This window comes from Marmota flaviventris, chromosome 7 (assembly GCF_047511675.1).
Source record: "Marmota flaviventris isolate mMarFla1 chromosome 7, mMarFla1.hap1, whole genome shotgun sequence".
Lineage (NCBI taxonomy): Eukaryota > Metazoa > Chordata > Mammalia > Rodentia > Sciuridae > Marmota > Marmota flaviventris.
In genome coordinates, this window is record NC_092504.1 from 104,955,197 (window position 1) to 106,108,629 (window position 1,153,433).

General features: G+C 33.9%; 3 protein-coding genes and 1 pseudogene across 5 annotated transcripts; 2 read left to right on the forward strand and 2 right to left on the reverse strand.

Moving 5' to 3' along the window:
- Nucleotides 1-102,260: 102,260 nt before the first annotated feature.
- On the reverse strand, nt 102,261-763,035 carry Ccser1 (coiled-coil serine rich protein 1). The gene is made up of 10 exons (XM_071614850.1): nt 762,669-763,035; nt 606,355-607,719; nt 602,651-602,835; nt 543,927-544,020; nt 501,686-501,806; nt 359,779-359,983; nt 280,019-280,096; nt 207,574-207,657; nt 114,721-114,798; nt 102,261-102,501 (listed from the first exon to the last, which is right to left on the reverse strand). Exons 2-10 carry the CDS (start codon nt 607,676-607,678, stop codon nt 102,442-102,444), a joined length of 2,229 nt encoding a protein of 742 aa, XP_071470951.1. The 5' UTR covers nt 607,679-607,719; nt 762,669-763,035; the 3' UTR covers nt 102,261-102,441.
- Nucleotides 402,776-403,503, forward strand: LOC114085386 (large ribosomal subunit protein uL30 pseudogene; annotated as a pseudogene).
- Nucleotides 763,036-934,251: 171,216 nt separating the features above from the next.
- Mmrn1 (multimerin 1) lies at nt 934,252-992,107 on the reverse strand. Its single transcript, XM_027926540.2, has 10 exons — nt 992,049-992,107; nt 991,660-991,689; nt 986,595-987,432; nt 974,372-974,491; nt 971,589-971,695; nt 960,556-960,705; nt 956,902-957,075; nt 950,094-952,079; nt 936,338-936,490; nt 934,252-935,072 (listed from the first exon to the last, which is right to left on the reverse strand). The coding sequence occupies exons 3-10, from the start codon at nt 987,176-987,178 to the stop codon at nt 934,651-934,653; spliced, it is 3,696 nt and encodes a 1,231-aa protein (XP_027782341.2). The 5' UTR covers nt 987,179-987,432; nt 991,660-991,689; nt 992,049-992,107; the 3' UTR covers nt 934,252-934,650.
- A 56,660-nt stretch (nt 992,108-1,048,767) lies between these two features.
- Nucleotides 1,048,768-1,145,126, forward strand: Snca (synuclein alpha). 3 transcript variants are annotated; one of them, XM_027926611.2, is made up of 6 exons: nt 1,048,768-1,048,873; nt 1,050,383-1,050,528; nt 1,056,921-1,056,962; nt 1,063,375-1,063,517; nt 1,143,300-1,143,383; nt 1,144,612-1,145,126. In XM_027926611.2, the coding sequence occupies exons 2-6, from the start codon at nt 1,050,408-1,050,410 to the stop codon at nt 1,144,642-1,144,644; spliced, it is 423 nt and encodes a 140-aa protein (XP_027782412.1). In that variant the 5' UTR covers nt 1,048,768-1,048,873; nt 1,050,383-1,050,407; the 3' UTR covers nt 1,144,645-1,145,126. The 3 variants fall into 3 exon arrangements, with proteins under 3 accessions (XP_027782412.1, XP_027782414.1, XP_027782415.1); XM_027926613.3 differs by lacking the exon at nt 1,048,768-1,048,873 and adding an exon at nt 1,048,972-1,049,245; XM_027926614.3 differs by lacking the exon at nt 1,048,768-1,048,873 and adding an exon at nt 1,049,952-1,050,124.
- The last annotated feature ends 8,307 nt before the right edge of the window (nt 1,145,127-1,153,433 follow it).

Below are 1,153,433 nucleotides of genomic sequence, written 5' to 3' on the forward strand. Positions count from 1 at the left end.
ATATTGTAGGTGAATGACAAAATTTAGGTCCATGATTTTCGTTTTGAACACATGGTACAGTTCCATGTACCAAGGTAACAGATATTCCAATTTGGGGAAGCAGGAGTTTGGGCAGAATGTAAAAGTCTGGAATTTTATTTTGGATACATTCACTTTTTCATATCTTTAAGATATTGAATGAAATATCAAGAAGAAATCTGCATTTTAAAATCAATGACCTTAAAGAGAAATAGTCATTTTAAAACAATCACCATTTTGTATTTTGTAAATAAGAATGCTACAAAATTCTGTTTCATGTCAAATGATCTTGTTAAAAATAGTAATTCTCAATGAAGGAAGTCTGGCATTTTAAGCAGCACCAATACTTTTGTGAAATTATCTTATATATTGTAGCACTTTTAACATCCTCGGTCCCAGCTTACCAAGCACCAATGGTCCATTCGATCTGTGTGGTGACCAAGGATTCCCTTCCTAAACATATATATATATCATCTGATGCCCCCAAGAAAGGGTACCTGCCTATTTCCACCCCTGTGGGTGAAACAAAGTCCAAAATGATTCTTTACCTCAAGACTTTGAAGGTTTGATAAATCATGTGTACTGTGAATTACCAGAATGATCTATAGGTTGCATTCTCAAAATCTATCATTGAATATTTTGTGGCATTCTGTTAGTGAGTTTTAACAATGTTTTGTAACCACTGAAAGAGAACATGAGGCCCTTGATCAGACAATGAGTTGACTGTTAAGAAAACTCAAAGTTACTTACTACTTTGTTCTTTATTTCAATTTGTTGTGGAGTTCTTTAAGATTTTATTTTTAGTTTTTTTTTCCCTTATTTTTTTTGTAGTATTTCATAAGATTGATCCCAGGGCTTTGTGCACATGAGGTAAGTGCTTTACCAGTGAGCTACCACCCCAGCCCTAGAAGATTTTTTAAAGACAAAGATTAAAGCTATCCATTATTTTGTAAAAAGTTTTAAAAGTATGAAAAACATAAATAAAAAAGAGAAATACCCAGTAGCCCATTCCATTACAATACCCCAAACACACAGATAATAATGTTGTTAACAGTTTGAAGTGAATTTTCCAGATATTTACAGAATTCCTTCTTTACCTGTGTTGAGATCCACCTTCCCACTCGATAAGAGATGCAATGGGCTTTAATGTGGGCATCTGTCACAGCTTGTCAATCATAGCCCCTGCCTGACTGACCATTAAATCAAATGGCCTTAGATCAGAGAAAGGGCACTTGCCATCACATTAAACACTCGACAGCAGCCATCAAAAGCTCAGTTTAGAGCAACAAAACTTATAGTGGATTTTCTGAAAAAACACGCAGTCCTTTTTTTCTTGGACATTTTTAAAGTGTGTCTTTTGATTAAGCCACTCTAAGAAAGTCACATATTTCAATGATAATGAGCCCCTGTGGTGCTGGCTTGCAGAGCTGTGCTATGGCATGGTGCCCTCCACTTTGATGGAGGGAAATATCCAATTGCATTTTGCATTTGCCCTAAGAATGTCACTGTTCACCGCATTAAGATACATCATCTTCTAAGAGGACAAAGGATGGATGTTTTTTCTGGACTCAGTTCCAGAAATAGTTTTGCTTCCCTTGACCAATTCATCTCTTTTTTTTCTCCTTTTGTGTGACTCCCATCATAATTTTTGGAGGGTCCTGTACCTAAAATAAAATTTTGTTCAGGTTCTAGAATGTTTGGAACTAACCTTGTGGCCTAATTCCTGCAAGTGAAGAGGCTCTTGTGGCATATTTATAGTCTAATTGAATCCTGATTTCATGTCACTTCCCATTCCTGACACTTACCTTTCTCCTTAGTGCCTCACTTCTTTAGTCTTACACTTCTGTTAAGTACAACTTGATATTCCTTACACAGTTTTCAAGTCACTTGAAAGTCTTTTTTTAAAAAAATAAGCCTCACATACTTATGTATATGTACATCCATGCACATTTGTTTTACCTTGGTTTTATAATCCTGAGGAAAATATCAAGCTATTGTTCTCCTCTCTCCCTCACTATGTACTCAGGAGAAATTAAGATTATTTAATTCCAGTAAATATTTCTGAGAACTTCTAATTTAGTTAAATATAATATAAACTATTTGACTTTCTACCATATTAAAGATAATGCAATTGATTATAAGGAATTGGAACTAAAATTTATAGCCTGCTTTTCAATATGCTAATTTTTATCATCCTTTATGTATTTGATCCTAACCATATCACCTAAAGATAAGTTAGAGAAGTCATTTTACAGAGAAGATAAGAAAGACAAAAATGACTTTAAATCAAGCAACTTACAGAAATGCATAATAGCTATTCAGCTATTCCATGGCCAGGGTCCATATAACCTTTTTTTTTAATAATTCACTGGAATTAGCAGTAAAGTGCTTCAGAACATAGTGTAAAATGTTTAGTTATTCTTAACTATAATATCAAATATAATAAGTAACTCATTGTACTCTGAATGTTCAAGGCTCATGTTGTAAAAATAAAGGAACTATTCATGGAAAGATGAGTATTTGAGAAGAAACTTAACATATTTTAACAAGCAGCTATAGAATTAGAAAAAGTAGTTTCAGGAAAAGAAATTTCATGAACAAAAATGTGAAGAAAGTTGAAAATCTGGCATTTTGGGTGAAAAATAACTTGGTTTGTCTTATACTGGGGAGTGCATTTTGAAAAGTCATAAGACTTAAGGCTAAGAAGACAATTGGGATCCTCCTATCACCCTGAATGTCAGACATCATCTTTTTGCTATCACCAGGCGGTAAATTCTGCCTCTGCTCTTGCTTTAGAAAATCTGGAGAGACTACAGGAAGAGATCCTAAAAGGATTGAAATGATAAAGGCAATCCCCTGTTTGTGACTGAGAATTGTAAAATAGCGCTGGTATTTATCACACTGAACTACCTTTAGGTATTTAAAACGAATTCTAAAGGGTGCTTTCCTCTTTGATGATGGGACAACTAAGCTCTTATTGCCTTCTTGGTATTTATACAACAGCCTCAGGGCCTTAGAAGTCAACTCGAAGAGAAAGAGCAAATCGTCCCTGTGCAGCTCGAATTGGACAATCATTTATCTCCTTATATTCAGAGCAAACAACAGGCTTTTAACAGCATTTTTGAGTTATGAGAGTTTCTGCTGAAGGTTTTGCGGAAGCAGGAATATTTGAACTTTTGCCCAACTGATAAAGAGGCTCTAAAAACACTTCTGAGTTTTTAGTTCAAGCAATTAGACTGCTCATCTCATCTCCATGCTGCTGGATGCTCACTCTGTTGCTCTCCAAATACCAAGGCACAGAATAGAAAAGATAGGTGATGATGTGATGATAGCTTTAGTAGCAAACTGGGAGAGGGCTGAAAATGAACAGGAGTGAAAGTAGAATCAGTTCCCTCCATTATAATATTTAGCCTTTCTTGAAATTTCCTGTGCCCCTGAACACTGACCACCCTGGCTGTCTCACCCAGGTACACCATTGCACAATGGCTTGGGTTGGTTAAAGGTTGAAAGAGTCAATAGTAAGAGATGGAAATCAAGGAAAGAGAAGCTGAGGTATTTATCTGCACCTCTTCCCCTGTTTCAAGGCTTCTTTGACAATGAAAATTTTCAGCTCCTTTCTACTGGTCAGCCTCAACTTCAAGACTCAAGCTTTACTTGGGCGTTTGTAGCATTCCTTCAACATACACTAATCACCAAGGGGGTTGCATCGTCATCCAGCTACTTCAACTCTGTCCGTATTTCTTTTAAGTATCTCTTCATTAAAATCTATTTATTTAAACCATCTGTGGTATTGTGTTTCCTGCCAAGACCCTGACAGACACAGGGAGAACAGTATTATAATTTCAAGTAATTCTTACCTTATTAAAGGTCTAATTTTGTGCGCTTGTATGGGTTTTCTTTTAGATTCGTTTCTCAGAAAGTGTTTCAATATACTTTCCAATTTAATGCAAGTGAAAAAAAAATTAACATTATTTGTTTCCATTCCCTTACCAGAGTGTTGGAAGGAAATAACAAAGCGAATGTTTTGCTCTAGACCAGTGATTTACCAAAAGTGATCCCATGCTACAAGCATTGGTATCCTCTGGGAACTAGTTAAAAAAGAAAATTCTCAGGCCCCATTTAAGATTTAACTGAGGGTAGCTTTTTCCCCACATTCTTGCCAACACTTATTGTTGTTTCTCTTCATAATAGCTGCCATTCTGACTGGAGTGAGATGAAATCTTAGAGTAGTTTTGAATTGCATTTCTCTAATTGCTAGAGATGATGAACATTTTTTTCATATATTTGTTGATTGATTGTATATCATCTTCTGAGAAGTGTCTGTTCAGGTCCTTGACCCATTGTTGATTGGATTATTTGTGGTTTTGGTGCTTAGCTTTATGAGTTCTTTATATACCCTAGAGACAAGTGTTCTATCTGATGTGTGAGGGGTAAAAATTTGTTCCCAAGATGTAGGCTCTCTATTCACTTCACAGATTGTTTCTTTTGCAAATTGGTGCAGATAATATGGAAAGCAGTATGAATATTCTTTGGAAAACTGGGAATGGAATCACCATTTGACCCAGCTATCCCTCTCCTTGGACTATACCCAAAGGACCTAAACACAGCATACTACAGTGACACAGCCACATCAATGTTTATAGCAGCACAATTCACAATAGCTAAACTGTGGAGCCAACCCGGATGCCCTTTGTTGGATGAATGGATAAAAAAAAATGTAGCATATATATACTATGTAATTTTACTCAGCAATAAAAGAGAATAAAATCATTTCATTTGCAGGAAAATGGATGGAGTTAGAGAAGATAATGCTAAGTTAGCTAGTCCCCCCCAAAAAAATGCAGAATGTTTTCTCTGATATAAGGAGACTGATTCATAATGGGGTAGGGAGGAGGAGCATGGGAGAAAAATAGATGAACTCTAGGTAGGGCAGAGGGTTAGGAGGGGAAGAGAGGGGGAAGTGGGTTAGCAATGATGGTGGAATCTGATGGATATCATTATCCAAAGTACATGTATGAAGACATGAATTGGTGTGAACATACTTTATATACAGAGATATGAAAAACTGTGCTCTATATGTGTAATAAGAATTGTAATTCATTCCGCTGTCATGTATTTAAAAAATAAAATCAATTAAAAAAAAAGATTTAACTGAATCAGAAACTGTGATTTAAAATGCTTTCCAGGGAATTCTGTTACATGCTGAACTGACAATAAGAAACAATGCTTCCTATTACCTGTAAATTAAAAATCTTCAGTGTCTTTTCCTAAAATAATTTCTAATCATAATTTAAAACATCTTGAAGTCTACTACAACCTACCTTGGTCTGTGTTCTCTTCTTATCTATTGAAATCCTACTTATTCCTTGAAGTCTAAAATAAATGCCATTTGCCCTGAAAACCTTTCCGGCTTTTTAAAGTCCAGGTGGATCTTTCCTTTTTCTGGAACGTTGTGTGTTCTGGTACAGCCTTATAACATCTGAATGTATATTTTTCTTCTCCTCTTCACAGTCTTTGCATAGTACTTTTTTTGTTCCTACTAGACAGTTGTTGAAAGTACAAACATGGCTTCAATTTTCCTTGAATTATTTATTCTAACTTTAGAAAATGTGGACAGGTCAGATATTATTTTAGTATTGTTTGACACATCCCATTTATCATCAGTACACAAAAATGCACATCACAACACTCATTCTTCAGGAAAATTCTTGGAAGAAATCTATAATGTGACAATAATATAAATAAAGTCTTCAGAATTAATAAAAGCATAATATTAAAACAACATAAAGAGTTATGTAAAGGTATCACACATTTTCCTTTCTTTCAATTCTAGATAATTGCTTTGTAACAAATACTGCTGTAGAATATATGTACAAATGTAGGAGGATAGAGTCAGAACTGGTAAGGTGTCAAAAATCCATTTGTTAACTTAGGCTCTAAAATAGTTATATTTTAGAAATAATCATTTTACTGAAAAAGAAACATTTATCAAGATTCAATAATATTAGGAAAAAGAATCTATGTGACACAAGAATAAATTTGTGATAAAAGATAAATGTTACAGCATCCCTTTTTAGTTTTTAATTATTCATTTCATTTACTTGATACTACACATTATAAAAATCATTTGAAATTAATGCTATATCATTTGAAAATAATGCTTTAAACAATATGTGATATTGAAAATGTTTACAAAATTTATAGGACTCCAAAGAACATTTTAATTCTCAGAAAAACAAGTAATTCTAAAGGAAAAAAAAAACAATAAAACTGAAATTATCAAAAAAAGAGGAGTGATCAAAAACATCAGTAATTTAAAATTTTTAAAAAACTTACAAAAATATAGTCAAATGAAACAAAATAAAATTTAAATTTTCGTATGTAAGAGATTTGACACTTACTATGAATTTTGCAGGCATAATTTTTAAGATCCAGCATCTTAAAATAGGCATATGCAAATCCTTGTTATAAATCAATAACCAGAGGGAAAAAGCACCTTGAAAATAAAATCTATTTGTTAACTAAATATTTACTGTAAAAAAAACATGCTTTCCCTGGTGCTACAGTAGACCCACTACATAAACTACTACTGAGGGGCAAGATACTCACCATGTATGGCAAGGAGGGTACTCTAGGGCACTAAATTGAGTAAGAACTTATTCTAAGGTAGCCTAAATATATGGTATAGTTCAAGGTTCTACATAGCTATGTGAAAAAATTACTTGCACATTTTATGACAAAATCAGCTCATCCTGGAAACAGCATCTGTTATAATTCAACTTATTTTATATCCTGTTCATATGTGAAGACTACAGTAATAAGCCACAGTTAAAGGTCTGAAACTTCAGTCTCCTAAAAGAAATACACTTTTGCACTAGAAATATTCTGTTGCTTCTAATTTTTCCTATAAGTAAAGGCAAATATTTATGAGATAGCTAGCTGGTCAAGTCTGAACTTTCAGAGGACAGAATGTATAACCCTTTAAGATAAGACAACTGCTGTAAACAATTGTGCAAAACAGATACAATAAAAATAAAAATATGTCTAAAAGAATAATGTATAATCATAAAAGAGACTTTCAAAGTGGAATGATGTATTTTTATTCATCTTTTTCATTTACAGACGAAGAAAATATGCAACAGAGAGGTTAATTAATTGCCTCCATATATTCTTTTTTTCTTTTTCTTTTTCCCAGAGAATCTGGAATCTGAGAGTTTGTAGTTAAACACACTCAACATGACCCAAAGGCAATCAATTTGAGACCTCCATACACTCTTCCTATTTTGGTTTTCCATCTTAGATTCATTTAGAAGTCACTTTCTTTCTAGAGAAATGAAGGACCAATAAGCTTTTCTCAGGGGTGCTCCCTCCAAAGCTCTCAGTTTCTAGGGTAACATAGGCTTTCCCTTGCTGCTCCTTTAAAGATGCCCCTGTCTCAGAGCCATATGCAGACACTTAAATTTAAATCAAATTAAGTACAAAGTGCAGTTCCTCTGTTACAACACCACATTTCTGGTGCTCAATATCTATATGTGGATTATGACTCTTCTATTTGATATAGGATAGAAAACATTTCCATCATGGTTCAGTTGGACTGAGTTAGTTTTTCAATTAAATTTGCTATTTCTTTAGTTTTTCCTAGGACATTAAAATGCAAAATGTACATTCAGAAAAATAAAAAAATATATCCCATCCATGTATGATATATTAAAGTACATAAATGCATTTTACTGTCATGTATAACTAATTAAAACAATTTTTTTTAAAAAATGTGTTTTTCTTGATTTGTTTTTTAATTAAGGGACTCCAATTCCCAATTACACAATTTTCTATAGTCTCTAGTGAGTTACTTAGCACACTTAATAGACTATATTTTGTATTAATAATGATTATATAATAGTTATAGCATTTATGACTTGTATGTTCCTTTCTTTTAATTGATGAAGTTAGTTCACAAGCAATATCACATGAAGGAATACAGTTAATATTACAAAGACAATAAATAAATCAAGACCAATAAAGTAGTGCTACAAATGTTTGTACATTGTTAGCCATTGAATTCAATGTCCAATTTTCTGTGATATATTAAAATAAATATGAACTTATACACTTACATTGAACTTACTATGCACCATGCACTATTCTTAGTGCCTTATATTCCATTGACTTCACCATCAGGGCAATCAGGTAAAGTAGGTACAATGATTATTTGTATTTTATAAAATAGGAAATGGATGCAATAAAAATAGAGATGTTCTCTATACACTTTTTCCTATTTGGAATTTGTTTCAGTAAACATATAAGATTTTATTTTAGTTCATATACTAAAATTAATAATGGAATAATAATGTTACTCTTTAGTGGAGCTTTTAGTATTGAGTAACTTCATTCTCCTCCTAGATCTTTATTTTTTGTTTCCCGGAGCTTATAATTGTCTTGAATATGGTATTAATATGTATTAAAGCTTCTAAATGATGTTTCTGCTACATTGTGATGTGGATGCAAAAGCATTCCCTATGGTTATAGCTGCATCTGTCTCAAACTAACAATCTAATTTTTTCAGATCCATGGGGAATCATACTCATTATATTCACCAGGTTTAGGGCTTCAAGCATTAATTTTTTACTGGACACATGAATAATCAAAGAACTGTTAACAAGCACGGAAAAACAAGCAGATTACTTTTGTGTATTAATAGAGCATTATATGGCTCAATAAGATTGTATTGCTAATAGGCATGTGCCATGCTCTCTTTTGTTCAAATTGTTATTTATTGGCATGGTTGAGAAGTATTACATACCAATATGTGTAGATAATAAAAATACTGTAGTTTTTGTTAGCTAATGATGAGTGGACTATTGGCAGTAGAATATGTCCTTTGAGATATTTTGTACCAATAGTAAAGTGTGCTAATCCAGAAAAAGTCCCCTTTTAACTTGATCATATCAAAGGCAGCATTTGTCTGTATTACCTACAATTCCATCTCATCTGCTCTACAGTTTACCCATAATAGGAACCTAATATTTGTAGGCAGTAAACAAGTTTTCCTCAACTTACAATGAGGTTACACTTCAATAAACCCATCATACCTTGAAACTATGACATAAATGTTTATTCATAAATATATAATATAAATATATAGAATATAAATATATAATGAATGCAAAGATGCATTTATTAATGCACTTCACCTACTGAACATCATAGCTTAGTTTTGCCTAACTTAAATGTGATCAGAATACTTACATTAGCCTACAATTATGCAGTCATCTCAAATAAAGTCTATTTTATAGTAAAGTTTTAAACAGCTCATGTAATTTATTAACTAATACTCTAAAGTCTAAAAATGAATGGTTGCATGCATACATTTTGTATCCATCATAAAATCATATATTACAAATATATATAAATAAATACCTACATATAAAAATTAGATATACAAACAGAAATTTTTGACAGAAATTTGGAAATCTTAGTTATTACAAACAAAGTATGTTCAGTTAAAATTATAGGATTTACTCTAATAAATCAATATTTTCCTAGAGCTGAATTTTTGCATATATAATAGTTTTATCTCCCTTTATCCTTGAGCAATAAGTACAAAGACCCCCATTTGATGCTTGAAACTACATATGCTACACCAAATCCTATATATGATTTTCCTATACATACATACCTATGATAAAGTCTAATGTATATATTAGGTATAATAATAATAATAATAATAATAAAAACAATTATAATATACTGTAATAAAATTGTGTATGTAGAATCTCTCCCCTCATATAATATCTCAATGTACTATGCCCATCTTTTTTTGTGATATTGATAATAATTAAAAGAGGTACTTTAAGGCTTCTTTTTTGGGAATCTGAGTTTCTATTATCATTACTTTGAGGCCATTTTTCTGTAAAATAAGGTTTACTTGAACACAATTACTGTAATATTATTACGGTCAATTTGATAACTGTGATAGTTACTACTGGTTTAAAAGATACATAACGCATACAGAGTAGATACACTGGACAAAGGAAAGATTCATATTCCATGCAAAGCAGAATGGTGCAAGATTTCATCACAATACTACGAAGGGTACACAATTTAAAACATGAGTTTCTAACTTTTGGAATTTTCCATTTAGTATTTTCAGACCATGATTGACTACATCTAACTAAAAGGGCACTACTTTTAGTAGTGCTTTACCCATTCTTCTATTTCTCTTCTCCATGTTCTAGAATGGGCAGAATTAGAATGACTGGAATATATTTAGCAGAATTAGATTTTAACAGTTTAAAACACAGAAGTTATTCTAGCTTCTTTGTCAATGTAGTTAGTTTTGCTTCTCTATGATTTTGACTTATATGTGGTTTTGACACATTTATCAATGACTATTGCCAAGATTCAACATAAAGTCTGATCTCCAAAGAAAACAGTTACCAGCTCAGGCTAACCCAGATGCAAACTCACAGGAAAATATGCCCCACTGAAATCATGTACTTCCTGATCCACCCATAGTGGCTAAAAAGAATGTTGTATTTGAAGTTAGGAGGAAGGAGAATTTATCATTCCTATAACATTACTACTAAGCTCATCCCACCTGAGCAGGACAGGTACTCTAAAATATATACTGACAGTCACAAACATTCAATGGATTGGCTTACAAGTTTTCAATATTATGTTGATGCAAAAATGATAAGCATTCAGTAGAAACCTTACTTCAAAATTTGAAGTTTGATCTTTTCCTGGACTTGATGCTGAGCAATGGAAGTGAGCTTCAGCTCCACATGTAATCACAAGGATAAGCAACTGACATTCTATAGTGTATTGTGTTGTCAGAATTTTTCATAGATTCAATAGATTACATGAGAGATCCAGAAATTTATTATAAAATAAGCTTTTGTTAGATGTTTTTTCCTGACTGTAGGCTAATGTGTGTGTTCGAAGCATATTCAAGGTAGGCTAAGCTAAGCAATAGGTTTGGTAGGTTAATTGTATTAAATTCATTTTTGGCTTAAATATTTTCAACCTACAGTGGTTTCATCAGAAAGTAACTGTCGAAAGTCAAGAAAGATCTGTATACCATACCCCTAGAAGACATTTCACTTCATTTGTTTAGCTACAAAAGAAGTATTTTCAAATAAATATTCTATCCTTTTAAATTTACTAATAACTAGAGCAAAAATACAATTAAACATGCATTTTTTCTACATAAACATGTATCATATTTGGGGAATGATTTCTATTTTCTTAAAGAAAAAAGAATTGATGGTCATCTTTCCTATTCTCGTGTAAACCTACTAATAAATATTTACTGATCAAAATTGAAGAAGCATGTCTATGCAAAGATTTGGGCTAAAATGTTCAAATCAACTTAATTTATAATACAATAAAATTAGGTACAACCCAAAATGTCATAAACAGGGAACAGATAAAGAAACTCATATTAAAACATGAACTATTGCTAAGTAATAAAAAGGAAAGAGCAATTTTTACTTATGTTAACAGAAAAATATTGAAATAAAGAATGAATGAAGCTAATATTCAGATTCATCACTCATCAATTCTATGATTATCTTCCTTAGAACCTGGCTTAAGATTACACATAGAGGAGCACATGTCACTACTGATATGATTTGGGGCCATTATTAAGTAAAGTAAGTGTCCTGTGAACACAAGTGCAGTGATATTCAGGACTCACCTAACAACCAAGAAACTTCTGGCAAATGGTTAGGCAGTGGGTGGTGAATTGTAGGTGAACAATATAAATACATCATACGTAATGTTTGTGACAAACTTATTTTTAAAACAGTTTGTTGTAAGATTTAACTCTGGATCCCTGTATTTTATCCGGTAGCCCTCTATGACTGTAGTTTTATGTGGGTGGTTACTAATAGTATTTGTTTAAACACTCTCTTTCAGCAATACCACTGAGGGAATATGGTATTCTTCATAATTTTGCTTTTGAAATTAGCAGAGTAATAAGAAATTTTCAATTTAATGTAGAACTGTACTTTGTCTATAGGCTTCATGCCAAACCTGGACCTTTCCTGTCCAAATGAATACCTTTTTTTCATCTTTATTGCCTGATAAGCCATAACTTTTATTAATACCTTTCAGCTAATGGTGTATAAAAACATGCCTTCTTCCTTTAAACAAGATTGTTTAAATCCACTTAATAGCCTTTTACACCTTACACTAAAGCTATTAACTCAGAATGTACTCACAGAATAAGTGCTAAAAGGGTACATAATGGGGTTTAATTGAAGAATAATCAAATAGGATCAACCTATTATCTGTGTATGCAAACCAAATGTTTTAGTTTCTTAAAAAATTCTTCATGGATTTGGAACATTTTATGTTTTAAAATGCATTTATAATCATATACTCCAAAATAATTTAGTATAATGATAAACCACCAGACCGTAAATATTAGTCGGAACAGCAAAAAAAAAAAAAAAATGTTTTCATGAGATGTTGAAAATACAGACACTTAGAAAACCAGTAATTTTTTTAAAAATGACATACAACATGGCTTTCAATTCTATCTCCTTTGAAACTTTAATTCATTTAGACCAAATAATTTTGATCACTTTATCATTTCTTCAATAAGGATAAACCATAATAATAGACTTTAAAGTGGACACGTTAAAAAAAAAAAAACTTATAGGAAAACAAAAAAAAAGGGAGCCATGGTAAAATTCATGATCATATATAATTTTATATGCATGGAGTATGAAGTAAGTTTAGGTATATGTAGAAAACCACAAGTGGAGTTATTTTGTTTTGTTTTTGCAGAGTTAGGGATCCTAGTGCATACTTGGCTAGCAGTCTACCACTGAGCTGTACACCAGACCAACAAATGGTGTTTTAAGAAATGCTTATGTGTATAACAAGTTCATCTTGTGCCTAATTCGTGCTTACCCTGAGATACAGAATGTGTTTGGCCTTCCAGTGCCAGTTTACATGATGGTAACAAAAACACCATTGGAAAGTCAAGGTTATTAGCTCAGTGGGCTGAAGCTGATTCAGCAAATGGCCCTATTATTATTATTTTTTTCAAACTGAGGTTTATTCACCAGTACTCAGTGAGCCCATGATATATTCCTAGAAAGAGATATTAAAAGTAAACAGGCAGATAAATGAAATCAAAACCAAACACATGCAAACACATATACAAAGCAAAATTAAAAAACTAAAGGAGATGTTTTGACACAATTATGTATAAATAAGAGTTGTGAGTCCACTTAAACAATGTGACACAGAAAAGAATTTCCCCATTTTTAACTCAGAACACTGGATGTTTCTGTTCCAATAATCATGTCTGCAAAGCACCCTGGTGTCTTTGGCACAGTGTGATAGTTCTCACAGAGCAGAGTGTTTCAGGGAGGCTTAGAACTGCCAGAAAATGACCTAAGCCAACACTAACAGGACAGCCTGCTGCCATCAGTTGCAGTGGTGCAAATACTGCCTGGCCTTAACACTAGAAGAAAAATGTACCTACACAGGTGCATTCCTGGAATTCCTGACTTGCTAGGGTTGCAGAAGCCTTAGTTAGCATCTAAAATCATCTAAAAGTACCAGAGCAGAAATTGGAGAAAGAATGAATGACATGAAAATGGAAGATTCTAACTGTATTTTTAAGAATATATAGAGAGTTCTTGAAGACTCTTAGAAATAAGAAAATGTGACTTTAAAGAGAGAACGTTTCCATAAAAGTCAATGAGAGACTGCTAGAATAATATGGCTTCCTCAACTACTATTCTTTCTATTTTTTCTTTTTTTAATCCAAGGCCAGGCATCATAGATAACATAAACTATATGAGACAAAATTGGTATGAAAAATATTTGAGTCTATTAGATCAAGTCTATAAGATGTTATTTTTTTTCCAGACTGAGTGGTGCACCGATTTGCAGTCTCACCTGCAATGTATAAGTGTCCCTTTTCCCCCACGTCCTCGCCAACATTTACCGTTACTTATATTCTTGATAATTGCCATTCTGACTGGAGTGAGATGAAATATCAGTGTAATTTTAATTTACATTTCTCTAATTGCTAGAGATGGTGAATAAATATTTTCATATATTTGTTACACACTACGGCAAAAAAGATTTTATAAAGCTGTTAGCTGCTGTGCAGATTCACCCTAAATATTTTGCTCACCCTTAAATACATATTAACTGTGGCAGATTCCTCTGTAAAATATTGCACTTAAAAATGAAAATACAATTGTGCTCTTTTTGAGCTTTCTTTTTTAATTGTTCTGTTTAGTTATACATGATGGTAGAATATATTTTTGGCATATTATATGTACAGGGAGTATAACTTCCCATTCTTGTGGTTTTACATGGTGTGAAATTACTGGTCACGGAAACATATATGAACTTAGGAAAGTAATGTCCAATTCATTCTACTATCTTTCTAATTCCCATTTTCTCCCTCCCTCCCCTCATTTGCCACTGTCTGATCGAGTGAACCTCCTCTCTTTCCTCCCTCCTCTCCTGATTATTGTGAATCAGTCAACTATTAGAGAGAAAATTCCACCTTTTTTTTGGGGGGGGGGGGAATTGGCTTATTTCACTTAGCATGATAAGACTCCAGTTGCATCCATTTACTGGCAAATGTCATAATTTCATTATTCTTTGTGACTGAGTTAATATTCCATTGCGTATATTACTACATTATCTTTATCCATTTATCTATTGAAGGACACTTAGGGTGCCTAGGTGGTGCTATAGTTTGGCTATTGTGAATTGAGTTGCTATGAACATTGATGTGGCTGCAATATCAGAGTATGCTGATATTAAGTCCTTTGAGTATAAACCATGGAATGGGATGGCTGGGTCAAATGGTGATTCCATTCCACGTTTTCTAAGAAATCTCCATACTGCTTTCCACAGTGGTGCACCAATTTGCAGTCTCACCTGCAATGTATAAGTGTCCCTTTTTCCCCATGTCCTCACCAACATTTACCCTTACTTGTATTCTTGATAATTGCCATTCTGACTGAAGTGAGATGAAATCTCAGTGTAATTTTAATTTACATTTCTCTAATTGCTAGAGATGGTGAATGAATATTTTCATATATTTGTTGACCATTCATATTTCTTCTTCTATGAAGTGTCTGCTTAGTTCCTTTGCCCATGTATTGATTGGGTTATTCGGGTTTTTGGTGTTAAGTTTTCTGTGTTCTTTATATATCCTGGAGATAAATGCTCTATTTGAGGCACAGGTATGTAGAAAGGATTTTCTCCCATTCTGTAGGCTATCCCTTCATGTACTTGACTGTTTATTTTACTGTGAAGAAACTTTTTAGTTTGATACTGTCCCATTTATTGATTTTTGATTTTACTTCTTGTGCTTTAGGAGTCTTGTTGAAGAATTCAGTTCCTAAGCCAACATGATGGACATTTTGACCTACCTTTTCTTCTAGTAGGCTCAGGGTCTCTGGTCTAATGCCAAGGTCCTTGATCCACTTAGAGTTGAGTTTTGTGCAGGGTGAGAGATAGGGGTCCAATCTAATTTTATTACATATGGATTTCCAGTTTTCCCAGCACCATTTGTTGAAGAGCATATATTTTGTCCAATGTTTGTTTATGGCACCTTTGTCTAGTATGAGATAACTGTATTTAGGTGGGTTTTTCTCTGTATCTTCTATTCTGTACCATTGGTCTTCATGTGCGTTTTTGTGCCAATAGCATGTCATTTTTGTTACTATGGGTCTGTAGTATAGTTTGAGGTCTGGTATTATAATATCTCCTGCTGCCCTTTCTTGCAGAGAATTGCTTTGGCGATTCTGGGCTCTTATTTGTTCAAATGAATTTCATGACTGCTTTTCTATTTCTATGAAGAACATCATAGAAGTAATAATTTCTTTAATTGAAATTTGTATAGTGCTTTTGGTAGTATGGCTATTTTAACAATATTAAATCTGCCTATCCAAGAAAATGAGAGATATTTCCATCTTAAGGTCTTCTTCAATGTCTTTATTTATTATTCTGTAGTTTTCATTATAGAGATATTTCACCTATTTTGTTATATTGATTCCCAAATATTTTATTTTCTTTGAGGCTATTGTGAGTGAAATAGATTTCTTAATTTCCCCTTCAGTTTTTTTTATTCATCACTGATGTGTAGAAATGCAATCAATTCATGGATGTTAATTTTATATCTCACTACTTGGCTAAATTCATTTATGAGTTTCTGAAGTTTTTGTTTGTTTGTTTGTTTGTTTGTTTTTGGGTGTAGATTTTGGGTCTTCTAAATATAGATTCATGTTGTCAACAAATGGGGATTGTTTGAGTTCTTCTTTTCCTATTAGTATTTCTTTTAATTTCTTCTTCTGTCTAATTGCTCTGGCTAGAGTTTTAGGATTATACTGCATGTAAATGTTGTCTTATTCCAATTTTTGGAGGGAATCTTTTCAATTTTTTTTTTTCCATTTAGAATGATGTTGGTCTTGGGTTTAGCATAGATAGCTTTTACAAAGTTGTTCTTACTATCCATAGTTTTATCAAGTTTTGAACATGAATAGATGCTATATTTTGTCAAATGCTTTTCTGCATCTATTGAGATAATTGTGTGGTTCTTGTCTCTAAGTCTGTTGATGTGATGAATTACATTTCTTGATTTCCATATGTTGAAAGAGCCTTGCATCCTTGGGATGAACCCCACTTGATCATGGTGCACTATCTTCTTGTATGTTTTTATAACAATTTTATTAAATATTGTTATATCTATGTTCTTCAGGGGTATTGGTCTGAACTTTTCCTTCTTTGATGTGTCTTTGTCTGATTTTGGTATCAAAGTGATACTAGCTTCATAAATTGAGTTTGGAGGAAATCCCACCTTTTCTAATTCATGGAATAATTTGAGGAGGATTGGTTTTAGTTCTTCTTTGAAGGTTACCTAGTACTTGGCTGAGAATCCATTTGGTCCTGGGCTTTTCTTTGATGGCATCTTTAATTTCTTCTCTTGAAATTGTTCTGTTTAAATTTTCTACATCTTCCTGCTTCAATTTGGGTATTTCATATGCATCTAGAAATTTGTCAATATTTTCAAAATTTTCTATATTATTGAAGTGTAAGTTTTCAAAATAGTTTCAGATTATCCTCTTTATTTCATTTTGCCTTTTCAAAAATCACTGATTTTAGATATTTGAGGTTCCCCCTCCCACCCCCCACCCCCCGCCTGCTGCTTTCTCTTTGTTAGCCTGGCAAAAATTTATTATTTTTATTGATTTTTTCAAAGAACCAAATTTCTGTTTTGTTGATTTTGGGGATTGTTTGTTTCAGTTTCATTGATTTCAGCTCTGGTTTTAATTGTTTCCTGTCTTCTACTGCTTTTAGTGTTGATCTGTTCTTCTTTTTCCTGGGCTATGAGATGTAAATATTAGGATATTTATTTGTTGGCTTAATATTCTTTTAATGAATGAGCTCAATGCAATGAACTTTTCTCATAGTACTGCCTTCATAGTGTCCCAGAGATTTTGACATGTTGTGTCGCTATTCCCATTTATCTCTAAGTATTTTTTCTACTATCCATTCATCATTTAATAGCATATTATTTAGTTTACAGGTGTTAGAGTAGCTTCCATTTTTTATTTTATCATTGATTTTTTTATTTTCTTCCATTATGATATGATAGAATGCAAGGTATTAGCTCTATTTTTTTTTTTTTTTGTATTTGCTAAGAGTTGCTTTGTGGGCTAAGATATGATCTGTTTTAGCAAAGGATCCATGTGCTATTGAGAAGAAGATGTATTCAGTCATTGATGAATGAAATATTATCTATATGTCTGTTAAGTCTAAATTATTAATTGTATTTTTTAGTTCCATAACTTCTTCAGTTTTTGTTTGGAAGATCTATCCTATGGTTACAGAGGTGTGTTAAAGTAACCCAGTATTATTGTGTTGTGCTTTATTTGGTTCTTGAAATTGAGAAGGGTTTGATTGATGTACACAGATGCTCTAGTGTTTGGGACATAAATATTTATAATTGTTATGTCTTGATAACATAATTCTCTTAAGCAGTATTAAATGTCCTTTTTTGTCCCTTCTGATGAATTTGGCTTTAAGTCTACTTTATCTGATACAGGATTAGAAACCCTTACTTGTTTACAAGATCTGTGTGAATGATATTTTTCCCATCCTTTTGCCTTTAGTCTGTGGATGTCTTGGTATAAGTGGTGAGTCTCTTGGAGACAGCATATTGTTGGGTCTTTAATCCAATCTGCCAATTTATATCTTTTAATTGATGAGGTTAGGCCATTTACATTCAAGGTTATTATAGAGATATGATTTTTATTCCCTGTCATTTTTATTTATTTTTGGTTTTTAATTTAAACTTGTTTCTCCATTGATTCACTGTTCTTTTAGTATAGTTCCTCTCTTTGCTGCATTTCACTTTTATTTTTCATTTCCTCTTCATGGAATATTTTGTTGAGGATGTTCTGTAGTTCAGGCTTTCTAGTTGTGAATTATTTTAACTTTTGTTTATCATGTAAGGTTTTAATTTCATCATCTATTTTGAAGCTTAATTTTGTAGGGTATAGTGTTCTTGGCTGACATCTATTTTGTTTCAGATCTTAGTATATATTATTCCAAGACCTCCGAGCTTTGAGGGTTTGGGCTGAAAGATAAGGTGAGATCAGATTGGTTTCCTTCTAAATGTTAACTATTATTTTTGTCTGGCAGTTTTTAAAATTCTGTCCCTACTCTGTATGTTAGACATTTTTCATAAAAGTATGCCTTGGTGTGTATTTGTAACAATTTGTATATTTTGGGTCCTATAAGCTTCTTTTATTTGATTTACCACTTCATTCTTTAGGTTTGGGAAATTTTCTGATATTATTTCATTCTAAAGATTGTGCATTCCTTTTGTTTGAATCTCTGTGCATTCATCTATCCTCATAAATCTTCAATTTGTTTTTTCAGTTATCTCATATGTCTTGGAAGTTCTGTTCATGGTCCCTTAACATCTTTTCTCTGTGGTCAACTTTGTTTTCAAAATTATATATTTTGTCTTCATTGCCAAAACTCTGTCTTCCAAGTAATCTAGTCTGTTGGCAATGCTCTCAGTTGAATCTTTAATTTTATTTACAGATTCCTTTATTTCAAGGATTTCTGGTTGTTTATGGTTTTTTTCTTCAGAATCTCTCTTTATTGAAAAGATTTTTCACTTCCTGTATTTTATTTCTGATTTTATTCCTTATGTGTCCTTTACTTTCCAGATCAGTTTAACTTTGTACATTCTGAACTCTTTCCCTGACATTTCTTCCACTGTGGTATCGATGGATACTGTTAATGGAGTATCTTTGTTTGAAGTAATTTGTCACCTTGCTTTTTCATGTTTTTTGCATGTCTTCCCATCTAACAGTATGGATGTGATGCAGTAGAGTTCCTACCCTGTGTTCCTGAAGGTTTCTAGTATATCACTTGCTGAGAAGCTACCTTCTGCTTTCTTGGTTTCAAGCCATGGAATAGCCAGAAAGTGAAATCCTCTCTTCCCCCATCTTGAAAACTTCTTCTTTTTTGAGTTTTCTTATATGATTTTACGGTAATTTAAATAAAAGTGAATTATGGCCAGGTGCAGTTGCGCACACCTGTGGCTTGGGAGGCTAAGGCAGGAGGATCACAAGTTCAAAGCCAGCCTCAGCAACAGTGAGATGCTAAGCAACTCAGTGGAATCTTGTCTCTAAATGAAATACAAAGTAGGACTGGGGATGTGTCTCAGTGGCTAAGCTAAATTAAACCCTCTGAGTTCAATCCCTGGTACAAAAAAAAAAAAATTAATTATGTGTAGCTACTAAATCAAGTCTCTACATGCTTCATTATGCCGATGAGTAAATATCAAAATAAGAGATAAAATCTCATTCAACATAATTTGGATATATTAACCTTATTTTCTATTTTGTATAACAAAACTAAGTAAGTCAGGTACCTTTTTAAAAATTTTTTTGCTAGGGTTGATTAAGGTTGATTATCTTAACCCAGTGAACGATATTTAGAAAATGAGAAAACCATTTTGTGTAAATTATGATATTGGTTACCAATCAAAGGATTTTAGTTTCATAGATTTTATATAGTTTTACTAACAAAAGGCAAAAATATTAATTTCTCATTAAAATTCTTCTTTTACAATTAAAAAAAAATTAATATGTCTCACCATTTAAAAACATTTAATTTTCAAAGACTGATGTTTTGGAAAACATAATACAAATCAATTCTAATAATAAAACAAAAAAAAAGAACACAAAAAAATGGAAGTCTCACTTTAAAAAAAATAGATTCAGCACACAAAAAATTACTGTTATTTATTTTTGTAAGAATTTGAAAATATTTTACTTTGTCTCTAGACATCTATCATTTTGTAACAGCAAGAAGCATACTTTCAGGAATATTGGATAAAATGCCAATTATATACTGATTTTTGAATTGCAATTTAAAAATTTAAAACCTGTCATGCCTCTATATGCGGTACTTCTGTTTCTATGTGTTCATGCATGTGTACATACTTTAACTGAAACCAAATTAATGATTATTATTCTTTAAAAATCCCAGCCCAACTTCCACTTTGCTTTCTGGAATGCTATAATTCCTCCCACCAATTGAGATGGCCTATCATGCTGAATTTGTGGGAACAAGTTTAGAGGAGATTCGTTTGTTCCTGGGTCTTTTATAGTTTCTGGGATATAGTAGATGGCCAATTAATCAGTGTTGAGTAACTGAAGAGTTTAGCCTAAGTTTCATTTAGCCAAAAGGAAAACATAAAATATTTCTACTGGAAAAGAACACACAAAATTACATGTTTTTGAATAAAATGGGGAAAATAATTAGACTTCAACTTATGTAGTTCTTCACAAAACATATATGTACTGAACAATTAGATCAAAAATTTACACTTTGTAAATTATTTTTTTAATCAGATATTGTCTAAAGGTCAGTTTGAAATGCTTATGGTTTATATAATCAACCTAAAATTGCTCCTATATGTTTTTTCCAGTGTGTCATTTCCCACATCTGTATTAAAGCAACCTACAGAAATAGTTCTTGATTTTTATCACATGTACTCTCTCTTGGAAAGTTACATTTCAGGCACTTGGCACAATATGTGTTGTTATTTCTCTTTCCTCCTAACGCTGACTTAGAAGGCAGTGAGGAAGAAGGAATCTAGGGAAGTAGAAAGAGAGAAAGGGAGGGAGGCAAGAAGAAGAGACAAAAGTTAGATATTTACTTACTTATATGATGAGAAATTTAAAAATTGCCTCATATAAGGTTAAGAGCCAACCTCACCCATTATTCCTCTTATCTAAGATTTAATTTTTAAAAATCAGTTGCTTTTTTATTGGCCTAATCTCTTAATGGAAAGATGTGACCTATAAAAACTTTTTAATAAAGACACTACCTTAGAAGTAATTCATTTTCTTAAAGATGGAATGTAATATTGCTAGCAAACTGGATTACTTATAACACAAGTGGTTTTCTGTTGCATTAGGTATAACATATAGTACCATAATGTTTAAATAAGGCTCAAGTCCTGAGACTTAGTTACAAAGTAGGAAAAAAAAACTGAGATAAAATAAAAACAAAGGAAACATAAGCATTTTAGATACTTTCCTTCGATAACAAATTAGAAAATAAATGTGATCTAAAACCAAATATATTTTAGTCACTGACAAACTACAGATTTCCTAGTATCTGATTTTTCCTGTTACAGAGTTGGTAAGTGCTTTTAAAGAGTGGCCTAGTATTTATTAAAGTCAGATTAAAAATTAGAACATACTTATCAAAAGGCCACGTGTCATTTAGGAAACATGCATGTATATCTTTGCAAGGAATATGCAGTTTAGAGCAATATTAATCACTTCTAGTTTTATATGAAAATTTAAATATAAAATTCTCAAACAAAACTCAATCTTAAGCAAACATTTATATTTGAAGTGAAACGTCTGAAAACTTTTAATCTTGTTTTCTTAATACCTTTTCTCTCCAAAGAACTGTAGGTACACTATAATTTTAACTCTCAGTAAATGGTAGCTCTAACTTTTCTTTAATTAAAATTCATGAACATTTCCATTCTTGAAAAGTCTCATCAGTTTAAAATATAAACACACACACACACACACACACACCCTCCCCTTGGAAGCTCTTAGGTGAATATTCCAAATTTATATACAGTAACCCATAATTGAAAAAGCAAGTCTAAAAAAACCCACTGAATGACAACAAAATTACTTATTTACTTATGGGAAGAACCATTATGCTGTCTAAAGCTAGTCTGGCATGCACTATGCCATAAGGATGCCATTTATCAATGATTTCTGTGTCATTTCAGAAGGAATTTTATTGTCATTCATTTCTAATGCCCATGTCATATGCCTATTCTGAATAAACTACATACATTTCATTCATTGTTATTTATTACTCTTCTAGTGATAAGTAAAAGATGCAAATCTATTTATGAAAACAAAGAAACACTGGGTGTGTTTTCCTTTAAATCATCATGTGGACTTTCAACAAACAAAAAATAGCATAAAGCTAATAATGTTAATTTTCTATGCTCAATACTAATTATTAACTAAAATGAATTCTAAATAGTTTTACATACAATCCATAAACATTAGGTTAAAATTTGGAACTAGCCAATCTAGATATTTTAAGTGAAACACTCTGTTAATGGTTTGCATATTATGTTCCCCAAAGACTCAGGTGTTAGAGCATTGGTTCACAATGCAGTAGTGTTCAGAGGTTTAGGCTTTTAGGAAATGATTGGATCACGAGGATAATCACCTAAACTGGTTAGTGGATTAATCCATTTGATGGGTTAGTAATTCAAATAGATTATGAGAAAGTGGTGGAAACTATCCAAAGTCAGGCCTAGTTTCAGTAAATGGGCCACTGGGGGGTATGTTTTGGGAGGGTTAAATATTATTCACAGCTTTCTGACTGCCATGAGCAGAACTGAAGAGCTTCCATCTGCTGCACCCTTCTGTGATATTCTGCCTCACCTCAGGTCCAAAACAATGGATCCAGCCATGGACTGAAATCTCTGAAACCATGAGCCAAAGTAATTTTTTACTGCTTTAAGTTGTTTATGCCAGATACTATAGTCACAGTAATGAAAAGCTAATTAATACAGAATTAGTCCAAAATTGATTTTATAAATCAACTTAAATTATCTGTAGAGACACACTAATGACCTTGTCCCCAAATAGGAATAACTATTGAAAGGAAGTATGTTAACATAGCAAATTGAGAGAAAAACTGAAATTAGGAACAATAAAAATAAAAATATCCAATATCATATTTGAACCGAAAGCATTCCAGTCTTCACTTAATAGCCATTTGTTGAGAGGCAGTGCAAGATATTGCACCAAATGATGGAGAAAAGCAGATAGACTGTGCTTTTACACAGAGCAGTGTAGTAAGGCAAACAGAAAACTAAACAAGTTATTACCACAATGACATCAGATAAATATAATCAAATGGGGAAGTGTAGAACACTGCAAGAACAGAGAGGGGCAACCAACAGTTTCTCAGTAATCAGAGATCTGCTGTTGAAAGTAGCATTTAAATTACAGCTGTACAATAAGTAAGATTTGGCTCAGGTGAAAGTAAGGAGGTAGCCAGCATGAGAAAAGTCTCAGAGTTCTAAAAACTTGAAATTAAATAAAAGTATAAAATCTGTAGAGCAAAGAGCTCAGCATACAGGAAGTGTCACAAGAAATGAAGGATGGGTAAATGTTAAATTATGGAGGGTTTCATAACCCAGTTAGGGAGGGATATTTTATCCTGAGGCCAATGGAAATCTGCTAGGTATAGCACGAATTAATGCACTTATTAGCAAGATAATCCTGCCCACTGAAGATGGCGGAGAATGGCATCAATGGAAAATAAATAATTTAGAAATTCCAGTATTCCAAATAAGAATTGAAAATGAAGGTATATTTGGAGTTAAATTCAATAAGACCCAATAATTGAGTCAAAGCTGGGAAGCAAGGGGAGGGCAGTGGCATTCTGGCTTCAACTGTACCGCTTATTTGGAAAGAAAATACCAGAGAAAATGGTGTTTTGTTTTAGAGGAGATAAATTTAGTTTAAGAGATGCTGAAAGTGAGAAAAGCAAATCTGAAGCTTGTGGTAGAGGCCTAAGTTGAAGAAATCAATGAAGGAATAGGGAAGAGGATTGATCTATAGCTAAAACCATGGCTGTGAGTGAGATTGCCCAGGGAGAAAACAGTTATTTGATAATTCTATATATTTTGTTTACTGGGAACTTTCTAAGAGAAACTACTTATTTCATTTCCTTCTCATCTAAATACAGAATTAAATCACCATAATAATGGTTCTTCACAATGTTTTTTTTTTATAAAAGATTATCAAACTCCTGATCAGAGTGACCTAGACTAGACTAGAAACCACAGAAAAGAGTTTATCCTCATCGCTACCTGAATTTATTTGTGACAAGAATATAATAAGTTAATAACCCAGTAGTGCTGGCCTTAGGACAAAGCAAATGTCGGATTCCAGGATATATAGCAAACTTCAGTTAGATAATTTGCTGATTGATGGAGTTTCATCAAAGCTATCCAGATGTACTTCACTGACTTTCCTGAGCCATCCTATTTAACTTTTTGTCATATTCTCATACAAATTAGAAGTAAGGAATGTCATTTGTTCCTATGGGTAGAACAACCTGAACTCAATAATCTGACATAGTCATTTGACAGGTAAAGAATAATCTTCCTGCTTAAATTCAATCTATAATTGACAGAAACAAACTGGTGATGTGATGTAGTAATGTAGTGGTGGTATATAAAGATCGGGTGTAATGTAGAATGTCATTAGTAAATTCCTAATCTTTCCATAGCTCTCTTTCTATTCTTTCCCCCAACATTACCACTATATTTGTCTCCAAACTTAATTATTTTCCTCAGGCCTCTACTTCTTCATCCGAAGAAGGGTGGAAAGAGTTAAGAGGTCTTGAGAGCTGATCTGAATTTTTTATTTCCTTAAGAAAATATTGTCCAATAGGTATAAAAGCCTTCAATTTGTTTCCCTCACTATAGCTAACCAGGCTCTTTCCTAATTATCTCATCAGTTTATTCACTTATTCTTATACCCTTGGGAGGGAGGGACTTCACACAGGGACCAGTTCCCCAGCCGGGTGTTTTATTCTACAGGATCTTTTATCAGCTGTATTCAAACTCTTTTTCTTCATTACTATTTTCTCTTTGGTACATGAAAATGCTTACTTACTTCAGTCACCCTTTGCAGACAAAACAAACTACTTAACTAACTAAAGCAAAGCAAAGAGCAACAATTAAAAATCTTTCTAAATTCTTATTTTTATCCACTAGAGACTTATTGGAGTACACACTTAATCAGTGCCTAAGAAAGCTTGCAGCAAGATAAGAAAGAATCTACAGAATGTGATAATAAAGCAAATGGAGAGGGGAAGCTAGCCAGGTGTTGGGGTAACCATTAATCAGTACCTAGGAAAGCTTGCAGTGAGCAAAAAAAGAACTCTAAAGAAAGATCAGTAGGGCAGAGGGGAGGGAATAAAGTGTGGGGAGAGGGGAAGGCAAGGAAAGGTACTGGGGACTGAATTACAATGAGATACATTTCACGATTTTATAATTATGTCAAAATCAATTCTACTGTTGTGTATAATTACAAAGAACCAGTATATTTTTTTTAAAATTACAGATATGTAACAAACTTTAATATAAGTATGTTTCATTGAGTTTTGGGGGACATACATATTTTAAAAAAAAGAATGTGATGAAAATGAAAATGAAGAAAGGAGTTGCCCTTGTCTCCAATCTTTAGGGGAGGACCAAAGCAAAGTGACCTTGGCTGTAAAGTAAAAGAATACACTCCCATAAAACATCAGAGGAAATCCACCTGTGGGGTGGGCACACAACCTAAAGTATATATTCCCTCTGCTTGCAGATGCAGTATGGCCCTCCCATTGTATTTTGGCCTGCCACCAAAAAGGAGCACATGGGAAATAAAATGTCAAAACCACCTCTTGTGAGCCCTCCGAGTTCTTTTTTGGGGATTGATAAACAGTATTCTTGGGACATTTTCAGCCCTGGAATTAAATAACACTAAGCAAGAGGTTACTCAAGTTTAGGGGCACACCATTTGTATCTGCAGGTAGAACATCTAGGATATTACATTTATGCACCTAAGAGAAACTCCTTATTTCATTTCCTTCTCATCTAAATACAAAATTAAATCACCATAATAATGGTTCTTCACATGTTTTTTTTTTATAAAATACTATCAAAACCCTGAGCAGAGTGACCTAGACTAGGCTAGAAACCATGATGCAGGTGCATCTTCCACTCTAGCCCTGTCTAACATCCCACACAGCACCTGAGATGGGTGTGATGTGCCAAGATGTCAATCAATCTGCTGATCACAAGACATCACAAAGCAAGACTCCACCCTGGAAACCGTATCCCTGCCTCTGATGTCCCTGCTAAAATAAATGAAACATGGGCTCACACTTTCTTTCCAGTGCTCTTTTTCCAGCATGAAAGCTGACCCTTAAGGTCACAGAGCCCTCTGCACTTAATTTGAAAAACTTATCTGTTTTGATCTGTTTTGTGCGATTTTTCACCGCTTTCTTAATTTAATGTTGCAGCCAGCTGTTTTAAACCCAGTTTGTCTTGTCTGTGTGGGTCGTGGGTGATACACACCCGCATACACACACACACACACACACACACATTCTTCCTGTTTTAAAGAATATCAATATCATGAAAGCTATTAGCAATAGTAGTTGGAGTAAAAAAAAAAAGATTCATTTTATTTACTGCCTTGACTGGAATGGGCAATAACTATTATCATGTTCATAATCATGGTAAGGGTGACAGTAAAAAATGATGATGATAATAATAATCATAATAAAAATATGATGTTGATTATTATTAAATTGGCAATTATTTATCAGGCTGTTGTGTGTTCAGAGGATACTTGGGGATTGAACCCAGAGATGCTCTACCACTGAGCTATACTCCCAGCTCTCCACCCTTTTTTTTTTTTCCCATTGAGATAGGGTCTTATTTAGTTGCCCAGGCTGGCCTCAAATTTGTAATCCTCTTGATTCAGCTCCCAAGTCACTAGGATCAGAGATGTGCACCACCATTCCTGGCTAAAATTGGCAATTATTTAGAATATATATCTGAACTCTGCAGCATATTTAAACATGTAAGAAATAATTATCCTATGGCTTATTCAGTTGAAATAATCATGTTTCAATTTATTCTGCTGGTACATTCAGGAAGAGTTTCAGGAAATTTTATACACATAAAATAATATCAAACTTTTAAAAAATCACTAAGATTAAATTTATTTTGTTATAATCACTTTTGAAAAAATAAAAAATTATATCTTCATAAAACTAAGAGCTATTCAACAACATTCAGTCAACTTCAAATGAAATTGTATAGATACTAAAATATTTGTGTTTTAGAAATATCTCCTACTTTTTAAAACCAACAACTTGAATAAATTACATGAATGCAGACAGAGGATTTTTGATCCAAATAAGAAATCTGTTCAGTAATAACTATTCTTAGAAAAATGAACATAAATTTTTGGAACATTTGGCATATTATTGAATCAAGTACCAAGAGTGCATATATAAATGTAACATTTTTCATGTTTAAAAACATGTATAAATTTGTTTTTTTAACATTTTATACTTGCATAGTTCTAAGGTTCCTGTAATTGTGAAGTTCAAAATATTCTCATAATTTGGAATATAACAAATAGATTAATTAGCTATGAATCTTTTCAGACACTGAAATTAAACTTTATTCTGTAACTATTACTGAATTGCCTTGAATACACTTGGTTTAAAACAAAGTTCATTAGATTTTTGCATGAGTAAAGGCAACCTTTCATAAAATAAATCAGCTACTAATATTAGTACAGACTTTTCAATAAGTACGTTTATAGAGATATAAAACTGCATTCTTTCAACCATAACTATCAATTTTGATAATAATAAGTCAACTATACTAAAATAAAATGAACATGAGAAAAACTAACCCTATAACTTAAATAACTTATTTTAAAAGATTGGTTTAACATTTATATTTTCACATCCAGAAGCAATGTGCTTCATGCTTTTTCAGGCATTTGTCAAAATTAATTTCTTTTCTGTTTTTCTTCTGTTTGATTAAATAATAAGGACCCTGACTCCTTGTGATGAACAGAGATACCAGCTAGTCACCACACCAAATTGGTTAAAACAAATTGTTGAAAAATAAGTATTGGAAAAGTAGATTAAATTAAATTTTTTATTATGTATTATTTCCCTGCTATAACTTTACTTTTACTAATATAATAGAGCAGATAGAAAGAACTTGGCTTGTATGTAGTCTACCTCACTTGAATGTAACATCATATATTTTAAATGAACATAAAATTAATCTTTCTGAATGTTATTATGTTTACATTATATAATGGTAAGATGAGCTATAGTTAATAAAATAGATGCACAGACTACCATCAGATGATAAATACTGGATAGATATAATTACAAATTATTAATTTCCCTCAGAAAATGCTTAATTATGGACCAGTGAGCTGTAAAAGAATTTAGCATTTCTTTTGTATTTTTTTCTTTAAAATAATAAAAAAATTTGAAGAGCCATTTTCCTCACAATTTTCATTAAGCTAAACTGGGAGTTTAATTCTCTACAAACTTGAAATTTCTGCATCAAATATGTCCTTCCAGTCCCACTTGCACAGAAGTTAATTATGTTTAGTGGAATGATCCTAATTTTGAATTACATGAAACTAAAATAATATGCAATAAGTGTTTACAATAGTTGTTAATTTTAGAAAAAAAAAGTTATATCAAATATTTGATTTTTACCAATCTCCAATCCAGTGTTTGATGTGAAACAGAGACATACTTATATTTTTAAATGCATGCTTACAGTTGTTTTGACCTTGTCAAGATACAAGAATCTGTCTTTGTTAAAGAAAAATAGAGCAGGAAAATTTTGCATCATGCAGTGAATAAAACTGTTTCAGGAGAGGGCATTTACAGGAGCTTATATGCATAGTACTCAAAAGAATTCATTAGGCTATAAAATAGAACGCAACTATTGTAGAATATAGCACTTGAAGAATATAGCAGCTTTTATGGCACAAATTTAGAAAGGGCTAGTGCTGGTGCAGAGAAGGAGAATCAGGAAGAGTAAGAGAGGTAGTTCAAATGTAGGCAAAACAACCAATTAGTTATAAAGAAAAGGCTGATGACATTTATGCTTTCATCAAACCAATGAGAATCATTTGTCATAAGTGTTTCTTTTATTGTTTCATATGGGGATATTTAAAAGTTTTAATGTTCATTTTAAAAATAGCTATAGATTTCTATGGCATGAAGGAGATTAGCAAAACTAAATAAAGGGTCACCAGGATCAATCCTCCATGTTCATCAGATATAATAAGGGATGAAGAAAATTTCCCAGAAAATATTAAAAGCCTGCCATAGAACATTTTTTCAAAGACTTTACTCCCTTAGCAATAAATTACATCCTGGCTTATATATTTATGAAAGATATAACATGATGGACTTTTGCTAGTGTACAGATTTTTAAAACTGGCAGCATTAAACTTCGGATGGGAATGACAATGTCTCACTACCATCGGGAAGAGAAAGAAAAATAAATCAATAAAAAACCACATGACAGCTGAGAAGGCTTGTTAGTTAACACACATGGGATAAACTCCAAGGTTCCAGAAAACCCTGTGGGTGGCTTTAAATGGATCTGTAGTAGGGTGAGAGTTAGTGAGAGTCAGACAAAAGTTGTATTTCACTTGGTTTAATTTCTATTAGCAACACTCCATTTTCTCTCCAGGCTATTGATGCTTGTGTGATCTTGATCCACTTACTTAATTCTTTGAGGTAAACACATTCTCTCTCAGGGATTCACCTATGGATAATTCCTTCTTTCTCCTAGAGGTTAATCCTTCTTTAGAAAGATCCTAGCAATGACATAAAAAAGATGACAGAGTAGGATGTCCTAGTAGGATGTTCCTTACCCTATAGAGACATCCAAGAATTGGAGTGTGTGCACTCAACCTCCAGCATTTGGTGGGGTTGCTTGAGATATTTTTTTTTTCTATCTGACCTGACTCAGAGCAGCAGCAGGACCGTTGTATATTCTCCATGCCTGGAGGACATTGAAAATGGAAAAATACCTGAGTGGTTTACTACCCTTCTAGAAGACCTGCACTGTAGATGACAGAGGGGATACACCTTTTAGCATCTCAAGGGGCTGTCTGAAGAAATAGCTACATGTTGCCACTGTCAGAATACTCATGATTCACAGAATACTCCAGAAAAATGAATAAGAAATACAGAAATAATAAATGAAGGCTGAGGAATTCATTCCTATTTTATAGGAAATGGTTAAAGAAGTTCTTTTAGTTGAAATGATAGAAGATAGCACACAGAAGCAGACAAAAGTATAAAATGTGCTGGTAAAAGAAAATATATACACAAAATTCAGAATATAGTAATGCTTAATGATGATGCAAAAATCAAATTTTCCCTCAGGGATAGAGTTTTTAAAAAGTATCAAAATAAAAATGCTACAAAATATATTAATAAATACAAAATATAAAATATTTGTTTGACATCAATAGCATAGATGTGTGTGTGTTGGGAGGGATAGCAGAATTTTTTTATGCTGTTGAAGTTAAGTTGTTACAGTGGAAAACAGATTATAATGAATATGAGATATTTTATATGAGCCCCATGAAAACTACAAAGAAAGCGCTTACAGATATACACCATAAAAGAAAATTTGAAAAGAATCCAAAAGTCACTACAAGAGATCCAACATGGCGGCGGGCATGGAGAGATCAAGTCTCTGACCTCTTCAGCTGCGCCGGCATAGGGAGTCTTAAACCGTCTAAATGCTGTTTGCTCAGGATCACTAGGCAATACTGAGCTGACATTGATCTGGGGTGAACAGTCTACGCCTCTCAGAACACACACTGAGCCCGGAGCGGCTGAATTCAGGCTCCCGTTCGCCTGTGTCTCGCAGACAAACCACTGTGACTCAGCGCTAAACACTCCCGCTGAAACAACGTGTCAGCTTCTCCTGAACCTGCGGAGGTTAATACCAACCGAGCCTTCATAGGCAGTGGCCACAGGATTGAGACGGGGCTTGGGAGAGCTGGTCAGGACCCATCCATTGCTTCGGTCACCCGGCAAAGGGAACGAACTGTCGCCATTCACATGGGATATCACCATGGCAGAGAACTGATGTCACCAGAATGTGGCAGAGGAGATAACTTCATTGAAACCAGCAGCGGCAGGTGTGTAACCCGCTAGCCCTTCCTCTCCACATAGCGGGGAAACCTCAAGGGCCCCTCCCAGCTTTCCCATGAGCGCGATAGTCAGACCAAGGGAATCAGGAGTGGACCCGAGGCACAGGACCCCCAGCTACTGCTCCCACCAGCGCTCACAACTGAGGTCTCTTGCACCAGCTACCGGGGCATTACTACCGGAGGTTCTCAGACCCACGCTCCACAATCTTAGGGTCTGAGGGAATGGGAAGCAGGGAGAGTGTGCCCAGTCGTTCAAGAAAATAGGGTTCCAGGGAGCAGCAGACCTGGTGTGTAGCCAGTATTGTCGTGAGCATCACCGGTGAGCAGGGCCTGGCTGGAGGAAAAGTGGGGAAGTGACTAGACACAAGAAAAGGCCCTAGCCACTCAGGATTGGAGACCCGCCCAGTTGGGGAGGAGGAGCTGCTTCACAGTGATTGGTTCCTGCATATTGAAAGGAGAAGCTTGGCCTGATGGGCACAGCTCCACCTACTGGAAGGGAAGTTAATCGAACTCTAATACTGCATTTAAAAATTTTTTTTTAAATATTTTTTATCATTATTATTTTTATTTTTTATTTCTATTTTTTTAATTATTATTTTTCTTTTTTTGTTTTCTATTTTTTCTTTTGTCTTTTCATTTCTTTTCAATTTCCTTGTTCCCCTTTCCTTGAATTCTACCTGTTTACTCTCATTCTCTTTAGTGACTTCTTCCCTCCCCTTCTAATACCTTTCCTCCCAAGCATCACGATGCTGTTTATGTGTAATTTGCTAAATATGTATAGGTAAATGTTCCGAGGCGTTATATAGTGCTACCAAGTCCCTAGCTACCCACAAATACTCCAGACTATTCTCCTGTTAATATCCCTTGTCAGTACAGCAAACTTCCAAGGTTGCCAAGAGATACCAACCTCAATACCATCACATCATTCGACCTAAATATAAGTCCCAAGACCAAACCGCAGACCACTATATGCCATCAGAATCCATACACAGTTTAGAAAACGAATGAATCTGCATTAAAGTGCAACAAAACGCATCATCTCTAGCCATAGTCTCCCATCACAAAAGAGAGACCCCAGAGACACACAAAACCAAATAAATTTATAGGAGTAAACAGTAACTCAGCAGTCAAACAGAACAAGAAGTAACATGAGCAGCATGAAAAAGTAAGGAAGAAAAGGAGTACAAACAATGCAGGACAGCCTAAATATACAGGAGGACCTACAGGCATCAGAAAAATGGTCAAATAAAGAACTCAAGCAATACCTTAGACAGATGGAATGGAATCTTAAAGAGGACATGAGACAGCAAATTCAAACAATGAAAGAATACATTGCAAATTAATTACATAAACAGATAAAAGAAGCAAATAAGCATCTTTATCAGGAGATAGAGATTATTTAAAAACTCAAACAATAATCCTAGAAATGAAGGAAACTATAAACCAAATTAAAAACTCAAATGAGAATATCACTAACAGAGTGGAGCAAGAAGAAGCCAGAACGTCAGATAATGAAAACAAAATATATCATCTTGAAAAGAGTCCAGCCAACTCAGAAAGGCTGGTAAAAAATCACAAGAAAAGCATCCAAGAGATATGGGATAACATAAAAAAAAAACCTTTAAGAGTCATTGGGATAGAGGAAGGTATAGAGGTCCAAACCAAGGGAATGAGCAATCTGTTGAATGAAATAATTATAGAAAACTTTCCAGATATAAAAAAGGAAACGGATGTACAAATCGCAGATGCATACAGGACACCGAGCATACAAAATCACAGTAGACCAACGCCAAGACACATTGTTATGAAGATATCCAATATACAGAACAAAGAGAAAATATTAAAAGCTACAAGAGAAAGGAGGCAGATTACATTCAGGGGTAAACCAATGAGGTTAACAATGGATTTCTCATCACAGACGCTGAAAGTGAGAAGATCCTGGAACAACGTATTTCAAACACTGAAAGAAAATGGATGCCAACCAAGAATTTTGTATCCAGCAAAATTAAGCTTCAGGTATGACAACAAAATAAAAATCTTTCATGATAAACAAAAGTTAAAAGAATTTGCAGCCAGAAAACCAGCATTGCAAAGCATCTTGAGCAAAACACTACACGAGGAAGAAATGAAAAACAATAACCAAAACCAACAGTGGGAAGTACGTCAGTGAAGCGAGAGGGCGGGGAGAAAGCTAATCATGGAGAAACAAACCAAATTAAAAAAAAAAAGATAAATAATCAAACATGGCTGGAAGTACAAACCATATATCAATAGTAACTCTAAACGTTAATGGCTTAAACTCACCAATAAAGCGACATAGGCTGGTAACGTGGATTAAAAAAACAAATCCAATAATATGCTGCCTCCAGGAGACACATCTGTTTGGAAAAGACATACACAGGCTGAAGGAGAAAGGTTGGGAAAAAACATACCACGCACATGGTCCTCGTAAGCAAGCAGGAGTGGCCATCCTCATATCGAATAAAATAAATTTCAAGACTAAGTTAATCAAAAGGGATAAGGAAAGACATTATATACTGTTAAAAAGAACCATTCACCAATAAGACATAACAATTATCAATATTTATGCACCAAATAATGGTGCTGCGACGTTCATAAATCAAACTCTCCTCAAGTTCAAGAATCAAATAGACCACAACACAACATGGGTGACTTCAACACACCTCTCTCACCATTGGACAGATCCTCCAAACAAAAGTTGAATAAAGAAACTATAGAACTCAATATCACAATCAATAACCTAGACTTAACTGACATATATAGAATATATCAACCATCATCAAGTGGATATACTTTTTTCCCAATAGCACATGGATCCTTCTCAAAAATAGAACATATATAATGCCATAGGGCAACCCTCAGTAAATATAAAGAGGTTGAGATAATACCATGCATTTTATCTGATCATAATGGAATGAAACTGGAAATCAATGATAAAAGAAGGAAGGAAAAATCCTACATCACATGGAAAATGAACAATATGTTACTGAATGATCAATGGGTTACAGAAGACATAAAGGAGGTAATCAAAAAATTCTTAGAGATAAATGAAAATACAGACACAACATATTGGAATCTATGGGACACAATGAAAGCACTTTTAAGAGGGAAATTCATTGCCTGGAGATCATTCCTCAAAAAAAGAGAAAACCAACAAATAAATGAGCTCACACTTCATCTCAAAGCCCTAGAAAAGGAAAAGCAAAACAACAGCAAATGTAGGAGAAGGCAAGAAATAATTAAAATCAGAGAGGAAATCAAAGTAATTGAAACAAAAGAAACTATTGAAAAAATTGACAAAACTAAAAGTTGGTTCTTCGAAAAAATAAATAAGATCGACAGACCCTTAGCCATGCTAAAAAGAGAAGAAGAGAGAGAACTCAAATTACTAACATACAGGATGAAAAAGGCAATATCACAACAGACACTACAGAAATACAGAAGACAATTAGAAATTATTTTGAAACCCTATATTCCAATAAAATAGAAGATAGTGAAGACATCGATAAATTTCTTAAGTCATATGATTTGTCCAGACTGAGTCAGGAGGATACACACAATTTGAACAGACCAATATCAATGGATGAAATAGAAGAAGCCATCAAAAGACTACCAACCAAGAAAAGCCCTGGACCGGATGGGTATACAGCGGAGTTTTACAAAACCTTTAAAAAAGAATTAATACCAATAGTTTTCAAATTATTTCAGGAAATAGAAAAAGAGGGAGCTCTTCCAAATTCATTCTATGAGGCCAACCTCACCCTGATTCTGAAACCAGACAAAGACACCTCAAAGAAAGAAAACTACAGACCAATATCTCTAATGAACCTAAATGCAAAAATCCTCAATAAAATTCTGGCGAATCGGATACAAAAGCACATCAAAAAAAATTGTGCACCATGATCAAGTAGGATTCATCCCTGGGATGCAAGGCTGGTTCAATATACGGAAATCAATAAATGTTATTCACCACATCAATAGACTTAAAGATAAGAACCATATGATCATCTCGATAGACGCAGAAAATGCATTCGACAAAGTACAGCATCCCTTTATGTTCAAAACACTAGAAAAACTAGGGATAACAGGAACTTACCTCAACATTGTAAAAGCTATCTATGCTAAGCCTCAGGCTAGCATCATCCTGAATGGAGAAAAACTGAAGGCATTCCCTCTAAAATCTGGAACAAGACAGGGATGCCCTCTATCACCACTTTTATTCAATATATTTCTCGAAATACTGGCCAGAGCAATTAGACAGATGAAAGAAATTAAAGGCATAAAAATAGGAAAAGAAGAACTTAAATTATCACTATTTGTGGACGACATAATTCTATACCTAGAAGACCCAAAAGCGTCTACAAAGAAACTATGAGAACTAATAAATGAATTCAGCAAAGTGGCAGGATATAAAATCAACATGCATAAATCAAACGCATTCCTGTATATCAGCAACAAAACTTCTGAAATGGAAATGAGGAAAAACACCCCATTCACAATATCCTCAAAAAAATTAAAATACTTGGGAATCAACCTAACAAAAGAGGTGAAAGACTTATACAATGAAAACTACAGAACCCTAAAGAGAGAAATAGAAGAAGATTTTAGAAGATGGAAACATATACCCTGTTCATGGATAGGCAGAACTAACATCATCAAAATGGCAATATTACCAAAAGTTCTCTATAGGTTTAATGCAATGCCAATCAAAATCCCAATGGCATTTCTTGTAGAAATAGATAAAACAATCATGAAATTTGTATGGAAAAATAAAAGACCCAGAACAGCAAAAGCAACTCTAAGCAGGAAGTGTGAATCAGGCGGTATAGCGATACCAGATTTCAAACTATACTACAGAGCAATAGTAACAAAAACAGCCTGGTACTGGTACCAAAACAGGCGGGTGGACCAATGGTAAGGAATAGAGGACACAGAGACTAATCCACAAAGTTACAACTATCTTATATTTGATAAAGGGGCTAAAAGCATGCAATGGAGGAAGGATAGCATCTTCAACAAATGGTGCTGGGAAAACTGGAAATCCATATGCAACAAAATGAAACTGAATCCCTTTCTCTCACCATGCATAAAAGTTAACGCAAAATGGATCAAGGAGCTTGATATCAAATCAGAGACTCTGTGCCTGACAGAAGAAAAAGTTGGCTCCGATCTACATATTGTGGGGTTGTGCTCCAAATTCCTTAATAGGACACCCATAGCACAAGAGTTAATAACAAGAATCAACAAATGGGACTTACTTAAACTAAAAAGTTTTTTCTCAGCAAGAGAAACAATAAGAGAGGTAAATAGGGAGCCTACATCCTGGGAACAATTTTTTACTCCTCACACTTCAGATAGAGCCCTATTATCTAGAATATACAAAGAACTCAAAAAATTAAACAATAAGATAACAAATAACCCAGTCAACAAATGGGCCAAGGACCTGAACAGACACTGCTCAGAGGAGGACATACAATCAATCAGCAAGTATATGGAAAAATGCTCACCATCTCTAGCAGTCAGAGAAATGCAAATCAAAACCACCCTAAGATACCATCTCACTCAAGTAAGATTGACAGCCATTATGAAGTCAAACAACAAGTGCTGGCGAGGATGTGGGGAAAAGGGTACACTTGTACATTGCTGGTGGGACTGCAAATTGGTGTGGCCAATTTGGAAAGCAGTATGGAGATTCCTTGGAAAGCTGGGAATGGAACCACCATTTGCCCCAGCTATCCCCCTTCTTGGACTATTCCCTAAAGACCTTAAAACAGTGTACTATAGGGATACTGCTACAGTGATGTTCATAGCAGCACAATTCACAATAGCTAGACTGTGGAACCAACCTAGATGCCCTTCAATAGATGAATGGATAAAAAAAATGTGGCATTTATACACAATGGAGTACTACTCAGCACTAAAAAATGATAAAATCATGGCATTTGTAGGGAAATGGATGGCATTAGAGCAGATTATGCTAAGTGAAGCTAGCCAATCCCTAAAAAACAAATGCCAAATGTCATCTTTGATATAAGGAGAGCAACTAAGAACAGAGCAGGGAATAAGAGCATGAGAAGAAGATCACCATTAATCAGGGACGAGAGGTGGGAGGGAAAGGGAGAGAGAAGGGAAATTGCATGGAAATGGAAGGAGACCCTCATTGTTATACAAAATTACATATAAGAGGAAGTGTTGGGAAAGGGGAAAAAAACAAGAGAGAGAAATGAATTACAGTAGATGGGGTAGAGAGAGAAGATGGCAGGGGAGGGGAAGGGAGGGGAGGGAGGATAGTAGAAGATAGGAAAGGCAGCAGAATACAACATACACTAGTATGGAAGTGTGTAAAAAAGTGGATGTGTAACTGAAGTCAATCTGCAATATGTATATGGGGTAAAAATAGGAGTTCATAATCCGCTTGAATCAAGTGTATGAAATATGATAGGTCAAGAGCTTTGTAATGTTTTGAACAACTAATAATAAAAAAATTAAAAAATAAAAAAAAGATTTATATTGAATTCCCCAAAAAAAAAAGTCACTACAAAAAAAAAAAAATCAAGGGAACTCAAAAGAAGACAATCAGACAAGAAAAGAAGAAGAAAAGGAATTATAAGATATGCAGATAAAAATGACCAAATAGCAACCCTAAGCCGTTTCCTGGCAGAAATCATACTCTCCCCCCAAATTAAAAGTATAATAAGAATAATAAACAAAATATGTCCCAATATATGCTATCTCCAAGATACTTTATATTTTAGGACACATGTAGGCTTAAAGTGTAAGTCCAAAAAAAATATTCCTTATGCATAGTAACCTAAAAGGGGTAGAACTGGTAATAGTTAGTTATATCATACAAATACATTTTGGTGAAAATTGTCATAAGAGGAAAAAAACCTGACATTACATTCATAAAATGTCAGATTTCCAGGAAAATGTAAGAATTATAAATAGTATACATACACATATATACTGATCTTTTGGGCACCACTATGAAACAAGCATTGACACCAATGAGAAATAGCAACATAATACACAATAGCTGGAGATTTAAATACTCTACTTTCAATAATGGTTAGGAAATAAACATTCAAAAGATCATAAGGAAACAGAGGAATTAAACAACACTATAGACTATACGAAGCTAATATATGTAAAGAAAATTCTACACAACAAGAATAGAATACGCATTCTTCTCCAGTGAACATGGAACTTTCTTTGAGACAGATTACATGTTAGGTTACAAGGCAAGCCTTAATAAATTTAAGGTGGTTGTGATCATACCAAATGTCTTTTTGACTAGAATGGTCAAAATGGGTTAGGGTTAGGGTTAAAACTCAATACCAGAAAGATAATTGGAAAATCACAAATATGTAAAAATAAATCCACAAATTCTTAAACAAAGAAGAAATCCAAAGGTAAACTTAAAATTATCAGAGATACATTAAACAACAATAAAAATCCTAGATATTTGGGATGCCGCAAAGCAGTACTAAAAAACAAGTTTATATAATCACCATGTTAAAAAAGATTTCAAGCAATCTAACATCAAAAACTATGTGAACAGACTAAGCCTTAGGGGCACAGAAAAGAAATAAATAATGAAGAACAGAGCAGAAATAAATGAAATCGACAGCAACAAAAAAATAACAAGAGAAATCAACAAAACTATGGATCAGTTTTTCTGGAAAGAAACAAAACTGACAAATTCTTATCTAGGCTAAGGGGAAAAATGAAATAAGATTAAAATAAAAGTAGAAATAAAAGAGAAAACATATAACTGATGCCACAAAGATGTAAAAGAATGTTAAGAGATCACTATGAACAATTTATGTACCAAAATTTAATTAATCTAAAAGAAATGGGTAAATTCCTACCAACACTGAATCATTAAGACAGAAAAAATATGAACACACCTATAATCAGTTATGATTTGGATATGAGGTATTCCACAAAAGCTTATGTGTGAGACAATGCAAGAAGGTTTAAGAGAGAAATGATTGGGTTGTGAAAGCCTTAACCCAATCAGTGAATTAACCCCCCCTAATGGGATTAATTTTGTGGTAACTGCAGGCAGGTAGGGTGAGGATGGAGGAGGTGGGTCATTTGGGGGCATGCCTTTGGGGTATATATTTGATAAACTGAGCTTAGTCTCTCTCTTGACTGATCATAATGTGAGCTGCTTTTTACTACCATGCTCTTCTGCCATGATGTTCTTCCTCACCTTGTCTGACCCTTGAGGAACGGAGCCTGCTGTCTATAGACTGAGACCTCTGAAACTGCGAGGCCCCAAATAAACTTTTCTCCCCTAAAATTGTTTTGGTTTGTCTTTTAGTCATAAGAGTGAAAAAAAAAAAAAAAACTAGTAAGATATTGAACTAATGATCAAACAAAGAAAAGCCCAAGACCAGATGGCTTTTCTGGAGAATACTATAAAACATTTAAAGAAGAATCAATAGTAATCCTTCTCAAATTTTTCCAACAATTTGAAGAGGAGAGAAAATTTCAGACTCGTTATTTGTGGCCAGCATTACCCTGCTACCAAAGCCAGACAAGATCACTTCAAAAACAGAAAATTACAAGGCAAAGTTTTGATGCTATAGAGGCAAAAATCCTTAATAAAATAGAAGCAAATCTAATTTACCAGCACATTAAACGGGATGTACACCATGAACAAATGGTGTTTATTCCTGTGCTACAAAAATCTTTTAACATATGAAAACTAATCAGTGTGATACAGCACATTAACAGAAGAAGGGATAAAGTCATATGATCAACTGACTAGTTGCAGATAAGGAAGGAATTTGATAAAATTTTATCTTAATGGTAAGATAAAACACTGAACAAACTAGTAATAGAAGAAAATCAGCTCAGCATAACAAAGGCCATGTACCACAAGCTTAAAGACAGTATCATACTCAGTGGTGAAAAATTCAAAGCTTTCCAGCTAAGATCAGTAACGAGATAAGGATATGCACTTGAGTCACCTCTATTGAACAGAATACTGGATGCCCAAACAAGCAAAGTTAGGCAAGAAATAGGAATAATTATGCATGCAAATCAGACAGGAAGAAGAAAAAATATCTCTGGCTTCAGATATCATGGCATTATATATAGAAAACCCTAAAAATTATACACACACACACACACACACACACATCCCCTGGATTTAGAAATAATACATTTAAAAATTTCAGGCTATTGAATCAACATATATAAATCAATCATTTTTTACATACACTAATATTGAATGAGAACAAAAGATACTAAGAAAATTATACATCTTACCCAAAACTATTTATAGATTCAATGCAATACCTACTAAAATCCTTAGTATTTCTTTGCAAAAGTAGAAAATACTTTTAAAATTCACAAGGAACCACGAAGGATACAGAATAACCAACATCTTGAAAAAATAAGGTTGGAACTTTCACCCTTACTGAAATCAAAACACCACAATGCTACAGTAATTAAAACAATGGAAAAAAGCAGACCCATATGGTCCAATGGATCAGAATACACAACCCAGAAATAATTCTGTATTTTACTTTCAAGTGATCTTCAACAAGAGTGACAAAACAATACATGGAGGAAGAAATAGTCTTTACAAGAAATTGTGCTGGGAAAACTGGATACCCATGCACAAAATAAAGCAACTGGATGCTTCACTTGACACTACACAAATAAATCAACTGCATTTGAGATAAATCAACTGGAATAGTCAAATAGTTCAGGTCATGATTCAACGTCACATTACCTCCTCTGAGAGGTCCCACACCTTAACTATGCTGGTGTACCTATTATGGGAATTACGACTCTCTGTGGTAGTTTTTAGATAGGTTTCTGTCTCCATGAATAGAATGTTTTTCTAAGTCACACACTGGCTCTTGTTCAACTTGATATGCCCTCTAAAGACTATGTTTTAAGAAATATCTAAGAACAAAATAAATATTGGAGAATGAGTCATAAATGTGCTTTAGAAACACTCTCCTTAAAGTTTCATTTTTTATTATATGTCAATGATATTAGTCATAATAATTCCTGCCAAAGAGTGATAATTTTATTCAAGCATGTCTTGACAAATACTTATTGCATATCCTTTTTGTGCCAGCCTATTTGTCTAAGGCCTGAGGTAAAAAATTAAGGAAGACATGTTGAAATTCTTCTACTAAACAGATTTAATTATAGATGCAAAAGAGGAATTATCCACTAAGCACAATAAAATGCTTTAATACCTATGACAGTGGTCGTAGAGGGTGCTATTTGAATATGCAGCAAGGAGAACTATTCTAGAATGAGAAAGTCTGAGATGCAGAACACAAGTAAAAATTGCCCAAAATTAAAAGGTCAGGGGAGAGGAAAAGATAAAAATATTCTGTGTAGAAAGTTAGATCTGAGGATGTAAATCTAAGACAAACTGCCTTAACCTTTTAAAATATAATGTCCAAATAATAACATTGTTTCCAAAATTTAAAGTTTATTTTTAGAGCAACTGATAACAGATTTTTGCATATTTTACACTAATCATTTTATTTTTGCTAATTAAGTAGTTCAAAATGAAGCATGAATCCCCTTAGAAAATGTAATTGAAAAGTCAATATAATTTCACAATTTTTCCCAATGATTTGAAGAAAATGTGGGAAATAATTTAGCATGAAGAAAACTTTTTGAGAGGAAAAAAATCTGTTGAAAATATAATAACTGGTAATTTAAAAATTACCTCATGTTCATTTTATTCTATATGCAAAATTTCGGTTCTGGGATACATGAATAATTTGGGTAAATGGAATTTTTGGACTCAAAAGAATTCATTTATTTTTAGACCATCTGAAATATGTCCTTTTTTATCCAAAGTAAGGAAAAATAGACTAGGTTTCTCTTGGGACTGAACCATGACTTTTTCTTGAACTTGATCCTTTTAACAATTAACTAGTGTAATGATTTATGTTTATAGATTGTATAAAACCTTATGAACTTCAAGGTGGACTTTTAACTGCACAAAATTGACAGAATTAGAACAAAGCCAGCTGGTTTAAACAGGAAGTCAATTGATAAGAATTTTCCTTAAAGTACTACAAATAATTATACAGGAATCTCCCAAACCTTTTAATCTGTATCAAAGAAAACATTATAAAACATGTATTTTTAGTTTCTGTGCTTTAATAATTTCAATATAACAACAAAATCACCTAATATAAAATACATCCATGTAATTCTTCAGTTGAATAGAATTATTAAAGATTCTATCTAGGTTATCTCACATTCTATGCAGTTATTTTTAGGGAATATTATTTATTTTAAATATTGCTTTCAGAAGTTGTTTTGTGAAATAATTTTGATCTTAAGAAAGCACTTAAAAATTGTAATGCATTCTGCTGTCATTTGTTTTTTTAAAAATCAGTAATTAAAAACAAGCACTAAGTATTAGGTATGTTTAGTCCAAAGCAACTGAAAACATTTGAATTTTTATCAAGAAAAAGAGTGATTCTGAAAATAAAACAAAAATTATTAAATCGAAGTTTAAAGCAGCTTTTCTTCCTAATAAGCAAATATTAGGGAGAGTACACTGAGCATATTCTATTCTTTTCCCTAAATACTAAAGTCATATTAGCAAAATGTCTATTTCAAGCTGGACTTTAATATTATGTTCTCAGCTTTTATTAGGCATCACTGTAAGAAATAATCAAATGAAACATCATTTTTTTTCATCACAAAATTACAGTTTACTTTCTTTTATTATATCTTTCATATAGTTTCCAATGGAGACATTTTCTTAGCAATTTACCAACAGGCAAAACTTTTCTTCCTTTCAAGAATAGGTCTAGTTCCTTCCCTGGGATAATTAAAGTCACACAACTTTTGTGTATGTTCCCCACATTCACTTGTAAGTGTGCAGGTGTGTGTGTGTGTGTGTGTGTGTGTGTGAGAGAGAGAGAGAGAGAGAGAGAGAGAGAGACTCTTAAAAGCTAAAAGTCACAAAATCACAAAATGTATATAATTATATTAACTTCAAGATCCTTCTACAGGCCTGTTTTCTACCATGCTGTTAACTATATTGTATATATTTTCTTTTTTGTAAGTTGTATTTGCATGAAAAGAAGGAAATATATGTGTACATTCTTACCAAAAAAAGTAGAAATTCCATGACATTTTAACAGATTGCTAAATATTTTCAAAGATTCTCATAGCACAGTTCACATGACTTATAAAATTAACTATAAATAATGATTTGATTGACAAGGGCAAAGAAAACAAAGATATATATATATATATATATTTTTTCCACAATTTTCCATAATCAATTCAGCAACTGATTAGTAAAATTCCCCTTCATGTATCCTAAGGGAATTTGCCAAAATGTCATGTTTTTGGTTTAGTGAAGAGAAATTATATAGTAATTCTAATATGCAACAAGAGGGTTGCAGAAAATTATAGCAGTATGTCATAGTGCATGAAACAAAACCCAAGAGAAAATTTACTATGTAGAAACCTATTTATTTGACTCCAACAATTTATGAATATGATTTGTCAATTATCCTACAATTCCCTTAATAGATTCCCAGAAAAATTCAACTGCTCTAAGAAACAGCAAGAATAATTCAAGAATAATTTACTAAATCAAAAGCCATATGGCACATCAAAATAAATAACTTTAGCTCTGTGTGAGACCATGGGAAGAGGCAAGATGACTGCAGACTAAAAGAAAAGATTTGTAAACTATATAGATAATAAAGGACTATTATCTAGAAAAAATATATATGTTTACATGTACACACACACACTCACACACACATATACACATACACAATCATATATTCCATACAGAACTCTACAGTAAAAAAAAAAGCACCACACAATCTAATTAAAAATGTGCAAAAGACATGAACAGACATTTGACTAAAGTCAGTATAACAATGAAAAATAAACACATGACAATATGTTCAACATCATTAGTCATCAGAGAAATGCAAACTAAAACCACAATGAGATGTCATTACACACATCAGAATGGATAAAATAAAGTTTAGTGACAAAGATCAAAGCTGATGAGAATGCAGAAAAACTGGATCATTGATACATTTGTTACAGGAATGAAAAAATGGTTGTGTTACTTGGGAAAACATTTTTCCAGTTTCTCATAAAACTAAACATGCTCCTAGTATCTGAGGTAGACCGAATAATGCCAATCTGTCCTCCTCACCTGCAATCACAAAAACCATGTCCACACCCTAATCCCTGGGACCTGTGCATATACTGCCGTGCTTAAAAAGGGGATTTTCCCCAAGTGGTTAGAGGAAAGATCTTGAGATGAGAAAATTAACCTGGATGATCTAGGTGAGACCAGCATGTTCACAAGGATACTTACATGGAAAGAGGAAGGCAGGACAGTCTGAGTCAGAAAAGAAGACAACAGTAGCAGAAAGGAGAGAAAGAAGGAACAGAATGAAATGTGGGATGTCATGCTGCTGGCTCTGGAGATGAGAGAAGGGGCCATGGTCAAAGAAGGTTGACAGCATCGAGAATGGGGGAAAAAGCTAGGAAGCTGATTCTCCACCCATACCTTAACTTCAGGCCAATAAGATTTGCATAATTTAAGCCAATGTGGTAATTTGTTATAATAGCATTAGAAAACTAGTTTACCACATAACCCAGCACTATACTCCTGGGCATTTAATGCAGAGGAATAATTCCACAAAAACCTGAACATGAAATTTATAGCAGCTTTATTCATAATATTGAACAAATGGAGACATTCCAAGTGCCTTTCCATAGGCAAATGGTTATACAAAGTATGGCACATATACATTCCATGGAGTACTACTCAGCAATAAAAATGAAAAAAAAAACCTATTGAAACAATCAATTTGGATAATTCTTCATGGGATTGTACCAATTAAAAAAAAGCTACTTTTGTATTTTTTTTTAATTTTTTATTGTTGGCTGTTCAAAACATTACATAGTTCTTGATATATCATATTTCACACTTTGATTCAAGTGGGTTATGAGCTCCCATTTTTACCCCATATACAGATTGCAGAATCACATCAGTTACACATCCATTGATTTACATATTGCCATACTAGTGTCTGTTGTGTTCTGCTGCCTTTCCTATCCTCTACTATCCCCCCTCCCCTCCCCTCCCCTCTTCTCTCTCTGCCCCCTCTACTGACATTCATTTGTCCCCCTTGTATTATTTTTCCCTTTCCCCTCACTTCCTCTTGTATGTACTTTTGTATAACTCTGAGGGTCTCCTTCCATTTCCATGCAATTTCCCTTCTCTCTCCCTTTCCCTCCCACCTCTCATCCCTGTTTAATGTTAATCTTCTTCTCCTGCTCTTCGTCCCTACTCTGATCTTAGTTACTCTCCTTATATCAAAGAAGACATTTGGCATTTGTTTTTTAGGGATTGGCTAGCTTCACTTAGCATAATCTGTTCTAATGCCATCCATTTCCCTGTAAATTCTATGATTTTGTCATTTTTTAATGCAGAGTAATACTCCATTGTGTATAAATGCCACATTTTTTTATCCATTCATCTATTGAAGGGCATCTAGGTTGAAGAAAAAGTTGGCTACGATCTACATACTGTGGGGTCGGGCTCCAAATTCCTCAATAGGACACCCATAGCACAAAAGTTAATAACTAGAATCAACAAATGGGACTTACTCAAACTAAAAAGTTTTTTCTCAGCAAAAGAAACAATAAGAGAGGTAAATAGGGAGCCTACATCCTGGGAACAAATCTTTACTCCTCACACTTCAGATAGAGCCCTAATATCCAGAGTATACAAAGAACTCAAAAAATTAGACAATAAGATAACAAACAACCCAATCAACAAATGGGCCAAGGACCTGAACAGACACTTCTCAGAGGAGGACATACAATCAATCAACAAGTACATGAAAAAATGCTCACCATCTCTAGCAGTCAGAGAAATGCAAATCAAAACCACCCTAAGATACCATCTCACTCCAGTAAGATTGGCAGCCATTATGAAGTCAAACAACAACAAGTGCTGGCGAGGATGTGGGGAAAAGGGTACACTTGTACATTGCTGGTGGGACTGAAAATTGGTGCAGCCAATTTGGAAAGCAGTATGGAGATTTCTTGGAAAGCTGGGAATGGAGCCACCATTTGACCCAGCTATTCCCCTTCTCAGTCTATTCCCTAAAGACCTAAAAAGAGCATGCTACAGGGACACTGCTACATGGATGTTCATAGCAGCACAATTCACAATACTTTTGTATTTTTTAAATATCTTGTATCTTTTGTTTCTAAAACATCTTTGAAATGACAGTTTTAGAATGGAGAATGCATTAGTGGTTGCCAGTTGTTTGAGGTGGAGAAGGCAGGAAGCTTGGTGTGAAGTTTTGGTGGAGAGAACTTTGATAAATCATTAAGAGAAATTTTACTGGCAGAATGACCAGGTGTTAGTTCAACTGATGAAAGTCATATAGTTCTTTAGCTATTCAACTGGAATTCAAAATAGTCATACTATAGTTATATTGATTTCAATCTCTTCTTCTTATCTTCTTTTCCAAGACAGGTTCCTCTGGTACTTATAAATGGACAGACAGTTTCAAAAATAAGAAATCAACGGAATCATCATCTACTGATGTACTAACAGAGCACCTGACTAGGAAATTAATAATTAAATTATATACCCCAGAAGATTTTTTAAAAATACCCTGAAATAGCCCTAACCAATCCTCTACAGGAGTTTGTGTAACAGAAAAGTGAAAAGTCCCTAATGAAAATGTTATTCATTACAAAGATTTATGTCTAATGCCTACCTTCTTAAGACCCATATTTGCAAAAAGATTTGTCATGAATCATCAGGAAATTTATATTTGTGTATATACTTGCCATGACTAAAAGGACATACATATCAAAATTAAATCCTACTTAACATTATCCAGAATTCTCTTCTATATTGATTTATTTTTCTTATTTACAGCAATATTGAACTAGCTAAAAAATTATTTCCATCATAATGATTTTGACTCTAAACCATGCATTTAAATACAGATTGAAGATATCTTGAAATCTGAGCAAATTGGAAATTAAATGAAGAGGAAATGCACAAAACATGTACTTTTTACTTAAATTATTAGTTTAAAATAAGAATGAAAAAAGATCCAGAAAAATGTATCCTGTTTAGGGCCCTCATATAAGAAGCTACAAATCTACTAAGGATCTTTTATAGTTCTAAAAACTCTACCACTTGGTACAGAACATATAGTTTTAATTTGGTTCTTTGAACAGCAACACTCTGAAATAATATAGTTCTTCTTAATTATGTTATTACACTATGCATTTTGGTTTGAGTTCATATTCATAAATAGTAATGTAACTTTAAACAATTTTGTAATAATAACTCTGATTATGTTCTAACTGTTGGCTGTGAGTAGAACATAATCTCAATGTAATTAGACGCTTACTTCTATATGCTAAATTAGAGCTACATTACAAAATAAAAACTTTTAAATTATATAGTGAAAAAATCTTCAAACATAATTACCAGAATCTCTACAGGAAGATATAATTACTGTGGGCTAAATTCTTTCTTGAGTTTCATTTCTGCATCTCCCACAGAAGCCAATAGAAACAAACTACATACATATCTAAGGGCTGAATATCAATTTACTGCGAATTCTTCTGGGCAAAGTCCAGAAACTAATGGAGGATGTATCATGAAAGCTTAAAATAAACATTTTCAACTCTGTATGGTGAAATCAATGTAAGACACCATCCACTTTTTAATTTTTTTTTTAAGAAGTCAGGTCCAGAATGCTCAATGGCAACCTTGATTTTCCAATCATTTCACACTCTGCCCTTGAAGAACTTATTTAATTAGTCTATGTCTAACTTTATGCATCTGTAAAATGGAGATAATAAATATTCATTTACCTCATATGATGCTTGGAGAATTCATAATTGTAAGACACAAAAAGACTGGTGGATGAAAGTTACATATCAAAATGCAGATGGACTGTGTCAGATGTTCGGCTCTGCACTGTGTCATTGTTTGTAAGCACCAAGCACTACTTGTAATAATTGAATTTAATATAACCATCAGAAGTGGAAACTTGAATATAAAAGCTTGTTGAACAATGTGAAAAGATAACTATATTCTGGGGGAGACACATGATGTGACTTCTGATCCTACTACAGTGAATTAATAAATCATCAAAGAGGCTACTCCAACAAAGAATAAAATAAGAATACTCAAGGCATAACAACTTGAGCAATATAGACATGGAGCTGGAAAACACATGTATAGCAGACTGGTTAAAACCATGAGCTTTGAATTTTGGCAGACCTAGTTTTAATTCAAACACTACTGCCCTACAAGTGATTTAAATTATCTTATTATACTTACCTAATCAGTAAAAGAAGAGTAGTAGAATTGAAAATAGACTCCATAATTTTGTGAGGATTGATGAGAGGATGTATACAGAGCACTTTCAATGCTGATATACAATAAATAGTGTTTATCACCCCACCACTCAATAAGCTAGTTTTTATCACTATGCTAGTCAGTTTTTACCACTATGACCAAAATATCTGTGTCATCACTCTGACAAAAACAACTTGGAGGAGGAAAAGTTTATTTTGGCTTATGTTTTTGGAGGTTTCTGTCTGTGGCTGGTTGGCTTGCAGGCAGAAATACCATGACAAAGGACTAGGTAGACGGAGGCTTCTCAGCTCATGGTAGCCACAAGGAGAGACAAAGACTTATAGACAGACAGACAGGGAAGGGGATGCCAATGATAAAAACCCTTGCAGGAAGGAGTGACTTACTTCCTCCAACCTTGTCCTGCCTCCCAGTAATCTATTTAGATTTTTAAGTCATCTAATGGATTCATCCACTAATAAGGTCACAGCCCTCATAATCCAATTATTTCCTAAAAACTCCACCTCTGGACATTGCTGTGTTAGGAATGAAATCTTTGATTACATGAATCTTTGGGGGACATTTTAGATCTAAATCATATCACATGCTATTTGTTAGCTGTAGTCACACTGGTGTTTAGTCTTTTTCCCCTAAATTCCATACATTGAAGTCCTAATTGCTGACATGATAGTATTTGGAAGTGAGGCCTGTAGGAGGTAATTAAGTCATGAAGTTGGCCCTATCCGGATGGGATTATCACCCTTATCAGAAACTCAAGATAGATGAAATCTCTCTCTGCCATGTTAGAGTGCAGTTAGAAGGGAGTCATCTGGAAACCAGGAAGAGAGCCTCAATGACATGGTGCCTTGATCTTGGACTTCCAGCCTCCAAAGCTTAAGAAAAACAAATGTTTGTTGTTGAAGCCACCTAGTCTGTAGTATTTGTTGTACCTCAAACATAACAACACAGTGATAAAACAGTGAACAAAGTTTCAAATAGTTTGTACTCTAATAGAGATAGAAAAAGAAAAATGCAAAAAAAAAAAAGAACCTAAGTGCAAACGATGAGATGTTATAAAGCAGACAAAACAGAGTAATGTTATAGATCATTGCTTATGATCATAGCTGCAAATTAAAACAATTATAAAGATTTTAAAAATAATCATGCTCATATTTCATCTTAAAGTAATTAAATCACAATCTCAAATTTGTGGTTCATATGAAGTAGATATAGGATGTGTCATTATGTGAGTATGCAAAAGAAGGAACAATCTGGAGAAAAACAAAGAGTGTTGATATTGATGTCTATACAGAAATGACCACATTTGCATCAAAATATGTAAAGGAAGTTGACTATATGGACTGAGATATTAAGATAGATATTTGGGCTGGAGTATACTCTTTGGAAATAACAGTCCATAAGTAGCCCTCAAAACCATGCATGAAGATGTTTACTCAGAAGAACATTTACAGTGAGAAGACTGAAGGTGGTAGACAGAAGACATTAAAGGTGGCTCCAAAGGTGACCTTATCCTAGTGTTCATGGTTGCATGTGAAGCAAGCTCACACTCACTCATTGAACTGGGAAGGGTCTGTGACTTCCTTCTAAACAATAAATGGAATGAAAATGATCATATAAACATGATCACATGTTTTCCTAAGATTGCAGCACCCATGTATGGGAATCTCTATCATTCACTGGCTTTAGTCATATTGGGGAAACCTGTGTAGAAAGTAATTACAAGTAGCCTTTTGCAGTTTAGGGAACCCTCCAGTCAATGGCCATTAAGGGACAGAAGATCCTAGCTCTACCACTGGAAGGAAATGAATTTTACCAATAATTTTTAGGAGCTTACAAAAGGATACTTCCTCAGCTTGTTTTCAGATAAGACCAAAGTTTTGATGATCACCTTGATCTTAACCAGCAGATGATCCAGCTAAGCCATACTGGAATATCTGACCCCCACCCCTCTCAAATGTGTGCAAAAAAAAAAAAAAAAAAAAAAAAAAAATATATATATATATATATATATATATATATATATTTAAGCTACTAAATATATCATTATTCAGCAATAGATAATCAACATGCTAAGCAAAGGGATCATTGAAGGAAATGTAAAAGTATTTCTAGATACAGGAAGAAAACAAGATAAGCATTATAATAGCATTTGCAATTTAACTTTAAATGTCTGTATAAGCAGTTATCATGCACAAGCTTATGGAAAGTAATAGAATTCTTCCTCTTGGAATGTCTGCTTTGAGTAAAACTTCTATTCCAGAAAGTGATAGGAACATTTGAAGGACAAAGAACAGTAAGTTCCCTCTAGTTAATGATACAGGTTTTGTGCTAGTGATTCTAAAGTTACATTAAAATCATATGTAATTTTGGTAGAATTTTATCTGATACTTGTTTTCATTATAACTTCTTGGGTGGCTAGAGTGATGCACCAAAAGAAAACTCAAAGTCGTAAACAACCATATTGACTTCTGCCAGTTTAAATAGAAATAGGCTTCCAGAAGAAAATACTCAATACTCTGAAGTGCAGTACAGATATCAGGGAATACAAGAACTAACAAGTGTTCTTCAGACTCCTCAGTTAAAACTTCAATAGCTGCTTTAGCAAGAATAGTTGAAATGGTGGTAGAGTCTAAAGCCACATTGCAGTAAATATGAGGAAAGAAGAGAAGTGATGAGTACAGGCTATTTGTTCTAGAATCTTAGCTAAGGAAGAAAAGAGAAAGGGGGAAGTAATTGGATTGCAACATAGAGTTTTGTTATGGATTGAATGGTTTCTCTGAAAAGGTATTCTGAAATCCTAACCTCTCACACCTATGGATGTGATCTTATTTGAAAATCATATTGCAAATGTAATCAAGTTTAGATAAGGTCACACTAAATAAGAGTAGGCCCTCATCCAAAATGATAGTGTCCTTAGAAGACCAGGGAAACATAGGGGAGAATGTCATGGAAAGACGCAGAGATATATGGGCACAGCAGGGGCCTACTGTGTGAAGCCTTGGACAGAAATTGAAATTATGGTGCTGTAAGCCAAGGGATGCCTGGAACCATCAGAAGCTGAAAGACACGAAGAAGCTGCTGTAGAACCTGGGAAGGAGCATGGCTGATGACATGGTTGATTTCAGGCCTCTAGCCTCCAGGATGTGAGGTGATAAACGTTGACTGTTCTAAGTGCCCAGTTTGTGGGTCATTTGCTATGTCAGTATTACTAAACAATGAGAAAGGGAAATAATCTTAGAATGTGACCATCTTAAGTCAATTCAAAGTGAGGTAAAGAAACAAGGGCAACAGAGAAGGAGAAAATTCAATTAGGAAGGGAAAACCTAAATGTACTAATATTCTGGAAAAGACAGAAGGACAGAATGGAGGGGGGAGTTCACAGTGTCCACCCCTATCTCGCAACTTAAGTGATTATTCAAAAGACAGTTCCAAGGTCCCCAGCCATGCTAAAAATTCCATCTCTGAAAGTGGGTACCTGGAGTTTGGTGAGCTTGCTGGAATCTCATTGCACTGAAGCTTAGGAAACAATTAGAGTACAGGTCATTAAAGCATGAAGTTTTAGCATTTGAAATTTTAAAATCACACTAGCACTATCTAGTTACAAACTCAACCCCAGGTCTGTCTTTGACCAATATTATTCTTGTTGCTACAGATGTCCAATTCACCTTAATTTTACATATTTATAGTGCCTCCTGCTCACCTAGGTAACATAATACCTCTTTCCAAACTTAAGGTCTATTAGAAAGATCTGGGGATCACACTGTCTTCGCAGGTTCTTAGGTTCTCAGGTTCTCCTCTCAGAGACTCTCTTTCAGCACACCTGCACCAAGCATCTGCACCTGCAGGAAACACTCCATATGATTCTGAAACAGGGGCAACCTGGACATGATTTCCAGAAACATTCCTTGAGAAGTATTCATTGCAAGTTCAAAATGCTTTCAGGTTTCTGATAAAGCAGCCAGACATGCTAATGAAATCTTTGGCAGGATTAAAGAACTTTCAGCACTCGGAGCTATGATATTCAGATAAAGGAAGGTAAGTCTCTATTCCCTGCAATGGCCAAAATGAACTTGAAATACTGTGCTTGGCTAAGCATGTCATATTTTTAAGAAGAATACTTGTTACGTGTAGTACATTTTGACCCAGGGAGTGCAGTTCATATCCCCTATGCCTGTGGGGGACACAGTTCAGGCCTTTGTCGATGTGCTGTTCCTATACCTTGTAATTGGAACTATTTGTCAGAAACTTGGAAAACACTGAATTTACTCCTCACTTTCAAGGACTCTTTGAATTACATTGTAAAGAAGTGCTTCACATTAAAAAGGGAATCATTAAAGCATTCAATTTTCACGAAGTGTTATAGAACAATGAAGGATCTCATAATGTCCCACAATTTCTTAAAACCCATTAAAGTTTCAAGATGCCATCTCAGACTGAAAAGCTCAGGAAAAAGACATTTTGGGGGTATCTGTAGGTATCTTACATCAATAACCAAGTTCTAAAATCATACAATTTCTGATAGTAATGTTTTTTGTACTCCCCCATCTTCTTTCTGTCTCTGTCTCTCTCTGTCCTGGCAAATCTAAGATGACTTTCCCCCCATTTCAGTAGTTTTCAAAACTGCTAGAGATTAGAATCAACTGGGAAGCTTTTATAATACTAATATCTAAGACTCCAATCCAAACAATAAAAGCAATTGCCATAATTTTAAGAACAGGAAATCTCCATTTTTAGTCTTATGCCCATGAAATTTTCAGACATTCTGCTACCCTTTAACAAGGAACTTTGTCCATCTTATTCTAGAACTTTTTTCTCCCAGAGAGTCAGTCTTTTCTTTATTCCTAAATTAGAAATACCCTCAATCATTCACCCTTTCAAAATGAAATTGTTGCCAGTGGCTAAGGAGGCTGAGGCAGGAGGATTACAAATTCAAAGCCAGCTCCAGCAATTTTGCAAGGCCCTCAGCAACTTCACAAGGTCCTCTCTCAAACTATAAAATAAAAAGGGCTGGGAATGTGGCTTGGTGGATAAGCACCCTTGGGTTTAATCCACAATATCAATCAATCAATCAATCAATTGTTACTCTCATAAATTTTTCTAGATGGTTTAGTTTCCCATTTTTCCCAGTCCTTTGCATAGAGATGGATAGAGGGTATTTTAAGTTGGTAAACATACCTTCTCATTTTCTTTCAACTTACACTCCAGATATATTTCATCACTCACATAAAGGACTTTAAAATGTTTTTGTTTGTTTTCTTTAAAAAAAAAAAAAAGCACAAATATCCATATGGATTACACTTCCTGGCTACTCAAGATGTTCCATATGGAGATGCTTAGGTTTGGTTTGCCAGAATATTCAAGAGGAGGCTAAAAGACACACATGAATTCAATGGTTCTTCCTTGTTATTAGGTATAAAAATCTCTTTAAGCAACAGGAAAATGCCTTTTGAATACAAAGATGGTTTCATAGTCTGGGAATTTCAGACTATGCATTACAATAGCCAACCTCTAGTAAATTGTATAGAATTTTTTATTCTGATGTCATGGAGTTGCTACACGGAAGCTTTGGTGAATTTATAGAATATATATTCCACAGGTTATCCCCATATTCAATATTTTACTTTCCAACTTAGAGATGTTGTGTCTAGATACAGATATTGATGAGTTTGCCTTTAAGAAGAAAACACAACAACAACAAAACCCCAGGCTATTGATTTATGCCAAATGTTGCATGAAACTCTCATTAAGTGTTTATTTATTGTAAAGTCTTCTGATTTCACATGTTTTGTCAAAAGTTTAAGATTTGTAAAGTTTAGAAACAAATAGAAAGTTGAGAATTCAACAATGGAAATGGAATTAGCCATCAAATTTATCATAATACTTTAAATATTTTAAATTGAAAAATATAACATGTAAAGTTTTAAAAATTCACTAGATACATTGAATAGTAGAATGAATATGACAGAGATAAGAGTCAGTAAATTTGACAACACGTCAATATAAATTATCCAAAAAGAATAATGAGAAAAAAACAAAAAAATCTTATTATATCTGTAGAGACTTTCAGGCTAATATCAAAAGGTCCAATATTTATGTCATTGAAGTCCCAAAAAAGAGGAGAAATAGATTAGTGCAGACAAGCATTGAGGATATAATAGCCACAGACTTCCCATATTTGATGAAAGACATATTTATATATTCAAGGAGCTCAGTGAACTCCAAACAAGATATTCCAAATAAAAATTGTGCTCAAACATTTTATAACAAAATATGAAACTCAAAGATAGATCATGAATACATCTTGAAAGCAGTTTGGAGAAAAATGATGCATTACATTTGAGAAAATAACTACTGAAGTGACACTAACTAATATGTTATGAGAAACCATGGGGAAAGAGAATAGTGGAAAAGATTTTTTATTTTAATTTTTATTTTTTTATTGATTTTTTAAAAAATAGGGCAGAGGGATGGGAGGGAAAAGGAGGGGGCAGGGGGTTAGCAAGGATGGTGGAATATGATAGACATCATTATCCAAAGTACATATATGAAGAAACAAATTGGTGTCAACATACTTCATATACAACCGGGGATGAAAAATTGTGCTGTATTTGTGGGAAAAGGTTTAAATGTTTCAATAAAAGAATTATTGATCCAAATTTAAAAAATAAATAGGCATTAAAAATATGTAAAATATAGACAGCCTCAGATGGAAGAAAAGCAAAAGAATTTGTTTCCACACATTAAAAGAAACACTGAAGGAATTTATTCAGGCTAAAGAAAAATGACACCAAAAGAAATTATAAAATTTAGGAATAAAGGGATAGCAGCATAAAAAACTTTTTTTCCCTCTTAAATCTTTTTTTTTTTTTTTGAGCACAACTTTTCATTTCTCTGGTTGTACATGATATAGTCACACCATTCATGCAATCATACATGTGCCTAAGGTAATGATGTCTGTCTCATTCCATCATCTTTCCTAAGTCCCCTTCCTCCTCCCCTCCCCACACTCCCCTTTGCCCTATCCAAAGTTCCTCCATTCTTCCCATGCCCCCCACTCATTGTGGATCAATATCCACTTGTCAGAGAAAACATTTGGCCTTTGTTTTTTGGAGATTGGCTTACTTCGCTTAGCATGATATTCTCCAACTCCATCCATTTACCTGCAAATGCCATAATTTTATTCTCTTTTAATGCTGAGTAATATTCCATTATGCATTTATACCACAGTTTCTTTATCCATTCATCTACTCAAGGGCATCTAGGTTGGTTCCACAGTTTAAAAACATATTAATTATAATTATAACTGGCATCTTTCACAAAATAGAATAACATAAATTTTGAAAGTACAACTTATTATTTAAAACTATGACAAACAACACCAGCAACCATTGAATTATTTTTGTATGACCAAAACTCTTGGCATTTCATAGAATTATGACTTTTAGGCATATAAATTGCAGGATTAGAAAAAACATCAACATCATATTAATTAACAAAATTAATAAGTGGGAGTGTTAAGTTTGCTTTTCTTTATTTCAAACTAAAAAAATGTGGCTGTTAGTTCTATTTTTAGGCAGCATACACTTTCTAATAATTTATACTAAAATATTGACTATATCTGTTAAAATTATGATACCTGAATATTTCAAACATTAAAGATTATTAAACTATATAAGCTCATGTAAATAAATTTTATTTTATTTAATAATACTGATCCTTTTGCAGCAGTATTTATTAAGATTTTCCTCTGGAGTACATTAGTAGCAGAGGAAAATAAATTTGCACCTTTGGAAATCTATGGGACTACTCCAACGCAACCTACTATGACACAAGTACAACATATTTTCAAGTCCAATGCCAAAGATAAAAAAAGAAAAAAAAATCTGGGAACTGTGGCGGATGCCTATATTACAAGTTACATGGGAGAGTGAGGCGGGAGGATCACAGGTTCAAGGTCAGGATTATCAATTTACTGAGTCACTGTTCAAAATATAATTATAATAATTTTTTTTTAAAGAGAGAGAGATATGGTGATTGTAAATGAGTGGTAGAGTGTGGCCTTGCTTGCATGAGACCCTGGGTTCAATCCCCAGTACCATCAAAAAATAAAATGAGGATAAAAATCACAGACACTTCACACCATAATAAATACATGCTTAATGGAAAAAATATTTTCCACAATTAGTCTCCAAATTATATATGATTTAATTACTGTAGTATTCCTAAATATGAGTGCTTTAGTATAAAAACCATAGGTTTAAGATACTGGGCATCTCAAAACTGAGGGAATTTACATTGCAGAAGGATTTTTTCAGAAATTTTACAATGGTATATTTTGAATAGATAAAAAAAAGTATTTGAAGGAAAAGAAAAGTCTAGAACAAGACCAAATAATCCCTAGGCAAATCTGATAAAAAAAAAATGAAATGGTTTAACTTGGCATTTTAGTGAACTGTAAAATATTAAAATGAAGAAAATAAAAGACCTAGCTTAAGTTCACAGGAAGGGTTGTGAATAAAGATTAAATTGAAACAGGAAAGCACTGTTCTGATTATTCCGTAAGAAATGAAAGGTAAAACCATAAAAATTCTACTAGAACTTGAAAATTAAAAAACCATGTTTCCCCAAGACAAACTACCTACCCTCTAGTTTTCTTAGCACCAGCTCACACATACATGTTTCTAGATATAACTTCAAACTGATTTAAAAGATAGCTCCGCAGACTACAGGCTCACATATTCCAAATGGAACACTAGGGGCAGTTTCAGCAACTCATCTACCTCACAAATTCCTACCAGTGCCCAGATATCACTTACCATTTTCTACCCTAAAACGAACTTGTGACTAATGCCAGCTCAAAAGACCCTATCTGACTCTTCCCCAGTTCTCCCTCTGCTAAGGTGGGTACTCTCCCTTACCTACCAGGTTTAATAGATTTAGCTTTCTATGATCCACAGAAATTCCTGGTGGTCTTGTTAGAGGATCTTGATACCTTTTAATATTATCTCAATTATCATTTAATATTAACATTAAAGTTGCAAATATTAGCATGCCAGTGATTTATGTTTGTGCCATGCAATTTAAATTTAGCTCGTTCCCATGTCAAAAAGTGCTAATCGTTCTATAGCCCAATTTTAACCCAGTACCACCTCACACTTAATAGACTCATTCTTCAATTGTTAGTATTCTTATTTAGCCCATGTCGCCTCATGACTGACTGGGCAGGACTCTATCTGATGCCCTCCCCCTTTCCCTTTCTGGTTGCCTGGCAGGCTACCTTGATTTAAAGATCCTCCCTCCAGCTGATCCAGACATACAAAATATTTAAATACAGGTTCATGTATACAATCCATTTTTCACTAACATTTTGTTCCAGAAATAATTAGGAGTTTTAAGTTCAGTTATACTATTCAGGACATTCAGAGTTTTAGGCTATCTTATTTTAATTTACTCTTGTTCTCAAATGGAAATATTCAGAACTATTAGCTAAGAAGTGTATTAAAAAGATCAAGGTTAAAACTAGTCGATCTAGTCTTGGATATGAAACATCAGTGAAAATCTTCCTCCCATAAAAGATAAAGGAAAATGACAGAGAAAGCAGAACTCCAAAAGTTGATCCTAAAATTTCCTTTGGAACTGTTGAATGTAATGGGCACAAGGAAACACAATTGATTATAATAAGTCTAATTCAGAATTATTAAAGTCTTATTTTAATTTTCAGGGAAAATTGTCTGAATACAAATTCTTTTAATTATAAAATTAAGACAAATTTAACATATCTGAAATGAAATACTACTTTACACATCCTACTCAATTCATTTCATATATTCAGCTAAACTGTTGTATGAGTTAGAATAAAGCAAGAAATAATATTAACCCACAAGATGCTGACCCATTTACTTAATGTCCTTAAACTAAAATTACGGACTCATTGACAAAAATTGTTTAATAATAAAGAACAAATCCTATACCTGATGCATTGGTTAATAGCTTTAAAATTATTTCTGTCATACATATGGTCCCTATCAGTTTCCTGCCATTGTTAATTAGACAAAGTCATTCTTTTTTCATTTTTTTTTCCTTTCCAATCAGGAATATTTCTAAAATATAAATGGGTGGGCCCTATTTTTTTTTCTAAAAAAATATTACCCAGTGAATGGACATTTTATCTGGTGAAATACAAATGAATGGTAGGGTAAATCTGTCACAGATGGTGTATAAGATAAAGAAAATGTATTCCATGCTAATACTGATAGTCCACAGGATTCAATTTTATTGTTGAAATAGAAACATTTTGGGGATGATAGATTGACTACAGAGCTAAGGACAGGTAATAAATATTTAAGGGAGACAGTATAGTATATTGTGCTGCAGACAGAAGTGATTTTGAGTTGTATTCCTACCAATATTAGCTATACGATCTTGAGAAACTTGACATAAACCTTTTGAAGCTTTGTTTCTTATCTGTTAAAACAGAGGTAACAGATGCAGTGGTTTTATTTTATTTTACACTCCATTATTCCTTTCTACATTCTTTAAAAAACATATCTTTAATATTTTCAATTTATTTTCAACTCGCAGTCCTTATGATTCCAGATAGATTTGACAGACTCCATAACAAGGGATTCTGATTCACTTAGACCAATTCTACCCTACTAGTTACAGAGATTGGTTCAAGCATTGTCCCACAGCTTATCTGAAGAGACATATCTTGAGATTTCTTGGAAGGATACTCTCTTGATTTTCCAGTGTTTTGAAGGTGTGCTGTTGTTTTCTCTGGACCTATGGTCAACTTGTAACCTGGAAGGCAGAATCTACTGGCAGCTACTACTGTGAGCCTACCTGGAAAATGTAGAGCTGGAAGATAAGTCCTTGGCCATAGGAACCCAGAATCAGGCTAGGACAGAAATCCTTATTCTGTAAACCAATATGATTTGCATTTTCTATAACTTGAAAATGAAGTAATTATGATTCATTTTTTTCCTAAAAGTTGTGAGGATTGAGATGATATAAGCAAGAAACTTCACACCCTCTTGACACATAACAAATGGCATGTGCACATCCTGGATAACAGTTCCTAACAATAGTAATTTTTCTTCAGTATGCATTCAATTTTAATTCCACTCAGCAAGTTTGTTTGTTTATTTATTAATCCAAACAATATTGGCATTTATGATGAATAAGGAACTGTGCCCAGCACAAGCTGTGTGATAATGGTTACTTCAACAGCGTTGCAAATACAAAAAGAGATGAAACAGGACTCTGGTGAAATGAACTACATGTAATCTACCAAAGAGACAAACATTTAAAAAATTATACAAATAATGTGTACATTATTGTGTAATGTGCAATGTGTATGGTACATAAGCAAATGAAAAAAAAAAGGTACATAGTAAGACAAAGTATTCCCTAGAGAAAAATGCCCAGATATTAAATTTTATTAGCTAATATATTACAGAGTAACTATGTGAGGAAAAAATCTCTAACATCCCAAATACACAACTTCTAGTCCCCCTCTTTTAGTGCTTTTTTCTTTTGCTTTTTTATATTTACTATTTATTTCTGTCTTTAAATTGTTAGCCTCCTTGAATGCAGCAAAGCCTTTCTATACCAAGTTCTGTTGGGCTCTAAATTATCAGTATACAGTAGTAAAATAGGACTCTTATGCTACTTTCAATAGTAAACACTTCTGGAGAGAGTTCAAGAAAGATTTGGGCAGAAGATCACAGAATTTCAGTGATAGAAGAGATTTTCAGGGCCACATAGCCATTTCTCAACCCAAATTATTTACTGTGAATGTCACAAAATAACAGTGCGGATAAAAATATCTCTTTAGTATGTGAAAAGAAAAAAATAACACTAGACTCTGGGACTGAGAGTAGAAGAAACACATCTTTTTAGACAGGGGAAAAATGATGTATATAAATAAATAGCCAATAAAAGACAACATGAAACATCCTCTATAAAAATATGACACTCTACTGATTACCTTTATCCAAGGGCAAAAAAAAAAATGGAATTCAAAACTCCTCAGCCTCTTTGCTTTTATTTTAAAAACATTCCCAGCTGTTAAAAGGTTATGATAGTGATTCATGAAAGAATGTGCTTAGGTCTCTGTGCTGGAGGCAGGGTAGAGGAATATGAACCTCACAGGCTGCTGAGGACTTGGAAATCAGAGGGTGTGAGGAGAAGGAGATGGATTAGGTCATGGAAAACCTGAGGAGATGCACTTAGATTCACTTTCATAACCATCCATCCATTGCTCAGCCTGAGGGTGAGAGAGAATATAGGTCCAATGGTCTACTTCTAAGGACTCTGCTCATTTTTTGTTTGACTTTGTTTTTGTTATGGCTCTAGGGTCTCAAGCCTCAGGAACTTATTACAGAAATCTTATTAGAGGAGATCTTTTCTTGCTTTTTCAGTCATTTAGATTCAAAAGAATGGTCCTTTTTTTTCCCCCTTAGTGGAAACAGATAACTTTTTCCTCTTTTATGATAATGGTTTTTATATTTCAGATGCTAAGTTAAGTATGTTGTCATATATCATATTTTGCAGGATTTACTTTTGTTTCTATGTTTATCATTTACACGTTAAAATATGAAAGGAGGATATGTCAGTATTGCCCCTTTATTCCCCATTGATCTAGTCCAGCATTCTATATTTTTCATTCTGTTTTCAGATTCAAGCCTTTGGTTAAATTCCCCACTATTGATGTATTCCTGTAAATTTATGCTCATTGTTATGAACTGAAATTTGTGCTCCTCCCTGCAATTTGTATGTTAAAGTCCTAATTCCTAATGTACTGATTTATGGGGATGGGGCTTTGGGAAGGTAATTAGGTTTAAATGAGTTCATGAGGGTAGAACCTCCATGGCATATGTTTTCCTAAGAAGAGGAGTTCAGAGCTTGCTCTCTCTGCCATGTGAAGACACAGCAATTTATCTCATACAATACTGAATTTACCATCACCTAGATTTGGACTTGAGTCTCTAGAGTGAGAAATAAATATGTGTTGTTTAATTATCTTAGTTTATGGTGTTTTAGTACAGTCGCCTAAGGTGACTGAGTCATTCATTTCTTAAAAGTCACTTAGCTGGGTGCTATGGCACATGCCTGAAATCCCAGCGATTTGGGAGGCTAAGGAAGAATTGCAAGTTCAAGTCCAGCCTCAGGAATTTATCAAGGACCTAAGCACTTAGTGATACTCAGTCTTAAAATTTAAAAAAAAGGGGGGGAGGGGCGGCTGGAGTTATGGATTTGTGGTTAAATGACCTAGGTTCAATCCCTAGTACTCCCACTCTCCCTCAAACAAAGGAAATATTTAGACTTACATACATTCTTGAAAGTACAACTGTATAACTTTGCTTATCTCTCAGGATGAATTCAAGATTATGCCAAAATGAAGGAGACAGTAAAGCCTGAGTTGCTTACTTTAATTCCTCAGTTTTTGGACTATGAATTAATTGTATTACTTCTCCTAACCTTAGTAAATCTATCTATAAAATTTTCCATAAAATCCACATCATTAATAAAACAAACTATGCTGATACCTTCCTAAACCTGAAAAACAACTTCCCTCTCAGATGGAGGTGAACAACTTTTAATTTAAGTGTTCTTTCCTCATTGAGTGCCTGTATATGATGGAAATTGTACTAAGTCTCTGGAATTCATCAGTAAATAAAACAAACCCTTACCTTTGTTATGTCCCAATCTTATATTTAAATGCCTGTTGTTTCTTCTTCGAATAGCTCCCAATTATGAATATCATGTCTTTTTAAAAATTAAATGCCATCATCTTTGCAATATTGTATTTATGACAGATGATTTATTTTCACAGTGTCAAAGCTTACATTTTACTTTTGAAAATATTGAATGAATTTTGTTCATGTATTAACTGTATTTTGGTTTTCTTAGAAGCAGGCCCTGAGTAAAGGATTGAGTACAAATAATTTGGAAGCTGATACTAGGAAATACCATTTGGGAGCAGAGAGGTGAGAAAGGAAAATAATAATAAAGAAATAAAGAGTCCATTATAGAAATGTTACCAATCTGGACAATTGGGGCTTAATCCTACCTGGAAACTCTAGGTGTCAGTGCCAAACTTAGATTTCAGAGTTCTCTACCCAGTAAATGAGGGAGCTGGGTTATTTGTCTACCAACTTCTATAAGTGACTGTTTGAAGATTTCCTGGAGTTAATAATGCCCTGACACTTCAGCCCTGCTGCAGTGTCTAAGGTGATAGCTGATTGGAGTTGGACCCACAAGAATAAGTAAGGTAATTTATCAGGATGTCCAGGCAGGACACCATAGCTTACACTGCATGAATCTTAGATAATGCCCACTGTAATGAGAGAATAACTGTGAAAGAGTATGATCCTTTAATATAGCTCAAAGCCAAAATATGCCCTGGAATGCAGAACAGATCTCACTTCTCAGATTCTATTTTTTTTTTTTATTTCAACCTGGCATTCCTTCCTTCTCCCAAATTAAATCTACATTTCCTGATCTCTTCTTTCTGTCTAACCAGCCACAGTCCCTTCCTCTCACAACCACAAATTCAGAGCAAACCTGTAGAGTCAGTCTCCAAATGTTATTTCCACAGGTTTTCACCTCTGTCACAACCATTCAGCGTTGCACTAAGCCTCCTGCTTCATCTTTTCTTTCCCCTCTATAGTTAATGGTGCACCAAGAGTTTTCAAGTGATCTTTCAAAATCATAGGTCTAAACATGTTGTTTCTATGTTCAAACTTTCTTCTTTCACATATTATTCATTGTCAAAGCCTAGGAGTCCTTACTGTCCCTGCACTCACAGGACTTTTACATACCATCTCCCACAGCCCTCCCCCTTGCTCGGCTGCTGCAGGCACAAAGGGCCCTGTGCTGTTCATGTGGAGCCTCAGAACCTCCACAGTTCATTGTTGCTTCAGATATTTGCAAAAACTAGTGACTGGTGGGCTCAGGTCTGTTCCCACAAAGTTTTGTTTCAGAACCTGTGTGCCCATTTGCCCTGAAGGCTCTTGCCTTTAAGTCAGGTCTCTGATTACGTATAACTTCAGCAGAAATGACTTTCCAGGCCACTCTAACTAAAAAGTTACCACCAATCTTTGTTTTCTTACTAAACTGTATTTTTATAGCACTTAAGACATTTATTATTGTATTATAAATGGATTTGTTATTATTTCTAAATTTTTAATTCCGTCATTTGAACATACATTTAACATGGAAAGATACTTTATCTGCTTTGCTCACAAGTATATCCTCAGCACCTAGAATGATGCTCTATCAGCCAGCATAGGCTTGGTTATGTCTCATTAACAAAAAAAAATCCAGTAGTTGAAAGATGATTTAACAGTGAAATCATATTTCATCTCAGCCAACACACCAACAGTGTGAATCTAGAATGCAGCTCTTTTTAATCAAGGTCACTTAATCACATAGAGTAATGGAGGTTCCAATTTTCACATATTCCATGAGAACTTTGATGTTTAAATCCTTTTAGAAGGGGCTCCCACTTACATTTAGTTGGCTGCATTAAGTCACAGGACAGGAGTGGAGAAGTGCAATCCTCTCAAGTGTTCTTGTGAACGGCCTTAATAACTAATAGAAAACACTTAGCTCATATAGAAAATCAATAAGTATTTATAGAATTGATAAATAACGTTTCTTAACATCTGTCTAAGGAGAGAGAAAAATATACTACCCTTAAAATCTAAAATCTAATTTTATTAGAAAACTTTCATGTATTGTGACCTTATCTGATATATTAAAATCCCAAGAGCATAGAAGCTCAATAATTTAGATGACCTCAATAAATCTTTGATGGATGGATGAATGAGAAACGGGAGAACTATGTGTCTTTACAGATGTCAAATTGGCTTGCTTTCAAAGACAATATTTAAAATATTTACATATATATACATGTATACATAAATATATACACACATTTATATACAGACTTTTAAATACAGCCTATGTAAAATATTACACATATATACAATAATGAAACACTGATAATCCTTTCACATCAGAAAGTTTGATAGGAATATGGAAAGATGATATGTTTTCAAGATGCTTTAAAAGAATTAGCTTTTTTCCTTCTGAAATACATTTATAATTTTATTTAATATTCAATGTATTTAGGGAGACAATTAACCTTTCTTTTACTGTTCAGAATATTTAAATTAAATTTTTGTGATATTAGTAAAGATTCATGCTAAAATAGGAAACTGCATTTAAAGAACTGTTTCTAAAATGAACCTTTATGGTAGCTGAACTTAATCATAAGAGCTCTCCAAAATCTCACATAAATATCATCCTTCAATGACATCTTGACCAATGATGCATACAAAATATGTGAACTTCGTGTTTTCCCAGGGAACATCATCTAAAATAGACTGAATTACAGTCTATAGACCCTTTCATCACAAAGCTAATTTTGAGATCACAATTTCAATCTCACTCGGACTCCTCTTCATTTAATCTCGAGAATTATTATTTTCATATTGATAAACTATGTTGGGACACTCAGCACCTATTCTAAATCTAAATTAGATTATTGTACAAATGTATTCATTAACTGAAGATTTAATGAAGCAACAGAAAAGAAAAGTCACAATGAAAAGGCAGTCTTGAGAGGTATTTTTAAAGAGGCAGATTTGGATCTAATAATGCATCTGGACTGCAAGCCATTATTTATAAATAGCACTTATTGAGAACTTCCTATATTTCCAATATAGTTCTAAGAGCTTTAGTTGTTTTAACTTTTTAAATTCTCCTAATAACTCAACAAGGGAAATGATATAACCTCATCGGTCTTTTTAGCAATCAGGAACCCAAAGTATAAGTGATTAAGCATCTTGCTATAATATACACCAAGCTAGGTATTCTCAGGTCTGTGGCAACTCATAGCAGCTATAGAACTTACACCCCTCTTGCTGGTACAGTTCCTGAGAAAGTCTCCTATGTATATATTTGAAAATATCCTCTTTGAATCTAGATTCTAGAGCAATAAGCATAAAGGTCATATTTTTGATGTAATTTGCAGCTATCAGAAATCCTAGTATGAATGTATTAATAGGTTGTCAATTAATGAATGACATCACTCTTGTGGTTTTGCTCATCTGTCTTATCATATATTAAATGTATGTAAATGATGATTCAGATAAGATCCCTTCACAAAAAGAAGAGATATATCATTTTGCTGACATTCCTACTTTTTGCTCTGTTCAACTTTCCTACTTCATGATTCAGTGTCAGAAGGTGGTATGAGTTTAGGAATTTATCCATATATTGTTTGTTAATCACACTGGTGGCATGTAATTAATTGTTTACAGTCATCTCATATGAGTCTTTGTATTTCTGTGTAATCAGTTGTAATGTCTCTTTTTTACATTTCATATTTATTTGAATCCTCTCTTTTTATCTTAGTTTGTCAATTTTTACTTATTTTTCCAAAAAGCAGCACTTATTTCTCTGACTTTTCTATTGCTGTTCCAAACTCTATTTTATGTATTTCTGTTCTAATCTTAATTTCCTTCCTTCTTTTAACTGTGTGTTAGTTTCTTTATCTTTTAGCTTTAAGCATATAATTAGGTTGTTTATCTGCTGCCTTTCTCTCTTTGTTAATCTGGGTGTTTATTGCTACAAAATTGTATTTTTTTTTTTTGTTGTACATCTTAAGTTTTAGCATGTTGTACCTCAGTCTTCCTCTTCTAAGGTAATTTCCCACAAGATTTTATGTTTGGACCACCAGTGTATCAAGAGTATATTCAATCCCCACATATTTTTGAATTTTCTATTTTTTTCTTTTGTTACTGGTTTCTAGTTTCATAACAAAGTAGCTAGAAAAGGTAGTTGCAGTGACTTTAGTTTTCTTAAACTTGATAGGACTTTGTTTTTGGCCCAATTTATGCTCTATCTTGAAGAATATTCCAGGTAAGCTTGAGAAAAATGTCTTTTGTCTATTGTTGGATGGAATGTATGCAAGTATCTATTAGGTCAATTTTGTCTATAAGGTTATTCATGTCTGCTCTTATTGATTTTTCTGTATAGATTATATAGCCAATGATAATAGTGGGATCACTATCACCCACAATGATTGCTTTACTATTTCTCATTTCAGTTATGTTAATATTTGCTTTATGAATTTAGGTGTTCAATGTTTTGGACATATATTTTCATAATTGGTTTATTCCCTTAATGAGTTAAGTCCAGTGTCATTATTTTGGAACAACCCAATCCCAGTATATAAGGATCAGCCACAAGGTACCTTAAGACTTTAAAAAGAGGCAGATAGAACCAGTATTGTACTGAGTGCAATTTATCAGGGACTTACTGACCTGAGTGTGGTCCTAGGTGTCAGTGAGACCAGTGGATCTCTATGATTTGGGCCACAGAACAGGGACATATAGAGTAATCAGGATGAAAGCAACTTCATCCAAGCCAGAACACATGTGGTTTATTTCAAGCTAATACTCAAGACTTCAGGCACATTTCTTGCATAAATTCCTTTATATTTACTCTAATGTTTTTATCTAGAGATACTGGGAAACTATGTGGAGAAACCAACCAGAGTTTCTCTGTGGCAATCATGGTGGTTATGATGCCAGATGGCTGCAGTCAATCAAGCCGACCTCTATAGTCATCAGTAATCACTTTGCTTGTGTCAGTTTTTGATTTAAGGTTTGTTTTGTCTAATAAATATAGTCACACCCTTGAAAATTAGTGCAACTGCTCTGGAAAGCAGTATGGAAATTTCTCAAAAACAAAAACTAGGAATGGTACCACCATATGACCCATCTATCTCACTCCTTGATATATTCCAAGACTTCAAATCAGCATACTACACATACATACACAGCCACATCAATGTTTATAGCAGTATAACTCACAATAGCCAAGCTATGGAACCAATATAGGTGCCCGTCAACAGATTAATATATAAATAAAATATGGTATATAGACACAATGGAGTACTACTACTCACCCATAAAGAAGAATGGAATTATGGCATTTGGCAGTAAATGGATGGAACTGGAGACTATCATGCTAAGTGAAATGTCAGTTCCAAAACGCCAAAGGTCAAATATTTTCTCTTGTATGCAGAAGTTAATCTAAAGTGAGGGAGGGAGAGAAAGAAAAAAAAAGGAGAGGGAATTTCATCGAAAGAGATGAAAGATGAGTAGAAAAAGGCAGTTGAGGAGGAGGAAGGAGGGATCAGATAGGGGAAGAAGAGTGGAATGAATCTGTCTGTACATGCAGAAATATACCACAGTGAATTTCAACATCATGTATATCCACAAGACACTAATTAAAAAATTAAAAAAAAAAAACTACAAGTAAATTACAGAAAGATCAGAGTACAGGGAGGGCAGCAGAGGGAGGACAAAGAAGGTGGAGAAGTGCTGGGGACTGAATTAGAGCAATTTTATATTCATTCCATGCTTTATGATCATGTCAAAATGTATCCTAGTGTTATATATAACTAAAAAGAATCAGTAAAAAAATATTGTCACCCCTACCCTCTTTTTATTATGATTTTTGATTGCTTGTAACATTTTTCTACCCCTTCACTTCCTGCCTATGTAATACCCTTAAAGTGAAAGTGATTCCTTTTAGGTAACATATTTTTGAACTTTACTTTTGTATCCATTCATCCACTTGTTGTACCTGTATTGAATATTTTAAACCTTTCACATCACAGAACAGGTAAGGACTTACCATTATTGTTTCATTGTTCTTAGGATTTTGTTGTTCCTTCGTCCCCTTCTTCCTCCCTGGCAGGATTCCTTTGTGATCAGATGATTTATATAGTGGTTTGCTCTGATTCTGTTACCTTTAGCTTTTGTGTATCTACTAGAGGGCTTTTAGTTTATATTTATGATGAGTTTTATACAAAACATTCTGTGGTTATTAACAGTCTGTTTTCAGTTGATAAAACTAAACTTCTGTTACATATCAAAAGTCTATTCCTGTGGGGTGGGGTTGTGGCTCAGTGGCAGGGCACATGTGAAGCGCTGGGTTCGATTCTCAGCACCACATAAAAATAAATCAATAAATAAAACAAAGGTCCACTGACAACTAAAAACATATTTAACAAAAACAACAACAAAAGGCTATTCCTTTATTTTATCCCCCCTTCTTCTTGTGTTTTTAGCATCAGCATTTACATCATTTTATATTGTGTATCATTATCATATTATTTCAGTTGTACTTATTTTTAATACTTTGTCTTTTACCTTTAGAGAATAGTTTAATAAGTTTATAAATCACCAGTACAGTATTATTGGATTCTGAATTTCACAACATATTTACCTTTACCATTGAGTTTTATACTTTTCATAAGTTCATGTTATTACTAATCAATATGCTATTGTTTCAACTTGAAATTTTTCCTTTACCATTTCTTCTAAGGCATGACAACATGTCCGGGGTGATGAACTCTCTTTCTCTCTGTGTATGTGTGTGTGTGCACACATGTGTGGTACTGATGCTAGGGATAGAACCCGGACTTCATGCATACTAGGCAAGCACTCTGAGTGAGCTACCGCCTCCAACCCCCCACCCGAGCTCATTTACATGAGAAAGGCTCTTTCCTTCGGTAACACCTTTTCTCCGTATTGGCACAAGTTTTTTGGTGGCAGCTCTTGGAGTATATTACGTATTATCTCCTATCCACCCATAGTCTTATAAGGTTCTCTTGCAACTTCTGACAAGTTGCTTTTGTCTTACTATTTTTAAAATTCTTTGTTTTTTTTTTTTTTTGACTTTGGAAAATTTCATTATAATGTGTCTTTGTGTAATCTTTGATTTGTATGGGAGAAGATCTTTCCCACCTATATTTGTAATAGGGAGTTAATTTCCAGGATATATAAAGAACTCAAAAAACTAATAAACAACAACAAAAACCTCAATCAATAAATGGGCAAAGGAACTTAAAGGAACAAAATTTTTGATACACTTTAAATATGTGAACCCAGATGTTCATATCCCTCCCAAGATTTGAGAAGTTTTCACCCATCATTTTTGTGGGAGGTACCAGGGATTGAACTCCGGGGCACTTGGCCACTTAGCCACATCCCCACATTTAAAGACAGGTTCTCACTGAATTGCTTAGCTCCTCACTGTTGCTGAGACTGGCTTTGAAATCCAGATGCTCCTGCTTTAGCCTCCTAAACTGCTGGGATTACAGGCATGAGTCACAGCACCCAGATCATCATCTATTTAATAACTTTTTTCTTCTTTCTTTCACTTTTCTCCTTCTGAGACTCCTGGAAAGCATATATTGTTTCAGGTGATGTTGCCTTGTAAATCCCATAGTCTTTCTTAGGCTTTTTCATTCTTTTATCTTTTTTTTTTCCATTTTCTAAAATTTATTTTTTCTAATCAGTTATACATGACGGCAGAAGACTCTTTGATTCATTGTACACAAAGAGAGCACAATTTTTCACTTCTCTGGTTGTACACAAAGTAGGGTCACATCGTTTGTGCAATCATACATATACCTAGGATAATAATATTCGTCTTATTCCACCATCTTTCCTATATCCATGCCCCCTCCCCTCCGTGCCAAAGTCATTCTTTTTTCTTGATAATCTCTGACTTTATAATCTCAAATGATCTGTCTTTGAGTTCACAGATATTCTACTATTGGTTGAGTCACCTCTTAAAGGTCTACTTCATTTTTCATTTAATTCATAGTCTTCAGTTCCAGAATTTTCTTTGGTTATTTGTTACTATTTCTATTTTTCACTGAGTTTAACATTTTATACACATTTTTTAAAAATTGTTAATTTGTGTTTCTTAAAGCACCATGAATTTTCCTGAAACAATTATTTTGATTTTTTTGTTAGATATTTTGTAGTTATTTTGATTTTATTATATTTCCAGTTCTTTTTATTACTGGAACATTATTGTGTTCTGTGGAAGTGTCATGTTCCCTTGATGTTCTGTGTTTCATTTTTGTTTTGCATCGCTGTATTTTCATTTACTGGAGGAGTCACCTCCACCAACCAGTACTCTCTTTGTGAATTTCCTTCACAAGCAACTTGTCTAGATATCCCTAGGGTATCTCAGACTCTTTCTATGGATGCCCCTTCTCTACACTTTTTATTCCCTTTTTAGGAGAATTATGAGTATTGTATTTTTTAGGAGAATTATGAGTACTGTCTTTTTTTTCTCAGTCCCATAAAACAAGGCTGATTGCTAAGAGCCTCCATTTACTTTCCCAAGGACAGTGTGCTATGAAGTGTTTAGGTTACATGTCAGTTTAGCACAATCCACCAAGGTGACTTATGTGCTAATGTAGGAGCAAAAGTTAACATGCCACTTGTGATGACTAGCTGTGGGGGAATCATTTATAGGGATTGTGTCCTATTAATTTTGGGGCAGGCCTCTTGCTGAAATTTACATAGGGTTTAGTAGAATCCATGGCTTTCTGTTGAGGCCTATGCCCTGATTTCTGTGAGTCTCTGTCTCTTTTCTTCCTCCTTGCCATATTCAGATCACTTAGCTCTCCTTACCCCTCAGCATTTTATAGGAGTTGAGAAAGAGTGGGTCTCTTAGTGTCCTCCAGGGCTGGGAAGGCTGAGTGTTCACTGTTCTTTTGTTTTCTTCCAAAAGAGAAATCATGGGCAGAAGAGGACTCTCTTGGAGCTTTGCTGCCTTGCAAAAGGAATGGTGTAGGTAACATGAACTGTTCTTCCCATTCTTTTTCAGGTTTCTGGAATCTCTCTACTCACTCTAGTTCTTCTACAACAGTACTCTCATCCATGAATGGTTCTGAAATTTTGTGTTTTTACAAATAATAAGGGCTGAAAACTCCCTTTCCAACATCTTACTGATATCACATCCAATCCCAAATTATCGATTTTGGTAAAAATCAAATTTGCTGCTTCTTAAGTATGTTTTGATTGCTGTAGCTAAGAAACCATTGCCTAGAGGAATTCAGCAATATTTATACCTATGTTTTTTTTTTTCCTAAGAAATTTTCAGTTTCAGCTATTACTTTTAGGTCACTGATCCAGATACATTGATTTTTGCATATTATATAAGGTATTTTTCTGCATATGGCTATGCAGATGTTCCATTGAAAATACTATTCTTTTACCATTGCTATGTACAGGCAAACTCTCATTTGAAATCAATTGATCATAAATATAAGTGTTTATTTGGGGCCATCAATCCTATTTCATTATTCTAACCATATCCCAGTAACAATGTCTGAATTACTGTAACTTTGTAATAAATTTTGATATTAGGAAGTGTGTATCTGTTCTCCAACTTTATTCTTTTTCAGGATTACTGTGGCTATTCTGGATGCTTTAAATTTCCATGTGAAATTTAGGGTTAGCTTGTTAATTTGTGCAGAGAAGCTATCTAGGATGTTGATAGGGATTAGGATGAATCTGTAGATGATTGATTTGAAAATTAGTTTTATCTTAGCATCATTAAATCTGTTGATCCATGAACATAGATCAGCACAATTTTATGACTACTGTTTTATGCAACTATATTATAAATAAGATAGAAGAAAATAGTTATAAACACAAAAAAATGTGGACTGTCTGTACATTTTTCCTGTGCAATTACTTGTATTACTTCCCTTTATTTCTTCATGGAGATTCACTTTACTTCCATCATTTTATCGTAGCATAAAGGAGTTTCTTCACTATTTCTTGAGAGGGAAAGTTTTCTAGATCAACTCTAAGTTTTTGTTTATCTGGGAATAACTCAATAGGTTTTTAATTTATCTGGGAATAACTCGATTTACTTTTCATTTTGGAAAGATAATCTGATGGACAAGATTTCTTGGCAGTTATTTTTCTTTTGGCACCATGAATATATCATTCCACTCCTACTGTCCTCCCTATTCCTGATTATAAATCACCCATCTTTTGAGGCTTCCTGTGTATGATGAGTTACTTTTATCTAGCTGCTTTAAAGATTTTTCTCTTTGTCTTACAACAATTTGACTATAATCTGTTGGTGTATAGATCTCTTTATTATTTATTCTACCTGAAGTTTATTAAGCTTCTTGGAAGATAGATTATAATCTTTTACATCAAATTTGGGAACACACTGGTCATTTTATTTCCAAATATTCCTTCTCCAACTTTCTCTCTTCTTCAAATACTATCATTATGTGAATGTAAGTATAGCTTGGAAGCATTTCACAGGATTCTGAGGTTCTCTTCATTTTTCTTCATTCTTGTATCAATCCCTTCCTTAGCTTGGATAATCTCAATGGATCTATCTTAAATTTCACTGATTTTTTTTCTTTGCCAGGTCAAATATATTGCTGAGTCCTGTAATATATTTTAATTTCAGTTATACTTTTCAACCCCAGAGTTTCTGTGTAGTACTTTGAAAAATGGTTTTCTTTATATGACAAGACATCACTCTCATAGTTTCTGTTAGTTCTTTAGATACAATTTCCATTCATTATTTAAATATATATAACATGACTATTGATTGTCTTTTCTTCCCATGCATGGGCTATATTTTCCTGTTTCTTTTCATGTCCTCCACCTTTTGTTGATAAGTAAATATTTTAATGAAATGTGGAAACTCTAGAAATCAGTCATCTCCTTTTCTCAGGGTTTGTTGTGAGATTGGTTTGGGTTTATAAAAAACACTTAATTAATTCTAAAAAATATGTATTCATGCCATGTGTGGTCACTGAAGTTGACTTGATTAGCCTGGTGGTCAGCTTATGATTAAATAGAGATTTCCTTAAGGGCATGGAAAAATAAATCTTCCTGCCTTTGCCAAGTGATTCTGTTTGTATGTGTTGTGAAATGTTCCCAGTGTTCTGGTGGTTTAAAACCCATTTATCCTTCATTTCCTACCCTATGCAGAATCTCAAGGTCAGCCAGAGAATTGGGCTTGTCTGGTCTTTCTTGGGTATGTGCATAGCTTTATATATATGTGTATACCCAGCTCAGGTGTGTTGCTTCTGAGGTTCCCAGCAATAAATCAGATCATTTTAAAGACTTCTCCAGGCATCACATTCCCCAGATATATTGGAATTTTATTATTGCTTTTTATATTTCTCAACTTGTGTCACTGTGTCTGGCAACTGCAATATTAAATAGTTGTTCATTTTTGACAATGCCCTTGGGATAGGGTTGTTTTGCATTCTGACTCAGGTCAAATAAGACAAGTCTGATAAATGGGCCTAAACTATGGAGTTGCTAGACATGTCAAATGTTTATAAATCTCTGGGAGTAGAATTTTTGTCTCGAGACCCATTAGACTATGTTAGTAGCCAAAATAGTATTCCTTTCCACAGTTGTCTTTTTAGCAAGTACACTAGTTTTCAAGACAACACCACATGAGATGGGGAAAGTTAAAATACCACAAAGTTTGCTGTTATAAGTGAGATTCAGCCATTTGTCTTGAATGTACATGCTTCAGTTGTTGAAAGGTTTGATTGATTTCCAGAATCTGAAAAAAAATTGTTTTTTGACAATTTTTTTCCAGACTTATTATTTTAGTAGGAGCTGGATTTTCATATATCCTTATCTCACCATTTCAGAAGTACTTTTTTTATTACATATTACCTAGGGAAATTTTATCTCCACTATTTGGGGCAGTTCCATGTTGAAAATATACACATACCTATTGTAATATTCATGGGCAAAAGAAGCACAATTGAAGGGAATGCTATAACTTGGAAACTGTCTTTATGGTTGTTTTCATCTATCACCTATGGTATGATAAACACTCCTTCACCGAAATCTTTGAACAACTTCACTATTTTTTACTTAGGATAATTTTTTTAAATATTTTTTTAGTTGTAAGTGAACATGATGCATTTATTTTGTTTATTTATTTTTATGTGGTGTTGGGGATTAAACCCAGCGCCTTACACATGTGAGGCAAATCCTCTACCACTGAGCACAACCCCAAGCCCTAATTAGAATAATTTTTAAAGAGAAATTTTAGAGTCAAAAGACATTAACATTGTTATAGCTATTGATAGAAAGATATGTCATATTTATATACTTCTGATCTCCACCAATAGTGTAAAAGGGACTTCTTGCCTTAAAATATAGCAATTGTTTTCCAATGATCTGATGGAAATCAGATTAATGAGAAGATAATATTTTTATAGAGGAACTCCTGATCCTTAATTAAAAAAAGAAAAAGAAAAAAAAAGAAGGGAAAATCAAACTGAAATATTTGACAATCTGATAATAACTCACAACTTACTGAGTAGATATCTCTAAATTAAACCTTTCAATATGCTATAAGATACTATGTTGGTTTGATAGGGCTGCCATAACAAAACCCTACTGCTTAAGTGGCTTAAATACAGAAATTTTTTTCCTCACATTTCTGAAGAGTGGAATTACAAAATCAAGATGATAGCATGTTTGGTTTCTCCTCGGGCCTTGCTCCTTGGCTTGCAGAACACCATTTTTTTTGTTGTTGTGGTCTCACAGGGTCTTTTTGCTGTGTACACATCTCTAGTGTCTCTTCTTTTTATAAGGACACACCCTTATAAAAATTAGGGCCTACCCTCACTTAAATGAATCTACTTAACCTTTATTTTCTCCTTAGAGGCCCTGTTTACAAGTAAGGTAACATTCTAAGATTCTAAGAACTAGATTTTCAACATATGGATTTTTGAGGGGCACAAATTAGTATGTAACAGATATTAAAAAATATACATACACCTATAACTATCACCTGCATATCGATTTTCATAATTCATAGACTCTGAAAATCCTGTACATAGGAATGTAAGTCTGGGATTCTTTTAGATCAGTTCTTTGGAGAAATGTGATGACATTTAATAGATATACAAGTCACATTTGTAGAGGATTTTAATGTCAATCTTGGTTTCTATAATGTCTTTATAATGACCAATATATAGGAAGATATTGGTAATAGCCATTCAATAGAACAATAACTACCCAGTTACAATTACTTATTTATAAAACCTATCTTAAAAACAACTGAATATCTAGCAATATATTGAATAAGATTTATTTTACTAAAGAATAATGACATTCAGATTTAAAAGATGATTTTTCTTTTGCTGAAATATAACAATCTACTATTACCCAAATCCATATTATAATTTTCTCCTTCCATGCTACTCTGGCTGTATTATCATTAATGCTAATAAATTGCCTTCAGTGACTAGTAGAATTTTTCATTTTCTAAAGTGAATAAATGAATATTAAAATATCCCTATATTAAAAATATGCACACTCTGAAACCCAGTCCTGTTATGCCTATAACATGAGCTGGGAGGTTAAAGGTAATACCCTGAGACATATCTTGTCTTTTGTCATTAATTAATATCCTGTCATCTATAATGTGCACTGCTCTACTAAATATTGCTTGCTTAAACATTACATATTTCAAAAGCCTATTCTTGAGACCTACGCTTTCCCCGATGTAATGTGGTTATAATCAGTTAAAAATATTAGCAATGTGAGTCACTGAGGTACTCTGAGAGGCAAGTTTAGAGGGCATATAAATATTCAGAATTTCAGATACTCTTTTATTTGACTGTCAAATTAAATTTATATTTAGGATATTCCTATTAAAATTAAGCAAATGCAGTCAAAATAAATTCTTTTCATTGCTGTGTTTAAGTAGTATATTAGAGAAATTAGAAATTCTTATACAGTTTTGACTATTATTGGCAAAAGCCATTATTTCAGTTTTATAACAAAAGGAAAATCAATAATTTTGCCCTTTTCTATTTTCATGCTCAGATCTTACTCATTTTTATTTCTTAGTAAGAGGAAGGATTTTCTTTCTCCATTGGCATCATAATTGAGAGGTTGAAGGAATGTAAATGGTACAGAGTGTTCAAAGATATAGCAAGACATGGGCCTGATTCCTGGCTCCAGTACTTACTAGTTGTTTTAGTATGGACAAGACACTGAGCATCTAAATCCAGTTTCTCAGCTGGGCAATGGCATTGGATGATGAGTTCAGAGGCTACAGGGACACAGCCACATCAATGTTTATAGTAGCACAATTCACAATAGCTAAAATGTGAAACCAACCTAGATGCCCTTCAATAAATGAATGGATAAAGAAAATGTGAATGGAATGTGAAATGGAATATTACTCAGCAATAAAAGAGAATAAAATCATGGAATTTGCAGGTAAATGGAGAGAGTTGGAGAAGATAATGCTAAGTGAAGTTAGCCAATACCAACAAACTGTTTAAATGACCAATGTTTTCTCTGATATAAGGAGGCTGATTCATAATGGGGTTTGGAGTGGGAGCATGGGAGAATTAGATGAAATCTAGAGATGGCAAAGGGGTGGGAGGGGACAGAAGGGGGCATGGAGGTAAAAAATGATGGTGGAATGAGATGGATATCATTACCCTAAGTAAATGTATGAAGACACAAATGGTACGAATATAGTTTGTATACAACCAGAGATAAGAAAAATTGTGTTCTATATGTGTAATATGAATTATAATGCATTCTGCTGTCATATATAACAAATTAGAATAAAAAATTTAAAAGAAAATAAATAACTAAATAAATCTAGTTTCTCCTCAAATTGGAATAAAGTATTTCTCAAAAGATTATGAGAAATGAATGAGAATTCCCTTTAGCACAGAAAAAGTGCTCCATGTGTAAGGACATTAAATATTATTTTTTCCTAAAATGATATTATCTAATTATTGAGTGTATTCAATATTTTCTGGTTTTATTTTTTTTTCTGTTCTGTTCATGTCATTAGGCTAAAATAAAAATGAATCAATCTGAATTAATTAATTTCAGGAGACAGTCATCAATTTCTAGATTAGGAAAATGAACGGTTTTAAAACAATTCTACATTGTATTGTCACTCATGCTTTTTATATATAGCATATTCTAGCTTTTTTATAACTGGAATGTTTTTCTACCATGCTGGATTGATAATTGAACAAATATGCATAGGTTTGGTTTTATATTTATGAATTTTAACATCTTTCCTTAAACTGTAAATGGACATTGTGATAATATTATTTTGAATTCATATTTGTATAATCTGTCAATGATCTCTAATCTATCCTTAAGTTACTACTGGAGAAGTTTGACCTCATGTTAATATTCAAATATCGATTAGAAACTAATTGTTTTGCTTTAATACATTGATCCATTTTCTGTAAGTTTCATCCATATATTCTATTAACACAGCTAATAGAAATATGGGTATATACCTAAAATGCCTCATTAATCAAGTCAAAAGCTGCAAACATGGGTCCAATGACATAATGGCTGATTCTACTTTATCATCTTAAGACATATACGTTTGAATATTTATATATGAGTAGAAAAGGGAAAGTTAAAAGGTCTATATTGGAATTATGAAGAAACATTGACAGGTGCTGGATAGGTAGAGGAGGAAGATCTGAAAGTTCACCAGAATGTGAACTATATACAAAGAATGCCGAGAAATAAAATGTTTGAACTAGGAGGGAATATGAATAAAAAAGGGTATAGGAGCATGTAGTATTAGGAAATCTTAGTTTGTTAGTCCACCCCAGTCAATAGAGGTGTCAATGTGGAGAACTGAAATTACACAATGGTTCCCCATCCAGAAGAGCACAGGTACCAGGGGCTGGTAGGGCTACTACAGTGGCTGACAACCAGTAAGGACTGGGGGGGGGGTGGCATGGTTATGAAGAACATGGACATTGCTGGACTGCCTGGGTTATTTCACTTCTCTATTCCTTATTTCCCTCACCTATTGTATGGAGTCTCGAGAGTACCTTCTTTATAGTACTTCAGAGCCTTTCCTGCTGTGCCTAACAAACATCAAAGTGTCAAGTAAGTTTATTTCATAACTTCAAAGAGACACCTAGACCCAGTTTAGAGTTGAATAATTAGTTAAGAATGGGAACATAATTCCAGCACATGTAACAAGAGCCGAGAGTCAAGATTCCAAGTACAGTGCTTCCATTAATTGAATAAGAGCTAGTGGGAGAAAGCAAATGGATCTTTGGCACTGAATCAAAAAGAAAGCTCAGAGGTCAGCAGTGAGACATTAGTTCATAGAAAGATGGCAAGGGAGGAAGATACTACAAAACTCATCTGCACTGGAGCCGAGCTGAGAGGGGTGCCAATCAGATCAGCCTGCTTCCCAATTCTGTCTAGATTGACTTAGGAATTGGGGGACAGCTGAGGTTCCAGGGGCTATGCCTGAACCTCATCATGTAGACTGGACAGAACAGAAACCAGGGGCAATGGGCAAAGACAAAAGATACTGGGATGCAGGTGAAGGATTAAATGACACTATTGTGGGGAAAAGAATGACACAAAGATTAGAAATGAGGAGTTTCATTTTTCTTATAGAGTTTCTTCAGTGAGTATATTATTTTTAATGACAGAATCTATTTCAGAATAATGTCTAATTTCCATCTCTGTGTTCTTGAATTGTGCATTACAGTGTTTTACATATAAAAGAATTAAATGAAAATTTTTTAAAAGAATGAATGATTAATGAAAGTAATGTGAATAGACTTGCCCTGTGAAACACAATTTCAGGTTATCTTTCCATTCTAACTCATAGAATTAAATGTCTAATTATTACAAAGGCAAGCTATTTCCTTATCATGAGGGATAGGATTTAGACTATTCTTGCTGAGCTGTTACGCTGGGGCATAATTCAGAGACAAGCACAGACAAATCTACTGTTGAAGCAAAAGGTATGAATTGGTTTAATTTGAAACAGACACAGTGATGTGGAAGAGAGGCGCAGAGTACAAAGGGCCTGAATGAAATGGCAAAGTTAAGGTCAAGAGCTCAGAGGTCACAAGCAAGAAGAGATGTATAGTGACTTAAGGTCAAGATGTGGATTGATTGAGGTACATAAGCAAGATAGACTACTATCTGGTGCAACAAACTAAGAAGCAGGCAAAGAAAAGAAAGAAAAAAAAAAAAACAAAGAAAACCCCACAGAGGCAGAACTTCACCTGCATCTGTAGCTTTTTTCCTTCATCTGACCATCGATTATGTTAGAAAGTCCTGGATAATGATATCTAATATATCTCTGGCACATTTAATCTTATTTCACCTAGTGTTTTCATAAAGTGGGGGTGCTTGCTGCTGTTTTTAGGATTAAGTTGTGCAAGACCTATAAATTGTTAAGTGTAGTGCATAGTATAGTAACTTTAAATAACAGAAAAATAAAACTCAGGTTTACCACTTACTAATGGTGTGAATGATGGAAAACTTATCTAAGTCTCAGTTTCTTTCTAGAACAATTTACACAGTAGTTATTTGATTATTAGAGAAAAGGGGTCCTAACATCTAACCAAGTGCCTGGCATAAAGTCAGTGCTCATGAAATAGCAATCAGCACTATTATCACCTATTTATCAATATAGGGTATTACAATATACCTTTTATGTAACATTCACCTGGGCAAATGCTTATCTTAGCTAAGCTGCACTATCTAGGAATTGGTAGGCAGAGTTTATGTCCTGTTTTGTGGATCCTGGAATTTGATATGAAACTTCCTTTGGTCAAAGAAATGTTCTCAAATGTGATGCAATGACTGTGCAGTTTGGTATGGCTCTTGACCTGTGGTGACACCGCATGCTAAAAATACACCCTGGATTGCACAAAGAAAATAAGGAAACATAGAGTTGGCTAGAACCAACCTGTAGTCTGGAATCAAACTCAGTAAATCCCAATGGAACCTTGTACAGCCATAGCCACACCACAACCTACGAGTGAAGAAAGAAGTATGTATTGCCACTGAGTTTGGGGAAGTTTGTTGTGTAGCACTATTGTAGCAAGATGATGAAGGAAGTGCCTAATGAGAAGATAATAAGTGTTCAAGTAGGGGCAGATAGGCGCATTGTATAACTCAGGACCTCTCTGAGAGTTCACTCAGTATTTGGTCAAGCTGTGGCCATTTGGGTCTGAGGAATACTTTTGTTGTTGCCTGGATTAATACCCAGGATACCTAGGAGCAAAGAATAATTAACTCAGGGAATACTACCAGGAATCGAACAATAATAACACCAACAAACAAAGAGGATTTCAAACACTAAAGATCAATTCCAAACATGGATCTAAGAATATGACAGCTTATATTCTTCAAAAACAATTTCAAGGAGCTGTTTAAGGATATGTATTATAGAAACAGAAATACAATATAGATATTGGAAACAGGTAAGGAGAACATTAGATGTCCTTTTGGTGCAGTACTGGGCTTACAGTGTGATGCATTGACTTTTTCTAATTAAGCCATTTTATAATTCTGTATAAGCAAGTGCTAGCTTATAGATTTTACAGTAAAGATGCAAATAAATTCTCTCTGATGAACAGATAACCCCAGTGATCTTATTATAACATTTTATATTGCTTATAAATATATAGATCCTCAGATGAATTTGAAATAATTTTAACATTTTACCCATAACCTAATTAATTACTGTGTCATAAAATCTTTGACAGACTCATTTTATGCTTGTATGAGTGTTACATTTTTAACATTTTGAAAATCATACTTTAATAATCTAAAAACAAAGATAAAGACCTGTCTTAGTTGTTGCAGGTGCATAACAAAATATATAAACTGAGTGGTTTAAACAACTTGTTTCTCCCAGTTTTGGAGATCCAGTTCCGATGTAGCCTGCGCTTCCTGATTCATCAAGACAGTCTTCCCACCATATCTTCACATGGAGGTCAGAGGAAGCAAGCTTTCTCAGGACACTTATTAGGTGACAAATCCCACTCACAAGAATTCTAACCTCCTGATTTCATCCAATCTAAATTGCTTCCCAAAGACCCTGCCTACCAGTGCCATCACATGAGTGGCAGGGTGTTAACATAAAAATTTGGGGGAGTAGGGGCAATAAGCTTTTGGTTCATGTGTTAGTCAGCTTTGCTTTACTGTGATCAAAATACCTAACAAGAACAACTTAGAGGAGGAAAAGTTTATTTAGAGCTCAGAGTTTCTGAGATCTCTGTCCAGAGACAGCCAAGTCCTTTTTTCTAGGTCCAAAGTGAGGCAGCACATCATGACTGAACGTCATGGTAAGGAAATCTGGTCACTTCATGGCAGTTAGGAAGCAAAGAAAGGGGATAAGGGAAGGGGCTGAAGAGCACTCCCAGGGTTACTCCCCTAGTGACCCACTTCCTCCAGCCAACCCCACCTACCTATAGCTACCACCCATTCAAACCAGGATGCACTGATTAGGTTACAGCACTCAGAATCCAATTATTTCACCTCCAAACAATCCTGCATTAACACAAGAGCTTCTGGGGACACCTCACATCCAAACCATAACAGTTTATAACAAGAAATGTCTGTAAGGTCTCCAAATAGGATGCAGCTGCTGAGGGATGTTCAGGGCAGCTTCCACTCCCCCCACAACACACAATTTGCAGAGTGCTAGTCCAGCAAAAAGAAATAATCATGAAATGCAACATGAAATCAAGCAGAGGCACTCCAGCTAAAGGTCCCAGATAGAAAACCTCACCCAAGGAGTAGGTGGGTAGACCACATGGGATATAGCTAGAGTCACAACGCTGTGAAGAGTAAAACCTGCTACTCTGCTGTTTCTTGGCCCTTTGCAGAATTCAGAAAGGGGCCATGGAGATCAACACAAAGCTTGTTACTTTACTGTAACATTTCCATTGTTTAAATTTTCCCCAAAGGTCCACATGTTAAAAACTTGGTCCCCAGGGTGGTGCTGTAGAGAGGTAGGTGCAAACTTTAGGAGGTGTGGGGTGTTCCCTTGAAGAGAATCATGGGATATTTTTCTTTTCTTCTTCTTCTTCTTCATTTTTATTGATTTCTAGCTTAGAATGTAAGCAGTTTGTTCTGCCACACAGACTCCACCAATGCCATCCAGCAACCCCACCAGAGACTCAAACCAATGAATCTGCCTGATCTTGGACATGAACCTCTAAACTTTGGACCAAAACAACCCTTTTCTTTTCATTAAATAAATTATCCCAGGTCTCTTTCCACATAGTAACAGAAAGCTAACTAATACAAAATACTATCAGGATAAGTTGGTATGGCAAAGATGGAGTTACTTTAATGTGTGCTCCCCTCCCATTGACCATTTTAACTATATATAATTTTTTGGAACACAAAAAGATTATTTCTAATTCAGAAAAAAATGCAGGTGTTTTATACATTTAATAAAATTTGATGGGTAAAATAGCACATTTTCAAAATATCTCCACATGATTCCTCAACAATGTCTAATAGGATGCTCTTAATTAGGTGCTAGAAATTTTCAGGTTAGCCAGGAATCTCTGAAGTCACTCATGTAACCCCCTTCAAATTGGAACACATTATTCTCTATTTATCTTAATTTAGTGAATATGACTTTTCAAGCTCTCTGAAGGTATAAATTAGTAATTACTTTTAGGAGCCAATGCAAAGGGTCTTCTCCTTGATCATAAATTTAAATTAGTACATTACTTTTAGGAACCAATATAAAGGGCCTACACTTTGATGAATTTGAAAATGTGATACCCTATTAGGTTGTTACCTAAATATTTGAGTTCACACAAACAATGGTTCTCTACCAGGGACATTGTTAGTCAAAAACTCCAGAACTTACATGTTAGTGTTATGCATATCAATGACCCCTCTAATTTTCTCAAACATTTTTGCCATTTCCCATGTTCTCTCCTCTCTGTGTTTTTGTTATTTTATATGCTACAGTCACTTCCCACTCTTTCCCCTATTTTGTTCTGGCAAACTGCTATTCTCTTTTTAGATTCACCTTAATTAGAAACATCAGATAGAGTCCTTAGTCTCTACTTCCCTAAAAATGCTTGCCTAAACCCATTGCATAGCATCTCCTAAAGTGTCTGTTAGTTGCTTATTTATATGCTTCTATCCAAGAAGCATATAATTTAAGAAACTAAATTTTGAAGGCAGGTGTGGTGGTGCACGCCTGTAATCCCAGCAACTGAAGAGTCTGAGGCAGGAGGATCACAAGTTCAAAGCCAGTGAGACCCTGTCTGAAAATTAAAAGGGATAGAGAGAGAGAGAGAGAGAGAGAGAGAGAGAGAGAGAGAGAGAGCGCGAGAGAGAGTGCCCACGTGCACGCTAGGGATGTGGCTCAACAGTTAAGTGCCCCTAGGTTCAATTCCCAGTACCAAAAAAGAAAACACACACATAAACAAACAAAAAATCTAAAACTGAACTTTGAAATAAATACAAATTATTTTCTGTATCTCACATATAGCATCTTTCCAGGAAAGAGATGCTTCTCACCTTTTATTTAATGACACGATAAATCAGCAAATGAATAAAGAATAAATTATTTTAGATTTAGATTTGAATACTTCCCATCCATCACAAGAGGATTTCTTACTTGTTCATGCTACTAATATGGTATTTCATATATAGCATTCAACTTCATTAAAGAGTCCTACAAGTTAAATATTATATCCAACTTTTTATATATGAGCAAGGAGAAACTTTCTTTAGTTAAAATCTGACCTGAAATCACTATATCATAATTCTTATGTAAGTTTTTATTTCACTGGAATTATATAGGGAAATAACATTTTAGCTATAGACAAACTTCTAAAGCACTTGGCAATTATCAACAAATACCTTTTTTTTTTTGCTTATAGAAAATTAATTATATTTAATTGCTCATTTCAAACAAACATTTACTAAACACCAATGATGGGCCACAGATTGTTCTAAGCATTGAACACCTAGGAGTCAATAAGAGAGACACTCCTGCTCCCAGGCCAGGAGAGACATAGTAAGTGGAATGAGGTACTTGTTGGAGTGGGCTGTGCTGGGGTAGTATCCTCTCCACAACCAGCTTTATCTTTTTACTCCAGTGGGCTGTTAGGAGTTATCATTATCTATGTGCATCACAATGTGAAGGTTGGGCAGCACCTTGAGAGAGTGTCACTATTGGGACTTAGATTTAATGTGACTTAAATTTGCAGGCTATCTACACTGTTTAATTTCTTTTAGTCAGTTTGCCTTATTCTGTGAGCTAATACTTGTCTGCTGATTACAGATTATATTTATTGGCATCAGATCAATATTGGCATCAGATCAATATTGGCATCAGACTTGCCATTTTAATTTGGGAGCCATTTTATCTAGAGGCTCCAATGTTTTGATTCTAAGACAATGCTGCTTAAGTTCCAAACCCCACCCCAGCATAAACTCCTAAACAGCTTATGAGCAACCCCACCCCAGTTTATGACACAACTCCTAAGCAACTTATGAAATTCCTCTTGCAGGCTATAAGGTTGCTCTGTGAGAGCTGACACACTGCTCCTCTCCTTGTAGGCTTGTTAGTTTGCCTTGTGATACTGATAATAAATCTCTTGTGTGAGATTCCTGTGTGTGGTGTGGTCTTTGGACTTTGCATGGACTCTGCGAGTATCCTTTCAATATTAGGAGTGATTTTTCAGATCTTGTACAGGAATTAAAATAACACAGGTGTTGCCACTCTTGAGAAGTGACATAGGCCTTGTATGTTGTAGGCCTCTGCATCTTTTATTCATAGGACATATGTTGAGCGTCTTTCTGTGTGTGACCATCCACTTCTAGGTACAAGTTATAGCAATTAAAAAAAATGATTGACATTCCTGCCTTCCTTGACTTTATATTCAAATAGGGAAATGGAATAAACATGTATGATAGCAGTACATTAGACTGTGGCAGATGCTGAGGAGAAATATTAAACAAAGAAGAAAAGTGAGACAGGAGCAAAGGACAGATAGTCAGTGTAGATAATAAACAAGTGTTCTGAAAAGGTGGAGCTAATTCAAAGAAAAGGAAATGGAATGCTAATACCTCTAGAACACTCCCCTTCCTTTCAAGGTTACCTGAAGAATGCACTCCTCCCAACATAAGGTGTTGCTAATGAGTACCCTCCTCTGGGCAGCTTTTTTCTTCCTTTTGGTCTTGTAGTCAAAATAGGAAGAGGAGTGGAGGGTTGGGGGAGGAAAGTAAACCTGCGATCTGTAAAGGGGCAAGACACTCTCCCTTCCCTTGGGCACCAGCTCTGGGTTCTTGCTCCTCTGGAAGAGTCTACTATCTCGGTTGTATCTCTTAAATAAAACTTGTTTTCTATGCTTGCCTTGGCATTTCTCAGGTGTCTAATCTTCAACACTGGGGTAAAGAGAACCCTATCTTGATTTCCAAGACCAGTATCAAAAATAGGAAATGGCTGATTGATAGATATTTATAATCATTTTTAGGTAAAAAAATGCTCTAAAATGTGAGGTACAGGAAAGTATCTGGTGGAAAATAGTTCTAGGCAGAAGGAACAAAAGCCCCAAGGCTATATGTTTGGCACATAGGGAGAAAAAAAAAAAAAAGCCAATATGGCAGTAGCCAAATGGCATGAGAATAGCTGGGTCAAACTAAAAAGGTGTTTCCCTCACAGTGGTCTGGAGGTTACTGGAAGTCACCCCACCTCAGTGAGTGGGAGACAGAGAGAAAGAGAGAGAGAGAGAGAGGGGGGGGGGAGAGAGAGAGGGAGAGAGAGAGAGAGAGAGAGAGAGAGTTTGTGTGTGTGCTTGCGCGTGCTTGCGCTTGCATTTTAGCAAAGAAGGTGCTCCTGTCTTCAGAAAAGTGTTATTCTGAATGATAACATTACTTTAGTCACTGTTCAACTCTGTAAAGTAATAGTTTTAATCATGTCAACCATTTTACCACTCAGTAATCTTTACCTTTTAATTAATGAACCCTTTGACCTCTCCATGTAAGAACACATTTCAAAGCCATTATGATATAATAGTTGTCACTTTTCACAGAAGTGTTCACATAGAGATTGAGACTACTTCTGCCTCTTTATGTCATTCAGCCCATGTTTCCCTGGGTCCCACACTAAGTGGAGAACACTGTCTGTATGAGCCAATCAGGGCATGATACTAAACTTACATGACCAGCTTTATCAGAGACTTGGGATGAGAACTACGTGAAGAATTCTTCCTGTGATACACCAACATCATCTTTCATAGAATATGAAAGAGAGATATTGAGCAAACTATAATTTAAATGTAAATAAAACTAAACTATATAATTAGCTAGTTTATTCTCAAAATTCAATCTGATCAAAATGTTTACTACTAAAATGTTCTTATAATAAAATACGGTTCTAAAAGAAATACATAAGCATTTTGTTAGTTGTATGGAATCTTTCCACTTTGATGCATGAAAGCTAGATCTTATGTGGAAAATGCAATATAACAATATTATTTTATGTAGTCACATATTAAGTAAGTGAATAATAAGTAAAATGTTATAAAAACAATACACTTTCAAATGAGGCCTCTAAAATATTCTCTAAAGGGGAATGTTGCAGAAATTATGACTTAGTGGAAGTATTTATCAATAAAAATTAACAAGCATTTATCAAATTGGCTAAAATTATAAAGGATATATCTATTTTTCTGGGAAGCATCACAGAGTATAATTAAATACAAATTTAAGAACATCTTCTCTTATGACAACTCTACTAAGCTTTAAATTTTTCTTTTATTACTAGAGACTACTGGAAAAGTTGTATGGATTTACAATATAAGAGATTATTTTTTATAAAACCTGTTGTTTATCTGAAGGCTTATAAGTATAAATAACTCACTGAAACCTATACTGTATATTGAATTGTTCACCACAGGAGAAATAAATGTGAGTCAATACAAAATTCTTTATATACATGTATGCATTTATCTGTAAAGAATAGACATACAACCTGTCCTCAACTAACAGTGAATCTACTTATAATGTTTTGATTTTATAATGTTGGTGAAGGCAGTGCTTCTAGAAAACAGGCCTTCAATTTTTGACATGTAATCTTTTCTTGGGTTAGTGGATTGTGGAATTAAACTTTCTCACAATGCTGGGCTGTTACAGAGAGGTGCAGCTCCCAGTCAGCCACAAGCCCTGTGGTGGACTGCCAATGCCCTACTGTAAACTAAGTTGCTAAACTATAGCCATCTGTAGACTGGGCAGATTGAAAAAATACAGTTAATCCATGTTGGGTTTATCAGGATTTAACCTCACTGTAAGTTCATTAGTATCTGTATTTAAAGGTACATATATACATAAACCTATGAAAATTTATATATAACTGTGTTAAATACATATGTGAATGTATGTGCCTTTTTATGTACCAAAATGAATATAGGTTATTTTAAATATAATCTCCCCCCTACTTTAACATTTATTTAACTATTATTTTAATCAAGGGTCATATATTGTGAAAGCTAAAGAGAGATAAGAGGGGAAAAAGGCAGTAGAAGACAATCTCAAAAATAGAAGAGAGAACAGTAAAGTAGAGGAAGTGTATTGGGGAGAGATATGAAAGGAGGAAAAATAAAATAAAATAGTATATTCTGAAATATTTCATGAAGGACAATTTATGCAATGCCTTGCCAATAGTAAATGATCAATGATTATCTACTAAATTAATATTGCTAGTAAGAAAAATTCCATTCTGTGATAAAATATTTTATTTCAACAAAATTATTCATTAAGATGACAAATATTGAAATGCTTCTTTAATGAGAATTGCTTTCTTAATTTTAAGTTGAAAAATATCTTCCTTGATTTTTTTAAGATGAAAAACTTGGTTTCCAATATTGTAATTTGCTGGCTTATATAAAAACTTTATTACAAATATCCTTAGTCATTTCATTTTGTTTCTTAACTATAACAACAAAATCTAACTAGATGATAAAATTGCAAACAAACACACATATGGCTGTATATATATATATATATATATATATATATATATATATATAGTCACAAAAAGTTACATACAAAACCTTTGTATAGAAAAATAATGTTTAAAATATGTTGTGGAATAAGATAAAAGAGGGAAAATATTAAAATAGCAGCTATTTAGATGACTTCTGTGTTGCTTAAATTTAGAACTTAGAAAATATTGTAACTCAAGATCATTATTAGATTTCTGTCAGTGTGGGTCTGAGTGGTGTTCCCAAGACACAATAGTGTTATATCATCTTCTAGAGCCTAATTGGCGTGGGTAGAAGCACATGTAAAAACAGTCTATAAATAAAATGTATTTCCTCAGATACCTTGATTCAACCTTGTCACTGAAAAGTGATGGACCGAGAATAGAACTGTTCACGGGTAACTTGGAGAAAATGACAGGCTACCACCTTGAGTAACAGAGACTCATTCTAAGTCAGCTGTAGGAAGGGAACTAGAGAAATGAGTATTTAAAACATGGCAATATGTTCCCAGGCTAAACGCAATGCTATGAGATAGTAAGCAAGTCCCTTTGTTATTTTCCTGAAAAGTATTATAAAACACTTATTAGCAGTAAAGACTAAAAACTAGCATTACTAAAAACTACCATCAAGACCAGAGTTTCTTTACTATGGCACTATTAACATGTTGGGGTGTGAACAGTTGTGTTGTGCATGTGGAATATTAAGTAACATATCTGGACTCTCCCCACTAAACACCAGTAGCATCTCCCAAGTTGTGACATTCAAAAATATCTTCAGACATTGCCAAGTCTTCCTTCAGGGGAAAAACTCTTATATTGAGTATCACTGCTATAAAAATGGTAATAAAAATAATTAACATGGGTTCCCTATTTTTGCTACCTCTACTCTTTTAGAGTTTGACTTTAGTATTTTCTTCTCCTGCATTGGCTTGGCTACATTTTAAATATTTTCATGCTAAATCAATAAAAAGAAATTGCTTTCATCTCTGTTGAGTTACGCCTCCACAAAAAAAAAAAAAAAAAAAAAAAATCCTTTACCAGCGAATTTTCTTGTAATATGATATATAGTCAACTTTTTTTCACTGTGACCAAAATAGCTGACAAGAAAAACTTAGTTGAGTAAAACGTTATTTTTGACTCCTGGCTTCAGAAGTTCAGTCCATGATTGGCTGACTATATTGTTCTAGGCCAGGGGTGAGGCAGAAGATCATGGCAGATGGTTGCGGTAGAGGAAAGCTTCTCAGTTCCTGGCAGGAGGATCCAGGGGCAAAAGGCACCTAAGGCACTCCTGCAGTCTCCCATTTCCTCTAACCACACTCACCTGTCTACATTCACCACCAAGTAATCCATTCAAATTATTATTCCATCCACAGAATTAATTGACTAATGCTGATACAGTTCTCATAATCTAATCAGTTCAACTCTGAACTCATCATCATCTCACACATGAGTTTTCAGGGGATACCTCATATCCAACCATAACACTGATTTAAGTTTAAAGTGATTTTTTAAAATAATATTCTACACCAAACTGACAATTCAGAGTGTTTTTAACCCTTCTCATGATAGCAGTGTGAGAAAAAAAGGCTCTGTGTGTGTGTGTGTGTGTGTGTGTGTGTGTGTGTGTGTAAGAGAGAGAGAGAGGGAGAGAGACAGAGAGAGACTAACATTCAGAAAATTCCTATTTAGAAAAGTAGCCTACTATGTCTAGAGGACTTAGGGTTCAAGTAAAATGATCATATCAATATGTCCTTCTTCCTTACAATAATAAAAAAAAACAGATCAACAATTTCAAAGTTTTAGAATAAATTACAAGTATAAATACTCACTGAATGTCTTTAAATGTGTCTCTTTGGGAAGCTAAATATCAAATCTTGTTTCTATTTGCATGAAATACCAGGAGTTGATAAAATGCAGTTTTTTTATAACATCTCCTCAACATATTTACAAAATACATTGCTTATATTTTTTTAATTACATTGAACTTCTAACAAAACCTTGTGATTCTTCTACAGAATATGCTGCAAGTAGTGGAATTTATGGAAACTTTGATAGAATATTTATCTACACTTTCAATACTTTCTGTCTCATGAAACATTTTATGAAAGAAAGGCAATTGACAAAATATTTCCCCACTTTTTGAAACATTTTCTATTGAACAAGGGGTGATGTCCTTCATAGCATTCTTTTTTTTTCCTTTTTTTTTTTTTTGGCCTAAAGACTTCTATTCTCAAAGGAATTCTTTAAAAAATTCTTCAGTTGGAGTAATTCATTTAAAAGTAAGTCTCATAACTCTTTCATGGAGTGCAAGACTCAAGGCTGTGTGTTAAAGCTGTGTTGTCATTTTCATCTATACTTTGCTAAATATGTAAAGTTGGGACCATGGACAAATGAGACATTGGCTCATCAACCCTTGGACATGAGGTAGGAAGCTGTAAGAATTTATGATTTCAATGTTTTTGAGAAATCATAGTCCAGGGTTGATTAATGATATAAAATTTATTTATCTTCTTAATTTTTGCCAATCCTGAGTAAAATGATTATGTTAATACTCTCATTAATTCTGCTTTAAAAAGTTCCTATCTTGGCACATAGAGCCCAATCAATAGTTACTGAGTGAAAATCACTAACAAGAGATCTCTTGTTAATCTTTTCTGAAATTTGGAAATGTATCATATAGTTGCATAAAGTGTAGGGCATAAGAGAACACAAAAGTATCATGCCAATTGTTTAAATTACATGAAGAATAAACAAATACAGACTCCACCCTGCAGTCGTATTGCTTTCAAGAGTACCCTGGAGTCAGCTAACATTGGTTATCTTCATTTCCAAGATAACCAGACTATGCAGGATGAAACCTTGCTGATTTTAATTACCATGTATGCTTGTTAAGGGACTTTAAATATAAGCCTCTTGGCTCTACACTTCTACAAACAGCTTGTATAGAAAACAGAGATGACTTCTTTTGTACGTTTCTGAATCCAATGGCTAGAGTTGTGCTAATTCATCATGTTTTTTTTTTAAGATTTTCTATATTTGATGATTAGTTGATATTCAAATACAGCACTATAATTTAGTTTTGTCCTTTGTTTATTTGTTTCTTCAAAAGCAGATGTAGACAGTAATAAAAATACATTTCAGTTTCCATTGAGTTCAGTTAGTTTCATGGAAGAAAAATTGAAATTTAAAAGATTTCAGTGTGATAGTTCAGAAATGTAGAAACAATAGGATAAAACGAAATTCAACTCATTCATTCTCTACAGACATCAATCTATAATACAATCACCAAAATGTTATCCAGGTAGCTTTTACTGTCTCCTATTAACATATCATTTTTTGTGGGATTTCAGAAGTAGTTTGGGTCAAGGACTTAGTATTAACCAGTCACACATCTTCATCCCCTTATGCAAGGCCCTATAACAGAAGAATCATTCCTTTTTTTTTTTTTTAATTTTTTTTTAGTTGTAGATGGACAAAATATCTTTATTTTTCCATTTTTTATGTGGTGCTGAGGATCGAACCCAGTGCCTCACACATGCAAGTCAGGCATTCTACCACTGAGCTATAGCCCCAGCCCATTCCTTTTTTTTAATATTTATTTTTTAGTTGTAGTTGGACACAATTATTTATTTATATCTGGTGCTGAGGATGAAACCCAGGGCCTCACACATGCTAGGAGAGTACTCTACCGCTGAGCCACAACCCCAGCCCCAGAGCATCATTCCTTTTTTGCATATTTTACATATATGTAATCCCACCTCTCCTATCACTGTATCTGGTGGAGGAGCATGATGTGATGATGAAGGCTTGTTCTCTGTTGTGAGATTAACATGAGGCACTCTTAGTAGTTACTATGACATCAGGCAAGTTCTTGATCCTTTCTAACCCCCATATTTTCATCTACACAGCGGCAACAAGAATAGGGTCTGCCTCTTAGAGTTGTTATGTATATTAAATGAGACATAAATGCCACAGAGGGGGAATAATAGTTATTATGTTTATTGTGAATGCCCAGTAACTACCTGGCATATAACAGTTACTCAATTTGTATTGTATTGAGTGAAGACAAGAAAGACAGGACACTTTTTTACTGCTCTAAATAGCACATGTGAACAAAACATGTAGCTGTAGATCTTTCAAGTAATTGAATGCATACATAATGCTGCCCCTGGTCCACTGTGATGACAGTAGAAACTATTACCACACCAAGCCCACTATTTAGAACATATTGTATTATATTTTTAAAGTCAATATATTTTACTTGTCTAAATTTATGAAATTCTTTTGAATTAAATATTTAGTTTAAGTGTTTTTGTGCCATCCTTTTATATTGTATACTCATTTTTCTCCTTAAATTTGAAATAATACTCAAATATTTGATGGAACTGAAATATTAAATTGGGTTGCTATAAAGCATGATCGCTCACATATACAGATATCAAATTTGTCCTTTCATAAGAAAGTCAATAAACGAAAATAGAAAAAGTAAACAGAGCTTATTGAAAAACAGGAAGTGTGACTGTGATACCTAAGAGGTACTTAGTATGTTTTCATCTCTTCTTTTCCTCTATACAAATGTATAATAATCCTGAAAATCAGTAAGCAGAAAGGTGGTCTCAAATTGTGTGAAAATATTTATATTCTTGAAATTACCACCTTGGATGTGTTTTGTTATACCATCAACATGGATTATATCTATATATATTGTTACACATAGTGATTAGTTGTTAAGTGGTATCATATGGTTCATAGGTTAGGTATTAGATCCTAACCTATAGTTCATAGGATCTAATACCTAACCTATGGTTCATAGTTTAGGATCTAATACTTTACCTGTTAAGAGTGAATATCTTGGGACTGGGGATATAGCTTAGTTGGTAGAGTGCTTGCCTCACATGTATAAGGCCCTGGGTTCAATTCCCAGCACCACAAAAAAATGTAATGTGAATCCGAGAATTTCTCAACAAAGGTTTGTTGAGAAGTCAAATTACACTGAACCTAATATCCTCTGCTTATTTTGTCTATTTTTTATAATGCATAAATACTTAAGGATGCCAGAATCTATATTTTAAGACTTTACATGTTAATTATTGCCAAATGGTAGGAATTAATATTCTTTTAATTGGTGGATTTATTTTAAAATTCAAATGACAAGATTTGAAACTGTGATAACACATAGGCTCATACTATTTCTTGTATTTGTGAATCTTTATTTCACCCTGTGTGACATAATGAAGTATAAATAGAAACAAAATATTGACAACAATTTAAAATGTGTATTTCTAACAATCTGATTAATGTCTTTATCCCATTTGACACAATTGTTTTCTATATTTGAACATGAAGTTGAAAAAAAATGAATCAAAAAATGAGAACACCAATTTTATCCATATAGTGTATGGATATATAGACACACACATGCAAGGTAGAGTAAAATGAATAAACTTTAGGGTGATGCTAACCACATCTTCATTCAGAATATTTAACTATTTATTTTACTTACAGTGAAAATAGTTGAATTAATTAGTCTAGTAGGAATCACCAAATCGGAAGCAAATAGTACACAGATTCCACTTTACATTAAATATGAAAAAAGGTATGCTGAAAGATGTTTTTTAAGAATTAAAATTCTGCCAGGTATGCTCCAACCTGCCTGGTGAAATTTTAATTCTTAATGTAATCTCAGGTACTCAGAAGGCTGAGACAGGAGGAACTCAAGTTCAAGGCTGGCCTCAGGAACTTAGTGAGACTTTCTGTTATGTTTTGGATGTGAGGTAACCCCCCAAAGCTCACATGTGAGACAATGCAAGAAGGTTTGGAGGAGAAATTATTGGACTGCAGCCTTAACCTAATCAGTGAATTAATCCCTCATGGAAATAACTGAATGGAAACTGGAGGCAGATGGGGTGTGGCTGAAGAACATGGTTCATTGTGGGGCATGACTATGGGGTATATATTTTGTGTCTGGAAAGTAGAGTCTCTCTCTCTGCTTACTGATCATCATGTGAGCAGCCTCCCTCTGCCTCACTCTTCCGCCATGATCTTCAGCTTCATCTCCAGGCGTTCTATGAATGGAGACTCCTGAAACTGTGAGCCCTCAAATAAACTTTTATTCCCTAAAATTATTCTGGTCAGATCATTTAGTCACAGCAGTGAAAATGCTGACTAAAACATCCTCAGCAGCTTGGCAAGATCCTGTCTCAAAAAATAAAAAAATTCTGGGGATACAGCTTAGTGGTAGAGGACCCTTGGGTTCAGTCCTCATTACCACAAAAATAAATAAATAAGAATTAAAATTCCAATAGAAAATTTTCTCATTAAGTAAAAATGTAAATCATGTAAGGCAGGAATTGAAGGTTTCAGTATGTTTATATCATAAAGGTCAAAAATGTAATACATGATTTAGGAGGTAATGTGGGAAGTCTTTTATATTAAATTATTTAGGAAGAAAAAATCATAACCATTTCTCTCAGTTGATGCAAATTATTTTGGATCTAATAAAGCATATAGCTTGGGAACAAGAAAGTCATTTTTGTTCATGAGCTACTTGGCACTTGAAGTCTTGAGATATTTGCAGAGGAAAAATTTGCTTAATGATAAGGTTGTTAGAAGGTAAATAACTAAAAAAGTTTGCTGGAATAGCATTGTTACTGTGAATTATTCTGGCAAGCATAATAATGATGCTTAGATAACATATCATGTAGTATGATCATTTATTTAAAAATACAATAAGTTGGAATAGGACCATGGTAATACTACTAAATTCTGTACAACTCAATAGATGGTCTGTTGAGTATAAGCAATCAAAAAGTAGAAATATTTGTAAATCTGGGTGAGCAACTGAAACATAATCTGTAAAAAATGTTCTAAGTAACATGCTTACATCATACATCAAAAGTAGAGTTAACTTTATGTACGCATAATATTTTAAGAAGAGTATTTGTTTATAAGTTAAAATTTTTGATTTTTCCCGAAAAACAATGATGGAATCAAAGGATTTTTATATCAGTAATGTACTATATGTACCAAGTGATAATTTTTGATTTTTTAATTCAAATCATATTACTGAAAAAAGATGGGGTAGTTGACATCGGTACTTTTCCATTTATATTAAATTTTCCCTCTTCTGGAAATATATTTAGTTTTTACCTCCTTGTTCCTGAATTTAGTGAGCTATGGCCATATAACTTGCTTTTGTTTTCACTAAGGAAATATGAGAATAATGTGTCACCTGTGGAATTGTAAGATAATATGTGGCATTCTCTCTCCCAGAGACTCCAACACAAAAGATGAATACTACCACATCAGTCTGAGTTTTAGAGTGAGGGAATATAGAAGAGTCTTGCTCATCAGCTAGCAACAGTTACATAGCATAAGCAAGAAAAAAATATTTGATGTCAAACGTCACTAATATTATTTGGGAATTGTTTTTTCTGCAGCATAACCTGGCCTACACTGATTTGTGTAGATATTTTATTGTTATATCTGGGGAGGTGGGCATAGAGTACAGGGTAAAGGATGCAAATATGGAATGCTGCTTGGATTCACATGCTAGTTCTGAAATGACTTGTTGGACATCAGTGTGGAAATTTTACCTCACTTTTCTGTGCCTGAAATAGTTCAACTGTGGAATGAAAATAACAATAGGATTTGTCTTGAAATGTTGTTGTAGTATTTATGATTATACAAGTTAACACATAGAAAGCACTTAGTGCTTTAAGCATGTAGCAGCACTCAGTAAATATTAGCCTCTATTCTCTCCACCCAGAAGAACTATGATCTTTTGCATTTGCTCATGTTTAAATGTTACTTAATCATTACTCATAACTATCAAAATCAAGTTAGAATTTTAGTAATTTATTTTTTGAAAAGTAACTTAACCTTGGATGATGTATATGTGATATCTCCCCATTCAACAGAATGTGTGATAATAATAACATTAGCAGTGTAATTTTGGGCAGGTCATTTATTTTGCATTTCAGTTTCCTTTGCTTGCAAAAGGGTATTCAGAGTAGCAGCTACCTCACAGGCTTTTATGAGGATTAAAATATTCAAAATATGCAAAGCTTTTAGAACACTATCTGACAATGAGAGTCAAAAATGTTAGCCATTATTACACTGCAGAATGATTCAGAGACAGAATATGTTGGGGAGGAGACATATGGACCTTGGTTTTTCTCCTCATATCCATAAGCTGAGCAAAGAAAGAGCACTATGGGTTAAGAACCTAAAGTGATTAAAGGCACGTAGACTTGAGAGTAGAAATAACATAGCCTGTTTGTGGAACAGCAACAGAGATAAATCAGGCTGCAAATATCGGATTCAGATTTTCTTATATGTGTTTTCTTTTATGGGAATTATTCTACCATACTTTTGATACATAACAAGTAGAAGAAAATGAAATAGAACAAAGATTTTATAACTCATTAGGTAAAAATATATCTGAAATATTTTAAGGCAGGCATTTTAAACTCAATAAAATATACAATAATATATATTATATAACGGAAAGAAAGAAATGTCATAAAGAAGGAATACAGTCTATTCCAATTACCAGAGTGGATTATTACTCTAGTAAGAATAATTTTGTATAGATAGCAAAAGGGAAAATATTTTTAAAATTTATTTTTAAATAAGATACATACAACTGCCTTTTCTATTGATGTAATTTATTATTTTACTTTTTTACAATTTACCCAAATGAATCACTTAATTTTTATTCTTCAGAAATTGTAACTGCAGAAAGTTAGAAATCAGTGAAAAATAAAAAGAAATTAAAAAGATAATCATCAAGAAAAGCAATCTTTTGACTCTTGCTTCAAACTGTTTTGAAGCATTCAAAACACAGGAGAGAAAAAAGAATTGCAGTGTAGATCAGATAATGTTTATCTGAAAAATATGTTTCTTACAATGAAAGAGCAATGAACAACCCGGGACACTAGGTTTGCCATTCCATTCTAGAGGAATATCATTGCTGAGAGAATGGCAGAAATGGAGCAGGTGGCAAGGAAAGAGTTATAACATTTGATCTTTCTCTTTCCTTCATTCATTTTTATTTTTTTGTTTATTTATTTTTATGTTTTGTACCAGGGTGCTTTTACCTAGTAATAAGATATCCCCAGTCCTTTTTTTTAATATTTTATTTAGAGACAGGGTCTCACTGAGTTGCTTAGGGCCTTGCTAAGTTTATGAGGCTGGCTGCAATCCTCCTGCCTCAGCTTCCAGAGCCCCTGGAATTACATATAGAAATTTTAATAGCAGTGAAGAGCTATTTTGAGGAAATGATTTAGGCTGTATGGCTTAATGAGCATGTCTCCCTGAAAAATGTTAGAAGGTAGGACATAAAATACAGATGTTTCACATGAAACACCTTCTGCTATGTGATGTAAGCTCACAAAAACTCTTTTGGAGATCTGACCTGTTACTCTGGAAGAGAGGTGTATGCTCAGCATAGAGGGATCCTTGTTTTCTGAGCTTCTTAATCCCCAGAACCTTTGAGATGCTCAGTAGAGCTTGACATGAGGTAAGGTCTTTGATTTGTGTGAATCTAATTTGACAATCCAATACTCTATTTTAGCTCATCTGTATTCAATATTTTTTTCATTAAATACCAACAATACTTTCCCAATGTTTACACAGCATTCTGTTAGATGCTTTTCACTTTTAAAATATTTTAATTTTTTAAAAAAATTTGCTTTCTAAAGCTTATAATCAGATAACAAAATATTGGAACAGTTATATATAGTTATGTCTATGCATATATAAAGTTTGACTCATGCTGAAAATGTATTTTTGAAATTGACAGTATAGTTTTTAAGAGTCTAGGCAATTTTCAGTATCCTCTCTTTAGAATTAATGTAGCTATAACCAAAAGGCAATCGGTTATAGAGATTTTTTAAGAACATAAATCACAAAATAAAGTTTCATAAAAATTTTTACTAGAAATAGAAATTAAATCAGAAATCTACATTAAAATATTAATTTCTTAAGAAATAACTAAACCATGGTAAATAAATTAACATTTATTTCCACATAAAGTTATTTGTTATGAAAGAGTTAAACAGCAGTTTTTTTCAGATCAGAAATCTTGTCAGCCTTATTAAGAAGAAAGTGCTAGAAAGAGCCTGAGTATGAAGGTATGACATTTATTCACTCTCCCCAACATTTACATTCAAAATTTATTAGTACACATGTCTTTCAGACTGCTCATGAAAATTAAACTACCAGCTATTTTCCATATAGGAGTAATGGAATCCTTCATCTTTGGAGTCATATTTTCAAAAACATGGAAACTTTAAAAAACCAAACTAAATCTTAGAGTGACTTATAGGCAGCATTGTTTTACCCTTGCCACTACTAATGTTTTCCTCCATCAGAATCAAATTAGCATTCACTTGCCATGGTTTTTCCCCAGAGTCATGAAACTTGCCCTTTCTTTTCTCTAAGACTGCCTATGCTTCCTACACCTGTGCTCCTCCTAATCAAGTTCCTTTTTTACAAAGACAACTTTAACATGAGAAAATTCTCATTGTGTGTGTGTGTGTGTGTGTGTGTGTTTGTATATATACAGACTGACCATGATGTTTACAAATTAAAGATGCAAACAGTTTTCAGATAGTAAAAACAGTCATCATAAAATATCTTATTATCCTTTGGGCCTCTGTTGATTGACTTCTTGTAATGTGCATCCACATGCAGCAAACCATAAAATAGATGGAGAAAAGCTTTTAAAAAATAGAGGTAAGAGAAGATAATAAAGGATAGAATTAAAATGATGCTTATATTTTTCTTCCTTTCTCCATTTTACAGCCTGTTTTATTCTTCTCCATTATATAAATCAAGATATACAACATGTCATTTGGAACATATATGACATTCTAATGCTCATTAGTATGAAGAATGATTCTTTTTAATGGAGGAAACACATCAATCTATTCACTGACATTTGGGCTTATTTTAACTAAATATATCAAATGAAATTAACATATGCTTGAAAATGTAAGCTAGTGTTACTGTTTTGTTTTTTAAGGTGCCAACATATCACATTGACATTTACTGTTACCAAAAAGAGCATCAAGTGAGATATAGCCCTTTTTGAGAATTTTTATATGAGAAATTAAAATTTGATGGGGTTTCATTTGGAGAATCAAATAAGGAGAAATAAGAATAAAATGCAATGTAAAAAGCATTCCTATGTTAAATCTGGAGATGCCTGCCTCTGGTTTTAAGTTAAACATGGAAAGAAAACTATTTTGTTTTGCACATAAATATTTAACACAAAATCCAATTAGGTAATTAAGGAAAATTAGTAATTTTGAAAACTTCAGCAAGTAAGACTACATGTCATAATAAAATTATGCACACACACACACACATATATATAACATATATTAGAGTCTCACTTAAAACTTAAAACATAGCTATATGTCATGAACCTAAATGAAAATTTTAAGTACCTACATTTAAAAATATGGTAACAACATTTAATAAGTTTATATTTAAAGACATGACTAAATATTCAGAATGAGTTAGAATAATGATAAAATATGTTAATGATTATTAAACTTACTAGAAATTGTGTCCATGGCTTTCCTTAATTCCTTCTCTATTTGAATAAATAATTCCCCTATTATATTATAAAATAATCTCCTTAATACATATAATAAAGACCTTAGTTTGGCATAGCAGATATCATTCACATGATAAATGTTTATCATTGCAACTTTCCATAGTCCATAAAGAACATTTCAAATAAATTTAACCTTTAATAATATATAACACATAATAATACATATGTGCATACATAACCAATACATACTTTCAACTGCATTCTGTAGTCATACAACCCATTGGCATTTTGAAATCAAGAAAACAAAACAAAACCCTGACTTTTGATCTGGACAATCTATGGCTTTCTCTTGTTGGAAAAGTCATGTGAACTTGAAAAGGGCACTATACCTTTTTAAAGTTGTTTCTTTATTTGGAAAGTCAAGTTGCCTAATCTTTTACTTTGATTTATTGACAGTGAGAGCATTTTGGATGAAAATGCAGGCATAATCATAAAGCGTAATGTTTCCTTTGATCAATAAATACAGATGACGCACTACCTACAAAACCCTCAGATATATCCTCATTTCTCTCCTCTCCTTTCTAAAATAATTAACCTGTTTTGTTATAATAATAACAACTCTTACAACTTTTCTAGAAATAGTAGCAACAATCATGAATCCCTGGTTTTATCCATATTTTCTGTAATGATACAAAACTTGCAAAACAACATTGTAATATTTAATGGAAAAAATGCATAGTTATATTACAATAATTATATAATAAACATTGCAAGAAAAGTTGAGAATATTTCCCCTAGAAATTGAAATCACTGACCCATAAGCATGCTCACTGATGTACATTCAGCATTGATTCCAAAAGGAAGAAAGGGAGAGAGGGAGACAGTGAAAAAGAGGTATATAGAGAGATTGAGTCCAAAACAGCAGCATAAAATAGTTTACTGGTATTAAAAAGCAGTCTTGAAATTGTACCTCTGAGGTAGTTGGCTTATTTAGTCTGTATGACAGTTTATGCTACCTTGTTTTTGTGAAAATAGCATTCTTGACTTACTCCTCTTGCAAATATGTTTTTATCTCTGTAGCCTAGTCAAAATATCATATTTGTATTCTTTCTTCTTCAAAAGACTATTGACCATTGAAATTAATCAACATCTTTATCTGGCAAATGTTTTACTTAAGATGATGGAGTTTTGCATTATCTGCACTAAAAAAATGTCATACTCAAAATAAGACAATTAAAAATGAGATAAAAATAATAAACTATGAAAACAATTGGAGAAATAAAAAATGTTTTTGTATCTTGGATTCTAAAAGGATGCTTTAAGGGGTGAAATCAACAAAAGCACATATCATGTGGCAGTATAAATAAATACATTTATAGTTTTATTTAATAGCATGGTTTATGCCCAGCATCTGATTATTCATATTATATGTTACATAATAACTCAAATAATTCAATAAATTGTGTATTTCTGAATGTTACCATCATTAACCATGGCTATTTCATGGCTTGTATGTGAAATAGAAAATGTGCTGTCCTGTCCTGAGCTCTTTGGCTCTCCTATTGTCCTGCACAGTTCCCACAACAGTGAGTCATTCAGAAGTGCCTTGCAGCCACCTGGCTGTTTGATAACTAAAATGAGCTATTATAGAAAGGCAGTAAACAGGAAACAAAAGAAATTGGGGAGCAATACCAAGTTCAGGATACAGAAACCCTTTTATGACACATTAAAGAAACATCTTTCAGTGTGAGGTCAGTAGCCAATAAGCATTTCTTCAACTCTGTAAGGTTATGAGTAGGATTTCTTTTTTTTTAATATATACTATAGTTAAGACTCTTCAATACATATTCCATTTGAAAACACTATTTTTATATTAACACAAGAGAAAAGAGGTTTCAGATAAATTAGTTATTCAGTAGGAATTTTCCCACTAAGATGGGAGAAACTAAGGCAATGTTTTCAAACTAATCTACTCTTCATAGAATACATGATGAAAAAAATGAAAACTATCACCAGAGAGACAAATGATATGGATGAGAAGGTTGAGTAACAACATTTACTGCCAAGTGGAATATTACATTTTAGAATATTTGCATAGAGAAGTAATTTCTATATAAAAGTATATTTTTGTTTTTAAAATAGAATAGGAATAAAACAGACATATATTAGTTGACTCTTCATCAAAAGTTTGTGTGATTATTTACAAATACAAAAAGTATAAAGTATCTGGAATGAAAACATTTTTGTATCACATATTCTGAGAAACAGTTAACATATAGAATAATAGAAAAATTCATTTTACTCATTGTTTAATGTCACAGATTAGTAATGCATTTCTTGTGGTCAAATAATGATTTAGCCTAGGTTGAAATATGTACTGGTTTAAATAAAACTTCAGTGCATGTAGGATTCCACAGGGCCTTGAAAAGAAGAAAACAAAAAAGAAATGAATGATAAATTAATAAAATGAAATGAAATTTTAAATGAAGATTTAAAACATTTAAATAAAAACAGACCAACATAAAACCATTGTTAATGATTTTTCTAGTAAAAATTATTATTAATATTTGTAAAGAATATATTAATAATGTTTACAAACTCCCAACTTCTAATTAAATATATTTTACTACAAAACATAATATGGAAAACAGAAGAAAATAAGCAATATTTTATTTCTTTGGCTTTGTATGTAGGTTCAAAAATAACAATTTCACTCAACTCTTAATGCATTCCTCAAATAGAAAACTTCAAGAAAATAAAATAATAGGTAAATCTCACAAGGCTCTCCTGATATTTCTGTAAAATACTGTTACCATTCAAAGTCCTAAATACAAAACTCCAAGAAAATTTTTTTTTATTCTGCAGCAATTATTATTATGATCCTTAAATCACTGAACTTCATCAAAACTGTAACAGGTAATTAAAACAATTCAAAATAATTCACTCTATTTTTAAAAAGAATTCCACTTTGAAAGGTAATATGTATGAAAAGAAATACAATATCTAAGAAGTGAATAGTATGCTGCCCACTTGCATGGAATGTGCAATTTTTGTTGGAGAAATATAAGTGAATATAGGAAAAGATGAATCATCCTATGTAGCAGTAGGTTGTCAAAATATAAGACATGTCAATATTTTAAAAAGATAAAAATACATATGTCTGGTAAATGTAAGAAGGTAGGTCAAATATGACTGAAAGTTGATAAAGAGATAAAACGGTTCAAAAATAAAGTCTAAACAACTGAAACAAAGAATAGCAGTCTTTACTGAAGCAGTTTAGGTGGAAGCAGTTTTGTTTGAGAAGAGAAAGAGATAAAATCACATAAATAGTAAAGGGCAGTATTCTAGCAGTCATGCATGCTGGTTAGAGGAATGTGGTTTGTCTTTTAAAGCTTCCTGAGAAATTTCGTATGTGTGTGAGTTTAATTACAAGCATAACATGATGTTGTGTACTTGTGTTCATTTATTTACAGGTTTATGTATAGTGCTGTATAGATTGAAATAGACCTGTAAGTAAGAAGACAAACTAAAACCAATGTGAGGAAGCCTTAAAGCACCAGGCACTACTGGAAGGCCATCATTCTTGGTGATCTGATTTCTGCTGTCAAGATGCTCTTTGTGGTTATGTGAACTGCAGCTCTATCTCAAGTGCAAGATCCTTAGAAAGGTATTCCTGAGCTTTTCTAGCCCCTTCTGTTCTCCCTTGTTGCTCATAATCTCACCTTCTTGCTTTCTGTCTTAATGGTCCTTATCACTGTTTACAGTTCTTTTTTAGTTTCTTTTTTTTTTCATTGCTTGTCTTTATTCACCATAATAAGAGGCTTTTGTAAACAGGTAATTTGCGTGTCTGTTGTTCACTTCTATACTATCAGTTCCTGGACCATATTTTTTGTGACTATAAATGACAAGGGATGATACACTCAGGACCATAACCACATGTTACACACAGAGGTAGGTGTGTATTTGAAAACCAAACACATTCTATTTTTAAAATACAAAGACCTACAAAATAAAAATTATTTAAAAGATAAAAGACTACATAAACATTAAGGTGATGCCTATTATTCAGTGTCTGTTGTACACATGCAATTTGAATAAATGTGAAAAGTCAGAGGGAATATATCCCTCTATTCTTTTATGTAATTTAAAAATCAGGATACTCAGTTTCCAGTACATTTCAAAGTTCCCTACTATTCATATATTACATAAAATTTTAACCTGAATCCATCTTTTAATATAATTGAAAAAAGCTGGTAGAATGAAGGGAAAAATACCATAATATGTTGAATGTGTTCAAAGACACAAATGTCACTAAAATACATGATACTAACATTTTTCTTTCCATAAAAGTTTATAATGTTCTAGGATTGGCCACATAAGAAAGGTGAACAAGTATGATACTTCTGTGTTATTTTTAGTTGCCAGAATATGAAGAGGACTTCAAGGAAATAAAGATAATAAACAGCTTTCACTGACTACTCCATATTAACAATGATAATTGAAAAATAGGATTCCTTTTATGTTTAACTGCTCTGGGGATATTATAAATTAAGAAAATCAGCCAAAAATAAATTAATATTTGTGAGCTTTAAAGTATAATGCATTCAATATATTTTCATATTAGATACTCTCCAAAAATTAGCATTTATTTTTAATAATTTACTTTAGAAGACTCAAATATTTGTTTTCTCAAAAATTAAATACCCATACAAACATAATTTCATATTCCTTATAGCAACAAGAATTTGCTTTTTTAAAAAATATATTTTTACACTGATATTACATTTTATTATTTTAAAGGTACATATGTTCATTGAAAAATGTGACAAAAAGAGATAAGCATTAAGGGAGGAAACAAAATACCACCAAACAGAGATGATCACTATAACAACCTTTGTGTATTAATTTTTACTTATTTTTTTCCAAAATAAGACCATATAGTGCATGATGTTTTTTACATTACTGTACTTGGGTTCTCTTCTCTCTCTCTCTCTCTCTCTCTCTCTGCCTGTAATGACCTTTATTTGCCCATGTTAATAAGTTTCATCTAGTAGCAATTCTTGTTAAAATTTCCTCAAATGTCCAACAAATACATGTTACTGTTGGACTGCCCAACTCCAGATTTAGTCCAGGACTGTGCATGTTTTTAATTTTCCTGTAAATAGGGAAGACTTTTCCTTTAATGGGAAAACTTCTAAGTCCTAAGAAAAATGGGAAGATGTGCCATCAATACCCACATAGCCCTCACCTAGTTTCACTAATGGAGTGCTCACGGCTGCTTTCTGTGAGCGTGTGTGTGCATGTGCGTGCATGTGCGAATGCATGTAGGAGGTTTACATTTGTCATTTTGTCTCTTCAATCCAATGGAGAAAGTTACCTGATTTTTAATAGCATTTTCTTTTAAAAAGGTACCATATCAGTTGTTGCACAGAATTGCAAATCTTTTATCCATGCACCTCTAGGTTTGCTTCATGCACAATGAAAGTTAGGCTTGTAAACATGAAATGGTTTCAGGTCAGCAATTTTTAGCTATTGTTTTAGAGTCTTCCAGTGGACAAGCTTAATGAGTATGAGTTTTTGAGTGTTTTTATGTTTATTTTAGTATATGAAAAAGGGAAAGGTGGAAGAAAAACAGCTTTTAGAAATGTAGAAGACCACACAATCACATCATCTAAATCATGCTTATTTTATGGTTTATGTAAAACATAAATTCCTGTAGTTCCATATTTCAAAACTCACAACAGTAAGCTATACTTCTGATGTTATTGCAAAGAAGAAAAGTTTATCTTTCAGACTTAGTGCTTGTAACTTTCCCATTAATTACAAAAGACCTCTAAGTAGCTTTTTTTTTTTTTTTTTTTTGGTACAAGGGATTGAACACCAGGGTGCTAAACCACCAAGCCACATCCCCAGTCCTTTTTTATATTTTATTAGAAACAGGGTCTTGAGGAGTTGCTTAGGACCTCCCTAAGTTGCTGAGGCTAGCTTTGAACTTGGGATCCTCCTACCTCAACCTCCTGAGCTGCTGGGATTACAACATAAAGCCATTTATAAAATTGTTTTTCCCTTTAGTGCTCTCTGGTTATTTAAAATTCATCAAATTATAATTATCAAATCATTTTGCATCTTTATTTCAAAACACTAATTATCTAAATATTTCAGTGTTTTGTTTTTTTTTCCCCTAAAATCAAATCAGATCTTTCACTGGCAAAAGATCTAAACCATGTATTCTTACATCCCAAAACATGAATCAAATATCTGAAAACCTTTTTGATGAACAAAAACCATTAAGGGGGTAATTGTCTTTACAGAAATTATCCCTTTTTGTGTTCCTAAACAAATCTCCAGTAGAGTTGTCAAAGAGAACAGAGTTCTACTAAACAGGAAAGCTGAAGGGAAAAATTAATTAATTAAATTTGACAGCCCACTGAAACAAAGACTCAGCCATGATATAACAGAGAAGCTAGGATTCAGAGTAGCGTGAAAAAGAAAATAACTGTCATACATATAACATGGTAAATTTGGTACTATTATTGTTTTAGAATGTCTAATAGTTTTAAAATTGTTGCCTGTTGAAAGATTAATTTTTCTAGAATTAAATTTGACTATTGTCTTTAAAATAAGCCACTTTAAAAGTAATTTTTATCAAGTATTATGAAGTTGGGCCATAAATATGCCCAGTCAATAGCTGCATAAATATGGTTTAATCACATTAAAATTTAAGCAACCATTTTACACATTAATGTAGTATGATTTCCATTAAATCTTATTATATTCATAGAAAAATTAATAGATTCATGCCTAATAACTTCTATAATATGAACAATATAGCAAATAAAGTAGATTTTTTTGTAGTCCTATGTCATATCATACAGTTTTGTGTGTCTTTGTATTTGTTTATTTACAGAGTATGCATTTTGATGTGCATACACACATGCACACACATATTTGAGGTAATATGAAATATATATATCAAATACATATAATTTGAAATGATACAAATATATTTCAAAAATATATATAATTTGAAATATACAAACATATTTCAAAGATGAATTTGCTTTTGCAGATTTTTCTGAATATAGACCATATCAAAAGAAAATAGCATTTTTGATGGCAAAGAATTCATATAAAATAAATCCACAGAGATTTACTTTAAACTTGTACCTGATCAAAGTCTTAGAACTATTTAATACCTATTCTAATTAGCTATGATTGCATAACATACCGTAAATAGGCACTGAGAAATTAGGAATCTATACTTTGTGTTTTTCCCCCAAAGAGGAGCAAAACTTCCTTCAGAATGGCCTCATTATGCAATGCCCTTTAGCACACTATTTACTGGAAAAAACTTCTAAATTCAAAGGAAATATTAGAATATTTTGGAATTAAATTTAGATTTCCTATACAAGTAGAAGTCTATGATTTGGAATTAGACAAACTGGGAAACATTTTTTTTCAATGAATATATATGTTTTTTTTCCCCTCTATTACCAATACTACCCCTAAATCAACATAGTTTCTATAAATATCAATGGTTAATAGTTTAATTTATATAAAAATATTATTGTATGTAGACTTTTAAAACACATTTTTAATCTACAAATCATAACTGCATACACGTATGGGATAAAATATGGTGTTTTGATATAGTTACACAATGTGGAAAGATTACATCAAGCTAATTAACATATCTATCACTTCACTCATCCTTTTTTTGTGATAAAATATTCTTAGTTATTTTAAGATATACAGTACATAGGGTTGATTATGCTCTCTCAGCTGTGTAATTTCAAAACTTATTCTTCCTAACTGAAATTTTATACACGTTGACCATCAACTTCCCTATCTTCTCCTTCCCTATCTTCTCCTTCCCTGTGTGCTTTCATTGTTTCATTTTAATGAATATTTTCATGATTATAAAAACTTTCATAGTTGACATCTAGGCTTGCTATTTTTTTTTCCTACAAGGATATCAATCATAAATTCTCTTAACAATATGTTGACAGTTAATTGGTACTCATTCTATGCAGTCATCACTGAATTCAAGATCTGGAGACGCTCCAGGGAAGACCAGGCTTCAAAGATACGAGTTAGAAGCTCCCAGTGTGATGCTATAAGAGCAACCACATATTGGCACTTGTGTTTTAAAATCACTGGTTGCTATGATGATCTGCATTTTATGCAGTTTTCTAAATGGCATATGGTAATCATTTCCAAGTAATTGTTGGATATAAAAAGTAATATAGAATGATAATATAACAGCAATATCCTCATCTGTATGATTTTTTCTGAATAAATCAAAGCATACTGATTTTTCATAGATATTTAGTACTGTGAAAACATTAATCATTTATTTATTAGTTCATGTCACTAAATAATTATTGAGTTATTTTCATATTTGTGTACTTTTATTAGCACATCTTACAGTAAGAAAGTACTGATATACAATGAGGTTGATTATACATTTAAAGGACAGTTGGCCCTCTGCATCCACAAGTTCTGTCTGTACAGATTCGACCAACAATAGATCATAAATAATCAGAAAATTTGTATTAAACATATGCAGATTTATTTGTTTATAATTCCCTAAATAATATAATTTAACGACTACTTGCATAGCATTTACATGTTATTAGATATTATAAGTAATGTAGAAATGATTTAAAGTATATAAGAGGATATACACTGAGGGTTTGAGTATCCCATGGGGATTCTTAGAATCAATCCCTCTTGGATACTGAAGGACGACTATGTATATAAATTCAACTTTGCCTGCTCTTGTTAAATGGCATATTCAGAAGAGAGCAAAGTGAACATAAGTGGGAGGGAGAAAAAGGGAGGAGGAGGAGGATAAGGAAGAAGAGGAAGGATAAGAGGAAACAGTACAAAACCAAATAAACATATAAAAACAAATGCATATATGCTGTGGTTGATCTTGCCCAGCTTTCTCCTCAGTGCTTTTGCCAAGTGAATATACATCGAGGCCTGAGTGTCATTTTTCCCTCAGGGGGCTGTGTTTTTCAAGCATGAGTCTGTTGATATGCTGGATCCATTTCTAGGTTTAATAGTACAGAATGCATTTTTTCACACTTCATAGCCTATAAATGAAGGTGACTATTCTTATCTAGGGATGTGGCAAAGGTAAAGCAATCTGTTACTGACTGAGGGGCTTTGAGGAATTTTCATGTATCACATTACAATTTTTTTAATTAAATATGATTTTTACTTCACCTCCTTCAAATTTCACATATCATCCTCAAACCTACTAAGATCACCCTGTTCAAATTTGATCATAGTCCTGACCCCTACCTGATACACTCCCAATTATCATTTCCTCATGTATTTTTCTTTCTTACATTGCATGTAAGCACTTTCTAATGTATTATATAATTTGCTTATTTATTATATCATGCTTATTATGTAAGTATGCCCTTAGCAATTGCAAACTCCATGTGGGAATATTTGTTGTTTTGTTAAAGAATGTTTCCAAATACCTAGAGAAGAAACCGGCTCCTAGGAGAAATAGTAATATTTTTTGAATTAATGCATGAATAGATATTCAAAAGTGATGCCCTTAGAACATTACTTTCGAAAATCTATCCATGCATTAATTCAACAAATATTAAGCCTAGATGCCTGTTACATGTCTGTGACATATAATCATGTTAATATTTTTAATGAATGTTCTTGTCTAAAAGTTATCTTAAATGTAATATGAAAGATAATGTCCAAGAAAAAACTCAGAAAATGTAGCTCAGTTTATAAATTTGATTTTTTAAAATTTATAAAATAAACAGAAATGTCTGAGATAAATGAATATAAATAAATGAAGTGTGTGGAAAGATTTTTTTTTCCCCTAACAAATGCCAGGAAAGATGATAGCAATGAATGAAACTTAAATAGAAAGCTTTAATAAACTAGTTTATCAGCAGCTGGATGAGAGAGCTTTAATTGAAAGTGATTTAGTTCTTAGAATTGGGCTTAATGCAAAGGCTAACATAAATATTAGCATAACAAAAAATAGTCCCTTCTCTATCTAATAGCTAATAAAACAATTGCAATAAAGCTAATCATTTTTATTTTTTAATGAATAGGACATGATAAACTATTTTCATATTTTTAAGAACTCCCCATAATACCCTGTGCCACAGCACATGCAAAATTAAATCTAATAAAAGTAGTAGAGATTGCAAAATACAAAGAAAATTGCAATTGAGAATTTTGTCAATACGGGCATTCATAAAGCATACACATTTTATTATTATTATTTTTATTTTCCTAACTTATAAATAGAAGCAATAATTATAAAACAAATCTTTTTAAAAATAGTTTTTAGTTGTAATGGGTATAATACTTTTATTTATTTATTATGTGGTCCTGAGTATCAAACCCAGTACCTCACATGTGCTAGGCAAGTGTTCTACCACTGAGCTAAAAACCCAGCCCCTGTGAAGCAAATCTTATCACTTGGAAAGTACATTAAAATATTTGAAAAACAAACAAAGGAATGAACATCCATTACAAAATTGATTCATGATTTTTTTAGACCTGACTGTGTGATACCACAATCTGACCAATTTTAAAGGGACACATAAAAACCACTAATGATATTTAGACTAATATAAATTAATAATAATTTACTATTTAATGAACTATCTGATAGCTTCAAAGCACTTAAAAAAGGTGAATAATACCTTTCAAGTTCAAGACTAGTGAACATTAAATATCAGTGTAAAACACTAATAATAAAAGTTGATGCAATGAAAGTAGTAAATCTCTTTACTTAAAACTAGCACGCTTGGCTTAAACAGAAATTTAGAGATTTTTGTGGCTATTCAGTCAAAGTTATACATTAATTGAAAGGAAAATTTATACTTAAAAGAATAAAATTTATTTAAAAATCTTCTATAAAACCTAACAAGCAAGAAAAATACTATTATTAACATGTTAAATTAATAAAAGTAGTGGAATTTTCCTCTCAGGATGTAAGTTCTTCACTATAGTATTTTGCCTATTTTCTCTTAAATATTCTAATCAAAAGTTATTTTCAGTAATTCAAGCTATAAAATATTTATGAATAGCATATGTGCTATGTTGAAGCATATATATATATATATATATATATATATATATATATATATATATATTTGATGCAATCAGAAAAATCTTCCCTGCCTGTTAATGTAATTTTATAATGGGCAACATTGCTACTTGAGTATATCTATTCATCTTCCATCATGTTTTAATAACAAAGTGACACCTAAGAAATTATTCTTTGATCTTTCAATAAACTAAGCCTGAGCAGACAGAGGAAGGTGAACAGGGTTAAATTGGCATTGATTATTTAAGACACATTCATCATTTATTTAACAATTTTCATCATCACAGAAGTATTATAATTATGGGCCTGTGCTGAGACACTTTAATTTGTTTTATAAAAAAAATTGTACTAGGTGCTTTAGAAATCAGAGCATATTGTACAGTAACATTAGTTTCAAAACTCCTGATAAATCTTTTTAGGACAGAAGTTTACTGCACAGACCTTTAAATTTACTCACTACAGTGGATTTTTAGTGAGTAAATTTTTCTTTGTACCTTATTCAAAATGTGTAGCAACAATGATCTTTTTAAATAGTGATATTTATGATGACTCGTAGTCTCATGGTCTCATATATGCTAACATTTATACCCATGAAACATTATCCTGAATGATCAGTAAAGAACAGTTTATGGCCAATATTGGCAGCTAAAGAAAGCTTTATTCGATAAGGGAATATAATTACCAGTCATAATGAACAAGATTTCTACAAGATTTTTCCTTTTCTTCTTTTAAGCACTGCTTTTAAATTATAAATAGATATGACACATATCTATATATACTATATTTGTGAAAATTAACATTGAATGTAAAAATTGAATATAAAATTAAAAATGAAACATTAAAACAAGATTATAAAATAAAATTATAAAATCAAAATCAAAATATAAATATATACATCAAAAATATAAAACAGTATGAAATTGAATAATTAATAAATTTTTATTTTTATGTAGAAATATTCAATAATATTTTAGAAGTATATTAAATGTCTTCTGGTCATGGGAGAAATTATAATATAGATGAATCACATACTTCCAAATAGTAATGTAACTCATCATTCTTAAAGTATTTTACATATTTATAACTTGTTTATTTAAAATATTTCCCTCCCCAATTTTTTACATACAAAATGCCCTATTAATAAAGTTATATCCACTTGCCTTCATACATTTTTATTTGTTGATTCTGATTAATATGCCTTTGAATGCATCAGTAGGAAATGTGAAACATGAAATCTTTAAAACAGATTCCTATTCTATTTTAAACAACTACTCAAATAATAATATAGACTTATATAAGTGGGTTCTTTAAAGACTCACTGCCAAGAAAGAATTATTCCTTAATTCAATACAGTCAAATACATTAAGCTTTTACAGTCATTTATAAAAACAAGCTAGAAAAAACTAATATTTTAGGAGGAATTCTATTTTCTATGGTTTAATTTTTCATTTTTATTTACATGTTTAGAAATATAAACACTGTTGACATAAGAAATTTTGTAGAAATGAGAAAAGTATAAGGCACAGATGGGCATATTCATAAGAGGCTGCTGGTAGCTACAGTGTTAGGATATAACAGTTCACAGCTTAGCTGTTTCCCCAGAAGTATCATCCATTCCTCAGTAACCAATCTTCACATGTAGTCACTGCTAGTGTTGCATTTTATATTCATGTTCAGTCATTCAGGAAGTTAGAATTCAGTCTCCCAAACATCTTTTCATTGAACGGATTAAAATGGAATATTTGAGTTGACATGCACAGTGTGTTTCCTTTTCCTTCTTTTAAGAACATATTACTTTTTACACAGAGTACACACTCTCACAAAGTTTATGTGGTAGTGGACAAATGACTTCACCTTTGTGGAATTCAATCAACTTACATAAAAACGGAGGGATTTGAAATAGATGGATTCTAAGAAAACCTGTAACACCTGTTTTGTTGGAATATAATTTGGTGGGAATTATAGTTTCATTGTTCTTACTGAAAAACTCTCTGATGTGCAGATGTGTAAATTCATGGGCTATTGTTATTTCTAAAACTCATTTGGATTTATATTCTAGGTACTGATATACAAATAGGTATTGAAAAATTTTTCGATGGGAAACAAAACATCTTCCAAAAGAGATAAATACTGAATAACTTGTAGTAAATTCTCTTCAAACTCAATAAAAATTTTTCTTTTAAAAATAATAACCAGATCAGTAACCGTGGTGCATGCCTGTAAGTAATCCCAGTAGCTTGGGAGGCTGATGTGCTGAGCAATGCAGTGAGACCCCATTTCTAAATAAAATACAAAATAGGGCCAAGTGCCCCTGAGTTCAATCCCTGGTACTCTGCCCATAAATAAATAAATAAATAAATAAATAAATAAATAAATAAATAAATAAATATCATGACCAACATCATTTCAATAATGTGTAATGCTAGAAATCAGGATGCATTGTGGTCAAAAGATAAAACAGGAATTTACATTAAAATCAATGTGATAGAAAAATTCAAAAAAGAAGCATAACTTTAATGGTTTTTAGAAAAAAAAATATAAAGTCTATAAGTATCTGAAAACAATTTGTGTCAGAACTTAAAACTTTCTTTTTTTCCTTCAAAAACAAGTAGTTCTATATTAACTTTATTAACACAGTATATTAATATAGTGTACAGGCAACAGAAAAGTAACAATCACTTTTATGTTATTTCATACAGTGAGGATACACAGATAGGATATACATCTTCATAAAACTTGAAATTATTTCTGTTCTACTTATTTTGTCAAAAATGCTAAAAATATAAATAAAATTTTTAAGTAGAAGAGACGGTTCTCTCAAGTTTTAGACACAAAATAACAGAAAATTCCTTTATTTTTCATTGAAGGAAAGTTTAACATTATGAATTCAGGCAAAATATGAATTTCATAACTGTGTTTAAGAAAAGATGGGTATTCATATCAAAGATTGTCACAATCATCCAGTGTTATTAGAAGCAATGTGTATTAAAACATGTTTTACTATCCTATTTTGAGAGTTCAAGTATTTCACACTAAGAAAAAATACTTTCAATTAAATTACTTTCTGTTTCTTGCTCTGAAGTCCAACAGCCAAAATATAGAGTAAATTTCTCTGTAAAGGCGTGTTTCCTTTTGTGTTTCGGCATGTAAAAAATAATGTTCTTGGCCCTTGGCGATTGCAGACATAAGAATTTTATTAAATTGTTAATAAATAAATTAGCACTTTCTTAAAAATAAATTGCCCTAATATTCTAGTATGTATTTTCCACATGTCTGCAATTTCACAAACCCAAACGAATGTATTAGAGATGTTGGTTTAAAAACATTAATAACACATTGCTATGCTAGTTGGTGCCTGTAATTATCTTTTTTAGTTCTGGAAGGTATTTGGGGATTGTTTAAGAGCAAAAAACGAATGCTGTGCCACTAAATCCTGTTAAATCAATGCATAGACACAGCAGCAGCAGAGGTAAATAAGCTGTGGAGGTCTGAATACCAATAAAGAAGATAAAAATGGTTTTACATAGCTACTTACATCACAGCTTAGAAGTTCAGTCTGTGTAGATTTATCTACTCTTGAAGCAAAAGCCTTCTGTAAATGCTGAACTTTTTCCTGCAAAATGAAAAAAATAATTGTATTGTTGGTAAGTCATGTGCTTCTATACTAATACTTATTAAAATATGATTAGTATGCAATTCATGATCTTCTCAGTGTGTACATACAGTTGGTGGTTTTCAAATCAGCCTAAATATTGATAGCTTTAATTTTCACGTCACAATTATCCTACCTTAGGTATGTTTTCTTCTTTCTAGTCTAGAAGATATGGAGTCAAAGTCATAGTTGATTGTTGGACACAATTTGCTTGAATCTAAGACCACCTGTTTATATTGTTAGCTGTTTTTTTTTCAATTTTTTTTAGTTGTAGATGGACACAATACCTTTATTTTATTTGTTTTTATTTTTATGTGGAGTTAGGGATCAAACCCAGTGCCTCAAACATGCTAGGCAAGTGTTCTACCACTGAACGACAATCCCAGACCCTGTGTTAGCTGTTTTTTTTCATAACTAAATTGATATGAGATCAACAAAATCATTTCAAAATATTTAAATTTCAAAGCATTTTCAATACATGAGAGAGCCATAGGATTCAATTTAGTTTGTGTAAAAAATTTTATGCTTCTTAATTCTCTCTAGGAATCCCTACACATTTGGATGTCTGTCTTTTAAGGAACTGACACTACCCCAACCCTGTGATAACTGGGTAAGAGGAGGAACACATGAAGGAAGTCTGGGGTTTCATATTTCAAATGCAAGGGTACTAATTCTTGATCCATTTATTTAACTGGATTTTGGTGTGTGGGCTTCTTTTCTCATTCCAAAACCTTTACATAAAATAAAACAGGATCAGGGACTTAATTATTATGTAATGTGTTTACAGCTGAGAGATTTGTTCTCTCATGACCACATCTCATGTTGGGTTACTACTGTCATTCTTCCCCCTGCTACCCTCCTACACTCACTAAAAATTAAACCCAGTGACTAATGAGTCACATTCTCAGTCCTTAAATTTTGAGATGAGGTTTTTCCCAAGTTGTCCAGGCTGGCCCTGAAATTTCAATCCTCCAGCCTCAGCCTCCAGCAGTAGCTAGAATTACAGGAATATACCACCCAGCCTGGCTTCTATTACCATCCATTTTAAAGAGAGAAAATGCAGCTTAAAAAGTTTAACTTGAGAAAGTTCCCAAAGAATTTGTTTTGACTAGCCTATGTTTAGACTTCACTTAAAGGAAAATTCCTTTCATTTTCTTTTCTTCTGAATGCTTAACAAAATAATTTTATAATACATTAATGATTAAACACAAAACAAAACAAAAAAAATTACAATTTACTTTCAATTTTCCCAAGGTTTTCAGTAGTTATCAAAAATCTCACTCCAGAATTCCAATTACATAAGTTTCTTCCTTCCCCTCTCACTTTTTCCTCCTTGCTTCCTCACTTGGTTTCCCTTTCCCTCCCCTCCACATCACTCCTTCAGTTCTGGGATTTCAAGATTACTTGGGATTTTGAATGAATTCTCAATATAATTTAGGTAAACAGAGTTTGTTTTATTGTAAAACAGAAAAGAGATATTATAGGTACTTTTAATGTCTCATACTTTCTAATATCCTTAGTCATAAAAATTCTAGTGCAGCTATTCAGACAAAAATGAAAATTAGATTAGACAATTCAAGATGTGATATGAGGTAAAACTGATAAGTGTCTGAAAAAATTTAAGTGAAAATGTGGCTGCATTGTCCAAATTAAAAGGAGCAGGAGGGCTGGGACTGTAGCTCAGTGGCAGAGCACTTGCCTAGCATGTGTGAGGCACTGGGTTCGATCCTCAGCACCACATAAAAAAATAAACAAAGGCATGCTGTCCATCTACAACTATAAAAGAGATTATTTAAAAAGTGAGCAGGAGCACATTGTGTTTATTCAGATGTATATTAGGAAGGGTGTTGGAGAAGAACAAGGAGAGTTAAAAATAGGTACAGAAAGCAGTAATGTTTGCTATCATTGAAAGGTTGCTCAGAAAAGTTTGATTATCTATTTTTTGAGGTAGATGGAATCATAAACATCTGAAAAGTAAATTTCCATAAGTATATAAACTTTGTGTATAAATTCAAGAACAAGAGAAAATAGCTAGTAAAAGTTTCCATTATGCTTCACCTCACATTTTTATTGTTAAGGGCTTCTGTCCTAGGATAGCAAATGGAATGGTCTGGTAAAGTCAGCCTCATTGGCCTGAGTAATGAGTCTAAGGAAATTCAAAAAAGATAAATATAAAACTCAAATAGCTTCATAACCAGTATCCTGATCAAAGCAAAACAACAATAATTTTAAAAATACCTAATGAAAGCTGGGCTGTAGCTCAGTGGAAGAGCAGTTGTCTAGCATGTGTGAGGCACTGGGTTTGATCCTCAGCACCACATAAAAATAAATAAATAAAATAAAGGTATTATTATCCTTCTACAACAAACACACACACATATTTATTTTTTTTTTATTGTCTTAATCATATCCATGGTATAATTTTTATTAAGATTTAAAAATGTAGGTTGTTATTTGTAATAATTGAGACAGTTGATTTGAATATAGTACTGATGTTTCCATATTTTTTTCAACCACTACATGCACAAACAAGCACAAACAGAATCTTTTTTTTAATTTTTTTTTTTTTACAGAAATGGAGTACAACTTTTCATTTCTCTAGTTGTATATGCTATAGAGTTACATCATTCATGCATTCATACCCATATGTGAGTGTAATAATGTCCATATCATTCTATATCTTCCCCTCTCATACTATCCCTCCCCTCTTCTCTCTTCCCTCTGCTCAATCCAAAGTTCTTCCTTTTCCCCTTGCCCCTTGCCTATTATGGATCAGCATGCACTTATCAGAGATAAGTGTTTTTTGGGGATTGGCTTACTTCGTTTAGCATGGTGTTCTCTAATTCATTTACCACAATTGCCATAATTTTATTCTTCTTTAAGGCTGAGTAGTATTCCATTGTGTATATGTACCACAGTTTCTTTACCTATTCATCTATTGAAGGACATCTAGGCTGTTTTCACAGTTAGCTATTGTGAGTTGAGTGAGGTGGCTGCATCTCTGTAGTGTGCTGATTTTAAGTCCTTTGGTTACAGACTGAGGAATGGCATTGCTGGGTCAATTGGTGGTTCCATTCCAGGTTTTCTAAGGTATTTCCATACTGCTTTCAAAAGTGGTTGTACCATTTTGCAATCTCATCAGCACTGAATCAGTGTACCTTTTTCTCCACATCCTCACCAGCACTTATTATTGCTTGATTTTTTTTTGGATAATTGCCATTCTGACTGGAGTTAGATGAAATCTTAGAGTAGTTCTCATTTGCATTTCTCTATTTGCTAGATATGTTGAATATTTTTTCATAGATTTGTTGATAGATTGTATATCTTCTTCTGTGAAATATTTGCTAATTTTCTTAGCCCATTTATTGATTATGTTATTTGGGGTTTTTTTGGTGTAAAGTTTTTTGAGTTCTTTGTATACCCTGTAGATTAGTGCTCTCTTTGATGTGCATGTGGTAAAAATGTGCTCCTGTTCCATAGGCCCATAGGCTCTCTGTTCACTTCATTAATTATTATTATTATTATTATTATTATTATTATTATTATTATTATTATTTTGCTGGGATTGAACCCAGGGCCTTGACACACACATATTTAAATACATATATTTTTAAAATACCTAAATAAAAACGATTATTTTTAGACATAAATAAACAGATACATTTTCAATCAAAAAGTCATTATCACTTTTTCTTATATATTTGGATTATGTATTATGTATGTATATGTGTGCCATATTCAAATGTGGAGAGTAATTATAAGCTTCTAATAGATGACTTAAGTAACAAAAATTAAAAATTAAAAATCTATACCCATAACAATATATATACTTGTCTTTAAATTTCCCTTTTCAAACAATAACGATATCTTTGGGATTCTTTTTCTTAATTGAGATCAATAAAATATATACAGTAAAACAAAGAAAAAAAAGACTATTACAGTAGTGTTCATGAAAAAAAATTACAAAATCGAAAGAAAAAGAAATTTCACGATGTTATATTTGCTGATAAATTATTGTGTGATCTGAGTCCTGAATTTTGAATGTGGAAATTTTGAATATTACACAATATTGCTACTTGAACAAAAGTATAATGTTTTTTCTCAGCAATTTCCAAGTTATTTTATTTGAGATTAAATGTGATATAATAACTATTTGTATAAAAAAATCCAACTACCATAAATAACTGCATAAAGCTAAAGAAATATGAGTTACACATTTACTTGATTATATTCACATTTTCTTTCCTTCTGTAATCTTTACCACTATAAATATTACTAATAATAATGGATTCCATTGATAGACTGCAGGTTTTATGCCAGGCACTGTACCAGCAAAATAAATAAATAAATATAACACATAAATATACATATATATTACTTGTTTACATAGTATTTTCCCACTTTTAAAGAATAAGAAATCTATTCTTAGTAAGATTAAATCAATTCCTAAAGATCATACAAGACAGTAAGTGGAAAAAAGATGAAAACCTAATTTTTCTCTCCTTAAACTGTGGTGCCAGGGCTGGGGCTAAGGCTCAGAGATAGAGTGCTTGCCTAGTACATGCGAGGCCCTGGGTTTGATCCTCAGCACCACATAAAAATAAATAAATAAAATAAAGGTATTGTGTCCAACTATAACTAAAAAATAAATATTAAAAAATATATTAAAATAATAATAATTTAAAAAACTGTGGCTCCCTTTCTATATTCTGACTCTGGAAAAGCTTTACAAATGTTCTGTCTCCAAATCATATATGCAAAGAAACATACCAAACATGAGGTTTTTATAGTTACTTCACAGCCAGTAATAATAGCTGGTTAATAAAGCTGTGTTCTTGATATTCACCCTACCCATAGTCTTTTGGGGATCTATTAAGTTATTTTACTTTTCTCTGGAAACACTTTAAGACTACTTAATATTTACTGATGTATTTCCTTTAAAGGTTACAATTCCACGAAATACCCATTACTATAAATATGATCAGTAATGCACTTTGGAGCATGGGTTACAAATAGAATGATAAATTTAATGTAGCACTATAACTCAAAATTGGAAACAAGATGTGAAAAAGCAAACAAGTAAAAACAAATTTTGAAGAGGCATGAAATCCTTCAATAGCAATGATATTATCAGTTTAAAGAAGAGAAAATATTCTTTTTAAGCTTTTAGAATAGGGTCAGGAGTGTGTAAGTATTATACACTGGGTAGTGATAGAATCTGTCTTCACAATACATGCTTTCCATATAAAAAGTTGTTATTTAATATCTCTTAGGATTTTTAATTTAAATTTCATCAAAAATATATTTCTATTGAATGCTAGAGGGAAAAAATAGGTACCACTGACTTGTGCACATTTTACATTTGCATTTGTATCAAGCACATGGCACCAAGAAAGTATTAAAGAGGAGGAAATGTGATATAAACAAAAAACAAGAAAAAAATCATGACAAGCTAGTGAAACTGATTTTTTATATTAAGCCTTAATGTTTTTAAATTGGTGCATCATGATTTTAAAAAGTAGCAGAATTCATTGTGATAAATTCATATGTGCACATAACATAATCTGGTCAATTCCACACCTATTACATTCTCTTTCTCTCTCCTCTTTCCTTCCCCAATCCCAGTTCTCTCTCTACTCTTCTGATCTTGCTACTTTAATTTTTTTTTAATTTTATAAATACCATTTTCCCCTTTCTTTCTATCTTTCACATATGAGCTAAAACATCACCCTTTTTTTTTTTAATTTTTTATTGTTGGCTGTTCAAAACATTACATAGTTCTTGATATATCATATTTCACAATTTGATTCAAGTGGGTTATGAGCTCCCATTTTTACCCCATATACAGATTGCAGAATCACATCAGTTACACATCCATTGATTTACATATTGCCATACTAGTGTCTGTTGTATTCTGCTGCCTTTCCTATCCTCTACTATCCCCCCTCCCCTCCCCTCCCCTCTTCTCTCTCTGCCCCCTATACTGACATTCGTTTGTCCCCCTTGTATTATTTTTCCCCTTCCCCTCACTTCCTCTTGTATGTACTTTTGTATAACTCTGAGGGTCTCCTTCCATTTCCATGCATTTTCCCTTCTCTCTCCCTTTCCCTCCCACCTCTCATCCCTGTTTAATGTTAATCTTCTTCTCATGCTCTTCGACCCTACTCTGTTCTTAGTTACTCTCCTTATATCAAAGAAGACATTTGGCATTTGTTTTTTAGGGATTGGCTAGCTTCACTTAGCATAATCTGCTCTAATGCCATCCATTTCCCTGTAAATTCTATGATTTTGTCATTTTTTAATGCAGAGTAATACTCCATTGTGTATAAATGCCACATTTTTTTTATCCATTCATCCATTGAAGGGCATCTAGGTTGGTTCCACAGTCTAGCTATTGTGAATTGTGCTGCTATGAACATCAATGTAGCAGTGTCCCTGTAGCATGCTCGTTTTAGGTCTTTAGGGAATAGACCGAGAAGGGGAATAGCTGGGTCAAATGGTGGCTCCATTCCCAGCTTTCCAAGAAATCTCCATACTGCTTTCCAAATTGGCTGCACCAATTTGCAGTCCCACCAGCAATGTACAAGTGTACCCTTGTCCCCACATCCTCGCCAGCACTTGTTGTTGTTTGACTTCATAATGGCTGCCAATCTAACTGGAGTGAGATGGTATCTTAGGGTGGTTTTGATTTGCATTTCTCTGACTGCTAGAGATGGTGAGCATTTTTTCATGTACTTGTTGATTGATTGTATGTCCTCCTCTGAGAAGTGTCTGTTCAGGTCCTTGGCCCATTTGTTGATTGGGTTGTTTGTTCTCTTATTGTCTAATTTTTTGAGTTCTTTGTATACTCTGGATATTAGGGCTCTATCTGAAGTGTGAGGAGTAAAGATTTGTTCCCAGGATGTAGGCTCTCTATTTACCTCTCTTATTGTATCTTTTGCTGAGAAAAAACTTTTTAGTTTGAGTAAGTCCCATTTGTTGATTCTAGTTATTAACTTTTGTGCTATGGGTGTCCTATTGAGGAATTTGGAGCCCGACCCCACAGTATGTAGATCGTAGCCAACTTTTTCTTCTATCAGACGGCGTGTCTCTGATTTGATATCAAGCTCCTTGATCCATTTTGAATTAACTTTTGTGCATGGCGAGAGAAAGGGATTCAGTTTCATTTTGTTGCATATGGATTTCCAGTTTTCCCAGCACCATTTGTTGAAGATGCTATCCTTCCTCCATTGCATGCTTTTAGACCCTTTATCAAATATAAGATAGTTGTAGTTTTGTGGATTGGTTTCTGTGTCCTCTATTCTGTACCATTGGTCCACCCGCCTGTTTTGGTACCAGTACCATGCTGTAAAACATCACCCTTTGAGTCTGGTTTATTATGAAAACATATGACCCTTGACTTTCTGAGTCTGGCTTATTTCACTTAACACAATGCTCTCAAGTTCCATCTATTTTCTTGCAAATGACATAATTCCATTCTTTGAAAACTCCACTGTGTGTATATATTCCACATATTCTTTATCCATATGTCCATTAACATGCACAACTTGTCTATTATGAATTGTGCTGCTAAACCTGAATATGCATGTATTGCTAAAGCATGATGATTTTAGTTCTTTGGATAAATACTGAGGAGTTGCACAGCTAGGTCATAAGGTGGTTCTACTCCCAGTCTTTTGAGGAACTCCATACTGATTTCCATAGTGGTTGTATTAATATTAATCCCACATCTTCACCAGAATTTTTTATTATTTGTGTTGATGATTGTCATAAAATCATTTTTTTTCAAATGGCTTTGTCAAATCAAACTAAACTCCTGTCTCTTCACCAGAGACAAGATCAATTCAAATGGATTAAAGACTTAAATGCAAGACCTGAAACTATGAAATTATTAAAAGAATACAGGCAATATCTCAGGACATTGAAATGGACAAGGATTTTCTTGGACAGGACTCTAAAAAAAGCACACTAAACAATAGTTAAAATAGATAAATGGAATTGTATCAAGCTCTAAACCTTTGCCCAATGACTATATCAGAAGTTAATATAGGAAATTATGTGATAATGATTAAACACTGTGGTATGAACTTTGAAACTGAAGGGGAAAATGCATCTGAATTGTTATTCCAAATTGGCAAAATTTGGCAAATAGTAGGTTAAAAATATGCTTCAAATAGCATATTCCTAAATTTAATCCTAAGTTATGAAGCTTAAAAGTTCATGCTTATGGAAAGAGGAATTGTTGAAAATCTGACACTAAAAGAGGGTGAAAGCTAACCTTTAAATTTTATCACATGAAAATTCACAGTGCTCTGAGTCAGTTTAAAGCTAGAAATTAGGTGTGCCAAAAACAATTTGAACATCATCTTGTAATGGACTTTAATGTCAGTGGTCAATCAAATAGAAAAAGAAAAAGAAAAAAAAAACTATAGAGAAAAATCACTGGAACTGCTACGTGAAAGCAATGCCAAGGATAAACTCAGGAATGAAAAGGCAACACTACACAGATACCACTGATTATTTTCACCCACATTTAATGAGCAGATATCACTGAAAACATCAGCAGAATTATAAAGCAGCACAACAGTGGCCAAGCAAACAAACCTCCTTAAACAGAACTTAAAATTTCTGGAAACACAGAAGTAGGTGTTAAACTTTATTAATGAAATTCAGCCCCCAATCAACAAATTCCCTCCTCTCCAAAGCTGATAAAGATGTTCTTCAGGAAGCTGGTAGAGAACCTAACCTAAAATGACCTTAAGAATTTGACAAAAATCTCCCATGAGAAGAACCCAGTGAACAAGAACAAGACTCCTGGACCTAGAAGAAAGAACAGTAAACACTTCTAACCAGACCAGAACAACAGAAAACCTGGAAACTTACCAATCAGAAAATATCTGCAAGTTCTAGCCAGACTGCCTACTGAGTACGGGCTATTCTACCAAGACAAGCAACCCCTTATTTCCCTCCATTTCTTCTTACTCCAGACAGACTTGAGCCTGTCGCCTTGTTCATGGGCCTACAATAAAGTTCTTTCTTAGAGGACTTTTTACCTAGCATGTGCCAAGCCCTGGGTTTGATCCTTAGCACCACAAAAAAGGAATAAAAATAAGAACTATTTTTTCAAAAACCTTTGCTATAATATTGGCTTCGGTGTACATGCTGCAGAGAGCTCTTGCTTAGTAACATTGATATTAGTTTTTGTTATGGGAAATTGCTAACATAACAAAAATATAGGGCAAATAATAAAAAGAAATACTACGCAACCATCACTAAGCTTCAAGAATTCATATTGAAATTTAAACAAGAAGTACTGATGCTCACTGTTCAGTAATGTCATCTGACTTGGAGGAAGCATCTGTGTTAGCGGACCCAGATCTGACCATGTCCCATGCCTCCACCTATGTGGACAGGATTCTGCCAGGATTAGGCAAGTGTCCCAATAACAGATTATTCCTTCCTTCCACATCATATCCAGATATCCAGAACACTGGCACTGAGTGCCAAATTCACAGTATATTTGGGTAAGTCGTCCTAAGGGTCAATTCAAAAATCAGTCATGAGTATCTGGTTGATGAGGTATGTGGGGGATCACACATGTGTTCATAAGACTTTGAAGGATAGAACCTGTGGTAGACTGAGGCTAGGTATGGCTAGAGCCAAGGTCTGCTCTCTTTATGTTGCTAAGCACCTGTACAGAATGCTATGGAGTCCCTCAAATATGTGCAATTTGAACATTTTTTTTTCCAAATTACTAGCAAAGTATATTTGCCAAGAGAGGAGAATAGAGCAAATTTTATTCAACAGGTTTTTAAAGCATGATTTATAACCTTAATATGAAGACACATTCTGTAAACCCCTATTTATAAGGTTGGCCTGGGACTCACCAATGTTAGTTCTGTTACTGAGATGTGCTTTCAGGTGTTTTGGTCAACACACCTCAGGGAAAGCATTGTCAGGTTTTAAAAAGGTGTAGAAAAGTACAATGTTTATATGTTATGTTTATATGTTAAAAAATGGTCAGTATAGTAAGAGCAAACAGAAAGATGAAATGTCAGTAAATAAATAAAACAAACACCTGGAAAACATTTATTTTCATTGGATCTTATGATGACAGAGCCAGAAAAACTGCCTGACATCTGCCATCCCCCAGAGACCACTTTCAGACTGGTTCGTAAGTGATTTTTACAAGAAATGAAGCTTAACTCATTACATAGCATATTTTAAATTTATAGAATTTATAAGATTGCACAAACTAAAAATATTTTAAGATTTAAGAAGTGTTTAAGTCACTTAAGAAAGAAACAGACTGACCAAATGTAAAATGTTAATGTTAATGTCTTTAGAGACAAATTATGAGGAATATTTGTATCTAGATACCCTTATCCAATGTTCTCAATGCAAAGCAGGTGGGGTTTCTTAAAACAGAATTAAACGATGCTTTACATTTCAATTCTAACATTGCTACTCTATTTCCAAAGTTTTTAGAGCACATTGCACTACATATAAACACCAACAAAGTTTTCACTAATGGTGGATTAAGCAAGTATTTATTTGATTTACTTAGTACTTATGACAGACTAAATCCATTTCTTCTAATTTAATCTTCTTGTCAATTATGTAGAGCTAAATTTAGAAATGTGAAGGTGATGGCTTTGAATAAGGTTCTTTAGAGGCTAAGAACATGAAATTTCAGGATAGTAACAGTGGACTTGTAGTCACCAAACAGGAAAACTATGAGGGACATTGTAACTAGGAAACAGCTTGCAGCTTTGGTTCTGTCACTGTAATATCTAAGACATCAGTTAATAACAACACTAGAATTCATTTCACAGTCACATCCTCCTTCATTTTATGTCCACTGCCCTAGTCCACTACCTAAGTGGGCGGCAAACAGGAGAACAGAGACATGTGTTGGATTAAACAAGTACCACCAATAACTTCTGCTACAATATACCCTATGTATGGAGTAAACTCCTCATGGACGGAATGTGGTTCCCTCAAAGTCTATGCCTACTTAGAAGCTATGAATGGGATCTGATTTGGAAACAGTGTCTTTGCAGAAGTAATTGAGGTAAATGAATGGATAAATCCATGAATCTAATTTGCCTGGTATGCTTAAAAGAAAGGCACATTTGGAAATAGTAATACAGACACCCAAAAGAGAAGGCTTTGCGAAGACAAGAGGTAGAGGTTAAGTGCACATCTACATGGCAAGCAACTTTTTTTTTTTAAGGAGTGGGGTTTATTCAAGTGCGAAGAGAAACAGATTTCTGGCAAGGGCAACAGGAAACTCATTAGCTGGTCCAAAGATGAGCAACCTCAAGAATTTCCAGCAGCCACAGAAGGTGGCTGAGGCCAGGAAGGATCCTTCCCTAGAACCTTCAAAAGAAATGTGGTTCTACCAACACCTTGATTTCAGTATGTCTGTCACCATAACTGTGAGAGAATAGATTGCTACTGTGTCAAGTTAGCCAATGTAGGTACTTTGTGAAACTAATATTCCCTCCTAACTGGTTTTCAACTACACATGTACTTTCTTCATTTCATATTTCTGTCAATAATTGCAAAGTAACATGGAAATGTAATTTGAATCAATCTCTCTTTTGTTGAAAACCCGGTAATAATTTCCCATTCCTTCTGGTCAGGTATAGCAAGTGAGCACCACATAAGTAGCTCATTCAAACTGACACAAGTGTCAAATACATATTGAATTTTGAAGAATTAATATAAAAAACTCTCATTAATAAAATATCCTATGAATGACTTTATACTTATTACATCTTAAAATCATACTATTTTGGAAATAGTAATTTAAATGAAATGCACTTGAAATATTAAATTATAGAAGTGACCACCACTTATGGCTTGTTCTATATTTCCATTGCACAGTTTGGCTCCATAGAATAATAAATTAACCTTTTAGCATGATGTACAATCCCTGCCTCCTATGGCCCTAATGTACTCTGCTAACTTCACATCATACCACTATTCCACCTGCAAACTTGACTCTCCTCACACTAATCTTTCAGGTGCTTGATTGGACTAAGAATTTTCCCACATGAGGAACTTTAACATGCCATTTCTTCCATCAGGAACATTCTACATATTAAATGTTACCGTCTCAAAGATTTTTTCTTTCTCGTAGTGCTGGGGATTGAACCCAAGGCCTTGTGAATGCAAGGCAAGTACTCTACCAACTGGACTATATCCCCAGCTCCAGAGATAAACTTTTTAAAGCAGATTCCCTTCTCTAGATGATTCTCTGTCTTAATATTTCTCCTCTCTCTCTCTCTCTCTCTCTCCTCAATGACTTTCCTTTTAACTGGCACCTATCTCTTTTATTCATCTGTTTTTCTATACTTAGTCCAACTTCAGCATGAGCAGTAAGTTCCTCACAGCAAGGACCATCTATTTTTAGAGCCATAATAACTCCACACTGCTCTAGAACATTCTGGGTTCTGGACACATTCTAGGTGTTCAATACTTTTGAGTAAGTGAAGAAGTAGGTGAATGAGAGAAGAGAGAAGAGCTTTGAGTGGCATCAGAAATCAGTTGGTGAACTTGACATCTGTGGAAGCATTCACTGGCCAGGAGTTAATGTTGTTGAAGTGACAAGTCCAGTAAAACTTCTGACATTTATATGACATATAAATTTGAGTAGGGACAGACTGGAAATGAAATATGAGCTAAGGGGTTCTTCTCATAATTCTAGGTTGCACAAATGTCTTAAGCTGAAACAAAAGAAAGGCAGAACAGTAGTATTGGGAGAGAGGGGAAGACAAAAAGGAACAGGTACAAATTTTACATGTGTCTGTGGAATCGAGGCTATAACACCAAATGAGAAAGTCATGCATGGATTACGATTTCTTTTATTTGAAGAGAAGCTTATGTACTCCATTCTCACTCTGCTTGAATTATATTGTGAGAAATTAATGAGGTGATTCATCCAATGAAGGTAATTGGGGGAAAATAATAAAAGTAAATGTGTCTTCTAAAGGAAATAGGGCCCAGCAGAATATTTGGACACATCAAGTCCCAAACATTTCCTCACTGTCAAAATCCTGGTTTGAAAACACACATTCTGTTTTCAGGGGAAATTTCCAATCCCATTGCTCTTATTTGTATGAGGTGATTTCTGCAAGAAGTACACTTGTGGTTTTTATCTCTATCTCTTACTCCTCTTTATCGATAAACTGGTAGGTAACTTTGGGTTAAAGTAACATGCTTTGCTTCTTATTGATATAACCTATACACAGGATGAAATCACAGTTTGTCTGGTCACTAGCTTATAGATTCTTGTCCTGGAGGAGAGGTCTACAATTTTCTCTTTGTGTCTGCAACTCCAGTGGGTAACTTCAGTTCAAAGAATATACTGGAAGCTCACAGGATTGCACTCTAATCCAGATTTGCATTACATTATGTTTTAGTGAAGTTTCTCTGAATCTTCTAGTTTGCAATTTGTTCTTCTATTAGTCAGTTTTCTGTCACTATGACAAAGTACCTGAGATAATCAACTGAAAAGGAGGAATGGTTTAGTTTGACTCAGTTTCAGAGGTTTCAGTCCACAGTTTGTGGGCCAGGTGATTTGGGGACTGTGGAAAGTCATGGCAGTGAGCACATGATGAAACAAAGCCTCTCATCTCAGGGTAGGTGAGAAAGAAAGAGAGGTGAAGGGGCCAGGATCACAATACATCCTTTGAGGGCATGCCTCCAATGACCCAGCTTCCATCCACTAGGCCCTTCCTGCTAAGGGTTCCACCACCTCCCCCAAAGTGCCACTGTCTGGCAATAAAGCTTTTTAGAATTTAGAAAATTGAGCAAAATTTAAGATCCAAATCATAACTTCAGCATGCAAAGAAGACTGTTTATTTTCCCCCTTTTAAGCCTCAAAAATGTGTGTGTGTGTGTGTGAGAGAGAGAGAGAGAGAGAGAGAGAGAGAGAGGGAGGGAGGGAGAGTTTTTTGAATAATTGGACCTAAGAGAATTAATAGAAATGACCAATACAATAACCACAAATCCCTAATGCAACCTTGAAAATTCTTCTATGGAAAAAAAACTGTATTACTAAAAATAGAAACCTGTCTGAAATGACATCCTGAAAATATGGCAAGATTCTTCAAGTCTTTTCCTGATATTTTTATTGAGGAAGACGGACTATAATACCTCGCCTACTTTATCACTACTGTTTAAAAGTAAGACTTCTGTTTTGAAGAAGATTCATTCTGTGGGATTGTGAGCATTTTTATTTTATGGTATTGATTAAACTTCAATGTATATAAAAATTCTCATAATAAACTGTGAAGTGATACAGAATTCTTCAAGGCAGTCACTCACTAACAGTAATATGCTGATACAGCATTCCAGAAGCACCAGCATAAGGGAGACAAGAAGAAGATCACTAACCACTTGCAGAGTCAGCACAGCCTGACAGGTTGACAATCAGCTAGCGAACAATGATGCTATGAATCAAATTTCACTAGAGAAATTGTGTACACGGATCAAATTTTACTGGAAAGCTCAAGAAGTTCTGACTGCGATTAAATGCATTATCCACCAATTTTCCTTCAACACACTCATAAGTAAAAGTAAAAATATAAATTAAAATAAAATACCACCTCCATATGTATGTCTAAAGAGAAAAATCTATATAAATCTATGTCTAGTATGGCAGATATAAAGAGATTGTTTGTGACTAGTGGAATTACTTAGTTGCTTTTGATATCTGTTTATTCATAACAGAAATGGTAGGCAAAGACATTTAAAGCTGAACTTAATTGACTGCAACAAATATTTAATAAGCATCCATAATTTTTATTCATTCACCAGTAATTACAGTACATTTAACTATGCAAATTAAATTGAATTCATTGTTTATATCTGTGCAGATATATAATAAAATTTTATTTTGCTTAATATCTGTTGTATTATTTTGTACATGGATGCCTCTCAACTTATGATGATGTTACATCCCAATAAACCCATCTAAGTTGAAAAGTTTGTATGTCAAAAAATGCATTTAATTCCCCTCATCCACTCAACATCACATTTTAGCAATACAGTACATTACACTATGGGTTGTTTACCCTTGTGACCGTGCAGCCATCTGTGAGCTGCAATTCACTGCTATTGCTCAGCACTGTGATGCTATCATATTGCATACTATTAATCCTGGAAAAGATCAAAATTTAAAGTGTGGTTTCTACTGAACACCAATTGCTTTTGTACCCTTGTGAAGTCAATAAATCATAAGTAGAATGCCCTTAAGTGTGGGACCATTTGTATTTTACACTTGTTATTTAGAGGACACTTTTAGCTAATTGCTCATCGTGAGTCTCTTTTGAATCCAACGCCTGAGGAGGACACCAATTCACTATGCAGTTAGCTAGTGGAGAAGAGGTACAGGCTCTGTACAAAGACAGTGACGCAAACTCACATGCTCTTGCTGCAGAGGGTGGGTTAATTAAGTGCCCCTGTCCTTGCTGTTTCATTGCTTATAGTTCACAGGGTAGAAGACTTCCAATAAGGAAGCATACATGGGTCTACAGTTACAAATTTTCATAAAAGATACAAAGAAAAGTGAGCAAAAAAAAATAATTGAGAACTATATTAGACAGAGGGATTGGAAAATGCTTGGGAGTTGGATAATAGGGAGGAATTTTTTTTCCCCTTGAGAAACTGATGAATATAGGGGATGACTAGAATATAGAAGGGGAGTTTCAGAATTATGATAGGTTCTGTGAAGTACTGGATTTCAGGTGTAGATCAATGGGAAATCAGAGAAGTGTTGTATATGTTTCTATGATATTTATCCAACATCATTCTGGCTGCTGGATGCAGAAGAAAATCGAAGTTGGAAAGAAGGGAATTTGGATAATATGGTCTAGAAGAAATCTTTTGGCAAGAGGAATAGAATCCTACACATTTTATAGTCGTGAGAAAATTAAAAACTAGTAATTAATGACATGAGTAGGTTAAAGAAAAGGGAAAAGCCAAGATTGCCTCCAAAGTTCCTATTCTGAGCAACTGGGAGGCTGACTGGTGGTGGCTTTTGTGGTATGGGAAATGCCTTCAGAGAGGTAGGTTCAACTGGAGACAGGAGTGCATAGGAAATCAAGAAACATGACAAACTGAGAATGCAGGTGATTGGGAGATTGTAACTATATTGAAAAGTGAGAAAACTGTGAGACATTTAAACAGGTATGTGGTGGTTTAAGTTGGCGGGACACACTGTAGAGAGGTATAAATAGTGCTACTAGCTGGGCTAAGAACACAAAATATCTTTACTTGAATGCAAATATCTTTACTTGAATGCATTCATCTTGCAGATGGACATGGATCCACTTGGTTTCTGCTCAGCACTCCGCCATTACTTGCTTTGTACAAACTTTCCTGGAATCTTGTTCTGCTTCCTAAGCCACATGGCTACTTCCGGAACTGGGCAGTAGGGTATAATCAACTGTCATGTTTCATTGATTTTTAGGGAATATACACATTTCCCAAATTGAAATGTAATGTTTTATGGCAATTTTGGTAAAAGGAGTAAGAAAAACAAGTGACATCCCTTTTGTGGCACTTGGGTATGTAAAGTAATAAAGTCTGAGAATAAGCTGTGGTTGAATTTACACTCATGAAAACCAGAGAACCAGATAAGTCTGATTTCTAAAAAGACAAAAATCAAAGAACAACAGAGAGGAGAGTGCTGAGAAAGAAATTTAACATTATTTGAGTCAATAACATTGGCCATTGGGGTCCAGCCTCAGTCTTGTTCTTGGTTTCCTAAGTCACTTCAGTAGTCATTTAATAAGTTCCCATTTTTGTTTAAGGGAGAGCACACTCTCTTTCTGTCATACACAGTCAAAAGATACCCAGTCCAGGAAGGAGAAAAGAAATCATAAATTTACCAAAACTCAATAAATAGTGGTAAGATCATGAGTAGCAGTTTTCAAACCAGTTTTGTTTTTTGTTTTAGTAAGAAAAAAAAATATATTACTTATTTTTTATAGTTAAGTCTTAGGAATTAAGAAATCAAAAAACCCCCAAAATTTTAAATATGAAGTTATATGATCAGATTCCATGTATATCCATATTTATAGTCAACTTACATGTTGACTATTATCCTTCCTATTTGTGTTCAATTGGAGCATCCACATAATATTTTGTGCATAGCTTTTTATCCTATTATTTTAAAACACATTTCAATTTCAAATAATAATGATAGCAACTATTTTAAAACTGAACAATAGATTATAGATGAAATGTGTTTATTATAGATGCAATTTTTTTAAATATCTCCATATAAGCATATAAAATATATAAAATGAAAACTTTACTCTTGTTCCCTAGTCTCACAGATTTACACATTCTTAACTTACTTTAACTTTGTTTGTTTTGCCTACTACAATTTAAAAGATAATGAATCAAAAAAAAAAGATGAAATTACCTTTAGACACCATTGATGCTCCATTAAAAATTATAATTAACATACTTCATTTGAGCTTCATTTTTCTTTCTCCTGCACCTCCAATTTTCCCTGGCTACCCAATTGTTAATAATATTGTTTTAAAATCTTTTAATGGACACCAATATTTTAGGTGATCTAATTAAGACTCTGGTTCTTGACATGTCTTATTTAGATGGTATCTAGTGATCCTTGATCATGAAACCTTTATACCCAAGTGCCAAATTTTATTTATAAACATTTACTTCTTCTGATGGGGCTACATTGCTATACTATTATAGTAAGTCTTATATGTTTTGGCATGTAAGTATTATTTAGGTAATAAAGTAAGTAGTGTAATTGGTTTCAAGAAGAAAATGCAATTCAATTAATAAACAATTTTCTGGGGGCTGGGGTTGTGGCTCAGTGTCAGAGTGCTCTCCTAGCATGTGCGAGGCCCTGGGTTCGATCCTTAGCACCAAATAAAAATAAAGATATTGTGTCCAACTAATATATTTTCTGAATAAAAAGAAAATCTTAAGATTCAAGGTTTAATGGACATTCTTTTTAATTTCATTCTCCTTTCCCTTACATGTGAATTTGTAATGCAGTTTTCTGATATTACATTATTTAAATCTTGAGGATATAAGATTAACTTTTGATCCACATTGAACATTTTCATACATATCTCTATTTTTTATTTTGAAATATTCCTTAGGATAAATTGAGGGAGTAGAATTAATCAAATATTGTTTTGAAAATACCTTTCATACTCCGTCTATATATTATTATTTATTTATTTATTTATTTATTTTTTAGTTTTCGGCAGGCACAACATCTTTGTTTGTATGTGGTGCTGAGGATCGAACCCGGGCCGCACGCATGCCAGGCGAGCGCGCTACCGCTTGAGCCACATCCCCAGCCCAGCGTCTATATATTATTAAATCATATTCCAAAACAGTGTAAGCAAAAATGCTTCTAGAAATGAATACATGTATCAGTTTATCACCTTGCTCCCAGCATTTGATTTCTGTTTAAAATATTGGCTAACTTAGTGAATATGTTATTTCAAGTTCATATTATATTTACATGCCAAGGATGAGTGACTACTGGAGATGACAAAGGGAGTGACGTTTGGTAGATGTATTTACTGTCACTTTCCCTTTGGTATTTCCCTTCACAACTGTAATATTCATTTTGAGAATATTATATAAATCCTAGTGATGTCAGCAGCTTAAAAGCAAAAGCTGACTTCTATTGAAATTGTAATAAAACAGAAAGCTAATACTCAGCAAGTCAAAATTATGAGTGACAATATCATGCCTACTCTTTACATTCATTTCATTACTAAAACCTATCTAACTTATTTTAATAATGTTTATCTTATACGTCAAATTGGTTAGTAGGCATGCCTACTTAGATATCCTTCATGCATCACAATCTCAGTATATTCTAAACAAAACTTGTCATCTTCTAATAGTGTTTTGTTCTTTTAGATTCTCTGTGCCAGTGACATAGTTATCAAAATAATTTTCAATAAAGCCCCTATATGTTATCCTCGACACTTAACCTCCCACAATCATCTATCTCAAGTTAAAGAAATTCTACTTCTGACTTCTAAAATAATTTCCAAATCTATCCCTTCTATTTTAGTTGCTAGTGCTTACTTCAGGATCTAATTTTTTTTTTCCTCAGAATCAGTGCAATAAAATTTCAAAAGTATTCCCTTTTCTTATTTTGTTTCACTTAATAAATGCTCCATATTGCAGCAAACTAATCTTTCCAAACTAGAATGAGATTGTGCTTGACTGGTTCTTTACAAATTCAAGGTAAGTTTAAAATGCATTAGCATCATTCATTTGGTTCTTCATGATCTGTGGACTGGCTATGTGTATTATGTACCAATTTCCAGGACACTATAAACCAACCCCATCCCCAAAATATTACTTTCTGCACAATGAATCCGATAAGCTCTCTAAGGTAAGTTTGTTCTTTATTATACTTAAACCAAGTCTAAACAATATCTACTCTACAATCTTCTTCATCTTGCTTAGGGTCATTATTCTTGTGATTTAAAATGTAAATGATTTTATACATTCCACTTCTTTTTGCATTTATAAAGTCAAATTGGTTTGGTGCCTGCAGTTACAATGCAAATGGCTTTCCATATTTTCATTCTTTCTAAATGGGCTGAGAAAAGCAAACTTGGTGACCTTCTTAGAGAAAAACACCTAGTTTCCATTTGTCTAATGCTACCAATTTATTGTAAAACAATTTCAATACAGAATTTCATGATAATGAATTTTACCCTTGAAAGCCAATCACAAAATACATCACTGAAGGAAGCACCTGCCTATCAAGAAGCTGTTCTATATTTTTTCTATTATAACACATTTCTCTGAAAGAAACTTTTTAGCACTCCTAAATATTATTGCATAAAATAACATCTAATAAGTTTATTATGAAGTACCATGTTTTTGATTAGTATTTTAAAGCAAATGGAAGAGTACTTTTTTAAAATAGTAATGTTTTTATAAAATAAACTTATGAGCAATTAAATTTAATTTCAGTGTTATTTCATTTTCAAATATTCACCACAATTCTTATTCCTTAAAAATTATATTTTTCTCCATTTTTAAAATCAACCCAGGGAAAATGTATATATAGAGGGGCAATATACTTTACTAGGAGTGTATCAACACAACTCTAGAGTTCTTTTGAAGTCTATCTTCTTTAATCTAAATTCATTAGTCTATTAATTCAATCAAATTTCAAAGATGTCAGAGCATGATTTTAAGAAAACTGCATACAAATTGAATTGAACTTCCCATTGAATCTCAAGCACTAAAATTACTCATATCTGGTTAAAAGCTGAGCTCAATGTCCAACACATGGAAAGCATTTACTGAATGAAGAATACAACCATTATTAGTACTTGTAAATGGCAACTACTACCACTGCTACTTGATGACCAAGGAAGAAGAGAAGGAAAAAGAGAAGAAAATATGAAGAGGAGGAGGAAAGAAATGATGGGAGAAAATACAAAAAATAAAAATAAAAAGTAAGAAGCAGGGTGAGGAACAAGAAGGAAAAGGAAAGTAGGGGTAGTGAAAGAGGGCAAGGAGAGAGGAGCCAATAAGCAGTACAGTCAGTGTTTTTTGAGACAAATTGTTTTGTGGGTGAGGAGAATCAACAAAATTTAAACTGGGATTTGAGTAAGTATTAATTCTTTTTCAGTATTTGCTTTCTTGGCAGTACCAAAACAAGGCAATGTGCCATTCATCAAACAATCTTTTCCATTAATTGCTGTATTTGTTTTAGTCAAAAGAATATGGGGCTTTGTGTGACTCAGTATACCTAGCATGCACAAGGCTCTGGGTTCAAGCCCCAGCACCATAAAAAAAATAAAAGATGCTTTGATAAATTAAAATAATGTTTGGAGGTTACTTAGGCTATAAACTAAGTAGCATTTACCATTTCGTGTACATGAAAGAACAAAAATTTTGATAAGATTTCAAAACTCTTCCCAAATGCTGTCTATTGATTCCATGGTTTAAATTTGTGACTTATTTAAAAATTGCATATAAACAAATTTTCACAAAGATTTATTAGCTGATGTTTGGTATTTTAACACTTCATGAAGTGTCCTTTCAAAGGAATATTTATAAGGTCAAATTTCAGAACATCTATTTTCATTGCAAATGGAAATTTTTTTCATTGTAAAATAGGCAGATTTTCAACTGTACAATATTATCTAAGTATAAATAAGCATATGTATCTTCACAAAATAACAGAAATGAAAAAAGCAAATGATTTAAAAAAGAACGTGAACTATAGTAAAAATATCAACCACGAAATAGGAATTCTTTATATAATTAATACATATTAAATATAGATACAAGTTCAACATGCACACACATCTGTATATATTCACACAAGATAGCAGATGTTCAACAAGGTGTCCAACTGGCATAGGTTACTGCCTCAAAAAATGATGCCGAGAATCCACAGGATGAGAAAAATGGATTGCAAGATCTAAAACAACAGCAGTGCTAACAAGTGTATTTTAAACTGCTCTGTTGAGAGACTGAGTGGCCAGCTTCGGGCAGAGAGGAGCTAGAGGCAACACAGGAAGATCAGTTTAAAATCTGCTTTATCTCTCTTCATCCCATTTCCCACCTCTTTGCCTTTGGGCTGTTATTACGTATCCCCCTTCCCTTGCACCATTGCTGTGGGGTCTAGTTGGGCAAGAGTTTTTCTAGGTGAGGTCAAAGTAGGTGGAGGCTGACATGTTTTGGGCATTCAGTCCTATACTTCTCTAATCCAACTCCCAACCTATGTGGATTCTGGCAAAACTGCCTTCTACCTACATTCCAACATAAAAAAAGAACTTGGGGTGCCATCCTGACCATAGTTATTTTCTGCTGGGCTATTGCAAAATCAAGTGATAACTCTGTTTTATGATGCGATGCACTGCCTGGGACTTTCTGACAGATAGTTCATGTCCCATGCCCTGTCCCACACACTTGAACCTTGAGCTACCCTGCAGAGATAAACACTATGTTCTGGCCTTTGGTTCTTCTCCAAACCCAAAGAGCCAATACAGGTAGTCGAATAATTTTAAATAAATATGATAAACTATGATTCATGAATATATAAATGTAAGAAAAGAGAAAGATTACTCATATCACCAGAAGTAATATTCCAGGCATCAAACAATAGGGAAAAAAAACATGAGGTTTACTAATGCTCTTCTTTTCTAAGAGGGAAGATACAGCCACTGATACATTTGGGAGTGAATTAAAATAGCACAGAAAGTACAGGAAATAAAAAGAACATTAACTAATATGGCAGAATTAAAACCTACTTAGAAATTAGAACAAATGAAGATGGATTAAAGTAACTAAATAAAAGACAAGGATCTATAAATTGAAAAAAGGAAAACAAAATCTAACAATGTGTTTTCTGCAAGAAACAGAAGACTTGGAAATACTGAAAAGGACTAAAAACATATGCCTTATAGATATAAATCAAGGGAAAGCTTGAACAGCAGTCTTATGTTCTCACAAGCAAGCAAAGAGAATCCTGCTTTGGAGGGTTTGAAGCTTTATGTGAGTTTACAGGTGATTTGTATAAATGCTCCTGATCCAATCAAAGTGAAAGAGGAATAATACAAAAAGAGGGTAGCTAGTGGGGGGGGGGGGAAAGAGGAGGAAAACAAAAGAGAAAAAAAAGTGAAATAAAGAATTTATAATCCACAATAGTAAGACTGTGGAACCAACCTAGATGCCCTTCAATAGACGAATGGATAAAAAAAATGTGGCATTTATACACAATGGAGTATTACTCTGCATTAAAAAATGACAAAATCATAGAATTTACAGGGAAATGGATGGCATTAGAGCAGATTATGCTAAGTGAAGCTAGCCAATCCCTAAAAAACAAATGCCAAATGTCTTCTTTGATATAAGGAGAGTAACTGGGAACAGAGTAGGGACGAAGAGCATGAGAAGAAGATTAACATTAAACAGGGATGAGAGGTGGGAGGGAAAGGGAGAGAGAAGGGAAATTGCATGGAAATGGAAGGAGACCCTCAAGGTTATACAAAATTACATACAAGAGGAAGTGAGGGGAAAGGGGAAAATAATACAAGGGGGAGAAATGAATGACAGTAGAGGGGGTAGAGAGAGAAGAGGGGAGGGGAGGGGAGGGGGAATAGTAGAGGATAGGAAAGGCAGCAGAACACAACAGACACTAGTATGGCAACATGTAAATCAATGGATGTGTAACTGATGTGATTCTGCAATCTGTATATGGGATAAAAATGGGAGTTCATAACCCACTTGAATCAAAGTGTGAAATATGATATATCAAGAACTATGTAATGTTTTGAACAACCAACAATAAAAAATTTTAAAAAAAATAAAAAAAATGAGAATTTATAATCAAAATTCTGCCACCAGTACAGATGTAATAGTATAATCCTGCTTTCTAAGAGTAAGCCTAACTATAAAGAAACTTCTACCTTATGGATCTCTCATCTTCAGATTTTATGAAGCCAATAATGAAATATGTTTTTAAATAATTGTATTTAAATGTAGCCAGTGTATTGAATTTAAGAGAAAACAAAAAGGGAAATTTTCATTTCAGCTTGCTAAGTGATGTCCATTAATAAAACATGTTATATGGAATGTAATGAAGGAGATATTAGAGAGAGAGAGTGCCATCAGGCAAGAAAGAAGTTGGTGTGGCCATGTTGACTACTCTCCTGTACAGATCTTGTTGATATTACATTTCTAGGTAGCAATTACACTGTTCAATGATCCATCAAAATGATATAAGTTGAAAAGTGAGACTTTAGAACAAAATTAGAAATTATTGATCAGTAAAAGAAAAATGCCTTGAAAAATAAGAGTGAACATATGGTTAATCTTTATACTTTTTTTTAAAACCCCAGAGAAATGAAATCTTTCCTCTTAGCATGAATTCAAAAGAAATGATTGGTGAAAATAAACGTCAGGTTGAGCAGTTGTGCTTATTTTTCTTCTTATTAATCATGCCACTTGAGAGTAAAAATAGTATTTTGAATATACTGGCATGCACCAAGGAGGTCCTTTCCCTCAGAAATATTTTAGTGTTAGGGAGTATTTAAATCATGCAGCTGATGTGTTTAAATCCATGACCTGTCTTTATCAAAGTGACTTTTTGTGTGTGTTTTTTTTTAAAAGAATCTATTTCCATACACCAATATTTTAAAACATTGTAAAAAACTTTCAAAGATTATATGTGTGTATAATACATAATACCAGAATTATAATGGTAGGATTTTGTTCTGAAGATAAATTTTAAAAGTAAACAATGAAGCCAGAATTAGAGAGGCAGATAGTCAGGGGTTGTGGATCCAGAGAATGGATGGATTGAAATGTTAATGCCTTCAGAGCCCTTCCTCCACCCATATCAAGATTACCTGCACCTGCTCCAACCTGTTGCTAAGGTAACCTGCCAGAGATTGCCCCTTCCTACAGGGAGTTGTTAATTACTTTCCTGCCCTGATCTCTCCAATTTGGCCCCTCTAGCCCATCTGCTTCTCACCTGTTTTGGCCATCCCACTGAGCATCTCCTGGGCCTAGTCACATGAGCAGAAAGGAGAGAGATAAGGGGAAGAGAGCAGGAAGCCTAAGTCCTATAAAAAAGGCAAAATGCCCCCACTTCTTGAAATACCAGCTATGGCCCCCTTCTCCCTCCTCGGAGAAGTCTGTTATCCATTTTTAAATAAACCCAGCTTTATATGCTTGCCTCAGCGTGCTTTTCTAATGTTATACTTCAACATGTGAGGGAACAGAACTCATCACTGGTAACTAGCAGTATCAACAACATAAAATAGAATTATTTTTTAGAAGACTTGAAACTGAAATTATCTGTTTGATTAACCATTTACAAATATCCTTTACCTAAAAGTAAACTTTAATCTCAACATGTTACATCTATATTTTTAAATATATTTGTAAGATTGCTCAACTTAACATATTTCCTCAATTTAGCATATTTACCTCCTCCCCCTTTTTTTCTTTTTCTGTTTCAATCTCAAAATAGATTATATGACATGGTGAGACTTTAGGTTTGCTTGAGAAACATAATATACATGGTTAGTGGTTTGTATATGGTAAAAGTTTCACCCAGATATCCATCAGGATATTATCATTAATTTATTATACAAAGTTGTTATTGTAATTGAAGTGCCTTATTTATGATGAATATATATTCACTTGTTTCAGGCACAAAGATTATGGTAAGTAGTTCTTGCAATATTTGGGGGGATGATATGCATTATCTAATGCTAGACATTAGACATGCTTCACATAAACCAATGTCAATCCAAAACCACATGAACCAGAATATTATTGCTGAGAATACTTAAGACTGAGGTGAGAAGTCAGAAAGGGAGGAGAAATAGAAGCAGCATTTGAAGAGCAGATCTCAGAGGGTGTCACAGGACAGCTCTGGAAAAAGGGGAAGTCTCTTTTCAAATTGTCTTAGCTCAGGGCAAGGGAGCTAGCCTATGGAGCCCTCCAGGAAATCTAATGCAGGTTAAGGGAGTAGGGCTGGGTGTATCCAGGCCGCTAGAGGCACAGTGTCTTCAGGCAGTGTGGGGTTTAGGTTCCTTGAGCTGGGATGGCTCACTCACAGATCAATAGGAGCTGGGTGCCAAGAGTGAAGCATTCTCCCAGGGCAAAAATTCACACTTAGGCACATCCAGCACTCACTGGTAAAGCAATCCAAGGGGAGATGGGCAGAGCCCTGGAAGCACTTGCTACAATTTGGCTGAAAAATACCTAGGATCTAATCCTTGAAGTGAGATATGAGAATACTAAAACCCAGAAAGGTAAAACCATTTCCCAGAGACACATACCTAATAAGTGGCAAACCAAAGAGCAGCATCCAAGGGTCCACTGTTTCATGGCAGGACAATTTCAATGACAATGTTCAACATTAATACATTGATTCAATTTGTTATAATTCTTATTTTTATTCAAGAGGCAAGATTTGAGACTTTAAGGTTGAATAATGCTCTATTTTATCCATCTCTCCATAGACTCAATGTTGTTTCCATATCTTGCCTATTTGTATGTTATAAAAATATTTTTAAAAATAAATTGCTTTAGGGGCTGGGGATGTGGCTCAAGCGGTAGCACGCCCGCCTGGCATGTGTGCGGCCCGGGTTCGATCCTCAGCACCACATACAAACAAACATGTTGTGTCTGCCAAATACTAAAAAATAAATATTTTTTAAAAAGTTCTCTCTCTCTCTACCTCTATCTCTCTCACTCTCTCTTTAAAAAAATAAATAAATAAATAAAATTAAAAAAAATAAATAAATTGCTCTAGAAGTTCCTGTAGTGAGTTTATCTCCTCATTCCTATCTTTATGTATAATATTTCTTAAGGTGTTGAAAAAGTTCTAGGGTTGTAGAAAATAACCATCGAAATAAAAACTAACTGCTATGAAGAATCGGTAAGTTTGTATGAAAGTACTTGGGTAAGCAAAGGACAGATATGATACTCAGCTAGTAATAAAGACAATTTTGGTAGGAAAAATAAAATTAAAGAGGGGAAAGTCTGTATAATTTATAATATAAATTGAAATCATATGGAAATGTATTTCATATTCTCAACAATAAACTGATCTGTGAATTCAGTTAATAGTTTATCTCAGGTGATGTTGATGCAAATATTATGTATATTTTCATTTTTTTCTGTTCTTTTATCTTTATCGAAGATTAATCAGAGTATTTTTATTGGTATAATAAGATTATCTTACAAAAACGCAAGATAGGACTATGTGATACTAGACAATTTTATCTAGAGATATATTTCTCATACTATGAACAAACTTGTTAATCAAGTAAAAATGAAACTACTTATAAATTCTGATAACAATCTACTGATCTTACAATGAAGGACTAATTAAATGTTCAATATGGATTTATAAATATTTACCAGGAGTATAGTAATATCAAAAAACACTGTGCTGGATAGAAAATTTGGGAACATCTGTTTTTTTTTTTTTTTTTCTCTCTCTCTTTAAGGTACTTTTATCTCAAACCCACATTGTTTTCAACTGGTATCTTTATGCTTATTTTCAAATAATTTGACCTGAAATTTAAGTGAGAAAATGCAGAAATGTGAAAGCATTCCTCAAAATGACAAATGATTTATTTCTGTCTAATTAGATAAAATATAAGCATCAGATGTTTTATCTTACTCATTTAGAAATGCTACTAGACACTGATTTTTATAGGAAGCAACAGAGATGATCAAATGCTGAAATATAAAATAAAGCTACAAGATAAGGCTAAGTCTCCATTATATTTTCAGAAAACAAAAAGGCTCATTTTCTGTAAATTTATTTTTATTACCTTTTTATTCACTATTCTTTCTACTCTTGCCCTTTCAAAGTGTATCTAAATCAAGAAAGAGCACTTAATATAAAATTATAAAGGGCAGAATAAGTCAGTAATAAAATAGTGTGATGAATTAAAGGTATAAAATTGTTTTCCTCTTTAATCTACTTTTTATATTTCTATGTGTGCTATTTTTCATTGGCATTACAATTGAACTTTTAAAATTTAACTATACTCAAGTATTATTTAATATCCATTAAAACTAAATTATTTTTAAGACAACAGGAATATTGTATTTGTGGATATATATTGACTATTATTAATATAATTAAGTAGCTTGCATTCTTTCAGAGCCTGTAAGTATAAGATCTTAATTTATTCCTAACTTAGTTTCCCTTATCCTTGGTTTTTATATCTTTGCAAATTTTTCCTCACTGCCTATACAGTATTTCTGCCCTTTGCATCATTATTAATTCCAAATGCCTTTGTAAGGCTGTGTTGGTCTCTCTGTCCTTGTTGATTCCAAATTGCTGTCTTTTTAAAAAAAAAATCACACTTGATATCCCTTCTGGATATTACAGAATTCTGGAATGTTCTACGAGGTTCCTGAATAGGTGAATTTATAATTTCTTTAAGAATACCAAGAAACAGTGCAAGTATGGACTTTAGGCTGGTTGATCTCTGGAATAAATCAGCCAAGAAGTCAGCCTTCAATTTGCCCAGTTATATGAATACCTTTTTCACAACTCAACTGTACAAGGTGAGAAGATGGTCAAGGAATGAGGATCTCCTAAAAAGTAAGGTTGATTCAGAAGGGTATAAAACATCTTTGTCTACCAATACCCTTCTTAAGAACTACAAAGGTGAGTTTTTGCTTCTAGGAGACATTTCGTTCCTTGCTGATGGTATTCTCAATCAAGATAATTCTTCTAAGTGGCTGGAATCTGGGAAATCCTCTCTCCATCTGGGAGCACATTCATTATGTACTGCTTTGACAACCATTCTGTAAGTTTTACATCCTGCATCATTAAGGGATGTTTATATCAGTTGGTGTGTAACCCCTCTTTTTTAACCTCCTTATTTAAATACTTTGATTTTCTGAATCTATTCATCTAATTTCTTTTAAGAAGTTTCAGTATGTGTGATGCTTGCTGAATATCCAAAAACAGAAACAATAATCCAACTAGAGAATGTCTACAAATTTCTGAGCCCATGAGATTTATGAATTCACTACAGACCTAATTTTCTCTTAGTCAACCAAGTAGACATGGCATTTTTAAAGGACCATTCTTTATAATTTGTAGCTTCAGTATATAAAATAGTGCAGCTGTCATTTCTTTTTTAGGTGACAGTGGACAAGTTTATAAACTGCTTAACATCTCAACTTTCTCAGCAATAAGATGAAAATACTCATATTTGATCTGCAGACTGAGATCAGATCTACTACACAATAAATGTCCAACATATGTCATTACAATTCTTACTGAGAGTGAATGCTACTAATCGTAGGGATTATACTTTAGAGGTAAATATCTTCTTATCAATTAACATAAATACCAACTGTCTGTATCATTTCAGAAGTATCTAAAGTTTTGCCAAAGAGAAATTTCTATCTCAAAGGAGTTTAAAATTCTTCATTGAAAGTGTGACAGACACTTCTGGTAGCTCACTTAGACTAGTAATTATTGCATTTGAAAACAATGGGATGATTTTTTTTCCATGCAAAGAAAAGACTTGACTGAAACTGAAAACTGATGCCTGAGAGATGGAATTAAAAAGAGACTGAAGGCAGGAGATGATAGGAGGGTTAAACAGAGTCAGCATCTGCAAGATGGGAGGTGTCATGGACTATTTTTTCCTAGTTCATAATTCTGCCAATTAAGCTCAGGCTCTGCTTCTCAAAAGGTGAAAGGCATGATTTAAATCCCAATGCTGTTGTAAGTGCAGCCAACACATTGTAACTCCAATTATCTGACTAGGAACACTGTCTCGCCCACATTTAAGATTTTAGCTAATGCCAAAGCATAGAAGTCATTGGAAACAAGCATCCAGAATCAGTCCTTGGGAGTCAGAAGTTCAAAGGGACACTGGAACAGCTTGGCACTGACATAGGCGGATAATCAGTGATGGGACTGAAGGAGGAAATTAGAGAACGACCAAGGGGAGAGCATTTGCAAAAAAAAATTAAAAAATAAATAAGGAGCAAATAGTTTGTGATAAGGGGATTAATCATAATGGCAGCTGAATACTTGATAATTTGACGGATTTGCCCTAACAATTGATGATCTCTCATTTATGATTTCAATAAATTCTGCATTTCATTAACAGACTTTCTATTACCAGGAGAAGGCTGTATGTCTTCTTTTACCACTGATCATAATTTTTCTTAAATGCCATCTCTTATCATAGTCATCTTTTCCTCAATTCCATTATTGTTCAGGCACATTAATGATGACCTTATAACTGAAAATTCATCTCAGGAAAATATTCCATGTCCTCTACAATCAAATGGAGGACCTGAGGGACAAACCCAACAAATAAAAAGCAGGTACTTCCAACTAAGTTGCCAAAAAGCTTAAAAGAATTCTCAGTTCACAGAATTGCAATATGTGCTATCATACAGAGCAGATGAAAGGCAATTATATTTTACCTGAGATAACAATGCTTGAAGTCCTTCAGAAAGTCAATATTATAAATAGTGACTTCTCTATTGCCATTCTGAAGCACTTTCATAATTTCAATTATATATCATCTTTTCAATGGTCTTCAGTATTCAAAAGTATAAAATTATATGTTATGTAATATAATACATTTTCCTTTCCTTTTCTTCCCACAGGTGTTCTCTTTCTAGTGTGTTTTGGTAATGATAGAGTATTATTGGGTACTGCAACTATGTGATGATTCTTTAAAATATATAAACGCACTTCAGTTTGTGAAACAAAAAACAAAAGTCTCATAGTCACTGATTTCCTCTGAGAAAAAAAGATTATGTGACTTTGTCTTACTATAATTTCTTGAATGATGTCATCTAACAAGTATAACATTATCCTCTTAGCTCTTTATTATAATGCAGAACTAGAGAAAATGAGTTTATGCTTTTAGTAGGAGAAGGCATATATTAAAAATAAAAAGTTGTAACTCCATTGTAATAAAATTTGAAGGACAAACATCAGACAAGTTAAAATATTTCTCATTTTTTATTTTGCATCTATATTGCTGAGGTATCTCCAAATGCTCATGTTTCAAAAACTCTTTATCTCCTCTTTTCTTAAATCCATAAAATGCCAAATTCTCTCCTGTCTTTTAAAAGGAAAATCTTGTTGTCTAACTTTTGCTCTCCTTTTTTCCTTCTAGCCAAAGTTTTACAAAGTGCATTCCATACTTACTTAATCTATTCTTCATGTTCCAGTTACTGTTTAATAAAAATTACCAGGAAATATTTCAAGCATATATTTATGGACTCACTGTGAAATTTTAAAATGCATTTCCTGTTGTTTCAAGGTTGTATTTAAAAACACAATAATTATTGATATTGTTGAAGTCTTGGATACAGCTATCTTCCTTTATCTTTATCTTCCTTGCAAGCAATAGTTAATCATACTAAATTATTTTGATAGTCACCTGCCTTGTATTCTATTATACTTTTACTCTATATGTGTAGGTCCACAGAAAATAGTTATGTAAATGACATCATGTGGTATTACATGTACTTCCCTTCTCTGTTGGTATTTCCTGTTGTCTATATATGGTGCTATTCTTGTCTCTAGGGATATATTTTTAAATAAGTAATTTTGTAGAACTTATTATATGCCACATACTACTCCATGAACATCCTGTGTGATCATCCTTGCATAGTTTTACTGCCACCTGTGGGTTTGTAACTCCCAAATGCCTTGTATTGACCTCTCCACTGATACCCAGTCATCTCTCCACTGGGCTGTAGCTACTGTAAGTTTCTTATACAGTGAAAAATGAGCACGATTAACTCACCAACCTCCTCCATCTCCACCCTGAGTCTTCCTCTTGATTTCTGAATATCAGAATGGCTTTATATGTCAAGCAGTCACCTTACACTAGAGGTCAGCTTACATTCCTAATTAGTTGTCAATCACTGATTATTTTACCTCAAAAAATTTCCTAAGTGCATCTCTCTCTCATCTTCTTTCCTTTTCTCCAACTATCCTTTAAAGGCCCTTTTGACTTTCAGTATTATTTCAATTTTGTTCTGTTTCATTTCACCCAATACCCTTCAGATATAACCCATGCGAATTAGGAAGTAGCTTCAAATAGTATGAAGCCAAAGTCCCTCACCATGACAGTGTGACAGAAGGCTCTTCTAACTGGCACCTGCCTCTTTCCCAGCTTCCTTTCTGCCACTCTCTACTTGGCACTTTTCTTATTTAACACCGGAATATTTTTAGTTCCCTATGTACGTTTGGCTATTTTAGAACCGTGTACATTTGCTGTTCATTCTGCCTGAAAAAGCTCTCAGACTTTCCTCACTTGTCTTTTATTCATCCTTCAAGGACCCATTGCTTTGATGGTAGGCAGAATTCCATTTCCCCCCATCTTATCATTCTTCATGCACCCAAACACACTATTCCTGGCATAGCTGGGTATCTAAATAAATACAAGTGGGAAGTGAACTCAATTTAAAGGTACTATCTTTAGTGAATATGCATATTTTGGACACACATAAAAACATTTTTTAAATATAAAGTTTATGGTTTGTCACTGATATCATCTCTGACATATGGAAACAATTTATAGTTTCTTTTAATTTCCTGCTGTCATAAATTATATTGGTAGCTTAATTTAAACTTTATTCTTGAATCTTGGTAAAGCAGCATAGAGAGATGAAGATGAGCCCAGGAGACATAATGGAGGGGTTCTAATTCCAGCTTTACCACTCACATTTGTATTGATGGGAGGTTTACTTTACCTCCCTAAGCCTCACTTTTCTGATCAAATTGTGATAACAGAAACTATATTATAGAGTTATATAATCATGAAGCGATATCTTCACTCATGTTTAATCATGACATTTGCATGATTCTTTTAATTTCATTCTAGATTTAATTTGCAAATACTTCACTGAGCTGGTCATGGTGGTATATCCCTATAATCCTAGTGCCTTGGGAGCCTGAGGATCATGAGTTCAAAATCAATCTCAACAAAAACAAGGCACTAAGCCCCCTCAGAAACAATGAGGCTGCTAAGCAACTCAGTGAGACCCTGTCTCTAAATAAAAAGCACAAAATTGGGCTGAGAATGTGGCTCAGTGGTTGAGTGCTCCTGAGTTCAATCCCTGGTAACCATAAATAAATAAATACACCTTCACTGAGAAATTTGGTAAACTATTTTTAAGTGAAATTTTTCTGGATATGGTCTGTTGGTTGGGGGGGGGGAGGCAGCTGGCCTTTTATTTGCAGTGCTAAACTTAGCCTAGAATTATAGAATAAATGGAAAAAAGCTATTCAGTGTTTCTTATGGTATAGAATAAATTAGTGAAGTAAGAATCATTCATTCTTCAATGATAGATAAAGCTCAATTACAAAAATATTGACTCTTAACTATTTAAAAGTTCCAATTCCTTAATTTCAGGACATTTTCAAATATATTAACTCATTTGAATTTCACAGGAACACTGTGGCATAAAAAAATCCAGCATCATACAACCAGTATATTAAATAGAAAATGAAAAAAAATTCAGAAAAATTGCTCAAAAAATATTTAGTAAATAATTTAAATGTATCAAGAATCTCTATGTTCTTCCAATCTTTGTATTCATATTTTTATGCTTTGTCTTTGGTTTCTGAGTGACTGTGTTTATATGTGTGTATTCAGTTGAGAGCAAGTTTACATAGGCATCTGCTCATATCCCTTGGTAAATTTATGTCAATGCTTTAGCTTCTTTCCATGACTAGGGATTATATTTGACATATTTTCACTCATATTTTGCTTTGATCTTACCAGAAAAATAAAGAACAGTAAAAGAAGATAAAGTTATTAGACTTGATATTCTTTAGTAAATGAAATCTTCATATTTGGAAGAAAACTATTAAATATTGAAGTTATCTAACTTTATTATAATACTATTGATTAAATTTCTTAAATTTTATACTTTGAAATTAATATATTAAAGAAAGTTTAAAGCAGTACTTATTTTGCATGCTAAGAGCAACTACATAAGTTTTTTTATTGCAAAGGTATCTTAATAGAACCACTTACAGATGAAACAATGACTTTCAGTAAAAAGATGTGTGGGGAAAAAAAGTTGATAAAAGCCATATCCATACTAGTAACTAAAATTAAGTAAATGCATAGCTTCTTGATATTTAGTAGTTAATGACTTCATTGTACATTTCCTTACATAAATTTTACTTTTAAAAATTGCACAAAATAATATTAAGATCACTTATTCATTCTTGGAAAGAGAAATTGCTACTAAATGATAAATTGTAGAGATCATCAACTTAGTTTAAGCAGACAATTTTGATTTAAAAATGAAAGAGTGAAATTTAGTAAATAAACAGTTCTTTTATATATTTATGGTCTTCCAGGAACAATACAAAGGTCATGTAAAGTATAAAACTTTAAAATGTCTTCTTTAAAAAGATTAAAAATCTTTAATATCCTAGGGGTATATGACAGTGCCTCTTTGAAATATTTTTGTACTATTCATTCCTAAAGTCACATTTGATTCCACACAAAAATCGAACAGGCTTTTTACCATTTTGCTTTAAAGAAGTCCCAAGAAGTAAATCCTGGCTGTAGATATGAAGGCCCTCGACTTATCACAGCCCTTTCAGGAGTCCCCTTGGCTAACAGCTCCAGAGCTTTCATTTTCTCACTTATGTCTCGTCTTTGGCTGCATATGTGAGACCAGACCTGACCTCAGTGATGGTCAGGATGTGGTGGTCTGGGATTCCCCTGTCCAGTGCTAAAACACCCTCAGCCAGACCTGAAGGTTTTACATTAGTCATTTAATTTAGACAATGAAGAGCCATTTACAATGAAAATAGGAGATGATATTTTAATTCCTTCAAACTGGGATGTTCACATACCCCGGAACTAGCAATGTAATGCCAATGAAAGATTTTAGGCAGTGAAAGTTATGTGACAGGATAAATGCTCAAATATACTGATATGCTCAGAATAATACAGAAAAGTGTTGGGTAGCAAAACCTCTGAAGGTAAGGCCATTGAGGATATTTTGATATTTGGAAAAAGAATCCTGTTTTTTTCTTTGAAGGCATCATTTTTTTGTTACATCTAGAAGGAAATAAAATGAAATGGACATAATAGTGTAAGCCTATACGGCAATCAATGTTATTATAAATGCTTTGCAAATTATTAATTTTCAAAACTATTATCTTTTTCTCACATAAGAAATCTGAGGTACAGACTTAAATATCTTACTCAAGTTCACAAAAGTAGTGGCATACCTAAGATTGATACCCCAAGCATCCATAACGATGAGTATCTTGAGAGAGAGCCCTTAATTTGTGCAAGGGCGTGGAACTAAGAGATCCAAAGATAACAAATATGTAAATACTTTTAAGAAAGGAATATAAGATTTTTTAAAAATTTGGAGTTCTAATTTTGGTATTTTAGAGCATGCATTTTAGAAAACAAGCCTATCTTCCCAACAATATCATTCTATTTATCATCTCTCTGTTCCCTAGTCATTCATAGAAAGTGAAGAAAAATGAGGGAAAGTGAGTAGTTTCTTTTATCTAAAAGTGATATTTGTTGAATGTGTCCACACAAAGTGCTCAAGGAGAGGTACAAATGAATGAAAAATGTTAATGAAATGTTAATGAAAAGAATCAGAATTGGTGGGAAGTGAAAAAAAATGTCAAAATAAGACAGACTGGGAGTATTTGATTAGAATCAGAGACCACAGGGCATTGTGAATGTCTATAAAAAGCACCTGAAAGACAGGAATTTATGGTTATATACTATAGGATTTGGGAGTGTAAGTTTTCTACAAAGTGATCTGTGTAACCCCCAGATGAACACACACGGATGGCTGAATGGGGTGAAGAAGATCATTGGAGGTAAGGAGTTCAGGATGATGAAGCTTTAAATCACAATGCATCATTGTAGTTTTCCAGAAGGATAGCAAAAGAGAGAATGTAAATGAAGTTTATAATCTAGCAACTACTGTGGTTCATCTTCAATGGTAATACACATATTATGTCTGAGAAAAATGAAATTTGAATTGTTCACCCTAATTTGTTCCTTTCACTACCCATGTGTAATTTGGACAGAAATTAATGCTTTATTCCAGAGGGACTAAAATTGTTAGGGAAAGACTACCTGTAAAAAAAAAAATAAGTAAAATTTAGACTCAATTATTTTGGATTTGACTTTTCCCTTTTACTTCTATTTTTGTCTCATTCTCCATTCCTTAATCTCTCCTCAACCTAAAGCAGCTGTTTATGTTTAGCAAGGGTGTAAGGAGGAAAATAGATTTGCCTTTATTTAGCAAATTTTCTACGCCACTGTCTTGCTTAGTTGCCATTTTAGAATTCTCATTTATTCCTTGCAATAACACTTATGAGGTAGATGTTGTTCTTCCAATTTTCACATAGGATTATAGTATGCAAAGTCAAGAAACATAATCAAGATTACAGCCAGGATCTGCATTCTGAATTCTCTCCTCAAAGTTCCATGTTCTTTTCAATTCATTGTACCTTTCCCCAGGTACACAACAGCCAAGGTGAGGTGAGCCAAATTACCACTACACCTGAAATCAAATCCAGAAACACTGACCCATAGAAAAGTTCAGAAATGAAAAGAGAGAGAGATTGGGGCACTTATTGAGCTACTAAAGTCAACACAGTCTGCATCAAATGACTTCAATTTGGAAGAGTTGCAAACTCTGACAATGTCAGTAACATTAAGCAGAGTGAACTTTTCCACTTTACACCTAGTTAGGCATGTAAAGGGCTAGAAACAAGTATTTGATCCTGGAAACAATTTGTCTAGAAAACACACTTAGTTTTATCCATCGCCAAGAAGAAAAAAATAGAGTATTGAAATAGAATGATGATGTAATTCACCTCAATATACATTAATGATATACACAGAAAAAGGAGAGTGCTATCATTTGGGTATAGTTTGAGTGTTGCCCAAGGGTCCACTGGAGGCTTGGTGATTGAGGGTTGGTCTTCTTCAAAGTGGCAGTTTGGGAAGTGCTGTGGAACCCTTAAGAGAAGGGACCTAGTGTAAGGTCCCTGGGAACTTGCTCTTGCTCCTATAAGATGACCATGTGACTCCTTGGTAGTTCTTTCCAAGAAGGTTGGTATAAAAAGAGGAAGCCTGGCTCCTCCCACCCACTCTGCTTCCAACTCACTCCATGATCCTTCTCTTCCACACAAGCACACCACTGTCCACCATCTGCCATCTGCATGGGAACTTTGCCAGAACTTGCCTTGTGCTATTTGGAATTTGATCCTCTAAAACTGTGAGCTAAATAAACTTTACTTCATAAGTAGTATGTCAGGTATTTCATCACAGCGGTCTAAAACTGATTATTGTAGAAAGCTGAAGAAGAGATGAAAGATAGATGAGCCAATGTTGTTTATGTTATGGTTATTACAGTAACTCTAACATGAGACCAAAAGGAAATTCATAATTAAAAATCCTATAATAATCAAGTTTTATAGGTAGAATAAAGGAAGAGTTAATCTTTTAATTATTTTTTTCAGTATAGGGGATTAAATGGGGGCTGGAGGGCTCTCTACCACTGACCTACATCCCCAGCCTTCTTTATTTTTTGTTTTTAGACAAGCTCCCCAGGCTAGGCAGCTCAAATGTACAGTACTCTTGCCTCAGTCCTAATCCTTCAGTAGCTGGGATTTATAGGTATGTGCTACCACACCTGTCAAAAAGAGTTAATTTTGATTGAAAGGATTTAGAATGACTCTAGGAGACAGCAACTGAGCTGCATGGAACAGAAGAAGAGTGCTTAAAACAATGGCTAAAGAGAGGCTGGGTTTGTGGCTCAGTGGTAGAGTGCTTGCCTAGCATGTGTGACATACTGGGTTCCATTCTCAACACCACATACAATAAAAAAATTTAACAACTAACACAAATATTTTTAAAAATTCACACAATGGCTAGACCAGAGTGTGCGATGAGTAAAGTTTAGTGATAAACAGTTGTGATTCTATGAGGCTCCAAATGTCATACTAAGGGAGCTGTGCACTGGGGACAACTAAATATTTCTGAACTAAGACATGATTATCTAAATGTTTAGAGCAAACTCTCAGAGATCTTTTGTTTCTCATTTAGCTTTGAAACTATGGTTTTTATGACTAATCAGGAAATGACTCATATTTACAATCTTTAATCTTGAAATATCATAGTATTCCTTTCACATTAATTTCTTCCCTCTTTTGTTGCCAGCACAAGATTGGAGAGAATTTAATTTCTGATATTAATTGATAGAATCATTTTAGCTTATGAATTGCTTTAGTATTAATATTTATGTTCTGTAGGCTAGAACATCCTTGGAGTTGCAAAAGTCCTAAATTTTGTTTTTTTAATTTTCTTTAGTGGTGCTATTATCAGTGCTCTAAGCTAAATGTTTTTGGAGTACAAATTGGATGACTGTAAAGACTGCTTTTCTGGTCTTCTAATTGAGGAGGATAAATACCTTCCTAGATAGCAAGGAACAAACATTTCAGTCTTTCTTCTCTGACTTCCTTTGCAGATTTAATGATGTTTTGTCTTTGAATAAAAGCAGGCAGGATTAGCACAATGGTAGAAGTACACAACATTCTCAAAGCACAATGTTCATGATTTTTTAAATGTACTTTTGTAAACACTGTCATGAGATTAAGAATTTATTGCATTGCTTTCCATAAGTGAAACACCATTGCAATGCTCTGCTCGGTTTTCTTTTATTTTGTTTGGTTACATTTCATTAAACTATGCTCTGCAGAGTGCTTTTTAATACGCCCAAAGAAAATTTGTAAATGACTAGGCTGCATGTGCACTGACCTTCGCTCTTCCTTTGAATCTGCAGTATGGCTTGTTTTAGTCAAGCTGTTGAAACATTTGTGGCATAATGCATCAAATTAAAGCAACCAGCTGTGGTGTTTAATTTAAGCTAAAAGTTTATGATCTACAACTACATAATACCTTAGGGAATAATTGATATTGTATGTAACTGCACTACAGTGACATGCAAGACTTGTTACAAAATGCCTATAAAATGTCACATATTTTATCGTATTAAGCCATTTGGACTTCAGGTTTAAAAAGAGCACCATCATTTATCCAAAAATGAATACCAGAGGATAAATGAATAGACTTCACCATCATTCTCTAAATATAGATGAGATGTGAAGTCATTTGTTCTCATGTGTCAGAAGAGAGGTTCATTGTTTTAGTTTCCATTGTTTATAATGAGGTTTCTCCATTATTTACGGACGTTCTAAAATTTGGAAATGTCATTAACCATGAAACTCAACTCTGTTTATCACATTTCTCACTGTATGAAAGGAAAGGCATTTAATAACCACCGAAACAAGATGATGTCGTTTATCATGTCCCCTTTTCTTTGTTCAGTATGAGGCACAACACATAATTGCTCAAGTGGCCCAGCTGATACCAGCTGCTCCATGCCATAGATCATTAGAGAACTCTAGAATGTGAGAAAACACTAGATAGGTACGTAGGTAGGCAGGTGGTTGGTAGGTATGTGGACAGACATACATAGATAAAAGCTTTGCCTTCAAGAATGGCAGGTATTGGGTTTTTTAAGTGACTAAAGCTAGTTGAAGAAAAAGCAAATAATTATAAGTATCTACTTTAAAGAAAATCCGCATGGGAACACCAAAGACATCATGAGTATTTGTTGAATTTATTTTTAACCATAAAAATTACTATCTTTTGATAAAGAGAGCAAAGTTATGTTACTTTCTCAAGGTCTCTCCGCAGGGGTTGGGGTGGCAGAACAGTAGCAGCTGGTGAGGTGTAGTACACTTGATGACCTGGCCAAATGCCCCATCCACAAGACTAGCATCAAAATAGACAGCCTATGGGGAGATTTCTTCCTAGGAAGAAAAAGTTTCTATGGTTTGGAAGACAGAAAATACTTTTACAAGTGTAGGGAAAATAGGAACATTTCAAATAGGTTTACAGGTTTGCTACATAGCCACTAGCTTTATATGCTTATTTTAAAAACTTCAAATACAAACGGTTGAATGATTTGTGTTTGTAGATAAAGGATTTATGTAATCGTATCATAAGAAAATATTTTTGTAACTTTTAAAATATTACCTAAAGCTGTGGCTAGAGATAACTGGAAGCAAAGAGGAAAGAAATGCTTCAACAGCAATTTTAGGTAGAAGAAAACATTATTTAATGCCTCTGACTAGGTACACAGTTAACTTTTTAAGGTGAAAATGGAAGGAAAACCAATGGGAAGGAATCATTCATTTTTCACTTTACTAGCCTTCTCTTTCACCTTGAAAACAGGCCAAAGAAGGAAAGGTTGAAAGTCAATTATTAACACATCTACTAGCATAGTGTTATATATAATATAACATTTTCTTACATTTTTGAAAATAGACTTAAAAGAGAATCGGTTATTAAATAAGACATCTTGGTAGATCTGAAATATAGAATAGCTCATTGGGAATATAAAGGCCATCTGTCAGCATTGGGGTAAAGCATTAGAATCAGGATAAGGTCAAGTTACTCCAAATTTTAATATTGGTCTTTTTTTATCCAAATGTTTGCTATAACAGTTCCCTTTCCTCTTCATTCTGTCAACCCCCCCCTCCCCACCGTATGTGCATGTGTGTACACAGGTGCTCACACATGCCTCGGCAGGTAACGTTTATTTGCTTGGATAACTCTTAGTAAGTAACAAGATCTGTGTACATTCAGTAGGATTCCTGGTCAAAGGGCATAGCAAGTCAGTCAGGGGCTAATAAACTAAAGATAATGATCATAAAATTGATTTGGAAGATAAATAAAATCTACATGGGATTTTAAAGGTAAATAAACTTTTTTAAAGCTTTGGTTTGTTATTAACAATAATTGAACATCCAAACGAAAAAAAAATTGAATGGGAAAACTTTTAAGGGAATATAACTCCTATTTGGAGGATGTGAAAATCACAGCAAAAATTTAATAATGGATATATTGTTTTAAAATTTGTCAAAAGTTTAAATATTACCAATAATATTGCATAGAAGAGCTACAGCAAGCTCTAACTACTAAGAGCTTTAAAATCAAGAGCTCTTATTTACAGTTTGATTAATCAAGAAAAAATTATTGAACATGTACTATTCCTAGGATTATTTAAGCCCCAGGGGAAAGAAAAAATTAATATATAGTATGTGTACCTCAGCAGTGTTCAATATGGATCAAGAGACAAAAATAACAAAAGTGATATAATAATGATTAGTATAACTATGTAACCATAAAATGAGTTGCTAAATCATAGGAGAGAGAAAGATCAATGAAGGCTGTAATAATAACTTAAGGTTTTACAGAGTTAGGATCATACTGATCAAACTTTTCATCCATAAATAAAACAAAGCCATAGAAATTGATTCATTTTCTTAATGAAGATAATTCTCAATATACCATCTGAAAGCACAAATAGGGATTGCATTGTTACTCTAAAATGTCAGTCATTTCCAAATGAAGTGACATGCTCAGTTAGATGTCTTCATTCACCATCTATCTAATATTGATATGAGAATCTAAAGGCAAAATCAAAGTTTCTATTCTTTCATTAATTCACTGTATGAAGTCTCATATTTATTATCAGTTCATTAAAATGAAATGCACACTTAATTTTTCCATTATATGACAAACAATTATTTTATTGCTATTCAGGAGGCAAAAGTTAATCCTGCTGAAAATGCCACCTTGGGACTGAAAAACGCTCTTGAATATAATAATATACAACTGCCCTACTGCCTTTCATCTATAAAACATGAAAAACCTGTTCATAGAAAAATTGAGACCAGTGAATGTTTTGCAAAGGTAAGGCAGTTTTTAAGGAAACATTATAGAGTTGCTATATTTCAATCATTTCTAAAGCTGACTATTTAACCTTACCTCCCCACTCTATAAAATGGTGGCAGTTAATAGTTTATACTTAAAATGGCAGGATGACTGTAAAAATGGAAGGATTTTAGGATTATCATCAGTATATGATAAATGCTGGATAAATGTTAGCTATAGCTATAGGCTGGATAGTGTCTCCTAAAAGCCCATATGTTCAGGAAAGCACTAGCCTGTGATATTATGGGGACAGGATGAACTTTCAAGAGGTGGATCCTTCAGAGAAGAAGTTGTATCGTTTCAGGAATTCCTTTGAAGGGGATATTGAAACCACAGTCCCTTCTCTTTTTTGCTTCCCAACTGTTATCTGGTGAGCAGCTTCCTCTGCCACATGTTCCCATAATAAGGTGCTACCCTCAATACATATTCAAAAGCAATGAGCCAACCGATCATGGAGTGAAAACTTCAAACCTGTGAACCAAAATAAACATTTCCTCTTTTTAAGTTGATTTATTTCAGGTATTTTTAAATAGTAATTGTAAAATCATCTAATACAGCTAATATTAACATTACTAATTTGATTGACACTGTCCAAAGTGATTACTGGTGCTTTTAGCAGGAAATAAGGCACTAGTAATAGGTATACTCTTATTCTTGTGAAGTATATTGTAAAATGTAGAATACTGCTTTACTCAGGACCTTTGGAAAGCCTTTCTATACCCACAACATAATTTGAAGAATATTTTTCTAAAATGTATGTGTATTTGTGTGCACACAATATGTATGGGCATTTATGTGACTTGTGTATACACTTTGTACATACATACACAGTACAACAATATATAGTTTCATTATAAATCTGTATTTTTAAATAAGACAAACTGGGAATGTGCTATTATAACTATATTTTACACATTTAAACTGTTCTTTAACATAATACTTCACACCTACTTCCTTTCTTTATCTGAACTTTTCTCAAAGGTACACATATATTTTTCAACACATCTATGAATTACTGATGACAAAGCTTTTGATCCTATTTTTTCAGCACCATTTTTAATTATATACTCAAAAGAAACAAAACAATGAGCTTTTTAGTTTCAATAGCATATATTTTAAGTGTTTCGTTGCACATTTTAGTATTATAATATTGACTATCATTTTCATATTTCTTCCTCATGTAAGCAAATATTGATGTGTGTGTGTGGATGTGTGTGTGTATATATATATATATATATATATATATATATATATATATATATATATATATATAGTAAGCTTGCAAAAAATAATATTAATCACTGATAATAGCTTGCATATATTGAGAATTAATGGTGTAAATCAGCCCATGTAGCCTTCACAACTATTATGTGTGATAGGTATTATTTCCACCATTTTTCATGTGTGATTCAGGCAGTATGGGTAAATTACCAGTGTCACCCTGCAAGTACTATGAAAGCTGCAGTTCAAATTCAGGCTTATTTGGACAGATATATTTGGATGGTGCTGCCTTGACTACTATGCTAATCTGTTATTCACATCTTGCCCTCCACCCAAACCTTTCTAGAGAAAAGCAACTGGGAAATAACCATCTTGCTAAACAACATAAATATTAACCAGCTTAATAAATATATCTGAAATTGGTTATTGGTTAAATATAAAATATAAAAATGAAAATTTTGCAAGTTTAAATAATTATAATATATGCATGAAGTATGAATTAAAAACAGAAATGTGTTCAGTTTTCAAAAATAAGAGAATTGAGCTAGGTATATAATTCAGTCATATGCAGGAGTCCCAGGTTCAATCCCTTGTACCACACATACACACACACACAAAAAAAATTAATAAAATTAATTCTTACTGGTTATTAAGAGTACAAATATTTTTTCATTTCTATGAGTTACAGTAGCAAATCAGCACTTTTCCTTATTAATAGAAGTTAATTATTTATAAATATTTCATAGATGATTAGCTTTAATTTGTCTTCTTATTCCTTTGTATGGATTTGTGAGAGCATAGTGCATAGGGGTGAGTGGCAGGAGATAATGATACTAAGGTGTTCTGAGGTTTGGGTATGAAGAGTCTCTTATGTCCACCACGTATGGGCAATAACGAGCCATCAAAAGTCTTGTAGAGGGGATAAAACATACTGCATAAAATATATCTGCAGGAGGAGGGCTGGGTGTGGCAAGAAGGAGACAAGCTAATTAAATAATCAAGATGAGGAAAAACAAAAAAAGTGATGTTTATTCCATGTAAACTCTTGATCAGCTTCATGACATCTTAGGATATTGCATGTCTATAGACTTTCTAACCCTTAGAATTTTTCTTTATCAACAGATTCAATTTGTACCCTAAAATTTAAATCTAAATTTTAACAAGCAAAACAAATGATATTTGAAAAAGTGGGAGAGAACCAATAATGAGATTCCAAATTGCAAGTGAATATCTTGGCTAATGCCTATGCAAACACCCTTGCTGCTCTTCCAGCTCAATTTTTATTTCATATGCACACACCCTGTTCTGGGAAGTGACTATAAAGACCCTTTGTAAAATAAGATTAATGCTTTTTTCCCTTTGTAATTTGCTTCATTACTCCAACTACTAACTCATTTATAACATGCTCAAATATTTCCTCAAAGCAAATTAGTCACCTTAGTAAATTATTTCTAATTTTGAGTGGCTCAGTGATATTAGACATACAGACCACTAACAAGGAAAATAAGGGAGGGGTAAGTGTGCACATGAAGGACACTTAAGGAAAAAGGACATTAAGAACAAGTTACATCATTGTGGCTGTTGCATTAATTGTACCCTAGGAATTAATTAAAATACATGAATTATGTTGTTTTTCATACGAAAGTGATTATTAGAGTTGTATATGTAGGTAAAAGAAAATAGAGTATGATGTTAGAAAGATAATATGAATCAGTCTATTGACATCATATGTGTCTACTGGCTGCCTAAATTAGTGTAAGAGATGCTAAGTCTTAAGAGTGATGTCTCCATTCCAACAGCAAATCATCAAGGAAGAAGGCAATGTTCTCAGATATTAGAGTCTGAAGGTATACATTTTAAAATCTCCATATATATTATATTTGCTCAGGTGTTGTTGTCATATGAACTTCTACATTCTAGTTAGTATGAATTAATTTTCAGTTGAAGATAAAAATCATCTTTTCTCTGCTTAAGAGGTCACCTTTGACTAGGTAAAACTATATTAAGTGGAAATGAAGTAACCTTAAAGGAAATAAGAGAATTTTTGCTCTTATGTTCTTCATTTTCTATTCACATTTATGCCTATAGCAAAGGCATATGATTTTGAGTGAGTGACAGAAGACAGAAGCATCCTGGTAGGAACAATCTATGTCCTTGGGTAACCAGTTAGTCTGTATTAACAATTACTTTATCTATAAAGGAGCATCCATTTATATGATATCAATGTTTCTTAAAGGTAAAAAATAAACTGCTAAAGAAAGAATATATTAATCAAAATGAAAAATTGCCATTTAGATTAAAATTTTTAGAAAACCAAAACCTCAGGGTTTTTCTTTAAATAATTTTGAAATGTGTGGACATGTGTAAAAAGTTATCTCTCAATATTTAATAGTCAAAGCCTCTAGAAAACAGAGGACACATAACAGCAGTCATAGAAATGTCATAAATTAAACTCTGTGGTAACATGATGTGACAACATTGGTGATGTCAGTAGCCTCAAAGAATATTGAACATAGCATATTTTAAAGGGTATCCTATCTGATTTGCTATAGATGAGGCCCAAACATTTATTGGCCCAGAGATTGGAAAGAAATAATCAGTGTTCTCTTAGGTTTTCAGGGAATGTTGTTACTGTATCCATATATGTACTTTTCACGTGGGATCCAAATAAACTTCTTTTTTCTCCACCCTCCCCCCCGCCGCCCCCGACATAGAGGAATCAGAAAAAAAAAATATGTTTATAACAGAGGGATAGAAAAAGCAAGGGCAGAGAGCTTAGATTAGAAAAAGAAGAACAGCTTTAAGTATGTGGAAGTAAGCAACCAATAGCTTGTAGAAAACGTGGGAGGATGCAAAAGTGTGAAGACATCAGTGGGGAGAAGTATACTCTGAGAAGTTTATAGGAAAGAAAGACACAGAATTCTAATCCAAGACAGGGCTGTCCCAGCACAGATAACTGTGGTAGAGAAAGTTCACGAAAGGGGAGGGTCTGAATTAAATACAGAGGAGGAGGCATGATCCCAAAAGGATTCTTGTAGCTATCTAAGTCCTAGAACATTTTCCTGGTGCTTTAATCATGAAGCCTTGTCACATGAATTGTAATTCTGCTACTCAGGTTAAGTACAACATATGTATCAAGTTTAACAAAATGAAAGTTTAGCAAGTCAATTTTCCTCCTGTTCCTCCCTTTCATTTTTTATTCGTTATTATTTTTTCTAATTGGGAAAGTTATAACCTTCAGATGTATAGCAGTATTTAGGATAATTACAACCAAAGTTATAGTTTTGCTAAATTGTTAAAGGTGACTAAATTATTTTGCTATAAAAAAAAGAAATACAAAGAAAATGAGAGTTAAGGAAAGGAAAAGGGGCATATAATAGGGATATATATGATCGCATTTATTCCTGTATTAGCAGTTAATGAGATGTGATGTGTAAAAGAATCTATCATCTGACTGGAAAAGAAAATGGTTATTGAACCAGTGAGGCAGAAGAAAATTATGATTTCTGTGAATAAGGCATATTTAAAACATGTCAGGAACTTAATATTCATAAGAATAATATATTAATAAAATAATTTCTAAGGACTTGTGTTAATTATTTTAAGTATTCACTGGTATCTTTCAAGAATAATAGGTTAAAATAGTAATTCTTAAGAAAAATAAAATAAGGGAAATTAGTACATCATGTATTTCCTTAACAGGCAGGAAATATTGTGCTCCTATATTAAGGGTTGGGAGTTAGATGCCACCATGTTCCTATGTTCTACATTTATAATTTATTAATTAAAAGGAGAGAAAACACATAGAGAGGCCAAATGGTGGTCTCACTTCCAAAATAAGCTTTTTTGTTGAGTGCATAATAAGTTGAGTAGAAATGGTGTTTTCTTGGAGTCCAGTATCGTAACACAGAATCAATTCTCATGTCTGTCCTGCAACTTCAATTGTGAATCAACAACTTCAGGGCGCTCACAATATATTGTCCTGTTTCCACCTTAAGGCAGGATGAGGTCTGGAAAAAAGTCTTTGTTGGAGTAATGTAAAGTCTCCATGACATGGTCTTGATATACTAAGAGTTGCCTCATGCCTGCTAGAAGGAGCTAAGAGCACTTTATTAAATAGAGTACTGTATTATGACATTCTGTTGTCCTTACAGAAAAGTTTAGATTTACAGATAGATGAGGCATGAGAGGCACCATGAAAAGCTAGGGATACCCTTAGATAACATATTATTTCTAAAAGAGAAGTGATAACTTTTGATTTACTTGGGAAGCAGGTAAATCAAAATAGTGAAATACTTCATTTAAAAATAATTGAAATTCATTTGAAAAGAGATACCAGATGGTATGTTGTATCTAGGTTTTATGTAATTATTTACTAGTCTTAGGGACAGAGTAGCAGTTCAGACATATTTTAAATTCATATGATTACGTGATCTAATTGCTAACATATTTTACACAGAAAGTCTTGAGTCTCTTAATATGTAAATCTTCCTTGACAAAATTCTTGTAAGAATTGGTTGAGTAAATACATAAAATGTACTCAGAAATGTGTCTAATTAAGTTATTTGTCTTTTTAGTTTTTCACCTGTTAGACTCTGAACTACCTGCTGATAGACTGTGAAAAACAGATGTCAGTATGCTAATAAACATTATTCCTCATAGTCTTTCATCATCTCCACCCCACTCCTCTCACCCCCACCAATACCACTGCTAGGCCCATGCTATTCTAACAGAAGAGATGGAGTGCTAAATCTGATATCTGTGGATTTTGTCTTAGAAAGCCTCCAACTATGAAATATCACATTTAATTTCATGTTGTCTTTCCTTATCTGTAAATATGGAGGAATGATAGCTGTATGCTCTATCTCACAGAGTTTGTGAGAGTCAAATGAGGCACGGTGCTCACAAGGTACATGAAGAAGTTCAATGACATTCAAATTTATGGTGACATTACTGGAGATTCTAAACTCTTAGAACTCTAAAACTATTTGTATCTCTTATTGTCATTTGCTTAATTAAATGGTATTGTTGGTACCTTCTCCAACTTCATCAGGAAACAATAACTAATTCATTAAAAACAAGCATTCCATAGCCTATCCTTTTACAATGGCAGCTTTCTAAAATGTGCCAATTCCAAAGCTGCTTAAATGTGTACTTACAGATTGATTATTTATTCTAAAATGTACCCTCAGTTATTTAAATGAGTAGAATGAATATAATTCCATAGCTGCATGCCTATATCACTAGAACATTAATAATTATACATAGTAGCATATGAATGCTTTTGAAATCTATTTATTAGAATCATAAACACAAACTCTTCAGAAACTGATTTAAATATACATTACATCCCTCAGAGCATACTACTGCCTTTTTGATTTAGTTCATTTTTTAACTTCTTGTATCATGAGTAGAATACTCTGCATTTAATTATAAATCTGAAAACTCAAAGGTCTGCTTTTATCCTTCTGAAAATCTTTATTTTCAGATAAAGATTTATCTCTAAATCTTTATTCTCTAAAATAGATCCCTGCTTATTACTATGTTTGTATCAAATTTGTTTCCTGAATAACTCATATCTCAATTTAAAAATACTTATTTGATGATTTTTATTATTTTATAATAGTTTTTGAGCTATGATTCATATATCATAAAGTTCATTCTTATCAAACTGTCCAACTGAGTGCTTATCCGAATAATCACAGAATGGTACATCATCACTATTACGTAATTCCACAACATTTTCTGCACCTTAAGGAGGAAACTCCATTCCCACTAACTACTATTCCCCATCTTCCTTTCCCCCAAACCCTGGCAAGCCCTAATCTACTTTCTGTCTCTAAATTCTTGTCCATTGTGGACATTTCATGTAAGTGGGGCAATACAATGTATGATCTTTATTCTCTGCCTTTATTCATTTAGTATATTTTCAAGTTTCATCTATGTATCTGTACTTAATACTTTTCATGGCTATATAACATTCTATGTATGAATATGAATATTCCACATTCTGTTTAGTCATTAATCAACTAATTGGCATTTTTTATACTTTTCCTTTGGGCTATTATAAATATCATTGCTATAAACGTCATGAACAGGTTTTTGATGGGCATATTTTAATTATTTTGAGTATATTCATAGGAATAGATATTGCATTACTTATAGGCTCTATATTTAATGTTTGGAAGAACTACAAAACTATTTCCAAAGCAGTTGGACCATTTTTCATCAGGAACATCAAAGTATGAGTGATCTAATTATTCATGTCAACATTTGTTATTTCTGTCTTTTTGATTAAAGACATCTTAATACCAAATGGTAGCTCACTGTGGTTTTTGATTTGCATTTTTCTAATGACTAATGATGCTGATCATCTTTTTCATGTGCTTATTGGTCATTTGTATATCTTCTTTGGAGAAATGTTTATTCCAATTCTTTGCTCATTTTTAAACTGAGTTACCTTTATTGTCAGATTTTAGCAGTGTTTTATATATTCTGTGCACAAATCCCTTAGATTCATGGCTTGCAAAAAATCTTCTACCACTGTGTTTTCTTCTCTTTCTTGATAGTTACTTTAATACCCAAAACTTTTTAATTTTGATGCAAAGTTTTATATTTTCTTTCCTCAGTTCTACTAGTATTTATTGCTTAAATTCAAACATATTTGATTACAAATATATCACATTTTTAAATACCACTGTCTTAATAAAATATTACCTCCTTAAGATTATACTATACATATGAAATAAAATGTTTTTAAAAATACATGAATTTATTCTTCAATAGGACAAATAGCCAAAATGATTCCATTTTATTTTTCATCTGATAATAAGTTCATGATTCTAATACATTCAAATTTTTAAAAGCAATGTTTTTAATAGAATCATGTGGCTCTGTACCCTTAACTTATAAATGAATGTTGGATTTTAATATTTATAATGTACAATGAGGTTAATTAAAACAATGACTTCAGACCTGTTTTAAAGAACAAGTACTTATGTGAATCACAATAGCAGAGTGATCAATATAACTAAATTAATATAATTTAATTTTAGATTTTGTGAAGAATATTCCATTATTTTTTAAGAGCATGGGAATAAACATCAGATTATCACAGTGTCTTCATAAACATAAACCTTCATAGGGCAAAGAGCTTTTCTCCCATGGATAAAGTTATAACTGTAGTTTTAAATTATATTGTAATTTTTAACTTGTTAAATACATTATCAAGACACCTTGAAAATTTGCACTTATATCGAGTAGACAATAATATTTTCTTCACATCCACTGTGAAATGTATAAGCTTTATAGGAACTAAAATTGTCAGATATTTTTCCTTGAGAATAAAATTACAAGTGAAATGAAGTAAAGGAGAAATTAAATGAATTCCACTGAATTATCAAAATACTGTGTGTCAGAAATAAGACTAGAAGTGATTTCTTTGTTCCATATATGAATTCTTCCTGGTCACCAGTCATTTCTGTCACTTTGAATATTAGACTGATAAAAATGAAAAGTGAATGTGTAATTTTATCTTTCTCTTTTAAATTTAAGACACAATGTCAAGTAGGTGCCATAATTTTGTGGGAACCATAAACACACTTCAAAATATCTTTTTATCTCTGTTATTTCTCAAGAGCTGTATTGTTGCTTTTTATTCACAATCTGATAAGTCATTATTTCTTGTAGCACATGCAATGTTTATCTTTCTGTCTCTTTCACAGCAGGAAGAGATGATAAGCAAATATGTGGGACTGAATCATTTCCTAGTTAAAATATATCAGTTATATCAATTCTGTAGACTGTGTGAATAGATTAAATGCCATGATGAAATATTTCTATGGTATATATTTCCAAATAAAAATCATTTAGCATCTTTAAAATAAAGAATTTTATTTTGTAGAAAACAAGTTTAAAATGCTTATAACTTTTATCCATTACCACTGGGGTTTAGGTCCTATATGTACAAATTGTCTTATTTGATCTAAATAGCAATTATCTATCTTTGTGTCTGTGAAATGGAGAAAGACTTGCATGTTCTGTCATTTGGGGCATCCATTTTTAGTTAAGTCACTTGTGAAAGCTTTGCTCAAATCATATTGTGGAGAACTATGTCCTCTTAGGGGCTCCCTGATATTTATGCCCATTATATGGTCTGCCTTTCCTCTGAATGCAATGAATTTAGTGAGTTTGTTATAACAAACAGTGTATAGAATACATCCAAAGTGATGTGGTGCCACTTCTGAAAGTGGGTCATAAAATACTGTCATTCCTGTCTTGCTAAGTTCTATTCATGTGCTTGTTGAGAGGAAACAAGCTGCAGGTTGTCAGATGTCCTATGGAGAAGCCAATGTGCCAAAGAGGTAAGAGCTAGCGAGGGACTGTGGTCTCAATGCAATAACCAAGAAGAACATAAATTCTTTGACAAGCCACATGCCTGGGTATGGAAATGGTTCATTCCCCAATCAAACCTTGAGATAAATGTAGGCCTCACTTGATTATAGTTTTTCTGAGACCCTGAGTCAGAGGATTCTGCTAAGTCACTTTTAGATTCCTGATTCACAGCAACAGGGAAACCAAGTGTTATTGTTTTAAACCAGTAAATTCAGGGTAATTTTTTTTAAAACAAAGATAGACATAACTAATACAACTTGTGCCTCAGAATTCTGTCTCCACTCTAACCTCAAAATAAAAAAAAATAAAACCTAAGTAAAGATTAGCATTCTCATCATGGTATTTTTTAAACCAATCCCCAAATTGACACAAACAAAAGAAAACAACAAAAACTAGTTTGTAAGACCCAAACCATCATGGTTTTAAAAAATAAAATCAAACTGTATATGAATCCTTAGATTCAAGTTCCAACTGAATTGTCACTTATTAGCTTCCTCAATATAAGATGCAAAGCCTGCTATTGACCTACTCTCATGGCAGTCTATACATATAAATGTACATTTTTGCATATTGTTTCATTTGATTAATATAACCCCTTAAAGCATTTGAAGATAGCATTATTACCATTTTATAGATGAAAATTGAGGAAAAAGAGATAAGTGCTAGTGTCACAAGCTAAAAATCTGATAATAAGTAATAAATGGGGAATGGTCTTAACACTGTTCCTAGTGCAGAATTGTTACTATACCACACTAAATTTACATCTGGGAAGATAGTAATTTCCATAATTATACCATGTTACAAAACATGGCATGTTACCCCAGTAGAATATATAAACTAATCAGACACTTCATTCTCTGTGAAACCCTTCTTAATTGCCAAACTTAATTGCCATATTTGTTTTAAATTTCAAAATTATTTTATATACTTTCAAGTGGCATTATCAATGGATATAAAGTAAATATTTTTAAATTTAAAGATATTAAAATTAACTTTAGAATTTTTAAATTAATATTTATGCCATTTCCATTATATTAAGGTATCTAATGAAACAGTCTTGTAAAATATTGTAGTAGGACATCTTCCAAGTAAACTGAATGCTTTTGAATTCAGAAGTCCATAATAGATATTAGCTCATGCACACACACACACACCACACAAAATTGACAAGGAAGCTATCTGTGTTGAAGTCATTCATCAGGGAGCTATAATTTAGAATTAGCATTGAAGAAAGACAGGAAAGAAAAATGGGAAATAACCAAATTGAGTTGAAAACGTACTGAATATTTCGCATAGTCATGCAATTTGAGGGTTAGCAATGTAAATAGCTTAAATATATTGACCAATTTTGTCTTTTCTCTGAATTGGCTACTGCTGAACTCAATCCCTAAGTAAACTAGTTGCTGAAGAAATGGTAAATGACTAGCATGTGACCATGTTACTAATTACATGTAACAGATGAAGACAATGAAGCAAATAGTAGTCAAGCATTTTCAATAACACTGTTAATGAGAATTCGAATTTGACAAAGATATTACCTTTCCATTTGTATAAAGTGTTCTCAAATAATTCTTTCTGATAATAATTAAGAACTATATATAATCAATAGGCATCTAATTTATTGTCAAGCCAGAACATAAGGGTGCTAGTTATAAATATCATGTTATCTACAAGGAAAAAAAAGAATGATTTTTCTAATAATTTCAATAAAAATGACTTAACTCTTATGCTTAATAATTCCATATTTACCTCCAAATCTATACTTATTCCAAAAATAACAGCTCAAAAATATAGATTGAACAGATAATAGTGGGACTCCCAAATTCTACTTTTTAAAATTCTTAGACTTCACTAATGGTTGAGCTAGCAATAGCAGTGGTCAAAGCCAACTAGTGTTGCACGAATCACAGAGAAAGACATCACCCATTTGAACACATATTAGTCATCCTTTGGCCTAGAGCTTATTTAAATTCTGAATTTAAAGCTTAATGCTCCTTTTCAGGCTGGAAAATGGTAAAATAAGAAGGCTACATCCTCATATACCTGCACAATTAAGTGTGAAAAATGAAGCATCTCATGGGATAGAGAGCAGAGAGGATGGAAAGGCAAGCTGAACTCCTGGGTCATATGTTATCAAAAAGAACTTAGGGACATGTCCTGGGCTGAAACACTGTGTATTAGACTTAAAAAGAAAAAAAAAATCTCATTATATTTTCTTGGCAGTAGATAGCACATGAGTTTCTAAAATAAAATAACAATGTAAATAAAGACCTTAGGCATTAATTGGATAATTGCTTTTAAAACTGATCTGAATGGTAAGAAAGCAACAACCACTTGAAATGTCCCCTTTTAGAATGTGAGTGAAGCAACTGTTTGTCCCCCAATTCCCACATGGAAGATGCATCTTTCCAGCTCTTATTTTCTTTCCAATGCCCTTATTCAGGATTTGCACACCAGCCAAATTGGTTCATTCCAAGTTTCCTGAACATCCTTTTGAACCCTTGTGCCAGTTAACATTATTAACTCCATCTGGCTCTTCTAATTATGTAACTACAGATGATCTTCTCTTCAACATCCAAAATAGATGCCAACATAGCCATATTTCATTACCATCACATTAGGAAAAAAAAACCAACCAATATTTCTGTAAAATTTTGGACCATGTCATTTTTACTTTTTTTTTTTTATCTTTAAGCTCCTTGAAGAATTATTAGAATACATCAAGAAGCCAATATGTATTTGTTAAGCTGAAATAAATCATAATTAAATTTGATGAGTTCAGTCAAAAGCCATATTATATATTTTTCTGAGTTCTTGACAAAGTAGAAAGTAAGCGCTAAAAGATAAACAATAAATGAATGCATTTACTTGTAGACTTAAGTGGACTGTAAACTTTCTTCCAATAGTTTTTGTTGTTATTGTTGTTTTTGTTACAAATTTCCTTGAATTTCATGAGTAAAACCAGCTGAATTAACTGCAATGATAACCATAAAAGTAGTACTAAAAGACATTGCTGTTTATGAAATGTGATGTAAAACAAGTGTTCAGAAACACTATGCTTTTTTGCTCAGAACTTTCAAAAAAATATATAGGCTTGCTTTAGTCTTTTAGTTTAAACCAACATGTTCATTTCCCAGCTTTTAAATTTTCATTAATAAATTTTTTATTTAACTATATATGATTAAATGTATTGGCTTATATAGCTAGAAAGGTATATTTTATTTATAAAGGTGAAAACAAAAGCCTAGAAAAACCTTACACGGTACTTGAAATGGATCAATGACATCGATCAGAAATAATCCATCCTTAGCTTAAATGTTAAATTGCAATTTTAATTAGAATTTTATTTATACGTACATACTGTCTCACTTTTCTTGTACTTTTATTAATTAGTAAGACAAATTATAGCAGTAATGCTCTTGTTAATTGAGTTTTTTTTTTTTAATCCCTAAGATTTTGTTAGTTTTAATTCTTTTAAATGAAGGCTATGTTGGGGGTGGGGAGAGTACCTCTGTTTTAGACAACTTTTCTCTTCTGTGACTAAAAGACCTATCCAGAACAATTGTAAAGGAAAAGTTTATTTGGGGCTCACGGTTTCAGAAGTTCTAGTCCATAGATAGCTGGCTGTACTCCTCAGAGCTGGAAACGAGGCAGAACAACATGGTGGAAGAATGTGGCAGAGGGAAGCAGCTCACAAAGTCATCAGAAAGCACAGAGGGTGCTCCATGGCCAAATACAAATATACACTCCAAAGCCACACCCCCAATGAGCCACTTCCTCCAGACACACCTCCCTCCAGTTACACTCAGTTAATCCCATCAGGGGGTTAAATTCACTGATTTGGTTAAGGCTCTCACAACGCAATCATTAACTCTCTGAAACCTCTGGCATTGTCTCACATGTAAGCTTTTCGGAGACAGCTCACATCAAAACCATAAGAACCTCCAAGAAAAAAGTATCATAAGAAAGTCACCCATTCTATGCACACACTTCCATTCTTGGCTACATCTGTCCCAGAAAGGTTATAGAGAAGAAGCAGCCAGTGAATTAGTAGGATAGGCACAGAGGCAAGGAAGGAACCACAGGCTATTATGTGTTTATTTCTGTTGCTGTTGTGGCTGATTCTGTACAGGTGGAAACCATGGACTTCTTTATTTCATACTTTATCTCTTGATTCTTCCTAAAGCCTTCCTAAACCACAGTGCAATTACAGTTATTTGGTCCTGAAAGTCTGTAACAGGATTTTGCCTCAATTAATTTTCTTTCAACTTGGGTTAGTCAGCTTTTTTGTTGTCGTGGCTAAAGGATCTGAACAGAACAATTTTAAAGGAAGAAAAGTTTATTTGAGGGTTCACAGTTTAAGAGGTCTTAGTCCACAAAAGGCTGACTCCATTCCTCCGGGCTCAAGGTGAGGCAGGACATCATAATGGAAGAGTATGGCAGAGGGAAACAACTCACATGTTGATCAGTAAGCAGAGAGAGAATCCACTCTCCACATACAAAATATATATCCCAAAGCCACCTCCCCAGTGAACCACTTCCTCCAGCCACACCCCACCTGCCTCCCATCCCATCAGGGATTAATTCATTGATTAGGTCAAGACTTTCACACCCTAATTATTGATCCTTGGATCCTTCTTGCACTGTTTCACATGTGAGCTTTTGGGGGACACCTCATATCCAAACCATAAAACAACTTCAAATTAATGCTTCATTTCCTGTTCTGCAAAAAAATTAGCTAGAAGCATTGAATATTCTTTCTTTGCCAGGTAACAAAGTAGCAGGATGTTAAAACTTTTAAGGAAAAAAAAAAGAATAGAGACCTGAATAGAGGAAGGAGTTTTTCTTCCTACTTTGATGTGCTCTCTAAACAGGCTCAGGCAATATGACCAGTTTCTCCAGCACTAGGCTTCTGGAGCATCTGGCTCCTCACTGTCCAGCTGCTGCAGTATGACTGCCAGCTGAACTCATTGGCCAGATATCTCCCAAAGGAATGAGCTTATATAGTCTTGTAGAAGAGTGCATCTACCAAGACATCCCCATTCACAGCATTCCTCAGCAGTGTGAAGGATAGACAGATCTTAGCTAGCAGTGACTCCCCTCTGCCATTCAGTCAGCCGTAGTTGTACTCTTTTCAGCACAGTGTAGAGTTTAGCCTTGGAGAGGGTGGACTCCCTATGGTTGCTTTTTTTCAGTCCTAGGACTAGTGTCTGCTCCTTACATCTTCTATGCCTATATTCTTTAGAGATCTCTTTATTATGTATTAGCTATTGCTACATTATCCAAATTTACTATAGTTAACAACATTTTATGTTAAATATATTCTGTTCAAATTAATATCTGATTTCTATCTTGATTTATGACTGATGCAGAGGATTTGAAGTTTACATAGAGGCTAAAAGATTAAATAAATATTTAAATGTTTTAGAGAAAGGAAGTAATAGCTGGGCAAATAAAAAAATAAGGAGTATATTAGTATACAGAAAAATATGCTACATATTTATGTACAGTTAGCTGAATATTTAAACTAGTGAGCAATGCTTTGAAAGAAACACATCCATCTTTAAGATTCACAGTGCCTAATAGGGCAATCCAGCTGAAATAGCTCAACTAGCTTAGTGTAAGTGAATAGGCTCCAGTAGGCTGAAGTGGATCAAGGATAAAATTCTGACCACTTAGAGGAATAGACAGATTTCCATGTGTTTCAGGTAAGTCTCTATAAGTATATTTAATACAATGATGGGCAAAAAACAAACAAAAAAAAAAATAGGTCAAGGTTGTCGTCCTTGATAAGAACCTAAAATTCTGATTCTGTGTTCCCAATGAAGGCTAGAATTTTAAGGGTCAAAAATACGTGCTTGTAGAACTATTTTGAATTTCACCTTTGTCTTCAGAGACTATTCCACTGAAACATTCTCTGAAAGTATTTATCATAATGGTGAAAGACCATACATCTGACCATAAAATATTACCAAATTTTGGGTTGGGAGTTAATTCTCCCTAGTAAGAATGAGCTGTGGGTAAATCAAGAACACATTAAATGAGCTTGTATATTTAAATTATAACTAGAAGATGATAAAATATACTAGATATTTTAGATTTTTAGAGATATTAGAAAATTTTGCAAAAGAGATTTCATTCACTGTGTCCTTATCTTGGAGGAAGAAATGAATTTGCTATTGAGGTATTTATACTAACCTTTTATACATTTTAAATACTTCTGCTTCTGCAATCTAATATCTTAGGGCCATATATCTTCTGTCCTTAGCATCCTGCTATAATTTCTGAAAAAGTGACTTAACATTTCAGTGCCATTTTTACATGGAATTGATGGTGTTCTCTCTCTCTCTCTCATAGCTGTGATCCATAAAAGCTAACATATAAGTCAACTACATTGGTCTCACTGTTGCTATGCATTTATATTATGAACCATTAATTCCTATAAGCTAACATAATGTTTGCATTTACCAAATATAAAATCATGAGTTATTAATTATTGGAGATGGTATAAAAAGTATAAATTCAGCAAGTATAAATTACAATCCACAAAAATTTGACTTAAAAAAACTCTTGATAATCAAACTTGTGTCTGTCAGTCAATCTAATTATGAAATGACTACCATGTAATAAGACTAAGAAACAAGTATGCTGTTAAAATATGTATAGTCACAAATATCAATTATCTATGAGTAAAAGGAATCAGAGAAAAACATTGTCAAAATAAATAATGCATACCTATAACAAAAATATTAAAAGGAGATAAATCAAAATACACAAAATCTGCAAAAGACAATTAGAAGACCTAGAATAACATTGCATCTCCACAGGTCTATTTGATATGCATTACAACATTATTTTCATATATTTTTCGGGAGTTCTTGGTACTTTTTTTTTCCTTGCTTTTTAATGTTTGTGGAAGTTTACATTAACACATGTCAACCTAAGAAAGCTAAAGGAAAGGCTGATGAAACTGGTCTTGAGGCTGGTGAAGCAAATGCTCTTATTAGATGGCAAATGGGTTAAAAACAATTTTTAAAGCAAAAGATGAGGCGAATTCAACAACAACAAAAAAGAAATTGGAAGAAGAAATAAGATCATAAACATTTAGGATTGAACTGGGGAAATCTCCAGAATAAACAAAAAACAACAAAAAAGAAAAAAAAAACTGTAGTGAGGAGCAAGGTCAAGATCCAGAGGCCGACTTTCTGAGATGCTAAGCGGCAAAGCTGTGGTTTCCCCCATCACAGTCCAGGAGACACAGTAACAGACCAGCTTAGAAGCTCACAGACAGATCCCCATTCAACCCACGCACAGCATTCATCACAATGAATTAAAATCACTTATCTGCTAATATATATTTGTAGGTCCTTCAAGACTATTATGGTTTAAGTATAAAATTATATCTTATTCTCTATTTGATTATAAAGACCTAACTCAAAGTAAGCACACATAAGTGGTGATAAATAAATACTTAAGCAAATAAATGGATGAAATCTTTGTAATAACAGCAAAGAAAATATGGGTCACCAATTAAGTTAAATATGTTACAAATGTGGAAATATATCGAAAGGAATAAAGACACTCTATTATAGAGGATTAAGCCCAAGTAAAACAAATGCTTACAGTTTTAGTCAGCTTTTGCATCACTGTGATAACAACAGTTGTGCAGAGTGAATCCTCCCATTCCAAAAGGTTAGGAATGGGGCATAAAAAGAAGTGATGAGGCTAAACCAAGACTGAAATCCAGCTGGGAAAAACATGTCTTAACTCTGCCTATAACTCTCTTTATAGCATCTAGAACACTTGGTTGTAAGATGTTATTTCCAAAGGACTTGGGAAGCTTTGCCCTTCTGGCCTTCCCAGTTGCAGTGCACATTAGCTCTATTTTGGCCTGGCTTGCTGCCAACAGCTTTTTTTTGAGGGTGGGTGGGTAGACACTGGCACTTAATTCCTGATGTCTCCATGTTAGCTTTGACTTCACCTTCACAACAGTGTGCATTTCTCTCTCAGAGGCAGCCCACAAGGATCCTGACCCTGCTATGTCTTGCCTGGCCTTCCAAGCCTTCCTCTGAAATCATAGAGGAAGCCTCTATGACCCTTAACTTTAGCAACCAGTTTTCATGCAGAACCAGCATGATGTTTAAGGTGCCAAAGTCTGCTGCCAACTCACGGAATACCTGGGCCCACTGGAAACACAGATGCACAGGCTTCTGAGTGCCTGGTGGCTGAGCCTGGTGAAATAACTTCCTAGGTCCCCTTATTCAAGTAGGGGCACACCCAATATTTCTTTTCAAATGAATTTCCTCTTCTACATCCTTGAGCCTGCAATGGGCATGTTCTCAAAAATTTCTAAGATGCCCTGGAGGCATCTTTCCTATTGTCTCTGTGATAAGCACTTAGCATCTCTTTAGGAGCTGCAATCTCTTCAATAAGCACAACTTCTTCAGCCCCAGCTTTACAGACACTTTTTTGGTTAAACTGCAAATTTTAAAAGACTTTATTTAGTTCTAATTTTTGCTCCCAATCCTCACAGTAAACATGGCTAAAAGCTGCCAGAAATATTCATTCCACTGACTGAATGCTTTGCTACCTTGACATTTTCTCCACCAAATTAATTAGTCTATCACTTTAAATTCAGCCTCACACAAAGTCTCAGGATATGGCCAAGTCCTTTGCCAGATGCAACATAAGTGACCTCTAGTTCAATTCTGAATAGAGTCCTCCTTTCCTTCTGAAAACACATGAACACTGTCACAGTTTGCATTCCTGTTTACTTCTAGAATTTTGAATTATATCTAGAATCACCCATTCAGCTCTGCTTACAACATTCTAAATCTTTTCCATCCTGAATCTCTAAACTTTTCAAAATTCCTCCTGCAAACCACCTCAAAAATTTCTGAATCACATGGTCTGGTTCAGGCATAGCCATGACCCCACTCACAGTACCACTTCTGTTTTAGTCAGTTTCTGTGCTATTGTGACCAAATTACCTTACAACAACAACTGAGAGGAGGGAGAGTTTACTTGGGACATATGGATTCACAGTGAAAGTACTCAGTGGAGAAAAGATGCTCAGCTCAAGGTGGAATCAGGAGGGGTGGGGAGGGAAGGGGGGAGAGAGAGAGAGAGAGAGAGAGAGAGAGAAGAAGAAGAAGAAGAAGAAGAAGAAGAAGAAGAAGAAGAGGAGGAGGAGGAGGAGGAGGAGGAGGAGGAGGAGGAGGAGGAAGAAGAGGAGGAGGAGGAGGAAGAAGAAGAGGAGGAGGAGGAAGAAGAAGAAGAAGAAGAAGAAGAAAGAGGAGGAGGAGGAGGAGGAAGGGAGGAAGGGAGGGAAACCGGAAGTAATCACAAGAGGAATCACCTTTCCAGGGTATGTACCCAGTGACTTTCTTCCTCCAGCCATGCCCTACCTACCTAAACTTACTAGTAGGTGATAGATATGAATGGTGGGAACATGATCTATCTCTCACCCTGAACAAAACTGAATTAAAAGTAGATCGAAGACCTAGGCATTAGGCCAGAGATCCTGTGCTTATTAGAAGAAAAAGTAGGCCCAACTCTCCATCATATTGGCTTAGGAACCAACCTCAATAAGACTCCTAAAGCAAGAAGAGGAAAATCAAGAATCAACAAGTAGGATGAAATCAAACTAAAAATCTTTTTCACTTCAAAGACCAAAGTGAAGAATATGAACATAGAGCCTACAGAATGGGATAAAATATTTGCCACCTGCACCTGAGAGGTGAACACTATTCTCCAGGTTATAAAAATAACTCAAAATACTTAACACCCAAAAAACAAATAACCCAATCAATAATAAATGGGAAAAGAAACTGAACAGATACTTCACGGAAGAAGAAATGTAAATGGTCAAAAATACATGAAAAATGTTCAACATCTCTAGGAATTAGAGAAATGGAAATCAAAACTGCACTGAGATTTTATCTCACCCCAGTCAGAATGGCAATTATCAAGAATAGAAACAACAATATGTGTTGGCGAGGACGTGGGAGAAAAGGCATACTCATACATTGCTGGTGAGACTTAAAATTGGTGCAACCCAAAGCAGTATGGCGATTTCTTAGAAAACTTGAAGTGGAATTACCATTTGACTCAGTTATCCATTCCTTGGTCTATACCCAAAGGTCTTAAAATCAGCATACTACAGTGATGCAGCCACATCAATATTTATAGCAGCTCAATTCACAATAGCCAAGCTAGGTGTCCTTCAACAGATGAATGGATATATATATACACAAACACACACACATACACACACAATGGAATACTACTCAGCCATAAACAAGAATGGAATTATGGCATTTGCCGGTAAATGGATGGAACTTGAGATTATCATGCTAAGTAAAATAAGCCAGTCCTCCAAAACCAAAGCCAAATATTGTCTCTGATAGGTGGATGTGAATCTACAAAAAGGGAGGGTGGGGAGGGGAATAATAGAAATCCACTGGATTAGACAAAAGGGAATGAAAGGAAGGGTGAGGAGGGGAATAGGAAGTACAAAAAAATTAACAGACATAATGTCCCTCACCTTGTATTTGAATACATGACCAATGTAACTCTGAATCATGTACAACCACAAGAATAGAATCCTAATTAGAATAAGCTATACTTTATGTATGTATAATGTGCCAAATACATTCTACTGTTAGCTATATCTAAAAAGAAGACATAAAATTAAAAAAAAAAATTTAAATCAATTTATCTGCAGCTCTGTCCTAGCTTAGGTTATTCTCTTACATTCTTCAGGAACAAAATCTGTTATTTGCAGAAAAAAATGCAGGTCCAAAATGCTGAGAAGAACAACACAGATTATCAGGGGTGTTTTAATTGATCATGTGTTAGTCTATGTCTTTTTAAAATTTAAATGTTTGGGCTGGGGATGTGGCTCAAGCGGTGGTGCGCTCGCCTGGCATGCGTGCCGCCCGGGTTCAATCTTCAGCACCACATACAAACAAAGATGTTGTGTCCGCCGAAAACTAAACAATAAATATTAAAATTCTCTCTCTTTAAAAAAAAAATAAATGTCAACGATAATTTCTCCATGACAAATCTTTACAACAATGTGGAAACATATCTATCTAAAGTTGGGGAGGCATTTTTATGACCCTTACACAGAACAGGTTCCAGAACTCACAGATTAGGATAATTCTCTCTAACCATAAAACCTGTAAGAATAGATTCCAATAAGAACCAATCATCATGGGCCACTGTAAACTGGAGTTATCCTGTGCAGTGGGGACCTGAAAGCCTGATGTCATTCTTCGGTCAGTCAAAAGGTGGAGCTAGGTGGGATTCAGGAAATTTCCCTGGGACCTACCATGAAACCTGAGGGCAAGAGGGCTGTGCTGTCCTTCTCCTCTCTTATAGGACCCATTCTCTCCCTTTCTAACCCTTCTAATAGATTTATACCTGCTACTCAGAGCAATATGTCTGAAATCTTTCTGGCATATCACAAGATCCAGTGAGAAAGGACTGCAGGGGCTGCCTTGGCTCCATAGTCAACACTCTCCCTATAACAGTTTCAGATCTGTGAGTCCATCCAAACTCATTAGTTTGCATCTTTAATAATGTAATCATTTGACCTCTGAATATTCCTGCAGGAATAACGAGGAGTTTTGGGGGAATACCTCATATTTAAAACATAACACCTACTATACATATTATTTCAGGACATTTATTATTTAAATGTAAATATCCCAAAATAAAATTCCAAAGAATTTTAATCAGGAGAACAAATTATCTTGGACTCTCTTTCTGTACTGACCTGAGAAAAGAATTAATAAACACCTCTTGATGTGACAGCAAATAATCAATTCCTTCAGAATAAGTCAATGCACATCAATTATTTATAAACTGTTTCTTGTGTATTTTATATATTTCTATTTCTAAAATTTAAAACCCAATTGCTTTTAGCAGTCCCAAAATGTACAAATTCTGGGTGATTATCAGGGGTGTTTTAATTGATCATGTGTTAGTCTGTGTCTTTTTAAAATTTAAATCTCAAAGATAATTTCTACATGACAAATCTTTACAACAATGTGGAAATGTACCTCACCCCCACCCCCTTTCTTTTTCGGGTACTAGCAATTGAACCTAGTAGTGTTCTACCACTGAGATCACTAAGATATCTATATCCCCCATCCCAACCCCTCCCCACTTAAAAAAAAATTGAGACAGGGTCACAAAGTTGCTGAAGCTGGCCTTGGCCTTGAATTTGTCATCCTTCTGCATCAGCCTCCCGAGTACCTGGGATGACAAGCATGCATCATCATACATGGCATGAAAATAGATTTCTATAAATAATTTATTCCAATTTCAGCAAACAGAGCCTGTGAGACAGCTAATATACCTGAATTCTTATATATCCCATAATTATTCATTAATTTCTTTCCTTAAGGTGGATATACTTCACTCTCAATTCTGAAGGGTTTCTGCATACACACACACACACACACACACACACACACAGACTACTTAGAGCAAACAAACAATCACCTTGAAGCTCTTGAACAATGAAGAAATCTTCCTAGGGTTATCAGAAACAAAGTGATCTAGTAAAGTTCAAAAGGTATTGATATATGAGACAATGAAACAATTCTCCAGTTTTGGGTGACTGAGTCAATAAACTCAAGAGTGTTCTACTCTGATTAAAAAAAATAACTACTTTCTATCATTTATTCATATTGTGCTTTTAGGATCAATGACATTTGTAAATAATGTCTATAAATAGATTTAGAGCACTATGACACTAATTATTCAGCATTTAGTGCTTACAAATGTGCTCCACAGTGAGGAAATAGCAATTTCAGCTACAACTCAACATTTCAAGTTTACATCTAACTCAAGAAATAAGAAAACCTATTATTCATGTAGTTAAAATAAAAAAGAACATTATGCACTATTTTGAAAAAAATACTTCTGTTCTTCAGGAATTAAACTTAAGAATAAATGTCAACAAATATGTATGATGTGAATCCTAAATTCAAGATTTTGTGTCTCTGTGACACAGGGAAGCTTTTTGTCCTCATTATGATAACAATAATTATTCTTTCCTGGTTTTTCTATCATACTCCAGAAGAGCTTGTTAACCTTATAGTTTTCACTGAATGCAGAACATTTTTGTTTAAGATGGGGATATAGTAAGGGAAGTAAATATTTGAAATAAAAATAATGACTACCAATTTTAGAGTGAGAAAAGAGGTAACCTTCTTAGGTAATTTATGCTCATGTCTTTACTACACTTGACTTTCATATATTTAGTTTTCAAAAAATATCTTAAGAGTCTATCATGTACCAGATATTATCACCAAACAATGGGCTATCAGTTAAATCCAGCTGACAGTCTGTTTTTATAAATAACGATTTATTGGAACACAGTCACACACATTTGTTTAGAGATTGTCTATAGCTGTTTTCAAGCCATAATAACCAAGTTAAATGGAGGAAGAGACACTATGGCTGATGAAATCTAAATATATACTATCTACCCTTAATGAACAAAGTTTGCCTATTCATTGTCTAGACGCGAGGATACACGAGTGAGCAAAGGCAATATCTGTCTCCCAGCACTTACATGTTGGCTGAGGTATTATAGAGTAACCAAAGACATACAAATACTCAAATAAATAATTTTTAGGAGGCAATAAATGCTATTACAAAAGAAAGTAGGATAATGGGTTCAGAGCATGAAATGGGGGACAGGCTGCAATTGTAAATATGGTAGTTTGTGGGAATTTGAGAAAGTAACATTTGAACAAATTTGTGAGTAGGGGAGGTAGTAATTCACATGAAAACTGGGGTGAAGAAATGTGGAGTCTGAGAAGACAGCTGAGACAAAGAATCTCCAGGAAGAGATTTAAAAGATTTAAATTTAAAGATTTTAAAAATTTGCTTATTAAAAAGTTTTATGCCAAATGGCTTAACCAGATTCCCAACAAAAGGTACATAAAAAATTGAAAAAGATGAAGGAAAGGATGAATAGGTATAAGGAAATAATTCTGCTTATGTTGCAACTAATAACGTGAAAATGTTCCACAACACACTATTGAAGATATGCTCCTGTAGAAACCATTTTTCTATTGAGAAAGAAAAAGGATTAAATTTAAGAATGGATCAAGTTTTAAAATTTTTAAATCATATTCTAAAATATTAAAAGCAAAACATCAGAAATTCATAGAATATGAATACACATTAATTCTACTTAGCATTTGAACAATGCTCTAGACTATTTTAGGCAACGTTGGTCAAAGGTCTAGTTCATTATCAGTTTTTCCTGCAGCCAAACTTTAATACAGCCAACCAAAGAACAATTGGAAATCTATAAGAAGCAGATTTCCCGGAATCGGAGAGGTGCCACCTTTTTAAGAAATAGCCACACTGTTATAAGCACTTCCTTTTTCCATTGATTCATTTAAGCCTCATCAGTTTTATTTAAGTAGATATTATTATTGCTTATATACAGCAGATAAGAAACAGAGGAAATAAGATGTTATGTAACTTACTCAAGGTCATGCAAATAATGAATGGTCAAAAGATGGATTTTAAACTATGCGGCCCGACTCCCAAGGATACACATGTAATAATTAGACTATATGGACTCCTTGTGAGAGATATCATCCTCTTAAAACTGTTAAGTCTAGAAATAGTCTTCAGCTGTTTACCCAGCCTGAATTCTTACTGTCATTTCAGGGTATATACACACACACACACACACACACACACACACATATGAAATTTCGTAGTTCCATTAGAAGTCTTTTCATACACATTTTTTTTAATTATATGGAGTGGGCATATATTATGAAAATTGTATTTTTTAAGAGAAAGAGGACCATTAAAAATTCATGATAGCAAAATTATTTTTGTAAGTTGGAATTGTCTTTTATAAACCAGATATGGTCACCCTAAACATGAGGATTTATTGACCAGTTCCCTTTGGATGCTCACTCCGTATCCCTGCCTATAATTTATGAGTGGACAATGTTTTTCTCATCTGTCTTTTTTCCTAGGGCTGTTTTACCCCAAATTGAGACTGTTTCTATTTGTATTTTACTTTCTCATGGTTCTCTTTGATTATCATATGCCTCAGACCATTTTCATAGTCTCTTCTTTACACATCCAAAGCCACACCCTGTTCTTCATCCCAAAAGATCTTACTCAATCCCTTTCAAACTCCAATGCTTACCTGAGGATCTGGTTTCCTGTAGGATGGAAATATTAGTTCATCCTTGAGGTCATCATTTCTGTTCCTACTTTTCATCCATATTCCTGCTAGTTTCCTATTTTAATATTATGTTATTTCATTTGTGTGTCTATATAACAAAAATAACTGGGACTGGTTATTTTAGAAAGAAAAAAAGGCTTATTAAAGCTCAAAATTGTTGCAACTCAAAGTCTATGATTGGGTGACTCATCTGTTTGGCCTCTGCTTAGCCATCTGGCTTGTCACAATATGGTGGCTGGCATCACAATGGGGGAAACTTATGCAAGAAGGGTGAGCAGTGTGTATAGAAAGCTCACATGGAGGAAGAGGAGACAGGAGGAGAGGGATAAGCATGCTCATTCTCTTAGGACAACCCAAATTTGCTTCTCACAGGAACTAATGCACTTCTATGAGACCTAAACCACTTCACAAGACCAGTCATAATTCCCCCATGAGAGAAGTCATGACTCAATCAGTTCTCACTAGACTCTACCTGGTTTTTTTTTTTTTTTTTTTTTTTTTAAGGTACTGCTACCTTTCAACACCATTACTTTGGGAATCAAGCTTCCATCACATGAATCTTTCGGGGACATATTCAAACCACAGCAAGAAGAACTATCAGACAAGCAAAAAGATAGTTACAGAACTAACTCAACTAAGAAATTAAGAGTCACAACATACCGAACACATTTACTATTTAACTTGTTCCTGGTATAGGGGGAAAAAAAGAGTTTTACTGGCATTATTAGTTTAATAAAAATATTATTTTTAAAAAAATTGGAGAAAATGTGTTCTTGCTTTCAAAATAAGTTTGTTTAAAGATCTTTTAAAATAAGAAACTGGTGGGAAGAAATAAATTCTAGACTAACAAATTAGTGCAAGGAAGTCTAGCAAGGTGAAGTAATTAGTTTCACTGGGCACTCATTAATACCAAGCATTATTTTTTAATGGGAAAAAAGGGAAAAACCCTTAAATAGGTCAATATTTAGGAGAGAGAAAAATACAAGGACAATGGTCACACAATTAAATAGAAGAAGTTTCCATGACTTATGTCCAAGTTAGAAGAGACACCACAGTCTTTCTACTTAAGAGTCTGCACTATTGTTAGGATGAGTGAGAGCTGGATACACTTCCAGAAACAAGGGTACTAGAGTTTTATCTTGATATATAATATGATGCAATTCAATCTATCCTTTAAAATTGCAGAGTAGTCAGAATTTAGGCAAAAGAGAAAAAGTGTGAGGGTAAATAATAGCTCTAACAAAAATGTTTCCTGAACCAGATGGTCAGGGAATGCATGGGAAATGTTTTCCTGTTTATTAAGCACTGGTTTTAACATTTGTTTCATCTTTGTTCTCTGACATTTTCATGTCTCAGGAATGAGTTATCTAAGTCACAAACTAATATTTTAATAATGAAGTTAATTTTTTAGAAGATGTATGTCAGTCTTAAGTTTCTATATTGGCTATATGCTTGTTAGACACTGATCTCATTTGCCAGAAGGGAGGGAGAGTGTCATTTGATGACAGCTGACTCTAGCTGCAGACTCAGCATCTCTAAGTTAAAGAGGTAAAATTGCATAGTGGCAGGGCAGAGGCATGATGTTTTAGACTGGGAAGGAATCTCAGGTAATCTCCCTATCTTAGGTAACTATTGTAAACTAGAATGATACCCACCCTTGTCAGTTTTAGATTTTTAAGGGGTTGAAAAATGTTTTAGGCTTTTTTATTAACACATATGCCATTTTATTATGCTGAAAAATAATTTAGATTTTGATGAGTAATACCACACTGTCAGAGAAACTTATAGTGATTTGCAGACAGATCATAATTGTTTAAAAAAAAAGTGAGATGTATTTCATGGATGAGGGTATTTCTTTTTGCAATATAATATTGTCCCTTTGTGGTTATGCATTAAGCTATACACAAAAGCACTATGGTCAGAGAAGATATAAAATATATGAACTATGAAACATTTTAATTTTGACATTTTAAATTATTTTTTAATACTCATAAAACCTTACTCCTGAATTTGCTGAAATTCAGAGCTGTCTACTTCAGTTCATCAGATACCTAGTGGGAGGATATAATCACAAAGCCAGAAAAATGTGAAACACTCCAGGCTAGACATCTTAAGCTAATCATAATGTAGGAAAGTTCTTCAAGGATTTGAGCACACAGCACTTCATAAATAGTGCTGCTACCAATTAATTTCTCTAAAATGAAGATTACTGATTTCCCATGGTGAAATTAATGTCATAGAGTCAACCTCTTTTGTAACAGAAAATGGCTATTTTGTCTCCTTTCTAATTCTGAATTAAGATACACACTTTCTTCCATTCTTCTCGCCCACACACATTTAGTATCAGAGAGTGGTGGAACTGTTTTAAATTTAACTCCAAAAAAAAAAAGTAAAGAATTCTCTCAGCTACAAAATAGATGATGCTTATTTTAATAGTATATTTAATAAAATCATGAATCTCAAGGTATTCAAGCAGAAGGGATCCAAAAAAACACTTTAAAATCTATGTCATATGTTGCATTATATGTGCTATATAATACATGGTATCATATTAATTATATTTTATAACTGTATTATAAAATTATACCAATTTTACCAATTTTTTATAATTAATCCAACTAAGTTGGAGATTGGAATATTGGTTAATGATAAGATATGAAAATAAGAAAACAATTAATGTATCAATCTCATAATTCCCTCTGGGGAAGCATTTCCTTTCTATTCTAGGTGCCTATCTCAGTTTATAAAGTGTTATAAAGCATGAACTCTCCTTGTGGAAGAATGAGAGAAGGATTTGCAGGCTTTGTTCCATCTTCACCTATTCTTCAACAACGAGAAATGTCTTATCAAATTGCTGAGATTGGGCAAGAGGATTAACTATGGAGAGTTCAGCCTTTCTAGTAAAATTCTTTTCTGGGATAACCTGATCTGTAGATGTGGGCTTTCTGCTCATGCTCCTTTTTTATATAAATACTCTTGAACCAGGGCTCAGGGTCAGACTTCTAGAAGCACCATCTTTCTTCAAGCTCCCATTTTGGGGTCTTGATGGATGCAAGATGCAACAAGCCTGTGGCAAGTTGCATAAGCACACACTCTTTGCTCTTCAGATCTAAGTCATGAGAAGGGAGCTGTTTCAAGCTCTGTCTGTTCATGTTTAGGTTTCAATTGTTTCAGAACCTTTAGTTGAGCAGGAAGCTATTTAAAAACTCTCACATTTCTTTGCTTATTTAAATATTCTCTGCCTCATTCAATCTATGTTTATATATGTGTTTGACAAACTGATCATTTTAAGTGTGCAACAGGCTTAACTGAGAAATTTGTGATACGTGATAGTAACTGCTACAGCTGTGTGTTTCAGATTCACAATTTAGATAACATTTCTCTTGAATGAAGATCAATACTATTTCTCAAAAAAGTTAATCATATAGAAGAAATAAACAGTTGTTTATATAAAGTAAACTCAAATACATATTTAATAGTAGAATATAGATCAGTAAGTTTACATGCTTTGATAATTTATTTTAATTATTGTACTACTGAATTAAAATGTACAACTTAAATATTTTTAAATGATTGCAATAAAGTTTATGCCTCAATTCCATTACAATAATGAAAGTATTCCATGAAGACCCCGTAGCTAGAAAAATTACTCATATTCTTAAATTTTAAAATATCTTTGTTTATACTATTTATTTTCCTACATAGACATATACTCTGTTACCATAAAAATTTACAGAAAATTTTAAAATTTTTAATAGACTAGACATATTAGTCTTTTCTTTTACTCATTGAATTATTTAAATTAGTGACTCATTTAAATCATCAGCATTCTTTATTGCACATTTATTGTATTTACTTATGATCTACCATAAACTTGGATTTATAAGACATTTTCATTTATAATTTGTCAACTCCTTTAATAATTCTAAAAGGTAAGTGTTAAATATATTTATTATCTGGTATTTATCCTGAAATATATGTTCTTTTTTATTATTATTAGTTGTTCAAAACATTACAAAGCTCTTGACATATCATATTTCATACATTTGATTCAAGCAGATTATGAACTCCCATTTTTACCCCGTATACATATTGCAGATTCACATCGGTTCCACATCCACTTTTTTACATATTGCCATACTAGTGTCTGTTGTATTCTGCTGCCCTTAAATTATCATTATACAATTTCATTTTTTACTTATGATTAGAACTACTTCTGAGACACTGAGAACTAAAAATGATACCCTATCATTTACAATCCAACTATCTAGTAGCTATGTCCATTTAGAAGTCCCAAGAATATATCAATTTTAGCATATACAAAACTAAATATTTGTCCCAACACTGTTCTTCCTTCTAAACAATTTCAGTGTCTCAATATCTTATACTGCAGTTTCATGATTTTTTTTGAAATGGATTTTATCTTATTTAGTTAGCAACCTCAAAAACAGGCTTTTCTAACAGTTATTATTTATTTTTATTCAGGTACTATACTAAGCATTTCGAAACATTTTGCTATACTCATACTAGTATGCTAAATTAGTGGATATTCTGACCACCTTTATACTGATGAAGGGACTCATAGAGGGCTGCACACTCAATGATGTGGAAGCCATGACTATAATTCTATCTCAAAAACAACAAAAGACACAAAATTTTTAGAGAATAATGAGGAAATACAATTCTTCAGTATGGATGATTCAAGTGCTTTTTATCAATCTGTATGGAGTCATGCTTCTGTGAACATATTTTTTGTCATTTTTATAGAAAGATGAATATTATTTGGAATAAAAGAAAAATAACAGTGTTGCACAGATTCCAGAAATAACAAATTGAAAATAAAAATATATTATATCATTTTTATATTACTTGATGCTGTTCTATAATATAGCTCTTCCGTTAGCTTTGACTTCATGTGTTTTGATCACTACTTCATATGACAACCATTTTTATATTTTCTATAGATATACTAGAAGGTAATTCAATGTGGCCTCTGGCATGGTTGGTCAAGTTTTATTTCTATTACAGTAGGACTTGGGTTTGTTCCTCAAGCGTTCATACCTATGTTGGAAGCTTATTTCCAATTATGGTAATGTTAAGAACTGTTGGGACTTATAAGAAGTTTGGCCTAATAGGAGATTATTAGGTCATTGGGGGTACTCTCTCCTGGGACTTTAGTTAATTCTTGGAAGATTATTATTATAAAAGAGCAAGACTATTCCTTAAACCTCCAAAACTGTGAGCTAAATAAATCTCTTTATACATTACCTCACCTCAGGGTTTTTGTCACAGCCTTAAAAAACAAGAAAATATGAATAGCAAAGAAAAGTTATTTCAGCTTCACTTCTGGTCACTACTAATTCCATCTCTATATGTTTTTACACTGTAGTTTCTTCTTACTTCTTGGGAATAATGAGGAACAAGTGGCCATGATTACTGGTTGTGATATTCTAGGCCTCACCTCATTTAGGTCCCTCTCCTTGGGGTCAAAAGTAGGCTATCAACACTTGGTGAGGTGTGTCAGAGGCAAGTTATATTGAGACTGACATCCCCAATAATCCCAACCAGTCTAGGTTGTGTTCATGTCAGGGCTTCTGTAGCAATACCTTATAATTCCATTGTGGGGCTGTGGCTGCTGCTCCATGCTGCAGTTTCCTAGAAGAAAACAAGGTGTCTTCTGCATTGAGCTAACAGAATATCACAGACTAGATAAATTATAATTATAATAGAAGTTTATTTGGCTTACAGCCCAGGAGGGTGGGCCATCCAAGATCAAAGGGCTATATTTCTTGAAGGCTTTATTGCAGCCTCATAACACAATATAAAGCATCATGTGACAAGAAAGTATGTGAGAAAGAGCAAGATGCCCAAACATGCTTTTAACACAAATTTACTCTTCCAATAATGACACTGATGTATTCATTAGGACAGACCCCACACTGCCTGATCTCTTCTTAAAGGTCTCATCTCACTACTGTTGCACTGGATATCAAGCTTCCAACACACTGACTTCTAGGGACACATTTGAAGCATATTAAATAAGTATAATATTTTCATAGTAAATTCACTTCCTCTCCTATTCATAACCTTAGAATTGGAAATTTATCTGTGTGTCTTCGTTATTTTTCAGGAACACCAAGAGTGAGTAAAGAGTGCAGAGGAGGAAAAGTGACCCACAGAGCAAGGCTTATGAATTGAGGATGCTGAGCAGAACCCACGCCTGGCTCATCCATTTTAAGCCACACACATAATCCTCTATGCAGTTTCTGACACTTGACTAATACTCATACATCAGAATGACAGATTCAAAGGTTAGGTTGACCTAAACTTCTCCTCTGTGGTCAAACTTCTGATATTTCTAGTCATCAATATCAGAAATTTAAGGAAATAAAGGGCACAAATAAGGGTGCGTAAAAACCCCACTTGTCAACATTATTTTTACCTAAGAATTTCTACCCAACTGTGCCACAATATTTGCATATATATAAAATGCCAATAACTTCATGCCAGGTCACATGAGAGGTCTCACTAGCTCAGAATGTGCAAAGAAGGCCCAAACAGAAATGCAATCCCCCAAATTCTGAAATAATCTTAAGTTATATACAAAGGTACTAGTTTTAAATGGTGGTGTCTCTATCACTGCATTCTAGGCTTTATTTAGTGTAGTGCAGTCACTAGGAAGTTAGAAAACATGTACTATATCCCAGACCTTGTGTTGCCTGTAATACGACAAACATTTCACAGTGGCATGAGACTCTCCAGACTGCAGCAAAAGTCTCTGGGATGTCTTGCATAAAAGTAAAACTACCTGGTATGGTCTGTTTCAACTTCGCAAAATTAATACTATAGTCTACTTGGATATGTCTCTCTGGGAAAATTCAGTTTTCCTAAGCTGTCACCCTCAATGAACAATCCAGGTGCCACTAACAAAGCACTAAATGCTACCAATGATGTACAGAGAAAGAAAAGAAAATGTCTACAACCATATTTAAATAAAATATGCTCATGGGGCAAATCCCAGGTACCAATTCAAAGTAATTCTTGGCATATAAGTGAATTGGGATTACTGTCTTGCAGGTTTGTCTCATGGCTCCAAGGTAATAAATACTGTGCACTTTAAAAGGCAATTTAAACAAGAAGTGGCAAATGTACCTAAATTGATTACATTAAGTTTAAATATGAAGCTGTAATTGGTTGCTCTAATTTGGAAAAAGGCAAAATTAGAATACTAAAAAACATGTTTGTAAAAACAAAACAAGATATTTTAAAATATTATATTAGAAGAAGTTTAAAAATGGCATTTAATGTACACACAGTTCTTTCATATCAGTAATTGACACTTGAAAACTATCCATTCTTATTCACTCCTAGAATGGAAGTCATTTATTTTTTTTGTGCTCTGTAATTTGCCAAGGAATCTTAGCAGGAAAAAGGAAGATTATATTGAAACTGCTAATTTGAGTAAAATCTAGAATCAATATTATATTGGTATCAATTATTCATTCAGTTTATTGAGGTACTAATAATACTAAAATTATTCTTAGGAATGTGTATGAAATTCTAATGACTTAAAATGGTTATTATTGACAAGAAGTAACTTATTCACTTTGAGGTTCCCTTGATCATTAATAATCACCTTCTTAGTACTAAAAAGGGAAATGGGCTTGATACTTCCAAGGGAGAGAACTGATAGGGATCTTACTGAAGACTGCCTTTACTGTGAAAAAAAAAGAAAGTTTCAAGTTGTATAAATAACACATTGAAGGGATTATTTGTTTAAATTAATTGAGGAATTAGGGTTTTATTTTTTCTGTTAAAATAATATGTTCATTTATTTACCAAATAAACATTTGCTGATTTTTAGTATAGTATTTTGTGCACTGGGGACTGGTTGACAGTGAATTTACAAAATGCAATTATAGAGATGTGCAAATACCTTAGTATAAGCTTTTTCTTATTTCTACAGAAAAAAAGACCTAATAAATAGGATAATAAGAGGGTTATTGATAGTCCCCATAATTTAAGAGACTTGATACTGTCCTTGTTTTAGAGAGAGGTAACTGGGAAAGTGCTGAGTAATGAAAGATTCATTGCCTTTAAAATGACATTAATGCACATCCTCCTGCTTCTCTGAACATTGAGTACAAATAGGGTAAAATGCTTACTTTATCAGTAGGTTTGGGTCATTCCATTTTTCCACAGGAAATGCATTCTTTACAAAAGTGAGCTTAGTATTTTATCTATGGAAAAATGTTATGAATAAAGTTGCAATTCCCTTGTCCTGTAATGCTTTGTTTAAAGATTATACAAAATCACCATTGACTGCTCAAAGGTCAAATCTATGAAATGCGAGAGATATTGGCCTTGTCTGTGTTCTTTCATGAAAGGTTATAATAAATATTTCTGTGTAAAATAAGAATATGGACAATTTCTGAAGATTCTGGAATCAAAGGAATCAAAGAAATAATGATCATTTGTGTAGTAACGGACATAAAATGCTTCCATAAAGCACTGTCTTTTTTCATAGAGCTCTAACATGGTATATATTTCAGTAACCATAGTTTAGCACACATAAAAAGTGAGGAGTCATCAAACAGGAAAAAGGTCAACTCAATGCAATTAACATGCTTGCATTGCATAGTTTTAAAGAAGCACTTTTTACACATTAGAGAACATGACACTTAAAATTTTTTTGCTCATATGCTGTTGCTCAGAAAAAAGAAACAGTTTTGATTATATTATCAAATATCTATACTTATTATGTGGGGTTCTAGCCGAGTATCTTTACCAAAATTTTTAAAAATATTGATTCATTTTTAGGCATTTCTAGAAGAACAGACAACTTTAAAAATAGAGTTACTGAAATTTCATTGTTTCATGAATAGGATCCATGTAATAATGGCTTGTTTTAATGTATAACTGGAAAAGAAGATATTGTTAATAAATTATGCCAACAAATTAGGAAGGAAAGGAAATACTTGATGATTATGAAAAAGAATGTCTGGCCTGCGTTTAATAATAAGCTTATTCTGAGAATCTTACTTCCAAGAATATATTTTAGGAAAATAATTAGACATTTAAGATACTATGTGATATTTAATTAAGAAAAAGTGGAGCATAAAATATATAATTCTTGTTATTTCAACCACATAAAAAGAGTGATGGTGGTAATACCCAAATATTTCCAGAAGAGTTATGGTGGGATAATTGATAATTTTGTTTCCCTTATGCTACTAAATAACTTTTATTTTTAAGGAGATTTAAAAAGTATAGTCAAAAATAAATTTTATATGTTTAGTTACAATTATTACTTTGATCAAAAAAATACTCCCTACTGTAAAATGCAAATAGTTAACATTGTTTAAGCAGTATTTATTGTTGATATGACAGTTGTGTTCGTAAAGTTTCAAGGATGAAATAAAGCATTCTTCTAACCTTAAGTTCAATTACATCAGATGGATAGCTTTAAACTTGCCAAGTGTCTGCCTTTTGCAACATATTGGAGATAACTTATAAACAAATTGTTTAGCCAATCTTGAGCCATTTAAAAGGAATATTGTTACCTTTCTAGCAGCTTATCTATTTTTCCTAAAATAAATGTGCTCATTGTGACAAAATTCAGGGGAAGAAAAAAACATATACATTCTCATTCACAGGAAACTAAAATGATAAAGTTTTCTTAAATGACATGTCATAACAAGATAGGATACACAGCCTAAAATTCCTGTGTGCAAAATGATAGAGAGCTATGAATACGCCCTATTATTTTAAATTAAAAAGGTTAGATTTGCTAAGAAATAAACATCAATTAACAAATATCTTTTCAATTAATTTGGCCTCTCTCTCTGCTCTCTAATGTGGTATCTCTTTGTCAGTTTTAAGAGAAGTTAGGGGGAAGTTAGGGTAGGGCCCCGTAAAGCATCCCTCAGTCATTCCCCTGCTACTTGTTAGCTTATGGGAAAGTTCATTAATAATGCTAACCCTTAATTTCCCTGTTTAAAATACAGTGTGAATGAGAATAAAACCGACAAGATACACAGTTGTGGAGAACAGTACTGAAAGACAGACTGTGGATGACTAAAGACCAACATGAAAAAGGACAGCAGAGGGTTCACATGAATTAGATGTTGTTATGTTGGTGCTAGATACATTTCACTCCTCAGTAGTAATTATTAAAATTCACATCATTTTTAAATAGCAATTTTGTGTTGCTACCAAACTAGATTGTTCACAGACCAAGAACAAATGACAAAAGTTATGCAATTGCAAGAAATGGAAGATTGATCATAGCAGCCTCGAAGCCTGGGAGCCTTCAAGTTCATCCTGGCTGGCTGTGTAATAAACCAAGAACTGCAAATTGTGCTAGGAACTGGGAATTTAGTAAAAGGAAAATTGACTACTGCATGTGGAAAATTATAAGACTATTAGGAATCTTTCATTCCAAGGTAACAAAGTTGTATGAGCTTCAATAGCTCAGAAATACTCTTAATCACCAAGGTGACACAATTTGTATTTTCTTTGTTCCTCTCATCCGTAAGTCTGTGCACCCTAAAATAGTGGGAAATAATTTTAGTACAGACCTGTAAAGTGAAGCATTTGTACTCCTCCATAGCAAATAGTTGAATCTACATGTATATACATATCTTTGAGCCTTAGTTTTCACAATTATAAAAAAAATACAACTGAGGGCAATGTGAAACATAATTAAATTACCCTTCATAATATTGACACTTGATATGGACCCTTATTTGCCTCATATATTTCTTAGCCTTTGTACTTCTCTGAACGTGTTTGCTATTTTAAAGTTACTTTTACTCTTCCATTTTATTATTTATTCATCTAGTTTTAGTGCAGTTCTTCTTTCTCCAATGTCATTACTTTCCTACTCAAAGCTACTTACTAATTGTTCGTTCACATTACAGATGCCCATCTCAAAACTGAATATATCATAAATTAAAAATTCACTTAGTACAACTTAACTACCAACACCTTGGCTTAGCCTAACCAAACATGCATGTACAGATCACTTACATTAACTACAGCTGGGTAAAAATCATCTAACTCAAGCCCTGTTTTATAATAAAGTGTTGAAAACCATGTAATTCATTGAATATTATGCTGAAAATGAAAAATAGTTCAGAAGAGTATATGTTCAGTTATTCATAAAGCAAAAACCAAATCATTAATTGAACCATTATAAATTGAGTACTGTCTCTAGAGATCATTTCATCTGCAAAAATATATTTTTAAAGAGTACCTCCAAATCCTGTTCAATCAAATGATTTTTCTTGTGAAGCAAAGAGAAGCAGATGATATTCCTATTACCTAAATTTTTGAAAATTTTCCACTATTTTGCTTAATATTTCTTTAAAACTTTTCTTCAATTTCTAGAATGTTAGATTATGATTGATTTGATCTTTCCTTTTCTCTTTGTTTCTATAATTTCTCTTGATTACTGATCTTTGCAACATTTCATAATTCTTCTTTCCTTTGTCATGTTCTTTTTCATTATTTTTGGTGGCAGCCAATTGGCATTGAAGTTCCCTACTTTCACATTCATGGCTTGTTTATTCTGTACAACTTCTTAAGGAAATTATACAGCAAAACTCGCACCTTCTTTCAGTTTTTTTCCTATTGTTTTATCTCTCAAATTATACAATTTAATAATAATGTCATTGTCTTGCTTTATTCTTGAAAGATTTTTTTAGCAAATGTAAGAGCAAGATCTGTGATATAAATTTCATTCACTTCTTTGAATATTTACTAATGCCTACAACTTTGCTAGATACGGAGCCTTTAAGGATGACAAGGACCCATCATTAAGGAACTTGTCAATGAAAGAGAAACTAAGTAAAGGTGACACCACAGTGGAGTGTGATAAGGGAACCCACAGGAACAATACACAAGCCCCAGCTTCTGGGTGGGAATCATCACTGGTTGCATTTTGAATCTTCCTATCTATCCCTTATAGAAACTAAAATAGTCCTAGAAATAGCTTAGTCAAATAGTTGTGAAGTGGAATGAAATTATTTCTGAAAATACATTTCTAGCTCATTTATTCATGTTTTGTTTAAACAAGTATTTGATCAAAAGAAGATATCAGACACTTGGTGATGTTTGTTTAGATATAGTGCTTTTCCTCACTTTTGATATTTTCCTCCTTTTAAATTTGGTTGACTATGATAGATTTATTGGTGATATGAAATAGATATATGCAAGAATGTATATATCTGATTTGCCATACAGATACAGAAGATATTCAGTATCATTAAAAAACTTTTGCTTTCTCAGCTGCAGTTCAGGAAATGCTACCTTCAAATATGGTCCTTTGATATACTGATTACTTTGAACAGAGAGCACTAGGGGAACAGTGGATTGAAGAAGAGGTTTTCTGTGAGTTCTCCATAACTGCCTAGGGATGAAACTTCCCAAAGGAATCAATCTGTCACAATCCCCTTTCTAAGGGTTTTAACAAACAGCAATGATTAAGGAAGAACAACACTTATCACAGGAGAGAAAGATTAGACATCAGAGTTAAGTCACAAACTTTATTGTAAACTATATTCTGTTCATCCAATAGCCCATTCATCTTTTCCCCAAATCACTTACTCTTTCCTAAATTGCCTACATCCACCTTCTTTCCTTCCTTATGAAAAAAGTATATGAATCTCATTAGGTTTTAGGGTGTTCATCATTTTTTCCTTTGATGCCTTTGTGCACACGATACATTATATACATCTTCTCCTGTTAACCTCTCTAGTCAATTTATTCCATAGTCTCAATTATTAATGCTCGACGTGTAGACAGAAAATGTACCTTCTTCTATATTTAAATTGTTTTCTCTTTGTTGTTCTGATAACACCAATTTGTGATTTTACAAGCACTTTTAAAAAATGGGCGGCATTTGCTGTGTTCAAAGCTCAGATGGAAGATGTATCCATGAAACAGGACATGGTAATAGAAATGACATTAGTTTTTAATATCCTATGCCCTTTCTATTGAAGGCTATTGAAGGTGTAGTTACTGTAGGTGATTCCTCAAAAATAAGTCTGTTTTGTGACCCTAACCACTCACTTCTGATTATCACTACCAAGCACTAGGTAAGCAATCTATAAACAATAGCCATTATTTTTATTATGGTATTTATATGTAGCAAAAATAAATTGGGTTATCCACTTTTACAGCACAAATCTCACAGCTTTGTAACTTAACAATGTTTGAAATGTGAGCAAACCTGTTCAAGAAGTCAGACAAAAGTTACTTCAAATCCTAATCCCATCACTTATTATGCAGGTTGAAGAAATTGCTTAATTTCTATGAATTTTGGTTTTATTATGGATAAATTGGGAGTGATAATACTTCTCAATTTGATTATAAAAATTAAAGACAATAATCAACCTATGAATTGAGGAGAACATCTATCAAAAAGCAGGTGCTTAGTAATTAATAGCTATTCTTATTAAAATTATCTGTTTCTGCCTGTCTTCTTCATTTAAATGTTGGCTTCTTAAAGACAGTGACCACTGCATTTCTTTTTCTTATTGATCCTTGCTCCAATCAAAGTCTGGCTCAGACTAGCTTTCAAATATTTAAAGGTAATCTATTGTGCAGTACAGCATCATGTACATATCTACTACTAAATGAATCCAAAATGGAGTCACTCAGTATAAAGTTCCACAATACCAAACTGAAAATGAGGGTTTTTTTTATTTGACCTTCAGAGAAATTGATAGTCAAATTCCCAAACAGTCCAAGTTCTGTCAGCATAATAAGAAAGTCCCTTTGCTTTAATTCTTACAAGGAAAGTAACATGAAGTAATCTGATGATAACCAATCCACTTTTTGGCTTATGCTACTTCTTTGTTCCTGCTTAAGCAACTTTATAAATATTATCTCAATGTTCTGCCATGCCCACTGAGGGTCTTTTCTAAATGTTTATTTGAGAGTTGTGCCTGATTCATAAATGGCTAATAAAAGCTATTTAGATATTTAAATCTGTTGTAAATTTGCTTCTATAAACACGTGTGTATTTGTGTGTGTGTGTGTACGTGTATATATATATGTACACCTTTGCATTTTAACTTCACTAATATTTCAGGAACATGATTTGTATTTTCCCCTGAATTCTATATCTTTGGCTGTCATTGTGTCTTGATGACTACTTAAACAGTTGAAGTTGGTAAATTTTTACTCTAAGCCATAGGATGTCTATTGGTATGAAAAAAGAAAAAATTAAAACAAAGTAGTTTGCAAATTGTATGACATCTCTAACACAATAAATGAAACAATCTTCAAAACATTCAGTGACTTAACTATGTAAAAATTAATTTCAGCAACATACCCACTTTGTTCATGGTGTGGTTGCATCCCCCTTTTTAAACTCTATTTACATGTTAAAGGTAAAACACCTTCTGCTGGAATTTACATTATACAACAATTATTTCTCTTTATCCATGACATACTGCAATATGACAACACTTTGTGATAAAGACTTAAACAAATATGTAGGGTTGTACAGCAAATGCTGCGCAATATTAAAGATCATATCTTTTTGGCAGTTCTTCATCAGGGTACTAGGGTACGAAAGGAACTAGAGGCTAATCCCCATTATGTATCATAGGATAGTGTCATATTCATACTCTACATCTGTCTCGCAGAGCTGAGTAGAGAGTAATTACTGCTGAGATAAGCCTTTTCTGGAATATATGCAATTAATTCTCCTGAAAAAAGAAGGAAAGTAGCCTGACACTTTAATAATGTTTAAGTATACCTAATCTATTTCTTTTCTGTTCCTAATGTTTCCTAAATATGAGAAAGAAAGAGGATTTGAAAGTACTTACAGCTGTCTGTTCTTATGTAAATCATCCATGGGGCTGTAATATTCTATCTTAAAATGACTGGCATGAAATAATACCATAAATTATAATAGAATGTAGAGCAAGTGGGAAATTACTTTTAAGATGAATTCAGGATATGATTTTCATGCACAAAGAATGTTTCTCTTATCAAGTAGGAATTATTCTGTTATTAAAGCTTCAAGGGTGTACAATTTTATTCAATTTGAATTCTGAATATATTTTTAAACTAAATCAAAGTTACTCTTCTCTCCAGAATCTTGATAAAGTGCTATTTAGCTATATGCATTTCTTTGTGGGTCTTTTATTTTTAGCTCACTCTTTTTTTTATTATGCATAGTAACCTGATTACACATAATGGTATACTTTTGGTTTTTCAATTGCCTTCAATTTTTCAAAAAAATCATCAATTCTCAAGCTCCTTTATGCAGTCCCATGCTTTGCTATTCAAATGTTAACAAATGAGCTGAGAGCTTGGCTTACATTCAAATAGACTAAATGGTGTTTTAAAGGGCCCGAGAAAATGATTGTTTATATGTTTACTTGCACTCAAGTAAGAATATAATTTTCAATATCTCCTTTGAATGAGAACAAAAAAAGTTTAATAATACAAGAAGGTATATAATCTTTTTAACCTCTTTTATGTTACCTGGCTTTCTTGAGACAATCTTTACATTACCAGAAGAAAAGTATCCTCAACTTGGCGATGTACCTACTGTATGGAGCACCAGGACAAGAGCATTTTAACAACTTCCTCTTTTATAAGAAAAAAAATTATGATAAAATAATAGTAATAAAATTGAATTTATACTAACAAGGGCCAGAAAATAGATGCAGGCAGCTAATACTTTGTTTTATTGAAGTTTGTAAATATACAATTATCAAAAGCAAGTAAATTTTTATAAACATAATGTTGGTCTAAAAAGACTAGAGTCTGTAAGAGATTGAGGCAAACACTAAATCTTGCCTCTGATGTAACATTTATGGTTTTTTTTTGGTGTGCATTAGTTTTGAAATACATAATTAATGCTTCAAAATGAAAAACTGTCAAGTTTTTAAGATTGTATTAAAATTCAGTAAAGTATTTAATGTATGAATTGAAATTTCCATGAATTTCCTAAAAAACCTGAACTTCACAGTTCACTCTTTATTCCTTTGTTTTAAATCTTAAATTCAAATAAGTAATCCAAATGGTTGCATCAAATGATAAAATTTAGTGACTAAAATTCTACTCCTTCATTCCCATAATTATGCTTTCACTGCTTATTTTGAATCTATTGTTGAGTACAGAGATACTCAGTACCACAAAGGATATGAATGCAAAGTCTATTTAAAGCTAGCTGAAATGATCTGTACTGTTATAAACGCAACTCTCTCAAGGAAATTTATACTTGAATCTTTTCATATGTTTCATCTCTAGGACTAAAAGTTCTCCTAGTCAGATTTTATTTAAAAAAATATTTTTTATTAAAAAATGTCTAAGAAAAATGTGATAATTGAAATTGTGTTTGTGTATAAACTTAAAAATCATAACTTATTAGAATTCAGATCCACAGCAAATCTTTCCAGGGGGGAATATTTTGTCACTAATAGTTTTAGAATTTTGGTCCTTGATAATAGTACCAATAACTTTTAGTCAGTGATTTTCATGCTCTACAATCATCACGCCCTCTCATTGCTTAACTTAGAAAGATGGTGTTTAAGGAAAGTGATGGTTTCCCGCTACCTCTTGATACATATATCTATTGTCATATTAGTAAACAGAAGGGTATCAAGATAAACATGAGAAGGGGTTTGTTTTGTTTTATTTTTATTCCTTGAATAAAGGCTATATCTGCATGTATTCTTAAAGCTAATAAACTTGTTTTTTAGAAAATTTATTTTATTTTGGGGAGACTCATTTAGATTTTTCTTTTAAACAGAAATAAATATTTTGGGAAGAAATACATTGCAAAAAGCTGTCCTTGAGGCTTTTTACTCAGATCAGCTAGAAAAATGAATAAAAATGCCCAAAGGGAAGACTCTGAGTGGGAGAATTCATTATAGTTTAGAATCACAAACTACCTAAAATTCACCGTTGCCAATGTGCACTTCCTCATATAAATACATTTAACGTTTTGACAGAGTATAAATAACAGGCGATCAAATTACTAGAAAAACAAAATCATAAATTCAAAGCATGGCACACTGACTCAAATTAGGACAGTTAAATTTTGTTCCTCACAATGAAAGACTAACTAGAATTTCCTTTCATCTGTAAGTTGATTTTGACTTACTTAAATAATATTTTGACAAAACCCATAAATAAATGCTAAGTATACTTTCTTTAATTTTTGATATAATGTGGGGCACACTTTTCAAGCAAAAAGATTTCTGAAATCACTTTCAAGGTTAATAATAATTTATAAGAAATATCCATTTCCCCAAAACACAAGGCTACTTTTCATCATCAATATTTTTGACAAATATCTCAGATTTATTTTAGCCACATGAAGATAACGTTTACAATGTCCCTCAGTTTCATGTTAGCAATAAAATTACATGGCATTCCTCAAAATGACCCTGTATAGCAGAGAAAAACTCTAAAACTTTTCATCAGTGAGAGAAATATTTCTGTTTCATATCATTAAGTTTAATAAAGTAAACATATATAGACATGTTCAGTAACTTACAGTATTATAATTGATTCTGGTTAAGTATGCTTATGTTTGGTTATTATGTTTAGACTTTGGGGCTCAACTTAAACTTTGCATTAAGTATGTTAATAAATGAGTAAAACACCACTATCTTTGTATTATGTAGGAAAATTATAGTTCCAACTTTCAATAAAGTTCCAACTTTCAATAACATGTCCTATAAAGAAAATAAATGCTTATATTTAAATATACATGTAAATATTATTTAATTATCATAAAAACCCTTCCTACCAGTCCTGATTCTAAATGTTGGTTCTGTTCCATGCTCTCAATTAGCTAAATCCTCCCCAATCAACATGATGTTGATTAATTCTCATAGAGGTGTATGTCTCGGCTTTTCATCTCACTTCCTACTCTTCTAATAATTCAGAGTAGCTCTTAGCAATCATCTTGTTCAGTTATTTGGTCTGTTTGATTTTATTCAGTGGCTTCTCATCAACTAAACTTTTACAGACTATAACTGTATGCAAAAAACAACAAAATAAGACAACTCTTGTCCACTGAATAGGGACATGAAAATCCACAAGACCCCACTGATTTCATCATTTCACCCAACGCACACAGATCACAGGAATAAAACCACTAAACTCATCTAAGTTCTTCATTTATTTTCCAAAGAGATCTGATTTTTTTCTGAGTGTAAAAGTAGTATGTATTTGTCAATAAAAGTGAGACACTACTAAGTTATAATAAAACACATTCTCATTATCCAAAAATAAGTACTATTGACTATTCTAGACTTTCTATCTACGTATAGTTTTTATATCATGTTACCATACAATATGCAATTGAAAAAAATCTGATTTTGCCTCCCACTATTCTTAATATTATGGTGTCATGGTATGAATATATCCCTCAGTGTCACAATGTTTGGAAGTGGGGCTAATAGGAGGTATTAGAATTAGGAATGGATTAATGCTGCTGTAAAGAGGGCTTCAGGCATTATATTCACATTTTTCTGCATTTCTAACATGTAAAGACATAGCATTCCTTCTCTCAGAACTCAGAGTTCAAAGTGCCATTTTGGAAGTAGTAATGTCAGGCCCTACCCCACTGGTGCCTCAATTATGGGCTTCCCAGCCTCCAGATCTGTGAGAAATAAATTTCTGTTCTTTATAAATTACATGGTCTATGGTACTTTGTTAAAGCAGCACAAAATGCCCTAAGCCACAAGATAATATTGTTTGAAAGCTTAAGAAACTAAGGCACAGAGAGAAAAATACCTTAATCTGGTCCAAGGCGATTCAAGTTAGCTAGAAATTTATATTGTGATTTTTTTATGCAGTACATGCCCTCATTTTTCTCTTCGAGTAATAGTAGAGCCACAAAGAAGAAAAGAGAAGAAATCTGTGCATTCCTCTCTTTCTTATTTAATCTCAAAACCTAGGTAAGTTGGTCAAACTTGGCACATGCATCTAGGCTTTGCACAATATGCTCCCTCTGAACTCTAAAAATTACACTGATGGAGAGGAAGTGGGGTTGAATAACAGTTACTAGTTTGGATTTGCTTACTCAAACATGTGAGCAGAAAAAGTCTCAAAAGAACAGGGTTTTCTGAATACAGTTCCCTACATCATCCTCTTCCGAGGTCACACTAACTACTTTTGAGCTGAAACAAAGGCTGGTGAGTACAGGCAAGACTTGGAGAGTGTATGACCTCATCAGCATTGGGAGGAAAGAGAAGGCTCACAGCTTTGTTCTCTTCTGGGCTTAACCAGAGCCACTGGGCACAGAGCCAAGAATCCTGGGTTGGTGATAAGAAGTCCAAATTTCTGAGGAAAGATTTATGACTAAATATTTATCCTTGAAAGGAAGAGTAATGTTTTTCCAAATTTCTGGTCCTAAGAGTATCTAAAGAGTATTTTTGGCTTAGAAAACCTGCAGAGCAGTCCCCACATTGGCAGGAGGTGTTCTAATGTTTACAACTGAAGAGAATTCATGGTGTTATAAAAGAAGTCGTAGGACTTTCAAGTTTCTTCACTGTCACTAGGCAACAGAGGTAAGAGTGCCTTAGGCCTTTGACCATTTGTGGATTAAATTTTCAAATGAGTGCTGAGAATGAACAGGAAGAATAAATTAGTAAAAGAAAGAAAGAGTGAATCTTAAGAGGACCAAAGACGCTAGGAAAGAAAAACACAAGGACAGGTCAAGTAAAGTAAAACACAAATGCTATGAAGATAAGTGACTAATAAATAATATTGTATATTTAAAGTCTCAAATTATTTTCTGGAAATAAAAAAAGTATTCTCAATTTGAATATATCTTAGACTATGAAAGTGTAGTCATTGAGAATTAACTTAATGCTAAAAGAAATATCTCAACTAAAGATAAAACCCATAAATACTGGGGGAAAAATATAAAAGGAATTGGAAAGACAGATTGAGGCTATCAAATATGAAGATACTGAGTTTCAGGAGAAAAACAATTATATCATTTGAAGAAAACTTGGATGGATTATATTACTGAATTATTGCTGCTGTGTGTGTGCCATTTTTGCATGCACATATACCTAGATAAAACATTGAAAAATGGCACATATGCAGCACCAGAATCTAAAACACATCTATTAAGAAAAAAAGGACTAACAACTGTAAAGATGATGCTTAGACATGGTGTGGGTACTAAGGCTCAGGCCAATTAGTGCAAACACCATAGACTGGGTGACTTAAACAACAGATACCGATTTCTTACAGTTCTGAAGTATGGACGTCTGAGATTTGGGCACCAAGATGGCAGGGATCAGTTGCCAATTCTCCTGGATTACAAACTGCTCACCTACTCATGTCTTTGCAGGTGAAAAGAGAAAGTGAGGAAAGGGAAAATGAAGGATCTTCCTCTTGTTATAAGGCCATAAGTTTTCACTATCAATGTGAAAACATGCTATTTATATAGCCCATATCACATAGATAAGACTAGCAATACCCTTTACTATGCCTTATAGCAGTGCAGGGGAGATCATGTTTTATTATAACAGAGTTGGGAGTGCATGTTCTGTGTTGTGAGCCACATCTTTCCTGTTTACAAGACACAACTACTGGCTGCAGATTGTGGTTTTTGTTTCCTTCAATTATATGCCCCACCATGTATATAATACCAGGATACTCTAATAATCAAACATATAAAATTCCTTTGGACATAATAAAATAATTTCAATTATTATTTTTATATGTGGAAAACCAATAAAGCTCACCAAAGTTTAAGTGATACATAAAAAAAGTTCATAGATAATAATTTAGACTTCTTGAAATTGTTACTAAGAATATAAACTGTTGGTTGTCTTCTTTTTAAAGAAAATTGAAAGGAATAAATTGAAAGTGTGGTTATAGAATACACTCAAGTTACAAACGCAGCCAATAATTTGGATACTTTCTCTAAACAATATAAATATATAATTTAAGATCAAATTATTATTTTGAGTTTTATAGTATATTTGTGCTTTGTGAAATCTATCAACCTAGCAAACAAGAAGTGTTGAGCTAAAGTAATAATTCTGAAATCATAGAGCAGAAAAAGAATAATAATTTTTGAAATGTGTATTTAGTGCTCGAAAAAGAAATATAATAGCACTCTCTAGCCACAACTCTACTTGTTAACATTAAACAAGCATGAATGAACATAAATAATACGTGCTATTGACTGCATGGTGCCTTCCCCCATTCATATATTGAAGTCCTAACACACAATGTGATGATATTTGGAAAAGGGGCTTTTGGAAGATGTTTGGGAGTAGGTAAGGTCTGTAGGTATGGGACCCTCATGATGGGATTATATAAACAGACACAGAAGGCTTGCTTTCACATTCTCTTTCTCTGTGTGCATGTACTAAAGAAAAGCCATGTGAGCACACAGTGAGAAGATGGCTTTCTGTCAGCCAGGAGAATCCTCACCTGAACACAGTCATGCTGGCACCTAGACCCCAGGCTTCCAACTTTCAGAACTGTGAAAAATTAACTTTCTGTTGTTTAGGCTACTCAATTTAACATAATTTGGTATAGCATCCCAAGTAACTAAAACAATATGCAAATACCTACATAAAGTACAACCTAAGGAGTAGGGTTTAATATTAATTATTAATATTAATATGCATTAATATTATCAAAATGACCATATGTCCAAAAGCACTATACAGATTTAATGCAATTCTGATCAAAATTCCAATGACATTCCTCATAGAAATAGAAAAGGCAATTGTAAATTCATCTGGAAAAATAAGAGACCCAGAATAGCTAAAGCAATCCTTAACAGGAAGAGTGAAGCAGGTGGCATCACTATACCAGACTTTAAACTATACTACAGAGCAATAGTAACAAAAACAACGTGGTATTGGCACCAAATCAGACTGGTAGACCAGTGGTACAGAATAGAGGACACAGAGACTAATCCACAAAATTAAAATTATATTATATTATATTAGACAAAGGTGCCAAAAATATGCATTGGAGAAAAGACAGCCTCTTCAACAATGGTGCTGGGAAAACTGGAAATCCATATGCAACAAAATGAAATTAAACCTCTATCTCTCACCATGCACAAAACTCAACTTAAAATGGATCAAGGACTTAGGAATACAACCAGAGACCCTGCATCTAATAGAAGAAAAAGTAGGCTTTAATCTCCATCATGTAGGATTAGGCCCCAACTTCCTTAATAAGACTCCTATAGTGGAAGAATTAAAATCAAGAATCAATAAATGGGGGCTGGGGATGTGGCTCAAGCCGTAGCGCGCTCGCCTGGCATGCGTCCGGCCCGGGTTCGATCCTCAGCACCACATACAAACAAAGATGTTGTGTCCGCCGAAAACTAAAAAATAAATATTAAAAAAAATTCTCTCTCTCCCTCTCTCTCACTCTCTCTTAAAAAAAAAAAATAATCAATAAATGGGATGGACTCAAACTAAAAGGTTTCTTCTCAGCAAAAGAAATAATCTGTGAGGTGAATAGAGAGCCTGTATCCTGGGAGCAAATCTTTACCCCCTCACATACCAGATTGTTGAGAGCCACAGCCGAAGGGGCCCCAGCAAACTTCCAGCTGCCGGCTGATGATTGGCTCACAGCGGCCCCAGCAACATCTAGCTGATTGGCTCCTCTGCGGTGATGCTCATTGGGCTGTTTCCCTGCCCTTTCAGACCACGGAGCTGCTCATTGGGGGACTTTTTTGGCTCCGCCCACGCGACCCAGCCAATCGGCCTCAAGAGCAGGAGGATTGTGGGAGGTGGAGAGAAGCTTGTGTGGGAGAGAGAGGCTTGTGGAAAGCCGGTGGTGGCAGTTGAGGCTCTGAGGGTTTTTCCTGAGAGGCTGTTTTGTTTGGCGTGTGGTTCTAAAAATAAAGTTAGTTTCTTTTGACAAGTGGCTCCTGATTGTGCCCAGCCAGACTGCGGCACCAGATAGAGCAATAATCCCTAGGGTGTATAAAGAACTCAAAAAGCTAAGCACACACAAAAAAAAAAATCAATAAATCGATCAAGGACCTGAACAGACACTTCTCAGGAAATGATATATAAGATATACAATCAATCAACAAATATATGAAAAAATGCTCATCATCACTAGCAATTAGAGAAATGCAAATTAAAACCACTCTTAAGATTTCATCTCATTCTAGTCAGAATAGCAGCTCTTATGCATACAAACAACAGTAAGTGTTGGCTAGGATGTGGGGAAAAAGGTACATTCACTCATACACTGCTGGTGCGACTGCAAATTGGTGCAGCCAATATGGAAAGCAGTATGGAGATTTCTTGGAAAATTAAGAATGGAACCACCATTTGACCCAGCCATCCCTCTCCTTCATCTATACTCAAAGGACTTAAAAACAGGATACTACAGGGACACAGCCACATCAATGTTTACAGCAGCACAATTCACAATAGCTAAATTGTGGAACCAACTTAGATGCCCTTCAATAGATGAATTAATTTTTAAAAATGTGGCATATATACACAATGGAATATTACTCAGCAATAAAAGAGAATAAAATCATGGCATTTTCAGGTAAATGGATGGAGTTAGAGAAGATAATGCTAAGTGAAGTTAGCCAATCTCAAAAAACCCAATGCTGAATGTTTTCTTTGATAAAAGGAGGCTGATTCATAGTGGGATAGGGAGAGGGAGCATGGGAGGAATAGACAAACGAACTCTATATAGGGCAGAGGGTTGGAGGGAAAGGAAGGGGGCATGAGGTTATAAATGATGGTGGAATGTGATGATCATTATTATCCAAAGTACAGGTATGAAGACATGAACTGGTATAAATATACTTCATATACAACCAGAGATATGAAAAATCGTGCTCTATGTGTAATAAGAATTGTAATGCATTCTGCTGTCATATTTTTTTAAAAAAGTAGAACCCAAGGAAAGGCTCATCCCTAGGGCTTGTTTTTCTCTGGGTACAGGTAAATTTTTATCCTATAACACAATTTCTTTTAGGGACTATAATTTAACCTGGCACCGCTAAAGTGATATTTCTCAACTGGGGGTAATTTTGGCCCCAGAGGATATTTGGCAATGTCTGCAGGGTGCATATTGGCATCTAGTGCAGAGTGTTGGAGAGTCTGTTAAACATCCTACAATGCCCAGCACAGCCACTTACAACAAAGTGTCAATAGTGTTGTTGCTGGGGAAGCACTGTCCTAAAAATATATCACTGAAAAAAAAGCATATAAAATGATCTCTTTTGCCCCAAACACTGATTAACTTTTGCCAACCTTTCAAACTGTTAAAAGTAAGGCTAAATAAGCAACCATAATTACTTTAAAAACATTTCTTAATTACCTAATGCAAATATTTCTTGGCTTAATTAAATCTAAATTTATGTTACCATGCATGGGTAAATAAAATTGCTTATGATAATAGCAGGGGTCATCAAAGAAGAAACCCATGACAAATAATAGAAAATGAAACCAGTTCTAAATTATTATAGATTATGAATCTGCAATGTAAGTAACAGCTAAACTGGCTCCTAACATTGTTTAGAATGTTCAAATTTGGGTGAATACAAAGTGTAATGTCCACCTTAACAAAATGTCAGAAGTTATTTATTACAAAGATTGGAAGTTATTTGGATCCTGGTGGACTATATGTGATTGCCCCCCCATCTATTTTATTGAGCCGTTTGCTTTTTAAGGTTTCTTCTTTTAAATTTGTAAATATCACTTACACACTTTCCTACTTAGTAACAATTATCATTTAACAAAACAAACTATATTTTCAAAAGTTAATATTTTTCCTTTATTAAACAGTCAAAAGGATTATGCAAATAACATGGTACAAAAATTAAAATGGTACCTTGGTTACTACCTGGGAAATTTTATAGAGTAAGGAGCCAATTTGGGAAATTCGAGTTTAAAGAAAAGGAAAAAGAAGATAATAATTTTACACTTATGCCTCATATTAGTATGTCAGCCAATATAAGACTTTTTGGAGGGAGGGGTATTGAATTACTTTAATTATAGCTATGTAGTGTTGGCTCTGGAAGTAATCATTATCTTTTTCATTTCATTCAACAAATGAAGGTCTGATTTCTTATATACCATATGTTTTAAATCTGATCACAACTAATGTTGAGAGGAAAAATGAATACTTCTTTCTGAGTTAATTATACAAAATAAGCACTCTCTGGCAAAGTGAATGAATAAATACTCTTCTATGTTAAAACTGACAATTCCAATCTTCAAAAACATCTATATTTGATATTCATTAAATTCAAAGATATTTTTGTATGCTACATAAATAAAGCTTGATTTTATAATATATTCCTAGAGGGCTGTATCAATATAAAATGCTTTCAATATGTAATATATAAACTTTGTATCATAAACATTACATATATATTTATAAAAGGTTATTTTCAGTAATGTAAGATGTATTCCTTTTGTATATAATACTATTCCTGTTTTCAGTAATGGTTTATAGGTCTTCTAAAAGTCACAATTATATGTTCAGGAGACCAATAAACACCATAAATCCAGTCACAGAGCACAGTCTAAATAAAGATCAAATTTTGGTAAAAAAACACTGTCATCAAGAGTCAGTAATAAGAAATGCTCTAAATTGGTCTCATATGTCATTAATGTTAGGAGTTTTCGGAAGCTTTGTTCTAGAAAGTCTGCTTCATCATTTAATTTTATTTAACAGTTACATAACATGACATTGTCAATGTAGCCAAAATATAAAACAATCATAAAGAATATTTTTGGCTACAATTTGGTTTTTGATCTTGATAATGGATCAGTTTGTTTTACAGCATTTAGTTTACTCACATTATGAGAGGTCTTGATGAGTTTGAAAAAAATCTTTCTCACTTCTTAATTCTTGTTTTATAGTACTATGAGTTTTATGTATATGCAGCGTGTTCACATTTTATTTTAAACTACTGTTTACACACATCCATAATTTGAAAATGCATACTTAGAAAACTATTGGCCACAGCACTTCCTGTTATCTACCAAGTATATTTCATGTTGTGAAGGTATGATTCCTTCCTGATATTCTTTAATAATGCCATATAAAATAACTAAAATTTGAACTATATGTATTTTGTGTTTTGCTTTATTTGTGGATTATATATGAAAAAAGCTACACTTCATACTTTATGAAAAATAAAAAGTAAAATACATCTTGTTTTCAGTATTATCGTGTACTTTGCTTCATAGAAGTTATATCATGCACTTCACAAAACACAATATAGCCTTTGCGTTCAAATTTTTGATAGATAATCTGAAATGACTAACCCTGGTTTCAAGATCTAGTTCTAGAATTACATAAATTTTCACACATATTTATATTTCCATCTTGTCAAAGACCTATAGATTTTATTACTATAGAATTATAAAGTTGACAAACAGATTGAATCATTAACAGTATTTATAAATAAGTTATAGTATTTAATAGATAAGGGTCTATAACAAAAGTATACTCTGTTGGCTAAATATTGTTGTCACTTACCAGCTCTTCCTGAAGTTGGGAAATAAGTTCATCCCTCTCCTTCAGCTGTAACTTGAGCATAGAGCATTCATCTTTCATTATATCCTATAAAACATCAAAGAAACAGTATAATAAGCTTAGCTCTTTTACTTTGCTCTTAATAAAGAAAGTCAACTTCACACAGTGAGAGATAATTACATCTGAATAGTGAAACTCAAATTTCCTCTATAGCATGATATTTTTAATATTATATTCTAACAAAAAAAGCAAGCTAATGTATCCAATAATGTTATTATGTTATACATGATTGTATATAAGAATCATCCATCTATCTATCTCATTAGTCCATTATGTTGCTTCAGACTGAAGTGAGTAATTCTTGATTCTTTCCTCTTATTTTTGTGCATATATAGTGAGTGAAACAAAAATAATCATACTCTCAAAGAGATACTTTATAATTTGTTCCCGTTTTAATTAAATATTAATTCTCAGACCTGTGGCCATTAAGCAGTCTCATCACCCATGATATGTGACCCTCTCACTGGAAATCTTTGGGCATTTAATCTTCTCACTGTGCAGGCTACCCACAGTGATGGCCTCTATGTACACAATGGATCCATACCCTGACCCTTCCCACTCTGTGCTGCTAACTACTATCCTCAGTTCAGAGTCCCCTGACTCTAAGTTGCAGCTCATTAATATTTCTACTTCCTGAAGACATAGATAGCACTGTCCCACACACATGACAACTCAACATGCAGCTCTGCTCTTGTCCCACCCTGAAACTTCACTTCTGATTATTTTATGTTCCTATTCCTTAAAATAACAACTAGGAAGTCACTCAATACTCTCGGCTCCTACTCACTATGAACCTAATCTGATACCTAATTCATTAACCTCTACTTCCCTCATATTTCTTGGACTTGGTCCTCTCTAGTTCACATTGTTTTACTCTAGGAACTCATTGCTCCTTACTTGAATTTCTACAATAGCCCCTAAAATGTTTTTTCTTACATCTATCACTTTTCCTATTTATCAGTGAGATTTTTCTAATTGGGAATGAATTCTTTCTTTTCCTAATTTAACAGAGTATCATCTTTTTTTTCGGAAGGAAAAAAAAAAGCCCAAACTCTTTGGCATGGCATATTGTTCCCTTCATTATCTTTTACTTACTTATTTCAAAAGCTTCAGAATTTTTGATTTCCACCCACCTTTTAATCTCTGTTCACTCCTACAGATTTGAAATTCATTGTTGCTTTATGTCTCCTTGCTTTACACATGAACATCTTGGGATTTTACTGCCCTCTTTTCATCTCATCTCTCCATTTTACACAATATCTCATACTCTAAGACTAATATAAACTACTACTTACCTCAGTGGAAAGTTTTCCTTTACTTCCCATTCTTTTAGGGAAAGGGGATAAGCCATAATATCTAAACAAAATATTATTCCATACAAAATTTCTTGAGTTCTTTGTTTTTCCCCCGGTTTCATTGGATTACTTTAATTCCTTTTTCTCCCTGCTTGAGCATTTAGACTCTATTTCTTTAGCATATTATTAGCACCAAACATAGTAAATGACACCATCACTTCATCTTATTTTCCCTTGAAAGTGCTTTCATTTTGTTTGTTAGACAATACAAAATTCTGGGTCACTAAAATTCATTTACACAGTTATTGATAGAGAAGGCTTTTATGAATTTTCTTCTGATGGCATATAATATTTAGCATGTGCTAGTCTGCAAATAACTGTAAATAATATATTACCATCTACCTAATTTAAAGTTGTGAAATTGTGAACATCATGAAAAATTTCTCTGGGAATAAAATATAAGAATTTTAAAAGTGAGCATATTTTCAGAAAACTAAGTTTCTTCATAATTCCCACTAAACACAAGAGAGGCAAATCTTCCATTTTAAACTAATTAATCAACAAAATGTTGATTAGTAAAAATACTGTTGATAATCAATGGCAAAAAAAAAAAAAAAACTTTGTTGATTAAGTCTCAGGTCCCTTTGCAATGAAGGATTTACTAAGCAGCTGTGAGACATGTGGTTAGCTAACTACTTTCAGCTGTTAGCTCTTCCAGCATCTATCTTCCTCAGCTTTCCAGCAGAAGTCCAAGCTCATTACTGGGTGGTCTGATACAAAGGGCTGATTTAAGGCAGTGGTTCCTGAGATCTAGCTATTCTTCTCTCCAACCACAGACTCCACAAGAGCTACCCACTTTTCCTCAGCACAGGATTAGTCTCCTAGGCTCTTGGATCTGGAGTTCCTTGCTCAGCTGAAAGAATCTGTTACATGGAGATGAATAACAATACTCTCTCAATATTCTCATTATATCCGCAAAATTCTGCAGCATATTTGACAAGATGATCTATTGAGTTTGAAAGCATACTGATGTGTAGAATTAAAAGGATTTTAACATTCTTGGGTTTCAAAATAAGATTATTCCATTAACCTGTGGGCTAATGTAACCAATTTAACCTTGTGATTTTTAAAATGCACATTATTCATAGTTAGAAAACATAATTTAAAAATGATGATATCCTTACTTTTTCATTCAATTATAATTAATTTTAGGGCCAAAATTCGATTGTATGATTTCCTCTTTCAATAATATTCATAAATATGGTACTCGGTATGGTAGACTAAAAATGGCTGTATATTTGTGATACTAACGCTGCTCTCCTAGGATCTGGTCTGTTCTAACTGACTTTGCATGACTAATAGAACACAGTGGAAGCAACTCTGCATGACTTTCAGGTCCAGGTCAGGAAAGGCTTCTCAGCTTCTACAGTGTGTTACTTAGAATGTTTCTCTTCAGACTACTCCTTTGCAGAAAGGATCTAACAGATATGCTGAGAAGTACCACCACATGGTGCTCCCACTGAGAGCAGTATAGGAGCTTCCAAAGAACATGCAGTCTCAACTACAACTGTAAAAAGGAGCCACCTTGGACATTTAGCCTTCAGGTGACTGCAACCTCAGCACCTCACTCTTGTTTAAGAAACCCAAGAGATTCTAAGCTAGAATCCCCTGGTTGAATCATTTTCAAGTTCTTGACTTACAAAATTATAAATAAAATCCATGATAGCTTTAACTCATGATGGTTTGGGTTGATTTGTAACAGAGATCACCAGGATATATGGACAACTTCCAAATTATTATAACTAGAATTAGTATGAGTGACTTACTCTAATTGAATAAAATGCATACAATTAACTTTTATAATAAAATATTTCATGATGTAATTTTTATTATTTTATTAAAGCTATATTTAGAATGATTTCAAGTAGCCTGTTTCAAGCATATCAGGAATCTTCTTATCATCTAAGCTAAGGAACTCAGAAAATGAGCTACTATATTACTATACACTTATTTTATAAATTTGGAAAGTTAGTGACACATAACCAGAATTTGGGGTGATTAGTCCCAAATTCAGTTTCCTGACTTTAGTCCCATGCCTTCTATGATATATTTTCACCTGTAATTAGGACCACCTCATTGTTTAAGACTGTAAAAAGAAATCAGGTATCAAAAAAAGAAAGGCAAGCAGAATCTGTCAATCACCTGGAAAAAAGTCTTATTTTGAAATTAGAAACACACATACACAAAAAAATCAAATACTTTATGATTTACAAGTCATTTCCTCATTCTTGTAAACAAAAAGGTCAAAAGATTCTAAAACTAAGGAAACAGGCCACTCTATCAGTGCTGATGAGAACAGAATGTTTATAAAAAAGTGAAAAAGGAATAGAAAACAGAAATATGTCAGGGGAGGACAGCAGGTCAGACATTAGAAAACACAAGAATGAATAATAATTGACAATGTAGTTTGCAGCTCTTTCTAAATAAGTGTAATTCTTATGTTGACTTAGCTTTAAAGTAGCAAGCTGCCTATGACAACTGAGAGCTAATGAAAATACAACTCCAGGGGAAGAAAAGCCTTTCAATTATTGAAAACTAGGTCAATAAGAACACTATTTTAATTATTTATTTTAAAAAAAAACTGAAAACTATTTCATAATCCATTTCATTATTAATAACATACATGATGGTATTAAATTTTCTTTTTATAAACACAAAAAATTATAAATCTAACTTTACATGCTCACTAAAGAGAAAAACTAACATTCTATTGATCTATAATAGTGTTTTTTCCTCTAGTGTTGCTTTCCTAGAAATATAAAAATAATAAAGCATTATATATTATTATGTTTTAAATAGCTGTACTACAGGTTGAACACCCCAATCTGAAAACTGAAATGCTCTGAAATCCAAAACTTTTTAATGCCACAAGTGGAAAAATCCACACCTGACCTCATGTGAAAGCTTGTACAGTCAAAACACAGGAGAACTAAAAATATATAAAATTACTGCCAACTAGGTGTATCAGGTCATATGAAATATAAATGCACTTTGTGTTTAAAATTGGATCGTGTTCCTCAGATATTGCATTGAGTATATAAAAATATTTCCAAATCTGAAATAATACTGGTCCCAGGCATTTTGATAAAGGATATCCAACCTGTACTATATTAACTAGAGATAAAATGCACATAGTTTAAAATTATCTTTTTACCTTTTTTAAGAAGTAGCAAATGTATTACCAAAGAGTACCACAGATTGTATATCCTAAATCATTTCACAATTAAAACTGAATGATTCTCAGATATTACATATATCCTGCTTTACTCCACTACTCATAAGAGATATTCATGAAGCTTATACATAAAACACAAAATCTATGCAATTTTTAAATATATATATATATGTGTGTGTGTGTGTGTGTGTATATATATATATATATATATATATATATATATATATATATATAAAACATTATTTATTTGTTATTAAAATTGTTGGTAGTTTTTTTCAAGGTAAAGTCAAGAATGAATATATGTACAAAGCCAGCATCTCAGAAAAGCATTTTTTAACATACAATTCAAACCAGGAAATTGTATTATCCTTTGTCATAGTGGTATGTATGCATATATATAGTATGTATATATATATATATGTGTGTGTGTACACACACACACACACACACACATATATATATATATATACATGCACGTGCACACACACTAGGAATCTCTTTGTGTGTATGTGTGTTTTTTTTACTGCAGATTCTGCAGATTTAATTCAGGGCTGCTCTATGGCTGACCTAAACGCCCAGTTCATTTTTATTTTTATTCTGAGGGTCTTTTTAGGTTGCCTGGGCTGGCCTTGAACGTGCAATCTCCCTGAATTCCTGAGATTGTAGCTGTGCATCACCATGCCCAGCAAATACCTAGTAATATTTTCAAGTAATTAAAGAAGAATTTTGGGAAACCAGCATTATATTTTCATCTGTAAATGGTAGTCTTAGGAAATCCTAAGAATTCTTACAGATCTCCAGCATTAAAAAGATAACACCTTATAAAAAACACAGAATCATCTTTTTTACCTCCAGAATCTTTTTTGATCGGCTATTGAACAAAATGATAAGAATTATGGGATAAATAGGGGTTTAAACAAAAAAAAAAAAAAAATGAAGCAGAGAAGACCACTGCAGCAAGGGTAATTAAAAGGCAAAACTTCATTATAATACCAAGACCCTGAAACTTGGCTCATCATCTGTCAGCAAAATTCATGGTAGTTCAACATTTTTTGGAATACTTAAAAATATTAGGCTAGACTGAAAAATTTGCTAAAATGTAAAATTTGTTTCATGCAACTATAGACTTGTTATTTCCAAGTTACTATTGTTCTCTCTGTTTCACATACTTACACTAACAAGAAAAAAAAATTGAAGTTGTAAAACTCGTTTAAAACAATATATCCTTGCTGGGCATGGTGGTGGCATGCCTGTAATCCCAGAGGCTTGGGAGGCTGAGACAGGAGGATTGCAAGTTCAAAGCCAGCCTCAGCGAAAGCAAGGCACTAATAAGCAACTCAGTGAGACCCTGTCTCTAAATAAAATACAAAACCAATATAATCCATTTGACTCAATTTTTTTCTAATTATAGGGAAAATGGACATAACATTTTAATCTAACTCAGGATCCTTATAAGAAAATTACTAGACATTTCACTTGTGTTGTTTCACCCAGTACATTTGTATAAAACTGCAATTTAAGGATAAACATTGATGTTCAATTTTTCTAAAGATATCTTAAAATAAAGAGTATTTTCCTGATGGAAGTATGAGAATTTTCTCAGGGTCATTTAGAGACTTACTAGGCAAATGATATTAGCTTTCTGATGTCAAAAAGTCCCTAGGTTTCATCAAAATTAATTTTGGCCAGGCACAATGGTGCATGCCTGCAATCCCAATAACTCTTAAAGCTGAGGCAGGATTATTGCAAGTTCAAAGCCAGGCTCAGCAACTTAGTGAGGCTCTAAGCAACTTAGCAAGACTGCGTCTCAAAATAAGTAAAACATGGGCTGGACATATGGTTCAGTGGCTAAGTGCCCCTGGGTTCAATGCCTGGTACAAAAAAAATAGTAATAATTTGGAACTACACTTAAGACACAACTATATTTATAAATTCATCATAATGAGCTTCTTAACAAATAAAGCTAACAAGTGAAAGTGATAAACGGTTTTTATCGTCCCACAGGAAACACTCGTCAGGAATTCTTGGGGCAAGAAAGGTCCTTATAAATGTGTCAAGAAATCCTCTGATACATCATTTTTCCCCCCTCAGAGAAGACAGGCAGAATTTTTGTATGTGAGACCAGAAAGCAATTATTGAAGTGTCCTTTTCCATAATATACATTATAGAAAGAAAACAAATTTCAAATGGTTAAATCACCATGTTGAAAGTTTCTTTCTGTTATACAGCACACTTATTTTCTTTTCATGCTTTAAATATGAATAGGAGAAATCTCGTGTTTCTGTGTCCTGGATTTTATAAGGACTTTTTATAATGTTTATAAATTTTATAATGTTTGAATACTATAATGATCTTACTTTCTGGAAGGTAAAAATGTAATCAAAGACATCTAACATATCTCCATTTCCTTCACTGAAGTATATAAGAGCCATTTTTGTCTTATTTTGTTTATTTTTTAAATGCTGCCTTGACCCACTTTTGAGGTCCTGACTAGAGCTACTTCGTTCACTTTCTAGAGAAACTGATAAATGTCCATTCCAAAGCACTTTCCTCATCAGACCTTAACGCCAGGGCCACTAAGTTATCAACCCTACCAGGCCTCCTCTACTCCATCCAGGCCAAGTTGCAGGCAAAGAGGACAGGCCCTAGTCCTCAGAGCCCAAGAAGTTATTCAAATTAGCCAGTCTACAGGTTGCCTGGGAGACCATCCTTAACTCCATCCTGCTTTCCATGACAGGCTATTCCCAACAGTTCCGGTTGCTATTCTTTCCCCACAGGCAATAGTTTGCAAGGTCCTGCAGGGCAACCTTTGCCGCTTTGGTGCCATTAGTAACAAACAAGTCTGTCTTTCATCTATCAGTGTGATGTGTCAGTGTTATTTCTGTCTCACCACCTTAAGCATCTTTAAATGTAACTGAATATAGTGCCAGCAGGAGCGTGTCTGCTGGTAGTGACCACCCTTCTGCCTTCCTCCTGGGACAAGGAAGCCAAGCCATCTCTTGGCCCCTAAACATTTACCCCACTGCAGTGCCAAAAGAGACTGTGCATAACATGGGGGGCTGCTTGACAATACATATATACTCTTTGTTTTAGATAAAAGGGGAAAGTCATGCCCTTATGATTTTATCTGTTAATAAAGGGCAGTAAAAATCAGCGAGGACAGACTTCCCTAACATTAATAGATCCTAAAAAAAAATGTGTATTATTTTGTTTTACAGCGTGCTGAGTTGTGACACTGTTGAAGAATACAGAACTAAGTAATTATTTAAAGATGTTTCAAGGATTTTGGCATAATTATAGAATTTTGGACAGGAGGAAAAAGCAGAGAGTTCAATATTGTGCTGTACAGGAATTACAGATAATGTGACTCAATTTAAGCAGTGGTGTCAGGCAGTCTAGGAGGTCAGAAAACTAAACTGCAAAAAGGCAATGAACATCAGCTGAAGCTAAGGATTACAGCTACAAAACATAAACCACTATTACATAGTAAGGAAAGAAGTAAAGGTCATGCTTTGTTCTTTTTTAGAGTCACTAATGGATAGCAACAGCATACACAGTAGTACATTCAGATACTCATTATCTGTATCATTGTAAAGCAGGAGTCTTTTAAGATAGTATATAAATGAATTTGGTAAAAGTAGCTTTTTTAACATATGAAGTAGAAGCACTTTGAACAATTGCTTATGTAGTGAATTCCTGCACACATTCAACTATGTAATTAGCTTCCATCACAAAATATAATCTTGGGCTTAAAGATTCTATAAATTTAAATGCAGTCCCAAATCGGAAATATTGTTAAACAGTAAATTATCTGTAAATTATCTTCTAATATGGAAGAAAACCTACAAATCTAGTAACTGTTTTATAGATTACCTCTTGTTGTTTTCATTCTAGGAAGAGAAGACTCTCATTTAAGTCCATACTATACCAGAATTGAGCTATGTAACTTGAAATCAATCAGTTACTACTAAATAATCTATGATATACTGAAATTCTACACTAATATCAAATATTTTGATTATATTATCAGAGAATACTCACCTTTACCAAGAAGGTGTGAATAACTACATTTTTCAGTGTTTAACCAACTTTCTTATAATCTCTGTCAACATTATCCCAAGCTGGTATACCTCAACACTGATTTACATTACTTTTCTAAGGTTCAGTTTTCCTCATAAAATTGGGTTTCTGGCATGTTATTTGCCCAATAAGAAGCTTCCAAGTACATATAAGGGGAAAAATCCTATCAGGTTGTGGTACACAGAGTGTCTAAAGTGACCCTCAGAGTTGTCCTGCCCATCTCCAGAGTCTGTCAATACATCAAGATATCACTCTGATGGTGATCTTCTGTTTTATGGCACAGATGACCCTAAGTATGGAGGTGATCCAGGTGGGCCTAATCAGTCACATGAGCCCTTCAAAGCAGAGGCCCTTCCCTGGCTGGAGTATAAATGATACTTGAAGCATAAGAACTGACTACTGAGGGTACTTTGAGGACTGAAGAAGGCAAGCCAGAAGGAAAGAAGGAGGATTTCAAGCCACGAAACAGGTCTTCAGTTGACAGCCAGCAAGGACATGGGGACTGCAAATCTGCAACCCCAGGAAGTGAATTTTCCAATAGTGAGAAAAGTCCCAAGAGGATCTTGGGTGTTAACTTCAGACTTGTGAGAATGACTAAAAAAAAAAAAATTCTTTTTAAGTCATCAAGTTTGTAGTAATTTGGGTCACAGGGATAGAAAACAAATACATGCACGAAGAGTCAGAGAAAGACTTCTTGAGAAAGAAATAATCTAACCAGAATCCCAAAATTTAGAAGAAATGTATACATGATGAAAGAAAGGGAAGTGATTTTCAGAGAAAAGCAGGATGAAGATTCCCAGAGGCACAAGTTTGGAGTTAAAGTAGTATTTTGATACAGTGGTATAGAGATGCATGTATTGACAAAGAGAAAAAAATAACAGAGTCACAAGTCACTTATTGTGTAATAATAAATTCAGTGTTATTCAGAAAGTTATGATACATTAATTGTGAATTCTAATCCATTAGAAAGTATGATGAGATTTAAATATATGCGCCTTAGTCTTAATACAGTTCTGAGAACAGCCCGATGGCATAGAGACTAGAGACAGATAAAAGGCTATTTTAACAATCTACATAAGAAAGAATTAGAATTTAAACCAAGATGGGGCTATGGAGTGAATTTGAAATCTACAAAGAAGATGAATGGAGTAAGGAGAAAAAGAGTGAAGGATTATTCCATTTCTGGCAGGGATTGGAAGTACTCCTCACTTCTGTTCAGAGCTACAAATTTCAGGTAGAACTTTAGGATGAGAAATATATGCATTCCATTTTAAGGTCATTTACAGAATTCAGCTGAGCTATGTATCAGTTAGTTATTTTTAAATGAGAAAAAAATCCAGCTGAAGAATTTAATAGCCATTGACTACATGGGTATGAGCTTGGAAGAAAGGGACATTTGGTCATCAAATGGGAATTTGAGAATTACCAACCAGCATGTTGATGTAATAGAAAACCAAAAAGATTTAAGAACCCTGAGCATACAGGTATAGTAAAAAGTAAAAATAAAGTAACCGTGAAGTAAAATAAAATGAACAGATGGAGAATAAGGAAAAGACATTGTCACAATGACTTAGAGAGGAAATAACTTAAATGATTTTAGATGTAATAGAAGTAAAATAAAAATAATAGTTTTCATTGGACTTACCAAAACAGTAAGTCATTGTGGACTATAACAAAACAGTCTCAGGTGGTATGTGGGAGTCAAAATCTAAATTAGAGAAAGCTAACAAATGAACTGTAAAGTGAAGTAGTAAGTTCCCAGCTACACAATTATCAGAATGCAAGCTTTTTCAAGAAACTTGTGAATAGTAGAAATGAAGATGACTATTTTGTGTTGCTATAACAACATATATGATACTAGACACTTTATAAAGAAAAGAGGATTATATATCTCAGCTCTGGAGGCGGAAGATTATATTGTCAGCGTCTATTATATTCTGGTAATGACCTCATTGTGGATGGCATCACAATGTTGTGGAAAGAGAAATCACATGGCAAGATAGCCAGTGGAAGATGGAAGGGGCTAGGATTTCTTTCTATATAACTATCTGCTCTCATGGGAACTAATTCACTTACAGGAGATCTGGCCCATTCCCAGAGATAGCATTAATCCATTCTTGAGGGATCAGTCCCCATGATTTAGTTACCTTCCATGGTCCCACCTCTCAAAGATTCTTAATACTGCCATATCAGGGGCCAAAATTCCAGCCCATTAACCTTTAGGGGCACAAAATATTCCTACAAATACAACAGATAATAGGATTGAGATGGCGATAATGATGATGATGAACATGTGTGTGTGCACACACATTTATATTTAGAAAAGGTTAAGAGTGATGAAAATGATCCAGAAGTTTAAAATACAGGTGAAAGAAGAATGAGTGAGGGAGAAAAATCCTTCAGGTGTCAAGAAAAACTAGGAGGAAATGATAAGCTTTAATAAACAGAGAAGTGTACGAAAAGAAGGAAAAAAAATAACATTTTTATTGATGGTGAGTGAATGATAAGGGAGCCCCTCTCTAAAAAACTCTAGATAATAGATTTCAATAATTGAACTGTTTGCCCCAAATTCATGTGCTGAAGTCCTAACCCCCAAAATGCAACTTTATTTGGAAACAGGTTTACCACAGATGCAATTAGATAAAATTAGAAAATACTAGAGTACACTGGGTTGTTTTATAATGACTGATGGACTCATAAAGAAAGAAAATTTTGACACAAAGGAACACATACAGGAGAACAACCTTGAAGATGGGAGTTACATGTTACAAACCAAGGAACTGCTAGAAGCTAGGAGTGAAGCCTGGAACACATGCTTCCCAACAGCTTCTAAAGGGATTGTACGACCAAAGCCTTGGCCTGAGAATTCTAGGCTCCAGAACCTTGAGACAATAGTGTCTGTTCCAGATACTCACCTTATGATACTTTGCTGCAGAATCCCTAGAAAAATAATATGTAGATATATCCATCATTTTCAATGGCTACATCATGTTATAATTTATAAACATATATATATATATATATATATATATATATATATATACACATATATATTACATGTAAATTATATAATTATAATTTACATATATATCATATATAAAAACATATATAACATCATAACATTATATGTTATAATGTTATATTTTATATATAACATTATAACATATATAAAAATTACATATATATATAAAATTTAGTTGACATGTGATTTTTTTAAGTAATTGATAAATGGGCTAAGAGAGAAGAAAGGGGAGGGGATGAAGAGAGTAGAAAAAAGATGACCACAAGTTTGTCATTTTTAAAGCTCTCCAAAAATTTATCATTATTTTTAAACATGGGGTAGCACTAGAAATGGACAGATTTACTAGCAAGTCTAATTAAACAGGTTTTTAAGAGTCCTTAACATTATAAAGTACCCCTGTCTGTACATATTTTGTCACTACTTGATTCCTGAACAGCTGCCTACTTAATTCTATAGCTGCTGTGATATTTTCACCTTCACATTACACTCAGCTAATCATTCAAATGAACTATAGAAGTTACTGTTTGAACCCTGATTCATGCAGATATGAGGGCAACCACCACACAGGAAGTATCACTGAATTTAAGCACCCTGATTGCACATCAAAATTTTTAGATAAGTCAATCTCATCAATGTCAAGGTCACTTTATTCTCTAATCAGTACATGATGCAGTTCATGGAGACACGCAATTCTCCAAATTCGTTTTCACACATGATTAACTTGCAGTGAGAGAAATATCATCCCCAGACCCTGCTTCCCACACTTAATCTCCATTCCATCTAAGCCCTGCAGATAAAACAACATTAAAGACTGAAAATTAAGGGACTATATATACCAGATATCTAGCATTTGATTGTCTAAAGATTGAAAGCAACCTTTAAGTATATAATAATTAAATGATTAGTGTTCAGTGATGATAAATCTATTTAATGAAATACTATGCATTGCTTTAAATGAATGTAAAGTTAACATGGAAGTGGAAAGTACATTTTTGTTAATGGAATTTTTTAAAAAGTGCTTTTTACAAACAAAATTCTGCAGAATTATGATGATAATTTTGTTAGAATTATAGTTTTATATGTGACTTAATTTTGTCTTAAATTTCTAAACTTCACTTACATGCTTATAAAATTAAAGGCTCTGTGTTCTAGAAAAATATCTATTGGAAACAAAATATTTATCCAAAGACATTTAGTAATCATGTAACAAATTGAATCTATGGGAGGAATAGTTGAGTTTCAGAGTAATATCATATTCGAAAGAAAATATTCCAGGCCCCAAAAAGAAATTCACAACAATCAGAGATTTTCATATGTATATCTTGAACATCATTACTACAACATATTAAAAGAAGTAATTTTTACTAAAAAAAACTACCCCTTTTTCTCTATCACTTCCCCAGACTCATTCAGCAGTTCTTTCAAGTGCCCTGCAGAACTTAAGAACCACTGATCTTGCTACATGCCCATCTTGCCTTCTGATTCTGTATCAGAAAAACCCTGAGAATATATCTGACAGAGAAGAACCCTCCCACGAGAGAGCAGGGATGAAAAGAACAGACATTTTTTTTTGTATCCGTTTTTTTTTTTTTTTAAGTGAATAGGGAAGAGATATAGTTTAAAAACAATTTCACATAAATATTCCTAGCTCCATAAAATTAAAACTGTGACTCTTTACTACATAACAAACATGGAATAAAAGGGCTAAATTGGAAGTACCTGCAGTGAAAGAATGGCGTCTTTCAATCTATTTGATACTAAAAGCTCCTTAAAATAGGAAAGCATTAAGCATTTTGTTAATTATGCTTAAGAAAATATACATTATTCAAAAAGATGTTATTGTAAGTCTACTAAAAGGTTAAGATTATAAAGAAATGGTAACTTATGAAAATGTACAAGTTTAACAGTTTTAATAGCTTCAGACTGGGATTTATTTAGAAAGATGAATATTGTAATTGCGAATGGTTACCTTATTTCTATCAATAATTGTCAAGTTATTTTGCTTGAACACAGAAATTGTAATTGTAATTTCGTGAAGTCTTTACCCTGAACTTGTCATGTTGAGAGATTTGCACTTTAATGGTGTAATATTATATTGAACGTAATAGACCTTTTTGTTCACTTTTACTATGAATTTAAGTACTATTCCTATTTTTCTATTGCTACTTTAATTTTGTCCAGCTGTGCAACATCGAACATCATAAAAAGACAGCCAGTCAAGGCACAGGATTATAATTAAAAAAAATAAAATATTTGTTGAGAGAAGCCGATACTGAAGCATGTGTGCAACAAAGTAGAAACAGTTTTCAACAGCGGGTGGGTGCAGACTTTGTCTCAATCATCTGGAAGCATTTCAAAGATTCACAGTGCCTTTCTTGCCATTCCAGCCAGGTTGATGAGAATCAGTTGGAAATATAGATTAGACCTCATCATTTTCATCAAAATAAGCTCACTTTTTTTAAACACACTTATTGAAAACCAGGTAAATAAAGAGATGATTATCAAAATAAATAATGAGTTTTTGCATTTATGATAACTGGTATGATGTTTGCTCACTGTAATCACAATGTGCCACAAAGTGTTTTCATGTGGAAAACACTCCATCATTCAGAATTATGGGAGTAAAAGATTTTCCAAGAATTATTCAGTTAGTTGTACATAAAATCTCGAGCAGTATGGGCAAGTAAAACACTTGTTCACTGATACTAAGAATCTAAGAGGAAAACCCCTTATAGTTAAGTAACTTTCATTTTAATTTAATCTCTACTAGTTATCTCAGTCTGTAAACTACCTTAGTTTCTACCTTTCCTAAAACAAACATCACAGCAAAAAATTGTAACAAAATTTTGTGTTTCTGTCTATAGCTGACTCTCTCTTTCATTAATAAGACTGTTGGGAGACATATATAACATGTACATAATCCATATCATCATTTGCAATTTACACTAATAATTGTTCAATCTTCCTGTTTTTGAAAGATGGTTTTTATTGTAGTTCCTTCAGTGAAATTATTCTCATGAATGTTAAGTAGAAACCCACCCACCCCAATTTTTTTTTTTTTTTTTTTTTTTGGTCCTCAGCTTGATAGATATCTATGCTTTTGATTTGGCAATACAAAATCCCTTCAAGATACCTCTTCTTCCTCCTGGGCTTCTGTACTTCCAATCAACTTAACTTTTCCTTCCTTAATTTTTTTTTATTAGTTCCTCAAAACATTACAATGATCTTGACATATCATACATTTGATTCAAATGGGGTATATAATCTTATTTTTCCACGTGTATAGATTGCAGGATCTCATTGGTTATACAGCCACGTTTATTCATAGAGCCATACTAGTGTCTATTGTATTCTGCTACCCTTCGTATCCCCCCTCCCCTCCCCTCCCTTCCCATCACCTCTTTCTACCCAATCTACTGTGACATGTTTCTCTCTCTTTTTTTTCTTCCCCCTCACACCATCTTATATGTAATTTTGCATAACAATGAGGGTCTCCTACCATCTTCCTCTCAATTCCCCTTCTCTCTCCCATTTCACTGTCCCCCTTCCATCAGCCAGGCTGCCCTCCCTTCCTCCCTTCCTCCCTCCCTTCCTTCCCCAGGAGTGCTCTACCACTGAGCTACATTCCCAGCCCTTTGTTCATTTTCATGTTGAGACAGAGTCTTCCTAAGTTGCTCAGGCTAACCTGAAGCTAGGAATCTTCCTACCTCACCCTCCTGAGTGGCTGCAATATACAGCCAAAGCCACCACACACAGCCCAGTTTATCCTGTGATACACTTTGAATCCTTTTCAACTCTCTGACAACATTTTTTTTTCTTTTAGTATTCCTCTGGTTTCTGTCCCAAGCCTAATCTCATTTCCTTCTCAATGCTTCACCTCAGCAATTTATTATATAGCAATGCCCTATAAATTCTCAAATAATATTTATCATGAATTCCTTCCACCTGCTGAAATTCTGTACCAAATTTTTACCTTCCTCCTGGATATCTTACTGTATTCTAAGTAGATCAGCTTTAAGCTTCCAAAGCTAAAGCAAAAACAAGGTGTTTTTCCCTACACTTGGGAAGCAGTTAATAACATCATCTCCCCCTACAACTTAATTGATAAACCTAATCAATCCTCAACTCCTTTTGAACACTAAGTATTTCACTCAGTTATCTTTCTGGCATGGTTTCTGATGAGAAATTTTCTTATTCAAGTCTCTCTCTATATATTTTCTTTCTCTGATTTCTTTCAAAATTTCTCCTTATTTTCAGTTATCTGCAATTCTAATATGATATGTTGTAGGAATTCTGTGTTTGAAATTGGGGTCTATAAACATTGTAATTGTGACATGCTTGGTGACCAGGAAGCTTCTGTGCAAAGACACAGAATATCTGGCTGCTAGGTAATACCTGGCGACTGGGAAACTCCTGTGCAATAGCATGGGATGCCTGGTTGCCATAGCAATGTCGTTTACAAGTCTGCCCTGCTTCCCAGACCTAGGATGCCCAGCCTCCTCCCTCTGAGCTATGGAGCCAACTCTGCAGGCACTATCTGGTTTCCATGGATATGCCCTTGGTAGGTAGGAGCCCCATGTTACTTCTAACCTAGACCTAACACTCAGGTTACAGAAATACTAATTAGAATATAGTCATGGTAATGATGGGAAGTGTTTCTTTACAATATGTATAGGCATAATATTTAAAAAACAATTTTTTACCTTGCTTGGTGTTCTCTGAAGTTCCTGAATCTGTGGTTTAGTGCCTGCCATTAATTTGGAAAAGTGCTTGACCATCATGACTTCAGAAATTTCTTCTATTCCATTTTTGTTCATCATTGCATGGTATTCCGTTATGCTACAATTGCAATCTTTGAAATCATCCAAGAATAATTCATACAGATTCTTTTCTGCTTTTCATTTTCTTTTTTTCCCTTCTTATTCTTTGCATTGCAGCAGAAAAGTTTCTATTGACATATCTTTGAGCTCACTGATTATTCATTCCTTAGTAGTGTCTATAATGTACTGATGAGGTTGTCAAAAATATTCTTCATTTATGTTAGTTCTTTCTTTTGATTCTTTCTTAGAATTTCCATCTCTCTGCTTACATGATTTGAATGTTTAGGCATGCTGTTTATTTTTTCCATTACAGCCCTAAACATATTACTTATATATAATTACCTTAAATCCCTTGCCTAATAATTTCAAAATTTGTATCATATCTAGTCTGGTTACATAGCTTGTTTTGTTTCTTCAGTTTATGTCTTTTGGACCTATACTGTTTTAGCATGTTTTCCATTTTTTTAAAGATGGACATGATATGTTGAGTAGTAATAAATGAAGTAGCATGGAGTTATATGTTAATCCTGCTAGAAATTGGTCTATTTAATATTTGATGGCATCATAGATACTAGAAGTGGAAAATTTTTCTACTTTCAACATTTTTGTTTCTTCATTTTTGTTATCTTTGGGTTACTGTAAAAATTCCTCCTTAAGTAGAGTCTGTGATTTATAACTTTTTCAGTGGTAATCCACTATTATTTTACTGGATTCCTGTTGAATTTGTGATAAGGAACTGTAGTGGGGAATCATTCTATAATCTTATGATTAAATCTTGGTCTTTTTTTAAATGAGTCTGTGTTATGGATTATGGATAATGTCCTTCGTGGATTTTGTCCTTCATGATTTTTAAAATATACAACCTGACATATAAAACTAACCATCACACTTAATTTTATTTCATTCCTTGGTGAGACAGGAAGGCGAGTGAGGACAGGAATTGGGCAAGTACCTTTTCTTCTAGGAGAGATGAAGCTTTTTCTGCTAAAGTCCTTTCTGCAGTAGAATAGACCTTTACACAGGGATTAGGGAATGTGCTGGGCATATTTCAAGTAGTTACATTTCTCTATACCTGCCAAAGATGCAGGGGAATTTTTCTTTATTTTTCAACATGAGAACCTGATGGAATTCCTAGAGAAAGGACTCATGAAAATGTTAGTTTTTCCTAACAATGAAGTTTCTAACTTTCAGGCTAGTCTACACCCACCTTCCAGCAACTCATCAAAATTTCTACTTAAAAGTCCATACCTATTTATGTCATCAGAGTCTTCTGCTTGAAGCAAGCTAATCTCAGTTATGATTCTCTGTATTCATTTGTCTGTCCAGATTTGAGGGTGGTAGTTTGCTCTGTGCCCTCATTTCTCTGATAGACCCAGGAAAAATAGATTATATTCAGCTTGTTCAGTTTTTCCCCCCTCTTATTGTAAACACAGGAGTAATGACTTCTGAACTCTTTATCTGTTAGAGCTCTGAACAGAAGTCCTTGACTTCTTGTTTTCTCTCACATTCCATATCTGACAATCTTCTTACTCCAAAATTCTTTCAGTGCATTCCTTTAGTTCAATTCCCATTGCTCTTGCCTTAATTTTGACTTTCATAATTGGTTAGAATCCTTTATAATTCTTATAATTGCTTCCTTTGCCTTCATATCAACAGTTACTAATAGACCGTTCATAGAGTTATTTATGTGTAGTCCATAATTTCCCTATTAACTATGAACTCTTTGAGGATGAGAGCTATATGTTATGCGTGTATATGCCAAATCATCCAGTCCAATGACTTTCACAGACAGGGAGTTCGATAAGTATCAAGCAAATGGATGAATGGCTGAGTCCTCCACTGTCCTTGGTGACTTTCATGCTTTAGCTGAGAAATTCGACTGAAATTTGAAGTTAAAATTGATCTCGAATCCCTTAGATTAGTCCAGAAATTCTTTAAGGGAAGATATTTTGCCCACAAATATATTCCATCAATGATTCCAGTAGCTGCCTCCTGGTGGTATCTAATTAACAATTCAATGAGGGCCAGCCAGGAAATGTGCTATATAATCAACACTCTGATTCTTTTTTTAAATTCTAAACAATTGATCCCTGAATCATCAAGTAAGTATATATTAGGAAATAATTTCACTGCCTTTCACAATACTAAAACCATTTAGGAAAACACTTTTTAATAGTAATGTTCTTCATTTATTTTTGTTGCCATATCTACATTAGCACACTGCTTTAGTTTTCAACATTCATTTTAATATGATTTTATTTTTTGTCAGGTACAGCACAATCACTATTCCAGTCTTTCATAAATTAGTTGAAATAGAAAATAGAAAGAGAAAAGATAAGTGACTTACTCAAGGCAAACATAAAAGTTATCAAAAGAGCTAAAATAAAAGACTGTCAATATTTCAATAACAAAAATATGATTTCATACTTACAGACAATAGCTATAGAAAACAGAAAATGCAGATATTCTTATTTATCATAATATCTAAGCCAATATTGCATAATATTGTTTATTTTTTTTAAAGATTACAGGCAGAAAGTATACAAAACACCTCATTGTTTTTAACCTCATCAACAAAGAGAACAATTTCACTCATTCTTATGTTTCATGTTTTATCAGGAAAAAAAACTTTCAAGTGTAACTTTTAGTCAGATATGAGACAATGGTCCACTCAATTCCATGAGCTTTATGTCCATCATTTCATTGAGTCTGATTTTATAGGAGCCCTATGGATGAAGTTACATTACAGCACTGGGATTTTGTAAAAGAGTAGATCAGACACCTCAGCAACCAAGATTCCACGGTTACACTTATTTTACAAAAGAGGTTTATCCATTTGTATTTGATGAATTACTACTTTTTGAGCTCAACCCAGTGCCTGTCTATTTCTGAAGAGTATAAAAGTTTTATGGGGATACTCTGTGTAGGTTCCATGGATTCGTGGCCTCTTGAAACTCACACATACATAAAAATATTGATACTTCATTGAATTTAAGTTAGCTTAACAAAGTATGTTAGCAAAGTAAAAAGGAGAGTATTCCTGGGGCAAGAAGACTTCCTGATTGTCCATCTTGCTTACAGCCTCTATAATTCATTCTTATTTAAAGAAAATTATTTAAATAGATGCCCATTGATGTGAAAATACCCATTGTCCTTCATCCTTCTCCTTTTAACTTTAAGTCAACTGGATGGAAAAAGTGCTTCCTCAATTGTCTCTCCCCTAAAACTGTTGAATAAATCCTAGTGGATAATCTCTACCTCTTTGACTCCTAGACTCATTTGCCCAGGGAATCTTTTCAGAATTCCCTATGGCACAAGACCTTCAAATACAATTTTAAAAAGTAACATTCAGAGCATTTACCATCTCAGTCTTTGCTTGAACTATTTTTGGGATCACTAATGAAGCTGAAATACTCTTAGAGATAATTAGATTGGAAGTATAAAAGAACATTGATGTTCCAGACTCCATTAATTCGATGGCATGGTGACATCATCAAAGGTCCAGATGTAATCTATGTTTATTTTCTCATTTATCCCTGAAAATTTGGCACTTGTTCTCAGGCTTCACCATTCATAGTTTAAGGAAAGCAAAGACTGAGGGCTAAAAAGCATTTTCTCATTAAACTGCATTGAACAGTGAGGACTGTTTCTCCTCACAATGTCTATTTTTCCTTTCATCCATTGTTCAGCACTGGGGTCATATGACCAAGGCCTTGCTTCTTGGGAATATCAGGTATTTTTCACCTGGTGGGCTCAGTGTCAAGGAAGAGTACGTGTGCAGGGAGGGTATCAATGAGGTATGTGCTACAGAATCTGACATTACAAAAATGTATGTATGCATAATCCTCAGATAAAAATCAGTGTGATTTTATACTCACACAATTCTCATTAATTTAAACTCTTTTATTCAGCAACACATTTAGGAATGAGTGAATGTTAAATGTTAGTCACTGAACAAAATGCTTAGGATACAGTAGCAAACAGGAGGGTGAAAGGATTCTTCCAATTCAAAGGAGAGATTAGGTATGAGCACCCTTATGTAAGAAAACTTAAATTCTAGAGAAATTCAAAATAGCCTTTATGAGGAAGTAATGTTTAAGCTGAGTTCTGAGGAGTAAGCATGTCTGTGCTTTGAGAAAAAAAAAGAAAAAACACTAAACTAAGACAGTCTCATATATAAAAGATTATCCAGAGAGTTCAGAGGAATAAAAAGACAGTATAGATAAAAAAAAAAAAAAAAAACAACAATGAAACACAATGGCACTTGTAAATGTTGTAAAATAAACCATATTATTTTGTGCTTTTTAGATTTGATCTTCAGGATATGAGGAATGAATGAAGCATTAAAGATATTTTAGCTGGGACATAACATTTGTATAAATCTGAAAGGAAGACAGATGGTGGGAAGTGAGGAAAGTAGATAAGGTTTTAAGAGAGGAAACGAGAATACCATCTAGGAGGCTGTTACAGTACTACAGGAAGGAAATTATGTATTGCTGATCCTGAGTTACAGATATTGTGCCTTAGGAAAATATTCAACTACTGTCTGATATGACTTTTACCAATCTATTAATACACCTGATTCTGAAATGCATAAGATCAAATGTTAGTCACCTTCGCATTACTGTAAAAAATGCCTGAAATAATCAACCTGAAGAGAAAGCATTTATTTTGGCTCATGGTTTCAAAAGTTCCTGTCTATTATCTGTTGGTCATGTTGGCTTTAGGTCTGTGGTGGGGGAGCACATCAAGCCAGAATTACATGGTGGAGCAAAGTTGCTTATATTATGGCCAGGAACTGAAAGAGAGAGAGGGAGGGAGAGACCAGAGACCTCTTTCCAGAGCATGCCCCAATGACCTAAGGAACTCCCACTAGGCCCCACCTCTTAACATTTTTACCATTTTCCAATAGTGCCATGTCAGGAGACCAAACCTTTAATACATGGGGCCTTGGGGAACATTCTAGATCCAAGTATAGCAACTAAATAATTCAACCTAGTTTAATGATGAGTTTTAAAAAGTCAACCAATGACCTCTAACACTTACTGCTAGAGGGATCAGGAACTTTGAGGAATGTAGGATTCCCTCTACTTAAACATACATTATTTGCTTCACTACAGAAGACTGCTCCCTTCTCAAACACATAGCACAATATAGGAAAAATATGTAATCTCTGGAGTGTTGGTTTGAGAAATGATAGATTTTTTGTTTTATAATATGCTTGTGTATTGGTCTGGTTTAGTTTTCTGTAAGAATGCATTTCCAGTAATATACTGCAATTTAATGGAGAACTCGGTTACAATAAATTTTGCTTCTTAGGTATTTTCACAGCAAGGCTTACTTACAATCAAACAACAAGAGATACATCTATCCATGCACTCATGCACATCCTGCTTTAAAATTAATCTTCTCCAATATATTTTTCCAATGCTTGAATTGTGTTTCTTTCTTGAGAAACTTATGAATACAAGGATATAGTATAAATCTTCTGCCTATCATAGTCTTCCAATTGCCACTGGTCTGTAAAATACAGATTCAACACATTAGCTGTTGTTAGACCTGAATTTTTTACTTCTTGCAGTAGTAACTTTAAGCAAAGTAGAGTTCAAGATAATATAATTTGAGTTTTATGGTTATCAGGCAAAAATTGTGGTTATATTTTTGAGAGAACTACATGAAAATAGTCTAATAAATGTATTCAGTTATGAGGCAGTGAATTGCCTTCTTTGAAACTTGCAGATTAAAGAAAATAGAGTAAGAGGATATTTAAAGGAAAGGAGAATGGTTATAAATAGGATCAGCTAATATGTACTTTGTCTTAACTATATGTCAGGCATCCTGGACATATTATCTAATTTACCCTCACAACAGCAACTGAATAATTCAACCTAGTTAAGAACTTGTATTTTGAGATTAGGCATTGATAAGCTAATATTTTAAATTTATGTATAACTGTTGCACCAAATATTCCACAACTACCCAGTAATAGTGTTAGGTAGGTCTTCTTGGCTCCAGCTTTTAGCTATTTCAACATAATGCTATATTAACCTCTTTCAACACATCTACAATATGTCAAAAATTCTTAGGCATTTTAAACACACTTTAATTTAGTTAATACAACAGACCTGCTGGGTAGATACAGTGACTATTAATAGCTGCACTGTATATAAAGTAAAATGAAACTCCAATCAGTCCAAATACATCTTCCTAAGTCATACAATTAAGTTACATGCACGGAAAGGAGTAATGGTTTTCATTTGAATCTACACGTTCTGACATCAAGGCACACTGTTTCAGGTCCAAATTCCTCATGACGTATAACAGAAATGGTGTCAGATTATCAAAAGCAAATTAAGTAAGGTAGGAGAACAGGAAGTGCTAGTTGTGAATCAACTTTATCAAGTTATATGTAGAGACATTTTTAGTCTCTGTAATAGCATCGATTAATTAATCCATTCATACATTTATTCAAAAATACTTTGTGAGTGACTATCTCCTGCCAGAAGTGAAACATTGAAGGAAGCTAACTTATAATTGAGAACTGGGAGGACAAGATAACTAAAGATTACTGGGAGTACTGGAGTAGGGAAGAGTAAGAAACAGAAATGCATAGGATAATGAGTAGTTACAGACTTAAAAAACCTTATCACTTACTAGCTGTGTGATCTTTCTCAAATTTCTTAACCTTAAGATATTTCAGGGTTCTCATATATCAAGTGGGTACAACAGTAGTGCCTATTTTGTAAGGCTGTTGTAAATGCAACCCTACATGGTCAATGCTAATATGTTAATACATGTAAAGAAGTTAGAAGGAGTGCCTGACTTCCAAGCACTCAATAAATATTAGTCAGAAATTCTTAAATAAATATTGGTGTTTTGGTGATAAGTTATATTCCCTCTTAACATTAGAGCCAGTTGCCAAGTTTTATCCAGGATCTGTCTACTAGCTTTTAATTGTTAACACTAATTAGAACTCCTAAGTGGAGCATGTCTTTTTCACACACAGATTCCTGTTCAAAACAGGGTCAACCGAAGCTCTGAAAAACTTCCTGAGGCTATTGTATATTTTTTCTATTATCTTTGAGATATCTTTCAAGAAATTTGCTTCCTTTAACAAGGAGACATATACTGAATATTCAGCAACATGTCACTGTTGTCTCTAAATGATGATATAGTAGCACAGTCAACAAATGAGGTGCCTGTGCTGGAGGACTTAGAGCACAAAAATTATCTCTATAATTTCAGAAGAAGTGAAATGAAACAAAAGAGGAAAGTTGTTTTGCTTTAAAATACAATATTTTCCATTGTTGAATTAAAATCATTTAAAATACCAAATTTACTATTAGTGGTAGTTTCTCCATTATTGGATGCACTGTTTAGCCTTACCCTTCACTCCACAGTGATACTCATTTGGACTCTGGCTAAATTGTTTCCTCAAGGCCATTCAGTGAGGTAATGGGGCAGCCTTCATTAACTCCCAGGTCCTCTAAGCTGTTCACAGCATGGAGCCAGCTCACCTTCACACATGCCAACTGACTGTCATGGTTAGAGCTGATCCCAGAGTGGTAGAGATTTTGCTCAGTGACAAAGGTTATGAAATATTAGCTAAGAATTCACAAATGTACACAATTCTGACCATATTATCATAAGTTAAAATATGTCTCCATTTTTCCAGAAAAACTTGGTTCCAGGGGAAGAGAACTGGCTGCATGATGCTTTGAGACAGAAGAAAGAGTCATATGAATGCAGGATGGCACATTGTGCAATTTATTGAGGACTTATGAACAGAAGCATGGGTGTAGACAGCAGTACAACCAGATGAGCCCTGCCATTCAGGTCAGAAGGAGGGGTCCTGAGTAAGGGTCAGGACAAAAGTGACTTTATCCACAATGGAATGTACTTGGTTTATTATAAGCTAATATCTAGGATTTCAAGCACATTCCTGGTATGACAGCACCAGGATATGGTCACAAAGCTCACATACTACACTAAAGATTTTGTTTATATACAGTATTCTGGGAAACTCTGCAGGGAACTGTCTAGGGTTGCTGGGGGCAATGATGATAGTTAAATCTCCAGATGGCAGTGGTCAGTTCAAACTGAATTCTGATTATGGTTATTTGTAATTAACCCATTACTACCATTCTTTGTTAGTTTTAAATCCTACATAGTTATAATTCACTTTTAAAAATGAGAAATCCATGTATGTGTCATAGAAATAATGAGTTTCACAATAAAAACTTCTGTTATAAAAATATCAAATTATAATGAAAATAAAATAACAACTCCCCCTAAAATATTTTTTCTATTAACACTTGTGGATCAGAGTTTTTTTCCATGTTTACACTTAATAACCACATTTAACAACCTATGAAATTATCTCTGGAACATATGTCTACATTACCAAACTCTTTGTAACTGACTGGAATAATTATTCTTAGGTTGTTTGATCAGGCACTTCAAAGAGCTGGAGACAACTTAACAACAACAAAAATTATTATTATTATATTTTGACATTCTGAGAAGATATGGTAGCTCTATCTGGAGAGGAGACAGGCTTTGTTTTTATGACTTGATCTCAAGTACTCAATTCATCATTCTTTCATGATCTCTGAGAGGAATGTTGAGTGAGTTCATTGAATGTTAGTCTTCGAGGTGCTGGAGAGTTATTATTTTGTAATGAATCATTTTTTTTTCATTTATTAAATCAATGATAAGGGAACTTAAATAGGAAAGAATCCTGTCAATAAATAATCTTGGCAGAGTGTAAAAGATACACATTTCATTCAAGGCACTGATCAGCAATTTGCAATTTTTTAAACTTAAATATATGATCTTTTTGGATTTTGTGATAGTTGTCCATTTTTAAGATGAAGAGTTATACTCTTGCAGATCCTATCTATGGACTTTTTGGAATAAGGGTAGGTGAGATTAATGAGCTTATTATAATTCATTAGGAAGTGGTATGTGGATGACTGCCTACTTTAATTAGTTTTATAACTGTAGGAAATTGTTTCATATGCCAGGCTCATCACCAAGCACGCCTGGAAAACATTAGAGCAGTAATCAGACTTGATAGGAGGTACCTTTCATTAGGCAGTATGGCTAGCGGCACTTAGAACCAACAAGGAGGACAGTAAAGAGAGGGACATGACAGCAGGTAGCAAAAAGGAATTTATCACATTTATCACATCAACTATTTTTGCGAAGGATAGTACAAAGTGGAGCACTTCAAAATACTGTTGTGACATACGGGACACAAGACTCATAATTATGGCAAATGGTTTAAGTAAGTCAGGTTTATCCAATTAACCTCAATGTAAATTTTCTATTATCATGAAATGTTATTAGTAACTAAATCTTTCAAGAAAGTAGTCCTTCAAATGATGCTTCTTAACCCTTTCTGTCCCAAAGAATAATACATCTACATGTAACTTTGAGCAAATGGAAAAATCAAGTTGCAAATTTAAGGAAATAAATTCAAATATAAAACTTATTTCAGATTATAGGCATATGAAAAAACTACAAATATGTCTCATGGGAATTATCTAGATGCTTTTGGTAAATTCTTATTAATAAAAAAATATTCTTCTTAATGTTCAATACTTTTTTTCTTTCCTGAAGTAAAATAAATACACACACACACACACACACACATTAATCGTATGGGTATTTCATAATTAGAAATTGGCTTTAAATAAGTATTATTTTATATTGCTGGTTAGTGTTTAGGGAGCATAATTTTTAGTTCACTGATCAAGAAAATGAATGCCATCCTGTTTTTACCTATATTGACAGCATGTTGAAATATCTAACTACCAATCTAACCTTTCCTTTTGTGTGTATATTCTTTCAATATTCAAAGTTATTCCTCTAAATATATGAGTTATAAATTCAAGATATTCTAATTTATGTTCAGCTATTACAGAATTAATGCTATTGTATTTGGGGGTAAAGACTGCAATTTCTGTCCTCTCTCCTACTGTATCTTTGTTTTAATGAAAATATTTTAATTGACAAGCATTACAACCCAATAAGCTATCATCAAGCATAAATACAGAAAACACCCATAATGGTTTTTCCATTCAATATATATGTCACTAGGCTGGATGAAGTCAAAATTTAACTATATTGGGAATGATCAGGGAAGGTATTTAAATGTAAATTCTATGCCTGAGTAGTCTTATTAAATAAACAACAACAAACAAACTTAACCATCATCATGAACCATACCCACAGAAAGAACTTCAATTCCAAACCACAAGCATTTTTAGTGTTCTAAACAAAGTTGCTTGTATAAGGTTTCCCAAGACCTTCAAATGACAATGGAAGGATTATGATTTACTGTCCTATGATATATTGATTTAGTATACAAGGCTGCCATCTATTGCTTTTACTAAAAGTGAAAAAAAGTCACAAAATCAAAGAGTCCATAAGATGCAAATTAAGATAAAGATAATCAGTGGACATTAAAAATGTTTGCGAATTAATTTTTAAACATTACTTTCTTTGAATTAAATTTATTTTGTTGGTAATACTGACTATTGATTACTAAGTAAAATAGCATATAAGAACTTGGTAGGAAAAAACACATTTTTTTCCCTTTTGGGTTGTAAAGGGAAAGATCTTCACAAGAAAAGACACTTAATAGATAAAATCATTTTTTAACACAAGAAAAGCCGATTTTTCTTTAAGAGGAAATCAATTTTAACAGACAAGTCACAGTAATTCTGCCAGAATGTTCCTGAGATTAAAGAATGATTTGAGGCTTCATTTTATCTGCTACACCACAACTCAAATGTTTGAATTCTTCAATAACTTAAGCCTATGCATGGAAATAGTTTCAAGTATGAAAGCAATCTGGTGATTGATGCATATTCCACAAGAAAGTTATCATTCCTTGTCAGTTTTTCTAATGACAGTGAAATATTTGTGTTTTGTTCCAGTAGTGAGTATAAGCAATATCTTTCATTTTCTGTGAGAAATTTTACCTATTAGTATAGAATAGTCATCAATAAGTACTATACCTATATTAAGCATGTATTTTACTCAGCTCTGACAAAAATCTAGTCTTAATTTTTATAATGCATAGCAATTGACTTGAAGTTAGCCATATTTCCTCTCACATTTTATAACACACCTGGACAATTTATTAAATAATGTTGATTTAAAAACAAAATGTTTCTAATAACAAAGTCCTGGTCTCCCTAAGAGTACCTTTAAATAACAACATGCTAAGAAATAATCTAAGAAACAAGGGAATGTGTTGGTATATTTCTTTGTTTCACTAATATACTACATATTTTCTGAAGAATCAACTTTTCTTTTTGTATAACAAAAAATGATAGCATCATTTATGCTTCAGACTTGATTATCTCACAGTTAAAATACCCCTCTAGAACTAAAGTGGGTTATCTGAGTAGAGTTGTATAATTTCTCATCCTACTCTGAGAGCACCTGGGATTTAGACAAAGATCAAAATTTGAGGGTCCACATTGGCCAAATTTATACTGATTGTATGATTTAGGCCTTAGCAATTACAAGTAGCAATGACTTCAAAGAATCACTCCACAACATATTTTATTTACTACAATGTAAATAAAATAGTAACAAGAAATAGTAATAATGAAATAGTAACAAGAAGCCAGAAAACATACCACACAAAGCTATATATAAGAAGAAAAATGAGTATTACCTGCTGTGGCTCAAAGAAAAAGCCAAATGCCCATGTCAATTTTGAGATCTATGAAACTGCGACAAAATTGAAAACCTTCAAATTAAGTGAACCACCTCATGCAGTATGCTTCAACATTACTGCTTGGAAGCTATTTAAAATCAAAATAGTACCTCATTTTCTTACAAAAAGATCAATTTCATTATGATTTTTTGTTTTTTAGTGCCTGACATTTTCTAAACACAATCATTTTACTTGGTGAAAAGGTTTCAATACTATCTTTTTCTCACCAGAAAGAAAAGAAAATCAGGATGCAAAAATAATAGATTTTTATTCTTATTGATTCAAGGGTAAAATTATAAAGTGGTATAAATGACTCAATGAAAATATTTTAAGAACATCCATTTCTGAATTTAAAAGTGTGTTCACTCAAAAATTTTGAACTTCATTTTCAAATGAAGGCAGATGATTATTAAATCACCAATAAGAAATAATATTTAGCAATATAGTAATTAACAAAATTCTATTTATTACTTTAAGCATTTGAGTAATTAATTTAAGGAATTCACAGTCTTAGAATAATATTTTATAGACAAACAAAAATATCATTAGAGATGAAAAATATTTCACATTTTATTTCCAGTAAAGGGATATGCCATTATAAAGATAAAACCAACAGGAGGCTAATTAGAATAATTTGCATAAATATCAGCAGAGCATAGGCATTTTAAAACATAGCTATATAAAAGGTTGAATAAACAACAATGCATTAAAATTTCATAGCTATATTTATGATAGCAAAAGGAGTCCCCAACCAAAAAGATAACTCTGTACTTGCAAAATATCATTAATTTGGAATGGATTAAAAGCCAACTTTTGTCTCTAGTAACAATTTTTTCTTTTGAAATAAATGAAAAACATCCAACATCTCCTTTTTTCCCCAATGTAAGTTATAAATTTAATTTGCTTTATTTTCAAATGAATTATTCAACTCAAATTTTAGTAATCTATTGACAAAGACATTTTATTTGACTTCTACAGTTTTAATTATATCAGTATCTCTGGATTTTTTTTTTTTTGTGTGTGTGTGTCATTTATATGTAATTGCACTCTGGTGTGTGTATGCATGTGCAAGAGAAAAATATTTTTGTGAGAAAGAAAGAAAAAGTGAAGCAATGGAATGAGAAAGAATTAGTGGAAGTTTAGGACAGAGACAGTAGAGAGGGAATGAAGTAGAGAAAAGGGAGGACAATGGTAGGTATAGTTGATGGTATCCATTGATAATTCAAAAGGGAAGTAAATAAGAGTTAATAATAAGGAATGTTACTAGTTTGGAGATTTAATCCTAGTATATGAATTTAATATTAAGATACTTGAATCTTAATATTGTTTCACATATATGTTATTGCTGAAATAATGATCTGGATGAACCATGACACAGTCCCAAAATGATAATCCTTTCATGTCCTTTTCCCTTCTTAGTGGAAGTCAATTAAATATAATACTTATATACATATTTGGTTGAAAACATTAAGCACTGAATTAATTATCTATAGCAGCATAATAAACTAAAATGGAACACTTATTTGTATCACACATTTCTTAGTCAGGAATCTGGGTGTGGCCTGGCTACGGTATTGGGCATTCTATTTTTTGGTCTCCTGGGGTTGTAATCAAACTTCAAGCCAGGGCAATCACCTTCTTAGCTACAGATCAATTGGTGATCTGTATGAAGGATCATTTTCCTAGCCAAAACAAGACTTTCTTCACTGGGTGCTCATGATGTGGAAGCACTCCCCAGGGGAAGTGATCTACAGGAGAAGGAGACAAACTATCGAAGATGGAAGCCACAGCCTTTTCATAACCTAATCTCAGCAAAAAACTTCCCAAATTTTGTTGTATTACATTCATTATAAGCAAGTAAATGAATATAACTCTCACTCAAGGGAAGAAGATTAATTATACGGGAGCTCGAATAACAGGAAGCAGGGATAAAGGGGTATCATTACAGTTGGCCTCTGACCACCAAAGACTAACTTCCTTCTCACATGGAAAATATGCTCACTGTTCCCATAGTTCACAATTTATATAATTGTACCATCTTCTTAACTCTTGCCATCTGAATCATGTTCAATTGTGGCTTAGGTGTAGTTCCATAAATTCATCTACTTGAATACATTCCCTTTTGGTCTGAAGATAGGTAGATACTGTCTCCCCAAACAACCAAAACATGATAGTAGGACTGACAATAGTGTAAAGACTGTAGGGCATCCATGTTCAGAATGAGGTGGGAGGTGGAAGGTGTGAAACACTTATGTTCCTCAGCAATTCTGAAGCCCACTCGGGCAACTGCTGGAAGTTATTTAATAAAGTAAAAACCACAATGCTCCATGGCTCTTGGCTTCAACTGCCTGGGCTGTCACTCTATCCTTAATCATCATTCAGCTGAGTAGCTCTATTGAACCTACTGTCCATAGAATTCTGAGAGTCCAATGAGCCTCTTCTCCTTCTGTTCAAGTTGGCAAAATTTCAGCATATATGACATTTAAGTATGTCATGGGTCTCTTGTTAATCACCTTAGAGATTCTGTCATTTGACAAAGACACATTTACAAGTCTTGAGATAATCTCTTTTCTAGGGCTTCCATTTCAATAGTGTCTTCCATTTCGATAGTGTCTTTAAGCCTTCAAGAAGTCAAAATAATGTTTCTGACGGATTGGGCAGAGTATGTTCTTAAACTTTTTAAGCATTTTCTGAATTGCCAAGTTTAATCTTTCCATGGTCTTAACAAAATGTTTTCATCTTCATACCCTCACTTTCATCTTTAGTCTACACTTTCCTGGAAGTGTCCTGAATTTAATCTATGCTTGAAGCCCTTTATCATGATTTAATTACTAGACAGGCTGAGGATTTTCAAAGCCACCACCAGTACTGGATGTGCTTGGTTTAATAATCCTTCTTTTAACTCATCTCTCTATTATTATATTATACCATATATTGCTAAAAGAAATCAGGTGGCATCTTCAACATTCTGGTTGGTCATCTCCTGAGGCAAATCATCCAGTTCATTGGGCATACTTTCTATTTTTCACTTTTTCAATCAACAATATTACTGCATTTTATGATAATACATAACAAGGATTCTCTTTCTTCCAGTATCCAATACAATTTATTTAACTTTTCTGAAAATCCTAACTTGCAGATTTATTAAGGATATCTAGTACTTGTAGGTACACTACACTTTCAATAACATTTTTCTCAAAATCTACTGTCCAGAACCGAAGATGCTCCTGTAGGTGAGAAATCCAAAATCAGAATCAAAATCTGTATCAGGTATCAGTTATTATTTAGCAAATTATCCCCAAACTCAGTGATTTAAAATGAGTTTTAACTATTTCAGTTTCTGTGGGTCAGAAATCTAGACATAACTGAATGCCTCTGGCTCAAGTTCATCATGAAGATACATTCTAGCTCCTGGCACAGAATAATGATACTAAGGCTTTACTCAAGGACTGGATCTACTTTCCCCAAGCTTACTCACAAGATTGGAAATCTTGTATCTAAGCAGTCATTTGAACCCCAAATGTGTGACACAACTGTTGATTTCCCCCAAAGTGAGCAATCCCAAGGACAGTGAGTTATAACACTTAAGACAAAAGATAGTTTTCATCTTTTAGACTAACCTTGGAATCATAACTTCTCTTTGCATTTTATCCATGTGAAGTAAATCAATAAGTGGAGGAAGTATACAAAAGCATAAACATCAAACTACTGATCAAAGGTTATCATTTGGACAATCTTGTAGTCTGCCTACTAGAAGTACCTAAATAGAACGATGCTCTCTAACTAGTGCTATGATTTGAATATGTTCCCCAGAAGGTCATGTGTTAAAAATTTAATCTCCCAATTCATATGTTAATGGTACTTGGAAATGAAGCCTTAGGGAGATAATTAGGATTAGATAAGGTTATGAGGGTGAAGACACTTTGATGTTATTAATGGCTTTATAAAAAGAGAAACAGAGCCCCTACCTCCCATGATTTCTCTGTCTTTCCATGTGATGTCTCCTGCTATATTGTCATAGAACAAGACAGCCCTCAACAAATGTGGCTAGTTCACCTTGGACCACCCAACCTCCACAACCTTAAAAAATAAGTTTATTTTCTTTGTAAATCACCCTTCTGGTATTGTGCTATAGCAATGAAAAAAGGGACTAAGAAAACTATCCCGTTAGTTTGAAAGGAAAATGAAGTTTAATTAATCACGTTAATGAAAGGTAACCTAGATACTGAGTGATCTGAAATTTGATATGATTTATAAAATTACAAAATCTTAAACCTAATTGATAATATTCACAAAGATATTCATGAATAATGGGTCTTTTGAGTTAACTAAGGCAGAATAGTCATGTGGTTTAGTTCAATATCAGCAACATAAAATTCAACTGATCTCTGGTGGGATTATAAAAAGGTCATAGATAATTCTAAAAGTAGAATAGCTAACTGTTAAACCTATAACACTATTTAGCTCATCAACAAAATAGCAAATCCAAAGTTTATGTCCAGTTACTTCAGATGCCTTCTATAAAAATAAAAGCTTGTTCTACATTTGCATTTGTAACTTTTGGCTATGAATGATTACACTACTACTAAATTCTCAGATTAATCTATTTCACCTAAAAAACAAATGAGCAAACATGTAAGAATAAAGAAAAGCAGAACAATGAATCTGTTGTGCCATCTTTATTAAATATCAACTTATGCAATCAATCCAGAATGCTTAGTGGGGCAAACATTGTGATTTTGAGATAATAACTGTCTTATGCATTTTTTCTCCAATATGAATGGCACACAGAGCATCTGTGAAATAGCTGGGCAACATTCTGTAGTCAGAAAAAGGGCATTCAAGTTGCTGAATAGTACAATCACATTACACAAGCAGTTCATCTTCAACTGAACTGAATGCTAAGATGTTAATAAATTGCTGTTGCTCTACTAATCTACAGAGTATATATCACATCTAATATGACCTCTTGTAAAAATGTAAAGGTAGTTAGACTTCATATATGCTTTGTATCTTTATATTATTTCCATTTCTATGCCAATAAATACAATTTATGGCTCAAATATGTGAATACAAAGAAGAAACCAGTTTTTTAAAAGTTTATTTGCATGTGTTTAAAATTAAATTTTCATATAAGATGGCATGCTCCATACAACTATATTTGTAACATATTTTTGTATATATATTACATATAAGTAATATATTCATATAAAATCGACTGACTATTTTCTGAGTATTCAGATATTTGACTTCTCCTTACTTAGCAGTATATACCGTTACTTAATAGCCATCATCCTGAAAATGTGAGTTGTAATAAAAGTTCTGCATAAAGAACATTCTATGTAAACTGAGGAAAATATGTGAATACAACTTTCAGAAAATTATTTTCACAAGTAGGAACTATTTCCATCTGCACTACAAAGATTCTCATCTGCTATATTCAAATAAGTGTAGGATTGTTGATCAAGATAGATTGGTTTCTTTAGATTTTGGATAATACAAATTTCCAAATTTCTAACACTTTATGCTTTAAATTTTTTTTTGCCTATGTTAGAATGGTTATCATTAAAATACAAGAAATAATAAATACTGGTAAGGATGTAGAGAAAAGGAAACACTTATACACTGTTGGTAGGAATATAAATTAGTATAGTCATTATGAAGAACAGTATGGTGATTCCTCAAAAATCTAAAAATAATGGTTTCAAGATGGCAGGCTAGAGGAAGGCTGCATTCCTAGTTGCTCTGTCACTCCATACTCAAGCAGCAAGAATACTACTTCTCATCAAGGTGGGAGAAAGATGGATTTCACTAAAATTCAATATGGAATAGAGTGTTTAAGAGACTCAGAAATTTTGGTACAAAGAAGACTGAGTACATTGGCACCAAGCTGGTTGTAACCCAGCAGCAGAGCTGGTTTACACAGAAAGGAGCAATAACACAGAGAGAAACACAATGGACTGATTTGATACAGGAAAACCTGAGATTACAAAAGTAGTCTGAACCTGGACAATCCAGAGGCTGCACTCATGTTTCAATAGTGCTGTGTGTTTCTGAACTGGCTGCAGAGAGCAGAGGTGGATCCCTGTTAAGGCGGCCACACTGCAGCTGCTACTGTGGACCAGGGAAGTCACAGCAAACACTGCCACACTGACCCTGGAAGCATTAACCATGTGATCAAGGGTGTACCTAGTAGAACATGAGTGAAACATGCAGAGATGATTGTGCCAGGGGGATTCAAGCAGGAAAAGCAAAAGGGAGCCAGTGGCTTCTTCTTTGAGTTTGACTCAAATGACCAGCTGAATCAGATAGGAGATCTGAACAGGTGGGGTGAATACCCTCAGGGAATGAGCCTGGGAAGGCTGTGTTCAAGGGAAGCAGAATGTGTGGAGGATGGGGTCTCCACCCCCATAAACAGAGTTCTTGGGAGACTCCTGAGATGGAGACTCCTGACAGATATCAGCAACTGGCAAGCCCTAGAAATGCAGTGATCTAATCTCCCCCAGAGAGGCCCCTCAACAAAGCCCTATGGCCTGGTGTAGACCCTAAAGCCCAGCCTCTGGAACTCCTCCAACAGAACTCTGCAGCAGCCGCACACTGAAAGTGCATCTTTCTGGTCTGTGTACACAGAACTCCAACTGATTGTACTTCCCACTCTCTCCTACCTGATATTGGTGAGAAGGGAAGTGGAAAGTTATTTCAACCAGTTTCAGTCTTGGGTCACTCCAACAGGCAGCTCAGAGAGCAACACAGGAAGAGAAAGGGGTTAACAACCCCCAGTTCTCCATCTCTTTCTCTCCAATATTTAGTCCAAGAAGAAACAATAAGAAAGACAGCTGGGCACAGACAGTGACCACCCATTCTTGTTGACTATTTTGACCACTTCAGTGGAGATAATTCCCTTACTTTTCATTAAGAATAGTTTCCCTATTTATTTTTTTTTTGTGTTCCTGCTGTGCTGATTGGTTCATGGGTACATATTCATAAACATATTTCTTTTCCCCATTTTTGCATTTTTAAAATGCAGTTATTTTTTTCTTGCTTTTCTTTTGAGGGTTAGGGTTTTGGGTTTGTATATTTTGCTTTTGATTTTTTTTCCATTTGTTTGTTTCTCTCTTTTCTCCTGCTACCAGCTGAATGCTCTTGTTTTCTTTGTCTTTATTTTTATTTCTCTTATTATTCCTCCTCCTTCCTTATAACCCTCACCTGCTGCATCTCTTATGCATTCTCTCCATTAAATTTTTGAAACTGTAAACTCTTTTCTACCTTTCTAGCACATTTTCTTTTCTCTTAATTAACAATATCTTTATCATCTTTTAGAACTAATTGGTTTATATAACCCCCTGCCCTCACCATTCATGTTGTTGCAATTTTTACTTCTGCGGATGACACAGTTGACCCCTACTGTTTGCTTTATTACCCGATCTAGTTAATGGTTACTGATTGTTTTTGCTGTTGGCAATTGCTGAGCCCAGCATTTCTGGGTTTTGTGGTAATTAACATTGTAGATGTCATTGTATGAACAAGGTATTTATTTTAATGCTGTATATTGTTTGCATTGTTTGTCATTATTGTTTGTTTTGCCCTATTCTGTGAGGGGCTGTTATCACTACACATTAACAGGGTAGAAACTGCTGCTGAACTAAACTCAGCCAAAAGACAGCTCACCTTGTTCCATATACAAATTGATAATGAACTGCAGCTATACTTTTGTAGAAGAAAGAAGGGAGAAAAACCACAAACTAATGATCAGGCTAAGTAAAAATGGCAAGGGATGAGCCCTCAGGACCCACCTATGTACATTCACTGCTACAGCAAAAGAGAGAATTAACATAAAGGCTGTGGATACCACACATATGAGGGGGTCTCAATCTAGATCACTCTAGGATACTTTGGTAAATCCTGAAAAGGTCCACACAGAACAGTTCAAGAGAAATCCCTCCCAACTGATATATAAAACCCAACACAGGAATATAAGAAATATGAGGAAACAAGGTAACAAAACACCTCCTTAAGTTCATAATTCACCAACAACTGACCCCAAAGATATTGAAGTGGATGAAATATCAGATAAGGGATTCAAAAGAATGATTATAAAAATGATCAATGAATTCCAAGAGATCACAGAAAGACAACTGAATGAAGTAGGGAATTCCATACAGGATATGATGAAAAATTCAATAAGGAGATACAAATATTGAAAAAGAACCAAACAGAAATCTTGGAAATGAAAGACACAATAAATCAAATAAAATGTTCAGTTGAAAGTCTCATAGAGTGGATCATGCTAAAGACAGAATCTTGGAGCTGGAAGACAAAGTGTCCAGCCTTAAACATTCAGACAGCATGAATAGTTTTGGAAAAATTGGTTATCCATATATAGAAGTTTGAAACTAGATCTCTTTCATTCCACATAAAAATTACCTCAAAGTGGATCAAATGCCTAGGAATTAGATGGCAAACTCCGCAACCGCTAGAAGCAAATATAGGGTCACCACTCCAGCATGCAGGCACAGGCAACTTTCTCAATAGGACTTCTAAAGCTCAGGAAATAATGCCAGGAGTTAATAAATAAGTGGCTTCAAATCTACTGCACAGCAAAACAACAACAACAACAAAACCAAATAGGAATGTGAAGAGAAACCCTGCAGAATGAGGGAAAAAAACTCTTTGCTAGCCTCTTTTATGACAAGAGTATGAATAATTAGAATACAAAAGAACACAAAAATCTTAACACTGAAAAGTAAAATGACCTAATTAATAAACAGGCAAATGAAGTTTTCTCAGGGGAGGGTACCAGGGATTGAACACAGGGGCACTCAACCACTGAGTCACATATCCTCACCCATTTTTTTTTTTTTTTTGGCATTTTATTTAGAGATAGGGTCTCACTGAGTTGTTTAGCACCTTGCTGTTGCTGAGGCTGGCTTTGAACTCCTGACCCTCCAGCCTCAGCCTCCTGAGCTGCTGGGATTATAGGAAATGTGCCACTGTGCTTGGCTAAACAGGTACTTCTCAAAAGAAGAAATACAAATGGCCAAAACATATATGAAAAATTTTCAACATTATCAGCAATTAGGAAAATACAAACTGAAATACAAATTACATTGAGATTTTATCTGACATGAGTCATCAAGAATATAAATAATAAGAAATGCTAGAGAGGATGTGCAGGAAAAGGAACATTTTTCAACTGTTGGTGGGGTAGTAAATTAGTTCAACAACTATGGAAATCACTATGGAGGTCTCTTAAAAGACTAGAAGTGAAACACTACATGACCCAGATACAACTACCACTGCTCAGTATTTATCCTAAAGAATAAATTCATCATACTATAATGATACATGTATACCTTTGTTTATAGCAGCACCATTCATAATAGGCAAACTATGGAATCAGCATCAATGATGAGCATCAATGGATGAATGAATAAAGAAAATGTGGTATATATACATAATGGAGTTTTATTTAGCCATAAAGAAAAATCAAATGATGTCATTTGCAGGAAAATGAATGGAACTTTATAGGCCATTAAGTTAAGCAAAAGAAGGCAAAGACAGGTGGTCAAGGGTTTTGTTTTCACTCACATAGAGAAGCTAGAGAGGAAAAAGTAAAAGAGGGGGGCAACAACCTCAAGAAAATCAAAAGGATATCAGTAAAGGAACAAGGGAGTGAAGTTAGGGTGAGGAGCTGGTAGGGAATGATATTGGCCAAAGTATACTGCTATATTGTGTTCATGTCCAAATACATATCAACAAATCCCATCATTATGTTCAAATATATATACAGCTTTAATATATAATATACTTAAATATATGTCCAACTATGTGGAAAACAAAGAAATAAACAAAATGAAGAACTAAAAATAAAACTACCATTTGATCCAATGATTCCACTACTGGGAATATGTCCCCAAAAGGATAAAATCATTATACCATAAAAGATGTTTGTACTCCCATGTTTATTGCAGCACTGTTCACAGTAGTGAAAATGTGAAATCAACCCAGATGCCCCTCAGTAAATAAATGGAGAAAGAAAAATTTAGTATATTTACAAAATTGAATACTGTTCAACCCCCTCAAAAGATTGAAATACTGTCATTTTCAGCAATATGGGTAAAATGGGAGTTCATTATGTTGAGTGAAGCAAATCAGACACAAAAAAGCAGAAGTCACGTGTTATCAAAGCAATGGCCAACCTTGTAGAAGAATGGAATGGAAGAGTGGTCACTAGAACATGGGAAGCAGGATGAGGAGGGCATAGAAGGACATTCAATGAAGGAACACCAAAAACAGAGTGAAGAAATCACACCTAATGGGAAACCATTAGGCAAAACTCCTCATTAGTTCTTTGTCCTCCTTGACACCTCTCATAGGAACCTGCACTGTTAACAGTCATAAATGTCTAAGTGATCCTCAAAAAAGTCTTTCTCAAGTCCATAGACCCATCTTTTATTCTGTTCAGAATGACCTGTTCTAGCAAAATCTGACTCACTCTCTAAAACTGACCCCAGATTATCAAGTCAGAGAAATCTTAAATCTCCTGATTTTGTATTGTCTTAAAAATTTGTAAGATCCCTTATCAATCTAGCCTATACATAGTATTTATTTTCTTTTCTGAGGCACTCTTTGCTCCACTGCAATTCTCTGAAAATATGAAATCATTGACTTTGCAAACCTGGCTATAATGAGTGATTTGCAAAGAGTAATAATTTAAAAAAAAGAAGCACGAATGGAAACATTCCAAGAGGGGACTACTCTCTTTAAAATTATCTGCATGCCAGATCCTAACAAAGAACGATACACAAAACAATCTTAAACAAGTTTTCAGGAATTTTCTTATTTGTCGAAGTTCTGGAGGGAGAATTGGGTAAGATATTTGTATATCAGGTGCTTACAGGTCAATAAATGCATAAAGGAAATCCATATTAGGATACTCCCTAGGAAGACAAAAATAAATATATTTCTTACTCTGTTTAAAATCTGCATATGTTGGGCTGGGGATGTGGCTCAAGCGGTAGTGTGCTCGCCTGGCACGTGCTGGGCGCTGGGTTCGATCCTCAGCACCACATAAAAATAAAGATGCCGTGTCCATCGAAAACTAAAATATATATATATATATATATATATATATATATATATATATATATATATATATATATATTAATTCTCTCTCTTAAAAAAATCTGATAATAATTTGCTAATAATTACACAGCTGATTGGAAGGAAACTTGGACAGAGGCATTTACAGAGACTACTGCAAAGAGATAAGTTTGCCATGAATTTTTTCTCTAGTTCTCATTTGTGAGAAGAAATGAATATAGGTCACCAAAAGCAGATGAGAACAGTAAGATATCCCATAGAATAAGGGAAAATTATTTTTAAGTAAAATAATTGGTAAGTTTATTGAGTAGTGAGGAATATATATTGAGTAATATATAATACATCATTTTTGTATTTGGAAGTGACCCCAGTCAGAAGAAGAGAGAGTATGAATTGCTATTTATATCCAAGATACAGTGACTCTTTTAGAAAATCATGAGTTAAGGACTTCCAACTAATATTCTAGCTGAGAAAAATCAGGTTTCCAAAACTTGGTATAAATCAAACAAAATGTTCTTCTTCTTTCCTTTAAATGGCCTATATCTTATAATTGCACAAATAGCAAAAGCTAACATAATTAATATTTTAAAGGCATGCATTTATTTCAATAAATAATTCAATTTTTACAGAGAAAGCATTATGACTTTGATATTCTATTTTTCTGTTCAAATTAGCTTTGCCATTATTCTTCATGTAACCCATACCTCAGAAACCACCATCTATAGGTGACAATTGATTTCTCTGTAGCCATAGGACACCTAAGAGAACATTCATCAGTATTATTAGCACATTACACAAATGCAGACTTAGTGATGATTATATTTACATTTAAAGAGAAAGTATTATCATATCTCAGACCAACAGCTTCATGAATTATAGCTCTGTTCATAGTGTACAGGCCAAAGAGACACCCCTTGAGAGATATCATCTCCTAAGATGTTCTTCATCTGTTTACTAAGTAATTATGTACTAAGTGCCAACCTGCCTTCATTAATTTTTACAATCTACCCAGGAGAAGAGACTTTGTATAAGTCCTGGTAGTATGTTATTCTGTAAAAGAAGAATGAGGTGGTAGGAACATTACAAGAGAACAGGACCTGGTGAGCCAAAACGACATATATCTTTCCTTTTTCTTCTCATTTTAAGAAAGGAACTAGTGTTGATTTAAAGGAGAGTGAATGTAAAAGTAGAGACTCCTTATAATATCTTATATTGGATATTGGAAAGTGATGAGAAAACACTTGAGAAATGGCTAAAATGTAAGGGGAGGTCTTTTAGGGCAGCTGGGAGGTGAAGGGTATTGTTAAGGGAGATTTGTTCCTGTTCCTGGTATCACAAGGGGAGGTGGCAAAGAATAGTGGGGAAGGAAGACCGTGTTCACCCTTGGCCTAAAAGTCTAGATCCACTTTTCCAGTCCATCCAAAAGTGCCTCAGGTATGCCATGAAATGAGCAAAGACATGAGATCTAAATGGTGGAAATTTCGTGTGAATTGATTATCAGTCTCTGTACGGGCTCACCAATGGCTACACTATTTGCAAAATTTAAGGACATTTGCAAAACCTTGAGGACAGGACAATACACACATGACTGAAGTTATGTTTCCTACATCACTGGCAGATAAGTTCTTAGAGCTAAAATTTATTCAGTTCAAAGATCATTAAAATAATTGTAATATTATTCTTGAGTAAATTTGTGTCTTATTGGCTTCTATAAATTATGGAATCTGTACAAACACCAGGAATAACTGGAGGTGCTCCAGGTCTTCCAGAATGTCAAGAACTATGTAATGTTTTGAACAGCCAACAATAAAAAATTAAAAAAAAAAAAAAACAGAATGTGTAGGTTAGTATTTTTTCTACTGATTTATCTGTCACCACCCATGAGGTTTCCATAGTTTAAGGTACTCAACACCTGGGCCTAAGCCCTAAGGAAATAACAACGTAACCTAGTGATCCCATAGCCAGAAAAAGGAAATACAAGGGAAACAATCATAATCTGTAGCTTTTTGTCAAAAAAAGAAAAAGCTGCTAAAGGAGCAGAAGATAATTTGAACAGTAACAAAAACAGCAATTTAAAAGAGGTTGAAGCTGAACTAGTCTTTCCAGAACTAAATAAAAAATATTGTAACCTAAAGACAACCAAAAGAGTAGATATTCTTCTTCTAAGGCTGATTTCAGTGACCTAAAATATCAAGAAAAGAAAAAAAGAAGAGGCACAAACGGAAAACAAAACAGAGAAACTGGGCTGGGGGTATAGTTCACTTGTCTAGCAAGTATTAGGCTCTGCGCTCTATCACTAGCACTGCATAAAAGAAGGAAAAAGAAGAAAGAAAGAAAAAATAAATAAAACCACAAGAAAAATAAAGGAGATTTGGACAACAAATTCAGGACACACAACTTGCAAAATAATAGAATTTACAGAGTGAGGAAAAGAAAGAGAGAAGAGAGATAGTAACCATTTAATGTTTTAAAAAAATACTTGTAAGCTAAAGAATGATTCAAGTATACAAATGGAAAGGGTTTACTGAGTTCTAGGCAGAGTTGACATAAAAAGTACAAACTTGAAGTTTCTGACACCCTATGGATGTATGCATAAAAAGATGCTTGAAACTTTTATCACCAAATAGATAAATCTATACGGTTAATATATGGGAAGAGTCAAAAGTCTTTGAATATTCCTACTTTGTATTTATTTATTTTTTATTATTTTTATTTGTTCTAATTAATTATACATGAGAGCACAATACACTTCTATTCATTATACACAAATGGAGCACAATTTTTCACTTCTCTGGTTGTACATGAAGTAGAGTCACACCATTCGTGCAATCATACATGTTCCTAGGGTAATGATGTCTGTCTCATTCCACCATCTTTCCCACCCCACAGCCCCCTTCCCTTCAATTCCTCCCCTTTGCCCAATCCAAAGTTCCTCCACTCATCTCATGCCCCTCTCCAATTATAATCAGCATCCACTTATCAGAGAAAATATTTAGCCTTTGGTATTTTGGGATTGGCTTATTTGCTTAACATGATATTCTCCAACTCCATTCATTTACCTGCAAATGCCATAATTTTATTCCCCTTTAATGCTGAATACTCAGTATTTATTGTTGCTTTGGTTTTATTTATTTATTTGACAGAAAATAATGTGAGTTCATTTCCTATGGCAGCCATAACAAATTACCACAAACTTGCTTGTTTGAAACAGAAATTTTATTTTCTCACAATTCTGGAGGCCAGAAGTACAAAATTAGTATTACTGAGTTGAAATCAGGTGACAGCAGGACCACACGTGCTCTGGAGACTCTAGGGCAGAACTTTTTCTCTGTGCATTCCAGGTTCTGGTAGCTGCCAACACTTCCTCCTCTTTCAGTGGCAAATATCTTTCTTAAAATCATATTTGTGATTGTATTTTGGACTCACTACCTGAACCAGGACAAGAGTGGTTCCAGCATTCAGGAATGGCTATGTTTAGCCTACTACAAGAAGTTTCATTTATTTATTTATTTATTTTAATGTCACAAAAACATGAAAAAAAATTTCCAAGGTGCAAAAGCAAAAGGGATTTGGGGCTTTTACCTAAGTGCTAGATTAGAAGCCGTGAGTAAATTTTTTCATAACTAAAATTTACCTGTTAAAATGTTAAGGAGTTTTACAAATGTTTCTGAAATTACTTTGTTTACTTGTTTTTCTGTCTCCCTTATCTTTTTAAAAACATTTGACCCTTTCTTCATTATCCTATCACGATGGCCAGCATGCCTAATAAACTGCAATAGAAATGGGCTGAAGCTTTGGTGTCTCCTCTTGCTATGAGCCATTGTTTCTCAGCTTGGCCAGGTAGAAAGTGAAAGATTCACTTCATCTCTAATGTGCTATTCTAACAAACCACCACAAGGAAAATCAGAAAATCAGTGATTCTACCTTTTCAATTCTGTAAGGCAAGTCCAAAGCCAAGACATGACCTTTATAGAAGCTGTGTATCAAAATCTTTTCCAGTTTAATCCGATTTTGGGATAATGCTTATAGATAAGAAGTCATAATTCACCTCTATCATCTACAATAGGCTAAGAGTATTATTTTTAAAAATTATTTTGTTAGCTATATAGTTAATAATTGGAAAGTAGGCTAACCACTTGAAACCTCCAATAACCAGGAGGGTAAAAAACTGAAATTATGGGAGCAGAATTGCATGGATTCACTGAAAAGTGCTGTATCTTGTCTCAAAAATTGGCTTCTCTATGGATGACTAAGAACTCCATTTTTCCCATGTATTCATAAACTTATTTTTTAAATAAAACTTATAGAGCACCTGTTAAATTCTAAGCAATGGGATCAGATAAAGATGTAAATAAAAATGAGGTTGCAATTGCTAACCTCATTAAGTTTATAGTATTTTTGTAGAAAGTTATATGTAAAAAATAGTAAAGCACAATTAAGTAATTGCTATCATAAGTGAAACCAAGAGCTACCATATAAGTGTATAGGTAGAAAGACTAACTATAGTCAGTGCATGGCAGCATCTGCCTATTATTCATCATCTACTATTTGATAGGGACCTGATAAAGGCTGTATGTTAGCCATTTTAATTTCATAATGTGCTATAAATTATGTCATTATTTTTCTTTCATATACTCTGATTCATCGTGCTAATTTTTATTTTTTGTACAATTCTCAGGTTAAATAACACATTCCTCAGGACTTTTGATTCTGAAAATAAATTTAACATTCCCTGTTCTTTACTCATGTAGCTCTCTGTATTTCTACATTATCACATGGTGAGTCCTGTTTACTTGCTTTTTATATTCACCAAAAACCATAAAGTTCATGAGGACAGAGACCTTGTGTACCTTACTTATTTTATAACCTCAGCAGAGTTCAATCATAAATGAGTGAATACATAGTCTTATCCACAAAAAGAAACAGAACATGGGCTCAACCTTGATCTGTTGCTAAAACCTGCATTTTTACTCATTAGACAATTTCATTTCTAATGAACAAGAATATTTGTATTTGTTTAAAAATTTTTCATAAATTAAAATCTGAATTTTTTTCTTTCATGTGGTATTAGCAATAGCTTTTTAACAACAACTTAGACAATGACTGTTCACTGTCTTCAATTAAAAATAGTATTATTAGGCTTATCTTGTCATTTTTTCAAATATTACTAGATAACAACATTTAAATTTTAGAACCATAATAGTAAGATGTGTGAAAGATAAATGAGAAGATAAAAATTCAAATTACTAATGATTGCAGATTTTATATGACAGGAAAATAGAAATGAGTTCATATCTGCTCCTGCTAGATGTTAATGATAAGATCGTATAGTAACATTAATCAAACATTACAAAAGAATAAAATTTTGTATAGTCAGCATTACTATCATAAGTGAGCATAATATCTTAACTTGACTGTATTCTAAAAATTATTGATTAAATTTATAGTAACTTTTCAACTCAGAATGGCATATATTGTTTCATTTGCTCATTTATCCATTATATATTCTGCATACTTTATTCTAAATAGGCAATAATTATTGCTTACAAGACTAGTTTAACTTGGAGCACTTTTCTCATAATAAAACTCCTAAAGAAATCCACATTATAAAGATTCTTAGTGAAATATTTACATATCTATAATCATTTGCCATGTTAAAAATCACAAAATATTCATATTTTGACACAGTAAGTAGTTTTATATACTATTTTAACCATTTTTTTGTATATCCTTCTTTAAATCAAACTTTTACCATTTTGTAAATTTTGTGTAGGTAATAATTTTGCTTCTGATTTCATTGTCAATTTTTTTTTCATGTGCTTTATATGTAGTGAGGAGGAAAAAGAGTATTGAAAAAAAATCAAATCTAATTTGTGTTTCCAGATATTGGTTTTTTAGTCCAAAAAATATAGTGGTATAGATTTACAGATACCCATACACACACATTCATATACATATATGCATTTAGAAGTAGTTAATATTAATATTTAATATTAATCTATTAATACTTAATAGGTTTGTTATGCTTTGGACGCAAGGCATCACCCAAAGCTCCTTTGTTAATGCATATTAAAAAGGTGGAATGATTAAATTATGAGAGCTGCATAATTGGTCCAGACCATTTTGAATGGAATGACTGGGTGTTAACTATGGATGGGAAGGTCATGGATGGTGTGCCCTAGAAGGGTTCAAATTCCCTGTGGTTCCTTCTCTCTCTCTTCTTCCAGGATGTCATAGCTGAGCAGTTTTCCTCCACCATGCCCATCTGCCATGATGTTCTGCCTCACCTTGAGCTCAGAGTACTGGAGTTGGCCAACCATGGACTAAAAATCTGAAACTGTAAACCAAAATAAGCTTTTCCTCCTCCACATTGTTCTCATCATGTATTTTGGTCACAGTAATGAAAAGCTGGCTACAACTACTTTAAAATGCTTAGTATATAGATCATCACTGTACTTTTCCAAGTTGTTTCAGACATCTATAAATTTAGGTTTTCTGCTTTACAAAAATTTAAAGATAGCATCTGGACATTCTAATACAAAGCAATTGACAATGAAATCAAGTTTTCAGAAATATTATAATTAATTTATGCAAAGAGAGTATATCAAAAGAATTTTGTTTATGTGGACAGATGAGCAGTGTAAGAGATTTATAAATTGTTACCACATGTCCTTCTCTCATTGAGCAAGATACGGTCTATCCCATGGCTCTCTTTCCTAAAGGTTATAAATGTACTGCAAAGCATCAGAAAACTTGCCATCCTCATTGATGTTTTTGAGAAGCTTCTCATTTATGTTTTGCTTAACATATCAGTTGATTCTGTGATACCAGCCACAGCTGAGTGGACAGGGTGGTCAGAGTACTGTGGCCTCCAATCTGGGCCTAGAGCAGCACAAGGAGAGACCATGGACGCAAACACTAAACTTGGCATTTTATTCTAGACAATAACTGGTCACTCCAATACATAATTCACACAGGTTTGCACAACAACCATCTCTAGTGTTCATGGGAGAGTAAGAGGTAGGCATTAGTTGGCAGAGAAGCATGCAGATATTAGCCAACAGGAGATACCATGTAGTAGGATGATGAAAAGAAAATCCTGAGAATTTACCAGCTAGAAACAAAGGGAAGCTGAGAGAAGTAAGGCAACAACAGAAGAGAAAACAGGAGATAAAGAACAAGCAGCTGAGAAGAAGAGGTATCAGATCAGGAGAACCACAGTAAAACTAAAAAGAACAGATCAGTTTTCAGTTCACCAAGAGTTCTCTGCTGACTTTGGCAGTTTGTAAGAGTTGATTATGCTCATCTTTTCACAATGCCACATGAAATGACCTGACTTGGTAGCTTGGAATCAGGCATGGTAGAGTAATAATGCCACAGAAATTGGCCACAAATCACTTTCTTCTCCTCCTTTTTTTTTTTTTTTTTTTTTTGTGTGTGTGTGTGTGTGTTGGTGGGGTACTGAGGATGGATTGAATCCACAGGCACTTCACCTCTGAACTACATCCCAGTCATTTTCATTTTGAGACAGGGTTTTGCTAATTAGCTTAGGGCCTCACTAAATTGCTGAAGCTGGGGTTATCCTCCTCTCTCAGATGCCTGACTCATTGGGGTTAAGGAACAGGAGACTTTGCTTCCTTTTCAAAGAGCTGATTTTTAAACATTTACTTGCAAATCACCTGTCATAGCTAGTTTACTACTGAGACTGTTTGCTTGTTGATCTTCTATTTTATTTACAAAATAAAGTCATATTTACTCTGCTATTTTCCCCTATTCCTAACATCTTGAAAAAAAGAAAAAAAAAAGTAAAGTGTTCTAGTTATACTCCTTATTTCATGCAATGTATTGAAAGTCCACTATTAATTAAGTATTGTAGACAATATAATACGTGCAACTTATTCAGAGGTAAATAAGATATCATATTTCCTTTCAAATCAGTTAGAGTCCATTAGAGAAAATGATAGGAAATCATTACACAATGTAGTGTCCATTGAAAATACACAGAACATTAGAGACATGAGGTTAAGGGGGTAGTTCTAAAAACTGGGCCTATTATGGTGACACCCCCCCCCATATACTTTCTTTAAAAACAAACAAACAAAAAACTCATTTACTTGTAACCTTGCCTGGCTTAAGTCAATAGGATATGTTAGAGCAACAACCTGCTATCTACAGGAGAAATGCAAGTCCCCAAATGTTCCTCTCTGCCAATAAGAAGAACACAAATTACCCTGAAGTGTAGGATTTTTGTGACCCTCACACCAGTAAGGATAATTCCCCAGCTATAAAATAAAAACAAGTTCCAATTAAAACTAGTCAGCATGCACTAAAGTGACCCAGAGTTATGATGTGTGTGGGGATTTAAAAGAGATAAATCTGTGCAGGACTTTCTGGAATCTTTCCTGAGGCCCCCAGTAAAGAGAAGGGCATGCTATCCCTCTCCTGAGAGGACCCACTCTTTCCCTTGAGAGTGTTCGCTTTTTGCCTTTTCCTATCCCTTCTAAAAAACTCATCTCTCCTACTCTGATGTGTTTGAAATCTTCCTGGTGTTATTACAAGAAATGGTAATGAAGGACCACTGTAGTTGTGTTGGGCCCTGACAGGTACTTGATGTACCACAGTGTCACTGGGTTTATTGTTGAAATACAGAGGATAAATATAGGATAAACATATAATATAGATATTGTCCACTACTTAGGAGGAAGTGTTTTGATCTGGAAATATTACTAACAAAATTTGATTATGGGAGTTTGAAATTAAATATGACAATGTTTTGGCCATACAGATGGCTTAGGAGGAGATAAATGATGTTCTATTAGAGAACAACAAATAAATTAATAAATGAGATTTTAAGAGAATGAATTGGAGAGAGGTCTTAGGATCATGATAAAAAACATAACAAAATGGGAAAAATTCAGATCTCTGATCTGAAATTCTATGTTCCTTCCTCCTGAGATTATCTGCTTTAATCATCAACATGAACTAATACTTGTGTTATATTCCTATATTTAAATCTGTTAGCGAAAAAAGATTTATTTATTCCTTGATTTAGCATCCTTTACAGGATTTCACAGAATACTCTATGTTTAAAGGGCCTGAGTATATATTTATTGACTGGAAAATAATAATACAGTGTCATTGATGTATGATGGAAAATACCACTTAAACATTACTTTTAGTTTAGCATCATAGGAAGACTAAAATTGTTTATTTTATAAATAGTAAAATTAAGTATGTGATGCACAGTATATTTCAACTACTCATTTTTTGTTTTATTTTTAAAAAATGTTTAGTTGCAGATGGACACAATACCTTTATTTTATTTATGTATTTATATTTATGTGTTGCCGAGGATTGAACCCAGTGCCCCAAGCTTGTAAGGCAAGCAGTATGCCACTGAGCCACAACCACAGCTTAACTCATTTATTTTTGAAGATATTATCATTTACCATTTTTTTTTATATTTGCATTTGGAGCATAACGACTTTACTTTCTCCAAAATTGAAACTTTTTCATTTTTTTTATTCTAAAAGTAACTTTTTAAATCACTAAGCATTTTCCCTATTAGCATACCAAAGATGTAAAGCTCTACAATACATGCATTTCATATTTCTATTATTTTGACTACACAATAATTTGATTCTTTTCCTCTTAATAGGAGCAAAGGGGGCTAATTTTTGTTATAAAAGAGAGATTATCATACACTTCATTAGTCCTCTTTCACACTTTGAGCTTTGCCTACTTTCAGTTTTCAATCACATTTAAATGTAAAAGGTAATACTGGGATTTAAAAGGAAAAATTCCAAAGTTACTTAAATGCATTCCCAGGCTGAGATCCCCACTGTGACTACTGAATGAGAAACACCAGCCACTGGTCTTTTGCTCCAGTAGAGTAGTATAAGTAAGAGAGGCCCCTTAGAGTGGGCTCCCCAGTGAGTAACTTGTTAGGGATTCTTCCCCTGCTAGGAATTGGCCCTTGTCTGCTCCCATGGTTCCAGGGGATTAAGTGACCAATATTCTGGAGCTCTACCTGAAGCTCACTACAGCTTGACTTTTGCCTCTTATGCAATTCCATTTTAAAAGTCGGACAAGATAAATAAGAAACTATTGTAAATGCTCTAATATAAAAAAAGATGATTTTTTAAATGATGAAGAATAAAACGAAATGTTGCACTTAAGTTATTTAATGCTTAATATGAGTTGAATCTGAGTTTTCATAAATTCAGTTTTAGCTTAAGTAATATGTACATAGTGATAGAAAAACTGCATGTTAAGTGTCCTCTTGTTAGCTTCTAGGCAAGAGTGATCATCTGTGCTTGTAAAGGAAAAAAGTTCCTGTCCTTTTAAATGACTATTAACATTCCTGCAAAGCTGTTTTTTTGTCTTCCTTTTGGATAAGGCCCTCCAGAGAAACTTAAAAGGAATAGTCAAAATCACTGAGTGACTCACTGTTTTATAAGTGACCCAGAATACACTCTGCTCATACCACCAAATTCTCTTCCTAGAGACATTCCCTGGGTGATTTTCTTGAACCTGTGATCTCTGACCTAAAGCTGAGCATGCTTGGGAATAAGTATGGCTCCTCATATGACAAGTCTTCCCTATATGAAAAGGAACAAGTTTCCCAATATAAGCTCCTTATTTTCTTTGGTCAGGGAGAAATTTTGCTTTGAGAATTATCCTCAGTGCTATCCTCACTTGCTACAAGTCATAAACCTTTCTTCACTCCAATCTCCTGGTTGTCCTTATTGGATTTGCACCCACCAAGGGCTAAACACACTACATTTGGATACACTCTGTGATCTTTATTTCATCATTTGAATAATGCTATACTTCAAGAAATACTTAAACCTAAGAAGTACTTTCATTTGATAAGTACTTAATTTAATTACGCAAGGTACTTCACTAGGTATTGTATAAAAAAGTGTGTGGTTCTTGTCCTCTATCAGTTCACAACTGACATAATGAGGACTAGGAACATACTTTTCATATCTTTTCAAGCCTTAAAAGAAAATTAATATGTATGTGTCACAAGTGCTTAAAGTTAAAATTAGAGGTTATTTGCCACCTGATATAAAGCTGTCAGTAATTCTCAAGCATATTACATAATGTCAAAAAACATAAATCTCTAGAGAGCTTGGCAAATAAGACATTGAAAAAAAGACTTTCTTAATAGCCACCTTCAATTTAAAAATATACATTGATTACTTTGATGCATATAATCTTTACGAATTATTTGTAATACTATTGAAAAGTTACTTCTATCCTTGTGCCTCAGAGTTGAATAAAAAGACTAAAGTTATATTCATGAAAATCATTATGAAGTTATATGAACAATGGAGAAGGTATTTGGCATTTGAAAATAATGTAAACAATTTCATAATAAATATTACCTTATGTATTTTAAAATTTAAACTTGCTTTTAGATAAGATGAAAGCATTTTAGTAAAACTGGAAACATACTTTAGAAATGTAAATACCTCATTGCATCTAATTTAGACAAAGGAGCAAGTATTGTTGGAACTTTTACTCCTGCTTTAACTTCATTATGGCAACTGATGGTCCTTTTATTCACAGATTCCATTAGTAAGTTCAAGGTTTTGTTTATTTTATTTAATACAAATCACAGTTAGCAATGTTTTTGTCCCTAATAGTTCTCTTCAAATTCTGTTGATACCTCAGTTGGGTTTTCTTTCAAATTTAAATATGTAATTTGGCCATTTATATGTGGGAATACAGTACTAAACAGAATGTGTGCACTTTTCTTGTTTTTAAAATGTTTGTGGAAATGTCTACAATATAAGAAAAAATAGAAGAGCTGGCTTCTCCAGCTTTTTAGCATCTGCCAGAGTAAAAAGCTAATGAAATCAAGCTAATAGGTTTCAGTCATTTGAATCCGAATTTAACAAATATTTACTGACTATTTTGTAAAAGACACTGCTAGATGGGATGGCAGATAAAGAGTCAGCACAATAATGTGATTTATGGGGGAGAGAGTGATAAAAGGAAAATGTGGGAAAATAAATATATACTAGTAACTATATGCTAAAACAGAATAAGTTCTGTAAGAAAACAAGATGTATTTGGCATCAATTGTTATTTGTCTACAGATATTTACTTTACCCTTTTTCCTCAGTTACGCAACCCTGATATTATTTGGAGTGGTAACATAATGAACTAAAATATTCCATTTTTCAGCCTCTTTGGCAGTGAGGTTTGAACAGTGAGACATAAGCAGAAGTGCAATGTGGGGTTTCCAGAGTGGCTGCTTAGACCATGTTGTGGCTATTAATGCAGAAACTGAAGATGAGGAAATTAAAGCAGAAAAAAACAGGAGTTAGGTTCCCAGACAATTTCCAGAAGCAGCCCTATGAACTCTAGAATGCTTACCTTTAGAACTTTTTTTATGTGTAAGACTAAATGAACAGGATTTAAGTCACTGTTAATTTCTATTATATCTTTTTTATTGTTTTGTTTGTTTTATTTTTATAGTTGAATGTAATTTCTAACTAAAACAAGGTACAAAAATGCTAGTGAGTTTAAGTCAGAAAGAGCTTAAATGTAGTTAAAGTAGAGAAGGAAAGAGATTGCTTTTGAAGTGAGGGTTAAATACCCTCACCATACTGAGTTACATCAAGTTAAAACTCTGCTTTCTGTTTTCTGGAGCAGTATGTATTTTGAAGGATACAAATTTGTCTGGCTAATTCTGTCACCTGTGTAAACTGGATGAAGACAGAGATTGATCAGAAAGAACTCATCTCCACTCAAAGGATGTTTTGATAAGATAATTCAGTATCATAGAATAACATTTTATCATGATTTCTATAAACAATTTTAATAAATTCTAACCTCTTTGCATATAATATATACACCCATTTGCTTATGTGAAGGAGTACATAATATGCATATAAATGTGTAAAGAATATGACAAAATATCTTTTTTATTTACCAAATGTTTATTAAATAAGGTTTCTGAGCTAGTCACTATTGCATGAGCTTTAGATACAAGGATAAGCAAAATCCCTCCTCACCTGAAGCTTCTATTTTCCTTAACAAAACTGATTAAAAAACAAAAATACAAAGTAATATCAGATCACAGGGTTGTGGAGTTCTGTGATAATAAAAATAAATTTGAAGAAGAAAAATACTGCAGGTAAAGGATAGTGGCAATGGCAGCTATTTTAGAAGGGTAGTTAGGAAACTCTCTTTTGATTAGCTGACTTGGTTGCAGATTCTTAAATGCAGTGATAAAATGAGCTGTATGATAATCTAGGGAACAGCATGGAAAATGCAGACAGAAGAAAAACTTACTATGAATGTCACTACTAAGTATGCTTGAGGAACAACATGAAGGTCAGCATTACCAGGTCTAGGAAAGACAAGAAAATAAATGGGAGACAGGACTGGAAAGATGCCATGGGTTAGAACATGTCTTGGCATGTGATGTGAAGCCTTTATAGTGTTCTGAGCAGGGGAATCATACAGTGCAATTTAGTTGTTAAAAAGATCACTCTAACTCCCATGAAGAAAATGGATTATAGGGGAGACCTCAATGGAAACAAAAGCCAAAAATAAACCATTGTGGAAGTCCCAGTGAGAAATGATGTGGACAGCAGCATATATAGAAGAAATGAACAGATTTGGAACATATTTATATATGTTCCAGACAGAGCTGACAGAATGGTTTTGAGGAAGCATGGAAAAAGTCAAGGACAAATTTCTAGTCTGTTTTGTTGTTGTTGTTTTATTTCCTGACCTCACCCCCAACTACCTAAGCAACTGAAGGAAATCAGATTGCATTACTCTAAAATACGCTTCTTTTTTTTATAAAAATTAGTTTGAACTAAAAAAATGCATGATTATCAAATGGAAAAAAAAGCTCTCTCCATTCTACCTTTTTCTGTCTAAAGGCAGATTATAAATTCTTCTTTGCTGAAGGTAACTGAAGATTTTTATCAGATCAAAAGGAATCTACAAACACGCCTTACTCCGTTGTTATTATTTACATCAGGTATAGAGCTCATGTGTGAGACAATGCAAGAAAGTTTAGAGGTAAAATGATTTGGTTATAAAAGGGATAAACTAATTCATGCATTATTCCTCTGATAGAGATTAATTTGTTGGTAAATGTTAGGCAGGTAGGGTATGGTCAGAGGTGGTCAGTTCCTGGGGGTAGGGGTGTGCCTTTGGGTTTTATATTTTTTTCATGTTGATCAGATCTCTCTCTCTGTTTCCTGTCATGTCCTGGGATGCTTTTCTCCAACACACCCTTCTGCCATGATATTCTGCTGTACCACAAGTCCCAAGGAATGAAGTCTGCAGTCTATGGACTGAAGCCTCTGAAACCTTGAGCCTCAAAATAATTTTTTTTCTCTAAAATTGTTCTTGTCAGGTCTTTTGGTCACATCAATAATAACAATACAAAAATCTGACTAAAATATCCACTAATTTTTTCTCACTATGTACCTTCCAAGAGATTCCTATCCTTAGAAGTTTAAAACTGCTCCTTTTGTCTTGTCATTTCTTTATAAATGCATTGTTCTTTGATGAAGAGGGTATGTAAGCCAGATTTAAAAGTCATTGTTTTGAGTTTTGTTGATTTTTTTTCCTGTATAATGTATACTGTGTGTTATAACTATGTGTTAATAAAATGTTTTATTTTCCTGTTGTTAATCTGTCTTTTGTTATAGGAGTCTGTTTTTTAAAAAAAATTGTAAGAATTGAGAAAAATAAAAAAGAACACTTTTTCTTTTTTTTTTTTAATGTTATATCCATTCACAATAGAGAAGTGGTCAATGAAACCATGTATTGAGATTAAGAAAGGGATTTGAAGATTAAAGACAGCAAAGTGGATTAAGGGGATGAGAATCAAATTTTTGATGGTTCTATCAATGTGGCAATTCCTAGTAGACATCCGAGTACAGTCATGGAGTAGACATTTGTATAAAAGAGTTTGATGCTCAGACAGGTCTGGGATGGAGATGAAATAATTGAGAGGCAGCAGCCCATACATGGTATGAAATTACCAACAGAGTGGATCTCAAGAAGAGGCTGTAGAAGAGGGTTGATTAATAAAGGGCAACATATATTTATGTATTGGCTAATAACACCTTCATTCACAGAAAGAAAACGATTCCTAATATTTGGGAAATGATTCTCTGTAAATGAGAGCATCCAGGTTTTTTTAAAAAAAATAAAACTGTAAATATTACCTCTTCTTAGGCAAATGCAGGTTAATAACATGACTTGAAGCCCCACATTCTTGTGCTCCTGGATGAAGTTAGATAGGAAAGACTCTCCTGTCTGTGAATTCAAAAGGCAGTGTTTCTCAAATTTCAAAGTAGATATGTAATGATTATTCCACAGAAACATAAGAGTTGAGAGCAATTGAAAAGTAACTTTATGCCAACAGAGAAACAGCATAATATAGTACTGAGAACCATGAGTTTTTAAATCAGTTTGGCTCTACCATCTATTAGTGACATATTGGACACATTAAAGACTTTGAATCTCAGTTTCTTCTTATGGAAAATAGGATTTAATATGCCTAGCATAACTCATGAAGTTGTGTGACATTTTCCTTCTAAGGATATATGTAATATGCATTAAGATGTCTCTAGCTCATACTTATACTATAGCTACCTTTTAGATACACCCTGTGCTTAAATAGACCTTGTATTTAGCAGGGTCAAGGTTCCTAAAAACTCTTAGCAAACATTTGGAACTTGTCCTCTTGTAAAATTACTATTAAATATACTAGTATTTTGAATGGATTTAAAACTTTAATGTTTAAAAACAAATTTTGTGTCCTATATTTTTTAATTTAAAAACATTCCCTGTTATCTGCTTTTTATACATTGAAGACTAAAATATAAATGTAAATGTGAAGTAATGCTTTGTTTTTCAGAAAAAGGGATGCATAGTTTAAAATGAATTCCATGATAATTAAATAACATAAACTTCAATTCATAAAAAAGATTACTCAAAATGAATATATCATGTAATGATGACAATACCCCCAAAATCCCATATATCAATATTTTAATAAGACAAATTCAAATTCTTAAACAACCATTTAATATTCTATTAACTACAACTAATTTTTGTGGATATTCTTTCTTGGTTCCTTAATTCACTATTTAAATTAATGTTTCTGGTTTTTTCCCCCTGTAAGGAACTCTTGAGAAGAATGTAAACACCATATGTTACATAGGGTTAGGACAAAATTATAATTAGTTACTCATGTCAACAGGTAATTTAAATCTGAATAAGTGTAAAGCCCTTCTATAAGCAGCTGCTACCAGTTAAACTGTTCTTACCACATAAAAATGTATTAAATTATATAGGTAGTAACCTAATTATACAACAAGAATACATGAAAAAAACTGAATTTTGAGAACATTAATAAATCACATTCTTTATTTTGACTAAAGCTTTAAAACTAACTTATAAGACAGTAAAGTAATGATATTAAATCATAAAGCTTATGGAAATTTGTCTCACTTCCTTATGTGTGTATGGCTCTTAGACACAATATTAAAGCAAAATGTGAATCTATTCAACTGAGTTTATGCACTATTTTTTGCACAGTTTTGGTGAAGTTTTCCTCAAATCTTTGCATGCACTAAATCAAGTGGAATTAAAACAAGTTAGTTCCAGCACATTTCTTGAAATATAGAAATGATTACTAATAGAGTTCAGGCACTTTCCAAATCCACTGTGCTCTACTCAGATGAATTTCAAAGAGGAGGCAATTCAAAATTTTAACTAGATCTCTCTTAACACATAATATTGTCTATGTGATAAAAAAAATAAAACAAATTTCATATTGCTAACTGTCATTTAGACCTGCCAAATTAAGCAGAGATAGGAACTGATCTGTTACCAATGTACACATACAACTGGATATTTACTGTTTATTATGTTTTACAACCATGTATCCACATTTAGCTTGGTTTTAACATAGAATTATTATTCAAAGTTTTGTTTTTAAACATTGAATATAAGTACTCTTTATCTCAAAGAGAGAGATTAATGCATCAGACACTTGTTCATTGTTTAAGAGAGAGACAAAGAGGAAGTGGAAAGCAGAAAGACAGAAACATTTTCAGATAAGTTCATTATGGAATGTTTGAGCAGCTTCAGTGTAGACAGCAGCTGAAAAGGGAAAGTGGAAAGCAGACAGACCTGAGAAATCTGGATGCTGGGTCAGAAGCACACCTGTTAATCCCCAAGCATGTCCAAGTTATCACTCTGCAAAAAAAAGAGAAGCCATATACCTATAAAGTGGGACGAAAGATGGACCTGACAACTAAAAGTCTGTCCAAAAGGCTCATGCAGCCAAGCACCTTATCCTCCTGTCCCTGGTAGAACAGAAGTTTATTATCTTTTAGAAGAAAATTAGATGAATTCTGGACTAAAGAAACATAAGGCAAAACTGAGGAAGGGAGCACTCCACTGAAAACAGATTAGATAAAATTCTACATGCTAAACACTGAAAAATCCCCAAGCTCCATCTTTTTTTTTTTTTTTTTTCCTTTAAACTGGTTCCACAGGCTATCCCCTCCTGGCAGGAATCTCTCCTGGAATTCTTCCCTATATATCCTGAGAACCTTCAAAGAAATTCTATGAAATATCAAATTTTTTCTAATAAAATCCCTTCTGTTTAAAATAGCTGAGGCAAATTATATTCCAGGTAATTTTCATTCCAGGATCCCAGAGATGGCTCAAAATTACTAGGTTTTCTAATAAAAGAAACATATATCTTTAATAAGATTATGATCACAAACAATGCAAATCTAACAAAGGGATATTTTCTTAGTTTTCTTTCTTTTCTTCCTGTGCTCTAGTCTCTCTGGCTTTATTTCTCTTCAATTTGTCTCAGGCATACAAAATAAACAAACTTTCAGAGTTATGATTAAAATAAAAACACTGTACACTGCCTGCAGTACAGTAGTTAAAATCACAATGTTTATACTTTTATATACCTGACTTGGAATCTCAGCTTAGCTACACACAAGTACTGTGCCTTTCAGTCAGGTTACTTAACTATTTTCCGCTTCAATTTCCTTATCTATAAAATGAGACAATAATCCACTGTATTAAGGATTAACACTTTAAAGAAGCAGACAGCTTTCAGGATTTCCAATTTGGAGAAATGAAACTGTATCTAAAACTTCTATTGCCTGGCATTGGAAAAAATATTCAAGAGAGGAAATACCTATAAACCCCAAATAAGCTGTTGACAGGGATGCCATTGTTTCTTAGACACTGGTTATCAAATAAATATGAGCTAAGGCAGGAGCCAAGTTTTCAGAACACAAGATAAGATCCTGACAAAGAACAAGAAGAAATTTGACACTAAATTTCCTAGAAACAAGTCAGAGTCTCAAAACAGATCATTTGTATCTAGGACTGGCTGAGTTATGCTAGGATTGCAGGAAAAAGAAATGGAATAAGATACAGAAAATTGGCAGGCTGAAAATACTTGCATATTTTGGTAAATTTTATCATATTATTTCATCTTATAATGGCAAATGTAATAAAATAATCATTGTGAAGTAGAGAAAAATACTTGGGAGGAAATTAGGGATGTTTTCATCATTCATTCATCAACTAATCATCAATTAAGAGTGTCTGATATACTGGTTCTATAGTAGACACTGAAATAGGAAATTTAAAGACTATATCTTTATCTATTGGAACAAAAGATTTTAAATAAACATAATTAAAATTTTGTTTCATATTAGATGTCTGATTAAAGTATTGCTGAGAACTTTAGAGAGGAATTTTCATGCTCAAGGTGGCATTAAGTGGGAAGTAGAAGTTTTCCAGAAAGAGTGGTTGTAAGTATACCAAAGGTAGAGGAAATACCTTGTATAAATCAACACAATGGGAATTCCATTTCCATGCTAACATAATAACCAATTATCAATTATGAGTAATTAATTAATATGCATTTCAAGTATTTAAATGACCAGCTCAACATTTATGAACAAAACAAACCTTGCTTGGGAAAGAATAAAATCCAGACTTTACATATATGATATTTCTCACAGTGGTAGGCAGAATTCTGCCTCTCCCCTCTCTTCAAAGACATCCATGTCAAAAGGGAATTAAGAATGCAGATGAAATGAAGGTAGTTAATAGCAACTCATAAAACAGTGAAATTTGCTTGGACCACCTATGGGTATGCAGTAAGATCACAACTGTTCCTAAATGTCAAAGAGAGAAACAGAAGAGTAGTCAGAATCAGAGTGATGTAGCGTAAGAAAAATTTGATGGGCCATTGCTGGTTTAGGAAATGGAAGGGGCCCAGGAGCCTAGTAAAGCAGGCAACCTTGAGAAGCTCAAAAAGGCTAGAAAATGTGTCTCCCCATAGCCTGTAGAAAGAACTAAGCCCTGCTGTAAACTAGAATTTCACCTTGTAAATAGCATTTCTGATTTTTGACTTCCAGAATTCTGAAACTGTAAATGCATTATTGTAATCCTCCAAGTTTGCAGTACTTTCTTAGAGCAGCAACACAGAACTAATACACTAAGTACAAATTTCTAAGATTTAATAGAACTAATACACTATAAATTCTCTAAGATATATAGATGCATGTATCTTTTATTATATACTTACAATAGTCGAAATCATCTGTAATATTCTTTTAATCTGAATATAGGATATTTCATTCTATTTAGAACATGTACAGATATAGGCAATCAATAGTACATAATACAAAAATTGTTAATATTTCTTAAAAATTATCAGTACCATTATGTGTGTGTGTGTATGTGTGTGTGTGTGTGTGTGTGTTTTATTTTGGGGGGTGGAGACATGGACATTAAAAAAAACTGCATGTATACTGAATGTGCTTTTTAAATTTTTTTTTGTTTTAATTAGTTAATCCCACTTGATATTTTTGATTGACAAATTTCAAACAAAGTTCAGAATCCATTCTGTGGGAACCAAGCTAAAGTAGTATGAATTTTTCTTTACTTTGCATCTTACCATTTGTTCTACTCTTGCTTGTTTCCTGTACTTCACATCCTATAAAAAAAGAGCCTAAGTTATTTGTGGAGCAGGCCCAAAATGTCTATAGTTAGGCTCCCTTGCCAACGCTTTTGGAAGGCTATGTTTTTAGTATATAGCGAAGGTCATGACTACCCTGCTTCAGTGTGTGTACTCAGGTCTTAAACATTTACTTATAAGCATGCACCCACTTATGTTACTTGTTGGCAATGAGCCTTCTTTGTTTAGCCTGCATATATTTTTTTAATATTTATTTTTTTAGTTGTAGTTGGAAACAACACCTTCATTTCACATATTTATTCTTATGTGATGCTGAGAACCGAACCCAGGGTTTCGCAGTGTGAGGCGAGCACTCTACTGCTGAGCCACAACTCCAGCCCCCAGCCTGCATATTTTCTAAAAGGCCTCTGGAAAGACTCAAGAGGGCTAAACAGAAATGGCTGGGGCAAAATTGGACTGGAACTAGAGACTGGGGACTGCTGCCATCTCTGAATAAAGAATGTGTACTATCCCAACTGCATCTTGCATATTCTTCCACCTACCAGGATTCCAAAAATGTTTCCTGGGTCTAAGCCTTCCATGACATTCATTATTAAGCTTATACTGTCCTACATAGCAAACAACTTCTACTTCACCACTCCATATTAAGCCATGACTCAATGTTTATAATTTCTGCATTTTCAGGGTCTATACTGAGACCTTTGCTCTTAATTGGCTGAAATCTCACAACACAACATTTCTCTCTGCTCAACCCTATGTAGTTGAAATTCTTTGAACTTTTCTAGGCCAGGCTAAGGTGTGTATTAGTCTGGGTTCTCAAGTGAAAAGAATCAACAGGAAGTATGATAATAAAAAGGGCATTTATTAGGTTGGCTTATGCGACCAGAAGCTGGATAGTCAACAATGGCTGTCTGCAGGCTGGAGAGCTGGAGAACCAGTAGCTGCACGGTCCAAGAGGCTGAACCCCAGTACAACAGGGGTGAGTGGTACTACCCTACTCTGAGACCTAAGCCTTCTGGAGAATCACTGTCAGAGTCCACTTTAGAAGAGTAAAGAAGCAAGAGCCTGATATCCTCCGATGATCACAGCAGTAATCAAGAACCCGTTCAAGAAGAATCCAGCTTGCATCTGTTGCGCTTCTATGTGCTTCCAATTTTTACTCCATTCAGGTCATCATCTTATTGGTCAGTACTGCCCATTCTTAGGGAGGGTCTCCATTTCACTTGGATATCCCACATGCCTATCATTCCTAGACACACCCACATTGGCACACCCTCTGTCTTTGGCATCTCTTAATCCAATCAAGTTGACAGTTCAAATTAATCATTATATGATGGGAGTATGATTTTCTGTAGCTTTGTATAATCCAATATATATATATATATATATATATATATATATATATATATATACACATACATATACCTCTAGTACCTTCAAATAAGGTCTTACACATAGTAAGACCTCAATAAATTTTCCATGACTCACCCCTTTCAGGAAAGTAACAGAAATGGTGAGAAATGGCGAGAGTAAAGAGAACATCACTACTAAGGTCCATGGGGAAAAGCAGAAAAGAGAAGGAGGAAAAGGCTAATGCAAACAAGAGGAGAGACCACCATTAACTTTATTCTGTGAGTATATTACCACAAATTATGGTGAGTCTCACTATAGCATGGGTACTGGCATGTCCCTCTCTTTCTACTTTGCCAAAAGGTTCCATTTCTGGCAAAGACACTTACAAAAAGAAAATTGAGCTTAATTCCTCTACCTGAATTATGATTTGACAAGTTAAAAAAGAACTTTTTGACTCAAATGCTGCAGCCAAGTGTTCTTGTTAAGCTGGTCTAACTGCTCTTAATGTACCTTTGTTCCCAAGAAGTATATGCAACAGGATTGTAATATAATTGATTTAGCCTACATCTTCAGTGTTTGTCACATATCCTTAATAAGTGTCTCATCAGATTTGTTCGATAAAAGACATTAAGAAAAAGAGGACATTCTAGGTGCGAAATATAAACCAAATGCTGATAATATAATTCAAGAGTTTCAAAGAAAATATAGAATTTCTTCCTTTGAGAATCTGACATGAATAGTTGCTCATTGTATTCAAATTATATATCTATTTTCAAAATTTATGCTATTAGACTATTGATTATAGTCTAATACACCCATCTGGTAATTGTTTACCTTCTAATTTTCTGAGATGTGTATCAGCTACTATCTGAAAAAAAAGAAGTTTCTGCCAAAACATCTTTTTCCAGAATGCATGGTTTTATTTCCCTACAGTACTAAGAATGTCTTTATTATGAGCACGACTAAATAGAATTTCCCAATTCTCTCATTATTATCCAATTTCTAAGTTTGATTATCAATATTATATTATAAATATAGACTCTCAGCAAAATTACTTAAATGTGGTATGAAAACTGCAGCAAAGAAATGCTAAATTTATAATAAATGCAAAAATTTCAAAACATAATATTTGCTTATTTTGCTAATTTTCTGAATCTGTCCACACGGTTACTTAATATTTCCATACAAAACAATAAAACAAGGGAAACCCAATGCTCTAATAAAACATTTTACATCCAGAATTTATTTTTTTAATATTTTTAGTTGTTGATGTACCTTTATTTTTTAATTATTTATATGTGGTGCTGAGGATCAAACCCAGTGCCTCACACATGCTAGGCAAGCACTCTGCCACTGAGCCACAACCCTAGCCCATGGATTCAATTTTTTTTTTAAATATCATATAGTTACCAAGGAAAATAGAGACATTTCAAAATTATTTTACATTTGATAGAAATAATTGTACTTATTTTCTTGCATATTTTATTTTACAGTTTCAATTGCATGTATTTCAGTCGCTTCTGGTTGTTATAACAAGATACAGACTGAGTAACTTCTAAATAATTGAAATTTATTTCTCTCAATTCTGGAGACTGGAAATCCCAAATTAAGGTGCTATCACATTAAGGTTTTGGTTAAGGTCTACTTCCTGTTTCACAGGTGGAAATCTTCTCTATGAATACTCACAAAACAGAACATTCTCCAAGTTTGCTTATCAGGGCACCAATATAATTCACCAGGCCCTGCTATCATGACCTAATCAATTTTGAAGGTCCTACCTCCTAATATTATCACATTGAGGGTGAAGAAGAGTTCAACATTTGAATTTTGGGAGGGCACAATGTATAATATTTACATGTTATTTAGTATTATTCTAATTCCCAGATACATTCAACTCCTGAATTCACATTTGATGGCTTCTCATATTCATGTTCTACCTCAAAAGATGAGGATGATAATAAGTTGTAATCTTTGAAGATTATTTTGTTTGCTCAATTCTCCTTTAAAGAAATGGCTGTAGTATACTTCTTCATACTTACATATAACTCAGCAACAATATTAAAGATCATATAAAAAGACGAAGATAAATGTGATTAGAAGTTTATATGAAATGATAATATCAAAATGAGAAATAAACACTGATGTACTACAGATGTGATCAGTTGCTTTAATTATTATTGATAATGATGATATTCTCTTACAGAACCCTAAGTGTTAAATCCTAGCCAATTACAATGTCTGATTTCTGCACTGGATGTTAAGAAATCTTATTATATTGGTATACACAGCAATGATAACCTGCTCTGTTATTATCTCATATCAGGTTTTTTTGTTTTGATTTGTTTTGTTTTGTTTTGAGAGCAATAGATGCTGAGGAACAGAGCACCAGCCAAATGTGCACTTGTTGTCTTCAATAATTCACAAATAAAACAGTCTGGTATTTTGTTGGCAGACAAAACAAATATTTCAAAGATGTGAATCTACTCTGAAGTCAGTTCCCAAACCACGAATGAGGTTTTAATGAGTCAGTTTCTTAAAATCTTTTTATTTAAAAAAATAATCCATAGTTTTTTTTCCCAAATTTTCAAGGCTTGTACTGGCATTTTTGCTAACAATAGTTCAACATCCTGTACTTTACATACAAATGAATCCAGAAATATCTTTCCACATTTTGTACCTGAAATACCGCACACTATTCAAGTTTATACTTCCAAATCTTTACATTTTCCCATTAGAGAGGATAATAGGAATTGACATATCTGTAATTTTCTGGAGCTCTGTTTAGTACAACGATAGAGAAAGCAGATCATTGAATTTAATGTTCCAATATCATCTTTTACAAGTGCTCAATAAATGTTGTCAAGTAAATTTATCAAAGGGATTCTCTGATTAAAGTAAACAGATAAAAAAGACTTGTTATGGTTTGGATATGAGGTATCTCACAAAAGCTCATATGTTAGACAGTGCAAAACTGTTCAGAGGTGAAATGATTCTATTACGACAGCAATAACCTAATAAGTAGATTAATCCATGCCATGGGTTAATAATTGAAAAGGACTAGCTGGGTGGTGACTCTAGGCAGGTGGGGCATGGCTGCCGGAAGTAGGTTCTGGGGGTATGCCTTTGGGGATTATATTTTGTCCCTGGCTCCTTCTGCTCTTTCTCACTCTGTTTCCCAGCTGTATGAGCTGAGCAGTTGCTCTCTGCCATACCCTTCTGCCGAGATATTCTGCCTCACCTCAGTTCCACAGCGGTGGAGTTAGTTGAAGATGGAATGAACCTCTGAAATCATGAACCCAAAATAAACTTTTCCTCCTCTAAGTTGATCTTATCAGGTATTTTGGTCACAGCAATGAAAAGTTGACGAACACAAGGTCCAAAGTCTGAAACATGCTAAAATAAAAGCACACACACACACACACACAAGGTTTTCCATTTGTCATACCCCATGGAGAACTCAAAAAAAAAAAAAAAAAAAAGTCAGGAAAAATCTAAGGCACCAACCTGGACAAATATGAAGAAACTCATTGAGATTTAAATTTAAGTAAGAAAATGAATGTGTTAGCTAGAGATGAGATGGTAAGAGGTCTGCCATTATTTTGAGTCTGTATCAATGTTGACAAGTTCTTCATCTTGTACATACCTTCCTAAAATCATTTGGACAGTATGTGAGAAGAATTTGGACAGCTGTGTGAAGCTAGCAGGCAAAAGAAAAGTATTTGCTTATTTTTCCCATTAACATCTTTTCCCCTGAGGTCTACAATGTATGAGAGATACTGTATCTTTTGCCACAAGTTAAGTTCACTTTGGCTTTCATTTATGTTAAACTTTTATTTTTCTTACTAGGATATAAATTCCCAAGCTATAAGAGCAATCATTATGGAACAATAATGCTATCTGCAAATATCAATAGATATAATGTTAATTCTAAATTTTCTCAATAGAGCAGAGGAAAAATAATTAACCTAGATTATACTATATAAACATATTATAGAAATTATTGTTTGGTAGTTGTTATTTTGATTAAATTTTATTACTTTTAATGTATTTATATGAATTCAGTAAAATATTCTTTGATATTTTCAACAACAATTTTTGAAGGACTTTAATTCAAATTGAGTGAAATTTCTAAAACTAATAGAATTTAAAGTGGCATTGGAAAATATGCTCAAATGATATACTGATTAATAAATATAAATAAGAAAAACTCTTTTCTTTCTGCCTTCAAACCAAGATTCCTCATACCTGACTGAGAATTCAATAGACATGAAACTGACCTACTAAAAGAATATCACAGAGCAACATATAGTTTAAAAATTGCTACAATTCTCTGTCATTCCCTATCAAAAAGTGCAATTTATTTCCCCATTTCTTGATTTAAGGTTTTTGTGTGTGTAATAGAGAGTTCACATAGCAGGTCTGAGTCTGCCTATTCATTATAGGCCGAATTGGGCTCCCCACAAATTTGTAAGTCTCAATCCCTAGCACCTTACAATGTAACCATATATAGAGAGATGATCTTTAAAGAGGTGGTAAGTTAAAATGAGGCTCCTAGGATCAGGACTTGATCTGATGAGACTGGTGTCCTTATAAGAAGAGGAAGAAAGGTCAGTTACACAGAGGAAAGGCCACATAAGGACACAAGCCAAGGAGAGTAGCCCCAGAAGAAACCCCCGATGCCAACACCTTATCTTGGGTGCTACCCTCCAGAACTGTGACAAAACAGAGCTCTGTTTTCTAAGCCACCTTAGACTGTGGTATTTTGTTATGGCAGCCTTCATGTTACATACCACCCTTCCAAAGCCCTGCCTGCAGTGTTGGCTATTTGGCCCTTGTCTAAATACTTGACCTGTAACCAGTGTCCTACAAGAAAAACTTTCCATAAAATGGTAAGACTGGTTCACTGTTCCTCAAATGTTTGTATAAACAATATGGTTTATGTTAAACACCAGATTTCTTTCTTGGAGTTTGGAATTTTGGTAACCATTAGGTATAGAGATCCCGCATGATCAGCCCACAGTAAAAGCCTCTGTTGCCAAGTTTCTAATGGGCTTTGCTGAGCTGAAACTCCACATGTATCTTGCTGTATTTTCACTGCAGGGAGATGAGATTGTATTGTGTATGTGGAGTTCTGTGTTTTTACAAATCTTTGTGGAAGTAGACCTGGGGACCACTGGCATAATTACCTAACCAAATCAAGAATGTGGAAGTGAAGCTGGTATTGCTGAGCCTAGTCCTAAATGGCCTGGCACTTCTACTTTTTCTTTTCTTAAAACAGTCACTGTAGAGGAAGTCAGCTACCATGTAACAACTCCATTCTCAAAAGATTATACTGGGAGGAAACTCAAGCTAGTTCCTGGAGAAGAGGAGGATGAAGGAAGGGGTTGCAAAGGAAGGACAGGCCAACAGGCTTGCAGGGGTTCTAGTCATATAGACAGGTATTGGACTTGTGAATAAAGGGGTGATCTTCATCATCTACCTTACTTAAGCCTTCAGATAACTTAAATATGCATATTATAGATAATAGATCCCCCTTAACTTCTATTCCCATTATAGAACATATTGATGACATTTTTATTTAAAATTACTGTCATAACTGCTATGTTTTGAAATTCCCCTCCAAAACTCATATAAAAATTTAGTTGCCACTGTGATGGTAATAAGAGAGAGAATCCTCAAGAGATGATTAGGCCACAGGGCTTTGCCTTCGTGAGTGGAGTAAGATCAACATGGTGGGAATGGGTTCCTAATAAAAAGGTTGAGTTAAGTCCCATTTCCTCTCTCTTTCCCATCTACTCATTTACTTCTCCATGTTATGATGCAGCAAGGAGACCCTTATCAGTATCTTGCACCACACCCTTAGGTTTTCTAGCCTCCATAACTATGGTGTAAATAGAATTCTGTTGTTTATAATTCATCCAGTATGTGATATGCTGTTACAACAGCAGACAATTGACCAAGACATTAATATCAACTGATTCCTTAAAATAATCATAATGTGAATTTATATTAAAAATTCATCATCTGTCCCTTGAAAATTTTTACCTAATCATTTTGTCAACTAAGTACCAATGAATCACATTTTTCTCCCATAATTATTGATCTATCAGAAACTGCCTCAAATGACTTCATGTCTAGCTTTACCTGTGTGCTTTTCAGTTATTTAATTGAGAAAATAGATTATAAAAATGAGTATTAATTGTGGGATTGAATATTAGCCTAAGCAAAGTCAATGTCCTCTACCATCTCACATTTCATCTTTCTGTTTTATTACTATAATAAAAACCAGTCAAATAAAAAAAACTTCATTAGTCTTTATATCATGATATTTAGTTATTTATGATACCAGAAAGATAATTTATAGAGTGAAACTTGGGAAATATAGAGAACAATATAACTAGAATCATCTTTCGTTTTGTCTTTTCAGTATATCCTATGTATGACCCATCCTATGTATTAATACATCCCACTAGCTCAACATTCAAAATGTGTTCAATATTCAACCAATTCTTACCCCTTCAATTTTACCACTCCAATTTAAGCCACCTAATCCCTAAACTATAGGAACCTTGGCTTCCTTCTTTTATCATGTCCTTCAGATATCTTCATAGAAGCCAAGTAAACGTTTTAAAATAAAGTCTGATTATTCTATTGTTTTTCTGAAAATGCTCCAGTGGTTTCCTGTTCCATGCAAAGTAAGATACTGAGTCTAACACAGCATACAAGACCTTTCCTATTAAGGTTTCTCTATGGCTTGATCTCTTAAACTACCTGTTCTCTCATTTGCTCTTCTCCACTCAGAATACCAATCCTGAATACATAAACTGTTCTCTTTCCTCAAAACTTTTGCCTCTTAACCTGGAAGCATGAGTGGCTTTCTCCCTTTTTATTATTATGGTCTCAACCAAAATGTCCCCTACTCAAAACAGGCCTTCTTTGAACATCCTTGTTGAAATAGCAACACACTCCAGTGCTACTTTCTATCCTGCAAATCCTGCATTATTTTTCATTTTAATATTTACCCTACCTGAAGTGTTGTATATTTATTTATTTGTTGTTTATTTCTTCTCACTAGAACCCAAACACCATTAATGCATGTACTTATAATGTCTGCTTTGATGTCTTAGAAAATCATCAAGCATATGGTAAGTATTCAATAAACTGTTCCACCAACAAATCAGTGAAGGAATAGGTGGACTAGTCAAAAAGTGACTAGAAATGCAGAAATACACCACAGTGGGCTGAAAAGGTGATTTCTAAAACTAAAAGAGACTACTAAATCTAATATATAAAAAGCAACAACAATAAGATACAATAAATCTTCCATTGTACACCAAGCAGAGTTAGATTTCTGTGGGAGCACACAAATCTAACTCTGCTTGGTGTACAGTGGAAGATGCTGTGAAGGTCACACCACAATTTTTGACCCCTCTCTTCTAGAGTCTCCAAAGATGCTCTTTTCACTCCTGATATTGGTAGACAAGATAAATTGAAGCTACTCACTATATTGACGTTATAGCAAAAGAGAAAAATATCAACAGTGCTTTGTTTACAGTGAGTTTCCCCCCAGTATTTTTTTTTAAAATTGAGTAATATTCTTTCAGTGAAAGCCATGCATTTAGGAGTCACCAGGTTATCCTACTATGGAGGTTTGGAAAATTAAAGAAAAGTTTACTCTGGTGTGTTCCTGATTAAATGATACCCTATGCCCTTATTGTCATTTTGGTTGTCTTTTTTCCAACTAATGTTTTACTACACTTATTAGTTATTCATAAAGACAGTTCATTTACTTTTTCCTTCAAAATTAATAAACATTTCTATTAATTAGTTTTCATAAGAACCTGATATACAAGCTCAACTGAATAGCCAAAGTTATAAAATAAATAGCACGACTTGTGAAAATAAATTTTAGGGGGAGGGGTACTAGAAATTGAACATAGGGTATTCTACCACTAACCTACATCCCCAGCCCTTTTTTATTTTGTAACAGGGTCTTGCTAAGTCGCTTAGGGCCTTGTTAAGTTGTTGAGACCAGCCCCAACTTTCGATCCTTCTGCCTTAGCCTCCTGGTTACTGGGATTACAAGTGTGCACCACTGTGCCCAGCTACAAATGAATATTGAATAGTGTAAACCCATATCAAAAATTATAACTCAATGGGGAAAAATTAAAGGAATTTCCTTTAAAATCAAGAATGAGACATTGGTCTCTACTCTCAGCACTCTTTTTAAATTTAGCCCTGGAAACTTTAGCCTGAAAAAGAAATAAAAGAGATTCAAAAGGAAAGGAGAGAGTGAAATTATCTCTGTTTGCCTATGATATGATTCTATACTGAAAAATTCCTCAAGACTCCCCAAAGTATCTCTTAGAATGATAAACCAGTCTTCCAATGTAGCAGGATACAAAACTAACATATAAAAGCCAATAGCTTTTCTATATAGTGAATCTGCTGGGCGGGGGGAATGAGAAAAACAGTTGCATTCATAATGGAAGGAAGTAAGGAGGGAGGGAGGGAGGGAGGGAGGGAAGGAAGAAAGGAGGGAGGGAGAAGGGAAGGAAGGAAGAAAGAAAGGAAGAAAGGAAGGAGGGAAGGAAGGAAGGAAACAACTCCTAGGAATAAATTTACCCAAGAAGGTAAAGATATCTACAATGAAAACTACACAACACTGAAGAAAGAAACTATAAAAGACCCTGGAAGATGGAAAGACCTCCAATGTTGTTCATTAGGCAGATTTCCTATCCAATATTTCATTTAACATCCAGGTGAACAAGGCACAGCCATCGTGGTGGTGCATGCCTAGAATCCCAGTGGCTTGGGAGGCTGAGGCAGACAAGACAGCCGTAGCAAAAGTGAGGCTTTAATTTATTTTATTTTATTTAGGGACTCTGTCTCTAAATAAAATACAAAATAGGGCTGGGGATGTGGCTGTGTGCCCTTGAGTTCCATCCCCAGTAACCCCCCACTCCCAGAAAAATAATAAAGGCACAAACATTAGTGGGATAGTATTTACTAGGTTTTTAAAAATAACAGTCTTTTTTAAAATTGAAAATGGTATGGTTAAAATTAATTTAGCCTGAAATGTCATTCTAAAGATAAAGTGTAAAGTAAAGCATTCATCATGATAAATGTTTAAACCGAAACAAGATATCTCCCTTCAATGGTTCTGAATTTCCAAAATGAACCATGGAAATGGAGGGACCACCTTTTTATTAGTAGACTAGTTTTCCCAGAAGAAAAGGGAAAATCAAGTCCTGCAATCAGTCACCAATACTTATCTTTCAGAGGTTTTTGTCCTCCAATATCAGAGTGGAGGGTGATGGGTCGCTGCACATACTTTATTGTAGGAGGCTAAGGAATATCCCTCACCCATGCAACATTCATGGAGAAAAATACAACACTTTTTTTTTCTAGTTAGCATATTAGTCAAGTATCATAATCTTAGAGAGACATATAGGAATTATAACATTATATTTTTTTCCTGGTATGTTTATAAGAAAAATTACGTTTTCCATGGTTTCAATGATTTTCAACAGATTTTTGAAATTTATGATATACCAGACTGCTAAGGTACTTCTAAAGATATTTTCAATACATCTTGCCTTTACATAAAGATAAATAAATATTCCATTACTCATTTACATAGTGAAAATTTATAAATTAAAGATAAAAGAAGAAAATGCTGGAGTTTTATTTCATAATTTTGAAATTTAAATTTTACATACTTTTAAGTACTTATGACATCATTTTACAAGTAATAAAATTTTTTAAAAAAACATAAATATTCTTTTCACAAAAAAGTAATTTAAGAAAGACTACATTAGCATCGAATGTCAATATTACATATTATAAGCACTTGAAAGTTTTAATTGCTTATAAAACCACTTAAACACATTAACTTAGAAACAATATTGATCTCTTAGAACCAGTTAAAGAATCTAAGTAGAATAATTATATTTATATTAGCATTATGTCAGCAGATTCTGGAACATATCTGACCTACTTTTCTACCTTTGTAAAAAATACATTAATTTTTGAGGACTATAGTCAATATCAATATATTAAAAAGAGAAAATGGTTTCTGGTGAAGCTTTCAGAGTTCAAATAAAGTCTTGTTAAAGATTTGTTTCTTCTATAAATTTCATCCCACATGCCAAATAAAATGGAAATATCAAGTCATGCTAAACTTTGAAGCATTAGTATTATGTTCTCATTTTAATATAAAATAACAAAGGAAATATTTCTCAATAAATAATGGAATCAAATATTATTCTGCATGTAACCATTCTTTTGATACAGAAATTAGCTTTTAAAAATTATTTCTTTATTATTAAGCAAATAAAGCATTCATAAGGGGAAAACTAAACATCCTCAATGGAATTCATGACCTTTTATAATTTTCAACAATAAAGAAATACTGAGTATAAGAGATCCATAATTAGGCATAAGCAAGATAAAGTTCCTCATGGTTTGGATGTGAGATGTTCCCCAATACTTCATGTGCGAGACTATGCAAGAAGATTTAGAAGAGAAATGATTGGGTTATGATAGTCTTAACCCAATCAGTGAGTTAATTCCCTGAATGATTATCTGAGTGATAACCTAAGGTAGTTAGGGTGTAGATGGAGGAGGTGGATTGGGGGCATGCCTTTGGGTTATGAATTTTCTATCTGGGGAGCAGAATATCTCTCTTTCTGCTTCTTGATCATCCTGAAAGCCCATTCCCTCCACCATACTCTTCTGCCATGATGTTCAGCCTCACCTCCAACCCCAAGGAATGGAGCCTACTTTCTATGAACTGAAACCTTAGAAACCATGAGCCCTCAAATAAACTTTTCCTTCTCTATAATTATTCTTGTCAGGTCTTTTAGTCACAGCAGTGAAAAAGCTGACTAAAACAAACTTCAATAGCATAGAGTTTTGACATGAACAAGGAAAAATATCTCATAACAATAACACTTTTATGACAAATCATGAAAATCATGAGTCTCAAAAGTATGAAGTGCTGTTTTAAACCAAATTATACGGAAAGCAATTCAGGTGTCTACATCATTCCAATTTTATCATTTTTTTCCTCATACTCTTAAGAATTGTCTTTATATAATTCTAATTATATTCACTTTTCTTGGTACAAATATAAAATAGTTGATCTCAAGCTTTGGCTTAAAGTGAAACACCTGTTCTTAAATGGGGAAATAACATACTTCATGTTTTTAATGTACATATAGCATCTCTACTCATAGCATTTAAATATTTATTTGCATATTCGCTTAAATACTTAATAAATATTTCAGAGAATGAGTCCATATTTCAAATCTTAATGTTGACTTTTATTTTGTAATGATTGCATCATTACTTTTTGGTGACCTAGCATTGCTAACAAAAATGTAACTGCTGATAAGGCTTAAATAATTCATTCTAAACCTTTAACTTGAATTAGTATAAACAACAGACGTGAAACTCCTAAATCACATGCATCAAAGATTATGATAAAATCCCTGTATCTTAGATGTAGGGCAAACAACTGTTCCACAAAGTAGTTAACACCTTTACCTTCAGCTAGCAATAAAATAACAATGTAGAGAAAAAACAATGGTTTAAATATTTGAAATCATGTTCTTAAAGATTAAAACAGCTTACCTTGCTTCCTATGCATCAACTATCTAGTTTCAACTATTTTTTAACCTAAAAATATGAAAAAAAATCCTTTCTGGTTATTTCTTTACCTTGAAAGGCACTGGCTCTTCAGTGAGAGGACTAACAGGAAGCGAAGTGGTGCTGCTTGCTGGGCTCATGTCTGCACTCTGTGAAGAAAGAGAAACTACAATGAACAGGGGCCTTTCTGTAGTCATTCTTGCCACTCATACCTTAGAATCCAATGCTTCTTGTTATAAGAAACAGATAAATAAATAAGGACATATAAGAATCCAAATCATGATTATTTAATCATCGCTCATATAGAAATAGTTATCTGGGAAATTAATCAAACTATCGTTCTTCATGGATCTTTTTAGTGTATTTCATTAAATATAATGGCTACCAAATGCATCTCATAAATACAAAGATATTTAGCATTATCTTTGCTGAACACATAGATTTGCATTTTCTTTTAAAAATTAATCTGTATCTGTAATGACCTATTACATTGCTATTTCAATGTCTTTTAGTTGATTTTGCAACATGCATCATGCATTTTTTTTCCTTCCACAGAAATTTAAGTTAATGGACCTAGTTTTATTTTTCATCATAGAAACCATATCTGTCAATAATATACAAATGAAAACAAAAGAAATATTAAATTTAAGAAGTTCCTATATTTATAGTTTCTGGTATTCTAAAAGCTCTCTTACATTTTTCTAGATAAAAAAATAAATACAAAGCATGTAATCAATTATAAGAGAATGATAGGAATGTTGTTAACACTGTCCTAATCCTTTGAAAATATAATCGATTAAAACTTCTTAAATAAGGGCTGGGGTTGTGGCTCAATGGTAGAGCGCTTGCCTAGCTGGGTTTGATCCTCCGCACCATATAAAAATAAATAAATAAAAACAAAGGTATTTTTTAAAAAAATTCTTAAATAAAAGATTAACCTTTAAAAAGACATGGCCTTAGAAGTTCATTATTTATTTAATTTACAAAAAGCAAGAAAAAAGATACTAATAATAGGCAGCAACAGAAGATACTTCATTATATCCTTAACACATTCTCTCAGGATTTTTTCCACTTAAGTAGATAAGCAAATACGAATTTGAAAATAATATATGCTCATATTTTTCTACTTGGTTTCAAATATACATGCACACAAATACAGAAAAAAATTTCAATGAATTTTAAATAAAGAATTAATCTTGACTCAGATAAGAGAACAAGTTTGCCTAGATGGTACAATTGCTACACATTCTTAGTGTCTATTCAAACATTATTTCAATTCTTTTGATTAAAATGTACAATAAACTGAACATATTTTAGATAGCCATTAAGAGTACTTTAGATTTACTATTCCAGAAACCATGAATAAGAACTCTAAAATAGGAATGAAGATATTCAGTATAATTTTCACATAATATATTGCAACTATTTTAGAAATTGATATACGGCTACTTATTTAAAATGTTGGTAGGAGAACTCTAGTAAAATCAGAACAATACTTTTAATCTACTAAAAGTAGAAAATACATGTAGCAAATACTTGAATGAATTGCTCATTCTCTTTTATTTCTAAATTTATCTAGTGATTCCAGGATATTTAACTGATAAAAATTAGGAAATATTATCAATTATTGCCTGTCACTATCTGGTTACATGATACAAGAGAGAAGTAAAGCTTTTCTAATCAACTAAGCGATTGGAGGATTCTAATAGAAGAAATGAATGAAACTTTTTGCAGAAATAGGAAAAGATCATAAGCAAGACTCCTTGTGCTGCTTTTGTCAGTGTGAGATTTCACATGAGATTTTAAGCAAGTGACAGAAAAGATTATACACAGATGAATTATCTGATATTGACTCATAAAATTGATAGTCTGCATATCCTATTAATAAATCATCCCTTAAAAATGTATATTCAGGAGACAGTGGTAACATTCAGTTTTGGAAATTCAAAAGCCTGGATCATACTCTTGCAAATGAAAGTTTTTGAACTCCCATAAGACAATGAGCTTAAAATCAAGCTCTATAGCAAACTTTCTCAAGGGTAGAGGTCTCCTACAACTTCCTGGAAATAAATGTGTATAATTCTAAGGAATTTTGGAAAACAAGATTCCAAGCTTCATTGCCTCACACAACACTGATTATGTGAATGTCATTCTTAAAGAAAACTTTGTTCTGGCTTTTACTGTCAAATCCATTTTATAGTAAGTGTTACATTTTAGTTCTGTTGCTCTAAGGAAATCTTGAGATAAGTGTTTTGAAAAACAAATCAATCTACATGACAACATTTGATATACTGCACTAAATTATCGAGTTGAGAAAACATAAAAAAAATCAGAAGTATCTTCATTTATTATTGTTTCTCCATTTCCTTTTCAGTGTTCTATAATTTATGTGTCATTCCACTATGTTTATGCTTTTTTAGATAGAATTACAGTAAACACTTGAAGATAAGTCTTTTCTGTACTTCATATTTTAATTCATTTGCCCTTTCCTTTGAAGATAGTAATATTGATGCAAGTGTCTACCAAAATATACATTAATGGCAGTTGTGGTGACTGTGCCTATAATTCCAGTTACTTTGGTGAGAAGGGAGGATCCAAGTTCAAGACAGCCTTGGAAACTTGGAATCTGTCTCTAAATAAAATAAAAAGATCTGTTGTAGCTCAGTGGTAAAGCATCCCTGAGTTCACATATATAATATATATGATAGACATTATATATATGAAATCCTTTTGTAAGTTACTTTTTGAGTTTTCAAAATGTAGCAATATATGTTAATTCACAATTTTCTTAATAAAATAATGCTAAATTATGGCTTCATTTACTCTTTTTATATTTCAGAGACTCTGGGAATGGTTGGTTGACAACAAAGTGAAAGTGAATCCCAAGAGATTCATTAATACACTTGGGCTTTGATATCCACTGAAGACTGCATTAGACATTTTTGTATAAGAAGCCTATCCCAAATCTAAGAAGTGTCCTGGCCTGGCTGGTTCTATATCCAACAGATAAACTGCTTCTTTCTGATGCTAAAGTGAATAAATAATATGAACCTAATATTTTTCTACCCTTAAAGTATTATTCCACTCAAATTAGCAGACTTCATTTCTATCTCATTTTGTCAACAATATTTTATTTTTCTCTGAATTGAGCTTCATGTTACCTATGTTCTTTAAGTTCAATAATAAAATCTAGACAGATATTTACTTTTGAACATTTTGTACATGTTCTGATGAATATCATCTTCTTCTCAATGCATGTTGCTCTCTAGAATTCTCTTTACTTGACTAATTTTAGAGAAACTACTTGCTACTTTGTTACTGCTGTTTCAGAAGATGAGTCTTCTATGCCATGGTTTGTATAGGTGTCATCCATAGGCACATGTGTTAAAGGCTTGGTCCCCAGACTGTGGCACTACTATTGGGAAGTGATGGATAGAGGCGGGGCCTCTTGGAAGGGGATATTGAGAACTAGCCATTCTTCTTTCTATCTTTTACTCCCCAGCCATCATGTGGTAAGCAACTTCTATGACCACACACTATCAACCACTCCAAACAAATGGGTCAAATAACTATGGACTGAGACCTCCAAAACTGTGAGCCAAAATAAATCCATGTGATTCTGTAATCTGTATTTGGGGTAAAAATGGGAGTTCATAACCCACTTGAATCTAATGTATGAAATATGATATGTCAAGAGCTTTGTAATGTTTTGAACAATCAATAAAAAAAATAAAAAAAGAAAAAAAAGAAAACAGAGAGCAGGAAGAGAGAAGATAACTTGATTATAATCCCCAGGGACTGTAGGTGACAGACACCGGGATGAGGAGGAGGCCTGGGGGGCGGGGTGTACCAATGGCTGCAGAGGTAGGCAAGTCTACACTGTGGACAAGGAGGAAACTGGAATTCTCCTTCGATGAACTGTGTGCTTGATGAGGTGGGAGGCAGGTGTCTGCTAAAGATGAGTGGGGAGAAGGGAAAATAAAAAAATAAAAAAGAAAAAAAATGTGAGGTGATGGTTATGTTAATTAACTTGATTTAATCATTCTACAATGAATACATGTATTAAGACATCCCATTATGCCCCATACATATGTAATTTATATTTTTAATTAAAAATAAATGTTCAATAAACAATAAAACTTCTATAACCATTTCTGAGAAAAAAAAATAGAGGAAAATTGGTAATGAATATATAAGAGTTCTCTATACTTCCTCTGAAACTTTTTTTGTAAATCTAAAACTATTATAAGATTAAAACTTAAAAACACTTAGCAATATAACTGAGTTACTCAGGGTTATAATACATGATAGTCATTATACTCTTAGTTTCTAGGCTTTTATCGGAGTTCTTATAACTTTCATAAACACAAATTTTGACAGATCATTTTATCAGGATGCACAATATCCTCCACCAAGGAAACTTAATTATCCAAAGATCTCAGAAGTTGATGCTAAATTGTTTTGCATGCTTTTATGTTCCATGTGGAAGTGTTGAAGGAAAGCTTCAGCCATATAACATGATCTATTTGTTTGGGTCCTCTTAAGTTGCTTGGTAGAGTGAGTTTGCATTATTAATATTTACTGGAAGCTATAATTCCATATTATAGATTTATTAATTATGTTGTCTATGAAAGCATAATTAATGAATCTGTCTTATGGGATTAAAGCTTGTTTAAAAGAATTTTTTGAAGTAAAGCATGATCAATTGGACTAAAAGTCTTGGGTACATAAACAGATCTGAATATAAGTGAAATATTTTATTTTTTTAAGCCATCAGGTTAAGTTTTATAATTCTTTAGGTCTAATAATTTAAGGCTTACCCTAAAACCTAACTTAAGGGTGTATTAAAACAGTCCTAAAATTTTATAGAAATATACACACACATTGAAATGTATTGCTGCTATAACAATGTTATTCTTATGTAAAGTATGTAGGTAATTTTTATTTGTGTTATATCGATGATATACTATTCTTAATATTTTCATTTTTACACAAGAAAATACATTTATTCATACAGCTGTTCAACATGTATTGAGTATACTTAGGCTTCCATATGCTTAGATTTTAAGTTTTGCTGTGATTCACCCTGCTGGGAAGATGTGATCAGACTTGCTGTAGACCTAAGGACTTAGTAAGAAAAGGAATATAGAATATCTAATTGTGATACAGAAAAACATTTTTTATATGTAAACAGTATAATCAGTTCTAAAATGTGCTTTTTATCAGTCTTATACACCAGGGGCCAGGAGTCAATATACCTGGATTCCTCCCATCTAAGTGTCAACCACTGACCATCAGGCAAAACTCTATGAGGAACTATGAGAGCCATGGGAAGCTGATTCTAATCATTTCATCCCTTAAGTGGTAGGTGTCCGATGCCTACCTGTTTGGTAGCAGCAAACCACAGTGAGAACATCAGAAAATTGAGTTAAGTCCTAAAATCAGGAGCAATTCTTTGTGTCTAGGCCTATTTCCACAATGCTTTCCCTTCCAGTCACATCTTCTACTGGCTCCACTTTTTCCAAATGAAAATCAGGCATTTTCTTTATAACATCCTCTTATAGTTGTTATCTGCTATTTTTTTTCCTATCTATCACATAATTTATTTTAGCAACAGTTTTGTTTTCATGGGGGTGTAATTTTCCCCAAACTCTCAGTTCATGTGTTTTGAGAAATAACTAGGCACTTATAATAAATAGCTAGCCAATGTTTCCCTACTAGACATACACACAAAAGGCACAAGAGACAAATAATTTAAAATTATTTAAATGAAGCTCAAATCTGAGAATTCTGTCGGAATTTTTAGAAAGGAAAGCTTCCATTCAATTAATGATGCTGAGGTCATAAAAATGTGTTTCTCTCTGAATTTCAGAGGCCACCAAGTGGATGGAACATCCCTAGGAATAAATCCAACAAAGGGCCAGTAAATCCAGGAAATGGAGAAATAGAATAAAAGTCTAAGGACATATAAGACATAGTGATGGTCCAGTTCTATTTTGCTCAATAAAACAGTGTGGCTAAGATTTGAGCATCTTTTCCAATCCAGTAATAAGCACTATAGCTGGAAAGTTGCTAGTTACAGAATGAACAGTTTCATATTGGCTGACATAGTGGAGCAGAGAAAGCCATGATACTACTCTATTCTAGAATAGGAAGGTAACAATATTTATGTGATAGAAAGATGATTTAAAAAATTATTTTCTAAATTTTTGGGGACTCATTTTCTAATTAGTTGGTCATGAGATTGAGTGGAAAAAAATGCCTGTATATAAAGCATATTTATTTTTTTAAAACATTTTTAGTTGTAGATGGACACATTACCTTTATTTTATTTATTATTATGTGGGGGTGAGGATTGAACCCAGTGCCTCACACATCTTAGGCAAGTGCTCTACCCCAGCTCCTTTGCTATTTTTTTTATTTAATACATTTTTAAACTTAGTTTTGACTTGTTAACATGTTCACATAGTAAAAAATTCAAAAGATACATCTTTTTGCAAAACAAAAGTCTGTTTTTCATGAGTAGTTCCTAGCAATGCTGAGCCAACAAATTTTACTTTTTAACCTTCCACAGAAATTACATGCATAAAATAGAAACACACACACACACACACACACACAATTGTTTTTTTCTCATTCACATATATGAAAATATATATATATAAGGAATATATATATATTCTAGGAATATATATATTTTTTAGGAATATATATATATTAGGAATATATATGTATTTTAGGAAAATATATTTATATTTTTTAGGAATATATATATTTTAGGAACCCACATACGATTGCATAACTATACAAATGATCCTTAAGCTTGCCTTTTTGAAATTTTTTATTTTTTAGGATTATGTATGTATGTGTGTGTGTGTGTGTGTGTGTGTATATATATATATATATATATGTATATATATATATACATATATATATATACGTATATATATATATGTATATATATATATATATATGTATATATATATATATATGCATATATATATATATGTATATATATATATGTATATATATATATATATATATATATATATATATATATATATATATTTAGGATAGCATGCTATACAAAGTGTCCTTAAGCTTACCTTTTTGAAATTTTTATTTACTTCTCTATATTGAGTTTCTTGATTTTATTTTAGGGTTATCTCATAATGTATTTAACTGGCATTACATTCCCACTTCTGTATTATAAACAGAGTTAAAATTAATAAAACTTAATAATATTAGGGGCTGGGGCTGGGGCTCAGTGGTAGATCACTTGCCTAGCATGTGTGAGGCACTGGGTTTAATTTTCAGTACTGCATATAAATAAATGAATAAAATAAAGGTAAATCAACATCTAAGAAATATTTTTTAAAATAAGTAATATTAAACTATGCATATATTTATCTATAACATAACTTTTGTATATGGAATCATTGGTCTAAAAGATACATTCAGTTGTAATTTTCAGGGATATTAAAAATTGTCCTGCATAGAGATTCTATCAATTTACACAGTGACGTGAGACTTAGGAGTAAATATTCTTCCACTGTCTCATCATGTATTCTCCACCTGAAAAAAACATTTAGTACAGGAGGTAGGGATGTGGCTCAGTGGTAGAGCACTTGTCTAGCATGTGTGAGGCACTGGGTTCGATCCTGAGCACCACATAAAAATGAATAAAATAAAATAAAGGCAATGTGTTCATCTGCAATTAAAAATATTTTTAAAAAGCATTTAGTACAGACATGCAAGATGGTAGTTTTATTTGATGATAATCTTCCTAAAACCACAGAGAAAAACATAAATAATTTTTAAAATTAACTTTCTGTTTATCAATAATACGAGAGGGGAGAGATACACTATCCTACAAGAGGACTTGAGTCAGTTTTGTTCTTATCTCTACTCTGATCATGTGGTACAGTTACAGTGAATCATCTCTTTATTGTTCTGTGACTAAATCAAAGCTGTGACTAACCCCCAGAATATATCAAATTAATGGGCCATAGCAAAGAAGTAAAGGTGGCTTGTTCCTTCAGAATGGATTCCAGAGGAAAATCATGAATTTGCTCTTAGTTTGGAATGTTCAGAAATTAAATTATATTAAGGGATGAGAAGGTTTTGTTGGATGATTCAAAGTAAATGAGTAAGAAACTTTACCAGGTATTGGTGAATACATTAACCAATGACAAAAACTAAACTTGGCCTAAGAACTCAGGCTTATAACTTATTTGAATTTGTGCTTTTCAGTAACTAGAACTACTGGGAAAGCATTCCTGAGTTGAAGACTCATTTTTTTAGTATAAAGTTAGTTAGACAAAAGCAACTATATACACACACATGATGCTTATTATCAAGCCATGGTAGTAAACATACAAGCAATATCAATCACCAAGATCCAGAAAATTTTCTCTTTATAACAGTGCTAGAGGTCAACCACAATGACAAAATTCACATTCTATTATTCACTAAAAAAATATAAAATCAACTACCTAAAGTACAGTTACTTCATGCCAAACTACAAGATAATGGAGAACAGAAAAAGCTAATCTTATTAACTATGTAATTTTCAAACCAGCTTCTTTTTTGGGTGGTGGTATTAGTTATCTCACAATTACTAAGCTTCTTAATTTTATCTTGCTTCTTGTTTGCTTCAGTTTTAGGAAACTGCAGTTTTTAACCATATACCAAATTCTGAGAATTCATAATATTTGAACCTTATATTCTTGTACAAACACTTGGAGAATCAGTCCGTGTTTTAATTCATTTCTTTTCCCAGGGTGAAAAGTTCTGTCTCTGACCTCCCATTTCTGATTGGAGCCACACTAATTGCTGCCAGAACTCTTTATGCCTTGGTCTATGACTTACATCTCCATTATCCATCTATTTATCTTATTGGATATTCTTGGTATCTTCAGCTGCTTTCAACAAGTCCCAATTAGATTCTAATTTTATTAACAACATTTAACAGACAGTACTGAGAACCTCCACCAAACCAGATACTGTGATGTGTGCTCAATAAAAACAGTCCCTGCCTTCAATTATCTTAAATTCATTGTGGGGACAAGCCAAGTACAAAACGTACAAACTAGAAAAAGGAATAAATAGATAGATTTGATTGATAGATGGATTGAGGGGTAAATAAAGAAAAAGGGAAAAAAATCCACTGTCCAAAGACAGTCACTTATACAATATCTGTACTTTTTTCACCATTTTCTGTTTATAATTATTTATATCCTAAATTTTGCTTCTAACTACATTCTTAGTATTTTTCCTATATTCAAATGTTTTATTTTAGCTTATTTTATGATGAACTTGCAATTTCTATAAATGTAACTTTATTCATCTTCCTAGAGTCCTTACTTTAGATACTTTTGCATTTTAATTTTTTCATACACCAAATTTTGTGATAACATGTATGTAAGTACTCTATCAATGATCTACATTTCCAGGCTTTTGCAATAAAATTCTTAAAACATATCCTTGATTATTCCATTTAATACATTTATAGAGTTATAAACTCAGCTAAGGGCTATGTACATAATTGAATAACTTCACATATATTATCAATTTCACTCCAAGGCAAATATACTACTATTTGAGAAGGGATGTAGTTCCAAATGTATTGAACTTTGGGGGCAAAGAGATATATATCTGCTTTTTAATATGCTCTGATGTACCAGCTGGTTAACTTTTAGGGGGAAAAAACCCCAGAACCTTACCCTGCATTGAAAAAACTTAATGGATTAAATTGTTAAATATAAAACCTATGAGAAACAAATACCTAAAGAAAATAAAAGTAAATATTACCTATCAGTTTTGTCAGTTGTCATACAATGGGTAGGGCCTTTCTAAACATAAACCTAAATAAATCACAAATTCAAAGATATGTTTTGCATATTAAAGAGAACATAAAATTACCAAGGAAAATATCTGGAAAAGTTGAGGACACTGATTTTTTCACTCTTGCTCTCCTTCCATGCAGAAGGAGCTCTAGTATATATTTGGGATGGATGAACTCAGTATGCATGGCTCAGCCTATTCCTTTTTCTTTTATTGCAGGATCACATGCAGAGAACATGTGTTCTCAATAGCTATGTAGCTGGCTTTTCACTGCTAAGGACTGTGTAAGAGCTTTAAGTCTCAGATCACTAGGGGGTTTAACCTGGAAGGCTGTCTGCTGCTCCTGAGGGCTTTTCCCTCAGGCAAGGAGCTATTTTTATGTGGCCTTAAGAGATTTAAGAGATGACCTGTGCGATAAATGGGACTCAGCAAAGTCTATGGGCCCTAACAACTTCAGAAAAGACAAAGGCTATGGTAGCCTCAGTGAAAACAGAGATAGCTAGGCCTCTGGAGATGCAAACCACAGCTGATTGACCTTGAATGATATAGACAGGTTTTAAAGGAAGGAAAGTGTCTTTCCATTCTTGGGTTTTTCAAGTTAGTAGATAGGATAATACTTCTACTTTTAAATTGAAATACAGCTTAGTTCTTAGTTCTGGAATGACAAAAGAGTAATTAAGTGAGAGTGAGCTTCTAGCATTAAATTCTGAAAGCCAGACCTCATTAGTAATCCCTGACTCCCTGTATTTACCTGTTTGTGAGACCCTCCTCTTTAGGGCAGGGTGGATTTAATAACTTACTTGTAACAAATACAGCAAATGATGGTGAAGAAAGACACTACAAAAGAGCAGGAGTGGAAGCTGAAAGGTCACTTAGAAATAAATGTAATATGTTGACAGATGATTGTCATTTGGACAAGGTATTTAGTAGAAGCTGATGTTTTAGTAAGCTTTTTCACTGCTGTCACCAAAAGACCTGACCAAAAAAAAATTAGAAGAGAAAAACTTTATTTGGGGGCTCATAGGTTTCAGAGGTCTCAGTCCATAGAAAGCCAGTTCCATTCCGTAGGGCTCTCGGTGAAGCAGAACATCATGGTGGAATAATGTGGCAGAAGAAAAGTAGGTGAAGACATGGCCACCAAGGAGTAGAGAGAGACTAAGCTCATCTCAAAAATATATACCCCAAATGCATGTCCCCAATGACACACCTCCTCCAGCAACACCCTACCTGCCTATAGTCACCACTGAGTTAATTCCTATCAGAGGATGTTATGGTTTAGATATGCGGTGTCCTCCAAAAGCTCATGTGTGCAACAATGCAAGAAAGTTTAGAGGTGAAATGATTAGGGTATGAGAATCTTAATCCAATCAGTGGTTTAATTCAATAATAGGAATTAACAGAATGGTAACTGAAAGCAGGTAGGGTGTGGGCAGAGGAGGTGGGTCTTTGGGTGCATGCTTTTGGGTACATGTTTTGTCTTGATGAGAAGATCTCTTTCTCTGCTTCTTGGTGCAAAGTCCTGAGCCACTTCCCTTCACCTTACTCTTCCACTATGACATTCTGCCTCATCTCGAATCCTGAGAAATGGAGCCAGGTATCTATGGACTAAGACCTCTGAAACCATGAGCCCCCAAGTAAACTTTTCCTCCTCTGTGTTGTTTAGGCATTCATTGATGAAATATGTAAAGACCTAGAGGAATGTTTTATGATAATGGGCAGCTGAATTCATACTTCTGTATGCAAAGATCAGTCTTTTTTCAACCAGAAAACTTCTTTAGAGGAGTTAATGGCCTTCAATCAGTTAGATCTAAGATGGTAGAGGGGAAGTTTTCCTGCTAACACTTGCCAAATTCATGTTCAGTTACACCACTGGTAGATGGAATTTGGCCATGGGAGAAACTTATGTCATAGTAACTGACAAATACTACAAATTTCTTTCTAGAGAGAAATAATCATAAAACACATGGAAAAGGTCAATTTCTAAATAGCGCTTGTTTTATGAACCCTATCTTCACTAAGCACTCAACTCTATATTGGTCTACAGTTTTGATTTAAAATAATCATAATCCTTGTTTGCACTGCTACATCTTCAGAAATTTCCTAACTCGGACTTTTCCCCCTTCAACCATTCTAGCATCCCGACGTCAGATCATTTTTTCTGAGACATGGTTCTTTATGTCCAGCCTTTGATGAAGGATTTCAGGGTTACAAGTACAGCAGTGAATGAATTCTATACTTCTTAGACTGTCATTTAGACCTGCCAAAGAACAACCTTTTCTTTTCATTCTTATCATCCTTATTTACTTGAGTCCAACTGTCAAGACAATTATCAGCTGTTTTCTAACAATAGTTTTAACAACTATTATCATCACCACATTTAACTTTCTTTTAGCCTTAATTCTCTTTCCACCTGAGCATTTGGAAATGGCCTTCTCTAGTAAACCTGGTATCAAATATCATTAATCCTTTACAACTAGGGTCAAATGCTCACTTCTCCATAAAAACTTCCCTAATGTCTTCAACAGTAAGCATTACTGCATTTCTCTGAACTCCTACATTGCCTTCACCTCTTTGGTGCTTCTAACATGTTTTATCTAATTTTATTATGCTTTGTGAGTGTGTACACAGCCAATTTCCTTGATAAATTTCAAGCTCCCTATGAATAGTGCATATATATTACACATAGTACACATGCATTCCTTAGAGTATAGGATAAAAAGGCTTTCATACAGTAGATATAGAAAATGCCCATAAACTAATTGTTCCCTTTTAATATTTTGTTTAAGGAGTACCTCACATTATCCTATTGCTACCAGATTTGAGAAGCATTATATTAATTAGCAAGTGAATTAATGAATGTTGAACTTGGTCATATCTTTTGAAAAAGATATATAAAGATTTTTTGCAATAGCAATAAATGGACTAGAATGAGTAAGGGGAAAATGTAGTGTCTAAATAAAAGAGTGGGGATGTATTGACATTTCTTTAGTCAGTTCTTTAAAAAATCGAATAAAGATCTAAACAATATATTTTATTTTGGTCTGTTGGACTACTTATTTTACTTCCATGTTTCAAATCTAAACTAAACTTTATTATGTATTTTGAAATATTTTTCCTATCTTATAAAGAAATTAGAGGAAAATTCAAAGGTTTATAATTCTGTAGTCCTTATCTACTTCCTCTCTGGACACTTTCATCGTGAACTTTACAATATGGTAGAGAGTATTGAAATTCTTGATGCAGACCAGTTAGTCATTTGGCATGCTCTGTTAAAATGTTCCTTTTGGGGTCCTGCTGAAAAGATTGCAACTCAGTAGGTCTATAACACGGTCTAGGACTCTGTATTTACAACATGTATCCAATGACTTCTTTCTCCAAGAGTCTGTAGACTCACTTTGAGAAATGGGACTGAGGTTCTCTGAAGCAGGAACATGCTATAAACCCCAGGATGCATTCATTGGTTCATAGCTCTTTGCTCACACTAAATCTCTTAGCCCAGAAAGCTCATTAACTGTATCCACCACTTCCCACAGAGTTACCTCATTTTCCTTCCCTTCACTGTGCAGTCAACCCTTAACTAGTATGCTGTCACTCATTTTTGTCTAGCTGTAATGGCCATTGTGTCAGTGCTACAATTGAACCCAGTGTATCACTATTTAAGTTTTAATCTACTACATGAAAACAAAAATTGTACATTTATGAGGTACCATTTGATGTATACTCTGTGCAATTCGTAATGGAGGATAACCATATGTATGTCTTCAAGCATTTTTTAAAGGTGAAAACATTAAAATCTATTCTTCTAGCTTTTTAAATTATGGAGTGCAATATTGTTATTCATAATCATCTGATGGAGTAGAACAACAGAACAGCTCACTTTTATCTAACTATAACTATACCCTAGTATCTATTTATCAACCTTTCCGGACCCCACCCTCCCCATTCTTTCCCCAGCCTATGGTAACCATCATTCTACTTGCAACTTATTTTAAACTCGACATATGAGAGAGACTACGCAGTGCTTGTCTTTCTGTTCCTGACATACTTCACTTAACATAATGATATCCTGTTCCACCCAAGTTGTTATGAATGACAGGATTTCATTCTTTTTTTTTTACAAACAAATAGTTTTCCATTGTGAATATGTACCACATTTTCTTTATGTCTCTCTTCTCAAGTGATTCTTGAACTGTTTAGTTTATGTCTCAGCTCTTCTATTTACTCATTGTGTCACTTTAGGGCAGTTGCATATCCTCTTTGGACAACTGATTTCCTTCTGAAAAACGGCAACATTAATAGAACCCATTTTGTTAGGCTGTTGTGAGAAAAAAATGAGGAAAAACTAGTAAAAATGGAGTTGGTATACCCGATGGGCCGAGTAAGTGCTACGTTTTAGTGATTATCATGCTTTATTAAAATTATTTTTATATGTCTGTCAGCTAAGAATGTAAGTCAACTTCACAACAGCTTACTGTGCTTTTCATGTTTACATCATAGAAACTACCATTATTATTCACTTAGGATTTATTATGCAACTGAATTTAGATAATCAGGTTCAAACAAAGCCAAGTGTTTACTTTGGAAAGCCCTTATTTTGGTGAGTTCTGCTTATCAGAACTTATGTAACTTTCTTTTCATAGCTTTATCAAAAAATAGCAGTTTATCATTAATTTTAACTATAATAAAATATCAGCATATTAGAATATCCATCTTGTCATTAAAACTACAATGAGGCATTTTTTAATAATTTTTGAATATAGAACAGCTTGGCAAGAACTAATCAGTTACTGTGAATGTAAATAAATTTAGCTACAGAACACAGGTGCATATATCTATGGACATTATTCACCTAGACTAGGGACATAATTTATTTTCAATTAAAATGAAATGAAAATATAAAATCAGCATGATTCTAAGCCAACCTTAATGTTTACTGCCTATAAATTAAAGCTTGTTGCTTTATAATTACTGATATTTATAAAAATATAACAATGAATTTTATAACAATATAACAAATGAGTTTTTAATAAGGATATGTATTTAATTCAAGAAAACACAGAATTTTATTTATTAAAATTATTATTTAAAATTAATCATTAAAGTAATTTAAATAGTATTGAGGCATTCACTTATTCCCCTAGGATTCTAGATCTTTTGTCATATCTATTTCTGAATAATCAATCTTAATATGACTATGCACATAATAGAGTGGTTGCACTCACAAAGTATGATGGAAATCTTATGCTACAATGTAAAGATTCAAAAATAGAAATATCACTAGTTAGAGCATCAATGTGTAAGTATTTAGTTCAATAATATGAATAAATGAAATAAAATAAAATGTCCCAATGAAAAAAGATAACTTGTTTTCCCTTCTGACATTCAAAACTGCTCAGATTCACTTAAAAGAGCTAATGAAAGTCATGAGACCACAGATAATTCTCATATCACCATAAGCTCACAATCAGGACTGTTACATGTTCCTCCTCTGTAAACAAGGTTTGTCCCATTCTTTTTTTTTTTTTAATTTTTTATTGTTGGCTGTTCAAAACATTACATAGTTCTTGATATATCATATTTCACAATTTGATTCAAGTGGGTTATGAGCTCCCATTTTTACCCCATATACAGATTGCAGAATCACATCAGTTACACAACCATTGATTTACATATTGCCATACTAGTGTCTGTTGTATTCTGCTGCCTTTCCTATCCTCTACTATCCCCCCTCCCCTCCCCTCCCCTCCCCTCTTCTCTCTCTGCCCCCTCTACTGACATTCGTTTGTCCCCCTTGTATTATTTTTCCCCTTCCCCTCACTTCCTCTTGTATGTACTTTTGTATAACTCTGAGGGTCTCCTTCCATTTCCATGCATTTTCCCTTCTCTCTCCCTTTCCCTCCCACCTCTCATCCCTGATTAATATTAATCTTCTCCTCATGCTCTTCGACCCTACTCTGTTCTTAGTTACTCTCCTTATATCAAAGAAGACATTTGGCATTTGTTTTTTAGGGATTGGCTAGCTTCACTTAGCATAATCTGCTCTAATGCCATCCATTTCCCTGTAAATTCTATGATTTTGTCATTTTTTAATGCAGAGTAATACTCCATTGTGTATAAATGCCACATTTTTTTTATCCATTCATCCATTGAAGGGCATCTAGGTTGGTTCCACAGTCTAGCTATTGTGAATTGTGCTGCTATGAACATCGATGTAGCAGTGTCCCTGTAGCATGCTCTATTTAGGTCTTTAGGGAATAGACCGAGAAGGGGAATAGCTGGGTCAAATGGTGGCTCCATTCCCAGCTTTCCAAGAAATCTCCATACTGCTTTCCAAATTGGCTGCACCAATTTACAAACCACCAGCAATGTACAAGTGTACCCTTTTCCCCACATCCTCGCCAGCACTTGTTGTTGTTTGACTTCATAATGGCTGCCAATCTAACTGGAGTGAGATGGTATCTTAGGGTGGTTTTGATTTGCATTTCTCTGACTGCTAGAGATGGTGAGCATTTTTTCATGTACTTGTTGATTGATTGTATGTCCTCCTCTGAGAAGTGTCTGTTCAGGTCCTTGGCCCATTTGTTGATTGGGTTGTTTGTTCTCTTATTGTCTAATTTTTTGAGTTCTTTGTATACTCTGGAAATTAGGGCTCTATCTGAAGTGTGAGGAGTAAAGATTTGTTCCCAGGATGTAGGCTCTCTATTTACCTCTCTTATTGTATCTTTTGCTGAGAAAAAACTTTTTAGTTTGAGTAAGTCCCATTTGTTGATTCTAGTTATTAACTTTTGTGCTATGGGTGTCCTATTGAGGAATTTGGAGCCCGACCCCACCGACTGTAGATCGTAGCCAACTTTTTCTTCTATCAGACGGCGTGTCTCTGATTTGATATCAAGCTCCTTGATCCATTTTGAATTAACTTTTGTGCATGGCGAGAGAAAGGGATTCAGTTTCATTTTGTTGCATATGGATTTCCAGTTTTCCCAGCACCATTTGTTGAAGATGCTATCCTTCCTCCATTGCATGCTTTTAGACCCTTTATCAAATATAAGATAGTTGTAGTTTTGTGGATTGGTTTCTGTGTCCTCTATTCTGTACCATTGGTCCACCTGGCTGTTTTGGTACCAGTACCATGCTGTTTTTGTTACTATTGCTCTGTAATATAGTTTGAAGTCTGGTATCGCTATACCGCCTGATTCACACTTCCTGCTTAGCATTGTTTTTGCTATTCTGGGTCTTTTATGTTTCCATATGAATTTCATGATTGCTTTCTCTATTTCTAAAAGAAATGCCGTTGGGATTTTGATTGGCATTGCATTAAACCTATAGAGAACTTTTGGTAATATCGCCATTTTGATGATGTTAGTTCTGCCTATCCATGAACAGGGTATATTTTTCCATCTTCTAAGATCTTCTTCTATTTCTCTCTTTAGGGTTCTGTAGTTTTCATTGTATAAGTCTTTCACCTCTTTTGTTAGGTTGATTCCCAAGTATTTTATTTTTTTTGAAGATATTGTGAATGGAGTGGTTGTCCTCATTTCCATTTCAGAGGATTTGTCGCTGATATACAGGAATGCCTTTGATTTATGCGTGTTGATTTTATATCCTGCCACTTTGCTGAATTCATTTATTAGCTCTAATAGTTTCTTTGTAGACCCTTTTGGGTCTGCTAGGTATAGAATCATGTCATCTGCAAATAGTGATAATTTAAGTTCTTCTTTTCCTGTTTTGATGCCTTTAATTTCTTTCGTCTGTCTAATTGCTCTGGCCAGTGTTTCGAGAACTATGTTGAACAGAAGTGGTGAGAGAGGGCATCCCTGTCTTGTTCCAGATTTTAGAGGGAATGCCTTCAATTTTTCTCCATTCAGAATGATGGTAGCCTGAGGCTTAGCATAGATTGCTTTTACAAAATTGAGGTATGTTCCTGTTATCCCTAGTTTTTCTAGAGTTTTGAACATAAAGGGATGCTGTACTTTGTCGAATGCTTTTTCCGCATCTATCGAGATGATCATATGGTTCTTATTTTTAAGTCTATTGATGTGGTGAATAACATTTATTGATTTCCGTATATTGAACCAGCCTTGCATCCCAGGGATGAATCCTACTTGATCATGGTGCACAATTTTTTTGATATGTTTTTGTATCCGAGTGGCCAGAATTTTATTGAGGATTTTTGCATCTAGGTTCATTAGAGATATTGGTCTGTAGTTTTCTTTCTTTGAAGTGTCTTTGTCTGGTTTAGGTATCAGGGTGATGTTGGCCTCGTAGAATGAATTTGGAAGTTCTCCCTCTTTTTCTATTTCCCGAAGTAGCTTGAAAAGTATTGGTATTAGTTCCTCTTTAAAGGTTTTGTAAAACTCTGCTGTATACCCATCCGGTCCTGGGCTTTTCTTAGTTGGTAGTCTTTTGATGGTTTCTTCTATTTCCTCAATTGATATTGGTCTGTTTAGGTTGTCTATATCCTCCTGACTCAATCTGGGCAGATCATATGACTTAAGAAATTTATCTATGCCTTCACTATCTTCTAATTTATTGGAGTATAAGGATTCAAAATAATTTTTGATTATCTTCTGTATTTTTGAAGTGTCTGTTGTGATATTGCCTCTTTCATCCCGTATGTTAGTGATTTGAGTTCTCTCTCTTCTTCTCTTCGCTAGCATGGCTAAGGGTCTGTCGATTTTGTTTATTTTTTCAAAGAACCAACTTTTAGTTTTGTCAATTTTTTCAATTGTTTCTTTTGTTTCGATTTCATTAATTTCAGCTCTGATTTTAATTATTTCTTGCCTTCTACTTCTTTTGCTGTTGTTTTGCTCTTCTTTTTCTAGGGTTTTGAGATGAAGTATGAGATCATTTATTTGTTGTTTTTTTCTTTTTTTAAGGAATGAACTCCAAGCAATGAATTTTCCTCTTAGAACTGCTTTCAATGTGTCCCATAGATTCCGATATGTTGTGTCTGTGTTTTCATTAATCTCTAAGAATTTTTAATTTCCTCCTTGATGTCTTCTATAACCCATTGATCATTCAGTAACCTATTGTTCATTCTCCAAGTAATGTATTCTTTTTCCTTCCTTCTTTTATCGTTGATTTTCAGTTCCATTCCATTATGATCAGATAGGATGCATGGTATTATCTCTACTCCTTTGTATTGTCTAAGAGTTTCCCTGTGACATAATATATGATCTATTTTTGAGAAGGATCCATGTGCTGCTGAGAAAAAAGTGTAACTGCTTGATGTTGGGTGGTATATTCTATATATGTCAATTAAGTCTAGGTTATTAATTGTGTTATTGAGTTCTATAGTTTCCTTATTCAACTTTTGTTTGGAAGATCTGTCCAGTGGTGATAGAGGTGTGTTGAAGTCTCCCATGATTATTGTATGGTGGTCTATTAGACTCTTGAACTTGAGAAGAGTTTGTTTGATGAACATAGCTGCACCATTGTTTGGGGCATATATATTTATGATTGTTATGTCTTGTTGGTGTATGGTTCCCTTGAGCAGTATGTAGTGTCCCTCTTTATCCCTTTTGATTAACTTTGGCTTAAAATCTATTTTATTTGATATGAGTATGGATACTCCTGCTTGTTTCCGAAGTCCATATGAGTGATATGATTTTTCCCAACCTTTCACCTTCAGCCTATGTATGTCTTTTCCTATCAAATGCATCTCCTGTAGGCAGCATATTGTTGGGTCTTGTTTTGTGATCCATTCTACTAGCCTGTGTCTCTTGATTGGTGAGTTTAAGCCATTAACATTTAGGGTTATTATTGAGATATGGGTTGTTCTTCCAGCCATATTTGTTTATTTCTGTTACTAAACATGGTTTGTTTTCCACTTTGATTATTTTCACCCCTTTAGTGTCCTACCTCCCACTGTTGGTTTTCATTGTTATTTTCCATTTCCTCTTCCTGTAATGTTTTGCCGAGGATGTTTTGAAGAGATGGTTTTCTAGCTGCAAATTCTTTTAACTTTTGTTTATCGTGGAAGGTTTTAATTTCATCTTCCATCCTGAAGCTTAATTTCGCTGGAAACACAATTCTTGGTTGGAACCCATTTTCTTTCAGTGTTTGAAATATGTTATTCCAGGATCTTCTAGCTTTCAGAGTCTGTGTTGAAAGATCAGCTGTTATCCTGATTGGCTTACCCCTAAATGTGATCTGCTTCCTTTCTCTTGTAGCTTTTAAAATTCTCTCCTTATTCTGTATGTTGGGTATCTTCATTATAATGTGTCTAGGTGTGGGTCTCTTATGATTTTGCACATTCGGCGTCCTGTAGGCTTCTAGGATTTGGGGTTCTGTCTCATTCTTCAAGTCTGGGAAGTTTTCTCGTATTATTTCATTGAATAGATTGCTCATTCCTTTGGTTTGAAACTCTGTTCCTTCCTGTATCCCAATGACTCTTAAATTTGGTCTCTTGATGTTATCCCATATTTCTTGGATGTTCTGCTCATGGTTTCTTAACAGTCTTGCTGAGCTGTCTATGTTATTTTCAAGTTGAAATACTTTATCTTCATTGTCTGATGTTCTGTCTTCCAAGTGTTCTACTCTGCTGGTAGTATTCTCAATTGAGTTTTTAAGTTGGCTTATTGCTTCCTGCATTTCTAGGATTTCTGTTTGTTTGTTTTTTATAACCTCTATTTCCCTGTATAGTTGATCTTTTGCTTCTTGGATTTGTTTATGTAATTCATTGTTGAAGTGATCTTTCATTGTCTGATTTTGCTGTCTGACGTCTTCCTTGAGACTCCAGATCATCTGAAGCATGTATATCCTGAATTCTTTATCTGACATTCCATCAGCTGCAGCTATTACCTCTTCTAACGTTGAGTTGACCTGCAATGCTTGTGGTCCTTTCTTTCCTTGTCTCTTCATACTGTTCGCGTTCCTTTCTACTTGGTGAAACTGTTGTGCTATTGAATTTTCCCCCTATATATTTATATTGGTCTTGTATAGTTGCAAAGTCTCCCTCGCAGGTGCGGGCGGCGGCTCTGCCCCTCCTCCAATTGGGGCAATGTGCCTACCACGCCGGCAGGCCGCTGGGCCTGCTCTGCCAATCGGTAGCAGGTCCGCCGACCTTGCAGGCGCGGGCGGCGGCTCTGTCCCTCTGCGGGCCGCTAGGCTTGTTCTGTTGGTGGTCGCAGTTCTGCCTACTTTGCAGGCGCAGGCAGCGGCACTGCCCCTCTGCAGGCCTCTGGGGCTGTACTGCCAGTGGGTCGCAGGTCCGCCTACTTTGCAGGCGTGGGGGGGGGCGGCTCTACCCTTCCTCAGGCCACTGGGCCTGTTCTGTCTCTCAGTTGCAGGTCTGACCTGTTCTGATAGTGGTCACAGTTCCGACTACCTTGCAGGCACGGGGGGGAGGGGGCGGCTCTGCCTCTCAGCAGGCCGCTGCTCCTCTTCTGCCGGTGGGTCGCAGGCCTGCCTACCTTGCAGGAGTGATTGGAAGCTCTGTCCCGCCGCGGGCCACTGGGCCTTTTCTGTCGGTGGTCACAGTTCCCCTACCTGGCAGGCGCGGGGGGTGGGGGGCGGCTCTGCCCCTCAGCAGGCCGCTGGGCCTGCTCTGTGTTTGGTCACAGTTCCCTCTACTATGCCGGCGCAGGGGGAGGGGGCGGCTCAGCCTCTCAGCAGGCGGCTGCTCCTCTTCTGCCGGTGGGTCGCAGGCCCGCTACCTTGCAGGAGTGATTGGAAGCTCTGTCCCGCCGCTGGCCACTGGGCCTTTTCTGTCTGTGGTCACCCTTCCCCTACCTGGCAGGCGAGGGGGGTGGGGGGCGGCTCTGCCCCTCAGCAGGCCGCTGGGCCTGCTCTGTGTTTGGTCACAGTTCCCTCTACTATGCCGGCGCAGGGGGAGGGGGCGGCTCAGCCTCTCAGCAGGCGGCTGCTCCTCTTCTGCCGGTGGGTCGCAGGCCCGCCTACCTTGCAGGAGTGATTGGAAGCTCTGTCCCACCGCGGGCCACTGGGCCTTTTCTGTCGGTGGTCACCCTTCCCCTACCTGGCAGGCGAGGGGGGTGGGGGGCGGCTCTCTGTCCCATTCTTTACGCCTTTCAAGATCTATATATTTCGAGTGTTACTTAACACTTTCATGTGTTACTTACCAGTGGGGATGTGTTCTAAGCAATGCATGGTGAAGCAATACTGTCACTGTGAGAGTATCAGAGCACTTAAATCCAGATGGCTACAGTGTCACTAGGCAGTGTAGTCATATGAGAGCAATATGATATATGCAGTCCACAGTTGACCAAAATGTCCCTACGTGGCACATGATTAACATTATCTACCCAGAGTAAGCTCATGAAGAGAACTTTTAAGATCTGTTTCTGCTTCAAGCCCTAGGACTCAATATGCCCCCAAATTGATAATGTACAATAAAAGTACAATACTATTATCTAATTTCTAGAAGTTGGTGATTTGGTTTATACATTAATTCTCTATAATATTACACTGTACTTGATGCACTTAAAATTTCTTTAGCCTCGCATCACAAAATCCATCATTTATGCCCAAACTTTTATTGAAAATTGATGAACTTATCAAGTTCACATTACTGGAAGCTTGTACTCAAAACACTGTATCCTGTACACTTTAATTTCTTTTTAAATTTTATATCTTTTAATTCCCCCAATGGTTGGCAAAGCATTTAAAGATAAGAAAAAAAAATCTGGATGAGCACACATAAGAAAAGTCTTTTCTAATTCTGTTCTCCCTACATGCCCTCTAAAGACAAAAGAAAGCAACAGCTGTAGCTCAGTAGCAGAATGCTTGCCTGGCATGCGTGAGGCACTGGGTTCAATCCTTAGCACCACATAGAAATAAACAAATAAAAACATAAAGGCATTCCGTCCATTTACAAATATAAAAAAAATTTTAAAAAGAATGCAAATTAGTGGTAAACTGTAGCTCACTGGCATTCATATTTGATAAGAAAGTAAATGATTTCCAAACATATTTTCTATTCTGTAAAATTGAAGATGGTGGCCAGCATTTTAAGAATGCTGTATTTAAATTGGTCTCATAAATTAAAACACACAGACGCACAGATCATGCAGTGAAAAGGTGCCAAATTGCACTGCCTTAATGGAGCTGTTTATATTGAAGGGAATGTTTGGCAGAGGTTGGCACATTTAATAGGCAATCTGACTCTTTGTAAAAATTTTAAGATTTTAAAAGTGCCTTGCAGCTCCGGAAATTTTCGTGAGGGGAAAAACAATAAACCGACATGCAATCATTTTCCATGCCCCGTCCCCTCCAGAAAATAAGGCCTTTTGAATCCTCAGGTTTGTCTGTGGCACAAAGCATCCCATTGGCCCTGGGAGTTAGGGAGAACACAAAACATACTCAAGTTTTCTGAGCTACTTTCAATGGACCTTTTCTCTCAATTAAGCAGGGAAAGTTAGCAAGGTACTGAAGACGGAATAAATCAGCAGCCCGCCAACACTAAATGACTATCTACTCAAACTCTGCAGCTTCCTGACTGTAAGCAGCTCATAACATAAATAAAAGTTTCTACAGAGAAAAAAAAAAAAACATAAGTTGTGCTTTTCAATTAATCTCTTAAACATGAAGTCTCAAACCCTGGTAATTAGCAAAGTACCTAATTCATGATAAGTGCTCCATAATTATTATTCTTCCCACTCAACAAGATGATGCAGCAAATTTGGAATTAATTTCACAATTTCTGATTCTGAGTCCAGAGTCTACATCTACCACAGTAGCCATTATTCTCTTTCAGGTAATTTATCTTACTTATGACTGTTAAGGTAACAAAAATTCCTAAATCACCATCACACTTTCATTGTCATGAAGATTGTTCACAGGGTTTCTAACATGTTTGTGCCCTTGTGCTAAGGATTATTTAAAAAAACTGACAGTAATTGTCCTTCTTCACCTTCCCTCCCCCTTTTCTCTCTCCTTCTTTCTTTCTTTGTTCCGTGTTCTCTTTCTGGTTTATTCTTTCTCTCAGTACTAACTAGTATTATATTAGGGTGATTGAGACAAGGAAAGGTAAGTGAAAATTGATGAACTTCTCAAGTTCATACTATTGGAAACTTTTATTCAAAGCACTGCATCCTTGAACTTAACACTTTAATTTCTTTTTTAATTATACATCTTTTAATTCCCCCAATGGTTGGCAAACATATAAAGATAAGAAAATCTGGATGAGCACACATAAAAAAAAAAAAAAGCATTTTACAATAACTGCTAAAAGTTACACTATGTAAGTGGCCAGAGTGGGATTAGGCGTCTGAGGGCTTGAGTCAGGTATCTTGAAAGAGAAAATAGGGAACTTCAGAAGAAAGCACATTACTTCATATTGTGGGGCCATAGTTTATGTGGTGTCAGTTTAGCAGGAAATTGAAAGTTTAATCTCAAATAATCATTTCAGGAAATATAATAACCAAAAATTGCTTAGAGAGAGAGAGAGAGAGAGTTATAAAAAATTAAGGAGGTAACAATGTGATTTCTGCCTGCGGGAAAGGATGAGATGATGAAGAGAGGAGGTCCTGTGGCCTACGGTCTCTGTGACTTTGGAAGAAAGGATGAGGAAATTAGGATAGGAGGAGACAACAAAAACGAACTTAGAGAACGGAAGAATATCTGCCATGCAGAACAAGAAGCTTCTCTGAGGCAGAATTTATGATCAGTTTGAAAGGACGATGATTATTTCTTCCAGTGGGAGAGTTTTGGACAGACAATACAAGAAACTATAAAAGAGCCCCTTCTTTAAGGATTAAAAAAAATGATGACAATTGTCCTGTAAAGGAGCCGTGATTGGATCACACGTGTGACTAATTAAAACAAATAAAACAAATAAAAATAAAAGAAGAAGCAGTGATCATCAAACTAGACTCACATTTGAAATAGTGATGGAGCAAGCCAACTAGCATTTGGTCTGTTCTCTTCATCTTTCTCAAGTGTTCCTTGACCCCTGCTATTAGTTGGATGTGGTTCTTCCTCAACAGGTTCATGTGTCATAAGCTTGGTCCCCTATATTGAGAGGCAGTGAGAACTTTAAGAGGCTGTGGGCTAGTGAGAGTTGGGTAGTTCATTTAGGGTACTGTGCTTGGGGGAGAGTGAGATGTTTTTGTGGTACTCTGAATTAGTTACTGAGAGAAATTGTTATAAAAGAGCTAGTCTGGCCTTTTCCTGCACTCTGGTATCTATCAGGCCACAGGATCCCTTCATGATGGCACTTGCCATCATGAAGGCCCTCACCAAAATAGTCACCACGCTGTTTGATCTATCAGCCTCCACCACAAATGTAAGATAAATAAAGATATTTTCTTAATAACTTTCCTAGCCTCAGGTATTTCATTATAGTAACAGAAAATGGACCAATGTAGTCCCATCTCCTACCACAGTCCTCTAATTCCCTTTCTATGTATTGTGACTTCAATTATAATTTATTATTATATTTATTATACTAACATTTTTAGGGATTACCACCAACTGCAGAATATTAGTTTCTGACAGTAATCATTTCTGCTGGCTCCACAGACTGCTTCCATATGTGACACCTGCATTGACCACTATATTTTAACCAGCTCTGTATATGCCTTACCCAAGTTCATGCTTGTTTTGCTTCTAAAGACTTAAAACTTTATAATTCATCCTTCAGAAGATTACCCTGCAAACTGTTTTCTTCTTCTGTAGGAGTTATTAGATGATCCTGGGCAGCAGTATTACCCTTCCATCCCTCACCTGCCTCCTGTTCTGTGCAATAGAATTATAAGGCAATTCCCTTTACCTACAGTTAGAACAAACTCTGAGGTGTAATTTATCTTCCAGAACTTTCCACAGAATCAGGATGTTTCTGGAACTTCAAGTGAGATCTCTCTATTCCCTGACTCTTGTCTTCCTGTTACAGTTTTCTCCACTCTTTTTTTTTTTGATTATAGTATGTTCCATTTTTTTTATTTTATTATGTTATTTTTATTATTGGTTATTTTAATCTCTTACCATCCCTAATTTATACAATAAACTTTATCACAGACATGCATGTATAGAAAAAATCATAGTGTGTAAGGTTTCAATACTATTTGCAGTTTCTTTTTTTTTTATTGGTTGTTCAAAACATTATAGAGCTCTTGACATATAATATTTCATACATTAGATTCAAGTTGGTTATGAACTCCCAATTTTACCCCAAATACAGATTGCAGAATCACATCGGTTACACATCCACATTTTTACATAATGCCCTATTAGTAACTGTTGTATTCTGCTACCTTTCCTATCCTCTACCATCCCCCCTCCCTCCCCTCCCATCTTCTCTCTCTACCCCATCCACTGTAATTCATATCTCTCCTTGTTTATTTTCCCATTCCCCTCACAACCTCTTATATGTGATTTTGTATAACAATGAGGGTCTCCCTCCATTACCATGCAATTTCCCTTTTCTCTCCCTTTCCATCCCACCTCATGTATCTGTTTAATGTTAATCTTTTCTTCCTGCTCTTCCTCCCTGCTCTGTTCTTAGTTGCTCTCATTATATCAAAGAAGACATTTGGTATTTGTTTTTAGGGATTGGCTAGCTTCACTAAGCATAATCTGCTCTAGTGCCATCCATTTCCCTGCAAATTCTATGATTTTGTCATTTTTTAGTGCTGCGTAATACTCCATGGTGTATAAATGCCACATTTTTTTTTTATCCATTCATCTATTGAAGGGCATCTGGGTTGGTTCCACAGTCTAGCAATTGTGAATTGTGCTGCTATGAACATCGATGTAGCAGTATCCCTGTAGTACGCTCTTTTAAGGTCTTCAGGGAAAAGTCCAAGAAGGGCAATAGCTGGGTCAAATGGTGGTTCCATTCCCAGCTTTCCCAGGAATCTCCATACTGCTTTCCAGATTGGCCGCACCAGTTTGCAGTCCCACCAGCAATGTACAAGAGTACCCTTTTCCCCACATCCTCTCCAGCACTTGTTGTTGTTTGACTTCATAATGACTGCCAATCTTACTGGAGTGAGATGGTATCTTAGGGTGGTTTTGATTTGCATTTCTCTGACTGCTAGAGATGGTGAGCATTTTTTCATGTACTTGTTGATTGATTGTATGTCCTCCTCTGAGAAGTGTCTGTTCAAGTCTTTGGCCCATTTGTTGATTGGGTTATTTGTTTTCTTATTGTTTAATTTTTTGAGTTCTTTGTATACTCTGGATATTAGGGCTCTATCTGAAGTGTGAGGAGTAAAAATTTGTTCCCATGATGTAGGCTCCCTATTTACCTCTTTTATTGTTTCTCTTGCTGAGAGAAAACTTTTCAGTTTAAGTAAGTCCCATTTGTTGATTTTTGTTATCAACTTTTGTGCTATGGGTGTCCTATTAAGGAATTTGGAGCCCGACCCTACAATATTTAGATCGGAGCCAACTTTTTCTTCTATCAGTCGCAGAGTCTCTGATTTGATATCTAGCTCCTTGATCCACTTTGAGTTAACTTTTGTGCATGGCGAGAGGAGGGGATTCAGTTTCATTTTGTTGCATGTGGATTTCCAGTTTTCCCAGCACCATTTGTTGAAGATGCTATCGTCCCTCCATTGCATGCTTTTAGCTCCTTTATCACATATAAGATAGTTGTAGCTTTGTGGATTAGTCTCTGTGTCCTCTATTCTGTACCATTGGTCCACCCTCCTGTTTTGGTACCAGTACCATGCTGTTTTTGTTACTATTGCTCTGTAATATAGTTTTAAGTCTGGTATCGCTATACCGCCTGATTCGCACTTCCTGCTTAGAATTGCTTTTGCTATTCTGGGTCTTTTATTTTTCCATATGAATTTCATGATTGCTTTATCCATTTCTACAAGAAATGCCGTTGGGATTTTGATTGGCATTGCATTAAACCTATAGAGAACTTTTGGTAATATCGCCATTTTGATGATGTTAGTTCTGCCTATCCATGAACAGGGTATATTTTTCCATCTTCTAAGATCTTCTTCTACTTCTCTTTTTAGGGTTTTGTAGTTTTCATTATATAAATCTTTCACCTCTTTTGTTAGGTTGATTCCCAAGTATTTTATTTTTTTTGAGGATATTGTGAATGGAGTGTTTTTCCTCATTTCCGTTTCAGAAGTTTTGTCGCTGATATACAGAAATGCCTTTGATTTATGCGTGTTGATTTTATATCCTGCCACTTTGCTGAATTCATTTATTAGTTCTAGTAGTTTTTTTGTAGACCCTTTTGGGTCTTCTAGGTATAGAATCATGTCATCTGCAAATAGTGATAATTTAAGTTCTTCCTTTCCTATTTTTATGCCTTTAATTTCTTTCATCTGTTAACAACGGATTTTTCATCACAGACGCTGAAAGCGAGAATATCCTGGAACAACGTATTTCAAACACTGAAAGACAATGGATGCCAACCAAGAATTATGTATCCAGCAAAATTAAGCTTCAGGTACGATAACGAAATAAAAATCTTTCATGATAAACAAAAGCTAAAAGAATTTGCAGCCAGAAAACCAGCATTGCAAAGCATCTTGAGCAAAACACTACACGAGGAAGAAATGAAAAACAATAACCAAAACCATCAGTGGGAAGTGCCTCTATAAAGACAGAGGGCGGGGGGAAAGCTAACCATGGAGAAACAAACTAAATTAAAAAAAAAAAGAAGAAGATAAATAATCAAACATGGCTGGAAGTACAAACCATATATCAATAGTAACTCTAAACATTAATGGCTTAAACTCTCCAATAAAGCGACATAGGCTGGTAACATGGATTAAAAAAACAAATCCAACAATATGCTGCCTCCAGGAGACACATCTGATTGGAAAAGACATACACAGGCTGAAGGTGAAAGGTTGGGAAAAAAATATACCATGCACATAGTCCTCGTAAGCAAGCAGGGGTGGCCATCCTCATATCGAATAAAATTGACTTCAAGACTAAATTAATCAAAAGGGATAAGGAAGGACATTATATACTGTTAAAAGGAACCATTCACCAACAAGACATAACAATTATCAATATTTATGCACCAAATAATGGTGCTGCGACGTTCATAAAACAAATTCTCCTCAAGTTCAAGAATCAAATAGACCACAACACAATAATTATGGGTGACTTCAACACACCTCTCTCACAATTGGACAGATCCTCCAAACAAAAGCTGAATAAAGAAACTATAGAACTCAATATCACAATCAACAACCTAGACTTAACTGACATATATAGAATATATCAACCATCATCAAGTGGATATACTTTTTTCTCAGCAGCACATGGATCCTCCTCAAAAATAGACCACATATTATGCCATAGGGCAACCCTCAGTAAATATACAGGGGTGGAGATAATACCATGCATTTTATCTGATCATAATGGAATGAAACTGGAAATCAATGATAAAAGAAGGAAGGAAAAATCCTACATCACATGGAAAATGAACAATATGTTACTGAATGATCAATGGGTTACAGAAGACATAAAGGAAGAAATCAAAAAATTCTTAGAGATAAATGAAAATACAGACACAACATATCGGAATCTATGGGACACAATGAAAGCAGTTTTAAGAGGGAAATTCATCACTTGGAGGTCATTCCTCAAAAAAAGGAAAAACCAACAAATAAATGAGCTCACACTTCATCTCAAAGCCCTAGAAAAGGAAGAGCAAAACAACAGCAAATGTAGCAGAAGGCAAGAAATAATTAAAATCAGAGCGGAAATCAACGAAATTGAAACAAAAGAAACTATTGAAAAAATTAACAAAACTAAAAGTTGGTTCTTTGAAAAAATAAATAAGATCGACAGACCCTTAGCCATGCTAACGAAGAGAAGAAGAGAGAGAACTCAAATCACTAACATACGGGATGAAAAAGGCAATATCACAACAGACACTACAGAAATACAGAAGACAATTAGAAATTATTTTGAAAACCTATATTCCAATAAAACAGAAGATAGTGAAGACATCGATAAATTCCTTAAGTCATATGATTTGCCCAGACTGAGTCAGGAGGATACTTACAACTTAAACAGACCAATAACAATAGATGAAATAGAAGAAGCAATCAAAAGACTTCCAACCAAGAAAAGCCCAGGACCGGATGGGTATACAGCGGAGTTTTACAAAACCTTTAAGGAAGAATTAATACCAATACTTTTCAAGTTATTTCAGGAAATAGAAAAAGAAGGAGCTCTGCCAAATTCATTCTATGAGGCCAACATCACCCTGATTCCCAAACCAGACAAAGACACCTCAAAGAAAGAAAACTACAGACCAATATCTCTGATGAAACTAGATGCAAAAATCCTCAATAAAATTCTGGTGAATCGGATACAAAGGCACATCAAAAAAATTGTGCACCATGATCAAGTAGGATTCATCCCTGGGATGCAAGGATGGTTCAATATACGGAAATCAATAAATGTTATTCACCACATCAATAGACTTAAAAATAAGAACCATATGATCATCTCAATAGACGCAGAAAAAGCATTCGACAAAGTACAGCATCCCTTTATGTTCAAAACATTAGAAAAACTAGGGATAACAGGAACTTACCTCGACATTGTAAAAGCTATCTATGCTAAGCCTCAGGCTAGCATCATTCTCAATGGAGAAAAATTGAAGGCATTCCCCCTAAAATCTGGAACAAGACAGGGATGCCCTCTATCACCACTTCTATTCAATATAGTTCTCGAAACACTGGCCAGAGCAATTAGACAGTTTTCTCCACTCTTATTGGCTTCTCCTGGGAGCACTTACCATCAATCTCTCACACCTGAACTGTAAGCTCAGGTTCTACTAATTAGAGCATCCAATCTATGGCACTCCTTGAATCTGGGTACCATGATAAATTATTTTTGAGGACTCAGCACCAAGCCTGTCCCTGGCACAGAGAAAATATTACATTAAAGATAAGAGAATAACATTTGTATTGGATGTTATAAGTCTTATTTCAATTTTATCTATATTAATAAACATTTCAAAAATAACTCTTTTTTTAACCAGATACGTTGGGTAGTATAAAGGATTGTTTTTGAAACAAGGAGAACTTCTAGTTCCTTAACATACCACTATTTACTTAGACAACTTAAACTGTGACCTATTGAATGCCCAAGAGTATTCAGAATTCCAAATAATTTGTTCATCATTCCAAAAGGGCAAATGTAACCTTGCTTCCCCCTCTCCAAATATTTTTCTGTGTTTTATGTATTAATTTGAATGTGAAAAGATTGATAGGGGAAATATCTTTTAGTTTGAACTCATATATATTTTCAGCATTTCCAAAGACTAAAATATCACAAGTCCTTGAAAACAGAATTAAGTACAAATTAAGAAAGTCTGTCAGCTCTAAGTGGTTAGGTAAATGTGTGTGTGTGTGTGTGTGTGTGTGTGAGTGTGTGTGTTTTTACCATGGCCTACTTGGCATATGTAAGAGTGTTTTAACTCAAACACTACTACTCAGGTTTACTTTATCTTTCTTTTTTTTTTTTAATTTTTTATTGTGGGTTGTTCAAAACATTACAAATTTCTTGACATATCATATTCCACACTTTGATTCAAGTGGGTTATGAACTCCCACCTTCACCCCATACACAGATTGCAGAATCACATCAGTTACACATCCATTGATTTACAAATTGCCATACTAGTGTCTGTTGTGCTCCACTGCCTTTCCCATCCTCCCCCCTCCCCCCTCCCCACCTCTCTCCTCCCCTCCCCTCCTCTCTCTCTACCTCCTCCACTGTATAACCCTGAGGGTCTCCTTCCATTACCATGCAATTTTCCTTCTCTCTCCCTTTCCCTCCCACCTCTCATCCCTGTTAAATGTTAATCTTCTTCTCCTGTTCTTCGTCCCTACACTGTTCTTAGTTACTCTCCTTATATCAAAGAAGACTTTTGGCATTTGTTTTTTAGGGATTGGCTAGCTTCACTTAGCATAATCTGCTCTAATGCCATCCATTTCCCTGTAAATTCTATGATTTTGTCATTTTTTAATGCAGAGTAATACTCCATTGTGTATAAATGCCACATTTTTTTTATCCATTCGTCTATTGAAGGGCATCTAGGTTGGTTCCACAGTCTTGCTATTGTGAACTGTGCTGCTATGAACATCGATGTAGCAGTGTCCCTGTAGCATGCTCTTTTTAGGTCTTTAGGGAATAGACCGAGAAGGGGAATAGCTGGGTCAAATGGTGGCTCCATTCCCAGCTTTCTAAGAAATCTCCATACTGCTTTCCAAATTGGCTGCACCAATCTGCAGTCCCACCAGCAATGTACAAGTGTACCCTTTTCCCCACATCCTCGCCAGCACTTGTTGTTGTTTGACTTCCTAATGGCTGCCAATCTTACTGGAGTGAGATGGTATCTTAGGGTGGTTTTGATTTGCATTTCTCTGACAGCTAGAGATGTTGAGCATTTTTTCATGTACTTGTTGATTGACTGTATGTCCTCCTCTGAGAAGTGTCTGTTCAGGTCCTTGGCCCATTTGTTGATTGGGTTGTTTGTTTTCTTATTGTCTAATTTTTTGAGTTCTTTGTATACTCTGGATATTAGGGCTCTATCTGAAGTGTGAGGATTACTTTATCTTTCTTAGCCTAGATACATATACACTATCTTCTAAAGTAAGCAGCTTTATAGAATGGCAATATAAAACTATTGTCAGATATGCATTTGAGTAAAAAATTTTTATAGTCACTCTTAAGGTGCCTCAGAATCTGAAAGCACAATCAATCTATCAAATAGTAATTTTATAAATAACTTGCGTGACCAAGGTAGATATTTCATTTAAAGGGTTTAAAATTTCCACAGATGCATCTGTTAAGTAGATTTGTCATATTTTTCATCTAAATATATGAATAAAATGATTTAATATTGTGAAAACAGGTTCACAGGAGAATATGAAGGCCACCATTAGGCATCATCTAGCATGGGAATTAACAAGGTCATTTACTTGAATTATCTCCTAGGTCTTCTTTACTTTTCCTAGGGGCTAATATTAATTGCAACTTTTGAATTCAGTATATTTGCATTAAGGTACAGAGATATGATAAGGTAACAAGTGTATAATTTTGTGGCAATTAGTGCAATAAGTCTAGCAAATGATTTCAAATAATCCTTGTGACATTATGCAGTATATATTATTAAATGTTCTCACAGAAGTCTAATGTACAGCATTTTTATATTTTATAGATTTTTCAGAAAGAGACCACACACACACACACACACAATTTAAATATTGAGAAATTATTTAGTAAAGAATAGAGACCACATAAGGGTATAAAAACGACAATAAAGGGTAGGGGAAGATGTGGAAATCTTGGGTGATTTTCCTTGGCCACAGTTCCTTAAGGAGGTATACAGACATCCTTGACATTTGCCTCAAGGTAAACTCCAGAGTTAGGAAAATAGGCTAATGCTGACTACTGCTCTCAGATATTTTGGCCTTATCCACTATCTCAGAAAAAAAAAATGTCCACTAATAATCTATGCTTTTCCATTTAAGGAAATGTTTATGAATATCAAGTTTTCCTGGTTTTTGAACAAAACTCACCATCAGCCAAGCCACCTTGATATAGGTGTGTGGTGGGAATGGGCTTCAGAGTTAGATCAAAGTAAGAACCTAGGTATCACTGAAATATCTCTCTCTCACTTTCAGAAAAGTATTTCCCTAGAGTATGAAGTAATCATGGTTCATGTTGGGCAACTACTGATCATGAAATATATGTTCTCAAGAATTTTATACTAGAAACATTTAACATTGAGAGAAGAGAATTCTGAAGTGCTTCTGTGAATAATATACTCATGTCTAACATACCTGGAAAAGAACTATTCTTCTTTCTTTTCTCATAATTGTGAATATCTTCTCTGAAGGAGCTGAAACTATTTTGCTAGTAGTCTGGGAGAAAGGCAATGGGCCAGAAAATTATAATAGTTTTAGACCCAGTTATGAGACATAGTTTCTTTTACTTTTTAAAAGTACTTGGTTGATGTTTTGTGATGACAGAGATCCATCACTAGAAATAAGCTACCATGAGGAACAGTCTTCAAAGTATTCAATTGGCAGAAGAAAGGAGATAAAACCAGGGTGAGGAGACTCCACTTTACTCTTCAAATCTTGTGGATACTGACCCTTCTGGTGTGGTTTTGAAGCATTTGTCCAAATGTTTTCTCATTTGGGGAACTGTGAGAAACTTTCAGAACATTGGTGTTTGGGCTAATTCCTGAAGCTTTCAGTTAAGTCCTTAAGGAAGAGTTTTGCTTGGATTAAAATTTATTCACTGGAAAGCAGGGAAGGGATTAAATACAGTAATGCCTAAGGAGATTCTTCATGTTTCTGGCTACAATTTAAACTTATTTAAAGACCAATAATTTGAAATTTTGGGGGTTAGAAGAGTCAAGTTTTCCACTTCAAGATATAGATAAGAGCAGAGATAGGGAAACTAGGTGGGAATATTTGATTGAAGTAAAAAGAAATAATTTAACTTCATATTTTTACCAAATTCCTTTTGTTAAGAACTGTTCACCTAGTAAACAAAATTTATTTATGAAATGCAGTTTGTGAAGTATAGAGTCATTTAGAGTGAAATCCTATAATTAAACCAATATTCCTCCCACTAAATCTCACTCATAGGAAGGGGGTTGTTAAAGTTGTGCAGCCTGAAAGGAAGCTGTTTTACCATGGGCCATGGTAGATACAAAAATAAACTTGTTACTCTTCTCCTGCTCCAGTAAAATGGAGCTGCCAGATTGGCAGAGCAAGCAAGGTAGTCAAGTACCAGACTGAGAAGTATTTACTATTATTTTTCAGCAGAATACGAAACATGCTATGCATCAGTACCCAATGTTTTGTTTTCCAATTTTCTGAATGAAAATTTTTTATGGTAGTAGTCTTTCCAATTTTCCACCTATCAGAAATTGTTTATCCTGGGTAGAGAGGGAAAAACTCTTTCTTTGGCTCATAAATTGTTATATTCTAACAGGACAGAAAAGACTACACTTAAATGCTGACCCTTAACTGGAACTTGCCTAAGTTATTATATGAGTCTTTGTTTTGTCTCATTCTGAAGAAGCTATAAATACCTTTGATGGGCATAATTACTTTTGGAAATGGCCTATAAGTGAGAAGAATGTGTGTCTTCATGCTGGATATATAAAGTATAGTTTATAGGGGTCACTTTGACACCCTTGTATGCATTACATTCCTAAATGAGCATACTTTTATTCTTCTTTCCAATTTTTTTTGTAGGAATAGATAATTCTGGAAAATTCACTGGGATCTCTTAGGAAATTTTCTTCAATCCCAAGAAGGAAATAGAGTGATAGCTCCTCTTTTTTAGGGTTTGGCAAGGTCTGCAGGAGTAGCTTGGAAATGCTGCTGACATCTTGTTCCTGCCTAAAGTTGATGTCATCACCAGTAATCACAAGACAGAATTCTGTAAAAAGCCTGGGTCTTGGAAGACATGGCAGACCTTCAGATCAAAACATCAACTATCTAATATGTTATCCCTGGGTGGAACTATGTCCAAAATTCAAATGCAACCATAACTGCTTATAACTCTTTATAAAACTAATAATATTGGTGAGTAATTATAGCCCATTCCAATTTATTTTCTATTTTTCCTTGGATCCCACAATTCTAAACCAGAAAACTGACATATACGAAGTATTAGATAAGCCTAATTTAAAATAGAATGTGTAAAGACATCTCAGGACTTTCCTTATAGCTCTAAGAGTCTACAAACCTGAACAAATAAAAGTGAGGACAATAATAATGGATAGGATATTATCTTTTAAGTGTGTGTAGCCTGGCAGACTCTATGATAGTTGCAACCTAAGAAAATTAAAGCTTAAAAAAAACCTGTATTTCAAACCTAAGCCTCTCTGATTTTGACATTATTCTTTCCCAGACACAAAATATTTTCTTGAAGAAACAGATTGTATCCAACAATAAAATGAAATGACATAGCTATAGCCCTTGCTACACAATATTGTAAGCATGATCACTACTTTTCTAATATTGATAATGTTATAAGACTTTATTTTAAATTTTGGAAGGTGATGAGAAGCTGGTAATTCAAAACATAATAATAGAATCAATCAAACTCAGAGTATTCTTTGGAGCACAAACAAAGCATGACAATTTGAGGCTATGGGAAAGCATCTTTTGTGGAATTGCTATTAACCTTTGAAGGCTTAGAACTATATTAGAGGAAAAGACTGAAAACAAGATAGCAATTATTTTGTTTCATTCTTCCTTCAGTCAAAAAAACATGGCTCAGGAGACAATTTCAGACTATTAAAAACCACACAATCTCTTATTAATTGACTAGTTGAAACAATCTTTTCTTATTAATTTTATCAAAACCCTAATTTCACCATTTTAGGAATGTATTACTTTTTTTCTTGACTCAAATGTTTATGCTATTTTCTTTTAGACAGTTTAAAAATAAAAGCAGGAAACGAGGAGATAGCGACGCAGGGATACAGCGCTGCAGTTTCTGCCAGCCGTGCAAGCACCGTACTCAGGGCTGAATTCTGGGTTTGAGACGGGGGAAGGAAGCGGTCCATCTTGGTTCTCCACACTGGTCAGACCACAGAGGAGGCCAGCAGCCACCATGTTGGAAAGCTGACGTCACCATCCCTGTTTTCGACTGACCGCAGCTCATTCAGCCATAGAACAGGTAATTTCAGGCTGCCATTCACCTGCGGCTTGCAGAAAGATTGCTAGGGTTCAGTGCCTGGGGGCTTCTTAGAACCTGATCTTATCGGAGCAAACACCGAGCTCGGTGCGGCCGAGTTCCAGCTCCCAGAACCGCCCTGGCCCAGGGCTGGGGAGCCTGCGGAGGCTGCTTCTTGGACCCTGCTCCTATCAGAGCATACACCAAGCACTAAGCGGCCGAATTCCAATTCCGGCTCCCGGAACTGAGCCCGCGGGGACTGCTTCTTGGAGCCTACTCTTATCGGAGCTTACACCGAGCACGGAGCGGCCGAGTTCCGGCTCCCGGAACTGCCCTGGCCCAGGGCTAGGAGCCCACGGAAACTGCTTCTCGGTCCGGGTCCTGCTGAGGGCTGGTCAGGACTCACCCGTTGCTTTGGTTGCCGGGCAAGGGGAACGAAATGCTGCCATTCGCATAGGATACCAACATGGCAGAGATCTGATGTCATCAGAAAGCGGCGGAGGAGAGAACTTCATCAATACCAGCGGCAACAGAAACAGTTGGTCTCCTGGTAGGGGGGGTGAGGCACAGACACCCGAGTCTCCTCAATTTGTCGTCGAGCCAGAGGGGAGGAGCCGGGCCGCCGCCAGCGCCCGGAGCAGGCCCATCGGCTCGCCAGCGTGGTGACCGCGTGACCCCAATTGGAGAGGGGGCGGAGCGGAGCTGCCACCCGCACCCGCAAGGTGGGCAGACCCGCGACCCAGTGGTACATGGGCGTGGTAGGAGGGGCAGGGCAGAGCCGCCGCCCGCGCTTGCAAGGTAAACAGACCTGTCACAGACTGGCGGGTCAGGCCCAGTGGCCTGCCAGTGTGGTACACACGTCACCCCAACTGGAGTAGGGGCAGAGCAGATCCTTCTCCCACGCCCGGATCAGGCCCTGCCGGTGTGGTGGCCACGTGACCCCAATTGGAGTGGGGGCGGAGCGGAACCGCCACCCGTGCCCGCAGGGTGAGCAGACCTGTGACCAACCTGCAGATCAGGACCAGGGGTCCGCAGGCGTGGTAGGAGGGGCAGGGCAGATCCGCCGCCCACGCCTCCAAGGTAGGCAGACTTACAACAGACCGGCGGATCAGGCCCAGGAGCCTGCCAGCGTGGTACACACACCACCCTAATTGGAGTAGGGGCAGAGCAGAGTCACCGCCCGTGCCAGGAACAGGCCCAGCGTCCTGCAGGCGGGGTAGTCACGACACCCCAATTGGAGTAGGGGCAGAGCAGAGCCTCCACCCGTGCCCAAAAGGTGGGCAGATCTGCGACCGACCAGCGGGACAGGCCCAGTGGCCTGCCGGTACGACAGACACGTCACCCCATTTGGAGTAGGGGCAGAGTAGAGCCGCCGCCCGCGCCTGCAGGGTAGGCAAACCTGCAACCGACTGGCGGATCAGGCCCGGTGACCAGCCGGCGTGGTACACTCGTCACCCCAATTGGAGTAGGGGCAGAACAGAGCCGCCTCCAGCGCCCAGAATAGGCCCAGTGACCTGCCGGCGTGGTAGCCACGACAACCCAATTGGAATAAGGAGAGAGCAGAGCTGCTGCCCGCGCCTGCAGGAAAGATACGCAAGCAGTATGAAAAGACAAGGAAAGAAAGGACCACAAGCAATGCAGGTCAATGCAACTTTAGAAGAGGTATCAGCTGCAGCAGATGGAATGTCAGATAAAGAATTCAGGATATACATGCTTCAGATGATCTGGAGTATCAAGGAAGACATTAAACAGCAAAATCAGACAAAGAAAGATCACTTCGACAATGAATTACGCAAACAAATCCAGGAAGCAAAGGATCAACTATACAGGGAGATAGAGGTTATAAAAAACAAACAAACAGAAATCCTAGAAATGCAGGAAGCAATAAACCAACTTAAAAACTCAATGGAGAATACTACCAGCAGAGTAGAACACTTAGAAGATAGAACATCAGACAATGAAGACAAAGTATTTCAACTGGAAAAGAACATAGACAGCTCAGCAAAACTGTTAAGAAACCATGAGCAGAACATCCAAGAAATATGGGATAACATTAAGAGACCAAACTTAAGAGTCATTGGGATACAGGAAGGTACAGAGCTCCAAACCAAAGGAATGAGCAATCTATTCAATGAAATAATACGAGAAAACTTCCCAGACTTGAAGAATGAGACAGAATCCCAAATCCTAGAAGCCTACAGGACGCCGAATGTGCAAAATCATAAGAGATCCACACCTAGACACATTATAATGAAGATGCCCAACATACAGAATAAGGAGAGAATTTTAAAAGCTACAAGAGAAAGGAAGCAGATTACATTTAGGGGTAAGCCAATCAGGATAACAGCTGATCTTTCAACACAGACTCTGAAAGCTAGAAGATCCTGGAATAACATATTTCAAACACTGAAAGAAAATGGGTTCCAACCAAGAATTGTGTATCCAGCGAAATTAAGCTTCAGGATGGAAGATGAAATTAAAACCTTCCTCGATAAACAAAAGTTTAAAGAATTCGCAGCTAGAAAACCATCTCTTCAAAACATCCTCGCCAAAACATTACAGGAAGAGGAAATGGAAAATAACAATGAAAACCAACAGTGGGAGGTAGGACAGTAAAAGGGGGGAAAATAATCAAAGAGGAAAACAAACCATGTTTAGTAACAGAAATAAACAAATATGGCTGGAAGAACAACCCATATCTCAATAATAACCCTAAATGTTAATGGCTTAAACTCACCAATTAAGAGACACAGGCTAGTAGAATGGATCACAAAACAAGACCCAACAATATGCTGCCTACAGGAGATGCATTTGATAGGAAAAGACATACATAGGCTGAAGGTGAAAGGTTGGGAAAAATCATATCACTCATATGGACTTCAGAAACAAGCAGGAGTGTCCATACTCATATCAAATAAAATAGATTTCAAGCCAAAGTTAATCAAAAGGGATAAAGAGGGACACTACATACTGCTTAAGGGAACCATACACCAACAAGACATAACAATCATAAAATTTATGCCCCAAACAATGGTGCAGCTATGTTCGTCAAACAAACTCTTCTCAAGTTCAAGAGTCTAATAGACCACCATACCATAATTATGGGAGACTTCAACACACCTCTCTCGCCACTGGACAGATCTTCCAAACAAAAGTTGAATAAGGAAACTATAGAACTCAATAACACAATTATTAACCTAGACTTAATTGACATATATAGAGTATACCACCCAACATCAAGCAGTTACACTTTTTTCTCAGCAGCACATGGATCCTTCTCAAAAATAGATCATATATTATGTCACAGGGCAACTCTTAGACAATATAAAGGAGTAGAGATAATACCATGCATCTTATCTGATCATAATGGAATGAAACTGAAAATCAACGATAAAAGAAGGAAGGAAAAAGCATACATCACTTGGAGAATGAACAATAGGTTACTGAATGATCAATGGGTTATAGAAGACATCAAGGAGGAAATTAAATAATTCTTAGAGATAAATGAAAACACAGACACAACATATCGGAATCTATGGGACACATTGAAAGCAGTTCTAAGAGGAAAATTCATTGCTTGGAGTTCATTCCTTAAAAAAAGAAAAAAACAACAAATAAATGATCTCATACTTCATCTCAAAATCCTTGAAAAAGAAGAGCAAAACAACAGCAAAAGAAGTAGAAGGCAAGAAATAATTAAAATCAGAGCTGAAATTAATGAAATTGAAACAAAAGAAACAATTGAAAAAATTGACAAAACTAAAAGTTGGTACTTTGAAAAAATAAACAAAATCGACAGACCCTTAGCAATGCTAGCGAAGAGAAGAAGAGAGAGAACTCAAATTACTAGCATACGGGATGAAAAAGGCAATATCACAACAGACACTTCAGAAATACAGAAGATAATCAAAAACTATTTTGAATCCTTATACTCCAATAAATTAGAAGATAGTGAAGGCATAGATAAATTTCTTAAGTCATATGATCTGCCCAGATTGAGTCAGGAGGATATAGACAACCTAAACAGACCAATATCAATTGAGGAAATAGAAGAAACCATAAAAGGACTACCAACTAAGAAAAGCCCAGGACCGGATGGGTATACAGCAGAATTTTACAAAACCTTTAAAGAAGAACTAATACCAATACTTTTCAAGCTACTTCAGGAAATAGAAAAAGAGGGAGAACTTCCAAATTCATTCTATGAGGCCAACATCACCCTGATACCTAAACCAGACAAAGACACTTCAAAGAAAGAAAACTACAGACCAATGTCTCTAATGAACCTAGATGCAAAAATCCTCAATAAAATTCTGGCGAATCGGATACAAAAACATATCAAAAAAATTGTGCACCATGATCAAGTAGGATTAATCCCTGGGATGCAAGGCTGGTTCAATATACGGAAATCAATAAATGTTATTCACCACATCAATAGATTTAAAAATAAGAACCATATGATCATCTCGATAGATGCGGGAAAAGCATTCGACAAAGTACAGCATCCCTTTATGTTCAAAACTCTAGAAAAAATAGGGATAACAGGAACATACCTCAATATTGTAAAAGCAATCTATGCTAAGCCTCAGGCTACCATCATTCTGAATGGAGAAAAATTGAAGGCATTCCCTCTAAAATCTGGAACAAGACAGGGATGCCCTCTCTCTCCACTTCTGTTCAACATAGTTCTCGAAACACTGGCCAGAGCAATTAGACAGATGAAAGAAATTAAAGGCATAAAAATAGGAAAAGAAGAACTTAAATTATCACTATTTGCAGATGATATGATTCTATACCTAGCAGACCCAAAAGGCTCTACAAAGAAACTATTAGAGCTAATAAATGAATTCAGCAAAGTGGCAGGATATAAAATCAACACGCATAAATCAAAGGCATTCCTGTATATCAGCGACAAATCCTCTGAAATGGAAATGAGGACAACTACTCCATTCACAATATCTTCAAAAAAAAATAAAATACTTGGGAATCAACCTAACAAAAGAGGTGAAAGACTTATAATGAAAACTACAGAACCCTAAAGAGAGAAATAGAAGAAGATCTTAGAAGATGGAAAAATATACCCTGTTCATGGATAGGCAGAACTAACATCATCAAAATGGCGATATTACCAAAAGTTCTCTATAGGTTTAATGCAATGCCAATCAAAATCCCAACGGCATTTCTTGTAGAAATAGAGAAAGCAATCATGAAATTCATATGGAAAAACAAAAGACCCAGAATAGCAAAAACAATGCTAAGCAGGAAGTGTGAATCAGGCGGTATAGCCATACCAGACTTCAAACTATACTACAGAGCAATAGTAACAAAAACAGCATGGTACTGGTACCAAAACAGGCGGGTGGACCAATGGTAGAGAATAGAGGACACAGAAACCAATCCACAAAACTACAACTATCTTATATTTGATAAAGGGGCTAAAAGCATGCAATGGAGGAAGGATAGCATCTTCAACAAATGGTGCTGGGAAAACTGGAAATCCACATGCAACAAAATGAAACTGAATCCCTTTCTCTCGCCATGCACAAAAGTGAATTCAAAATGGATCAAGGAGCTTGATATCAAATCAGAGACACGCCGTCTGATAGAAGAAAAAGTTGGCTACGATCTACATTCGGTGGGGTCGGGCTCCAAATTCCTCAATAGGACACCCATAGCGCAAAAGTTAATAACTAGAATCAACAAATGGGACTTACTCAAACTTAAAAGTTTTTTCTCAACAAAAGAAACAATAAGAGAGGTAAATAGGGAGCCTACACCCTGGGAACAAATCTTTACTCCTCACACTTCAGATAGAGCCCTAATATCCAGAGTATACAAAGAACTCAAAAAATTAGACAATAAGAGAACAAACAACCCAATCAACAAATGGGCCAAGGACCTGAACAGACACTTCTCAGAGGAGGACATACAGTCAATCAACAAGTACATGAAAAAATGCTCACCATCTCTAGCTGTCAGAGAAATGCAAATCAAAACCACCCTAAGATACCATCTCACTCCAGTAAGATTGGCAGCCATTATGAAGTCAAATAACAACAAGTGCTGGCGAGGATGTGGGGAAAAGGGTACACTTGTACATTGCTGGTGGGACTGCAGATTGGTGCAGCCAATTTGGAAAGCAGTATGGAGATTTCTTGGAAAGCTGGGAATGGAGCCACCATTTGACCCAGCTATTCCCCTTCTCGGTCTATTCCCTAAAGACCTAAAAAGAGCATGCTACAGGGACACTGCTACATCGATGTTCATAGCAGCACAATTCACAATAGCAAGACTGTGGAACCAACCTAGGTGCCCTTCAATAGACGAATGGATAAAAAAAATGTGGCATTTATACACAATGGAGTATTACTCTGCATTAAAAAATGACAAAATCATAGAATTTGCAGGGAAATGGATGGCATTAGAGCAGATTATGCTCAGAGAAGCTAGCCAATCCCTAAAAAACAAATGCCAAATGTCTTCTTTGATATAAGGAGAGTAACTAAGATCAGAGTAGGGACGAAGAGCAGGAGAAGAAGATTAACATTTAACAGGGATGAGAGGTGGGAGGGAAAGGGAGAGAGAAGGGAAACTGCATGGAAATGGAAGGAGACCCTCAGGGTTATACAGTGGAGGGGGTAGAGAGAGAGGAGGGGAGGGGAGAGGTGGGGAGGGGGGAGGGTGGAGGATGGGAAAGGCAGCAGAGCACAACAGACACTAGTATGGCAATATGTAAATCAATGGATGTGTAACTGATGTGATTCTGCAATCTGTGTATGGGGTGAAGGTGGGAGTTCATAACCCACTTGAATCAAAGTGTGGAATATGATATGTCAAGAAATTTGTAATGTTTTGAACAACCAACAATAAAAAATTTAAAAAAATAAAATAAAATAAAAATAAAAGCATAATTAATCATTACAACAGAAAATAGTTTTAAGTACATATATTCAAAAAATAAGATGATGTTTGTTCCAAAGCAATTCAATTAGCGCTTGTCTATTTTAAAACCATTTTCATTGTACAAATTGTTAATTTCCCCTCTAAGATTTTTCATAATGAGATTATTTAGCAAATGGTAATTTTTTAAATTGTGGTTCAAAATGACTCAGAGATTAATGAAAGTCATTCTCCATTACTGTTATGAATTTAGCTAAACTATGACTTATAAGAGGATGTGGAAAATATGGATTGACTAAGAATATTATGACTGCCATTAGGCAATGCAGTTATTCATCGTAATTTCATGTTTAAAAATAACCTGTGAAAGATATATTTTGCTGTCAGATTATAAAAATTAAAGAAAATGTTTGCAAAATTTAACAATTAAATTTAGTCACACATTTAGGGTTATTTAGTAATTCACAAAAAAAAGAGACTATACAACAACACTTATATAGTCACCAAATTCTGAGAATTTATATAAGTTGTTACATATTCAAGAGAAAACTAGCCATGGATCTCCATGGACATTACTAGTGTTCAACAATAGCCAGTTCCTTGTAACAAGGCAGGAGACAGACTCTTTCTTCTTTTCTATCTTCCTTGGGTAACACTTAGCACTAGTGCTGGGTATATGCACTTCCAGAATAGAGCTCAGATGAGCCAACATGAGCCGGATATGTGTTCTATTGGGAAGCTGTGGTGACTAGGGAGATGAAGCTGTAGGCTATAATGTGCCATCAATAGCTCAGGGCCCTAAATGATTTGTGGAATCAGCGTACTCACTACATAACTGACATATAACAAAGCAACAAGTAAAATTTTGTTTTGTTAAACTGCTGAGACTTTGCATTCATCTCTTAGTGACCTAACATAACCTATCCTGACTGATATATGATACAACTCTCTGTATTGTTAAGATAAGGCGAAAGAAGCCAGTCCAAGATAAGCTACTTGAAGCCTTGATTAAATAATTAAGATACACTCTAATATTAGAAATCATAAAACATCATTTCAACGTAATGTTTTGTGAAAGTAAGCAAAATAACCACTCATATAATTAGGTGTACAACCAGCATTTGCTGAACATATGACAAAATACACCACTAACATTTTCCTGCATATTTAGAGCGCATTTGCTACATGTAATTTTAAAAGCATGTATTTTAGTACAACATTCTTCCAAGAAATATTATCTTTCATTTTATTTTTATTTCAAGCAAAGCACAGATCATCTCCAGGTTGAAATAAGCCTTAAATAAGCCTGTGAGTAATAATTTATAAATAATAGATTATATTTCTTGATTTGTTTTAATTTTTTTTCTGTCTTGCATCTTTCTCTGCCCCTAATTTCCTCTGAAAACTCATCACAACCCTTTGAGATAAGTGCTATTAGCAATCACCATTTATTAATGAAGTATGGGTTAAAATAACTTTTTCCAGGTTATCCTGATAGTAAATGTCAGCACTGCGATTTGAACCCAGGCAGTTTGGTTTCAAAGACTACATTCATATATCCTAAGCACAGGTTATATTTATTCAACAATCCACTGAAAATTAGCTATAATAACATAAAACAATATTTTGTTTATAAAAGTAATTAATCTTTGCTTTTCATCCTGAATCAGGTTCCTGTTTCCTGGTGGTGAATTGCACATACACTCAACTATTTGTTCACCTTCTATAATACTTATAAAACTCAACAATCACTCACATACAGAAATAGCACATTTTTCACAGACTGTGTGAAAGAAGTGGAGAAGTCAGATGGCGATATCATCAAAGGGTGCCATTTAAGATAGGTAAATATTACAATAATGTGGCCTCAGAATCCATTGAAACTCTGTGGACTGAATGTGTTAATTTCTTAGTGATTAGAGAAATGCATTTTTAAATGTGAAATATAATTTTTGTGCAGAAAGAAAAGTGATAAATCTGTTTCTTCCAGTCAGAAAAGGTTCCTGACTACTGCCTTCTTCCCAGTCTCTCACCACCTCCTTCTTCTTTTCACTTTTGTACCTGCTTTTTATAAGGATGAGTTGGTCACTTGCTGTCAGGCTTGATGGTTTTCCCTTCATCATGTCCTGCTTTCCTCTAACAAGATGCCTGCATCTCAGATAATGTACAGCCTGCCTTGGGATTTCAGACTATGTAACTGCATCAGAAATACGAATAAATGATTCCCCTTGGGACTAAGGAGCTCCAACATGGCAGTATAAGGACAAATACAAATTTAAAATAAGGGACAATTCTTTCTGTGGAAAGACACTCAATTTCCCCTTCTCCATTTTCTTAGAGCATGTACTCCAGAAAACTTGTAACTCTAAGTACCTTTTCCATTCTTTGAAAAGTCTACAAATTGTTTTAAAGCTAGGTAGGCCTTTGTCAGCATTCTGTCCTGACAGTAGCTTTCTCAAGGACCTGGGAATTATCCCTTTGAAGTATAAACTTGGGAATTACTGCTCTCATTTCCCAGCTCCTGTGAGAAGTTCAAAGTCCAACTCTGCAAGGGACCTTGATCCATGTTGCAAAACTACTGCCATAAAGACACCCCAAGTCTCCTTCTCCTCTGGATCAAGCCCACTAGTTAATAAGGATAGTCCCCCAATTACCAGGAAACCTTTGAAAGAACTACACATGACAAATAATGTTGTCTAGTCTTCTTTATTTGAGGACTAGTTACTATTTATCTTGAAAACATGTAAACAACAAAGGGCTACACCTGCTTGCTTATGCAGAGTGAGGTTCCTGGCTTTTCAGTGTCTTAGGGAAGTGATTCACCTGTGTTTCCCAACACATTCAGGCTCAATGTTTGTTCCATAATAAAAATGATTTCCTTGTTACCTTTGTGGAGAGAATTTCTGGATTGGGAGAAGACTTTGACCTTAATTATATTTTCCTAATAGGTAAATGTGCCTCATCCAGTTAAGGATTTTGTGCCCTATTGTGACACTCAGGAATTCACTTAATTGTTTTCAAATATTAACAATCCATGTCATGTTTTAATCATTTCAAAGTTGGTGATAAATGGTAATCCAATAAGTGACATGTTATTATACATGCATATGCACAGATATCTGGCCATATATGATTTATAATCATCAAACAGTAAAAAGAATTTTTCACAGAAACAGGGCCTAAAATTTTGAATTTAAAAAAATCATATAGTGCAAAAATATATAAATAACAGGCAGCAATAGTTGACCCTTCTGTTTTCCTGTAACAGTTGAAAACTAAATATTACTTTATCATATTAACTATTGTACATAAATGCTGGTACACTTCACCACTGTCCCCAGAAATGTTGACCCCCTATTGAGTAAAGGGGAGGTCAAGTATTTTTTTTAAAGCCTGTAATAGTTCACTGTCCCTTTTCAGCTGTTAATAGGTACTTAATGCCTGTCCAATGATTAAAGAGTATCCATGCTTCTCATTGGTCAGGACTGCATACTGAATATTTTAGGTTCCCTGGCCACCTGAGTGCTCCTTTTTAGACCCTGTTGCTTTTTGTATTGGCCACTAAGGGTTCATAGTTGCTTGTTTCTTTGGAGAATTTCCTTTTGCCTATGAAAAAACTCCTTCCTATAGATTACTAAGCCCCCTTCCCCCAATTCAATAGTGGATATACAAAGTTACTAAATGCTAGCCCCTTTGTCTCAAGTTGAGACAAGCCAAATGGTAAATCATACTGTAGAGTTTCCTCTTCTACCCATGGCATTGGGCTAGACCCAGATGGCAGAAAAGACCACCTTCCTGCTTAGGGATTTCACCTAATCTCTTTCTTTCTCTCTCTTTCACTAACCATGAAGAAATCATGTGCAACTGAAATCCTCAAGGTCTTTTCCTAAGAAGCCCAATCTGACATATCATGTAGAGTATAGAAAATTTAAAAGTAAGCAGTAAGCAATTCTGTTAATATTAGTTGCAATTCTCAGCATCTTGGCTCCTTTTAATTCATGAGACTGTAATACATTTCACCTCACTAAAATAAATCTACTAAATACTTTTACAAAGGGCAATGAGAGAATTTTCAAAGTAAGACATGGTATGGAAATATAATCTGCAAGGTAGATATTATAATTGTAGGGAAGGATCATTCAAGAATGCTTTTCTTAAAGAATAGATCTATTTTGTAGAAATTGTTTTACATATAATAAAGTCCAAATAAAACATTTTAGAGATTTTGGCAATTTCTTTTAAAATAAGAACATTTTATTGATCTGCAACAATGAGTAAACATTCTGATGACAGTTGTTGACTAATATTAGAACTTTTCCTAACTAAACTTATATACCAATTTGAAAAGCATATTTATCTCCTTCATATTTTTTTCTTCTAGTCAAAAAATAGAAGAGAGAATCCAGGAAGAAAACAGCATTCTTTCACAAAAACTTCCGGGCAATGTCTCCAAAAATTTGCAGAAAGTTTGGTTCAAGTCTGAGTTCTTAACAGGTCATCTAAATGATGCTTTCCTTTCCCACAGTATATCAAAATGAAACTTATTAGGCATGGCATGACAGTTTTTTACTAAATGATGTTTACTCCAAAATATCAAAAAGAGAATTTTCTTTACAGGTGCTCTGCATAGCCAGTGAGAGTTCAGTAGATTTACTAAAGCTGTCCAAATGTGCTTACCGACCCGCTTCAACATTCTTCTTCTTTCTTAAAGTCACATTTTAAAAAATCATACGTGAACATATGCTGAATAATTCCCTCGGGGTCTTCTCTTATCTAATGTCTGTTCAGTGTAGATTAATATCTGACCATATGTTGTAATCAAACTGCTTACTTTATGAGGAAAAATATAATTATTAAAAATTTGAGAATTTCAAAGAAGAGGCAGAGGAGGAGGACGTGGAGAAGAAAGCCTGGGAGAAGGAAGAAGAAAATGTATATGACCTACTACACATTTAGCCCTTTACTTCTCATATTTTCTCTTTGTATATATGTTTATAAAATATGCATTATTTGAGTTTACTATGTTTTAATTATATATTGTATTTTTAGACTTGATATTTCCATTGTCTATCTGCAGTAAAAAGAGAGTTTTCATTCTCAAAGTCCATTATGTTTTGCATTCTCTCAGGGCATTTACTATTTTATATCTTGTACAATAGTTATATGTGTACAAGACTGACATCTTACTTTTATTAGTAGCCTAAGGCAGGAACGAATTGACTAATTTTTGCATTCTCTAAATGTTTAACAACACATATTATACATCTAATTTTTAATAGAGTGGTCCAATCAAATTATGCCAAAGTGATAATACCAACTTTGTAGTTATGACTAGAGAGCTGATCTAAATAAAACAATTACCAAAATAACAACTGCCAAACAATTGCTTAAAATCTGAAATCGCTATTCTTAGAAAGGTTTTTCATCTATGAATTTAATTATTTTAATCAAGATGTACTTAAAAATACATTTAATCTCATATCCCCATATCAATATTCTTTGAAAGCTTTTTAATCTGTTCAGATAATTATTTTAATCAAGATTTACTTGACAACACACTTAATCTCATATCCTCTGCTAATGAATATTTTATATCTTTGTGATATATTTTTTTAAAAAAAATTTAGCATATAATACTCTGATACCTTTAGAGTATTTAATTCAACCATAATAAATTAGAATGAATTCTGAGACATTCAACTTACAAAACATAAAAATGATCATTTAAGTGGTTTCAAAACACTAGTTTTATAGTCTGAACTAAATGGCAAGAGGCCAGCATTTGGGGAGATAGCTCTTTATCTTAAAAAGTTTTTACTCTGCTGCAAATTGAGTTGTACAATGATATTTCCCAACTGAAGGGTGCTTGGAGGAGAGAGCTAAAAAAGAGATAGACAGTTTTCCAATAACAGAAGTGACAGTATATTTCTTCTGCCTCACTCTAGGTGACAGTAGATATTTATTGTGACTACTATACCTAGAAAAACCATTTGACCTCCTTTGTTCTTAGTGACAAATACATTTCTCAAGAGCATTACTTCTAGAAAATCATGGCTCGTTTTATTAAAGAAAAAAATAATCCATCAGGAAAGTCTATGTTACTAGGATTGGCATCTTTGGATCTAGCAAACTCACTTAAACTGTAACCTATTTTCCCATCAACTATGTTGACACAGAAGCTCCACAATACACAAGCAGAATTACCTGTATCTCCAAGGTTGATATTATTTCCTATATAGTAAAATTAGAGCAAAATTGCATATGTAGAATTATTAAATTTCGCATATATATCCAATCTGAAAACTGTTTACTGGTGTTTCTATAATATTTAATCTTATGTAAGTCGGTAAAAAAATGTTAGTAGTTGCCATTTACTAATAATAGCTATTTCAAATGCTTATAGTAAACTAACTCGTTTAATCTTCACAACTACCTAGTGAAATGATTGTCAGTGCCATTATTTTCACTTTGCAGCTGAAGAATCTGAACACACTGAGTTTAAAAGTCACCTGTTTAACCACAGGCCAGTTCTGTACTGACACAACTCATGCCACAGTTTTTGTTCTTAACCACTGTGGTGAACCCACCTTCACAAACTGGAGTAAGTGGCCAAGGAAGGAAATGGTTGACTTTTCATACAAGCTCTAGATATCACTGGGCTTTGCTCAGTATCCATGCTACCACCCATAAGTAAAGACATGTAGTTCTTTCCTACTGAATATCCTTTCCTACTGGACTGCTGGAAAAAAATACACCCACTTCCAAGAGATTATTAGGGCTCATGGTTTTCTTTACAAATCTTTAGTCAACTAAATCAATTTTTGCTTTTTACCACTACTTTCTTCCATCTCTCCACTGTTCCCATCTCCATTATGTTTTCTGTATACTTTCCTGATCCATGTGCCTGAGTGTTCCTTTACCTCCCAAATTCTCTATCTAACCTTTGGAATGTCCAGAAAGGAACCAGGACTGCTGACACTCAGTCATGCTGTCACTATTATGAGTGACTTCAATGTCTACATGAATAGTTAAAAAAAAAAAAAAACAATTGAAAACTTAGTTTCTTGGCATTCTCATTGGCAATGGAATTCTACCAACATGGTAGGTAGAAATTTGGTCTCAATACCTATGAGCATGGTTTCTAGATTGTGAATAAGTTTGTAGATGATGAATAACAAATGGCAATAAGGACTTGTAATTGAAAATAAAATTTGTAATTAAAATTAAGTATCCTTGGAGTTTAGGACTGATTATGCGTTACTCACTATGTAAGCTCTATATAATCACATTAGCTCTTAACCAAAAAGCTGTTTTATTTTTTTTCTTAGATGACTGCAGAAAAGGAAAGTCAGAAAATATGTCCAAAGGGTAAGTCAGACAGAAAGAATGGGTGAGAAAACCTCCACACACTGTTGATGGTTTGAATAGGGAGGGGGCTGCCTGATAAGAAATGAAGGAGTCCTCAAGTTGCTGAGAGATGCTACAGGCTGACTTCCACCTAGTGAACGGAAACCTCAGCCTATGACAATAAGGAAATGAATTGTGCCAATAATTGAAAGAGCTTAGAAAGCTTCCCTCCTTCTACCCACGACATCATTCCCATTAGGATGTCCAGATAGGACCCAAGACTGCTGACACCTTGGGATTTACCTTTTGAGAACTGTGCCAGAGAAATGAGATGAGCCCCAGACCAAATCTACATAAATATGAAATAACAGATTTGTGTTATTTTCAACTTCTGAGTTTGTGATAATTAACTATTGCTGCAAAAGAAGACGAACATATCAATGCTTCTCATATACTTGGGCTCAGTGCCTTCAGACTAGTATTTCTTTTTCCCAGCCAGAAATACACTTCTTTTACCCCTAAAGTCTCTGCATATTTTTCAGTACCCAGAATTCTGCCTCTCCTCTAAGATTAATGCTGCATGTCCATAAACTCAGAAAATAAATCCCAAGGAACACTTATAAGCATTTGTTTAATGATTTTCTTTCCTGGTATTGTGTTAAACAGAGACACTGTTAGTATCTACCTACACCGCCCCCCCCCCCAAACTAGAAGAGTGTTTGATCTTAGCAGGTACTCATTAAATTGTATTGGGTTATAACTTAATAAAAGGCAAAGAGAAATGGAAAAACTTGTTCACAACATGGACATAAATTTGTCAAGATTAATTTTTATATAATATTCTTTGAAAATATTTACTTTGCTACAATACTAAAATTTGGTAAAAGCACATCACCATATGCCAAAAATTTATATTTCAGTTTCTAAACACATGTTTTATATATCTTTGTAAATAGATATATATATCTTCCAAGTATATAAATTCATAAAACTTTTATCAGGATTATAATTATTAATGTAAACTACATGATAGTATATATAGGTGCAAAAAATACTGTGCTGATAAACTCCATTAGCTTAACAAATTGTTTTAATGTTTGAAAAAAATTTTTCCTTTTTCATTCATATATAGTATGAATTTATGCTATTTTTACACTGTGTGAAGTCACACCCCAAATAAATTTAATTTATTATTGAATGTTGAAAAGAGATACACTAAACCACAAAGTTATATCATTCCATTAAGTCCCACTTTGACTTGTCTGCCTTCTACTTGGAGATTTGTACTGAAAGGCAAAATCATCATGTAATTCCATTAGGAAATATTGGAGTACAGAGAGAACACTGTATCCATTTCATGATATGTCTATTATATTCATAACATCTTTATTTTGAAGTTAATCCTTTGACTGAAAGTTAATTTCAAACATAATGTACCAAAACAGTTGTTTGCATAGAATCCCTTGTAAAGGTAAGTAGAGATTTAAAAAAAAAAAAACATTACCTGCAAGCTGGGAAATTAATTCTTAGCTTTCATTTAGTAACAGCATTCAGGTACCTTACATTCTTATGCATAAATTTAACTTTCAAAAAACTAGAAAATAACTTTCAAAACTTTGTTTCAAGAGTTGGAAACACTCATCCTTGATATTTGGACATATAAGTAATAATAAAAATGGTATATTATTTTCTACTTTGGTCATACAGATAAAACATACCTAACCATCTGTCCATCAGCAATATTGCCATAGAAAATAACTGGAAATCATAGGTTTTAAACTTGACACATGTATTAAAATATTGTAAAATAAATATTTCAGATATAGTGATACTACTTGAATGCATGACTTGCACCTTGTAGGAGTGAAAAGTAAAAAAAAAAAAAAGAGCAATGAAAAGTTTGAATAATGTCAAATGTAAGTATAATGTAAGATGTGAACTTGTATTAATACTTTCTTAAAAGAAAGCTTCAATTATTTGTGATTCACTTTCTTACGTGAATTACATGTTACACAGAAGTGAAAATCAAATTTAGTTGAAATAGTGTGCACTTCACAAGATTATTCCAACTGAATGAATAACCCCATTAGAATACACATTAAATACTCAGAGAAGTACATTTATTGTGCCTTGATGTAGTAAAGTAAAAAATGCAGTTTTTCCATCATTTAATCACAGAATGTTACAGTTAGAACATCTCAGAAATCAATGAGTAAAATGAGATGCAGAAATGTATAGCAAGGTTCTGTGGCGCACACCCGTAATTCCAGAGGACTGGGAGACTGAGGCAGGAGGATAGCGAGTTCAAAGCCAGCCTCAGCAAAAGCAAGGTGCTAAGCAACTCAGTGAGACTCTGTCTCTAAATAAAATATAAAATAGGACTGGGGATGTGGCTTAGTGGTCAAGTGAGGAAGGAAGGAAGGAAGGAAGAAAGGAAGGAAGGAAGGAAAGGAATGTATAATGACTTACCCAGTCAGTAAGTAGCGGAAGCTGTATGAAGCATGAATGCTCTCAAAACCAGTTGAGCTATTCCCCTCCCCCGCTAACAGTAGTTGAGGAGAAAGAAGAAGCGGTTTTTACAGCTTGTCAAACTATCACATAAAATAAATCATTTGTTTGTTTGTTGATGGAGGATCAGGGCAAAGTCCCTTTCTCAGTTTACTCAACAGGGTAGCAGATTTTTTGATATTTCCTGTGTTGTGTTCATTTTACATGTTTTTAAATGTCACATTATTGCACTGAGGGTTTTTTAAAAGCACAAAATCCATGTGTATAAAATCCCTGAAATTTTCATAAGCACAATCAAAAGTGAACACTGATAATTTAGGGAATCTTGGAGGTATCCCTCAGCCTCTTTCTCTAAACTGTGGCACAGTCTGATAATCATCAACAGCACTGGGAGGTTCTATTTTACAGCTAACATAAATCACCTCATTCTACAGTTAGATCCTTTTCATTGTATATTTTGCTTCAACCTTCTCTTCTTCATGCTGAATAATGTCTCCCTGTCTAATCCTTCCTCATAGGAATCATTTCCACAGCTGCTTCTATTTTATTCTTCCATCACTTTTCTATTGATGCACAAACACATTTGCCAGTTTTCCTTTTGGAAATGCAGTAAAGCAACTGCCTACTCTTTAAGTACTGAAGAAAAAAATGATCTTTTACAAATTGTTCAAAATGACTGAGACTAAACGTATAATTCACCACTTTCATGACTGTCATCTACTCTAATTGCTCAAACAATTTGAAAAATATCACAGGATAAAGTAATAAAACATTGAAACCTCATTATAAGGGATTTTGCAAATTATAATCTTTTCAGAGTTGAAATAAGGCAATAAGAAAGGTAAAAAGTGCTTATTTCTCTATGTAAATAATATAATTTTGGGCTGGGGTTGTGGCTCAGTGGTAAAGTGCTTGCTTAGCACATGCGAGGCCTTGGGTTTAATCCTCAGCACTACATAAAAATAAATAAAATAAAGGTATTGTGTCCAACTACAACTAAAAATAAAATAATAATATAATTTTAAGAAACACTTATATGAGAATTTATACAACCAAGTTAACACTGTTGTAATCAATTTTTTACATTGTCATCACTACCAGAACTCTGTACTTATTCTAAGAAGGAAATAATAATAACACCTTTATCATTATGGAGAACTATATGCCAAGTGTTGTATATATAATTCATTATATATTATATAAAGCATAATTTACATACTTTACAAATTGCCTAAAAATTACAAGGTAATTATTAATGTACTACTTTGCATAAGAAAAATTAGAAGTACTATCAGATTGCAAAAATCAGTCAGAAGTCCACATGGTACAAACAGTGTGACTGGCTCACTGCCCATCAACATAGTACAACTACTACCATGGATACATTACAACTAGTTCTCTCATCATTTCTATTTCGGATCAAAACTTTCCTAGCCTTGTATTTGAATACACAACCGGGGTTACTCCACATCATGTACAACCAGAAGAATAGGATCCTAATTAGAATAAGTTACACTCCATGTATGTATAATAGGCCAAAATAATTCTACTATCATGTATATCTTAAAAGAATAAATGAAATAAAAAATTTAGGAAAAAACACATATGTGTATGTATAATACATATACTGAGTGCTCTTTTTAATATAGTTATTTGGTCTCAGATTACCTAATATTTTGTAATTACTGATGTGGCACTGCATACACTTAAGATTTCTAATTTGTGAAGTACTGCAAAAATCAATCTCAGTTTTTCCATACTAAATTAAATTTCTCATAAAGAAAATATACACTGTGTGTGACTCTATTTAGGTTTACTTAAATTTATTTACTCTTTTAATGCACAGTTATTGTATTTTTAGAAAAGTTATTCATAGAAGAGTGTTATGGAGAATTATTTGCGTAAGTGTGGTTGACAGGAGAAAAACCTGGTTTTAATTCAAGAATATTACTCTGAATTTTAGTAAAAGAAATTCTAATGGTTTGACAGTAATATACATACTAGTCAACTGGGAGTTTAATTAAATTGAAATAATTATAACCAGTGACTGTGTCCATTTTCTGGGTACTTAAATTGTTGAAAGTTGAGTAAACACATTTGTTCTTCTCCTTGGGGTTGAATAAATAAGCAGTAGAGTCCCAAAGGATGAACTACACTTATCCCCTGGAATTTTCTTTCATTGCTGAACTATTATCATAGGTTTTCCTATTTAAAATAATCTGCACAAATAATGCAAAAGTAGATTTTTGGCTACAAAAACAGCAATATAAAGAAATTTAAATAGTGAAAGCATAAAGAACCATTACACTTACTTTTACACATGAAAAATGATTATGTTTTAATTGTATTTTATAGACATTGCAATAGAAGAAAATGGGTCTATGAGAAGTGGTGGGCAGAGAAGCAGCTGATAGATTATAAATAATTGTAGTTCTTTTTTGTCTGGCTGTGGTCAATCAGAGAAGAAGTTAACAAAATTTTTCTAAAAAAGATCAGATAGGGCTGGGGTTGTGGCTCAGCAGTAGAGCACTCGCCTAGCACATGCAAGGCCCTGGGTTCGATCCTCAGCACCACATAAAAATAAATAAACAAAATAAAGGTATTGTGTACAACTAAAAAATAAATATTTTTTAAAAAATCAGATAAAAATGTTTGGTCTTGCAGGCCATGAAGTCTATGTCACAAGTACCCAACTCTGCCAAATCCTGCTTTGTAATAGAAAAACAGTCAAAGAAAATATATAACAAAATAGATATGTCTTTGTTTCCAAAAATTTTTATTTATGAAAACAAGTGCCAGGTAGATTTGGCTTGCAGTCATAGCTCTCTATTCTATAGATTAGATCAATGCTTCTTCTAAGAAAAACCAGAAAAACTTTTTGGACAGAAAAAGAAAAAAAGAACAAAACAAAACAATCACAAAAATGTTTCAGAGAATTTATAAGGTTTCCAATGTAGCCTTGAAAACGGAATTAAAAAGTCAAGATTCCAGGAAAAATAAAAACAGGTGGAGCGAGAATCCAGACAGGAAAACTTTACATTTGGGGCCACGTTCTTCTTTGTAGTCATTTGCCAATATAAAAGCACAACATGAGAAGTTCAGTGAAAGCCAGTAGCTGAGAATTAGAGATCTTAAGTAGACCTATCAGCAGTGTCACAGGGTTAAGAGGACAACATTGGAATTTAACTATTCCCATGGGGAGAGACCTTGGGGAAACTCCTGGCTTTCCTTTCATTAGTAATCATACCAAATTTTCAAAGACTGATGTCTAACTTGGAATCACTCCAATTCCTGATAGGAGAGAGATGAAATGTTTAGATCCCAATTGCCTGAAAATGTAAAGTCTTTCTGCACAAGGTTAATAAAATTCAGAATTTGAAGTTACCCTCTCATTTAACTAATCATTAACAGGTGTACCACAAAACACACCCAAATAAATAACAAGAAAAAAAAACAGCCAATATAGACCCAAAGAGATCTATATATATATATATATATATATATATATATATATATATATATATTGAGAAAGAGTTGTAAGACACAGACTTAAGATCATTATAACTGATATTTTAGAGAAATTATATAAGTTGGAAAATTACAGAAAAGAATTAATATGTATACACAAAATAAAATTAACTGAAGTATACAGGAATCAAAATTTAAATTGTATCAAAAGGTTTTAACAATGATTTAATATAGCTGAAGAGAAGATCACTGAAGTGAACAACAGGTCTGATGAAAATACTCAGAATGAAACATGATGAAAATACAAGGGAAAAAGCACAACAGGGCATGGTATGTGGTAAAATACCAACATATGTGCAATTTATTGGATTCCAGTAGTAAAAAGGAGATGGATAGAAACAATGTTTGAAGAGAGAATAGATTGCAAGGTTTTAAAAGTGAAAATTTATACAATGGTACATCAAACTACTAAAAACCAAAGAAAAATAAAAGTTAAAAGCAGCCAGAGAAAAGATATTACAGGCTCCAAAAAGAATAATAAATCTCTCACTAGGATAGAAGGCAGAAAATAAAAGGGCTAAAGGCAAAAATAACTGAGAGCATCAAATTCTATATCTACTAAAAAATGTGCCTTAAAAATAAAACCTAAGTAAGTATTTTTAGGGAAAAATGAAAGAGAATGAATTAATCTAATCACCAGTATGCCTATACTGAGACATATTTAAAAAGATTTTTAGGCATTATATGCATAGAGATATAAAAATGTAGAAAGTTCAAAGAAAATGGTAAATATCTGAGTAAACAGTAGTGAATATTGAAGGCATTATAATGTATTAGGGCATATATCTGTAAAATTAAAATACATAATTAAAGATAAGATAGAGATAAGTGCAATTATATTACAGTGCCTTAAGACTGTAACATTACAAGGAAATCACATGTGTTTATTTAAATTTTTTTCTGGGCCAAAAGTACGTGTTAAAATATCTAGCATAGTTGCTTAAAATAGGTTTTAAGAATTGCACAACAAACTAAGAGGAATTAGAATAATTTAAAATAATTAAAATGATACAAAAAGAAATACAAAACAAGTATGACAATATGAAAAAAATTTAAGAACACATTTCAGTTCAAATATGTCAGTAGTTTCATTAAATAGAAATGAAATACAGGTTTTAACTAAAATATACAAAGAATTTTAATTCTAGATTTTAAGAAAAAAGCCAATTATATAGTTTACAAAAATGTATAAAATGTAAGTATAAAGAAAAGTAAAAATTAATGTATGATATATCAAAGTATACAAGTGCATTCTACTGTCATGTATAACTAATTAAAACAAATTAAAAATTAAAAAAAGAAAAGTAAAAGTTAATAAAAATGGAAAGTGCATACTATGAAAATATTAACCACCAGAAATTACTATAGCAGAGCTATTATTAGAATAAGAAGACTTAATACCAGCAAGTTTAATAGAGATAAAAAGAAATTAATGATTAATTATCTCATAGTATACTTTTAAAATGTAAAAAAGGGATAAATTTTAAAGAGTCATAATCAGAGTGGAAGATATATATATATATATATATATATATATATATATATATATATATATATATATATGAAATCTGATGTACATATTTGTTATATATATATGTGTGTGTATATATATATATATACACACACACAAACATACTTGGGTTCATAAAGATCTTTAATTGGGTGCATTTAGAGATTCCAAAGAGGTTCTTAAGTTATCTTTTGTCAAACAACAATCAAAGAATCAAAGACTTTAATGTGAACATATCAAACAACTGACTTTATTTTTTCTATAAGAAGTAGTTACATGAAGTAAAGAAAATCATTTGAGGGTGATGGAGAATAAAATAAAACAAATAATTCTATATTTGAGGCAACATTTTCCTAAAAGATTAAAAACTAAGACTATTATAATATGCATAAGTGCTCACAATAGCTTATCATATGCATTTTGTAAATGTTTAGTTATGCATTTAAGGCATACTATTTCAGACAACATTTAACTTTTTCAGAATAATATTAACGATGCCTCTACTTGATCCAAGAGTTTAATCCTATCTTTCTATTCTTTATATTCATTTAAATCCTAAGAAAATGTACACAAAATTATTTATTAATATTATATCCTGGCAATACTAAAAAATTTAAAGATAGTCTTAATACAGCTCAAGCTGGAACACATGAAAATCCTGAATTGGAAGTATTAAACAAACTACATCATCAGAATCAATATGAGAATTCAGTGTATTATCTCAGAACAATGTACATCAGATTAGATATGATCTGAATTTTCTAGTCTAAAAGACCATATACATCCTTCAAAGTTCACAAATGCACTTTAAATGCAAGAAAATAAATAAATAAAAGAAAAGAAAAAAAAGGAAAGAGAGAAAGAGAACAAGAGAACAAAAGTGTAGCCAGAGCCAGGAGATAGTAAGAGCAAGAGAGAGGAAAGTGTTGCTATTATAAAAAAGTAATATAAAGAATAGAAAATAGAATATTTTTGTTTTAATATGAAAGAAAGGAGAATTTAAAAAATTTCAAAATCTTCTTTTTCCATACAATTCATTGCTATCAAAAGCCATGAAAATACTACTGTTTTTGTCATGCCATAAAGCAAAAGGTGCTGTAGAAATTTGTTCATAAAATGGATCTTTCACCTCATCAAACCAGAATACCTTAAAGAGCAGCTGATATAAAAATTTTATTATAAAACTTTATAATGATTAACTATCCATAACTCAGATAATCAGGGGACCATATTTTTTATTGAACTTTCTAGAATCTAACATGAGAAATATAAAATCAGAATTCCTTTGGTCACACTGTCAAAAATCACCAGACAAAACATTGAACATGTTTCTTTATTTATAGTAATATCAATGCCATCTACAGGCACAGAACAATATGTGGAAATCTAACTCTTCCTCAAAATATTACCAATGCCAGAATAATCCAAATTTACATATCCAAAATATAATTTGATTATATTTTATTATAAATGAGTAAATTGTGTTATTTACTGTAATTGATTAAAATTTCTGAAAGCAAGAGCCAATCTCAATTTTATTTATTTTCTACTTCTCCACTATGAACCATCCATTGAAACATTGATGATCTGGTCAGCATTCTTTCTAAACCTCTTTCCTGGCAAGCATACCACTACTGATTTTACACTTCTTACTTCTGTATAGTAATAAAAGAGTTTAGGTTGGTTATGATGTTTTTACATAAATAGATGTGGTTAATATATCTCAAGAAACTGAGAGAGGGTTATGCATATTATAAGCCTAAATAGTTTTGAATGAGTGGATAATAAAATTTTCTTTAGGAAGTTAGATTCTATAAAGAAAAAAAAGGTATGTAAGATTTATAAAATTCACAATGCTATAGAAATAGAATAATAAAGGGTATACTCTATTATTAAAAATTTAAAAAGCACAAAAATCAAAATGCAGAATGCAGACGGAATTTCAAGATTTTTTTTTAAAGCAAGTTGCTAAGAAAACAAATGGGCACTTGAAAGAGTTGTAACACAGATAAACAGATCACTAATTCTTTATCACAAAAGTAATAGCCCATATTTTCAGTGGAATAGTGCTGATGAAACTGATAATGTGCTATTTTATAAATTACATTACATGTTGTGTTAGTCAGCTTTGTATTACTATGACAAAAATACCTGAAAAAAACAACTTAGAGGAGGAAAAGTTTATTATGTACTCATGGCTTCAGAGTATCAATCCATTCTCAGTCAATTCCACTATTATGAGCTTGAGGTGAGGCAGACCATCATGGTGAAAGTGTGTGGCAGAGGTGGGCTGCTCAGCTCATGGCCGCAGGAAGCTGAGAGAGATATAGTATAAGGAAGTACCCCTACTGACCTTCCTCCAGCTGTGCGCAGCCTGTCTGTAGTTACCAGCTAGTAGTTCAAATTATTACCCCATCAAGTGAATTAATCCACTGGTGAGGTTACAACTCTTATAATTTTATCTTTTTCACGTGTGATCATTGCTACACTGCCTGACACCATGAGCTCTTTGGGGAACACTTTTAGATCCAAACCATAACGTGTATTTAAGATTATAGGACACATGTAGATAGTGAAATAATTATTATAGTTAAGTAAAATGATACCCTCTCACACGGTTATTTTTTGTTATAAAAGAGAGTCTAAAATATACATATTTAACAAAGATTATCTCCTAATATACCTTCTGCTCTTGAGGGAGACACTATCTTACAACTTCTTGACTATATAAACTTAGTTGGAAAAATAATCTGGAATAGAAGCTATAACATGAAATAAAATAAAATGATGACTTGTTACCCAACTATCTACATATCGATATTTTTAATAGTTCAGTTGCTTTTCTATAAATAGAAAGTTATCATTTTATTTCATATTTACCATGTTTGTGGCACACAGAAACTTTCAACATCTCTATTAATTGAAGTATATGACATTTAGTTCAATTAGTGTAATGATTTCTCAGAATGTCAATTTTGTAGTTCGTTTAATAATGTCAAATAAGTATAAAAAATCAAATGTTATAATATTTGATCTAGGTATCTGTGTGTTAATTGGCTTTTTTCCCTACTTTGTTTTTTAAGGCTTTTAGCTTTATTTTTTTTTTCTTTTTTTAATGTTAAAGGAAATCATAAAGCAATAAAATCAGAAATGAATATATATAATATCTTTTATAAGTTCTAGAAATCTAGATTAAATTTAGTATAAAACAAGATGCACTTAATAACTACCTGTGCTACCACCTTGTTTGAAATTATAAAAATAAATTTAAGGCATATTTATTTAGACAACAAGATATATTCTTTGTTTTTGTAATACCTGTATATTTTCTTCATACATTGAAGAAGTTTTAGTCAGCAACCCTCCCCATGATCATGCTAGGTGCTATGGTAAACAAGGAAACAAAGATGTGGTCTACAGCAGGAACCCATGCATTTTTATGTTAAAACAGTGGTGCAGCAATGACCAGAGCAGAGCCCAGACACTGACTGGAAGAGAGAGAAATCTAGATAATCAGATTATGAAGATCTTTGAATAAAAATTTAGGAAATTGACTTTATTCTCTATGAGACAAGAAGTTGGAATTTTTTGAAGCAAAATAAGTCATAAAATAGGTATTGGTGGATTAATGAAGAAAGATGATTATATTCCCTCTTTCTTTCCCTCCATCCCTCTTTTTCTTCTCTGCTCTCCCCTTCACCCGCTTTCTCTTTGTAGGAATCTTACCCACACATTATTATTCAATTCTTCATTCTATAGATGAGAAAACAGTTTCAGAGATAATTAAATAACTTCCCCTAAGGAGCTTAATATTCAAATGTCAGAAATGGGATTCTATCCAAAATCTGTATGACTACATAGCTTAAGCTCTTAAACACTTTTCAGTATTGCTTCTTTCTTTATGAGACTATTGCAGTACTTCATTTATTTAAAGCAATGAAACTTTGCACTAAAGCATTGGTCTTATAAATGGACAGCAAACGATGAAGCAGAGAAAATATTTTAGAGAATGAACAGGATTTAGCAACATACTGGCAAAGAAGAAAACTGTGTCCAAGTGGGCTGTGGTTTTCAGTCTTGGTATTTAAGAAAATGGTGGTGGAAAAAAAAAATCTATGTATTTGTGGAAAGGCAATATTTACACTAAGAAGCACCATTCATTCACGTACTGAGCAGGAAGTTGGGTAACAAATAAGTGGAGGTATCAGCAATGGAAGAGACTATACCAGATAGAGTGCTTATTTCCATTCACCAATTATCTTTCCTTCCACACCAGAATTTTATTGTCTTTAAGAATGACTTTTTTCTATTTATTATTTTATTTTTTTCATAAACTTTCCCAATGTCTTTAATAGTCTGGCATCCAATCTATCCTTGTCATTATCTTAACACATTTCCTTTTTTAAAATCAATACCACATTTTCAATCTAATTCAACAACCTTTTTTAAATTGTATTATCTTTTCTTACAAGAATATCACAACTCTCTCCTTTTTTGTTTAAAATATTTTTTCACTTTTTCAAAACTCTCTTGACCCTTTATTCTCATCAAATTTATACATTATTTTAGACTGGTAGTATAAGCTAGAGATCAGGAGGAGCATGAGCTTTAGCACTCTAAAGCTCTGAGTGCTTTTTTTTTTTTTTTAATTGTAGCCTCAAAGTACACAACCACTCTGTTCTCATCTTTTTGGACTGCTCTAACAAAGTACCATAGATTGAGAGACTTTGCAGATAATTTTTTTCTAACAGTTATGAAGGCTGTAAGTTCAAGGCCAAGGTGTGGGCAGTCCTTGATGAGGGGTCTTTTACTGCACTGCCTTCAGCTGCTTTCTTCCTCACTGTGTCTTTACATGACAGAGAAAGAATTTCTGGTGTCCCTCCTTTTTCTTACAGGAACACCTGTCCTATCAAATTAGGGGCTTACCAATATGACCTTTTGTGGCCTGTATTATCCTCTCACAGGTCCTATCTCCAAATGTAGTCTCACTGAAGGTTAGTGAAGTTGGACTGTGAAGTTGGGAAGACTTCAGCATATAAATATAAGAAGACACTGAATATGTAAGGATCATTAACCTCTTCATTTTTTAATGTTGATAAAGCTCCTGCACTTTTCTTAATATCTGCTGTCACTGCCCCAATCCATACTCTTTCTACCACAGACCTGGATCAGTTCATACTGATCTCTGTTACTCCCCATAAACTTTACTCCAGTGTATCTGGCATATTGACACCAGATTAAATTCTGGACAAGACTGCTATTTTCACAACATGCTTCTGTGTGTACAAAAAAAAAAAAAGAAAGAAAAGAAAAAAATGGCACAAAATTTATTTAACCTCTTGGCTATTTTAACAGTAAAGACACTTGGGAAGTACTGTCCCTTCTTACTGTGAGTGCAAAGTAGTCAAAGTTGATTGCCACACACAGAGATGAATACATAAGAAGGTGCATTGGACTTAGTGTCATAATATAACACTATGTTTGCTATTCTCTTGGTGGTTCCCTCTACACTAGTAAAACAAGGTCCTCAGGTCCATAAACAAAAGCTGCTCCTGGCTTTCTATCTGGAAGATTCGGTGCTAGTTGTGTAGAGTTGCCCTTACAAACTACCATAAACTGCAAGGCCTAAACAATGAATTTACTTTCTCAAAGTTCTGAAAGCCAGTAGTCTCATATCAAGGTGTCTGGTTTCTCCTGAGGCCTCTCTCCTTGGCCACTTTCTCCACATGGATTTTTCTGAGTTTCTCCCTTTCCTTATAAGGACATCAATCACACTGGATTACAGCACCACCATTTTGGCCCAATTTAACCTAAATTACCTAAGGATCCTCTATGTCCAAATACAGGCACTTTGGGAAATAAGGAATTAGAAATTAAACATGTGAATTTTGGAGGAGTACACGTCATTTCATAGCAACTGTTTTCTTTAGGATCTGTCATTATTATGTTCTACACCTGTCGAAATTTCACTTTTTAAGCTTGACAGTAGTTTCTGAATACAAAATATTGATACACATATTTCTTGACTATAATTATATTCCTTCCTTCTTTCCTTTGTTTCAAAGAAAACGTGTTGATAAAATGAACAGAAATTTGTGAACTTATGTACATGTAGACATATATATATATATTAATTCATAGTATAATTATGGTTAAGGTTTATAAAATAAATGCACATAATACTGAGCCTTAAAAACCGCATAAAACTCAGTGGGTTAGTGAATAAAATAAAATCTTTTTAGGAAATGTGATCATAAATAAAACCTTACATAAATTATTTAGTATTAAAAACATTTTTACTGTGTCTTTCTGTCTGCATTTATATTCTAAACACAAGCATGAATATCCCCTTATTGTTAGCCAAAATAACACTATCATTAGAACACTAAACATGAGCAAAATATCAATGGTTATTTATTTAAATTGGTTAGTTTCATTTTCATCTAGATTTCTTACTATCTTGAACTGCCTTCATTTTCTATACTCTTAGGACAAAGGCTTTGACTCCATTTGAACTCATTCCAAATATATACATTAAAATATTTTTAGAATCCAGTTTTGATTTCCCCTAACCCCCCACTACAATATTACTTCTAAATAGATATTTTGTATAAACTTGAAAACATCAAAATTTCAAAACTAATTTCATTAAAAAATGATTTTTTTATTTCTGAACATTCACTCTATTTCACTAATATGGCTTACCTTACAGATACATAAAATACTTTTAAGGAAAAGACTACAATAGTTTGTGTTCCTAGTTTTACATTTGATTTTAGGGGCAGCATATGAAAGACATTTCTGAAAGTTTTGAGAAGAGCAAGGGTTGCTAAATTGGCCAATAACCATTAAAGTCTAGAATACCTTATTAAAGATGTTTCACTTGATTATATGTATTTATTTGAGAAACATAAAATACTGCTTAAACATGATTTAGCCTCTGGATGTCTCACTCAAAAATCATGAAGACAAAGTGCCATTGGTACTTGTGGAAGGTGGTCAGTGTAGCTCATTTTGTACACAGTAAAAGTCTCACAGAAATTTATAATCAGAAAAATAGTAGTTAAACTAACATGAATAGGAACAGAATTGGTACTGTAAAAGAAAGCTAATTCTCATTTCAGGTTGGGTGGAGTTAAAAATTAACATGAGAATTAAAAATATCTGAAGTACCAGAGGAAATGTACCATTCCTCCTGAGTTATGATTTAAAATGAAAAGTGTGTGTGTGTGTGTGTGTGTGTGTGTGTGTAGGGGGGCTGTGGTAGACAGCACAGTACTAGGAAATTGTATACTTTGTGTAAGGAGATACTTAATGAGATGTATGGTCCAGAGAGGCAATTTTTCTCTGTCCAGCAAGGCAAGCCAAAAATTGTATTACTTTGAAGTAGTAAAAAGAAATAAAATGTCACAAGGCTAATACAAATGATGGGGGTGGGGGGCATTAAAAGATAATCTATTCACTACTTCTTGGCTAAGTGGGAGAAATTACATCAGAACTTAGGGGAAAAAATGTGAAAAAAAAAGACTAAAAGCAGAGAGGAATAGTAAGTTGAGCAAACACAGTGAAGAAAAGCAGGTGAGAGCTAACAATAAGGATACCAAGAAATGGTCCAGAAGCAAAGTCTGTACATGCAGACATATGTCCTGGTGTGAGTGAGCATCCATTGTTTTCTGCAAGATTGAAGAACGTTTTTAATGGGTTCGAACCTAATATGATAGGGAGGAAGCAAAGAGGTGATAGAATTTATTTAAGGAATTTATTTTTTTCAACCTATTTTTAAAAATCCTTCCAACTCTGTCTTCCAAACCCAGGATAAACAAAAACATATTCAATAACCCCAACATATATAGGAACTTGTGTACATGCAGGTACAAGCATGGAAACACACACAAACACACACACACACACACACACACACACACTACACTGGTATCATTCACACTCTATAATATTATAATATTCTGAAATCTACACTTAAATTACTACATTATGTCATTACCTTTCAATAAGTTTTCTATACTTGCTATATGAACACAGATAGAAATGCTATTTGTAGGATTCTGCCCTGTCCCAAATCAATGTTGCCAGTTTTTGGCCTGTGGTTCCCAGAGGTAAACGTATCCATGGCAATATTAACTGCTCTCATGACGGTTTCTTGAGGAAAAAAACAATATAACTTCGGTAGATATTAAACAATTTGCCAGTAAGATGGTAGTCTCAGTTATCAACTAAGTAAAGAGATAGTCCAGAAGAAACAATTCAAGGATATTTACAGTTTGCAATTATCTCTCCAATGGAAGTTAAATTTGACTCACCCCCAGAAACTTCTAAAATGCTTTAATAAAATATATATCTTTCTCAAAAACATATAGTAAATGAGGACGACTTCTAATATTAGAAACAACCTTGGTTTCAAAAGCAGTGGTGGCAAATCAGATACCAATTTTTCATTAGATACTGAAGAGGATCATACTGAATAGGATCAACTTTATCAAAGCACATTTTTTATAAGCATGTATTAAAACCATGGTCCAACAGCTAAATAAGGGGAAATAAGCTGATTGTGAGCTTCTGCAAAGTCTCAAATGAGAAATAAATATAATAAAAAAATCACGAATTCAAAGAAATTTCACCTGTGAATTCATGATTAAAATAATGTTTTAAGTCAAAAGTGGTAGATCTCTCTATATTTATAGAAAGCATCACTTTGAAAACTAGGAAGTATGGATTTGAAAGAAAGCAGAATTATTTGTGGGAAGATAGAGAAATTATTTGCATTTGGATGCAAATAGGAACTAAGAATATGATCTCTATAACAATGTCTTGCAAGCAAGATCTTTATGTCAACATTTATTAATATTCCTTAAAAATGAAAAAAAATTGGAATTACTTTAAAATCCAAATATAGGCATTTTATTGGACTCACTGTTAATCACTGTTAATTCACTAATACCTACTCCCAATTTACTATAAAACCATGCAATTTGCTCAGAGAATTAGAAAGGTGGACAAGCAGTATTTAGGGATTCTGTGAACAAGGCAAAGCATCTCTGTAGAAAATATGAAGCTCAAGGACCAAAATTCAGTTCTACAGCATGAAAGAAATAAGAGTACTAAAATCTAGGACCAACTGGATTGAGTCGTAGGGGCATTATCAAGCCAGGGATTGAAACTTAATCTGGGGAAAGAGTCTAAAATTAATGTTAGGATACAATTTCTTAAAAGGGAAGAAAGAGAAGAGAGAGTATTAGCATTTCTTAAGACCTTTCCATTGCCAGCAATAATTAAATTTAATCTTATGAAATTTATGAAAAGTTTATCCTTATACCATATACGAGGAAACCTCGTTGGTATCAGAGAAGTAAAATGTAATCACACTGCTGAATTGCTGTACATCTATAATTTAAATTTGGGTTTGTCTTATAGTAAATCCTTTGTCTATTTCACTAGTAGTCCTCAGACTTTGCAATAACAATTAAATCATAACTAATACATATAGAGCATCTGTAGGATATCCAACATTACTCCATGCATTTTAAATGTATTAACACATTGAATATTCTCAACAAACCTAAGAAATATGCCAATTACTACTATACCTTCTTTACTAATGAGAAAACAGAGGCACAGAATTTAAATATGTTGCCCAGGACCCTTCAGCTATAAAGGAATGGGATTTACATTGCCTGCTAAATCCGGCTCCCTAAACCACTGTTATTAAGGGCACAAGGCCTCTTCATGATACTTCAGTCACCTTTCTCTGAAGTAGAATAGGATGATAGCCTAAGACAAATCCTGAATCTGGCCTCTGCCTATTTTTACGAATAAATTTTTATTAATTTGTATAATGTATCTGGTTTCTCTACAACTTATTAGAGTCAGAACATTGGCTACACAAAACCTAAAATATGTACTCACTGGCCTTGACAAAATACCTGTGCTGACCCCTAATGTGGAACAGAGATTTAAAAACAATTTTTTTATATCAGTGAAGTAAATCTTTAATGATAATTATTCTTTCTGAACTCTACACATCCCCCTACTGAGACCAGACACCCATTTAATCAGAGAACAAGACAAATGCATTCTTTATTTTCACATGTGTTTACCATAAATACAAATTGAGTTCTACTATATCAATAGCTAATCTCTATTTACATTGTCCAAATTAACTTTAAAAACAATAACAGAAAATAATTTAAGACTATAACGTTTGAAATAGTAAAATTTGAATTTCTATTCATAAATCTAAACTAAAATACAAGCAATAATTAATTTTCTCAAGTTTTTATTTTCATCAAATATTTGTATTTCTCCTAAGCAACTGCATTATGTAATTTAAATTTGTAACATCATCTCTTACAGACTTGGTGATTAAAAACAGGCATTTCACTGCAGTTAAATATGTCTCTGATTTATAAATAAAAACAAAACACAATTTAAGTAACAATGTGTCTCAGCGGAACACAACTGCAGCCTTTTCATAATACCATTTGCTTACTTGGCTCTGGATCTCTCTTTCCCTGCCCCACTGGAAGTACTGATCACCCTAGGGATTCCCTGGAGACTCTAAGGGGTGCCATCTGCTCTGTGTCTGCTATGTGTCAGCTTGAAATTCTTGATGCCAGATATAGTCCATGGAATGGCACAAAAATATAGACGTTGTACTATAAGAGAAACATTAATTCTGGACTTGTGAAGAAAATTAGAGGTTAAACATGCATAGAAAAACAATATTCGTGGTTATTTGATTAATCATTGAACATGATTATAACATAAATAGTGAATTACCACAGCAGTTAAGTACAAGGAACGGGGCATTTATTAATATTTTGGGTTATAGTTTATTTTCTTATAATTAATTAAATAGGACTCACAACTAGTAGATTATATGAGGACATAAATAAGGAAAGAAATCTCTGGCTAATAGGTATATTCTTGTTCAAATAATATAATTTATTTTTATTTTGACATCAAATAAATATCAAAACATATTGACAGGAAAGAAGAAATCACCGTTTTTCTGAAACCCTTACAAGCATGAAGAAATAGAGAGAAATAAAGTTGTGGAAAACAGATTTCATGGATATGGAGCCACTCAAGAGTACAGACTTCGGAAACACTACATTTTTAATACATTTTACATGTGTAAGAAAATATCACATACATACTCTTACTACCTTTATGCAGATAATTTTATCCCAGATATCACATTTAGCATCTCTTTACAATTTTATAACTTTTTTTCTTATGGTTTTACTACACATATATTGACTCTTTAACAATATATTTCAAGTTTGCATATTGTTAAACTTTATATTCTGTATGAATTCATTTGTAACTTGAATTTTGTTCTCAAAATGTTCTTTGTGGGACATGGAAATTCAATAACATAAAGCATTCTACTAGATGAATACACCATAGCATGAGAGTAAATTGGTACAAAACTTTGGGAGAAACCTGAAATTGTCTAGGAGTTTCAAATATACACTAATCTAGTAATTCTAGTTCTGGAAGAGACTAGATTTTCATGAAGAGGTTAAACACCTTGCCCCAAATCACATGCACACAATCAGCATGAAGGTTGAAATTCCAATCTGAGCAGAATACTCTAATACCTTCATTTTGTGATCACTGTTAGATTATCTCTACAGTATAAGTAATATCCTTAGGTAATAATACCAACATTAGAAAAAGAAAGATAATACATCAATATGGTGGATGTGATATTTAAAATATACTTTTGATTACCTTTCTTGATGAACCTAATATAAACTATGGTGTCTATCTTTTTAAAGTATTTAATATTTATTTTTATTAAAACCACATAGGTAACAGAATTTTAAAAGTTATAGAGTGCTAAGTAGCTCATACTAATGCAAGCATAGTTGCTCCATCATCCTCAGCAATATTAACCCCACTATCTCAAGGTAACTACTTTCAAATAACATTTTTGTTTTCTAGGATTTATCTCCATGCTTCTAAATCACTTTAGGTCTGACTTTAACTGTAAATATGAGTCACTGCATGACCAAATCCATACTCTAATTACATTTTCTTTCCAGAACATATGTTTTGCTTTTTCCTAGAGTTATATATTACAGATTTTTAAAGAATATACTTAATTTTTCTCTGAATTTACTCTTTATTTTAAACTACATGACAGCAGTGGAAATCATTACAATTCTTATTACACATATAGGGGACAATTTTTCATATCTCTGTATATAAAGTATGTTCACACCTTGAATTGGGTGTCAACATACTTTATGTACAGAGATACAAAAATTGTGGTATATATGTGTATTAAGAATTTTAATGCAAAAGAACCCACAAAGTACACACATAAAGGCATAAATCTATGGTGTATTTCTAAAACTAAAATTGGTCACACTTTAAAATAGAATTTTGAGACTTAGGTAATTTATTATTAATATTCATATTCTTCAATTCATGGACCGATTTCTTGGAAAGAAATGAACCACTAATTCAACAACTAAGAACCAGCCAGAAATGGTTATTATCTCTATTATAGGACTGGGTGTTATAAATTAACACTTTACTTGGTTGCTGTAAATTCCTAAAGGCTAGGTAATTAATATGCTTTGGGAATCAACTCGAAAGGATCTTGAAACCCACTAATGGCTTATCTTTCCTAATCCTACTTTCTTCTCAGCACCATTTCTTAAGTTGACCATCTGGATGAAATGTTGTTGTTTCCCCATCCACCCACCCTTGGCCTCTTGGTAGGCTCTACATTCTCACTGGACACTCTTTGCTGATTTTCTGATCCTTATTCATATTGGAACATCCTATGATATTTATAAACATAAATTTTCCCCTCCATAACTTTAAACAGAATCTATATCATCATGGACACTCAGTCTGTGTTTCCAGCCCTGGTCTGCCTGGGTGTACAGACACATTAATTCAAAATTCTACTTGACACAGTGAATATTTAAATAAGAGTCTCAACCTTTGCCTGCCCAAAATAGAACTCATGCTTCCTTCTGCCTCACACAGACAACTCTTCGTATTCCCAGGCTCAGAATAACAGAGATATCTGTTCCTAACTAAAATCACAACTTTCAGAGTTTTCTTGCTTTTTCTCTTTCTATCACAACCTTATTCCAATTCACCAGCAAGTACTGTTGACATTACTTCCAAAACATATCACACATCTTTTCCTTTCTGTCTGTTTTAACTGCTACCACCAGGGTCTGTCACTGTGATTTCTCACATGTAACAACTTTCTTAGATATTGAACTGAAAACAGGAAATTCAACTGACATGTAGTAGGTTTTTTTTTTCTTTTACCAAATAACATCATGTCAAGTGTGCTGTTATACTGAGTCCAAAAAAGCATAAATGGCAAAATATTTCTCTTTTAGAATCAGCCAATAAAACCTTTATTAATAATTACTAATACTGAATTATTATTCAATACATACAATATTTTATGCTACTGAAGATAATTTACTGTTGTATTCCGCCACAATGAAGGAATCTCAATTATTTTCCACAGTCAGTAATTACCTGTAAATAAGATTATTATCATATCTCATGTCCATGTATGTCCAGTGTGAGACACACACACACCCACACACACATAATTGTGGAATTGTACAAATAACCCTATAAAATAATAATCATTAATATTACATATAATGAAATAATCTCAAAAACCTGAATCATCTTGTAGTAGCTATTATGTGGCTGAAGTGAGATACATTTATCATTTCAAGCCTCTGTTGTCTTTACCAAAATAATATACTTCCTGCAATAAAACTGTAAGTGAAAGGAGGTTATGGATAGGGAAAATTTTTTCTCTACCTTCTCTAATTTCTCCTAGAGGACTTTTAAAAATTAGGATTGCTTACATAGAAAAAGAGTCCCATTCAAATCATATTTCTTTATAGTTAGTCCTCATGCAAGTAGAGTACTCTTACAGAGTACCCTGTCAGTCTTCAATGAATCTAAGACAGACCATTATCAAAGCCAGAGCTTTCTTCAGGGAGTATACAGTGGGATGCACTGATGTATAAGTAGACACCTTAATTTTTTTTAACTTATTATAAAGCTGAGGAGAAAATTAAGCATAGTAACACTTTTTAAGTATTGGCATTAGTACCCTTAGTCTCTCCGTGGTAAAGTCAGGGTATGTTTATATATTTCATAAGGAAAACAAAAATCCTACAAGCTGATGTTGATACTATCAGCTCTGTAGTGACATTATATATGTTGTCATCTTTTGTTTATATAATCAAGGAGTTTTGATAAACACAAGTTTTGATAAGCCTAACAACCTCATTCATCCAGAGGTAAAAATGTAGAACTCAGGAATTTATTTAGTAGATTCAGAGCTATTCTGAAAGACAAAAGGTGGTGTTTCACTCAGACAGAAGGTGCCTTTGGTTAAGGCTTTAGACTATGCAATGTAGAATACCTCCATCAAAAGCAATTGTAAGAGACTAAGAGGTTGTGTATGAAATTTCATGTCAGAACAAGGTTTACTTTAAAGAGATTTGTGAGTGTGCTTTTGTCTAATTAAATAAACCTCAGATAAATTTCATAGGCAATCCAAAAAGAATGTAAAATATATACAGGAACACCTTAGAGTTTAAGTTTGAAAGGTTAATAGTGGAAAATGAAAGAAAACTTTGGATACAATATTTCCAATCAGATTAAGAATGAGCAAACTGAGTCGGGCGCAGTGGTTTACGCCTGTAATCCAAGAAGCTCAGGAGGCTAAAATAGGAGGATCACGAGTTCAAAGCCAGCCTTCGCAAAAGTGAGGCACTAAGCAATTCGGTGAGACCCTGTCTTAAAATAAAATACAAAAAAGGGCTGGGGATGTGGCTCATTAGCCAAATGCCCCTGAGTTCCATCGTTGGTATACCATCCTCCCCCCAAAAAGAATGAGAAAATGGTACAGCTTCAAATATATGCTAACTTTATAAGAAATGATGACTCAGAGAAGCAAGAATACAGAAAACAACTAAAGGCTGTGGAGAATTATGACAAGGACTTAAAAATATATGACACTGATTTCTAACTTCTGATATATTTTCATACTCTAGGATTTTCTACCATTGATTCCCCCCCTCTACAATTATCCATTTCTAGACTTCTTATTCTATACAATAGCCTTTTTTTTTTTTGGTTCTTGAGATGTGCTGATAGGAAAATATCAGTGATTATAAAATCACTAATATAGCTATTGAAATCATTTCACTAAAATTTACAAAAAGAAAAAAATGGAAACATGATAAATGAAGTACAAAACACAGTGTCCTATAAATGTGATTCATATTTAAAATAAAAGTGAGCATTTCACATTGAAAATTATCCTTTCATGTTTTAGTTACTATTCTTTTCATAGAAAATGAAATCAAAGTTTGAATTATTAGATAGTATACAGGAAAAAAATATATAGGTAAGAGCTCTTTAATTAATGGCAGGTCTTTATTAAATGTTCCATGTTCCAAATATTTTTGTCATCTCTACATGCTCATAAATCACATTGATTCTCAAATAAATAGTTCCCTAATTTTCACTTTTCTAGATATTTTGTAATAATTGATTAATCACATTATTATAACAGTATATTGTTTATTTAACATTTAACTTTAATTGTTTTTTTATTCAGGAAATTTTCTAATTACATTCCTAGTACTTATTTCTTAAGTACAAAAACAAAAGGTATGTGGGTGTGACAGGGGACACACTCTTTGATTAACATTCTTATTCCTTGTCATCTTACTAGAAACAACGATTTACTTGCATCTGAAATCCCTTCCCAGTATTCTTCTTGGTCACATACCATAGAGTACAGCAAATTTTATAAGGATATCAAAAAGAACACAACAATCTAATCAGAATAATTTAAAAAATCCTATTTCTATATATAGCAAACATTTTTTCTTTTGTAGAATGATGGTATTATATGAAAAAATTAATGAAATGAAGAAAAATTAAAACAGTTCTCCTTCTTTGTCATAATTGCCTTTATTTTTATCATTAATACTAAAAATAAAAGTGAAGACAGTAGAATTTCAGAGGACCAAATATCACTCTTTTTTTTTCTTTTTTAAATAAAGGAGTTGGTATTTGAAATTGTTGGTGGGAATATACAAGTGCATTTTAATAACAAATGATTTTTAAAGAATGAAGATGAAAGGAATGTGGGAATGTGATATTCCATTTAAATTATCTACAATGGCCCATTTCAAAATTAATATCTTAGATGTCCACACAGCACCATTAGAAAAATGGTAAATATCAGAAAAATAAAGATATTAGATATATTGATATACGATTACATATAAAAACTATTAGATATATTGATTGGTGGTTTTACAATGATTTACATTTTATACTTTTCCTCTGCAGTTACAATAATGGTTTGTCACAATAAAATCATCTACATTTGAAAAGAGTGACTTATATAGAAAAAAATCTTTAAACCCTTAGGCTTTTCCTTTAATCTTGAAGATTTAGAAAAAAATTAAAATATAGTTAATACAGTATTCATCAGAGCCATCTACTCCAGAGAAGGATCCGAAATGCTTCAGATTATCTCTACCATTTTTAGTATTCCGCACTTCTCAGGGTCTTGATTAAATCAAATCTAGTAATTATCACTGTGTGACTTCATTTGAAAAGCTTAGTCTATATTTCTTTTAAATGAGGAAAACCTGCTATATACTTAGTTTGATCTTTATTCCATCAGGCATTCAAGTTTATCATTTATATCCCATTAACAATTCTTTAAAGGCAGGCTAGAATCTGAATGGAATGCATTTTCCTTTCATTTGTATATTAAGCAGCAAATATATGATAGGTTTGGAAGACACAACAAGGGACAAGATTACAAAACCATTCTCTTTAGGCACCTTAGAGTCTCATTGGAAAAGAGAATATTTATAGTTACTATGAAGAAGGATAAATAGTTTAAGCTGCTAGGAAATGTAGGCTGTCATGGAAGCTACTAAGAAAATTATAAAGGCAATTATGAAATATTCAAAGAGTTATAGAAAGGAGAGTGACATGATCATATATTTATTTTTGTCTGACTTCAATGAGGAAACTGGTTTGGTAGGTGGGAAAATTAGAATTAGAACAATTCTGAAAGTACTACAGAAACTGGGACATCACTCATGTATGAACAGTTGAAAAAGAGTGGCAATTTTGAAAAGTATTTAGGGCAAGTGTGTTTAATGTATACACTCTATAACACAATGTCCTTGCCCAGTGCTTCTATTCCAGGATTCGTGGAAGAATCACTTGGAAAGCCTTTAGCATTCACATGCTTGGACCCAACAATAGGCTTGCTGAAGAAGATTCTTCAGAGCTTCAGTTATTAGTTACCTCCATAGCTGGTTTCTATCTTGAAGTGATTCAGACACAAACACACTTGTGTATTCCTTTTTCCCTGTTATATTCACTTTAAAAATTATATTTAACTGAAAGTCCATATTATACATTAGCATAGCAAATATAATTCACAAAGCAGGATTAGTTAAGTATTATTTATGTTGCTGATGACAGCACAAACTAGAGAAATTACTAATCCCCAGAATAAATTAATAGATGAACATTTTTTTTGTAAAACCCAAAGTTGGTAGGAAAATGAATAATGAAATACCAGTTAAAGACAAATTAGCTAAAAGGGAAAACATTCTGAATGAGCTAATTGGATTTAGAATTTTAATGGCATCCAAGGCAGTTAGCCAATAAAAAAAAATTTTAAAAAAACCTGCAAAAATCATTTCAAATGTGATACTTTACCAAAAGAAGATTTTTTTAAAGTACTGGAGATTGAACACAGGGGTGATTTCTCACTAAGCTGCTTCCCTAACTCTTTAATTTTTTAATTTTTGGACAGGGTCTCATTAAGTTGACAAGGTTGATTCCACACTTGGATCTTCCTGGTTCAGCCTCCTGAATAGCTGAGATTACAGGCATGTGCCAACCCACCCAACAGATCTGAATATTTTCAAATGAAACATGTATATGTCCCCTCAAAATAACAAATGATAATTTTATTTTTGTCAGAGAGAAAATCTTTATTTACTAAATTGAAAATGTCATAAATGCGTTGCATTCTATCAAGTAACAGGTTTCAAAGAGATCAATGAAAATTAATATATAAAATCAATACTTAAGACTTGAAATCCAATTTTTTTCTATTAATTTGCTTTTTCAGGATACTTGATTATATAATGTACCCATATATATTAGTTTGTAAGGCAAAATTTTAAGGAATGTTATTAGAATGGGGTTAAGGAGGGGATTGATATGGTTTGAACAAATACCTATGTGATAAAATGCTATTAAAAGAAGAGTTACTAAAAGATAACTAAAGTATCAGTGTATTTCAAAAGAACCTTTTGTGAAACTCATAAACAAGATAAAAACTCAAACAAGGACATATTATGCTGAGATGTATTAAAATTAAGTACTTACTTTAGTTTAAAAATAAATAATAAGGATTTCTCACAGTTACAAAATAATTTGTTTACAAAAGTTGGACTTTTATTAAAAAGATATTTTAATCAAAGATGAATAATTTGTAGTGAACTCAAATAAACTAATGAAATTTGATTTGTAGTTTTAAAAATTTTAGCTTAGAGAATAATTCAATTGATGATTTTTAAAGGTATCTATTATGAATATCTTATTTTTAAAACAGTTGTCTATGCTAATCATAATAAAATTGCTTTTACTTGCCAGGCATGGTGGCCCACTCCTGTAATCCCAGCAGCTTTGGAGGCTGAGGCAGGAGAATCTCAAGTTCAAAGTCAGCCTCAGCAACTTAGTGAGGAAGCAACTCAGGGAGACCCTGTCTCTAAATAAAATACAAAAAACGGGTGGGGATGTAGCTTAGTAGTTAAGTGCCCCTGAGTTCAATTTTCCATACCCCCACCTCAAATTGCTTTTACTTATTTGCAATAAAAACTAATCTGAATTAGCTGCACAAACATGTATAATCATTACTAATCAAACATCACTTTAAAACTCAATTCTATTTAGTTCTGTTTAAGGGAGAAAATGAATGGAAATATAAAAACAATCTCACTAAATTCTTAGAATTTCTTCTATAGTGAATATCACTAAATAGTTCAAAATTGTGAAATTAAGTACCCTCAGAACATCTCTCAACTCTTCCTATTGGTTCTTCCTACTTCCCTTTTACTGGTATTGATTTATTATTAAAATCCATTCCAAAGAGACAGGTAGAAAGTTAAATAGGGAAATGTTACAGACTTTAAGATTACTATCTTCTTATTAAAAAAAAGTGATATTAAGTTTGTCTTGTTCAAAGAGGTTCAGAGTGCATGTTAAGCCAGAGGTTGGGGAGATTCTGTCTTACCTATTCATGTGCTTAAAAATATTGTGCTGTCAGTAGAGAAACCATGTAGTCAGACATAGTGTTGGCTGGTAAATATTTAACAGCAGACTTGCCAAAAATAAAAAAGCCTTAATTTGTGTTGTTTGCCAATTTCCATGGCATAAATACTCCTACATGGCTGGTTTTGAGCTATCAAAATGATATAAATGAATGTACAAGTGGAAGGATGCTTGGCTGCTATTATATAGAAGTTTACCATACAACTCCAATAGTGTATAGAAGTTTGCAAGTACATACAGTAATAAAATAAAGAGGAAATGAGTTTTGAATGCTGATTAGCCTTTTAAAAATATAATTTGTTCAGTGTTAAGTTTATTCAATTTAGTTTTATTCCTTTTCTTAACCACCAGCTCACAAAGTTACTGAAATTCTCAGAGATCAGTTTTATATATGTATAATTCTATAATTAATAGATATATAAAAATCTATTAATTATAGAATTATACATATATAATTATATATAAATTTATGAATACACAAATCATATATATAATATATATTATATGTTTATATAAAACTCTAGCATATTCTAACATATTACTTTATAAAGTTTAGGCACAAAGACCACCCCAGTGACATATACATGTATGGGACACACAAACACAAAAAAGACCTTCTCCAGTATGTATTTATATTGGCAAATGAGAACACATCACTAGATGCCTCCAATAGCCTATATAATAATTTCATTTAGATTGCCTATCTTCTCCCTGATTCAATTCTGGTCCCCAGTAAAGTTACTAGAACTACTATTTGATAATAAATGTTAAATGTTAGTAATCATTATTATAAGGCAGGCATAACATAATGGACTCCCTTAAAATTGGGCATTTTCAATTAAGTCTCAATTGTTTTCTCAGGGCTAGTCATTGTCCTGCCAACCTGTTCTTGAAGTTCTTTTCTCCAACCCTGCATACCACAGACAGCCATTTCATGCTGAGCAAAGATGCTGAAATTGCTGCAACAGTTCAAAGACAAGTTCCTTGGAAATAACAGGATGCAGAAGGACCAGGAAACCAGAATTCAACATATCTCAAGGTTCCACTCCAGGGTACACAGGCTGGCTGAATTGACACATGATCTTTCTTGGCAATTGTTATCCATTAATGATCCCTTCTAAAAAATAGAATGTTTCTGTGGGTTAGGAGAAGGAAGACTAGCTGTCTTCCCAGTTTGTGCAAAGTTCTAATAAATTCATTTTTCTGTTTTATGTAATTTTCCCTTACTCTCAATGTGGGCTGTTGACTGAATCCAGTCAGTTGGGATCTCAAGATTCAGGCTTCTGCCTAGCCCTTTAACAATGATAATATTTCTCCTAAATAATAAGTGTCTTTTGTTCTCATACCATTAGACTCACCTATTAATAAAGACAAATCCATTGAAAGGTAATATTATGTAATAAAAGTCTTTGAATATGAAGTCACAAATCTCAGGCTATTGTTTTGAAGTCATACTTATTAGAGTAATTAATTTAAAATCACTGAAATTCTCTGCATATTATAAAGTAGTATTAGTGTACATATATTTTATAGAAATTTTCAAAAATATAAATATTATAATTATACCTTGATACCATAACATATTTGAATGTCTAACTCTTGGAAGAAAGGTAAAATAATCCTATTACATTTCCTTGACATGCTCAACATTTGAGTAACTGAGCCTAGGTTTGGGAGGGTAAATGTACTCAATGGACAAAATCATTCAAACCTTCAGATTTAATTTTCCTGGGCTGATTATTTTTGGTACAAAAATATACTTTTATGGTATCATATAAGCAAAGCCCCACTATCATTAACATGAAGTACATTTAATAGAACTCTCAAAAGCTTTGTTAAAAAAATATACACACACACAACACACACACACACATATAATTTTATAACTGATGCCAATATCACCTCCTCACCTTCAGTAAGGGGAACCTTAGCATCAATTTTTTTCTTTCATAGAACCTTAAAATTTTAGAGCTGAATTTTTGAGTATCTATCTACAAACTAGAACACCAAACCCTTCATTTGACATATGGAAAATACTGGTGCCCAGGAATATAACTGACCCTTGCCCCATGTCACATAGTTAATTACTGACAGAGTAGAGTCTAAGCACTTCTAAGACCTCATTGTCTGCCAGCACTAAAAGTCATTAATCTTAGAGTAAACCATTACCTCTTGAAGAACTCTCTTCATCTTTAATAATAACGTCTTTACTGCTGTGCAGTCCTGTAACATCAGTCTGAAAGGCAGAGAATCTATGCCCCCATTTTCTTCCACACCTTGTAGGGGCCAATCTGTTGATGGACTGCTGGGCATTCGGCTTATATGGGAACACCTGGATTCCTGATCTTCTTTTGTTAATTTCAAGGAAAGATTCCTAACAAGGAAAAAAACCACAAATTTATAATGTAGCATGTTTAGGGTGTTTCCAAAGTTGTATATTAATGTCTATAGTATGCTAGGAAAAAACATTTTGTGAACCTCATAATTTCTTCATAGTAGGCTTGAAAATATTCAGATCTTCTGCATACATTTTGAAATGACTTAATTGTATATTTAGTGGCAAGATTCAATGACAATTACTGTTTTAGAATATGATCATTCATTAATTAGCATTTCATGTACACATGATACTTAGTTAACTCATTTAAAAATTCTGAGATTCAACAAAAATATCACTGGAAGAAAAATTTCATATTTGTGGTTCTAGTAACGAAAATTAACTGAAAGGAAAAGCTTAAGCAGCAAACATTGTGACAAAATATATTTGGTATTTATTGAATTATAAACAAATCAATAACAATTTTAGTGATTAAGAAAGCTATTCATTGTCCTGCCAACCTTTAAAATTTTAGAGCTGAATTTTTGAGTATCTATCTGCTGGGAGCCATTAGCCAAGTAGGTATGACAATTTCCTTGCCAGCGTACCCCATGTTGCTTAGTGGAAGGACTCGTGGAAATAGGACATTTTGCAGTGACATTGCATGTAGGTGACCTTGCTCAAGGACCAGGGCGGAACCGGGTTTAGGGTGTTCCCGGTTTAGGATGATTCCGAGTTTAGGGCGTTCCCGGTTTAGGACTATCCGGGTTTAGGGTGGTTCCAGGTTTAAGATTATTCCTGCTGGGCACAACAGACACTAGTATGGCAATATGTAAATCAATGGATGTGTAACTGATGTGATTCTGCAATCTGTATATGGGGTAAAAATGGGAGCTCATAACCCACTTGAATCAAAGTGTGAAATACGATATATCAAGAACTATGTAATGTTTTGAACAACCAACAATAAAAAATTAAAAAAAAAAAAAAAAAAGATTATTCCTGCTGGGAATAGGGCGTATCCTGCTGCCTGAGTTCCCCTTGAGTTCTCACGGGATTCAGACAGTATTTTTTGGGAGACAGAAGCCCAGTGGGGGTGGATTTGGGCAGAGAACGTGGATTTCCCCAGAACGTGATTGTGGACGGCTGGTGTGAGTTCGGGAATAAAGAGTTGCTGTTTGAATCTACAAGCTGTGTGGTGGCTCATGATTGTGTGCCCAGCCAGACTGCGGCATTTGTGCCCAGCCAGACTGCGGCATCTATCCACCAACCAGAACACCAAACCCTTCATTTTACATATGGAAAATACTGGTGCCCAGGAGTATAACTGACACTTGCCCCACGTTAATCACGGACAGATTTATTTAAAAAAGTGAAACAAAACAGGAAATGTATAATTCTATGATGGAATTAGCAGGTGAAGGGAAGCAACATATGCCACCCCAAAAAATGTCCCCTTTAGCTTAAGGATCATTTTGGACTGAAGGCAACTGAGAAATTGATATAAGAATAGTTCTTTGTCTTCCACCTTTACATAAAATCAGATATACATTTACAAAGGTGTTCCTCTCCTCTTTCCACCAGGAAGGATATGAGTTAATTACTGAAGACAACCTTATATTCTCATGAGTCAGGATAAGGCAGCAGAGGAATCCATGTAGCTAACCTGACTAACGCTTTTCTCCCATTTTTTGCCCCATATATTCACCATGCCACACTTTGATGTCCTAGAAACTCAAAGTCCCTGTATTAGGTTACTTTTCTAAAAATTTATTGTTCTTTTGTTAAAATGATAAGATGCTATCTAAGCCCCATGCTGACCATGCCTCTGATTGACTCATTTCTGAGTGCTCCTGTGTGTATGTGCAATGCACATATTAATAAACTTGTTTGTGTTTCTCTTGTAAATCTGCCTTTTTTCAGTCTAATTTACGGACCCCACTTGGAAAATTTGAGAGAGTAGAAGGAAAAGACTCAAAAACAAAGAGCTCATTTCTCCTGAAAGACAGCTTCTTCTAAACTGACAAAATACAGATTAACAAGAACAGATGATAGTTTCAAAACAAATCTAACCTAACATATATATGAAGTCCTTATAAGACTGCCTGAGTTACAATGGGCACAGAAACATTACTTATTATTAAATACATTCTATTAGTAAGGGGAAAATCTTATTTTGTAAATGCACTTAGGTTAATTTATCCCAGACCCACGTACTTCTTACCATTTCTTTAACTCTGATTATGTATCTATCTATTTCCTCATGTAAAAAATGATAATAACTCATTTTACAACTACTTTCTCTGGACTTGTTCAAAATTTGAATAAATTAGCACATATGAAGTGGTAAGCAAAATATCTGGCCAATAGTCAGTCAGTCCTCAAAACTGCTGTTTATTTATTTATTACATTATTACAGACATAAAATGGGGTAATAATAATTATCACTTCAAACAACAATGATAGTTAATAAATATGTCTATGAAGATAAATAAAAAATTGAGTGATTCAGGAGTGTGTTTTCTTTACTAATTATTCAATAATTTAGAAATTAAATTATTCCCAAGATAAATAACAAGATTTGAATAAAATTAATTGAGGCTATATTATTTTATTTGCATTTTTACCTGACCTGTATAGCAAGTACCAAGGCATCTCTTTGTTTTTTTTGCTTGTTTGTTTGTTTTTTTGTTTTCCAATTTAGCTAAAGGATCATGCCATGTATTTCAGAAAAAATAGTATACAGACATAGATAAAAATGCAAGGGTCTCTGTTATTTTCAAATAGTCAAAAAGGAACATGCACAGCAATGAATTTAGAAGATAAAGCTAACCATTTGTTTTGTATCACAATAGTTTGTATCTAAATTCCCCAGAGAATAGTGACATTTTTCACAGTTACTAAAACCATCCACATTGTGTCCCACAGATCAACACTGGCTTAAATTGCAAAGATTAATAGGTTTCTAGCACTGGCTTCAAGAGCTTCACCATATTTTTAACTTCTTAGTTGTATCAAAAAATATTAACTAATATTCTTTCACATATGAAAAATTTATCTTGGAACATTTTATTTTTACATAAAAAAACAGATCCGCTACAAACCTGTAGTAATCAAAACTGTTCTTAATTAGGTCAAGGAAGTTGATGAAATGAATATCAATCAGGACTGTTACTCAGGGCCTTGGTCAGCATACCATTTTGTTTTATGTTTATTTCTACTGGCCTTCTGATTGGGTAGTGCCCATAGTTTATAATTAATAATATTCAATAACATTCTCAGTATATTAAATATTAATGTTTATAACAAGAGAACATTATTGGGTTCCAAATATGCAAGTTCCTCTGGGTAAATTCAACTAAAAAAAATAAAATAATCCCCATGGTTAATGAGAAAAGAAGAAAAATCTTTAATAAGATATCATAGTTTCCTTAAGTATAGACAACCCAAAATAAGACAGTGAGGATATTATTAGGTCCAAGTCTTCCTCTGTTCCTATATTAGCAGGGCTCACCTGATAACACAATTCATACATTTCTAGATATATACCTCACTGTCAGCAAATTCTCTGAATTATTATGGTTTCAGAAAACTTAACAAATGTGTTGTATAGCAAAAAAGATCATCCCTTACCATGGGGTGGGGGAAGTATGATTCTGAAGCTGGACACAGTGGTTCATTAATCACCATAACTACTACAAACAAAACGCAAAGACAGTGTAATCTCCACTGAGAACATTTATATACAGTTCACCCTCTCTGTGTCAACTCTATGAATCTTCAGTAGAATTACACAATAATATTTACACATGTCTTGATGCTTATAAAAACTGATTAAATCTTTATAATTTAAAATTTAGTAACATTTAGATAAAACTAAATCAAGACTTAAGAACCTTTTCAGTTATAAGTGCCAGGCAATAAAAATTTTGAGACTAATAGCAATGCTTATAAATATTACATCAAATGTATTCTTGAAAATTTAGAGTATTTTAGAGTTTTAGCTCGTATTTAAAATAGTTAAACTACTACAGAATATTAGCTTTGCATGTGGTCACTGTGATTCTTTGTGTAGTAGGAATTTCCTATGAAACTAGTTCAGAAGTTCTACTGTAATTCTGTTTTTTTCAGTATGTCAGTCAACTTTAATGGGAAAATATATATCTTGACAAAAACTATAGGGTGATTAAAGTTTTTTGTTTCCTACCACAGAGAAAAAATATAACAGCCTTTTTATCATTTTTCACAGTTATAACTAGCAATGTCACCTTGAGAGTAAAACATTTTCTTCCCATTCACAAGAAGTCTTCAAATCTTTTGAAAACTTCCCAATATAATGGCCAAAATGACTAACAAAATACAAGATCATGTCAGTTGCACAGAGATCATATCATATGCACACTTCCTATTTAGTGCACTGACAAATTTCATTACAGGGATTGTCTGTGGCTAACAGGTATCTCAATGACTTATACTTTGTAATGTGACTATGATTTCTCAACCAATTTACAAGAAAAAGAAAAATAATAGTAACCTCTAGTTGCCTAATATAATAAATAAACACATGTACATGACTATCTCCCAAAGCTTCATTAAGTAGATTTGCAGAAAACAATGATTTTTAAAAACCTTAATTTGGAAAACTTACTTTTATTTAAGCTTCATTTCAAAATAAACCTGGTTATTTATGGTGAATTCAACCTTTCCTTGAATACTTCTAAGACAGGTACAATGATGTACATGTATGCTAGTTACTTCTGGAAGGAATGGATACAGGATCTCTCCATGTAGTAGTTTAGTTTTTATCAGAACTTAACATATTACATTTAGATAAAAATGTACCTGTAAAAAGCTATTTTACCAGCACTTGTGATATGAGAAAAGGTGAGGTACACTCCAAACACCTCTACATAACCAATGTAGTTCTTTATGACAGGACATAACTGCCTCACCACTTCTCATCTCAGAACACTGCCTCCTTGCTCTTTGAATTCTAAACACATGATCTTCTGAAATATATAAACTCCTCTGGCCTGAAAGGCTTTGCATATGTTCTTCTATCTACATGAAAAAAGTTTCTCTTACCCACCTTAAAATAAATCACATCTCCAGAGAAACCTTGGCATCTGGTATACCACTCATCAAAATTGCATAGATTGCCAGGTACAGTGGCATATGCCTGTAATCTCAGCAGCTCAGGAGGCTGAGGCAGGAGGATTGTGAGTTCAAAGCCAGCCTCAGCAACTTAGCAAGGCCTTAAGCAACTCAGTGAGAGACCCTGTCTCTAAATAAAATATGAAAATGTGGTTGGGGATCTGGCTCAGTGGTTAAGCTTCCTTGGGTTCAAACCCTGATACCAAAAAAAAAAAAAAAAAAGCATAGGCTCCTTTTTCTTATGCTAAGGCTTCTTTTGTGATACTTATCAAATATGTAGTTAAAAAAATAATTTGAGGAGAACTCTGGGAAAATTCTTGGATAAATAATCTATATTCCACGTTTAAAACAGTAAAAGAATATGTACATTACAGCCACATTTAATTTTCAAAATTTTACAATGCATTGTAAGAGGTCAAGACAGATGGATTTCAAGGTGCCAAAAAGATATATCAAAACAGCAATAAGTACACATACTGCCAATGTGGTGGTTTTAGGGCCCCCTGAACTTGGATGAATTTGGAAAGAAAGTGTGGTTTTTATTCTGGTGAAGATATAGGAGAATAAGTGCCACTGACAAAGGAACTTCAAAGTTCTGGGAGACTTTAAGAGTTCCAACATTTAAGGAGCCTCAAAAATCGATCTTATCTACTTGTAAATTAAATACTTGCTAGAATAACACTGTTTTTGTAAAGGAAAGAAAAAATAAAGACTAAAAAACATGTCATACACAATGTCTGGAAAAGATTAAAATCCATAGATATGCAAAGAGATGACAACACAGAGATGACCAATATTGGAAATAGGAAACAAGAATATTAAGTAGCTTTTATAAATATGTTTGAAGTCTTTACAGAAAAAATAATCATAATGAATAAAAAGATGATGTATCCCAGCTGATAAATGGACACTCTATAATAGAAACAAATGAAAACTTCAAAACCAATTGATTCTTTCTGAAAGGATGGGATTTATTATGTCAGACCTCATTGGCTGCCTGTCCCACCATTCCTGGATACCTCCTTTCTGTTTCTTTAACAAATAAAACAAAATTCTCAAATTTGTTCAAATGCTTGTTCACCTATGGTGCAAAGAAGTAAGCTGAAGTCTAAAAGGAAAAATCAGGAAAATGTTTCCTCTCTCATAAAAAAGTTAAACAGAAAAGTGACAGACATTTCCTTTGGATGTTGTTTTGTCTTGATATATTTCTTGAAACTGTTGGCATATCTCAAGAATATCAAGTGTCAGCTATGGGAAATCTGAAGAACAAAAATACTGAATAGACCTGCATCTTTGTTGATGTTATTATTGCTCTGAATTAATCAGTTCTGCAGATTTCCTAACTCTAGATTGCTTTTTTAAATTTTTTTTAAAATTTTTTATTTTATTTATTCTTTTTCTTTTTAGTGTAGTGCTAAGGATCAAACCTAGTGCCTCACACATGCAAGGTGAGCACTCTACCACTGAGTCACAACTCCAGTCCTGAATTTTTTGATAAACAAGTAATTTATTTGTTATCTGTTTAATGAGTTAGGTCTTCATCTTATCTGAAGGTAAAGATATTCTCAAGTATAATTCTATAATTATATTCTAAAGTATAATTGCTAAAGGATATATTCCACCTAGAAGGATATTAAATCTAGAATAGGGATGGGATAATGTAATTAATTGTGTACATATTTGTCTGTCTTTTAGAGACTAATATGTTTCAGGGTAATATGGGCATTACTTGTATCTCATGTTCATTAGTGAATTGTAAAAATTTGTACAGTTTTATGCAATACTCAAATGGATAGAGTAATCAAATTTAGTGCACAAAAATTATTATCCATTGAGTTTAACATTTCTTAGGAAATTAGATTAAATGGTAAGGATTTTCACTACTACTAACTAAAACTAGTTATACTTCCCTTTTCAAAAAGTTTAGATAAAATAGACAGTCTATACGTACAAATATGCTCACTCATTGTTTAAAGTTCTTGTTTTGTCTTTAGACAAAGAAAATAAAAAAGGCTGGCTTGGATATCTATATCCAAAACCTTTTCTACATGCCATTCTTTCATTAGCATTTCCTTTCCCATTATTTTTGGTTTCCTCTCCCATTCTTTATTTTTGTTTTCATGTGTGACTTGAGAGTCAGTTAAAAAGCAGTCCACATATGAAAATGATTAGAGTTATGGAAAAGAGAGCTGAAAGTATTTACATTACATTAAATTTATTGTAAATACTTACAATAATGGTCCAAATTACTATTTAAAGAAAGAATGTATACCCATAAATCTACGCACAAAATCTGTGCATACATGAGTATTTTTCACCTTGTAATTAATTATGTAATTGCAGGTATTGGATTTAGTATGCTATGCCTTTAAGTCTGGATTAATAATGCAATTAAGTCTTTTTAACAGAGAACTAAAAGTAAAAGAAAATTGGACAAACAATCATCAAAAATATTTTGTCAAGTTGATAATAAATCAAACACTTATTTATTGTCACCTGATATTATAAAGTAGTTCTAAAGTTAGAAAATCTCACAGACTGGCTGATCTTCTTGTATCTAGATATGAATCAGTATTTTAAAAGAAAACCTAAAATGCCTCTCTCTAGTCTTTACTGCAAGTGACACGCAGTGTAAATTTTCTGGTGTGTTGGCAGATTTTTATATTTGACACTTTTCAAATTGTATATTTCTTTTGGTGGGGATCAGGAAATTATTCCCACACACTCATTCATAACTATTTGGAATAATGGTTTCATTTAGGACCTTTTAAACTACACAATAAAAAAGAAAATAAATCAGAGTTGAAAAAGGGTCTCTAAAGAATTATTCTTATTAGGATACTGATGAGCTTTTAAAAATTGATAAAAGTTCAATTTTGTTGCAATAAGTTGTTTCTAAACTTTCAAGTAAATTTCAAATATAAAAGAAAAGAGTTTTACTCTAGTATTTTATACTAGTTGAAAATAATATTCCATACCTAAGTTTTAGATAACTTGGAATTATTCATTGCTACTTGTGATACATACTTTATAGTCACATGTTAGATATATTTACTGTCTGAACCTTAAGTGTTCTAATTAATTTTAAGTATTTTTGGTGAAAAAGATATACAGATGAACATATAATTTTATTACTGCTTCTGAAAAAAAAATAGTTTCTTTTTTTTTTTTTTTTTTTTTTTTTTTTTGTGGTGGTTTTTAAATTTTTTTGTATTTTCCTAATGTCTGGTGATATTGTACATTTTTTCTTTTTTAAAAAAAATATTTATTTATTTATTTATTTTTTTTTTTTTTTCAGGGTGGTAATCTTTACCTAAACCAGACAAATATTGTAAAAATAGTTTCTTTAAAGTCACCAACTTTAGCTCCAATACGATTTGCCTATTATGAACTTCTTTCCAATAATAAGGGTTTTATAGTTGCATTGTAACAGAAACAGTAATGTGATCATTTATAGAGATGGAAATTATATTCTTGAAAATAAATTCATTTTTGGTGTTACTTCTTATCCACCTTCTTACTTTTAATATCAGAATAATGAGCCCCCCAAATGGCTGTGTCTTGCTTACTGCATCTCAGAGTCATGTAGGAAATTTAATTAATCTTTCAAAACTAACTACCACCATCAAATCCATCCTATTTCATCATCACATAAAATAGTTACAACCTAATGTTTTTGTTTTAGAAGTTTCTGTGTGAAATTCTTCTTTTATGATCATTTAAGGAGTACATCTAGAGGGCTTTTAGACATAATTCATAAGAAATATTATTAAAAGGTATTACTGTATGTATATTTGCTTCTGATAATTTGTATCATACCAGAATTTATTTAAAAAAAACAAAATGATAAAATATTCTCAATTTGCTTCTACATATTTAAGTAACATTATTATAATGCAATGTTTCACAAATATAAGCTGGGAGAGTCAATTACAACATATGAAAATAGGTCATTTTTAAAGTCTTAAAATGCAATTCTAATATAATATACACCAACAATGATATGCTTAAATTATATAACTTATAGACAGCTATGTAGTTTGAGTTGTTAGTTCAATGTCTGCTTTTCATATGTAATATTCAGTACCTGGTGATCTAAGTATAACAAGTGTTAGGTAGGAAAGTGTAATCTAGAAAGTAATGTTTCCAAAAAGAAAATAATCCTCACTTTGTAAATAAGCATAAGGAGAATACCTAAAACAATTGGTATCATACATGGTGGCTGAGAAACTAAAATTTCCAATACTTGCCCAGAGAAAAAGAGTTGGAGATTATTGCTTTGTCTAAATCTTACAGTCAACAGAGCTTTATATCAATTTGAGAAGGATTAATAAAAGCCACATCGATCTTACCAGCCAACTTTCAGACATTCTGTTCTGAGGTAACAAAGAGTCTTTGTGATGGCTGATATTTAATTTTAACTGGAAAATATTTTTTTCATAGTACACAAAAATGAGGTCTCCCTAATATCTTGACAGACTCGCTCACATATTAAAAAAAAAAGTGATCCAGTTTACTTTTATATGTATGAATTCCAGAGCACAAATCTCAGTCTAAGGAGTCATATCTTTGTCTTGCTTTATGATGTATATTTTGCCCAGAATATTGTGAGTTTATGATATAGTGTGAAATCCAGGTGGCTACTTTACACTCTTCCCTTAAGATTCGACTCATGCACTGTTCCATCCACCCACCCTTACCCAAGGCAGTTCCTCTCCAAACCTTCTGCACTAGCTGCCTCCTGTCTTTGGTTCAGGAGAACCTATATACCTCTCTCTCACTTCCCACATTCCAATCTCTCTCTTTCCCATGATTGTAGACTCTTTGAAGTTATAAGGTTCTCTTTCAGTGGGTTTCTTATGTCCAAATGCCTAGCTTGCAGATGTATCTCAGCAAGTGTTTATTGAACTAATGAATCCATGGCCATTTCACATACACAAAACCCCTGTCCACAGGATTTGTAAGGTTTACATATCACAATTTCTCATGGAGAACATTTTACATTTATCTTTAGAGACTGACCAAAGGAAAACCTATTCAAAAATGTAAAAGCTTCAGAAAAAACTATTAGGGGTACATTAGGGGTAGATGCAAATAAATTAACAACTGGAATAAAAATAATGACAGTTACAGAAAGAATAATAATAATTCCAAAGATTTTAAAGAAAGTCAGGATGGAGAAAGAATGTAGAAATCACATCAATTCACAAGGAGAAAGCGTTGTGGGAATTTTCAGGGACTGTGAGCTGATATCCAGCTCCTACTTATTATTCTCTATGGGAACTACTTTAATGTAAAATAAAGTTTCAGTAGAGGATAACCTTTTGGTTTCACTGACAAAAAATCTTCCATTTATTTTAAAGATCATACCAACTAAATAAAAAGCATATAATGAAGCCCCAGACAATAAATTGTCCCAAAGCCTTAACCCTACAAGCTTTGAATCATAGGTATGAGTGAGTTAAAATTATATGCCTGTAGTAAGATTAAGAAAAATTAGAAAGCAGATGAAATTTAACTAATTATTAATGAATAAGTATTGCTTTCTTTAAATACCTGTCATACATGTTAAATTATATCATGTTTAAGATACTTTCATTCTCAGTTATACTACTAAAAACACACAGTGAACTATAATTCAGTTTATGAAACTTAGAGATAGTTTTACTTTGGATTACAAGTATGTAGTCTAGGTTATTAACAGTTACAGTAGTAACGGCAGATATAGTGCACAGTAAGTAGAACATAGCTAGCTTAAAAAACCAAGTCGTATAATAGATTGCCAGCATCTGATACAAAATACAAGTATGAGTTGGGGATTAAAATATAGTTTTTTAAAGAATATGTTAATTATCAATTAGGTTTAATTTTTTATTCTCTTAGGAGCTCATGATTCAGTATTATCATAATTATAACTTTAAAAATCATAGTAAAGATCCTGGTAATCAAGGGGCAATCATACACACCTGCAATCAGAGCAACGTGGGAGGCTGAGGCAGAAGGATCATAAGCTGGAGGCCAGCTTCAGGAACTTAATATGATCTTGACTTAAAATAAAACATAAGAAGGATTGGGGATATAGCTCAGTTTTAAAGTGCCCCTGGGTTCAATCCCATATGCCAAGTGGGGGGAAAATCCTGCTAACTTTGTTTAACCCTGTATTTCCTAAACTTATGTGAACATTGAAGGAGATGGAAAAGCAACTCCCAGGGAGAAAAGGAGAATAATGGGTCCCAGGGAGAGAAGAAAAAATAATGGGTCTGGACTTCACAATTTCCCATTCTACAACAATTTCCCTGACTGCCTAACACATTCTGCTATGATTAGGCGTATATGATTAAGTCTCTACATATTCTGCTCTGATGATTAAATTTCACTTAAACCCTATAAAAATCAGAGCGCTATTGTAACCAGTTTCCATTTTCCTCCTGAAAATGTACCCCTTCAGTGCTTAATAAAGCATTGCTGGTCCAAGGAGGTCTGTTCCTATTTTGGCTTTTTTTGCTTTCAAACATTCATTAATAATAAATATTAATTACATTTAAATTTACAAATATAAATATCATAAATATTTATATTTGTGATATAAATATTATGATAATATATATCATAATATCCTAATCAGTCATGATTTCCTAATAAATCATTTCATAAGAAAATGTTTGGATAGCTTATTAGAAAATGCTTTTGACAAAGCACTATTCTTCAAATCTTAATGATAAATATTATAATAATAAATATTATGACAGCAAAATCATACTGCAAACAGGATTGGGAAATAGCACTGACTCTAAAAATATAATTATTTTGTAAATAATTACAAAGTTAACCATAAGTGGATGGAAATAAAAAGTGTCTATTCTCTTTCTCCCTGAAATTGAATATTCATCCTTTCTCTGAAACAGAGAAACCACTGGACTTTAGTATAAATAACAGGCCAGATGATTGGTGTAAATGAAAAGCATAGAACATGGTTTATACATAATTTTACATCATAGAACTGTCAAAGTATAAATGTCTGTTGCAAGAAACAAACAAAAAATCCTTGAGTTAGTAAAAGATTCTGTTGCTAGCCCTTGAAAGAGGTGACATAGACAAAATGTCACAGCTAAACTGATTTAAATGCTTCAGATTAAAGTAGCTGAATTACCTTTCCATTATTCATCGGTCCAGCCCAGACAGACAAATACTACAGTCATACATAGAAACATGATATGTGGCTATAAATCACAAGGTATGATAAAGCAGAAGGCACAAACTGTTTTAGGTTTCTGTTGATGAATTTTTTCCTAACTCCTGTCTTGAAGACATAGATGCTCAGACAGTTGGACTGTATCTCTGGCACAAACATATTCCTCTCTGAATGTTATCTCAGTTTCTTTCTTTCTGTACTGATGTGTACTTGACATTTGAAACCTGATAACAGTGGTTGCTGGTGGCACAGGATGGCTTCTCTTTTACACAAGCAGCAGAAACACAGATTGGTATCAATGTTCAATTGTCTTTGAAGCAGAGAAAAGGGTGAAAAAGAAAATACAGTCTTTCTCTTAACATAACCAAAGAGGAGCTGATGAAAATAAAACCCACAGTTTGCTCTTTCCTCTTGAGGGACAAGTACCCATTTAGGAAAGATAAGAAAGAAAACAAAAACCCTGGAAAAGAAATTGAGTCCATCCTAAGAAAATGAGTCTTCTCCAAATAATCATATGTTTGTTTTTCATTTACTCTTTAATGGCTGAAAAGAATCAAATCTGTTTTCATTATCAATCTGAATTATATCTTAAATTAAGTCACCTTTTAGATTATTTTAATAGTTATGACACTAATAATTTACCTATGGCATGTGGATTGAATAGAACACAAGTAGCACAATTAGACTTGAAACAGAAAATCTGGCTGCAGAGTGCACGTCTAACCTCTCTACCCTCTTCAGAGACAGGGGCTTGGCTAAACCTCAATGAGCTCATTATGCCCAACTCCAAAAGTCACAAATATACTGATTAGTAGAAACATAGTAGTTTCACCTCAGAGTAATTTCTGTGGCCTTTTCATTCTTTTTCATCTAAAAGCCTTTCATATTCTTCAATATTTCGTTAGACGTCTCAATGATAGTGGGACATTTGACATTTATTTAGGAAAATAAAATATCACTAAGAATCACTGAAGGTACTATGTCCTCACATGACCCTTTAGAGATATAACAGGAGCACAGGTGAACTCTCTATGTTCTTGGAGACAATTTCTAATATGCTGGCCATGGCAGTTGAAAAAAAGACATCTTCATTTTACCTTTTTTATGTGAACATCATTTTTTTTCCTTGCACACGAAGAAATTTTCCTGTTTCTTTGTTCATGGTTCCTTTGTCCTCTTCTCAGAAACTCCTTCCCTTTCTCTCCTCCATGACTGCATGCAGATTTGATGGACTTGCTAAAAAAGGGCCCACCCCCTCTGCCCTGAGTGGTCATGTGACCTGGGTGTGTCCCTAAGACTTTGGTTCCTAGCAATGTGAACCCTGAGCTGTGTTAGAGCCTGAAGTGCTTCCTATTCATCCCTTCTGCTCAAGGCCTGACACACAGTCCTGCGACCTGTGCACTTCAACAAGGATCTTACCTTTGGTATGATGTTCTGCTGTCAGCATTTGAATTGTAATAATTTCTGAACAAGAAGCACTGGATGTGTATAGCTGGTCTTGCTTCTGCTTCTAGCTTAGTCTCTAAAATTACTGTTGTTTGTTTCTAACTTGTTAAAGAAACACTCAAGTGGCTCAAGTTTTGTTAGCTAGTGAATCTCATTCCAATAAACACACTTTTTCTTATTAAGTGAGCAAAAGTAGGTTTCTGCGACTTGTATCAAAGAACTCTATATTATACTTTTGAGCACTGCCCAGACAAAATGTAAAATGTAGTATAAGATTTTCCCAATTCCCTTATACATTTTGTTATATTCATGTCAAGTTCTTTTTTGTAATCTGGGTTGGTTTTAGACTCTTACTGCTGCATGGATATTCAGAATTCATTATTTGGATGCTATATTTCATCTTATTATTTCAACATTAGAGGACAATCTCCTTTGTACTTCCTCTGTCAACACATACCTGCACTGTGTCCTGGTCATTGCCACACTGACCACTCTTGGGTAATTAATCCATCCAGTGTGATACTAGCTGATAAGGAACTGGTACAACCATTTTATTTTGACAGATTACTTCTTATCCAGGAAGAATCACTCCACACACAACATTGAGAGCTTTTTGTCTGCTCAAATCAGGGAGTCTGTAGCATTAGAATTTTTGAATCCTCAAAAATTCAAATAAAACCCCAAAAAACAGCTGTGTATTCTGTCTATAAGTTTATAGTGGATTTAGATGAAAAACCACATAAGCAATTCTAAGACTGACCTCTTTTCACCAAGGAAAATAAAGTGGCTTAGAGGTCAGCACTAGAAAATTATATGAGCTTAGTTTTAATGTGGAATTACCCTGCTTTAAAATGGAGCTACATGCCTCATAAATCTTATAGGCTTTATGTTATACTGCCCAAGTTTCTTTTCAGAGGTAGTGCTAATAAATTGACTTTAACTCATTTTCTCCTTTTGTTCATTAGAAAGGCAAAAATTGATGGTTGCTTTCTGTGATTATCTTGTCTTTTAGATGATGTACTATCCTCTATTCTCCAAGTATATTGTCCTACTAAATTATCAACAGAAACTTTAGGATATGCTTTCTACCATTTTAAAAAATAATAATCTATTTGATATCCTATCTTTTTTTTTAACCTAGATTCCTTTTTAAAAGTTCTTTATAAACCAAAATTTTTACCTTGAGATAAACAAAAATTTCAAATGGATATAACTTTTTATATTTTTTCATTTTAATATTTTTTTAAGATATATAGCATTATACTTGTAAGTGATAAAAGCAATAAAAGAGAATAAAATCATGGCATCTGCAGGTAAAAGGATGGAGTTAGAGAATATAATGCTAAGTGAAGTTAGCCAATCCCAAAAAATCAAATGTCAAATGTTTTCTTTGATATAAGGAGGCTGATTCATAGCGAGATGGTGAGCGGAGCATGGGAGTAATAGACAAACTCTAGATAGGGGAGAGGAGTTGAAGGGGAGGGGAGGGGGCATGGGGTAATTAATGATGGTGGAATGTGATGGACATTACTATCCAAAGTACAGGTATGAAGACATGAAGTGGTGTGAATATACTATGTATACAACCAGAGATATGAAAAATTGTGCTCTCTATATATTATAAGAATTATAATGCATTCTGTTGTCATATATAAACAAAAAACTTACATAAAAAGATATATAGCATTACACTTGTAAGGGAGTTCAGTAATTTTAAATTATATTTTTAATATATATACTGAATATGTAATATATATAATACATATAATATGTATTAATATATACATTAAATGGACAGGAAAAAATAATATTCTTCAAAGTATTAGTATTGCAAAAATATATGAGTCTTTGTTTAGTAATTATCTCACACAAAATAAAATATGTCAAATATGTAAGAACTGGACTTACATTTTAGAAAGGTCTATTTTTGGATAGACCTTAAACACCAGGAAATGTGGGCATTGGTAAATGAAGTTCTTCTACCCATGGGATCATGGTGTTCTCTCTGTAAAACTGAGATTTGAATAAATTCCATTGATTTTATGGACTGGTAAGGCATCAAAGGGATTAAAGCACTGTGCTTTTGACCTCTGGTTCACTTACTAAAAGGATCTACTTAATTTACATCTCAGCACTCATGTATGGCAAGAAAAAGATAAGAATAAAATGTTAGCCACCAAAATAGTCCCAATGTTTTAAACTGTACCCCTATTGACTCCCTTTTAATCAATGTATTAAGAATATTAGCTGATGCTATTGTTTTGAGTTTAATGTTGCCTTATCTCATTATTACAATGAGATACTAGCCAATCTGTCATCTATATTGTGTCTCTTAGTTCTATTTGTTGAATGCATATTAATAAATTTGATATTGTTTGCCTGCATATTAAGTCAGTACAGTTTTTATCAACAAATACCCTGCTAACAATATTAACAGAAGAACTTGATCACTGTATTCCTTAGAGTGAAGTAGATTGCTAGCCTTACTGTTGTCAGCCCTAGAAATCAAAAGCATTTAAAATATTCACATAATATCAAATATATTTTCTTATCTACATATAAGAGTATATGTAAACAATCATTGTAAAATAGTATTTGACAGATATTCACAAGTATTCTTCCCAAATGTTTAAGAATATTAAGCATGATACTAAAACAGCAGTGAAAGTTTTGCCTGTGACAGAAACACAGGTTCATTGGGATATTTTGTGATTACAGGCACTAATATCACATTTTAAACATGTAGTCAGCAGGAATGTTATTTTTAATTCTGTAATAATAAAAATTGCACTAAACAACATGTATCCTGTGTCATTCTTGTGAGGTGTGAAACTAAACATGAGTTGAATATTTTAAAACCAATGACTATTCCAGTGGTCACTAAAGCAAATATCCAATTGGGTTCCATTCTTCTAGATGTACTAGCATGATTTTAATTTTAAAATGTTTTCTGAGTGTCCACCCATACAAAGTACCTCTATGACAGCTAGATAAGTAGCTGGCTGTCTAAATTAGAGATGGAGATAGCTAATACCTAATAATATCTTAGTAGATTGACATGTGTATAATGTAAGGCATCAGATGTTATGCACAGATATAATCCTCTGTAATTTTCCTTCTAAAAGATAAGCATCAAAATGTTCCCACTGTAATTTGAGAACTGGGTTAATGTCTTTAAATAGAACATTTTATTTATTTTTACAGAATGTTTTCCTCTTCCTATCAAAAGGAAAAAAAATATATATTGAATGCTTCCCCTACTCTTAACTTTTCTTTTTTCTGTTTTTGACATAACAGTGCTGGTATTATATTTGTCTGACAGATTAGAAATTTTCCTATCAGTTTTTAAGTGAAACTGGCATATGGTGTTTTTAAAATATGTCATAACCAGCTGAATTCACAAATAAGTAAGCCAAACATATTAACTCCAATCATGAGAAAAGAGAAACAATTTAACTCTTAAACCTACAGAAAAAGAGGTGATCTCAATATGGCCTTATTTTTTTCCTCAATGTTCTCATTCTTTAGTAATGGAAACAGTAATGACAAATATCTAAGAACAAATATATGGAAGAATAAATAAAATAGACCCAATATGGCCAATGCAGGGAACATACCAAGATGTGGTTATTACAAATGACATAGGAATCCAGGATTCTATCTTGAAGCAGTAGCATTTGATGCAAGTATTAGTTTTTAATATGATGCTATCAAAAAAAAAAAAAAAAAAAACTGGGGTAAAGTGGGGAAAGAATCCCATAACGGAACAAAATGAACAGAATCATGGAGCCCAGATACATGTTTAGAGAGATGGGGCTGAAAAGTAAGCTACCTTCTTTATTACAAAATAGATTGAAGTTTCTAAACAACAGAAAAAAAACTTTCTATGGAGGCAGAAAGGTCAGGTAGGGATCAAGTGAAATAAGGAGGAAAGGAAATTAGAAAGGCTAAATAGTGAGATAAATGATTTTTCTAGAACAAAATACCACGTTAGGAGTTTCACAAAAACACAGCAGTTCCAAAGTTTTAATTATTCATGTATTTCATTTGTATTAATATTATCTATTAATTATGTAGGCTAAAGTGATATGCATGTTAGTTACTGTAAATAGAACTCTGACAAGATCCAAATGTGCCACCCCCATACACATACATGCCTTGTATATTTTCTCCTCCTGAGTGTGTGTGAAAATTATGAATATGATAGGATATAATATGATTAATTTGGAAATCAGTTGTCCTTGAGTTAGTAAGAATAATAATATAGAAAAATAAAAACAGCTTATTCTGCCTTTTCCTGACTCAGGTTTTAGAAGATAATAAAGGAAAAAAGATGTGTGTTCATTCTGACCTCAAAACTAAATATTCCATGTGTTCTGCAGATAGAAGAATATAAATTTTGCCAATTTCCACCTAAGCTTGGATGAGGATCCTCAGCCTGACCAATAGCATAAATGTAGCCTTGTGAGACACTGAAAAAGGGACCCAACTGGGCCCCATCCAAACTCTATGCCCACTGTAATCCTTAATATCTAATTGACTTGTTAAAAAATTCTATATTTTAAACTACTTAACATGTTATTGCCATTCTTGTAACTTTGAATTTTTCTTAATTTCTTTTTATTTAAAATAATGTTTTGTTTAGATACAAGAGATCTCCAAAATTACTGGAGAAGATATTAATTTATTTCTTTTATAACATTTTCTATTTCTTTATTTTTACATACTTATATCAAAACTAAAATGTTAATTTGTTATTTATGTGAGGTAATATAACTCAATATACAGTGAAAGTTACAAAATTTTATAGGTAGAAAAACTTTTGGTAGAAAATTATAAATATTACTATTTCCATAGACACATAATTGTATCTGTGAATGTTTTGTTGTCTAAATCTATAAACTAGACAATTAAAAAACTAATTTAAATTATTAAGTAATATTTTCATCAGTAAAGATATCAAAAAAAATTTAAGAATGATGATGATGCTAAACTGTGTAAGAAACTGTGAAACATCTGAGATTTCACCCTACTTGCAAAGTAACAAATTAATCTGTCATTTTCATAAAAAGCACAATATTTATGAGTAAAAGACAAGTGGTTTTCATTAATCACAGGGGTATTGGTAGCTAGTGGATTGGTATTTTACTATTGCTCTGCTTCACTTTTTTTGCTAAGGATTTATTTAGTTATTCTGGATCTCTTATTTTTTTCTTTCTAATGTTTTAACTGTTTCAGGTGATGTTGCATTTGACAGATTACTGAAAGAAGCTTCCACAGTATATAACTCCTTTCTCAAGAAAACCTTTAGTTCTAAAACTACATAGTCAATACCCCTGTGGATGACTCCTCAGTATCAAGAAAATTATCAAAAGAAAAACAACTGTAATTTAACTATTGATGAGCATAATGTGAAAATTTTGTGGCACTCTAAGTGCTTTTCAGTTTTATGAAAATAGACTTATATTATATTAACTTATATTACTTAGAATATATCACTGCCCTCAAATAAACATTTTTGCCTGACAATATTTAAAAAAAAAACTTGGTCAATTTAAACATGCTAACACTAATAAGTATAGAAAGTTATAAAGAACAATTAATTTTTAACAGTACACAAGAATATATATATTTTTTCCTAATGAGAATATCACTGTCTCGTCACTAGGATTTTCAAAATGTTCCTGATTTCCTATTTCATCTGCATCAGGGCAAGATAAAAAAAAAGTCATTATGATGGGGTGCTTAGAAGCCAATTTTCCAAATGAAGAAAATGTATAGGTAAATCATTTTAGAGTGAACTTCTATAGACTTGTATTTGTATAGTGTGATTCTGATCTGTATTTCCCATTTTCAAATATTTTATTTTTCCTTCTCAGCTTTCATTTGTAAAGAGATAAATGATTTGGTGTTTGACATTGGGGAGTAAGAAATATAAACTTGAGCAGTTGATATGTATACCATTTATAAACACGATATACAACACATTACTGTTGCATCTAGTTTCACAGTATTCAAATTGTGGTAATCTGGGAGTCTATATTCTTTATCTCCTTGCCCTATAATCACAGGTACAAATAATTAATGCTGTAACAATGTGCTAAACACATTGTATCAATTATCTCTATTTCCTATAACAATCTTGTCAATTATGTATTAACATATCTGTTTTATAGATGATGGAACTCAAGTTCAGAAAGCTTAATTCAATAGCTCAAAAATCTCACAGCTAGTAAATAGCAAAGATGGCACTCAAATTGTAATTCAGATTCAAGTCTTTATACTTTTAGAGTCTGAAACTTTTCCCAATATACATGGCAGTCTAGAAAAAAGTACAACAGTCAAAAATAATGGGAGGCTTAAGGATTTTTACTGGGAGGGAAAGAAGATTTCTATGAGATAACAAAGAAAAAGAGCATGGGTTTTATAAATTTTTTACAGCTGTTTTTGAATCTTATCCCTCCCATTAATTAAATGCATAAACTTCCACAAATTACTTGGCACCTAAGCCTCAATAGCTCATCAGGGAAGATGGTGAAAATAATGCACCTATTTCATAGACTTACATTGACATTTAAATTAGAAAATGCACATAAAAGCTGCTGGCATAATGCCTATTACAGGACACTCAATCCTTTATTTCTTCTTTCCTTCTCAATGGGAAAGGGACTTATGCTTCATATTAGATCTTATGATAAAAATATCAAGAGTCCACCACACTCTGGTCTTCCCTCCCATTGGCTCAGAGACACCATCTAAAGGCATTGAGTCATACCATAAAGGAGAGATTTGGGAACTAATTTCTGCTCCTAAATCATCTGCACATAAGTTTTTTTCTTCTTCCATTCTCCTATGGTTAGTCCTTGCAAAGCAACTGCTTTTGGGGAGTAATTTGTACTATCTATTGGCACACACTGTGAGTCATTACTCTTCTAGGAATTTAACCAGTGAAAATCCTTTCATAAAAGAGAGATGTACTAGATTATTTACTAAGATATTGTTTGTAAGAGAAAAAATGTTAAAATTATATTAATAAAGACATTGATAATTATCTGTTGTTGATTCAGCAACCTCTCCCTTCATCTACACTCTCTTCTAAAATACAGAAAAGCCCAGGAGCTATCCTTACCAAACTCCAGAATGCCAGGGGATTGGAAAAAAAAAATTCTCTTGAATGACTTTTGAGATCCCAAAGAATAAGATAAGCCATTATTATCTGACACTGTCAAGGGCAGACACAAACACAGGGGCATTGATAGGTAGCAAGACCTGGAGTTTCGCCAATAGCTTTTGGGCATTCTTCTGAGACTAACACACCTTTATTCCAAAAATGCACAGATCTGCAGCCTTAGTTACTTGGTCTATCTGCATATGCAGATATCCTGATAGGCCTTCCCTTCCAACTACTACATAAGCACCTTGGCACAAGCATGCCAAGTATTTTCTTATAAGTATTTTCATTTTTTTTTCCTGTAGAAATTTAGCTGATACTTGAAGATTTGGGAAAGTTTGTAATTACTCTCTTTATAAGACTAAGGGTGGTCTTCCTTTGTGACAAAGAATCCTATGTGTAGAGTATTCATCTACATTATTTCCACATTGCCTCTTAGAAAATCAGGAGAGGAAAGAAGGTGAATCAGTGCACACATGAATATCATATTATTTATTGTATGCAAGTAATAAATTGTATGCTTTTGTTAGGGCTTACTGCTTTCTTATTAACTAAATTATTGGAATGTGAGCCAGCCCAGTTGTTGCTTGTTTAGACAATACTTGGGCACTTGGCAATATAATGAAATACTCTGCATGCTTTGAAGTTAAAAGATTAATGTACTAAAATGGAAATTGGTTTGCTGAGATAGGCCATCTATAAGGCAAAGCATGTGAAATTGAGTAAAATAGCAAGACCTAACTAGATAGTGTCTATAAAAAATAAACTTCAATTAGAATTATAGATTAAAAATTAAGGGATAAAAGAATGCATACAAAGCAAGCACTAATCAAAAGAAAGCAGAAAAGGCTATACTAATAATAGCCAAAGTAGAGTGTAGGGAATACTACCAGGAATAAAGAAAGGGATGTATTTCATGTTGATAAAAGAATTAACTCAAGTGGACAGAAGAATCCTATATGTTTTTGTACCTAATAATAGAACTTCAAAATACACAAAGCAAAAACTAATAGAATGAAAATATACAATTGTAGTCAGAGAATTCACAAAAGTGAATTGGAGAAAAGACAGGCTTTCAAAAAAATGGTGTTGACAAAACTGCATAAACATATATAGAAGAATGAAACTACAACCTTATTTCTCACCCTGCAAAAAGGTTAACTCAAAGTAAATTAAAAAAACATAGGGGTTAGTTCAGAAATTTCACATATGGTAGAGGAAAATATAGGGAAAACAATCCAACACATAGTCACAGGCAACAGCTTCCTCAATAGGATTCCTAAAGATCAGGAAGTGATATCAACATTTAATAAATGGGAGGACACCAAATCAAAAAGCTTCTATTGGGGCTGAGTTTGTGGTTCACTGGTAGAGCACTTTCCCTGAATGTGTGAGGCACTGGGTTCGATTCTCAGCATCATATATAAATAAAAAATAAAGGTTTGTCAACAACTAAAATGAATAAAATAAATAAAATTAAAAATAAAATAAAAGCTTCTACAGAGGCAATAATTGAGTAGAGGAAAAATTAAGAGTGTGAAGAAATAACCTACAGAATTGGATAAAATTTTGCCAGCTACTTCTGTCAGAGGATTACTATTCAGAATATCTAAAAACTTCAAAAATATAACAATAAATAACCCAATCAATAAATGAGACAGTCAACTAAACAAACATTTCCTCAAAAAATAAATATAAATAGCAAATAAGTATAGAAAAAAACCTTTAACAATTTGAGAAATGCAAACCAAAACTACATAGATTTCATTTCACTCCACTAAAAATGGCAATAACTAAGAATACAACTAATAAAAAATGATAACAATGATAGAAGGGAAAAGAATCACTTACGCACTATTGTTAGGTTTGTAATTAGTACAATCATGGTATCAGACTAAAAAGCTTCTTCACAGCAAAGGAAACAATCAAGAACGTGAATACAAAACCTAGAGGGGGAAAAAAATCTTTACTGTCTGCATCTCAGATACAGCATTAGTCTCCAGGCTACATAAAGAACTCAAAAATATTAACACCAAAACACCAAATAACCCAATCAATAAGTGGGCAAGGAATTGAACAGAGACTTCACAGAAGAAGAAATACAATTAGTCAACAAATATGAAAAGTGGTCAACATATCTAGTAATTAGAAAAATGCAAATTAAAGCTGCACTGAGATTCCATCTCACTCTAGTCAGAACGCAATTATCAAGAATAAAAGTAACAATAACTATTGGTAGATGTGGGGAAAGAGGTACACTCATACATTGCTGATGGGACTACAAATTGGTGCAACTACTATGGAAAGCAGTATGAAGATTCCTCAGAAAACCTGTAATGAAACCAGGATTTGACCTAGTTATCTCACTCCTCAGCTTATACCCAAAGGACTTAAAATCAGCATAATACAATGACAAAGCCACATCAATGTTCATAGCAGCTCAATTCACACAAGCCAAGTATGGAACCAACCTAGGTGCCCTTCACCAGATGAATGGAAAAAGAAAATGTGGTATATATACACAATAGATTATTACTCATCCATAAAGAAGAATGAAATAATGGCACTTGCCATTAAATGGATGGATCTGGAGACTATCATGCTAAGTGAAATAAGCCTATCCCCAAATACCAAGGGTTGAATGTTCTCTCTGATATGTGGATGCTAACCCATAATGAGGGAGGGTAGGGAGAGGAAGAATATAAGTTCACTGGATTAGACAAAGTGGAATGGAGGGAAGGGAAGGGAGATGGGAATAGGAAAGACAGTAGAATGAATTGGAAAAAACTTTCCTATATTCATATATGAATACATGGCTAGTGTAACTCAACATCATGTAAAACCACAAGAATGGGACCAAAATTGGACTCGATGTACGTAAGACAAAATATGCCTTACTGTCATGTATATCTAAAAACAATAAATGCAAAAATTGTTATTTTTGACAGCTGGACATGGTGGGGCATGCCTCTAATCCCAGTGGCTCAGGAGGCTGAGACAGAAGGGTGGTGAGTTCAAAGCCAGCCTCAGCAAAAGTGAGGCACTAAACAATTCAGTTAGACCCTGTCTCTATATAAAATACAAAAAAAATGTATCTAATAAAGAATTCTACAATTGTACTGAAGATGTCTAGAACTTACACAGTATTTTGTACAAAATTTCTCGTTTATTTTTCTGACCTTATAACAACACTTTAATATTATAGAGGAACTTAACCACAGTGAGATTTTCTCAAGTGTACTGAAGTAACATGTAGAACTGAAATTTGAATCTAAACTCACTGAATATTAAACCTCATGATTATTAGCTGTATCATAATATCCAGTATAAAGAGCACCGCATAATGGGAAGTACAGATGATATAAACAACTGTAAGTGATTGTCTATGAGATTTCTCCCACTCTGACTCAAAAGATAAAAAGGATGATATATATAAATAATATGGGACAAGGCATACAATGAATAATCATCATCAGTGGCAGAGAAGGAAGTGTGGTGTGTAAGAACTGAAGAACTAATTATTGCCAGAGCTGTAAATGTTGAGCTTATAGTAATGAACAAGTTTATATATTCTCAAAAAAATGTATAGTATTCATACCATGGGAAGTAAAATTACAATTTTATTATGTTTAATGGGGTGTTTCACTCCTGCCCCAGCACACACATGTATAACTATTTCTGTGTATCCCTATAAACACCTTTAAAGTTGCTAACACAGAAACACACCTAAAATAAATAATTACTAACTTGTAATTCAAAGTCTAATGCCTTCCTTAAGGTCTATAATATAATAGAATTTTCAAGCATTACCACAGGGATAAAAGATCCCAATTACTGATAGTAGTGAGAAACAATATGTGAATTCACATTCTATGTTATCTTTCTGGAGACAGAGGATTGTAATGTAAGGAGTACCAATCGATATCACAATGTGATCTAGCTAATTCATAATGAAACCCTTCTTGCAATACAAAGTATTTCAAAATAAAGAAAATACTCAGAAATCTAATACATATGAAGAAATCTACTTTGGCCACTAAAATTCACTCATTTTGACATGAATTTTTCAGTTTAAATGGTATGTCATAATAGTTTTATAATACTCTGAAATAGGATGCAAACATTTTGAAATGTAAAGAACTTTGAGGAATGATATCTACTTACATGTTGACCTTATTGGATATTTGATTTAACAATGGGAGAAACACTTCTAGGCCTCATATACTACACTCATAGTATACTAATATTTTAATTAATGTGAAATGCAATTTCTATGATGTTCTAACATATTTTTATATAGTTCAATAATCATCATAACATGATATATTTGGATATTTTAAAATTTAAATATATACCTAATTTATGCTTCTTTTTTCTTGAGGCTATTTAAAATTATTAAAACCCAAATTTTAAATATTCATCATCTTTTAAATCATGTCTACTAAAAAATAATCATTTCTACTAATATGAAAAGGAAAATATTACAAACATACACACACATTTGATGAAAGTAATCATACATTATCTTTTATTTTTCAACATGTGATGGAAAATGTGGTAAAAAGTTCTTAACCAAATGCAAGAATCCTATAAAGAGATATAAGTTTATGCTTAAACTAAACTCACAAATTAAATTTTTATTGAATGCCTACAATGCGTAAAGTCCTATTTTAGTAGTGTGAGTACATACAAATATTGTAATCTTTGCCCTTTAGATATTATATCATAAAGAGATAAAACGCTAGTTTTAGCAGTTTGAGTTAAGAATGATTACAGTGATTCAAAACAATTACTTTTAGGAGTTTAGAAGAAGACAATCACATTAGTCATTGTCTATGGACAGCAAAGGAAAATTATATAAGAACCTCAGATTAGTTCTGAAGATTGAAACTATTGACATCTAAGGAAAAATAGATTAAAATAAATTTCAGCAAAACTAATCATTAAAATTCCAGTCATTAGGAAGCTGTTGGAATTTTGTGTTTAGGGAAGCAATACCAGATTATCTACTTCCATCTTAGAAGATATGTTCTAAGATGAGCAATTGCATATATAATAGAGGTAGATATTTAAGACCAGGATACCGGTTAGAAAGCTATTGGACTAGCCTAGGTAAAAGCCTAAAAGTTCTTGACATTAGGCAGTGTTGTTGTGGACCGATAAGAGGAAAAAAATGTGAGAGTCATTGTAAGAGCTGAATTCTTTACCCAACAAATCATTCAGATTTGACTCCCATTTGATTTTAACAAATACTTCCCTGATCTACCCAACTGAATACATTCTCCCGTTGACTGTCAAACCTCTGTACATTCATTCTTCTTTTGCATACTTTCTCTATATTTTAGTTACTGGCATATTCACTTTATGGCACTAATCCTTGCTAGATAATAAAATAGTTCATTGATGGAGACTGTGCTGTAGAGAAATGATGGTGAAATACTTTGATACAGAATTTGCGTATTTGCATGCCAGTAACTCCTTATTTACTGAGAGTCGTAGGATATATTCAGTTGATTCTTGCCAGCATTTCATTCTAAATTTGACTATGAATACAATTCAGAAGAGCATCATCATGTCTCTTTATAAAATTTTTTTCTTTATATTCATATCCATAATACAAAAAGTTGTACAGAATATATTATATTTTGTGAGTTATATTTTGTGAGTTATGGTGACTCTTTCTTGGTCTTTATTTTTATAGTAGGCAGACTATAGGCAAAAATGTGAGCTTAAATATGTAGTTGATTTGATTTACTAAGAAATACTATATACAATTACTCTGATAAAACTAGCAAGATTAGAGTTCCCTTTTACATACTGTATTATTTCATACATTTCACAACTATTTATTTAATATCTACTATAATTCAGTCATTCAATTAGAAATAAAGAATCTTTATTTTTAAAAAATTTAGATCCTATACAATAAAATAGAAAAAAAATCAGTTTAAATCTTAAAGTCTTATATGTGGTAAAAAGAAAGAACAATTTATTTTTTAATTATTCACTAGCTTAAAACTCTAGTATTTTAAATACATGCTAGATATGAATGTAAAATTCTAGAACACAATTTTTCTGCAAGTTAACAATGAAAATATGTATAAATTAAACGTTTTTTCTTTAAAATATTTGTTATGTTGTGTCACATTGAAAAGTGTCAAAATGAAAATCCAAAATTCTTTTAAAAATGGAAAATTAAAAGAATGGATTTTTAACACTTCAGGCCCTTAAGTTCTAAGTTATGAAACTTCATTTCAAAAATAGGAACCAAAAATCTTCTGATGGAATAATTAAAATTTACCTATGAAGAAGATATAGAAAAAAGTCAGATGCATTATAGGATAGTAACAGTCACTCTCAGTATCATTAGGCTTCTTATTATTGTATGATTTCTCATAGTAATAAAAAGAAATACCTATAATCACAAAATATACTAAAAGTTAGGTAATTGATTTTTCCATTTTACTAAAACTAAAGTAGAAATAATATTGACTGCAAACCAGTTGTATATTAGAATAACTATTTGATAATCTAGGACTTTTTACATGTCTTTACGTTATCTTTCAAGAACAAAGTTCTAAGGAAATAATTTAAAGGTTATTATATCGACACAAGAAACAGAACTTCGTGCTTAAAAGACAGGCTATAGGGACAAGCCCCAAAGGTTTAACACAGGATTGGCCCTTGTTTAACTGTATATCAGGAACAAGGTACACTTATTTAGTAATCAAATATTTCATGTATGCAACAAATACTTTCCATCATGTACTCTATATTAAGCATTTATATTAATTTCCTATGGGTGGTGTCCTAAATTGCCACAAACTCAGAGACTTAAAATAGCACAAATATGTCATCATATGATTCTATGTCAGAACTCTGACAGAAATCTCACTGAGCTAAATTTAGGGGCCAGCAGGGTCGTGGTTATTTCTTGAAGATATAGGGGAAAATCCATTTGCTTGACTTTTCCAACATCTGGAGGCTTCTCACATTTCTTGTCTCAAAGTCCTCTCCCATTCTCAAAGCCAGCAAAGTGGATTGAGTCCTCCTTACACTGTATCAGTCTGACACTGATTCGTCTTCTGCATCCCCATAGCATTTTTAAGGATCTTTGTGATTACACTGGCTCCATCTATCTGATCCAAGATGATCTCCCTTTATGAAGATCTTTTACTTAATCTTATCTGCAAAATTTTCTTCTGTCATGAACAGTAATGTATTTACAGGTTCTGGGGACTTGGGGAAAGGCATATTGGAAAGGTTATTATTTTGCCTACCACAGCCTTGTACTAGCAATGGTGATAAGGTCCTCGGAAAAGTTACTGTTATCATGAAATTCATAGGTAAATAACTAGTAATATTAATTTATGGAAAATTGATAGCAATATAAATAATTCTTATTGTGCTTTCTAAAAGTGATGAAAGTGATTGTGTCCATAACAATCTAAAGAAGTATTGTCTACTATATATGGTCAATTTTCATCTAGTAGAAAGGAAAACCTCAGATTCTACACCTCATTGAGTTTTAGGATATTAAACAATTTTGCATCTATTAGAAAATTAATCTCAATGTTCCCTGAGTGACTATATACATTACCAGACTTCAAATAATACTATGAATCAGTTTCAAAATCTTCTGAACACCCCATTACTTAATTAGTTGAGTAAAAATCACAACCTTTGTTCGTTTTATATTTATGAAGTCATGCATTCAAGAATTTGGAAAGAAAAGAGTCTGAAACATATTTCAGCAAAGTAGAACAGACCTGTTAAAACTTATTCTTTACCAACACTTATCATCTGAATGGTTATATCAAATTCACATGAAATCTCCGAATTAATGTCATTTATTTTTATTTGTAAATTAAGATAACACAAAATAATAAATCTCAATGTTACTGTGATATAAATGAAATAATGCACTTAGTAACAGGCACATAATAGATCATATATTCATGATAGTTACTTTATGACCAATGCTAGTAATCAGAATTTCATTTGGATAATATGCTACTTTGATACATATAAGTGTATCAAAGTGATACATATAAGTGTATCTGTGTGTGTAGAAATTTCAAGACTGACAATTCACTGCTTTGCCATTGACACTTTTAGTCAAATATGCTGATGTTACTTTAATGACTGTTTCTACAACATGTCTATGTTAGAGTCTGTAAACAAGTCAGGATGGCGCCTGGCATTTTGCCAGAGGGAGTGGTTTGTGAAATTACCCCAGGGAGCCATTAAGTGTGGAGATTCCTTATTGGTTGACTGCTGTATCTAGTTTATGTTAATTAAGATAAGCTGTGTGTTATGTATATATACCCCTCCTGTCCTACAATAAAGGGCTCCCACTCCTGCTGTATCAATCTTCACAAGTTGCTCGTCACCCCCTGGTTATTTTGCTGCAGCTGGACTGCGGCATGTCTATGCTTTATTAGTCAGTGTTAAATGGAAGAAAAGTCATCCAACATAGTAACCACATTCAATATTAATGATGTATGTTAAAATATATTTTTAAAATTCAAGTTACAGACTAATAAATTAAACTTTTAATATTAATTAGTATTCCAAGAATAAAAGAGCATTCAGTAATATGTTAAAGCATTTGTTTTCATGTATGCAATTAAAGGAACAAACATTTTAAAGCCTTTCTTATTATCCTTTTTGTTGTTTGGTATTTTAATAAGGCAGTCCTGCTCTTTGCATTTAAAAAAACAGTTTATAGTTCAATCAAGTTTTAATTATAATATTTGATGAATCAGTGGGTATTTTATTCTACACAGAGGATTTTTTTTCTTAGTTTGAGGAATTTGTTTACAATTTGCTTTGGAGTTTATATAGAAATCAACCAAGGAGAATTAAAAACCTGGCAGATCAGAGGAAACCACTGTATTGTAGCAGCTCCTGGAGACTGAATTAAAACAAAAATTGTTTGGTGGCATATTGAAGTAGGGAGACTGTGGGGAAACACTGGTTGATAACTCAGAGAGTCAGTAACAAGGGAAAAACCCAGAATATTGGATTACAATGGAAAGATAATAGATATGATAGTGACAGCACAGCACAGCACAGCACAGCATGGTAGTTAGATGGGGAAGAGGAAGCTGTCCTACCACTTAGGCAAAATAAATTTTCCCACCAAATTGAACATGAACAGGTGGTGCTGTCTAAAAATTTCACAACTGAAACCAAAAATCTCAGATAGGGTGACCTGATCTGGCACAGGAGAATATCCCAGCCATCTCTGGCAGAGATAGTGAAAATGGGGATGTGGTGACAGTTTAAAGTTTCTTTGGTCTTCCTGAGTATCAGAGTAGAAATCCCTGTGGTTTCCCTTTGTTTTCATATTTGGATCTTTGTTTGTTTGTTTGTTTTCTCCTTTGTCTTGTTCCTGCTTTTCAATTCCTCAAGACCAAAAAGCCACTTGAGCTTTACTTTTTACTGAATGCCCTGGTCATGAGTAGACTGGGAGAAGGTTAGTGTGACTACAGAAATCGTGGCTTCCAGTCTGACAGTCTGCCTAGAGCTGAGAACAGCACTTTCCTTTGGAATTGGCAGTTAAATCACTAGGATGAGGGGTGTAGCTGACAGGGAGTAGAATTGGAACTGGATCAGGGTTTTGCAGAAAGCAGTGATTTCTCAACACCCTTGTGGGGGCCACCTCCCCCATTACCAGAAAGGTCTAGAGGATAGACTGATACATTTCACATGCCTCCCCGCCAAGCCCACAGACTGAGGCAATGAGAATTAGGGGTGCAATCAAATCTAGACCATTTGAATGATGGTACAGGTGAACAGGATGGCCAGCAGCCCAACCAGACTTATACTTCCATCCCTTGAGAGTATAGTCTGCTCTGAATCTGACAACCCTCTCCCAACAGAATCTGTCAAAGAAGGTGGTATAGACTTCCCTAATAATATAATAAGTTTGGGTCAGAGCTGAGTACAAATGAATATCACAACATCTGTATCACAAAAACGTACCTGTAGTTGGGAGATTCTAAAACCAACTCCTGGGAAACATCTCCTTTAAAAAAAATAAACCTCATGGGCTGGGATTATGGCTCAGCAGTAGAGCGCTTGCCTAGCATGCGAGGCCCTGGGTTCGATACTCAGCACCACATACACATAAATAAATAAAATAAAGATATTGTGTCCAGTTACAACTAAAAAATAAATATTAAAAGAAAGTAAACCTCAGTAAGAAAAAACAATGTCTGTCATAACTGTTCTTACATTAACTGCTTCATGTTAATACTGATTTCCAGGTCCTCTCCACATTTTGTGTTTTGCCAGAGTTCTAATTTTAGATATTCGATCAATTATTGTATGTTCTCTCAATACTTTATTCCTGTCCACCATCTCCATTCCCTTCTCCTTTCCTTCATCCTTTTTCCTCTCTTCATTTTATCTTTGGTCTCCCTTCCCTCTCCCATTCTTTCATTTTTTTCTTTTATTCACTATTTTCTTTAATATATTTCTTCCCATTCATTTTAGTGTGGTATCATTATACTTAATATTTTCATCCAATTCATCATCTACCTTTACCTTTAGGTAATAGAGGTTTGGAGATTATTAGTAATAACTCTTACAGTATATGTTGATACATGGTTTGTTGTGAAATTACCACTGCTACTGGAGGTTATTCTCTTTGCTCCAATTTATACTGGTGGTTGAAATTAGCACTTTAATTACACTAATAACATGTGTTGAAACTAAGATATAGCCCATCCCAGAGGTTTTTTATAAGGATTTAACTACTCACTAAAGAATCACCACATAAAAAGGAAACAGAATTCATCTTTCAACAAATCAGAAAGGTCTAGAGGATAGACTATGGATATGGGACTTCAGAGAACCTGAAGAAACAGCCAAGAAGAGGATTCCAAAGTTTTGTAATCTCATAAAAACTGAATCCACAGATATTGAAGTAGATGAAATATTAGACAAAAATTTTTTTAAAAAAGTTGATTGTTGAAATGAACAAAGATCTATGGAATTATCTAAGAGGGAAATACATGAAAAAGTATTTTAATAAAGAAATAGATATTCTGCAAGACAACAAAACAAAAAAAATCAGACATGAACTAAATAAATCAAATTGTTAAAAATAAGTTGAATATCTCACAAATAGTAAAGAACACAGAGAAGACATAATTTTAGGCCCTAAAAACAAGGACTATGTTCTTGAACACTTATTCATCAATAAAGAAGAAAAGTAAGAAAACATGAACAGACAACATAAGAACTCTGGTACAACATTGTGATCAAACATAAGAATAAATAGGATAAAAGAAGGAACCAAAGTATATGATAATGACATTTATAACCTTATCAGAAAAATAATAACAGAAATTTTCCAATCCTTGGGAATTAGATATCAAGATACAGGAGGCATTTAGATCTCTGAAAAAACAAGATCAAAAGATAACCCCTCCTGATATATTATAATTAAAATGAATAAAGATATAATTTAAAAAGTCTAAGGAGAAAACCCAATCACAAAAAATATGTGGTTTCTCCACAGAAACCCTGAAGTCCAAGAAAGCTTAGTGATGTGTTTCAATCTATCCAAGATTGCTATATCAAGCAAACTGTCCTTCATAATTTTAGAAGAAATAAAAGTTTCCAAAATAAGCATAAGCTAAAATAATTCATAATTACTAAGTAGCACTGCTGAAAATATTTAAAGAAATTCTCCTCACAGAAAAAAATAATAAATAAACTCCAGAGCTCAAAAAAGGATGACTATCTTTAAAAGAGTGATTAAGCTAATGAAAATTAGGGCTGAATTAAACATTAGACATAAATCAAAATGGCAAGAATAATTATCTCTCTATGATAACAAAAATGTAAATGTTCTCAGGTATTCAATTAAAACACATAGACTGGTAGAGTGGATTAAAAAAAAAAAAGACCCAATAACATGTCTGCAGGAGACTGACCTCTCAGGCAAAGACAACTACAGGATGAAAGTAAAAGAATGGAAAATATTTCATGCTAACAGGGCCCAAAAGCAAGCAGGCAAAGCAACTCTCAAATTTGACAAAACAGATTTTAATCCTAAATTAATGCAAAGAGACAAAGTGACTTCAAACTCTCAAACCAAAGATGTTGACTTCAGACTCATAAAAGGAAAAACTCCAAGAAGATATAATGATAGTTAATATTTATGCCCCAAATGTGTGTGAACCTAACTACATAAAACAAACACTATTTGACATAAGCTTCAGAGAGACCCCACTACAATTAAACTGGTTGATTACAACACACATCTCTTACCAATAGATAGGTCATAAAAATCAATAAAGACTCTTCAGACCTAAAAGATAATACAAAATAAAATGAGTCTAAAGGACATCTATAGAATATTTAATAAAAGAACAGCCAAATTTGTTTTCTTCTCAGCTGCTCAGTTAGAACATTCTCCAAAATAGAAAATATTTTAAGTCACAAAACAAGTCTTTTCCAATAAAAAGTTTGGTATAATTTCTTATATCTTACAAGTTCATAATGGGATCCAACTAGAAATCAACAGAAAAGAAAACTACAAAAAATCCATAAAATATAGAGACTGAACAATATGCTTTTGAATGATGAATACTTCACAAAAGAAATCAGTGGAGAAATAAAAATTCCCAGAATCAAATACAAATAAACATACAGTACCATAATCTCTGAGACACTATGAAAGTGATTCTATAAGGAAAATTTATACCTACGTGTGCCTACATAAATAAATCAGAAATATCTAAAATAAATAAAACTAATGATACAACTAAAAGGTCCTAGAAAAGTAGGAACAAACAAATTCCAAAACCAGTAGAAGGAAGAAAATAATATCAGAAATGAAATTAATGAAAAGGAGTTAAAAAATTAATACAAAAGGTCAATATAGTTGTGACTTGGTTCTTTGAAAAAATAAATGATTGATTTGTTCCTAGCCAAACTAAGCAAAAGACAGAAAACAACTAATTCAACAAAATTAGAGATGAAAAAGAAGATATCATCAGAGAATTCAATGAGCCCAGGAGAATAATTAGGGACTACTTTGAAAATTTTTATTCTAATAAATTGGAAAAACTAGAATAAATGAAAAAATTTCTAGATACATATAACCTACCAAATTTGAACCAAGAGGATAATGAAAACTTAAAAGAGACCAATGATAAGCAATGAGATTGAAGTAGTAACAAATATGCTTTCCAACAAAGAAAAACCAAGGACCAGATAGATTTTCACCTTAATTCTATCAGATGATTAAAGAAGAACTAATGTCAATGTTCTTCATATTATTCCATGAAATAAATGTGGGTAACATTTCCAAATTCATTTTATGAATCTAGCATCATACTGATACCAAGAGCAGATAAGGATACGTCAAGGTAAGAGCCCAATATCCCTGATGAACCTAGATGCAAACATTCCTAATAAAATAAAAGCATATATAATAAAAACAAATATTAAGAATACTGTGCACCATGATAAGGTTGTGTTCATTCTAGGGATACAAGTATGGCTGAACATATAAAAATCAGTAACTATAATTCAACATATAAATAGAATTAAGGAAAAAAAATCACAGAGTTATCTCAAAAAATGCAAGAAAAATATTTGAAAAAAATTAATGCAAATTTATGGTAAAAATAATGAAGAAACCACAGTTTACAGGAACTTACTGAATTCATAAAGCTTGTATGTGACAAGTCCAATTGACCAATATCATAATGAATGGGGAAACATCTTTAAAATCAGGAACTCAAGGATATCTATCTCAGACCTCCTATTCAATATAGTACTTGAAATCTCAGCACAATCAGGCAAGAGAAGGAAATTAAAGGGATACAAATATGAAAGGAAGAAGTTAAATTATCATTGCTACTAGATGCTAGATTAGAGATTAAATATCAAGAAACCTGCACTATGCTAATAAATTCTAATGAATAAACTAATTCTAACTAATAAACTAATAATAAGACAAAATCAGCAAAAGTAGCAGGATACAAAATCAACATACAAAAATACATAGCTTTCTATACATCAATAATGAATCTTCTGAAAAAAATTAGGAAAACAATTCTATTCACAATAACCAAAGGAGAAAAAATACCTAGGGATATAGTTAATTAAAGAGGTGAAGGAACTCTACAAGGAAAATTAGATGATGCTGAATGAAGAAATTCAAGAAGATATTAGAAAAAAAGACCTACCATCTTCTTGAAAGTCAGGTTTAATATTGTTAAAATGGTCATATTACCAAAAGCAACCTCCAGATTCAATACAATTTTCCCCAAAATACCAATGACATTATTCTTCAAAGAACTAGAAAAAAGTCCTGAAATTCATATGGAAGAATAAAATCCCAGAATACAGAAAGCAATCCTGAGGGTGTGGACAAAGGAGGGGGAAAATGATCGAGGCATAACAATATCTGATTTTCTTTCTGTTTTTTCATATTTGTGTTTTTTTGCAGTCACACCACTTGAAGCATTGCCATTGATTTTTAAAAATTTGTTCCTTTTAGTTATACATGGCAGTAGAATATATTCTGGCAAAATATACATGCTTAGAGTATAACTCATTCTATTCAGGATCCCATTCTTGTGGTTGTACATGAAGTGGAGTTACCCTGGTTGTGCATTCAAATACAAGGCTAGGAAAGTGGATTAATTCTCCTCTCCTTCCTATTCTTTCCCCTCTCCTTCCTCTTTGTCTAATCCAATGGATTTCTATTCTTCCCCTCCCCATCCTCCCTTGTTTTGGGTAAGCAGGTTAGCATCCATATATCAGAGAGAATATTCAGCCTTTGTTTTTTTTTTTTTTTTTGCGGGGAGGGGCAGGCTTATTTCCCTTAAAATGATATTCTCTGTTCTATCAATTTAAAAGCAAATGCCATTATTTCATTATGCTTTAAGGCTGAGTAATAGTCCATTGTGTATAAATACCATATTTTCTTTATCCATTCAATATATCATTCATTTCAAGGACACACAGGTTGGTTCCATAACTTGGCTATTGTGAATTGAGCAGCTATTAACGTTGATGTGCCTTTATCACTATATGGTGATTTTAAGTCCTTTGGGTATAAGCCAAGGAGTGGGATAACTGGATCACATGCTGGTTCCATTCCAAGTTTTCTAAGAAATCTCCATATTGCTTTTCATAGTGGTTGCACCAATTAGCAGTCCCACCACAATGATAATACCTGATTTTATATTTATATAATTATAAATATAATTATTTATAATAATTTAATATAATTAACATAGAACTACAGTAACAAAAATAGTGTGGTACCAGTGTAGATACCGACAAACAAATAAATGGAACAGAATAGAACACAAAGAGACAAACCCACAGAGATGCAGTCATCTTATTCTTATCAAAGATGCCAAAAACATACAATGGAGAAAACATAGCCTTTAAAAATAAAATGATGATAGTAGAGGTGGATATTCTTATACAGAAAAAAAGTGGAACTAGATCTTTATCTCTCACCCTTCACAGTCAACTCAAAAGGATCAGAGGCCTATAATTAGACCAGAAACTTTGCAACTGGTAGAAGAAAAAATAGGATCAACACTCTAATATATAGTCACAGGCAAGGAATTCCTCACTAGGACTCTCAAAGTTCAGGAAATACCATATGTTTTCTTTCATATGTGGAAAATAGAAGAAAAAGGGGGGAAAAAGACAGGGTTATTGTGAAAATAGAAGGGAGACCAGAATAATATAGAATGGGGATCGGGGAGAGGGAAGAGTAAAGAGAAAGGTGTGGTACTGGGGAATAAAACTGACTAAATTATGTTATGTGCATGTACGAATATACCACAAGGAATTCCATTATTATGTATAATTATAATGCACCAATAAAAGAAAATCTACTGAAAACATGGCAACATATATACTCCATAGTCTGATATATTTGTATCTGTATGATTTTGATTAATTTAATCACATTTAATTTTTATATTAAAATGTTATTAAATACTATGTTACATAACAGTTTTTTAAACTTATAGGAAGCGCATTAGTTTTCTAAGGCACCAAAACAAATTACCAAGAACTTACTGTCTTACAATACCAACCATTTTTGAGTAACAATTCTGTAAGTCAGAAATCTGTCATACTGGTGGGCTCTCTATTGAAAGCATAGTAAGAACTAAATCAAGGTGTCAGCTAAGCAGGGATATCTTACGAGTTACTAGGCAAAAAATTTACTCTCATGGTCACTGTGGTTTTATAAGTTAGCTTCCATGAGACTGAAGTAAGGAAGATCATTACTTACTCACTGACTCCAGTAACTAGAGTACCTTCAATGCTTAGTATATAGCCTCTCTCTTCTTCAAGTAGCAAAGGCATGACAAATCTTCATGCTTAGAATGTCTGATTTCATCCTTCCCTAACCTATACCCTAGATTTATATGCTCTCAATGAGGAGATCAAGGAACACCAGACAATCTTCATATTTTAAGGAAAATGGTTAGACACTAATTCATTAATCTATGCAAAATCACTTTTGCTATATAATATAACCTACTCACAGAAAGCCATTATATTCATAGTTCTAGGAAATTACATAAATCAAAAAAGTGGAAACCTTGTCCATCATCTTAGAATACTGTGTACCATAATGAAATTTGACACCATTTCCAAAGTATAATCTTTTTATTGCGTGTGTGGTACTGGGGACTGAACGCTGGACTTGGAACATTTTTTTGCAAGTGCTTTACCACTGAGCTCTATTCCCCAACTCTTTTTAGTTATTTATTTGTTTTACTTTTTTGAGACCAGGGCTGGCTAAGTTGCCCAGGATGACCTCCAACTCGTGCTCCTCCTTTCTCAACCTCTTGAGCAGCTGGGATTACAGGCCTGCACCAACACACCAAGCTATACTCGTAATCTTAATTCATTTTTTTTTCTCTTAAATGGTATGTGTTATCTTATTGGGCATGAATGATGAAAATAACATATTTCAATTAAAATTAAATTGCTACATATTCTAAAGAGAAGATGTATTACATTTTATTGCTAAAATATTTTTACTTAACATTTGCAAGACTCCCCTTTGATATTTGGAAAAAGAAACCTGATTTTTTTCCTTGAATATTTTCATCCATAGTTGATTTTTAACCTCTTATATTTAGCTGAAACTAAAAACAGATGTGCTAGGAAATCACATAAAAGTTATTCTCGTTTGAAAATTTTGACCTTTAAGATAGAGACAAGCTTGGCTGAAAATCAATACTCAGGATATTTCTCTGAAAAAAAATTATTTAGAGTTTCAGTCGCTGCTAAGAGATAGGCTAACATTTTAGCACATTTGATGGAAAACATATTTTTCCCCTTACTAGCTACAAAAATATTTTTGAGCATATACAAAATTACACATTAGTTCAGTTAACATACCTGCCAATTTTGTGTGTGTGTGTTTGTTTTACTGGGGATTGAAATCAGGGGCATTCCACCACTGACCTACATCCCAACTCCACCCACCCCAGCCCTTTTTAAATTTTCCAGGCTAGCCTCAAACTTTCAATCCTCTTGGATCAACCTCCGAAGTAGCTGTGATTAGAAGCATTAGGCTCATATCATAGGCTCTATGTCTGGCTCATATCTGCACATTTTAAAAATGTGGATGAATGTAATATAATTAATTGAATCACAAAACAATAGGAGGAGGTATAGTTGGTAGGGTTAACATAAGGTATAATAAAGAAAATTAGGGTCTGTTAAGCAGAATGAAACATAAAATCAATATGATAAAACACCTAAATGTATATGAGAACTAAGAAATGCTATTAAAAATTATTCTTCAGAGAACTAGTGTCAGCACATGAATCTAAGCAATGCCTCAAGAATTAAAAATAGTGATTTTGTTCATCAATTTTTTCATAGACCACACACACATATAAAATCTATTTTTTCTTAAGTATGAATTAACTAGGTAATTGGATAAACTTTCTCATAACTCTTGATGTTTTAAAGTATGAACATTATCATCAACATAATAATACCTGAGTTTCTTCAAATATTCAGACTGTATATAGACTCTTGTTAAATCTGAATTACAGTTATTTGATCAAGTGGTACACAGCTAAGAGAATAGAATGGAAGAAAATGCTGTCAAGGGTTGAGTTCACTTCATACATATGGTAAAAGGCAAATCAGATCTGTATTTGTACAGTGGAATTCACTTATTGATAGACATAGTTTAACATTTACTTGAAAGAGTTTACAATGTGTTTCTATTGTCATTGTTCATTTGGACCTTTATACTAAGACATAAATCAATCATACAGATAGCCCAAAATTTTTCAACTCTAGGCTACCAACTCATGTAGAAATACAGATTTTTTTTTAAAGGAATCTTTGTGATTTTCCTATACATTAAAAGAAAACAAAAAACCTTCTCAGAATCAGATCCCCAAATTCATCAACCCTTCTTCCTACAACAACATGTACACTAACACACACAGAGTTTGTCAAAACTTTGTTACAAAGAATCACTCTTTCCCCATAAATGTTAAAGATTTGTACTGATGTGAAGTTTTAATTTTTAATTTTTATTTTTTTTGCCTAATTCTGTCTTCACTTACAATGCCTTCCCTCTCAAGGGACCATTCAATTCCTATGCAAATGCATTTTGTACCATTTAGCAGGCAAGGCAAACATGCCAATGAATGGCTAAATTCCAAAACCAAGACCCAAGCTGTGGAATACCTTCTGCTCTATTCCTGAACTCCAATTGCAAATTTCAGATGAATAAATTGAGGAACAAAGTACTGTGGCTGGAAAGGAGGTAAATAGTTTGATCAAGGTCACACACAGAGCGGGAAATAGATAAATAATTTTTGTTTTCATCATCTAAATTATTTCCATTAAAGAAAAGTTCTCCAAAATAATTCTTGACAGTTCTTCAGATGCTTATTAAATAAATAACTAAAAATAATTATGCAATGAATATATATGTGCATGTCTCTTCTTAGCTAAATATAGGCTCACATTAAGCAGACCCTAATCAAAGAAATCTCAACTATGTTTTTTTCTATTTTGTATAACAATGATTTCCTCATCATTATTTCTTCCTATTGAATGCATTGTTAGGAATGCAAAGGTTTCATAAGGATTCAGACATGTACTGGGAAGTAGCTCAGCAAGGCAAAATTTCCTTCTGCAGAAGGGTGTGCTCAAACACAGTCTGGTAAGCAAGCACACTCCAGGGGCAGTCCTCCTGTGTTAGTCTTTATCCCTAACAGAGCATTGCACCTTGCTCTCCTGGGAGGAACTTGGGGTTTCAATCTACATGACTGGCTAATTGTAAAATCAGGGAGGACAAAGGAAAGGGAGATAGTTTAAATGGCTATGATTTGATAAAGATGGGGAAGCTCAAAAAAGGCTAATTGGGTTATTTAAAGAAATCCATAGGCTATGGAGCTATTGTGTAACTTTTCATTCTACTCTAATTTCCCTCTGGCTGCCCTTCTTATATTCCAATTTTACATTTAAGGCTACATATACTATATTCTGCAAATCAACCACCAGACTTTCTATTTCTCACACGTACTAAGAAAATAAATGGTTGAATTGGCCTACTAACAGGTTTTATTTTCCTTTGCATGGGAGATTATAATTTATCTTTTATATGTGTTTATAACAAACTTATTTAAAGAATTTTCTTTACTTTTGTTACAGATCAGTGCTGACTCACTAGAACACTGAGGCTTGATAAGGGTAATCTTGAGGTATTACAAACTATATACAGTATACAGTATAGATAAGCTTACTTCTCTACATATTTATTAACCATTTTTTATATTTTATACCTATTTGAATTAAAGATTCTGGATTGAACATATAGTTAAATTTATTGTATAAGATATCAAAGCAGATTTTTACAGGTCAGAGAGTTAACTTTAAAGTATTTTAGAATTATTTTCAATGAAGGGGTATGAATTAAAAGGTATTTCTAATTAGTCCTTATAAATAAAATACACAATTAATTAGAACTCACTTGCCCACATAAGCAAGATATTTATTTTAAATCTTATATCCCACTTGTAAATCAAATACATTTTCCAGTGAATCTTTTCTATTTTATCTTATTTTTAAGTGTGCATTTTTCTCCTGACTGAGAAAAAGGAATGAGAGAGGAGACCTGTATAATAATTCAGTTTACAGAGCTCTATATGACTTTAGTCATCTTCTTCTGAAACACCTCTTTGCTGTGAATGAAATTGTCCTCCATGGAAAGTCTTCATTTGCCAAATTGCACCAAAGTCTAAGCATGCTATGCACTGAGTTAGAAAATGAATTATTCAAATACTATCCCTCAATGTCTGAGTTTCAGAGGTTTACAAAACGATTTGTGTGTGATTTTTCATTTCCAAAGGCCAATAACTTCCTCCAGGTGCTTTATTTTAGTATTTTCTATCCTGTAGTAATTATATATTGCATTTGAAAATAGCAAGGAGCCATGAGTGTAAGGAGGTATGAATAATCTTTCTGAAAAATTATATATGAGCAAACGGATGCCACATGAAGTGGATTAATAAGTTAATTGTCTAAATGGAAAACGCATCTCATGCAATTTCAGGCCATTAATGAGATCAAGAATCCCAACTGAAAGAAAGCAGTGATTTTTATGCCATCGGAAGCTAGAGTTTTGCCTTACCACTTTTTGATTTTGTACAATAATTGTTCTCTTTGGAAATTTTTTAAAAGTCAGAAAAAAGAACACTTAGTTGTTACCTCTGCACTGCTCAAAACAACTAATGATTGTAAGAATACTAGACCTGCAATTAAATAAAGTAAACAAAGATCTTGAAATATTAGTTTGAGTATCTCAGTTTCTTTATAAAAACATGGTGACCTGAATAATAGTAAACATGCTACTTAGCATGTAAAAAATTTTTAACCTTCTATGTGGCCTCAAATCAAAAGTAAGCATTGCCATCTTTTTATAGTTTTATATTTGAAAAATATAAATTACAAAGTTTGTTATTTATTTCCTTTACTAAAATCTATTAGTCAATTAGCTTTCCATTAAGCAAAGGAGCAATCATGAAAAGGAAAATATTTATAACTTTCATAAGTTACACAATAAATGTCTTGTCTAACTTCAGGTTTCCTTTGTGTTACATAATTAATGAAAATTTAAATTATATGTCCAAAATAAACTATTACAGATTTTATTGAATGAATAAGTATACCTTCCATTTATTGACAGTCTGTGTTGGGATTTTCCTAGACACTTAAGTTGGAGAGAACAATGGCCACCAAATATGTCCTTGTCCTTGTCCTAAGAACTAAAGCTTGTGAATAAGGTATGTTATGTGGCAAAAGGAATTGAGTTTGAAGATGCCATTAAGATTGATTTCCAGCTGAATTTCAGATGGGAGATTATTCTCATTGACACAGTGTAATCATATGTATCATTAAAATTGGACAGTGGGCAAATGTTAGGGCCATAGTGACATAATATGAAAAGGACTCAATCTGCCTTTGTTGGCCTTGACAAAGGTCAATGGCTGTGATACTAGGAATGCAGACAGCCTTAAGCTATTAAAAAAAAGAAAAGGATTCTCCCTTAAAGCTTCAGATAGGAAAACAGCTCTGTTCACACCTTAAATTTGGTCCTTTAAGAGACCTATGTTAATACTCCCTAAGAGAAATAGCATAATATATTTCTCTTTTTGAAGGCAATTTGTTCTAATTTGGTATGGAAAAACTAAAAACTAATATGAGAGTCATATATTAATTCTTAATTGTTGTATTTTCTCAAGTCATTTTTGTCTTTTATTTGTAAATTACAAGAGAGTGTATTGGTCTTGGATGTTATTGTAAAAAGTAATATAAGCTCTTTTTCTGGGCTGGAACTATGGAGGGTGCTGAAGAGAAGAAAAGTTCCTGCTGTGCCAGAAACCCTTAAGAAACTGTAAATGAATTTTGCAGAGCTAAAGGTAAAGTTTTTGAGAATGCAGTTTGCCTAAAGGCGCTTTAAAAGGCAAAGAGGAAGAGAATGAAATCTATGAAAAAGCCAAGCACTATCACAAAGAATATAGGCAGGTGTACAGAAACGAGATTCAAATGTCTAGGATGGCAAAAAAAAGTTGGCAAATTCTATGTACCTTCAGAATGCAAATTGGCAATTGTCATCAGGACCAGAGGTATCAATGGTATAAGCCCAAAGACCATTAGGAGTTGCAGCTTTGCCTTCCCTCAATATCACCTTTGTTAAGCTCAGCAGGCTTTAGTTAACATGCAGAAACACATACTGTATGGGGTTACCTGAATCTAAAGTCCATGAATGAACTAATCTGCAAGTGTAGATATGGCAAAATCAATAAGAAACAGATTACCATGACAGATAACACTTTGATGGATTGATCTCTTCATAAGGATGGCATTATTTGCATGCGGAATCTGATTCAAGAGAACTACACTTTCAAAAAATTATTAAAAGGAGCAAATAACTTTTTCTGGTCCTTCAAATTATCTTCTTCACAAGGCAGAATGAAAAAAATGACCACCTATTTTGTTGAAGGAGGGGATGGGATGCTGGCAACAGAAAAGAACCCATCAACACTCATTAGAAGGATGAACTAAGGTAGCTCCCATGGTATTTTTGTAATCGGGTCAGCTAATAAATAGTACCTGCTCTCAAAAGGAAAAAAAATGTACTAAAAGTCTAATCCATGTTTGACTTTCTCTGTTCATTTCTTCCTATTATACCACAGTATTTCCTCACAAGATGCGAATTTATTGAAAGTTTTTGTAAACATATAGCTTCACACCAAGGCAATGAATATTGATATTCTTATTGCTATTGATAACAGTAATAGTATTAATAGCATCATCATATACTATCAAAGACATGGAATCTCAGATGTGCATATGAGATGACAGAAAACATATTTGTCAAATTAAACAGTTAATTCTTCTCTGAAGAAACATAATTCAGAAAAAGAGCTTTGCTATATTTGCAGTTAGTGGTCCAGAAAGACCTCTTGAAAATATAATACAGATATTTTTAAAAGTCAGTAGTAAATATTGAGATACAACAACAGAGTGTCATATTCACAGCTGGTGGAAATACAAAATAATATAGCTTTTTTGAAAGACAGTTTGGCAATTTCATACAAAATAGACTTTAACCATAGAAGTAAAAAAAATCATGTTCTTGATGTTTAACAAAAAAGCTGAAAACCTATGTCCACCCAAAACTGTGCCAATGCATGGTATAGAAGCTTGTTTATAGTTGCCAATACTTGGAAGCAACCAAGATGTCCTCTAACAGGGGAAAAAATAAATTGAATGTGATATATTGAACCAATGGAATAACATTCAGCACTAAAAACAAATAAGCTATCAAGTCATGAAAAGAAATGGAGGAGATATAAATGTATATTACTAAGTGAAAAAAAATTTGAAAAGGCTACAACTACTCCAACTACTCAATGACTGTATACCACCTACTACTATATAAGACATTTACAAAAGAAATGTGGAGATAATAAAAAGATCAGTAGTCACTAGAGGTTAGGGGAGTGATAAATAAGTGAGCACAGAGTGTTCTTAGGGCAGTGAATTATTCTGCATGTTACCACGATGTTAGTACATGCCATTATACATTAATCAAAACCCACAGAATATATAGGAGTGAACCCTAAAGGAACCCATGTGATAATGATATGTCTATGCAGGTGTTTGGACTATAACACTTACCATAAGTCTGTTGTGGGATGTTGAGGAGGCTGCTATATGTAGTACAAAGAGATTTATAAGAAATTTCTATACCTTTAGCCCAATTTTACTGTAAACCTAAATCTACTATTAAAAAATAAAACACATTGATAACTTATTAAATATACAGACTTAAATCTCCTACAAATTATATAAAAAGCAATTAAATATATATAGAAAAAGTAAAGACTATCACTCTATTAAGAAAAACATGTTGTCTATCCTGAAAATTAGAAATAAAAAGGAGAATCAGAGTGAATGAAATTATTTGTAAATAACTAGAATCTATTAGTCAAATGGAGATATTCCCAAACCCACAAGGATTAAAAGTGAGGTGAAAAATAGAAGAGTATCAGATAAGTGGATATTTGTAGTATATTTTTCTTATTTGTTAAGGTAAAAGAAAATGGTTAGATACAAAAAATCTGGTGTGTCATTGAGGGCACAAGTGGAGTTTGGATCAGCATTTATTACAGTAATGTAATTTGTTTACTATAGCATGGCTAGGATACCACTGGCCAGAGGAGACTAAGTCAAGTCACAGAAGGAATTTCATAAGAGAATGGACAGAAGCGAAAGGAATAAGAAAAAAATTATGAGTAATGGAGGTGGGAAAGGAAAAAAAAAGGCAGAAGACATTTGGAGAGAAAATGGTATAACCGAGGATCTTAAATTTTATATACAAAAATACCTCACCAGATTATATCAAGTCATTCACACTCCTTTGTAAATTCCTGACCGTTAAGAGAGTTAAACATTCATTAAGCATTATATAAATAGAGAAATTATTACATTATATTATTGTGTAGCTGTAGTTTGATGGAAATAATCTGGTAAAAAGATCTTTGAAAATACTAGAAATGTTATTACTCCATTTCATTAAAAGATATTTTATCATTATGTCATTTATTAACTGCCTTTGTGTAATTATAATCCAAAGACAGTTATTGGTTACCTTTTATACATCAGGTGTTATGCTGAATTCTGGTATACAGGAAAAAGATTCTATTCCTGTTTTCACAGTGCCTTTTTTTTTAATCATCTACTTTTTTTAATGTATTTTAACAATGTTTTGAATCCCTTAAAGATTTAATTAAAATTTAGTAAAAAAATAAGTGTATTCCTTCAGTTTAAATGGTGTCATTTTAATAATATATATAATTTTAAAATTAAATAAAGGTTAAATTTTGCTTGCTGACTTATAATTTTATATATTTATTATAATATTATTTAAATTCATAGAGATAGTATTTCATAAAGTTTAAGTCTTCCATACCAAATATAAAATAAAATCTATTAGCTTTTCATTCCTGGAAAAAATAATTGAGGAAAATAAAAACTGAGAAGAGAAAAGATTTATGCTCTTGAGTTTCAGAGGTTTCAGACATGATTGGCTGGCTCCATTGCTCTGGCCTGAGGCAAGGTAGAACATCACGGCAGAAGCATGTGGAGAAACCCATGGCAGCCAAGAAGCAGTAAGAGGGAGAAATATGAACTGGGGGACAAGATACATTCGTCCATGATGCACCTCCAGTGACTATTTCCTTTAACTAGGCCCCACACCTACATTTGCTAATCCATTGATGAGATCAGAGCCTCATGATCCAATTACCTTCTGGAAGGTCCTAAGTCTAAACCTTGCTGCATTGTACAACAAGCCTTCAGCTTCAATCAGTGGGGGATACTTCATATACAAACCTTAACATAGAGCAAACATAAATGAACCAAATAGCTGCAATACTCATTTTTTAAAAATGAGAAATAATATTTCATCAGAATAAAAGACCAGTTTGCTTTAAATAATATTAGTACTGAAAGAAGAAGAGAAATCATCAATTTCTCTAAAACATTGCTTAGGCAGCATTTCTTTCTTTCTTTGGTAAACATTCATTCCATAGTGTAAAGTCTTTTAGGCAATTTCTAAGGGATACAGGAAGACAAGCAAAATGGCATCAAACGTGGTGGTTTATGAAATATGAAATCAATTGGCCTAAAATGTATTTTAGTACTCACATAAAAGCAGGTGACTACTGTAGATAAATAATCAAGTTATTTAATAAATATAGATATAAAAAAATAATAATTATTGGATTATATTATAAAATGCTGACACCATGAACAATTTTCATAAATGGTAAATTTTCAGAGAAATATAGGATACGACATTTAACTATATTATTCATTTTATAGTACTAATTTAAATGCAATTGTACTTTAAATGTTATCAGAACTTATCTTTGCCTTGAATTTTGAGTAAATTTATCAATATTCCTTCCAAACTTAGAAAATATCTTTATATCATTTTAAAAATATGTCTGTATCATATTTTAACTACTCATTTTCCTTTTTTTGCAAGCAGGTGAGGTACATAATGTATTTATGCAAACTTCAATATTAAAATATGCTTCACAATGTGTCCTTCCTTTGATTTTTAATTCTGCTTAACATAATGGAATATTCAGAGTGAATTTTTTTTGGAGAGACTGGATTAGTCCAAACTGATGAGCAACCAATATGGAATGTCAAAGTCTGGAATGTCAAAGTCATGAGTAATGCTAAATAGCAACTCTGTCAGAAACCACTTGAAAATATGCCCCATTCAAAACGGTATGATTTTAAATTTATCTTCACAGCCAATTCCCTTTCTATGTATGGTGATCATTATCAATAATATCATTTTACAATTATGAAATAATAAAGTGAAAGTAAGGAACTCTAAAAAACTGGAAAAATAGGAAAATACTGTTTATAGACTTCAATATGTTCTGACTACTGTCCTCCTGGTATTTGTGTTGGCAGGGGTTCTTTGATGAATTTATTTTAATGTGTAAACTATTGCAAATAGTAGGGTAACACAGAAGAAATGTGGATATCAAGACCATCTTTGAACAAGTAAGATTCAGTCACAAATAAGTCTCATGGGGAAAAATATCAATTGCTCTTTCACATTGTACAATCTAGAAATACGGATATGAAAATAAATTATTGGGTATATATTATGGTTGATATATATTGGTATAGCAAGCTTTAATCCCAATTTTATATGTTTAGCCAAGAGGGAACTATTGAACTATATGAGATTTTACACATCTTTCAACTAAATTAAAGATACAAACATTAAAGTTAACACTTGGGATATCATGAAGATTTGTGTGACTCTCTAGGGTGTCATAACCCATAAAGCAAGGGAAGAATCCATAAATGAGCTTTTTCGTTTTCAGTCAAAGTATTGGTGAGTATCTTTTAAATTAATAATTTGGGAAGGCCACTAAGAGTTGTGTGGAATAGAAATGATCTGGCAGAGTTGAGGCAGGAAATAGGAATGATCAGAAGAAAATGAGAGTTGTTCTCTGCTTCTGAACAGATCTATGAAAACTAAGTGATGACCTATTTATTGTATATCATGTAGTGAAAGTCCATATCAGAAATTTTCTGAAATATACCTTGACCATCTTTATACCAATTTGAAAAAATTGTAATTGAGAATACCTAGAAAGAACATATTACTATTAACCTAATTAACATAGTATAACAGAATTACACTGAACAACTGTCTAATTCCTGGTACATTAAAAGTTACCAGACAGATGATTTGAAGTCTTGTTTTGTGTTTCTGAAGGATTTTTAAACAATCAGAAGTAATTTTATATAGCTGGAAATAAAACAGATTAAAAACATTTTCAGTCTTCATCTAAATAAAAGAATCTTACTATAGTATTTTGATAAAGTAGTTAGATATTTACAACAGCATTAATATTGTTCAAAGTAAAGATGCCAATAACTTAAAACTATATAAGAAATTTATTTTGATAATGTGGAGAATGAATAATAGATGATTAATTTTTAACAAATCATGAATTTTATTAACAGTTCAAAATCCCAACAAAGTGCCATTAGGGGCACATGGAGACGCAGACCAAGCATATCATCTTTATAATGAGTAGTAAAACACAGCTAATAATCTCTGTAAAACAAAATAAAACCATTAATCATTTTGCAGCCAACCCACAAGGGTCCATCCTTTTCTGGCCATTTGGAGCCAACTGATAAAGTTGTGCTGGCCAGGCTGAGTACTGAGGGCAATCCTGAATTCTGTGTTTGGCAGGCACTCCCAATACAGTGGCCACAATGCCAGAAATTTCTGGTTATTTCATATCCATTTCCTCAGTTTTATTGACGGTGTTTAGAGCTTTGGTTTTGAGAATATTTGAGATATCAAAGATGCCCCCATGGACTCAAGGCTTCCTCAAGAGAGGATGGCTTACATTTTCCTTCTCTGCTTCCCTCAGCTCTCTCCCACACAAGATAGGATAATGGAGGTCATCTGAATCACAAGTTATTTTATATGCAAATTCTTGTTATGCAAGGGCATATCATTATAGGCTGGTAGAAAACTTTCAGCCACCAGTCATCTTCAAAACCATCTGAACCAGGTACCCTGCCCAGGGCAGCAAATCCCACCCTTGGTTAATACAAGTGCAAAAAACTTAAGTCCTCTACCCCACTTTGGTCTATTCTAATTTCAAAGCTCCCCTCTGCTCTCAGAGGACTTTGTTAAAATTTCAATGCAGTGTAACTTTTCCCTCTGCTTAATCCTGCTTTTTCCCTTTTTTGTCCATAGCTGGTGATCCCCAAATCACCTCCCAACAAATTTCCTAAGAGTTTCTTACCATCTCAGTAGTTAGAATCTGTGAAAATAAAGAACAATTAATAAAAGATGGGGGCAGCTAAATTTGGAAAATACTCAATTTAATTTCATGACTTTAGAAATGTTCAGATGCCTAGAAATGTGAATATAGAAAGGAGATGGTAGTACTTAGACAAGTATAGAGGCCAGAAAGCACCTTGGATGAAAAAGGTCTGTGGTGGACCCAGAGAGATGTGGCTAGAATTCTATTTTATTACTTATTACCGGTTTGGCACCATGTCACTTACAAAGTCTCCTACAGCAGACCTGGAAGAGTGGCAGCCCTTGGGCTACATTTGATTTGTTTTACAGTAAAAATAAACAGAAAAACAAACACGATTCAATTGCCATCCTTAAATATAGGAATACTTAAAGTAAAAATCCACATATCTAAATTCTTTTGAAAAAGCTAAAATCTGGAAATGCTTAGCTCCCCTGAACACATGGTGACAATCTTGTGCTAAAGGGTCCTGTCCCCCTTCAATAAAGAACACACTTTCCTAGTGTATATCATATATTACGGCTTTTTTGATAATTTATGTTACTTGGCTGATTCATTTGCAAAATGAGTTACATGAAGATAACGTCACCTATCTTTTCAATAAATATATTGGATATAAAACACCTAATGCAGATCTAGTTATATAATAAGCAGATAGTCACAAAAAGTGATTGTAGTATTTATTATGGTAGTGCTGGCATTACTGACCAGATATAAAAGAGGATATAGCCAATATAGAATACCTTGGCTGTAATTAAGAACATAAGCTATGTAGCAAGCAGATAAGACCAATGACCAGGTGATATACTAGAATTTATGAGCAATTAAATAGTAAATTCCATACTTAAATTAGAGGAAACATTTTTTAACTATTTCTATAAGTTATGTTATTTCATTTAATTTATCACAAATGCATTTATTACATATTAAGTCTAAATAATGACTAAGGTGTTTACAGAGAACATTTCTAAATATCTGGTTTTTTGTTTTTTATTTTTTATTAATCTTTTTGTATTTTTAAAAATTGCCACCCAACTATCCTGGGGAAAGGAACACATGCGGTCACCTAATAAAAACTGCTCTGAATTGTTGGAAAATTTTTTGTGAAAGAATCAACAGTCTCTAGATTCTCCCTGCCAATTAAATCTCATCTTAGTGACAGGAATCAAAAAAAGCAACAGTAGCTACTATCTCCTTTAAAGAATTCTTGGTTACATAATAATTAGTGAACTTTATATTACCATTATTGTAAATAACAAATGAAACTGTTCTTGGAAAGAAATATTTACTAAACCAAAAGCATTAAAGCACTGCAGTGTAAATTTTTAAAAACATAAATATATATTTTGGATCAATATAAGCTTTTCAGACTTTTTCACACATTGAGACATAATAACCACATATCAAACTATGGTGATAAAAGTACATTCAAAGTGTCCACACTTGGAAACATGAAAAACACTGCCAAGGAATATTATATTACTTTGCCACACTTGTATATGTCCTCACAAAGAACTGTCTTCAGAGCTTTCCAGAAAATCTTTCCAAAAAAAGAAATAATTGAAAGGAAACGAAATGTTGATATGGTACACAATGTTTGTTTTCTACCTATTCAGTCCTTCTTAATTGCTAACAGAATTTCTATTTTATCTGAATTTATACTTCATGTCCAGATATTTACTGTCTCATTACTCTGGGCAATGAATCATGATTGCTCTAATCCAGTTATGATAATGCTGTTCCTTGATTTTTCCAGTCTGGACTATGTGTAGAATAGCTGTATTATTATATGGGGCCAATAAAACTAAGTGTACATCTGCTTGGGGGTATTCTGGAAAAGCTTTTGCCATCTTTATGAAAAGAGAATAGATGAAGCTATTACAGCCCTTTTGCTTTTTTCAACATCCTCTTGCTTTAATTTTGGATATGATATTTGTTGCTGAGGCAGTCTGCTGCCTGGTAAATCCAAATTGCTCTATTTTTATTTTTTAAATAATAGCTAACATTTGTAAAGAGTTTAGTATATGTGACAGCATGCTCTGTGGCTCATTGCATTTTAGATCATGTAATTTCAACTATCCAAGCAGTGTATTACATATGTGTTCACAGGAGGAAACTGAAGGTCAGCAAGAAAAACTGATGAACTGAGTTGCCTGTGGTCACATTGGTAGCTGCTAGAAAAATTGGAGTTGGAACCCAAGATTGTCTGACACCAGCAGCATGGTCGGATATATATATATATATATATATATATATATATATATATATATATATATATATGTCAGACATATATATATGTACTGCCTTCCTCAAAAATAAAAGCAACCTCAATGTTTACAGAGCAAATGGCCAGTGCTCGAAAAGTCAACAGACTCCACACCATCAAGAAATTGGCAAGCCTATTTGGCCACCGACACCTTTATTATAATTTTTCATCAATGACTAAAAGCTCCATTAAGAAGTAAGAATAAATCTGAAGTTTTTCTCTGGTTTGAGAAATCCTTAATGTGCATTAGTTGCAGCCAATTCTCAGAATACTTTCATGAATTCAGGCCTCACAATCAACCTCGTTTTAGAGACCAGAATTAAGTCAACTTAAGTGTGGTTTTGGAAGAACAGCCAGACCCTTTATGTCCTTAGATATCCCCATCAGGGGCTACTCCACTAAAATGTTTTGGCCATTAATACAGGGACTGTGTCAAAAGAAGGGCATGTGGAAGCAAAGAGTCTCCTCTTTGTCTAATATGATAATAAGTACGAATGAATACTTCAAATGCGTAAAGATACAGAAAGTTAATTGCAGACAAATTGGATAGGTTTCAATGCCAAGATTAATCATACTACAGTTGGTAAAAGAGAAATATGTTAGTTTTCTATGGCTGCTGTAATAAAATACCACTAATTTAGTGGATTAAAATATTGAAAAATTGTAATGTTACAGTTCTAGAGGTCAGCAATCGGACAAAATCAAGGGTCTAGCGGGACTGAGTTCCTTTCTGGAAGGGAATATTTGTTTCCTTGCCGTCTTCAATTTCTAGAAGCTTCTGACATTTCTTGACTCATGGCCCCATCTTCCATCTCCGAAGCCAACAGTGAAGGGTCAGGTTGAAGTCCACCCCCTGTCATCTTCTCTATGGGAAACCAGGGAAAAATTCTCTGCTTTTAAGAGCCCATGAGCTTAGATGGGGCCCACCGAGTTATCCATAATGATCTCTCCATCACAAATTCCATTGTGCTGATAAAATCTGCAAAGTCTCTTTTTCTTTATAAGGTAACTTATTTAGGGTTCTAGTGAATAGAACGTGGACATTTTTGGGTGTCATTATTGTACCTTTGACAGTGCAATAAAGGTTTACAAGTGCACAGTTACAGGAAAGTGAAAAAAGGCACGATTTTACTGGATCCATAACATTTGGATCAGTGCTAAGTTCATGAAAGTACCAAGAGAAAAATATTTTTTGAATTAGAGAAGTTTGCTTGAAATTTGCTCTGGTGACAGTAATAAAGTGTATAAAAAGATGGCTTATAAGATGTCCTCAAGTTGAAATATCCTGCATAATATCTAAAACATAATATAAAATACTTAATTGATAAATGAGTTAACTGTATTGATTAAGAAAAGGTTGAATCTATGGGCAATTCTTCCAGTCTGTCATATTTGTCAGGAATAACTGATAATCAACCTAAAAAAAATACATAAATTACCTCCACAGGAAGATGGGACATAAGCTTAAAATACAAATGGTCATAGCTAATGAACCAGCTATTTTCCATTATCCCTACGCCATGATCTGTTCTTTTCCCTGGTAGTCAGACATGCATAACATACATTAGCAAGTTCCTTTGCTCACTAGCTTGTGGTTATGTTTAGCCAGTGAGACATCCAAGGGAAGAGTGGAATCAAAGGAGATAAGAAGGAAATGGAAGGCAAGGTTATCTTTCCCCCTGGTTCCTTCCAAATTGCCTCAGGCTGGATGTATTCAGTACCCTAAGGTCAAATTTCATCTTTACTTCACTCTCTATACAAGACATTCTTCCTTTTAGTGGAGATAATTTCATTTTCCATGTGTCCTTTTATACCATACAAAGGTAATGGCTTCAATCTGGGCATAATCCTTGTGATATTTTGATATTTTATTCCCACATTTCCAAATATTTTTGTTAAACTCTCCTGAGTTATCAAATTTGTAAGTGTTGTTTTGTTTTGTTCATTCCTGCAAAGATCCATGATTGGAATTGCCATGGATACAGCATTTGTGGCTTAATAATTAGGAAAAATTATCAAAGAATGTTAAAGAAAATGAGTAGCAAGAATATACTCTACTTTCATATATATTTAAAAGGAAAAACAAAAATATTGAAAATAAAGAATAAATGCCAAGGTAAAAAAATGTCACTTTTTTCTCTTATTGTATCAAGTAGAAAATGATGCAATTCATTTCACATTTTGAATTATATATAAGCAATGGGAATATATTGGAAGATAAATATCAATAAAGATCCTGATTAAAAATATAATGTATAAAAGTTTTTATAGTGTGAGTTCTGGATACATTCAGAGAAGTTAAAGTGGTTATCCAAAGGCCTAGTAGATAAGGCATGCCCCCAACATGAGTAGTTCAAAATGTAACAAAACAAATTCTTTCCCTCCTTGAGAATATTTTAACATCTGGAATATTAGATGTTATATTTCTCTCATTCACACTTAATTGCACATGTACAACTAATAAAATCTTTAACTGTGTGCACTGTGGATGCAAAATGGAAAAATATTAGTTAATACATCTTTACTTAGTTTTTATTATAATGCAAAATAATTAATGTCAAGCAAATGCTGAGGACCACAGTCTTTACTGTGAATTCTAAGATGTACAAAGTTCATAATATTGAAACAATTTTCTTCTTATTAATTGGTATTGATGGATGTTTAATGATGTATCTTAGTTAAGCTAGTGATTATTATTGTCAAAGTTTAAACAGAACAATAATTAGTGAATTTGATGACTACTATTTTCCTTTAGTTAGTATTTAGTATTTAATAATCAAAACACATCATTTACATGTATTCTAAGTAGGCCCCTTATGATTTTCCTGGTATTCAAATCATTCTGACATTTACAAAGGTGAAATTAAAATTGCAGAGTTGAAACCATGAAGAACACAAGCTTATACAAAAGCAAAATTCTCATGGGAATTTAACAACAAACAGTACAAGTTACCGGTCAAATTATGAGCTATAAATTCTCACCTAGAAATAAGAAAAGTGGATTTGTATTGAATATATATAAACATTCAAAACAATAGTATATATAAAAGTAAGTGAACATTTTTAATAGAAAATAAAAGGGAAGACATTTGCGGCCAAAACATGTGTTTAAAACTTTTATTCTACTACCATTTCATCTACGTTGAAACCCTCAGGGAAAAGTCTCCTACTAGCAAGATTCTGGTTCTCTATCTACATTACAACAAAATGTGTTCCTGTATGACTGCTATTATGCCAAGATTTTTTTTTTTAATGTTTAGCCCATTATATCACTTTTATCAAAGTAAAAACTCCTAAAGAAAAAAAAAGCTGGATTCTTTGGTTATCATATTTTTGAGCAAAAAATACACCTCTGCAAATCTCCCATTGAGAACATAGTAATTACTTAAGTTGGCAGAACACATCTGGCATAATAAAGATGGGAATATAAAAGTCCTTGATGTAACCAAAGTGTTTATCAGTTTTAGAACACTCCAATTACTGCCAGATTCAAGAAAATATTTAATTAGGCATTGGCTCTCTTTTCATCTCCACTAATTTAAGGTGCTGCCCTCCTCATTCTCATGGGTGCTGAAAGAATCCAAAGCATAAACTACATCAAATTCTACTCCCTAAATATCTCCATTAGTAACTAGGATGATAAGTCAAAATCTTTCACTAGTGAGCTAAGGGAAGCAAAATCTGCATTCATTTACAGAAAGATAAGTTATCCTAAACACTCTCATGCTTTTAAGTACTTCCTTAAAATTTGGAACTTCTCCAGTTTACCTCCTAAATTTTTGGGAGTGCTTTCAGCTGGCTGTTACATACTAATTTAGTAGCAATATAAACTCATATGTGAGTCATCCCTGATGTTCAAAAACAGATGAACAATGTAGGCATCCAGATGCGACCACATATAATTGATACATCCCAATTGTTATGAGAGTTTTTAAAAATACATTGCTTTTTAACTACATACGTGTTTTAAAAATACATATATTTTAAAGATAATTGAGTATTTATTGCAAAATTAATCCATTTTTGTTACTTAAAAAATTCAAATAATGTACAGATGTGAAAAATGCAAAATTCACCTTTGTAACTCTCTGTCTCCCTCCCGCCCGTTCTGGTTTTGTTTGCTTCTATGTATGTGTGTTTGGCAGTGTTAGAGATCAATCCTGGGCCTCACACTTGGGAGGCAAGTGCTTTATCACTGGGCTACACCCTCATTCCTACTGTCACTCTTCTACACTTAGTCCTTCTACTCAATACTTTCTAATCTAACTATAAAAAAAAAAAATTGTTGTCTTGGCTTCCAAGCTCCTAAGTTCATTTTAATTTCATAATCAATCATGAATATTTTTCTATGGTAGTAAATATAAGCCCTCATTTGTTTTAATGAAAAGACTATCACAAATGTCTTATAGTTTATTTGAACATTTCTTTAATATTAGTATCTAGTTTCCTCCAAATTTTTTTAACAGTAATGCTGAATTAAACATGTTATATAAAGGAGAAGAAATGCTAATTTTGGTAATAATACCCAGTACTTCTAAAATTCTTTGGTTTTAAAATGTGCAAAATTTAAATTATGCTATTTTATTTGATGAGTTTGCATAGGTGATAGTGGTGCCTGTGAATTATCTCAATGAAAATGTTAGCACCTCTCTAGTTGCTATGTTTTATCTGAAATATGAAATCCATGCTTACTCTCATCACTTTGAATACTTTTGTTCTTGAGTTTACTCTATTAACACATTGTTTTGTTATGATCATCATAAGGCAGGCCATCTCTTTTCCCTCCCTGGTGCTGCCTTAACTGCTCTTCTAGGACATCCATGCAGTGACCCAGATATTATTTTAATTGCCAATTAAGTGAAATTCCATGCCATGATTTTACATAGCTTAATAGGCTAGAATTTTAATGGCCTGACATGTTTTCCAAATACTATGAATAAAGTTTCTCACAAAGATGAATGACCAAATGCACGCCCTGTAGATATCTTCATATTGTGTAAGATGGAAGGCAAAGATAGCTGCACACTCCATGAAGCCTTTTTCATAAGGCTTGAATCACATTCAGGAAGGAGGAAGCCACTTGGTCTGATTACCTCTTAATGGCGCTACCTCTTAATATTATCACATTGGACATTAAATCTCAACACCTAAATTTTGAATAAACACATTCAATCCGTAACACCTTTGTATCCTCAGCATCTAAGAATCTAAGAGCATGTGCCTCTGTTACTAAAGGTTAAATGATTTAATTGATGTATTATTTTTTTCCCTTGTTTTTTGCCATGCCAGGAATTGAACCTGAGGTCTTGTGCATGCTATCACTTAACGATACATACAGCTCCAAATGTATTATGTTTTTGTTATGATTGTTGTTGTTTTGGAACTGGGATTGAACCAAAGGACACTTAACCACTGAACTATATCCCCAGCCCCTTTTTGTGGGGCTGTAAACTAAGAAGGCGCCTGGCTAAATGCCTGTAGGAGAACACTGAAGTTGTTTTGAAACCTCCCGGATTGGCTTACTTCTCTTCCATGCTCATGTACAGCTCGTGCTCTTTATTAGAAACTATGATATGGGTATATATGTGAAATTCCTCCTGCTGATTTGACCTTTATGTTGATTGGTACCCGCTTTTCTGTGTTTTAAAATGATTGGCTTTTACTCTTTATATAAGTTGTGTGTGCTTCCTCAATAAATGAGATCCTGCTTTGACTCATCTCCCTGGTGCATCTGATTGTCTTCTGGTGGGGAGGGCTGGGTGGGCACCCGGCCAACCCTCACCTTTCTTGATCCATCTGGGTTGGGGCGTGCTCTCCTAAGCCTCTCTGCAGATGGAGTGGATAGAAGCAGCTAAAAACCCCAACATATTTTGTTTATTTTTGAGACAAGGTCTTGCTAAGTTGTTTAGGGTCTTGCAAAGTTGCTGAGGGCTGGCCTTGAACTTGTGATCTTCATGCCTTGACCTCCTGAGTTGCTGGATTTACGTGCATGCACCACCATGGCTTTTATATAGTTGAACAATATGATAAATATCAGGCCTATACTCCAACACAAACATTTCATAAAGATTAAAATACAGTAATATTGGATTTTAAAAGTATGACATTAATTTGAATAGTAATCATTAAACAAATTTCCAACAAGTAGCATGCTTGATACTGTGTTATGAGATTAACCTTTTTATATATTTCTGTATTTTAGCCATTCACAAATTATTTTTCAGCTCTGATTTATTGCTCATTGTCGAGGTATACTGTAAGATTATTTCTAGATTGTTACCACTAAGAAAATGATCTAGGCTTTGGATATATTTAATTTAAAGAGCTATATATAGCTAGAGGTGTAACTTTGGCTGAAGTACATATTCAACATATGGGGAGCCCTAAGTTTAATACATAGCACCAATAAAAAAAAATGAAAAGAAAAAGTAATTTGCCATTTTATAAATGGTCTTTAACATTTTTTCTAAATATACCTTTAATTAATGTTGTTTGTTTCCTATATTATTCTTTTTTTGGGGGGTGGGATACTGGGAATTGAACTAAGAGACACTCAACAACTGAGACACATCCCCAGCTCTATTTTGTAGTTTATTTAGAGACAGGATCTTACTGAGTTGCTTAGTGCCTCACTTTGGCTGAGGTTGGCCTTGAATTTTTAATCCTCCTGTCTCAGCCTCCTGAGCTTCTAGGATTACAGGTATGTGCCACCATGCCTGGCCTACTAATTAATTGTTCATTAGCTGAATCTTTTTTCCACATCAGAGAATATTTGTAAATATTACATTCTTATAAAATGAAAAAAAAATTCCTAAATTAAATTTTAAGGAGAAAGGAGTAAAAGACAACAAAGCTGATAAATTATTTAATATTATTTTCTACCATAATTTTTTCATTCTCGTAGTTTATGGTGGTTCAAGAAGTTAGAAAATGAAATTCTGAACAGAATTTAAATGAAAAAAAACTTCATTTGCCAAAAAAATTATTTTGAAATACTTGGACGAATGAGACAATAGAATTTCAAATAATGGGATGAGTGTTAGTCTGCTTTGTATCACTGTGACCAAAATCCCTGAACGAACAACTTAGAGGATGAGAAGGATTTATTTTGGCTCACAGCTTTACAAGATTGAGTGTAAAGTTGGCTGACTCCAAGGCATAAACATCATGGAGGAAGGGCATGTCAGACAAGAGATGCACAGCTCTTAGCAGTCAGGAAGCAAAGAAAGAGAGACAGAAAGAATTCAGGGGCAAATAGAGTCCAAGGCACACACTCAGTGACTTACATGTTCCAGCCATGTCCCATCCCTGACTATATAAACTAACCACCCAGGAATCAACTCAAATAATTAATCTGTAAAATGGATTAGTCCAAGGATGCAGTTGCAGTTCTCACAAACCAATCATTTCCTAAAAGGCCTACCACAGAACCTTGTGCACTGGGGACCACACTTTCCACACATGAGCTTTGCAGGGTAGGGGTCAGTCCAGATCCAAACCACAACAGTAAATGAAAAAAAAAAAAATAGATTTTATGAAGGATCAATCACTTTTCTGAGTCACTTATTTCTTTCTGGGAAAATATCCACCTTCAATAAGTGTAAAACATCAAAAGATGACATGTTTCAAGGATAAACACTACTTACACTTGCATATATCATATAGTTTCCTGAAAGATATTTATTACATTCTATACTACATGAAGACATGACAACTGTCTCTTCCCTAAAATATTCCTTTGTCTCCTAAACACTTCACTGGCTACTCTTCCCCTGGTATCCATCAAAATTCCAAGATGGGAGAAAAATTAGCTTGAATATATATAAAGCATGGTGTTGATGACAATACAATAAGTTTTTTTTTTTCTTTTCACCACAAAACTCTTAGTTACAAAGCTTTAAAATTCAGAACATTGTATTTTACTCCTTTTCTTCCAAGTCCAGTAATTAGCAAGACTTATTGAATATACCTGTGCAGATTTTTCTCCCCAAATTTCACTTTATTTTGCATTTAAATTCAAGAACTTTTTACATTTTACATGATCTCAGTGGTCTCCTAAACACCAATCTCCTCCTCTTCAACTCACCACATACTACTTCTTAATATTTTTCTTTTTCTTTGTTTTTGGGTTTTTGTTGTTGGTTGTTTGTTTGTTTGTTTGTTTTTGTTTTTGTTTTTGAGTACCAGGGATTGAACTTGGGGGTACTCAACTGCTAAGCTACATCCCCGTTTTTCTGTACATTTTTTTTAGAGACAGGGTCTCACTGAATTGCTTAGCACCTTGCTTTTGCTGAGGTTTGCTTTGAACTCACAATCCTCCTGCCTTAGCCTCCTGAGCCACTGGGATTACTGGTGTGCGCCACCATACCTGGCTCAGAATATTTTTCTTAATCACTCCTAGCCCTTAGGGGCATTTTATTATCTGCACAATGATGTTTATACTCCTTACTTAGCATTCAAAGCTGTTTCTCTCTTAAAAGAAAATATTTTATGTAGGGACAGGGTCTCCCTAACTTGCTTAGGGCCTTGCTAAATTGCTGAGGCTAGCTTTGAACTCTAAGTACTCTTACCTAGCCTCCTCAGCTGCTGGGATTACAGGTGTGTGCCACAGTGACCAGCTCAAAGGAGTTTCATATGTGGCCCCAAACTTACCGTTTAAATCATATTGATAATCATTTTTCCTTTGTGGTATCCAAGGTTGTTGTAAGAACACATCCAATAGACAATTCTATGTGCACATCCTACACCTTCCCAGCATTTGTCAATGCTTTTTATCCCTTTTCCTGTCTTAGATCCCAACTCATATTGGAAAAATGCCATAAACCCTTTCCTGAAATATTCCATTTTTACAACTACCAGAGATTAAAGTTTTCTTCTGAGAAAACCTTTTATCTTGTCTCCTCTTATGGAACTTATCGCTTCCTATATTTTATTATGTATTATTCCTATGGCAATTCTCCTAATAGACAAAGCTTATTAAATAAAGAGTTTCATTTTACAAATATATATATTATAGATATTTATCAAACATTAAGAGAATAAATTTGCTCATGCAATGATGAAGTTTAGTGGTGAGCAGTCACCATGTCTTGGTGAATCACTTGCCAACTGACATTTACTTAATGAAGCATTACAGAATGGATGCAGCGAAGAAAACAGTAGTGGGTGTTCAGGGAACAACTGTGATGGGTCAAATACATTCTATACAAGCACAATGAAGGTAGATACAGGTACAAGTACAGTGAGGTCATGCTTTTTCAAGTTTGGCCCAAAGATTGGATCCAGAATGGATGTTTATACAGCAAGCAAATTCTTGGTTTCCTGAATAGGCCAATTCAATATTTATTTAGAATCTAAGAAATTTATTAAAGATTCTTGTCCCACCTTACCTAGTGATTGTTTTGCATACTGGAGTTCACACTACATTGTAAGCACTTAATGAGAAATAAAATGCCAAAATAGTCAACTTTTTATATTACCAGTGTCCCTATCCTTGGATTCAGACACAGTTTGAAAATATCTGAAAAAAAAAATGAGTCTGTAATGAGTATGCATAGATATTTTTCTAGTTATTGTTCACTAAACCATACAGTGTACCAACTATTTACCTATAATTTATATTATATTAGGAATTATAAGTAATAGAGAGATGATTTAAAATTTAGATAATGATGTATGTAAGTTATATGCAAATACCACACTGTTTTATTTAAGGGACTTGAGCACATTTGAATTTTGGTATCTGGTGATGTCCTGGAAAAAAATTCCCCATGAACAATCGTCCATAACTTTGCATGATTTTGAACACTGTTTATAAAATTTCAGTGTGACTGTAACTTTTGCAGATCAGTTTTGTTGAGCATGACACAAATAGCAATGGAAGTTTCCCAGTTTCCATTTCTCTCTAGAAGATAATCTGTATTAGGCTGTAACCTTGAAATACGAATACTTAGTATCACAGTTTCTTGAAACCCTTCATAATATTTGACATGCTGATCCCTAGCCACACTCAGATCATCAGTCCTAGGGCTTGTGATCAGGTGCCATGCTCCTCTTTCATTCAGCCTCTTGAAGTTGTTAGTGAAAAACAATAGCACTGTATTTGCACCAGGCAGGAGATGTATGGGCCTGCTCATGTGCAACACAGGCAGGCCTGAAAAGATTAACTCTGGGGCTAAAGTGTGACTGGTTCCTGGAAAAGGGACACTTCAGAGAGCTGATGGAACGAACTGTTGAAATGAACACTGAAGTTAAGCATGTGACTGCAACTGAAGCAATCCATCTTGCTTTTCTTTACCTGCCCTAAAGTCCTGTGTGCTACCAGGATATAGTTCTCTGAGAGATCCAAATTTACCCTAGTTAAAAATCCTCTTTATGGCCATGATAAGATTTTTTCTTGTCTGTTCAAATAGCACACCAAAGTGATTTTCCTTTTCTTCTCAATTCCAGATTTGTGAAGCCTTAGGCTTTTTCCTTAGCTCATTTGAATGAGTTTTTTTTTTTTTTTCTTTTTAGCTAAAACAATGATCAGTTTTCTAGAATATAAGTATGTTTACTCGAAGAAATGTTTTAAAAAGAAAAACATAGTAAACATTTTTCTGATGATAGGCACATTTTGCAACTATTATATAAATCAAATAGCACAAGGCACAAATAATTTTCCTCTGAATTATAGTCAAATTGTAAAGGCACATAAAATCCAGAGCTAAATTATCTCGTGTCTAGCCTGTCAGTCTTAATTTGAAATCATTCTTTAGATTAGGATTAGTGAAAGCATATCTTAAAATATTTAGCACAGATGTTATCTTATAGAAATAAGTAAGGGATTTTCCTAGAATGTCATTATGAAATGAATGCTTTCTCTAACTCATCATTCCAACATTTAAAGTTTTTTGAAAATATATGATAGAGAATATATTTTCATTGTTCTCATTCTTCATGAATGACATGTGTTTAATAAATTTTCAAGTTCAACTAGATGAAATTGAACTATAAGATTAAAATATAAGAGCAATATAAGCATAAAAGTAAAAAAATTACAAACATATTCACACAACAGATTTCTCTTTAGCATCAGCAAATAGCAATAATATTTTCCTGAATACAAATTATGAAGAAATAGACTTTATATTCTAAATAGAATTAAACATTTCCAACAGTTCTTTCAAATAAATACTTTGATAGTTAAAAATAACTTGGTTAAATACATAACTATCTTAATTTTTTGCTTCTAAGTTCTGCATAACAGAACTATATTGGTATTGTTTTAACAATAGGCATAGACAAAATGTCAGTCCACAAAGCCATAAATACCACAAATTAATTTCTCCAAAACTAATCTCACATGAATTTATCTGTGATGTATGTTTTATCTTTCTGACCTTCAAGTAGGAAATGTAGATCAAATGTTTTAATAATTCTTTCTAAAAATCTATTAAAGCTCATGCTAATAAAAATGTGACAGCCTTATAAATGTGATTTACACATAAAAAACACAAGATTTATAAATTAAGCTTTAACACCTTTAGAAAATTAAATTCATTTTGGTCCAACTGATAAAGAGTTAAAAACTAGCTTTACACACTGAATCAAAACAAACAAGTTAAAGTAAACAAGTAAAGGAATGACTACATGCTTATGTATTAGAAAATAAACATTCATACTCTAAATCTTCTCAGAAGATTCACATTCCACAAGTAGATAATTGTTACAGCTAGGAGATGCTGATTTCTCAAAGAAATGACAAAATGTTATACATTATTATTTCTGGGTTTTTAAAAATAAGTAATATTCTTCATTGGAAATATATGTTATATTTTAAAAGCCATTCCTTTTCTAAGTCAAACATAATCTAATTTAAATTTCTGTAGAAAATAATGAACTGAAATGATTTTCCATTAAATTATCTTGCTTGTCTTCTTTACATTCTTTATATATAGCATTAGCATGATACAGCATATCTAGAAAAGTACCAATTGACTCAATCACTATTAGGGGAAGAAAAATACTCTGATCTCTGAGTTAGGCATAAATTATACTTATAAATATCAATTGTTTACAATGAAATGAGAATTTTGAGGTCCCTACTAACCTCCTTTATTAATATCTGCATTTTATGTAAGAATTATGTTACATTGAATTTGGTTTGCCTTTGTAGTCACTGAGCAAAGCCACAGCCTGAGGGTGTACATACTCTTCCTTGTAGGTCCAATCATACCAGTATTCACTGAGAAGAACTCAGAAAGAACTAGGCAAGAAGGGGAAGAAATAATTTCTTTCTATGATCTTACTTTCTTAGATCTAGATCTTACACTGTTAAAATATTTCAGCCAATGCTTCTGCATGATAAGGCTGAGAACTAGTTTTTTCACATGAAAGGCAGTCCTTGAAACTCAGATCTGATGCCATAGGGGGTTTATCATATCTTATAAGAAGAAAATGTGATAGAGACCTGCTGTAATCTGTATTTACTTACCTGTTGTTACTCCCCTGTCTAGATTTTGCTGCAGGATTTTGTTACAGTCTTTTATGTATTGTGTGTATTTTGAATTTCCCTGGAGAAAAATGATCTTTACAACACTCTCCAAATGTATTTGACAATGAAATTCTTTCTTTAAAGGAGCCATGTTTTTGAGGTAGTCCTTAAAGGCAAAGTAAATTTTGAAGGGCAAAAGTCATGACTAAAATAGTGAATGCATTGAGAGGAATAGGAGATAGTGATTGACAGGGGAATCTGAATGCAAAATGGAGTTGCTGTGCTTCCTTTCTAACCTTTGGGTGGCATGGGCAGAGGGAGACAGTCACTTTCAAAAATGGAATAGAATTTTAAGGTACATATAAAATTAGCTCTTTAAATTCTAAATTATGGTAAGTTTATTAATTCTATATCCACTAGAGAATTACAATGATTTTAGGAGAAAAAAATAGAAATAAATTACAATTATGCCATCTCATCAAACTGGTATAATTTTCAGGTAATCTGTGATCTCTCTTCCTATCAAAAGCCTCCTAAAAGTCTGGTCAAGGTATGTATCTGTACACTAAGGGTTGTAAGGGACTGCCTGGTGTAGAAAATATTCTTCTATTACCAATGTTGGTGCTATTTAAAGTAGTTTGATCATTGTATCTCTAGATATAATGAACATATTTGGATAGAAGGGCTGTAGCCCACCAGAAGTACAAGAAATTGGAGCATAGGAAACTCAAAAGATGAACTCTATCAAATACAAAGCAATTTCCATTTATTGACATATTAATCTTCATAAATTTGTGAATCTAGGCGTAAACAATCCGTTTGCCCCAAGGTATAGTTTTTCAGAAATACTTGCATGAGTACACATCTCTAGAAAGGCAAAGCACTAAAGATGAAAATACTTTTTTTCCCCTTCCCAGAAAGATCTGCTTATATTCCAAGAATTGTAGCAAAGAAATAATAGGCTAGTCTTTGCCCTTGGCTTTTGCAAAGTCTGTAAATCTTTGGAATTTCATGCCTGATAGGAGGCTTGCCTGAAGGACTGGAATCAAATCAGATTGTCTAACAATAGGATTTAGAATGGGAACTGGGAACACCTGGTGTGAACTGTCATGGGGTCTGGGGTTACCCAGTTTCAGCTGGAGAACTTGAAAGTAACCATGTAAGCAATAGACTATACTTACATAATGGAGCCTCCCTGAAACCTCTGGACACCATGGCTTGCATGAGTTTACCAGGTTTGGCAGTATTGCATTCATACTGTCATAAGAAGTTTTCAGGACGACTACCAATGTAGTAGTATAATTCCATTACACATGATCTTAGCCAAAAGGCCGAGAAGCGATAGTATAATTCCATTGAAAAGGAAAAATCACAAGCTCTGCACTCAGAAATTTTTTGAACACTGACAAACACATCCTTTGACCATTTTAATTTGTATTCTTTTGATGTAAGAAATTGTAACTATGAGTATAACAACTCTTGCTATTGGAATCCTATGCCAGAAGGCTAGTTTATGGGGTCACAACAAATCAGGTCCAGCCACTTGCCCTAAAACTCAAACAGGAAAAATTAATGTTGAAAAGCAGGAACTGAACCTAAATTACTATAACTTTACAAGGAAGACAGGGAAACAGCATCCATAGCACTGTCTTCAGGGTAGTGACTCAGATTATTTGGATAACAATACAAGAAATATGCAGAAACAGTCTTGGTTGAACAGTGGTCTGATTGATCATTACCTCAGGATTGGTCAGACAGAGCTTTGTTGAAATGATAAGAAAGTTGCTCTTGCCTGGGGGACAGTTTTGTCTCATCACAAGATGTTCATCAATCAGGCCTGTTGCTCCTGGAATCCTAGATGACCCAGAGGAAGGCAGACAAATGTTAATTGGAGGCAGAGATACTAAGGTTCTTTACTCTGCTTTTAATTTACCAATTGGACATTTTCAGGCCCAAGTGAGGACAGCAAAAGCAGCTTCCAAGTCCTTGATATACTTTCAATGTTGTCTTCTCTGAGTGTATCCAGTGAATCATTAAAATTGAAAGTGGTTTGGAATCTCTCGGACTTAACAATTGATATCAAAAGGGAGAATGCTTTTTTGGACTGTCCTGTATCTTCACACAAGGTAATAAAGACAATGTTTTTATCCCAGAAGAGAGGATAGACAGGTTTGCAAACAATTTACTTAAACAGTCTCCTAATCTCAGGGTTCTCTATAATGTACCTTTCCCATACATGCAAACATCCCCTGATCTGCACCATAGAGTCCTTTGAGAATTGGGGCTCAGAAAACTGCAAAACTGCATTACCTCTGCTGCTACTTTTTGCTGTTAAAAACTCTTTTGTCTCTGACCCAGATGCTACATGTCTTTCTGCCAATATCTGTGAAACTCTGACAGCTACTGTATTAGCATAAAATCAGAGTGAAATCACATCCTTTCACAACTTCTGACTTGATGGTTCAACAGTAATCCTAAAGATGTCTTACCAATTATTCATCACATATTCTCACAAAGATTTATTAACTAGAAAATTAATTTTAACTGTACTTAAGTAGCTAGTTTGAAGATGGCTTCAGTTACATAAGATAATGTCTTTAAATTGCAGTGAAGAGGCATATAGATGGAGTTAAAGAAGTGTAATGTCAGGCATTCTTGCCTGAGAAAAAGAAACCTTTCACTCTATGCTTGATAAGCAAACTCATTTTGTGTTGTGAAGGTTCAAGGAACTGCTACAATGGACTCAGTCATGGGATAGCTGGTAATCTGAGGTGACAGTACCTATTTACTCTGTGACATCCTGGTGCACTCTCTTCTGACTTAATTAAGAACAAACAAAAACAATCACCCACAAGATTTTGAAATGGTTATTTTCATTGGTTACTAAATTTTCCAAATCGAATTCCCCTCTAGAAACATTTATGAATTCAAGCTACCATAGAATGACTGCTTTACAAATGCAGGCTTTAGTGCCCATCTGCATATTTACAATTTCTTTCTATACAGGAAAGGTCTAGCCTAAAATTACACCTAGCAGAGAAGACTGAAAATCTAAATACCCATGGTTAAGATTTTTTTTATACTCAGTGTGTTTTTAGGTTGCTATCTATTTTATCAGCTTTATGAAAAACTTCTCTGTAAAAAAGCCCTTATAATTCTATTCCACAACTACTAAGGGAAAAGTGAACAGATGACCCAATAATATGAAACATGGACAATTGCTTTTGATCTCCTACTAGGAGATCTATTCAGTCTCTGATTCTTTGCTTTGACAGACATATACTGTTGGCAAATGTCATTCCGATAAATATAAGGGCCCTGAGTGTCAGTTTTCATGAATCAGATTTTAGAAATAAATATTTTTGAATTAAATGTGAATATGTATAAGGCATAATTTTCAAAAAGATCCAATCATTTTATTAAATTCCTTTTCCTCATTCTTGAGACTAACCTCAACTCCATACACAAAGGAAAACCCCAAAATAAACAGAAAAATTCTGTTTTCAGGGATCCACCTGCCTTTATAATATTATGTAAATAAAACCTTCATTGAGATTGTGATACAGAAAATTAACTTTTTAAAAAGTAATGAAAACAACATTCATACCTTTTCTTGCAGTAAATATTCTAAAGGACTTTATAGTTATGCAAAATAACTGTTGAGCCTACTAAAAGATAAAAGGTTTTCCCTTGCTTTATCTAGCATATACACTGGTAATTCAGTTCTGAATTGATTTATTGAGTGTGTTACTGGTTTGTCACAACTGAGAACTCTAAGTGACTGAGCCTTATTTGCATCAAAACAACTTTATTGTGGTGCATGAAGCTTAGTTGGATAGCATTGCTATTATTGATGCCATTGTTATGGCAGAGCAAAAACAGAAAAAAGAATAACATCTATGAGCCTGACTACAATAAGTGCACTTCTCACTTTCCTCCTGCTGAGTGAAAACTCCATTTTCATCTAAACCACAGAATATATCAGTGAACTTAATGGGATCTGACAGTCCATCTTAAATAGTGTCATTAGATAACAAAGAGGAATCTGAAGCTATATTACCCCTGGTCATTTTGATGACTGTTTCTTTTTCTCTCAATTTGAACAGATAGATAGCTGGAATTCCTCATCAAAAGGCTTTTTGAAATTTTGTGCTTTTTAGTCTGGTTTTCTCTAGGGATAGTCCTTTCAATTCAAATCAATGTCTTAAACAAATGGTAGAAAAATGCAGTTAACAAGGTGTTGAGTCATAGGACAGTATTACTAATAATTTATATAAATTACAATCTCAAAAAAATTATTCAAAACTTCAAATTTCCCTTAAGAAAATGGTATGCAATGAAATTTTAAAAAATTAAGGTAACAAGTTTCAGCAAACGCACAGGAGATAAATCATTCTAGTTGTTCAGTAGGTTAGCCATAAACACGTAGATGTGGGAAACAACCATGAAGGGCAGATATTAAAATCCATGAGTCTTCAAACTAGAATCACTGGTAACTGTACAACCTTTCCCAAGTTACATGATTATGATTGTTTGAGAGAATTATGTCTTAAGATCATAGGGAACCTTGTTGAAGCAAACAAACTTCAGACAATAGGGCCTGGTCTGTCAGAAATTTCCCCCACCCATGTTAATTACAACCTTAAGGGAACTACTGTTCCCAGGCCCTATCATCACTTCCTCTTGTGACCCCAAGACTTGAGTCCCCAAGACTCTCCCTTATCACCCAAAGCAGGACACAACACTGCCCTAACCACTCCTTGGGACCAGGACATCAAGAACCTCACAAAGAAAGCCTACCAAGGAATATTCAAATGATAATAAGCAGATTAAGGAGATTTAAGAAATTGAGGCAAGAACAAAAGAAATGTAAAACCCTTAAAAACACAATATTGTTGGGGCCACAATGGATGAATCTCAAGAGGTGATCAATGCAGTATGTCCCCATCATATTTACTCTCTGGCATCAGTACTGAATTCCTGCTTGTTACTCTGTGCAATTTGCCTGAAATTTTTCTAGCAAGAATCCAAGAACCAGTGGTAAGAACCTCTGTGGCTGCTTCTGTTCCCAGGATAGACCCCTTCTAAAAAAACCAACCATATTATTCAGTAATTTGCTCTAGATCAGACAATTTGTCATGGGTCAGGCACAGGATTTGAAACGAAGCAACCTGAACCTTATGTTTGTGCTACTGAAGTTCTCTGGGTTTACAAAAGCAAAGAAAAACTGACTTTAGAGGCAAGAAAACTGTCTTGAGGAAGTTGTAGTTTTAATGAGTCAGACAGCAAGAACAGAGACAGCAGGAGTGAGCCCCCTCCCCTCGGCACTTGATTTCCTTTCTTACTTTTCTTCAGTTTCTTTGTTTTATACATGTTGTTCTCTGGTTTTCTTCTTTGATACTCAACAATTTCAACAACCTTTTCTTCCAAATTCTTTGTTTTCACCCTCTCTATTTTTCTCTTCACTCTCCTAAACACAGCTTTATGCCAGGATGAAAGAAAAGAAAGTTCAGAATCTACAACTCTCTCATGGTTGCAGTGGCAAAGAAACTTTCTAACCCAATGAATCAATAAATGGTAGAATTTCAAATAGTGAAAAGTTTGCTGTAAAGTTTTAGAAAGAGAATAGTATTTCATAGCTTGGATCTCTCTCATACTTGACCACAATCCCTTGATTATAAAACATCAAATGTCTACTTCTTGCTTACTAAATGTTAACCACTGCTATGCACTTCAAATTAGTATGCCTTGTAATTCTTACCACTACCCCATTACTGTTGGTAATGTTTTTCCTTTACAGCAACAAAGGCTGGTAATAATTTTTCCTAGAGCCTCAGACTCAAGAATTGGGAAGAGATGAAGACACAAGTCTAGAATTAGAAGTCCATCATTTCTGAAGCTTTCTGAGATGCTTTCCTATAACTTCACTTACACATATAGCTAGATCTAGAAATTGATATAAAGATATCAATTTTTAAATATGGGAGAGGGACAAAATAAAGAGGATAGACTGAGATAGTGATAGAATAAGGAATCCTGATTTGAATACAGTATTCTAATACTGAATTATTTATTAATAGTATAATCACTTTTCAAAGAATTTTAAGGAATAATTGAATCCTTTGATTTCCTTAGTTTTGAGAATTTATAATATGGCTAATACATTAGCATGAGGGACATGAGTAAAACTAATAGATTAATTAAAGTCATTGGAAATGGCTTTCTTTGGTCTCCTCTCTATGGAAATCTTCTCCCTTATCATCAAAACTTTACTACATAAAAAGAAACAATTTGCAAGTACAGATTCTGCTATTTATGATAACCTTTGAGATAACGCTATTGAACGGGCATGCTAACCTTACTTTGGAGATCAATTGAGAATTAATCCCACTATCCACTCATGGTTTGAGCAAAAATGTAGACCTTTCCTCTTAAAGGTAAAATTAATAAAAAAATAAAAGAACTTATCTATTTTTCAGTCTCTATAGCAATACAAAATTTATTTTAGGGATTTTATATAGTTTAAGAACTCCATGAATCTGAAACATGTTTTGTATGTATTTTATCAGGAAAATTGCTTTCACATTCCTATGTCAAGTTGGTTCTTCCGAATAATTAGCTTTGAATATTTTGAATGAGGCAGCATTATATTCCAAATCAACTGAATCTACAATCTTGCCTTAGTATCTCTACTGATCCTCAAACTAGCCTGTGTTCACAGATTTGCTCCATTCCTTATGCATAGCCGATGGTCAGTATCTGAGGTTTCCCTGATTTTTGCTATTTTCATGATTCTGTTGTTCTTCCCATTTCCTAGAATTCAAGAGTCTCTTTGTACAAATGCCATGGAAAACCAATCTGTTCACAAAATCAAAGTGAATTGCCACTACCTATATAAATCACATATTGAACTCTATACCAGAAGCTATCACTCGCTACCTTTGATTCCCATAACATTGTAATTGTATCTTCTAGATTTTATTTATTCAGTCAATTGGTTGGATGATTGTTAGGGTTGTTATCCTTTCATACAATTATTTTATACTTCTCATAATCTCTATAAAACTTATACATAGGAAGTAAGCCTTACTTATTTTTGGTCTCAATATATAGTTCATTCACCATTTATGTGCCAGGCCTGTTGTAGGGTGTAATGCAATAGAGATCTGGTCCTTATACACTCATAACATATATTCTACAGGATGACAACTAAATTATAACAAAAATAAGTGTAAATTTGTAATTTCAACAAGTGCTAAAAGAGAACTGTAAGAACCCATGACAAGTTATTTAACCATGTCAAGAAGTCAAAGGAGATTCTGCTATAAAAGTCTGAGCTGAACTATCATTCTTTCATTTAGCATATATGTGCTGAGAGTCCACTATGCTCCTGAGAATGTTGTAGTCACTTGGGCTAAAACAGCTAACAGCCACCATCCTTAGGGCTATATTCTCGGGAAGGAGTTCTTAAACATATTCATGCCCTGTATCCTTTTGTTAGTTTTGTAAAACCTATGAAATTTTTTTAGAACTGTGTTTTTTAAATGCATAAAATAAGATAGCTAGGATTATAAGAGAAAGCCTTAATATTGTAAGATAGAGCCTACAATGTTAATAACAATACTGCAGTAGAATAATCTATGTTTCTTTATTAATAAATTAAAAGATATGGTATCATATCTAATAGCTAGTGTAACTTAAAATTATGATGAACTTAGGTGACATTTTGAAATGTCCTCCATAAGTTTAATAAGATTTAAAAATATATATACAGTTCGAATTTGTGACAAAATCACAGGCATTGTGGATATTGCTGCAGCTTGTTGCCTAAATTTATACTTGAAGGAAATGTTAAGTTTCACTTGAAGGTTAATGAAAACATGGATGGCTTTACTTTTCTCCCTCAACTGAGTTCGCAGAAGATCTAGTGTTCTTCATGATGTCCCAGGGCACTGATAACCTGGCCCTCTGAGGAAACTGAGAGTAGACGATAAATATGTTAGAGATCTGAGTGAAGATCAGAGCAAGAGCCCTTACTCTCACACACAAGTGCATGTGTATATGCTCCCACACTCAGGAAGAATGGTGCCTTTAAACAATGAGAACATGGCATGCCAAAGCCTTTCAGAACAAAAAGAACAAGACACACTTGCGGACAGGAAATAAGACCTACACAATTGTAGCATATATCTTAAGAGTGAGAATGTTGCAATATTTGACTGGAGTGGATAGAGACTGTGTGCAGCCTGGCAAGCCAGGTTAAGGATTTTCATCTTCATAATGTGAGCAAGAAGAAGACAGTGATGTGATGTTAGTGGATAGGGGGTGAGCTGTGGAAGTGGTAAATACCCATAATCCCAGCAATTCTGCAGGTTGAGGCAGGAGGATGGCAAGTTCAAAGCCAGCCTCAGCAATTTAGCAAGGCCCTAAGAACTTAATGACACCCTGTCTCAAAATAAAAAATAAAAAGGGCTAGGGATGTGGCTCAGTGGTAAAGTGCCCTTGGGTTAACTCCCAGTGCCATAAAAAAAAAAAAGATAAAATTTTTTGGGCTTTACATTTCATCTAGTTATTCCATCTTTACAGTTAGTAATACATATTAAATCAAAGATTGCATTATCTAGCAAATTTGGTTTTCTAATTATTTGTATTATTTAAGAATTCTTAAAATGTATCCATTTTCATTCATTCTCATTATCAAATATAATAACATTTACTTTGTGGTTCTGAAATTTAGATATATCTATAATGAAGAAAGCTATAATAAATTATATCTTTAGTGTTTTTGTGGATCTTGTGATTTGGATAAATATCTACACAAATACAATAAAACCTTTGTCTACTATCTTTATATAAACAAAATTTTGTTTCATTTTATTAACATTTATGAAAATATCAGAAGGCAAAGTAAATTACATAATGCCCAAAACAGAAAAACAAAATAAAATGTTTTATCTTGAATGATCCATTCCATTCTACAAGGTCCTCATCACTATATTTCATAACAATACAGTTATTATTATATCATTTCATTATTTCTGAGGAAAAATTTATTCTCTATGGAGACACTCTAGAGACCTTATAAGATAAATATTTCAAATATTTCAATTAGGGAACAAGCAACTAATCCATCAATGCATTAATTTGGTTTTATAAGCATGTTAAAATATTACTTAATATGAGCCAATGGATAGGCTGTTACAAAATACAATATATCATGCTACAAACCAATGCACAGTGCATTCCATCTAAAGTTTATGAGAGGAAGAAATCTGAGAACAGGGCAAATTAAAGCTGTCAAGCAGTAAAATTATGTAAGTAAATCTTTTCAAGAAAAAACTTTTTAAAAAAGACTTCCTATGTAGTTGAGGGCAATAGTGACAGTATAGCTACTTATATTCCACAATATCCTGCAAATTAAATTTAAAAAAGAGAGAGAGAGAGAAAGAGAAGAAAACTTAAATGATGAGATTTTTAAAAAGAGTAGGAAAATTAAATTCTAGGTAAATTCTTCAAGGACAACTTAAAGACACAGAATGTCACAATGCATAATTGATGTGAGTGAAAGGAGACATCCCAGCACATTATGAGTCCTGACACCATCCCTTTCCAACTTATATGCCAACATATGTAGACTGAAAAAAGAGGAAGGGTAGAGAATATAGAGTGATTTACTACAATTACTATAAAGATAAAATACATCCTGTATCTGAAAATAATTGGAGAATATTTGTGCAGATTAGAGCAGGAACTACTCAGAAAGGATTTCAAGGTAAGCACAATTTAAAAGGTTAGATGCCTTTTTAAGGAGCAGGCAAAATTTAGGCAGACATAGTTTAAAGAGATAGATGCAAAGGTGCATACTTTGAAAAGTTTAAAGTATGTGAGAAGAAAAAGACAAAAAGGTGAAAGAATTACATTTTTGGCTATTGCATAACAAGGAAAAAGAGAGGGGAAAAAATCAGGGCCCTGTAAAAGAGAAAGAGAACCATAGATTTACGTTTCACAACGCCTCCCCCACCAACATACACTTAAAAAAAATGAAAGAATAAAATCTATATGAACTAAAAAAAAAAAAATCTTCCAATGGAAAAAAAGACTAGAATTTAAACATTTAAAGGAGTCACCTGGGAAAATAAATCCAAAAATTGACTTGGGAACACATCCTTCGAGATAAAGGCAAACCTTTGAACCTTCAGGCAAAAGCAGTGTACAATCTACAAAAGCAAAGTGATTAGAATAGCACTAGACATTTCAAAACCAACACAAAAAGCAAGACAACAAACAAGCAAGAAAACTGAATGGATATCAAGGGTGGAGAAAAGTTTTCAACAGACAGGGCTTGGGGGATTCTGTTTTCATCAGTCTTCCTTGCAGAATATACTATAAATGAATTTGAATCAAATTTAATGATAGAAATAACCATATAAGTTAGTTAGAATTTTCCCCTTTTATTGAAAGAAAGAAAAAGAAGGAACAATAGTGAGAGAGCTTGAATGAGAAGGCTGAAATCAAAGCAGCATCAGTAACAGAACTGGTAATTAACCCAAAACTTCAATTATCAGATAATTAAACCTAGATCTTCAATTTTCAGGTCAATGTACTTCCAATTAAGTCACAGATTTCTCCTCATTTTAAAGAAATTCAGGTCAAGCTAGAGAGTGCAGACACGTGCCAAAGTCCACTACTGCCACATGCTCAATCCAGAGCACAATGAAGGCCAAGCCATGTGATACAGCACAACTCAGAAGCATGCCTTAAACAATTTCAGAACATATTATCAACCTTTCAGCTATTTTGCAAATAGGTCTATGTGTTCCTAATCATCAAAACCCTCCCTACTAAAAATGGTGAAAATTTAAAGTATTTTAAAGGATTATTAGCAAGAACAAGTTATACTTCACATGTTCAGCAATGCTTTGTCATATGGGTTATGTCATGATCCAGGAACACTGAAAACAAAGTATACTGTTGTCAAAACATTGAAGTGGAGACTTCCATCTCCTCTGCTGTGAAGGTGTGATTAATGGCCCCTAGTAGGATTCCTGTAAAAGGCAAGTTAGAATCTCAAGTGAAAACAGAGTATCTGAATAGTAAATTTGTAATTTAACTCAAAATTATAGATTTATTTTAAAAAATGGGCTCTATCTTCTTTATTTTTCCTTAATGTTATTTATGACTCTTTGTACACATAGAAAATAAGTTTCAGTGATATTTATTGAACGACTACTTTCTTGGCATTTCTCTGTCATCAAAATAACTTAAGAAAAGACATCCTATCCTTACAATGTGTATGTTTTGTCTGTGAGCCAAAGTAGATGCAGGTGTAAGGGCTATATCTATGTCCCCTTGTTGAGTACTGACCAAGATTATTGAGTAGCTTTCTGTACTAATATGCAATTGATATAGATTTTCAAAAATATTCATGAATTTTGCTACAATATAACATAAAATGATCCCTAATACCCACCCGGTACTACCAAAGTTCTTCCTAAAACTTGAGGTAGGTGGAAAATGATTTTAAATGTTAAACAAAAATTTAACATGATTTAAAATGTTAAACAAAAAATGTACTTAAAATACATTCAAATAAATAAGACATAAAATGTAATGTAAATATTTGTTCAAATTTTAACCAATTATAAATGTTCCAAAATCTGCCAGTAGACATTTAGAATTTGGTAGTTAACATTATTTTCTTCTAATTCCTGATGAAAGAATTTACATATTAGGCCAGTGCCTAACAAAATGTCAGATGCAAAAGATAAGCTGGGGAACTTGAAGAAGTGCAGATTCTGATTCTGTAGAGCCCAAGTGTCCAACCTTAGCTCAAGTGATAAGAATGTTCCTGGTCCTTGGACCACTGTTGAACAGAAAGATATTAGAGAACACTTAAGTGCAGATATTATGTTGATGAGTTAAAAATACAGGAGTGTCTAAAATAAATGATTAGCTTCTGTAGGCATTAAATCTGACCCCCTAAGTTCTCTATAATAAAATTGATGGTTGCTTTTATAAATATCATATTTTTAAATTGGTATTTTCCAGAGTAGCAAAACACATGGAAATGTTTGAATAGAGGTCTCATGATATTGTTACCAAGGCAATCTGGCCTACATACAAAGGAAAATGTTATACCTAAGATGAGCAGCCAAGCATACAGTGACACAATAACAATGCCTGGTTTGTATAACAGTTAATACATCTTCCTTGCAGTGCAGCTGAATTGATTTCCCATCCTAAATTGTTGAAAAGTAAGTACCAATGTTAAACCTCCCATATCATTGTGTCTTCTATTGTTTTGCATGTCTTTGGGAGCATGTGAAAAGTTATTTGGTTATATGCCTATTAACCTTGGTATATCTGCTTTAATTCCTATTAACAGTAACAGTGGGGCTCTTCAACAGTAAATGTTTTAATATAGATAATAAGAACACACAATAAAACAGACTGGCACATTTTTATCCCCATTGCTGATCTTTGTGGCAACTGTAAAGTGTAAAACATTGTTTAAACTAAATATTTCATTCAGTTGTTCAATGGCCTTAAAGACCTATACTGATGTAGTCTGTGACTTTGGCAAAATAATTATTCTGTCTTTAAAGAGAAAATGAAAACTGTATACTTTTGAAGAGTAAATGGAATATTCTCTGTCAAAGCAACTGCTGTGATATCTGGAACTTTCTATGTTCCCTTAATCACAAACATTATATATAAGTCCCTGGAATTTAGTAGACATTCAATAAATAAATGGCATTGTTTTTCTCCTTTTTACACCACAAATGACAACTTTTTAAAAAATATTTTGTTTTAGTTGTAGTTGGACAGAATACCTTTATTTTATTTTTATGTGGTGCTGAGGATCAAAACCAGTGCCTCACACATGCTAGGCGAGTGGTCTACTACTGAGCCACAACCCCATACCCATGAATGCATTTTTTTAATGAATAAGAGAATCATTTAGTCAGTGGACAAATCAATCAATAAAAACGTTATCAAATACTAGAATATAGAATCCTAGGACAATAACTGTCCTTTTGGAAAAATAAATATATCAAATGACTCCCATTAGGGAATTACAAGAAAAAACAAAACCTAAATAGTTTTGAGCCTTCCCTGTCTTCCTATAAAAACAATAGCAAAAATGAAAAATCCTTAGACATTTACTAAAATTCCCAGTTATAAACTCCAAACCTTAATGAACTCCAAAAATAAACAGTGAACAAAGAAAAACTACACAAAATCTGCAGGGTATCAGCAATTGTGCAAAAGGACGAGGGATAAGCAGGAGTCCCTTGGTGGATCTAGGTCCAAATACAGTAGAGAACTATGGTAATCTTGGACTCAAATTCAGGTGAGTATAAGGGGACTATCATAAAACCAGAAGGCAATAGAGGAGTCACACCTGTGAAATCTCAAAACTAAGAAACCTAAAATCCCTTTCAGGGCAAATGACCACACTGGAAAGGAATTTTGGAGAGAGTAAAATTGCCTACTTAAATACAATAAGGATAAAGACAAGAAGATATCAAGATGGATCTTTGAGAAGAGTACTGAGGAGGCAGATGCCAACAAATCAATCTATTTGATCATTTTGGGAAAATATGGAAAGTCCAGAGTTAGAAAACAAGAAAAGCCATTCTACCCTAATCTTCCTTGTACAAAAATAATTTCCTTGATATGCAATGAAGAAACAGTTTTTACAGAGTTTCATTAACACTTTTTTAAGAAGAAGAAACTACAAAGCAAAATACTATATTTAGAAACACAGTACATCTATTCTTTGTCTATGGCTGCTTTCATGCTCTAGTACCAAAGTTGTGACAGATACTACGTTATTCAAAACATAAAATATTTATAATTTGGCCCTTGCATAAAAGTTTTGCCTCCCCTGTACTAGAAGACCTCTGAGACAAGCTCTGCTATGGATTGGATAAGATCTGACTGTGTCCTCCAAGGGATCATGCATAGGGCACATGGGGGCTAGTATGGCTATGCTGATATACAGTGGAACCTTTCAGAGATAGGGCCTAGTGAGCTCTCAGGGGGAGCTATTTTTGGAAGAGATCCTGTTGTTTTCGTGGTCCCTAAGCTCCTAAGAGAGGAGTTTTTGTAAGATTGAGCCAGACCCCTTTATCCTTCCTGTTCATTGAAGTGATCTCTCCCTCTTGTATGCACTCCTGCCATCCATGATGAGGTCCTCACTAGAACAAAGAGAATGCTGAAAACATGTTCTTGACAAACGCCTAAACTGTGAACAAAATAACCTTTTTTTTTTCTTTATCAGTTATCCTGCCTGGTATATTTTGTTATAAAAATGACAAATGCAGTAACAAAAAAATCCGAAGTTTTAAAAGGATGAGCCAAAGTTAGAAAAGTAGAAAATGACTACAAAAGCAGAATAAGAAAAGACAATCTGAAAGAGCATAAGAAAGGAAAATGTGGAGCCTCAGAAGGCAAAAAGAAAAAATTGTAAGAAAGAAATGTATAAGATGGCAGGTGTATCTCTTCTTTTTTTATATTTGCTAAGAGTTGCTTTGTGACATAGTATATGGTCGATTTTAGAGAAGGATCTACCCTGCATTTTATCAGATCATAATGGAATGAAATTAGAAATCAATGAGAAAATAAGAAATAAAAGCCACTCCAACACCTGGAGACTAAATAATATGCTACTGAATGAACAATGGGTTGCAGAAGACATCAAGGAGGAGAATAAAAAAATTTTAGAGGTAAATGAGAACACTGATACAACATATAAAAATCTCTGGGACACTATGAAAGCAGTTCTAAGAGTAAAGTTCACTGCGTAGAGTTCATTCCTTAAAGGAAGAAAAAGTCAACAAATACATGACTTAACATTACATCTCAAAACCCTAGAAAAAGAACAACACCAAAAGCAGCAGAAGACAAGAAATAATTAAAATCAGAGCTGAAATCAATGAAATTGAAACAAAAGAAACAATTGAAAACATTAACAGAAAAGTTGGTTCTTTGAAAAAAATAAATAAAATTGATAAACCCTTAGCCATGCTAACAAAGAGAAGGAGAGAAAAAACTCAAATCACTAACATACTTGATGAAAAACGAAATAACATGCATTTTAGCATAAAATAGCTCTCTACTTTGGAGTAACTTATTCTCAGTTCCAAATAAGCAACTGTACCCTGACTATTCTGACTCTAATATGATTCAAGTATGTAATTATACTTTAAATAATTGACATTCAAAGGTGAAATGCAAGTATTTCCCTTCTTCATACTAATTTAAAAAGCTTAACAGTTTGTTAAAGGGACTTGTAAAATAAATATTCAGACTCAGAACCACATAAACTAATAAAAAGACACCTGGTGAGTAAAAGCTTACAATTTCAAAAGTACAAAAGTTAAAATAAAGATGGAAACCTGCAGCATATGAAACCCACTGAGGATTTTATTAAATTCAATGAAGAAACCTCCAGGAGAATAAACACTCATTTTTTAACATTTTAAGATCTTTATAAGGCAAAACAATTTAAAAACTAACAATGCATTTTTAGATAGAGAGAAAAGAACATTTATAAATGTCATTTCCTTTATAGATCTGTATTTTGTTTTCTTCTATGGTTCCTTGCATAAAAGAAAAACAAAAAGCAGATAAAGACTATAAATTTTTCTGAAAATATTTTAACTCATATAGAACTAATTCACAGATATGACATGGCTAATAAAAATGTGAATTATATTTTGAGTTATTTTTTCCAATTACTAATTAAAGTGAAATATAACACCTGTTTTTAAGGACAATCATTTGTCTGATTAGAAATGTTCGCTTTGTTAATATTTTAATTTTTCTTCTCATTAAGAGCACAGATTTAGGTCCAGTTTCATTGACAAAAATGCTCCATGAAAACTACTAACATGGTTGATCATTTTAGCAAAATTACAGAAAAGATTATGATTAATGATTCCCTCTTCTGTATTTCTGCAATGTACTTTCAGCTCCGTATCTTAAGGCCCCATACCTTTATCCATCTTTGTCTCTCCAGTGTCTTGTCCAACATCCGTCTCAGTGTCCAATGTTTGTGTTCATTGAATGTCTATCTGTTTTCCTGAAGTTTATTTATAGAATGTAGTTCATCTGGGATTTTAATTCTCATATACAGAATATACTCCCATGCACATCAAATGTAAGGTAAGAGTTATGTGTATTTTTAGAGGAAATACACATATTCTAAATATGGCTGCTAGAGGCTTATGAAGATGTAAATTCTTTTCTTCTTTTTTTTTTTTTTAGTTGTAGTTGGACACAATACCTTTATTTTATTTATTTATTTTTATGTGGTGCTGAGGATCGAACCCCGCCGCAGCACTTCGCACATGCAAGGTTTGAGCGATCTTCTGCTGAGCCACAACCCTAGCCCCGTAAATCCTTTTTTTAAATTAAATTTTGTTTTATTTTGCATTACATAACATCCTTCATGCTACATAATATATCACAAAATCGTCTAGCAGGGGTAGATGACCACAATAGTTTTTTTCATTGATCAGGAAAAGTCGTCCTTAACCAAACCCTTTGACACATAACAATGACTAACTCCAGGTATGTGTCTATCTCTTTGCATCAAATTCACTGATACGGAAAACGGAAACCCATTGTTCTTTGTTCCCATTAGTGAACATGTGGATGTAGCCAATGGCCACAAGCACATGCCAAGGATGCTAAGTTCTGGAAGAATCATGTACCACATCTCAGAACCATTACTTAAACCAAATCCCTACCTATTAAGCTCCTTAGAGGCCAACAGTTTTGGCTACTTTCCCAGTAAGACCCACCAGATGTAAACTCTTGACTGATTTGAAAGGGAAACCACTTTCTCTTTCCTTTACAGAACAACATTCCATATAAAAAATGGGTTATCACATGGCATTTTGTAACATTTTGCCTTTATCTTAAGAATTATTAGTTTCATTTGTACTGAATTTCAAGGAAGCTCAATAACAGGAATTTGTACACCTAGCATGAATATTATGGGAATAGAAGTACTTTTGACAGAAGAGCTGAAAAATAAGATTCATGTTATTTTCAGTACTTTGCAATATCATGATATCCATGCTTTGCTAAATGTTTATAACTGGCTAGTGCAAAAAATGAGCATTATATTCAAATTCCTGTCTAAGAAAACAACTAGTTTATAGATACTAAAAATACTATTCTATTTGGTTTGTGTGTGTGCATGCATGTGTGTGGGTATGTGTATGTGAGTTTTGTTTTGAGGTCAGGCCTCCCTGTGTTTGCCCACTCTGGCCTCAAAATTGGGATCCTCTTGCCTCAGTCTTCTGAGAAGCTGGAATTATAAGAGTGCACTAGTGCATGCATTTTCCAAGTTCCATACTATTCTTGAGTGATTAAGTCATTAACAAGGGGGTATTTATTGCTTTTAGGGAACATCAATATCAGTTCATTAAGCCATCAAAAATAGGAATCACAAAGTCCAGTTTTCACAGAAACACAAAGTACAGACACATGAACCATAACCTACAATCTGGAAGTTAGTAAACAGTAAATACTTAATAAAAGAGAGAAAGAAATCATATGTGTTTCTATTTTCTCATTATGCCTGGAAGTGGCCCTTATAAAATGGTTAGTAATAATTATTGAATCAACAAATTAATTCATCACAAGTTTTGGAATCAAAGAGCAGACACCTTTTTTTTTTAATGTTTAGCTGCTATGTATATAAATCATTATGAGGAACACAAAAGTACAGCAAAAACAATCTAAAAATCCCTTTCAACCATTACCCAGTATGAGATCAGGAATAATACAAACAGCAATTTCCATCATTGATTGTAAGATAAGTAAAATGTCACTTACATATTGAAAACCATACTATAAATAAATGTAAGTTTGACGTTCAAAAATATTATAAAAATGCTGGGCACAGTGTTGCACACCTGTAATCCCACCATCTTGGGAGGCTGAGACAGGAGGATCTTGAGTTCAAAGCCAGCCTCAGCAAAAAAGTGAGGCACTAAACAACTCAGTGAGACCCTGTCTCTAAATAGAATACAAAAAATAGGACTGTGAATGTGGCTCAGTGGTTGAGTGGCCCTGAGTTAATCCCTGGTATCCTTGGTATTAAGTAGAAATGAAGAAAATACACAATAGTTATTAAAGCTTTTCATAAATATACATGTCTTGGAAGAAAAACATAGTATTCCCCATTTATTTCTTTATCACTACATTACATCTTTTTGTTGACAGCCTAGGGAAAATTATAATGATTTAAAACACAAGAAATAATTGTATATTAGGAATACAGACAAGGTGACCTAATATGCTTTTAAAGCTTACCTTCAATTTGGAATGCTATTAATTTATAGCACTACCTGATATTTATCAAGAATTATTATATAAAATGTGCACTGGTGAGATTTTATTTTTTAATTTTTTCAATCCCTGGTATACCCCCCCCCCCAAATTATAAAAGTATCTAGAAAAGGAGATTGGGTTTTATTGCATTTAAAAATTTGGAAGATGAGACAATACAAAATAAAAAGTACTTAGGTAGTAAGCACTCCAACAATAAGGCCGACTTAATTTACTATAAAAAAAAGAAAATTAATTTTATACAAAAGCAACTCTATATTCATATGTCTGAACTCCTGAAATACTACCTTAAGGGATATGTTGGAAGACCCATTTCACCTGTCATTTAACAAAGCAATGAGAAATAAAACACAAGAAATAATTGTATATTAGGAATACAGACAAAGTGACCTAATATGCTTTTAAAATTTCCCTTCAATTTGGAATGAATGACCTGCATTCAACAAAATATAAATGGATAGAATAAATTATGAAAATTTACTTTCTCAGGTCACTGTAAAAACATAACTGGGTAAAGGAAGATACTGATATACTTCGTAGACAAATTTATAGAAGATCACCTACAACAGAATTGAACTGCACTTCTTCAGGTAAGTTAGTAATGGTGGATGAAGTGATACTATGTATTTTTGGAATTTTTAATGGAATCAATGAATTCTAATCCAGAATATCAGCAACACAATCAAATCAAATTTCTCAAACTGCAATACTAAAGATAATTTTCTTAATCTGGCTCCATGAATACAGGACAACAGAAGGTTAATAAACTCTGTATTAGTTTGGTGTCTGGGTCATGTATGTTTGATGTTTCATTTAGATTTTAGATACTATACAATTTTATTGGTATGAGATGGAGTAGTAAAGTGAAATTGATTGGTGTTAATTATTAAATATAGAAAGGTCAAATGATAGTTTAACAGATGAGAATCATAGGCTACCTTTAAAGTATGTTGAAGCAAAAACTAAAATAATTTTGCAAAATATACTATACAACTATTTCTTCATATTCACTTTCATAATCATTGTATACACAAAATGTGTATTTGAATATTTCAAAAGAGAACTGAACAGCCTGCAGAAGTCTGTTCTATTGCCTAGAATAAATGTATAAATCAAATACTGAGCAACTGCCACATTCAAGTTAAATTTTGTTATAAATAACTGTTTGTATGTTGTCATCATTTTCCTTCTCTGTCAAATACTAATAAAGATTCACTCTTTAAATCATTATAATTTTCCCTAGGCTGTCAACAAAAAGATTTAATGTAGTGATAAAGAAATAAATGGGGAATGCTATGTGTTTCTTACAAGACATGTATATTTTATGTAAAGCTTTAACAACGATTGTGTATTTTCTTCATTTCTACTTAAATCATAGGTTCAATTTGTTGAAATGCAATAGCTAAGCAAAATATAAAATCCATTAATTTATGCAAACTTCCCAGAATTCAGGATATATGACATAACGATTGTATAAATGAGAGCTAATTTTTTAAAAATCATACTTTTATGTTAGCAACTTCAGTTCTAATTTTCCTGAAAACTATCTGGATTTACCAGGCTGATTTTGATTTAATTTTAGCTAATATAAATTCCATTCTACAAAAAGACCAATGAGACTTGATTTCTTTGGGTATAAAACTGCTGGTAGAAGACTGTGGTCACTTAGTTAAAATAACAAATATTATTTTAATTTATAGCATTACCTGGTATTTATCAAGAATTATTATATAAAATGTGCACTGGTGAGATTTCATTTTTTTTTTTAATTTTTTATTGTTGGCTGTTCAAAACATTACATAGTACTTGATATATCATATTTCACAATTTGATTCAAGTGGGTTATGAGCTCCCATTTTTACCCCATATACAGATTGCAGAATCACATCAGTTACACATCCATTGATTTACATATTGCCATACTAGTGTCTGTTGTATTCTGCTGCCTTTCCTATCCTCTACTATCCCCCCTCCCCTCCCCTCCCCTCCCCTCTTCTCTCTCTGCCCCCTCTACTGACATTCGTTTGTCCCCCTTGTATTATTTTTCCCCTTCCCCTCACTTCCTCTTGTATGTACTTTTGTATAACTCTGAGGGTCTCCTTCCATTTCCATGCATTTTCCCTTCTCTCTCCCTTTCCCTCCCACCTCTCATCCCTGTTTAATGTTAATCTTCTTCTCATGCTCTTCGACCCTACTCTGTTCTTAGTTACTCTCCTTATATCAAAGAAGACATTTGGCATTTGTTTTTTAGGGATTGGCTAGCTTCACTTAGCATAATCTGCTCTAATGCCATCCATTTCCCTGTAAATTCTATGATTTTGTCATTTTTTAATGCAGAGTAATACTCCATTGTGTATAAATGCCACATTTTTTTTATCCATTCATCCATTGAAGGGCATCTAGGTTGGTTCCACAGTCTAGCTATTGTGAATTGTGCTGCTATGAACATCGATGTAGCAGTGTCCCTGTAGCATGCTCTATTTAGGTCTTTAGGGAATAGACCGAGAAGGGGAATAGCTGGGTCAAATGGTGGCTCCATTCCCAGCTTTCCAAGAAATCTCCATACTGCTTTCCAAATTGGCTGCACCAATTTGCAGTCCCACCAGCAATGTACAAGTGTACCCTTTTCCCCACATCCTGGCCAGCACTTGTTGTTGTTTGACTTCATAATGGCTGCCAATCTAACTGGAGTGAGATGGTATCTTAGGGTGGTTTTGATTTGCATTTCTCTGACTGCTAGAGATGGTGAGCATTTTTTCATGTACTTGTTGATTGATTGTATGTCCTCCTCTGAGAAGTGTCTGTTCAGGTCCTTGGCCCATTTGTTGATTGGGTTGTTTGTTCTCTTATTGTCTAATTTTTTGAGTTCTTTGTATACTCTGGATATTAGGGCTCTATCTGAAGTGTGAGGAGTAAAGATTTGTTCCCAGGATGTAGGCTCTCTATTTACCTCTCTTATTGTATCTTTTGCTGAGAAAAAACTTTTTAGTTTGAGTAAGTCCCATTTGTTGATTCTAGTTATTAACTTTTGTGCTATGGGTGTCCTATTGAGGAATTTGGAGCCCGACCCCACAGTATGTAGATCGTAGCCAACTTTTTCTTCTATCAGACGGCGTGTCTCTGATTTGATATCAAGCTCCTTGATCCATTTTGAATTAACTTTTGTGCATGGCAAGAGAAAGGGATTCAGTTTCATTTTGTTGCATATGGATTTCCAGTTTTCCCAGCACCATTTGTTGAAGATGCTATCCTTCCTCCATTGCATGCTTTTAGACCCTTTATCAAATATAAGATAGTTGTAGTTTTGTGGATTGGTTTCTGTGTCCTCTATTCTGTACCATTGGTCCACCCGCCTGTTTTGGTACCAGTACCATGCTGTTTTTGTTACTATTGCTCTGTAATATAGTTTGAAGTCTGGTATCACTATACCGCCTGATTCACACTTCCTGCTTAGCATTGTTTTTGCTATTCTGGGTCTTTTATTTTTCCATATGAATTTCATGATTGCTTTCTCTATTTCTACAAGAAATGCCGTTGGGATTTTGATTGGCATTGCATTAAACCTATAGAGAACTTTTGGTAATATCGCCATTTTGATGATGTTAGTTCTGCCTATCCATGAACAGGGTATATTTTTCCATCTTCTAAGATCTTCTTCTATTTCTCTCTTTAGGGTTCTGTAGTTTTCATCGTATAAGTCTTTCACCTCTTTTGTTAGGTGGATTCCCAAGTATTTTATTTTTTTTGAAGATATTGTGAATGGAGTGGTTGTCCTCATTTCCATTTCAGAGGATTTGTCGCTGATATACAGGAATGCCTTTGATTTATGCGTGTTGATTTTATATCCTGCCACTTTGCTGAATTCATTTATTAGCTCTAATAGTTTCTTTGTAGACCCTTTTGGGTCTGCTAGGTATAGAATCATGTCATCTGCAAATAGTGATAATTTAAGTTCTTCTTTTCCTATTTTGATGCCTTTAATTTCTTTCATCTGTCTAATTGCTCTGGCCAGTGTTTCGAGAACTATGTTGAACAGAAGTGGTGAGAGAGGGCATCCCTGTCTTGTTCCAGATTTTAGAGGGAATGCCTTCAATTTTTCTCCATTCAGAATGATGCTAGCCTGAGGCTTAGCATAGATTGCTTTTACAATATTGAGGTATGTTCCTGTTATCCCTAGTTTTTCTAGAGTTTTGAACATAAAGGGATGCTGTACTTTGTCGAATGCTTTTTCCGCATCTATCGAGATGATCATATGGTTCTTATTTTTAAGTCTATTGATGTGGTGAATAACATTTATTGATTTCCGTATATTGAACCAGCCTTGCATCCCAGGGATGAATCCTACTTGATCATGGTGCACAATTTTTTTGATATGTTTTTTTATCCGAGTGGCCAGAATTTTATTGAGGATTTTTGCATCTAGGTTCATTAGAGATATTGGTCTGTAGTTTTCTTTCTTTGAAGTGTCTTTGTCTGGTTTAGGTATCAGGGTGATGTTGGCCTCGTAGAATGAATTTGGAAGTTCTCCCTCTTTTTCTATTTCCCGAAGTAGCTTGAAAAGTATTGGTATTAGTTCCTCTTTAAAGGTTTTGTAAAACTCTGCTGTATACCCATCCGGTCCTGGGCTTTTCTTAGTTGGTAGTCTTTTGATGGTTTCTTCTATTTCCTCAATTGATATTGGTCTGTTTAGGTTGTCTATATCCTCCTGACTCAATCTGGGCAGATCATATGACTTAAGAAATTTATCTATGCCTTCACTATCTTCTAATTTATTGAAGTATATGGATTCAAAATAATTTTTGATTATCTTCTGTATTTCTGAAGTGCCTGTTGTGATATTACCTCTTTCATCCCGTATGTTAGTGATTTGAGTTCTCTCTCTTCTTCTCTTCGCTAGCATGGCTAAGGGTCTGTCGATTTTGTTTATTTTTTCAAAGAACCAACTTTTAGTTTTGTCAATTTTTTCAATTGTTTCTTTTGTTTCGATTTCATTAATTTCAGCTCTGATTTTAATTATTTCTTGCCTTCTACTTCTTTTGCTGTTGTTTTGCTCTTCTTTTTCTAGGATTTTGAGATGAAGTATGAGATCATTTATTTGTTGGTTTTTTCTTTTTTTAAGGAATGAACTCCAAGCAATGAATTTTCCTCTTAGAACTGCTTTCAATGTGTCCCATAGATTCCGATATGTTGTGTCTGTGTTTTCATTAATCTCTAAGAATTTTTTAATTTCCTCCTTGATGTCTTCTATAACCCATTGATCATTCAGTAACCTATTGTTCATTCTCCAAGTGATGTATTCTTTTTCCTTCCTTCTTTTATCGTTGATTTTCAGTTCCATTCCATTATGATCAGATAGGATGCATGGTATTATCTCTACTCCTTTGTATTGTCTAAGAGTTTCCCTGTGACATAATATATGAACTATTTTTGAGAAGGATCCATGTGCTGCTGAGAAAAAAGCGTAACTGCTTGATGTTGGGTGGTATATTCTATATATGTCAATTAAGTCTAGGTTATTAATTGTGTTATTGAGTTCTATAGTTTCCTTATTCAACTTTTGTTTGGAAGATCTGTCCAGTGGTGATAGAGGTGTGTTGAAGTCTCCCATGATTATTGTATGGTGGTCTATTAGACTCTTGAACTTGAGAAGAGTTTGTTTGATGAACATAGCTGCACCATTGTTTGGGGCATATATATTTATGATTGTTATGTCTTGTTGGTGTATGGTTCCCTTGAGCAGTATGTAGTGTCCCTCTTTATCCCTTTTGATTAACTTTGGCTTAAAATCTATTTTATTTGATATGAGTATGGATACTCCTGCTTGTTTCCGAAGTCCATATGAGTGATATGATTTTTCCCAACCTTTCACCTTCAGCCTATGTATGTCTTTTCCTATCAAATGCGTCTCCTGTAGGCAGCATATTGTTGGGTCTTGTTTTGTGATCCATTCTACTAGCCTGTGTCTCTTGATTGGTGAGTTTAAGCCATTAACATTTAGGGTTATTATTGAGATATGGGTTGTTCTTCCAGCCATATTTGTTTATTTATGTTACTAAACATGGTTTGTTTTCCACTTTGATTATTTTCCCCCCTTTAGTGTCCTACCTCCCACTGTTGGTTTTCATTGTTATTTTCCATTTCCTCTTCCTGTAATGTTTTGCCAAGGATGTTTTGAAGAGATGGTTTTCTAGCTGCAAATTCTTTTAACTTTTGTTTATCGTGGAAGGTTTTAATTTCATCTTCCATCCTGAAGCTTAATTTCGCTGGAAACACAATTCTTGGTTGGAACCCATTTTCTTTCAGTGTTTGAAATATGTTATTCCAGGATCTTCTAGCTTTCAGAGTCTGTGTTGAAAGATCAGCTGTTATCCTGATTGGCTTACCCCTAAATGTGATCTGCTTCCTTTCTCTTGTAGCTTTTAAAATTCTCTCCTTATTCTGTATGTTGGGCATCTTCATTATAATGTGTCTAGGTGTGGGTCTCTTATGATTTTGCACATTCGGCGTCCTGTAGGCTTCTAGGATTTGGGGTTCTGTCTCATTCTTCAAGTCTGGGAAGTTTTCTCGTATTATTTCATTGAATAGATTGCTCATTCCTTTGGTTTGAAACTCTGTTCCTTCCTGTATCCCAATGACTCTTAAATTTGGTCTCTTGATGTTATCCCATATTTCTTGGATGTTCTGCTCATGGTTTCTTAACAGTCTTGCTGAGCTGTCTATGTTCTTTTCAAGTTGAAATACTTTATCTTCATTGTCTGATGTTCTGTCTTCTAAGTGTTCTACTCTGCTGGTAGTATTCTCAATTGAGTTTTTAAGTTGGCTTATTGCTTCCTGCATTTCTAGGATTTCTGTTTGTTTGTTTTTTATAACCTCTATTTCCCTGTATAGTTGATCTTTTGCTTCTTGGATTTATGTAATTCATTGTTGAAGTGATCTTTCATTGTCTGATTTTGCTGTCTGATGTCTTCCTTGAGACTCCAGATCATCTGAAGCATGTATATCCTGAATTCTTTATCTGACATTCCATCAGCTGCAGCTATTACCTCTTCTAACGTTGAGTTGACCTGCAATGCTTGTGGTCCTTTCTTTCCTTGTCTCTTCATACTGTTCGCGTTCCTTTCTACTTGGTGAAACTGTTGTGCTATTGAATTTTCCCCCTATATATTTATATTGGTCTTGTATAGTTGCAAAGTCTCCCTCGCAGGCGCGGGCGGCGGCTCTGCCCCTCCTCCAATTGGGGCAATGTGCCTACCACGCCGGCAGGCCGCTGGGCCTGCTCTGCCAGTCGGTAGCAGGTCCGCCGACCTTGCAGGCGCGGGCGGCGGCTCTGTCCCTCTGCGGGCCGCTAGGCTTGTTCTGTCGGTGGTCGCAGTTCTGCCTACTTTGCAGGCGCAGGCAGCGGCACTGCCCCTCTGCAGGCCTCTGGGGCTGTAATGCCAGTGGTTCGCAGGTCTGCCTACTTTGCAGGCGTGGGGGGGGAGGGCGGCTCTACCCTTCCTCAGGCCACTGGGCCTATTCTGTCTCTCGGTTGCAGGTCTGACCTGTTCTGATAGTGGTCACAGTTCCGACTACCTTGCAGGCGCGGGGGGGAGGGGGCGGCTCTGCCTCTCAGCAGGCCGCTGCTCCTCTTCTGCCGGTGGGTCGCAGGCCCACCCACCTTGCAGGAGTGATTGGAAGCTCTGTCCCGCCGCGGGCCACTGGGCCTTTTCTGTCGGTGGTCACCCTTCCCCTACCTGGCAGGCGAGGGGGGTGGGGGGCGGCTCTGCCCCTCAGCAGGCCGCTGGGCCTGCTCTGTGTTTGGTCACAGTTCCCTCTACTATGCCGGCGCAGGGGGAGGGGGCGGCTCAGCCTCTCAGCAGGCGGCTGCTCCTCTTCTGCCGGTGGGTCGCAGGCCCGCCTACCTTGCAGGAGTGATTGGAAGCTCTGTCCCGCCGCGGGCCACTGGGCCTTTTCTGTCGGTGGTCACCCTTCCCCTACCTGGCAGGCGAGGGGGGTGGGGGGCGGCTCTGCCCCTCAGCCGGCCGCTGGGCCTGCTCTGTGTTTGGTCACAGTTCCCTCTACTATGCCGGCGCAGGGGGAGGGGGCGGCTCAGCCTCTCAGCAGGCGGCTGCTCCTCTTCTGCCGGTGGGTCGCAGGCCCGCCTACCTTGCAGGAGTGATTGGAAGCTCTGTCCCGCTGCGGGCCACTGGGCCTTTTCTGTCGGTGGTCCCCCTTCCCCTACCTGGCAGGCGAGGGGGGTGGGGGGCGGCTCTGCCCCTCAGCAGGCCGCTGGGCCTGCTCTGTGTTTGGTCACAGTTCCCTCTACTATCGAGATTTCATTTTTTCATTTTGTTGTTGTTGTTGTTGTCAATGGACCTTTATTTATTTATTTATTTATTTTATATATGGTGCTGAGAATTGAACCCAGTGCCTCACACATGCTAGGCAAGTGCTCTCCCACTGAGCCACAACCCCAGCCCAAGATGAGATATTTTTGTATTTCTTTTACAATTTAGTTCTCACAAAATTCCTTTTGATGTTACCTACATGTTACCATTCAGATTACTTAAGTTCCTGGCAGATAAGTCCCTTGAGCTATTGAGTGAGCTATGATTAAAACCTAAATGAATTCAAAACTTCTTTCTTTGATTGTTCTAAAAATAAAATACCAAGATGGTTTGAGGCAGTCATTTTGCTTGGTAAATCAATTCCAGGATAGTAAGATCAGAGTGTGTTAAACTAAAGAGAGAACCTGGGATGAGTCAAGGCAGTAGTTTCTTCTTTCTGGTGTTGATGGAAATTTTATTACAAGTACCATCTTGGTGAATAAAGGAAGACATATTTCTAGTAATAGTGTATATAAGAGAACTTTAAACAAGTGAAAAATAACTTTTGCTCTTTAATAATGTGCCATGGACATGAAAACAAATTAGTGTTTGATAATGTATTCAATTATTAAGAAAAAGAGGGGACAGAAAATCAGAAGATGATAGTCATGCAAATTTGAAATGAAGACTTAAAATGTACATTATTGCAAGAAGAAAGTACAATAATACTCAAATTATCATTTGAGTAATAATAATTATCATTTGGCAATGACACTACAAATTATAGTTTGGAGAATTTTTTTCCTTTTGGTATGATAAACCTAAAGCAACATGAAAAACGGTCCATATAATTGCTAAAACTGTTTTAAGAATTTTGGAGTCTTCATAGCTATCTAAATTTATAAATCTTATTTTTTAAAAACATACAATTGCATATGAAATATTTTCCAAGACATTTAGTTATCTTGTACAGTCAATAAAAATATTTTTAGAAATTATCTACTATATCAATAAAACACTTAGCAAACAAAGTGGAAGTAAAAAATTTAACAGGTTATTAATCATATATATATAAATATATATTTATATTATATATATATGTGTGTGTGTGTGTATGTATATATATATTTTAATAGGGAGAGGCACTTTTATTGGGATTTCCAGAACACATTCAATTCAGGGGCTGAATGGAGCAGAAAGAAGGTCCTGGAGCCAGGTGTCATGACAAACTGGAAAAAAAAAATAGGAGTCAACATATGTTGTGAAGATGAGAACTAGTCACATGGCCTGTCAGCCTGAGAGTGGGCGCTCCCCGCTAATCCTAGCTGGGGAGGCTGAAGTGGAGCATAGCTGTTAGGATCTGTAAACAAGTCAAGATTGTGCCTGGCATTTTGCCAGAGGGAGTGGTTTGTGAAGTAATGCCAGCGAGCCATTAAGTGTGGAGATTCCTTATTGGTTGACTGCAGTATCTAGTTTATGTTAATTAAGATAAGTTGCTGGGAGCCATTAGCCAAGTAGGTATGACAATTTCCTTGCCAGCGTACCCCATTTTGCTGACATGTTGCAGCGACATTGAATGTAGGTGACCTTGCTCAAGGACCAAGGCAGATTAGGGTGTTCCCGGTTTTAAGATAATCCTGTTTAGGGCGTTCCCAGTTTAGGTTCCAGGTTTAAGGTTTAAGATTATTCCTGCTGGGAATAGGGCGTATCCTGCTGCCTGAGTTCCCCTTGAGTTCTCACAGGATTCAGACAGTATATTTTGGAGATAGAAGCCCAGAGAATATGGATTTGGGCAGAGAACGTGGATTTGGGCAGAGAACGTGGATTTCCCCAGAACGTGTTTGTAGACAGCTGGTGTGAGTTCGGGAATAAAGAGTTGCTGTTTGAATCTACAAGCTGTGTGGTGGCTCGTGATTGTGTGCCCAGCCAGACTGCGGCATTTGTGCCCAGCCAGACTGTGGCATTTGGCGGCTCGTACGGGGAACTTCTGAAGCTTGGAGGTAAGTGAAATTGCTCGCCCCTGAGGAAGAGCGAAAGAATGGGTGACCAACTCAAAAAACAATGTGTTATTGTTTTGATTTATCTTGTTTTTGTTTCAAGCTGCCTATCCATAGAAATTTCTCAGGCAAACTGGAAAAAATGGTTGACTAAAGGTTTGAAGTTTGTCGGCCCTGAGGAAGAGAAAATTGATACAATGATTTTTTATTCCGTTTTTGTTTCATTCAGTTTCGGCTTTGTTTTGTGCTATCTTATTGGGTTGCGTTATCTTTATAGTAGATTAGAAATTAGTAAATAACAAACCGAAAAGATGTTAAGTAAATTGTTAGAGGTTCAGACCATGGAGAAAGACATTTTAGATCAAGCAAAAGAGAAGGTCTCTCGAGCTAGTCAGACAGAGGAAGAAAATTTAAAGGAAAAGGGGTTGTTAGGAAAAAGGCCACAACAGGAGGCTGTTACTAACTCTGTTTTATCACAAGAGGGCGTAATTCAACCAACAGCCCCACCGATGGAGACAGCTGAGTGGCCCTCAAACCCCGTAGTTGATAAATGGGATCCTGAGACAGGACCTCAAAGATTAGCATGCCCTGTACTTGAACAGGCAGGAGGGCACCGAATTCACCGTGCATTAGATTTTAAAACAGTGAAGCAGTTAAAGGAGGCTGTAACAACCTATGGTCCCCAAGCTCCCTTCACGGTAAGCATGGTTGAGTCTATTACTAACTTGGACATGACGCCAGCAGATTGGGCTAGCATGTGTAAATCTGTACTAAATGGAGGACAATATTTGTTATGGAAGGTTGCCAATGAGGAATTTTGCACAGAGACAGCTAGGCGAAATGCAGCAGCCGGTTACCCTCAAAGAAATCTAGATATGTTGTTAGGAAAAGGACCTTATGAGGGTCAACGGCAACAAATTGAATATGATCCTGCTATATATGCACAAATTGCTGCAGACGCAGTTAGAGCATGGAAGACTTTACAAGGACATGGAGATTTACAAGGTCAGCTATCTAAGGTAATACAGAGAGCTAATGAACCTTATGCTGACTTTGTAGATAGGCTAATTCAAACGGCTGCCAAAATTTTTGGGGATACAGAACAAGCAATGCCATTAATAAAACAACTGGCTTATGACCAAGCAAATCGTTGCTGCAGAGAAGTTATTAGATCATGGAGACATGAAGATTTAAACACATATATTAAATTATGTAGAGATATTAATGAACAAGGGCAAGTCTTGGCAGCTGCAGTACAACAGGCTTTAGATGCCAGGCCAAAAACATGCTATGATTGTGAACAAACAGGACATTTTAAAAGGAATTGCCCCATAGGAGGAGGGTTTAACAAAAGTAGGTATCAAAGGAATAGAATACCGGGTATTTGCCCACGATGCCGTAGAGGGAGACATTGGGCTAATGAATGCCGTTCTCAAACCACCATAGAAGGTACTCCCTTATCAAAAAACGGACAAAGACCAGGTATTTATCCAAGATATCGTGGAGAAAGGCATCAGGCTCCATTGCCAAAAAACGGACAGGGGGGCCCAATGCTCCGGGGCCCACAACCACAAATATACGGGGCAGTGGAGGATCCCAGAAACACCATCAGGGTAGTGCCCAGGACACATTGTCCATTAAATCCCTCATCAGACAAACCCGAGGGAGCGCAAGGTTGGACATCTGCGCCTCTGCCAGAGCAGTATTAACTCCAGAGATGGGAGTTCAAATCATTCCCACAGGAGTAAAAGGACCTCTTCCCCAAGGAACAGTAGGCTTATTACTGGGACGTAGTTCATCTACATTAAAAGGATTTATGATAAGTCCTGGGGTAATTGATCCCGATTATGTAGGTGAAATAAAAATTATAGCTAGTTCTCCAAGAGGTATATCAGTAATTTCACCTGGAGATAGAATAGCACAGTTGTTAATAATACCCAGCCTACATAATAAATTTCCTAGTCATAGTGTAGAAAGAGGTTCCAGGGGATTAGGCTCCACAGGTGTAGATTGGGCTATGTTGTCTTTAAATTTAGATTCTCGCCCAATGCTAAAACTAAATATTCAAGGTCATGAGTTTAATGGACTACTGGACACAGGAGCTGACCTTAGCATCATATCTCGTCAACAATGGCCAAAACATTGGCCATTACAACAAGCCACTCAAACGCTTCGAGGCCTAGGAGTGGCGACTAATCCCCATAGAAGTTCTATGATATTAGATTGGAAGGATCCTGAAGGATGTGAAGGAACTATACAGCCATATGTATTGGATCATCTTCCTATAAATTTATGGGGAAGAGATGTCCTAGATCAATTAGGTTTGACGTTAACAAATAACATCAATCCTAATGTGCCCACTACTAGGGCTAGACAAGGCTTTAGGAAAGAAAAAAGATTAGGAAAACAAGGGCAAGGTATAGCAGCACCAGTACAAATAGATCAAGGAACAGACAGACATGGGTTGGATTTTCAGAAAGGGCCACTGAGACAATCAAAATTACTTGTAAATCAGAAAGACCAGTGTGGGTTCCTCAGTGGCCCCTGACTAAAGAAAAGACACAAGTAGCCCATGATGTGGTCAAACAACAATTAGTAGAAGGACATATACAACCTTCCATATCTCCCCATAATACTCCCATTTTTGTCATCAAAAAGAAATCTGGTAAATGGAGATTATTGCAAGATTTAAGAGCCATTAATAATGAGATGGTTATTATGGGACCTGCTCAATCAGGGATTCCTCAATTGTCTGCTTTGCCAAAAACCTGGCATGTTTTAGCTATAGATATTAAAGATTGTTTTTTTTCAATTCCAATTCATCCCGAGGATAGTCCACGTTTTGCATTTACTATCCCTGCATTAAATCATGAAGGTCCTGTTCAGAGATATGAATGGAAAGTACTCCCTCAAGGGATGGCTAACAGTCCAACTATGTGCCAAATATATGTTAACAAAGCAATCCAGCCACTTAGAAATCAAAATCCTGAACTACAAATATTTCACTATATGGATGATGTATTATTGGCACATAAAGATAAAAACATATTGCTGGAATGTTATGCCACACTTACAAACTTATTAAAAAAGTATAATCTAGAGATAGCAATACATAAAGTACAATTAAATTTTCCAATTAATTATTTAGGAGTTCTATTATCATCAACCATGGTCCGTCCACCAAAAATTCAAATACGAGTAGATCAACTCAAATCACTTAACGACTTTTAAAAGTTATTGGGAGACATAAATTGGATAAGGCCTTATCTAGGTATACCAACAGGAGAGTTGGGACCTTTATTTGATATTCTAAAAGGTCCATCAGATCCAAATTCACCCCGCATGTTAACTCCTAAAGCAAGAAAGGCATTAAAAATTATTGAAACATATATGGAAAATATGCATTTGGATAGAATTGATATAAGTTTGCCTTTATTATTTATTGTACTACCAACAAAAAATATTCCTACAGGAGTATTTTGGCAAGAAGGTCCATTATTATGGATACATTTATCTTATTCTCCTAACACTATTCTTACTAGGTATCCTGAGGCTGTAGGACAATTAATACTCAAAGGAATAAAAGCAGCGAAGGGAGTGTTTGGAATTTCTCCCAATAAAATTATTACTCCATATACTATGGATCAAATTGATGAGTTAGCTAATGAGTTAAATACTTGGGCAATAATCATGTGTAAATCTAATGTTTCATTTGATAATCATTTACCATCTAATCCTTTGTTGTCTTTTTGGTCTAAGCATCCTGTAGTTTTTCCTAAAATGACAAGAAAAACACCTATCATGAATGCTCCAAATATATTCACTGATGGGTCTAATAATGGTACAGCAGCAGTAGTTACCCCAGATCGAACTTTTACATTTTTAGTACCGAAACAATCAGCTCAAAAGGTAGAGCTTAATGCAGTTTTACAAGCTTTTTTGATGTTTAAAGATTCTGTATTTAATTTATTTTCTGATAGTCAGTATGTAGTTAATGCTATAGTATCTCTTGAAGATGCTGGTAGGATTTCCCCTTCTTCTACTGTTTTCTCTTTGTTTTCCACTATACAAAGTCTAATCTGGGACAGAAAAGATCCATTCTTCATAGGACATATTAGGGCACATACAGGATTGCCTGGAGCCCTTAGTTTAGGCAATGATTTAGCAGATAAAACTACACATGACATACATATTTTCTCTACATTTGAAGAAGCTACAAATTTTCATAAAAGGTTTCATGTTAATGCTAATACTTTACAAAAGCGTTTTAAAATAACTAAGGAACAAGCCAGACATATAATAAAACAATGTCAAAATTGTGTGACATTTTTACCACAAGTTAATCTTGGAGTCAATCCTAGAGGACTGATACCTAACCATATTTGGCAGATGGACGTCACACACTTGCCAGAATTTGGAAAATTAAAATATTTACACGTTACAGTTGATACTTCTTCTGGATTTTTGATGGGCTCCCTTCATGCCGGAGAAAAAACTAAAGATGTTATAGCTCATTGCTTACAAAATTTTGCCACTGTGGGCGTTCCTAAACAGTTAAAAACTGATAATGGTCCTGGCTATACCTCTACCTCTTTTAAACAATTTTGCTCATCATTTGGTATTACTCATATAACAGGAATCCCATACAATCCACAGGGACAAGGCATAGTTGAAAGAGCTCATCAAACTATTAAAACATACTTATTAAAGCAAAAAGAGGGAATTGGAAGGGGGTATATATCCCCCAAAGATAAACTTAAAATAACGCTTTTTACTCTAAACTTTTTAAATTTGGATTCATCAGGACTTAGTGCTGCGGAAAGGCATATGTATCCAAAAAATGTACATAAGCCTAAAGTACTTTGGAAAGATATTCTAACAGGACAATGGAAAGGTCCTGACCCAGTGATTGTCTGGAGTCGGGGGTCTGTTTGTGTTTTTCCACAGGGAGAACAGCAGCCCATTTGGATTCCAGAGAGATTAACTAAAACAGTCTCTACAGATCGAAAAGAAGATGATTTGACTCAAATCCATAACAGCTGATATCCAGAACTCCAGCTTGGCCATTCTTACATCTGCGACAGTGATTAACCAGGATGCTTTTTTCAATAGCTATTTTATTATTGCATTTTTCCACATCATAAGGTTCTATTTTTATTTTTTGAGCTCATACAAACCTAGGTTAATGTTTTTCTGATCAGTTTTATTTTTTGACTGTGGAGTTTTTAAACATTGCAATGGAGATTTCACCTAGGTAAAGCTACAAGGCCTTTACTATTTTCTTATGTGTTGTACGTTTGTGTACACTCTTGTGTTTTGTGTTGTATGTCTGTATGTGCGTATGTCCATATTTCTTATATGAGGAGCGCTCATGAAAAAATGGATCCGAATTATTATTATTTTTATTCACGTGATTTAAATGGTTTAATTTAAATTAGGTAAACAGCTGTTAAGGATGGTTTTTAAAGGTGGTTAACAGATCTGTTTGTTTACTAGTTTAAATTAGGTAAAAGGCTGTTAAGGATTGTTTTTAAAGTAGGTTAACAGATCTGTTTGTTTACTTTCACCTTTCCTTTTCATTATATTTAATAATTCTTTTCAGGATAATGTCTCTTTAGCATCATTGCCAGAATTCCTATCTCCATCCCAGTGCCGGTGAAGAACTCAACAAGTAATGCTCAATCAAAGAGTCAACTTACTTTGGGAGGAAACGGATTTTGGGAGGAAATGGACATATTGATAGATTCCTCTGCTTTGAACTGCTTGCAGAACTTGCCTGGACTATGTAACTATCGTTTGGTGCAGCGAATTGTGGTAATGCTGGCATATCTTTGCTGATGGTGTCACTAGTGATGCAATTTTTATTTCCTTGCCAGCGCACCCCATGTTAATTGTGGTAGTGCTGACATATCTTTGCTGATGGTGTCACCAGTGATGCAATTTTTCCCAAGGAGCCGTCAATTGGCTTGGTGTCGTGGCATTTCTGTATCCTCCTCCCTTCTGCTAGTGATGGTCTAAAATTTGGGGGCCAATGGCTTATGCTGGACCGGTAGTCAGTGACGGGTATGATCCAATTGCTGTGGTATCAACCTAAGACAGGAGGCTGACGCCTAAAGGTCAGTTTTCCGATGACGGGTAAGAACCATATGTTGAATTGGACAACCTACCAGGCACGGTCCATAAGCCACATTAACCTCACTCCCCCACTGGCACCAGGGCCAAATTTGGGGGCCAACAGAGGTGAGGCAAAGAACCTCACCCCCCCACTGGTGCATAGACCTATCCACAAGTATGGCTGTATGCTGGACCGGTAGTCAGTGACGGGTATGATTCAATTGCAGTGGTATCAACCTAAGACAGGAGGCTGACGCCTAAAGGTCAGTTTTCCGATGACGGGTAAGAACCATATGTTGAATTGGACAACCTACCAGGCACGGTCCTTAAGCCACATTGCTTGTTGTTTAATTAATCAGAAGGGGGGAGATGCTGGGAGCCATTAGCCAAGTAGGTATGACAATTTCCTTGCCAGCGTACCCCATGTTGCTGACATGTTTCAGCGACATTGAATGTAGGTGACCTTGCTCAAGGACCAAGGCAGATTAGGGTGTTCCCGGTTTTAAGATAATCCTGTTTAGGGCGTTCCCAGTTTAGGTTCCAGGTTTAAGGTTTAAGATTATTCCTGCTGGGAATAGGGCGTATCCTGCTGCCTGAGTTCCCCTTGAGTTCTCACAGGATTCAGACAGTATATTTTGGAGATAGAAGCCCAGAGAACGTGGATTTGGGCAGAGAACGTGGATTTGGGCAGAGAACGTGGATTTCCCCAGAACGTGTTTGTAGACGGCTGGTGTGAGTTCGGGAATAAAGAGTTGCTGTTTGAATCTACAAGCTGTGTGGTGGCTCGTGATTGTGTGCCCAGCCAGACTGCGGCATTTGTGCCCAGCCAGACTGTGGCAATAAGCTATGTGGAATGTATATATGGGGGGGGGGTGATGAACAACTTGTGTACATTGATGCAGCAGGAGTGGGAGCCCTTTATTGTAGGACAGGAGGGGTACATATACAGTCTTCTGTTCTATCTGATATGTGGATGCTAACACACAACAAGGGTGGGGAGGGGAAGAACAGAAGTTCAGTAGATTAGACAAAGAGAAATGAAGGGAAAGGAGGGGAGAGAGAAATTGGAAAGAGAAATAGTGGAATGAATCTGAGATAAATTTCCTATATGCATATATGAATGAATCACAGTTAATCTCCACATCATGTACAACCACAAGAGTGGGATCCTGATTAGAATAAGATATACTCCATGTTTCTATAAATATTCCAAAGTACACTCTACTGTTATGTATAACTAAAATGAACAAATTTTAAAAAAAAGATCTTTATAATGGCCCTAATCTAATCACAGGTTAGCTGTAGAGCTTGGATTAGGAACCAAGTACAAGGTGTAGGCTAAAAGAATATAGAATTTAAAATTAGAAGATGTTAAAATAGTCAATAATGTCATAAAGATTATAAATCCCTCCAAAGAAGAGATGTAAAATTAAGATTTAATCATTCAATTAATATTTAACCCATAATACTTTGAAACTGACAATGTTATGTACCAAGGATATAAAGATGTAATTAGTATTATCAGAATTTTTCTTTTCAGAAAACATTTAAAAACCCAAATTATAACACATATATTTGTTTCTGTAATCCAGCATTAAAGAGAACTTGAGGAAAGCCCTCACAGAAGTTATTGTCAGACTAGGAAGTTGTATTTGTCTTCCCAGAAGTCTTCACACCAGAGGTGAGAGCTGTGCTGGGTTTTAGGGTCTACTCGTCATTTAAAGGGGACAACTTTCATAAGCAGGGAAAAGACCTGACATGTAAGAAAATGAGAAGTTCCTCTGAAGGAGTACAGGGTATTGTATCCTTAGTGGGGAATGGTCATTGAAGAGGCTGGAGAAAACATTCCTCGCTAGACTTGGTAGGGTAATGAGGTTTGGAATTGAACCTAGGGTTAGCAGAGCCAAGTGGAAATCATTTAGCAAAAGAAATACAGTGCCAAACTGGATATCAGTAAACAACCAATACCAGTGGAGACAATGAACTTCTGAGGGTTAAGGAAGTGGCAGGTAGCTGGGTCATGAGAAAGTTTAAAAACTTGGTAAGAAAGTGATGAACCTGTAACCTAAGCTGTGGTACATTAATGATTCTGATTAGAAGCAAAATATTCTATAATAAAACCTACAAGATTTGATGACTAACAAGCTGAGGTGTAGAATAAGGAATAAGCCTGTCTTACAGAGAATTTTAGCATGAGCTTGGTTAGATGATGACATTATTAATCACAACCCTATGAGAATACAGAAAGAGGAAAGAATACTGTGTGGGACTGAGCAGAAAACCAATTCAGGATTTGGCATGAGGTAAACTGGAAATTAGGTTCTGAAGCCTAATAATAGAAATTGGAACCAGATTTTACACTAGAGAGCAGTTAAGCCAAAATAATTGAGTTGGTAACCCAGGAGAACTGTTTAGAGTAAAGACAAATATGTTTTCATTATAGACAGCCAACATTTAAGGAGGAAAATGAGAAAAGAGGTCAATGAAGAAGACTGAGGAAGAGTCACCCATCCTTCTTGCTGACATTCTCTTGCTAGGAGAAAATCTCAAGAAATAGGGAGTGATTTACATTTCAAATGCTATCTTGGCCCACATTCTCTTAGGCTTTAATTAATGATTCCTGTTTCAGAAAGGCCCAAAACTCACTTGTAGGGAAAAAATAATATTTACAAAAGAGGATAAAGAAAATAAGTCAATTTTCCTCACACCATATTCTGGGAAAAGAAAAGAAAAGACTATTCAGTTTAAAAATGAATCCTGCAGTGTTTCTATCTCTAACCTGCAGAGAAGAATCAGTTTCCATCTACTTGCTTTTCATGACCACGATTTAGTTTTATAGTTACCATTTTCTGCTCTCTCTGCAATAATCCATTCATACAGTGTACTCCCCAGTGGACAGATAGGTTTCAGAGGGTTTATCCTGTTCTTGAGGGTGAAAAGCTTGTGGGTGGTGAAATACAAGGCTGAAAATTCAGGTAAATGTGTACTTTTTGACCACAAGAATTGTATCCAATTCCTTTTCCACTGTGCTTGTTTTGTAAACTCTAAAATCTCAAATGCCTGAGCCTACCCTTACCAACAAATGCAAGCATCATTTTAACAATATTCTGCACAATTGTTACTTTTGTTGTTCTTTTCTTTCCATCCCTTGTTTGTTAAGTCATGGATTTTTTGTTAAAGGATTTTTTTTTTGTTAAAGGATTTTGTTACTGGCATATTAGAATTGTAAATGGGGAACTTTGGGGGAACATAGAAATTCTCATGCCAAAAGCAAGAAAATTATGGAGAAAACTATGCTTTAATTTTTGACCAAAGTTTTTTAAATGAAAATAATTGACTATTAGAGTGCTTTTAGATTTTTAAAATGAAAACATCATTGAGTATAATTAGCTAAGACTAGCTTTAATGTTCCATATTCCTTCTCCCAATGCAAGGTAAAAACAATCATACACTTTACTTTCTTATTCATTTTAATACAGATTGACAGATTGATACAGATTGATCACGTGTTTCTTCTTTGTATCCAAATGTTCTTTTCAGCCATGTCTCCCAGTACCCTTCATGAGAGAAAAGCCTACACTTGATTTACCAGAGGCAAAGCTTCACATTAAAATGATGTTGATGAATTTCTTATCAATACATTCATATGTAAGAAGAAATGAACTAAATATTAGGTATTCTATCACAAATATCCAGAAAATCACTGGAGTTTAGGGAAAAACAAGATGTCTAGACCACAAGCTTAATCACAGTCAGTAAAACCAACTGAGAAACCATTCACACATACAAACACACAAAGGAGTGTCTCTCACACAGAAGACGAAATGAATGGAGACTAAAGAAGTTACCTGCACGGTGTAACTTCAATTCAAAAAATAAACAAATACATAAATAAGATTCTGAGACTAAGATTCTGTTAGCACTAATACCAGCAAGTGTTTTTAGGTGACAGTTTAGATTTCATGCACCCCATGTAATAAAACCTAAAACTAAATTACTGAGGGAAAATTCATTATAAAAAATATACTTATTTCCTTAATGTTTTCAAATAATTATATTTTAATTATAAAATGATAATTACCAGAGCTGGTTGTTCTTGATATAATTTTTATATTATACATAATTGTATTATTAGATAACAATACTTTTTATAGAACAATAAAGCTACAAAAATAATAACTAGAATTTATCACAGGCTTATTTTGTTTCTGGCATTGTTATTGTAGCCAAACACAGATAATCTCATAGAATAACATTTTAATTCATGAGTTAAGCAGTATTATATATCTCCATCTTGCCTATTAAGCAAAATTTTGAGAAACTTAAATAGCGAATATTTGTTGGTACACAAATTCATATCCAAACAGATATGATTTCAAATTTCATGCCAAACCACTACATCATGCATTAAATTGATTAAATTAAATCATGATTAAATCAATCAATGGATAGTTTTCACTTCAGAGAAAACCTAATTTTTAAATAGCTCAAAAATTAGGATGATTAAATTATTTCAAGATTTGTCAATCACTGGTAACATAGAGATGTTCTGAGATAACTAAACAATAATGAAATGTAAATGATCTTTTGGTTTCCAAACATTAGTCCAAGAGTTACAACTCCTTAACATCTGTTATAGTTTCATAAAAGTGCCCTAAACAGTGTCTGAATAAAATAACCAAAATTTAAGTCTGATTCTGGTTAAACTCAAAAACTAAATAACTATCAAGGACCTTAATTACTATTAGTAGTTATTATTTTTCTTAATGTTATTTGGTAAATTCAACCTCACTTTTAGAAGCAGAGAATTGGTAATAAAATTACTATAATGTATTAACACAACTTCTAAAATGTTACATTAATAAATTGATATAACTTTGTAAAAATACCTTTTTTTATATCCTTTCCTCTGTATTGCTTATTTAGGGCATCCCACTCTTCCCTATTATAAACGCCATATTTCAACTCTGTGAATTTGATTAAATTCTAGAAGTTCTAAATTGTTAGACTAAAATAACATTGTTAATCAGTCATAGTTTTTTACTATGTTATTTAGTAAAAATAGTTTTTTAATAATTTCTGTTATAAATTTATAACAGAAACATTCAAATGTATTCATTTCTATTTCTTTCCATTTTTAATGCGTTCTAGAAAGTGGGAGTCTTGACTGATTCCTTAAAATACTATATTATCAGGACATAGAAGAGTTTCTGACCAAATGTAGTGTATATGCCTATAATTCAGCAACTCAAGCTTGGGATGTAGCTCAGTGGTAAAGCATTGTGTTTAATCCCCAATACCATTCACACACACAAACACACAAAGGAGTGTCTCTCACACAGAAGACGAAATGAATGGAGACTACAGAAGTTACCTGCACGGTGTAACTTCAATTCAAAAAATAAACAAATACACAAATACATAAATAAAGTATGAAAATTAGGTACAATTCTAAAAATCAATTGGAAAAGATGTTTTCCTTCAAAACGTAAAGTATACATTCTGCCATGTCTCCAAGCAAGTATTTCACAAAATAATCCTGATCATCCCCTTTAAGTGAACAGATGTGGTGGAAAATAGAAATAAATTTCCTCTTCTTTAGGCCAAATATTTTCTGCTATATAAGCGCATTTGAAGCCTAATATCATGAAAGGTGCAAATAGTAGCAATCCTATTTTTACTTCTTTATTTAACATCCTTATTTTACATCCTTATATAAATTCTTAGCCTTAGTAGATTCAAATCATAAATTATATTAAGAATATACAAATAATTTTCACATGGAAAAACTATAATACCTAGAAAGCTACAAACTATGAAATGTATAATGTAAAATTTTAATCCTAACATCTCAAATCTGGACCAAGCCACAGGTTCCTTAATGTTTTTGACTCAAGTTACATTATGGTTACTGTGTTATTATCAATCTAAAGGTGCTCTCCCCTCCCGAGAATATGCATGCCTAAGTGGAAGCACTCATTGATCATTATGGATACTTACTGGAGTTCATGAGAGTTATTTGATGGTTAATGGACTGATTATGAAACTGCAGTCATTACCAAAGATGTTTCAAGCTCTATTGTTAATATCTCAATAGAAAATAATGGATTTCATATTTTCATGTGATGAGGTTTAAATGTCAAGACTTGTTTTGAAATGTACATTTCAAATACCTATTCTCTAGTCTCTATTAATAAATTGTATGCTCAGCTATTAGGAACAGCTTGTGGGAAGTAAGTACAAAAGCTCTTTATAAATCGAGATTGAGAATGAAATTAATTTTCCACCCATTGGGTAAGAAAACCAAAATGGTGGCAACTCTATGACACAATCTATTTAAAAACAGGTTTGAGTTGAACAAGTTAAGTCCATTTATAAGATCAAAAACCACATAATGAGGGAAAACATGATTAGTTAATTATAGTTTAATTTATATATTACCAAGGTGATACACAATAACAGGGATAATTCCCGAGAAATGCATTATTAGGAAATTACATCCTTGTGTAAACATCATAGAGTGTGCATAGACTACTATACACCCATGAATGTGGTGTAACCCATGTAGGTCCCTGATGAGCAAAACAACACAGTTTAAGTCATATACAAAAGAAGATGATACATCCAAAGTTGTGGTAAATACAAGATGAATAAGGCTGCTAATAAGATGTAGCATATTGCTTAAGAGTCAAGTTTTTAAATATACAATAGACTATAAAATAATGATAAAAGTGTAGTATAGTAGATACATAATCCATCAATCATGTACTGTACTCAATTGCATGTGCTCCTCTTTTATATAACTGGTATCTCAGTGTATTTGCTCATAACAGCATCACCTCAAGCATATGCATAATGTACTTGCCCTATGGTGTTAAGATGGCTGTGATATCACTAAGTGATAGGAATTTTTCCACTGCATTATAATCTTATAAGACCACTGTTGTATAGGTGGTCTATTATTGACTAAAAAATTGTAGTATGGTACATGACTACATTTCAACTACTCATATTGTGTGTGTATATTTTTTCTTTTGTTTTATATCACTCTTCAAGGAAGTTTTTGACTTTGCTTTAACAAGTATTTATAACAAATGATACCCTGATGTCATGTAAAAAGTATTGGTCTTGGAGTGAGGTACAAATCAAAGTGAACAGCTGGGTGCAGTGGCAAACACCTATAATCCCAGTGACTCAGGAGCCTGGAGCAGGAGGATCAAGACTAGTCTAAGCAATTTAGGGAGACCCTGTCTCAAAGTAAAAAACTAAAAAAAAGAGAGTTGGATGTAGCTCAGAGGTAGAAGCCTCTTGAGTTCAATTCTCAGTACTAAAAACAAAACAAAACACCAAAGTCAAAATATAGACAAGTTAATTCATCTGATTTTTCAGATTCTCATTCATAATGTTGTAATACCTACCTCATACATCTACTATAAATTAAGTGTGATACTTTTCATAAATTGATAGCTTATTGTTAGCCTTGACTTCCCTCACCAACTCCTTGTCTAATATGCGTTTTCTAAATGGCCAAGTTTACAAGGTTTAGTTCTAATTCTCTTCTGGTCCCTCATTACATTTTTTTCTTTAGATAATATCATGACTGCCTAATTTTAAATTTATTTGCACTGGACTCCCAAATGTATACCTCTGAATGAGACAGTTTAAATCTGCATATTGAACTTGTTGACATTTCCACTTGAATATTTCACATCTAAAACTGAATTATTGTTCAACATTCCTATCCCTGTTTTTTGATCAAATAAGTTTTACTCTGGCAGTTCATGGCACCACGTTCTACTCAGTTACACATGTATGATAAACAAGTGTCACTCTGACACTTTGATTAAACTATTCATATAATCTATTATCAAATTCTGTTATATAAACCTCCTAAACTGATCTGCAACCACACTAATTGAAGCCATCATATGGAATACTCAAAAACTTTGTAATCTCCCAATTTACGCTCCTGGCCATCCACAACAATCTTCCCATTAAAAAAGAAAAGAAAAAAAACACTTCATGAAATTATTATAATTTTCCCATTTCAAAGACACTTCATTTTTCCTAAAAATTCCATAACATAAGCAAAGACATGGCATAATCTTTAGATATCAAAAATTCTAGTGGATATTTGAGTCCTCTGTTAAATTACACTCTCTTTTCTCAGAGGTTTAACTTAATGAACTAAACAGTGGGCTCTCATGACCTTCCACTTTGGTTGGGTTCTGTGTCAATGGAATGAGATCCTACTGGAACTGGAGGACAGGAGCTGTCATGGGGTCAGGAATTTATTTTCCTACCTCCCTCCCTTTGGGTTTGCTCTATTTGGCTGCATCTGAACCTGAAGTCACTGCTCTTATAAGAAGGTCCACCATACCTGACCCTCTCATTTCCAGTTCCAATAACTTCTGTTTCTCCTCTGGGTCCTGGGGTAGCAATAACTCCTCTCCTGTTCATTACAAGTTCCTGCACATTTCTTAAGTGATGCCCCTTTCCAGCCAGCACGTTTTAATAATTGGTTTCTTTGTAAATGAACCAACCGTGGAATATCCTAAGTTTTAGTGTGCCATCTGGACCCAAGTGATACACAAAACAAGGTCATTCTCTCAGCTCAAGTCCAGAAATCCTGGCCTCCTCACACTGTATTCTGCTGGCAACATTCCCCTCACTCATCACCTGACTGGTTTCTCATCATTGTTTACTTCTTGGCTTAAACACAAGTTCCTCAGAAAGGACGTGTCCCCCAAAGACCTACCTGTTATATAATCTTAGTGACTTGTTGACATTTCCACTTGAATACTTCACATCTAAACTGAGTTCTTGGTCAACATTCCTATCTTGTTTTTTGATAAAACAATTTTTACTATGGCAGTTCATGGCGGAAGTTCATGGCATCATTTCATGGACTTCCCCACAACTACCACCTTGGTACAGGGGAAAAAGTTTTTCTAACTTTCAATGATTTTACATGAATTTTGATTTTATGGTGGTGTGAAAGCAATACATTCAGTAGAAAACTTACTTTGAATTTTGATCTTTTCCCAGGCTAGTGATCTGCACTATGATGCTGCTTTGTGATGCAGGGCGGTGGTGATGAGCACAGCTCCCCATCAGCCAGGCAATCACAAAGGTAAGTACAGATACCTTGCAGTTTACTGTGGGACTAAGCTCTGATGCTCTGGAGGCTAGGCATTTTCACTTTATGATGATTTTATCAAGATTATAAGCCAGGAAGCATCTGTACTTAAAATTTTATAACTATATGTACAAATTATGTGCATGTCTCTCTCTTGACTCTAGGCTTCATGAAGGGAAGAGACATTTCAATTTCATTAACTGAAAAACAGTGCATCTGGCACCACAGGCACTTATTAAATACTTACTGAAAGAAAGAATTGATTCAATAAGTGTTCTTTGCCTTCACTGCCATTGGGTACAAGCAATTTACCAGTCATGCACCTTATCATTAAAAGCATGGTTTTAACTATAGGGGAAAAGAATTAAACCATGGTTTCTAGAGTCTGACCTCCGGTTGAATTCTTGTGACCTAACCAAGTTACACACCATCTGTATGCCTCAGTTTTGTCTTCTATTTATATGAGGAAAATAATAACAGAATCTATCATATGCAATATGTGAGACTTGAGCACCCCAATATAGTGCTTAGATTTATGGGTCTGGAATTGGTAAGCACTATATAAGTATTATCATTTTAATTACCTTTATTTTGATTTTTTTAGGGTACTGGACATTTAAATCAGGGGTACTCAAGTACTGAGCCACACCCCAGCCCCATTTTGTATTTTATTTGGAGACAGGCTCTCACTGAGTTGTGTAGCACCTTGCTTTTGCCGAAGCTGGCTTTTTGAACTCACCATCCTCCTGTCTCAGCCTCCTGAGCAGCTGGGATTATAAGCATCACCACCATGCCCAGCTCATTATTAGTTTTTTTAGAATAAGCAGTAAAGAAGATGAGAAAGATTCAATAAAAACAAAGCCTAAGAAGAATTCTCAGTGGAGTGAAAGAAGAAAGATATATAAAAGTAATTTCAACACGAATAGACCACCTCTAAACCAGTAACCTACTCTTTCTGATAATACATAATAATAAAAGGTACATTACTGAAGAAACTAAAATCAAAACTTAAGAAATAATTGATTCATTATATGGGGTATGGAAAAATCATGCAACACCACAAACTATATAACACATTATTTATGAATTAGAAAATATGTGGTATAGCCAAATATGAAAATCACCAAGTTAAAAGTCATTGCATAAACTAGATTTTAAAATATTTCATTTGCCTTTTTTCTTGCATGGATATATTTATAAGTGTAGAAATTAACTATGCATTTTAAATTCATATATCCATAATATATAGAGTCATATATATTATCTTAAAAGTTTTAAAATATTTTTGAAACTACATCCATGTATCATTTTATGTTATATGAGTTATATCATTCTATACCTGCAGTCCATGTTAATTAACAATGTTATAGGAAATAATATCTTACTAATTTCACATAAAATAAATGCAATGTTTTATCAAATTGATCTTTAATGACTGAAAATAAATATAAGATTTTACCAGAAAATATTGAAGTCATCTTAATTCATTATTCATGCAACAAATTAATCTAATCAAATTCAACACATATTTTATTAGAAATAATCATTACTTAAGCAGCAGCAATTTGCTGATCAATTCCTAAAACCCTTTCAGGGTCTCCTTTGAAATTCCAGATCAGTTATCTTCAAAAATCTCAGTTTCTCTTTTGTAAATTTTCTGTTTTATAAACCATGTCTAAAATCTGGTCTCCCTTGAAATCAGCTTCTCCCACAGCTCTCTCACATGGCAGCTCTTTTCTCTCCCACACTGCTAATTTTCCTGTACATGGGGGAACCCTTTATGCTCCTTGTCAATTGTTCAGATCATTCTTTCTGCTTCCTCTCTAATCCACTCCTAAGCTTAACTCCCATGTCATCAAACTACACCATGTGCTCCTCAGTCATTGCTGTCATCCACCAAGCCCTGCACACCCTCTCATTTTTTCATGATATTGTTACCTGGTTTACTAGAATTCCCTCTTACCTCTGTGATTCTTGAACCCAGTATCTTCAAATGATCTTTACATTCACCCTCTTTCCCATGGTCATACACATCTTTCAACAAAGACTTATGCTTAGCTTCTCCCAATCAAATAGATAACGTTTGTTTTAGGCATGAGGGAGCACCAGCTGGAGGAAGAGAGACAAAAAGTTCCTGCTCCAGTGGATCTTGCATTATAATGCAGAGAAAAAGACAAAATAGTATGGAATCAGTTAAACCTGGACTTTGCCTTTAATGATACCTACAATTCACCCAAATGCTACAACATCAGACATTCCAATCATCACATTTATTGTCAGAGGACCCAGACTTCAATGAATTCTCTATGTTGTAAAAACCTACAATTTTTTTTAAAGAGAGAGAGAGAGAGAGAATTTTTTAATATTTTTAGTTTTAGTTTTCAGTGGACACAAAATCAGTATTTTATTTTTATGTGGTGTGCTAAGGATTGAACCCAGCGTCCCGTACATGCCAGGCAAGCGTGTTAACGCTTGAGCCACATCCCCAGCCCAAAACCTACATTTTTTGATGGAATCACTGCTTTTAGGACTCCTGACCCACATTATGTTTTCCTTCGATGTTTACCCAGTATAAATTCCATGATTCATCATTATATTGCTTTATTTCTTACCTCATCAATTTCTTTAACCAAACAACCCTGATAAAATACAGCACAATTTCTATTCAACTTATGCATCTATACAACTTGTCATGATGAAAGAAAAACAGAAGTCACATGGCGTGCACATGCTTCACATGCATGCCTTTTAAGCTCAAATGAGTCATGTTTTCAGCTGGGCAGCTTGACTTGGTGTTGCTAGTCTATGCACTCTACCTCTCTCCTCTACCAGATACCCACGTGTCTTTCTCTAGTGAAACATCTAAAGTAGTCTTGGAAAATTCTATACCCTTAGCATTTTTAATGTTGCATTATAAAACCGTTATCATAAATTCAAATAGTTGCAAATGATACAAGTTCTGAGAAGTAATAAATACACACTACCTGTCTGAAACAAAATATGGTTTACCTATAACAAATTATTTTTGTGACCATTAAGCTTTAAGTAACACTTTGCTCCTGCTATACTGATATAGAAAAATCATTATCAGCCTAAGAATAAGCAAATTAGATAAATATATTTTAAATCTGGATTAGTGATTATCAAGTTACAATGTGTAATTTTAAAGAAATGCATCACAGTACAAGAAAAAACACATTTTTAGTTTCTGGTCTTTCTGATTTTGTATATTTGATTAGTGTGTATATTATTGGATGATATGATTACTCCAATTAATTGGGGCTCAAGGCCATTTCCACTGCTCACTGTCCTTCTTACAAGAATAAATAAGTGTGTGGGAGTAGAAGATTTTTTTTCAGGAATATCTGTCAGTTTATTGAACTCCTAAAAATGCCAACAATCACATAATGACAAATTGTCAGAAGCAATTCCTAAGAATCTAGCAGTGCACAAATGTATTAGGTCCTTCTTCAGTTTTGATGAAAGCAAGAACTTTAGAAAAGGACTTATTGCTTTGATTTGCAAAAGAGCTTTTTACTCAAATATGTGAGACATTTGTTTTCTTAATTCAAAGGGTAATATTTCAACTTATGCTTTTGTATGGAGTCAAAGACATTTTTTTTTTCACTCAAAGGAAATGAACACTATAGAGAGCAGAAAGGCTGGGAGGTATGTGATAGAAGCAATGAAAGGAGTAATGGGTAAAAAGAGCCTTCTCCATCCTCAGGAAATCAGAGTTAGAGAAGAAGGCCTTGAAGAAGTGAATTAAAAAGTAATTATCTGTGACCACATATCCAACCCACAATCTAAAAGGTAGGCAGACCCTTCCTAAACCACTGAATTCACCTTTTTTTTCTCTTCCTATACCACTGGCTCCTCCTGTCCCATCCTCACACTCAGCTGATGACCTTGCTTCTTATTTCACTAAGAATACAGAGGAGATGAGGGAAAACTTCTGCAAACCCTACCACCACACAATTACCCCTAAAAGCATATTTTCCCTTATACTTGTTTCTGCCCTTTTGGGGAGGATGAGTTGCAGGCTCCTCCCTGTTCCCTTCCAATAGTGAACTAGGTTCCCTTCTCTTCATCTATCAATGGAATTCTCTCAGCAATTGTTTTCTTTCTATCAAATCATCACTGTTATCCTTTCATTTTTAGTACCTGCAGCAGCATCAGAACATGCTGCTTTCCCACAGAGTGACAATAATCCCTAATACCCCAAATCTCCCTGGAGCTACTGCCCCACTGTTCTATTCCTATTCACAACAAAAGTGGTTGACAATTTCCTGTACTCACCAACTCTAGTTTCATTTTGTCCATTCTGTCTGAACTCACCCTCCGAGCACCTCAATCTGCCCACACCATGGAACTTCCATTAAAATTACTAATGACTCCTATCTGTACCTTATCCTGCCTCTCAGCAGTATTTGACACTATTGGCCACTCCTTCCTGCTGGAATCGCTCACCTGCTTCACTAATCTAAGGACACCATTCTCCTCTGGCTCTTCTTCCATTGTGTTGGCCATTCCTTCCTTCCCAGCCTCCTTGCTGCTTTCTCCTCATCTCACTGATCTCTTCAGGACAAAAGGCTTCAGGATATGGTCATCAGAGCTCAATGGTTCACTGCCTCCATCCCCTGTACCAAGTTCTCCTGTTTGCCTGGGTCAATTACCTGCTGCTGGTGTAGCTGTGACTCACTGTCTACTCTCCCTCAGCCTCAGCAGCAGGTCTCCGTACTCTTCCTGTTCATGGGGCTGCAGTTCTGCTTGTGCTGGTCCTGTGTGCTCTCTGCACATATTACTACACCTCCAGTGGTCACCCTAGCTATGGGATATTGCCAAGAGCAGGTGGGTGTCCAGGGCTACTCATGACACCAATATAGCTCAGGTTTTTCCTCTCCTATGTTTCCTCAAATCATTCTCTCTCTCTCTCTCTCTCTCTCTCTCTCTCTCTCTCTCTCTCTCTCTCTCTCTCTTCTCTCTCAGATAGGAATGTTCCATGAAGTAAAAGAGGGCATAAAATAAAAAGCATTGATGACATCTGGAAGAGTGTCATGGAAAAGTTAGAACAGACAACATTTATGTCCAGAACTTAGTCTGTCATGTTTAGCACTTTTTTTTTCTCATATGTGATTATGCCTGCCAAAGTGTAGGTTCAAATGGCTTTTTAAAAATATAAGATGATAGATTAAAAAAATAATACTTCTTACTCTAATTATTATTTGTTTATGTGATGGTAACTTAGAAGAGAATGCCAATTACTAAATATTAAAAAAATTCCTTTAAAAACCCATTTCATCCTAGAATGCAAGAACACTTTCATATATTTTAGCTATTTAGAAACAATTTAAAACTTTTATTGATCTCAATTTCATTTCAAGGAAGGTTAAAAAGCAATAAATACCTAAAAGAATAAACATAAAGTTTTAAAATGTATGACATTACTACTGGTATTGGAATATAATGCCGCCTATTCTAGGATATATCTATTCCATTTCATTTATTTTTGCTTTCATTTGTCCTTTAAGAATTCCTTCAATATCATACATTACATTCCAATGTGACTGAGCACATCTAAAGGAGAAATGTTTAAATTCTAGCATACTGTGAGATTAATAAACCATGAAAATCTGACATTACTACAGATGCAGGGTATTAATTGCTTTTAGAGTTAATCTCTATGTCCCATAAACATTTAGTTATGATTTTTAAGATAGCAAAACAATCGCTAAGACAAAATTGTTTCTATACCCAATGCACATATTAATAGTCATAATATTAATATTCTATAAAGTACGTATTTGTATATTCAAGCACGCTAATCATTGTTAGACTAGCCACCCAGCTATCAGTACTAAACCTATTATGTTCCTAGTCAGTATCCTGTAAGTTAGGAACTAAGATGAGGAAAACAATTAAGAAATGGTTGTGATAATAATATTCAAATATAAGTATCAAGAAATCAGTGGCCAGAAAGAATGTAAAATGAAAAGGTTAATCTCTAAATTTGGTCTAAATCAATGGTTAAAATTGTTTGGCTTGAGTCAAAGCAAATTATACAAAGTTATATACAGAAGTCCATGCTCATCCAAGATCCCTGCTGGATATCTGAAACTGCAGATAGGACCAAATTTTACAACATTATTCATGCTATGTATTTTCCTTTATATACATACTTATAATAAATTTCTTACCTTATAAAATAGAAACAGTAAGAAATTAGCAACAATGATAATAAAACATTACAAATATAATAATTGGAACACATTTTCTTTCATGTCTTCCACTCATAAATTTAATTCTCTTTTCCTCTTTACTCAGTATGTATCACTCACTGTAGCCACAACTTTTAGAGTTTGAGTTGCATGAATTTATTTTTATATATTAACAATTTCAAGGAGTTAATATTTGTTCTAACCATACATCTTACCAATATTAATGTACAATGCCTTTTCTTTTCCCCATTAAGACCTTCACCTTTCCATTTCAAGGAAGCATGTTATGGATTTTCTTTAGCACATATTAATTAAGTAAAACAAGGATCAGCGGAACACACACAGGGCTAAACTATGACAGTGGATCTGAATCTGCTACTAAATGATAATGACAAACTCTTGAAAAAGCAATGCTTAATATATTGGGCTGAACACAGCAGGAAGGCAGGAGATTTCTTCCCATTAGAGAAAGGAATTCAAGTTAAAACTTTCAGTTTTTTTACTTCTGTAATTTCCATTTAATATTTTTAAATCTCAGTCTATCACAAAAAAAAAAAAAAAAAAAAAAAAAACTGGTCATAAAACTTTAGAAAATAAACCTCTGGGTAAGGGGTACTGCACTGTTAAAAATGTTCATAGTTACAGTTGGGTAAAATGTCAAATAATCCCTTGTTTTAATCAATAAAGCTTTTATGTGCTGATGTGGTGTTGGTGAATGGTTCAGAAAATTTAAAGTTCTTTTTAAAGGATATATCATAACACATGATTTCAGAGAGTTCATTTGAACTGTTATAACACATGATTCTTATTATTCTTTGATTTTTATTCCTCTTTTCAGATGCTATAGCAACTTAATGTCTCCTGGAACATTATTAAACAATGGCCTCTCCATGACCTTCATATATCTAAACCTTGCAGAAAGGCAGTATGGAATAGAAGTTGACCTTCTGTTTAGAGTTAAATGAAACAATTAGCTGCTTTATGCTATGAAAATATGCATCATTAAATATAGTTATTTTCAAATCCATATATATATATCCACAAACTCATGTACATGTACATATATATATATATATATATATATATATATATACATATATGCAATTGTATAATTTAAAAAAGTATTTAATTCCCAAACTCTTCTGACTGCATTTTTCATCACTGACTCAATTCTGTGAATTTACTAAATGTATACATCTATCTGTTTACATTTATGCACACACATACATAATAAAATATTTTAAATTGCAAATTTTCCTCAAAGAGCAACATGTTAAATTAACATGCACAAATACCATTTTAATAAGACTATTTAGCAAGCTTCAAAATATCAGATACCTCAAAATTATTTATGGTATTTTAAATAATAAAACAACTGATAAGATTTTTTTTCTTTCAGTGAACAAGTCTGTTATGCTAAATATGTTAAAATTAGCTCCATGCTTAAATATATAAGAATATTAATTATGGTTAAACTAGATCAACCAGGTACCAGAAATAAAAATACCAAACTTTCTTCATTGCATCTGACACTATAATAGAACTAATTCATGAAGGAAGCAATTGGGAGTACCCAATTGGCATCCCCATCGTGTCATCACTATAGTGAAACTCAGAATGGATCATTTTCAATAGAAAGATGTAAAGAAGCATAGTATGCTCTTTCTGTAGAAAGGTTATGTTCAAACAGCATACTACAAGGAAAGGTTATAGATGCCAATGAAGAGACAAGATGTAAATGATGCAAAGTCAGGGGAACAAAACTAAAATGAACCAGGCAACAATAGAGTGAATTCTCTCTAGGAAAAACAAGTCCATGGGTTTGGACTAAAACAAAATCCAAAGAACAACTTTGACTTTTAAAAATAATATAGCCAAATAACATTTAAGAAAGATGAATGGACATATAGATAAATTAACAAGACAGACATGGGCTAACCCAAAGCTTATTCCTCCTTTGTGAGATGCTATCAGTTAACTCCTACACAACTCCACTCTTCTATCCATAATATATTCCTTTCATTTCCCAGTATATATATTCCTCTCATTTCTCAGTATAATTGTTTTTTCTTTTCTTTTCTTTTCTTTTGTTTTTTGTTTTTTGGAGAGGCAATTTCAGTGTCTTTAATGTAACACATTTTCCTTAAATCCTAAAAATTCTTGTGCATCCATTACTTTCCCAGTCACCCAGCCCAAAGATAATCAATTTAATACATTAAACAACAGAAATACAAAATACAAAATGAAACCAAAATTTCAACCAAATTAACATTTAATCCCTAATTTGTACAGACATCTTATATTGTCTATTAAATATATTCAATTCTTTATTTTCAGGATTTTTATGTTTATTATTAAGGATTTTATCTTAAGTATATATAAAGAAAACTCACCTATATTATTTTTCTTAATGAGTTGTCAGATGTTTACTAGAAAAAAAAAAAATATATATATATATAGTACTAGGGATTGAACTCAGGGGCACTGGACCACTGAGCCATATCCCCAGTCCTACTTTGTATTTTATTTAGAGACAGGTTCTCACTGAGTGCTTAGCACCTCACTTTTGCTGAAGCTGGCTTAGAACACTCAATCTTCCTGCTTCAGCATCCCAAGCTTCTTGGACTATAGGCGTATACCACCACACCCAGCAGGAAATTGTCTTTTAAAAGCATGGTTTTTTAATGGAAACAAAATCTGGTATAACTAAAGACAGTCTGACTTATTCACTGAAAATTAGTTTTAACCAGGCTTTCAGAGTTAGAGACCCTGAAAAGAAGTGGGCACATAGGAAAAAGTCCTACCTTGATTAGAAAAGTATGATAATAGATATACACAAAAACACACATTTTATTTTTTCTCCAATATTCAATATTGGATAACTTGTGGATTTCAATTGACCATCCTATACCATAAAACTGTGGACTACATCTTGTTTTTTTGTCTTTTTTTCTATACCATATAAGATCTAATGAGTATTTTCAATCTCTGTATTAAATCTATATCCATCTCTATTTATGTTTGCATGAAAAAAATATGTAGCTATTCTACATGCAGGAAAAGTAAACTAAAATCTCTAAGATGAATTATTACAATTCAAAGTTAGATAGATATACACTTTTCTCCAAATAATGTTTAGACAGGATAAAGTCCTCTATCATTCTCAATTGTTTTCCCATTTCTTTCTTATATGCTCTTTACTCTTCTTTTCCATTTTTAAAAGATAAAGGAAGGATGGTAAGGCTGGTACAACTTATAGCATGTCTATTTTTTTGAGCTCTGTTCTGAGCCATTATGTTTTTATTGCTCTGGGACACAAAAAAAGACACAATCGCTGCTGTTTTAGCAAATAGTAATCAGTGTAAAGAACAAAACTAGTGAGTTCTTTTATGCTTGGATTTTATTTCAATGTACAAAACCCCATTCTTTTATGCTTCATTTAATTCTTCAATTTTCCTTGTTAAATGTCAAAATTCTGCATAAAAGATGGGGAGTAAAATAATGCAACAACTATTTAAAGATTTTATTGAAGAGACAAGAAGATTTTAAAGAGATTATGTCAACCATTTCTCTCCATCTACTTGTTAGAAACACAACCAAATTATTACTATAGAAGTTAGAAAAGAATATCTAAAGTCCAAAATGAAAAGCAACTTGACTAAATTGTAGAATGTAGAAAACAACCTATCATTTAATTTAATAATATTTAACAATGTTTGTTATTTTTTCAAGTTCCTATTTAAATACAGACAAATATTTATTTATGTGAATAAAAAATTGTGTGTTGAAATGAAACACAAGCCCTGTAGTGCTCAAGAAAGCTCCAAAACAAAGAAAAATATAAGCAATTTTTACTTTACTTGATCTTTCACTGAAAGTGTACAATATGAAAATTTTTATTAAACTCTACTTTCTTCTAACTGCAAGAAACTTAACCATATGAGTACTCTGAAAAAATAGTGTTTCCTAATGATCACTGACTTACTTTAAATTTTCACTACCCTTCAGAAATGATCTCTCTTCTACACACATAAACTGTAGGCTACATATGATAAACTGTAGACTGAGAAACAAGATGAAAAAGTTTAGAATTTTGCTTTTTGTACTCACCCTCTAATTCAATAAACATATGCTAAGCATCTACATGTGTTACATCTTCAATTGGAACAAGTACTGAAAGTTGAATACAACATTATTCTGTTTCAAAAGAAATATCAAAGTGGAACTCTAAGATCTTCTAGAGGAAGATCAAAGTGCTGAGTAGCCACAGAACTATTTTATGAAGAGGGTTCAAAAGGACTAAGGGACACTAATGGAAATATCTCAATACACAGGTTTTGAAGAGCTAGTACTTGCACAAAACTTCATCACCATGTGAAAGACCAAAGGCCACAGAAGTTAAATAACTTCTGGGGATTTAGATTCATTTCATATAATAATGAGGAAAACAGTATCAATATCTTCTCTTGTGATGATTAAAAAGCATCATAGCGAGAATTAAAAAGGATCTATCATCATGCCTGATTTAAAACTATCATTTAGGAAATAGTAGTTGTCATCCCTTATGTCTTAATTTATCATTTTATTTCACATTAGATAACTTCCATACAGTTTGACCATTTTAGAGCATAAAAACTATGAAATGGCTCTTGTATGTTTATCTTTTTTTCACCATCCCTAATAAATCTATTATGTATTTTTATCTCTATCTCTATTTCTATATCTATCTCAACCTCTTATTTCTATTTCCATTTCTGCATAACCTGTTAGGTATATAAATACACACTTGCACAAAAACACAAGAAATTTGTAATATATATATATATATATAAACTACCCCAAAGCACCACTGGGTTTATTCGTTAACTAAAAATGAGACCTTGGATGAAAAAGCTAAAATAAGTGAGGAAAATAATGGTTAGCAGTGGCCCAGAGATTTGAAAGGTCTCTGTAGGACTTAATAGGATATTTCAATACCTCAATTGTAAAATTTAATGCATATAAAACTCAGATACATTTTAAACTATGTCATCAGTACTGATTCTGAAAAGAAACTTCACATTTTTTTTCTGGTCATACACACAGAGATTCATGGCTACTATCAGAACATTTCATATTACTGAAGGCTTCCTTCAATAAGAACTACAATAAATTTGCATTAACTAGTTCAAATTCATTTAAATACGATTTTAAGAACAAATTCCTTTCACTGTAAAATAAATAATTGTATGATTACTTGATTTCTATATATAATTGAAAAATAATGCAATTTGAAAACACTTGAAAATATTAAAAGACTTAAATTTCTCGAACAGTATAAGCATTTGTTACTTTGTACTATAATCATATAATTAATATGAATTCATCAGTAAAAAAAGGAAGGTTGATGCTTTCACACTAATCTCATGGTAAAACAGTTATTCAAATATGTGCTCTGTGATTTCTTGGGAAGCTGGGAATGGAACCACCATTCAACCCAGCTATTCTCCTTCTTGGACTATTCCCCAAATACCTAAAAAGAGCATACTATAGGGATACAGCTACATCAATGTTAATAGCAGCACAATTCACAATAGCTAGAATGTGGAACCAACCTAGATGCCCGTCAATAGATGAATGGATAAAAAAAAAAAATATGTGACATTTGTATACAATGGAATATTACTCAGCAAGAAAAAATAACAAAATCATGGCATTTGCAGGGAAATGGATGGCATTAGAGCAGATTATGCTAAATTAGCCAATCCCTAAAGAACAAATGCCGAATGTCTTCTTTGATATAAGGAGGGCGACTCAAAACAGAGCAGGGAGGAAAAGCATGAGAAGAAGATCACTATTAAGCAGGGATGAGAGATGGGAGGGAATGGGAGAGAGAAGGGGAATTGCATGGAAGATCTAAGGAGACCCTCATTGTTATACAAAATTACATATAAGAGGATGTGAGAGGAAAGGGAAAAAAAAGAGAGAAATGAATTACAGTAGATGGGATAGAGAGAGATGATGGGAGGGGAGGGGAGGGGAGGGGAGGAGGGATAGGAAAGGGATAGGAAAGGCAGCACATACAACAGACACTAGTATGGCAGTATGTATAAAAATGGATGTATAACCAATGTGATCCTGCAATTTGTACACATGGTAAAAATAAGAATTCATACCCCACTTGAATCAAATGTATGAAATATGATATGTCAAGATCATTGTAATGTTTTGAGCAACCAATAAAAAAAAGAAAATAACATTCAAGAGAAAATTTGAGAAATTTTGTTTTTCTTTAAAAATTTAAAATTATTTTTGTTTCTTTTTTAAAAATCCATTAGACCACATTTTATAGAATTTAAAGATTGCTGAAAACTTTTGCATACATCTTCTAAGAATCAATAATTATAATCAATAACTGTGATAAATTAAGTTGAAAATTAATAAATTTATGCCTATGAAATTATTTACTTTCTGATTTTAAAAAAGTTAAATTTGAGTAAAGTAACAAGGTATTGTTTTGTTAGAACATGCAGGTAGAAGTATAACAGGTGATTTCACATGTCTTATATTTAGAAAAATGTAATCTTGCGTTTTGGGGGGGTTAGTTTTGCAATGAGGGAGATCAGACCCAAGGTCTCATGCATGTTAGAAAACCTAAATAGTTATATATCATACATTTTTGAAATATTTGCATCTTATAAAGTCATATTTACAGTAGTATTGTTTCATTTACATTTTCCCATTGTGAATATAGAGAACATGTTTTAACTATCATAGGAAGAATTAAACTGCACCTAGAGAGCAAATCTGACAGTTATCAAATCAATCAATCAATCTCACACACACACACACACACACAGACACACACAGAGAACAGATACAAATAAGAAGCAATTATTATTTTATTCTTAAGTCAAAAGACACAATTTACTTGCTAAAACACAATCCTCTAAAGATAACAATGTTTATGACCTCTGGATTCACACAGCCTCTTTTTATGAGAACATGTATTAATATCATTAGTTAGTTACCAGCATCTGGGATATTTATATAATTTTAAAGAACAGAAACTTAAGCATGCAACAACTATCAACAGGGCCAACATTCTATTACTATAAAATCTCATTTCTAAGTGAAATTTCTATGAACATCAAATATATTTATCATCAAGAATAAAATGATTCAGAAATGAATTTGCAATGAAGGTCAGGATAGGTATAAAGAATTCTTCTTCAACATTTAACATTCTTTTCTTTCTTTAGTCTCTAGAAGAAAAAACTACTTTATCCATTGAAATTAGAAAAAATGAACATGTCATAGTGAAAGACTATATACTATTTGCTTCACATATTCATTTATTGCTGCCATATTCTACTTTTGAAACAATCTTCTTTTTGTCTTTAGTCAGTCTTTTAATTCCTTTCCCTTTAATTCCCAAGTTCTGTCAGCATATGTGTGTGTGTGTGTATTATGTATACACATAATTTTATATATATATATATATATATATATATATATATATATATATATATATAATAAATTCATAAAACTAAATAATGTACATATATACACATAATTATATATATATATATATATATATATATATTATAAATTCATAAAACTAAATAATGTGGGGCTACAATTTTATCCTCATTTCCTAAGTTTGGTATGATTTTAATGTTTCATAACACAATGCCTCCAAAATATGCCTATATATGTCATGATAAAAACATTTATTTTCTTAATAGTTTGATTGCTCATTTGTTTATTTTTTTTTTTGGTTACTTTTCTTTCAAATCTAGATTTATCTATACTTCAATTCTATTTCCAAGTAAAGGAACATAAATATTATATAAAACAAAAAATGTAGACCAAGTACACAGACCTTTTCTTTGTCTAATTTATTTTTCCCAATTATAAAAAGCATACATATACCAATAAGAACTTAAAGTTTGAAATTAATATGTAATATAATACACAGGCAAATTTTAGGAATATGTGACTTATTTATTGATATAGGATACACTGGTAATTAGAGCTTAAATATTATATAATCATGGACTCATCACGTGAAGTTAAGATTTTTTAAAAAACAACATTAGTCAAGTGAATGTCTATTCACATAATAGGAGAAAATGATGCTTAATTTTAATCTTAACCTTGATTTCTGCCTCTGTTTAAACACTTGAAATGGTGTTACTATGTATTACATGTGGCCAATAAAGCAAAATGAGACTTATAAATATTTAAACTACATATGAAAAAAATTTAAATCTATTTTAGTTCTTTTTGCCATGTGAATATAGACACTTTGAGAATATGTAGTTTATGAAAAACATTAATCCTTTGTTACTGAAAAGGCAAGACTTAGAATATTTATTATTTAAAATTTATAGTACCTGTCTAAATTGAAATAATATTAAACCAGATAATGGATGAAATAATCATATGAAGTAGATTTGAAATGAAAGGTAATAAGACTTTAAAATTTTTACTTCAACTCCAACTCATATATCAGATTTTATGAGTTACTCTCAACTTAAATGTAACAAAAATGTTAATATTCTGAGTATAATAAAAGCTTTGTAAATGATGGCTGTTCTAGTTTTTAACTCTCAATTAACGTGATCAAAGTAAACAGTAAATCTCAATTACAGCTAGTATACTAAAATTTATGGATTGTGTATCGGTGAGATAGCATATGTTGTTCACAACTTTCCTTCCTTTTCCTTTGCTATAGCGTGTGTATGGTAGAGTATCTGTTATAATTTTAGTGAGTTCAGACTTAACCATGAGACATGCTGTAACACCTAAAGTGTGGGAAGAAGTGCCAAAGGTAGATTTTAATGTAGGACTAAAAGATATGTCATGATTCCAACTCACATGCACTCCATCTTGAGAAAAGTATGACCAGAATCACTATTGAGGCCAGAATGAGAAGACAGATTTACCAGTTCTGAATCCAATCCAGGCCCAGGTCATGGCCCAGGTAAGTCACTTTAACAGATAAGGCAAGCAAAGCACATCCACAGTTAATCCAAACATACAAGAGCACTGAGATGTGCAGTTGTTTGTTGCAGTAAAACCTTACATAGTAATTTGTTCTTTGGCTTTATACTGATTTTCTTTATCTAGTTAGATGTTATTTAACATTACAAATGTTTGTGTTGGACTAATTCTAGTCTGTTGCAAAATCCAGCAATATTTTAAAATAAGCATTAAATAGTTTATAAATGCACAACCCATGATTTCAAATGCTCCAAAGTTCCATGAAATACTTTGCAAAGCCCAATATTTAAAATGTTATTTTTCTTTAATTCTTTGGTTAAAGTATATGGGGGATATGGTTTCTTTCTTACTCATGAGAAGGATGTAATAAGAAAAGAACAAACTACTCTTCATATACCCTATATATATTAATATTGAGTAATGGTTCTGGCTTGCTTTTTCTTCATAGTGTAATAGGAATTACCTAACAGCTAAATACATTGGTGAATGTATTTTTACCCTCCACCATATTACATGAAACTAATGCATATCAGGACCATGTGCTCACATCTGCATGGTTCTATGGTAACTGAAACAATCCATGCAAGAACATAAGTCCATTATTTATGAGTTTCTGTTAACATGAGCAAAATTAGGACTGCTGTTATTATGACTAAAAATTTATCAGTTATTACTTCAGTTTTTAGAATTGCAATATAGTTACCTTAGAAATAATAACAAATACATAATTATTCATATTATTCTATCTTATGTTCTATGTATGCAATGAACTTTTTTGGGATCTCTTGCATTACTTTCAATCCATTTCAAGGAAAATATTGGTTGAATGAGTCATGATTCGTTAAACTGAGTGGGGTTTGAGGAAAATGGCCAATATTTTCATTCAAAAATTATACTTGAATCCCATAAAAGCTTGAAAAAATGAAAAATCAACCACACTTCTTTATGAGGACAAATCAATTCTAAGACAACAGAATCCTGTTATCTTTTTATACATGGTGAAATATAGGAAATCTAGTGACAAATTCAGTACTTTTAATTCCAATTGACTCTGTGGGCCAACACATGTTTTTGAATGCATTACCATTATATTCTAACTCCTAAGTACAGGTATTATTGACTGAAATAATTTCAAGTGTCAGTGTTTCCATTGTGTACTTTCTAACAAATATCAGATCACTGTCTGAAAAGAACACAAGGAGTCTTTTGATGGTTGTCACACTGTCCCTTAATAGCTCTGTCACTCTCATAATATGAATGAAGGCCATTTTATTAGACTCCTTAATTGTTGTGACTTCAAGTGGTATCTATTGTGCTTTGATTGAATAACTCCAGGCCAATGTTATCTGAATTATGTTCTATCAGTACTGGTAAAGTTTTAATATAAAATAGGCCTCATTTATTCTTTGAGAGATTTCTATTTCTAAACTTAGAACACATAACCATAATTCATACTTTTGCAAAAGATATTATTTGAATGAATATCTATCCTGAAAAAAATAAAAATGTAAGTTGACCTTAATTCATTCTAATGTCAGATTGTCTTTCAATAGTAAATGCAAAGGGTTTGATTCTTCCTCCTCCTCCTGGCCATTCTATTTCACTGCTGCAAGGGTACAATAATTGTAGAAAGGTTTGCCTACAATTTGAAACTCCTAACCATATAAATGTGGGCTTTTTAAAAAGATATTTTATCCTCAATATATACACATTAAATAATAATCTCTGATCTATATACCCTTACAGCTGTAATTAAAATAACTGATAATGATATAAACTATAAATCATTGTTCATTTGGGTTATTATAATTACTTGCTATTCCTATTTACTTTTTTAAGTGCTCATAAAAAATAGTGGGTATCCTTTAGCTCAAATATAATTAGTTATGTTTTATGGTACTATTTATTTGAGAGAAGTAATTTATATATTTGCTGACATAAAATATATTCCTACCTACTTTTTCAAGCAGCTGAAAAAAAGAGTATTGTTTTGAACAAATGACTATGTAACTCAGGACATCCATTTCCTTGTATGGCATAAACTAATCTGAAAGTCCACTGAAATCAGGATCATGAGTGCTAGGGGGTAAGGAGTTGATTTCATTGCAAAATTTCATTTTAATAGAGAAAAAAGGTAGTTTTCCATAACATTTCTAACTTCCATTTAGTGAGCACCAACTATAGGCTTGATACTTTGAGGTCATTAATTTTTTAATCCCTCACAGTCTAAAATTGGACATAAATTTATAAATGTGTAAGTATCAAAGAGTCAAAGAGATTGGGTAACTTATTAAACTTTTAAATAACTAAAAAAAGAATTTGGTATTAAAGTTCATGCTAAGAATTTCCCACTTTGCTCAAGATTACTAAACTCTCAACTGATATTACAAGAATGCCAGCTCCCATGACTGAGTGCCTAACCACTGTTCTGTAGCCTTCCTCAACTTGTGGAAAAAGAATCTTTCTTAAAATAGCACAATAGTTTTCACTGGCAACTGAAAATAAGAGTACTTTCACTTATTTCATTGAGATACTAAATACTAGAATTCATGTTAATACTTGAGATTATATTCCGTATCTCCATGAGAAGTGTTTTTTCTTTTCCTTCTCCAGTACACTGGTTTTAATGATTCTGTGTAATATACTGAAACATGAATCAAGAGAGTAGGCTGCTCGAAGAAATAAAAGTTGAAAAATGGCTTTCACCATCAGAGAGAAGTTAATTATGAATTTGGAGAATTGTCTACCCACATCATTAATTATTAATCCAAGAACTCAATAAAATACAAGGTATTCTCATTATCCTAGTATTAATTATCCAAGTTGCTATATTTATAGTTCTGTGTAGAGAAGTGAAATTTACCATACAATAAAATATTCTCTAGTAAACTACTTACAAAATTGATCTTCCCTCAAACACTCCCACCATGACTATCCCAAGCCTCATCAAAATAAGTTGCTTAAAAGAAAATGATTTTAATATAAATTGATGATTATAAAGGGTTTTGGAAAACTTAGTGAAGTCTTGCCATATTTTTATGAAAATGACCTATGTTTTAAAAGCTAGCATTCTATTTTGTTCAAATATTATATCTTCCTAAAAGTTATAACTATAAAATGTTATTAAATGGAACAAATTATTTTCATATTGTATTGTTTTCAGCCGTTTAACCTTTTCTCACCATTTCTTATAAATTTTGTTCTCCATACTTACCAAGTTCTCATTGGGAGACATGTGTTTTTCTTACATATAAATCATTTAATATACAAGACTTTCTTTATTTAAAAATTTTGAAATAGATAGAACCTAAGGGACCAAGTAATCCAATCACCATCTCAAATTTCCTCAGCTATGGCTTTGCAAGGACAGAGATCTCTCAAGGTGCGATCTTCCCTATTTTCCCTGTGTGATAAGTTCTTAATGAGCATTCAAGATGAAGTAAGGTCATTCCTTAGGTGAAGCTTTCTTACTAACCTGCTTTCACATCTCAACTAACAAAACACTAGATTAAATATCCATTTTTACCATCATGTATTCCATACTTGCTTATGAAGGTCTACAAGAGTAGGGAAATATGTGAAGTCCTTCAAATGCACTGGCAAAAAAGTGAAACAGTTCCTGCCTTCATCAAATTTAAGTTTCTGTGATATGTACCTATTAGGCAAGTATACAAGGGAAAAGACTATCATTTATAAAAAGAAAAGGATGGACATATATCAAAGTACTGAGAAAAGGATATCTATGACCAATTTAAGACCATTTTAGTGAAAACTTCTAGGCATGATATAAATGGGAAAATTGAAAACCAAAATCTACATTTCTTTGTTTAAGAAAATAAACAGAAAGCCTGGGTGCATCAATTGGCATATCATAGAACACCTTCTTAAAATGTCTGAAAGGATTAGGACATTTATTGTTTTCCCAACTTAAAGTCCATTAGTTAGAGGTTAATTAGGCACTTTTTTTTTTTTTTTTTTACAATTTTAAGATGGGGACTCAAATTTAAAACTCAATGCAGAAAAGGAGAAAGGGAGCAATAAAAAAATTTTATGTCTGTATCAAGAGGAAAAAATTTGTACTCAAAATTTCTATTTGAGTTTACACTTTTCTTCTTGTTCCATAGTTACCTTTTGAGTTGGGTAACTGTCATTTATAATCTAAAAAATAACAATTTGTAAAAAATGCATAGGAGTGTCCCTGTCCCTAAAATTAACGTGGTTTCTCATGGCACTAGATGTTATCTACTGAGGTAACACTGATAGCAGCAGAACTAGAATCAAACTTTGATCTTTATGGTATAAAACAGACCAAATTCTTCAGTAAACCAAGTTTCTGCAGAGAATTGGTTAGAGAGCAGAACAATGTGTTCACTGCCACCTGGCTATGCTCAGTCCATCTTGTATGCAGCAATTTTTGCAGAATTCTCTCAAGGTCCTCATGGGTCATCAAAGGACATTATGAGTTTTTTCAGTCTGGTTAAAAAGATAAAAACTGCAAAACAATGTGTGATATTCTGTTGTAATATCCCAGGTCCATCATGGTGCAACTGAGTGAAATAAATCACGTACAGTTTCTTCCACAGAGCGTTTAGTAGTTTCTGATAATTTCTTTCCCTCATGTCAACTACAGGTATGGGAGAAAATGTGACCAATAATTGGAGTAAGGATACAGCAGATTTAACAAGCCATTCTTTGTTTATGTTTTTTATTTCTAAAATAAGAAGAAAAGAATTTCTTTGTGGCACATTAATCTTACAACCATTAAACTTCATCACATACTCAATTTTAAATGGTAGTCGTTTACCATGTGAAAAATTTTAAAGTGCCCAGTAATTAATGATGTGAGACATATGGAAATCACATTAAATTTAAATCATAGGATTGCTATTTTTAATATCAGCAAGCTCCTTCCCGTTTTTTTTCTTTTATTATCTATTTTCTGAAAGTAAACTTTCATTCATTTTTAAAATGCTTTCTACCTTGTTTCTGTTCCAATTAAATGATAAAGCATGTACGCACAGTTCAATATAAGAAGTAATTTCCTGTTTTGAATTTTTTAGATCAAGAGCACATTTCTCTTGAAATATGTAAATTTTGAATGTCAAAATATTTTTAAAAGATTACTTATTTAGCATTGTTACATTAACCCATTCAGAATGGATTACCTCAAGTCCATGAGATTATTTCCAAAGTTACTTATTATAGAATAGAAATAATGCCCTCAGGATAGAAAAGTAGTATAAACATAAATTTGATGTACCTTATTTGTCTAATGTTGATGTTTAGAATTTGCACATATAATTTATTCATTGAAATTATTGAGTTAATTAGTTAATAATATGACCGAACGAGAAAAATATCCCATAATAAAACAATGAATTACTAAGTGAAGAAAATGTTTAAATTCACATTGGGAATGGGTCAGGTTTTAATTAGGAAGACAATAAAACTAATAACTTGATGTAAACATATTAGAACATTTTTGAAATCATACAACTTAAAAATAGAAAATTATAAATTCAACAATACTTAATTCCTATTTATTATTTTATCAAATATTTTTCAAGTTATATAGCTCAAAGAAATGTTTGAAAGGCTACCATGTTTGAGAAAGTAAGAATTCATGAAACCTTAAAAAATATTTACTTTAATACTTCATTTTAATAAAGTAATGAATCCAGAGATTTAATGATTTCCTGGAGGTCAGACATTTAGATTATAAAGGAAGTAGGACCCAATTCATATATTTTCTTTATGTTCTATTATATGGTGTAGCTGTTATAACCTCACTAATTTCTGGACATCCTACATAAGAAGGGATTACTATTTAATTCTATTTAATAATGTGTAATGAATCACTTGACACTAAAGTTCTTTATAAGTGAACTATTTTACATAAAAAATTACAACACAGTACTTCATAGGAAACACAGACAGCAATTTGGCATCATGCTAGTTTATCATAAATCCCAAAAGTGCAGCATGATTTTATATAAAAGTTCAATTATACCAATGCAAATTATGATGAAAACAAATGAAAAATAAAATCTCTCACCAGCAATAGTAGGGTAAAAAACTCAGCCCCAGGGTAGAACTATAACTGTTACAGAGTAACTTAAACAAAGAAGGAAAAAAAGTTGACACAAAAACACAGTACTTCTTAAAAATATTTTCAGACAAAAAAAGAAACAAAAAATTACCATATTGTAATTAATCAAGTTACATTATGTGTTAATTATCTTAGCAATTTAGGCAAATATGCCATTTTAAAAATCAAAGATATATATTTTTGACTTAAGTAATCACATTTCTAAAAAAAAAAATTCAGTTTACCTGATTTTGAACAGATTATTTAAATTAAAATGGATTTTACAGATCACTGGGTCAAGATTATGTCTATAATGCTTGAATTGATCTATATTATTCCTACAAGATAGTCACATGAAATTTTCAGTGACAAGAAGCCCCCCAAATCCACTATTATTAAATGCATCTGGTACCATAATCTATTTTTGTGCATAAATTTCTTGTTAATCTTTTATGCTTTTTAGATCCACAGAGAACCATACACATGTCGTTATTTCTGGTCTCAAACTACAAGGAAAATCCTAAGGCAAATTCTATGAAAAAGTAAAAATTATAATGGTTTATCTAAATTTTTTAATGATACTATATTCTGGTGTACTGTTTTACAATATCTAGGACAGCTTGTGATAATTTAATTAATTCATTAATCAAGGCTATTTTTTCCATCTTACACTATTTCTCCAAATTCATATGTGCCTCTATTCCTTGGCAAAATGTATAATTTTAGCCTTATTGACATTAGTTTATTAAAGGTTATTTTCCAATTTTTTTAAAAAAAGAAACTAATGAAAATGTCATGAAATACAGCTAGTAAAATGGATGGCATTAAGTAGGACAAAAGCCTTAAAAAATCACTTTTTTGTTCTTTCTTCATATCTCATTTGAGAAGAAATTTATGCACGAATGAAGACATACTGATTGATTGTAATAATCAACAGTGAAGAATGTGTTACTTAAGCTCCTCTATTTATTCTGTTGATTTGAAAATGCTAATCATCTTTAGCATTATTGGTTTCTAATGACATCCATATTTTTTAGGTTGTAAAAGCCAATGAAAAGAAATGAATATATAAAAGGAATAATTGCACACTGTGACAAATTCAAAGTATAAAATTAAAGTAACTGATAAGAAAGTACAATTTATTCTTTTTTCAAAGGGTCATCTTGGACAAATTATTTAATCTTTGTGTACCCTTGTTTCCTGAGCTGTAACCTGGTGATAATAATAGATGTATTGTTTTGGAGATGATTAAAGGAGTTAATACCTATAAAGTTTAGAATAGTTCATGACACTTCATATGAACTACATGTTGAACAACAAATATATTGTTTTTAAAAAATCATTAATAAATTTAGGAAATAACAATACATTGAACAGAATGTGTAATATTTGTACTAAGCATAGGAGATGAGAGAGAGAGAGAGAGAAGAGAAAGAGAGAAAGAAAGAAAGGAAGGAAGGAAGGAAGGAAAGAAGGAAGGAAGGAAGGAAAGAGAGAAAGAAAGAAAATAGATGCATATATTGATAGAAAATACCAGTTCTTAAAAAATACCTACCCTCAATGTCTGGTGAATGACAGTGAAGAATGTAGGCAATTATAATTCTGTCTAATAGGTTCCCTAATAGAGGTATGTGAATATTATAAGAGCACATGGGAGACAATTAAAATATAATACCTTGGTTTTACCATCAATCATGGAGATTCTTTAATTCAAAGAGATTTGAGAATATTAATGGATGTTTACTATAGATATCTCTATAAAACAAAAAAAATAAAGGTAGGTTCTTTCACAATTAACAAGATGCATTTCTACACATTTGTTCAGAATTTCTCTGTGTTACTAATGTAATAAACTTTATAAGCGAGAGTTCAGGAAAACAAAGACACTTTCATGTCCTAGTACTGGCAGTCAGGCTTCCAGACTCTTAGTAGCAAGATTTCTCTGTCCAATCATGTATGACAATCATATTATTTGAATTCCATGTGAAATTTTCAAATATTAATTATTCAAATATTGAAAATGCTAATATTGAAATATTAGCAGTGAATATGTATTAATCACAACTAATTTATTTATTTTCATTCTAATTTGTTATATATGACAGCAGAATGCATTACAATTCACATTACACATATAGAGCACAATTTCTCCTATCTCTGGTTGTATACAAGGTATATTCACACATTCGTGTCTTCATACATGTACTTAGGGTAATAATGTCCATCCCATTCCACCATCTTTTCATAGTGGGGTTCTGAAGGGGAGCATGGGAGGTTTAGCTGAACTCTAGATAGGGTAAAGGGGTGTGAGGGGAAAGGAGGGGGCATGTGGGAAGAAAAAATGGTGGAAAGAGAAAACTGATTTTTAAAATTTTGATAGTGTCAGAAAACCATGATGTTTAGTTTTAACTTGTAAATTTAAAAAAAATCTCAAAATTAAACATAGAATTTAATCAATTCTCATGTATTTTCGAGTACCTTCTATTTATTATTATCCCAAGTATAATAGAAGTTAAAACACAGCCCAAATAATATTGCTGTAAAAAGGACTTACTTCATTCAGCAAATGAAAAAAAAATTCATTTAATAGTGAGCAGATAAACAAGTACATGTGTAGGTAAATTTGAGGAAATACATAAAATACATTCAAATGAAATATTTCAATTATTGAAAAACAGAAATTTTCCATGGAATGATGTTAGTGGAGAAAGGGATATTAAATATTGGCCACATGTCTTTATCCACACAGAAAAGCTACTTCTACAACAGTGATGATGTGTGATGCATATGCAATCTTTTTCAGGAATCCAATATATTTTTTTATTTCTATTACACTATAAAGAGTACTGCACTGGTGAACTGAAACACTCCAGTCATCTTATCAAGTTGCCCAACTCATCTGAAAAATAGCTTTTGTGTGCTCAGTGTACAAGAACAACTGTCAAACTAGATGCAAATGTTACCATAGTGTTTCCTGACTTGAAAGGTTGACTGCACAGGGGACCAAATATAATGACTCACTAAGGAGCAATAAAGACTACAAAGATAAAATAACAGTACTATCCATCAAGGGAAGCAGGTTCTCTGAGATATTTTTTTTTTTTTTCTTCCGTGTGTGTGTGTGTGTGTGTTTGTGTGTGTGTTAAAATCCAATGCTCCTTGAGTAACACATGTCTGGAAAAGATCAACTTTCTTTGGTCTTTTTTTTTAAAAAAATTATATACTATTGAATGATGAGACCACATCTCCCAGAAAGGTGATAAGAGATAATATGACACATGGAAGGGCAATAGAACCCAATTCTGTCACAAGTGATACAAGTTGAGAGAGCTTAATTGACCAAATGTCTAGCCTGCTTCCTTTTTCTTCTAACCTTGGTTTTCTTCCTGAACACCCAGGACCTTGAAGGCCTATGGGTGAACCTTCAGCTGCCCCATAAATTCTGTCCACCATTACAGGTAAACACCTGTTCCTCTGCAGTCTCTGGGCTATAGATGGTAGATGGGAGATTGAAGAACAGAGGTTCATCATCAGGGATGTCTGTACACAGATACTGGTGGAGGAACAGGTTCATGGTAGATGGGATCCCTTGGCTTCCTACAAGCTTTGCTCTGTGGAGGAGGTTGCTGATGGAGAAGTGACAACACTGTCCCCTGATGTGAAGAGCCCAAGGCAAGAATCACCCCTGATTTAAAGGTATTAGGGCAAAGGAAAAGATCCAGCTTTGGGGGCCTGAAAGATCTTTTTAAGAAAAAATAAATAAGTAACACACAAGTAGGACAAAAGAACAAGTTGTCAAGATCTCTTCTAGAGCCTCACATAAGAAAAGTCCAGGAAATTGAGCTTCCTCTACCTCATGGTCATGTATTCTAGAAGCCAGAGTGAAAAGTAGTGAGGAGAGGTGTCAGATGGCCAGAAGAGTTTTTAAGGTAGCTTGGCTTTAGGAACCAGTAAGTGGGTTCACAAGTGGTCCCTTCACGGGTCTCCTTTTAGAGTTCTCTAGTGTTGGGTAGATGCGATATTTTTTTCTTCTCTTTACTGGATCTTTTCATCGTTCCACATAGCTCCCCCCAAACCCTGCCAACTTCCTGACCAGCTCTAAAATCCAAGATGTTGTCTCTTTCACAACTGTCTGGCCCTCACTCTTTAGATTATTTGGGCAGGGCTGCGTCACTCAGACATAAATCAATATCTGTCTTTAGTGCTTCCCACCACAGAGAGCACATCTGAAATTCTCTGATTGCTTTTTTTGAAAGCCTTTTACTGAGCTTGCGATTAGGAAGCCCCCCACCCCCAATTACAACTTCTTCCAAAACGCGGGGTAGAGATTCATATTTATGCAACAGCTTTCTCTATAGAAATCTCTTCACTTACCTCCTCTGACAGCTTGTTTCACCCCTGAATTAAACAAGCTCATGAAACAGTTGTTGTTTCTTTGAGAACACGCCTTGGGCAGAGGGGCAGAGGGCTGTTTCATGTTAATAGTAATATCCTGATAATCAATCTTATCCATGCCTCAGTTTGATTTTTATTATTTGGAAGAGTTTCAAGGCACCAAGTGATGAAGGATAAAAGAAAGAAAACTATTAGTAAAGAATCATAAGAATTTACATAAGAACCTCAGTAAAATTTACTTTCATTTTGTACATTTCCAATAAGAATTAATGATTGTGATTTAGAAAAGAATTTTGCATGTGTGTGTGCGTATTAGTGTGTGTGTGTGTGTGTGTGTACCTATGTGTGTACGACTTACCTTCTTCCATTAATACTATTCACATAAATCCACATAAGTTCAGAGAATATCAAGACTCTTCATTCAATTCAAGATAGCAAGTTAGGATTATAAACATCTTTATCGCAAGTATAGTTAGTAATACAGATGATGTCTCACCTTCATGAATATTCCAAGTACTTGGCAAAATATAAGTTATTAGTTTTACAACTATATTTAATTTACCAAGTTGCCCAACTATACATTGACTTACTTTTGTTTTCACAATTCACCATCTCCAGTGCCAGTACCCTACTCCAACCAACTGTCAGAATCATTGAAATGTTTTCATGGCAACAAAATTTATGCTCCCTTTAGTGTTGTTGTTCTGGCAAAAAGTTAAGGGCTAGTTCTCTGGAAGAAGGACATAGCCCTGATTTGTAGGATTTTCCAACTGCTATGTCAATACACCCACCACAGTGAATTTCAAGCTTCCAAAGTAAAATCACTGAGCCAGGAGCTGAGGAGAGCTCACAAATAGGACCTCCCAAATGGGCTCCAATTCATCACTACTCTCATCAGACACAATTTGTTCTCCACAGCAAACCAGGAGAAAACTTTCAAAAGCAAATCTGATCATGTCACTGGGCCCTAATTTTAAAACTGTTTTGCCCTCCTTTTGTTCACACAAGCCTTCTGGTATTTCTCTGTGATGACCCATCACGAGTGCAATTTAACAAGCTGTCCTATCTGCTGAAAAGCTCTTCCTTCACTCTTTCACTTTGTTATTCTTCAGATCATAACTCAAGTGTCTTACTCAGGGAAGCTTTTCCTGATGTCCTTGGCTATGTTAAAACTCCTCACAAGAAACCCTTAGAACAAGATATACCTAAACATTACAGCCATGGTCACAGCTACAATTTTGAATTTCTTGTTGAACTTAATTGATCATTCCTCTGGTTATGCTCTAAGTTTTATGAGGGACTACATCTGCTTTTTGACAATATCTCACACCCTATGCACAGTATCAAGAACAAACAAGCTCTCCAAAATTACCTATTGTGACAGATTAACTAATAAGTGAGAGCATAACCAAATATGTCCTTTTGAAATTTACAAAGGAAAAATCAAAAATTAGCTAATGACATATTTTTAATATATGCCTAATACAACTGCAGTTTGTAAAATTATTTTATTGATATTATAAAGTGTACTTAACTTTTCCAAATTCAGCATATATTACTCAGATGAAACTAAATAAAAAGAACAGATAGAACCTTAACCAGTGTGGTTTAAGTACCTTCTGACAATCAGTTAGTTTCAACCATTCTTTAAAAATAAGACTTTGGTACTGAAAAATAGTATCTGTGCCCTCTCTTAAGAATCCCAAAGAACCCCTGTCATGTCCACATAAGAAGGCGCTACAAGAGACTTTGAAGCTTGAAGTGAAAGCCAGCACAATTAATTACTACTTTAATTCCACAAACTGAACCATGAATCAAATATCTCAATCAGATTAGATTCCTCCATATAAAATAAAATTTAAATATGGAAATAGACAAAAAAATAAGAGGAAAATTTATTTTCTTTCACCTCTGTATTTCTAACATTACAATGGCCATAAAAGCCCTTCATTTCAGACACTGAGTCATGGTGTGTGCAGAGTATTTACATTTCAGCGAACATATTTTTCATAAAGCATATACATAACCCCAAAACAATTATGAATATTATTTTATTACCTTGAAATTTTCATTTTTTATGTACATGTTATGTGTGCACAATTGCATGTAATTTATTGGAGAAATGTATAGTTTTTGGGTTACCTGATCAATTTGGCTAGATATTTGAGCATACTTTCAATACTGTAATTTTTAAAATATTAATAAAACTTCAGATGACCCCAAATTTCTATGCTTAGGATGAAATATTCCAAAACTGTGTACTCTTTGTGAGAGTTCATAATTTTTCTATTTTCTAGAAAGTTTATCCTTTCCATGATGTTCTGAATTATGTATCTGAAAACTGGCAAGTAAAGCAAAATCCACACCTCTGTTTCCTGAATAAAGATGAATTTTGAATATATCAGCAACAGAAAACCTGTGAATATTCCTACTATAAGATACAAAATGCAGCTGCTCTTCTTAAGACATTTACATACTTTCTTCCTATCATTTATTGTGCTAATATATGTATACTTTGTTCCTAATAGAAATTCCTAATTACAATTTTTCCTATTGAATATGCCTAAAAATGGATAAATACATGAGAACATTTAATAAGAAATTGCCAAAAATAATAATTTGTAATCAGAGTATAAAAGTTGATAAGATAATATAAATATTTCAATCATGAAATGTTTCTTCTCAATTTATAATAATAATTATTATAATACTATAATGAACCAATTTTTTAAATTGATTTTCATAAATTTATATTGATCTATAAACCAGATCTCTTTTTAGATAATCATATGTCTAACCGAAATATATACCTCACATTGGACAAATGGTATATATTCCACTTACACAGTGATTTAATTTTTTAGGTGCATGTCTTTTTTCTCTTTACCTAGATTATAACACCATCAGAAACAACATCTTTATATAGTTTTATGTATATTATTACATATTCTGTAAGATTATGTATAATCTTAAAAATCACCTATATGGATAAAATTATTCCAGTGCTTAACAAGAGATTTGTTAAGCTCTGAATTAGATAACTTTATGAGTCTTATAGTTCAAAGATTCAATGGTTTATGAATTTATATGAAAAGCCTGTAAAATAGAAGGGAAAATTTACTTAAGGAAGTAATTTCATCCTGAATTAAATTTAATCCTGATACAAAGGAAGTATGTCAACTTCTATCCTTCAAATGTTTCTGTATCATAGCAATAGGTTGTTATCTTATTTCTAGTAGTTTACCTTATGAGAAATACAAGACTATAAAACTGATACCATCTTGTAAATCCATCTATAAAAATGCAATGTGGTTACTTATTTAATATATTTCTTGTAAAAAGAATTACAAAATTTATATATTCTTGCCTCCTTATTATGTTTGAGACCTTGCAATATGAGGCAAAGTAACTGTCACATTAAAAAGCAACTAACAAATGGGTGGAGACTTAACTCAGTGGTAGAGCACTTGCTTAGGATGTTTGTGATCCTGGGTTCAATTCCCAGCACCACCAAGGCAAAAAAAGGAATCATACATAATTTATAAAGTAAACAAATTATGGTAGTGAAAAATATTTAAAAACTTTGCCCAAGGTCTCCTTGCCACCAAGTTATACTGCCTTTCAAAAGTACAACCAGATCAAATACCATGAAATAAAATTAAACATGTAAACATTATTTAAAATTAAAAAATGAAGATACACATATTTTATATTTGTAGTCAATATCTTCAAACATAATAATCAATTCTAATTTTTAAAATGACTGGTGATGATATTGCAAAGTGTATTGAACATCCATTATTTTGACTCACATCATCTATCTCTGCCTTTTTTTTTTACCAAAGTCATTAATATTTCAAATATTGAATCACCTTCTCCTTTCAATTTCTCTTATGTTCCAGGAAACCTGGTTCTATACATGTCATCAAACACTTTTGGGTAAAGGGACAGCTTCAGAAAAATGAAGTCAAACAACCTAAGCAGTCAACACCAATGACACTCAAAGCTGGACCATATTGTTTTGTTTTTTTTTTTTTTTTTAAATTTTTTATAGTTGGCTGTTCAAAACATTACATAGTTCTTGATATATCATATTTCACAATTTGATTCAAGTGGGTTATGAGCTCCCATTTTTACCCCATATACAGATTGCAGAATCACATCAGTTACACATCCATTGATTTACATATTGCCATACTAGTGTCTGTTGTATTCTGCTGTCTTTCCTATCCTCTACTATCCCCCCTCCCCTCCCCTCCCCTCCCCTCTTCTCTCTCTGCCCCCTTTACTGACATTCGTTTGTCCCCCTTGTATTATTTTTCCCCTTCCCCTCACTTCCTCTTGTATGTACTTTTGTATACCTCTGAGGGTCTCCTTCCATTTCCATGCATTTTCCCTTCTCTCTCCCTTTCCCTCCCACCTCTCATCCCTGTTTAATGTTAATCTTCTTCTCATGCTCTTCGACCCTACTCTGTTCTTAGCTACTCTCCTTATATCAAAGAAGACATTTGACATTTGTTTTTTAGGGATTGGCTAGCTTCACTTAGCATAATCTGCTCTAATGCCATCCATTTCCCTGTAAATTCTATGATTTTGTCATTTTTTAATGCAGAGTAATACTCCATTGTGTATAAATGCCACATTTTTTTTATCCATTCATCCATTGAAGGGCATCTAGGTTGGTTCCACAGTCTAGCTATTGTGAATTGTGCTGCTATGAACATCGATGTAGCAGTGTCCCTGTAGCATGCTCTTTTTAGGTCTTTAGGGAATAGACCGAGAAGGGGAATAGCTGGGTCAAATGGTGGCTCCATTCCCAGCTTTCCAAGAAATCTCCATACTGCTTTCCAAATTGGCTGCACCAATTTGCAGTCCCACCAGCAATGTACAAGTGTACCCTTTTCCCCACATCCTCGCCAGCACTTGTTGTTGTTTGACTTCATAATGGCTGCCAATCTAACTGGAGTGAGATCCCTTTATGTTCAAAACTCTAGAAAAACTAGGGATAACAGGAACATACCTCAATATTGTAAAAGCAATCTATGCTAAGCCTCAGGCTAGCATCATTCTGAATGGAGAAAAATTGAAGGCATTCCCTCTAAAATCTGGAACAAGACAGGGATGCCCTCTCTCACCATATTGTTTTTATTTAAGACAAACCATTTAGTATTACTCGGTTTGTTGAAAAGATAAGCATCTATCTCAGTTGCTACTGAAGGAAGTAATGTCACCACTTGAAGAACCTAAGAAAAATGAGAACTCTTGGACAAGACAGGAAACCAAAGAGATGGAGACAGGAAAAAGGATCCTTGACAATATGGTTGAGTACCACACCCAACTCTACATAAATTTCTACCTCAATACTTTTTTCTCATTAGTACATTTTAACTATACAGAATAGTGGGGTTTATTGTGGCATATTTGTACATATGTGTTGACCACATCTACCCCTTCTCTCCTATATCCATGAGACAATAACAACCACTCTGCTTCATTTTCTGAAGCCAGTTTGCTTTGGGTCTGTTCTCATTTTAAATCAAGAATTCTAACTTAATTTTCAGCTAACAATTTTGATTTTATATTGTGTTTTCCCTCATATATTCACACCCATCATTTAATTCTCAAAATTACAGTCAGTGGTTTATAGGTTATGTGATCTCCATTTGAAAGATGAATTCAATTAGATCACAACTGAAAATGCATGCTAGAAAATATTTAAATAGCTTCCTTAAGATCACAATTGAAGGGAAATATTAGAAAAATTAAAACATGAGATATTTATGTCTTCCAGCTCTGCTCAAATGGTATTAAAAATATAATGGAGACATTAATCAAGAATTGTTAACTGATAAAATGTGAGATCTGAGGAAGGAAATGTGTTAAGATTTTAAGAAAAAAATGATGGTAGCTTTACGTAACTATGGAAATCAGAAAGAATCAAGATTTTAAGGGGGCTAAAATTGATCAATAATTGGCTTTTAGGCATACTTAGGAAGTTCTGGTAGGACATTTCATTGGTCAAGTGTGTTCAACAACTTTAAATATTAGACTTGCATTCAAAAGAGCATTTGGGAGAGGCATATATGCCTGGAATTCTCCAGAATGTCAATAGCCGAAGCTGTGGCAAGGGCAACAGAACTAGCACCTTATGGATTGCTGGATCTCTGGTCCTTCAGTAACATTACCTCATGTGATCCTTATAGTGGGGGTGGAAATACCATCCCAATTAACAGAATGGGAAAATAAATTATAGAGAGCTTAGATAAACACCAATAATTCCTTTCTAACATATAGCAAAACTGAGATTTTTAAAAAGGTCTCTCTGACTCAAAACAGCAAGGGCTAATAAAATCTGTACAAATTAGTCATATTGCTGAGGAAGAATGTTTAAATGAAAATATGAATGCTGGTCTATTACATATCTCAGAATAAGAATGACATTTTACCAAGTAGCAAAAGATTGGGTAAAAATACATGTAATAACACCACTCACCAGTTTGATCAGAGTTCTTGAAAAAGAATTAAAAGAATTTAAGATCCAAGTTACAACTACATAAGTTCCTTGTGTAAACTCAAACATATTGCAGGAAAATACATTTAAGCTTTCTAATATAATTCACTTGGCAAATATGAGATGTAATTTTCTCCCTATTAGACAAAAAAATGACTACTGGAACCTAAAAATAAGACTACATTAAGAACAGTTAAATTGTTTTCACTTTTAGATTATATTAAAACTGAATTACAATCATTACTTTCTGCATTGGCTAGTAATTGTTTCCTCTATAATGAGAATATTAATAGTGAATGTCTTCATGCAATCAAATATATGCATTGGTCCATTTGAATTCAATAATATAGAATATAGCATTAAGGGATTTTTTTTTCTAGTTGACTTCACAAAGAATATCACACACTACCCTTTTCTAGGAAACTCTCTTTAGAAACTTATTATCCAGCAGGAAGACATGCAAGAAGCAAACAACTACAATACAGTGCAATCCAGTGGTATCTCCTGCCTGTTATTGTAGGGGTCAGCCATGGATCACTGGCAGCACTAAAACATCACATAGTCTCTAATTTGAGACCTTCAAGCAGACATGGGACTATTTTCCCTGGAAAATCAGAAGCAGATTTTTCCTTTTCATTCATTTAGTGTTTAACTAGAAATAATTGCAGTTTATTGAACATTTGATGTAAATATATATTGTATTTGTTACCATGATTCAATAATCTTTGGGCTATTATAAGAGTGAAATTCTATGATTTATTTAATGTAAGATCAAATATAAATTTAAACAAAAGTCTGAATTATTAAATGACAAAATATACTTTATATATTACCATTGAAATTATTTTATTGAACAGATACACATGTTCATAAAATGCATGTATAGATCATAAGCCTGAAGCTTGTAAATTTTTACAAAATGTGCACACCTATGACAACCAGCACCCAGATTAAGAAATACAATATTGCCAGCAGCCTGGAAACTTTCTGTGCTTTGTTTCAGATGATACCTCACAATTTCTAAGACTCCATATATTTAAATAGTGTAGTTTTGGTTTGTGATAATGAAAATATTTATAAATAGTCACATATTCTTTATAAGAATGCAAAACACTTTAGGTTAAGAAGTTTATATTGAAAACTGATTACATTTTAGGACACTGAACCCTACACACATAAATACACAATCCAAGAACAGGGCATCTGCAATCAGTGTTAAGTAAAATGTCCAGATTACTTACTCATGTCCGAAAGATTAAGGTAACAAAATCAACTTAAATGACACGTGGTTCAAACACATAAAGTTAGGAGATGGTGGTTATTTATTGAAATAACAGATTAATTTTTTAAATGTGCAAGATTCATTTCTGTTTTCCCCATAATCTAATATGAACACATTTCTTTTACATCACTGTTTCTGATCAAGTTTATTCTGTTTAGTTTTGTAATTGATTTCACAAGTCCTGAAAAATTAAATGAACAACTTACTGTCTGGAAGTCTCAGGAAATTTTGGTTCTTCTCTTTTCTTCATTTCTATTGCTGGTTCCATTGGAGTGAGAACTACAGCAGCACAGGAGACTACAGAGTGGTATGAATCCTCCCTGCAAACTGTATTTTAAAGAAAGCTGTAAATGTCAAAATTATTTATCAACTACTTTCCCTTACCCCTTTTCTCTTTTCAGTCAAATAAAAGAAATATTTCAACTAAAACATTAATTACCATTATTATCCTCAATTATCATTTTCTATGCTGTCTTTCCACTCTCTAGCTGAAGAATAGAAAATGCATAACACACATATATAGTAAAATGTATCTTCAAAACATATCTGTATAATCAGTACTGAGATACATAAATCATGCATTGCCAGCACACTAAACCAATCATCCCTTCCCAATCACCACTGTAGCTCCAAACTTAATCAATTATTAGTATCACTGATATTGCCATGAAGTAGCTGTGCCTATTTCTGATCATTATCCAAATAGGATTATAAATTGACATATATTCTTACATGGGTGACATTTTATTTAATGTATATTTATAAGATTCATCCATATATAGCAACAGTTGGTTCATTCTAAAAGCTATACAGTTTCCATTGGATGAATATACCACAATTCTGTATATTTTTATTGGTAATAGACATGAGTTATTTCTAGTTTGGGGCTATGTCCATAAACAATCTTGTACTTGTTTGGTCAGTATGCAAACAGGTTTATATTGGAAAAACATCTAAAATCATAATAGTTCTTAGGGTATGCTCATGTGGTTTGTGTTTTGCCTAAGTAGATACCACCAGATTTCTGAAAAAACTATACTGATTTACATCACAAAAACAGAGGGTTTCAGTTTTCCACATTCACAACAACAGTTAGTTTTGTGACACTTTTCCTACTAAAATTTTAATAGTCTATTAATTGTGTATTGCTGCATAACAAATTCACACAAACTTAGCAGTAACAGCACTGATCTAATGTATTAAAGATCTGTAGGTAAGGAACATGATAGGCTCAACTGGTTACTCTGCTCAGGATCTTAGTAGTCAAATGTCAATGTGTGGGCCAGGCTGGCTACTTATGAAAAGTTGTAGAATGAATCCACCTTCAAGCTCATATAGGTTGTTGGCAGAATGTGCTTCCTTCTGGAAGTAGGACTCATCTCCTTACCTTGCTGGCTGATAGGTAGGGATAGAGTCATGTTTCATTTCAGAATTCTGCTTTCCAGAGCCATTAAGGATATAGTGGATCACATTTTAACTTTAATTTGCATGCTATTTGATAAGTGATGAAATTGAATATACATATATTAAATCCTCATTTTACATAGTTTTAATACAAAATTTTTCTGTTAAATGGTTCAGTTAAACAACACCAATTACAAAAAAACATATGGCTTGAATTTCAGCTAGCATGGTGTGTCAACTGTGCATATTGTATAAAACACAATCTTCTCTGCTAGCTCTTCAGTCCATAAATCACTATGTAAATAACAGATATGCATCACAATCAGTGACATATGCATTGCTGCATTCAATATCTGTTGATTATTGATCACTAGGTATATGCTATTTACTTCAATCACAGTCAAGTGTGTGGTTGCATTATTTCCTTGCTTCCCAGTGATAAATTAGCACTGCATTTTATGAAAACAGACAATCTAAGGGAGGAATTTGACAATTAAAATAAAAGTACAGCAAAGAAATGAAAATTCATATTTTAATTTCTTTAAGTTTTATTTATCACAAGACATAAACAGCAACGTGATATTAAAGTTGAATATGGAATGCTGATATTCATTTATGTAAGTAAGTACCCACATAAAGAATTAAATGGAAAGAATATAAGTTAGATCCTTTATCAATGAAAAAAGAGGCAAATAATAAAAATGAGAGCATCAATGTCCCCCAAAGTCTTCTGGACTGAAGCCATGATCCAAAGTGCTGCAATGTTCAGAGGTAGGGCCCTTGGGATGTTATTGGATGGTGATGGTTTTGACTTTCTCAGTGGATTAATTCATTGAAGGATCCACAATTTTATGTCATTATTGGGAGGCGGTGAAAACTGTGAAGACTGGAATGTAGTTAAAGGAAGGAAGTCATGGGGGCATATTCTGGAAGGGTATATTCCATCTCCAACCCTTCCACTCTGTGCTTCCCAGACACCTTCAGGTGAGCAGCTTTGCTTGACATACCCTTCTGCCATGATGTTCCACCTCACGTCAGAAAACCATGTGACCATGGATTGAAACCTCTGAACACTGAGCCAAAATAAATCTTTTCACTTCTAAGATCATTTTTCAAGTATTTGGTCATAGCCAACAGAAAACTGACTAACACAGGGAGGTGCAAGTCATTCAGAAAGAATGGAGCCATAATCTCAATTAAAAAAGAAGTGCAAGAAATGAACACAGGGCTCTTAAGTTTCTCCCTTAGCTGAATTATTAATTTGTACAGGACTGGAGTCTGATATACAACATAGATATCTAATAAAAAGCTAAGCAGAATTTAAAACTATCTTCTGGCCACTCAAGAGACATAAATTTATGTCCAGTATGTGTCAAGCAGGAGGAGTCATGATTCCTCTTTGTCTTCTTAAAGCTTTCAAATATAGGTTTTGTTTTTTTCATTTAAATTTAATATTCTCTACTACTTCTTTGCATGACCTTTGGAACAAACAATTCCACACAAGTTGGGAGTAGAAAGCAGTATTATATTTAAAATTCCCTCTATTGGAATGAAGATTCCTACTAGTGAAGAAATAGACTATGAAGAATATTATCGATTTATTCCTCTGAGTAAACAATCATATATATTTATTAAATATTTACTGAACTATTGTCATGTTCCAAGAAATAGTATTTTACTGTGGACAAGGAAAACAAAAATTCCTTCCCCAAGTTACCAATGAGGCTTTTATTTTATAAAGAATACATCTCAAGTATTAGGGCAATAAACTCTGATAAGACCAGATAAAAGGTTTTGTATACATCTCTATGAAGTAAAATGGAGCTCTGTTATTTCAAAATAGGAAAATAGTCAAGCAGGGGAAAATGCTGTTAACTAAGCAGGGATGAATTGAAAAAAAAAACAAAACAGTGATATCTGCTTACACAATGTACATTTAATTTCACTACCTAAATTTTATGACAGAAATATTGAAAAATGAAACTACATTCCAAATTATGTGTTAAAAAAATAAGCAAATGGAAGAATACAACTATTTACTTGTTAAGATGATTAATTGGCCTGTCAAAAAATAGGTTCTTGGAAGTGCCATGTAAATGACTAAGGTTTCATATTTTGCAGGAATTAAATTACATTCATATTTTAATTTCTTTAAGTTTTATTTATCATAAACACAAGAATTAGTATAATAACTAAAAGTTAGGACAATAAGTAATAGATGAATTATAACAAAAAAAGAGTTAATGGTGTGATTAAAAGAACAGTAAAAATTCAAATAATATTTCTAGGCCATTCTTCACTTTAAAGAGGAAATAAAAAACTTTTTAAAGCCTTAATAATAATATGTAACTGAGAGGAGATAATTTCTGAGAATCAGTAGAGAAATAGTTATGTGAAAAACAAACACTAGCAAAAGATATTCTTCAAACCCCATGTTTACATTTCAAAATTAAATCAAAACCTTGCATTATAATGATATGATGCAAACTACTCTGTATATCACTTTGGTTAGCATCTAAAAAATAAGTTCCTGGGTATTGCTTTTTTTTTTAATTTTTATCCTCCCACAAGTGCATGAATTACTTTGGGAAAATGACATAAATTTACTAAATAAAGGTAAAACATTTTTCATTAGAATAAACTTTGAATGATGAAAAGAGAAGTTTGTTAAAAAAAAAAAAAAAGACCTCAGTAGTGGAGTTTAATTAAACATGTGCTTTTTGAGAAAACATGCCAAAGTTTTGTTGCCGTAGAGAATTATACAAAATAATACAGGTGTCAGTGAGTAACAGGGAAACCTATATAGATAATAATATTTATTTGATATCCCTAATACAACATTTTTCATATTCCTATTTAAGAAAAAAATTCAAATAGTCCTAATACATGAAAAATTATTGCCAGACTCTTACATTACAACATAAATGTGGATAAAATAATGCATGGCATTGTGGTACATGCGTACAATCCCAGCAACTTAGGAAGCTGAGGCAGGGGTACCCTAAATTCAAGGACAGCCTTAGAACTTACTAAGACTCTATCTCAAAACTTAAAAATAAATAAATAAAGGTGTTTGGGTATAAATCATTGGTAGAGCACTCCTTGGGTCCAATCCCCAACCAGTCTCTCTTTCTTACACACACACACACACACACACACACACACACACACAAAATCTCTCTCTCTCTCTCTCTCTCTCTCACACACACACACACACACACACACACATGCATACACAAAGACTCAGTGTAAATAAAATGAGAATACTATCTGTAACCAATTATAAGTTTCTTACTCCTTCACTAGTAATACAAGGAATATGATTTAAATACATTAGAACTTAAGGTATTTTATTCAAATTTGTAGGGTTGAACAATTTTTAAAAATTTTTTATTTGCTCTTTTTAGTTATACATGACAATAGAATCTATTTTGATATATCATACACACAAGGAATATAACTGTGCATTTTTGTGTTGTATGTGATGTGGAATTACATTGGTTATATATTCATATATAAATACAGAAAAGTTATGTCCAATACATTTTTTAAAAAAGAACTAGAATAAATTAATATACTTTGTTGAATATATTGATCATTTAAAAAACAGGAAAGCAATTTTTTTCTCAATATTGAAAAATATTGCTTATGTACTAAGCAATTAAAAAATTATCAGTACAATTCAAACCTTGCTTTTCAATAAAATATGATATAAATTATTAGATAAAGGTAGCTAATTTTTAAACCCCAAATGTAGGAAAATTGTTGCTAAATCACTAACTTTGACTTAGGAAAAGAAAAACAAAACAACAACAACACAAAACAAACAAGAGGATAAAAAAAAAAAAGAAAACACAAAGGAAAAAATAAAACTCATAGAAAGGCAATAACTTAATTAAATTATAAACAAAATATAAAAATCAATAATATAATATACTGATTTTTAAAGGAAAAAACAATTGGGGAAATTATTAATTCAAAGGACAGTAAATGCATTAAAAATTTCAGATGAAAAATTACATTATACATATTTACGTTTTAAATTGAATGCCATATAAAATAACTAATATTATCTTTTAAGTCATATTACATTAAATATTTAAAGACAGAGAATTTTTGGAAAAAAGTTCAAAAATAATTAGAAAATTAATGGCCATGCAATTACTACATAAGACAGAAAAATGAATAGTTTTCTAATAAATGCTAAAATATCAATAAGATTTTGTTACTAAATGTAAATTTATCAAAATTATTATAAGTTTTGATTATTGACCAACATAAGATTTTACTTTCTTCTTTATTATTTTCAAAATTTCCATTTGTGTCAAATTTATTTAAATATAAAATGTTTTTTTCTTCATGATTTACTTTATAAATCATAAAAAGCAAAAATAATAGAAATATACCAATTAAATAAATGGTTTGTTATAGCAAATTGGAAAAAAGAAGTAAAACATTGATGGTTAGGTTGTGCATCCCAGTTTACTATGTATCTTGAAAGAAACATTTTGGAGAATACAGCACTAGTGGGGAGTAATTTCACATGAAAGCTTATTCTTTGTCATGTAAGATATATGACTATTCTTATACTTACAAATGATTTCTATGGTGTCATAAAAAGTTTGTAGATTTCTGAGTGGCCAATAGAAGGTTTGATCATATTTGGTCTTTCCTGACTTATAAAAACAGGAAAAATATAACATGTGTTAAGATATAGTCAGTCATTAAAACAAATGAAGTAAACAGATGTGTGAAACACTGACATTGACCTCAAAATAGTGAGCTTTCTTGAATTCCTTCAGGAAAACTATTTTTTGATAAGAGGTTAAATTTCATTTCATTTTCTGAATGCCTCCCTCCTCACAAAAACCAATACTTTGCTGGTTATAGTGGCCCATGCCTGTAATCCCAGTGGCCTAGAAGGCTGAGGGAGGAGGCTCATGAGTTCAAAGCCAGCCTCAGCAAAATCGAGGCCTTAAGCAACTCAATGATATCCTGTTTCTAAATAAAATGAAAAATGGTGCTGGTTATGTGGCTCAGTGGTTGAGTACCCCTGAGTTCGATCACTGGTAACCTCCACCCCCCGCAAAAAAAAAAAAAAAACTTATTCAGAGGTATTTTAATGGACTAATGTAGTTGGTTACTCTAAAACTGTTAATGTGAAGATATTATTTTCTTAACTACCTTTAAATTAATGAATTTGCGTACTAACAGGGACTTTTAACTTTTCACTAAGTGACTAAAGCATAGTGGCATGTTTAGGCACAGCCAAAATTGTAGGAACTCTTCTTTGAGGTGAGGATGACTTCTGTACTTTTTAAATTACATCAAATGCAAATGGCTTATTATTCAGATTGAACACTAATGCCATCAAAAAACAGCCTTTAGGAAATAAAACAGAGAATAAAATGAAACAAAAACCTTCCCAATTTTAATTACTTCATTATTCAATTGTACTTATAAAGCTAGTTCTATTAGTGTAAAGAAAGTTTCATTTACTTCTAAATTTTAAAAATGTAAATTTATGGAACAGCAGGAATTATTACATAATGTAACATATAAAACAGGAGCCAGTGTCAAGGCATTGCATATTCAAGTAGATTTGCAGCATCCACGGGTTGAAAAATCGATACATTTTTCACCATTACTTCCAACCAGAAATGCAAATAACCATTAGAGGCACCAACCTACAAATTTATATGCTAAATTTGCTCTTCTGTGAAAAGAATTTAGGTTGTAAATGTATTGCATGAAGTGCACAAAATTCCATCAGAGGCTCCTTACTAGGGAATTCTCAAGAAAGCTGACTAAAAATTAAAATACATTTCTTTCTAGACATTTGGGGCCCTTTTGCAAAGAATGGTGTCAGTAATTAGAACATTGTATGAAGGACTCATTCAGATATACAGAAACTGCACCCCATAGGAAGTCAAATATCAACAGCTATCAGTTAATAAGGACAAAAAAAATCATTATTATGTGCCAACATATTGTTCATAAATACAATTTATGAAATAGTAGTTATACTATTAAATATACTTTAAAAATACTTTATAAAGTATTTTATACTTTAAAATGTATGTGCATAATTTATTTTTACTTATAATTGATTGAGATTAACAGAAATCTTACGTGATATTCAGCCTATGCTTTCTCTATGCAAAAGGCTTTTGTGTGACAGAGGAAAGGGTGAGCAAGATGCCAAAAAAAAAAAAAAAAAAAGAGGAAAAACAAACAAAAACAAATGAACAAGCAAAAAAAAACCACCTCCTGAAGTATTTATATATGCATTATATTTTGTATTTTAAGAAAATGATGAAAAATTTGAATTATATTTCTGATATTTCAATAAATTTATTTTTTCTCTCAAAAAAATGTATGTGCAAATATTTAGTCTTTAGTGCGACAATTACCTTGGTTCTTGTTCGTTAATTTTTCCAAGGTAGGTTTGATTGCCAAAACGTCTTAGTAATATTGTACATAAAAAGAGTTGCCAACTTTCAAAAAGTAGTCAATCTTACTGAATTGTACTAATAGAAATAAAACCAATATTTAAAAGAAAAGGAAAAATGATTTAGTCCTGAAATTGCATTTAATTATAATATTATAAAATAAGGGGTTAAAAACAAGAAAAAAGTTTGATAGTCACAAAAATTACTTATTCTAAGATTAGATTCTAAGTACTAGTCTCATTTATTTCTAGGTAACTATAAATATATGAACACCTAAAATGATCAGACCTTCTAGGGAACACTCCTTTGTCAGAAATCTGCAAATCACAGAAGAGTAGAAATCACTTCTGTATTTTTGACTGAGTAGTCTCATATAATCTTTTATTATACCACAAAGAATATGCTATTCATGAAATGACTCCCTACTATTGTTGTACTCTACAAAATGTTTCTTTCAAGATTCATAAAAAACAGAGATGCAAAACCTAAGCATCAATGTTTTACTCTTTCTTTCCAGTTTGCTACAGTACACCTATTTCATTTAATTACTGGAATTCTCTTATTTTTTTCTAGTTTTTATCTAATTCAGTTTTAAAGCACTAAGAAACCATGTACTCAATGTATTTTATATTTTAATAAATTTACAAAAATTCCAAAGATTTATTAGGAGAAGCATTTATCTTTTTCATGCAAAATGAAAACACTCAAATTACTGAAGGTGCCTGGAGTACAGTTAACTCATATGTAGTTTTATTAGATACTTTTTTACAAGTTGTTAGATTTATTTACATTTAGTAAGCAAGTCAATGCACTAGTATAGATTACTACAAATGAGCAATTGTAGCCTTAAAAAAAAAATTGACATGATAGTGTTCATTTTCCATGCTCCTTTTCCAATATCCAAGAACCATGTATTTAAGACATATTTGAAAAACTTAACCTACAAAAGGATAACTCATTTCACAAACACTGAAGTAATATTTCATGGTGAACACAATCTTGTGTACTAACTATGCATGTTAGTTACTTCACATTTTAATTATGTGAAGTAATTGTATTGTTTTTACCTCAGAGAAATTCCAAGACATAGTGCTTTTATTCCCTGTTATGTTTCTACTCCACAGACCTTGGGAGTAGCAAAGCTGGAGTTAGTCAGTTTGCTTATGGTCCCCAACCCATTGAGCATACCTCATACTGAATTTCATTTAAATATATCAGGAAGTCTGAAAGAATAGGGTAAATTAAATAGTTATCCTTTCAATTATTTCCACTCAGAAATATTTTTATATCTGATTTCTTTATCCTTGGAAAACTGTGTCAGAACATAATATAGCTTTCCTTCACAGTTCAAATTCTGAGGGTTCCAAGTTCTTCCTTCAAAATGACTTACAACTATTTTTCTATTGTTCCCCTAGAGAATGAATGGCAAGTGCCAGGATAAAACAATATATTTATCAATAGCAAAGAAAGGTATTCCATATGGGTAAACACATATCTTCAAACTTTTTTTTAATTGGTTGCTATTGTTTTTCTTACCTAGCATTATTCTATGTACTTAAGGCCATTAAACAATACAAATATATATATGATTTTGTGGAACACAGACCTTTTGAATCAATGGAAAAATTTTCCCATGGGGGTTACATTCTTCAATTTACTCTTTTAACAGAATAATTTGTCCCTGGACTGCAGATCAAATTCCTACAGACAAAATATGATTTTTTTTTTTTGTATTACAGATAGTACCCATCACCACCCAGTAGTCATTTGGAAACTGTTAGCAACTTTTCTGCTTAAACTGTCTATTTCATGATGTACATTTCAGCCTGATTCTACCATCACTGTGATTCATGGAGAACATACAATAACATTCATTCTCTCCTTGCTTTCCAATATGCTTAACAGTAATGATACAAACTTCTGTGTCAGGGTGCTTCTTTGTATGCATAATAAATAATCAAGTCCTACTGAAACAAATATAAAGCAATGTGCAAGACCATAAGATGAATTCATCATGATATGTTAGATTTATATTTGGCTGAATGTATGTGACATTCTCAATTTGAAAATGTTTTCAATTCCCTTTTAGTGCATATATCAGAACAATTTTCTGTTAACTAATTATGTTTAGTACAAATATCCAGGGACAAATTTTGCATTTGAACCATCTTCTATTGGAATAGACTCTCAAATCAAATTTATATTTCTTTGTAGTTTTCCCATCAGTACAATATGAATAATATCTTCATATTAGATTATTGTGATGATTAAATGAATTAATGCATGTAAAGTGCTTACCATCATGTCAGGGAAAAAAGAGCTTTTTAAGTGCTAGAAAATACTGTTTATAATTGTTTTTGATGGGTTTTGATATACTAACTCAGCTAGGCTACAGACTCCAGATATTTAAACATTAATATAGATGTTCCTGTGGAGGTGTTTACTACATATGACTGGAGTTCATAATCAGTTCTTTTAGATAAGGGAGATCATTCTAGATAATCTAGGTGGGCCTGAGTCAATCAGTTGAAAGGGATTAAAAGCAAAGTTGAGGACTCCTGATGAACACAAATATCCCACAAATGTGAATTTTTAAAAAAAAAAATAATGCCCTCTTATATTTTCTACTGGTTTCATTTCTCTGGTTGATAAATTCACCAGTCAACAATGACATTTTGTTGTTAAATACTAGTCTTGGCAAACTTCTAAATAGTTCCTTTGAATTACTGTCCTTAATTCTGTGCTTACACAGAGGATCTTGATGAAATATTATTTCAGAATTCAAAGAGAAATTAAAAAATAAGCAGGTAAGATACAAGTCATTATATCATGACTGTAAATAACACTTACTGAGCACAAACAGGCATACCTAGTCATCCCATTGCAGCATTCATTGAATCATGCCATAACCTAGCAATGTAATAGTACACTGATGAATATAAAAGACAAAATATTGCCATTGAAGTAAATCAAGGAGCAGTGATGGGTAACATCATGCAAAAAGTAACAACAGGAGGAGAACCACAGTACTGCTACTGTCTTGTTCCTTCCTGTCTGATGAGCACAGTGTCAGGCACACAGCAGTCCTTCAATAACACAAGTAAAATGAGTGGGATTGATAAAAAATGAAGGGAGAATAAAAGATGCTGACCAAGCATAGGAAAGAATGTGGTCAAAAGTAATGAAACATGAAAAAAATGTAGCATATTCTGAGAAGTACAAATTCAATGTGGTTGGAACCAAGGCAAGACACATGAAGTTGAAGAAGAATACAGTGGAGACAGAGGTGATTGCCAATACCTCTGGGGCCTTCTTAGCAACTTTAAAACATAGGTATTTAATCCTGAAGTTATTAGGAATCATTATCAACCGAAGCGACATGATCAGCTTCATGTTTTCTACAAACAGCCTGGGCAATGCAGAAGTACAGGAACATGACGAGGCGAGATCACTGACAGCACTATGACAATACAAGACAGACTATTGCTGGAAGCAGCACTGATATAAAAAGAAGGAAGAGGTAAGTGCAGAGTATTCTTTGAACACTTCCTTGTCAAACAAAGTCACAGTCTCTACTTATTTCTTTTGTTATAAAGAAACTGAATTTTCAATATTTTACAAAAACAAAAAATAGAGTGAAAGTACAGATGGATAAAAACTTGCAAAAGAAGGAAGTGAAGACCTTAAAATTAGTGAGACAAAAATTTAAAGTTTGGGCTGGGGATGTGGCTCAAGCGGTAGCGCGCTCGCCTGGCATGTGTGCGGCCCAGGTTCGATCCTCAGCACCACATACAAAGATGTGTCTGCCGAAAAAACTAAAAAATAAATATTAAAAAAAATTCTCTCTCTCTCTCTGTCTCTCTCTCTCTCTCTTTAAAAAAATAAAAAAAATTAAAGTTTAAAAATACTTTCACAAATATATTGTTGAAGGATAATGCAATCTTGAGAATTTTTAACAAGATATGAAGGAATTACACTGAAATTGTTAATAACCTAAAGTTAAAACTTATTAGGGAAAACATGGACATGAAATTAATTATATCTTAGAAACTGGAACAAAACTATAAAAAGTAAAATGCAACATTAAATTTAAGGAGCTTATCTCTTAAGACCCCAATTCTGGGACTTTCATTGCTGCGTACCAAGAATAACATTTCATATTTTGATACATGTTTGGATAGTTGTCAGGTTTATAATAAAATTTGTTCCTTGAAACTGCATGTTTTGAACACACTTCTCACATTTTCTTGGAGATAGGTTCTTCATTTTTTAAAATATTATTTTATTTATTTATTTTCATGTGGTGCTAAGGCATATCATATCCTCTGCCAAATGCTCTTGCTGAGCTAAAACCCTCGCCCAAGATAGGGACTTTTCTTTTTAAAAAAATGCTTTTCAGTTATAGATGGGCACAATGCCTTTATTTATTTTTATGTGGTGCTAAGGATCATACCCAGTCCTCACATGTGCTAGGTGAGCACTCTACCACTGAGCCACAACCCCAGCCCCTGAGATAGGGTCTTAGTGGTGATTTACCTTCAGCAAAGGTCATTAGGTTGGTCCAATTCACTCTGACTGATATCCATATGAGAAGAGATTAAGACACAGACACACAGGGAAAGACCATGTGAAACACAGAGAAACCAGATACAGGTCAAAGAGAAAAACATCAGGAAAAACCATTTCTTCCTATACTGGGAACTCAAGCTTCTAGATCCAGAACAGTGAGACAATTAATTAATGTTGTTTAAGCCACCCAGCTTGTAGTACCTTGTTATGGCAGCCCTATAAACTAATACAATGCCCATTTTTAGGAAGAGAATTAAATGCTTGCTTTTACTAATATTCATAATAAAACTAAAAGATCACAGTCCAAATGCCCACCTAATGACCAAAGTTTTATTCCTCCTACTACTATTCTCTCCCATTCCAAATATTTCTGATAGATATACATTCAGGCCATTTAGCTCAAACTTCAATAATTCTAATGCTCTAAAATGCATTCCCTTGCCATTATAGTTGTCTTCTTTTAAATATGATACAAAATTTTAGTATATTTAAAAATAGATTGTAGTTGCTGGGGTTGTGGCTCAGTGGTAGAGCGCTTGCCTAGCACATGTGAGGCACTGGGTTCGATCCTCAGCAACACATAAAAATAAATAAATAAAAGACATTGTGTCCAACATAAAAAATATATTAAAAAATAGATTGTATAGAGTTATATGTGTGTGCATATACATATATGCATACACACATTTATGTCCATATATTATCTTTCCTGTGATACAGTACATATGCATTATAAACACATACATACATTCCATACACACAAGTATAGACAAGAAGAGAAACAATAAATTGTAAACAACTACTGCTTTTCTCACAAATTGGATATGAAAACTGCCAGCTTTTCTTCATATGCACAATCACAATACAGTGTATAAATAAGACCCTACATTAGGTGTTCTCCAAGATTCTCTAGAAAGTTTTGTATAAGAACATTAACAACACTGGAAGTCTGTGAATTCCTTCATGTTGATTTACATATAATATATTATATTAGAATGGCATCATCATCTCTGCTCAACAGCTTCTGAGAAATTCAGATAGAAGGCTTATAACTTGTTTTTTTAAAATTCCCATTTGAATAATTAGCAGGACTATTCAATAATCATGAGGCAGACAGTTTCTGTTATAGTGTGGGGGTTGAAGTGAACATGCAGTCTCTCTGTGTTGCCATCAGGGATTGTACTTTCTACAGATGTTCATAACAATAAATGTTCTATCCCACTTGTCTTAGAAATGCCCCTTGAGTAGAAGGCCTTAGTTGCTTTCCTGTGGACCTTTGTGGCTGCCTTGACTAAAAGATGCAATAGAATTGACACTGCATGACTCTCAAGGCCAGGTTGTAGAGGCACCTTGCCTTCTCAGGGTCTCAGGACATTTGATACAAGAATCCATTTTCTGTGGTGTGAGGAAGCCAAGTCCACATGGATGACTTGTCTGAGAATCCCATCAAGGTTAATCAGCAGACTGTCTTCAAGCACAAATGTGTGAGTAAAACAGCTTTATCTTCTAAATGAAGCCTTTAATACCAGAAGGCAGAGAACAATGCTCAACTCCCCTTGCTGCAGTCTGCTTGAATTCCCAACTCACAAATATCATAAAGATAAATGATGTCTACAGTTTATAGCAACCATGTTTTAGGAAAACTTAGTAAAAACCAGACAACACAGTGGACATGGCTCCCTGGTCCCCAAGGCTTGCAGCCAGACTACTGGTTCTTGCTAAGTAATGGCATATGGAGCAGAAGAACAGCATAGGGGCAGGTGGGTTGAAGCACAGGTGGCAAGCAAAGAGGTGAGTCTGCACAAGCCTATCCATCTCCCTAAGGTAGCCCAGCTTGCACACAGTGGCGATCCCTGCTGCAGAAGTGCACTCCACTCAGCAGCACTGCCACTCCAGTCACCCTACTGAGCATGCACTATTCAAGGACTTCAACCTCTGGCTTCAGGAAGCAGGGAGAAAATGGAAGTAAGGTAAACCCGAATGGGATTAGGGGCTAAACTATGGCATTATTACTTTCAAACCCTAACTAGCATAAATATGGACCAATCATAGTGACCCAATTGCTATATAAACCCCTAGGCCAGCATACTCCAGCAGAGAAAACCTGCTCTCAGGCCCCCTATTGTTAAAATTCCTATTCCTGTTCTTTAATAAATCCTACTGTTGCACTCACTCATTGTGGCCTATAGATTTCATTCTTCAAATTCAAAGACAAGAACTTTAAAGAATAAGAAATTGATGGTGAGCTGCTGAGGTCTGCTGTAACACTGGAGGGCATGGCCCAGCATCTAGAGCTGCAACACTTCTCAGCCTGCAGAGGCCTGCAACCTTACACAGATCCCACTCCGATTTCACCTGCCAGCAGCTGTGGGGACTCAAGTTTCATCTCAAAACTTTGACTTCACAGTTGTAAAAAGCACTTATAATAAACAAAAAAATATAATTTGATCTCCCTGAACAAGTTTTCATTAAATCTGTAACTTGAATGAAACAGGGGGAAAAATACGAGGCATAAGGGGTACAAAGATGCTACTGCAATTATATGTGTGTGGAATTTATGAATGAATATTTCAAGGAACTAATAGTTAAAATTTCATTCAGTAGTCTACAGTTCAATATTATACCAATAGATAATAATGAAAGCAGCAAAGTACATATTATATATGTATGTGTGACTATATATATATATACATATATATATATATACATATATATATATGTGTATATACATATATATATATATACATATATATATATATATATACATATATGTGTATACATATATATATATATATATATATACATATATGTGTGTGTGTGTGTGTGTGTGTGTGTCCATAAAAAAAGAAGTATGATAAATGTGCTGACGTTCCTGTTTGGGTTTCTCATTTCAAATTTAGAAAGCACCCTGGAGCTATCCTTGGAGCAATTTTGCAATAGCAAGTACAGACAAATAAGTATCTGCTCTACTGCTCAAAATAATACTTTATGAACTTTCCAAGCATAAGATGAAATCATAGTTGTTATCCATTCTGGGAAAACATTCATGACAAGAATAATGTTTAACCTAAAATAGCTATAATATAATATACTAGAATTTAGAACACAGAAAAATTTTAAAAAGGAAAAAAACAAGGTGCTTGATATATCAGAATATGAAGAATTTGCAAAGCATTCCTCAGGAGCAATAGTCAGTGTTCTCAAGGGAAAGATAGTTTAACTAAAATGTATTTTACTGTCATTCTTTCTGTAGAAGTGTGTCAAAATTAGACATTGTTAAGAAACACATTCTACCTGGATTTGGCAAGGAAATAATTCAAAACCACTAAGAAATAAATATTATTACTTTTTAAAGCAATCTTTTAAAATTTATGGAAAGGGGAATGTAATTATACTGCATATAAATACAATATGTAATTACATATAAATAAGACTTTCTTGAATATTATTTTCCTACAGGTATCGCCATTTATTAAAAAATAATAATTAATTCCCATGCAATTTTTTTTGTACTGGAGATTGAACTCAGGGGCACTCAACCACTGAGCCACATCCTAGCCATATTTTGTATTGTATTTAGAGACAAGGTCTCAGAGAGTTGATTAGTGCCTCAACATTGCTGAGGCTGGCTTTGAACTCAAGATCCTTCTGTCTCAGCCTACCAAGCCACTGGGATTACAGGCATGTACCACCATGCCTGGCTTCCCAAGCATTTTGGATGTTATGATTTATCTCACATTTCCTCATGTATCTGCTTTGCTTTATGTATTTTATTAGGCAGGTATGTACTTATTTTTGATATTGCTGATTATTATATACAACAAAATAGAAACCAAGATACAGTGTAAGTTTTAGTTTTTAGTGAGCATGGAATTTATACTCTAATATATCTAGTCACTTCCATGCTTATACCACATAATTTAACTAGTTAAAAAAACTCGCCTTACAACAATACTACTTGTTAACTCCATTCTTGGAGCAGACATATTCTAGCATCTGAAGATATATTGGTGAACAAAATTCAGAAGGCTCTTTCCCTTTCCAGAAGTTTTAATATATGATTTTCAACAGTCAGAAAAGTAGTAGCAGTACCACTCAATTTCTAGACAGAGAAGGTATTTTAGCAAAATTCTTTTTCTTTCTTTTTTTGACAGAAGATCTGGAGAAACCTTTCTCTTGCATCTTTGTCATCTATTTTTTATAATCAACTAACAACTAGCTACTAAATAAACACAAAATAAGAACTGTTTCTAACAGATAAATATTTTTGTTAAAAACCACACTATATAGATATATTTTTTTCATGAGATAATTCCTTTCACTTCAAACAGGATATAGCCAATATTATCATATGACAAACCAATCTCCTCTTTTCCCCTCCCCATTCCTTAACCAGTTCTTGGCCCATTTCTTGCACTACCTTTTGGGCTGAACAGAACAAGCATCAAATGAATCATGAATCTTTGTTGAAGAAATTACATTAGATATATCAAGAATCATTTTGAGGTTATGAGACATAATTCATTAGTCCTGAGTTCTATAGAGCTGATAGTTATTTAATGGGCTTCACTTTGTAAAAGTATGAAGAGTCATATAATCTACATAATGTTCCTACTCACCTTTAAGAAGTTAAATAAATTATTCAATTATCTCCTAAAAATATCACCCACTCTTCAGAATTTTATAGACGAATTACAAATCCAAATGAAATGTGTAATACCTGTAGCTTCAATAGATGATTTAAGTAACCTAAAGAACTTAAATATATTGCAACTAGTGGTTTTAGTTTGCTTCACCCCTTGCTATCATTGAACAGATCCTAAACTGCCAAGATTCCTAATTGTTTTCCCTCTGCCTTCTTCCAAACCACTCCAAGTGAAGGAATAGGTGAAAACCAGGAAGTACAATTGCAGAGATCAATGGGATAAATTTATTCATAGACAAATGTTAAACTCAGTTCAAAACTAAATACTAAATTTCCACAGGAGCTAACCTTGATGACATATGCTGCTAGTTCACTGAGGAAAACGAAAACCAACAGACATTGTCAAATCAGTCAGGATATATACCAATAATGTGTGCATTCAAACAAACAGGACAAATTGCTGAAAAGTCCAGTATTTCCATAGAAGCACCATGAAATCTTAGAGGTTAAAGGGAACAAAAACAAACAACACCAAAACATCAAACCTGTCTTAACCTCTAAGTCTCTTTCCCAAGGATTACTGAGGATCTAAACATTTCATAATTTATTAATCTCAATATTCAGAAGAATCATTTCTTGCATTAAAGTACTTCCTTTCTTCAGTCTTCATTAGCTTTCCTAGATGGGATGGAAGTATTGTCCACATTTTATGTCACTGAAATGTCTAGAAATAAAGTACAACTAAATAAGTCAGGAGTGTAATTTAATTTGTACCACCAGGTTTAACTGAAGATTCCCAGTCTTCAAAGACCTTGAGATAATTATAGCACCCATAAACTTTCCTGTAGACATTCATTGGATCATTACTTATGAAAAGCTGTTGAGCTCTGCCCAGAAAAATTACCAATTTTTGAAAAGATCTTTAATATGACAAGTTAATATTCAAATCCTTTGACATAAGAAATAATTTGTGTAGAATGAAGTTTTAGAGCCTTGGTATGAATACAATACTAAAACCTATGCCTTTAGCAATCCAGTTTTGTGAGTTCTGTATGCACTGAGTTTTAAGCAATGTCCTGAAGCTGAAGACTAATAGTCTCTTCTCCAGACTTGCTCTTTATGGCCAGGAAGCTCAAACCTTGCCCACTATTGTTTCTAGGTAAATTTTCATGAATAACTAGTCCATAGCTGAGTTTGTATTTCCTTAACGAATAATTTTATCTCCATTCATCATTAATTAGCCATCAGCTTCACAATTATAAATATCCACAACTATAAGTTTAGAATTACAGTATTAGATTCTTATACTCTAATTACCATGCCTTCATTGTCAATGTGTTTGTTAAGTCTGAGAAGTGAGGCTTACAGGGCTTCTTTGTATATTCAGTTAAATATCGGTCAAGAAATCATACTTGCCCATAATTTTTCACATTTTTAATAAAGGCATTTAAAAATTATTTTTTTCTATTATAAATATAAGTTTTTCATATTAAAATTTGATTTGTCTTAGATTATCAAATGCTATATTTGTGACAACATAAAATAAAACATGGCACATGACAGTATCAAAAACTGTCTTTAATAATACTGGTCCAATCTACCATCATAAAATACGACATCACAGCAAGGGCACTTTGTCATTTCCTTATTTGTATTATGAATTGAATAAAAAGAGCAGCAATCAGAAGCCAAGATTTCTGGCCTTATTAAATAATGGATGGTGAAAATTCTAAAGGAATTTGAAAGATGTAGCATGTTTGATAAGTTGGCCAAAACCTAAATAGCAATAAGAGAAATGCCAGCCTTGTAAAATTGTTGTGGGGGTTGCCCGGGGTGAGTGCTTCAAATAGGTACACTCTAGCTGCACGTTTACTTATTTTCTCCTTTGACATGTTGAAAAATGTCAAAGAATGGCAGTAAGATATTATTAAAGCCGGAGGAGTGTTTTCTCTGACCATCATAATAAATTGTATCATAGATTGATCCTGGCTTTTAAGTAACTGTTATTTGGCCTTCTTGTGCCAATATAATTCCTTCCCAGTTTGCCTGAATCTCAAATGGCAAAAGAACGCAGGAAATTCCATAGATTCTAGGAAATATGAGCATTTTCTCTGCATTAGTAATATCTTTATGATAATCTTAACCATCCCCTAGGGCTAGTCAATTGAGTTTCCCCAAATACTAATTCACAGATTTTATATTCAATAATATTTAATCATTTTACCAGCATAGATATCCTTTTTAAAAAATCACTAAAGTTTAAACTTCCCAAAGATTACACTTGTTTGTCTGTATTATGTCATATGGATTACATGTAAATGTATGCATATATTATAATGTGCCAACAATCTTCCTTTTCTTTCCTAGAATTTAAACTTCAAGAAGGCAGAGGCTAAAATAGCACCTATTATAGAAGGTTAAATGAATATTTATGTGCATTATTTTCAATGACTTTATTTGATCTTTATTAAAAGTAAAATATTATATTTTTATAATAGAAATTAGGTCAATTAAAATATAAGATCACTTTATACTTTGATAAACCAAACCAACGTCATGTGTTCTACTATTACATTTGGGTGAATACTGAAACCTTGAACATCAACATCACCTAAGTAGATGGAAGTCTAGAACCCTCTCTATGATTCAAAGTGTTGTGATCCAAGTAATTCTTTCCAAGAAAGATATAAGAGCTATAATGTTCTTTGAAAATAAGTTGATTGATAAACAGAAAGACTTAGTATGAATTTTTATGTTCTTTAATGGCACCACCAATCTTGATTCATATCAAGAATGCTGATCTACCATATAATATCTTCTTTCCCTTCAATAAAACTTTGTGTACCTATTTATTAAATATCTTCTCTTTTTAAAATTATTCTTATACTGAGACATAAAATAATTTCATAGATATGTTTTCCAAGTGCATGAATTAGCATTCTCTGTCCTTTTCCTAAATACATCTGTTTTTATCATTATATTTTATTATTGTCCTACTTAGGGTTTTTTGTTCGTTTTGTGAATTATCTTAAAAATGTCATTTATAAGATTGTATCTTTTATAGTTTATGGAAATTGAGCAATGTGTGGTAGCCTAAGAGCAAAAATGAAGCTATGAAATAATGGGTGAATTCGCCTTTGAAACGCTATTAACTGAAAAATGATTACCCTTAAAATAAATGACTCTGTATTATTTTACCATGTTACTACCAACAAATCTCTTGGTTTATATATCTTGCTCAATAGCATTGCTATCTATCCTGTTGCCCATAAGTTTTATGCTTCTAAAATTGTGCAAAGATCAAGTGTGGTTTTTTAAAAGAGAGATAAAATGTTGTTACTGCCTTAAAAATAACATCAATGACATTTAGAAAGTCTACTAACATTTATTGACTTCTATGTCAAGAACTGATACAATTTTTAAATGTGCTATATCATTTAATCTCACAATAACTTTTCAGAAAAATATTATCATTATATTTAATAGAAGTATAAAAATGTAAAAAAATGATTATGCAGCTTTTAAGTACCTGATCCAGCACTGTAAACAGAGCATTTGTGATCTCAAAATCCATGTTTTATCAATTGTTGATAAAAAAAACTGTATCATAACTTGCCAAGAAGAAAGACTGATGAACTTTAAATCATCTTGATCTATTCAATTCCCCATGATCATGTCATGTATACTACTTTTACAATCTCACAGCTAATCATAATGTATGCAAATAACCCACTGCATTTTTTTCAGATATTAGTCTTGTTAGTACATTGAAACTGCATTATTAAAATATTAAACAATAATCATATTGTGCTGATGTGTCTCTCAGTACCAATCAAAGTACATGAAAATGACTATGCTGACCACATAATATGCATTGCCTTGAACATTCCTGAAACTAGCAAGTTTAAAATATGGAAAAGAAAGAAAACTGGACTTAGGGATACTTACCATTTTTCAAAAGACATCCAGCTGATAAAGAAAAGTAAAATTTAGATTTTTATTCTTCCAATCTCATCATACTCTTTATTCATGTTTATAAATGACAATTATCAGTCAAGATATGATAGATGTGTATATATATTACTCACCATATATTTTATATGTTCACATAAACATATACACATTTTCATGTACGGTATGTTTTATTACAAAAACGAGAACTCACTTCTCTACATGTTTCAAATTTTGAAGTTTTCATCCTATAAAGTTATGTTCTCCTTGATTCTGAAGCAAATACAAAATGATATATTCTACTCTTTTTATTACCAATGTATAGCTGCCCCTTGTTATCCATGGGGCATTGGTTTCAGGACTACCCTCAGATACTAAAATCTCTAGATGCTCAAGCCTCTCATATAAAATAGCATAATATTTTTCATGTAATCCATACACATTCTTTTGTATACTTTGTCATTACGAGATTATTTACATAACACAATGAAAGTGCTATGGAGTCCATGTTACATAGTATTGTTTATGGAATAATGACGAGAGAAGAAAAGTCTAAATAGATTAAGAATCAATAAATGTGATTCTTATAAATTAATCTGATTTTAACTAGCTTGTATGGCTAGGTATCAATTTCTTCACCTAATACACTGAAGATCAAAATTTAGATTTCTAATTCCCTTCTAGCAATAAGCTCTTAAGACTTTGCTTTGGGTATGAAATTCAAGTGGCATTAAAAAATGTGCCTTGCATTCAAAATATTCACATCATTGCTGAGTATAACTGTATTTTCTAGCTTAAGCCATATTTAATTTCCTGTAGAAGATTCATGTCAATAAATTGATAAGCATAAACATTGTATTTAGAAATTTATGTTTAATTTTCTTTAAAAGCAACCTAAATAAGTTCTAGAAAAAATTATCTTCATCTATTTATGATCTAGTAATGCTCTTAATCAAGAGATAACACTGCACTTAATACAACCAATTATGCTAATATATGTAGGAAGAAACACAATCCTCTTTGTAAAGATTGTTACAAGTTTTTGTTATGATCCTTAATTAAAGTTCAGTCTTGACTTGTGTTCAGCCTATCATATATGTAAGTGAAAATCCAATTTTCTAGTAATTGATATCATGAATATTGAAAATTTTATTCAGAAAAATTTAGAAGCATTTTGCTTAATGCTATGTTTATATTAGGCTCACAGTTAAAATTGCTTTTGTTTATATTGCCAGGACAAAATGAAAGGGAAGAAGAGGAGGAAGAAGAAAAAGCTCATGATCCTGACATGGCTTGACATATCAGAACAAAATCTTATAACAATATTTACAAAGAGAATTGTGTGCCTATGTATGTTAGTAAAATTGGTTGTATTAAGTAAAATGTCATCCCAAATTTGCATCACAAATACCTTCTGCTCTTTCATGTTTCTGCTCTTTCACCCAAAATCTTTTCTCTGCCTTTCACATGACATTTTTCTTTCTGTTTGGACCAATCTTATCCTCATCCTTTAAGACTAAATTAAAATATTAATTTTTTAAAGTTTTTTAATTCTGTTAAGTTTTAGTAGTTGCTGTTGGCTCCCAGTGCAGTCACAGAATGTTCTAAAGATTTTCCATCAGACTGACTAATTTCCCAGTGTCTAAGAATAACTAGGGATAAGAAAGGGTTAAAAAAATCTACTTACCAGTTAAAGATAATGAAAGGTAGAATCATTGACTACTAAAAAATAGTGGGAAATAATTGTTCTATTGTTATCTTTGATTAAACATTTGCAATACTATTTTCATTTCAAAATCAAGTGTAAAAACTTATTGGGGCTTAATTTAAAAGCAATAAAGTTTATGAACTTGCATTAGTAGTTATAAACTAAGATCATGATAAGAACAATCAGACGTATATAAAAAATAAATTAAAATTCAAAACAGGAAACAAAACAAATAATAGAAACTAAAATCTTAACTATGATTGTATTGAAAAAGTTAAAAATTCAATATTATAATTGTTTTATTGAAAACATTAAAATGTTTATTGAAATACTAAAGTTTGAAAATGAGGGGATCCTAAAGAAAATAAGGTAAAATAGTTGCTCTCATATGTAGTTGTCAGCCTGTAATTATATATAATTCTCTTGTCATACAATTTGCCAATATATATCTCTAAGATCAAGATTATGGACACCTTCTTTTCCAAAAGTCCATTATCTTCACTTTCGTAAGAAATAAGAGTGCAATTTTTATGCAAAAGAGTACAAACTAAGACATTATAAAAAGAAAATATAGAAACATAACAAAGGTCCAACATAAAACAATTTTTAAAATAAATTACTGTATTTTATTTTTGATATCATTATGATAAAGAATCTGGTTCTAGAAATCAGGCTATCTAACTTACTATATAATTCACTAATTTCTTTCAGTGGGAAAAATGCAGATTTTATAGGAGACAAGAATGGTTGTCTGTTAGCCATACACATTTATTAGATTTGCTCTTCAAAGAGCTCTCTATTGAAGGGCGCATGCTTTTTATTCGAATAAGAAGATAACAACTACTGAGATGGGGTATCCAGGAACCCAACAATATTATATGAAAATTACTTTGAAAAATCTATGAATACTGAGTGACCATGAGGGCTACACTCACAAAATCAATAAAACCACTAGCACTTAATTTCTTAAAGTCATTCTCCATGATACAGAAAGAAGAATTTCTAAATTTACACCTTCACGCAATTTTCTCAAAATTCTTGACATTTAAAAACATTAAGAAAGAGCAAATAAGAAACTGCTTATTTCTTGAGGTATCAGTAATAAGAGACTTGTCCCACAGGATGACCCTCCAGTGTACTCTTCTTAACAAAGGTAGGTAGGTACTTATGCAATTTTCCCAGGTACCTACATTGAAAAAGTACATTGAAAAGGTTACCCTTGTCTCTTAACTTTAGGTATTCATTCTTCCTAACCACACTAGCCCCTTCATGGAGTTAATACAATATAACTAACTTCAATAACAGCTGGGATCTCAAGTAAAAGCTTATTTTTCTTCCCAAACTGGGCTGTCAGGAGTAGATTGGATGGTCTTTATGCTGCAGTGACAGTACACTTGCCATCACTCTTAGATTAAGGGACTACCATCAGATTTGTGTATGTGAAGGTAGAGTCGAGTTCACTGGAAAGATTAAGAAGAAGGGCTTTGGTTTTCTGAAGTTTTTCTTTGTTTCTGTTTTTTTGCTTGTTTGTTAGTTTAAGAAACTCTTTCAAATAACTCATGAAAATCAGCTATACAACATTTACTTTACCAGTTTAGCTTAGAGACCTGCTCTCTAAAGGCAGAGTGCTTATCTGATGACTCTCTTATGCTCTTCATCCAGTGGTATCCATTCCTTTGAAAATTACTCAAATTCTTAAGATTCCAGTCCATTTCTTTCTTTATTTGCTCATTTATTTCACTGGAGAATAAAATTAGGTTTTGGGGTGAACTTAACGTGGTATGTATGTATAAACTAGAAAACAATCTTCCTTTGGCACAAGTGAGGATCAAAAAAGAAACATAAATCTTTTATTCACCTAAATAAGCTGAGCCTGCTACAAAATTAAAAACAAATCAGAGTTAATCTTTTAAAACTTTGGTGTTTTGCCTGAAAACATCCTGTTCAAGGGTTCTTGATCTCAATTTTATATCAATCTTTCACCCATCCATTCCCCCTAGGTATTTTAAATTATTAAAGATTGAAAATTAAAGAAATCTTTCCTTAAGACAGCAGTATAGAGATTCAGTTAAAATTCCATAAACATAATTCCTTTAAATTAAAACAAACTTCAGGAGAACTGTTTCAGTATTTTTACTTCTAATGTGGTTTCAAATTTTTCTTCTCCCTTTTCTTCTACAAAACAGAGATCACCTTTACTTGACACCATTTAACCTAGCATACTTTTAGATCTATGCATATAATAAAGCATAAAATTTTGCCTTTCATTTCAATGAGATTATTATTATATGAGATCCACTTGGGTTTCAGTTATTATTTAAATGTGTTTTCAGGTATTGTTTAAACCTGTTGTCATTATCATAGAAGTTTTGAAAAAAAATCCTCAAATTCGTTACTAGCTCAGGTGAACATCTTTTCAATGAAGTTCTCAAAAAGAAATGTTCCAGATACAAACATCACCTTTTTTTGCATTGGTCATTAAACACACACACACACACACACACACACACACACACACACACAAGACACACGGGTTAATTAAATTCCTTACAGAAAAAAGGTAAGATGCAATTCTTTTTTTTTTTGTTTTTGGTACCAGGAACTGAATGAACTCAAGGGTACTCAACCACTGAGCCACATCCCCAGCCTTATTTTGTATCTTATTTAGAGACAGGGTCTCACTGAGCTGTTTAGTGCCTCACTTTTGCTGAGTCTGACTTTGAACTAGGGATCCTCCTGCCTCAGCCTCCTGAGCCACTGGGATTATTGGTGTGCACTACCACGCCTGGCCAGAAGGATGCAATTTTATAAACATAGGAAATACTTTACTGTAAAGAAAAAACAATCTTGAAAAAAAATTGCTGTATGGCTTTGGTTTTCATAGCTGGCAAGTTTTGCTATACTTCTGAAACAGTGACATTACTGAAACATTAACCAGGATAGCTGCTAAAATATTTAAACATCCAAATTCCTGAGAGGCAGTAAGTACTGTCAATAAAATTGGAACTGGCTATGTGATGTATTTTAATTTACATATGCTTTTCAAAGTACTAAGACAATGTGGATTGATTTCCCTTCTGATGAATTTCACTCAGCTTGTATTGGAGATTTAAATGCATACAAACTCTGCACTTAAAAAGGCGGAGATCTCCTTGAAAATGAATTTTGACATTGTCATGAGTGATTTTTGTCTCCTTTTTTTACATTTTTTCACATTTTGTACTGTTGAGATCAATTTCTCCCTTACTGAGAATACATCTAAAATAAATTCAAATGTTAGATATAACTTGATATGTTAATACTCTCACAACTCATCAAAACTCATTTATTAGGTAAAATAAGTCCAAATTGTAACCACAATCCAAGAAGAAAATACCAAGAAGAAAATGCCAACTTCAGGCTTCTTTGAAAGTACACCAAGTATAAGGTAGAATTAAATGATAAATACTGCTAGTATTTAAATTTTCCTAATATTTGTTGAGGACCTGGATTGCATTTTTTGTAAATACCTCTTTTTCCATGGATATTCCAATTAGCTTTCAAAATTTTTTTCACGAAGAGTGAAAATTTCCCCTGATCCAACCTATCCTTGGTCTTCAGAATCAATCATACATTTTATATGCTTTCACAGAATGATGTTTGATTTTTGTTTTAATGACTAACTCATTCTCCTGTCTTACTAATTGCATCTTAGGCCCCTTAAAGGCAAACACCAGGTTTGTTTTATTTTAAAAACTATTCATGAGATTTTGTACAGACCTTTATCAATACATAATAATATCTATTGGAATGATGTGACATACAGAATGATAATTCTAAAACGACAAAGTGTTTCTTTACTGTGACTCTACATTTTTTCCAACTAAAGAATTAAAAACTTAAAATGGATACACAAATACATCAAACCATATATTTTCCAAATATGAGAATAATATTGCTGCTTAAATTTTGACAAGCCACATAATTTTTATCAACTTGATATATTGTTGTTCTTTATTATCAATTTTCTACTCTATATTTTCTGAGGCATGGTCTTTATCTACTTGTGTCACTTAAAACAAACTAATCTGAACTAATTCCCATCCCTGACACTACACCAAGAGCAATTTGATATAATCTACACATAGTTTTCTGACAACATTTTCTAAATGACAGTTGTTATTTCAAGCCTCTTCCCAAATACTGTTCTACAACTGTTGAAATAAATTAAAATGGCATCATATTTTCCTGAAATCTTAAGACATATATCCTTAGTCCTTTAAATCTCATGTGATACATGATTATAAAGATTATCTAAAGATTTTTTTTACATTTTATATGTGCATATAGCTTACCCATGCAAATGCCCATCATATAATGAATTGTTAACAGATCTATGCCACCAAAACCACTTTGCATATAAGCTAATGATCCTATAATCATTCAATGATGTAAAGACTTACACAATGGTAGGGGCTGGGGTTGTGGCTCAAGGGGTAGAGTGCTCACCTAGCATGTGAGGCACTGGGTTTGATCCTCAGCAACACATAACAATAAAACAATAAAATAAAGGTATTGTGTCCACCTACAACTAAAAATAAATATAAAAAAAAGACTTACACAATGGCAATGCACTAACAAATTTTTCATCAATATTTTATTTAAGACACTCATCTATTTAAAATTGAACACTAAAGCAATATTTTAAAAGCACTATTAGTTTTTATTACACTTTACTTTTAGAACAATTAAAAATTCTCAGCAAAATTCAGAAGATAATTCTTAGAGTTACCACATCACACAAAACACACACACAACACACACACACACACCTTTCCCTATTATTACCATCTGATAATAATATGGTACATATGTTATGATTAATGAATCAATTCTGATTCATTACTATTACCTAATGTAAGAATTGAAGAAGACCTCAGAAGATGGAAAGACATCCCATGCTCCTGGATAGGCAGAATTAATATTGTCAAAATGGCCATACTACCAAAATTGTTATACAGATTTAACATAATTCCTATTAAAATCCTGATGACATTCTTCATAAAACTAGAAAAAGCAATCATAAAATTCATTTGGAGAAAATAAGAGACCCAGAATATCCTAAGCAATCCTTAGCAAGAAGAGTGAAAAAGAGGCATCACAATACTAGACCTTAAACTATACTACAGAGCAATATTAACAAAAACAGCATGGTATTGGCACAAAAATAGAATCCACTGAAAGAGAAATTGAGAAAACTACCCCACTCACGATAGCCTCAAAAAAAAAAAAAAAAAAAAAAAAAAACCTCAAGTAAAATACATGGGAATCAATCTATCAAAAGGGGTAAAAGACCTCTTCAATGAAAACTATAGAACACTAAAGAAAGAAATTAAAAAGACTTTAGAAGATGGAAAGATGTCCCATAATCTGTTTCTTAATATATGTATCCTTTATTCAAAATGCTGGGGATATAGATCAGTTGTAAAGCACTTGCCTTGCAAGTACAAGTCCCTGGGTTCAATCCCCAGCACCACAAAAAAAAAAAAAAAAAAAAAATGGTTGAGACCAGACATATTTCAGATTTCAGAGTTTTTTGATGTTGAAATATTAATGTAGACTTTACTGGCTGAGCATCTCTAATTCAAAGATCCATTCATATTTCAGAGCATTTAAGATTTCAGATTTTCTGATTAGGGATGCTCAATTATATTTAAAAGCACATGAAGTAAAAAGAAAAAGATATTGTGTTACAAGATTAAATTTTTTGTGTGTATAATCCCCATAAATCCTTTGCCTTTTGAAAGTTTTTTCTAACTTATTTTTCAGTTGTACCTAGATATTTCATTCTTCAATATTTCCCTTCTATTGATCCTTGTTCATAGAACTTCTCCCCACAAAGCTTTATTGGGCTTTATTTCAGTAGTTCAAGTAGGACCTCCCCTACAGCCTGTCCCACACACAGAAGTCTACAGAAATATTTCTTCTCCCAAATACAATATCTTCATTATCATTGCTTAGTACTCCATTAATCGCCAAATATTAATTCTTCAAATAGGTCAGTGGTTTTCACACTTCTTTTAGCAGTTGTACATTGCTACTTAATTAAAAAGGAGGGGGCATTCCAGACTAAGAAAACAGAACTCCCAGTTTCTCATAGGTGAGAGAGAAAGCAGTGCATTAAAGTCATTCCTCTAACGCCATCCATTCTTTGTACTGTGAAAGAGTGTTGGCCTTGCTTTAAGTTCACCAGTGTGTGACGCTTAACTTTCCTCTATGGTTTCCAATTTGCTAAACCATCTCTCTGTCTACTTTACCTTATCCAAAACCCATCTATCCTTCATGTAAAAGCTTAAACACTACTTCCCAGGAAGGTCTTTCCCCATCACCACAATTGTTGTCTGTCAACTGCACACAGCCCTTTTCTTCATTAACAAATGTATAAAACCAGAAATCTACATTAGAATGTATGCTATCTGGCTCATGTTTGCTACTACAATCCTAAGGCCCATAGTAAACTTCCATTAAATATTTGCTAGAAGTCAAGTTGAATATGTAGAAGTGATAAGCACTGAACCTTCAGATCTTTGTACACCCTGCTAATGAAATTGGACTTTATAATGAAGATAATGGGGGATATTGACTTTTAAATAGGTCAGTGACCAAATTCAGGTTTTTGTGTTAGCACATCTTGTGAGAGAAAACGGAGAATGGATTAGAGGAGGTTTAACTAGAGATAAAATAAGAGACAAGTATAATGTAAGGAGAGAGAGACTAGAGTATTCCTCTGGCAGCTGTTATGAGAGCCAAATTTAGAAAGTCCTGGTTTTGTTAAGAAAATGCTCTACTAAATCGTTTTGAAGATGGAGACCATGGCCTTGGAACTCAAAGTAGCCTAGGGATTTGATGTATTTTAATTATGAAAGAAAAAGGACAAACTGGCTAGAATTTGGAGAAGAATATAGCTATAGAAGAGAAAACTTGGGAATCCAGGAGAATGTATAAAATGAAACTGTTGAATATTTTACATCCTCTCTCACACCTCTGTGAATTTTCAACTGCTGTGTTCTTCCTGCTCTAAACTGATTCTTCCCATAATTGCAAAATTTGAAATTAAGTCACTGTTAACCATGCAAGGTTTTAGTTGACAGAGACATTTTGTTGGGTGGGGTAGGAAATTAAGAACCAAGAAAGGTCTGAATTTTGCATCAAAGATGACAATGGGGATAAAAAACAAAAAGGGGCATTAATGAACCCTGGAGCCAGAGAAAAGGCCCTAAAACAACAACTTGTTGTGTCAATGTTCAACTGCTAAAAGAAGTGTGAAAACCACTGAATTAGAGAAAAATGACGATACAGAGCCAATAATAGCTTAAAAGTAGAATCAGTTCAAACTGGTTGACACCTGATTTCAAGTTTTGCAGTCTGCACCAATGTTGATGATATTCACCAAGAAAAGGAAACATGAAGAGCAAAAACAAAGCTACAGACAGGTAGAGTAGGTTGATTTCAGAGGAATTAAATCTAATGCATATAACTGATATCAGATGAAATTGCTAGCAGGTTATTAAATACACATATCTACCTAAGGAGAAAGACTGGACTGTGAGTTAACTTTAGAGAAAATAATTCTAAGTGACAGTCGAAAAATTGCCTTTCCTAGTTCCACAAAGGATTTAAAATGTAGCATATGCATCAGACAGGTACAGTGGCAAACACCTGTAATTCCAGAGGCTCGGAAGGCTGAGGTAGGAAGATCACAAGTTCAAGGCCATCCTCAGCAATTTTTAGAGACCCTGAGCAACTTAGAGAGACCCTGTCTCAAAATAAAGATGTAAAAGGTATTATGATATGGCTCAGTGGTTAAGTGCCCCTGGGTTCAATCTTGGTACCAAAAATAAATACATAAATGGGCAATATCAGAAAATAATGTAATTCTTAGTACAAGAAACTTATCTCCAATAGAATATTTTTTTTGTTTTTGTTTATTTGTGGGTTTTTTTGGGGGGATGGGGGCTATCAGGGATAGAACTCAGGGGCACTTGACCACTGAGCCATGTCCCCAGCCCTATTTTGTATTTTATTTAGAGACAGAGTCTCAGTGAGTGCTTAGTGCTTCAAAGTTGCTGAGGTTGGCTGTGAACTCATGATCCTCCTCCCTCAGCCTCCTGAGCCACTGGGATTACAGCCGTGCACCACCATGCCTGGCTTCCAGTAGACTATCTTTTATATATCATGATAATAAAGACTATAGTATGTAAGACTAGGACAAAATTATGCACATATAAATGCAGGGATAGGCATCAAAAAATGTAAGCAATGCATACATATGGACAAATATGGGTATCATACAGGATACTTATATACTAAAGATTAAACATATTTTGCTTATAAAAATGAGACAAAAAGCAAAAATGATCCTATCAAGATTTTCTAATCAGAAATGGGTGCTTTTCTGGGTTTTCTAAATGGAAGGGTCTGAGGCAAAAATATATGTGTTAATATTTCACTCCTACTATTCTCTAAGAATCCTATTTTCTTATGTGGTATATATGATATTATATATACATTATATATAATATGTATTGCATTACAAATGTATATATTTGGTCTAAGATAGTTTTACTTTCAAGATACACATATTGTGTAGTTATTTAAAATAATTCTGCCAATCAATGCTAAATCACCTTTGTTAGATCATCATGGGTTGACTGACTTCCTTTATCTGGTGGTATAAGTTTTAAATTTTTATTCAATAAATATATTGTTCTACAAATTTTTTTGTAGTTGCAAAAGAATCAAATAAAAGCAATCATTTTCAAATCTATAGGCATTTCAGTCAAAGTAGTTGTCAAAGATATAAGCTATTAGGTTGAAAGCTGTACTCTATAAATAAAATTATGGTAAGTGAAATAAGCGGTGGAGTACTTGCCTAGCAAGTGTGAGGTGCTGGGTTTGCTCCTTTCTAATAAATATTATTGATTATTAGCTTTTATAATAGTTAACAGGTTTTGCAAACTTATAACACTACGGAGGTCATATATGTTACCTAAAAGGGCCTACTTAGGCCTCAGAAGATTCCACAAATAAAAGACTACTGGCCAGAGTCCATGGCTAGTAAGAGTAATATGTGAATTATTTACTTTGTAAGCCAAAGTATTATATAAATGCAAGGAGTTGTTGCACTTAAGACAAATTAACTTGTAAAATTTTTAGCGAGTCAATTGTTAACTCTAAAATTTAATTTCTTTGTATAATTTCTAGCAAGTCAATTGTTATCTCTAAAATTTAATTTCTTTGAATGTGTGGCTTCATCTCTAAAGTCCCTTCTACTACCTCATTTGATTAGGCTTTTTCATATCTTTAGCTAGTAGTTCCTTCCATGATTATAAGCTGTTAGCCTTCAGTAATAAATAAAATTGATCAAATCAAGGATAGTAAAATGTGAATCTTCAGTTCATTGAAATACATTATCAAAAACAACTACCTGGTAAAATTGGTTATGACTACTATTTCCATTTTCACTAAAATATTTTACCATAAACAATACATGTTTCAAAAATTTTCTGATCTTTGAGTGTTGTACATGAGGAGTAGGCATAAATTACTATTGGTGCCAAGATACAAAATGGCCCACATCTTCCAGTGCACATCAGTGATGTTTAATACATAGATAAAAATCTCACAGGGAGTGAAACAAAGGATACTTCCCAAATCATCACCTTAAAAGATAGATTAATTTACAATGATAGGATGATTCAACTTATCACTGAGAAAATGTTCCTATATAACTGTCATTTTGAGGTGCTGAGAATATTCTATACTTGGGGAAAAAAATGTTAGAACACATTAATCTAGGAGTGACTTATTCTTTTCATCTAAACCTTTTTCAGACAATCCATTCAGTCCTAGGTTGAAGATGTTTCTGTGATCTCACAGGAGGAATCCTGCCCAACACAAACTATCAGGAAGAGGTTTAGTTTAAAGAAGCCCATATCTGGTTTTGTGAGCTCTTCCATGTAGCACTGGGGTCTATTGTCTGGTTTAATCTAGCTTTCCTGGTACTGGTTGAGAAGTAGACACAAGTCCTGATCATACATAATCCTTCTATTATTAGTATTTTGTGTTTGGTATATAATGGATCACCAGTGTCATAAATGATGTGACTCAGCTGCTACCCCATATAGGGTCATTTGACAGAGAGAAGACTGACTTTTAGGGATGTTTAAGATAACCACCCCAGAAACTTCATAGGTCATTTTGACCACTCAAATGGGAGTGAGCATCTGCCATATCCATGCTGCCATTTAAAAAGGTTTATTCTGCTTCCCTCGGTGGGAAGACCCAGGGCTAAAATCACTGCACCCAAATAGTTGACTCTCACATAAACATTACATTTCCATTTCACTGTCTTTGGCATAAACTAAGGATTCCAAATTATTAATTTTCATTACAGGACTTTCCCCAAGAACCTTTCAGTTCTTCAATAGAAAGTATCAACAATGCATGCCCTAGGAACATTAAACCCTTCATGTTAAAATCCTCACCTTGCTGCTCCCACCAGTCCCACAACCATAAACTGTTAAAACATGATCCTTGCCTAATCTCAGTCAAGTCCCCAAATTAAAGGACTTGCCTTAAGTCATTTTCAAATTCTCCAGTACATTATACCTTGTTCTTTCACTTCCAAAACCGTACCAGAGTTCAGCAGTGCTAGCATCTTCCTTTCATCTCACTAAACAATAAACTGAACACTGTCTCTTCAAAAGGTTGGAACTTAGTATTTGAGACTAACATCATGGCATCAATCAGATTTACTTACATTCCACTCTCCAGACCAATCTTTACCTTATTTCAATTATCATAGCTCACCAAAATGCATGGGTATAGAAAAGGTGGTTTGATAAGAGATAACCAATAGATTCCAGTGCAAACTTTTGAATTTTTTAATAAGACGGAGAATCAAAAAATAAGTAAAAGGGTCAAGATGCTTCTATAGCACCTGATAAAATTATGCTATTAAAGAAATAGAAAGTCTGCAATTGTATTTAGTGAGTACAATTACAACTTAATTTGTTGTAATAGTATGAATGTTCATTATTATTCCTTCTTTTTATGCCTCAGGCACTATGGAAATTATGTTTCATGTAAGTGGTTATTTTTCTTATTGGTGATCAATTTTAAGTGCATAAATATTCTGTTTCTTCAGAAGAAACACCAGCATTTGCTTTCTTAATTACTTGTTCATTTTGATAGTGACAGCTGATGCTTCTGGCATTATTCAAGCAATTGTATGGGGATGTCACCACATAATTGTAAGAGGCCACAAAATTTTATATGGAGACACATATTTTCTTTCTAATTGCCCCAGAAAAACCATGCTGAATAAAAGAAATCTTTTGACTGTGTCCTCTGATGAACTTGGGCCACTGACTGCCCTTTTGTGCAGCACAAGAGTTTACTAGAACAGCAGGCGACAAGTAAATACTATGACTTCATTAAAATTTTTGTCACTTAATAAATATCAGATTATGTTGAAATGTATAAACCTTTTTCAACTCTAGTTGATTATATTTTGAAAACTGTTCTCTGTGAAAGCTTTCATTGTGCTAAAGCATTCCTCTTAAAATATAGCAAAGCCTGAAAGGAGAAATAGCTGTAGGTACTTTTATATCAGCAAATACAAATGATTTACTCTGTTGGCAACCACTACAAAAAAAAAAAGTAAAATAATTAATTGTCATTTTGTTTTTTAAATGGAGTTGGTAAATTTCTTATTTAAGAATCACCTCCCTATTATAAACTAACTGTATGACCTTGAACAAGGCATTTAAAACAATATTCATAAAGAACAAAAGCAGGAGAGAGCCTTTTACTTCCCAAATTCTCTTCCCATTAAGACATCATTCTGTCAAAAATTATGCCAGTTAGCACAGTGAACTGAGCAATGAAAATCCTGCACCCAGGTAAATATCACCATCTTAAAGCAGGTGATAAGTTTGAAATTTGAATTGGAAACAATGTTAATGAATTAATCAATTGTTAATTTCGTGAATTGGTCAAGCAACAATAGAAAATAAGCTAAAACTGTTACAACTTTAAATTATTTATCCTGAAAAATAATTCTGGCAATTGTATAGTCTTGTGTTTAAGTAAAATGGTCCTGATACTTTCCATCAGTAGAGCATATCTGACTGCTTTTTGAGGATGGGAATTAGCAAACTTTCACATGGCTAGCCTTGTGTTGTCTGCAAGAACTTGGGGAATGAATATGGGGGAAAGTAGAGCATATAAAAACTAATCTAAAGTCTCTATAAATTTTTGCTGTCTGAACCCTCCTTACAAAATGATACTTTGTGGAAAGCTAACATTTATGAAGGAGAATTTTTCCCATTTAATATATTAAAAATAAACAAAATTTAGATAGATATATCTCCAAAGGAAATTTTATAGATTTCCATTTTACCAGTTTGCAGAAGTTACTTATTCTTGATGATTCAGAGCTATCATAAGAACTTTTAAGAATCAATAGAGTCATACACTGCCACAGAGTAAAACCTCCTTCCCTGCTGATATGGATAGAGATGTTTTTGTTTCTGTATTAAATGACCCCACACTGTTCTGCTTTATGACTCTGTCAACTTTTCAAAGCCTTCCTCCTTTTCCCTTGCTTTTCGGAGAACAGTCCATATTTTTTAACCAGAGTCAGCATGCCTACATCATTAGAACAACTTCTCTTCTTCTAATATATAACTATGATTTTCAGTGACCTTGGGAAATATATAACCCAATATATTAGAATTGTAGATAAAATTAGATGCACCAAGGTCTGAAAAGAATGAAGAGAACCTGTCATGTAATGTTAAGATCTGAGTTAAAATTGGCTAAATGATTTTTTTAGCCAAAGAATATTTGCTTCCTCCACTATACCTGGGATATATTAATACCTATTTCAGAGAGTTACTGTGATAATTTGACGAGATAACGGTATTTGAAATACCTTGTAAACCATAAAGTTGAGTACAGATTCATGGAAGGGTTATTGTTATCATCATTAGAACAAGATTGCCATCTAATGGCAATCAAGCAGATAACGGGTACTCTAACCTCTTTAAAACAAAAATAAAGAGTAACAAAATCAACTGATGAAAATTTGTGTCACAATGGCAACTTTACACAAAACTGATAAAAATTTGTGTCACAATGGCAACTTTACTACAGTTCTATGAAAACAACACACTCTTTGGTTAAAAAAAAATGGCTAATCTAATACAACTGCTCCTTCTAGTAACTCAACATCATAGAGAGATTTCTATAGCAGAATTAGTAAGTAGGTAGCAGAGTTACAAAAGATAATTTAAAAAAAACATGTATGCCCTATAATCATGGACAAAAAACAATGCTTTTCTGAGTCTATATTCCTGCATCTACAATGAGAATAGTACTTCCTGAAAAATTTTTTATGAGGATTAAATGAGATAATCCAAAGTGCTTATAAATTATAATTTAAAGCGAAAACAGAACTAAGTGCCTCCATCAGTGCTCTGCATAATGTAGGTGCTTCAATGAATAAATATAACTTAATTTCAGCTTCTTGTCTGGAATCAAAGACAAACATAATTAAGTGATTTTGTAACTGAAAAAGTTACTAGCAAAAAGAATCACTTTGAAACAAAAGCTTCAAGTGTACTTCTGATTTTAAAGTTCTACATGAATTAATTTTATTAGTCCAGAGAATCATAATGATTAAACACAAAACCTCAGTCAGAAAACACTTTGAGTCTGGCTGGTTCATCTATTGCCTGAAATCCCTTGTCAGTCAAAGTACCAATTTTCTCAAATGTGAAAGAAATCTGATTTACCTTATTGAATTGCTACCTAGACTCAATAAAGGTTATTTATCATGCTATTATTTTATTTGTATGCAATAATGTTATAAGTTTGTTAGTAAATAATGATCAAATTTAAATGCATGTGAGATTGCATTTTATTCTTACAATATAATAGCATGAGTATCTAAAAACGTGGTTAGATTTTCAACAGAGGCTGGAAAGAATAATAAAATTGTCAGGATCAGGTTCTTATTAATCCTTAGCTGATTATATTTTATCATGTATATTTTTAAAATCAGTACAAGACATCATATGCTACACATGAGACTGAATATTCTAGTATGCTTTCACTTATTATTTCTCCAAAAAATACATGAGCTAGACACTACTATTACCCCACTTGCTGATGAAGAAATGGAAGCTAAGAGATTGGATTATTTGTTCCATATTACACAGTATGTTTGGTAAATGAGATTTGTCTACTTCCAGCATCTACATTTCTAACCTCTACGTTGTATCTCCCAAATTAAGTGGCATACATTTCAGAGCTTTGCCCAATCAGATTGAAACCAGCTTGTACAGACTCTTTCTGACTGAGACATATCAGAGCTTGTAGAAACTTACAGCTGATTGGTACAATTTTCCCTGTGTGAGTGTTGCAATTCTTTGTACATTACTATTCATATTAGCAAAACCACTAGGGTTTCATCTCTGCTCTGCTGTGCTATTATCCATTAAAAATTAATAACTAAAATTACCTTCTTAATTAATAGGCGCAGAAGGAGTTCCTAACTCACTGAAGAATTTTTGTAATGCTTGTTCATCAAACTCAAAATAATTTAGCAACTACCTAATTAATTCCTAATTGATATCATTGGGCCATTACTTCCCCATTTGCATTTGGACATATACCAAGAGATAATGCTCTAGGTGTTTTTAGATGCAATATCCAAAATACACAACAAAAACAATGTAAGATTTCCTCACTCTATCATCCAAATTACCATACATTCTTTTCCCCAAAAAACACTAAATAAGTGAAATATATTTTCAAATAAGTAAATCATCTGCAAATGGTAAAGATCAAATTTAATGCATAGAAACACCTCAGTTTCCCTTTGAAAATAATGATTTGGGGTAGTAACTTTTTAAGGTATTTAAAACAGAAACTTATTCTTTCTCAGGGATATTATTATTTCAAATATGTTGTAGTAATTTGGATATTTGACTAATATCTGGGAAAATATAGTTTTGCGCTTTTAGAATTGCATGGATTTTAACAAAAAAGAAATATACTACCTATTATAAGCAAAGTATCTTAATTAATTATTGAATATTTAATACTGGTAAATCACCATTTAAAATGATAGACAGAATTTACACAGTGAAATCTAAATCAAAATATATTTTAAATAATCTATAATAATGATTAAGTATTCAGAAACTAAGGACCATTTAACTAATGGCAAGACACTCTTTAACAAGGTATTAAAACTGTCAAAAATTTCATGGGACATAGCCAACTCATGGTGAGTTCCTACTGTATTCTAAGTAACTGGGAAAGTCACTTTGCATGTAAATGTGTCTGTGTCACAATTTCAGTTAGGATGATTTGAGACAGATAAGTAATTGTTGCCATTTTAGAAATGAGGAAAAAGACACTTGGAAAGATCACCTTCCAAGGTCACCATGGTATAACTGAAATTTTAATTTGGATATATCAGACTCCAAAGTGCCTCCAGTCTTTTGATATTAACTTTCAGTTTGTTTATTTGGAATGGATATTGGAGGTACAATTTTCCCTAAGAGTTATGAGATTAACTTGAAATCATCTAGGAAAAGAGCCTGGCTCATTACAGGCATTCGATTTCCTTCCCATTGATTTATTTTTTTTCCTTTTTTCTAAACATGCTTATCAAGATTTAATGGCTATGCAAATACACCATATATATTTAAGGCACACCATTTGATAAATTTTGACACAAGTATACAGAATAAAGATAATCAACATAGTCAATACTCTCACATTTACTCATTATGTTGTCCATTTGTAGTCTCTTCATGCCCTCCTTTGCAATCCTAGCAACCACTGCTTTGCTTTCTGTCACTGGAGTTTAGTTTTCATTTTTAAATTTTTCTACAAAAGGAATCTCACAGAATTTACACTTTTGGTCTGGCTCTGTTCATGTAGCGTGATTATTTTGCAGTTTGTCCATGTTGTTGTATGTGTCAAAACTTCTTTTTTTTTCCTATGCAAGTTATATCATTATATTATCATATAGATATAGCACAATTTGTTCACTCTGACCATCAGCTTATTTTTTTTTAATTTTAAAATACTTAAATGACAAAGATTGAATACGTTGAGAATATACAATAAGAATTATATACATACATATTATGCAATGATTGTAACAATCAAATTAATTAACATACCCACCATCACCCATAGTGTATGTTAGATGCCCAGAACTTGTCAATTTAATAACTGAATGTTTGTGTCCTTGGATCAACACCTCCCCATTTCCCTTACCCCCATCCCTTAATAACCACCAATGAATTCCCATCCATTTGGATCACAAACTACTGAATGCTCATGTTTATATACAATCTACCCCTGGCAGTAAAGGGAGCCAAGGTAAGAATAGAGAGACATTATTTTTTTAGAAAAATTTGTTCCATCTTTCCTTTTAACTCATTTGATCAATTATGATGCTTCACTGGCGTATTATCAAAATGTATATTTACCATCAGCTTATACCACTATGAAGGTAATAGTGGGAAAAGCCTATATAGAAATATGATCATATTCTAGCTCACTGTGTAACAGATATTGAAAGATTAAGTATTCCAAAACCAAAACCTAAATTCATATTTAGGATATGCATTGTTTGATATTTTACCATATTTTTGATAACATTCATTTGCAGAAAAGTCATCTTATTCAGTTGTCCAAGGATTTCATTTTACCCAGTTAATTTCAGAGGATTCATTGGTTAACATTACACATTCTATTAAGCTTTCAAACAAGCAACCCATACCTTGAAATTGACTCAGGAAATTAATAGAATTTCTTATGCCACTTTTATTCTTTAAAGTACGTGAACAAACTACATAGCATTATTATTAGTTTTTGTAAAGGAAATTCAAAATTTAAAGAGGTTAAGTTTTGTCCCAAAGCACATACATTTAGCTAAGACTTCAGATTTGCAAATCATTCTTTGGGCTTCATTCTGACTGGCAACCAAATATAACTGAAATTGTTATATTATTGGTACTTTTTTCAATTATTTTAATTGTTTATGAAAATATTCAAAAACACACAAAATAGAATATTTTATTTCATGAAACTCTAACTCTATGAGTTCCTCCTACTTCCATGCACCCATTACCCAATTTTGATCATTTTCAACAATTTCTTAACTTAGTTTCTTCTATTCTTTTGCCCACACTTGTTGGTAAAGCAAATCCCAGACACCATATTGTTTCAACTACCTACAACTCTCAAGTTTTCCTTAATAAACCTAAACAAAATATCATTACAACAAATAAACTATAACTTACTGTATAAATTAACAAAATAAAATATAATCCTATAACTCACTCAAATCTAAAAGTTCTGATTAACTCAGAATTTTAAAATATTTTTTGCTATTGTAACTTAAGTGATACATAAAAACATAAAAAATTACATATTTATAGAGCACCCTATGCTGTCCTAATACATGTATATATGTGTAATTTATAAGTCAGATTAAAATATATTCTTTGAATACCAACAAGGAAGTTCCACTGCATTTAGCTTTTTTAAATATATGGCTGTCTTTCCTCCCCTATCATCAGGTCAGTTATCTGTCAAATAAATCACACTATTTATCCTATAGAATTCCTTGGTTACCTATTGACAATCTTCTGACATTTAACAATTTCTGTCCACTCATCCCATTACTTCCTAAAAATCATGGTTCCATCTAAATTTTTTTAAATCCCAAATTAACTGGGCATGATAGTACATGCCTGTGACTAGGGAGGCTGATGCAAAAGAATCAAAAGTTTGAGGTCAACCTCAGGAAATTAGTGAGGTCCCAAACAACTCAGCAAGACTGCATCTCAAAATAAAAAAAATAAAAAGGGCTGGGGATGTAGCTCAGTGGTAAGATGTCCATTGGTTCAATTACCAATTTCAGAAAAAAAAAGGACTAAAAATCCCAAATTAGCAAAATTCAGTTATATTCTTGTTCTTTACAAAAAATTAAATACCTTTAAAATTATGAGATTTGTTTCTGATCTGTTGTCATATTGTCAGAAAAATCCTCACTCATTTTCTTGGAGACTTTAGTAGTTATGGGATTGGGAATGAAGATTCAGCAAAACACCAAGAGGAAGAAAATATCTATTTATTACACTTAAGTGATGTTTAGGGGATTGAATAATATACACATTGACAATTTATTCCATCATCATAAAGCTCAACATCAAGAATCATTCTTATAATGCAATAGCAGGATGGACACCTCTCATTCCTTTTAATGACTCTTAAGTATAATATTGTATATTTAGTAAGTGTTCTATTGATGAAAATTTGAGGTGTCCTAATATTTGCTATCACAAGTATTTTAATGCATAAGCACATATTCTGTATTTTCTCAGTATCATAGGATCACAAATATAGAAACTGCATAGTTGAATCTAAAGGTAAATGCAAACTAGATATTTTAAAAAAGTACAATTCTTGAGACTAATACATATGAATCCCAAATTTTAGAAGCTATCTAGGTAAAAGTGAGAAAGATCTACATATATAAAAGGTTATCTATCAAATCAACTGCAAGAATAAAATTGTGAAAAATTTGTATCTTAAAATATTTTCAACAAAAAATTTTACAAACAACTTCATTTCAGATTTTAGTCTAACATACAGTGTAAAAAAATGTAAGTATCACTATTAACATATTTTGGAAATAGTTAATATGATTATCATCTGTGGCATAAAGACACTGCATAAACAGATTTTCATCATAAAATGTTATAGTTAGAAACTACTGTAGAGATTATGTCTAATGCCCATTAGATAAAAATAACGATGTTATGATCCAAGAGTTTGATTTTTCTTAAATTTATTCAGTAGAATCCAAAAATTTAAAGCTCATATTTAATAATATTTCACATGAACTTTAAGATTGACTATATTTAAGGTATTATCAGAAATAAAAAAGGAATATAAAAGTTTACCTTTGTTGTCAAATATCTAAATTTGAATAATTAATTCTTATAAGCTACATGGAATAATTTGGAAATAGAAAACATGATATTTTATGCTTTAATATAAATTTGATTTTTTATGAACGTAATCGTCCCTTTAATTCATTCAACATGGATTTATTACTCACATACTACAACCCTATGTGTGTTTATGTGTTTATGAGTATGTGTTTGTGGACACTATTTGGAATTATTAATTTTGAGCCAAATATTACTACATCAGCATTAATCTGTGTAGTTATGGGGGAAAAAACAATGTCTACAATTTGGAATAGTAAATCTAGATCCACAAAACTTACATTTGGATATATAAAATAAATGAAAAGTGGGATTGTAGTTAATATTTTTACCCTAAAGTAGAAAATGTTAACTTTTTACATTGTTCAGTATTCAATTGGAATTCTTTTCTTTGACAAGAATCTTATTTTATAGTTGTTTTCCTATTTTATAAATTTCTTCCAACCAGATCAAGGTTTCCATAATGAACTTCAAAAATTATAAACCCATAGTACATTTTACAGTTCCCTTGCATATAAAATATAAAGGGAGATTTAAAAGACTGAATGCAGTCTCAATAATATTTAGCTTATCAGTGTAAGCTAAGTGACAAATATCAGTTATCTTATGTATTTGTTCAACACTTACCTGAAGGATGAAGATTCTGTTCTTCTAAAAATTCTAAATCGAGCATTAGATCATCTTCATCTAATTCACAGGATCCCAGGTTATTTAAAACATCCTAAAAGAAAACCAATAATTATAAACTGATATGCTGAGAAATGGAGGAAGTATGTACATGCAGAAGCCATGAAGCGGTAAGAACTCAAAATCTCAGAAATGAGAAGTACCCACTGCATCTCAAAAGATATTTAACTCTTAGAGACTCTAAAATTATCAGTCCAATAAAAAATTAAAAATCATTTTAAAAATTACCAATTTTCCATTTATTTTATTTTATTTTTTTAGTTGTAGATGAACACGCAGTATCTTTATTTATTATTATGTGGTGCTGAGGATTGAACCTAGTGCCTCACACATGCGAGGCAAATGCTTTATCACTAAGCTACAGCCCCAACCCCTCCAGTTATGTTTTTTAACTGATATATATCTGTTAAAATTTATATCATTCAAATTATAATGCAATGAAAACACATATGAACAGGTGACAAACTTATCACAATATAGGAAAATATTTCTATATATTAGATATACTGACAATATTAGATATACCAAGAGTAGGGAGTTTTAAACAAACTCCAGAGATATGAAAAAGACTTTGCTGATCAAAAATTAAATATATATATATATATATATATATATATATATTGCTTTTAAACAAATGTTTTATAGACTACCAACTGTGAAGTACTAATTTAGACAATATATGGAAGTAGGGATCCAGTTAACATATTCAAATCATTTGCACTAAATTAAATTTAAAAATTAGACTAAAAGATAATTATTGATATTAATTATAAAATAACATAACAAAGATGAGATGTAATTCCTATTTTTTTCAAGACATATAGCAAAATCAACTGGATGGGTATACAGTGCTGAGAAGTTCTGAGGGGGTTGGAGATGCATACAAGAAGGAATTCTTGAGGGAGGAATAAAATCCTGATTTACATATTTGTGTATGTACATAGATGGGTGTATTAAGAAATATAAGAGCTTACATTTGTGGACTAAGAATGAAATAACAAAAGTAGAAAAAGTATAACATCAAGAGAAATAGCCTATGTCAGATTACTTTCTCAATTGATGGGAATGTTACCATAATTTACGTTGAAAGAAGTAAATATTCATTAAGGAAAGGCTAATGATATTGTCAAATGGATACTGAACACTTTAATTCTTGGAATTAAACTAAGGACACTGGGACTTTTAAATAAATCACTATCACTTTAACAAATAGAATTAAACATTATTAAACTTTAGAAACATGTGTGATCCATGAATAGAGCAAAATGGTTTGAAAGGTGATATATATTCTCAAATCTAAGTGCTTCTTTTTCCTAACAAAGATAAGTAATACTTTAAGCTATAAATAAAATCAACTGTTTATTGGAAGCTCAGTAGCCCAAGAAAGCCCAAGTAGCTCATCTATATACAACAAAGGATGGTGTAGGCAACAAAAAATAAGCTGCCACACTAAAAAGAGCAAAATAGGAGATTAAAACAACAGTGCTGGGCGCAATGGTGCAGCCTGTAATTCCAGTGACTCTGCAGGATTGTGAGTTCAAAGCCAGTCTGAGCAATTTAGTGAGACCCTAAGCAACTCAGCCAGACCCTGTCTCTAAATAAAATACAAAAAAAAAAAAAAAAGAAAGAAAAAAGGGCTGGGATGTGACTCAGAGGTTAATTGCCTCTGGGTTCAATCCAGGTACAAAAAAAACCATCATAAGTTAAATGTGGAAAAGGAATGTTTAAAAGGGTGATTTTGTGAAGACACCATTATCAATGTCTATGAAGTACTATCCAAATGAAAGACTATTAATCTAATAGTCAAGAATATATTAGTTAAACAAAAGAGACACTTTACTGTGAAACAGTAGTAATTTACTCAAATTTAAATCAGGCTAAATAATTTAACACTTGGACTTTCAATTCATTGGACTGAATTATGAACCTTCAAAATTCATATTCAATCCTAATCCCAACTAGCTTAAAATGTGACTATATTTGGGGAGGAGGTTCTTAAGGAGGGAGTTAAGGTTAAAAGATGTCACATACGTGGATTCTAATCCCATGTGATTAGTATTTTTGTAAGAAGAAGAAATTAGGACAGAAGGACAATACTGTGAGGACACAGATAGAAGACAGGCCATTTGTAAACCAAAAAGAAAAGTTTCCAGAGAAACCAAATCTGCAAACAATTTGACCTGGAACCTACAGCCTTCAGGACTGTTAGAAGGTAAATTTCTGTCCTTCAAGCCCCTTAGTATTTTGTTATAGAAGCCCTTGGAAACCAATACAACCAATAACATTGAGAAAGCAAGGAGGGAAGGAACAAAGGGAATAAATGAATACTAGGTATATTGAGGTCACTTTTTTTTTATTATGTCAAGTAAAGGCATTTTACATTTTGTGTGCTTCTATTCCATGGTTTTCACATTCTTCCTTTAATTGGAACCACTGCAATTCACCTAGCTTCCAGGTTCTTTTATGAGCCAAACTCCCTACTCTTGATCCAAGATGGGTATTTTACCCAACGTCTTGACCAGAGCCATGTTCCAAAACCAAGAAATATGTCTGGTGATCAATACTGCGAGATGCAAAGTGCCGCCAACAGAGGATCCATGGATTTCATTGTGTGGCCAAGACCAGCCTAAATGTACTTAAAAAATAAAATCATCATGACAGAAGGACCCCTGGTTCCTGGTTTCAGAAATTCCTGAGACCCAGAAGCAAACATTATCTTTTCAAGGAGGTTTGTTCAGGCCCTTTTGAATTTTCAAAATTAAAACATCCACCCACAATTTGAAAACAATTTTTAAATTACTTTTAATAGAGAAATGCTTGAAACTCTGACACTGGTATTCCAAAATTTCATATAGGAAAGTAAAGCTGATAAAAGGATCAAATTAAATTTGGAAAACACACTGCATTGTTCTTATTTTACTCCCATGTTGCAGGTGATGCTTGACATTTGTGCTAGTAGGGCTCCATCACTGGTCTAGAAGAGTTGCTTCTTAAATCTACTTGTTCTAAATTGCCTTGCCTTGATATTATGTTTACAGAGCAACATCCTTGTTGCTCTTCTACAAAGTCTTTGAAGCTGGAGAAACCTCATAATAAAGATGAATGGATATAGCAAGGTGAAATGTTACACAAAAAAAGTCAGTGTGAACTCATAAACCTAAAATATTTGGTTTTCCAGATCTCCTCCTAAAAAAGACAAAGAGCAGCAGCATTACTTTTGTCTTCAGTCAGCTATTGAACAACCCTAGCATCTGGACGCTTGTTGTCTGATAGCCCCTAACAAGAAAGAACCAGGATTCCTTAACTATTATAAGGAAGAAAGGAAGGAAAAGAAGAGTTATGGGGGCGGAGAGAAGAAGGAAACACAAGGCATACTGGAACATATCATTGTTGCTAGAGAAAAAGTCAGTTTGTTTCAAAAGGCTGGCTAAGAAAATCAACCTAAATGGAAAATCCATGGCTAAATGTTGACAGTATGAGCATTAAAAAAAGCGAATATTACAAAATAAAACAACTTGTGTCTGTCAAAGGTTATAAGTTCATAACACTAGAAGAGAAAAACTAATGTAAAATATATAAACAAGCACTAATAATACAAAAGATAGGAAAGAATATCCTTAATTTCCATAGTTTTTAATAAATGGATAATATATGCGTATTTTTTCTAATTATACATGTGTTTCTAAAATGTAGACATGTATTTCTTACTGTCTGTATAAGCAGAGACTTGTAAGTAAATCAGTAGCACCAAAAGTATTTCTGTACCAGGAACAGAAAGGACTAATTAGCACTGACAGTCACAGATAATAATCAGGTAAAAAAGGAGTTCAGGAACTAATTCATATTTATGATCATATTCCTAATAAAAAAAAGAACAATTGTGCATTTCGGACATTTGATCAATAAAACAGAAGCTAGAAGTAGAGTGCTAACTAGGTAGAAATAGGCCCTCATCTCCTGATAAAGTTATTGCCTAGTCTTATCCAATACAGAAATAAGAAGAAGAGTCCATGCATGTTTAATAATGTTAACACGTCAGCTCTATATATCACAGCAACAGAAAAACTGTCATGAAACTCCACCAATAGGAACTTAAAAATCATTTTGTGTGAAGACATTGAATTATCAAACAAAATTAAAAGTGAGGTTTCAGGGGTTTTTTAAAGGCATAAAGGTATCTAATGAGTAGAGTTTAATTGTAAACATAAAGTTCAACCTGATGGCCAGGATCTTTGGTTGGAATCTTCTCTAAATGTACAACAAAGTCCAGTGAATAGATAATAGCTATCAACAACCAGAATTTGCAGATTTGGAAGATGACTTTCTTTTTTATTATAAGTCTAATATGGTTAATAAATACTAGAAAATTATAAAATTAGACTCTGCTGTGGAAAATATAAAATTCCCAGATCTGCAAAGTATAAGAAATAGGAAAAAGATGAAAAGAGATGTAAATGCCTAGGATCCAAAATTTGTAACCAGATTCAAGGCATGCTGATTTGCTATAGGAACCTTTTTTATATGTAGAATTTTCTTCTTTAAAAAATGCTAAAAAAAAAAAAAGGAAATCCTGTCACATTTGCAACAATGTGAATTAACATGGAGGACATAATGCTAAATGAAATAAACCAGGCACAGCAAGACAAATGCCAGGTGATCTCACATCTATATGGAATCTAAAGAAGTCTAATCCCTCAAAGCAGAAAATACAATGGAGGTTACCAGATGGTGGAAGGAAGAATGCATGTATCACTTAGGAGAAATAAGATCTGAAAATCTATGCTTCACTATGGTGATTACATTTAATAAGAATGTACTGTATACTTGAAAATTGCTTAGGGAGTAAACTGTTTTCACTACCAAAATGTAAGTATGTGAGGTGATAGATGTGCTAATTAGCTTGATTAAATTATTCCACAAAGCATACATCTATCAAAATATAATTTTGTACAACATAAATATATACAATTTTGGCAATTTCAAAACTGCCATAAAATCAAAAAGAATAATCACATGCTTAAAATAAAAATAAAAGGTGGTTAAAACCTTTAAGATAAATTGATATGCTAGACTTGGTAATGTAATTATACATTGGGAAAATTTGCTTAGACAAAAATTAAGCCAATATTTAAAGACTACAAAAGTTTTAATTTAACATATATTCCAATTATTGCTATGAAACATTTTTATGTGGATATTTTAACAAGGGTTAATTATTTAACTAAAATGCTAATTATTAACTAATTTATAAGATCAGTTAATTGGATATTAAACCAAACACCAATATTGCTAAATATTCACCAGACATTTAAAAATCTTGTAGTAATACTGATAACTCTCGTAATGTCCCAAATGATTTAATATTAGAAAAATTAAGATTAGACTAAATAATTATTGTTGAAGTAATTCAAATTAATTTTCTAAGCCTCGGCTATATAACAATGAGCTTAAAAGGCATGATTTCTTCAGTCACAGACCTTTCAGAAAACTGTATTTTAGTAAATGTATCTTTTAAAAATAAATTGGTATTATTACTTATAAATCAGCTTCTTGTATTTGACTAATGCAAATCTATTTTCCACAGTCTAGTCCCTCTTGCACAAAATAATAAAATTGAATTTCTGAAGCTTCAAAGTCAGGGACAAAATATTTGAGTACCCCGTTAAGATATAACTCTTCCATAAGGCCTAGTCTAAAATATCCCATTAAACTTATTTATTCTCTTCACTGCAACATACGTAATTACTATGATCTTGCTAAAAATAGAGGAAGCTGAGACACATCACTACAGGAAGTACTACTGCTTTAAATGAGAAAAAATTCCATTAAAAGAAATTATTAACTTATTCAAATAGTCATTAAATGTCATAGCATAATTGAAGTTAATTGCATTTAATTACTGTTAAGTAAATTTTAGTCAAAGGACTAGCCAAATAGACTTGTAAAATCTGAGACCAGATCTGGGGTGCTGATATGGACTTTAATTGTTGTTTACATAATATATAATTGACATAGTGTAACTGCTCTGAACAATATTTGGTTTAAAAGTGAAGATATTTACAGTCAAATTAATAAGATATTTACAGTCTAGTCTGCATTCATCTTGTAGCTATTTCACACCATGAACAGGTATAGTACAGATATATATTCTTTTCCATTATTTTAATCATAATAATTTTTAAAATTTGACTAAAAGGAAAATACTGTTATTACAAAACCAAAATGTATGATGTAGCTATTATAGAAGACTCTCAAAATTCTCTGTGCAAGTCTAAAAACGCATTCTGAGAAACATTTTACAATTAATTCTATTTTCCTTTTTACTTGGGAAAAACAGATAATGTCAACTAAGTGTCTTTAAGTAAATCATATTTTCCCAGAAAGATAAATTATAAATGGCAAAATGGAAAATGTATGAATGACAAAATATCATCATAGATTTTTAGTTTTGATTTAGTTTTGAATTGATTTAATAAAACATACTCAGTCCCTTTGGCAGAATTACCTTTAGCTATCAGCATGGCAGCCACAAAGTTCTTCCCCTTGTTGTTTGCTACGTATTGATTTATCTTGGGTTTTGTGTAATTCAGATATATTTTAATAACTATTTTTCAAAAATGTGTCTTGGGCTGGGGCATTTGCCTAGCATGTGTGAGGCACTAGGTTTGATCCTCAGCACTGCATTAGAATAAACAAATAAAAAAAAGGTATGCTGTCCACACACAACTACAAAATTTTTTTTTATAAAAGTGTCTTAATTCTACCAATCCTTACTCAGGCCTCCCACAACAAATCTTAAAAGATATGCAATTTGAAAATATGAATTTAAATTTTAGTCATTAAAATCATGCATTGTCTTTGCAAATGTGTGAAAATAATAATAGTTTTTTTGTAAATGTGTGAAAAGAATATTTAGCTTTCCTTGTTGTGCATTTTCATGTTTATATATGAAATACTGACCAAACTGGCTTCTGAAAGCTATGCCCAGAGTTTCTGGTTCTTCTTCTTTTTCACTAACCAAAGACAGATAATTCCAGAAGTCATTCCAAGTGGTTTTAAAATACTAAAATTTAAAAATTATACCGTAAGACTTTACTGTTTAGGAAAAATTAATATTTATATGGATTCATATAATATTCTGTATGGATTTTAAAATTTTATCAGAATTCATATAAAATTTAAAATTAAACTCTAAACATATTAATTTTATATATGCAAGAGGATAAATTAAATTTTATTAAGTAACAAAAAGTAGAGAAATAGGAAGTAAATAATTATATATATATATAAATAATTATATATATAAATAATTATATATATATATATATATGATTCAAAATTAAAACATTTACTGTTAGTTTAAGAATTCATAGTTTACTTCTGGACACCTTTTATAATATAATGAAGAAAAACAAAAATGGCATCTTTGGACATTCTATTTTCATTACACAGTAAAATCAGTGCCGTGGACACTATCTCCTTAATTCTAAATCTGACTACATCAGATTTTACCTTTTGTTGATGCATTAATACTTTTTTTATCAACTAGTCCCCAAAGAAAGCAACTTGTCTCTTCAATAAAAACCCACAATTACTCTGTGTTTAACTGACTGGTGATGAACAAAGTAATGTTACATTTAAAACATCTGCAACTCTACTCTTTTAAGAAATATTCGAGGGAGATCATTTTTTCATAACCTCGTGTTTTGTGTATTACCAGAATTGAATGTACCAGTAACAAAATATACTTCATAATCTTCTAACTGGTACCCCTATCAACTTTTTGACAATGACCATCCCAGTTTCTCAATTCTTACTTATACATCACTCTGCTATTTTTTTCACTAAAATATTCATTTGTATATATTTCTTCAAATGTCAACTGTATGTGTCAACAGAATACTAAAATATAAATCTCTTAGCATTTAAAGCCCTACAATATAATCCTTATATCCTCCAAATACTTTCCTGTAAAATTTACTCAAATATATTCTTTCCTGAAAAATGCCTTGGCATTTCTTTATTGAATATCTCCAGAGTGTTTTCCCTTGCCCATATATGCCTGAAGATCAATACAAAGTGATTTTTCTATATTTATTTCATGGTAGTTTTTTTTTTTTTTTTTTTTTTTTTGCAACACTATAACAGGTGCAAAAATAATGCTTCATGAAAATGATAGAAAAATATTCATATTGTGCAGAATATCCTGGCCCAGCCCTTAAGTTAGGAACATAAGAACACCAACTGCACAACAGTGAATACAATATTTTGCCCAGGGATAAATATGCACAATTCACTGTGTTTCCTGCTACAGAAGTACAGAAAAACATACATAAATTTCTTGTTGTCATGCTTTTTACCAGAGAATTCTTGTACATTCAAAATCTCTGTTGTATCATTATCATGTATAGAAACTAATTCATTTACCTAGTGGTTAGTCAGCTTTTCATCACTGTGAACAAAATTTCTGACAGGAACAACATAGAGAAGGAAAAGTTTATTTTGGCTCAGAGTTTCAGGGATTTTCTACTGGCACTGTGGTACATGCCTGTAATCCTAGAAGCTCAGGAGGCTAAAACAGGAGGATTGCAAATTCAAAGCCAGCCTCAGCAACTTAGCAAGGCCCTAAGCAACTTAGTGAGACCCCCATCTGAAAAAATAAACAGGGCTTGGCTGGGGATGTGCCCCTGGCTTCACTCCCTTATACTAAGTTACCAATATACATATATATATATTTTCCCCCCCCCGAAAAAAAACAGAGATTCAGGGATTTCAGCCCATGGTTGGCAACGTCCATGGTTGTTGCTACTCAGCAGTCAGGAAGAAGAGAAAGGGAATGAGGAGCTAGCGACAAAATATTATCCCCAAGGTAATATCCCCCAACCCCGCCCCAGTGACTTACTTCCTCCAGCCAGGATCCACTTGCCTAAAGTAATCCATTCAAGTGAGGAATCATTGAATTGTCTAAAGATAAAGTAACTTATTGTTAAACTATTTCAATGACACAGTAGTTCATTTTTTAGAATGTCAGTTTTTAAAAAGTATTAGATGTTTTGATGAAAATGCACAACACAGAAGAATTTTTGAGGACTCCTATTTGCTAGCCCTACTCTATTCAGCTTTCTTAGAATTTCTGAAGGACGCTTTCATTTTTTTCCTAAAGCTATCTTTAACCTCACTGAAAAATGCTTATTTTTCATGAGTAAAAATTGTATGAAGGCTGAGAATATGGCTCAGTGGTACATCACTAGCATGGGTGAGGCACTGGGTTTGATTCTCAGTACCACAAAAAACAATAAAAAATAAATAAAGATATGTGTAAAAAAAAGTTGTATGAGTCTCTCATCACTTTCCAGTTTCATTATATGCTAAATCTGAATCTGTCAAAAAGATTCTACTGTTTATGTTTATTAAACTAGTGAAATGTAAAGTTAACCATAAAGTAACTAATTTTAACCATGAAGTTAAACAATACTTCTTGGTAAGGACAGAGCTCCAGCAAAAATGGAAAATTCTACATGTAAACAGTAGTTAAGATTCAGGTTTTATTCTAGGTTTATATTTACATATAGAATTCTACAGATTGGTGTATTGAGATTAATAAATATCTTACTTATTTCTAAGTTAATGTTTTTCATATTGTTTCTAAAACAAGAATCAAATACGTACAAATGACACTGACAGTCTTGATGTTAAAAAAAAAAGTATATTGGGAAACTTGAAAGATTGGGAATTATAAATCTTATTTCTAACACTGATCCAATCATCAAACCAACTTACCAACTCTGCAAACGAAAGCACATTGTAAACTTCATGATGCTCTTATATGAAATGAAATATTAGAATAGGTATACTTTTCAGCCTACCCAAGTCTTCAATGTTAAAATATGTGAGACAGCTAAGAGTTTCTTTCCCATGATAATATACTAGCTAGAGTTATTCCAACTGCAAAGCCTAGAAATGTCTTCACTTTTGACACCAACAGCAAGTTTAGGGGTTCACAAACACACCCCCCAGGCATCACTGTACTCAAGGTTATAACCTGTCATGGGGAAAGGGTTCATGTCAAATATGAGCCATAGGAAGAGATGGGTAAAATTTGGCAGGAACAAATACAAAGCTTCCATTGTATTGAGGCTGCATTGTTCTCATGGATGAAAATGCACATCAAATACTGCCAACAACAAGAAAAAGTTTATCCAAGCTTCAGGATGCAAAGTTTTATTGGGGCTTCATTACATAGATATGACTGAATGAATGTCTATATCATTGATCTCCAGGTTAAATGATATTGTGACTTAAAGCCTCCACCCAAAATCAAATAATTATCCTTCCTAGTTTGGCTAGCCTCTAAGAAAATACAATCAGGTAGAGACAGCACACCCTAAGATCCAGAATAGTTATCTAAACAAAGAAATTCCTATCAGTTATTACAAAGATTAAATCTCACAAACCAAGTTTCTATTGATTTATTTCCCTGTTGGATTATAAAGTCTTTGTTCATTCCCTTAAAACATTAAATCAACAAATATTCCCATTCCTCAGGTTTCAATGTTTTGTTTTGTTTTTGATACCAGGGATTGAACTCAGGGGTACTCAACCACTGAGCCAAATCCCCGCCCCTATTTGGTATTTTATTTAGAGACAGGGTATCACTGAGTTGCTTATCACTGCCTCAGCCTGAAACAGAGCACCATATCTTGTACTTCTCAAATGAATTGTCTATCCCTACCTAAGTAATACACTCCATCATAAACAAAATACTAAATCTCACTTAAAAACTGAAGAGTGGGGCCAGGTGTCTAAATAAAATACCAAATAGGGATGGGGGGGATGCGGCTCAGTGGTTGAGAACCCCTGAGTTCAATCCCTGGTATCAAACAAAACAAACAAAACAAAAACCTGAGGAATGGAAATGTTTGTTGATTTAATGTTTAAAGGGAATAAACAATGACAATTTTCTTCATTTGGTCAGATTCAGGTGACAGAAATTTGAAATTAGTTGAAATATCAGAGTATCTGAGGAAAGCATATTTTCAAAGAGATCTCACAGTAAAATACACAAGTAACTAATTTGAAAAGCAACAAAAACAAATAATTTAAATGCATTCTGGATGGCAAAAACAATTTCAATCAAGGCTAAATGTTTTATGTTTCCACATGTAATAAATGATCAAACAATACAAAATAAATATACAAGTTATATGAAGATGCTAATAGTATTGATATGGTAAATTCTTTGAACATAATGATCATTAATGACAATGATTATATGATTAAATTCTACCTCTTAAAATTTATCATAACCAGTAAAATTTATCATAACCAGAAGATTTATTTAGCTTATACTTACTTTTATAAAGAAAGAAGAATCCAGTTTTATCATCTTCTCACCTTAGCTACATTATATATTTGTCCTCTGAAATATCATGTCCTTTTCCTCAACCACTTTCCAAGTTATTTAGAATGGTTATAGAAACCATTAGCACTTTCATTATAATTCTCAGACTAACTTCTTCCATTTCGTGTAGCAACTATATCTGTAGAGGTAAGCTGCCATTTCTTTGTTTCAAAGGTTTATGTGACATTATCTCAACTTGTTCATCACTAGCCCTTCCTCACTTTTTCAAGAAAGTGGCTTCCTTCTAATATAACAGTCTTTCTTCTTCCCATATTCAAAATGTTTCATCTTCTATATCACAATTAATCTTGTGGGAAAGCATTTTAGCAATTGATCCCTAGAAACTCAACAAACTCCTCAGAATTTACTTCACATGGTTATCTAACATGGAGGAAAGGCTATTTCAAAACCTCCCACAACTTCAACTACATCTTATAGATGGACATTGACCTACATATTACTGGGTCTCTCAGTTATGTTACAACCATGTCACTGGGTTCTGACCTTAAATTATCCCCTATAAGCCTCCAACACTATCTACTCCTCTCCAGATAACTCAGGAGATACATACATTAAAATGACATATGTACAAAATGGAGAAACACTGGTCCTGAGTCAATGCATTAAAAAGACCTTGCCTGGGGAGTTGCCAGATTTACACTGGATTTTATGTCATCAAGAAATAGATCCTTGTTGAGTCTAAACACTAAAACTTTTCATAATTTATTTCTTTGCACTATATTGTTTGGTCCAAAATCACAAATAAACATTCATTCTGTTTTTGCTTTCAATTTGTATGCTCCATATTCTAATTTCATCTTTAAGTTCTACTATTTCTTAATAATTATATTCATAAATAAACTTTAAATATTGTTGGAATGCTATCTTTGAGCGGGCCTCTATTATTTTCTTTTTATCACTAGCATTATTGACTCTCAGCTGTAAACTTTACATACAACTTCCTTAAGTGGCTTTTAAGAATGTGTTTCAAATATTAAGGTTTCAAATCTCTTTATTTCATACATTTTAGATGATGTCCATAAATACTTTGACACATGGTTTAGTGCTGTTACCCTATAAATAAATTATACATGAGCTGATCGGATTCCTGAGTTGATGGAATTAAAGGCATCACACATGACTGTACCAAGCAAGAGTTGTTAAAAATTAAAAGCTACTAACTATGTCATTTGACATTTGTCAGCCCATTTTTAATTTATCTATTTTCTATTTTCAATTATGTTTTGTTAAAACCTGTAAAAATGTTCTTCTGTGTTATAACCAGATCTATTGTGAAATGTTACATTGATTATACTGTGTTTCCTACACACTGGTAAAATATGATATTCACAATTTCATTAATGTGTAAGTTCAATTTTTATAATTTTAGCAATATGCTGCTAAAAAGTAAAATATGCTTTTCTGATGATTTAGTTTCGTTTAATTTCTAAGATGTTAGTTCTTCAATGAATTAATGGATTTTGATTTGCCACTGATTTTTCCTTGTAGACCAGTGTTCTGTTGTATTTATATATAGTTGGAATAAAATCATTTTCCATTAGAATTATGTAGAATTCTCCTAAACAGATTATACACAATCTAGTACTCCTACATAATTATACTCACATTGCACTATACAGTGTTTTTTTTTTTTAGAGAGAGAGAATTTTTAATATTTATTTTTCAGTTTTCGGCAGACACAACATCTTTGTTTGTATGTGGTGCTGAGGGATCGAACCCGGGCCGCCCGCATGCCAGGTGAGCGCGCCACAGCTTGAGCCACATCCCCAGCCCCGTGCACTATACAGTGTTGACTGATAGTTTGGCACACAATCAGATTTTGGATAGTAAAATATTTCTAGAGTTAAATTTCAATGAAACTGAGATTTTATTACTTAAGCATAAGTACTGGTAGAACAGAATTGCTCTCTCTGAAAATTAGCTTCAACAGCACATTAATATTATTTTATAACTTCAAAAATAACAGGTATATGACTAAATGTATGTAAAGCGTCTTTTATCCCAATGGAAGCTAATTGATAGTCTACCAAAGTTCCATACTATAAGAAGACTGTTCTGAAACCATCTCTTTCATATTTGGGGTCCTTCCCTTACCAATCATAGCCACATCAGTTTTCTAACAAGGACCATAGATCTGCTGTTTTGCAATAACCTGGTTCTCAAGAGGTAAATGCTTTAAGGAGTTGCCTTAAAACACAGCAAACACTGCCCCATTTTCATAACATCTCTGACTTTTTTATCTTGTGTCAGCATAATGGCTAGGCTAGGGGAACTACCCAGACTAACTGCCAACATTCACCTATAATTTTTTGGTATAGTGTCTCATCCTCCAGAAGGTCACCTTCATCAGCTCTGTAAATTCAATCCAAGGTATTATGAGAGTCAATATTATGTAATGCTTCATCTGTAGTTTACCTTGGGAATCTGTCACAGAAATCTGTCTGAGAGAGCCAAAACACACTTCTAGCCACACGAACTCATTAAAAATTCCTTGAAGAACTTTTACTGCCATATCAGAGTAAGTAAATCTAAGGTTTAAAGACTATAAGAGGAACTGGGGAATAAAATAACCAAGGTGGTGCAATTAATAAGCATTATATACCTGGGTATTAATTACGTGACCTCTCAAGTAAACCCACCAAAGTTGTAATGAGTCACCTGGTTTCTACCTATAGCAGGCACACATTTCCCTATCTTCGCTTGCAGCTTACCTATAAGACTCCATGTTTCCTGAAAGAAGGCAGAATCCTACCTACCTAGAAAAACTCTTAGTTTTAGTTGTTTTAAGGGAACAAAACTGAGACTGAAATTTGATTGCCATGGAAATCCTTCCCAAGGAAACTAGTATTCACAACAACCCTAGGACTATTCAAGGTCACACTCTATCTTCTACCAATTCTTCCTTATTAAGAAGCAATGAGGGCTGGGGGTATAGCTCAGTTAGTAGAGTGCTTCCTTGCATGCATAAGGTTCTGGGTTCAATCGCCAGCACCATATTAAAAAAAAATGAAGTGAAGGACAATTTATGGCCTGCTTGACTACTAATATAAGCAACATACCTTCCACCAATTCCTAGACTTTCCTCAAATCTTATTAATGAACCCACAATGCTTTCATCTATCCTCCTTCAAAAATAAAGTATTTGCAATTATCCCATTTTTATGACCAAAATTATTCAGTTTTTAGTGAATGATATTGGCTAGAAAGGTATTTAGGCTCTCTCAAGAGAAATTTCTAAAATAGCTTCCAAAAGTAAAAACCATAGACAAAAGGTCTAATGTTTTACATTATTTTGCAAACTAACAACATAGCTTGCTAAAGTCTGGTGTATGCTGGCAGAAGCCACAAGATTGCAAGTCAGAGAAAAAGGACTTTATTATTCATAGCTATATCAGTATTTTCTTATGCAAGTTCTGAGCCCCAATTCCCATAAAGATATGCAAAAGAAGATTGGTGCCATCTGCATATGCAGTGGGTTGCATTACAGGAGAGGAATCATGAGCTTAACAACTATATTTCATGAATGAGTAGTAAACATGTCTGCCCTTTCTTCCAAAGGGAAATAGTGTATTTTCTAACGCTGTTCCCTATACAAATACCCTTGAAAAGATAGTGATTTTACTCATGAGACATGGACAAATGATGGAGACCCATGGAGAATTATCTCTATTCAAAGTTCTAGAATTTTCTCAATGAAATATAGCTCTATTTTATCACTATTTCAAAATTTGAAAAATGCAAAACTAGTTACATTTCTTAAAGTTATTACTTACAATATAAATGATCTAATTAAAAAGAAAACAATTCAGTCACGTTTTTGATAGAAGAGTGTGCTGAGCAATGTATTGATTAACTGTACTTTCAAGAAGTACAATTGTTTCATGACTGTTTCATGACTCACCACTGCACAGAATATGTTCTTTATTCCCAATGGATTTAGTTCTGAAGTATACAATACTTTCTTATACTTTGTACACAATAATTCCTTTGCTTCAAATATTTCTGTCAATTAGGGGAATGTTTTTGAAGTCCATGAAGCATCACTTCAGAAAATCCTTCCTAATCACAGAAATTTGTGGTCTTTATGTCCAAATACAACTCTCTCATATGACACAGGGTAATAATATGTGATAATTTTCACCTGTACATTCATCACTGCATAAAACACACACACACACACACACACACACACACACACACATACGTGTGTATATTATATATAGACTTAGGTGAATTGAGGATGAGATCTATGTAAGTCTACCATATTGTAACACAGAGAGTGGATGGAGGAGTAATTTGTCTTATGGATTGTCTTATTAATGAAATCCATGGAGAAAGAGCAAGAAATCCAAGAGTAACAGGAATTATTAGTGTAACATCCCAAAGAATCAGAGGTCCCAAGAGAGGGATGGCAATGGGTTGTCCAGGGATTTTCCTACTCTATTTATGAGGAACTAATATTTCTGATTCAATTGAAAGTGTACAATCTTAGTTTCTTATTCCTGTAATGGGAATGGTTTAATGTCTTTGGTTACCTGAGTTTTCCTATACTTATTCCTTAAAACAGGAGAAGTGTTTCAGTTAAAAACAACTCTTTGAGGTTGACTAATGTTAGGGTCCAAGTAAGTAGGACTTTCCATTCAAGCACTCAAAAATAAACAACAAAAAAAATAAGCTCTAATCTGGAGTTTCTATCTGGGGTGGTGGGAACCCCATTGTCTGAGGTCTCCAATTCTATCTTCCTATAGGTAATCTATCTCCTACCTCAATACAACCTAAAGATCAGAGAATTTTAAGGGTTATGTGTTGTTGGACAGATGGCAGATGAATGATGATGGGTGCATGAATAGTAGTGTGACTTAATAAAGTCTGCATCCTTATCATCTAATGCCTTGGCTAATGCAATAATTTGCATCTCCTTTATGTTTTCCTTAGTGTACTCCACATCCTATCATCAGATTAATGTCATTTAAGCATCAGATTCATTATATTAATTCTCTTCTGAAAAAAAAATTATAGCACATAATAAAATGAAGAACTGATTCCAACACTCAGCACAGCTTTTAAAAACCTATACAATATAGCCTCAATCTAGCTTTTTAAAATGACCTATTAAGTCCTCAATATCACTTAGATATTTCCTCTCTGTACCTCCATTTGTATCATTCTCCTCACAACACTGCTATTTTCTCTCCATTATCTGCCATTTTATCATTACTCAAAAATTTAAACTTTCTCTTACTGCTCAATTCAAAGTGAATTATGCCACTCTCAAACTTTCACTGAACAATCTCTGGACTAGACCACAGAATTACTTGGACATATAAGCCTAGGATTGCTAAATTTTTATTTTTACATGAAAGCATCCTTTAACCCACAAAGATTGTATTTCTCTTATGGCAAAACTGGCTTCCTTAGCCCCCAAATTCTAAGAAGGTATATAGAAATTGAAGAGTACAAGCATGTTTAGAGTTAAACATGATTATTAATTGGTAGTTAAATAAGAGTATATATATATATATATATATATATATATATATATATATATATAAAACACACTCTTAGAATGACTTTTATAATGTATTTCCATACTTTTTTTTCCAGGTATTTAGAGATGACCGTTTATTCATTTAGTATTCCAAATTAAATCTACTCACATTCATTTTTTTTTTAAAGAGAGAGAGAGAGAATTTTAATATTTATTTTTTTAGTTTTCGGCGCACACAACATCTTTGTTTGTATAAGGTGCTGAGGATCAAACCCAGGCCACACACGTGCCAGGCGAGCACACTACCGCTTGAGCCACATCCCCAGCCCCATCACATTCATTTTTTATCTAGGCTATCACTTTTCATTATAGTAGATTGATACATGAAATCTTCTAAGGGCAATTTTTTCACAGGACTCTCTTCAAATAATGAACATCAAGAAAACTGTTGATATCAAGTGATGATCCTAACACTGGTTTTGGTTTATAATGCTATTAATATAACCAGCTCTGTTTATTCACATACACACAAAAAGGGGTTAAATTAGATGATCTCCAAGACCTTTTTTTACCTCTAAATAATTCCTAATTAGAATATTGATAAAGAAAAAAAAACAGGTTTTTTTGGTTACACTTTTACATTAACCTCTTTCAAAACTGTTTTCTTCTTTCACTACTTATTAGTCTTCAGAGAGTTTGTTACTATCTGTTTATAGGAAGTATAAACTCCAATTCATATTTTAAAGAATAATATTTTCTCACTATTTAAATTAAAATTGAATAAAATGTGTAAAATATGTGATATTTTAGATTATAGAAATACATCTATAAATTAGTTGTATGTATATTTAATTATATATGCTAGTATAATTAAGAACCAGAAGAGTAAATTCCTGAAGGGTACATTTTCTCTATATTTCATACAATTTATTACTAAAGAGACAGTATAGGCATTATTTCCTAAAGCGAGGATACGTTTTGGAGATTAATTGGATTCATTTTCTCCCACCATTTTCCCCAAAACGATGAACATAAAACATATGAAAATGCAGACAACTATACCTTGTATGATGTTAGAAAATCAGACTAAAATTAGACACTTATTTATAGGCAAGGTTTGAGTTTGTTTTTTGCAATAACCTGTACATGTTAATTCATCAAGCTTTGTACCCAACTAAAAAATGTAGCCTTATGAGCTGCAGTAGATTATTTAAGAATCAGTAAAGGAAAATTCAAAGCCATTTAAACCAATCTTAATTCTGAAAAGCAAACCTGAATAATTCATGGTTAGAATTAAGTATTCCACCTTGTGCCAATTTTATGCACTTCAAAGGGAAAAGAATGTATATAATAAAAATAATAATAAAATAGTAGAAGATTTAAATCTGCAGAATCCTTTGCAACTATGATTAAAATGCTATGTGTGTGCATAAGGTAAAGCTTTTGAATGCCTTTCATAAAAGAAAAAAAATCTGAAAAGCTTTTATCCATAAAAAGAATCTTTTAAATGACTTTCTTAAAAGAATATGTGTAAAAGGCTAGAAAAAAATAAAAACCTTGTGATTTGTGTAAGTAAAGCTCCCACAAAAGACATACAAAGTAACCTAAATTGTAATAATGTTCAATATTACTCTAAATTGAGAAATGTAGTTAAAAGCATATGAAATATGCGACTTCATTTAACTTTAATTAAAAATCATTATATGTTGAAGTTTGGCTCAACATACCAAAATCAATAAAATTAATTTATTGCATCAATAGACTTAAACATAAGAATCATATGATCATCTCAATAGATACAGGAAAAAGCATTTGACAAAATACAGCACCCATATATATTCAAAACACTAGAAAACCCAGGGGTAGTAGGAACATACCTCAACATTGTAAGAGCAACATATGCTAAACAGAAGACAAACATCATTCTAAATGAAGAAAAATTAAAAGCATTCCCTCTAAAAATTGAAACAAGTCAATGATACCATTTTTCAACACTTTGATTCAACATAGTCCTGGAAACTCTAACCAGAGCAATTGTAAGATGAAAGAAATTAAAGTGATACAATAGGAAAAGAATGCGAACTATCACTATTTGCTGATGACTTGCTTTTATATTTAAAAGATACAAGAAAACTCCACTAGAAAACTTCTAGAACAAAAAAATAAATTCAGCAAAGTAGAAGGATATAAAATCAACATACATAAATGAAAACATTCCTATACATCAGTGAAAGAGAAAGTAGGAAAACTACCCCATTCACAATAGCTTCAAAATAAAATAAAATATGTGGGAATCAATCTAATGAAAGAGTTGAAAGATCTTTACAATGAAAACTACAGAACACTAAAGAAAGAAATTGAAGAAGACCTTAGAAGATGGAAAGATTTCCAATGCTCTTGGATAGGCAGAATTAATATCATCAAAATGGCCATACTACCAAAAGCATTATACAGGTTTTATGCAATTCCTAATAAATATCACTGATATTCTTCATAGAAACAGGAAAAGCAATCATGAAATTCATTTGGAAAAACAAGAAACCCAGAGTAGCCTAAACAACCAGAAAAATGAATCAGGAGGCATTACAATACCAGACCTTAAACTATACTACAGAGCCACAGTAACAAAAACAGCATGGTATTGACACCAAAATAGACACATAGACCAATGGTACAGAATAGAAGACACAGAGACAAATCCACATAAATACAGTTATCTCAGACTAGACAAAAGCACAAAAAACATTCACTGGAGAAAAGAAGAACATATTCAACAAACATACCCTTTGAATCAAACTGATACCACATCGTGTTAATTGCTAAAGAAAACCCCAAGGAGAGAAGCCTGGTTCCTGGTAGCCCACAGAGTTACATCATGCTACCTAACCAAAAATTTCTGGCAAGTCAAAGAAGAGCAAACTGAGGGACAAGAACTTAGAGAACATCTGTGATTCCGATAATCTCCTTGCAGATTCAAGGCAGAGAAAGTAGAGAAACCAGTGGAAAAAAATAATTTGTAAGGAATAACATACCAAGAATTCTTTTCTAACTTGTTACATTCTAATATTACATTCTCTTTTTCTGAAGAAAACAAAATTTTAATAATGTACTATGGAGCAATATGTGATCATCCTCAATGATGCCTAGCCTTTGGCTTCTCTGATGCAAACAATTTATGAATTGACTCCTGCTTCTAAACCAGTATACTACCACCAAGTTTATATTGTTGGTGATATCTTCAAAACAGTAATTTTTTTTTTAAATTTTCATATAACTTTAACTAGATGAATCTATATAAATGCATTCATAAATACATGCATGCCAGTTTGGCATTCTGTGTTGTTTTTCACCAAACTTTCCATTCCCCATTCCCTATCACAAACTGCAAAGGAGATTTTATTACAAATGCTGCTATTATCTATCCCAATGAGTGGTGACATAATACATGAAATTCCTGGGTCAGATCTGGGCAAAGAATTTTATTACTCATAGTAACAGTAAAACAAAGTGTCAGCATTTGCATGGCTTCTCTGAGCCCTACTTTCCACCAGGTGATGGAAAGAAAACCCTATGATACCTTCAGATGCAGTGGTATAATCAGGGATTAGAAAGGAATCCTCAGCTTAGAGAACTTGAATCTTCTAAAGTAGAAGCATGCCTGCCTACCAGCCCACCCTTTGACCCAGAGGGAGCCATTATTATAGTAGAGAATAAACAAACTTGATTTTTGCTTGAGACACTTTATCTGTCTTCCAAGAGAGATCATTCCTATTTAAAGATTCTTTAAAAGGTTTTCTGAAGGCAAAGGCAGTCTGTGCTCTGTTCACAAGACTTGCAAAAACATGAAAGATTCATAAGAAATTGTCTCCCAACATCCCTTGGCCCCACTAAAATACTATATGATTTTTAAAAAGGAGTTTAATCAGTCTTGAATCATAGGTTGTCTCATTTGCACACAGTGCACAATTTCCAAACAGCCAAAGAGAACAAATAGAAGACAATAAGTTGTAAATTTATTTTTAACTAGATACTATGGAGCAGATGGGAAAAGAGAGGGAGAAGTAGACCGGAAGCGAACATAGAAAGTCATAGCAACCGTCCCACTAGTTGGCCATTACCAATTACTGACTGGCTGATGTGTGCCACGACCTGAAGTAAAATTATGATTTGACAATCATTGTATCATTTAATTCTCACAAATAAACATTTTTCACATACATACATGTGTTATTTCGGCTTTAGAGATGAGGAAACTGAGAATTCTATGAAATGTCATGCAATGGTAAAAACTGTATTTAATAATTTACTTTAACCACTATCATTATTTCTCTATTATAAAGCCTAGTTAGTCCATGTTTGAAGAGCATCACTAAAAATGAAAAAATAAATATTTTCAGGGTATAGGAAAAGTCCATTTGATTCTTTCAAGAATATTAGATTATAAATATATACCAAAGACTGAAAGTTGTCTCTGATATGTAGATGCTGACTCACAATTGGTGGGGTTGGGGGTGGGGGGTGTGAAGTTTCACAAGATTGGGAGGGGGAATTGGGGAAGCAGGGAAGGGAATGGGAAAGAGTAGAATGAATCAGATATAACTTTCCTATGCTCATTTATGAATACAGAAACAGGGTAACTCCACATCATGTACAAACACAAGAATGAAGATATACTCCATGTATGTATGATATGTCAAAATACATTCTACTATCACGTCTAACTAAAAAAGAACAAATAAAAAAGACAAAATTGTTGCAATAATATTATCAGAAGATTCCTTAAAGCCTTTGCCTACACAAAATGAACTATGAATAAACTGATCTGCAGTTATGTAAATTAATACAGTAAAAATGATCCCATTTTGTTTCTATGATTGTGGTGCTAGAGTAAATAAAAATATTATAGTAAAAATAGAGCACTGTAAACAAACTGAACCATTAATGCTGAGTACAACATTAAAAATGTGTGATTTTTTCTGAAGGAAAACAATCTTTTCTGTATGGTAATCATATGCTCACTGTTATCAGGTAGGAGTAAGTAGGTGGGGACCAAGACATAAAGGGCTCCTTTCCACAGAATAGACCATAAAAAAGTGATGAAGCTATGTATTTCCAAGCTCCGTGGCTTTATAGAACAAATATATCCAGCACATGAAGATATTTCTTGATTATCTGAATGATGGAATATCGATTGCACAAGTTACCAACCATTAAACTACAAAACTATAGCCTACAGAGCAATATGGATTTAGAGTTCATATGCTGAATATGTAAATTTTTGGTTCTATCAAAAAAAAAAAAGAAAGAAAGGAGAGTATTCTATAAAATTAAATGATACTTTTCAGAAGTACATAGTGATAACATTTATTTAGTTATGGTACTAGACTGAACCCAGGGCCTCATGAATGCTATACAACTACTCAACAATTGAGCTACATTCCAAGACCATATTTAATTTCTGAGACAAGGTCTAGCTAAGTTGCCCACCTAAAATTTGTGATCCTCCTGACATAGCCTCTCAAATAGCTGGGATTACAGGAGTGTACTACAGCACCTGACTGCCTGACTGATGATAATTAATTTTTTTATAATAAATTACAATTTTAAGGATTCTCAAATGCTATGTTTTTATTCCAAATCCCTTTTTTTTAGCAATATTCCCCCTTCTGAATAATATGGACTCAGAATGTTCTCCCTTGACTAATTTTTTTTTTGTTATTCCTGCCCAAAGATTACTGTTCAGGCTCACTAGAATATCATCTCTTCCCTTAATCCTCCTCAGCAGCATTTAAGCTTATCATATCTCCTCTCTGAATTCATAATATATTATTCCTACGATGCTAAATTGGCAATTAAACACAAGATGCCACATGACACCAAATTACCTTCATCATATTTTAACTTTCTTCTCATAAAATTTAGAGAACACATGTCTGACTACAATTTTAATACCATATAGATGAAGTGATGGTTTATAATTTCTGGGATCCTCTGCAATTACCTAAGTACCTTAGGAGGTAATCAATAAGTATTTGTTGATGATTATGATAAAGCACTCATTAACTGCATGCCAACCAAAGGAGTCAAGATGATAATGCTGCCACCTGTGTGTGATTTATTATGTCAAATTATAGACATTTTACTAAACATTCGTTTGTGCTATGACAAAGCCTTCAAATTGGTTTCATTCCCAAATTTAATTTTCTGCATAAGACATTAAATAACCTATATTTTGATAATAAAATTCATATATTATGTTATAAATATGATAAATTAGGCAATAAAATCATCATGGAATATCCACTTAATCTCTTTTTCTACAATGTATTTTATACATATTTTTGAATGTACTGGTCCACAAATAATTCTCAAGTATTAGACACATTTTGCTTATATTATTAGAACAAAAAATTAACATTTATTGAAAACTAGTATGATCTAGACGCTAATTACTTAGCTTGTATTAAAGAATATCGCAATTTCAGATTTCAGGTATGGATTAAGTAAATTGGCCAAAGTCACACCAGTATTTAATGATGGTGAGAATATAAAGCAATATGACTATCTGACTGTAAATAGAAGCATGTTTGAAGTCTGAATCACTAAAGCCCAAGTTGAGGCAACATAAATGTACTCCAGATAAAAGCAAACAAAAGTTTCAGGAAAAGAATCATTATATGGAGGTGATTATTGGACATAATGTATTATTGACTCTCATTTTTGACATCTTTTGTCAAAATGTTCTAGTTTTGCAAGAAGTTGGGTTTTGTTCTTACATTTAAGTTTCAGTGAAAAAGATGTATCTAAGTTTCTATCGATTAGGTTTTAAAATGACCTGAATTTCCAAAGATCCCATATATTATTTGAGACACTTCACAGAAGTTTGATTTAATTGTTGGGATAATGGTTTTAAATAGTGAGGACAGGTGTAACTTTTTTTCTTTTTTTCTGACTAAAATATTTTAATCATTACTGTGTTGGATTTACTCGAAATAAAGATTTAAAGTTGAGAAACAGGAAATCTCTTTTATTCTTTCCTTCAACGAAAAGAGCTGTTCTAACAGTTGTGACTGACCTTCTACATCCTATCAATAAAATGGAAGCAGACACCTTACCCTGCCACAGGGGTCAGTTCTTTTTGTGACTGGTACCATGATTCTTAATTTTATGTTTGCTCCATGACCTCTTAACCAATGAATGCAGATTTTTCCTAATGCTGCCCATACTTTACCTTTTTCTATGAGTGAAAGCAATAGTAAGAACAGTGAAAGCTAAAATCCTTGAGTAAGAAACTGTAAATCCTGGAAAATCCTGATTCCCTCATTTCTGAAGAGCACCTCTTCTCTAACATGCAGCAGTTTTACTATATTCCTGTTTGGTTGCTTGAAAAATCATTTCTGCATCATAACCACTTAGGAATTAGTAGAAAATAAGTCTCCATAATTTATGTTTTAATTGAAAGGCTTACTTACACTATTAGACAGGAAACCAAGTATAAAAAAAAATTTACCAGAATTGTGACTTTACCAAAGGCAATACTGCCATCAAGTGGGCACCGAGACTAACTGCACAGCAGACTAACTAACTTCCTTTAATAATAAAATAACTGTTTTAAACCAACTCAGAGGTGATTATCAAGTAAGATTTTACATATATTTCCTTTCTCTGTGACTGGGGATTAAATCCAAGAGTAATCTACCTCTGATATACATCATCATCACTTTTTATTTTGAGACAGGGTCTTACTAAGATATCCAGGCTGGGACACCTCTCCAGAGGTCAGGCCTAGCCTAGATTTGCCCCCACCCTCCTGCGGGGGAATCTGGACCAGGGTAGGTCCGATTCTGCCCTCCAGACCCACCACATGCACATAAATCTGGGAGTCCAGGGCTAACCTAATTTCATCTTGGGACACTGCAGACATCGCCATACCTTCCCCACACACTACCCTCCTCTACCTTTCCACACAGACAGGCCTAGATACAGCTGCACCTCAAAGCAGGCACCCAAACACGGTGAGGCCCACCCTTTCAGCCCCATCTCTGAAAGGCATTGCATCCATCTTGGGGCACCCCCACTGCTATCTCGAGATACCTCACTATTGCTGCCATCACCTTTAGTTGCAGTAGCATACATCAAGGGACACCTGCAGGGTCTGGAAGCCCAACATCAAGGTGAGGTACAGACAATCTGCATGGGCTCTATAAGAATATAGAGTAGAAACTGTAATACCTCAGATCCACGCTGCAAGAAAGAAGACACATAGACAACATGAAAAAACAAGGAAGGAAAGTGCTCCAAACAAACCAGGACACTACAATAACAGAACCCATGGACAGTGAAGTTGATGAAATGCCAGAGGAGTTCAGAAGGTTCCTAATTAAAATGATCTGTGAATTAAATAATGACTTAAGTAAGCAAATACAGGCAAAAATTGGCCACTCCCACAAAGATAAAAGAGAGCAAATACAGGTAGCAAAAGATTACTTCAAGAAAGAGATAGAGACTCTGGGGGAAAAATCAGAAATCCTTGAAGTGAAGGAAACAATAAACCAAATAAAAAACTCAATAGAAAGCATAACCAACAGACTAGATCACTTGGAAGAAAGAACATCAGATAATGAAGACAAAGTATACAATCTGGGAAATAAAGTTGAACACACAGTGAAGAAAGTTAGAAACCATGATCAGAACATCCAAGAATTATGAGATAGCATCAAAAACCAAATCTAAGTAGGGTAGGGAGGGAGAGCATGGGAGGAAGATTATTTCTAGATAGGGAAGAGGGGTGTGAGGGAAAAGGAGGGGGAAGGGGATTAGCAAGGATGGTGGAATGTGATGGTCATCATTATAAAAAATACATGTATGAAGATTTGAATTTGGTGTCAACATACCTTATATACAAACAGAGATATGAAAAATTATGGTATATATGTATATTAAGATTATAATGCAAAAAAGAATACATGTATAATGGCAAAATTTGGCATGAACATACTTTATAAGAGTTACGAAAAATTGTGCTGTATATGTGTAATAAGGAGTGTAATGCATTCCACTATTGTCATGTATTTAAAAACTTAATCAATTAAACAAACAAATCTAAGAGTTATTGGGATAGAGGAAGACACACAGTTTCAAACCAAAGGAATGCACAATCTCTTCAATGAGATAATATCAGAAAATTTCTCAAGCATGAAGAATGAATTGGAAAAACAAATACAAGAAGCTTACAGGGCACCAAATGTACAAAATTACAACAGATATACACCAAGGCACATTATAATGAAAATGCCTAGGATTCAGAATAAGGATAGAATTCTTCCTATCTAAGAGCAAGGTAGATTTTTCCATGTTCTAAGGTCTTCTTTAATTTCTTTCTTTAGCATTCCGTAGTTTTCATTGTAGAGGTTTTTCACCCCTTTTGTTGATTCCCAACTATTTTTTTTTAGGATACTGTAAATGGAGTAGTTTTCCTTGTTTCCCTTTCAGAGTATTTGTCATTGATATACAGAAATGCATAGCAACCATAATACAGAAGGCATTAATACTTTTTTTCAGATTACCTGAAGTATAACTTACAAAATTTGTATATAATTAAGGTACATACAATATCACAATTTTATGTAAATATACACTTGGAAATCATTACCAAAATCAAGGTAATTAACATGTCTATCACCTCATATAGTTAACATTTGTGTGTGGTGAGAACATTTAAGATCTACTCTCTTAGAAAACTTCATGTGTATATTACAGTATTATTAACTGTAGCTTCTATCAGGTACATTAGATTTCTACAACATTTTCTTCTTAGAACTGAAAGCCAGTACCCTTTGACCAATCTCTCCCCATTTCTGCAACACTCCAGTTCCTGGCAAACTGTGTTCTACTCTCTTTGAGTTCAACTTTTTTTAGATCAACAAGTGAGATCATATAAAAGTTATCTTTCTTCTGTGTCTGGCTTATTTCACTTAGCATAATATCCTCTAGGTTCCTCCACAATGCCACAAATAGCAGAATTTCTTTGTTTATATGACTAACATTCCTCTGAGTGTGCAATGTGTATGTGTGTATACTCATTACCCTCACATTTTTTTTATCCATCCATCCATCTATGGATGTTGCACATATTTCAATATCATAGTTACTATGCATAATGCTACAATGAGTGGATGGTTGAGTACAGGTATCTCTTTGAAATATCAATTTCATTTCCTTCTGATACATGCACAGAAGTAAGGCTTTATGGTTCATAGAAATGTTCTACTTTTTTTTTTTTTAGAAATTTCCATATTATTTTCCTTAATGTCTAGGACTAGGCCACTCCTTGTGATGGGGTCTCTCTGGAAAGTTTCATTTTACCACCTTAAAGAAAGAAGTCTCAGATAGTGCATTCCCTGCAGTGGTGTGTGGAGCTTCTCTTGTGTTTCAGAGGGAATCTCATTGTTCCAAAGGAGTCCTGCATCTACCTGGCTTGTTTTCTCTTTCTAGGTTTGTATAAGGGAAATTTAGGCATGAATCACATCCTTCTTTGGGAAGTGGAAGACGTAAAATGCCATTACAATAGCTAAACTGTGGAAGAAAACTCGATGCCCTGCAGTAGATGAATGGATAACAAAAATGCAGTATATATACATAATGGAATATTATTCAACAATACAAGAGAATAAAATCATGGCATTTGCAGGTAAATGGATAGAGTTGGAGAATATAATGCTAAGAGAGATTAGCCAATCCCAAAAAAATGAAGGTGAAATGATTTCTCTGATACAAGGAGGCTAATTCATAATGGGGTTGCAGGGGTCGGTGGGAGCATGGGAGGATTACGTGAACACTAGATAGGGCAAAGGGGTAGGAGGGGAAGGGAGGGGCCATGGAGGTAGGAAAGATGGTGGAATGAGATGGACATCATTACCCTAAGTACATATATGAAGACATGAATGGTGTGACTCTACTTTCTGTACAACCAGAGATATGAAAAATTATGCTCTGTATGGGTAATATTAATTGTAATGCATTCTGCCATCATATAACAAATTAGAATAAATTTTTATAAAGTTTTAAAAAATGCCCTCCAGTTCTGTGATCTCAGACCAACTTCCCTTCTTCTTACCACCTTTCAAAATTTTCCTTTGATTATTACTTACATTATCTCCACAGTTTATAGTTATACTTAATGAGTAGAATCAGAGAATAACAGGTACAAGACATCCATTGCAAAATGACTTATCTATTTTAATGATCTTTTAATGTTTAAATAGTAGTGATCTTTTAATGTTTAAATCTGAAAAATAGTTCTTTTTCTTAAAGTCTTTCAGAATTGCAATTTCATCTCTTTAGCATGAAATAAAATGTTCTTCATGATCCCACAATTTTTAACTCCCAAATCTTACCAAATTTCTGTTCATTCCAGCTGTATCCCAGCTACTTTAAATCCCAGACTCTTCCAAGAAATATCTCAATGCCTGTCACAACTCTAACCCAGTACTATTGGTACCTTGTGCTATGCTGAAATTTTAAGATATAGCTTCAATTGTCCACTTTCCACTGGAGGAAGAAAATAGGAAGGATCTCCTGACTCCACATGGCTACATTAGGTGTCTTCTGTGTTCCTTCACTCACTTTCATAACACCCCCTCTGTTAACATGTTTCATCTGATTAGCTGATGACAGCTAACATTTCTTCAGTTCCCAGGATAGGTCTGCATATTGTAGGTTATCAATAACTAGTAAATTATTACTGATAGTGTTATTTGAGCATCAGAAATGTCCCTAGGAGAATGTTAAACTAAAGAAATTTAAATATTATTTAAAGAAACATATAAATGTTCAAAAATTGTTTACTAAGTGCCTTACCAACATTGTTTTCCTTAGCCCTCTCTCTCTCTCTCTCTCTCTCTCTCTCTCTCTATATATATATATATATATATATATATATATATATATATATATTCCCCATTTTACAAATGAAGAGTGTAATGTTCTTAATCTTGCTACCTATCAACATCTCAATAATTTTTTAATGAGAAGACTTAGAAATATAAGTTACTGTTTATAAACTCCAAATTGGAAAATGTATTTTAAAATATTATTAAAAATAAAAAGGATCTATTTGAAAATATTTTTTAAACAGTATAAATTAAAATTATTCATCCACAGATCTGTCCCAATACACTGACTGTCAACCTTCTTAGGTGTTATGAATAGGTAGTTTTATGCTTAATTTTTTATGCAAAGATAATGTGAAAAGGGATATATTTAAATATATATATATATTTACTCAGAGAATGGGTGTTCATTACTACCACTGTCACTGAATAATCCATCTTTCCCTACATATCTTTTATATTCTTCCAATAATATATATACACATACCCTCTTTTTTACATATATGGTAGTTGAACTTACTCATCAACAAACATATTTGAGTTTTCAATTGCTATAATGTTTTCCAGAATTTTTTCACTATTACTAGTAGAATTTTGTCCATTCATATATACTCAAATTTATTATTTATTTCTTCTCTTGAAGTGTATAATATAATTACAAATATTTTTCTCATTGAGATTTACTTTTTAAAAATCCTGCATATCTTTTTATATCATTTTTATGGCTTCTGGTTTTGCCCTTTCTCTGAAATTCATTTTGGTATAAAACATAATAAAGATGGAACACAACTTCACCTTTTTTTCCAGGTAATTACCAAGTTTCCCCAAATGTCCACTGAATAGAAATGCCATTTTCATTTTTATTGAATTTCTCTCTATATATCTCTTACAATTTTTGTTCCATCAATTCTTCATCTACCAGTACTAAATTTTAATTTTTATAGCTGAACTTTATACTATATTTCAAAACCTGTTGACACAGCGCACATACACACACACACACACACACAATTTTTTTTTTTTTTGGTATGGTATGGGGGATTGAACCCAGGGCCTTGTGTGTGCAAGACAAGTACCTGACCAACTGAGCTACATCCCTAGCCCCACAGCACCCCTTTTTAGGTACTATAGCTAATTGTATAATATCTAAGATACTAGATATATTATTATTATTCTCTTTGAAAGATCCTTGTTCTCATATTTGTTCATTTCTTCTCAAGTGTTAATCATCTATTATTATTCTTTCCAAAATCCATTTATATTTTATTACAAGGCAGTAGATTTTACATTTACCTTATGAACTCACTATCTTTATGTAACTGATTCTTTTTATCAAGAAATATCCATTACTTCAAGATTTCTTTTGTGTACCTCAAGATCATTTAAAAGTATCTTTAAAATCATCACCACATTTTCTATACAGCTTCTAAAGCATTTTTTAATTTTGGGTTCTATTAAAAAAAGGGGTCTTTACTTCTGTTAAATATTTCAAGTACCTTTTGTTTGAATATAACAAGACAATTAATATAATTATATATTAGTGTTGTATAATGGTACATCAATTGAATAGTCTTTTGTTCTTATTTTTGTCTTTGTTGCTTTTCAAATGTTTCAAATAATGATGATTTTACCTCTTCCAATTTTTATTTCTTCATCTTGACAAGTTACATTGGCACCCACTTTCAGAACACTGTTAAATAAGTCATGATCAAGATCATACTTGTCTTTTCCTCCCTGTAATGGGAAAACATACAGAGTTTTCCTTGAACATTGCTAGACTTGGAAGAATCTGTCCATGAGTCTTTTTTAACCTTCCCAAATAACCTGCTGGGCTAACCTTTCAGCCCTTTTGTTCATGCACATATTTGAATGCTCCATTTACTTGCGTCTCCTCTACAAGACTTACTTCAGTTCCTCCACCTTGCTGGATCACCTTATGATAAGCCCTCTAGCATGTATTCTTCAATATATTTACTTACGTGTTCATTATTTATTGATTCAATAATTCAATAAAACTGTTCATTTACTATGTATAAGGCCCCAAATCAGGAACTTTAGTTTTAAAAACTGAAATGGCATCATCCCTGTCTTTCAGGAAATAAATGCACAGCGGAAGATGCAAAATTCTTTTGTGTGCATCTATGAAGACAGTTTGAAGCAATGTTTATAGTGTATGGGTTTCAAATTGGAACAGTGCAGGATTTTCGATTCTTACCTTCTATGGGGTCTTGAACAAATTACTGAACCTCACAACACTTCATTTACCTCACATGAATAAAGGATGTGCCTCATGGAGTTTTCTATAGAGTACATGATACTGCTTAAACAGCTCTGAGTACACGACCAGAACATAGTTAAGTTTGATGAATGTCAGTTATTGTTATAACTATAACCATTGTTATGATAAATAGAGTTCAGTACTATTAGAAGTACATGTAACAGCACAGGAGATAAGAAGTCTTTCAGGAAAACAGGGTAATGGCCTGAAAAGAGAAAAGTGAGATTATCCAACAGACAAGGGTAAAGATTCTTAAAGGACAAGGAATTATAGAGAAAGAAAAATGCATATACAAAGGGATTGGGGTATGTAAATAAGAACATGACATACTGAGAAATGAAAATAGTTAAGTAAATTAGAGTCCACTACCAGGTCACACCTTGGAAACTAAACCTTAGAATTCTGTGCCACAGAGTTTCCATTCTATAACCTAAATATTTACTTACATGTTTCTTGAATAAAGTATTGTACATAATTTTAAAGAATAAAAATACCTTCTGAGTAAGTGATAACCTAAAATTAGAAAGTCAACATACTTACTTAAATTTCACCTTCCCAACTCCCTTGTGTAGACTGACTTCTGTCTCTCAAGCATGTAAGAGGGAATTCCCAACTGTGTGGTATCAATTTTATGTGAGAGAGGAAACCATTAGGATTTTGATGCCAACTGGAACTCATTCTTACTAAGCCATTAACTTAACATTAATAAATTTCAACTACATTGGCAGCCATACACATAAATATAAAATGATTTTTACTTTTGATAATCTCAAAGATTGAAAGAGGTACAAACAAGTATGTTATAAAGTCACATTTAGATACTTAAAATGTGGCAGACTGCAGTATTGAAGATAGTGGTCTAGGATAATTATTCAGACAATGATAAGCTGATTGTGAGGGGAAAAAAACAACTTGAGCAAAATCACTAACTAGGGGACTAATATAATGATCCACATGTCCCTACACGTTAAACTAAAAAAAAACTCACTCTAGTTTTCCATAAAGATATTAACTTTTTTAATAAAATGAGCAGATGTTAATACTTACAACCACATGTGGTAAAATGTATAGCATTCAATCTTCAAAAATAAAATTAATTTATCATAAAGTTTGCTAAACAAGAAAAACTTTCTAGATAAATCTACCATCTTAACACTTTTGCTTATTCTGATTACCCTCTTCAGTGCTCTTATGATGTATTATGTCTTTGGTGGAAATTAAGAAGAACCTAACACACATATTATAAAGTACCACATTAGGAAGGATTAACGCTAGTATACTAAAAGTATACAAAAAGTATACTAAGCGAATATACTATTAATTGAAAACCATACAAACAAAAATAAATGAATCTTTATCTTAAAACCAAGACCTTTCAGAAAGTTCATTAAATTCATTTTTATAAGCATACAAACATTCCTGTAAAATCTGACCTACAGTATACAGTGAGATTTTTACTGTTTCTTTGGTTTAAAGTTATTATAGTGTCTACTGTAGCCTGAATTAAAAACTGCATGGAAAGAATGAGGCAATTTTTTTTCAGAATTGCAGACCCTTTAGATCATTACTTTTTATTGAGATGCAATATTATAAACAATAAATATGAAAACTGCAAGAGTTCATTGTTTTTTCATTACCATGTTAAACAAGTCAGAACAATGTGTTCCAATATAACTGGTACTATATACATGAAGGTATCATAATACATTATTGATGAAGTACACCACTAACATAGACATCCACATGCAAGCATTTACTGTTGAGTAACCATAAATCATGATCATACTGAAGTTTCAAATAAAATCTCATCAAGTACTTAAAAGCTCTTTTCAAACCTAGAGAAAATAAAAATGAAGCATTACTTGATAATGGAAAGCATTCCAAGTTTAAAAGCTCTCAGATTTAGTATGCAAATTAAATCTTGTGCTTTAGGTGGGACGTGTTAAGTATAATCTATGATTCCACTAACACTTAATTCAGCTATTATTGAAATATCATGTAATCATTAAAAATGCCACAAATAAAATGATTATAAATTTCCATAATATTTTCTCTTGTAGATAATGAAGAAACTTTCATATGGTGATAAGTGCTCAATATATAACTGACTAAATTATATAAAATCTAAATTAAATTTTAGGATATGCATCCAATTTTAAATATGTGTTGTCACATCAAACCTATTTATATTTATACAGAAAATTCCTTTGTGAAAGTGTAAAATCTCTATGAATTTTACAAAGGACTATTTATGCCACAAGGTGCTATTGCCATTGGTCTAGTGGCACCCATTGTTTGCATTAATATTTAGCTTCCTTTAGTTATTTAAAGGGCACTTCATATACAGAGACCAGTATTAGAACATGCCAAATTGCATTAAAAAAGCAAAATATTCAAAAAAATTCAGGAAGGAAAGTATGGTTAGACAACAGAAAGAAGTGGAAGCACAATATGGAGTGAAACTACAAACACAGGGAGGAGCCAGACCATCACAACCTAGAGAAAAAAATATTTTTTCTTTATCATAAGAGTATTGGTAAATCTCTTAAGTACTTACTTAATCAGGGAGATGATACGAGATTTGTGTTTTATAGTAATTACTCTATCTGAAATATGGTTTGGAAAATGGCCAGAAAGACCCCAGAGATTTTATAGAAGGCTCTTAACTTAATCCATGAGGGAAATGATGCTGGGGAGTTTGGAGGAGCAAGAACCATTTGTCTTGTCCATGAGTATTCTTGTTCCCTTTAGCAAAAGTTCCAGAAGTAGTTTTGTTTATTCACTTGTTTGTTTATCACATGATTTAAAGATATATCTGAGAACTAATTATATCTTCTGTATAAAGAACTCTACTTATTTCAGAGTATATTTTTATACTATATATTTTCAAATACAATAAAACTCTCATCTCATCCTAAGAAAAATTCAGAAGAACTTAACTTATAAAGAACCAGATTAGGAAGGATTAATGCTAAGTATACAAAAAGTACTTATGTAAAAGATATTCTTTGCTTGGCATTCACCAAAATAAAGAATAAATTTATACTTAAATGTCCCAATTCAAAATATTAAAACTTCAATAACACATATAATACCCTTACTTTTGGGAGACAACTCAATCTCTTTCTGTTTCTCCCATTCACATACTTTGTCAGTAACACAGATCTCAATGACTTTAACCTCTGTGGTTCCCCATTACTTTCCTATCCATATGCCTGTTCACTCTTTGTCAAGGCCAGCTAACATGCAATCACACTTTTAAATATCACTATCATCCGTAAAATCACATAATCAATAAAACATTCAATAAATTATTAATAGACAAAACATACTTTTACTTATTTCTTCTTCTGCTTTTTCTCTCTGCATCTTCAGCAGAACAGACTAGGAAAGAAGGGAATTATGGGCAATCTGAAAGGAGTTGTTCTTATGAATGAGGTGAGAAAATTGAATTTATATATATTGAATATACTATGCACAATAAGCAATGGTCTCACTAACTATAAATCACTCAAAATAACACATCATATTTAATATGCACATGTTCTCTTATGAAGCTAACCATTTTATTCTTATTTGGTGATATCTATTAGAACATGTGCACCTATATTCATTCACATGTTTACTGAAATTTGATTAAGTATAAGTTACTATGTTTTGCATGAGGGCAAATTTAAAGGTACAAGATAGCTTGTATGTTTATCCTATACTGAGAAATAAATTGAAATAAACTATGCAAATAAGCATAAGAAGAACTATAATATTTTGGGAGAAGACCTATGTGTTAAATCTTAAAATATGATGTTAAATGAACAAATTGGATATCAGAAAGATAAATGAAATTCCAGGCAAAATTAAATAAATGAATTTTGGTTTGAATAATTCAGATATCTTTCATATAATTTTCTTTTTTATTTGTTCTTTTTAATTATATATGACAGTACAGTATATTTTGACATGTTTCTACAAACATGAAGTACATCTTATTCTAATTAGAATCCAAGTATTGTGGATGTACATGATGTGGAGATTCACTGTGGTATATTCATATATGTACACAGAAAAGTCTTATTAGATTTATTCCATTGTCTTTCCTATTTATATCCCACCTCCTTTCCTTCATTCTATTTTGTCTAATCCACTGAACTTCTATTCTACCCCTCTCCCACCTTGTTGTGGGTTAGCATCTGCATATAAGAGAAAACATTCAACCTTTTGTTTTGAGGGATTAGCTATTTCACTTAATATGATAGTCTCCAGATCCATCCATGACCTTAAGTTATACTAGACAGCTACAGTAATAAAAATAGCATGGTATTAGCACCAAACCAGACATGAAGACCAATGGAATAAAATAAAAGTCACAGAGACAAATCCACATAAATATAGTTACCTAAGTCTAGACATAGGTGGCAGAACATACACTGGAGAAAATATTGCTTCTTTGACAAAGGGGCTGGGAAAACTGGAAATTCATATGTAGCAAAATGCAATTTAACCCTTATCTCTCACTCTGCACAAAACAACTCAAGGTGGATAAAAGACCTAGGCATTAGACCAGAACCCCTGCATCTACTAGAAGAAAACATAGGCCCTATACTCCAACATGATGACTTAGGAATCAATCCTCAATAAGACTCCTAAAGCACAAGAATTAAGATCAAGAGTCAATAAATGGCACAGTATAAAACTAAAAAGTTTATTCACAGCAAAGAAAACAATCAAGAGAATGAAGAGAGAAAATCTTGCCACCTGTACCTTGGATAGAACATTAACCTCCAGGATACCTAAAGAACTCAAAACATCTAACACCACAAAAACAAATAATCCAATCAATAAATGGGCAAAGTAACCAAACAGACACTTCACAGAAGAAATAGGAATTATTATCAAATATATGAAAAATTTCAACAGCTTTACCAATTAGGGAAATGCAAATTAAATCTACACTGAGATTTCATCTCACTCCAGTTACAATGGCAATTATCAAGTATATGAGCAAGAACAAATGCTATCAAGGATGTGAAGGAAAAGGCACACTCATACATTGTTGGTGGGACTGCAAATTGATGCAACCACTCTAGAAAACTGTATGGATATGATTCTTACACAAGTAGTAAAGATAAAAATCTTTAGAAGTAAGGATTGAGATCAAGGCAACTATGATGTATTAAGGGATCTCCAAAATACTTCGGATTTTATTTAGACTCTTTTTAAATTGCATAAAAGCAATATGACATGTTTTATGTTATGAAGAAACTTTATGGCAACAATGTGAGAATATATTAAAGAAGATCAAGATGAAAAACAGAGTGTGGTTTGAATACTATTGCAATTACTGAGGTGGTAAATAATGGGTCCTGAATTTAGGTAATAACCACATGAATGGAAAGAATTAATTAAGAAGCTTTATAAATAGGACTTAAAATTTAAAAGAATAAGGAAATGACTGTTCAGGGAGTTGATCAGGACTCCCAGAATATAGGATGAAGAGTCTGTTTATAAGATAAAAAGGATGATCCATTTTGACTATATTAGAGGCGACATATCTATAAGATAACAGAGGTTGAACTAATGATAAATATTTTATTGTCACTAAGAACAGAAGTGGTTTGAATCATTCAGGTGAAAATACAATGAATGCACGGGGCTCTGGGTTCCATCCTCAACACCACATAAAATAAAATAAAGATGTTGTGTCCACCGAAAACTGAAAAATAAATATTAAAAAAAATTCTTTCTTTCTCTCTCTCTAAAAATAATAAATAAATAAATAAATAAATCTTTCTTCCTCAAAAATGATTTGCTCAGGCATTCTGTCACAGTGATGGAACACTCACACAATGCTACGCTGGAAAATGCTCCTTGTGGTTTATAAACTCCACGGATCCAGAAATTATTTTTCTATGTTACTGTTAGATAGCATAATCTGATTTATTGATTTTCTAAATCTTGTGGAGTTAGTGTTAAAGATAATTACAAACAAGAGATATTTTTCATCTATAAAGGAGATAATAAAATTCTCAAAAGATCACGGAGCTATGTACTTCATCAAATAACACTTTGACAAATTTTACTTCAAGATGCAGCAATAAAGATGTTGTAAAAATTTATATGTGGGGAAACAGATACTTCATCTGATCTTCCAAATGGAGTGATTTTCAAAAACAAGAACAAAATAACGATAGCAACAGTTCTCAAAAATATATTCTATCTGGAACAATTTTAATTCTCCCACAATAAGTCATAATTGCCTTTACAATGAAAATCAATTACAAATATTAATACCTTGGGCATTTTCAGTCATATGTTAAAATGCACACACACTGTAAATTTTTGTAAAACAATGTTGTTACTAAACATATCTAATCATTAGGTCAAATTTCCAATGTTCCAGTTTAATGCCTAAATCCAGGATGAATTAAATGCTCATTGTGATAAAAGCCAATGGGTTGGATTTTCAATTACTCTCTGAAAAGAATAAAAAACTACAATTAACAATGAAATTTTAAATTAATGGAAACTACTCTGAATGATTTGAGTATTTCTAAGTCTTCTGTGAATCTTGTGGGAATGGTTAGAAATAAAAAGGGGAAACCTATTAAATTGCTAGAAATTGCCAAGTTGTAAAGCACAGAAAAGTTGTCATGTTAAATTAATTGAATCACTTACAGTCCAAAATTACAAATTATGCAATATGCACCAGAGCTGATCCAACAGTTTTTAGTTTTTCATTGCTTTACAACTGCCATAATTATAATTTCCTTTGAACCTATAAACTATGCCAAAATGTCTAATTTCTAAATGTTTTAAACTAGCACCACACACTCACCAATGAAATTCAATTTGACAGAAATAATTTGAGTAATAGTGCAGCATTGTCTAAGGATTTTTTTAATAAATGCCTCTTTCATTACACAGGAAATTCTCTATGAAAGAACAAAGGTGCCAAACCCCTTTACTTGTCATGTTTGAGGATAAACGTACATCAATGTTTTAGAATAAATACATACAATTGGAGCCTCACAATCATGTATCAGAATAGATATTTAATATTAAGACAGATATTTCCATCATTTGCAGTAATTCAAATTCTTATTATGTGGTGAAAAGACAGTTTTAGCCAGGTCACATTCCATTGGCATAAAAACATTTGCAATGTTTGTAGGAAAAATGTAGTAGTAGATGGATTTTAAACTGTCATTGAGGAGAAAATTTAAAATAAATATATTACTACAAATTGGTAAATCTTCATCTCAATTATTCATTTTTTCTTTACTTGTTCAATACATATTCCATGTTTTTGCAAATGTCCTATTCTAGGTCTTGGGGGATATTTCATTCCATGCCCTAAAGGATCTTTTATTCCAGTACTGGATGAGTCGAACAACAAACAAGTGAACAATTATATAATAAGTGAACAATTATATAATATATAAAATGGTGAGAAGGGCTACTGAGAAAAATAAAGTAAGGTGACAAGGATGCACAGGGATAAAGGAAGTGGTTGATCTTCTTAAAAAAATGGTCTGGGAGGACCTAACAATGATAAGGTAAACCTGAGCAGAAACCCAAAAAAATTAGGGAGAATGCATGCAAAAATCTGGAGGGGAGGTTTTTCCAGTAGCTGGAACTTCAGGTGCTAAGATATTGTACACATGAAAATGGCTTGACCAAGGTGAAGGAAAATTAAGAAGGATGGAGTGGCTAGCAGAGTGATCAAGGGTTCCAATAACAAGGATAACACCAGAGGGAAAGAAAACAATGGGGTCTTTTAGGGGAGTGCAGGCCATCATAAGGCCTTCTGCATCCTCATTGGTGAATGGAAAGCCACAGGGAAGTATTAAAATAATTTAACTTAAAAATTAAAAGGATGACTTGATGAGTTCTGAAGGCCATGAACTAAGTGAGCAAGTGCAAAACAGAAGCAGGACTGCAACTGGAAGGTTACTGCAAGAACTAGTCAAGGAGCAGGCCTGGAGACAGGGCAGTGGCAGACATGGGAACACAGGTCAGATTCTGCATATCTTATGACAAAAGGGAAAAAAATATTCTGGGAATGAATCGTGAGTTCTCAGAGATGGAACACAAGCAAGGATGGATTCAAGTTTGAGGGAGTGAGTAAAATAAGCAAAGTCAGAAATTTACTACTGTGGAGTTCTACTGAAAGAACTCTTTTTTTCCTGAAGGATGATATTAGAAACTACATAAATATATGAATAATTTATTATGAAAATTATAGCAGACATTTAAATCCAGAGAAGCCCAGGGGGGTACATGTTATTTATTCCTTTGACATTGCTTTTACACAGGACCCTAAGTTGCCTACCAGGAATATAAAGTCTATGAATTGAAACCACTAGACTGTTTTATTGTATTGCTTTAAGTGGTTTAGACCTGAACTTTCTTAAGAAATAACAAGATATAAACTTCCTGTGGAACAACTAAACAGAAAAGAACACAGATACAGCAGGATTGGCTTTTGTCATCATCACTGTTCACAATAAAAACTTGATAATTTGGGGTGGGGTTGTAGCTTAGTGGTAGAGCACTTGCCTGGCATGTGTGAGGCACTGGGCTCAATTCTCAGCACTGCATATAAATAAATGAATAAAATAAAAGTCCATCAATAACTAAAAAGAAAAAAACAAAAAGAAAACTTGATTATTTTATCTGAAGCAAACAGACAGTATTATAATTTAAATGATATTCTCTTAGTATTTATTGAATAAATGAAAATGTGGACCCAGAAAGTAGTCAATTAAATTAATCTCAACAAACATTAATTACCTGAATATTATGATTAGGCACTGCACAAGGAGTAAAACAATCAGTAATACTCCCACTGTCCTTATAGGATATTAGGAACAAATGCCTTCATTTTATTATACAGATGGCATACTTTGGGATTTTGCTTCTTTTCTATGCAAGTGGTAACAAAATGAAACTGATAAACAATTTTTGTTGTTTTTTGTTTAAACAAATCACAAATATAACTGCAGTTTGTTTTGGGTTTTTTTTTAGTTTTTTGGTTTTTTTGAAAAAGAGTCAAAAAATAGAAAAAGAAACAGAAAGCAATTGAAAGTTATTTTAAAAAAACATAGTTATAATCTTTTAAAAGTTTTTTGTTTGCATTCCTGATAATTTGGCTCTTTGTAAAGGATGTGAGCATAAATCAGGCCTCCAAAAGTCCAATATTTGACATTGGCTGCATTATTATAAGAACTTGTATAAATGTATAACAACAAAGGGACCTTAATACATCAGAGCAAGAGATTTAACTGCTGAAAACTTTTCTAAAAATAGGGTATAGCAGCAGCCCTAATTAAAAATAAACATTTTAAAAAGCAAGAGTTATATATATTGTGAAAGAATCTAATCTTATCTTTTATTATGGAAATCAAAAAGTTCCCTTAAGTCTAAGATATTCAAGTCATTAAATAAGCATTACATATACAATAAGCTCAAGGCTATTCTCACTGTGAGTATAGTGGTGATCTTGAAATGATATACCATTACTCTCCTCATCAAGTGTGTGTTCTAGGGGAAGAGAATGATACTAATCAAATAGTAACACTGATACATATATAATCATAAACTGCTATAAGTTGTCATGGTGGCACACACCTCTACTCCCAGCAGCATGGGAGGCTAGATGAGAAGATCACAAGTTCAAAGCCAGCCTCAGCCCCTACAAGGTGCTAAGCAACTCAGTGAGACCCTGTCTCTAAATAAAATATGAGGGCTGGGGATGTGGCTCAAGCAGTAACATGTTCTCCTGGCATGCGCAGGGCACTGGGTTCGATCCTCAGTACCACATACAAATAAAATAAAGATGTTGTGTTCACCGAAAACTGAAAAATAAATATTTAAAAACTCTCTCTCTCTTTAAAAAAATAAAATATGAAATAGGGCTGGGGATGTGGATCAGTGGTTGAGCGGCAGTGAGTCCAATACCCAGTACCCAATAAAAAAATAAATAAACTGCTATAAGTTACTGAAATAAAAAGAAGAAAAGTTCTATAAAAGTTCGTAAGATAGTAAATACAAAGTAAGAAGACATAGCTAGCTGATGAAACTTAATAGATTATTTATTATAATGGACTATCATTAAAAGGGTATCCTATTTCAATAAATTTTAAAAGGACTTAGTATTTGAAATACCTGAAAAGTACTAAGTATAGTTCATCTGTTAAACTATATGTACAATACAAATAAATAATCAGTGCTTTTCATATTTCATGGTGTCATAAAGAAAAGACTTGACTATCTAAAAATGCAAATTCCAAATCAAGAACATCCTGTGTTTCATCCCTTACAGTAATGACTAAGCATAGACTCTAGAGTCAGAGATCTTTAATGAAAGCCCATCCTTACACTTATTAGTTTTATGTCTTGGAGAAGTTTCCTAAAACTTTTGTTTTTGCTTCAGTTTCTATATCTGAAAAAATGTAAGCAATATTGCCAAATGTTACATGAAATGAAACAATAAATGACACAGTGTGAACCGTGAGTATTACAGAAGATCAAAACAGAAGCTTAAACCATAAAGACTGAAATTTCCATAAAAGTGGAAATAGGGCCTTAATTAAATATTGAGGAAGTAGGAAGGGGCAATTGAAGTGAAAAGTATGAGATTGTGGTAGAGGAAGATAACAAGATGTGCTGAGCCCCAAAACTGAAAGTGCACATGTCATTTTTTAAAAAAGAAGGAGAAGAAAAAGGATCATGAGTAAAATATGAATATCAGCATCATCATTAACATCAGAATATGAAAAGTTCATTGATACGGTTCAGATCTGAAATTAAACCTAACTTTAAACAACTACCCATTTCTTTTTTTTCTTTTCTTTTTATATTAATTTTTTAAAATTTATACATGACAGTGGAATGTATTATAATTCATATTACACATATAGAGCACAATTTTCATATCTTTGGTTGTATACATAGTATATTCACACAAATTCATGTTTTCATACATGTACTTTGGACAATGATGTCCATCACATTCCACGATCATTTCTAACCCCCTGTTCCTTCCCTTCCCCTCCCACCCCTCTGTTCTATCTAGAGTTCATCTATTCCTCCCATGCTCACCCTCCCTACCCCACTATGAATCGGCCTTCTTATATCAGAGAAAACATTGGACATATGTTTTTTTGAGATTGGCTAACTTCACTTAGTATTATCTTCTCTAACTCCATCCATTTACCTGCAAAATGAGGCCTAATGTTATTCACAAAACAACAGATTGAATGAAGAAACAGGTATGAGATCCCAGCCACCTCAATCAAGCCATAAAATAAACATATTTACAAAATGTAACACAATGCTACTATCCTCAATAATTTTCTGTGTGAAGAAAATAGATACATTGAAAAAAAATATTGTATTTTTTAAAAATTGGTTTATTAATTTATTTGAAAATGACTTATTTATCAAATGTCTGTTTCAATTTCTAATATGATAAATAGCAATAATTTTTAAGAATGTCAAAAAATACTGAAAAAAAAAATTTTTTTTAAACTGTATTAGCTGTATGTGGTGGTACATGCCTATAATCCCAGCAGTTTGGGATGCTGAGGTAGGAGGATCACAAGTTCAAAAAAAGCCAGCCTCAGCAACTTGGCCAGGGCCTAAACAACTCAGTGAGACACTGTCTCTAAATAAAAATACCAAATGGGCTTGGGATGTGGCTCAGTGTTTAATCACCCCTGGGTTAATTCCTGGTACCAAAAAAAAAAAAAAAAAAAACTCACTGTATCAGCATATTTATAATTAGTAATTAAAATCTATTCAATTTCCTCATTTGTAAAATGTAAATAATAGAAGTGAAGATGGATACTCCAAAGACTAAAGTGTTACACTGCCCAGATCCCTACCTCCAGGAGTGAAACACACATTTCCCCAGCTGCTGTGTCTTGGCAACTGACAGCACTCCACTCAATCCCTCCCCAGCACCTCAGCTCTCCAGCCCTCACTGCCCTTCCTGATGATCACAACCTCTTCCCAGCACCCTGTATTCACTGGTCAATGTGGGCTTCCTTTTGCCCCAGCTGAGGACAAATATAAAGGACTATTCCAGTGTGAGAGAACACTGTAGGATCAGCTGAAGCCCGGATCCCACCGTAGAACAGTTCAATTATCTATCAGGGTTATTCTGCTTCCTGCATTCACCCACCACCTTAGGCATAATCCACAGGAAGATGGGTACTGGTTCCTCGGAAGAGCCAGAAGACAGATAAGCAGGACTTACAGATTTTGTTATAAGCAAATTTAGTCACAGAGACTGTGTATGTGTGTGTGAAGTCCAGATAAGAAATCTTAACATTGGAAGGAACTAAAGGACTACCACATTTTTCATGCAGTAGGTTTGCAGGTAAGAAAGATTTCAAAATCTCCCAGGTGTTTAGTGTTTGTTTGAACAGCATAAACTTTCAGTTTAAAACTCTGAACAACCAGGAGAATGATTTTGTTGTCAAACTGAAAACAAAAAACAAACAAACAAAAACCATGACTCTTAATATGGCTGTTAGCTTGGCTTTGGGAGGCCCACTGAGGCTCGGGCAGCTGGATCTGAGGGCTGACTTGTCTGTTACAGATGGTGACTGAAGCAGTGCTTTGAGATTCTGCAGGTGGGCTTCACTAGAAAGCACACTCTCACATACACAACAGGAATTGCCTTGAATGCTATTGGTTTGCATGAGAAATTCCTCAATTTTAACTTAATCTCCACTTAACCTTCACAACTACTATGTGAAATAGGCATTGAGTACATAGATTTTTCAATCTGCAGAATTCTTAATTAGCACTGTTAAAATGTGTTGAATGGCAGCTACTAGTCCAGAGAAAAACAGAATTTCCTGGATGTAGGAGGCTTTAAGAGCTAATGACTGTCATCTTAACTCTAAACAACAAAACATTCACACAGTACACAAGAGACTAGTGTTGTTTCTTATCCTGCAACAATCCCAAGAGATAAAGGTCAAAAGATCAGACTCCAACAACAAAATTTAAAACTCCAACGACGATTAACTAGAATAACTTTTTCAACAATCATGGGGAAAGTTATTTATTAGTTATAAGTGAATATAGATAGTCATTTCTTAAAGATGTACTTCACAGTAAAATCTGAAAGATAAAGCCCCAACCATCAGAACGAACGGAAAGGAAGTATTCAAGCCTATTTTCCAAAGAAAATTATAGTACTCTATTCATGAGTTCTGGGTATTAAAGTTTTCATTCTAGTTTTAAATGCACAGTGGAAATTTGAGAATGAGTAAAATTATAACCATTGAACATGTGCCTGGAGATATAAAAAAATCAAAAATAAAGCTTTCTTCAAGGTTTTATATGAAAATATAAAAAAGAAACAAAAACAAGAAGGGGGGAGGTTTTTCATCTCAGATCCCTAAAAATCCAAGAGAATAATTATTTGTTAAATATAAGTTTTCTGATTCCAAGTTCTGTTTTCTTTCTGCTTCATCTCATCTTCTGAGTCAAGTATCCCAGGTCTTGTACTTTGTTATGTATATCAAAACGCCCTCCAAATTCACTCATTTTACAAATGTGCATTTTTAGATATTGGACTTACTTTAGCAAGCTGCACACCCATCATCTCATCTTCAGACATCACTACTTTCCTGACAGTCTGAGCAGAAGTAAACCCTTCAGTTCAGCATCTCTACTTTAATGACATTAAGCTAGGATAGTTGTCCTCAAAGTCAGGGACCAGACTAATATAATTCTTTTGCATATTAAAAAGGACAATGAGAAATTTATTAAGTGTTTTGAAGTCTTTCACATGGTGGGTTCCTGCTTAAAATAAATAGTTTCAAATTAAGTATCAGAAAAGCACAGATAAAAACTGGTTCAGATTCAATAATATTATATTAATGAAAGAACAGAGTTAAGTTGTTCACAAATACTGTTATTCATTTTACACTTTCTTATAATGTCACGTGCAGAATCCAAGGTTTGGAATCTGAAATAGTGTTCCCTGTATCAGTTATTAATTAGGAGAAATAATTAATCAAATCTATACCACCAAAGTAAATAAATCAACTGTATCTCCTTGGTTCTTTGACTCAACATGTAATTCCAAGTAAATAACCTAGTCAGGAGTCAAAATAACCATCCTGTGGAAATTTCATAATTTCTTGGAAGGAAATAAGTCACTTTCTCAACTTAAAGAAATTCCAAGATCCAGTGTCCAGAAAAGATAATTATCACTCCCTCCTCAGTGTGCATATAAATGACTTATAATTAAATATTTTTTAAGATTATTTCCCCCAAAAAAGAATAACCAATTGAGATGGTGAAGATTCTTAACATTGAAAAAATATTTAAGTTCATAACCTCTTTTATTTATTTAGAGCAAAAAACATAATAAAAATATTTTTAAATATCTGAAGGACTAGAATTGAATGTCGCAGAAGAGAACAAGGTATAGGGGAAAGGTTTCAGGAGAAGGAGAATTTTAATGACCACATCTATTTAAATAAAAATACATACACATAGATCTTTGATGAAAATTTTACTTCTTATGAAAGAGTTGTAAACATGAAATAATATTTTTCACAGGAAAAAATGACCACATAATCCATGACAAAATAAACTCCCAATAGTATTAGCTATCCAATTACTTTTTCTCTGACTATAAACAAATTTATGTAATAATTTGTGCTTTGATTAGGGTTAAAAAAAAAGGAGAGGGAAAATATTAGCAAATGTTTAATCATGAAACTTTTAGTTGAAATTCATAGAGGGCTTATGATTTTAGGTGAAAGGATAAAAACCACAAGGTCTCTTAATAAAAAATACTTGACAAGATTATAATGACTCAAAAGCTTAGTCCTTTTCAGATATACTTGTTTGTATTTATAATTTCTAATCCATCCATCATTATGTAATTAGTCTGATATCTTTAGGTTCACAACCAGAAACATGAAAACAGTTTAGGAATAAAGTGTGGGACTGTCTATCAGTAAAAAAGTATGCATGATAGTTAATTTGTCTTTATTAGTTATGATCTATTTTGATTAGAAGATAATCTTGCAATCAATTCATCTTGATTATATCTTATCCCTTAATGTCCACCACCCTTATTTTTTTTAAATCATGCACTTTGAAGAAGGTGTTTGATTAAAGAATGAGTACATAAGAAAAGCAAACAAAAACACAAAGACCCACTGCTATTTATAATGCAACCAGAGTGTCAATCTCTATCCATGTATTTACAATCACTATTGCCTACAAACAGGATTTCCTGTTTCTATACATATTTTACATATCTTGTGACACTTCCTACACTATACTAAGTGCAAACTTATGTGAACATTGTACAGGTGACAGTTTGGCTTGGCTAGAAAATGTGTTGTTCATAAATTAGACTATGTGACTTCACTCATTAATAAACTATGGTATTTTACAACTGAAGTTGTAACATAAAAAAAAAGTACACAAGTTGTTGAGCAAAATAAAAACAAACAAAATGGAAATAACTCAGTATTTTCCTTATCCTAGGAATACCTTCATTGGTGTTCTCCATAAGAGATTTAATTGATAATTATTTAGTAAGTATTAGTTAGTGAGAAAGCTTTTAAATATATAATTTCACAATTTTGGGAAACAAGCAATAGTAAAAAAAAAAAGAGAGAATAGTTTTAATTTAGGAGCAAAGAAATCCAACCAAATTGAAACTTAAAGACTTTATCTCAAATTTGTCAATGAAAAATTAGTATGTTATTTTGAATTCACAAAATAATAAAAATGGCACTAGTTTTGATTTGAGGTATTTATTACAGAAACCTATAGGCACCTGATAAATTTATTTAACCCATTTAAAATAAAAGAATAGTAATTCCGAAAGAGCATACCTTAATCATCCTGCTTAAAATCATCAGTGGCTCCTGACTTCCTACCAAAATTCTTATATAATATAGTACTCCCTACTTAGCTCTTCCCTATCTCTCTTACCTCTATTCCAACATTTCACTTCTACTCTTATCCTCCTGCCTTACCAGAATGCTTTATGCACTAATAAAAAATACTCACTGCTGTTCTATTGATTTGTGTTAAGTTCACCATGGTGTAATGGTTGTGTTAAGAACACAAAATTCAGAAACATGGTCATACTGAAAGATTGGTAAGATCCTAAGAGAGGGTCTCACTTTTAATTTCACTATTTCCCGCTAATTGAACGCTTGGACTTGGTGAAGTTCCATCTGAATGTAGAAGTTTGTGCCCAAAATAGATACAAATATTTGTTGTCTGGTTTAAAAAAAAAAAAAAAAAGACCACAAAACTTAATGGTGATATTTTCTAGCCACATAAGACATTAGTTTTATAATAAAACTAATAATTCTAATTAATAATTTTTTTATTAAACTTCCTACAAATAACTAGTTTCTGAAATACTCCTTGAATAACCTCTCATTTTTATTGATTATCCATCAATCAAATAGAGACATCTTTGGTGTGTATATAAAAGTCATATTTTCAATGTTAAAAATTAGACCTTTATAGCAATTAGTCTGATTTGAAGATACTACCTAGCATGTGAAAACTTTTGTCAATTCTCAGGAAGAATTTGACACTGTTGTATTTGTGCCACTATTCTATCTTGCTAAGAAGGAATAAAAGCAGATATCACACCATTACACATACACTGCTTATTTGTCTTCCCTTGTAGATCTGTGACCCGTTTAGCCCAGACCCTGTGAACATTATCACTGAATTTCCTTCCAGGGCTCAACACAAAACACTACTTACACATTGCAAAATGTTAACTGAATTAAGTAAAAGGAACAGAATACGTATTTACTTAAAATTAAGTAACTGTTTGCTTCTTATTTATTCATTGTAATAGGGTAACTAAACTCAAAATAAAATGTAAGATATATTTCAATGTAGGATTTAACAGCAAATCACTCAGTCAATTAGTTCCCCTTGAAATCCTGGGAAATGAGTTGCTGATATGAAAATCATTATGCCAACGTAGAGCTTAAAAAATGTATGAAGTAAAACATATCCAGTTCCAGAGCTGGAAGCTGTGTAAGACACAGTGTTTACTAAAAGATGGTTTTCCTCAGCCTAACAGCACCAACTATCACCCACCTTTAGTCTATTAAAGACTAGACATTTGTTGGTTGATGTCTTACAGAAATCCCAGAAATCCCAGAATCACTTTGAAGAGGTTCCCACATATCAAATCTGGACTAATTTGAGCATCAAGATAAATAAGGATGGTAATGGATTCTGATCCTTTGAATAAAAGAGAAACTCATGATTATGTTCTGACAGAGGATATTTACATAGTTTCATAGTTTTTCTTCAGAGATTTACCTATTATTTGGTTAGAGAAAAAATAATAACTTTACAATGGTGAAGCTTAGCAAACATTTTTACCAAGTAATTAATAGAAATGAGAGGACTTCATGTACCTCCTGATGCGATAACATGAGCACTCAGCAGCCTGAGTGAAGAGACCTCTTCTTGTTGACCAGTCGCTCCCCACCCACTCCAGCAGCAGCAGAGACTTGGGATAGGCACCTAGCTAGCACTGGCTTCAACTGAGAATACATATTAAGTGATGTTATTAAGTCCACTTAATAAAATCATGTTTTTATTTTGTCTTCAATTAGAGATACTGCTTTATCCTAAGCAATTCTATTGTTAATTTATTGTCCAATTCGCCTTCAGTATGAAAAAAAATATTTTCAGGGATGCTTTTATGTATTACTTTAATAAGATTGACTTGCTTATCAAACCAGAAGAATTTACTATTTTATGGTAAAAGTATTCATACTTTTTGAAAAAAATATAGACATTTTTAGCAAACCCGTAACACCAAAATTGAAAAACCACTTTATGTTGTTGTTTATAAGAACAAAAACCAATTTCTGTAGAAATCATTTGTATGGGTCATTTATTCTGATTTCCTAAAATTTAACTAAAGATCTATTTGTCAAAAGGAAAGAATCATGAAAAGCTCAAGATGCTACCATCTTTCATGTTCAACTCCACTACACTGGATAAAAAAAAAATGCAAAGCAAAACTATATACTGACAACAGTGGCTATCTTTGAATTTCTTTAGTTAACAGATTCACAGGCTTCCTGCAGCGTAACAGTAAATTCCCTTCAAGAAATCACAGTATCACTTCATAAAACTTAATGGTGGCCCAACTCCCTTTTGTTATGCAGGACTGCCTAGAGAGATAAATGCTATTGGTGAAGATCACGCATTAATAGCTCCTTTCTCTTTCTCTAAATGTAAGCTCAGCATTGATGCTGTGGTTCTTTTTTTCTCAGCTATGGCAACTTCCAGTGGACTGCTGGGTCAAGTTAAATCTTTAGGATCAGAGTCCTCTGGCACCCACTTGGCTCAGTGATACTTTCTATCTACTTTTATTATTATTATTAAAAAAATAATAGAGAGAGAGAGAGAAAATCACTGTGATTCATGAACCATAGCTAGGTGGCTGATCTTCTTTTCATTTAAAATCACTATTTGTATTAATGTGCCCACATTTCTTTGGAACATAAATCTACAGAAGGCAGCAGCATGCTGAGACATACTGTCTCATCTCAACCAGTGCCTAATACATGACATGAATTATCTGACAGCTGGTTACCCTCAAGTTCAAATTTCATAAAATTTAAACATCCAAGCTGAATACCCTACTGGTAGAGGTATTCTTGTGAGAGAATGAAGAGAGAAGTAAGAAAAGCAAGCACAAAAGCTCTGTGTTATAAAAGTTTTTTCTCACAAATATTTATAGATTTGAAATCAACACAGAACACACCAGTACTGATAAATACACTACTTTCAAAATTTATTCTTAAGGGAAAATACATTGATCTACAATTATTTTCTTAAACATTCCTTTTAATCATTGAAACCACTACTTATAAATATGTAAGTATTATCTTAAGATTTAACAGAAAATAATTTAAATTAGTAATTTATAGTTAATGTGTAATAAATTATATAAGTGCACATGTAAACAGCTAACAATAGTAGTTATTATGTAATCAATTACATAAGTGCACAAATAGCTAAACTTGCTTTTTATTTTAAAAAATGCAAATCATGTTTCTTTGTAAATAGTCTAAACACCTTAAGGACTTTTTTCCTGATTTAAAAATCAGGAAACAACTGGGTTGGGAAAGCCTTCTAATTAAAGTGTAATATATCATACATAGTATTCAAATTTCAAGTGTACCATTCCATTATTTTTTCTAAGTGATATAAATTAATCTTGAAAAACAGTTTTGAAAAACAAAATGAGAAATCAAATAGTGGATTACCCTTAAAAAGTAATAATATATAAACAAGTTGAATTTTTAAGAACATTTTTGTCAGGGCTCACAGGAGCTAACTTGTTGTCATGAAAAGATATATGCAAAGTGAGAATTTGGCTTTTAAAAAACTTTTCTTTCTAAATGACTAGTTTAAAAAGTAATTTTTTTTCAATGTTCCTCATTTTGACTCAGGTTATTGATTAAAACCCAACCACTGTATTATTTTGTCTTTTACTTTTAAATTTATAAAGCCTTTACACATAAAATATATTATTTTATTCTTCCAACCACTCTATAGCGTAAGCAGTATTATTAAGTGAAAGAAATGAGGTTAGAATTTCATGTCATTTCTTAAATAACCTGCTTCTGTCATACCATACTTGCTTAAAATAAACTGAAAACATGTTAACTAATAAATGAGAATCCTTATTTTGCAAATTTTTCTATTTTGATCATGTTTTTTGGTGTGTATGTTTAGAAAAGTGTGCCTCTGACGTTTGAGCAATGTGATTTTATTCCAGAATAGTTTCACAAAAAATAAAATAAAATAAAAATTCTAGTAACATATTAAAGATTAGAGGGTATCAAAGGAATTTAATAAAATATGAAAATATTATAAAGTGTAAGACTTCATTATTTCACTACATTCTCATCAAGTTTTTACATTTTTTTATATTGTTAAAAACAAGAAAGGTATTTTATAGCTCCACTTCTCTCCCCTCCCCAACACACTGCACACAAGTTTCCTCTTGGAACAGAGCCAGCCTGAGACACAATCCCTGGGAGATTAAAAGAAACAAAGAAGAAATAGCAGTTCAGAGGTCATGGTGTTAGACACAGGTTGGTTGTGTGTGTTGTAGTTGCCAAGTTTCCTGTAATATCAAATACATGCTGCTTAAATAAGGCCCACAACATACACCAGTACCTATCCAGTACTCAATAAAGGTGCAGTCAATTTGCTTTAAAAAAATGTATAATTTTGGGTTATAGCAGTGAAAGTAGAATTTACTCTCTATTATAGCAGTATATTAACACTGATTTCAACATAGCAGTCCTATTTTAAGCGGTACAATTGCCGGTCGGCAGTGTGAATTTAGGCCCAAAATGGGGATTGAGAATGTTAAAAGTATCATAAAAGGAGGCTAAAACATGTATGTATACAAAAATTAAAATAGTAATAAAAATGAAATGGGGGGAGAGCTACACCATGAACTCTTGGGCAAAAGTAACTTTACTACATATTTCTCTGCATCTATTACAAAGACAGATGCCCTCAGGGTTTCTCCGTATGCCAATAAATTTTTTATTAACACTCATTCCATTTCCAAAAATCTAAATATATGGTGATTCTTCCTCTGATTTTTCTCATATTTCTGATATAACAGATTTTCAGCCTTTTCATCTGGAATCCTCATAGAACCTCTGCTAGGTCTTAAGTTTTCAGATTGGATAAGTAAATGAAAAGGCAAGAAAGAGTCAAAGACAAAACACCAAGGAATAACTGTGCTTTAAGTGCGGGTGTGACAAAGAAGCAGCCTGCGAATGGGTCTGGAAAGAGAAAAGAAGAGAATAACCACAACCAGAGTAAAATTAGCATGGTAAATAGGAGAGAATCAGGGTACAAACAGAGCCCTCAACAGTAGGAGATAATGATGAGAAATCAAGAAAAGATGAGACTGAATGAAAGGACTTGAAAACCAGAAAGTCACTGCTGCCTGGGTTCTCAACTAGTCAACTTTTATCCACTGCAGTGTAGCTGGCAAAGCATGGAGACATTTTTGGTAGTTACACATGGAGGCATTAGTAGCATTTAGTGATTAGGAGCTAGGGATGCTACTAAACATTCCAAGAGTGCACAGGGCAGCTCATCTAACAAGGAATTACTAAACCAGGTCGGTAATGCTGACATTGAGAACCTGTGGAGGAGCTAAAGTATGTGAAGGTGAGAAGTGAGGGCAGGTGTCAGGCAGGGCTGCTTGCCTCATAGGGAAAAAGAAGGATCAGGATGGAAAATTCGGGCGCAGACAGAATATAGAAAGAGTGATTTGCGTGTGTTCTCCTCAAGGATGGAAATACTGGCAATGTCACCAACTGACAGCAATGAGGAGATGGAGGAGAAACCAAAGGAAAACAGAAAAAACACTGTTGGAGTACCGCTCCAATGTAGATGAGTTACAATCCAGATGACAGGTGGAAATATTTGCTTTAAGAGAATGAAGGGACAAAGATTTATTTTAAAATCGTAGAAAATAAAGGACTTATGAGTAAAAATGTGAATTTGGGGGGGATAGTGGAGGACTGCAAGAACTGGACAGCCCATTTGAAGTGTGTTCAAAGTTCATACTCACTGCCCAGGTTAAGCTGATCTATATTCCCTTTTCCCTGTTATAGGGGAAAGGGTGCATGTTTCCTGGACAGAAAGAAAGCAGGTGAGCTGGTGTGATCTCGTAATATTCTAATGAAAGTCTTCCCAGAAATACACAGCTGACACTCTAAATTGTTTTTATGAGGACATTTTATTTATGAACTACTTTCTGTAGAATATGTCTAACTATCTAGGATTACTAATAGAAAATATATACAGAATGTAGAAATGTACAGGATATGGCTCCCTGGAAAATGCCTATTATGCTATATAGCCCAGTGCAAGATCGAGATGGTTCATATCAAGACAGTTTCTTCTGATGTCTTGAAGAGGGGATTGTGCACATGTATCGCCCAACACCATGGTCAGAGCAGTAATAATGATGATTCTGCAGTTCTAGTTATTTAAACCGAAGTTAAACTCACTTAAAAGGAACTGAATTCAATCTATGAACAAGCTGTTTATACCTTTGTGCATCAAACATACAAATTGTGACACTTTCTAAATGAAAATATATCACTACCTAATCAGCAAATTTACTTTTAATTCATTCATATTTATTAGAAACTTATTTCTACATCAAATACAATATTAATACCTGCTGGGAATGCCAAAATATACATTTCTTTCACTTACATGACTGAAGTCTAATTGCCAAAATGAAGTACATTCAAATAACTACATGCTGGTTATTCTATGTGTGATAACCTCAAAGAACATTGAGAGGAAAATGCCATCAGTAACTAAATCAATAAAGCCATTGTGGATTAGGACTATTAATCTAAAATTAATATACCAGTTATCAACAAATGTAATTTCACACTTAAGGAGTGATACCTGTGATTTCCCTTCTTCACATTTACAAGGATTGAGGAGGATGATTTGTATAACTCCATTTGCCTAAAAATATTACTGACTTCCTTTGCTCATTAAACATGTCTGACATGTGCAATTACATTGTCTTTAATCTCACTGATAATGAGTTACACCAAAAGCTACAATTATTATTTTAACACCCCAACATCCATTAGCATTATTACTTATTGCAAATTCTCATTAAGGACTTAAGGATTCAGGGGAGACATATCTTGAGTCAGGTATAATCATCATCTTTCTTTTGCTCTTAATGAACAACTTTCACCCCACAGAATGGAAATGTGATGGTGCCTATCCCAAATGAGGCCATTGGAATTCTTTTGCCAGGCAGGTTGTAGAGATGGAGTCTTTTTCAACTGCTATTTGGAATACTAATATTGAGATTCATTCTGTGTCTTTCTCTTTACTGTATCAAAATGGTTAAATTTGTTGTATTGACAAGATCATGGTCAACATTATTTTCTCCTTATCTCAGGACTCTAAAATCCTCAAGTGACTCTTCTTTGTATCATCAGAATAAGTTCTCAATCAGTATTTATTAAAGAAACTCTGAATTCATGAATGAACTGATAGTAATGAACAAAGGATAAGCTAATAAGTGGAAAAAAAAACCCACAGGGCCCAGAAAAAAAGCATATGCATAATAAATTGCTTGAGTCTCCTAAATAGTGCTTGATTAATTAGTCTTAAATTGTTCAACTATTAACAGTGATTATCTAGAGTTCAACATACCAAAGCATTAAAATATTCATGAGAAAATAAATATATGTATGTTACTACTTTTTCTTGTTTTAAAATCAAACATAAATCTGGTCCTCACTTCCACCAAGGCATTCCTAAGACTGATGTTTTTACTGTGCCAGTCACAGTTTCTACACAAAGGCAGCAGGATGCCCAACTGCAAATGAGAGGAAATTATGCTGCATCAGAGCAAAACTGGCCATAAATGACTGCTGTCAGGATCACTTAGCACAACAGTTCAGAGCAACACTATGAATGCATTTGCTGAGTGAACTAAAGATAATCAACTTTCCAAACCAAATTTGTAATGTAATAAAATACTTCCAAATACAGTAAGACTCCTTGAGTCAAATAAAAATGTAAATTCAGTCCATTTAAAGTATACATCTCAAGGACATTAAGAAGGGAGGAGAGAATGTCCCAAAAACCAAAACTCATCCTTATACATTAATCCTTCAGTTTCAGATGTGATTTCATCTTTTTCAACAACAAATGACCAACCCAGTGTGAGGCATTCAATGACTGGACAACAGGTAAGGAAGAGGCCTGAAGGAAATATCACTTAATTAAAAAATGGAGATACAAAAAATATTTGAAATGATAGTCATTGGTGCTCACCAAACACAAATCAAGTCTATACCTTCCAGACACAAGGAGAGATTGCATGGCCTCTTTTGTGTCTAATTTGGGACACATGATGAGATCTGACCAATGAGTTGTGAGCAGAAATGAAGTGACTTTCATAGGTCAGAGCATTTTATTATCAGGACCTCCAGAGTCTCTTTATATTTTACCATGGTAAAAGGCAAGGTTAACAATAGTAGCGGCTTTGACAGCTACTCTGAAAACACAGCAAAGAGACACAACAGAACCCCTGGCACCTTTCACCATGAACATATAACTCGAGTGAGAAATAAATGCATATTATAAAGTCACTAAGACTTGAAGCTTATTTTTTATCATTTAATCAAGATTATCACAATCCAGGCACTTTCCTGCCTTGAATGTCAGTTCCTTTGTATTGCTCATTATTTATGAATTTACCCTCACATTATTATTTTTTTTAAAAAATCAGGACAGGGTGATCCTGCAAATATCCAGAGTGAGAATTCACTGTGTAATGAAATTTGTGAAACCATAACAAAACCTTATGCTTATTTATAAATCAGAGTTCAAAGGGAAAGCTTGTAAAAAAGATAGGAAGGAAGGAAGGAAGGAAGGAAGGAAGGAAGGAAGGAAGGAAGGAAAAGAAAGAAAGAGAAAAGAAGAAAACCCTATTTCTAGAAAAGCTCTTTGAGCTTCTTTTAGACAATCCTATGGAAAGTATTGAGAAAGTTTCTCCTTAGATAAAAATAAAGAAAAGTCTCTATAGTGGTTTCTTTGAAAAAAAATTAAATAAATGTGAATGTCTATTAAATAGTTTTAGATATATTTTCCCTGTAAAAAAAATTAAGCAAATTCCAGCTGTTTCTGGGCCACTGACATTTTATAAATTAATTCAATGTGCCCTTTCTCTTCTAGATTGCAATATCCCACAAGTATACAAAAACACTAGAATTTTCATGCATCTAATCCATTATAGTGTATCTTCTGCCATGCAGGAACACCTTGGCATCTTAACAGACCCATATCTGACATCCCATGAACTGTACAAAGGACTGGAATTCCACCTTGGTATGCATATCCACATTTGATGTTATATATTTCAGTAGAGACACTGATGCACTCATCACTATATCAAGAAATACTAGTATATTTTAAGTTCAAAATAAGTATTAATTTTTCCGTTTTTTTCTATCTGTTATAGAGGGTTAGAGTATAGACTGACACCAAGCATAGGTTGCCTTAAACATGTTAATTTCTTTTCTTTTTTTTTTTTTTTTTTTTTTGGTGCTGCTGGGAAATAAACATGTTAATTTCATGTTCTGTTAATTCAACAGAATTAACAGAACAAAATTGAAAAGTGCTTCAAATTAATTTTAAAGCTAATACATTCTCCCCAAAGCCTGTAGGTTTAAAAAAGCCTGTAGGTTTTTAAACTTAAAAAGCCATATCCGACCTCTGGCATTTACTATCTATATGATTTTGGGAAAGTTATTTATCTTCATGGTGTCTTATCTTTCAGCTTTTGCAAAACTTGATTAAAACAGTAAGACTTAGTCCATAGTAATTCTATGAGGACTCAATGTTCAAAGCATTAAGTGTCCCTTGACACTAATAAACATTAAAACACCTGTTATTATTTCTTTAAAAGGAAATAATAACTAAACCACAGATTCATTCTCAAGTATGTACACTTGCTTGAGCTATTTTGGAAGAGGAATATAGAAAATATGTCACTTTTCACATATAAAGCTATGATTTCCTACATACTTGTCACTTGTTCAACACAGATTTAGAATTACCTAGAGCCTCCTAGCATTTCTTCCTTGCATTGCTAAAATAATATATTTTGCACATTATAAATTAACTATTGAATAATAAGGGAAATTATGAATGAAATGTATATGGAAAATACAAAGGGAAACAGTGAAATCATTAAGTATTTTAAGGTTCAAAAGTGTCAGTATTTATTTCAATTAGTACAAACCATAAACTGAGAGAACAGGTTCAATACCTTCACCCCAGGTTTCTAGTCAACCACATGGCAATGGTGTAATACTGCCATCTAGTGGAATGACTGTAACTCTGCAGGAACACTTTTTGAAAATTTTAAACAAGGGTTCAAACAAAAAAACAAAATCACTTTCTATGTTTTTTGACATTTTCAGTTGTAAATCTCGGAAGTGGAATTGAGAAGAAGTGTGATTTTGCGCTTTTACAATGTCAATTATTTAAATTACGTGGTGTAAGAAAAACATCTGATATATGAGAATACATAAAAGTTTCAACTTTGAGCAAGAGGAGTTTATACTGTACATATCAATATAAATACTTCTATATAAAGAAATAATGTAAATTATCTGAAGAAAAAAATGTTTAATAATTCCCAATTATCTCTAACTTCTTGGGTTTCATCAAATGAAAATCTTTTTTAAACATATTCTCATACTTTAAAAAAATCAACTACAACAATAAGGATATAACACTTTCAATGTACAAAAGAAAAACAATTTACTATCTTACTATGTTCAAATGTAAACCCATTATAATCTTTTCGTACAATGTAACCAGGAAGCCCAATATCCTTGGCTGTTCATTAGTTCCTTGTTTGACCAATATTAAGAAATGGTGAAGCCCAAATAATAGCTATAACTTCCAATTTCAAGCAGAATGGTTTTGCTAAAACTCAAGGTAACCATACTAACTGAAGGATTCTGCATAATACAATCATCATGTATAACTTACCTAGAATTTTCATTTGAAACTATATTATCTAAGGTACATAGAGATATTATAAGTGATTTACTTATTAGCATTTTTCAACAAATATCTATGGATGGGTAGATCGAGGTAAGCAGGTATGTAGGTAGGTAAATAATTTTAAAGAAATGCTGTTAAACAACAGGAGTAAAATATACTGCTGAAAAAGGACACATTTGCAAGAAAACAAGCGAAACAAATTCCAAAAAGGCAAACTTATCCAAACATAGATGAGACACAAGTCCTCATGGACCCTTGGAATGAAGTTCAAGCCTCAGCTATTCCCACTCCCCAACTCCACCTTATTCTGTGAGGGAGCTTCTTATGCATACTCCTATAACATCCCACCCCACAAGTGTAAGATCAGACCACACCCAACATACACACCCCATCCTAAATGCAGGCTCTATAGCTTGGACCAGGAATCTGGTATCTCACTTACCTGCAGTGGGTTTGAACTTCAGATAAGCATGTTGGATTGGCCCCCACAGACTCGGCACCCCGTGTAGCGCACCCTGGCTACACTACAGGAGAGATGACTAAACGGCTTAAAGGTGGTATGAGTGCAAGTGTGTTTTATGAAACTACATTTTATAGTGGGAAATGAGGCTATCCTCACAATCAGTGTTTTTTTTTACCTTGTGTATCTTTGGGTCTTGTTCTAAAATGAAGAATTGCAAACTTCCCATGGAAGCACGGAAGACAAGAACTAAAGGGGATCTGTCATGGTATGCACCTATCTGTTCTGCCCCGTAGAAATCTCAAGTGAGAAATGACTCTGATTTGTGACATCAACTATAGAGATCAACTTTCCCTTCAAATAATACATATCTACCCTTCAGCCAGTGTATTTTTTTGCAAGAAGCAAAAACCTGAAGACAGATATATAAAGCAGTATTTTATTATTTGCATCCATATGTATATACTTACCATACTGTTCATTTTTGAGGATGAGGAACTCGTTCTTTGCTTTCTTAAACTATTTACTTCTTCTACATTTCCATCTTTTGGTTTCAAAATCATTCTGCTACTCCCTGCAGTTCCTTCTGATGAGGACCGGAGTCGCCTCTCTATAAACCTTCCTTCCCGATATGGACTGAGGCTACTGGCAAGAACTAGTAAAAGAAAAATAATTAATATGAATATATTAATATGAATATATAAACTGAGTTTTTATAGATGTTCCCTTGGAAATTAGCATAATACTCCCTAAAATTATCTTGCGTACTCGCACCTGCCTCTCTGCATCCCCAACACCAAACCTGCTTTCACATGGTGGCCAGAACCATGTTGCTTAACACAGGAAGCTCCACCATCATCATTCCTCTAGTCATAAAGCTTTCCAAAGGGCCTGCCTGGTTCCTTGAGCCATGACCCATTTCATCATCCTCACACCAGGGCCTGTCCTGTTGAGATGCTCGACCTCAAATCCCCCCCACCCTGTACCCTTCATTCTTCTATGCCACATGAGCTTCTGGAGGTTTTTGGAACACCTCAGGCTCCAGCCCTACATCCTTAGACCTGTGATCCTCACATAAATATATTTCTTTCAAGTATCTCCATGGCTTGCTCTAACTTCATTCAAATCTTTGTAATATTCTACCTTAGGTGCCACCCTTCTTGTCATGTTGAAAAAGGCAAACCTCAACCTCACTTCCCAATTCCAGTCCTTTATTCTGTTTTAAAACTTGTACTCAGCCATTATTAACATATGATATTTATTTATATGCACTTTCATTGTATGAGTATCCACAGTAGAAAATATGCTTCATGAAGGTGAGACTTCTGCCTGTTGTATTGCTAGTGCTAAAAACAATTTAACTTAACAAGACTCCTAAAGAGCAAGAAAGAAAATCAAGAATTAATAAATGGGATATACTCACAATAAAATGCTGCTTCTCAGCTAAAGAAACAATCAATGAGGTGAAGAGAGAATCTACATTTTGGGAGCAAATTTTTGCCACATGTATATCAGATACAACACTAATATTCAGGATATATAAAGAACTCAAAAACTTAACACTAAAAAAACAAACAACCCAATCAATAAATGGGCTAAGGAGCTGAACAGACATTTTTTAGAAGAAGATATACATTCAATCAATAAACATATGAAAAAATGTTCAACATTTCAAATAATTAAAGAAATGCAAATCAAAACTACTCTAAGATTTCATCTCACACCATTCAGAATGGCAGTTATCAAGAATATAGATAGCAATAAATGTTAGCAATAATGTGAGGGAATAGGCATGCTCATACATTGCTGGTGGAACTGCAAATTGGCGCAACCAATCAGGAAAGCAGTATGGAGATTCCTTAGAAAACTTGGAATGGAACCACCATTTGACCCAACTGTCCCACCCCTTGGTCTATACCCAAAGGAATTAAAATCAGCATGCTATAGCATTACTATAGCATTCAGCCACATCATTGTTTATAGCAGCTCAATTCACAATAGCTAAACTGTGGAAGCAACCTAGATGCCCTTCAATAGATTAATGGATAAAGAAACTGTGGTATATACACACAATGAACTGTTACTCAGCATTAAAAGAGAATTAAATTATGGCATTTGCAGGTAAATTGATGGTAAGTAAGCCAATCCCAGAAATCCAAAGGCCAAATGTTCTCTCTAATAAATGGATTCTGATCCACAATAGGAAAGACATGGAAAAAATAAGGGAATTTTGATGAGGCAAAGCAAAGGTGGGGTGGAGTGTGGGTATGGGAGTAGGAAAGATGGTGGAATGAGATGGATATCATTACCCTAGGTACATGTATGACTGCACATATGATGTGATGCTACATCGTGTACAACCAGAGAAATGTAAAGTTGTGCTGCAATTGTGTACAATGAATCAAAATGCATTCTGCTGTCATATACACCTAATTAAAATAAATTTTTAAAAAATTCCACATTTGATTCCAGAAAACAAAAAGTGTCAAAACTATACTTGTTGAATGAAGAAATTAATAAACTAACTGTTCTATTTAGGGTCATCTACTAGTTAAAACATTTTTTAACAAAACCTATTAGACTAATATAGCAATTTTTTAAAATAAGTTTAAAACTAATGAATAAAATTTAATTTCATTATTAATAGTACTAATAGGACATCTAAGACACTCAGGTACATATAATATAGTAGCTTAACTATATGTTTCATAACAAATACAAAATAAATTTAGTATATGGAACTGAGTGTGTGCAGCATCTTTCTTGCCTGAAACACATTTACTTAAAACTGATTTTAAAATTTTTAAGTCCCAAATTACAAAATCCTTATGAAGATGAGCATATCAATATTCAATATTCTCACAAATAAAAAATAGTAGAATATCATCTTTTCCTTGTTGATATTACCAGAATATCTGTACAAGAGCAGGTAACACATTGTCAAATTATTTTAATGTGTTAAATGTCTTAAATCCATTTTCTTAACAAACAGATAAATAATCACCAAGATCATCACTGCTTACACAGAGACAAAAAAGCACAGTATTGAATTATACATTGAGGCAAGTCATCACCGCTAAATAAGAATTTGATATGTAAGATATATATTTGGTATATAATCATATTTCTATGTTTTGGTGCTTTTTTCTTTCTTTTTGCACCAAAAGAAAATTTATTTTTATACCAGTTCTATGTATTTGTGGGGTACACAGTGACATTTCAATGCATGCATATAATGTGTAATGCTCAGATCAGGGTACTTGTGTGATTTTTTTTTTAACTGCCTGCATTTCAACAAATTTGCTAACAAAGTGACTTGGTAATGTTATCAATTATAAATTTTTATCAATAACTCTGTATGAAAGTTTTGTGAACATTGAATAAAATAGTACATGCAAATTTCTTAGCACATTTTTGGGTATACAGGAAGTACCCAAAAGTTTTCTTGAACTGAATTTTATGTTTAATAACCAAGTTTTCTGGAGTCAAACTGGGATAATTCATTCTCTCTCTCTCTCTCTCTCTCATACACACACACACACACACAACACACACACACACAAACACACACACACCCTTTCTTTTAAACTAAAGAGAATGAGTGCCAGATTGCACATCTAGTTAATTTTAGAGACAGGGTCAAAATCAGGCAGGGGCTATATGCTCCATGAATCTTATTTTTAAAGTTTGCAATTAATTCTTGTCAAGAGATAGGGATGATTTATATCAAATCATGTGCCCTAGTTAATAAACATTTGTTAACATAAGCAACAGAATTTAAAGCATAAAAATGTATAATGAGTTTGGATGAAATATATTCATTTCACTAATTATGAAATACCAATAACTTCATAGTGGATTATTAAAAAAAAGACAGCCTTTATTCTACATAAAGTCACATTACAAACAGAATTAATTTCCTTCCACTTTCCTTGGAGGTTAGAATCTGAGTAACATAGTAGAGGAAAATGAATAGTATTAATGAGTTATGCTTTTAATATATATAATTGAGGTAAATTTAAAATTAAGAAGCAGCAGCATTTAAAACAAAGGAGAAGAAATGTAGAGTGAAAAAATGAAGAAAATGTGGATACATGAGATAAAGTGAGAAAATTGAATACATTATAATGAACATTGATTCACATCATGTATTATACAAAGAAAAGCAGCATACCTCTGGCTGTACTTGCTTCATAACCATAGGATGTTTTGTTTAAAATGTGATGATCACCAGAAGAAGGTATTATCCTTGAATCTGAAACAGGATGAGTCCCTTTAACACGTTCAGCTATTGCTTTATGTTGCTCATAGAATCCAAGTTTCCTTGGAGAGCCTGTCCTTGGCATTGATTCACCATTTTGTAATGGCATATTTTCTTCTCTTTGAGTATCTGCTGATAGGTGAGTCTCTGAGTTGTTCACATTCTTAACCGGTAGCTCAGTGATTTGCAATGACATTTCCTTTTGATTAGCAGCAGAGGTTTCTGATAAGGAATTAGATTCAGTGCTACATCGACCTTCTAACCTGTATTTCCCAGGAGACATAACTGCACCAGGCACAGCTCCCATAAGTTCTATTGTTGTCTTTGTAATAGCAGCAGGTTTGGGAGAGCTCTGAGAGGTAGGGTCATTGGGGCCACCATTGTCACAGTGGGATGCTAAGCTTCCACTATTAGGAAATGCATCTGCTTCAGATACAGAATCTTCAGTCAAGGCTAAAAATTCTGAAGGTGTCTGGGCTGTGGTAAGATCAGCAGAAAGCAAAGGAGATTGCAAAGAGCTTCCTGCCCGTTCATTTACATCCACAGAACAAGATGGAGACGCTCTTACTAACACAGGTTCTCTCTCTTGGTACTGTGTAATTTCAAGTGAAAATTCAGACTGTTGTACCAACGAAATGGATTGGCTCTGTGGAACTGGCTTAGAAAATTTATAGTGAGATGAAAAAGATTTAGGGAGTAACTTCCTTGTTGACTGCTTAACAGAACGGCGAGTTTGTTCTTCTGTGAATCCAGAATCATCTCCCTCACTTTTCCCAGAACTTAGACAATTTATAAAGACATTCTTATTAGTTGAGTGCTCCTTTTCCCTTTCAAAATTCTCTGTCAAGGATCTTGTTATCTTCTTATGTCGTGAACTACTAAAACCCACAGAATGTCTTCCCCTGGTTTTAATATGTTCTTCCAAACTCAGTTTCTGCATATTGCTGTGACCAGGTTGAGCACCATTTGAAATACTAAGGTTCTGGTTAGTGGGTTCTTGCTTAGGTTCACTCCCTTTCTTATGGTGGAAGCTGATGGAAGGAGCTCGGAATATGCTCCTGCGTTTTCCTGTACTACCTGAGCTTGAGTTAGTGCTGGAAGGAGAAGAACTGTGGACACCAACCGTATTGCTGGAAGAGGGTGAAGAAGGAAGAGAGTCATGTCTTCTGCTAATACTTTTTCTAAATATTGGCAACCGTGAGACCAAGGTAGATCTTCTTGATCCTGAGTCCCCCATTGGGACTCCAAGGCTTGCACGGGGATAGCCAACTTAGCAACCTGAGAAAAGTTAAAAGAAAAAGAACAAGTCAATAGAATACAATTAGAAATAAGACCTAGTAAAACAAAATATTGCATTTCAAGGCACAGCATAGAATTTGGGTTATACCAAAACAATAAATGATTAAATTCTGATACCTAAGAATCTTTTAAATTTATAAATACAAAAATGATACAATATTTTACAAAAATTTCAAATGGTTAAAAAAAAAGTTGATGTAACCAAAAATACTTAAAGTATACTCAAAAGTGTATTAGGTTGGGTGACATGAGATCATTTATTTAAGAGCCAGACTAACTACTCACAATTGATTTCATAATTTTGGCAAATCATTGAATCTTAATTTTCTACGTGTGCTTAATTAGAGGGAGGAAGCATGTGACAGCTATGATTATTGCTAAGTAAATGCTCCAGCATTACCTGTGTAGGAGAACACCAGATGAAGCCATTTTTTTTTTAAACTATGTGACTCAGCAGGTTATTGACAGAAGCATAACAGAGTCAAAGATCAGACAAAGGTATAGCCAGACACTGAGATCTCCATTTTGAGAAAAAGAAAATGATTAGGATAAATTCGTCTCTTTGTTGTTCGATTTAGGAAGCTCAGAAATAATCAGGCTATTAACAGAAGAAATTAAACCACAAAGGATACAGGGTAAGCTTATAAAAAAGTTAAACGTATGAGGCAAACACAACTATAATTTGAAGACTTGCATGAAAGCTAAATCAGTTGGTAATCCTAAGAAAAGTCAGAGTATATACTGAGGGAATCTAAAACAAAAAATTTATGAGCCATATCAGCGTCAGTACACAAGGGTGCTGATGATCAATCAGAGGTAGAAGAAGGAGAAGAAGACAGCAGCTCTAGTTAACCAACTTTTGCTGTACTAAATATTTTCCACAGATTTTCCTTTTACTCTAGAAGTAGGTAAAACTTCTAATTAGGACACAATGGTTCACTGGGCACGGAATGAAAACTGGGCGTTTTACGGCAGAAGTAATTCATCTGAAGTCACTCGGCTAACAAGCAAGCAGGAATAAGAAATTAAACCATCTCTACTTCAAGGTTGGCTCAGGTAAGCCTGGTATATACTGCATGCACTGGAGTGAGAACCAAATCATGCTTCCTCTTCAGGTATTCCTAGTTTAGAGTCAATCTTAGGACTCTGCTGGCTGCTACTTTTCACTGGGCTTCACAATGTACCATGATGTGCTTCTGTTTTGTTTTGCTTTGCTTTAAAATTTTACTTAACCTTTTAATGCACTGTCCAATCCCCCTTTGTCCACTTGAATTGGACTCTGTTTCATTTTATTGTTTTTTGTGACCAAATCTGCCTGACTAAACACTAATAAATATATAATATTAGAAACCCTCCACTTCATTATCCTTATAGATAGGAGAATTGATTAAGTAAAAAAAAAACTTTCATTTCCTTGAAGAAGGAAGACATGAAAATGGAGAATATTTTTTCTCAGATATAATTTCAAACAATATAGTTTGACACATTTGCATTTTAAGATTTTAATGGATGATTTTTTCATTGCAATCACTGAATCTGAGTTAATCTTTAAAGTTGACTTTATTTTTAATTTGCTAGTGAGATCACATAGCATTTATTTAATTGGACAAGGAAGAATTGTATATATTTATATAGTATAACATGATATTTTGATATATGCTTACTTTGTGCAATGATTAAATCAAGCTAATTAATATATCCACCATCTCTCGTGTGAGAACATTTAAAATGTTAAATTTTGAAGTTCATACTTCTCTACTATTGACTATAGTCACCATGCCATGCAACAGATTCCTGAAATACATTCCTCCTGTATAACTGAAAATTTGTAACCAACCCTTTGCACATCTCCCCATTCCCTATGCCACCCATTCCAACTGTCACCTCTAGTAACTCCGATTCTATCCCCTACTTCGTCAAGTTTGACTTTTTAAAATGCCAATTGTAGTGAGACCACATAGCATTTATTTCTCTGTGCTGGCTTCTTTCATTTCACTGAGCATAAAGTAATCCAGGTTCATCTACATTGTTGCAAATATAGAATTTCCTTCTCATTTAAAGCTGAATAGCATATCATGATATATATATATATATCATGATATATATATATATATATATATATATATATATATATATATATATATATCACATTTTTTATTTATCCATTCATCCTTTTGTTTCATATCTTGGCTATTACTAATAATGCTTCAATGAACAGACGTGAAGGCATTTCTTTGAAATTCTCAGTTCAGATCCCTAGGATATATATTCAGATATGGAGTTGCTAAATCATATAGTCAATCTATTTTTAATATTTTGAGGAACTTCTCTAGTTTTCTCAAATGACTGTACTAATTTACATTTCCACCAACACCATATAAGGTTTCTTTTACCTCCACATGAATTTGAGTTTAAATCTAAACTGTATATGAGCCACACCTGAGCATTTCAGTGTTCCTATAAGGTCTTCATTGAAGAAAGCTTTAAATATAAATGGAACTCTTATTTTTCACAAATAAAAATGTCTCGTCCTCACAGCTTACATTTTCCAAATTAGAGACAATGAATAATACATTTTCCATGATTTTATTCTTAATGTTTTAATTAGCATCATTCTTAGCTCTGATTTTTTTCATTTATATGCAGCATTTATTTCAGTTTCCATTCAGTGCCTACTGAACAACTGTGTCCTAATTAGAGCATTATAAACCATAATGACTTGCAGCTGGTTGTGAACCTATGGCCTTAAATGCATTAATGCCAAGATATTCACCATGATGACTTAAGTACTTCAAAATTGATGTATATTGAAATAATTCTTGGCCTTTTAAGAAGGATTTCTTGCATTTGGATCAGCATTAAAATTTCTAAATCTGACTCAATTCCATATCTCCTTAGCAAGTATTCATAAGATTTAACTAAGAAAAATTTTTCAAAAAAAATTACAATAATCACTCCTCTTCTGACATATAATGAACAGAGCCAGACTTCCACTGGGAACAAATAACACATTTAATCTACAGATACATTTGTCCTAATTTCCTTAAGTAAAACCACCACAGGTTCTAAAGCATGTTTGAATGTTCAATGAGATGAACTGGGGTAGATATAAAATCCATTAAAGACAAAAATCCTTTAGATTTCACCTTGTTTTATATGAACTCCTATTTCCTAATGAAAAGGAATAAATGACAGAAAGATAAAATATAGACTCGAATTATCCATCTTCTTTAGAAAGGCTCTTCAGCGCCTAGATACTCTCTAAATCTCCAGATTCATTATTTCTCTCCTCACATTTCATTCTCCAATTACACTGATGACTGCCATTTTCTATTCACTTTCACCTTTAGGGCCTGTGTAGATGTGGGTCCACCTGCTCAGGCTGCCTGTTCTGTGACTTTAATGTGGCAAAACTCCCACAGATACCATGCTTTCCCTTCCAGGATGCCATCTCTAAAACCTCCTTCCCACTGGCTCCATTGTGGACCCTGTACTCTCTCTTTATATATCCTCAGGCATTAGCTCCTTACATGGGAATCAGAATCTATCTGTACTATTTTTATCTTCAGCTTCTTAATGGCAAAGTCCATCTCTGGTTTTGCTTTGATACTGTGCTACCTATTACAACACAGCATTAGTCCCTATAGAGGAAACGGATTTCAGAAAATGAAGTTGTAACTTGATCACATCAGGATTTCAAACATAAATAAGAAAACACATTTGATGTTTTGCTGTCATGAATAAGTGTAATAATCCTGAGATTGATTATGCTGCAATGTACCTTTTAGACATTCAGAAGTCTGTCAAGTCTTTCAAACAATTTACAGTTCAATAATCTGAAATTTGTCAATAAACACCTGAAAACATCATGAAAAAAATTAATGCTGAACAAATTGGATGAAATAATCCATTACATCAACTTGAATTATTTATGAGAGATAAATGTAACAGTGTTATAACATGCTAATTTCATTTCTTTTTCTATAGTGTCACTATAATTATAAAAATAACCCTTAATTCCTTAACCAACGTGTATGTTTTATATATTTTTATAAATGTCCAGGTCAGATAAGGCATCTTTTTTTCAATTCCTACTTTTCTCAGTTCAAAAGTGACAGTTACTTGAATCATAACAAGTCTTAAAAGTACACATTATAGGCTGATCTATACCTATCTATTGTTCAGGGGCTTCCACTACCATAAATATTATGCTCTTTTAAAAATCAAATTTGTTACAAAAAAAGGATTATCTTCTAATTGAAACTTTAATGCTATTTAAATTAACAAAAAAATAATCCTAACTTGTTGACAACATAACACAGATGTATACTGTTCCTATTAGAAGTGGTATAAAATTCAGTCTGATCTCCATGAAGTTTACAATGAGCACCTGAAAATACACCCTTTGGTATTTAGAATCAGAATTTAATAAAAAGTACCCAGAAAGTAAGTTATTCGGTAATCTACACAACCTTAGCAAATAATACCACCATATGGTAGATTTATTCTAAATAAAATTAGAGTCACATTTCTTATTTAGGATGCTTGAGGAACACTTGATTCTAGTTTTGGGGATTATACAGCTCACTAATAAGCAATTTATTTAAAATTTGAGTAAATGTAAAATACATTAAATAATGAAGTCATATTGATAATATTAACTGTCCTACTATGATTCCAAATGCATTAACCAAAGGCATAAAAAGCTTTGTGGGGTTTCAGAACTGCATCAACTTGGAAAAGGATTACCATAAACACAAATGGGTATACCTGTACAGTATAAGAAAAAAAAAAAACACAGTCATTTTCCCCATAATTTTTCAAGTATTTTTCTAGAGATTGGACACCTCTTGTGTTGTTCACATTATAAGCCAGAGGTGTTGAAGGGTGTCCTGATGCCACACATCTGTCATGAGCATCAGTATTTGTGTTGTCTCTCCCAAAACTGACTGAAAAAAATAAAATAAAATAAAATCTATACCCACACTTTCCTTTGGCGTTACAAAGAACATAACGTGAAACATTGATAATAATTATTTTACAGGAATATTCTTAAGAAGGAGAAGGTACTACATTAAAAAGAAAGTAATACTCCCTGGCACAGAATAGATTTGCAGCCTCTTATGATGAAATACATTAAAAACAAGTGACACATGGAGTATGAGTATGAGACACATAAAGTCATCATGAAAATAATTTAGTTATCAAACTCTATGCCCTAATCTCAGTATTCAAAACACACACACACACACACACACCTGAAATAATACTGAGAAGTGAATGAAGGGAGGTCATGCTTCTGATACTTTACTATGAACTTCCCCTAAGTTTACATTTGTACTAAAATTTAAAAGCAAAGGATTAACATTTGAAGTGTTTATGGGAAAAGCTGCATAAATTAAACCTGGCCCCAATCTCATTCCTGCTCAGAAAAGGTCTCAGAAAATAACCAACAAAGCCTAAATAACCACAATAAAAAAATTAAACAATAAAAACACTTCTACTCCACGTGGGGAAATGCAGGAAACCAATACTCTGTGAATAACAATTTTAAACATTAAGGGAACTAAAGCAGGAATAATTCATATACAAGCATTTGAAAGAATTTGATTAAGGGCTAGGGATGTGGCTTAAGAGATAGCGCGCTCACCTGGCATGTGCGGGGCGCTGGGTTTGATCCTCAGCACCACATAAAAATAAAATAAAGATGTTGTGACGCCAAAATTAAAAAATAAATATTAAAAAAATCTCTCTCTCTTTAAAAACAAATAAATTGAAAGAAATGATTTGATTAATTTTTACACAAATTAAGTAAGATAATAGCTGGAAGAAATTTCCTAAGCAATCCTATCTAATTGTGTCATTTTACTCAGACTTAATGAATCTCACATCTGTTAGGTACTTAGGTGTCATCTGGAAAGTCTTTCAGTCCAGGCAAAGGCTTTGGGATTATACCTCAACATTCTTTCACTTTAACTATCTTGCAATTTATTTTAAGTAAACTTTTGTCTTACATGAATGAAGAAATAATGGAGGCATTCTTAACAGACAAATCACTCCCACAACACTGACAAGGGCCACCTGTGCCAGTGGGGTCAGTGAAGAAAATATGAGAAACATTAAAGGAATGGACTGATCAGGACCAAGAGGGTGATCAGTCACAGGAAAAAGAATGAGACTGTAAGCCTAAGGTAGAAAGAGCAAGAAATCATTAATCAATCAGATACATTTAATTAAGATTATTAAATCTGTATACAACTTATCCGTGTGTGACCTGTGTGACTCTAGTGTGACCTAAATTAGTTACTCAACACCCTGAGGCTGAGTTTCTTTGTGAAAATAAGAGGAGTATCTGCACTAAAATATTTTTGTGAATAGCAAATAAGTAAATGCAACAAAGTACTGAATGGGGTCTAGCACATGATAAATGCTCAATAAGTGAATCACCATGATCAAATAACCATGCTTGTGTTGTTTCACAGCAGATATGTTTTTCTCTAGTTTATAATTTACCCCAATTATTTCAGTCTGAAGTTCTAATTCTGTCTACTGCTGAACTAGTCCTGTCATTTCCTGAGCTAATCCCACTTAGAACGGAAAGTGTAGCAGATACTGCAGGAAGGACCCATGTATCAATGGGGCTTAGCTTAGAACCACTCCCTAGATACCACAAAATAATTCATGATGTAGACAATATTAAGAAACTTTTTTTTAAAAAAACACCTCCTATAAACATGGGTTAAGCATCTGTTATTTAAAATGCTTAGGATCAGAAGTGTTTCCGATTTCAGATTCTTTTTAGAATTTGGAATGTGTTCATACACATAATGAAATATGTCAGGGATGGTACCCAAGCTTAAAAAGGAAATTCATTTACATTTCATATACACCTTATACATATAGCATGAAGGTAGTTTTATACAATATTTTTAACTTAGCTGCATTTTGACTGCAACCAGTCATATGAGGTCAAGTGTGGAATTTTCCACTGTGGTGTCATATCAGTGCTCAAAAAAATTGAAGATTTTAGAGTATTTTAAATTTTGGATTTTTAAACTAAGAATGCTCAACCTTTAATTTAATTTATCCTTTCCTAGCTTTTGGCCCCAAATATTAGACCATGTTGACTATACATGATTGAGTAAATGTTTACTCTCAACAAAAATAACTCAGACAAGGAGCAAAGAACTGACAATATTTTCAGAATTAAAATACTGTCTTAGCTCCGATCAAAATTTCCAAAACTTGTAATAAACGTGTTGAATATTCAATACTGCCAATATCCAAATGAAATATTAATACAACAAATATACAACTTTAAAGAGAAAGTATACATGTCTAAAAACATAGTGTATTTGTTAATAAAGAACCATTGTATGTTTTTATAATCATAACCTACTTTGAAGAATTTTGTTAGTCTTAAAAATATCTACTGCTAAAGAAAAAAACTACCCAGTGTCCTAGGTTAGGTGTCTTAGAAGCAGAGCCTAAGTAATATTTTTATGCAAGCAATTTATTGAAGGATTATTCTTAAAAGTTGAAGAAGAAAAGGAGGCATGATAGCACAAATCTTGGGGGCAGGGGGAGTCTTGGATGAATAGCTTAACAAAGATGTTGTTGAAAAGTGAAAACCATCTTCAAAATGATTCCTTGGGGCAGCCCTGGAGCACTAATTAATGGCCTGAGCTGAAGGGGATGGGAGGACTTGCCTTTGGTACCCCCATGCCAGTCAGTCAGTAGACTTCTTTAAGGAATGGGGTAAAGTATTGGGAAAATATAAAACAGGAAAAGAATTGATATGTGAAATGTATAAAAAATTCCTACAAATGAAGAAGGAAAAATATCTAAAAGAAAAATAAGCAAGTGAAGAACAGGAACAAGCATTTCATAGAAGATACACAAATCAACAACAAATATAAAAAATCATTCAAATGTATTAGTAAACAGGGAATATAGGAAGAACTATATGACAATAAGAAAAGGAAAACGTAAAGAATAAAAACATGAAATTCATAGAAAAGTAAACAAAACACCAATCAACATATAAACATTCGAGCGGCCTGCCAGCGTGGTAAACACATCGCCCCAATTGGAGGAGGGGCAGAGCAGGGCCGCCGCCCCTGCCTGCAAGGTAGGCAGACCTGCGACCGACAGGCGGAGCAGGCCCAGCGGCCCGCTGGCGTGGTAGACACATCACCCGAGTTGGAGGAAGTGCCCAGATGCCGCCCACAAGGTAGGCAGACCAAGCGTCCCGGAGAAGGGGCCCAGCGGCCCGCCGGCCTAGTTGAAGGATCACCCCAACTGGAGGAGGGGCACGGCCGCCGCCTGCGCCTGCAGGGAGGGCAGACCTGCAACATGGAGAAGAGGCCCAGCGGCCAGCCAGCGTGGTAGACAGATCATCCCTATTGGAGGAGGGGCCCAGCCATTGCCCGCAAGGTAGGCAGACCACCTGACTTGGAGAAGGGGCCCAGGGGCCCGCCGGCATGATAAACAGATCACCCCAATTGGAGGAGAAGCACAGCCACCGCCCGCCCCTGCAAGGGAGACTTTGCAACTATACAAGAGCAATATAAATATATAGGGGGAAAATTCAATAACACAACAGTTTCACCAAGCAGAAAGAAACGCAAGCAGTATGAAAAGACAAGGAAAGAAAGGACCACAAGCAATGCAGGTCAACTCAACTTTAGAAGAGGTAATAGCTACAGCAGATGGAATGTCAGATAAAGAATTCAGGATATACATGCTTCAGATGATCTGGAGTATCAAGGAAGACATTAGACAGCAAAATCAGACAATGAAAGATCACTTGGACAATGAATTACATAAACAAATCCAAGAAGCAAAAGATCAACTATACAGGGAGATAGAGGTTATAAAAAACAAGCAAACAGAAATCCTAGAAATGCAGGAAGCAATAAACCAACTTAAAAACTCAATGGAGAATACTACCAGCAGAGTAGATCACTTAGAAGATAGAACATCAGACAATGAAGACAAAGTATTTCAACTGGAAAAGAACATAGACAGCTCAGCGAGACTGTTAAGAAACCATGAGCAGAACATCCAAGAAATATGGGATAACATAAAGAGACAAAACTTAAGAGTCATTGGGATACAGGAAGGTACAGAGCTCCAAACCAAAGGAATGAGCAATCTATTCAATGAAATAATAACAGAAAACTTCCCAGACTTGAAGAATGAGACAGAATCCCAAATCCTAGAAGCCTACAGGACGCCGAATGTGCAAAATCATAAGAGATCCACACCTAGACACATTATAATGAAGATGCCTAACATACAGAATAAGGAGAGAATTTTAAAAGCTTCAAGAGAAAGGAAGCAGATTACATTTAGGGGTAAACCAATCAGGATAACAGCTGATCTCTCAACACAGACTCTGAAAGCTAGAAGATCCTGGAATAACATATTTCAAACGCTGAAAGAAAATGGGTTCCAACCAAGAATTGTGTATCCAGCGAAATTAAGCTTCAGGATGGAAGATGAAATTAAAACCTTCCACGATAAACAAAAGTTAAAAGAATTTGCAGCTACAAAACCATCTCTTCAAAACATCCTGGGCAAAACATTACAGGAAGAGGAAATGGAAAATAACAATGAAAGCCAACAGTGGGAGGTAGTACAGTAAAGGGAAAAAATAATCAAAGAGGAAAAACAAACCATGTTAAGTAACATAAATAAACAAATATGGCTGGAAGAACAATCCATATCTCAATAATAACCCTAAATGTCAATGGCTTAAACTCACCAATTAAGAGACACAGGCTAGTAGAATGGATCAAAAAAAAATAAGATCCAACAATATGCTGCTTACAGGAGACGCATTTGATAGGAATAGACATACATAGACTGAAGGTGAAAGGTTGAGAAAAATCATATCACTCACATGGACTTCGGAAACAAGCAGGAGTGTCCATACTCATACCAAATAAAATAGATTTCAAGCCAAAGTTAATCAAAAGGGATAAAGAGGGACACTACACACTGCTCAAGGGAACCATACACCAACAAGACATAACAATCATAAATATATATGCTCCAGACAATGGTGCAGCTATGTTCATCAAACAAACTCTTCTCAAGTTCAAGAGTCTAATAGACCACCATACAATAATCATGGGAGACTTCAACACACCTCTCTCACCAATGGACAGATCTTCCAAACAAAAGTTGAATAAAGAAACTATAGAACTCAATAATACAATTAATAACCTAGACTTAATTGACATATATAGAATATACCACCCAAAATCAAGCAGTTACACTTTTTTCTCAGCAGCACATGGATCCTTCTCAAAAACAGATCATATATTATATCACAGGGCAACTCTTAGACATTATAAAGGAGTAGAGATAATACCATGCATCTTATCTGATCATAATGGAATGAAACTGGAAATCAACGATAAAAGAAGGAAGGAAAAATCATGCATCACTTGGAGAATGAACAATAGGTTACTGAATGATCAATAGGTTATAGAAGACATCAAGGAGGAAATTAAAAAATTCTTAGAGATAAATGAAAACACAGACACAACATATCAGAATCTATGGGACACAATGAAAGCAGTTCTAAGAGGAAAATTCATTGCTTGGAGTTCATTCCTTAAAAAAAGAAAAAAAACCAACAAATAAATGATCTCACACTTCGTCTCAAAATCCTAGAAAAAGAAGAGCAAAACAACAGCAAAAGAAGTAGAAGGCAAGAAATAATTAAAATCAGAGCTGAAATTAATGAAATTGAAACAAAAGAAACAATTGAAAAAATTAACAAAACTAAAAGTTGGTTCTTTGAAAAAATAAATAAGATCAACAGACCCTTAGCCATGATAAGGAAGAGAAGAAGAGAGAGAACTCAAATTAGTAGCATACGGGATGAAAAAAGCAATATCACAACAGACACTTCAGAAATACATAAGATAATTAGAAATTATTTTGAATCCTTATACTCCAATAAAATAGAAGATAGTGAAGGCATCGATAAATTTCTTAAGTCATATGATCTACCCAGATTGAGTCAGGAGGATATAGACGACCTAAACAGACCAATATCAATTGAGGAAATAGAAGAAGCCATCAAAAGACTACCAACTAAGAAAAGCCCAGGACCGGATGGGTATACAGCAGAGTTTTACAAAACCTTTAAAGAAGAACTAATACCAATACTTTTCAAGCTATTCCAAGAAATAGAGAAAGAGGGAGAACTTCCAAATTCATTCTATGGGGCCAACATCACCCTGATTCCGAAACCAGACAAAGACACCTCAAAGAAAGAAAACTACAGACCACTATCTCTAATGAATCTGGATGCAAAAATCCTCAATAAAATTCTTGCGAATCGGATACAAAAACATATCAAAAAAAATTGTGCACCATGATCAAGTAGGATTCATCCCTGGGATGCAAAGCTGGTTCAATATACAGAAATCAATGAATGTTATTCACCACATCAATAGACTTAAAGATAAGAACCATATGGTCATCTCGATAGATGCAGAAACAGCATTCAACAAAGTACAGCATCCCTTTATGTTCAAAACTCTAGAAAAACTAGGGATAACAGGAACATACCTCAATATTGTAAAAGCAATCTATGCTAAGTCTCAGGCTAGCATCATTCTGAATGGAGAAAAATTGAAGGCATTCCCTCTAAAATCTGGAACAAGACAGGGATGCCATCTCTCACCACTTCTGTTCAACATAGTTCTCGAAACACTGCCTGGAGCAATTAGACAGACGAAAGAAATTAAAGACATAAAAATAGGAAAAGAAGAACTTAAATTATCACTATTTGCGGAAGACATGATTCTATACCTAGAAGACCCAAAAGGGTCTACAAAAAAACTACTAGAACTAATAAATGAATTCAGCAAAGTGGCAGGATATAACATCAACATGCATAAATCAAAGGCATTCCTGTATATCAGCGACAAATCCTCTGAAATGGAAATGAGGACAACCACTCCATTCACAATATCCTCAAAAAAATAAAATACTTGGGAATCAACCTAACAAAAGAGGTGAAAGACTTAGACAATGAAAACTACAGAACCCTAAAGAGAGAAATAGAAGAAGATCTTAGAAGATGGAAAAATATACCCTGTTCATGGATAGGCAGAACTAACATCATCAAAATGGCGATATTACCAAAAGTTCTCTATAGGTTTAATGCAATGCCAATCAAAATCCCAACGGCATTTCTTGTAGAAATAGATAAAGAAATCATGAAATTCATATGGAAAAATAAAAGACCCAGAATAGCAAAAACAACTCTAAGCAGGAAGTGTGAATCAGGCGGTATAGCGATACCAGACTTCAAACTATACTACAGAGCAATAGTAACAAAAACAGCATGGTACTGGTACCAAAACAGCCAGGTGGACCAATGGTACAGAATAGAGGACACAGAAACCAATCCACAAAATTACAACTATCTTATATTTGATAAAGGGGCTAAAAGCATGCAATGGAGGAAGGATAGCATCTTCAACAAATGGTGCTGGAAAAACTGGAAATCCATATGCAACAAAATGAAACTGAATCCCATTCTCTTGCCATGCACAAAAGTTAACTCAAAATGGATCAAGGAGCTTGATATCAAATCAGAGACACGGCGTCTGATAGAAGAAAAAGTTGGCTACGATCTACATACTGTGGTGTCAGGCTCCAAATTCCTCAATAGGACACCCATAGCACAAGAGTTAATAACTAGAATCAACAAATGGGACTTACTCAAACTAAAAAGTTTTTTCTCAGCAAAAGAAACAATAAGAGAGGTAAATAGGGAGCCTACATCCTGGGAACAAATCTTTACTCCTCACACTTCAGATAGAGCCCTAATATCCAGAGTATACAAAGAACTCAAAAAATTAGACAATAAGAAAACAAATAACCCAATCAACAAATGGGCCAAGGACCTAAACAGACACTTTTCAGAGAAGGATATACAATTAATCACCAAGTACATGAAAAAATGCTCACCATCTCTAGCAGTCAGAGAAACGCAAATCAAAACCTCCCTAAGATACCATCTCACTCCAGTAAGATTGGCAGCCATTATGAAGTCAAACAACAACAAGTGCTGGCGAGGATGTGGGGAAAAGGGTACACTTGTACATTGCTGGTGGGACTGCAAATTGGTGTGGCCAATTTGGAAAGCAGTATGGAGATTTCTTGGAAAGCTGGGAATGGAACCACCATTTGACCCAGCTATTCCCCTTCTTGGTCTATTCCCTGAAGACCTAAAAAGAGCATACTATAGGGACACTGCTACATCGATGTTCATAGCAGCACAATTCACAATAGCAAGACTGTGGAACCAACCTAGATGCCCTTCAATAGACGAATGGATAAAAAAATGTGGCATTTAATGGAGTATTACTCTGCATTAAAAAATGACAAAATCATAGAATTTGCAGGGAAATGGATGGCATTAGAGCAGATTATGCTAAGTGAAGCTAGCCAATCCCTAAAAACCAAATGCCAAATGTCTTCTTTGATATAAGGAGAGTAACTAAGAACAGAGTAGGAAGAAGAGCATGAGAAGAAGATTAACATTAAACAGGGATGAGAGGTGGGAGGGAAAGGGAGAGAGAAGGGAAATTGCCTGGAAATGGAAGGAGACCCTCAGGGTTATACAAAATTACAAACAAGAGGAAGTGAAGGAAAAGGTGAAAAAAAGGGGGGAGAAATGAATTACAGTATATGGGGTAGAGATAGAAGACAGGAGGGGAGGGGGAGGGAGGGAGGATAGTAGAGGATAGGAAAGGCAGCAGAATACAACAGACACTAGTATGGCAATATGTAAATCAGTGGATATGTAACTGATGTGATTCTGCAATCTGTATACAGGGTAAAAATGGGAGTTCATAACCCACTTGAATCAAAGTGTGAAATATGACATGTCAAGAACTATGTAATATTTTGAACAACCAACAATAAAAATTAAAAAAAAAATAAACATATAAACATTCAACCCATTAAGTTGGAAAAATTAGAAAATACTATTTTTCACTTATAACATTTGAAACATAATAATATTAAGTTTTGTGAATAAAGTCATAACTTATAGACACCTTCATTCCAAATTGCTAAAGCCATTTTAGAGAATCATTTAACAAAATACAAATTAAAAAACAATAATTACTCTAAAATAATACCTACAGGTCTGCAAAAAGAAGACTACATACAGATATTCACAGCAGGTTTATAACACAATATTGAAAACAATGTGTGCTCTTTAATAGAAGAAAAAGAGATGACATTTCTATTCCACAACACAATAAACAAGATATGGACATCTTAGAAAGAAAAAGATACCAACAAGAAGATAAAAATCTTTCAAGCCCTTTAGTTATTAAATCAAATTGCTAAAAAATAAGCTATACACATTATGTCAATTACATATGTATTATAAAATAATACTAAATATTCTGTAGACTCACATATATAAATACACAGGAAAAAATTCAGAAGGATGTACTTCAAAATGTTAACAATGGTTATCATTTAACATGGGTCTTTGCAATGGGGGTTGTCATATGGGAACATTAGTTGTATATGTAATATGAGTTATAACTATGAAAATTTATTCATAAATTACTTTTATATTAAAATTTTAAAAATCAAGGAAATATAAAAACGTAACCTATCAAAAAATATATGTTATGAAAGAATATAGACATAAGTATGTAAAATGTGTTGAAACTAACACAGAGGGCACACAAAAATTAATATCATTTGCTTTTTGGAAGGAGGAAGAGAATAGCATGTGTGAAAAGCCTCTAAAAATAATTTGATCAAATACAACAAAATTCTAAACTTAATTCTTACTGTTTAAAAAAAGGTCTTCTATAATCCCCTTGGCTCAGGAGGCTGAGACAGGAGGATCATGAGTCAAAGCCCACCTCAGCAAAGGCAAGGCCCTAAGCAACTCAGTGAGATCCTGTCTCTAAATAAAATACAAAACAAGGCTGAATGTGGCTCAGTGGCCAAGTGTCCCTGAGTTCAATCCCCAGTACCAAAAAATAGTCTTCAAATTTATAACTTATTTAAATAAATAGCACATGGAAGTGCTAAGAATACTTAAATAATATTAAGACTATGCTTTCTGAACTCTATTTTTACCAATTAAATTTATATTTATGTGATTTTTTCATCCAAATTGAATTTGTTTATAAATTGAGATTTACTTTTCTAACAGTTCAAATTCTATTCATTTTCCTATTGCTATGGAGTGTCTTCCTGCTTTTGTAAATAATAATTCACTTTAAATGTCAGTAGTGAGAGACCCAAAAAAATGATTCACTCCAGGTTTTTCACAATCTTTTAAATGTTATAATATTTCCTTATTATTAATATTAAATCACCAGATATTGTCTAATACATGCTCTCTAGTAAATATTATAGTATGATAATGTGGAAGTATCACGCGTTTTGACTATTTCTAATTGAAATAAGTTGATACCATTATAACTATTTTTACAAAGCTAGTTAACTAATAAGATATATCAGCTTATGTGTTGCTTAATTTATTTTTAAAGCAACAATAAACATTCAAAATGCATTGTCCTTATAAAAATCTATGTTAGTTCATTTGCTTGCTAATATTAACATGACTGGGTTTGCCTTAAGTTTTTGTTTATTAAAAAGACCCAACATTATAATTTTAAAAAAAACTGCAGTTGCATATATATATCAGCAGAGGGTGCAGGAGATCTTTTTGACAAAAGTCACATTTTTAAAATTGTAAATTTGAAAACTATTTTAAGAATTTATTGGGTATTTAATGGTCAAACATATTATAAAGTTCCTAAATGAAAATGTATTGAATCAATATATCTTCAATATAAATCTTTTACTTTTTTAAAAAATGATTAGTATATGACAAAAATAAACTGCTTTTTGAATTAAAGGACTGCAACCCTTAACTTGGAAATTTAAAACAATAGAATACTAAAATAAAAGGTTTTTCTTAGGTTTTCACTTGGAAATATGTATAAGACCTTTATTTTAAAGGAAATTCAGATTCATATAGATAAATTCAAATTTGTTATCTATTTTCTAGTAAGTAATTTGCTGGTTTTGGAACCATAACAATGAACATATCTCTAAGGTAAACTATACTGCCTTGTAGGAAATATTGGTGTAAATGATGTACAAAATGGTGTTATATTTTATTCAAATTATAAATTTTAAGTATTTATTACTATATTACATAGAGCAGTTAATTGCCACAGACAGAAATATAAGTAAGAATTTGGAAAAACTATGTCAATATGGAATGATGTAAAATCATGAGGAAAAGTATTTCCCTCATACTATTATCACTCCTAATATTAGAACACATTTTAGCAGATTAAATGAAGGGGTACCTATATTGAACATTAATAATCGTGTGTGTGTGTATGTGCGTGTGTGTGTGTGTAGTTAGTAAGTAACACAGAAGCCTGACAATCACATCAGCATGGCAGTAATAGGGAATCTAACAGTTCAATGAGTGATCCAGTGTAACATGCAAATGTTAGATCAATCTAACTAAAAGATAGCATTGATCTGGTGGCAGGAAGAAAGAAAGGAGTAGAGCCACACATCACTGCAGCCTTACTTTATTGATTTCTTTATAAATACTCTAATAGTTGTCTCCTATATAATGCTGACTACAGCATGTTAAAGAATATTCAAATTTTCATTCAGTCATGTTTGAAAATTAGTATCAATTCCGTCAGAATCATTTTCAAAGCAGAATCCTGGCTCTGTCTTTACTGTTTAATTGTTGTCCTTCAACTCAACACATAATAATCAAATTCATTAATGGCATTGCTTCACAATATGTTTGTGGATAAACTTTCTCTTGGATTCTGTTTTCTTTTATTTATAAAATTAAAGAACTGGTTAGATAAATTCTATAAGCCCTGCTACTTCTTAAAACACATGCACAGAATCTGTAAAATATATGATACAAACATACATCTGTATGTACACACACATACACACTCACATACATTAATCTGAATATTATTTTTCTAGTTCAAATAACAAATTTAGATTCTGTATTGTTCTTTAGATATTGTAAGGTAAAAATAATGTTCTCTATATAAGCTATTACTACAAACAAGGATGTAGGATTAGAAAAAAGTAGGAAAGATAGCACAAAAAGTAAAACTATGTAAGAAGAATGCCGTTATATGGTAAAATCAGAAATATGATTGCAAGTTTCTGTCTTCCCCTTATAATTGCTTATCTCATCTATGAGCTAGACAAACTCATGTTTACTTTGTTCTTACGTTTGTCCTCTAATTTATGAATTACAACAGGAATAACATTTTTAGATCCTACGAAGAAAGGCATGTAGATATTTAAGATATTTTAGCTATAAAATGCTCTCATATAGTATCAGACTGAATTTATTTTAGGTTATGTAAAGATAAGTTTTATATCAGAAGAAATGCCACATTCTATACCAACAATTAACAGATTTATTCTAGATGCATAAAGTTCATTTTACCGTAGATTTTGATAAATACATTAAATTATATTATACTATCAACAATGTTTATTTTCAAATTTACTTACTTTTAAAAGGAATTATATAACATATTATAATAAATATAATAAATTCAACTAATTTCTTGCCTTTAAAAATAAATCCTAACTTTGTTAATAAATTCAGTAAAATTCTAATTTGTGAAAAATCTTCTTCTTCAAGAGGTGTGCATCTAAGGCCACTATTATAGTTGCCCAGCTGATATTTGCATTTATTCTGAGTAACATATTATTAACCATAGACTAGTTAATAAGGACAAATTCATGAGGAAAGAACCTGCATTTTCACCAAAGAGGTTGCTTTAGCTGTCCAGGTAGGAAAGGTGCTGTGCCTGATTTGAGTTGCCACTAGATGGGGATTATGCATCCTGAAACACATAAGGAGTCTGTCTTGGTAAACAATAAGAAGCTTTTTTTTTTTCATCCTCCTACCACTTTGTAGATAATTATAGTTGTTACCTTTAGATAAGAAAATTTCAAATCTCAAAGGTAAACAAGATTTGAATCCAGGCCTTGCTGATGCTGAAAGCAAATTTTGAAATTACATCATTCTTTCTTAATGTACAAAACAGATAACCTGTTACACATACAATGGTGACAATAATGGTGCATAATAACATACATCATTAATGTTACTGCCACTTAGGAATGTTTAGTTGAGAGTTTAATATGAGGTCACTACTTTAACAATATTATTATGAATATGATAAATATGATTGTTATATGTTGAGTAATATATAATATAAATGTTCCCACAGTATTGTCAGTTTGTATTTCAATGATGGATATGTCATCATGTAATCAGGAGGGATTCTGAATGACTCTCCAATCACTGCAATTCATAAGGAATGCTAATTTGGCAAGAAAAAAATGCAATTCATATCAAAGAGGAAGAGAGACCGAGAAAGGGAGGCAGGTAGAGAGATGGGTCTTTCTGCAGACTTCCTAGGCTAACAGTTACATGTCCAACACTGAACATCAAACAAGTGTGTAAACAGATCTTACAACATTTTTTTTAAACTGTTATTTTTTTAGTTGTAGGTGGACACAATACCTTTTTATTTTATTTGTATGTGGTGCTGAGGACTGAACCTAGTGCTTCACGCATGCCAAGCGAGTGCTCTACTACTTAGCCCCAGACCCAGACCCAATTTAATAAAGAGTTCAAGAAATAAACAGATATCCTAACTTAGACATAGAGGAGAAAGGATATTGTACAACAAACAGGTCCACAGAAACTAGAAGACAAACTAAAAGGGGCTTTGTTTGCCTTTTTATCTTTTTCCTCCCCTTAAATAAATAAAGATATATACATACACACATAAGTATATATACACATATACATGTACATATATATGCACATATATATTTATGTATATTTAAAGCACATATATATTTATTTAAAGCAGAGTATCTAATATATGAGTAAATTTAATTCTATGAAGGAAGTTTTACAGAATGAGGGACAATGTTAATTCAAAAATATGGTTTAGCTTTCTTTTGAACTTGATAACTCATTCTGGGTTTCTCCTGTATATGGGTTAAGAATTCTGACATCACATTTTATGTGTTCAGCTCTTGGTTTCTGTACTCACTAACTGTGGACAAACTGCTTTAATCTCTCTCTGAACCTCAGTTTCATTATGTATAAAAAGGAGACATCAAATAATACCTTCCGTAAGAGAGGTACCTATTTTGACAAGTAAATGAGTTAAGTGCTTAGACTTATACCAATCACAAAGGAGGCCCACATTACATGTAGCTATTTTTATTATTACAACATTAAGTAATGTGAATCCAACCCTTCTATGTTAATCAAGACACTGATGCCATGACTATGAAAAACTTTTGAAGCAGCACACCTTTCCCTCCTTAGGCATATTTGTTTCTATGTGAGCTAAAAGTTAAGATAGCTTATATTAAGATAGGGCAGGAATGTAGATTCATGCACCAATCCTTAGTGAAAATAGCTGTATTGCTAACCTGGAAATGAGGAAAGGAGAAGGTGCATGGTTACTTTAAGTGAAAGACTAACACTCCTTTTAGGTTATCATTTAATCAAGTATATTTTATACTGTGATATTTTGGATGATTTTATGTTGCTCACTTTATCCAGCACAACAATTTCAAGCTATATTTTTTCTGCTAAATTAACTTTGAACAGCTATATAATCCCTAGAAAACTTAAAAGTTATTCACTAACAAATTGTCTGTAAGTGTAAATACAACAAACATGTGTGTTTTTCCAGCATGTATATACTCTACATGTTCATTAAATACACTTTCACCAATAATGTCAAGTCACATATTTAGTTAATGTGAAATAAGGAAAATATATGTAAACATATATTTTATAATCTAATTGGCAAAAGCAATTCTCATTGTCAAATCAATCAGCCGATCACAATAAAAATGTTTAAAATGATCCAATAAACCTCCTAATACCCAGTGTCTCAGTCTCGCTTTTTCACTTCTGGGAATCTAACAGCGGAAGGAGAAGACGGAGGAAGGAAGGAGAAAAGGACTAGCCAGAATATTGCCTCTTATGAAATAAAGTACTGTCTGCTCCTTCTAATATTTCCTTAGGAAATTCAAAGGACTCTTGGGGGTCTATAGACTGAGCAATTCATCCTAGAAAGATTCAGAACTGGTGACAAGTTTGTGTTTTTAATTTTTTTTTTTTTTTTTTTTTTTTTTTTTTGTAAAGTGGGAGAATGGAACTGTGAAAGGCAACATGAATATGATTAACTGAAAAATCTCCTAAGTTTCTTAAGCAAGAAACTTGTATGGAAAATCACAATTGGAAATGGAGGATCCTGAAACTAATTATTCTAATGGTATCCATGCCTATGCAGGTCAAGAGGAGTTTTCGAGACCCTGGTTATTACACTATAGTCTGAACATCACTGCCCTAGCACCCACATTGTGCTCAGAGAAATCTCCAATAATTCAAAAACATCAGTCACTCTATACACAAATAGTAGAAGCAAATAAGAGAGACAGGGTTCCTTTCCTGGTATAGTACCTATCCAGTGAGGGAGACAGAATGTAAACAAGAAACCAAATGAACAAGTTAGATGATCTTAGACAGTGATACATGTCATGTAAAATTAATCACAGTAATGAGATAAAGAGTGAAGGTGAGAAGCTGAATGGAAATCAGCTCCTAGCAGAGAAACATCAAGTGCTATTCAAGTAGGGAATTAGGAATACTTTCTTAGGGAATGAGTATAAGAATGAGACAGATGAGGAAAATAAAGGGCCAGATCCAGCAGCACTTCAACAGGCCATGGCAATGCACTTGGATTCTACCCCAACTGCTAGGATAAGCCATGAGATTGCTAAATTAAGAGACAGAGAGAGGCTCTTTGTAGAGGTGGATTATCAAACAGCCAGCCAGTTGGGAAGTAACTATAGTAACCCAAGGAAGAGAAGATGATGGCTGGGCTAAAATAGTCACAACACAGATCTTTTTAGAAAGGAAGCAAACTTGGTTATTTTGGAGGGAACACCAATAAATATTGCTGGTGACTTTGGATGGGTAAGGGGAAAAGAGCAATCTTAGAAAAAATCCCTAGGGGTTTTGTGGTTGGTTGGTTGGTTGGTTGTCTTTGTTTTTGTTGTTGGTTTGTTGTTTTCTTTACTGGGGGAAGACATACTCTCAAAATGATCATCATGATGGTAAAATCAGTATGCAATAGATTAATGAAACTAGTCACCCAAAAACTTACAGTATGATTAAATATTGACTCATAATGTATTTTTAAATTACAAAGTAAAGTATTCCTAAAACATACACTTTAAAAATTAGTTCATTTCTAATCTCAAAGTTAAAAAAAGAAAAACCTGAGGGAAAATTGAGTACAGAAAAAAAATATAAAAATTGAAAAGCACCTAACCCCATCAACGTAATATGTTAGTTCATTTTTAATACAAGGTCCAGTAGTGAGCATGGCACTGCATTAACTGAAACTTGTCCACAGAATTGTGTCCTCACCTTGCATGGTTTCTAAATACTTAATCCTCGGGCAAAAAAAATGCAATATAGTGAGAAGTGTCTGTATCCTTTTTAAAATGTTTACACTGTTGAGATAAAATACATATCTAAAACAATCTCTCACATAGCATCTACTTTTCCTAATAGTTTTTAATGCTGAATACTATTTCTTAAAGGTAATGACCATGATGTAAGGTTTCTCCTATCATAAAACATGCAGGGGGTTTCAAACATTTGCTGTTAACACAGCAATCGTATACTACACCATCATAAGAGCAACTAATACACTTTACTCCTAAATAATAATTTGATAGCATTAAATGCCTCTGGTTTTGGCTGACCCAGTTTTGGGGAATTTTTATTAATGGAAGAACCCTAAGTGATGTTTTGGATTTCAGCCCAACTCTATTACCTCTACTATAAGTTGGGCAAAATTCCCATGTGTAAATCTCTTCCTGGTAATCAATGAAGCCATTCTAAAACCTAGAATGTCATTCAGGCTACCAGAGTACTATTTAGGAAATTACACAACAACACACTAAGGCTACAGTGACCAGAGGCAAATGTGTCTAATCACACTATGGGATTTGTCCTCAAGATGTCTCTCTCCCATTGTGCAATAATTAATCCACTTGAGACAACAAGGACAGTAAGAGTACCTCGTTATAGCACTTTAAGTAATCAAGTCATGAAAGCAGGTTATAGGCAGAAGTTTCTAAAAAATAACAACAGAACTACAAAACTAAAAAAAAAATTAAGCTTTCTTTATAAATAAACAACTCAGCAAACCTTAAAAAAATCTATTTAAGGGGGCTCTGTACTAGAAAAAAAGAAACACACAAAATAATTACAGACTTGCTCATTGCCTTAAGAATCTCATTATCTAAGTGATTAAGCTAATAAAATGAAATAAATGCCAAATGTAGATGACATTGTGGTATTGGTTATACATGCAATTATAGTTCTGAGATGAAAACATGATTCAGAGTAGACAAGAAAGCTCTGAATAGCAATTAGGAATGGTGTAAGAACTGAGACAAAATAGTTTCCATGTTTTTAAGAAATTGAGTTCGTTTATTCAATAAATACCCATTGAAAAATATATTCTGTTTGAGGGAGGGCACTGAAGTGCTCTTCTCCTTCTGTTTCTTTCCCATGTGACATGAGACCATGGACAGCAGGAGCCATAAACAACTGGTTCTAACATGATTATCTAAGCCAATGGTTCTCAAAGTATGGGCTCTAGTCCAGCAGTCTCAGCATCCTCTAGGAAATCACCTGAAATGCAAATTCTTGAGCCAACCCCTTTCCCCCGCAAAAAAAAAAAAAAACACTCACTGAGAAACTGGGGTTGTCACAAAGCATTCTGTGAATAAGACCTCCAGGTGATTATTACACATTGACACACCTACTGTCTACCATGTAGGAACCTGGAGGTAATGACATTCTTCATAGAACTAGAAAAAGCAATCATGAAATTCATTTGGAGGTGAACAGGAAGTAATGACTTGCTAGGTAACAGTTGAGTAAGAACTAGAGACATGATTTCTCACTTATAAGAATTATTTCTATTCCACTATGTAATATGTGTGAACTTTCTCTTGATTTCAATAATTTCTTTGGTTTTTTTACCCTCTCCCAAATGTGAGCCATAGAACATTTATAATAACTCATAATAGTGTGTACTTTCCAAAACCCATATTCCCTTTTTTATTTGATGAATACTAATGAAGATCCCATATATAAAATATATTTAATTATATTTTATTAATTAAAATTTTATAATTATAGTAGTAGAACTGAGATAATTCTTTTTAAATACCTGGAAAAATATGCAAAGGGGAAAAAATGTCTTTCAACATTCTTTTCTACTTTTCTTGGGGGAACTTCCCTTTTTCCCTTATATACTTGTTAGTTATTTATATATATTATTGATAATTTAACATTTCAAGTATGTAATCTGAAGTTACTCACATCTTCTACCACAATTTTAAAAAGATGTGTCATTTCTAATATAAGATGAACATTCACCAATTATTCCCTTGAATATGTTTGGATTCGGTTTTATGTTTAACTCCTCTATTCTCCCATATCCAATTTTAGTGTACATGAGACTCATGGAGGACTTCTTAACACAAAGACTGTTGGATCTCATTCCCGCAGTTCCTGATGTAATTGAGCTAGGATGGTAAGTCTTACATTTCTAACAAGTTCACAGATGGTGTGGATGCTACTCGCGCTGGACCACAGTTTGATAAATGGTGGATAAGAAAAGCTATCAACAAAGAAAACACTCTAAATGCATATAAGATTTGGGTATTATGTTCTACACTAGTTTATACTGGCTAAACCATATAGTATAAAGAGGAAAGGTCAGAATGACATAAAAAAATTAACTTGGGATTACAGTGCAAATATATTTTTAATATCATGAATAAAAATTTCTCTGTGAGGCAACACAAGGCCTGTCTAAATTAAAAAAAAATATGTTCATAATAAATACTCATTGAATTTAAATTAATTATAGCTTTATAATTTCACTTAGCATGAGAAATCACATGCTTTCAAATTTTAAGCTCATTACTTTTCTTTAAGTTAACATTTACCACTATGAGAAAAAATATAAATAAAGCATCCATCAAGGAAATTGTATGTGACATAAACTATCCAAAGAATTATATAAATTATTTTTAATGAGCCAAACTAATTATTATTTTGCTTTATAGAAATTTATTAATTTCAGTGAAATCATAAAGCCTGCTTCATTTCCTTTTCCAAATGATGCAATTAAAAATCAAAGATGAAATGCATTTCATGTGAATATTATACATTTTATTTAGTAGGATACTTGGTACTATGTAATTTTACATAACCATTCAAAACAGTGTTTTGGAATCTGATCTAAACCACACCAATGACAAAATACTTTATATCATAAAATAAGTATTAATGTTTCTATGAGAAAGATAATTTACAAAGAAGTTTACTTAAAGGATAATGTGAGTAGAATAACATGTTATTGCTACATAATGGCCCACTATTGTTACATACAGTAGATTACAGGGAAGAAATACATAGGAAATAAATACCTAGGTAAAGCAAAGCCATTTATTTTCAAAGCAGAAGAAAGTCACTCTGTAGTAATGCTATATAAAAATCATTTTATTTCTTTATACAAATGCTTTGATGTGACTTTGATCACTTAGCACTCACATATCCCTTCATTCTGGATAGGAAACTCTTATCAACATCAATAAGACCTATGAGAGGACTGCAGAAAGTAATGGACCTTAATCTGACTCTTGTGAAATACAGTGACCCATAAAGGTCTCCATGAATTATGTAACTCCTTTAAAGGGTCATATCTAAGAAGCTCAAAAAGAGTACAGCCTCTACTGTAACATATTGAGGACACACTACATAGGTTTATTAACTGATAATATTTAGAGATTTGTAACTGAGCTATGCTAAAACAGTAATCTGAGTAAAATGAGATGAGCAAATGAAACATCAATTATGTTAATGCATATAAATCTCAAGCTTCACATTTAAATTTATTTACCACTTATAATACTTTAAAAACACTAACAACAAATTGAAAGTTCATTCATTTTCTCAATTGCATTACTGAAATTAATAGCAGCAATAACAATAATATATATGCTATACATGTGTGCATATAGCATCTATGAATACAATATAACCTAATTCAAATAGGGATGAAATACTTTCTATATCATTTCCACATTAATAATCACTAAGAAATGTGGACACACCAAGAAGTGTTCTTAGTATTATAAAAATAAATAACATGTATATTATATGTATTAATATGAAACCATAACCCATTTATAGCCAAGTACAGTTAAAAATGTTTTTAGTGAAAACTAGAGTAAAAATTTATAGCAAAATATTAACAACTAAGAAGCACTCAAACATATTTATTCAAGTCTAATTGGTATGCAGATGCAATTAAGCTGATTCAGGGAGTATAAAACCAAGATACCATATGGTTCTTAGTTCTCCAAAATTGCAGACATAAATGTAGATTTCACACACTAGTATCTGAGCACAAGCACTATTGATAACGGAATGCTTTGCTCAGTCATCCTTAGTGCCTTTTTCAAAATCAGTTTAGAAAATATAGCGTTTTTATCCCATCAAAATGTGTGAGAGTGAAATGCAGCCAAATAGGCAAGTCAATCATGGATATCCCCATGGAGACTCAAATGGGAATTTTTTCATTGAATAAGCTAATGCTGTTTCAGTTAGACAATTCTGCTTATGTTCAAGTCTAAAAGTTCAGGATTATGAAGTAGTTGTAAATACAGAATATATTTATCTATCTAAACACATATTCTGAAAAGACTGGGTACCAATCATAGATTTTACGCTTCCCAACACTATATTGAAAGAACTAACAGATAAAAACAGATGTGAGAATGTCAGTGATTCATTCCTATGAACTGCTTTACTAGATATTTTTATAGTTTTATCTCTATTTTCCCATCAAACCATGAGCAAAGACATTGCCTGGGCCCAAGGAAAGATGGGAGGTTATATAAATCAAATCACCTCCAGTTAATTGACCATATAAAATATGGAAAAAATTCCTAACCTCAATACCACACCAAGACTGAATTTGTTTAGTAAACAAAATGAGTCCATTGTGTTTAAATACTTTTCAAGTTGAAATATAGTACAGATGTATGTAAATATTTGTTATTTGACATGTTCTGGGCCTATTTAATTCCAAATAACTTTAGCTAAGAAACAACATTGGCCTTTGTAATATGACCACGTGATTTACAGAACACAATGAAACTGCTAAGATAATAATCTAGGCTGAAACATGACTCTAGAGCTTTTATTGGAAATGTTCCAATGGTTCTTTAACCAATGTGATAAAAAATTTAGATTAATGGGTAAAGGACATCCTCCTTTGTCAGAAGGGTCTGGGCTTTCTTATTCTACTTTTCTGATTTAGCAAGATGATAGGCTGGCAACTCTCACTGAAAGACAGCAGAGGACAGTTATATGAACGTATAACTGAGAGCGTAATTTTGACTTATAACCTCCTGATTTCTACTTTTCTTAGCCAAATCCAATTAATTCATCACCATAGGCCTCAACTCTAGAGGCCTATTTATTGGGCATCCAGTAGTCACATAAGAAACAGAAACCTTGATTTCTTCCTTCTATTCAGAACAAGACAATGCTCAGAGTGGGGTTCAGGAAATTCCTATGATTAAAAACCATATACGTGTGTGTTTGTGTGTATATATATTATAAACATATATTGGATATTAACATATTATATATAATATGTATTATATATAATTATATATAATATATTGACAATATAATATATGATATATTGATAATACCACAAATTATATATTATATGTTTCCAAAAATATATAATATACATTATATATAAAATATATATCTATAATAATATAATACATACATATATACTTAATATATAGAAGAGAGAAAGGGGGAAAATGAGAAAGGCAGAGAGAGAGGAAGAAAAGGAGGAAGTAAAAAACCTGATATGATCCCATGATTCGTCAAAGAAAATATTTGCTGTATGCCAAAAGATTGGAATAGTGTCTTTATTTTTTTATTCCTCAGGTTCTTAAAATTACACATGGAAAAAAACACTCATGAAGATCAGTAGTTTATAATGGTTCCCTTATCAACTCCTTGGAATTAATTTTTCTTTGCATAACTCAACCCATTCTTACACACACACACACACACACACACACACATACACACACTTATTTTTTTGGTACTGGGGATTGAACTCAGGGGCACACGACCACTGAGCCACATCCCCAGTCCTATTTTCTATTTTATTTAGAGATGGGATCTCACTGAGTTAGCACCTTGCCATTGCCAAGGGTGGTTTTGAACACTTGATCCTCCCAATCTCAGGCTCCCAAGCTGCAGGGATTACAGGCACAAGCCACTGTGCCCAGCTTCATATCTTCTTCTTTTTCCATATCTTCTTAATATAGGCTAATGAAGGGTATCTGTCCTCCTCTCTGATAGAAATTTACTTAAAACATAATTGCTTTACTCTTCCCATTTTTATGAGACTTCCCATTTTCATAAGAACTTTAGTTTTTTAGATTTGTCTTGGCAGAGAAAATGTCAAATATTAATTTTCTACTAAATTCTTAGCATCTAACCCGCACTCACAAGCCACATCTCCACGTTTTTAAAACAGTGTACAATTTTCATTCATAGCACACATTACAGCAGGCCACAGAGATTTCCAAGAGCAGTCACAGCTAGAGAGTGGGTGCTGAAAACACTCCTTCATTTTCCAGTCTGTGGACTAGCCATTAGAAGTGGTTGGGCATAGCTTCTTGGAGCTTAGAAAGCTGAATGAAGAACCACTTATTCCATCAGGTATCTTAATATGTTTCAACCACTTCCAGACAATGAAAAGTTTGGATACAATGCAGCTAGAAGCAGTAAATCCAAGAGCTGGCTTCAGCATGTAAACACCAGAGGTGGTGGGCTAGAGTTTTCACCCAACTGCTACTACATTTCTTTTTCTCACCTTAGGGATTCCAGTGCTCGCTCAGGAAACTGCCATTCCTCCCTCTGCACATTGCTGCATGGCTATTTATTTTGGAATATGGTTGATATTATAAGTCCTTAGCTTTATTTCCATACATTACCTATCATTAGTGAATTGATATAAAACCATACTCTTTGCTTATTTCTTAATTACAATACCACACTGCTAAAAACTATTTGCATATAAGCCTATCTATTTTTCTTCAAGAGAATTTTGTAATAAAAGCATTTGGCAGAATACAAGAACCAATCTATCTTTATATTCATCTAAGTTTTACACATTCCAAGAATGCTTAGATTATACTCTGTCCAATATAAGAAAGAGATTTTATCTCAAGTCCAATTTAATTAATGAAGCTACTTGGAGTGAAGTTTGAAGAAGATTTATGAGATCTATCCAAGTTTAAGAGGAAAAAGTACCATTACAGAGTAAATGTATGCCATGGAAAATGGAGGGGAAATTAGTAGCCTATATGCTGTGTATTCTCCATCATATCCTGGAGTCTCCCAGGTATGGACCTACTCTCTTATGGAAAAACCCTAAGACCATTAACATATGCCCTGATTAAACATGATTTGCCAACAACAATCCAAAACATCAAACATTTCACTTCTTGGACTTCGTCCTATCACCTCTGTATTTCAATAACATCTGTTACTCTTTTCTCCTTTTCTTCCTCACTTCTGAATTCAGAAAAGAATTTCTCAATGCAAACGAAGAATAGAAAACATTGTTCAAGATATTCCTGCTAGAATATTAAAGATTTCAGTACATGGGAACACGAACACACACACACACACACACACACACACACACACACACACACACAAATGGTTTTGTCATTAGGATTCATCAAGAAAAACTAACCGATAAAAATTTTTGGATATTCCAAGTTGTGAGCTAGAACACTGAACAATTATTAAAGATATAGTTTCAGGTTTAAGAAGTTGAAAAGACCAATCATGGCAGATGATATTTTTTTCCCACATAATTCTCTCTATAAATTGGCATGCGTCCTGCATTTAACCTTATGAAATTTAGTTATGTTAGTAATTCTCACACACATCTTTTAATCTACTGATCATTCTTTAAAAATTGTGCTGAATTTCCTTAAGTCTTCTTTACTTCCTGATCATTTTTTACATCACCAAGTGATGCCCATGCATGTTCCCCAGATACAAAATCTACCACGTACAAACCTCTTCTTTTATTAAGTGAAAAGGTGGTTTGGACTAATAGGCAGGATTGGCTTCATGTGTGGACAAACCAAGCCATCACACAGAGTCTTGCCCTCAATCAATTCTCTGTTGTAACCATCTTAAATTGTTTTAAACAAGGGACACCATGTATTTTTGGTTTTAGGTTTCTTTGGAGGGTGCGGCACTTAACACTGCAAATTTCTATAACTAGCCTCACTATAAAAGCATCACCAAAGAGCTTTATTATTTAGCAAGTTGATGGCATTCTTACCATTTTTATTAATTGGGCTTATTAATTTTCATTACCAGACATTAGCACAATTAACTTGGTCACGGTACCCTATTTATTTTATTATTATTTATTATTCACCTGAACTCTGCACCTATTTTGTATATGAAGCATATCACGGGATATGTGAAATTATTTATAATTACTTAAAAGAAGCATCACACACATAAATACTTATATGACTATATATTAATCTGGCTAGTCAAAGAGATTTGTTTACAAAACACAAAAAGTAGTCTTGTGTTGATAAGACTATTTTAGCAGGATTTCAGCCTGCTAATTGAGATTTCCTGTTGATTACTTGAAAAACATCTTTTAATGCATTTCTGTCTACCTGGAGAAATTTTTAAAACTCATCACCAAAATGATCCTTCAATTATAATGTACTGAGAAAAAAAACTTTAATGGAAGGGAATTGCTAATGTTAGTAATATCATTTGCTCATAAAAAAGTGATTACTATTTCCTCCTATTTTAGTGCTTTGCCAGAGGATATTACATTTGTTATATTCTTAATTACTTTGCATGTTTTACACAGAAATATTTATCTTACATCAAGCCAGGTACAACCCAATCTTTCCTTCTAAAATTGTTTATTTGATCTTTTTCTTTTAACATATTCAAATGCATGCACTTACAAATCTGAATTTACCAAATCTATTCAGTAATTGTGTGATTCAATATAAAACATAGAATTAAGAACATTAATTGTTAGAAAATACTGAAACCACAATATCCTTCGGTCAAGATGATCCCCAGAGTTAAATCTTAAAGAAGAAACAAGAGTTCATTATCAAAATAAAAGAGGATATTTTGGATTTCCTAGACTTATATAAAATTATATAAATATTTTATATTTATAAAATATCACATAAATAGAGTTGTAGCCACAGTTTGCATCTCTTATACATACCAATTCTGGTCTTAATTTCTGAAAACCTCACTGAAGTTCTAACTTGCTCATTGAGCAATTATCACAACACAACTATTCTACTTTAGCATCTCCAGTCTCAGTTCTCTTAACAGCAAAACAGATATCATAATATCTGTTTAAGCAAACTAATGACAAATATAAAACTAAACATAGTTTGTTTGATGTATCATTAGTGAACTATTTTTAAATCCAGAATCTACAAGTACCTGGTGGTTTTCTATTTTTCCACAATGTACCTGATATATACCTGATGACATAGATCTTCTAGACTATCCGATGGGTTTTTTGAAGTTGGGAAAAGCTCTACACCAAAACAAACTCGTTCTTATCCAAAGGGTTGAGGGTGTGGGACAGAGCAAGGATTTGGCGCACAAAATGATGTTAAAGTTTTTTATTCTTTGGATTCAATGTCTCAGAAACATATATGGGTAGTACTCGCCCACAAACACTTTCAATTTGTATTACTCCTAAATGTCTTACCCATGTACCACCCTTCCAGACCTTCCTCACAATATAGTTGATAAAACAGACAACCTGAAAGAATGCAAATGCCTCATTTCCTTCTTTGTACATTTTATATCTTAAGTGTCTGATTTTTGTTGCTCTGACCTGGTGAGGAGAGGGTATCACCACTTCTACCACGTTAGATTGCCAGTGGCAAGACTATTCCCTAGGTTTTAAACTTGACTTCAAGCTTAAATGTGTTTTCCAATGCAAAGGTTAAGTTTTCTATCTGGGGACATACTGTTATACGGTAAGAAATTTTACTCTATTACACTAACTATATTACTTCATTTTTATGAGTTTATATCAAAACTTCTTATATATCTCTGAAATAAAAACTCAAAGAAAAATGTTTTCTCAAATTAAAAACCTAAATTTAAAAGTATATTTTGGGATATATAGATAAAAACACATACATACTTAGGGTCAATAAGGATTTATTAACAGTATGGAGGGAAGCATTTCATAAGTTTTGTAATGTACTCAACATTTAATTTGTTTTTAATGAAAATGATTAATGTTAAGTTCTATAATGACAAGAAGCTAGGAAATGAAAGAAATGAAGAGAGGATAGAGGAAGAAAATGAGGGACAGAAGGACAGAGGGAGAGTGGGAGGGAGGGAAGAAGGAAGGAAGAAGGGAGGAAGGAAAGAAAGATTGGTTTTAGAAATCAGTTTAAATAATTTTATACTGAAACATATAAAATATTGAAATTTTATTTTAAGATAAATAATATTAGTGCTTATCAGTTCTATTACAATAATAATCGTAATATTTATTGGAGATATATTTTATCAGGAGACTGCAATTTTAAATATTTAGCTAAGATCATAAGTGAAATAATTTAAAGCTGAATGTGAAAATCTAGGTTGCTGAACACCAATCAAATTAACTACATTGCTGAAAAATATCTAAAGGCTGTAACAGAACTAGACATGTATTTAATAGGCTAAAATGTTGTAAGATTATAATAGAACTATTTAATCAGAGCCTGCGGATGTAACTGTCAGCAGATGGCAGTGCATTTTATTCCATGTATGTATTCAATCACAAAAATGAAATATAGTGATGATCAATTTGTTTCTCTTATAAAACTACTATAAAACAGATTTTATCCTTAAGATTAAACAATTAATATTTCATAAGGGAAAATAGCTAGATTAGGCATTCAAATATAAAATATCCCCTTCTTATTACACTTAGAATGATACATTATGATTTTGTAATAACTCTAGACATAACCTCATAGTAGAATATGGAATATTTTTTATAATTTTTTTTTCGGTTGTTGACAGACCTCTATTTTATTTATTTATATGTGATGCTGAGAATTAAACCCAGTGCCTCACACATGCCAGGCAAGTGTGCTACCACTGAGCCATAGTCCCAGCCCCTGTTTATAAGTTTTTCCCACTGGAATTTTTCAAATTATGGACAGAAATATCTTTTAAAACAATTTTGATTTAAGCTCATGATAATTTCATTTTTATTTATATATCATGATCAAGCAACCTTAATTTTATACTGGTGGAATTTAATCACTTCAAAAAAAACTCACCAGGTTACTTTTTTAAGACTAGATATAATCCTTATGATTATATAAAGCATATTTGTACATATACATATTTTGATATTCATATAAAATATATACACACATATACAAATATATACTATTTAGAATGTTACAATAACTTTGTATCAAAGCAGATTTTTGACAAAGATTCATCTGGGAATCCATTCAAAAGATTAAAGTTTGAAAGATAATTATATCATATTGCCCTGAATAGGCATGTGTAATTATTTTAAGAACTAAAAAAATGGTCCAGTGAGAGACCACAAGTAGTTCACATCCTTTTCCTACCAACTAAAACTCTATAAAAGTCTGTCTCACAAAGTCAAAGATTACAATGCATAAGCTGCCTAAGATACAAAAATATTCTTTATTACATATTACTGTTAAGGTATTTTCATAGTTTATGGAGATGGTAAAAAAAAATGAAACCCTTTATTTAAAATAAAATGTATACATCAGGGATATCAAGAGATGAAAATGGTTTAAACATAGTGGAACAATGTAATCTGAGACTGACTTATGGGTCTTCTTTTTGTGAAGGAATAAATTCAGAATTAATATATCAGCTTAGAGAATGAAAATAGGAAAAAAAACATCAATTAATAATGATCAAAATAACCTTTATATTCTGGAGAGGACTCTTAAGCACTCAGAAAGCTAAATATAAATGTTTAATTGCCTAGAAACATTCCAGCAAACTCAGCATCCAGAATGCCACTCCACCCAGAAGGAAAAACATAAAGTAAGGCACTATGTAGACACTGAACAGAAAGGTAGATTTGTTAAGTGACACCCAATGGAGAGAAAAACACAGTTAAGAAAAATGCAACAGAGAATCTAAAATAGCATTTCAGTAAATAGGAAAGAGTCACAATATTAAGGATGTTCTCCTTAGGTCTAATCTCCTTAGTTCATATTGTAAATGGGGAATAACATGAATTATCCTAATATTGAAATAAGATATAATAAACTAAACTTCTAAAAATCTTAATAGTCACTAACATTTCTCACACTAGTTAATACTAAGATGACTCCCCTGAAATCATGTCAATGCCTTGCAAAGCCAGGATTTCCTGTAAAAAGACCAAAAACGTAATGTATTCACAATGCAATAACTTCCACAATGAAGTCACAGAATGTGCAAAATAACACCATTTTACTGAGTTCATAAAAGTGAAGTTAGGAAACTGTTCAAAACATACTGGAAGGCATTAACAATTGAGGACTGGAAGACACAAACCAGTTAATTGTGGAAGAAGAGAAAACATTATTGACAGGAGCAGGTAAAGGGTTTGTGCAACCAAAGAGCACATTTTTAATATCACAGATTATGTATGACCTTATAGAAATTTATGAAGCCCTCAGCATTATTTCTTAAAAAGATCCTGTTTATTTTTGTGTTCTAAAAATCAGCTGTAACTGGAAAGCTGTTACATCATTCTATTAAATCATATGTCTAAAGATATTGCTTTATCAAGTCAACACTTGGGCATCCTTTACTCATTCCTTGTATTAGATTTTTGCTGCAATTGTCACCTAATATAAATTTATATTTTGTTTCATTTTTTCAGATAAATTTGGAAATTTTCTTTCTTCCTTCCAAGTATTTACTGTGAATTTGGAGTCCCTGTTTATAGTGTATTTATCATAATAACTTTTTTTCCCTGAGTCAATTAACCTCCTGCATTATAAAATCAATGTTGCTAATAAACTGAACCAGAACCAGTTGTTTCACAGAGCCAAAAGGACCAGGTGAGCCATAAGCAGTTCTTTGTGACCCCATAGGAAGGATCTCTAGCAAGTCACACATAGCAGCAGGCAAGTGTTTTATTACAAGGAAAAGAAAAACGGAAAAACTCTCAAAGAGAAAGTAGTAGGTCTTCTCAGAGAGGAGAGGGATGATGTACCCTTCCCCTTTCCCTCCAGTTAAAGTGGAGACCTCAAAAGAAGTTTCCAGAAAGTCCAACCCAAGTCCACCTCTCAACTTTTGACTGGATTGTATCAGATTTTCAAGTCCCCACTGCATATGTTTTTACTCCATGGAGAGGAAATTTTAACATTCTGGCATGCTGAAATTCCAAAGCCAACTTCAGGTCACCTTGATCCATGCTGTTTCTAATTGGAACTTGTTTTTATAGATATTAAGGTTGGTGGACTGTGCTTCTAATTATCTGTTTCCCTGACCTGGAATCTGGTTTATATAATGGTAACAAAAATTCCCCCTTCAGGGTAACTTGTGTCCTTATAGGCAAAGAAGAGTCTTTGGGCATACATTTCTCCTGTTGATAACAGGTTGCTTGCTGAGGAATGTAAAATAACCTATTGAGTTAAGTCAGGGCAGGGCCAGAGTGTACCTAGGTAAATTGTTTTTTAAAAGAAAGCATGTTGAGGTCAGGGACAATAGGCCCATTCTATGGAATTATCCTTTTAGCCTCAAGTTCCCATCACTCACATCCCCCTGCTACCTATCAGTTGTGATATTAAATGTTTCTTTTAGGGATACACTGTGGTGAATTTATAAGAAAAATTCACTCATATTAGCAGAATACCTCCCTTTCTTACTTAACCATCTTCTCAGATATAGCCCAATTTTTGCAACCATCAGTTTTCACCTAGACAACTCATAAGTCTACAGCTGGACTCCCTGTGCCCATTCCTATTCCCTTCACAAACTCTTCTGCATATTGAAGACAGGTTTTGTTTCATTTCATGTGTGTGTGTGTGTGTGTGTATACACATTTAACAATAATGTACTAAATACATTTTCTCATACACAGATTAATAATTAGTATAATTAGTTTTACTCATTTCAAGGACTGTTAAGTGCTACCATTATATTATATTATATTATATAATGGGAAGCTCAATTTATGCACTTTCATGATTTTAGGGCTAACATTAAACATAAATTACATATATAATTTTTTTTAACTATCCCCTTCAAAGTCTCTGAAAGATCTGCCAATGCACATAGATTTATGTCCAAATGATTTACACATATTTGACAAAGCACTTCCCCTCTGGGGTTATCCTCCTTGCTTACTGTGTCCACCCCCTTTTGTTCTTTATTGACCATCCTAAGCTTATTATCACCTTGCAGACTTTTCACTTACACCTGCCTAACTAGGAAACTTCTGCTCCTGGATTTCTGCAGGGCTGGCTCCTTCTTGTTATCCAGGTCATATTTTGAATTTAACCCCCATGTAGAGATTAACACACCATAGATCAATTAGCTTTGTTTCCTTACCTCATCACTCTGTTAAGCATACCTCCCCACCTTCACATCCTCACATTTCATTGGAGTCATCAATCTCTCAGGCTGCCTGGCTAATCTGTTTGCTTACTTGTCTTCTTTGCCTTTCCAGATAAGAATGAGCCCTCCCATGGCTGTTATTTGCCTGTCTTGTGCATTATTGCATCTTAGCACACAGAAACACGCCTAGATACAGTAGGTATTAAGAAAAAACTCTGTTTAAAAGATGAAGGAATGAAACATAAAAATCATTAAAAAAATCTTTCTTAATATTTTTATGAGAGATGCATGCCCAACAATTTAATAATGCACTAAATGCATTTTCTCATACACAGATTAATAATAAGTTTTACTCATTTTGAGGAAAGTTAAGTGCTACCATTGAATTATATTTCTGGGAAGCTCAATTCCTTTCTTTATGTACTTTCATGATTTTAGGACCAACATTAAACAGAAATTATCTGTGATCTATCAAGAGTAAAGTGATCTCAAAAATTTCTATAATCCTAGAAAACTATCTTTAAAATTGTTATTTTAAAAACAACCATAAAAATAGTTCCAAACAAGTGTGAAGGGAAGATTATAAAGAGACAAAAAGTGGGTCATTAGCATCTGAGTTCATGTTAAGGTTACCTCAGGATCATTTACAACAGTTTGAAATTACATTGGATAAACATTAAAACCAAAGGAAAAGGATCCCATGCTTCAATTATCATTTTATTCCATTTTCTAATATTGTGAAGACATGAAGATAGTTTTTAGATATTCTGTGGCCCATCTGTCTTTAAAAATATAAAACAAAATATTCTAAAAGATGGCTGTCTTTGTCTATTATAAAGTAAGAAAACTTATATTTAGTGTGTGTGTGTGTGTGTTTGTGCATGTATATATATCCTCCTGCAGTAATGGGAGTTGAACCTTGGGGCACTTTATTATGTTACATTCCCAACATTTTTTTTTCTATAGAACAGGGTCTTTTTAAATTGCCGAGGCTGACTCTGAACTTGCAGTCCTTCTGGCTCAGCATCCCAAATTACAACTCCTTACTTGGTGGGCATTGTGGCACTTGCCTATAAACCCAGCTACTTGGAAGTCTGAGGCAGGAGGACCACAAATTCAAGGCCAGCCTTAGTAACTTAAGGAGACCCTCAGCAACTTGACAAGACACTGTCTCAAAATGTAAAATAAAAATAACTGTGTGACTAGGGTCATAGCTCAGTTGTTGAGTGTCTATCTAGCAAGGTTCAATCTCTGATCCCAGAAAAAGGAATGAAAAACATGGAACATACATCAGTGGTTAAATGCCCCTGGGTTCAATATGTGATATATATGTATATAATATATATGTATAATACATAATAATATATAATTCCATATATAGTAAATATATGTATAATTCCATATATGTATAATTCCATACATTTTAAATTTTTTCTTATCACTTAATATATTTACTAACAAGGATGCTTTTAGATTTGAATATTATTTATCACAATTTACTTTCTTAATTTCAAGAATTCTTATCACAAAACAATGCAATTCTAACTAAATTCCAAGTTTCTGTGATAATTTATGTTCCACATGATAATATAGAATTAATATAATTAACTACCCAATGAAGTTTCTTCCAGAAGCAAGAAATTTGCAGAAACATAGAAATGATGGAATCTATTACTTAGAAATTCATAAGCAAGTACTTCTTACACATAAATGGTTTTTTTCACCAGAAATTTCCTATTGCTCCAATAACCCTCCAGTATGATTTCATTCTTTCATGTATATTTACCAAGAGATAAAACTATTACAACAGTATCTTGTTAAAACTTTGCAAAGTACTCACATTAACCTCTGAGACTGTAGCCTGGGTAAAAGATCACCCTTCCCAGTTTGAAAGTGACACATCCCTTGTTGGATAAATAAGGTAAGAATTCCTTCTCCCTGTCTCTTGGAGCTGGAGGTCAGCCTTCCCTTGCCTTTGAACTCAAGATTGGAACTTACACCACTGGTTTCTTGCTTGTCAGGACTTCAAACATGGTCTGGAACATTACCCCTCCTCAGGAATCCCCTATAATAAACCTATATTTATTTAAATATTTATATTAAATTGAACTTTTTTATTGGTTGTTCAAAACATTACAAAGCTCTTGACATATCATATTTCATATACTTCATTCAAGTTGGTTATGAACTCCCATTTTTACCCCGTATACAGATTATCTACCTCTCTGTCTAGTTGTGTATGTGTGTGTTTGGAGGTGGGGGAGGAAGGGGTCTATCTCTCTGGATAACTCAGACTTATACAAGGAAAATGCGATCTAGCCTAGAAAGAATCTCTTTTTTACCATCATAAACCCCTTCTTAGGGCTGGGGTTGTGGCTCAAGCGGTAGCACACTCGCCTGGCATGCATGCGGCCCGGGTTCGATCCTCAGCACCACATACAAACAAAGATGTTGTGTCCGCCGAAAACTAAAAACATAAATAAATATTTTAAAAAAACCCTTCTTTGCTCATCTGAGTTTTAAATTCACTGTAATATATGCTATTTAAATATTTATTGGGTCTCTATTATAAGTCATGTTTCAAAAAAATATATTTTAAACTGCACAGGGACGGTCCCTCTTCTGAAATTATAAGGGGTGATTTTTATAACTAATATCAGATAATGAATAGCAAATGCATATTATTAGATTCCATTTTATGTCACGGGACATAAAATCATATTTTATACCATTACTCTTCATTCATTTGTTAAACTATTTTAATTTCCAAATAACTTCTAAATCTACTATATATACCACCACTATTTTTTAGAACAATGAATAAATGAAACTATTACTGACCCACTTTTTATTTGATTGTACCATTTGTTAATATGCCACAGCAATCTCAAGGTAAACTATGTAAATAATTAATCTTTTTCACTTTGCACTTTTAATCCTTAATATACAATTACTAATAACTACCTCCTGAGATGTGTGCTGATAGCAGCCTGTTCACAAGGCCTGCAAGGGCAGAGCACCAATTAAACATTTTAGGGCGTGACACATACTATGGGAAAGAACAAACTCTTCAGAAAAAATGACACAATTCATTCAGTATTTATAAACTGTGTAGCTAAAAGTATGTCAGTTAACCTATTTATCTATAAAATTGAAGCAATCATAGCTGCCCCACCAAACTTTATCATGGATTGAATAAGATATCACACATAAGAAACTAGAACAATGTCTACCTAGCACAGTTAAGTTGGGGCTCTTATATGTTTCTTCATTTTTTTAAGAGAGAGAGAGAGAAAGAGAGAGGATTTTTTAATATTTATTTTTTAGTTTTCGGTTGTCACAATATCTTTATTTTATTTTTATGTGGTGCTGAGGATCGAACCCAGCACCCCACGCATGCCAGGTGACTGCGCTACAGCTTGAGCCACATCCCCAGCCCCGTTACTTCATTTTAATCATCATATAAAGTACATATCCTGAGTTTTAGATGGAATAAAAATCTTTCCATCTTAACATGGACTATAGGAATGATTTTCTCCAATGCAACAAATAATCAAGTTAGAAGAAATGAGAGAACCCCAGCTGGCTATGGAACAGGGTCAACAAATGTGTATTTTAAATATATGGATTGCAACGAAATAAACTATAAAAGATGAAAAGTTTGCATACTTTTGGGTGCAATGTGGTATTGCAAGAGGAAAGTTCTGCAATGAGGCTTCAGGGGTTAATGCCATAATACCATCACTAACTAGCTGTACAACTTCAGATGGGATATACAAACTTCTGGACCTCTAGTTTCCTCATCTATAATATAAATGACAACTTCCTACCTCTGGTGAAAACTGGGCAACATTATACAGCAAACAGTGGCCAAAAACCAGAAAGCTACTGTTAGAAATTATCATACTTGTACACGGGCTTTCTATGGTCTCTTTTATAGACTTCTATTGCTTTAAGTGTGCTCTTTACTCCCCTTTGGGTAATTGGCAACACTTATAATTATTTCAGTGTACCATTTCATTTAAAAGCTGGATGTCTATTCTGCAATGAGAAGTTTCCATAAAGCTGATTTTAAGACTATGGATCTGAGTATTGTTAAAAAGTGAAAATGCTAAGCTTGCAAAATATTTCTGTAAACATCTAAATGTACACATTTTTAACGTGCACACTAAATTTTTGGACTTACTATCTGCTGTGGTTTGTTCCTTCTCAAACTTTTGTTGAAATTTGATTGTCATTGTGGTTGATTAGTGGCAGCCTTCCAGAGGTTTTTGGATCACTGAAAGGAATTAATGTCTTTCTGGGGAGTAGGTTTGTTCTCCCAAGGGAGGGTTGTAAAGTGACCCCAGCTCCTCCTGCTTGTCTCTTCTGCACATGCCACCACTTGCCTTCCCACTTTTCCATCATGTTGACACATGTTATGAACCCTTTCACCAGATGAAGCCTCTTGGTGTTGAACTTCCAGCATCAAAAAACTAAACTTCTTTCTTTTACAAATTACCCAGTATCAGGAATTCAGTTATAGCAACAGAAAATGATACAAAAAACACTATCTTTACATTTGAAATACTCTAATTTATAATAGATTAATTACATTTGAAATACTCTAGTTTATAATACTCTCATTTATAAATTGATTCAAATTTATTAACTATATAACAGAGAGGATGAAGATACATCAAGACAGTCAAAACTAAATGGCCTCACATTTATTAATCATTCTAATGATTAATCATTCAAATATTAACTACTATTCAGATTCCATGAAGCAACCTTCTAATTGTGAATTCCCTACCCATGTAGATCTATAATGAGAAAATAAAATATGATAGTCATGTGATTCTAATAGTTCTGCCTATCTAACTGTTAAAAATTTTCATTGTAAATTCACAAATTAGAATTTGGATGGCATTTTAGAAAGGACTGGGAGATGGTGTCACAATCACCACTTCACAATGATTACCAAAAAATTGTTACTTGCTAATAGAAAGTATTAGAGAAAATTTTGTTATGCTTTGAAAAATAGTTCTATTTAAATGAAAAAGAGAACTCTCATTGGTAGAGGCCGAATAAATACAGACAGGAAAGATATGTTCAAAAGTATACATGTATCTAGCTAGACAGACATCTATCTATTCACACTCACAAGCACACATATATTTATAAACAGAAAAAAATTTCCATATGAATTTAAGTGTTCTGAACACTGTCAGAGATATCTACTTGAGGTAACCATGAGGATTTCTTATATTAAAAATTAGTAAAAATTTCACAAATGTTTCCATTTTAATAAAATGTTTATATATTGCTGAAAGTTTTATATGGCTACCTCCATATTTAATCTGTAAGCTATATTTCAGAACTTTATAAGGATGCCAGAAATATTCAGTTAAATATGTTCATGTTAGAATCTAGTGATACTCATCCTTAAAAGAAAAAAAGGAAGCATTATTAAGATTGAAGTATCTAACTTAATTTCTCAAAGAACAAAGACAGCCTAAATTAACCAGACGTTATCACAATTTAGTTCAGATATTTATTTTCCACACATTTTTGGTGTGCATTACCAAGAAACAATAAATAGTTCAGCTCCCTAGAATAAAGATATTTTGTATGCAAAGAATCAGTAACACACATTAAGTCTTTGTGAAAATCTGGTTCTACACATCCATTCAAAATCCCATTAACCTACTTTACAGTATTTTTCAACTTCACAGTGATCATTTGGAGAGAGCCTATTATGCAGAAAAGGATAAGAATCTACTTGAAATAGCACTTCTGGAGTGGTCTTAAAGAGCGATGTGGACCCTCTCCCCAGTGAAAAAAATATATGGGTATAATTAGACAAATTTCTTAAATTACCAGTTACCTGTCCTAAGGACATGCAACAAATGAAGAAACATCAATTCAAGAAAATCTAATAAATCTCCCTGAGAACAGTGTGGTCTGGGACATTTGTGCCACAACTCACTTTCCATGTTTTAGTTAGCTTTTAAGCCGCTATGATTTAAAGACCCGACCAGCACAATTGTAGAGGAGGAAAAGTTTATTTGGGGGCTCACAGTTTCAAAGGTCTCAATCCAAGGACAGCAAAATCTAAACCTGGGGGCTCGAGGTGAGATTGAACATCATGGAGGAAAAGTGTGGCGGAGGAAAGCAGTTCACGAAGCTGATCAGAAAACAGAGAACCAACTCACCAGGTACAAATATATACCCCATGGCCACGCCCCAGTGAACCATTTCCTCCAACCACACCCCACCTGCCTCCAGTTATCACTTAGTTAATCCCACCAGGGATTTATTAACTGATTATATTAAATCTACGGCCCAATCATTTCTCCTCTAGACCTTGCATTGTCTCACATGTGAGCTTTTGGGGAATACCTCATCTAAACCCTAACACTCCCCTCCCCAGATTAGCCAGAAGGAAGCTCTCTGACAGGCATGTGCAGTCAAGATCACAAGGCTCTCTCTCCTCCCACTTGCCAGTCAAGGGCAGGGCTTCTCCCCAGGAGGAGCTGGCCACAAGCATTCCTTATCCTGCCCACTTCTTGTTGCTGTGACTCCATTCCAGTCACGAAAAAACAAACAGTCAGGGCTCCCTTACTCCACCCAGCCCCCAATAGTGGGATGGAAGATTACCCCAGATGTGGCTGGCTGATGAAACTAGACCTTGGGGTCCTTTCCTCACCAAGTTTATAGTGTAGATGTCTAACATCAATATAAGAACAGTTTTACAAGAAAAAGGAACTACCAGGCCTGCCATTCACTGCACTCATTAGAGCAGTGTCACTTATAGAGAAGTAAGCCATTGCCCTCAGCACCAGCTCAGGGAAACTGGACAGGGATTGTTACCAGAGATATAGGTAAGAACAAGAGCAGAAGACCCTGTAGCTCATCCCAAAGAGTCTTCTTTATTTGAGACAGAGCAGGTGAAATACAAGTCTTAGAAGAATAATGATTTTGATAATGAAAAATTAAAAGGAGACTAGAAACAGCATGGGTACAGTAAGTAGAGTAGACAAGCTAGAATTTTAATAAAGATAACCAGGAAGAGATACAGCTAAGAGGAACAGTTATTAACTAGAACTCAGATTCCAGTTAAGCCCCATCTCAAGGAATACCTCTGCAAATGGGCCCAAATCTGAGTAAATCAAACTCTTTTTTTTTAATTATTTTTTTAGTTGAGGTGGGCACAACACCTTTATTTTTATTTATTTATTTTGATATGGTGCTGAGGATCCAACCCAGTGCCTCACGTATGCTAGGCGAGCACTCTGCCACTGAGCCACAACCCCAGAACATAAATCAAACTCTTAAGGAATATCCGCCCCAGGTATTCTCAAAAAACAATAGACAAATCAGCAAGCATTCAGTGAACGCTAACAGTTGGGTATGACAAAAGTAGAGGAAGAATTAGCCAAAAATTTAACAGTGAGATCAGAGACAGAGCTGGACAAAAGAGACTAACCAAAGTCATTATGATCTCTTGAGAGGTTACAGGACAGAAGTCAGTGTGACTGAGTGCATGTCCAAGGGTGTGAATTCTAACAAAGTCAGAGGCTGCAGGACATGCGGAAAATGAATTTCTCTGAAAACAGTTTAGCAAAGTCACCAAACAAATAAGCAAGCAAACAGTAATACCAAGAATCCCATGAAAATCTGAAAAATGGCAAAAGAAAAACAATCTGTTACAGACAAGAGAATACCAGTAAGAATAACAACCAAGTTTTCAGCAAAAGTGATGGAGAACGTAAGACTGGGTCTACATGATGAAAGGGGAAAAATGTCAATCAAGCATCTCAAATTCAACTAAACAATCTTTCAAAAATGATGATGAATGAAGGCTTTCCCAGATTAACAAAATCTGAGAGAAATCAGTAATAGCACATCTGCCTCTCATGAAATACTAAAGGAAGCTCTCCAGTTCCTTCAATGAACAGTAATTTGAATGCACAACAAAACAACTTTGCCAGTAAAGGTAATTATGTAGAAAATTATAAAAGATGACATAATTGCATATTTCTTCTCCTTTCTTCTCTTAACTGATTTTAAAAGAAATTGCATAGAATAATATGTGTACAATTATATTGTTGGACCTATACCAACACAAAAATGCATGTGAGTGGGAGAAACGCTGTGCTAAAGTAAAAACAAGACAACCAAAGCTAAACAAGAAACGGAGAGAACCCTAAGTGGTAAATAAGAAGGTTGAGACAGCAAAACTCTGTGATTATATACTTGCTCTCCTTTATTCTCTCAGCTTCCTTAAAAGACATATAATTATCCAAAGTAATAATTACAAAACTGCATTGTCTGGCTCATAACATCAAACCTGCACACCAACACACATATGATAAGAAACGAGTAGCAAATTGTCTTAAGTCTATTCAGGCTGCTAAAACATAGTACCATAGTCTGGGTGACTCACAAACAAAAAATGTATCTCTCATAATTATGGAGGCCAGGAAGAGCAAGATCGAGATGATGTCAGATCTGGTATGTTGAGGGCCCATATTGTGATTCATAGATGACATTCATTTTGCTGTGTCCTCACATAGTGGAAGGGTTAGGGAAGTGCTTTGGGGCTTCTTCATAAAGACAGCAAACCCAATTATGAGGGCTTTAGCCTCATGATCTAATCATCTTCCCAAAGGCTCCTCTTCCAAATAATGCCACTTTGAGGATTAAGTTTCACATATGACTTTTGGGAAAGATACAAATACCATGAATATTGACCTATAGAGATGCAAGATTTCTATTACACACTGGAATTAAGTTAGCCTAAATCTAAGGTGGATGATAATAAATTCTTCTGTATACTATAGTCCTGGGTCATCCATTGAGAAAATAACTAATACATATTAATGTGAATGCTTTTAGGATACAAAATGTTAGGTAGTAAACAAATGCAATCATACCAATTGTTAAACTGGTAGACTGGAAAAAAACAACAAAATCCAAAATATTTTAGCTACAGGAGATATACTTTATACTCACAGATACAAACAAAATGAAAGTAAAAATATACAGTGAAAATCAATGACTGGAAAGCAAAAAGGCTGTATAAATAGCATCCAAAATATATTGTGAGAGGCTGGGGATATAGTTCAGTTGGTAGAGTGCTTGCCTCACACATGTACAAGGCCCAGGGTCCAATGTCCAGAACCACTACCAAAAAATAAAAATAATATATATATATATATATATATATATATATATATATATATATATATATATATATATACACACACACATATACATATACATATATATACATACACATACACACATACATATGTATATATATTGAAACACAAAAATATTACTAAGATAAAGAGGAGCACTGAATGATTAAAAAACTGAAAGAGTGCAAAGTAGGTTATCCAACCACAAGGGGAAACAATTAGAAATTAATAATAAAAGAACATTTGAAAAAAATTGCAAAAAATATAGATAATATTTAGCATTCCAATAGAAGTTCAATGGGGGATGAAGGAAAGAGCAGTGGGGCTAGAAATAAGAACCACAAACATGGGATCCTAATTAGAATAATTAGAATAAGTTATACTCCATGTACACATGTCTAAATAAACTCTACTGTCATGTATATCTAAAAAGAACAAATAAAAATAAGTTATATATCTAAAAAGCTATAGGGTTAAAGAAACACAAAAGAAATAAATACTATGAGATGAATGAAGAAGAAAATAAATTACACAGTGCTTAGAGGGATGTTTCTAACTGCGAAAAAAAGTGAAAAAGAAGTATCATAAATCATTAACACCACATTTCACCTTAAGACACTGTTGATGTGTGCCCTTTTTGGAGCACAAATCAATGAAGTAAACAACAGAGAAAAAGTACAGAAAATGTACAGGATTATAAAACTGACAAACTGTTAACAAGATTAATCAAGAAAAAAGAGGGAAGACTACTCATATTATTAAAAAAAGAGTCACTTCTTAAAGAAATTTAAAAAATACATGTAAAACTGAACAATTGTATGCCAACCAATTGTAACAATGATGAAATGGACACATTCTTAGAAAAATGTAAACTATCAAATTGACTCAAGATTGAAGAGATAATATGAATATACCTACAATAAATAAGAAAAACGATTTTAAAACTTTCCACAGAGAAAAGGCCCATGCTCAGATGGCAACACTGCTGAATTCTACCACTTAGAGGAAAATTAATGCAAACAATTCTTTTTTATTAATTTTTATTTACATATGAGAGCCGAATTCATTACAATTTATATTAAACATACAGTGCACAATTTTTCATATCTCTGGTTGTATACAAAGTATATTCACACAAACTTGTGTCTTCATACATGCACTTTGAATAATGATGTCCATCACATTCCACCATCATTTCTAACCCCATGCCCTCTCTTTTCCCCTCCCATCCCTCTGCCCTATCTACAGTTCATCTATTCTTCCCGTGCTCCCCCCTCACTACTCCACTATTGGTTAGCCTCCTTATATCAAAGAAAACATTCAGCATTTCGTTTTGGGGGATTAAGTAACTTCACTTAGCATTATCTTCTCCCACTCCATCCATTTACCTGCAAATGCCATGATTTTATTCTTTCCTTTATTGCTGGATTATATTCCATCATGTACATATGCCACATTTTTTTAAATCCATTCATCTACTGAAGGGCTTCTAGGTTGGTTCCACAGTTTAGCTATTGTGAATTGTGTTGCTATAAACATTGGCTGTGTCCCCGTAGAATGCTTTTTTTAAGTCCTTTGGGTATAGTCCAAGGAGAGGGATATCTGGGTCAAATGGTGATTCCATTTCCAATTTTCCAAAAAATCTCCATACTGCTTTCCATATTGGCTGCACCAATTTGCAGTCACACAAGCAATGTACGAGTGTATCTTTTTCCCCCACATCCTTGCCAACACTTATTGTTGTTTGTATTCATAATAGCTGCCATTTGAGTGTAGTGAGATGAAATTTTACAGTGGTTTTGATTTGCATTTATCTAATTGCTAGAGATGTTGAACATTTTTTCATATATTTGTTGACTGACTGTATATTCTGAGAAGTGTCTGTTCAGGTTCTTGGCCCATTTATTGATTGGGTTGTTTGTTTGTTTGGCGTTTAACTTTTTGAGTTCTTTATACACTCTAGAGATTGGTGCTCTATCTGATGTGTGAGAGATAAAAATTTGCTCCCAACATGTAGGCTCTCTATTCACCTCACTGGTTGTTTCTTTTGCTGAGAAGAAACTTTTTAGTTTGAATCCATCCCATTTATTGAGTCTTGCTTTTAATTCTTGTACTATAGGAGTCTTATTAAGAAAGTTGGGGCTTAATCCAACATGATGGAGATTAGGGACTACTTTTTCTTCCATTAGGTTCAATGTCTCATTTACCTCTAAGAATGTTTTAATATCCTTTTTAATGTCTTCTGCAACCCATTATTCATTCAGTAGCATATTGTTTAGTCTCCAGGTGTTGGAGAAATTTTTATTTTTTATTTTGTCATTGATTTCCAATTTCATTCCATTATGATCTGGTAAAATGCAAAGTAGTATCATTTGCTAAGAGTTGCTTTGTAGGATATTATATGGTCTATTTTAGAGTAGGATCCATGTGCAGCTGAGAAGAAAGTGTATTATCTTGTTGAAGGATGAAATATTCTATATATGTCAGTTAAGTCTAAGTTATTGATTATATTATTGAGATCTACACTTTCTTTGTTCAACTTTTGTTTGGTAGATCTATCCTGTGGTGAGAGAGGTGTTCTAAAGTCACTCAAGATTATTGTGTTGTTGTCAAGATTTGACTCTTGACCTTGAGAAGGATTTGTTTGATGAACATAGATGGTCCATTTTTAGGGCATATTTATTCATAATTGTTATGTCTTGTTGGTGTATAGTTCTCTTGAGCAGTATGAAATATCCTTCTTTATCCCTTTTGATTAATTTTAGCTTGAAATCTACTGTATTTAACACAAAGGTGGAAACCCCTGCTTGCTTCCACAGTCCATGTGAGTGCTATGATTTTTCCCTATCTGTCACCTTCATTCTGTGGATATCTTTTTCTATGAGATGAGTCTCCTGGAGCCAAAATATAGTTGGGTCTTTTTTAAAAACCAATCTGTTAGCCTATGTCTTTTGATTTATGAGTTTAGACCATTAATATTCAGGGTTATTATTGAGACATGATTTGTATTCCCAGCCATATTTGCTTATTTTTGTTATTTAACTTGACTTGTTTTCTCCTTTGATTAGTTTTTCATTTAGGGTAATACCTCCATCTGCTGATTTTCATTGTTGTTTTTCATTTCCTCTTCATAGAATATTTTGCCAAGGAAGTTATGTAGTGCCAATTTTCTAGCTGTAAATTCTTTTAACTTTTGTTTATCATGGAAGGTTTTTATTTCATCTTCAAATCTGAAGCTTAATTTTGCTGGCTACAAGATTCTTGGTTGGCACCCAATATCTTTCAGAGCTTGATATATGTTGTTCCTGGATCTTCTGGCTTTCAGGGTCTGTGTTTAAAAACCTGCTGTTATCCTATTTGGTTTTCCCCTATATGTAATCTGATGCCTTTATCTCATGGCATTTAATATTCTCTCCTGATACTGTATGTTGGGCATTTTAATGATAATGTGACTTGGTGTGGATCTCTTGTGATTTGTACATTTGACATTCTGTAGGCTTCTTGAATTTGGTTTTCCAATTCATTCTTCATGTTTGGAAAGTTTTCTGATATTAATTCATTGAATAGATTGTTCATACCTTTGGTTTGGACCTCTATGCCTTCCTCTGTCCCAATAACTCTTAAATTTGGTCTTCCTATGCTATCCCACATTCCTTGAAGTTCTACTCATGATTTCTTACCATTTTCACTGTGTGGTCTACATTTTTTAAAGATTATATATTTTGTCTTCATTTTCTGATGTTCTGTCTTCCAAGTGGTCTACTCTGCTGGTGATGCTTTCAATTGAACTTTTAATTTGATTTATTATTTCTTTTATTTCAAGTATTTCTGTTTGTTTGTCTTAGTACCTCTATCTCCCTATTGAAGTAATGTTTTGCTTCCTGTATTTGTTTATGTAGTTCATTGTCAAAATGATCTTCTTTTGCCTGTATTTGTTCTCTTACATCATCCTTTAATTCACAGAACATGTATATCCTGAATACCTTCTCTGTAATTTCTTTTGATGTGCTAGCCATGGATTCTAATAATGTTGTTTCTTGATTTGTTTGGGGCAGTTTCTTCCCTTGTCTTTTCATGTTGCTTGTGTGTCTTCCCTTCTGGCTCTGTGGGTCTGAGGTGTATTGTTTTTACCCTATAGGCTTATAGTGCTCCTGTAGGATTCCAATACCTCTCCTTTGTGGGGAAGGATAATGTTAACAGATCCCAATATCAACAATATACCTCCTATAAACAATTTGTTGCTATTAAGATGTTTACAGCTTGGTCACAATGTACAGAAATGTTGAATTCAATTATTATCTATAATATAATCAGTAGGTTTATAAAATGGTTTACAGTTTCTCACAGTGGACAATCAACTAGAATGATATGCTGAGGAGGTAGGATATGAGGAATAGAGTTAATATATCTTAGGAAGTATGAAAAAGAAATCTAATGAAGAGGGCTAATAACTAAAGAATAGACAGGAAGTAATTTTGAGTAGACAAGTATGTGGGAAGGCAGTAGAGTACATAAAACAAACACACATATGTATTCAGAAAAAGAAAGGATGTTAAAATAGTAAAAATTGGAGGGAAAAAAGAAAAAAATAAAGGCATATACAACACACCTATGTTATTCAGACATCCCAGTCCTCAAAATCCTAATTCATGCAAAGTACTTGGTTTCATATATGTTGGGGATGTGAGGGTGAGAGCATAGAGGGGGAGAAAAAAAGAAAAAAAAAAAGTCTTGAAGAAAGAAACCAGGATTGTTGATTGTTTTGAAGATCAGTTTCTTTCCGGCTTCCCTTCTCATCCCATAGGTGAGGTTGTATGTTGTTAGCTGGTGTCTTCACACTCAGAATGGTGAAGGTAACCAGGATAGGAATGCTGGTCCTGGTAGAGGACACCTGGAAGTGAGGTATGGCATCCGCCAGTCCCTGCAGGGAGATTGCACCTCAAGGGTCTCTTTTTAGGTCCACTCATGATTTGAGCGCCTGGTCCTATCTCCCTCTCTTGCCTTAAGATTTCCCAGTTCCTGGTCTCTCTGTTAGTCTCCAAACTTTTTTACTATCTTCCTCTCCTTTAGTAGTTCCCAATTAAGGGACCTCTCTCACTGGGGCTCCCATGGGCAGTGCCCTGGTCACACTGTGCACCTGTCCCACTGAGAGCTGTTTGTGTTGGTTTTTACTGTGCTGGGTTACCACCATTGGGGAGGAGAGGAGTTGGAAAACGGGTACCTGGCCAGCTGGAGTTCCAATCTAGGAGCTGCCCCCACCAAATATGGTAAGGAAGGTGACCCAAAATGGAGGCTGTCCGCTTCCAGCACGAGGGTGTGGGGTGGGGTGGGGGAAGCCAGGCAATGGCATTGTGTGATGTGTTCAGAGATGAGCTCTGTGACATTCCGTACTGTGGCTTTTGGCTATCTTCAGAGCCTGTGAGATGTCCCCAGGTGCAGGCATATTACTGTAGGGGACTATAGCAGCAGCTGCCAAGTCCAGTTGCAAGATGGAGGGGACCCCCTTGGGGACCCCCTCGTTGGTAGATGGGAGTCCACAGGTGAGTGTCAGCTAGAGTTCCTGTAGTAAGTAGCAGCTGAGTGTCCTGCATGGAAGTGGAGCTGCATCTGGGAGTTCTGCAGCAGTGCTGATGTAGTGATCCTGCTAAGGCCCTCTGGAGCCCTGGGTAGGCTAGTACTTCGGGAGGGTAGGCTAGTACTTCGGGAGTTGGGTGTCAGGCATTAGGAGTCCTGCTCTAACGCTGAGGCCCAGAGCCCTGTGCAGGGGCACAGTGCTGGTGATTTCTGTCCAAGAGAAGCTGTGTAGGGGTCCTCTATCACTCTCAGTGAAGCAGCATTCCCACTAGTTGAGACCCAGATCACAGCGGGAACAGAATGCTACATCCCTCTGGCCCGCCATCTTGGATTCCTCTGACAAACAATTCTTTACACACTTCTGAGTGTAAAGGAGAAAATGTTCCTCAATATATTTTATCAATATTGTTTATCAATACTGTTTATCAATATTGCCTTGATACCAAAATTAGACAAAAAAGGGGGAAAGAAAACTTAATATCAATATGTCTTACAATGTTATACACAAAATTCTGAATAAAATTCTAGCAATGACCCAGATAAATGATGAAAAGTTCAACACAATGATAACAGAATTTTTCCAGGGCTGTAAAGTTGTTTTAACATCTGAAACTCAGTCAATACCATACACCATGTTCATAGTACAAAGAACAAAAAGCACATGATAGATGAGAAGTGGGAGGTGGAGGGGGCATGAAACAAATTCCAACACATTCTAATGAGAAAAACCGACAAGAAAGAATCCTCAACCTGATAGAAAGCATGCAGAAAAAGCCATGGCAATCATCACACTTAGCAGTGAAAGCACACTACTTCCCTCTAAAATTAGGAACAAGTAAAGATACCTACTCATACCATGTACATTCAATAGTACAATGGAGATTGTAGCCAAGACAAGGGTACAAAACATTAAAAACTGAAGATACACAATTGAGAAAAGATAAATCTTTTATTTGCAGACAACTAATAGAATTAATCTTATAATCTTATATGCAGAAAATCCTAATACACAAACTCAAATACACTCTCTCAACTATCAGAACTAATAAACAAGTTTAACAAAAGTGAAGGATATGATATCTAAACACCAAGATCAACTGTCTTTCTATATACTAGAAAATAGTCTGAAAATGAAATTAAGAGAACAGTTCCATGGCTGGGTGTGGTGGTGCACACCTGTAATCCCAGCAGTTTAGGAGGCTGAAGCAAGAAGACAGCAAGTTCAAGTCCAGCATGGAAAACTTGGCAAGGCCCTAAACAACTTAGCGAGATCCTGTCTAAAAATAAAAAATAAAAATGGCCAGGAATGTAGCTCAATAAATACTTAGGGATAAAAAAAGTGTAAAACTTTTACTATGACAACTAGATAACAGGAGGGCTGGGGTTGCGACTCAGTATAGAGCACTTGCATAGCACATGTGAGGCACTGGGTTTAATCCTCAGCACCACATAAAAATAAATAAATAAAAAGTTAAGAAAAAGAAAACTACAAAACATGTTTGAAAGAAATTAAAAGCATAAATACTTGGGAATATACATCAACTAATAGAACTAATAGTATTAAATGACAAAATTCCCCAAATGGATCTAGATTCAATACAATGTATATCAAATCTACCCTGCTTTGTTTTTCAGAAATTGATACACTACTTCCAAATTTCATGTAAAAAAGGTTCCAGAATAGTCAAAACAGTCTTGAAAAAGAGAAGCAAGCTAGACAACATACCCTTCCCAATTTCAAAACTTATTACAAATCTACAATAATCAAGACAGTGTGGTATTGGCATAAGAATGGATACCTAAATCAGCTGAGCAGAATGGAAAATACAGATCAATCCTTATATTTTTTGCTCAGGTGATTTTCAGCAAGTAGAGGATGTCAAGAAAATTCAATGAAGAAATGGATAGCCTTTTCATCAAACAGTCATAAAGTAACAAGATAATCACATATAAAATAACAAAGTTGAAATTTCTTGCACTATACACAAAAATTGACTCAAAATAGTTCATAAATCTAAACATGACTGGCTAAAATTACAAAAGTCTTAGAAGACTTTTGAGTGAATCTTAACTATATTGAGTTAAATACAATATTCTTAGATACAACACCAAAAGCATAAGCATAAAAAGAAAACATGAATAAATTAAGACTTCATCAAAATTTTAAAATTCTGTGCTACAAAGGATACCATGAAGAAAGTGAGAGGCAACTCACAGAATGAAAGAAAATATTTAAAAACCATATACACACACACACACACATATATATATACACACACACACATATATATACAATAAGGAACTTTTATCTAGAATATGTATTTTTAAAAGCCCTTCAACTCAATAATATAGAAAAATAATCCAATTAAAATTACACAAAGAATCTGAATATTTTTCAAAAAAGATATAAATGGTCTTAAGCATATCAAAAGATACTCAACATAATTTGTCATTAAGTAAATGCAAAAAAAAATATAATGAGATACCACTCTATATCCCCTAGTATGGTTTATAATAAAGAATACTGATAATTACAGGTGTTCTCCAGATTGTGGAGAAACTGGAATCCTCATCAGCTTCATTGTTGATGGAAACATAGAATGGTGCCGGCATATTGAAAAACAGTTTGGCATAGCTTTAAAATATTAAACATGGTTACCCTAAGACAATTAACTTTTAGGTGTTTACCCAAAAGATGCATACATTCAAAAAACAAAATTTGCCCATGAAGGTTTATGGAAACATTATTCCTCATAGCCAAAAAGTGGAGACAACTTAATGGTTTATCAAGAGTTAAGTGGCAAAATAAATTGTAAGATACTTATACAATAAAATACAAATTTAGAAATAAAAGAAATAATGTATTGATACATACATGGATAAAACTTGAAAAAATTATGCTAAGTGAAAGAAGACACAGAATACTACATGTGGTATGGTTCTATTTATGTGAAATGTTCAGAATAAGCAAATCTATTAAGTCAGAAAGTAGATGAGCGGTTACCTACACATTTTTGATGGGTGATTGCTAATAGGCATTTTTGTGTTCTTAAATTTATTGTTGGTTATACAATTTGCAAATATAGTGAAAGCCACAAAATTGTACAAATGGTTGAATTATTAAAACATGAATTATATTTAAATATAACAATAACAACAATATATAATATGAATTGTCATCCTAGCTCTTGCAAGAACCTTATTGACAAACGCATGGTTCTCTAGAGTTGGCCAACTTCTCTCTTGCCAATGGCCTTTCTTTATTGACACTGACAAGTAAGAAGGTCCAATTGTTATAAGGAGCAACTTTCCTACTAAGTTTTTCCATATTTTTCAAGTTTCCTTGATACATATGTGGCTAGGGCTGTAGAATACAGACTATATCATTATAAAGAACTGGAAAGATATATGCAATGTCCACCACAGAATAAAGCTTTCTTCATTATAATTTAGACAATTGCTACCACAGTCTGGGACTCAGAAAAAGTAATTAAGATTTTTAAAGTTCTACACACAAGTAAGACCATGATGAAAAAACAATCATTCGAATCCATCCATAGCTAGTTCCTGGTGGAGCACATGACCCAGCAGAGGAGTAGGGTCTGAAAGTCACAGGGTTTGTAAGGACAACACAGACTAACAGTGAGGTAAGGACCTGCAGAAGATTGCTATTAAGTTCCCAATGTTTCAAAGCCCTCTACTTATTGATCACTGCATTACTGACAAACTGTCATGAATCTGAGGTAGAATCTGTAGTATAGTACCAGTAAGGCAAAACCCAATTAAGAAGCAAGACATAGGAGCACTGTCTGGTGACATGAAGAATCCAGTAATGTATGTGAAGCTACTATGAGGAACTATTTCTGCATACCCAGATTTTCATTTTTACCATGGTAATTTAATACATTCATCCATTCAGTATTTACTTATTGAGGACCGATTATATGCCAGGCCCTAGGAAGAGAATGGCATGCAAGAGAGATAGGGATCTTGTGCTAGTAATAGGTGTGTCTGTCTCTAATATCCATTCACCAATTTACCATGTTTTTCACTTTTAACAGTTACACATAGAACTTTGAACCCTAAAAATTCAATCATCAGTGAAATTATTAAATATTTTTGCCCAATGTATTCAAACCAATATAATATACAGCTCCTGCCAGTATCTCATTTAGAAATGAAGACAACTGAATTAGTTATTAAATTTTGTTATCTCAAATTTTTTGAAACAAAAAGATATGTTGGCAGTATTAGAAAATTTATAGTCAATGATATCCTGGACTATATGTTAGATAACACCTTCATTCTAAAAATCTTATCAAATATTCTTTTTTTTCCAGAAAACAGAAATAGGAACAATTGATTTCAAAATAAAATAAGACTACACAGATACACGCATACATGATATGAGATTGTAGTGAATTATTATTCAAATAACAATCAATACGATCAACTTCTACAATTAGTCACCCCTCCCCGCCAAGCCAACTGTCCTCAACTCTGAGCTACATCACAATTTGATAAGATTATCTGGCCCAGCGAATGAGCTAAGACTTATCAATTTTGATGACCAAATCTGTTCTTACATATGTAGTTAAAATATTTATATGTAAACCTAACCTGGCAGCTCAAAAAAGTACTTTCTATTTTATTGACATTTAGTATACTCTTAGTTTCTAATCCTGATCAATGCACAGTTACTTTTGAAAATTCTCCCAAATAAGCTATTTCATTCATAAGGCAAAAATCAGAAGTTTGAATCTGAAACCCACATTCTTGATCATTTGTACACATGTTCATGTTGATGACAAGAGGGAAAGTTCTCATTTTGGCCAAAAAAAAAAAAAAAACAAAGAGCCATTTTTGGCTGTGAAAGTTCTATTCATCACATAACTCCACCATCTATTTATCTCTCAGGCTCTAATGTAGCATGAAGGAGCCTTATTAAAAACAAACAAAATCCTGTAGTAGCCCAAATCTCATTTAACCAATAGGATGCAAAATCTATAAAAAGAAGTTAGACTTTCACATTTAGATTCTAACAAAAATACACAAAATAACTAGGTTCAGATGCTAGCAAAAGGCAAAAGGAAAAAAAAAAAAACCTGTAAATTCCAGCAACTTCCATTCCAGAACTTGCCAATCTGTACAGTTGACCTTGCCTGAACTTTGGATTATCTTGGGTACTGTTCTTTATCTACATACACAGGCACTCCTCTTTGGACTTCAATCAGTCCTATGGTGATAAGTCTCAAATCTACCTATCCATCCCAGATGGCTTGCCAGTCTTTGAAACTTGGCTGTTCAGTGTCCTGTCTGTCTAATAAGTATTAAGCTGAACTACATGAAACTTACATTTTGGATGGTAAAGAATTTAAATGAGCAATTCCACATGGTTCAAACAAACATTTCAGATTTAACTTAGCCTAAAAAAAATCCTAACTCTCTTGCCATCATCAAATCTGTTCTACCTTTTATCCCCCTACACCCTAACCTCCAGCATACTGAACAAGTCAAGGCACTATCTGGGAGTCTACTTTTCACTCAACACCCATATTCAGCTCATGACAGCTGAAGCCTCAGTGCTTCCCCACTCACTTGGCTTTCAGTCCTGCCCCATGATACACACTCCACAGAATTGTAGGAACTACAGGAATTATCTTCATGTTTTTCCTGCCTTATGTGATCTGAACTTGGCCTGTCTTCTGACCTTATCACCCACCCCTCTGCCATATACTAATTCCCATCCAGGCACATGTAGGTCTTCTGTCCTCATTAACAACCCTCTCTCCCACCATCATTTGTCATATGACTATCTCTTTTGGGTCAATAAGACATTGGGTTTTTAGTATCACTTATGCTGGGAGACCTTCCTTAATTATGCTATCCAAAGAGGCTGCTCAATCACATCACTGCAACTGAATTTTCCACATAGAATTTACAATTTGTTTTCCCAATTTGTCTTTCTCAAGCAGAACACAAGCTACATGCAAGCAGAGATGTCTCTGTCTTGTTTGCTGCTATACCCAGTGACTATAACATGAGCACCATCAACAACTCAATAAAATTTTTGAGGAATTAATTAATTTTTATTGAGAATAAGAGAAAAAATATTTCAGGGAAAAAGACATTCTTGCTGGGATGGGTTTATTACATGCTTTTATAATAACTTAGAACTAAATATAGAGTTTCTATTTGTATGTTTGGTAAAAATAAAGAGAAATTATGTAAAAATATGTAAACCTTGCATTTCAGTAAGCCAGGAAGTAAAAAATGTAATTATGTACAAAGACAGGGTCACATAGCAGCAAAAATTAGTATTTAGAATCAAAGTAAACTGAATTGAAATTTGATTTTGCTAACTAATAGCTATATGATCTTTAAAAAAGTTGGACTTGCCTGAACCTTTATAATCTCATATGTAAAATGAGGCTACACCACACACACACACACACACACACACACACACACACACACACACTGTTTTTAAGCACAAAAATTGTTGAAAATCAAAATAGTAATATATGAAATATAACTGTAAAATTGAAAATGCTTAACAAAAGCTTTTTTCTTTTTTTTTTCCTTCAAACAAATCTACAATTAGCCACAGGACATCAGCTGGTCAATTGGTTTGTAATCTTAGTAAATAATACTATTCCCTCCTGTGATAAGGATAACTATGTCAGGATGAATGAATATTTAGGGAACAATATTAATTATCTTCTCTAGAATTTCTGTTTATATTTAATCCCTAAGGAGAAAATAAAAAGAAAATCTACTTATTGGGTCCAATTTTCCTAGGCTATTAGATTCCTTGTGGTTGCAAATATTTCATAATGTGTTCTGGGACATTTTAATTAGACAGAGAAGCCTACCATTTCCAAGCAGAATATTATCAGGCAATTGTACATTTTAGCTCCCCTTCCTTTTTATTTCCCCCATAAATACCAGAAGCTAAAGGAGACAATATATGAAGTTGGCCTCAAAGAACTCAGTAATAGGGATAAAATCAGAACCACTAAACAACTATTTCAACTAAAAACTCTTCATATATAGAGCAATAGACTCACTTGGAAATGTAATACAAACGTTAACTTAATTTACATTGGTCACTTTTACACATTCTCTGAATTTTCCAAGACACACAAACAAAAGTGTGGTAGTTAACTCTCATCTAACAATGGGCTGTTATAAGAGCACAAAATAAACCTAAGCTAACAAGAACATCTTTTTTCCTGAAGTCTGTGATTTATGAAAAGAAAGCAAAAGAGAAGCCAATTAAAGACCTAACATACCCATTAGTTTAGAGAAAGGGTCAGCCACAAGATGAGGAAACTAATTACACTACACAAGAACAAAAACAAAACGAAACAAAAACCAGGCTAAAAGATCTCAACAACTAAAGGTCTACATATTTTCCCTAAACACTGAATGAAAATTATTGTTAAAAATGCTATTCGAAATTTAAAATAGTCAAAATGGCAAACAAGCAGGCCTTCTGTGACATTAAAATCCCTGTAATTTTCTCTCTGCAAAGCCTAGAAAAATATTAATACTTTCAGTACATAAAATAACGTGATTCAATGCAACAATCTGATATTTAAAATTTAAAGGAGCTACAATTTGTTGACCATCTCTTTATACCAGATGCACCTTCAATCACTATTACAGTCCACTCTTCCAAACCCTTACATGAACAGGTGCTATAATATTTATGTTGTATATAAGGAATTACAGCTTAGTGAGATTCCTCACCTTGGCTAAATTCATAGAGCTAGTGACAGAGCTCTAATCCAGAGGACTATGCCACTCATGGCTCATTAACTATGCACTTGTTTGTTCACAAGGCCTCGAGAGCTTATACTTTCTGGTGATGCCTTTAACCTCTTTACTGGAGCACACACCACTTCACTGTAAATAAGTCTGATGTAATTTTCTAATGCTGAGCCATTTGTCAGGGCTTCTTCAGGTCAGAATCCAATATTTCTTATTCTAAATTGGGCAATTTTTTTTACTTGTTCTAATTAGTTATACATGACATAAAATGCATTTTGTCACATCATTATATGACTGGTGTGATTCTACATAATGTACATCCAGAAGAATGAGAAGTTATACTCCATGTATATATGATATGTAAAATGGGTAAATTTTCTTACTATCATCATAAACTAATTTTGCTCACAAGTTTGAAAACTGTATTCATCCATCAAGTGTCTTTCATGTATCATTTAGCAAAATGACATTTCATAATACTCTCTCTACTCAGAATAATCAGATGTTTAACCTATAATATTTATTAAATCAACAATGATACAACCTTTGCAAAGTTTACTTTCCAACTGGAGAGATGTGATAAAAATCCTGAAGTACTCAACATGACTCGCACAAGGGAATGATAGAAAATAACAGGCAAATTTGTTAATTCACAGCTGTGATAATTATTATTCTCGTTACAGCAGCAGTTAAGTAGCAATATTAGAGAAATACAAATCTATAAATAAGCTGCAAAGTAGAAATAAACACACTTAATTTTTATAACAGGAAATATAAAATTACCAGAAAAAGACACAACAAGAGAGAGAAGTTTCCCAATGTTAAGAAAACAATTTTTTTAATTATAACTATTCACTCCACTCATGTATATCACAGTTTAGTTTCCACCTATGTATGCACTTTAGGAAAAACTCACAGTACAATTTAAGGGACTATCTAATAGAAATTATCCACTGAATTTTCAGTTTTCAAATTCGAAATGGAAGTTAATGAAATCATCAAGTCCCTAAAACTAAAAAAGAACCAAATAATTTAACCATTCTTCAATTTTAGAAGCCACATTATGTAGGAATAAGGTCTTTGGGGATGAGCAATCCAGAGTTTATATCTCAGTTCATCACTTTTAAGCTGTGTGATCGTAGGCAAGTCCCCATTGTGTCTGAATTTCATTTGAAACTTAGAAGAGACCCTGAATAATGTAACAAGGATTAGTAAAGAAACCAATTCTGTATGTATCAGTCATGCATCTAGTGGACACTCAATACATGCTCTATGTAATAATTTAATACCTTCCCTAAGCATGAAAAGAAAAAAAACAAACTGTTTTCAAACTGAATTCTCACAGAGCCATGAAAATGATGAATTATGTGGTAATTTGTTAACTAAAAATATACCATATCATTTACCAGGCTCATGTTCTTTTCCATCCTCTTATTATATCTTTCATGCACTCATTTATTAACAGTTATTACTTCTACTACAATTTGGATCTGAAGTGTTCCCTAAAGGTGCAAATGTTAAAAAGGCTTATTTCCAAGAGCATTGGAAGAAGCAGAACCTATAACCTAGAAGAAGGTTTTAAGTCACTTGAAGTCTACCTCAAAGGGGATTGTTAGACTCTAGTTTCTACCTTTTTCTTTTTTGATTTTTGGTCATGACATGAGCAGTTTTGGTCTGCCATGTTTTCCTACCATAATGTGTTGCCCTACGTGCAACTAGAGGGCAAAAAGCAATACACCCTTGTAATCGTGGATCACAACCTCCACAGCTGTGAGCTAAAAGAAACCCTCTATCTTCATAAGTTGATTCTCTTCGGTACTTGTTACAGTACCAGAAAGCTGACAAACACATTATCTCTTTCATATACTTAATTTGTTCTAAACAAGTTTCGTATCTTTACTCAATTACTTTGTACATTTCTTGGTACTGTGGCAAAAAAATGAATAGAATGTCTATATTTCAAAAGCTATAAAAGTTGGGTATAATATTATTTGTGGTCCACTACAATATTAATACTTTGCTGTACTTGTGGTACATGGATATAAATTTATACATACATCTTAAATTTAGGGTTAGTAGATTTTACATTTATGTTAGAAATTCACATAAAATGTCTTCAAACCAAGACACATTTCTTGTTCATAAATTATTCCAATACTCATTTCATAGATATGGATCACATGGTTTTTATAGAATCACTTATTTTCCACACTAAAAAAATAACCATTTGTACTTAGTATTTCTCATTGTGATCTTTTAAAAATACAATTGCCAACAATTTATCTATTAGATTTATTCACACTAGATTTTTGTTTTTACCATGTATGTAATATACTAAGACCACTTCTTTCTTTTTTTATCTAAAGTAGAAAAAGCACCATGAGAAAAGATTACAAATCCAAAACAGATTGCCAAAGCAATTTTAGTATTTCCATCAACAGTTTTTCTTTTCCTCATGACATAATAAAGAATAAACCTGGGGAAAAAAATGTGTGTGCCAATAGTAATTCACAGATTAAAGCAACAACAATAAAGAAAACATAAATATCTAATGATTTAGCACCTACTATTATTCTGGTGCCTATAAACCAGCTTCATTCACAAATTATTAATTATCATATATCTTTTTAAACACTATTTTTGACACCTGTACACCTGTATACCTGCCTCCCATGTGATATGTAATACCTGAAAACTTGTTGGCACATGATTACAACAGTATACAACTTTGAATATTAATGATATCATCTTTAGAACACCAGAAAGCAGTCATTAACAATAACATTTTTTACCTAAACCATTACAATGATTTTAATAATGGCAGAGGGAAAAATGACTGATTAGTAACAATGGATCTGAGAACCCGCATGTTCCTCAGTGTCCCCAAATCAATACTGTATTTTGGTTTTACCCAATGAACTGTATGGTGTTTAAGGTTTTAAACTAGTGCAGACTCTGGGAGAGTTTCCTCACTTGCATATAAAAGAGATTGAATCATTTTAATTAGAATGGAGTCTATTGATACTCCATGAGATACTACCACTAAGGCTGCTCAATTACTTAAGAAATTTGAGCATACTTACAGTGGTATATTTAAGCAGGCTTCCATTTCCACTCCTGAGAATTACAGGTGTATAAAAGATTGTGTAAAAATAAACACAATATTTCACTCAGCTACTGAAAGCAAAAATAATGTAACCGATCAGGATAGACAAGTACAATGGGCTCATTTGGGGCAACCGCAGAGACACAATATTCTTAAGGTCTTTGGAATTATCAGTTATGCTATAATATTAGCTACAACTAGTAACTAAATGTAAGGCAAGATGTGCCAATTACGAATTAACTGCCTCCTGGCTCTGAAAGCACCATTCAGTAAGTACATGCCCAGTGATCATACATGAAATTCCTTTATGCACTCCTTTGCAATGATCTTTCCCAGTAAAGCAATATACCCTGAAGGTTGTAATCCAGGAGGAAGGACTATGAGTCAGGGGTTTAGGTGGGGATTTGAGGATAAGCAGAGGAGCTCTGCCTCACACTGGGGATCAAATTACCTGAAGCCTTGCCAATCTTGGAGCATCAACCTAGTGATAACCTTTCTGAGACCCTCTCTACATGGAAATTCTCAGGAGCTACAGAACTCTCTCATCAGGACTTTGTGCCACCTGCCTAAATCTTCCCATCCCAAAAGTCCCATACAAGCCTGCTGCGGGCTCCCCAAAGACCCTGGAGGATACAAACACCCTCTGATGCACAACCACCGCCAGCTTGCCTAGAGACAAGGGACCACCTGCAGATATTCAGCCAGATCTGAGAACTTCTCTGTTCTTTTGCAGCATGAACTACACCTTCTCTACAAGGGTTGGGCCTCTTCCAATTTTGTCCATCTTCCAATTTTGTCCCGCAGCCCTAGGATACCGCTTAAGTTTCCTCAGAGGTTACTATTTTGTCATACTTTAATGACTTTTTAAATATTAAGCTCACTTGTTTAAGCAACTATGTGATTTCCCTCTCCAGGTCAGACTGGCTGATACATAATTCCTCTAAAACCCATAATCAAATCAACCTGATTGCAACTCAACAATCTGAAACAACTTTAAGTTGCAACTACAAAAAATATAAAAATGATCAATTTACTTGAAATAAAGCATGAATCAACTATATATCACAACATTAGGTAAATGAATTGTTTAGAAAATTAGGTAACGGTATTATTTTAAAGTTCAAATACATAGCAGCATTTTTATTTGTGCCCATCTTTCTAAGTTCAACAATCAAAGCTTATGTTGCAGTACATGACTCAATATCAATGAAATAATCAATACTTCTAGCTATTGACTTCAGAAGTTGGTTTCTTTTTTTCTACAAAGATTGACTCCTATGAAATGTAAGTGCATTCTTTGCTAATTAATGACTAAAGTGTGATTTTTACTTTGTGAACCAAATTCCAAAAACGTGTATTGTTATAATGTTCTATTTAGAGGAAAACTATCAAATTAGAAAATTAGATTGTAATTTTAAAGGATTGTTTCAGAAGCCTTCATTCCTCGTAGTGCTCTATTAACAGAAAAAATCGAAAAATAAATGTTCTTTATAGAATTATGGGGACCATATTTTTTCAAACAATGGATCCTTAATTACTGCAGTGGAAGGTGGGCAGGAAGTAGCAGGTAGGTACCCCTGGCAGAAAAGTCACCTGCAAATCAAGGTACCAGTACTTCCAGGACAGTATCATCTGGCAATAGAAAATACCTTGGAGTTAAAAACAAACACAATAAAGAGACCTGTATCCTAGGCACAGTATTTCATGGAAAATGTTAGCTGTTGCATTATTTTACTTTTGGCAAAGCTTGTTTTTCCCATGTGACCTTTGAATACCATTGTACAAAGCAAGACTGAGCTTTATAACACCCCTTAAGCTTTACTTCATTAAGAACTTTCTGTAATCTAACGGAAACATGTTGTGAAGAGCCTTAATCAGCCATCCAACAGAAGCAATGACTAATAGACCCCCAGACTCCTTGATCACTGGCATGCCATTCCTGGAGTTCATAGCAGGATATCACCATACCCCTGCCGCCCCATTACCCAAGATAAACAGTTGAAGTTATATGAAGTACAAGGGCTTCAAAGGAAGGGTTGACTTTTTGAGATACAGTAATTATTTTTTATAAACAATGTATTTTGACAGCATTTTCCTTTTCTTATCAGCACCCTGGAATAATACAGGTTCTCATTACCAGCACCTTGGCCAAGAATACTCTGTTTTTGCTGTCTCTGGCTCTGATAAACACAAAATCACTTTAACAAACACTCTAGGGAGCAGGACACACATTTTGATTAAGAAAACTGTTGAATATTAACTAGCAATGCTCCCTGAGACAATAGCTAAGCAACTTGTCCTTGAAAAACACTCCACACTAAACCTATTGTCAGGAAAAAAAAAAATGTTGGTGTTTGACAGCTGCCAGTGCTCTGGAAATCTAGGATGCATCACTTATTACAGTAGTACAGTTTCAATAAAATCCACCCTAACTAAGGTACTGTCATTATTTTCATTTTAAAGTTCTCCCTTCACAGGTTAATAAATTCAGACATTTAAAAAAAAATTCATCTTGTGGTAGAATTCCGTCTAGAATTAGCATACTGGCTTACAGGTAGCTGTGAGCCTTCTGTTTCCAGAGACTTCCTAAGTCATTTGTAATTTTAATTGCTTATTTTCCAAATCATTGTTTTGTCTTGTTTTAATTTCCTGAGAACTAGTAAACCAAAGTTTTCTACAGGATGTACAGTAAAGATTAAAAATAATGTTTAATCTACTTAATAAAGTAGTTAATATTTCCTTGAAAAAGCTACTAGAAATACTCTTACCAGTCTACTCAAGTAAGAACTTTGAACTCAAGTACTTTCATACCTCATTTGACTGAATGAGTTTGGGGCCTAAGAGGAAAAACATCTAACTAGGAAAGTAACTCTAAAAACAAGACAAACATTTCTTACATACACTATAAAAATTAAATGAAACCATAAGTGCGGATGATAGGATATTAAATGTTCATAAACACTAATAGTTATATATACCATTTGTCATTTTACAAACTTAAAAGCTCTTACTCTATAATTTTAATGATATTAAGAGAACATTTGCATCTTCATGCAAAGACAAGAGGCATAAATTCCCATGAAGCACTAAAAAGCAAGGAGGATACAAAATGCAAGGCAACTTCACTGCATTTTTTTCTCTGCAATGCTTTCTCATAGAAGAATGCTTTACCCTATAGATGAAGTTCTTTCCAATATACCCTGGCACGTAGCTCACAAAACAGATATCCATGTACAGATGTTTAAACACAGTGATATCATTAGTTTGCTTCACAATGCATCATATTTTTACATTTTTCTTTCAAACTGACTTTAAAATTTAAAAAAGTCAATCAAAAAGAAAAATACACATTAAATATTCATAGACCCACACATACACATACAACAAAAGCATCTAACATGTTAGTATTAAATTATATAAATACTGTCCAAAGTCACAAATTTTCTTCTTTCTTAATAAAATTATATTTTCCATATAATTTACTGAAAACTAGAGGGTCCTGGATATCAATCCTTATTAAAAATCCATATATTTAAAAAATCAAGAAGTCCATCCTGTTTGAAATGCATGCATTTACATATTATTTACCAAACTCCATATTCTTAGTTTTTTTTTAAAAAAAGAAAAAACTCTGTTATCATTGCAGATGGGATGAAAATACAAACTCTAATTGTACTCAAAGAGAAACTTTGATTGCATTACTCTTAGAGGGAAAAAAAGAAAATGTTCTTTAAGTCCTGATATACTCACCCACCCCACCTTACCCCCCTATTAGAATACTGGGAAACAAAACAGAAAGAAAGAAAAAAAGAGGGAGGAAGCAAGCTCTGGCATAGAACTTTGAGTTCTTTTCCCCATATGTCTTAATTTAAAAATTCAAAAAAGCTTTTTGCTTTTAGTTAGGTTGATAAAGAATTCAACAATGTGACATTCTTTTCCTTCAGTTAAAAATTCCCTTATTTTTCATGTCCTTAATGAGCAGAGATTTGTACATTTTTATACTATTTCCTTACTTTCCGGTTCTGACACAACATTGCTCTCCTTAGGAGTAAGCGATGGAATGAAAAAAAGAAACCACCTCTACTGATGAAGTCACTTTGTCCCTGTAATCCTTTCTTGATATGAGAGTATGAATTATTGATAAGGCTTGAAATAAAGATTCAAAGATTGACTCTTTGAGCTCTAGTGTTTTTTTTCCTTTTTTTTATTAAATCACATCTAAATCACTCTCGTCTGATACCAAAGTTATACTTACATAGTTTAAATCTTTAGTAATTATTACAATTCAATTCTTGTACAAATACACTGTGAATTTGTATGTATTCATGAATATGTAAGTGCTTTGTATTGTTTCTTTCAATCTAAAACACCAAATGAGGTGAAGATTCTACATTAAGACTAAATTATGTTCTTTCTAAGGTTCAAGTGTTTATGCTAATGTTTCCAGGGCATGAAGCAAGAGCTAGCCTCTGAGAAAAGACATCTCTAGGGAAGAAGAGAAATGAGAATGAAGGTGCACATGTTTGGTTCAAGGCCAGTTGTCCCAGATGCCAGGGATGATAAGACATACCTCCAGTTGTCTTCAATCCCAAGCTCCATGGACTTAAGCCTGAGTCCTAAGGCAAAGGATCTGCAGGTAATGAGCAAGTAGAATCTAAACACAGCTGCTGGTCTACAGAATCACCTTGGGACACTCTGAGCCCAAGGCGTCAGCAGCATTGGCACTGGCAACAGCAGCGCTGGCAGTGTTGGCAGCAGTACTAATGACAGCAGAAGTGCAGTTAGTGATAACAACACATTTGGCAGCAGCAGTAGTTCCTTTAACTGCACTTCAGCTGCCTGCACCTTGAGCATCCACGGCCCAGCATGGACAGCAGCAGAGGTGGAAGACAATAGCAGGAGCTGCAGCAGCAGTGTCTTCTTTTTCAACCAGTGGCATGTTTGGCTGCCAGTGACTAAGAACACAGCAATGAAAGCAGGATGATAGAAAAATCTAGGTGACATGGTAGTCATGTCAACATGAATCCTGCAAGTCAGCCATAGATGGGTTAGGATCAGCCACGACCATTTAATCATTTAAATAATTTTTAAAAGTGAGATAAGGAGACAATGCTCACATTATTTAACCTTTCTAATCCCACAAATTCCTGTGTGCAAAATAAAAATAGCAGTCCTTACCTACTTTTATTTTTGTGATAATGAATAAGATAACTTACATAAAGAAGTCAGTATAGTAACTGGCATATAATAGGGGTTCAGTAAAGATGATCTTTAAAATAAGAAAGCAAATCAAAAACACTCCATACCATGAGGTCTATTTTTTATTACTAGGGGACTCCAAAAGTTATTTCCAACAAACATGAAAGGGGAGGGAGAATGCACAGCCCCAGAGAAAATTATGCCCTAGTTTTATCTATTGTGTAAATGCAGGAGGTCTGGGAATGACAGGTTGGCTTAATACCATATTTTCTGATTTTCTAACTTCAAATCTGCAAAGCAAGCATTTTTAAAATCAATTCATACCATATAAGTACAACATTTTTTAAAAACTCCATAACAGTTCAAGAATCAGAAGTAAATTTCATCAGGTTTTAATTTATTCTAGAATGAGTATATTTTAAGAGATACATAATTTAATAGTGTACACATTTCAAAACCATTATGATTTATGTTGTTATGTGCTAATTATGCAAAATCTGGGTACAGTGTTCCTACTAATATGATTCATATTAACAAAAGAACAAAATGGAAGAAAGGAAGATTATTTTCCAAATTATAACAAAATCAGTATGTTGATAGTTTTTCAACTCTCAAAGCATCTTTAATGCTGGTGTTATCTTCTCAGAAAACATGTATGTTGCCAGGAGATTAATTTAGAAGGATATATTTTACTTGACACTCGTGTATTTCCACCTTTTTGTGCTTAGTTTAGCAGATTCAAATGACTCTAAATAATTACAAATATTAAAATAACAACTATTTGCTTATGACTCTAGATGACTATAAACTAGGGTGGCTGGCTGGTTTTCTACTGATCTCATTTGGGTCATTTATGCAACAACAGTTTTCTGGAGGCTCTTCTAGGACTGAAATCTAAAATGTCTCCACTCATACATCTCATGCATGAACTGAGATGGGTAAAAAAAAAAACTTCTGTCTTACAAGAAGTTTGCTCTCTTGTCAGGTTTTCTAGTAGGGTATCTAAACACATTATATGATGGCTTAAGGTTTTAAGAGAGTGAGTGATAGCTGCCAGACTTGGTAAAGCCAGGGCTTATCACAGGCATAGCATTACTTAAACCACATTGTTTTTGTCAAAGCAAGTCACAAGTCTCTTTTGGATTTCAATGGAGGAAAAAGAGACTTTGCCTCTTGATGAGAGAAGCAGTAAAGCATTTGTGGCCAACTTAAATCCACCAGGGAGGCAAAGCTGCTATCAAAGCAGAAGAATACTTAAAGCATCAATCTCTAGTTGCTTTAGGTAGAAGGGACAGAAATGAGAAAAAAGAAATAGAGCAAAAAGTGGGAGGCTCCAGACAGAGTAAATAGGTTGTACATCAAAAGTAGAAGAAATAATCCAGCAATAACCTAGCGGCATAGTTTTAGAGTCTTTCTTCTTTCTGTAAGACCAAAAACTAATTCCAGCACTAACTAGATGTATGACACTGACCTAATTTCATAGCTCTGTCATCCTCTATTTTCTTAATGGCCAAATAGAGAATGTAATATCTGTCTCCCAGGATTGTTATGAGAATCAAATGAGGTAGCAGACCTCTATAAAACAGTCCTATGCAAGAATGGATATTGGTAACATGGGTTCCTTATTTTGTTTGTTTGTTTGCTTGTTTTCCTTCTTGATTTAAATAGGGGTATCATAAAGTAACTTTAAACACAGTAAAGTTTCGTTACTATATGGATAGAAGCAGGAGAAACTGAACCAAATTTGGCAGGGTCCCTTGGGCTCATCTAAAGATTTGGAATTAAATATGTGGGAGAGTTGAGGGCCTGTGTCCTCAACAATGAACCCTTGAGAGCCACTTGGTTATACTGGTCAGAGACAGGAAGCCTTTGGTGTACCTGGAAAATTTAGAGTCAGCTGCATTTATATATAGTGGGCTAAGATCAATCCCATGGCTTATCTTTGCTCTTCTGGAGCCTTGTGAAGAACTGGAAGTGGCAAATCATTCTGCATCATTTTTAACCTAAAACTATAAATATTATCCTTCCTTCATTCAAAGAAAGTCTGTTTCAAGTGTCTATTACATGCCAACAATTATACAAAACTATGAAAACAACAAAAACTCACTTCCTTCATACAATTTACTATAAATCAATTGTTAAACAAAGCATGTTACCTGAGGTATTCATTAATCATTATATGTGCTCTCTATTTTATAATCATTTGCTTATAATACTTAGGGGATTTGGAGAAAAACCATGTTTAAAGAGAGGAAGATAGCAAATGATGAACACAAATGATGACAAAACCATTTAAAAGACACCCTGCCACAAAACCCACTTTCAGCAGCCAGAGTTTTCTATTTAAGCCTGTTTTCATCTTACAATGCAGCACCATGAGCAGTCCTTTACAACCACAATTTTATTCCATGTCTTTAAAAATCATTTCAAATGTTTGTTAGGTGATACTGACCTCCCACAAAGCAATGATAACAGAAAGAGGTGAAGAAAAAAAAGTGACCAAAATGCAACCCTAGAGATCCCCTTCTAATATGTCAGCATCAAGAGCCTGCTTATCCCATGTCTTTGGATGAATGTTAGAGTTTTAAACATGAATTCAACCTGATCAGCTGCATTCTGTACATGGACAGAAAGATATAAAACCTTTTACCAGTAAGATCTGAATGATGCTGCTACTCAAAAATTCAAATCTTCCTCTTACTAATAAGTGAAGAAAATATTGACTTAAAAGGTACCAGAATAATATGCACTTACATGAGCAACTTCTCAATCTCACAAATCACAATCACTTATCACATATCCACTGAGCATGTTTTACCTAGCGAGGCACTGAGGATACAAAGACAGAGGAGACATCATCTACCTTGAGTATTTCAAAAAGGTCTAATGGTCAAGAATATTACCTTGATTTCCTTTCTCACAGAGCAAATAAGTTGAGAAGACACTTAAAGAATTTCTATAATTTGGGCTTGTTGCTGAAAAGGCTTCTTTCAGTCATGTCATATTCAACATAATATGCAGTTTTTTTAAGTTATCGTTTCTTCTAGATCCAAAATCATTTCAGTAAAATAACTAGATTGACAGTGTTCACATTTGTTATGGTTCCTTTAAGGTAGGGTCCTTCAAGTTCATAAGGCAGGCTCAAGATAATGTAAATTACTAGACATTCTGACTCTAAATCCGCCTTTTTCTCTTATTTGTGACACACTGGAGAACAACTGGTCTGTATTACATTCTAAGGATCTAGTCCATATATTGTCCATATTAAAAATCAGTATTTCTAACCCGGCACAATGGCACATATCTGTGATCCCAGCGGCTCAGGAGGCTGAGGTAGGAAGGAGGATTGTGAGTTCAAAGCCAGCCTCAGCAAAATCAAGGCACTAAGCAACTCAGTGAGACCCTGTCTCTAAATAAAATACAAAATAGGGCTGGGGATGTGGCTCAGTTGTTGAGTGCCCATGAGTTCAATCCCCAGTACAAAAAAAAAAAAAAAAAAAAAAAATCACTGTTTCTGTGATCCCTACCACATACTTCTTGGTTGTAATCTGAAATATTCTTAGCTACTTAATTAGCTCTCAGATGCCTGTATTAATTAAAAAAAAAAAAAAGAATAGTCACTTTTCAAATATGCTAAAATACAAAGATCACTGATGGTTACTGAATCACTAATAGTGAAATCAACAGTCTTTAATCATATTCTTAGTCTTACCACCAAAATCTGCAGTAAGGAAAATACACATTAATTGTTTAAACCACATAGGGAAAATGTTTACATACTATCTCTCTCTCTCTCTCTCTCACACACACACACACACACACACTCTCTCTCTCTCTCTCACACACACACACACACACACACACACATATATAAACCAGGGGCACTTAACCACTGAGCCACATCCTCAGCCCTTTTCTTTTCTTTTTTTTTTTTTTTAGACAGCAACTTGCTAAGTTGCTTAGGGCCTCACAGAGTAGCTGAGGCTGGCCTTGAACTTACAATCCTCCTGCCTGAAGCTTCTGAGTCACCAGGATTACAGGCATGTGGCATCATGCCTGGCTATGTAACATTTTTAAACAACAAATTTTAGAAATAGAGAACATATCAGTGAGTGCATGGTATTACAAATGGGAGGGACAGAAAGATGATGGGTAGAGCCATGCAAGGGTAATAGAAAGGACCTCTGTGCTGATGGAGCTGTTCAGTATGACCTGTGGTAGTGCATACATAGAACCACATGAGCAAGAAATCATAGGACTATCCAACATACACACAGGCGTATGTGAAGAATGGACAAAACTGAGTGAATCTGGTAGATTATACCCATGAAAATATCTTAGATGTAGTAGTATAATATATTTTTTCAAGACATAAGCATTAGGGGAAGCTGGGCAAAAGGTTCATGGAATCTCTACATGTCTTGACTGCATATGAATCTATAATTAACTCAATAAAAATTTCAATTAAAATAAAACATGAAAAACATGCTTTCATAAGGTTCTCAATATGAAATGATGTAACTATGAAAGCTATTCAAATATACATGAATGAGAATAGATAAACTGAAATGCAAAGCAGAGTTTTAAAAAGAAAAATTGTTATAGTGAGAACTAAGGAACAAAACAACACTTTGAATTTTAAATAAGAGAAAAATACCAATGTAAAATAGGCATTTGTGAATTGTGTGATCTGTTCCCTTGTTCTAATCCTCACATTTTCTCTTGGAAATAATATGCTGAGCCAAACTTTCAAAGCAATTCTTAAGTCTAGCCAAGTCCAAACTTGCCTCTCAAACATAAGCAATGCTATTAAAACAATTCATCCTCTGAACTATGCACATAACTCCTACTAACACCAACGAGAAATGTTTAAATGTGGTGGCACAATTGATGAGGTGAGAGAGAAGTAAGGAAAGTTAATTACAAGAGTACAAAAGGTTGGAATGGATCAAAGGATATTATAAATTCTAATTTTTTTCAAGTCTCTCTTTTAATACACTAATGAGAGGAAAGAGAAACTCTCTTTAAGAAAGAAGGCTGCTGTAAGAACATTCCACCTGTACATATTCCTTTCCAAGTATGGGACATGTCTGTCTGACACTGTGCTTACATCAGGGTTGGGATTCATTCTGACCATGAGCTCTCAATAAGGAGAAGCCTTAATCTTCCAACAATGCCACCACAATTACATTATTTCTATCACTGGAATAACCATATGTTCCAGTTTACTTGAGACACTCAAGGTTGCACATGTTGTTCAAGCAGCAGTATTAACAGTGTTCCTTTTCACCATCAAAGTGCTTGGACAATAATTTGTATAGTCATCTTATCTATCATGGATATGGTTTATATTTGCCCTGTGACCCTACACTTTCACACTGAACACTATTACCCAAGATAGGCATTGGCCCATTTGGAGGGAAACTGCTCAATGAAGAGCAATCAGACTAAGGAAACAACACAGGGTTTAATTTCCTTCTCAAACAAAAATTATGTTAATTTAAATAAAAATTTGCATAAATTTTAGCACTAGCATCTACCCTAGTATTAAGCCCACCAATGTAAATAATGAAAGAAAATGATGAAAATTAAAGATTTCTTGGAAAAAAAATTTGAGAGATTATTTGAGTGTCATTATGAATTAAGATTATTAGTAAGTTTTCCTTAATCTGACAACAAAAGTCAAGATTGAGATTTCACAGATAATGTTTAGAATATGTTTTGTAAACACACATACACAAAGTGCAATGTACTTATTGAATGCCCATAGGTATCCTCTTCAAAGTAGAGAAACTGAATTTGTTACCTTTCTTTCCACAAAGATGTTAACAGTTCTACCCATGGCACACAGGCCTATGGAAGAAAGTGTGAAAGCACACAAATGTACTGACAAGAACTCCAATTCTTTGACTTAGGGATTTCATAAAGTCATTCACAACTCTTTTCTGTTAACTCAGACTTATTGCTCAAGAACTTCTTCCCCCAGAAATCACTCCCATACACCAACTTGCTTTGTTACTTCAGTCTGAGAAAATCACTCTGATGATCTGGTGCTTGCACTATTATCATATTATGAGTATTCTTGCACTATTATAATAGGGTGAAAACATCCAAGTTATTCTCACAATACAACAAAGGAAAAAAAAAAGAACAGCAGATTTTTAGATATGGATTTGACTTTTCTAATATAAAAGTTACATTTTATTTAATCATTTTAAGAGCAGCCTGGATCATTCCCACTTGACATAATCTGGCAAAACAAACACAAAATCTTTCTCCTTTAGCTCCCTCCCAATTTTTTATCTACACTAGCTCAGTTCAAATAGTAGAAAGCTCTGAACTCATTCCTACTTCCTCTATCAAAGCCCACTCCAGAACAGACTGTAATCATTAACGTCACAGGACAGATATTTATGAAGACTCAAGGAATAAGTCCTCGTAGAAATGAAGATACTGCAATAAATTTTTATAATTTCTATAAAAATAGTTATAACTTATTCTTAACAGTGATAAAACTTTAAATTTTGATCAGCAGAATTCCAAATATCAAATAATAGCCATAGATGACAATGGAAGGCATTTGAAAGACACTAGACTCTGTCTGTGTATTTTGCTATCTACTGCATCACCTCCATACAAAAACGCCAGGAACAGGGCTTAGCATATGGTAGGTGCTTTAACAATATGCTGAATTTTAACAATTGTTTAATAATACCACATCTTCATGGACAAGCCAAATATAATATTAGCTCTGAATGTATTTCTAAAAAGATTTAATTTCTACTAACTCAAGAGAAAAAGACTATATTACATATAAAATTATCTTTTCTTTATATAGTGTTTTCTATTGTCTTTTCCTATAAACCATTACCTATATATTCACTAAATTATATAATATATAATGCATTGGGAGTTCATGTATTCTATTGTCTGTTCCCTACGTAAGGCCTAAATCATTCAAGTGAAAAACTTATACCACAACTTGTTATTATCAAAATAATGATTTCTTGTTCATTATATGACATAAAGAAAACTATTTTCTAAAAATCAATTCCTGTTTATATGAATTTAATTTTAAAATGATCCTCAAAACTCAAAAACATGCCAAATTACATCAAATTAACTTTACCAAATAATAAATTAGGACATATTTTAAAAATTGATTCTTCCATTAAAAAACAAAAAAGTAAATGAGAGAAAAATTAAAACTAGAAGACACTGAAATATGCACTTTTATATATTTGTGGTGCAAGTACATATCCAAATTGTTTCTGATCAGTCACATTTTTTTTAGACAATACACATATCTGAAATGATCAGGACCAGCTCTGGCTGTTTCCTACAGATAGTCTCCACAAACTGTTGGTAGCCTGGTAAATTAAAGTGATTCATCAATGTCATCCCTGTCTCAAATGCACAAGATTGGCAAGCAGAGATGGATACAGAGTAGAGAAAATGTGCCAGATGTGTTGGATGCTTGCAGTTTTTTCAAACAGGATATTTACCTCTCGGTGCTGAAGTCTATTAAACATGATTTCTGTTTTTTTTTATATTGTCAGAATTCTTTTCTATTAAAATATTTCTTAGAGTTACAGCTAAAGACACTGAAAAAGATGCAGCACTTTCAATATCCTTAGTAGTTATCTATATTTTTCCCAAATTCAAAAGCAAATTAAGAAATGTTAAACATCTATTCATGTATAGGGGGAAATAAATCACATGGGTGACAGTCAGTAGAGGAACAGGAGAGAAGCATCTCAGTTTTTCTTGTTCTATTTTTTTCTTTTTTTTTTTTGAGGTAAGTGATAAAGTAATACAATTAAATTTTTAAATTACATGTTTTTAATAACCTCCCAATGAATATTAAAGACATAGACATTTCATATTTTAATTATTAATTGTTGTGCTGATTCCTCATATGCTCATTTCTTCTTTCCTAATATATAACAAGAAATCTGAAGGATCTGATTTCCAGCATTTAATTCAATATCTATTTGAGCATGAACTACTTATAAGATATGGTTTTAGTATACAATCGTGATACCAAAACAGGTATAGTTATAACACCTGTCCCAAAATAATTATATTTCTCAATACCTAAAACTGAACAATACCCCATATGTTAATACAAATCTATTTACAATAAAATGTATAATTTTTGGAAAATAAATTTAAACTCACAAATGGGGTGGTTAAGTACTATATTTGGGACTGAGGTTCAGGTGAGTGGTCCAGATTAAGAATGCATTTTCTTTCCTTCTTTCTCTTAAACAATGAAAATGAATAATATAAAATGTATGTGGTGTGAAAAATAAACTCTAACCCCAATCAAGACAGTTAAATAGTTAAGACATACCTTACTAGACATCTACAACTTGGAAGTCATTCTTTAAAAAAAAACAAAACAAAACAAAAAAAACCTTGGTAACAGACTCAATCATTTCTTTCCAAATCCACTCCTTCTCCTATATTTTTTACCATGTTTTGGAGACCCAAAATAAAAGAATTAGCTACAACATTTCCCTCCTTCTCACCAAAACTAAGCAACCAATCAGTGCATAGCCTATCTAATTATTTTCTTTCTAAATAGTTCATGTTCCTCATCCCTATTTCTGTATCTCTAATTCATGTTACAATCATTCTCATTTGAATTAAAATAATTTACAGATTGTCTCTCTGTGGTCAACTTAGATTCTTTTCACTGAGGCTAGCATCAGAATTTTGAAATGTCAGTTTCACACCTTTAATAATTTCTCCTTGAACCTTTGACGAATTCAAGCCTTTTCGGGGAACATCAAATGCCTTACTCACCAACCTCACATCTCACCAATATAAGCTTCTTCCTCATGGCCAATACTATGTAAACTCTAGATCTAGAGACATCTCACACCCCAGGTATACTATTCTCTTCACTTCTTCATTTTTCTTTTGCATATTCTATGCCTCAGTCTGGAGTTATAACCCCTCTCCAACTCATGCATAGTAAATTAATCATAAAAAATCAAGACCTTATGAAGTTATCACTTGCTCCTAATATGTAGTTAATTGCATATACTTAGATAATTAAAACCAGAGTGCCTAACAGTACATTTAGTCTTTTATATCTTATTATATTTAAAAACCTTCCTTGTTTAGCAGCTGAAATCTCTCTTAGAAATGACATCTTAGAACTCTATTATGCACATCTTAAATATAATATACTCTGTTGCAGTTTCACAGTTGAAAAATTTTCAGAAACATTCCATTCACTGTATTATTTAAAAAACACTAAACACTTTACTTAACTAATGGAACCTTATGAATTTGAAATGTAGGTATAATTTCTTTGACTCTTTCCTGCATTATGCCTTAATATAGAAAAGAAACTTATGGCAACACATTTGTCCATTAGAGAAGTGTTACTCAAATTTAATGAAAAAAAATTATCCAGGAATGGAGAGGGGTCTTGTTAAAAAGCACATTCTGGCTCAGTAGGTCCAGAATGGAGCCTTAGATTCCACATTTCTAACAAGCTTCCAGGTGATGCAGTTGCTGTCAGTAAGTTTTGAAAAATATTCTGCTTCTTTTTACCAACTTAATCATATCCTTTCAGAGATAAAAGTGACAAACTTTATCGAATAGAATTTTTTACAAGGGGTCAGTACATTTCATTGAACATTTATTCACAGTTATAAAAGAATACACATAAACTAATTCACAGACACCACAGCCTTTGTTGTCTGAACCCATTTCACCCTAACCCTGAGACAGCTCCCAAGGTTAAAAGTGGAGCAGTATTTTCAAGTTTTTAAAGTCATGTTTTTTACTGAACCTTTGCCAGAAAATTATGTATTTGGGGAATTATTTGGATTTGTCTGGTCTATTATTAAAGTGGATACTTTGATTCTAGCTTAGCCACCAGTGCCCTATGTCTATTTTCTCAGTCAAATACAGCAAAAAACAGAGAATTTGGGGCCTTCCCAATCATTACACTAACCCAAAATCATCTTAAATTTAGTAGTAGTTTTATTATAAAAACACATTTCTAAAATGTGTATTTGCTACCAAAGTAGACAGGACCTTGATTTAACAAAATAGACATGCACAAGTATTGCTGGATATTTTAAAACGAAGATCAACTGTGTTTTTCCTGAAATTTGGGAAAATCAATCTTATGCTGAAATCTATAAAATGATAGCTCACTCACCCATCATTAAACAACTCTGCCAAAGGTAGAAAGTGGTTTTATTTCTAACAAACAAGTAGGTCAAGGATATTCTTTTCCCAGCCAATGTGCTTAAGAAATAAACATTGGTGAGAAGACTTTCATTTACTAAATGCTCACTCAAGTGAAAAAGTTGAAAAACTGCTTTAAAAATAAAATATTTTTATAGCTAGCTTTGTAAAGAAGGGATACAATGTAGTCTTTCATTGTTGATGATAATGCTTCACTGGCTGAGTATTACAGTACTTACTTGCTTAGGAGAATTTTTATATAATTCCTATCTAATCATTTTTAAATAACCTATTTCTTCTGATAGAATTCTATTCATCCAAAAATAATGTATAAAAAAATATAGTACTCAAAACATTAATTCATGGCACATATCTTATAATTAATGAGCTTTTAAAACTGGAATCCTTAGTCATTTTTCTCCTCTTAATAACAAATCTGTCAAAAAGAATTTACATAACTGTACATAATTTACATAACTGTACAATCAAACCCAAACTGAAAAACCAAACAGGAATGCTCTATTAGAAGAAAAAATTAGAATAAAATGTAACATTCCTTGAAGAGCATACTAAATAGAAGACTCAAGATTCTCTGTAAAGGTCCTTTAAGATTCAACAGAAAACAAGTGATTGCTTCAACCTCTCTGAACCTCAGTTTCTTCATTTATAAAATTAAGAAAATGTTCCAAAGCATATCTGTAAAGTGAATTAAACCAAAAAAATCTATATGATTGTTCAAATTTCAGAATTTATTCTCACCTAAAACTAAGTGAATAAGAATTTTCTTATTTTGCTATACATCAAATCCACTACTCTGGCCTCATCTTTCAGCATAAGCTCTTTTTTAGGAAATACATATGCTTTTCATTGCCCTGTAATGACTTAGCAACCACAATACAGATGGTATTAAAAGAACTGAAAATCCACAGTTCATTTGTTTTTGGGGGTGGCAGGTGGGGAACAATAGTTATTGCCCACTGAAGGGACCAATCACATTTTATATTGGTAAGCTTTAACCTCTAGTGTGTCCCTCAGTACTCTCTAACAAGGATCAGTTTGTCCCTCTCTAAAGCACCTCCATGATCTAGTAATACTTTTTCCTCTCTTTTCAAACTTCTAGAACCTCCTGATATAACATGGGAGGTAAAGTGCATGGGCCCCAGGCCCATGCACTTTACCTCCCCCAGTTAAAAAAGACAAACACTTCTTGCACCTAGCCCAGGCCTATTCTTCCACATTGACACTACATTCCATCCCCTTTCAGATAATGAATGGCCTCATTCCAGATATAATTGTGCTTGTTCTCAATTGCATAGTTGACTTTATTTTATCTTTTGAAGCATTCCCTACACATTACTCAGATTATTCCCTACATATTATTCAGATTATTCACTATGAAAATAATGTATTCAAACTTAAAAAAAATTCATCCTTCCCTTCTTTCAGTTATTGTCCTCTTCTTTTTTTATAGAAAAATTATTCAAAAGTGTCTCTTGTCATACTTGCTGTGTCCATGGCTGCTTCTTCCATTTCCTTTCCATCCTCCAGACAAGTCTATATCACCACCATTTCAATGATGCACCTTTTGTCAAAGTGACAAATAATCTTGATATTGCTAAGGTCACTTTAAATTCAGTTCTCATTTTATTTAAGACCTATGGACAGCATTTGTTAGAGCTCACTGATCCCTTCCAGAAATTCTTTCCTTGGCTTCTTGGCTTTTCCACTCCTTCTCTGGCTTATCCTACACCATGTACTTGAGGGTTCTTCCTCATCATCCATAATATCCCCATGTGCACACTCATCAAGCTTCATTCTTGGATCTCTCCTCTTCTTATGTGCACTATTTTGCCAGATGACCTCAACTAGTTCTGCTCTTAAATGCCAGTGATATACTGGAATCCCAAATCTATGTCTCCATTTCATACCTTGCTTCTGAAATCCAGATTCACATCTTCCACAGCCTATCCAGTACTTCCATTTGGATGTCTAATAGACAGCTCAACTATAATATGTCCTAAAATAAACACTCCATTTTCCCCTGACAGCTGTTTATCTTAAAATCTCTGACCCCATCTCAGAAAATGGCAACTGTATCACCAAAGGTCCAAACAAAAAGTCATTCATCCCTGCTGTCCCTTTCTGTCACTTGCATGTCAATCCTTTAGTAATTCCTATAAACATTTCCACCTCTACCACCATCAAAGCCACCATCTTCTTTCTCCTGATTACATTGCTATCAGGTATCTTCAACACTGAAGCTGGAGTACACCTGGTAAGTAAGAACTCAGATCGTATAGCTCCTTTTTAAAAACACTATACCCTGTACTCTATCACAAAGAATAAAAGCCAAAATCCTTACAAAGGCCTTCCTCCTTCCTCACCAGCCACTATTCTTCCTCTCAACCATCTGCTACAGACACACTGTTATCCCTGCTGGGTGAGTACTTTCCTACTAAAAGGATTTTGCACTTGATATTCTCCCCATAAACTTGCCATCCAAAGATTCCTGTTCAAACATTACCTCACCAGAGACACCTCCTCTGCATGTCTTATATAAGATGCAACTACCACTGCACTCCTATTTTGCTTCATCCTGCTTTACTTTTCTCTTTAGCACCTATCACTGTCAGCCATAGAATATATTTTCAGTCGTTCAGAGTTAAGAATTCAAAAACTGCAAGAATCATCAATTTGGAATAAGTCAAATATAGACTATTTATGGGAAACAACTTTCTAACATGATCAAATGTTTATGCCATTTATTCAGGGTTGAAACATATTTTTCATTTGTTCTTTGTTCCTTTGAAACTTAAGACAGTCAACCCTCTGAGTGCATTTAAATATATGAAGTTTGTAACCTTTTTGAGTGACACAGCATAAAGAAAAAAATTAATGCGAGTAAAAATTGGATGTTATTTAAGATGGAGTTATTCAAGTAATAAAAATATTTCCAAAAGAAAACATTGTGATTATTTAATACCCAAATTCATTAGTGCCCATCACATATTTAAATGAACAAAATTAATTTGAATACTGGTAAATATAACAATCCAAACAAATACAGCTGCTTTTTCAAGTTGTCTTCAAAACTTGAGCTCTCTCAGTGAGTATTTCGAAATTCAAAATGCCTTTTAATATCTTATTTTGGTAATATAAAAATATGGAAACTACAAAATGCTTTGATTAAAGTTATATAGACAAATCAAAAAGTCTCCCAAAAAAAGATGCCTAATTGGAAGATACAACTTGAAATTTTTCTACTTAATGCAAGTGGTTATAAGATCAGAGTTGTACTCAAATAACCAAAGGGCTTGTATTTGGTTGATGTTTGCACTTAAGCTTAACACTTTATTAGGATAGACTGTCTCCTTAAAGAGGAGACCTGTTTTCTTCAAAATTTCCAACTATTTTATATTTTGTTCTTTTCTACTTCATTTTATCTGCTCATACATATGCTCAAGATTCTTGAAGTCCTTGAGAAAAAGTCAAAAAGCAAAACACAATGAATTTCTTAGTTGTCTTGTTTCTCTCAAGAATTTATTAATAAAACATTCTCCTGATTATATTATCCACATCTAGTAATACTCTCTCTTCCTTACCTCTACAATGAAATCTAAGATTGTTAGGGTACCTATTAGGGCAGATTGCATTTTCCAAGAGGACTGTAGGAAAGCCTTCACCCCACCTACTTTTAGTTTATATGATTTTGCCACCACCACCCAATTTGAAGGCAGAATCAAATTTTTCTCCTCTTGAGTCTTAGCTGGCCTCAGTAGTTCTTTTGTCCCTAAGAGAACACAATAGAGATGTCATTGTCATAAAAGTAGTTTCTTTTCCTCTTGAACACCTGTGAGCAACACTCAAAAATCTTCATTCTTACTATAAATGCAAGTACACCAATTGTTCTCTTTCCTAGAAGTAAAACTATTCATGCTGGAATTCTGCAGGGCCAATTATGGTTGGTTGAATCATCAGGAAATAACAGTTAGAGATATATGATTCTTATAAATGGCTTCTGAGCAGGGATTTATAAACTCACAAATTTATAGGCATATAGAACTTAAAGTTTAGAACGGAAGATATGTTGATCATATCACATATAAAGATTCCAAATGCCATTATACTTATAAGAAGCACTTCAAAGGAATTCTTTGAGGATTTTACTTTTATTCAAATGATGGAAGGAAAACTACTAAATTCTGAGCCCTTGTGTCATATTAATAAGCAAAGAAGATGTCTATAAAGTTGCATTGTTTCTAACATATAGCAGATCCTCTCAGCAAAATGGAAAGTGTCCAGTGTGTGAGAATACACACAAAACAATTTAAGTAAGAAAAAAGCACATCTCTTCCATAAGATAATATAACTATCTGTGTTAGCTTTCATCACTATGATCAAAATATCCTACAAGAACAACTTAGACGAAGACAAATTTATTTTGGCTCACACTTTAAGAGGTTTAGTTTATAGTAGGCTGACTTCATTGCTCTGTGCCCAAGGTGAAGAAGGAAAACATGGCAGAAGGGCATGGTGGGGAAGTACTCCTCCATTCATGAAGACAGGATATAAAGAAAGAGGAAAGGGCAGGGGCTTCAGGGAAGGTGAACCATTCTAGGGCATGTGCCCAATCACCCCCTTCCTCCAGCCTGACAACAGTTACCACCCAATTAGTGTATTCAACCTAGGAAGGAATGATTATAGTTCTCACAATGTAACCACTTTGCCTCTGAATATCTCCTCATTAACACAGGAGTTTGGGGAGGATACCTAATATCCAAACCATAACACTGTTGTAATGTTAATTACATAATGTAACAAAAGTATGATTATGTAAAACAATTATTTTAACAGTAATCATTGAGCATTAAACGTTAAAGTCTAATATTTCCATTCTAAGACATAATATTTAAGTTAATTATTTAGCCATAGATTTTATAGAAACTATGTCATTATTAATCCATATATTTATGATACATTTAATATATTTCTCATTATTTATGAAAAATTCTGGCAGGCTTATTTAAATATTAGTTATGTGAAAGCAAATGGTTTGTTTTTTACAATGTCAGTGGGATCTGAATTCACTTCTCTCCTAAATTCAATTCATTATAGAGATATGAGTACCACAAAACAAATTCATTAACTTTTGATTCTTTACCTTTGACCCTTGTCAAAGGGATAAATTACAATGTAGTTTAAAGATCTTACTTTATTTTGCAATTCTAGAATATAGCAATTTTATTCCATAGAATAAAGTGTGTCTACCTCCTGCTCCAGTCAAAAAAAGGCTGCAGTGAACATCTCCCTAAGACTCTGGCATACCCCAGCTTCCCTACCATGGACACAGAAAAGTGGAATTGCTGAGTCAAAGAGAGTATCTTTATTTCCATAATTGTGCCAAATTGTTCTTAAGAAAAAGTTTCCAGTGTCCTGAGCAAAAGAGAAAAAGGTCATATAGACTGAGAAGGGCTGAAGGAAGCAGCAGCAGCAAAAAAAAAAAAAAAAAACACAGAGAAAAGAGAAATAATGTTAGTTAATTAGTTTCCTTGTAAGAACAGGGAGACAGAATAACAGAATAATAAAAATAACTGGTTAATGTCAGATTACTTCCCATTACCATTCTACAAGGATTAAAGCGGTGAACTGCAGTACCACGCCAATTCAAACTATCATGTTTGGCAAATTTTGTTGTTTTTCTCTCCCTGTTTCTCAGAAGACCAGATAACAAATCAGCTTCAGTTTGGTGACATGGAACTTGATTCTGGGTGACTATTTTATTTCAGTCTGGTCTGTTGGGGCCCAGTGTGGCGCTCAGTCCGAAAAAAACAGTCACCTATAATTTTACTTAATACCATTAAATGAAGCTTAATATAAAGAGTGGAATGTTTTACAAATATTTATTGCTTTGTTTTATGACAGTATGGAAAACTGAACCCAGGGCCTCCTGCATGCTAGGCAAATGCTCTACTACCGAGCTACATCTCTAGCCCCTATGAAAAGGTTTTAAAGGTTCCCTTTTTAAAACTACTACACATTCTCTTGTTTAAAACTACGTGTAGTGGTTTTTAAAAGATCACAAAATTATTCAGTTTTGCTATCTCTGTCTTTAATTAACATTCTATTATTTAAAATAATAGAATGCTGAATTTCATGCAGAAATTAGCTGTAATTATTACAAAGATAACTATTTAAACTCACAACTCAGTTTTAAGAAATAATATATACTATATACACAGTCAATTTTAAAGCATTACTTTTACTTTCTTTTTCTGCAGATTTTGCACATTAGGTTCTATGGAATAATCACTACTTCCTTTAGAACTATGCAAACAGAAAAGATTGAGCATTAACCATGCCTGCAGATGCAGATCAAAGAGGGGAAAAGGAAATGTCTGCTCAATTTCCTCCCTGTTAACAGAAGACCTTTCACCTACATTGCTGTTTCTTGGACCATTGAAAAGACTATAAGCAGAGCCTTGAAGGGTCATGGAGGGTTTCCCTGTTTAGTGGTTAAGTAGGAAATCCAAATCTATATTATTAAGATTAGGGAATAGCAAAACAGCAAGATGCTAAGAGAGAAAGGTTGCAGCAATTTTAATTACACACAATGTTGAGTAGGAGGAACTATAGCTGGATAAAATAAAAATAAAATAATTACTCAGGCATAAAGAAGAATGACTTTATGGCATGTACCAGTAAATGGACAGATCTGGAGCCTATCATGCTAAGTGAAATAAGCCAGCTCCAAAAAACAAAGGTCAAATGTTTTTGCTGATATATGGAAGCTGAACCACAATAAAGGGGGATGGGAAGAACTTCAGTAGATTAGACAAAGAGGAGCAAAAGGAAAGCAGGGGGGACAGGAATCAGAAAGAGAGCAGAATAACTCTAACATAATTTTCCTAAGTGTACATAAGAAAATGCCTAAGTGAATTCCACCATTGTGTCTACCCACAAGAATGGGGGCCTACTTCGAATAAGATATATCTTGTTCATGTATAATTTTATCAAAATGGATTCTGCTGTCATGTATAACTAAGAAGAACCACCAACAACAACAACAAAAAATGCAGAAACCCAACATAGAGTAAGATGGTTTGACTCAATTCTAAAAAGGAAAGTAGTAAAATACAGGAGAGAATTAACAATGACTGATAAACATCATTCTTAATATGACTAACATTTTTTTACAGTACTGCAACCAATTTTTTTACATCCAAAAAAGAAGACAAAAGCAGTAGGCAAACACAACGAGTTTAATTATTACAGAGAAATTTTAAAGGAAGTCCTAAAAATTTAATCTTGCACAAAATGAAGAAAAACTAAACTTTGAAGTGTAATACCACACACTGAAAACCTTTTATTGTACAATCCATTGTTTTCAAATAAAATTAGAACTGTCTTACAGCCTTACTCATTAGATTGTAGTCTAAGCAAGGTCTTTTCTAATGGATGGGTTGTTGGTTTAGGTTTTTGCTGTTGTTGTTGCTGTTTTTTGCATCATGGCCCTCTGGGCAGTTCAAAAGAGGAACATGGCCAAGTTCCATCCCAGCAGGAGAGCCTGGTGTGGGCAGACTGCCCCCTCCCCTTAACCTTAGAGGTGGGAGCTGTTGGATTTTGCCTCTGCATCATCTGCCCAACACTGCTGCTCATTGGTAAATTCTCCCAGATCTCTACCAAAGTCAGAGAACATGAAAAGAGGATGCTCAACTTCTCTGTGCAAGTCTAAGCTAGGAATTCCACCACTGGGCTACCAGGACTGAGAGACTTATTGTCTTTTCCTTTCTGTATCCACACAGTTGTTTTAGTGGGTCATCTTTTATCACTTCTTTCTAAAGTTAAGAGGAGCAATAAGGAACAGAAGACTGTCCAATAGACACTGCAATAGGCTCCATTTCTTCTGCACAGGGAGGCCTCCAGGGCATCTCCTGAAAGGACAAAATGAGAGCCCTAAAACTGATCTCCAGCAAATGCTTTCATTTATTGAAAATACAGAGCCAAATTAGACTGCATTAGAAAGAACACTCAACTACTTTATCATAAACAATGAAATATGTAAGAGGAGAGTCATGGCATACCCCTGTATTCTGTCTACATTAAGAGTATCTTCGGAAATCAGTTGTTTCTGCAGACATGTTACAGGAAAGAACCTTGTCAGTCTTCCATAATTATACATTAAAGAAACTCATGATGGAAAATTTACAGTCTCCTATAATTTTTTGAAAATCATTTAAAAATTAGTGGATAATCAAACATAGATTGCAGATATTCCTGAGCCTTTTAACTGAAGAATTTTTAATGAGGTACAAACAAAGTATTGTGCCTATCATTTATCAATTTACATGAGTCATTAGAAATCACATAAGCAGCTGTGGTTCAGGAAAAATGCATTTTCATAGATGAAAAGATGGTAATTTCAGTGAATAAATGAATAAATGTCATCATCTAACTAAATGTGACAGACTATGTAATTAGAAAGATATAATTAGAAAGTATTCCTAAATTCTGGAAATAATGATAAAACAGCTCTTCGAATATCTTTTGCGGACTTGTGAAAATAGAGAAGTTCTCCCAAATATATGTTCCAAGGGACAATAGATTCCTAAGTGTTAACAGTAATGATAAGAAAATAAACCCCTTATTCCAACAGTTTGGAAAGACTTATTAAGTAAAACCAAAAAGATTTACATCCAAGGAAGTTCAGTACGTTGGGATTCACTCTAAATCACTATCTAGGGTTATTTAGGTTTTAATACTTTTATATAAAAGAATTCTATTTTTATACAATATCTTGAAAGATTGATATTCTGCTGATATATTTTTGGAAACACTGAATAATCTTTTGATATTGTCCTATGTCCTTAGAAAACATAGTTAAAACTAAATGATTGACTTACAAACTCCTTAAATTGTATGACAATCTTCTTTACTAGTAACTTGAAATCCATTATAAACTAGTAAAATATTTAGCAAGTATTATGATTGTTTTCTATAAATTGATTCAAAATCTAGCTTTCTTTCCATTTTCTTATCATTCTCTCTTTCCACCCTACATAAATTCTGCTAAATTCTCAACAGTCAGAATAAGTTTACATATGCTATACACCACTTATTTGATTTAAACTTTCTCTGAACAGCTTTAATTCTAATCTTATCCAGAAGTAGTAATAGAGTATCAATCAGCTATTGGCATTTTTCTTTTTTAGTATGGGGTATTGAACTCAGGGTCACTTAATCACAGAGCCACATCTTTTTTGGGGGGGGTTTATTATATTTAGAGGCAGGATCTCATGGAGTTGCTTAGTGCCTCACTAAATTGATAAAGGCTGCCTTTGAACTTGCAGTCCTCCTGCCTCAGCCTCCTGAAACACTGGGATTACAGGTGTGCACCACCTATGCAAGGTTCTGGCATTATTCATGTGTCTAATTCAAATTGAGATGTAAAGTAAATATAACACACATTTAATTTAAAATTTTTAAAAATCAAATGTTTTAATAATTTTATATTGGTCATATATTAAAATCATGATATTTTATATATTGATTAATTAAATTTATTAGTAAATTAGTTTTACATGTTTATAGTTTACTTTTTAAAGTATAGCCATTCAAAAACTTAAACTCACACATGGAGTTCACATATTTCTATGGATCAACTCCCTCCATACCATACATTTTACTCAATTCGAATACCTGTGCAAATTATATAATAATATGTGTTAATTTATTTTCCTTGTCTCTTCAGCATGTTCTTTTAGAAACAGATGTCTACAGTCTATAGAGAGCCTAGAAAAGTTTATATAATGTTAATACACATACATATACTTTGATATATTAAATCAAGTAGAAATTGAATTGTTTATTTCACTTGTTGAGCTGGCTCTGAGATTAAAGTTTAATTTGTACGTTTACCTAAGTAATGGTAAGGGGGTAGCACAGACAAAGCTGTTTCTATTAGTCAACATATATGCCACACACACTAAGAATTAACTTGTTAAGACAGACTGAGGAATTTTCATCTAAGTCCCTTCTCACATTCCTTGACAGGACTTAGAAGTAGTTAGGAACTCTAAGAATTTTGGCTGTGCTTCTTTGGGAAATGTGTTTACATATTATACTTTACCATAAAGATTAAATAAAAATGGATGCTAGTTTTCCCCATAGACTTTGAAATTCTTGAGGACTGAAAATATTTCCTAATAATCTTTATATTTATAGAAAATATTTATAGAAAATACCATCATTCATAGCACATGGTCAGAGCTACAAAAATAGCAGAATTAGTCTATAAAATCAAAAGTACACTCTTTGTAATGATATAAAGGTAGATGAATAGATGCTAACATACACACACACACACACACATACACACAACATACGTTATATTTTTCTCTTCCCTTATAAATGAGATAATACCTGTGGAACCAACCTAGATGCCCTTCAATAGATGAATGGATAAAAAAAATGTGGCATTTATACACAATGGAGTATTACTCTGCATTAAAAAATGAAAAAAATCACGGAATTTCCAGGGAAATAGATGGCACTAGAGCAGATTATGCTAAGTGAAGCTAGCCAATCCCTAAAAAACAAATGCCAAATGTCATCTTTGATATAAGGAGAGCAACTAAGAACAGAATAGGGAGGAAGAGCATGAGAAGAAGATCACCACTAAACAGGGACGAGAGGGGGGAGAGAAAGAGAGAGAGAAGGGAAATTGCATGGTAAAGGAAGGAGACCCTCATTGTTATACAAAATTATATATAAGAGGAAGTGAGGGGAAAGGGGAAAAAAAACAAAAGAGAGAAATGAATTACAGTAGATGGGGTAGAGAGAGAAAATGGGAAGGGAGGGGAGGGGAGGAAAGGGGAGGGGAGGGGGGATAGTAGAGAATAGGAAAGGCAGCAGAATACAACATACACTAGTATGGCAGTAGGTACAAAAGTGGATGTGTAACCGATGTGAATCTGCAATATGTATATGGGGTAAAAATGGGAGTTCATAATCCACTTGAATCAAATGTATAAAATATGATATGTCAAGAGCTTTGTAATGTTTTGAACAACTAATAATAAAAAATAAACAAAAATAAAAATAAATAAATAAATGAGATAATACCCATGCTTAAATGGTTTGATTTTAGACTTTTCAACATTACAGTGGAGTAAGAAACTGTAAATTGCACTCTTTCCTGGCTAACAACAATGTGATAAAATACTCTCTTTTGATTCTGGGCAACAGCAGGGAGTCAGCTCCCAGTCAGCCACTGGATCAGGAGGGTAAACCAGAATCAGGTCATAACTCCATCATAAGTTGAGGAGTATCTGCATAAAAATATATTAGGTAATATTTATAAGAGCTCTCAGCAGTACAAAACGCGTTTTTAAAAAGTCCTTCCCAAGTCACTTTTTATTAATGCATTTTATATTTTAGACTATAGATGAAGTATAATCACAAATTTCCTAAGGAATTAGCATACTTTATAGCAATAGATATTGAAAGTTCTAAAATGGCCTTTCTTCATAAGCAAAATGTGCTTCTCTGATTTTTATATGATTATTTAGAGCCTAAAAGTATCCTCTAACTTACAAAGCTCTCAAATAGGTATCAAAATACTTTCATACCCAGTTATGACTGTTGGTTAAAGTATTAAATATCCTTTTGAAAACAGTAATCTGCTATCTAGGAAAAACAACATAGAAACCATTATTAATTATATAATCTTCAGTAGAATTTAAGAGGAAGTCTCCTATGAAATTCAACCCAAGGATGGAAGATTCTGTTTACTTTTAGAAAATGTTTTAGTGTGGGATGGTTCTGAGTGGGAGTACCACAATATGCCATCATAGCTTTAGTTTTGAGGGAACAGGGTACTAGGTATCAGGCTATCAGCAAGCAGTCAGAAAATAAGTGTGGTGGAGGTCGGGGGCAGGAATAATAATGTAATGAGAAAAACACTGCATTGAAATCAGAAACCATGAATTTGAATTCTAATTCTTCCATTTGTCTGCAACACAATATTGTGCAAATTCCTTAAGTAAATATAGGTCTGCTTTTCTGTAAGAATGAAACATCAAGTTTTGTGAGCATTAGAGAATATATATATATAAGGAGACTGGCTCATGAAACTTTTCACCTACTATAATTACCAAAAACAACATGAAAAAAATCACAAAACTCCATTGTAACAAAGGTCACTAATTTCACAAATGCAAGGCCTTGTTGATCCTATGATTCTGAATAAGGATCACATCAGGTGAATCAAATACTGATTATCCAAAATCTTCCTGGATACATTTTTCTTTCTTCAGTCTGTTTTACATTGCTTGAGAAGAAAGGAGAAGTCTAGAAGTCTTAATTATATACTCTTGGGTTTGTGTAAAATTTTTGACAATTTTATTTATTAATTTGTAAATTTTTGTTAACAGAATAATTCATATATTTATAAGTACAGTACACATTTTAGTACAGGATACACAGGGTAACTGGCATATGTATCCCCTAAAACATTTTTTTTTCCTTTATACTGGGAACATTCAAAATTCTTTTGCTTTTCTATTTCATCCTCAGAAAATTCACTACAGGTATATACATTTTTTTCAGATTCTGTATATTGATTTTTGTCTCCTACTAACTTAATAAATTCACTTATAACTTCCAAAATATTTTTTGGTGGAATCTGTAGGTTTTTCTATTTGTAAAATCATGTCATCAGCAAAAAGGAATAATTTAACCCCTTCCTTTCCTATTTGGGTGCCCTTTATTTTTTTCTCTATCTTTTTTGCTCTGGCTAAGATTCTTAATAATATATGGAACAAAGAAACAATCAATGAGGTGAACAGAGAACCTACATTTTAGAAACAAATTTTTACCACACACACAACAGATAGATCACTAATCTCCAGGATACATAAAGAACTCAAAAAGCTTAACACCAAAAAAATAAACAAACCAATCAATAAATGGACTAAGGAGCTGAAAAGACACTTCTCGGCCAGGTAGGGGAAGGGTGACCACCGACAGAAAAGGCCCAGTGGCCCGCGGCGGGACAGAGCTTCCAATCACTCCTGCAAGGTAGGCGGGCCTGCGACCCACCGGCAGAAGAGGAGCAGCCGCCTGCTGAGAGGCTGAGCCGCCCCCTCCCCCTGCGCCGGCATAGTAGAGGGAACTGGGACCAAACACAGAGCAGGCCCAGCGGCCTGCTGAGGGGCAGACCCGCCCCCCACCCCCCTCGCCTGCCAGGTAGGGGAAGGGTGACCACAGACAGAAAAGGCCCAGTGGCCCGCAGCGGGACAGAGCTTCCAATCACTCCTGCAAGGTAGGCGGGCCTGCGACCCACTGGCAGAAGAGGAGCAGCGGCCTGCTGAGAGGCAGAGCCGCCCCCTCCCCCCCGCGCCTGCAAGGTAATCGGAACTGAGACCACCATCAGAACAGGTCAGACCTGCAACCGAGAGACAGAACAGGCCCAGTGGCCTGAGGAAGGGTAGAGCCGCCCCCCCCCCACGCCTGCAAAGTAGGCGGACCTGCGACCCACTGGCAGTACAGCCCCAGAGGCCTGCAGAGGGGCAGTGCCGCTGCCTGCGCCTGCAAAGTAGGCAGAACGGCGACCACCGACAGAACAAGCCTAGCGGCCCGCAGAGGGACAGAGCCGCCGCCCGCGCCTGCAAGGACGGCGGACCTGCTACCGACTGGCAGAGCAGGCCCAGCGGCCTGCCGGCGTGGTAGGCACATTGCCCCAATTGGCGGAGGGGCAGAGCCGCCGCCCGTGCCTGCGAGGGAGACTTTGCAACTATACAAGACCAATATAAATATATAGGGGGAAAATTCAATAGCACAACAGTTTCACCAAGAAGAAAGGAACGCGAACAGTATGAAGAGACAAGGAAAGAAAGGACCACAAGCATTGCAGGTCAACTCAACTTTAGAAGAGGTAATAGCTGCAGCTGATGGAATGTCAGATAAAGAATTCAGGATATACATGCTTCAGATGATCTGGAGTCTCAAGGAAGACATCAGACAGCAAAATCAGACAATGAAAGATCACTTCAACAATGAATTACATAAACAAATCCAAGAAGCAAAAGATCAACTATACAGGGAAATAGAGGTTATAAAAAACAAACAAACAGAAATCCTAGAAATGCAGGAAGCAATAAGCCAACTTAAAAACTCAATTGAGAATACTACCAGCAGAGTAGAACACTTAGAAGACAGAACATCAGACAATGAAGATAAAGTATTTCAACTTGAAAAGAACATAGACAGCTCAGCAAGACTGTTAAGAAACCATGAGCAGAACATCCAAGAAATATGGGATAACATCAAGAGACCAAATTTAAGAGTCATTGGGATACAGGAAGGAACAGAGTTTCAAACCAAAGGAATGAGCAATCTATTCAATGAAATAATTCGAGAAAACTTCCCAGACTTGAAGAATGAGACAGAACCCCAAATCCTAGAAGCCTACAGGACGCCGAATGTGCAAAATCATAAGAGACCCACACCTAGACACATTATAATGAAGATGCCCAACATACAGAACAAGGAGAGAATTTTAAAAGCTACAAGAGAAAGGAAGCAGATCACATTTAGGGGTAAGCCAATCAGGATAACAGCTGATCTTTCAACACAGACTCTGAAAGCTAGAAGATCCTGGAATAACATATTTCAAACACTGAAAGAAAATGGGTTCCAACCAAGAATTGTGTTTCCAGCGAAATTAAGCTTCAGGATGGAAGATGAAATTAAAACCTTCCACGATAAACAAAAGTTAAAAGAATTTGCAGCTAGAAAACCATCTCTTCAAAACATCCTTGGCAAAACATTACAGGAAGAGGAAATGGAAAATAACAATGAAAACCAACAGTGGGAGGTAGGACACTAAAGGGGGGAAAATAATCAAAGTGGAAAACAAACCATGTTTAGTAACATAAATAAACAAATATGGCTGGAAGAACAACCCATATCTCAATAATAACCCTAAATGTTAATGGCTTAAACTCACCAATCAAGAGACACAGGCTAGTAGAATGGATCACAAAACAAGACCCAACAATATGCTGCCTACAGGAGACGCATTTGATAGGAAAAGACATACATAGGCTGAAGGTGAAAGGTTGGGAAAAATCATATCACTCATATGGACTTCGGAAACAAGCAGGAGTATCCATACTCATATCAAATAAAATAGATTTTAAGCCAAAGTTAATCAAAAGGGATAAAGAGGGACACTACATACTGCTCAAGGGAACCATACACCAACAAGACATAACAATCATAAATATATATGCCCCAAACAATGGTGCAGCTATGTTCATCAAACAAACTCTTCTCAAGTTCAAGAGTCTAATAGACCACCATACAATAATCATGGGAGACTTCAACACACCTCTCTCACCACTGGACAGATCTTCCAAACAAAAGTTGAATAAGGAAACTATAGAACTCAATAACACAATTAATAACCTAGACTTAATTGACATATATAGAATATACCACCCAACATCAAACAGTTACACGTTTTTCTCAGCAGCACATGGATCCTTCTCAAAAATAGATCATATATTATGTCACAGGGAAACTCTTAGACAATACAAAGGAGTAGAGATAATACCATGCATCCTATCTGATCATAATGGAATGGAACTGAAAATCAACGATAAAAGAAGGAAGGAAAAAGAATATATCACTTGGAGAATGAACAATAGGTTACTGAATGATCAATGGGTTATAGAAGACATCAAGGAGGAAATTAAAAAATTCTTAGAGATTAATGAAAACACAGACACAACATATCGGAATCTATGGGACACATTGAAAGCAGTTCTAAGAGGAAAATTCATTGCTTGGAGTTCATTCCTTAAAAAAAGAAAAAACCAACAAATAAATGATCTCATACTTCATCTCAAAATCCTAGAAAAAGAAGAGCAAAAGAAGTAGAAGGCAAGAAATAATTAAAATCAGAGCTGAAATTAATGAAATCGAAACAAAAGAAACAATTGAAAAAATTGACAAAACTAAAAGTTGGTTCTTTGAAAAAATAAACAAAATCGACAGACCCTTAGCCATGCTAGCGAAGAGAAGAAGAGAGAGAACTCAAATCACTAACATACGGGATGAAAGAGGCAATATCACAACAGACACTTCAGAAATACAGAAGATAATCAAAAATTATTTTGAATCCTTATACTCCAATAAATTAGAAGATAGTGAAGGCATAGATAAATTTCTTAAGTCATATGATCTGCCCAGATTGAGTCAGGAGGATATAGACAACCTAAACAGACCAATATCAATTGAGGAAATAGAAGAAACCATCAAAAGACTACCAACTAAGAAAAGCCCAGGACCGGATGGGTATACAGCAGAGTTTTACAAAACCTTTAAAGAGGAACTAATACCAATACTTTTCAAGCTACTTCGGGAAATAGAAAAAGAGGGAGAACTTCCAAATTCATTCTACGAGGCCAACATCACCCTGATACCTAAACCAGACAAAGACACTTCAAAGAAAGAAAACTACAGACCAATATCTCTAATGAACCTAGATGCAAAAATCCTCAATAAAATTCTGGCCACTCGGATACAAAGGCACATCAAAAAAATTGTGCACCATGATCAAGTAGGATTCATCCCTGGGATGCAAGGCTGGTTCAATATAAGGAAATCAATAAATGTTATTCACCACATCAATAGACTTAAAAATAAGAACCATATGATCATCTCGATAGATGCGGAAAAAGCATTCGACAAAGTACAGCATCCCTTTATGTTCAAAACTCTAGAAAAACTAGGGATAACAGGAACATACCTCAATATTGTAAAAGCAATCTATGCTAAGCCTCAGGCTAGCATCATTCTGAATGGAGAAAAATTGAAGGCATTCCCTCTAAAATCTGGAACAAGACAGGGATGCCCTCTCTCACCACTTCTGTTCAACATAGTTCTCGAAACACTGGCCAGAGCAATTAGACAGACGAAAGAAATTAAAGGCATCAAAATAGGAAAAGAAGAACTTAAATTATCACTATTTGCAGATGACATGATTCTATACCTAGCAGACCCAAAAGGGTCTACAAAGAAACTATTAGAGCTAATAAATGAATTCAGCAAAGTGGCAGGATATAAAATCAACACGCATAAATCAAAGGCATTCCTGTATATCAGCGACAAATCCTCTGAAATGGAAATGAGGACAACCACTCCATTCACAATATCTTCAAAAAAAATAAAATACTTAGGAATCAACCTAACAAAAGAGGTGAAAGACTTATACGATGAAAACTACAGAACCCTAAAGAGAGAAATAGAAGAAGATCTTAGAAGATGGAAAAATATACCCTGTTCATGGATAGGCAGAACTAACATCATCAAAATGGCGATATTACCAAAAGTTCTCTATAGGTTTAATGCAATGCCAATCAAAATCCCAACGGCATTTCTTGTAGAAATAGAGAAAGCAATCATGAAATTCATATGGAAAAATAAAAGACCCAGAATAGCAAAAACAATGCTAAGCAGGAAGGTGAATCAGGCGGTATAGCGATACCAGACTTCAAACTATATTACAGAGCAATAGTAACAAAAACAGCATGGTACTGGTACCAAAACAGGCGGGTGGACCAATGGTACAGAATAGAGGACACAGAAACCAATCCACAAAACTACAACTATCTTATATTTGATAAAGGGGCTAAAAGCATGCAATGGAGGAAGGATAGCATCTTCAACAAATGGTGCTGGGAAAACTGGAAATCCATATGCAACAAAATGAAACTGAATCCCTTTCTCTCGCCATGCACAAAAGTTAATTCAAAATGGATCAAGGAGCTTGATATCAAATCAGAGACGCGCCGTCTGATAGAAGAAAAAGTTGGCTACGATCTACAGTCGGTGGGGTCGGGCTCCAAATTCCTCAATAGGACACCCATAGCACAAAAGTTAATAACTAGAATCAACAAATGGGACTTACTCAAACTAAAAAGTTTTTTCTCAGCAAAAGATACAATAAGAGAGGTAAATAGAGAGCCTACAACCTGGGAACAAATCTTTACTCCTCACACTTCAGATAGAGCCCTAATATCCAGAGTATACAAAGAGCTCAAAAAATTAGACAATAAGAGAACAAACAACCCAATCAACAAATGGGCCAAGGACCTGAACAGACACTTCTCAGAGGAGGACATACAGTCAATCAACAAGTACATGAAAAAATGCTCACCATCTCTAGCAGTCAGAGAAATGCAAATCAAAACTACCCTAAGATACCATCTCACTCCAGTTAGATTGGCAGCCATTATGAAGTCAAACAACAACAAGTGCTGGCGAGGATGTGGGGAAAAGGGTACACTTGTACATTGCTGGTGGGACTGCAAATTGGTGCAGCCAATTTGGAAAGCAGTATGGAGTTTTCTTGGAAAGCTGGGAATGGAGCCACCATTTGACCCAGCTATTCCCCTTCTCGGTCTATTCCCTAAAGACCTAAAAAGAGCATGCTACAGGGACACTGCTACATCGATGTTCATAGCAGCACAATTCACAATAGCTAGACTGTGGAACCAACCTAGATGCCCTTCAATGGATGAATGGATAAAAAAAAATGTGGCATTTATACACAATGGAGTATTACTCTGCATTAAAAAATGACAAAATCATAGAATTTACAGGGAAATGGATGGCATTAGAGCAGATTATGCTAAGTGAAGCTAGCCAATCCCTAAAAAACAAATGTCAAATGTCTTCTTTGATATAAGGAGAGTAGCTAAGAACAGAGTAGGGTCGAAGAGCATGAGAAGAAGATTAACATTAAACAGGGATGAGAGGTGGGAGGGAAAGGGAGAGAGAAGGGAAAATGCATGGAAATGGAAGGAGACCCTCAGAGGTATACAAAAGTACATACAAGAGGAAGTGAGGGGAAGGGGAAAAATAATACAAGGGGGACAAACGAATGTCAGTAAAGGGGGCAGAGAGAGAAGAGGGGAGGGGAGGGGAGGGGAGGGGAGGGGAGGGGAGGGGAGGGGGGATAGTAGAGGATAGGAAAGACAGCAGAATACAACAGACACTAGTATGGCAATATGTAAATCAATGGATGTGTAACTGATGTGATTCTGCAATCTGTATATGGGGTAAAAATGGGAGCTCATAACCCACTTGAATCAAATTGTGAAATATGATATATCAAGAACTATGTAATGTTTTGAACAGCCAACAATAAAAAAAAAAAAAAAAAAAAAAAAAGAAAAGACACTTCTCAGAAGAAGATATCCAATTTATCAACAAATATATGAAAAAATGTTCAATAGCTCTAGTAATTAGAGAAATGCAAATCAAAACTACTCTTAAGATTTTATTTCACTCCAGTCAGAATGGTAGTTATCAAGAATACAAACAACAATAAGTGTTGTCAAGGATGTGGGGGGAAAGGCACACTCATATATTCCTGGTGGGACTGCAAATTGGTGCAGCCAATATGGAAAGCAGTATGAAAATTCCTTAGTAAACTTGGAATGAAATCACCATTTGACCTAGCTATCCCACTCCTTGATCTATACCCAAAGGACTTAAAAACAACATACTACAGTGACTCAGCCACATCAATGTTCATAGCAGCACAATTCACAATAGCCAAACTGTGGAACCAACCTAGAAGTCCTTCAATAGATGAATGGATAAAGAAACTGTGGTATATACGCACAATGGAATATTACTCAGCATTAAAAGTGAATAAAATTACGGCATTTTCAAGTAAATGGATGAAGTTGGAGAATATCATGCTAAGCTAAGTTAGCCAATCCCCAAACACCAAAGGCCACACGTTTTCTCGGATAAGTGGATGCTAATCCATAAAGGGAGGAGGGGTATGGGATGAATGGAGGAACTTTGGATGGGGTAAAGGGGAGGGAGAGAAGGGGCATGGAGGTAGGAAAGATGGTGGAATGAGATGGATATCATTACCCTAGGTGCATGTATCACTGCACGAATAGTGTGACTCTACTTTGGATACAACCAGAGAAGTCAAAAATTGTTCTCCATTTGAGTACAATGAATAAAAGAGCATTGTGCTGTCATGTATAACTGATTAGAACAAATAAATAATTTTTAAAAAATGAATAATGAAAGTGGACATGTTTGCCATGCTCCTGATCTTGGAAAAAATGATTTCAGCTTCTCCCCATTCCGTATGATGTGGACTGTGGGTTTTTCAAATAAGTTTTACTATATTGAGGTATGTTGTTTCTATATCTAATATTTTGGGGTTTTAGCATAAAGGGATACTAATTTTATCAAATGCTCATTCTGTATTTATTGGTAGAATCATATAGTTTTTATACTTCTTTCAGCTGATATATTATCCTTATTGATTTATGAATGTGGAACTATCTTTGCATTCTTGGGATAAATCCAGTTGATCATGGTGGTAATCTTTTTATGTGCTGTTGGATTCAATTTGCTAAAATTGGTTAAGAATAGTTGCATCCATATTAATCAGGGATTTTGGTCTATCGTTTTCTGTTGTGTACTTATCTGTTCATGGTATAATGGTAATGCTGGTCTCTTAGCATGAGTTTGGAAGAGTTCCCTCCCTTTCAAAACTGAATAGTTCAAGAAAGTTAAATTAATCTTCTTTAAGGGTTTAGTGAAATTTCCAGTGAAGTCATCTGATCCTGGTCTTTGTTGGGAAATTTGTTTTTGTTTTTGTTTTTCCTAATTCAAGCACATTATTCCTTATTGGTCTATTTAGATTTTTCTATGTTCTCTATCAATTTCTTCAAGGTTTTTTGGCATATTGTTCATAATAGTCTCTAATGATGATAGCTTATTTAAAATTGCTCTTTTTTAAAAATGCATATTCTTATTGCTGTTATTTTCCCTCTGAGTGCTACTTTTAGTGTATCCCATAGGTTTTAATATGTTGTGTTTTCATTTTCATTTGTTACAAGAAATTTTTTAATTTTTTCAATTTTTTTCATGAAATCATTCATCCTTCCAGAAAATGTGGTTTCATTTCTGTTCCTCTTGAGTGGTCACAGTTTTATTTCACTGTGGACAGAGAAAATACTTGTTATCATTTCAGCTTTTCTTAAATTTGCTGAAACTTGTTCTGGAGTCTAATATCTGGTCTACCCTAGAAAATGTTCCATGTGCTGATGTCAAGTATGTGTGTTTTGGAGCCACTAGATGAAATGCCCTATGAATATCTTTGTTAGGTCCATTTGGTCTATAGTACAGTTTAACTTCAATGTTTTCATTTATTGTTTGCCTGGATAATCTGTCCACTGATAAACATGGAGTTTTGGAGTCTCCAATTATTATTGTATTATAGTCTATCTTACCTTTTAGATCTAATAATGTTTACTTTATATAATTGGATGTTCTAGCATTGGGTACATTTATATTTAAAATTTTTATTTCTTCACATTAAGCTGACCACTTTATCATTACATAATGATTTTCTTTATCACCTTTTACAGATTTTGTCTTATAAAGTCTTTGTTCCAGTTGAACTCAAGGCTTCATGCATGCTAGCAAGCACTCTACCCTGAACTACATCCTGAATACTTAAAGTGTACATGATTTGATATAAGTATAGTTACTACTGTTCATTTTTGCATATATATTTTTTTCATTCTTTCAATGTTATGTGTGTCTTTATTGGTAAAGTAAGTTTCTTATAAGCAGCATCACATTGAGTCTTGTTATTTTATCTATTCTATTCATCTATGCTTTTAATTGAAGGATTTAATCAACTTACATTCAATGTTATTATTGATAAATAAAGAAATACTCCAAACATTTTGTTAACTTTTTGCCTGGTTGTTTTACATATCATTTGTTCTTTCTTTTTTTCTTTTTGTTCATCTTTGTGTTTCGTTGGATTTCTGCATTGATAGAGTTCAATTCTCTTCTTTTCCTTTGGGGATCTACTCTAAAATTTTGTACTCTAGAATAAAAGATGCAGAGACAAACCCACATAAATACAGTTATCTCATACTATACAAAGGCACCATAAACATACATTGGAGAAAAGACAGCCTTTTCAGCAAATGGTGCTGGGAAAACTGGAATTCCATATGTAATCTATAAATTCCATAAGCTGGGTTCAGTGAGGGGCACAGGCTTCTCTAGTGCAAATGTGTAAAGTAACCATGGCTTAAGAAGGGACTGCTGGGGACCTCCTGCTTAGTCTTTTCATCCTCAGCGAGTTTCCTCTTGGTTCAAAATTGTGAAAATCGGGCAGTATTTGCTGTGTGCTTAGTTCACTTTTTTATAAGACCATCTTGAATCTTTGTGCTCTGCAATGTCTCTGCCACACCGAGAACACTCCAGTAAACAGCTGTTGTTCTTTTCTTCGTTCTGTTTGTGAACACAAGTGTTCCAGGCACCTCTAGTCAGTCATCATGCTGTACAACATCAGTTGATGCTGTATAATATTTTAATTATGAAATAATTTGCCCTACTGCAGAGTTATAAAATTCCCTTCACTTGAATAAAATCATTACAGGTTAGCAATTATAGAGTAACTTGAATTGGATGTCAGATAATATTTTCTAGAAAAACAAAAGGGGAAATCATATGATTAAATGGGATTTCTAGCAAATATTGCCAAAGGTTTGAGGGAAAATTATTGGAAGAAAAGATAACTAACAAGTATAATATATTTAATATTAATAAAATGCTAAAATATTTATGGGTTTGGCCTATGATATTGTAATTAAATTTTCTGTTACAAGTGTGATTTTCAAAAATATTTTAATAGTATTTAATAGTATTTTAAATATTTTAATAGTATTTTCAGTCTCAGAAAAATAGAAACTAAAAATCTAAATTTCAAGTCTATTTAAAAATCAGTATTTGCAAACCTGAAGATTATTAACTTCAGTTACCTAAAATGAGTTTCTTACAAAAGATCACGTAAATCTCTGAGTGTCTATATAGCAGACACTTGAAAAATTTATATAAGACTGATAAAGAGATTAATAAAACGATCGACAATTTGTTTTCTCAAGTGAAAGATAAATCTTATGAAAAATTAAATTTAAATTGTAGCAAAAGATGATGCCTGGCCCAAATACACTTGCAATAAATAGAAAGATCTGACTAATCAAAAGGTTTCAAAGCATTTATACTATCCTGTTTGTGAAAATCCTTGTAGGTTTAGAGTTCTGGGGGAAAAAATATTGATTCTTCATCACTTTCTTCAAAGAAAGAGCTCTGTTTGGATTGATAGGTTTGTACATTACCATCAAAAGGTCTCTTACATGATTGATTTAAAAAAGTTCTTTTGAAAATTGCAAGATCAATAAGCATCCCTTTTAATGCTGACTACAGATGGTGAATTTAAGTTTTCTGTATAAGCTGAAACTGTCCAGAATTGAAATTAACCAAAATGAACTTCTCCTGAAAGATCTTGATTTGCAATAAAAAGGGTGAGAACACATTTCACCATGGTGCAAAAAGCTTCTTTAAAAATATATTTTTATTCCTATTCCTATATAGCATGAAATCTATATATTATTGTGATATAATAAGAAATATATATTTGGTCTCTGCACCTAGTTCTGACAAATAGCTTCTAAAATCCATAAGTGTCTTTTTGTATGCTTTAAAAGGTGGCTGGGCTTGTAGAAAGCCTTAGATTGGGGGAGATCTATATGTTATTGTGATATAATAAAAAGTATATATTTGGTCTCTGCACCTGGTACTGACAAATAGCTCCTAAAATCCTAAAGTGTCTTTCTGTATGCTTTAAAGGTGTTTTGGGTTTGTGGAAAGCCTTAGATTACTATAGACTGAAAGTTTCAGTTCCATCCCAGACTTAAGGCAGAGGAAAGTGACTATAAATTCAGTTACAATGGTGATGTAGTTCATCACTACTTAAGTAATGAAGCTTCCCATAAAACCAAAAAACACTGAGTTCACGCCGCTTCTGGACTTCTGAATACATGGAGATTCCTGGAGAATGGCAGACTATGACATAGCTGAGAAGCACCTCCTCCACTCCCTGACATCTTGCCCGGGTCTGTCTGGATGTTCATCTGTATTCTTTGTTTAATAAATAGGTGAAACTAAGTGAAGTGTTTCCCTGACTTTTGTGAGCTGCTCTAGCAAGTTAATCAAACACAACAAGGGGGAGTCATAGGAACCCCAATTTATGGCTAGATGGTTAAAAGCACAGGTCTCAACCTAGAATGGGTGATTAGCAACAGAATGGGAGCCATTTTGTGGGACCAAGCCCTCATCCTGTGGTTTCTGAGGCTATCTCCAGATTCATTCTGGTATAGAGTGTCATTATGAATTGCATGACACCAGGCTAGTTTCCATTGGGGTACTGATGGCTTGATGTACACATCTGGTGCCAGAAGTACTATGTTTAGTGTTCTACTTTGTTTTTCCTGTCCCTAACAGTCAGAACTCATATTTCAATGTCACCTCTATAATATAGAATTTGGTTTTATTTCAGATAATCCAGTATTTTCTGAATTATTGCCTGAACAACTAAAGACTGGGGCCAAGATTACAGGCATGCTTTGTTTTGTTGTGTGTGCTTCTGCCTTACTGCTCTTTGCAGATACTGCATTTTTCAAGTTGAAACTTCCCATCTTCCAGGCTAGCTTCTCCCTAAGAGCCAACAAGATTGAAATTAGGCCAATTAATAACCCAATAATAGTCTCTAAGGGTTCAAATAAAGAGTTACACATCTTGTGCTTTAAGTCAAAACATTAAAATTATTCGATTTTGTGAGGAAAACCTGTTGAAAGCCAAGGCAGGCTAAAAGCTCAACTTCTCATACCAGCCAAGTTGTTAATACAAAAGAAGAATTACTGAAGAAATTAAAGGGCTACTTCAGTGAGCAATAAACAATACCATATCAAAACAGGCGGATTGATGACTTGGATAAAGTTTTAGTGTTCTGGACAGAAGATCAAACCAGCCACATGCAACACCCTTGCATCAAAAGCCTAATCCAGAGCAAAGCCCTAATTCTCCTCAATTCTATGAAAACCAAGTCAGCAAGCTGTAGAAGCTATCTCCATAACATAAAATATAAGAAGAAGCTGCATGTGGAGAAACTACAGCAAGGTTTCCTAAAGATCTAGCTGAGATGATTAATGGAAGTAGCAAAGACATAAATAAAAGAGTCTGAAAACTCTTATGGGTTGTGGGACATGGGTTGTGGGACAATATGGTACCCTCCTAAATTCCAAAGTCTCATGATCTGAGACTGTTTAACCTTGACTGCTTCAGCTTAGTTTCTTGTAAATGAACTGACACCATTAGAGTAATAAATAACTTTCATGCATTTTTCTGCTTACCTGAAAATTCTTACCTGTAAAAACATTGTAACCAATTTCCAAACAGCATTCTGTGCCATTCTTATCATCCAATACAGTGTAACAGCTAGTTTGACATAATCTTCTTGTTGCTCTTTTATTTATTTATTTTTTGACCATAAAACCAGATCTCTCAAATGCCACTCCAGGAACACTTATGAACAGCTAGAATTCATGTTTTCCCCAGGTGGCCATCCTAATGCTCTCATATATGGTGTGCCTCAACTTGCCTTTTAGGTTGACAATGGCTACCCTAAACAACCTATTTTCTGCATAGGTGAAACTGCCATATGTTAAAAGAAAATGTCATCTAGGACTTCCATAGCTAGAGAGGAGAAGCCAAAACACTCCTGGGTTCAATCTCAAGAACAAAAAAGGAAACACACACACATACACACACACACACACTCACACACACAAGTTCATTGTCAGTGCATCTATCTGGCCCTTTAAGACATTTGATGGAGATATGCAATGAATAATATTTTCATGCTATTAACACATATCCATTCTGCATTCCACAGATAAAGGAGCAATTTTAATGATCAAGTATTACTATTTAAGAAATGCATTTTATAAAGCAATAGCTGCCATATACAGTGATTCTTCTAATAGACCTAGGAAAAATAAATTGAAAACCTTTTGGAAAGGATTCACCACTATATATACCATCAAGAACATGTGTCATTTGTGGGAGCAGGTTGAAATATCAAAACTAACAGATGTTTGGAAGAAGCTGACTCTAACCATCATAAATGACTTTAAGTGGCTGAAGACATCAGTGGAGAAAGTAACTCCAGATGTGGAGAAAATGGTAAAGGAATTTGAATTAGAAAAAGAACATGAAGAGGGGCTGCAGTTGTAGCTCAGTGGTAGAGCCCCTACCTCACACATTTGAGGCACTGGATTTGATTCTCAGAGCCATATAAAAATAAACAAACAAAATAAAGGCACTATGTCCATCTACAACTAAAAAAAAATTTTAAAGTCTTTTAAAAAAGAAAAACAACATGAAGATAGAACTTTTAAATTTCTATAATCTTATGATAAATGTTCTTTATTGTTTGTTTTTTAGGGTTATTTTTATTAGGTTTTTTTAAAGTATAAAAAATTGTTGTTTCTTTCTTCACACCATTCTTGCAAACACACAATTTGAAATAAACTTTTCTTTTAACTTACATACTAAATTATTTAAGACAATGCAAACACACTGATTATTTTTCTGACATATTTTACAACCATTTTGTTTTTGATTTTGTTTAATTTTATTTAATTGGATCTTCTTAGTTACACATGACAATAGAATCTATTTTGATAAAATTATACAAATATACTATATATCTTATTTTAATTAGGACCCCATTCTTGTGGGTGGACAGGTTAATGCAATTCACTTAATGCAGATATACACACACACACACACACACACACACACACACACACACACATATATATATATATATATATATATATATATATATAAAATGATTTCTTTATTCATTCATCTGTTGATTGGCATCTAGTTTGGTTCCATAGTTTAGCTATTGTGAAATGTGCTTCTATAAACATTGAAGTGGTTGTGTCACTGTAGTATGCTGATTTTTAGGTCCTTTGGCTATATGCCAAGGAGTGGAATAACTGGGTCAAATGGTAGTTCCATTCCTAGTTTCTTGAGGAACCTCTATATTGCTATCCAAAGTGATTGTACCAATTTGCAGTCCCACTGGCAATGTATGAGTGAACCTTTTTCCCCACATCCTCATCAACATTAATTATTTCTTGTATTCCTCATAATTGCCATTCTGACTGGAGTGAGATGAAATCTCAGTGTAGTTTTAATTTGCATTTCTCTAATTGCTAGAGATGTTGAACATTTTTTATATATTTGTTGACCATTCATATTTCTTCTGTGAAATGCCTCTTCAGTTTTGGCCCATTTATTGATTGTGTTATTTGTTTTGGAGTGTTTTTGAGTTCTCTGTATATCTTGGATAATTTTATCTTGATTATCTTGATTTATCTCTGTATATCTTGGAGATTAATGCTCTATCCAAGGTGTAGGTGGCAAAAATTTTCTCCCAGTCTGTAGGATCTTTTCAACATTCTTGATTGTTTCCTTGGCTGTGAAGAAGCTTGGTAGTTTTATGCCATCCCATTTATTAGTTTTTTTCATTTTATTTCATGAGTTTTAGGAGTCTTATTAAGGAAGTCAGTTCCTAAGCCAACACATCGGAGTGTTGACCTTCGTTTTCTTCTAGTAGGTGCAGTGTTTTGGGTCTAATTCCTAGGTCCTTGATCCACTTGGAGTTGAATTTTGTGCAGTGTAACAGATAGGGGTTAAATTTCATTCTATTACATATAGATTTCCAGTTTCCCAAACACCATTTGTTGAAGAGGTTATCTTTTCTCCAGTGTATGTTTTCAGTGCCTTTTGTCTAATATGATGTAACTATATTTATGTTTGTCTCTGTCTTCTATTCTGTTCCATTGGTCTTCTTGCCTATTTGGTGCCAATACCATGTTGTTTTTGTTACTATAGCTCTGAAGCTGGGAAAGTGGGAACAAGGCTGTCATGATTTTGTACCTGAACAATGAATATTGGTGCCATCATAGTATCTGGATTCTATTACCTTAGAAGAAAATAAAATATATTGGGCATTCAACTAACAGGTTTTATCAAAAAAATATACTTCAGCAAAATCACTTCAAATAATTTAATATATGTATAACTTACTGTAGTCTCCACTGCTGAACATTTTGTTTGTTTCACACATTTTCCATTTTCTACAGTAATCTGTCTATACCCTCATTTTCTTAGGTAAAAATGCAAACCATGTCCTTTCTGGACAGACAGAATTCTTCTTTTTTTGACATAATAATTTTAATAGACTAATTTTAGAGCATTTTTAGGTTCACAGCAAATTTGAGCAGAAGTTACAGATTTCCCTTATGTACCCTGTCCCCACATAATCACAGCCTACAATGGCACGTCATTATCACCTAATTTACTATGGCATTCACTCCTGGGGTTGTACCTTCTATGAGTTTGGACAAATTGACACTGACATTCATTATAGCATCACACAGAGTAGTTTCACTGCCTTTAAAGTCCTCTGTGTTCTACCTATTCATTTCTCCCTTTCACAAAACCCCAGGAACCATTTATGTCTCTACTGTCTCCATAGTCTTACTTTTTCCATTATGTCATATCACTGGAATCATGCAATATGTAGCCTTTCAAGACTGGCTTCTTTTACTTAATGTACATTTAAAGTTTCTCATACTTTTTCATGACTGGACTGCTCATTTCTCTGTAGTGCTGATTCATGTCACATTGAGTGCATGTACTACAATTTATTTATCCATTCACTGAAGGACATACTGGTTACTCCTAGGTTTTTGCCAATTATAAAAAGGCTGTTATAAACATCCTTGTTTTCATGTGTAAAGTTTCCAATTCCTTTGGATATATTTTGGGTATATATTACTCCATTTTTAAAGCTTCCCTTTTATTAAAGTGTGATAACACACCCATACATCAGTTTAAAGCATATTTACCTGAAATCTGGTTAAAATATACTTTATTTGGCATAGTTCATTGATAATTTTAAGGCAATTACATAGACAATTCAAGCAAAATTCCTCATCTCAACTTTTCCTATGCCTCCAAAACTTGCACGGCACACTTCTAGAAAAATAATCTAGGATTTTTTTTTTCAGAAGATCAGCTAGATTACAAGAACTAAAGTGAAATTATACTAATTATTTCTTCTTACACTATTCAGTGTTTTTCTATATTGTGGTTGGTTTGGCTAGTCAGCTCAAGATTCTTTTCTATTTTAGGAAAACGAAGTATGCTTTTATTTAAATAATCTATTAAACTTTGACTTTCCTTTTGTCCTCAGGGATTGACAAGTGGTAAATTAACTAGCATCAATTATGACCACAAAAATAAAATCAAATATTCTGTAGTTTGATGAGTTCCATATTTCCATGCAAAATTTACATATACACAAATACAAAATTATTTAGCAGAATTCAAACTTTAAATTAGTAAAGAACTGTTAAGTTTTAAAGCCGGGTATAATGCAAAACACCATAAAGTTCAAATCATTCATTATTAAGGATAGTAAGATGCAGTGCACATAACTGATAAATTTACATAGATAATGATCAGTAGTAAAGTGCTAGTAACACAGCAGGATTTATACATTATATACTATAACAAATGTTCTTCAATCACAATTTTATTTAATTTTCATAATAGTAGCATAGCTTGGGCAATAAATAGTTTGCCCACTCTGCAGATGAGCAAAATGAGGCTTAGTTTAAACAAATTGTACAAAATTAAGTTATTGACAATTAAGTGAGCTAGAATTCTTTTATAGACTATTCATTAAAAACTATAATCCTTTATCGATAATAATACTATCCTAGACTAGAATTCAGGTATTTCTTATTTCTCCAAGGCTCCCACTATGACCACAAATCCACTGGACCTACAAAGGCATCTCTAATTAATATACTAATATATTTTTATAAAAGAACTTAAAATTTTTAACAGAATGGATAAGTGAATGTTTACAAATTGGTTGATACAGTAGAAATACTTAAATTAATCATGCCTACCTAACATACTAAATAAGGAATCAAAGCAAAGTTCCCCAATTCCAAAATTTTTAGTACTTATTTTTACCTTTAGCATTCATTTTTAGCACCAGACTTACAGAATTTATTGAATACATCAGTGAACATTTTCCTCATCTATTTTTTCCCATTTTTTTCTATCAAATGAGGTATGTGTTAATATGCAAGTGTCTTCTTGTAGGCAAATGTGTTCTAAGTGGTTTAATGACCTATATTTTAAAAACTAACTGGAATATTAGTGTATTGAGCAAAAATAATGTTAGTGGCTTTCTAATATTGCCTCCTAGGGAGTACAGGAACAGATTAGATTTTAAAAACTACATAATTAGGTGATCAAAAAAGTAATAACTTTCACAAATATGTGTTGCAATTTTGCAGCTCCCTAATGATTATGTCTCTGTTATCTCACTTAATTTGCAAAACAACTCCATAAACAGAAAATTTATGAACTGTTTCCAAGTTACCTTACCTGTTTGTATTCATAGTTAACCCTTCAATTCATAATTTATTGTGTTACCATTACACTAGGGAATTATTCTTCAAATAGACCAATATGTGAGGTATGAAGATAGATTTCTCATTTGTCAGCAACACTTATGTTTTCACTGAACATTGTGACATACCAGGCAACTGTTTAACATTTGAGCTTGGTGTGTGAATGAAATGGACCTAGTCCTCCCTTCAGGGTGGGTATAGGAGCCTAGGTCTCAGACGTCTCCTAGAAACAGTCTAATTCTTCAAAATTATGCGTTCAGGGGCTGGGACTGTGGCTCAGCAGTACAGTGCTTACCTACCACATGCGAAGCCCTGGGTTCGATCCTCAGCGCCACATAAAAATAAATAAATAAAAGTATTGTGTCCAACTACAACAAAAAAAAAGTATTTAAAAAAATTATGCATTCATGGTCTCTACACATGGCACTTAAGAATATCAGATTTTACTTTTGAAAAAACAAACTAAACATGGATACTATAAAATCATAGTATGTTGCTGCATTTAGTACAAAGGAATTGTTCAAGATTCTCAATGGGGTGTCACTTGCATGCTGAGGTGATAATAGGCATCTTAATACAATTTATTTTAAGATTTAGTTATATGTGGTGCACAAGCTGTTCTCTGGGAAGAAAAATTGCTTTTGTTCCTGTTTTTATTTTAAAGATGTAATATGTCTACCTACTTTCATGACACCAGGAAAAATACTGGTGACATACTTTATTAAATCACTCCTACTGCCTTCTATTCAAACCTGACTCTCTACAAATGCAAAACTTAAAAAAAATACAACTCGCCTTTACTAATAACTTCATTCCTAGAAAACCACCTCATATTCAAAAGTGGAATTTTATTTTTGCCTATTTGTTTCATTCAATTATAATACTAGCAGTATAAATAATTTTCATTATGAATTGCTATGAACCAGAAACCATGCACTACGTGTTTTCAAATTTGTCTTCTAAACAATCTTAACAGATATGAGCTATCATTATTACTTTCTAAATAGGAATGTAGCCTCAGTGAGACTAAGTACCTTTCACAAGGTCATACAAATACTGTGTGGTAAAGTTGGGACTCAAATCCAAGACTTTAGGCTACAAAGCTGAAATTCTCAACCATTATTGCAATTCTGCTTCTCAAAGAAAAAAAAAAAAACAACTAAATGCTTATTGAATAAATTAAAGAGATGTGTTCCTGATTTTTACTTCACATTCTTTCTTTTCTATCATGTTTATGTCTTTATAATTAGTGCGGGAGATTATTGGATTTGGTAAATACAGGGTAAGGAGACAACATCTGTTATACAACCAAACTCAATGCATTACTGTAATGTATAGTAGAAAATGTTCACATTCCGAAGTCCTGATGTAATGCCTTATTTTATGCTCTTAAGGTTTTTAAAAAAAAATATTGCTTTATTTTTATTTATCTGTGTTCATCAAAAGAACTATGAGCTTCTTAAAGGCAGGGAGAATTATCGTGATAAACTTATCTCACCTCATATTTTAACTTTCTACAGGAAAGACAGAATGCTTCCACTGCAGGTGACAGCTGAAGGAAATACTACCAGGCCCACTTCCTATCTCCTTACAGTTCTTTCCTGTAATGGCAGATGTCTCATTATGCAGAATGTATGTTGTGTTGTATCTTTATCATAACTGGGTAGTCTAACTGTGGTTTGAAGGCCATTTTCCAAAAGCCCTCTGTACCACATCCTTCACCTCTGTGACAGATGCACTACTGCCACACTCCACTTCTCCTTGGTAATTTGACTACTGTTTTCCATAGATTGAGTGAGTTAGACCAGGTTGGTTTAGGCCTTAGGGACAAAAGAACCTTGTCATGACCTTCCATTGTTCCTATAAATGGACATTGGGCTTCACACTAGATTTTCTATCACGCTCAGACTCAGACACTTATAATGTGGATATGAAATTGGCAGAGACAGGATAAAGAGGCCTCAACAATTTTTATAATATAAGTGGCACTTGGAGATCACTTTTCCAGAGTTCTGCTTTGAGAGGGTTTGCTCAGCCATGTCTTACACTTTTTCCATAAACCCTACAAAAAAGTTAACTTGTTAGGAACATAAACAATCACTTAGTCAAGCTAGCCCAAAGCAAACAAGAAATTAAGAGGGCAGGTGAAGTTCTTTAAATATGTATAGCTATGACACTCAATTATCATTAGAATTCTGAAACTTTTTAAAAATAGCACAAACAACTTTGATGCCCTTTTTCAATTTGTATTAGCTATAGAAGTATTTTTCCAGTAATATTTTTATCTATCATATGGACAGAGTTTCAGATTTTCTATTTTCAAGTTGCTCCTGCTGATAATCATTTTGTTCCAAGTGGTAGGAAGAAATCCTTGGTGCTAATTAACAGCTGCACCTAGCATCTTGCCCAAAGAAACGTTTCTTCCTAATCACATAAGAGAGTCAACTAGGGACGACAGAGTAACCAGATGGCAGTCTGGCAGTGGCAACAAACTTAAGCCAAAACTGGGTTTGAGATAAGTAAAATACTCCCATTATTGTCTGGGAGAAAGTGGCTTAGAATTGCCTGTCTCTTAGAATTCGTAAATGTATGTTTGCTATCAGACACACATACACATATATAATCACAAAACTACAAATAGCATCTATGATGTTAAAAAATTGAGGAGGAATATTTGAGAGCTAAAAAATGAAAATAATTTTTCTTTAAGTAAAAACTAGTAAATACTTGTGAGCAATCACCTTACATTCTGATGAAATCTCTATATTCTGTCCATGATTAGTTCCTTGTGGATAATCACATTACCAGGAAACAGCTACTGTAGTGGTTCTTAAAACAACAATGTATAATGCTTTGAACTTTCTGCACAATGAATGCCACAGGACTCAGCTGACTACCTTTCATCCTGAATGCAAATATGGTAGAGAAGTCTCATATTTTCTTTTCAGGAGGGGTCCTTTAGTTAGTGTCTGACTGAGAGCTGGATAGTTTTATTCAATATTCTAGATGTGGTCGCTAAGTCACTTGGCATTTCTGTACTTCAGCTGTAGTTATTAGCACTAGAGCCAAATCACAATACATAAATGTTTAATCCCCTGCAGTCCTGGGTTTCTATCAGAAAGACTGCCAGGAAAACCTCTTATTGTTCCACAAACAATAACAAAATACAAGTAGATGTTGATTCTATCCCACACCCTCCTTCCCTAGTGGTATTGTAAACATCATGGGTCCCCAAATGAAACTACATGCTTTAAATTTCTTTCTCCCCTAATAAACAACAAAATTCATTATGTATTGAAAATATGGCTTTCACCCCCTGTCAACAATATTTAAAATTAAACGGACACACATAGTTCTCTATTAAGAAAATATCAGGGATAAAATTAAAGGACATATAATGAGAAAACTAAACTTTCAATATTTGCATATGTTGGACATCCAACTGCAAAAGTAATGTATATATTGTTGTATATAAAGCAAATAAATGGAGAGAGGAAGAGGGAGGGAGTAAGGGGAGAGAGAGAAGGAATTCTGCACAGTTTAATGGGATAAGAAAAAAAGGAACATAAAAAATATTAAACCCAGATAATGTTCCTCTAATATGTGTGTGTACATGTGTGTGCATATACACACATAATGCACACACATCCACACATACATACATATATACATACACACATGCATTATACACAGATATACACTAAACATACTTGAACACATTCATATGCTAAGAGCACTTCATAAGCCAACTATTTCAGACTCAGAATTACAGAGCTGTAGGGGGCACAGAGAGGTCATCTGACGAGATCCTTTCCTTTAGGCAGTTTAATGCTTAAACCATCCAAAGACCTTGCTATCTGTTCTATATTTAGAGCTCTCTAGGGATGAAGATTCATTATAGACCACAATGTATTGTACTTATAATAGACTCACAGGTGCCTTTCTTGACAAAACAATATTTCACAGATCCTTGGCCTGTCAGATTTTCTTGGGCACCTTCTGAATGCACACCTCCTTCCTTGCTGTGACAGCATGGCAGCTTAAAGACTTAGTTACACAAGAAAATGCAGTCAGAGTTCAAAAGGTGCAGATGCGTATGTAAAAATGATGTTAATTTTTGCAACACTGCTGTCAGCCAGAGGCCAGTCATTCATTTCCAAAGCCCCTAGGCTCGCCCTAGGCAAAACCAGAAAGAAGGTGAAATTTGTTTTCTGCATGGACACCTCTCTAGTCTTCTTTATTGGTGCAGAGCAACTTCCTGCCATTAGTTACCAGCACTTTGTCCGGTTCATCAGGTTTTTCTACTCCCACAGTAACAGTATCCTGTCCTATTTCTTGCTCACTCAGGTCACTTTCCTGAAGATTGCTAATCTGAAAAATACTAATTCTGGCTGAGATATTAAGAAGGAGCAAATGGATTCATATTAACATTTCACATAACTATAGTTTTAAATTTTCCTAAGTACCCATACATACTAAGGAGTCTATATAAATAGGTGTTGGTAGCTTCAAGTTTCACCCTTTATTCTATAATCTACCTAGTACATACATGAAACTCAACCCCATCCTACTGAACTTTTGGAAAATTTTTATATATGGGACTGCAATAGTAGAAGTTAAATGAAAACTATATTCATTCACAAAGAATCCTAAAAAATATACACTGATTGTCAAATGATGAAAGCATGACTGGTATTATAGTTTTTAAAAAAATCCTTAATTTCACTGTCCCAAATTTTGAGCTTGAGCGGAAATAAAGTTTTAAAATATCCTAGAAGAATATACATTAGTGTTCACACCTCAGGAGGGAAGTGGGATTGTGGAGTTCCTGGTGAAGGACAAAAATGGAGTGGGGTGGGAGGTGAGAAGAAAAACAGAGTCTGCAAAGGATTATTCAAATAAATGTTCCTCTTGCCAAGCCAAGAAATACTACTACTTAACTGCTTCAAAAGAATAAACCAATATAAAAGGGGGCAATGGATTTGTGTGGTAGAAAATTGGAGAGCTTTCTTTCAGCCACAGCTTTCAGTCTCAAGAGCACAAAGAGCTGAATTTTAGCCAATTTTCTGATGGATTTTTTTGTTGTTGTTGATGAGCTTGCTTTTTATTCTGCAATTGTTTCTAATGTCTTCCAAAAAGAAAGAATGACACTAACTCTTTTATTTGAAATTATGTATCACATGACGGGTAATTACATATACAAAGCCTTTTCGTTTTTAAAAAGATAGCCACTCCTCAAAGACTTTATATTCATCTATTGTATTTACTCATATTTATCACTTCTCTCTCAATACAAAGTGCGACAGAGTAAAAGGGACTCAAGTATTAAAAACACTATTAAAAATAGCAAATAAATATTATAAATAGGAATTTCATTTCCAACATCAATTTCTTATAAATGTCTTAAACCAAATCTAGAAAGTGTTTGTTCATGTTTCATAAAACTACCCTAAAAACATAACTGAAGGGTTAGGGTTGAACCTCAGTGGCGGAACACTTACCTTCCACACATTAGGCACTAAGTACAATCCTCAGTACCACATAAAAATAAACAAATAAAATAAAGGTATCGTGTCCATCTACAACTAAAAATATGTTAAAATAACATAATTGAAACTTCTACAATAGTAAACTAGAGAATAAAAATAGTTGAATGGTGCTAGAAATTTATTTATTTACTTACAAGTATTTAGTTTATATAGGAGTGTGTGTGTGTGTGTGTGTGTGTGTGTGTGAGAGAGAGAGAGAGAGAGAGAGAGAGAGAGAAATGAGGTAAGAGAAGTAGCTGCCATCTACCACAAGGTACAGTGTGATTGATGGCAAAAAATTACTAATGTATTTTATCAAATCTAAGATATCATTGATTTTAAAATGATATTATTTAGGGCTGGGGATGTGGCTCAAGTGGTAGCGTGCTCACCTGGCATGGGCGGGGCTCTAGGTTTGATCCTCAGCAGTACATAAAATAAAGATGTTGTGTCCACTGAAAACTGAAAAATAAATATTAAAAAATTCTCTCTCTCTCTCTCTTCTCTCTCTCTTTTTAAAAAAATATGATATTATTTTATCTATCACTAAGAATGAAAAAAAAATGTATGTCTTCAATCAATCTATAACACAGTGTTTTCTTAGCACACCAATTTTAAGAATAGATCCTTGTTCTCAGTAAAATGTGAAAAAAAAAATCTAATATGCTATTTCTCCCAAGTGATTTGTCAACAGGATTTAGATTCTCACACTAACTCATTTTTTAAATAAAGTTATGATTCTAAAAAACCCTCTTAAAATGCAAATGTTTTACCCAGGAGGAACAGCAGATTAAGCCATTAACAATCATTAAGATGCATTAATCTATTAGCAGTCATTACAACTGTGAGGAATATTAATTTATCAGATTATCAGAGCAAAGAGGAAAGGGGAAAAGGATGCAGAATGAGATAAAAAGAAAGTAAAGATGCTCAGCTTGTGCCCTTTATCTAGACTGCCACACTAAACAGCCCTCTGTAGCACTCTGAGGGGAAAACTGGGGAATCCCAATCAGCAACACAGTGGTTTAAGAATACAAAACCCAGAGGATAGGAGGAGCAAAAACAGAAAGAGCGAACTGCCCATTCTACCTGTATTCTGCCCAGAAGACGAACTGGAATTTCATAGGATAGAGGACAGACCCATAGAAAAGCCATATTTGTTAGGTCTTCCAAGAATGCTAGGAACAGGGACTTCCTAATGACAACTACAGGTATGCATTTGATTTTGCAAAATCATTATATTGTGAAATGATAAATAATTCAACTCTTCTCAAGACTAGGAAGGAGTTTATTCACTCATGGTTTGTAATTCATATTTTATGATCTACAACACCTTTTTTTTCTCTTTACAGTTTCAGAAAGACACTGATTCATACTATAATGAGTCACAGTGTTTTCTATTGATACAAAGAACACAGTTCAAAAAGTCACCCAGGTCAAACGTCTAAGGTTTTACACACAGATGTGCTACTGACTTCCTATAAAACATATAGAGATGATTTAACCTTACCCCAACAGGAGCACAGCAATCTGACACAAGTCCCTTAAGGAAGACAGTAAGCATTTTCGGTTTATGAGAAAAAGGCCATATGAAAATACGAAAGGCGCTATAGAACCTTGAGTAACTTAACCTTTCAGCTGCCTCATTTCTAAAGCAGAGATAATGTCTGTCTGAAGAGTCCTGACCAGATTATTTCTTGGTAATCAAGATCTGGTATTCACTGATCTGTTACTCTGATAAAACATGCAAGACAGTTAGTTGAGAGCTCTGGAATGCATATATTCCATTAGAGTGGGCAATTTTGTAACTCAACATAAAACTGCTTAATTGTGAGGAATCTAATGTGGCACGATATAAACTGAAATTCAATTCAGCAAATATACTGAGCACCTGTCCTTGGAAAAGCACCACACCATCTGCATCAGGCTGTCTCAAAACACACAACACAGTAACCTTATGTGTAAACAAAATTTCTTCCATCAATAATAATGCCTCACTTCCTGGAAACTGCAGATAAATATTTTAAATTTATTTTACACATTCAGTTGTCTAAAGTAATTTCATTTTATACATTTTCAATAGAGATTTTATATACTGTATGTTTGAATAATCCATTGGACCAATGAAAACTTTGCTTGGTGACTGAGGGCTGTTATGTAACATCAACCCTCTGGAACTCTGCTGAGTCCTTCAGAGTGAAAGGGACTACAGATAACACTGCAGTGAATTTTCAGTCAGCACTTCCTGCTTGGTACTTTGTAAAATTTGCCTACCCATATTCTTTAGGTCTCAAAGGACCTGTCTCTGACATGCTTTCCCTGATCACATGTTCATCATGTACCCCCACTGTATATCAGACTGATTTTTCCAGGTGTATATCAAAGTCAACATTTAAAACTCATATGTTATCCCTGTTCTCACTTCTGTCTTTACAGTGCTCAACCAGGGGAGATAGGATGCCATGTTCCCTCTTTCACATTCAGTTGAGCTATCACTAATTTTGTCTAGATCATAACATGCTGTCAGGAAAAAAACATCAGTCAAAAATACGTAGTAGATCTTTAGAAAACTTCTTTGAATAAGTGCATGTTGAAATCAAGGCTCCAGAAACATAAAAAGCAGTTTTTCCTCACAAAAGGTTAGTGATCCATGACTTGAGCATATCATGAAGGTTGTGCAGGTACCTCCTAAGGCTCCCTGTGGATCAGTCCTTCAATCCATTTGGATGACAGCCAGCTGCAACAGTGAGGGACATTCATGTGAATGCTGTCCTCACATGGGCTAAAGACTGATGTAGACTGTCTTCTCGCCTACTAAACAAATCAAGGTATCTAAATTTTGGTCTAACTCTAGGGAGTAAGCACATTTTAGCATGGAGATAGGAATTGTTATTTTCCCTTGTATAAAACTGTGGAAAATCCAGAAATGCATCAGTAACTAACACTTTTGTCTGGCCTGAAAAGCACATGGTTCCTTGAGGGGTCTGGAATTGCATTTCCTCCACCCCACCCCACCCAAACACTACCTCTACCCGCCCCCAAGAAGAAGTCCCAGCACCACACTGTGATTCCTTGTTCCAGTGTTTAGATTTCTCAAACAGAGGAGTCCAGAAACTATGCCAGGTGTGGCAAACAGGTGTGCTAGTACTGTGTTTTGCTTCAAATGAAAGTAAAGTTACTTTACAGCCATGGCTAAATGGTTTTAAGAAATATATTAACCATTGCTATGTTTGGATGCTGTTTGTTCCCCATAGATTTGTTTGTTGGGAGCTTGGTCCTCAGTGTGGCAATATTAGAAAGTAGGTCCTTTAAAAGTTGAAGCCAAAATGAAGAGATTTCCTTCTTATGTTATTTCACATTCTTCTATGCTAAATATTATATTCCTTAAGAGAGGACTATTTGTGCTCTGAGAATTTGTGATGTTCATGTGCTACGTTTTGAGAATAATTTCAAATTGGACTTGATTTTCTTATATCCAATATACGTCTGGATAATAAGGCTATTTGGAAATATCTTTCAGTTCAGTGATTTTTAACATTGGGAAGGTAGGTTCATTAAAAAACAGTCTGAAGAATTTACATTTTATCTGTTATGTTTTAGTTTTATGTTTGTTTTGTTATGTTTTATTATGTTTGTTATGTTTTGTTGATGTTTTGTTTGTTTGTTTTATTGGAAGTTTACTTGGTCTATCCAGGAATAAGAAAACTAATTGGAGATTAGAGAAATTAGCTGATAATCCACACTGACAATATAATATATAATATTGGCAGTAGTAATATTTTGCCCTATTTGACAGTAAAAATAATTGATAAAATAAAAAAAAAAAAAAGTTGAAGCCAAGGGGAAAGTCATTAGATCACTAGAGGTGTGTCCTTGGAAGGGATTCAGGGAACCCCTGGCCTCTCTGGCTTCTGATTTTGCAGTGTTATGGCTCCTCCCAGACACATTCCCACTGTTGCAATCTGCCATGAAGTAACATAGCCAAGAGGACCCCTGGCCAGATCCTACACAATACTATGTGGATTGGAAGCTAAATAGACCTCTTCATAAGTAACCTGCCTCAGGTATATCATTTGTAATAACAAAAACTGGACGAATACAACAATATAACAGAATATCTTCCCTCTGTGTGCAATTTCTAGCCAAGGCTGGATACTTCAGGCACTGTGAAGTCACTGGGGAAATATTTCCATTCAAATGTGTTTTATGATGGTTCTCAAAATACTGCTTTCTTTTTTTAAAAACACAGCACACTTTCAACTTTACAGTATTATTTATTGATTTGTCCACCTTTAGTTGGCTATTAATACAGTTAAAATCTAAATGAAGATTTTCACATTAACAATTATCATTAAAAGTAAATTTCACTCAGAAGTTTATTAAAACATCCTATACACACACACACACACACACACACACATATATATATATGGCATAATGCAATATATATGTATTATATGTATATACATATATATATTATATAGCAATGAAATGAAATTGTCCTTGATACTGCCACATTGTGACAAGAGAAGAGAATCTGATTTACAATTTCTAGTGTTACAGTTACACTGACTTTAAGGGCTACAAATCCAGCCAGGAGAAAGGCTCAGGTGAGAATAGCTGGGCGAGCACTTGTCAGAGCTATCATATTAGACGTTCATTATCCATTCCAAGATTACATGTGGTGGAGGTGGGGGGGCACACGTGTGTGCTGTGGGAGAACAGCACTGACACCTCATGGTGAGCCAGTGAGTGGTGCTGAAACGTCTGCATCCAGAGGTAAATTTAGTATATGGTTACCATTCCAATCTCATCTTCTGACCCCTCAACCCTTTTCCTTTGGGTAAACATAAATAAACCATCATAGACTTTAAACCTTTATCAGATTACACCTCTGGAAGAAATTAGTTATTGTTCCAACTGATAATTATGACAAGGCTCAGAGTTATGTACATGTGTTTAGAGGTCACAAGAAAATTAATAAAGGAAATTAACACAACTTTAATCTATTTTATGATTTTACTTATAGACAATAATGAATATTTACTTCAGCATCCTCTTGAATAATCATGACTTAAACATTTCCTCAAGATCCACCAATAATTCTGTAGAGGTTTCACATTTAGGAATAGTAATACATTGGAAAATCACATCATAGGTTTCCCCTTATGCATTGGTACAGGTGAAACATCCCTAATTTGAAAATCTGAACTCTGAACTGCTCCAAAATCTGAATTTTTTAGAGCACTGACATGATGCCACAAGTGAAAAATTACACACCTGACCTCCTGGGAAAGGTCATTGTCAAAAAGCAGGCACACTGAGCATACTGTATAAAATTACCTGCAGGCTATGTGTATAAGACACATATGAAACATAAACAAATTTCATACTTAGACTTGATTCACATCCCCCAAGACAGCTCTTTATGTATTTACAAATATTCCAAAATTAAACAAAAATCTAAATCCAAAACACTTCTTGTCCCAAGCATTATAGATAAGGGATAATCAATGTGTACTAATTGAGAAAATTGAGGATATAGAATTTATAAAAAAGAGACAGGAAAAATAAATTATTTCCTCTGTTTAATTATAAATGGATTTCCTTCATTTTTTGCAATAGTTTGTTTAGAAGCAAATAACATTTAATTATACTAAAGCAAATGTCAATAAAAATGAAAGTTAATACCTTTTATTAAACTCCTTTTTAAAACATGTTCTTCCTTTCATATATCAGTGATGAAGGCAATTCTCTTTCAGGATAAAGGTATTAGTTAGGTGTATATTTCATCAAAGTGTTAAGTATATATTTACTTTTCAAAAGTCAATCTTTTCTCCAAGCTTATATTGTTTTCTCAAATTGTCCTTTTCAAAATAGAGGTGAACAACTTTTACTAAAAATTATTCAGTGACATTTAATTATCTGCAATTGCCTAAATAATAAAAGTTTATTCAAATCTTTTCTTGGAAAAAAATAGCCATAGACACTGTGATTTTTACCAAAGATTTATCATTATTCACATGTAACTATGATAACAACTTATTCTGAAATAACTTCTTCACCTCTGGGTAAAATAAATTGAATACAGTATCCTGAGACATCACTAAAGAATAACAGAAAGACTGGTCCCACTCCTTCTGAGGTAATAACAATGAAAAATAATAATTGCTCTGATTAAACTAATTTTGCTTCCCAGAAAGTTCCATTCATCATAATCATAGGTAATCTGATTTCTAGTTTCTCTTAAGTCAAGTAAAGTGAATCAAATCAAAAGCGTCAATATATTCTAGTGTTTTAGTTTTGATAATCTCTATAATGCAAAGTACAAGAAGTCATTTGTATAATAATCAGACAAAGGCAATTCAGTTCCACCTCAAATTTAAAGAAAAAAAATACAAAGCAAACAAATGTGTTTGTAATAGTGAATTAAAGGTAACTTTAAGATGTTTCTGACACTAATACAGAGTTTTTTTTCCCCAAAAAAGTCTAAGCATCAAATCATTATCTTCTTTTTCTCTATGCAAATTAACAGTTTTAATATATATTTGCCCACAAATTCCAATGAACTACCTGTGTTTTCACATCTATTGTAATATTCTAAATCCTGTGACCCCTTCACCCAGATTCTTCCAAATCTAACCCTTAGATATTAAAAAAAATATTTATTTGACAAATTACTCCTGTTTTTATTCTCAAAGGACTGGGCAAAGTAAAAAACAAAAAGAAGATAAAAGCAACCCAGTCAGCCATGTTGCCAGCTCTGAGTATCTGCTAGACCAGCCCAGAATCTTATGTCACTAAATCTGGAATCTATCAGAGTGCTGAAAATTCATATATTAATGAGGCTTCAAATTATTGGGGAATTTAATTTTTTATCATTAAAAAAGAGTTGCTCTTTGAAGTTTCAATCAAGGAAAACAAAATCAAAGAGTTCACTAGAGCCATTGAAAAAGCAGATTACCTACCCCTGCAAGATTGTCCTCTGTCTCCCTACATTTTTCCTTTTCCTTCTCTTTCTCATGCATTCTCTTTACCCCTTTCCTTCCACTGTTCTTTCTGGAATGGGTTGCATACAGGAAGTAATAGAAAAGACTGAAGAAGATAGGTAAAGATACTGATGCCTTTTGTATCTGACTTATTTAGAAATAATGTCTTCTAGTTTCATCCAAGTTGTATGTAACATATATTGAAACCTCATTATTTTTGTACTAATTTTGTATATCACATTGTGCCTATCTTTTCCCTTAATAATAATTAGCATTTTATTAATTACTATTACCACCACCACTAGATAATTGCTATTAACTACTTACTTTATCAACTTACTTGACTCTCACAAGGACACATGAAATAGAGATTATTGTTATCTTATTACACTCAGAGAAAAAGTGAGGTGCAGAGAGGCTAAAACCTTGCACAAGGACAACTAGCTAGTAACCAGCAGATTAACTACTTAGATGTGTATATAGTTCTCCACCTATATTTTTAGCTGCAATATTTATGATGTTCATTTTTAAGAATTATTTATGAACAAAGTCATAAAATATTACTAAATACCTAAATAATCCCTTTCTCAGTTTTTAAACCCCTGAAGGAAGTGATGTTGGTCTGTAATATGGTAGGAATTTAGGTGACTACGATTTTATGCTAACTCTGTTATTCAAAAACCAGATTTTTAAGAAAGTAGCTGACTTATAATAGGACAAAGAGGGAAGAATTTGAGAAATGAGGTAAACAATTATCTCTTTACTCTTAAACTAAAGAAGTAAAATGGTTCGTGATATTTGATAAAATATGTTCATGATTAAAGGGCTTTATAAAATGTCTAAAAATATTTCAGTTATCTTTTTTCCACTAAGCGTTAACAAAAGCAAAAGATGTAATACTTAACTCCAATAACCTTCCTGTTTTAGCAAATCAAATACGTTCATGGGACAATTTTGTAGCCATAAGAAAATTTATTCTATTATACCAAAAAAAAATTTTGTCTTTTATTTCCTATTATAGATGAGGAATGCTTCAATTTTTCTAATTTATGGAATAATCATTTTAGATATGTTTTATTTGAACAAAAAAGTCATAGGCACAAAACAATGAAGGTCTCAGATGCTTAGAGAAACAAAACCAAGAACACCTCTTGAGTATGTTTGTAATTATACCAGCTAAAAATAATACTGTTTAAGTGGATAAAGGAAAATTGGGTTAAACATCAGGAAATAATTTGTAATAAAAACAGGACTATGTAAGAACAATGAACCATTGAAAGGAAGTTACTAGACAAAAATGGCTAGAACCTCTCAGAGGAAATGGCTAAAATACTTTGCTATACCTCAGAAAATGTCTTGCACATGTTGGAGACATGCAGTTTCATAACTTTCCATTTTTTGCCACATTATTTATTTACTTCAGGTTCTATTCCTAGGATATCTCTGGACTATATACATTTTTTAAATTTTAACTTTGTACTTTGCTTCTTAAACAAATCATATCAATACTTTCACTCAATTATTTTCTTAAAAGAAAAAAAAAAAACTAACCCCTTGTTCTGATTGTTCCTACGGTGTCCCAGAGACCTTTTTTTTTGTTTTTTTTTTTTTTTAACAACAGGTGGTTGTAAAAAACTAACAGAAATCACTGCTTATATCACATTACTAGAAGTCTGATGACCTACAGAAACCAAGAAACAATCTCCCTGAGGATGTGTGTATGGATGTATGCACATGCATGTGGTGCACAGATGTGCATTTACCTGTATATATATAAATTTCTCCTTCAGGATAAATGGTGAGAAAAAAACAACCCTGAGCATTCACCACTTATTTCATCACTTCCAAACATTACTCTTCATCCAAATTTCAAAACTATTTCACATTTGAGAAGCATAGCATATAGAATATCACTGAAAGATGCAAACATGCTTTACACACACATAATTTAATCACCACAAACTTCCATCCTTCAGAGCAAACTGATCATTCCATGAACCTTGACAGAATTACAATTGCCTTTCAATAATGTCTTACTGTTCCCTAACCATAGTCATTTCCTAAGTTCAGCATGTTCATCTGGTATAGTTTATGATCCTCCTCTCTTCCTGCTTTTCTCATTTATTGAGTAGGAATGAATTATTCTTTATAGGACAATCAGGACACTCATTAGCACTTATTTATATTCAATTTTCCTCAGTAAGAACACATAACACAATAATAAATGTCACATATTGAACTCATATTTTTTCCAGGAAAGCCTTTACTATTTCAAACAAAAATTAAGATCAAATACTTGATGTTTCAAAAAAGACAACATAAAGTGCTTAGCTAAGACACTGTCCTATAAACAGGATGGGAGAGCAGAAATAGAAAACAAGAATTTCTATCAAAGATAAATTGTTTCCATTTATAAAAATATTAATTTTCCTACCAATTACTCTATTATTATTATAATAACCATAAACTTCATCTTAGAGCCAAAACAAACCTGAATTTCCAATTTTGCAAAGTTTTGTGAATACCTCCCTATTTGTATTCTAAATTCATTTGGTTATACTGAGTTGCTGCAATTTGACTCAAAAACACAGGGATAATTTTTACTTTGAGCCTAAGATAATCCATTCATGAAAGTTGAATAGCTCTATCTTTCCATTTTGACAATGAGTGCTGTCTGCCAAGCCTGCCCTGACCATGTTAATGAAGTAGGACCAGAATGACCAGAGCTCTCATCCTTCTTGAAATTGTATGAGCACTCATGAGATATTTTATGGTTTAAATATTTTGTTTATAATGAAAAATATACCAACGAGCAAGAATTGTGAAAGAAAACAGTAATAACTTCCTTGATTCTAGGTTTACAAATGCAATCATGGATTCAGCCTCCAACATTAGAATGATTTTTCCCAGGGCGGATGGGGTGAAGTTCAAGGAGTTTTGTGCAAAGAGACATGAAAAGAATTAAAAAGTGAGTGGATTTCAGTGACCACTTTGATAAGACCTCACTCATACTCAGGATTGTCCCTAAGTCTTCTCCATCCACAGTATTCTCCACATTTGAAATGATGATTTCTGACTCCTCAAACAAAGGCTGCCCACCCTGTTAGGCATCTTGAGATAGAGCTGAAAACCCGTCCATTCATCCTATGGTAAAAAAGCCCTTTAAATGTCTAAGGAACCTTTCAAGTAAAAAGGGAAATCAGTAAGTTTGTTGCCACTGCTGCTGCTACAGCTGGTATTTTCACATAGATTGAAAAGACTGGCTGTCAAGATCAACATCTTCATTCCCTTTATAAACTATTTTCTCCTCTCTTGCCCTGCAACTGCAGAAAATATGGCTTATTTTAAAATGAACTGCTCTTTGATAGCTGGTATATATCGTACCTTTCATATTCAGAGATGATGTTCACAATCTTGTCATCATCCATGTGTCCTGGATGCACAGTTTATCTGAAAATATCATGGTAAATTTTACCAGAGGGCACTTTTTATACACTACTGGTAAAGGCTGTCACTTCGGCTCTGTATCATTGCTTCATGGACCAATACAACTTTGAAATCCTCTGCTCATGTTTTGCTCATAATATCATTCTAACTCATTTATCTATAGCAGGTATTCTATTGTGAAATAGGGGAATGTGAAAAAAATGCTGAATGGAATTTTTCATGGAAGTATGAGAAAAAAAAAAAAGAAATAGGGGAATGTGACTTACAGCAGCCTAACTAATCTGTATGCAGAGAATAACACAGTGCCTAACCTATATTAGATATATTATTTCTTCAGGATTACCACTTTCCCACTGAAACTCAAAAAGGAAAAATTTTAGCCTACTTACTAGGTTACTCCTAATTTTAAGCTTTACATGATATCCCTTATTCTGAAGTTTAAAGATATAAAAATAATTTTCCATCTATCATGGTATCAGTAGTATTTGGAAGGACTCTGGAAGTCGTCGGGGTTGTGGGATAAACAAAGTTAGTCCAAAACTAAGACAACTTTTTATTGGGAAAAAAATAACACACCAAATTTTCCCTCTAGAAATGTTACATGGAAACTCAAGTAGTCCCAACAGATTTATTTTCTGTGAACTTTTTCACTTGGTTAGAAGACACCTATTCCATACTGTTCAAAGGAGAACCCCATTTGTTATGTTTATTTCAGAAACCAACACCTTCTAATTGATTTTATACTCTTTTTCTACCCCTCCTGGTCAGTACATGCCCCATCCCTTCCCCAAAGAACCACACCGTCTTTATCATTATACAACAGCTCCACTTTTTACACTTTTATGCAAATTGAATCACACACTATGAATTTATTATTTTCTTACTCTTTCACTCACTATAATTATTTTGATATGTATGCATGTTGTAGAATATATTAATGGTTCACCTCCTTATATATTCAATATTCCTTGTGGATATGCCACAATATTCTTATCTACTTACCTGTTGATGGACACTCAGTTTGTTCTCAGTTTCTGGCTCTCAAAACTAAAACTGCTCTGATCATTCATGTAAGTCTTTGTATGGATATATGATTTCATTTCCTCCAGGTAAATACCTATGGTTAGAATAGCTTGGTCATAGGTAGAAATACATTTGACTTTTTAAAGAATTTGAAAAATTGTGTTCCAAAATGGATGCGAATTTTACATTATCTCCAGCAATGTTCCACATTCTCAACAACATTTGATACGACCACTCTTTTTCATTGTAACTATTCTAATAATATGGATAGTGGAAACTGATGTCATCTGTAGTCCTGTAGTTCTGTCCACTGTTGCCTCTACTGATTTTTATATATATTTTATAGGCTTCACACTAGTTAGTATTCAGCTGAATACCTGAGAGGGATCCTCTGCAGATACCTGATATTTTTCCTTTGAATACAGCTCTATCTTCTCTTTGACTTAGTTTCTAAAATAATGCTATAAAATATAACATCTTATAAAATACTTACAACATGAACACCTCCCTTCTTCAAACTGACTATATAATTCTTAGAATAAAATCATGTCTTATAGCAAACAATATATACAGAGTGTATATATATATATATATATATATATATATATATGTGTGTGTGTGTGTGTGTGTGTGTGTGTGTGTGTGTGTGTGTGTGTAAAGAGTATGCTGGAAAATAACAAATCTATCCAGAACTCTTCTAATTTTATAATTTCAATATTTACTTCTCTGTATTCTCAGGATACACTTCTTCTCATTGCGCAAAGAAGCTCAGTAATCTCCTTACAGTATACTACCACCACAGACTATAATATTTATAACTAAACTCAAGGGTCTTACACAGTGGAATATGTTGGTAAGTGAAGACAAACTTCTGAAATTCTTTTAACTTAAAAACGTCTTTATTACTTAGAAATTATATTGAAGGGTTACAAAAAGCAATTTAAACTAATAAAGGTATGATTTTAAGGACTTTTAAGAAATATATAGTAGGCAAGAGAAATCTGAGAGAATATTTAATAGTAGTAAACAAAGATTTATTCTGTCTTCATTTGGGCAGTTTTACTACAACGAGCATTTAAGTCAGATTTGAGTAGAAATTTATTTATAACCACATTATTGAGATTTTAGCTTGATAATCCCTCAAAGGAAACTAAGGAATCCCTTAATCTAACTATTTTTAATATTTTTTCATTGTTAAATTTAATGCTAGACAGATGATAAAAAAAATAAGAATGTCATCTATTAAGTCAGGCATGCATGACATTGGAGAACAGAGAGAATTCACTGTTCATTTCATACAGCACTAGCTACATATCTATAATCTAATTTAAGGTCAGAAAAAAACAGCAAAAACAATGAAAATCTTGTCTGTGATATAACAGAAAGTATCAGATCTGTTTTAATACTCAAGTAACATTTCTATACTTTTCTAGTATCTAAGATAGAAACAACAGAATGAGGTAAGTTGCTTGTAGACATAGTACCTCTCTCCAGGAGAAGAAATAGACACTAGAAATAGACACATATCAGTCGAGTGAAATGGACAGATGACCAGGTAAGAACCAAGATTTGTGGACTATAAGGAAATCTGGAAACTTACAGAGGAAGCAGAAAATGAATGAGAGCCACAGTAAATCCTGGATGATCTAAAATCAGAAAGGGTGCCAGAGCAGTCATTCCTCTAGGGGACATGAAAACAACCTACAGACAGAGAGAAGAGGGATGGATGTTGGGGAGAAGAGAAAAGAAGGAACCCAGAAAAAGAGACTGTCATAGAGACTCAGCCTGGAAAATCACATAAAAGGATTTATGCTTGACACTAAATAAAACATGAGAGGGACAGCAGATATGCAGTAATGCAGTGATTCACAACATGGAAACCAACAACTAAAGAAGCACAAAGAAAAATGAGGAGGGAAAAATGTTGAGTGAATCCCTAGAATAGAAGAAGCTAGTCTCATGATCTGCATTGAAACTTTCATTGGTGTGTAGAGAGACTTCCATAATAATGCATTTCAGCAACATGATTATTTATAATAACTATACAATTTTTCAAATGATACCCATTTTTCTTCCTTTGGTTAACTTAGATTTCTCATATTTCAAATAAAATTGTTCCAAACCCTCTTTTTTCCATCACATTTCTTCATAAATGTCTATTTGTTATTGCGTAGATGACCCTTCCTTAGCTACTGACTTATAATTTATAATCTGAGAATATTCTTATAATTAAAAAAAATTATTGTGTATTCTTACTCTTATAACAGCATTCTTAAGATTTAACTCACTCCTTATAGTTGCAATTGAAAAAAAATGTATTCAGAAAGCACTTTTGGAATTTTCTGAATTTTTAAGTACCTTTAACACAGAAACATGGAACTCCAAATTACATTGGCAAATTTTATTTTACCTGGTTTCATAATGTAAGTCACTTATGAGATGATTTGTCATAGTAAGAACTTACAAAATGAGGTAGTATAGCACAAGGCCATGTTTTAGTAAAGTCTAAAAATTCACTAAGTTTCATGTTTCCAATAAGTAATAATCTGAGGAATTTAAAATATGACAAAAAATAACTACCTGAAACAATGATATGGCCTCAGTCCCATATCATCATCCTAAATTGCTTAAGCAGTGGTCAATTAATTACATTACATATGTAGGTTAGTTATATACTACTTGAATCAAGTTGGTTTATGATAAGCTTTTACATAAGTTTTAAATGCTAACATTTAGAATCTTTAACATTTGTAAGAAAAACATCCAAAATTTTACTATACTGATATCATTAGATGCTTTTGTTTCATTTTTTTACTGAAATCATTATTGTAAAAATTATTTTAGAAATCATAGAAGGAAGACTTAATTAAATTACAAGTTAAATTTATATATGTAATCAGCTTATACTGATAAAAGCTTATGAGTCAAACTTTGAAAAGGATCCCCCCCTTAATTGAATAAAACAATGCTATAAACTTTTAATAATCTAAATAAAATGCTTCTTTGAGGGTATACTTCCAAAAAATGCTATGTCAAGTACATGATATAGTGTCTTATATTTTCTTATATGTGGAACTTTATTTTAACTATTATGTGAAATATGAATTATAGTCATGAACTCATATCATAAACTTCCCTTCTTAAATTCCAGAAGTCAACATTATCAGCTTTACCCTGGTTTTCACTTGAGATTTCAATGAGGAACTAATGAATCTCTGATTTCACCCACTCACAGTGAATCATCTGGCCTTCTAAGTTACATTTCTACTTGCCTCATCCTTCACTACAATATTTTTGACCTGATTACCACTGACCATTCAGATTCTCTACCTGTGGCAACCAGCCTTTTAAAGTAAACAACTTGTAGATTATTGTCTTGTTCCTTTTTTTATTATGTACATATTTGTATACCTTTGTAACAGAAGCATGCACTTATAATGTATATACTTATCTGTATGACCTATGAGGCCAAAGAAAATTTTTATTTATTGTTGTATCTCAGATAACTAACACAGTGCCTGATAAGAGAATCTAATGAATATTTGTTGAATTGATAAATAAAAGAGGATATACTTTCTTCTGTCTGAGACAGGTGGATTTTAGGTTATCCTCAAAAAAAACTAGGTCATTAATAAGTTAATATTATTGTAATTTTATGAACTATATCTGAAATTAAGTTTCAGAAACTCGAACTCACATCTCATTCTTCCAACAAAATATACTTGAGCAAGCCCGTCACTAAACCAAGTAAGACTAAATCTTACTGAAGAACAGGAGTCACATTTTTAGACTTTTTTGGAGAGTTTAGGATAGTTTCAGGTTTGTCAACAAATAGTCCTTTACTGACTTCCAAGTGTGGGTTCAACATCAGCTGTTGTGATTAGTGAAACAATATTTGAGGTAGTTGGTGTTAGAAAGCATTCTATCAATTATAAGACATAAACACTGCATTAAGATTCTAGATCCTCAAGACCTATGCCAAGCAAATTCAGCCTTAGAGATGATGATTAGTATTCAGAAAAGAACAAGATGTAACTAATAATTTTCAACATGTTCAAAACATGAAACATCTATCTTTGTATGATTTAGCAAAAAAAAAAAAACCCTATTATTTTGTTTCTTGTTCTTCTACCTTTCTGGCCTATTTCTGCCTGCTATCATATTCATAAAACACCTATGGAAATCCAAAAATGGGATACAGGTTGGCATGGAGGCTCTCTGTACAAAAAGTCAAACTATCCAAAACATATTCTTTGCACAAATTCTCACTCAACAAAGTAGCTGATTCATAATTTTTCCTCTCTCTCCATTTCTATATGCATTTCAGACTGCCTCTTATTTTCCTCTCCCATTTCTATATAGATTATTTTAGATTATTTTTATGTGTCTATTCTTTTTTATGAAATAATTTTATTGGAGATATGATATTTTGGAGGGTGCTCACAAAGGAATTTTGTCAAGTTAGAAATCTTGGTCTGGATAGCCAATGGGCTAATAACTACAAAACGTTTCTATGTTTCTTCTGTTGAGAGGTACTATATCACAATTCGTATGTCCTCTTTGGCCTCCTAAGATCTTAAATAAAGATGATGGTTAACAGAGGAGGGAAAGCACACAAGATTCAGTCATTTTCCAACCTTTTCATTCCAAACGCCCAGATCTCCTTGCTTCAAAGTCTTGTCACTTTAGATATACTTTCTTTTATCCAAGTAACATTTAGACCCAACTAGCTAGCAGTTGTCTAGTATACAAATGTGACCTCATTCTGTCTTTATGTCCCTTTGATTCCCATCTTAAAGTTCAGAAAATTGAGGCTCAGGGAGAATAAGTAGCTTGTTCCCTATCAAGCAGTTGGTATTTTAAATCTACTTCTTAAAATACCTGTTACTTCTAGGTCCTCTCCAATTGTTTTAGTCAGCTATTTCACTGCTGTGACTAAAAGATCTGATCAGAACAATTTTAGAGAGGAAAAGTTTATTTGGGGGCTCATGGTTTCAGAGGTCTCAGTCCATAGAAGGCTGGCTCCATTCCTTGGGGCTCAAGGTAGGGCTGAATATCATGGTAGGAGAGTGTGACTGAGGGAAGCAACTCACATCATGATTAGTAAGCAGAAAGAAAGAGAGACTCTGCTTGCCAGATACAAATAAATATATACCTCAAAGTCATGCCCCAATTCTCACCTACTCCAGCCACACCCTACCTCTTCAGTTACTACTCAGTTAATCCCTATAGGGATTAATTTAACCCAATTCACTGACTGGGTTAAGAGTCTCACAACACAATCATTTTTCCTCTGAACCTTCTTCCATTGTCTCACATGTAAGCTTTTGAGGGACACTTCACATCCAAACCATAACACGAATGTAACTCAATCTTCCCTTTCTACTACTTCACCATCCCTATCTATTACCCTGGTTATCAAAAAAGAAGGAGGAGGAGGAGGAAGAGACAAGAACATCATCTTAAGAGTTTGGCAACTCAAATGTGGACTCTTCTTTGGCCAACAGCTATTTAAGGAAATTTTTGCAAGTATCCCTTGAACTTTAAATGTTTTTTTGATTGCCACCATATCTTAGATAAGAAAATATACATTTTGTGCTAACATATAAATGTAATCTCTAGATCCGATTCTACCAACAGTAGAAAGCAAATTTTGAGGAGAAAATGTTAAAACCTTAACAATTTAGGAATTTGTAGCTGGGTTTTGATGGTTGTTGTGGTGGTTGTTGTATTATTTTTTCATGATTTGAAAAAGTAATGTCTTTATTCAATTTGTACTGTGGAATACCTTCAGGTAGCTTCTGAATTGCTCCTAAGCCTTGGAAGTTAGAGAAGCCTTACAGGCACAAGTGCTGAGAGCCAGTGGCTGACCTAAATATATGCAATCTCTTAAAGGTGCTGGTTATTCCCTGACAAGTATGACCCAAGATGGCAGCAGACAATAGCCCACAGAAAGTGAAATGGAGTTCATCCAACTTCAACCTGGTCAAAGAAGATGTTTAGCAGAAATGGCTATAGTATTTCTTGCAAAAGAAATGCTCACCTTTAGTGTGTCAAGGCCCAAAAATGAAGCATTCTTGGTGAATACACGTTCCCCTGCTTTCATGCCCATGTTATTACTGACAAATCCAAAATGTCAGGCTGTATAATGAGGTCTTCAAAATTCTATTCCCCTTCTTGGGGAAGCAAATTTCAAATACACTAGGGAATTTATAAGAATCTAGGCTTTATTCCCTTGATATTTAGGTGATCTTAGGAAAATTATTTAATGTTCCTCTATCTCATATTTTAAAATTATTATCATAACAGAAAATATCTCTTGTGGCTGTTGTAAATTAAAGAAGATAATGTATGTAAAGTACCATAAGTTTGTGGTACAAAGCAAATATTGAATCAATGAATTAATAACAGGAAAAGTACAGATGTATAATTTAAATTTCAAGTTCTCTTTATTTCTTTATGCACTAATAGAATTAACTATTAAATTCTTTGATTAAAAGTAAAAATGTCATTTTCCCCATATTTTCTTTAAAAATGACAAGTAGAACAGACAGACAGACATAGTGAACCAAATTCAAAGCCTTGGAAAATAAAATGGATAAATTCTTAGCCATGTAAGAATGGTGTTCTCTTCCTATATAAGCTATTTGCTCTGGTGCCAAATATAAATATTAAGAAAGCTTTTGTTACTCTCCCTATTTATTACATTAAAAACTACTTTATCACATTTGCCAGCTGCTACAGTTTTAATGTGTCCCCCAAAATTCATGTGCTTGCAACTTAATTCTCAATGCAACAGTGTCAGCAGGTGAGGCCCAGGGGATTGGTCATGAATTGATTAATGTTATCTCAGTAGTGGGTTAGTTTTCACAAAAGTGTGCTTGTTATTAAAGTGAATTTAGTCCCTTTGGATCTCTTTCTTTGAAGCTTTCTTATCCTTCCACCTTCCATCAAAGGATGACAGAGCACAAATGTCCTCAGCATATACCAAAGCTATACTGTTGGACGTCCCAGGACCCAGAACTGTGAACCACTGTTTATATATTATGTGGGCTCGAAACCCCCCTTTAACAATGCAATACTTGAACTTTGTTCCATAAACTGAGACTAGCAAGAAAAATGTAAATATTAGTATATGAGAAAACACAGACAGATTTAAAGATGACTTTATGGGAAGATTAAAAAACCATCACTAAAATGACAAAACTGAAAAGTAATAATGCCATGGAATTCTTCTTTTGAAATATAGAAAATTATGATCAACCCAAATGAAAACATGACAAAAATAATCTTGGCACTGAGATATAACTGCATAATTTTCATGGCTGAACAAAGACACAAATTGATTGAGATTATTCAATTAAGTGGTTCTCTAGTGACCTGAGATATTAACACACTTATCTAAGCCATTATTTCTGACGCACACTAATCCACCATTTTTAGAACATTGTCCTTCTTACTTTTATATTCAAATAGTAAATATTGTAAATTCAATTGATAAAAATCTTAGGAGGCTATCTCTATATACCAGGGAAGAACAAAAGAAATTGTTGTCACAGATCAAAAGGTAGCAACCACATCTTTGCAGCACCCTACAGCTTCTGAATTAATTTAGCTTATTTATGACTCATTGGATTTCTCATCTTGTCACTGTTCAAGTCACTTCCTACCACTGTTACGATTTTGATGTCTTAACTTTTTTTTCCAGGCCTCTAGAATACTTAGTGTATTGTTAGCCTCGCTTAAAAACAGGATAAGTTTTGGAAATTCTTTTCTAACTGAAATACACTTAATCCACTGATGTTAACTTTTATACACAGAGGGATAAATACAAGCATTAAGACTAAATTTAATCAATTACTTATTTGCCAAAAATGCCATAATGTCAGTATCTGATGTAGAAATGACAGAAAAGGACTGTGTGTATGTATTAATTTCGCTATTACAATTGTTAATTAATAAAACAATAGCAATTATTGAGACAGAACATGTAAAAACATATGAGATATGGATTTTTTGCTTTGGGAACATATTAAAGGAAAGCAGATTAATGAAGTGAAGGCCTTCTGCATTGTTCTCAGGACAAAAGGGATAAGATAAATTGCAAAAGACAATTCAGTGAAAGACAACAGGCAAAACAAGCTTCCCCATTCAAAAAGAGGGTCAGCCTGAGAGAACCTAGCTTATACCTTCTGCACCTGCCCCTTTCAACAAATACAAATCTATCCTTTCTCCACCATGTCACACTCCACTTCTTCAAACACCTCAGTTTTTATTCTTTGTATTCCACCCTCTAAACCAAGAGAGTAGATTCGATAAGGATATAGCTTTTCTTTCCAATGCAACAATTCTCAACTTGCTTGAAAAACTATTTTTAAAAACTACATTTAGTAGCAGTTTACTTTATATTTTACATAGCTAAAAGTTTTTAAGTGATTATTAAAATGATTTTGTTGGAATTAATTATTTCAAAATGCAAATGTTAATTAAGTAAGTACATTAATTTTATATTTCAATTTCCTCATTTGCAAAAATGGAAAAAAAATATTATCTAACTCACAGTGCTGGTGAAAGTAATTAAAATCACTTTTGTCCCACTGTCTCAGATGTGAAACACCTATTAAAAACATATAGGATATGATCTAATTATAATATATGAATCATAATATAATAATACATATAAGTTCCAGATTATAATTTCCAACCTATTTTAACATGCCTGTGTCAATTTCATTGCGATATTCACAGAATTGAAAACTTGGGACTCAATGGAATTAATCATTTATTATATATAAGATAGTAGAACAGGACCTGGGACACATTGTATGCTAAATAAACTATTAATCTGATCTTATTTTGCATGGAGGATGAGTGAAAAGAGAAGGTAGATTCCGTGTAATTGGAATAACCCAAGCAAAGGTCTTCAACAAGAAGGAAAACACATAGGATGAGCAGACATATGAGAAGAAATTTGAAGACCTCACACATTTACATAAAGTCACTTCTCTTGTTACATTCACTTGGGATACCACAATACTGGTTGTACATTTTTATCAAGCATCTGCATGGGTAGGCAGTTTTATTATGCATGGTTTCTGGTTTCAGTAGCTTATCTTTGGGGCAGCTGGATTTGAATTTTAAGTCTTTGTTTCTAGGGAATTCATTAACTGTTATATACGTTGGTCTTTTTGCCAAATAATTAATGAAACATTAGCATTTACTGAAACTAAACATGCAAAACATACAAAATGACAATCTTTCCATTTGGAAACACAATATTGGAAAGGAGGTTAGTGAGGGAAGGTTTTCTACTTTGCAGTGGAGCAGAAGCAGGTGAGACAGTCTGTCAACACAGTTCAGTGAGAAGGTAACAGTCAAAGGAGCTTCCCACTTAAAAACAGGGACCAACATTACACAGAAGCACACCAAGACTTGCTGAGAACTTACATATTTGCTGAGAACACTGAGACCATCAGTGAAATTGTTGTCCATTTTACATTATTCTATTTTAGTTGTATATGTATTCTTTTTTAAAAATCTTTCTCAATATTCACTATTCTCTCCAGTTTTTCTTTGTAGAGTTGATATTTCCACTAGAGTTTTTCTATTTGTTCCCATAGTTTCCAATACCAAGCTTCATTACCTATTTTATCTCCCTAGTGTTTTTTTTAAAGATTTCTCTGTCTAATGGAATCGCTCTCCAACTATAAATAGTCATTACATTCACTCATTAACCCTACTTCTAGTGCTTCCCATAATTGCCACTTGATAAAAATTGGTCTCCCAAGAAGCCACCAATGACTTTCTACTTACTACATCTAATGGGATTATCCTGAAACACTGGGGAATTTGGTCATTTCTTTGGTTTGAAAATCTAATCCCCATTGTATTCTGTCATTGAATTCTCTTGATAGTCCTCTTACATTTATGGGGCTTATCTTACTTACTCTCTGGGTCCCAGATTCTGCCTCTATGCCTCTTCCCTTTTTCTACTCTTTCCATTGCAAACAAAACCAATATTCATTGCTATGAGGTCTATATCATCAGCCTTTTTAGGTTCAACCTTAAGACAGACTGTCAGTCTCACATTTCTAATTACCAAGAGCAAAGGTTTCCAATCCAACCCCCTTCCTCCACCAAGTCAAAACACTCATTTTAGGATTCACTATACTTTGAAAGCATCAGTATGCACTGATTGAGTTTGACAACTATTATGAATTCATAATCCTGCTCTGGCCCATCAGGCTGCATGATCTTAGGCATATTAAATAAACTCTTTAAGTGTAAATTTTTCAATCTGTAAAATGTGTACCACAGAATGGTCATTAAAAGCATAGTATATAATGTATACAAATTGCTTGATAGACATGTTGGATGTACTTGGTAACACCAGATACAATGATTTTAATTACCATATCTATCAGCTAACTATAAATAATAAGAATAAAAATGTCTGAGAAAAAGTGGTTCTCAGTAAATGTTAGATATCATTTATTGTTCAGGAAAAACATATCAATGTGTATGTCAAACCTGGGAGGAACTATAATATAATGGATAGAATACAAAGGTTAGAACCAGAAGGGCTGGATGCACAAACTAGCTCCAAAACATAAAGTATCATGAATTGAGTAAAGTCACTCCATTCTGTGAATATCAAATTATTCACTGGTACAATAAAAAGGTTAAAAATTGAATTCCAAAGCCCTTACCATTCAATGGATAGATGAATAATTTGGTATATTCAAACACATACTCCTAATCTCTATGCACCCCCAATTTTTTCTATTGTATTTCCTTTTACTAGTAAAGAAACAATCATCTTTCGAGAGACTCAGGTAAGAAAGTTACAAATTGCTTCCCATCCTCTTTCTCATGTTAGAATATGACACCACCATTCAACCAGGCACTAAAGTCAAATATCATGACTCACTTGTAAATTTTCCTGAGAAGTATTCCCCTGTCATTGACAAATTCAAATACTAACAGCACCTCTGAGCATGTTGGCCTAGTGCTAAAATCACTGAACACCTCACTTCATTTACAGAATAAATCCTAAATTTCACTGCCAAGCTTTCAAGTTATTCCATCTGATCCCAACTTACCCTTTTGATGTTATTTCCAACAACTTCCATTCAAGCGCTGTCTACCTTAACCATGCTGCAATAGTCAAGTGCTCTCTTCATGCATATTGTTTTCCTTCCTTCATATGCTCACACAACCCACAATGCTTGAATGTCATTCCTGGTATTTGAATGTCCAACACACATTCCAGTGGACACTTTAAGCTGCCTACTCAGTATCCATTCTCCTTTCCCTGTCTCCAACAGCATAAGCTTGCTTAATGCAATATTCCAAACCACTCCCCATGCAGCTGAATACTCAGGGAAAACCAAACACTATTTTTAACTCCAGCAATGAGCCTTAGTTCATTTACAGCAATAGGCACACTCCTTCATCCTAGCCACAGGTTAAGGTCAATCCTCCATCCTAGGCACCTCCAAACCAGATGGATCTCAGAAAGATTTCTTGGGGTAGTGTTTCTTCTTCTGGAGGTTATCATGCAGAGTCATTAGTCTCAGAATTCATTCCTGCTACCCTTCTGCTAGTCAAGGAAAAAAAACAATCTGGCAGCAGCAGAGAGAAATAAAGCAGAAGCACCAAATGAACTGTCACGGCTGTTGCTGTGAACCCTTTCAGTTATATGAGCCAATAAATTCCCTGTGTTGTTAAGGATACTTTGATTTGGGTTACTTGCAGTCAAAAACATTTTAAATTGATACACACACACACACACTTCAGACCCAAATTCAAATACAACTTCTTTGATGGTGATTTTTCTACCTAATACAGTTGAAGATAATCTCTCCTTTAAAACCACAATTTTTCATATGCATTTTATGACATTTATATTCTACAAATGTAATCCATTGGAATAGTATGTTTTATGGCATTTTATATTTTGCCTATTAAGACATTAGAATATAGAGTGTATTTGTCATAGCTGCTGCTTTAGAATGCAAGTCCTTTTTTGCAAGACCCATGTCTAATCCATCTTAGTGTCTTACAATGTAACTGTAAATGTCTATTGTAAATACTGTATAAATAATTGTTGAGTAATAAGTAAAGAGATAAACAAGCCAAAAAGTGGCAGAGGAATCTATTGATAAAATTATCACATAGAATCAATTCTGATTTCACAAAACAATGATTATCTGAGTTTGTTCTACAATAGCATTCTTTATACCTTGTGTTTTCTTAATTATACAAATATTCTGACACTCTTATCAATGTATTCTAGATTTTTTAGACTTAAAACCATTAAGAGAAAAATATTTATATGTTAATACTTAACATATAAATATTAAATACCTGATAATCTCTTTTGTAGCTTCAATATCTGCATTCTATTTTAAATTATTGGTTTAAAAATTAAATTGTTAAAAAATCCCAAATGGTAGACTTTATAGATATCATTTTAAACACCTTCAAACAATTGAATATCAAACATAATGTACCTAAATAGGAAATTTACCAAATTGAAAGTTATAAAAACATCATTTTGAAGAAATCCTACATCCTCATTTTCTTTAATAAATTTAAAATAAAGTAGCAAGTATATTTAATGCTATCTAGAAAATTTTACCTCTATTGGGTTTTATCATTCCACTTATTTTATTCACTAATATTTCATTTTGCTTAAGATTATTTTTTTAGGTTTATGTGAAAGGGTTTAGACATGAATTTTCATTATTCATCAATAGGACTTTAGTTCTAATTTCTTCATCAGCTTTGTTTTAAATCATTCATATTCCCATTCATGCTAATAAACCAAGCAAGTCTTTGTCAAGTGAGAGCAAGACTGTTGAACCTTTTATTGAATCAAATGCTTCACTTTGGTGAAATGAAAAAATAATAATCTATTAAAAATATTTTAGCAATAATAATCTTTAAAAACCCTAACCACAAAACAATACTAAAATGATGAGATATGTCACATATACACACATATATATGGATACATATATATATATATATTCACTGAACAAATCATAGCTATTTAGATGCTTAGAAAGGCAAGTTGATTATAAAAGTCCTGTATCTATAAATACTAAACCTAGTACACTGCATGACACATGTTTCCTATATAGATACTTAGATCAAGTAAAGCTGGGTACAAAAATAAACAAAAAAAAAAATCTAGGTTAATGGCAAATAACCAGTTACCTCTTTAAAATTACCACTGAAATAGAAGTGGACAATTTCACTAATATTAGATTTTCATTGATTTTAAAAGGATCATCAAATTGCTTGGCATAATATCAGCAACAAAATATAGACGTGTTTATGAAAGAACTTCGACTAGCCTCCCTGTGTATGTAGTGAAGTGACCAAGAGCATGGACATGGAACTCTACTGCAAAGATTAGTCCCTGCTCTGAGTAGAAACCAACTTTACGAACTTGGGTATTTCTTTAAAATATGTACACTTCATCTGCAATATAAGGAAAATATCACCTACTTCATCAGATTATCGTGAGAATTAAATAGTCAATATGTGTTAAGTCCTTGAGTAGTGAATGGCAAATACTGCAAGCTTATCAGTATTGTCTATTACTTGCAATTATAGACATCACTGGAGTTCTGAAACATATGTCATAAGAAGCCTGGATTGAGTCCTAAGAAAGCCAAGATAACTTTCACATTCTAAAACACATGTCATCACTCATGTCTTTTATTAAGAGTATGATCTACTTGTGAAACAAAGCCTCAAGAAACGTGACTGAAGAGGTCAAAGAAAATTCCTATTCCTGCACTATGTAGGGAAATAGCAGATGCACAGGTGAGTTCCTGCTAGAATTTGGAGGATGGCATCACGGAATGTGAAAGAAGAAAGGATAACTTTGGTTAAGCCAGAAGCAAAAGTAACAGTGATATCATAGGAGAATATATTAATTTCTAATCCTTAGGTCTGTCCAGTATAAACTGACATCAAAATAATTGGCCACTGAGGTTCAAAAGGGATAGAATTTGGGAAAGTGGTTTATAGACTCTAAAACTTCTCCTGAGGAACGTTGTGGTTGCAATTCCTACTGCAGGTAGACATATTTCTATGTCCACTCCTCTCTGACCAATGAGGAGAACATCTGTAGAACCCTGCACTCTATAATCTACATTTTCCACACACACACAAAAAATGCATTTCATTGTGCACCTTTTTTAATGATATTGTCAATCAAAATGAAGTAACTTAATACAAAAGACTTATACTGTTTTCATTGAGTATTTTTCCATGAGTTTTTTTTTTTTTTTTCAGAATAAATTCTTGGACACTCTGGGGAAAGCACAATCATCGGAAGTTACAAACACTACTATTTTGTTTATGCAAACATACTCATTTGTTAGAAAAAGACATTGTTAATTTCCTTAACTCCTAAACAGAGCCTGTAAACTCAGAAATATCTTGCCCCAAATTAATCACCTTGTAACCTAAATATTATAAAGTTCACAACCTAATACAATATAATTTTTAATGAAGGCACATTGATATAGCCAGTGGAATAGCATTTCTGTTTTAGAATATACACATGAATATTTTCTTATTTACATTTATTGTTGTACTCATCTCATTTCCTAACCTAAAATAATTTTGTCATTCATTTCTAGGATTTCTTTCAGTACGAAAAAAAGGTTTATTCAAATGCTAATGATTGAGAATTAATTAATGTTTATATATTCTATGAAATTATTTTTCGGAATAACTTATAGTGTTAGGCACCTGAACTTTGCCAAAACAATTTTTATATCTGTAGGTACTAGAAGCATATTTTAATAGTCCAGAAAAACTATTCATTGTAAACTGCCATTTATAATGGAACACGAAATTTGATATAAGCAACAATTATATCATATAAACCCCAAATAATTCCTTATTCCACCTCATACAAGTCGAGTAATCACTAACAAGTTGACATATTTTATGTGCCTCCATTTTTACAAATAAAAGTAGGGACTGAAAACAGCCTATCTCAGAGAATAAAATGAGATCATTAAAACTGAGCACTCCATACAGTACTTGCATGTATAAAGTGTTCAATACCTGTAAAGTACTTAAAGTTTTTAAAATAAACAAATATAATAATAAATCACTGAATAAATGAATAAAATGACTAAGTAAATAAATATAAAGTAACTAAAATACATGTAGTAGCCTGAAGATAATCAAAAGAAATTATATGGTTTAACTTCATAAATTATTGAGATCATGAAAATAAATATTGAATCTTATGTTAATTGCTTTTATAAGGATATTACAGTTTTTTAAAGAGAAGTAATTTATGTGTTTTCAGAGACTATTAGCATCAGTGATGCTGGTTTCATGAAAGTTGACTACATCCAACCAGTGCCACACTCAAGTTAGGAAAACTGGTAATTTTCTAAGAAATATTTCAAAAGTATGCTATTTTAAATGATGCTATTTTTTGGATAAATAATGACAAAATATCAACTATTTTATACTTGCAAAGGGCCACCAAATGGTTTGGCCTAACAAAACAAGGAAATATGCAAATGTTTATGAAGAAAACTTTAAGTAGGCTCCAGGTCTATGTAGTGAAGTGGCCATATAAAAATTGGCTGATATAAAATTGTATTTGTTTATCTTAATGACTAATAGTTAACAAAATTATCAACACTAAAATAAATCTTCCAACAACACCTCCCTCTTGTAGTATTTAACTCACAATATTATGAATTACTCCTTGAACAAAGTACAAGCAGCTGGACCAAATTTACCAGTAATAAGGTTGAGGGTTTCCTGGTCTAAATTCAGTGGTATCATGTATTGAAACACAGATTTAATTTAAAAGGGAAAAAGATGACCTGAAGACCATACTCTTTACATTCATTAAACTTAAACATCAGAAAATGCATATGTAGGAAAAGTATCATTTTATTCCCTATAAAAAATTAAAGAGACTTTACATATTAAAATATCCCTCAGACAGTATATTCTTGCACTGCAGAAAAAGTTTAAAATTCTACATCTGTTCTATAAAATTTGGTCCCACTAAAAGACTTGAAAACAGGAATGCTAAAAATGAGAGGTTATAATTACCTTACTTGCTCTTTTTCACTACTGAAGTTGAATATTTTACCTTGAAACATGTTTTCCATTTAATGTTTATTTGATTTTTAAGTCATAGGAAGGTAATAATTATGCTTCATAGTTACTTAGTAGCAGTTTTCAGCAAAGGCCAACAATTAAGCTTTATAATAGCTTAATATATAATTTATAGATTATTTGAAGAAATTAATCAGACCTTTCTTCATTTCTCAATAGCACAGGAAAAATTTATCCTATAACAAAGCCTTGAGTGTATGTATCTACACAATATAAAAATTTCTGATCCCATTTTTAACTTTTATCATTTGTAGAATTTTTGTTCATTATTTTATTGCATAAACTAGACAAGGATGGTGACTTTTATCAGCAGAATTAAAAATTTCCAAAAGTTGAATGAAAGTAAAAGAAATAATGATTTTGATTACAAGTCACTTCATGAACAAAAGTATATTAATGTAGTCAATAGAACAATGGAAAGTATATAATAATGATCCTTGAAATAATTATCATATAAAGATCACATTCCCTTACAGTTTAGACTTCTGTAATGAATTCCTAACATACAGATTGTGAACTGAAAATACAAAATCACTTTCAGTACAATAGATATTGAAATGTTAAGCACGATGACTCAGCCCAAGCTTATGGCAATGTGGATCCAAGCATGGGTGCAAAACATAAATGAGAGAAGCACACTGATATACCAGTGAAATTTTATTTTAAAGGCATTAACAAATGACACAAAAGCCAAGCAGGCCTATAGTTGTCTTTTTTCATCCTTCCTAGTTTTATAAGGTAGCTCTTTAATTACTAGAGTGTTATTTTGATTATGTGGTATTCCACAATCATGTATAAAAATTACGTATTTTGTTTGCTAAATAGAAAACTTCTCTGAGATTTTTATTTGGAATCAAATAGAGGCTTATGAGATAAGGATATTTTAAAGTATAAGTTATTTCATATGCTATCTGTAAAGTACATAGAAATAATTTTTGATATTTTTATCATGTAATTTTATATCTAGAAGTCTACTGACCACTTTTTTTTATGGAAATTAAAATGCTTGTCACCAGAAAATAGGCTGTTTGTTAAAATGAAAATAATGGTCCTAAAATGCTGCAAAAATATTACTGAGCAGCAATAAATTTAGATGAACTAAACTTTTTCTTTGCTTTTTAGAATATTGTCGGGCTATATAAAAATGTACAACTGATCAAAATGAATACATGGGACATTTTATTTCACACAAAAAGAAACTAAGCGTTATGTTTCACTTAAAATAACCGAGGCGCATACTTGTCATATTTAACAGAAACGGTAAAGGTGTAACCCACAAATTACAGTTAATTCAATTAATAATAAACTTTTCTTTCTACAATCAAGTGTCCCTGGCAAGAATGTGAACCTTGCCTCGCTGAAACTTGACCAAGCAAGGTATGGAGGCAAGTTCAGGAAAGCTGTAAGCTACACCACAACAGAATTTCAAGGAAAAAAATCCAATAGTCACAGTTTGAGGAGTAAAAGCAATAAATAAAACAAACTGACAAGTACCTTATAGCCTGTATTTTTTAAAAAAATACTGTATAGTTTGTAAAATAAAGTGGCCTCATAAGCACTTGGTATACAGACCAGGAAAACAGTGATAACAAAAATAATAAGAGATAAAAAAAAAAAAATTCTAGGAAGAACTCTCAAGATTTAGTTGTTGGGCTGGGATTGTGACTCAGTGGTAGTGTGCTTGCCTAGCATGTGTGAGGCACTGAGTTCAATTCTGAGCACCACATACAAAAAAATAAATAAAATTTAAAAATAAAGTTCATTAACAACTAATAAAAATATATTTTTTAAATTGTTAAAAATAAAGAAAAATAATTTTTATTAATCCATTCATTCAACTATAATTTACCAAATACTCTATATATAATTACACATTATTCATTGATAATGTGTAATAATACTGTGTGTGTGTTTGTGAGCGCGCATGCGCACGCGTTATGTGTATGTGTATATTGCTAGGAAATGGGAATACAAAGATGAGAAAAAAGGAATATGATCTCTATTACCTGGTGTTTACAGTGGAATATAAAAGAAAGATATTTAGACAATCTATAAAAAATTCTAAACTTAACAGCTACCTTAAGTGCTAAATTTTTTAAAAAGAGGAGCATGGTGTTATGAGAACACAAAACAGTATTACAAAGTGATGCCTGAGTTTAGATAAAGTTTAGAGAAAACCAGCTAAATAAGGCAGGAATGGAGACCATTCAAGGCAAAGAGAACGTGCATGAGCCACAATCACTTCTTGCTGTCTCTCTTCCTCACCTTCAACTGAGCTAAGTAACAGAACTATATCAAACATGTAAAATAGGACGTTTGATTAAAAACTTCCATGTATTAAGATGTTAAGTCTGGCTTGCTTTTCATACATCTAACATCAGCATCAGTGAGTAATGCATAGTGGATAAATAAATAAGTTGAGTAAATATTATTCAAAGTAAATTTGTTTAGTTTCTGCTACCACAATGCATATATTTTTCATTCTCAAAGACTTGATGATAAATACAACAGTTTGTCCCCAAAAATAGGGCTGTAGCAGAAATACTCAAAACTTATAACACAATGTTAACCAAACCTATAAAAACTTTTATAAAAATTCTATATGCCTAAAAGGACGAGAAAAACCCACCCAACAAAAGAACATGGGATATAATTGGTACTGTATCTCTCTATTGCAATTTGTATTTGCCTGCATAAGTATACTCTGCATTCAGCTGTATTTGGTGAAGCTAATATGCTGGGGGAAATCATACAAGAACCAACTTCCTCATTTTACTAACATAATTCTCCAATTTAGACATCATGTAGGAGTTAATTCACATTACACAAAAATGCACTGTAGCAGAACAGACTGTGCTTAATTGTCTGGTGCCAACTAACTAGGTATTGCTCACAACTCAGAATGCCGCATAGGAAACTCCCAGGGCAGGTTGAAGTACCATGGAAGGCCCGGTAGAGTTAAGCTTATAATGACAGTTGAAATTCGAATACAGAAAGGATTAAATGCATATGTTGTGTGTGTGAGGGCGCTCTGAGTTATATGACCTCCACAAAGTGGGAGATCTATGTTTGGATAAACAAAGTATGATGAACTTACAGAGGGCCTCCAAAGCCAGAAAAGCAACACATTTGATGAATATGGAAATAGAAACAAAATGTAATTTTAGAATATGAAAGCAGCCTTAGAAAACCCCATCAAGAGCAAGTAAAATAATAATAATAATCACTCATGCTATATGAAGAGCAATACTATCAATAAAACATGATAGTCCTCTTGTCAGATCTCTTTGAATACAGTACATTAAATTACCTTTGCATAGGTTGTACACAGATATAAATCCTTAAATGTGCTAAAATAAATGTAAGCATAGGAAACATGGTTCAAATGAAGCTGATCTGCAGTGGGCAAGCATGCTCTTTAGGATCTAGTTTTACATATGACTCACTGTTAAACTAATATGCATAATAACCTGGCATGTTACCCCTTTCTATAATTTTTTGGTTGCTCATGGGGAAAAATGACTTTTAATTGGTGAAGCTGAAAATTACACACATTTACTCTTCAAATTTATCATTCAGGCATCTAATGTATTTGTAGTTCTTCCACTAGAATGAACACACTAAGAAGACATAACCTTCATCTTTCATTTCCTTCAAATTATTGAGTTTCATAGAATTATCTTTTGCACATGCTTAATAAATGGATACAAAATAAATGAAGAATAAATCTGTGTCTAAATATGCCAATAACTAATGATAAATTATCTCTGGTCAAAGAAAAATATGTAAAATATACACTAACATTATGTAAACTAGAAAGACCTTGTTAAATTTCTCACCATGTGTGACAGTCAATTTTATATTTCACCTTGGCTAGACTACAGTGCTCAGCTGTTCTACTAAACTCTGCCCTAAATGTTGCCATGAAGTTGTGTTTGATATCTGCAATCATTTGACTTTAACTAAAGCAGATTGTTCTTAATAATGTGAGTGGGTCTCACCCAATCATTTGATAGCCTCAAGAATAAAAACTGAGGTTTTCTTGAGAAGGATATCTGCCTTAGATTATAAAACAGAAATTATGCCTAAGTCCAGGCTGACAGTCAGTACTACAATTTAGTCACAGGAGACAATCCTTAAAATCCATCTTCTGATAGATACATAGACACATACACACCCTACTGTTTCTGTTTTCTGGACGACACTGACTGATTAACCATCAGGAAAAAACAATTAGACTAAAAACATCCAGAATAAGTTATATAAGATGTCATGACCAGAAATTACATTTCTATACACCTGTGCATGTTTATACATACACTTATAAAGAAGACTGACTGAAGCTTGACTTAATGACAACAGAAGTTATTAATTCAATAGTATTTGCGCTGATTTTGATGGCAGTATGAACTGCATTATTTTCTTCTATTGAAGAGGAAGATAGACACAACAGGATCTCATCTTTCCATGGCCACACTTTAAATCAGAGGCAATCATCAGTTTTGGTCCCTAAGGAGTCCTAAACTTGACTAAGTGCTGAAGATTGTTAGGGCTACATTTACACAACACAATCATTCACATGATTGCTATAATTCACCCCTTCCTCCTAAGAGTTCCACTAAAAACACCTAAACTGTAAAACTTACTCATGAAAGAGCTTTAAGACAACTTTTCTGTTAGATTAAGCACAGTTTTTAATTGGAGTATTTTGGGTCTAGTATTATTTTAAAATGCACTACAGACTTTTAACACACGAAATTAATGATGATCATTTCATTTGACAAAATGCTAAATATTTACAAAAGAAATTATTTCTTTTCCAGTTTTTTAGTTAATTCAATATGGTTACAGAATCCTTTGTTTTTTTTTCTTTTTCATACTTGAAACGTCCTTTCTTATATTCCCAACTTATTTTGAATCCATATTATTTACCTGAGTTATTTAAGTGGGCTCCCAAGGTTAAAAAAATTAAAAGAAATACAGTTCTTTTTCTGCTTCAAAACTGAAACATTCCTGTTCATATTAGGTAAAAGGAAAAAAAAAAGAATGGAAACAGAAGTATGATCAAAGAATACTAGTAAATCAATTGCAAAAACGTGAAAGGTAAAAACTATAAAAATGAATACAGGAAATTTCTGACCAAGAGAAACAGTACATAAACTATACTCAAGATTTCCCTAATAAGGGAAGATGTGCCCAGGCACACAATTTACCAACATCATGTAAGAGTGATCAATCTCTAGGCCAATACCACTAAAGACAAAATGTCTTACATGTAAATAAAGGAGTTCTTCTATGATGTCCATATTCCCTATTGACACTTTGGACACTCTGGGCAATGATGTATGAGAGGGATGCAGCACAGGATATAAACATGCTCACTCAGTCTGCAGAAGAGGTCACCGGTGTGTTGAAAAGAAGACCACCAATTTCCCAGGATCATGGATAATATGGGCTCTGAAATGGGGAGCTAAATTGTAAACTTCAGAAAGATCGGCTCATTGATCCATATATACACAGAGCCTAAGAAAATTTGTCTACTGAATGTAAGATATTTGCCAACCTCACATGACCTCAGAAAAGTGGACACTTTGAAATTTTCATCTGGTTTATGGCTAATGGTAGGAGATGCCACCTTCTGGAATTCTATAGAAAGTGAACACTGAGTGGATATTCTGAATTCTTGTTTGTGTAAGTAACAAAACAGACCATCCTTCGACCTTCATTCTCCAAATAAGCCTGTGCAACTGCTTCTAGCTTCTTTATACCTCACTCATCCTCAAATATATGTGGTAGTGATTCCATAGTTCCTCTAGTTCTTCCATTTTCTTCAGTTGAAAATGAACTTTTTCCATTTTAAGTTACTCAGTTCCAAGTTAAAAATAAATTTTCAGTCTATGAAGTAGCCAGGGAGAGCAGTATTCAATAAAAGCCTAGGTACAATTTAAGACAGCAGCTAGTTCAAGTCATTCTTAAGTGGCAATGCATGTATTCATTCAGTTTTCTCTTCCTGGGGATCTTCACACCTCAGCTTTAGACCAGTTGGTGGGTAAACATAATAAAATTAAAATGCCCTGTCCTCACAGGGCATGGGGTACAATAATGTGGTTACTTCTACTACTTTAAATGGAGATTTAAGAGCAATTCACAGACTAGTATAGGAACACAGCAGAAGTTTCTAGCATGGGATAGACGTGAGCTTCCTTGAATTTACATTTGAATTGAACCTTGAAGGATCCACTGGAATAAATCAAATGATGGAAGGTTAGTGACTCCAAGTGAAAGATGCAGCATCTGCAACAGCAGGTTCTAGGATTGGCATAAACAATATAACAGATTTTGCACTTTTGCAAGACAGTCAGCAGATTTCTAGTACCCTGGATAGCTCCCTAGCAGCAAAGATGACTGGATAGACTGAGGTCCATTTACACTGGAAGAAGGATCAAGAGGATCTGAACTTCAAACTTACCAATCTGTCTTGTATTCAAATTACACCTATTTTGGTTTTTTAAAGATCCATTTATTTCCTGCACTAGACTTCTGAGGCTTGGATATTTCTGTGTCATCAAAGAAGAGAGAATATAGAAGAGCCAGATCATCTTGAAACTCACAAGACACCAGAAAAAGAGAAATGAGAAAACTCTAAAGAATTCATATGCACATTATGCATACAGTTATATACATATCATATTTGGGCATAAAACAAAAGATAGAATAACTTTCATTTCATTTATTTTAGATTAAGCTATTCAGCAGCCATCACAACTTACTTCTAATTTATATATTAAGATTATCCCACAGGAGGTTCATACTTTTTGAAACAGGCTGATTTATACCTAATAAGCATTTATAGAATGTTTTTGTCAATGGTAATGAATGAGTACCTCTACAGCAGGACACAGCCAGAAAAGGAAAATGTACCAAATCAAACCAATCAAGAGTAAGCTATAAACACCTCCAAGAAGGGGTTACGGCAATGTGCCTTAAGTAGTTGGCATGGTGAAAGTCCAAGAATGAATGTTGAAATGAAGCATACATCTAAGACCTGGCAATGTTTAGCAATCCAGGAAACTGGCTGTACTTTGAGGATTCTGCTGGCAGACAAAGGGTTCAGATAATGAAGTGTTTCCAGAGGCAGGAACCCAGTCTTCAAAGAAATAGAGAAGACCCAGGCAAAAAAAAGGGGGGGGGGGGCTTTGTAAGGAGAAATTTAAGAAAGAAGATTAATTACTAAGAATGTTACAGTATTAGAACAGAATATTAAGAGTTGCTTTATATTAAGTCCCAAAATGCTGGGCTAGAAACCAGTCAATCCTCCCGCCACACAAGAAGAATGCTCTAAATCCAGATAGGAAGAATCTTTCAGTCAATGATTAAATAGTTATGGCAACAAAATCAGTTTTTGACTCATACTACAAATCAGGCCACAGGTGAAATATTCAGTTAACCAAACAATTATTTTTTTCTACTTGATATAATGTACCTAAATTTATTCATAATATTGACTGATTTAAACATACCATCAAATGTATAACTTTATGAAGTCAGTCTAGCAGAAGAATTCAGAATAACCAAATTTACCTCTGCTCATAGCCTTCTACTGAATCAATCTTTAAATATTTCTTTTGCTTCAAACACTTAAACATTGGTTTAAACAGATGAACTGAAGATTAAAAGTCAAAAGAAACTAAATTCAATCTGATACTATCATATGAATATATTTCATTTTCATGGGGAAAAAAGCGGATTCAAAAATTATACTTAAGGTCAACTTTTCTTGAGCAAGGTTCTCAAGTCTTTGTGTGAACCTATTCAAAAGACAAGCTTTATATTTCCAAATATGGAGGAGTATTTTTAAAGTTTGAACCGCCTCTGCATAAAGGCACACATTCTCCAAATTATATTTGATTATGTGTTAAATTTCCATTAAAGAATTCAAAGACTGACCAGATAGGGGAAGAGAATTTTGACAGAATGATATTGAAGAATCTTGAAAGACCTCCATCATCTATTTCAATCACCCAGGAAGCAACGCAGCAGCATAAAAGGCAGTGGCAACAAGGTAGGCAATGCACAGATGTTACCTGGCCCTGAGTGAAGACAGGAATAAAGTGGACATATACTTCTTAATAGTTTCTCTACCTACTGAGTTCATAATTTTTGCATAATTGTAACAAAAATAATAAAGTTTGATGTAGTTTGACCTTAAAGTCTCTGTTCTGAAAACATTATTCTCACAAACCAACTTTACAACATTAGAAGAATTATGTGACATAACATAAAGTGTAAAAAGTGTTCAGCACACTATAGACAACTGTTGATAAGATACTATCTTGGCATTTGCCAAATAGAAAGGAAAGAAACACCCATGTTTATATATGTTCTTGGAGTGCCTTTATTTTTAAACCTTTCATACTTAAAGAGTCTTTTTTTTTTTTTTTGGAAAACTAATAAAACATTCTTAGATGGCATAATTGCTTAATTTTTATTCATATATTTACTCATCCAGTATATGTTCGGCATCTACTCTTATGCTGGGCACTATTAATTCCTGATGACACAATACCAAACCAATCACATACATGTAAATAAAATATTTCAATAAGTAACACAAGGCAGAGGAACACAGAACCAAGATATTATAATATAGAGCAACTGAAACACACAAAAAAAGAGGCAAATAAAGGAGTCTTTAGGGAAGTGAGGATTGAGTTTATATCCCAAACAGAGAAGGGGTGGGGAGGTGTAGGAAGAGATGGAGGAAAAAAGTGCAGGATGTAAATACTAGATCTCAGATTTCAGAGGATCTCGAGATATCTAAAGTTATTGCAATAGTAAGGCTTAAAGAATATTCCACATGTGTGATCGTGATCCTTTGTTGTTTGGCTAAAATAACTGTAACCTTATACAGAGAAAGGTTATTACTATATGCCAAGAACAAAAATATCACATAAGCATGAGGAAGATTAAACAAACTGTCAACCTTTGTACATCATGCATAATCTTTGCTTTCTAAGTGACTACCAATAAGGTCTAGCCTGGGGTCACTACTGTGTAATTAAATTTTCACGTATTCCCTTCCCAATTCATAGCAAATGTGTGCACAAGAATAGGAAACTCATTTGAAATTCTGTCAAGAAATACAGTTAAGATGAAATCTTTTGATAGAAACAGTAATATTTTCTAAGATTAAACAGTAAAACCACAGTTTACCACCAGCTGAGAAAAATATTTAGATTAAAAAAAATGTAGCAAGCTTCAAATTTCCTTCTAAACTACTCAAAACCGGTGGTTGTCAAATGGTAGAGCATACAGCAGAGGATTCCTCTGCCAGCGTTTCTTATGCACTCACTCTGTGGTGGGGCTCCAGATATGGTGTTTTAACAAGTTAACAAGTGCTGCTGTTGTTCAGGGAACACGTTTTGAGAACCCTTGATCTAGGTTAGGAATTAGCCATTAGATAATAAAATGTTTCTTTATAAAAGACATTTGTATTTTATTCAGTATCAGAGGACAGTTAAGGTATTCAAATATTTTAATCAGATTAATTAATATTTTACAAATTACCAAAAACCATGTTTTAAGTTATCTAGGGACAGGGCCAGAAACTGAGCCAATCAACTTTTTTATCAATGACCTAAGCAAAAATTTTTGAGCAATTTTTTATATCTCATCAAAGACTCTCATAAATATTTTCAACTACCACCTTTTCTTCTCTTTTAATTTAGCCCATATGTAAATAGCTAAAATGCAATGTGGTTGTTTAAAATAAGACCAATAATAATATTTTGGTACTCTATGTATTATAATGTAAGATGCTTAGCTATATGTTTCTATAATTAGAAAAAGCATCATAATGAAACATGTTACTTTTGTTATAGTGTTTTTCCCTCAATATCCCACACCTGTCCTCCCACTCCAGACTTCATGTTTTATTGTGAACTGACACTCTTGCATGGTGAAGATAATATTACTGATAGAAGCCTATGTACTCAATATAAAGCAAGCAGATTTTGTCACTATCCAATAGGGAAATCATGCAGAGGCTGTCAGTCGCACAGTAGGCAAGATTACATTATCAAAATGATACACCTGTGACATATAGTCCAAAATCAAACTCAAAAGGGACTAATTAAAGATTGGCTGGTATATACCCTGACTATGTTGGAAATCATTCCATTCTTGCATGAATATGAAATTGGTGATTTAATAGGCTTTCACTTTTATAATAACTCTTATCATCTATGCACTGTCAACAAAATATATATGAGAAAATCTTTTAATTCAACTAATCTGAAAGTAATTCCATTTGGCTATTGAAAGTCTTATCTAATATTTGTACAATTTCTTCAGTGTCACCTTAACATACTTCTGAGCTGTCATATTGAACAGATAGGCTCAAAGTCAGTTCTGATGTTTCCCTTTGTGTTCTTAAAAATGAAGAAATGCATTCTAAGCAGTTTTGTATTTATGTAAAAACAACAAATAAATACATGCAACAAAAAAGTAAGTTTAGAATAAGTTTATGAGTACAGTTCATTTTTAAGAATATAGATAAAAACACTTTAAAATTCTTTCTACAATTCTAAAAAGTTCCCCACAATCCCAGTATCATGGCTCCATATTCATGGCAAATGATATAAGAATAGGTAAAGTATTATGTGGATATATATAATAACTTTAAAACATAATCTAATAAATCTAACAACTTTAAAATAAAAGTATGGTATTTAATGAGTCATAGTTTTATGATGATAAAATATTAAAAATTCAAGGAATGCTCATTAATGCTTTTGTTTTACACATTATCACAAGTCTTTAGAACAAAGGTAAGGAGGTTTGGGTAAGGAAGTACCTAAAACACCCCACTATAAAAGGGCTATACCTGCACAACCTTGTTATTCAATGCTTTATTGTGATATAAGTATATTTAAAGATTTAAAGTGCATATTCTCTACAAATACTCTACTGTACTTAGAGTAAGCAGTATCAGTATATGCTGTTCATTAAAAGCAAAATAAACATTTGTCTTCTCAAGTTCAGAAATACTGACAATGAACTCCAAGAGTGAAACTTTCAGAATGTTGTACATCTAAAACAGATTTGCCCAGCACATTGCACAACAGTATCTAGCAATACCTAAATCTATTGCAAAACAAATTTGCTTTCACTTCTGTCTTCTCTTTGTTTTTTCTTTTTCTATCATTCCAGGAAACTAACTGCTTAGACCTTGATTTCTTCTCATCCACAATTTACTAACTACTTATCCTTTAACATTAAGACCAAGCAAGTCTTACCTACCTTTTGAAGCCTTTTCAGATGCAATCAGTATGAAATGTTATTGTCATGCTCTGAATTGCTGTAGCCCTTTTTAGATATGCAATCTTTTATTGTCATGTTAACTCTGTTTAAAGCATGCAAATCAGATTTCTCTCAATTGGCCAGTTAGTTCCTAGGGATAGGAGCAAGAACCCCCACAATGCCTAGACAGTACACATGATAAGTCTTTTAGAATGAGTATTATGAGTTATAAAATGCAATAAAAAATTGAATAAACTTATTGTAGGAAATAATAAATGATTCACTTTTTTACTTTATGACTTTCTGTAAATTAACATTCAATAGTGTAAATGATAATTTTAAAATAAGTAACAATTGGCTCACTCTTTGAGAGTGTCAAAGAACAGATATTCATAAATACAACTTTCAATGATTGCAGTTACACGGTTCATCAATGACATTTCTTAATCACCAAGTATCCCTGTGTTTCAATGGTTTCAGATATTTAAGGTAATGACCCTCAGAGTGGGATTCTACATCTAAGTTCTAAACTGCACGTGCCAACTCAGAAAGCTGAGGCAATAGGATTGTAAATTCAAAGCCAGCCTCAGCAACTTAGCCAGACCCTCAGCATCTTAACAAAACCCTCTCCCAAAATTAGAAAAGAAAATTAAAAGGACTGGAGATGTGGCTCAGTCATAAAGCACCCTTGGGTTCAGTCCTCAGGACCAAAAGGAAAAAAAAAAAAAACTGCACATGTGTCAGTGCTGAAAATATATTTTAAACTAATATGAATCTAACCAAATCAAGTCCTTAACTCAGCTTCTTGTTTCTAATGAACAGGACTGTCAAGAAATGCCACCTTAGGCACAGGGAGGTGGTGCACACCTGTAATTCCAGTTACTCAGGAGGCTGAGACCTGAAGATCATAAGTTCTAGGCCAGCCAAGGCAAATTAGGAAGACTCTGTCTCAAAATTGAAAATTAAAAGGCTGAGAGTGTACCTCACTTAAAGTGCCCTGGATTTAATCCTTAGTACAGGAAATTAAAATCTACCTTCATATTTTGGTGGTGCTGGGGGGCATGGGGACAAACAACAATTGATAGTTTTTGCAAAAAAAAATTTGATCAAGCTTCTTAATTAAATCAAATGAAGACAAATCACTCTGACAATAGGGTTGATCAGTTTACTTCTCTGTGAAATAGTTATAATATGGAATTTCAATGTTGTAAGAATATTGTGTTTGGCAAGAACTTAGAAACACCTCAGCTTAAAATTAAGTTAAGGATGCTGTTCTACTATCACAATTCAGTCAGCAGTTTGGAGTTGCTACTTTTAAGGACAAACAGAAATTTGCTAAGTGACAGACACTGTCTCAAGTCATCTCTAAGGTTCAGGTTATGTCTTTGGAATGTGTACTTATTACAAAGCAATAGAATGAGAAACCAAAACAAACTAATTATGTTGTAGCCTAAATTAACAGCATGCTATGTCTTCCCTTAATATCTAGTTTTTAAAATCAGTAGAAATATATATAACCTCACTTGGTAGTCTGTTTCTCTTTCCTCACAAGGCTTTTAATAGAATTAGCTTTATGTAAAAAATGTCTACATATTATTTTTAATAGCCTTTAGGAAGGAGGGAGAATGAAAAATGTGTGATATTTTAGTAAAAAAGTATTCAACTGCAAATATTTCAGAAATGAGAGCTGATGAAAACAAGCAGGTATTTTCTGTCTTGTGGGTCCAGGACCCACAGAGGTAAGAGGAGTGGAGACTAGGGCATTAGAAACGTTATAGGGCAAGAGATCTGTGACTTCTAAGGAGCTTTTTTTTTTTTTTTAACTTGTGATTCTCTGACTTCCTTCATTTTATATTGCAGGTCCCATGAGAAGATGAAAAAAAGCAAAATTGCTTCAAATTCTGTGAGACAAGGGGAGAGGAGGAAGAGGCTCAGGATACACTGAAGGAAACCCCGAGAAATTTCACAACTCTTTGCCATAAACAGCCTTTCTTCTCACTCTGGATACCTCCTCCTTTACATCAGCAAGACTCAGCCTCCACGCGCAGAGAAGCACCATTCACAAATCCCTCTGTCACCCCTTCGTGCACCCCTACCTCTTGTTGGCACCGTGTGTCTGATTCCCTGGAACACAAGCCAAAAGATCAGAGGCCTGGGGGTCACCTGCAGTTTCAGATGAGGGCTGACTTTCTGCTCAGGTGAACCAAGGCACTGATTAGTCCGGAGTGCGAACACACACGAAGAAACACACACACTCACACACTCTCTCGCCCCCCCCCTCCTCCTTCTCTCTCTCTCTCTCTCTCTCTCTCTCTCTCTCTCTCTCTCTCTCTCTCTCTCTCGACGCGCCACCACAAAGCAATTTGTTCACTCTAAGTCGCCGCTGTTGCCACCACGGGGGAGGGTCACCCCTCCAATCCAGGAAGCCAAAGGACAACCAGGCGCAGGCAAGAGACGGTCGGGGATCCGTCGCTGCGGCTCCCACCGGAGCCCCGGGCTCCCCGCCCCCTCCCCTTCCTCCCCTCCTCTCCTCTTCCCCTCCTCCTCGCCGTCCCCGCCCTGGCACCCGCAGCCCTGGACGCCAGCGCTGGCCCGCCGCCCCTACCTGCGGGACGCGAGCCGCGAAGGAGGGGAGCGGCCCAGAGCCTGCTCCAACTCTTGCCTCCTTGGCGGGCCGCGCTCCGCGTCGCCCTGGAGCGGCCGCCGGGGCCGCAGGGAACAGGACGCACAAGAGCGCAGAGGAAATGGCCACGCAGCGCACCCGGAGTCGCGGGCCAGCGGCGAGCGAGCCGGTCCTCCTCCCTCCCACCCAGCCCACAAGGCCAGGTCTCCGCGCCACGTACTCGGGGCCCGCGGCCGGCGCCCGGGGCCTGGGTGGGGGCTGCTCCGGAGCGGCCCCGGCACTGCGCGGTCACCTGCCGGGCGGTCATTCCCGCGTCCCCCAGAGGCCGGCCCCGGCGCAGCTGCGACGCGACGCGCGACCCGCCGGGCGCGGGGGCACCGGAGGCGTTACTACCTTGAGGGCTCCGCGCCGCTTGTTAAGGCTCCTCCCGGGCACTCAGGGATTTATGTCTTCGGGGCACGGGCTGTCCTTCCTGGTCCCCCTCCTCTGTCCTCCCTCCCCTTCTCGACTGTTGGGCTCCTTCTCTCCACTCCCAGTTGCACAGAGTCGAGCTGCGTTATTTAATAATCCTCCTGCTCCTCCTGCCTGCGCCAGCAGAGCTGCTCTGCCTGAGCCACCTCTTCCCAGTCAGTCATGTTGTTGAGAGAGAGAGGCGGATTGGCAGTCGATCGGCGACTATTTGTGGTGAGGAAGAGAAGAGCAGAGCAAGAGGAGGGCAGGGGAGGGACGTGGGGAGGCGCTTCCAAGTGTGTGAGTGCGCGGAGTGTGACTGTGTGTGGAGTGCAGAGAGCCACCTCACTGGCAGGCCGTGCTCAGGAGCTGTGAGAAGGGTGGTCAGGAGCGCGGCCTTTATAGACGCGGGTGGAAGAGTTGGCCTGGGGCGGGGGCAGCCTGGTGGGCGGTGCCGGGCCAACTGAGTGGCCGGATACCGCGCACGCATACTCTCACATTAAAGCGCGCACACCCACTGCTGGCCCGCTGCTGAGTTTTCATTTTAGGGGAAGCAATATCCGACGGTGCTGACTTGGCTTCCCCCCCAGCCCATCCTTGTATATGTCGAGTCCAAGTGTATTGGCAGGTCAAGGACTAGAGACTAGTAGGACTCTGAAGAGAAACGAAGCAGGGATGCTGGAAATGCACTGTATCTGTTTTTCTCCAAGACACTGATGTTGTCTTCTCTCCCTTCAACCTCTAAGGGAGGAAATTATGAGGTACTTTTTCCTTTTTTTTTTTTCTTGTCAGCCGCCCCATTCATATTCTGACAAGTCTTTTCCTAACACAGTAACAAGAAAAGAAACCTGACTTCTTTCCTTTAAGCAGGTCACGCCTCCCAGGAACCATTTGCAGCAATCAATTCTTCTGTAAGATAATGGAAGCACTGCAACTATGACTGAGTGGGACTTGTGTTCCTATATGTAAGGTCCTCAACAATACAGGCATTTTGAACAGAACTAGCTACGATTTGACAGATAGCCCCCTAGAGAAAATTTGCCAGTTTAGAGATGGAGAAGACTTCTGATGCATGATGATTTTGCTTACCTAATTTATTTTTCCTTGGTCTTTTTTCTTCTTGCACTGCCTCATTTCCTTCAGGTTTGCATTGGGCCTGGAACTCTTTCCCCTCCATGCCCTTCTTGAGCTCCACTCCTACATATTTTGCCTTTAGTAGCCACTACAGCAAATATAGTGCATATTGTATGTGTGTGTGTGTGTGTGTGTGTTTATGTAAGAACCATTATTGTTAACCCATTGTGATGGAATGTAATACCACTTTTAGGTAGGTAATACATCCTGATATTAAGTTATGTTGAGTTTGTTCACCTGTCCTCTCCTCTCTAGCCCCTTATTTATTTCCTGCACATATTGCAAGATCTTTGTCATCTGATGTACTTCTATATTGGAAAACAGGAAACATGCAATCTACACTTCTTTCAAGTGTGTGTGTGTGTGTGTGTGTGTGTGTTTTCTGTAGAGTCTAGCCACAGTCTGACTTTTAAAATATGCCTATATTGGGAGTAAAAGCAATGTGTACTTTTTGTGTGAATCTTAGTGATTAATGTGTACTTTGGCATTGGAAACAACCCAGTTCTGAGGTAACAACTTTGGGATTTTTTTTAAATATGTGACAAAAGAAAACATTTAAGAATATAGGGAGTCGGTGGCAAGGTTGACAATTCATGTTTCGAATCTTCTGTGGATGATGACCATTGCTATATCTACAGTATTTCATCATATGCCAACCCTTTATGTATTCTCCATATACTTTACCTTTTTCACATTGACATTGCTACCTCCAGTTCTTCCATGTCTCATACAATGAGTTTAGAGTTCTTTTAAAACGGCTTAAGCATACAAGCAAGATTAATAGAGATATTAATAGGAGTGTGTAAAAAACAGAGATATTGTAAAGAAAGGGCAACAAAGTGGATGGATAAGGACAAGTGCAGAAATATCAAATATATATATAAGTATGAAACATTGTAACTTCTTTGATTAAGCATTATAAAATGGATATGTACTAACACAGGATGTTGACACTTAATGTGCACCCTATGAAACAGCTATTGATATTTCCTCAATTGGACAGGTCAGGATTTGGGTGGTAAGTAGTTAACAGGAGATGAAACAAACACCAAGTGATGCAGCTATAGCTCTGTTTAACTCTACTGTCCACATGGCTTCCCGTTCAAAACTCCTAGATCAGTTAAAAATCTTAAAAGAGTTTCCTTTGAGCTTTTGATAATCATGAAATCAGCTGGTCTGTAATCTTCGGGCATTTTCCTTCTACATCCCTCCTTTTATATTGCAAGAGAAGTTTATAAAATATACATTTTTTAAATGTAGGCAAGAATTTATAAAGTCTTAACATACTTGGACTCAAAGATGGAGTTAGAAAACTTCCCCACAGGCTTTAATGAAAGAAATTGTCATTGCAAAGGAAATTTTGCAGAAGAGTTATTTCTGAACACTTGCATCTAGTTAATGAATATGTGATTTATTAGGAGCTGCAAGTAGACATTTTTAAAAGTTCTGTTCCCCCTTGAATAGCAATGCTTAATCATATTGGGTAAAATTTTGGTAGTTTTATTGTCCTGATTCTCTATTTAATTGTCACCTATAATGATAATTTGATTATGATCTATAATGAATACTTCAAAATTATATATTAGATCAGATATTTCAAGGGCATTTTTGGTAACCGCAACTGATTGTAATTTTCACACTCTCAAATTGAATTTATAATTAGTGAGAACCATGACAATCTGTCAATTGCCTTTTTCATTAAGGTATTGAATAAAACTAACATTTCTTGCTTATTTTCTGATACTTTTCTTTCTAAATGAAGATTAGAATTCATATGCACTACCCAGAAAGATACACAAAAATATATGACTTAAAACACGTCTGAAAAGTTGATTCATTTTAACTATTTTGTATTTTTGTTGAAAAATGAGCACGAGAAACTCCATTTATAAATTTTAATGAACAGCAGTTTAGAAGTTTAGTAAATGAATTATTCTCTTTTAAGATTGTTTAATGTTTCAAGTAGAATTTCCCGCTTTGCAACACATTCAATGATATAATTTTTGTTGTGATAGAAAAACAGAAAGCTAATGACTCTTTCCAATTTGTTCATTTTCATCTCTTGTATGCTTGCTGCTGTTTGGTTCCCAAGTGCATTTAACTGGCAAGTTCAATGAAGACTTGGCATTGCACCATTTGATGAAAGCAGAAAAATTAGGTTGCCAATTACATATGTGCCCCTTATGTGCACTGAATTCCCACTGAAGTGATGAGCCAAATTAGAAATTCCTCAGTAGTAGTACCTAGAAAAGACAATTAGAACTCAGGAAAGGTAAAAGATATCATTTTTATTTCCAACCTCATTACCAGTCAGATCTAAGGAAGTGAATTAACTTTTTAATACAATTGCCAAACAATGTAAATTAGATTTCATTAAAAATTTAAAAATTGTCTCCATTTGGTTTTCTCTTACCCTGGTATTTTATTGTTTTTTGCTTTGAATTCCATTATGATTATCCAATCATGATGGAGGAAAGTAAAGATCATTTTCCTCCTTTGCTTTATCCTAATTACTATGGTTTAATGTGTTTCCCAAAGTTTATTCCTGTATTGTAGACCTGAGCTCTGAATTCACATATTGATGATATTTGAAGGTAATGTCACTGGGAGATAATTGAGATTAGATGAAGTCATGGGGATGGTGGGGGGGCATGATAGGGATTAGTGGCTTTATAAAAAACAAACAAACAAACAAAGAAGAAGAAAGAGACCTGAATTTGGATGCTGTCTTACCATGTGATGCCCTCTTCTATGTTATGAGGCAGCAAGAAGGCCGTTGCCAGGTGCCAACACCTTGATATGGAACCTCCCATCTTCCAGAGCTTTAGAAAATAAATTTCTTTTCTTTACAAATCACCCAGTCTGTGGTTTTCTCTTATAGCAGCAAAAATGGATTAAGACGCTAACAGTATGAAAGAAATAAAAAAATGTTAGTATTCTGGATTTCTTCCATATAAATAAGAGGTAAGTTATACTTTTGTGGTGACTATTGAAATATGAAAGGGACGCTATGGGTACCAATTGAGCAACAGGAGCAGTTAAACCAGATGAGAGCTGCAGCTGATTCTTGGTTCAAGACAAGGGGACTGATAAGAAAGTATAAGATGATGATATGCAGATTTGTTCAGTTGCAGTTCTGGGTTCAACATCAAAAATTCCATCTTAATATGGAAAACTCTCTTAATTGGGACAATCTGCCAAGTAGACAAGGCCCAGTAGACAAGAATTTAGAATTATTTTCCCTAAATTTGGTAATGGTATCTATTACTTAGTAAACTGTCTTTTACAGCAGAAATTCTGCCCAGTGGCAAGACAGCAGGATTTATTTATGCAAAAACCTATGCAGAAGCTAAACCCAGGTTACTAGGTCAAAACACTCACTGCATGAGCTGTCTTTGATCCGGAAACTACACAGACAACTAGGATCCATCCTGTAGGGCAGATTTGGGAACAAGTCTATTAAGGTTCAAGTAAGCCAGTATCCTTGTATCTGGGCTACCATGTTCCAGGTTTATAAAGTGTTGTAATTCTAAGCCCATTTACTGGGCCAGGGCTTGGAAAGAAAAGGACTGTGGAATGCATGTCTGACCCATCAACTGAGTGGATCCTAAGTTTCCAAAGACAGCTACCCAGTTTAAGAAGGTGAAAAAGTTGAAATGGTGGAAGGAAGTTAAGAGCTGACAACAGCACAATGAAACTAGTATTCTCTGAATTTATGCCTCTCTGTTTTTTCAGGTAGGTAAACTACATTAAAATAATGTTTATCAGATAAATCAAAAGGATTCTTATAAGCAGATTCACTATTTGAAACTGCTTTTTTTATAGTTAGCTTATACTTGTTTCTATTTTCTAATATCACTAATGAGGTACTCAGGGAAATTGCTTCAGAAGTCCCTGTCTTTGCATACATTTATGCTTAAATACTTATTGTTGTTTTTTTTTTTTTTTTCTGATTGTAATGTTTTTAAAAATTAGCCCAATTAATTGGTTAATTTTTGGTGTCTGTTATGGGTTATATCTAACAAAATGACTTTTTTTTAATGAGGCTTTAGAGTCTTTCTTCTATAATTATTCCCAGATCTATGTGGTTATAGGCATTTCATTAAAACAAGTAGAATTTGACACATACCAAAATAAGGCATCAATTAAATCATCCTAAAATTAGTATATTGATAAAATCTGAAAATAACACTTATCATATAATAGATTAATTTTAACAATAAAAGAAACAAAACTGTAATACTAAAGTACTCTTGTACTACTTAATATATAGTCAACAAATAATGCTAATAAAATAATCTAAACCAGGCTAAACCAGTAAGACAGCAGGCTGGAAACTGGTTTTACCATCTGTCAATTTTTATACTGGCAATATCACAAATGAGATCTCTCTTTAACAAAACATCACAGCAGGAGATACAGACATGTGAATTGTAATTAAAATGTGAAAACTGAATTTCCTAGCTTTTGTCATTTACACAAAGCTCCTCTTAGAGTGAAATTTAGGCTTATGAAGTTATACAAAGTGGAAGTCATTTTATTTTGCCAAATCTATATACAATTTGACCAAAATATATCTTCAGTAATGAATGTCTGGGCTTTCATGAATGAAAGGGTATTTTCCTTAGGTCTGGTTCAGTCAGTAATGAGATTCAATTACTTTTTAATCATGCAAGTCTAGAAGATGAAGAGAAATAATTTGTATATTTTTATGCAGTCAGTCTAGATCTGCTGAGGACTAATATTATTGCTTTACATTTATTTACCATTATGTTCTGTAGATAAAAAGATTATCAAATTTTATTCACTTTTTTTCTTTGCCCGGGGGAGGACTAAATCAGAGACTTACCCCTGTAATAAAAAATTTGCCCACATTTTATAGCTGGGTGAATACTAGTGTTCCCATGTTTTAGCATTTAGATTATCAAGCAAACCGAAATTTGTAACATATAGAATGTGACTATCATTTTTTGATACATATATGGAATAAATATACAAAAAAAGCAATAGTAGTGTATTTCAAGTTGAAATAGCACATTCACATTCAAAAATGTCAAAATTTGTATTTTTAGTCCCCACTCTTAGTGTCTTGTCTTTTTTCTAGAAATTTTGGTTAATTTTACAGTAAATAGATATTCTTAACATTAGTTACTATGTAATGTATTATTATATGGGTATATTATATATTCAAACATATTGTATCCCTGACCTACCATAGGGGTGTAACAATGCTTCTATTTGCACTGTCATTATTTCTAATTTTCCTTTAAATATTAATATTTTTAAAACAGAATGGATATCAAGGTAGGAATAAGTCATTGAATCACCACATAATTGCATATTTTAAATATGACTGTCAAAAATGTTACATCCCACAACCATCTTTTAGTGGTAAGAATTTTGTCCTTTCTTCTTTACCTGAACCAACCTTGATGATGGCTTCAACTAATAGAATTGATAAAAATGTTATATGATTTCCTAAACTAGGCCATAAAATTGACATTCACTTTTTCTTATTATTTTCTTGGAATACTCTATCTTGGAACAAAGGTACTGGCTGTAGGGAGGCCAAACACCTCATGTAGCCGTTCACATGGAGAAAAACTGATGCTTCTGGTCCTTAGCACCATCTGACAGACCCACATGCAACCAGAACAAACTTGCCAACCATGTCCTGAGCCATCTTGGAACTAGGTTCCCCAGTTCCTGGTCTATGCACTGTAGTCAGCCATGTGGAACAAAAACAAGCTGTGTTAGTTTTCTACTGCTGCAAAACAAATTACATAAACATAGTGACTTAAAGTAGGATGCTAGTTTATTGGATCACAGTTCTGTACGTAAGAGGTCTGATAAAATGAGGTTAGATTTCTGCTATATCACAAACCTGAAATCTAGATGTTAATCAGAGTTCTCATCTGGGGGTTCTGAGACACAAATTCAGTTCAAGCTTATTCTTGGTGGAATTCTGTTTCTTGACATATGGCTCCCTCTATCTTCAAGCCAGCAGTAGCAGCTTCAAATCTTTATACTGCAAATCTTTAGCTTCCTTTTCTTCCACCAAACAGAAGACTCTGCTTTCGGAGGAGCTAGATTATGTTAGGCTCATCCAGATAATCTCTCTGTTTTAAGGTCAACTGTGCCATATAGCAACCTAATCATGCGAGTAAAATCCAACTCTATTTTTAAAGAGGGGAATTATACAAGTGTAAGGGCTACCAAGGGGTTATTGTAGAATTCTGCCTATTGCCTTCCTCCTTAAGTCTTTATTTACCACTAAACTGTAATCCAGTCATAGATTCATGACTGAGTTGCTCATCAGAGTGTCCCCAGTGCCTAGTAAATGCAAAATAATGGGTACTAAATAATATAAGCAGTGGTATATGTGATTGCACTTTTGCTCTTTTTATCATTTTGAAAAAAATTATAGTAATGCACATGCATTATTATTCATTACACATTTGATAGAATTTATTTTCCTTCAAACTGCTGGCATTCTTTTTATCCCTGATAATCTTTCATAACTCATTACTTTAGGTAGGACCTGCATATCATGGAAACTAAGCAAAAGTTTCTCTTTCTTTGTCAAGTGGTTATAGGGAATTCTCCATGGGGACATAGGTAGAGGTGGAAAAGATAGGAACGACTAGCATGCATGGGAACCAACAGGCACTGGGCCACTTTATGGTATAACTTGTAAATTCAGGGCCAACTTGGGCCTAATTTATAAACATGCACTACTTTTATTCAGTGTTATAGTTTTGCTATGTAGACCCAACTTTATGGCTTGATGGTTCAGATAGCACCTGATTCATGATGAGAAGCTTAAGTTGCATGGTAGCTTGGTGACTCATGGTAAACTATTCACTTCCCACTAGTAGACAAAGAACTGCCAGTTACAAGGAGAATAGTAACCTATGCATGATGGGAAAAACTTCCTCCCAAATAATAAAGACCTGCACTGTAATTGATCTATTAAGACCCATGAAAGATCCAAAACATCATCCCTATCTGCCACTGCCACTTCAGGCACCACAGAGTGTAAGTGACAAAGCACCTGCACAGCAGCCTTGACCTATTGCAGAGCCTTTTCAGATCATTCAATAAATGGATTGGAGTAATATGCCTAATATGCCTAAATTATATATAAATAAAATTAGGAATACATTGCTAATGTGTTAGATCTACTGGATATTGATCCCTTTGGTTTTAGAAGGGACCTGATTTAACAACCTATCCTTCACCTTTGAGGGACTGTTTCTACATATCCCTACCACTGGGCCTTCAGAAATTTTACTGAAGTACAAAGCCCTGAATGTTAATCAAATTAGTCAGATCTCTTATAAATACTTCCTGAGTGCTTTTGACTTCCCTCTTACCAGGTCTACTCATCATTTTTTCTCCCATATAATGAACCTGTGGGAGAAAAATGTTGTTATAATCCTTATAAACTGTTATGACATAGAGCTGGAGAAATGATACAATTGTGGTAGGACAATTAAAGTGTATCCCTGGCCTTGTTAGCTGAAAGCAAACAGTTTCCAGTGGGCCTCATGGAAAGGGATGGAAGATTTGCCAGACCAAAAGCTGCATACTGGGAAACAGGGAATGTGTTCATTTGCAAAATAAAGAAATGACATCTGGTACAGTGGTTTCATTTGGTGTCACCATTTGGTTAAGCTTATGATAATCTACTGTCATTTTCCAAGATCCATCTGTCTTCTGCACAGGACAAATAGGAACATTGAATAAGGACATAGTGACAATCACCAACCCTGCCACCTTTCAAGTCTTTGATGGTGGTATTAATCTTTGCAATCACTATGTGGATGCAGCATTGCTTTTGGTTTAGTAATGTCATATTGAGGCAGTTCTGACAGCTTCCACTGGCCTTTCCCACCATAATAGTCCTCACCCTACAAATCAGGAAATCAAAATGGGGTTTCTGCCAACTCCTGAGTATGTCTATACTAATTATGCATTCTGGGACTGGGGAAATGACTGCAGGATTAGCTTGGGGATGAAATGTGCCAGCTGTGAAATGGACCTGAATTAAAATTCCATAGATTGCCTGTCCTCCTTGAGTCCCGGTGAAGGAGGGCCACAATGACATTTTGGGCTTCTTGGAATCAGAATCCAATTGTTCCTTAGAGATTGGCTTGTTTCTTTTTTTTCCAATGCCCAGTTATCCTGGTAAAAGTCCCTTTGTGGAAAGAACATATATTTAACTCATCAAGGATAATGGGGCTCTTCTCATAAAGTTAATTTTTAAAAGATCGATGATAGGTATGGCTTCTGGACTCTCCCTGTGTTGATGAGGAGGTCTTAAATGTTAAACCCACTCTAACATCCCAATTTCTCTTAAATCCATGATCTTCCTTCAGCAAGTTGGGAGCCAGGAAAACCAATAGAGTAATTCAGTTCAAGTTTAAAATCCTGAGACAGGGTGGGGAAGGCAGTGATGCTGTAATTCATAGGAGTCTGAAGGTCTGAGAACCAGAAGTGTCCATTTGCAAAGGGCAAGAGAAGAGGGGTGTCCTTCTTCAGCATTTTTGTTCTTTTCAGGCCCTCAACAGATTCGATGTGCCTACTCACATTGGTGAGGGCAACTGTCTTTACTTTGTATGCTAATTCAAAGGTTAAACTCCTCCAGAAATACCCTAATAGATTCACCAATGATTGTGTTTCACCAGGGATCTGTGCATTTCTTAGCCCAGTCATGTGGGCATAAAAAATTAATCATCAGAGTCTGCAAATATTTATTGAGTGACTACTATGTATCAGGAGCTAGATAAATAAAGGTGAATAATTCAATATCTATGAAATTTTATTAACCAGTGGCAATATATTAAGCAGAGTGCTAAGCCACAAAATTTTAAAAAAATATATTAAAAAATACCGTCTAAAGAGTTTAGAATCTAATAGGAAAGATGGATAAATAAATAGGAAATTATTAAACTATGTGATTACTTAAAAAATGTTTGTATCATACAATAGAATTACACATAATCTAAATTTGGGTAGTTCTTAGGGAAGGATCTCAAGCAATTGGGATATCTGCCCTGGGTTCTAAAAAAATTGTACTTGATTATTTAAACTTTGTTAGACAAGTGGCAGTATAATATTTTTATATTTATTTATATTTGTTCTTTGAATTTAATACATAATCCTTGTATTTGGGAGTTTGGGTTTGTTGTTGTTATTTGTTTTGTTTTGTGGCAGTATTGGGGATTAAACCCAGGACTTTGCACCTGCTAGATAAGTGCTCTACCACTAAGCTACACCCCAGTCCAAGTATTATTGGGTTATGCTATAAGTCATAGAGTCAAAAAAATTAGTGATTAAAGCTATTTTAATATACAAAGTTTATTTTAAACCTTTATTGCTAATCTAAAATATGATGAAATTGATCAATCTGAAGTCCTAAATGTTTGTTTTCTAGATCCAGGAGGACATAATGGAAAATGTTTATAACACCTATACATTGGAAAATCTCTGCTCATGGAAAACTAACACAATGTACACATTTCTGAGAATGATAAAAACAAAACAAAAAATATTTGGCCGTTCTTTATTTCCTCTTTTATCTTGAGACTCAATACATGTGAAAAAAATAAGTCCCATTATTTTCTAGTTTCTTTTTAAAAAAATTTTAAAATTTTTTAAAATTTTAAAAATTTATTTTCTTTTTAAAAAATATATCTTTTTTTTTTAATATGGTGCTGAGGATGGAACCCAGTGTCTCACAGGTGCTAGGCAGGCACTCTACCACTGAGCTAGAGCCCCAGCCCCTGTAGTTACCTTCTAAGTTACTTAATTTTGTATTAAGTTGTTGACATCAAAAATATTAATTTCTTGTTTTTTAAGTACTATGTTCAAATAAAATGCCTAAAAAAAGAAGATGATAGATGTAAAGATATAATCTGATGTTATAGAATCATCATATTTTGGAAAAGTTATGTGTATGGTACAAACTCTGGGAATAATACTCAAAAGAGACACCAATAGAATGAAGAAAAATGAACACGTTTAAATTGAATTACTATTCTTTCTGAATTCAAACGGTTATACTAATATGTATGATTCACCCAATATTTTTATATGTCATAAATTTTTCAAAGCAGTTCTATTTTTATTCATATCCAGCCTCAAAATATAGGTCAGGGTGTTACTAACTGCTTAGAGCAAGTACAAGCTGAGGAAATTTCATTTTCCTAAAGTCTTATCTAAAGAGAGATATGTCTAGACATTTTGTTACTTGGATGTTATATTATAAAATCTCTGAGGTCTATATCATTAATATATGGTCACATTTGAACATCAAATATAAACCTTAAGGATCTGCTTAAAATCAATTCGTATCTAAGTTTTAAGGCTTATGCATTGATTTGGATCTTTTAGAAATACCACACCTCGATAAGATCAGATTATATCTCTACAGCATTAGATTACCTATAAAATGTAACTTCTTTCCTTGTAAATGTACTGCCCAGATTAATATTATGATATTTGGAATAACATGATTCACTTGGTCTTCTAGTTCAGGGCACAGGACTGTGCTGCTTATGTTAACCATTCAATTTGGTAGTTTTCTTCTAATGCAAAGATACTTGTGCTTTTTTGCGTTAATGTTCAATGTTCTCCTAGCAAAAGTATGCTTGGAACCCAGGTGATTAACTACTTCCTGGAAAACACTATTTTAAAAGGGTAACGTAAGTGCTGAAGCATGTAGAATGTGCTATCATATTAAATATGTGTTCATTAACAAAAATAAATTAAAAACAAGAATGGTTTTTCACCTCCAGGGCAATAGCAAGTTATGCCTCAATAATCTGTGTGAATTTACATCCCTAAATATTCTTTCACTTAGTACACTATAGAAACATATTAACATACATGCACTTTTGGAAGACAGCTCTGTTTTTTTCCCCTTAACTGGTAAAAAATTTAAAGTGTTTTTAGGTGTTTAATAGCAGAATTTAATTTATTTGCAGAATACATAGCAGTACAAAATGACCTTCATCTAATAGTTTTTAGAAGAAAAAAATCCTTGATTTAAAAATAATTAGCAAGTATTTTAAAGGTAAATACATTTCTTTTGTTTTCTGTATTTCCAATAGCTTCCCCTCTCTCTTCTCCTTTTGCTACCTTTTCTCTTTTTCTCCTTGTTATCATTCTTCCTAATCCTATTTCTTTTTTTTTAAAATTTTTTATTGTGGGTTGTTCAAAACATTACAAATTTCTTGACATATCATATTCCACACTTTGATTCAAGTGGGTTATGAACTCCCACCTTCACCCCATACACAGATTGCAGAATCACATCAGTTACACATCCATTGATTTACAAATTGCCATACTAGTGTCTGTTGTGCTCCGCTGCATTTCCCATCCTCCACCCTCTCCCCTCCCCACCTCTCCCCTCCCCTCCCCTCCTCTCTCTCTACCCCCTCCACTGTATAACCCTGAGGGTCTCCTTCCATAACCATGCAATTTCCCTTCTCTCTCCCTTTCCCTCCCACCTCTCATCCCTGTTAAATGTTAATCTTCTTCTCCTGCTCTTCGTCCCTACTCTGTTCTTAGTTACTCTCCTTATATCAAAGAAGACATTTGGCATTTGTTTTTTAGGGATTGGCTAGCTTCACTTAGCATAATCTGCTCTAATGCCATCCATTTCCCTGTAAATTCTATGATTTTGTCATTTTTTAATGCAGAGTAATACTCCATTGTGTATAAATGCCACATTTTTTTTTTTATCCATTCGTCTATTGAAGGGCATCTAGGTTGGTTCCACAGTCTTGCTATTGTGAACTGTGCTGCTATGAACATCGATGTAGCAGTGTCCCTGTAGCATGCTCTTTTTAGGTCTTTAGGGAATAGACCAAGAAGGGGAATAGCTGGGTCAAATGGTGGCTCCATTCCCAGCTTTCCAAGAAATCTCCATACTGCTTTCCAAATTGGCTGCAACAATCTGCAGTCCCACCAGCAATGTACAGGTGTACCCTTTTCCCCACATCCTCGCCAGCACTTGTTGTTGTTTGACTTCTTAATGGCTGCCAATCTTACTGGAGTGAGATGGTATCTTAGGGTGGTTTTGATTTGCATTTCTCTGACAGCTAGAGATGTTGAGCATTTTTTCATGTACTTGTTGATTGACTGTATGTCCTCCTCTGAGAAGTGTCTGTTCAGGTCCTTGGCCCATTTGTTGATTGGGTTGTTTGTTCTCTTATTGTCTAATTTTTTGAGTTCTTTGTATATTCTGGATATTAGGGCTCTATCTGAAGTGTGAGGAGTAAAGATTTGTTCCCAGGGTGTAGGCTCCCTATTTACCTCTCTTATTGTTTCTTTTGCTGAGAAAAAAACTTTTTAGTTTGATTAAGTCCCATTTGTTGATTCTAGTTATTAACTTTTGTGCTATGGGTGTCCTATTGAGGAATTTGGAGCCCGACCCCACCGACTGTAGATCGTAGCCAACTTTTTCTTCTATCAGACGGCGCGTCTCTGATTTGATATCAAGCTCCTTGATCCATTTTGAATTCACTTTTGTGCATGGCGAGAGAAAGGGATTCAGTTTCATTTTGTTGCATATGGATTTCCAGTTTTCCCAGCACCATTTGTTGAAGATGCTATCCTTCCTCCATTGCATGCTTTTAGCCCCTTTATCAAATATAAGATAGTTGTAGTTTTGTGGATTGGTTTCTGTGTCCTCTATTCTGTACCATTGGTCCACCCGCCTGTTTTGGTACCAGTACCATGCTGTTTTTGTTACTAATGCTCTGTAGTATAGTTTGAAGTCTGGTATCGCTATACCGCCTGATTCACACTTCCTGCTTAGCATTGTTTTTGCTATTCTGGGTCTTTTATTTTTCCATATGAATTTCATGATTGCTTTCTCTATTTCTACAAGAAATGCCGTTGGGATTTTGATTGGCATTGCATTAAACCTATAGAGAACTTTTGGTAATATCGCCATTTTGATGATGTTAGTTCTGCCTATCCATGAACAGGGTATATTTTTCCATCTTCTAAGATCTTCTTCTATTTCTCTCTTTAGGGTTCTGTAGTTTTCATTGTATAAGTCTTTCACCTCTTTTGTTAGGTTGATTCCCAAGTATTTTATTTTTTTTGAAAATATTTTGAATGGAGTGGTTGTCCTCATTTCCATTTCAGAGGATTTGTCGCTGATATACAGGAATGCCTTTGATTTATGCGTGTTGATTTTATATCCTGCCACTTTGCTGAATTCATTTATTAGCTCTAATAGTTTCTTTGTAGAGCCTTTTGGGTCTGCTAGGTATAGAATCATATCATCTGCAAATAGTGATAATTTAAGTTCTTCTTTTCCTATTTTGATGCCTTTAATTTCTTTCGTCTGTCTAATTGCTCTGGCCAGTGTTTCGAGAACTATGTTGAACAGAAGTGGAGAGAGAGGGCATCCCTGTCTTGTTCCATATTTTAGAGGGAATGCCTTCAGTTTTTCTCCATTCAGAATGATGCTAGCCTGAGGCTTAGCATAGATTGCTTTTACAATATTGAGGTATGTTCCTGTTATCCCTAGTTTTTCTAGAGTTTTGAACATAAAGGGATGCTGTACTTTGTCGAATGCTTTTTCCGCATCTATCGAGATGATCATATGGTTCTTATTTTTAAGTCTATTGATGTGGTGAATAACATTTATTGATTTCCGTATATTGAACCAGCCTTGCATCCCAGGGATGAATCCTACTTGATCATGGTGTACAATTTTTTTGATATGTTTTTGTATCCGATTTGCCAGAATTTTATTGAGGATTTTTGCCTCTAGGTTCATTAGAGATATTGGTCTATAGTTTTCTTTCTTTGAAGTGTCTTTGTCTGGTTTAGGTATCAGGGTGATGTTGGCCTCATAGAATGAATTTGGAAGTTCTCCCTCCTTTTCTATTTCCTGAAGTAGCTTGAAAAGTATTGGTATTAGTTCTTCTTTAAAGGTTTTGTAAAATTCTGCTGTATACCCATCTGGACCTGGGCTTTTCTTAGTTGGTAGTCTTTTTATGGTTTCTTCTATTTCCTCAATTGATATTGGTCTGTTTAGGTTTTCTATATCCTCCTGACTCAATCTGGGCAGATCATATGACTTAAGAAATTTATCTATGCCTTCACTATCTTCTAATTTGTTGGAGTATAAGGATTCAAAATAGTTTTTGATTATCTTCTGTATTTCTGAAGTGTCTGTTGTGATATTGCCTTTTTCATCCCATATGCTAGTAATTTGAGTTCTCTCTCTTCTTCTCTTCGCTAGCATGGCTAAGGGTCTGTCGATTTTGTTTATTTTTTCAAAGAACCAACTTTTAGTTTTGTCAATTTTTTCAATTGTTTCTTTTTTTTCAATTTCATTAATTTCAGCTCTGATTTTAATTATTTCTTGCCTTCTACTTCTTTTGCTGTTGTTTTGCTCTTCTTTTTCTAGGATTTTGAGATGAAGTATGAGATCATTTATTTGTTGGTTTTTTCTTTTTTTAAGGAATGAACTCCAAGCAATGAATTTTCCTCTTAGAACTGCTTTCAATGTGTCCCATAGATTCCGATATGTTGTGTCTGTGTTTTCATTAATCTCTAAGAATTTTTTAATTTCCTCCTTGATGTCTTCTATAACCCATTGATCATTCAGTAGCCTATTGTTCATTCTCCAAGTGATGTATGCTTTTTCCTTCCTTCTTTTATCGTTGATTTTCAGTTTCATTCCATTATGATCAGATAAGATGCATGGTATTATCTCTACTCCTTTATATTGTCTAAGAGTTGCCCTGTGACATAATATATGATCTATTTTTGAGAAGGATCCATGTGCTGCTGAGAAAAAAGTGTAACTGCTTGATGTTGGGTGGTATACTCTATATATGTCAATTAGGTCTAGGTTATTAATAGTGTTATTGAGTTCTATAGTTTCCTTATTCAACTTTTGTTTGGAAGATCTGTCCAGTGGCGAGAGAGGTGTGTTGAAGTCTCCCATGATTATGGTATGGTGGTCTATTAGACTCTTGAACTTCAGAAGAGTTTGTTTGACGAACATAGCTGCACCATTGTTTAGGGCATAAATATTTATGATTGTTATGTCTTATGTCTTGTTGGTGTATGGTTCCCTTAAGCAGTATGTAGTGTCCCTCTTTATCTCTTTTGATTAACTTTGGCTTGAAATCTATTTTATTTGATATGAGTATGGACACTCCTGCTTGTTTCCGAAGTCCATATGAATGATATGATTTTTCCCAACCTTTCACCTTCAGCCTATGTATGTCTTTTCCTATCAAATGCGTCTCCTGTAGGCAGCATATTGTTGGGTCTTGTTTTGTGATCCATTCTACTAGCCTGTGTCTCTTAATTGGTGAGTTTAAGCCATTAACATTTAGGGTTATTATTGAGATATGGGTTGTTCTTCCAGCCATATTTGTTTATTTCTGTACTAAACATGGTTTGTTTTCCTCTTTGATTATTTCCCCCCCCCCCCCCATTTACTGTCCTACCTCCCACTGTTGGTTTTCATTGTTATTTTCCATTTCCTCTTCCTGTAATGCTTTGGCGAGGATGTTTTGAAGAGATGGTTTTCTAGCTGCGAATTCTTTAAACTTTTGTTTATCGTGGAAGGTTTTAATTTCATCCTCCATCCTGAAGCTTAATTTCGCTGGATACACAATTCTTGGTTGGAACCCATTTTCTTTCAGTGTTTGAAATATGTTATTCCAGGATCTTCTAGCTTTCGGAGTCTGTGTTGAAAGATCAGCTGTTATCCTGATTGGCTTACCCCTAAATGTAATCTGCTTCCTTTCTCTTGTAGCTTTTAAAATTCTCTCCTTATTCTGTATGTTGGGCATCTTCATTATAATGTGTCTAGGTGTGGATCTCTTATGATTTTGCACATTCGGCGTCCTGTAGGCTTCTAGGATTTGGGATTCTGTCTCATTCTTCAAGTCTGGGAAGTTTTCTCGTATTATTTCATTGAATAGACTGCTCATTCCTTTGGTTTGGAGCTCTGTACCTTCCTGTATCCCAATGACTCTTAAGTTTGGTCTCTTAATGTTATCCCATATTTCTTGGATGTTCTGCTCATGGTTTCTTAACAGTCTTGTTGAGCTGTCTATGTTCTTTTCCAGTTGAAATACTTTGTCTTCATTGTCTGATGTTCTATCTTCTAAGTGTTCTACTCTGCTGGTAGCATTCTCCATTGAGTTTTTAAGTTGGTTTATTGCTTCCTGCATTTCTAGGATTTCTGTTTGTTTGTTTTTTATAACCTCTATATCCCTGTATAGTTGATCCTTTGCTTCCTGGATTTGTTTGCGTAATTCGTTGTCGAAGTGATCTTTCATTGTCTGATTTTGCTGTTTAATGTCTTCCTTGATACTCCAGATCATCTGAAGCATGTATATCCTGAATTCTTTATCTGACATTCCATCTGCTGCAGCTGTTACCTCTTCTAAAGTTGCGTTGACCTGCATTGCTTGTGGTCCTTTCTTTCCTTGTCTTTTCATACTGCTTGCGTATCTTTCCTGCAGGTGCGGGCGGCGGCTCTGCTCTCTCCTTATTCCAATTGGGGTGTCGTGGCTACCACGCCGGCAGGTCACTGGGCCTGTTCTGGGAGCTGGCGGCGGCTCTGTTCTGCCCCTACTCCAATTGGGGTGACGAGTGTACCACGCCGGCAGGCCACCGGGCCTGATCCGCCGGTCGGTTGCAGGTTTGCCTACCCTGCAGGCGCGGGAGGCGGTTCTACTCTGCCCCTACTCCAAATGGGGTGACGTGTCTGTCGTACCGGCAGGCCACTGGGCCTGTCCCGCTGGTCGGTCGCATATCTGCCCACCTTTCGGGCACAGGTGGAGGCTCTGCTCTGCCCCTACTCCAATTGGGGTGTCGTGACTACCCCGCCTGCAGGACGCTGGGCCTGTTCCTGGCATGGGTGGCGACTCTGCTCTGCCACTACTCCAATTAGGGTGGTGTTTGTACCACGCCGGCAGGCTCCTGGGCCTGATCCGCCGGTCTGTTGTAGGTCTGCCTACCTTGGAGGCGCGGGCAGTGGATCTGCCCTGCCCCTCCTACCACGCCTGCGGACCCCTGGGCCTGATCTGCAGGTTGATCACTGGTCTGCTCACCCTGCGGGCACGGGTGGCGGTTCCGCTCCGCCCCCACTCCAGTTGGGGTCACGTGACCACCACACCGGCAGGGCCTAATCCGGGCATGGGAGAAGGATCTGCTCTGCCCCTACTCCAGTTGGGGTGACGTGTGTACCACACTGGCAGGCCACTGGGCCTGACCCGCCAGGCTGTCACAGGTCTGTTTACCTTGCAAGCGCAAACGGCGGCTCTGCCCTGCCCCTCCTACCATGCCCATGTACCACTGGGTCGAGGGTCTGCCCACCTTGCGGGTGCGGGTGGCGGCTCCGCTCCGCCCCCTCTCCAATTGGGGTCACGCGGTCACCACGCTGGTGAGCCGCTGGGCCTGCTCCTGGCGCTGGCGGCGGCCCGGCTCCTCCCCTCTGGCTCGACGACAAATTGAGGAGACTCGGGTGACTGTGCCTCACCCCCCCCTACCAGGAGACCAACTGCTTATGTCACCGCTGGTATTGATGAAGTTCTCTCCTCCGCCGCTTTCTGCTGACATCAGATCTCTGCCATGTTGGTATCCTAAGCGAGTGGCAGCATTTCGTTCCCCTTGCCGGGCAACCAATGCAACGGGCGAGTCCTGACCGGCCCTCAGCAGGACCCGGACCCAGAAGCAGTTTCTGCGGGCTCCTAGCCCCGGGCCAGGGAAGTTCCGGGAGCCGGAACTCGGCCGCTCCGTGCTCTGTGTAAGCTCCTATAAGTGTAAGCTCCAAGAAGCAGTCCCCGCGGGCTCAGTTCCGGGAGCCGGAATTCGGCTGCTTAGTGCTTGGTGTATGCTCTGATAGGCGCAGGGTCCAAGAAGCAGCCTCCGCAGGCTCCGCAGCCCTGGGCCAGGGCGGTTCCGGGACGGTTCCGGGAGCCGGAACTCGGCCGCCCCGCGCTCGGTGTTCGCTCCGATAGGATCAGGTTCTAAGAAGCACCCAGGCGCTGAACCCTAGCAATCTGTCTGCAAGCCGCAGGCGAATTGCAGCCTGAAATTACCTGATCTATGGCTGAATGAGCTGCGGTCAGTCGAAAACAGGGAAGGTGACGTCAGTTTACCAACATGGTGGCTGCTGGCCTCCTCTGTGGTCTGACCGGTGTGGAGAACCGAGATGGACCGCTTCCTTCCCCCGTCTCGAACCCAGAATTCAGCCCTGAGTACGGTGCTTGTGCGGCTGGCAGAAACTGCAGCGCTGTATCCCTGCGTCTCTATCCCAGCGCGCGCTGCAGACTCTAGCCGCGGGGCGTTTTGCTGAATAAGCAGTGTTACCCTCCGTGCGACAAACCTCTCGCGTTTGAGTCCCCGTAGCCGATCCTCGTGCGATGGAAATCCTTCCTCCAGGTTCCGGAGCACCCCACTATTGCTGGAAATTCCTAACAAGATATCCTTTAGCCGTCCTGACTTGTCATACTCCCACACAGTGAAGCAGCACACGGGGGCAATGCACTCCCCTCGCCGCCATCTTCCTTCTCCCCTAATCCTATTTCTTTCTCCTTATCTCAATCCTAATGACTTCCTTCAATGGAGAATTTATTGACATGGTCAATACTGTGTTTTTCTGAAAATATCTTAATCAAAATTAATATTTTTAAGAATTATTATTATTTGTGATACTGAGGATTGAGCCCAAGGGTGCTGTACCACTGAGCTACATTTCCAGCTCTTTTTAATTTTTTTTTTTTTTTAATTTAGAGACAGGGTCTTGCTAAATTGAGGATGCCAGCCTCAAACTTTTAATCCTCCTGCTTCAGACTCTTAAGTCACTGGGATTACAGGAATGTGCTACCACACCAGCTTTAAGTAAGCAATTTTTAAGTTGAAACAAAAAAAAATGTACATATTTTTGATACCATGTATGTTCTTTCTATGTATGTATACTTTATGTAATGTTGAAATCAGAGTAAGCATCCATAGCTCCTCAAACACCATTTCTTTGTGGTAAAATCAAAAACTACAAAATCAAGATTTTTTTCTTCTAGTTTTTCTTAAGTATCTAGTAAACTATCTGCAGTCACCCTGCTGTGCATTAGATCACCAGGACTTATATTTCCTTTAATTATACCTTAATTAATACCTGTCAACTTATCTTTTCCCATTTTTCCCTTTCTTCTACTTCCCCTGTCTCTGGTAATCACTATTCTACTCTCAACTTCTACAAGATTTTTTAATTATTATTATTCTACAGAATGAGACATGAAGTGTTTATCTTTCTGTGCCTGGTTTATTTCACTCAATGTAATGATCTCCAGTACCATCCACATTGTTACAAATGAAAGGACTTCATTATTCTTTATGGCTGAGAGTATGAATACCACATTTTCTTTATCCACTCATATCACTTGGTGGACACTTTGATTGCTTTCATTTCTTAACTATAGGTGCATAGTCATAGTGCTACAATAAACACGAGAGTGCAGATGTATCTTCAATATGCCAATGTCATTTCCTTTGGTTATAAACCCAGTAGAGTAAATGCTGGATCTTGGTATAGTAGTATTTTTAATTGTGAGAGAACATCCTTATTATTTTACATAATGCAAAATGAATGGAGTTTGACATAAAACCAAACACAAGATAAAATCCATTCTTGTGTTAAGCATGAAACTCCATTTGCAAGGAAAAGCTACAAGATGATAGCTTAATCTACTATTTGTGGATTAAGCCTGCCTCCAAATTCTTAGAACAACTTTCCCACAGGACAATAAAATAGACCTGAGAGGGATTTTCAGGGAATGTATGCTGGTTAGGTATGTGCTAGTTCTTTTACAGAAGAAAGGCCACCTTTGAGGTTTTCTCCCCTCACATTCTTCTCTATTGCCATATTCCCACACTGTGGTGTAACCATCCTTTTAGAAAGACATAGTCTTGGTTAAGAAAGAAGATATGTGATTAAAAGTTGCACATCTTTACTTCAACAAAACAAAACAACAACAAAAGATGAAAACAGGAGGAGGAAAGGCATGTGCTTGATTGTTACTTAAACTGTGGGCAGAATTTGTGAAAAATAAAAAATATAGCTCAACTATGTAAATAAGGAAAATGTGTAAGTAAAAAGCTGTCCAATAGAAGTTGCAAAATGAAGGGATTGAGATCACTGGTTTTATACATCCCACATAGCAGGGTTCAAATTCAGGATCCATAAGTTACTTAACTTTCATTAGACGCTTATCTATTAATATTCATATGCATGGATTCTAAAATTGCTAAGTCAGTTACAATATAAAATTTTCCTACACACTGGGCAACTAAATACACACGCACACATACATGTGTGTGTGTATAGTGTGTGTATGTGTGTGTGTGTGTGTGTGTGTGTGTGTGTGTGTCATGGAATGCTATGAATCTGGAATGTCCCCTAAGCGCTCCTGGGTTGAAGACTTAGTTCCTAACGAAGCAATGTTCTGATGTGAGGCTTTGGGGAAATGATTGGCTGATGAGTTCTAACCTCATCAGCAGATTAATCCATAGCGGGATTCCTATTTAATGGCAATATTGGAAGGGGTCAACACTATAAGATCAGCACCTTGTTAGAGGAAGTAGGTCACTGAGGGAGCCCCAGAAGGGTATATTTTGTCCCTGGCTCCTTCCTCCCTCCCTTCCTGGCTGCTATGAGGTGAACAGCTTAACTCTGACATGACGTTTCTGCCTCACTACAGGCCTGGAAGCAAGGGAGCCAGCTGGCCATGGACTAAAACCTCTGAAACCATAAGCAAAATAAAATGTTCCTCCTTTAAGTTGATTTTCTCAAGTATTGTGTTCCAGAAACAAAACAATAACTACCACAGAAAAATAACTCCCAGTTACCCTATCTAATAGAAATAAGTGGAGAAAAATATAAATCGAATTTTTTTTTGCAATTTGCTAGAAAATAGCTAGCTTTATCTTCTAAACATAGCATTTGTTAAGAAGTAATATGCTTCCAAGAATTCAACAAATATTTAATGAACACTTAGAATTTGTTGATTGCTATTCTAAGACCAGACTGAGATAAAGCAGTGGATAATATAGGTATTTCTTGTTCTCCTGGGGTTCACATTGTAGTCAGTAGAGGAATGGGTTACAGCAGGGAAGGAGGCAAATATATAAATAATGTATATTCATTAAAGGACAAACACTATGAGGAGAATGAATTAAATTGATACATAGCGTGTAATTGCATGGCTTCTTTGGGTATATCAGAAGAGCACTGTCTTTGAAAGTATATTGAAACTGAGATCTGAATGATAAGGAGGAGCCAGTTACAGGTACTACAAAAAATCCTGATTTAGAAATAAGCTTACCATATTCCCCCATTGGAGGAAAAGAAACTAGGCCAGTGTGTCCAAGAGTCAATGGTCTAGAAGAAAAGTAATGCTCTAACAATTTATTTTGTGCTTCGTTTTCTTTCACTTTTAATGTTGTTTGTTTATCTGTTTATTCATTCATTTATTCATCAAGTATTTATTTGCAGTGATGGGGATCAAACTCAGAGCCTTGTGCACACTAGGCAAGTGCTCTACCACTGAGCTACATCCACAGCCCTAATTTCACTTTTATGGGCATCAATCAGTTTGTGTTTAATAGGTATGTTTATTTTTACTCTTAGCCAAAAACATTTCCTTTCAGTGCAAGATATCTGTGATATACTAAAATATGCTCATGGTGCATTCTGACATCCTTAGCCATGTTAAAAAATTCAACAAAATTATATGTCAAAGACAGGGAAGAGAATTCCTGAGTTTTTAGATTGGCTGGAAAACATTATTCCATGCGAGTTTAAATATCTCCCATGAAAACTATTAATTCTCTTTTTCAGTAGTACATTTCAGTGAGTCTTCTATCTGCAAGAACAGAAGTAGGTAGTGGGAAAAATAGAGAACAAGGCACTGTGGAGTCCTCTCCCCACCCCACCAGCATGCAAATCATGTAGCACTACATCTCTGGACTAAAGCTTGCTCTGCCAGGGGTCCCTGAGCAAATCATTTCCATTACTAGTCTGCTCTAATAATCCCTCTGCTGACTCAGCTACCTGAATGTAAATATCATAGAAATGACCGGGAAATAGAAGCCAATTTGAAACAGTGAAAAGAGAACTAAGAGAAAATGCTTCCAACATTCCCCTTCATATTCAAAACTCTTTGATTAAAAATCAGCTTATCAGAGATAAAGTCTTCAGACTCTATGGGAAGCCAATAAAAGAAAGACAATTCCTTTTTTCACATATCACTCTATGTTGTTAAAGCTCCCTATCTTCGACAACAGCTGTTTTACCCCATACTAACACAATACACATAGAAAAGCTCTTATTAATTATATAAATATATATAAATACATATATACATAGGTATTTACTCAGAGTGAAATTGCAATAAATATCAAAATAGCCTCAGTAAATTCCAAAGTATTGTAGTTAAAGTCCTTCATCGTTTATTCAACAGAGGTCTTAGTGGGTTGTCTTGAGGTACAAATGAGATCATGCACTGTTTATTTGTGACACACAGGAGGTGTTTTTCTCTCTGCTGGAGTTTTGTTTAGTCCTATATTCTCTCTACATATTCAGCCCTCCCCCAACCCCCAACAGTCTTTTAATACTACTAGCTGTTGAATTTAAAGACTGGCCTCAGGGGGAAAAATCCTTTGTGTGATCTGTATGGTGACAATATTAAAGTAAAAAGTGGACTAGCAATGTAGGTTTTTGAAATTCACTCTGAATAATATTAGTAACATAGCTTGAAAGTTACAACCCTCATATCCAAAGTACAAGACAGAAATATGATTATTACAGATGATTTTTAAACCTGAATAATTATATATTTTCAAACTGATCTGAGTAGATTTTTAGAAGACTATAAATTGCAAAGAAGTAAGCAACTGTCTTTAGAAAAAATTTGGAATTAATTTAGTATTGAGTTGAAATTCCATCACAATTAAAGCTAACATATTTAAATACGTCTTAAAATATAAAGGCTCAAAGAAGTGGTATTCCTAGTGAAAACATAGAGTGAATTTGTAGCTATTACAATAAATGAGTAGCGCTGAATCATGCTAGAATAAATTATATCCCTGAGAATACAAGTGGAATTTTAAGTGGTTTCTAGTATTCTTTTTTGTAATACATATACAATGTCAATTTGTCCTCTCCTGTTCTAATATAAATAAGTGCACATTTTTTAAAAAGTAGAAATATCCAAAGCTCTTTTACATTTATGTTGATAGTTCAGTCTGAACTTAAATAAGACAATGTTTTGTTTGGTTCCTAAAAGGTGTATATTAAACTGAAGTGGTAGTCACCCTGTGGAGAGAACTCAGTCAGTTTGCATGTGTGTGAGTAGGTGTGTGGAGAAAGAGCCAACTGTTTGCATTTGACTCCCTTTTGCCTGCAGCAGGAGATAATTATAACTGTTTATAATGATAGTATTATTTCCATAAATATCTATTGCTGCGTTTTTGTCTTTCTAAATAGTAAAATTATTTGTATGTTTTATGTCATAGTTTCCTTTACAGATTTTTTTTTAAAGAGAGAGAGAAGAGAGAGAATTTTTTTAATATTTATTTTTCAGTTTTCGGTGGACACATCTTTATTTTATTTTATGTGGTGCTGAGGATCGAACCCAGCGCCCTGTGCATGCCAGGCAAGTGCGTTACCGCTTGAGCCACATCCCCAGCCCAACAGAATTTTTAATCTAACATAAATACTCCTAAGGAAAATTTTTTTTTTCTGGAAGTTTTTTGTCTTATTTTTACATGGAAGGTAAGGTCAAGGTCAGGGTTCTAGGAGGAAATAAAAAGAAAACACTTGTGATGGAACTCTGGTCTGTTCTTAGATTTTTCATGTGATAATATTTGTCACTGGAATGACTCTATTGGTAAAGTTATTAAAAATTTCAAGGGCCAGAAATTTCACAAGGTTAATTATATAAATAAAGCTGCTGGCAAACAAGTCTTTATTTGGAAGAATTTACCAACCTCAGATTCAAAATACGTTTGTAGTTGTGTTTTTCAAGCTTAATGAGTGTAAAGAGGAAACAAATAATGAAGCTAGGCAGATTCTTTATTATTTTACTTTATGAGAGATGTATGCACAGCACAAAGATTAAGTAGGGCATTATTTAAATATACATTTTTAAAAAGACAAAGGAAATCTGTTTTCCATTCAATGGCACAGTCTTTTTTTAAATTAGAAAAGGGTAAATTTAAAGATAACCTCTTTTCTTCCTCTGGTCTGAACATCAGCAAACTAGGGCTTTGTTAGAAAGAACAGTAATTGCAGAGCTTCCGTCAATCCTGAAAACTGCTCTCCTATTATCAGCATTCCAGCTAATTTCAGCAGTCAGAATAGAATATGGGAAAGGTGACCTTGAATACTGTATCCAGCCATTCTTGTTTGGAATATTTGCCAAACTCAACAAAATTTGCAAACTGTAAGGCAGTGCACATTCAATGGGAAAATTAGAGAATTCAAAGCACATGAAAGTGCCTTTCAAATCTCAATCAGTTCCCCACCTCTTCTCTAGCTCCATATCTCACTGCCAGGTTGATTCAATATCAATCACATCATGATTCTTTGTTTTCCTGGTCTCCTTTTTGCACTCTCTTTTTATCCCTCTTTCAATCACTATCATGACATCTAGTTTTATATGTTTCTATAATACATTACAGTTTCCCCTATTTTGCTCCTTCCAATTTTCCTTTTATTCCTTCTTCCTTTTTCCTAAGTGGTTTATAAACATAAATCCTCAAAACTTAGCTAAATTATAAGGGAATAGAGAACAACTTAAAACACATACATACCACCACCACCACCACCAACAACAACAACAACACTTTAGCTACAGATTTATGATCATTTATCTGATCAGATCACACTATAAATTAGGAATCTTGGTCAAATGAGTAAAATTTGCAACTAGTCACTTTCCAGAGGTTTTATAACCTAACAGCTCCTAGAATATACAATGCCTCCCCAACTATTGTGTGCTGATGGGTTTCATGGTGGTAAAGTTGTATACTAGACACAATGTCAACCCTGCTTTTCTTGGTACCCTGTTGATCTCAAATCATGCACTAACAAAAACTTCCTTCTAATGAAAACTCTCAAGAATCACCTCTGGATTAAAACATAATCTGGATTTGTGCACAGTCATATCTAGTAATTAAGAGTGTAAAGTAGAAAGGGGCCCGGGAGATCAGGAACCACTGAACAAGAATGAGGCACCAAAAGAAGGTTTATTGGGAGGGGCACTCCCAGGTGGGCAGAGGAAGTTGCAGGCATGAAAGGCATAAGTAATGCTAATAAGGGAAACTGGAGGTAGGAGGGTCTAGACCTTCTAAATTGCAGCTATCACAGTAGTTTGGCGGAGCTGAGTTTAGGGGGTTCCTGTCTCTCGCGGGTTGGTCAGGACTGATGTGAGTTCACAGGGCAATTGTTTCAGCCGCTGGGAACCCATGGTGGTTGGGGGCCATTGCCATGTCATCTTCTGATTGGCCATTTCTGGTCTCCGCAGCCAGGTGGAAAGTCCCCGCCCACAACTGCTCTGAAAGGGGAGAGGGAAGGAAAGGCTGAGGACCCAACAAAGAGTACTTCTGGGGTCTCTGTTTCAATGAATGCTAAAAATGAGACAAACTGTATTGATACTCTCCTTTAATTTTATTAAGGATTCGATTTTTCACACCTATAATCCCAGCAGTTTAGGAGGCTCAGGCAGGAGAACCTCAAGTTTAAAGCCCCCTTAGCAACTTAGACTCTAAGAAACTCAGTGACACCCTGTCTCAGAAACAAACAAACAAACAAAAAAAAAAAAAATTAAAACGTACTGCAAAAATTGTAAAACCTTCAGATAAGCTGAAACAGAGTTAGTCTTCGATTACAGATACTGAACCAACTCCTACTTCCAGTGGGGCAAAGACATTCAAGCAAATCAGAACCACCTCTTAAGTGGAGTTGTTTGGAATTGTTATAGTGCTTACATCCACAGTTTACATATGAAAAAACATGGAGCTTGATGCATTTGGAGAGTGAATAAAAAATGAGTGCATGGATGAAATAAATGCAGAGTTAGAGAAGTTGAGCATTCTAGGGCATTTGAATTTTTCTTTAGTAAGAAGTGGCTTCATAATTCTTCCAGCCTGCCTCCTTTATGATCTGATTTGGCTTTTGAGAATGGAAAATGAACAGAAAGCCATTTTGGCGTCTCCAGTGGTGAACCACACCACTTCCCTTGTCCACTCTGCTCTGCCTTCTCTGAAATTTCATTTGCTGATCATACCAACTAACTCCAGTTCCCTGTTAACTTTAGGACTTAAATCTTGTCACAATTTAGGTACCAGATGTGCAGATTTCCAATATTTGCCCTCATTCCTCTAGAAGGATATCACCCCAAAAGGAACATCATATTCCCCACTTCAAATTCGGAGAGAATGGAGCAAATTCCATTTCCTCTGTTAAAATTTTGAGACCATTATATCAGACACGATCAATAATCAGTATTGAGGATTTTCAAGGGTAACATTCATGGTAGAACTTGAAATATAAAATCTAATTATATGAGGCTGGAATTGTGGCTCAATGATAGAGTGCTTGCGGAGCATGTGTGAGGCACTGGGTTCAATTCTCAGCACCACATATAAATAAATAAAGGTCCATCAACAACAAATAAAATATTAAAAAAATTATTATCTTTTGTCAATAACTATTACAATTATTTTAAAATCATTTTTATTCATTTCCTCCTGTAAATTTCAGTCCATGAATTAGACTTTTTGAGTTACTGAATAGGTATAATTAAATGAAACGTGATAGTTAGTATACATAAACAGAATTATATTTCTGAAAAACTAATTTTGGAGATAATATACAGAATATGTAATATTCACTAAAAATGAATTTTCATTTTATACATGTGTTTGTTACAGTTTAATTTGGTTTAATTGGTTATTGTTTGGAAAGAAAATAACAGTGTTCATAATATTCCTTTCTGTTTTTATATATAACATCTAATATTGACTTATGGTTCTTGAAGTTCATAATGTAAAGTTCATTACATTAATTATATCTTCCTCACATCTTTTCCAAGAGAAATTAATTTTACCTTCCACTAAAGGTTATATTAAATAAACATGATTATTGTTTTACTTATATATTATATTTATGAATTTAGCATCATAAATTATGTATAGTGTACATATAACTATGAAGCACTTGCTTTTATATGAAATTATCCATCATCATCATTTTTAGTTTAGAAAAAGATTACATTCAGAAAAACTAAAAAAAAAAAATCATCTCAATTCAAAATTTTAACAGAGTCCAGTCTATGTGAAGACCGAATCTATTTCACAATCAGGAGCATGAATGATTCTTGACAGCTGAGTATGAGACTGGCCCACTCATCCACCTCCAGACCCATAGTCTTTGGCATCAAGAATTCCCCAACTGAGAAATTAAATAAAAAGAGCAAAGTGTGTACATTTTATGGTATATATTTTTAATGTATCTAATGCACAATTTTTATTTGTTTTGTATATGAACTTTAACTAGTTCTTACATAATAATAAAATAGCTTATACTTACTGAATGCTTATTATTTTACAAGAACTGTGGCAACTAATTTCCATTCATTGGTTAGTTTAATCAGAACGTATCTCTGTGAGGTATGTATGATGATGTATCCATTTTGCTGCTTAGGAAATGGTTTTAATAAATTCCATACCTAATAAATGCAACTGAATACCAGTCTGTGTGATTCCAAAGTTTATTCTCTTTATCACTGCACTGCATTTCCTATTTTTGAAAAAATGTTAAATTTCATATATTTCTTTTAATTTGAGAAATTTAATTTTTAGAATCAAAGTGATTCTAAAATCAAGTGAAGCACTGTGACTTATGAAGTGTGTCATTTTTTTGCCATTATTCTAGGAATGGTTGCTGTTGGGTCAGAAGCAGAAGACAAAGGGAACATGTTTAATAATCTTGTATGCTTGCCTTTTCTTTCCATTTCTATCACCTCATAACGTTGGAGCTTTAGTGTTTCTTGAATAATCGATTCATTCTCTAAAGCTGATAATTTTCTTGAATTAATTCTCAGCACCTCTAATGAGAGTATCATTATCAAGTTATAAAAAAATTCAAATCAAAGAAGAATCTATGTTGTAATGGGAAGTGATGCATAGGTGTAGTGTTCTGTAAAAGCTATAATAAATGTGGTTTGAAGCCAAAGTGCAAGAGAAAATAATCATTGATGAGTGCATGTATGCATGTGTGGTATGTAGGTGTGTTGACTTTGCGATTCCCTTAAACCATGGTTTTAAACAAGAGATTATTTAAATTTCCAAATATGGGTTAGATAATTATTTATATTCACAAGTATCTTTCTCATATCAAAGATATGAAAGATGCACTGTGGAAAATGCATAAAACTTTACTGTTTCATATATAATGTACCTCATATGTTCCTTAATATATAACATCCATATTTGCATTTCTATCCCCAGTTTTTTTAATTAAAAAATTCCAATTGTTCTATGGGTGCTAAATTTTAAGTGTAAGTTTAAAATAATTATTTTTCAGTATATGTCTAGTGTGTAAAGAAGTATTTGGAAGTTCTAAAATTACCATTGGTGTTATTAATTATAATTTACTGTATTTTTTGTTGTTGTCTTCATTTCTTTGGCTTTTTTAAAAGAAATGCATTTTATTTTTTAAAACATCTTAGAAACAATTCTTAGTTTATTATGGTTTATAGAGCACTGACAGATTTTAATTGGACTGCAGTATTTGTCCTTATTAAAATGTTTCCAAGGATGTTGATTTTAAATTTTCTACCCTTATAATTTGTAAACTAAAAGGACTATCAAAAAGAGTATCTTCAAAATATTTCAGAGAAAAATATTTCTATTTTAGAATCTAGTTTCAAAGCAGTGAGTTCTTATTTTATTCCTCTGGATAAATTTCTTCTTATATACATAAATTAATAAATCATTACTACAACCTTCAAAACATGACCAGACTATGATATGACTCTAGTCTTGTGAAGCACACTCAATATGACTTGTATGACATTATTTAAACTTTAATAATTACTTGATATACCAGTTATTTTGCACCATTGTGCATCCTATTCTTTAATTTTCTCCCAAAGACAAGGTATCAGAAAAATTTTGGTTAAATAACTTTTTTTTTTCCAAAAATTTGAAAAGTCTTATGGAGACACTATCTGCAGGGAATTAAAAGTATATTAATTCTTTGATAAAAATATTGTCAAGACAATTGCTTTGCTACAAAGTTTCTAATACCTAGGCAAGTTAATTACAGTGGCATTAATGAAATAGAGTTAGAAGAAAAAAGTTCTACAGAAATCCTCATACATACAGAAGGCATATCTGATATTTTTGCCAGTCGCAATGGTGTACATCTGTAATCCCAGTGGCTCTGGAGGCTGAGGCAGGGGGATCCTGAGTTCAAAGCCAGACCCAGCAACAGTGAGGCACTAAGCAAATAAGTGAGACCCTGTCTCTAAATAAAAACAAAATAGGGCTGGGGATGTGGCTCAGTGGTTGAGTGCCCCTGAGTTCAATCCCTGGTAAATGGAAAAGGTGGGTGGGGAGGGAGAGAGAGAGAGAGATGCCTGATATTTTATTTTTTTCCCCAAATCTAAAATTATTAGAATGTTAACATGAATGTGGTTTCTACCAAATGGTTCAATGAAAGACAGGTTTCTTACTTGCTCTATCCATTAAAGGAAAACCTAAATATATCTACATCTAAAAGACTGTGAATTTAGTTGCTTGTATTTGAAAGAATAAACCATAAAACTTTTCATTGCACTACCATTTTACATGGGCTTTTTTTAGGATAATCCAAGTGGGATAGTGATCAGAAGGTATTGAAGGTATGAAAGGGTATATCTAATTTGCATATCCCACTGAACATCTGGAATCAACAGGTAAGTGACCAAATTGTCACCTGCATGAATATCTGATTGGTCTGTTAAAAAAAAAAATCATGACTCTAAGGCTCTATTGAGTCTAGAATGTTCACGATGTTCAGGATGTTCGTGATTATCTGGAAACATTTTTGGTTGTCCCACTACTCAAGGCATGTTCCAAGCATCTCTGATAGAGGTCAGGGATGCTGCCGTACATCACACATTTCACAAGACACCTCTACTCTCCCCTACACACAACAACAAATTATCTGTTCTCATAGGGGAATAGTGTAGTTGCTGAGAAATCCTACAGTAGAAAAAATGGAAACAAAATTGGAAATAAATTTGAAGAAAATATGTTAACATTTACTTCCATTCTCTGTGTGGAGTGCCTTTACTAAGCAAGAAGCATACTCCAGGGTAGAACGTACATACTAGACCTAATTTTATTCAAGGTGGTCACCATCTTGGCAAGAGTAATGACGCTGATCTATGTATAGGAGAAGGTGGGCTGTTTTCTAAAATCAACACCATGGGGATCCATTTGGAATCTTCTTGGTATCCCAGGGCCCAGCTGCAGATATGGATGAACAATTGAAGCAACCTCAGTCTGAAAGCCTGAGAGAGTTCTGAGAGAAGGAACAATGTCACTGATGACCTGGGAAAACATCTCATAGCAGTAGGGCAGGAGAGTCTGTGACTCTCCCCTTTGTCATTGTCCCCTTGGGAATAAAATCTAACTATGCCACAAGCATCTATTTCATGAGAGGCTGACATACTCTCTTATAGTATCAGATCCTCTGACCACTTTCTCTTAATTTTAACCATACATGCACCTATTCTTCCTATCACCAGTCAATCCTTTTGCTCTCTCCTCTCCCCACATTACTCTCCTCGTTTTTTCTTTCTTTTTTTTTTTTTTTTGTGCACTCTGGTTTTCCCATTATAAGCAAATTTCTCTGTATCCTCAGTCTCTGAATAACATATTTTGTTCTTAACTAAAACCTGCTTCATTCTTGAGTTCATTTTCTTCACTGATGATTGTTTTTGCATGCTGTGTTACACAACTTTTCATTGTTGTGACCAAAATACCTGATGAGAACAACCGAGAGGAGGAAAAGTTTATTTTGGATCTCTCTTTTAGAGGTTCAGTCCATGGTCAGTTAACTCCATCATTTGGGCTTGAGGTCAGACAGCACATCATGGCAGAAGGGCATGGCAAAGGAAAGCTGCTCAGCTCGTAGCAGCCAGGAAGCAGAGAGAGACAGTATGAAGAGCCAGGGGGAAAAATATGATCCTCGAGGGCACAACCCCACTAACCTACTTCCTCCAGCCACATTCTAACTGCTATAGTTACACCTACCAATATCCTTTCAAATTATTAATCTATCAAACTGATTAATCTGCTGACTATATTATAGCCATCATAATCTAATAACTTTACCTCTGAACATTTCTGCAATAACTAACTCATGAGCTTTGCCAGGTTCTCCTTTTATCCAAACAGTCACAAGAGCTCTACACACTTCAGTATAGGAAGTAAAAGTCATCCTTTCCTCTTCTTCATTCACAGTATGGCTTCCAGATGATTTTCCATCTCTTTTATGTCAAACCCTTTGTGCCTTTGATACTCCTGCTCTCCATCTTTGCACTCCTGTGTCTCTCATCATCATTCTCTGCCAGGATCTAGTCACTTTCTTTCATTGATTAATGTCATCAGGAACTTGACACCAGTTTCTTCATCCAGCTAAGTCCTGCCAACTTTCTCAGTGAGTTCAAATAACCCATTACCATTTCAAGGACTGGTACATCTGTGACCATTTGGAAACAACAGAGCATTGGATTGACAGAGTTGGCCCATTTGATAGATGGGAGAGTGAGGTTCTCTCCTACGTAGATGACATTGTTAGAAGGGAGTAGCTAGCAAGGGAATACGGAATGCAATTACTAGAGCTGAAAAATGTGAGTAGTACTTGAGAGGCGCTGTACCAGTCAGCTTTCAGTCACTATAACAAATACCTCATAAACTCAAGTTATAAAGAGAAAAGCGTTATTTTTGACTTATAGTTTTGGAGCTTTAAGTCCATGATTGATTGGCCCCATTGCATTTTGGCCTGTGGCAAGGCAGTACGTCATGGTAGGAGTATGTAACAGAGTAAATTGTTCACTTTATAGCCAGGAAGCCAGAGAGAAAGAAAGGGATCAAGGTCCCATAATCCCCTTAAAGGGCATACTCCCAATGACCTAAGGACCTATTACTAGGCTCCACCTTTTAAAGGCTCCACTACCTCAATATTGCCTTGCTGTGGGATTAAGCCTTTAATATATGGGCCCTTAGGGAACATTCCAGATCCAAACAACAGCAGGGTCATTCCATGAAAGGCATGCTCTGATGAAGACAACAAGAAAAAATATGGTATCATTGCTGATATGTCTACTAAGGCTTAAAAAATTCATGTTGACACTTAATCCTCTTTGTAAAGGTATTAAGAGGTAGGGCCTTTGGGGAAGTAATTAAGTCATAAGGGCTCTGCCCTCCTGAATGGATTAATGCCTTTTAAAAGAGATGAAAGGAACTAGCTTAGGCCCTTTTTTGCCCTTCATTCCTCCTGCCATGTGAGGACAAAGCAAGAAGGTTTTCATAAGCCAATGAACAGTAGCAATTTGATCTGGGACTTCCTAGCTTCCAGAACTGTGAGACATACATTTCTATTTTTTGTATAAGTTTCCCATTCACAGGTATTTTATTATAGCAGCACAAAAAGAATAAGACTATGTTTCCTTTTTCAATGAAGGGTTGGTGGGGTTAAAGCATGTTTGGGTTAAATTTACTTCATTTCTCAACAGCATTGATCACCAAATACAGCACTGATCTACCATGGTTCACACATTATTCTATGAATTTACAAATATTTATTCATTCTTACAAACCATGATTTTATATCACTAATTCTTTGAAATCTGTGCTCTCTATTAAATAAGAATCTGGCTTATGTCTACTTTCTGGGCAACCCTGACTCAATCTCAGTGGCAACTTCTACTCTTACCTTGGGCCTTTTTCTGCAGATTCTGGATGATTTGACCCACTTTTCACCTCATGCTCTTTCTTCATCCTAGATTAGTATATATGACATAGTAGAGCACATTTCTGCTTGGATGTTCCCAAACATTTCACACATTCTGTTGTGCATTACTGAAAAATTGGGGTGTGTGGCAGGTCTTTTGAAATGGTCTTTTATATATTCTTGATATAACTACTGCTTTCCAAATTGACACTACTCAATTAAAACAGATATAAAGGCCAAACCAAATTCATGAGAAATATCTGTCAAAAAGCATGTTGAAATCAAAACTCATTATCTCTTTGATAGTTACCTGAGAGAGACACAAGACAATATTAGTTTTATTTCTTCTTTTTAAGTAAATCCATTGTATCTTGTACTAATGGCTGCTATTGCTGATGTTGTTCCCTTTTCCCAAAAGCTTAATTCATTGCCTTTCATACATTTTGATTAGTAGTATGAGAATTGACTGTGACCATCATGTCATTAGATAGCAGCAGAGTAGCATTGTAAGGAAAAGCTAGAATGATTTTCAGAGATGGATGAATGCCATGGTGAATATACACAGACTTTGGTATCAACAGCCTGTTTTTTGCAAGTCATAGCAATAATATGAGGAAAAGAAAAAAATGAAATTGAATACATTTCAAAAATGTATTTGACATTTCAAAATGATGAGACATTTTGAAATTTTTATATTTTTAAAATACATTTAAAAATGATTCTTGACTATCTAGAGAAGCATCCATCCTCTTAAGACTCTGAAAACAACTTCCTGGGTATATATTATTCTTGTGTCTGAGGGTGTAACCACCAGTGTTTGAGGCAAGTTAAGTTTACTAGGAATCATATTCAGAAACTTTTCCTGATTTCTTGGAGTAAAATATATATCCGTATTCTGTCTTCTGTGCTTCTATAATGCCCTGTACACATCTATGGCATTGGGATTCTAAGTTGTATTACATACATCTTTTCATATTTCTGTTTTGCTCATGAGACTAAGAATTTTGAAGAAAAGCTGTTACATATTTATCCCTATATCTCTAGTTATTATCTTTACGCCTACCACATATTTGATGTTCAAGAAAGAATAGATGAATTAATATTTTTATAAAGTTGGAGGCATTTTTTTCATTTTTTTTATAGTTAGGAAAAGAATAAAAGTATGAGAAAGAGAAACAATATGAAGCAACTGGTATTGCTGAGCAGTCTATAGCACCATTACATCTTTTTTTTGCATTACTTTCTAATCATTTGATAGGTATAAGCTTTATCTTCTGAAATATTATTTCAATAATCTAAGTAGTTTCTTTGCTCTGTATTGGACAATTTATTCACAATAGAATATAAAGAGGAGTTGTGTTTTAAAAGGCCAAATAACTTTACTCTTCCTCTTAAAATCTTTAATTATTCCCTAGTGATGCACAAGGCCTGCCATATCTGATCCTTCTCACTTCTAAATGCTCATCCACGCTGACTCTCTTCTCATTGATCACTGTGGTCCACCATGCTGTGGCCAGGTGCATTTCTGCCTCAGTATTGTCCTTGGAGTGAATTTCTGGATGGGTCCTGTCCTAGAAGTCCAAAGTCTCCTTCCTTCACCTCCTTTAGGGACTCACTCAAGCATCATCCCTTCAGGGAGGACTTCTGGTATCCACTGTCTGTATCGCCATAGTCCCTAAGAGATTGCCCTGTACACATACACTTTCTCTACCCCTTGCCTCATTACTTTTTCTCGCCATTTATCACAATCCAACACACTGTATATTGTACTATCCTTCTCAATGTTGTCTTATCATGAGGGTAGGGAGCTCAGGTTTTGTTTTTTTCTCTTATTTTTCAATAACAAAAATTCCCACAAAAACAACAGTTTCTGGAACTTGGTAAATGTGATGGCTAATTTTGTATGCGAGTTCAATTGGGTCCTGGGATGCTCAGATAGCTGGTTAAACATCATTTCTGGGTGTGTCAGTGAAGGTGTTTCCAGAAAAGATTAGCATTTGAATTAGTGGACTGAGTAAAGCAGATGGCCCTATCCAATGTAGGTGGACATCATCCAATTCATTGAGAGCCAGAATAGAACAAAAAGTTGGAAGAAGGTGGAATTTGCTCTCTGCTTGACTGCTGAGCTGGGACATTGATCTTCTCCTGCCCTTGGTGCTCTTGAATCTCAGGCCTTGAGACTTCCACTGAAATTTATAGCTCTTTGGCTCTTAGTCCTTTGAACAATAATGCCAGCTTTCCTAGGTTTTCAGCTTTTAGAGGGCAGACCATGGAACTTCTCAGATTCCATAAAATCACATAAGCTAATACTTCATAATAAATCTTTCCATGTATGTATGTGTGAACATACCTATTGAGTCTGTTTCTCTAAATAACATATATTAGATATTAAAAGACTATTGAATTAATGAAAAAAAGATTTATAGCATATAGATTTTTTTTTGTTTTGCTGAGATCTGAGAAAAGGGTTTTGTTTATTAAAATATTTTTAAAAGAAATAAAACATTGATATTTGATACTTAAAGGAAATTTCCTACGTATCTGAATCTTAAATGCCAAAACTAAAATTTTCAAATCACTTTGTTTTTTGCAAGGCAAACAGAAGTAAAATATTCAATGTTGAATGAGAAATATAACTTGCCTCATACACCTGAATACTAACTTGACTTTCAAAAGAAATGATTTTCTTTTATGTAGTGTTAATCCTAAATGGTGTCTGCCTAGTAGTTATAAGCATTTCTTTTATGAAGGATATTTCCAAAGTACCTTTATCAGAGGATCAGAATCATTTATAGTGAATTATTTACCTTTAAAACTATTCTACGCAGTAAATATATCCCAAAGAACTTTAGGAAAAAAGAGCACTACCATGGTCAAATACTCTCTCTCTCTCTCTTTTTTTAATAACTAACAAATAACATATCATGCTAAACACTAAAATGTAAGTCAATGTCAAGACAATGACAAATAGCTTTGCAAATTTCATCTGTTTCCCAAGACACTAACTGATTTTCCCGTTTATCATAGATTTCATGTGTGCTATGAGAATCAGCTGTGACTATCACATCATTAGATAAAGGGACATAAACTGGCAGCCGACAAATTTGGATGACTTCCAAAGACTCAGGAAAGAAAGACAACTCACGTATTGGCCCGACCATCCTTCTGGACTGAGAGTAAAAAGGAAAATATTGTAATTGAGAAAAGCATAATGACAATTCCTATCAATTCCAAGACTTTTTTTATTTTAAATATGAATAGATGAGGGAAAACATGTAGATAGTAAGCATTGGAGTGAGGATAGCTAGCTCTGTATGCAGGACTTCATGCCTTTTAATGCTTGTTTACTTTTCTTTTCTTTCTTTCTTTCTTCTTTCTTTATTTTTTAACCTTCTGGATAATGAAATCAAGATGTGCATTCCATACAAATACCTAGTCTTACCCTGTGACCTCAGCCTGGTCAACAACCAAACCCTCAACCCTCAACCAAATAAATGCAAACCCTTCCAGAACAAATATGCCTTTGAGCCAGGAAGACCTTCAGCAATAATGCACAGAGTTATTTGATGCCTGCACAGCTGAATATTAGTCATCAGAGCAATAGATTAACCCCGTCCTGCTTGCTCAGATAATGACAATGTTGAAGTAATTTGTTCCACCATTTTGATAAAATCCTGGGTTTAGCTCAACCCCCTTAGATAGTCAGAATGTTGCTTGGAGCACATGACAGTTGATATTGGTTCCATTTTTCAGGCCTACAGATGACACAAATAGAAAATGGAATAATGTATATAGTGATGTACTTAACCGTACTGGACTCTTTTTAGTGTTATATGACAGTGATTTTTATATTTTTTCATCAAATATAAAGACAACTTATGGGGAAAATTTCATTGCTCTTCTTAAATATTACTGGTTTTTATTAAAGCTATTATTTTATTTTCTTTTTATCTTTTTCTTTCCTTTTCCTTTTGGAAACTCTAAAGGTAACATTTTTAACATTCTACCTGAATTTCAGAAGTACTGTAGAAACTGAAATTTGATGAGCCATGATAAAACTATATTTATATAGTGAAAACAACTTCAAAATGTAAAATCATTTTCTTTTAAGAAAACGTCATTTTTGAGTATTGGAAAAAGTATTTCTTTTTTCTAGTTTCAACATGTCAGTTAAGAATAATCACCATCCCCATATATCACTCATTCCCTACTCTCACCTGCCACAATTCAGATTATGGCAGGGAATAGATGTCATTTTGAATAAAATAAAACTGCTATGTAAGGTGCCTGAAAAAATATTCTCTCAATTAAAAGCCCTCTAAGAGAAATATGCCAAGTAGTTGGTACTTTCAGAAACAAACTGCTACTTATTACTTTAATGAATTCCCAGATGTATCTGAAGAAGGTAGCACTAAGCTGGAATATGTTGACTTGAGCTCCTGTTAATTGATAGAAAACGAGGGAAATATTTTTGGAGAAATGATGTGTTAAAAAACAGTCAGCTCTTCATTTTAGGAGAAACTCAGTTATATATATAATATGTACACCAGCTTCCACTGCTATCCAAATTTCACTTTTAACACCACCACCTGCCATCAGTTGTTGCAGCAAATATTTACCTGGATGACTAACAATCACCACCACCACCCTTTTCTTTCTTGTTGAAACATTTTCCTTTGTCTCGTTTCGTGTTTTAATTCTTTGGTAGAATATAGGAATCTATATCCTTTCCCAATGTCTCCTATTTGAACTGTTCACTTTTCTGTGGGTGGCATCTAGCCCTCTTAATACGAATTCTGGCAAACAGGGACAGTGTAACACTATCCAGATGGCTTTCTAAGCAGGTAATTTTGGATAAGTAAACATAGAGGTCATTCATCTGTGACAGATGGGTGACTTTTGCATTCTGTTTATGAGGGTGAGTCCAGCTTATTTCAGGTTTTTTGTTTCAGGAATTCAGAGTACTTTTAGAGCACAAAGGAATCTCTGTTATTCTTGGAAAACAGATTTGTTAGACAATCTTCTTCCTAAAAACAATGTTGGGAATTCTCTATGATTCATATCTATAAGTCATTTAAGAATAAGAAATATTGGTCTTATGTCAATATTTTACTTCTTTGAAATGATACTTTGTAACCTAGTTCCTTCAGAGTTTCATCCTTACTATTCATGAAAACTACTAGATAGTGATGTCCATTTCCCGACACTCCATGAAATCTATAAATCATTTCTGACACTTTTTGGCCACAAATTAATGCCTTTTTTTGTTCATGTGAGTTTAGATCAATAACAATATAGAGAAAGCAACTCTCTAATCTAAATACTTTGTGTATGTGATGCATAATTAACCTGTAAATTATACTTAGATCTGAGAAGAAAGACGTTTTCCAATTTTACCCATCAGTAATAAAATCAATCCTTTTCATTTATCACTACAAACAAACTAGATATTGTAGTATTTCATGAATGTCATGAAAATCTTTTATTTGGGCTTCACAATGGGCAAAGACAGCTTCCCTTTTTTATTTGGTATAGTATAGAGACAATATTAGGTATTGTCTTTTTTCTTTAAATATTTTTAGTAACAATTCTCTATGCAACAAGAAAAATATAGTTAGCCATGTCTCAGTAAGTTTTCACCATTGCTTTTATTTTCTTATTTTATTTACTAATGTAAAAATGAAAATAAGCATAAATAATATTGCAAATATTGGCCATTTTGCAGTTTTTTTTTGTCTTCTGTTTTTTAAAAGGTAGGCTGGCAGTGATTTCTTGGATATGATACCAAAAGCACAGGCGAGAGAAAAAATGAATCTGATTTCATGAAAATGAAAATATTTGTGTATCAAAGGACAATAACAAAAGAGTGAAAATAACTCAGAAAGGAAGAAAATATTTGCAAGTAATATATCTGATAAGAAATTAAAGAACCCCTACAACTCAACAACAGTAAAACAAACAACCCAATTAAAAAATAAGCAAAGGACTTGAATAGACATTTTTCCAAAGAAGATATACAAATAGCCAATAAGCACATGAAAAGATGCCCAACATCATTAATTATTTTGGAAGCACAAATGGAAACCCTATGACACTGGCTATATTTTGATTCTGAAATCTCCCCAAAAGACCTATGGGTTAAAGACAGGGACCTGTGACCATGAGTCAATTGGGAGTAGAATCTATAAGAGGTAAGGCCTAGTTGGAGGAAGTTGGATCACTGAGAGAAGTTATGCCCTTGAAAGGACTATTGGGACCCCAATTGGCCCCTCCTCTCTCTTCTTTCTGGTAACTATAATGTGAGCATTTTCCTTGACCACACACTTCAGCCATGTTGTTATGTTCTGCCACAGGCTCAAAGTAACAGGGCCAAATGAACATGGACCCAAATCGCTGAAACCGTGAGCCAAAACAAACCTGTCCTCCTTGTAAGTGATTTTTTTTCAGGTATTCTGTCAGTGATGGAATATTAGCGCACCATTTCTTACTCATTAGAATGCCTGTAATTAAAAGTAGCACAAACGAACAAACAACAAACAAGAAAGATAACAAGTATTGATGAAGATGCAGTGAAACCAGAATTCCCCTGCATTCCTGATGGGAATATAAAATGGTTAGCCACAGTAGAAAATAGTACGGTGGTTTCTCAACCAATGTGATCCTGCAATCTGTACATGTGGTAAAAATAAGAATTCATAACCCACTTGAGTCAAATGTATGAAATATGATATGTCAAGATCATTGTAATGTTTTGAGCAACTAATAAAAAAAAAGAGAGAGAGAAAAAAACTGAAACAGAGTTGTCATATGATCCGGCAATTATACTTCCAGGTATATATCTAAAAGAGTTGAAATCAGGGTCTTACCAAATATTTGTTCACAGTGTTCATAGCAGCATTTTCCTTAAAAGAGAATAAATTTTTGATACATGTTGCAACATAAACATGAAAATGTTATGCTAAGCAAAATAAGCCAGAAACAAAAGCATAAATATTGTATGATATCTCTCATATGAGTTACACAGAACAGCCAAATCCATACACAGAAAGCAGAATAGAGGCAACCTAAGCTTCAGGAAATGGAGGAATGAGAGTTACTATTTTATAGGTACAGAGTTACTGTTTGGGATGATGAAAAAGTTTTGGAATAGTGGTAATAGCTACAGAGTATTGTGAATGTACCCAATGCCACTAAATACTGAATTATACACTTAAAATGTTTAAATGTTAAACTTTTTTTTAAAAAAAATGTACTTTTCTAGTTGTAGGTGGACACAATACCTTTATTTTATTTTTATGTGGTTCTGAGATCAAATCCAGTGCCTCATGCGTGCCAGGCGAGTGTTCTACTACTGAGCCATAGCCCCAGCCCCTACATGTTAAATTTTTTAGTATATATATATATATATATATATATATATATATATATATATATATATATAATTTTTTTTTTTAGTTGGGCACAATACATTTGCTTGTTTTTATTTATTTATTTATTTTTTATGTAGTGCTGAGGATTGAACCCAGCGTTAGGTGAGCTAGGCGTGCTAGGTGAGTGCTCTACACAACCTCAGCCCTAGTACATATATTTTAATATAACTTAAAAATGGATGAACTTGGCGGAAAAAAAGTAGGCTGAACAGTACTTTCAGCTGTCTACATATGACAGCTTTTTTGAAGAGCAGGATGGATTGGACTATTTCAGTTCAAGGAATTAACTATCTTCACTGAAAGCCTATAGTTTCCGTATATTTTCTTGATTTTTAGTTTCTATTTGGTTTGACCCTGGACTAGTGCACAGATTCTGGCTTTTGCATTTTTGTAGCTCCTATTATATTAGGAACAATGTTTTGGCTTTGGCTTTCATCCTAGATGTCAATCCTTTTCTATAAGCTTGCTGATTCCATGACTTGCTCCCTAGTTTTTCACAATATACAGCCTGATGTTAGAAAATCCAGTGTCACCAACCACATGACATGACCTAGATAGCATAGTGTTTGGTATTTTTGTGGAATTTGTGTGCATGTAAATATGGGTTAGAAGAGGAAACTAAGCATCAAACAGCTCTGGACATAAAGCTTTGCTACAATTATTTTCCTGGATTCATGTGACCTGTATTAAAATTAGTACATCCCTTAAGAAGTCCCTGGAGATTTTAATGAATGAAACTTTGGTGTGGCCATTAGTATTTAAGCCATTTCTCATTATAGCTATATCCCTAAAAATCTGATATGTTTATATTTTTATTTCTCACACAAAAATCTTACACAAAAAATAATATTAAGATTTAATATTTATGTCTCCAAAGGTTAGCATAGAGCTCAATTATTCTTGGTTGACCTGTACCATTTAATAACAATAATATTTAACATTTCTACTTATTATATAGTTTCTCATGCTTTATTTACCTAACCCTTAGAGCAACTCTGAAATATAAGTATTATTATTATTATTATTATTATTATTATTATTATTCACTGAAACAAATAAGTAAAACCACCCCTTAGAGTCTTGACATCTTGAAGGTTAAACATCACCTGAATAGGAAAACTCAATGCTTACCTGAGATCTTTTGATTCAAGAACCCAGTGTATATTCAATGGCATCGCAGTTGCCTCTCTCAACATGACTGAAATAACATTGTTAGAGAACACTTCATTCATACTCCTCACATGTTTTTCCAAATTGAAGAATCTGGATTCTTTCTGTCCCAAGGAAAAGGGGATGAGTCTCCTGATTGTTTAATTTGAGCAAAACAAATTGAGCATGCACTGCTTCAATCAGCTCATCCCTTTTTCCGCTGGGTGTTTTGAGGAACACAGATAGCACAACTTCTCCTCATTACTTCCATGTCATAATTGTTTTCTTTTTTGTTTTTGTTTTTCTTGGTTCCAAGGATTAAACCTAGGGCCCTCAACAAAAGAATCACATCTCCACCCTTTTATAATTTTTTTTTTTTTTTTAAATTTTGAGACAGGGTCTCACTAAATTGCTTAGGGCTTCACTAAGTTGCCAACACTGGCTTTGAACTTGTGGCCCTCCTGCCTCAGTTTCCAAAGACAGTGGGATTACATGTGTGTGCCATCATGTCCAGCCCCCATGCCATAATTTTTACTCAGAACTAGATGCTTAGATTAATTTAGAGTTGAATTAATAGCTCATCTACCTCTTAAACTAAGTACATTCTCCAACTTATTGCAAAGTAATAAATATGGTAATAATGCTAATGTTTGTTGTTCTCCATCTGAAGCACTTTTTTTCTATCAATTTATTCATGTCTCATGCAGGTTGTTATTTATTACACTCCCCACAAAGGTCGAAACAACCTTCTTAAGGAACTAAGATCATTTAAAAAAAATTTTTTTAGTTCGTCTTTCCTTCTTCTGACCGTGATATTATTTTAGTTGTAGATGGACACAATAACTCTATGTTTTTATTTATTTATTTTTATGTGGTGCTGAGGATTGAGTGCCTCACACGTGCTAGGAGAGTGCTCTACTGCTGAATTACAACCCTAGCCCCAGGAAATAAGGTCATTTTAAGAGTGGAGTGGAAGGAAGACAAGTTGCAAGAATCGGTCAAGAGAATCTTTAATTCTTTGAATTTCAGTGACTAATATCTGGAAATTTTCACTATCTAAATGATATCTGATATCCAATAAAAATTAATTCTGATTTTCATCCTATCGTTAGTTGCACCTGAGAACTCAATGTGCGTGAAGAACTCCATCACGGGCAAAGCATTAAATGGATTCTCAAAGCATTATCAGGCAATTTTTACTTATTCTACTTGTACTGAGAGGTATGAGGCATTATGGCAATGAAGTTTAGCATTTGAGCAGTAGAATAAAGAAGTTAAAGTACTTTCAATACATGCATTATAGGCACCTAAAAGTTTTATATCAGATCTTAGATGCTCATCATATTTGATGTAAACATGTCTTAATTTTTAAATGAAAATTAGCTTTTTAAAACATGTAAAGCACATAGGTAACAATCCACATACAGTTAGTGCATCTTGTCTTTTCTGTAGGAAATTACAATAAATTGCAAAAACAACTTTATAATTGAAACTTTCCTTTGTCTGACTGTGATATTATTTCACATAACCCCTTCTTTCATATAAAACCTATTCCACAATATTCTAGTGTGCCATATGAATAAACAAAGTTCATTTTAAAACTCAATATTAGATACAAAATTAGTTATTTAATTTCATAAAATATTATAGGTTTACATATTACTTATTTATTGGTAAGAATAGAAAAAGCGGATACTTCAATTTATTTGTACATTTATTTACTTACTTAGCTGGGGATCAGACTCAGGGTCCATCCCTCATGCTAGTCAAGTGCTCTATCCCAGAGCTATACCCACAGCCCTTTTGATTTTATTTTGAGATGGGATCTTGCTAAGTTGCCCAAGCTTAGGATCCACTTGCTTCAGCATGAGATCACAGGTGTGTGGCACGACACTCATTCTAGTACAAAAATTCCATTGTGTTTTCAATTACACAATATATTTCAGACTAAACACTTATAACCTGTAGCTAATTTTCAGCACCAGATTATTTAGATTCTAATATGCTAGCCATGTAACAATAAGTCAAAGAAGTTAATTTAGAACTATATCAACTGAAAACAATCTCACCAGGGACCGAATACTGTGCAAACTGAAGTTTGGTACTGGTAAAAATATATTAAGGCAAAAATTTATACTACCATGAAATCCAAAAACATTTCACTTTCTGTTTTATGGTCAACTGCCACGTTGAAACTAAACAAAGTTTAAGCACAACATATATAATACAATTTCTATATCAGGATTTCAAAAATTTTGTATAAATACATTAATCACATTTAGTTACTACAACTCAGAATGAGCTATGATATCTGTTGCCATTCTCCAGGAGGAGATAATTGTGTGGGTGTCCCCAAACATTTGGTCAAACCATCTAGAGATTGAATATTAAAAAGTTTATTTTGGAAAATTCTGTTCCAAATCATCAATCCAGTGAAAAGTATTGACATATAAACAATGTTTACTTACCAAGCTTAAGTGAACTAGTGATTAGAAGCTAAATGTCTCAGTTTGGATTGTATATAATTAGTAATGCCATGAGTTTGTGAATTTTGTTATTTAAAGTTAAAGACTCTGATAAACTCATAGAGAATATCAGCTATCTTAACTAACTTTATTCTAGTTTGCATATATCCAAACCACAGTCTGGTGAAATATGATAGCTTTTAAAAAGAATAAATCATGTAATAAAAAATGTTCATTAAGGAACAAACTGACAGCAAAAAGTATTATCCTGATCAAAGGTTATTTTCCAAATTCAATATAATATGAAAGCAATTTGACCCATACATTTTGTCTTTGACTTATATTGATTCCTTTAGACAGGTACCAATGCCATTTCATAGAACAACTCATAAAAATATAATAACCAATAGGATAGAAACATTACTATCATCTGAACATTTTATATATTTTTCTCAATGTACTTTTGAGCTATTGTAGTATAGAAAAATGAATTTTAAAAGATTATGATAAAAGCAAGATAGAATTTTTTTTCTTTTTTATGATCTAAGATAAAATTCCTAATGTGGAAAAAGAATTAACTACTTGAAAATATAAGCTTTCTGTTTCTGAAAACAAAGATAAAATATTTTTTAAAAATCTTCCATTTGTTCTAAAGAAAATAATATTTCCGGTAAGTGACCCCAAACTCTAAAATCTTATATGTATTGAGTAAATGAAATGAGGGTAGAAAATTGATTGACTTTTAGTTCCCGCAAATATGAAAATGAAAAATCACATATATCCTAGGCCAGACCTAAATATTTCATGTACTTTTATGGAAATAGAGGACAAAGAGGAAATTGAGTAATATTTTCATCAGATATAGAATATGTGACAACAAAACCAAAACCAAAAGAAAGAAAAATAAAAGCAAAAAAGCCCACACAATTTGTGTTGAGGAATTTTATACTTTAAAGTAATTTAATACATATTTAAAGGTAAGAATGAGGTCCTTAATATATGGATGAAGGTCTAATAGTTCTGTAAATATAAGACAAAGTAATAAATCAGAGCTCGCCTTTGAGGAAAACCATTCTAGTTGCTAATCCTGGCTTGCTACCATCAATCTATGTAACCTTAGGCAAGTTATTAAGCTCTCTAAACCTCAGATTTTCTATTTAATAAACTTGGTATAAAAAATTTATACCCTTTCTTCAAGTGTTACCATTAGCATTCAATGAAATATTAAGAATAAATATCAGTCACTACTATTTAATTTGTACCTACTATCAGCTGATAATTATCTAAGGCATCATGAATATAAAGTGCTTAGCTAAGTCATATATTCAATGAATAAAAGCAAATTTATTAAATAAATATACTTTTGTGGGCAATAATATACTCTCTCAATAGTGGACATTATGATTACAATATTATATACTATTATAATTTAAAATATAATTATTATTTTAGCAAATTTGCTTCAAACCATATGCCTAAAAAAATTGAAATCAGGGACTCAGACATATTACACCAGAGTTCATGGAAGCATTATTTATATACAAAGGTAACAACCCAAACATCTCTCTCTCAAAAAAATAAAAAAGCAATATACATATACAATAGAATATTATTAAGCCTTAAAAAGGAATAAAATTCTGAGACTCACTACAATAAGAATGAACCTTGAAAATATTATGGTAAATAAACCAAACCCAAAAGAACCACTATTGTATAATTCCACTTAACTGTGATACTTAGTAGAATAGATAAGTTCAAGGAAAATAGAATGGTGGCTGCCATAGGTTAGGGGAGATAGGAGGATGGCGAATCATTGTTCATTAGGTACAAAGATTCTGTGTGGGATTGTGAAAATGTTCTGGAAATACTGATAATGGTTACACAATATTGTAAATGGATTCAATGCTGAATTGTAGATTTAAAATGGTTAAAAGTATCAGTTTTATTTTAAGAATAATTTCTCTGATATAAGGGGGGTGACTCAAAATGGGATAGGGAGGAAGAGAATGAGAAGAAGATTACCTCTAGATAGGGAAGAGAGGTGGGAGGGAAAAGGAGGGAGAAGGAAATTCCACGGAAGATGGAAGGAGACCCTCATCGTTATACAGAATACATGTATGATGTTGTGAGGAAAAAAAAAGAAGAAGAAGAGGAAGAAGTGTGTCACATTAGATTGGGTAGAGAGATGTGATGGGAGGGGAGGGGAGGGGAGGGGAAGGAGGGATATAGGAAGGACAGCATAATAAAATAGACATTATTATGGCTGTATGTATATAGGTGACTGTATGACCAATGTGATTCTGCAACCTGTACACTCAGAAAAATGAGAAATTATACCCCATTTGATTCAAATGTATGAATTGTCAAGATCATTGTACTATCATGTGTAACTCATTAAAAAAAAGAAAATAACAAAAAAAAGAATAGTTTTAACTGTAATTTTTAAAAGTAAGACATCATTAAAACAATGAAAGGTAAAAGTAGCAAACTGTTTAGGGCTGATGTGTTGTAGATAGTTTATATTTATAATTTTATGTTTGTGATTTTGAGTGCCTGGTTTATTTCTAGCAGCAAGATTTTCCCAGAATTGAGTGACGGCAGAGGGATTGGCATGTGCCACACAGATCCATCTTCAGAACTGAAAATCTGCAGCACTGCTGGGACTGTTGCAGGCTCCCAACTCTGTTCTCAGTCTAGTCATAAAATTGCCTAGAGCTGCAGAACTATCCTGCTCAAGGTCACATCCGTGTCCTGGAGAGCCTCTGTCCTAGGGAGAGGGAATATAAAGGCTGCTTCCTCACCAAAATGTGAGACAGCTTGATGGGGCAACCTGTGAGCTCCACTCAGGGACAGCTGAGCGCTTTGTTGAAGATGCACTGAAGCCCAGTCTCTCCCTCTGTTAGTCCTGCTTCATTCCCTGTCCTTCCATAGATGCTGAGTCCATCACTGCCTACTAAACTTCTTGTACTTCTTTCCATCTCAGAGTAAGTCACTAATCTTTCATGAAAAGAGAAGACATGAACATTTCCACATCATAGGGCACCAGGTCCTTGTTAACACTGAGCCCTAGAAAACTCAAGTGCCATCACAAGTCCTCTGTTGAAGAAGGGACATACACAAGGCCAGGTATTAAACAAAGACTTGACCAAGGTCCACTCAGCTCATGAACCCTACTGGTAATGGTCCATTACTTGAATTGGACATATTTGGTAATCAGCATGGCCTCTGCCTTAGCTCCCTTGACTGGATCCTGTTTTAGTGTGTAACATCTGAAACCACTCTCCCAGTCATGATTTTAAAAAGATAATACTATTTTATTGTTTAAGGAGTGGCATAAATTAACACCCCTAAAAGAGGTACGGCTAGTGGTCCTCAATCTGTGTTAACTTAAATTAAAAATCTGATCCCTAGAAAAACTGGGTGATTCCTGGATGATGACTGTCAGCTACTACAAGCTCCATCAAATAGTAGCCTCATTACCACTGGTAATGATATTCTATCATTGTTAATACAGCCTCAGGTACATGGTGTAAGGCCTTTAATCTGAAAAATGTCCTGAACATTTCTAGGTCATAAGACATGTGGTCCTTGTTAACACTGAACCCTAGGAAGCTAGGGTGCCATCACAAATCCCTTATTGAAGAAGGGTCAAATACAAGATCAATTCTTAATTGTAACCAAGGTCCACTCAGCTCATGAACCCCAATGGCAATGGACCACTCCTCATATGCATACTTGAAAAACAAACACTTGGCTTTTGTAGGGACTATATTTGAGATATAAGTGAGATTTGTGATTTAAGTAGTAATGATCAGAATATTCCTTTTTTACTCATCTCAGAAAAAAAGGAACACAATTAACATTCTCCCAAGGCTGTGTTCACATTTTCTCCCTCTGTCAGATAAATCTGGACTGGTTGCACATCCTGAGGAACATCCTGCCACCACTCTATACTGCTGACATCATGCTAACGGAACCAAATAAACTAGAATTGACAAGTGTGTTGTAGGCTGTAGTAAGACAGGTGTGCTCTAAAGAGTAGGAGATAAACCCACCAAGTATTAAGAGCCTGCCATACATGTAATTTTATTTTTGTACTGGGGATTGAACCCAGGGATGCTTAATCACTGAGCTACATCCCCAACCCTTTTTTGTATTTTACTTTGAGATAGGGTCTTGCTGAGTTGGTTATGGTCTCACTAAGTTGTTGAGGCTGGCCTTGAACTCATGATTCTCCTGCCTCAGCTCCTGAGTAGTTGGGACTACTGGAGTGCATGCCACCACGCCTGGCTCATACCTAACATTTTTGAAGCTCCTTAGATCTGAGGAATTTTGAGCCAGTCCCTTCAAAGGAAAGAAGTTATTGTACCTCCCATCTTCCACTACAAAGAAGGAAGCAAAATACCTGGTAAGCCTCCTTAGGATTTGGAAGTAGCCTATTCCACATCTAGGAGAATAGTGGCTGCCCACTCCTATCTGCTGTACTTCCTGACATGAAAAGCTGCCAATGATGAATACAGCACAGGGTGGGACAAGAACTCAGCAGCAGATCTAGACTGCAGGGCAATGACCTTCCTATTGGGGTCATATGACCCTGTAGACCCTATGATATTAGAGGTATTTTAGGTGAGAAAAGATGACAATAGTTCATGACAAGCCAGATGGAACAATTAACATAGTCCTCTGTGATTTTGGATCCACCTTTAGAGGAGAATGCTTCACATTTTGAGAAACAACTCCTGATGTATTTCTGGTTCCTGGTAAAGAGGAAGTGCCTAACATGAGTTTCAAGGCACTATAGAGTCAGAACTCGAAAAAGCCCGTTGTATCAAGCTCCTCAATTCTGCAAAGGGAGATTGACCTAAATGATGAGCAGATCTTAGGGCTGTGGTTACAGAAAATTTCAGAGAATTTTAGGAAATTGTAGAATCAGGTTCAAACTGGTTCTGCCACTCGGAAGTTGTGTTATTAGGGGCAAAGTGCTAACCCCTCTGAGGCTTGGTATTTGAAAATGCATACTAGCATTAATGATAACTATCTTGTAGATTATTTTGAGGCTATGTTCATGCCTGTCTTGAGAATGAAGACCAGAGCAAGGATGGAGCCCATCATCATACTCTGAAGCTAAGGAGCCCACAATGGGTGACACAGCTGTCAGGTAAGCAGGGATAGGCCAAGTACTTCCCTGAACCATGTCCGCTCCAAAGTCCACTTTTCCTTTAGCTAAGTGCTTAGAGAGGAGAGGAGGTAAATTGAGTCTGAAAGTCTTAAAGTTTTTATTTAAAGAGTCTAAGTTTGACACAAAGAGACTATTGAGTTTTGGGCTCAAATTATGTTTAAATCAGACAGTTTTACAACCCTCCCCCCAACACACAACCAAAAATTCAGGATTTTAAGTTTAGAAAGGTAGTGGACAAAATAGTGTGGGTAAATCTGTGGCACCATTTCATATATTTATGCAAGTAATTTCTTAAATAAATTAGATAAGGGATAAAAGAGATGCAATATTCTAGTTAATGCCTTTTTCAGTATGATTTTCTCAGAAAAAAAATATTAGCATGACTTAAAGTTGATTGAGTATTATATGGTGAGCAAGAAAATATTGTAGAGGGTGAAAGTGATCATCCAGAGGGATCATCTGGATTAGTGATGTATTTATATGTCTATTTCATATATGTATGATATGCATACCAATTTAATGGTTACACATCTTTGAATGTGTATAATGGATTTTAACATATACGTAAGTTCTACACATAGCTACCAAAATCCAAGAGTGTTAAAAGTACAGATTAATCCTGGGTAAATGGTGCAGCAATTAATATAGGAAATAAATGTCAGACTTTAAAATTCAAGGAATGTCCTGTTGTCTGAGAATAATTTAGCATGTAAAAATGAGAACCTATTTTTTTTTAAAACGATACTTTTGTATCATAACAGAGCATTTGTCTCTAAAAGGATGTCTTTGTTGGAGTCTTAGGAGTAAGTAATGTTTCATGTACAACTTGACCTTTTTAACCCCCTCCTTCACTTCAAATCAATTTGCCATGTTTGATTTTTTATCATCTTGGGTAAATTTGTAATGCATTCATAATTACATTTGTGGTTTAATGGGTTGGAGAAATTCTGATAACATAAAAATCATACTAGGTAAAGGAGACAATAAAATTATATGTTGGTAATGAGAACAGGATTTTGCTTGTACCATTTTGTATCCTACTGGAATCTTGCATCTAGCCTCTTTGAGCTACACATGCAACTCTTATTACCACTAATTGCAGTTTCACTACACAGATACATCAAAAGAGAAGAAACAGACCTCCTTTGTGCTGTGGGTTTTGTAATTCTTTTTATATTGAATAATGAGATCCAAATCTACTTTCAGATTTTAGGTACTGAGTGTTCTTAATCCAATGTCTACCCATTTTAAATTTTTCTTCATTCATTGAAACTCCTTGGAATGTTTGGTTACATGTATTAAAATGAAAATGGCTAGTTAAACTTTTTTCAGGATATTATTCTTGATTCTAAAATGAAAACAAAACATTGAGAGAGTGTAAAGCTGTTCATCCTTAGGGTTAATGTAGCTAAAAACACAATCTTGAACTTGAGATCTATGTAGGAATTTGTTTAATAAGGTAAAAATTTTCTGAAATTAAATCAAAACTTGTAACCTTGTCTTGCTTAAGATACAATAATTATTTAAAATAAACAATAGTATAGTTTTCTTGCACAAAAGAATGAAATAAGGGTACCTTGGTTTGGTTGTTAGGTTTGTTCTCATCCTTACTGGAAAAACTCAGGCTTTTGTACACCAAGTAAGATTTGTGCTCTACAAAAGCTTTCAAGACCAATGAGGTATTCCAGGGAAAGGGGAGGAAACTCCATGACCCATTCCTCCTTCCCTGTCCATTCTCCATGTTTCCTTTCAGAGATGGCACCACACAGGGTAGCAACCTCACGGTCATCCCTTCCATCCTCATTTCATCTGTTCTTTGTGCACTTCTTTCATGAACTCTGAATAGTTTTAACTCCTAAAGAACTCATGACTTCAACAATTTTTCTTCATATTTCCATCACCAAAGGTCATTGAAACACTTTTGGCTTCCTTTCTAGACCATGTGAACTTAGGCTTTGATTTTGGCATCAAAAAGGGATCTTGCTGAAAATGCAAACATCATTGTACTTCAGTCATAGTCAAAATATTTCAATGGCTTCTCATAGCTCTTCTAATAGAATAAAAATGCCTACCATCCTTAGGCCTTGCCTCCTTGCCACTCATGGCACTAAACTGCCCCGGGCTCTCTGCTGGCCTCCTCTGCTTTCTTTGTATTGGCATGTTTGTCCTACCATGGGCCCTTATGTGACTTCTACCTTGTTCATTCTTCAGATTTACAACTCAATTCTGCCTAAAGATTTAGGAAGATGAATTTGGAAGAGGTTTTATTTAAAACCTCTTTCACAATATGCTACTATGGTATATGAATAAACCAATGTTATTTTAAAAATGTTAAGCAAAATGCTTCACATAGCATCCTACCTGCACTTCCCCTCAAAAGCCACCTTCTCTTCTTTAGACAGATATTTAATGAATAATTTAATGATGGGGCAGATAGAAATGATTCCAAGCAGTAGGGAGGAACAGTCAACTAGATAAGCTCTTTGCTCTCAGGAACTTCTGAATTAGTAGGAAAAAATGCAATAAATAAAGGAAAGACATGTTGACAAAAAACTAAGTGATATGAGGCAACTAAACTAGAGTAGTGTGTTAGAAACAATTAAGGGAGGAGGCCTTATTGCAAGTGGAGACAGTGAGAGCTTCTCTAGGGAGATATTTGCTGAGACTTGAGTGATGAATGGGTTCCATTCTCTTTTATGATTACTAGATTACTTCTGTATCTCCCTTAGCTGTAAGCTCCATGATAGCAGTGGCTGTAATGATTTGCTCAGAAATTCTGTATCTTAGTAGGTCAAGAAATATTTCTGAATAAATAAATGAATGAAAACATTACATATTTTAGCTCAAGCCTATCTGGATTCAAACCTTGGTTCTGTCTTTAACTTGATCAAATTATTAAAACTTCCAATCTTCGATTTCCTTATGTACTGATGATAGAATCATATCTACCTATTAAATTCTTATGCATGCCTCAACCTTATCAGTTTATGTTTTTAACTATCATAAATACAAAGGCATTTATCCCTGATTTGATGTTTTGATTCTCATGTCTGAATAAAAAATATGATTTTTAAAAGTATGATTTTTAAAAATATGATTTTCATTTGCTAATTAAAATAATGACACCTATATCACATGGTAATTTGTAGAAATGAATGAGACATTAATTTGGAAAAGAATTTAAATCATTTTCTAGGATGTCAAAGACTTTATTCTAAATGTTTTCAAAATACTATGAAAGGTTCATAAAATTATTATTAGATACTGGTTTTAAGAATGACTTCATGACTTCATGAACACTGGGTACTGTGTGTTCTTATTCCAATATTGCTGTGAAGAGGAAGAATTGATTAAGATTCTGATGGTATCTGCATGTGTGTGAATATACATCTATCTGTTTAACAATGTCTGGATATGTGTTTAACACAATATCTTAAATATTGACAGAGATTTGTATGTACATATGATTCATGCCATAGATTCATATATATGCACATATATGTGCTACCTGATAATAATATACATAGCATTTATATATTGCTTACAAAACACTTCAGTAAATATTCTCCCACGAGAGCCTCAAAAGAAACCAGGAGGCAGAGATTACAAGTTTTAAGGAACACTCCTGTTGACAGTGCTCTCAGGGGTTGGTCAGGCTCTGGGTTCATGTCTGTTACCCTGTTCACAACAGTAGCAGTGTCCTGATTTGTCCACCAGTGTTGGTGCAGAAGCCTGAACCTCCCACCCACTGGAGAGGCAGAGAAAAGAAGTATAACCACACAGCCATTTTCAGAATAGGGCAACATCACTGGTTGTGATGGAAGATAAATTTTTCTACCCTCACATGCTTGGTCTTTTACAGTTCACTGCCTAAGCCTGCTTGGAACTTTACATTTATTTAATCCTCCCAGCAGTGAACAATCAACTGTGCATTTTCCCACTGACATACTTTTATTTGCTGAACATTCATTCTTCGCAGGTGGAGAATATAAAAATTTAAAGAGACAGTGTTGAAACTACTCTAAATCACCAGCCTCCGTCCATAGAAAACTAAGGTACTCCCTCAAGAATGGTATTACCAGGAAATGTATTCTCACTGAGATTTGAATGCAAAAAAAATATAAAATAAAATTAAGAAAAGAGCTAACCTTGCTTTTTCACAGATCAAAATGTTCATTCAAATAGTATTTGCTGAAAAATAGCTGAGTGTCTCTGACCTGAATGATGCTGCATTCATCATCTCTTCTTCAGATGTAACAAAGAAATTGTGATATGAGTAGTTTTTTGGTTAATCTGATTTTATTTGAGTCCTGGTGATAAAGTCATAAGGCTCAATGAATCTCTATTTTCTAGAATTTTCAAGTATTTCCATTTGATATTTAATATTTATATACCTAAAAAATTATTTGGACTTTATTTTACAGTGAACAAATTTATTTGTAGATAAGGATAGCCAAAGGAAATAGGACTAAACTATTTTTCTATTTATTCTCTAAAGTTCAGTGATTTATTGATTCTGTGATACCTGATTATATGGTTGTAATATGTAAATATTTTATTTTTATAATATTCAATTAGATATAAAAGTTTAGAAAGTGATAACAATATTGCAATATTCTCTACGAGTTGACATCAGAGAGGAACTTGGAAAAATTGATTTTTTTCTTGTTCCAGGCTGAATTTTAAAAGGCTACGATGAGAATATGCAAAGGTGAAGGCACTTTGCAAATATAATTAGGATCCCAAGTCACTTTATTGTGAGCTAGTAAAAAGGGAGAAAGATTATCCCAGGTGGGTTTGACTCAATCAGATACAAACTTTTTCTAAGAAGAATTCCTACCTGATGACCTCACAGAGATACCAGCCCAGTTGTGAGAGGGCCTGAAGACAGTTTCTAGAAGAGGAGAAGGATCCTGAGTGATAACAGAAAGTAAACAGGACATCAGTCCTACAAAGGCAGGTAACTAAATTCTGTTAGCAGGCACATGAGCTTGGAAAAGGACCCTAAGTTCCTGAATGGAACACAACCCAGTGATACCTTGTTTGCCACCTGATATGATCCTGTCCAGAGGATTCAGCCAAGCTGTGCCTGGACTTCTAACTCATAGAAACTGTGAGATAATAAATGTGTGTTATGTTAATCTACATTTTAAAAATCTTATCAATAAATTGTGAATTCCACCTTAGGTATATCCACCATAATATCTTAATTACCATGTAGTAAGTGGTGTTTCAGGCAGAGTGCAAAGACCAGACAGTGGGATAGATAAGAATGCCCACATGAGTTTAAGTGAAACCACTAAGAACCTCTGATTTGTCAAGCACAATTTAAATATAATAGTCTCTACCTAATCTCTACTTTACCCCCAACTTCACCTCTGACACAGCTGAGTTCTTTGCTCCAGAATGATGAATGCCAACCTCTGGGTTTCTTTTTCCCATGACCCCACTATAAGCCACTCATGTCTTGGGGTCATAACATAGGCTTTTTTTTTTCTTTTTTATGATCTCCTTACGTTATTTTACAATTTCTTTGTGTTCTCCACATTACAAATTGCCCATGTAGACTTAAGATACTTCTTCTGTCTAGTGTAATTTCCTTACTTGACTTACAGACCTACTTTAGTGGCCTCAAACTTCCCTTTGAAGTCTATTCTGTCTCCTTAGATGCATGTTTCTCAGGGTGAATCCCGGTGAAGCTACATTACTAGTCCTGGGGCTTCTTGTTAAACCTGTCCTATGGCTTGGTATGTTGTCTCAGTGCTGAAGGCTCTTAATACATTGTAAACTATGACTCATTCATTTTTTAGTCATTCATCCCTTGTCATCAGAAATTGCTCTCTGTCCCTCCAACTTACTAGGATCAGATACATCTTAAAAACATTTTGAGTTCCAGAATTAATTTTGAAAAAAGTTTGGGATATTTGGGTCTAATCATCTCTGTGATATGATGGGAATTTTGAGATACCATCTGAAATTCAGCTTTCATTTTCTCCCCTCTTTTTTCTCACCTATACCAAACATAGAGACCACTGCATTTCTTTGCCTGAAAGGGCATTTGAAGCAGGCTAGAAAACTAAAATGACTTTTTTTTTTTAGCATTTTTCTCCCTCTGAAAGGTGAAGTCCATACTAGCTTTCCTGAACTTAATTGTATGAAGTAAAATAATAATAATAATAAATTTTTGTTTAAACTTGTAAGAGATTTTTCAGGGCTCAAGGAAGGAGAGTTGAGAAGACAAAGACTGTAACTCTTGGGAACAGGTCTTGCTGCCTTGCAGTGCCACCAGGAAATTAACAAGATCTCAGTGAGGCATGAGGGCAAAGGCTTTTAGCATATGGGACCAAAGGTAGCCTCAACAAGCTACCTGCTCTTAGAGAGTTACACAGAATTATAACATTTGAATTCCCCTTCCTGAGAGCTTTGACCAGCTCTGTCACCTGCCTTGAATGTCATTTCTTCTCCTAACCTACTTGTATCCCATTCCTCCTCAAGCCCCTCCTAGGGCACATAGCCTTTCTCTTTAGCCTTGTGCTCTGTGTGTGATAGTTCCATGGAACACCTCCCCAGTTTTACCCATGTCACTCATTCAGCACTTAATCTTAAAGCTTTGTAACCTGCCATTTGATCCTTTATTATTTAACTTTTCAGCCATTCTTTTATTAATTTAAATTAGAATAGAAATTCTTTGAGTTATGGACAATATCTTAAAATCTTTGTTATATTGGTAGACACAAAACAATTAATAGAAATGATGTATAATGATAAAATATTAGAGTATTTCTGGGAAGAATCATGCTATTCTGGTACTTAGATCTGTCTTGAAATACCAGTAAAGTAGAATTTTATTGTCAAAATACAATTACATTAGGGTTTCATACCTAAAAATGCAGTTTTATAGTATCACTCTTAAGTAGAGGCACAGGGTGAGGCACAGGGATTTTTATTTTTTATATATTTTATTTTTTTGGTACCAGGGATTGAACACAGAGGCACTTACCCACTGATCCACATCCCCAGCCATTTTAATTTTATTACATTGAGACGGGATCTCACTAAATTCCTTAGGGCCTCACTAAGTTGCTGAATTTGCAATCCTCCTGTCTCAGCCTCCTGAGCTGCTGTGGTTATGGGTGTGCGTCACCACCATAGGAATGTTTATGCAACGTAAGTATTACATATGATAGTGCAGTGAACAGATATGTAATTAAGCATTTTTCAAAGCTAATAGAACTGAGTGTAAATTATGGATTTCATTTAAGTAATGTGTCTGTACTGGTTTATCAAATATAAGAAGTATACTACACTAATATAAGATTAATAACAGGTGTGCATATATGAGTGTGTGTGTATGTGTGTGTTTGTGGGTCTGTGTATGTTAAGGAGGGAGGGAGTAAGGAAAGGAGTATATGGAAATTCTGTACTTTTTATAAACTTAAAACTGCTCTAAAAATAAAGCCTTTTATAAAAAATTTAAATGCAATATTATAATATCACTCCTACCTAAAAGCATGCTAAAATATCTGAAATCCCTAAGAATCCATTAAATTACTTGAAATCCCTCCCTACATATTTTTTTAAAACCAAAAAATCCGAAAACTTCAGATCCCCAACCAACCTAACACCACCCCCCCATTTTTGACAACCTTTTACTGTCTATATTGAAAAGGATATTTTATTACAACAGCCAGAAACAGCAGGTGTTCACTCACGGCTAGCCAGATGTGTACTACAGCAAGATCATCATATCTTATTTCTACTTAAAAATCATGCCTATTACCTGCTAATTGCCATGTATTGATTTGCTTAAGCATCCACGGTTGCTGTAGGAGAAAGATAACACTTGGCTCTAGGGGGCCTGGAAATTCTTTACACTGTCAGTGACCTTGACTGAAAGGGTAATTAATCTGAACCTCCGGATGGCATTGAAAGACTTAGCCCTTTCATTCTTTATGAAGAGCCTCATCTTCAGTGGTGTGAGCATACAGTTCTATTTACTGAGAAAACACCTTATATTAACTTATCTCCTTCACTTTTATGATCAGCTACCAGAATTGCAAATTTTCTATATTAGAGGAAGAGAAGAAGAGACAAAAAGGGCCTGGTATATTGCAAGGGATTTGGGTTTTCTTTGGGACTGTCTGCTCATTTACTGAGCAGCCTCCTGGTAATGGCCTGGCCACTTTATTTTCCTGTCTAGTTTTTCTCTAGTGCACAATGAAATAATAAAAAGCTTGCACTTCTATGAGATAAAAGTAAAATAATAAATCAAAAAATTCTGAAGTTGGATGTCCAGTTTTTCTACTTGTTTTGTTTTCTTTTTGCTGTTACAGAGCCGACTGAGTGTTAAAAAACATCTAGATTATCTTTCAAACTTCTCACTTTTCTTTAGTTGTTGCCTGGCTTCTTGAAACATGCCTGAGAAGTCAGACATAGTGACATAAATATGAAAAAATAATGTCAAATCAATAACCATACCTAATTTTCTTAAAAAGTAGAAATGTTGGAGATTCAAGTGTTCTTGAATATGCTGTAGTAACCATGTTTTGATGACAAATAGAAAAATGCAGAAACAGCTTTTCTTTTGATAAATATTCATTGTGTTCCTTTAGCTAGACAAATCCTTATAACTTACCAGGTGACATCTTATTATTTTTTTAAATATACTCCTTTTCTCCCTCCCTCCCTTCTTAGCACGCACGTGCCCGCACACATACATGCACACCTGTTATTAATATCTTATATTAGTGTAGTATACTTGTTACACTTGATAAACCAGTACAGATACAATTATACAGATAATTGAAATCCATAATTTACTTTAGAGCTCACTCAGTTCTATTATCTTTGAAAAATGCTTAATTACATATATCTGTTCATTGCACTATCATATGTTATACTTACGTTGCCGTAAATGTTCCTATGCTGACAGGTATGGTGGTGCACACCTGTAACCCCAGCAGCTCAGGAGGCTGAGACAGGAGGATCGCAAGTTCAGCAAACCAGGCAAAGCAAGTATAGGGCAAATTGTCAGGTATTTCCTGGAGGGAAACTTGTTAACTTCTGAATTCTCTCAGACAATCTATTTTAATTAAATTTAAGTACATTTCTAATCATTTTCTTTTCTGATCAGCCAGACACCAGGCTAATTGGATTCTATGGCTCAAAGAATTCTGAAATAAACCACCTTTCCCCACCCAAGTATTTCACTTTGTGGAGGTGATACTTTTGCTTCTTTACCAAGTGCCACTTCTGGAACTACTCTCCTGTCTCATACTCTTTTCATTTGATTTCCCTCAATGTTTTCACAAGGTTGCATTTTTTGCATGTATATCTGTGAGTGTTATTTTTCATTCTAGCAAATGTAAATAGCCACCAATGGGAAGTCAGGGCTAATTTGCTGTGGAATAGCATAACACATTCTGTACTGTAGGAACACACTGACATTTATTTTCAATTGACTGAACAGTGAGCAACACAGAGAAAATATGGTTATGGGGAATGGGAGAAGTAGCAGTAGGTTTCCAGTTACAGTAGTTCTCAAATTAAGCAGGGTAGAACTAAAGGTGTCTTTTGAATGCACATACCTGAGCTAATGACAACAGAGCCACAGTGAGCTATGTATTCTCCATCCATGACTCATAAAGAGAGGGGGTAGAAGGAAAAGGGGAGGAAAGCAGAAGCCAGCCAGAGAAAACAACTACAATGAGGTACACCCAGGGAAGGTTTCTCCTCTTTGTCTCAGCCTCTTTGGTTTCAGTTTGCCAAGTCTTTCCTTATCTTCCTAGTATGTAAAAGCACAATAAATGTCAGGGTGGAGAAGCTGGGTAGTGTAAGCAGAGTCAAGCTTCTCCCTAACACCTGGAGTCTGTCTATCATTCAAAGACAGTGATTACATGTCCTAAGCTGTTCAGACTGCTATAATAAAATACATTAGGCTGAGTAATTTATAAATAATAGAAATTTATTTTTCACAGATGTGGAGGCTAGAAAGTGTAAGATCAAGGGTGACAGCAAACTCAGAGTCTGGCGAGGGCCCTGTTTCTCATGAATGACACCTTCCTGCTGCCCTTTCTCATGGTGGAAGCTGCTCACCAGCCCACTCAAGCCTCTTTTATGAAGGCACTAATTCTACAACCACCTTCCAAAGACCCCCCCCCCCCGCTTCACAGTGTTATGATAAGAGATTAAATTTTAATATATGAATTTTGGGGAGACACATTAATTTACAGTACAGCATTACCAAACTTGTTTTTTAAACTGTACTACATAGGTATATGATTATTAATATTAATAGAATTCTAAAATGAGTTTGAAAGTCACATATTCACTGAATACTTTTTCAGTTCTTCATTGTCCTGCATATGTATCCTAATTAGAAATATATATGAAAGCACTTTAGCAGAATATTTTTTTTCTGGATACTGTATATCAACAATAGCTGAGAGTAGAGATTAATGAGAAAATAGCTTTATAACAAATGATATACACTAGTAACTTAGGTCAGAGATAAGTATCCAAATATTTCAGCAGACAACTTCTGCCCAGGGGAGGTTTTTTTTTTTCCCTCCCCATAATCCACCTATTGAGACTTGTACAAATTGTATAAGTTTTAAAAATATGTAAAAAAAAAATAGAAGGAGGGTGATAGGGAGATGGGTGCCCCAGTCAGGAAATTCCCAGCAACTGGTCTTACATATGATGGGCTCACCATATTCAGGGTTGATCTACTACAGAGATCTCTCTTTCCTTAGTTTATAGAAAAAGACCCATACTAACCAGCAAACAGGTTGGTTCATAAACCAGAAAATTAATTCATTACCTTACAAACATCAAAATGAACAGAATATTTAAGCTGGCTAACCACAGCAGTGAGCTTGACATCAGAACAAAAGAAATCAGTTTATCTTAAGTGACTTTTAACTAGCATTGTTTTTCCATGCTAGAAGGATACTCTTGCCAAAGAAACCTTCATGCTTGAGTCTGCTTAGCAAAGATCCATTCCAGTGAGTGGATGCTCAGGCAATGTTTCCTTCTAAGAATTTCCATTTCTTATGTTCCCATGGCTCAGTACCACTATTCTGTTTCCATAGTCTTTCAAGTAGATTTAACCAGTTAAGTCTCTACATGGTAGATTACGCACACAAGGAGTATAGTCTCTGAAGTGACACTCAGAACTCCCCATTCACATTAACTCATACTTTTAACAGTATCTTATGTTGTAATGCAGTTGGCTACTCATAATAGTTTTAATTAGATTTGAGAAATTGAACTCTCTTTAAGGCAATCTTATTTATATGGTTGAGAGTGACTAATCATAACCCCCGTTACCCTATTAATAAGGAAAATTAGCAGAAAGTCATTTTTTAAATTTACAAACATCAACATAAGCATAGGAATAAATACACATCTAACATAATGTAAATAATTATACACCAACACTTTCAAGGCAGATTGTTATTGTGGCATCTGAGAAAGATTTTTAACCTACGTCTAGCACATTTTAATTCTTTAAACTTTGGTAGGTTATTTAAATTCTCTCCATTTCTAAAATGAAGAGTAGTAGTATTAATAATTGCCTCTTAGAATTGTCATGAGGATTGGCTGGAACTCTTTCCTTTACACAAAGTAAATGCTAGATAGATGGTAATTCTAAATAAAACAATTACAACACAAACTGATCAATGTCTGTAAGCATAAAAAGTTTGCATTTTCAAGGATGAAAGAAAAAAACAAAAACTAATCATATGCCTTAGATAACACTCATAGTGCCTTACTTCCATTCTTTATTCTTCACACTTGTTTTGGTATCAAAGTCTTTTTTTTTTTTTAACTTTTTAAAAAATTTTGTACTTATCAATGGACAAAATACCTTTATTTATTTTTATGTGGTGCCAAGGATCGAACCCAGTGCCTAACACATGCCAGGCAAGCGTTCTACCACTGAGCTACAGCCCCAGCCCTCAGAGTATTTTTTAAAAGAGGTTATAAATATAATAAAGAGGTTGGGACCAAAATCAATTTATTCTTTCCTCACAAGAAATAGGGTTTATCCAGAAGCACCAGGTGTCTAGAAAATTTCAATTGCTTGACATTCTGTAAGTTTTTACACCCAGATTATAGCTTTATTTCCCTGGCTGTCTGCCAAGGCAGGGAAGAGAGAAGGTGCACAAACTCCCAACTCTGCATAACAGTTCATGTTCTCTCAACCCCAAACAAAAAGGCTACCAATTTAGTACTTCCTCCTCAAGAAATGTGGCCTTTGAGCTCATATCTGCTAGATATCAGGAATTTGATGAGTCAGCCTTAAAAAGGAACAAAGGGGTAAAGCACAGGCAAAGAATACTTTGTGTTCCTCTTTTTCCAATTCTAGATTCTGAATTAGTTCTCATGAGGAGAGTTACACTTAAAGTATGAACATAAATCTATCTGTTATGGTTTGGATGTGAGTTGTTCCCCAAAAGCTCGTATTTTCAGAGAAAAAAGGATTAGAAAATGAAAGCTGTGACATAATCAGTGGTATCTCTAGGTAGGTGGGGTGTGGCTGGAGGAGGTGAGTCACTGGGAATGTGTCTTGGAAGGGGTGTTGTTCCTCTGGCTTCCTTCCTCCTCCTCCTCTTTCTGCTTCTTGTCCTCACCATAAGCTGTGCAGCTTTTCTTCACTGGACTTTTCCCTCAAGATGTGCCGCCTCACCTTGGGCTCAGAGTAATGGAGTTGTCTATAAATGAACTGAGTCCACTTAAACCCTGAGAGCCAAATAAATGTTTCCTCATCTAAGTTGTTCTTATCAGGTGTTTTGGTCACAAAGACACCAAAGCTAACTAATATAGTATCATGTAATATGCTTCACTTTCTCATACCCCCAAACCCAAGGATATGCTACATTTTTAGCTACCTGGGTCTTACATTCTGTGATTTCTTTCAAGAAGGAGGTTCTACATCTATATTGTCAAGGCCAGATTTGAATTCTAAATGAATACAGAAACAGGCCGAGCGAGGTGGCCCACGCCTGTAATCCCAGCAGCCCTGGAGGTGGAGGCAGGAGGATGGCAATTTCAAAGTCAGCCTCAGCAATTTAGCAAGGCGCTAAGCAACTCAGTGAGACCCTGTCTCTAATAAAATAAAAATAGGGTTGGGGATGTGGCTCAGTGGTCAAGTGCCCCTGAGTTCAATCCCCGGTACCCCTCCTTTCTCCAGAAAAAAAGAATACAGAAACAAAAGATGAGCAGTGTTTAGATCTATGTCTTCATCTACCTGGAATATATTAGGATTTAACATATACCCAATGCCATTTTCTTAAGGATAACTTGTGGTAAACTCCAGATGGTACATCTCCTTTTATAAGTATCCATAACATTCTGCCATTTTTCTTTCATTATATATATTGGAAATACAATAATTTGATTAGAAAATGATTTTTTTATGTAGTCTGTTAAAATTCAAGTTGTTCACTTGAAATAGAAGGTGGTATTGAAAAACTGCCAGAATTTGTCTGAGCATGAAGAGAAGAGACAATAAACTAAGGCTCAGTGCAGACTGGATTCAGAACAGTTATGGAGGCCACATTAGCCAGAGCTTGCCTCTCTTTTGTAGGTACCAGGACAAAGTGTTTAGCTTCAGATACTTTCTAAAAATCCTTGGCTTACTCTTTCCCCTACCCCTGATTAGACTAATGATAATGACATTCTAGAATGCAAAAAACAAAACAAACAAACAAAAACAACAACCCTACAATTGGCTTACTTAGGGGACATTTGCTTAGATAAATGAGAATGGGGAGAAGATACTGACATATGAAAGCAATGCAAGTTCTCCACTCTAAATTCCATGAGAACTGGAATTGTGTGTGCTAGTATGTGTTTCATAGATCTCTCCATCAGGACAACAGATAGCTGTTGCATGAAGCATGCTCAATAAAACTTTATGGAATAAATTAAGGACATAATTCTGGAGGTACAAGTGCTGTTATTATTTGTAAGCACATTAAGAACTTCTACATATATTCTTCCCACCTGAAACAATCCTTTCTTGAATGCCTAAGAGTCCACTATTAAAAAGAATTCATTTATGTTATGCATTGCTTCCTCCACTTCAAATTCACCTTTAACTATATTTTAACCAATCCCCTTACATCTTACTTATTCATCTAAACTTTTTCTCTGGCACTAAATATTTGAAGAATCAGTTTCAGATAAGGATGAAAGAATGCAAAAAAAAAAAAAATACTATAACTGGAGAGAATAGGAAAAACAAAATAACAAAAAGGACCTATGATTTTTGCCAAGACAGGCTGATATAAATATTGTCAATTTATGGTTTATATCTTCATTATCAAAGCATGATCACTTAATGAAATTGATTTTATTTTGATTCAAAGCATAACTGTTCTAGACTTAATGATATTCCAGTTGCCTTTCCTTGGCATAATTATTCTTAGTTAACATAATTAATTCTGTCATGTCAGAAAACATATATCTATATTTCTAATTTTGATTATTGGTGAATCTCAGCAGCTATGGCTTCCATCAAGGCTTTTCAAAGCCATGGCTCTCTTCTCTTTGGCAAAAATATTTGAAATGGGGTTCTTGCCTGGGTAACTCTAAGACTCCTGGTATCTGGCGCTAAAGGTCCTGGCTCCCAAGCATACTAATACTGAACATGACAGCTCTATAAGAACAGAAATTTTCTTCTTATATAGAGTCTGTAAAACGGTGCCAAACAAATAACGGCTATCTGATACATACTTATTGACTAATTAATTAAATCAACAAATGGATAGATTTACTCTGAGATCATTTCTAACCAGAAACTGAATATTTATCTAGATATATGCAATTAAATCAAGTAAAAGGTTTTAAAACATAAGCTTAACATTGCTGAAAAGGTTAGGTGAGGAAACTCTAGATAACTTTCATAGCATTCATAGTGCATAGAATTTGGTAGTTCATAGAATCAAAAACAAACTTGGTTCAAATAGTGTGGACAAGAATATCTGATCCTAGCTACAACATAGAACTGAAATACAGATTCTTATTCTTTATCCAAATCTCTTTGTGTGCTTGTGACTGAGATATCATCTGATGTAGAAGGATAGATTAAACAAATTTCATTTCTTGTTCAGTGATATAGAAAATTAAATAATCAATTTTTATTAAGGTTAAGTTTATAATAGCTTTGCCAATGATTATCATGATAAAAATTTGTGTGCTCATGATATTTTGTTCCTTTTTTATACCTAGTAAACAAAGAAATATTTATTGTGGTAAGAAGAACAAAAACTAAGAATTCGTATATTTCATTACCACATTTAAGGCATTATCACCTCCCCATTTCCTTGGAAGAACCATAAATTATATGTTCAAGAAACTGGTTCCTATTACAAATTCCTTCTCTGTGTATCTGTAAAAGCCTAACAACTTCTGAAATATTTGTTCAGATTTTTAAGTTATCATCAGCATCCTCCAACCTATTGATATGCAGTGAAAATAACTGTCTTAGAGCTAGTAAGTTAAGATGAATATAGGCATTCATCGACTTTTTTTTTTAGCTTTATGAGGATACCTTTTTTTAAACTTTTTGAAGAAAAGGGGTTTATTTAGCTCACAAGATACCTTTTCTTTACTCAGTGTATCTTACAGTCCCTATGCATCCTGTGCCATAGTTGCCTCTCAATTTCCTCAACTGTTGATACTATGTGCAATAAACTGGACTTCTTGTTTGATAGTACGTACATTAGCCTGATTTTTAAAATGTCTCTGTATGGTCTGTGGACTTATATTCACATATATTCTTTTCTTACTAGTGTTCATCTATTATTTTCATGAGATAGAACAAAAACTATGCAGGCTGGCTGAAGATATATATATAAACAAAGCTTTCAGAAAGTTTGTTTATTGCAATCACACCCACCCTATGAGCCTCCAGCCCTTACTGATACTTGTACTCCAGAACCCATTCCCTTTAATGAAGCATTTACATAAACCCTAAGCATTACCTAAGTATGCAATTTTCCCAGCCTGTGGGGGACAGATTATGTTCCTTGCTTCTCCTGCCCATACCCTAGAGAATTACTAATACCCTAAGGACTTAAGGCCTATCAGCCTCAAAAGGCATTTGCTATCACAGGTGTAAATTGCCTTCTGTAAAATAACCAATCAGCTGCACTGAAAGAGACCTTAATAGATGGGAAACAGAACAAATAGCTAACCTCAGAATTAAGATTCTTACAGCTTACTTCTGCCAAGGTAAAGAAAATCCTGTTCTTTATCCCCTGAAACTTGAAAATATTAGTTGTTTCTTTTCTGATCCTTAAGAAACTGGGGCAGGTAAAGGGATTGAATTTACCTTCAATTCCACAAGCATAGTTTTTTTAGTGTTAATAAAACATTTCTAAATTCTTTCATAGGAAAAACATCTTACTCTGTATACATATGTAGCTAGGTAATCGATGGCATGGAAAAATTACACTGAAGAGACTTTTAAGCAGTTTTTTTTTTTTAATGCAAGACTGTACTCCAAGTTCTATGAATAAACATAAATATTTAAATATTCCATGTGCATAATTCATATTTACTACAAAATATGATGAATGAGATATCAGTTTATCTTGAATCTTAAGTTGACATTCAAATTGAGATGTTCCTAAGAAGTGCCATTTTTAAAAATAGGGTTGATTCTGGCAAAAACTGAGATTGTCTTTGAAGATGAGTATGTTAACGTGGTGGATTTAGGAGTGTACACTTTATGACCTCATTTATTCCTTATTTCCATTGTGATAGAAGTCACACATGCAGGCCTGTGATTCACACCTGCCTAGATGTAATTTGGAAGGATGTTGGCTTGCAGAAGTGTCAATGTATTTCTATAAACATTTGACAGATTCACTCATAAGACAAAATGTAGATTTTTCTTCAAGTCCAGGAAGCATTTTCTATGAAAAGCAAGACTTAAGCATCTGAGTAATCAAAATTCACACAATATTGACAGCACAATTCACATGAAGTAATGATCAAAGTTTATTATACTTGTACTTTTGCCTTAAAAATCGTTTAAATAATGAATAAATTATGCTTTTGTTGTGCCTCCTATTGTTCCCTTCCACATAAACCCATTATAATCAACAATTAGTCAATATTTTTCAATAATTATCTACCAGTTTTCAAGACTCCTAAAATTTACCAAAATAGCGTTTATGTGAATATTTCTTCACAAAAGCTTTGAACCTCAATACAAATTACAAAGTTAGCTACTCAATTTTACTGCAATAGACTGATTTTATACTCCCAATTTGATGAAAATATCTACCTTTTATTTTGGTGAGCAGGTAACCAGTATTATTGATGGGTTTTCCATAATTCTTTGACAGAAATGTTATTATAATATACATAATTTTTAATTCTCTCTTGGATAAAATTGATGACTGCATTTTTTACATGTAGGGAACCTGGCTGTGTTAAACCTTTGTAATTACTTCAGTGGTTATGGATTTCATTCCAATGAGGATATTTCTGTTTTGGTTAATATGACTTCTTTTATAAGATCTGGCCTATTAACTTTCTGAGTGTGCATAGCTAACATCTTTTGTGTATGCAGAATGCATATGATTTTGGAAAAGGAGAGTGGTAGAGGGAGAGGAAGAACAAAGTGTGATATAACGAAATATTTAAGTCTTGGCTCTACCACTAAATAGTAATTATTTTACAATATTTAACCTTGATTACTTCCTCATAAACAGTGGTAATAAAACAATTACCAGGAGTTGCTGAGCATAGTAAGAACATCCGTCTTCTGGAACATTATGTTCCCATGTCAAAAAGAAAATGGACAACAGAGGGCCTTTTATGCTCAGGCATAAAAGTGACAGACATACTTCCCATTCGTATTCCTGGGCTAGGACTAGTCATAGGTTTCATTTAACTTTCAGAGACACAGGAACTGCTATTCTGAAAGGTGTGTAGAAATTGGAAAGCTGCAAAGATGTGCTTCTTATAATTACCTCACTAGGGTTCTGTAAGATGCCACCTTGCATAACTATATCTCTTATTCTCCTTCCAGGTGCTCACCCTTTTAGATATTAACCTATGTATGAGTTTTGTAGGAATTTAAAGATTTGTCAATAGAATTGAGCATTGCCTAACGTGTATGTGTATGTGTGTGTGTGTGTGTGTGTGTGTGTGTGTGTGATAGAGCATGGACATGTACACGCATGTGCATGCACACACACAAGATGACACAAGATTAAAGAATTTTATTTCCTGAAAATGATCTTTGTTTTAATCAAGGACTCTTAGGCCACAACCATAAATACAACAAAATCTTTAGAAATCCAGTTAATCCAAATTCCAAATCCAATTAATTCCAAATCCTTTTTGGAATTTTAGGATTATTTTGCCAATTCATAAGAACCATATTTTGAATCAAATGAGTCTGTTTTTTGCAGTTCGAGTCACAGCAAAGAGTTGACCTTCTTTTATAAAATGTGAGGCTGGAATAGATGTGTTCAATTCTCTTTTCTTTAGAGGGTTGAACTGGCACACCCTGTGGACAAGTGAAGTGCTCTGAGGGTGCCCTCTCACTAACCTGAAGCTTGAAGGTCTATACCTCAGGGAGTTGATGCAAATGTTAACTTAGAATAATAAAATATGAAGGCAAAATGGAACTAAGTGAACTAAGTTCACTGTAGTTGTTCCAGCTATGGTTTAACCAGATAGCTCATATAAAGTACTGTTTAATTTTTTTAGATTTAAACTTAAATTCATTTTTTCTATAGCTGTCTTCTTTAAAGTCATTGTTCATTTGAGTCTTTTTTTACAAAAGATAAGCATAAAACAACAAATAGTTCTATACATAAAAACTTTCTTTCATACTTTGAAACCTACTGTTTTTTTTTCCCAAAGATGAACATAAAACTAGCCAAGCAAAGATAACATTTATTGAAAATTGAAACAAAGACTGACTTTTTTTTCTCCCAAGAATATACACCATGGCAGAAATCTCTTTTTTTTTTCCTTGAAGACAATGGCAGATAACTGGCACCCTGTCATCTAGTGATCTCACGGTCTTCTATCAGTATGTCATAATAGTTGAAGAGTTCCACAGAATCAAAATAATTAAGAGAGGGACATAAAACATGCAAAAACATCTTTCCATCATTAAACCCAAAAGTTGTAATATAACAAAAATAATGTTACTTAGCATATTAAATTTATGTTTTCACATTTAACTTTGTAGAAGTTGTAGTTTACCTATATTTAATTAAATTATTTCCATTTAACACTATATGAAATATGCATGCAAAGAGAATTTTAATACATGCTTTGTTTACACACATTTACTTAGCTTAAAATCAAAGTAATGTAAATAAATAAGTGGCATCCAGGATTTTTTTTTAAAGAAGTGATGTTTCTTAAATTAGAAAATTACTGATGTCATAGAATTTTAGAAGTGGAAAGGTCACTAACTTCAGTCCTTTTCTTTTAAAAACAAACAAACTACTAGAGAAATTACACAAATTGAATGTTGTCAGCAGGTATAGTATTAAAACCACATCCAATTTTGGATCCTTAGTCCTATACCTAATTTTGAAAAGATATTTAAAAATGAAAATTAAAATGTCCAAATTTAGCTTCTCATGGATCCTTTAATTATATATACAATTCATGTGATATTTATTTTCTCTGGACATATTACTAGAGAGACAGCAAGAAAGAGAGGTATCTATGTAAAAAGATAAATAAATAAAACTATTCCAAACAGACAGCTGCCATTATGGCTATCAATATTTGCCTACATGTTCAAGGATCATAATTAATTCTGAGAGAATAAAAAGTTTTGGTGTACTACTGCATAGTTGGGTGAATATAGACAATGCCAAAGTACCATATATTCTAAAAAGCTGGAAAAAATTATTTCAATGTTTCAACATAAATGTATAAGAAGAAAGATACGTTTGACTCGATTAAAGTATTATACAACATATATCTGTATCAAAACATCACATAGTACCCCATAAATGTGTAATTTATATATATATATATATAAATTTTATATATATATATAAATAAATTTTAACTAATATATATATATATATATATATATATATATATTAGTTAAAAATAAATTTTAAAAGAATATATTTTATATATGTCTATATATGTCTCTCTATATATCTATGTGTGTGTGTGTGTGTATATATATATATATATATATCAGTATACAGCAATTTAATTGGAACACCAAATAAATTCTGTCACTGACTATAAATTACCTTCCATCTGTGGCTCAAGGATCACCAGTATGATTGGTGCAGCAGGAGGGAAGACAGGGCAACAGGCAGAGCTGCATGCTGCACCTAATATTTTCACCATAGATTTAAGGTGAGGGCAGGTCACTGGTAATGACCTCATTTGTGCTAATTCCATTTTATAGAAAAATAAGCCCAACCTCAGGTCAAAAAGCAACAGAAAAAATACAACTTTAAAAGCACATAAGAGTCAGTCAATTATATGGCCAGAAGTTAGGATTATATTCTAGATTTAGCTGAAAGATCCTGAAGGATATTAACCAAGAATTGGAGGTAACCTGTGTGAAAAACAGATGGTAGAAGGATTGGGTGGAAAATGGAAGGCCAGTTGGGAGGCTATGGCAAAGGCCACTGTTCAGGCAAAAGAGAGGATTGTAGTTAAACCAGAACTAGGGTAAAATTTACAAGGATCAAATAGTGGACAGACAGAAGGGAGGTGAGAGTTTATGGTGGTATGAAACATGATTCTACTATTGGGTGGATGTTCTAGATCATCCAAAAGTGTTCCAGAACTGGTCCTGTCTATGCCACCAAAAATATTCTCTACATTTTTCTCATTCTTTATTTTTTTTCTTCAGAGAAGCACAGCAATTGTGATGACCTATTTGCATTGTAGATTGTGTCGAATCCAGCTCATCTGTTTCACTCCACATACCATGAGGGTGGGGGCTGTATCTGCTTTGAACTGTGTACTCAGTAGCTTGCCCATTGCCTGGCAGTTTTACTAAGTCTGAATGAATGCATGCAGCTTTCACCCTAGTTTTACAGGAAAAAATACAGGACGTTATGTTAAACTTATATAGGTCTCCTTGCAACAATCTCAAGATTTTAAGAAAAGGTGAAGCATGTTAGATATCATTTATCTGTTCTAAACAATATTTAGATTAGCCATGGTAAGTTTCCTAGTTCTTTACTCAAAACTGTATATGTTACATGAATTATAGCTTTTACCTAAATCAAGAATATGCCTTATAAGCCTCTGACTTCAGTTACCAGAAAGGGAAGCAGGATTAATATGTTCTCATTTATGGTGTCAGAGGAACTGGTTGGAGGGTGGAATTTGAAGTGTCTATTTTTCCTTACTTAGAACTTATTTCTAACCCCTGGCGATACAGCTGACTTAAAAAAAAAAATTAAGCCTTGATAATAGTGTTTTCAAAAAGCATGTCTAAAGTATTTAAGAGAATAAAATCTAAAAACAGCCTTAATAATTAATAAGCAATGATAAATGGGAAACTGTATAAATCATTCTCTTTTATCTATTAAGTCAGTTCTTTTCAGGGTCATTTATTTGATATCACTTTATTAACCTACTTTTGGTATCCATGTAAACATAAATCATAATTCTCTAAAATATTTATTGATTTAGAATTCCATCAATTTACTTATCTTCCTCTTTCACAAGACTGCATTTATCAGATTTTGCCATAATTTTACAATTAAGGATGAAACAATCGTGATTATTTGATTTCTATATTTATTAGATCATGTCATTAATAAAAGCGATATCAATAAAAGAAAAAATATTATTTCCCATGATGAATTACTAAGAAATTGTGTGTTTGATAAAGGAATTTCTATGAAAACACTTAATATAAAACATAAAGTACAAGTGAAATATATTTAGATTTTATAATGAGATTATTTGCATTGAATTATAGTCAACAAACTGGTATTTATTTTTAATAGTATTTGTTATTACCAGAAGTCTCTTTTAAAATGTGATCATATATATTATACATGTGCATGACATACAGAGGTAATATTATTTTAAATATTGATGGGTTATATGTCACATTAAAAACTCATAGTACTTTCTCTTCTTCCTATATTGGATAATCAAAAAAGACACTTTTAATTTTTTGTGGCTATATAAATAAATGAAGTTCACACTAATCTGTTCCATGTAGGCAATTAGCCCAGTTAATAGCATGAGATTCATTGCTATGTTCTAAAAAATGCAGGCAGAATTGCAGACATATGAGAACAGGTTTATTTTTTGCCTAACTATATAATGATTCCAGTGATAAATGTCACAGATTAGGAGGTAGAGCTTTGTGGCAAAAAACAAAACACAACACAACCAAAACAAGACTGAGACTATATATTATAATCTAGCTGAGATAGTAAAATTGCTAGTTTGCATTGATTAAAAAATTGTAAGCTTGTCTCAGCTATAGGGAGGTAAATGCTGCTTAACTCAAAAATAGAAATGCTTGGAAGGGTAATAAATTCGTTACATGCAAGTAAATTATCCTTATTAGGCAACTTGTTCTATTCATTGTTTCTATTTATTATTTCACTTAGTAATGAATACTATAGTCAATTTGCAAACTAATGAACAGCTTTATAATACTAATGAAAAGAACACAGGCCCAGTTTTTAAAAAATGGAATTTGCATGGTGTATTTTATAGTCTAGAAATAAGAAGCAAATTTCCAGTTTTAAAGTTATTTTATCGCCAACTTTAGAAATATTGCCCTTTCTTCTTTTCCAAAATGCATTTGCAAGAGTCTGCTCCTTGTTGAGTAATATTTTATTAAAATATTTTGTTTAAAAAAATTGCAGGATAAAACATTAAAGACAAGTAAATACACCTAAGAATGAAAGCATTGAGTTATAAATTAAAACTGTAGATATGCACTTAGTGTCAGGTATGGTCAAGAAAGCTACTTGGATTTAATATATTCTTGTTGTATGAATTTGCACAAAATGGATATTGTCTTTGTGTTCCTCAGTAGGCTGCCAAAGCAAAATATCACACATGGGTGGCTTAAACAAAAGAAATTTATTTTCTCAGAATTCTGGAAACTGGGACATTCAATATCAATGTGCCATCATGGTGAGGTTATGGTTGTGACCAGAACTCCTTTCCTGACTTGTGAACTGTTTTCTTCCCTCTGGGTCCTCACATGGTAGGGAGTGTGAGATGTCTGGTTTCATTTCTTAGAAGTGCACTAATCTCATCAGGAGCCTCCCACTTTTCCCAGCACCCCTCCCCCCATCTAACTCTAATTACCTCCCAAAGGCATCATCTCCAAATAACAGCACATTGAGGGAGCGGGGGTAGGGCTTCAACATGTGAATTTTGGAGGAGCACAAACATTTAGCCACAACAACAGTATATTCTGAGAAAATCCATTAATCAAAAGATACATGCATATGTCATTTAAGAGGGAGGGAGGAAAGGAGGGTGAGAGAGATTGTTACCTTTTATAATGAACAACAATTTTATTTCTAAACAACTGACCCCTTTTATGGCACCAGCCCAATGTCAGGTGACACTAGTTATGTGTATCATGTATGATAGAAAAGGTCTTAATAAGATTTAGTAAGTAGGGGACTCACACACTTACATAAACTATACCATGTTTTAAAATATCTAAATTTGCCTTTTTACTTTTTTAAACTATGTATACTATCTACTTTATAAATTATTGGCAGTAATGATCTTTAACAAGGTGTTAAGGGCTTTCTATTCTAGCCTTCCAGATGAGGGGAAATAAACATAGCAGCATTGACTCACAGTATTTTGAAACTGAATGTCTTTATTTATATTATAGGAAACCAGAGTTTTATATCCACTTGAAGATGCTGATTATTCTTCCCAGGAGTCTTTTCTTGTTAAAGAAACAGAAAAATAGGACAATGAAAGAAGAACCCCAGGAGGAAGAAAGAATAAGTAAGAATAAACAAAAGAAGAGACAAGAGCCAAGAGAAAGTACTTTTCCGTAAATTAAGTCCCCTTCTTTATTGAAAAGCTAAATAAAAGCACTTTATCTGTCTGGAGTCTTTGCTTTAATTCCTCAGAAAAATGAAGGTCTAAACAGTCTCTAGTTAAGTGTATTTAGCAAAAATTATTATTAATCAGGTTATTGTTTAATGAAATGGTTTAATTAATTTAGTGATTTTCTGCATAACATTCTTGTCAATCAAAAATAAGTTATATACCATTTTACTAAGTATGCATTTATTGTAATATCTATCCTCCTTTTGTTTTCCCAAACCCAGAATCAATTCCATTCAGAAATGGCTTTGCTATTTTGCAGACAGTGTGTGCTAACCCATGTTCTTCCTTTGTCAATATTACAGTATTTTGGTTTATTAAAATGATGGACTTAATATGATTGAGATGAACTAAGTTAAAATAAAATGGAAAGAAAGCCAAAATGTCTGTAATTTGTATGTTGTGGAAGGAATAATAATCTTTAGTAACAACAACAATATATTATAAATTTTCATGCTCTCATTTGAAAGTCTGAAAAGATGTGGAAATGTTAAACAGTTTTCCTGTAGATTAGTATGGTCATATTTTCAAATTTAAGCATTATTTTTAAACTAAGATATATAAAATTAGACAAAGAAGAGCAGCTGTCCAGCTGTGATTTTACATCTTATGCAGCTGTGGCCCACCTGCCCCGAGCATCAATGATTTGGATGCTGGGCATTCTTGGCTCAATAATACACTTGTTGGAAAATGTTAAAGCAATTAGCAGAGGCAATCTCAAAAGAGAAGACCCAGGAGAATAATTTCAGTGAGGCTGTTGAATAAAACATTATCATCTTAAAATTTGTGCTTATTTCTTCTGTATAATATTAGCACAACTAAAAGAACATGCTTGATTTTGCCTGCAGTGAGCTATTTTAAGTCCCTCAATTAAGCTCTATTCTAATAGCTATTATCATTAGTTAGCATTTCCATAACAATATACATTTTAACACAAGTGCTTTGTAACAGTTTTTAGAAGTTTCTCTTTTCTGGGGTCTTCTGAGGCAAAATTTAATCTACATAAAAATTGCAAAGAAAACGCAACAAATTATATGAATCCTACATTTCCTGTTGAAATCACCTGCAGTTAGCCTCTGCACAAGACAATATAGATTACAGTTCTAGCTAAATCAAAGGAATGGTGACTAATTTATGCAAGATACATCTGGAATAAGCCAAAGACCCAGGCATAAAACAATGTCCCCTTTATGGTCTTATGCTTCCCCCCCCCCATAATATCATAAAGATCCAGAATCCAAGGGGCAATAAAATCATGATGTGAATATATACAATTAAGTACATCATCAGAACAGCCAGATATTACTGGCCTTGCATAATGCATGGCAACCATGAATACAATTGAAAGTGAGATGGGATCGCCAAAGGCCAAGGAAATTGGAGCCTTAGCTTTAGGGTTGGATAATGTCCTACTAGGGATGCACTAGGTTACCAGAGTCAGGTTAGATTGCTACAGGCTCCACAGTATTATTTTCTGGAGGCAAGGTAGGATAGAAGAAATAAAAAGGGAAAAGGAAACAAAAGGAAGGATTAGGAGACAGTCATTTTAACCTGAAAGCCTGTTCTAATAAAGTTTCTTATACATTGCTTGCCCAAGCCGGCTCTCTCACCCAGGCCTGTCACTCCCAAATTTCTGGGAAATCTACAAATCTCCCTCAGAGTCTTAAATTAAGATACTGGAAACTCATCCACTTTTTTTTTTCTTTCCTACTTAGATGAAAATAGTGGAGTGCATTACATTCATAAGTATCCATTCACAGCACAATTTTTTTGTAACGCTGTATATAAAGTATGTTCACGCCAAATTACGACATTATACATGAGCTCTCTTATGTTTTTTTGCATACAATTCTTAATACACTTTTATATCGCCATTTATCATCCACTTTTGAAAGTTTCACAATGCACTGTTAATTAATCCACGAATACATGTGTTTTTAGAATACAATGAAAAAAGGGGGATACAATACCTATAATGTATGTTATCTATTGATCAGATAATAAAGAAGATGTCAACCTGAGGTTCCTGGGAATTGCTAGACCACCACAAACCATCTTGTGAACATATCTGATGTTGTCCCACATACATTCCTGTGCCCACTCCTCACTGAATTTCTTTAAAGGAAGCCTGAAATTCCAAAACCACCTTTAACTCTCTAGATGGCCTGCATTCTCCCTTGAATGTTGCCTATGATTCTTAAATAAATCACTGTGCCTCAACATCTGAAATGTCTAGAAATTCTTTTCTATGGCATTTCTCAAGGACCTTGTTTTCCTCAGTTAAGGTCCTCTTTTCCAAGACCTCTCTCTCTCTCTCTCTCTCTCTCTCTCTCTCTCTCTCTCTCTCTCTTATATATGTCATATTATAGCTTGTTCATTAAATAAAAAAATCCCTCAAAACTCTGATAAATGTGACACTTAAAAATCTTGAAGGCAATTTCTTTGTGCCTTTAAACTATATGGTCTTCCCCTCTCTTTTCCATTTCCAGGCACTAACTGTTTCGTGAATCAGATATTTTCCCTAAAGTCTGCTTTGACTCATTTGTTTTATTTTATATCAATGGTAGAGATTTGCTTGTCACAAATCTTTTATCTCCTTCTGTGTTTTTAGTTTAATGTGAGAGGAAGATTCAGAGATCAGGAATCATACAGGGACATTCTATAACTGCTGTTTCCTCACTGAAAACAAAATATTTTGAAAATCACTTAAGATTTATTTGTTTTTGTATGTAATGCTCCATTTCAGGGGAGAAAGTTACTTTGGATATACTAGTAATCACCCCTGTTGTTATTCACTAAATTTAAAAATATTTTAATATCCTTATTCACAGAGTTTCTTCTCTAATTGGGCTATTATAAAAAATCTTAATGCAACTATATTAAAATGATTTAGGAGGAAAGGAAGGAATGCTTAAGGAGGAAAATAAATTAATTCAGTATATTAAACCCATACTCATCTAAGGAAATCTGAATTTAACAAACTGATATTGTTCCACAAAAGATCTAAATAGATGCTTCTCCAAAGAAAAAATAAAAATGCCCAACAAATTTGTGAAAAAATGTTCAATATCATTAGTAATCAGGGAGATGCAAATCAGAACCACACTGAAATTTCATCTCTCCCCAGTCACAATTGCAGTCAACAAGAGCACAAATAACAATAATTACTTGTGAAGATGTGGAGAAAAATATATATTGCTGGTGGGCTGCAAATTAGTACAACCACTTTGGGAAGCCGTATGGGAATTCCTCAAAATACTAGGAATGGAACAACTACATGACCTATATTCTACTCCTTGTATTTATCTAAAAGAACTAAGATTAGCATACTATACTGATATAGCCACCTCAATATTATAGCAGCACAATTCACAATATACACGTAATGGAAACAGCCTAGGTGCCAGTAAATAGATGAATGAATAAAGAAAATGTGGTATATATACAGAATAGATTTCTACTCAGCCATAAAGAAGAACGAAATTATGTCATTTGCTGGTAAGTTGATGGAACTGAAGAACATCATGGTAAATGAAATGAACTGAACTCAAAAAGTCAGGGGTGAAATGTTTTTTTCTCATATGTGGAAGCAAGAAAGAAAAAAGGAATAAAAAAATGGGGTCTTATGAAGATAGGAGATAGAGAAGTAGAATAGAACAGCAATAGAAGTCAGGGATTCCAAGTGTCAAGTGGGGCCTACTACAGACATTCAATAAGGAAATGGAGATCACAGTCCTACAACCTAAGGGAACTAAAGTCAGCCAACAACAAAAATGAGCAAGCAATGCAGCCCTGCTGACTCCGTTTAGCCTGATAAGACTTGCGTCAGATTTATGATCTATACAAGCTCTAAGATAATTATGTCCTTCAGTTTGTGCTTATTTTTTTACAGCAGTCATAAAAATAGAATTCACTCCACTTCTCTTTTTCTCTGATATAATTCCTTAGTGTGCATAATGCCTTAAATCTACTCTTCATATTTCTTGGACAGCATGCCTTGGAGGAAGCATTATTAAAGAGACCAAAGTTTTCCCAATGTAAGATAATTTCACACAAAATGTTTATTTCCTTTAAATAAACTTCACAAATGAATCTGAATTCCCTTATTATACCAAACTTTTATGACATTCCCTCCCTGATGATCTTATTCAAGCAGTTTTTCTAGTCCAACATCAGAACTGCATGGAACCTTGTTAGTACATACATTCCAGTGCCCCACCCCAAAGTTTCTGATCCATTAAATCTAATTGTTTGGATATGGGTTGAGTGTGTTCCCCAAAGTTTCATATGTGTGACAATCTCCCCAGTGTGATAACATGGAAGGTGTAGGAACCTTTAAGAAGTGAGGCCTAATGGGAAGTGACTAGGTCAATTCAGGCATTGACCTGGGAAAAGATTAGGGTAGATCTATGGGGTCCTAAATTGGTTCTCATGAGAGTGCATTGCTATATAAATAGGGAGACAGGTGCCTCCTTTCTCTCGGCCTTCCTGTCTTTTCGTCATACTCATGCTATCGTCATGATGCCATCTGCCATGATATGACACAGCTACAGGGATTTTCACCAGAGCTGTTGCCATATGGTGTAGATTGCAGCTTCCAAAAGTCTTAGCTAAATAAAACTCTACAGTAGTTAGGGTTTACCAGAGGAAAGGAAAATGTGTGTGTGTGTGTGTGTGTGTGTGTGTTTGTGTATGATTATAAAAGGGAATATATAAATATGTGTGTGTATATATATACACACATGTGTGTGTATAAATTATATACATATATTTATATATGTATATACATACACACAATTATAAAAGGGAATTTATTAGTTTGACTTATAGAATCAGTAGCTGGATAACCCCCAAATGGTCATATTCTTACTGAAGAGTCTAAGGAATGAGTAGTTGCTCTAAGAAGTTGGAGGCTCAGCAAAGAAGGGACTAATAATGAAACCCCAGACTGAGACCAAAAGCCTGGAAGCCCCTGGAGACTCAGTGGTGAAAGTCCAAATTGGAAGACTGAAGAAATGTAGTCTTATGTCAGCAGCAATAGATGCACTCGCTCAAGAAGAGTAAAATTTGTATCCACTGTGACTTATTCCTTCTTTTGCTTTTTGCTGCATTTGGGCAACCAGCCTATTGGACAGTGCTGCTCCTGTTCAGAGCAAGTCTTTCCTTTTGGTTTGTTGTCCCACACAACAATCATCTTTGGAGATACCCTCAGCAGACACACACAGAATTCTCTTAAGTTTCCTAAGAGTCTCTCAATCCAACCCAGTTGACAATTCAGATTAATCATCACAATCTCTTTTCTTTACAAAGTACCCAACTTCAGGTACTTCAGCAACAGAAAACTTATCAATACAAGCATGATGTAGGGTCAGTGATTTTGCATGTCTAACAAGTTCCCAAGTGATGCTACTTCTGCTAGTTAGAAGAAAATACTTTGGGAACTGGTATTTACTAAAGCCAAATGACACTTTTACCCATAAAATATTAATCCCTTTTATTTTTGCTCCTTTTAAACCTATTTACACATAAACATTCTCCTCAGCATATACCCTTCCATAAGAGTAGAAAAAATAAAAAGATATTTCAGTAAATATTTATGATAATAATGTAAGTTATTGAAATTATTTGGAGATTAATATGTTAATACTTCTCAATGGAGGTACTGTTGGTATCTGCAGTGGGACAATGAAGAATTGTCTCATTGCAGACACCATTATCATTTGCCTCTTGACTGAGGAATTTACTACCTCTGGCCCTTGTCCACAAAGTGCTCAGAGAATTCATCAATCTGTGTGGTAACCAACAGTGTCCCCACATATTGCTAGATGTCCCTGTAGAGTGTGTGCAACATTAATTGAAAGCCATAAATCTGTGTTATTCAAGTTTCCATGCTATTCTTCCCTATATTAGTAAGGATTTTCAAATTTTGTTCTCATGTTTTATTCATACATTCTAGTTATTCTAAATATTTTAATTAATAGAATATATTACTGAATTAACTCCCTGAGGCCACAATCAAGAAGAATATGTAGCTGATACCAGGAATTGGCTCACTTAAAAATGCATTCTATCTTCTTTCAAGTGTGCAGAGGCTGGAAAGTAAAGGCCACATTTGGCAGACCCCCCGAGGTTCCCTATACCACTTAATTTCCACCAGTGAGATGCATCATCATGACCTAGAATTAGAAGAGAGGCATACATGAAGAGAATCTAAGCAGGAAGTATTCATTTTACTTGTGCATATTATAGCAATAGTGATATATTTTGGAGCCAGAGATTATAGAAAGAGCTTCCTAATTTACTAGTCAACTTCCTGATTCCATAGGTTCAGCATTTCTGGGTCCAAAGACTCCTGAGAAACCTAATTCTTATGTGTGGCTATTCTGGAAATCATATGACTTTAGGACTTATCACTCAAATTTATGCCTTCAGTCTATTTCATTAGAATTCCCCCAAATTGTATAAGCCTTTAAATAGCCAGAAATAGCGTACCTGATATTCAAATTAGCTAGTGTGAAGTCTGCCCTCTTTAACTGAACTCCTCTCAATGTAGAATACAAGTAGAACTAAATAATAACCAGGAGACTACTTATGGATATTTGTTTTTTAAATCTATAATTAAGGTAACTCAAAGGTAATTAGGAGAAGCCGGGGGAATGGAGGATTAAGGAAAGTCGCTCTCCTGGTTGCTCCATGGTGTTAAACAAGATCTCATACACATAGCTACTCAACAAGGTGAGAGAAGGGATCTTTTCTGGGAAATAACTCTAGACATTCCAAATAGGTGCAGGAATCAGACAATCTGATAAAACAAAATAAAAGATATCCCCAGGGCTGCTGCTCCCAGCAGCAGCACCAGTGGGTTAGAGGTCTCCTGCACTAAACATGTGGAACCGTATTTCAATTAAAGGAACCCCCAATTTTGGGAGGTCTGAGAGGTGTGTAGATATAGAGAGAATAGAGTTCAATGTCACTGCACAACTAACCTGAAGGGTGTTTTGTGCAACAATATTGTGAGGAGGGGAAAGGGAGGAAAATAGGTCTCCCCAGCTACCAGGGAAATCATAGGAAAGAAAAATTGAAAGGCCGTTTGGGGACCCGAGCCCCTACAGCTGTCCCTGGATGGAAGAATAAGTTTAGCAAACCCACAATACAAGGAACAGTGTGTGTCTAAGAGACCAGAAAAAAATCTAAATTGGAGCGGGGATGGAGGGTGTGGGTGTTTATAGGGGAAAATGGTTGGGAAAACACACTCAGCTTCTCCCCTCACACTGCAGAATGGCCACTTACAAGCTCGCCTGCTTGAAAGCAGGGCTGGAAACACTCACTAGACCGAGAATTTGAAAGGGTGGGTAGGAATACATTGAGTATGGAGTCTGAACTCTAGAGTCTTAAGGACATGCAGGCGTGTTTGAGGGGTACAAGATTCACCCCTCCACCACAGCAGTGAAACCCAGGGGGTTTTCCCAGGGAACAGTCTTCCAGCATGGCCCAGCATCTCCTTGGCCAGGGAAGTGACCAATTTAAAATCTTTGGACCAATCCAAGGAAGAGCTTGGAAACTAAAGAAGCCTAAACCCTGCCCTGAAGATTCCTCCCTGTGGGATCTCCCATCAGTCCAGCAACCCCGACTATCACACCTGAGAAGAATAATAGACACTCCAATGGAAACAATTCCCTAATTTTTCAGCAAGATCCTCTTCTTTATTTTATTTTTACTTTTAATTTTTTTTCTATGCACTGTGCAGTTGTGACCTGAGTGGTTCATAGTAATGTGTGTGTGTGTGTATATATATATATATTCAGACCTACTTTTTGTTGTTTTTTTGTTTGTTTCTCATTTCCAACATTTTTCTAAACAGTTATTTCTTGTTGATCAATAGTTTGAGGAATAAAGTAGTTTAGTTAGAATATAGCAATTTTGTTCTTGTACTCTTTTATTTTTACTATTAACTTTAAAATTTTTATTCTGTACACTTTTTTCTCTCACTTATCTGTTTCTCTTGATCCTCTTTCCCTCCTTTCCTCTACTAACAGCCAACCTTTCCTGATCTGTCACTCATTCTCTACTTTCTACTTCTATTATCTCTCTCATGCCCTAACAAACATTGCATCATACCTTAACTACTTCTTATGTATCCCTGTCCAAACCTTAAAATTGTAAATCCATAAGTAAAATGACTGTATTGACCATGGTCAATAACTGAGCATATCATCTCTGTTTATTGTGACAATTAACATAGTAGATACCAAAGGAGGAACTATTTGGTTTGATGCTGTATATTGTTTGCATTGGTTGTTGTTTTTATATATCTCCCCCTAAATTGTGAGGTACAGGAAACCTTCAGAATCCCTACAAGTCAATAGGATAGAAACTCTCTGCCTCAAAAATTTTACTGTCAAATGTGTAGACACAAACAACATGAAAAAAAAGGGAACAAATTGCCTCAAGAAAACCAGTATAATTCAATAACAGAATCCATTGACACCACAGTGGAAGAAATAACAGAGAAGGATTTAGAATGTTCATATTAAATTGATCTGCAAGGTAAAAAATTATGTAAGGGAGAAAATACAGGAAGCAAAATATCACTTCAATAAAGAGATGGAGAATCTGAAAACAAACAGGAAACCTCAAAATGAAGAAATCAATATACCAAATTAAAAATTCATTGGAAGGTATCACCAGCAGTCTATACCAATTGGAAGACGACAGAGTGTCAGACAATGAAGACAAAATATATAATCTAGACAATAATGTTGACTGTGGAGAAAATATATTAAAAGAACATGAATAAAATTTCCAAGAAATATGGGATACCATGAAAAGACCAAATTTAAGATTTATCAGTATAGATGAAGGCTCAGAAATACAATCCAAAGGAATGTACAAAATTTTCTGTGAAATAATGTCCAAAAATTTCTCCATCTTAAGAAGGAAATGAAAATCAAATACAGGAGAACAAATATACAAAATTAAAACAGATCCACACCAAGGCACATTATTATGAAAATGCCCAACATACAGAATAAGGATAGAATCTTAAAGGCTGCCAGAGAAGAATGTAAGATTAATTTTAGAGGAAAACAGTATAAATATCAACTGATTTCTCAACCAAGATCCTTGAAGCTAGGAGGTCATGGAATAAGGTATACCAAGCACTGAAAAAAAGAAAAAAATGGATGCCAACTAAGAATGCTATACCCTGAAAAATTAAGCTTCAGATTTTAAGATGAAATAAAAACTTCTCATGACAAATAAAAGTTAAGAGAATGTACAACTAGAAAGCCATCACTACAGAACATTCTCAACAAAAATCAGGGATGAAATAAAAAATACTTAGAAGTAAACGAGAATAGCAAAAAATAAAAAATAAAAATCTCTGGGACACTATGAAGACAGTTCTAAGAGAAAGTTCATTGTGTTGAGCTCATTAATTAAAAGAATAGAAAATTGTTAAATAAATAACCTAACATTACATATCAAAGCCCTTGAAAAAGAACAAATAAATCAATGCCCAAAGCAGTAGAAAACAGGAAGTAATTAAAAACAGAGCTGAAAATCAATGAAATTGAAGCAAAAGAAACCATTCAAAAGATTGACAAAACAAAAGTTGGTTCTTTGAAAAAATAGATAAAATTGACAAACACCTTAGCCAGGCTAATGACGAAAAAGAGAGAGAAATGTGAAATTATTAAAATTCAAGATGATAAAGGAAATATCACCATGGACATCACTGAAATACAGAGGTAATCAGAAAATACTTTGAAAATCTGTACTCCAATAAAATAGAATATCATTAAGACATCAAAAAATATCTAGAGACATATGACCTATCCAAATTGAAACAGGGGGACATATAAAACTTAAACAGTTCAATTTCAAGCAACAAAATTTAAGATAGCATCAAAAGCCTACAAACAAAAAAAAGTCCAGGACCAGATGGCTTCTCAGCGGAAGACCTTCAAGACCTTCAAGAAGAACTGACACCAACCCCACTCAAATTATTTCATGAAAGAGAAAACTCATTCTATGAAGATAGAATCATCCTGCTACCAAAACCAGACAAAGATTCATCAAGGAAAGAAAATCTCACACCAATATCTCTGATGGACATTGATGCAAAAATTATTGATATAATACTGGCAAATTGCATGGAAAAAAACATATTAAAAAGGTAGTGCACCATGATCAGCTGAGGTTCACTCTAGGAATGCAAAGCTGGTTTAATATATGGAAATCAATATACCTAATTCATCACATCAATAAACTTCAAGACAAGAATTAGATGATTATCTCAATAGATGCAGAAAAAACATTTGACATACAGCATAGATTAATGTTCAAAAACACTGGAAAAACTAGAGATAGTTGAAACATACTTCAGCATTGTAAAGCTATATATGCTAAAACCAAGGCCAACACCATACTAAATGGAGACAAATGGAAAGCATTCCCTTTAAAAACTGGAACAAGACAGGACGCCCTCTTTTACCATTCCTATTTAACATAGTCCTAGAAACCCTAGCCAGAGCAATTAGCCAAAAGAAAAAAATTAAAGGATATGAATAGGAAAAGTGGAGCTCAAACTACCACTATTTGACAAGGACATAATTCTATACTTAGAAGACACAAAAAACTCCACCAAAAAGCTTCTGGAACTCATAAATGAATTTAGCAAAGTAGCAGGATATAAAATTAACATCAATAAATCAGTTGTATTCCTATACACAAATGATAAATCAGATGAAAGAGAAATCAGGAAAATGATCCCACACACAATATCTTCAATAAATAAAATAAAATAAAAAACAACTTTGGGACTCAATCTAACAAAAAAAGTGAAAGATCTTTACAATGAAAATTATAGAACATGAAAGAAAAAAATTGAAGACGACCTTAGAAGATGGAAAGTTCTCCCACGTTCTTGGATAGGCAGATTTAATATTGTCAAAACAGCCATACTACGAAAAATGCTACACAGATATAATGTAATTCCTATTAAAGTTCCAATAATGTTTTTCATAGAAATAGAAAAAACAGTTATGAAATTCATTTGGAAAAATAAGAGGTCCAAAATAGCCAAAGCAGTCCTTAATGAGAAAAGTGAAGCAAGAGGCATCACAATACAAGACCTTAAATTATACTAAAGAGGTATAGTAACAAAAATTGGCATGGTATTGGCTCAAAAACAGACATGAAGACCAATGAAACAGATTAGAAGACACAGAGTTATAACCACATAAATACAGTTATCCCATATTAGACAAAGGCACCATAAACATATATTAGAGAAAAGATAGCCTCTTCAACAAATAGTGCTGGGAAAACTGGAAATCTATACATATGTAATAGAATAAAACTGAATCTCTCACTCACCCTGTACAAAACTCAATTCAAAGTGGGTTAAGGACTTAGGCATTAGAAGAGAGACTCTGCAGCTACTAGAAGAAAAAGTAGCCCCAATATGTATATATATGAATTATAAATAGACAAAATAGTTTATTATATATGTATATACATACATACGTCCAGGTATATATATATTTTTTTTCCTTGATAGAAATTTAGTGAAGTCCTACAGATAAGAATAAAAAATATTTGTCTATCTATAGAGATTGCTGATAGGTAAATATGGTTTGAGTGTATCCTCCAAGAGTCATGTGCTTGAAGCTTTGTCCTTGGTATGTCGCTATGAGAGGTAAGAGGGTCTTTTAAAGGTGGAATCTAGTGGAAGATCCTTTATCATTGGGGTGTGTGCCCTCAACTGGGATTAATGGCATTTCTGTGGGACCCTGGTTAGTTCTAGTCCATCTTTCTGACTTTCTTCCTAATTAGGATCTGTAGATGTGGAGTACCAACTGCCTTCAGTTATCCTTGGTCCCTACCCTTAAATTCAGGATACTTTTGGCACCTCTCACATGCACTCTTGCCATGATGCCATCTCCCATGCATTGACATAGCCAGGGTGACCCTCCCCAGTAACAGCATCATCCTCTTTGCATTCTCAATCTCCACAACTATAATCTAAATAAACCTCTTTAATTATAGAGTATCTAGCCTCAGGTATTTCTTTATAGTGACAGATAATGTCCAATACTGTGTTGGAATTATAAATAGACAAAATAGTTTTCATCTTTATGGATTCCTTTCTCCATTATTCTTCCTCTACACTAAGCTGTCAAAGTTGAAGAAATCTTATCATTATAGAATGACCTATCTGACTTTGCAGGCCTTTTAAACAAAATGATTTTTTTTATCATAGTTTGAAATTATTCAGATAGAATTGACCACTTTTTATTAGTGGCCTTCAGTATTTAAGTATCTGGAAGAAAAGAGCTTGATTCCATGTCTGGATCAACAGGTACACCAAACTTAATCATTAAAATACATTTTGATGCCAGACGTAACCATGAGAACCTACCCATCCCCACCTGCCTTGGCTGAAGGAAGCGGCACACCCACTCATACGCATCCACAAACCCTAGCCCTTGTGAAAGCAAAGAAATTCTGGTAAGGTTTTCAAGCATTCCACATGTATTAACACTGACTTACTAGCCACTCTTATCTAGTGTTAGATGGTCAGGATTACACTATGATGATATCTTGTTTTCCCTTATATAAATCTATCACTGCCTATTCCATAAAGGGCCAGCACTAGGAAAGAATTAAATAATGTTTAACTCTATTATTTTTCATTGAAACTTTTTGTATTCCTATTTTTACTAATGTTTTGAACTATTTACTTAAAATACACACATCTCTTGATTTCTTACTGTACCTTTTTCTTATTTTATATACATATACATAATACAGAGATGAACACATGGGAAACCTTTATGTATAGAAGATCTCGAAAAAATTGAGGCTTATAAATATACATTGCTGAAATATAAACTGAATTGAACGTGAAATATCATGTTAGAATCTCTGTAGATATTTCTACAACTCATAATTTGGTCTCCCATCATTCCATCCACTCTTCAGATGTTGTTATACTTCTTCCATCTTTCTCTCTTCCTGGTCTATTCTGCTGTTTTAACTTCCTTCCTCTTTGTAGTGTTCCTTCCCATTATTCTCTGCTTCACTCAGAGGCAAGTCAAACAAGAACAATATTCCATTTTCTTATAGTAGTCATGCCTCAGTGTCTGTGGGGGACTGCTTCCTGAATCCTTTTCCTACAGATATCAAATTGGTGGATAATCAAACACTTTACAAATATTACTACTATTACTACTATTAGTAATACGGCTACAAATACTACTACTACTACTACTACTACTACTACTACTACTACTGCTAAAGGTGCAGTATTTGCATATAACTGACACACTGATCATTTCTATATTATGTATCAGACTTAATACAGTATAGATGCTATGTAAATAGTTGTTATACTACATTGTTTAGAGAATAGGTAAGAAAAAGTATACACGTTTGGTACAGATGCAATCATTATAGATCTAACTACATAATACACAATATGTAGTTGGTTGAATGTATTTTTCTTTCAATCTGCAGATATAGAATCTGCAGATACGGAGGAACACCTGTCTTCAGTTATCCTTGGTTCCTACCCTCAAATTCAGGATATTTTGGCACCTTTAGAAAACTTATCTTAGGATTCTGAGATCTTCATCTTATTTTCTTTGATAATCTGGTTTGAAGGTTTGCAAAAAGCTGGGGGGCCTCCTGGAGAGGGTTGGAAAGATTCAAGAAGGATGTAATATTTTCCAGTTATATTAAGATTTATCTCTGTTATTTATATTAGAACAAAATTATTAAATTATAATTGTATAGAAAGAAAGCTATTTCTTTCTATAACTGTATAGAAAGAAAGATATTTCAAATTAAAGAATTAGAAGAAAATATTTACCTATAGGCTTTATGTTGCAGGAAGCATCAAATTACCTTTAGCTGGTACTAGTAGACAAACAGTGATTTACTTTTATTATGCATCTTTTCATAAGCAACTCAAACCAAATCCTCATATTGTCCATGTAAATGTTTTAAGACATGTTTTTATACCAAGCAATTTATAAAGGGGTATTAATACTTAATTTCTTATGCTCTAATGCTATTTATTTGCTACATAAGGTTAGACTGTATTCTACCTTCTTATTTCAGTGTACCCATCGCTGCTGTTCTGCAATCTTTCGTGACTTATATTATTGCCAAAATCTTTTTCTGTTTTCTAATCACACAGCTTGACAGTCCGTCATTCTTCTCCACTTCACTGCCCCATTCCAACTGCATTTGGAATCCTCACAGATAATGAACATGAACCTAATAGACATGCTCCTCAAGTCTGGTAATGAGAAGAAAAAATTAAACTATTGCATTCGTGAGTTGAAATTATTAACTGCAAATTTCTTCATTTGTCTTACTTAATGAGGTAATTCATATGCCAGCACATTCAAAATCAAAACATGTTATGTAAATGCTGGTTATTATTTACAGTAATAGTAAAAACAACAACCACCCCATTGCAACAATACTTTCTCTTCCCCTTTATCATACATTTTGAAAGCTGATCGAGAAGATAAATGTCATGAACTGTGATTTTAACTACTAAAGCCTAGTGAGGAAGGAGCTAATTAAACCTAGTTTTGTTGGAAGAAATATATTAGAAAAGGAATCTGTAAATGATAGTCATTTAAAAGGATTTTCTAAATATGGGGAGTTACTTTCTATATGAAGCTGCATATGTAAACAAACCATAATAAAATAGCTATTCACACAAAGACAACATTTACTTTAGGCTTATATTAAACAGCTAGCTGCCACAATTCATTTAAGCCAAGTTTTCCTGAGACAGAAACATTTGACTTTATTACATTTCATGGGGGAAAAAAACAACAACCCTACAATCTGTAAAATAAAGCAGGGGGAAAATAAATGAGTGAGGAAAGGGAACAAGTATTTATCTCAGAAATTTTGAGTTTGCTTCCACATTCAGCGATAACTATCTAACAAAGTCATTGGTACAACGGAGGGGTTTGTTTGGGACTGGAAGTTTGTCAAGAAATGAGATATGAAAAATTGTGTTCTATATGTGTAATAAGAATTGTGATGCCTTTTGCTGTCGTGTATTTAAAAAATAAAAGCAATTAAAAAAAGAATCTGGGGTTCTTAAAAAGTTTTAGCTAATCAAGCAAAGACATGTTGTTGATGTTTTTAATATTTTTTAGTTGTGGATAGACATAATAACTTTTTAAAAATATTTTTTATGTGGTACTAAGGATAGAACCCAGTGCCTCACACATGCTAGGCTAGCACTCACCACTGAGTCCCAACCCCAGCCCCAAGACATGTTTTTAATTTTGATCTGGTTCTTAGTTGCAAGTAGAGGAGTATTTTTAAGGAATGTCACAGGTAAGAAACATGACAGTTTTAATTGTGGAGAAGTATGTTTTAGCATGTATGACCTTCAGTCCTGGTTTTCACAGAATTTTCTTATTATTCTTCCTTTAAAAATATTATTATTATTATTATTATTATTATTATTATTGTTATTATTATTATTATTATATAATCCATAATGGGGGGGCATGGGAGAAATGGAGAAACTTTCGCTAAAGGGTGGGGAGGGGAGAGGAGGAGGTATGGGAGTGGAAAAGATGGTGGAATGAGATGGACATCATTACCCTAGGTACATGTATGACTGCTCATATGGTATGACTCTGTATTGCATACAACCAGAGAAATGAAAAGTTGTGCTGCAATTAGGTACAATGAATCAAAATGCATTCATATACCTAATTAAAATAAATAAAAAATAAAAAAAATGTCAATAACTGCCCCAATCAACTACTATAAGAATCCCCAGAAATCAAAGCATCTGGCTAAGAATGGTGACACCATCCTAAATAGTGATCCTTCATTTTCCTAAACCAATCAGAAGTCTTCATAAAACCTATTTGGTTGTTTTACAAAACAGAAGAGTTCAACATATGTAAGGTTATCTACTGTGTTTCGTAAAGACTCTTACAGGAATGTATTTGACCATTCTTTAATTCATCAGTGCTCTAGGCCAGGCTCTCTCTTTTAAGCAATGTGTGTAAAAGTTTTGCCAATTCCTACAGACAATGTAAAATCAAAAACATAAAACAAACCTAGAAACATTGTTTGAGAGGAAAATATCTGGCCAATAGTTTAGCTGTAAGGTTTTCATGGCTCTGAGTGACTGGCTCATTGATTTTCTTTTCCTCTCTCTGGATGATTTTGCTGCTTGTTTTGCCAATATATTATTTCAGTTTCAGTGTGAGTTTTAGGTACGTCATTTCCTGACACTTCCCTTGGTCCTTAAATTCACTTTGGAATGTTGTGGATACTACTTAATATGAATAGTCTTGACCTAATCATGTCAGGATATTTTTTTTTATGATTATTCAAGTTCAGATATGCCCAGTTCTGTTTAAAATTAATTGTTTTCAGTGGCATAAAAAATTGTCATAAACAAACACAAAGATATTAAGAAATGAACATAACAAGGTCAGGGGAGAAAATCAAGAAAGGGGAAATTCACATAAAAATGCATGAATTAATCAAATAGACAAGGATGTTTATGATGGTGTAATTAATGAAGCACAATTTTACATTAGTCTCCAGCAAAAAAGAACTATGGAAGAATAAAGGTAATTATGCATTAATAAAGACTGTGATAATATGTTAACAATAGTAGATAACAGAAAAAGATTTTAAATTTTATAAAGGAAAATTCCAGAAATACAGTAGATAAAATGGCAACAATATATAAGATAGCTAATTATTCTAAGAAAATTATACCTGTTAACATTTCTATTGTACTAAAATTTTGACCTTGCTTATAAAAATGGAAACATAAAAAGAACATTTTTATGATATACATAATTTAGTCATTTATTTCTAGAAGTATTAAAAATGTAATTCTTTTTATTATTTTTTTAGTTTCTCTTATAAGCATTTATCTAAACAAATGCATATAATGTAGAAATTAACCTATGATAGAAATTTACCTATGAGGAACTAGTGGTTCATAGAAATAGCTTCCCAAAGGTACAGACATTTACATAATAGGGCCAGAGACTAAGATCTGAACCCAGCACTTCCTCTCTTGATATTAATTTCATTTCCTAAGTGACAACCTAATTCCACTCCTGGTGTGTTAACTTAAAGTAATTTCCTTCAATTTACATTTTCTTTCTTATTGATTTTAAGATGAATTTATCTCAACATTATAAGAATTTTCTCATATTTTACCATGTTGGAAAAAATCACTTTCAAATCTAACTTTTTTGTTATTGGAAATGGAATAAATAAAGATGTGTTACTTTAGCACTGCCTTTTGGCATTTCTCCTTTCCTCTTTCTAGAGGAGAGTAAGACATCATTTTCTGAAAGAGATCAGTTGTAATTAGAAATGGCTTGGTGGTGTGTATTGGATCTTTTAATAATATAGTGGTCACTCTTCACATATGTTGTAACAAACAGTAAAGTTATTCATGCATTGGTGTGTAGTTTCTTTCTTTACAGATTAGAATTGTAATATGAAATTGGCTTTTTAGGAAGCTTAAAGAAAAGATTCCTGTTTGGTAAAATAAAGACATAAGATAAATGAGTAAAGTATAGAAAAATGAGATATAGGTAGCAAAGCTGATGAGACCAATTGCAGTTTTAATTATTAATAGGGCTTCTGATAAAATTGTAATTTTAAATGAGCTACTGATACAACTTCAACATATAATTGTTGGAAGATTTCATACTAATTGATAAAGTAGAAAAAATCAACAATATTATAATTTTGTGGAAACATGTAGAAATTACAATTTGAAGTGAATCTTTAAAAAGTGATTATCTTTCCTTGCACAGATGCCTTGAGGTATGTGATTTTATATTCCAAATCAAAAAAGTAATGGAAAAATAAAAGCCACTGTTTTCCACAAATAAAGTACTTCACATAAAGAAAAATGAAATCTGACAATACAGAGATCATTTTCAGTTACTTCCAGTAAAAATCTTTGATTGTTAAAATTACCATTATTATTTGAAGGAAGGTGTTAGTCAAAAGAAACAATATTCGAGCAAGTTCTTCCCTTGCCTCTGTAACTACGATTATAAATGTTTTAATTTGTGATATTTGAATTAGGTTTTCTACAAAGAAATCATATCGATGCTTATAAGAGTAAACAAAATTTTATTATTTAAAAATTCAAAATATTAAAACCAAACAGGAGAAAAAGAGAGAAGGGGAAATAATAAAAAGCAACCAGTATTTAAGAAGCCTGTGTCTTGGTCAATAGTAGCAAAGAAATGCAGTGTATCTCTTGGATGAAGGTTTTATATGAATATTGCTCTTAGGTTCTTTTCAGGCAAGGGAGTGAATGAGAGACCCAAATTGGACACTACACACTACGTGAGAATTGATTGCTTAATGCCTTTTAAGTCCCTTTGAAAATGAATTGGTCAATAAAATTCCCCTCTGTTTATTAGGGGGTGAGGGAGCAGTCAGGCCTTCAGGCAAAAACAATAACAGATGATAAGGAGTAAACAATTTCTCCCCTTTTTATTCCCTCAAGGAAAAGATAAGGAAAGTGTGAGTTCTCTTGATTTAAATACTTTCTAAACCAGGAAAAGCAGGTGTTAAAGACCCTTCCAAATGTCACAGGTGTTGCATCCAGATGCAATGGTGCAGATGCTGGCTGTCACAGGGTGGAAGTCCTTCTCAGAAGCAGTGTCACAGATTTTTCCCTAAATCCCCAAGCCGAACATCAACTGGGGCTAAGCTTTTGCATTTTTCTTCCTGGATATGAAGATCCTTCAGCTCACACCAATGATTATCACTTTGTTACTTAAGTCAATTTAAAGTAAAACTGGAAAAAATAAATGTCATCAGAAATTGCATTACTGTGAATAAGGGTTTGTCCTACTGGATACAAAGAGATAACCAGTGCCCGATCAGGCTTATTTCCACTGGCTTAATCTCCTGAGAATGTGAGACCTCCAAGTCCACTCAAATAGTTCTGCCCAAGAGCAACCTAAGGGAAGCCAGATATCCGCCTTAATCTAGACAATTTTTATGCTAAGTATTTCTCCAGCAAAAACACAATGTGGAAGAGACTACTAATGCACGGATGCCCAGCTATCCCAGAATAGAAAGCTGACTGCTCTTTCCTTGACCAGCTTCTTCCTCTGGACCTCTGTTTAAAAAAATAAAATTAAAATATATAAAAGCTCCACTCCATCCACACATCTTTTACTCTGTGGAAATATTTAGTTGAATTCTATAGGAATATTTAGGCAGTAAGGGATGGATATTTATTGGTAACACGTATTGCAAGTGCTTTCTTATTAGTTCTAATAACAATTGGATATATCATTCATTATATTTTTGAGATGACTGGCATTTTACTTACTGAAGGTTACAGTTCTATCTAACAGGTTGTCTATAATTATCATTATTTATTTATTCAAAAGAAATTGATAACACTGGGTGTCAATAACTACTGGAAATTGTGCATTAATTAGTGTTAGAACATTCAGGTATATTTGAAATTACAAGAAATTTGAGCTAAAGTTTCCATAAGCACTGGATTATAAGGAACCTATTAAATGGAGGGAGATTGGGAAAAGGAATTATAGAAATATGGTAAGATTAGTTTCATGTATTTAAATTCAAAGCAGTTGTCAGGATTGTATGCATCAAAGGATATCATTCCACAAAGTTGAATCCATTTGATATCTCTTATTGATTTCTGAAATAAAAGCCACTTAGTAGCTACTTATTAAATGTCTATAAAAGAATGTGACCTTATGGCTTTAGTCATATAACTAGTATGCAAGTGTCCGTTAATTTCTGTTTTATTTTCTTCACTTCTACTATCTTGCAACCCAGTTCAGGAATTCATCTGATTCTTCAAATCTTCATCCCATGCAAGTTCATCCTCCTGCAGCTGATCTCCATCTAGATCTCTGAGGTAGCTGCAAGATCTGGAACCTCTAAGCCAATCCCAAGCTCGCTAATTCAGAAGTGGCCCATAAGGTATTGGATTGACTTTTTCAGTTTCTGGTTCAGATGCCCAATATATATTCATGGAATGCCAATTGGATCAGGGACACTTCATCTGATTTGAACACAAAGCAAAGGGAAAATGAGTTCACTCCGAATTGAAGGACTTTTTCCCCCTATTAAGTCTGCAACTGTGTTCAGGAAAAACCATTTGGGTGCACTATTCTTATTTTACCATTGTTCACAAAAAATAGAAAAAAGTATGAAAAGTATGGAGGGATGATAGGGTATAAGAAAACCACAACATAAAATTTGAGATGCCTCTTACTGACTACTATGCACCAAAACAGTGCATAGTAGTCAGTAAGAGGCAGTTCAAAATCAGTTTCTCAGAACAAAACAGTGTTTGAAATTTCAGGGCAAATATCTTTTGTATGTTTATAATGGCTATATAAAGGCAATGTGATTTTTTTCTGTAATATAGATTTACAATTTGTGATGTTTGAGGTAACATTTAGAAATTCTAACATGATTAGTGTATCATTAGCTGTTCAAACTGTTCCTCAGCATACTGTGGTATAGAAAGGGACATAGAAAAGAGAGCAGATTCAGGGAGGGACATCAAGGTGTATGGTGACATTGTCAAATGTTTCTCATACAAAAATTTGTCCCCTCAAAAAGGTTTATAACCATGTTTTTTCTTCTTGTATTTTACCAATTATTAAGGTTTATTTTTCATAAAAATGTTATTCACACCTTCTTAAGCATTTAATACATTTTCTCTTGTTAATATAAAGATTATCTAAATTATTCAGTTTGTAAATATTTAATAAAATAATATTTTGATAATATTTTAAGAACATCAAAACTGGGCCTGATATTTTGAAAGTATTACATAGTTCATGATATAAATGTTTCTAAATTTGCATATTTATCATTTGATTAGCCTTTCTTAGAATTTAACAGAATACATTAAGATACTGAATCAAATTATATGTGGTATTTGGCAAAGGCAGTAGAAGTTGATGGTCAGGAGCCCAGAATCCATATCTAGTTGACCCAGGATCCAATCTTAGTGCTGACCATTACTTAGGTGACCTTGGTCAAGTTACTTATCCCCTGTAAGACTCAGTTTACACAACTGTATAATGGTATTAATAAAGTTCCTATGTGCTGGGTTCTTCGGGTCTAGATATTGTTATCATTTTTCATTTATTCAAAAGGAAATGACATGGTCATTAACTTGCCAATAACCACTGAGCAGTATATTAACAGTGTTAGAGCAATCAGGCACATGTGAGACTACAAGCAGTAAAGTAATAATGTCTTTTTATGATAAGGTATGCTTAGTTGAAGGTATGTGGTTATTATTCATTAAATAGATTTGCACATGCTTCAATTTACCTTATCTCATAAGAAGGTTATAATAAATTATAGAAGGAATTTCTGTTAAAACATAATAATAATCCTGCAGTTGTTATGAGATTGGGAGAGACTTAGATGATAGGTCAATGGTTCTGTATTTAGCTGCGTAAAAGCAATATTGTTTCCTTTTTAGGAGCAGCATTTTGCTCCTCATTACAGTAGGTAATGTGGCATTTTCCTGACTTCTACCTCAACATTAGAGATGGGATTATTATCTCATTAATTTTCACAGTCCCTGCAAGAAAGTCAATATTAACAACTTTTGTGATGAGGTACCTATATGGACAAAAGTCTAAGTAATTTGATCATTGTTTCAAAGCAAGGAGAAAAGCAGAGTTGTTGTTTTTTTTAATTCCAGTAAGGTGGTCATAGTGTTAATATGGTCATCTTATAAATATTACAAATTAGTAATACTTTTTCTTAGCAACTTAGTACAGATACATTTTTTTGTAGGTAATCAATAATAAACGAGAAACTATTATGAAATTTTACTGTGTTTATGATCAATTCCTAAATTCTTCTTTTTTCATTGGAGAACATTTGGCTCTGAATGATTATTATATTAGAAATACATTAATTTCTTATTACTCACAAATGTGTCTGAATATGTTGAAAACTTGAATTTTAAATTTCATTCATTTGCAAAATATTTTGTTTCTTCTTAGTTTTCCAAAAAATAAGCATTATTTTTGGTTCTCTCTCTTTGCTTAGACCTGTTTTCAACTCACCATGCAACTATTCTATGCTGGAATTCTGTAAATAATTCCAAGTATGTTGCAATTTCTGCCTTAATAGATCTTGTAAGAAACTGCCTTGTCTAACTTAACATGAAAAAAATATAATAGGTTTTCAGCTTTGCAAATTATAAACTGTTTTCCTATCATATGCAGAAATATCTTTATTAGGTAGAATTTTATTTGCCTATTTACCAACAAAGGCTTCAAGTCAATGGACAGTAACACAGGAAGTATTTTTGAAGAGTCCTTAATTAGGATTAGTGGGAAGACTTAGAGCTTCTGTGGATGCATATGAAACCAAGGACAAAGATATAAATACATTATCATGAGCATCCTGAAAGATCAATGAGGTATGGACAAGTAGCCCAATGTGTTTTATCCTTCTGTTACCATCCTACCCTCCCAGCCCCCACTCTTTAAAAGCCGAATATGAGTGAGTAAAGGAAGAACGCAAAGCATCCTATTTTCCCTAATTTATACAGAATTTTCCAAGATCATAGAATTACAACTTTTTCTTTACTTCACAGGAACCTTTTAGAGCTATCAGACATACTTGTGTTTGTATTAAGAATTCCAGATCAGCCATCAAGGATTTTTCTCAAGTATAGCCTCTGTTATTTACTGATGTGACTAGAGAGTAGAGTCTGTGCTTTGCTCATATTTTATAGGCTCATCACTTCCACTCAAAGAGGTGTTTCACAAAGGCACCGACACATGGTCTCTTCTGTGTTTCGTGCTTTTACTATGTATCAGGCATGTGAGTTACTTCCCTTCTATCAACTGCGTGGTGTTGAAGACTATTATGGAAAGCACCTAAACCTACTTGACCCAACCTTCTTAACACAAGAGCATGCCTTTCAATGAAGAACCAAGGAGTTAATAATAAAGTAATACAGAAAAAGAAAACACTGCTGCTTTATTAGCCATATATATTCATGAGCATAACTGTATATGAATGAGGATGAAGCAGTCTGTTGATAAAACAAAAATAAGGTCTTTACTTTTACTATATCTCCTGTATGCCACCCTTTTTTGTTCAGCAAGCGGGTGCAATGGAAAGAGAACCCATATAACACACCCCCACTGTGTATGGGTTATTTTGGCAATTTAAATTTTGTTTTATGTAAATTATAAAGTTCTACTTTTTTTGTTAAATTTGGCTGTAAATTCTATCACATATATTGCTGTTTATTGTTGTATATAATTCAGAGACATGTTTTGATAAATACTTATTAATTTTGCAGTTTTAAAGAGCCTTAAAAACTGTTTCCTACTGCTCAGCACAGTTAACTCAAATCTGAACATGAAGTAAAATGTTCATTAAATTCTTGGAAAAAGCAACCTTAGATACTATAGTGATGAGATCTTTGAATTTAAAAGGATATGGAAAAAGACATTAGGTGATATGCCCTAAATTCAATTAGCATTGTATACCTGATTAATTATTTGGTAAAAAAAAAAGTCTGAGTAAATCACTAAGGAGATAGTGTATTAGACTTTCACATTGACATATATTTATTGATTGATAGAATAACTGGATACAAAGAAAATCATAAATGATAAATGATGCTGAACAGAAGATAAAATCTCAAGTCTTCAGGGTTGTGGTAGCAGTGAGATATTCAAGTTTGTGAATATTGTGGAGTATATATTTGGTCTTCAGTGTTTTCTATATACAGCTCCTAAAACTCTTGCAATGAGCAATCAGGTGGCTGGGGCTCCTAGATAGTTTCAGGATGCCAACTGGTCACTGGAGAGACCAATAAAATAGGTGTTACTACTATAAAAATAATAGTAACACCTATTTTATTGTATTATATGTAAGGTTGGGACTTTCATCCCCACCTCTGACCTCCAGTTAGGAGAGAAGGGCTGAGAGATGGAATTCAATCACTAACAGTCATGATTGAATCAGTTGTGTTTATGTGGTGAAAAACTTACATAAAACCACAAAGTATTGTTTCTTAGAGCTTCTGGGTAGCTGATCACATGGAGGTGCCTGAAGGATGGTGTCATGAACCAGCCGTGTGTGTGTGTGTGTGTGTGTGTGTGTGTAAGCTATGCGCATTTGAGCATATGAGGGGACTGGCATGATGTTACTGCCTGATTGAGCTGTGCCTTGTATGTGTGCCTTTCCTCTGGCTCTGCCTGTGATCTCACACAGCCCCTGAGATGGGTGTGGCTTTCCAAGATGTCAATCAATCTGCTGACCATAAGACATCACCAAGCAAGACTCCACCCTTGGAAATCAATCCCTTGCCTTGTTTGGGTGGAACTTTCTATCCAAAGTCTTTCCCCTAAATCAATAGAGGAGTTCAGGGTGTGCTTGCTCTCTTGCCTTGCCTCCCTTACTCCCCTTGCCTTCTAGCCTGGGAACTGACACCTGAGGCCTCAGAGGTGTCCCTGAATCCTGAGAAAGGTATTTCTGTGTTTGTGTTTTTTTGTTGTTGTTGTTGCCACCCGGGCCAGCTGGTGATAGGATAGTGTGCCCAGAAGGGCATGGAAGCTTCTTACCATATGCCTTGCAGTATGCACTTTTTCAATCTGGCTGTTCATCTGTACCTTAGTGATATTCTTCATAATAAATCAGTAAACATAGTAGTGTCTCTCAAATTGTATGAACCACTCTAGCAAACTACTCAAGCCCCAGGAGTGCACACATTTGCTTTGCTGATAAAGTCACTTAGTCCTTTCTATGTTGCTATGTCATAATTCTTGAGACTGGGTAACATAGAATGAACAGAAATGTATCTCACAGTTCTGGAGGTTGAGAAATGTATGTCACAGTTCTGGAGGCTAGCAGTTTGGTTTTCTGGTTAGGGTCTGATCTCTGCTTCTAAGATGGCATCTTAAATGCTGGATCTTCACAGGGCAGAGGTGAAAGGGCCAGAGGGAAAATCCTCAAGCCCTTTTAAAAAGGCACCTGATCTCATTTCTGAGGAAAAACTCTTATGGCCTAATCACTTCCTAAAGGCTCACCTCTTTTGTAGTGCTGGGCGCCAAACCCAGGTCTTTGCACATGTTAAGCAAACTCTACATGGTCTTTACAAAGACTCACCTCTTTTAATACAGTCACATTGGAAACTCCTAAATTTTGAAGGGGATACATTTAAACCATAGCAGTCATATTCCTTGAAGCTTTACAAAACTCTGATTACCTTTAATGTGCAACAGTCCAACTGTTCTTTTAAAAACCAATTTTTAATCCCTTTGGTGCAGTTAGGGTTAGCACCAGAAACAAAATTTGTTGGTTATAGTAGTCATGCTGCCCCAAGAAGTCTTTGTTTTCAAGTATATTTTTGAGTCCAAAAACTAAAAACAAAAACACTGACAAAGAAAGTGAAGGAGTTTACTTGCAATAGTAGGACCTGAAAAGTCTCACCTCACAACCTTTTGGAATGGGGATATGCCTGTGTAAGTTGTACTTGGTTAAGACCCAGGGCGTGTCCTCTCTCTCACTCTCTCTGAATTCTTAATACTTTTTGAAGAAGGGTCTTCATATTTTCATTTTGCACTGGGCACACCTATTCATATAGCGAGGTCTGGATCTTGCTCTACATTGCCTTTCCCAAATAGGACTGAAAGTATATCTGTGTGTTTTTATTAATTTAATTTAATTTTTTTAGAATAAATAAATGAGTTTAGGCTACTTTCCAAAGAAATCAGAGCAAATATTTAAATTGTACCAGCACTAAATACGGTTGTTTTTGTTTAATTTTAAATCTGTTTTTTTAAAGGAGTCAACATAGGAAAAAAATGTTTCCACTGAATCTGAAGCAATATATTAAAAAGTAAAGATGATAGATTCATTTTTAAAATTGAAAAGAATGAGAGCTTTGGAGGATTTATCCCCAGGGTAAATTATTTATAAGATATGTGATTTTGAGTCAATTTGTTAATCTCTGTCTCAATTTCCCCCAGAGGAAAATAAAGATAACAGTAACACCTATTTTATTGTATTATACAAGGAATGATTTGTTACTATGAGTAAAACACCACAATTATTATCAAAGAGGTAACACTTGATATAGATATATTAATATTCCTAATGCCCTTAGTATGCTGCCTTGTACATATAAGGAGTTAAATATTGAATTGTTAAATTTTTTCTTTTTTGGGGGCGGGGGTGGCGACTAGGGATTGAACTCAGGGGCACTCAACCACTGAGCCACATTCCTGGCCCTCTTTTGTATTTTATTTAGATATAGGGTCTCACTGAGTTGCTTGGTGCCTTGCTGTTGCTGGGGCTGCCTTTGAACCCACGATCCTTTATCAGCCTGGGAGCTGCTGGGATTACAGGCGTGTACCGCTGTGCCTGGCCATTGAATTGTTAAATTTTTTAAAAACCTAAAAGATATCAAGAAATATCTAAAAGTACCCCCCTTGGTAAAGGGGAACTATATAAAATATTTTTTCAATACAGCTTTTCCCTGATGTCTGTGAAGGATTGGTTCTAGGACCCCCACAGATACTCAAATCCCTTAAAGCTCAAATACCTTACAAGTGGCTTTATGTTTCCATATAACTGATGCATATATTCCCACATTCTTTGTCATCTGTACATTATTTATAGTGCCTAATATAATGTAAGCGATGTAAATAGTTGTAATACTGTATTGTTCAGGGGATAATGATAAGGAAAAAGAGTCTGTATATGATCATAGAAACAAACATTCAGGGCCTAATGACCTAGTACATAATCCATGGTTCATTGCATCTGCAGGTGCAGAAACTGTAGATAAGGATGCCCAACTTTACTTTATTAGATGTATGATTCTTCTATAATGACTCAGCAGAAAGAGGCCTTGGAATAGTGACTTTTTTTTTTTAATCTATAAAGTCCTTGGATTTCCTTTAAAGAAAGTATGAAAATGTTCTTAAGACATCAGACAATAAAATTCATCTTCTTTTAATAATTTGTGTCAGTTTTGAAAATAAAAAGAAATAAAACAACCTGGAGAATATGCAAAATAACTCGCAGCCTTGATTAGTTATTGTTATTTTTAAATATCAAATTTATAAAATTGAGATATATAATAAGAAATTCAAATGTGTTTGGGTGTGGCCTGCATCTACTTCATGAATAATAATAATAATAATAATAATAATAATAATAATAATAATCTTCAGACCATTCACTGATAAGAAATATCAAAAATTTTATTCAGAGTTCACTTGATAAGGGTGCTAGCATACTGGTTATCCATGGGCCTCTTAACGTGAGTATGGGATTTGCTGTAAAATTTCCGAAGGCACAAAGCCTCCAAGCCAAATGAGGATAATAATCATAATCCCAATCATAAACCTTATAATACAAGGGTGATTAAATGCTATTCTCTGGGGAAGAACTAGATTGATTCTGTTTCATAAAAGGGAAGAAAATACATTTTCCACAAATATGACATTAAATATATGGCTGAAGTTGGGTTTCAAGTGGAGGCTGGCAAATTGAGGAGAGATAATTAACTGCTTCTGGAAGGTTTCAGCACTTACCACATGCAGAGGTGGGTATATTGACTAAGCATCTCATTTGGTATTAGCACATTTTAGCTGCTGAATACACATGACCTTCCTTTTGTTTCCTACCTGCTAGCAACCACCTAATTAGATTCTGTCACCTCACCTCCCATTACCACTACCAAAAATGCCCTCCGTCAACCTTAAAGCACACCCTTCTTTTACACAGCAGATCTCTATGTACAGGGCCTTCTGGAGGCTGTGGAAGAACTCACCTATACCTGGGCTTCACTGTGCTTTTCTCTACCTTCAGACAGCTCCATTTTTAACCATAGCTATCACTACCGCTATAGAAGGTTAAAAAATAAATAAACAAAATCCCTTCCCAGGCACTCAGCACTTCCTCTTTTACATGTAGGCAGCTTACTCAGGAAATCACGAAAAGGAGGACATGAAACGTTGAAATTCATATTTAGTCACATATTTATCACAAAACCCATTCTCATCTCGTTTTTCCTCATTTGACCATTTAGTTTAAGAAGAAAAATAATAAACTGATTTCATTTATTCCTGTCATTTCTTATAAATATTTTTTTATCACTTTGTAATTGTCCTATTTAATCATGAACACAAATCATTCCCATAGAGGTTATCAAATAATAATTTCAGTATAATAAGTTTAGTTTGCACTAACTTTGAGGTAAGAGAGAAATAAATATATTTCCACATCCTCTCTCCCTTCGAGAATAAGGGATAAAATGAAGGGAATTCACATTATTTTGAATTACACATATTAATACAAAAGTTACCCAATAACCAATGAAAGTATTTATTTATTTTTGCTCCTGAAGGTAAATATCACTTGACTTGTTTCATTCACTGGGTTCCCACATGCAGCTTAAAAAATATATTTTAAAAAGCTTGGAAAATAATAATTTAAAAATTAAAATGATAAATTCATTAATTCAACTGGCACATTAATCAACGTTTATGGTCTTCTTTATTTCAGAATGAATCATATAGCAGAAAGTTACACCAAGTCCATAACTTGAAGAACCACAAGTTTCTTTTCACTTCCTTATTGCTAAAGCAGAAGTCATTGTTACATGTTTGAAAATGTCTGTATAAACAGGGGAAGGGGGGATAGGAAGGACAGAAAAATGAAATAGACATTATTATTGCTGTATGTATATACATGACTGTATGATCAATGTGATTCTGCAACATGTATACTCAGAAAAATGAGAAATTATACCCCATCTGATTCAAATGTATGATATGTCAAGATCATTGTACTGTCATGTATAACTAATTAAAACAAAACAAAACAGCTTTAAAGGGTGAGAATTAAAAGAAAGGAAATTTAAAAAACAAACAAAAAACATAGTAGTATATAGAACTTTCAACAAATTTAAATATATACATAATTTAAACATGTACCTATGTTTGTGTGTGTATGTATATATAATGTTGTATGTATATACATACAACACTTAATATATATATTATATATACATATATATGTGTGTGTATATATATATATATATATATATATATATATATGAAATCACATGTAACCAACTTAAAGTAGGTCATAAAAAATAAACCAGGGTTTGTTTTTGGTGGTGTTTGCTCTTTTGTTTTAGGCAAGGGGGCAGGATGACACTTAATGAAGGCTGATTGGTTTGTTCAGTTCTGTAATGTAAATTTTTACAAAATTAGGAGCAGTGAGTGCTATTTTGTTAAGGCTTTGATGCTCACAGCATATCCTAAGATTATTACATTAATTTTAAATATTAGATTTTAAAGTAAAATGAAATACACCAAAAGTATTCTTTGTAAGTTCAACAAACAATGATACTATAACTTGGTTTTAAAAATGGAGAGGGGAGCCAGAAGGAAGGAAGAAAGAACAAAAGAGAGAATATAAGCTGTGGCACCAGAGCATCATTGTTTGGAGCCTTATGTTTGTCAGCTAAGTGGGAAACAATGCCAGTCGAGTGTACTCACAGTTGTCCAATCTGTTCCTTTGTGATGTGCTCAACCTTCCTGACTACACCTTGTTAGCACAATTTCTCTCTCTCTGTCTCTCTTATATCAGCTCCTGCATGTCAGACAGATTCAATGTTTTAAGACTATCTATACTCTTTATTTTAACAATAAAAGAGAGGGAAAAGGGGCTGAAAGGGTTCTAATATTTTTATGAAAAATAATAATCGCTTACTTATAATTACATAGCTTTAGGATAACAAAAGGTACATATTAATATGCAAATTGCAAAATTATTTAACATTTAAGTTGCTTAAAACTTTTAGTTCTGATAAAATATTTGGTGACACAAATATTCATCCAGTGAGTTTGCATTCATTAACATTGGAGAAATCAAACTGGGGTTCCCAATATGCAAAAGATTTATTTTGGAAAAAAACACAACTTCTTATGGATGACAATGGTCTTATTTTCTGAGAGTGCCTCTGCTTCTTTTGTCTGGAATCTTGGATCTCTTTCTACTGTTATCACATTTGACTACATTGTGCTTGAATATTTTAAAAATAGCATAATCTTTTTCAAATTGAGCTTTTTAGTTATATTCTCCTTAGTATATTTTCTGTATGTTCAAATAATTTATTTTTTAAATGTAAATTTCAAATAACTTATGTTTTACAGATTAAGTCCAAACTGTCCTGATTTATACAGCTCAGCAATAAAATACTACTATGGTTCTTGTTCTACATATGCTGAAATCTGGAATTGTTAATCATGTTCACCTTATCTGTTAGAACCTTTTAAAAGCTGATGTAGCACTTGAACTTCCATCTGTGAGTCCTTTGTGTTAGTTTTGGTGCAAGCCTGGCTGTAGAGTGACTTATACAAAATACTTAAAATTTATGCTACTGGAGAGAGATATCAGCCAAGAGCCTATGGCTTCTGCTTTTTAACATTACTTTTTATTTAAAAGCATAACCTTTTGATGTGTGCAGACACAACATATCTGCAATTATATAATTATCTGATGCATATGCATAATGCTGAAATTACACATGCTCCTCTGTGCTCATTTAGCTGACAGTGTAAAAAATGTCATGTTCTAGCAACCCATTGGAAGCAGTCAGAAGAAAATATTCACAAGTGTTCTGAAGCTATTAAACAAAATAGTCAGTAGACCAGTTTTCTTTGCTCTACTCCAATTTATTTTCTTTAAAAATGTTCGAAAACTTTAAATATCAGTTCAATTAGGTTTGAAATTCTATAAGTGTTTATATTAACTTTAGGCTAAATAAATAAACAGTTAAAATTTTTGCTAAAGATGTAAATATTTGTTGACCAAATAGAGATGTGATCAAATTTTCAGCCAAATTTTGCAAAACCGAAATATATATTAAAATTATTTCAGATTCAGTAACAATAATATGTGTGCCTTTTGGTTCAATTCAGACCTTAAACTTTTAAAAGAAAGTATGAATGTGATGGTGTTTTCTTTTCTTTTTTTCAATTAGACTCAGTTCAAATAAGATGTGGTCATACAAAACCTCTAATGTGGCTTTAAAAAAAATGTTCCTGTTTGTAGATGACAAGAAACAAAGAAGAATATGCATATATGCCCTCTGCTGGCAAAGTAAAGATCATCGTCTTTTTCTAGTGACAATAGAAACAAATTCATGAAGGCAAAACAGCATATTATATTCAAAGACATATTACAGAAGGAGTAAAACAGATTTGAATTAAAATCAAGTAAATGTCTTCAAAGAATTATGGGCAAGTTTTGGTATTGTGTTGACAGCAAGGTTAAATAAGGTTACTGGAAAATAACAATGATGTATTTTATTCTTCAAATACTTATTTTTATTTGTTGAAAATTAAAAAAACCTTAAACATACAGTTGGATTCATTCCATTAAGGTTATCCAAAACAAAATAAAACTAGATTACTTTTAAATACTGATTCAAGCTTTGCAAATTGTTGACAATATGTGTAGTGTATTTGTCTCTCAGTCTTAAATACTAGATAAATTTAGTATTAGGATTATTAGAATAGTAATCGTTTTAACTGAATTCAATTAATCTTATATTTCATCCCTTTAAAGTCTCGGAATATAATATCTAAAATGAATTTGCATACTCTCATTAAAGAATTTTTTTTTTTTAGAAGATACAATAAAATTAATCTTCTCCGGAAACTTTGTAAAACATAGACAAATGTTCCCCAAACTGGAAACACTTGCAGGGAATATAAATGAGAAATAGAGATGTGATCAATGCATTATTGTCAACTTGGGAGAATGTGACAAATGGTGCCCTCGAAGAGTTGAGCTGGGGCCTGATTTGGTCTATTCTTCTCATCAAGTGACTGGATGATAAAATGTAGAATGTACTCTTTAAATCTGCAAGTGGCATGAAGGAGCCAAAGACAGATTTAGTCTCTACTTTGATAATGATGTTTTGATGGTGAAAAGTATGGCAGGTGTTAATGTACCCAAACTCCTTGTTTTAAAAATGAGAAACCCAAGTCCAGGAAGATTAAGTAAGATTAAAAAGTTTGAAAGAATCTAGGGCTGGCAATATGGCTCAGTAATAGAGTGAGTTTGAAAGAAACTATAATAAAATAAAGAAATAATCAGAGACAGATGAAATTCAATAAAGAAACTGTGGAACTTTATATTGTGGAAAAGAAAGAAAAATATCCCATCATTCTGGCAGAAAAAAAAATGGTTTGGGGTCAGCTCATTAAAAAGTTGGCCATGAATCAGTATCAGAGAAGTATGAAAATTTTCTTTAAAAATATTCACAGATTGAAGAGAATTCAGAAAGGAAGAAAAAAATGGATAGCAAGAAATATGTAGCCATATACAAGGGACAGGGAAACTGTTTCTTGTGCTACTAACAATTTATAAAATTGATGAGTCCTTTAATCATTCTGAACCTCATTTCCTAAATACAGATGGTTCCCAACTCTTGATGGTTCACGTAGGATTTTTCCACTTTAGGAGAGTGTGGAAACAATGCACATTCAGTAGAAATTTTACTTTAAATCTTGAACTTCCATCTTTTCCTACATTAGTGATATATTCTTCTGTGATAGAATCTTGCATGATATTCTCCCGTGGCAGTGAGAAGCAGCTCCAAGGCAACCATGAGATCACAAGGGTAGACAACTGAAATCTACTGTGCTCTGCTGTTAAGCTCGGATGTTCAGTGGGTTGAGTGTATGAATGTGTTTTCAATCCATGATGGCTTTATAAAGATGTAACCTCATTGCAAGTTAAGGGCATCTGTATATAAAATAAATGGCTTATGTAGGTGATTGATCCATATTGTTTTTATTTTTCTGGTACAAGAGGTTGAATTGTGGGGTCTTCTATCACAAAAACTATCCATACCCCTTTTAAGTTTTTTTTCATTTTGAGACAGGTCTAGCTAAGTCACTGAGGCTGTGATCCTCCTGTCCAAGCCTTCAGAGCAGATGGAATTACAGATGTGGGCCACCATTTCCAGTACCCTGTACCCCTCTTGACTTTCAATGAACTGTGCAGCTATTGTTAGGCACACACACATACATCCTTCATGTGGGCTACCTCGTAGGAGGGGCATACACAGTGATACATTCATTATTCTTACTTTAAAATCACATAACTTTGTAGATCAGCAAAGTCACAAAACTAATCAATGGGCTGGAAAGAACCTAGGAATGTTTTTAGAGATTAGGGGTAAGGAAGAGGAAATATATATAAGAAATGTGGTAAAGCTCATGGCCTTACGATTTTATCACCAGAATATCTATTACTCCAATTTTTAAATTTTAAATATTTAAAGATATGGAATCTGAAAGTAAAGTGATGTGGCTAAAGTTAAAATTTAACAAACGGGGCTGACCATGGGGGCAAGCAGGAGGATCACATATTCAAGGCCAGCCTCAGCAACTCAGCAAAATTCCAAGCAACTTAGTAAAACCCTATCTCAAAATAAAAAATAGAAAGAGGGCTGGACATGTATCTCAGTGGCTAAGTGCCCCTGGGTTAAATGCCCAGTATGGAAATAATTATTTTTTGAAAATTTAACAAATGGCCAGAGAAATGAAAGCCAAGTCTGAGTTCTTTGTTATTTATATTACCCTTAGTAAAATAGCAAACTCTTCTCCATTACTGTGGATAGATTGATAGGAATGAAATATAGGGAACTTAATTGGAAAGCATTCTTTCTACCCTCTTTTATAGGAAATAACAATAACTTACCGTGTGTATTAGTAACATCTAGCAGTCTGTATGATCAGTGGAAATTGACAATTTATTTCTTTTATCTTAATTTTAAGGTTTTTTTCTTCATTTTCTTTTCATTTGCATGTCTTCTCAATGATGTTACCAGTAATCCTTGTCAGTTATCACTAGAGTTAATATTTGAATATTAGATGAACTTTTCTAAGAGTGAATAACAAAGTATACTTAATAGAAATATATTGGGTTTACTATAGAGACACATTAGCAGCCAATAAATCAAAATGTAACAAAGAATAATACTCTATTTATCTGGGGGTTTATTACTGGCCTAGTACCTCTAACAGATATCCAACTCATTCATATATTCACATTTATATTTTCTCAGGAAAACAATAGAGATATCAATCTGCCCAAAAGTGAACTAGAAGTAATATATGTAGGAAGTACACATATAATAAGCAAAATCTCCATAGGAAAGGAACCTGCCATTCATAGGAAGTAAAAAGACATAAAAGGCCATTTTCCAGATGAAAAGGTAGTCAGTGACATGTAAAAGGGTCTTAGATGAGGAAATACAGAAAGGGATGTGAGACAGTTGGATCTGACAAAAGTACATGCAGAGGTTTAATCTCTGATAAATATAACACAATAAGGTCAAGCTACATGTATATATTCTGTTGGGGATGTACATGGATGAGAGTTCAAGGCAGGTGACAGCTTAGTATTAGGTGATAAATGCATTAAAAATTAAAGATTATAACTATTGTTTTTCACATTTTATATAAAGATGTGGGAAAGACATAAAGCTAAGTTTGAAAGGATATACAAAACCTACTAACAGACAGAGGGGGCCAACCAAGACATGATCAGATCATCACACCCTTAGACCATTTGTGCCATTTATGTTAAACCTTACACCATGGTGAACTTTAAACAACACTGCACTAAAGGAAAGTAAAGACTGTGAAGTGGGATCATAAAACTAAAAAATAATTCTTTCACTTAATACTTTTTAAAGGGCTAAAGATTCTAGAATGAAGATAGATAGTATTTGAATGGAGAGGCATTCCCTGTGTTACTTACTATACCTTACTTTCAGAAAGAAAAAGAGAGAAGTCATACCATTGGAAATTTTGCTACTAGCCAAGGATATAGGACATTTTCTAGTTTGCTGTGTGAAGGCAATGGGACTATGCTTTTAAATCTTACCTTAAATATCTAGTAAGTAGCTTGAGGAATGACACCTATCCATTTGTACCAAGAATATCTTGACACCTCTTTGTTATTAAGATTAATAAGGATTGAGGATTAAGATAAAGGATCCTGTATTTTGCTTTTCATCCCCCATTTTTTATTATCTAGGTCATTTTGATTTCCTATGAATTTAGTGGTGCAAATTTGTCATAATACTCACTGTTGTGATTTTTATATTTCTTAAAAAAAGAAGTATAGTATTCAAATAAGGACGGATTCTATATTCAGAAGTGATTTTGAAATTTTTAACAATAATTTAGCTTTACCAAGAAGCTGTATAAAATGGGGAAAATATTACCTTTTGTATTTGGGCAGATCTAGTTTTATAATATAGTTTATTTCTGTATGTAAACACTCAATGTATTGGAGAACTCTGGAATTTAGACATTCGGTAGAATTTGATCAACAGCTCCGATTGTTTATGAAAGCATCCTATGTATTAGAACATTGTTCCACCACATTTAAGTGACTGCTTTATAAACAGAAACTTGATCACACTCTCCACTTGGCTCAGCTTTATCTTTGTCTAAATAGCCACCACCCTGTCTCCTAACAGCTGCGCTTTTGTTGACTTGTATGTGTAGAGTTGTGGATGAGACCACAGGATCAGGACAAAGTTACTAATGCTGGTGGTAGAGTGAAGAGCTGGTCCTGAACTTTCAACCCATAACTTGAGATTCTGTTTATTAGCCATTCAAGAATTTTTCTCCTTTGAAAAGAAGCAAAATGAAGTTCATATTGTGATATATATTCTTTCTTAATATTTTCATCAGGTTTGTAATGAATTATAAAATTATAGTTAACTAATCCAACCTTCTGTACACAGCGTCTAGATTAAATATTACTTTTCCTGTCCATTATCAAGGCTTTTTCATAATATTCAGTGGCTGAAGATAGTCAACAACTGAAGAAAGATTGATTCACCTATTTGGATTTAGTGCCCATTTTTTGACTTGATTAAAATTCCTATCATGACCACAAACAGCCATTTTTTTTGCCAATTGCTTAAGGGTTACTTTTACCAGAATTGAGAAATAACGTTGAGAAGACTTTAAAAAACCCTAAATGTCTGTACTTTCAGCTTCTGACTGTTAAACCAATCTGTTCATTTTTTTCCTTTGTTTCCTGGATGGTTTAAAATATTTCCTTTCCCCAGTGCACAAATATCATTCTTTTCTATTTGGTACACCATGGAATTTATTTCTTCTCCTTTGTGTCAAAGAGACTTGGCTGTCATCAAAGATTTTTCTAAATAGCAAAAGGGTAAATGTATCCCAAGGATAACCTTGATAAAGTATTCTTCCCTCAAGATCAATATGCCACCTAGGATCTCATAAGAAATTTAAGTTAAATAAATATAAATTGTTGCTCTAAAGAGATATTAATCTGTCATGAAGATAGCAGTGATGAATTTCTATTGAGCAATGAAATTAATCTCCCATATAAGTGTTCATTTTTGGTAATGTTACTATTAACCATAATAATGAGATAGAAGAGATATCCTTTGACTTTCATTTGTATTCTTAGAAAGACAACAATGAAAATACAATATATTTAATATATTTTAACAGCAGGAATAATATTTTTAGTAAGATAAAAACCTGATCATAGCCTTTAAAAAGGCTAGGAATGAGAAACAATAATTTTATAAAGTTATTAGATATAGGTCAAGAATATTCTGCTATGATTATCAGAAAAGTCAGCCAAAGACTTTATAAATCTTTTCAGAGAGAGGAGGAAAAAAGTGATTATTTTCTATAAAATAGAAATTATAATTAATTGCTAATAATTAGTGATGTCAGTAAAACCTGTGATTTGGGAAATAAAGAGAGCAATATTGGCTATATTTATATGCTTAGTTGGGCAGTAATTCTGTAGTACAAAAGCAGTAATGATTTGAACTCTTTTTAAAAAACAAATCATGATTTCTACTTACATTTACTGTCAATAAAAACCTGGGTGTATTTATATTAATTTGCTTATGAGGTATAACTTTAAAAGAACCACAGTTCATTTTAAGCCTAAAAGAGTAGACTATTATTTTTTGATCAAAATATCAAACAATAAGAAAAATAATTTGAAAAGAATACCATTCATTTTGAACAAATTTGAATGCTAGTTACAAAAATATTTCCAATCTGACTTTAAGAGAAATTTATAATATCAAATTATTTTAGAAAAATTCCTACAAAATTTCATGTGAGGGATTATCATTGGACTAATAAATGGAATGGAATCCCAATTTTGAGTTACCTTGTACTGAAAATATTAAAAATCATCAAATATTCACAGGTATATTTGAACTAATTTTCATTTCTCACTAGTTTTTTATGAAGAAAATATTTATAAATTGATAAGACCTTATGATTCTGCTCACCCCATGAATATACATTAGGGTTATAACTTTGGATAGTTCTTCAGGCCAGTAGTAATGCCTACATAAATATTTCTGTCTAGGTGATTTTAGTAAAAATAAAATTGCCCAGTCTCATATTCCTTGTTCGTAGAACACTAAGTTCTCTAAAAGATCTCTTTTAGTGGAAATCTATAAGGGGGAGACTATTGGAGTGTGAGAATGACAATTGAAGAATCAGAGGTTTCTGTAAATCATAAATTGAGAATGAACTTTGTCAATTTTTTTTATTAATATTTATTTTTTAGTTGTAGTTGTCAATACCTTTATTTTTTTGTGTGGTGCTGAGGATCGAACCCAGGGCCGCACACACACAAGGTGAGTGTTCTACTGCTGAGCCACAACCCCAGTCCCAAATTTGTGAATTTTTTATTTATGATTATTAAGATTTTTTAAGAGCAGTTTTATGTTCACAGCAGAATTGAAGGAAGAAGGTAGAGGAAGTTTTCATATATCCCCTGCCTTCACACATACAATCCTCCCCTATTATCAACATCCCACACCAGGGGGGTCCATTAGTTACAACTGATGAACTTACATGGACACATCACAATCATCATGTAACCTCATTGCAAGTTGGGGTTCACTCTTGGTGGTGTGCATTCCATGAGTTAAGACAAATATGTAAAAACACATATTCATCATCATAGTATTATACACAGTATTTTCATTGTTCTGAAAATACTCTGTGCTACACTTATTCATCTTTCTTTCCCCTAAACCCCTGACAACCAGTGATGTTTCTATTGTCCCCATATTTTTATATTTTTCAGAATGTCACATAGCTGAAATCATACAATATTGCTGCTTTCAGATTCCTCCATGCCTTTTTATGGTCTAGTAGGTCATTTCTTTTTATTACTAAATAGCATTCCATTGTGTGGATGATCCAGTTTTCCATTCACCTATTTAAGGACATCTTGAAAGAGTATATTTAATTTTGTAAGCAACTGCAAAACTGTCCTTCAAAGTGACTATACTATTTTTCTTTTCTACCAGCAATGAAGGAGAGTTCTTGTTGCTCTGCTTCCTTGTCAGCACTTGATGTCAATGGTTTTGATTTTTGGTCATCCAAATAGGTATGTGGTAGTGTCTCATCGATTTATTTGCAATTCCTTAATGAACTATGTAGCACATCCTTTCATATGCTTATTTTTCCATGTATACAATATTTCTTCTGTGATGAGTTGTCTCTTAAGAACCCATTAGAGCAATGTCATTAAAAGTTTGCAAAAATGGAAAATAATATGAGCAGATTTAAATTTTGAAGAGTACTTCTGATATTTGTCACTGTAATAATCTATGCTAAGATATCAGCTTGGTTAGGATGAGAGTGACTAGACGGATAACAGAGGAAAGACTCAAGAGAAATTTGGAAGGTAAAATTTTTTTTAATAACAATCATTTTATATTATGATATCAAAGTACGACTTTGAATTTAAAACATATAATTAAGATAAAAATAAGGACAGAATATTCATGACACTGGAGTAAGCAATAATTTGATATTATAGCGAACAATACAAAAAAGAACAGAGATGATGAATTATGTAAAATTAGAATGCTTATATGTATATCATGTATTTTTATATAAAATATGTATATTTTTCACTATTAAATATCCTGTGGCTTCCAGTGTAATCAAACGAATCTATAAAAATTATGACTTTCAACAATGCACACTATTTAGGTGGATTTTTCCAGTAATAGTGCCAAACTGATTGATGATGATATGCATAGTCTATGAAGTTTTCTTCTGTACTAACTCTGGGTTGATCATATGACTTGCTTTAGCCAATGAAAATTGCAAATATGACTTAAGCAAAAATTTAAAAAAACACTTGCACTGTGGGATTTTTCTTCCTTCTTTGCTGCTTCTGGGATCACTGTGACTGCCCCTAGAAGGAAGTTCAGGGTAGTTAGTCACCTGGAGGATGACTCACCATATGGAGCTTGAGCTCGTGTGTGGCCTGCAAGGCCAAGAACAACAATTGTCAGAGAAGTTCATGAAGTCATCTTAGACCAAACAGCCTCATTGAGATACTATCTGACCAAAGAGATACTAGACTGATTCAAGCCAGAACTGCCCAGCAAATATGCAGAATCATAGAAAATAATAAAGGTTTGCTATTTTTGATCATAAAGTTTTGAAATGTTTTTATACAGAAAAATCTAATTGATGTGTATTAATCACCTCTAGTACTTAGTAACATCCTAGAACCTAGTAGATTATCAATAAATCCTTGAGCAAGTCCAAAATCTTTATTTAATGACTTTATAATATTATATGTACTGATTAATTCCTAAAATTAATATTTTGAATAAATAAGCAAAGTTCCTACTAGAAATTGAGTTATCTCACATGATTTCTTTCTGTCTTGGTAACAGTTTTTAAATACTTCTAAACTTATGTGAGACTAATAAGCCATAAAGATCAAATGTCACTTTGATATTAATTTTGAAATTTTAGTTTGCATGAACTAACTGCTAGTAATTAATTCCAGGTATATTAGTCAACTTAGACTACTATAATGAAAGACCATAGATTTGGTGTATTAAACAAGAGATATTTATTTCTTATGGTTTTGAAGGCTGAAGTCCAAGGTCAGGGGGTGAACAGGGTTGGATTCTAGGTGAAGGCTCTCTAACTGGTCATGTCTTCACATGTTTTTTCCTTGGTAGATGCACAAAAAGAGAAAGGTCCTCTATCTCTCCCCGCCTTTTTCTAATAAGGGATTAACCCCAAGATGGGGGTTGCTGACGAACACTAATTACCTTCCCCAAATCTGCCTCCAAATACCATCACATTGGAGACTAGAATCTTAACACGAATTTGGGAGAACACATGCATTAAGTCCATAGCATCAGGGAAAGATATTTTGCACATGCATCTGTATACTCACTTAAAAATATTAACATTTGTATGTATATGTATATGCACACACACATAATCAAATCATACACATATAATGAAGAAGCATTCCCGCTCGTTATGTGCAAATACTGTCAGTATTACTACTATGACTAATGTGGGACCCCTTCTGAAATGGAAATCAAGTGTCAAATTATGAAAGGTGTGTTCTTATTTTAAACTAATCAAAAATTTGAATAATGGGAAATTGTGGACTGAGATAAATCAAAGAGAAAAAACTTTCTCACCACAAGACTCAATCATTTCAACCTCCACCCAAAGTCATTTTCTCTTTCTGCCACTATTGTCAAGAGTACATTCAGTTATGTGGAAGATGATGGGGCAGTATTTGTGGAATTCCTTAAGGATTCTGGAATAAGACAAATTACATGTTATTTACTGTTTTTAATTTTTTGATTAACCATGAATGCAGTGAAATATTTTAGCGTTTTGCAAGAAACTTAATTTATTATTTGGAAAATGGCTTAATGCAACATATTTGAAACATTTCAGTGATATATTCTTCACAGCAGAGAAGGATAGAAACATGTAACTTTGAGAATTGACCTTTCACCTTTAATTAATTCCAAGTCCCATGTTGCATATACATTCTCATCAATAATTTGGTCTATGTAATTTTAATGAAAATACTACTTAAAATTATTCATGGGTGGAACACTTATTGAAAAATTCTTTAAGAATTTCAATGCTGCCTTTTGAAAACTCCCATCATAAAGCTACACTCTAGATTTTGGGTGAAATAAGCTTGATAAAAATGATTTCATCTTATCAGTTGTCCAAAAAAGGTCATACTAAAGTGAATCATGAACTATTATAATTAATATTTTAAGATTAAATAAAAGAAATGTTGGCTGTTCTCATCTTATAAATTCCTAGTAAAGAAATGAATGCAATGGAATGATTAAGAAGTAGGTGCTCTTCTCTCTTGGGTTTCTCTGCACAGGGCATTTGATGCTCTCTCTGCCCACAGACTCAACTCATGTGCGCCTTCTCTTTTATCAGCAAGTCCTAAATTTTGCCCCTTGAAATTATCTGTTCAGGTGCAAAATGCCTTCAATTGCTGCAATTTGACAGGTAACTGATACAAATCATACATCCCTGGCACTATGTTCATGGTTGTTCTTAAAAAAAATTCCCCACCCCTAGACTTTCATCTATCTATCTATCTGTCTATCTATCTATCTATCTCTATCCACACACATAGATTCATAGACATATTTCTCTATAAATGCTACTTATCTATGGCTTACTTATCTTTTCCACCCTTATTAGCCTCTCTCCCTCTCAACTAGCTGTTGGCATCAACCCTATTTGTTTGCTTAAAGTCCACCATAAGATAAAATTGAAATTATTTATGCAATCATACACATTCCCCTATGTTCTGACTTTGCTTTCTGCTCTTGTTTTGTGTTTTTACTACTTCCACAAGCTGTTCTTTTTCATTCTGTTTTCTGAAACAAGATGCCATCCTCTCCACTTGATAAATGCACTCCTTCTTCAAGTCTCATTTTCACAGACTCTTTTCTGTTGCCTAGACAGGTTCATTCTTTTTCATTTTTCAGGACATTGTATATTTCTACAGAAGCACTATTCTGTCAGATAATAATGGTTAGTCAATTTCTTAAACATCTTTTTATTTCCAGTGCCTAATGTGTGGCCAGTATATAATTGATTTTTGCAGAGATAAAACTTTCACCCATATAATGACTCTAAATTCCAGGCTACAAATATGAGAAGGAAAAGAAAGTAAATCACTTACATTTTGCAAATGGTGCCACTTAAGTTTAAGGCATGCTTACTTGCTGCTTGCTATTAAATTGCTACATTTGTGCAAAGTCATTTGGCCTCTGGTGGACTCACTTTCTGTGCTATGCCTCCCATAATGAGGCTGCATGGACATCTAGCAATGAGAGAGGATAGAAAGAAAAGTGGTTAGGAAGGAATTGAGGAATCTGCTACTTGGCTTGTATCACTTCATGCATAATGGCTTCTGGAACTATACACAGCTGGGCAGGAAAAGCACTAGCTCTCAAAGGAGGTAAACAAATGCTAACCATTTTAATCCTTGCTGTGACTATGCAGGTAAAAACAACAACCACAACAATAAAGCAAAAACCCAACAAAGGAAAGCAATTGCTCCCTCTATACCAAGGAAATTTCAGCAGCCAAGACAGCTGCTTTCATCCAGCCACTGCTTTTCTGGTACATAAATATTGGGCCATCCCAGAAATTCTTGGCAGGCTGACCAGGAAGGTTTCTAATCTCACTGTCTACCCAAACTAACCATCTGGAAGTGGAACATGCTAAGATGAGTCACCTCTGTGTCAGACAGCCTGCTAGAGACTGGCACAAATAGCACTGTCCCAGATCAGAGTTCTGGTATTTTAAACATGGAATTGTGCAGTGGCTCCCACTGCTATAGGTACTGAAAGCTTGCTATTTTTGCTGGAATGGACTACTAATATTTATGCATGATTATTAGACTGAATTCCACTTATTAAAGTGTCAAGTTTCATTAAATCTGAAACTATGATTTTTTTATTTTAAAATAACAGTTTATACATTAACATGTTTAAACACATTTTCTGTATTCTTGCATAAAACAAACTTAAGTTCTCATCCAAAATATCTTACTTTATTTTACCTTATTCATACTACTTATTTCTTTATTTCGATATTATCAACAACAATGTGATGTACCTGTAATGTGAACAAGATGTCTACATCTTGAATTAGAGAACAATAAAGCCATTTCAAGAATAGCTCTATTGGTGGATGCAGTGGTGGAAGCTGTAATCTCATAGTTCTGGAGGCTGAGGCAGGAGGATCACAAATTCAAAGCCAATCTCAGCAACTTAGTGAGGTCCTGAGGAACTTAGCAAAACTCTGTATCTAAATAAAATATTAAAAATGGCTGGGGATGTGGCTAAGTGGTTAAGCACCCCTGGATTCAATCCAGGGTGTGTGTATGTGTGTGTGTGTGTATAAAGAGCACTCTATTTAAAAAATTAATATTTGCCCTCTCCTCCCCAAAATCTCATGAGAATTTGGTTGACAATGAGAAAAAATAAATCATGTGCAGTTGTCCCTCTATATCCATGTGGGATTGGTTCCAGAACACCTTGAATATACTAAAATGTGTGGAAGTTCAAGTCCCTTATATCAAATGCATGGTCTTCTCATATAACCTATGTACTTCCTCCTGTATACAGTAAGTAATCTATAAACTATTTGTAACAACAAATACCATGTAAAGTGTTGTTGTGCTATTATGCTTAGGGAATGGAGACAAGAAAAAAGGTTGGTACATGTTTATTACAGATACATTTTCCCCCAAGGATTTTCTATCTGAGGTTGGTTGAATCCTTGAATGTGAATCCTTATGGATAAGGAAATCAGGTTGTTCTAGATTCACTGATGTTGTCTGACATGTATTTTATTTTATCTTCATCTGTTTATAAGCTTTAAAAATGGTTCCCTATAGATCTAAGATTATCAAATAAGATTATTAGACAATTCCTCTTACTATAGCAATAGAAGTATACCCATATTTATAGCAGCACAATTCACAATTGCCAAACTATTGTATTAACCTTGGGTTCATCAACAAATGAATAAATAAAGAAAATGTGACACACACACACACACACATACACACACACAGTGTGGAGTTTTATTCAGTCACAAAGAAACATAAAATTATGTCTTGCAGGGAAATGGATGGAACTTAAAACTATTATAAGTGAAATAATACAAACTCAGAAGGTCAAGGGTGGCAGATTTTCTCATATGTGGAAGTTACAGAGGAAAAAGAAAAAGAATGGTGGCTGGAGCAGGTGGGACAGGGAGTCTCATGAAAATCCAAGGGAGATCAGTAGACTAGAAGAAAGGGACCTGGGGAAGGAAGGAGAGGAGGCAAAAGGGAAATACAGGAGAATGATTTGGCCAAATTATGTTGTTATATTTTGTGCATGTATGAATATGAAACAGCAAGTCCCACCATTATGTACAAGAATAATGCACCCATGAAAAAATATGGAAAGAATGAAAAATAGAGTTTGTGATGATGATGATGTTGATGACGATGATGATGATGATGATGATGATAATAATAACCACATACAAACACTAGCACCAGTTCAGAAAAACAAATATCCATCTAAAATGATCTATTCTACCCTACTACGAAGAGAAAGAACCAGTTTTGGCTCTTACCTTTAACCTTCATAAAGCTATGCTTCCTTCTGAGAGTTCTCTGCTGGAGCACTCTGCTTATGATATGGCTTGAGACCATATCACAAAATTCCTTGGTGATGGCATGTTCATTCTACGTAGATAGTTTAATGACTATGTGTATAATTTAAGCGACAGTGTTCTTGATAATTTAAAAATGAAGGGTGGAAGAAATGAAAAAGTGAAAAGTAAGGGAGTTAGAAAAAGAGGAAAAAAAGAAAGAATGAAGAAAAAAAGGAAAGGAGGGAGAGAGAGAGAAAGGAAAGAAGGAATGAAGGAAGTGTTTTAATCAGCCTTTTCCCTGCAGTGACTAAAAGACTTGATAAGAACAATTTGAGGAGGAAAAGTTTATTTGGGGGCACATGGCTTCAGAGGTCTCAGTCATAGATGGCTGAAAATTCATTCCTTAAGGCCTGGGGTGAGGCAGAACATCATGGTGGAAGAGTGTGGTGGAGAAAAGCAACTGAGAACATGGCACCAGGAAGTGGAGAGAGAGTTCCCTCATCACAACAAAATATAAACCCCAAAGGCAGGACTCCTAGGGAACTGTCACCTCCTTCCACACCCCACCAGTCTACAGTTACCACCCAGTTAATCCCTATCACGGGATTAATGCACAGATTAGGTCAAGGCTGTCATAACCCAATCATTTCACCTCTGAACTTTCTTGCATTGTCTCAACATTACCTTTGGGGGGACACCTAACATCTAAACCATAACAGGAAGGAAGGAAAGAAATCTAAGTCTGAAACTAGACAGTATCTTTTGTCACTGTGCTCTGATGCCAAAATCACACCACCTGCACTGGGCTAGAGCAGGAGTGTTCTTGTCAGGAATTCTGTGCTGGTGTGATTTGGTTGACACTGCCACATCAGCAGCAGCAAGGAGCAGTGACAGTAGAGATGGCAGCAGGAAATGGCCCTGGTGGAACTGATGAGGGAATTTCATATGGGTTACCCAGCAACAGAGGTCTTAGAATGGAGGACTTACACAATCATGTACATGAGAAATACCTTTAGGGCTTTGTCTAATATAGAGTAGGAAGATAAAGGTACTATATTATATTTCTAAGGAAATTGTTTAAATTATTTTTAACACGGCATCATTATTATATCTAGAGCAATATGATCGAAGGAAATAAAATATATTGACAAAAAATTTTTCCAAAGAAATTATAATGATAAAAATGAGACTTAATATTATACTACTTACCCTGATTCAAACTTTATACAATGTATACATGCCTGAATATTATATTGAACCTTATAAAATGTATAATCACATATGTCAATCAAAAATAAGGCAAAATTAAATGAAATACAGTTTTAAAAGTGATTTCTTGGAAAAATTACTTATATTCAGAAAGGACATAAAGCCCAAAGCCAATGTCTACACTTGAGAGTTCATTCATTAATAATTGGTGTAAAATATTTGTGGGAATTAGACCTATTTTAGTGCCTCTAACATTGCAGTACGATTTTTTCTGCCCTATCCCTTAATAAATAAAACAACCATATGAAGTCTACTAGATATGGCATGGCCTTACTTGTTGATGATTAGTTTGCAATTTTCTTACAAAATATGCTAGTCAGCTTTTCATCACTGTGACAAAATATCTGAGAAAATCTATAAAGAGGAAAGCTTTATTTTGGATCGAATTTCAGAAGTTTCAGTCCATGGTTGGCTGTCCCTATAACTTTTGGGCCTGTGGTGACAGGGCATCACAGTGGGCCACATGTGGAGGAATGAATCTTCTCATCTCATGGTAGCTGCAAAGAACAGAAGCAGAACAATGGGAGTATCTTCCACTATCCCTTTCGAGGACATTCCCTTCACTAACCTAAATTTCTTCTACTGGAACCCATCACCTAAAAGTTCCACCACCTCCAAATACTGCCACAGGCTAATGACCAATCCTTCAACAAATGGATTTTGGGGTACATTCCAGTTGCTGACCAGGGCATAGAACATGCATTTTCTGTCTTTAAAAGTTTACTTAATAATTATGAGTTTGTTAAAAGAAAATTAAAATTCTTCTTTCTTGACAGACCTTACTGATTAAAACTAAACCTCATTCTTAAGATGGGAGAAATGCCTGGTAAGCACAGGTGGGTGTTTTAACTCTCACCCATTTCAGCTTAGGGGTTTCATAGTAACTAAAAGCAATTTCCTTTGAACTTTCCAGTGACCTTTATGAGATTAGGTATTGGCAGCTCAAGTCTACTTCCTAGAGGATCTGGCCATATTTCAAAAGCACCAGCATAATTGGCACTCCTTCCAATAACCTTTTCAGAGTCACAAGGTTAAGTGGAAACAGGGACCAAACCAAACACTCAGAATGATCTTCCTTGCACCAGATTAAAGCTGTTTTTCACTTGTTTATTTGTTTGTTTGTTTGTTTTGTTTTACGTGGTGATTATTTTTCATAAAGGGAGATTTGCCTATATTTCTGTGGACAAAAGAAGTTCATAAATAAGGAGGTATGTTAAAGTTAATTCAACCATTACATCTATTTTCTACGCTATTCACAATCACTGCAAACTATTGGGGACAAAATTACCAATCTGAGCACAAAATATCAATTTATTAAGTCTCTTCATGGCAAAAACGCTACAGAATGATATAGCTAAGTGTTGAATATGGAAAAAAAATCACAGGAGTTTTTTTCCCTTTCCTTGCTTGTAAACAAATGGCATGAAAATCATAAGACTGACAAAGTATTATTCTGTAATTAGTGGAATGTACCATAGTAAATTAATTGGAGATAGGTGGGGATGGTGTGTGTGTGTGTGTGTATGCGTGTGCTACATGCATATCCCAGGTGTAGAGAGAGTTGAATTGCTCCTGCTTCTGGCCCAATGTGTTTTACCATCTGGACCGCTGCTAACTGCTGGAAGTACCCCCTTCTTCCCAAAGGGGGGTGGGGAACGAATGCTTTTGAATACTTCTTTATGCCTGTTTAAACATCAATTTCTGACTGTGCAGTGTTCCCTCCCCCTCCTCCTCATTTCCCTCCCTGCAACTAATCTGACAAGGAGAAAGAAAGAAAGAAATCTTACATCTACCACATTTCCATTATGATCCCCAGTGTGGTGCCATTAAATAGTCCCCTTTCTGAGTGGCTCTAATTGGCCAATATATGGTGCTTTCTATTGATGCATTTTGGTCACCCCGGAGTTCGATATACTTACATGTATATAATTCATCATGTGAAGGTCACTCTCTTCACCCTTATTGTTCGCTGTTTAAATTGTTATTCTACGTGAATTTCCATGTAATTAATCGGTTTGGTCACAATTTTAAGCACTTCGGAAAGACAAAGGGAAAATTGAAAGAAGCCGCATTTGTGAATTGGTTTACATTCAGAAAGATTGCTTGTCGGTCCCCTGGACCACCAGATGTCAGCCTAAATTGAAGAATAGAAAAGAAACCGTGTATCATAACGTTGCTGTCTCGTGTGCCAGATGGAGTTTTACACAACCCTGCAGGAAGAGTTAGCCAGCAGTAGTTAAAATTCAGTGTCAGAAATGGCACAAGTGACACTGCATGCACGGTAGCATTTTTGATTATGGAACTTAATTGTATCATAGATCATTGATGGCTTAATTTATGAGGATTGATTTTGTTAATTCAAGCAGTTCAAAAGTCACTGTTAAAGCTTTAGTCCATTTAATTGTATCTGACTTAAGCTTTACTCATGCTATCAGAAGACAAATGGCTGTATAGAGGGAATGCATTTTTATTTATTTTTTGCTGTTTGTCCATTTACTTCTCCACGTGTCACTTACTGGGATTTACATTTCAATGAGCACAATTAGGTACATGAAGCAGATTTTTTTTTGTCTTTCAGTTAAGCTTTAAATAAATTCAAATAATAAACTATGTTAAAATGTGTCACTTTTGATTTTATAACAATAGAATTATAACTACTATAAAATATTAAGGTTTTCCTCTAAAAGTTATGGATGGCTTCAAACCAGGAGATTACAGATGTTACTCCTTAGGACTAAATGTCTGTGTTTTGGACTAACCGAACAGAAGTAGTCTGCTAGATTTCATTAATATATGCAACATTAAACATCTAGGGAAATTCCATTAACACATTCATTAAGAAAAGCAGTCAGAAATAAAATTAGAGTGATCTTACTTATCCTTGTCTTTTGAATTTAACATGTGGGGATGAGTAATAGATTGAATAACAGGTAAATGAAGTTAAAAGACTGTGTGTGTGTGTGTGTGTGTGTGTGTGAGAGAGAGAGAGAGAGAGAGAGAGAGTTTTGCCTTGATAGATTATTTAGGATTCAATCTTGCTCAGGCTGGTGCTCACTACTGATGTATCAATGAAACAAGGTTTTTCTACCTCTGCTTCTTCAGTTTCTTCCTGAATTTTTAGCCCTGACATTTATTTGAACACAACAGTCAGGTTATTATTTTTTTTATCCCACTGCTATTAAAGATAAGTTCCTTTTGAAGCCAATGATAATGATAATAAAACCTCATATTTGTTTATCATTTTGAGAATTAATAGAGCTTGAAATTCTCTACAGACATGATCTCATTGACCTTGTAATAAAGTTCTTTTTGACTTAGTGCGTGTGAATTTCAAAAAGGTTAAAGACTATTCCACAGTTGCCCATTGTATCAGTGGCAGAATGAAATCCTGCTCCATATGCTATCTCAACAGTGGTGTTGACATCTGAATGTTTTTAAGTGCGAAAAGCAGAAAAATTAACAAAATGAAATCTGAAGGCTTAGGTTTGATTAGGTCCCACATATTAGATTTATATATTTTGAATCTCATACATTTGATATGGGTGTCTTCCTTTTTAACAAACATTGTGATAACCCAGAGGCTTGTTAATTTCCAGCAAATTGTAAGTGGTAGGGTACAGATTTTGTATTATTTTTGAAATAAATAAACTTCAAATAGTAGGAATGCTAATGTCTTAAAGAAGATAGAATATTCTTACATGATGTAAGATATTAGGAAATAACATATATTAGGAAACGGAAAGAATATATTTGATATTTATAGCTTCAGGAATAAATTAAAAAGAAGATTGACATAATTCCAATATAAGACTATCCAAGTGATTCTTATCAATAGGCTGCATGTGAAATTGTGTGCCCTGCTTCCATGGGTGTGATTAGACGGAATCTGGACATATGCCTTCAGGCACATGTATGGAATGTTTAACACACATGATAGTTTTTGCTTCTGTGTATTCTGTGTTATTCCTCTAAAAGGAGTGTAAGAAGTACTTGGGGTTTTCCCTTATCTGTCTGTGACCTAAAGTCTCAAGTCACAAACTAAAAAGAAAAAAGAAGTTTCTGACTAAGTAGAAGTCACAAAGTAGAGAATTGTAGGATATGAATCATTCTGAATTCCGAGTCATTGGTTAGATCACACGGAGCTTTGAGAATTTCCTGAAAGACCTGTTAACCCAGATCTCTAAATAGCCTTCATGCAAATGAAAATCAGAATTGCTGGGCTATTCCCCTTTTTCACGTGATCCAGAAATAGCCTAAGTCTACACCACAGATAGATGCGTGTAGTGATTTCCCTCCAAATCAATATTGCATGGCAATAAATGCTTTTTGGTTCCAATCCTCTTTCCTTCTACATCTTCAGTCAAGCAAAATACTTCTTAAAATTAATTCCATCCTCTTTGCTCTCTGCTCATCCACCTTCCCATGATGCAACCCTATAGCTTCCTTTTTTCTCTCTCCACCCTCAAAATTATTCATCAATCATCTGTTGTCAGGAACTAGAGGGGGGATTCCATGGGAGTTACCCACCAAGGGAACCATTTTCAAAGACACACTCGTATTAATTTAAAAGAGATGTTACCCCCCAAGGGTAACTCCCTTGGAGTCTGAGGTCCAGCAAGGGCTGCAGACACAGCGTGGTTAGTGCTTTATCAGAGGAACAGGGAAGTGTTAGAGAGCTGAGTAAAGGGAGCACAACATTCTTTCCTGGAAGCAAGGCAGGGCTGGGAAGGACCAGGCAGAGCAGCCGCAGGGCATGGTTAACATGTTTTCGCATGATTACTTTGAAAGACATTTTAGCTGGTGAAGATTCATATTCTGAAAAACACAGACAATGTTTAGCTGGGCACAGTGACACAGGCCTGTAATCCCAGAGACTCAGGAGGCGGGACACTGAAAGTTCAAAGCCAGGCTTAGCAACTTAGTGAGATGCTATCTTGGGAAAAAAGAAAAAAAAGGAAGTTGTTGGGGGATGTGGCTCAGTGGGCAAGTATTGCTAGATTCAATCCCTGGTACAAAATACACAAACACACACACACACGTGTGTGTGTGTGTATGTGAGTGTGTGTGTGTGTATACACACACACACACACTCACATACACATATAAAGAAGACTGTTGAAGAATGACATGCTTACAGCATTGTAGGAAAAGGGTAGACCTCGAACTTGGCTTCCGTTATTCTCCTTTAACTTACAAAGCTTCTTTCAATATGCGGTCTTTCATTTTTTAACCCCTATCTAATACCTAGTCAATGCTAAACTCTGAGGAGATAGTACATCTCCAATATCTGAACACTGCCATTCAGTTTCCTTTCATTCTCTGTAAATCTCACAAGTTTCTTTTTTCTTTCTTTTTTAACCTGTCATGACTCAAAGAAGTTAGGGGCTCTAATTTTCACTGCCCTTTAATGTCATTTTAAGAGTCTTTTCTAACGTTCATTTGCAAAGACACACTCATATTAATTTAAAGGAGATATCTGGGTGAGTCTCATGTGATATCTCCTGGTGTAGGCTGACTAAGGATGTCTGGTCTTCTGTGTTGTATGTAACCAAAGCCACAGGATAGACTTCTATACTAACACAGGGCGAATAGTATGGTACATATTAACTTAACATAATCTATTATAGGTGAAACTTCCATCTTCCCTTGGTAGCAGTTTTTTGTATTATCTTTCATTGGGATGGACTGTAGGATAAAGTTAAAGTTGTTTTTATTTGTTCCTTTTAGTTATATATGACAGTAGAATGTATTTTGACCTTTCATACATACATGGAGTATAACTTCCCGTTATTGTGGTTGTACATGATGTGAAGTTACACTGGTTGTGTATTCATATATGAACATAGGAAAGTTATGTCCTATTCATTCTGTTCTCTTTTCCTTTCCCCTCCCCCTCTCTTCCCTTCATTTCCCTTTGTCGAATTCAATGTACTTCTATACTTCCAGTCCCTACCCTCCCTTGTTACGGGTTAGCATCCACATATTAGAGAGAATATTCTGCCTTTGGTTTGGGGAGACTGTCTTATTGCAGTAACCTGATATTCTCCAGTATCATCCATTTACCAGAAAATGTCATAATTTTATTCTTCTTTATGGCTGACTAATATTCCAATGTGTACATATACCACAATTTTCTTTATCCATTCAGCAGTTGAAAGGCACTTAGGTTAGTTCTATAGCTTGACTGTTGTGAATTGAGCTACTATGAATATTGATGTGCTGCATCATTATAGTATTCTGATTTTATGTCCTTTGGGTATATGCTGAGGAGTGGGATAACTGGGTCAACTGGTGATTCCATCCCAAGTTTTCTGAGGAATCTCCATATTGCTCTTCAGAGTGGTTGCACCAATTTGCACTCCCACCAGAAATGTGTGAGTGAATTTTTTCCCCAAATCCTTGCCATTTATTATTACTTGTATTCTTGACAATTGCCATTGTGACTTGAGTGAGATTAAATTAAAATTAAATTTTAATGTGCATTTCTCTAATTGCTAGTGATATTGAATATTTTTCATAGTTTTTTGACGATTTATATTTCTTCTTCTGTGAAGTGTGGGTCAGTTCCTTTGCTCATTTTTTTTGGTGTTAAGTTTTTTGAGTTTTTACATATTCTAGAATTTAATGCTCTATCTGAGGTGTAGGTGGCAAAGATTTTCTCCCATTCTGTAGGCTATCTCATGTTCTTGATTGTTTCCTTTGCTATGAAGAAGCTTTATAATTTGAGTCCATCACATTTATTGATTCTTGATTTTACTTCTTGCACTTCAGGAGTCTTATTGAGGAATTCAGTTCTTAAACTGATATGATTGAGATTTGGGCCATCTTTGTTTTCTAGTAGATACAAAGTCTCTGGTCTGAAGCCTAGGTACTTGATCCACTTTGAGTTGAGTTTTGTTCAGTTTTGCTCAGATAAGGGTCTAATTTCATTTTGTTACATATGGATTTCCAGTTTTCATAGCACCATTTATTGAGAAGCAGATCTTTTCTCCAATGTATGTTTATGGCACCTTTGTCTAATATGAGATGACTGTATTTATGTGGGTTTGTCTCTGTGTCTTCTATTCTGTACCAGTGGTCTTCATGTCTGTTTTGGTGCCAATACCAGGGTGTTTTTGTTACTATACCCCTGTAGTATGATTTAAGATCAACTGTGATGCCTTCTGCTTCACTTTTCTTGTTGAGGATTGCTTTGCTATTCTGGGCCTCTTATTTTTCCAAATGAATTTCATGACTGCTTTTTCTATTTCTGTGAAGAGTATCATTGGAACCTTAATAAGAATTGCATTAAATCTCTACAGTGTTTTGGGTAGTATGGTCATTTTGACAATGTTAATTCTGCCTATCCAAGAACATGGGAAATCTTTCCATTTTCTAAGATCTTCTTTGATTTCTTTAGTGTTCTGCAGTTTTCATTGTAGAGGTCTTTCATCTCTTTTGTTAGATTGATTCCCAAATATTTTATTTTCTTTGAGGCTATTGTGAATGGGATAGTTTTCCAGATTTCTGTTTCAGCTCATTCATTATTGATGCATACCAGAGACTTTGTATCTACTGATTTATGATGTTCATTATTTTATATCCTGCTATGTTGCTGAATTCATTTATGAGTTCCAGAAGCCTTCTGGTGGAGTTTTTTGTGTCTTTTAAGTACAGAGTCATGTCATCAGCAAATACTGATAGTTTGGGCTTCTGTTTTCCTATCCATATCCTTTAATTTCTTTCTTCTAATTGCTATGGTTAGAGTTTACAGTATTATGTTAAATAAAAGTGGTGAAAGATGGCATCCCTGTCTTGTTCCAGTTTTTATAAGGAATGCTCTCAATTTTTCTCCATTTAGAATGATGTTGGCCTTGGATTTAGTTTATATAGCTTTTATAATGTTGAGTTATGTTCCTGCTCTCCGTGGTTTTTCTAGTGTTTTGAACATGAATGGATGCTGTATTTTGTCAAATGCTTTTTCTGCATCTATTGAGATTATCATGTAATTATTTTCTTTAAATCTACTGATGTGATGAATTATATGTATTGATTTCCATATATTAAACCAGCCTTCCATCCCAGGAGTGAACCCCAATTGATCATGGTTCACTATGTTTTTAATATGTTTTTGCATGTGATTTTCCAGTATTATATCAAGAAGTTTTGCATCTATGTTCATCAGGAATATTGGTGTAAAAATTTTCTTTCCTTGATGGGTCTTTGGTTTGGGGATCAGGATGATATTAGCTTTATAGAATGAGTTTGAAAAGGTTCCTCATTTTCTATTTCATGGAATAATTTGAGGAGGATTGATATTAACTCATCTTTGAAGGTCTAGTAGAACTCAGCTGAAACTGAATTCTGACCAACTCCGTCCAGTCCTGGCCTTTTCTTGGTTGATAGGCTTTTGATGGTGTCTTCTATTTCATTGTTTGAAATTAATCTGCTTAAATTTTCTATGTCCTCCTGATTCAATGTGGGTAGATCATATGTCTCTAGAAATTTTTCAAAGTCTTCAAGATTTTCTATTAAAGTATAAATTTTTATAAGATTTTCTATTAGCATATAAATTTTCAAAATTCTGATTATTGGAACTGTCTCAGTAGTTCCTGTTGTGATACTTTCTTTTTCATTATGAATTTTAGTAACTTGAGTTTTCCCTCTCTTTCTCCTTGTTAGCTTGGTTAAGGGTTTGTTAATTTTTTTTTCAAAAAATTTTGTTTTGTTTTGTTGTTTTTTTGGATTATTTCTTTTGTTTCAATTTCAGCTCTGATTTTAATTATTTCCTGTCTTCTACTGCTTTTGACATTGATTTGTTCTTTTTCTAGGGCTTTGAGATGTAATGTTAGGTCATTTATTTTTTGACTTTCTATTTTTTAAATGAATGGGTTCCATGCAATGAACTTTCCTCTTGGCACTGCCTCCATAGTGTCCCAGAGATTTTAATATGTTATATCTCTATTCTCATTACTTCTAAATATTCTTTCATTTTATCCATGATTTATTCTGCTATCTATTCATAATTCAATAACATATTATTTAGTCTCCAGGTATTCGAGTATCTTTTGTTATTTTATTGTTGATTTCTAATTTTATTCCATGAGAGTTGCTTTGAGGTATAGATGGTCTATTTTAGAGAAGGATCCATGTGCTTCTGAGAAGAAAGTGTATTCAGTCATTGATGGATGAAATATTCTCTCTATATATGTAAGTAAAGTTTAAATTATTAATTTTATATTTTATTTCTGTAACTTCTTTGTTTAGTTTTGTTTGGAGGATCTATCCAGTGGTGAGAAAGGTCATCCAGTATTATTGTTGTAGTCTATTTGCTTCTTAAAATTAAGAAGGGTTTGTTTGATGTACATAAATGCTACATTGTTTGGGGCATAAATATTTATAATTTTATGTCTTATTGAGGTATAATTCCCTTAAGCAGTATGAAATGGATTTCTTGGTCCCTTCTGATTAACTTTGGCTTGAAGTCCACTTTATCTGATAAGAGGATAGAGAGTCCTGCTTGTTTATGCAATCTATGTGGTTGATATCTTTTCCCGCTCTTTTACCTTCAGTCTGTGGATATCTTTGTCTCTGAAGTGAGTCTCTTGGAGATAGCATATTGTTGGGCCTCATTTTTTAATCCAATCTGCCAGTCTATGTCTTTTGATTGATGGGTTTAGGCCATTAACTTTCAATGTTATGATTCAGAAATAATTTTATTCCCTGTCATTTTGATTTATTTCTGGTTTATAATTTGAATTAATTTCTCTGTTGATTGACTTTTCCTTTAGTGTAGTTCCTCCCTCTCCTGGTTTTCACTTTTACTTTTCATTTCTTCTTCATGAAATATTTTGTTGAGAATGTTCTGTAGTGCAGGCTTTCTAGTTGTGCATTCTTTTAACTTTTATTTATCATGGAAAGTCTTTATTTAATCTTCAAATTAGAAGCTTAATTTTGCAAGGTATAGTTTTCCTGGTTGGCATCCATTTACTTGCAGAGCTTGGTGTATCTTATTCCATGACCTCCTAGTTCAAGGGTCTGGGTTGAGAAATCAGTTAAGATTCATTTCTGTTTCCCTCTGAAAGTAATTTCATATTTTTCTCTGGCAGCCTTTACAATTCTATCCTTATTCTGTATGTTGGCCATTTTCATGATAATGTGCCTTGGTGTAATTTCGTATATTTGTGGTTCTGTAAGCCTCCTGTGTTTTATTTTCCATTTTATTCTTAAGGTTTGGCAAATTTTCTAATATTATTTCATTGAAAAAATTGTCCATTCCTTTCATTGGTATCTCTGAACCTTCATCTATCCCAATAAATCTTAAATTTGTTCTTCTCAGGTTAGTCTTTATTTCATGAAAGTTCTGTTCATGGTCTTTTAACATCGTTTCTTCGTGGTCAACTTTGTTTTCAAGATTATTTATTTTGTCATTGCCTGAAATTGTGTTCCATGTGATCTAGTCTATTGGTGATGCTTTAAGTTGAACTTTTAGTTTTGTTTATTGATTCATTCATTTTGAGAATTTCTGCTTGTTTTTCTCAGAATCTCTATTTCTTTATTGAAGTGATCCTTCACTTTCTATATTGTCTCTCTGATTTCATTTCTTATATAATCCTTTACTTAAAATATGAGTTTAACTATGCATATTCTAAACTCTTTCTCTGACATTTTTCCACTGTGGTGTCAATGGACTCTGTTATGAGTATCTTGGTTTATTTGTGACAATTCATTCCCCTACTTTTTCATGTTGTTTGTGTATCTAACTATCTAACAATATGGATCTGAGGCAGTAGAGTTTCTATCCTGTGGACTTACACTGTCCCTGAAGGTTTCCAGTATCTCACTGTTTAGGAGGAGACAAATAATAACAACAACTAATACAAAGAGTATATAGCATTAAACCAAATAGTTTCTACTATGAAGTCCACAATGCTAATTATCACAATAAACAGAAAGTATATGATCAGTTTATTGCCTATAACAAAAACATCAAGTTTGCAAAAGGGCTTACAATTTCAAATGATGAGCAGAGAGAGAAAAGCAATGATATAGGATATGATGATTATGAAGGAGGAGGAAAGGAAATACAAGTTAAAATTATAGGAAGAGTGAAAGGGAAAAATAGAGATTGGCTGTTAGTGGAACAAAAGAATGAAAGAGAATCTAGGAAAGTAGATAGGTAAGAGAAAATATGCATATCTTAAGTAAAAAATTTAAAAATTGAAAATAAAAATAAAATAACACAAAATAAAACTAAAATATACTATCAAACTTCCTAGTCTTCAAAAAAACTGATCCTTAAAAATAACTGGCTTCCAAAATGCTAGAAATGAGAATAAAAATATGAGTCTGTATAAATGTTTATGTACCATTAAGATTGCAATTAAACAGAGAAAAGAAACAAAACAACAAAAAAGAAAAAAGAGCAAACAAATAATCTTGATGAAAAGTTAAAGAAGTCTTTCAGTTGAAGTGGGAAAGATTCTCAACTTCTGTTCTCAGCAGTTTTAGGTGGGGTTGTCTGAAGCATGATGTACCACCCTCTGGATTGCTTTAGTAAGAATTCTCATAGGTGGAATTCCTGGAGGCATGGTTTAGGTTTAGGTGGGCTCCAGGGTCTTTGCTGAATGGCAACCAGTCTGGAGACTTTAAATCAGTGTACCTCCAGTACCCAGTAATTTTCAGTCCATGCTGGAAGACTGTACCCCTGATATCTCCCCTGAGTTCCACTCTTGTGGAGGAGGAGCAAAATTTTAGTCCCCTACATTACCTGTAGCCCCCACATTTCCTGGTCTTAGATTCACTCTCCAAATTCAATTTTTCCTGCTCCTGCCCTTGCAAATTTATTACCAGATACTTCTATCCCAGCTGGTCTCTCAAGCAGCTGGATTGGAGAGGGAGGAGCAGATATGGGTATGTTTCCATGACAGGTTGTTCCTGTGTAAACCTTTCTTCATGTTCGATTTTCTCCTGGTCTTTTAAGCACACTCTAAGTCATGCAGGGTATGTTCACTCTGCCTGTATTCAGGCCAAATTCAGGTTTGCAAGAATTGGCTCCCACACTGCAGCTGCAAAAGGATTTCTTCCTCTGTCCTCTGCACACTGCCTGGAGAGATGGTGGCTTCTTTCCTGCATATGGATATTGTGTAGCACATCTTTCAGGTTTGCTGGGCAATGTCCTTGATCTCTAAATGATCTGACACAGACATGCCTCAAACCTCCTAAAAATCTAGGTTCCTTTATTTCCCTTGTTCCTCCACTTTGCTCACAGAGGGACCCCTCTGTCTGGTGCTTTTGGTCCAGCTGCACCAGTGGCTGTCCCACTGGGGATTTCTTCCTTATTTTATTATATCCAATTTCTTGAGTCCCCGATTGGCTTTGAATGTCCAGTTTTCAGTTCCATGAAGTCCCTTCCCATTTTGGTTTGTTCACTCACCTTGCTGAGAAGCTGCCTGTCTGCTTTCTTGGTTTCACACCACGGAGCAGCCAGGAAAGCAACCTCCTCTATTCTGCCATCTTGAAAGTCCCAAGTTAAAATTCATAATGAACACACCAGACCCTTGATTAATGTCTTACTACATGCACATTTATACTCATCTTCTGATGTGTGAGACACAACATGTCATCCTAAATTGAGATGAATTCTTGAGCCAAAGGCAATTAAGAAGAGATACAGGACAGCCTTCTGCCCTGCCTCTATTTGCCACAAATATAGTTGTACATGTACAAACACAAATGGTATCCTTACCAAGGAGAGCAAAGTTAACCACTGAGAACCACCCTCTGTCCTTATGGGCTTAGCGATAGCTCCAAAGGAATCTACACTAATAAACTAAACCAAACAGCCTTATCTGCCAGTTGTTCTCTTTCCCCTGTAGATCCAACATTCTCTTCTTTTGTCTTTCCCTTCTCTAAAAATGTACTGTTCTTGAAGATGTTTAAAAAACTTAAATTTAAAGCCGCTTCTTGGCAATGCACTCATTCCCTTGGATGACTCCTGTGCATTTGAAATATACATGTTTATAAGCCTATGTATTTTTTTTCTTATGTAAGTCTATATTTTGTTACAGAGGTTCATTCCAAATTTTTTTTTAAAGCTGAAAAAGATATTTTTCCACTCCCATAGCTGTCATGTAAACATGCTTACATGTGCCCACATGTACACATATACCTTTCTATTCAAGGTCATAGACACACTTGGTATTTGCATAATGAGCCAAGATCCCTTCTAACTTCCAGTTTATACATCTTCCTTCACCTATCCTGTCATATTCATTTATTTTATCTTATACCTCTATATGTCCCACTCATCCTTTCAGTTCCATAAGGAATTGTTCCTTGATAGTGTCCCACTCTTCAGGGAGTATTTGGTCTTTCCCACTCCCTACTATGTACATAATCGAGTTCAGTGGTTAACTTTGCTCTCCTTGGTAAGGATACCTTTTTCCTTTGTAAATGTAAACCCTGCTTTGAGGGAAACAAAAACAAGGCAGAGATCTCTTCTGTATCGTTTCTTCTTAATTGCTCACAGTACCAGTAACTTGTCAGTAGTCTCTGAAAAGTGAGGTGAACTCCTACTTAGTAGGAAGAGTGTCATGTTTACCTCTGAAACCCTTTGTATCTGCTTAGCATGTAATAGATGCTCAAATATCAATTGAAAAAAATAATTACACAACTTGATTGAAACCAGTTACTATCCTAAACTTTGATAATATTTCTAAATGCTTGCATTGTCACTGATTAGTTTTTAACCATTGGGCATACTCCAAAGCTAAATTTTCATAGCATGTTTGAGCTACTGTTAGATTTATTCACAGATTTCCAGGTATACATACCTTAGTTTTAGAATTATAGTATTTGAAAATTATTCTTCATATTTAAAAGCCCTGACTTAGGAAATGCTAAATAGTGCACTGATTTCTTTTATATATCAATAGAAATTAATTTGATAATTTTATTTGGAAGGAAATTGCATGCTGAGAAGATATTTTCTTTTTATTGAATTCACTATGTCCATTTCAAGCTTTAGGAAAGGGAAACTAAGAAAAAAAAATTACTTAAATTGAATAAGCAAGCTACAGATCAGTGAGAAAGAACCTAACTAACCTTTGAAGATCCCCTTGCCTTCAGTTTTTTTTCCATTAAAAGGGTAGAAGGCATTGAAATTGCATAAATAATGCTAATTAATATTTAATGAGTGATTGACCAAATGCCAGATGTGAACCTACCGTGACCAAAACCAAGGAAATATCTTTCAATGGTTTTCACAGCTCATGTCTTTTGGGAATCATTTTTCAAATAGGCTATTAAACTTTTCCTAGCTTTCATAATCAGGCATTTACCTTCTGATTCTACATTATATGAGAAATAACAATCTTCAGATTTATAATCAATGAACCAATAATCATGTCTCACGGAAGTATAACATTGTATACCTTAAAGCTGCAGGAAACACAATTTAAATTGGGCTATGATATTTTGACTGCTAAAGAGAAATAGTCCTAGAGTATAATGAAGCCTTTCTATTTAGATAATTCCCTCTCTTAACAACTTTATTTTCATCAATTGCTTCACAATGTCTTATTTATAGACAGATACTACTAAGATGTCCCAATTAAAAATTTCACTTTTAAGTGTTGAAACTCTTGGTATTTCCTTTTGTGCTTATGATTTTTTTAAGGTTTCTCCACACTAGTTATTTTGTCCCTTTCTTTTAAATATCATTGCTTTATATTACTTATTGCATAGTTTTAACTAATAAGGGACAGCTATAGCTTGGGTTGCCTGGAAAGCTTGCTCTGAGATAAAAATTCTGTTTAGTAACTTTGTTAGAAAATAGTCTCTGGATTAAGAACTGTGAAAGGGAAGGGTGATATCTATGTCACCTGTGATGCTGTAACAGAGTATCATGGACTAGCTTCACAGTTTTGAAGGCTGGAGATCCAAGTTCAGGATGTAAGTATGGTGGAGTTCTATGGATGGCCTTCTTCCTGGTACCTGGCTGGCATCTTCTCTCTGTGTTCAGGATCTCTTGTATAATGGCAGCAGAGCCCTAATGACAAATTACTTATCAAAGTCCTTACCTCCTAATACCTCACAGTGAGAGTTGCGATTTCAACAGATGAATATTGGAGGAGACAAAAATTCAGTCTATAGAAGAGGAAATCAGCATCCAACAGAGGAGACAGTGAGAAGGAAAAACTATTGTCCTGGAGCTCCACAAAAAGAAAAACAGGTTTTGTTCAAAGCTGGTGTTTTAGCTGCTGTGACTAAAGGACCCAACCAGAACAACATTAGATGAGGAAAAGTTAATCTGGGAGCTCGAAGTGAGGCTGAATATCATAGCAGGATAGTGTGGCACAGGGAACCAGCTTGCACTGAGATCAGAAAACAGAGAGAGAGAGAGAGACTCCACTTGCCAGATACAAATTTATACCCCACAGCCACGCCCCAATTCCCACCTCCTCCAGCCACACCCTACCATTTCAGTTACCTACCAGGGAATGAATTCACTGATTAAGTTAAGACGCTCACAACCCAATCACTTCTCCTCTGAACCTTCTCTGATTGTCTTACACGTGAGCTTTTGGGGGACACCTCACAACCAAATCATAACAGCCAGCTTTTATTTTTAAAAAATTATTTGTTCTAATTAGGTATATATGACAGCAGAATGCATTTAGATTCATTGTACGCAAATGGAGCACAGCTATTCTTTTTTCTGGTTGTACAAAATGTAGTGTGGCACCACATGTGCAGTCATACATTTTCCTAGGGTAATGATGTACATCGCATTCCACTCTTTCCTGCTCCCATTTATCCCCTCCCCCCTTGCTATGCCAATCAAAGTTCCATGCTCCCCTCTGCCCTCCCCCCATTATGGATTAACATTCACTTATCACTTTGTTTTTTGGGGGGATTAGCTTGCTTCACTTAGCATGATATTCTCCAGCTCCATCCATTTATCTGTAAATGCATAATATTATTCTGTTTAATGCTAAGTAGTATTCCACTGTGTGTACATACCACAGTTTCTTTATCCATTCATCCATAGAAGAGCATCTAGGTTTGTTCCACAGTTTAGCTATTATGAATTGAGCTGCTATAAACATTGATGTGGATGCATCACTGCCAGTACATTTTAGTCCTATGGGTATAAACTTAGGAGTGGGCTGGCTGGATCAAAGGGTCATTCCATTGCAAGTTTTCTATGGAATCTTCATACTGCTTTCCAGAGTGGTTGCACCAGTTTACAGTCCCATCAGCAATGTATGAGTGTACATTTTTCCCCCACATCCTGGCCAACACTTATTATTGCTTGTATTTTTTTATTGATATAATTTTTAAATACACGATGCATTACAATCCTTATTACTCATATAGAGCACAATTTTTCATATTTTTGTATAAAATATGTTCACACCAATTCATGTCTTTATACTTGCTTTTTTTACATTACAATTCTTAGTTGCCATTCTGACTGGAGTGAGATGAAATCTTAGAATAGTTTTGATCTGCATTTCTCTAATTACTAGAAAAGAATAACAGCCAGGTTTTAGGGAGATGGAGGAAACCATTTTGTTTCACAAATCTCCATCTTTTGGGATTAGGGGGGCAGAAACCTACTGCAGTCCCCAGTTCTGAACAGAAATCATGGTAGCATGTCATAGTTCCCACTGTAAAAAAACAAACTGGTTCATGTGTACCTTTGTGCATAGGTTAGATAAATATTTCCACATGAAATTTAATGACCTTTGCTGACTAAAGGTTTTAGATAACACTATGATGAAAGACATAAAAGCACTATGATGTAAGACACAAAAGATCTCTTTTTATGAAACTAAAACAATTCAATGACTGAGTCAAGGACAGAAAGAATAGGAAAAAAATGGGTGGGAAGGAGAAGGACTGAGAGAGGTGGTTAAAGTTTGGGCACGCATGAAGGACCAAAGAGAAACTCCAAGGAGCATGGTAGACAAGGATTTTAAAGAATATGATTGTCAATGTCTGATTGGAAACTAACATTGCTTCAATATAAACCTCCCTCAATTCCATGCTATCACCAATGTCTTTATTTAAATCCACTTCAAGCACATATCTTGTATGAATGAAGTAATTTTAGTGGAAACTAAGTTTAAGTTTGAGATTCATGAATGGGTTGACATGCTGTGTGTGTAAGTAAATGCCTAGAACCAGAATTTAGGACCATTTAGATATAAATACTTGGGAATTTTCATAAATTTTAACAAAGGTTTTATTTATATATGGACATAGAATGGAGTTCAAGTATATTTTAACATATTTCAAGGCATGATGAATCTCCTGGGTATTCTTATGGACACATAATTAATAAAGAAGAACTATTGGGCAACAAGAGATTGACAGTGCAGAATTTAGCAAATAACACCATTAGAACTCATCCTCTGCTGAGATGGCAAAGATGTACTGTATATGATAGAGGACCATTTATTCATAGATTTGCTAAAGGCCACACTTAACCTAGAAGCTTTTCTTCTTCCATGATACTTAGGGGAATTGATGGACTCCTATTTGAGCCACTATGGAAGGTTACTGCTGACAAAAAAATTCATACAAAGACTTCTCAAATGTGTTTATGGATCTGACAGAAACTTATTGCCACAATTTCTTTTCTGGAATCCCCATGTTTTTGTCAAAAAATATCAAAAGAATAGAGCAAAGGACACTGGATTAATAAAATATTAATAGGTTAATAAAATACATTTGAGAAAAATATCATTGATGCTTTGAGATTGAAACTAGAATAATGAGAAGGAGAAAACCATGAAAAAAAAATTGCCCATTTGCAAATACCCACTATGCACCAACTGGTGTGCAGGTGTCTCAAATCCTCCCACAATTGCAAATGGCAGATTTATTTTGCATCAAGGAACACAGGGGTTATGTCACTTGCCCATGGCCACAAAACTAAATTCCGAACCCTGGTTGGTGTGACTAAAGGTCCTTGTTTTCTCAGTTGCTGAGAAGTTCCTAAAATTCTATCAATTCTGACAAAAGGGAACCATCAATTTGACATGTTTCAGCAAAGTTCTGTGTAGACTATAAATTATTGTGAAATGCGGAAAGGGAAGATGAAAAAACAAAACATTCTTACAGAACTGTTGACCAGTGGATTAAGGTCTCTTTAGTGGCTAAGAAGGTATTGATGGTTAACAAGAATTTCATTATAATGTTACCTGCGCATTATTGAATTTATTATAAAACAGGTATGGAGTTTAGAAAATTATAACATTCCGTAATGTTTCATCAGTGGTTATCAACAGTCTTTAATTGACCTTCAGAGAGTTATATGAACTCAAATTACTATGTTTGTAATCTGTAGAAATCTATAATATTTATAATTTGCAATGTGGTATACATGTGAGTTGACCTGGCAAGCAGTATCTTTTAATAAATGATATCTGAATTAGGCATATCTATGTTTAGTTCCTCTATTACCCTAAATTTAAAGATCAAAAAAATTCATATATTTCAGGCTTATATGATTATGTGAAAATAAATCCCATTCTTGTTATGTATAACTAAGAAAGAATTTTTAAAAAGATTCACTAATGGCTTTAATACGATTTATGTAAATATTTAATCAAACTGTATTTATGAACAGTCTTATTTAATCTGACTTATTAAAAATGAATCCATGTAGTGAATAAATATACCTTTACATTTACATTTTAAAGAATTAATAGTGAGATTTCTAGAATTAGAGGATACTCTCTTTTATCTTTTTATAATACTACTTTTTCCAAAGAAGCCTTTTCAATGGCTATCTGGGACCTTTAACAAATTAGTTTTGATGCTTATGCATTCATCATAGACACACTCTTGTCCAAACCTCCAATCCTTTCCATTCTCTGCTAATTTTCTTATGACATGAATTTATATCTTTGTGCCTTCATCCTTTGTCACCAATGCAACACCAGAATAGTTTTCTACCATAAAGCCAATTTTAAGTATACTTATTAAAAGAGGATATCACCACAGTTTTGGTGGGCATTTGTCAATCAAATCAGAATCACCTAGAATCTGATCTCAAATATGCCTGCCTTTAGGCAAGATTTCAGTGAACAGTGCTTTCCCCTTTGGGCAGAAGCAAGCATGAGGTCATATTGGTCTTCCTCTTGAACAGGATTCCAGGCAATAGCCCTTCTTTCTTAGCTTTCAGGCCTTCTAAGCTGTGACAGGGGAAGACAGAGTGTGTGTGTCTGTGTCCTCAACACCATTGCTAACACTCTGAGTAGAGTGGGAGCAGACCTGTCGGTGCTCATGCCCTGCGTCTAAAGTCCAGCTCACATCTCTTAACAGGAGTCTTTAAAGAATCAGTCTTTCTTTTGGTTATATTTATGTATAGTTTTCCCACAGTTATGGTAAGTACATCATACAGTAAAGGCAACACAATTCTGTTTCAAAAAAAAAAAAACCACATTTTGGAAATAATAAATAGAAAGTAACATATTCCTATAGGTTAGAAGAGGAAAAAATGCCATTTTCTTTTTTCCTTTGTGTTACATGTGTAAATATTCCATATGGTAGGGCTGCTTTTCTTGCAGAAACATGTACTTAATGAGTCCCGATAAGAATGTGCAAACAGATGATGACACAGAAACCCCAAACGTCGTATGTGGAAAGTATGTGAGCCATATCTATTAAGCACAGCCTTTATGAATGTTGTGTGTGTGTGTGTGTGTGTACACAACTTGTGTTTCCTTGCTTAGTTTCCATTGCATTGGGCAGTTAAGTCTTTCTACCCTTCCATATGGGGCAAAATCTGCTAGATGCTCTATGTTTTACTTTTTCCTGTTTGCTACATTTTAAATTTGCATTTTTCACCATGACAGTGCAGTCTTTTCAACATTTCTTTCTCAGGTCAACTTGTTAAAAATTTGTTTCCGTCCTGTGTTCATATTTTAAAAAATAATCTTACAGTATTTTTAATTTTTTAAAGTTGTTACCCTTTGTATCTTTTATTTCCTTTCTCTTTCCATTTTGGCTTTTGGGTTTATGTTCCTAGACCATGATCCCACTGGGCAACCATTTATTACAAAGCACAGCACAGAAGTCTCCAGGGGACAGTTTGTCAAACTGTCTACTTGGTGATCAGTTACAATGTGTGGCAGGTGGCATGTGACTGATCACTGTTTGAGTAGAAACGTATTAAACTGATTTGTGGGCACATTATAGTAACCTGAACAAACCATTCTAGATGACAGAGTAGCCATAGAGCAGAAAAATAAAATGATATAAGCACCAAGTAAAATTACCAGTGAAATCACACAAAGTGTCTAAAGATGGGTCAAAATATCCCTGTTTCTATTGTTCTGAGACTTACCTTTTCTTTCATTATGAAATTTATTTGTTGTGTGTATGGGAAGCAGAAGATTGCACACATATTCCTGTTTAAACCATGATTTTCCTAGTTATTTGCTAATCTTAAACTTGGGTTCTCTGATCTCTACCAACATTGACTATCACTGATCTAAGAACTCCATATCAAAAAGTTTAGAAAATAAGAAAAATCGATGACATCATACTCTCTGGATTTCGAATGAATCCTTACTTTTCATTTAAAGAAAGCAGGTCTCCTAGGATAATGATATGCTGTCCTGCACATCGGCCTTAATAAAACCATTAACTATTCCTTTATTTACAATGAATGAAAGGGGTAAAGAATTAACTTTTGTAAAAATAACAAAGCAAATTTGTGAAGAAAATCCTTTTCAAAATAATGATTGACATATTAAACCAATAATTATAATTTTAATCACACAAATCTCTGGTTAAAAGATTACAAATGAGAAATAACATATTTGTGAAAATGTGATGGAATTGATGTGTGAAATAGAAAAGCCATTGTGATAAGCAGTTTGTCAATTCCTCAAAAAAATTAAAAATAGAATTGCCATATGACTGTTGGGTATATATCTTCAAAAGCTGAAAACAGGTAGTTAAGTAAATACTTGTACACAAATGTTTACATCAGTTCTCTTCACAATAGCCAAAAGGTGGAAACAGCCTGTATGTCTATTAACAGACGGATGGATAAACACACTGCAGTATATACATACAAAGGAAAACTGTTTAGTACTAATAAAGGAATAAAGCACTAATACATACTACAAGGAGAAAGAGCCTCAAAAATACGCTAAATAAAACAAGTCAGATGCAAAAAGCCGCATTTTGTATTGATTCCATTAAATATCCAGAATAGTTAAAAACATGGAGTACAACAGAAAATTGGTGGCTTACTGGGATAAGGAGAGAAAGGCAGTGTGAGTTATTTCTTAATGATTTTTCTTTCTTTGGGGATGATAAAAATGCTTTGGAATTGGATATAAATGGGGTTTTCACAACACTGAATAACACTGAAACTGAATTCTAGTCCCAATGTCCCTTCCTCCCACCCCCCTTTTTCTTTTTTAACTTCTTTTTTATTTAACAGTGGCTAAATTTTATATATGATAGTATTTTATAAATCATGACTAAAGGGCTGGAGTTTTGGCTCAGTGATAGAGTGCTTGCCTCACATGTTGAGGCACTGGGTTTGATTCTCAGCACTGCATATAAATAAATGAATAAAATAAAGGTCCATTAACAACTAAAAATACTTTAAATGATAGCTACATTCATTTAAATTTTAATTTTTATTAATACATATTGGAACATAAATCTATGGTATATTTTCAAAATGTCCTCTTTTTTTTTTCTATTCTTGGAAGGACCGTGGTTTTCTAACTTAGTTTGCAGCAGAACCTGTTGTTAAATTTAATCTCATATAGAAGCTCAATATATAAAGAAGATAAAAATGGAGCTGATCTATTTGAAGCTACCTCCATTTTGACCTTTTGTAAGTGGCTGCTGATCTTGGAACACAGTTTGGAAACTACTGCTTTAGCCAGTTCAATATATTTAATGACATTTCTTCTTTCCCCTATTTCTATATAATTTGTTGGGTCTGATATTACAAGAAAGGAACAAATTGCTCATTTTCAGTGATACATGAACTCGGGGATTCCTCCAGAATACATTTAGTAAATTACTTCTTCTAGTGAAGTAAATTGTACTTTAGTGGCCTGAAAGACATCATGGAATTTAGAAGGAAAAATAATCTATGTCTTGTCCAATTCTTTCTGTTAGAATCTGAGCATTTTATATAGTTCGTGCTTTAATTTAAGGCATTATTGTTGTTCTAACTCCCAAAAGGATAGGTCAGGGACCACAGTCTTGATCCCTCTTTCTTTTTTTCTAGCTTTCTTTACTATTAACCTCATAAATCATCTGCCAGCCATACCTTCATCTATACATATGACTTCAAATTCATTTTGGTGAAGTGATCACACAAAACATGGGTAATTGTAGCACGAAAAGGTAGCAGCTGCCTTTGCTGATTCAATTGTAGCCACTAGGAGGAATTCATTATAGCAGGATACATTTCCATAGGGGCTGGAGGAAAACAAGAATTGAACTTATCAGCACCTTGGCTAATAATATATTAAGGGGTGTGACTAAGACAACTATGTTCTGATAAGGAATTCACAAGCTCACTGTTTCTGATTCCTTTCACAAATATTTATCTTCTGCAGAAACCAGAAACTGCTACGCTCTCCAAAACTTAGCAGAGGTCAGGAAATTACAAATAACATTAGCTGCTGCCCATCTGTGCTAGAGTTTAGCCATAAATCCAACCCTTCAATATAAAATGTGTGTTCAGAGAGACCTAAGTCCTTCTGCCTTCCTATTCTTTTCTCCCCACCCTCACCAGCAGTACCCTCCTTTGAATAACAGTTCTTGAAAACATATTCTCATCATCCTCTATGCTCTGCCTCCTCTTCTTCTGCTGTCCATATTTTATTCTTTTGAGTCTACCTAACCTCCTTATTCTAATGTTATATTTCTGTTGCACCCATTTGACAAAATGATAACCTTTGATCAACAAAGCTTCACCATTGTAGAATGTATGGGAGATGCTGAATTCTCATAATTGCTGAATTCTCATAATTCTCTGTGTTAGGTTCTGGATCTGAAGTGACCCCCCAAAATTCATGTGCTAAAGGCTTGGTTGACAGTCTATCATGTGATTTTACGGTGGTAGAATCCTTAGGAGGTGGAGCCTAGTGGAAGGACATTAAGGTCACTGGGGCAAAATCATCTAAAAGGGTATAATGGGACACTGACCTCTCTCTTCCCCTCTCTCTTTCTCTCTTTGCTTGCCTATCATAATGAATTGAGTAGCTTTAATCTACCATACACTCTCTTCTTTGCCTTGCCATATTCCCCAGAACAACCAAGCCAGCAGCCCATGGACCTCTGAAACCATGAGCCAACATAAGTGCTTCCTCTGCTGAAGTTGATTATCTCATGAATTTTATAACATTGATGAAAAAATGAGTAACACAGACTGGTACTATAAAAAATTCATGATTTTCAACTTTGGGAGAACAGAATCCTGTTGCTGTTAGTCATTCTATATTTAATTTTCTAAACATTTATTATATCCCTAATATGTGCCAGAAACTGTTCTATCTTCTGTTGTAGGTATAAAGAAAATAGAAGAAAAACCCCTTCCCTTAGGGCCTATTTCAATTTAGGAGACAGAATATAAACACTGTGACATTTTCATTCAAAATTCACAACTGGACTCTAATTATCGGTAAACATTAGGCAACCATAAATTGGAGAACATTCTAAAAGATAATGTGACCAGTCCTATTCAAAAATATTTGGGTTCATCACAGATCCAGAAAAGCTGGGAAATTATCCTACATTGAGGGGACTAAGAAGACGCAACACCTGCTCACGGCATGGTATTCTGGATTGGATCCTAGAAAAAGACAAGTATTTTAGTGAGAAATCTGGTGAAATTGATGTCAAGTTTGGAGCTTAGTTGATAGTATTATTCAGTCTTGATATCTTAGTTTTGTGATTTAACCATGTAACAAAAGATGCTGACATTTAAAGAAATTAAGTAAAGGGCACATAAGAACTATCTTTACTATCTTTGCTCTATTACTTCAACAACTTTCTGCCTAGAAACTTTCTCCCTAGTTAGTTCATTCAACTTCAGACCCGAAGAACTCAAAAAGGAGAGAGCAAGGAGGTGGTATTGATCTAGGTGTGCACAATTGATGCTTGATCATGGATGTCTAGCACATCTCTACAAAATGTGAAAATATGGGGCTGCGGTTGTGGCTCATTGGTAGGTTGCACTAGGTTCGATTCTCAGCACTGCATATAAATAAATGAATAAAATAAAGGTCTGTCAACATCTAAAAAAAATTTTAAAAATTGTGAAAATGCTTGTGACCTATTTGTTCTGAAATTTTGGGGCCCTAAGTTAAACTAAACACTCAAGAGTCCCATTTTTAAAAACTTATTGATAAGAATAAACTTTCCTAATAAGTATTGTTTCTCATTCTCCACAATAGACCCAAACAACTTTTCAAAAAGTTTCATGACCCTTTTTCACCTCATTTAAAAAATAAAATCTAAACTAAATACCTCAATTTTGCTCTCAGGTGAAATATATAGTAGAAAATACCTATTTCTACTCTAATCTTTTCCTTTATTTTGTATTCTTTAAGTGCCTAAAATAAAAATAAATAAAAATAAATCACACAGTGAAAATTCAGAACACTGTGGATAAGAGAGTGGGGGTGGGAAGGAGAGGTACTAGAAAAGAACAAAGGGTCAGAACAATTTTGAATTTTTCTATTGCCATATTGGAAGCTGACAAAGTCATGGAACTAGGTGCTAAGATTATTGAATAAAACTGATTTTATATTGATAATTTGAAGTCAATCCATACTGAACCGTACTCAAGAATACAGGATTTGAAATAGAGTAAATATATTTACTAAACATGGAGCAAAGCATTATATCTTCATAAAATTCAGAACTAAAACAAGGAAGAGGAAAATATGGAGTAGATACAGTTTGGAAAGACATAAAGGGCTCCCTAATAGAAGAATAAACAAAGTTCCTGGACGACAGCTGTGTGCCAGGCCAGAAGGGCAGGAACACTAGACTGGAGCCAGAGAAGGATGAAGGAGAGATCTTTTAAAAAATTAGTCGAAGGACTCATGAGTCTAAATATTTAGAAGATTTAGACAATTAACAAAGGGTTTGGGATTGAATTAGTGGTGAGTGCATAGAAAACTATAAAAACAGGCAAACAAAACCAAGATGACTACTAACTCCAGAGAAAACTCTTTTGTGATTTGCATTTGCATAATCATTATAATGTAAACATAAATGATTATTCTAATCAAATAAATGATCTAGCTATGTTAGTAAGTTTGGTGGTGGAAAGAGTATGTGAATCTTTGGGGCTTAGTGAAAGAAAGTTAAATGCTCATTTTTTGACAACTGAAATATACATAAATAAAAATATAAATACCTTGATAACAATTATTCATATTTTTAAAATATTCTGGACACATGAAACTTTTGAAAAATAAAAATGTAATAAAAATAAAATTTTAATAAAAACAAATGGGTTTCTTCATAGCATTTATAGCTTAGTGAGAGAAAAAAAGGCAAATAATTGGTATATAATAAAATAATATAGCAAGTGCTTTGAAAGGAAAAAACAGAATGCCCTGATAGAGAATAAGTGGGACCGCCTTTTTTTCACCCTTTTCTTTTATTTTTTTGCATTGGCTGGTCAGAAAGATTTTCCTAAGGAATAGAAGTGTGAGTCAAAACTAGAATGAAAATTAAAGCATTAATGCATGGGAATATTCGGATATTGTTAAGACAGGAAATACCATTCTAAACATATTAAGGCAGGGAAAAAAGTTTTATAGGAATTGTGAAAAGACCTCAGTATGTATAGTGGTTGTGATAAAGAGTTGGAGGTGAGCTTCGAGAAAGAAGAAAGATCTAAATCATGCATAAACTTTTCAAAATAAAAATTATTTAGGAGAAATTAAAGTGTTTAAGTGGGCAAGCAAACTGATCTAATGGCTAACCTGGCTTCCATTTGAAAACTGGGTTGCAACCAGGAAAGACTAGAAGTAGGAGACCACCTAGAAGGTAGTACAGACTAAAGACAATTGTAGCAATAGAGATGGAAAGAAGTGATGAAATAAAAAATATGTTTGAGACATACAAAATTCTATGATGGATCCAACATGGTAGTTCTTGGTAGCATTAAAGATGAATTTTCAGATTTCTGGTTGGAACAAGTTGGTAGATGGTGGCTTCGTTTAACATGATAGGAAATGCTGGAGAAAGAACAAGTGAATGTGCACAAAGAGGAATACAGAGTCCTTTGTTGCCCAATATGGATAACAGATGCCATTTATAGTCAAAGGAGCTATGAATCTTACAACTAGATCTGTAAATATGAAGTTTAGATATGTAAATCAGTGAGCCAGCAGAATTCAGAAGGCATATTAAGCCATGGGAATAGATAAGGTCATCTAGATTGAGTGGGTAAATAGAAGAGAATAATACTCAAATTTGAGCTCTGAGTAATTCTAAGAATTAGAATTAGAAGAAGAAGAGGACCAAGAGAAGAGACTGATTAGTGTGGACAGTGAAAGACGAAGACAGGCCAGAGAACATGGTGATGGAAAAGTCAAAAAGAAGGACGGTTTCATTTTGGAGGAAAGGAATCAGTTATATTCAATGCTGCCAGAGAAAGAAGTTAAGAAGAGAACAATACATGTCCCTGGATTTGGCAGTGTGGAGAATATTAGTGATCTTGAGGAAAATAATTTGATCCAAATGATAGAGGCAGCTTCCAGAGCTGGGCAGATTAGAGTTAGAAGGAAGTGAAGAATTTTTAAAGATAATGATGGAAAATATATAAAGAGAAAATTCCTATGAAACATTTTCCCCCCAATGGAATTGCTATCTAAATTACCAAATCTTCTATCAGTAAGTGGGAAATATTGAGCATAAAATGTTGAGCAGACCATGGGGAGGGCTGTGGAAAAGACAATGACAGTGGTTAAGAAGGCCAATAACATTGGGAACTATAATCCAAGTATCATAAAATTAGATATTATGTTAATCAAGGACAAGTAACAAATGGTTACTTTTATTTTTCAAGGAAAAAACCTTCACTTACAGTAAAAAATTGGAACCAGTCTCTAAATCAGAGTCACAGATGTCAAGAAACCCAAAGCTCTTCACATCCTGTTCTTCTTCAGAATTTTAGTTAGTAAATACAAGTTACTCTAAATGCCTATTAATTTCCATATGTTGAATTTTTGCCAACTATATAGTTTTATAGCTGTAAATGTCATGTATTAGTTTCTTACGGCTGCTATAACGAATTACTGTAAACTTCATGGTTTGGATTGAGAAATTTATTTTCTCACAGTTTGGGAGGTCAGAAGTCTAAAATCAATATCACTTGTTTCCGTGCTGACATCTTGGTCAGCCACAACCCTCTAGAAGATACAGGGAAGAATCTGTTTCTTGCCTCATCCAGCTTCCATTGGCTGCTGTCATTCCTTAGTTTGTGACTGTACCACTTCATAGCTGATTGCGTTCCTCTATTCTGTATCTAATTGGTCTGCCTCTGTCTTATAAAAAAAAGTTGAAATTGTATTTAAGGCTCACCAAAACAATCTCTATCCATCTCAATATTCTTAACCTAATCACAGCAGAAAGTTCTTTTTTGCCATAAGAGGTATTTTACAATTTCCTGAGAGTTTTGGAGAATTTTCTAATTTTTTAAAAAAGTGTTAAAAAACACTGGTGTAGATCAGTATTCCAATAATGATTTTTTTTCTTCAAGTACCTGGGTAGATAATGAGTAAATGTCATATGGCTATGATCTTTTTTGTTCAGGGAACAGGGGAAGCTACTGGGGCTTATATTCTTACCAAGCCATTTTCTATGACTAGAAGAGCACATTCTTTTTCAGTTTTATTTTTTTAAAATACCTCACATGTAAAGGTTTCTAAGCCAAATGGAGAAAATATTTAAAAACACCATCTTAGGTAATCGGATCACACTGGGTAGAATTTAGTATGGTAAAATTGTTGTGGTCAATTCATTTCAAACTTTTCCAAGACCCTCCCCCTGCGCTGGCAAGGTAGAGGGAACTGGGACCACCCACAGAGCAGGCCCAGTGGCCTGCTGAGGGGCAGAGCCGCACCCCACCCCCCGAGCCTGCCAGGTAGGCGGAACCGTGACCACCGACAGAAAAGGCCCAGTGGCCCGCGGCGGGACAGAGCTTCCAATCACTCCTGCAAGGTAGGCGGGCCTGCGACCCACCAGCAGAAGAGGAGCAGCGGCCTGCTGAGAGGCAGAGCCGCCCCCTCCCCCTGCACCGGCAAGGTTGAGGGAACTGGGACCACCCACAGAGCAGGCCCAGCGGCCTGCTGAGGGGCAGAGCCGCCCCCCACCCCCCGCGCCTGCCAGGTAGGCGGAACTGTGACCACCGACAGAAAAGGCCCAGTGGCCCGCGGCGGGACAGAGCTTCCAATCACTCCTGCAAGGTAGGCGGGCCTGCGACCCACCGGCACAAGAGGAGCAGCGGCCTGCTGAGAGGCAGTGTTGCCCCCTCCCCCTGCGCCGGCAAGGTAGACGGAACTGTGACCACCATCAGAACAGGCCAGACCTGCAACCGACAGACAGAACAGGCCCAGTGGCCTGAGGAAGGGTAGAGCCGCCCCGCCCCCCGTGCCTGCAAGGTAGGCGGACCTGCGACCCACTGGCAGAACAGCCCCAGAGGCCTGCACAGGGGCAGTGCCGCTGCCTGCGCCTGCAAATTAGGCAGAACTGCGACCACCGACAGAACAAGCCTAGCGGCCCGCAGAGGGACAGAGCCGCCACCCGCGCCTGCAAGGTAGGCAGACCTGCTACCGACCGGCAGAGCAGGCCCAGTGGCCTGCCGGTGTGGTAGGCACATTGCCCCAATTGGAGGAGGGGCAGAGCCGCTGCCCGCGCCTGCGAGGGAGACTTTGCAACTATACAAGACCAATATAAATATATAGGGGGAAAATTCAATAGCACAACAGTTTCACCAAGTAGAAAGGAACACGAACAGTATGAAGAGACAAGGAAAGAAAGGACCACAAGCAATGCAGGTCAACTCAACTTTAGAAGAGGTAATAGCTGCAGCAGATGGAATGTCAGATAAAGAATTCAGGATATACATGCTTCAGATGATCTGGAGTCTCAAGGAAGACATCAGACAGCAAAATCAGACAATGAAAGATCACTTCGACAACGAATTACATAAACAAATCCAAGAAGCAAAAGATCAACTATACAGGGAGATAGAGGTTATAAAAAACAAACAAACAGAAATCCTAGAAATGCAGGAAGCAATAAACCAACTTAAAAACTCAATTGAGAATACTACCAGCAGAGTAGAACACTTAGAAGATAGAACATCAGACAATGAAGATAAAGTATTTCAACTTGAAAAGAACATAGACAGCTCAGCAAGACTGTTAAGAAACCATGAGCAGAACATCCAAGAAATATGGGATAACATCAAGAGACCAAATTTAAGAGTCATTGGGATACAGGAAGGGACAGAGTTTCAAACCAAAGGAATGAGCAATCTATTCAATGAAATAATACGAGAAAACTTCCCAGACTTGAAGAATGAGACAGAATCCCAAATCCTAGAAGCCTACAGGACGCCGAATGTGCAAAATCATAAGAGACCCACACCTAGACACATTATAATGAAGATACCCAACATACAGAATAAGGAGAGAATTTTAAAAGCTACAAGAGAAAGGAAGCAGATCACATTTAGGGGTAAGCCAATCAGGATAACAGCTGATCTTTCAACACAGACTCTGAAAGCTAGAAGATCCTGGAATAACATATTTCAAACACTGAAAGAAAATGGGTTCCAACCAAGAATTGTGTTTCCAGCAAAATTAAGCTTCAGGATGGAAGATGAAACTAAAACCTTCCACGATAAACAAAAGTTAAAAGAATTTGCAGCTAGAAAACCATCTCTTCTAAACATCCTTGGCAAAACATTACAGGAAGAGGAAATGGAAAATAACAATGAAAACCAATAGTGGGAGGTAGGACAGTAAAGGGGGAAAAATAATGAAAGAGGAAAACAAACCATGTTTAGTAACATAAATAAACAAATATGGCTAGAACAACAACCCATATCTCAATAATAACCCTAAATGTTAATGGCTTAAACTCACCAATCAAGAGACACAGGCTAGTAGAATGGATCACAAAACAAGACCCAACAATATGCTGCCTACAGGAGACGCATTTGATAGGAAAAGACATACATAGGCTGAAGGTGAAAGGTTGGGAAAAATCATATCACTCATATGGACTTCGGAAACAAGCAGGAGTGTCCATACTCATATCAAATAAAATAGATTTCAAGCCAAAGTTAATCAAAAAGGGATAAAGAGGGACACTACATACTGCTCAAGGGAACCATACACCAACAAGACATAACAATCATAAATATATATGCCCCAAACAATGGTGCAGCTATGTTCATCAAACAAACTCTTCTCAAGTTCAAGAGTCTAATAGACCACCATACAATAATCATGGGAGACTTCAACACACCTCTCTCGCCACTGGACAGATCTTCCAAACAAAAGTTGAATAAGGAAACTATAGAACTCAATAACACAATTAATAACCTAGACTTAATTGACATATATAGAATATACCACCCAACATCAAGCAGTTACACTTTTTTCTCAGCAGCACATGGATCCTTCTCAAAAATAGATCATATATTATGTCACAGGGAAACTCTTAGACAATACAAAGGAGTAGAGATAATACCATGCATCCTATCTGATCATAATGGAATGGAGCTGAAAATCAACGATAAAAGAAGGAAGGAAAAAGAATACATCACTTGGAGAATGAACAATAGGTTACTGAATGATCAATGGGTTATAGAAGACATCAAGGAGGAAATTAAAAAATTCTTAGAGATTAATGAAAACACTGACACAACATATCGGAATCTATGGGACACATTGAAAGCAGTTCTAAGAGGAAAATTCATTGCTTGGAGTTCATTCCTTAAAAAAAGAAAAAAACCAACAAATAAATGATCTCATACTTCATCTCAAAATCCTAGAAAAAGAAGAGCAAAACAACAGCAAAAGAAGTAGAAGGCAAGAAATAATTAAAATCAGAGCTGAAATTAATGAAATTGAAACAAAAGAAACAATTGAAAAAATTGACAAAACTAAAAGTTGGTTCTTTGAAAAAATAAACAAAATTGACAGACCCTTAGCGATGCTAGCGAAGAGAAGAAGAGAGAGAACTCAAATTACTAGCATACGGGATGAAAAAGGCAATATCACAACAGACACTTCAGATATACAGAAGATAATCAAAAATTATTTTGAATCCTTATACTCCAATAAATTAGAAGATAGTGAAAGCATCGATAAATTTCTTAAGTCATATGATCTGCCCAGATTGAGTCAGGAGGATATAAACAACCTAAACAGACCAATATCAATTGAGGAAATAGAAGAAACCATCAAAAGACTACCAACTAAGAAAAGCCCAGGACCGGATGGGTATACAGCAGAGTTTTACAAAACCTTTAAAGAGGAACTAATACCAATACTTTTCAAGCTACTTCAGGAAATAGAAAAAGAGGGAGAACTTCCAAATTCATTCTACGAGGCCAACATCACCCTGATACCTAAACCAGACAAAGACACTTCAAAGAAAGAAAACTACAGACCAATATCTCTAATGAACCTAGATGCAAAAATCCTCAATAAAATTCTGGCGAATCGGATACAAAAACATATCAAAAAAATTGTGCACCATGATCAAGTAGGATTCATCCCTGGGATGCAAGGCTGGTTCAATATACGGAAATCAATAAATGTTATTCACCACATCAATAGACTTAAAAATAAGAACCATATGATCATCTCAATAGATGCGGAAAAAGCATTCGACAAAGTACAGCATCCCTTTATGTTCAAAACTCTAGAAAAACTAGGGATAACAGGAACATACCTCAATATTGTAAAAGCAATCTATGCTAAGCCTCAGGCTAGCATCATTCTGAATGGAGAAAAATTGAAGGCATTCCCTCTAAAATCTGGAACAAGACAGGGATGCCCTCTCTCACCACTTCTGTTCAACATAGTTCTCGAAACACTGGCCAGAGCAATTAGACAGACGAAAGAAATTAAAGGCATCAAAATAGGAAAAGAAGAACTTAAATTATCACTATTTGCAGATGACATGATTCTATACCTAGCAGACCCAAAAGGGTCTACAAAGAAACTATTAGAGCTAATAAATGAATTCAGCAAAGTGGCAGGATATAAAATCAACAAGCATAAATCAAAGGCATTCCTGTATATCAGTGACAAATCCTCTGAAATGGAAATGAGGACAACCACTCCATTCACAATATCTTCAAAAAAAAAAATAAAATACTTGGGAATCAACCTAACAAAAGAGGTGAAAGACCTATACAATGAAAACTACAGAACCCTAAAGAGAGAAATAGAAGAAGATCTTAGAAGATGGAAAAATATACCCTGTTCATGGATAGGCAGAACTAACATCATCAAAATGGCGATATTACCAAAAGTTCTCTATAGGTTTAATGCAATGCCAATCAAAATCCCAACGGCATTTCTTGTAGAAATAGAGAAAGCAATCATGAAATTCATATGGAAAAATAAACGACCCAGAATAGCAAAAACAACTCTAAGCAGGAAGTGTGAATCAGGCGGTATAGCGATACCAGACTTCAAACGATACTACAGAGCAATAGTAACAAAAACAGCATGGTACTGGTACCAAAACAGGCAGGTGGACCAATGGTACAGAATAGAGGACACAGAAACCAATCCACAAAACTACAACTACCTTATATTTGATAAAGCGGCTAAAAGCATGCAATGGAGGAAGGATAGCATCTTCAACAAATGGTGCTGGGAAAACTGGAAATCCATATGCAACAAAATGAAACTGAATCCCTTTCTCTCGCCATGCACAAAAGTTAATTCAAAATGGGTCAAGGAGCTTGATATCAAATCAGAGACACGCCATCTGATAGAATAAAAAGTTGGCTACGATCTACATACTGTGGGGTCGGGCTCCAAATTCCTCAATAGGACACCCATAGCACAAAAGTTAATAACTAGAATCAACAAATGGGACTTACTCAAACTAAAAAGTTTTTTCTCAGCAAAAGAAACAATAAGAGAGGTAAATAGAGAGCCTACATCCTGGGAACAAATCTTTACTCCTCACACTTCAGATAGAGCCCTAATATCCAGAGTATACAAAGAACTCAAAAAATTAGACAATAAGAGAACAAACAACCCAATCAACAAATGGGCCAAGGACCTGAACAGACACTTCTCAGAGGAGGACATACAATCAATCAACAAGTACATGAAAAAATGCTCACCATCTCTAGCAGTCAGAGAAATGCAAATCAAAACCACCCTAAGATACCATCTCATTCCAGTTAGATTGGCAGCCATTATGAAGTCAAACAACAATAAGTGCTGGCGAGGATGCGGGGAAAAGGGTACACTTGTACACTGCTGGTGGGACTGCAAATTGGTGCAGCCAATTTGGAAAGCAGTATGGAGATTTCTTGGAAAGCTGGGAATGGAGCCACCATTTGACCCAACTATTCCCCTTCTCGGTCTATTCCCTAAAGACCTAAAAAGAGCATGCTACAGGGACACTGCTACATCGATGTTCATAGCAGCACAATTCACAATAGCAAGACTGTGGAATCAACCTAGATACCCTTCAATAGATGAATGGATAAAAAAAATGTGGCATTTATACACAATGGAGTATTACTCTGCATTAAAAAATGACAAAATCATAGAATTTACAGGGAAATGGATGGCACTAGAGCAGATTATGCTAAGTGAAGCTAGCCAATCCCTAAAAAACAAATGCCAAATGTCTTCTTTGATATAAGGAGAGTAACTAAGAACAGAGTAGGATCGAAGAGCACGAGAAGAAGATTAACATTAAACAGGGATGAGAGGTGGGAGGGAAAGGGAGAGAGAAGGGAAATTACATGGAAATGGAAGGTCCCTCAGAGTTATTCAAAAGTACATACAAGAGGAAGTGAGGGGAAAGGGAAAAATAATACAAGGGGGACAAATGAATGTCAGTAGAGGGGGCAGAGGGAAAAGAGGGGAGGGGAGGGGAGGGGAGGGGGGATAGTAGAGGATAGGAAAGGCAGCAGAACACAACAGACACTAGTATGGCAATATGTAAATCAATGGATGTGTAACTGATGTAATTCTGCAATCTGTATATGGGGTAAAAATGGGAGCTCATAACCCACTTGAATCAAAGTGTGAAATATGATATATCAAGAACTATGTAATGTTTTGAACAGCCAACAATAAAAAATTTAAAAAAAAAACAACTTTTCCAAGAGTCCCATCAATCCTACATGAAAAATCATAAAATAAAGAATAAAACATTCAAATTCAAGTTCATTATTTCACACTAACTTAACACTGTCACAGAGAAGGATGGAAGGGTATTAGCATATCTTGCCAATAATTGGGACATACTTAATACAATTTGAAGTTTTCATATGGAATGAATCCCTGTTGAGGAATCTTTTCCAATTATTGCTGCACTCAGCCCCTGACACTTTGTCTGAAGGATAAGCTTTAACAAATGCCATGTTTTGAGTCTCACCTCTACATTCAGAAAAATTAATTCCTTTCCTCTACATTCTTACAATATTTTTTTATTTTCAATTATTATATTTTTTAATCAATTCTTATATAATTGTAGTTCTATTTTGCTTTTCCCAGTGTTGTGCACCTTTTTAAATGTTCATTGCTTATTTGGATAACTTTTTGTCAAGTGCCTGTGTAAACTGGTTTATTGAGTAACATCACTTTAAAATAATGAGTCTTAGAATTTATGTATAATTATCTTAATGAGAATTATGTGTTAGTGCAGCATAGTATTAAGAGTGGGTTTCAGCATCAATCATGGTTTGTATTCTTCTGGTATCTAGTTCTGATTAGTGAATAATCTAAACTTTATGAATCTGTCAGTAAATTCCTCTGCAAAATAGGGAAAAATAATGCCTACCTGGTAGTCTCTTACTTTATTAGTATTTATAATATGCCTTAATAAAATGTTATTCTCAGATGTTACTTTTATAGGCATTTAAAAGAAGTAAATTCCCAAATTGTTTCAACCTGAAGATCATGTGGATTTTCTGCTATCACTAAATGTATGAATCAAAACACTCCTGTAGCTGTGGAATAAATACAAATCATATGAGAGCAAGAATTATAAAGCACCATTCAAATGACGGATGGATGCTCACAATTTTACTTTACAAATGACACTTCAGACACTTAATCAATTTTTAAATTGCTTTTTGAGAGATGAAAAATAAACTCATATATCATCAACATAACAAAGTCAACTGAAACTGCTTGAGAATGATGATCATAGAAAGAAAAAATTATATACCTTAGATTCAATAATTTCAAAGCCCTTAGTCGGGAATTAAATCCCATGGATCTTTAATTGCAAATGGGAAAATGTTTGGCAATATTGACAATAAGGTAACATATATACTGCATAGGCAAAAAACTGAACCTATTTAAGGCAATAACATATGCTTTGCAAGAATGTGAGAATCCATGATCAAGTATATCAAACACAATAGGAAGGTCTAACAATGCAGATGTTGACAGCACACGGTTATCAGCACACATGAGCAAATGATTGGTACCATAGTCTGAAGGAGGCAGCCATCATGCTGTGGAAAGATCAAAACACAGATAGAAGTTCCTCATTAAGGTTGTTAGGTTGGAGGCAATTGTGTCAGTGTGCTGCACACTATTTAAAATGCTCTTGTCCAGAGAAGATAAATTGCTTGGTAGGAAAGCAGTATCATATCCTTCATAAGCTACCAATAAGGAAAGATCTTTGCATTTAATTTTTTTAAATTTAAAATTAATGTTTTCCAATATAGATAAAAATCATTGAATTTTGCATGGAGATATTAATTAATACTGTATCATTTCTTTCAAGAGAATTCACCCTGTCTGGAAATTTCCTATATAGATTGTTAAGATATAATGTTATCACATTATTTTAAACATAAATAAGTGTGTTATGTACATAGATGTTGTTAGGGATGCCATACAAAATATCATACCGGATGGCTTAAACAACAAGAAATTAATTTTCTTGCAATTCTGGAGGCTAAATGTTCAAGATAAAGGTATCAACAGGTGTAGTTTTCTCTGAGGCCTCCCTCATAGGCTTGTGGATGGCCACCTCCTCAGTGCATCATCACATGGGTGTTCATGCCCCTCAATATAAGGACATCAGTCAGACTGGATTGGGGTCCATCTTATAGATTTCATTTTAACTTACTCATTTCTTTAAAGTTCTTATGTCCAAATACAGGCACATTCTGAGATACTGGGACTTAGGATTTCAATATCTGAATTGGGAGAGGAACATAATTTAGCCCCCCAAAATGTATTTGTATTATTGCATATTAATTATATATATAATTGCATAAATTAGTTTTATAGTGCTGAGTTTTACTGTTAAGTTTGATAACTCATTTTCATTTTTAGAATGCTTTATCTAATGGGAAAATTGTTTAGACTCATTTTAGATCTCATTTGCTAATATAGTGGGCAAGGAAGCCTGCAGTACAATCTCACATGACCCTCGATTGGTACTTTCTGAGAAATGGAAAGTGTAGAGGGGCTGAACATTGGTCATCTTTCTGTCCAGAGCCTGAAACTCCTGGTGATTCCCATTAGACATAGGCTTCTCAGCATCCTCCAATGTGACTTTGGAGTTGCTCTTCGGAGCAATTCAGCATTTCCCTCCTGTTGTGACACTCTAAAAAGAGCATTGACAAGCAGCTGCGAGACTACAAAAATTATTTTCTGTGTATCACTATATGGCAGAAATAAACTAACAGGAAAATAATAGAGAAATAAATTGTAGCTCAGTTTTTGAAACAATTTATGTGCCTCAAATAGAATAGGTTTCTCATCATGTAATAACCTCCCTGTCCAATGTAATATCAAAGGACAGGATAAGCCCCAGACTGCCCCTACCCCTTGACAAGTACTCTGCCTTTTCAGTGTCTAGTGTCACATAACTGGATCGTTTGTACATTATCTAAGTTTTAAATGCAATTACTAATTTGTCTCATCCTAGAGAAAAGAAACCTGCTGTGGGTGAGATGCTGGGTGCCCTTTTAATATCTGATGGCATCCAGGGTTTCTGGAAGATCAAAGTCTATGAAACACAATGGGATAGCTACAGAATTATTTGCCTTCAGCTTATCAATATTTTAGCAGTTTTGAATTATATAATTAACTTGATAACTTAAAAAAACAACAAAAACTTAAAAAAATTTTTTTGTATGAAGCAAGTATGCTCTCTTCAATATAAAAGCAATGATGCACTGATGCTTTCTTGGCTTTTTCTCTAGAGAATTAGCTGCATAGCTCTGAGTGGTTTAAGATCAAGGATAGCTTACTACAATATGCAGATGAATTTTAAAAATAATTTCGAAAACATTGACCTTTTCTGAATGTTCATTAGTTCTTTGTATTTTCTCTTCTCTTCACTTATGATGAGTCAAATGACTAGACCAAGTTAACATTTTTTTATTCCCAATGTGTCTAGAAATGCTTCAGCTTAGAGGAACTTCTCTCCAAGTGGGAAGCAGGTGGAAGAGGAAAGAATATGGGGGACAGTGTGATCCAGTGACCCTTCCCAGTGCGCTGTACACTTTGTGAAGGACCATGAGTTGGAAGCTAGGTTTAGCTTGGAAGGAATCAATAAGAGAAGGAAGAAAATGGATTTAACATTTGCATTTGTGTCCTGAGACTTACACTGCTACATTTAAGTAACTCAGTTCATCTTTCATTATATGTTAAGTTTAATTTTTTCTACACTTTGTCATAATAAAGTAGACAGATTCATGAAAACCATAAAAATATTAGCATTCTGATTTTTAAATAATGAAATATTTTAAATATTTTAAATCTATAAATATTCATGTTATAGCTCATGTTGATACTTTCAATTCTAAATGGAATAGAATATTTAGTTGATTTATATGATGCTATAAAGTTAAATGAAATTCTGAATTCCAGAAATAATTTCATATATCTTCCTTTTATTGTGCTCTCATTTTAAGTACTTTTTCCCTACACACAAACTGTTTTACTAGAAGTTAATGACATCTATGAACTGCGGAAATATGCAGGGAATCCAGAGTGCAAAACCATTTCTCCAAGTTTTTGTATATCAACTTTTCAGATGTATATGCATATATATGTTTGTATATATGACCAAAGACACAGTGTCTGTTGTTAGTAGTTTGCCAATTCTCATCTTGCTTTTCTCTTTTTGTTTCCAAATGATTAATCCATACCACAACTGAGTCAGTTTTAATCCAGTTTTGTTTCCACCTTACTTCCCCTAATTGTATTCATTATCCATGGGTGGACGAGTTAGTTTAATATGCTTATTCTTTCATCCATATTCTTTTATCCAGGATATATCTTTATAGTGGATTCAACCACTCTGTAAGATAGCTAATAAGATCATACCTGAACTTCCTCTTAGGTGACACATAACTAAATCAAACATGCAGGGATCCATGTGGATTAAATCTGAAATCTGTGATTTTTCTATATTGTAGAGTAGGTTCTTGATCATGTATGAAAAAAGAAAGGTTCAGAAGGATGACAGACAGGCAAATGGGAATGAGTAAAAAATTCATTTTAATATTGACATTGGCTTACCCAAGAGATTCTTACTTTTGTTATAACTGCAATTCTTTGAACATCCCCAAATCTGTTTTAAGTGACATCTCTTGAGTTTAGGAAAAAATATTTTATGAGATAATGCATTGAAATGTAAAGCTGGGTTGAACACCATCCTTCAACTTGAAAATGTCCTATCATATGCGTATGTATGTGTTTAAACTCGTGAGATTGTTTCAAATATTATTGCCATCATTTTTTTAAGAGAGGAGAGAGAGAGAGAGATAATTCTTTAATATTTATTTTTCAGTTTTCGATGGATACAACATCTTTATTTTATTTTTATGTGGTGCTGAGGATCGAACCCAGTGCCCTGCGCATGCCAGGCAAGCGCGTTACTGCTTGAGCCACTTTCCCAGCCCAATTGCCATCATTTTTAAGTGCAGAATTTCAGAAGTACCAATAGTGAACACTTCAAGAGTACACATTATGTGCCAGTTGTATACAAAATGATGCCTATTAATTAATTTTATCCCTGTACAAATCCTATGAGGTAGATACACTTATTATTATTAATATTATTATTATTATTATTCATTTTATAGGAGATGAGATTGGAGTTCAGAGAGATTAAAAAATTAACCACAGGTCACACAGCATTTAAAGGACAGAGCCAGGTGTTGAATTAAGCAATTTAGTTTCTAATCATTATATAATCTACCTCTTAAATAAAATCTTTTAAGTAAGTGATTCTGCTCATTTTCTTAGTATCTCTCAAGTGTAGTAGAGAAAGAGAACATCTTTGAAGGAATACTTGAAAATTCTTATTTTAAAGAGATCAACCAAGAAATTTTAGAGAAGTTTTTACTATTATTGAATGAAACAATTTGTATAGATATAAAATGATTTCCTTAATTTTCAAGTAATTTAGATGCAGTAGAACTGCTTATGATAACCCTGAAATCTTACATATTCTTCTATGTGACCTATCATTGACATTTATGGTCAACTTACTAGGTAAAAAAAAATCCATAAATACCATAATAAAAAAAAACCTGATTCTATTAAGAAAATAAGCAGGTGAAAAGGATTAATTGTTTTCACTAGTGGGAGAAATCTTTTTTCATTTTGAAAATAGTTTTATAGTTTCAAAGCTTTTGTTATACTCCTGCTAGGATTATGTCAGTATGAAATAAAGAAAAGCAAAGAATTAACATAGAATCCGAAGTTCAACAAATAATTTCCTGTTGAATTTTCTTGTTCATATACTCTCATTTCCTCTGCCAGCTTAGCCTTAGCTTGTATTACCTCAGGCTAAAGATACCTTTCATTTTAGAAGTATGCAATTGGATGTGAAGATTACCTTTTTATTTATTTATTTTCTTTCAGTATTTCAATTTGCCTGTTGATGCCTGTGCAAGTTTTTGCTGGTGACATGATTTCTCTTAATTTATCCATTTTTATATGGTGTCTTACTTTACCAATTTTACTCCTCTTGTTGCTTTTTCTTTTCTGTGTGTTTAAAACTCAAATCCAACCATAAGTAGTCTTTAGAATTTGCTAATTATCTCCTTCCTTTTCCTGTGCATTCTCTTTTACCTTTCAAAGCTTCCCCACTTTTTTTTCCTAGCATAACAGTAGTGCCAGCCAATCATTTTTGAGTATTTGCTAATCACTAGTCATTGTGCTAAATGTGTTATATGTATCATCACATACTCACTACGTAACAATATTACTCAGTAGGAACTATTTTATATCCATTATGAATTTATGAAGAAAATGAGGCACAGAAAAGTTAAAGGTCAGATGGTGGATGATGGGGTTTGAACTCAAGTTAATCCCTGTCCACATAATCCCCATCCCTTACCAAACCAGTCTGCTTTTCACATCAAATAGTATGACTTTTGGATTTGATCAAGAGACAACCAATTTCAGGTCTTGTTAGTGAGGAAACACTTGATTATTTTGGCACCCAAATCTGTGATTAGTTTTGATAAGAAAATTTCAACTTAAAGTAAATAAACATTGGAATCAGAACTTTGAACCACATGCAAATGGTTAAGCTGTAGTTGATAGAAAATTCCTACAGCCTTCTATGTGGAGTTGATCCAGTTCTATAGATTTAATTGTTACAACAAGCAGACAGACAAAATCAGGGAACTCCATTTATATGATATTTTTATAAACATTTAGTATTCCTCTTATTGTTTCCACATATGGACTGTGCCATAGTCCGGCTGGGCTAAATAATCAGAGGTGACAAGCAACTTGAAGGTTGAAGCGGGAACTGCTTTATTGCAAGTGAACTCAGCAGGAACTGAGCGGGAACTCAAAGTAGCGGGCACCCAAGGTAGCAGGAGCCGCTTCTCTGACAGACAGCAAAGGTATATATACTTAATTAATTACACACAGCTTGACTCAATTAACATCATCTAGATACAGCAGTCAGCCAATAAGGAATCCTCATCATCTTAATGGCTCGCTGGTGTTGCTTCACAAACCACTCCTCCTGGCAAAGTGCCAGGAGCCATCTTGACTTGATTTGCATCCCCAACAGGACTGTATAATCCTTATGACATCTTTCTGTTTGAAGTAATCTTAGTTACTTTTTCAGGTAACATGGTTTGTACACAACCCAAACATATGTCCTTAAGAACACTTTGTTTGTACATTTGTTTTAAAACTCAAACATTGGTTAAAAAATATACTAATACATTCCTGCTATTTGCTGACCTTGTAATTATGAACAAGGATAACCAATGTTAAGTGACTGTGAAACACCTCTAATAAATATAACCAGTATTACTGTTATTGAATAACTGACCACTGAGAGTCTTATTTTCTGTAGTACTAGTGTTTCTTTGTAATATATTTATATATACACATGTATACATGTGTATATATAATATATGTATATTCAGAAATCATTTTTTTAAATTCTGTCATTTGCAAAATAGGTTGATTATTTAGAGAAGTCTATAAATTTTCCTTTATTCAAAATGTCTATAATCTTAAATCATGCTATTTTAATTGCAATAGGTTGTAAATTTGCAATAAAATAACAAGAAGGGAGGCTGTAACAGATGTTCTGTCAGTACATGTGATTTCATCTGAGACAATCTAGCATTCATCATGCTTAATCTTCATCCACTGAAATGTACTTATTTATAATAATGTGAGCTCTTTATATTCAAAGGCTTCTGATTCTCAGGAAGGAAATTTTTTGACCAACACATTTTTTTTGGTATAGTGTTTAATTTTCTCATGGATTTTTTTAAACCCTGATTATAAGTAATTGTATTTAGTTGTGTATTATTTCATATAATAATGTTATAAAAGTGGCTTTTTTTACAAATACGATTTTTCTTTGTCATTTAATGTTTCTTTGCCAATGACAAATATTTTACCTAAATAAGTAAAATGTCATCTTTCCTTAAACTGAAATTCATTATAAAACCACATTTATAAATAACGGTGTTAAGTTTTTTCTTTGAAATATACTATCCAGATGGCAATTAAATTTAATCTGTTTAAATAGTTACAGAATACTGTAAAACAGCACATTTTCTGTAATACTTTTAGAAAGAAAATACAATATAGGTCTACTATATACAATGGAAACTAATTTCACTCTAACCATTGTAGGCCTATTATATTAGAGTGGGTCTTGGATTATTATGAGGTCTTTAAAAATATGGGGCAAAAATAGAAGAAAAGACATGGCAGAATTATATTATATATACATCCTTTAAACAAAAGCAAAGGTTTATAAAAATATGTGTAAACAAGGGAGAGTGGGAAAAAGAAAAAGAATAAGGGGAAGAGCAAAGGAAACTGAAAGTGAAAAAAGAACAATACAGATATAGAGAAAAATGGGCAGTTAGAAGGAAGCAAGAGGAAGAAGAGAAAAAAGAGGAGGAAGAGGGAGGTATGAAGGAGGGGTCAGATGGGGTAAGAGGAAAAAGGGAAAAAAAAGAAGTAAAAGGAGAGACAAGATCATGTAAATAGATCAAAGCTTGTCTTCACATTTGTAAAAGGACTTCCATAGATTGACTTTCAAAGAGCACGTGGAGTCAAGCTGGGTGTAATAGAAAGGTAATTTCCTGCACTGGAGCTTGCCTCTGTAGCAAAGTAGTGCATATGGGGATGCTATAGTTTGGATTGAGGTGTCCCCTAAAAGCTCATATGTGAGACAATGCAAAAAAGTTCAGGGGAGAAATCACTGTGTTGTAAGTCTTAACCTAATCAGTGAATTAATCCCCTGACAAGGATTAACTGAGTGGTAATTGAAGTGGTAGGGTGTGGCTGGAGGAGGTGGAAATTGGGGCCATGATTTTGGGGTATATATTTGTATCTGGCAAGTGGAGACCTCTCTCTCGGCTCTCTGATCATTATGCGAGCTGTCCCTCTGCCACACTCTTCCGCTATGATGTTCTGTCTCACCAGGAGCCCTGAGCAATGGAGCCAGCCAGCCTTCTATGGACTAAGACCTCTGAAACCATGAGCCCTTCCCCTATAGTTGTTCTGGTTGGGTCCTTTTAGTCATAGTGGTGAAAAAGATGACTAAAATAAGGGATAAACAGAGTCTCTACGGATGGAATCCTAGAGAGGTAAGTAAGTCTTGGCCCATTTCTTAGGTCCCACAAAGGCCACTTATCTGGACCTAGAACTCTCCTGGTTGTTGGGTGAATCATAACATTTGAGAGGTTCCTGGGGATTGCCAGAAGTTTCTAGAACCCTAAGGGTGGTGAATGTGGAGGTCAAAGTAAGATATAAAGTGGGCAAAAAAGAACATAATTGCCCTTTCTCTCTTTCTTTCACCTTTTCCACTGTGGAAAACAAAATAGAATATACTCTGTAATATGGTTCTGTTCATTCTGAAATGTTGTCATTGTAACCTGGCCTGTGTGATATTATGAAATATTGTGGGAAGAAAAAAATCAAGACTGTGCTGCTTTTGATATCTGCTCTGTGATTTTAGGAGTCTCCTCTTCCATATCTCACTACACCTTTATTTCCTTACTTACTTATACATTTGCTCATGGGTATTCTCATCTTTTTTCCAAAACTGGTATTGAATGAAATTTTACTGTAGGTGAAAATTTGTTTTCTCTTGTCTTTTAAGAGCTTTATGTTTGGAGAAGAGAAAGAAGTACATATTGTTGCAAGCTATTTTCTGATCAATATTTACACAACAAACTTTATATTCAAGGCACATGGAATTCAATGTAGCTTTATTTTAAGGTCACTACTCTAAACATCTTTAAAAATTCATATTCCAATTTTCTTTACTTTAAAAGATCAGAACACACAGAAAATGTTTAAATACATTTGCTACCTTCCTACATTTGTTCAGTGGCAATGCCAGTGTAGAAATTTTGTAATTTCCAAGCTGGAGTTGGAGCTCTATTTATTAAAAACATAGGCATTTCACCTGTTTGTGCCTTTTGTTTTAATGTGCAGAGCTGAACAAACATACTGATAATCATATACTAGGAAAATCATCTTAGGATTTCATTAAAAGAACATTTAGATGATAAATTCTCATCTTAGATAAATTTCCAAGTTTCAGTAAGAGGATTTGATAACATTTGACCCCAAACAAAGTTTTGAACTAAAGCATTAATTTTTGTCCTTTTTCTTTCTAGTTTGTGATTCTTGAATTAAGTTACTCAGAGAAAAGCAATTTTACAAGGTGCAAAGAAAAATGTGTATCTTAAAACTTTTTCAAGACAACTTACAAGTTTTCAAAATGGCAGCTGGAGTAGATAGACAATTATGATTTCCTATTAATATTTCCTCTGCTAAATTTTTTTTAATCATCTAGGGTTACTAAATTTGTGCCAATGTCTTACATTGCCTGTGATTTTTCACTCTTTTACACTATTTCACACTGTGGCCACAATATATCACTCAACACTCACCCATTTTGCTATAGATTTTTCTCTTCCTTACTCTCTTTCATCTTTCTTTGTCTTTCTGTTTTCCCCACACTCTTTCTCCTCTCTCTTTTTGTGTTCTCCTCTTTCTTCTCCTACCTATTTTTTCCTTCTTCCTCTTGCCTCTGCCATATATCTTCCATAGAACCACCAAAGTAAGAAAAGCAATAGAAAAAAGTTTTTTTTTTCCTGAAGTTTGTGTTGTTTTTATTTTACAAGCATAGAGGAAAAAATGATGTTTTAGCTTTTACACTGAAGAAAGATCAATAACTCTGAACTTCGAGTGACACACATTTCAAAAAAAGATTGTCAAAACCAAATTCTGTGTAATTATTTATGTGGAAAGTGGTCATCATCTCTGATTCAAGAGCCATTTGGCTCTATTAAACACAGTTTTATTGCAGGATAATTTGCTAAGAAAATTCGTCTATTGATCTGAAGAAGAAATATCTTGTTAGCAGGACTACATCTGCATATTAAGAATACACCTACATTATGTAGTTGTTGTTTGTTAGAACTCAGAATATTTTAAGAAAATTTGATGTTACCATGACAGACTTGAAAATCTTTATTCAATTGAAGATAACAACATCAATCAAATATACACATCATATTTACATCTTCAGATTTTGAAAATTAGAAATAGTTTTGGGCTTAGTGATTGCAAATTGAAATGTGTGTCTTCATTAGGTTGAGTAAAATGAATATAACTAGAATTTTTTTAAGTTTTAGAAATTCTAAACATTTACTTATAAATGTTTAAAATTTTAATCATGAATTTATGATATTCCACATTTTCAGCATTTACTCATCTCTATGATTTTCCTTGATACAAAGTGCCAAGAACTTTCTTGACAGAAAACTTTATTGACATGACCTCATGGAATTCTAAGTTGTTCTGTAGATATTTTAGTCTACTCAGACTATAGACTATGGAATCCATTTTTAGATATCAGTATTGATCCAGTAATATCTAAAATGTTTTTCTTAAATTTAAAAGGATCTTTTGGATGCTCAAGAATGCCTTTAAGGTATACAGACAGGTGTGCTGTTGCTGATGAGCATGATTATTTTTCCCCTCAAACAGATGTTCTACTTAGAGCCAACCATATGGGAGGAGAAAAGCCACACATATATAGAAATGCAGTGATGACATTTATTGTTCCTCTTCATTGCATGGAGTAGAGTTCTCAGTTTGCTATTAATACAGAGCTCTGAGATAGGGTGAAAACTCACTGATGATCTATCAGTATGCTGACCATTTAAAGGAATTAGAGTTTATGAAATAGATTAATGATTCAAAGGATTTAATGACAAGATTCAGAAAGGGCAATGAAAGTCACATTACAAAGACATGCAATCTCTGGAGAGCCTTTGAATTTTGTCTACAGAATAATTTCCACACTATTTAGCTGCCTCCTCAGCAGGAATAAAGAGTTATAAACATGTTCATTAAATAGCAAATCTACAATGGAGAGAGAGAGAATTGGGACAGTTGGGAATTGGAGGATGTGGAAGCCATCTTTTTAGAATATTCTTTGTTAAAAGCATGATTGCTCTGTGACAAACCATGAAAATCAGTGCATGTGAATATATCTAAGAAATCAAGATAAGGACAGCACATTTTCTTGGCATATATAAATAGCAACTAAATGCCTTTATGTAAATTTAATATTTTTTGTTATAAAAAATTACATACCTATCCACTTTGACTCTTTTTTGGAAATGGCTACAATACTTTTCCTACATATGTTTGCTGGCAAATTATTCTCACTGTGCACAGATTTCATAAAAATAAGGAACTGTACAAGTGATTCTTTGTACACAAATTATGTACAATTAAATGTTTTGATCATGGTGATGGTGATTGCAGAGGTAAATGAGGGAAAATAAGTGACAAAAAAGGAAATTAAAATCTATTTTTAATTTTATCTTGGTATAAGTCGAAATCTACACAAGTAACTAAAATGAGCAAAATTGAGATTCCCCCTCCTTCGGTTGTATAATGTGGTATTTTCATTGATAAGTTGGATTGATAGAAGTACTGATTTGAATTTTAAAAAATGAAATCCAAATATGTATTTGAATTGTAATAAGACATTGAAAAAATACCTTCATTGCATGTATAATTACACCATAAAATATTTTCAGTGTCATCTTTAGTGAGCTTGATATAAAAATGTGTTTGAACCTAATTAATACGAAACCATCTTAACCAAGTTGTATTATAGGCTGATATTTTAAAACTATGAAAATGAGGTTTTACAAGCACCATTAAAAATATCATCACGTTCATTACCTGGTACTGTGGAATCCATATCCATATTCATGCTTCCTCAAAAAATTCATATGTTGAATCCTTTACTGCCAATGTGATGAGATTTAGAGATGAGGTCTTAGGAAGTAAGTAGGTTAGATGAAACCATGAATATGGGGCCCCAGTAATGCATGGGTTCCCTTATAAGAAGAATAAGGCACCAGAGTTCTTCATACCCCACCTCCTCCATGGACAACACCATGAAAAGGCCAGGAAGCAACCCCCTCACCACACCCAAATCTTACTCTGGGATCAAGCCTCCCATGTTGGGAGAAATGGCTGTTGTTTACCTCCTAGTCAATGGCTGTTTGTTGGCAGCCAAGCTGAATAAAATACTTGTTGTCTGGAAAGGGGTTTCATTAAAGTTTGGGCTTTGACAACTCAGGAAACAATTCATGAATAAAAGAAATAAAAACTCCAAAATATGTACTTTTCACAGAATTTTGGATTGTTTAATTAGGATGTCAGAGCGGAGAAATAAGTCTATTCTATTGTTGTTTTCTCTAAACACACACAGTAGAGCTCATTGAGAATTCTCACTGAGCTGTGGAAAAAGCACTCAAGGGAAGGTGCTTAATAACACTCCTCAGCTTATTGATGAGAGGCTGTGTCTGCAGCCACGGGCAGCAAATGTGTCTGCTTTCTGAGAGGAGAGCAACCCAACCACACTGTGAACACTTCAGAGGGCAGGTTTATATTCTGCTTTAATGTGTCTCACATGTACCCTGAAATAATAAACACTATGTAAATAATTTTTATTAATGATGAAAAATTTTCTACATTTAAAATTGCCTTTGATGAAGATAAAGAATGTGACTCCGCACTATTCAATGTAAAATGGTGGCATTAATAGACTATAGTAGATTAGTAAAGAAGTACCAAGTTGTGTACCCATTTTCTTCAAATTTGGTTGACAAGTGCATAATAAAAACTTTACATATTTTATATATATAAATATATATATATACACATATAATATTTATATTATTCAACTTAATGCATATATGATATAAACAAATGACAAAATGCAAATGATTGTTATATAAAAGTATAATACAAGTAAACATAAAAATGCTTCAGACATTATATAAAATCATATTTTATATAAAATGATTTTTATATTTATCATAAACACTGACATTTATATAGTTTTTAAATGATAATTAATGATATATCTATGTTTATGTATATTATATAGGATTTGTTTATGCAAATGACAATAAATAATGATTTCTACATGTAAATTTATAATTATAAATGATATATTCTATATAGATTATATATTTATTGATAACATTTGTGACTATACCTTAACTTATGTATTATATTTATATATCAGTTATTTATATTTACATATGTCATATTTAAATAGTTTTGTATAATGTTTTATATATTTACATATAATTTAGCTGAGTACATACAAATCAAAGATTCATTTGAGTTAAGAAATTTATTTTGAGATAGATTAAAAATAACCAAAAAAATCTTAAGTAGGATAAGTTGGCAAATAACAAAAGATTATGATTTATTGAATCCTTTTTTAATAACTAAGTAATATTAGCCCATTCTTCCAAAATAAGAGTTTGACTGTGAAATAGTACAAGAAAAAAAATTAGGCACAGTTGTATTTGAATATGAAGTCTCAACTTGTGGATGGAGTCAAAAAATATAGAAGTTCGGTTAAGAAAGAAAGAGATGGATGATTTTAGAGATAAATTTCCCATTCTGTTGAAGAGAATCCCATGATATTGATTGCAGTAAACAATATTATGACTCTGAATAATGTATTTCAATTTCAGCATTTGTTTACACTGACTTAACTCCATATTTATTTTTATATTGTATGGTATGTATGATTTATAATTTGTTAATAATTGATGAATGGATAAGAGATTGTCATCAATAGTTATGTTCTTGGTATACTTTGGGAACTCTCTAGGCAGGAAGGTCTGGTGGAAAAGAAAGCCTCTGAAATTGAATCTACAAAGCAATGTTGAAGATAGAGGGCTGTCTCCATAAAAGAAATTCAGAAAAATCTCAGTACTATATTGCTTCTCCATGAATAAATTTGACCTGGACAATTAGAAATACATTATTCAATTGTCTTACATGATATTGGTTAGGTATTTAAATATACCAAACAAGTTCACAGCAACTTCAAAGCTGCTATAATGCCTCCTGGCTATTGGGAGAAATTTGATATCTAATTATCTATTCTAAAAAATCTTATAAATATAAAGAATAATGTTAATAATTAAAATCTCAAACATCAAAGCACCATTTAATGCTGTTAATTATCTAATTATAAAATCAATAAATTGGGCATAGCAATGATGAATATCATCAAATGATTTACTTCCTTCTATTCTGGTACTGTTAAAGGTAAGCAGTATTTTGAAAGCACGAAAATATATATTGAAAAGTATATTTAGAAATTAAAATTATGTATTTAACCCATGAGTACCTGAAGAAATGAGGTGAAAAACATTAAATGATAAATTTTTATGCAGCAACTGAAGAAAGTATAGTAACTTTTCAAATATTTTTGAAAATGACATACTTACACATAACAGGGTAGAATATTCACCCAGACTTCAGTTTTCAGCTACTAATTCACACTTTCCCCTGGAAGCCTGAGTCTAATACTGAATGAGGCTGGGATACAAAGCCCTAGCTATTCTGTCTCAACATGGGACATTCCCAAGGATAATTGTCTACTTGCAGGATTGTCCAAGATTTGTTAGACTGCAGTTTGTAAACTTCTGCATCATTATTGTAAAATTCATATGTATTTCAGTGTGTTCATTCTTTTTTTTATTACTTGATAGTGCTCTATTGCATGGATAAATGAAAGTTTGCTTCATTATCTGTTGTTAAGCATGTGGGCAAATCCCAGTTTGGGGCTCTAACAAGATTACTATGAACATTTGTGTACAAGTCTTTGTATTGAGGTATTCATTCCAGCTTAAGCAAAATTTTTTTAAAATTTAAATTTCTTTTATATGGAGATAATTGTTTTTATCATAAAGACTGCAAACATTTAAAAATTGTGAGTTTTGAATGTATGGGGCATAAAGATTCTTTTTATATTTATTTTTTTATGGCCACAGATTGTGGAGACATATTTTTAGGGTAATTTGGTAGTATCTATCAAAATAATAAATTGCTAGTCCTTTGTTCCTGAAATTCTACATCATTTAATGTAATATTGGAAAAAAATCTTTGCTTTTATGTGCCTCTGTTCCTCAGGGCCATAAAGAGGATAATAACATGCAATATGTGTTTCACATTGATGTATAATTCATAGAGTTATAGTGAGCATAAATAAATTAATTCATGAAAAATGCTGGCAATGACAATTGTTTTTTATTATTATTTTTACTATTACTTAAGAAAATATATTCTTCAGAAATCCTTTGATAAATATAAAAGGCAAAAATTTTTAAGAATTTTACTAGAACAATTTCTTATAATAAAAATTGTAGACAACCTAAATGTTCATTGATAAGGGGTTATTAAATAAATTTTGGGACAAATGAGGGAGGCAATGGGGAAGGCATGGACTCAGTTCAGAGGTTGCTTCAGTGGGTGGGCTGTGGGCTTGGTCCATTTCTTAATCTCTTTATGCTTAATTTTTTATGCCATTAAAATATTGATAGTGCCATCTTATATGAATTATTGTGAGAAATCAACTAGACATGAAATGTAAATTGTTTAGAAAATAACCAGGGCATAGTGAGCATGCCATAATCCATAGCATTTTACAGTATTACCCTTTATTAGAATAGAGGCAGATCTGTTTGTATTGTAATAGGATACTTATTATAAAATGATTTTATTTTTTCTCACTACAGATGTTATATGATGGAGGTAGATATATAATCCATTTATGTATCCTTAGAAATAGGTGGAAATATCCCATATGTATCAATTATTATTTTATCCATTAATTTTAGGAAGGGAACAATAGTTAAACTTATTTCATACTTCTAACTATTCCAAATTGAGTATGAATGAACATTTAAATATATGAAATATTTCACTTCAATAGTAAACAATAAAAAATTTTAAAAAGCACTTTTTGTCTTTTAGTAATTTATTTGAGTTTATTAAATCAGGAAATGTTTGTTATATATTTATATACATAGAATATAACAAAAATTAAGGGTACCATGATTGCAAATATTGTATGATTATCATTGTACAATACATTGAAATGACTTAAAATCAAGGAAAAAAGTAAGAATAGTTAGTTGGGCTAACAGATGCTCTTCTCTGTGCCGCTAAGTTTCTTTGGGAGCAAGAACATCTCCACAGGCAGATATACTGAGATCATTTTGTGAAATAAACAAATATATAGCTTTACTAACTTTAGAAAGAAAGTTGGTTTTTGTTTAATGTAGAAAATCCCAGATAGATGAGATGTTCATACAAAGATAATAAAATTACTTACTGTTTCTCAGTGAAGTTGATAGTATCTTTCATACTAGCTTATGTACGATATAACAAGTAACCACTAAATGTGGTAACTGGGGGAAACTTGGCTGGAATTGTTCCTTTAACAAGTCGCAACCACACTTCCTGCCCATAATTTAATTCTAATAAGGCATCTCCAGTCAAAACTCTGTCACAGTGTATTTCACTGTTAATATTTTCAGCCTCAAATGCAAGCTTGTCTACTCCATCAACCACTAAAAATCCAGAGATATGAGCACTAAATGACTCAATGGTATATTTGAAAACATACACCCCAAGATATGGAATTCTGAATCTTCCAGTTCTTGGGTTATATGAAGCTCCATAATTGACATCCAGATTATTAAACAGGATAGGGCCAGGTGTAGTCATTCCATATGTATGAGATGCAAAGAAGGCCACCATTGGTGCATATCTATAAGATCCTTTGGAAAAATCTGTTATAGAAAAAAAAATGGCAAGAGTTAATTTTCATGTTTGTATCTTGTTTTGTTTTTTTCTCACATCGTTATCATTTTATCTTAGTTACAAAAAGCCTTACAGAAGCAACTTTAACAATGGTTATGTTCCTGAATGTCTGCCTCTTCTCTTGACTGAATTACCCTAAATCATTTCATTTTTTAGAGCCTCAGTTTCTCCATTTAGATCAGGATAGAGGAAAATAACATTTGTTATCTTCCTCATACAAATGCCTCAAAGTTTAATTTGCATATTTCTTTGATCTCCCCAGAGATAAAGGAATTCAAAGCATTCTATGATTATTATGGTATGTCAGAATGTTTTAAAGTCCCTTGCAAGAATTGAAGCTGACATCAAGTAGAAACAATTTTTCAAGCACCTTGTCAAACTGTTTCTAGAGTCTAAAACAGAAACTAAATGAAGTCATATTCACTATAGGGAAGGAGACAAAAGAAATTTTCTGTGTAATTAATGCCAAATGCACATACAAAGGCTGTTAAAAAAAAAAAACAGGCTAAAAAATTTACTCTTTGGTATGCAGCATATTTAAATAAAGCCCTATTTGAATTTTTTTTTTGCTTCTATTAAAGATAATATGATTTAAATGCCGCACATATTTTCTTGTATAAAACCAGAAATGTACTATTAAAGTAAATGTAAAGCAACCAATACTTATCAAATGACATGATGAAAAAAGACATCTTGTTTTATTCCGTACATTTGAGCATGTTCTAAAATCCCCATGTCATCAAAATGGCAGCTAGCTCAACCCTCATGGAAAACATACTGCCAAGCACATGTTGAAGCTTCATTTAAATGACCATATCTGACATGACTCAAAGGTGTTTCTTTAACAACTTGTTCGAGGAGAGTTTATACCTGTCAGATATGTACATCTGCATTTTCTCTTAATACACACTAAGAGAGAAAAACTGATGGGGGTAGGACTTTCAATACAATGCCTCTAGAATACCAACATAAAAATGTCAAAAAGTTCCTGCAAATATAAATTTTCCTGACATAAAGACATTTCTACTTGTAAATCAGGTACGTTATTCAATAAGTTTCCGACAGAAAAGTGATTAATCCTCACGTGGATCCAGAATAGATCAACTAAATATCCCTTTGCAATTAATCCTCACGTGGATTCAGAATAGATAGACTTAATATCCCTTTGCAAATATTTTCAGAATATGTTTCTGTATCTGACATTGAGCAAATCTAAGGATGCAGACTCTTTTACCTGGAGTTAAAGCATTTTCTTGCAGCAGCTTGATAGTGCAGTTGTCACCAGTGAAAGGGTGCCGGCAGGCGCAGGTATAGCTTGTTCTCCCACTTATACACGTGCCCCCATTCTGGCATGGGAATCTGCTACAGCCTGAATACTCCTCTGTGACTGAAAAAGAATCATGATAAAGGAGAATAAAGTGACTTTATTTTCCTGTTCATCTCAAATCATAGTTTGCAAAAGAATAGGCAAAACGCTGAATTTGCAATTTAAAAACCAGGTTCCTAGGCACAGATCTCCTGCCAATGTAGTAATGGGACTCCATGCAAATCACTTAACTCTGACCTCTTTCTTCCTTTTTGTGAAGTAGGAATAATTCTTTTATCTACTGCATTTATTTTTGTGAAAATGCTAAGATTTTGATCAACTGTGATAGAGAGTACTATTACCTAGACAGAACATTTATAGTTGGAGCTGGTATGGGATAAAGGTAATGGTGCACATCACTGAAGAACAAAAATATCTGCTCAATACATAATATGAAGATTATTGGATAATGATAAAAATGCAAATTCTACATGTACAAAAATACTGTATTTTTATTTAAAAAAAAAAACCTTTGATTATATTACAATCAAATAAAGGAGAGAATCTTTATAAGGTTTTTTAAATTATAGAAAACTCTTTCAAAACAAAAAAACCAGATGCTATAAGAAAAAATTTCCACATTTGATTACGAAAGAATTAAAACTAATTTTAAATGAAAGTTGTTAAATTAAATGTTCCAAGATAAGGGGAAAATTAAGAGACAATATTTTAATAGACATAATCTAATGACTAATATCTAATAACATATGACAAGCTCTGATGAATCTAAATGAAATAGAACACAGTTCCCTGAAAAATAAAGTGAAAAATGAGCAAATGGTATGAGCAGATAAGTCACTGCACAAAAACTGCAAAATTTTACCAAAAGTTTTAAAACACATTCAATTTGCTTCTAATCAAGTAATAATAAAATTTACCATGATAATATTATTTCATATTTTAAAAGAGAAAATGTGAAACTTCTTATACAACGTTGGTTTTGAACTTAAATGATTTGACATTTTTAATAGAACAATTTGACCATATTGACTTTGAGCCAGAAATTTCTCCTGGCAAAAAGAGATCTACTTGTCTATGTATATAAAGATAATTTAAAAAAGATGTTCTTTATGGTGTCATTTGCATTAGTGAAAAATTTAAAGACAACTAAATAAGCAGTAATTCAGAACTCATTAAATGAATTGTGATATATGCCCACTAAGAAATATTACATAGCAGTTAAAGAATGAGGTAGCTCCCCCAACACATTTGGTTTACCAACATCAGCAAATTACCATTTGTATTTTGCACATAGACTAATTCCCTTTATTTATAAAGCTTCAAATTATAAATATGATTAGAGCATAATACATGATATATAATTAAGTAAATGCTGGGAAAATGCTGGAAGAATCATTACCCTACTTGCCATATTTACACTACACCACCACCTTGTGGCAACAATGTAAATAAGTTTACAATTCACTCATTTCAAATTATGTGTTTCTTGATTTTTTTTTTTAATTGGGGATTATTTTCTTTATTTGATTTTTTTTTCATGAAGTGAAATATATAAACATTTTTAATACATTTTGTTTCCTATCTGCTCATATTAAATTCTTATAAAATTTATTCAAACTATATTCTTATATTATTAAGAATTTTGCAAAGAAAATATAATATGCAACTAGAAACTAATTTGGATTATATTTATGTATTCTCTGCAATGGTCTATAAACTACTTCCCTCATCAAGAAAAGTGTAGCTGACCCTGATGATGCACACCTTTAATCCCAGTAACTCAGGAGGCTGAGGCAGGAAGATCCCAAGTTTGAGGCCAGCCTCAGCAATTTAGTGAGGCCCTAAGCAACTTAGGGACACTGTGTCTCAAAATAAAAGATAAGAAAATGGGGTTGTGGCTATTGAGCCACAGTGTAAAGCACCTGGGTTCAATCCCCAGTAGCCCATGCCCCAAAAGCATAAACTGGGTGTGGAGATGTATACTTCTAATCCCAACTACTGGGAAGGCTGAGGCAGGAAGATCACAAATTTGAGGCCAGCCTTAGCAACTTAGTGAGTTTCTCTCTCAAAATACATTATCAAGATCTGGGGATGTATATCTGGAGAGTGCTTGACTAGCATCCATAGGATGCTGGGTTCTATCTCCAGTATGTGATGAAAATGTAAAAAAAAAGAAAAGAAAAGTGCAGGAATATATTTCGATTTGTATAAACGCATGGTATGTAATACATTTCAACAAGTCTTTCAAGCTGGCCTACATTTTTTGAATGCCATTTGTCTACCAGGTGACTAAGTCATTAAAACACTCTCATTTGCTGTGAGCTATAATTCTAGAACTTAGTCCATTACTTGCTGGTTCTCAAAACATCAGTGATTCTCCATTACCTGTAGAAATGTGAGTTCTTTACAGCACAAAGCACTGCTCTGTTTGTTACATTCTCTGAATCTAGTACCATGACTGATTCAAAGGAGGGTTCTCAGTTCTGTGTTTCACGGGGAAGGGATCAACTGTGCAGTAGGATTGGGGAAACACTGTAATTATGCAATTTGATCAACTCTATAATTCTCATTTTCCCAGATGAGAAAAAGTTACTGTCTTCTGTAAACACAGCCTATTCATGAATGACCAAATCCGTTCTAGGGAGAATTCAAAAAACTAGAAACAATGCATTGCTCTGCATGGCTTTGCTACTCTGATTCTTCAGGTCAAAAGCTTTTGACTTCTATTTAATGTCCAGAGTGAATATTCTATTTTTCTCCTCTTTATGTTGCATTACCTCCTGGAATGGTGTCTTGCCTTTCTTTTGTTCTTTTAGCAATTCAGAGACTGTTATTTTATCCTTTTTTCCCCCTGACCTGTTTTTAGTGTCATTTATCTGGTTAAGGGTCCACTTTAGTCTGAGGGCCTGCATTTTCTCCTATTGCTATAGTATCCCAAACTTCTCAAGAGCACATTTGCCTTCTCCCATATCTCTCTTGGTACCTACTGATCATCTGTAGGGAATGCCTCATTCGCGTGGCTGCACCTGCTTCTACTGCTGTTTTAAGTTGCTTTCTTAGTCTTTTTTGCTATTTTATGTTATTGCTGTTCTGTAAATCCCAGCCAAAATAATCTACATTTTAGTTAAGCAATGCCCATGGCGTTTTGTACTGGACTTATTATGCCAACAAAATCTAAGCAGTGCAGGCTTTGGCAATAATTGCTAGCTGCCTTGCTAAAATGACTTTATATCTCTTATTAATGCAAACTATGTATTAGATGTTCATTATTTTTGCATCAGTATCATACTTTGTCATAACAGGTCTATGTTCTGATGTTATTGAAAGGCTCCAAAGTTCCATCCATATTTAAGTCATTCATTTAAACATACATTTACAATTATTACTGATAACAATTAAATTTATTGAGTAGTCATCTCTGTGCACAGACATGACTCATCGTTTTTTTCGGTAAAGAAATGTTTTAGCCACTCCTCCCAGCGTTTTTATCATTTTTAATTTTATGTTGCATTGTGTTAATCCAAATCATTGACAAAAATGTTTCATGAATCACTGTCAAGTACAGCACCTTATAAAAGACAAGTAAACTTCATTGGCAGTGATTTGCCAGTTGAAGTTGTCTGCAATATGTTACACAAATGGGATAGACATCACTACCCAAAGTGCATGCATGAAGACATGAATTGGAGTCAATATACTTTATATACAACCAGAGATATAAAAAATTGTGCTGTATATGTGTAATAAGAGTTGTAATGCATTCCGCTGCCATTTATTTTTTTTTAAATTCAATGAAATAAAAATAAAATTAAAAGAAAGAAAGAAAGTGAGCCAAAGACTTGAACAGACCTGTATTTGAACAGAGGAAAAAAATTAGTTATAGATTGTATAGATTTTGTGCATCTTCTGATTCATATTTTCCATTTTATTTTTAAAATACTTACAAGTGGTCAGATATCTTTATTAATATCTCCTGTACAGATTAATACTTAATAAGTATTTGTTCCTGAGATAATAACAAAAATTACAATCTAATAAAGTATCATTTCTGACATCTTTCCTCATTCCTGCTTCTAGAGTTAATTACTTTAATTCTCTCAATTATTGCATGATGCTCTGGATAAGTTTTCTCATTGAACTGATTATCATATTATACTCATAATAAGTATCATACTTACTCTTAGTTTGATAGTGTTTTTGTTCATGTGTTCTTCATCCAATTGAATGTGAGCTCTTTTGAGGTCATGGCTTACCTCTATTTCTTAAATAGGACCTTAATATTCAATTTACTCCTACTCTCAAATTCATAAATGTTCACGTTAAATTTGAACAGATTGGAGAGCTCTTTACATTCTCAAAGCACCCTGCCGTGGCTAACATTTGTCATATTTTTATAGTAAGTACCTGCTGTCACTATTGATTATCACAATGTGTAACATATAGAAACTTTTAAAGACTTTTAAAAGATGAATAAACAAGTTACCAAAAGATAGAGTAGATGACCACACTTTTACCCGACTCTATCCTTTCTTTACAGTTTCTCAAAATCACAGAATTTGCTGCTGTATCATTGACATGTTTTTGTAGAGACATGGAATTATCTCAAGAAAACTCAGGCACAACTTCCCTCCTCCCTGGGGTTTCAGTAATTTCTTAAACCCTATCCAGTCCATTTAATTTCTTTGATGGAGAAAAGTGCAATTAGTTGAACAGTTCTACCAACTCAGCATTCTACTATTTTGTGCAAGTAGCATGACAAATCTTTCACTATTCATTTCCCTGCTTTGAGTATGACTAGAATTCCTTTCCCATTGTCTTGGAATATTTCATCAATCACTATTTGTTCTGGCCTTTGCTTTCTGGACCTTAATATGTACTCTAGTTGTACTTTCCCCTTAATCCTACTTTCAAATTCATAAATGTTCATGTTAAATTTGAACAGATTGGAGAGCTCTTTACATTCTCAAAGCCCTCTGCTATGGCTAACATTTGTCAGATTCTTATTGTAAGTACCTGCTTAATGTCTGAGCTCCATGAGAAAGACTGTGTTGAATTGACACTGTATGCACTCAGCCTTTCTCAGGGCTTGTTCAGAACTTATTCAACAGGGAGTTCATGAACAAATGAAAGAACAATCTGTGCTGCTCTTCTACTTAATTCTCATTTATTTTATATATAACTTAATATTTATAATTTTTGAAATATACATATATGCTAGATAATATATTGTAATTTATTATTTTACTTTGCTTAACGTTTTACTTTTTTTCTTACTCATAGTTTGGTGTGAAGATCTTACTTTTTAATTTTTCGTTTGGACAATAACGTACATAGCAAAGGGCACCTAACTCTGAAATGAGTTATCAATAGATTAGTGAGAAGACCTGTACTTTTGCCTCTGGAGGAAAGCATTATACAAACCACTACATAACTCTGCTCCTAGGTAATACAACCTCATAGCATTAGCACTTTTCTTTATGTTTCATACTGATTCCAATCAATGCTTTCTAAAATACTTCAACTCTAATATTTGTGAATACATTCTTAGCTTTCAGTGTTATTTTGCCTCCTTACTTATCAAAACTGTTTCTATCAAATAAGATTTATTCTTCTATTACTCTAGAAATAGTTCATATTCTCCTTTCGAACAACTCCTAGAAATGGAAATATTTATGTTCATATTAAATATTCAAATTTATTGATCTAAATACTCATATTTTCTTAATTGATGTATAAATGAATGGAAATGTTATTTCCAATCATATTTATTGCTTTTATTTCAAATACCCAGCTTTTATTTTTGTTCTTTTTATTTGACATCTGTTGTTCTTGACATTGTTTCCTGGGATTTTTTTTCTCAACCATTCAAATGTCACTTTAAAGCATATTTAATCCTATCAGCAATTTTTACCAAATATATTAACCCTGTCCCAGAAGATTTAACCTTTATCATTAAACAATCATCATGTGATCTTAAGCCATGAACTAGAAAATTAAATGTTTTATTTGACATTATCAACTGTTTTCTCCTTTTTCTTCAGAGTCACAAACCCACAATCAAAAGCATTATAAATGCTCTCAGGTAAATGCATGAATACATTTTTTAACATCATTAGTCATTAATAAAATGCAAAATAAGGTCACAAGGAAATATAGTCACACCCTTATTAAAAATGATAAAGTAAAAGATATTGACAATTTCAAGTGCTGGCAAGAATATATAGCAAGTTGAATTCTCTCATATATTATTGATAGAAATACTAAGTGGCTTGTCATTCCTTATAAAATTAAGTCTGGGTTTATCTTATAACCAAGCTTTGTTACCCCTATTTTTTAACTCAAGAGAAATCAAAACTTATGTTCATACAAAAAACTTGTATGTGAATGTTTATTGCATCTTTATTCATAAATACCCTCAACTAGAATCATCCAAAATATCCTTCAACAGGACAGCAGATAAACTGTAGTACAAGGTTACAATGGAATACATGCAGCATTATGGGTAATCTCAAACCTACCACACTAAGTGGAAGATGTTAGACTCACAATTCTACAGGCACTGTGTTGTTTCATTTATTAGATATTCTGGAAATGGGAAAAATGTGTGGAAAGAAAACAGTTACCAGTGCCTGGGAGTGATGTGGAATCTGCCTACAAAGGTGTGTGGGACTATATACACAATGAAATACTATTCAGCATTAAAAGAGAATAAAATCATGTCATTTGCAGGTAAACACATGGAGTTGGATAATATAATGCTAACTGAAGTTAGCCAATCCCCCCCAAAAAAACAATTGCAGAATGTTTTCTTTGATATATGGATGCTAATTCATAATGGGGTTTGGGGTGGGCAGCATGGGAGGATTAGAAAAAACCTAGATAGAACAAAGGGGAGGGAGGGGAAGAGAGGGGAAATTCAAATCAAAACTACTCTAAGATTTTTATCTTGCTCTAGTCAGAATGGCAGCTATTAAAAATACAAACAACAATAAGTGTTGGCAGGGGTGTGGGAAAAAAAGGTACATTCATATATTGCTGATGGGACTACAAATTAGTGCAGTCAATATGGAAAGCAGTATGGAGATTCCTTGGAAAACTTGGAATGGAATCACCATTTGATCCAGCTATCCCACTCCTGGGTCTATACCCAAGGGACTTAAAATCAGCATATTTCAGTGACATAGCTGCATCAATGTTTATAGCAACACAATTCACAATAGCTAAATTGTGGAACCAGCCTAGATAACCTTACTTAGATAAATGAATAAAGAAATTGTGGTATATATACATAATGGAATATTACTCAGCATTAAAAGAGAATAAAATCACAGCATTTGCAGGTAAATGGATGGAGATGGAGAATATCATGCTTAGTGAAGTAAGACAATCCCAAAAACAAAGGCCAAATGTTTTCTCTGGTATGTGAATGCTGATCCTTAATGGGAGGAGCATGGGAGGAATGAGGAACTTTAGACAGGGCAAAGGGGAGAAACAAAGCTCTGTAGAGGAACCTTTCACTCTCAACTTCTCCTTTTCTTTCTTTTCTTTTCTTTTTCTTTTTGTTGTTGTTGTTGTTGTTGTTGTGTGTGTGTGTGTGTGTGTATTGGGAGGGTATTGGGCTGAACCCAGAGGTGCTCTACCATTGAGTTACATACACAGCCCTTTTTATTTTTTATTTCCAGACAGGGTCTTGCTAAATTTCTGAGGCTAGCCTTGAATTTGCTATGCTTTTGCCTTAGCCTCCAGCATCACTCTGATTACAGGTATACACTATGGAGCTCAGTACTATCAACATTTTCTAGAACAAAATTACAAGGTTTTCTGAGCCAGATCCTTGCTATTTCATTCTATTATCATTTCCTTACAGAGAAATACATACAGCACTATGTATTCCTTACAGAGTTCACTATTTTTTCCAACAAATGAAGCCAATCTTACCTTCTAATTTAATAATGCTACCTACTTCCAACATACCCAAACACATCCCATAATACTCTGATTTCTCTTACTTTTCTCTGCATTTCTTTCATGCATAGCGTCTGTCAACTTTTAGCATACTATTTGTCCACTTATTTATTGTGGATTTGTTTCCTCTCTCTATCCTTGATAGAATGTGAACTCTAGGAGATCAAAATTTAAAAAAATATATATATATTGTGGTATATCCAAGGCATGAAAAATAGTACCTGATTCCATTTGGCACTTAAATAATTGTTGAATTGAAATTGCTATAATTTCAATTATAAAATTGCTATAATTTTCAAATATAAATAATTCTAAAGATAAATTATTTCAATCCCAAGCCCAAAATAACTTAAATATGAGGTTTTTTCCTTAATGGCACAAATCTCTGATTTTATTTTTCTTATTTATTTATTTATTTGTGCATTAGTTTTAACACAATACTATGCACTAATGTGACACACTTTAAAAAAATTACTGTACCTCTATTGCCCCTTCAATTTAGTAAGTTGTTTTACAAAACTTTTCTTGAATTAAATCTGAAGTTTGATACTTTTCAAGCAAATTTCTTGGGTTATAATAAATGTGCAATAATTTGTTAGCTGACAACAAATTCAATGAGTTTAATTTATGTTTAAAAGGTAGTTTTAATATTTGAAGGGTAGTTTTGAAGTCTTATTATTATTCAGAAAATTATTTGGGATATTGAATATTTTTTAGAACTTCTAATTCACTGTGAAAGATCTGGAAATCAAAATTAGATGTTAATATTCATATAAGATTTGCTTATTCTCTTATCTCTGTTCCTCCCCAATATTCCCTCTTGACTTTTCTCTCTTTCCAGCTACCCTTTAAAGGTTATTGTTGCCCTAACTCTGATCCTGTTTCCAGTTCTAAGGTGAGATAGTTTTCCCTTGGTTTATCTCACCATGCCCAGAGTTTTCCAACATGGTCTTTGTGCTGAAGTCTCTTAAAATTAAGTCTCCAAACAAATTACAGTTTTATCACTTGCTTAAAATTATAAAATATTTCTAGCAGGATTGTTAATTAACCATGGTATGATAATCAATACAACATGAAATAATACCATTGTGCACAATTTAAAATAAATAATGCAGTTAATGACCAAGAGAAAAACATCTATTCATTATATTCAATTTACAGATCACTTAATAATCAAATTTAGTTTCAAATCTTTGATGTCCTTTTAAATTTAATTTAGAAAAATGACTCCTGTGACTCTTGCTTAGTTAGGAAAAATCCAAACATAAGCAGCAACTACGTAAACAGAAGCTGACATTCTGCTACATTTTGCTATTAATGTTAAGCTAAATATTAGAAATTTTGGGTCAGAAAATGTCCATCCCATGCATGGGAATCTGACTGTTCACCTGAGATATGCTGGTCATTGTATTGTAGGACAAGGTGCAGGAAAGGGTTGTTAATTGTGTCAGACTTCTCTCTTCACCTGTGATCATCTTTCTATATGAAGGGAAATCACATAGAAATCTGGGAAGGTATTTTTCTTCTCCCAGGGAGCCATGGACAACAAGTAGTTTATTTAATATTCTCTTCAACACTGATGATTTATTGACACAATTTTTAAAATTGCTTATATTCACAACAATGATTTTTTAAAGTTGTATACTACTAAATATTTTATAGAAAGCAATCTTTCGTAAGAGTACTGGGATCATTATGAATAGGATAAATTTAAAAAAAAAACTCTTGATGTCTATTAGAATATTGTTTAGCAACAAGACAAATATCAACGATAGCTAAACGGTTACACATCAGGGAGATGGTTAATAAACAGTGAATGAATGAGCCACAAACCTGAGTGCCCATGCTCCACAGTGGACTAAGAAATGAAGCCGAGGCAGGATTTAGCTGTCCTTGGAAGGGCAAGCAGCCAGACTCTCTCTGCAGAGATCAGTCTGCCAATACAAACAAATCTTCACAAATGAAATAAAAAACCTCTTGATGTCTATTGGAATATTGTTTAGAAACAAGACAAATATTTAGCAATTGAATCAGAACAGCTTATCAGCACTGGCCCACTAGGAATCAGAATTAGCATAACTGAATGTAAGCCTGGCTTGAAAAGGAAGTGCTGAGGATGAGTACCCTGAACTTTGTTGCCATTCTCCTACATCTGGTAAAGGAAGATCCTGATTTAGTCAGCTCTTCTGTTGCTTTACCAAAAGTCGTGTAGAAGAGGAAAAGTTGGAAAACATTGGAGCTTAGTTTCAAAAGTTTAGTCGGTGACCAGCCGATTCGATTCCATAGTTCTGGGCCCCAAGTGAGGCAGAATACATGATGGAAGGGCATGGTGGAGGAAAGCATCTCACTTACCAGGAACAAAATATATACTCCAAAGGCACACCTTTAGTGACCTAACTCCTCCAGCCACACCCTACCTGTGGACAGTTAATCTATATCAGTGGATTGATCCACTGATTAAGTTATACCTCTCAAAATCTAATCATTTCACCTCCAAAAAGTCTTGTAATGTTTTGTAACTGAGCTTTTGGAGGACACCTCCTGCTAAGAGCCATAGCCAAATAGTAATGATGCATGGCATTTTTGGTTGAAAGGTGACGCCAGCAAGCCATTGAGTTGATATGATTATGTTAAGATCTGCATTCAAATGGATATTAGACCCCTGCTGTTCACCTCAGCTTGCTACTTTGGAGCTCTAGGGGGACTCCCAAAGAGTTCCCATTGGTTGGGAAAGTGCGTAGAAGGGAATTCCGGAGGAGGGATTTCCTATTGGAGTGGTGTGTTCGGGAGAATGCCTGTGTGTGTGTGTGTGTGTGTGTGTGTGTGTGTGTGTGTGTGTCTTGGCATATTTCCCGGGAGCATACAGGGCATTGGCGGGAGTTTCAAAAATAAAATTTGTTCCTGTTTGAGTGGCTCATGATTTTGTGCCCAGCCAGACTGCGGCAACCTCCTACATAAACCGCTGGCCATACAACATAAATAAACAAACTGAAAATAGTACCTTTACTTCCTCAGCATCAACACAGAATAAGTTGTCAGGATTTGAATTCCCAAGAAAGCAAATTCCCTGAGAATATCAACTGTAGTCATTATGGAATATTCAGATATGGTGAGACTCTGTAAAGCACATGATGCATGGGACAGAAGCAGAAGGAAAATGAAGGCATGTGAAAAACAACAAAAACAAAAACAAACTAATGTAGTGGATGAGAACACAGCCCCCAGGAGCCACATACAAGGTAAATGACCCTCAGCAGGATGCTTAGGCTAATCTCTCTGCAGGTTAGTCTAGTCATCTTCAAAATAAGGATGATAATAATACTAACTCATAGGTATTGGTAAAGGAAGGATATAGTATAATTTATACAGTGTTTTGGATGAAGTAAATAGTAATAAACAGTATCCAATATCATATTGTTTAGACACCTAGTCTCTAAACAAAATATTAAAAAGGACTGCAGATGAGGTTCAGTGGTTAAGTGACCCTGGGTTCAATCCCTAGTACCAAAGAAAAAGAGACAGAAAGAGAACTTAGCCTGCATCCACTGGTTTTATCACCTTGCAGAAACCTTACTTGTTCAGATTTCCAAACAGTGCCACAAATTTTATGGACCCTAGGAGCATGGCCAATTTAATGGGCATGAAAACCATATACAATTGCTCAAAGGGGCTGGACACAGTATGCCACCTGTCCCACATAAGGTGAATTTCCAACTTGCACATAGAATTAGGCCAATACACCTTTGTTGCCCTGGAATCACTATTGATATTTTTACAGAGATGGAATAAAGAAATTTTATTAACTGTCAGTGTGGCCAGATAGTTATATAAACATTCTGCTCTCAGTAAGTAAAGAAACAGGAAACAACTTAATCAAAACATTACTGGAAAAATATGAATCAAAACTGAATTATTCCCTATTAGCCCATTAAATTCAATATTGAGTAAACCACTTTATATTTCAATTGAATTTTTGTTAGGTCATAAGATGAATTCTTTACACTACTAAAGTTTATAAGTTCTTACATTCTATAAACTTTTTACTTCAGGTTATTTAAAATTTATATTTACTATATAGATCCAGATATAATCACTTGCTTGATGTCTCATCAAACATACTGCAGAATTTCACTGAAGCTCATATTGCAAATCCCACATGAAGACCAAGATAGTATGGTACTTTGAAAAAGAACACATCATTATCTCTCCTAAAATTGTTACTACAAGGACATCTTATATTGGGATACTAAATTTCTTTGAGGACACATAACTCTAAACAGTTTATTCTGTATACCCATAAGGGTAAGATTAATCCTCGTAGTCAGACTAATTTGGGGTACTCATAAATAAATATACTAATTAAACATTCACAAGAATTCATCCCAAGAGTATTCTGTGATTTTTAACATTATCAAAACATTTGGAGATTAAATATGAAAATTCACTCTATGTTAAGATAATGAGCACTCTTTGTAATTAAAAAGCAATAAAATACAAAATTCATCCAAATGGGCATATAATTTAACAGCTTACTTATGTGAGAAAAACACAGCCATTTCTTTTAGTAAGAATAAGCAGTTATTCTCATTGTGAAAATATTACTAGATATTACTCAGCAGCTGAACACTTAAAAAACATTTCTTTCATACTATTAAGTTATTTATATTACCACACTGAATCCCTCTTTCCTCTCAAATCTGCGCTTTCTCCTGTGGTGCTAACAACATTTGTTAATGGCACCAACATCCTCTCATTACCCAAATCTAAAACTTCAGAATATTCTAGGGTCTCCCTTCTCCAAGTTCCATGTATGGAGTCTGTGAATAGATGCTTATTTTTATTTTTTTTTCAGTGACGCAGTCTGCAACACATTTCTCCTCGGCAAATTACCAGTTGCAATCCTCTTACTCCGAAGGAAAAAACTGGGACACCAGATAGGTGAATATTTTAATTAGTTGCTCTTTTTTTCTGTTAATTATACATTCACTACATTTCTTGCCTCTGATGCCTCTTTTTTAACTATCACTTCTTTAGATATTACTCTTATTGATATTGCCAAAATTTATTCAGTAATGCTGTAATCAGTACCTTAATGTCATTCTCTGCACTCATGCCATGTGTGGCTGTTAGCTTCATGCTTTTGAATCTTACTACGCAGAACCCATTACCCCAAATTTCTACAGATATCCCTCCACTGGCAAATTTGGATCTAAGTGACTCAGTTTGGCACTTAATGACCTTCTGTGATCTACCCAATCCTAATTCCTAAACATATATCATAAAGCAGTCATTCAACAGATAATTACTGAGTTCTTATTACACATCTGATATTGTGTCCAGTAAAGCCAAAATGATTTTTTGATGTTGTTTACCAAATCACTGTGGAATACTTTTCTTTACTTACGCTGAAATGTATTGAATGGGAGAAAATTTAATTATTTTATAATGATCATCAGATGATCAATTCACCAAATATCAGAAAATAATAAAAACATGTAGACAAATATGCACACTAGAAGTACATGTTTTGTTTTAATAATTTACATAGAATGAGATTCAAATAATCTTTCTATGATCTTCTAATACTTGACTATCCAGTTTCAAGGGAACACCTTTTATACTTGCTAGACTGTACAGACTTGCTAAATGTCATTTAACTAGAAAGAGAAATTAAAAGTTATTTTTAGAAATAGCTTACCAGGATACACAAGGTTGTCTGTGTTTCTTTGAGTCCGGCCTATCAGAACGGTCGTAAGATTTACTGTGGGTTTCTTAAGTGTGTTAGATTTCTTCAGCAATTTTACTTGCTTCTGAGACTTGACAACATTTGCCAGACCTTCAGACAACAATCGATCTATATACCAAGTTAAGTTAGATAGGGCAGCTTGAGTTTTTATTTCAATTATTGATTCCACAAATTCTGTCAGACCTTTCTGAGGAAGCTGATTTTGTGGCAGAGAACCTTTTATCCACTTAAGTACAGCAGCATTTTGTTCTGATGCGCTTGTTGGAGCATTACAACACACGGTAAAAAATTCATGGAGAGTTTTGTTAAGCAAAGAGAAATTAGTTGAAAGATGGATGGATTTTGCTTCCAGGGCCTTAAATCTGGAATTTAATACTTGTAGTTGAAGAGCTTGGTCTCTCTCATTTGCAGTCATACTGCCTTTTTTAAGTGAAATATAATAAGGAATGAGTGTCTGACTCACTTTAGATTCAATGCTTTGCAATCGAGTTTCAAAGTTTTTGTAAATCTTGGTGGCTGAGAGTATATTTTCTTCCAAATGACTCATGTTTTGCTGATATTTCATCACTTGGTAAATGGTTTCATTGAACATTTGAGAAATATTTTGAAAGTTGAACTGATCTGCTTTCTCATCTTTAGGAATAGCTGCAAGGGCCTTGGCAACTTGCAAAACAAAATTATATCCCTGACTGTCATTGACCAAAATTTGAATAGAATCATTTAAACATTGGAACTGAGGAATAAATCTCATAATGGTTTCCATGTTTTGGTTACATTTGTGGTGGACCTCAGGATTATACTTAATAGTACTTAAAGTTTCTTTTAGCACATAGTTATCTTGAACAAAATCAATGGCATTATTTATAATAGTTGTTGTCTTATTCAGGCCATCTTCCATTTCAAAGGCAAATTCATGAATGCGTCTTTCTAAGGCATTTTCACGACTCTGTACTTCATTTCTCAGTAAATTGTGTCTTTTTGTAAGTTCTTTGATCAGAAAATGTAGACTGTTGACAGCACTTATCAGACTTTCCATCTTTTTCCTTGTAACTACTACTTCCTTGGGTTGCTCCAATGTCACTGTCTGTTTGAGTGATGCTCCCTGTTCAAGCAAGGGTTGAAGGATCTCCATGTCATATGTCAAATCGTTTAGTTGCTCACTCATTTTATCCATCTTGTTCTCCATTGGAAAGAGAACCTCAGCCAATGTTTGGTTTAACACATGTAAACTCTCTTCTGTGTCTTTAAGTTGAAATTTAAAATCATTTCTGCACTTAGATAGCATGTCTTTGCATTCAACCCTGACAGATTCCTTCTCCATCCCCAAACTGATAGTGAGATTGTTAATCTTACTCTCTTGGATGTGCAAATCATCAAACATCTGCAGCATCATCAAACCTTGCTTGTTTATCTTTTCATGTAGAATTGATACGTATTTAGTGACATTATTGCTGACGGATTCAGCAGCTGTAGCATTCTTCTGGTCTGACACTTGTTCATTTGATAAAAGCTGCTCGTGTACTTCTTTCATTTTGGAAAGAGTTTTATTGAGGGATTCATAGTACAGAATGCCCCTTGAGTGTTCCTGTTCTAGAGCACCTTGTAAACGAGCCTGTGTTGCTTCTAGTTCTTTAATAGGCTTCTCACACGTAGAAGTCATTTCTTGTCTGATATTCACAATGTGATTCTTTAGATCTACTATATCAGTCAATGTGGGCCTATTTTCTGGCATTAAAATAGACTTTTGTTGGACTGTTATTGAAACCACAGATGCATTAACTTGTTGAATTATATGCCTGGTGTTTTCAAGGTCCTCTGACAAACTCGACACAGTCTTGAAGAGCTGTGCGACAGTCTCTTGCATGTCATTTTGAAAGACTTTAAATTGTTCTCTTACTATGTCCTTTACTAGATCATTAATACTTTTGGATTTTAGACCTAAAGACAAAGATAACAAATAATAAAAAATGCACGATTTTAATTATGAGAGGCTAGATATATTTAAAAGGTAGATGTTTGAAACTATTAATAACATGAACTAGTGAAAATAATACTCTAATATATTTACTTGCAACATTTTAAAAACTACGATTTATAGGAGGCAATCACCTTGTTGATTGATGAATCTGATTGGGGAAATCAAGTGTAATGTAGAACATGCTAGAACCATAAATCTAAGGTTCTATGGACAAAAGACATGAAGGAACTACTATTGGCTTCAGTAATAGACATTACTGTGCAATAATCTGGGTCTAGTCCTGAATGAAAATAAATTGCTTTGATCTTTTTGCCTTTGCAAATAATACCCATTGTTAGCTGATGACTGTGCTATTAGATTTCTGGTAATCAGGTTCAGAGCTTATGTTTTGAATTCATAAACACTATGAATCTGCTCTAGTAAAGAAATTTAATTGAAGAAAAAGATGAATTCACATTCACAGGAGTCAACATGTTTTACAGTAACAATAAAAAAGTAAAATAAGAGGTTTGATGATCACAAAACAATTCAATTGTAAATCAAAACAGGAATTCAAGATATGCTTAATTTTCATAATATGACTTACATTTTAACAGAAAGAGAGGAGGAAACTTCCTGCTAATGACTACATACTAGTGTCTCCAATATGAGAAAGCATAGGCTAATTATGAACCAAGATTGTGGTAAGTTTGAAAAGTAGTATTAAGAAAGAAAGAGAAAATGAAAAATGTATTATATAGATTATTACAAATGATATAAATAGAAAATGAATATTTAAAACTGCAACAAAATTCTACTGTTTCATTCAGAAACAGATATATATATATATATATATATATATATATATATATATATATATATATATATATATATATAATGGGTTAAGGACATAACTAATCCCTTCTATTGAGTAGAGAATTTTATTATTATTGCCAAGTTTATTTCCTGTATTAGTTTTTTCCTGTGCCAGATTTTTTTTAAAGTAAGTTAGTGGGTTACAAAAAGCTGTTTATGATAACCAAATTTTATAGTATCTAGCTATTTAGCAACGTAAATGTAAGATCTGTCCATTCAAATTCAAAAACACCAAAGGCCATACAACAAGATACAAGCAACATAATACATAGGATTTTCAAAAGGAAAATCGGTGCAGTGGGATATTGCCATTCGAGTTATGGCTATTAAGTAGCCTATATAGGAAATATGATAGGATAAAAAAATGAGTGTAGGCTCTTTATTTATTTATTTTGTAAGCATGTTTTCAAAAGTATTTAGTATGCATGAGAGACTTACATGAAAATTATTGTGAAAGAGAAATTATTAAAAAATAGAATGAAGTGTTGCTTAAACATCTTGCTGTCAATGAAATCTAGTACAAAGATAAAGCTGTAAAAGTAGATGGTTTTACATGGACAAAAATGACCCAGTTAATCCTATATTTTATGATTGATGTTGCTAAAATGAGAAAAAAAATTACATTTTCTAAACCTAGTGGAAACTTAAATAAATTTTGAAGTTCAAAAAGTATAGAAAAATTAGTCTGTATGTAATAGGAACATTTTTAAAAATGTCAAATATGGAATAATAGTCAGTGACACACAACACCACACAGTACTCAAGAATGAATAAATTCATTAGAAAAATGTAAATAGCCACAATTAAGAGATGTTACACATAAAAATTCCTAGCTTTTGAATTGTAACAAAAGGTTTTAAAATATTTGTATTTTCTAAATTCAGACAGCCTTTAGCCAATCACCATTTATTTGACAAATATTCTTTAAATACATTCTATATCCTATACCAAAAATAAAATTTAGAAAATTAGATTTTTTTTGTCTTAAAAACAGACTATATGAGCTTCCCCCAAAGAAAGGTGCCACTCCATAGTGCAATTACTATTGTAGCACTATCTACAGGTAATTAATTATCTCCTGTTAGTTAAACTTAATTTTAATTCTCATGATAGCAAAAAAAAAAAAAAAAAAAAAATGAGGTAGTGCAATAAAGCATACATAAGGTTGGGGTTAACCCTTCTTTGAGTTTATAACCTTAGAATTATGACAAAAGATGCTTTTCAAGATTGTAAAGATAAAATATAAGTTAAGCTTTATTGAATTAATTAGTTGTAGATAATGACAATTAGGTGTTTGACCTTGGGAAACAAAAACTACATGACCTGAAAGTCAGAATAAGAAATACAGATAAAAACAGTGTCAGGTAAAATTCAGGTCAGAATTTTGGTCAAAGTAAATAGGAGAAATTATGAAATGAAAAATATGAGATGCCTTAGCCATAATTCTTTAAAATCTTTATGAAAAAAAAATATATTGGAGAAAAGAGAAAATCACAGCAAGGTCTGAAGAAAAAAAAAAAACCTGAACAGATTATTAGCTTAAAACTTTGTTTCTGTTTCAGATTACATCTCCACAATTTGTTACAAAAAATATTTATGTAAACCTATTTTTGAAAAAATATGCCAAGATGGCTTATGGTAATATCTATGTGGGAATATAATTTTGAACTCTTTGATTCTGTTTCATGTGACTTAAATGCTTCTACTTTCTTAAAAAATAATATTGTTTTTGGTGACTTAGATATATTTAATATCAGACATAATTGCATGCCCTTTCTGTGGTGGTGAACATAGGATCTTTTCATAACATTCAGATAGGTTGTGAGGAGTTGAGACATTTGATTTTCAACAGTTTCTATGGTTACTAGCAGATTAAGCACTGTTCTTAACCTTGGATGTGAAGTAAACAAGAGAGGAAGCTGTGGCAAGCTTGGCACCTTAGGGGTGGGTTTAGTCTTTGTTTCCTGTAAGAATATTCATGAACTACAAGCCCTCTGGTCCTCATAATTAATGATTGTGCTAAGGACATAACTAATCCCTGCTATTGAGTAGGGAGTTTTATTATTGTTGCTGTGAGTATGATTTTTCATGTGTCAGTTTTTTCCTGTGCCAGATTTTTTTAATAGGTTAGTAGGTTACAAAAAGCCATTGACAAGCCTAAATCTCCTGGGTTGTGTTAACCAAATTTTGCTAATTTCATTAAGATGGTTACAGTCAATCATAGGCTGTTTCTTTTTGACTTCTTTCCTTTGTATATTTTATTTTTATTTTTCTGTTGTAGACACATACAATACCTTATTTATTTATTTTTATGTGGTACTGAGGATTGAATTGCACCCAGTACCTCACATGTGCTAGGCAAGCGCTCTACCACTGAGCTCCAAACCCAGCCCAACTTCTTTCTTATGTTATTACTTCAGAGAGAAAAAATTCTTCTTATATGGCTTTAATTGGTAATTTTGGCCATACCAATTATGTAGGACAGGGTCTTCATTTCAGTAGCTGAATAGCACTATTTACATGATTGAAAAACATAATGGAGTCATGGTTGCTATTGAGCTGCAAAAGTGTCTTTCTTAGTGGATGATACATCAAATCTATAACTACTTAGTTTTTTTAAAAAAATGTGAACCACAAGAGAGAAAAAAATAAATAAATTGTATAGAAATAGGGATATCTAGTGAGAAAGTTTTAATGAATAAAGCAAAGTCAAAGTGACCACTAACCTTGAGACTTGGAAACATACAATAAACCCAGTGCACTGGGATCCTCCTAGTAACCAAACTAATTGCCTGAAACATTCAAGTCTTATCAAAAGGTCATCTCCTCCTGATCCTCCACATATCAGTTGAGATGGCTTCTCTTCCTAAATGCATTCCCTGACCCCTTACACTGGATTTGTTGCAAATCTCAAATGGTCCCATTGTACCCTGTGCATAAAACTACTGTGCTAATTACTATGTATATATAAATCTTGATGGTAGACAGAAAGGTTCACACTCCTCTCCCCACAAGAGGTCCACATCCTAACTCACAGTGCTTATGAATATTACCTTACATGGCAAAAGGGACTTAGCAGATATGTTTAAGGATCTTAAGATTGTCTTTAGTCATTCAGATAGGTCTAATTTAATCACATCCATTCTTAAAATTGGAAGAGGAAAGCAGAGAGTATATAGGGGAGGCATTATAAGGACTCAACCCACTAGCTTTGAAGGTGGAGGAAGAAAACTATGAGACAAGAAATGCAGTGGCCTCTAGAAGATGAGAATTGGCCTCAGTTCACAGATCTCAAAAAAGCAGGAACCTCAGTCCTATAGCTGGGAGGAAATAAATTTAGCCAACAAACTGAATTAACAGAAAATAGATTATCTATGCTATAGATTCTCCATAAAAGAGCACAGCATACTTCTAAGCTTGTTGTTTTAAGAGCACAGAATTCAGATAAAACTTAATCCGATTTATATTGCAAATTTACTTTTCCGAACTGGAATGTTTTAGAATATACTTTATTGATTATAAAACATGACCTAGATAATTTCTGGGATAACCACTTCAGATTCATTCTCAATACCTCTGTCAATAATATTGAGACATCTGTGAATCTAGTTTGCCTTGATAATCATTACCTCAGCACTGTCTTTATTCTTGAACTGGATATTACCCATGATGGATTTTAACCATAAGACAATTATTCTGTAACTAGGTATATAACATCAATCAACCATATGGAATATTCAAAGATTTGTGCACATAGTAAAAAATATTTTGATATAGTATTTCAAAAGTTGAGTGATTATAAAATATCTCATTAAAAAAAATGTTGTAGACTTCCGTATCACCCAAAGATCCCAAAGTGACACAAGAAAAGATGAATCATTTTCCTTTTGTATGAATTGAAAGAGCCATTTATTTTAATTTTTTTACCTTTTAGAAAAGACTGAAATTCCCTGCCTTTATCTTCACTGATTTTCCTTTCTAGGGAAGAATATGTGTTCCTTACGTCGTCCATAGCCAAAGAAATATTGTCAACTTTCTTCTGCAGAAGCATCACTTTCATGGATTGCTGGTTCATCTGGTCAGTCATTTTTTGTATTACTGCTGCATGTAGAAGAAGAGAAAATTGGAAGCATTGAAAATATATATTTAGAACCACTCAAATTTCGTATTAGATTTAAAGATAGTTCAAATAAATCATGTTTGCAGTAATAAATTTGAAAATATAAGTAACTGGCTACATTCACTTACCAAAAGGCAGAGCCTGACTCTTAAGGCTATTTAAAGATAGAATTTTTAAAAAGTATTAGAATATCTGATTTCTAAAGTGTTTCAAATTTTCTTAGAATTTCTGTCTTTAAAAAAAAACTCTCATATAGTTATTGTCACATGGTCAAAAGATGACAAAAGTGAAGTTTGGAAAGCCAAAATAATTTTTTTGAGATTGCAGAGCTAATGGCTCATCTTCTGCTTCACAATCTGATGACCCAAATCTTCTCATAAAGCTTTTAGCATCTTGTAAGAATGGTATCACACCATCTACAAAGAGTCATAATTTGATTTCTTTCTTACCTATTTGTATCCCTTTTATTTAATCCTCTTGTTGAATATTTCTAGGTAAAATTTCAAGTACTATATTGAACAGAAATGGGACATCTATTGTCTTATTCCTGATATCAGAGGAAATGCTTTCAATCTTTCCATATTCAGTATGGTGTTGATTTGGGATTTATCCTATTAGTCTTTGTGAGGTAAGTTCCTTCTTTCCTCAGTTTACTCATTGTTTTTACTGTTAATAAAGCTACAGCTTATAAACAAATTTAGCAAAGTAGCAGGGTAGAAAATCAACATACAAAAATCAATAGCTTTTCTATACACCAACGATGAATTCACTGTAAAAGAAATCAGATAAACAATTTTATTCACAATAGTCTCAAAAATATCCCACCTAGTAATAAGTATACCAAAACCTATACAAAGAAAAATCACAGAACACTAAACAAAGAAATAGAAGAAGACACTAAAACTTAAAGACCTCCCACATTCATGGATAGGCAGAATTGATACTGTTAAAATGACTGTATTACCAGAAGTGATCTACAAACTTAATACAATTTCCATCAAAGTAACAGTGACATTCTTCACAGGATTATAAGCAACAGTCCTAAAATTCATATGGAAGAAAAATCCTAGAATAGACAAAGCAATTCTGAGAAAAAAGAACAACACTGGAGGCATCATAGTATCTGGTTTCAAATGATAATACAGAACTATAGTAACAAAAGCAACAATGGTATTGATATCAAAATAAACAGGATAGCCAATGGAATACGATAGAAGATGCAGAGACAAACCTGCAGAGACAGTCACTCAATCCTTAACCAAGGTGATAAAAGCATACATTGAGGAAAAGATAGTCTCTTTAACGAACAGCACTGGGAAAACTGCATGTCCATGTACAGAAGAAGGAAACTAGATCCCAATCTCTCACCCTGCACAAAAGTAATACAAAATGGATCAAAAACCTAGGGATAGACCAGGAACTTTATGACAGCTTGAAGAAATGTGGAGGTACTACTCTAACATAAGATGTGGACAATGACTTCCTTAATAATACTCCTAAAGTTTAGGAAATAATACCAAGAATTAATAAATGGGATTGCATCAAATTGAAAAGCTTCTACACAGCAAAGGAAACAAAAGCATGAAGAAACAGACCTCTGAAAGGGAGAAAATTTGAGGCAGCTACTCTTCTGACCAGATTTAATATTCAGGATATATAAAGAACTAAAAAAAATTACCATAAAAAACCACAAAACAAACAATAACAACAACAAAACCCAAATAATCCAATTGATAAATGGTCAAATGAACTAAACAGACATTTTTCAAAGAAGAAATGCAAATAACCAACAAATGCAGGAAAAAGATGTTCAACATCTTTGGTAATTAGAGAAATGCAAATCAAAACAACAGTGAGATTTCTACTCATTCCAGTTAAAATGGCAATCATTAAAAATATAAATAAGAATACATGCCAATAAGAATGTTGGTAAAAAGAAACTCTTATACACTGTTGGTGGAATGTAAATTAGTACATCCATTGTGGAAATCAGTTTGGATGTTCCCCAAAACACTAGAAATAGAATCACCATGGGACCAACCTATAACACTCCTAGGTATCTAATCAAGAGAATTAATGTCAACATATCATAGAGATGCATGGGTATCAATGTTTATCACAGCAAAATTCACAAGATGAGTCATTAAACTATTATAGGTATCCTTCAACAGATTAATGCATAAAGAAAATATGATCTATATACATAATACCACTTTATACAGTCATAAGGAAGAAAATATATCTTGTCATTTGCAGGAAAATGGATGGAACTGGAGAGCTTCATGTCAAACAAAATATGAAAGGCTCCGAAAATAAAGTACTGTATGTTTTCTCTCATATGTGAACGCTAGAGAGAAAAAAAAAAAAAAAAACAAGAAAAAGGATCTCATGAAAACAGAAGACAAACCAGTAGGGTAGAGAAAGGGGAGGGGGCAGGGTAGAGAAAGGGGAGGGGGCAGGGTAGAGAAAGGGGAGGTAGTGGGAAATGAAATTAATCAAATTTTATTATATGCATTATGAATGTGTCCCAATGAAACCCACTATTCTGTATAATTATTATGCACCAATAAAAAATAAATAAATCCAATGACCCAGCATTACATATGTGTAGCTTTATATATATAACAGTAGCTATATTCTGAGAATTTTAATGTTTACTGGGGCATTCCTTAATGAGATATATAGAATTTAAATTGGATCACTTTATACAGCAATGACATTTTCTATCCCTTTACATATAACTTTAATGATTCAAGGATTGGACAGTATTTTATAAAGCTTCTGAATTCCAATCCCTATAATGCATTAGAAGACAGTTTCTAAGGCATATTCACCTGCATTCTTAAAGAGATTCTCCTTAAGTCACATTTCTCAATTTGATTGCCCTGTTTTATATGCCAAATCTCTGCCAAGCCCACAGAAGAGATGTTAGCACCAACCACCCTTATATTTTTTAGACCTAAATTTAAGCCCAAGAAAAATGGTAAAACATTTATGATTAGAAGAATGAGAAAAAAATATAGCATGCCAACTTTTGATCAACACAAGGTCCTTGGTATTTCTTAGTCATAAGAAACATTCCTGATCTCCTCTAAACCAATGGAAGAAAGCTTTCCTTCTCTGATTCCGAAACCCTTGTCTTCCATGATTGCACTGTTTGGAGGATGAAGGTTTGACTTTATTTTAGAAATGTGCTCTTTTCCTTATAACTGAGTATCACAGTACTTGTATTCTCCTTCTGTGTTTGCACACAATGCTTCAATAATTATTCTCCATCTTTTCACCCTAGAATCTGCAGCACATCCAGTTTCTCCCAACATCCAGCACCAATAGAAAAGGATTAGGAGTATGTTAATGTGTCACCATCACACATTTGACAGCTGAGATTTCTTGTTTGGAAGTTGAAATAAACCTTGTTGACAATAATTGGGTTAGAGATGATAGTAATTACAATCTATGACCTGAGTCACCACAGTCTTGCTGCTGATGCTGCTGCTGCTGCTGCTGCTGCTGCTGCTGCTGCTGCTGTTGAGGCTGCTCGACTGTTCCTCTGTCAATAGCTATGTGACTTTCAACCTGGTTGCTGTGCATCAATTGCTGCTGTTCCTGAGCTAGATGGAAACAAAAAGAGAAGAGAAGAGTGTTAAGCACTGGAACTGCCTCATTTTTTTTTCCAGTCCTGAGCAATATTGTGGCTGACATTCATTTTCCTGGGTACTGAAGCGTGATGGTCTAGGATGATTGCAAGAGTAAGATGCCCCGCCCCCAGTCACAGGGCAGTGTGACACCACACTGGAATTGGAAATACACCACTCTAACTCTGCCTGGAAAAAAAAAATATTCATAATTCCTTTAAACAAAAAATGGATGGTGTTTTTTTTTTTTTTTTTTCATTTGGGTGGGATGGGAGAAGGATGTAAACTGCCTGCAAAATTGGACTTTAAAATCTGCTGTATTAAAAGTACAGCAGCCTTGTAAGTGGACCGCCACAAAGGCTAATCTTTTAATGGTAGAATTTCTGACCAGTGACTACTTGAAAGTAAGGGGGCACTACAGATTCTTTCCTGGGGGGAGGAGATAGTTATTTAAATAATAGAACCAATTAAAAGGGTTCTTCCCATATTTTAAAAAAGCACATAGTCTCTAAGGGACTAAAAGTAAAAGTAAACTTACAGGTACATCTCTAAGGTGCTAACCCATGATGCCAATGAAATTTCAGAAGAATGGAAATTTTACTATCTACTCTTAAAGAATCCTATTTCCCATAAATCTAGTGATATTTTCAGTGGTAGTGTGACTCTTCATTGAGAAAAACAATTTAGAGAGATTTTTTTAAAAATTTGAATACACTAAATAATGTATGTCTATAATTCTTGGACTTTGAATGAACAAATTTATGCATTAAATTCTGCATATCAGACTTGTGCAAACAAGTGTTTGGTGTCTGCTAGGCTTCTTCCCATGTGAAATCATGTACCAGTGAAACTCTGTACCTCTGGCACATGTTAATTATGTTCCCTAAGGCATATGTGGCTGTGACAATAATACTGAAGTTTTTTACTCCATAAAAAGAAATATAATAGACTTGGCAGTAATTTGGGTTAGTTGCTGTTGTTAGATTGAATTTTGCATTTCTTTTCTTCAGGGCATTGAGCTAAATTAATGGATTTTCATTCATGTCCACAGTTTTTGTTTTGATACTGCTTTCTTTTCCTTTCCTTTTGGCCTCTACTGTGTAATTTTTTATTTATTCAATGGTAGAAAAACAATGTTCTGCTTAGGGAGAAGTGTAATTATTTGGGCCTGAGGTAGGTAGGGAAAAGCATTAATCTCCTAAATCCTAGGTTCTTGTAACCTAAATACAAATTAGTTCATAAAAATAGGTCTATTAAATTATTATATAAAATGTCTGTCATGGATCCTCTTTAGATGGTATAATAAGAGATTTTTTTTTTTTCCTGGAAATTTATATCTGTCGACTCAAAAGTGTGCCTGGAGAGTAAAACAAAGGTCCTCAAATTGCAGTCCCCAGTACCAACAGCTCCTGGAACTTTTGTACTTGCAGCTCTTCTATCCCCCTATCCCAAATTAATAATTTAAGAAACTCTGGGGTGGGCCTGCAGTCTGTGTTTTAACAAGCCCTCAGGGTGATTGTTACACATGCTCCACTGGAGTAAAGTGTCAAGATAAATCCTCCTTAGCAACTTCTCACCCCACTACCTTCATGTTTCTCCAAGCAGACAGTGTTCAGGACACAAACTTTTAAGGATTGATAGCAGTAGGAACAGGTGGCTTACCAGGATGACCAAGGGCCTTTTCATGTTCTTACTCCTTAAATTTTGAGCTAGATGATAGGGACAACAAGCATTTAAATGCAGTACCTTAACATGGTGATAAGTTAATATTTTATTAAGACATAAAACATAATTATGGTGAGAACAAAATCTAGACCATTTTCAGGTATACAAAAAAGGTTACTGTTCAAATGTTCCTTTCTGTCAACTTTTGACATGTAGTATGGTTTTTTTCCTTTGTTTTTACTAATCCTTTAGAGTGCAGGCTTTTCACATGGATAGAACAGCGAAGCATCTGTAATCTTTGAATTGCTGAGAGTATGCATGTTCTTCCATTTCCCCACCTAAGATTCTGGTCCAGTTTATCTACCCTAGAGAATTGAGTATGTGTGTACTTTATAAATTTTAATTTTATAGGCGATTCCAATGTGCAGCTCTGCTTAAGAGCTACCATATTTTGAAAAACAATTGCAAAGTATTCCAATTCTATTAAGTAAATTTATTGTTATAAGGCAGAACATACAATCATTTTCTTATTAAAATTACAATCCAGAAGTCAATCTTTGTAGATTTATTTAAACACCCTGCCAGTTGATAAACAGGGCACGTGTTAAATACATGATTTATTAAAAATCATATAAATAAAAACCTGGAGTCTCCTACCATTCCATAAAAAGGGGGCCATTATCAGAAGTAAATGGCATGGGTAGAATATGGAGGCACTTTTCACAGCTTCTTATCCCCCCCTCACCCTATGTAGACACACCCTTGTAACAGGTGCTCCTGAGCTTGAAGTATATGGAACATGTTTGTTCTACTCTGTCAGAAGTCACATCCAGAGTCCACTGACATCTTAGAAAGTATCCACATCCTCCCACAAATTCAAGATTGTGTTTAGCTAGTATGTATCAGTGTGGTCTACCAACTATTGAAATATTGAAATACAGGTATACTTTTTGGAAAATATGAAGTGATGATACCCAATAACTGATAAAATTAACTTAAAAATTATAATAGCAATTTATTTCCAGTTAGTTGTGGATACATGGTAAAGGATGTGTTTTGCAGGACACATGATGAAAGGAATTTCTATTGCAGCAACATCTGAGAACTATTTTTCAGAACTAGAAATTTGTTGGGTCCACATCATGCACTGTATAGGCTTTGTGAAATGTAGTGTTTTACTAGCATAACTGGTTTACCATTACCTGTGACTTATTTAGTTCTTAGAGCCAAGTCATTAGGTACTTACTTTACTACTTAGAATGTTCTAATTGTCCTATCTGCAGGGTTTTTTAATATTTCTTCTTCAGGAATTTATAAAGAATTATCCAACCACTGAAAGGGACAAAAGTTTAAATTTTTAAAATAGTTCAGGTATTCTGGGTTCGATCCTCAGCACCACATAAAATAAAATAAAGATGTTGTGTCCACCAAAAAAAAAAAAAAAACTGAAAAATAAATATTAAAAAATTCTCTCTGTATCATGAGTGTGAATTTGTTCAACTTAAGAAAAGAAAGGTAGAAATTTTACCAGTTTTGAATTTGGATCTGGATTTTTAATCATACTATGCAAAAATCAAATTGAAACATTTTTCAGTGTGTACAATATCAAAATAAAAATCTCATATCAAATCAAAAGTAAATTCAATAAAAAACAAATTGTGTTTCTGGAATGAAAATTAACTTTTCAATAAAAATTATTGTATCATTTTCCCTTGTGAGTATTAAATTCAAATAATATTCCAAATGTATAAATCATTTAAAATTAAAATTACTTAACCAACTTTCATTTACATTGTATTGACTGCATTTACATACAGTGTATTGAAGTTCACTTGCAATAGTTAATAATGAAGAGGAAAATATTAAAGAATGTTATGAAATTTGTAAAATTAAAATTTTAAGGATAAAAGTTTTCATCAAAGCAAACCATTTAAAATAATAAAACATTTTAAAAATACTTTATGAAAAATAAAAACACAGAAAAAATAATACTTTATAAAAAAATCACTTTAGTAAAAATAAAAACACTTAGGAAATAAAATCAAAATGTTAAACATTATTTATCTATATTTGAAGTAATAAACCATTTCAGAAAATATAAATATTAGGGAATTTACTTAATATATTAATTCTGACATAGAGATATCATTGGAAATCATTTTTATGTTACTATAGTTTGTAAAGCATATATCTAATAAAATGAGAGAACAACTTCTTCGAAAATCTAAAAGTCAAATAAATTAAAATTTTAAATATTATTATACAACTTGAGTGCTTTTACACCTAAATGTTTTATATGTAATTTATATAAAATTTAAAAATCAGGAATTTGTATACAATTAATAGTTTTCCTTATCTCAGGAAATTAGAAGGAAAAATAATCTTTAATACTATGTTAATATTATAGTCATACATATGAACAATAAAGAAAACAATGTTTCCATGCAAATTGTGCTCATGAACATGTATTGAATTTTTTAAACAGAGCCAATAGAATAGTACTGAGAAAGTAAGCCAAGTTTTTCAGACAAAATATTTTGAGTTCAGAGATGAAAAGAAGAGCATATGTTACAGATTGAAATAATAAACACTGGGAGAATGTTTAGACTTTAATGGCAGCCTATGGATAAAAAAGGCATTTTGTAATGTTCTTGCTGAAATCCCTTTGTTAAAATTTCATATACACTATGAAAATATTTACATTTGAAGCATATATATTCTATTTTATACACATATTTATATATGTTATTTAAGGTACATATATGTATACATTATGTGAAAACAAATATAATAATCAATAACATGTGAAAATGAATAGATTTCCCTAATAAGTTATATAAAAATTAAATTTATTTGACAAAAGTAAAAAAGTCAATGTTCCTTGATTTACGTAGTCCTTAATTTGGCCAAAAATTTTTACAAAGCTCTATGATTAATTGAAATGGGAAATTCCTATAATAATTTTCATAATATAGTTAAGAATATAGATATTAAATATTTTAAAATGCAGCTTTTAAACTTTAGAAAAAATTGAATACAATTGCTTTTGCTTTAATAGTGCTTAATAGATAATTCAATAGAAAGACATCCTTGATGATCATAGAAATTATTACATGTTTTAATTGAAGAAAATAAATAATGCATTCTTAATCTTTTATATATTGATCAATATTACTGAATTAGTGGGTAATGTTTGAATATGACCCCAGACCCTTCCCACCTTATCCTCAAAATCAAGAGGCAGATTGATTTTGCTTGTTTATAGTCTTCAGGAGTTCAAAAAATTTGCTAAAAATGTATTATGAATATTAAAGCTTTCTTTTAAATTGCAATTTAATTTTTAAGGAAATAGTTTCACTTCAACTTTTGCAAAGTATTGGACATTGTGCATTTAATATGGAGACTATAACATTATGTTTTACTTAGAATTCCTCCAGGGCTGGGGAAATTAGGTGTCTCTGGGTATCTCTCTTACACACACACAAACACACACCATATGTGCAATGCACACATATGAGGAGGTAAAAGGAGTATTTTAAGTCTTCTCATGTCTTAGATGAGATTTGAGTAGAGTATTCCATCAAGTTATAGTTCTCTCTGAGTTACCCATTTCAGCAAGAACCTAAACATTCAGGAAGTCAGAACAAACCCAGATTAGAGGTAATGTATCAGGAAGAGACAGAAAGCAAATGAAGAGCATCAGGGTCTAATTTACCACCAACCTTAGATTCAAAAGAATTCCAGATAAATCTCATTCATGTGATCTGGAAAAATGTATATCTACATATACAATATATTTCTCAAATATTGGTGAAATTTTAAAAAGATTGATTTGAAAGAAAATTTAATTGGAAAATACTTGTAAACATTGATCAATAAAGGAATATAACTCTGTGTGTGTGTGTGTGTGTGTGTGTGTGTGTGTGTGTGTGTGTGAAGCAGAAGAGAAAATTTTACTCCAAAATAAAGAAATAACCATTAAGCATCACACAAAGATCTTTGGGATCCAGATGTCACATGAACCTGTTTGCTCCTGAATTCATTGCATGGGATTCCTGCCAAGGCTGTTAAAAACTGGAAATACCTGTTTTACAAATTCAATAGTTCATGTTATCTTTTCCTAGCTCTGTTTGTCAACTGGAGTTCAATACTTGCATTCATCCTAATTTACTGCATGGGATTTAACTGGAGGCTGTGAAGAGCTGATAGGATTTCTGACAGGGGAGTCAGTTACTCTCCTGTAATAGACAGCCTGGTTTTGATGAATACTCTTATTTTTTTTTTTTTTCATTTAGAAATCTTTCAGTCACCCCAAGTGTATTCTCTACCACAAGGACTGCCACAGATTCTAGATTTTCCAAGCAATCTATCTTTGCTTTCACCTAAAGACAGACCTTTGCTTTGTTTTTAGAATGCAGATTTCAAAGTCTCTTTTTCTTGGTCCTTTCTAAATGACAGGTGCAGAACAGAACACCATTTATTTAAATCGATGAACTTTTAAAGATCTTTGTGCATTTTAGGTTTTTTTTTGTAAATGCAATAGAATTCTTAAATTGGACTCCTTCTGTCTTATCTGCTAATGTAACTGCTCTATTTTTCTTCCTACAATGGAAACTCTGACCTTGGTGGATCAAAGACTTAGAGAATCAAGGTCAGCAAGTGTCAAGAGCAAGAGCAACAGATTCCTTATTAGGTGCTTTTTTTTTTCCTTTTTAATTAGACAGGTTTTATTTGCAAGTTTTTTTTTTCTTCTTTGTTTCCAGGTCTCTGAGCCATATGGAGGAAGTCATTAATGGCAACTCAGAAATGAGAATGCTTGCTCTTTCTCCCTTAGCTCCAGAAAACCTTCCTGTGTGACTTGACAAGATGGATTTCCAGCTGATCCTGCAATATCAAGTGAATATTTGTATGTGAATATTTAGTAAATATATAAAGATAGTTAAATTTAAGCAGGAGGAATGGTGCAACAAAGACTTAAGGAACAGTGTTCTTTAACTTAATATAACAATTTTATTAAGCAAGATGCTGAAAGAAGGAAATGTTCTTTCTAAAAAAGAAAATGTTGGGCTGGGAATGTGTAGCACGCTCACCTGGCATGTGTGGGGCGCTGGGTTTGATCCTCAGCACCACATAAAAAATAAAAAAAAGATGTTGTGTCCACCGAAAACTAAAAAAAAAAAACAAAAAAACCTCTCTCTTTAAAAAAAATGTTAAAGACTACTGAGAAGAACTAGATAAGTGATGAGAATGCTTATGATAAGTGAAAAGAAATAAAGGCTTTCCCTCTTTCAATTTTGTAATTTTCAAATTATTTAAATTACATTTTAAAATAGTTGTACTGCAGAGGACCCCATATTGAAAATGTTGGTTTCAGCAGTTGGTTCATTAACTTGTTGAATTATTTCACAAGATTGTAAAATGAAATATTTATCATATATTGATAATAGAAATCTGGTAGGAATCAGTTTACCAATAGCTGTGTATCTGTGCATGCACACATCTTTTTAGCATTCATAATATCTGTGATAAATTTCATAAAACATAACCTTATAAAACATCTTTCCCTGAGTAACATAGGGGCTGAGGTTATGGCTCAGTCGAAGAGTACTTGCCTAGCATGTGTGGAGGCACTGGGTTTGATCCTCAGCACCACATAAAATTAGATAAATAAATAAAGGTATTGTTTCCATCTACAATTTAAAAATATTTAAAAAAAGAAAATCTGAGTAAAATAGACTATTTTTTAACAGATGTGCAAAGAAAAATTCTTCATTTTCTTTAATCTAACACTATTTGAACTTAATTTCCTTTCCTTTGTGTCATTTAGAGCAAGTTGTAATTTTCTTGTTACACTCAGAATATTTTAGAGACATCTGCTGGAAAGGTGCATAATTGCAAATTTTATAAGACAGGCTTAAGTGGTATTTTTCTACTGACATTTCAAAAAATGTCTTGAATATTATACCATAAAATTAGGCAAAATCCTGTAACCCTCAAAAGATACAGCAAATGTAAAATCTCTCAAAACTATTATTTGGACTTAAAGATCCTTTCTCCTAGCCAATAAAAGTCTACTTGAACTTCCTAAGAATTGGTTCCTTTTGATAGTGTAAGTAATAGTTTTAATAAGATATCCTATAACTATACTACTATTTTGATTATCTGAACTGCTGTACAAGTGTGTATGTGTGACGGATCAGTGTATTGTGGAATAAGACACCAATGACATGCCTCATGAATTTTGATGCCTTAATAATGACCTGAAGAAGATCTAAAAAAGAGTGGGAGAAAGAAGAAGAAAGAGGTAGAAAAGTGAGGGAAAGAAGAAAAAGGGTGCCTAGTTGCTAACAACACCATTTTATTACAATTTATTGATACTTATTGTAAATTTAATAGTCCCTATTGCAATCTAAATTAAAAGGAAACTGTTCTTTTTAATGTTCTGGAATTAATTTTGTTTGTGGGGAGGAAACTTGTTGAGGAAGGAAGAATTTGTAAGGTGAATATACTACCTTACAGACTTTCTGAGTAAAATAATCTCCTGACGCTGTGAGGAACCAGTCCTGAAATGACTGTCATGGTGGCTGCATTTTCAGGTTATTCCACACCCTTGAGGGTTCAGAAAGAGGTTTGAAGAATACATCAGCCAAACTGATTATCCTTGCCATATTTGAGCCAGCCTGTCACATGAGACAACATATGACAGTGTTGTCAAACACTGGTTTTTTCTTCTGGGGGACAATTTTTCTTTACTGTGTAAGAATAAAAGGCTGGTGGCACATTTATCAAGTGTGATAGAAAGGGTGTGGGGGGATGGCACGGGTACTTGGCATATAATTGGGTAGTCAGGAGGGGAAAAAGTGTCTAAATCCCTAGGCTAGAGATAATGAAGAACTGGTCTGGGGAAAACTCACATAATAGTTCTTGGTATCAACAGTGCTTCTATTGCACTGATAAAAAACTCAACAGTCTTTATGGACTGCAATAAAAGTGAAGAGAAGAATGGTATGAAGTAATAGGACATTCTTTTGGAATCAAAGTTATCTTAGAATTCTCTGACATCATGACACACTGGGTATTCCTGCCTTCAGAGAATTATTTCCACCAAGATTCCAATAGAAAATAGATCTTTCCACAACAACTTGATCAGTGGATAGCTGAATTATGAGTAGTTCTAACTATATGATTGTGACAGAAATTCATAAGTAAAATGTTTTGGGATACTTTTGTCAATGTGAATTAAGACAACAATTTGTAATTTTGTATTAAAAATATTCACAAGTTGTTTTTAATTAGAATACAAAATGTCACTAAATAATCAAAGGTCATCCTCTTGAATTCACTTAAGATATCTGATGTAATACTTTGACAAATGGAAATAATAGTACATAGTAGATATTTTAAATTGTCAACTAGACTTTGTTTCTGTGTGTATATTTACAATCTATGGGTTTGTTTTTTCCTCCATTGTGGATGTATTTCACCATAGTGATTAAGAATTATTCACCAAGGGCTGGGGCTTGGTGGTAGGATGGTAAAGTGCATGCCTAGCATGCCAGATACTGGGATCCATCCAGAGCACTGTGGGGTGGTAGCAGGGAGAATCAATTTTCAGGTACACAAGGCTGAAACAGGGAGTAATTGCAATCCTCAGCAGTTAGAGCCGGTGATATTCTTTGACCTGAAGACTTTGTTCCCTGCCACATATCTACATTCAGCCCTTATACAGCAAAGTGTATAATGATATCCCAAATGTCTAGAAGGCATTCTTCAAGCAACCACTTGAATCTTCAAGAAATAATAATGAAATTATCATTCCCCAAATATCCTTTCTTATATAAAAAGATAAATATAAACCTGAGAAATATGATTCTAAATACTGTCTAGAATTTTTATTCATCTGTAAAAGATAAACAAGAACAAATATATTTTACCATTGTGAATATATGTCTCATGGAAATCAGAAGTCCTCTGAAAACAGGGTATATTTGGGTCTTTTCAGAATATGCTTTATTATCTCATATTCAGATATTTTCAGTATAGATCATATTTGCTTTAAATTTTTTAAATATTTTTTTTAGATGTAGACAGACACAATACCTCTATTTGTTTTTATGTGGTACTGAGGATTGAACCTACTACCTCACACATGCAAGGCAAACACTCTACCAACTGAGCTACAACCCCAGTCCCTTCTTTAAAATTTTATTGTATCTGATTATAAATGAGTACATGTTCATGCTGTGGTCTGAAAATGCATTGATTTTTCTATCATCTCTGAAATTCAGGCCAGACCCAGAATAAATAGCATTACAGAGAAATTTGCCTACAGATTTTCATTGTACAGCTAGCAAAACTATCTATAATATCCCTAACTAAATTGCAAAATTCCTAGAGCTCTTGTATTATAATTTTCTTTTTCTTAATGTGAATCATAATGGTTTCTCCACACTTACATTAATTTTTAATCACAGTCTCTTACAATGTTGATTGAATTCCCCACCACTGCTAATGGCCTTTCTTGTAATATTCATTCATTTAAAATATGTATGCTGATGCCATATCTTATTTTTCAAAGGCAACCTGTTTAAAGCCAAAAGCAAAATAATAGTCACATGGATGTTAGGCCACAGCAGGTTACCATGTGTTTGATCAGCTTTGCCACCAGAAAATCCTTAAAATCTCAGTTGAAAAAATTTGCTCTATTAGGATTAAACAGAAGAATTATTCATATACTTGATATATTCTTTAATATGGAATTTCATTCATATGTGCCTTATTTCAAATAAGCTGAGACAAAGCTATATGTTATTCTTATTTATACCTACAGTCACTTCTAATAATTACTTAACAACATAAAATTAATATTCTTGATATCATAGTGTGCTATATTTTGTATCACATATTTTTCTAGTGTTAAGAAAAAATAAGATATTTAATAAGATCTTTATTTACTCATCATATAAAGCCAACATGGAAATGGAGGGAGAAACTAAAGGATAGTTTAAGATTTTAGGGTGCTATCAATAGCTATCAAGTCAGAAATTTAAAAAAAAAATAATAGTTTGACTATATGTTTATTTACCCTCATTCAAAAGGGAAAAAATAATTATTTTCTTCTATAAAATCATTCATCAATTTTTCAGACTTTATATGCTTGTAATTGTTATTATGAAATTAATAACAGAGTGTACCTTTTAGCTGACATTTTGGTCCACTGTATCCAGGACAGCACTTCCATTCCAATGAGGTAACAATTTTATGTTGCATCCTATAGACAGGATTAGTTCTCTGCTGGGATCTAGAGGGGAGAGAAATTGCAGGAAAATAGATTATTTGTCTCATATTATCAGTAGGAATTATAAATATAAAGCATTTGAAACAATGCCTGATGTATAATAAGCATTTTGTGTTAGCTGTTATAATCACGATCTTCAGCATCAATATTATATCTGAAACTGCCAAACTTAGATTTCTTTGAATACACTACAAAAAACATTAGTGGTTATACTTTTGATATTTTCAATTTCTTTCATTACATTTTCTAAAGATATTTCAGCTTTTCCTTTAATAATGTTTTTTAGCTAAATCAATATTAGAACTTATTTTAATTTCAAATTTTGGAGAGTTATACAGGAATAACTTACTTTATTTCAATTCTATTATTTCCTATATTGTTTCAAAGAAAAGGTCCTCATTTCTTCTAGAAGAATATCAAGCAACTTGAAACGAATTGGATACTAGAGATCTAATTGTCTCATTCAATCTCTATTTTCTCTCCTCCCAGTTTTAAAATTATACTATCTACTATTTTTGCTATCCAGTATTTTAGAAAGAAAGTGAGGGAGGGAGACAAAGTGTCTAATGTGCAAAAATATTATTTCTGAGATTAAAATCATGGAAGAAAATTAATGTTATAATCTTTCAATATAACAATTACTCTATAGTTAGTGAATGGTACTAAATCACTAAATTGCAGACTACATGTCTGTAAATATAAGTCATAAAATCAATTTGGCCACATTATTCTTATCCATGACTCTTACACATAGATGATATTTATCAAATGGGTCTATGAAATAGTCACATATTTTCTTGCCCAAACCTCATATTATTTTTATGATGAAAATACTATTGTCTTGATTTGCTGCTGAGAAACCTCAAAACAGAGAGATAAAACAACTTGCTCAGAGTCCCACATTTAAAAGTGATAGAACTGGAATTTTAACCCATGTTGTGTGGGCCAGGCTTACACCCTCGAATTTGTCAGCTACTATCCATGAGCATGAGAAGCCCTTGGATATGTGGATGATAGCATATTCTAAGAGACTGAGCGTTCAGTGACTGTGGTTTTGGGTTGTGTTACAATGTGCAGGTAACTCTAAGTGTCCAAGGTCATTCCTCAATTATAAAGGGAGTTATAAGATTTATTTCCATCTCTAAAATTTCAATAAATTATAGTTAGTAAATAATTCTGTTCTGTGAAATATCATATCCAGTCCAACGACTACAGCTTAATTGAAAGTGAGCCAGTTTGGAAATGGGCTTTGTTCAAAGTTTGTAGGGAGAGGCTCACACAATTAGTTGAATCACCATTGGGTTTGATTTACCTGATTTGGAAAACTGAGTATTTGTTGTATGTAACTCAGATACAATAACAGGAAAGGTGACAAATACTGTTTAAGTACTGAAATAGTGAACGAATGGAGAGATCCATTCAAACGTACAAAAAAGATAGATAAGAATAAAAATAAGTATTTCTGGCTTATTTAAAGAGAAAAAAAAATAACAAAGAGCTCACCTTGAACCCAGAAGGACAATATGATAGGGGTTACAGTGGTAATAGTTTCATTACTGAAGAATTAACAATGCATTCTTTATGTCTTATGTTCACAAGGAAATTATCACAAAGTGAGTAAATGCTGAAGGCAGAACTGGAGCTCAGCTCTTTCAAATCCCTAAGATGTGCTTAGTTCTCTGGACCATGAACCTTAGCTATCCCCCATGGGAGTAAGAAACACCTTGATTTTATGTACCCTTACTGTGCATTGTTCCAGATTGCTGATGTGTCAGATTCATTTCCTGAGTTATTTGTATCACAATCTGCATAACATTAGCCATCATGGCCTGAATAGCAATTCAATTTTTTTATTGCAGGCTCTTCAGGAACATCTCCAGCTGAGCTACTGTGACTACATGAATTCAGAGAATTTATCAAGTGCTCAGCCCTACATTTTAGGGCAATGACATAAATTAAAAAAAAAAAAAAACTAAATAACATGGGTCATTAAAATAGACACAAGAAGAAAGGCCCCACTTAACTGCTTTACCATACATAATTGCAACTGCTTTTTAAATTTTAGAATATGTGCCAAGTTACCGTATTGCATTGTATCATAGTCACCACTGCATTAATGTATATTCACAAGTATTCCATGGATCCTTATCTTAAACAAAAGACAGTGTAGAAATAATTTTTTTTAAAGTAATACTGGCACAATTTTTTTAAAGCTTCACATAATGGTCGCAGCCCACTTCTTTTTACAAAATAACTTCGCATAAAATCTGCAATGATTATGCGGTGAAATATGGTATGTACAGAATCCTCTCTGAGTTAGTATGAAGAAATAATAAATAAATCTTCAAAACTGGATTTTTATTTCATAAAGATAGCATTGTTGGTCAGAATATAGAATGAAAGTGATATGACTATAAAAATAGAAAGAAGCGTGTTAACATTTATTAAATATTCACAATGCACCGGGCACTAGGTCAAGTATATTACTGCATTATCTCATGTGATTTTAAAATCATATGACACAAGTATTATTAGGATCTGCATTTTAACTTACTGAAGGTCTAATGTGATGGCCCTCCTTTGACCCTACTACACATATATGCATGAGATGACTAACTTTGCATATTCTCAGTCATAATGATAATAGCACAAGCTGTGTTTTCAAGAAACATTACATACGTGTAGGGACAGGATCCAATGGTCCGGCTGCAGGGTCCTCTTCCACCAGGAACATAAGTGACCTGGTTGTCCAGTATCACCGTGGGAGATAATCTGGTATGTACATAAGCACACCAGTTCCTAGGGGATAAATCAATATCATTATAAAGATCACTGTCAGCAAATATCCTTTCCATCAAAACTATATTCATGTGCCTATATCTACTTTTGCAAGTACTGTAGGTTAGCTGTCTTAACGATGATATCTAGCTTTAAGACATGTAGATATTAGACAGAATAGACTGATTACTACATTTCAGTACTGAGATAGGATACTCAGATCTAGGTCTATTAGTTTGGATAATGTGCAATAAGGGAGAATTAAATAAACTGAATAATGATAAAGAACAAAATAGAAAAAAAAAACACCTGTTATTAACAGAATATATTTGTGTGTGTGTGTTACTAGGGATTGAACCCAGGGGAGCTCAACCATAGAGCCACATCCCCATCTCTTTTTAATATTTCATTTAGAGACAGGATTTGCTAAGTTGCCTAGGGCCTCACTACGTTGCTTAGGCTAGCTTTGAACTTTCAATCCTCCTGCCTCAGACTCCCAAGCCCCCGGGATTACAGGCATATACTACCGTATACGGCTCAGAAGATGTTTTGATTGTAAAGAAAATACAATATTCTAGATGCAAACTATTATAATTAATAAGAGGTCTGCAGTGTATTCAAGTTTAATATAAAAATTTATAATAGCTAATCAATTTATTTCCCACATGACTTGAAGATCAATTACATTTCTTTGTACTGACCACAAATTCAAAGAAGACATCATTTGCAATAGCAAAAAGTAACAAGGATAATGACTTCAGACTCAACTCACCAAAAGCAGTATAAAATTTAATCTATAAATATTTTAAATGTATTGAAAGGCTAAAATGAAAATCTAATCATCAGTTGATGGGGAAAGCCAAAATAAACATGTTGAATCTCTTCAAATAAATCTATAAATTAAATGTTTATTTAGCAATAAATCTTCGTTTTACATGAGAATTTAAGTCATTTTATTTTATAAATTTTAAATAATTGACTAAAATTATGAACTTCAAAGAGTTCTGTTTCTAGCTCTAGCAGAACATTGGTTATACCTGCCTATGTTAACAATTCTATCTAGCCAAGACATAAAGCAATAGTTTCAGATGCTGGACAGCAGATGATACAGTCATATGATTCTTGAAAGAGTGAGAAAGCTTAATATGAGCTCCATGTTCAATAGAGCTTTCAAAATGCATCAATGCTTGCAAACAACAAAACTGAAACACTTGAATAATAGTCCACAGTGCCAAGCAAGAAGCAGTAAACAAAGCTAGATGTGAGAAGCAGGAATATAAGACCAATTCATAGAGTAAAACTCCAGTAAACAGTAGAAACAGAGATGACACGGGTGTTAGAATTAGCAACCAGTGACTAAAACAGTTAAACATTTAATAGAACAAGAAACATAGACTTTATGAACTAAAAATTGACTGGATATGCTTAACAAAATTTGGCCTAAGATTGCATAGTTAGAGTTTTAGGAGCCTAGGAGATAGACTGTGACAGAATAAATATTTCATGAATAAGAATGAAATTTTTTTGTAAATTTGATTTAAAAAAATCAACCTCATATCTAAGAAGCTCAATGAATGCCTAAAGGATAAATGAAAGTAAAACCTTACTTAAGTACATCATATTAAAATTCCAAAAATACCATATGAAAAGAAAAAAAAGCGACTATGTTAATTATCTTGATTTAATCATTCCTTATTGAGCTCATCTAAGGAATCCTTCCAAAGCAGAAAAATTGAGTACCATAAAACTTGTGGAAGGTTTTTTTTGAATGAGATGTTTTAAGTATTCAAAGAAAGAGAGAGAGAGAGAGAGAGAGAGAGAGAGAGATTTGGGCATATTTTGCTAAAGCATAGTGATACCTAAGGCAAAAATATCTCAAAACAAAGAACTGGGAAAAGCAAGAAATAAAAACATAGGTTTATAAATTAACAGAACTACAACAAAGGAATCTCCAAAAGAATAACTAAATTTATCATGCAAATCTAATGATGATCCTTTTTTTTTTTTTTTTTTTTTTTTTGGTACTAGTGATTGAACTCAGGGATACTCAACCACTGAGCCACTTCCCCAGCCCTATTTTGTATTTTATTTAGAGCCATTGATGATTTTAATCACTGACACAATTTTAACAAAAATACAGTGGGACTGTGTGTAACATGAATACTTAGCAAATGACTAGGGAGGTTGGGAAGGGATAGCAAAGTTAGGAGTCCTAAGGTCTCAGGAATGAAAGGAATGGAGGGGGAATGGGAATAGAAATGACGTGTTGAATGAATTGGACATTACTATCCTGTGTGCATACAGGATTACATGACCAATGTAGTTCCACATCATGTACAACCCAAAGAATGAGGAATTATTCTCCATATATGTATAATATGTCAAAATATACTCTGCTGTCATGTATAATAAGAACAATTTTTTAAAGTAAAAAAATGTATGTTTTATTCTGTGAAAATAAAATGGCTGTGTCACCTGCAGAAATCTTTTAAAATACTAAATAGTAAAACAGTCTCATGACCAAAATCGTTAAGGAGGCAAGGCAGCAGATCAGCTTATTGCTCATGGCCCAGCAATCTTTGATCCAGCATAAATTCAAAGAGCTATCCACAGCAAAAGAGCCCCTGGTGTGACTCATAATTAGGTTTATGCTACTGATGAAATAAGCTCACCAAGGAATGCTTAAAAATGTAAATATAATTTTAAAACCAAATTATCTGAAAATGTAGGTTTAAAAAGACAAAATTAAGCATGGCAAAATCGTGAAAGGTAATTTAAAGGCAAATGCAATGAGCCCAGACAAGTATTTTGCTCCAACCTGGAAATCCTGTGTACCTTTCCAGACTGATTATGGTGAATAGAGAGCAGTGACTTTGAAGTGTTTAGCTGTCCATGGGGTCATAACCCTCCATCCAGCAGGCTGCATTTGGGATTCTCTTTAAGGGTAATAACTCTGTTGCTTTTGTGCAGCAGCATGTACTGAAAAAAGCTTGTATTGATTTTTTTGGATTTTCCAAGTTAGTAGGTAAAAGGTTTGGTCCAGGGAAAAGCAGATTTCTTTGGTTGTGCGTACAAACCTAGCTTGTGGAGTACATAAAACAGAAAGTGGGAAATGGGTTCTGTGATGACTTGTCAAAGTGGAAGTCTCTGTATAATGAACTAAGAAAGGGCATTGTAAAAAATCTACTGTACTTTTGATTTTGACCTTTTAGAGGCAATCTTTCAGGGGTTAGTGAAAAGATTAAATTAAGAAAAACTTCCACTAACTCATCAGATCACAATCCAGATATATCAATTCTTATTCTGAATGGGAGTGGACTAAAGCAGCAAGGATACCTTTAAATAATGACCAAAGACATTTTCCTTAAAAATAAAGGTTCAACAGTCCAAGAATTAACATTGGTCAGTTATAACACACGTTACTTAATTCCTTGTTATCCAATTCTTAAGAGATTAAATGTTTAAACTTTCATATTTCATTATCTGTGACTTGATTTGACACATAGTATAAAAGCATCAAATCCTGAAGGTGTTCAAGATAAACCAGAAAAGTCTCTACCATAAACCCAGCCAATACTAGTATGTGTGTGTGTGTGTGCGCGCGCGCATGCACATGTATTTTTTTCCACTTAGAAGTTGGAGAAAATAGGTTAAGGAATCTATCATCCTCTTATTGAGATAAATTTAGAAATCCAAAGGGGAACAAGAGGAAAATGAGACAATACAAGACAAACATGGCTGTTTGTGAAAAGTGATATTTTCAAAGAAATAGGCTTACCTGGTAACTTGGTTAGCAACCTCCTTACCTCATCTAATTACCCACCTAGGCATCCATGCCTGGAGAAAGTGTAAGATTATAAGCGACCCTTTCCTTACTTTGGACTCACAGATGAATACAAATTACAAATGATAATAACATATACATGTATTAATCATTCATACATGCCTTAGGGAAAAATTAGGTCTCTCGTGGGATTTAAAGAGGAAAATATTAATTAACCCTTCACAAGAAAATAACCCATTCATATTTCCACTAATCTATCTCATGCAGAGCCCTATTTTTAAATTATAATTTTATTAGTACCTGGATATACTTAACTAAGTTTGACTATAACTACTAGCAAGATTATAAAATGACAGTGCTGTACGTCTTAGAAGTGAAATCATATTTGTCTTTTATGAAAGACAAAAGGAATATAAAAGAGCTGAAAAGGGGTAAAGAAGGATAGGGGAAGGAGGGAAGATGAAGGATTTCCCCTGACATCAGAGCTGTCATAAGTACTTGCTATTTCCATCTCTGTGAGTCAGAGTTAGAAAGTCATTTCTGATGATGAAAGACTGCTGCTTGCTGGACAAGATTTCTTGCTTTGTTTTTACTTTACACACTGGGAGAGCAAATAAGGAAGAAAATTCATTTCTGCATTGAGTTTATTTTTTCTATATCAGAATACAGCAGGAAGAGAGAGGATCTGGGTGGCGACAGAGGAGCAAGCAAAAGAAGATAATAAAAAGTTTCCCTGAATGGAGTCATGTAACATAGTTGTTGACCTGTTAATAGGGGCATGTGACAAAACTGGATGCCAGAGATAGGCTGTCGGCTTCTACAGCTTGCCTCCACAACCTGTGAGCCATTTCCTTGTCTGTGAAATGAATCTCTTAATCTGTACAGTAAATATAATCTTCCATACCTCACAAAATTATTTTGAAACTAAATAAGTTAATATATGTAAAACACCTTCTCCTTGGTCTATACCCAAAGGACTTAAAAACAGCATACTACAGGGACACAGCTACATCAATGTTTATAGCAGCACAATTCATAATAGCTAAACTGTGGAACCAACCTAGATGTAGAACCAACCTTCAATAGATGAATGGATTAAAAAATGTGGCATATATACACAATGGAATTTCCTCAGCAATAAAAGAGAATAAAACCATAGCATTTGCAGGTAAATGGATGGAGTTAGAAAAGATAATGCTAAGTGAAGTTAGCCAATCCCAAAAAACCAAATGCAGAATGTTTTCTCCTATATAAGAAGGCTGATTCATAGTGGGGTAGGGAGAGGGATCATGGGAGGAATAGATAAACTCTAGATAGGACAGAGGGGTTGGAGGGGAAGGGAAGGGATATGGGGTTAGAAATGATGGTGGAATGTGATTTTCATTATTATCCAAAGTACAGGTATGTATGAAGACATGAGTTGGTGTGAATATACTGTGTATACAACCAGAGATATGAAAAATTGTGCTCTATTTGTGTAATAAGAATTGTAATGCATTCCGCTGTCACATATAAATAAAAAATATATGTAAAACACTTGCTGCCATCACCACTTGTGCAAATAATTAAATGACTCAGATATTTAAGTGAGATAAGTGGGTAAGTGGGATTTTTTTCTGAAGAATATATACTTTCCTTTTTTTTCTTGCCTCATGGCTCCATTTTTACTTTTTTAATGATATGACAATTCATCTTAACCATAATCGTTTGTATGCTTTAAGTCAATAATAATTTCCCCCAAAATACAGAGGGATATCATCATTTGTGTTCAATTAAAATGATGAAGCTTAGCTCTCAGGAGAAATATAGTATTCAAAGTGTCTCTTTAGACTTAAGAAGCCATGAACATAAATATTTCCAAAGTGTTACAGAATAGTTTATTGGAATTTTAAAAATCACACTTAAAAGAGAAATCCTTCAACAAACTATTAATTTTAGAGACTAAAAATTTACATGTAGCTCAGTAGTCCTAAATGAGAATATAATTCAAGGGGAAATATATGCAATATGAATAATAGAAATGGAAGCAAAGGTTCACATTTAGTAAAAGATTCTCCATAAGCAAATCACATTTAAATAAAACACTGGTCTTTATATTTTTGTTTTGGCTAATAGTCCAAAAGACTAGTTCAATTCAATACTTATTTCCTTAAGAAAATGGAAGTTGTTCTGGGCCCAGTGGCACATGCCTGTAATCCCAGCAGCTCAGGAGGCTGAGACAGGAGGACGGAGAGTTTAAAGCCAGCCTTAGCATCAGCGAGGCACTAAGCAACTCAGTGAGACACTGTCTCTAAATAAAATACAAAATAGGGCTAGGGATATAGCTTAGTGATAGAGTGCCCCTGAGTTCAATCCCCGGTATATACCTCCTCAAAAAAGTAGAAGTTTTATTTTCAGATAAAAATAATAATTTGTCATTTATTTTCCTTTAGTGTACCTTTCTGCAGCTATAGCTCTTTCTTTTCAAAATTCTTTATAGTATTTAAGCTTAGATAAAAATATTAGTTTTATTAAAGAATAATGTAAATGAATTAATATTTTAAAACATTTCAAAAGTGAGCCAAGCAAAGTTCAGATGGGGAATTTTTGGTACTTTAATTTTATAGTTATTCAGGTTTCAAGAAGAAACATGTTTTTATATACCAACTTTTGTAATCAAAGTCATTTTCAGGCATCATTAATTTTCTTTCTGTAGTGGGCACAGAGTGGTGAATGTAATGAGTTTTCAGTGATAGACGACTGTATAAAGCCACAAGACACACATATTGTCTTTCTATAATATTCTCAGTGTAAAATAATAGGAGAATGAGCTGAATGTGTTCCCATCCCAGGAAATACCTAAGATTTGGTTTTTTGATCCAAACTATTTTCCAAGTTTTAAAGTCAAAGATAGTACTCTTTAAAAAGTGGTACACTGAATTATTTAGGTATAATATATACATCTTTTAAAATAATGAGTATTAAGTTTAACCTTAAATATAATTTTTTTCCATACATTTTCTTTATTTTATTTTAATCATTTTTCTTTTTCAGACTCTCAGGGCATTGTAAACTGTTTTTATTCCAGTAGGTGTCAGGCTTTCCCAGGGTGCAGACCACAAAGCAGGCTAACAGTTGTGTGATGCTTAATTCTATGTTTAATCAGTTGTTCCTGCAAACTGTCCCATAAATAATGAATTTTAAAAATTATAGTTTTATAATCAGAAAAGCAGAAGGTGTGGAAATACAAAAATTTACCTGGACTATATAAGGACTTGTTATATTCTAGCATATAAAATACAATATAGGTCTATACATTCCGTAAAAACAGTGAACAGAAATGGCAAAGTAGTATAATAAAGTAAATGATTAATGCAAAAAAATATGGAATATACATAATGTTTATGTACATAATGTTTGGAAGATTATATTAATTTGATGGTTTAATTTAATGATTTGGTTGTGTAATTCAAGATAATTTTTAAGTGCGGTATTAATTTCTTAAATTACAAATAACAAAAGATATGAAGAATATATCTTTTGAAATATTATATTAGAAGTTGCAACTCATTCAACGTAAGCCTCCTTTTGTAAATAAACAAGTTATACAGTTTATAGAAAAAGAATACTATGAACAAAATTTTAAAAGAAGTTGTCATTACATTCATCAGAAAAACATTTTTTCCCTGCATATTCAATTTTTATCTTTTCATAAATACTTTGACCCCAGATATATATGAAATAAAATGAAGAAAGAATAAGATACAAAAAATAGAAACTGAATTAACCTTAATTTCTTTTTCTTTTCTTTTTTTTCTTTTTGGCATTGGGGATTAAACTCAGGGGCACTCAATCCCTAAGCCACATTTTTGTATTTTATTTAGAGACAGGGTCTCACTGAGTTGCTTAGTGCCTTGTTTTTGCTGAGACTGGCTTTGAACTCTTTTATTTTTTTAATTAATTTATTTTTTATTTATATATGACAACGGAATGCATTACATTTCTGATTACACATATAGAGTACAATTTTTCATACCTCTGGTTGTAAACACAGTATATTCACACCAATTCGTGTCTTCATACCTGTACTTTGGACAATAATGATCATCACATTCCACCATCATTAATAACTCTGCCCCCTCCCCTCCCCTCCAACCCCTCTGCCCTATCTAGAGTTTGTCTATTCCTCCTATGCTCCCTCTCTCTACCCCACTATGAATCAGCCTCCTTATATCAAGGAAAACATTCAGCATTTGGTTTTTTGGGATTGGCTAACTTCACTTAGCATTATCTCCTCTAACTCCATCCATTTATCTGCAAATAGCTTTAAGCTCTTGATCCTCCTGTCTCGGTCTCCGGAGCTGCTCAGATTATAGGCACACTCTACCTCGCCTGGCACTAACCTTAATTTCTGATCTCTTTCTTCTCTGTTTCATTAAAAACAAAACAAAATGAAAAGAAAAAGTGAAAACCTCAACAGAGCTGTCTGTAACTGCCCTCTCTTTTTTCCACCTTCCTGCATAGCTCCATTCACTTGGGCCTGAGCACAGAGCTCACTTCACTATTTAGCTTCATGTCACTGTAGTAGTGGATATTTTTGGTCTTCATTTTCCTGCCTTTTTCAGCAGCATTATACATTGTTGATAACTTGCCTCCCTTCCTAAAATATTTTTTCCTTTGTTCCATGCGCCATTCCATTTAAGGGCTTATTGCCCTGGTACCTGCTGCCCTTATTCCACCAAATATTAGAATATCTCTGATCATGATTATAGAACCTTCAGTATCATCCATATCCATAACTTAATTTATTTCTATACTAACTCTTTCCCAGATTCTGCTCCTACACTTGATCTTCCTCCTGAGTTTCAAACCCATCCCAAACCTGTTTTTTCACACAACTTTTTTTTGGGGAGGGGGCGGTGGTACCAGGGATTAAACTCTGGGCACTGGACCATTGAACCACAGGGTCTCACTGAATTTCTTAGTGCCTCATTTTTGCTGAGACTGGCTTTGAACTTGAGATCCTCTTGCCTCAGCCTCCTGAATTGCTGCTGGGATTACAGGTGTGCGCCATCACACTGGGCTTCCACACAGATTTATTGAATTCTTTCTACAAACCAGCCACTACTCTGGGCAGTAAATAGAATAATAAGATGGGCAAAGTTCCTGTGTTCATGGGATATATATTCTACTGTGGAAAGACATAGACCAAATAATTTTAAATAAGTGCAATGAAGGAGAAAAAAAGGGTCACAAGATTGGGGTAATCTCCAAGAGGATAGACAACTTTACATCAGTTATTCAGAGAAGGTCTCTTTGAGGAGGTGACATTAAAATTGAAGTTGCAAATGAAAAGGAGTCCCTCACTCTAAATGCTGAAGGAAGAGCATTCTAGTAAAAAAAGGAGCTTTTTAGAGATGCATATTAACTTGACATGTTCAGTAAGCAGAGAGAAGGCCAGTGTGCCCAGAGAAATCCAGCGACCTGAGTTTGGAGTTTGATGGTCAGTGAGATATCAGATTTCACAGATTTGAAGACACACATTTCTGTGAATCCAGAATGTATTCTGAAATCAATGATACTCTTCAGTCACAATTGGTCAGACAGTAGTTAGTGCCATTGCCTTATAAATACCATAACCAGTTTCACTTGTATTTTCAAGTTCACAAAAGAATGATGTGATAAAAATTTCAAAGTCTAAAAGATAAATAAATCTAAGAATTCTAAGAAGTGTGATATCATCTTTTTCCTTCTTATTAGTACCTAATATAATGTGTCACAACGATGAAGTCTTAGATCCAATGAAATGCATTAATCTGACTTAAATGTCTAAAAGATCTCTCACTTGCATGGGGCATAGATCATGGAAGGCAAGTGTGGAAGGATATGGACCAGTTAGAAAATTATTGTTAAATGATGGTGGATGGGAATAGAATGGTGGTAGAAAAGTTGGAGAGAAGTTGAGAGATTTGGGAAATATTGAAGGGCCTAAAAGACGTTATAGATTAGATTTTTTAAAAAGGAGAGAAAAATGTAAAGGATATACCTAAATTCTACAATTATGGAATTAATCACTTACTGAAATGATGAAGATTGAGATGCATATGTGCAGGGATTGGGAAATGTGGGAGAAGCTAGGGAAGTTGGATTACATCAACACTTCATTGTACCTATTGTCCTCTCAGGCCAGGCTCACTGACCCTGTTAAAGAATGGCAGGCTGTTCCTTCACCTGTTACACACTTAGTAGCTTCATTCAGAATGTTTATTGCTATTTGATTCAACATCAGCATTTGTGATTTGTTGTTTTTCTTCCTCCCACCCCTCCCACAGGACATGTAAGTGTTTTTGTTTACTATTGACTCCTAGCATAACCATAGTACTGGAGTCAGATTAGGTGTTCAGCCAATATATGTTCAACACATAAAAACACTAGTCCTAATTTCTTCTTTTATTCCCCAACCATCTCAAAGTGCTTGGTCACTGATTAACACCCACTCTGCCACACAGGAAACCATTGCTCTGCTGTAGCTAAGAGTTCTGCAGCGCTAAAATGAGAGAAAATGCATGATGACACAAAAATGCACCAGAATAACCATGTGGAAAGGAAGTTGTCATAGATAGAAGTATTCTTCTTACTAAGAACTACTATAACATTCCAAGAATGATAGGATGGAAAAAAGGAAGATGAGTTTATAACAAATCAACCACACTTTGCCATGGAAAAATAATATGTCTTTGGGAAAGAGTCTTCTTCATATTCACAATTTGATCCACGTATTTCACATTTAATTTTCTTAAATATTTATTGTGTACCTAGTAAGCACAAAGATTTTGCTATCACTGAAAATATGTCCCTGTATGCTCTCAGTGATATATGTCATTAGTATTTAATAGGCACAATTCTGCTGTTCCCCAAAATAAACAGGATTAATACATGTTTGTTAACTCTCTATTATAGAAAAAACCTACTCATCCCACGTTGAGCATTTTGTAATCTGTAGTATTGATTTTACAGTTAAAATTTCAAGTAAATAAATTCTAAGGGAATAAAGTTTTAATTAAAATCAGATATACATGTATATTTTTACAAATTGCATAACCTTTGGGATATGGTAAAAAATGACTCAAATAATAAGAAATACTTATTCACAAATTCATTGGTTTGTATTCTTCCCAGTGTCTTGCTCCTCACCTTTGTATCAGCACCAGCTTGAACAAATGTCCTCATGTAGCAGGTGCCAACTACTATTTTACTTTCGATTTTTAAAATATTATTAGAAAGAAATTTAACTTAATTTAGATCCCAAGCATGTTTGGTGTATTGAAATCATTTTATTACAGGTAAAAGTATTTTACAAGTTTAATTTTGTAACCCTCAGCTTCCAGTATTCCAAACACATAGATGACTATGAGCGTTAAAAGGAATAAAACACTAGCTTAGACAGGACTGTTTTTTCTTTGTTTTTGTTTGGTTTTCAGTCTATTTGAAAGCCCTCTCTAACAATACTCCTTTAATCTTGGTTTTATTATTTCACTTCAGCAATTGACACTGGACTAACTTTAATTTAAAGTTAACACATAAGTAGTCTTTTCTAATTTATCACATTCATGACAACCAACACAATATGATAACAATGCTAATAAAATATGATTTGTTGAGAACCTTTCCTATGAGAATCATTTGTATAAGCATATTTCATTATTTTGAATCTGGATGATAAACCCATAAAATTATACTTTTATCTGCATTCCCCATATGATATCTTTTTTACATTTGAGGAAATTAAAACTTAGGAAGATCAGTTGATTTACTCCAAGTCATGGGTTGTGACAGCCCTAGAGCTAGAATTACAACCTCAGTTTAATTATATAAAAAGTATTTTTGCATACTGTAACTCAGTTGGTTTGGTCTGATGATTGATAACTGTATATTTTCTACAATTCTCCTATTTTAATTTTCACATCTGTTTATGTCTCCATTAAAAAAAAAATGTTTTTATTTCAAGTTGTGGATGTTGTAGTTCTGAACACAACTAACACATGGAACTAAATAAAAACCTAATAGCCACCATGTTGCTACTTTGGTAGTGACTATTCCAAGTTAACAATACTTTCATAATTGAATAAAAAAGTGATTTTGATTATATCAGATAAAATAAAATTGTTGCATTTTACTTGTTCATCTTTTCTCGACCAGGTAAAGGGAAAAATTGTAATGGTGGGGTTATAATTATGATCTGATTTTATCTTGAACTTGAAATAATTTTCTGAGAGTGAGGTAGTTCAAGCAAAAAGTTAGCTTATAATCTTATAGAATTTATAGTCAGACACAGAAAAAAATAAAAAAAGTGTTCCTTACTTTCCTCTAGTTGTTTCAAAACTTGACTTTTGATAGCTGGATCGTTGACTTTGAGGGCTGTCTCCTCTGCTGAGGTACGTTTCTCTTGGCGATCGATTTCCCATGCCTCTAACTGAATTTAAAGAGATGTCTTGTTCATTTGACTTTCTGGCAAAGCTCCGAAGAAATTTCAGGGTGGAATTAGAAAGAATGACCATCTCTGCTCCAGGGCTGACCTTGATGCTGGACTCAGTTGGGTGGGTAAGATTTTGAAGCCCCACCACCCCTTCTTCTGTCTTCCCTGTGGGTGTTAGTGTTGGGTTTCTTGTACCTTCAGGGAGGATGCTTGTCTCAGAGGGAGGCAGCAAGGATTGTAGAGGATTCTCTTCAGAAGTTCTGGCTTCAGGTATTATAACTCTCTCAGCAGATGGGATCTGAGAAGTTGACTGCATTCGGAGACTTTGTTTTTTATTTACTGAAGAAAAGGCCACATTCTTCTGGAAGTTTTCATCCTCAGGTGTAGTCCAAGAATGCTCAGTGTTGTTAAGCCCAATGCCCCCATTCCATAAACTTGAAAGCAGGAAAAATAATTTTGCGCCCTTCATCTCAACAGATTAAAACAACAAAGAAAAATTCATGTGAAATTTGAAGATAAATTCCTTCAAGCCTTTGGGATGGCTGCTTCTATACTGAATGTGCTAAGACAGAACTTTGCCAATTTGAGATGTGTAGAGGAAACAGGTTTCTGTGTTTTGTGGTGGACTCAGGAAGTTGGATTTCCTGTTTCTGCAGGCTTTTTGTGATCTGTGACCTCTGCTAGGATGGATCTATGGATGTGGTAGAAGGGCCTCTGACAAAACTAAGGGAAAATGGGAAAAAGAACACAATTATTATCAGGAAAACCCAATGAGAAAACCATGAGCAACTTTCCTTCCGAAGTATACACATGATTTTGAAGAGAAACTTCACATGGATAATGGGAACTATGGAATGTTGTTTATAGAGGCTGAAGGAAAAAGCTTAACATTTTGTTCTGGACATAGGAAATGGAGAAAACATTTTGTGATACTTCTTTTCCACTGTGCCATATCCAGAGAGTCACATTTTATACAAATGTATACTTACAAGCACACAAATAAACAAAAACACCTTTACAGTGTCTGTCTTTCATACATCACAGGATGAGTTATTAAAAATTATGGTATTTATAAACACACTTCAACTGCATCATTACTTGAAGTTAATCTCAATGATTATAATAACAAAAAAGAAAGTTAAAATAATTGTAAAGAACCTTGCTTTAAATTTTGTTCTTAGAACTCTGCCACTGACATCGACTAATAGAATGAATAATTAGAATGTCACCTTATCTATTTTTTAACAGTGATTTTCTAGAGGTTGTGTTTACCACTGAAGAATAGATGAAGAAAGATAAGTCACATGAAAATAAATTAAAATAGTATCATATAAAACACAAGCATATCTTTGCTGTAGTGCACAGAGAACCAAATTGATCAAAAGAGTTTTCTAGGTTTACTTTTTTTTTTTTAGTAGAGGTGCTTCATGAGATGTATGATTTCATTTCTCCAGCAAATCTCTGATTCCTAGGATTCTATTAATCTCTTTCATCTGCAAAATTCCTTATCATGTACCTTAGACAAATATACGTTAAGTTATAAGAGTTTATTCATTTATCCTCACATTTAGTAATAATCTAAACCTTCAGTCAATGCAAGGCACTCTCTCTTAGATGATGGTGGGATTACAAAGGAAACCAGGAATATTACTGGATATCAATTTTTTAATGGTCATTTACATGTTATTTAAAGATTAGATACATGTGTAATTAATCTTTTGTCAACTTCTTTGCCGGGCATTAGGTTCTTGCCATATATTCATCATAAAATTTTTTTTTCCAGAATTGGAAAATTGGAAACCTGCTCCCATTTGGTTCGTGTGTTATTGTAAATATGGGTTCTTGTCCTTAGTTCTAAACACAGGACATCAAGTTTTGAAACAAGACCTAATTTTCCCTGACTTGCTAACTAACTACTTAATATTAATACCTCCCCATCATTGCTATTGATTTCTATGTGCATACTGTTGTCCTACTAGACAGCATATAACATGGGGTTATTTAAATTAAAACACATGGGAATCACAGCCCAACTGACTGGAATGTGAACTTCAAAGTCAAAAAATCCACAAACTTGCATTAGTAAAAACACAAGGGTCCAGCACAAAAATCCAGGCAGCTATTAGTTAGCCAAAAGGGCAATAGAAACACATAATTTTTGCACTACAAATATGATTTTAAGTACAAAAAAAGAAATTAATTAATTAAATTAAATTTAAAAAAGACATTGTAGCTCTTTATCCAGAAAAGACAGAAACAAATAGCTTTGACTTACAATGAAATAGTAATTCAGACAAATACAAGTAAAATATTTCTATTTAATGTACCATTTTGAATTTGCTTCCTTAGATTTAGTAGCAGTAGATGAACAGACTATCCTGAATGTCGAAAACATAACTAGAATAATGGCATTCACAGTTTTTTGTTTTGCTTACTTTTGGCTTTTGCTTCTATAGTTTAAAAATATCATCTTGATTCTTGATCCTAGTCAAAGTAAGTGAACTTTAGTGGTAAAAGGTCACTCATTGGATCTATATTTGATACCAAAGAGCTACCAAATTATAATAAAATTGAATGGAAATCAGCAATCCATTTCACCTCTTGCAGGGTATTGACCAGTGATCCCTGCTGTCTGCATGCAAGCTTACAAGTGACCTTGTGATCTAAAGGATAAAGGTGCTGTATCTCATCATTCATCTACTAAATGATCTTGTGCTATAACTCTCCAGAGAATTCTCAGCTCATTTGATGGTTTTAGGAATATGGATCTGCTCTTAATTAGAGACAAAGTCTCTGTACTACAGAAACTATCAGAGACCTAACTTCAAATTCTGCTGATATTCACTAATAGCCATCAAATAACAATTAAGAAAAATAGTATTCCTAGAATGACTGACAGAACAATACTCAGATCATTTCTTCTTCCAGATACTTTAAATACTACTATTGAATTAAATTTGTTGTCAGTTCATATATTTGGACCCCTTCATTCTGCTACACCCCTATTGTCCATTAGACTATTTATATTAAGTTATGTTTTTACCATATTGCTAACTTATTTGCTTTGAGTATTTTATAAAAATAAAACATGAAATTCATTATGTTATGAGCTCTCAGGAGATTTTTATGTCATTTTTCATTGTATCATTAACAGGATTGACTACACACTGCAAAATGGGTTACCTCAGTCTCTTCTGGGTTTCTTTACAATTCACATAAATTTATTTTCTAACCGCTAGAAAAAAAATACAAATGTTTTTTATTAAGTTAAAAAATACAAATGTGAGTTAAACTAGAACCTTAGACTGAGGACTTCACTGTAGATTGTGCTATGTATTATTTGAAGCTATTTTTATGGCTTCAAGAGTTATGCTTTATAAAAGGCTGTGAATATTATATAACTTTATTTTTCATATAAGAATTTTTTTATTTTCTTAAAACATTCAAAATAAGATTTCCTTATAGCTTTACTCTGTCATTTGGAATTATTAAAATATTTTTCCCCATTTTATGTTAGTTGAAAATATTAAAAACCTATTACCTTTACATGTGAATAAAGGGAGTGACATGTATGCAGCAAAAGGGTTGGGAAAGGAAAGAAACAAGTTTCCTCATGATTTTGATGAAACAATGTGGCGCATAAGTTAAATTTGGCATGCTATATAATTATAACAACCATGCTATATAAATATTCTCTTCTCATTTTACTTATAGAAAATTAGTGTTTAAGAATAACTTCACAGGGTAACACACTAGTGACTCATAGAACACACAATTTAGTTTTAATTTATATTCTACCATTTGCTAGTGCCCTCCAAAGAAGTAATAGACTTCTAAGTCTAGAAAAACTGTAAAAAAAAAAAAAATTCAAATTGTTTTAAATTCATCTTCTTAAACAATTTTAAGCTATTTTTCTTTTCTCTCTCTCTCTCTTTTTTTTTTTTTTTTTTTTTTTTGTACTGGGGATTGAACCCAGAGACACTCAATCGCTGAGCCACATCCCCCAACCTTTTTTTTTATATTTTATTTAGAGACAAGTTCTTGCTTAGTTGCTTAGGGCCTCAATAAGTTGCTGAGGCTGCCTTTGAACTCATTATTCTCCTAGCTCAGCCTCCCAAGATGTTGGAATTATAGCTGCTACCTCACCCAGCTACCAGGTCCAGCTTCATTTTTTTTATTTTTATTTCACACCTAAGTTTAGATACTTCTAAGAATCTAGTGATTTCTATTAGATTTGAGGTTATGAAGTTAGAAGGAACGTTTTGGGTTTTTATAAGTTTGCCTTTAGTCTAATAGTAACTGCTTATTTCTTTTCTGTTGGGCATCTATTTTAATTCCTGCATACAATTGTAGGAGCTGATGATGTCATGTTCTTGACAGCACAGGTATTACACTCCTTTCATTTGCTAGAAAAGAGCCTCCAGGAAGTCAGAACACTACGCCATTCCCAGTATCCAGAACAGTGTTTCATAGGCACTCAGAAAATATTTGTTGAATCAGTGAATGGATAGATGTAGCTATGGATGCATGAGGAAGTAAAGGGAGGGGATTTTATTGCACTTCTCATAGCCTCAAAAGACAGAAAGCAATGTAAATAAATGTACTAGAAAATTATCCACCAGAAAACTTTAAAAAAGATAATTACTCCCACCAAACACCAAAATGAAAACCCCACCCCTGCCAGTAAAGGGGGTTAAACTTCCACCTCACCAGATGCATCAGGGTGCCACAACCCTTGTTTTCCTGCTGATGGGGGGGGAGCGGTCAGAAAAGTGCCAGTAGCCAGGTGCAGTGGTGCAAATCTGCAACTCTGCTACTAGAGACATTGAGACAAGAGGATCACAAGTTTGAGGCAAGCCTCAGCAAATTAGTAAGACCCTGTCTTAACACACACACACACAAAAAGGAGGGAAATATTGAGGGGATCCAGCTCAGCGGTAGAATACTTGCCTGGCATGCATAAAGGCCTTGGGTTTCATCCTGAAAAAAAAAAATAATAATAAGGCTCCATTGTAGTCTCTGCCTAGCCCTCCAAAGACTTGTTGAAGAATATGAAAGAGAACTCAAATATATAACTTTGAGACATGCTGAGGCCTGGCTGAGCACATTTTGGAGTAAAGTAGAAGGAGATCTCCCTCACAGTGTTTTGGTTTTTGTACTGGGGATTGAACTCAGAAGTGATTTACTACTGAGATACACCACCAGCCCTTTTCACAGTGTTTTAATCACCCCTCTCTACTACATTAGCGAGGGACAAATACTCACTCTAGGGTTCTGAGGCTGACTGAACATGTAACACCCAGCAATAGATGAATGAGACAACACCAGTTCATACATACACTCACAGCCCTGGGGAGGAGAAAACAGCACACCACACAGGGTCACGCTCAGAAGCAAAGCAAACAGTCAAGGACTATTGGAGGCAGGTTTTGTAAGAGCAAGAGTGGCATGTTCCCTGCTTCCAAAAGAGTGTATCATTGGCTTGGTTGAATAATTCTGTGGGCTGGCAGAAAGTTGAAACCCACTAATCAGTGATAAACAGGAATTGCGCCTGGCCTTCTTGATAAGGGGGATCATCTGGCTAGGAGACTTTATCCTCAAGAGCAGAGTAGGGAAAGGAACTTGCGGTTAGTCCATCCAGTGCCCTTGGTTTTAGATGCTAAAGCAGCACATAATATTGTATCTTAATTATAGGCCTCACACAGCACCAAGAGCTTTTTTTCTGTATTGCAAAGAACAAAGAGAACTCCCAAGCTTAGCCTATGCTCAGGTATCAAGTATAGTTAAAAGAAATTCCCAGTTATGGACTTTGAAATATTTTAAAACTATGATGAGTTAAATTAATTACAGTTTTAACGATTTTGGTTTAGATTAGACCTGCCTCATTACAAATTGGGGTTCCTTAGTCCCCATATTAAGGCAGGACAGGATAATGGTATATACTTCTCTGAGATAAATATTATTTACTACACTTTTTATTGTTCCATTACACATAATGTCTCTCATATAATCAAAACTTGTGAGGCAAATGAAGAAATTAGAAAATTTGACCCATAGTCATGTAAGAAATCCTCAATAGAAAAGGATCCCCCAAAAAAGCCCAGATATTGAAAATATACAGAGAATTTAAAATAATTATTCTAGAATGGTGTAGAAAAGTGGGCTGCATGTCTTCACAGAAAGAAAATTTCATCCGACAAAATTACTTGAAAGAAAAAGTACAAATGTGTTAGGAACCCAAAATGTGACATCATTAAGAAAATACTCATTTGAAAAGCTTAAAAGCTCACCAGAAAAAAATAAGAGAATCAATTAACTTGAAGAAAATTTAAAAAGAAATTATCCAAACTGAAACACATCAAAAAGTAAATATGTAGAAAAAGCAAAAAGTGTCTGAGATCTATAGAACAATTTCATATGTTTTAACATGTCTAATTGGAGGAAATAAGAAATAAGACAAATAATTATTTTTAAAAGATAATAGGTAGAAATTTTCCAAAATTAATGACACATATTAACCCAATCCTTCAAAAAGTTCAGGAATACCCTGTAGAAAATAAGAGTTAGGTATATGCAGGTAAAATTCTGAAAAACTATAGATAAAAAGAAAATATTGACTGTAGTCTAGAAAAAAAAAGTCATACCACACAAAGAGATAAAACATTGTAGAAGACTTTTCATTAAGTCAAACAGATGAGAGAAAACAATGGAATGACATCTTCATAGTGCTCAAAGCTTAAAAAAAAAACCTATCTATTTAAAATTTTATATCTTATAAAAGATATCCTTCAAAAGCAAAGAAGAAACCATCATCAATAGGCAAAACCTGAAAGAGCTTGTTTCCAGAGCACCGACACTATAAGACATGCTAAAGAAATCATTTATGCTAAGGAGAAATTAGACCAGGAGGGAGAAATGAAGACCAATGGAACAGTTAAATATGTAGGTAAGCATAAAATTCAATATTATTTATTATACATAGCAAATTATAATACATTATATCTTTTTTCAAAAATTTAAATATTTAAATAAAAATCACACATTTGTTAAAAGTATGCATCACTTTTAATTACAAATCTAATCAATGATCAGATCATTGATCAGATTTTTAATTAAAAGTGCAAACTGATGTGAGCACAACCAATACAAGGATGTAAATACCTTAAATATAAAGGGAATAAATATCCCAATTAAAAGTCAGTGTTTCTTTTATACTTTTGGGTGGAACTTGAGACTACTATGTAAAGCAAATTAAGTCAAGATCTGAAGATCAATGGTCTTATGTTTTCTCTTATATGTAAAAGCTAGAGAGGAAAAAGGAAAACCAGGGAGGGTCATGAAAATCCAAGGGGGATCTTTAAACCAAAGGGAGCAGGGAAGGGAGGTGGGAGGAAGAGAGGAAGTGCTGGGGAGTGATACTGGTCAAATTATACTGTTATACTGTATGCACATATGAATATGCAACAACAAATCCCATCATTATGTACAACTATAATGCACCAACAAAAGAATTTGAATGAAAAAATAAAAATCCAGACAAACAAAAAGTCAGTGTTTATCAGAGTTAACAACCAAAATAACAAATAAAGCAAAGCCTACGTATTTCCCAATTTGAATAAGAAAATTTTATAAATATTACACAAACAAGTTAAAAATAAAATGTTAAAAATAAATACCATATAAACTTTAAACCAGCTAAATATTAGAAAACTGGTTAAACTATATTTGTATTAGACAACAATGACTTCAAGACAACTTTCAAAGACAAAGAGGGAGATTTCAAAATCTTCAAAGACAGTTCACCAAGAAGGTATAACAATATTGTGTTTAAGTGCATCACATATACTTTCAAAATGCATAAAGTAAAAATCCACAGAACTGCCAAGGGTGTCGTAAGTCTGTAATCCTAGCAACTCAAGAGGCTGAGGCAGGAGGATTGTAAATTCAAAGTCAGTCTGGGTAACTTAGTAAGAAAAATGTCTCATAATAAAATAAAAAGGGCTTTTGACCAACTAAAGGGAGACATAGACAAATACATCATAATAGTCACAGATATTAACATCTTTCCTTCAGGATACAGGGAGGCAAATAATACAGAATATTTTAATAAAATTATCAATCAACTAAACCTAATTGATATTTATAGAACATCCATCAGCTGCAGAATTTTCTCTCTTCCTACCTTGTCAAGGTATTGGACCCACCTGACCTTGAATTTAATTTTCAGGGCTTTACTCTAAGCACCAGAAAGCCCAAAAGACTTCTGTGTCACTGACCTTTTCTGTAAATTCTTCCCCCCCACCAGTGGCCTTCTGCATGCTAGGCAAGCACCCTACCATTGGGCTATATTCCTGGCCCCTTTCTATAAATTCTTGTTGGACAGATTACTATTTCTTTGAATTTTCTCTTCTTATACCAACAGAAGGGCAGCTTAACACTGACTTACCTTTTTTTAAGATAATTATAGAAATTGTTTAACTCTCTGTGTACTGGTTTTGTGCCACATTCTCTGTTAAGTGGCATATAAACTATGTAATCTATTTATTTTCTCTAACAACCCTACAATATAATGTCAAGAAGCCCAAAGTATGGTATATGAAAAGTGATAAAACTATTCTTTAAATCTATGACTTTTCACTTAAGGGCTTAAACTAAATCCACTCACCCATTATCTTGATTTCATATATTTGATTTAGATTTCTTTGACACACAGAAGTCAACCTCTGCTACACTAGAAAATGAATAAAGAAAAAAGAAATGAAGGAAGGAAGGAAGGAAGGGAGGAAGGAAGGAAGGAAGGAACCCCAGAACTTGGTTTCAAAAGAAAATTCACTGTGTGAATATGCCTAACTCAATTGTCTGTGCTCCCCAGTGTTTCTATATCAAGAGCAATCAGAATATCTATATTAAACCAGCAGCATACCACATGCAAAAGACTGAAGTCTCACGTACAAAATTTGTTGATTTAGTAGTTGATTCAGTCTATCAATGAAAGTGCCATAACTGATAATAACATAACAGTTTTTTACATAAACACTTTTCTTATAGCTATTTTCATATGTCTTGTTAACTTCTGCCAGATTTTCTCTGCATATACTCTTACTGGATTATAAGTACCACATATTTCAGAAAAAAATAAATGCTTTTTTAAAAATAAAGTCGTTTTTGTTTTACAGAGTTCTTTAAAACTCAAAATAGACCTGTAATCTCATTGGAAGCAACAATAGCAAGCTACTTTTAAAAATTAAGCAAAGTATTATGTTTTTAAAAGAATTATTGATAGCTCTTACCTTAACTTTTGGTACCCATGTATACTAACATGTGGAAACCTCTGTGGATCTCTCTGTCCACTGAATTCAAATATTCACTTACTTGCAAAAGCAGAGAAAAAGGAGCTTAGAGTGGGGGAGGGTAAAGAAAACCACACTTACAATGGCCCTGCCATTATTCTTTCAGTGAATGCCTAGCAACAGAAGTGCAGAGACCTAGAAACTACTGTGTCTGAGGGCACTGACCCCCAGTCTGCTGAGGTCCTTTCAATATTGCACAAAGTCCTGGCGCTCCTACTGAAGCTCTGACCTGAAGGTTTAGCCACTAAGGTGATTTGTGTTCAGAATAAAGTAAGGCTAGGAGAGTTTTCTCAAAAATTGAGATATTATAGCTTGTTAATCAATAATATTTAAATCCTTATTGAAAACAGGCATATTAATCTTAATCATACATGTTAAGATTTAGACAGTTAATTCCATTCACTTTTGAAACAAGAAAAAATATAGAAACTAAGGTCATTTTGTGCTCTAGGATTTTTTTATTAACCCCACCACTATGATAGCTCTGACTGTGTTCCTGGGAATATTTCATGGTCACTTAAACCTCCTTAATGCATATGCTATGTGCTACAGAATTTTATAGTTGCTTAGACAGCTACTTTAAGTGGATGGGAAATGATATGTTGGGTTTCTGTATCATAGTGAAGCTGGGGGTCTCTAGTCATCTGTGTCCCTTTTCACTTACTTGACTTCTGTGTTGCAACATCTGACACGTTTCTTATGTTGAATTAAAAGATCTTCCTCTCCAAACTGATGCCAGGAAGGAGCTTCTGCCTTGTTCATCTTTTTAATACCAAGGCCAAACTTTCATGATAGATGATCAATAAATGTGTTGAAGTAGAGTAGAATATTTGCTTTAGCCTAAAGTAGTGGAAGCTGTGGCTTAAGTTTGAATTCTCCAGTCTCCTTGACTTTCTTTTGATTTTTCTCTGATAGCTGAGACTGTCCAACTAAATAATACTGATTGTTTTGAAATCAGTATCGAAGCTGTTCATTGTTAAAAATGTCACCAGATATTACCACATTCAGATCGCTCTGCCAGAACCACTTTTGAAACTTTATGTACATGTGAATGAAAGTCATTTTATCTAAATTTTGGTGAATGTTTAATATTTGAATGTTGAAAGATAAAAACAAAGAAAAAATAGTCTACTTAGGGAAATTTTAAAATGATGTTCTTTATAAAATGAATCAGGCATTCTCTAGTAGTTGACTTTCTTTTATGAAATGAATTCAAACATAGCATAGTATATTAAACCTCTCATATTAAAGAACACAAATTCTATCACAGAATTTTATGCAAACACAAGGCTGCAAAATCATGAAGAATACTGTATTCAACTCTTTTCTCTGTGCCACCAGTTTATTCTGACTCTGTGCCACAAGCTTTATTTAGATTCTGGGTATTTAACTTTGGGTATGTAGCTTAATTGCATTATAATTATATTATCCCATCACAAGGAAAATAAATTGAATAATGAATCATAAGTACATAAAAATAATTTTGCTTTGATACTAATGTTAGAGTTAAAAGCTACATTTTAAAATAAATTATGTTTGGGTAGGTATATTTTCATCTAAAATTGAAATAAAGACTACATATTTAAAATAATATTATCTATTAAATGAAAATGTAAGATTAATTTCATCACAATATATAAAAATGTCTTTGAATTCAAGAGGGAATACTGTGTGGGCCTAATGCATATACTATAATGCATGACAAAATTGAGATTGCAAATGGAAATTTGAGTAAATTTTTTTAGAGAGAGAGAGAGAGAGAATTTTAATATTTATTTTTAGTTTTCGGCGGACACAACATCTTTGTTTGTATGTGGTGCTGAGGATCGAACCCAGGCCTCACGCATGCAAGGAGAGTGCGCTACCGCTTGAGCCACATCCCCAGCCCTAAATTTTTTATCTTTACTCAAAAATCACAGAAAATGTAAAAACTTTTTAATATACTGCATAATTTGGGGTATGGTATTATATGTAATATAATATCTATATAGGACTATATATTACATATAGTATATGAATAATATATACATGTGTATACTTACAAAAATATATATGCATAAATACATAATAAAATATAAAGCATGTAGAATACATGCATAATTTATTATACGTAGAAGGTAGAAAGGAAAAAGCATTTTAAAGAATAAAAATAAATAGCTATGGAAGTTGTTCAGAGTTTCTTTTCATCCGTTCATTTTCACAAATCTGTGTGTATACATCTATATATACATGTATGTGTCTGTATGTATGTAGGTATGAAGAGAGAAAAGTGGAGGAGAATCTCTGCAAAGAAAAGTAAGCTTCAGGAGGCAAAAAATTTTGCCTTTTTATTGCATGTCACTTTATCAAGAATGTGGCACATTTATAAATTTAATAATTGTTGAATAAAAGTTGAAAGTAGTTCTCAAAATCTATGACATTAAGCTTTCTGATGCTCCTTCCGTCCTTCAACATCACTTTCTCTACTGCAGCCAGAAGCAATTTATGGGAACCAATAATCAGATTACATGTGCTCCAGTGTGTGCTAAGCCCTTGTCTTCCCATTGTTCTTCACACAGCCCAGATTCTCAGGCTCCCAGGGTCTTCTCCACACTCCCCTTCTTCTCAGACCACTCCCTCCTTCTTTGCTAATTATGTCCCAGTCTTGCTGGCATTCGTAACTCTTCAAACTTGTCACTTAATTCTGGAATATTTTATGCCTCCTGCCTCTGTCTTCTCATTCTCTTTGCGGCTGCTTCCTTCTCAGATTATATAACTAAGTTTATATTCCTCTTCCCTATGAGCATCTTCTTGAAAAACAGAGTTCAGAATGAGCCATTTATTTGCTGTTTATTTCCTTCCCACAACATATCAAAATCAGGAGTTATTTTACTTTTTTTAGTTTAGTTTCAATTATTCTTCCAACTGAGTCACTAAATTCCATGTTGGCAAAAGAACAGATCTGTCATATTCATCTTTCTGATGATACAGATTGAGCATCTCTAATCTGTAACCTGACATTTCAGACGTTCCAAATTCTTGAAACTTTTAATACTGACATGATACTACAAGTAGAAAATTCCACACCTAATATAACAAATCATATTCAAAAGCAGTAGCAATAAAAATATTATATACAATTGTCTTCACATGTATATCACATGTGAAACAAAAACAAATTTTGTGTTCAGGATTGGGTTCTGCTATGGTTGGATACGTTTTCTGTGAAGATCCATGTTATAGTGTAGAAATAAGATGTCCTCCCAAAAGCTTTCGCAGCAATACAGAAATGTTCAGATGTGAAGTGAATAGATTATGAGAGTTGTAACATAATCAGTGGATTAATCTATTTGATGGATTAATAATTTGAATGAATTATACAAATAATTCCTTCAATATACCAATGTAGGCAACTGGGATGTGGCTGGAGGTAGTAGATGACCAGGGACATGCCCTTAGGGATTATATTTTCCCCTTATTCCTCACTCTATTTCCTGGATGCCATGAACTGAGAAACTTTCCTCCACCATGCCCTGACACCATGATGTGTTGTCTCATCTTGGGACTAGAGAAATGAAATTGACCAACCATGAACCAACCATGAAATTGACCAATCATGAGACCTCTGAAACCATGAACACAAATAAATGTTTCCTCTAGTAAATTGTTATTGTTGGATAATTTTGGCACAGCAATGAAAAACTGATTAACACAGTCCATGTGTTAAAAACTCAGTCCCCAAGTAATGGTGCTGGGAAGTGGTGGAATCTTTAGAAAGTGGGGCCTACCTGGAGGACCTTAGGTTATTGCTCTTGAAGGGAATTGTGCAACCCTGATCTCTTCCTCTTCCTGTTTCTTTCCTGGCTCATGAGGTAAATGGTTTTGCTCTTTTTTCTACATGCTTTTGCCATGATACACTTGTACTGGAATCTTTAAAATAATTAGCCAAAATAAATAAATACTTTTATAAGTTAATTATCTCAGGTATTTAATTATAGTAATATAAAGCTGACTAATAGAGATCCCATTCTCAATCTGTCTCTCTCTGTATGCTAATATTCCAAAGTTTTAAAAAAGTGACATCTGAAACACTTATGGTCCCAAGAATTTTGGATGAGGTATACTCAACCTGTACTGCCTAGCGTGCATGGTATCTAACATCTGAGTGACATTTAATAAATATTTGTAAATGAGTGGATGAAAAGTAACCTCTGAACTCCCAAAATTCTTCACTTGTATTGCTTTATAGACACTTAATCCTTTCTGTCTATTATTTGGAATATAGCTGAAACATAAATTCTTATGTCTTCAAGGCAAGATATGTTTTTAAATTTCCTTTTTCATCCTTTATATCATCAGTGACAGACAGTGCTATCATTCTGACGTGACACATTCTGTGATGTACTACGCAGATTCTCTTCAGGAACAAAGGATTTATTCCCACAAATTCTGGAAAACAGTCTTCAACTGTTAGCCTTCTTCACAATTTTTTTTTCAGGTGGAGAGAGTAGCCTTGCCCAATCTCACACCTTTTAGTAGTATTGTGCAACAAATGATCAAAGTTGAAATATTAGAACATGGCCCCCTCTCTCCAACTAGGGACAAATATAAAGGTCATTCTTGCTCCAGAGTTTCTCATTGCATTGGCTTACAAGTTTGTTGGGGCTGATCTACTCACAATTGCTCTTTTCACTGACCTTCCACAGTCATTGATCCCAGGACACTCTATAATAAACTTCCTTGCTAGTGAGTTTCCATCTCAGAATCTGCTTCCCAGAGAAACTGAACTGCCACATCTGCAAATATTCATTTCTCCCTTTTCCGTGATAATAGAATTCTTTATTTTCAATAATCAGATAAATGTCTTAGTTTTCTATATAGTTAACTATGGCCACATGACAATAGGTTATAATCAGAAATTTTGTGTCCAACTGCCAACCTTAATAATTTATATTCAAAGGCAAAAAAAAGCAATATAAAATACTGTGTTTTGGTTTAAATGAACTTCAATATGTCTATAAAAATGTATTCCATTGACCATGCCTCAATTTCCTGTTTACTTATATCTCTGCCATAATTTTAATTTTATACTTTATGAAATATATTTGGCTAAATTAAGAAAAATTGCAGTGTCCCATATCATACTCTAGGAACACATATTTTTAAAATGCTTCTACTTCAATGATAATAAACCACACTAAAAAACAATTTGATTTTTGTTTGCACTTAGTGAATATTAGTTGGCTCCTGAGAAACTAGTTCTCTAGTAAAGTCAAAATCAAATATAATTTTTCATCTTATGATGGAAGAAAAATAAAATGCTAATATTATAAGAGTGATTTTTATTTATATTAGAAATTTCATCATGATAAGGTATTGAAGGGGACAAAGAATAGCCGTGGGTATTGACTCTGGAGTTAGTCAAATCTGGGTTTAAATCCTGACTCCTATTTATTTATTGTATGAGCTTAGGCAAGCACCTTCCCGTTTCTTCTTACCACAGCTTGAAATAAATAGACTTGGATTTTTCAGTCTTTCTAAATTCTTGACTTTATACTACTTATTTTTTAAATAATATGATTGCCAAAACCCATCATTTCAATTTTATGTCCCTAGGATCCCAAATTCTCCTCTCTGGTCAGTCCAGTCTATTTCCCCATCTTATGAACCTACTTCTCTTCCCATATGACTCTGAAATACTCAGTCAAGAAGAATGCTTTCATCTGTTCTTTTATTTATGAATTAGGTATTTCTCTCTACTGAAAAAAAAAAAAAAAAAAAAGATGCAATTCACATGCTATAAATTCAACTTTCCGAAATCTGCAGTTTAGTGATATTTGGGATACCCCAGAAGTTCTACAATCATCACCACTATGTAATTTCAGAATATTTTCATCACCCTTTAAGTAAACCGCATACTCATGAACAGTCATCTCCTGTCCCTTAAGCCGCTGGCCACCACTAGAGGACATTGTCACTGTGACTGGCCTATTCTATACATTCTATACTGGCCTATTCTATACATTTTCTATGAACAGAATCATATATGGCTTGGTGTGTGTGGTTTCTTTAATTTAGGATGACGTTTTTAAAATTTACTCCAGTTGTAGCACATACCAGTGCTTCATTCCATTTTATGGCTAAATAACTTTTCTTTGTATGAATACAAACAGTTTATAATTTATTAGTTGATGTATGCTTGATTTTTTTTAAACTTTCGGCTATAATGAATAATGCTGCTATAAGCGATATTGTACATGGAAGTGAAATGGCAGGGTTATAAAATAACTCAATGTTTTGCTTTTTAGAAACTGTCAAATTTTTCAAAAAGATTTTATCATTTACATACCTGTCACCAATAAAAGGATTCCACTTTCCTCATATCTTCACCAGCATCTGATATGTGCTATATTTCAGTTTTTGTAGCTAGGTGGGTGAATATAAAAAGCTTCATTGTTTTTTTTTGTACTCACAGACTTAACTGTGTAAACAAAAGGAATCAAGGAAACTATTTTAATTTGAATTGTTGTAAAAATCATTCCAAAATTCTGTTTTCTTTTCTGAGACTGTTCTTTCCCATTTTTCTCACCTTCCAGATTTTATGCATCCTCTCCATTCTCTGCCCATATAGAAGACTTGAATAATGATTCAAGCTCATGGTTACCATATCTGCCCTGAATGTTATGGCAGATATTATGTCCTCTGCCTTCAGATTTATTGTTTTGTCTATCTCCTTACCATATGCCCCTGGACTTCCTAACTCTGTCTATACCTTTTCTGATGTAAAGAGCCATGTCTCACACAGCCAAGTGTGCTCTACAGCATTTAGACATCCCCTTAGAGTGCCTACTATGGTCAAGGTAAAATCCTTGGGCACTGCTTTATTATTAATTGGGGGATATCACACTTCCCCATTCTCCTGCCCTGTGTCTTCCGTCTTATTTTCTAAATACTCTACATACTGTTTCAAGCATCAAAGTTTAAATACTCTTAAACTGAAATATTTAGTTGCATTTTCACTCCATAACTTCTCTAGCATGTAAAAAAACCCCACATCTTTGATAAGATAATGTGAAATATTTCCTTTCAGTAAATTTTTCAGTAGTTCAAAATTGTCTGTCTACTCTAGACCCATTTTTAAATATTCTGAGTAGTTTTAATGAAACATTACTACCACTTAATAGGTTTCAGTAAGTCACTGGATACTAGGAGTCAAAACAAATAAAATTTAAAAGATTAAACTTGATAAAATCCTATATTGCTATTTTAATGGATTTATGTGTGGAGGTGAATATGATTGATAAAATGAAGACAGAGAGATAGAGAGAGAAAGAGAACCCTCCCTATGCTCTGTGCTTTCAAACCTAATTCTATTTTTGTTCCTTTTTTTAGAAAATCAATGAACTATACTCGACTTGTTCAATTCTTCATCCCCTTTTTCTCAACAACTCTTGCTCTCAAATAAGATTTTTCATTACGTCTTATTCCACTGAATCAGTTATTCTCACTATCTCCTTGACCTGACTGCACAGTGACACTATTCTGACAAATCCTAATGGGTTAATTCTTAGGCCTTGTAAGATTACAGTTATTTAGAAGCATTTGATATGGTTGGTGACCTTATCTTTCTGGAAACACATTCTTCACTTGGAATGTCTGTTCTGCATTTTTATCTCAATTCATTGTCCACTCCTTTTCAACCTCTTTTTAAATTCTATTTTAGACATTTTTTTTTTAAATTTGCTGTTTCCTCTGGCTTCATCTCCATGTGCCTTTTCCTTTGCATTTATGTCTTTTTGTGGAATATCACCTTTTCCAATATCCTTTTATGGCAAACCCACTACAATTTTTTTTCCATATATCAATAATAGTTTTTCGTTCCAAATAATAGAATTCACCATGCACAGCTTAAAAAATTATTAAATGATATTATGTAACACACATCATATCAACATGAACAATGATTCTGGGACCTCACTCATCCTAATACTGTTGGGAACCAATTGTCATTATTGGCCGGTATGGCTTCTGAAGACCTAGATTCCCTTACCACAATATCTATCAAGAGATTCAGTGTCCCGAATGAAGCACATGTCTTACTGATTCCATACAGAAACCTTATCCTAGAATATTTGGAAGAACACAAGATAATGCCTGCATCCTATCCAAAAGGTGGCTAGGAAAATAAGTTTTTTCTATATTATATTTTGTGAAAGGTCAAATTTTATAAGGTAGAAAATTATCAAATTGTAATATGAATGTTCAAAAATACAAATGACATAATTAGTGTATTACCAATTTATTTTTTTACTGCTCTTGTCACTATTTGATATTATAGGATATACTCATTTATTGCCTGATTGTCTCCTCAATTAAAGTGTGATTTCTTTGAGAACAAAATCTCTGCCCACTTGAACCACCTTATTATCGGACTCCCAGTATGGCATTGTATGGCTCTCTATGATCATCAGTGTGTAGACAAACATGCTAATACATAAACTTTTATTTAATTTAAGATGCTTGATAGAGGAGTCTGTGTCTGCAGTATGAGCTGGCTAAGAATCTGACTTTGAAGTTGATCTAACTTTTCAATCCTTGGTTTCTTCATCTCGGGATCATAATAATACCTACTTTCAAGAATTGATATGAAGTATAAATAAAATAGCCCAGGACTTAGCAAAAGATGTTTCACTTAGAAAATCTTCAATAAAGTCTGAATAAAAATATTTCCAGTAACAACCATTCATTTGAGAGACACATCATTGACTGGACATAATGACTTATTTTTGCATTTAAGACATAAATTTGTTGAAAACAAAGGTTTTATCAACTAAAAACAATTCATACAACACCTCTGCAAAAGAGAGTCCACAAACCACACTGGACTACTAGGAAGACAAAACCCACAAGGCTACCAGATAAGATAGACTTTAAAATGTTTACAATGAAAGTAGCTATTGCTGGGTGTGGCAGTGCATACATGTAATCCCAAAGGCTCAGGAAGATGAAGCATGAAGATCACAAGTTCAAAGCCAGCGTCAGCAACTTAGCAAGGCCCTAAAGCAACTTAGTGAGATCCCATCTCTGAATAAAATATAAAAAAGGTCTGGGAATGTGACTTAGTGGGGAAAAAAAAGAAAGAAAAAAGGATAACTGTGAAAGTGAAAAAATATTCTATTTTACATTTAAATCAGATTTGTAAAGGTAAAAAAATATTCTAGCTGCTAAAAATTGATGTTAGAATATCCAATATCTCTCAGACATAAGTTTTTATTTTAAAAATTTACATAGTGACTTGAATATTCAAAATTTTCAAATTCTGTCTTCCAAAAGAACTCTCCTCCAACTTGAAGGAGATGGATAAATCCACCATCCATCAACATGATTGTTGAAAAAGAAGGATAGGATGATTAATTAGGGTTAGTCTTTTTCTGTTCAGTTCAGGTTCAGTAATGTGCCCTAGAAATGACACAAAATCGTATTTCTCTGGAATTTGATGAATGGAGTCATAAGCATCAAACCATTTTCTACACGCTCTACATCAAATGGATTGTTATTGAGGAGTGTTTAATAAAGGAAAGACAAACTCAATATAACTATAAAGAGGAAGAAATTCTATTATTGATTCTGAACAAGAAAAAGAGAAACTTTTTATGAAGAAAAAGAAAAAAAAAAGGTTTAGGGAAATATATAAAGAGAAAATTGAAGGCTTTCTAAAAATCCTGACAGATTTTATTACTGAGTGCTCATATGACCTAAATCAAATGCAGCTTTGTAAACATGTTGCAATAGGGCTAGAACTAAGGTCTAACATTACTAATTATAATGTGGAGCAAATGCTTATTGGAAAAAATGCTGGCCTCCTCCTTTCTTTGCTGGTACCATTTCCATTTTCTATGTTGTATCATTACCTGGGCTGCTTTTACTATTTTCCTTTCAACTACTATTTCATGTAAATGCCTCTAAGCTGTATGTGTGAACTCTAAGTCCTTTATGATTTAAAATAAATATATGATAATATATGATTTAAATCATAGTACAATTGAGCAGTTGTATTGGTAATAAAGGCAATGAAAATCATGTAAATGCAGCCTTTGGGTTGAGCACTTTCATTTAAAGTCAAATACAGTGTCAATTCAGGATGCTTATGATTATAACTAACAAATTAATTTCCTCCCTAATTCAGTATTCAGAAAGATTAAGATACTTTAAAATAAGATACTCAAGAGAAGACTACATGAAGAGTGAAATTATTATTACTCTAAGAAATACCACTGAGTTTGGGTATTGGTTCAAACAAAGCAATTGCAAAACAGATATGTTGAGAAAAATCAGAGGAATTGATTATGAGCAGAGGGTTAGATGAACATAAGTAATTTTCTTTAGTTGCATGTGATAATGATTTTGTTATGTAAGTATATAACTGTATTTTTAGAGATGCATGCTGAAATTTAAAGATTCAATGCTATCGAATTGCTTTAAAATACTTCAGCAAAAGAAAAAAACAATTTTGTCAAAATCTTGATACTTTCATCTGGATACTGGGTATATGGAATTTATTTTATTAGTTCATCTTTTTCTAATAATTTAAAAGTAGAACTGAGTAAAAATGCAAAAGCAGTAAAAAATGTACTGCTTTGAAGTGCATGAAAGAAAAATATGCCAACAGTTGTTTAAAATGCTTACATTTTGCTTGTTTAAATCACTTTCTTGCAAAAGGAGATTTAGACAGAAGTACTCTTTGAGTATTTGTGTTGTGTGTGACTGTCTCTAGAATACTTGATTGTCTTATTGTCTTCACAGGATGGCTAATTAAGCCATGCAGGTTATTCTTTCCCCCATATCTGACCTTGTCTCTGTATCTTGCTCTATACCTTGTGAGCCAGCCACATCCACCTCCTTGGAGGTTCTTACCTCAGGGACTTTGCATAAACAACTGCTTCTGCAATTTTCTGCAGTTTTCCTTAGGCATCCAGATGGTTTGCTTCTTCACTCTTTGAAGTCTTTCCTTTCTCTTCTTTTCCTTTCCTTTTCTTTTCTCTTCTCTTCTTGCTTTCTTTTTCTTTTGAAACCAAGGATTAAACCCGGAAGTGCTTAACCCCTAAGCCACATCCCCAGCCCTTTTATTTATTTTTTTATTTTGATACAGAATTTCACTAACTTTCATAGACCCTCGCTAAGTTGCTGAAACTGGCTTTGAACTAGTGGCTCCTGAGCCACTGGGATTACAGGCATGTACCACCATGGCCAACTCAAATCTTTCTTTAATTGTGACCTCATTGAGGCTTTCTCTTTTTTATTTTATTGGTAGGAATATTAAGATGTCATCATGATAAGATTTATAATTTAATTCTATGTGTTCAGAGAATAAGCTTCATATGAATTAAACTTTTGAAATAATTATTACTTTATGGTTCAGGATTTGGCCTATCATATTGGCTATTCAATATAAACTTGAAAACAGTGTGTGTTCTGCTGATGGTAGATGAAATGTTCTAAACATATCAATTAGGTCAAGTGGATTGATGGTGTTACTTAAGCCTTTTATTACCTTACTGAATTTCTTATTTTATAAATTGTTTTGTAAAATTGTATTTTATAAATTGTCTACTTATTTTATTAATTGTTGAGAAGGCTGTTAAAATATGTAGCATAATTATGAATGTTTCTATTACTCTTTGTAGTACTTTCGTTGTTGGTTTCATGAATTTGAAGCTCTGTTATTAGATATTTTGCCTACGTGATAGGCAAAGTTCTAAGGTGTGTGTGCCGTGTATGATCCTTAGAGACTCTCTATAGTGGACTCCGTCTACACAGTTAGGCTCTTAAAAGGGACAAGTGTCCTGGAGAGGGAAATCCCAAGTATGAGAAGTTTTGTGTGGGGAAGTTTCCTATGTCTGACTATGGAAGTGGAGGGGGCAATTGGGCAAGTTATACTGCTGACTTCCAGGAGCTGCAAGTAGCCTTCAGCTGAGAGTCAGCAAACAAATGATCCTCAGTCCTACAAATGCTAGGAATGAATTAATGTCACAACTATGTGGGCTTGGAAGATGACCCTGAGCTCCAGACTGGAACACAAATCAGCAGACCTTGATTTTAGCCTTGTGAAGCTGAATAGATTTCCATGGCCAGATTTCCAACCTACACAGCTATGAGCTAATAAATGGGAATATTTTAAGTCCATTAAGCTTGTGGTAATTGTTATGCAGAAACAGAAAACTGATGTGGTCTATAAATATATAAGATTGTTAAGTCGACTTGATTACTTGAACTCTTTACCATTATGAAATGATCTTTATCTCTGGTAATATTCGTTGATTTGGAATCTACATAGTCTGAAATTAATATAGCCATTCTGACTTTGTCTTGATAAATGTTAGCACAGAATATTTTATTCTATCCTCTTACAACCTAATTATGCTTTTACATTTAAATTGGATTTTTCATAAACAGCAGGCAGTTGAGTTTTGCTGTTTTATCCAATCTGATATTGTGCACCTTACAATTTCAGTTTTTAAAGCTTTATATTTTCTATGTGTCTGGGTTTAATTCTACTGTCTTATTTGTCCTCTCTGTTGCTTTTCTTTTCTTTTCTACTGTCTTTTCAATTAATAGAGCGTGACTTATGATACTATTTATAATTCTCCTTTGTTATTAGCCATAACTCTTTACAGTCTCATTTTAGTTTCTGTAGGGTTAATAGTATTCATATTTAACTTATCATTGCTTACCTTCAAATAATACACTGCTTCTTGCAAAATATAGGAACCTTAAAAAATATGCTTCCTTTTCTACTTGTTGAAATATGTGGTATCATTAACATTTTACTTTTACATGTGATAAGCATCACAGTACATCACCATTATGTTTGCATTACGGTATTATTTTGTTATTATTTTCACACATTAATTGTGCAAATTCATGGGGTCACTGTGATATGTCCATTATGCATTAATTGTATCCTTCCATTCTTTTACCCTCACCCCTTATAGTCCCTCTTGCATCCTTCCCAGTCCTTAATAATCCTTCTACTTTTAGATCTTCTTTTTTACCTCACAGGTGAGTGAGAACTTTTCATTCTGTACCTGGTTTAGTTTTCTTTGCATGATGTTCTCCAGTTTCATTTGTTTTCCTGAAAATTACAAGATTTCATTCTTCTCTAGGATGAATAATATTCCATTCATCTATTGGTCATCCAGGCTGATTCCATATGTTTGTTATTGTGAATAGTTTGTCAAGTAAACATGGCTATACTGTTGTTTCTTATATGCTGACTTTATTTATTTTATATAAAAACTCAGGAGTGGGATAGTTGAACCATGAGGTAGTTTTATTAAGAATCTTCATACTGTTTTATATAAACTATACTAATTTACATTCTTACTAACAATATATAGTTAATCTATTGTAATTTAGATTTGCATTTTCTTGATGGCTAATGATATTTAGCATTTTTCCCTATATCTATTGGTAAATTGTATTTTGTCTTTTGAGTAGTGTCTGCTCAGACCATTGACCCATTTTTAATTGGGTTACTTAATTTTTTTCTTTGCTGGTTTTTTTTTTTGCATTTTTATATATTATAGATATTAACTCTCTGTATGATGAATAGCCAACAAATACTTTCTCTCATTCTGTAAATTGTCTCCTTGCTCTGTTAATTTTTTCTTTGCTGCACTGAGAATTTTTAATTTGACAAAATACCATTGTCAATTCTTGCTTTTGTTTCCTGTGTTTTTGGAGTTCTAGCCAGGAAATAATTGCCTGTTCTAATATCTTGAAGTATTTCCCTGATGTTTTCCTCTAGTAGTTTCAGAATTTCAGGATTTACATTAAGGTTTTGATCCCTTTTGAGTAGATAGTTGTACAGGGGGAGAGATAGAGGTCAAGCTTCAATCTTTTGCATGGCTTTTTAGTTATATAAAGCAGGAGGATAAATGTAGTCTCTATTATTTCATTCTGGAAAAAAAAATGAAAGAATACCAGTTCGATTTCTTTGGGGGTTTATATCTGCTTGAGAAATGTAAGACTGAAGATTTACTTAAACATTTGGAGCCATGTAATGATACACCAGGTTATTCTTAAAATACTCTAAAATCAATGTATTACTGTGAGTTTATTACTAATGAATGTTGTATAGAGATAAACTTAAGAGAAATAAAGATTCTTCTTGGCATCTTTCTTTATGGAAGCCACAAAAAATGTCAAGAATATTAATGTATTTCTTCATTCTTAAAAAACTTGGTAATCTATTTATTTATCTCTTAAAGAGCATACTTAGAATGAGTATACAAAGCATCTATTTCTAAAGCAATTTTATGATTCTACTTGGAAAATTAATAACATTATTAAAGACTCTGCCTCTCACTAAGTTGAAAAGACCTCTGTGAAGTGTTAAATGACTTCTATGAACAAACATCATCATTAAGAAAGTGATTTGAAATGTAACCCATACTAAGGATGCTTCTGAAATATTATAAACTTAAATTGTTAAGAACTTTCCTAAGTTCCTTTTGTTAGTGTGTTAATGATTTTAATTTACAACAGATCTTTTTGGCAATAATAGAGAATAAGGTTACAGGGATGAAGCAATGAATAATATATATTAGCTGACTATGAAAAAGAAAATGAAAGAGGGTTTAATATCTTTAAATTTTTATTTTGTTTATTAAAAATACAGATCCTACTGCAAGAATATCTTATTTTTTAAAAATACTAAAATGGACTCCGAATTTTCAGTAATACACTAATCATGAAAAACAATCATGTATGAATGGAATTTTCTATTTCCCCCCTAAATAGCAACTTTCACATAACAAATTGATTTTATTATTATCAATACTTAAAATATTCAGGGAAAGTATAAACATAAACAATAGCAATTAAGTAGATTAAATATATATCATATCTTTTATAAAAATATCTCACATAAAAATATCCAATAAATATTTTTGCTAAATCAATAAAACTGTTCTTTTAATTTTAGCTGCATCTGTAAACTAATTACATTCTATTTGAAAATTTTGTAGATATCTTAAACAGAGAGGAAATATATAGTTCACATTTTCAAACAATTTAAGTATTTTAAAATAATAATTTTATTTTCTCAAGTCTAAAATATGCAATTATGCATTGCCATACTACATCTTCACTCATAGTTGTTTATCATCACTGTTCAGAAATAAAAGCCACACTTATCTTTAACATTTAGTTATAAAATTTTTTAAAAATTATTTTTAAGGCAGAAAATATACTTATTGTCTTCTATATCAACTATTTTGCATTTTATTTAAACTTAACCTGAACTAAGTGCACGTGTGCATGAGTGGGCATATGCATGTGCACACACACACACACACACACACACTCTATATACATACATATATGCAGAGTGGGGGATTGAACCCTGAGCATATGTATGTTGAGCAGTAACTCTACAACAGAGTTATATCCCCAGCTCCTCATATTTTTTAATAATGATAACTTGTCCAGGGCAGTGGAGGATACCTGTAATCATACCAGTTCGAGAGCCTGAGTCAAGAGGGTCACAAGTTCAAAGCCAGCCTCAGCAACTTAGCAAAGCCTCAAGCAACTCAGCAAGACCCTGTCTCAAAACAAAAAATGAAAATTGCTGGAGATGTAGCTCAGTGGTAAAGTGCCCCTGGGTTCAATTTCCAGTACCCATCCCCCCAAATACTGATGACCTTTATGTAGATATTTATCTAATATTTATAACAATTTCAAAGCTATATCACATTATACAATATAAAAGAAATGACACATTCTCTTGTGTTCAGAAATACAGCATAAACAAATCACTATATCTTTCTTATATATTGACAACACAGGGTAAATTTGTCTTACAATAATTTTTCTTGAAAATTATCAGAGAAAAGAATTGTACCTTTAAAGAATGTGCAGTTTTTGTTTGTAATCAACAGAGGGCAGTGTCAAATTTAGATTCACTTTATGTTTTTTTCCTATTTCTCTGCTTTTAAAAAAAATGATAGTGACTATCAGCCCCAGAAAAAAAATAAATTTAATTACAAAATTATAGTTTTATTGACATTAATCTTGAAGAAAAATCTTTGTAGTATCCTTAATAAAATATTGGTTTTTTTCTCATTTAATGTGTGATAATAGTTGAAAAGCTGATTGCTGTAAATTTTAAAATATTAATATTAAGACAACCAGAATCACGAACATGATCTATGGATTTACAATAGCGAGAAGTGTTTCATTTTAAAATGTGAATGATCTCCTAGTCTCAGTGGAAATGAGGATGGTCTGTGGTGGGGAGGCTAAGGTGCAAATACTGGAATCAAGAAGCCAATGAAATAATGAAATGGTCAACTGCTTCTTTTCTGTCCCTCAAAAATGACAGTCTAAGGTAGAACACACAGATGAAGAAACTGGGAAGGAAAAAAGATAGAACAATAGTTTTGTTCTCATAGTAGTTAAATATTCCAATCTGGTGTAGGAAGAGAAGATTCATTTACTGTAGAATTTTGCCATTCACATGACTTCTTTGGCAGGAGCAGTCAGCAACTTTGCTTTGATCCCTTTCGTATTTGGTCCATTCCAACACTGTTAGGTCCAGTTGGAGGTACAACTGTCAACTTCAAATCTGCCTGTGTGTCCTATTACTGAAATCCCATTTTCAACAATCCTGGTGATATGCCATTTTTTTTGTGCTGTTTTTGTTTTTCTTAGAACAACATTCTGGAGATCTAGCCTAAAATAATCGTGATCCAGCCTTTTCCAATTTCTCTTTTTTATATTCTTTTTCTTAAAGCAACAACAACAACAATATACTTTTCCTCTCTAATGTTTTCTTTATTATTCAAGAGAAGCATACCACCTCCTTCTGTTCTCATCACTTAGAAAAGTGTTAATAATGTATTTACCATTATTTTGTTTCTTTCAAAATTCTATTTTGCTTGGCAAAATAGATTTTGAGTATACCTAAAGTGTTTTAATCCCACTTAATATATTTTTTTTCTATTTCAGAATAACACTTCATGTGTGGTTTAGAAGAGATTCTTATTGCAGTTTATATGTTCACTATATCTATTCCTCTACTGAATTTATAAATGGATTGTTCAATAAACTATACATTCTCTCTGCTAATTTGGTAATATTGAGAGTAGGGTTTAACTGTACTGTTTTTCTAATACTAAAATACAAAAGCCTTTATATAGTCATTCCCCATTCCTGATTGTGTAAAGCTCTAGGGCTTTATTAATTATCTTAGAATGTCACAATGTTCTTAAAAACAAACCAACCGTGATAAAACTAAGAGTGTTTAAGGTGGATTGAGAGCTCCTTATGGGGTCAGAGAAGAGTGGGTTGAAAGCATTGTTGTAGCTGCTGGCTTCCTGTTGCCAATCCAGAATCCACCAAGAAAAGCGTAGCAGGAGCAGAAGCAGCAGCTCAAATGTTCACAAGTGACAGGTATTTAAATAAATGAATAAGAAAAAAAAAGTCTTGAAAAGTATAAATATCTACTGTTATTTTCTATATTTCCACTTCCATAGAGACATGGAACATCAGAATTATTTTAAATTGCAAACAGCAGAAAATTCCGATTAACAATGGCTTAAATAAAATAGAAATAATCCCCGACTTGTGGAAAAGTTCTGAGTCAAGTGCTACTATGGACACTTCAAGGAAGTTCTCAAGGACTCAAGCTATATCTAACCTACTACTTTGATACCTCTAATACATGTCTTATGCTCTCAGGGCACAAAATGGTAGCAGAAGTTTTCCCTATTGTATCTATATTTCAGGAAGTGGAATGGAAAAGGTAAATGGGGATGAACAGGAGGAAACATCATCTTTTTAGGAAGGTTCCAGAAGCTGCCTTTGACATTTCTGCTAATACTTAAGAGGCCAAGACTTAAACCCATACCACACCAATCTGCAAAAATGCTAGAAAATGAAACTTTATCTACTCTACATGTACAACCCTCAAGTATTATATGATATTTCTCAAGTTCTCCTTTGAATAGAAGTAGAAATGCAATTGTAACATCCTCTTCTCTCTCTGAATTTCTCTCTCTTTCTTCTCTCTCATTTTTGGTTGTAGCAATCAAATATAAATGAATTTGATTGACTAAAATAAAGGAAAATGAATTATGCTCTGTTGTTATGGTAACTGGAATGGTTAAAATGTATGTATTATTTTCACAGCATAAATGATACATTTCTAACCATTTATTTTAAATATGCTGCAAGGTTTGTATAAGGATGAGTATACAAAAGACTATTTGTTTCCCTGTTGGCTAAAACACAGTTGTGACTAATCTGATAAATTTTCAATAGATCTGTAATTTATTTGATTCAATTAAATTTTCAACTTGTTTTCACATTGAGTTATTGGCAATAAAATCTAAAGGTCTAAACAGGGAAAATTTGAATTTGAATTTCATTGGTGGATCTACTTATAATTTTATTTATAATTCACAAACAAAATAAAGAAATAATTCTATACTACTTAAAACCATGTAAAAGAGAACATGACCCATTGAAATGTCATTAGGGGTTAAAGATTAAGATTAGTTATGTTTCATAATACACAATATTATATATGTATAATAGGGAAAACATTTTGTTTATAATGTATACAAGTGTGAGGTATTCTCTGGAGATACATATACACACATATCTATGTATATAAAATTGTGAAAATTAGACTTTTTTTTTTTTAAGAGAGAGTGTGAGAGAGAGAAAGAGAGAATTTTTTTTAATATTTATTTTTTAGTTATCGGTGGACACAACATCTTTGTTTTGTATGTGGTGCTGAGGATCAAACCTGGGCCGCACACATGCCAGGCGAGCGCGCTACTGCTTGAGCCACATCCCCAGCCCCCAAATTAGACTTTTATTGACAATTGAAACTATCATTTTTAAAACACAAAGTTTAAAATGTTCAGCTTTTTAAAATAAAAGATAAGTATGCCACTATTGTATGAGCTGTTAACATTAGGGGAAACTGTGAAAGTTGTTCAGAACTCTCTGTACTTTGAAATTATTTTGCAAATCCCATATGATTTCAAAATAAAAAAGTAAATATGTTGCTTTGAAACATGTTAGAAATGCTTATCCAAATTTTTGTTGGTATTAAGGTGAATATATTAATAATATTACATAAAGGAAGATAGAAGAGTGAAAGGAAATGATAAAGTGCCCCCATCTCTTGGCACCTGTGCCAGGTTGTCTTGGAGAAGGCTTGTGTTCCATTCATGAACAGTAATCTATGGAGTCATCTATGGGTTTTTAAAGGCAAGTAAGTGAAAAGAAGTATATCCCAGGGATTCATTAAAGTGTTGGGTAAAAAAAAAAAGAAAAATAAAGTAAATTTTCCTAAGAACTCATGTTTCTTCCCACCTTCTTTATCAAAACTACAGCTGCCACAAGTTTTCCAGATGCCCAAGAGGAAAAATTAACAAGAACACAGGATTGATGTTTACATTCAACTCCTTCTTTCTATTGTGCACTTCTAGTTCAGCTTGCTCTCAACCTGGACTCTTTGGCATTTGCTGACACATAGTTTCTATGTCTTTATTGTTACACAGTTCACACCGTAAAGCACTATTAGATTTTTCTAGTGCACAACAATATCTCTGAGCATTTCCTGACATACCACATTCTCAAATCACATGTACATAACATACACTTATACACAAACACATTCAAGTATTTTAAGGCTCAGTCCTAAACTCCAGTATTTAGTTCTACTTAATTCAACAAATAAGAGCATATTTTAGTCCAGAATGTGGACTAGATACTTTCATTCATAAGTAACTAAAACCACATTTCTGCATTTGAGGATAGTGAGGCAATTGGCCAACAGTATACCCTTAGTCTTCCAAATTTAGTTTATTTTAGTAAAAATGGACTTTTGTGAGTTCTGTATATCTGCTTGATATATCTCTTCCCTTATATCTAAAATGCCTGTGTTTTTTCATTGTTTCATTTACAGTTATATGTTAATATTTATTTGAATAATTTCAATTGTAAAATTTCACCTAAATATTACACCAACAATTATTTTTCCAAGTTCTTTCTATAGAAGCCTATTTAAACAATTAAGACATCTCTCTTTAAAGTTGTAGTACTGATGACAAACAGAACAGAAACAATTTTTGGTTACATAAAATTTTTAATTTCTAAAAATCAAAGAATATAAAACTTTAATATAAATTCTGGAAATTACTTAGCAGTAAGAGAGTCTTCTTGGTACATGCTCAGCACATTCTACTTTATTCTAAAACTATTCTTGTATGTGCTTTTCATTCTCTGCCAGTTTGTAAGCTTCCTGAAAGCAAGGCCATCTTTTGATTTATTTCTGTAATTTTCCCCATAGAAGTTCCATGCAACCCAAAGTATCATAATCTATTAACTAATTCCAAACACAGTCAACATATTGGGAGATAATTAACTGTTAGTTCGGTGGCTTTTCTACATGTCTTTGAAGCAGATGTGTATGCTATTTTTATTCCAGAATATATTTTCAAGATTACTTGTACTGGGAATGGTCTTATAACATGCAAGCAGGCATACATTTTCTCCCTTATAAAATATTTGTCTCTCTAAACTCTGAGTTTCTCTCTCATAATAAACCTTGCTGCATATACAATGACATCTTTGTGTTTTTCTGTGAGAATTAGGGTCTGGGAACTGAAGCCAAGGCAGATACTCTTTCCACTGCTATTGCTATGAGTAATGAACCATCTTCTATCTCTGACCCAGGAATCTTTTATCTTTTGCCAGCATCCTCGAAACTGTGGCAGACTAACTTGTCAATTTGAAAGTATTAAACAAATCTCAGAACTTTCACAGTTCTTCACTCAGCATTTTGAAAAATATTTAAAAAATTGAAGTTGCAAGAAATCAGGTAGACATCTCAGAACTTTATCCAGAATAGCTACAGTTAAAAAAAAAAAAAAAAAAAAGATGAGTATTGACAACTCTGCTAGTAGGAATGCAAATTTGTGCAATCAGTTTGAAAAACTATCAATACCTATTAAATCTGAATATATGCATATTCTATACCCTATAGTATTATTGTAGAATGGAGAATTACTAAAGATATTATGTTCTAATCCCTGTAACTTGTGAATTCATTACAGTATGTGGTTAAAGGATTTTTTTCATTTTTTAATTTATTTTAATTAGTTACACATGACAGTACAATGATCTTGATGGTTAAAGGATTTTTGCAGATATAATTAATTATTGATGTTCTTGACATAGGAAGATTGATCTGGATTATCCATATAGACTCAGTCTAATTCATGATTCCTTGGTAGAAGCCAATCCTGGATGCAGAAAGAGGAGATACTGCCACCTTTATGTGGAATAACGATGAGAGTGACACTACATCATTATCTTGGAAGTTTGAGAAAGGATGCCAAGAGTCAAAGACTGGGAGTGATCATTGGAAACTGGAATAGGTAAGGCCAGAGTCTCCTCTAGAGCCTCCAGAAACAAACACAGTCTAAGCCTTCCTTCATCTTAGCCCAGTGAGACTTGGGCCAGACTTCCAACATACAGAACTTCAACATAATAAATGTTATTTTATGCCATTAAATTTGTGGTAAATTGTTCATCAGCAATAGAAAATGAATAGAATATGTTGTCCCAAATATGTGTGAGAGAGATTAAATTTACATAAATAATTATAATGGTAAAAGTACTCTGTCCTTTTGGAAGTAAGGAAAGTGGTAATTCATAGTAGCCATTATTACTAAGAGACCACATGGTGGGAATTTTGAGGTCATGGTAACCATCTCTTTTTTGATCTGATTATTGATTGTGTATATATGTGTTAAGTTTTTGATAATATCAAAGAAACCCACTTATAATGTGTGTACTTTTTTTCATATTATGTTGTATTTCAAATAAATTTAAAATGCAGCAGTACATGAAATCACCATACCGAATTGTCTGTATATATTAGATAAAGCCCCTTCACCTTTTTGTTTCTGAGCCTCAATTATCCTTAGTGTGAAAGAGGGGTGATAATAATAGTGCAGATGTGGGTCTGATAATGTCCCCTCAAAATTCACAGAACACCAGAATGCGACTGTGCTGGGAAATAGGGTTTTGATATGTTCTCAAGGTAAGATAAAGTTACACTGTATTAGAGTAGACCCTAAATATTTTATAAGAGAAAGAACAGGGAGATTTGGATGGAGAGACGTGGACACACAGAGGGATGACAGTCATGGAAAAGACAGAATGATAAGATTGAAAGGCAAGCAATGCCACAGTGTCTGAGAACTGCCAGAAGATAGGAGGAAGCACAGGACTTCCCCAAGCTACTTCAGAGTGAGCACAGACTGCGAAAGTCTTAATTTAAGATTTCTAGCTTCTAGAATTGTGAAAGAATAAATTCCTGTTTTTTTTTTAAAGAGAGAGTGAAAGAGAAAGAATTTTTAATATTTATTTTTTAGTTCTCAGCGTACACAACATCTTTGTTTGTATGTGGTGCTGAGGATCGAACCCCGGGCCGCACGCATGCCAGGCAAGCGTGCTACCGCTTGAGCTACATCCCCAGCCCAAATTCCTGTTGTTTTAAGTTGCCTCATAATTTGTTATGTGGTCCTAGTAAACTAATACCTACCTACCTCACAGGTTTTTTTTTTAATTTTAGTTGTAGATGGACAATACCTTTATATATTTATTTGTTTGTTTGTTTTTATGTGGTGCTGAGGATCAAACCCAGCACCTCACACATGCTAGGCAAGTGCTCTACCACTGAGCCACAACTCCAGCCCTCATAGGTTTATGAGACATATGGATGACATCATTTATATGATGTCATTATTTCATTTCAGTGTTCATTAGTTTCAACATAAGAAGTCTCAAGGTGGAGATAATCTTCTAATATACAAACCTAAATAATAAACTGCATCTTTCTTCTATGAACAACAACAATAAAAAAATGAGGTGAGATGTTTATTTGGGGAACTATGTCAAACATCCAGTTGATTTTGGCATTTTTACATGCTTTTGGTCTTCAGTTGTCCTTTGTATCAGGTCTATATGTTAAAAGACCACTCACTCATCAAGGAGGTCTTGGAGCATACAGAGGCACAATACACAGGTTATTTTCTTCAGTGAGATTCTGAATTAACTGAGAAAAAAGGAAAAGAAAAGAAGGCAGAGGGAAATTGAAATATTATCAATATTACCATTGAAGTCTGAGATAGAAAATGTAGGTTAAGACAAACAGGCCTATTGACTGGATTGTAAGAGTTAACAAATTAACCCACTCAGTTCTCTAGCAGCACTGAACTGAAATGAGCTTTCCCACAGGGTTCTTGTGTAAGACCATAACCAGGTAGTACCAGGTTCCTGTCCACACATATAGTTGATAAATGTATTATACAATCTAAGGACCCTGGGGTATGATGATTTATTGATGAAGATTGAGAATAAAAGAGGTGTTTTTATTGTCCAATTAATATATATGAAGATTCTTTATCGTCTTCTGGTGTCACCCTTCATTATTTACATAATCACCCTTGATGTTGCATTCCCTGCCATGCTACTCTGTGAATAAACACCTGCTTTCAATGACTCTCAGAGGTGGTTACTATGCTTTTTGATGAGGACCAAGCAACAAGTTAGAGTGTGCAAGAAAATGTGACAACAATCTTTTTGTTCCTCCTGTTAAACTTAACTATTCAAAATTATGTACTATGAGTTTAGAAACACATCCAGTTATGTCTTCTTTTGAGCTCTTTAAGACATTATCACTGAATTTCAAGAGTGCGATTTCTTCCAATTTTACCTTACCTCTCACTCATGGCCACTGGGTTGGGAGGTTCAGACAGGGGCTGCAGACAGAGCAAGAAGAATAGTCATATTTATATAATGATGTACATTCCGTCCTCTAGCGATGGCTTCAATCCAACTTGTGAAAAAATAATTTTACCATATTGCGGAGAAGCAAAAGAAGATATTAAACAGAAGGGCTTATCATCAACATGAAGAAATTGTGTGGAGAGCCCTCACAGGAGACAGAGCCACATCTCAAGGCTTGTCTAATGAGTAGCTGATGGATGATAAGAGACGGCTTCTCCCACCCCTGCTCTGGTAGTGTTGTAAATTTTAGGTGGCACCATGAAGGAAACATGGACAGGAAAGACCCCATACAAAAGCCCAGATTTCTGGGTTGGTGAAATGTGATAACTAACATAGAATCCTAAACTGCCCCTTTGTTCAACATGAATAAGTCACCCTAAGTAGGCATAACTGTACATTTCTGACTGCCTGTTCATGCAAAATGTATGCCTCTTTACCCAGTGAAGAAGCGTTCCACAGGTTCAGTTTTCCTCCTAGTCCTGACTGGACAATAGAATCCCAGAACAAATGTATGCACATGAGTTCCAGGCTTCTGGCTGACTCCATAGGTGGAGTCAAAGGGGTCAAAGAATAGAACTTCCAAAGGGAGAAGGAAAAGGCCCATAGGATCCTGTTCCAGACTAGGAGTGAGCACTGCAGGCACTGGAAGGAGGAAGATTTGGAAAAATTTGAGAAAGGGATTCTCAAGTGTGGAATGGTGGCATCAGGGTACCTCTGTCAAAAAGAAATACAAAGAAGATATTTATTCTAAGTGGTAACGGGAAATAGTTGAGGAAAGCTACTTGTGTATTCTTCCTAATATTATCCAGTTATTAAATTTTTCCTTCTTCTCTGGATAGAATAAAGAGTAAGGAAAGACATCAAGGAGAATCCCTCCTTATGGAAACCCAGGAAGCCTGGGACAACTGTTTAACTTTAATAATGGAGATAAGTGCATTCAGTCACCCATATTAAGTTCATTCCCTTCTCACCTGCAAACACCTTGCTCCAAATAGCCCAATTGCATTTTAAAGCAATATGTACATGATAGAAAATGTTTCTTCTACCTCACTTTTCAATCTTTCTCTGCTGATCATCTTATAAAGAATTCTTAAAACTGGCTTATTTTAATTGTAATACTTAACCCCCTGACCCAACCACATGCTGGAAGGCATAAAATATCTCAGTTGTAGTGCTGCCTATATTAAAAGGCACCCAATTTAAAACCATGTGCAAAAGGATAAATTTTATTTCTTTCCTGATCTAAGTAAACTTTTGTTTTCTAACTGATTTCAGCCACCAACCTCCCTGTCTTGTGAGCGGAGAGTCTCCTTCAGACTGAAATTTAGAGCATTGCCATGCATTCCAGAGAAATAGCGCTGACTGGCTTGGGATCTGTGCCACAGAATCCATAAACATGGATTTACATGAGGCTCTGTCATTGACTCAGGAATAAATAGTGGGCCATAAAAGTGAAATATCCAATTCTCAGGGTTATTTAAATATATAAATATGCACCACAACTCAATGTGCTTTTCACTGGATTAACAACACGCTGCTACACAGTGATCCTGCCAAAGGACCTGATATTTCAAAGCCCGCTCCATTAATGCCAGAAAATGAGGAGCAGCAGCTCTCGGGTATGTCCATGTTCTCTCTCTGAATATGTTGTCTGTTTGGGCCTAAGGCAGAACAAACAGTGTGCCAGAGAAAACAAGAGTGGATCCGTAAAGCCTGGTTCTCAGCCCAACCTATGTCCTTTGGGATTCTGTTTTTGTATCTGTGAAGTGAATATTATTATTAATACCCAACACAATTCATAGGCTTGAATGAGGTTGATTAATTTAAAGCACTTAGGATACAATCTAGACCATAATAAGATATCAATCAGTACTTTATTATTGGTATAATCAATCTTTACTTCCAATTGAGTGATGGAATAACCATGTTTATAATTTACATATTTATAGGATAAACATAAGGAAAACTAATTTTAGTAAAATAAACTAAGGTGCTAAATAATAGAAATTAAAGTAGTATAATTGTGTGTATTGTGTACTTTTAACTTGTGTGTATCTGATGCCATCAACCTCAATATTTCAGTAAATTTAGTTTGATAGTTCACCGAGTCTGGTTCTTGGGCCAGCTACCTCACCATCTCCTGGGGAACAAGTTAGAATTGCAAATTCTCAGGCACCAACCAAGAACTACAGGATCTAGTGTACCTAGGAGAAAAACAAATCAGATATTGAAAGATGTTCTCTTCACCTTTATATGATTCTTCAAAAAGAAACTGATCTAGCCAGGCACGGTGGCACACACCTGTAATCCCAGCTGCTCCGAAGTCTGAGGCAGGAGGATTACAGGCATGTGTAGAACTGATCTAGAGTTCGAAGATAGCCTCAGCAAAAGTGAGGCACGAAGAAACTCAGTGAGACCCTATCTCTAAATAAAATACAGAATAGGGCTGGGGATGTGGCTCAGTGGTCGAGTGCCCCTGAGTTCAATCCCTGGTACCAAAAAAAGAAAAAAAGAAAGAAAAAGAAAAGAAATGAAAGAAACCAATCTGATTATATTGTTGAAAATAAAGTTGTAATTTTTTTACAAAGAGTTTATAGTATTGTATTTCTATAACTGGAGAAAGGCTGAATTCAAATGTCCAGCCAGGAGCATCCTGTTTTCTACCTATATATCCTTCTTTTTGTCACCCTTTCCTGTTGACTCCTGGGATCCTCCCCTATCCTCTCAGGACTCTTTCCTTGAGTCCTCGGTCAAGTCTAATTTCCCTTTCATTCTAATATACTTACCAGTACAATTATCTTCTCTTTCCAAGTCTACAATCTGCAGCCTCCATTACTACTTTGGAACCCAGAGAGCTTCCAATTACATTATCCCAATGATGAATTCTCTGTAAGGAGTGGAAGATTCTCTACCTTAGTTGCAGTTGTTAGATGTGCTTTGTCTCCTAAATTTTGTGTGTTGGAAGTTTTTGGTCCCAGTGTAAAATTGGTGGGAGGTAGTAGAACTTACATGAGATGGGACCCAGAGAGAGCTATTAGATCTTGGGAGCATTCCCAGAAGGGATCAATGTTGGTCTTAATGAATGAGCTAGTTAGCATGAGAAGGGGTTGATATAAAAGAGCGAGACTGGCAACTTGCTGCTCTCTGACTTCCTGCCTTTTCATGGGATCTCTCCCTGTCTCACATTCTCCAATCATGATGTTCATTATGCTGTGACACAGACAAGGAGGTACTCATCAAAGCTGAGAAAAGGCTGGTGCCATTCTCTAAATCTTCAAACCTGTGAATTAATCTTTTTTTTTTTTTTAAAAAGCACCCTGCTTCAGAATTTTGTCATAGAAACAGCAAAGTGACAAATATACTAGCTGTGGCTTTGTATTGATGATGTTCCTTCTGTTTGGAAAATTCTTTCTCAATCTTACACGTCTTCATTCAGTCTGTTCAGGAGAGTCTCTGCTTAGGTATCACCTTTTCACAGGTCTTCTTTTACAATGGCTTGGAAAACAGCCATTTCACTCTCCTCAGGAACTCTACTACATAAATACTCCTCTGCTCTATTTCTTTTAAAATTAGCCATTACACACACACACACACACACACACACACACACATGCATTGCCACTGCCAATAGATTTTAAGTAGATTCTCTTCTCCAAAATAACACATGACACATAATGGACTCAAATACATACCAGAATTATAGCTTAAAACTTTGAGATGCTTTTTACTGTAAAAATAGTGTATACACAGTGCTTTCAGAGGTTTAGCAGCTATTACTTTAATGTCTAATACCTTCTAGGCACTGGATGAAATACTGAGTAGAAGAGTGATAATATTTATTCCCTACGGGAAAAGAATGCATCCTATTGTGTGTGTGTGTGTGTGTGTGTGTGTGTGTGTGTGGAGCGAGAGAGGGGGGCATATACACGCACCACATACAAGCACATACACTCTCACATGCAGAGACATATAACAAATTATTTACACATAATGTCTCAGGTGTAGCAATAGAAGGCCATATATAGTGGCTATGAATATTAGGTCCAACTTGAGAAATCAAAAAATCTAAGATTTTTAGAATGAAATGATGAAGAGCTGAGTCTTTTTTAAAAAAAAAAAAAACTGTTTAACAGATTTTCCAAAAGCAATGAACACTCATGTTTTTCATAGACATTATAAATGGTATGTTTTATTTACATTAGTTCAGATCATCTTTCAATAGTAAAGTAGATTTGTCTTTTCTCAATTTTTCTTTCCCTCTAATAAAAAAGTTTAAGTTAAAAGGGTTACTGAATATGTCTTCACAGCATCTTCTTGTTAGAGAGACTTCACAACCTCACATACTATCAACACAAAAACCAGCAAGCCATTACAACCTTCCCTCTCCCTTCATTATCACACCAAAGTTCTTCTTAAATTAGATCCTTTTCATCAATGATTCTTAAATCCATATTTCTCCCTTTTACTTCCCCATTGCCTTCTCTTTAACACTCACTATTTTATTTTTAGATACATCTAATATCCTATTTTCCGTGAATTTATCTTTCATCACTTTCAAACATCTGAAGAATATTACAATGCTCTTTAAGCAAAACAAATTGGATAATATTTTCTCCTTTCTGCCCTTTAGCATCACCAAAATAAGCATACATCCCAGCCTTCCAAATGCAAACAGCTTAGTGCTAAACTTGAAATTCTAATTTAATTGTTAGTAATGTTCCCTTCTACTTTCACAAGTGTCTTGTCTGAATAATAAATTAATACACTTACCTTCTAATTGCCTTCATTATTTAGTTTGAATTCTATAGTCTTACAAAGTCTTCATCATAACATGAGTCTTACTAATCAGAGCGGCAAGGTTGATCTTGAAAGCTGTTTTACCCTGCGTGATCTCATTATATTAAAATCATGGATTGGGTTTTTATCATAGCTAGCATTCATTACCATGAAAGGCATTGAAAAGGTACTTAAGGATGACAAATGATTTTGAAATAGTTGCATTTGAAATTAAAAATATTAATTAATCATTTTATGTTTATCTCCCGTTGGTTATTGAATGCATATTATTTTAACATGTTCATTTGTTCATTGACAAAATTATTGTTGACCACCTAATTTATATTATTCAAACAATGTCATGGGGATGCTCAGAGACAGAGAAGCTGAGGAAACAAAGATATAACTACCTATAGGCACAAGCCTCACAAGAAGATATTGCTGTAACAGGATTCAAGATATTGTAAAGACAAAAGTGGAAGTGATACACTCTCAGGGAATGGAGGGGAAAAAATAGCACTATGCCAGAAATGGCTCGTAGACTGGGTCCTAAAGAAGATCAATTGTTTCTCTGACACATAACTTGAGGAGGCTATTCCAGACCTAGGTATGCAGGGATGAAATAAGTAGGCACATGGAAGAAGATGTAAATATTCAGTAGTACTGGAGTAGGAAATAAGAGGAGCCATGGATGAGTCTAGATCAAAGGGAAGCCAGAGCTTAGAGAAGGTTATTGGCAGGTTGCTATAAACAATAGTGAGTCTCCAATGGGTGTCAGACGAAGGAAGGGCATGAACTGACTGGAAATGCAGACAGGTGTGATAGACAGACATGTTGTAGACATATTGAAAGATGCAGACACCTACCCTGGGGAAAGAAGACCATTCCAGATACTCAGGAAAGCAAAACAGGGTGCAAATTTAAGTTCTGCTGTGGAAAGTGGGAGAAGATCAATGCTGGGCAAAAATATTAATGAGATAGATTTGAAAGACTTGCTGACTAATTTGATGTGGAAAGTGAAGAAACATGGCCATAAATTTCATGTGTTCATTTGGGAAGATTTAATGTTTGGTGCTGCCAAATAGAAGTCCATTGGATTAGACAAAGAGGAATAAAGGAAGGAAAGAAGACTAGAAATAATCACCAAAAATAAGGACATCTGTACGAGAAGCAAGTTTTTGAGGAATGATGAATAAAGAGAGAAAGAGTAGTGTATGAAAAAGAGAATGAAGAAGTAGAGAAGTAGGAAAATGAACAGAAAAAAAGAATGTTGTAGAAACTTAGGGTTGGAGGATTTCAAACTATAGACAAATATCAAAAATAAGAAATTCTATGGACTAGATCAGAATTGTAAGGAGTGGAAAATATAAAAAATACATTCAATGTAGTATGCTGATTTTAAGTCCTTTGGGTATATACTAAGGAGTGGGATAACTGGTTCAAATGGTGGTTCCATTCCAAATTTTCTGAGGAATCTTCATACTGCTTTCTAGAAAAATCAACATATTACTGTGATGCGGCCTCATCAATGTTTACAGCAGCTAGATTCTCAATAGGTAAGCTGTAGAATCAACCTAAGTGCTCTTCAACAGATGACTGACTGTATAAAGAAATTGTGGAATATATATACAATGGAATATTATTCATAAAAAAGAATGATGTTATGACTTTTGCTAGCAAATGGATGCATCTGGAGACTATCATGCCAAGTGAAAAAAGCCAATCCCTAAAAAACAAGGGTCAAATGTTCTCTTTGATAAGTTGATGTTAATATACAGCAAGGGGTAGTGGGTCTGGGGAGAATAGAAGTCCATTGGATTAGACAAAGAGGAATAAAGAAAGGAAAGAAGACTAGAAATAAGAAAGACAGTAGAATGAATCTAACATAACTTTGGTATGTTCACATATGAATAAACCACCAGTGAAATGACACATTATGTACAACACAAAAAAGGGATCCTAATTAGAGTGAGTTGTAACCCACGTATATAATATGTCAAAATATACTCTACTGTTGTGTATTATAAAAAACAAATAAAGAGATGGAAAAAAAGAAATACATTTATAGAGAAAACTGAATTCATATAGAGAAAACTGAATTTAATGATTCTTTTGGCAAATTCATGGAAAAATGTGTAAAAGTTTATACAGTTTTATATTTATCCCACATAGATTGGAGTTAGTTCTCCCAAGTTCCATGTTCCATTTTAGGAACTGTGAATACTCACATGAATAGGGAAAATCTCTGACTCAAGGACTCCCAGTTCAGAAGGGTAAATCAGATATAAATCCAGGTGAACATTTTATTGATTGACCCCACCATGTTGAGTATAAATGTAAAGCTTTCAAATTTTTCTTTATTGCCTTTAACCATATTACATTCACCGTCTCTTCTGCATCCTTTAGCAGAATCTGGGTAGACATTATAACTCCCTGAAGGTTCTCAGTCATTAATGTTTCAACAGCATAATCAATTCAAAACTTCCTCATCCTTCATACCAGGTTAATTTACTTAGCTGTGATTCCATCAACTGTGGGTAGCTTTCTGTGATGTGTGGCTCTCTGTGTAGGGTTTGTCAGCAGTGTCAGACTTTCTCCTCATCTCTTATTCCTTATGGGAAAGTGGTGTCATCCTTACCAGGGGTTTACACCTTCTAGAGCTCTTCTCCCTGAGCAGACTCTCTGGGGAACCCTACAGCTCTATCCTGCAACTTCTGCCCTCCTTCCCTAGAGGAACATCAGGTACTGGAGACTTATTTCAGATGCTCCAGTGCTGCAGAAAATTATAAGGGAGTATTGATCATGTAAGTCCCATCAGGCACACAACATCACAGTCCATACAAAGCTTTCAATAATATGTTCATCCACCCCCAGAAATATGGAGCAAGAACTGGAGCAAGAACCAGTCTCAGTGTCTACGTTTGTATCCTTCTTCCAATTCTAGAGGATCCATGTCAAAACTTCATTTAGTTGACGAGACCAGACAGGCCTTCAGATTTTGCAACTCACTGACCATCCTAACAGGGAAAATAATTGCAATCTTTTCTTTACACCCTAACTCTAGGTGATTTTCTTGAAGCAAGCACCAATTTAGTTATTACTATGTGGGATTTAAGGACTTAGGGTTTAATGTAAAAGAAGTGGGTATGTCTTTAAATAAAATCTGAGGTAAAGTATATAGTGCTAATTATTGGTGGATCTCCTTATAATGTAAATATTTTCATCCTTTCTTCCTCAGTTTTGGGTCTTTGAAAAAATTTTAGGAATTAGGGAGCATCAGAATAAATGATGTATAATGAAAAAATATATTATGATATACATAATGTTTGGAAAAAACCTCCCTGTCTAAATGGTTAATTTCAGTGGGCCTGGGATTTATCTGAATTATCTTGCTAACTAGAATTAGCCATTATTGCACTGAGGGTTTAAAAAAAATTATGAGGTGTAGTGACTCCCACAATCCTTGATATAAAATTCTGACTGCTATAGTTGGTGATAATATTGAATTTCATCAGTACTAACAGTTTAACTGTTATAAATTTTTGTCTGTATTTCATGAAGTTTAAACATACTTTAAGCTATTAAATATTGTGTACATGCTTTTAAGGTTGGTTGATAAACTGGTAGAGACAGTTCTAATCCTAAAAGGACAATATACTAGAAGTTCAAGCTTCAGTTGGATAGGAGCTTGGAGAAGAAAATGGAGGTGGGGGAAGTGATACTTCTTGACTCTGCTTGTGTGATGTCATTCCCATGAAGGTCTAGAGCTTGGAAAAAAAGAGGATTCTGGAAGTTTTACAAGATACTACTCTGGAGGAAACATCCTACTTCAATTACATGGAATGAAAGACTAAAGATTCTATGCTTACTGAGAAGTTTGCTGGAAATGGCCCTTTGTCAGTTTATTACCTAAAGTCTAGCTTCAAACCTAGCATTTTAAATGTGATGCTGTTACTGCTAGCTCCTCTGAATTTAGCATAGTCCCTGGATAGAAACATTCTGGCACTTTGTCCTGTGGGAAATCCTCATATTTCAAGTAAACACTGTGTTAATGCATATTAACTCTGCTATGGCCATTTTGAGATTTTTTAAATATCTTACTAATTTTGAAAGTTAAATCAAGTGAAAAACACTGCCACATTTAAAAATTTTAAATCACAAACTTTATGAACCTATTTCCAGATTTTAAAATTCAGTGCATTTTCAGTAAATAATAAAGAACTCTTTTTAAAACAAAAAAGTACAACAAACGTGTGACATAGATGAAGCCTTTAAACAATGGTTCTATTAAATTTCTAAAATGAGTTTAAAGAAATATGATATCATATTACATATTAATATGCATGACTGTGTCTGAAAATAATATGAGTTAAAACTTTTCTCAACAAATCAATAGGAAACAAAATGTTTGTTCAAACACAAATGAGAATTTAATTGGTATTTTTAATTAAAACCATAACTCACATTATATGTCAATTAAAAGAATAGGAGTGTTTTGATATTTGCCACTTAGAAATTAATATAGGTGATGAAAATTATACTATTGTTATGAATTTATGTTGACAATGAATTGGCCATAAATATATATGCATGAATATGTACATGAACATACATATAATAAATGCTATATGTTACATGAATTTAAGTTAACTGTGCATTAATTCTTTCATAGTTTTTCAATGAAAATATTTTGGAAATGAATGAAGAAGAGAAGGCTGAAGGGGGAGAAAGAGCTGGAAAAAGTAGAGGAAGCAGATGAAAAATACATCTGAGTTAAAGTGTGATAAATTGGTGCATTCTGAGAACAAAATACAAGGTAATGGAAAACAAGTTCATATTTCCAACTAGAAAGTTCACTTGTTTTTTCATGCTGTGACCATGTTGAGCACCAACTAGGCTAAGAATGCAATAATGAAGGAAAAAAACACAGGCATTGGAAGCTGGAGAACTGGGTTCAGATCTTGAACTTATACTTAAAGCTCTCTGAGAGGTCAGTTTTCTTATGTTTCAAGTAAAAGGGACGAAGCAATGCATTATTCTTACCTCAAATGTGAATAAGGAGTTAAATGCTATCTGAAGCAGGAGCCTACAGACTGTTTCAAGGTAATGATCAAAAAATGTATCCCTTTTCCTTTTTCATAAGAAATTATGATTTATTAACCTTAGTACATTTCTTGTTTGTTGTAGGGGAAAAGCAAACACTATCTAGAGTTATCTTAATTAATGATTTGCTGAAAAGATGTTTTAATTAAGTTACCATTGAATTTTCTATGCATGATAATGTATTTGTTGCAGATTTTGGTGCAGCAGTGATAAAATAAAATTCTACGTATCTGCAATTTAAGAAGAGTTGTCTCACTAGAATTCCAAACCACTTGCAGTTATTGTTCAGAGCCTCCTAGTTCAAATTTTAAAATCAGTTATTGAGGTAGATACTAAAGTTTACTATTTCTGGATTTATTTTCAAGAACTATAAAAATAACATTGAAAGCATATACTAGAAATGTTGTTGCACATTTTATTAGTTGATATGTTTGCTATTTATTATTTTAAGCATAAAATAAGCTAATAATCTAAAAGTTTTCTTTCTTTAATTTGTTTTTATTTATCTAGATAAACTTTCTATGAACTATTGTATAATTTTACCTTCACTAATTCAGAATTCTTTATCTATATTTTATCCTAATCACTAACGATATCAGTAAAGTCTTGGGAAAACAGGAGCCATAGTAGAAATATGGGTATTGGTTCAGTTGTCTTAAAGTACTGCAAAGGAGGGACTGGGATTGTCACTCAGTAGCAGAGTGCTTGCCTAGCATGTGTGAGACACTGAGTTTGATTCTCAGCACCGCATATAAATAAATGAATAAAATAAAGGTATATCAACAACTAAAATTTTTTTTAAAAATACTGCAAACGAACACAATGGGGTAACAGAAATATTAGTGGGTGTAAGAAGCATGATTCTCCTATAATATTGGGGCCACAAAGGTCAAAATTTGGGGACAAGCACCAAAAAACTTAAAGCAAGAATCCCGTGAAGGTGGCACTCCTGTTTCTGAGGACAGGTTACCATCAAGCCTGTGCCACCACATCAAGAGTCCCAAGGAGACGCCTTGAAGAATAGCAGCCAGACTCCAGGAGGGAGGGCACTGCCTGGACAGTTGGTACCTGGATGGCTGACAACTCAAAATCCTAAGAAAAGAGTCCCACATTCTTGGGCTTAGACATTAGAGGAGGGGGTGCTACTTTTCAGGTCCTGGAATCCCTGAGAAAAGAAATCACTGTTTCTGGAATACAGAAAGAAATTAGAGACTAGAACTAGTTGCTGCTGTAAGAATGGAGGATGATGGCTTGAGAGGGGTGGCAGTGGTAATAGCAGCCATCAAGCAAGAACCCTAGAATCCTTTTCTCCTTGCTGTGCATTATTCATCTCAGTAAGATCCTTTATTGGCAGACTCATAGAAGTTTGGCTGAGGAAGAAACATATTTTGTAGATCTTCACTCTAGTACTAGAAAGAAAGGAAAGGAAGAATAGCCTTGGACAGTGCTTTGTAACTGGTACTGTGACACTTTCATAGGTTTACAAAAATCTTTCTCGTCATCAACTTTGTTCTGCAAATCAACTTATTCAGATGTTCATATGAGTTGGTTTTGTGATAATCCATCAAGAAAGAATAGAGTGCCCAGTGTTTTTGGAAAGCTAATTAATATCTTAGTATAATTTTTAATTCAATATTCAATATTTTTATTTGAGCCCAATCAGGAAATTTTTTGAAATATCATACTCTTTTCAATTGATTACCTGGCTATAATGATCTGGTTGTAAAACTGTCATTAATTTTGATAAATTATTATCTTCTGGTTTTGGACTTTATGAAAACGAAGTCCAAAATGATGTTTTACTATCATTGTCACCCACTGCACAAATGTGTGGCTGTGGTATTCATTGAAATAACAATGTCCTTTATACAGAATCAGTCCAATATTAGTCAATTTGCTCTATGTTTGTATCAAGTGGTGAAAGATATGACAGGGATTTGATTAAGTACATAAATTTGTTTAGTATTTATAGGAGAATAGCCCTTTATGTTGCCAAATACCTTCCTGGTTCAGGTAGACATCTTTATTCTTGATGTTTTCCCAGCATCCATAAAGCTGCATTTATTTTCAAGTTCCACTTGCATCACACTTTGTCACTGAGCAAATACAGCTGTACACAGAGTGTACTCTACAACAGTTGGAGGGACAGAAAATTTGAAGAATGTACTATAAAACTAATGTAGTAGGCAGGGTAGACCAGTTTTCCCAAAAGGTCCATGAATGTACAACCGATTGAATTGCTGTTCTCAAGTTTTCATTTTCTTTGCAGAGTTTCCAATAGTTCTGTCATTGAAAAGTGTTTCTGCCAGGATCAATAGCTTCAGGATTGAATCTGAGAAATAAAGTGTCCAACATCCAGGTAAAAAGAATGTGTAAAGAAGAGTGAATGTGTTAAAGCTGCCCTTTCTTATTCTGATATCATTCTGTTGTCTGGATGAATTTCATTCATTAAAGGAATAATAAGACTAACAATATTAGTAAAGGTGGAATCTGTGGGTAAGAAAAGGGGAAGAGTAAAATTGCCTGAATTGATCTCATTCTCATGAAAATATCAAATAGTGAGCTAGAATGATGTAATCTCATATTTAATTAATGGTAGATTTTATATATATTTTATGAATATATAAATATAAAACATTTATATTTTATAAATTTATATATTATATTTTGTGTATATTTAAAATATATATTATAAATTTATATTTTATATATAAGTATATAAATATTTTAAATATTTATATTTTATCATTATGTTTATACAATTATAAAATATATATTATAAATATAAATAGGTTATGTATAGTTTACATATATACATATACATATTGTATATACATATACATATACAAATCTGCATTTAGGAAGAATCTGGAGCAAGTTACCAAGTTCCAAAAAATGAAAATGATTCCCAGGGCAAAAGACTTCACTAGTTTCTTGGGTAAATAGGTAGTTCCCTATGATAAGGAACAATGGAAAAAGAAGAGGACAAGTTCTGTGAATTCAAGATCAGTGGGTGAACAATCATTTGGGAACCTCCTGATTGCTTGCTCTAGCCCAATGCCAGGTACTGGAGATGTAAAAAATGTGTGACCATTGCTCAGTTGTTCAATAAATAACACTGATATGAAATGAATAATTTGATAACACTTCACAATCAAAATTTCAAAGCCCAGAAAAATACATTTAAAACATCAATCCCTTGGAATATAGGAAAATTCTCTACAAGGCTCTCTTCCTTTTTGGAGTTAATGTGCATGTTTTATACTGAATTGTAAGGTTTTCAGAATAGGAAATCTTGCAGGGTAGGAAGCTCAAGAGTATGTTAGTCAACTCTATCTGAGAAAATCAATTTAGAGGAAGAACGATTTATTATGGCTTATGGTTTCAGAGATCTCAGTCCATTGTCACTTGGCTTCAGTGATTCTGGGCCGGAGGTGAAGCAGGACATCATGGCTGGGAGAGTGTGACAGAGCAAAGCTGCCTACTTTGTGGTGGTCAGGAAGTAGAAAGAAAAAGGGCCTGGAGATAACATATAGCCTTCCAGGGAATGCCTCCCATTAGCCAACTCCTATGACTAGGCCCCACCTCCTACTCAATAATGATATTAAATTACAGATCTTCCAGTGGATTAAACCACTGATAAGAACAGAGCCTTCATGATCCAACCACCTTCCTGAAGGCCCTATCTCTGAACACTCTGCATTGAGGGTCAACCCTTCAGTACATGAGATTTTGGGAAATGTACCAGATCCAAATTTTAACAAAAAAATTAAAGGATGTTTTTGTTCCTCCACTTGGTTCTAGAAAGAGTGATAAAATCAGACAATACACATTAAATAATCTAATTAAAATTTAGTTTCTTACTTTCTCAGGCTTAAACTTTGCCTGCTATATGGATGATTTTTGAGGATAGCACACCTATTTAACAAGAGACAGCTGAAATAATATCAGTCATAAGATACTGATGGTTTTAGAGTCTCCAATTCAAGCTTCAGAACATTATTTTTAGTTGTGCATATTTATTTTAAAGTATTCATAGTGCCAGCTTATGTACTCTACCCCCAGATTTTGTTCTCTACCTTCTAAAGCCTGCAGAGCACAAAACAAGCATTTTAAAAGGGAATGATTGGGTGGTGCTAATTCTATGCATTCTATTCCCTGGCATATTAGAATATGAGAGAGTGGACAAAGGTATTAATAGATTTGATTTTACAAAGTGGCCTCTGCATCATCTGTTATAGTTAAAGCTTTGTCCCAGAGTTTCATAAACTGACTTCCAGACCACTCACGTATAATCGAATCAAGCCTTTATTGAAGCACACCAGTGGCGGCTGACCAGAACATAAAGCTGTTCCCCTGATCAGCCCCGAACAATTGCAAGGGCACTCCTTATAAGCCTGAAAACCGCAAAAGGGATGTTCAGGGGGTCTAGCCAATGCAAGCAAGCCAGGTTACAGAAGCGGAACAGTGCAGTCATGCGGAGGGAAGCCTAACCAATCACAGTTAGCCCAGTCACCCCAGTTACAGAAACAGAGCCCCGTTACCCTAGTTACAGAAACAATACCCCATTAGGTAGTTCCCTGTTCTTAAAGGTTTCTATAGCAAAAGGAAAAGAACATCTTGCCCCAGTCATGACTCTTCTACTTGGCATGGTTGTTTTACAGGATGAAGTCATAAAACAAAATGGAGTCACATTTGCTCCTACTATCACAATCTACTGGTATGATACCTATTGGGCTGGGCATGTAGCTTCTCAAAGGTTTAGGTTCCCTGGAGAAAGCAATGTGTAATGATTATCATGTAGCAACAGTTTTACTTTGTAAATATAAATACTACCTTGACATATTTGTTTGCCAGGACTCTCATAACAAAGGACCACAGACCATGTGGCTTAAACAAGAGAAATGAAATTCTCTTACAATTCTAGAGGCATTTTACCTTTATATAGATACGTTTTACCAGGGTTGATTCATTCTAAGACCTGTTTTCTTGGCTTGTAGCTGTCGGGTTTATTCTAGTGTCCTTATGTTGCATTTTCTCTGTATGTTTCCAATGTGCTCTATTCTCCCTATGAACATACCAGTCATGTTGAATTAGTACCCATCCTAATGACATCATTTAAGAATAATTTACCCTTTGAAGATCCCCATGTCTAAATACAGTCATTTCCTGAGGTAGTGAGTGTTAGTATTTCAAGGTATAATTTGCAGGGATGAAATTATCCCATAACATTTGGGATGTGAGCACCATCATATAGCAGTGCCTCAGTGAATGAATGCAAAGACCAGCATTTTAGAAGAGAATATTTTATTGTTTTTTCCCCCATGGAATATAAGAAAGTTCAACATGAAAACATGAAAGGAAAAAACAGAAAGAGACAAAGGATAATGTGGAAAAATAGAGGAAGAAAAAAAGTGAGATGTTATATCTATTTTATTCTGGCTAAATGAGAGCTCTTGTGTTAATGCAGAAATGTTCAGAGATAGAGTGATTGGATTGAGAGGGCAGTAACTAATCAATCCATCCTGGCTTAAATGGGCTGAAAGGGTGTTAACTGTGGGCAGGTGGGGTATGACTGGAGGAGGTGGGTCAGGGGGTGTTATTTTTCCCAGTATTCCCCTATATCCTGTTTTGGGCTGCCATGAATTTAACAGCACTCTTCCACCATGCCCTTCTGTCGTGATATTCTGCTTCATATTGAACCCAAAGTAAAAGAGTCAGTCCACCGTGAACTGAATCTTTGATACTGATCAGATTGTATCATCAGTACATCCAGGAGTCCTGGGCATTGTCAATTGAAATAACTAAAGAAATTTCCATTTTTTCCATATAATCAAACTTTAGTTAATAATCTTATGCATTTATGTAATTAAGACAGTTGATTAGCAAGAATGTATGTAAATTAAACTGGCTCTCTTCAGAGAATTGAGATTTGTGACAGAATATTACAACTGGTCAAGTTCTATCTTTCTCATTTTTTTTCCTCTTAAGTTGTTCTTGGGTGTTTTAGTCAGTGATGAAAGTATGACTAATACAACCCGTTAATTATGTGAAGATTCTAAATTCCATCCCCTGTATATTGAGCAGGATTTCTATATTATTTTTTACCTTTGTTAAAGGTCTTGAAATAATGTCAATCAGAATATGCAATTCATATGTTGACAACTTCTTCATAATACCTTCTCTAAATCCATAGAAAAAAGTAAATTTGATTAATCTTCCCATGCTCCCCTCCTTATATCAGAGAAAACATTCGGCATTTGTTTTTTGGGAATTGGCTAACATTTAACATTATATTCTCCAATTCCATCCATTTACAAACTCTAGAGAGAGCAAAGGAGAGGGAGGAGGAGGCGGGGCAAGGGATAAAAAAAGATGGTGGAATGAGATGGGCATCACAACCTTAAGTACATCTATGAAGAAGACACGAGTGGTGTGAATACACTTTGTATACAAGCAGAGATATGAAAAATTGTGCTCCACATATGTAATATGAATTATAATGCATTCTGCTGTCATATTTAACAAATTAGAATAAAAAAAAGAAAAAAAGAAATTTGAATATTTTTCAAAGGCTCAAAAGCTCAACACCATTCCAACACTGACAGAATAAATTGAAAGGATTTTAGATGAGACTTGTTATATTATTACTGGCTCCAATTAGCACTCCAAAAAATATAGCATTCTTTCTATGCAATTAAGCTATATTCTAAAAGATGTTATGTTAGTTGTTTTTTCCTTTGAGAAAAGAAAGATGTAGAGGAAATCTTGAGTAATAGAAATATTGTGATCATGAGGCTGTGGATCAGGAATGCCAAATAGCCCCCTGTTATTAGAAAAATAACATGTAAAAATTATATTATGTAGCTGGGTGTGGTGGTACATGCTTGTAATTCCAGCGGCTCTGGAGGCTAAGGCAGGAGGACTGATGATTCAAAGACAGCCTCAGCAAAAGCGAGGTACAAAGGAACTCAGTGAGACCCTGTCTCTAAGTAAAACTACAAAAATCGTGCTGGGGACGTGGCTCAGAGGTTGAGTGCCCCCTAGTTCAAGTTCCCTTGTAATACCCCCCCCATCCCAAATAATAATTTAATGAACGGTGCTGGCTATTTATTATATCAGGAATCATGTACTCTGAAATATTATTTTGTTCAGGTAGGAATTAAAGAACACGATTCCTTCTCTGAAAAAAAGTGACCCCTTCTACACTCTATTCTTTGGAGATAAGTTTCTGAGATGCTGACCCTTCCACAATGGAAGGGACATGTGTCCTGTTTCATTATTGCTCTTATCTGCCATTTTGCTATGCTGTTGTTAGCCCTGATAATAAAAGATACCCATGAGCTTCCATGAGCTCCCACCTGTCTTTAAATATGTCTCTCTGTTACTATTACTGATACATGTAATAGTAACCGTATAATAAAGACAGAACTTACATTCTGCAACCGTATAATAAAGACAGAACTTGACCACTTGCAATATTCTGTTACAAATCTCAATTCCCTGAAGAAAACCAGTTTAATTTACATACACTCATGCTAACAAACTATCTCAATTACATAAATGCACAAGATTATTAACTAAAGGTTGATTATATGAAAAAAATGGAAATTTCTTTAATTATCACAATTGATAATGCCCAGTGCTCCTGGCTGTAATGATACAATCTGATGAATTTTTATTTGAAGCTTTTTTTAATAGCTCTACTTTTGTTAATGATAGAAAAGGGAAGAGAATTGTTTTAAACAGAAGAACTTTCAATGTTTTCAAACATTTTCATGTCTGTCTTAAATTTTACTCTTCTAGTTTGCTTCAATTTTTAATATTTGTTTGGATTTATAATTTAAAAGACAGTGTTACATACTATATGCTAGAAGTGGTTGAACACAATTTCATTCTGCTTTATAAATTGATGCCAATCACTTCTTAAGGAATTATAATTTTGTAGACAATAAAATTGGATTATTTTAAACAAATTATTTGAATAATTATAATGAGTACAAAGCAGACATGGGACAATTCTAATTTTCTTGTAAGTTGAATTTTTCGAAGGATCAATTTGTCTTGTTTTTCTACCTAACTGGGAGAGTTTTATAATCCTACTTTATTCTCATCTAATCAGTAGCTCTTCTGTGTTCAAAACTAAGTCTATCCTTAAATTATACAAGCATTATTTTGGCACATGCATTTGCTCAGCTAAGAAAAGAGCAGCATGATGATTATTCTTGGCTCTTTTTTTTCCCTGTACAATATGCTTTATAAGTTAATTGGGGTCAGAGCCTTCACATACCATCATAGTAATTGTTTACATGTACTAGCTCAATGCATTTTCACAAACATATGAGGTATATATAGTTAATCATTATCTCTTAAAGAACAGAGAGCAAGTGAAGAAAATGGTGAACTGCAAGAATTGAAGTTGTACTCTCAGCTGCTTAAGAAGAATATGGATCCTGCATGCTTCCTCACATATTAGTGACGTGACATAAAGAGGAAGTGGCCTTGGACAACCACTTAAGCAGAAATGTCATTGGACAATTGTATTAGAAAGAACTTTTTATTGAAAATGCCAACAAGAAAGGATGTAATTTGGCAAGTTTTTTAAAATGTAAAAGAGATTGCATTTAATTGATTTGGTTATCTCTGTGGGAATGTCTGTAGTAATAATCAATTAAATGAGCATTCCATCTCTTCAGTCATTCTGGATTATGATTTTATCTGTGGGAAGCATTTAAATAGTTGAAATAACAATTTAAGCATAGATTAAAAGACAAAGTAAATTTCTATGGCAGGACAAACTGACATGACACTCTATTAATATAACGCTTCTTTATTTTTTGTTGTTAAAAAATAATTAAAGTAAATTAATTAAAGAAAAGTAAGTAAATGTCAATAAGAAAAGAAAGCAACATATGATATTAATATGCCCAGCAACAAAGAGATAATCCTTTGCCTTTATTATTGAAAAATTACCATCTCTAAAAGATCATTTAAAATATATATATTAAAATCATCCAATATACATTTTGACTTAGCAATTGTATTTCTTGAAATGTATCCTAAGAACATAACATCATATATCAAAGAAATGTATTATTAAATGCAATCTCTTTTACATTTTAAAAAACTTGCCAAATTACATCACTACTATCCTTTCTTTTAGTGTACATCACATTAGCATCATAGATATGTGTGTGCATGTGTTTGTATTCTGTTCTTTTGTCTCTATCTGGGAGGTACATGCTACTTCTATGTTACCTTTTTATTGCTTGACCAAAATAACTCACAAGAACAACTTACAGGAGACAAGACTTATTTTGATTCTCCGTTTCAGAGGAGTTAGTTCATGGTCAGTTAGCTCCATTGCTCTGAGCCTGAAGTGAAGCAGAACATGATGCCATTGTGGGAGAAAATTTCTTAGCTCATTGCATCTGGGGAGTGGGGAGAGAATAGAGACAATCGAGACAGATAGAGAAAGGAGCCAGAGAGAAGATAAACCTTCCTAGGCCATGCCCCCAGTGATCTACTTCCTCCAACTAGGTTCTACCTCTCAGTAGCCCAGTCAGCCATTAATGTCTTCATTCACTGAAGAAGTTAGAACCCTCAAGCTCTAATTACTTCTGCAAAGCCCCACCTCTGAGCATATGAGACCTTGGAGGACACTCCATATCCAAGCTGCAACATTCCTCCCCTAGCCTCCACATGTTCACCGCCACCTCAAAATGCAATATGTATTCAGTCCATCTCCAGGAGTCTCCAGAGTCTTAACAGTTCCAGTATTGCTCAAAAGTCCAAGTCCAAAGTCTCATCTGAACTCAAGGTAAATTCTTGGTTATGAACCTTGTGAAGATCAGAAGCAAGTTACATAGATCCAATTTACAATGGCATAGAAAAAATCATTGCCATTTTAAAAGACAGGAATGGGAGCCCAGAAAGGAGGGATAGGACCAAAGCAAGACAGAAATCCAGGTGAGCAAACAGGATTTGCAGCTCCATATCCAGCATCCATTGCACATGGTGGTGAGTTGTGGACCCCAAAGGGCTGGGGCAACCCTGTCCCTTTGGCCTTGCTGGTTGCAGCCCACATGGCCTCTCTCGTGGGCTCTGTTTTGGTCTCTGCCAATAGCTTTATTCAGTAGATGTTTCATGTTCCTGGCATTCCCAAATTCCTGGGGTCTCCATTGCAGCTTTGGCTTCAACTCTTACAACTTCACAGTCACTCTCTTAAGAACAGCTTACAGGATTCAGACCCTGCTGCATACTACCTGATCTCACAGGCAGTCCTTTGACTTCATGACCCTGTAACTCCCACTTTTTTGAATCCCTGCGAAACCAGCACCACATAAATGATTCCAAGGTCTGCTGCCAGCAGGAGCACTAACTAGGTCCACTTGGAGAATGGCTATAATTGCCTCTGAGTGATTCTGCAGCTGAGCATGGTGAAAGGAATACTGGGAAAGAGCTTCCTAGGAGGCCCTATGGAAATCGGGTGCCCTGGCTTCCTTTCAAAGTTTTCAATTTTAAACCTTTAAGTCTTCAATGGGAGGGATCTTGCTAATTCCTGTGATACCCTCCAGTCATCTTTCTTATTGGCTCTGAAAACTTCTTGGTATCCCACAATCTCTTTAATGTTCCCTAAAGTCTTCACTAACCTTATTTGACCTCAATTTTACATGCACTTATGTAGTCAAACTGAAAGTTTTAAAAATCTTTCTACTGTTTTCTTCAATTGTCATAGTAAACTTGGCTAAAAGCCAGCAATACCCGTGCTGCTGCCTGGATGCTGTTCTGCCTTAGAATTTTCTCTAACAGATTAATTAATCTGTCACCATTAGCATCAGCCTCAGACAAAGTCTCAGGACCTGAACAAAATGTAGACAAGTTCTTTGCCAGAATGTACCACATGTGGACTCTATCGAAATACCAACAGAGTTCTCATTCCCACAGGAAACCTTGTGAACAAGATCTTTACTTTCTGTATCCCTATGCACATTCTGGTCTCCCAAGATCACACCAGAATCATTTCATTAAGCTCTTCTTGCAACATTCTAAGGCTTATTTAGCATGCCTGTCCAAACCTTTCCAAACTCCTCTGCAAACGAGTTCCAAAGGCTCTGAACCATGTGGTTAGGTACAATCAGAACAGCATACCCAATTCTTGATACCAATTTCTGTTTAGTAAGCTTGCCCTATTGTGCAAAATATCTGATGAGAACAACTTAGAGGAGGAAAGATTTATTTTAGCTCTTTTGTTCATACAATTCAGTTCATAGTCAGGCGATTCTCATCTTTGTGAGATGAGGCAAAACATCATGATGAAGTTCCTGGCAGAGGACTCAGCTAACAGCAGAAGAGATGGATATATCTGAGTGAGAGAAAAGGGCCAGAGAAAAGACAAACCTCTTACAGGCCATATGCCCAAAGAACTACTTCCTCCAATTAATTATTACTTCCAAGTACTTCCTTTAGCTGTCAATAGATTAATTTAGTGAAGAAGCCAGAACCCTTATGATTTAATGGCTTCCCAAAAGTCCCAAATCCAAGCACCTGAGCCGTTGGGAGACATTCCAGATCGAAACAGAAATAACTTCATTAACTGAAAATGAGCTACACCACATTTGAGTAAATCAGTGATTTTTTATGAATCAGTGATATTTATTATCAATGAAAGTAAAATCATTGATAAAAAATGTGATGATGTTTATATATAATTTTTTGTTATACATATATTTAAAAATATATCTATGAAACATCTAGCTAGACTTCTGGTAGGCATTAAAATGTGTATGTATGCATATTAATTTGTGTAGTCTAAATTTTAATAAGTAAAATAAAAATTCAGAAATTTATTCTTATAATTTTTCTTAGGTGCTTAGTATGCACTATAATGAAAAAAATTTTCTTGGCAGTTATTAGTCTGATTACTTGAAATTTCTTTTTATTCTTAGCTAAATGCACACACACCACAAACAACTAGCATTTTCATGAGGAAAGCTAAAAACAATTTGTATAGAAATGGTCTCAAAAGAAAAAACTTAGAGAAGGATCATAGAGAGTTTGCTTAATAGAGTTGACTTGACAGAAAATTATTAATAATATTCAATTATATGAAGAATCAGAATGATTAAATTAGATATTTAGCTATTCTTGTGAAAACAAAAGAAATTTAATTCAACTGATGTATATGGAATATGAAGGTAAAAATAGATGATTGATTAAATGCATGATATGATAATACAATAATATATTTTCTAATGAAAGCAACATAAAAAATCTGCATTTGTTGACACAGATGTTTTGAAACTAAAGTATTTAGCATATAGTCACTAAGAAATAAATTTTCCTAATTTCCTTTTTTAAATGTCATCAATAACATAAATTTCAAGTTTTATGTGGAATAATAAGCTCAAAACATTATTGAAGTATTTTTCCATAGTGCTGAGAAAAATTTTTTAAATGTCACTTTATACTCTCAAGTACTTTACACAGAAAAAAGATTACATGTATAGATATGTTTGATATTATAAGAGACATGTTCATTTATTAATTTGCTATGATTTCTCTTTTTACAGTGGCCTTATGGCTTCAGCTCAAAACAATACACAAAACATTATATAAATTCTTCTGAGCATTTTTTCATCTATTGCTTTATGCCTTTCTTGTCGCGACCCCTTGCCCGCAAGGAAGACGCAACTCAGGAATCTTCTTTCAGCAGTTTATTCAGGCCCTTGATATTTTTTCTTCTCTTCTCGGATGCCCCTCCCAGCCTTAATAAAGCATCTCAAGCCCCAATGCAAAGCTGCCACATGGAGCTTTCTCATAGGGTGATAAGGGATTACGTGCCAACTCTCCAAAAAAGGAGTTGTTTATCACAGGCCACAGTGGAAGCCGGCGCCATCTTCTAATGGCGGCCACGGTCTATAGGAACGGCTCACCACACTTTCTGAACACAAATACTGTTGAAAAGTAGCTGTGTCCTATCAATCTGCCCATTCTTCACTCTCCTGGGATGCTAGAGTTTGAGTTTTTCTCTGAATTGGATATTCTTGTGAAATCTTTCAGAGTCACAGGCATGAAGAGTCTGGCAAATTTGGAACAGAATTGTTGCCTCATTCCATTTTTCTCCCTTAACAAATCAACATTATACAGAACTTCGCTACTACTCCTTTAAGAAGTCAAATTTGAGGATGTAAAAAGTCAGTAAAGATGGGGAATATTCATTCTGTCACTGTTACTATAGTTCTTCAGGCTACTGATGCAAACTGCTACAAATTGTGCTATTTTAACCCACACTTGAGAGAAACAAAAAACAATATTTGGCAGATGTTTAATTAATTATCCCTGACATTGTTCCTTGATGTCTCTTATTCCCTCTTTCTACAAATTTCCATCCCTGGTTGGAAATATTTTACTCACCATAGCAAAACAAAGTTATTGATGAAAATACCAGATAACTCAGGTGTGTGGCTGATGAGCTGAGATCATGGAAGGCAGGATATAAGGTGGAAAATGACTCCACTGAGAAAAAGTTCTTCCCATGGAACCCCAAAATATGGGGGTGAGGTGAAAAAATGGCTACCCATATTGGAGAGATTCCACTATGTCTGGCTCCCTGCTAAGAAACATACCATTTATTCCTTAAAACAATTGCACAACTAAGTTATTACCATTACATGGAAGAAAAAGCTAGAGATTAGGGAGGTGAGACACTTGCTCTGAGTCATCTTAATAAGTAGCAGAGCTCTAGTATCATTTGAGTTGTACTTGTACTTCCACTTGCAGAAGCCTGTCATTCTCATTAGAGCTAAATGCATTTCTTTCGCTTATCAATGCTTTTTCCTTGTAATTTTAAAGTCATTTGAAAATTCAGATTCTAAAATATTTAAATATCCTTTCTGTCCTTTAAAGTCTTTTTAAAAAATTTTTAAGTTGTCAATGGACCTTTATTTTATTTATTTATAGGAGGTGCTGAGTATTGAACCCAGTGTTTCACACATGTTAGGCAAGGGCTCTGTCACTTAGCCACAACCCCAGCCCCATCTTTTAAAGTCTTAATCTTGCATGTCTTTATGTTTTAAGATCACATGAACTATAGGAATATCTAAAATTATCCCAGTTGAATATCACACAGTTCACATGTATTTTCCTATAGTCAGAATTTATTATCACTCTTCATTATTGTTCATTATTTTTGCTGCCTATGGTTTTCATAGAATCAATATGAAGCAGGCCATGGGGTCAGATAAGATAAACTTTGGACACTACACTCCCTATTCGTCATACTTTATTCTTATTTGGAGTAATGCTGTTCTCTCTCTTAAGTACACCCATTTCCCAAAACCATACACAATGCCATCCCAAAACTCTGCAATATTTTTTCTCTCCTGTATCATCCAATACAGGAGATTACAAGAGAAGCCTATTGGAGCTCTAGCTCATGTCTCTCATACAACTTCAGAAGATGAGGGGAAGGTGCAAACAGAGAATATAAGAAGCAGATAGTCCAAGGTTTAACACTACCTTGGTTCTGTGTTCACAACAAATATGGAATATTACCCAAATATAAAGATTACTTTTTCCTCATTTAAACACACAAAATCAATTCTTTCCTCTTGTTAATCATGTTATCCTAAAAATTCAGTCTTCTTATGGGGACAATAAAGGAAGTTTTAATTAAGGATGCATTTCATAGAATGTTAATGTTTTAGTTTAGATCTAAAGATATTCCTTCAAAATCTTGTGTTTTGAAAGCACCATCTCCAATGAAGCAATGCAGTTCAGAGGTGGAGTTTTTAGGCAATTATAAGACCTATATAACCTCATGGGTGGATTAATCAATTTGATAGATCAATAATTTGAATGGACTACAGGGTGATCAATGTATGTAGAATGGATGTGACTAGAGTAAGAAGGTCACTGGGGCATGACTTTGGGGATTATATCTTGTTCCTGGCTCAGCTCTCTCTCCACTTCTCTGCTGCCAAGATCTGAGCTTTCCTCCACCAGGTCCTTCTGCCCTGATGTTCTGCTCCACTTCAGGCCAAAGCAATGGTCTTGGTCCACCACTAACGAGACTTCGGAAACCATGAACCCAAATAAGTTTTTCTTCTTTGAAAATTTTCTTGTCATGTATTTTGGTTACAGAGATAAAAAGCTGAGTGTTAATCCATAGCTAAATTACTTAACCCAGATAAAACAATCCTATAAATGAAAGGTGAAGTATTTAGATTCCATTTACAAAAGAGAAAAACCAACATGAATGTGGTAGTTAATGCTCCCATGAGGTTATTATTCCATGTTTCTTATGAGGTACAGGTGCTTTAATTGCTCTAAGTTTTAATGTTATATTCAGAGAGGCTAAAGATTTACACAAGGCCATGATGAAAAGAGAAAGAGAAAACTGTATTAACTTCCAGTTGCCTTCTTTGTCTTTGAGTAGCTCTGCCTCTTATCTCTGTGTTCTGACTTTAGGTAGAACATAAATAACACCCTGTTGATATTATCTATAATTAAAAATTTAGTGAACACTTACTATATTCAAAGTGCTTTGAGGAATGAAAAGAACTATAATTAATTCAAAATAACAAAATTTATTTAATTTTTTTTCTTTTGTGTGGGTAGTGAGAAATCATTTTTCCTCACTGAGGAATATTAATAGAGACAAGCCTAATTTTCAAGTATGAATGTACTGTATTGTAGGAACATAAATTCTTGATTTCCATTGTCACAGTCAAGTTTAAAGGCAATTCTAACCACAGCTGGATCTCCCCTTGTTCCTACCCACCCTATGCCACACCCAGTCTGTGGGCTTCAGAGAGAGATTATCTCAACTCTGCCTCATTTTTTTTTTTCCTTCAGTATTGGGGGCTGAATCCAGGAGGGTTCTACAGCTAGGCTATATCCATGGTCCTTTTATTTTTTATTTTTATTAAAAAAAAAAAACAGAAATTGAACTCAGGGGCTCTTAACCAGTGAGCTATAGCCCAAGCCTCTTTTATTTTATATTTTAAGACAGGATCTGCTAAATTGCTCAGGGCCTCCCTACATTGCTGATGTGATCCTCTTATCTCAACCTCCTGAGCTGCATAGGACTACAGGCAAGCACCACTGTGCCCAGCTATTTTTAATTTTGAGACAGAGTCTCACTAAGTTATTCAGTTTGGCCACAAACTTGTCATCCTCCTTCTCAACTTCCTGTTGGGATTATAGGGTATGCCATTGTGCTCTGCTTCAGCTGCTTCTTAAGAGTGAACTCAGAGTTTCAGATCATCTATCTACAAAATTTACATAAAATTTAACTTACCCACTTGTTATTATTAAATGACATGTTAGTTCTTAACCAACCATAAAATGTCATACAAGGGTGTGAAATTTTGCTGTTATAAGAAGCACGAATGACCCCAAATAATTTGTTCTTTGGTCTGCTAATGGGACCTAAAATATTTTTTACCTCTTTAATTTAATGCACTGGGTCTTGAGGAGGTTCCTGTTGAAGTATGAAATGTCATATTAAACAATACATTGAATAATTGACATCATAATCTATCAAGGTACCTGGATGTGATGTGTCATAGTGGAAAGCATATGTTATTGTCAATAATAAAATGAAACAATAAAAAGCAATAAAAAAGACAGTAGAATGAATCAGACATAACTTTGCTATGTTCTTATATGAATACATCACCTGTGAAACTCCATATCATGTACTACCAAAAGAATGGGATTCTAATTAGAACAAGTTATACTCCATGTATGTATAATATGTCAAAATACACTCTACTATCAGGTACATCTAAAAAGAACAAATTTTAGAAAAAGACAAAGCTACTGATGCATGCAACATCATAAATGAATTTAACCAATATGCGGAATGAAAAAAAACATCCAAGAGGTACAAAACAAAGGTCATAGTATGAGATTTTGTTTTTATGGTATATGTACACCTAGAAGAGGCATAACTTGGAAGGGTACAAAGCAACTTTCTGGGCTAATAAAAATGTTCTATGTCTCCAAAGTGAGATGTTACACTAACTCATGGATTTTTCAAAACTGATATAAATGCACTTAAAAATGAACGTTTCACTATATAAGTTGTATTTTCATTTAAAATATCATCTAATGTTTTTGTTATTTTAAATTGTTGCATTTTATTAACGTAGGCTGAATTATTCACAGTTGAAAATATATACGTAGTTTAGAATTTGCTAAAAAGAAGAGGGGTTGATAGTGATAAAGTGGATAGACATATAGATGGGATAAGATCAACCATGTACTGAAAAATTTCGCAGTTGAGTCATATTCATATGGGAGTCCTTTATTCTCTCTACCTTAGTATGGGTTTGAATATTTTCCGTAGTAAAAAGTTGGAAAGAGAGGAATTATCTAAGTTCATGTCTTCATTTACAAAAGGGGAAACTGGAGATAGGAAAGCATAATTTCTCAAAGCCAGGCAGTCAATCAGTTTCCAAGTCCAGCCTTCTTTCTCTGATCCCAAGGAAGCAAAATACAAACTACTGCATTACAAAGGCTACTTTTTTAAAAAAAGGTATACTAAGAGTGAAGGAGTTCAAGCAATAAATCTCTTTCTTTTACAAACATATATGTATGTGTGTATGTACTTTTCTATATGTTTAATACATAATTATTTAATTCTTTTCCCTCCTGGTTTCAAAAGGTTGTATTTGGTCTAAGGATATCTAAAATGTCTTTACTTAAATTTTAAATAAAACTTAAACTTCATTTTACACAACATTTAGAACCTAAATGAGTATGAGAGTCAGAGAAAACATTTTTTCCTATAAAATAAAAACAAAACAAAAATTTAAAATGCAGCAAAAACTTGTTTTTCCTCCTAGTACTGTTCAGAATCCAGGCAAAGAAAGCAAAGGCTTTCTGCTGGAGGGAGGAGCTTGGTTCTCCATTCCGGTGGGATCCGGGAACAGCTGTTCTCTACTCAGCTCTGAAAGAGGTGAAAATGTATTAACCTATGCAAAGATTGTCTTGAAGCTCGCGCTTTTACGTCTTTTTGTCTGAGTGTGTACGTGTGTGTGCTGGGGACTGGAGAGGGGGCTGTCAGCTCCGAGTGCAACCAGAACCAGAAGTCAGAAAGGTGAGTGGTGTGCAGAATCTGCCTTTCAAAAATTGGATATGATGTTCCCGGAGGGTAAAACCACACCTGATTTATCTCCTAGACCATGTACTTGGGTCTAGAAATAATGTCCCATTTCGAAGAGAGAATGTCTTATGATCGCTTGTTTTCGACGGCTGGGGAATATTTATTTCTTGCTCTACAGATGGGAAAAAAAAAAAAAAAATCAGCGTCTGGCATCCGCTGATTGGTGGAAAAGAAAATGGTGATAGTGGGGTGGGAAGAGGATCTGCCCAGCCTCCTGGACCTGTAACTCTTCCGTAGTCGTCTTCTTTCCATCCGCGGGACCCTTTCGGGCTCTTGCCAGATTAAGAGCAAATGAAAATCTTGGGGATGTTTGAACAAAAGCGACCCTTAAAATTGTGTCTTAGACCATATCGATCTCAATGATGCCAGGAACGTGCTCCTGATGGACTGGTTGTGAGCACCCTTGCCAAAGCCGCCTGACTCCCTCAGCTTCTTCCCAAGAGCTAGACACTGTTTTTGGTGGTGACTCTGATGCGAGGGTCCCCAAGAGGAACCAAAGGAAAGCCCAAGACAGGGAAGCAGGTGGTGGGGAAGCGGGGGAGACTGGAGCCCAAGCGTAATTGTACCCGATAACCCCTAGAGCCCCCGTGACCCTGAACTCGAGGTGAAGCGCGGAGCAGTCCACCTATGCGCCGCCCGGACCTTAAGGGGGGGCTGCAGTTGGAGGTGCAACCTGCTCCCCCACCCCCATCCCCATCTCCATCCAAGAAAAGGAGCGAAGCGCACGCGGCAGCGAAAGCAGCGAGCGCGGGGAGAGGGGCGGGGAGAGGCGCTGACAAATCAGCTGTGGAGGCGGTGAGCCGCGGGGAAGGAGGAGGAAGAGGACTAGGGGAGGTAGACCGAGACCACGAGAAGGGGGCCGGAGCTAGTGGGCTAGCGACCCAGCGCGGCGACGTGGAGTGAGGTGCGTGCTGGCTTTAGAGAGCCCTGGGGGACCCAGCCCCGCCTTTTCCATCCTCTGCTCTCTCTGCCGCCTTCCCTTTCGACCCTCTGTATCTTTTTCTCTGATCCTCCTGTGTGGGGGGACGGGGAGTGGCAATTCGACGACAGGTTCGCGGGTTTGCCTCCCACGCCCCCACTCTCTAGTCCCTGTGTTGTGCTGACAGCAGCCTCCACTGAAGACCATCCTCTCTCCTGGTGCCGCCTCCGCCCTTCCTACGGGCTCCTTTTCCTTCCTCTACCTATTTAAATAACATTTGGAAATTGTTTCGATTTAAAAAGAAAAAAAAAAAAAAAGGAGGAGGAATTGGAGTTCTGGAGACGCAGAGGGACACAGGTGAGTACCTGTAGATACAACCCCCCAGCTTTGGAAATCCTGGGGCGGCGGGGGGCGGGGGGACTGGTAGTAGGGGAGTCACCGTGGACTCCTGGGAGGTGGTTTGGTGCAGCGTTGGCGACCAGCTGCGTCGGGTCTTTGGGTACTTGTGGGTTAGTGAGCTTGAGGAAAGTAAATTGACCCGGGTTTCCTCCTGCTTCCTACACTCCCAGCTTCTCCTTCCCAGAGGTTGAGGGGTCAGGTTGCTCCTCCGGAATATGCTTTTGCTTGCGGAAACGCTAGAATGATGGATGCGTGAACATTCAACTTTTATTGCTCTTATCACATCCCGCTCCCCCTCCCGCAGCCCGCTTACTCAGTTTTCTCTGGAAAGTGAGGAAGCTGCGTTTGGTAAATAATTAAATGGAAGTGCAGCGAAGACAAGTCAACAGGTGGTGAGGGGTTCACAAGTGCGAGGCTCAAGGTCAGATACCACGTTCTAGCTGAGAAGATGCTCTCTGGGTTGGTGGCACTAGACTGGAGTCTGCCCTTAGGATGGAGAGGACCTGTTCTGAGTAGATAGCCAAGGGCGGATGGTCTGCAGGATTAAAACCAGCGTTTTTGGGTTAGCTGTTAACATAAGGTTCAGCCACATCTGGAGTGGGTAGTTAGTTCTCTTCCCTCCCTCTCCTGGATCAACCTATAAGCCCTTGCTTGGATTCATTTTAAGGATTCCCCTGACCCCAAGCCTCCAGCTCCCTTTCTTCTAAGCATGCTTCTAACTTTACTATTACCTTTTGGACCCTGGGAAGTTGAAAGAGAGGGTCTATCTTTTCAAGCAACTCCACTTCTGAAATGCAGGAAGAACAACTCAGATAATTCATCCTAATCTATGTTTAGGTGACTAGACTTTTACTAGCCAATGTGGATGGGAGATGCTAATTTTTTAATACAAAAGCTAAAAAGACTGGTCTGTCCCATGGGTGAAATGGGGGTACTTTAAAGTCTCTCAGTCTTGAGGATTTCTACTGTTGTTCTTTAGTGTTTTTTTTTTGTTGTTGTTGTTGTTTGTTTGTTTGTTTTTTTAATCTTGGATGTTTTACTCTTGGTTGTTTTTGTCCAGATGTTCTCATTGGAAGTGTATTTTGTGTTCTCCAGGGTAGTGTGAAGGAAATCTTTAGCCATGGATGTATTCATGAAAGGACTTTCAAAGGCCAAGGAGGGAGTTGTGGCAGCTGCTGAAAAAACCAAACAGGGTGTGGCAGAAGCAGCAGGAAAGACAAAAGAGGGTGTTCTCTATGTAGGTATGTAAACCCCAAATGTCATTTCATCTCTATTCATGACTGAAGGCTCAGAATGATTGATACTCTAAATGCTGGTGCTTCTTGCTTGATTCATTTTCGCGTGATCACTTCTCAAGAGGATGGTATGAGTCATAGCTGTCCATAGGTAGGTGAATGCAAATGGGTGTGTTTTAGCAAATAGTAAAAGATAAGGCTAATGTTTTGTATTTCCAGAATCATTTTGCTAGAAAACTAGGATTTTTATTTCTTCCTAAATGAAGATGAGCAATTAAGGTAGAGGATGAGCATATGGGGTGGTATAGAAGGCATGGATGCTACTTCTAGGTTTATGGAATTAAAGAAAGCATGGTGTCAATCCACGGTAAGCGAGCAAACATTTATAGCCTGAAACCATTTTGTGAATGCTTCTCATCAAAGTTTATAGCAGATCACTTTTACTTATTCTTCAAAGACTCTTTTTTTTAATTGACTGAAACTCTCCACAATTTTTTTCTTAAAATATACTTTCTTTACCTTAAGATATTTTCAGAAAATCTTAAAATGAGTGTGAACAAGAGGGAAAAGATTGATAAGTTAATTTCAGCTTATTTTTTGTGAAGTGTAATTATGTATTTTAAATGAAATTTGAAGTACAGAATTAGTGACATCCATGTAATTGCTATCTTTCTCTCTATCCTCAGTTTTTAGATGTTTTGCAATTTCAGGCTTGCAACTATTCTTTAATATCAATTACTCAGTAACTTTGTTCTCTAATGTTATTTTTTTTAGAATGCTAAGACTTACTCCCTTAGTTTGTAATAAACACAGAAACTATTGCATATTGATGTAATGTATTGCTTTTTTTCAGATAATGAATAGATCTTGTCATTTAGAACACTTATGTGTTTTCATTATTAACTATGAGTTCGGGAAAATAAAATGTTTTTATTTTTCAGAGATTAATTCTCTTATTTGCTGTTAAGTGATTGTATAATATTGTAATATGTTAATGTGTTCAATGCTATTGTAATATCTAACACATAGTATATCTTACAAATTATTTATTGGTTATGTTCTGAAATCCAATTAAAAGTTGAACATGTATATAGGACTTAGGATGAAAAATGACCAACTGAAAACATGAGAACATGGTCCAGGTTTTGGTGAATATTTCTGGTAACAGATCATATAGTAATTATTTTGGCCTTAAGATCCCAGTCTCAACTACTCAACTTTGCTATTGAAGTGAAAGCAACCATAGATGATAATTAAGTATGTCTGTGTTTCAAAAAAAAACTTTACCTAAGAGGATAGTAGACTGAAATTGACCATTGGCCCATAGTTGGACTACTCATAAAGTGGAGAGAACACAGACTTGATGTTATCTGTGTAAGTTTTATATCACTTCTTACCTTTAGTGTCTTGGTGAAGGTACTTAATTTTTCTGAGTATTACTTCCCTCATTTGTAAAAATATGATCTAGAAAAACACAACTACCTTGTGGAATCTTTGTGAGAATGGCATAATAAAACAGAACATATGAGTAATTGAGCACATTCTCAGTTATAAGAACTATGGTTATTACAATCAGATCAATTTTCCAAGAGAGCAATTACTTTGCCAATATGATTTATTCTTATCTTTTCATCCTTTGTTACAAAAATCATTGCTAATAACAAGTTTGAAAGACTAGAAGTGATCAAAGAAAAATGTATAATTTCACTTTTGTCTGAAGAAGTTTGGAAGAAGCCTCAATAGTAATCTCATTCCTTTTTTAAAATACATATTTGAAAACTACCTTTTACATGATTGAAGAACTATCATAACAATCAGTGTTATTTTTATGTATTTTTTCCTCCATTGGTGAAATCTGTGTACAGAAATTTTCAATCAGCCTACTTCAGTTTAGTAGATACAAATCTCCTCAATCACACGACTCACAAATTGTAAACTGGGATTCAAAAATCAAAAGCAGAAAACTTTAATTATCTTTATATAATATAAAGGATTGTAAAAATAAATGCAAGAAAATGATGATCTTCACAATTCTTCTAGCTTCCTGCTCAACCAGCAATGTAGTCACCGGTGTGACTGATCTCAAATGCTCAAGTCACAGTATGCTTTCACCTCACAGGTTGAGAAAGTCAACACAGCATGTGCAAAAAATGTACAGTGGAGCTCTTGCAAATCCCAGGTGTTACTTGTGATCTTGTCTACCCTGCACCCCTGTGAGGTGGTGAGAGAGGTGAGATAGGGAAGGAGTGGGCTACCTTAGCTCAAAGAGGTCATCAGCTCTGCTAGCCCTTCAGCTTTGATATCTTGCTTCACATAGCCCCTTGGTACTTATTTTGTAGTATGTTTTATCAGTTAGAGATTGTCATGAGTTAAGGGTTAATAATCAATTAAATTAAATTACCAATGAACAATTATGACAGCAAAGAACAGATCATTGGCTTGGGGTGTGTGTGTGTGTGTGTGTGTGTGTGTGTGTGTGTGTGTATAAACTTCATAGGGATTCTTGTCTTTGATTCTAGGTGCATTCCACAATTTAACCAAGGGTCAAATTCTCAGGTACTGCCGAGGCAGAGAGGGAAAACCAGATCAGCCATTAAACTTTTCCACAAGTATTTATTTACTTTTTAAAATGTGGAGTGCAGGGTGTGAGGGTGAGGGATAGAGATGAGAGACATTCTTTTAAATACGAGGTGTTCTTATTGTGCATTGCCCAGTATACACAGATTACAGTTAACACAAAATCACACCTGTCCCCTAACAGCGCAATTTAAATTTCTATTATCACAGTGCATAAATTGAGAGTAACTGCACAAGGCATAAACTTTACTGCTAGCTCTTCAGTCCCCATATCATTACATAAATAACAGAATTGCATTATACTCAACAACTAAACTACATCACCTTTAAAGTTTGTCAGTGATTTGTCACTTTGCATTTGTCATGCTGTTCATGCAGAAGCAACACCTGTAGTTGTATAGCCTCCTTGTCTTCTAGTGATCAATCCATGTGATATTTCACAGAAGTGCACAATAGGCACAGCAAAGAGGCCCACAAAGATGAAACAAATATGTGAAGTAGAAAATGCTGGAAGTAAAATTTGAATCAAACACATGTTGATTTATTGAAGAAATAGCTGATCACAGGAATATGGTTACTAGTATAGTTCAGAGACTCTAGGTATGCTGTCAAGAAGACTCTGAAAGTAAAGTATATCAACATTAGGGAGGAGGGGCTGGATTGGTTGGAGTGTTATCAGAGAAAGTAATGTCACAAAACACTTTAACTTTAAGAAACTATCAGGGAGATATTATCATATCAAAAGTGCAAAGGATAACATTGTGGAAATTGATCTAAACTTAGAAAGACTATGATGGTTCTTTAAAACATAAAAAGATGGGGCTGTGGATGTGGCTCAAGCGGTAGCGCACTCACCTGGCATGCGTGCAGCCCAGGTGCGGCCCAGGTGCAGCCCAGGTTAGATCCTCAGCACCACATACAAACAAAGATGTTGTGTCCGCCGAAAACTAAAAAATAAATATTAAAAAATTCTCTCTCTCTCTCTCTCTTAAAAAAAAACAAAACATAAAAAGGTGCCCAAATAGAAAGTTATGCAATGATAAAGCAAACACTGTTTTAAACTTATTTTTTTAAAAACTGGGAATTGAACCTGGGGGTATTTTATCACTGAATTACATCTCTGGCCTTTTTTATTTTTTATTTATGAGACAGGGTCTTGCTAAGTTATTTAAGGCCTCACTAAATTGCTGAGGCTGGTCTCAAACTTGTGATCCTTCTGCCCCAGCCTCTGTAGTTGCTGGGATTATAGGAATGTGCCAACATGCCCAACTTAAACTACTTTTGATAAAATTTTTATGAAGCAATAAAACACTTTCATTGTTAATATTTTGAATTATAGTATACTAAATAAATAGCATTTTGAGAGTAAGTTAAATTGATTTTAACATTTTTCATTTCTTTATGTATTTATAAATAAGATTGAATTATCTTATTTCAACAATAAAGGTCATAAGACAATTAGGTTTTTCTACTGACTACTTGTAATTTTCCACTCATTAATTATTAAGATAACTTACACAGCTTTGGCTCAGTGCATCTCACAATGTCACAATACCATTTAAAAATGAACCTTGTCTGGAATGTTGTATTATATATAATGCTATAATATATACTTTGACATATTTAACAACCGTACATCTTCATTTTTATGACATTTACAATTTGGTGCTTTGTCCTCTGCTTTAAACTGCAAATCCCTTTGCAAACATTATTTATGAAGAATAATAGTTATCACTTACTAAGTATTTGCTATATACTAAACATGCCTTAAGAACATCATATGAATTATTTCCTTTTATCATCTTGTAGACCAGTAATGTGTATTTGCCTATTTTGAGGTGATATGAGTATTCAAACCCAGACATTCTGAATCCAAAGACTACATGCTTAACTATAAAGCTTTAGTTTATGTTTTATTTGTGTTGGAGAGGGGTCTTTACATTGATATTGAAAATTCTTATGTATACTTATTTTATTAAATCTGGAAAGTTCCATTGGCTATTTTTATATCTTATAAAATAGCCAAGGTTCAATAGGTTCAGATATGATGCATGCACAGTTCACTTAATGCCATTTTTATATGTTCAAACATATTCAATAAATATTTCCAGTATGATCTTATGTATTTATTTAGATCATCTTATCAATCATATTATTAGATCATGAAAATCTTCTAAATTTTAAATAAATTTGGATCTAGAAACAACCTCAGATAAACATTTTTCAAAGTTTGATTCATGAATTATGAGCAAGAGATTATGAAGATTATTAAAAATTTAAATATCTGTACAATGTATTTTCTTACCATTTGGACTCTGACTTGATGGTCAGCATTTTAAAACCAGCACAACCACTAAGTAATCATATTCTGTCCCCATGGTTTTAAAAACCTTTTTATTTTGAGAATAGTTGATTAATTTATTTATTAAATTTGCTGAAAAGGAAACTGAGGCTCCCTTACAATTTTCTGGTTTGTTTTAAAAAGCATTGCTAGTTATTTAGTTATTTCTTGTATGCTCAGGAAGGGTTTTACAAAATTTAGTGCATTTTTAAATGAAGCTTAATAATTATCTTAATGTTCACATATGAGTTTAAATCCTTTTCAGCTTTTATGTCCTCATTTCCTTATTTTCTAGGTCTTGATAGAGCGACATTATTTGAGGTTTAGAATAGCTTTTAAATGAATCTCAATCTATTTGCTATTTTCTTTTAGTCCAAAAAAAAAAAAACCTTTTAGTCCCAAAAAAATGGTGTCAACTATACTGAAAATTCAACCTCAGAGAGGTTATGAATGAAATAATTAAGAAACATAGTTTGAATAATGCATGTAATAACTATTTGTTTGTAAATTTAGTAATGGTCAAGGTTTGAAGGAAATTCTTATCTAACATAGGAACAAAGGTTGAATGTGCTTGTAGCTTGTTAGTACGTAACACTGGGCAAAGCACTGTGGTTTTTTAATTTCCTCAGGTATGAAATGGGAAAAATGCACTTCTATTACATGAATATCATAAAGATTAAATGAGATTTAATAAGCCTTTTACATAATAGCTGCTAGACAAATGTTACCACCTTCTTTTGCCTTCCATCTGTGTTTCTGGGATATCTCATCTATTGGGCTGTGCTTTTGTGACTTCAACAGTTCTGAATCTAAAATCTTTTTCTCACTAACTCCAGTGTTATCTCACTTTTTGTCTTTCTGTATGTGGAACTGTGAAGTGGGAAGCAAGGGAATAAAAGGTCATTTCATGCCCAAGTCTTTTCTTTCATTTTTAAAATTAAGTGTATTTTATTAACTGATATAGAAAAACACAAAATTGTTTATATTAATAGAGTACCATGTGATGTTTTGATATATATATATATATATATATATATATATATATATATATATATATATATATATATGGTAATCAACTTAAACATATCCATCTCAAACATTTATTATTTCTTTATGGTGAAAACGTCCAAAAATCTCTTCCTCTGGCTTTTTGAGATATATAGCGCACAGTTGCTCTCTGTAATCATTGTGGAGGATGACCCCAGAACTTCCTACTGCTGTATAACTGCAACTTAGGGTCCACTGATCAACCTCTCCCTACCTCACCTCCCTCCTGTTAGCTTTGTTTTCTTCTATCTGTGGTAGTGATTACTCAATCTCCTCCAGTTTCCTTTTGTTTTTATTTTTGGTATCCTCAAAAATATCTTGACACATGGACTTCTGAAGATTGAGATTTTTAAATTTGGTTGTAATTAAAATAGGCTAACTAGTCATCTAAAGATGGTTTGAGACTTATGTTTTGAATTCATTTGTTTTATAGGTTCCAAAACCAAGGAGGGAGTGGTTCATGGTGTGACAACAGGTAAGCTCTCAGAGGCTTATATCCAGGGATAACATTCAAAATATTGGGTAACCAATAGGGCATTAGAATTGATTATTTAGAATGTAATTGTAAACAACTGCTGTGCCTATAGAGGAGCATTCTAAGGGAGTATTAGCCTAATTTAAACTTACTTATTTATGAATGTTTTAATTATATATATTCATGAAAAACAAGAAAGACATATATTTAATTGCCAAGAATTGCTAAGACTTTGCATTGACCTGCTCTGTTTAGTCTATGGTCATTGGGCATTCAGGTATTCCAACCAAAAATCAGCAAACTGCTAGCATTAACAAAATGTGAAGGTTATTATTTGTCAAAATATTAACATAAAATTTTAAGTCCAATAAAATATTCTGGCCATAAATTATGCTGATTATAGTATTTCTTTTATGATTCAGAATACATTATAGAAAATGCCCTTGAGGTGATTATAAATTGTTTACTATATTTATCTCTACTTGACCCAATTGTGTCAATAATTTGAATAAGTCTATAAGAAGATTTATAATTAAAAAGTGAAAATGATGGTCATGATGAGCATCAGGAGGATGACGGTAATAATGATAGCAATAGAAAAATCAAAGGTGAATAAAAATTTAACAAATTATCCTATAGACTCACTGCCATTGTTCCATGTTGTGATGACTCCCTTTCCTGACAGGTGTGCTGAGATGAGATACCATCAGAAACATGAATCATATCACCAGAAAGCCTTAAATATAATAGTGCCTCACCAAAATAACATGTTTTGTGTCACTAAATTATAAAATGGAGATGGGGAAAATGAAACAGGAATCTTAAATCAGTTGTTGGTTACGACTTCAAACACTAGAGTCAATCTCTTGGGTTCAAATTTCGGCTTATACACACCAGCTGTGTGATGTTCTGCATGATTCTTAACCTCTGTGTGATTTAATTTACTCATCCGTAAAAGAATTAAGTGAATCGATATACACAAAACATTAGAAAACTGAAAGCAAATAGTATGTACTATACAGGTATCATTTCTTTCTAGTAGACCTTTCTTAAGCAACAATTTTATAGCATGTGAATAAAAGCATCTCATATGTCTTTTTTTGGAGGGGGTGATGGGCTACTGGGGATTGAACCAAGAGGAACTTTACCACTGAGCTACAACTCCAGCCCTTTTTATTTTTTATTTTGAGACAGCATCTCAGTAAGTTGCTTAGGGTTTTTCTAATTTGCTAAGGTTGGCCTCTAAATTTCGATCCTCCTGTTCAGCCTCTCCAGCCACTGGGATTACAGGCGTGGGCCACCACCCCCAGCTCATATGCCTTTTGAATTTATATTTTTTATAAAACTGAAACTACAAAATAAAACAGAACTCTTTATGACAACTGATTCTATTAAAAGCTAATTATGCATCTTTTGTTTAGTCTGTTGTAATTCAATATATAATGCAGAAAACTAGGCAAGTAAAGGCACTGCATTGATTACCTTCCTGGGGCCTTCTGTAAATATTATTAATCTTGATTTTTGTAACAACTGGATAGCAGGCAGGAGGAGGCTATACTATCTGAAGGCAGCCAACCTAGATTAATGGTGTTCCATTATGACAGTTGAGGGTGAATCATGTGGTTTAGAAAGAAGACAGCAAGTCCCAATATTTCCATCTGCTGAAAATCACAGAAGCCTACTAATACTTACTGATTTCTAAAGGAAACTATGAAGATGAGCTACAAGGATTAACTGTTGACAAGTTTGGAAAGTTTTAGTCTTTCCAGAATGTAATTATGAGTGTGTGTGTGTGTGTGTGTGTGTGTGCGAGAGAGAGAGAGAGAGAGAGAGAGAGAGAGAGAGAGAGGCGCTCAACATTTTATAAAATATTATCTGAAGTAAAATAGCCCATGAGCTTATGTTTCTATGGTTTTGTAATGTTGTAAATTGTGTAATGTAATCCTTCCTTTACCATGTTAAAGAACAGGAAATGTTCTTTGGTAAAATAAATTTTCATAACATAGTTTAACCCAGGGTTTTTCAACCTTATTTGACTCTTGAAATTTTCTTTCAATAGTTATAGAGTCAAGAGAAACTAGTGTTTCACAGAAAACTATGGGAAAGGCCCTTAGGTAGCAAGGATATGGTGTTTTAGGCTTGGACAATAGTACAGTCACCATACCAGTTATTGACCCTGGAAGTAGCAGAATATAAAAAATGATGTCATAATTACTCTGACTCTGAGAAGGCGTTTCAAGTAAAAGTAGCTGCAATAAGTGCCACTCCTCTTCCACATCAGATAAACACACTAATTAATTTGTTATATTTACTATAAAACCCAAATTCCAGTTATGAGGATAAGTAAGTTTGTGATAATCACTTCAATGTATAAAGAGAGAACTGATTGCTTATTATACTTGGTCTAAAATGTTTATATAGGTACATCATAACTGTTAAATAAATGTTTTTCATTATTGTCTTTATTGAGGAAAGCAAGAAAATATTTTATAGTACGTACATTATCCAATACTGTTAGAAGAACACTTTCCCCAAGATTTAGCTCGTGAGTTGCTTGTGCAGAAATATAGATTTCAGTCAACTTATGCCAGGGGGTTTCTATCAATAAAATCTAAAGGAAGTAAATTCTCTAAGTATATAATTTCAAGGTTAAAAAAAAAGAAAGCTTCACCTTAAATCCTGGCATTTGGGCCTCAGAAAATTATATTTAAGTTGTCAACCAAAGCATAATGTTAAAGGAATATATGAGAATGTCTTAAATTGGACTAACTGAAACACATGTCTTTTATTTAATAGTTGTAGTTGGACACAATACCTTTATTTTATTTACTTATATGTGGTGCTGAGGATTGAACCCAGGGTCTCACATGTGCTAGGCAAGCGCTCTACTGCTGAGCCACAACCACAGCCCATGAAACACATGTCTTTGGAGAGATGCTTTAAAAATAAATTAGGATAGGCCAGGTGCAGTGCCTGTAATCCCAGTGACTTGGGAGGCTGAGACAAGAGTATCGCAAGCTTGAGTCCAGCCAGTCTCAACAGTTTAGGGAGGCCCTAAGCGACTGTCTCATAATGAAAAACATAAAGAGCTAGAATGTAACTCAATGGTAAAACACTCATAGGTTCAATCCCTAGCACTGAGAAACAACAACAACAACAACAAAAAAAAAAAAACCAGAAACACACACACCTCACATATATGTAGATTTTTTTTCATATAAGTATGGTATAAAGAAATGTTGAACACTAGATATTTTCTGAAGGTTTTGATTCTTAGCAACAGAAATTTATTACATCATAATAAAACATACCAAAACTCATTTTCAACATGATTTAATAATATTTCTCAGTAAATTGTTTTAAATTTTTTCCCCAAATCTAGAATTTGTATGCCAATTCAAACTAGAACTTCTTATTTTATAGTTTTGTTTAATGTCAAAGATTAGATTTACCTTATTCTAAAACTTGTTTCTGTATTTCCATTTTGGAATTTTAACTTAGCTAAACAAAATGTAAATTTAATGATTGAAATTAATGTAAACATTTAATATAGACACAATATTCCTTTTAGTGCATTCCAAATTATGTGTTGACTGTCTATGAAGGGATAATATAGCAAAAATAAAGCAGGATCCTTTAATTTGAAATATCTCACAATAGGGCAGGTGAAGGGGAGCTGATTAGTGGTTAATGGATAATTATAGTGCAAGGCAGAAGGAAGTTCAGTAGCAGAGTATGTCTAAAACTTTATGAGGTCATGTGTTGAGGAAAAAAGGTACTTTTTGGGAAAAGTTTTTTTTTTTTTTTTTTTTTTTAAATGGAATATGACATTTGAGCTAAGTTTCAGCAAAAACAATTGAGTCTGCTTAGTGAACAGGAATGGGATAAAGGCTTCAACCTAGACGGAGCTGTATGGATAAAAAAGGGAAAGACTGGCACATTGGGAAGGAGATAAATGAATTAAAAATATTATAGTATCTATTGGATGGGAGGAAAGTAATCCTTTGTGGTCCCAATTAGAAGTTCTTTTTTTTTTATCTTAAGATTAAATACCATTCATTAAATACAAGTCTACTGATTTGCATTTCTCTGGGTTCCTTTTGTTTTGGCATCTCAGTGAGTGGAGAAACAGTCTAAAAGACTCAAAGGGGAAATACTAAGGTCAAGGTCAGGAGAGATCCTCTTGGAATATTCAGTCCTAGAAAAATCTCTTCAGTTGTGTCTGTTATTGATATCTGAACATTCTGCCATTTGTAATGGAATTAATTTATTTGCTGTTAAAATAATAAAGCCTAGTGAAATTATAGTAACATACAAGGTTCATTTTACTGCGAAGTTTATATGTGTTAAAACAATATATTAAAGTTTATACATACGTAAAGGATTATCTACATACTGTAAAATTCATGGCTGGCAGAAAAACCGTGAGTCTGTAAAAAAAAATCAAAACCTATTTTTGTCTTGCTTTAAGATTTTATGACAAGAAAATGTTCGTCTTGAGCAAAACTTTCTATTCGTGTTCTTGGAAAAGAAAAGCAATGACAATTTAAACCATACAATTCACTATTTTTAAAGGATCCATATTCCAGGAATGTTAAAGACATAAAATTTCCAGGACAGTCTTTCACTGGCATTTGAATAGAATTTGGATTGTGGTTAGCAATGACTCTTCAAGAGGTATCAGCCATGACCTAGAAGGGAAGACAGTAGGTAATCTACAAAGTTCTAGCCTAAAAGGCAGATAGATACAGAGCAACATCAGCTGTGGACTCTTTTTGGCTTTAAGCTTTGTGATCCATGTCAGGCTTCCCCACACTACTTGGACCAAAGAGTCCTTACAAACCATGTTGGCTTCTATGACCTCAGTAGTCCATTTCAAAACAAATTGCATTGTCCATCTTGCTTAACTATTGGCCTCTCCAGCTAATGATGTCAGCTCTGCATGGTATAATAATCATGTGAATAACACTTAAGAGCTGATATAGTGTAACTCTTTGGGGTCACCATACTGAGGCTTATCTGGAGAAGTATAAAGCATGAAAAAATGGTCTTTTTATTTGTTTAGGAGAGTGCCTGAGGAAGAGTATCCCTCAAAAGCAAAGATTTCTTAAGTTTGGAGGGAAAAACAAAGGATAAGTTTGTGAGACAAAATGAAAGACAAACATGACATACATGTAGATGAGATGCAAGACCTAAGGCTTCGACAGAGGTTTGGATGAAGAGGAGCTGTTTCATTTTTCTACTGACCTTGGAAATATTAAAAAAGCAGAATCTCTTTCTTTGGTTAGTTTTTTTTTTTTTCAAAGAACCCTTTAGTTAATTGAAAAAAAAAAAAAAACCTTTTTTAAATTGGAGCTTTCTTTATGCAATCTTATGGAAATAATATGGAAATACCATTCAGTACTTAGATATAATTCTTGAATATCTTGGAGATTTTTTGATATGAAGTTAAAATCTCTACTTACAAATCCAATCTACACTATTAACACTGCCTTTTCTTAAGTTCTTATTTTATTTTATTTTACTAAGATAAACTGAGTGACAAATAAATCTGTTATCACACTCAAAGTCTAGCTCCTAAGTTCCCATTGAACTTATGGAAAATCAATTTTATTACTAAGAACCCTTCTGTTTTCTAAAAGGATAGAAGTTGCCTTCTATTGTTGTTTATTTCTAGCATGTGTAGGTAACATGTATACTATCTTACCTGAAAGGCTTAGGACCAGTAATGTTTCAAATTTCAATTTTTCCTTTTTTGGTTCTGGAATATTTACATATAAATAAGGAGATATCTTAAGAAAGGGACTGATGGGACCCAAGTGTAAACACAATTTCTTTGTTTCATATACCTTTTATATGAATCTTGGAAATAATTTTATATGACATTTTAAATAATATTGTGTGGTTCCATGTTGGTGCCCAAAAGTTTTGAATTTTAGGAGCATTTCCAATTTTGGATCATTGGATTAGTAATGCTTCACCTGTAAGCAGTAAGTGTTATATTACTTTGGAGGTGTGGTGAAAATGAATTTGGTGAGTGAGATCAAAGAATTGGTACTGAAAATGAAATAAAGAAATACATTTCACGCTGAGACTGATTCAACTGTAACTAATCCTGTAGTATGGCTTTAGGAACACTTTCCTCAATATAAATCCAACCCAAACTGCTAATGAGTGTACGTTCATGATAATTAAATTTGAAGCACCTTTTAGCAATGTGCACAATTACAAGAAAATGCTTCAGCAAAGATTCAAAGATTGAATCTTGGTAGATTTTGTTTCTTCTGATTCCTTCATCACATCATCTATGGCTTAGGTCAATACAGATATGTAGAAGTTCACAGTAGAAAGTATTTAAAGTCACTGTCATCCCACCATGCATTAATCTATTGTTGCTTTTGATTTGTTCAAGTGGCTGAGAAGACCAAAGAGCAAGTGACAAATGTTGGAGGGGCAGTGGTGACCGGTGTGACAGCAGTAGCCCAGAAGACGGTGGAGGGCGCAGGGAACATTGCAGCTGCCACTGGCTTTGTCAAAAAGGACCAGCTGGGCAAGGTATGGTTGCCTACATTTTATGCTATGTTTATAAGGTCCTGAAGTCATGGTTCATTTTCCTTAATAAGATGCTTCCTGTGAGGGATGGCTCCCTGACCCTCCCTTCATTAAAAAAAAAAATTACTATCTTTATATGGTTTTTGTTCTTTGCAGTAATAACCCAGAGAAATGCCTTATAAATTGTACAATAATCACCATTGTTTCAATTTCTGGAAGAAAGTTAATGAAACGAACAATGTAGTAAATGCCAAAAGGATCAGTGACATTTCATAAAGAATGGGTGCTTTCATGTTAACTATGAATCTTAAAATTTCTCTTTGTTGGAATAACAAATCTCTTTGTTCCTGAGCTCTCAGTTTCTAAAATGAAGATCTTTTAGTTGATTACTGTACAATGACATCATCTCCTATTAAATACCATATTTGCATATCAAATAACAGCTTTTTACAAATATATGTTGGTCTGAACAGAGAAATTTAAAATGCATACCAAACAGATCATGGTTCTGGAGTGATTCATAAATTTTCAGAAGAATTTTAACTTTGCATACCTTGATAAATTCAGGACTCCAGTAAGATTATAAAATAGGTCTTATGTCTTTCTTCTTAAATACAGAAATAATAGAGTATGAAATGTGAACCAAAGATGAAATTTTACGTATTTCATGATCACAACATCAGGATGATTTTTGCTTTTCCCCTGGTACAGTGGCTTCCTTGCTATTCCTTGAACAAATCAAGCATATCCTGGCTCTGTTTCCTTCTCTGCCTAGAAAGCTCTTCCCCAAGATTGCATACTTGGCTCACTCCCTTATCTCCTCAGGACTTTTTGAAATGACACCTTCTTGGTGAAGTCTGCGTTGACCTATTTAAAATTGGAAACCTCTCCTGTGATGTTCTCCATCTTTCTACTCTGTCTGATCACCCCCCCTTTTTTTGCCCAAGTGTTTATTGTCTTTTAAAATAATAATTTACTTATTTTTACATATGTTGTTTATTTCATTTCTCCTCTTGCACAAAGTAAGGATTATGAGAATGGAATGTGTTTATTTTGTTCACTGATATTTGACAGGGGTCCAGGAGAATTTCCAGCCATGTGAGATAATTAATGAATTTTATTAAATTAAGGATAGATGAAAGAAGAAAATATGTGAATAAGCAGAGTGACTTTCTGAATCTTTTGTAATCGTGCATTCTATAAGAACATCAGTTATTCAGCCATCCATTCAAAGGTTATAATCAAAGTGGTTTGGGGATGGATGTTTTGATAACTGTGAGAAAGAAGCTTTGTGTGGATAGACTGTTTTTTTTTTGTGTGTGTGTGTGTGTGTGTGTGTCTGTCTGTGTGTGTGTGTGTGTGTGTGTGCGAGTATATAACTGATCCTCGTATAATCCTAAGTAGCAGGACTACCTTGGTGGCCCATTAAAATATTGATAATAAAGAGGATGGACTAGAAATTGATGATATATTTAGATTTTCCATATGTAGTTACATTGTCTGGGCAACTATTGGTAATCATGGAAAATCTGGACTGGGCTTCTAGAGAATTCCTTCAGCTAACATTTAAATGTATGCTTCACCATAGCCATGCAGCTGTGTACAGAATTTTTTTTCCAATAACCTTATTCGTGCTAATAGTTATACTGATTCCTATTTCCCATTTGAAATTATGTTCATAGCTTTATTATATTCAGAAGTTACGAGGGACTTCAGATACTGATACAGAAGCAATTAACTTGCTTTTTGATCCAGTTTCTTTTGACAATCTAATAAAAGCTATAGAACCTCTTCTCAGAAAAATGCATGCTCACATATAAACACAGGAGGGCCTAAGGAGACATCCATTGACAGACATGATTTAGCACAATCTCCTGATTGTACAGATGAGAAAACTGAAATTCACAGAGGAGACTTAAGTATTCAAGGTCGCACAACCAGGCGGGGTGGACTGAGCGCCCAGAATGTTGATCCATCTACTTTAACACTCTCCCCCACAAATCCCTCAATAGTGAACCTCCTCTGTGTCTTTATAAACTGAAATGTGGACAACCAGATTTAACTGGAGAATTTCATTGCTTCAGAATATGAAGAAATCAGGCAAACATACACCCTCTACTTTTTGACTTTATTTAAAATATATAATGCAAATTACAAATGAGGTGTGAAAGTGCTTTATCATTTTTAAAATTGCTTTTTTTCACCTTTTAAAAACACTGCTAGTTATTTTAATAGTTTAAAGCAGAAATCTAAATGATATAAGAAAACCATTTGGAGATATTTCTCTAATGGGTACTATAGGTTCTAACAAGTTTCTAAAATGAAACGAAGTCATAAGACCTAGAAATTGTAGCATGGCTATGGGAAAAAATACATCGGACTGGGAACTAAAATGGCTGATCTTTGTGTCCTGCTTGGTCATTAATTGACTGGATGACCTTTTTCAGATCCCTTAAAACCCTTTCTCATTTACTAGCGAATTCTACTAGAAAATTGTTAAAGCCAAATTTAGCAATAATATGCTGAATTTCTATAATAATTCAAGGAATATTCTAATAAACACCCATAATTGTGCCAAAAATTCTAAAGAGTATAAATGAAATTATTGAGCTATTCAATAAGAAATTTGAAATAACTTAATTTTATATTTTACACTCTAATTAGAGTGATCCATGCGAATAGAAATAACTCTCTTTTTCTCACTTCCTTCTTTTCTTTTCTCCTCTCCTCTCCTCATCTCCTTGCCTTTTCTCCATCTTTCCGTTGTGGTTTGGGTATGAGGGGTCCCCCAAAGGCTCCTGGGTTAAATCAGGGATGTTCACAGGTGAAAGGATCAGATTATGAGAGCTATAACCTTATCAGTCCTTCCTGAGGTGAATGGACCAACTGGGTGGTAATTATAGGCAGGTAGGGTGTGGCTATAGGAAGTAGGTCACTAGGATAATTCCTTTGGGGTTTATGTTTGTCCCTGGCACCTTGATCTCTCTCCCTCTGCTTTCTGGCTCCCATGAGCTAAATATCTTTTCTCTACCATGCCCTTCTGCATCACCTTGGGCCCAGAGTGATGGAGTTGGCCAACTCTGAAATGAACCTCTGACAGTGTGAGCTTTTCCTATTCTAAATCATTCTGGTGTGGTATTTTGGTCAGAGAAATGAAAAGCTTACAACCTCTCTTCCTCCCTTCCTCCTTTCCTTTCTTCTTTTCGTTTTTTTTTTTTTCATCTTCAAATACTTGTTATTCTAGAAATAATGATGGTTTGCTATATGCTAGAAATTTGAAGAAATATGAATGTGACAATGAGGACTATTAGATATCTGGATTGCAGGAGGAGATGAATGGCTGTGCCATTCTCTTGGCTATTGGTATTTCTCTTTAGGGTCAGGAATGCTGCAAAGTAGGTGATGGCATTGGTTTCCCCCTTTATGCTCTTGAAGGGTATCTGGCTTATAACTGGATGTTCGGTAAGCAAACTGTCTCCCTCTCTCCCTCCTTCCCTTTTTTTCTGTTTTATTTGAAACTAAGATGGTTAGTAGCTCATTTTTATTTTCCTCTTTTTATTTGGTGCATTTATTTCTTTGAGAAATGCTTGCTTTGATGTATTCTACCTACTTTTGATGTTAACAGAAAGATATAACCACAGCTACTTAAAGTGGTTTCTCTCCAGCTTTATTAAGGTATGATTGGTAAATAAAAATTATATGTTTATGGAATATAATATGATAGGTATTTTTTTTGCTCCTTTTGTTCTGTTTTTGTTTGTGGAATTGGGGATTAAACCTAGGGTTCTTCCACTGAGCTGCATTCTGACTCCTGAGTTTGATGTATGTGTACATCCTGAATGATTCCAGGGTCAACATTATTAACATATACATTATCTCACACAACTATCACTTTCTTTTTTGTGGTGACATTTAAAACCTACCGACTTAGTACATTTCAAGTACATAATATAGTAGTATTAAATACAGTACCTCCTGCTATACATTAGATCTCAGAACTTATTTTTATTCTATTTATTTATTTTTGATTCATTCTATCTAATTGAAATTGTATACCTTTGACCCCATTCTTTTCCATCCACCAGTCCCTGGCAACCACTGTTCTATTCTGTTTCTTTGGGTTTGACTTTTTTTAGCTTTCACATAGAAGAGAGATCATGCATCATTGGTCATTCTGTGCCTAGCTTAGTTTACTTTGCATAAAGTCCTCAAATTTATCCACATTGTGGCAAATGGAATCGTTTCTTTCTTCTTTTTTTTTTTTTTTTTTGAACACTGAATCATATTACATTGTGTGTGTACACACCACAGTTTCTTTATCCATTCGTCTGTGGATTGACCCTTGGGTTTGTTGTATACCTTGACTATAGAAAATAATACCACAGTTCATGTGGGAGTGCAGATAGATTTTCAAGATCTATGTACCTAGAACTATGATTACTGCATGATGTGATAGTTCTGTTTTTAATTTTCTTAGGATCTTCCATACTCTTTTCCATAATGGCTGTACCTTTCTACATTTTCAACAACAGTTTAAAAGGGTTTCCTTTTCTCCACATTCTTGCCATCCTTTTTTCTGTTTTATAAAAGTATTCTAAAAGGTATGAAGTGATAAATCATTTGAATTGCATTTCCCAGATGATTAGTGATGTTAAGCATATTTTCATATGCCTACTGGCCATCTTTATTTCTTCTTTTGAGAAATGTCTATTCAGATTATTTGCTCATTTTATAAATCAGGTTATTTATTTTCTTGCTACTGAGTTGCTTGAGTTCCTTCTATATTTCAATTTCCTTCTGTATTAATCCTATCTGATATATGGTTTACAAACATTTTCTCCTATTGCGTGGGTTGTGTCTTCATTCTGGTGATCATTTTCTTTGCTGTGCAGAAGCTTTTATGATTGATACTATTCTATTTACTTAGTTTTGCTTTGTTGTCTGTGTTTTGGGGGTCATAACTCCCCAAATTATTGCCCAAATCAATCTTGGAAAATTCTGCTTTATTTTCTTCTAGTTAGTTTTATAGTTTGTTGTATTATGTTTATGGAAGTTTTTAATCCATTTGAGTTGATATTTGTTTATGGTATGCAATAAGAGTACATTTTTAAAAGAAATTTTCACGTGGATATCCAGGTTTCTCAATACCATATACTGAAGAGACTACCTCTTTACCATTGCATGTTCTTGGCATCTTTGTTGAAGATCAATAGATTGCAAATGTGTGGACTTATTTATGGGTTCTCTTTTCATTTCCATTGCTGTTTATGCTGTTTTTTTTGATAGTGCACTGATATTTTGACTACTATAGCTTTATAGTATTTTTTTAAAATCAGCTACAAAGATATCATATGGCTTTGCCATTACTTGTGGCTCAAGATTGGCTTAGCTATTTGGAATATTTTGCTTTGACTCTTTGGGTTCCGTATGAATTTTAAGATTTCTTTTTCTATTTGAAAAAATGCAGTTGGAATTTTGATGGGTACATTGAATTTCTAGATTGTTTGGGGTAGTACAGACATTTTCAGAATATTGATTGTTCTATTCAATGAGTACAGGTGATCTTTCCCATTATTCTTATTTTCTTCAATTTCTTTCATTCATGTTTTATGATTTTCAGAATACTGATAGGTATTTAAAAAATTGGTGAAATTGATTCATAAGTGTTTTATTTTTATTGATGTAATTGTAAAAGGTATTATTGATTTCTCTTTCAGATAATTGGTTTTTAGTATATAAAAATGCTATCAATTTTGTAATGTTGATTTTGTATCCTGCAAGTTTACTGAATTTATCAATTATTTCTAGCTTTTTTTAAATTTGGGCACTTTAGGGTTTTTTCTATATATAAGATCAAGTTGTCATATGTACATATGTATGATTTCATTTCTTCCTTTCCAATATGGATTGCTAAGAGTTCCAGTATTATGTTGAATAGAAGTGGCAAGAGTTGGCATTCTTCCCTTTTTCTTTCAGGTTTTCACCGCTAACTATGGTGTTTGTTGTGAGCTTCTCATTTACGGACTTTATTATGTTGATATACATCTTTTCATACTTAATTTTTGAGTTTTTAATAATGAAAGAATGTTGGTTTTGTCATACACTTTTTCTGCATCTGTTGGGATAACCATATGATGATAGTAAGAAGTCCTTACCTATTAATAATAACTGTAAGTGTACATGGGCTAAATTTTTTCAGTCAAAAGCTGTAATATGGCCAAATCAATAAAAAAATCAAGGCCCAACTAATGCTATTTATAAGAAATTCACTTTAGCTTATAAGAACACATGTACCATTATTCCAAAATCTGAAAATACTCAAAAGTCTACGTTATTTCTAGTGTCAAGTATTTCTGATAAGGGATACTTAATCTTTAATAATATATAAAGTGTCCAATTGATCAAGAGGATATAAAAATTGTGAATATATATGCAGCTAACATTGGAGCCCCTAAACATATAAAGCAAACATTATTATAGACCAAATAGATCTAACAAACACGGATAGAACATTTCAGTAATGAGTACACCTCTTTTCTATTGGACATTGAACAGTCTTCAGGATAGACCATGTTGGGCCACAAAACAAATCAACAAATTTAAGAAGATTGAAATTATATTAAGTATTTTTTCTAATCAAAATAGTTTGAAACCAGAAATCAATAACAAGAAGAAATAGGAAAATTCACAAGTATATAGGAATTAAACAACACACTCCTAAACAACTAATCAGTCACTCAAGAGGAAATTAAAATTGATACCTGTAGATTTGAGCATATAAATGAAATCACCCTTAGTAATAATTTTTAATCATAAAATACTAGATTAAAAAGATAGATTGTCTTTAAGATTTGTTTTATCAAACATTATTACCTTCTCTATTTAATACATTAGAATAATAAATTTTTAATATATATATTTTACTTGTGTGCATAATAGGTTATAAGTCATGTAATTAATTTTCCACAACTTGATATTGATTGTCACAGCAGAAACAAGCTGAGAATGCATTTGCAGAAATTTCAAGTCAAACTAACAGAGATGTTATATGGATAAAATTTACCTTTTCTACTTAAATTGAGAAAGATAGATTTACTTGTAGCAAGATTTGCTTTTGCTTGTACAAAAAGTTACTGACATCAGAGTTGTTCTGTAGTGCCACTGTTTATGATATAGAGCTAATCACAGGAACATTTGATCTATCCCAACCCCTCAACAGTATTTTGCATGTGGTTGCTGCTAAATGATTGTTAAATAAATGAGCTTCTCTTTAATGCTATAAGAAATGCTCTAGAAATCTCTGTGAAATTTTTTAAATGTTTGTAATTTTCTGAATTTTTAGAGTGTGAAAGTCCCAAGTAATCTGTGAAACCATTGCCTGACAAATAATATACCGCTCAGCCTCATTTTCTTTTCCCATGTAGGCATTGACTTATCTACATGGTGATTAATCATTTTCTGCAAGAAATAATCTTGAAATATCTATAGCCTTAGAAACTTAAAATTTCCAGATTCAATGAAATTACTTGGTTTTTTTTTCAAACCAGAATGAAGTTCTTAAGCAATGTTAGTTTTCAAAAGTTAAATCTGTATATAATAAACACTTTTTAAACCTCTTGATTTCAATAGATAAAAACATGTTTACTCTGTAACCCAAACTTATTTCATAAGAGAATCAATATCTAAATGTGTGCTAAAAGAAAATGAAAACAGAATGAAAATGTCAGAATTGACACTATGATTTATCGCATTTATAACATCCTTCTACTTATTCCTTTTGACTTATCAGGATTGCTATGTTTAGCTTCATGCAAATAAATTTTAAATACTTGAGTGTTATAAACCTTCTGATTAAATAATTAATCAGATGATGTATGCTGCCCAGAGCTTAATCATTTAATACTATTTCACAAAGAAGCCACAGGTCAAAGGAAACATTTGCAATTTCTTTGAAAAAGTACACAAATCATTAGGTATAATGTTAATATTGTTAATATGAAGGTAGCACTAAGAGATAGGATTTGCAAAATATTTTAATTTATAGTAAGCTTTCTTCTTAAGTGTTCAATAATGATCAATATGATATATTGTCTCAAAAAAATACAAGTTTGATCCTTGTCTATGTGCTTGACCTCAGAAAATAACCAACATGACTGTTAGGTATATTTAAACCTCAATTAAAATTAGTGTTGTGGCACAGTGACTTGGCTGATTTATATTTGTTATGGGAACACTGTGTACTAACAACATTGTAATCTTAAAGTATACAGTGATCTAACTGGTTTATTTCAAAAGATACATAATCATTAACATTTTGCAGTGTGGTAAATAAAAGTCAATATTATATCACTCATGTGAGTTTACTGATGGTACATAAATCGTCCCCATTTAGAAATACATCCATTATTATCTTTCTTTTTACTTGACAACATTTCACTGGGTTCAATATGGATGAATTGTGAATTTTAATGACTCTGACTCCAGTAAGGTTTAAATGGGAATATATATTTTATAAATGAAATGATAAGGAAAATAGGATTATTGTTAAGTTTTGATTAAAATTCAATAGAATTTAATCATTTACTAACTATATCTGTTAGACATTCTGGTGGCCCTATCAGGAATGCAAAAGGGAATCACATTGGGGGTTCCTGCCTTTGGGAAATGTGTAATCCAGGCATGGAGACTAACATGCTTACACCTAGAATAAAAGGAGCATCTCTGCTCTCTGAGAACAACATGTCCTTGTTAATAGGCCTCTATCCCAAGAAAGTCAAAGTGAGAAATGAGAGAGAACTAGCCTTTCATAAATATTACACATACTCAATAAATATATTAAATAATGTTATACTTTAAATTGTGTTAAGTAAATATTATTCTTTGTCAGTAGACTGAAGTTATCCATATAGATGATACTTTAGCTGTTTGCACATAGACATAAAAATACTACCCCGAGTCATGCTGGTCTTGTTTGTTTGTTTGAGAAATGTATTTTAAGGTGGAAAAATTGCTTTGAGGCACACTGGTGAATGGGTTGAAGTCATATTTGTGCAACTGACTTATTTCTTCATAAATTTTTAACATAGATTAAAATTCTGCTGAATGCAACATGAGAGCAATGACTATACTTTTATAAGCACATTTTATTATGAATGTGCTAACATCTATTGCTAGTGTCCCTTCACCTAAAAAGATGGCATGATATTTTTGATAATATCTCATATCAGGTTAAATATAGGATGTTTTCAAACATAGATGATTTTTAAAAATTTATCGTATATATTTAAGGTTTATAACATGTTTTGATATACTTATCTTCACATATGTGTGTATGTGTATATGTGTGTGTATGAAAATTAACATACATTACCTCATATAGCAATCATTTTGAGTGTGTATGTATGAGTACCTAAAATTTATTCTTCTTGGCAAGTTACCAGTATATAATACAATGTTATTAACTAAAATCCTCATGCTGTACATGAGATCTATAGTCTTGTTCATGCTATGTAACAGGTTGTTTGAGGTTTTATTGCCTCTGTTCCCATATAAGCCCCATTTTCTTTTCGTAATAAAGTGGTAAGCCTAAAGAGCATTTATAGGTTTAGGTGAGAGGCATGAAGAAAATAAGATGTGTTAACATATTATGATATAAAATACTGTTATCTCATACTTCAGTGGTAATCAGCTTTGTCTCTAAAAAAGTGAGAAATAATTTTTACCTTTTCCATTTTAAGCTTTCAGTTTCTAACCTTAAGGAGGCATTAATGGTAGGGTTTGCAAAAATGATTCAATGATGCTCTAAAATATTCAAAACACAAAAATCTAGTGCATAATACAATTACTTCATAGTCACAGGAATAGAAATAAGATAAATGAGGTATCCGTTTTGTTTGGCATGTAAATAGACAATTGTGTGTCCTAGAATTGGCTGATAGAATTGGTTCATCAAACTAATTGTTCTTTTACAAAGAGAAAATGAATAGTTTGTCAACTCAAATATGAGGTAATTTTTTTATAAGGAACTTTAATAAAACTTCTACCAGCATTTGAATTTTTAAGTTTCAGTATAGATATCCTTCTTTCCCAAGTGATTCTAAAATCACTAAACAGGTATTTGTGGATATACCAAAAATTGTATTTAATTCTTATTAAGACTATAACGTACATTAATACATAAAAGCACATAGGTATTGAGTAAATAAATAATTTGAAAAGTGAAAAGAAGGTATACACATTTCACCTTTCTGCTTAGAGACGGGAACTGCCTTGTCTTTTGTATTTTTCACATTAACAAAGTATAATAAATCTATTTGGAACTCAGTTCATATGAATTAATTCAGTTGCAGCTTTGTGAATTGTGAGTTACCATGTGAACCTTCAACTTAAAAATCAAATATATTTTAACTATCTGTTCTTAAAGGGAAAGGGAAAGTTCTGTTATTGCTTAATAGCAAATCATCTCCAATTTACATGTATACATAGTTTTTTTCTCTTTGATTATTTGGGATCCATGCAAGGATAGGAAAATTCCCTTTTATTATACATTTACCCATTTTATTAAGCATTTTTACTTCTGTCACCAAAGATCTGACAAGAACAACTGGAGAAGGAAAAGTTTATCTGTCTCCTGGGTTAGGTCTCAGTCTATAGATGGTTGACTCCATGCTCTGAGCCCAAAATGAGGCAGAACTTCATGATGGAAAGGTATGGTGGAGGAAAACAGCTCAGGACATGGCAACAAGGAAGCAGAGAAAGCTCTGCTCACCAGGGACAAACTATAAACCCCAAAGGCATGCCCCTGTTGACCTATCTTTTCTAACCACACCCTACCTGCCTTCAGTTACCACCCAGTCAGTCTGACTCAGTGGATGAATGCACTGATTAGATTAAGGCTCTCCTAACCCACTCATTTCGCCTCAAGAATTTTTTGTATTGTCTTACACATGAGCTTTTGGGGGACACCTCATATCTAAACCATAACAATACAATTTCATTTCTTGTATCTGAGAACATAATACAGCTTAGCCTCAAGGCCCCAGTTTTTGCTCAGTGGATTATGTATTTTTTGCTATCTCTAAGGGAAAAGGCATATGCTTTCTACTTAGGTCACTGAGTTTGGGATTAATATAGTTTTCATGCAAAGCATAAAATGATACTAAGAATACTTTAATTTCTAATATTATTATATATATAAAGTAGCCACCTTAAAAAAAGCAATCTTCACTACATTCTAAAAGTGCTTACAGTAGCAATCCTCCCATGGTATTTTTTTTCTGAAAAGGGAAACTAATGTGAGTTTGAAACAAAGGCAGTTCACATTTGTTCTGACTATAGCTTCTCTATATGTGTTGTTTGACCCATTGTTAGGGCCAGATTGCCTTGCTCTTCTTATGGAGAATCCGGTCTACCTGCACCATTTGATTTGGTCACACATAGTGAAAGTATGGCTGGGTGTAGATAGAATGGAACAGAGTTGGTCTTATCTCCTTCATTATGCTGGAGGAGGTCATAACACTACTCTGAGCAAGGGTTTTCCCATTTATAAAATAAAAATGTTGAATTAAATGAGTTCAGAATGTTTTGAATCTGTTTAATGGCTTGAAGTTTAGGCCCAATTATTCAATTATGCATTGCCAGACCCCTTGGCAGCTCATTTAACTTTGCAAATACAAAGCTGCTCATCTATAACTGGCCAGCACAGGGTTGGAGTGTGAGTAAAATGAGATTTTTGCAGACAAAAGGTAAATGATGAATTTTAACATTTTGCCAAGAAGGGCTTGAATTTCAACCTCTAAGAGGTAAGTAGATGCATGATCATAGATTTATTTTTCCAAATTTGTTTATAGTTTGTAAAATCATGCAGTTCCGTTGAATTTTATGCACATAGTATAATTAGAAAAGGCTCTTGGTTCGAATAATTTGAGAAACAGTGGAATAAACAAAGTTAAAATATTTTTCTTGTAATGTGTGGAAAATTTCAAGAGTCTTGAGGTACTGTTTTCTTTCCTAATGTCTCATTAATACCATACATGGAGAATAGCTCCTAATGTTTAGTGGAACATAGGTTTGAGATGCTGCAGGTTAACTGAATTTTTTTTATCTACTCTCTTCCTCCTTCTCTAATAGTCACTGGGTTTAGATCCCAGATTAAAGATAAATACAGATTCTCATAAAAACTCAGCAGTCTCAACCACAGTCCACTCTTCTGTAGTCATTTCTTTAAAATTCCTTGAGTCAACTCCAAATAAATGACCTGATAAAGATCTCTGATGACCTGAATTACAGAAAGTCCAAGTAGATGGCAGCTGTGAAAATAGGCTGGCACATCTTCTTAGATCCTTTTTCTCATACCCCAAGGCAGAAAAGTCATAAAACCATAGAGTTTCTCCTTATCCTAGTTTCCCAAGGCATAAATTTCTAAATGGGAGCAGTTCCAGTTGAATGTGGAATGGTATATCTCCAGAGGGTGAAGAGAGGAAAGAGAGGAACAGGAATATCCTTGTTCTTGATAGGGTCTGATTTGCATTCACCATGCTTACTGCAAGGCAACTCATGTCTTGGCATGAGTCTTCTATATCATATTTCATATCGTCTAACTATGCCTAGATGGTCCTTCCCTAACCTTAAGAGTCTAGAAACTACACTAATGTTCCTGTCACTTAGTATCCTCCACCCTTTGGTCAGCCAGCCCCTCCCTACACTTCTTTCCCAGACCTGATCTGAGCCCATGGGAAACCTAGGAATTCCTACTATATCAACCTCAACTCTCAGGAACCAAGGTGTGTATGTGAGAGTGTGAGAAGCTGACATTCTACAAATTGGCATGTCAGCACTCGCTGTCTGTATTATTGTTGGCTCACACTATATTGGCAATGAGAAGGATCCATAGGCCTTGCTCTTAAGGCAGCATCCCAACAGGGAATGAGGTGCAAGACTTCCCTGCTTGAAGACATCACCAACCTTCATTAGTCACCACTTGTCTTCACAGAGGAGGGATTAGAGCAAAAGACAAGTTCCAAAACTTTACTACTACTTTCCATCAAATATCTTTTCCTGACAACCTCTTTTTCTTTCTTTAATTGGAAAAATAAGGAAAGGGTCTGGCATTTGTATTTCAGAATGAGTTACATGGTTTTCAAAGGCAGATTTATCCTACATAATCCTTGCACCTTTCACTTAGGTATGGGATGGGAAAGGGACCATCCTGCTCTCAGGACACAGTGCTCTCAATTGGTGTTTCACATTTTCTGCAACTTTATGTTAGAGACATCCATCAATCACCAACAGTATTGTTGTACAAAGAGTTGGCACAAATCATTCTTGATGACATGTTGGAAATGTATATTAAAAGTACGAACTTAAGCATACTCTGATTCAACAATGTCATGTGTAAGAATTTTAACTATCATAAACGTAAATAAAAGAACATGTACCATAGTACTGATTATAACAAAATTGAAACAATGAACAATGCTAGAAATTTGACTGTAGGGACTTCATTAAATGCATTATAATAATTCAGAGTATGCTGAATAAATCAAATGTTGGTGTAGAAGAATTAGTAGCATGGTAGTTTTCTCTTGCAGAATTATGTGAAAGAATAGGTTATAAAACCATATGAACAGTTTGTGTAGTATAACATTTTTATTCTTAAAACTATCCATATGTGGTGTTTTGTATGTCTGTATAAAGACCTGAAGTAAATGCACCAGAAACTCGATTTTTCTCAATGAAACACACTTTACATTTCAGGCTGGGAAGTTCTTTGCTGTGGGGAACTGTCTCATTCACTGGAAGGTGTTTATGAGCTTGGTGCCTTATTCAGTAGTGGCAGTAGTGCTCCCTGGGCATTTGCAGCCACCAAAAAGAGCCCCCCACCATGTTGTCCTTGAGGAAACTGCAACTCAGGGACTGTTTGTGGATCATGGAATGCACTCATTTTTTACTTAATAGTTTCTCCAATTTCCTCTAATAAGTATGTGTCAGATTTATAACAAAAGCATAATATGTGGTCTTTGTAGTATTCCACACTATTTACAGTTTATATATCTAAGTGTTCTGTTCCTTTATCCATAGCTAGACATTTAAGGGGCTAATTTTCCTTCTTGGTGCCATAGGTCCCACTTATACTCATGTAGCTGATTCAGAAAAGTCATTTTAGTTTTCATGGGTGCTTAAAACTTTGGTTAAAGTATGGTCCACTCTGATAATCTCTATCAAAGTTGACTCTTATCTTTGGAATCCATGAAATGGCTTCTAGTGGTATATTCTTTAATATAGTGTGCTGGAAATTTGGAAATTCTAGCAGGTTTAGTTCTTGAAAACTATCCAGTAGCTTTCTACAACTTATAGAATCAAGTCCTAAGGCCTGATCCTTTTGTTCAAGACCCTGATTTATTTGGATTCTCTTTTCAACTGTTCATCTCTCCATTACTCAACAGAACTCTTAACTGTAGGTACACAAGTATCTTCAAGATGCCTCCCAAATTCCTAATGGAATAGACAACTTTTAATTGTGTCTTACCCCTGAGAAGGCTTTAATGTCTACTGTCTAAGTATTATTCATGCTGAAAAGTCCAGATCAAACATCCAAAACTCAAAAAAAAAAAAAAAAAAAAAAAGCTTTTTCTGACTACTGAAATGCATAGAAACTTGATCTTTCTCTATTCTCATAGCATTGGCAGATATGCTACACATATCCTTGATTCTTTCCCTTTTACACTCTTCATCCTTAAGCTAAACATTTTACTTGTATTTCAAAACTGGGTCTATAATCTCATCACATCTCATTTTTCCACTGCTACCAACCTAGGCCAGGCCTTCATCACTTCTCACCTGGTCTGTTTCCCTAGCCCTCTGCTGGTCTCTCAACCTTCACTCTACATCCTGGCTAGTCTATTCTTGATCAGACAGACCAATTCTTTAAGAGGGTAAAGCAGATGATGTTTTCCCTGCTCTGAACTAGCCAGTGACCTCTAATAAAACTAAGAATGAAATCCAAAATTTTACTCTGATTTTACTCTGTCTGGCCCTCATCAAGTTCTTAAGTTTCACCCCTTTCTCTCTATGAACCCCAGCTACACTGCCCTTCTCACTGTTCCTCATACCTGGTAACTGTATTTTCAATACTTGCTAAATAGTAGAAAATGAGTTACTAGTAAAGTGTGGACCGTTTCCTTCTAACAGATAAATGACATAATCTTCTACAAAAAAAAAAAAAAAAAAAAAAAAAAACTGGCCCAGAATTCTTGATTTTAATTTTAAAAAGATGAATTGCAAGACTATGTAAAAGGGCAAAGATAACATGCTCTACTTTAGATTTCCATGAGATTTTACTGCATGTTAGTAATTTAGCATTTTATGGAACATGAGCCTGCTCTAATGAACTTAATTGTGCCTGTGTTATATATACTTACCCCTGAGAAGGCTTTTATGTGTACTGTCTAAGTATTAAACACTAAAAATATTGGGAAATTCATTGTATGAAACTGCATTTCAGATTTTGCTGGAATTATTCATATTATTTCATACGAAATTATTTCTGCTTTTCCATGCTTTTATAACAACTTTAGTTGTTGTGCATTAATACATAAAGTCAATTTTCTTCTTAAAAACAAAGCAACCATTTCACAGATGAGCCAAACCTTTGGAGATTAAAAAAAATGGTTTATAACCATACATTATTCATATCTTATGAAATATTTTCTTTGTAAACACATTATTTAGAATGTCTGTTGGACAGATGGGTAGAACCACATGCATCCAATATCAGGCAGTTGGTGAGTATAAGATGCCAGGAACAAGATTAGGAATACCAAGACAGGGAGAGTCTGATTGCTCTTGAAAATGTTGATCCCGTGATCCTGAATCTCCACTATGTGTTTTACTTTGAAAAGGAAGGTCTTCCAAAACAACTCTCCTTGTCTTATATACAAGTGTACCCAATGTGTTCTCATGGCAGTTGGAATGTAAATAATAAAATGAAATGTTGAGGCAGATGGAAAGAGGACTTTCCCCTCCCTCTGCCTTTCATGACTGTATGACAGTTATGAAATGTAAATTCCTGTGCAGGGAAGATTAGCAGTGTTCAGTTGCAAGAAGATGAGAGGGCAAGAAAGGTGGCACACTGAGGAATAGCGTGTCATTTGTCACTGTCCGGACTCATCAGCCATGCAGAACTCTGAGATGTAGTGTTTGAAACGCCAGGCTTCTTTATTTCTTCAGAACACTTAAGCAGTGAGGATTTCATTAGCAGCAGAGAAAAATGTTAAATTAGCATTTGTGATATGGAGTTGTCATCTCAGAAAATGATCAAGGTTCCAAAGGAAGGTTCTGTACTTCCCTTTATCTAAAGGCTATACTGATTTATTTAGAAAGGTCTAATTTCAGGAGATAACTTGGTGACAGATCTTCATTATAATAAATAATCTACTCAAAACTATAGATAAATTCTGCCATTGATAATATTTTATTTGGTTTCACTCATTTCATTCAATTTGTCTGCTTTAGGAGAGAGTCAATTGATAACCTTCAGCAGAATCATGAGTAAAGGTCATTGACTTCACTTCAAATGCAAATTTTGTATATATTTACTCTTAAATCCAAAACATTTCCATCAGATCTAAATGCCTGTGTGAGTCAGATGGGTTGAGGGCCACAGTCCTTTCTCTTTCATGTCTGTCTCCTCTTCTGAGTTAATAAAGTTGGAAGAATCCTAAATAGTCCCAAATGGCCCAGCCCTTTTTGCCTCTCGAAGGTAGAAGTAGGCAACTACACCTTGCCTTTTCTTACCAGATAGATTTGGGTATTTGCTTGGAATTAATACATGCTACCACATTAAAAATATTGGGAAATTCATTGTATCAAACTCCATTGCAGATTTTGCTGGATTTATTCATATTATTTCATACGAAATTATTTCTGCCCACAATTTTCACTTGTTCTCTACCCAGACACACAGGCATAGCTTTTGCTGCCTCCAGGTAAATTCTTCCTTTAAAGTTGATTTTAAAAATTCAGTAAAATATACTTTTTAGAATTTGTAGTCTTCTGGTTTCTCAGGCATTTTATCCCATTCCTTTTGATTCTATGTCTGTAGTTTTCTTGTACAAATAGACTTTCAGCCTCCTTTTTAGGTGCATTCTCATTAAGTTTTCTCAGCCTGAAATATGCCTTTATTGATTTCTTTTCTCTGTGTTCCCTTTTGGGTTAGTGAAAGGTTTAGTTGTATTTTTAAATAATTTATTTTTTTACCATGGGAATATCTTAAAATATTTTAAAGAACATCACCAGTTTTTCCTTTTGGAGCTCATGGATGGCTATTATGCATTTCACTGGGAGAGGAGTTAGCATGATGCTTTTTTAATGATATTAAAAAGCTGATATTAATGGCATGGCTTCTGAGAATGCCATTGTTCAGTTCCATTCAGGAACAGAGCATACTAGCTGATAGAGTCAATATTTGTTTTCAGGATCTATTATTGCATAGATATTAAAGTTTGTCATTTTTATCTATACATTTGGGATCCCTTATGTGATTTAAACTAGAAATGCATTTGCATTTTTAGTTTTCATTCTTTTTAAAGTTTTTATTTTCAATGATAATTAAAGGTGATCCCTACAGAGCAGCCAATAATAATTTCAACAGCAAAACTCTCTAAAAACCATCATAAGGGCAAACACAAAACGCAAGTGAGTTCATAAAATTATATTAGGTTCTATTTACATGATTAATTCCTTCCCCAAGGAACATCTGACTAATATTTAATGAATTTCTGTGCAGTGCCAGGCACTGTACTAAGTCCTGGAATACCAGTGTATAAGACATGTTCTTAGATCTTAGTAGACAAGAGCTTGGGATCTCTGCATGACAGTTATTCTGACTCCTCTTTTGTGCCTCAATCCATATAATCTCAAAAAAACTAAAGGAATGGTTTTCCGAGATCTGTTTTGAACACTGGATGTTTAGTTCAATGTCTTTTTATCCTTATCAGATTGGAATCATTCCAAGCCTCTTAAATTCTGGGCAACTGTGATAGGATACTAAATCTGTCACCAATTTATCTTGATATTCTATCCAGTCTTACTTGGTATTGAAGGTCAGAAATAGAATAAGGTTGTTGCTGTTGTTGTGTGTGTATGTGTGTGTTTGTGTATGTGTTTTATCAAAAGAAAAAAAAAATAAAACAGCACTATGAACACAGAACCAATGTCTAAACCTGATTGTTGAGAAAATAGGAATCTTGTAGGCAGGATCTCTACAGAGATTCCACATTTTAGCATCATCAACACTAAGGTTAATGTTTGTAGCATGGCTTGATTTCTAGACATTTGAATTCTAGAAATTACCTTTCCAGTTGAGGATATGTAATATAGCCTTCTCTATTTTTTTTTTATGAAGGATGGAACTACACTGTCTTCATTAGCTATGCTTCCATGAATAAATTGTTTCATTATTTAGTTACTTCATCTGTATGAAACAAGAATAAAATTAACATCTTGGAGGTGTGATGGAGATTAAATGGTATAAATGTGGTCCCAGAGCTTGGTAAAAAGGAGCTTAATATTTATAGTCCTGTCCTATTATTCTCTTCATTAAATGTGCTATGTCTCATCTTCAGCTCCGACCAAATTGAATCAAATTGTACTGTGGTTAATTTCATGCTCTTAAATTCTTTGGAGTAAGGACCATCAATGATATTGTACTTTATTATGTCATTGTACTTTACATATCACTTTATGATTTTCCAATTCTCCATTATTTCAAATACACAGTATAGTTGATAAATGCTGATTAGTATTATCATTGTTGATTTCAACATTATTACACAAGCTTTCTAGTAAGGGGATATATATATATATATATATATATATATATATATATATATATATATGTGTGTGTGTGTGTGTGTGTGTGTGTGTGTGTGTGAGAGAGAGAGAGAGAGAAAAGATATATATATATATATATATATATATATATATATATATATATATACAATTTTCATTTTATAAATGCATTTTCAACGCTTGCAACAGCCAGTTGAACCAAAATCTGGACCTGTGATTCATACAGAAAAAAAACAAACTGAAATCCACTGACTTCAAGCTCAGTGCTTAACTGAATATATCATAAAGAGTATTGCCCCTTCCAGAAAATTTCTAATGTTGCATTATATGATTCTCATCTAAATTTTCATACACACCAAAACAAGTATCCTGTTACTTGAAATTGCTAACAATTAACAGATACTGACAGTTATTATTGCCTAAAACTTTACAAATGAGACATTGATACTGATGCAAGAATGGATAGCAGAATGTTCATATCCTGTGTATGTCAACTTTAGAATTTTTTTTACATTTACCATACTGGTTTACTGTGCTACCACTTACTTTCTCATTGCTTCCATAGAAAAATAGAACTTCTGATTCTTGGCTCTTTCCTTGATCACTTGCCAGTCCAAAACATAGCTATCAAATTGTAAAGCTCACTACACATCTATTAGAATGACTAAAATCCAAAATGCTAATAGTACTAAATTCTGGTAAGGATGTAGAGCAAAAGTAAAAACTCTCCTCCAATGCTGAAGGGAATACAAAATGATATAGTCATTTTGGAAGACAGTTTGGCAGTTTCTTTTAAAGCTAAACCTAGACTTAACATATGATCCAACAATCACAGTCCTTGGTGTTTACCCAAATGAGTTGAACACTTATGTCTACACACAAACCTGCACATGAGTGTTTATAGTAGCTTGATTCATAATTGCACAAACTTGGCAGCAACCAAGATGTTCTTCAATAGGTGAATGCATAAACAAACTGTGGCACATCCACTCAGTGGAATATTATTCAGTGATAAAAAGAAATGGGCTATGAAATCACAGAAACACATGGAGGAATTTAAATACATATTTCTAAGTGAAAGAAACCAGTCTTAAAAGGCTACACATTATATGATTCCAACTATGTGACATTCTGGAAATGACAAAACTATTGAGACAGTAAAGAGATCAGTGGTTTCCAGAGGCTCTGGGAAAGGGTGGAAGGATGAGTAAGTGAAATGCAGAGCAGCAGGGCACCTGTTTTTTAAAGAGGGAATCATAAATGCAAACTATGGACTTCAGTTATGGTAATATATCAATTTTATTTAATCAATTTTAATAATGTGATATACTAACACAAGATAATAATTATGATATATTATTATGAGAATTTAAGAAGGAGAGGAATAGAATATATGGGAACACTCTGTGCTTTTTGTGTAATTATTCTACAAATCTAGAATTCCTTTGAAAATAAAGTCTTAAGAAGGATATAAAGCCCAGATTAGATATAATACCAGAATAGTGGGGAGTTTGTTTCAGATTCTTTCACCTTTTTGATCTTTTAAAATTGGATTTCACTTTACTAAGGCTTAGTATACAAATATCTGGATTAAGATTTCTGGGGAAATTATTTTTATTTTAAAATAATCTGTAATTAATGTAGTCCTAAAGTAAGCATGAATAGATCATTTAATCACAAAATATTGATGTACACAAGATATGATTGAAATGCAATTAGGAACTGGAAAAAATATATCATACCTTTAGATTCTACATAGTACTGTGATGCATTCTGTGTGTTTTTGGCCTCCTTCCTTGAAATTTTGTACATTCAACATTTTATTGTGGGCCTATTGTGTGGTCTCTCCACAGGTCCTGGGGAGATCTTTTTGTGATATTGATGATTTAACATTCAAAATTCACTCCACCTACAGTCTTATTTGTTTGTCCTTGCCTTGGACGATTGCAAATTCTTCCTTAGATTGGACCACATTTTACTCATCTTTTACTTCCTTCCACAGCATCTGGCACAATCAAGGTCTTCAAAATCAACAGGCCCCAAGAATTTATCAACTCAATGAACACGTGGCTAAATGAATTAACAATCACCTATTTCTACTTCCCTGCTTATTTATGAGATGTGACAATCAAATATTGAGATAAATACACATTATCTATGGTCACAGTCTCATTTTATTACCATCTCAATGCTTCTTTCTTTGGATACAGTGCTATGAACAATTTCAGTGACTGGCCACTTGTTAGTATAAATTCACATCCCCATTTCACCTAATAGTAAAAAGAATAAGTAGTGTTTTTAACTGGTCTTGTTATTCATATTTAGCCTTCATTAAGCTAATTAAGGTATATGGAGTAATATAGATATCAATCAGTGGTTATTACCGTGCTGTGTGCACAAAACGTTCCAATGATTGGGGTCTATAAAGAGGAAGCATCTCAATGACTATATGCCATTTTGCTTCTGTAAATATTTTGATGTGCACTTACTCTGTATCAATTGTAATTCCTGCAGGAAACAGATCATGCACACAAATGAGGTAATTTTAGAAGACTATATAAAGGACCATTTATGAAGGTTTGGACAAAGTTAGAAAAAATAGAAGGACTAGTGCAGCCCCTCAGGGTGGTAGCAATGGACAACATTACAACATTAGGCTAAAACAGGCTGAGTGAATAGGGAAGGTTACCATATACTTGGTGAAAGAGGAGAGAAATGAGCAAGCACATTCTGTGTGAACATGGCTTCCTGACCAGAGCTGTTATCTTTAGAGTAACACTGCCTACCAGAAGTGATCTGACAAGGAGTGAATAGTGAATACCTGGGAAAAAAGTCACCTGACCTTACTTTCTTCCTGCCCTGTGCCCTCTCTTGGGTGTTCCTATTGGCGGAACTCAACGTGGCAGCCAAAAGGCAAAGGAGTACTTTGAGGTCTCAGTAGTTCTCAACCTGGGCTGTTTTGTTCTCTGAGATGGTTTAGGTGATCATGACTCTAGGGAAAGAGGGGAGGAGAGTGCCACTAGCATTCCATGGGGTATCCTAGGCATTCTTCTAGGCGTCCCGTAGAGCAGAGGACATCTTCCCATGATAAAGTAACCCATTCAAATTGTCAGTAGTGCCAAGATTGAACGACCCTAATACTGTCAATATGGCTCATTTTTCCTGGGGCAGAGCAAGAATAGGATAGTTTCTGAAGGGGCTAAAGGAAGAAACCAGCATAGCCATAAAATAAACTAATGAAAGTAGACCTGGGAAAAGATAGTACTGGAAATGCAGACATTTCAAAACACAGGTAGTAATGTTTTATGAGATTTATTAAAATTCAACCTGGAGTGCATAATATTTAGCAAGCCAAGTTTGTCTTTAGAGAAATCCTTGTGGGATTTATACAAGGATTTATTAATAAAGGGCACACACAATTCTCATATTACAGTAAGTCACATTATGTAAAACATGGACAAGAATGTAATAGAATACTGTGATGTGTGTACAGAGGATTTCATGACTACATGGGCAATCCTCTATCACTTTCACTTGTGTGCTGTTTAAGGTTGTGGTTTGCATAATGATACAGCCAGTATGATAGTAAACTTGACATTTTGCAGCTATATATGTATATATACACCAAGATGCATGGCCTCTACTTAGTTGATATTTATTACTTTTATTCATCTTCGGTTTATTTCTAAGAGCATTATCCACAAATACCATTTTCCACATTCTCTCAAGGTAAACCTTTAATCCACTGTATAGACTCCTGATTCATCCTCTAACCTTTTCTCCTTTTTCCTCAGCAGAGCCATGTATTCAAGACTATTTATCTCCTTCTTTACAATCCCCCCTTCCTCTCTGGGGGAAAGATTAAGTTGAACTTTCAGACCTGTTGAAATTTAGGTGATGATGTAGTATCTATGTAAAAACATGCAGTGAACAAAGAGAAATATGAAAGAGTAGGTCAGGCAGGAGCCAGAAATACAGGTGGAGGTGATGAAGCCTTTGATATTTGGCAAAGGAAGAGAAAATAGACTTTGTCCTAAGTTAACAGACTTTAAAAATACTAAATGAAAGGGATAATAATAACATGCATTTTGAAGGAGTTATGGTATTTACCTAGTATAAAGTGTTGCATATAAAGAGTTATTATAAGTAAAAAATATATACAAAGTAGAGCTCTACAGAGGATGGAAATATCCTTAAGGATGGTTTATCCTCCCTTACTCTCCCAAGTACCAGCACTACTTATTGTTATAGTGTTCACATGAATCTTCTAATTCCACCATCACAATGTCAATTCTGATCTTCATGATAGCTCATCTGGACTATAGTAATAACTTTCTATCTTCTTTCATTATAATGTATTCCTGCTACATCAACCTACCAGATTGCAATAGTCACACACCATAACCTCTGGAAAGAGCCTGCCCTGAGGCTCTTAACCTGAGGCTTGTGAGAAATAGGCAGATCACTGGGTTATCTGCAGTTGCTTAGTGGCATGTGGGCATGATGTGTGTGTGAAGTAGCACTTTGTGAGCATGAAGGGACTGCAGTATCGGGAGAACTGTTCCTGGCTTTCACCATGTTCTTACAGGATTAAATAACATACTAAAGGTTAAGAACTGTAGGGAGAATTCAAAGCTTCTCCCATTCCCACTATCAACACCACTACCACACTGTCTCATCTGATTTCTTACACTGAATCCTCATGAACACATGACAGAACCATTATAAGAGTGGGCACAGTAGCATAATAGGTGGTAGAATGAAAGACCCCTGAGGTTCTTTTGCTACATACACCTAACATTCATTCAACACGTTTCTTCATTTTCTATTTTGTATCCGGCACTGTTCTAGATATTGGAGAAGCAGAAGCAAAGCATGCAAGATTATCCTTTCATGGAATAATTTAAAAATTAGTAAATAAATAAACAAGGTAATTTGGATGGCTATAGTTGCTCTAAAGAAAATAATCATAATTCTATTTTAATAAATAATAATAATACAATTAGTTTATCCCTTGTGCTAGACACTGTGCTACCAGGTACTTACAAACATAACCTCAATTAATCCTTAAAATAGCATTTGGATATTCATATTCCCAGTTTACATATGAGATTTAAAATGTCTTCACATTTTTTGCCAGGTAACAGTTACTGAGCGATAGAACCAAAATTTTGGCTCACTAATTCATTAACCCATGTTGAATGAGAGTCTGTTGTATGTCAGGTATCATTCTAAGATTCTAAGATATAGTTCTAAACAAAACAAATACAAATCAGCATGGGAATTAGCATCTTCCCAGAGGTTAGGCAAGCAAAAAAGCAGAAAATGAGCATGAGATATAGCATACCAAAGAAGAGTGATCATATCCTCAGGAGCTAGAAAAGGCAAGGAAACCCCCTCTCCTGAAGCTTCCAGAAGGAATGCAGTCCTTCCAGAATCTTGAGGTCAACCCAGTGAGATTACTATTGGATTTTTAACCTGGAATTCTTTAATAAATTTGTGTCATTTGAAGCTGCTAAATTTTAGTAATTCACAACATCAGCAACAGAAAACTGATACTATATAAAAATAATTTGTATCATAGAACAATGAAATGTACATGTGACAAATAGTAGCTACAAAACTTTTTAAGTACTAAAGAAGATTATGTAATCAAAGCACTTGCGGTAATCCATGCTTAATGTCATCATCATTATTATCATGACAATTTAGAGGCTCAAACAAATGATGTACATGTAAGGAGATCTGAGACAATTTTCTTCCTAAAGTGAAATTTATAATAGACTATGTACCAGTAGAAACAGCAATCAAACAAGGAAAAACCAGTATTTTTATTAATTTTAATTTAAAAACCAAGTATGCATGAGGAAAATGTGAGCCAAAAGATAGTTTAGATGCTGACTGCTGTGTGTTTACTAATAAAGGATGATGGAAACATTAAGAGAGAACACTGACACTCTTTATATACTAGTGACAAAGTCATGACCAGGGAATTAGCTATGAGAAATGAATTACACCAGAAGTAATCCAAGGATAGTGAAAATTTGGGAGTGTATTCACAGAATTTTTCTCAGTCCAGACATCAGGGTCTTGTGATGGAATTTTCTAGGTATTGTATCAATAGGCTTATATCAGGGAGAAAGTAAACTGGATGGCCCATTCTGTTCTTCTACTAGCTAATGGATTAGGAAAGTCACTTAGACTAGCATACCCTGTACCATTTGTAAATATGAGGATGTGTGCTGCGAGATCTCTAAATGGGTCTCTGCACCTCTGACATTGTTTAACTCTTCATTGTTTCCACAGTGGAAATTTGCTATTTGTTGTAAATATTCTAAATGCAAGGGATATCAGAAATACTCATTTAAAAAGCAAAATACAAAAAGTAAACATTGACACATTCTAGAAATAAATGCAGATAATATTTAGAGTCTACATATCTTTGTTTCTTTTCAGAAGTGTTCACAATACAGACAATCCAGAGGTGAGAAAATTGTCTGAGGTTGTTAATACAAGTTAGAAAGATTTGCTTTTCTGAAGTCCTTTTCGTTTTTTTCCAATAAAAACAATTTAGAGGGGGTTATTATTCATGTTTGAAGGCAACTGGGTCATCATTATCTGTTTGCAGATTTTATCTGTAGAAACCATTGCTATTGTACAGCATAGAAGCAAGAAATTTGTTGGTAGGTATATTTATGAAAAACTAGAAAATTGCACTGAATATGATTTTGAGACAGCAGTGTATCCTCACCATAGGGGCTGAGAACATTTCACCTGGCCAAGTGGTGGTGATGGGGGAGGGAGACAAGGGGAGGGGATTCATATTGTGTTTGCCTTGCAGACAGAGAAACACTTTCTTCATTTCTGTCACATACTAAATCACAGCTATGCAGAATTTATTAATCTTTTCTTTGTGAGACAAGAATAAAGCCACCAAAGGAAATTAGCAACTTGCTTTCTTCACACCCAGAGAACAGTGTGAGAGACCTATCCATCAGTGACTTTAGTTTTTACCTGAGAAATATTCTCAAACAAAACAAATTAATTCAATGACCATCCTACTTAATCTTTGACTTTTGTTTTATGAGTTTTTTTATACTCCATGCTAAGCTGTTTGAATAATGTCAGCTTTTTCTCTTGAGATAGAAGAGAACTCACAAAGGTTATATAGCACAGAAATCTTTAACAGTAACTACATACCAAAACATTAGTTAAGTATGCACAGTGCAATTAGTCCCCACTAATGTCAGAGAACATTCTATAAAATACTGAATCTGGGCAGTTAAAGATATTGAATAACAACTATTAGTTTGCCCTAGCTTGCAATGTTCCAGACAATATAGTAAATTGATACTTGACAAGTATTTCCTGAAACCAGGATTTTGTTACTCAGGAAGGCTGCTGCTGAAATGATCTCATGGACTTTGATATTTCTGGGTTAGAGATACAGTATTAATAATGTGTTATATTTTTTGACACAATAAATAAGACTGCTTTGGACTTGCCTTGGGAACCAAAACATATACTTAATGCAGTTTTGATGGTACAAAGTTCTTTGTGTAGGCAAAAGACTTAAAAATTATATGCCAGGACCAAGTGTGCTGGTGTATGCCTGTGGTCCCAGGGGGGGGCTGGGGCACAAAGATTTCAAGTTCAAGGCCAGCCTCAACAACTTAGTGAAACCCTGTCTGAAAATCAAGAGGGACCGGGATGTAGCTCAGTGGTAAAGCACTCCTGAGTTAAATTCCCAGTACCTGTGTCCCCAAAAAAGTACATGTTGTGACAGACATTCATGGTTTAGGTGACAGTGCGTGCCCTAGGTAATAATATTCTCTTGCTATTTTTTTAAGTCATTTGTTTTCTTATATATTCTTATTCATATTGGTTCATTTTAGCCCAATTTAATAGAATTATTATAGATATTAAAGAAAGTCTTTACTTTTTGTTAATTTATCAATCTTGATAAAATTTTATACATAGTACATTAATCATGGGATTTTTACAGGATTATTAGAATCAATAGACGTTTAAATTGTCTAAAATCAAAATTATTATTGTATTAAATAAGATACTGATAAACAGTCCTGTCTTTATTCTTTTGTGAGAATATTTGGCAAGGATTTGTGAATATTCAATAATGAAAATGTATTTTTAGCAGGAATCTTATGCCTCCTACATAGGAAACAAGTATTTACTGAAACATCTATGAGACAAAATGTTTCTGAATGTGTGTTGCACACGGTTTTCATAAAACTCTTCTATAAGTATATTTCAGGGGAAAAAAACCTTTTCTTTGGCAAAAGAATCATGTTGACTTACACATGTATTTTATAAGTTAGCAGTATTTGGTATGTGGTGAAAGATACAAAAACATAAAAAATATTAATACCCCATGAAGAAGAACTTGTTGGTGATTTGAATTATGCTACTGGACAGATGAAAGGAATGTTCACTGTTCTCTGGTGGCCTTTAGACTGTCTCTAGTCTAGGAAGATATTTTACAACAAAGAGAACAAGAAAGATTTATATTTTAATCTGAGTGAAAACTTCAGCTTGGTATGCCCGATTTGGCTAATTTGGAATATAGCAAAAAGATGGTCAGCAAAGAGAATTGTAATTTTGGCAGCCAGCTCTGATTTTTGTGCCCCGTCCTCTATTTTTGAGAAATTCAGACAGAACTTGGGGTGAAATGTAGATGTCCACGTTAGGTAGCCTCTGAGGACATTTTTATAACTGAGGACATTTTTATCACTTGCTGGCATTTTCTTTCATGTAGTTTTATGTTGAAAATGAATTTGTTCATCCATTTTCCCTTATCCTCTCTCCTCTCTCTTCCTTTTGCAATTTCCCTCCTCATTTGGTATGGAGACATGCAGACCTAGTGCCTGGTGTCTGAGCAGACATGGTGATGAGGGAAGGGGTGCCAATCATAGGCCAAGGGCAGTGTATCTGGCAGCAAGAGGAGTGGGAGGGAAGTGGAGGGATGCAGAGATGTTGGATGGAAGAGGAAGTCTAGGTGGTTTTGAGATTTGTCTGTCACACCAATACATAATTGAACAAACATAGACTAGAACATTTCACCATCTTTTGGCTTGGAGGATAGTGTTATTTCTGTGCCAGCTTCCTGGTTTGGGCAGTGTTTTGTCTGTATAGAGTTCTCCTTATTTTGAGGAAGTGCATGCTAAAATACCTGGGGTTAGTTTACTATCTTTTCTTTGGCTGAAACTGAGCAAGGTGGTTAGCATGTAGAAATGTTGTAAGAACACATACCTGGAGTTAATTTACCATCTTGCTAGAAAAAGGCACATGTGTGCATGCTTGCGCGCGCACACACACACACATTGGGCAGGGAAACAATTGAAGTAAAATACTAACAATTGGGGATTCTGAGTGATATGGACACAGGGACCCCTTGTCACTATTATTGAAACTTTTTTTGTGATTTTTGAATGTATTTTGAATTTTGAAATAAACTACAAAAAAGTGTTTATTCGGTGAATATCTGTTGAACTCTCTGCTAAATATCATAAAATGAACATCTATAAAATACTCAAACATAATAAAATTCCCATTTCTTATTCTTATAAGTCCCAGGTATGTTTTTATGGCAGGTGGGTGAGTTTCCTCCTTCCACTTGCAGTCCACCATCTTATAGAGGGATGCATCCACCATGGTATGATGTAGCATATATTTATTTTCTTTCTCATTCAGTTGGTACTGGCCATAATTAATGCAAAGTGTAGTACAGAGCCACATGCCCTTGCAAATATTGGTGGACCACTAGAAAACTCCAGTGCTACCTGTTAAGCACTCTGTGTGGAGAGATGCTCAGTAGCTCAGTACAAAGAGATTCTCTTCCCTTTAGCATGCTCATACTGAATACCTTCCCATTGGTTGAAACTGAGCGAGGTGATCAGCATATAGAAATGCTATAAGAACACATAGTCGGTTCTGTAAATGAACCCACAAAGGATGAACATATGCTAAATCATCATATCTACCTAGGAATTTTGCCACTTAAGCAAAATGAAATATTTACTAGTAGAATTATCTATAAATTTCTGTGGGATGATTAAAAGTCATCCTTGAATGTCATTGTGTCAGGGAGAGGGAGATGATGTTTTGGTTGGAGGGTTTGTAATTATAGTTGAAAATAATTAACTTTTTCAGTTTTTCTTTTCTATGTTTAAACCTATCTATACTTGCTAACATTCAGAGGGTAAAGACTGTTGAGTTTATAACTTTGATTAGAATAGAACATGTCAGCAAGGCAATTGCTACATTTTTCACAACCAACTAATCATATTGATGGCTTTGTACAAAATTGATCATACAGATTGATCTTATCCAAGGGTTCAGTCAGAGCCAAAATATGGAGAAGCCCATCTGTGTTGCAGATTTCCTTGCTTATTCTTGTACAAATACTCCATAGGATTTTTTTGTTTATTAGTGGATATATTTTGGAGATCAGACAGCCTCTTGGCTAGATCATCACCTCTGTAACAAATCTATATGCTATTCTCATCAAAATATATTTAGACATTGCCCTACTGGGAATTTTTTCAAATAATTAATGTACAGCTTGTGTATCAGCTTGAACTTGGCTTCTTGGGTATAATTAACTCCTAACAGTATCTAATGCCAAAAGATCATTTGAAACCTCTGTGATGCTAACTTAGAACTTTCCTTTAAATATTATACATTAGTTATCTTTTCTCATCTGTTCTTCTTTGGCTTCCCAAAAATGAACCCAAAATGTTATTTGAGAAAGTAAAAGAAAAATCAGTTGAAGTATAGACTTAGATTTATCCCTAAATTTTAATAAACTGAATTTTAAGCTCTGTTAAACTCAGTCCTTAGTTGTCATATGAATGAGACATTCTGCAGTTACAGTTTTTAGTTTGACAAGATCATTCAACATTGTGGCTTTTGAAGGAGATAAAGACCTTGGACATATATTTAAAAATGAAGTGTGTTTCATAACATTTGGTACATGTGGCAGTATGGCAATCTATACTGTTTACTTTTGCCACAATCTATTCACTTATAGATTCTTCTTTCTTTTAATAAAAGTAATGACTTTAATCACAGTTATACACAAACATAAACCCATAAGCACAGTTAGGCACAGTATCATTCCTGCAGTTAACTGATGGTATAAAAAGTTCCTGGTAGGGAAAGTTCTATATCTAGAGGTCGCTAACATAGATTTGAATCCTGCTCCTGACTACTGCTGTGCCTATGATCAATCATGTGGCCTTTCTGAGCTCTATTTATTGATGAATAAAATGTTATCCACCTGTTTTTGAACATTGAATTTTTCTGTAACTTTTGCATATTAAAAATAAGGTTCTGATGAACATCTTTACATTTAAATAATTATATCTTCATCAGTTTCTTATGAAAAGGTTAAAATAAGTCTGAGAAGCATATTTTCCATTAACATTATTAAGAACTCCTGATGTATAATGAATACATTATGCAAGATAAAAATTTCTCATTTTTAAATGTATTCACCTTACTCATTTTGCCATAGTTTCTGGACAAATGCATATAAGGCCACTAAAAAGTTAACAGAATTTTACAAAATCATGTACCTATGTGTAATATTTTAATATCAATGGAGCTAGCTGTTCTGATAGAAAAATATTAGAATTATAATTAACTGCACATAATTTAAGACACCCTCTGACCTTATTTGTGATATTTACTCTCTCTGAATCTTATTTATAACAAAAGGGGTTTTATATGTGATATGTATATATACATGTTTATGTCTCATAGCAGGGTTATTATGAGAATCAAAAGGAAACTTGTAAAAGTACTCCTTTATGTAAGACAGTATATATATTTTATTACTGTTAATTTTTTGGTACAGTGGTCAACTTCATTAAGGTACTTAGTTTTAATTTCTCTTTATATTGAATTTCCTCTAATATTTCTTAAGAATATTGAAAAAGGTACTTTTTTCCTAATAAATATATCAACTATTATCTTTCAGTTGAATGCATGAGATAGTAATATGATGTAGTAATATGAGACATAATGAAATTGTGAAGCTCTTTACAGAGTACAGATTTATGAGCCAGACTAAATGTAATAAAATGTACAAATGAGCTTTTATGAAACATTTCCCAAAGCATCTCATCCCTAAGAGAGGTTAATTTAAAAAAAAACTGACTTGTTTTTCATGGACATTTCAAAATAAATATAGCTCATATGGTACAGTTTTAAAGATGGGGGTGGGGGAACCCATCTGAAGATCTTTGAAACCCTGCCAAAAGTATCATTTGGCATTTTTTCCACCTTCTGGATGCAGTTGATTGACAACAGTGATATGATGCCAGGGCCATAGTGGAACTAGAAGGAGAAAACCAGAGAATTCACTGTTCTTGCTCTTGTAAAAGAGCTTGTTTCTTTACAAACAGTAAGATTTTACCACCTCATCCCCCAAATGTATATGATTTGTGGGATAAGTCCCTTTTGTTGTGCTAGATTTTAACATTATTTTCCCCACACTGTCTTAAAAGGATAAACATTTCTCAAAAAATACTGGTTGACAGTCCCATTCCATACTTTAAAACAGAATTACTTGAAGATTGAATTTATGCATATTATATATAGATTAAAGTGACTAAGTAAATATTCATATAAATATATTTTATAAAGGAAAATGCTTAAAGTCTTAAGTTTTATAATCAAGTAGAATGGTATCAGTTTTAAATGAATTTCTAAGATTTATTCAGCTTCCACTATCTTTGGAAGCAACAACCTAAGATGAATTTTGATAAAGACACCTCTTTACATGCATGATGTGTATTATGCTTAGGAATTACTACCATAGTTTTGTTGTTGTTATTGTTGATTTTGTTTTTAATAAGTGGATGTTGAATTCTTAGTGGCATTCAAAAATGCCACTGAGTTTCCGGATGGAATTATGTTTGCAGAACCACTGGTCTTGGTGTTGGAAAAGAGCATCATAGTCCTTCATGTTCAGATTCATCTTCACACTCAGAGTAATTGGCTGACGTTGAGTCACAAAGCTACAACATGACAGGATGGGCTTTAGAATAAGTACCACTTTCCCTAATGCTGCAGTTGTTTGTTATGAAGCCCTGTATCTTCTAAAAGCATTTAGATCTCCCTTTCTCTGATCTGTTTAGTATTTTTTCAGCAGTATAGATACAACCTCCTCACCTCCTATCCCCATCCCATAGTAAAAGAAACATTTCTTTCTTTCTTTTTTTTTTTTTTAAGACAGTGGTCATCCTCTCTTCTTTACCTGCAAGAGGCTTGATAGTGATGGCATACCATGTACGTTTTTCCATTCCCATTAAAGCAAGGTTTTTCTATTCATTAGTAAAAATATTACATCAAGAGATGAAAAGTGTTTATTTAATGGGGAACTTTCATTCCTTTCTTTCCCTTATAAAATAATTCTGAGCTTTGTGAACCCATGTTTTTCTGGTATGTGTATTTAAGTCTGTTTATTCACAGGTGAAGGAGGCATGTCACATGATCCTTTCTGAGAGGCCAGCACTACTTATACATGATAACAAAAGGGTCCCCTGGTGCAAGTATACATCATCCATTCATTCATCCTCATATTCAACCATTGCTTCAGCTTAATAAATACTGCTATTAATTTTCCCTCAGGTTTAGTTTCTGTCACTCCACAAAGAAGGAACATAGAGAGAAACCACAAAATACTCTTTGCTTCTCTTTCTATCCTTTTTAAGTATATTTACTTCTGTAAATATATCTAATTTGGACCATAGTCTCTTTGTTGTACTTCAGGTTTCTTATTTTTTTTTAATTGGTATAAGGCATTTTATTTATTTTTTCCATAGATTTATTGAGGTAAAATTGAAGTACAATAAAATGCATATATTTGAAGTATGCAATTTGATCAGTTTTGACATGTATATAAGCAATACAATCGCTATAAAAATAATTTCTATTATTTTTTAAAAATTTGAAATCATACTATTTATTACATTAGAAATCAACCTAAAGTTATTTATGCAGCATATTCTCTCATTCACTTAAAATGCTTTTGAACATATAAAACTAAGAAAAATGATCCAAAATTATTATGGCACATTACAGTCATTAAGCAAAAATGCTGTCTATTTTGTTATTATATGATATTCTTTTATTTATACATGGTTTAGAATGTTTCAAATAAGGTGTTTAAAGAGGACATAGGTTCCATATAAATAGTATAAATAGGTTTTATTACTCCCCTTTCATTCTCTAAGCCAATATTTAAAAAAAATGTTTCTTAAGAATCTAATCTGGAAAAAGGCCTATCATTATGATTAGGTTTCTCTATATAGTTAATAAACTCAGAGTTAAAAATGTGGTTTCCTCTGTGTCCAGTTAGCTGTTGGACTCTTAATATTTAATGGCAAATATTGTGTTTTCCTTTTTAAAAGTAAAAATTTAAAAATTTTGTACAAGCATTTATTAAAGCTAGAGATAATGAGGTGCCTAAATTCAGTTTTTCCTATCATGTTGAATGAAAAATGATGAAAATATTTTCCCATAATGTAGCCTCAGCTATAATTAAATTTGGAGTCAAGAAAATAGAAGGTATCTTTTTTGCCAGTCAAAAGTCATGTCTATAGATTAATGGTAAAATAGAGTATGAAAATAAAATTTATTTGGCTTGATTAGCAAGGGCCCATCCACTTGACCTGACAAACAATAATTGGTAATGAAAAGAAATTGCTTAGCTCAAGTAAGAATATATGATCCATTAAAATGCAAATGGAAGAATTAAGAAGAAATATCTATTTCCTCATGTCACCACTGAAAAAGAAGTTAAATAGGAAGATACAAGTTCAATCCCCAAATATATTGCAGATCCAATCTATTTCTTTCCTATTGCCTGGTGGAATATATCAAATCCTTAAAGATCTTTCTTAACACATAGTTGATAACTGAAACAAGCATAACTCCTTGTTTGACCTGACTCTTCTAAGCTCAAACATCAGAATGACAGGATACTCAAAATAGCCTTTGGTTAGAAGATAAATAATTTACGGATGGAAGTTAGTATGAGAATTAGGCTCAGAATTCTAAGTAATAGAATAATTCTGTAACAATTTGTATTGAACTGGGTGTGGTGGCGCACACCTATTATCCCAGGGGCTCAGGAGGCTGAAGCAGGAGAATCTCAAGTCCAAAGCCAGCCTCAGCAAAAATGAGGCACTAAGCAACTCAGTGAGACCCTGTTTCTAAATAAAAAATATAAAATAGGACTGGGGATGGGCTCAGTGTTTGAATGCCCCTGAATTCAATCCCTGGTACTGAAAAAAAAAAACACAAAAAGAAGGAAAATTTTATATTGAAGGCATGCCAAATGACAAAATATATTTGCCTCTGTATGCAGAAGTAACTATATTCATATGAATATGAATATATGAATGCTTATAATCACGAGGAAGTGACCACCCAGGATTCCACCGTACCAATAGTATTTTTCCAAAAGCATAAATAAATTTAAAATAAAAAAATGCTTGTATTGGTTAGTTCTCTTAAAGAAGGGCATTTTCAATTGGCAATGCATTTTAAAAGTTGAAACAATTTCAGCATGTTGGTCATTCATCTCGAACATCTTCTTCGCTGTCACAGTAATTAACCATCTGTTCTTAAATCTGAAGAATATTTCTTTGCTGGATCACACTCATTCTTACATCAATGAAATGAGTTTAACATAAAGATGAGCGGGTTAAGGACATGGCCCAATGGTAGAGCTCTTTTCTACCATGACTGATGCTCTGGGTTCAGTCCCCAGAACTGCAAAAATAAATTTACAAATAAATGAAAAATAAATACAGGAAAACTGTATAATTAACATCTTTCATTATTGTTTTCAGTGAATCCCCAAGCACATATCTGTCTGTCCCCTGAGACCGTGAAAAGAACCAAACAACATTTATACTACTTTAATACCAGTTCTAAGTGGTTTCTGGTTATGTTTGTAAAATATGTATGTGTATGTGTATGTGTATATATAAATGACAAAAGCCAAGTATTTTTCTTTATCTACTTTGAGAACTGTATTTATAAAATAAATATTAAGAAGTGTTTTCCTTTTATGTCCTTGTTTAGAAACAAGATAGAAAGGATTTAAAAGATATATAAGACCTTTATATATAGTCCTAAAGTGAGATACCACTGCTATTAGGTAGAATACTGCATTATTTCATAACAGAACATAAAATCTTCTTCTCCATTGGGAGGAGCTTAACAAAATATAAAAATAGGGAGTCTTGTTGAAGATTAAATGTGAGCTGCAATCAGGATTGTGCACTCAGACACATAATTTTTCTTTTCCATGAATTTTGTCGAAGGATATTGAGAACCCCCCTGTGGCCACAGCTTATTGCAATGCAGCTAGTCAGGCTTAGGGATCCTCTTCTTGAGTGTGAAAGACTGATGTCCCTGGGTGAAACATGGGTCTGTAAAGGTTTTGACTTTCCAACTAGGAAACCACAAGACTTAAGTTGCATTTTTATAGATAAGTGAAACATTTATTATACTTTCTCAGCAAGGTATTATTTACTCAAATTTTGCAAAGTGCAGCTAGTTGATTAATCAAATAACTGATTTCTACTTGATTCTTGTACTTTATGTGAGGGAATATATGAGGCCTTATATATGAGACTGTCTACATAAAAAAGTATAATTCGATTCAGCAATCACTTATTAGTTCTCTACTCAATTGACCTTAAGCTTTTAAAATCTAATTGATAAGGCATATCAATTAATCCACTAATTTAAAGAATAGGCCACTTAATATTATAATTAATGCTTTAATTACTACTTGGTCAAATAATATAATAAAATTGTAGTCAAATAATAAGATACAAATAATTGGGCTGGGGTTGTGGCTCAGTGATAGAGTTCTTGCCTAGCACAGCTGAGGCACTGGGTTTGATCCCCAGCACCACATTAAAAGCTAAAAAAACAAAATAAAAGTATTGTGTCCATCAGCAACTAAAAATATTTTTAAAGTTACAAATAATTAGTACATTTATTAGAGCAAATACTAATGAATATTATTATTAATAATTTTAATCAAATTCTTGAAAACTTAAAGAAAAATAACATGATAAAATTGAATCTTTTATACAGTTAATATGATGACAATGTGAAGAATGCTTTTAAGAGAGAAGAAGTCAGAGGTAGGAATGATAATTGGAAAGTCACAATAGATTTATCTCAAGATTTTGGAGTGATTTTTACATATTTCAACTGCTAGTCAAATATTTAACAGGTAGTTTCTCAAAGATAAAATACTCTGTTAACATAGCACATGTATAATAATTAAAATTAATGTATTTTCTATATTTTGCCATGGATTTAGAAAAACTTTTGAAAAATAATTTTCTTGTTACTAATTCATGGACTTCTATAAGCTGGTATAGTGTTTCTTAAGATCCTCATTATAAATAACTTGGGGAGTGTTTGTCCTTCCTTCTGAGGTACTGAACACAAACAATTCAGACTTGTAGATGTATTCTGAGAACTCTTTAAAATATTTGTCATCTTTTTGTTTGTGTTTGGCATAGGGATGTATATCTCATAACAAAAGAGCAAAAAGAACTAATATCTAAGATGCACAGCAGAAATCAGGAAAATCAATAGTACCAGAGGTTTTCAAAGAGGGTTTACCAACAGGTGGCAGAGCACATGAATGGAGTTCCATGGATGGTCTCCCTCAGGAGTCAAATACAAGCTACACACACACACACACACACACACACACACAAACACACACACACACACCAGTAGAGACATCTGTGAGGGAGGGAGGGAGGGCCATGATAGTATGATAAGCATTCTACATGGCCATCAGAGTGAGTTACAATTTCCACACAAACAGTCCATAAACACAACTTCAGTACATACAGGTATTTGGCATTGAAAAGAAGGATTAAAAAGCAGGGTCCCAGGTCTACAAATTGAGATATATAGGGTATAAATTGAGGCATAGTTTCCCTAGACTATATCTCTGGAAGATAGCCTTAAAAACACTCTTTAGGAACAGAGCCTTGTGTTCATGCAGGGAGATATATATATATATATATATATATATATATATATATATATATATATATATATATATATATGTTGTGGGACACTAATGGCTAGGAGATGATTCCAGGAGCCAGGCATTGCCACTGTCCTCTAAAAGACTTGGGTCTAAAGGCAGGCAATCAATTCTCAGGTACTTATGTACTTATGAAATGTAACTTGGTGTCTAATGTGCACCAGGCTTGACCAAAGAGATGTTAAGGATCTGTCATGGACAGAAACAAGGCCAGAGACCCGCTGCAGTGCTGTTTTAGATAAGCATTTGAACCTGCTTCAGTACCTAGAACCCTAAGTCAGGTGGGTTCTGGAATGTGAAGAGGGGATAAGCTGCATGGGAAATCAGTGGGTCCTACAGTTATAGCAATTTCAGAGAAATGCTATGGGGTAGTTTGTTGTCGTTTACTGTATAACTGATCTCACAATAGTTTGGGACTCCAAATATTAAATTGTTGGAAATATGGGGTTTTTAATTTTAGTCTTTATTTCTCTAATTTTAAAAGAGTTTATAATATTCAACATGGTTCACAAGGAGAATTCATGAGCATGTGCTTCTTAACAGTTGGAATATTTTTTTTCTCTCTCAGTTTCTTTATGATTCCACAATAGAAAGTCATGGAATTTGACCACCCAATCTTCTCTAACCCAGACATTCACAGAATGTTTGTGTGGGTCGCACTATGGACATTTTCTAGGGGTGAGAGATACAAAGATGAATAAAGGCTAGGACATTTCAAGGATAATGGAATTAGGTTTAAGGTGATTCAAGACAAGAGGGAATCAAGAAATAAACCCTGAAGGAGAAGGTTGCAGAAAGTGTCACAAACTGCCATTTGAACTTCAGTGAAACCAAATGCTTCTACTCAGTCTTTCCTTAACTTGATGCCCTGTGTCACTCTTTTTTATTTTTATTTTTAAATTTGTTCTAATTACAGTAGAAGGCATTTTGACACGTTATACAGAAACGGAGCACAACTTCTTATTCCTCTGTCTGCACATGGTACAGAGTAACAGTAGTAGTGTAATCGTGCCTGTATATAGGGTAATAATGTCTGTCTCTTTCTACTGTCCTTCCCAATCTCACTGCCCCACCTTAGCACTCACTACCCTCTGCACAATACAAAGTTTTCTCATTTTTTTCTACCTCCAACTCCCAGACTAAACATTCAGCCTTTGGTTTTTACGGATTGGCTTATTTCACTGAGCATGATATTCTCTAGTTCCATCCATTTACCTGAAAATGCCATAAATTCACTCTTATTTAAGGCTGACTAATATTCCATGATGTGTTTGTACCCATGTAGCTCTTTTTGCCATTAACCTGCTGCTTTTAGCCAATTCTCGCATATACTTCAAGACTTCCTAGTAGGCATGGCATCCAGTAAATTCTTCCTTCTTCCCATTGTGGCTTCTTATTTATTCTTTCTCTTTGCTCCCGTGGCACCTGTGCACATTTCTGTCGTTACATTAGCTGAGCTATTGTATAGATCTGCTTGTCCTTCTCCTCAGACTATGAGCTCATGGGGAGTCATGGCCATCCCATTCACCATTGCATCCTCAACACCATTCTGAGAGCAACAGGAATCCCCAGATTTGAGCTGGAAAGTTGGTTATGTCACTTGAGGAATGACTCTTAAGTGTTCTGCGTGTCTGAATGCTGTAGCCATTGAGCAATATGGACACCCTGGCAGCTTTGCAACAGGGGATCAGTGAAATAGCTTATGGGTTTTAGAAGGGAAACTCTAATGACATGCACAGAGTTAAGAGATTAAAAGGGAGGAATTCCGGCCAAGAAATTTAAGCACACGTGTAAGGGAGAAATCACTGAAGGTCTGAAACAGATTGTTAATGTGAGATTGGAGAAAATAGTTAATAACTTCTGTGAGAGGAGTGAGGGAGTGAGGTGTGAAGAATGATTAAGTGTGGATCTGTTTTTAAGGAGTGAATGAAAATTTGAGTATTTGGGCTAATCAGTCCTAATATTTACTTTTGAAAAGCAAGATGCTTGTGATTTATCACTTCACCCATGGACCGATAAATTGAAAAAAAAAAAAAAAAAAGAAAGTTCTCACTTTACAAATTCTTTCATATGTCTGACTTGACAAAGAAGTCTATTCCCATTGCCACCAAATTCTATTGCAATCCTACACCAGCAGAAGTGAGTGAATGTTACTGAACTCAAAAACACTATTTCAAAAGCCGATTGCCTTTAATCTTATGTTTGGGAACCTTTTGGAAGAAATAGGTCTTAAGTGAATACAAAATTTTACATACTTACAGGAAGCATGTGATATTTTGATACATATACAATATGTGTAGTGATCAAATCAGGGTAACTAAAAATTCCCATCTTTTCAAACATTCATCATTTCTTTGGGTTAGGAACCATCCAATGTTACTCTTCTAGTTATTTATAAAATATATAATAAATTATTGTAAACTCTAGTTACTCTACTTTTCTATAGCGAACACTGGAATTTAGTCCTCTTACCTAGCTGCATTTTGGTGCCTGGTATCTGAATGCCCTCTGCCTCCTGTCTTCTACCTTAACTAGCCTCCAGTGACCACTATCCTCTTGTCTGTGAAATTAAAAATTTGTCTCTTCATTTTAATAAATTTTGGCTATAAACATTTACCTTCATAGCTTCTTCAAGTAAACAAATTTTTTCCCTAATCTGAAAATTTTACAACTGGGAAAAGTGTTATTCAGATAAAAACATAAAAATGTTAAAATAAATACATTTAAAATTAAGCAATTACATTTTTTTTAAAAAAAAAAAAAAACCTATTGGTCAAAAATATCTCATAAAGAGTGATATGGTTACCAAATACTTGAACTTTGGTATTTCTCATGATGCTGTTTTTATATATAATGTCATATTTATATGGTAGTCTTTTCTTGAAACCTTATAAAGCACACTTCATTGCATGCTAAACCACCAGTAGTATCTGTAGATATGCCATGAGGTAGAAAGATACACCATTCCTTTTAAATTATACTAATTATCCATCAAATGAAAATGCTTTATTTTATTTTAATTTGGAAACCAAGGAAAGAAAAAAAGTAGAATTTTTACATAGTATTAAATAATTGAATATTGGTATTAAGTTTAAGAAAACATGCACCTTTTACTCATAACCTACACCTTTTTAGAAATCATACAACTCTTTCTTATTTTTTTCCAAATAATAATAGGCTTAACCTAAGGAAAATTTAAAATTTTGAATTTTTAAGTGATCCACTATTCTAGCAGTTTAATACTTTACCTAAAATGTTTATGCTTTAGTTTTTACAAATTCTAGCTTAAAAAACCAAAACAAAACAAGTAATAACAACAACAAAAAACTTCAGCAATTTGGATTCGAGGTAGAAGAAACCAATTAAGTGGTTTGGAAACATGACACATTCTTCTTTGGTTTTTAATTTTTAATTCAGAAACAAAAATTGTAGAATTTAGCTTAAGTTTTGATTATCTCACAAGTGTCAATGTTTCATACTCGTCCATGTGATTACAGCAACTGAACTAGTGTTTTAGTAGCACAACAAAATTGAGCTCAGAAATTTGATTAGAAATTATTTGGCTGATGGCCAGTATCTGAGAAAAAAGTAACAATCCTGACCATATTTTTAAGCCAAATGCCAAAGTGTTTGTGCTTAACATCACAGTATTTGGTTATCCTTCAAAATGGTTCCAGACCAAATGCTAGGCATGTTCTGCTTCTGGCTACAGAATTCTGTTCAGAAGTGAGAAGAAGCAAGAGCTTGCATCACAATTATATATGACTCTTGTTGTCCTCAGAATAAAGATCTTTACTTTCTTAGTTAATGGCTAGAAAATGACCTGGTTTTTATTACACGCCCCAATAAGATGATTCCTCAGTGAGAAGTGCTCTCAATATGTGCATGTGTGCATATGTATTTTTTTAAACACTGGAAAGCTTCTGAAAGTAGTACAAACCTTGTAATGTTTAATAGATGTGATGAAAAAGGAACTTAAAATATCCTTTCCTTATCCTGTCCTACTTTGGCATCTGCATTTTAAAAATGTTCTGTTGTAAACACAGTAGCTTTGGTGACAGTAGCTGTTACCAAGGCAACCCTGTAACTCCACCCAAACAAAAATGAATCCTGAGGATGAATTTCTGTGCCTTTGAGCAGATGTTACATATATGAAGAGCAGAAGATTACAGAGGGTCAAAGATATCTAAACTTTTGATATTTTCCACATATATATTTAAAGTTTTACACATATATATTTAAAGCTATATATTTTTTTAATTTAGATAAATAACAATATAAAGCAACTGCTTCTCCATGAAATATCAAGTACATTCTCAACAGAATATTTTTAAATGTTCCTTCTACAGCTAGCCATTTGTCTATCTCATTTCTTTCTTAATCTCACTACTCAGATTTTTTTGTTGTTAAAAATCAGTCAGCAAACATTTTAAAATGCTTGTGACATCAGTCTCATCCTGTGAAAATTTTAGTAATGATAAAAACATATTTCAACTAACATAAAATAGGCTAGTTGTTCAGGGAGGCAAAAAAATCTACTTTGTATTTAGAATAACTAATTTTGTTCTGTATTTTCAAATTGTTCTTTCCTAACTGTAGGCATCTTGAATATAATTTATGCACCTAAGGATAAATAACAGAGTAGCAATGAAAACTGAAACAGAATATTTTCAGTGAATTAAATGAATTACAATAAATTCTTTTCCCTTTAAAAAATAGTTTTACATTTATTTTTCTTTCTCTCAGATTTTTAACAGAATATCCAACAAGAATTTAGTTCAGTGAACACTTCTAATGTCAGTCTTCTTACCCACAAAGAGCACAGTAATCCAAGTAAAGATTTAGCACCTTGGCACTCTGCTCATCAGCAGAAGTGGCAGCATGGCTGTCAGGATAACCACTACTGAGCTATCTACCTCCCTGAAACTGATGTTCTTAGATCCAGGAGTTGTTCTCTCCACATTCCCATCTGTGACTCATAGAGATTCCAGGAGGCAGGGGATTTGTGACTGGAGCAATGCCTTGTTCAGATAAGAAATGTACAATGTCACCAATTTTAGTCAAGAAACATCCTCAATATCTTTACGACCAAAGGAATCCTACAATTTGCAAATTATAAAATCCTCATCTACCACTGGCTAGTCATGTTAATTACACTTATGTTTGAAACAAGCGAATTCTTAAAATGAGTCCCTTTGTCCTTTCTCTAATTCTCATCCCTTCAATCCCCACCTATTTCTACAGATAGCACTATTCTGCAAGAAAGTTTGTTTGTCACCCCTGCAGGTGAGGGATAGCTTCTTACTCTTCCCTGAATTTCTGACACCTCTTACTGTGTTGGTCATATAGGAGATGTTTGCTGCAGAGTTGAATAAGATGAAGTACCCAGGACAGAATTATCCTTGTTGAGGGAGATGTAACAAGATAGGGGAAAGAAAAGCTGTGGAGGGTAAATCTTCCATCAGTCAATAATGTCTCCTCCTCCGTGGGTCAGTTGCCCTTAGATTTCAGCCATTGAGTCAAGCATGTGATATGATACTATTCCCTTATGTTCTTGACTCTGATATCTAATAATGAGATATGAAATTAATTTAGTAATATTTTGGAAGGGACTAGGGGACAGGAGGTGAGGGGAATATATACACCAATTTAAAATATGTATCACACTATCTCACCTGTGTCCTGCGCAGGTGATGGAAATGGGGTCCCCCTCAGTGGAATGGGCTGGCTGAGTAATAAAAGCTAAGAAAAATAAACCACACACAAAAAAAAAACCCACACAGGACACGGAAAATAGTTTTCAAAGTAAGGGCAGGACAGGCAAGCTGATCAGACAGATGGAGCTTCTATACTCTGGCCAAACAGATCCTGAACTTGATTTATTTATATGGAGGAAGGACAGCAAAGGCAGGGATAAGGATTCAGGGTGGAGTCTTGTTTGTGGTGTATTACAATCAGTCAGATGATTGACATCTTGGCAGGTCATACCCATCTCAGGTGCTGTGTGGGATCTCTGGTAGAACTTGAAGGGGAAGTTCACCTACATCAGGAGGTCAGTCCCTATGGGGGTGGAACAGGATGTTCCCAGTGCCAGACTTATCCCCTTATTAGGCTACTATGCATAACATAGTCCACACACAACCCACGGACAGCTTGTGACAGTAATATCAGAAATAAAAATATGAAAAATATATATCATTTATATATCATTCAAAAAATACAATGCAGGTTACCATGTTGACTCTGACCCAATAGCAGCACATCACCATTATTTCTCATATATACTGAGCATTTTCTATGTGCCAGGTATTGGATTTTGGCTTTTATATGCATTATCTCATGTCATTTTCATAATATCTTGTGATGTAAGGAATTTGATACATTAAATAACTGAGTACTGAGTATTCACAGATGTTTCCAGCTCCAAAGTCCATGTTTTTTGCTATTGTTGTACTCTCAACATTAGCCCCCAAGTTAGTCTGCAGTCCAAATGTTAAAATCAAGTCATAAACTTAGTATCTGCTTACTGAGCTCTTCTTTCAAATGGTGGTTTTGTCTCATTGTAATGACCTTGGCATATTTCCACATTATATAATGTATGGTTTAAATATGAGGTGTTCCCCCACAAGTTCATATGTGAAATGATGCAAGAAAATTTAGAGGTGCAGTGATTGGGTTATGAGAGCCTTAATCATTGTATTACTCAATTGATAGTATTAACTGGGTAGTAACCATAGGCAGGTAGGTTATGACTGGGGGAGGAGGGTCATCGGGGGTATGCCTTTGGGGTTTATATTTTGTCTCTGGTGAATGGAGCTCTCTTTGTTTCTTGATGACCATGTTCTTTTCCTCCACCACATCTGCCATGATGTTCTGCCTCATGTAGGACACAGAGCAATGGAGTTTACCATCTATGGACTGAGACATCTGAAACTGTGAGCCAAAGAAACTTTTTCTCCTCTAAAAATGTTGTTGTCGGGTATTTTGGTCACTGTGGTGAAAAAACTGACTAAAACATACAATAAGACCCCTTTCGTAAATATGCAAGAAATTGGTTAGAGACATAACTGTTTCCTGGGCGACCTCACAGTGGTGAAGCATAACAACCAACAAAACTGTTAATTTTCAGATACTCACAGGCCTGTGATTTCTGAATAGGAAAAAAACCCACTTACAACAGAGAAAGCATGTGAAATATTCCAGTGAACAGAGGTCTTTATTCAGCTACAAACTCAAGAGAAAAACAAAAACAACAAAAAAAGAGAGGGCAACATTTTTCATGCAAAGTTCATAGAGAGTTTACTTGTGTAAGCAATCCAAGTTCTACAGCTACTAAAGATCCTTGCCAAATATTGGAATTATTATTTTCTTAGATATCCTCCATCTGTGCTAAGTTGATAAGGCCCGGTATATTTTCAATTTCCTCTGATTTAATGAGACGTATAATAAACATGCTAAAACAGTAGTCTCTGGTTTCTGTTGTGGGTGTCAGAGTTCTGCTTTTCCACTTACAACTGTGCTATCTCAGGAGATTCAATTTCCTTTCTCTCAAATATCCAAAATGGAGGACAGTAATTACCTCAAGCCAGCAATAATATGTCAGTGTTGGGAAAAGTGCATGGCACATACTGAGCATTGAATAAGTATTGGATGTTATCACCTCTTTGGAAATGGAGAGTGGAATTATAAATGTCCCTAAAATCCTTCTAAGTGACACACATGGGGATACTACCAGCGTATTTAAGAGAGCTTTGCTGTACTGTCAAGTGTATTAGGACCAGACAGATCAACTTCAGCTTTCAGTGAGTGTATATCTAAGTGCTCACCCCTGAGAGCCAGACCTCTCACATCATCATGTAAAGAAGTTTTGATGGAGGCAGACAGTGCATTTGACCTGGCTCCATGAGTTATGTTCCATTGCTATAACCAAAATACCCAATAAGAACAGCTTAGAGGAGGAAAAATTTATTTTGGGATCATGGTTTCAGAGGTTCAGTCCATGATGGCCTACTCCATAATTTTGGGCCCAGGATGAGGCAGAACATGGTGAAAGGTCAGTGGGGGAGGAGTAATACTCTGCTCATGGTATCAGGAAAGCAGGGGAGGGAAGGGGGTCTCAAGGAAAAAGAAATCTTCCAGAGACCCATCTCCTCCAGCCATACCCCACCTGCCTAGAGTTATAACCCAGTTAGTCTGTTTAAACTAGGATGTACTGACTAGGTTGCAGCTCTCATAGTCTAATTGCTTTCCCTTCGAACATTCCACCATTAGCACAGAAGCTTTGGGGGACCCCTTATATCCAACCCATAACACTCCAGAAGCTTTCCTGACAGAGGTAGATATCCTCTACTCCCAGCTGAGAGTCAACCAGGACAGCTGGGGTTATCTGGCTAAGTAGAAGAAATTGTCACTCTATGAAGTCTGAATTCTTACAACGTGTAGAAGTAGTTTTCAGCCCAAGAAGTTCTGTGAAGGGTGGATTTTTATTCCATAGGCCTGTACGTACTTTATGGAAGTATAATACTTCAAAGTTGGAAAGCAAAGTCAAAACTACAACCTGAGTGAAGAACTTTCAGAAATTGATAGAAATAGAAAATCTCCTTGCTGCTACCTGATCTTCATTCACTCTTCACTAGACTCCCACAAAGCATGCACTGTGTGCCTGGTCTCTGTTGAAGTCCTGGACCCCATCTGCCTTTTCTTATGCTGATTTCTGTTCCTCTTACTCTTCAAATCACAATCATATGAGGAAAAACAAGCAAAAATCTTTTTGATGTCTTCTTTTCATCATCATTTTTTAAAAACAAAATTCATATTCCATCCTAATAGAAAACATTGTTAAAAGTTTTGATTAGACCTTTCCAGAAATTCTTCTGTGTGCTTATATAGACTCATATGCTAACATGCACATGTTTTTGTTTTTCTTATACTAAACATAATGGTTTTCATTTGTATTATTTTGCCCATATTTATTTCATCATGATTTTCACCTGAGTTCTCGCTGTTTCTTTCTAGTAGGCTTATGGGACTCCAGAGTCCTACTAGGCTAAACTTTTATGTTATGAAGAATGGCTTGCCATGGGATTTAATAAGTAGCTCTAAGAAAGGTGCATTTTAAAATTAGCATTCCTGCTGGAATGGTGGAGGTGAAGAGTTATGACACCTATTTTATTTTTGCAATCTGAGAACTATCTTGAAAGCTGCATGATTGTAATTCTATAGATTTATATATGTGTTTGTGTAAGTTATAGATCTCCTTAAGTGATTCTAATAATTATTCATTTGAATTTGTTGAACACCCATAGTATGTTAAAACACTGCTCAGTTGGAAGTAGGATTTTTATTTGGAAATATTAAAACCCCAATTAAATCTATTTTTGATCAGATTTTTTTTTATAAATAACACTGTCAGTGTTGTAAATAACATCTGTCAATGACTGATGATACACAGATGCACAGGCAAACACACAGCCTACCTGTGCAGTCATAGCCTGGGAACCTCAGGTCTCATCATCATTTTCTCCCTCTTCCTGTGATCCATTTATGTTGGGTCACTAGGAAATGTGAGTTTTAATCTTGGGGAAGCAGCCACTGGGAGGGCTCAGTCCAGGGTAAGGGTGGGACTAACAGCAGGAACAGAAACAAACATTGTCCTAGCTCACCTACAGTAATAGTCATAAAGTGGAGGTTTATCAGACAGTGGCTCCCTCAATCCCATCAGTCACAAGGGTTCCCTATTCCACTTCCAAATAGTTTTTGATTCTGTCTCTCCTTTCAAGCTTGCCAACAGTAAAATAGCTCAGAGTCTCCTCATCTTTCCTCTGGTCTCCAGTTAGGTGTCTCCACAATGCAATCCTGCAAATCCCCTGCTATTACCCTTTAATAATATCCTATCCCATGCAAAATGAAGTCTGAACCTCTTAACACATTCAGGTTCTCTATTATACTGCAGACTATTTTTTTAGCAATTGACTTCCAATGCAAGTTAAAACTTTGTGCTATGACTTCAGGATAGATGAAAGTGAAGCTGAAGACCACGCCATGAACTGTCTATGGTAATAACTCAAGGGCCCATATAGTATGTGGTTGAGAGTTTGGTCTTTGCTGTCAGAAAGATCATTTCCTAGCTGTGAGACCTTTGGCATGATGCCTTAATTTTTTATGGGTCTCAATTTCTTCACATGGGAGATGAGAATAAAAATTACCCCTACTTTATAGAATTTAAATAAAGTAGTCAGGCCTAGTACTTACCCTTTAACAGTTGCAATTCAGTGGTGATTATTATTATGAAAGCAAGATGATTGACTTTATTGCCATGTTTGACATATTCTGATAGCTTTAAAATAGAGGTTAGGAAATGACCTAGAAAGAATCAACCACAGGATGACTCAAAATAGTGATAGAATAAAAAATGACTGTCAAAGGTAAACCTGCAGTAACAGGAAGAATGAAGACACTGGTCCTGTGGAAACAGATACAGGGAAAAGACACTTCAAAAAGGCTTTTCATGTTCCTGGCCTCTTTTGCCAAACGGGAAGTGAGAAATTTGGGATTAAAAATTAGAACACTCGTATTTGGTTTCCACATAATTCTGACCCCTAAAAAAGAATCTCTAAGTAACCACCACCACTCCCCAAAGAGGTAGCCATGGGTAGCATCTCATTTTAAATCATCTTTAAGGCTATTCAAGTTATAGTTTTAAGTTTCCAATATTAACATAAAGTTTATAACTTAAAGCAATGTCCCAAATTTGTGATCAATAACATAGGATAAAATCTACTAAGGATGAAATCCATCTCTTTAGAGATCAAGTATATGGATTATGAATGTTCAGTCAAGCCTTAGGTAGTACTCTTTCATCATAATTTCAACATGTTTTTTAATGATGCCAGAGAGCTGCACACTCTCTTGATACCACTAGGCATAAAATGATTTATGCAATAGAATTGTCAGTAAAGCTAAGCTACACAGAATGTTCAAATTGTATATGAATTTATGCAGAAAATGGAATATCAGTGAAGTAATTATATTGGGATTAGAAAGAGGCAAAACTGTCATATCTTTTGATTTACTTTTTTTCTTAAATGGAATATCCCTGTTAAAGATAGCTCTATATGGTAGGGTTTGCATAAATATTCTGTAGCTAAAGTTCAAAGAGGTAACATATGGTTCCAGTAAAGCTATTAAAGTAAATTAGTTTGTAGTTAGGCAGCAATTATGTTACTAACCAGAGCTTTGGTCCTTTATCATTTTCCATTTGATTTTGCACAGTGGGATTTTAAAAGTTCAATATCTTTGGTATCTATAAATTTATTGAAAGATGTGTTCATTTATTTAGGTCTGCTGATTTTTATAAGCATAATTGCATTCATAGATTTCTTATAAGAGCAATGCACATGATTTGGATTGTAATAAATTTGTTTATTGTATGTATAAGAGGCTTTTACTTAGGGGACTCCAGTTTTGCTCTGCAATTCCTTAAAAGAAGAATGAAAATTGTTATAACTTCATCTTGTAGAATTTATAAATTAAAACTTACATGTTAGGAAAACCCACACTGTATGAATGTATTAGAAGTTATAGATAATTAATCTGTCAACTATATCTTTCCAAAAACTCTCTTTCCTTGACAAACAAAAGGAAATTTAGCAGTGAAAACATATCACTAAATAATTCAACTAACATAGATTATCTCTAAACCCATTATAAATTCAACAATATAATTTCCCATTCAACCATCACTTACTTCTTCATTCAATAAATATTTTTGAGTGCTTATAATGTGTGACACATTGTACTCAGCCTAGGCAAGGTATTATGTATTACCTTTTATGTACTTTTGAGTCTACTAAGAAAAAATGTTCTGAGGAAAGACAAAGGGTTAATTCATTTAAAAAGTAACATTTTTGAGCACTAATTTTTTTTTTGCAAGGCATAAAGTTACCACCTCTTCTAAGAATAGATATTTCAGACTTAGGATGTGAGACTCCAGTTCCAGTGAAGCTCATAGAACAGCTGCTCCCTGATTAAACTGCTACATGAACTCTGAGCAGCGCTACACAGTAGCTTCATGCTTCAGCTTTCACAGTGGTTAATTCCTTCCATTCTCATTAGTGGTGTTCTGAGCTTTGGGATTTCCTGTAGTATCTCGGGTCTAAAGCATATTTACCCTGAAAAACAAAGAATTAGATGAAGCAAATGCACGCAAAATATGAATGCCTTTCTCACTTTATTGTAGCAGAAAATGGCTGTGGGAAAAATTAAAGCTGATGCTAGAACATGTAATTGCTTTTTAGCTGGAAAATATTTCAAGTTTTGTATACTTTGGGGTTGAGAAAAAATTGGAACTGAAATTTTGTTCACTGTCATGCCATTTATTTGGATGAGTTTTTAGGAATAAGTGCTATGTAAATTTAGTAGAACTATTATTTATAGGTTTTTCTGACCCAGTTCCTAAATAATTAGTGTCATTTCAGGAGTGCCCTTAATAATTGACCTTTTGCTGCAAGCCCTACCTAGACACATATCCAGCCTATTTTTCACTCTCATTCATAGACACCTTGACAGTATTCTTCAGATAAAACATCTACTCCCCCATTCACATGACTCATACATAACAACTGGCCCTTAGCATAATGACTGGCCATGCCTATTTAGGTCCATGCTGTTGGTCCATTATTGCAGCTCTGTGAGGAGAAACAAATCTTCTAGGTAAAGTACCTCAAACAAGAATGACCCATTAGGTACCCAGTTGACCCATTCATTCTCCATCTCTTCACTTAAAACAGCACCTGAACCTGTAGCCACACAGCTCACAATCAAGTTTGAAACATTGTGCTTCTTGGCAAACCACAGTCTTCCCTGGCCTAAAAGAGTTTGACATCTTTTAATTCTTTCCTGTCTAATGATTGCAGATGGTATTTCATATTTTGTTAATGATTATTAAAACAATTGTATCAAAGCATTAACAAAGAATTACAATAAGGTTGAAACAGTAAATTAAAATGGAAATGTATAGAACAGTAAATGATGTAAGTGATTAGATTGCTTCTTCTATATGGATATAAACTTTGTCTTTTTCTCTTGTAAAAAGACAAAGTAAATAACATATCTTTTTTCTAACATATCTTTTTTTTTCCTATGGATATAAGAAGTCTACAAAAATGCTTATTGATTAGATTTTCTGATATCATGGGAATGTTCAGAGTATCCTGTTAAATAAGCATTATTTCTATACAGTGGCCATTCCTAATGTAATTTACTGAAATTCACAGAAGCAAAGTGGGATGTGGAAGACTATGCAGGGATGCTGATGTACCAGTGAGGCATTTCCCTACTTGTTTGTGATTACACAAGCATACTTCAAGAAATGTATGATACAGGCTCAAAATGTCTGTCCTGTAAAAAGGGCCATTTTTCATATGCTGCCTTATAAAAAGACTAGATTAGATGATGGAAACAAATTGGGTCAGAACTTTATATATTACACACTTGAGAATCACTTGCTTTTCACCACAAATATGCTTCATGTGTTGCAGATTCCATTTTAGATTCTGCTTCTAGCTAATAGTCTTCACACTACATACATACTCTCTCCTATGATGTGACTGGTGGTGCACAGAAAGCATTGAACAGAGGTGGTTTTCTGTGGCTTCACAAACATGTCTTTCATAATCATCTTTGAATATCTTAAGGCTCATTCTTAAGGTATAGTCAAAGATCATCCACGGGGGTGCTCAAGTATACAAAATAGGTCATTTTATTGTCAGATATTGCTGATCAGATTGAAAACAAACCCATCAACTGAGCAGAACTCAAAACGCCAGAACCATTTGCAAAATGTGATCTTTTAAAATAGGAGTGCTGGCAGTTGAGATGAGTGTTCTGTCACACTTGAGAGAATCCAAGTCCCTGAAGATTTATACAAATGTTTAGCAATTATCGAACCATCTCCTTGTAGATGACTTAGTAAATGTCTGTTTTTGCATCTGATAATGGCTTACAAGTTAATCTCCTCTTTCTCCCCATTACACACACATATACCTTATTCCCAAACAGCTTATATGATAAAAAAAAAAAAAAGACGATGACTTTGATTTCTGGCTGATACTATCACACAGACTGCCTGCCCATCATCTGCTCATCACATTGGAAGATCTTACAATTTTAAACACATTAAAAGCAATGCATGTTAGGAAATTAGGAGTTTTTTGAAATATGGTTTATTATTTTTTATAAATTATCTATTACCTCATATTTCGAAAGTTTGATAATAGAAATGACATACTGATTTTGAACTCCTTGTTTAGAATAGCTTATGAGAGCAATATCTGGAGCCTAAATTTTAAATTTTTCATTCCTCCCAAAAGCATTTTGACTGTATTGGTATTAGGGGCAACTCTTACAGACTCTATTGGGATAATTGCATTAATACATATAAATTCTTTTAAAGGTTATTTCAAGCCAAAGCTGCCTATTGTAAGTCAAGCACACCCAAAAGTGACACAGAACAGTGACCTCCAATCTCTCAAAACACAAATGTTATTTTTATTTTAAAAATGACATTGTTCTTTCCCAATATATTGTATTCTAGATGTATTCCTCATAGTCATAAATATTTTGTTAACTGTTTTGGCATCTCTGAAATAAGCATGTATATTTTCAACTTTGTCATTCCATCAGAAATATCTTGTGGAGAGATGTTACTATGAGTTGTGCATATGTATGCTTAAAAGACTAGAGTAAACAGAAGTAATAAACCAAACCAACAGTGTAAATGTGTGTGATGTTTTCCAGGACTACAGATTGAAATCGTTCCATGAAAGAAATTTATTTGTTCAGTTCAGATCGCCTTAGCCTAAAATAAAAATCTTTTTCTGGTATTATACAGCTTATTTTAGTGAATGATTAGTTTTCTCTATTGTACTACACAGATTTTATATTTTGATTGTCTTTTAGACGTTGCCTAAAAGGTATTTGAAGAATAAATGACTAGCAATAAGAACAAGTGTCTATACAAATACCCTTTATTTTGGTACAGTTCACTACTTTGAGTTGTTAATAGCCATAATGCATGACAGGAACAATTAGTTGAATAAACCACTTGATCGATTATTACAATATAATCTAAATATGCATAAAATCTGTACTTCACATTACTATTAATTAGGTTATCAGATCCTGATTCATTTAACTTTTATTTCCAATAATTCCACTTAATATTTTGCTTGCCTATTAGCTGAATGTCAAGGTAAATTAAGCCTAAAGGGGAAGGTTATTAAAAATACCAGAACACTTAAAGCAAAAATAAATGTATCACATATAGATATACTTATATCATTTTTTTATTTTTATTTTTTGGCAATCTAGATGTACTTTATTTTTTTATTAGTTTTTATTTTCCAATGTTTACATTTTTAATTGTTAGCATGATTTTCTGCTTTCCCTTTGTTCTTTTTTTTTCTTACATACATGACAATAGTGGAGTGCATTACATTCATAATTTTTTTTGCATTACAATTTTTAATACACCTTTATACTACAATTTATCATATCTCTGTTTGTATATAAGGTATGTTGACACCAAATTCACATCTTCATACATGTATTTTGTATAATGATGACTGTCTCCTTCTACTATCCTTGCTATTCCCCTTCTCCTTCCTTTTCCCTCCCACCCCTATTCCCTATCTAGAGGTAATTTTCACCCATGCTCTCCTTCCCTACCCCACTTTGAGTCACCCCCCTTATATGAGAGAAAACATTCGGCATTTGGTTTTTGGGGATTGGCTGACTTCACTTAGCATAATCTTCTCTAATGCCATCCATTTCCCTTCAAATGCCATGATCTTATTCTTTTTTAGTTCAGAGTAATATTCCATTAGGGATATACTTATTTTATATTTTATGTCATCTATGGCTTTTTAAGTGAATCATATTTACGAATTTAGATTTCTAATATTAAGTTATCAGTAACTTAAAAATATATTGTTATTTTTAATTTTTCTTTGCAATATTAAATTAAAAAAGGATAACTACCTCTTAATCACACATTTATATACAAACATTCAATTTTGGCAGTTTTGCAGGCTCCCAAGAAAGCTCTCTATTACTTATGCCTTAGAAATTAGAAATCTAAGGAATGTATTATAAAAGCCATCTTTCAACTTTTCCCGAACTTGATAAAAATCTTTGCTTCTTTACTACTTCCCTTCATCAGGAATCTTCATGAGCTGTATTTCATCTTAAGTCTCATGAAATATTCAGGGGAATATTTTTGAAACTGCAAGTACTGGAAAAATGAAATTTCAATTTCAACTTAATACATTTAGTAGTTTTAAATTAAATTAATTAATTAATTTAATAATTAATTAATTAAATAATTAGTAGCAAATACATTTAATATATCCAAATTTTCTTGCTTTTCCCATGCTAATAGTAAAAACTCTTACCTAGTGGTCATATTAAGTATCCTTTTTGAAGTCTCTTTCTCTCTCCCTCTTTCCCTTTTGTATATATAAAAAAATCATATATGGCATTCCTCTATCTCTGGGAAGGATTGGTTCTAGAACCATCTAAAGATACCAAACTCTACAAAGGTGCTGATGCTTAAGTTCTTTATATAAATTAGTGTAATATTGGCATAAAACCCACATCTTCTTGTATACTTTAAGTCATCTCTAGATTACTTATAATTACCAAATGCAAGGTGAATGCTATGTAAACAGTTATTAATGCTGCAACATTTATGGAATAATCACAAGAAAAAGTAGTCTCTGCATGTATAGTTGCAATTTTTTTTTCCAGATATTTTTGAAACTCGTGGCTATGAAATCCAGACATGGAAGGTCAGTTCTACTTGCCTTAGTATACAATGGATGCATCAAAAGAATAATATTAACAAATACATTCTATCACATTATATTTGTACTTTATGATAATTATATTTGAAAATAGCATTCAAAATCATCCAATTAATTTGTTTTTCATTTGTATTTATCTGCTTTTTATTTTCAAAATAGGTGGCTTTTCAATTTCACTGCTTAATTTTTAACATAGGCCTACAAATAATACATCTGTTTTAAAATGTATTATAACCACAAATTGAAGCTATCTGAGCTCCAAATGGTGCCTAAATGGATGGCTGAACCTTATTATTCTGAATCCCCCACTGCTACACAATATGGTCACATAGAGTACACAAAAGCCGTCTGACTCAGTCTCCGTGCCATAAATAGTTTAATAGTGTTGTTGGAATCTGGAAGTGGAGATGTCCACAGATGATGCCTCTTCCTTTGAATCTCATTATTATCTCCTTTACAAGTTAATTAATAAAGAATAGATGTTGAATTAGCACTTGATGAAATCTTAAAAGCCTTGCTATTATGATTCTGAGTGAAATTCTTGAAAAAATGAAAAGCTTGATCATATGCAAGAATACCCATAGGTATCAAACATATTTTTAATGCTTAAAAAGGTTTACTATTCATTATAAAATGTTAAATATGATTTTAAAATACATTATCAATGGCTCAAACTTGTTTCCAGATTAAAAAGTAAATCTTCAAATGATACTCCTTTTGAATAAAAGAGCAATTTATTGTAGCTCAGTTAAAAATACCCTTATTATCAGTTATAAAGCATGTACAGTTTCTTCATGGATTGAGATGATATTTCAAGTAGGCAAATTCAATTAAAAAAAAATGTCCATGATCTGTTCAGTTCCTATGCAAGCTAATTTGTTTGATATTTAGAGGAAATATAGCCACTGACTAGAATCTCTGCCATATCCACCTACCTCTCAAATGCATCCTATTGGACCCATTGGAGACTAGGAGAGAGATGATTCATGAAAGTCCATAAGCGTCACAAGAAAAAAAAAAAAAACAGTCACTGAAAGCATATATTATACCAATAGCATCATATGATAACTTGTATGCAAGCAAGAGCATATTAATACTGTCCTATTAGTTGTAATTCTTCACATTTGAGAATCATATGAAATGCTTAAATGTATTGAGTCACTGGAGTTAAATACAATTACAGTGAGATTTATGGCTGTGCTAAAATAAAGCCAGTTAGAAAACAGACTAAATTCCCTGACAAAACCAAGTCTGACTAATGATTCACCTTAAACTGGGGAGCACCACTTATCTTCACTTCTTTGTTTCTCTATTTGACAGCTTGCCCATATCCATTAAGTAGAAAGGAGGAGAGGGAAGAGCACTATGTGGGTGTGTGACAAGACTCTGAGATTGATTTGTAGTTTTTGATAATTCCTAGATACTGGTATCTGTTTTGGTGCAGAGACAGATCTCTAACTGCTAATAACTGCTGACTGTTACCATCCCAGGGGTCATTTACTTTACCCAAGCATCTTCAGACCTGACAGCCTGAGGATAAACATGATTTCCTTCCATTGCAAATTCCATCTGCTAGGTCAGAGCCTCCCCTCACATTCTCCCAAGTGATTTATTGGACTCTCCAAGGGTATCTCACATGTGCTCAAGAACAAATGTGCTCTCTTTTCTCTGCTTAGTTTTCCCTTTTGAAATTTGTTGCCTTCGCATTGCTAAGGTAGAGCTCATACCATTGCCACCCTTGCTAGTGACCTTGCTTCTTGTGTCTGGAGTATTCCACTTGCCTCTAGCAGATCAGCACTGTCTGCAGATGACACATTGCTCCCTCTCTGTGGATGTCAGACCCTAGAGCCAGATTGGGGAACAGGTTCTATTTCCCCTTTCACTGTACTGTACTTACATTATTCACAAACACCTTCACCTTGCTTTTTTCCAAACAAACCATCATAAAATAAAAAGTAAAACCAATTACCCATTTGGTTTTATTCAGACAGCACAGCTTATATAAATTTTATAAAGTCACCCTTAAATTAAGTCCAGAAGGGTGAGAAGGGTCCGTTCATGTGATGAGAGAGAGAGTTCAGGGGGTGAGCTATTAGAATGGGAAGTAGGAGTATCCAAGGCAGAACAATCATACATAAGGAGGCTTTGAAAATCTGAGACTCAGGTGTTTTTAGTGTCATGTCATAAAAGAGGGCAAGACTTACTAGAATATAGTGAGAGAAGATGAGGACTGTAGATAGGACTTATAAGGTAAGTCTCATAAGCTATAATAAGAAGTCTGTATTTTTTGTATAGACTTATGAGTATTTTGAGGAGATTAATATTGTCCTACTAAGTCACATGTAATTTAAAACCAAAAATGTGCCCAAAACCAGCCAAAAAAAATAAATAAGTAAATAAATAATAAAAGATAGCAACAACTGTAATGGGAGTACGGTAATGATTTTGGTTAAAAGATGCACATCAGTCTACATCATGCTTTGTTGCTCAGGCACTCAGAGGGCACTGTAGCCAAGGTCCAAGGGGACCCAGTGACCAGACAAGCTGTGCCAGGTCTTGGTTTTGCCCATGTGGTGGTGGCTCCGTAGGATGTGAGAGTTAAGGTGTCATGGAAATTTCCACCAGGATTTCAAAGAAAGGTTTAGGAGGGCCTGCAAAGTATAGCAGGGTTGAAAAACCCCTGAGAGGGTGATGCATATGACTGTAAGATGGAGGCCAAACCAGGAAGGGAGACCCAAGAGATTAAGAGATGCCAGTAACATGAAATGTCTGCTGAGGAAAGCTTCAGACTGCGGGTAGAGCCAGCCTGAGAGACATGTGGGTAGAGCCAGCCTGAGAGACATGTGGGCTGCAACCAGCAAGGCCACAGGAGTGGTGCTGCACAAGCCATTTGAAGATCACATCTTGCCGCCATGTGCCCCAGATGTTGAACATGGAGCTACAGTACCTAATGTGTGCCCAGCAGGGTTTTGGCCTAATTTTCATCTCATCCTTTCTTTTGATGCCCCATTTCTCCCTTTTAGAATGGAAATGTTTATTCTTTGCCATTGTATATTGTATATGTGTAGCTTGCTTGGTGTCTTATTTTGTCTCTGGCTTCCCTCTCCCTCTCTTTCTCCCTCACCCTCTCCTTCACCCTTCCCTCTCCCACCCCTTCTCCCTCCAACTCCCCCCTGCTTTTGTGACTGCCATGGGGCTGTCACATACTATGATGTTCTGCTTCATCTTAGTCCCAGAGCAAATGGAGTCAGCTGACCATGGACTGAACCTGTGAAATCAGGATCCCCAAATAATTTTTTCCTCTTTCAAGTTGTTCTCTGTTCTTGTCAGGTGTTTTGGTCACACTGATGGAAAGCTGACTCACGCGCTGCTGCATGTAGCATACTTACGTTTTTGTTGAAGCTCCTTCAGTCCATAGAGCATTCTGTAATGGTAGGTGCTTAAAACACAATGATTCATTGTATGAAGCATCTTAAGATTACAGACCATCACCACAAATTCAGCAGACTTGCAGGTACAAAATTTCATTGCCTTACTTTTGCCACAAATAACTATTTCTTTTGGCTTTAAGCAATAAAGTCCAATGCTTTTTTGTCTCTCAAAATAACTTCTTTCCTCCCCATAAGTATTAACTTATTCATTCACAAAGGAATATTCCAATATCGGATGCTATTGTCTGTGTTTCTTCCTGGAACCAGTGTTAATTAATCTCTTTGGGTTTGTATGTAGAGAGGAGTAGGGATTGAGCATAGGTGAGTAATTACCTAGAGAGTTAACTTCATCCCTGTAGGAAAGCAGACATGATGTATGTGAAAGGCTTTTAAAAAGAAATGGAGTAGCCACTTCCCCAGGGCTTCTCCAATGGTCAGACTCCCACCATTGTTTAAGATTCTTTGGCTTTTTTTTTTTTTCCACCTAGAGGCTACTTGATTGAATGGGGAGTCATTATTCTTACTCTTCTTTTGGCTTACTTACATGTGCTCTTCAGAAGAGATTCCTAGAATAAATTGCATGCTTTCTCTGAAATAACCGGGCTATGTTATGTGTTGCAAGTAAAAAGAGAAATAAAGAGACATTATGATTTATAAAAATTACTTACAACAACATGCCAGAGGATATGTATTTAAAAAAAAAAAATCCACCTACTTCTCTGAACTCCTATTAAAGAATCATTATATTGAGACAGATTGGAGATCTGGGAAATAACTTCAACATTTTTTATGTATTTACCATTTTTATAAAACCTTTCAAAAAAAAAGCTTAGTTAACTAATTTAGTAGCAGACTATAATACTTAGAACATCTATAAATATGACCTTAAAACATTTTCTGTGTTTTTAAATAATTTAAAATCATAGAGAATGTTAAAACTAAAAGAGGAAATCTGTTTCAACAATGCCTCGGTTAATTCTAGCCACTGATCTCTCTTCAGTGTGCTGAAGCATAGTTTTCAAAAATAAAGAACATAACTTCTATACAAAAATAAAATGAACACATATAAAATATCTCCCCCAACTAATGAATTCATGTTAGAACCTGTAAACTAGTAAGACTGATTTATTCTGGAATATACAAAGATTAAATATTTATAGAAATAATGAATCAAAGGAATTCTGAAATGATTTTACTAATGGCTACAAAGCTAGTTAACATTTCACCTGGCAAAGAGCTGGGATTATGTTTTCTTCTGTACAGAAATCTATAAATTAACTTATAACTCTAAGATGTTGGAGTTCTAATTAAGTAGTTAACAACAAAGTCAAACTCAGATTTTTTTTTAGATATTTTAATAAACATTGACTGAATCCATTTTAAAAAAATAACATTTAAAGGACAAGTCTTCATTCTCTTTATTTCCAAGCTTTCATTTTTTCTCATAATGACAAATGCTAAGAGATTTTGGTAACTATAAAGACATCACATAGGCCCCAAGAACTATCTTCAAGAAAGTGTGTACAATTATATGTTGTTTGTATGTTATATATCTATGTATGTACATATACATGTTATATATGCTACATACAAACTTAGATATATGAACATTTGAACATTTGTAAATAAATATATATTTACATATATATTTCTGCATATGTATATTTTTATCTAAATACACATTTATTTGGACCTGTACTGTTAATTCACTGATTATAGAAGAGGTGGAATGCTATAGAGAGAGAATTGGAAAATGACAGTATTATAATAATTGCTCACAATTGTATTCAATCTTTTCTCTTTTACCTAAATCTTTAATAGAATTAGGCTAGAAAATATTACTTTCTGGGAAATGTAGCAAGATCTAAAGTCAAATCCAGAGGGAACTTGAGTCGTTTGAGTAGATGTCAAAGTTCTTTTTCTTCCTATGCAAACTTCAGTTTTGTTTTGTTTTTGTTTTTTTGTACTTGTGTTCAAGTCATGCAGTTATAAAGTTCTCACCTACTTGTTAGATTTTAAATATACTGCTGAAATGCAAAGTAATAAAGATGGTTAATGAATTTCACTAAACTCTTGATGGTTTAGGAGTTACAAATATGTTCTTGTTTTTCTAGAATTCCGGCCTTTAAGGTAAACATTCCTAGAGAGTTTCAGCAAAACACAGTAACATGCTGGTATCTGGATGGCTGAGCATATTTACCCTTACCACACACACAGACATGTACAGTTTGAGAGGCAGGGTGGCTGATATTTCACAGGGTTACTTGTGGAGCCAAACCTCCCTGATTTCATTTCCCATAAACAGAAAGGGTTGGGGTAAATTACTTATATCTATAGAGTGGGCCTTACCCTAGTATGTTTCTCCTAAGGTTATAGTAAAGCTCCTAATGAGTATCAAACAAAAATATACAAACTACTATCATCTGTCCTACAATTTCACTATATAGTCAAGACACTTCACATGTAAACATTGTTTATAATTACTATTTTTTTTTATATTTCTGAAATACCATTGTTTTTGCTTTGTTAAATTAGGTAGTCTATTTTGTGCAGTCCTTTCTTTATCCAGATACTTAAGCTGCTGTGAGACACCAGGAATGGAAACTGGGCATCTGTGATGGGATTTCATAGCCCTATTTGCTAGGGAGTAAGGGCTAGGAGATGGAGGTCACTCACTCTCTTGATTGGTAGTCACATGGAATGGGGCTTTGCTGGAAGATATGCTTTTTGAGAAAGCTGATGATCTTTTAATTTTCTCCATAGAAAGCAGTCTTTGTCAGAAAAAGGAGGCTTACCTTCCAGTACATATGTAAAAAATATAAATAAAGTCCCTATTCACCTCTACAAAGAGATAGCTTAAAATAAACCTCAAATATCTCTCTTTAGTTTTCTTTGTTATGTGTTAAAGTGTGTTAAGGAAGTTCTCCCATGATGCATAAGAAACATTCTGAGACTTAATTTTTAAGATTCAAGTTCTTGTTAGCTTACTCCCCAAGATTCTGATTTAGTAGTTATAGGTTAAAACCTAGGAATTTGTATTTCCTGTGTACTAAATACTTCTGATAATACTCATACATGTTCTTAATGCTCTATGATTATCTGTAGGTAAAAGTTGGTAATTTTTTTTGAAAATTGAAGTGTAATATAAATATATACATTTTTGCCTATAATACAACACATTATGATATATTCTCAGAGCAATAGTCTCTTATTTGAATCCGAATCCTAATATCAGCTGTTAATTAAAGTAGGGATTCCTACTTTAGAAAATAAATTGAAAAAAAAAATTAAATTGAGTTAGATTTCTTAGTGACTCTTGATTTTCTGTTTTGCCCACTGATGTTTTACATACATGCATTACTTTTTTTATTTTGTTATTCTCCCCTCCCCCATCTTTCACTTGGCATTCTTTGCCAGGCACTGGACAAAGAACTGTAGGAGGTACAGGTGAATGTGTCATTGCCCTTGGAATCTCACCACCCAGTTGAAGACATTCACCTACACCAGGAGTCTCCAACCATGGCACTTCATAATGAACTAGGTCTGTGGGAGAGCACTTATGGAAGCTCATAGGAGAGATAGATTAGTTCTCTTGGAAGATAATCAAGGGAGAATTCATAGAAAAGGTGCATTCATTCACTAGATACTGCTTGGCACTTACTAGGTACATACTTGTTCTAGGATCTCAGTGACAATGAACTCTTTTAGGTTATTCTTCTCAGATACCTCCTTCTCTAGTGGCATGTAAGCTGGCCTCAGGAAAAGGTTTTAGGGAAATTTTGGAGGACAAAAGAAATTCTTACTACTAACTTTACTTGCTTTTGCTTATATTATTATTGTAGTGTGGTGCAATGTAGTATGGCATCTTGCAAAATTCTGCGGGTGGCTATGCTTTAGTTGGCATTTCTGTGGCTATGAGCCAGGTTTCCCTATCACTGCATTAACCCGGGAAGGCTCCCCTCAATGTAGATTATACCAGTCTCCAGCTGATCAATTATCAGTTTACTTCTTGTCTCACTAAAGCTTTCACACCTTACAGTGGTGATGTAGCGCAAATATAACTTTAGCATCTTGATCACAGCAAGCACCTGATTCGCATGTCTTTACCAGTTCAAATGAAGTCAGATCAGAGAAGTACATTGCAGGTCATAAACAATGTGCAAATTTCTTAATAACCTTCTTTAAGAATGTGAAGAAATAAGATTGTGAAGGCACACTCTGAAAAAATCCTTTCTTATTTTTTCTTAAAGAATATCTGTGAATCAGGACTGGGGTTGTGGCTCATTGGCAGAGCGCTTGCCTTGCACATGTGAGGCACTGGGTTCGAACTTCAGTACCACATAAAAATAAATAAGATAAAATAAAGATAATGTATCCATTCATAACTAAGAAATATTTTTAAAAAGACTATCTGTGAATCAGAAAATTTGAAGCAATCTTTTTTCTTAATGCTTTTTTTCCCTTTTGAAAATAAAGGACTAAAAATACTTACAAATGCAGAACAGCAACCTATCCCCAGTGAGGCTTTCTTAATTATTAAGTGATCTATGTGGAGAAAAAGGACAATTGCAGAGTCCCTCTATAATTATCTAACCAAGGGTTTAGATAATTACAGCAGAAAGATTTTCAAGACACAAAATATTCTGAAAAACTTGACCTTTCTTGTTTGATTCAAGCTTTTATTGTTAAAATCTCCTTTCTTGTTGGTGTTTATGCTTGACAAAGCCTAATATCAGATGAATCCCTGAAACTCAAAACATCACCAAATTCTCAGATGAGGGATTTCAATATTAAATAAACCAGCTTTTAAAATAGTGAGAATAAGAGGACTGAATGAACAGAAAATGAATAGAGAAATGTTGAATAGTAAAATATGTTCAAAATAAGAAGTTATTTAACTATTGGCAAAAGTGTCAGCAATATATTCCCTTATTATAGATGACTATTAATTTGAAGTCTTGTGACATAATGTATTGGTGAAAACTTGCTGAGCTGTCACATTCATGAAAACCACTCATTAACAAAATTTCCTTTGGACTCAGCTTCACAAATGAGAGAATAAGATTCATCTTTCCCCTGTTGTAAAAAAGACCTTAGCTTTCAGGTGAATCTTGGGACATTATGTTAAGTCAGTTAGAAATTGCATGAAAATATTTTGGTTTTGAAAAGAACCACCTTGCTTCATGATTTTTTAAAAATATTTTTAATGATCTGCTTTCAGTCCTCTGACTTGAATTATGGCAGTGCTTTCTAGAAATGGTAGACTTTATCTCCTTGATTGCCTCAAGATGGTGTGTAAAAACCGTTCTTGGAGATTGAGCTCTCAGTTCTAAATTCTCCTTCTTGAAAGCAGCAGGAACATTGCTTTGTATTATGTGGTCACAGCATTAAGCAGAGTCATAGGCAACGCTGTTGTCAAAACACCTTATGTTCTTTTTATGACTGATGGACATCATATTATAAGTAAACAGATGGATAGCTGTTATATTTTCGGCACCATATCTCTTTCCCCTGGAGTTTCTTCTCTGTTTGGGGGCAATCTTTTCTCTCCTGTGCCTTGTGCTCTAGAAGGGCATGTGTTCACACTAACCAAGGTAGTCATCTTACCTGCCAGAAATAGCTGTGAAGCTGAAAGAGAAAGCTAGAGGAAAGAACAGTGCTTCACACCCAGTGCTGAAAAGCTAATTGTGAAAGTGAGGTGTCAGTTACCCAGAGATTAAGGAATAATACTGTGCAGGTTCATCTTTCAATATTTAAGGAAATGAGTTTTGTTCTGAATATGATGAAAACTCACCCATGTCAACCCATTTCATCAATTTGTTAACTCATTCAATATGGTTTGTGCTAGGCCACGAAGAAAATAAAATTGAAGATCTCAGCTTTCTCATCTGGTTGCTCACAGAATATTTGTTTTGCAATGTCTGTGTGTAGCTGGTGGGAATATATGCTTTAAAAATTCCCATTTTACAGTATGCAGATGACACACAGGAATAGTAAAGACTGTCATAATAATTTATCAATGGTGCTTAGAAATGGCCCCAAGTTTCAAATCAGTGATACTCTATTATATCAGACTGCATTTTCTGATGCAATGTGTTTGTATCTTTCTTTTGATAGAAACATTTATATAGTTCATCACTGTGTTTTTCACACTTGCTCCAATAAACCCCAAGAATTTCTTTGCTGTGTTTGTCTCATGACTAAGGGAAAGAGAATGATGAGCAGGAACCACTTTTATATATTAACACAGAGATTTTATTTTAAATTTCTTCTGAAGAAATACTTTTCTGTACTTAATAATCATGCTGATAATGCCGATGGTGATAACAATGATGATGCCAAGGTTTAAAATTACTAGATTATCAATCTGGAAAGGAACTGTTCTACTCCAATGACATTTAATGATACAGAAGCTCTGCCCTGCCTATTTTCCAGGCATAAGCACACAGAACACCAACATAGTTCTACAACCTGGCTTTTACTTGGTTTGGGTTGCAACATTTGGTGGTTTTCAAGCATTTCATTTGCCTAGAAAAACTGCAGCAGAGGCAGACATCCTGTCCCCTGTTAAATTTGCTGAGTCTGGTGGAAAAGTAAATGGTGTGCGCTGGCTCTTCCGCTCTAGTGGACTTTCTAATAAAATTATCTTTGCATTGCCTACATCTTGGTTTCCATAGAGATGCGATGCATGGGTACTCCACAATAAATTATGGTTTGAGGTGTGAAAAATGGGATAGTAAAACCCCAGCTCCAGAAAAAACTAATATCAGCACTGGAAAAAATGTAGGGTTAGTGAAGGTTGAATAGTCTGTTTAAAATTCAAAGATATTAAAATTAAAAGTATTAAACAGGTTAACAGAATGATAAGAAAGTGATATTTGCTATAAAGAGTGTCAAAACACAAAATATTTATTCAAAAAATAAGTTAATATCCTCATATTCAATTGTTTTTAAAATCATATCACATTTTTTATCACAATTTAATATACATTTTATGTAATCTATATTTGTTAGATTGATGCCAAAGTGACAGTTCTTGTGTTTGTGTATATGTATGTGTATAGTGTATATTTACATATTGTTGTTGTTGTTAGTACTGGGAAATGAACCCAGGAGTGTTCCACCACTGAGCTACATCCCTAGTCTTTTTATTTTCTGGATCTCACTAATTTGCTGAGGGTCTTGCTAAGTTGCCCTAGCTAACCTTGAACTTTTAGTCCTGCTGTCTCAGTCTCGCAAGTTGCTGGGATTACAGGTGTAACCTGTCTGTAAACATTTATAGTTATTTTTAAAATCTAGTTATATGATTTAGGTATTTAACTTACAAATTTAATGGATGATTTCTTTGCATATAAATATGCTATTATATGTGTGCTTTCCTCTTGGCTTTTAGTAAATGTAACATAGCAGGACCACGTGAATTATTTGTTTACAAATTAGCTGGAAACTTGCCCTAGAGGAGAAACCCTGGCAACAGAGCTACCTGCAGCAGGAGGGTTTTGGCATGGTTGTCTGTTGGATTTGACACTGTTACATTATTGCTGTAAAACAACAGTTCACAATGAATTCAGTCCATGTGACAGTTCAAAACTTACATTTAACCCTTTGCCTGTTAAATAAAAATCAAGGTATAGGCCAATTGGTTTATATAAAAAGTGATAGGAAGATTTGACCTAGCACTTAATTGTGTCTCAGCCATTAATTTTCTTCTAATTTATAGAACTTTTTCACTTAAGATCACAATCCATCATGGCAATTAAAACTGATGCTCTAACGTAATACTTAGATGATTTCAAATGTAACTTTATTATGATCTTTTGTGACTTTAGGCAAAATTGACGCCTTACATTTTATCTTCAACATTCATATCTTATCGTGAGATGGAACAGTAAATGTTTTACAAGATCATTCCATAAATAAATATAAATTCCCTCCCCCCCTTTTTTTTCTCCTTCTCATCTTTATTATCTTATTGCCAATTTTGTCCAGAAAATAGATTGTGTCATGGGCTCCTTTCAGTTCTCTGGGCTGCATCTGGGAACCTAGCTACACAATAACATGCCCTACTTTTCCCAATGTAAACATCTCCTGGTTTTTGACTCCATCTTTTCTCTCTTTTTTGAGATCTTGTTCTGTCAACCAATCACTCTTTGCCTCCTCTCATGAAACCCTACTCCTACCAAATCCTTAACAAGTCTCATAGTTTCTTTAAAAAGGACAACAAAGCAAATAAATAACAAAAACAACTCTGCTCAAATCCCAAATCTTGATTCCCTCAGAATGAACTGTCCCATAGCACATTCTCTATTCACAACTTCTTAAACTAAAAAGTCTTCCTTGTTCCTTGATCTCCTAAAATCTGACCTCTTTCTCCATCTTTTTTCTGGAGTATCATACAGACTTAAGGAAACAAACATTTATTAAACATGTATGTATTCCCAGCATGTAAACTACATATTTCCAAGAGTGTACACATGTAGTTCTTTTACTTATTTTCTTTATTCAGTGTTTGACACTGACAAGTAATGTTACAATTCCACATAATAGACTTTTTTTTTTTTCATTTTGCTTCTAAAACATTGTTGTTTCCTTTTTTGTTAATCTTCTATCTGACAGTACCTTCAGTTTTCTGTTTGCTGCTTTGTCTCCTGAGGAAGTTCTTCATGTGATATTGTATTGCTTTTCTTCACTTGCCTTTGTCTCCTTCAATTTTATGAACTCTGACGACCCTATCATAATCTCTGTGAAGGAAATACTCAAAATACATCCATAATTCTGAAATCTCTCAACTCTAATCTTATATATTTACAACCTATTTTCTGAAGGCATCTCAGATACACCATATCCACAAAATTACTTATCTGCCTCTAAAATCTACTTTGTCCCTTTTCCTCTGCTGTTAATAATAATGGTCACATCTTCCTGGTCACTCAATGTCAAAATACAGCATTTTTATAGCCAGTCCCCATGTCTTCTGCCCACAAATAATGTTGAAGACCATATATTTCACTTTTGCAATTATTTTGTGAGCGAGGCACTTTCTGACTTTTGTTTGGGACTATATTTTCAAGATTTTTGTATTAAAAAAATAACTTTGTGAGATAAAAATGACTTTGCCAGGCATGGTGGCGCACGCCTGTAATCTCAGCAGCTCAGGCAGCTGAGGCAGAAGAATAAGAAATTCAGAGCAGCTCAGTGAAACCCTGTCTCTAAATAAAACATTAAAAGGGCTGGGGATGTGGCTTAGTGGGCTCAGAGTACACTTTGTCCCTCTGAAAAAAAAAAAAAAAAAAAAGCAGGTGTGCATTCAACCTTCATTAGAGATTTTGTCTCTTTCTGGAGCAAAAGGACATTTTCTATTCCATTATAAAGATTCAGATTGCCTAAGCTCTGGGTTGGTCCTGTACTAACACAACACACTAGGCTTGTGGGTTTCACCAGAACTTGCTTGTTGAAATTTGGGCTTGGAAAATCAGTGCAAGAAAATGATCATACTCCAGCAACTGCTAGTAGTACTGTGAGTCATAAAGATATTATTTCTGACCTAGGACTATTTTGTCTTTTCCGACATTCATAAAATTATAATTGGTAAACTTTTTAGCTTGCAGGTAAGACAAAAGAGGACTCATCACAGCCCTTAAACAGTTGTTGATAACTTCTATCCATTTAATTTCCACAATATCCCACAAACCAGTCTTTTTTTTTTCCATTTCCACTCCTGATACCCAAGTTACCTACCACCTCTCCTTGGATTATTGCTTTAGTCCTCCTGTAATTCATTATCTCTGATTCCTTTTATTTTCTATTTTGCACTTCATTGCCAAAATATTATTCCTGAAACAAAATTTGGACCACATAATCAACACTTAAAACAAAAAAAAAAAAATGGTTTTTCAATGCTCAAACTCCATGGGTAAACTTTCAAGGTGCTCATTTATCCCTCTACCTATTCTCCAACCAGACAAAATTAGTTTTTCTGCCATCATGTTTTTGCCCAAGATATGCCCTATAGCTGAAGTTCCCACTGGGACCAGAATATTTAGACCTGATTTTTATGTTGTTTTCAGAAGTATTCTGATCCCATACTGAGCATTTTAATCTTCTCTCCCTTATGTATTGTGTCACATGTATGACTTTCTTTTATTAGCCTTAATATATCTCTTAATTAATATTTCTAGACTTGAAGAGATTTGAGGATAAGGGACTATATCTTGTACATCATTTATCATCATATTATTCATATATATATATTATATATGTATAATATTTGGTTTATAGATAAAAATATACTTGTGTGTATATATATACATGTGTGTATGTGTGTGTGGTGTGTGTGTGTGTGTGTGTATATATGTATATATATATTTGTATGAGGAAATGAATTTAGGGGCATTCAACCACTGAGTCACATCCCCAGCCCTTTTTATTTTTTTTTTATTTTGAGACAGGGTCTTGCTAAGTTGCTTATGTCTTCTCTAAATTTATTTTCTTTTCTTATTTTATATTTTTTAGTTGTTGGTAGACCTTTATGTTATTTATGTATATGTGGTGCTGAGAATTGAACCCAGTGCCTCACACATGCCAGGCAAGTACTCTACTGCTGAGCCTCAGCACGTCTTCGCTAAATTTCTGAGGCTGGCTTTGAACTTGTGATCCTCCTATCCTGAGCCACTGAGATTGCAGGCATGTGCTGCTGCATCCAGCCATTCTTGCCATCATATATTGTGAATAATTAGTATTTTATTGGAACTTATACTGCTAATTTCTCTTTTTTTTTTTTTTTGATTCATCAGGTAAGTTGATATTGGCAATAAGATTGCATATTTTCTAACAAAATATATACCATTTCTGAATTAGACTGTAGAAAAATAACATTTTCTGTTTTATTGTTTTTATTGTGATTTGGAGGTCTTTATTGATTAATAATATTGCAAAAATGCTTATTGTGAAGTCATTTGTTAGTGCAAACCAATTTTGAGTCTACATTTGCATGCTAAGATTTGATAACCCTTTATAAACTAATATGTGGCATTTTTTTGGAAGCCAGACAACATGCTACTAGTTATTTCTATGTATTGTCATAATTAAAACTATTGTGATGGATATGTGCCATTTTTAAGATCTCCTTTTTCTACATCTTTTTTTCATGTGCTGTTTCTTATACAGGGGTTGGAATTGACTAATAAAAGCAGTCTAGAGTTTCACAGGTGTAGAATTGACCCTTCTCTGAGACTGAGCCAAGGGAAATTACAAAGAAAGGGTCAGAGTTTTAAATATAGGTCTCATTTTGTTTCTGTTATGAGAAGCTTGTGATTGAAATGATAAAAGATGTTTTCTTGGGCTGGGGATGTGGCTCAAGCAGTAGTGTGCTCGCTTGGCATGCGTGCGGCCCGGGTTCGATCCTCAGCACCACGTACAAACAAAAAGATGTTGTGTCTACCGAAAACTAAAAAATAAATATTAAAATTCTCTCTCTCTCTCTCTCTCTCTCTCTCTCTCTCTCTCTCTCTCTCATCTCTCTCTCTCTCTCTTTAAAAAAAAAAAAAAGATGTTTTTTTACCAGCATCACAAAAGTCACTAGAAGCATATTCATCTCAAGGTACCAATCCTGAAAATATTTCTCATTCTCACTATCGTAGAACTACACAGCACTAGCTCACTGTTTCTACTTTTAAGTCTTAAGTTGAGAACAATTTAAACACTATACTTGTAGCATTTACTTCTTACCTGCCTCAGTAGGATGTAGTGTATCAACTGATACTGAAATCTTCAACTGTATTCCTCAGCAGGTAAGAGGAAGGAAATAGAATAGGATCCCTGTGCTAGTGTGAGAAAGACAGAACTCTGAGGCCCTTTGGAGATTGGAGATGGGAATGAACTTTATGGAAATGGCAAAAGCAGTAGATTTTGTTTATAACAATCTTTACCAAACAAGTTTTTTAAAAATACAAAATGAGCCATAAGGTGAAAATATAAAACCCAGAGGTAACATTTATTGAGATAATATATGACATACACTTATTGGGATACTTAAAATAACAAAAATAAAGTGCTTCAAACACTCTAGCACACAATAGATGCTTAGTAAATATTTGGTGTTGATATATGTATGCACTGGTCATTATAGATTTTATGCATATCATCTCATTTGATATTCACAGTAACACTCTGGAAGAGATCTTCTTATCACCATTTTCCCATGGAGATATTCACATTGCTGCAGATATCATAGGTACCATTTGCTATTATGTCATTCTGCTACCAAATGCCATGCTTTTACAAGCTTATTGCCTCCTGGGCTTCCTAACAACAAATAGTGTATAGAACTGCTGGTGGAGAGACTAAGATTCAAAGTACTTAGATTGTGTAACCACAATTTCAGTTCCTCTGCAGCATGACAGAGTGATAAATCATCCCCCGAAAACATCTTCACAATTTACACATGCACACTTACACAGGAATACATGCACCCATCCACCCACTGCTCATAACCATAGAGACAGTCATAGCATCTTCAATACAGAATATTCTTTATGTTTGTTCTTCCTCCCTCCGATACACAAATCATGAATTCTTATTTAATAAACACCAAAGGAAGTTATATATGAGCCAAAAGTATAGAAAGGAGATTATGTTAAAAAAAAGTAAATATGGTACTGTGTATTGATTTATTGAGAGTATAATAACATAATCCATAAATAATGGGTGCTTTAAAAGTAATTAAAATAACACAAACATTTAATTCCTAATTAAAGAAAAAGGGACTATTAAACAAAGAATTTTTATTTATTATAATGAGCAAATCTTTTATTTCTCTTTCAATTCTCTATAGATAAAGGCAGAGTTACAAATAAATAAGCATCATGACTAAGTGTAACATCTGCTTCATGGACTTAATGGATCATTGTGTTTTATTGTGATAATAAAAATGAATGTGATCAGGGGCTTGGGAGGAATTACTATTTCCAGAGTAAATCTAAGAAAGATAAGGTCTGTAACCCAGGTAAGAAAACTTCATTTGTTATCAAAAGGAGTGAAATAAGGAACTCAAGTGATAATATTTCAAACCGCTCCAAACAACTGTCGTATTTTTGCCACATATTTAGGGGAAATATGAACATTTTTTTCTGAGAGTTTTGTTTTGTTTTTATTTTGTTAGAACACACTCTAATACAAAGGTTTAAGCCACTTAGAAAATGCTATGCATTAAATTCAGAATAAGCTAGTTTTACTTATAACAAAAACGTTGATTCAGTAATGTTTCCAGATTTAATTACCATATAGTTAAATATATGTATAAATGTCTGATTTTTGCTCTTTTAAACACACACACACACACACACACACACACACACACACACGCCCCTCCTTAACCTCCTGGAGATTTTGTTTGCTTTTGCCAAAAATAGTGAAAACCTCTAAGTAATAGATATCTCAGATACTTATTCATAAGATATTTACAATGTATTTTGAAAGAATTAATTTCTGAAACTTAATTTTAGCATGTTTAAGCAGCACAACTTGATTTTTTTTCCAAGAAGTTTGACAAATACTATTACATATAGTCCACAGTGTGGCCTATGAAGCCAGACTGTCCATCTCTGTTCTTTGACTGATAAGATACAGGTTATAGCAGTAACTTCCTTATAAGGTTATTTCTTTTCTTTTTTATTATGTGTTTTAATTAGTTATAAATGACAGTAGAATACGCTTATATACTTTGATGTTTCATACATAGATGGGATATAATTTCTCATTTCCCTGAGTATGCGTATTATAGAATCACATTGGTCATACAGTCACATACATACATACAGTAATAATGTCTGTTTCATTCTACTATTTTTCTTATCCTCACATCCTCTGCCTTCCCCTCCTTTCACTTCCCTCTACCTAATCTAAGGTAACGTTATTTTTTTGCATTACAATTCTTAATACACATAAATGCCACACTTTTTGATTTTCTATTATATAAAGTATGTTGATACCCAATTCAAGTCTTCATACATACACTTTGTAGAATGATGTCCATCACATTCCACCATCCTTGATAATCCCCTGCCCCCTCCCTTTCCCTCCCACCCCTCTTCCCTATCTAGAATTTATCTATTCCTCCCATGCTCTGTCTCCTAATCCCACTATGAGTCAACCTCCCTATATCAGAGAAAACATTTGGCATTCGCTTTCTTGGGGACTGGCTGACTTTGCTTAGCATTATCTTCTCCAATGCCAACCATTTACCTGAAAATGCCATGGTTTTGTTCTTTTTTAATGCTGAGTAAAATTCCATTGTGTATATATGCCATGGTTTCTTTTTATTCATTCATCCATTGAAGGACATCTAGGTTGGCTCCACAGTTTAGCTATTGTGAATTGTGCTGCTTTGAGTATAGTCTGAGGAGAGGAATAGCTGGGTCAAATGGCGGTTCCATACCCAGTTTTCCAAGGAATCTCCATACTGCTCATCATGTGGGATTAGGCTCCAACTTCCTTAATAAGACTATTATAGTGCAAGAATTAAAACCAAGAATCAATAAATGGGATGGAATCAAACTAAAAAGTTTCTTTTCAGCAAAAGACACAATCTTCGAGGTAAACAGAGAGCCTACATCCTGGGAGCAAATTTTTACCCCTCACACATCAGATAGAGCACTAGTCTCTAGTGTATATGAAGATCTCAAAAAGCTAAACACCAAAAAAACAAATAACCCAATCAACAAATGGGCCAAGGACCTGAACAAACACTTCTCAGAAGAGGATATACAATCAGTCAATCAATATATGAAAAAAATGCTCATCATCTCTAGCAATCAGAGAAATGCAAACCAAAACCACTCTAAGATATCATCTCACTCAGAATGGCAGCTATTATGCATATAAACAACAATAAGTATTGGCGAGGATGTGGGGGAAAAGGTATACTCATACATTACTGGTGGGACTGCAAATTGGTGCAGCCAATTTGGATAGCAGTATGGAGATAGGGTTATTTTTTAATATCAAATAATGCATGTAAAACTGATAGAATGGTAACAAATACAGAGTAAGTAGCAAATAAATATTAGCTATTGTTATTCCATGTCAGAGAAAGATGAAAATAAATATTTAAAAGTATTTCATTACAGTGACCTTCTAAGGAAACCCTTAGCCCATCATCTTTCTTGATAGTGTGGTAATAAGATTCCCTTTTTACCTCCAATCTGTTGAGGTATGGGTAGAGATTTTCAGAGAAAACTTTTTCTGGTTACCAAAACAAAATGGCAATCACACCCATGTGACAAAGCTTTAAAATGACAGCATTTACAGGGCAGAGTAATTGCAACCCTTTTTGAAATTAATTCCTGCAGTTGTGGGGCATTGTTTCCTCAGTACTTCCTGTCTGGGATAGATGCTAAGCAAGATATTCCACCTTGAAGTCTGGAACCCTCTTGACTGAGTTTTCCTTCCAGATCTTTGAGGACATCTTGAACTAACTTTGCTTGGTGTTTGTTCTCAGTAGCATGGAGATCCCTATAACCCAAAGATTCAGGCTACTACATACACTTGACTACTATATATTATTCCTGTTCCAGTTTTCTTAACACCTTTTAATCTCTTAAACAAAGAAAACACATCCTTTCCTTGATTTTTAAGATTTTTCTGGATTGCATAGCCACAGGTCTTGAAGGTATTGCCTTCATTCTCTTCTGAGTGCCATAAGTCCTATCCATCCTTTCACACATAAGCTTGTTTTGTCTGAGCATTTTCTCCCAGCCACATATTAAAGTACATGTCCCTTTTTAATTTGTATTGTTTTGGGGTACCAGGGATTGAACTCAAGGGCACTCAACTACTAAGCCATATCCCTAGCCCTATTTTGTATTTTATTTAGAGACAGGGTCTCGCTGAGTTACATAGTGCCTCGCTTTTGCTGAGGCTGGCTTTGTACTCAGGATCCTCCTGAGCTGCTGGGATTGCAGGCATGCACCATGGCATCTGGCCACTTCCCATTATTTTTTTAAAGCAAATACCTGGGCTTTGGCTTGCTTATATTTTGCTCTTTCTTAAGAGTATCTCAGCATTCCCTATATTACCCTAAAATACAAAAGCTGACTCCCCACAGCTTCATCCCCTAGTGGGTGGTTTAAAGACTTGCTTCCAATTATCAATTCACTTGAAAAAAAATGAAATCGCTGGCTGATTCTAAGCCCAACACAGAAGCAAACCTTCCTCAGCTTAGCCTGTTTTCACAACCAAGGAATTGATCTTTAGAAATCCAATCCATGCAATAATCAACTTTATTTAAACAAATTCAAGTGTACATTGAAACATACATAATAATGTTTTTATCAATAGAAGATGATCCATCCTTAGACATGAAAAGTAAAAATAGTTTATTCTCAGATTTCCCATTGTGTGTTAGTATTTGCAACCAGGTCTATATGCAAGTAATGGGGAAAAAAGCTGGCAATCGTTGCTGTGCAGTTATGTCTTATTAGGTGAGTCAGCTAATTACATGGCTCTGCCATTAATGTGGCAGCCACTGAGCTGCTTACCAAGGAGAATTAGAATCTAAGATGGAACTACTTCTCTGCTATGTAATGAAAAGTTCTTCTTAAAAATAAGATTATGCTGATTCCTAATTTATGTATCAATTATTTTTTATAAATTATGATTATCCTATATAGAAACAGAATGTATTTAAAATGATTTAAAATGATTCAGTAACAGTACTTACAAATAGCTTTCATAAATAACCCTCATATATGTTGAATGCATAGGCTTACTTTCTCCTCATCCCAAACTTAAAAGGAACAAGGTAAGCTAGTTTTCATTTCACTGGTTCGATTTATCTTTCTCTTGCTCTGAGAAGATTACCAAGACTAAAGAAATAGCTAGAAGGGCAAAAAGGCAAGAAAATGAGTAATGTGGTAACATTATTCTAAGTATAGCGTTAGTGGCTTCCAAATACATTCTGTTTCTATGTAGGACTAGTTCTTTCAAAGCATCATTTAATTAAAATCTGCATTCTTAATCTGAAAAGGCTCCCTGACAGTATAAACTGTGGACAATGTGTTTACTATATAACTTACAGTGCTTACCACTTTGACTCTTCCCAAGTGACCCAAATGGTTGATGACATAGTAATGTGTCATTTACTGAGACACAATCTGAATAGGTACATACCATAGCAGAGGTAGGGTAAGTCACTTTTCCTATAAGGTGGTCTCCTAGTTAACTCAGAAGTCACATTTTGACTAAAAGTTATGGCTAGGTATTGCTTGTTGTGGCTTAAGTAATGTCTGCTGAATATCATATGCTGTCATTTCACTTTTTAATTAGGAGATTCAATATAGTCTTGGGAGATAGCACCAGAGGTAATCAGTGGCATGCTATAAATTAACATAAATTGCAGTGTAAAAGCAGCGATTCGAAAGGTGCATCTCTTGCTTTGAATGCTTAAAGTGTACATGACAGGTAATTGAAGAAGCCCTACCATTATAAATAAGACCATGTTGTTTCACAGTGTCTTTTGAAAACCCTGACTCTTTGCTAGCTTTTCATAGACTTCAAAATGGAAGACATCTTTTATCTTAATGTAGTCACAATGACAGTACATTGCTGTACTCTTAAACTAAATGACACCACAGAGTTGACAAATGGTTGCTGATATTGGGCAGTGTTTTCCAAGGAGTGTACTTAACAAGACATTTACAAGACCCTAGAAGCTTGTATTTTTAACAAGCACTCCACACTATTCTATGCTTTGCTTGAGACTGTGGTTTGGGGAAGCCATTTTTATTTTCCTTATGTGCCAGACTAAATATGTAATAAAATTAAATTATGTCATGGAATCAAAAATGTTTAAAAACTACAGAAAGTATTAATAGACATATAAATACAATAAAATTTAAAACTTGAAATGAAATGAAATATTATCTATTCATAAAGATAAGTATCCTAAACAAAATCTGCTCAATGAGAAATATTTAATGGTAGAAATATAAATTGAGTTAATTAAATTTGGTGTGCCTCTTGAATCATAGTTTGGTCAAGAAAAGAGACTGCACAGTTGATTTTCTCAGATATTTTGGTCACAGAAACAGAAAGTTGATTAACACAGTAAAGTTCTTAAGTTGAAACTTGGTGATGCTCACTTGTGTCTACTTTAATATATAAATTACAAATAAGTTGTTTTCCTTGCAATTTACTTGTTGAAGTAGTTGTGTTACTTGCTGTGTACACTTTTCTACATTCTAAAATTTGCTGATTGCATCCAATGATGTGAATCATTTCTTTAGCCCCTTCTCAGTGATAAATGGTAATCAAATTCAAAATTTTTGCAAGAATACCTTCTAGATGGTCATGTATACTTTCTTCAAGGAACACACAATACATGACTAACTCTCCATGTCATATTAGCACCCATTGGGTGACCTCTACCCAAATCCATTGGGAAAAAGTGATATTCAATTCCTTCACTCCTGCCTTAGCTTAATTATATCTTTAACAAAAAGCTTATTCTATCAACCCCTTAAACAAGTAGTACCTTAAAGTACAGTTTGTATAGGAAGATAAGATATAAGCTTGATAGTTTTCGAGTCTGTTAGATTTTTCATCACTGTGGCCAAAATACCTGATAAGAGTAATTTAGAATTTGGGGAAAAGCTTATTTTGCCTCATGGTTTCAGAGGTTCAGTCATAGTGGGCCAATTCCATTGCTCTGAGCTCAAGATGAGGTAGAACAATATGGTAGAAGGGCATGTCAGAGAAAAGCTGCTCAGCTCATGAGCAGAATGAGATAATCCATTTGATAGAGCCAAGGAGTAGATAAAATCCCCAAGGGTGTATCCCCAGTGACTCACTTACTCCAACCATGCCCCACCAACATTTACCACCATTAGAATTATTAATCTATCAAATGGATCAACCCACTGATGAGATTACACCCCTCATGATTCAATCATTTTACGTCTAAACATTGCTGCTGCATTGACTCACAGGTACCTTTTGGGAGGCATTCCAGATTCAATCCATAACACCATGATTACCTTCCTCCTGGTCAATTCTAGCCCTGAGTTCTTGTTTCCATGAAATAATCCTTCTCTTCCCTGTACATTACCTTTTCCATCTGGCAGCTTCCTGTACTTAACACTGTGTGTCAAGCTTCAATAAAGAATTAGACACAGCAAGGTTATGTGTGAGAGGCCAGGTAGGATAGAAGTGTTGTATTGCAGCACAGTACTGGATTAAAAATAGGGTATTGCATATCAGATATACTTCACTTCTTCTTATAGCATGTGGGCTATTTTCATTATAGGAATTATTGCTGAGGTAGTCCTGTCTTTTCCACTGCTAAATGCCTCCATCATCATTTTGACCTTCTCTAATTCCTCCTTATTTTGCCCTTAGGTCGTTTTTTGTGTGTGTGTGTGTGTTTTGTTTTGTTTTTCATATGACTGGCTATCACACTTTTAGTGTATAAACCTTTTCTTATCATTTGTATTAACTAACTTTCTGTCACTGTGGTAAAAAAAAAAAACTGAGATAATCAACTTAGAAGGACGAAAGGTGTATTTTGGATCACAGTTTTATAGATTTTAGTTCATGGTTAGGCAACTTGTTGTTAGGCCTGTGGTGGCATGGTAGCTGTATCATGGTGGGAACATGTAGAAAAGGAAGCTGCTTACATCACAGAGGCCAGAAAATAAAAGAGCCAAATAGGAAGGGGCTGGGGTACTGATATATCCTTTAAGGGGATGCCCCCAATGTCTTAACTTTCTTCTACAAGGCTCTACTTCTTCAACTCTCCACTCCCTCCCAATTGCATCACAGGCAAGGGACCAAGCTTTAATACAAGGAACTTGGGGGGACATTTCATATCTAACCTATAGCATCTTTATTCCCTAAATGATAGAGTACAGCACTGTTTATATGGTATGTACATTGTATTAGGTATCATACAGACTTTAGAGATGATTTTAAACACACTAGAGTATTTATATAGGTTGTGTGCAAATACTACTTCATTTTATATAAAGGACTTGATTGAGCAGGTATTGAGGGACAACTGTATTTATTTATTAAGTGGGTTAAGGATTGTAATTGTGAGCTTGATGTTTCTTATCACTTATTTGATCCCTCTTTCATACTCATTTCTTCTATAGTCTCTGAAGCCCTTTCCCCAAATTAGGACAGTTTTATAACTCTTTAAACTTTTAAACTTTTGATTAGGAAAATTTTTCAAGATGTAAAATGCAGTAATTACCTAAATAAAACACACGAGAGTTCAATTTTGATCCCCCATATTTTGTTTTTAAGTTGTTGATGTACCTTTAATTTTACTTACTTATTTACATGTGGTGCTGAGAATTGAACCTGGTGCCTCCCACACGCGAGGCAAGCACTCCTCCGATAAGCTACAATTCCAGTCCCTTATCCTCTGTATTTAGTTCATGATAAGTTAGACATATTTTATTTTATAGCCTCTATAAATAGAGAGTATGAACCAAAATGGATTAGGAAATATGTGTTAAGATGTACATATTTTGTAATTTTAAAAATAAGCAATCATTCTGTACTTGTAACTTGAGTGAAGCAATATTTTAAATGAACAAGAATGGATTAAAGTTGATCCCAGAACATGATCAATCTAGTCAAAGAATCCACCAAGCAACATCTAGTATACATTGAAGGTACACAAGACACCCCCAAATACACATGCACACCCAGATCTAGTAACTTTCACCAGCCCTAGTTGAAGGGCAGCAACTCAATTGTAATAATTAGTAATAAGCAGACCAGGTTGACCTTATTGACTAGTCCAGTCTGTGTCAAAACTTTCTAATAAATTACATTAGAAAATTAATTTTCTACTTGTTAGTTTAAAAATACAGGGACTAGGGATGTGGCTTAGTGTCTGCTTGGCATGTATGAAGCCCTGAGTTTGATCCTTAGCTCTGAAAACAAAAACCCATGAGAACCAAAATTTTGCCTTATTTTTCACCTACCTATCACTAATAGTTATCTATATATCAAAGAAGAGGTTAATGTTGTCACATGCAAAGAAAGTATTGCTGTCCATTTTATTTCTAAATCTAGTTGATGCTTAGAGAAGCATAAAAACACTTGCCCAAATTCACAAAAGATCAGTAATAGAGAGAAGCTAAAAGTCTTGTGATACTACAGTCTTTGTGCCCAACTACCACATAACAGAACTTGTATTCTTGTACCAAGACATGAAACACTATGAAAACAATATCTATTCCATATTTAGAAGTGAGGTAGTTTAGAAACAGTTTTCATTGTATCTAATTTATAAATAACTTGCACTTTTGGGTGTGTAAAAAGGAAGGGAGTCAAGGTAGGATGATATATAAACTTCTCTGCTCACCTACCTGTGATGCTTAGTATAATGTTTTCTTACTGTGAGACACTTCCTTATCCTCCTGCCTACCTGTCAGTTATGTTCATGATGAAGGCAGGGGAAGATATTATTTACATCAAACATATTGTTGAAATTAAGCTGAGGGGCCATTGGATCTCTAAGCACATTTATGTCCTCGTTGCCTCTCTGCTCTTTGAATTTTTGATTAATCTTTTCATTTAGAAGCAAAAGGTATTTAATGAAGAATACTAATAAAGCCATGACCATTTCAGGCCAAATTTGATCTAATATTTCTATGAAGAGATAACTTTGAAAATTAATCTGATCGTGCATTTTATTTTCTTCTTTCAAAAATATGTAGTCCAAATCTTCACATTTCAGACAATAATTTGTTTGCCATCACTTTACAATAAGTTGTAAGACAAGTATGTTATTTGTATGTTTATGTTATAAGTAGTAGTATAAGAAAAATTCAGGAAAAAATAGGATCATACATATCTGTCTAACAGAATACTTGCAATATTTTGTTGTATTTTCTTGCAATCATTTTACTCTTGCATCTGAATTCTACATAGATTTTATCTACAATATATACAATCCTTTATATCCTGCTACAGATTATGCCACACATTCTCCTCTCATGTCATAATACATGTCTTCCTAGTAACTTATTGAGTAGTTGAATGATAATTGTATTGACTCCACATCTCCCAATTATCAGTTAGTTTTTTAATGTTGGCATTTATCTAGTGCTAAAAATCTTTGAACTATAATTTTGGACTTTTGTGAGTTACTTGGGCAAAAACTTTGTGTACTTTTAGGATTTATAACCCATGTTGCCATGTTGTTTTCCCAAGAATGTTTTGTAATTAGAAGGCCAGCAATGATGTAAAGGAGTGCCAAAAATTTGTACAGCATCCTTGCCATCATGCAAAATATATATAGAGATTTTGAAAAAAAAAGTTATTTTATATATAATGTAATATATAAATATATAATAATTTTATATATTTTTGAATTTATATTATATATATTTTGAAAAAATTATTGTATACATTTTATATAAAATATGATTTTTTTCAAAATGTGCTTCACAAATGAAAAATTGTACCTCATAACATTCTGTTTTGTGTTTCTCACTTTAAATATTAGAGTGAAGAAGGATCCCCACAGGAAGGAATTCTGGAAGATATGCCAGTGGAACCTGACAATGAGGCTTATGAAATGCCTTCTGAGGTAAAGAGTTATATGCAAAACACTCCAAAATTAAAGTTTAGAAATTTAAGTTGAGTCTTCCTAATAGGAAGTACCAAAAATCTGTCACTGTCAGATTTCTTTTATGTTAGAATGGGTGTAAGTCCATCAGGAGAAGATTTTTTTTTTTTTTTTTTTTTTTTGAGGAGGTGAGGTTGATCTAGTGGGAAGGGGTAGGAGATACAATAGGTTAAAATGAGGCAAGAACATTGCAGCACAGGGATATATCAGAAGCAAAAGCATGTAGGTCTGTGCATATGGACAGGTCTGAGGAACAGTAATTGTGATTCAAGTTTAGGAAACAGAGACAAGAGCAGCAAATTAAGATTACAGATGTGGATAGCTTGGTGCATGCATGTAATCCTAGCAGCCTGGGAGGTTAAGTCAGGAGGAAAGGTGAGGGGCTGGGGATGTGGCTTAGTAGTTAAGCAACCCTGGGTTCAATACCCAATGCCAAAAATAAATAAATAAATGAAATATTGCAGAGATGGTTTAAAGACAAATTGTAGAACATCAGGACAACCATGTAGTTTGTTTGTACTTTATTCAGAAAGCAACTGGAGATTTTAAAGATATGTTTATTTTTAAGCAGACGCCTAATCTTATTAGAGTTGGCTTTTAAAAGCACTTATATGAGTCTTTTAGTTAAACACATTAATATTTTTATTGTGGATACTTCCTAAATATTTTATTGATGAATTTGGCTTTAGAATAAAAATAATCATTGAAGCCACAGGTGAAGATGAAATTTGCAGTTGAGAGAATGAAAGGAAAGAAAATATATCTATTCTTTAAATATCGTAAACTTCTTTTAAGAATTAGAGAATTTAGTCCTGAATTTAGCCTTTAAGAGATTTCATAAGCCATTTAATTGGCTTTCAAATTTGTAATTGAGAAAATTGAGAGTTCCACCAATATGTTCTATAGGATTAGGTCACAGGGATATTAAATGGCACATCTGGAAATAGAACCAGAGACCTTAATTCCAACAATTACCATAATTGACTTTCATATCTGACAAGTAAGACAAATTATTAAAATTAAGATTATATCTGTTTGTAGTAGTATAATAAGTAGTAGTATAAGTTTGTAGTAGTATAAGTAGTATATTCATAAGTATAAATTTTACTCAAAATGGTGAGCCATGCCCTAATTTGCTCTAAATCCTTGATTACTGATTGCTTGCTGTCTGTTTGATTTTCCTCATTAGGAAGGCTATCAAGACTATGAACCTGAAGCCTAAGAAATATCCTTGTTCCCAGTTTCTTGAGATCTGCTGACAGATATTCCATCCTGTACAAGTGCTCAGTCCCAATGTGCCCAGTCATGACATTTCTCACAGTTTTTACAGTGTGCTTTGAAGTCTTCCATAAGCAGTGATTAAAGTATCTGTACCTGCCCCCACCTAGCATTTCGGTGCTTCCCTCTCACTGAAGTGAGTATATAATAGCAGGGTCCTTGTGTGCTGTGGACATTGTGGCTTCAAATCTAAAATGTTAAAGCAAATTAAAAACACCTAAGTGACTACCACTTATTTCTAAATCTTCACTATTTTTTTGTTGCTGTTGTTGAGAAGTTGTGATTTACTATCATATAAGATTTTTAGGTGTCTTTGATGATTCTGTCCAAGAATAATGATGTATCGTGAAATTTGTTAATATATACAATATATAAAATATGTGAGCATGAAACTATGCACCTATAAATATTAACTATGAAATTTTACTGTTTGTGATGTGTTTTATTAATTTGTGTTTGTATATAAATTGGTGAAAATGAAAATAAAATGTTATCTCATTACAAAAATATTTTATCTTATCCTATCTCACTTTAACAATAAAATCATGCTTATAACCAATATGAAATGAGAGCTGACATAATGAACTTACATTTAAAGTTCTCAACAGCCACTTGAAGAAGGAGGCATTTGAGAAGACTTAGAAGAGGTGAAATAGTAAGCCCACACTCAGAATTCCCTGAAACAACACTACCTCATGGGTGTTTTGATGTACATTGGTGCGTTAGGTGGCTGTACTGAAAAAGTGGATTTCCCCGGAAACCAATGTGATTACATTTGTTTACATCCCCTATAGATATTCATTAAGATTGTTACTGCAAAAGCTCAGAAAACCTGCTTACTTAATCCGTGGTGCATGCATATAATCTTAGCAGCCCAGGAGGCTAAGTCAGGACAACAACCAGTAACAACCAGCACCAATAGCTTAAAAAAAAAAAAAATCTAAAATCCCCACTCCCCACCCCAGGAAATGCTTTCAAAATCATCTCTAGCCTAGGATGTTGGCACGCGTGAGGCTGTGGGTTCAGTACCCCCAATGAAAATCGAAAATAAAAACCCCTGGATTTTATCTCTATTAGGAAAAGCCAAGCCCCCAGACTGGTAAACATCTCATAAATTTCTTTAAATTCGGCTAAATATGTGAATTCTGTGAGATTTCCTAAGGAAAAGTTTTTCTTTTTTTTTTTTTAATTTTTTATTGTTGGTTGTTCAAAACATTACATAGTTCTTGATATATCATATTTCACACGTTGATTCAAGTGGGTTATGAACTCCCATTTTTACCCCGTATACAAATTGCAGAATCACATCAGTTACACATCCATTGATTTACATATTGCCATACTAGTGTCTGTTGTATTCTGCTGCCTTTCCTATCCTCTACTATCCCCCCTCCCCTCCCCTCCCCTCTTCTCTCTCTACCCCCTCTACTGTCATTCATTTCACCCCTTGTATTATTTTCCCCTTTCCCCTCACTTCCTCTTGTATGAAATTTTGTATAACCCTGAGGGTCTCCTTCCATTTCCATGCAATTTCCCTTCTCTCTCCATTTCCCTCCCACCTCTCATCCCAGTTTAATGTTAATCTTGTTCTCATGCTCTTCGTCCCTACTCTGTTCTTAGTTACACTCCTTATATCAAAGAAGACATTTGGCATTTGTCTTTTAGGGATTGGCTAGCTTCACTTAGCATAATCTGCTCTAATGCCATCCATTTCCCTGCAAATTCTATGATTTTGTCATTTTTTAATGCAGAGTAATACTCCATTGTGTATAAATGCCACATTTTTTTTATCCATTCGTCTATTGAAGGGCATCTAGGTTGGTTCCACAGTCTTGCTATTATGAATTGTGCTGCTATGAACATCGATGTAGCAGTGTCCCTGTAGCATGCTCTTTGTAGGTCTTTAGGGAATAGACCTAGAAGGGGAATAGCTGGGTCAAATGGTGGCTCCATTCCCAGCTTTCCAAGAAATCTCCATACTGCTTTCCAAATTGGCTGCACCAATTTGCAGTCCCACCAGCAATGTACAAGTGTACCCTTTTCCCCACATCCTCGCCAGCACTTGTTGTTTGACTTCATAATGGCTGTCAATCTTACTGGAGTGAGATGGTATCTTAGGGTGGTTTTGATTTGCATTTCTCTGACTGCTAGAGATGGTGAGCATTTTTTCATGTACTTGTTGATTGATTGTATGTCCCCCTCTGAGAAGTGTCTGTTGAGGTCCTTGGCCCATTTGTTGATTGGGTTATTTGTTATCTTATTGTCTAATTTTTTGAGTTCTTTGTATACTCTAGATATTAGGGCTCTATCTGAAGTGTGAGGAGTAAAGATTTGTTCCCAGGATGTAGGCTCCCTATTTACCTCTCTTATTGTTTCTTTTGCTGAGAAAAAACTTTTTAGTTTGAGTAAGTCCCATTTGTTGATTCTAGTTATTAACTTTTGTGCTATGGGTGTCCTATTGAGGAATTTGGAGCCCGACCCCACAGTATGTAGATCATAGCCAACTTTTTCTTCTATCAGACGCCGTATCTCTGATTTGATATCAAGCTCCTTGATCCATTTTGAATTAACTTTTGTGCATGGCGAGAGAAAGGGATTCAGTTTCATTTTGTTGCATATGGATTTCCAGTTTTCCCAGCACCATTTGTTGAAGATGCTATCCTTCCTCCATTGCATGCTTTTAGCCCCTTTATCAAATATAAGATAGTTGTAGTTTTGTGGATTGGTTTCTGTGTCCTCTATTCTGTACCATTGGTCCACCCGTCTGTTTTGGTACCAGTACCATGCTGTTTTTGTTACTATTGCTCTGTAGTATAGTTTGAAGTCTGGTATCGCTATACCGCCTGATTCACACTTCCTGCTTAGCATTGTTTTTGCTATTCTGGGTCTTTTATTTTTCCATATGAATTTCATGATTGCTTTCTCTATTTTTACAAGAAATGCCATTGGGATTTTGATTGGGATTGCATTAAACCTATAGAGAACTTTTGGTAATATCGCCATTTTGATGATGTTAGTTCTGCCTATCCATGAACAGGGTATATTTTTCCATCTTCTAAGATCTTCTTCTATTTCTCTCTTTAGGGTTCTGTAGTTTTCATTGTATAAGCCTTTCACCACTTTTGTTAGGTTGATTCCCAAGTATTTTATTTTTTTTGAGGATATTGTGAATGGAGTGGTTATCCTCATTTCCATTTCAGAGGATTTGTCGCTGATATACAGGAATGCCTTTGATTTATGCATGTTGATTTTATATCCTGCCACTTTGCTGAATTCATTTATTAGCTCTAATAGTTTCTTTGTAGAGCCTTTTGGGTCTGCTATGTATAGAATGATGTCTTCTGCAAATAGTGATAATTTAAGTACTTCTATTCCTATTTTTATGCCTTTAATTTCTTTCGTCTGTCTAATTGCTCTGGCCAGCGTTTCGAGAACTATGTTGAACAGAAGTGGTGAAAGAGGGCATCCCTGTCTTGTTCCAGATTTTAGAGGGAATGCCTTCAATTTTTCTCCATTCAGAATGATGCTAGCCTGAGGCTTAGCATAGATTGCTTTTACAATATTGAGGTATGTTCCTGTTATCCCTAGTTTTTCTAGAGTTTTGAACATAAAGGGATGCTGTACTTTGTCGAATGCTTTTTCCGCATCTATCGAGATGATCATATGGTTCTTATTTTTAAGTCTATTGATGTGGTGAATAACATTTGTTGATTTCCGTATATTGAACCAGCCTTGCATCCCAGGGATGAATCCTACTTGATCATGGTGTACAATTTTTTTGATATGTTTTTGTATCCGATTCGCCAGAATTTTATTGAGGATTTTTGCATCTAGGTTCATTAGAGATATTGGTCTGTAGTTTTCTTTCTTTGAAGTGTCTTTGTCTGGTTTAGGAATCAGGGTGATGTTGGCCTCGTAGAGTGAATTTGGAAGTTCTCCCTCTTTTTCTATTTCCTGAAGTAGCTTGAAAAGTATTGGTATTAGTTCCTCTTTAAAGGTTTTGTAAAACTCTGCTGTATACCCATCCGGTCCTGGGCTTTTCTTAGTTGGTAGTCTTTCGATGGTTTCTTCTATTTCCTCAATTGATATTGGTCTGTTTAGGTTGTCTATATCCTCCTGACTCAATCTGAGCAGATCATATGACTTAAGAAATTTATCTATGCCTTCACTATCTTGTAATTTATTGGAGTATAAGGATTCAAAATAATTTCTAATTATCTTCTGTATTTCTGAAGTGTCTGTTGTGATATTGCCTTTTTCATCCCGTATGCTAGTAATTTGAGTTCTCTCTCTTCTTCTCTTCGTTAGCATGGCTAAGGGTCTGTCGATTTTATTTATTTTTTCAAAGAACCAACTTTTAGTTTTGTCAATTTTTTCAATTGTTTCTTTTGTTTCGATTTCATTAATTTCAGCTCTGATTTTAATTATTTCTTGCCTTCTACTTCTTTTTGCTGTTGATTTGCTCTTCTTTTTCTAGGATTTTGAGATGAAGTGTGAGATCATTTATTTGTTGGTTTTTTTCTTTTTTTAAGGAATGAACTCCAGGCAATGAATTTTCCTCTTAGAACTGCTTTCATTGTGTCCCATAGATTCCGATATGTTGTGTCTGTGTTTTCATTTATCTCTAAGAATTTTTTAATATCCTCTTTGATGTCTTCTATAACCCATTGATCATTCAGTAACCTATTGTTCATTCTCCAAGTGATGCATGATTTTTCCTTCCTTCTTTTATCCTTGATATCCAGTTTCATTCCATTATGATCAGAAAAGATGCATGGTATTATCTCTACTCTTTATAATATCTAAGAGTTGCCCTGTGACATAATATATGATCTATTTTTGAGAAGGATCCATGTGCTGCTGAGAAAAAAGTGTAACTGCTTGATGTTGGGTAGTATATTCTATATATGTCAATTAAGTCTAGGTTATTAATTGTGTTATTGAGTTCTATAGTTTCCTTATTCAACTTTTGTTTGGAAGATCTGTCCATTGGTGAGAGAGGTGTGTTGAAGTCTCCCATGATTATTGTATGGTGGTCTATTAGACTCTTGAACTTGAGAAGAGTTTGTTTGATGAACATAGCTGCACCATTGTTTGGGGCATATATATTTATGATTGTTATGTCTTGTTGGTGTATGGTTCCCTTGAGCAGTATGTAGTGTCCCTCTTTATCCCTTTTGATTAACTTTGGCTTGAAATCTATTTTATTTGATATGAGTATGGACACTCCTGCTTGTTTCCGAAGACCATATGAGTGATATGATTTTTCCCAACCTTTCACCTTCAGCCTATGTATGTCTTTTCCTATCAAATGCGTCTCCTGTAGGCAGCATATTGTTGGGTCTTGTTTTGTGATCCATTCTACTATCCTGTGTCTCTTAATTGGTGAGTTTAAGCCATTAACATTTAGGGTTATTATTGAGATATGGGTTGTTCTTCCAGCCATATTTGTTTATTCATGTTACTAAACATGGTTTGTTTTCCTCTTTGATTATTTTCCCCCCTTTACTGTCCTACCTCCCACTGTTGGTTTTCATTGTTATTTTCCATTTCCTCTTCCTGTAATGTTTTGCTGAGGATGTTTTGAAGAGATGGTTTTCTAGCTGCAAATTCTTTTAACTTTTGTTTATCATGGAAGGTTTTAATTTCATCTTCCATCCTGAAGCTTTATTTCGCTGGATACACAATTCTTGGTTGGAACCCATTTTCTTTCAGTGTTTGAAATATGTTATTCCAGGATCTTCTAGCTTTCAGAGTCTGTGTTGAAAGATCAGCTGTTATCCTGATTGGTTTACCCCTAAATGTAATCTGCTTCCTTTCTCTTGTAGCTTTTAAAATTATCTCCTTATTCTGTATGTTGGGCATCTTCATTATAATGTGTCTAGGTGTGGATCTCTTATGATTTTGCAAATTCAGCGTCCTATAGGCTTCTAGGATTTGGGATTCTGTCTCATTCTTCAAGTCTGGGAAGTTTTCTCGTATTATTTCATTGAATAGATTGCTCATTCCTTTGGTTTGAAACTCTATCCCTTCCTGTATCCCAATGACTCTTAAATTTGGTCTCTTGATGTTATCCCATATTTCTTGGATGTTCTGCTCATGGTTTCTTAACAGTCTTGCTGAGCTGTCTATGTTCTTTTCAAGTTGAAATACTTTGTCTTCATTGTCTGATGTTCTATCTTCTAAGTGTTCTACTCTGCTGGTAGTATTCTCAATTGAGTTTTTAAGTTGGTTTATTGCTTCCTGCATTTCTAGGATTTCTGTTTGTTTGTTTTTTATAACCTCTATCTCCCTGTATAGTTGATCTTTTGCTTCTTGGATTTGTTTATGTAATTCATTGTTGAAGTGATCTTTCATTGTCTGATTTTGCTGTCTGATGTCTTCCTTGAGACTCCAGATCATCTGAAGCATGTATATCCTGAATTCTTTATCTGACATTCCATCTGCTGCAGCTATTACCTCTTCTAACATTGAGTTGACCTGCATTGCTTGTGGTCCTTTCTTTCCTTGTCTCTTCATACTGTTCGTGTTTCTTTCTGCTTGGTGAAACTGTTGTGCTATTGAATTTTCCCCCTATATATTTATATTGGTCTTGTATAGTTGCAAAGTCTCCCTCGCAGGTGCGGGAGGCGGCTCTGCCCCTCCTCCAATTGGGACAATGTGCCTACCACGCCGGCAGGCCACTGGGGCTGTTCTGCCGGTGGGTCGCAGGCCCGCCTACCTTGCAGGCGAGGTTGGCAGCTCTGCCCCTCCGCGGGCCACCAGGAAAAGTTTTTCTCTTTAAGGAAGTTTCACTGGGCTGGGGATGTGGCTCAAGCGGTAGCGTGCTCGCCTGGCATGTGTGCGGCCGGGGTTCGATCCTCAGCACCACATACAAACAAAGATGTTATGTCCACCGAAAACTAAAGAATAAATATTAGAAAAAAAAACAAAGGAAGTTTCACTAACTCCCTCTGAGTGCTGACAATAAACTTAATTGTGAAGAACCCTATAATAAGTTAATTGAAAAAATATTCCATTTATTTTTTTACTTATTCAAGAAAAATGGCATTTTTAAAAGTCACTTATAGAAAGTATGTCTTCAAGAAAGAATATTCTAGATGTGCTAGCAATTCATATGTAATCCTGAGTGATTTGATGTATATTGAGCATTGGCAAGGAAGGAAGAAAGGAAGGAAGGAGGAATGTGAGACATAAAGACAGTCACCATAGAAACTTCCTTGTCTGCCTAATTGGAAAGAGACTACTACAGAGTTCTCAGACACATGTGTCCTCTTCCCCTGGAAAGAAGTGGTAAGTCTCTTGTTTTATTTAAGTTACATTTAAGCACATAAAAATTCATTGCTGAGCAGTCTGTGTCAAGGCAGCTTAGAAAATGGTGGTAGATTTTAAATCTACCTAAAACACTGTGTTATAAAAGACAAAAAGAATTGGCATTAAATAATAAAGACAATAGAATTTAATTGACAACATGATTGAGAATAGTTTAAAGTTAGAAAAGGTGTAAATTTGAATTTAAGGCTTTATACTGGTAGAAATTCTACTCTAATGTGCTTAGTCTCTGAACATTTATCTGGCAGTTATTTATAAGCAATGAATTATTTTATCTACCTTAATAATTTATTTTGAACTGAGCACTTACACAAAAAATTATATAAGCCATATGAGCCTTTTCAGGATGATTGTTGTGTGTTCACTTCCAAGACCTTAAACTAACAAATAGCCTGAGGATTATCCTGGTCCTGGATTTATTTTCTAGATATGCATTTTATCCAACTCTGAACTATTCAGCGTAGTACTATTTCACAAGAGGCTGAGCAAAAAAAACTGCACAAGGTAGACTTTGGCACACTAATAGGCAGCAGAGTAATCTAGTGTGTAGTTTGGCATTGCAAGTTGTATCTTTTTTCAAATTCTTGCCACCAGTGTGAAATGCAAATATGTTTCCTTATCTTCCAGCCATGCAGTATGTAGCTATTTGTAACATAATAAAATATATATATATGGCTTCTGCTCCCCAGTTTCTGCCATAGAGTGCCAAACCCTTGTAATGTTTGGAGCCATAAAATTGTTTCATACTTCTTCTGTGGCCAATAGTTGATCTGTAACTCCTGTTCCTGACAGAGTTCCTTGGAACTTCCTTGGGATTCCCTGTGTGTTAGGAGCATCTGTTGTCCTATGAAGTGCCTCCTGGAGTAGGGGAGAGAAAGTGGTAACTTTTCCTCTTCCATCACAAGTATCATGGCTGACATCCTTATAACAAAGACAGGTTAATAAGAGAAAAGCATAGCAAATTTATTTAACCAGAGTTTGATGTGATACAGAAGCCTCCAGAAATGAAGACCCAAGGATTCAGAGAAACTGTAATTTGATGATGAGTTTTGATGAAAGATAGACAGCTATGTAGAAAGGGATGACCTCATATTAGTCAGCTATGTTGCTGTGACCAAAATACCTGACAAGAACAATTTAGAGAAAGAAGATTTATTTTGGCTCATGGTTTCAGACTATTCAGTTCATGATCAGCTGACTCCAAGGTGGACACATCATTGTGAAAGGGTACGCCTGAGGAAAGCCACTCAGCTTATGGCAGCCAGAAAATAGAGAGGTGGGAGGCCAGGGGACATTATGAAGGTACCAAAACCAGACATAGTCCCCAAGGGCATACCCCAGGGACCTTCTTCCTCCAGTCATGTCCCACCCACCTATAGTTGCCACCCAGTAGTCTGTTCA

Coding starts and splice junctions, on each gene's coding strand:
- Ccser1 (XM_071614850.1), bottom strand. CDS start 607,678: ATGGGGGACTCAGGATCAAGAAGATCTACCTTGGTCTCACGGTTGCCA. Junction 114,799..207,573: donor CCCAACTTCAGGAAGAGCTG/GTAAGTGACAAC, acceptor TTCATTTTGCAG/GAAAAAGTTCAGCATTTACA. Junction 102,502..114,720: donor CTGAACTTCTAAGCTGTGAT/GTAAGTAGCTAT, acceptor CTTCTTTTCAAG/GCCCTGTGGAATCCTACATG.
- Mmrn1 (XM_027926540.2), bottom strand. CDS start 987,178: ATGAAGGGCGCAAAATTATTTTTCCTGCTTTCAAGTTTATGGAATGGG. Junction 974,492..986,594: donor TTTGAAACAACTAGAGGAAA/GTAAGGAACACT, acceptor TTTATCCCCTAG/GAACTGGTGTGCTTATGTAC. Junction 952,080..956,901: donor ATTTCAGTCTTTTCTAAAAG/GTAAAAAAATTA, acceptor CTTTGTCTTTAG/GTCTAAAATCCAAAAGTATT.
- Snca (XM_027926611.2), top strand. CDS start 1,050,408: ATGGATGTATTCATGAAAGGACTTTCAAAGGCCAAGGAGGGAGTTGTG. Junction 1,056,963..1,063,374: donor GGTTCATGGTGTGACAACAG/GTAAGCTCTCAG, acceptor GATTTGTTCAAG/TGGCTGAGAAGACCAAAGAG. Junction 1,143,384..1,144,611: donor CTTATGAAATGCCTTCTGAG/GTAAAGAGTTAT, acceptor TTTCCTCATTAG/GAAGGCTATCAAGACTATGA.